The following is a 1,046,957-nucleotide window of genomic DNA, read 5'->3' as shown; positions in this document are numbered from 1 at the left end:
GCAGTTGCCTACAATAGTTTTACAGGGATTGTACCCACCTAACCTCAGACTGGTGGGTCTTAGATGTCATACCATACTGTTATGCCCTGGAACTTGCTGCTCTGGTTCCCAGCACTTTTATAGTTTCTCCATTTGTGTTGCCCACCAGCATTAGCAGTTCAAGCTACATGTGAAGGCTGTAAGTTCAATACCATGTTAAGGCACAAGGATACAGTCATTATTCCATTTACTTTGTGGTCCCAAAGAAGGAACAGAATGTAGACTTAGTCTTGATCTGAAGGGAGTAAATAGTCTTTGCATTTCTCATTTCTGTATGGAGACTCTTCGGTCGGTATTAGTGACAGTTCAACAGGATAAGTTCCTCTCATCTCTGGATCTCTGAGAGGCATATTTTCACATTTCCATCAGGAAAGCTAATCAGAGTATTCTCTGTTTCTGTATCTTGGGAAAGCATTTTCAGTTTAGAGCACTTCCTTTAGGACTTGCCATAGCTTTAAGAACCTTCACTAAAGTAATGGTAGAAGTAGTAGTCTTTTTGAGAAAGGAGGGTATCATGGTTCATCCCTATCTGGACAATTGGCTGATCAGAGTCGAGCCTTATTTGGAAGGTGGCAGAGTATTTAATAGTTGTCCAGGTTTTAGAAGGCTCGGGCCAGGTAATCAATTTTGTGAAGAGCAAGGTTTGTCATTCCCTGTCTCTAGAATACCTGGAAGCTCAATTCAACATGAAGATAGGCCGTGTGTATATAACTACATATTGAGTGGTCAAGATTGTATGTCAGGTGAAAATGTTCACTACTCAGTGGGCCCCCAGAGCTACTGGGCTCCTTGGCTGCCACCTTAGATCTAGATCTCTGCCAACCAGAGTCTATATATAGCCTCTTCAATCTTTTCTCTGTGTCTCTGCAATCTCAGGATTATTAGTGTCACCTTCCTCTCTTCCAGATCTGGTGGAAGGGAGCCTTTCCTGTTGGTCAACATAGGGGCATCGTTCCAACCCTTTTATCGTTTTGGTCACCCTTCTCTCTACCTTTTCTAATTCCGGTAAATCTTTTTTTAAATGCAGTGACCTTAATTGCACCTAATAGTCAAGGTACGGTTTCACCTTGGAGTAATAGAGGCATTACAACATCCTCTTTCCTAATAATTCCTAGCATTCTATTTGCTTTCTTGGCTGCTGCAGCTCAATGAGCAGAGGATTTCAATGTATTCACGATGTCACCTAGATCCTTATCCTAGGTGGTGACTCCCAATGTGGAACCTTGCATTGGGTTGCCCTTCCCTAAGTGCATCATTTTGTATGTGTCCATTTGGATGCCCAGTTTCACAAGGTCCTCTTGCCATTTCTCACAATCCACAGCCAAGAGGGGAGTTTGTGTTTCCTCCCTGGCTATTGATAGGAAGGATCTTAAAAAGAGTAGAGAAGGAAATTGTTTGTATTGCTCTGGTTGCTCCAGATTGGCCAAGAAGACTTTGGAATGTGGACATAAGGTTGCAGATAAATTTTCCACTTTGATTCTCAGGAACAGAGGGCTTCATGATTCAGGGTCTGATTGTCATGGAGGATTTATTCTAACTTGGTCTGGCTCTTAAGAGGTCCTTCCTAGGTAGGCAAGATGACAACTCCTCTGTAATTTCTACCCTATTGAAGCCCATTAGAATTCCACATCTCTTGCTTACATTCAGGTCTGGCATCTGAAGCATGCTGCAGGGAATGGTCCATATCTCAGTGGCAAACAGATATCTCTAGCATTTTGACATATTTATATATATATATATATATATATATATATATATATATATATATGATTTGGAAAGGAATACGATGAGTGAAGTTATCAAATTTGCGGATAATACAAAATTATTTAGCGTAGTTAAATCACAAGCAGACTGTGATACATTACAGGAGGACCTTGCAAGACTGGAAGATTGGGCATAAAAATGGCGGATGAAATTTAATGTGGACAAGTGCAAGGTGTTGCATATAGGGAAAAATAACCCTTGCTGTAGTTACACGATGTTATGTTCCATATTAGGAGCTACCACCCAGGAAAAAGATTTAGGCATCATAATGGATAATACTTTAAAATCGTCGGCTCAGTGTGCTGCAGCAGTCAAACAAGCAAACAGAATGTTAGGAATTATTAGGAAGGGAATGGTTAATAGAAGGAAAATGTCATAATGCCTCTGTATCGCTCCATGGTGAGACCACACCTTGAATATTGTGTACAATTCTGGTCGCCGCATCTCAAAAAAGATATAGTTGCAATGGAGAAGGGCAACCAAAATGATAAAGGGGATGGAACAGCACCCCTATGAGGAAAGGCTGAAGAGGTTAGGGCTGTTCAGCTTGGAGAAGAGACGGCTGAGGGGGGGATATGATAGGTGTTTAAGATCATGAGAGGTCTTGAACTTTCGAATAATAGAAGGAAGTTAGCAAGTAGCACATTTAAGACTAATCAGAGAAAATTCTTTTTCACTCAACGCACAATAAAGCTCTGGAATTTGTTGCCAGAGGATGTGGTTAGTGCAGTTAGTGTAGCTGGGTTCAAAAAAGGTTTGGATAAGTTCTTGGAGGAGAAGTCCATTAACGGCTAGTAATCAAGTTTACTTAGGGAATAGCCACTGCTATTAATTGCATCAGTAGCATGGGATCTTCTTAGTGTTTGGGTAATTGCCAGGTTCTTGTGACCTGGTTTGGCCTCTGTTGGAAACAGGATGCTGGGCTTGATGGACCCTTGGTCTGACCCAGCATGGCAATTTCTTATGTTCTTACCTTCAGTGGGGATTGGGTAAAGATTTGGCTTTAAACCTTTTAAATGTCCAATTGGCTGCAATCTCCTATTACAGCGAAGAGTTCAAGCGGTCTCTGTCACTTCCCATCCAGATGTTGCTCAGTTCCTTTGAGGAGTGAAGAGACTATGTCCCCCCTTTAGACCCAATGGGACCTAAATTTGGTGCTTAAAGTTCTAGTAGCTACTCTATTCAAACTTCTTAAAAATGCTTGTATCAAGCTTTTCTTTTTAAAGGTAGTTTTTTCTGGTATCTGTTCTGAGCTGCAAGCCCTGTTTTGTAGCGATCCCATCTTGTATTATTTAGCCAGTACCCTCTTTACTAAAATGGTCTCTACTTTCCATCAAAATCATAGTTTCACTGCTGGCCTTCTCTAAAGAAGAGTGTTGGGACAGCAACAGGCCTTTAATGTTTTTGGATTTTATTTGTAAACATTTAATATTCCACCTTTATTAAGTTGGTCTCAGCAGATTACAATAAATTAATGTATATACTGGTTGCAATAGTATCTGTTACAAATTATGAGTGCAGACATCCAGCAACAGAAATAGGATAGACTAGAGGATGGTGGCTAATAGTAGGAGGTCCAGTATAAAGGAAGGGTCCTAGTGAAAGGAAAATAGGAATATTCAGGCTTTGGTAGTCAGTGACACAGTCATTGTTCAAGTCTTTGGCATGGAGTCTGTGGGAAGGCCAGGTTCTCTTCAGGTAATTGGAGGTCACTATTTCTTTCCAGACGTCAGGTTGGTTGTTTTGTTTGGAGGACCATGCAAGGGTGAGGCAGCTTATAAGACAATGTTAGCAAGGTGAATTAAAGCAACAGTTGCTTCAGCTTATATGCTTAAGTATCATCAGACTTCAAGGTCCTTCGGGTCCATTTAGGAAAAGTGGAATCTTCTTGGGTGGAATTGATGGCTTTAGCTCCAGAAGCCACAGGGTCATCTTTGCATTCTTTCATAAGCATTGCAGATTTTATGTTCATGCTAAGAATTATGCAGTCTTTGGATTGGGTATGCTCAGACCAGCTATAACTTCCTCCTCTCCTGATTTTGTTGGTCTTTGATACTTTCCATTTTTTTGGACTGCTGTGGAGGGTAAACTTATGGTTACCTGATTTCCTTTCCTTGAATCCTGCTAAACCAGTCCAGGACCTTAGTAAATTTGTGCCGTAGCATTGGTGAGGAGGTATTCTTCAGGTCCGTGTGAGGCATCTGTGATGCTTTGGAGACAGTTCCAGAAATGTTTAAGGATTATTCTCTCTTGTAGCCTTGTTTCTGATTGTTCATTCCTGTCACTTGGAAAGTGGAGAGGTAGTTTGTCTAAGAGGATCCTTTTTGTTTTCTAAAGCTATTATTTCAAGTTTTAAATGCATTTCTTGTTTATAGCCTTTTTTTGTGTGTTTGTTTTTTTTAGTGCTTTGTGATAGGAATACTGGCTTTGTCTGGGCTCACCACATATGTTATCGTGGTGGTCACAAAAAGTTGTCCTCTGCCGCCTCCTGCTGGTAGGAGGAATAACACACTTGTCTGGATTGGTGTAACAGAATTCAAGGAAAATAAATTATTAGGTAAGGATCAATTTCACCTTTATCTCATTATATCCAGAATGCATTGATTCTGTCTCTTCTCAATATCTTCAGTCCTAGAATGCACTTGTGGCTGAATCTGTATTCCAACATTTTTCTTATTTCTATACTCTGAAAGTTATTTTCTTTAATTTTCTGGGCATTGAACAATAGGTTTTGATTGAAGCCTTTTTCACATAATGCTTCCCGTGGTCCATTGTAGTAGGATCTAACATTCAGACAGCGGAAATTTTTAAATCCTAATTTATACCCTAATTTTAGAAGCTGACATGGGTTGTTTAGGTTCACAGCTATCCTGTATGAAGAAATAACGTAACCCTTTGAAACAGTCAGGTCACGAAGTCATAACTAAAATTTTGGAAAAACAAAGATGGCAATTCATGTCATTTTATTCATCTTGGCCTTTAGGATATTTGTGCATTAAAGCTGTTCAACTTTGTCCTCTCCTTTAGAGATTTATGGGGGGGGTTTATACATATTTTTTGTGTTACTTTGGTGCCTTGTAATCTATTCACTTGAGTTCACAACTCCTTTCCTCCAGATCCTCTTAATTGCAGATGTTTATGTTCATGTGCATGGCATTGTGGAAGATGACATTAGCTTTGGAAATCCCCATTTGTGTGAATCCATTGAGGCTGCTTGTTAGTGAAAGTCAAATAGCTCTAATAGTGATTCACACAAAGCACCCACCCCTCCTGTGGGGGTTACTCAGTTTTGTTTTTGAGATTTGCAAAAGTGGAAACTGAGGTTTTGAACAGCTGCTGGTAGTGTGATTGCCCAGTTGCTTGGCAATCAGTTGAAAAGTATCAAGCTTCGAACTGTTAGCTTGAGAAGCTGCTTTAGCTCAGCACCAGTCGCTGCTGCTTTTAAAGAGCTCCAATTATAGGTAAGAAATTTTACGTTCTTGAAGTGCTCTTCCCCAGTCCTGCTGTTCCACACAAATTTTTGTAGCAGCTTGTTCCATGTTTAAAGAATTCTAAAAATGAGGAAGAACCAGCTTCCTTTATAGAGTAGTCTGGACAGAGGAAGACAAAAGAAAGCTGAGTGAAGGAAGTGTTGCTTCCATTTTGGAACAGAGTTGGTTGGATGTATGTTGGTCAATTCCCCAGTAGAAGCAGAGCCTTTGCAAAAATCTTTGTGTCACCAGTTGAATGGTTTTCAGCAGTGAGTTCAGAATGCTTCCATGCCATAATTACAACTAGATGTACCCACAGGATGAATACAGTACTTAAAAGCATATAAAAATTGACACTGGCAGATAAGGAGCACTTGGCCCACCTAGTCTGCCCATTTCTACCTGCCTACTGTGCTGTCACAGGTCTCTCAATTTCTGGTTTCTCCAACAGCAACAATTACCACCACGCCTGTCACAAAGGTCCATTTTTGGGCATTTTCAGTCAGTGCAGATACTTTTACCTGCAAGTGTGTAAAACAGTTTTCAAAGGAAGATTCCCACAGAGTTCCAATTTTAAAATCCAGCAGCAAGCCAGCATCATGAGAATTCTTTATGCCGCATACTTTGCGAGTGCAAAGTATGCAGATTAAAGTACACACAAGGGTTTCATATTGAAATTCCCACGATTCTGCAGGGCTCTCCCTATTCCTGTCCCTGGTAGTGTCCTATTTCCCTATTTACAGGGAGAAGAGCAGTTTTCCAGAGGTGCTTTTCAGACACAAGCACCTGTTTATCCACAAAAAAACATCATAAGAACTTGCCATACTGGGTCAGACCAAGGGTCCATCAAGCCCAGCATCCTGTTTCCAAAAGTGGCCAATCCAGGCCATAAGAACCTGGCAAGTACCCAAAAACTAAGTCTATTCCATGTTACCGTTGCTAGTAATAGCAGATGGCTTCTCTTGTTTGTCCCATATATACTTGAATTCTCCTAAAACAAGCAAGATGGTACTCCTCACAAGTGGGTGACATCATCAGATGGAGGCCAGCATAGAAAACTTTTATCAAAGTTTCTAGAACTTTGACTGGCACACTGAGCGTGCCCAGCATGCCACTATCCACGTGTCCATGCCAGGGTCCCTCTTCAGTCTCTACATTTCCACTGAGCTGTCGTCTTGCAGATGTGGAGCTCGCTCTGGTTTTTTATTTCTCTGGAAAACTGCCATGTTCAAGTTTTTCTCATGCTTTTTCCACTCTGGTTTCCTCAATTCTTCCCAGCCTTAGAGGGCATCGCAGTAAGTTCCCCATTCTTTGCAGTCAATTACCGACGGTGCCATCTCCCGGTGGCCGCCAGCCATCGACCGCTCGTGTTTGAGTCATCTGGCTTCCACCAATGCCCCCAGTGCCCCCCCCCCCCCCCAGACTATGTCCATTACGGACCCCCATGAGGTCTGTTTTCTGTGCCTGGGGATGTCTCATCATGACTGGGGCGTGTTCGTTCTGTGCCTAGATGACCCCCAAGGGTCGCCATGTGCACCTTGACAAAATGGAGTAGTTCGGCCACAGGAAGTCTGAGCCCTTGACCTCTGTATTGTGGGCGTCAACATCTCGGGCAAGGAGGACCCAATAGTCACTGGTCCCATTCTTTCTTCTCCTCTGCCAGTTCCCCAAGTCAAGTTTGGAGCTGGAGACTGGCCTTTTTCCACTTCTTTCCATTCTAGATCCAGGTCATCACCATCTCCTTCGGCACCAGGGAAAGACTGGCCAAGCATTGTGGGAAGTCAAGGAAGCACTGTCATCGGTCACCATCTTCTCATGACTTCAAGCTTGGGAAGCATCGGCATCAGCTAAAATGCCCCTGCAGTGGCCCAGTGTCGAGGAGGTGTTGCCCTCCATTGAGGCCAAGGGCCTGAGGCAGTCCCCACTGATTCCAGTGCCGGGCACCAGTCTACCTTTGGGCTCCGAGGTGGACCTGGTCATTCCTTCTCCTCCTCCTCCTCCTCAAGCTGTCCTGTCATCGGCAGCATTTGAGGAGCAGTTGGAGCGCAGAGTATGGTTGGTGGTCAGCCGAGCACTACAAGGTATTGAGCCACTGGCCCCCATGGGTCCATCGCCGCAGCTGACACAGTCGAAGCTGGCACCTTTGCTGGAGCTGTTGGACTTTCTCCTCAGTGTGCTGCCAGTGCAAACTTTGCTGGTGCCCCGAGGGCCCTCATGCCATGGGGGACACCAATGCAGCCTCGATCAGAGACCATTTCCATTGCTGATTCCACAGATGAGGGAGGGCCATTGGTGCAGTGGTTCCTCTTCCATGGCCTACCCTGTGGCCTGTATTGCCTGAGCTGCCGGGTCCATCAGTGCCTGTGGTGCCCTCGTGGCTCTCAGAGCCAATGGCGCCCTGGCTCAAGAGGGCAGTTAGAGCTCCCCCACTGGTGTCTCCGGGCAATCTGAGCGATTATGTTGCCCCTTATGAACCGTGTGGGGACGAGGCTTCCGTATTCTCCTCTGATGATTCCGAGGACCTACCCTCTGAGTCATCTCCTCCAGAGGATCTGACATTTGTAGACTTTGTCCGGGCCATGGTTGAATCTGCTCCCTTCCAACTCCTGGCTGAAGAAGACTCCAGGCAAAAAATGCTGGAGATCCTACAGTTCGTGGATATGCCCAGGGAAGTGGTCGCAGTTCCGGTCCATGATATATTTAAGGAATTTTGTCTGGCTCTGGCAGCACCTCATTTCGGTCCCACCGGAAAACCGACGCAGAGCACCTAGTGCAGCCAACCATGGATTTTGAGTGGCTCCATCTTCTGCACCAGTCCATAGTGGAGGAGTCTTCCCTGAAAAAGGCGAGGCGGTCTCGAACCCATTCCTCTGCTCCCCTGGGCCATGAGCACAAGGCCCTGGACACCTTGGGGAGAAAAGTCTTCCAAAGCTCCATGTTGGCGGCTCACATTGCCTATTACCAATTATATATGAGCCAGTAAGACCTGGTAGACCATTTCCCTGAGCAGCTCCAGGAGGACTTCCTGAAGTTTGTTCAGCAAGGTTTGGAGTCCAACAAATATGAAGTTTGGTCCGCATATGATATCTTCAAGACTGTGGCAAGAGTAATCGCAGCGGGCATCGGTGCTCACTGCATGGCTCAGCTGCAGACCTCCGCCCGCAGGTGCAAGACCATATAGCGGACGTGTCCTGTACCGGGGAGAATCTCTTTGGAGATAAAATTAAGGAGGCAGTGGCACAGCTGAAAGATCATTATGAAGACCCTCCAGCATCTTTCAGCCAGCATCTCGGACCAACAGTTCTCCGGCAAGAAATTCTTGTGTCAGGGCCCAGATGCCCTTTTTACCAGCCAAGGAAATACTACCCTCCTGCAGGTAGGGCACTGTCTCAGTGGGCTGGCCCCAGGGCTCACCCTAGACAGCCAAGTATCCCTAGGACTCAGCCAGCACCTGAGCAGTATCTTGCCATGGGATTTTTACTGGTTGCGTGGGAACCTAAGCCAGCCATCCATACCCTCGATGGTGGACCATCTGGTCAGAGACCGACTGCAGTTCTTTGTGGACCGTTGGCCGGTTGTCACCTCAGACCGGTGGGTTCTGTCCATCGTTCGGGGGTACAGGTTGAATTTCTAAGAGGTCCCTCCAGACTCTTCCCCCGTACCCCTCTTGGGGGTTCTCGAATCAGGAAATACTGTTGAAGGAGCTCTCTGCCCTCACAGTGGCCAGAGTAGTCTAACCTGTTCCACCCAGACAGCGGGGAAGTGGCTTCTACTCCAGATATTTCCTCATTTCAAAGAGAACAGGGGGCTTTCATCCAATTCTGAACCTGAGGGCCTTGAACAAATTCCTCAAGTAGGAAAAGTTCAAGATGGTCTCACTGGGTGCAACGATTCTTCTCCTGCAGAGGGGAAGACTAGCTTCACTCCTTCAGTCTAAAAGATGCATACACTCACATCGAAATTTCCCGTGTCAGCCGGAAATACCTCCGGTTTGTGGTGGGCAAGAGCCATTTTCAATACAGAGTGCTGCCCTTCGGAATAGTATCTGCACCCTGCTTCTTCACAAAGTAACTGGCGATAGTAAGGGCTTATCTGAGGAGGTTGCTCATGCAAGTTTTTCTCTACCTGGACAACTAGCTCATCAAGAGTGCCTCCAGGTAGGAAGCACTGCAGTCCCTACACTCCACCATTCAGGTCTTGGAGACTTTGGGCGTTCTGATCAACTTTTTGAAGTCCCAGCTGGTCCCGTCACTGCAATTGGACTTCATTGGTGCCAAGTTCAACACTGCTCAGGCGTTCTTGCCCCGGGATTGAGCTCTCACCTTAGTGTCCATTGCAGAAGTGATCTCTTGAGTTGCCAGGTCTCCATGCACCGCATGTTGCACTTGTTGGGATACATGGCTGCGACAGTCCATGTTACTCCCTTCACTCATCTATACATGCGCAGGGTGCAGTGGACCCTGTGGTCCCAGTGGCACCAAGCCACCCAGGACTTTCGGGTGCGCTTCAGGGTCACTCTGCCACTTTGGAACTCCTTGTCATGGTGGGAGACTCTGTCCAACTTAGAAGATGTACCTTTTCAGGCTTCCCCTGCTCAGGTTGTACCTACCACAGATGCTTCCCACCTGGGCTGGGGGTGGCCCATGTTGGAAGTCTGCATCCAGGTCAATTGTCGGCACAGGAAGCACAGTGTTGGATCAACTTCTTGGAGCTCCAGGTGATCCGATATGCAATTTGGGCATTTCGAGATCGCTAGGCCAACAAGGTGGTCCTCATCCAGACTGACAATCAGGTGGTGATATGGTACCTCAACAAGCAGGAAGGCATGAGATCGTTCCTCCTTTGTCAGGAGGCTGTCCAGATCTGGTCGAGAGCTCTGTCCCATGTACTTGCCGGGACAGGAGAATGTGCTGGCGGACGACATGAGTTGTTCTACCCGCATGAGTGGCCCCTGATGCAGGAGGTTGCGGATCAGATCTTCCGTCTTTGGGGAACCCCGGATGTGGATCTCTTTACTTCGCCCTACAACAGGAAGGTAAATCGGTTTTGCTTCCTGTCCATGGGGATTGGCAAGGTAGTATTGGATGCCTTTGCCCGCCATTGGGGCACGAGCCTCCTGTATGCCTACCTTCCGCTTCCACTAGTGTCACTCTCCTGAAGTTCCATCAGGACCGGGAGACCATGATTCTCTTTGCGCATTATTGGCTGAGGGAGATCTGGTTCCCGCTCCTGCAGGATCTCTCCCTATGAGAGCCGATCAGGCTGGGAACCTCCCTAGACCTCATCACACAGGATCGGGGCAGACTGTGCCATCCCAACCTCCAGGCCTCATCTCTCATGGCTTGGATGTTGAGAGAATGACCTTATAGCCTCTGGACCTCTCAGAGGGCATGTCTCAAGTCCTAGTGGAGTCCAGGAAGTCTTACAACCTAAAGTGGAAGAGATTCTCTGTTTGGTGAGAGCCACGGCTTGACCTGTTCTCTTGCCCCATATCTAAACTGGATTACCTGCTACATCTCTTGGAAGCTGGCCTGAAAACCAACTCTGTCAGAGTACATCTTAGTGCTATTGGGGCCTACCACCACGGAGTGGAAGTTTTGCCCATTTTGGTACAGCCTATCCTGGGGTGCTTTATGTGGGGTTTGCTTCAGCTGAAGCCTCCCCTCAGACCCCTGCGTTTTCCTGGGACCTCAATGTGGTCTTGTCCCAGCTTATGAAGGCTCCCTTTGACCCTTTGCGCTCCTGTGACCTGAAGTACCTGACCTGGAAGGTCATCTTGGTGGCAGTCACATCGGCGCGCAGGGTCAGCGAATGTCAGGCCTTGGTGGTGTTGTCTACCTTACACAAAGTTCTTCCATGATAGGGTGGTCCTCTATACACAGAATTCCTGCCTAAGATGGTGACAGATTTCCGTCTGAATTAGTCAATCATCCTACCCACCTTTTTTCCAAAGCCTCATTAGCACCAGGGCCAGCAGGATCTGCTGTTTGGATTGCAAGAGAGCCTTAGCCTTCTATCTGGAGCAGACAGCAGGCCACGCAACTCTTTATCTTCTTTGACAGGAACAGATTGGGAGTTGCGGTTGCTAAGCAGACTCTGACCAACTGGCTAGCGGATTGCATCTCCTGCTATGCTCAGGCGGGACTGCAGCTTGGGGGCCATGTCAAGGCTCATTCTGTCCGAGCCATGGCAACTTTGGTGGCCCACTTGCAAGCGGTCCCCGCAAGACTGCGACATGGAGTTCCCTCCACACTTTTGCCTTGCACTACTGTCTGGACCGGGCCCTCTGTCACGATAGCAATTTCGGTCAGTCTTTGTCCTCCGAAATCTCTTTCAGCTGTAAAACCCAACTCTTTCTGCCTCAGGCCCATTTTTCGGGTTCAGGCTGATTCCCTGTGTTACCAACAGCACCTCTGTTGTTGTGCCTGTTGGCATCTGATTAGCTGACTGCTGGTCCCCTTTTTTCGGGAACAGCCTGTAGCTAGGCATTCACCTACTTGTGAGGACTACCATCCTGCTTGTCCTAGGAGAAAGAGTTGCTTGCCTATAACAGGTGTTCTCCTAGGACAGCAGGATATTAGTCCTCGGGAAACCCACCTGCCACCCTGCAGAGTTGGGTGTTCTTGTTTGTTTTTATTTTTTCATAATTCTATATTACGAGACTGAAGAGGGACCCCACGTGGATAGTGGTGTACTGGGCATGCTCAGTGTGCCAGTCAAAGTTCTAAAAAATTTAACACAAGTTTTCCGTGCTGGGGCTCCATCTGATGTTGCCCACTTGTGAAGACTAACATCCTGCCTAGGAGAACATCCTAGGAGAACACCTGTTAGATAAGCAACTCTGCTTTCTGCTGCTGTTTGGCTCCTTGTATCTCTACTGGAAGTCTATTCTAGGTGTCCAAGAACAAGATTACAGAACCAGCTGTGGAATATTTTTTTTCCTTAAGCTTTACTTTCACATTGAGCTGTGCTGTGAGACTTTGGCTGTTTCATTTGAAGCATTTTGGAGTAAATAAGGTAACATCAAGCCCATTGAATAGATGATAGAAAAGTGGGGTCAACTCGTAGCTAGGAAGTTGTAACTTTTGTGTGAAAGAAAAAAGTGAAATGAGATCAGTTTGAAATACAATGACTAAAAAGCATGATTCAGCAGAAAATCTTTGCTTTCTGCTTACTGTAGAGGAGGGGAGGAGGAGAGTGGCAAAATTTACACCAACTAGATTGCTAGTGGTTCTGCTTTCTTACATAAGCAGCAAAAGCTGTATTCATCACAGTTTGTGCCTGCCATACGTCCATGTTCCAATGGGAAATATTCATTGGGGCCTTAAATAATAGCAACGTGGTAAGTATGCAGTAATTATGTTTTTATTGTGTGTATGTGAGTGGATTTTGGAAGGGCAGACTAAAATATCTGTGACTTGATTATTGACAGATAATGCATGTCCCGCTACGGCCAGAATGGTCACCTGTAGAGTGAGAACTATATGCCTGTCTCAGCTGCCAAGGAAATCGTAGGGAAGGTAATTTTAAAACTGTGCAGGTAGGGGTAAAATGCATGTAACGAATATTCAAACTTTACCCCACATTTTCAAAGTGAATGTATGCAACAAGTTTGCTCTGAAAATGCTTGAGTAATTGACCTTCACCGCACATAAAATAACCTGCACCACCTTATCTCAGTGCACAAGTTATGCAGGTTAACTTAAGTTTATACTTTTTATTTTCAGAGTATGCATGTAAGTCCCAACTCTATCCCTTGGATCGCTTATCCCCAGTATGTATAAAAGTATGTGTGAAATTGGGTTATGCATGTACTTTCAGGTGAACTGAGCCCCGGGTGCCATCTATTTGCATAAAACCAGAATTTTAGCATGTAAATTGCTTTGAAAATTCTAAAACTTTTTTTTTCTTAATCCACTGATTTGCCATGATTAGTGTTTTTCTCCCCCTTTTGGTTTTAGAGTAATATTTACTGCTGACATCCAAAGATCAAGGTCTTGCTATCAGACAGTTGGTCTAATACTATAAAGCCAAGGTTACTTTTGAAGGCACTATATTTTTCAAATGCCTTTTTAAAGATATAGTGACTAGGTTTGTCATCATAAAAGCACCTTATCCCCTGCCTTGGGAGCTTTTCACTCTGTTCTCCGTAACCTTTGACATTATAACTATGATTGATGCCTGATTTTCCTCCACATTTGCTATGTCAATGTCAGCACTGTTCTTACCTGAAAGTCTTGATGGTATTGTAGCTTCCTTTGTGTGTACTTGGTTATATATTTTTAGGGCTGACAAGGAAATTTGATTAAATATTTGAGTCCACTTTTAACTGTTGCTTCCTCTAGGACCCTGCTTGTGATATTCAGGTGTCCCTGCACTGTGAAAGTTTCAGAAACTTTATTTTTTTTAAACCGTGATTTTTAACATGGATTTCGTATGCTTTTCTACTTTATTGTGTTCCCAAATTGCAAGGATATAGTTTTACTTGTATTTCCTGTAACTACCATGTGAAGAAATAGCTACTGGCTTTATAATTTAAACAATAAAGACTTCTTAAGATGTGGATATTTGGCGTGTGGAGATGTCTCTCATAGCTGTCATGCAAAATAAGAGGAGAAGGGGTTCAGTATTCTGCCTCTGTGGTAGACCTAGACAGTGGAACTTTTTTTAAAACTTTTTTTTTTATTTTATTAACTTGACCGACATTGCAAACAGAACAAAAAACAACCAGGATACAAAGTTCTCCCCCTGTAGAAATAATATGGCCCAGTGGCATTGTAAAATTTCCAATATGGGTCCCAAATTTTATCAGAAAACACATCTCAACAAGTATGTTGGCTTTTCAATCAGGGCAATAGCCTGCGCCTGTCCATGCCGAAGTTCCAGCGTGGACACAGACTTCCATTTACTTGCAATGGTGAACCAAGTGGCATGTAAAAGGTGCTGGGTTAGCAGGGTCTTAAACTTACCCACTCGTTGATCCTCCCAATAGGCAAAGCGCCGGAGTAAGGGTCAACTGCCCATTCATCATCTTTCCCACCAACTTGCCCACACACTTCCAGAAGGATTGGCTAAATGGTCATCCCCCTCCAATTGCCCCATAGCACCTCTAACAAAGTAGTGACGACACATTTTGTGAAAGAGGAGCAGGCATATAAGTGTGCAATACCAATTTAACCATGAGCTTCAATTTCTGTGCACACACAGATGATCTATTTACATTCTGCCAGATCCTCCATTCCTTAAGCTTTAAATGCAGACCAAGGACTCTTTCCCATTGAACCTGAGCAGGCAATGAAGGTTCCTGCTCCAAGTATACCCGAGTAATAGCTCTATATAACAAGGAACTGGTGCTTTTATAAACTGCGCCCAGCATAACTGCCTCCACCGGACTAAGCTCAGCCCAACTGTACCCCTCTGAGCTTAGTTTTGCCACTATTCTCATCAATTTAACATAATAAGACCAACTATGTTCCAGCACCTCAAACTCCTCCTGTAGCTCAGAAAAAGATTTAAGCTGCCCTTCATCATATAAATGACCCAGACACTGTAGGTCCAAATCCCACCACTGTTTTGTAGGAAAGCTAAAGAAGTGTACTGTGAGTGCTGGGTTGCGCCATAAAGGAGCAAAGGCCAGAGTACATTTACCTCCAATCCCTTGCACATTGATTTCCATATGAGGAGGCATCTATGGCATGTTCTTACCCAACTTCATAGGGAATTAAGTGATCAAAGTCATGAGATCAGTTTTCCCCCTAGACAGTGGAACTTTAATCCTACCATTTATTTTCTTCCATGATGTTAAAGGACTTTAGAATCTGATGTGAAGCCACTATCGGAATGGTAGGTATAAAAATGCATCAGTTGGTTAGAAGTTTATCTTGTCGGGGAGGCATTTTTATTTCCATAAGCATATACAAGAGAGCTTTGTATAAAGTGCTTTGCATCTGGGGCTTCTTGTTTTAGTGGATTTGAAGTTTCCCTCTCTGCTTTTACAAATCAGGGAGATTATTTTGTTTTTAATTTTACTTTAAATTATTTTAAAAATGTTTAAACTCTTGATCGCTGCTCATTCTTATGGAAATTTTGTTCATAAATGTAAAACACATTTGTAGTCAAGTAAAGATAGTGGACTGCTAAAGAAGCTGGCAGGCTCAGCTATGATTTCTGTCCCTTTTCTTGATTGGGAGTCTCTTTCAATCATTTCAACATGGTATAATGAAAGGGAAGGATGGCTAACTACCTTCATCTGGCTCAGTTGTTCCTGAACATACCCAGATCAGTCCAGACCAGTGGGTTGTGCATTCCTACCAGCAGATGGAATCGGAGAATAATTAGAACTTTGGGCACTGCTACATAACGAGAGTGCCACCTGCAGTCCCTCAGTATTTCTCTGACTCCAGCACATGGTAGAGATGCAAACCTGCAAGCTGTTAGTTAAAAAAAAAAAAAAAAAGTTGGAAAGGTTTTTTTTTTCCTATGATAGGCTAGTTTGTAGTTAGTAATGTAGCTTCCTGAGGTGTTGGATACCCCTGCCTGTGTCTCGCCCGCATCGGTGCCAGTGTCTCGATATTCAGGAGCTCCTGGTTTCCTCGAGCACTAAGGAGGCTCCTCTCACTCCTTCCCTCAGACTCCAACTCTGTCAGGGTAAATTTTTCTAAAAAAAAAAAAAAGAAAATTCAGAAAGAAAGCAAGGAAGAAGCCTTTCAAGGAAGGAGGGGTTCAATGGGGAGGCGGGCTCTGCCATTTCGTCGGCAGGCCAGCTGGAGTGGTGAGCTTAACCCCGCGGGTCCTCACGACGGCCCAGGGGTCTGGGTAGGTCATTGGGGGGAGGCCTTGGCACGCATGTGAGGTCTCTCTTTATTTTCGTGCCTGCAGCTCTCCACAGCAATTTCGCACCTGCAGGGAGTTTTTCTATTTTTAGCTCTTGCAGTCGCACGAAGGTTTTCTGACTGGCCAACCGCGTTGCTGCTCGTTTTTCTCAATGGCACCCCAGCCTAAGTTGGGAACCTGCCTCGCGTGTGGGGCGTCAGGGCAGGCCATAAACGCTAGCTCCCTGTGTTCTGGGCAGGAGGGAACTTCCTCGGGGGGAGCAGCAAGCAGGCAAGGGCTCCGGGCCGCGGTCCTCCTCAGCAGAGGAGGGGTAGCTCGCGGCAGCTGCCAAGGGAGGAGGAGGCCTCTCCCATTTCTCCGGTGGACCAAATTCCCGCCTTTGGGGATGACCCTGGGCCACTGGACCCTCCTCTGGGGGGTGGTGTTGATTCAGGGGATTTTTGCCCTGAGTTTGTGCTCCTGCTGCATAAGGCGTTCCTGGCTAGGAAACAGGAGATCCTGAAGAGAGCAGCGCAGCCAGACCCTTTGGCGGAACCTCCACCAAAGCAGATACCCACAGGGTCCCTGGACCACCATCACCCTGAAGGGGTTCACCAAGGGGCTCAAGGTGTGGATAGGTTGCTGGCCCCACTCAGGGATCCCTCAGACCCTAGGGTGGATCAAGATTCGGGACTCACCCAGGATATGGGTGATGTGATACAGGACGACCCGGACCAAGGTGATCTCCCACCCTCGAAAGGCGATGATCCCAGCGTAGTGTGCATGTTTAAGTGAGAGGAGCTTCAACCTTTCCCCAGAGCTTGGAGGTCCTGGGGATCAAAGTTTCACAGGGGGAATCAGACAACGAAGGTGTCAACCGGTCCTGGATGGGATTCGGGATCAGACGACTTCTTCCCATTACTTAAGGTCCGCAAGCTATTTCCAGCTCTTTCTTTTTATTTCCCAAATAATACACTTTTACTATCACAGGCAATAATTTCTCAGGAATTTTTAGAATTTGCAACATGTAATTTCTAAACAGTTCTAATGCATCTATTTTTTTAATTACGGGAAAATTATTTACTCTCAAATTTAGCTACAGGAACAAAAATTAACAGATAAGAACTAATTTTCCTTTCAGAGGGTGATATTCACCTTGCAGTCGCTCGGCTGGGTCATAAATGTCCAGAAGAGTCATTTGGAGCCCACGCAGTCGTTGGTCTACTTGGGAGCGCACTTCGACACTTTCCGAGGCAAGGTTTCTCTGGCAGCGGACTGTGTAACAAAGTTTCAGGATCAGGACCAAGCCCTGCTTCAGAGGAAGAATCAGACTGTTTGACATCACATACAGGTTCTGGGATCCATGGTCTGCACCTTGGATTTGGTCCTGTGGGCGTTCGCTCATTTGCGTCTGTTGCAGCGTGCGCTGTTACTGCAGTGGAGTCCGGTGTCAGAACAGTTCCATATGCCGTTACCTCTCCTAGAGTCCAGAGTCAGTCTATCATGATGGCTTTCATGCAGCAACCTGGAACAAAGTAGACCTCCAAATTGGGTGGTTAACTCCACGGATGCCAGTCTATCCGGATGAGGGTGCAGTCTGCCTCAACAAATCCACCCAAGGGCTTTGGTTTCCAATGGAGAAATCCCGGTCCATCAACCGCCTCGAGACAAGGGCTGCCCGACTGGCCCTCCGAACATTTTTTCCTCTGGTCAAAGACACAGTGTTCTCAGACAACATGATGACGGTAGCTTACATCAACCGGCAAGGCAGGACACGGAGTCTCGCGGTGGCATTGAAAGCAAGGCTATTGTTTGCTTGGCCGGACGCCATCTCAAAGGAATCGCTGCATCTCATGTCGCAGGCATGGAAAATGTACAGGTGGACTTCCTCAGAAGGCAACAGCTCAATCCGGGAGAGTGGGAGTTAGCTCCCGAAGCATGGAACCTCATTTGCGCCAGGTGGGGCGTGCCTCAGTTGCATCTGATGGCAACTCAAGCCAATGCAAAAAATTTAGTGCTTCTTCAGCCTGTTGTCGAGAAATAGGCTCGGTAGGACTGGACCTTCTGGTATGTCCGTGGCCCACGGACATTCTTTTCTATGCTTTTCCTCCCTGGCCTCTCATCGGTCCGCCTCTATGACGCATAGAGCGGCATCCAGGCAGTGTAGTGTTGGTGGCTCCGGAGTGGCCGCGTCGCCCATGGTTCGCAGATATGGTGCGATTAACCTTAGAAGGTCCTCTACAGCTGGCGCATCTTCCACATCTACTCCGTCAGGGGCCCATGTTTTCGGATCGGGAGGATCACTTCTCTCTCGCGGCCTGGCTTTTGAGAGGCAGCAATTGCGATTGAGGGGGATATTCCGAGCAGGTCATTTCCACTCTTCTTCAGGCGCATCGGCCTTCTACGTCTATGGCCTATGTTAGGGTCTGGAAGTTATTTGAGGCATGGTGCCGCCAGCACGCCTTGGATCCTTTGTCAACGGAGATTCCCCAGGTATTGGACTTCCAGCAACAGAGGTTGGCCAAAGGTTTAGCTTTCAACTTTCTTAGGGTTCAGGTGGCTGCCTTGCCTTAAGGGGAACAGTTCACGATCGGTCGCTGGCAGTGCATCCAGACGTTTCGCGTTTTCTCAAAGGAGTAAAGCATTTACGTCCTCCCATACTCCCGTTATGTCCGGACTGGAGTTTGAACCTGGTGCTTCGGGTGTTTTGCGGAGCCCCATTTGAGCCTTTACGGAGGGCTCCCATTAAGGATTTGACCTTGAAGACCGTTTTTCTCATAGCCATTTGTTCTGCTCGATGCATTTCAGAGTTACAGGGTTTGTCGTGTCGAGATTCCTTTCTTAGGATTTACGGTGATAGTTTTGCTGCGCACAGTTCCTTCCTTCGTGCCCAAGGTGGTCTCTGCTTTTCATGTCAATCAGGAGGTGGATCTGCCAGGATTTAACTGGTTCAGGGATTCTCCTCAGTAGAGGGAACTTCATCTTTTGGATGTGTGTCACGTTCTTTTGCGCTATTTGGAGGTTACTAAAGACTTTCGGCGTTCGGACCATCTATTTGTCTTGTTTGGGGATCCTAAGAAGGGTGACAAGGCTTTGAAAGTGACAATTTTGCGCTGGATTAAGGAGGCTATTGCTGCGGCTTATGTTGCCCGCGGGCATCATGTGGGTCTGAGAGCTCATTCCACTAGAGCACAGGCTACCTCCTGGGCTGAGTGTCAGCTTCTGTCGCCTCAGGAGATCTGCAGAGCGGCGGTTTGGTCCTTCGTGCACACTTTCACCAAGCATTATCGTTTGGATGCGAGGGTGCAAGATGAAGCATCCTTTGGGGAGGTTGTACTGCGAGAAGATCTTTCGGGTTCCCGCCCAGTGTAGAGTAGCTTTGGCACATCCCACTGGTCTGGACTGATCTGGGTATGTTCAGGAAAGAAAAATTGGTTCTTACCTGCTAATTTTCGTTCCTGTAATACCACAGATCAGTCCAGAGACCCGTCCCCCTTTTCAGATTCCAAAAGACTATCTTGAGAGGTGATGTTTCCTGAAGAAACAATTTGGGTTTTTTGCAAATGCTCCGGAAGGGGAAAATTCCGAGTTGGTCTGGTGGTTTTTTTGTTTTATCTCTTCCGGGTGAGATGTTGGCGGTTAAGTTTTGGGTTCCAACCCCTTCGCCTTTTTAAGTAAAGTTTGGTTATTTAGGCTTGGGTACAGGTCAATACTGAGGGACTGCAGGTTGCACTCTTGTTATGTAGCAGTGCCCAAAGTTATAATTGTTCTCTGACTCCATTTGCTGGTAGGAATGCATAACCCACTGGTCTGGACTGATCTATGGTATTACAGGAATGAAAATTAGTAGATAAGAACCAGTTTTCCTACAATGCCATGAACCCTGATGAGGAAACCTAGCTAGGTACTTGAACAGAGGGGAGAACTGTATTAACCTCTTATGTGGTTTGATGAATATTTGTCGGTAAGCACGGGTGAGTGAATTCTTCCTCCTGTGAAGAACAGAGATGAATTCTGTTGCAGAGATTGTGGTAGATCTGGTACGGCCTGTAGCACAAGAAGGAATGGCAGGGGAGAACGTGGCTGAGATGTGTGAGATTGTCAGAGCTGGCCACGGAGTTTATTACAATGATTTCGGTATCTCAGTTGGAGATGCAGAGAAATGTGCTATGGAGGCCACAGATAATGACTATGGAAGAGCTTTGACTCAATAGTACTAAATTGAAGTTTTCTATATCAGGCCAGACAGATGGATCTGATCTTAGATTACAGAAGAGTAAGTCTAAAATCGCTGTCCATGATCTAAAGTTGCAGGAATTCTCTTTAAAAATGGAGGACCTGCAGGAAACAATTTCGACTCTGTAGAAATTGATTCTTCCTTTGTAAAAGACTATCTTGCTGTATCCGGGGAAAAATGGAAATAGTTGAGAACACTGCCAGGAAACCTCAGTTTTATTAATTTTTCCAAACTGTCCAACATTCCACATTGGGAACTCTTTCAGAGAGGTTTCTGAAGGTTTTAAAAATTCCTGAAACTATATTCACTCTTTCAAGATCTTCTAACACCCTGTGCCCAGGCATAAATATGCTGAACCAGGTGGTAGCAAAGCAGGTCAAATAATGCAAGATAGCCTGGATTTGACTTTCAGGGACAGAGGAAAATGGATCCATGGGTATCGTGATGGTATTGATTCCTGAGATGGAAGTGGATTCTTGTTTTTCAAAAATACTCCCTCCCCCGAGAAATGGTGCACATTTTCCTGATTTGTATAAAGTCATTCAGTTGATCCCACACCTCCAAAGATTTTCTGTCTCAAGTTGTGGCTCTTGGGATCATCTTTCAGCTTCATTTTCCCTGTAAATGTTCTATAATTTACACTTTGTGTTTGCTTCCTCACAGTTGGCAATGTTTGTAAAGGATAAACCCCAAGCAGAATAGTCCAAAATTGAGTTAGCTCTGTTGTGTGATTGTCTGTGGATTTTTCCAAATGTAATCTTTGTTTTGAATAGTAAGAGCATTTGTACATAGACTTATAGCTTATTGGCAGATTGCTACATCATGCCATTTTTTTTGGTAGTTATTTGTGATGTCTCTGACTTGGACCTGACTTTATGGAACTGTAAATTTGTTTATTTTGTGATTGTTTATGAATGCTTTTACGTGACCAGTTATAAACATTGGCAATGAGGGCAATAAATCTAGTAAATAAATAAATACTAATGTTAAGCTGGCTTTTGTGTTTGTTTAAATTTTCAGTCATTTCTTTTTTCTAACTTGACATGTCTCCATTTCAAGTATATTGTGGTCAAATATACAGCTAGAATGTAAAAAAAAATATATATATTAAGCAAAGCAAGGATCAAAAAGTGTAAATATCAATGATGCAGAAATTAGATGAGCAGGTCAAAGAATTATTCAACGCAGAACACAATTACTTAGATATCAACTAGAGTGTCGTCATAGTGTGCCAGTTACTTAAGTAAAAACTTCAACTTTTCTAGTGTGTAGCAGATGGACTCAGGACCAATGGGGTATAGTGTACTCCTGATAGCAGTTGGAGACAGATCAGATTTCAATCTGACGTCAGCCCTAGTACATATACCCCTGCAGGAAGTGCAGCTCTTCAGTATTTTCCATCTCCATAGCAGTTAGGGACTCTATGCATGCTAGCATAGCGTTAGAGTAAATTTTACCAAAGAAATCCAAATTAAGAAGAAATCTTACCTCTACAGATGAGCCCCGCTCTCCTGCAGTGACGCCCATTGGGTCCCTCCCCCAGACGAGATTCCCGAGGTGATTTCCACGATCCCTCGGAGGTGAGCCTCAGTCCGGCGGCTGACCTTCGGCGGGGACCTAGCCCCCGACATCGGGTGAGGCTGAGAGGCAGTGGGTGCAACCTCGAGCACGGCGGTTAAGGTATTTTCCCTCTCCCCCCGCAGCCGGAGACCGCCCGGAACGAAACCGGGAAGCGCCGGGACAAGGTAAGGTAGAAATCTATTTAAAAGTCTCTGGTCTCCGAAGCTCGAGGAGACGCACAGGTCGCCAGCTGGGACCAGTGCCACTGGGTTGATTGGCCCTAGCAGGGCTAGACCCGGTCAGATCCGAGGGCCCTCCCACATGGGGACCCTCCAAGGTAGTCGCCATATTGTCCGCGTGGTCACAGTCACCATTTTGGCCCTGTTCGCCGCCCTGTCCGCTGTCTCAATCCGTGCGCACAGAGGCGAGCCGTGCGCACAACGTTGCACGCACAAGTGCTGGGCGCACAAGCGAAGCGCATAGCCACATGCTCACTGTGCTGGGCGCATAAATTCGACCCATGCACCCAACAGCGCGCACATCGCTCAGCACAGACGCACTAAACCTACACACTCATCTTCGATGCACACCAGAGCGCACAACTGTATTGTACGTGCACAAACCATGGCTCCACCTGAAAATAAGCTCAAAGCTCAGGGCCTTTGCCCAGCATGCCACATTAGAGCTGCACAGCATGAGGCGGCCACGGCCCTGTGTATACAGTGTGAAAGAGGCCCTAGGGGACCCAACTCATTGCCCTCCCCAGCCGGTACCGGAACCCAGCCTCTCGAACGGTACGCTGGACCTAGCAACACACAGCAGGACCCCCCTCAAACGGGGCTTCCCAGGGACATGGCACCCCCTAGTCTAGACCCAGTCTCTATCTCCTGGGTGGAATTCTTCAAAGGTCTGCACATCTTCGTCCACATGCAACCAGGGCCTCCTACAATGCGGTCACAGGCACCACCAGAGGACCTCAACATGCCAGGACCCTCTATGCCCAGGGAAGTGATCCCGCCACACAGAAGCCCCACCTTCGGGGACACTGACATCTCAGATGAGGAGTCAGAACCCCTGGAGGAAGGGGAACTCCCTCCGGGGACAGAACCCCATCGAACCATGAGATGCTTCACCAAGGACGAACTTCCAGACCTGGTCACGCACAGCTTAAAAGAGCTTGCCATCCCGGGCGCAAGCGCCTCGGGGGAACCAAAGCAAACCCACTTTTGGAGGGACTTCGTCTAGATAAGGGTGCACGTGGATTCCTTCCTTCCTCCGTGTTGCTGCCACCACCACTATGATCTTGGTGAACATCCAGGGTGCAATGGCTAACCCGAAAGGTAGTGCCCGGAACTGGTACTGATGGTCCAGGGTCGAGAAGCGTAGAAAACGCTGATGCTCTTGATGGATCGGAATGTGTAGGTAGGCTTCCGACAGATCCAGGGAGGTAAGGAACTCTCCCGGTTGTATCGCCCTTATTACCGAGCGTAGGCAGAAGCGGGGAATCTTCAGGTAACGGTTGACCGCCTTGAGGTCCAGGATAGGTCTGAATGTTCCTTCCTTCTTGGGAACGGTAAAATAGATGGCATAATGGCCAGTATTTATTTGTTGTGGAGGCACTGGTGTTATAGCCTCTAAGGCTAGTAACCTGGTCAGTGTAGCTTCCACTGCCATTCTCTTGGTAGGGTTGTGGTAGGGAGATCCCATAAACTTGACCGGAGGGAGGTGGTGGAAATCCAGGTAATATCCCTCTCAAATAATGGAGAGGACCCACTTGTCCGAAGTTATCTCGACCCATCTTTGGTAGAATAGGGCCAGTCTGCCCCCTATGGCTTCTTCCTTTGGATGGGTCAGCTGATTTTCATTATAGGGTGCGGCTGGGGCCTGGGCCCAAGCTGGCTCCCCTTTTATTGTGCTTATTCCGAAAGGACTGGTTCCGGCCTGCGGGGCGGGCTGCTTGATGTGAGCTTCTATATGGGTTTTAGCGCTGTGATCCTCTGCCCCTGGGGGTCCGGAGGAAGGATCGCTGGTTTCTCTTATTTCTGTCCTCCAGTAGTCACAGTAGTGGGGACTCGCCCCACTTGTTGGCTAGCTTCTCTAGTTCGCTTCCGAACAGGAGTGTTCCCTTGAAAGGCATCCTTGTGAGTCTCGTTTTGGAGGATACGTCGGCTGACCAGTTTCAGAGCCAGATTTGTCTTCTAGCTGCCACAGCGGAAGACTCCTCTAGCTGCCATCCGTACCAGATCCGAAGCGGCGTCCACGAGGAATGATACGGCTGGTTCCAGGGCTTCCCCAGGAGTGTTGTTCCTGGTCTGCGCTACGCAGGCGCGTGTCACTACGGCACAGCAGGCCGCGATCTGTAAAGACATAGCGGAGACGTCAAAGGACTGTTTGAGGATAGATTCCAGATGTCTGTCTTGAGCATCCTTGAGTGCTGCTCCTCCCTCCAATGGGATAGTAGTGCGCTTCGAGACCGCGCAGACCATGGCATCCACTTTCGGACATACCAGGAGATCTTTGGAGGCTGGATCCAAGAGGGTACATGGCTGCCAGAGCCCAGCCCCCTTTGAACGAGGTTTCTGGGGCCTCCCATTCCAGGTCAATTAGTTACCTGACGGCTTGTAATAGTGGGAAATGGCAGACATGTGAAGACTGTTGGCAGGGAACCCCCTGCTGCTACCTCCACACAGAGACTTCCAACGGAACCGATCCTCCACGAGGATCCAGCTCGATTCTTTCTTACGGTCTGGCCATTGAGAGGACTCGCCTAAGGAGGAGAGGATACTCGGAGGCAGTAATTGACGCCCTTCTCCGAGCACGCAAGTTCTCCACATCCCTAACATACATAAGGATTTGGAGAGTATTTGAATCCTGGTGTGAGGACCACGGCATCATACCACACTCAGTCAAAATTCCTACGATTTTGGAATTCCTACAGAAGGGATTGTCCCTCAACTCCTTCAAGGTACAGGTGGCGGCCTTGTCATGCTATGGAACCAAGAGCGAGAGCGGCAGCATAGCCTCTCACCCAGATGTCTCCTGCTTCCTGAAAGGAGTCAAGCACATCTGACCATCCCTAAAGTGGCCGGTGCCTCTTTGGAACCTCAACCTTGTTCTAGATTTCCTAGCAGGAACCTCCTTCAGACCTCTCTGCGGCCTGTCTCTCCGACTATTAACATTGAAGACAGCCTTCCTGCTGGCAGTCTGTTCGTCGTATATCCAAGCTACAAGCACTGTCCTGTCGGGGGCCATTCCTCAGACTCACCCTGGGAACGATCCAGTTACGCACAGTTCTGTCATTCCTCCCCAAAGTGGTGTCTCACTTCCATCTCAACCAAACCATCTCGCTACCATCACAGGATGAGCATAAGAATTCGGAAGAGGCTTGAAGTCTAAGACATCTCAACATCGGCAGGCTCCTAGTCCGATACCTGGAAAGGTTGGAATCCATACGAAAGACGGACCATCTATTCGTCTTTCACAGTGGGAAGAAGCAGGGGGAAGCGGCCTCACGAGCAACCGCTGGATCAAAGAAGTCATCAAGGCGGCCTACGAGGAAGCAGGCAAGCCACCACCTTTACAAGTCAAGGCCCATTCTTCTAGAGCCCAGGCAGTATCCTGGGCAGAAACCAGGATGCTGTCACCTGCCGAGATTTGCAGGGCGGCGACAAGGTCCTCCATCCACACTTTCTCCAGGTTTTATCGCCTGGATGTTCAGGCTCGGGAGGACACAGCATTTGCAAGGACAGTACTAAGTTGGTCACGGGCAGCCTCCCACCCGGTTCGGGAGTAACTTTTATACATCCCATTGGTCCTGAGTCCATCTGCTACATGCTAGGAAATGGAGAAATTACTTACCTGATAATTTTATTTTCCTTAGTGTAGACAGATGGACTCAGCATACCACCCACGGCTGCAGTTACTCATGGAATTCTCGGGGGACATCCGCAAGAGCGAGTGATTCAAGGGTAAGCCATGCTTTCCTTCATCTAGGACACACATTCTACCGGGTGTTGACGTTTCCCGGTTGAGGGCACTGGCGGTCTCCAGCTATAGCCAATTCAACCAGCTCAAATTAATCAAGTTAACCAAGTTATAAAGTTAATCAAGTTATTCAAATTAGTCAGTCACACATATATCCACAATGCTTTTCGAGGAGAATACTGAAGAGTTGCACTTCCTGCAGGGGTATATGTACTAGGGCTGACATCAGATTGAAATCTGATCCGTCTCCAACTGCTATCAGAAGTACACTATACCCCATTGGTCCTGAGTCCATCTGTCTACACTTAAGGAAAACGGAATTATCAGGTAAGTAATTTCTCCAATCTAAAGTAATCATTGGTTTTGTTTGAATAAAATATTGTACTGTTTACTTGGAGGCAAACTGAGATGAAAAGATAGGAAATATTTTTTCACAGGAAAGATGGTGAAAGAGTGGAATGCCATCCTCGGGTGATAGCAGCTCAAACAGTCAGAGTTTGAAGGAATGAGCTTAGCACAGAGGATCCTTAGTTGCTATTGTTAAAAGTGGAGAAAGCAGAAAGCGTGACATAGTGATACACATTTAAATATTCAAAGTGTTGTATTTACCTGCTTGAAGAACAGATGATTAGACTGGGAGCAAGTATGACAAAAGGTTAATATGAAATGTTAAAAATGGTGAATGTGAAAATGCAGTTGCGTCTGTCTGGCATGTAATGCAAGGGACCTGGGAAGCTCACTAGAGGGCCAATGTAATAAGGTGCGCTGAAGCTGCCACGGGTTTGTGTGCGTGTTTTCCCGCACAAAGCCCTATACAGGGATGTAATAAGGGTTTTGTGCGTGGGGAGAAAGCGTGTACAAATGCGCTTACGGACCCGCGGTTTTTCCTGCATCAATGCATGCTAACTTAGGGATGTGAATCGTTTTCCATATCGTCTTAACGATAGAAATCGTGTGGCAGGGCAAGAAAATCGTCTTAGGCACGATTTTTTAGTTAAAAAATCGTTAAAAATCGTTTTTTCCGATTAGTGCGCACTAACTCGAGTTAGTGCGCACTAACTGAAAATGATACAATTTGACACTTTTCAGGTCAGTTAAGGTCAGTTTAGGAATGAATATGTATTCCTATTGGCTGCCCTCTTATTTATTCATGTTACCAAGTTTCCTACTGACAGTATATGGGGGATGGGAAATGGAAACAGTTGGTAGCTTGACAAAACAAGTAATGTGATCAGTCAATGTGACTAGAACTTGTGCCCTAACCCTGATACCAGGGGTATTGTGATCTTCCTGCACACAGTGCCCTATCCCTATTAATACCAGGAGTGTTGTGATCTTCCTGCACACAGTGCCCTATCCCTAATACCAGGGGTGTTGTGATCTTCCTGCACACAGTGCCCTATTCCTGATACTGGGGGTGTTGTGATCTTCCTGCACACAGTGCCCTATTCCTGATACCGGGGGTGTTGTGATCTTCTTGCACACATCCCGGTATCAGGGATAGGGCACTGCGTGCAGGAAGATCACAACACTCCTGGTATTAATAGGGATAGGGCACTGCATGCAGGAAGATCACAACACTCCTGGTATTAATAGGGATAGGGCACTGCATGCAGGAAGATCACAACACCCCTGGTATCAGGGATAGGGCACTGTGTGCAGGAAGATCACAATACCCCGGAGGAGTGAGGGTCAGGCAGCTCCCCCCTGTCTGTGAAGCCAGCCTCTCACTAGTAATGCAGGGAGGGAGCTGTCTCAGACTTCACCATCCTCCCCCCCCCCTCACCCACACACCATTCACTAGCTGGGACATGGGGGAAGTCAGGAGTGAGGGTCAGGCAGCTCCCCCCTGTCTGTGAAGCCAGCCTCTCACTAGTAATGCAGGGAGGGAGCTGTCTCAGACTTCACCATCCTCCCCCCCCCCCCCCTCACCCACACACCATTCACTAGCTGGGACATGGGGGAAGTCAGGAGTGAGGGTCAGGCAGCTCCCCCCTGTCTGTGAAGCCAGCCTCTCACTAGTAATGCAGGGAGGGAGCTGTCTCAGACTTCACCATCCTCCCCCCCCCCCCTCACCCACACACCATTCACTAGCTGGGACATGGGGGAAGTCAGGAGTGAGGGTCAGGCAGCTCCCCCCTGTCTGTGAAGCCAGCCTCTCACTAGTAATGCAGGGAGGGAGCTGTCTCAGACTTCACCATCCACCCCCCCCCCCTCACCCACACACCATTCACTAGCTGGGACATGGGGGAAGTCAGGAGTGAGGGTCAGGCAGCTCCCCCCTGTCTGTGAAGCCAGCCTCTCACTAGTAATGCAGGGAGGGAGCTGTCTCAGACTTCACCATCCTCCCCCCCCCCCCCTCACCCACACACCATTCACTAGCTGGGACATGGGGGAAGTCAGGAGTTGAGGGTCAGGCAGCTCCCCCCTGTCTGTGAAGCCAGCCTCTCACTAGTAATGCAGGGAGGGAGCTGTCTCAGACTTCACCATCCTCCCCCCCCCCCCTCACCCACACACCATTCACTAGCTGGGACATGGGGGAAGTCAGGAGTGAGGGTCAGGCAGCTCCCCCCCTGTCTGTGAAGCCAGCCTCTCACTAGTAATGCAGGGAGGGAGCTGTCTCAGACTTCACCATCCTCCCCCCCCCCCTCACCCACACACCATTCACTAGCTGGGACATGGGGGAAGTCAGGAGTGAGGGTCGGGCAGCTCCCCCCTGTCTGTGAAGCCAGCCTCTCACTAGTAATGCAGGGAGGGAGCTGTCTCAGACTTCACCATCCTCCCCCCCCCCCCCCCCTCACCCACACACCATTCACTAGCTGGGACATGGGGGAAGTCAGGAGTGAGGGTCAGGCAGCTCCCCCCCTGTCTGTGAAGCCAGCCTCTCACTAGTAATGCAGGGAGGGAGCTGTCTCAGACTTCACCATCCTCCCCCCCCCCCCCCACCCACACACCATTCACTAGCTGGGACATGGGGGAAGTCAGGAGTGAGGGTCAGGCAGCTCCCCCCTGTCTGTGAAGCCAGCCTCTCACTAGTAATGCAGGGAGGGAGCTGTCTCAGACTGGTATCAGGGTTAGGGCACTGTGTGCAGGAAGATCACAACACTCCTGGTATTAATAGGGATAGGGCACTGTAAGAGATGACTGTAGTAGATTGAATAAAGATCTGATGTTTCTGCTCTCCTCACACCAAACAAAAACAACACACAAGCAGAGAAGCCCTTCTTACAAAGCTGAGCTAGTGAGTTAAGTAGGAGGAAAAGTAAACATACTTGTGCCAGTGTGGCTACTTAAAAAATACACTTACCAACAATCAATTACATATATTTGAACTGTGTACAGTTCCAGCCAGGACCACCTTTCTAAAATGCACAGTGATTGGCAAATTCAACATGCACTAGCATTTCAGGTGCCTGCTAACAAAAATAATAAACAAACAAGTTCTAGTCAGGTGAGTGCTGATCATTACATTACTTTTTTTGTCAAGCTTCCAACTGTTTCCATTTCACATCCCCCCAACCATTACCTCAGTGTTAGCCTTGGTAACATCAATAGATAAGAGCACAGCCAGCCAATAGGAATACATACATACATATTCATTCCTAAGTGACCTTTACTGACCTGGGAAGTGTGAACACTTTGTTTCATTTTCTGTTGGTGTTCGTTAGTTTCCAGTTCCATTTCCCATCCCCCCAACCATCACCTCAGTGGTAACCTTGGTAACATCAATAGATAAGAGGGCAGCCAGCCAATAGGAACACATATTCATTCCTAACTGACCTTCAGTGACCTGGAAAGTGTTTATTTGTATCATTTTCAGTTAGTGCGCACTAAATCGAGTTAGTGCGAACTAACACGATTTAACGATTTTTAACGATAAATCGTTAGAATTTCTGTTGTATCGTGTTCTATAACGATTTAAGACGATATAAACATTATCGGACGATAATTTTAATCGTTGAAAAACGATTCACATCCCTAATGCTAACAGCATGCAAAGGAGGTGATTAACTAATAGGCAATGCAGGGAAATGCGCTAATGCTAGTGCGGGTTTTTTAATGCGGGGTTTTTTTTTTTACCACCATGGTCAGGGCATGAATTAAGTGTCAGCACCAACTCGGGGGGGCCTATGTCAACGTCAGAGCGTCCTGAAAATCACCTTGCTGAGTGCCTATCTCAGTGTCCGAGTGGCCAGCTTAGCTAGGCGCTTTTCTGGGCATTGGAACTGCCAGTTTAGGTAGGTGCTTCCCTAGGTGCTTTTCTCAACATCTGAGCAGCCAGATTTGTGACCAGCTGAGAGCCTAGCTCAGTGCCCAAGTGGCCAGATACACAGCCAGAAGAGCACCTAGCTCAGTGCCTGAGCAGCAAGATTAGCTAGGCGCCTTTCTGGGCGCCCTAATGTATAGATTTTTCTGCCATGAATAAAGCACAAGCGACCTGATAAGTGCCTAGCTGAGTACCTATCTCGGCTTCAGAGTGGCCAGCTTAGCAAAGTGCTTTTCACGGCGTCTGAGGTAGGTGCTTCCCTGGGCAGACAAATACATGGCCAGAATAGAGGCAAGACTTTTGTCAATTAGCATCCATGAAAATAGTTGCCATGTTTTCTGCAGCACAGTTATTTGAAATATTAAAAATACTTTCCAACTCGTTTGCTTGCTCACTCACTTTTATGCGCGGATTACCAGTGCAGGTTTTGAGCAAGGATGCAGCCACTTATTACAAAGGCCCTATACCAAGCTTAGGTACGCGCATTTTTCTGTATGTGTGCGGATTTCTGCGTGCAAATCATTTGCATAATTTTTTTTTTTTTTGTTACATCCCGCGGAAGCAGCAACTTCAGCCGTGCACGGTGATCAAAACCTGTGCTCATAACGAGCACCTGTCTTGTCACGGGTCTTGTTACATAAGCCCCCTAGTAATGGTAGCTGTTTATATCCAGGGTAAGCAGCTCTGGTCATGGAGTGCCACAAACAGGTCTGGTTTTTAGGACATCACCATTGAATATGCATGAAGTATATTTGCATATAGTGGAGGCAATGCTTACAAATATACCTCGTGGATATGCTGGAAATCAGACTTCTTTGTGGCTCTCCAGGACTGGAGTTGCCTATCCCTGCTGAAGATCACATTTCCACTCTTGTACTCGTCTCTATATTCAGACCCTTTATTATCTATTATATCTGTATATATGCTCCACCTTCATGTTTAATGTTCTTGTTTAATTATACACTGATAAAACTGTGATACAACTGTAAGTGTAGTTTTTTATTATAACTTTATCTGCCTTGAAATTAACTTAGGAAAAGGCAGAGTATAAAGTGTTTGTAAATAAAATAAATACAATGATGATAGAATCAAATTAGCTACTGAATCTGCTGGTAAGTTGCATGTTCTGTAATAACTAGAAGTCCTAGTGAAAATGTAAGCACTTACATAGTCAAGTCTGCATGGCAGGCTACCCAGGGGACCTAGGAGGCTGATGCTTGGGCAATGGCCACACAAGTATTGCTGGCTATTTAGATCATCACTTTATTACCTTTATTGTGCTACTCAATACATAGTGCTGTTCAAAAACAAATAAGAGGAATTGAATTGTCACTGGGCAGAATGGCTGCCTGATTCTAAGCTCCCGTCCTTCTTGAATATAATCTATTTTAATAACAAACATCTATATTGCCTCAATTTTTTTTCTTCAATACAGAGAGGACTAAACTTTAAGATGTCTAAACGAAAAACAGCCAATCTCAAAACAATTCTTTTCAGTAAACATATGACAGAGCTGGTGGAAGACGCTCCCGAGCAGGAAGCATCAGGTCGCATGGCAGGGGAAACTACTACATCTCTGTCTGAATGTAAATCCTGTTTTCCACATTTCCCCCTGCCGTTGAAGCAGAGAGCAATGCTGTAAAGGCATTCAAAGTGATGTATCAGGCTTAATTGGTTTAGGGTAGTAACCGCCGTAATAAGCAAGCTACCCCCACGCTTATTTGTTTACCCAGATTGTGAAGTACAGTCCTTGTTGGTTATCATCTGAATGCAAATCCTCTTTTCCACATTTTCCCCTTGCCATTGAAGCAGAGAGCAATGTTGGAGTACTAGCCTCCACTCGAGTAATCCACCCCCATGGCTCTTCTCTTCATTCCCATCCTCTAGCCTTTATGGATCCACAGTGTTTATCCCATGCCCTTTTGAAATCCTTCACAGTTTTTGTCTTCACTTCCTCTGGAAGGGCATTCCAGGCATCCACCACCCTTTCCATGAAGAAATACTTCCTGATATTGGTTCTGATTCTTCCTCCCTGGAGCTTCAAATCATGGCCCCTAGTTCTACTGATTTTTTTTCCAATGTAAAAGGTTTGTTGTTGGCCATGGATCATTAAAACCTTTCAAGTATCTGCACGTCTGTATCATATCACCCCCTGCTCCTCCTCTCCTCCAGGGTGTACATATTTAGGTTCTTCAACCTCTTCTCATAAATCATTTTATGTAGACCATCCACCTCTTTGGTTGCCCTTCTCTGGACCGCCTCCATCCTGTCTCTGTCCCTTTGGAGATACGGTCTCCAGAACTCACCGAGGCCCTGTACAAGGGGATCATCACTTTCTTTCTCTTATTAGATATTCCCCTCTCTATACAGCCCAGCATTCTTCTGGCTTTAACTATCGCCTTGTCACATTGTTTCGCCGACTTCAGATCGTTAGACACTATCACCCCAAGGTCTCTCTCCTACTCCATGCACATCAGCCCTTCACCCCCCATCAAATACAGTTCTTTCGGATTTCCACACCCCATGTGCATGACTCTGCATTTCTTGGCATTGAATCTCAGCTGCCGTATCTTCGACCACTCTTCCAGTTTCCTTTAATCCCGTCTCATTCTCTCCACTCCTTCCGGCGTGTCCACTCTGTTGCAGATCTTAGTATCATCCGCAAAAAGACAAACCTTACCTTCAATCCCATCCGCAATGTTGCTCACAAAGATATTGAACAGGACTGGTCCCAACACCGATCCTTGCGGCACTCCAATTAACACTGCTCTCTCTTCAGAGTAAGTTCCATTTACCATCACATGTTGTCTTCTGTCAGTCAACCAGTTTGCAATCCATGCCACCACGTCAGCACTCACTCCTAAGCTTCTCATTTTATTCACAAGCCGCCTGTGCAGGACTGTATCAAAAGCTTTGCTGAAATCCAAGTAGATGACATCGAGCGCTCTTCCTCGATCTAATTCCCTAGTCACCCAATTGAAAAAGTCAATCAGATTTGTCTGACAGGACCTTCCCCTGGTGAATCCATGCTGTCTCTGATCCAGCAATTCTTCTGACTGTAGATAGTTCACTATTCTTTCTTTCAGCAACAACTGCATTACTTTTCCCACCACCGAGGTGAGGCTAACCGGCCTGTAGTTTCCAGCCTCCTCTCTGCTCCCACTCTTGTGAAGCGGGGCCACCATCACTCTTCTCCAATCACTCAGCACCACTCCCGTTTCTAGGGATTTATTGAACAGGTCACACAGCGGACCCACTAGCACATCTCTGAGCTCCCTCAGTATCCTGGGATGAACCTCATCAGGCCCCATGGCTTTGTCCACTTTGTTTTCCTAGCTCTTCCCATACATTCTCTTCTGTAAACTGAGTTACATCTACTCCACTCCCTTCCAGTTTCTTGTTAACTAGCGACGGTCCTTCTCCAGGGTCCTCTTTAGTGAACACCAACCTGAAATAGTCATTTAATATTTCTGCCATTTCTTTGTCTCTCTCCACACATTGATCCTTTTCACCTTTTCAATTTCACTATACCACTTTGAACTTTTCTCCTTTCTCTGATGTATCTAAAAAATGTTTTGCCACCTTGCTTTACCTCTTTGGCAATCCTATCTTCCGCTTGACCTTTTCTGTCTTGACTACTTTCTTTGTCTCCCTCAGTTCCACCAGATATTCTTCCTTGTGCTCCTTCCTTTGGGATCCTTTATATTTCTTGAATGCTGTTCTTTTAGTTTTTATTTTGTCAGCCACCTCCTTTGAGAACCAGATAGGTTTAATTTTTCTTTTGCTTTTCTTTACTTTTCTAACATTTGGATTAGTTGCCTCGGTAAGTGCTCCTTTTAGTTTGGTCCATTGTTGTTCCACATCACACTGTTAAATAAAATAAATAAAATCTCTCTTGTTCTCCCAGCCTTCTAGTTCTTCCTCCAGGTACTTCCCCATTTCATCAAAGTCCGTGTTTTCGAACTGCAAAACTCAGGTCTTCATGCTTCTTCTCCATATCCTGTTTGTGATATGAAACCATACCGTTTGATGATCACTGGTGCTGAGGTGGGCACTCACCTGGACATTAGAGAAATTATCTCGATTAGTGAGCACTAAATAGAGTATAGCTCCCTCCCTCATGGGTTCCATTACCATTTGTTTGAACAGAGCCCCTTGCAGGGCATCCACTAACTCTCTACTATTGTTAGATTCTGCAGAAGGGATTCTCCAGTCTACATTTGGCAGATTAAAATCTCCAACAATCACCACTTCTCCCTTCTTTCCCAACTTTTGGATGTCTTCAACCAGATCTCTGTCAAGCTCTTCCATTTGATTTGGCGGCCTGTAAACCACTCCAATAAAAATGGATGCCCCATCATCTTTTTTTAGGTCAGCCCATAGTGCTTCTTCTTTGCCGTATCTTCCTTGCAGCTCAGATGCTTGGATATTGTTTCTGACATAAAGAGCCACTCCTCCCCCTTTCCTGTCCTCTCTGTCCTTCCTTAACAAGTTATAGCCTGGTATTGTCATATCCCAACCACGTCTCCGTGACAGTAACAACCTCCAAGTCCACCTCTACCATCGGCTCAGTGTGCTGCAGCAGTCAAAAAAGCAAATAGAATGTTAGGAATTATTAGGAAGGGAATGGTTAATAGAATGGAAAATGTCATAATGCCTCTATATCGCTCCATGGTGAGACCGCACCTTGAATACTGTGTACAATTCTGGTCGCCACATCTCAAAAAAGATATAGTTGCGATGGAGAAGGTACAGAGAAGGGCAACCAAAATGATAAAGGGGATGGAACAGCTCCCCTTTGAGGAAAGGCTGAAGAGGTTAGGGCTGTTCAGCTTGGAGAAGAGACGGCTGAGGGGGGATATGATAGGTCTTTAAGATCATGAGAGGTCTTGAACGAGTAGATGTAACTCAGTTATTTATACTTTCGAATAATAGAAGGACTAGGGGACATTCCATGAAGTTAGCAAGTAGCACATTTAAGACTAATCGGAGAAAATTCTTTTTCACTCAACGCACAATAAAACTCTGGAATTTGTTGCCAGATTATGTGGTTAGTGCAGTTAGTAGAGCTGGGTTCAAAAAAGGTTTGGATAAGTTCTTGGAGGAGAAGTCCATTAATGGCTATTAATCAAGTTTACTTAGGGAATAGCCACTGCTATAAATTGCATCAGTAGCATGGGATCTTCTTAGTGTTTGGATAATTGCCAAGTTCTTGTGGCCTGGTTTTGGCCTCTGTTGGAAACAGGATGCTGGGCTTGATGGACCCTTGGTCTGACCCAGCATGACAATTTCTTATGTTCTTATGTTCTTAGGACTTGCAGATTTGGGATTTTATTGCCCAAACTACGAGCATTTGTGTTCATAGCTTTCCAGCTTTTCTCGTTCAGGTTACTGCTTTTCTTGGACGCCTTGTGTGACTTATTTAGTTAAGTTTTTCCTGGCGTGTAGCCAGATGGACTCAGTACGAATGGGATAGTATCCGCGCGCTAGCAGTTGGAGATGGATCTGACGTCAGTACGGGGGCGTATATAGCCCCACAGGAAGTGCAGCGACTCAGTAATTTCCGTCTCCAAAGCAGTTTGGAGTGCCTGCACGCTAGTCAAGCGTGCTTTCCAAGACTACTTTGATTTTTTCTCTTTCTTCTCATTTCAGATTCTACTTTGCTGTTTATTGCCTATTCAGGCTTAGAGCCCCGCGCTCCTGCGGTAGATACCCTCGGGTTCCTCCCCCAGCGAGCTCCCGGGGGGGATTGCCGTGCTCCCCCGGTGGGAAAGTCCTCGGTCCTGCCGAGCCGCGGCAGTGACTTAGCCCCCGGACGATGTTCGGGTGTAGCCTACGAGGCCCTCGGTCCCGGCGTGGACGAGGTAGTGGGTGCATATCCTCAATCGCGGTGGCGAGGTGCTCCCTTCCCCCGCAGCCGGAGACCGCTTGTGTTCCAGCCGAGAAGCGCCGACGCTGGTAAGCTGCACCCCTCTTCCTACGGGTCTCCGAAGCACAGAGGATCGGCGGCGTGGCACGCTGTGGAGGACGCCATCTTGGGCCTGGTTCAGGTACTCCGCGCCCGTAATAGGCGCGGCTTTTCTTCCTCCTTTTGAGTTTCTGGCTTATTGTGTGCCTGTTGCATGCCACTGTGCGTATAACGCTAGCTGCCTATTGCTGAACGCCTATTGAATGCATATTAAACGTGTACTGCTGACTGCCTATTGCTGCCAGCATATTGAAGGCATATTGAGCGTATATTGCTGGCCGCCTATTGCTGCCTGCCTATTGAATGCATATTGAGCGTGTATGGATGCCCGCCTATGACTGAGTGCCTATTGCCCGCACACTGTGCGTCTAGCACTAACCGCATATTCTTTTTTTTTTTTAACTCTTTATTTATTATTGTTTTCATATAATTGTAACAATCTAATCTTTCATTTCAAATTGCAACATTTGAAATACAAAAATTCACTTCTTTACAATTCAACAAAATTTAAAATTAAACTTTATAACAAATAAACTTTGCCAAGAACTGTCTTATGTTGAATTGTAATCATTATATATAAATTTTTTTCATCAGGAGTATTAAATACTACATCTGAGAATCAGTATAAAGAAACATAAAAGGAGAATTTTAACCAAAAATTCAAACCAGAATAGGTACTTCTACAGTTTATATTTAATTACCTGTCTCCTAGGTTACCACTGGGGAGGAGGTGATTGGTTCTCTAGCTGCTATGAATTGGGTCAGTTGTTCCACAAAATTAAAACTAAAGGATTCATTACCTCTTTTAATCAAACATCTACATGGGTATTTCAGAAGAAATGAAAAACCCAGTGCTAAAACTCTGGGCTTTACTAGTAGGAATTCTCTACGTTTGCTACGAGTTGCTGGTGCCAAGTCAGGAAATATTTTTACTTCCTGTCCCATAAAGGAGACTGGAAATTTTTGAAAATAATATCTCATTAATTTTGAAATATCCCCAGTAGTAACAAATGATACAATTAGAGTATTTCTGTCGAGAACTTGTAGTGTTGAATCCTCCAGAAAGCCAGTTAGGTTTTCTGGGATAGTTACTACTGGATCCATAGATCTCTTTTTAACAAAGAAACAAGTGTTAATAGAAGGAATTTCATTTTCTGTAAATCCAAGTATCTCAGACAGAAATCTCTTTAAGGAAATAAAGACTGTTTCACCTAAAATTTTAGGAAAATTTATAATCCTGACATTTAAGTGTCTTACATTATTTTCCAAATATTCTAAACGTTTAGTACATGTGAGGTAGTCACTAACTAACTTATTATTCACAGATTGTACCATTTCTACATTTTTCTCAGTTATATTAACCCTAGTAGACAGTCCAACCACTTGATTTTGCACAGTGGACACTTGTTGTTGCAAATTAGAAGCTACATTGTCAAGTTTCCCTTCTAACCTATTCACTGCAGCATTTAAACTGCTCACCAGATCCCAAATGGCTCCCAGTGTAACTGTCTCTGGCCTAGTTGTTATTTGGCTAGTTTCAGCGGGGATATCAGTTGGAGGAGGTCGTTGTTGTGGACCTATTGCGGATATTGAGGATTCCCCTATCTCTGGAGGAACTTCCTCATTTCCTTTAACTCCCGATATTGAAACAGAGGTAACTCCCTCAGATGAATTCTTTGACTCCACAGCTTCTGTGGGCAAAGATTCAGTTCCTTCGTTTGTGCTCCGTTGAAAAGGAGACGGACGATAGACAGGGCTAAGAGAAGCCTCTTCCTGGGAGGTTGCTTGCTCTCCTACCAAGTGGCCTCCAAAGGAATCCTCAGCATTTTCTTTTTTAAACTGGGTCATATAGCGATCTATCTCCAATTGCAATAGGGGAGGTAGGGGTTCTGAGGGAAACACCCTCACCTTCCCTTTTCTCTTAGCAGGCATTATACAATCCGAGATAAGAGAGATAAAACGCTTTATTTAGTACCTGTTGTCCATTGATTCTCAGTTGGAGACTCAGACTTGTGGTTTCCCCTCGATCCGTCGTAATCTGGACTAAGCCGGACAAAGCCGTGCGCACCCCTTAGGTGCGCACGGCTTTGGTGACGCGCCGGCGGCGGTGACGCGCCGCTGTCGCTGCGTTTTTATGGCTCACGGCTCCCGGCTCCTCCCACTCACAGCAGCAAGGGCGGTTGTTGGTCCGGTCCCGGAAGGGGACCTAGCAGCTGGTCTCCGGCTCCTCCTGAACGCCGCCGTGGCGTTTTTATGGCTCACGGCTCACGGCTCCTCCCACTCCCAGCAGCAAGGGCTGTTGTTGGTCCGGTCCCGGAAGGGGACCTAACAGCTGGTCTCCGGCCAACCGCATATTCTTATTGAGCGCCTGTTGTATTAAGCGCCTCTTGCTGCCGCATAGGATTATTGAGCGCCTGTTGTATTAAGCACCTTTGGCTGCCGCATAGGATTATTGAGCGCCTGTTGTATTAAGGGCGGTTGTTGGTCCGGTCCCGGAAGGGGACCTAGCAGCTGGTCTCCGGCTCCTCCTGAACGCCGCCGCGGCGTTTTTATGGCTCACGGCTCCCGGCTCCTCCCACTCACAGCAGCAAGGGCGGTTGTTGGTCCGGTCCCGGAAGGGGACCTAGCAGCTGGTCTCCGGCTCCTCCTGAACGCCGCCGCGGCGTTTTTATGGCTCACTGCTCCCGGCTCCTCCCACTCACAGCAGCAAGGGCGGTTGTTGGTCCGGTCCTGGAAGGGGACCTAGCAGCTGGTCTCCGGCTCCTCCTGAACGCCGCCGCGGCGTTTTTATGGCTCACGGCTCCCGGCTCCTCCCACTCACAGCAGCAAGGGCGGTTGTTGGTCCGGTCCCGGAAGGGGACCTAGCAGCTGGTCTCCGGCTCCTCCTGAACGCCGCCGTGGCGTTTTTATGGCTCACGGCTCACGGCTCCTCCCACTCCCAGCAGCAAGGGCTGTTGTTGGTCCGGTCCCGGAAGGGGACCTAACAGCTGGTCTCCGGCCAACCGCATATTCTTATTGAGCGCCTGTTGTATTAAGCGCCTCTTGCTGCCGCATAGGATTATTGAGCGCCTGTTGTATTAAGCACCTTTGGCTGCCGCATAGGATTATTGAGCGCCTGTTGTATTAAGCGCCTCTTGCTGCCGCATGTTATTATTGAGCGCCTGTTGTATTAAGCGCCTTTTGCTGCCGCATAGGATTATTGAGCGCCGGTTGTATTAAGTGCCGCTTGCTGCCGCTTTTTCTTATTGGGCGCCTATTGCTCGATGGAGCGGGACGCAGCGGAGTCTGCGGCGCCGGCGCCCCCTACCTCGGGCATTGCAGCCCTTGGCCTCTGCTCTGCATGCCAGCTTCGGGCCACGCGCAGTGATGAGCCAGACTCGCTTTGTGCCCAATGTGAGGAGGCCGTGCGACCCTCGGGTCTGGACAAGCCACGGTTTATGGACAGTTCCCCAGGGGCTACCCCGGAGTTAGGGGGCAGCCTCGACCAATCCGGAATCCCGGGGGAGCTTGTACCCCGGCGATTAGAGGCTGCTTCGATTTCCTGGGTGGATCTCTTTAAGGGAATTCATGCTTTTGTACAGATGCAAACGGCTGCCCAGCCTGGCCCGGCGGTTCCAGCTGTTCCTGTCATTCCTGCGGTGGCTGCGCCTGCTGCGCCTGCTGCGGTGGTGGTTCCTGCAGTTCCGGTTCCTGGGCCATCACGCCCGTATCGCGAGCGGGACTTCCCGCCGCTGGACAGTCCGGATCAGTCGGACCAGGAGGTCTCGCCGGACGACTCCGAGCTCCCGGACGAGGGGGACCTTCCTCCAGGGACTGAGCCATATAGAACCATGCGATCGATTTGGAATGGGCGGCACCAACGGCTGCCTTCAAAGGGGGTCGGGCGCTGAGGGGCATGTACCCATTGGCTCCGGCTATACAGGAGCTGCTGGCGTGCCCTCAGGTGGACGCCTTGATTAGCGCTGTGGTCAAGCGCACTACCATTCCCGTGGAAGGGGGAACTGCCCTCAGGGAGCCTCATGACCGGCGACTGGACGCCATTCTGCGACAGACCTTTGAGGTGGCAGTTTTATCTTTGCGGATCGCCACCTGCTGCACGGTGGTGACACGTGCCTGTTTGTCACAGGTTCGGAATAACGCTCCAGCGGCGGACATGGAACCCGCTCTTTCCTTTCTTACAGATGCGGCATCAGACTTGGTCCACACAACAGCTAAAGGGATTTCATCCTCCGTGGCCACCAGGAGGCAGCTCTGGATCCGAAAATGGTCAGCGGATGCGCCTTCCAAAACACACCTCACTAGATTGCCCTTTAAAGGCTCCTTTCTCTTTGGCAGCGACCTTGACAAATTGGCCAGTGCAAGGGGCACCTCTCCAGTGCCCAGATTGCCGGAAGATCGGTTCCGAGGGGGCCAGCGCGCCTTTCCAAGGCCCTCCAGGGGCAGGGGTTCACAGTGCTTTGTTCCTTACAGGGGTCGCTACCAGGCGCCACGTCCTCCGGCCAGGAATCAGTCCTTTCGGGCCAAGCAGCGTCGGAGGGGAGCAGGCCCGGGCTCGGGTCCCGGCCGCGCCTCCCAATGAGGATGCGCCGACTCATCTGGGGGATGAAGCTCAAGTGCCCGGATACTTCAGCCGCAGGCATGACCCGTTCTCGTCCGGCATCGATGCCCTGGTCCAGCCATGGCCCCCAGGGACTCTACTGTACGCCTTTCCTCCGTGGCCTCTGCTGGGCGCTGTCATCCGCAAGATTCAGAGACACCGGGGACTAGTTCTTCTGGTGGCACCAGACTGGCCACGAAGACCCTGGTACGCGGACATGAGAAGGCTGCTGGCAGGGGAGCCCCTTCCCCTGCCTCCTCTCCGGGACCTTCTACATCAAGGTCCCATTCTTCACAAGGATCCGGCTCAATTCTCTCTTACGGTATGGCCCTTGAGAGGGCTCGATTGAAGAAGAAGCGTTACTCGGAGCCCGTGATTGATACCCTCCTCCGGGCTCGCAAGTTTTCCACATCCCTCACATACATCCGGATCTGGAGAGTATTTGAAGCATGGTGCGACGCTCATGGCACCAATCCACATGCAACCACAATCCCTATTGTGTTGGATTTCCTGCAGGATGGGCTTCAGAAGGGTCTGTCCCTCAGCTCCATCAAGGTTCAGTGGCTGCGTTGTCTTGCTATGGTCCCAGGAGGGATGGCAAGACCATCGCCAGGCACCAGGATGTTTCTCGATTCCTGCAGGGAGTCAAGCATATTCGTCCGCCACTGAAGTGGCCTGTGCCTTTGTGGAACCTCAACCTTGTTTTGGATTTCCTCGCGGGATCCACCTTCCGACCCCTTCGGGGCCTGTCTCTTCGTTCTCTAACCTTGAAGATGATATTCTTGCTGGCGGTGTGTTCAGCACGCCGCATCTCCGAGTTACAGGCACTGTCCTGCCGTGATCCCTTTCTTAGGATCACTCCAGAGGCTATCCACCTTCGTACGGTTCCCTCCTTTCTGCCTAAGGTGGTTTCACAGTTTCATCTTAATCAAACCATATCTTTGCCTACCATGGTGGGTTTGCCGAAATCTGAAGAAGGTCGTTTATTACGCCATCTCGACATTGGCAGAGTGCTGCCCAGGTATCTGGAACTTACACAAGACCTACGAAAGACGGACCATCTGTTCGTCCTGTACAGCGGGAGGAAGCAAGGTGAAGCGGCCTCGCGGCCCACCATCACCCGCTGGATTAAAGAAGTCGTTCGAGCCACCTACGTGGAGGCTGGGAAGGCTCCGCCTCTACAGGTCAAGGCTCATTCTACCAGGGCCCATGCGGCATCTTGGGCTGAATCACGGATGCTGTCTCCGGCAGACATCTGTAAAGCAGCGACGTGGTCCTCCCTTCATACCTTTTCCAAGTTCTACCGTCTGGACGTCCAGGCCAGGGAGGACTCAGCTTTTGCGAGGGCGGTTTTGCATGGTCCTCAGGCAGCCTCCCGCCCAGGTGGGAGGTAAAGCTTTTGTACATCCCATTCGTACTGAGTCCATCTGGCTACATGCCAGGAAATGTTTAGATTACTTACCTGGTAATCTTCTTTTCCTTAGTGTAGACAGATGGACTCAGCATCCCGCCCCGCTGCCTGTGTGCATGCGTTTCACCGGTTCCAGGTAAGCCGTGCCTTTGTTTACATGAGAACGTGCACTTTACCAGGTGTCAACGCTTTCCGGTTGGGAATGCTGGCGGTCTCCAGCCACTGTCAATCGGTCAGGGGAATCCTGTTTTCCCTCTTCACTTTCACTGAGCATCAGTACACACATCCATAACAGCTTTTGCAAGGAAGATTACTGAGTCGCTGCGCTTCCTGTGGGGCTATATACGCCCCCGTACTGTCGTCAGATCCGTCTCCAACTGCTAGCGCGTGGATACTATCCCATTCGTACTGAGTCCATCTGTCTACACTAAGGGAAAGAAGATTACCAGGTAAGTAATCTAAACATTTGTTACCTACTTCACCATTTTCCATTACATTTGTATTTGGGGAGTGACATTCTAATTTCTTACTGCCACCCCCGGCATCTAGTTTAAATGCCTTATGACACAGGATTTTAATTTCTCTTAGTATCCTTTTTCCTGCCACAGACAGATGTAAGCCATCTTTGACAAAGAGCTTTTTACTGTCCCATACACTGTCCCAGCCCCCAATAAATCCAAAACTTTGTTCCTTACACCAGGATTTGAGCCATACATTGAAGTTATTAATATGGCTTAGTCTCTCCTTCCTCTTTCCATGAACAGGTATCACTTCTGAAAAGGCAATGTTTGTCGCCATGTGACTAATCTGCTTCGCTAGAGACTGGAAATCTCTCTGTACCGCTTGGATGCTGTTTCTAGCAAGGTTGTTGGTTCCCAGATGGATGATAATATCAACTTTAGAGTCTTTGCTTTCTTCTTTGATCACTCTGACTATTTAAATAGCATTTCTGCTGGCCGATGATCCTGGGAGGCTTTTAACTGTAGTGTTTCCCTCAAAGAGTTCCCAGATTAGTGCCTTTGACAGTCACCCAACACAATGAGGTTTTTCCTTTGGTTACTGAATGTATTATAGAAATTCTGTATGCATTGGGTTTTTTCTTTCTTTTCAGATAAGACTTCAGTCTCATTCGCAAGAACTTCAGAAGGAAGTGTACTTCCCATTAACACCTATAGAGCACACGCATGGTAGTCTTCCCTTTTTTTTTTCTATAGAGGACCTGAAGAAGAAGGCCCAGGGGCTGTGCCTGAAGAAGAGTAGGTGGCTCGAGTGGCTGTGTGTGGAGTCTGCTGGGCCTGGTGGTAAGTGCTAATGGGCAAAGTTCTTATATAGATTACATGTTTTTACACATTTATATACACTTCCTTCTGACCCCTGGTTTTGCTTTAAAATGCTCCAGAACCTGAAGAAGAAGATGAGGAAGGAACAGGCCCAGCTCCTGCACCAGCAGTAGCCACCATGGGGGGGGGGGGGGAAGAGCCAGATTCTCCCTCCCCAGCCATGGAACATCCTGCAATAGAGCCACCTCCAGCTGAAGAGGCGCACCCCAGGCCTCTAGCTATTTCCCCACTAGTAGGGCATCTTCTCTGTTTGCCTGTGGAGTTAAGAATGTGGGGGACATAAACGAGTCAGCCTTTGCTGGCCCAGGTAGGCATCTGTGCCCCCCCTCATTCCTGTGTTCCCCCCCTCCTCACGTGAGCATCGCAGAGGCTCATTCTCGAAAGTACGTTCTCCCAATGAGCCTCTTAGTAGGCGTGAATTTAGAGCTTATGTGAGGGGGGTGCGAGAGGAGCGGAAGGCTATGCATGCTTTCCAAGAGGAACCTGGATGTGATTCTCGGGGCTGTACAGCTGCTGGGTGCTGCTGTAAGGGTCCTGGGAAATCTCATGCCATGCTCCTGAGCATCCTTTCTAGTCCCTGCCTTCCTATATCCCTGTTTTTTTTTGTGTAAATAGTTTTTATCCTAGTGCTCTTCTCCTGAACCTTTTTTTTAAATATTGTAAATATTGTCTATATTTTACATGAAGTAAAAAGTTTAACATTTCAAATGGTGTGTTTACAGTAGATGTAGTGAACAGGGGAGTACTTAGGAAAATTCCCCTCCAAAAACAAAATGAGTGGCTATTTAACAATTGTGCACATTTATTATGAGATCAGGTTTTTCTTTTTCTTTTCTTTTTTCACCTTCACCAAATCTTCCAGTGGTCAAGAAGGAACTATCTGGCCAGCCAAAGAGATGTGGCTCCTTCAGCACCATTATCAGCTACACCTACAGCTCTGATGTGCAACTACATGGACATCCAACACACATAGAAAAAACAATTACTAAGATTTCCATTGCAATCTTCTTTTCATTATTTCTGCATAGCTCTGGAATCCAGGGAGCCACTCAGGATTGTGTACCAAAACATTTTATTTTGTGCCACATGTTTATTCTAATATGGCTGAGAGAAGAAAGATTAAATACAGGGGGTAGGGGGATCGCACATAGAGATCATTATTAACACAAGGTGAAGGGGAACTGAGTATGCACATATTTATGGGGGGTGCTAGGCAGTGGCGTAGCCAGAAATGAATTTTTGGCTGGGCCCAAGGTTAACATGGGTGGGCACTAAACAAAGTCTGAGCCATGGAATTCATATTCTTATTGATAAATACTTTCTCACACACACACACCTGACAATATATTTCTAAATAATCTGCTACAGCTGTTATACTTTTAATATTTTAAACTCATTTACTTCAAGCAGCTACCAATGCTAAACCTAATATATAGTTATGGAAGCATTTCAATTATGCTTAAAGAGATCTCAAGTGGCAGTATCCCATAACTTACAAAGAACCATATACTAGTCTACTATAAAGACAAATATCTCATCATACATCACAGTATTCTGTGAGATGTTTTAAAACCCTCTGGAATGTTGTACCAAAATATTTACCATAATTGAGCAAATGCCTTATTAATCTGTATCAATAAAACAGATAAATACCTTTGAAGACTTTTTTTTTTCCTTTCCTATGGCTCAACTATTTAGTTTTAGTCTTCCTCTGATGGTGACATTTGCTGAATCGAGTCCAGGGGCTCCTGACACTCATACCAATTTCTTTACAAAGGAAGAACAGAAAAAAGACTGTTCTGGATAAAGAGATGTCTTGAAGGTAGTCACACCCTGTGGCTGACAGCTGGGATGTATCCTTAGCAGTGTGGAGAGGATAATTAGGTAGACAGGAGAAAAAGGCTATCCAGCCCTGTCATTTACTAAGCTATCATCATGTAAACATACCACTCTGCATCCACAAATAAGATTGATACAATTGCCTACATGCTAGTAAAATACCTCACCTCGGGCAAACACACAGAACCGACCTTCACCAAAGTACAGAAAGACCACACATTATAAATATGGAGATAGAAACTGGAATGGAAAACCAAAAAAAGCCACTCTGCATGCAGTGCAAACCTGGAGAAATGGAAAGAGAAATATAGCGCCTAACATAGTCCCAGGATCTGCAATAATGCACCCAAACTAATCTGCACAAAGTTACACCTGCATTATGGAACATATAACAACCCTATCTATGAAAAGGCAGCACTACAAATTTTAAATCGGGCCCTAAACACTAATACACCTCCTATTAGGAAAACAGAACAAGCCAAGCTGCTATAGAGCCCCACACAGAAATAACTGTAAAACTATATTAATAAATGTTTCAAAACAGCTGATGAACAGAATAAGGTCAAGCATTAAAACTCTCAAAAATTATTAAAAATTGTCCAAATATCAATAAAATATTTCAAAACAGCACACACATCACATAATACTCAATAATGAAAATGGCAGTCAATCAAGAAAAATAAACTTAAAATGCCACCTTTTCTTACCCTCTCCAGCAACTCTCCTACTCCTTTCCCTTGAAAGCAAATACCAGGAGCATCAGCAGCTGCTGAAGCTCAGTCCTTATTGTCCTCTTCTTTAGGGCCCACAAGTCACACACACAGGGCCAGTGCAAGAGTATTTGGCACCCTAGGTGAACCTTCAGTAATGCAACCCCTCCCCTGGATTATGTATTGGCAACAGCTCCGGCACAGAGACCCTCCTTTGGTATTGGATTTGTTGCAGGACCTCTTGTGCTGGTGGGAGTCTGCAACCCCCCCCCCCCCCCCCAAAATTGTGGCACCCTAGGCCACTGCCTAGTTTGTCTAATGGAAGCAACCAGCCCTGCACACACACACATTAAACCCTACGATCAGTCTCTCTTACACACACCCTAGTCACCTCCCTCTCACACACACCCCAGTCACCTCCTTGCCCAGTCTCTGTCTCACACACACGCCAGTCACCTCCCTGCCCAGACTCTGTCTCTCTCACACACCCCAGTCACCTCCCTGCCCAGACTGTCTCTCACACACAGTTTGCTTAGAGCCCCAATGTTGTGTTCCCCTTCTCTCTTCTTCCTGCCCCCGTGGCCCAATCAGAGGCTTCTTCCTCCCACTGGCAGGAAGAAGGGAGGAGGTTTCCGATTGGCCCGCGGGGGCAAGAAGAACAGAGGAGGCTTCCAATTGGTCCGCGGGGGCAGGAAGAAGAGAGGAGGTTTCCTATTGGCCTGCGGGGGCAGGGAGAAGGGAGAAGGTTTCCCATTGGCCCACGAGGGCAGGAAGAAGGTAAAGGGAATTATTACTGGGGCTGTGGGACACCGAGAGCCGCAACACACCAGCTGGGTTTTATTAATTTTTTTTTGTCCCTTGGGTGCCTGCTGCTGCTGCTGCTGCCTGCTTTTTATTGGCTGCATTGTCTTGCAAAGAAATTTGGGTGAGCCTGAATGGAAAGTGGGTGGGCCACTGCCCACCCGTAGCTATGCCACTGGTGCTAGGGATGGTGATTTTTCATCTGCACAGCAAAGAGAGAGGGGAGTTTTGAGGGACAGAACATCATTGTACTTACCTGTCCTATACCTTTTTCCATTGTTAGAATGCCTTTCTGCAGTACGCCTGTAGCTCATCCAGCTCATACAAACTGTAAAGAAATCTTTAGGTGGTAGGCTTAGGCTAAAATATATCTTTAAATCACAGACTCTTCAAATGTCACAGTACATTCATACTATATCCTATAAACACAGTAGTCATAGCTACCTGTCAATTTATCATTCTTTCACATTCATAACTTTAAGCTTGTACACACATCCATCTCCTCATATTCTTTAGGACAGGAAAAGCCAAATAATTTTTCTAACATACCTTTTATAGAACTTCAGGTAATGCCCAGCCTTGAAAATAGGCTCTGTTGTACCTGGTATGTAATTCAGGTCCTCTCAACCTCAAAAGGCTTCAACATAACACTCATGTGAGAGATCTGGGCGTGTAATAGTATTTTAAAAATATTTTTATATAGAGATGATTGAGGAAGGTGGTGTGAATGTTCAGGATACTGGAAGAAGTTGCGATATTTATGGTGCAGCATCCGGTTAGTGAAACGGGACCGGGTGTTGGAGAGAAATTCAATGTATGAAAATATTGGTATGTAAAATTGAGGAAGAATATGTGAGTTCAGAAATGTATTATTAGGTTGTGTGGAAGAGTTATGTGTACTGTTGATTGAGATTTGGGTTTATAGAATACGCAATTAATAATTTTTTTCTTGTGTAGTTTTGGCAGACTTCGGTTTTGAGAGGAGAATCGGAGAAAATGATAGATCCATCGTGTCAATAATGGAGTTAGGAGATTAGGAGAAATTTTGAACAACATGGAATTCAAGTGTACAAATGTATGAAGAACATCTGGTGACTACAAATATCGCAAGTGAAGAAGAAATTACTATAAGAAGCACCGAATGTGGGCAAGATATGTAAAAGTTATGAGATATAGTCCCTGAGGAAGCCTTATGTGGGCGAAACAAATAGGATCCTATGTTGTTGGATATTCTGGGTGCATCTTGTAGGTTTTAAGAATATGAGTATGGTATGAATGGTGTGGATTTGTGTGTGAGATTATAAGTGGGAGAATGGGGGGTAGTTTTAAGTTATATGCTGTTTGTATACAAAATGTATTAATAAATGGATCACTTGTAACAAAGTAAATAGTGTTTACTTTATGTGATGTTACAATATAAACATTCATAATAATCACATACAAAACAAACACCATCATATTAAACCTAAACCCCATATGAATTCAACAATCGATTGATGGAATTCCTGGGATCCACAACTTCTCCTGAAGGGAATACAGATAGAACCCAATAAGGTCAATACAGTGGTCCACTGGCCTGTCCCAAAAAAAATGTTAAGGAAATGCAGCACTTCCCAGGGTTTACACATTTTTACTGGTATTTTATCCTGGGCTTCTCCAAATTGGCCGCTTGACTGATGGAGATCCTTAAAGGGACTTCATTTAATTGAACCTATGAGCCACAACTGGATTTCAATCATCTGAAGAAGACTGACAATGGCCCTGATCCTGGTACACTCAGACCCATAGCAACCATTTATTGTGGAGGTTGACACATCTATGGTAGCTATCAGGGCCATACTATCTCAAAGGAGACCTAAAAACCTTCTGCACCCGTGCACCTTCTAGTCTTGCAAGCTTATGACTTCAAAGAAGGACTACCATGTCTACAACCAGGAATTCCTAGCCATAAAAACTGTCTTTGAGGAGTGGCATCACCTTCTGGAAAGGGCACAATATTAAATCCAATATTAAATCACTTGGTGATCTCGTTTTTTTTCTCAGTTCAACTTCATGTTCACATACTGACCAGGCTTTATGAATAAGGCAATTTGCCCTCTCCTGAAGAAAAGAAGAACCTGTGGAACCGGGAGCTTTCACCACAATCCTCTAATCTGAGCACATCATCCTTGGAACCAGAAATCATGTTTTTATGGAGGTAGTATGGGGTAACCTGCTCCAAGATTAGTTTGTACAGGCCCAACTACAGGAACTGGAATACAAGAAAAAGGGCAGTATATGAAGCCAGCAGGAAACATTCATTTATAGAGGTCCTTTGAAGTTGCCATGACTCCTTGTTAGCAGGTCATCCTAGTTGCTGTAAGACCAAGGAATTAGTTGCCTGAAAGTTCTTGTGGCCAGGATGAAACTGAGATGTAACAGAGTATGTCACCTCTTGTGAACCATGCACCAATAACAAAGTATCATGTCATCAACTTCATGGATTACTTTTGCTGTTACCTATTCCCATGGTCTCGAGGGTACAGGTAGCCGAGGACTTCATTACTAACTTGCCATCATCACATGAAAAGACTACGATTCTGGTGGTAGTGGATTCATTCAACAAGATGCCCATTTAATAGCCACTACTAGTTTTCCCTCTTCCCACAAAAAGGCAGATCTACTAGTAAGAGATGTGGCAAGTCTGCATAGTATGCTGTCTCATATTATATCTGACTGGGGCTCCTAGGTTGTTACCAAACATTTGGATGTCCAACTCCATTGGTCTTTAGCATATCATCCGCAATCGGTCAGACAGAACAACTAAATCAGACTCTGGGACAGTATCTTCTCTGCTTCTGTAACTTTCACCAAGTAAATTGGGCTCAGTTACTTCCTATGTCAGAGTTTATGTATATAGTAAGTCCGAGAACACAGCAAACAAAGGCATCCCCATTCTTCATAAATTATGCATTCACCCTCGTTTCCATTTGGGGAGGCTTGGCAGTCCTGGTTTCCTGCAATAGCGCAGTGGGTAAATGTCTTAATGGAAAATATGTGCAAGTCTAACCTGAATTGGAATGCCTAAAGAATCACAGAAAAGATTCGCAGACAGGTAACATCAGGAAGCCCCACTGTTCACAGTAGGGGAAAAGTCTAGGTCTTCGCAAGGCATATAAGGGAGAAGAGACCCTTGTGTAAGCTTGAGCAGAAGTTTACGTGGCCTTTTTCTTATTTGGGAACAAATACAGTAAATCCAGTGGTCAAGATACATCTTCCAGCCAATTTACATGGTCATCTGGTATTCCATGTGGCCATCCTGAAGCTCTATAAACCTAATGCCTTCCCAGAAGGGTAGCCCCCCCCTCCCACCCCAACCTCTTTCATTGCCAGTCTCAGTGAAAGGGCACCAAGAATTGCCTGCCAAATCCTGGATGCCAGGTTTATTAGAGGATGCTTGCATTATTTGGTGGACTAGATTATACCCTTTCCAAAGGACTGCAGTTGGGAACTAGCCCAAACTGGCCATGCCAAAAAGCTAATGGTCCAATTTTTACCATGAAACATCTAGGAAAACCAAGAATGAAATCCACAACAAGGGCTACTGGAGGGTTGTATAATTCTATTAGGGGTAATGAGGATCAAACCTACAGCCCTGGGTGTTCAAGGCCAGGGCCTCCTGTAGTGGAACCACAGAGACTCTGATTCATCATGTAAGATCTAGCAAGCAAAGCAGAGTGAGGGAGACCCACCTCCAGAGACTTCCTATTAGACCAGCATTGGGTGTGTCCCAAAATGAGGGCTGAATATAAAGTGCAAAGCCTGACACAATTTTGGTCCAACAGTCTTCATGAAGTTTGCTCTGAAGTACCAGTGTTCATCTGGCCTGCTGCCTGCTTGGTAAGCCCTGGTGGCTGCCTGCATCCAAAGGCTTAATGGCCATTGCTTCAGGCAGCAGATTGCCTGCTCCAGAGTGTCTGGCATTTCTGAGGTACGTCCCTCATTAGGCATGATGATACTTCTCTGCCCATGGTAGAATGAGCCATGACAAGTAGACAGATAGGATTGACTGAATGGTCTCTACTATGATTTACTATGTGGCAATTACAGTCCTAGCTAAATCCCCCCCCCCCCCCCCCCCCCCCCCACACACACCTTTGTTGTGCAAGTTACACCTGCTTGAAGCAGGCGTAACTTGCGTGCGCCGCCTCGGCATCCCCCGGCACAGGTCGCAGTGCCGGGGATTCGGGACCGCCCTCCCAACCCACCCCGGACTGCCCCCTGACCCGAGTAATGCCCCCCCAGATGCCCCCTCCCACCCCTTTTTCGAAGCCCTGGGACTTATGTGTGTCTTGGGGCTTTGCGCGCGCAGCGGCCTATGCAAAATAGGCGCACCAGCGCACAAGTGCCCTGCGCACGTAAATCCGGCAGGATTTACTTGCACGGCTTTTAAAATCTAGCCCTGTGCCTATTTAGAGCATGTACTAGGAGAAAGATATGGAGAATAGTCTGATGCCCAGGGGCTGAATAGTTTCTGATCTTTTAGAAGCCAAAATTTGGGCAGGAGCCAGTAATGGTCATTTATATTGTGAAACTTTTGAAAGGAATAGAAGTCTGGTTCTCTTCTGAATGATTTTTCCCCCATGAAAACAGGGGATGATTTAAACCAGGTAAAGGAAAATCTTTTCTAGGCCAACTTTTTTTTTTTTTTTTTTTTTCAGGAGGGAGGTTGGGAATCCTGCAGTTTTCTCTCACATTTTGATCTTCTGGCTCAGCAGAACCAAACTGGGATCTGGTGCCATGAGCCTTTAATTGCAGCAACCTGGGGCTTTTTTTCTCTATTTTATATTGCATCCTAATGTACTTTGTCTAGTTATTACAGCAGTGATCCTCTACTGGGGCCATGCTTGCCCTTTGACAATTACTGGGATTCCCTGCCTACTTCCACAGTCTCCTTAGAGAGCCGAAGCCCAGAGTGAGAAATCTAACCCAGGACTGTCACTGAATTACCAGACTAGTCCAGGCTACACTCTTTTTTTGTGGTTCTAGCTGTACTTCTAGGTACATTTGATAGAACCATGTTACTCTAAATATCAATTTCCTAGCATGTAGCAGATGGACTCAGAACAAGTGGGTTTGGTGTGCTCGTGCTAGCAGTTGGAGACGGATCTGACATCAGCACGTGGTACATATACCCCTGCAGGAAGTGCAGCAACTCAGTAATTTCTGTCTCCATAGCAGTTTGGAGCTACCTCACGCTCGCTGAGCGTTTTTCCAAATTCTAACGACTAAATTCACAGAAGAATCCTACCTGAAGACGAGCCCCGCACTCCTGCGGTGATACCATTCGGTCCCTCCCCCAGTTGAGTTTCCCGAGGTGATTTCCGTGGTCCCTCGGAGGTAAGAGCCTCGGTCCGGTGGCCGATTCACGGCAGGGACCTAGCCCCCGAGTGAGAAGGGCTCGGGCGCGGCTTAGAAGCAGCCTCGGTCCCGGCGAGGACTTGGCCCCCGAGTGAGAAGGGCTCGGGCACGGCTTAGATGCAGCCTCGGTCCCGGTGAGGACTTGGCCCCCGAGCGTGACTAGTTCGGGCGCGGCCTAGAGGCAGCGGGTGCACTTCCTCGAGCGCGGCAGTGACGGTAATCACCCTCTCCCCCCGCAGCCGGAGACCGCCCGGGTCGCAGCCGGGAAGCGCCGAAGACAAGGTAAGGCGTACATCTTTTGTTGGTCTCCGAGGAAGCGAGGATTAGCGGGGTCTGCCAACATGGCAGCCCGCCAAGGAGGTCGCCATTTTGCCTGCCTGCTTGCCGTTGCCATCTACATTGCTAAGCATAAGCGTATGTTCATAGGCGCACGTTGCTAAGCGCACGTTGCTAAACGCATGGGGCATAGGCGCACATTGAGAGGCGCACGTTGATAGCTGAGCGCACACGGATAGCCGCCTGTTGATAGGCGAACGCGGATAGCCGCCTGTTGATAGGCACCCGTGGATAGGCGCACGTTAATGGGCACCCGTTCATAGGCGCACGCTGATAGGCGCATATTACAAGGCGTATACTTCGGCTGGGAGCGCATTGGCGCATAGTGATAACTGACGCGATGGAGCGTCGGAGAGCCCATGCGTCCGCAGAGCCGGCACCTCCAGAATCAGACATAAGAGCTCTAGGCCTTTGCTCAGCATGCCACCTCAGAGCCACACAAAGCGAGGAAGCAGACTCTCTATGTGCCCAATGTGAGGAGGCCCCAGGAGTTTCAGGCCGGGGCTGGTCTCAACCCAGCGTACTTGCCAGTTCCTTGGGGAACACCCCGGACCTAGTAGGCCGCGGGGGAGCAGCCAGGGGATCCTAGAGACCTGGTGCCCCTAAGGCTAGAACCTGCTTCGCTCTCCTGGGTGGAATTGTTCAAGGGGATTCACGCCTTTGTCAGGATGCAGTCTGACCTCCGTACGGACCCGTACGTACCGGATGACCCTGCCCCTGGACCCTCCAGAACCAGGCACGGCCACTCGCCACCCAGAAGCCCCACGTATGTGGATTCAGATTGCTCCGAGGAAGAAGACGAGCCCCCCGAAGAAGGAAAACTCCCCTCGGGGATAGAGCCATATTGAACCATGAGATGCTTCTTTCTTAAGGAGGATCTCCCAGACCTGGTCTCTCAATGCCTGTCGGAGCTGACCATCCCGGGCCAAGGCACCCCAGGGGAACTTAAAATGAACCCCCTGTTGGAGAGTCTGCGCCAAACGGCTCACCATTTTCCCCTCCTACAAGCAGCACAGCAGCTAATCGATCTGGAATGGAATGCGCCGGAGGCCTCAGTCAAAGGGGGTCGGGCCTTGTCTGGCATGTACCCCTTAGACCCGGCAACCAAGGAGCTGCTGGCGTGCCCCAAGGTAGACGCCATAGTTTGCGCAATTGTGAAGCGCACCACTATTCCGGTGGAGGGGGGGGGCGGCCCTCGAGGATGCACATGACCGGCGCATGGACGCCATTCTGAAACAAGCCTTCGAGGTGGCAGCCATGTCCCTGCGAATTGCGACCTGTTGCACCGTGGTGACGCGTTCCTGTTTATCACAGGCTAGGAACAACACCCCGGGAGAAGACATGGAATCGGCCCTCTCGTTCCTCACTGACGCTGCCTCCGACCTAGTCCGTATGGCAGCCAAGGGAGTGTCATCCTCAGTGGCAGCCAGGAGACAGCTCTGGCTACGAAATTGGTCGGCCGACTCCTCCTCCAAGACGCGCCTTACAAGAATGTCCTTTAAGGGATCTCTCCTGTTCGGCAGCGACCTCGAGAAGCTGGCTGATAAATGGGACGCCTCTCCATTACCCCATCAACCAGAAGACAAGTCAAGGAGGAGCCAGCGCCCTTTTCCTAGGCCATCCAGAGGTAGAAGCTCTCAGCGCTTCAACCCTTACAGGGCTCGCTACCAAGCACCTCGTTCTCAGACCAGGAACCAGTCCTTTCGAGCCAAGCATAACAAGAGGAGAACCGGCTCGGGTTCAGGTCCCGGCCGCACCCCACAATAAGAATAAGCTGACCCATCCGGGGGAAGAAGCCATAGGGGGCAGGCTAACCCTATTCTACTGCCGATGGGTCGAGATCACTTCGGACCAGTGGGTCCTCGCCATCATTCGAGAAGGATATTACCTGGACTTCCTGCGCCTCCCTCCGGACAAGTTTGTGGAATTTCCTTGTCCACCCCTCAAGAGGGTGGCACTGGAGGCTACCTTGTTGAGGCTCCTGGCCCTAAAAGCCATAATCCCAGTGCCTGCATGGGAGATACATTCTGGCCATTATTCCATTTATTTCATAGTACCCAAGAAAGAGGGCACTTTCAGGCCCGTCCTGGACCTCAAGTCAGTCAACTGACACCTAAGGGTCCCCAGCTTTCGCATAGAAACTCTGCGGTCAGTCAAAAGTGCAATACAGCCAGGGGAGTTTCTCACATCCCTGGATCTGTCAGAGGCCTACCTGCATATCCCAATCCATCGGTATCACCAGCGCTACTTACGCTTCAAAGTCCTGAGCCAACACTTCCAGTTCCGAGCTTTACCCTTCGGGTTAGCCACCGCGCCACGGACCTTTACCAAGGTCATAGTAGTAGTGGCGGCGTCACTCAGGAAGGAAGGAATTCTCGTCCATCCCTACCTGGACGATTGGCTGATCAGGGCAAAGTCACCGGAGGAGAGCCACCAGGCAACTAACAGAGTTATCTCTCTTCTGGAAAGCCTAGGATGGGTAGTCAACACGAACAAGAGTTCCCTACAGCCTTCTCAGTCGCTGGAATACCTAGGAGTCCGATTCGACACCCAGAGAGACAAGGTCAGCCTAACCTCCAAGAGGAGATCAAAGCTCCGGAATCGTCTGCAGACCCTGCTGAGCGCCACCCGGCCCACAGCTTGGGATTACCTACAAGTCCTCGGCCTCATGGCATCCATGCTGAAGGTGGTACCATGGGCGCGGGCTCATATGAGACCGTTACAAAGCGTCCTCCTATCTCTGTGGAGCCCACGATCACAGAACTACACCGTCCACCTACCTCTACCAGCCAGAGTGCGGATTCAGCTACGGTGGTGGTTGCAGCCCGGCCACACGAGCCGGGGGTCAAAAATGTCCTCCCCAACCTGGACCCTGCTCACTACAGATGCCAGCCTGAGCAGATGGGGAGCACACTGCGAAGACCTAACCGCCCAAGGGCGGTGGAACAGAGAAGAGTAGGAGTGGAACATCAACCGACTAGAAGCACGGGCAGTCAGGTTAGCATGCCTGCAATTTGCCCACAGACTTTGCAACAGAGCGGTCAGAGTGATGTCGGACAATGCCACCACGGTGGCATACATCAACTGACAGGGCGGAACCAGAAGCAGACAAGTATCCCTAGAAATAGCCCCCCTGATGGCTTGGGCGGAAGCAAATCTCCAGGACATCTCTGCCGTCCACATCGCTGGGAAGGACAACACCATGGCAGACTTCCTCAGCAGAGAAAGCCTAAATCCGGGGGAATGGCAGCTGTCGCCCACAGCTTTCCAGATGATCATGGATCAGTGGGGGATGCCGGGCATGGACCTACTAGCGGACAGGTCCAACGCTCAGGTACCCAGATATTTCAGTCGATGGCGAGATCCTCTGTCCCAGGGGATCGACGCCCTGGTACAGCCATGGCCTCAGGGGATCCTGCTATATGCCTTTCCTCCGTGGCCCCTGCTGGGCGCCATTATACACAAGATTCAGTGACACAGAGGCCTAGTTCTTCTAGTGGCCCCGGACTGGCCAAGAAGACCCTGGTACGCAGACATGAGAAGACTGCTGGCAGGGAATCCACTACCCCTGCCTCCACACAGGGACCTGCTGCGGCAAGGTCCCATCCTCCACGAGGATCCAGCTCAATTCTCTCTTACGGTCTGGCCATTGAGAGGGCTAGACTGAAGAAAAGAGGATACTCGGGGCCGGTAATAGATACACTCCCCCGAGCACGCAAGTTCTCCACATTACTAACATATATAAGGATCTGGAGAGTATTTGAAGCCTGGTGCGACACTCACAGCACCAATCCACATGCCGCTAAAATCCCTATCATTTTGGATTTCCTGCAAGATGGACTTCAGAAGTGTCTGTCCCTGAATTCAATCAAGGTTCAGGTGGCAGCGCTATCCTGCTACGGTCCCCGGAGTGACGGCAACAGGATTTCCACACACCCAGACGTTTCACGTTTCCTGAAAGGAGTCATACACATTCACCCGCCACTGAAGTGGTCAGTGCCCCTGTGGAACCTCAATCTAGTTTTGGAATTTCTAGCGGGACCCGCCTTCAGACCCCTTCGAGGCCTGTCCCTCCGTTTGTTAACCTTGAAGATGGTGTTCCTGCTGGCCGGATGCTCAGCACGCCGCATCTCAGAGCTACAAGCACTGTCCTGCCGTGATCCGTTTCTCAGAATCACTCCAGAGGCTATCCATCTTCGCACGGTTCCTTCCTTCTTACCCAAAGTGGTCTCACACTTCCACCTCAACCAAACCATATCCTTGCCTACCACGGAAGGTTTGAAGAAGTCGGAAGAAGGTCAAATACTGCGCCATCTCGACATCGGCAGGCTGCTGTCCAGATACCTGGAAATGGCAGAAGCAGTACGAAAGACGGACCACCTGTTCGTCCTTCACAGCGGGAAGAAGCAAAGGGAAGTAGCCTCACATGCAACCATCGCCCGCTGGATCAAAGAAGTTATCAAGGCAGCCTACGTAGAGGCAGGAAAACCGCCACCTCTACGGGTCAAGGCTCACTCTACCAGAGCGCAGGCGGCCTCCTGGGCAGAAACTAGGATGCTGTCGCCTGCAGAGATATGTAAAGCGGCAACGTGGTCCTCCATCCATACCTTCTCCAGATTCTACCGTCTGGACGTCCAGGCCAGGGAGGACACAGCATTTGCGAGGGCAATCCTAAACGGACCTCGGGCAGCCTCCCACCCTGTCCGGGAGTAGCTTTTGTACATCCCACTTGTTCTGAGGCCATCTGCTACACGCTAGGAAATGTAGAGATTACTTACCTGATAATCTCCTTTTCCTTAGTGTATGTAGATGGACTCAGCATCCTGCCCAGCTGCCGGTATACATGGGGATTCACCGACTCACGGTTATATAGGGCATCCACCCTGCCGGGTATCGACGCCTTCCGGTTGAGGACACTGGCGGTCTCCAGCTACTTTCAATTGGTCAGGTTAATCATATTCATTTAATCAATCGGTCAGTCACACATATACCATACAGCTTTTGCAAAGAAGATTACTGAGTTGCTGCACTTCCTGCAAGGGTATATGTACCACGTGCTGAGGTCAGATCCGTCTCCAACTGCTAGCACGAGCACACTATACCCACTTGTTCTGAGTCCATCTGCATACACTAAGGAAAAGGAGATTATCAGGTAAGTAATCTCTACAATATTTCCTGTAATAGCACTTTAGCTGTAGTTGCTGGATTGTTTTGTGCTATGCACATTAGAATTGTAATATGTTGCAGGGTATTCAAGAACTATATTATTGCTATAACATTTAGTGAACCGTAAGAACATAAGAAATTGCCACGCTGGGTCAGACCAAGGGTCCATCAAGCCCAGCATCCTGTTTCCAACAGAGGCCAAACCAGGCCACAAGCACCTGGCAAGTACCCAAACACTAAGAAGATCCCATGCTACTGATGCAATTAATAGCAGTGGCTATTAATTGCATCAGTAGCATGTACTTCATATTGTATAGTATTTATCTAGTATATATGTAGAAAATAATTTAACATTACTATTACAAGTTTATGCCACAATATCCATGATGGTATTATTTCCTGAGGTATATCTAAAAATTGGATATAAAACTGATGTGTAATTTACTCTGCTCCCTTCTGCTACTTGTACAAGTAGAGTCCAGAAAGTAAGATAAAGGCTTTATGTGGGCACTGGTGATTAGTGATGAATAAAGGCTGTTTAGGAGCATTAAAATACTCGTTCCCTTCTTTAGGTATGCTTTGTCAGGGTAGAATGATTTTAAATTAATTTTATTTAAATTATTAATTGTAATCAATTTTTGTATTTATACTTGCTGGGTTTTTTTTTAGTGCATACTCATGGACAGGTCTAATATAGTTTTTTCAGCCCAGCAGTTTCCTGTTGTACTTTTAGGCTTCCATTTCAATTGAAACCGGCTTTTGGTGGGATATGGGGCTATTCACAGCTACCTAGGGATTTTTCCCTTATACACAGTTATAAATACTTCCTATGCATAGCTATAATCTGTCTTTCATTTATCTGCATATCCTATATCTGAAATACAATCTAGCTAAGATGTTTGACAGTACATCCTCTGCTGTTTGGATAGTTGGTGGTTGGAATATCTAACATATGTCTGGCACCTGGTGTTGCAAGATGTTTTCTTTTTTGCTCTACCTTTGTCCACAAAGACATGGCAGCTTTCTTGTACAGAAAGCAGGATTCATAGGAATACATTAAAATGCATGGCTATCCAATCTTTGGATGCTTTATTTTCAACATTGCCAGGTATAGATTTTAGCATGTTTTCCATATTTGGTAGTCTTGATTTTAGCATCCATTTATATGCTTTCTCCAATTATAGTCATTTTACAGCAAGACATAAGACTTTTCATCATTTCTGATAGTTCTGTTTTTGGCTTCTTGTTGCTGCTGTCAATCTTCACTATGTTGCTAGCCTGCTTTAGCTCTATTTAGCTAGCTGTTGTTTGGATAACTGTAGCTGTCAATCATTCATCAGGCTTAGAAGTAGTTTGTTTTTCGTTGTTGTAACAGTTTTTGTATTGGGCAGCAAATAAAAACAAGAACCAAGCAATTACCTTTGTAGCGTGAAGAAAATATCATGCAACTACCAAGTTACATAATAATACCAATAAATGAGACAAATATAAAAAGCTATATTCTATATATAAAATCTTATTTATGCAGAAATATTCTATTCAAAGTCCACTGCCTCACCATTAACTGGTGGTAGAATCAGCTTTTAAAAAAAAAAAAGCAAGAAGATCTAAAACTACTGCTCCTCTAGGTGATGATCATGCCTTATTTGCTAGGATAGCACTAAAGGTGTTTCAATCCACTATATTACAGTTGCGATCATAAGTTTATATACCCTTGGCAGAATTTGTAAGATGAGTAGCATTTTAAGAAATCAGGAGAGCTCAGACAAAAATGTCTGTTAGTTTAATTTGAAACATATTAAAAATATTAAGCATCACAATAGCATAGTCATTAAACAAACCATAGCAATAAAGGAAATTTAAATGGTCCTGTTAGAAATTTTGCATACCCTTGAATGTTTAGGCTGATATATAGTCAAGTTGACACACACCAGGTGAGATGGGAAAGAAGGGTAAGTATCCACACCTGTGCCTTGTTTGATTGTAATTAGTGCCTGTATATAAATAGTTAAAGAGTTTCTTAGCTGTTGAGAAACCCTTCCCTATTTCATCAAGGGCTGCACTGACTTCCTTAACTGGCATGGGGAAAGCAAAAGAACTGTCAAAGGATCTGCGAGCAAAAGTAATTCAACTTTATAAATCAGGAAAAGGATATAAAAAGATATCTAAAGCCTTGAAAATGTCACAGTATTGTTCAAACTCTGATCAAGTACTAGAAATTTATAGGTTCTCTTAACACCAAGCCATGGTCAGGTAGACCACGAAAGATTTGACAAATTTGTCGGGATGCAAATGAAAACCCACGAGCACCTTTTATTACAATGCAGGCTTCCCTAAAGCAAAGTGGTGTGCACATTTGAGCATGCACAATAAGGAGATACTTGAACAAAAATGGGCTGCATGGTAGAGTTTCCAGAAAAAAAAAAAAGCCATTGCTGCCTTAAACACCACAAAATAGCCTGCTTACAATATACCAAACAGCATCTAGCGAATCCTCATAACTTCTGGGCCAAAATAATTTGGAGTGCTAAGTCCAGAATTGAACTTTATGGTCCCAAACATAAATGCTGTGGGCCAGATTTTAATACCTATGCATGGGCGTAGATTTGTGTGCACAAATCTGCGCATGTTATAAAATCCGGGGTTGGTGTACTCAAGGGGGTGCATACTTGTGCACCTTGCAGGCGCTAAGCCCTACTGGAGCCCCGATGGCTTTCCCTGTTCCCTCCGACGCCACTCCAAAATCGGAGCGGCCTCGGAGGGAATTTTCCTTCCAGCCCTACCTAACCCCCCCTAACCTTTATTTTGGAAGTTGGGCCTGCCTCCGGCCAGGCGTAGGTTGTGCGTGCCAGCTGAGTGCCAGCGTGCGATCCCCCAGCACAGCCGCTGTGCTGGAGGCCTCAGTCCCGCTCCCCCACCCTGCCCCTGTCACAAAGACCTGGGACATACGTGCGTCCCAGGGCTTGTGCGCGTCACCAGGCCTATGCATAATAGGCTTGGCGCGTGTAAATCCAGCTGCATTTACATGCGTAGGGATTTAAAAATCTGCCCCTATGTTTGGAGAGGAGTCAACAAGGCCTGTGAGGAGAAGCACACCATCCCTACTATGAAGCATGGAGGTGGATTGCTGTAGTTTTGGGGGTATGTGAGTTACAGGTCCACAGAGAATTTAGTCAAACATTGATGGCAGGATGAATGCATCTTATCAGAAAATATGTGAGGAGAATTTGCATTCATCAGCCAGGAAGCTGCCCATAGGGTGCACTTGGACTTTCCAAGATGGCAATGATCTAAAACATAAGGCCAAGTCAATCATTCATTGGCTGCAGCAGAAGAAAGCGAAGAATTGGGAGTGGCCATCACAGTCTCCTGCCCTCTACAGCATTGAGGCAGGATGTGGAGAACTAAAACATCAAGTTCACGCTAGACAACCAAAGAATTGACAGAAGCTGGAGGATTTTTGCCAAGAAAAATGGGCAGCTTTACCACATGAGAAAATAAAGGACCTCATTCACAGCTCTCACAAAAGAGTGCAAGCTGGCATTGATGCAAAAGGGGGCAATACATGATCTTAAGAACTACCAGTATACAAACTTTTGAACAGGACCCTTTTATTATTTCTGTTATTGCTATAGTGTGTTTAATGCTTGTGCTATTCTGTGATGCATAATAGTTTAATTTGAAACACATTTTCTTAAAATGCTGCCCATCTTACAAATTCTACTAGGGGTCTGTAAATTTATGAGCACAACAATAAGGTCCAGTGTAGCTGCACATCATTAATAGATGGTGTAGTATATGTATTCATGCCTCCAAAAACTACATTAGAGGACTTACCAAATTCCATCAGTTTAAGCAACATTTTATGCCAACTCTCCAGGAAGAATGTGATAAGCACAGCATCCGGTTAGCCTATGAAGCTTCTTCTAGGCAGCAGTCGTAGCCAGTGCAGCACTCTTAGCAGTTTGGTTTTGAGCTTCAGGGCTGTGAGATGATGTACATGAAAAACTGTCCCAGGTAAGCAGGCTAATCATGTTAGAGAGAAGATGAAACAATAGATCTAAATTATGTTATACTATTGTAACTACTTACCAGCAACTATGGAGAAATAACCTAGATGTAGGATGCCCTGGGCTCAGTACTATAAAAAGTAGTACATTGCCCTTAGCAACAGTGGTCCAGGTAATTTGTGAGAGGAGGAGCACAAACCAACTCTTTGCTGCTCTCCTAAACAAACCAGGATTTTATTACATTATGAAACTGTGTAATGGCAGCATAACTGATCGTAAATCATGTGGTGAAGTTAACACAAAAACAAGAGATCGATAGAAAACGTTACTTTATAAAACAGTATTAGAATACAAGTGTGCTGCAAAAATGTCATAGGTAATGTGTCTGAAATTATAGCATATGTGCATATAACAAAATAAAGTAGAAACAAAACGTATGTACAGATCAGCAAAACAAGAGGCAAGATAATACAACACACTGAATCAGAGGCTGATGGCCCTTATCCAGGTCCCCCAATCAGGCAAGTAGCATAGCCCCAGTGTTGTCCCCACATGAAGTTTGTGAAAGTTTAAGAAATTCTCCCCTATGTCTGAGGCTGAAATTGTGCAGCAGAACAGATTTGCATTTAGCTCTCTTCTATCTATTCTGAGGAATAGGGGCTGGAGATGAAAACTTTTACTATGCAGTTCACAGATGTGTGCATGTTAGTATACCTGGGTTCAAAAAAGGTTTGGATAAGTTCTTGGAGGAGAAGTCCATTAACGGCTATTAATCAAGTTGACTTAGGGAATAGCCACTGCTATTAATTACATCAGTAGCATGGGATCTTCTTAGTGTTTGGGTAATTGCCAGGTTCTTGTGACCTTGTTTGGCCTCTGTTGGAAACAGGATGCTGGGCTTGATGGACCCTTGGTCTGCCCCAGCATGGCAATTTCTTATGTTCATGTATAGTTCAGATTTTGTTTTCAGCAATGTTAGGCTATAAAGCAGAGCTCAGAGTTTCACTTTTTGGTGGGAGGCTAACTCTGTCCCTACACGTACATCCATATGTCTTCCAGTTTGCTCTCCTTAATCATAATACAAACATAATTCCCAGTTAGCTCTAGACAGTCTTCCAGTGAGGGGTAGACTAACGTTTTATTTCCATATGATTTTTCATAACAGATTGGGGTATTAAAGCTCATACAGCAATGATACAATTTTTAAATTTCAAATCTTCCCCTCCAAACAATCCTTCAAGGCAGTTAATTCTAGTTGCAGATCAACTCACTCTTCTGTAAAAGGAGCTATCAACCCTCCACTTGGCCAATGCTATAACACCTGTTCCAACACAGGTAAAGAACAGACTTCTAGTTCAAATATTTCTGAAAGCCATATAAGACAGACCTACTTAACTCCATCTTGATCCTCAGAAACCTCAACCAGCATCTCAAGAAAACAAGTTCAAGATGAATGCCTTGAGTACCATCCTCTATCTAACCTAGAGCTCAGGATACTTACACATACAATTCCAATTTTAAAAAAGCACAAGTAATCTCAATGTTTCAGCACAGGGAATGATCACTATTAATGTCAAGTTCTTCCTTTTGGCCTGTGATCAGCTCCCAGAGTCTTCATAAAATTCCTTAATACCACAGTTTAGCTGCCTAAGAAATTACATGCATTTGTGATCTCATCTTGTTAAAGGGCCTAAATAGTCCAAAGGCGCCCCCCATCCCACAGTATTAAAGCCATTTGCAGTCACACACACCCCTTCCCGCTGCCTGTAGAGGTTGCCTAATAAGTTTATAATCATATGGAACAGGCCCCTCCCCAAGTCATTGTCCTCAGCTCCTCCTCCCTGTCTTACCCTTCAATCCCTACTGGATGCTCCTTAGGCTCCGGGCCCTGCACTCAATAACAATGGTACTGGTCAACCATTTTCAAATTATGCCCCATCATGATAGGAGCATAATTTGAAAAGTGGCCAGCTAGCTACAGGACTGTCAGGTTTTTTTGTTTTTTGTTTTTTTTTAAATTTACACTTTGTGACAGGGGCTTTCGGGCCACTTAGGCTCCCTGGCAGCATTGGGATGTGCATTAAAATTCCGAAGCTCCTGGGAAAAGTTAGCCACAACTCCAGACTTGCAACTAGCTTTCATAAAAATAACATGCTTTGCAATTTTTCAGGGAAACATTTTATTACCATGAAATTGCCTAGTAATGAGCTGCTTTGCATGTAACCAGTTTGGTATTACAGGGGGTAAAATACCATAAGTTATCACTGAGATAAGGTATTTACCATGTGGTAAATGTAAGTTTGTATCTGAGGTAATGGAGGATGAAGTGACTTAAGGTCACAAGGAGTAACAGTGGGATTTGAATCCCAACTCCCCTGCTTCACAGCCTGCTGCTCTATTCCTCCATTCCTTGCAATAGTTGCTGCTTAAATAAGGTTGCACATTATGTGTTCCCTATCTAGATGACTGGCTTACAGCAGATCCAACCTGTCTGTAGGATTAATACTCCACTCTTTGATAATGAATCCTAGGGATTGAAGGGTTTCAGTCATACAATTTGCTAAAATCCAATCTAGAACCCTCTCAGGTAATAGAAGAACCCACCTGGACGCAACACAAGAGAAAGCATTTCTTCCTCAAAAGAGTGCAAATGTCTTGGTGAGCATAATTCTTATGCTTTCCATGTCTTTAGACCTATGTTGGCTTACCATGGTAGCCTGTTGCCCCTCATGCTTCACTTTCCAGGTGGCCTGCTCAGTGGCATTTAAAGTTTCAGTGGAAAAATTTTCAACCGCTTTCTCACAAAGTGAAAATATCCACCAATCTCATCAATTTTCTGAACCAATGCTTAAATCCTGCCAAGCGATGCAGAAGTCTCTTTTTTTTTCATCAACTTCAGTTTCAGGAGACAATAACCACAAGTGCTTCAAATCAAGGTTGGGGGGCTCATTTCAATCACTTATGTTCTGAAGGAACCTGGTTTCCAATAGAAAACTTTTCACACAAGCCATCTAGAATTGAGAGCCATTTTTGATGCCCTCAAAATATTCAGTCCATGGTTACAAACTAAAGAATTCTTAATTCAGACAACCAAGTGGCTGGTCTATATCAATAAACAGGGAGGCATAGGCTCCTTCAAGATCTATGATCAGAGTGCATATACTTATACTGAGTTCTGGCACCTTTTCCCTCTACCTGCTTAATTTGCCCTAAGGTCCCTCAAAACACAACCCATCCCCCAAACATGAATCCTGATTGCAAGTACTGGCAACTTCTTTTTTTCCCCCAAAAAGATAACACTGGATCTTTTTACAACACCATTAAACAACAAAGTTCTCATATACTACTCCAGGATACCAGTGGAGGGCAGTTTAGCAGCAGATGCCTTCTCAATTGTGTGGCATCAAGAACTGCTTTATATCTCCTCTCCTCCTGCTACAATTCCACTTATAACCAAAGCACTTCAGAAGTTAAGAATAGAAAAGGGCCAAATGATTTTGATAGCCCTGATTCTGCCTAGCAAAGTTTGGTTTCCCTGGCTGCAACAACTAGCTTCAGTAAGATTATGCATATTCCCATCCTTGAAAACACAAGAGCAAGGGGGATCTTCTACATCCTTCACTTCAAACATTTGAGCTGGCTGAATGGATGTTGAAAGCAAACATATCTTCTCTACAAGTGCTTTCTGAAGTGAGCAAAGACTTCCTAGCATCTAGAAAATGCTCAAATAGAAGATTTTATACCTTCAAATGGAAAAGGTTTACTACCTACTCTGCAACAAACTCCTTTATCTGTCCTATTCCTTTGTTACTTATGACACCATCTTCATCTAGAAGGCGGTAGGCTCAGTGGAAACATGAATACATACTTCTTTGCTGAGAGAATGGTGGATACCTTGGATGGCCTATCGGAGCAGGTGGTACTGTGATGGAACTGAAGCATGCTTAGGGCAGTGAAAGGAACAAGGTTGAGATGTTAGGTAACAGATGTAAGGGGAGAGGGGGCAGCTGTTAATAGTTTAAGCATGGGGCTTTACATACTCATTTACCTGAAGTGGTACAGAGCTTGAGAAAAAGGCAACTGAGCAGACTGAGTGGGCCAATTGGTTATTTATCTATGTTACTATACCCAAGGCAGCAAACAGAAGGTCAGAATCCAAGAAAAGACAGGCAAAAAAGAATAATGACAGAGAAAGTTCTTACTGTGAAGAATTGCAGGTCTCTTAGAGAAGACTGAAGATGGTTCACTAATTAGCCAGAGTCCAGATAACTAGTTTTTATTTTGTTTGCTTTGTTTTTAGGAGGGAAGTGACAGATGTAGTTTTTAAAGAAGTCAGTGAAAAAAGTCCATTGAAAAAAATGATAAAGAATGGAAATGTTATAAGGGCAAAGAGAAGGAATAGAGGAGGAAATTGGCCTCATAAATCCTCTTAAATCTTCCTAGGCACTCACTGAGCAATTTATTTCTCTTTGTCTTTCTTCAGTTCATAAATGGCTTCAACATAATAAACTCTCTCAACATCAGTAAAACTGAATTTATAACATATAGCATATAGAAAGACATGGTTTAATGGAACAAAGTCAGCATTGCTTTACCCAAGGCAAGTCTTGCCTCACAAATCTGCTTCACTTTTTTGAAGGAGTTAATAAACTTGTGGATAAAGGTGAACCGGTAGATATAGTATACTTGGATTGTCAGAAGGCGTTTGACAAAGTTCCTCATGAGAGGCTTCTAGGAAAAGTAAAAGTCATGGAATAGGTGGTGATGTCCTTTTGTGGATTGCAAACTGGATAAAAGACAGGAAACAGAGTAGGATTAAATGGACAATTTTCTCAGTGGAAGGGAGTGGGCAGGGGAGTGCCTCAGGGATCTGTATTGGGACCCGTACTTTTCAATATATTTATAAATGATCTGGAAAGAAATACGACGAGTGAGATAATCAAATTTGCAGATGATACAAAATTGTTCAGAGTAGTTAAATCACAAGCAGATTGTGATAAATTGCAGGAAGACCTTGTGAGACTGGAAAATTGGGCATCAAAATGGCAGATGAAATTTAATGTGGATAAGTGCAAGGTGATGCATATAGGGAAAAATAACCCATGCTATAGTTACACAATGTGAGGTTCCATATTAGGTGCTACAACCCAAGAAAGAGATCTAGGCAGTTCAGTGTGCTGTGGCAGTCAAAAAAGCAAACAATGTTGGGAATTATTAGAAATGGTGAATAAAATGGAAAATGTCATAATGCCTCTATCGCTCCATGGTGAGACCGCACCTTGAATACTGTGTACAATTCTGGTCGCTGCATCTCAAAAAAGATATAATTGCGATGGAGAAGGTACAGAGAAAGGGTTACCAAAATGATAAGGGGAATGGAACAGCTCCCCTATGAGGAAAGACTAAAGAGGTTAGGACTTTTCAGCTTGGAGAAGAGACGGCTGAGGGGGGATATGATAGAGGTGTTTAAAAGTATGAGAGGTCTAGAACGGGTAGATGTGAATAGGTTATTTACTCTTTCGGATAATAGAAAGACTAGGGGGCACTCCATGAAGTTAGCATGTGGCACATTTAAAACTAATCGGTAAAAGTTCTTTTTTACTCAATGCACAATTAAACTCTGGAATTTGTTGCCAGAGGATGTGGTTAGTGCAGTTAGTATAGCTGTGTTTAAAAAAGGATTGGATAAGTTCTTGGTGGAGAAGTCCATTACCAGCTATTAATTAAGTTGACTTAGAAAATAGCCACTGCTATTACTAGCAACGGTAACATGGAATAGACTTAGTTTTTGGGTACTTGCCAGGTTCTTATGGCCTGGATTGGCCACTGTTGGAAATAGGATGCTGGGCTTGATGGACCCTTGGTCTGACCCAGTATGGCATGTTCTTATAATTCCCATTTTCCTCCTGTTAACCTTCCTGATAAATTATCATTCAGTGGTTATTGTATTCCCATTACAGTTCGTAATTTGGAGGTACTCATTGGTCCATCTTTATCCACACACACTCATATTAAAGCTGTAACCCAATTTCCTTTCCATAAATAGTGCTTACTACTTCACCTGAAACCTTTATTGGACCCACCAGACTTTCAAACAGTCCTCCAGTCATTCCGTGTTTCAGGAATGGATTATTGTGATTCTCTCTATACTTGACTTCCTCTTACGCCATACATCTCTTGCAGATGCTTCAAAATGCCATTGCCCATCTCCCTACTGACACTTCTATTTGGGAACATCACTCCTGTTTTGTTTTTCTTATACTGGCTTATCACCTACCGAGTACAATAATTTGCAGTCATCATACACAATCTACTGAATAATATCTACTCTCCTTGGATTACTAGTACTCTGAAAATTTACATGCCTGTATGAATTCTTCGATCCTTAAACCAGGGTCTCTGGCATCCCATCCATGAACATGCCCACCATGATGAGACTTGCGAGTGTGCTTTTTCAACTTCTGGCCCTATCCTCTGGAGCTCTAGGAGCCAAAACTGTTTAAGAAAGCTCTTAAGACCCATTTCTTTCAGCTCGCTTATAGTAACCTCATTTGAGTTTTGTCTGATAATTTTATTTCTCTGCTCACGGTGAATGTTTTCTTTTACCCCGCCCTGAACTATGCATGGGTGGGAAACAAATTTTAAAGGAATGAATAAATAAATTATAAATAAATGAAAAATGGTAGATTGAGAAATTAAAAAAAATGTCAGTGAAGGATTGAAGAAAGAAGTAGGATAACAAGTGAGGTACAAGAAGAAAATGATCTAGATATGAGGAGTTTTGTCTTCAAAGCTGGAAGAAAACTTCACAGTAGCAAAATAAGAAGTTTAGAAGATGATGGTTGCAGAGAACATGTTGCATGAAGAAAGGCTGGAGCAAACATTTTTAAGGGTTATCTCAAGTCTTACAAGATTTCATGGTGCAATGGCTATTACTTGTTTTCCAACAGGCCGATACAGAAAAATGCGTGGGAGAGCGGGCGAGCGCCCAGGCCACTCTCCTGGGTGCGCGATTCAGGAGGGTGGCCTATGCAAAATAGGGCCCGCAGTAAAAGGAGCGGCGGCTGTCAGCGGGTTTGACAGCCGACACTCAATTTTTCCGGCATTGGTTCTCAAACCCACTGACAGCCATGGGTTTGGAAAATGGACGCCGGCAAAATTGAACAACCGTCTTCCGACCTGTGGGACGATTTTAAATTTATTTATTTATTTTACTTTTGGGGCCTCCGACTTAATATCGCTATGATATTAAGTCGGAGGGTGTACAGAAAAGCAGTTTTTTCTGCTTTTCTATACACTTCCCTGGCACTGGTAGGCATTAATTTCTGAAAGTAAAATGTGCGGCTTGGTTGCACATTTTACTTTCTGTATCGTGCGGGAATAACTAATAGGGCCCATTAATATGCATTTGCATATTGTGGGCGCTATTAGTTTCGGGGGGGTTGGACGTGTGTTTTTGACGCGCTATTACCCCTTACTGTATAAGGGGTAAAGCTAGTGTGTCAAACATACTGTATCGGCCTGCAAGATAGAAAAAAAAAAGGTGACACTAACACTTATTGTATATTTAGTCTGTTGTACCTTGCCTATAGTACTCTGTTGGTAAGTAATCTTGAATAAATGAAAAATTTTCTCAATAAGGATACAAACCCTGTAATTCTATTGATCCAAATATGAGAAATGGTCATCTACACTGATAAAATATTAGACTCAAAGAGTCAGAAAATTGATAAGATCAGACTTTAGCTGATGGCACACTAGTCATTACATTAAAATAGACTATCAAGGTGCTCACAGGGAAAATAATAGGAGTAACAAGTTTCCCTAAGGCACAGAAAAGAAGATTAACCTGCACAAAGGTAAAAGCTCTGCACTGTACAGATAGGGGATCATGATGAATATGCAGAAGATCAAAAATAACCAGAACACCTGTCTTAGAAGTACTTTCAGCTCACTAGGAGTAACAGTGCCAGAAAGGCATGAATTTAATATGTGGTTCATACTGGTGCTTTAAATTGAAGCAAGGCAAATAGAACCAAACATTAGTCAGATGTCTACAATATAGAAGTGAACAAGGCACCTGGAGTTAACAAGAAAAAATCTCAAATATGCTGAAATCTGGTCTCTTCCTCCAAAGATGTACAAACCAACTATATGCTTTCAAGATTAAAGCTACAAGGAGAAGGGAATCATTTTATTTTAGAGGAATCAAACATTTAGACAGGATAACAAATCTTCAGGATACATTCAAACTGGAAAATATTGTTTATTTACTGGAAAAAAAATCTACCAGACATTAAGTCCCCACATAAAAATTTTGATTTGGCCCCATTTCATGTTAGGGGATATGTGCTCTCAATACCCACTGTCATAATGCCAAAAAATCCAAGCTCTTTTGTTTTTAAATGATCTTTTGCCCAGGAAACAAAGCTAAATCATTCCCAGTTCCTTGTGTCAAGGTATCCCAAGTTAAGATCCTACATTACAAAATCAATTTCCCTTTCTTTGGGGTATCATCTAATCTATGTACCTAGATTTAAACCACCTGGAGAGTCTGCATGAAAATGTCCACTAAGAGAGTAAAGCAAGCTCCTAGTTTAGACAAGCTTTTAGCATACATCAACCCTCGAGTCCCCTTCATTAATTTTAAAGACCCAACTAGCGTGCCTTTCTTCTTTTGTGAATGGGTTCTCAAAATTAAAAACCAGCCTTACAAAGCCCTTCTAGGGTGGTTAGATATTTTTGCATCTTTTCCTAGCTCTGTTTAATGCATGTCAACATGTGCTCAGCATTGGCAGCTGCAGTGTGGCTTTGCATGCTCATTACCAATTTATTATGAACCGATATACCCATTGAATCCACTGTGAACAGGCTAGATCTGAAACTTTACGGCCCCACACAAGGAATGGTAGAGGGCCTGCTTCAGACTTTTCCAGTCAATAAAGCCCTGATGTGTGGCTGTGTACACAGTTTGACACTGGGCCTTCTTGTTAATTGCTAAGGGGAGAACACTGGAAGAGAAGGAAAATGCATAACCACTACTGTTTCCACACTACAGATTTCCCGTCTAAATTAATAATGGGAACAAATCTAGTACTCCATCTGGTGTACTGAAAGATAAACTGAATTTTTATGTACTGGCCCCATCTTTACGATCGTCTCAGGACATTCTTTCATTACCATCCTCTTCTGAAGTGAAATATGTGGAAACTAGGAAGCATGCTTTTTTTTTTTTTTTTAATGCAAGTCCATCTCTTTGGAACTCAGTCACCCAGGATATGAGACTTATATGAGCCTATTTTACAAAAATGTGTAAAACATGGTCATTTAATACTTCTTGTATTAGCTAATGTTAGTTTTTATTTTACCACTGTCATATTTATAGTCATTGGATTTTCTGTTGCTTATTTATCATTTCATCTTGTATTTTATGTTGCACACTACCTGGAAATAGGGGATTTAATAAATACAAAGCTAGCTCCTAGGAAGGGATGCTGCTGACATACTGTATATATTCATGCAACGAACAGGAAGATACAAAAAACACTGAGTACATACAATATATATTTTGGCATTAGAAGTATTTATTCAGAATATAAGAACATTTGTAAAATAAAAGTATTATAAATGTCTCTGTATAAATAAATGCAGGGATTTTTTTTTTTTTTTTTTTACAATTCTATATCAAATGAACATAAAATAGCCATTTTACAGCAGCTAAGAAACTAAAAAAATAAGAGCAACTGAAAACATTTAGAGAAAATCTATTAGATGAAAAAAGGCTGAAATTCCAAGAATGTATGATACAGTGTTAAATGGCAGCTGTTAAATGAAAACAATACTGACAACACAGACAGATGGGTGTACTCTCTCCAAACTTTAACAGTACATTCAAGCTGCTTTAGAACTTTAAATAAATTCATTAGGAAAGCAGTACAGGGGCAAAGACAGAATCTGAAACCTAAAATTCCCATGCAGTGTAAATAAGATACGATTAAAGTAAGGTTTCCATTCAAAAAGAAATGATAAAACGAGATTTCATTTCATCATCACAGTGTTCAGGTTGGACAGAGACTTCAGCAAGTTAAAGAGATTTGTATTTTCTGTGGCATGTAGGGAGCAGGAACAGTATAGATTCCTAGCTTCTGAGCCTGATGTTCACTGTTTTGTACAGGCTGAAATTACCCTGTAGGCAGAGGGGGGTCTAACACTACTGCCAGCTGATCTCCACCCAATACTGTATCCCTTCGTTCAGCCAATTAATCAGTTTTGCAGCACCATGAATATTTTGGCATTTAATTCAGATTCATTCAAACCCACATTCTGGATTTGCTGCAGTACATGAACTTTTGAGACTCCTTAGGTGGCCTATTCAGGTGCAAAGGGACCTAGTGCGCTCAAAAACTCGTGTCTCGCACCTCTGGATAATTCTTTTGTGGGTTCAGCACAGGTATTGCACCTTACGAAGAATCCAGTCTTCATCAGAACCAATAATGCTACTAAGCATGCTGCACAAGTCAGCAGTTTGTGTTTCTTCTCATGACTTTATGGAAAAGGGCCGATACGTTCCTTGAATAAACTGGGATTTTTAACATTGCCTAGTAATTGCATGAACTAATAGAAAAGGGAGTCACATCTACTGTAATGATCGATGAAGGTAATTTGTGGATGTGAACCAAACATTTATTTAATTCAACAATGCTTTTAACACACTGCGCTACAATAACTGAACAGTACGAGTTCACCTGAGGTCTGGAAGGCCAAAATGATCAGTGTTTTATAGGAGCTTTGCTTTTTTTTTTCCCTCTTGGCAATCTCTACCACATCCTCTCTCCTGATAGGTGGGTGGCTTACAGGAGACCCTCGACAGAGCAAGGGCACCATCAGCATCATTCGGCTGGCAGGGACTGCCATACTATTGGCAGCTGCCTACCTTTCTTCCACAGGCCTAAACACAACTCCTACAGTATTTCCAGGCATGACTAAACCCAACTGATGGGGGAATCCCCTGTGCTGCACCATGCAGCTGTAGCTTGAGCCACAGGAGCCTTTAGATGACCAGGAAAGCAGGCAGTAGGCCAGTTGTTTCCAAACCTGTCAGTGTTAGGTTATCAATAAATATGGAAGAGATAAAACTGGAGATCCAGTATATGCAACTCTCATGCATACTTTCCTAGCATGTAGTGGATGGTCTCAGGACCAATGGGTATAGTGTACTCCTGTTAGCAGTTGGAGACGGATCAGATTTCAATCTGACGTCAGTCCTAGTACATATACCCCTGCAGGAAGTGCAGCTCTTCAGTATTTTCTGTCTCCATAGCAGTTAGGGAGTCCATGCATGCTAGCTCAGCGTTAGAGTAATTTTACAAAGAAAACCCAAAACAAGAAGAAATCTTACCTCTACAGACGAGCCCCGCTCTCCTGCGATGACACCCATTGGGTCCCTCCCCCAGTTGAGAATATCCTGAAAATCTGATTGGTTATGAGGTCAACAGGACAGTTTTGGGAAGCCTGGCTCTATACATATGGAGAGGCAGGTGGCAATACTTTTATTGCAATTTTAATATAGGAATTATAGAGCAGTAGTTAACCTATTTGTGTCTGTGATCCACTGTGATGTTATGGGAAAGACAAGACCCACCACAAAATACATCTCTCCAATTTACAAGATTTCTCTTTACTTCTGAATTAATATTTTGTTAAAGGACTGCAACTCATCAGATTTTTACATGATATAATTAAAGTTGACAATTTAAATATCAGCGATCTACGTTCAGGCTGTGCTATTTCTGAGTCCAAATGTTTCTAATGTTGCTTCATATTGTGACCCACTTACAAGTCTACTGCAGATTAGGATCCATTCATGAATCCAAGAAGAGTTATCAGCTAGCTCCATTTTTCCCAGGACTTCCTAATCCAGTCCTAATTTTATCCCTGCTGCATACATCCACTTATAGATCTAACTTCATTATGAAATGCAGAACTAAGGCTGGATCAGCCTGTGCTGGGTAAACAGCGCCAGCTGTTTACTAGCAGACTGGGAACACTGCAACATATTATAAAACTCATGGGAGGCACCAAACCCGATAGCTACATGTTTCTAACAGCAATGGATTCTGAAGCATCATATATTTTGACTTGTACTTTATATTATTTTTTTTGTTATCCCCAACATACTATAATGGGCCAAAACAAAGAATTGTGAACTGAATGACCCCCAGTTAAAATCCTTCCGAGACCATTCTATGTGATTCACTTTGTCTCACTGAGCTCAAATTTAGGGGCTTATCTAAAGTAATTTTCCAGACACAGATGGGAGAAAAGCCTTAGTAAATCAAGCCCTTAGACTTGTAAGGTGGGAGCAAGACACACACTAACCATCTGATTTCTTTTGTTCAGTGATGTGCATGCTGGTGAAACTATATATATAATCAAGATCTTGATTTGTGGGCTGCCACAGCAGTCTCAATCCTGCAAAAGGCATATGGATTGTGAGTGCAGTACAGGATAGGGTTAAGTCTGGCAACCTCTGACTGTCATATTAGGATGAGACTATTGCTATACTTAAGAGTTGTTTTTCAGTCCTTGCACCTTTCAAAAAAATGTGTATGCAACTGTTGCAGAAATTGAGAAATTACCTGATAATTTTGTTTTCCTTAGTGTAGACAGATGGACTCAGGACCAATAAGTATTGTGCTCTTCTGCTAGCAGATGGGAGATGGAGTCAGATTTCAAAGCTGATGTCACTCTAGATATACCCCTGCAGTAACTTCAGCTCTTCGAAAAGCCATTGTGGATATATCCTTGCTTAAATAACTTGATTAAACTTGAGTAAAACTTGAACTGGTTCAACTAATTTCCATACTGGAGACCGGCCGTGCACTCAACCAATTAACGCTGACACCGGACTAAATGTGGATGTCTTGAACTAGGGGTAGGCCGTGGCTTACCCGTAATTTGCTTAGTCTCGAGGTTTGTTATCAGAGGTTCTTTTTTTTTTTTTTCGGGGCAGCCATGGGCGGGATGCTGAGTCCATCTGTTTACACTAAGGAAAACAAAATTATCAGGTAAGTAATTTCTCCATTTCCTAGCGTGTAGCCAGATGGACTCAGGACCAATGGGATGAACAAAAGCTACTCCCGGACAGGGCGGGAGGCTGCCCGTGGCCCACTTAATACTGCCCTTGTGACGGCTGCGTCTTCCCGGGCCTGAACATCCAGGCGGTAGAACCTGCAGAAGGTGTGTATGGAGGACCACGTTGCCGCCCGACAGCAGGCGACAGCAGCTTGGTTTCTGCCCAGGAAACTGAATGGGCCCCTGTAGAATGAGCCTTAACCTGTAGAGGTAAGGGCTTTCCTGCCTGTATATAGGCTGCCTTGATTACTTCTTTGATCCAGTGGGTTATGGTCACCCGTGAGGCCGCTTCTCCTTGTTTCTTCCTGCTGTGAAGAACGAATAAGCGATCCATTTTGCGCACCGGTTCCAATCTTTCCAGGTATCGCACCAGGAATCTGCCGACATTCAGGTGGTGAAGAAGGCGTGAGTCTTCCGAGTCCTTATGTTCACCCGGAGCTGGTAGCAAGATGGTTTGATTCAAGTGAAACTCTGAAACCACTTTCGGAAGGAAGGAGGGGACAGTGCGCAGTTATATGGTTCCAGGTGTGACCTGAGGAATGGTTCCTGACAGGATAGAGCCTGTAGTTCGGAGATGTGACGAGCTGAACATATTGCCACCAGGAATGCTGTCTTCAATATTAAGAGGCGTAGTGACAGACCACGTGTTGGACTGAAGGAAGCCCCAGCTAGGAAGTCTAATACTAGGTTGAGATTCCATAGAGGCACTGGCCTCTTTAGGGGTGGTCGGAGTTGTTTAACCCCTTTTAGGAAGCGGGACAAGTCCGGTTGGGTTGATAGTCTGATATCATCCACTTCTGCTCTGAAACAGGTCAGTGCGGCTACTTGGACCTTGAGGGAGTTGAGTGACAACCCCTTCTTCATACCATCCTGTAGGAACTCCAGAATCATGGGAATCTTGGCTGTCTGCGGGAGAATCCCACGGTCATCACACCAGGCTTCAAATACTCTCCAGAACCGTATGTATGACAGGGATGTGGAGAACTTGCGCGCTCGGAGTAAGGTGTCAATCACGGCCTTTGAGTAACCAAGCTTCTTCAGGCGAGTCCTCTCAAGGGCCAGACCGTAAGAGAGAATAGAGACAGATCTTCGTGGAGAATTGGGTCCTGCCGGAGAAGGTCCCTGTGTGGAGGTAGGCACAAAGGGTTCCCCGCAAAGAGTCTTTGCATGTCTGCGAACCATGGTCATCTTGGCCAATCCAGGGCCACTAGTAGAACTAATCCCCTGTGATATTCTATCTTGTGGATGACCCTGCCCAGTAGTGGCCATGGGGGTGGGGGGTGGCGTACAGTAAGTCTTCCTCTGGCCAAGTCTGGACGAGAGCATCGATTCCTTGGGATTGCGGCTCTCATCTGTGGCTGAAGAACCTGGGGACTTGGGCACTGAGACGGGTGGCCAGTAGGTCCAAGGCTTGGAGGCCCCAGCGATTTACTATCGGTTGGAAGGCTGTGGTCGACAGCGTCCATTCCCCCAGGTCCAGGCTCTCTCTGCTGAGGAAGTCTGCTGAGACATTGTCTTTTCCTGCAATGTGGGAGGCCGAGATCCCTTGTAGGTTTATCTCCACCCATGCAATGAGAGGCTCTCTCTAGACACCTGTTGGCTCTTGGTTCCTTCCTGGCGGTTGATGTACGTAACCGTTGTCGCATTGTCCGACATTACTCTAATTGCTTTGCCTTGGAGTCTGTGGCTGAATTGCAGGCAAGCTAGTCTGACTGCTTGAACTTCCAGGTGGTTTATGTTCCATTCCGCTTCTTCCTTGTTCCATTGTCCCTGGGCCGTCAGTTCCTGACTGTAGGCTCCCCACCCTCGCAGGCTCGCATCTGTGGTGAGCAAGATCCAGTTCGGTGGGGATAGGCTTACTCCTCTGCTTAGGTGGTCTTCCTGTAGCCACCACTGGCTGAGAAAGTACCTCTGGCTGGTAGATGGAGGCGAATTGAGTAGTCCTGGGACAGTGGGTTCCATCGTGACAGTACGGAACGCTGGAGCAGTCGCATATGGGCCCTTGCCAAAGGGACAACTTCCAGGGTTGATGCCATGAGGCTGAGGACTTGAAAATAGTCCCATACCTTGGGGCGAGCATTGGTCATCAATCGTCGTAATTGTTCCATCAGTTTCCTTCTCTTTGGGGGAGGGAGGAAAACTGTTCTGTTTGGTGTCAAAACGGGCCCCCAGGTACTCTGGTGATTGAGATGGCTGCAGACTGCTCTTGCCCGTGTTCACGACCTAATCGAGTTCCTGCAGTAGGCTCTTGACTCTGCTGGTCACCTGCCAGCTCTCTTCCGAAGACTTTGCCTTGATTAGCCAATCGTCCAGGTAAGGGTGTACCAAGATACCTTCCTTCCTCAGTATTGCCGCCACGACCACCATGATTTTGGTGAAGGTTCTGGAAGTGGCTGCTAGGCTGAAGGGTAGTGCTCGGAACTGGTAATGGTGACCTAGTATCGCAAAGCGCAGGAAGCGCTGGTGATCCTGATGGACTGGGATGCAAAGGTAGGCTTCGGAAAGGTCCAGGGAGGTTAGAAACTCTCCCGGTTGTACTGCCATTATTACGGAGCAAAGAGTTTCCATGCGGAAGTGTAGAAACCGCAGATGACGATTGATGTTCTTGAGGTCCAAGATGAGCCGGAAAGATCCTTCCTTCTTGGGAATGATAAAATAGATGGAATAGTGCCCGTATTTTGTTGGAGCATGGGAACCGGCGTTATTGCCTTCAGACTGAGTAGTCCTGTTAGAGTGGTTCTAATGCCAGTCTCTTGGAATGGGAGTGGCAGGGTGACATCATAAATTTGTCTCGAGGGATGCTGCGGAACTCCAGAAAGTATCCTTCTTGAATGATGATTAGAACCCATTTGTCCGATGTTATCTCGATCCATCTTTGGTAGAAGAGGGCAAGTTGATCCCCTATATCCTCTTCCTGTGGATGGGTCGGCCCATTCTCATTGTGGAGCACGGCTGGAGCCTGCCCCCAGGCCTGCTCCCCTCTTGGTCTGTCTGTTCCGAAAGGGGTGGGACCTTCCAGAGGGACAAGGTGCCTGGAACTGCGAGTTCCTGTAGGGTCTAAAGCGCTGCGATCCTCTGCCCTTGGTTCTTCTGGGGGAGGGTCGCTGAGATCTTTAACTCCTATCTTCCAGTAGCCGAGGCACTGGGGATTCGCCCCATTTGCTAGCTAACTTCTCCAATTTGCTTCCGAACAAGAGAGATCCTTTAAAAGGCCGGGCCACTTTGTGCACCCCTTCGTGCACCCCTTTGTGCTTCATTTAAAATTCTTTCATTTATTTTTTCTGTTAATTAACCTTTTTCCAAGTTTTTACCTTTATGGCTTGTTAACAATTTTTTGTTATAAATGTTCATTGTATTAGACTATGGAAATATATTTCCTGTATTTTCTGTTTTAATGTAAACCGGTATGATTTGCATTTGATGCAAGAATGTCGGTATATAAAAGTTAAAAATAAATAAAATAAATAAATGTCGCGTCTGCAGATCAATTCCATAGCTATAGTTGTTTTCTGGCTGCTACTACCGAGGCAGCACCCCACCTGGCTGAGGTGCGTACCAGGTCTGAGTTTGCATCCATGAGGAAGGCTGCTGCAGGTTCATCGTCTCACTGGTATACGTTCCGGAGTTACTTGCCTCTCTCTCTCTCTCTCTCTCTCTCGAGGAGCAAGCAGGAACGTGCCACCAGTGCGCAGCAAGAAGCAATCTGCAGTGTCATTGCTGTTGCGAAGGCCTGCTTAAGGATGGATTCCAATCATCTGTCCTGAGTGTCCTTCAATGCAGACCCTCCCTCAATGGGAATTGTTATTCGCTTTGAAACGGCACAGACCATAGTGTCCACTTTCGGGAAACGCAGGTATTCCTTGGTCACTGGTTCTAGAGGGTATAGGGCTTCCAAGGCCCGACCTCCTTTGAAGCTGGCCTCCGGGGCATCCCATTCTAGGTCAATCAGTTCCTGGATGGCTTCCATCATTGGGAAGTAGCATGAGGCCTTACGAAGGGACACCGCCATAGGGTCCATGCCAGGAATACCCAGTGTCTTCAGAGTCTGGGAAACAAGGGCTGGTAATTCGTCCTTGTGGAAGAAGCGAAGCATGGTTCGGTATGGTTCATTCCTGGAGGGATTTCTCCTTCTTCCAGGGAGTCACTCATCTGAGGTGTCTGGGTCCCTGTTAGGGAAGTTCTTGGTTAGGCGAGGCATGTCTCGAGACATCCGAGCAGGGCCAGGAGGATCTTGTTTTTCCGGCAGGGTTGTGCCTGTGGTGCAGCTGGGGCTGATTGCGCCTGAATGAAGGCTTGCAGCCCTTGGAAAAATTCCAACCAGGAGAAGGTCCCTAGGTCCATGTTAATCCCAGGGGGAGTCGGAGTAGGGGCCTCATAGGTGCCCTCCTGTGGGGAAGCCATCTCGGAGGTGCAAAGGTCCGGGGAGCTATCTTCAGTAGTTCCAGAACCATCTCCCAACAGTAAGGGACCAGGCTTTGGTTCCCCCTGGGATTCTTCGCAATATTGACACAGGCAGGACTCCAATTCAGGCTGCGCAGCTCTTATGTGGCAGGCTGTGCAAAGAGTGCCTTCTGGTCTTCTTGGGCACCGGTGCCATTGTTTCTGTGTGTTTGCGTGCATGCAGTTGTAAACGAGGCCGTGCGTGTAGTTGTGCGCACGGGGTGTGCCCAGTTGTTCACGCATCTCAGTTGTGTGTGCTACTGTGTGGGCAAGCTATGCGTGCGTCTGTATTGGACGCATGAAAGTTAGGCGCATCGGCCGCCCGGCCTGCCCCGCACATACCGCCGGTGAGAAGGGAAGATTTTGCCGACGACCCTCGCGCGTAAGATGGCAACCCCGGTCTCCACGTGTGTGTGAACCCTTGCACCGGATCGGGACCTAGCCTAACGAAGGCTGATCAACCCGATTAGTGCTCCCTTCTAAACTTGCCGAGACGGTTTCGGTACGGCAATCCAAGCTGTGGAGACCGGAGACCTGAATTTAAAGATTTTTTCTTACCTGGTCTCGGCGCTTACCGATCGTGTGCCAGACGGTCTCCAGCTGCGGGGGGAGAAGAAATTACCTTCACCGCCGCACTCGTTTCTGCATCCACTGCCTTTCAGCCACACTGGAGGGCTAAGTCCACACCAGGAACCGGCTACCGGACCAAGGCACACCTCTGAGGGATATCTGAGATCAACCTCAGGAATTCTCGACCGGGGAAGGGACCCTTAGGAATCACTGCAGGAGAGCGGGGCTCGATCTTCCTTAAGGTAAATTTTGTTTCTTCTGTACTGTAATTCTTAACACTATTCTAGTGTGTGCGATAGTGTCTGCATCTGCTAGGAGATGGAGAGATACTGAATAGCTGAGGTTACTGCAGGGGTATATCTAGAGCGACGTCAGCTTTGAAATCTGACTCAGTCTCCCATCTGCTAGCAGAAGAGCACAATACCCATTGGTCCTGAGTCCATCTGGCTACACGCTAGGAAAAATAGAATTTTTAAAAAATCTGTTTTACATTTAAGTAATTCAGTAAATCTGTAGGTTTTTTTTTTTACATAAAAGTGAAAGAAAAAATTGTATGCAATTCCTTTATATTTTTGACTATCTATTGAGAGCGACGCTCTGTTCAGTGCAAAATGAACCTCACCTGATGAAGGGAGCAGAACTATCAAGAGGCAGTCAAAAATATACTGAATTAGTCCACCAACAGCTTGTTTGCTTGCTTTATTTGTACATATCTATGTGGACCTACATTACTTCACTGAAGACTTAAAAAAAATGTAAATACATAGGTAAATACATGATTTAATAAATGAACACAGAGATTGGATGAGTCATACATTATCATATGGCTAAAGAAAACTAAGACAGGACAGAGCATGGCTGCAGCTCAGGCCTGACCGTGCAGGAGCAGCAATCTGCCCAAGTCTGAGTCCACTGGGTAAAGCCCCCACTGAGCAGCAGCTTTTGCACTTATTATATGCCTGATGTAATATGTCAAGTAATACTGCTTAATCAGCAAAGATTATGTTCAGCGAATGCCATCCTATTGCTTCTCCGGAATACTCTATGACATGTATGATACATGATGGAGCAGGATGATTAATGCAAGGTTTGTCCAATGCATCTCTCTTTTTTTTGGGGGTGGGATTCATTGCTCTGCTATAAAAATTCTGTTTGATTTGAAGTTGGAAACAATTTTATCCCAAAAGTAGTATAAAACACATTTAGTGTTGAAGGAATTAGTACGTGTGTCGTTCTTACATGCATTTAACACATAGGTGTCATCTGCTTTCTTGTGAAAATGCAGGAGGATAATGCCCTGTACTTCACATAGTAGAATGTCAAAACGATCCATAAGCAATGGAAAACCATGATATTGGTACAGGAGGAAAAGAGTTTCCAAGGCTTGAAAGGAGAAAAGGACAAAAAAAAAAAAAAAAGGCTGCCTAGCGTGACTAACTTGTAGCAACATTTTGATTGCACCCCAAAGACAGGGGAATAACCTAAAATAAAGCTGGTAACCCACAGTGTCACAGGCATTATTCAAAGAAACTTACTTATGACAACTAGACAACTTTTTTTTTTTTTTTTTATCATTCCACAAATAACCACTACTTGGATTTGTATAGAGTTTGTGCATTTAAAAAGGCTTCCAAAGTACTTTATAAATTTGATGTTTTAGAAATATACATGCAGCCTGCTCTGGGAAGATTGGAAACATCTACACAGTCCAAATACCAGGCCAAACGGGGAAAGCAGAAGGGACAGTGGTGGTATTACTGAGTTGTTGGCTAAAGTGAAGCACAGTAGAGCAACACAATTTTCCCCAGGTCATATGGAGTTAATGATGGCAAAGATGTGAACTTCAGCCTACAGTCTGACATGACTCGTGGTGCTAGTCACTAGTCCACACATGGTCCCTAAAACTGAAAAACAGAATGGCAAGTTACACTTCTATTATTCAGGAGCCCACTGATTACAGTAAAAATAAAAGCTAGGCAAGTGTCTACTATTGCTGAATTTCAAAATAATCCTTAACATCATGTTGAAAATAAATCCCTGTTTTTACTTTATTGCTATTTTTGGAAAGAACAAAATTCTGAGTGCTTATGCTTCAGATAACAGCGGAACAAAAAAACAAACTTTTAAGGTTTAAACTTCAGCAGAAATTTTTTAATTTGCTCTGAAGTATTAATATCTTTGTAACTAACAGTCCAAACAGCCAATACCAGCATCAATTTCTTTTCTCTTGTATTAAGGATAGCACCAGGAGGCTGTGTGGAGGAGGCAAAGAGCTCTTTGTAAACCCCAGGGTGGCACATAGCAGCTTTGTCCTCCAGCACAGCTGACAGGAGGCTCACAATGCCACTGGACAGTGGCTCTGTAGGATGTCAGAGTATCTGCTCCTATTACAAAAATTAACAAATTAAAAAATAGGCTATTAATATAATTTTATGACAATGCTCATGGATAAAAAAAATATTCCAAGCACATTCTGCTCATAGTGACCTAAGTACAACATATAGCCATTTATCCTTCCTTACACTGTACTTTTTAAATTAAAAGGGTACACTTCCCATAAACAGTAATCCCCATTTTGCCAAAGAAAAAAAAAAGTGTTAAATACCTCCAGGACCAGCAGTGCACTTGTAAAGCAACATTATGCTGGCAGAGCAGTAGAACGTGTCATGCAACCTGTGCCTCTAGTTGGGAAAACTGGGTCATGCCCCCAATTAACGAAAGACAGCAAGTCCTAAATATTTTACAAAGAAACAGACTCAAGGTGCATCCATATGCTGCAAAGAAACCAAGCTTTCTTGCAATATTCAACCAAATCTTGGCAGACCATCAAATGCTGTTCATGTAGTACTCTTGTAATCTCAGATGTGACACCGGGTGCCCCTACTGCCTGCGATCTGTCATATGGATTGCAAAAGATGTTTTATATTGGTAAGGCAGGCCTTCTTGTACGATTACCACCCCGGACAAACCAGAATGTGCAGGTTTATACGTATACACTTTGTAGGCATGATTATATTACACACACACACAGATGTGCATACACTGAGCAGAAAACTGGTGCATTCAGGCAGTTTTTGAGAACAGTTTTTGAGAACAGCTGGCAGTTATCAAAAGGATTGCTTTCTGAAGACGTTTTCCACTGAAGTTGTTTTGTTTTGTTAAATTAAGATGTCAGTGTGTTTCTCCTGTGCTGGATTCAGATCCTTCTAGCTGTGCGTTGAAGGGAATTGGTCCAGTCTTATTTAGCGCTGTCCTATAAATTTGGTTCTTTAAAGCGATGTTTCGTTGGTGTGAGGTCTGGAGTTCTCTTCCTCGAGCAAGGCTATCCTTTGCTTTAGCATTCTCACTTGGGTTTCATGCCTCTCCACCATTGCCATCATCTGTGACTCCAGTTTTTTAAGCTTGTTTTGATGTTTTTTCTTTGCTTTTTCATAGGCTGCCACCAGATTACTGTGGAGTAACAAAAGAGCAAGACTATCAAAACAGCAGATATCAAAAACAATCTACTGACGTTCAAAGCAGGCATTTTGGTTTTTTCCCCCTTTGGATCTATTTAGTTCCTGATTGATGTGTGGGTTGCCCCATACTTTATATTCTGACATCTTAAGTCTGTTATGCAGTTGCAAACAGCCGCCATGGTGATGGTGATGACACACTGTTCATGCTTATTGTTGCAACTCATGAGGTGCACCATTTACAGTAATTAGCATGCATCTGTTTGTCCTGACATTCAAGACCTGCATTTTACATATACAGAAGATTATGTCACACAAAGTAGTTACATGCACAAACACGTAAAATCTTGGAAATAAAGAGGAGAAAACAGTGGCCTGCCACCAGATCACAAGTGAAACCTGACCAGGGACAATTCGGACCAGCACCAAAACATGAGACATGTCCATGATACTGGATTTTCCCTAACCTCTACCTTTACTTGCCTTATTACCATTCTGTAATTTTTCCCTTCTTTTCCTACCCTTTTAATTATTCTCTATATTACTTTGGCAACATATGTAAAATTGTCATGCCAATAAAGTTATCTGAATACACATTTGGAAGAGAGAAACCTTTACCTATTGGCCCTCTTCAAGTCATTGACAAACTCTGCTGACTGTTGGTGTCGGATTTCACTGCTCTTTGTGAGTCTTTCCAAGGCACTCACCAGCTCCTGTGCTCTTGCTTTCAGTTTCTTCTCCCTATGAACAAAAGGGAAAGGATAAGGTCAGTTATTGGGGCCAGTGAGATTTTTCAGACCAACAGGAAGAAACAATACCCAAGCTCATCTGAGCAAGGGAAATATTTTCCTTACTATTATAAATGAATTCCCTGCATTATCTGCAGGCATTTTTGCAGTCAAATGTCAAAAAGGGAAACCATCCACATAGTTCCCTTTTGAAAAATCAGCAGCTGCAAAGTCCCATGTGCCGCAAGGACGCCTGTATTTTTGCACCCACTATTCATGCTGGTGATTGAGAGGGGGTACAATAGCACATGTACATTTGAAAATGTCAAGTATATGCTATAAAAAAATAATAAAGCAATATAAAGAAAGGCACTGTTAAAAACAGAGTAAATAATGCCTATGCTCATCTCCACATACAGCCATAAATCTTTGTATGTGAATAAAGCCAAGATGACTCGCAGGTTTTTTACAAGTGCTGTATTTTTTTTAATTTTTTTAAAGGTAACTTTTTATTCAGAGGCATGAAATATAATCAATGAAAATAGTTTTCTCCATAAACCTGCATTCACACAAGGCAATATTAAATCCAATCTACTTTTGGTAGAGAAGAGAGGCTCTCCAAAACGTCAGACAGGGACAGGCTGAGTTCTAATATCCTTAACGCTAGTACTCCTCTGAGTGGAATATACTATATATATATATATTTTAAATGACCTAAAGTTAGTTTGTAGAATCTTATTGAAGAGAGATAAGGAATTTATAAACTTAAATTCTGACCAGCAAACGGATCCCAAACATGCAGTATGGGACTATCCCCATGATTTCCCCTATCTGTCAAAGAGAAAAAGTGAGGCTTAGTAACATAGCAAATGATGGCAGAAAGACAAAAATGGCCCATCGGGTCTGCCCAGCAAGGTTTCTTAGGGTTATAACTGCCACTCCTTGCAGGTTATAATCATAAACAAGAAGGCAAGGGGCACTTGCCACTTTGCAGGTTACTCCAGCATCCCTTATGTTTATCCCGTTCCTTTTTCAATTCCAGTACAATTTTTGTCTTCACCACCTCCACTGGGTGGGCATTCCAGGTATCATCCTTTCTGTGAAAAAACATTTTCTGACACTGGTCCTGAATCTACGTCCTTGGAATTTCATATCACGCCCCCTAGTTTTAGAACTTCCTTTCTCCGAAGAGAAGCAGGATAATAAGTCCTCACACATGGTGACATCAACAAATACAGTCTTGTATGGAAAACTTATGTCAACGTTCACAGAACTTTGAGTCTCACTGAACATGCCCAGCATTCATTAGAACACACGGTCACATGGAGTCCCTTCAGTCTTTTTCTGTGGAGCTCGGTGCTCGTGGTTTTCTGAGTTCAACTTCGGGATTTTTGACTTGGCTGTGGGATTTTTTTTATGGAGTCCCACAGTCTTCCAGTGGTGTCCATAGGTAGGTTTTCAAATGTTTCTTTTAAGTTTCCTTTCATGGTTGGTTCCGTCTGGGCAGCAGTGCCATCGGCCGTTGATCACCGCTGTCATTGAATTTGATTTAGCGTGCCTTTTAGTCAACACGTCTTTGGGGCTCCAGTGATGCCTCAGAGGAACGAGGATCATATCTATCATGGATCCCCATGATAGATGTCTCTCATGCTTGGGAGCATCACATGATGTCCAGTGTTGCTGCAAGTGCTCACAGATCACCCCAAAAGGACACCAGTCCTGCTTGGATTTGAGGGAACTTCTGTTTGGGCACAGAAGACTGATAGATTAGCACTGGCATCAAAGAGCAGCCGCAGCAATGGGCGTCAAGTCATTAGCGTTGAGGAGGCCTTCAGTTCCCTCCATGTCGAAGGCTGGTAGGGATGCCGGAGTCAGGCCATCGCCCAGCTTCTCCCAGTGAAAGGTGGCATTGGGTTTCTCCTCTTTGGCCTTGGCACCGTGGACAACTGGTATTGGGATGGCTAGTTCCATGCAAACACTCTTCTGTAAGCGGTGGTGTATCCACCTCACTCCCATACAGGGCCGGTGCTAGCTTTTTTGCAGCCCTGTGCGAACAATTATTGTGCTCCCCCCCTCCCCCCCACCCCACTTTATTCATTCTCTGTCTCGGGCCTGGCAAAAAAAAAACAAACAACCACCCAGCTCCTTCCAGCAACCTAAACTTTAAAAACTGTCACCCCCTCTACCCTCCGGGTCTTCACCCCCCTCCCCTGGAACCCACTGCTGGTGCAAGAGTATTAGGTGCCCTAGGCAAATCTTATACCCTTGCACCCCTGCCTCCTGCTCTCTCCACATACACAGTTAAAAAGTTTGCATTTATAATAGATTTTGCATGAAAAAAGGACAATCTTCTGAGGTGAAAAAAATATAAGTATTTACATGCACTTTTTTGGTGCCAACCAGAAAATCCTACAAAACCACCCACTTGGAACCATATGGCATTAGGGCTACTGTAATGCGTGTTAGGTGTGGGTTTGACCCTCAGAAAGCCATGAGTAAATTACAATTACAATATAATAAATTACAATATAATAAACCTCCCACAGCAAAACAGCACTAACTGCCAGCACTTAAAGGAACAACCCTACACCAGTCCCTAAAACACTAATACACCTCCTATTAGGAAAATAGAAGAGACCAAGCTGCTATAGATTCCGACACACTAGCAGAATACTCTTCCATATCACACATGCAGAATACAGGCAGACCCTCACCAAATACAGGAAAAAGAAACCATAAAATATAAATAGAACCATGCAGGCAAAAACTGAATAGGAAAACCGCAACAAGTCAGACTCTATGCAATGCAACAATGGATAAACAGACATCACCAATCCTCAGCCATTAAACATTAAAATCAAGAAATATAATAAATACATTAATCATAATAGTATAAACATACTAATAAAAGGAATATTTCAAAATAGCTGAATGGAAGATCCATTAATTAAAACTTAAACAACTAGTTTTAAATTTCTCAAACACCAATAAAATATTTCAAACCAGCAGACACATCAAACAGCATTCAAAAATTTAAACTAATAAGGATAAAATAATTTACACTCTCCATATCTGGAAACTTGATTTCTAGTCACGCTCAGACGCACGCAGGTTTCCTCCTGCTCATACATACACACACTGTAGAACCAAGGCTTCTCCCAGCAGCCCTGGCCCTCCACTTCTTCAGTGGGCAGGTTGGAAGCTGCCTGGTAGCTTGTTTTTTTCCTTCTGGCCACCCAGTACGTGGTCCTGCAGCTCATCCTGACCTTGCAGCTCTGCAACTCTTCACCGCGCAGCAAGTTGGGAACCGCTGCCTGGCCCTAGGGCTCCTCTTGTTCATCGTGCGGTGTTATGGCTCCTTCTCTGCTTTGCTGCGCAACCCTGCAAATCTCTCATCTTGGCCACGCGGCGGGTTGCAAACTGCCGCGTGGCCCTAGGGTTCTTTACTGCACGCGAAGAAGAGGAGGAGGAGCCGTAGCGCCACGCGGGCCCCCGCCGTTGCCTCATCTTCGCTCCGTGGCAGGTGAGAACCACCATGGGAGCCCTGCAAGTTCCTCCTCTTTGCTGCTGCGGCCTGCAGCTCCTTTTCTTTGCGGGGCTGCGGTGCCAGCAGCTGACAACTTGGTCGCGACCCTGAGGCCACGCCCCGTGCAAGTGCACGGCTTGCACAGTGGATTGTGCTGGCCCTGCTCTTCAGTAAATATCAAACAGTATTTAGCATTTGTCTCTCACCAGATTTTGGTCCTTGTCACCTTTCCACCTGTGATCTTCTTCCACCTTACTATTCCCACCTGTGACTATCTTCCTTTTCTGACATACCTAAAAAATCTCATCCCCCCCGTTTTATTCCTTTAGCTTTGTTTTCTTCTGCTTGCTCTTATCATCCTGATTTCTTTCCCGGAAAAAAAAAGCATCACATTTGGTGTTTCCCTATTCCAGGAAAACTTACAACCCTAGGGCCCAATGTAATAAGACAGAAGTAAAAATATGCATTTGCTAAATAAAAAAAGACAACTCCTGATGGAGTAAGCTAATAGCAAGAAAATGCATCAGGCATTAAAAAAAAAAAAAAAAAAAAAAAAAAAAAAAGAATAGTGCCCATAATTTGTGTTTAATGCATACAAATCATGGCTTATGCTTAGGAAACATGACGTGTGTATAAACCAAGATTTGGGAATAAAAACTATGGCTTCTGTGCACAAATAAAGTTAAAGCAAAAAAAAAACATGTCAGGAGCATAACCATAATTTGTGCGCACAAAACATGAGAAGCATAAAATCTGTGCTCATAGGAGTGGATTTTCAAAGGAGTTACACACGCAAAAGTAGCATATATAAAGTCCATTTAAGCACATAAAACATTTTGAAAATTCAGTGAAATTTCAAAGGCATTGCGCATGTAAAAATTGCAATTTTAAAGAGTCCATTTGGCGTGTAAATCCTTTTGAAAATTACCTCCATAGGCTGTGTGCAGAGAGCCCATATATGTTTTGTGTACACAAGTATTGAATACAGGACCCCGGCACCACTAACAGCCCCAGAAACTTACAGGAGTTAAATTTGCAGCATTAAAAAAACAAGAGTTAAGCCTATGCAACTCTCTGCATTAAGGACTAATAGCTAATGCCTTGATCAAGACCGGATTTGCACAGAGGGGCGCTAAGCTGCGTGTACACGATTATTGTGTGCAGAACTCCTTATTAAATTGGGAGAAAAGTTCTAGTCAGAAAAATGTACCTAGAACCATGTGCTGACATGTGCGCACAGCCCAGCACACCTTATTACATTGGAGGCCAAGTAAGAATGGTAAGAAGCAGCAGAGGCAGAAACTACAGAGCTGAGGTAAGCAGATCCAGATGTTGGGAGGCAGTGCTGGAACATTGATGGAGTATTACTATCCGTAATGCAGCTGACTGGGATGCTCTTAGGACTCTCTTTACATCATGCAAGAAGCCAAATATGTACCAACCTCATAATTACCATAGTTTAGGCATTTTTTGGGGGTGAGGTGACCCATGATTACTCCCACAAGGGCTTCACAGTAATTATAAAACTGCAGTGTTTTAGTTTTGACCTAATATATTTAATTTCTAATGTTTCGGCATATACCATGTATTATGGTTATATCCCCTATTATTTTTTAAATCTGTTTTCTTGAGTTCATTCTTCATGTTTCACAGGGCTCAGATAAGGATTTGCATGGCAGCTTCCCAATTTATAATGCTGGAAGGAGGTATACAGGAGTTTTCAAAAACTTTAAATGCTTATCATTGGCTCAGGAGATACAAAAGAATAAAAGAGAGGGGGGAAGGGATTTAATTATGACTATTCAAACTATCAACTGAATTACCTACAATTTAGGTTTGCTATTCTGCTTTAAATCAGGATTTGGGAGAAGGCGGCTTCTGGTTTTATCAACCCTGTAACTTACATGACCTCTTTGGAATGTGGAAAGATCTAAGTTTTCATACATCGCTCCAAGATTTGCTGGAATTATCTATCACAGACCACAGTTGTAGTCCTGGCTTGGCAGGCACAGCATTCCCTTCCTAATCAATCCAGCATGTAACCACAGAGAGAACCATTTATTATTATACTGGTTTAGCATATCAAAATGTTACCCTCAGCAAAACAGTGCCTTTCTGTTCCATCAGACAGCTGAGAAAAAAAATCTGCTAGCAAATTACTCCAAAAGATTTTAAACCACCAGCACAGGAAGACAAAGACATGGAAAAAAAAAAAAAAAGAAACACATCGGTAAGAAAATAAAAGCACAGCAAGAACTGATACTATCCACAAACCTATGAGTGACAACGTGACAGATTGTGGTAAATTTTCAATAGGCATCTAATGGGCAATGTGCTTTTCAGCTTACATTACCAATTCACTTTCAAACACAAGATTCCTACATATGTATCTCAATATTAGCTTGCTGTCTATCGTGCATGTGTTAGGGGTATGCTAACAGCTTGTCTACAATTTTGAAACTTACAAATGTATGTGCAGGTTCCAAACATGACTCCAAAATGCCCAGAGGAGCTCTTTTTTAAAATATGGCTCAAATATGAGAATTGTGAAAATACACATACTTTCAGGGGACTGAGAATCCACCAATGAAGATTTTGCAAATCCAGCCACACTGGATTTGTGTGGATCCCGATCAATCCTTTGAAAATATAATCCAATTAAGCACAGAAGAGTATCCTCATTCCCAACAATGCCATCATCAAAATGGTGATGTCACAAGCTTTAAGACAATGACTAGTCCATAATATCTCAACTTCATGGCAAAGTAAATATGTTAACTTACAGATTGATTCAATAAAAGTCTCTTGGCTGTAAACTCATCAGACAGCTGAGAGAAAAATCTGATAGCAAAATTACTCCAAAAGATTTTAAACCACCAGCACAGGAATACAAAGAAGTGAAAAAAAAAAAAAAGAAACTTAAGAAGCATAAGAACATAAGGCTTTCCATACTAGGTTAGACTAAGAGTCCATCAAGCCCAGTATCCTGTTTCCAACAGTGGCCAAGCCAGGTCACAAATATCTGGCAGGATCACAAGGGATACACAGATTCCAAGCTGCTAATCCCAAGAAAAAGCAGTGGATTTCTGCAACTCTCTCAATTGTTAAAGGACTTTTCATCCAGGAACTTAGCCAAACCCTTTTTTTTTTAAACACAGCTATAATAACAGCTTTCATCACAGCTTCTGGTAATGAACTCCAGAACTTAATTATGCAGAGAGTAAAAAAAATATATTTTTTCTCTTATTAGTTTTAAATGTATTACCCAGTAACTTCACTGTGTGTCCCCTGGTCTTTGTACTTTTTGAAAGAGTAAACAACCGATTAATGTTTACTCGTTCCATTCCACTCATTTTATAGACCTCTATCATATCTCCCCTCAGCCATCTCTTCTCCAAGCTGAACAGTCCTAACCTCTTTAGCCTTTCTTCCATCCCCTTTATCATTTTGGTCACCCTTCTCTGTAACTTTTGGAATTCTGCTTGCTATATCTTTCTTGAGATGTGGTGACCTGAACTGAACACAATACTGAAGAAGAGGATGAACCATGGAGCGATACAGAGGCATTATGATATTCTCTCTTTTACTCTCCATTCCTTTCCTAATAATCCCTAGCATTCTATTTGCTTTTTTGGCTGCTGCTGCACACTGAGCAGAAGATTTCAACGTAATTTCAACAATGACACCTAATGCTTTTCCTGAATGCTAACTCCTAATGTGGAACCTTGCATTTTGTAACTATAATTTGGATAACTCTTTCCTAAGTACATCACTTTGTGCTTGTCTATATTATACTTAATTTGCCATTTGTATGTCCACTCTCCCAGTTTTGCAATGTCCTCTTGCAATTTCTCACAATCCTTTTGTGATTTGACAACTTTGAATAATTTTGTGACATCAGCAAATTTGATCACCTCACTTGTTGTTCCTATTTACAGGTCATTTATAGATATATTAAAAAGCATGGGTACCAGAAAAGATCCCTCAGGCACTCCACTATTCACCTTTTTCCATTGGGAACATTTACCATTTAGCCTGTTTTGTTTTAACCAGTTGGCAATGTACAACAGGACACTGCCACCTATCCCATGACTTTCTAATTTTCTTAAGAAGTCTCTCATGAGAGACTTTGTCAAATGCTTCCAGATACAATATATCAAGTGGCTTACTTTTATCCATGTTTATTTACACCTTCAAAAAAATGTAACAAATTTGTGAAGCAAGACATCCCTTGGTTAAATCCATGTTGGCTTTGTCCCATTAAACTGTGCTTATCTATATGTTCAGCAATTTTGTTCTTTATGATAGTTTCTACTATTTTGCCTGACACAGACATCAGACTCACTGGTCTGTAATTTCCTGGATCACCCCTTCATCCCTTTTTAAAAATTGACATTACATTGGTACCTGTAGACTGGAAGGTTGCCATACATAATATTGATAGTTTACAAATTTCCAGTAGAGGGTCTGCAATTTCATTATTCAGTTCTTTCAGCAAGAACGGATACTATCCACAAACCCAATGTGCGACAATAAGCATGTTGTCGTGTGCACATTTTGGTGCATGCAATTTTATTTGCAATATAACAAGGAGATTGATATGCAAAGGGATTTATCCAGATAACATTTGAGTCATTAAGATAAATACAGAGTTTTGAAAATCATCGGCACTTATCTGGAAAAGTAATTATTCGATTACAATTTATCTGGTTAAGTGAGGGCCATTTTGGGGATGTTCTAGGGAGGAGATGAGGTAGCTGAATAACTTATCTGGCTAACTCCAATATTTGGAGTTAGCCAAATAAGTTAAGCTAACTCGAGACATAAGAACATAAATTGCCATATGGGTCAGACCAAGGGTCTATTAAACCCAGCATTCTGTTTCCAACAGTAGCCAATCCAGGCTACAAGTACCTGGCAAGTATACAAACACTAAGTAGATCCCGTGCTACTGATGCCAGTAATAGCAGTGGCTATTCTCTAAGTCAACTTGATTAACAGCAGTTAATGACCTCTCCTCCAAGAACTTATCCAAACCTTTTTTAAATCCAGCTACACCAACTGCACTAACCACATCCTCTGGCAACAAATTCCAGAGCTTAATTGTGCATTGAGTGAAAAATGTTTTTCCCCCAATTTGTTTTAAATGTGCTACTTGCTAACTTCATGGAGTCCCTCCTAGTCTTTCTATTATTCGAAAGAATAAATAACCGATTCACATTTACCTGTTCTAGACCTCTTGTGATTTTAAAGATCTTTATCATATCCCCACCTCAGCCGTCTCTTCTCCCAGCTGAACAGCCCTAACCTTTTTATCCTTTCCTCATAGGGGAACTGTTCCATCCCCTTTATCATTTTTTTGTCACCCTTCTCTGTACCTTTTTTATTGCAACTATATCTTTTCTGAGATGTGGCGACCAGAACCGTACACAGTACTCAAGGTGCGGTCTCACCATGGAGCAATACAGAGGCATTATGACACTTTCCATTTATTCACCATTCTCTAATAATTCCTAACAGTCTGTTTGCTTTTTTACTGCCACAGCACACTGAGCTGACAATTTCAATGTATAATCCACTATGACACCTAGATCTTTTTCCTGGGTGGTAGCTCCTAATATGAACCTAACATCATGTAATTACAACATGGATTATTTTTCCTTATATGCTTCACCTTGCACTTGTCCACATTAAATTTCATCACGAGAGGATGCCCAATCTTCCAGTCTCACAAGGTCCTCCTGCAATTTATCATAATTTGCTTATGATTTAAGTACTCTGAATAATTTTGTATCATTTGCAAATTTGATTACCTCACTCGTATTTCTTTCTAGATCATTTATAAATCTATTGAAAAGCATGGGTCCAAGTACAGATCCCTGAGGCACTCCACTATTTACCATTTTCCACTGAGAAAATTGACCATTTAATCCTACTCTGTTTCCTGTCTTTTAACCAGTTTGTAATCCAAAATAGGACACCGCCTCCTATCCCATGACTTTTTAGTTTTCTTAGAAGCCTTTCATGAGGAACTTTGTCAAACGCCTTCTGAAAATCCAAATACATTACATCTACCGGTTCACCATTATCCACGTTTATTAACACCTTAAAAAAAAAATGAAGCAGATTTGTGAGGCGAGACTTGCCTTGGGTAAATCCATGCTGACTGTGTTCCACTAAACTATGTCTTTCTATATGCTCTGTGATTTTGATCTTTAGAATAGTTTCCATTATTTTTCCCGGCACTGAAGTCAGGCTCATTGGTCTATAGTTTCCCGGATTACCCCTGGAGCCCTTTTTAAATATTGGCGTTACATTGGCCACCCTCCAGACTTCAGGTACAATGGATGATTTTAATAATAGGTTATAGAGATGTGAATCGGAACCAGAATCGGTTCAGATTTCAGTTCCGATTCACATCTCTAATAGGTTATACATTTTAACTAATAGATCTGAAATTTCATTTTTTAGTTTCTTCAGAACCCTGGGGTGCAAACCATTCAGTCCAGGTAATTTGCTACTCTTTAAATTTGTCATTCTGGCCTACTTCATCTTCCAGGTTCACAGTGATTTGGTTCAGTCCATCTGACTCATCACCCTTGAAAATCATCTCTGAAACCAGTACTTCCCCAACATCCTGTGTTCATTAGTAAGCAAAGAATTCATTTAGTCTTTCTGCAATGGCCTTATCTTCCCTAACAGCCCCTTTAACCCCCTCGGACATCTAACGGTCCAACAGACTCCCTCACAGGTTTCTTGCTTTGGATATATTTTAAAAAGTTTTATTATGAGTCTTTGCCTCTATGGCCAACATCATTTCAAATTCTCTCTTAGCCTGCTAATAGCAGGGTGAAAGTTATCCAGGAAATGTATACCCAGATCAATACAGCCAATTAAAGCAAAAATTAATGAATATAGTTGGTTAAGTGCCAAGAAGAAGAAAAATATAGCCAAGTGGGCCTGGCAGCCCAATCCCCATCTCCCACCTGAGTGAGCCAGACATTGGGCCTGTGAGCCCCGATCCCCCCCCTCCCTCCCAAGGACCCCCCAAAAATAAGAAGCAATATATATAAAATGTGGCAGATTGCCCCAACCCCTTTGTTTAATGGAGAACACATCTCTGGGCCCACTCTTTCTCCACCCTCCTGCCTCACCTGGCACTCTCCAAAACTCTCTCAGTCACATTCTATATGTACTATTTTTAAACCTTTGGGAGGCCTTGGCATGGGGGGGGGGGGGGGGGGGGGAGGCGGCATTGGCCTGAAATTTGGCTCACTCAGGTGTGGTATTAAGTAGTTTGGCCTGCTTGATTGAATTGTTCCTTGCTCGGTACTTAACCAGCTGCTTTTTTTTTTATATATAGCCAATTAGAGTTAACTTTACCTGGGGTACACGCACCTGGATAACTTTGAAACCTAATGGAGAAATTACTTACCTGATAATTTCGTTTTCCTTACGTGTAGACAGATGGACTCAGGCCCAGTGGGTTTATACTCCTCTGCCAGCAGATGGAAATGTAGTAAACTGATGTCATAGTATATATGACATCAGTTTCCAAAAACTGCCTTCACTCCAGTTTACATTTACAACAACCTGTTACATCTAAAGCATTTAACAGTAACTGGAACTGGTTCCGAAACAACAACTTATTACAATCAATATCTACAATATAATGAGGTGTATATCTGTGCTCAAATCATGTATAGGGAATGAATTGATACTGGGTGATAATCGAAAAGGTTTCAGTGAGTAAGTGATATAGTCTTTGGAGTGATATTGCATACCCGAAAAGGATATGTAATAGGTGTGATCTGTGGTATTATCCAATGCCATCTTTGAATGTTTGACTGAAAAGCTATGTTTTGAGTTCTTTTTTAAAAGATTTAATGTTTTCTTGTGAGCTCAGGTGTTGTGGTAGAGAGTTCCATAATTTCGGCCAGCGATGGAAATGGCTCTGTTTCTTGTGGAGGACAGTTTGGCTAGTGGTAAAGATGGCACATCTAGATGTAGTTAACTTGTTGACCTGGTCGTATGTTGTGCCCTGTGTATATGTATGACATTGTCAAGAGCTGTGTTGTCTGCTTTGTGAATTGCATTGTGTAGAATTGTTAGGACTTTGAATTCGATTCTTTTTTCTACTGGTAGCCAGTGTAGACTGTTGAGCACGGCAGTGATGTGGTCTGATTTCTTTTTACCAGTTAGGACTCTGGCAGTGGCATTCTGTAGAAGTTGAAGTGGTTTTAATGCCATTTTAGGTAGCCCTATCAAGAGTGAGTTGCAGTAGTCAAGGCTGGTGAAAATGAGGGCTTGTAAGACGGTTCTGAATTCATGGTGGTGAAGCATCGGTTTTAGGTGTTTGAGTATTTGGAGTTTATGGAAACCTCCTTTTGTTTTTGTTGCAATATGTTTTTTGTAGTTTAGTTTACTGTCAATCCAAATGCCAAGGTCTTTTACGTTATCTTTGAATTGTATGCAGATGTTATCAATTTGGAAGGGTGGTGTGGTTATTGGTTCTTTTTCTTACGATTAGAATGCATTCGGTTTTGCTCATGTTTAAACATAATTTTAGGTGGTTTAGCATATTTCGAATTGCATCAAGGTGTGAGGCTGCTAGCGACATTGCATCTTCTATGGTGGAAGTGATTGGAATGAGGAGTTATATGTCGTCAGCATACACGTAGTAAGTTATGCCTAGGCTTGATAGGAGTTGGCATAGGGATAATAGGTAAATATAAATATATAGTCCTACAATGACCACAGCCTGCCAGTATTCTCTTCAAAAGCAACTATGGACAGACTAGCAAAAAACGATTAAAACATGATCAAAACAGGTAACCAGAGCTGTACTCTACCAACAAGAATCACTGAACTCACCTAAGATTCTAGGTACCCCAAGCTAGGGACTGGATGAACACTTACCAGTAATCCCTCAGAACCCACAGGAGGACTATTGACACACACATGCGGCAGCTGAGACTGAGAAGCTGATTCCATCTGTCTACATTAAGGAAAAACTATCCGGTAAGTAATTTCTCCATTTTCTAGCGTGTAGATAGATGGACACAGGACCAATGGGATGTAACATAGCTACTCCCCAACAGGGTGGGAGGCTGCCCACGGTCCAGTCAACACCGCATGTGCAAAGACTGCATCCTCCCGGGCCTGAACATCTAGATGATAAAACCTGGAAAAAGTGTGTAAGGAGGACCACGTTGCAGTTCGGCAGATAGCAACAGGAGACAACAGACTAACCTCTGCCCATGACACTGCCTGAGCCCTAGTGGAATGAGCCCTAACCTGAGTAGGCAACGGCTATTCAGCATCCACATACGCAGCTGTAAACACCTCCTTAATCCAACAAGGTATGGTAGGCCGGGGAAGTTGCAGCACCCTGCTTACTCCCACCATGGAGAACAAACAGACGATCAGTCTTTCGAAAAGACTCATACCTCTAGATACCTCATGATGAGATGCTTAACATCAAAGGAGCACAAAAGGTGAAACTCCAATGCATCCCTGAATTATCCAGGGATGGCAAGGAGATGAACTGAGTCAAATGAAAGTTTGAGACTACCTTGGGCAAGAAAGATGTAACAGTACGCAGCTGCAACACCCCTGCAGTCACTTGAAGGCATGGCTCCCAGCAAGAAATCTGACGAGCAGAACATATAGCCAGGAACACGGTCTTCAAAGTCAACAACTGTAAGGAAAGGCTACATAGTGGTTGAAACGTAGGGCCCGCCAAAAGATCCAGCAGCAAGTTAAGACTCCATAAGGGAACCCTAAGATGCTTCACTCCCTTCAAAAAATGGGCCATATCAGGGTGAGATGACAAGGAAATACCATTCACCAGGCCTCTGAAACAGGTAAAACCGCAACCTGCACCTTCAAAGAACGAAGGGCCAATCCTTTATTCAACCCATCCTGCAAGAAGTCCAGAATGAGTGGATCTTAACCAAATGAGGAAGAACACCACATTCCTCACACTAGGCCTCAAAAAACTCTCCAAACCCACACATAAGCCAAAGAAGTGGAGAACTTACGAGCGTGGAGTAAAGTGGCAATCATTACAGAGGAATAGCCACACTTTATCAAGGGCCAAACCATAAGACAGAAAGAGAGTCAGATCCTTAGTGAAGAACCAGTCTCTGCTGAAGCAGATTCATGTGCGGCGAAAGATGAAGGGGGGCCTCCACCAGGAGTTGTCACAAATTCGCATACCACGGACGCCTGGGCCAGTCCGGTGCCACCAGGAATACTAGCCCCCTGTGGCCTTCGATCTTGTGAATTATTCTGCCCAGCAAGGGCCACATAGGAAAGGCATAAAGCAATCTGTCTTTCGGTGAGACCTGTATGAGAGCGTCTAACCCCAAGGACCAAGGATCTCTCCTGCAACCATAGAAGCGAGGAACCTTCGCATTGTGAGAAGTCACCAGCAGGTCTAGGAATGGAAGGCCCCAGCGATCCACAATCAGCTGAAACGCCTTGGCTGACAACACCCACTCTCTGGGTCCAGACACTCTTGGCTGAGAAAGTCCACTCTTACATTGTCTTTTTCTGCAATGTGAGAGGCCAAGATCATCTGCAGATGACCTTATACACATTCCATCAGCTGGTCTATTTCCTGCGACATTTGCTGGCTCTTGGTTCCTCCTGTCGTATTGTCAGACATCACACGAGCTCCTTGATTCCACAGCCTGAGGCTGAATTGCAAGCATGCCAGCCATACTACCTGGGCCTCCAGGCGATTGATGTTCCAGCGGGACTCTTCGGCATTCAAGCGCCCCTGGGTTGTTAACTCCAGACAGTGAGTCCCCCAACCGTGGAGACTTACATGTGTCGTGAGTACCAACCAGGCTGGAGAGGACAAGGGAACTCCCTTTATCAGATGATCTTCCTGCAAACATCACTGGAGGTGGGAGCATCCATTGGCAAATGGAGTCGAACCGCATAATCCTGAGACTGCGGATTCCAACGAGATAGAAGAGAACACTGAAGAGGACTCATATGTGCCCTTGCCCATGGCACCACGTCCAGGGTAGCTGCCAAACTGAGAACCTGTATGTAGGACCACACCATTGGGTGTATGGTGTTCCATCAACTGACACACTTGAGACATCAATCTCTGGATCTGAACTTCTGGTAGGAAAACTCTGTCCTGTCCCATGTCTGGTAGGAAAACTCTGTCCTGTCCCATGGGATACTCCAGTCGTTGGAGTATCCCAAGATACTCCAACGACTGGGATGGTTGCAGATTGCTCTCGGTCAGGTCCACCACCCAACCGAGCTCCTGCAAGAAGGAGATCACCTTGTGTGTCACCAGGCACCTCTCTTCCTGAGTTTTGGCTCAAATCAGCCAGTCCAAATATGGGTGCACCAGGATTCCTTCTTTTCGCAAGGCTACCGCTACCACCACCATAATATTGGAACTTGTTCTGGGAGTGGTGGCAAGACCAAAAGGCAGCGCCTGAAACTGATAATGGCGCCTCAACACCACAAAGCATAGAAAGCATTGGTGTTTCAATCGGATGGGAAAATGAAGATAAGCCTCTGTCAGATCCAAGGAAGTCAGAAATTCCCCCCACGCACCACCATTATTACAGAGCATGAGGTTTCCATTAGAAAATTAGTCACCTTCCAGTGACAGCTGGCCTTCTTGAGATCCAAGATGGGACGAAAGTACCCTCCTTCTTGGGCACAACAAAATAAATGGAATATTGCCCCATACTTCTTTGAGGAGGCTTTGAAATGTGAACTCCACTGCCGGCTTCTTCTACGGGGAGTGTCAAGGGGACATCATGAATATGTCCCAAGGAAAACTGCGAAATTCCAGTGCATACCCCTTTGTATATCACCTCCAGGACCCACTGGTCCAAAGTGATCTTGACCCACCTCCGCTAAAAGAGAGATGTCCCCCTATTTCCTGTTCCAGAAGGTGGGTTAGCAAACCTTCATTGAGAAGCTCAGGAAGATCCACCACTTGAGCCCGCTCCTCTCTTGGGCTGCACAGGACGAAAGGACTGAGACCTACTGAAAGTCCGGAGTCTGCTAAAAGGTTGTTCCTCTGTAGGGATGAAAATGCTTGGAACCCCAGAAATAACCCTTCAAACCAAAGGTGTGCTGTAACTGTTTCTTATCCTCTAGCAACCGAGGTACTGGAGACTTGCCCCACTTACTGGCCAGTTTCTCCAACTCACTCCCAAACAAGAGCAAGCCTTTAAAGGCCATCTTGATAAGATTGGCTTTGGAAGCTGTGTCAGCTGACCAATTTTGCAATCCGAGTTGACGCCTGGCAGCTATCACCGAAACCACTCCTCTGGCCGAGTTCCGTCCCAAATCACAGTCTGCGTCTACTAATAAGGTGGTAGCAGACTCCATAACCACTCTGGAATTCCCTCCAGACTCATCAACCTCCTGAGAGAGAAGAAGACAAGATCTCACCACTAGGGTGCAACAGGAGGCAATCTGTAAATTTATTGCCACTGCCTCAAAAGCTTGCTTAAGAATAGCCTCAATCCTTCTATCATGTACATCCTTCAAGGCCGCTCCTCCCTCTAAGGGGATAGTCATCTACTTAGACACAGCACATACCAGAGCATCCACTTTGGGAAAACTCTCTCACACAGCTGGATCCAGGGGGTACAGGCCTTCAATGTCCGACCCCCTTTAAAATTTGCCTCTGGGGTATCCCATTCCAGATCAATCAATTCCTGGATTGCATCCATCACCGGAAAAAAAAAAAAATGAGGCTTTATGTAAGGAAACCAAAATGGGATTTTTCCTCTGCTCTGACATAACATCTTAACAAGGAACATCCAGCTGTTTCAAGGTCTGGGAAATCAGGGCAGGCAGTTCATCTCTATGAAAGAACCGCAACATGGTTTGATACGGTTCCAGCCCTGGAGGAATTTCCCCTTCTTCCAGGGAATCTAAATCAACCTCATCATCAGTGCTATCTGGATTCCTGATGGGAAGATCCACAGAGAGCCAGGGTGAGCCCCAGCGTTTAAACATAGGACTGGAAGAGAGAGGAGTCACTGGCTGAGGATCCAACCAGACAGAAATAGGGGAAGAGGAGGACTGTGCTTGAAGAAAGGCCTGTAAGCCTTGAAAACGATTTCACCCAAGAAAAAGCAGCTGGGTCCACATCAAGCATAGAATGAACTGGAGCTGGTCCCATAGAACTGTCCTTGTCAGCGAAGGAGCCAGTCAAGGGAGAACCAAGATCCGGTGTCCCCCCAGTCAAAGCCGTGACCAACCTATCATCAGAATGGGAAGAACCAGGCTTAGCAAAATCCGAGGACGACAACTCTCCCTGAGCGTCTGAGCAGTGCTGACAGAGGTTAGAAGCCAGGTCAGGTTGAGATGCCCTAATATGACAGGCAACACAAACAGGAAGACACTTAGGCTTCTTGCTAACTAGTGCCATCACTGCGGTAAACATGCATCTGAACAGCTCGTGCTCAAAAATGCTATGCGCCCAAAAATTAAGCGCCTAGAAGAAAGCACGGCAAGGCGCACGCACAACCTGTGCGTCACGTTAAGTGCATAAAAATGTTTGTGTGCATAAAAAGTGCACCCAAAAACAGAGCACAGAATGCGTCCGCAGAGCTGACACACTGCACACACTGACGGCTTATAGAGGGTGGCAGAACATGCACAAGAGCGCGAGAAAACAGCCACCGTGGCATGCAAGAAAAAAGCCAAAGTACGGGGCCTAGCCCACAGGGGGCCACTCAACCCGTCAGGCTGCCTAGTTCCCCAACCCCAATGGGAGCGGGAACGAATGGCAGCATGGTGCGCCGAGAACAGAGACTGGAGGAAGTCCTGAAACCCCTCTGTCTCTGATTCAGGTAAAACTTTCTCCTTTTTTTAAAATCCTACCTGAGCTCAGCGCTTACCAGCTGAATACAGAGAGAGTCTCCGGCTATGGGGGGAGAGGGCATCTGCCATCATCGCCTTGCTTGGCCTCCTGCACCCGCTGCCTTTCACTTGAACTAGCAGCTAAGTCCACACCAGGAAACCCAGCTACTGGACCAAGGCACAACTCTGAGGGACCACGGAAATTGCCTCAGGAATTCTCAACAGGGGGAGGGACCTTTAGGTATCACCACAGGAGAGTGGGGCTTTCTTTTCCTGAATTTAGAATTTCAAATTCCTCCTTTCAAAAAGCTCAAAGTAATCCCCATGGGGAGATGCACATCCACCATCTGCTGGAGACGGAGAATACTGGCAGGGTTATGATTACTGTGATGTCAGCTAGCTCCATCTCCATCTGCTGGCAGGGGAGCATAAACCTACTGGTCCTCAGTCCATCTGTCTACATGCTAGGAAAATGCATTTATTCATCCAGGCAGAGGGAGCCGGAGGCCGCTTTCGCCGCCGGCTCCCTCTGCCTGGATGAATGCACGGCCCCCGCCGGCAGTGAATGAATGCCCGTGAGATTTCGGCGCTCAAGGCAGTCACATGTCGTGACGTCACGCCTTGAGCGCCGAAATCGCACGGGCATTCATTCACTGCCGGCAGGGGCCGTGCATTCATCCAGGCAGAGGGAGCCGGAGGCCGCTTTCTCCGCCTGCTCCCTCTGCCTGGATGAATGCACGCCCACCCGGCCGCCTTGAGCGCCGAAATCGGGAGGAGAGGAGAAGGGAGAAGGGACTACAGTAGCAGGCCCGAGCCTTGCTACTTTTTCGGGTTTTTTTTTTTTTGCTTCGGGAGGAGGGGACAGGACTGGGGCTGCACCGGAGACCGGACGGGGCCAGGGCAGGTAAGCGGGGGCTGGGGGAAAGTTTGCTGAGCATCGGGGAACATAACTGTCCACTTCCTGGTACCTGTCATTTCAAATGTCATTTGAAATGACAGATACCAGCGTGGCCGTGAAGCGTTAGGCCCGCGAACCCAGGATACTGTATAGGCGCTCTATACAGTAAAATGGGTTGCGCGGGCCTAACGCTTCGCAGCCGCGGCATGCATTTGCATGCAATTTGAAGAGTATCGAGCGGTAGGTGAAGAGAACTGTGCGTGCGGGGAACGAGGGTGCGCCTGACACTGCCGCACTGTTTCTACCGCGGCCTTAGAGTATCGATCTGTAAGTGAATTTTCAAAGACAAACTATTTTTGGTGGGGGAGGGGGGCGGCATGGGCAGGTATATAAATAGCTGAGCTAAAATGCAAATAGAGCCATTCCCTTACAAAATCCTCACCCCTCCCCACCCCAAAAAAAACAACCCACTTGTTGCAAAATGTTTGGAGGCAGTTCACTCATTTGCCTTCCCCTGCAACCACTGCCAGAAGTAAATTCACTATCTGTGAAAGTTTAAAGCCGAAGATGGAGGCCAGACACAAAGCAACAAAGCTGAGCACTGTGCGGCTAAGGAATGGATCTGTCAGACAGAGGTCACCTCACTTATTGGCCTATGCACTAAGCTGTGCTAAATTTGGTAGATTAGCACTAGTGCAAATTTAGGGGTACATTTTAAAACACAGCGCGCGTGCGCGAACAAAAGTACGCTGGATTTTATAAGATACGTGCGTAGCCGCGCATATCATATAAAATCCGGGGTCGGCGCGCGCAAGGGGGTGCACATTTTTGCAGCTTGCGCGCGCCGCCTGTTCCCTCCGTGGCCGTGGAGGGAACTTTCCTTCTGCCTCCCCCCAGCCCTATCTAACCCCCCCTACCTCTATCGCACAAGTTACGCCTGCTAGAGGCAGGCGTAACTTTGCGTGCGCCGGACCGGCTGCCGCGCGCCATGTTCCGGTCCAGGGGCCGCGGCCACGCCCCCGAGCCGAAACCACGCCCGCGGCACCGCCCCCCCGATGACGCGCCGACCGCATCACACTTCCCAACACACCCACCCCAAGAAAGCCCCAGGACTTATGCGCGCACCGGAAGCATCGACGCGCGCAGGGCCGTTTTAGAAGGGTTACACGCGTACCTTATGCACGTAACCCTTTTAAAATCCGGCCCTTAGTGTGCCTGTTAAACCAAGCTTTGACATCTGATGCAGCAGCATTCACCTGTCTACCACCCCACTGTCATCACCACAAACTCCGGGAAGTAACTAGCTCTAACGCAAGCAGACATCACAAATCAGGATAACTCTCAAAACAGCAAAAACAAGAGGATGTTACAAAATGAAAATAACTATTCCTTTCCCAGTGAAAATCTTTGGGACCAAGTCAAACAATCGTAACAAGAAGGTATCTGCCACAGACCACAAACTGATGGCTTTTCCGGTACAGAAATACTGTGTGTGTGGGAAGTGTATCAGTTATGATGGTCTGAGTCAAGCCCAGTGACAAACAAAATACAGTTTTGATGGTAGCATTAAAGGTGAGCCCCTCAAGGTCACTAAATTCAGGAAATGAGCTATTCTAAAACATTTTAGTTTTGATTTTTACCAGAATGGTTATAAGGTGTTTTTTGGTGGCTTAGCATGCGGTTGATAACAGACTACAATGAAGATCCTGGTTTATTCATGGTAACAGGAATCTCCTGGATTATTAGTGCTAGCTACTGTAGTTCTTTAGGAAGCTCTATGATAAACTAAGCATTCCCTATGTCTCATACTTGGCCGCACAAGTCTGTGCTGCTGGTGGACTGAGTGAGATCTCAAAGCACGCTTACCGCCTCAGTGCACTGGCTAGCTCTGAAGCCAGTTCGCCGTCAGTGTAGGTTCTCAGTTCGGCCAAAGTCAATGCCGGTGTTGTTCCATCAGCATTTTCCTGCAAAGCACAAGACGAGTTTACAGAGAATATCCAAGATGCAAACAAGTGGGCTATAAAAGCGGGCTGATGTTAGGCACCAGTAGAGTAGGAACACTGTGGTAAAACCAGGGGTCGGGAACTTAGAGGGTCACAGACCAGTCTGGGTTTTAGGATATCCCTGATTAATCAGACAAATTTGCATACAACTGAGACAGCGTGCATGCAAATCTCTCATGCATATTGATTAGGTATGTCCTGAAAACCAGACTGCAGGCTCCTTGCTCCTGCATTAAACTGTCAGAAAGCAAGGTGGCAGGATAATACACTCTGCAATGAGCTGAACACAGGAGTGTAAATGCTACAGTTCTGGATTTGACTACTCATAAGCCATGCTACCCCTACAAAGTTTAACTACAGTATTTTAAAGGGAATGCAAAACTTTTGCCATACAACTCCTGAGAAGGGCTGTGGCCTGACAGACACTGTAGAACTATCTTCCATTTAAACTGTTACCATTTTTTTTCTTGCAAACGATTTCCTTACATATGTTAATGTTCTGATTCCCAGAAAGTTTGTGTGTATGAGGTTCAATGTTGGACAGCCAGGTAGCATTTATTAAATAAGAGATAGCTGCCAATGAGCTGCTACCGTTCTCTGTTTTCACCGGAATAGTATGAAAATTAAAGTATGGAAGCCATATTGTTTCATTCTATAAACATATACTAAGGGACTGCATACAATAGACGTGTTGCATGCATCACAACAGACAAGCAAATGTATTGCTGGAAAGCTTTTTTTAAATTACTCGTATAAATGTACATTTCCTATGTAAGAAAACAGACAATACTGAGGGTCATTTCTAATAGTCTGCATAAATCAGCCCCATATATGCATAAACCGGTGCATCTAAAATTCCAGCAGTACTTTATACACTGTATGGTGGGAGCCTGTTTATAAAATACTGCTTATCACTGCCCCAAAAGTATGTGCGTATGTACATGTATACATTTATAATGCAGGAAACTACATACATTCTCTACCTACTTTATAAAAGTATGCACATATTATAATTAATACATGTGTAAAATATATGTGGCGTGCAACAACCCTGAGTTATATGTGGAAGTATGTACTTTATCTCCACTTATGACATTATTGTGCACATACCTGGAATCACCAGCTCATCCTGACCCTTCAGCACTTCACTCTGACTCCTACCACTTAATTTGGACCTCCCACTCAAAATCTCCAGACAAAGGCAATTCACTTCTGTGGCTTAACAGGTATAGTAATGCATGGACAAGTTTGCTAACGTATGCATGTAGAATGCTTACAAAATAAATTGTGCACAATTTACCAACCCCATCTCGGAAACCCCTCCCTTTTTTTTTCCTTTTCACATTTAAGCATGACACTAGTGGTACACACATATGTTAGGCTTTTGCAAACTACTACTTAAGCACATAACTTCCAATTTTACATGTGAAACGTTTTTGAAACATTATCCCATAAAGTACCTGTATGATACATGACAAAGCACAAATTTTACTGATTTTATTTTTCAAACAGCAGAGACTGTGACACTATAAGGTGACAGCTTGATGTCAATGGCTTCCAGCTCACAAAATTTGGAGTTGTGCATAAAATCATTCGTGTAAGCAAATCTCCATGAGAGAGTTGACACTTCTTCAAGTCAGTCAGGAAGCGAGATAAAGGATGCTATAAGGCTGGGTATTTCTAGACAGGCTGGGTATTTACACAACTCTAGAAATTTGCAGAATAGAGGCCAACATGGGCATTTGTGTGTGCAAAAGAAAATGGGTTTCTGGCTAAGATCCAGAACCCTCTAAAGTATGGAATATTAACACCCTGCTGCCTGACTCCACTGGCGACAAGATAAAATTATCGTCGTTGCCAAAGCAGGATTAAGCCTTCTGTTAAAAGCAAAAACAAACAAACAAAAAAAAAAAAAAGAAAAGAATATTTTGGCCATTTAATAAAACATCTCTCAGTAACCCATAAATAAGGAAAATATTATATAATAATAACATACACTCTCTGCCATCTTACACCAAAGTGTAGAGGGGACTTGTAGGAACCTGCCCAATAATACAGACAGCAGTTATGGATATGCAAGCATCTGTAGGAAAGAGATGCTATACTGTGAACACAAAGCTCTTCTTATCCATTACCAATGGTAATGGGGGTGAAGGAACTGGAGCGTATGAGAGAATTGTCCCCACTTGGGTGTTTTGGGAACTTCACGTGCCAATTAAAGCTTGTAGAGAGAGCGAACGAAGCAGATACCAGCTAGCAAGGCAACAGTTAAGGGTGAGTCTTTAAAGCAGCACTGCCTCTGCATTGATCTCTATAGGAGCATGCATGTGCTCTTTTTTTTTAATCTGTTGTATTCAATAAAATGCACATTCATTTCTAATCTCCTGTCACCATCCAGTTGTTGCCAGAAAAGCTGTTACTTGACTATCAGCCAACATGAGGTGACCGAGTTTCACTCTCCTCCAGTCTAAATCTGCTGGATGCCTTCTCCAGTGGCCAGAAACTAGACTACAAAGCCATATATTAACACCAACAAAACTGAGCTACTCATCATCTCACCTCCAAACAACTCCACAATGAATACAACATCCCTATCCCAAGTCTGCCCACCCTCTGCCCAACAAGTCCGCAGCCTTGGCATTATCATTGACAACTATTTTACGTTAAATAAATTCATCAATACCACAGTTAAAAAATGGATTTTTCAAGCTTCATACTCTAAAACGAATCAAACCACTCCTACACCCATATGACTTCCGCACAGTACTACAATCTACAATCCTGTCAAAGCTTGACTACTGCAACTCATTACTATTAGGCTTACCAAAAAATACGTTACAACCTTTACAAATGCTACAAAACGCAGCTGCCCGCATACTCACCACCACTCATCGCCACGACCACATCACTCCTGCACTTCAGTCCCTACACTGGCTACCCGTTGCATCCAGGATTATATACAAATCCATTACGCTAATACACAAAGCCATTCATAACCAAAACATGCAATGGTTTTCTGAACACCTGTATTTCAATAAGACAAACCAACCAACAAGAACACAACACCAGGCCAAACTGCGGACACCCTCTCCTAAACTTACCAAACATGTATCTATAAAGGAACACTCAATCATCATAGCAGGAACAGTATGCCCACTGAATTGCGCCTGGAACCTTGCCACAGAAAATGTAAACAAAACCTAAAAACCCGGCTGTTCAAAAAAGCATACCCATGACTGACTGGGCCCTCTACTGGCCGCTCACGTCACTGTTAAACACCCACCTGTTTCCCCCTCCCCATCCCTTCCGGCTCTTGTTCCCTAGAAAAAGCTCTCTACGGTATTTGTTCTTATGTGTAGATCAAACTTTCGGTATTTCGTGTTTCATATTCATCAATATCTATTTTATTTAAAAAAATAAATAAAAATGGTTCTAGTTGCTAAGTTGACTGTTAAGCATGCTGCATGTTTTGCTCCGTTTAATATCTTATTGTAAAGCCTGTTGCTGAATTGTTTGCTGTAAACCGAGGTGATGTGCTGTACGTGCCGTGGTATATAAAAAAAAATAAAAAAAAATTCTCTAAATAAATAAATAAATCATACGATGAGAGATTCTCTTTGACATTCAGAAAGATCAGTTCAGTTGCTGGCTACGTCCCTTCCCCATTGATGCCATCCAGGGGAGGGACCAGGTAGCTCCTGAAGGATCATCCCTTTGAGAGCTCTTTTGGAAGCAACTGGAGCTGAGGGGTTTGGAGTTAGAGTAGCTATTTGGATTGCTGCATAGAGTTTGTATGTGGGAGAATTATCAAGGTGGACAGTTAAGTGTAGTGGTCATGCTGATAAAGTTTAAATTAACTGCAATGCGATTCCCCCTAGAGAGAGTTGCATGCTTTTTTGGTTTTTTTTTTGAGTGTCTGTTCTAGAATATTGATGTATATTTTATGTATTTTTATGCAGTATTAATTTTCCTGGTGTATTACTTATATGATTTATTTTGATTATTATATGCTTGATGAAACCACCTTAGGTTGAAATTGTTTCAAGGAAGGCATAATAAAAACCGAAAAGAAAGGCCTCTAGTTCTATTTTTATTTTTCCTGGGAATTTCAAATCATTAGTGAAGAAAAATCATTGAAAAAAATGAGAGTTATAACAAACAGGAAAAAAATCCAGTAAAGTCATTTTCCAATGATTTTTTTTTTGGTTATAGTATGGAAATACCCAGGGAAAATGAAAAAAAATTTTTTTGAAAATGAATGTCCCCAAGTATAGTATAACAAACGGGGAATTTAAAATTGAAGAAATACATGCTAGAGAATAACAGAGGACAAAAAATATGCTAGGGAAGTTCTCAGTCTGAAGGAATTATGCTTTCCAATTGACTCTAAAGCAGATTTTTCCATTAATTATTGCATTAAAAATCTCACCATGTATCTTTACTTCAGCCCATGTCCTTAGAGTTCCTTTAGATCCCTCTCTGCAGGATCCTGTCACATGAGAACAAGTGTACAAGGGCAGTAGAGGCTATAGCTGTCTTCTAACTGCTACTTTCAAGTTAGGTAGAGGAGGAGGAGTGGAAAGATTCCGGCTCATATGAAGGGCATTTCTGAAGCAGCACCTGGCTAGTAATGTGCAGATAAATCATTTATTCTCAAACAAGGAACTGCCACTTGTATTAATATTCAGAGCTGGAATTTCCAAGCTGAGATAGAGGTATGCAAACTAATACCATGACACAATTTAAGGAGGCAAGCAACACACAGGGAGAGTCATTTTCCAAGTGACTCCTGTAGGTAAAGCAGAGTTGCTAACCTGTAACAGGTGTTTTCAGAGGGCAGCAGGGATGTTAGTCCTCACACATGGATTATATCATTGGATGGAACCTGGCACGAAAAACTTAAGTCAAAGTTTCTAGATCTTTGACTGAGTATCGTTGAATATGCTCCGCATGCATTATACCACATGTCCACACAGGGGGGTCACTCTTCAGCCTTATAATATAGAATTCAAGGATAAAAATAAAAACGGAGAAGAAACTCACGTAGTGGAAACCCAACTCTTTGTGGTGATGGGCAGGTTTCATAAGGACTAACATCCTTTTGTCCTCGGAGAAATCTGTTACAGGTAAGCAACTTTGCTTTCTCAGAGGACAAGCAGGATGGTAGTCCTTACACATGGGTGAATCCCTAGCCACAGGCTGCCCCCTCAATGAAAAAGGGAAACAAAATACCTAAATTAATTGCCAATAGGCACAACAGGTATTGGTGGTAACTGGGTGGGTGGAGGCAGCCTTAACACAAAGGGACCTAGGTGGGAGCACAGTTGGGTTTTATACTTCAAACAAGTTCCGAAGAACAGATTGGCCAAACCCATTATCGCATTTGCCATCCCTATCCAAATAATATGATGTAAATGTGTGGAGAGAACTCCACATTGCAGCTCTGCTGATCTCCTTCGTAGGTACTGCTCCTAAGTGGGCCACAGACACTGCCATGGCAATCAAGATGCAGTCCCGCTTGGGTATAATAGGAGATGCAGTCTGCTAGTCAATTGGAAAGCATCTGCTTGGCAAGGGCGATGCCCAATTTATTCCTAGCAAAAGAAACAAAAAATTGGGTGGACTATCTATGGGATTCTTTCTGCTCCAGATTGAGGTCTAAGGCTCTTTTCAAGTCCAAACTGTGTAGGGCTTGTTTACCTTGGTGAGAATGGGGCCTGGGAAAGAATGCTGGCAAGACAATTGACTAGCTCAGATGGCAGTCAGTCATCACCCTAGGCAGGAACTTATGGTGTGTATATAAGACAACCCTGTCATTGAAAAACTTAGTGTATGGTGGATAAGACACTAAGGTCTGGAGCTTGCAGACCCTGAATGCTGAAATCAACACCACCAAAAATATGACCTTTCAGGTCAGGTACTTCAGGTTACAGGAGCGCAGCTGTTCAAAGGGAGCTTTCATCAGCTGAGCTAACACTACATTGAGGTCCCGAGACTAAGCGGGATGCTTTAGGGGAGGCTTCAACTAAAGCAGGCTCTGATTGAAACATAGAACTATAAGTTGTACAGAGATGGGCATACCCATCTACACTATGGTGGTATGCACCAACTGCACTCAAAGGAACTCTTAACGAAGTTGGTCTTTAAACCAGATTCTGGTATGTGTGGAACAGAGGTATCCAAACCTGTCCTGGGGGACCCCCGGTCAGTCGGGTTTTCAGATATCCACAATGAATATGCATGACATAAAATCTGCATCCTATGGAGACAGTACAATGCAAATTTAGCTCATGCATATTCATTGTGGATATCCTGAAAACCCGACTGGCTAGGGGTCCTTCAGGACAGGTTTGGGAACCACTGGTGTAGAAGGAAGTCAAGCAATTTGTGTGTGAAGCAGGAGAAAGGATCTAGGGCCTTCTGCTCACACGGAAAATCTCCTCTACTTCAGTCCATGGGACTTTCTAGTGGAAGGCTCTCTCAAAGCCACCAGGACCTGAGACACATCTTCTGAGCTATTGAGTGGTTGCATTATTAACCTCCCAACATCCAAGCTGTGAGCAACAGGATCTGGAGGTTGTGATGATGCAACCTGCCTCGATCCTGTGTGATGAGATCTGGGGAAGCCCCCATACTGATTGGTTTCCCGATAGACAACTCTCGCAGGAGTGGAAACTAGATGAATTGCAAGAGGATCTTGTGAGACTAGAAGATTGGGCTTCCAAATGGCAGATGAAATTTAATGTGGACAAGTGCAAAGTGATTCATATAGGAAAAAATAACCCTTGCTGTAGTTACACAATATTAGGTTCTATTTTAGGAGTTACCACCCAGGAAAGATCTAGGCGTCATAGTGGATTATACATTGAAATCATCAGCCCAGTGTGCTGTGGCAATAAAAAAAGCAAACAATCAGGTCGATACAGTAACGTGCGGTTGAAGATTCCCCGTCTGTAACGTGCTGGGAGCGCACAATACAGACGAGTAAGGCGATCCAGCGATACAGTCTCCAGTTTCACGCGTCCGTAGCGCTTCTTAAAATAGACACATAACCCTTTCCGCACGCAGCATGTATATGATGTGTAAATGAACGAATTAGCTGTATAATGAAGGAATTAGCTATTCCCCTCCGATACTGTAACGGGCGCTGATATTATCTCCTTAGTAACCCGCTGTTTTGCCGCGGCCTTAACGTGTTAGTTTACCGCCTCCCCCTAGTAGGTGTTAGGACTGTGAGTCTTGTAAGAAATCCATCGACACCACTTAAGATACTCAAACACAATAAAAACCAATAAAAAAAAAAGCGATACAGAGATGATCAAGAAAATGTAATGCTGTGGGACACATAAAAACCTGTCAGAAAAAAAATAATTTTTAAATACCTGTCACTTTCCGAATCGTGCGGTCATCCAGGCAGCGGCGGGAGCCGGAGGGCCGCGTGGGTCCAGGCGGCCGGCGGCGGGAGCCGGGTGTTCGATCGAGGCCGCGGGCGGGTGGGCACGTGTTCAATCGAGGCCGCGGGCGGGTGGGCGCGTGTTCATCCAGGTGGCGGGGGCGGGTGGGCGCACGTTGGTTTCAGGCGGGCGGCGGCATCAGCGGCGGGATCCGGGGGGCGGGTGGGCGCGTGTTCAATCTAGGCCGCGGGCCGGGTCGCACCGGCGCGCATTCATTCAGGCGGAGGGAGCCGGCGGCGAAAGCAGCCTCCGGCAGCCCCCACCGGCAGTGAATGAATGCGCGCCTGTGCGACCCGGCCCGCGGCCTAGATTGAACACGCGCCCACCCGCCCCCCGGATCCTGACGCCGCCCGCCTGAAACCAACGCGCGCCCACCCGCCCCCGCCGCCTGGATGAACAGGAGCCCACCCGCCCGCGGCCTCGATTGAACACGCGCCCACCCGCCCCCCGGATCCCGCCGCCCGCCTGAAACCAACGCGCGCCCACCCGTCCCCGCCGCCTGGATGAACAGGCGCCCACCCGCCCGCGGCCTCGTTCGAACACGCGCCCACCCGCCCGCGGCCTCGATCGAACACCCGGCTCCCGCCGCCGGCCGGACCCACGCGGCCCTCCGGCTCCCGCCGCTGCCTGGATGACCGCACAATTCGGAAAGTGACAGGTATTTAAAAAATTTTATTTTTTTTTTTTTAACACATTCAGGTTTTTACATATTTTTGTTTTTTTGTTTTTTACACTTCCTGGTGCCTGTCATTTCAAATGACATTTGAAATGACAGGTACCAGCGCACCCAGGTTACTGTATGGGCGCTGTATTAAGCGCCTATACAGTAAAATGGGTTGCGCGGGCCTAACCCTTCCCTAACGCTTCACAGCCGCGGCATGCATTTGCATGCAATTAGAAGAGAGTATCAGGCGCTAGGTCAAGAGAACTGTGCGTGCGGGGAGGAAGGGTGCGCCTGGCAATGCCGCACTCTTTCTGCCGCGGTTTTAGAGTATCGATCTGAATGTTAGGATTTATTAAGAAGGGAATGGAAAATAAAATGCAGGATGTCACAATGCCTCTGTATTGCTCCATGGTGAGACCACACCTTGAATTCTGGTCACCACATCTCAAAAAGGATATAAGCTGCACTGGTGAAAGTGCAGAGAAGGGCGACCAAAACGATAAAGGGCATGGAATTGCTGCCCTATGAGGTTCAGTTTGGAGAAGAGACGACTGAGGGGGGATATGATAGAAGTCTACAAAATCATGAAAGGACTTGAACAAGTTAATGTAAATTGGTTATTTACTCTCTCAGATAATAGAAGGACCAGGGGGCACTCAATGAAGTTAGCAAGTAGCTCATTTAAAACAAATTGAAGAAAATTCTTTTTCACTTAGCACATAGTTAAGCTCTAGAATTTATTGCCAGAGGATGTAGTTACAGCAGTTAGTGTAACTGGGTTTAAAAAAGGTTTTGGATAAGTTCCTAAAGGATAAATCCATAAATTGCTATGATAGTAATTAATAAGAAATAGTAGCTTGTGATCTATCTAATGCTTGTGTGCTTGCCAGGTACTTGTGACTTGGATTGGCCATTGTTAGAAACAGGATACTGGGCTTGATGGACCCTTGGTCTGTCCCAGTATGGCATATTTTATGTTATGTTCTTATGTAGACCTCTCTCGGCCAATAAGAAATTATGAGGATCATAGTCCCTTTGTCCTCACAAAGCTTCAAGAGAGTCTTCGCTACCAGCGGAGCTGGAGGATACATGTATGGAAGATCCTTGCCTCAATACTGGGTGAGAGCATCTGAGGTTGGTTTGCTGCATGTCCTGTACAGGGAGCTGAACTGAGGAACCTTCCTGTTCCAAAGTGCTGTGAAGAGATCCATATACGGGCTTCCCCAGAGGCAGAAGATCTTGATCTAGAGACCATTTGTGGGGTCTGAAGGTACAACTCAGTCTATCATTACATTCTCCGTTCTGGCCAGGTTCATAGCCTTGAGCACCATCCCATGGGACAGGGCCCATGACCACATCTGAACCACTTCCTGGCACAGGAGGTACGATCCTGTACCTCCTTGCTTGTTGACATACCACAGTGACACTTTGATGTCAGTTTGGATCAGGACAACTCTGTTGGACAGCTGATTTCTGAAAGCCCATAGAATGTACCTAATTGCCTGGAGCATCAGGAAATTGATTTGATAGAGACATTCCTGAGCAGACCAGAGACCCTGAGTGCTGATCCCATCCACATGAGCTCCCCAACCAAGGGTAGACGCATCTGTGGTTAGGACAATTTGGGTAGGAGAACTTTGAAAGGAGATCCCTGTACCAGATATGAAATTACCTGACACCAGGACAGAGACCCGGAGAGGCAAGGTGACTCAGATGTGATCCTGGACATTCTGTGTGTCCTGGTGACACTGCAACCTCAGGGTCCAGTGGGTCTTTCACATGTATAAACATGTCAAGGGAGTGACATGAACTGTCACGGCCATATGGCCCAACATCCTCAACATGTGCCAAGCTGACACCTGCTGATTCTGTTGAATCTCTGCTGTGATGGTCATTAGGTTGATGGTCCTTTAAGAACATAAGAAAAAAATCCATACTGGGTCAGACCAAGGGTCCATCAAGCCCAGCATCCTGTTTCCAACAGTGGCCAATCCAGGCCACAAGAACCTGGCAAGTACCCAAGTACCCCAAGTACTGTTGAGGCAGGAAGGCTTTAGCCTGAGCCTTGTCTAGTAGGGTTCCAATAAAGTTCAATTGAGATGACAGACTGAAATGGGGCTTGGGGTAGTTGATGATGAACCCTAGTGTCTCCAACACCTGGATGGCTGAGTGCATGGACCTCTCAGCCCCTGCCCAAGAGATGCTCTTGACCAGCCAATCATCCAGATAAGGGAAAATGTGAACTCCCAGCCTGCGAAGGTGCCCTGCCACCATGGCCAGACATTTCGTAAAGACACGTGGGGCAGCAAGCTATACTGGAAGTACTGTTTTCTCACATTGAATTGGAGATACTTCCGGTGAGTTGGGAAGATCTTGATGTCAGTGTTCATGTCCTTCAGCTGGAGGAAGCATAGCCAGCTCCTTTTTTGCAAAAACGAGATCAATGTGCCCAGGGAAACCATCTTGAACTTTCCTTTTTTGATGAATGTATTCAAGGCCCTTAGGTCTAGGATGGGACAGAATCCTCCTGTCTTCTTTGGTATCAGGAAGTACCGGGAAGAAAATTCCCACTCTCTTTGCCCTGGTGGAACAGGTTTGACCACTCTGGCTGTTAAGAGGGAGGAGAGCTCCATTAGTACCACCTCCTGATGTGCTACTGGGCCCCAAAACAGGCTCAGTGGTGGTGGTGGTTGGGGGGGTGTCAATTTGGTGGGGCATTCGATAACCTTGAGAGTCAATGGACAGAATCCACTGCTTTGAGGTTACACTGGGCCACTGGTTCGCAAAGAACCATAGCCTTCCCCCAACCAGCAGCGCCATTACCCCATGATGGGCTGGATTACACTCCCTACAATTTAGTCAATACTCTGTTCCTGGAGCTAACTGACGCGCCAGCGGGTGCTGCTGGGACAGCCGTGAGAGCTCTGGGATTCATGGGAGCGAGAGGGTGGAGGATAGTATGTCCTTGGGCAGAAGGACTTCCTTGGCCCCGATCTCGCCAAACTCCTAAATGAGGATAATGGGTCCAGAGAGCTGCTGAAGGTTCGAATGGTGGTCCCAAATTTGGGCCACCCCGTCCTTAACCTCATCTTTGAAGAGATTCTCTCTGGTGCAAGGCAATGTCAAAAAGTCGCTCCTGCACCTCTGGTCTGAGCCATGCAATTCTGCGAGCACTAATTGATGTTGCAGAGACCCTTGAAGCCATTTCGAAAACATTGTATGTTGAGCAGACCTCGTGTTTTCTGCACTTCAGGCCCTTATGCACCAGCGAATGGAGTTTGTCTTGCTCGTGAGGCAGTTGCTTGGCAACAATCTGCACCTGCTTACAAATGTCCCGCATATACTAGCTCATATAGAGCTGGTAGGCAGCTATGTGGGCATAAGCATAGCCCCTTGGAACACCTTCCTCCCAAGAGCATCCACCTCTCTGTTATCCTTCCACGGGGATGCCAAGGAATGGGTCAGAGAATGCTTGGCTTTCTTCATAACGGATTCGATTACCAATTAGTGGGATAGCTGATGCTTGTCGAACCTGAAAGCCTTCTGGACAAGATAGTCTGCATCTGCCTTCTTATTCAAGGGAGGTGCTGTCAGGGGGGTGTACCCACATCCTCAACAGTAACTCCACAAGGATCTTGTTTACTGGGACTGCCATAATTTCCTTGGGAGGCTCCATGAACTGGAGGATATCTAGCATTTTCTGCCTGATATCCTCTTCAGTCATCAACCGAAAGAGGATGGCCTCTGCCATCAACGTGACAAATCCTGAAAAGGAGAGATCCACTGATGGGGACTTCCTTTGCTCCTCTGGAGGAGATGAATCTGAGGACAGACCATCAGAAGCATTGTCGGAGGCTATGAGTCATCCCTCCAGGGTCATAGGTACCCTCATCCCCACTGTCATCGACTGGTGATGGGGCCCCGGGCGCTCTGCTTTCGCCTAGTGGTGCAGATACTGATTGAGCTGGACATGGGGGCCATGGGCCCTGATGCCTTTGCCGGTTTTGGTGAAGCATCTTCCTTTGAGGAACTGGCAACGACGAACGCATAGACAGAGAGAGATAGCGGTGCACCACAGGGCATCAATGCCATTCCAGAAGCAGATGCCAGCTGTGTCGGTAACATGCTGATGAGTGAAAGCAGAGATTTTAGCAACAGCTTAAGAAGACAGTGCCAGCGTTATCGGGGCTGTGGTGTCTATGCCCCACATCACCTTCTTGATGGCCAGCTGCACCCACCTCAAGTTTCTCTGCAAAAATTGCTGATGCCAATACAGGCTGGGACAGAGGTGTGGCCAGATCCTCTTCAGAACCAAGAGAAGGTTAGGTGGTTGGCATTGGAACGATAGAGTCTGTGCTTCCCCATGCATCAATGGGGACCTATGCCAATGCTTCTTTGGCTTCCCTCTATGCTCGACATGGTCCTTCCCTGGTGCCGAAGTAGATGACGAGAAACCCAACATCCTCGACTTGGAGAAGCCCGAAGATGGCTGGTCTCCGGTGTCCCCTTCCAGCCAAGGTCCCTTGATGCTGATGACTTGGTCTTCTCCAGCCCGAAGAGGTGCTCCATCTTATTGGGTTGGATCTTATGTCCCCCTTTGGGGTCATCTGGGCGCATAGAGTTGCTGCAATCCCAGACGTCATGCATTGCCCCAAGGCAGAAGACACATGTATCATGGGGGTCTGTGATAGACAGGATTTAAGTGATGCCCCTTCGTACAACAGGGGCATCACTTAAATCCCATGCTGTCACAAAATAAAAGGGACGTGCTGTCAAAATTGATGGGAGTGGCCATCAGGCACCGAGCGCACTCCCATCTTGGTGATACTGAAGCAAAAATAAACTTAACCGTAACCCCTGAAAACCCTATCTAGGACACTAAAGGGAGAACTGGGGGGACCCCCTGTCACCAGACTGAGGCAAAGAAAAGTCTTGCAAAAATGAAGTTTTTCAAAAACGGGCCAAGTAGGCCAAAAGTCATAAAAATTGAGATTCTCACCCGACCTCGAAATGACAGGCTCTGTGGAAAAGAAGAGACTGAAGGGGACCCCACCTGATATAATGAATGCTGAGCATGCTCAATGAGGCTCAAAGTTCTAGAAACTTTGATATAAGTTTTCTGTGCCGGGATTCATCTGATGATGTCACCCATGTGCGAGGACTACCATCCTGCTTGTCCTTTGAGAAAGTAATGTTTTCCCCACGGACATAATTGTATGATCACTATGTGCTTAAAATTACGTACAAACATACTTTATGCACTTATTTTTATATGCATAGGAAAGAGGAGTTCCAGAGGGTGGAGTCTGGGTGGGGTTGGGGCTTAGGCATGTACTTTTTAATTTTAAATTCTCTCAGAAAAACTGCATGCATTGAATAGCAGGCAGAATTGTGTGGATGTTATTATTTTTTTTATAATTTTCAAAGTGAAAAGTATATGTGTATTTTCCCTTTGATAAATCAGTGAAGAGCACCTGGAGACTTAATACAGCTGAAAATTAGCCCCATACAAGGCATTGGTAAGAGCAGGATTGAAAGGCTGAGTAAAAACATATGATGGGAGGAATGGGATTAAATATGAGCTTGTATGCTCATCTACCCAGAATGGTAGAGAAACAAAAAGCAAAGACAACAAAAATGACTGGGATAAAGAACGATATCCCACAGGTAGTCAAGTCTGTGAGGCTGACAGCTGGGGTATGTCTTTGGCTGGGGCAGTGTAGATGGGAACAGCTGGTGAGACTGGGCAGGCCATTTGGTTCTTACTTGCAGTCATCTACCTTGTTACTAGGTGGAGACTTCCATGCCACGAACTAGGGATGTGAATTGGTACCGGACTTGTTTCCAGTATCGAGTTCGGGTAAAAACAGTGGGAAATCTTTGTTCCTGCGGTTCTTACCGGTTTTAATTGGCTGTCTTGTGCCAAAAAAAAAACCCAACCCACCCCGACCCTTTAAATTTAATTATTTCGAATCCCCCACCCTCCCGACGCCCCCAAACTTTTTTTTAAAGTACCTGGTGGTCCAGTGGGGGTTCCCGGGAGCGATCTCCCACTCTCGGGCTGTCGGCTGCCAGTAAACAAAATGGCACAGATGGCCCTTTGCCCTTACCATGTGACAGGGGTATCCATGCCATTGGCCGGCCCCTGTCACATAGTAGTAGCAATGGATGGCCGGCGCCATCTTTAAAAAGGGCGCAGGCCATCCAGTGCTCCTGCCACATGACAGGGGCCCCTGTCACATGGTAAGGGCAAAGGACCATTGGCGCCATTTTGATTAGTGGCAGCCGACGGCCCGTGAGTGGGAGATCGCTCCCGGGACCCCTGCTGGACCACCAGGTACTTTGAAAAAATGTTTGGGGGGGGGGGGGTCATTTTTGAGTGCCCTTTTTTTCCTGCCCCTCCCCCTAAAACAATAAGAGAACCCCATGAAATTAATTGTGGGGTTTCCTATCGCTATCGGGGGACCCCCCAATATCTGACGAGATTGAAAATATCGTCCGATATTTTCAATCGTCAGATAAGCGATTCACATCCCTACTTTGAAACCCTGCGAGGCCATGAACCCTAACACGGCATACAAGTGACACTTTACGACTGACAACCCTGTACGCTACTCATGTAGACAAATATTTAAAATAAGCAGCCAAATGTCCAATCTGTATTAATTTATTGTGTAGAGATATATAATGCAAATGAGCCCGACTCTAGCCGAGTTTCGCCCTCCTTCAGTAGGGCTGCATCGGGGCTAAAAACATACAATGAATGACAATAAATAATATTAAAATAAATTAAAAACTAATAAAAACATATACTAAACAAACATTTAAAGTGAACATATAAAATGGTAACATGGAGATATGTCATGTAAACATAAAAACAGAATACAAATTGTGATAAATGTTTATAATGTGATAAAAGCATAAAAGTGAATACTGCCTTTAACTACAAACATTTAGAGAGACCATATAAATTAGAGTATGAATATATCTAATGTGAGCATAAAACAGCAGAATAAAAATAAAATATGATAAATACATAAAAGTGAATATTGCCTTTACCTACAACAAAAAATTTATGTAACTTATATATCTGTGCTGTTAATGCAAATAATATTGGCTCCAAAAAAAATAAAAATATAAAAATATATATGTCATAAGTAACTTAAGTCTATAAAACAAAATGCTCACCACACCTGTGAAATGTGTCCAGAGGAAACAAAAAAAGGGGGGAAAAAAGGGGGGATGTATAGAAAAAAAGAGAGTGTGCACTGTGTAAATATGAAAGAATATCGCTTACTATTTGCATATATCAATTCTATATCTTCATCAATTTATATGTATAAATTATGAACGATACCTATGGAGGTAATATGACAACAGTAAATGTTACCATTAAAATATGCAAGAGACAGAATTATTGTGTCAATGAATCAAACAAGAGAACAGGTCTATAATTAGGTATACTACAATAGTAAACACAATAAACTGAAATCTTTAGTGTTATTGCTTGAGCTAGTAGTTTTGGAGACTAATATTATGAAACAATATTATGAGAAGATTAAAATAATCACATTTAAACTTATACCCCCCGTATGCATGTGTGAAGTGCACTCAAAACAATTTCTACCAATATCAATAACTCAAAGGCAGAAAAGTTATTTAAAAATCACTTAAATAGTATATATGCTTATTTAAGTGATTTTTAAATAAGTTTTAAAATGCGTTCCGACTTTTTTTTATAAGTTGGATGTATCAGTGGTAAACACTCACGCCAAAGTTTGACAGCCCGAATTGGCATATTCTGGTTTTTTTGGCTTAATAATTCTTACACTTTTCTGCCTTTGAGTTATTGATATTGGTAGAAATTGTTTTGAGTGCACTTCACACATGCATATGGGGTATAAGTTTAAGAGTGATTGTTGTAATCTTCTCATAATATTGTTTCATAATATTAGTCTCCAAAACTACTAGCTCAAGCAATAACACTAAAGATTTCAGTTTATTGTGTTTACTATTGTAGTATACCTAATTATAGACCTGTTCTCTTGTTTGATTCATTGACACAATAATTCTGTCTCTTGCATATTTTAATGGTAACATTTACTGTTGTCATATTACCTCCATAGGTATCGTTCATAATTTATACATATAAATTGATGAAGATATAGAATTGATATATGCAAATAGTAAGCGATATTCTTTCATATTTACACAGTGCACACTTTTTTCTATACATCCCCCCTTTTTTTGTTTCCTCTGGACACATTTCACAGGTGTGGTGAGCATTTTGTTTTATAGACTTAAGTTACTTATGACATATATTTTTATATTTTTATTTTAATTGGAGCCAATATTATTTGCATTAACAGCACAGATATATAAGTTACATAAATTTTTTGTTGTAGGTAAAGGCAATATTCACTTTTATGTATTTATCATATTTTATTTTTATTCTGCTGTTTTATGTTCAATTTAGATATATTCATGCACTAATTTATATGGTCTCTCTAAATGTTTGTAGTTAAAGGCAGTATTCACTTTTATGCTTTTATCACAAACATTTATCACAATTTTTATTCTGTTTTTATGTTTACATGACATATCTCCATGTTACCATTTTATATGTTCACTTTAAATGTTTAGTATATGTTTTTATTAGTTTTTAATTTATTTTATTATTTATTGACATTTATTGTATGTTTTTAGCCCCCGATGCAGCCCTACTGAAGGAGGGCGAAACTCGGCTAGAGTCGGGCTCATTTGCATTATATATCTCTACACAATAAATTAATACAGATTGGACATTTGGCTGCTTATTGTGTATCTCTGCTCCCACGGCTTTATTAAGCAGCCTTCCTTGCTGTTTTGTCAGAGACAAATATTTAAATACAGAATGTATGGCTTATCACTGAAGGATTATTTAAAGACATATGGAAGTTGTAAGGAGGGAATGGCTTAAAACTGATGAAGGTTCAGGAATAGTCATATAGGTGTCAAGATTTAGCAGTTATATGGCTAAATGCAGACTTTTGAATATTTCCCAATTTATCTGGCTATATTTTAGCCATATAACTTATTATCCATTTGAAATTTAGCCAGATTGATTAGGGGTGTTCCAGGGCATAGTTGTTAGCTGGCTAACTTATTCAGCTAATTCAGATATTCAGAGTCAGCCAGATAACTTATCAAGCTAACTCTAGCTGTGCTGTAGAGTTGTCAAAGCTTGGGAATATTCAGTGATATGAATGCACCACTAAATATACTGTCAAAGTTAGCCAGCTAAGTTTATCCAGTTAACTTTGTAATCTAGCCAAGTAACTGAATATTACTCCCATAGTCAGACATAACATTTTCCAAAGTGGTATTTAAAAAAAAAAAAAAAAAAAAAAAAAGGTTTATTTATAACTCCTAATCATTTCATCAATGGCTACAGAGATGTTTGCACAGCAGAATTAACAGTGCCAAGGACACTTGGAAAAAGGCTGAGCGCGATGGACACACACACACAGACCAAAAAACTGGGGCTTATTTTTAGCAGGATCGAGCTGGCTACCAAAGGATTTACCTGGCTAGATGCAGAAGTGTGAAAATGTTACCCCTCACAGAGGTTAATTCTGGCGCCTAGATTTAGCCGCTTAAAAATGGGTGGCCCCAGAACTGCTCCTGGGGTCGGAGCACAAAAGGCAGTCTTAGAGGCCAATATTCAGAATCCATTTATATATGGATAACTGATAAGTTACCCATCTAAATGGCAAAGCAGCAATATTTGAAGCCATAAGCAGCTAGAATTTAGCCATATAAAATCGGGACTGTTCCATGGGTGCGCTAGAGATAGCTGCATAAGTTATTCGGTGTTAGCTGCTTAACCTATGCAGCTAACTTTGGTCGCGCCGTAGGGCTGTCTTAAAGTTAGCCAGATAGTCCTATCTGGCTAATTTTAAGACAGTTGGGTACATTTAGTGGTGGGGCCGCGTCCCTGAACATCCCCATTAAGTTACCAGGAAAGCTATATCCGGCTAAGTTAACTAGCCGCTCCGAGGCTGAATATTGGCCCCCTCTATTTTCAGCCAGCTAAATTCAGGTTCATTTTCATCTTAAAATAGCCGGTTAAAGTTTCAGCCTTTCTTCAGCACTGAGGGTATGGCTGAAAACTGGCACTCATCAGATTATGCAAAACAGATTATTGGCGGCAGTGAAAAAAATGTTTTACCGGCTCTGGGTGACATTATCTAAAGGAGTATTTCTGAGCTTTTTTTTTTTTTTTTCCCTTGAACTGTATTTCTGGCTGCTTACCTTTACAGTTTACAAATCCTATTTAACCTTTAAACTAATGAGAAAGCTGAAGCACCACGCCTCTGCTTCCCCCGGAAGGCGTGCCCCTTCCGCCTGGATGACGCGCTAGCTCAGCTTCACCCACAGCGGCGCCCGCAGGAGGGCCTCACCTTGCCCGTTTTCTCCTTGCTGCTGCTGCTGGTGGAGCTGAGCGATCTCATCCTTTGCTCCTTCTGCTCCTCCACCTCAGACTTCAGGTGCTCGATGTGGACCAGGTAGGCCTGCTCTTGTGCGTCTCGCGTGCTCAGCTTCAGCTCCAGGGCTTTCTTCTCTTTCTCCAGCAGGTAGAGTTGGGCCTTGAGCTCAGCCATCTCTTCCTGTGAAGGAAAGGAGAGAGAGAGAGAGAGAGAGAGAGAGTTGCCTCATCCTCCAGGCCAGCAAGGCAAAAAGGGGGACTGGTCTCATGCAGAAAACAAAACAGCAGCTGGCTTCCTGCCACGATTAGACTAAATTTTAACTTGCACAGTGATCTTTGGTTTAGGAATTACTAAAAAGCATTCTTAATTCATTCGCAGTCTCCAAACAAGAAACCAACTTGACGCAGGCTGGATTATGTAGCCGCAACTGTTGGCATTCATACAGAGAAAAATGTCAAAGTGCTGGGAGCTTGTTTTAAAGAAAATTATTTCTTGCAATCAAAAAAAAAAAAGTGAACAAATACTGAGGCAGACGTTTGAAAAATAAACTACTGTATAAATCAAACATCGAAAGCAAACATGCCTTCACATGGATTCACCCCCAAAACAGTCAGCAGATAAAACAGATTTTCAAGCTCCGATTACAAGATTTTTACTCTTTTGTAATGTGCGTAAACAAAATATTGTCTTTCAAATTGCTCCTATTCTAGCCTGTTGCTTTTGGGTTAGCAGAACTTGTATCATTTTCCCCGAGAGTTCCCTAGTAGCAGTGCAGTCTGCCTTTTGCAGGGCTGAACCACCAGATGCTAGTATGGAAGTGCCACATTCCTGTGCTCAAAAGCCCCATTTTTCTGGTGAGCAGGGCTCAGAGTGGGTATACTTCAGGGGAGGGTTTCCCAGCAGGACACTGTAAGGCACTTTTCAGTACAGAACAGTGCTGCACGACACAAGGCTCAGGAGCCATTTGGGGCACTACAGCAGTTAAAGTGGCCCCCTCGAGTGATCTAAGTCACCGCATTGAGATCCCATGCTCAGGAACAGATATCATCAGACAGTTGAACGATGTTGATTGGGGATTTCAGCTTCTGGGAAACGCATCCTCAGGCTTGTTGTATGTTTCACTGGGCAGTAAATAAATGTGCAAAATAAGTGATTTAGGCATCAAGATAAGTTATATGCAGGCAATCCAAATTTTTTGCTGGGTGACTTTACGCGATCAGAAGGCCACTTTAACAAAGAAGAGCAATAAAGAACAGAAAGAAACTAGATCTCAGTTGCAAAGGTAGAAGATGCCACTTGAACGTGTCCTGGACTCAGTTAGTGGCTTATGTACCTTGCTGAGTGCCATACGGGTTGCGTTCTGTTGCACTATCCTCCCACTCCAACCTCTTAGAACGTTGACTGCAAGAACCTGAACTCTTGACTACTGATATTTGCAAACTTCCAGTGGTTCCCTAAGGGGAATGCACTTTTCCAAAGCTGACATAAGCACACGAAGCTTCCTTACAAGTGTTCTGCAGTGTGCCTCATTTCTACAAAGTCAAGGCAGTGCTATGCTACAGAAAAACAATTTAATTTCTTGGCAACACACGGGGCACCATTCGCATGAGCCTTAGAATGAAGGCCAGATGTGACAGTGCAGAGACCAGAGTAGGTTTACACTAACAGTTGCTCCAGTTGCCTGGGAATTTCAGTACATGCCTTTCGTCATCTGTTAAGGTCTAACTTCAATGAGCAAAGGATTCGGGGGAAAAAATATCGCACATCTGTTTTCACCAAAGGCAGCACAAATGAAAACTTTAAATACATATGTTTGGAATTGTATTAAATAATGTATGTTTTTATTGTTATCCTCCATGAGTGTAGACTATACATTTTTTAAAATAAATAAATATAAAACTTCTGGACCAATGAAATCAGTAAGACGAGTAACCTACACCTACAATATATAGCATACACTGTGATATACTTGATAAACAGATTCCCTATGGACGTTTGTAGAATCTTAAAATAAAACTGAATAGATCTGGAAAGTAACTCTCCCCCCCCACCCCAATAAAAAAAGAGAGGCCCTTGTGGAGGAATGAAAGATTTCTATGAAAGATAAGAACATAAGAATATACAATACTGGGTCAGACCAAGGGTCCATCAAGCTCAGCATCCTGTTTCCAACAGTGGCCAATCCAGGCTATAAGTACCTGGCAAGTACCCAAACACTAAGTCTAGTCCATGCTACTGATGCTAGTAATAGCAGTGGCTATTTTCTAAGTCAACTTGATTAATAGCAGGTAATGGACGTCTCCTCCAAGACCTTATCCAAAACTTTTTTAAACCCAGCTACACTAACTGCATTAATCACATCCCCGGCAACAAATTCTAGAGTTTAATTGTGCGTTGAGTGAAAAAGAACTTTCTCCAATTAGTTTTAAATGTGCTACATGCTAACTTCATGGAGTGCCCCCTAGTCCTTCTATTATCCGAAAGAGTAACCAATTCACATCTACCCGTTTCTAGACCTCTCATGATTTTAAATACCTCTATCATATCCCCCCTCACCCATCTCTTCTCCAAGCTGAACAGTACAAACCTCTTTAGTCTTTCCCCATATGGGGAGCTGATCCAACCCTTTATTGTTTTGGTCCCCCTTCTCTGTACCTTCTCCATTGCAACTATATCTTTTTTGAGATGCAGTGATCAGAATTGTACACAGTATTCAAGGTGCAGTCTCACCATGGAGCAAAAAAGAGGTGTATGACATTTTCCGTTTTATTCGCCATTCTCTTCCTAATAATTCCTAACATTGTTTACTTTTTTGACTGCGCAGCACACTGAGCCGATGATTTCAATGTATTATCCACCATGACACCTAGATCTCTTTCCTGGATGGTAGCTCCTAATATGGAACCTAACATCGTGTAACTATAGCATGGGTTATTTTTCCCTATATGCATTACCTTGCATTTATCCACATTAAATTTCATCTGCCATTTGGATGCCCAATTTTCCAGTCTCACAAGGTCCTCCTGCAATTTATCACAATCCGCTTGTGATTTAACTACTCTGAATAATTTTGTGTCGTCTGCAAATTTGATTATTTATAAATATATTGAAAAGCACAGGTCCCAGTACAGATCCCTGAGGCACTCACTGCCCACTCCCTTCCACTGAGAAAATTGTCCATTTAATCTTACTCTGTTTCCTGTCTTTTAACCAATTTGTAATCCATGAAAGGACATTTCCACCTATCCCATGACTTTTTAATTTTCCTAGAAGCATCTCATGAGGAACTTTGTCAAATGCCTTCTGAAAATCCAAATACACTACATTTACCTGTTCACCTTTATCTACGTTTATTAACCCCTTCAAAAAAATGAAGCAGATTTGTGAGGCAAGACTTGCCTTGAGTAAAGCCATGCCGACTTTGTTCCATTAAACCATGTCTTTCTATATGTTCTGTGATTTTGATCTTTAGAACACTTTCCACTATTTTTCCTGCCACTGAAGTCAGACTAACTGGTTTGTAGTTTCCCGGATCGCCTCTGGAGCCCTTTTTAAATATTGGGGTTATATTAGCCACCCTCCAGTTTTCAGGTACAATGGATGATTTTAATGATAGGTTACAAATTAATAGATCAGAAATTTCATTTTTGAGTTCATTCAGAACACTGGGGTGTATACCATTTGGTCCAGGTGATTTACTTCTCTTCAGTTTGTCAATCAGGCCTACCACATCTTCTAAGTTTACCGTGATTTGATTCAGTCCATCTGAATCATTACCCATGAAAACCTTCTTCAGAATGGGTAGCTCCCCAACATCCTCTTCAGTAAACACCGAAGCAAAGAAATCTTTAAATCTTTCCATGATCTTCTCTAAGTGCCCCTTTAACCCCTCGATCACCTAATGGTCCAACTGACTCCGTCGCAGGCTTTCTGTTTCGGATATATTTTTAAAAGTTTTTACTGTGAGTTTTTGCCTCTACAGCCAACTTCTTTTTCAAATTTTCTCTTAGCCTGCTTATCAGTGTCTTACATTTAACTTGCCAACGCTTATGCTTTATCCTATTTTCTTTTGTTGGATCCTTCTTCCAATTTTTGAAAGAAGGGATCTTTTGGATAAAATAGCCTCTTTCACTGCACCTTTTAACCATGCCGATAATCGTTTTGCCTTCTTTCCACCTTTTTAATGTGTGGAATACATCTGGACACTGCTTCTAGGATGGTACTTTTTTTTTTTTTTTTTTTTTTAACAATGTCCATGCCTCTTGCACACTTTTTTACCTTTGTAGCTGCTCCTTTCAGTTTTTTTCTAACTATTTTTCTCATTTTATCAAGTTTCCCTTTTGAAAGTTTAGCACTAGAGCTGAGGATTTGCTTACTCTACCCCTTCCAGTCATTAATTCAAATTTAATCATATTATGATCACTATTGCCAAGCGGCCCCACCACTGTTACCGCTCTCACCAAATCCTGTGCTCCACTGAGAATTAGATCTAAAATTGCACCCTCTGTCGGTTCCTGAACCAATTGCTCCATAAAACTGTCATTTATTCCATCCAGGAATTTTATCTCTCTAGCGTGTCCCGATGTTATATTTACCCAGTCAATATTGGGGTAATTGAAATCTCCCATTATTACTGCACTATCAATTTGGTTAGCTTCCCTAATTTCTCTTAGCATTTCACTGTCTGTCGCACCATCTTGACCAGGTGGACGGTAGTATACTCCTATCACTATAGTCTTCCCCAACACATAAGGGATTTCTACCCATAAAGATTCGATTGTGCATTTAGTCTCATGCAGCATCTTCATCCTGTTGGTCTCTATGCCACCATGGACATAAAGCGTCACCCCGTTTCCCAGATGCTCCTCTCTGTCATTGCGATATAATTTGTATCCCGGTATGGCACTGTCCCTTTGGTTATCCTCCTTTCATATGTCTCAGATGCCAATTAGGTATGTCATCATTCACTGCTATATATTCTAATTCTCACATCTTATTTCTTAGACTTCTGGCATTAGCAAACAAACATTTAATAGTGTGTTTTTTTGTTTGTATTTTCATTTTGCTTTTTAATTGATAGGGACAAATTGGAATTTTTTAGCTCAGGTGAGTTTTTAATTATAGGCACTTGGACTACTTTTCTTATTATTGGAACCTCTCTGTTGGGATGCCCTAATTCTAATGCATCATTAGTATCCTTTGAAGATACCTCCCTCCGAACCATGCGCTGCTGAGCGATTGTCGGCTTTCCCCTTTGTTCTAGTTTAAAAGCTGCTGTCGCCTTTTTAAAGGTTAGCACTGAGGCCGACCTAACCCTTCCCTCCTGGGCTGTAGCCCTTGGAGACACATCCTCCGTGCAAAAGGACAATGCCTCACCTGGAGAGCAGGTCTTGCTACAGGATCCTTTCCTGCTGCACTAGGTTGATGCTCTCCGATCATGAGACGACCTTCCTCCAAGACAGCACCAGGGCTGTCAGTCTGAAGTTGGGACTTGGCTACTATGTCCCTGAAGGTCTCATCTATATACCTCTCTGTCTGCCTCAGCTCCTCCAGGTCTGTCACTCTAGCCTCCAGAGATCGGACTCATTCTCAGAGACAGGAGCTCTTTGCATCGGATCCACACGTACAATTTCTCACCGGTGGGTACAAAATCATACATGTGACACTCTATGCAAAAGACTGGGAGGCCCCCCTCTTGCTGATTGCTGCCTTCATCTCAAATTTGTTCAGTTCCTAGTTAAGTTTTAGGTTGCTATGGGAGTAGGAATGTGTCTAATTAGCATCCTTTAAATGTATTAGTGTATTCATTAGTGGCCTACAGGGGAATGATCAAACTCTCAATAAGGTGTGGGGAATTTGTGAAGTTAAAAGGCTGATTTTTTTTTTTGTGTGTGTGAAAGTGGTACCTGCCTGTAAATTAAAGGATGAGTTAGGGGTGGATGGGTGAGGGGTGGGAGGGTTGGGAAATACAAACACAATAACTTCTGTTTATTAGCTGCCTTATTGACTATTAAAAGCACAAACACACTAAATAATATACCCTAATAGTTTACTTCTCCCCAATGCTTTTAAAAAAATTTCCCAAGCAAAACTTACTGATTCCTTTCAGTCACCAGAAAGGTGATCTCTCCTCTCAGTGCTCCCAGCATAATGGCCCAGCAGCAGTGCTGTGTGCTGACAAGCTAGAGTCCTGAATTTGATCCCCTGACTACCTCTGCTTGGGCAAACAAGGATAGGGGTGCCTTGGAGACAACATTCAAGGGCTCTAGGAGGGAAGGAATCCTAACTGGAGCCACACAGACCGGCTGAAAGGTGTACTTGGAAGGTACAGGCTGCCTCTCGATCAGACAGGTGTCATTGTAATCCAATGGTTGGCTTAGACAGGGCAACGGCAGGGATTAAAAATGGAGGATAAAATCTAGGTAGCTGCAAATAAGGACACTTGGTGCTAAAGCCTCAGAAGGGAAAGGTTCTGAGGAGCTCCGAAAGCCCCAAGAGCAGGGCGACGTGTCGGGAAAAAATACACATTTATGGCAGTAAGCTCAGTCCACAGGCGGGATTAAATCATCAAGGAAAGAAATGCATCCAAATGTTGTCTGTATGAGTTTACAGTTTCTATTTTAGAGAGATTTACTGCATTCTAGCCAACTAGATCTGCATAATCTACATCTTCCAATGTAATTCCTTGCAATGGTGTCAGGAATTCTTCTGGGTAATTGACAAACTGAGTGCATTAAGCATGGTAGTAGCTGCAGTGAATAAGATAGATTCATTCCACTTCAATCCATCAAGCTTTAGTGCATTTTCTCCAAGTGGCACAGGTACAAAGCTTGAGCTTAAAGATGTTGCTCTCTCTGCAATGCAGTGACAAACTAATTCTGTTCTTCCTTGAGCTACTCAGTTGTCACTTTTCCATTCAAGCCTCTATAAAATGGCTGCCTTTCCTGATTTTAAAATGTTATAATGAGTTTGGTGATTTTTGTTTTCTCTCTTTGTATCCCAACAGCTATTTCTACCAACAGGAGATTGAGGTATAATGCATAACGTTTCGACTTCAAGGCAACATCAGTTAGATGTGCAGAGCAAACCAAATCTGCTTCTGAATTTGTTATCCACTTCCCGGCTTTATTAAAGCTTACCTTGGATAAGGAGGCTGACTGTGATGTTATTTAAAACACCTCAGTCCTGAAACCAGGACTCGTGTGCACTGCGGTGCAGAGGACACAAGTTTGGAGCCGCCCTCTGTGAGGGTCCAGTCAGGCCTGGGTGTGCTGTGGATGCAGGGCACTCAAGCCTGGCGGGGAAGGAAAGTTGGGATACCACTATCAGGACCAGCCCCTGCTGACTAAAGAGGAGTATGGAAGGTACCCCTAGGAGGAGGTGCCCCTCCTGCTCTCGGGCCAGCGTGCCATCTGGGAAGGGGAATTCAAAGATGGAAAATGAAAAAAAGGGGACATGGAAAAGAAGAAGAAAAAAAAACAAAACTTTGTAGGAAGACATAATCTGGAAACCAACCTCTCATTTTACAGTGAATAAGCCCAGCAAAACAGATGATCCAAGTATAATCATCTGCTTTAACAGAGATCACTAACACTATCTAGGCTCAGGAACTTTAGTTCTCAATGGCATAAACTTCATAAATCACAATGTGTCATTGGATTTATTATAAACACATTCCAGAATAAGCTGTACCAATGACACATGTGCTCCCAACACTGCCTACTTAGGATGTACCAGCCCATGCTCTCAGTCTGCCTGATAAAACAAGCTGCTCAGTGACTGTGCACCTCAGGGTCTCAGACGAGGAGGGCCTTTGATTCCAAAGTCTCCTGTGCTACTGAAATGACAAATTGGAAAAGCACAGGAATCCTGTTGCAGATACCTTCATGGCCATGAGCTCCTGCATCAAGACTGCATTTTCCAGGTCTAGCCTCTGGTTGTCGCCTCGGGGCTTGACGTCATAACTAAGTGGATCAATGTGGATGCTCTCCAGCTCCAGCATGGTCAGCTTGACTGCTGCTCGATCGTTCTTCAGCTGTTGGATGTAATCTTTCAATCTCTGTTCGTCCTCCTTGGTGAACTCTGTATCGCAGCTGCTTGCAGTCGAGCTTGTTGTACTGTGAGAATAAAAAGTACAGAGAAATTACAAACACGAGGAAGCACAATCAGTTCTCATTTACACATACACAAATAGCTCTAGGCTCTTCAAAAAAAGAGAAGACAGAGATGGTTTAAATTCACCACTGAAGTGCATTTGTAATAAGGAGAAAATGGTCATTTGTTTTGTCCATGCACAACGACACCTACCTCCTGAAAAGCGAGTTGACAACTTAGAAACAGAGAAACATGATGGCAGAAAAAGACCGTATTGCCCATCCGTCCAATTAATTTAATATCCCTTTCACTACTCTAGAAATTTCTAAAACTTTATGAGGTCAAAAAATCTTCAACTGAACATTTCCCCCATCACTGGCTACATTTTACCCAAGAAATTATAAACCTGAGTAAAATTTAGCTGAATAAAAACAGGGAGAGTAGATGAGGGATGTTCAGGGGTCAGGACAGAAGACTGGAGGGAAAATCCATTGGACTAAAGTTACCTGAGTGACTTTAGCAAAGTACATTCAGTGGCAGACTCAACCCTAAGAAGTCCCACTGAATTTCTCACCTAAAGATAGCCGAGTGAATTCTGGTTCTCCGCGCTGCTGAATATTACCTCTATATCTGCACACAGTGGTATTCATACAAATATAATTTCACCAAGACTCAAAATGTTTTATTTTATTTGAGAGGTTTTTTATTCTACATATTGTAGAGGTATGTACTAACTAGCATGCTAAATTGATAAGTTGTTCAGTATTCTGTAAATAAACCAAAAAATATATCAAAACACCACCATAAAACTTTATACATGCACACATGTATAAAGTGACTTAACCATAAATAATTTACAGGACAAACAGTTCTATTAGATGGTAATGGTTAAGCTCGATTTCAACGGCCAGTTAATTTAAAAATGTTTCTATTATATTTGAATATCAACATGAATATTTCTTAAATCTTTAGAAATGTGGAAAAGCGCCAGTTCATGCTACCATAAAGCTGCCACAAGGGTTAGCGTAAACATTTTAATCACTAATAGCAAAAAACATCCTCCATCCTGTGTTGTGATCAAAACAAAACAGATTAAACACCCCTACAATGGAACCATATAAAACGTTCTTATGAATAAAATACCACTCTATCTCAAAGTATAAATTCCCTTGTATATGAAAAACAAATGTCCCAGCAGGTAAGATTTTTATGCAGACTCTGGAGCTGCTCAGACTTGCAGCTCTGATTTTTACGGAGACTTGAAATCTCACAAATTTAAAACCCCAGTACTCTGTGACATATTAGCTTAGACCAGGGCTTCCCAAACCTGTCCTGGGGACCCCCACAGCCAGTCAGGTTTTCAGGATATCCACAATGAATATGCATGAGATAAATGTGCATATAGTCTCCATGGTATGCAAATGTATCTCGTGCATATTCATTGTGGATATCCTGAAAATCCGACTGACTGTGGGGGTCCCCAGGACAGGTTTGGGAAGCCCTGGCTTAGACTAAGTGCACTGAAAGTCTCACCGATAACTTCCATGAATGAAAGAGTGCTTCATACCAGGAGCTGTCAACATTTTACTAGTGGGACCCCCAGGATTAGATTACAGGTATATGAACTGTCCCCCACATTTCCCCATCTATTCTTCTATGCTCTATTCAGCATAGGGCAAATGGGTTCTCTCTCTCTCCTCTCAACCATCTCTCCCCCTTGCCTTTCTAATCTCCTCTTCCTCCTTACCCCTCCCTTCCATGCATGTCTTTCCCCTTCCATCTTCCTCTCTCCCCACCTCTATCCCATGTGGGCAACTCTCCACTCCAGTTGCTCCTCACTCCCAATCCCCACACAAGCTTCAACCACGCTTCCTCCTCCCGCCCAACCCATTTGAGAACCTCTAGACTCTACTATAACAAATCTGTCACAAAATGTGATGAAAAATTCTGAACTAACAAGTTCCTCCTCGGTACACTAACCATGGAGATCCTCTTACATGCTGTACAGCTGGGAAGTATTTGTTGATACTTATGAATTATTTTTAAATAAATAAACAAGGGGGTCTAATGATCGCAGCATTGAACTATGATTCAGGAGACATCCTGGCACTTCAGTTCAAGATGCCCCTCTGCCACTGTGTATGATTTCAGGTAAATTGAAAACATGGTATTTGTCTCGATTTAACTTTCTTGTGGAGCAAGTTAAAAATATAGGCATAACTACATTTACATTTCGTCTTCAGAATGGGTGGTTTCAGAAGTCCATTGTCAGTAAACCTATAACTTTTACTTACAAAATATAATAAAGGGTATTATGGTAATAGGCCACCTGGTATACCTTAAAATACAAAAATGTATATAAACATACTCAACATATCAACGCTAAACATATTAGCCTGAAAGGCAAATTGCTTAGGGAACTGTTCTGAATGAAGCAGCAGGACTGACACCAAAACTATTGACTCATGATTAACTGTTTTGGCCAGTCCAGAGGGAGTGCTGACTGCAGAACTATCTTCTGGTGTTAAGTTGGACTTGCTGGTAAAGAACACTTAAAATCATTAAAAAAAACCCCCAAACATTTAAAAGTTAAACTATTACTGCCTGTGCTTGTGTGCTATTTTTTAAGGCCAGTATTGGTATGCTGTTAATTTTGTGAGCTAGTGTAAGTTAGTATTTGTTTGCAAGTATTAGAATTGCGAGTTTGCAAAGGTCACTTATTTGATCTGAAAAAGTGAGGATACTGGTTCCTGGGCAACTAGTCACTAGTTTGCCTCCCACCCATTCCAGGCTCTTTTTCTGTCAAATAACCCCCCTTCCCAGTTAGGAGGAAAATCTTCAAAACAGACGTCAATTAGCATTTTTGAATAACATACAATTAACCTTGATGTCGCGGCCGGCATGTCATCGGGGGGGCATGGACGCGGCCTCCGGACCAGCCCCTGGACCAGAACATGGCGCGCCGGCGCGTGCAAGTTACGCCTGCCTTGGGCAGGGCGTACCTTTTGAAATAAAGGTGTGTGGGGGGGGGGGGGAAGGAAAGGGAAGGTAGGGGGTGCCAGAAAGAAAGTTCCCTCCGAGGTCGCTCCCATTTCGGAGCGGCCTCGGAGGGAACGGAGGCAGGCTGCGTGGCTCGGCGCGCGCAGGCTGCCGATTTTGCGCAGCCTTGCGCGCGCCGACACTGGATTTTAAAAGATACGCACGCATCGCTGCCAACACTACAGGGGGTACAGAAATGGGGGCAATGTTGAGAAGCTAATATTCCAGGGGAATGGGTGATCTGAGGCAGGTCAAAGCACCTTCTGATGACAGTCCTTCTCCTTGGCATGTCCTTTTGGTCCGGTTTTAAATTTCCTTGAAGTATCTCCTCTTTTTCACTTCCTCTCCTGGGATCTTGTTGGTTTCCCACTTCCTCCATCCCATAGCACTAACAAGCAGCCCCTATGCCCAAGTATCTTCCTATGATTTCAGAAAATGCTTAATTATACTGCTTTGTTAATTGTGCTAGAGTATTTGGTTATTATGTTAATATAGGATTTACATTTGATGACATTTTTAATTGGATATTTTAAAGTTATTTTTATGTTTATTTGGCTTGTACTATGCTTTAGTGTTTTCTTACTGTAAAATGTATTCTAAATTATTATTACTATCATATAGGTTTGCAGCAAGGGGAGCCATAAGAAAAAGAAGCCTGCTATGCTCAGTTTTACACATACATGCTAATTTTACTGCAGCCTAACCCCATTTTTAAGGAAGGGTGACTGCCCCCGGTCCTATACTGTGGCAGTAGTAGCCCCACACCCTTCATATCACTTCCGCAGTTGGAGGGCAAGGAGCTGCTATGAGAAGCAGAAGCCAGGTCTGGAAATCAAACCCAAAAAGACATGCAGGCCCGTACAACGTGAAACATCCGCTGTGGGCTAGACAGTGGCAGACTTCAGTTTCAGGCCACCTGTCTTCAGTTTTACTCTCTCCCCATTCTTCAGTCTCAGATGGAGACATCCTCTCATGCTTTTCAACCTCCAGGGGTGTGTGCGGGGATTGGGTCCCCCGCTCAGAATGAGTCAACCTGGGCCCGTCACTCCCTAGCAACCAGCAGATTTAAAACAATTTGTAGGAAGTGCTTTTTTCACTCAGCCTACAATTAAACTATGGAGTCTGCTGTGGGAGGATGTGGTCAAGGCAACTAAGAGACGGGTTCAAAAGAGGAGTAGGACAAGTTCCTAAAGGAAAAGTCCATAAGCAATGAGCAGCCAGGTGGACTTGAGAACGCCAGCGCTTATGCCTGGAAGCGAGATATCTGCTGGGTACTTATGACCCAGGCTGGGCTCGATGGATCTTGGTCTGACCCAGCAATGCTGCTCTTAAGTTCACATTTTATATAAAACTCTTTCCACATGCTTTTCTATAAAATCTATATTTAGGAGGACGTACACAGAATTATGCGGTTGTGCTGTACACTCACAAAACAGATTAGGTTAGCTGAAAACTGAATTTGAATGCTGCTTTCAAGGCAGGTGAGCCATGGCCAAGACTGCCGCCTCCAGACCACATGCAGGACGTTTACCTTCACCCACCTTCCCTTTATTTACCATGCATTCCTTAAGTATTTTTATTTATTTATTTTTAACATGATCAACCATCTTTTGAGATAGATACACTGCAATCCTGATTTTTTTCCCACCACTTCCAGGATTAGAGATTGCTCCGAGGTTGATTTCCATGTGTCCCTATTCTCTTAGCACTGTGCAGTGGAAAAAGTGAAAGCTAGAATAATACTGCATTTTCTACGACATCTCATTGACAAACAGTCTGCAGTCTCCAAGGACCTGTAATCAGCTGCGGGGTGAGGGCTAAGCCATCCATTAACGTGCCTGTCTGGAATGCTGGATGATCTCAGTTATCAGCAGGGGAATAAATCACTTTTCGTATTAAGTTGCATTGTTTTGAAGCCTGTATGACAGATATATATATATATATATATATATATATATATGTGTATAAAACCCCCTTGTGTTCTTTTGCTGCAGATATATTAGCATAGAGGAGCCACTGCAATGCTTTTGGTACAACATTTGATTGATAAATCTTATCCCAACCCTTCAAATTTCAGACTGTATAATAATTTGTAGGATGTGTTTCAGCAGCCTGTTGGTAGACCATTCAGGGATGCCAGCGCAGCTGTATCTTTCCCTTGTACAACATCACTCATGATATCGCTTTAGATTACGGAAAACCACAGAAGATTTCAGTCTAGGAACACTCGTGTTCTGTATTTATGACAGATGAACATTTTTAGATTTTGCCAATATCTGTTTATGCTAAGAAAGAAGGCTCATGGTTTGGCATAAAACTATGTGAGTAGATTTTAAAAGGGCTTTGCGTGCGCCCATAAATACGCATATCGAGCCGCGAGCAAAGGTACACACTATTTTATAAGGCATACGCGAAGCTTTTAAAATACTTTTCACACACGTATGTCAGAGAGAGCGAGCGAGAAAGGCTCTTTATAGGGCCTAGCCTGACACTCAATATATGCACCACTGTAAGGGGGGCACTTTCATTCGGGGTGAGTTTGCAGAAGTTGGGTTGGCTGCATTGTACAAATCAACTCCTTTTCATCTCTTATAAGGACTAAAATTCTTTAATGATGTCAGCTTTACAATGAATACCTCTGAATGTTTCTGTAGCACCCCCCCCCCCCCCAAAACTCACACCGAATCGAAGGCCCCCCTTACAATGGTGCACAAACTGAGTCAGGCTGAGCCCTATAAAGAGAGGCTCACTCTCTCCCCCCCCCCCCCCCCCAAGATGTTCTCTGGACTCCTTCGCCTGCTGAGGAGTTGTAGCAAAAGTTGTGTCTGCAACATACGCGCGCAGGCTGAGGGCAATTAGGGGTTACGCGTGTCAGTGCTGGCCCCGCCTCTGGAACGCCCGTGCCATGCCCCTTTTCCACCTACTTTTCTGGACCCACGTACATGAATGCACGCGCATCCTTCCCAGATTTTAAAAATCTGCATGGCTCCTGCGTGGCCCAGGAGCGTGTGTAGCCATTTTTGCGCGAGCAAGGCTTTTAAAATCTACCTCATAATTAGCACTTTTTTTTTTTTTTTTTTTTTAATCTGCTACTTACTTGTTGCTCCTTCGGGCTTCCAGCTCAATTGGAATCAGCCTGCAGTGCCACAGGCCTTCAATTTCAGTTATCCCAAGGGGTTGTGCTGTTTTGCCCTATATTTTATTGTGCCCAACAATCTTTCAGCTGCAGGGCCCCACACTGTGGCTCTTTTTTGAAGCTGATACATGTGCACCTTGAGTCTGATCATTCGGTGCCGCTGCAGGGCAATGGCTAGGACTCCCGTCCCATTCATCTCCCCTGAGGCAAAATAAAAAAACGTCACTCGGCTTAGAGAGCCTGAGAAGCAGAAGCCAGGTCTGGAAATCAAACCCAAATCTCCTACATGCAGCATTGAATCATTTGGCCAGCACCTTATTAGCAAGATTTCATGAATTTTCCAAAAATAGGGTAAACAAAGCAACATAAATACATCACTAGGCTAAAGCAGTATTTACAGACCTTTCTTAAGGAAAGAAATAATCAACTGAAAGCATTTTAAGATGCATGACTGTGACTTAATTAAGGATGGGAAATTATTACACCTGGTATATGCCAAGTTAATCATTCTGAAGAATCAGCATAACTAAACTGTTTTGATAAATCTGTTCTGAAGCTCTGAGTAAACCAGTAATCAAACTGGTGCATCCACATTGAGCCAGGTTAGTTAAAATGGTTATCTGAAGAGCAATGTTCATAACTTATCCCCTGTACCTCCAATCAGATCTTGAGAGAGATTTTAACAGTTCTGCAGCCAGCGTAGACAATTTGTAGGATTGAATCCTTGTTATATCAGTTTAACTTGACAGCTCAGGTAGTCGACAAAGCCTTAACAGTTCACAGACAAGATAAGAGACAATTCAAGGATCTAAAAACACATCATACTTTCCTGGTACCTACAAGGTGGGACGTCTAAACCAACCCATGTGGGCTATGAGTCTTTGCAAACAGTGTTACTTCAGGAAATCCTAATTCAACTGCATTGAAAGCAATAAAAGACCTTAGTAAACACAAAGGCATCACTGATAAAAGCTGGAAAGTTTAAGGAAATGGAATTTCATCTCATCAGACAAACCATCTCTCTATTTCATGGAAATCTCATATCAATGAGGTTAAACTGGTGCCCTCAATCCTTGAAATTACTATATATAGCCCAAGCTGTTCAAATGCAGAGGAGAGAGGTGCTGAACACTGCTGGCAACAGGGTTGAATCTCTCTCTATTCCTACACAGAAACACACATGCTGAGGCCAAATCCTTTCACATTTCCTGCCCCAAAGGCAACATAGGTGCCAAGTATGGATCCTACCTGTCTTCACACTCTAAAACATAAAAGGGCTGGTTACTGGGATGGCTGAGCTTAGTAAGTGATAAATGAGAGCAATATGTGGAGGACTCCCTGCTCAGCCACTAGATCAGTGGTTCTCCACCCTGTCCTGGGGACCCTCCCACCAGCCAGTCGGGTTTTCAAGATATCCACAATGAATATGCATGAGAGAAAATTTGCATGCACTGCCTCCATAACATGCAAATTTTCTCTCATGCATATTCATTGTGGATATCCTGAAAACCCCACTGGCTGGGGGGGGGGGGGTGTCCCCAGGACAGGGTGGAGAACCACTACACTAGATGGTCCTAGGTCTCTGCCCATAACAGTTCAGTAGGATTTTCCATTCCATTCCAGGCTCTCCTGCTGAGGTTGGCTGTGGTTGACTGGTTATCCCTTAGGGCACTTGGGGAAGCTAGTGGTATAGAGAGCATGGTCATTTTGACTTGGCTCTTGGAGAAGCAAGATTTGTTTTCCTTTTCCTCTACCGAGTTGGGTCCACTAACCTAACTTTGAGCTTTTGTTTCCATTGGATGATTCCTCATCACTACACTTCCTGTCTGAGGGAGTCTGCGTTATTTTTGGGAAGAGTGAGGATTTCTGGGAATTTTCATCAGGCTTTGGATTAGTTTTTTTTTTCATTCTAGGGAACATCCTGAACCCTTAGAAGAGGGACAAGTTCCAGTCCAGACAACAGGGGCTGGAGACCTGTGAGCTGTCCTTCTACCTCCTTGAGAAAGCAAGAACAGTGACAGCATTACCCAGCGTGAAATGTTTGGACTAAATATTTTGGATTTTTCCTCCTTTTTGTAGTGTGAAGGTTTTTGTCCATCCCTCCTCACAAATGGGAGCTAGGAAATTGGGTATATGGTTCTGGCATTTAGACACAAGACCTTTCTTTCTCAGAAGTCACCTTGAGCGAATAGGAAGTGCGGGAAGAATAGCTAAGATCTGGAGGCCTTCCACCCCACAGGGACCAGGATACAGGCTGGGTTTGAGAGACGGAGATACTGGACTAAGGTAGGATTTTTTTTTTCGGTAACTAAGGGGGATTCCATCATCCTAAAAAACAATTGCTTGCCTTTTAGTTTTTTAAAAATTGGTGGGCAGTTTTGCTTCCATTTTCTCTGAACTTTAAGATACCCTGAGGGATTCAGAGCAAAAAAATTTTTTTTAAAAGTATGTTTATAAGATTTGTAAATTCTGCAAGCAGACTGGAGCAGTGTCATGCAACAGAGGAGCAAGATGGGGGTATGATTGGATTCTGACGACAGGATGAATAGTATAGGGGTAGGAGGAAGAGCAGCAAGAGGAGGGTGAGGGTGCAATAGAGGACCCTGGAGGGCCAGGCAGCAAGTGAATTGGGACAGGATGCAAGAGGAGGAGACAGAAAACTAGAATTAGGTGTGGGAAGTAGGAGGCAGCAGAGGATGTGGGATGAGGCTATATGTTGAGAGAGAGAATCCAAAACTCCAGCACAATTATCTCATCCCCACCCGCTGACTCTCTCACTGGCACAATCATCATCTGTCTCCCTCTTCTCACCACCATGCAAACATCTGCAGTACCTTCCCCTCTGGCCCAAAATCCTCCTGCTGGCAGGAATTGTTGGAAAACAATGTTTCTCTTACCTGTGTCTTTCTCTCCCTCTGCCGGCTTCCATCTGAAGTTTAAGCCATATGAAGCCAGCAAGTCCTACAACACTAGAGCCCGGCGTAGTCCAAACTTACAACTGGAGGATGGCAGAGGAGAAGACAGTCACAGGTAAAAGGCACTGCTCTCTTTCATTTGCCAGTGGGAGGGGATTGCATAGAGATGGCAGGGTTTGGTGTACAGATAAAAGGATAGAAATTGCTGACATGTGGCCCAAAGCACAGGGCCCATATCAGTTTGTCTGGTTTCCCACCAACCCCTAAGGATGGTCCTATTCCTGCTCCCTTTAGCTCGCAGACCTATTCTTCACATTAACACACTCATCCAAGTTGGTTCTTCCTGAACAGCAGTTCCTTTTTCTGGCTGGTTCCTTGCAAGCACCTCCTGTGGAACCACTCAAATTCTGTATGGAAAAAGGAATTCTGCACTGTGCAGTTGTGTGGAATTCTCCCAGGAATAAGACAAATGGAACAAATTTGACAAAGTACCATATTAAATTTACCAGTCATCAGCTTAGATGTTTCTTATTAAAATATGTCCTAGGACATGATAGTTCCATGTAAGGAGATAAAGTCCAGGAGGTCAATATTCAGAAAAACAGTGAGTGAACTTAGCTGGCTAAAAGTTAACTTGATAACATTTGATATTCATCATCATGATTACTATTAATTTAAGGCATGTTTTTCCAACTGGGGAGTTGAAAGTTGGTTACAGGTAGAATCATTTTATACATACAAAGCAGTAGAATACACAGGCTGGTGCTATAGGAGTATGAGTAAATATGATACAGCTATTTACAGACATAACAGCTGAGTGTGATACAGATTAGACTTTGGTACAGTACAGGTCAGAATTGATTACAATATAGATTCTAGTTAGAATCCAAGATAAGACAGTGCACTGATTATATGACAGGAATAAAGGGTTCTATTCAGGTTAAATATGAGATTCTTTGTGGTTAATGCGTTGATAGTTTGGGAGCAATAGCATTGTGCAGAAGGGTAAAAGAGGTTATATGAAGAATTTAGGATCATTTGTGATACTGGTCGGTACCAAAGGATACCTTGAAAAGCTATGTTTTCATCAGTTTCCTGAAGAAAAGTGGGTCTGAGGCAAGTCTGATGTGGGGGTACGAGTGATCCACAGAATCGCGACTGACCCTATGTTCTCTTCCTTGTGTTGATGAAGCACATTATTCTGGAAGAGGACACTACTAGGTGAGCTTGTACCAGGTAGTGAAGGGAGTGGGTATGTAAGGTGTTAGAGAGATGTGCTGAGGTAGATTGGCACTAGTCCTCCGAGTGCTTTTTAGGCAAAAGTTAGGAGTTTGAATTTGGTGAGTAGAGTTTTGGTAGCCAGTGTAGGGTTTTTAGAATAGGTGTTATATGACCAAATTTGCTTGCATAAGCAGCGGTCAAGGGTTTTAAGGATTCCAGTGTAGAACAAGTTGTAATAGTCTAGAGGAATATTACAGTGGCTAGAATGGCAGTTAAAAAAGCAATGTTGTCCAGGAAGTAGCAAAATGGAAGGAGGCTATTTTGGTCACCGTTTGGATCTGTGATTTAATGGTTAGTTGGGAGTCTAAGATGAATCTCATGCTCCAAGCTTGGGAGCTAAAGGTTAATGTTGTTCCATCAAAGGTCACCTTTGGGTAAGGATAGTTGAGATGTTTCCCAACCCATAGCATTTCTGTCTCTTTTGGGTTTAGACTTAAGCTTGTTTAGTTATAGGCAGTTATTAAGATTGGTGATGTCTGTGTCTTGGTTTCTACTGAGTAAGGACCTGTAGCTGGATGTTGTCAGCATAGCAGTAATATGCAATTTGGTCTCTGATAATTTTTCCCAATGAGTCCATGTAAATATTGAAAAGGGTGGGCAACAGAATAGAGTCTTGTGGAAAACCACATTAGGGTTGAGGTTCTGCGAGAGCTCTTCCTAACCTGGGTGCATTTGTGGATGTGAACTATGCCCGCTGCTCCTATGTCCTTTTGAGGTGATCTAATGAGTCAAGAGTAGATGACAGATCAAGGAGCATTAACAGGGTTGGTTTCCCTCAGTCTACACAGCCGCAAAGTTCATCCACCAGGTTTATTAGTGTTGTTTTCTGTGCTGTGGCGTGGCCAGAAGCCAGACTGGGGGGGTGGGGGGGGGGGGGCAAGAGAGTTTGTGATGGTCAGGTGTTCAGAAAGTAGTAATAGTAGTAGTAGTAGTAGTAGAAGTAGAACCGCCTTTTCAATGATCTTGCGAGGTTTGAGACTAGGTGATAGTTGTTTGGGTCACTTATATCAAGGTTGGGCTTTTTCAGCGTAGGTCATACTATTCCTCAGAGTAGAGAGCAGAGAGTTAATGTTTTCCATTTGCAGTGAGGTAAAGATTATCAAGGGGTTAATTTAGCTAGTTAAGATTCAAATTATCCAAGTACACATACTCTGATAACTTTAGGACTGCTCTGAGGCTAACTTAACTGTATAAATGTTCAATATTGGCTAAATTAGCCAGATAACATTACTCCACTCAGGAATGCCCTCAGCCTGCTCCTGAGTTATCTAAGTTTTTAGCCAGATAGCTACTTAGCCATGTAAGTTGGGGTGGTGAAAATGGCAGGATTTCCAAAACATGCTCTTTGTCTAATTCCTCTACTTAGCCAAAAAAAGCACTTTGAATATGGACTCCCATGAGACTTCGAATTTCCATCTCCAATTCTGCAATAACCAGAAAATGGTACTGTTAATTACTCTAATAGCAGAAGTTAGATGCATTTTCATTTTTAAAATCATGCAGTTAGAGGGGAGCAGATGTTTTAACGATTAGCCTCCATCTAGTAAAGCTCCCAAGATTTTGGCAGAAGGACAAATATCCTCATTGTATTCACATGGCAGCAGCCTTCTGTCCCTTTCTCTGTTTGTGTCATGTTCTTTTGTACCAACATTAAAACTGACAGGAAGATGAGGGCCAAGGGCATAGCCTCCGCCACTGCAACATTATTTCATAGAGAAGTCATGGTAGGTCTTATGTGCATATTATGTTAATCTTAGATGCCAGGTGGCTGTTAGTAATTACTATCAACTCTTACCATGTGAAGCTCTATAGACAAGGCCAGGCCAGGACAACACTGCTGGTCCTTTAAGGTTCCAAATAAATTAAACCAAAATTTGGATTAAGTGGCTGTTCAGGGAAAAGCAAGCACAACCAGGGCATTTTGTCCATGGGAAGTGTGATTTTAGGTGATCTTGCTTTGACTGGTACAACCTGGGAACATCCTAGAACAAGATTACTCAACGTTATACTAATTGTACCTCTGATTATATAGTTTATATGATTCAATGTCTGTTCTTGTAGATTTATGTTGGCCACACAAAATGTTCAATTAAGATGCAGTTAATAGAATATAGAAGTGGTCTTCACACTGCTATTATGCAGACATCAATTGTTGTGCATTGTCTCACTTTTCAATACACATTTACAGATTTCAAATGGATTGTCAATGAGAAAGGCGAGGAGGATATCATGATGCTCTCAAATAAAAGAGCAGTTTTGGATTTACACTCTGAGAACAGTTCAACTTATGGGTATATATGAAGAGATTGAATGATTTAGTCTGATTAATTGAGTTTTACTCTGAGATCAGTTCCATCTATACCTTTAAATAAAGAAGCTGATCTGATTGATTGTATGAACGCCATGAAATGTCTGTTTTGATTGGCCACATATAATTTAAATGTTGCCATGTTTTGTGTGGAGAGCTAACCCTCATTTTGGAAGCCTTGGAAGTGCTCGACTGGAAGCTTCATGAAGGCTAGTCATGCTGTTCCCCTGAACCAGATGATCTTTTTCAAAACATGGTAACCATCTCAGTTTCATAAGCAGACAAGTGATCAGTTTCACAAAGTTGTTCTGGATATTTATTACAGCAGAAAAACATGTAAAAAAAAAAAAGATTGAATTTGGACTGAGACCAGTGATTAAAAGAGTAATGTAATGATCTGATTTATGGTGATACTGTACAATTGTCTGCACCAATTTATGAAAGTTTCTAATATATGTTCTGAATGAGACCTAAATAACTTGAGGGTTTGATAAGTTGCCGATTGTATTATATTACCTTTTAGAGTTCCAAACATCTGAAGTAGGCTACTGGTTTGCCATGAGCAAAGATGGTCCTCTTAAGTGTTTCTATACAGTACTGCATACATCTGGGAGCAGTATATAAATGACTAATAGTATGTACGTTATATCTGTAAACCGCTATGATATATGGCGGGGTGGTATAGGAGTCTTATTAAATAAATAGTAGTAATAAGATCCCCCACCCCATTCATAGCAGAGTGCAGAGCAACCTCAGATTAATCCACAAGGCAAGGAAGAGACTGCCGGAGGTTTTAAAGGAACTTCACTGAGGGGCCAATGGCAGCCCTGTGTGCTGTTGAGTGGGAAGACTCATGTCGAATTTCCATCCTTGGCTTTTGCGCTTATGCTGTCTGGGGCTGAGAATGCATGCTGGAGAGACATTCAGCGAGCAAGCATTTGTAACACTTACTGGTTGACCTATGCTTGAACTTGTACTGGGCTCCAGAGGGTCTACGCTTCTCAGGCAAGGACTGTTACTGAGATGGCTGAGCTTGGTGGGCAATATCCCAAGAGCAACATCCCCGGTATGCTGCATAGCAAGGCTCATGGTGTCTTAAGCCCAGATGCACAGAAGCTGTCAGATCTGGTAGCCCAAAAAATGATCCGTGAGCAACAACCAGGCCATAAATATAAATAAAAGGAAAGGGCTGGCACTTTGTCGGCTAACAGAACTGTATGTCGGGTTTTCAGAACATCCCTAATGAATACGCATGGGAGAGATTTGCATGTATACAGCTTACCAGGATACCCTGAAAACCCGTCTGGTTTGTGGCCCCTCGACGACTGGAACTGCTCACCCCTAACTGTTAAACATATATGGTTACAATATCCATCACCCAAAAGATTGCAATTCAACATGTACACACAGGGAAGTTCAAGGACTTACCCTTCACCTTCTGCAAAATTTCCTGGCAAGGTTGGTTTTTCCTCACCCCCTCTTTTCTGGTTCATGACTGGCACTGTCCCGGGCTCCTGTTCCAGGTTAGAAGGCAGTGCATAATTCTTATCAGATCCTTCATCCTCACAACAAAGCAGAGCTCCAAATTCATTTTCCTCCCATATCAGTGGCGTCACTCACCATCTCTTGCCTCAACACACTGAATAATGGAAGCCTGGTGTATTTGGATCTCATCCTCCAAGATCTCAGTCCTCTACATCTGCAGGTGGCTGGATTAAATTACTTGTCCTCATCTGAGTGTGCGCGAGACTTCACCTGGGTCCTGCCATCCCCCCAAGCAGTGTTTCTTGCCAGTAAATGTTCTGTTCAGGGGGACTTGCTGCTTAGACATACTGTTTTGAAGCTTGTCTTTTTCTGAGCCTGCATAAACCTAAGTGCAAAGTACTCACGGATCTTCTATTTAGGTTTTAAAGGGAAAATGCATGTGTACTTTATTTAAAAAAAAAACCTGTAAAATGCTTGCTGCATAGATGACATTTCAATATGAAAAAAAAAAAAAAAGAGACATGTAAATTAGAAAATGTACATTTTCCTCCCCACAATCTAAACATGCCCCTCTGGGAACACTTTTTTACGGTCGGAGTAAAATTATGAGGGCTTTTGACTGGATTGAAGGAGCAAAATTTTCAGACAGCTGGCTAACCCGGGTAAAGGACTTTAATACTAGCTGTCAAATGGGCCGTTGAGCATTTGGGGTATAGTAAGGGGGTATATTCAATCTGTAAACCAGCGAGTATATTATGTTTGGCTGTCAAACGGGTCTCAGTGAATTTAGGGCAAATATAATAACTTGCTTAATAAGCAGGCATTTTTATATTGATTGATAAATGTTAGGCTCATAAATCTTTTTTTGAGGTGTGAGATTTTTGAAGAGTTTTTCTCTTTGACATGTAATGATGAGCTAGAGGACACGGAGTCGTTTTAAGTGTTTCTGTCTAATGCAGTGTATTTTTGAAAAAAACTTAAAACAGAATGAACATACCAATTTTTTCAATTTGTTTTAAGTTTTTGAATATACCACTTTTTTGGTTTTTTTTCTGTATAGCAAAGCAAAGACTGGGTCCCTACAGTAACAGCTGTGCAGGATTTATTATGACAGCCACATTCTGCTGTAAACAAGCTTTCCTGTAACAAACTAATTTGCTGAATCCCAGACAGTTTATTACCAGTGTGTTTTATTTAAATGTCTGGTGTACTCTCCCTTCACAAGGAGGAAAGCTTAGTGCATACATTATTAGGGTTCATTTTCAGCTGCGTTTCACCCATTACAAGAATTAAAAATGCTATTCATTTGCCCACAGCCTTCCTCCGGCAGTTTCATTTTCCATTTATTTTAAATCACTCACTAAAAGTAGAATTTCAGCCATAACACGAGCACTGCAAAGAACATAACTAGGTTTTTAGAGAGAATTTGAGTCTGCAATTACCTTGGGATTAAAACCTCTTCCACTTTTGAAAACTTACTAGGACCAAGTATCTAAATTTAGGGTCCTAGTTTCCTTCAGATCGTAAATTTAGGAGCGTAAAGAATAGGTGGCTACGGAGGCGGAGTTAGGATAGTGAAATGAAGTTAGGAGCTTGGTACTGATCTTCAGAACTAGGCACCTAAATCTAGACAAAAAACTGCAGTCCTAATTTAAGCCCCTGACTTATGTGAATTTTCAGCTGAAGCCTTAGGGATCTAGTTTAGAGGCCTACATTTAGGAGTTCTTTTTTTTTTTTAATATCTATCCTGTGGTTTTTAAAATCATTTTCTTGGCTGTCTGGAATATTCCATATGCAGCAGCCCTTCTGTAGAGAAAAGCAAGTTTGCTTACCGTAAACGATAGCAGGATGAATTAGCCTTGCTCAATGGGCGATGTCATCTGTGGTACACAATGCTGAGCTGTCTCTCAAAGTCAGTAAAGTTTTTGGCCTACTAAGCATGCCTGGAGCTTCCCGCACAAACAGCCATTCCAGAACTCTCCTCAGTCTGTTACAAACCTAGTACACACTACAGGGTAGGAGTTGTTGTCCAAGGAGGAGGGGGGCAGGTTTCACATATCTAATTCTTGGAACACAGTTTATGGTAAGCAAGCTTGCTTTTTTCCCCATCAATAAGCAGGCTGAATTAGCCATGCTCAAGGGGGAGTCCCAAGCTGAGGGTTGCAGAGAGTTAGTAGATATGTGTCTAATATAATTGAAGATACTTTTTTTTTTTTCTAACTTAGACGCCTTCATGGATACCCAATTTAAGACGTAATATCCTAGTCCAGCACTGCTTGTCCCACTGAACTGTCAGACACTGTAGACTCATCGAGGCAGTAATGTGATGTGAAAGTATGAATGGATGACCAGGTGGCAGCTTTACATATTTCTTCTATGGCCACTTCTTAAAGGTGCGTGATGGAAGCTGCTGTTGCATGCACCTGGTGTGCTTTTACTGAATTTGTAAGTTGTAGCGAGTGTGTGGTGTAGCAGTGTTGAATGCAGGCTATTATCCAGTTTGAAAGTGGCCATTTTGTTACTGCTGTTCCCAGCCTGTTGGGCTCTTATGAAACGAACAGTTGAGAAGTTTTTCTATGAGCCTGAGTTGTTCTTTTATACTATGCCAGGGCTAGGGCTAGTCTACAATCCAGATTGTGTAGCATTTTTTCTTGGTCATGTTTATGTGGAAAATCCATTGGAAGGGAGATGTTTTGGTTTAAGTGAAAAGCAGATACCACATTTGGTAAGAATTTAGGGTGTGGTCTGAGTGCTACTTTGTTGTGGAAGAACTGCAGATAAGGCGCAAAATGGACTAATAATTAAAGTTCACTTACCTTCCTTGCTAAAGTAACTGCCACTAGGAAGAGTACCTTCCATGTGAGGTTCGTTACATAAGGGGTTCAAAATGGAAGTTTCATCAAAGTGACAAGAATGACACTGTTTCATGTAACTAGCAGTTTTTTCACAGTTGGGTGTAGGTGTAGGAGACCTTTCATGAAGCAAGATGTGAGTGGATGCGTGGAAATTGGTGTCCCCTTGTTTTGTTGATGGTAAGCTGCTATTGCACTCAGACTGAGGCGGTCGCTAGGCTTGACTGAAAAGATGATGAAGATAGGATAGTAAACATTTCAGTCTGCATGAAAATGAGTCGATGAATTGTTGAGTGCGCCATCTGGAGTAGCACTATGACTTGAACGCTTAGTTTCACTGGGTAGAAGGTTTCCTTGCCGAAAGCAGAACTTCCTGGAGTCTGGCAGGTTCCAATGGGCTATAGCCTTGCATTCAACATCCAGGCGGTTAGATTCAGAGATGAATGTAACGGATGGAGGAGGCATCCTTCCTCCTGTGTTAACAGGTCTGGATCGCAGCCCAAGGCCAGTGGAGGACGTATCAAGAAACGCATACCATGGTTGTGGCCATGCAGAGGCTACTAGGATCATCTTGGCATGGTCTTGCATACATTTCTGTACCGTCTTGGACAGTAGTGGCAGTGGGAGAAAAGCATGAAGCAGAGACCTTGTCCATGGTTTTAGGAAGGCCATCTGCTGCCTCCTCCTCCTGAAGACTGGTGTGGATGGTACAGAACCATCGTTCTTTTCTGTTCTGTGGTGAAGAGGTCTATCCATGGTTGGCCCCAATGGTGGAAGAGGCTGTCTATTATCATCTGGGATAATGACCATTCATGTGGGCAACATTTTCTGCTGAATGTCAGCTTCTGTGTTTGCAATGCCTGACAGATAGGAAGCCTGCAGTGTAGTATTGGTATGCTACACCCAGTCCCAAATTTGTAAGGTTTCTCTGCACAGAGTCCATAATCCAATATCCCTTTGTTTGTTCACATAGAACATGGCCAGCTGGTTGTTCATGTGACTCATGATAGCTGCTCGCTGAGGCAGGTGGTCGAATGCTTGGAGGGCACACCTAATGGTCCTGAGTTCTAGCAAATTTATGTGCAATGTCTGCTCCAGGGGAGTCCAGAGACCTTGTTTCTTATAAGGGTATAGATGTGCACCCCATCAGACAGTGGAGGTGTCTATGGTCAGATGATCTGGTGTGGAACTGGGTGTAGCAGAGTGCCCATTTCTAGTATCCCTGGTTGTAGCCACCATCAAATGTCCTGCAACATTGGTTGGATTATCGTTGATAAGGATTGTAGAAGTTGAGACCACTGGTTCCTGAGTTTCCATTGTAGACGATGCATATGGAGTATAATAAAAGGGACAACATGAATTGCTGCTGCCATGTGCCCAAGCAGCACCAGTATTTGGCGAACTCTTGTCTTTTTCTGCTGCAGAAGTTCCTTGGCCAGAGCGCGAAGTGTAAGCATCCTGTTATGAGAAAGGAAGGCTTCTTTGTTGAATGGAGTGTATTTGGGCTCCTATAAATTGGAGTCATTGAACTGGGTTGAGTACAGACTTCTTGTAGTTTACTAGAAACCTCTGTGAGTCTAGGCCAGGGGTGGGCAAGTCCGGTCCTCGAGGGCTGCAAACCAGTCGGGTTTTCAGGATACCCCTAATGAATATGCATGAAATAGATTTGCATACAACTGAGGCAGTGTGTATGCAGGTCTCTCTCATGCATATTCATTAAGGATATCCTGAAAACACGACTGGTTTGCGGCCCTCGAGGACCGGAATTACCCACCCCTGGTCTAGGCAGTGGATCATTTCGGTGGTGAAGAGAAGCGTTTTTCTGTCCAGTGCCACAATTAACCAATTGTCGAGATAGGGGAAGAGTTGGATTCCTGTCCATTGGAGACGAGCCACAGTTACTACTAGGCATTTGGTGAAGACTCTCTAGGCAGATGAGAGTCCAAATGTGAGGACTTTGTATTGGTAGTGCACCTGTCCCAGTAAAGGAAGTAAAGGAAGCGCAAGCATGATGGGTGAATTGGGATATGTGCATATGCATCCTTCAGGTTGAGAGAACACATCCAATTGTTGGGCTGGATGAATGGTAGAATAGTGCTGAGGGTTGTCATCCTGAACTTTTCTCGGCATAGATGTTTGTTCAGGGATCTGAGATCCTCCTGTCTTCTTGGGTTTGAGGAAGAAATGCGATTAGTATTCCTTGCTGGGTTCTAGTGGGAGTACTTCTTATATTGCATTCTGATTCAGTAATTTCTGTACCTTCTGATTTAGGAGGGGAAGATGTTCTAGATGTGGTGTGTGGTGGGGGCAGATGGGAAAGCTTTGGCTAGCTGGAGAAGTTGAGGTGGTAACCTCCAGGTGTTTAGAAATTTTTGGACCCTACCCCTGGACCTGGATCTGTGGCCTTGGGATTATCAAAAACTCTGCTGCTGTTTCACAACAAGTTCATGATTTCAAAGACCTCCATCATATCCCCCCTCAGCCATCTTTTCTCCAAGCTGAACAGCCCTAACCTCTTTAGCCTTTCCTCATAGGGGAGCTGTTCCATCCCCTTTATCATTTTGGTCGCCCTTCTCTGTACCTTCTCCATCACAACTATATCTTTTTTGAGATGCGGTGACCAGAATAATACACAGTACTCAAGGTGCGGTCTCACCATGAAGCAATACAGAGTCATTATGACGTTTTCCGTTTTATTCACGATTGGACCAGAAGTGAGACCATGTCCTTGGTGAGTCTTTGTATCCTGCCTGATACCAGCAATGAATCAGGCATTTTAATATTTGTTTTGCTGATGGGACTCTAATAAGCATGAGAATATTCCTATGCCTTGGGACCCAGATAACATCATGTGCATCCCACCAATCCTGTATCTATAGGAGGTGGCAATATCCAATATGGATCAATGTTGGACCTTTATGGAACTGAATATGCAATCAAGTTGGACTTTGAGAAAGAGAGACAGTTACCCGGACTGACTGGGATGTCTGAGATTAGCTGAATAGACCTTATCCCGGGGACATTATCCAAAGAGCCTTTGGTAAGGGCTTTTCCCCCGTGGCTTTTCCTTCATGGATTCCCCAAGCTCTGCCAAGGGAGCTTTGTTAACAGAACTTACTGCAGGTCACTATGACTGTGACTTGTCAGCTAAGATCAAGTTTTACTCAGCTCAGTGGCTCATTAAAATGAGTGCAACTGTTTGCAAATATACTCCGGAAGAACATTTAGCCAATTAGTGATTTTTATACTTTTGTTCCCTCAAGGAGATGTCTGTGAGGCTTTTGGGGTGTTATCTGTCATGTACTAAAAGGATTTTGCCGGATTAACCTTTCAATGTTGAGACAGCACCCTGTTATAGGAGTGGCCCTGGATTTGTGCAGTACTACAGAGGGTGAGGCACTGATTTAAATTACCTCACAGCTGAGCTAATCTATTTTGGCCATTGAGTAATTCTTAAGGTCCACAGTTGTGCTTAAAAGTTCTGATTATCTTTTACATGACAGTGCTTACACTGTAAACTAAAATAGACAATAACATAACCAAAGAAAGAATTGTACCGTTCAGATCTTATTTTACTTATGCTGCTAATACATTAGTTGACTACCTCATAAGAAGTGTCTAACTGCTCCCTAAAACTAATGAATTCGTATGACAAGGTTATTGGTTAAGTCTGATAATGAAATGTAAGATATCCACAGCAGATATTCCTACACCCTTACACCACCCCTCCACATGACTTCCAGTCATCAAGAAAACTGCTTTTAGCAGTTATGTTCTCCCCCATCTTCTCCAGACCCCCCGCCTTCCACCTTGCTGCATCAGTACAATTGAACAACCTCCTTGGGCTGGTGCGCCATGCTCCCTCTCTGCCCCTATACAAAGCCTGTCTGAAAAACTCGTTTTGTCAAAATCTATTTAAAATTTTTAACCTTAGCTCTTTCCCAATCATAGCCTTGTTGATATTCTCCAAGTTTACTCTCAAATGCATTTCCTGAAATCTCTCTTCTTGTCTATGCATCTCGACTAGATTATAAACTCCATGGAGAAGGGACTGTCTGTACAGCACTGCATAACTCTGGTAGCTCTACAGAAATAAGTGGTGGCAGTAGAGCCAGCCTGCATTGCATAAGCACACTATGCAGTTATAGTATTACTTACCTGCCCTATACAGTTGCCCATGATTTAGTCTCCCTTCAGTTCTCCTTTTGGCTAACAGCGCATTGCAAAACCCAGTGTGCAGAGCTCAGAGTTCAGACAACAAAAGGTTAATGTCTGTGTCCTTCCCACCAGCAGCAGTCTTCCATCCAAGTTTGAATAACTACTGGCAGTACAGAATAGATACAACTCCTGCTATTTTGTGAAGAAAATTTACCAACTTTTAAAGGCATAAGGCCAGGGCCGATGCAAGGGTATTAGGCACCCTAGGCGTCTGGCGCCTCCTCCCCATACATAATTTTAAATTATGCATTTATAACATTTTACATGAAAAATGACATTCTGAAGTAAAATTAATATACAAGTTGTTGTGATAATTTCATGCACTGTTGTGATGCCAACAAGAAAACTTTGCATCTTGGAATTCATATGGCATCATACCTAGTGTGATATATTTCGGCATGGTCCTCCCGTATCAACACAGTACTATCTGCCAACACTCAAAGAATAACAACCCTACCTATGAGAAAGAATACCAAAAATAATACACAAGAATCTAAAATATCAATACACCTCCTATCAGGAAAACAGAACAGGCCAAGCTACTACAGATCACTATAGAAAACCACATGCTAAAAGAATGCTTCATCTCAGTCTTTGCATGCAGAACACAAACCCTCACCAAATACAGAATAAAGCCACAGAAAGTATAAATAGAAATGTGCAGACAAAAACTGAATTGTAAAATGCATCAAGCCAGACTCTATACAGTGCAACAATGGAAAAACAAAAATGTCACCATTCCTCGTGAAACAAATCCATAAAATCAAGATATATAAATCATTAATCATAATTATAAAATCATACAAATAAAATAATTTCAAAACAGCTGTTGAATAGAATATCCAATAATTAAAGACTCATGCAAATTTTGAAAGCTTTACCAAACACCAATAAAATATTTCAAACAGCAGACACATCACATACTATCCAATAATTAAAATGGTAGTCAATCAAGAAAAATGAACTTAAAAGTCACTTTTACTTACCCTCTCTCCAGCAGTTTTCCTACTCCTTTCCCTTGCAGGCCACACCAGAAGCAGCAGTAGCTGCTGAAGCTGTCCTCACAGTCCTCTTCCTTAGGGACCACAACCAGTCTCTTCTCTAACACACACACACGTCACAACCTCAGGACCAGTTTCTGTCTCTCACACACCAATCATCTCTCCAACCAGTCTCTCTCTCTCTCTCTCACACACATACACACACACATATCAGTCATCTCCCTGATCAGTCTCTCTCACACATTCACACGTCACCTCTCTGGCCAGTCTCTCTCAATCACACAATGCTCTCACTCTCTCTTACTTACACACAGGGGTGTGTAAGTAAGAGAGAGTAGATTTTAAAAGCCCTGCGCGCGTAAATCCTTCTGGATTTACATGCGCAGGGCACTCGCCCGCCGGCGCACCTATTTTGCATAGGCCGCCTGCGCGCGTAAAGCCCCGGGACGCGCGTAAGTCCCGGGGCTTCGTAAAGGGGTGGGAGGGGGCATGTCCGAAGACCGGGGGCGTGTCCTGGGGGCGTGCCCGGGGTCAGGGGGCGGTCCGAGGCAGGTCCGGGGGCATGGCAAGGCTTCGGAGGCGGGCCGGAAGGGCGGTCCCAAGTCCCCCGGCACTGCCGATGCGGCGCGCACAAGTTACGCCTGCTTCAAGCAGGCGTAACTTGTACAACAAAGGTAGGGGGGGGGGGGATGCGGAAAGAAAGTTCCCTCCGAGGCTGCTCCGATTTTGGAGGGAACGGAGGCAGGCTGCGCGGCTCGGCGCGCGCAGGCTGCCGATTTTGCGCAGCCTTGCGCGCGCCGACCCTGGATTTTAAAAGATACGCGTGGCAACGCGCGTATCTTTTAAAATCTGGCTTACTTTTGTTCGCGCCGGTTGCGCGAACAAAAGTACGCGCGCGCGTATTTTTTTAAGATCTACCCCACAGGCTTTAAATCACACACATGCTCTCTCATTTTCACTTACACACAAGCTCTCAATCACACACATGTTCTATCTCACTTACAAAAAGGCTCACACACATGCACTCTCGCACACACACAAGCACCCTCCCTGTCTCACATACACATTACACTCTCACAGAAGCACCTTGCTTTCAGACTTGCAGCATTTTTCACTTTTACTAAAAGTGAACGTGATGCTCCCAACCGTTAAATAAGAAAACCACATTCCTATCAGAAGGCGAAATGACACCCTTCCTTCAGGTTCTGTCCTCCCAAGGGACAGCCACCCACACAGTACAGCTTCTCTTGTTTTATGCTTTCAGGCAATAAAGCAAGTGTCTTTCTTCAAACTATGATTATTCATGTGGGAGATATGGAACAGAGACATCCTTAATCAGCTTCCCTTTTAAATGGGAAGATTCCAGTCTTAGTCATTTAAAAATATACATTTTCTAAAGGCTTTAAAAAAAAAAAGCAAACTGTTTCAGATTGGAACTATTCTAGTCTTCATGCTTTAATTATACTTAAAAAAAACAAACCCAAACCCCACCCGGGATCAGTATCTTAAATTTGTGATTTTGCTGAGATGAACATTTTAAATACTTTAATTTTTTTTTTTTTGGCTTTAGTATTTGTCTCTACCCACTTTGTTAAATTTTATTTTCCAGAAGAGGGATGCTTAAAATTCAGTAATTTCATCTTTCATTCAATTTTTCAAAAGTTGCGCTACCAGCACAAAAGTTGAGGTATATGTATTATCACATTTCATTTTTTTTTTACACTGGCAGATTCCTCTCTCACATACATACCACATACACATACACAGAAAGAAGATCGGCGCAGCCGGTCTAGCTGATCACGTGGCCGAAGAAAGGAAGATCGGGGCAGCTGGAGACCAGACGCCGAGACTTAGGGGGCACCACGGCAGGCAGTCAGCCCCCGACTCGCCCTGCCTCCCCCCCCAGTGCCACCCTCCCGACGCCCCCCCCCCTGGTGGTCCAGCGGAGGGCCCGGGAGCGATCTGCCACTCCCGGGGCCTCGGCTGCCACTAACCAAAATGGCGCCAGTGGCCTTCAGCCCCTACCACGTGACAGGGGCTACCGGTGCCATTGGTTGGCCCCTGTCACATGGTAGGGGCTAAAGGTTATGGCACCATTTTTGCTTAGTGGCAGCCGAGGCCCCGGAAGCAGCAGATCACTCCCGGGGCCTCGGCTGGACCACCGGGGGGGGGGGGGGGCGCGTCGGGAGGATGGCACTGGAGGGGGGGGGGGGCTGAGGCAGGGCGAGTCGGGGGCTGGCAGAATTTTGAAAAGGCACTTTTTGCCCTTTCAAAGTTCTGCCTGTTGCGGCGCCCCCCCCAAGTCTCGGCACCCTAGGCACAGGCCTAGCTCGCCTAGTGGTTCCTCCGGCCCTGCAAAAGGCCTTCCCCTTGGTTTACTTTTCTTAAAAGTCAAACTGTAGTGACAGACAGATTTCCCTTTCAAAGGAGCACTAACATTTAAGTACTGTCTGAGAATCCAAAGATTTTGTGGACAAACTGGTTCCACTATTTTTCATCCCTTGTCAGACAAAACGCATTTGTGTCAGCTCTAAATTTACATCCAAAATAAAACCACTGAATAAGCTCATCTTTAAGAGAGTCTAAGATGCAGGAAAGCAAAATCCAGCAATATGGCAACAAATGGTTTTGATTTGTGAATAAATAAATGTTACATTACTTACAGCTTTGTGATAGTCATAACTAGACAAAAAGTTCCGGATTCCTATCAAACTCTCTCTTCCAAAAACCGATGTGAGTGCAGAAGAGGGATAATCTTGTGCAGAGAATGCTGGGGCCCAAGTCGTGCTGACAGTCCTTTAGGATAACAAGCATCTTCCTGATGCCTCCCAAAATCATTTAGGAGAAGGGGTTCCCCCCATGGACACATAACGGGAGCAATCCCTCTGTGAATCAGTCCCACTGAGCCCTTCTACAAACGCAGAGATAGCAACTTCTGGAGTGGGTAGTCATGAACTCTCCTCCCTTCCACCAGAAAAGGATGGCTTAGGGGAGAGGGAAGAAGAGTTTTAGGTGTGGAAGGATGGTACGAACAGGTAAGGGTGAGGGAAACTGATGGGAAAAGAGCTGTTAGAAGCGGAGAGAGAGGAAAGGAGGTGATATAACATCAGAGGAACATAACTGGATGCACATTCCGCTGAATATTCCCTGCTGAAGTCAACCACCAGGATGGCGCTGAATATCAGCAGTAATCTGTTAAAGTTAGGCCTTGCCCAAAGAATGCCCCATCACTTCTTTTTTTTTATAAGGGTAAATTCTGTGGGGGTAACTCATTACTTCCACAAAATTTAAACAAGAGTAATGGGTGGGCGCAGAGGAATTTTTTTACATGAAAGCTTTGACCAGGTAAGTCATGAAGCAAACCCAGACAAATCTTTTGAATATGAAACTCATAGTAGATGATGGCCCAATTGGCCCATCCAGTGTGCCCGGTTCTTCCTGTCTTTTCAGACCTTAGTGAGCACTGGAACAATCTATCTGCAATCGCATCTTTCTGATATTGGCTCGAACCTGAATGGAGCTCCCACAAGCAAAACGTCTTCCAGCTGAGCTCAGTCAGCCACATTCAGAACACACACACACACACACACACACACACACACACACTCGTACTTGTGTTAATTAAAGTGGTCTGCTGGCACACTGAGTTAGGGGATATTAAAAAGAATCTGGCAGTGTAACAGCCCAATTCTGTGCTGCTCTGCAGAACACACACAGGATAAAAACACATGCTTTTCATTCCAGAAAACCTTTCCTCATTTGCAGGATGTCTACATTTTCAACCCCAAACAAAGAGCTGATTCTTCTTTTTCTAAATATTCCTAATTCTAACAAAAATACAAATTCTTGACAGAAAACAACCGTCAGCATTAAATAAATAAAATCACTGCTGAACACAAGCAATGTTCTATGACTGGAGGTTTAGGTTTTTCAATTCATATAGAAAGCTTTTTTACAATTAGGGTGAACAAACAGCAAAGGATTCAAGTTTCAGGGAGATATGGAAGGGGAAAAAGGGTAGTGGCGGGACAGGGGGATGGAGCACCCCTGAAGTGAGGATAGAAAATAAATTGTATGAATTTTGCCACTTACTATACAGCCCAAAGATCAGAATTACCCACTTGCAACAAATCAGTGCATCAGCTCTGCTTAAACACAGCAAAGAGTTGTGTCATACGAGAATGGTCCTGGACTTAAAAAACAGCTTACTAGAGGATCAGATGGATGAAAAAACTTAATTTAACACAACATTATGCAGTCAGGCCTAAAGGTAGTGAGAAATGGTTTAGGTGAGTTGTAAATTACCTGGTGTGGCTGTTTGAGGAGATGCTTTCCCAGGGCTGGACACTGCAGCCGGTCACTGCATAGGCTGCCCCGCAGCTGCCGTCCAGTTTCATCAGCAGGGCCTTCGCTGCATTCTCGGCTGTTTTCCGGCAGTCGTGGGCCCGTTTCAGCATCTGAGTGACGTTTTCATCTCCTGCTTGTTCCCCTGTTATGAAAGAAACTTCAGCTGGAGCTTCCTTTTCTTGAAAATCTGCCGCGAGCTATTTATGACTTGAGCGGATAATAACATTTTAATAAATACTAAATACTACCCTTTACATGAACACCACACGTGTACAGAGCTGAGAAACAGTTTATGAGAGCCAGTTATACAATGAGGAATACAAGTCCTTACCACTATTACCCCCCCTGATCAGCTGAAGCAGCCTTTCCCTTTATACCTTCTTTACTGCATAAGAAAACAATTCAGTGTGTCTTGAGATACAATAATCTACAAATAGGATCAATAAGATTAATTCAGAAATGGTTTGTGCAAAATAGTAAGTGAATCCTATGTTTTGTTAGCACAATTAAATTGGCTAAATAGAATTGGGTAACAAACCACTTTTGACAATTAATCTGCATGACTGAGTTTTGGCATCCTGTCCTATATAAAGGACCAAAAGATTACGAGTTTGGTTTTCAATATAAAAGTTAGTGGGAACTCATCATGCTATGATCAGAAGAAATTTCAGATGCCCTATGAAAAAATATGAAGAGTAGCTGATATTCATCTGCCTGGACAGGGCTCCATCCATCTATTGTCAAACATGTAATCCACGACAGAAAAAAAGCTGAAGACTACAGTGACTCTATCCAGGAGTGCTTGTCCTGCCAATATTACCCCAAGAGCAAACGGAAAATCATCCACAAAGTCATAAAGAATCCCAGCCTAAGATCCTATCTGAGGGCCTCTCTCACCGTGATTGATGTGAGGGTTTAAAAAAACAAAAAAAAAAAAAAACCCGAATGGGAATAGTGTTCATGGGAGGATAATTAAGAAGAAACCATTGCTTTCTAAAAAAAAACAAAAACCAAAAAACAACAGAACACCACCACTGCCCATCTCAAGTTCACCAAAGAGCATCTTGATGACCCACAAACCTCTGGAAAAATAACTCAAAAATTCACGTTTTATCTGGCAAAAACCAAACACTACCTTCCAGAGTAAGACCCTTAAGCATGGTGGTATAAGTATTATGGTGTGGGGCTACTTTGCTGCATGCATCAGGACCTGGAAGCCTTGCCATCACTGATGAAACAATGAATTCTGCTTTATTTCAGCAAATTCTAGAAGAAAATGTCAGGCCATCCATCCACGAACTGAAGCTGAGCTGAAAGTGGGGCAAGCAAAAAGATAATGATCCGAAATGTTCAAAGTAAATCTACTACAGAACAGCTGAAGAAGAGATTTAGCGTTTTGAATTGGCCAAGTCAAAGTCCTGACCTAAACTCTAATGAAATATAGCAAAATCCAAAATGAGCTATTCATGCAAGGATGTCCTCAAATGTCACAGAGATAAAAACAGTTTTGCATGGAGGAATGGGCCGAAATTCCTGAAGAGCAACATGAGACTGATCAAGAGTTAAAAATTGCTTATTGTTACTCAATGTGGTGCCACCAGTTACTGAATGAAGGGTTCACATACATTTTGTATAATAAATAAATGAAAACAGCCTTTTTGTCTAAATTATTTATTCAATGGGATTATCTCTCTCTCTTACCCGGGTTTAGACTGGGATCTAATCATGTTCAGAATATAAATTGTGCTACAATACAGACCTACCTATTCTAGGAGGCTCACAAACTTTCTCAGCACTGCAGGAGGCAATTTTCAAAACCATTTACAAGGGATAAACAGTGATTTGCCCGGATAAACTGGCCTCCTCAAAGCAGCAAAGAAGTATGCTTATGTTTTACAAGTTTTACACTATTAAGCACATTAAAACGGGCCTTTCCTTTGGGCATGGGGGAGAGGACATTTTCAAAAGTACATGCGCTATTTCATGCTGGAAGCATATAAGTGCACAGGATATGTGATTGTTCACAAAGCAAGGAACTAGGCAGCTTCCCTTTGAAAATTCAGCAATATATTAAAAGTGGGCGATGTAATAAGAACATAAGAAATTGCCATGCTGAGTCAAGACCTCTCATGATCTTGAAGACCTCTATCATATCCCCCCTCAGCCGTCACTTCTCCAAGCTGAACAGCCCTAACCTCTTCAGCCTTTCCTCAAAGGGGAGCTGTTCCATCCCCTTTATCATTTTGGTTGTGTACAGTGTCCCTGGTTGTGCTGTGATGAATTTTTGTTAAGTGGGCGTCAATTCCACAAAGGGATGTCACACATCCCACAGGAAACAATTACTGCTGGTTGCTTTAAATTAAAATAAAATATTAGGACCTTGCTGGGATATAAAGTGACAAGTCTGCAACTAATCAAGGGCTAAACTTTTCAAGAAGATATTATAGTTTACGTGTGCAATCAGGCATCATCATCCTTAGCTCATTTTGTACCGACACAATAAAGGGAGCACAGCTCACAAAAATTAGTCACAAATGCACGAGGCTTGTCCAATAGAGAAATCGCATCTACAGCTTTTATTTCTACCTATTTAAATGGGCTAACAACAGAATTACATTATTTCATTAATAAGAGGCACAAGGCAAAATCTGACACAGAGGAAAAGCAGATTTCAAGAGCTGGTTCTGAAGAAGTGAATACAGTTACTGTTACAAGAATAGAAAACTAATTACTTGCCCTCCACAATAATGAGCACCATGATCCCTGATTGGGCTAATAGCCAGACTTTCCTATTAACTAGACTTCTTGCCCTTGAGCAGATTATGGGGAAAATTCTTCAAAGCTGGTAACAATGGAAAAAGAAAAACCATCCAAAAATAAAAAGAGCTCTATTAAAGCCCGCTGCAAAGTGCAACCAAGAACAGAGTTCCCTTTTCAGTAAGCTACTCTGCCACCCTTGAGGCACAATGTTGCTATACACCTTATGCTTTCCCGGGAAAACAGTAGGGAAAAAAAACAAAACATGCAGGGCATGATATGGGAGGGTCAGCAAAATGGGTCTGAGTGCTGATGCTAGGAATGTGCTTTTTTTTTTCATTTCGTTTCAATCAATACACACTATAAATTAGTGCACACTAAAAAAATAAATAAAAATTAATTAAAACAAAACAAAAGCAGAACACATTTAAAAGCAAAATGAAACGAAATATTTTTTGGCTGCACGCTTCTGTTGGTGAAATTCAGGGTCATATCATTTGTTTCTGTTGGGTGCAGTCCCTGGGACCCCGTGCCGTTGCGTTCCTTCAACTTAGCTTTCTGGAAAATTGCTATTTCTCATAAAAAGAAAATTAAAAAGAGCAGAAAATGATTTTGAAAAGTAAGGATTTGTTTGCAGTTACTTATTTTTTAATATTAAGGACTGCAGTTTTGGTAAAGCCATTTACACAGGCGAGTAGCGATCAGGAGGTGTAGATAAGAGGAAAATATTGTGTGTGGATAGCATTTTCAATTTTATGCAAGTTATTTTCCCGTTGCGAAAGCACCTGCAGAAAAAAAAAAAAAGGATGCCAAGGTCCATAGGTGCTTTTGTGCTTGCAGAAATGTTCAAAGCCAATGTACCTGCAGACTTTCTTTTGGAAAACTGGCGCATAGATTGCAGGTAAAAAGTACCCACAGAATAAGCAACAACGTAAGAATTTTGAACATTTTCAAAATCTGTTTGCCTGGTTAAGTAACTATTTACCTGCATAAAAAGCTTATTTCAAAGTCTCCACATCCTGGATCTGTTCCCCTTGCACGCTCCTTTAACTGCAGGGAAAGGGGGGTGGGGGGCGAGCACATACATGGAAATTTCATTTTGAAATTCCTCGTGCACGTTTTCAAGCACAGACTTTGCACCTGCTTTGAAGCAGATTCAAAGTACCCACATTCCTCCACGGCACAAAGTTTCATAGGGAGTTTGTTTTCCAAGCCGCGTTATGGGCTTTTCACATGCGTTAAGGTGTTTTTTTGCATGCGAAAAGCATCATAACGCATGGTGCGATGCTAATTTAGAAAAGAGGAGGGAGAGAGAGCGAGAGCGAGACACAGACTAGCTAGAAGGCCCTCATAGCAGGTAGGTATTTATACCTCTATAGGAGCCCCACCAAGTTACGTGAAGTTTAGGTATTAGTGTAGGGGTTAGGGGCCACTTTGACATTCAGAGTGAGACGTACGAACAGAACAGTACAGTCTTGTGTAGATTTGATGTCCTTTGGACCGAGGAAACTCACCCAAAGATGAGATTTGTGCAATGTTCTCTCAACCTAGCTTGATGTTACCCAAGTAGAGAGTCCATTAAGCTAGGTTGAGAGAACATTGCACAAATCTCCTCTTTGGTTGAGTTTCCTCACTCCGAAGGACATCAAATCTTCACAAGAGTGTACTGTTCTGTTCGTATGTTTCACTCTGAATGTCAAAGTGGCCCCTAACCCCTACACTAATACCTAAACCTCACCTCGAGTAAGTAGATGAGCCTCCTATAGAGGTATAAATACCTAACTACTATGAGGGCCTTATAGCTAGTCTCTCTCTCTCCCCAGTGGTTGTAGGTAGGAATTACAACAATTGTGGCACTTATCGCAAAGTGCGCTATTACCATAAAACATGCCCCTCTTCCTATCGCATACAATAGTTTGATGAATCCTGGCCTTAGCTTGCAGACAGTATAAAGACCACAATCACTGTGGGAGGCAGAGAGGGTGTGTGTGCAATATTCAAACTGACCACACAGGGACAAAATCCAGTGACATTTTGTACTGCAGGCTTTGCACATGGCTCTTGTATTGAAAATATCATCTGTGTGCACAATTTTAACTCCCACGACCTAAGCACATGCCCAGGAAAGTTCTCCCTCTCAACGCAGCTCAAAGTATGTGCACTGGGAAAGAGTACACAGAATTTTAACCACACCAAGACTGGGCAATTTTCAGATGCTCGTTACTTGTCTAAACTGCTTTGAAAATTGACCTTCATCCACCTTACTGCATGGCCACTCTTGGGACATGCAGATACTGCAGAGGGGCACCAACCAAAACTTTGCCATGCGATATCGCAGCAAAGAAATGTGTAAAAAGAAAAAAAACACACACACAAACCATCAGTCAACAAGCATGTGAAAATTAGAATGGGGAAAATATCAGGAACTAGGAGAAAACCCAAGACAGAACAAGGTTCTCTGAAATTTGTGGTAGAGGAGGGAAAAGTATAGTGTTACCTTGGAACTCAACTGTGTGATTACTCATCAGCACTGACATTGCAACTATGCTACTTGGTTAATTATTTAGCTTCAGTTTTGGGTTTCAGCTCATAGCTTCAATGTAATCCAATTTTCGGTTCTGATAATGCGATAATGCAACCAGTGATGTGCTGGAGGGGACTCTTATTTTACAAAAATCTACTGAGTAATGTTAATAACTGAGGACGTCTCACCAAGTATAGCTGAGCTGGCGAGGGGCTGCTTGATATGAAACTAAAATGTCAGTGATTATACCCACCCTTAACTAAAAAATTCAAACCTAAACCAGACTCCCCTTCTCCTGCAGCTCTGCAATGTGGCACCTGGTAACCAAAGGAAAGCAAGGAGCGGCCAGACGGACTCTGCTGAGCACTTACCGACAGATCCCACTCCCGCAGCTCGGAACTGCCCAAGAATGAGAGACTGCTCACTCTCTGCCAAGGCCAGCAGCAGCTCGTACGCCTCGATACACTGTTCACTGATACATGAGAGAGAGAGAGAGAGAACAAAGTCAATTCAGTGAGAAATAGACGAGCCTCCCCCACACGTGATTCCCTTTGATTTTAATTTGTAGCAAGGAAATTCCTCTTCTGACCTGTGCAGCAACTTCTGCCAGTGACCCACAAATGATCCTTAAATCTCCAGTGTTGGGAAAGGTGTCAGCAGGCAGGCTCCAGCTCATTTAACAATCCGATTTATGAAAAGAAAGCAGAAGCACTGGAGGATTCGCCAGGCTTTTCTTTGCAGCTCGAGTGTCATGGATATGCAAATAAATCCTGTGCCAGAGACTATGTCCACTTAGCCTTTATAAAAGTGTCTTATTCTAATATACTTATTGAACAACTCCTGGCCTCTAGTACACAGGGTAATTTTCAAAAGTGATTTACCCAGGTAAACCAGCTGTCTCAAAATTGCCCACCCTGTATGCAGGTAATGGTATGTGCATTGTGGAACAATGTGTGTGATTTTTATCCGCATTTTCCTGGAGACTATCCTGAGCAGAGTTAGGTCAGGAGAGGCAATAATATGCGTTTTAGCTAGAAAAGAGTACCCGCAAAAAAGGCAACTTTCAAAGTGAAAATACATGTGAACATTTCCTTTGAAAATTGGTGCAAAGCCCTGCGTAAAAAGCTACCCATGGTCTTTGCATCAAATCGCAGTTTTGAAATTTGCCCCCAAGCCCCTCCAATAATGACAATTTTCAGACTCATCTGTTACTGAAGCCATACAAGATGTAAGATTTTAAGCAAGTCGGCCTTTCCTTTCCATCTATAGCACTCTCCCCTCTGTACTTATGAAGCAAAACCCAACAGAAACCTGGCAGATATGGAAATCGTTTGTTCAAGATCTCAGATAGAATAGCAGCAGCAGATCACAAGGTTTCTACCACAGTACTCACTTATTCTATCATAGGGAGTTTCGTCCGGCTGGCAACCCGACAGCGTTCAAATCCTGGATAGATAAGGGTATACTGCAATGGGCGCAAATCTGGTCTCCTGGGGGGTTGGCACTGTTTCCTACCCTATGTCGTCAATATCAGCTGGGGCCCGTAGACCGTTTTAGATATTTACAAGTTAGACACTTTTTTATCAGGCATCGGATAGCAGAGGACCTTGCAAAGGGTATCACCTCGTTTGAAAGTATGTGCCGTCAGGCTCACGTGGTTACCAAACATATCTCAAATTTATATGGATTATTAAGTGATGACTTTGTGCTGTCTGCATCTCATATACAAGCCTGGCATGTGGATTTACAATGTACACGGACTAGGGAGGAGTGGCTGCGGACTTTTCACCTTATACGGAAGGGACTGATATCCACCCAGCACATAGAAAATGGATACAAGGTATTTTTTCGATGGTATATCACCCCATGTGTTCTTCAGCGATACTCGCCCAGTGCCCAGGGACATTGCTGGAAACTTTGTCAGGAAAGAGGCACTTTCTTCCATCTCTGGTGGCAATGCTTTAAAATACAACAGCTCTGGTCATCTATCTCGACTTGGATATCTACGATTTTGCATGCACACATATTGCTTACCCCAGCACAAGCATTACTGAATGAGGAACTCCCAGACACTTCAAGATTTCACAACAATTTTATTAAATATGTAGTAACTGCGACCAGATGTGCTATAGCCCGTAATTGGAAGGATCCCAGTGTGCCCACGTTATCAATGGTACAGACCTTGGTGTTACACACACATACCTTGGGACAGATCACAGCATATCGCCATAAGACCATCTATAGCTTTTCTAGGGTCTGGGGCCCATATGAACGCTGGCTCCGGAACTCTGTCGTTCCCTAATGGCGGGCGCTTTTTGATTCTAGGGCTAGGGTGCGGGGCTACCTGAGTACTTGAGCATCTGTCTTGGGATAATTGACTTAAATGGGACTTTCTATCAGTTTGAGGCTGCTGTTCTACTATGGAGCTCCGCATTACCCATGTCTCTTTCTTGCTTGCTGTTTATTGGCATGTTTATTGCTTACCATGTGTCTCACTGTTTTACATTTGCTACCTCTATGGGGAGGGGGGGGGGGGGGACTTCACAGGGGGATATATGATTGAAATGGCTGTTAGTTATGCAGTGCATTCACATTCTTTGCTCAATTATGGTTGCATTTTATTACGTACTGGATGCATTTCTGTTTTGTTCTTTGCCAATAAAAGTTATAAATGGAAAAAAAAAAGAATAGCAGCAGCAGATACTGACATACAACAGAAACACGTCTTCATCTGCACAAAGAAAACTAACCATGAACAGCAGAGTAAAGGAAAAGTCACTGGGCTTAATTAACAGTTCCCATAAATAGTGAGGGTGTTCAGCACTAATTGCACAGCAGAGCTGAGAGGTAACACAACACTCCGAGTCTGTCCCGGACTCCTCCATCCTTCACTGCCACTTTCAGAGCACCTCAATGGTTTCTGCCAACAGAGGTAATGACCCATTTTCTTTTTGTCATGAATAATAGAGTCAGGGCATCAGAAACCTGGTCCCCATCGGTGAACATCAAAAGATGTGCAGAAACTGGATTTCTTCCTTTTATAGGAAGCCTGCAATCTGAGGGGGGGGGGGGGGGGGGGAGAGAGCGTGTCCTTTGGCTGTGCTCAGATGCGTATTCTGCACACATCTCCCCACTTGCTGACCTTACATGCATCAGCTCTGTTTGGCACAGGACTTGCAGGAAATGAGCAGACTCGTCTCTCATCCGGGAGAACAGGAATTGAGGTCACTGGCTAGCAGACTGAGCTACAGACCTTTGCTGCTGGAGGCTAAAATTTGCGGGGTAAGGTGACAATTAGGGCCACTCAAGAAGTCGAAAGGTTACAGCCACCAGAAGGAAGCAGAGCTAAGAGCGGCCACAGTAATCATAAAATCTGGGTGAAAGGATGGAGCCCGAGCAAGGGAGGTGGGCAGGGAAGAAAGCAGCCTGGAGGAGGCGCTGGGTAGAGTAGAGAAAGTTCCCGCACTGCAAGGGCGGGACAACGTGGCATGTCACTCTCTCTCCCCCAGTGTCTCAGTTTACCTAGGGATCACTGCATAATCTGTGTTGTCTTTCCGTCTCATCTTTAAAATGCCTTCAAACAGACCACTACTACTATTTACCAATTCTATGCCGCTGCCGGATGCACATAAAGCAGCCCCTTCTCTGTGGAGTTTACAATCTAGTCAAGACACACAAATAAGGCAAATGGGCTCAAAAGCCACACCTGGTACCAAAACTTTCCACCCTAACTTCAGAAAATATCGGGGATCCTTATTGAAGAAAATGCAAAAAATGATAGCAATATTACCAATAACCTCAGGAAACTGAAAAAACCCCCCCCAAAAACATTTTAAAAGGCTAAAGAAAGGAGAGCGCCCTTGGGGCTCAGGGCTTAGTGCCATGCGCTGCGATGCAGACAACGTCAGTTTGCGCATCCAGTTTTACATGGCCAGCAAAGCTCAGGAGCACCAAGGAGGTGACATGTTTGATCCTAGGGAGGGAGGGAAGGACGAGAATTACTCCCACTGACCAAAGGAGAAGCGCTGAAGGTAAGTCTAGGACGGCAAGATGCGGGGGAAACAGTGACACCACCAAAAGATTCAAGGACTAGACAGGAAACTGCTGGACAGCAAAGGCAGGGATGGAGAATCTGAGTCACTTGGGTGCCAACATAAAACCTGCACGGAAACTGGAATTAAATTTGAAAGCAGGTTTTATTTAACACGTGGGATGCAGGAAGCTAATGACGTGCAAATAGACCAAGAGTAAAAAAGAAAAAAAAAAAAGAGAAGCATGCTAAACAGCTTTTATCATTCATTGGCCATTTTGTATGCTATTAACAGAACATCTGCACACCCCCCCCCCCCCCCCCAATGAAGTTCAAAAGTTAACTGGGCAGCCGAGTGGACCAAACCCCTTCCCACCTTCAAAATTTCCCACTCTGTCCCAACCACCTTCAAAATTACCTGGGCCCAGCTGGCCAAACCTAGCCAGGAGCTCTCCAAATCCTCCTCCACCCCCCAGGGAACCCAGTTCCAGAGCACCTTTCGCTGACTGCTGACTTGGAGGGACCAAATGGCAAACAGTGAAGGAGTGTGAAGAAATTAATATTACATCTTGTTGCAGCCTACAGACACTTAATAAATGTATTCACTCCTTCACTGTCTACCGATTGATCCATCCAGTCAGCTATCAGTGGAAGGACCAATCCCCTTTCATAAGGCTGTCCTTTCAGAATTCTGAAACAAGGGATTGGTCCTTTCACTGACAACTAACAGTGGAGGGACCAATCAGCAGCCAGTGAAGTAGCAGCCCCATCCGAAGAAGAGCTTCTGGGGCTAGGGAAGAATTTGGAGGGCTCCTGGCTACTTTACCATTTTGTGGCAGTCAGGTGGGCGAGAGGGGATTTGGCCACGAGGTCCAGCTGTTTTCGAAGTTAGGTAGGTGAAGGGGAAGAGAATCCAGTGCTCATTGGCTCGGTTCGGTTAATTGTGAGGTGAGAGAGAGAGAGAGAGCGCGAGAGACATGCTCGGCCCGCTCGACCCAGCAGTGGGTGGAAGGCAGGAGGTTTGAGTGACTGAGAAAGAACTTGGCCCGCCTGGCTAACTGTTGAATGTTGGGTGAGTGGGAGGGGAGTTGGCCAGGCCTGCTCTCTACTGCAGAAAGTTTAATTTCTGTTTCTGACCAGGTCTTAAATTTCCCGTGGTTAAAAAAGGCATGGCAGTCACTGCCCCCACTAGCACACCTCCTTGCATTAAAAGATAATAGCCAGTGTGCGCATTACCCTGAAATTTGCATGCACCTGCACTAATCATAGTGTGGGTTTTAACTCCTACTCTGCTGTGGGGTTTTTTGGCTATAAAACCCATTATGTACTAGGTTTAGGTTAGTGCCGAAAAACCCATGTTAAAATGGAAGCAAAACGTTGTGCTAGGGTCAGTGTGGCTTATTACATCAGCCCCAATAAGCCAACAGGATAATTAACATCACCTCTCTTCACAGACACCCTATTAATGAGATAAATTCAAGATGGAGGCAACATTTAGTCTAAACATGGTCATAAGGAACTCCACATATAGACAAGATCTAATTAATTCTGGGAGTTGCCCCTCACAGGGGAGGAGCCAATTCGCTTCAGAGGACTGCATGCAACTGAACCAAGAAAGTTAATCCCTTGGGTTGGAAGAATTATTGTCTCTACACAAGGTTGGGTGTCACTTGGGCATGCTGTCTGCGGTGGTGGTGGGGGGGTGCTTTAGAAGGAGATAAAAATGGGATAAAAAATTAAGGCTATAGAACCCCTTCAAAACTGCCTACAAAAAAGCTCCATAAAATAGCCTTATACATTTCAGCCTTAAGCAGGTTAATATTTTCTTTTTAGCTACCTGATAATATAATTTGTTAACATCCCTCAGCGACATCAATGGAAGCAAATTACTAGGCTGCTAGAAGTCATCAATTCTGCTGAAATCTATGCATTAGTCCAGCAACAGCACAACAGTAAAACACTCTAGAGCATGTATTACTGACCGTGCGGGAAAGTCTCAGGAGATGATTATGTCATGCAGGCGTCAGTCAATGCTCACTGTAGTCAAGTACACTGAACTATTTTATTTATACATATTCACTGCCCGTTTTTCCAGAAGGATGCTCAAAGTGGTGTACAATAAGCAAAAATATAACAAAACAAGAATAAAACAAAAAAATAAGAATAAAAATACCTGATAAGAGACATGAAATAAAAATGTCCATCTATAAAACATAAAAAACAGTCTAAATGAAATCTGACCAGATTAACAAAAATAAAATTAAAATACATGCTTTACTGTCCTTCTCTTTTCTTCCCCTGAAAGATCTTAGGCCTTACTATTTCAGATCTGGCTATCATCACACAGTCATCACTTTAGTCCTAAATCTCCCTCTGTATTGTGCCCATTGCTTCCTGGGAATGACAGCGCAGAGTGCAGCAGCTTTCTTTAGTGCTACACAAAAGATTGCTCAATGGCACGCCACAGTGTGTCTAAAAGATACAGAATCACACAGTTTATTGTTTCACATTAAGAGCCTAACTTTCAAACATATCCATTGTACAGCATTTGCGCATGTAGGTGGATCCACAGAGTTTAATGCTAGTATTTTATAAACTGTGCAGTTTACAAAATACCACATATTTCTGCTTCAAAAGTACACGGAAATCTTTCTAATGTAAGAAAATGCATACTTCCTCTATCCATTTTATAAATTTATGTGCATATATTTTAGACGCATTAAAAATGGTTCTAGATATATCAAATCTGTATATTTCTAATTTTGAAGAAAGAGTAATATATCCTTCACAGTGCATGGGATATATTATGCTATGGAGAAGATTTACAGATGGCATACTTACTTTCTGGAATGGGATCCATGTTACAACAAATAATTTCATCAAAATCCACATTTGAGGTTCACTACGACTTCAGATCAGATGCAGGTTTTGTTTTTTGGATATGATTATTTCTTAAGATGGGGGGGGGGGGGGGTATAAAATGTACAGCATACAGAAACCCTACAGATCATAACTTATTGAGTTATCGAAGTTGTCATCCGAAAGCATTGCACAAAGGTTTATTTTATAGACAATTTTTGAGGATTAAAAGAATTTGCAGATATGAGGGATTTCAGGATTCAAGACAAATTGTTAGGGAGACTATTAGAGAAAGGATATCCTGTTTGTATCACAAAATGAGCTTTATATATTGAGTTGTTATAGTTAGATCATGAATGGAAGAATGAAGACAGATTAATGTGTATTTAGGTATTCTGATAGAGCACATTTAGTTTGTAAAACAATAATTAAACATTATTCAGTTCTAACATCGCATTCTGTTTTAAAGAACCACTTTGCATAGCCTATTCGAAAGCCGGGAACATGAAAGATAATACTGTCCATTAAGTATTACCAATGATTGGACAAATGGAAATTGTAAACAGAAATAAAGGAAATCACCAATGTGGCAACTGTTCTGTTTGTTCTAAGACTTTGAAAGAAATCAACAGAACTAGGGGTCATGAAATTAAACTGCAGGGAGGACGACGCAGAACCAATGACAGGAAATATTTCTTCACAAAGAGGGTGGTGAATGCCTGGAATGCCCTTCTGGAGGAGGTGGTGAAGACTAAAACAGTGAAGGAAAAGGGGAATTGGATTCAGACAGCAACCAGCAAGGGCTTGTGAAGGATGTCAAAGGGGCATGGAACTGTGAAGGATTTCAAAGGGGGCATGGGATAAACACTGTGGATCCCTAAGGGCCAGAGGATGGGAATAAATAGAAAAGCTTGGGGGTAACCTGCACGGAGCGGCAGTTATTACCTTGGGAAGCTTGCTGGGCAGACTAGATGGCCCATTTTGGTCTTTTTCTGCCGTCATTACTATGTTACCATGACTTTTACAGTTTGGGGAACAACAATATGGGGGTAACTTGCTGAGGCAGCTTTCACAATCCTTAATGATTAAGCCTGACACTTTTGATGCAGCTCCTCATTGCTCTCTGCTTTCACAGCAGTGGTTAAGGGAAATTGGATTCAAACAGCATCCCGAGGACCCTGACTTTTATGGTCTGGTAAACTGATAAGCATGGGGGTAACCCACACAGCGCAGCAGATACTGGCCTAAGCATGCTGGGCAGACTGGGTGGATCATTTGGTCCTTTTCTGCCGTCATTTCTATGCAGTATGGAAAGGAAGCATCCCATTTCCCAACAGAGAATATTTTCATATCAGTCAACGAGCCATACATCAAAAAAATGTTGTGATTGTTATAATATGCCCTTGCCCCATGTTATATGTGGGAAGAAATAAAAGAATGATGAAGACACATTTGCTTGAACATCAAAGTTGTTTCAATAATTGATGTAAGGAAGCAACAATGGTCAAACATTCTTTACAAAACCAATATGAATTTGGACAGTAAAGATAGTTGGTTACTGAACAAGTTGAACAGCATTGGTGGGGTAGGAATGTTGCTAGGACATTAACTGTACATTTTCAAACTTAACGTTTTGGAGCCTGAATGGAGAGATTTCTTCATTGGCTTAAAATGTTCTTAAGTAACTGATTTGTCAAGCAAATGTTTAAGTTTGATTGGTTGTTCAAGAATGCACTGCTCAATCATTGTACTTGGTTTATCAGTATTTCTCAATTTTTCAGCTGATGAGAGCATTTTTGAGACAAGTTGCTGGCACATGGACATAGCATGGGACCATGTTGGATGCATTGCAGAAATTTGGTGAAAGGAAGTAATTAGTGTGCTTTTACATCAGCGATTCTCAACTGGTGTGTCGCCAAGCACCGGCAGGTGTGTTGTGTGCTACCTGCAGCCAGCAGGGCAAAGATCAGAGCGCTGCCACCAGCAGAGACCAGGCCAGCGGGGGCCAAAGATCGGAGCACACCGCCGCTGCAGACCAGGCCAACAGGGGCCTGTATGTGGTGTGTATTTGAAATGGGGATGCTGCTTGTGTGTATGTGAGGGAGGAGGGTGCTTCAGTCTGTGTGTGTGTGTAAGAGCCAGAGAGCGAGAACGTGTGTGTTTTTGAAAGCCTGTGTGTAAGTATGAGAGAGACTAGTCAGAGAGGTGAGGTGTGTATGTGTGAAAATGACTGATCAGGGAGGTGACTGGTATGTGTGAGACACAAAAACTGGTCCCGAGGGTGCAACTGGTGTGTATATGAGTGTGTGAGAGCGAGACAGAGACTGGTTGTTGTCCCTAAGGAAGAGGACCATGAAGACAGCTTCAGCAGCTACTGCTGCTTCTGGTGTGGCCTGCCAGGGAAAGGAGTAGGACAACTGCTGGAAAGGGTAAGTAAAGGTGGCTTTTAAAGTTCATTTTTCTTGATTGACTGTCATTTTAATTATTGGGTATTATGTGATATGTCTGCTGTTTTGAAATATCTTATTGGTGTCTGCAGAATTTTTAATATTTTTTTAAACAGTTTTTAATTGTTGGATGATGTTCGGTTCATCAGCTCTTTTGAAACATTTATTCAAATAGTTTTACAACTAGAAAATAATGTAGGGATCTATAAGCAGCTTGGCTTTTTCTGTTTCCCTAATTGGAGGTGTATGGGTGTTTAGGGCCTGGTTTAATCTTTGTAGTGTTGCCTTTTCATAGATAGGATTGTTACTGTTTGAGTGCATGCCATAATGCAGGTGTAATTTTGTGCGGGTTATTCTGTGTGCATTATTGCAGATCCTGGGACTATGTTAGGTGCTATATTTCTGTTTCCATTTCTCCAGGTTTGCACTGCATGCAGAGTGGCATTTTTGGGTTTCCATTACAGTTTCTGCCTCCATATTTATAATTTGTGGTCCTTCTGTACTTGGTGAAGGTCAATTTTGTTTGTAACACCGAGATGAGGTATTTAAAACTAGCATGTAGGCTAGTAAAAAACCTTACTTTATTTGTTGTGTTTTCTCAATAGGGCATGCATTGGTGGTGAACTGCTGTCTTTTTATAAGTAGGGCTATTGCGCCTGGTAGTAGAGGGAGTTTGTGTTGCTGTTATTGAGATAACACTAGAATATCTTTTTTGTATGATGAGTTGTACGGGGAATGTTCTAGTTCTACTTTATACCCATTGCTGAGGATCGGGTGTGGGGGTGGGGTTCCCGTGGATGCAAAGTGTACATTTACATTTAGCCTTGTGACAGTTATGTGTTCAGTGTGTCACACATGTGAGAACTATCTATCAGGTGTGTCCTGACAGAAAAAAGGTTGAGAACCACTGTTTTATATATATGAAAGTTTCTTTTTTTCTCTTAAGATTTTTACAAAAAACTCAAAAAAGTGAGAGAAGTGAAACATGACTATGATTATAACAAAGAGGTCTTTCAATTTTATTGTTATTCTTGATATAGGAGTCCCATTATACAAATATAAATAGCTACTACTGAAATACATATTAAAAAAAGAGGATCTACTGTGAATGTTTGTGATGGTTGATGGAATCTTCTCTAGGTACTGGAATTATATTTGCACAATAACATGTACATGTAATAACCATTATTTATATGCATAAATTTATATGTATACCATTTCAGAAATAAGTCTGCATTTACTTGGAATCACCATTTCTCTGATACCTCCACCAGTACACCTGTTCTGTCTCCACCCTGAACTCCGAACACTTCATCTGGACCTTCTACCCAAAAACTGCAAACAGGCAAGTCTGATTTCACTTGTGCACGAGTCAATTAGCAGATGTAAAGCATACATCTCTTTCAAAATAGCAACTACCCATTCATACTTCTAAACCCCACCTTGGAATGCCCCTTTTTTAAATTCTCAGTAAAATGTATGCAGGAAAACAAAAATATGCCCACACTCTTGACGTTTATACAACACGTACACACATGCATGTGTGGGGAGACTTCCAAATTTGTGTCCTCTTCAATTCTAGTAACAGGATATTTGGGTGGGGGAGATCCAGGAGTTTCTATTCCCAAAGTGCTGAAAAAAATGCTTGAAACTGCACTACTCAGAGTGACCAGTGGATGGCACTTGGTGCAACATTGGCTCACTGGATTATGGTTATTGATAGGTATAAAGGTATCCGAATATTGGTGTTTTGGGTGATGTGTCCCCCTGAAGTTTATGGGAGGGTTTGATTGGTGGAAGGTATTAAAGCAATGTGACAAGATGATGGTTATAGCCAGAGGGATGCTGGGCTACACAGAGGAATAACCAGCAAGAAAAAAAAAATAAAAATTAAGGATAATGCCCTTGTACAGGTCTTTGATGAGACCTCACCTGCAGTATTGTGCTCAGTTCTAGAGACCATATCTCCAAAAGAAGAGAAACAGGATGGAAGCAATTCAGAGGAAGGCAACCAAAATGGTCTGGGGTCTGTTTCAGAAGATGCACGAGGAGAAGCTGATGGATCTAACTATGTATACCCCTGGAGGAGAGGAGGTGCTGGGGAAATATGATACAGATCTTCAAATACCTAAAAGGCTTTGATTCACAGTCATCAAATCTTTTCCATTGGAAAGGAAACTACAGAACTAGGGGTCATAATATGAAACTCCAAGGGGGATGACGATGCAGAACCAACATTAGGAAATATGTCATCATGGAGAGGGGGGGTGGATGCCTGGAATGCCTTCCAAGATAAGGCGATGAAGGCAACAACGATAATGGAATGGGATAAACACTGCACGGCTAAAGGATGGAAACGAAGAAACAGGGTAACCTATATAAATTTCATGTGCAACATTTTGGATTGGGGTAACCTTCATGGAACAGCAGTTACTACCCTTAATATAAGGCTTGGGGTGACCAGCTTGTGCAACTGAAGCCACAAATTCATGGCATAGAGCAATTATAGGTTGTAGCATAGAACAGTGGTTCTCAACCTTTTTCCCATCGTGACACACCTGACAGACCACATTCACATGTGTGACACACTGCTCATTACAATTCACGGCGGAAATAAAAAGTAAAGGTCCGGTAATTATTTTTATTGTTTAAAATGACACAAGGAAAAGATATGTATTCTGTCTGAACAGAAATTGTATAAATGGTAAACATCCCACACCAAAACAGCACCAATTTCCAGCACTTAACAGTAACCACTTACCTAAGAAAAGGCAACACTGAAAATATTACACCAGGCCTTAAGACCCCAATACATCTATTAGGAAAATGGACCAAGCCAGGCTGCTATAGAGCCCTACACAGAAACTACACGCCAACAGAAAACCTCACCTGAGTCACATGTGCTGACCCTCACCTAACAAAGAATAAAGAGAGCAAAACGCATAACTAGAAGCTTGCAGACAAAAACTGAATTGGAAACTGCAACAAGCCAGAGTCTCTGTATGCAGTGCAACAAAGGAAAAAGAGAAACATCACCAGTCCTTATAAAACAAATCCAGAAATATAAAATCAGTAGCAGTAAAACCATACTAACAAAAAGAACAGATTATTTCAAAACAGCTGCTGAATGGAATATCCAATAATTAAAAACTCATAAAAAATTTCTAGATACCAATAAAATATTTCAAAATAGCAGACACAAAGACCCAGTAATGAAAAATAAGGATACAAAAATGTTTTTGCTCTGCATACCTGGGAACGTTTGATATCCAGGTCTCCTGAGATTGTTTTGAATTAGCAGGAGGAGGGGTGGTTTGCTTGGAACTTTCTCCTCTCAGTCACATACCAGCGCTCTCTCTCACACTGGCTCTCAATTACACACCTATACACACATGCTCTCAGTCACTCACATATACACATGCTTCTTCTCTCACTTATATAGGCTCTTAATTACACATTTACACATATGCTGTCTATCTTTTCACGCTTACACATACAGGCTTTCAATCACACATACATGCTGTCTTTTTCTCTCACACACAGACTCTCATTCACATGCTTACAAACATGCTCTCTCTCTTTCCCTCATTTACACACAGGCTCTCAATCACATACTCCCTCACCTAAACCAGCTCTCAATCACACACAAGACACATGCTCTCTCTCTCTTACTTATACACACAGGCTCTTAATCATACATACACATGATCTCTCTCACACACAAAGGATCTCAATCATACACACATACTCTTTCACACAAACAGGTTTTCAATCACAAACTTACACATACAGGTTCCCAATTGTAAACTTACATTCATGCTCTCTCTCTCACAGGCAGGCTCTCAATCACAGACATACTCTCTTTCACATATACAGGCTCTCAATCATTCACATACATGCTATCTCACTCACACACATACGCACACAGGATCTCAAACACACATGCTTGCTGTTCATTCACTCTCTCTCCCTCCCTCCCCGGAACTAGCGGCAGCAGCCGCCTCCTCCCAACCCATCCTCCTTCATTTTCAGCCCTCGCGGAGAAAGGAATTCCATCGGCCGCAGGGGTTGACGTTCTTCATTTTTCTCCGAGCCGCGCTGCTCATTCCTCAGGCCGCGCCTCTCTTCTTTTCTTCGGGCCGATGCTGCCTGCACTAGCATGGTCTCTTCTTCCCGCGCATACACCCGCTGCTCACCACCTCCTCTTCCGGGCTGCCAGCATCTCCTCTTCCTGGGCTGACAGCATTTTAAGCCCGGGCAGAGGAGGACCGGTGAGCAGCTGGGTCAGTGGGGGACCAGGAAGTGTGGCGACACACTGGCATAGAGCAATTATTTATGAGACACTTTTGCATTTTCAGCTCAATTAGCATGGATGCTTTTAATGCATTTGCAGCATCGCTCTTGGCTTGGATGGTAGGAGAATTGGATTCAGATGACAGCCAACATGGCCTCGACTTTTACGGTTCGAGGTACTGATATGTAAACATTTGGGTAAAAGCATTGTGTAGCACAGGACAGCTTCTACTGCCAAGTCCAGAGCAAAGTATGTTCAAGCGGCATTGTCTGAATTATCAAGGTGGCTAGTCATACCATAAAAATGTTACGAGCAGTAATTTTGTTATGGGTTTAACAATTGCTTGGTTTTGACTGTAAATATTACCACCCTTAACATAAGGCTTGGGGGAAACCTGCACAGAGCAGCAGTTACTACCCTTAACAAAGCTGGGAGAAACATGCATGCAGTGGCAGTTACTATCCTTAACACAAGGCTTGGGGTGACCTGCATGGTGCAGCAGGGCTACCCTAACAGAATGGGAGTAACTTGCATGGAGCGGTAGTTGCTGCCTTTGACAGAGGGCTTGGGGGGTGGTGTGCATGGACTATTTGATATTCTTCTGCCAACTGTTACTGTATGTTCCAGGAAGGTATAAATTGTGGGTCAAATTGGTGGGAGTTGGTCTTTTTAAGGTAGAGCTGGGGAAGAGAAGAACCTCTAGGATCTAGTTGTCTTGAAATAGCCAGCCCATGGGTTGGCGAGGCATGGGGACTCCTCTAGTATGGAGTTCACCCCTGCAAGGGCTCTTCCCCTCAAGGGAAGTGGCCTGAGACTGAGGAATGTAGAGTTGGCCTGAAGAAGTAGCTGGGAATAGGAGTGGAAGGAGAGGCCATTCTTCCTCTCGAGGAAGACTGTCTGGGGAGGAGATGAAAGGGTATCCTGAGATGAGAAGTACTCCAAAGAGAAATGGAATGTAAAGGAGACTGGAGAATCCTTCACATTGTTCAAGTGTGAAGCCAAGGATGAAAAAAGAAAGGTTCCTGAGGTCATGATGTGGCTGTGAGTGACTAGACACACACACACACACACACACATACATACACACTATATCACAAAAGTTGTAGAATGGAACTGGGAAAATAATGGACGACGAAAAGCTCTAATTTCTGTTCAAGTATAGTCTCAGAGGCAGGTATTCCAAATTTTGGTGATACCACATAGATTTTAATACTGTATGTTTTACTCTGACTGTGTATCCCCATCAACTGAGTATTCAGTAACAAATGTTTACCCTATACCAAAACGTATACAGTAACTGGTTTAAAATCCAGAAATAGGGATGGTAACTTTGAAACAACCGCATAGGCACACATGTAGGTGCACATGCCGGCTCGTGCCAAAGGATGTGGCCATTTTATAACATAACATATGCGCGTATGGTATAAAAAAGGCTGTTCGCGCGTACGTGTGCACAATTTTATATGGATGTGTGCATATGTCACCTCTACCACGTAAGTGGGGGGATTTTAGTAGACGTGCGCTGACGCAATTACCAGTGTTCCTAGTTCGCCCAGGTAATGGTAGGACTTCCTAACCCCCCTAGTTCACTAGCCTACCTTTTACCATGTTAGCCCCAACCCTTAAAACCCCGCTAACCTCTAGTTTTTTTTGTTTCAGGATTTACACACCATCCATACCAGAAGTATAGTTACATGGTAGGGGACCCAAACGTGCCCTTGTGCGCGTAAATATGCGCAAGATTTCATTGAGAAATCTAGAAATGCCCATGCCTTGGCCAGACATGCCCACACTCCTCCCCTTTTTTGCCAAAAATGTAATCGCACGCTTTTTAAAATCCACGCGCCGAACGCCCGCTTGACTTTTCTGTGCAAATCTCCCGGCTTTGGCATGTGTAGGGCTTTTAAAATTCACCTTAAAGAGATTTGGTTATATCTTGGAGTGGTGAGGCTATTTGGTGAGACTACTTATGCCAGCATTAGTAGAGAAATATAAGGACCAGATTCATGGAGGGGAAAATGGCCAACGCACTCCCAGATCGGTCAAGAAAAAGCGAGCTATCCAGCTGCTCCTTATAGGAGCCACGTAACCATCTGCATGACTCAAACTCATTTAGTTGGTTCAGAAATTGGGAGTCTGACTTCCATTATACAGGGACAAAACCTCTCGCTATTTTATAAAAATGACAAGAGGCGTTTTTTTGCACCTTATAGACTAACCAATGTATTGAGGCATGAGCTTTCGAGGATAGAGTCTACTTTGTTAGATACCTTATTATCATCATTTTGTGTGCCCTGTGGTTGTGTGGTTACACACGCTACTTAAGTGCATCTATGCTATTTTTAGGGTGGCAACCCTTTGAAAATTCACCTTTTAAGTGAACTTGGCAAATATAGCTCAGCATTTCTGAAATGGCACTAGGACAGCTGTGAATGACACTTCTAGACCACTCTCTTGACCACACCAAGCAGCAGCAGCAGCACAGGCAGTGGCGGGCACAGAGAGACCCAAACCAGGTAACCCGGGCTTCATGGCCCCCCCCTCCCTTCTGTATAGGATCCTTCATTCCAGTCATTTACCTGTACTGCAGTGCCAGCCTCAGGGCTGTAGCATTGGATTCATATTTCCCCACCAGCATACTCATCCTCTCTGCATTGCTCTTGCACTCTTCCAGTGTTATTGTTAACAAATCGTTCTGGGATTTTAGGTGCTCTATTCGACTGCAGAAAAAAACCAAAACATTATCAGAAGAATATTACCTTTTAAGCTTCACATATACAAATCACAGCCAAGGCTCACTTTCTTTTCTAAAACCCAAGAAATCTTGACGCATTGCAGTGTCAGAGGCTCTATGACCGAACGTACTTTCAAAAGAGCTAGAGCTAAATCCCCAAATTTCAGCCAGCAATAATCCAGATGGTACGTGCGATGCCATTTCTCGCTATGGCTTAAGTACAGGTTTATATCCACTCAAGCATACTTTAACATGCTGCTCTTGACATTTAGGATTGCCTGAATGATAGCCAAGTAAAAATTGTGTGTAGAAATGCCTTCTATTATCCTTGCCTGCTTTGTCATTTTTTTATGTTTGTACACTATCTATATTTTGTGTCAGATTCTTGTCACAATAAGGACTGCCAAGTGGCTTTAAAGTGATGGATCTTGACTTAGCTTATACAAAAAAAAAAAAAAAAAATGACATTCTGAATTTGATTTTTAAAAAAATGGACCACAGCTTACACATTTAGCATGGCTTTAGGAAAACAAAAACCTGGAGTCCAAGGCATCTGCTTTCAACATTTCTTTGTTTAACCATGATCTTTTCTCCCACTTCATAACCAAGCCCTTCAAACAGCTTGCCAACGCTGCCCGAGTGCACCCAAATTGCATGCCAAGCCTGTCTATAAAGTGAGCTGCACCCATATTATTGAAGTGTGCATACTAGGTCTCTGTGTAGTGAAGGGGATGGAGGAGTTGAGTGAGAAAAGAGAGAAACAGCCTTATCCTGGGCCTTCAAAGTCACTTCATTAGCTCTGTAGAGGAGAATGCATGCGACTCAGGAGCAAAAGGCATATATTCGTTGGGTTGTCCAAACAATATGCTAATCCACAGGGCATCAGGACAGCATTCATTTTAATATAAGATACCGTTTTATCCCTGTATGTCCCCTTCTGAGAACCCAGCACATCTCTGTAGTGCTTCTAATATAAACTATATCTAAAGCACTTCTTCAAATTCACCCCATTCTAGGAACAGCCAAATGGCAGAGAAATGGCTAAAGAAGCGTCTTTTTTTTTTTTTTTTTTTTTTTACACTCCAGATGTTGCTATGACCACCAGGCATTGAAAAATCAGGTACTGAAGTAGAAAAGGCAATTCATTGCTGCCACACCTCAAGAACACAAGTCAGTAACACTAACTAAGGAGTCGCCATTTAGCTGTGCAGTGAATATCTACTGGTACATTATACAAATGGAAATACACATGTTATGTAGTTTAAACAGAGAAAAAAATATATAGTAGGCAATGGGCCATTCATTACCATTCCACATTTATTTACAGATGATGCATCAAAAACTGGAATTAAAGTGCTTCATATAATACTAGCTAACCAGTACAGATTCGTTACCCACACAGTAAAATACCTGTTTAGACTGGCTCAATGGTTCAGAACCCAGCGCGGAGACATCAAGGATTTCAATTCAGATCCCTTCTCTACCTGGGCTACGAAGGTGATGTGCTCAGGTCAGAGGAGGGTGGGAAGGAAGGAAAGAAGATGGCCACTGTCTACTGTAGTGGCCTCTGCCAGCAAATGATCAATGCTAGGTACCCACTCTCACTGGAGTTGCTCTCCTCCCCCCTCCCCTTGCCAAGCTAGTTCAAGACGAGGCCGATAGAAAGGGGACAAGGCAAAAGTCAGGGGGAGGGGAACCACTGAATTGTTTGTCTGCATTCCAACTTACCTATTTAATCTCTCCGTTTCCACTTCAAATTCACGGATCTTGCTTTCAGAGATAGCAGAGCCATGAGAGTAGAGGGTCTGGAAGATTTCCTGAATGTTGGAGCAGTCTTGCAAGGAATGGGCCAAATGCTCTGCCACGCTGCTGGACACCTGCATAAAAGCAGTTCATGAACACACACCGCATCTCGGCCCTGGTTTCTAGCTTCCTCCCCTTCTTGCGTACTGCCCGCTCAACTCACTCACACCTCCAAGCTTTCCCTTCCTCATCTTTTCAGTCTGGAACTCACGCCTGCTTCATCAGGTGTCCTCTCTCTGAACCCGGACATCCCAACTGATCTCTGGCTCTCTCTTCACTTCCTTCAGAGCTAGGTATCCTTTGGCTTATCCCATTCTTCCTTTAATTTTTTATTTTTTAAGTGCTTTCTTGTTTGGTAAAATTTGAGAGGGAGGGGGCTGGGATTAAGAACATAATTTTACGATCATCTACCCCAGACGGCAGAGAACCAATGAAGAATACAACAAAACCAGTCTAGGATAATGATCAATATCCTACAAGTGGTCAAGCTTCTACAACTGGGATACCTCCTTAGCAGCATGGATCAGATAGATTGGATGGGTCAAATTGGTCTTTATCTGCTTTCGCCTACGCTATTATGCCTCTCCCATCTCCACACTGTGAGCTACCACCAGATTGTGCCTGCAACTGCCCCATCATCTCTCTTGCATATCTTCTCCCTTTCCTCACATAAATGTATAAGCTCATTTGGTCGGGGAACTGCCTTCCTTTAATGCACCTGTATGACTTGTGCTAATCATTCGCTGTATTCCCAAAATGACATATTAATGGTTATCTTGCAAAGCACTGCAAATACTGCCACAGGCTATAAAATAAAATACGACCATAACAGTGCAAATTATTAACTATAAACCTTATACTGCATAATTTCTGCTTTTCTCAAAGTATCAGCTTGACTGTTCCTTGACGTTAGTGCTCAGCTACTTACTGAGTCCCATTTTTCTCGTATTCTTTTTGGTTCCAAATTATTCATTTCTGCTTATTACAGACAATGCATCCTATTTTTAAACATCAGAGTTCCATAAGTTCATACTTTGGCTCTGTTGGGGCAGCGCTAGAACAAGTCTGTAGGCTTATAATGGGAGCAGCAAAATAGGAAGGGCTTAAAAAAAAAAAAAAAAAAGCGCACACTAATTTTGTCTCAGGAGTGAATCTGAAAAGCAAAATGACATGTTCATAAACACAAGCTTGTTTTATACCCACTGACTGAACCGGCACAATATTTTTGGTTGCTGCTGTGTGGTTTTAGTACTGCTTTTTTCAATTGGAAGTGGTAAGAATATTGATTTGATTAGGAAAAGGAACAAACATTTTATACACTAAACCAGTTACCAAACAAACAATAGTGCTGCCCTTCTAATTCTGCACCCAGCTGGGACTAATCTAACCAACTCATCTGAAATGGAGCAGCTTTCAGCAAGGTCACCTCTGCGCTGACCTATGGCTGAACCTGGTTTATGGGAACAGATTCTGAAATGGCAGCCAGTGATGGAATGACTCCCTTGTGAGGAAAGGCTAAGCAGATTAGGGCACTTCAGCCTGGAGAAGAGACAACCGAGAGGAGATATGATATAAACCTCTATCATCATGAGTGATGTGGAAAAAGTTATAGGGACTAGGGGACACTCTATGAAAGTAGCTCATAGCAGGCTTAAAGCAAAACTTAAGGAAGCACATTTTAAGTCATCGTATAATTAAGCTGTGGAATCTGTTGTCAGAGGACATGGTTAGGGTTAGAAGTGCGGCTGAGTTTAAAAAAAAAAAGATTTGAACAAGTTTCTGGAGGGCAGGCAGATTAACAATTATTAGTCAGACAGACCCTGAGATTGTCACATCTTACTTCTGAAAGTGAACAGGGCAGGGGATGTCTCCATTAGGATCTGCAGAGTACTTCAAGTGACTTGGACTGGCCACTGTCAGAAACCAGATGCTATAGTCTTGATGGGCCACTGGTCTGATCCATCATGGCACCACTTATGTTCTTAAAATACCACTGCCGCAAAACTCCCGCAGGAGTACAGACGTCAGCCGCAAAGAGCATGATCACACATCTTGTACAGCCTCTCTAAAAGGCCGGACACACATTAAGGCAAGGCTCATTAAGCTTACTACTGATGAAATGTCAAGTAATCGTCTCAAGGCTTGACCACTAACTCCATTACTAGGTCACATACACTGCCTAAAGACTGCAATGACCTCCAAAAGCTTTAATGATATGGAGATTTTAATTAACCTGTATTTCCAGGGGTCAGTCAAACATCTTCTTCTCAGTCTTCGGCAGTGAGTTTGTTATAATGAACAGAAGTCTCAGTTATGGGCGCACAATTTGTTAAGAGTTGAACAATAATTTTATACTTCCTTGCAAACTTTTTTCTCTTTTTTTTTTTTTTTTTTACAGAAATGATACTCACCCCTATGCTGCTGATTTCTGATCCCAGGATGGGGCGTTCAGAAGATGACGACTCTGACTTTGTCTTTGACAGTTTCACCCGCTCAGCAATCTAAACAACATTTTCCACAGGTTACTCACAAGAAAACCATGCCTGTCTTTTTTTTTTTTCCCCCCAGAGCTATGCAAAGTGTACCAGTGTTAACGGACTTGCTGTTTTGTGAAATTATGCATTAAGGTGATTAATATAAGCTGGCATCTCTGTTGTTAAAAAGACAAATTGATTACCAGTTTATCTCTCCTCACAGCTCCCATTTCAGAGACCTTACGGGGCTGCTCTCGGGCTCCCCGGGGGGATCCTGGACTACACTTCCCAGTTAATCGCGTGCCTGCGCCGCAGCCGGGCAGAGCGGGGGGGAGCTGTTCAGATAATGAGGCGCATTACCATGCAACACGACGGCTCACCTTGGCAATCGGAACGTCATTGCTGCTGCTGCTCGTACTCAGCTCTCCGGTACTGGGGTTAATGGGCCGACTTGCAGAAGTAAGCCGGCCGGGGCTGGACGGGCCGGCGGCCTGCACGCTCTGTAAGCGTGTTTGTAACTCTCGAACCTAGAATCAAAAAAAAAGTAGGCTTGTGCTAAGTGATCTTCCATCCGTTCTTAAATGATGGATTCCCTTTGTTCTCACTAATGCTGTGATATTCAAGGCTCTGAGTCTAGCAACAGAGATACTTGGGATGGCTGAAGGATAAAAGTATTTATTAAAAAAACATAGCAGCATGAATCTATCTGCTATAAGAATGGCAAAGCAATAAAACAACTAATTTGTTAATGACATCACAAATAAATTTAGCTTATTTCATTATGTTGCCTATATACTAAAAGCTACTTATTAAACTTCAAAACCATGCAATTAATAATTCAGTTTTCAACAATAAGCAATTTTTAAGGTGTTTCCCTGTAAACATACTGAACAGTTCTATGGAATCGGCTATCATCGGGTGCCATATATCACATACAGCCAGGTCTGAACAAAACAGAACCACCACCAGAACACAGTGACAATTCCTTTTGCTGGAGCCCCTGTGAAAACGCCTGCAATGCCAAAGTAGCAGGATCATTACAAACCATAAACACAATGACAAAGTACTCAAACTGCTGAGGACCTTTTAGGAGGAGAAAGCACAGCTACTGTTTTTCCCTCAAGTCGCATGCATTTCCACAGATCAGTTTTGTCTGAATAGTAGGATCAGAACATCATCCACACAGAACACAAAACTGCTGTGCTCCTTCTTCCCTGTGCAATCAAATCCTGCCAATTACTGTTTTCCTCGATTCAGCTTTAGCAAACGTGCCCTTAAGTGTTTTTTCCACTCAAGTTTCTTCCCCGAAATCTGCAGTTTGGGGGTCTTTTTTTCTTCTTATCTGTTCAGCAGCACGGCTTAAATCCCCTCTTTTGCTTCCTTGTGCCTCAAGCCACATAGTTCATCTGCCACACAGTTCACCTATTTCGTCCTTGTCTGCCATCCTGGCAACTGCACAGTCTAGCTCTTGTTTGAGAAGATGTTTGGAACAGAAGTAGCAAGATAAATAAATATAAGTGTACACTTACTCCCCAAATGCTGCAACCTCTCAGGACTTACACGTGGCAGCACTTTTAATAATGTATGCATTTACTACATTATAGATAATCCAAATACTCCATCTCCTGTCTGTGTCTTGGTAACTTACCATACTAGTACTAGCCTATGCATATACAGTCTATTGATCCTGGAGTGCTATAAAGTACTTTCTAAATGCTACTTCATTACAATTAAAATGCCATTTTCCTGTTGAACAACTCGCCACAGATTCCAGCTAAGGGTCAGACTTAATCTGCATTTTTTCCCCCACAGACTTTATAAAATGGGAGAAACTCTGAGTAAATGTCTAATAGTCCAAGGTCCCGATATAACAAATGTTTTGCCCACAAGCACAGAATGAGAAAAATCCCACAATAAATCAGACCCTACATCTTCTGACCACATCTACATTAGATGACCACAGTTCTTATTATCTGGGTAGGGCACAGGTCTCACTGTGGATAATAGCGATGGGAAGGTTACTTCATGAAAAAGATTATAAGACAGCAGCTCTCATCGATCTGCATCACAAGCAGTAAAATATCTGAATAAGCAGACTGGCACAATTGTCAATATAACAGAAAACAAGACACTGCACAAGGGGAGATACTAAGGAAGTTATCACCCTCGAAAGGGAATATGAAATGTAATCACATTCAGTTCTACTCCCCCTTAGCAATTTTGACCCTGTGGTGATGTCTCCACAGGCTGCCATAAACTCTGTGGTTTTTAAAGCAGTACTAGTGAAAAATATATATATATTATTTTTAGATAATTCAACTGGCAGTTACAACAGGAAAAGTCATTAAGATCCACCTTTGCCATTCAAGATGTATATTTCATTCCTGAAGAGCCTTTGGTCTTTAAAGCTACTAAGATTGCCTCGACCTATCCATGCCCATCAATCTGAAGCAAAGTATGTCAGGATGCTATTGTGCTGATTCTTACACCATTAGGAATCTTGTCCAATATATATCAAACATGAATACAGCATGAGCTGAAGGGAGGGAGATACTTAAAAACAAGAGAGCATGGTCACAACAAACATCCATATCTTAAAAAAAAAAAAAAAAAAGATGGACGGACCACAAAGACAGGAGACAGGAATAAGATTTGTGGGGAAACAATCGAGTCATGAGAGAAGCGAGATGGTGTTTCTGTGAACTTAAGCTAGTATGCCAGTTTCAGTTCCATGTGTTGCTGACTCATGATTCTCCTTCGGTTCAACTTGTTCAAATCTATGACCGGAAGAGCTGTCACAGTTCTAGAAAGTGAAGGGGGACTAACAGGATCTATTAAACACAGTTCATCCAGATGTTATCTAAAAATCACGGTCATCTTGGAAACGTATCTTTCACATCCAGAAAGCCAAGTCACGCCCAAATTCTGAAAACAACCAACCTTTTACAAAAACTAACATACTAATTCATACAAATTGGTGGGAAAAATGTAATGTGAAACAGAATTTAAAGACTTAGGGGCGGATTTTCAGAGCCCTGCTCGCCTATATCCGCCCAAATCCGGGCGGATTTAGGCGAGCAGGGCCCTGCGCGCCGGTGAGCCTATTTTACATAGGCCTACCGGCGCGCGCAGAGCCCTGGGACTCGCATAAGTCCCGGGGTTCTCCGAGGGGGGCGGGCCCGGTCGTCGCGGCGTTTAGGGGGCGTGTCGGCAGCGTTTTGGGGGCGGGTACGGGGGCGTGGCTAAGGCCCGGGGCGGTCCGGGGGCGTGGCCGCGCCCTCCGTACCCGCCCCCAGGTCGCGTCCCAGCGCGCAAGAGGCCCGCTGGCACGCGGGGATTTACGCCTCCCTCCGGGAGGCGTAAATCCCCCGACAAAGGTAAGGGGGGGCTTAGACAGGGCCGGGTGGGTGGGTTAGGTAGGGGAAGGGAGGGGAAGGTGAGGGGAGGGCAAAAGGAAGTTCCCTCCGAGGCCGCTCTGATTTCGGAGCGGCCTTGGAGGGAACGGGGGTAGGCTGCGCGGCGCGGCGCGCGCCGGCTATACAAAATCAATAGCCTTGCGCGCGCCGATCCAGACTTTTAGCAGATACGCGCGGCTCCGCGCGTATCTACTAAAATCCAGCTTACTTTTGCTTGCGCCTGATGCGCCAGCAAAAGTAGGCCAATTCGCGCTATTTGAAAATCTACCCCAAAGTTGCAGGTGCTCTCTCGAAGAAAAAAAATTAAACATCTAAAAAAAAAAAAAAAGGAATAAATAAAACTATACTTCCTCCATAATCTGCCTTCTTGCACGACACTTGACTATCCTCCCGGGTGGCTCTCTACCTCTTGAGGCCTTATTAGAGCAAAGAATAGAAAAAAGACATAGCATCCCGAGCTGTATGCAGGGCTGCACAGTGTGGCACATATTTTTGTCACAAGCCCCCAAAGTGGATGAAACCATTGGCAATGTTCCACAACTATCACCAAGACCTGCAGATGACACTAAGTATGTCAACAATATGAATCCAAGGCAAGGAATTTGTGTTCAAGATATCTTAAAGCTAAAGAAAATCTGTAAAAAAAAAAAAAGAAGTCAGTTTAATTTAGGAAATAACACACCTGGAAAATAAGAATTATTAAAAAATTATTATTCCTTCCAAAAATAGTTATTGTCTCATGTAGATCAAAGACTTTTATTTTTATTCTTGTCGGGGGGAAGAAAAACAGAGCTCTTCTCTCTAAACTCAGTCAAAGCTATTAGCTTGGAAAACATGGGCATGATTTTCATAGTACAAAAGCTATCAAATTGTGCTCTTCTGCCAAATGCATACACCAACCTGAGAGCTGCATAATAATACTTTTCCCCTGAAATAGCTTCTGGTTGGACAGGACAGACACAAGGAACAACAGAGAGCTGTACTGCTGTCTTGCTACCGCTGATGATTTAGTGCAGGTATGGCTCTTACAATGAGTTAGAAAAGGAAAGGGAGCTTGCTGCATTTCACCCTCCAGCTAAGAAAGGAAATGCGGCACAACTTTCAGATGGAAATTTTCTTACTGTACAGGGCTGGCTTTTTGATATGGGAAACCAGCATAAAATTGATAAAAAGTGAAGGCAGCTCAAAGAAGAGCCACAACAATATACATGCCCTCCACTATAAGCAGTGGCGATTTTCCAAAAAATAAAAGTTACCAGATTGTGGCCAGTGGTAGACTCTTCCACTCTGGTTGCAATAGGCAAAAGGAAACAATTTGCTTCAGTTCACAACGGGTCTAGGGCAGCAAACTGACAGAAAATCAACACAGACAGGCCGATGCAATATAATGCACTCTGCCGTGTGCACGGCTTTAGAGGCATTTGGACGCGCGTTTTGGACACGTACAAAGCAGCACGAAGCTAATAGCGCTCACCATATGTAAATTCATGTTGATGAAGCTATTACCCCCGATGCAAAAAAAAATTAATGCACGCCTGGTGTGCACATTTTCTCTCTCAAAAATGAACACCTGCCCCGGAGCAAGCATTAATTCTTGAGGAGCCCCAAAAGTTTACAGAAAAGCACCACGATATTAAGTCGGAGGAACCAAAAAAAAAAAAGAACCAAAAAAAAAGGGTTGCAGGTGGTCAGATCCATTTTCCTGACCTGTAGCTGTGTACAGATCCTCGAAAAATTGAGTGTCCCTTTTCCTAACCCGCTGACAGCCACCTCTCTGGGGAGCTGGATGCCGAGGAGGAGCTAGGGGCGTAAACTTTTTCCCAGCACCTCTTTTTCACCACGGCACTCACTTAAATATTAAATCGGGCATGCAGGAGAGATGGATTGGTGCGCGTTAAGGGAGCAGACGCTCAATCATGAGCACCCATTTAACGCGCACAGAGATTGCATCGGCCTGATTATACGGAGACTGAAGGATGTAAAAGTTTACTGTTTAGAAGAAGGGAAAGGCAATAGAGAGAGAGAGCGAGAGTCAAAAGTAATGAGAAAATGCTTTTTTGCCGAGGTGGTGGAAACCTGAAATAGGGGGCAGGATTCAAGCAAGCATGGGACAACACAGAAGAGAATCCAGATTTCAGTTAGAAGGTTACAAGTCCAGCATAATTAGTTTACCACCCCTGAAACAACATGTATTACTTATTACTCCATAGCTGCTATTCCCTCGGTGGAACACAAAAAAGTTCTAGACCTAACAGTTACTTCGCCAACATTGCCCCCCCCTTGCACAAGAAAACTATTTACCTTCCACACCCGTCACTTTTTTTTTTTTCCATTTCAAGAAGCAAGTTGACCTACCTTCAAATCAAAAAATTATGAGCTAATACAACAAAACCTGTAATTAGGATTCCATTAACACAAACTAAGGGAACTGGGAGTGGCAAAAGGAAGAGGGGGGCTATACCAGTAATGGCAAGAAACGCCTTGCACAATTACATAAAGATAACCCTGTCTCAGCAAGTAAAGATCAAAAGGATTTAATTAAAAATAAAGCAAAAACAACTTTCCAGTGCGTTATGCCTTCTGAAGAGCTTCTGGAGACTACTTGATTATTTACAGCATTCAGAAACAAGTCAATACACCACTGGGTCAAAACCTCTCTTCAAGGTACTTTTGGTTAGGCGACTGCTATTCCTTGTAAATCAAGTTATTTATTTCATTAGCTGGCAGCATGCTTGACCCGTGTCCTGGTCTCCACAATCAACCAAGCAAAACAATTCTTGTAGGAGATCTCTGGGGGCCTAGTAACCTGTGAGGAGCCACCATCCTGCAAAATATACCCAACCCCACTGCACATAACCATGGTCCTTATAGACAAGTAACTCTTGCAGATATAACGATGTTCTTGCTCTCCATTCATCAATTAGATCCTTGAATATCCATATACCACCACTACCTGGATGACTACTCAGTCTACTGCACCTCCTTAACTGTTTGCACTACTACAAACAAGGAGGTCAATATTCAGACCCACTCTGACTAGCAAACTTAACCGGATAAACTTTATCTGGCTAACTTTTGGAGGGATATTCAATAGTGAAAGCGCACCACTGAATATAGTTGGCTACCTCAAAGTTAGCCAGTAATTATAGCCAACTGACTTTAGGGCAGCTCTTTTGCCTGACCAGATTTAGCCAGCTAAGTCATCCGGCTAACTCTGAATACTGGAGTAAGCAGGTTAACACAGCCGACTAAACTCAAGTCCTCCCAGTCACACCCTCAGAATGCCCCCTAATTTTGTCAGATAAGTGCCCAAATATTCATTTAGCTGGCTACCTTCTGAGTTAGCCAGCTAAATGCTTTTGAATATGGATCTCTAGATCACTTTTAAACCTTTATCTGTATCTATATCCTACCTTTCTCTTCAGTGTCCTTTGTTCTGATTGTAAACTGTAACTATAAATTTGATTTAATTTTAACTACAAGGCACTCTGAGACTACCTTAGGAAAAAGCAGAGAATAAAATGTTTATAGATTAAAAAAAAAAAAACAAAACCCAGAAAGTTTTACAAGAAAGACTTTGGAAGATCTCAAAATATCACTCATGTAAATTACTGTACATATTTTTAAGACAAGATTTTGTGTGTACTTTTTAAGGCAACAATTACAAACGTTCATGAAAGATGCACAGATGACTAGTAGCCAAGGCTGAAGCCTTGGCTATTAGTCTACTGCTCACAAGTGTCAAACTTGTGCTAATTCAACTTTTTTGTATGTATACACTACCAAGTGTCCAATGCGCATGGGTATTTTTCCATAATTAAATAACTCGCCTTCAAAGTTTTCTGCCTCAACAGGTTACACACCAACAAGAAGAGAGCATGGCTCACCCTCAAAGCAACCTGTGCACAGATCTGCAAGTTAAAATATCAGGAAAGTTTCTTCTGAATTCTATCCACAGAAGCAGCACTGAATTAGAAAGTGGAACATTTTCTGCAGCTGAAAGTTTTTTTTTTTTTTTAGCTTCAACAGTCTCTAAGCAGAGAAATTTCCTTCCTATTTCTGGAGCTGGAAACCGTGGCACAGGCCAGAGTCTGCACGATATGGCGCAGAGGCCTTGGGTCTCAGCTTCCTGTGCATGAGGATCAGTGAGGCTCATGTGAGTTGTGGGGCTACATTGCTCCAGCTTCGGGGAGGGATGATGAGTGGCGCACAAGAGCGGCGCTAAGGTATGCAGTCTGTACGAAGAGCACCTGGTTGCCGTGGTCAGCCACCTGGCTAGGGAACGGCATAAAGAAGGGATAAAAAGGAGAGCAGAAAGACATTTTGGAAGCAAGCATGCTGAATACTGCTGAGGCCTGTGGTCACTGCCTCTAATGCTCTTCAGGAACATATTTTCAAGGTTTCCAGGTCACCCATAAGCCACAATTCATTATTAGTGCTAGAAAGAGAACAGAAAGACCAAGACCCGAGACAGAACTACAAACATGGAGGCTTACGCTTTAGTGGGTTTGAAAAGTGTTAGCAGACCTGGTGCTCAGCGACAGCCAGGACCCGGAGACATAATTAGGACTCCCGATTGCATGGCATTTACTTTTCTTCATTTCCTTTCTTTCTGTAATTTTCTGTTTTTAAGCATTCGTCTCTGTATTCTACCCAGATTTATTTTGCTGCTTAAAAAAAAAAAAAGGGGACCAATCAACAATTTCAAACGGCATCTGATCAAGCAGCTGGAGGTGACTTGTCATTGTTCCTAGAAACATCAATGGAGGATCAAGTGGAATTTTTTGGAACTTTGTTGATAACTTTTCTGTTTTCTTCAGACAGAGATAATATTCTAAGAATATTTTTCCGCAACCGTGAGAAGTTGTATTTAGGGCAGAAAGTCTGGATCTATCCAGACCTTACTAAAGATACACAAAAACGCAGAAAAGAGTTTCTGAATATGAGTCAAGTAGTAAGGAATTTGGGGAGGGGGGGGGGTCAAATGTTTGTAAGATACCCATGTAAATGCACCTTGAGTTTAGGTGAAAGTAAATATATTTTCTTTGACCCTACCCAATTGAAACAATTGTTGGACAGTCGCGCAGCAACTAGCTGAGGAACCTATCTCTAGTGTGATAGATAGAAACATATATCCTCCCTCTTTTCTTCTGGTTTAATTCTTTGAGAATGTCCTGTTTATAAAATATTGGATCTCCCAATTTCTCTATGTTTAAAGTTGCAAGGGGAACTAGTATTTCCTATAATTTTTGTCTTTTTTCTTACATATTCTGTATAATTGAAATGCAAAGATATATTTCCTTTAGTGTAAGCAGAATATGATGTTGATTTGGCATAAATGTTCCTATACTTGTAATAATTTTGAAAATGAGACAATAAAGAATTTAAAAAAAAAAAAAGGGGACTAAAAAACCTGAAATCTTTCCATTTGGCTCTTTTATGCAGATTTTTGTATATGTAAGGGGATGGGGGTGATAAAACTGTCCCTCAGTAGTATCAGCGGTCTCCTTGTGCAATATCAGAGTAGAGTAGAAATAGCAGAAGAGATCTGACACTCCCCAGTGGGAGGTATCCTGAGTTTAGCAAACCTCCCCAGCCCTCGTGGGTCAGTGTTTTCTTTCAAAACCGGGTTACTGCATCAATCACATTTTGATCAGAATAATTAAAGGGAATTTTTAAACAAACCAGGAATGTGAGATATTTGAAGTTAAAATGACCATGCACATCAGAAATGACAAAGACTTTGGGGCCTGATTTACTAAGACATTTTCCCCCATTCTGTGTCTATGGGAAAAATACCCAGTGAATGACCCCCCCCCCTTGGTTTCTTAACCCATTATGAACCATAAAACTCATTCTGCCTTTTATCTTCTGATCACCAATCGAACCCCCACCCCCCTCCTCACACCCTCTTCCCCTTTACACTATCATTTTATGATTCACTTATTTTCTGGTAATGTCATCTTTTGCTTATTCTATTCTGACCTGGAGAAAGAAGCAATACTCCTAAGTTGTTTTGTTAACCATGCATTCAAGTGGACTAACACATCATCCACTCCACTATCTGCAAGAGAGGCATTTATAAACCATAAATAAGGTAGAGCAAGGGTTCTCATGATTTATTGCTGCTCTCGGCCTACATTAAAAATAACCCTGCCTTTGGCTTGGGATACCCAACTAGAGCTACAAGAAAAAAAAAAAAAACCTGTGACAGAGCCGGTTAAGAGAAAACTGCATCTCTCTAAGCATTACTGAATGCAATGTCTGTACTTTACACATTCAAGCAGAGCCTTCTTTTCTGCTTAAGAAAAAAAAAAGAAAGAACCAACAGCTTTAGGTTAATTAATTGTGAACTAATTATGGCCTGAGGCTTCAGTCTCTTCTCTTTGCTCTGTGTTGTCATCTGCCTAACAATTATCCAATTATGCGCCCCTTCAGAAGACTTAAAGTCAGCTATGCTGAAATCCACAGCCACAGATTACATAGAAGTAAAACTAATGCCATAGGAAAGAAGTGTTTTACACTTACGGGCCGATACAGTAAAGCGCGGCTGCGGTTACCCTGCTTTTAACCCTCTTTGGAAGCACAATTTGGATGCGTATGGCTAACCCGCGATTCAGTATCCGGTTTTACGTGTCCTTACCGCTTACTGAAATGGACGCGTATCCATCTCCTCCCGCTGCATGTATATGATATGTTAATGATAGATTTAGCTATTCCCCTCCGATATAGTAACGTACGCCCAGATTATCGCCTTTTTAACCAGCTTATTTGCCGCGTCTTTAACCTGCAAGTTTACCGCCTACCCTGACCCTGGCGTTAGTGTGGTGTTCGGTCAGCTTCATACCGGACAGCGCCATGGACAACATGTATATTATTGCTCTGGCGCTATTTTTCATTCGGTTGAGAAGCAGAATGAGAAATGCTCAAATGAGAAACGCTCGGCAGATTGGAGAGGCGAACAGGGGAGCCCAGCAGCAAGGAGAAGCCATCCGACCCGAGAACCCAGCAGACCAAGGTTGCGGCGTCCGTTCGTGGACCTTCCCGCTGCCTTGAGCGCCTGGCTGGACGTCCAAGCCGGCGACTTTGGATGTCCGGCCGAGCGCTCAAGGCAGCGGGAAGGTCCACGAACGGCGTCCAAGCTGCGAGAAAAGAACCATCCACTTACCTGGTGGAAAGACATTTCATATGACATTTTGAAATGACAGGTACTGGCGCACCCGGGATACTGTATAGGCGCTGTATACCGCTCTATACAGTAAGATGGATTGCGCACGCCTACCGCTTCATGGGCGCACTTTGGATGCCGCTTGCATTTGCGTCTTATTTGAATACTGAATCGAGTGGTATGTGAACCAAATTGTGCGTGCGGCAAATGAGGGTGCACCTACCACTGCCACACTCTTTCTTACACGTCCTTACTGTATCGGCCCGTTAGTGAAGAAACATTTCCTGACGTTGATTCTGAGTCGCCCCTCGGGAGTTTCATTTTGTGGTCCCTAGTTCTACTGTTTCCTCTCCAACGGAAAAGGTTCAAAGTAGGGGATCATTAAAATCTTTCATGTATCTGAAGGTCTGTATCATATCTCCCTTGCACCTCCTTCTCTTCCAGGGTATACATAATTCAGATTCTTCAGCCTCACAAGTCTTCTGATACAGACCCCCACACCATTTTAGGCAGTCCACAGAAGGGCGACCAAAATGGTGGGTGTTAGTGAAACGACAGGTGAGCAGGGCTTCAAAAATGTCAGTAGCCAGTAAGAGTTTTCTTGTCATCAGATAAAACAGGATATCAAAACTATTCTTAAGTTTAGAATAGGGCAACTGTCATTTATTACTCACAGATACAGACATCCAAAACAGGGCTCAGCACCTACATTTAGGAGGCTTATGTGCTTATTTTCACCGAAAATGAACATAAATTTAGGACTCCCTATACATTTGCCTAGATGTAGGCCCTTAAGGGCCCTCATTTACTAAGCACTTTTCCCATACACACAGAATGGGCAAAAAGTAAATCAGGCCCTAAGTTAGGTACCTAATGCTTAAAAATCTGTGCTAACCTCCTTTGTTTCCTTACCTTAACTCCATCTCCCAAAGCTACCCGCACTGTAGGGCCCGAAATTTAGGTAACAAAATTTAAGTACTCAGGCCTAGTAAATTTTCAGAAATGCCAACTTAGGAGTCTAAGCCCTTTGAAAATCTGCCTCCTTTAATTTTAATGAATTATAATTGCATAGAAATAGTTCAATCAACAAAATAACATCATATATATGGAAACTAATTTTTTTTGTTTATTAATATTTTTGTTATTTTTATTATTTTAATTCTTAGGTTTGTTTATAATTATTATGAACGGGAATCTCATAAAATGCTCGGTCGTAGCAACAGTAGCTTATTCAAAGCTTTAGACAGTCTGACTCATTTAGACTGTGACTGTAAAATTTTTAATCATTGATTTCCGTTCATGAGAATGTAGGACACAGTAAACATTTTTTTCCGCTTGTGATATCAAGTTTATATTTTATCGCTGTGATAACAAATGTAAGAAGAATCGGAGCTAACGCTGATTTTAAGGCTGCCGCCGCTCTGTTGTGTTCAAGCTAACACTGCTCAAGCGGACATTTCACTTGAGAATCACTATCTTTAAAAATTTTACAGTCACAGTCTAAATGAGTCAGACTGTCTAAAGCTTTGAATAAGCTACCTCAACATGCAAATGCATGAATAAGCGCCCTCAACATGCAAATGCATGTTGAGGGCGCTATTAGGTATGCGCGCGCAATTCAGTAAGTAAAATGTGCAGCCAAGCCGCACATTTTACTCTAAGAAATTAGCGCCGACCCAAGGGTGCACAGAAAAGCAGTAAAAACTGCTTTTCTGTGCACCCTCCGACTTAATATCATAGCGATATTAAGTCGGAGGTCCCCAAAAGTAAAAAAAAGTAAAAAAAAAGTAAAAAAAAAAAAATATCTGAATTCGGCCCGTGGCTGTCGGGCCGAAAACCGGACGCTCAATTTTGCCGGTGTCCGGTTTCCGAGCCCGTGGCTGTCAGCGGGCTCGAGAACCGACGCCGGCAAAATTGAGCGACGGCTGTCAAACCCGCTGACAGCCGCCGCTCCTGACAAAAAGGAGGTGCTAGGGACGCGCTAGTGTCCCTAGCGCCTCCTTTTCCCCGTTTTTCCCGCGTCACCTCATTTAAATACTGAATCGCCCGCACTGGCGAAGGGCTGGTGCGCGCGCCGGGAGAGCGGGCGTTCGCCCGTCTCCCGCAGTCTTACAGTATCGACCTGTTAGCTGGCTAAATCTGAACTTTACCTGCTCAGTGGTGCTGATCAGCCCCTGGGGTTTTTGGTTTTTTTTTTTAAACTGTTGTCCAAGGGATTATTCCATCATAATGTTCTTTCATCTCAGCTCTGTCTTTCTGATGTTCAACATCTGCTCAGTTCTCCCCATCTTTTGTCTTCACCTCATACCCTACCACTTCCATTCTTAGTCTAAATTACATCTCCCCCACCTCACTTTCAGTCTCATACTCTTGCTTTCCTTTCCCACCCCTCTTCATCTCTCCCTCTCAACAGTAACTAAGTTCTCTATCTTCCATATCCACCTCTTGGTGAACCACAGCCTTCCATTTTACCCTTTCAGTCCCCCCTCACCTTCCCCCATTTCTGTTTCCACTTCTCAGTTTCTTTTCTTCAATCACTTTCCTTCAATGCATTCCTACCCCGGCCTCAATTTCTCTCCCAGCCAGTACAACTCCAACCTCAATCATGAAGGCAATGAGAGCTATGAGCATTTGCACGTGCTCCATCAACATCTCTATGGAACACACTGTTGGCTGCATTCTGCTGGCGCCAACTTCAGGTTTTTGGTCACCACTGGCAACAAGATGACCACATTTTGGGTCCCTGCTGCTAGGTACTGAATTACATATGAAAACTTGTAACGTCATTTTCTCAAGCCTGGATTTGTCAATAGGCACATCAGGCCTGTGCCTAATTTGCTGGGGGCTGCAGGCTGGTTGAAGATTTGCTGCCTTCCAGCTGTGATGAATCTCACTCAGCAGAAACAACCTTCTGCCTTTTTGATCCAGTCGCTCCCCTCCCAGGCAGAATAAAGGGAACAGGAGGTGAGCCGCAAGTAATCAGAGCAAAGGGGATTATTTCAGTGAGGTCAGAAGGGCCTAAGTGGGGGATTATTGGGAGGATAAGGTGGGTGGCTGGTGAGGAGAGAGTGAGTAAACGAGTGTGACTGAGTGTGTAGGGGATGCAACAGAGAACAGGCTCAGAGCACAATAAAGATACCTTGCTCTTCTATCCACCCCCACAGCAATTCAAATCCTCTTCCCCATAATCTTCGGTTTTATCCCAAAGATCCTAGAACTCATCCCAACCCCCTCTTCCCTTTCATGAATATCCCTCTCTCCTTTTCCCCATCCCAAATTCCTGGTCTTCCCCAACTCCTCTCCTCAGTCCTCTTTCCTTCTCACCCTATTCCTGGTCCTCCTCCCTTCTCCCCATTCCCAAGATCTCCTCCCTATACAGATACTTAGATCCCCTTTCCTCACCCAATAAAGCAAAAATAAATTATGCAGACAGAACGAAGGTTGGGAAAACTACTTTATTTTTATAATTGTCATGATCCTGCCCTTCTGCTCAGCATGCTGTGGGGCTTTGCTGGGCTTCAGGCCTCTGGCTTCACTCCTATGCCACATCCCGTCCACTTGCACAGCTCATGCACAGCGCTGCTATGGACTCCTCACAGCCTCTAGTTAGAGTGCCAGGCCTAGTCCTGGCACTCCCAAACAGTACACGGAGAAAAAGGCTTTTATCAAAAAGGGTTTATTGGAGTCCTGTAGCCTCACCGGCTGCAGCCCTGCAACAATGCCTGCTTGACTGTACAAACCCCCAAGCCTAACTGCTTAGGTCCTCCTTAGCAAGCTTAGAGTTAAACAGCAGTTGAACCATAATATCCTTTCAACATTTCTTAAACCTCCTTGTCTAAACCTAGGATTTACCATCCTCCAACCTCCTGGTTATTCCAGCTCCATAGAGGAACAGCTGGAGCTTTCCTCTCCCCAGCTTACCTCCATCTCCTCCTCCTGAGACTCTGAGGAGCCGGGCTTTTGTGGCCAGTTCGACCACGGTGGCACGCCCTCTTCCTCAGCCTCCATAGACTCTGCTGAGTCATAGGGATCAGTCCCAATTTCCCCCACCTGTTCCTGCTCAGGCTCCAGCCAGGGGTCAGGTGTTGGTTCAGGGAACCTGGGAAGTGTAGTCTTTGCTACCTTCCTCAGCGCCCTCCGGTGGCTAAGTTTGGTACCACTAGCTTCTGCTTGGCTTTGTCTCGGCTGTTTCTGCCCCGGGCCAGGTCGTACTGCATCACATAATGTAACAAAAAATAGAAATGTTTCTTAGTTTGTTTAGCATGTTTGCTTACCATAGATGGTGTTATCTATAGATAGCAGGATGAAATAGCCATTATATATGGGAGAGATCATCCAAAAGCACCAAATGGATTTGTCTCTCTTAGCTAGTGGAGGTTTGAGTTCTACTGAGCATGCGCGTAGGCACTGCCCCCCTCAGTCGATATCAGAGCTATATAGTCAACTCTCCAAGAAGGTGGATAGGCATTCCATGCCTACTTCATTCTGTTGAGGGTTGCAGTGGAGTGGTTAAGCAACCCAAACTCCACCATGGAGAGTAGACCATTGCAAAAACAGGTTATGCAAAACTGCCTGTGCGAATTTACTGTCAGTCCTTGAGATGTTGTCCAGTCAGTAATGGGATGTAAAGGTGTGAACGGATGACTAGGTTGCATCTTTGCAGATGTCTTGCAGAGGCACTTTTCAAAGATAAGCGTGGAGTTCTTAAAACTTTCTTGGGAGTCACGTGATGTGGTGAACTCGGCTGGACGTGTGCTGACCGAGCTCCAGCCGTCTCATCTTTTTACAGCGGGTGGGCGAGCGGAAATTACAATTTTTTCTCTCATGTTTACTGTTTCACGCCGCCCACCCTCCACAAATCTCAAATTTGTAGAGCACAGCAGCGAAATGGCGACCAAAATACAGCGAAAAGAGAAGGAGAAAGCCAAACAACCTGATACCAAGATGGCGCCGGTTTCTCCTGATGTGCCAGATAACCCGGAGGAATCACTTGAAGAACGCATATCTCAGGCGGTAGTTCTGGCTCTTGATGCACGACTCCACCAAATTGCAGAACAGATTACGGAAGTCCGTTCCTGGTTAGTCGAAACGGAAAATCGCGTGGAAAGGGTAGAAGGTCATGTTTCCCTCTTGGAAGACGATGTGGGGGCCCTGGAACGTAAGATTCTAGCTCTGGAGAAGTCTAGTAAACAGAAAGGTGACAAGCTGGATGAATTGGAAAACAGGGCACGGCGCAATAACCTTCGCTTTGTGGGTTTCCCCGAATCTATTGCAGATGCTGACATTATGTGCACTCTGGAGACATGGCTAACCGCTCTTATTCCAGCATTGCAGAATGCTCCAGGCGGGCTGATGGAACGCGCTCATCGGCTGGGCCCGAAAACCGTGGACGGAGCATCGTCCAGGCCGAGAGTGATCATAGCCCGGTTTTTGAACTATGTCAACAAAATGACTATTTTGCAGCATTTTAGGAAAGATCGGGAGTTAAAATATGGAAACCAGAAAATATTAATTTTTCAAGATTTTTCGGCGCATGTGTCCGGGCTGCGAAAGGCTTTTACCCCTCTCTGCTCAGAGCTGGCGAAGAAAAAAGTACGATTTACGCTCCTATACCCGGCGAAACTGAGGGTCTGGCATCAAGGGGCACAACAATTATTTGAGGATACCGCGACAGCCCAGGAGTTTATTTCCAAGATCCCACAGTTTGTAGAGTCCGCATAGAAAAGGGACTTCAGAGAGAGGAACCACGGTCCATTTATGGTGTTTTCTGCCATTTAAACTGACGCACTGTGCAAGCTCTAAGGAGCTAAGATGATATAGACTGCCAAAATTTTAAAAATGTGCAGTGATAGTTGGGGGACTCGGACTGGAGTTCCCCGTTTGAGACGTGCTCTGTTTTTCTTCACCGGTGCGTTTGGGGAAGGCGACATCATGCTTTCAAGAGTTCATCGATTCAAATTGAGTGCAAAATGCTTTTCAATGACTGAGTTATAAATGGTTCTTATTACATATCTCACTTATAAAACTAAGTGTGCTTGGTTCGCCGTTGTATACATGTAACCCTGTTTTTCTTTTCTCATGATGAGACGGCTGTGCACGTCAATGAGTTGACTCCCAGTCTCGTCTTAGGGACGGAGTTGAGTTTTCAAAGGGGTTGTTGGGGTGTTGTTAATGGGTATGGGAAGGGGTGGGGGGGGAGGGGGAGTTAATCAGGGGGGGCTACACGGAATGTATTGCTGTCTGATATTCTTTTTGTTTGTTCTTTTCCGCATATATTTAGGCGGGAACCCACCGAGAGAGGGGTGAAAAATGTTTTGCTCTCCAAATCTAGGTACCCTTTGGACAATATTGGGGAAGGAAAGTTGGGAGAATGTCATCTGTCTTTTCTCTAGTCGTATAGAATAATGGCGGGAAAAGTACTTACCTGGAATGTGGCGGGCCTAGGTACGCCTATCAAGCGTGAAAAAGTGCTCTCTCATTTAAACAGGTTAGGGGCGAAACTCATTTTCCTTCAGGAGACACACTTATCCCAAAAAGAAGCCAGTAAATTGGCAAAGAAGGGATTTAATCAAATTTTTTCGGCGGCCGGCTCTTCAAAGAGCCGTGGAGTGGCGATATTACTACACAAAGCTTTTGATTTTCAGCTTCAGAAACAGCTTATCGATCCAAACGGCAGATATGTTATAGTGCTTGGGATCCTCATAGGGATGGAAGTTGTTCTAGTCTCTGTGTACGCGCCTAATCAATATGACCACCTATTTTTTGTGGACTTAGTTTCTAAACTTTCAGTGTATGCGGACCGACCAATTGTCCTGGGGGGAGACCTAAATTGTGTTGTGGACCCACAAATAGATAGGCGACCAGGTCAGCAGGGGCAACCTGTAGGTGATAATAAGGGACCCCCTTTTCTATGTGCACAACTGAAGATGTTAGATCTCTGGCGAGTTCTAAACCCAGGGAATCATGATTATACCCACTTGGCCAGGGCGCATAAGACGTGGTCGAGAATTGACTACTTAATGATATCTGAATCTATCTTGTCCAAATTTTCTAACGCCAAGATCGCTGATTTAGTAATTTCGGACCACTGTCCGGTGACGGCTTTTTTGGAAATTTTACCACCTACTAGGGGTAATCAATGGAGAATACCAGGTTTCCTTTTTTCTGATAAGGGATTTCCCAAGTTTTTAAAAGAAAAATGGGCGGACTTTGTAGTTGATAACTCCCAGCACGTCCAACAGCCAATACTGTTTTGGGAAACAGCCAAAGTTGTAATGAGGGGCCACGTAATAAGTTATGTGAGTCATTTCAAGAAGCGACAACATGCTGATATTCTTAGCTTAACCAAGACACTAAACCGACTGAAAAAATTGATTATCAGAAACGCAACCGATTCCATGCTGGAGGAATATAAGGCCGCCCAAGTGGCCTTAAATAATATCCTGCATAATAAGGCTGTCTCCTCTATGAAGCATTACCAGTTTCGGTTATTTCATCATGCCAATAAAGCAGGGAAGATGTTGGCCAACCTGCTCAAAAGTCAAGAGCCCAGTAAGTTTATATCTGCGATAAGGAACGCTCAGGGAAAGATACAAACTGCCTCCTTAGATATTGCCAATACTTTCTCCCAATACTACAAAAAGTTATATTCCTCTGAAGAACCGAATCCTGTCCACATAACCCAGTTTTTGGACCGGATCACTTGCCCAGTAGTTTCTGAGGCTCAACGCCTCCAATTAAATAAGGAAATTAGTGTGAAAGAAGTAACTGAAGCGATTCAAACTTTACCGCCACATAAAGCCCCAGGGCCCGATGGTTTTGACTCTATATTTTACAAATCCCTGATTTCTGAGCTCCCGGAAACGTTATCCCAGGTCTTTATAGCCATGAAAGATAAGGACCAGATGCCAGAAACAATGAAGTCTGCTAATATGGTTGTCCTCCCGAAACCTGGGAGGGACCCGCTTATTACGGGTTCCTACCGACCCATATCACTTTTGAACTTAGATATTAAAATTTACGCCAAGATTCTAGCCAACCGTCTGAAAAATGTCATGCCGCATCTCATTGTCAAAGATCAAGTAGGTTTCGTTAAGGGACGGCGGGCCACTGTAAATATTCACAGGGTATTATGTGCCTTAGAGATGTGTAATTCCCAAAATTTACCGGAACCCTTATTGATTGCGTGTGACGCGGAAAAAGCATTCGACAGGGTTGAATGGAGTTTTTTGAAACAGACACTTGGGCGTTTTGGTATTGAGGGGGATTTCTTTGCATATGTAACACTTTTTTACACTAATCCCACAGCTAGAATTATGGTAAATGGCTCCTTGTCCGATCCTTTTCCATTGTGTAGAGGAACGAGGCAGGGGTGCCCCTTATCCCCTCTACTGTTCATCCTGTCGGTTGAGCCCTTGGCCATTGCAATACGATCAAACCCGGACATTGCAGGTATACGGGTGGGGACCCATGTCCACAAAACTTTGCTTTTTGCTGATGATTTACTGCTGCTATTGACGGAGGCTCGGAAATCCCTCCCAGTGGCCTTAAAGCTCTTTGCGGAATATCAGGAGGTCTCAAGCTTCAAATTAAATTTAGACAAACCGGAGGCCCTAGATATAGGGGGAACTTTGAAATCGCTCTGGTCGGAGCTTCCGGTTAAATGGGCGGGAGACACGATCAAATACTTGGGAGTATAAACCCATAGGCACACCCAGGAGTGGTACCGAGCCAATATACCTCCTCTATTAGATAAAATTAAAGGCAAATTGGAAGCATGGTTACATTTTCCCTTAACATTACATGGCAGAATAGCTGTCAAAGATGATTATTGCTCCCAAGATATACTTGTTACTCATGATGCCTATCTATTTGGTAGATAAAGATTTAAAACGTCTCCAGCGTGATATTTCCCGGTTCTTATGGCAGGGTAACAAAGCCCGCTTGGCATATCAGACCCTGGCAGCCCCAAAAGCAAAAGGAGGGCTAAATTTACCAGACTTCAAAATGTATGCGTGGGCAGCGCACCTCAGATTCCTTGGTGACTGGCTACAAGGCACTTCAGAATTTACTGACTACTCCCTAGTGGTGGACATATGCCATCCTCTAGACCCAAAGTTAATATTACATTTATCGAGAAAAGAGCTTGCTCACAGGGGTATTAAGACCCAATTGGTCTCTATTGTCCGGCGGGAGTGGATGGACCTACGGAAAGTTTTAAAACTGCCAATTCAGGTTTCCTCTCAATACCCCCTGCAAAACAATCCACTGACTCCGCCGTTTGAGATACTGTTTGCTGGGGGTAGTCAAGCTCCAGTGAGTAGTGAGTTGGGGAGTCTCCTAGATCCTAACTCAGGGAATCTAAAATCATTTTCGGAATTACAGACCCAGTTGGGTCTTGTAGTCTCTTATTTCCTAGAGTATGCGCAGTTACGTGCATATGTTTCTACAATTTTGAGGGATGTTCAAGGCCCATTAGATAACTCGTCATATATCTTCCTTCTAAAAATATATAAAGAGAAGCAGGGTTCGTTATCTATATTATATAAGTTTTGTCAAAACGTAACCATGTATTCCATATTTGACCGATTATTATTAAAATGGCGGGATGATATCTCAGAGGAGCTAGACAGTATCATGCTCCAAGAGGGTTATTTATCCATCTTTAAAGTTACAAATAATGTGTCCCTGAGGGAAATGCAGGGGAGAATATTTCATAGAGTAATCTATACCCCGCAAGCTGCTTATCGTATGGGAATTGCCAGCTCTGAAATATGCTCAAAATGTTCCCAAGGCCCTGCTACATTAATACATGCATTATGGGAGTGCCCTCTTGTTCAAGCGTTTTGGGAACAGATACGAGTACTTGTGTCTGATATGGTCTCCATGTCGATTAAGTGGTCCCAAGCATTTTGTTTATTAAATATTGACACTGGAGATTCCTCGTTGAATCATGAAAATATCTTTTTTTTCTCTAAAGTATGCTTGATTGCAAAAAAATGCATTCTTTTGAAATGGACGGACAGTAACCCCCCAAATAGAGCTTTATGGGTTACACAGATGTCGCGCCTATTTCAGATGGAACATGGGTCCCTGTATACTAATTTGTCTTATAAGAAAAAAGGTCTTTTCCGGGATCTTTGGCAAAACTTTTATGCGACCCTACCATTGGCTATTAGACAACTGTTTCCACTTGGAGAGCCGGGATCCCGCAATGAGACATCCCCCAACCAAACTGGTCAAAATGGGTGTCCTTAGACATGGACTGCAGTTTCTGTATGATTTCAATCCGTTCCTGGGAATGGCTCCTCTCAGCTCATGGAGAAATGGATATATTTTCTTTCATGTGTTTTTCTATAAGTTGCAAACTCAAACCAGCAATACAGGGGAAGGGTGGGGTGGGTAATCGGGGAGAATTATTACAAAATTGTTAACATGTACATACATACAATTGTTCGTTTGTCTTGTGTTCCATGTTGAAGTTAAATTTTACGGATCCTGTAAGATATTTTTACGTCACTACAGTTGGAATTGTTAACTAATAAAATACTTTGGAAATACTTTCTTGCCACAATTGTCTAGTAATCTATGATCCTTCCCAGGAAGTGAAAGTGAATGATCTTTTCCACCTTTTTCAGGACGAATTAAAAAATGGACTAGTATGGCAGTTGTATGACACCAAACTCCGGTGATTTTTGGACTATTTCAGACCTAGCTTCTTGGCCATAGGAACACTAATGATAGGTGTTTCCCACATTCTCATCTATAATAAGTTTAGAATGCAGTGGACTAGAAGAGCCACTGGTTCTGAATAGTTGTCCAATATGTGAAGCAGTCTGAAGATTTCAGAGTGGGGATCTTTATATTTCCATACTTTAATGGAAAGCATTGCCCCCCATCTTTTCCAAAAATTATAAATGTGTCATTTTCCGATGGCGATGTATGGTCAGGAGGATCCAGTAATGGGTCAGACGGTATACATATAAACTCTTCATCTGAATCTAATGGATACAGTTCACTAATCCAAGACCCCAGTGGCAAAAAAAATGTTCCGGATGGTTCTTCCAGTTGACCAGAGGGGAAACACCCTGGGGTCAACTGCCTCTGATTGAGTTGACTCCGCTGCAATTGAATGGGATGATGAAGAACCCTGTTTATCAAGGGTTCTAATGACGTGTTCCCCTCATGGGTGAAATAAAGACTTCAATTTGAAGAATTGTCACAGCAATGCTGGAGAGGAGTGGCTGGATAGTTTCTTCCATCTCCTTAGTGAAAGATGTAAAGAAACTTCTTACTAGACCCGCAATCTGGTCGAGCGACTGACACGTCCTCTGACCTGGTGTAGTCATGGGACATCCTCTTCAGAGATAAGGATAGGTTCTTGCATTTCAATAGGTTTAATAAGGTAAGCAGTACTATGGAACATACCAAATCTAGAGTTTCCAATCGGAAGCCCTCCCCTTGCAATCTAGAAGGAGTGAGGGCTCAGGTAATTGGACCTAGGGTGGTCAGCATACAGCTGTATAGGCAATGTAGCATGAGGACTCTGGTCCGAGGCTCAATACATAGATTGCTTAGATAGAACTGAATGCCTAGAAGCTCCAGATGAATGCTGCTTCAAGCATTCCAAGGGATCTTTCTTGAGCTGTGTCAACGAAGTAGGTGCAGAGAGAGGATGTTTTTTCTTCAGTGAATGCATTGGCTACACCATGATTGTTTGTCTCAAAGAGGCAGTGATGCTGTGCATTCTTGTGCTGTGCGCATCACTGCATTGAGATGCATTGAAGCATCATGCGCACTGTGAAGCATCATGCACACAGATGGGCCTTGTATCAAGTGTCCAGATGCGTCACAAGCCAAGCGTATCAATGCGTCAAGTGTGCTGATGCTCCTTGGGCTAATGGTGCTGGTGTTGGTTGCGTCGATGGTACTGATGCAATGTGCTTTAAGTGCTTATGTTTCTTTGATGCAGACTCCAATGGTGCCAGAGTATTATGTTGTCTCTTCTTCAGTGAATATTGGCATGCACTACTCAACCCCACAGCTTCGGTCTGGGCCAATGGGGGAGTTTTTGAGGAGCTCCTGCTCAATTCTTTTCCCAGTGAGGCAGACAATGTTGCACTGCAGGAGGAGGATCTACTGTGACTCCAAAGAAATTTACATAGCTCCTCAATCCTATATGATCTGGAACACTGGGAATGTAGGGACATTCACCCACAGGTATAGCGGTTTGCCTGGTCATAATCTGGGCCAAGGCATCAATAGCACAGCTCTTGCTCATCTGTTACAGACATTACCTTGCCACAAATACCGCTCATGGTAAGTTTCTTTTTGCCAGACATGTTGAGAAGGCAAATTCTTTTCATTTTTTTTTCTCCTTAACATTGAAAAGTGCTGCTGTGGATGCTGCAGAGACAGCGAGGCAACTGGAAACACAATGCTAAATAAAAATACTAAGATTTGAGTTTTATAGAAAAATTATCTGGACAGAGTGCACGTCTGTGCTTGAGGTTAGAAAAAATATGACTGAGGAGGGTTTATGAGGCAATGCCAATGTGGGAACTTCCATACATGCTCAGTAGAGATCAAAAGTCTACTAACTAGGAGACAAGTCCATTTGGTGCCACCGGTAGACATCACCACACATAATGGCTAATTTAGCCCGTTTATTGATGGAAAACAATTTTCTAATTTTTTCACAGAATGTAACCTTGAGCTACTACTGGAAATTGTGTGCCTGTGTCTTAAACCTTCTGTTCCCTATTGCTCAGTCTTATTGAGGGTTGGGATTGTGACCGCACCAATAGTGAGAGAATCTTCTACTGGTGTCTTGCATGGCACTCTGCCAGTCTCTCTCTACCCTTAAGATTTAATTAAAAAAAAATGTTTTTCTCCACAGCTGTTGGCTCTAAGGGTCTATTTATTGAAGAACAACCTAGGGACAGCAAAATCCTAAATATACCACTACATCTACCCAGGACAATAGAGAACCAAGGGGATAAACTACAAAAACTAACAGATAAGAACCATTATTTTACTACTGACCAAGCTTCTATGGTTGGCAGCTGGGATATATCTTTAGCAAATAACTAGCCAGACTGGATAAGCCAAACTGGTCTTTATTCATTATTTATGTTACTATGCAGCAGAATCTACCCCTAAGCTGCCACATGAAACTTGGGGCTGTGCATTCAAATAAGGCATGTGGTGGATTTGTGTACTTTAGGAGCATGGACTGCAGCAACTCTGGAATCTGGGAAATGTGCCCTTAAGTAAGCGTCACTGAAATGCAATGGAGGGAACAATCTGACTCCGGCAGCTGTGAATGCTGTCTTCCAAAGCATCTCCAATCTACTGGCCCAAGGAGGAGGAGTGGGGTTCGGGAATCAATACCAGATTTGCCACACAGCACTTATTTGGCTCACAAAAATCAGAATTGCAAGTCTGTACAAGGTCAGCAAATAAACTGTAGGTGATATCTTTTTATTGGACTAATTATACATTTATAGCTAGCTTTACACTGAGCTGGTGAAGGTAGCATAACTCACAAAAACTAGTCACAAATATGTTAATTTATATCAGTAGAAAGGTATAACCTTACAACTTATTGGGTAAACCTTTGTTTCTGTGTAGCTAAATGAATTAACACAGCATTCAAGAAATAAGGTGAAATCAGAATTTGCTCAGCCTATTTCTGACAATCTAGAATTTGCTCAGATTTGTTTCTTTCTCCCATGGGAAAAATAATATGCAGCAAGTCAATATTCAGAATTACTTGGAGCACAGAATGTACTCCTACTACAAATAATTATGTAAAGAATATTTATGTTTCTAAGTCAGCAATTACATAATGCTCCTGAAAACACACTCACTGATTCTACCTAAAATTACTTTTGCCTTTAGTGTACAATTTGTAGAACTGGACAGAGGTTGCTGAATCCAAGATGGTGACTGCTTAGATGATGTCTAAGCATGGGTTTCTAAAATGCTTGCTTTTATTCACTGTTGCTTGTTCCTTTTTTTTTCTTTCTTGACTGATGGGGATATGTAAGGAGACAGTGAAAGGGAAATCTGTCCCTGTAAAACTCCAACTGAATAAGACCTCAATCATGGAACGTATCGAAGCTTCACCTACTTTCCTGGATTCTGGAGTTGCTGGTGCAGTGGGAGCGACCAGCCTGCCTGTGGCTGTTTCGTTAAGCCTTGACAGCCAATTGCACCAATGCCTTTGTTGCAACTCTCCCCAGGAACAGGAGCTGTGTTTTGGTGCAGACGTCTCGACATCTGTGGGCATCCTCATCCTGAGCCTCACGAGAGGCAGTGTAGCAGAAGGAGAAGAGTCTTTGTCTAGATCCACTGATGGTTTTGGGAACTGGCTCCTCGGGTGTGAACTTAGGAGGGACAGGCATGTTGCCATTGAAGGGAGTGTTTGCGAATCTTAGGAAGTATTTACTGCTAGTGCTAGACTCAAGGTTACAGCTCCATGGATTAAATCATCTGATTATCACTATGGACAGTTTATGGCATGTGATGGCCTCTTTGGAACAAACTGTTTCCTCAGATTCCTTATTTACTTACGATATACATTCCTGGTTTCAGATTCAGGAACAATTATGAAGAAAAGAGGAAATAGCTCAAAAATACAATATTTTACATCAATACACTGATGGGGGTTGCTAGTAGATTTGGAGATTTGGCATTTAAGGGGATTATGCAGGTCCACTTTACCCAGTATCGATGCGATTATAAAGTGGAGATGCCCATACTAGTAGTAGTAGTGGGAGATGTTGATAGGGAATATTTAAATCACCAGGGAGATGCAGAAACATAAAGTCAGTCCCAAACTTCAAAATTTGTACGAACAAATCTTTAATTCATTATATCGGCAACTCCATTGCTTAAAAGACGCAAAAGTTTATCAACACGGCGTCCCCCGACACGGACCCGTGTTTCGCCAAACGTGGCTGCGTTGGGGGGGGGGGGGGGGGGGGGGGGAACAGTAATTTCTTTGCGGTATTCAAAGCTTTAAATCTTAGCGTCTTGGCAGCATTTCATGCAAGGAGAGCCTGCCAAGACGCTAAGATTTAAAGCTTTGAATACTGCAAAGAAATTACTGTTCCCCTCCTAAGCAGCCGCGCTTAGGGTGAAACAAGGGACCCTTGTTGGGGATCTGGTGGAAAACAGATATATCTTAAGAAATAAGGGATCCCGTGGAACATAAAACATATTTGAAGAAATTGGGAGAACAGTGTTCAGTTATAGTACCTGTGAGAAGGGGGGAAAATGCAGGAGTAGCGAGGTCACACATTGGTGTTACAGGGATCATCATTAGTATAATAAAGATGAGAAATTATCAAGGTGGCATTCATGGTTACCTATTAAAAGATATTTCCATCTATTAGGAACATTTTTGAAAACTTGTTAAGACGATTAGATAGTGGTGGTGAATGGGAAGATGTGTGTTGTAAATATGATTGGTAGTGATCATGAGTGAAGAAAGTGATTACATGTGTATTGAGGCGAGGTATTTTTAGCATGGTGTATTGGGTGTCGTGTAACCATAGTACTTAGATGTCTATATGTTTGATTTTTGCATTGTATGAATATGCGATTGGTCATGTTTTTGATATTCTGTACTTAATTTTTTTTAATGTATTGATTAAAATATATTTGATATAAAATATTGTATTTTTCAGCTATTTTCTCCTTTCTTCATAATTATTGGTTACATTGAAAGGTGTTGAATATTCCTTCATAGATGGCTTACCCTTCTGATTCAGGAAGCCAGAGTCTCTCTCATGAGAAAAAAAGTTGGAAGATTAGAGACTACTATTACACAGCTATACATTGGTCCAGATAGATGTAATTCAAGACCAAAATGCGGTACACTGGAGGTTGGAAAATTTAGAAAATTCTGCTAATTGTTGAATTTGCACGTATTCAATTTTTCTGTGGTTAATCTCATTTCCCCACTGGACCTTTTCAAGTTCCATCTTAAATATGGCCTGCATATTCCTAAGGGAAATTTACTCCCCCTGCCATCAGCAAGGCTTTTTACTTTCCTGGTAGGAAGAGGGTGCAAGGGGAGGCAGCGGAGGAAGTAGGATTAAGGGAGATTTCCATAGATGTCTCAATCTAACTGGCTTCTTAGAAAGGTCTATCAATGAAATATCCCACAGAGCTACTTTGCTGGTTACATTTGCATTCCCTCAATATCATAATTCTATACTTTGTAGTTTTGAAATCATAATGTAGTATTTAAAGCACAAAAATTTGGATTTTTCCAGATTTAGCTAGGTCAATACAGGAACACAGGAAGAAGTTTCTTTTCTTGCATTCTGAGATCTTGGCACTGGGTGTCACTTGCCTTATCAGATTTCCTTGCAAATGCATTATGTCTAGCACTAGTCAGATATACTTTCTTTGAACCATCCCAGTTGAGATTTTTCCTGGACTCTAACAAAGAGACCACAAATCAACCTTGAATGGCATTAAAGAAGCTATGTTTTGATAGCTGGTTAAACTGGTAGTGTTCAGGTAACAGACCATGCCTTGACCCCCTGGGCTTTACTTTTATTGGATCTCTAAGTACATAGACTATTTATAAGTATTATATATATATTTGTTCTCCTCTATGAAAAAAATGTATTGCATATATGCTATTTTTCATTTCAAATATTTGTGAGTTTGAATTAAAATTAAATTTAGTAAAAATAAAGTGAAACCCTCGTATCAGCCTCTTTCCCCAGAGCTGGTGATGATCAAACACTTCTCCAAGCCTCTGAAGCGACCATCAATATGCAGATTCAGAAAACCAGCCTGTTTGCCTTAAACATAAAAAATGTTATGAAGTCCTTCAGTTGGCTCCTGAATTCGCCCCCCGCCCCGCTTGGTTCAGAGATATAAATAGATAGGAAAGCTACTGCAGGCAGGCAATCTTTTCTGACCACCTTCAGAGCCATTGCCTTTCAGACTTTAAACTATTTGCTTTTGGTATGAATGCATCCAGCTATGCTAACAGGCTGATGTCTTTCTTGTATTGGAGACCACATTGCAGTCACCCTGTAGGATGAAATGATTACCTCCTTTGCTAATGACCTGTGAGAAGCAAAGAAAAACCCATACGCATGCCGTTTCTTAGCTACTGCTCTGCACAGCAGCACAATCTGTTAAAAGAACGCATCAAACACCTAATTTAATTAACTCTCTAACAGGACCAGGAAAAACCTATTGAGAGCACTTTGTTTGATTGCAGGCACTGGCTGAAAGCAGCAGACCTATTGATCTGGCCAATTTCACCTTGTTTTCTCTATGCAATTAATTAATTTAGAAGAAAACCCAAGCTAAGACTGGCTTCTGCCTGTTCCTCTCTCCTAAGGGAGAAATAATGTGCAGCAACTCCAAATTCAGAATGACCGGGAGCACACAAAGCATCCCTACTATGAACATATATGCAAAATATATATAAGTTTGCAAGTCAGCAGTTACAATAATGCTCCTGAAAATATACTCATGTTATCACTACAGGCAAACACACCTCTACTTATATAAGACTATGCTAGGGTACATAAATAGAGGCATCAGCAGCAGGGAAAAGACGACAATATTGCCCTTGTATAGGTCACAAATCAGACCCCCACCTTGAGTCCAGTGTTATAAAGGTTTGGCCTCCAAAACTTAAGGGCATTCAGAGGATGCAAGGGGTTCAGAGAACATCTGCTAAAATGATTAAAAAAAAACAAAAACAAAACAAAAAATACAAAAACCCTGCAGCAAACACACTACAAAAAGAGGCTTAAGACATTCAAAATGTATGCTCTGGAAGAAAAAAGGGAAACAAAGATTTAACAAAATGTCAGATATCTGACAGGCTTCAAAGTAGAAGAAGGTAACATTTTACATTAAAAAGGAAATTGAAGGACAAGGGATCATTATTGTGAAGCTGCTGGCAGGAAGGCTCAGTGAACAGGAGAATATGCTTCTTTCCCCACAAAACGGCAGATGCCTGGAATAACCAACTGGCAAAGGTAGCGGTAAAGAAAACGGACAATTTAAGCATGCTTAGGACAGACAAACAAAATGCAGTGGTAAGGGCAGGTGGGGGGGAATAACAGAAGAAATAAAGGAGGGAACTTGGGTGTTTGCCCGGTCATAAGAAAATGTAGCTTGCCAAAGAGGGGAGAATGCAAGCCAATGTACAGAGTGGTAGTAACCGCTGCATTGGGCTGCCAGATTGGCTGGGGTAACCTGCACAGAGCAGCTGTGGTTACAACCATGGAGCGAAGGAGTGACCTACTGTCCAGAGCAGCAGGCTGAAAACCAAGGAATCCACGGTTCAAATCCAGCTTCTGCTACTGACCTTTTTTGCCACCCTGGGCAAGTCACGTCACCCTCCATTACCTCAGGGACCAACTTATGTTGTAAAACCTGTAGGGAAGGGACCTACCCACAGTACTTGAATTGCAGCTCATCTAGAGCATGAGTTTGGAAAGGCAATTAAATCCAAATCCTATTTTTATTTCTTTCATAATCATTTATATACCACCTATACAATGGAGGTAGATCTAAGCAGTTTACAGGTAAAAACATTCATAATTGATAAAAACAAAAACAAAACACAAGTCAAACAATCAAAATTCAAAACAAGTTCACGTTGAAGCGGTCGTCAGTGGAAAATCAGTTATAGGCCTCTTGAAAAAGGGGAGGAAAGAGGAGGCGATCAAACTGCTTGCAATTTGCCAAATGCTACTGAATATAGATAAGCTTTTAATTTTTTCTTAAATTCCTTTGGATTACTTAGGAGCCTGAGGTGCTCTGGGATCGAGTTCCAGAGAACTGGGCCAGCAACTGAGAAGGCCTGCTTTCTTGTAAGATCTAGTCTTGCCATTTTAATTGAGGGAATCTGCAGAAGGTTTTTGTCTATTGAGTGAAGATGGTGCATTGGTTGATATATTCTAAGAGATGAACAAAGCCAAATATCGGATGATTTGTATAGGAGTTTGTGAATGGTTGAGAGGACTTTGTATTGGATTCGTAGCCGGACGGATAGCCAGTTCAATGTACTGAGAGAATTGGGGTAATATGGTCTGTGATTTTTATGTTTGCAAGATGACGGGCGGCGGCATTCTGCACTAGTTGAAGTGGGCAAAGAGCAGTGTCAGAAAGTCCTAAATACAGTCCATTACAGTAATCCAGTCCTGCTAGAATTAGAGCTTGTAAAACAGTACAAAAGTCTTCAGGGTACAGCAATGGTTTCAGTTGTTTTAATAGATGGATTTTGTAGAAAGTTTTTTGTTTTTTTTAAACGACCAAGGAGATTTGGGAGAATATGCTTAAGTATGAATCTAGGTGACTCCCGGATTGCAGGCTTGTGCTATGGGAATGGCAAAATTATCAAAAATTACATGAGAAAAATCCTAGAAGTGCAGCATAAGAATATCTGCTCTCCCAAGGTGTATAGAGTCCTCCAACGGATGAAGGAAGACTTTTGCCTGTTGCAAATGGAGGGCACTGAAAGATCTTTTCAATTCTCTCACCAGGGACTGTATGAACAAGTAAACAAAATAGGAGTACTTTTGGCTAGAGCCATTCGGAAGAGACATACCCAGACGGTAATAGGGAGTATTAGAACGCCTGCTGGAGAGATGGTGAGCTATCCTCAATCTATTAATGAGGTATTCAAAGCCTTATACAAGCCTTATATCAAACCTTATACAGTAACAATGAACACTGTTGTGAAGCAGTGCTGGAGGAATATTTAGCGGGGACTGAGTTCCCCTCACTTACTGAAAGGTAAATTGATAGACTAAGGGTGCTTATTACTGAGGGTGAGGTGTATATGGCCATTATGGGTTTAACTAAGGGCAAATGTCCGGGACCTGATGGCTTTCACATAGATTGTTTTCAAAAATTTCCGCTTGAACTAGCCTCGAAGTTAAAGAATACATTTGACTATTTGAGAGATAATCCATCATATGTCTGATGCAGTTATTGTATTAATTCACAAATCAGGTAGAGATGGCTTAGATCTGGGTTCATACTGTCCAATTTCGCTATAGAACGTCGATATTAAGATCTTAGCAAAACTTTTACAGATGCAACTGGAGACGGTGATGCCTGTCCTTGTTAGGGATGATCAAAAAGGCTTCATTAAAAATTGTCTCTTGACCACAAATACGAGGAGGCTCTCTTTATCATCATTGCTTTGGCCACATGTGCCTAGCAGGACTAGTGGCTGCTCTTGATGCTGAGAAGGCATTTGACAACCTCCAATGGATATTCCTTACTAGGGTTCTAGAGAAAGTAGGACTACCAGTCGAATATCGGGAATTAGTAAATATATTATGCCCACCCTCGTGCCAAAGTGCTCACCAATGGTTATAGCTCCGAATTTTTTTTCCCATTGCACGGGGCAGGGTTGTCTCCTCTTTCCACTGTTTAATTTAGCCTTTGCAATTCTGGCATTTAAGGTCAGGATGAATCCCGAAGTGATGGGATTTCAGGTAGAAGGGACAAAACATGTCATATTCCTCTATGCAGACGACGTTTTGCTTTTCTTAACAAACCCTAGACAATCAGGCCCTAAATTATTTGATGTTCTGTCAGACTATGGCAGATTCTCTAAGTGATGGCCAGAGACGTGTGTCTAGCTGTTTTACCTTTTTTTTTTTTTTTTTTAAATATGCGCTCAACTAGGTGCTCAAAAATTATGCGTCCAGTACTTAGATGTGCACACCTAGGCAGCCAAAAAATTAGGTACACAAAACTCTTAAACACACAGTACCACTTGTGCACAGAGGGAAACAGCGCTTAACATGGGCACACAGACTACAAGGCCCAACTGTGCGCCCAAAAATGGAGTGCGCAGCATGGATGCTCAGCTAGACGCACACGCCAGACTGACAATCCTGTAGAGGGTAGCCTTCGTAAGTGCGCGAAAAGCTGCTGTGGCCTACCACAGAGTGAAAAGCCTTGGTGTGAAGTCTAGCTTAAGAAGGCTGCTCAATTCGCCAGGCTGCCCACATCCCTCGACCTCCCATGGAGTGGGAGGAATGTCGGAATGGCGTGCCGAGCACGGAGACCGGGGGAGGAGGAAGCCCTACACAACAAAAAACCTGCTTAAAAACAAACCCCCCACAAAACAAAAAAACAAAACAAACTTACCAGAGCTCAGTCTTACCTGGCTGAGAACAGAGACTGTTTCCGGCTGCGGAGGGGGGGGGGGGGGGGGGGGGGAGAAGGTATGTGCCGTCACCGCCGCACTCGGTTTCCCACACCTGCTACCTTTCAGTTGCTCAAGCAGCTAAGTCCACCCTGGCTGGAAAATCAGCTAATGGACCAAGGCACTCACCTGTGGGACCATGGAAATCACCTCAGGAATTCAACTGTGAGAGGGACCAATTGTATCACTGCAGGAGAACAGGGCGAATTTATATCTTGAATTCTCCTTTTCTTTAAAATTAAGCAATCCCCAGTGGGGAGATGTACATCCACCATCTGCTGGAGATGGAGAATACTGATCAGGCTGATATCACTGCAGGGATGTATATACTATGATGTCAGCTTGCTCCTTCTCCATCTGCTGGTAGAGGAGCATAACCCACTTGTTCTGGATTCATCTGACTGTGGTAGATAACCAGAAAGAAAGACAACTGAATAGGCCAACTAGTCCTTACCTGTGGTAATCTTTTTTTTTTATTATTGCATTTTCACAATTTACAAGAATACTCTTGAAATGAAATTGCAGAGATACATAGAAATTTTTTAAACAACTAGAAAAACTCAATAAACAAGTAAATTTCTCTTGTTCTCTGTAGTACAAGTCCACAATAGGGAGTGGAGGCGGATATACCCAACTTAAAGAAATAGGTTTCCCCTTTACAAACAGAAAGAACTCAGTAGTATACAGAGATATATAACTTTTACAAAGGACCAGATTCACTTTCACTGGTTCCCACTGGGTTCACTGGATTTTCCCCAACGAGAAATTGAGTTAATTGAGGTGGGTCATAAAAAATGTAGGTATTACTACCATATTTTATCATACATCTGCAAGGAAATTTAAGATAAAATGCCGCACCAATTAACAAAACTTGAGGTCTCATTAGAAGGAAGGCCTTCCTTCTTTTTTGGGTTTCACGAGAGATATCGGGAAATGTTCTAACATTGCATCCCAAAAAAGAAACATTTCTGTTTCTAAGACATAATCTTAACAACCAATCTTTATCAGGTTCTAAAACCAAAGTAACAATTAACATTGCCAGCTCTGCCAAATCTGTGTCAGAAGATTCTAAGATCGCTGATATATTTAAAGGTTGTTGTTGAACCAGAACAATTGTCCCTTCCCTTTGTTCAATCGGTATCCATGGCTTTGGAATATAGAAAATCTTGGCTATTGGTGGTAGCACTTGTTCTTCAATTTGTAGAATTTCCCTCATATCTTTTAAATACATCTCTAAGTGGATTAAGAGGAATTTTAGGGAAATTTATAAATCTTATTTCTATTTTTTGTCAGATTTTCAAGATTCTCCATTTTCATGGCAAGGTATTTCTTATCTCGTATAATTGTTGTCTGAACTGATTGAATGTCCTTTATCTTCTCTCTATTTGACACGATTTGCTGCTGGAGATCAGTATCAGCAGTATTTAATATTTTAACCTGATCTTCCAAAGTTTTAATCTTTTCATTTATCGGGGAAATTAAATGTAAAATAGAAGATCTCATCTCTATTATCGTTTCCCAGATAGTCTCTAATGAAAAAGTTTCAGGTCTTACCACCGCTGGTATTTTCAAGACTGATGTCTCTCCAGTACATCCAGTTGGGTCACCCATATGCGAATCTCTCTCGCTTTGGATAAAGCCTTGAGTTGTTCCTGGGCTGTCTGCTTCGGTCGAGGCCCTGTCAGTCCCTGCCAGGTTCCGCCCTCCGAACTTCGGTCTCCTGGCGTTCCCCCCCCGTTTCGCAGGCACCTCTCCTCTCCGCAGGATTCCTCGGTGGCGTCCCTTCTGCGGGGCTTAAAGGAGATATTGAGCCAAGGAGAGAGGGGAGCTCTACTTCCCCTCCCCCACTCTCCAGCGGCTGTACACCCACTATCGAATCTCCGCGTAAGACATGCGAGTCCATGGGTTTGAGGATCGGCATAGACATGGAGGCTGCAGGGTAAGGCACATCCCGTGATTTGCGCTCTCTCCACATAAAGGAAAAATCGTTTGCAGGAAAAAAAAAAGTAATTTATCCCACGGAGCTCAGATACCAAACCAACCTACTGAGCGGCCATCTTGGATCCGTCCCCCCTACTTGTGGTAATTTATTATGTTACTAGTAATGTTTATTGTGCAGGTGAGGTAAGCAATGCAGTAACTAAAGCTGTGAACTTGCAAACCTTGATCAGATTTCCCCATCTGCATCATTCCATCATCTGTGCTCAGACTTTGATTATAAAGATGTTTGTGAGAGGGACATGCAATGCCCACCCTCCCACTCCACTTTAGACTGCAAAGGACTCTCATACTCGTAAAATCTGGGATCAAGGATTCATGCTATGACTAACCTGTAAGGTGCAGGGGATCACACCCAGAAAATAACCAGTCCACAGCATATGCTGTGTTCCAAAACAAGAGTGATGTTTACTGTAAAAATTAACAGCCCAGAAGTACAAAAATAGAATACAGCCCAGGACACAAAAAGTAGAAATCAGCTCTGAAACAGATGCAGCAGTTTTGCAGGGCTTAGAGGACGCTCCCAGCTTTTTCCAAGAGGTGTTTTCTCCCTCAGAACACCTTATAAACCAGAAAATCCACTTCTCCTACACAAAAGGACAAAGGTAGAAATCTACTAGGTTGGTGGCCCAGCCTCTCAGATAAACTCCCTTTATCCTTCTGACCTTTGGATAAGAAAACTCTCTCAACACTGGATACAAAGAGTTCCTTTACTCGACCCACTCCAACCTCCAGGTGGAAGAGAGAAAAACCACTCTCCCTCCTCCAAACGCCCAGCAATAGCCACAGCTTCCTAGCTGTCTCCCAAACGTTCCTCTGGCATCGATGCCTAGTGCCGCTTTGAGTCTTTTTTTTTTTTTAAATAACCTTGGACTACGGATCCATTTTTTTTTGTGGCTGGACCCTTTCATCCCTCACCAAAACCATAAACATCCCCTGAACCTCTGACTGCTAGGATGTTCCTAAACATCTATGGGGAAAACCTAGCTCTCCCTACAGACACCGAATACCCAAGCCGGGGAGGAGTGCAACTGTGCCAAAAGGGAGCCTGTTCTAGTCATCCACTTCAAAGGGGCACTGCTTTGGAACTCTGGAGAGGGGCATTGGTAAAAGGAGCTCACCTACTATGCGATTTCCAAGGTCTTCTTACCCCCCCCCCCCCCAATTCTGCCTGTGGGAGCCCAAATTCTAAATCTGGCCTTGGACATAACCATCTGATATGTTCTTCCTTTCTCCTCCAGCTCAGGGGATTCTGGTGCCACGAGCCTTCATTTGCAACTAGTTAGGGATTTTTCCCCTATTTTTATAGATTATTCCACTGTTTGTCTGGTCATTGCAGCAATAATCCTGGGGCTGGGAGCATGCAAAATCTGGTCAACAGGTGTCGCCCTTGACGACCACAACTTTCACTCGGGGCCTGTGAACGTGGCCTTCGCTCTGCAGGCTTGCAGAGCGGGATGCAGAAAGCACATAGAAGATCCATAAAGATTACTCAAGACTATGCTGCATTTACTGATGGCACAATTTAAAAAACAAAAAAAAAAGCAGCTGTGTGTGCGCATCAGTATATACGACATGACTAATATCTGGATTGCGGAGAAGGTGACGTATACACAAGGGGTTTGCCTAAAGCAAACACACACACAGTAAAAAGAAAAGCAAAGGGAAACCAAACAATCTAACAAAGGAGGACAAGTAAGTAAAGCAAAGTTTCTTGCTCCCACGGGTCACGTTGGCGTACCTGTAATCACTGCTGCATGCAGCGCACTGTAGGCCCCTTTCATTTGTTTTGTTTTATGCTGCTTTGCCCTTTTGGTCACAGATGGGCACCTCCAAGAAACTGGGTCTAGGCACAATCATTTTTGTAAATTGTAGAAAGAGCTTTGAGGGGAAAACTGGGCACCTGTAACACTCAGAATATCCTTTTCACTGTTTATGGCTATTGTACCCCCTTCGCTGGTCTTATTCCTAGCTATGCTTTTGTTAGGAATACGCACACACACTTTTAAACATTTTCACATTTGTAATACTTCAAAGGCAGGCACCATTTATTGGGTAATCCCTGCTTGCAAAAGTCTCTTCTAATGAAGTTACTGTTTGGTTAGCTCAGAAGCATATCAGCACAGATAACTACATCAGCACAGCCCTTATGCAGCCAACTCTAAGATGATAGCAATGTCTGCTGCATTTATTTTGATGTTCGGGGCAGGACACTATTCCCCTTTGCACCAACCTGTACACAGCACCCAATATTTAATGGAAAAATAATGTATTCTTAGGAGGTAAATGTAATACGGACAGGTTTTCTGGCTGCCTCACATGAAGAACCAGCAAATACATACATCAGGAATTTTATCACATTTTAGTTGAGTTTGATTGGTGTCTTTTTTTTTTTTTTTAAGGATGGAAAAGCAGACATGGCAATGAGAGATGCTACGAATGTCACATGGTAACAAGGACTCTTTGTAGACTGTGATACCTTTTAAAGGACCGACAAAGCATTGTAGTACTTCAGCTTTCCAGATCTCACAAGCTACGTCTTTTTCGGATGTCCTTTAGAAACTATCACAACTAAAAAAAATTTCTCCAGAACCAATGGGGCGGATTTTAAAAGGCGTGCGAATAGCCTACTTTTGTTTGCGCTCCAGGCGCAAACAAAAGTACGCTGGATTTTAGCAGATACGCGCGGAGCCGCGCGTATCTGCTAAAATCCTGGATCGGCGCGCGCAAGACTATGGATTTTGTATAGCCGGCGCGCGCCGAGCCGCGCAGCCTACCCCCGTTCCCTCCAAGGCCGCTCCGAAATCGGAGCGGCCTCGGAGGGAACTTTCCTTTGCCCTCCCCTCACCTTCCTAACCCACCCGCCCGGCCCTGTCTAAACCCCCCCCCTTACCTTTGTCGGGGGATTTACGCCTCCCGGAGGGAGGCGTAAATCCCCGCACGCCAGCGGGCCTCCTGTGCGCCGGGCCGCGACCTGGGGGCGGGTACGGAGGGCGCGGCCACGCCCCCGGACCGCCCCGGGCCATAGCCACGCCCCCGTACCCGCCCCAAAAACGCTGCCGACACACCCCCGAAACGCCGCGACGACCGGGCCCGCCCCCGACACGCCCCCCTCGGAGAACCCCGGGACTTACGCGAGTCCCGGGGCTCTGCGCGCGCCGGGAGGCCTATGTAAAATAGGCTTCCCGGCGCGCAGGGCCCTGCTCGCGTAAATCCGCCCGGTTTTGGGCGGATTTACGCGAGCAGGGCTCTGAAAATCCGCCCCAATATGAGCAATCTCCTACCTCAATGACAAATTAAAGAATTATAAAGGACATTGTACTAGTATTCAGACTTGCTGGAGGCAAGTTAGCGCACTCTATATATACAGCTCTCAAGGCGAGGCACAGGTCAGGTAACATGTCAGAAGTAGCCGTATCTCTTATTTTTGATGGCAGTGTCCCTCAAAGCCAAAAGACTTTGAACTAACAGAACTTCAAAATGCTAGCTAGAGGTAAAGAGGTAGTTAGCATCCAAAGACCTTGGAGGTCTGAGGTAGGGGAGACCTTGCTTAAAATAGATGTAGGGTTACCAACTGTCCTGACTGTACAGAGTTTTGAGGTACTGTAATGGAAAAAAAGAGAGGGGGCTAACATGTGTTACCAAACAGTATTTTAGCCCCTGGGCTGGTAAAAGAAAACCTTTATCGGAAGAAAGAGAACTAGTGGGTCAGGCTATGAGGCTCCATAGGGGTAGATTCAGGAGTAACATCAAAAAACATTTCTTCACAGGAAAGGGTGGTGGACGCATGGAACGGCATCTCAGTGTAGGTGATAAAGCCAAAACAATAACAGCTTAAGAAAGCATGGGACAAATACAGAGGATCTTTAATTGCACAGAAGTGAGAGGAAGGCCAGAGATCAACTGGTATCTATGGCACTGCAGCAGGAAGTAAACTGGGCAGAGTAGATGGGTTATCATCTGCTATTGTTTTCTATGTGCCTGGGTTTTCTAATAGTGAAGCATGCAATAAAAGTCACATATGCATAAACTCCATCAGTAAAGATATTAAACAGCATCTCCAAGTGTATGGAAATTTGACATTTGAAGGTTGGCAACCCTAGCAAAGCAGCCATTACTATTAAAGTAAATTCATTCTGGCCTATGATAAAAAAAAAAGGTGCCCACCCTTAGCCTCAGCAACAGGGCTAATAACGATGGCAGCAATAGTGCTGAATCTTCAGGTGATATAGTTATAGGCCCCAGTGACCTGTTCATGACATGGACTGGGCCCAGGCCTCCAGCCTGGATCAAGGGACGAGGACCCCGGTCTCTGGACCAAGTCCTGCCACTGGGCCTGGGTCCCTGCCCTTCATAGTTGATACACTCTGTGGATAACAACCTGATTTCAGCAAGTGACGATTCTTAATTATTTACTGCATCATGCATTGTTCCTCTCGAAGCACACGGCGAAACACGGACCCGTGACGGGAAACAGAGGACATTTGAAAATTACCGCAAATAGCTAAACAAATGTCATTCATTAAAATTTGCTGAATACAATTTGCAGATATCCATGTATTGACCTCTATATGAATCATCAGACCACTGAACAGTTTACAAACAACCTTTTTGCCCTCAATCTATATATACAATAAACCCATTTAAAGACACTATCCCGAGATGAAATAAGGCTATGGAATGGCTGCCTGCTCAAAATAGCTATTTTACAGTAAATGTACTGCTTAAAAGGGAGCCAATACCATGTATTTTTTGTTCCATCTCAACTTTCTAATTTCCTATGTGATAAATTGCCGCTCCACTCAGGTGGTGTTGGGTCTGTTCCTCCTGACTCTCCTTTAGTAGGATGAGTAATTTGTCATATATTCAACATATATCTCGCAGTTAGGATTAGCTCTACTATTTTCCTGTAATATTTAGATCCTAAATCTTTCCCCTTTATTGCTATCTATTGGATCCCATATTGTGGGCTTAATGGAGATAGTCGTAATGCTTAAATTAATTTTACTTATTGTTTATACATTTTTGTGCTATTCTCCTTTGCTTTTTCAAGAGTGTATGTCTTGAAATCGTTTTGGAAAATGAATAAAGAATTTAAAAAAAAAAAAAAAAAGGAGCCAATGAAGTGAAGGATAGGCAAGGGTGATGTGCTGCGATAACCAGTTATGTTAAAGCTGTCTGGTGGCAGGAATACTGAAATCGTCAATCACAGCCAGGGAGCTGTACAAGTAACCTTTCAAATCACAGAAGCAGGCAGAAACAGTGATGTACCTGGCAACACTGAAAGTAATACTCAGTTAAAGCGTATGCTCAGCAATTTTTTTTTGGAGGGGTGGAAAGTAATTATAATTTTTACTTTTTTTTTTTTTTTTTTTTTTTTAAACACACACAAGAATACAGGAATTTAACTATTGATTTTACCATCACATGAACTTCTAAAACTCAGGGCACCTTTTTAATGACTTTGTAGAAGCCATGTTTTGGCGAGAGTACTTCATCAATACCAAGGGAGGCCGCAGTAGAAGCTTCGGGTACATTCTGCTGAGGCTCGCCCACGCCAATCATTTTTCTGCTTCCTCATTACGGAGGTGAGGTGCCCAGGCCGCAAGGGCGAGGGAGGAAAGCTCATGCTGCAGGAGTGGCACCAGGTGGGAGGAGAAGCGTACCCAAAGGCCTCCGCCTTAGAAATAAAGCTTTCCTTTTATATAAAGAAAACACTGAGCCTCCAACGTGACAAATCGGGCATTGCAGAGAATAGGAACAGGAAACGAAGCACACGTTTTGCTAAGACTCCCCTGTAAACAAGATAACAAAACGGCGTATTGATTTTTTCCTAAGCCAATGCCACCGGCTAACTAGTGGGATCATGACCTGGAATCTTATGTCCCTTTTTTCCTTGTGCAGTACTGCATAAACAGAGGATTGTATTAAACTTAAGGTGCTCTTTAGTGAAGTCCCTTATGCCTTTTAAGGCAAGAGGAGAATTCAATGAATGAATAAGAACATAAGAAATTGCCATGCTGGGTCAGACCAAGGGTCCATCAAGCCCAGCATCCTGTTTCCAACAGAGGCCAAACCAGGCCACAAGAACCTGGCAATTACCCAAACACTAAGAAGATCCCATGCTACTGATGCAATTAATAGCAGTGGCTATTCCCTAAGTAAACTTGATTAATAGCAGTTAATGGACTTCTCCTCCAAGAACTTATCCAAACCTTTTTTGAACCCAGCTACACTAATTGCACTAATCACATCCTCTGGCAACAAATAAATCACAATATAAATCACAATATCAAAAGGAAAACCCTTAGTACCGTGTGTGCGTCTGTGCACAATCTGATTCCATGATGTACCTACTCAGTTCACTGGTTAAAATAAAACACGTTTTCATCGACCTTCTGAGACCTCTAAAGAGGATTTTCAAGGTGCAGCAAAGGTGCCCGAGCGCTCTTACCCTTCTGCGCAGTCTGTCCCTCTCCTCACGGATGGCGTTCATGGTTGCTTTGGTCCTGTTCAGCTCTTCCTCTTTGCTGCACAGCATGGCTGTGAGGCTTTCATTCTCTTCCCGCAGGCCAGCCAGCTCCTTCTCCCAACGAGACCTCTCCTCTGCTAGGTTTGGGTACAAATCCCGTCCCAGCACTCCCTCAATCTCCTCCACAGTCTGAGAACGGTTAAAGAAAAAAACAAAAACAAAACAAAAGAAATAAAGCTGTTTCAAAGCTTGAAAGGCACAGCGAGGAATTACCCATGGTCCTCCCAACAAGCGCATTCGGTTCACTGGTGCCAATCCCAAGTCAAATGCCAAAGCTCATTTAGGGATTTAGCTTTAACACACAGCTCAACCACAGGACAAATATTACTACTACTTTACCTATGGCACTGTAGCTGCACCGCTAGGATGCTGAAATGCGATTTAGTTAAAAAAAACAAAAAACAATAAAACGGGTGAACACAAAACAGTCAAATTTCTTTTTTTTTTGGTCTTCCTCCCTCAAACTGCCTTCCCCACCCAGGCCCACTCCAGAACTCTGTTCTTAAGAAAAACTCAACAAAATAATAAAGGTGAGACGAGTTAGGAAGCTGGGAGGGAGACAGTGGATGCCTGGACCCCTGGAAATTCTGCAGTTTTCGATGCTCCGCGATGTGAGGTGAGCAAATGCTTCTAAAATAGGTAGAGATCGCAAGACATTGAACACGCATACCAACGTTCGAGTATAATGAAACGTGTGCGTTATGTTGAGGGAAAGGGGGGGGGGGGGGGGAATATACGCATATTTTTTATAATCTGTGCAGAGCAGATAAGCACAGATTATGTGGGGCCTTTTAGCCTCAAAGTCTAGCCAGAGCATATACTACTCCACAACCCATGCTGCTCACTGTCCAGGAGATTTCTAATTACAGGCTTCCTGTTCCCTTACAAATGACACAAAACTCAACTCAGCTGAATGCTTTCAACTGATCTGAAACGGTGCCTGGGATGCCAAGCTAGAAGGGTGTCAGAAATAAATACAGATTTGTATTTTCATGCCCATGGCAATATCAGGATTACAGGGCACTGCTACAAAAGCACCTTGAGACGTTTTATATCTAAGGCATTCAACAATATTTATTTTTCAAAGTAATTGGCCTATACCTAACCCTTAGGAGACACGGTATCTAGTTATAGCCACATACATGGGCATGTTAGCCTCTACAAACGAAGCTACAGGGCCATGATAAACCTCTTCAATCTGGGAATTTACCTACAGAAGATGAATTGTGTGAGGCCAGTAATACAAAGAAGCAGAGGCATGAGGAATGCATTTTGTTTAGTTTTCCTTAGATAAATAAAGTGTGACTTAATGCTCCTTGTGCTCCCAAGTTCAAGAACAGGAAAGAAAAAAAAAATAAAAACAATAAGTTTGCTTAACATCTTAACTGCAGCAATGTCATACTTATGTTGACCCCTGCATGAAATCTCCCGTGAGAGATGACATGGGAACAATTTCTAGCAAATCCCTTCTCTCTCTCTCTAACCTCAGGAACCTTCCCCCCTCCCCAGAAATTACTTGAAAGGGCTGACTGTGAAACAAAATTCTAATTTACAATGCCGTCCCCCCCCCAAATACCCTTTTTCATCATCTTATTAGTAATCCTGCTGTAATAGAGGAATGGAAGCACAGGATGCCTCCTCTCTAGGTTAAATCCTACCTCGGAGTTGTGATCAGAGGTGCGCTGGTCGTCGCACAGCAGGCAGCTAACACATCAGTCCCAGTGAGAGGCTGAGGGATCATGAGCCTCACTCTCTCTCAGCAAGCACTGGTTATTATTGCAACCCCACCCCGGGGGTGCCCATCCTACACGGGTGAGGCCATAAAAGTGTGTGTTTCTCTTTGGGGCTGGAACCACTCACCGGCTAGTTCTTTCACAACTTCTTGTGCTTCCGGGGCCGGATCCTTTGTAGGCGGAAGGAAAGATTTACTTCCAGGGCCCGATGTGACACCGGAGATCTTTTTACATATTCCCGTTTTTTTTGTGCTCCCCCCGGTCCATCCACCCTTTCAATCTGATTAAAAATGGTAAAGAGTCTATGGTGCAGAGAGTATATCTTTCTCTCTCTTTCTCCCCAGGGTAGTGAACACACCTGAAGGGTATCCACAGTAATGTCCCTTAATCACGGGTCAGCAGATCTTCAGGAACTATTTGGTTCTCACACAGCCTCTTTATTTCTTCCTTCTGGATCCCTGATGAAAGGGATCCCTTGAAGCAAGCACCTTTCTTTGCTTCAAACAGGAAGGAAGGGCAGCCAAAACTTCCTCCTGGATCTTGAACTCAAAGTCGTTTATCCCCAACAGAATTTAACACCGGAGTTCCTCCTTACAACCAGTCACCACCATTTTAGGGGCAGGTCTTCCCAATCCCCGGGTGTCCCAGATACAGGGCTTCCCGTGCCCTGGGTCTAAGAAAGGCCCAGGTAATCCAGTGAGGCTCCTACCACTTAAAATCTTAAAACCCAAAAAATAGACAGAGGGGGAAAATCCTAACCTTCTAGTCCACTCACTGGCTAAGGAAAAACAGTTCCGGCCCTGGTTAGGACCACCAAGAAGGCTCCTCTGACTGGGTCTGAAAAACAACTCAAGAAAATTCCTCTCTACCTCCTCCCAGCAAACCTAGAGAGACTATGCAATGGAGGCAGTGCATGCAAATCTCTCATGCATATTCATTGCAGATATCCTGAAAACCTGGACTGTTTGTGGTACTCAAGGACTGGAGTTCGCCATCACTGCTCTATTTTGTCCTCAACAAAATATTTAGGAGCACAAGGACCCTAGCTCATGGCTGAAGAAGCCATCATGATGGGCTTCCCCGTATCCCCCCCAAATCCTCTCTTCCATACCTGCATGCATACACCACAGGCCCAAATCTTGCAGCAAGTTCCAGCGGCTCATTCCAATGCTGTGTCACAAGAAAGCAGAACTTGGCTCTCAGTGCCTGGGAGGGCTGCAGCCTACACATCCTAGGCAAACCCAGCTAAAGGAGAAAAACCATGAGCCATGACTCAAACCAGGCTTTAAAAATTTCCCAACCACCAGCTAATGGGCTGTCTGGAGACTAGATTTTTTTTTTTTTAATTACATTTCATTTTGTGGTTTCCCCTCCGGAGAGATTTCCTTTATATCAATTCATATCTATCCAGATGTCAGCTGGTCGTGCACACTGCTTCACAACGGCAAAGAAGGGGGGATACAGAAAAAAAAGAACCGCAGGACCACCGAACATGACCTCTAGACCTTTTCCTTTTTATCTTAAGCCCAAAGCACTATCCCATGCGCCTCGAATATTCGTTGACAGTCTTTTGACCGAGAGGGGCCACTGGCAGGACTTCCCTGATAGATCCAGACATCCTGTGGAGCACAAACCTCGGCATCGATATCAATGTTCTGCCAGTAAACAGCAGCACCGACCACCACTTCCTGGGGCACGCCCTGCCAGCCCACGGTGAAGTAGCGGTGTTGGGACACGGACTCGTGCAGGGCGGTCGCTGGGCCCCCCTTTCATTTCACTTCCCGCGCCGCCTGCGTGCACATGCATTGCCTATGAGCGATTGGTTCGCACTAACCGCACCTTAATCGCTAGGTCGCAGTGCTCACTGGCGGTGGTGAGCTGCTCAATGTGTCTGTCCACTTCTGCTACCGACAAGTTGCAACTGCTCTTCTTCCTCCCGCAGACTACATTCTCCAAGCCAGTCAGCACTCGCTGCAGCTCCGAGTTTAAGTCGCTACAAGTATCTGTGGAAGAGAGAGAGAGAGAGAAAATTCATACAGAAGAACTGAGGACGACCTACCAATACTCTAAAAATATTTAAAAAATAAAAATAATAAAAAAAAAAAGAGATAGTTTGCACTCTAGCAAACGATAAATCACTGGGAGCCTGACTTTTCTTGCTGTGACTCTATTCTCATTCCTTCATGCTATCGTGCCCAGAACATTCATTTTAAATAAAGAGAAAAACGGTTGCAGTGATCAATGCACAAATCTGTGCCCTCTTACAATGCAGTCATGCCTTCATTTGAACCTCAGTATTAAAACACAAGACACAAAATAAGTATTAGGTCGTTGTTATATGTATATTCCATGTATTTTATGCTTGTATTTTTTTTTTACCCGCCCCGAACTTTGGAGGGTGCGGGATAAAAGTAATTCTAAATAAAAATTATCTAAATAATGCTGCACCCATCACATGCTCTGCAACACGCCAAAAGTGCACGAGAGTGGCAATACTTACCCTTTGCTGTTTATTAAAATTGCTCCATGCTTCACTTTCCCTTCAGCAAAATATAATTAAATAGAACATTTTTCAAGAACGCCCTCTGGCCCCTCTCCCCTTTCCCCCAAATTGAAGTGTAACTCGCACCAAACAGCAATACTCTTGAAGGAGCCACGTTTAGAAGAGTCGCAAATGACCTTTCACCACCTCTGACTGATCCATGCTGCCTACGCTATGTCAGATGATATCACCCTACAATAATTCAATAAGCCGCCTTTCTGTGTGATGCTTATCTGTGGCACGGTGCTGAGCACGGCTGCTCTCTTGCTTTCAGGGGAGATGATGAAAGAATTTTAAATACAGCAACTTGGAAGGAACGTTTTTCCTCAATACAGCATGGGTATCACTACTTGCAGCATAAGCTCTCTCAAACACCAAACAATGCGAGCTGGTAATGGTTCTTTTGTAGACAACTGGTGTAATTGTGACTCCTCTTCCTAGGGCTGGTTTTCGTTCTATGCCCAATATGCGATCATTTAGAAGCACCAACCTTAATGTAAGAGAAAATGCTCAGCTGGTCAGATGTACTAAGCATTTGTCCCACAGAGACAGAATGGGAGAACCCTCAGCCCAGCTAGGCAAAAGGTAGGCGCAAATTCTTGTGAATGCTTTATGCAGTATGTGATAGGATTTATGCTTCTCCAGTACCATCTCTCACCCAACAGGGGATGGACAAGATGTGTGTGTCTGTATGTATATACACCCAAATATGTGTAAATGTGTATATGTGCACATACATTGATTTTAACATGAAAGATTTTGTTTGTTCTACAAAATCCGCAAAGACGTTACTCTGTTAAAGAGAGAAAATATATATCTTCGGTTTTGATGCCATTCATATAAGATTGTTCTGGACATAGTAAAACAGGTTTGGTTCTCTCTCTAGAAAGGTACAAATGAACTCCTGTAAAGAAAAAAAAAAAGGCAAAGTTCTCATCTGGGGACAGTCTGGCTCTGTTCATCCTTTGGCACCGGTGCTTTTGGCTGTCTGCGCTCTGCACCGGTGCCATATTTTGCTGGGGCTTCCACTGTAGCATTGGTTTGCAGCCTGGTTCAAAGAAACAGCTTTCAGACTTATTAATTTGTTGCTGAAAAAATGCCAAGTGAATCCTGATATTTATTGTTAGGATTCCCGGCTCCACGAGCTGCAGCACCTACCTACCTCCGACGTCAGCCAAATTTCAGTGTGGCAGGAAGCTACTGAGTTCCACCCCCTGCACTTCCATGTCTCAGTGTGGTCCCCACTGCCGCCATGATGCTATGAATCGGCTCTTCCATAGGTGTGCACTCTTCCCAGTCTTAAAGGTCCCGTGGCAGGAAAGTCCCATGGCACCTCCTGATGACATCATATAGCCTTTCCTATATAAGAGTTCCATGGACAGCTTGACTTTGCCTCACCAAGAAGTCACTTACTCCTGAGTAGTGTGTTGTTGCTCCTGCGTGGAGTTCTTGTTTCCTATCTGCGATGCTTTACTACATTGTCCAGCCTTATCGTGCCTTTCTCATCCAGTGTTTTTCATGTGGCTCTGTCCACCTTGGCCTGACTCTCTGGATCTTGACCCCTTGCTTGGACCAGACTACTCTTGCTAGCTCGATTTTGGCCTGTTCCCGACTCTGCTTGTCTGCTGCCTGTCCTACCTCAGTGTGCCTTTGGACATCAGTTATCTTCATCACTCTGAGGACTGGCCTAAGTCCTGCCAGCCACCAGAGCCCAAGGACTCAACCTTCAGGAGAAGTGGCTGATAAAGGTGGAACTCCAGAGTATTCTGCTACAGGGCGCATCTGCCAGTGTAGGCCTCATGAGTTCGCCCTCAAGGCTGCATCAACAATATCTGCTACCCTTTATATTTTTACTGTAACAGCAATGAGATTTTGTCCTTCTCTTACATTTTGGGGATAAATTTTAAAACCACTTCCATGTCTGAAAAATCTTCTTTAAATTATATTTTACTGAAGGGAAAGTGAAGCACGGGGCAATTTTAGTAGTCAGTAGAGAGTAAATATTGCCACTCAGTTGTGTACTTTTTGTATACTGCATTGTGGGGACAAATTTCAAAGCCACTTCCATGTGTAAAACAGTAGTGTATGCATGGAAATGGCTCGCTACTACATCTATCCTGGGTTTATGTAGAAATATGTATGTAATGCTCTTTTGCTCATGCATTTACCCACACTGAGCAGATGCATTCAGGGAAGAGGGGTGGAGTCTGGGTGGTTTTAGCATTTAAGGACATACTTTTCTAGTTTGAGAAGCATGCTAAATCAGTTTTCTCATGAAATTTCACTGCACAAATTATCAGGGCTAACCTGTGTGTGGAATTCTGCCAGGATAATTTTCAAAGTGAACTAATACGTGTAAGTTCACTTTGACATTTGATTTAAGTTCTGCACCTAACAGTGCATACATTTATATGGCTGGTAAAAAATAAATAAAAATACATATAAATAATTAGAATAACTAAATAAATATATAACAGGCTAAATAAATAAATAGCTAGATAAATTATATCTATATAAAATGTATTTATCAGTAACCTATGTATTAGGCAGATAATTATTCAAGTATTCTTGTGGAATATCAAATTTAGACCTAGATTCATGAAAATGCTATAAATATAGTGGAAATAGTACCCGTGAAAAAAAAAAAAAAAAAAAAAAAGGGAGGGGGGGCATGGTTAGGCTAATTTCTCCCGCATCACTTTGGTAGTTTACAAAATACACGATACATGTATCGCATGCTAATTAATCCCCCACAGGCACGTTAACAAATGAAAAGGTTTTATCACAAAAGAGAGAGAGAGAGAAAGACTCTTGAGATCAATATGCAAGTTTACTATTTATACCACTGTATGAGGGGCACTTTTAACTGTGTGAGTTTTGGGGGGTGGGGGTAGGTTTTGGGGTGCAGTTTTACATACACGGTCAGAGGTTCAAACAACAAAGTTGACATCCGTGAAGATTTTCTGTCATTTGGCATGATGAAAGGTAAAAGAGGAATTGATTTGTACACCTAGCTTGATGCACTCTCTACCTTGCTTCAATCAAGCTAGGTAGAGAGTGCATGGTACAAATCAACTTGTACCTTTCATCACTCCAAATGACAGAAAATCTTCACTGATGTCAACTTTGCTGTTCATACCTCTGACCGTGTATGTAAAACTGCCCCCCCAAAACCTACCCCACTCCCCAAACTTCACACAGAGTTAAAAGTGCCCCCTCTTAAAGTGGTATAAATAGTAAACTTAGATTTTTGATAAGTTTGGGAGGGAGAGAACGAGAGAGTGACTGACTCTATAGAGACAAATATTTATTTAAAAAAAAATTTGATGTAGATATTTACCCCCAAATTCCCATTCTAATCTAAACTAAGAAAGATAAAACTCATGACATGGCATATAGTTTGTTGTGTTCTTAAAATGTTTATGTAATGTCATATATTAAATGCATAACAAGAATCATGGTCAACACAGGTGTAAAGAGTCTCTTGAAGTCCAAGACCTCATTTCCACAATGATCTGACAGAGAAAGAGGTGGGTTCCACCATAAATGATTCAAAGAAGGCTAGAGAAAATGTTAATAATGGAACAGATTCATTGCTCATCACAAAAACTTTTAATGTACACAAATGCCATTTCTTCTGCATAAATAGGGGGATTTTAAAAGACATGCACGCCAACACCATTATCAGTTTTCTCAGTTTGCCCAGGTTAAGGATAGGACTTCCAAACCCCCATAGTTTAATAGCTTCCTTTCTCCCCTATTAGCCCTGACCTTTAAAACTCCGCTGATCTGCCTAGAATTGTTTTGTTTTACAACTTACACATCATCCTAGCAGAAGTAAAGTTACCTGACAGGGGACCCCAGCGCGTGTCAGTGCATTATTTACACGCAAATATCAAATTTGAATCCAGGAATGCCCATGCCCACCCCCTTTTTTTTTTTTTTTTTTTTTTTTTTTAACTTTTCAGTTATGCGTGCAGCGACAAGTATGCACGTATCTGGCCAGCTTTTAAAATCCACTCGGCTTGTGCTGGCCCACCATATTCGCGCATCCCCTAACTTCGGTACTTGTTGAGCTTTTTAAAAATGAGCTATAAGGCACTTGAATATATGAACTGATGCTGGGTCCACTATTAAATATTGAGAATGTTATATGTTGTTTTATAGTAGATTATTATTAACGATATGCCTCTTTTTCACTGTGTGATTTACAAATGCAGACAGTTTTAATACTGCTCCCTGAAAATTCAACCCCCATGCCAAACAAGAAGAACAGATTGCACAGGTACAGAAGCCCTGCTATATTCTCATTCTATAAAAGATGTCTTGGCTAGATCCTTAAACAAGACAGGAATATGCACAATGGCACGGTGTGCCTAAAATATAGCACTGTTTCTTTAAAACCAAGCAATGAATTACTCTCTAGCATTAGGACCCATTACTTTCTCCCCAGCAAAGCCTTTCCAGATGGAGAGTTAGCACACAGGGCTTAGCTGGTATTGCATGTGGGTTGGGAATGGGATCAGGGAAACAGATCAGAAGCAGAGGAGATTCCAGATCCCCTGCCCCTCCCCCCCCCCCCCCAAAAAAAGTCAAACACTCAATAATAAGCAAAAACAGCAAACAAATCTTCCACAAAATGTACCACTTCATCTAGAGAATGCACAAGAAAAATGAGCAGAAAAGAGGCTCATGTGTTTGATTGTTTTATTTTCTTTTTAGCTATAAAGTGAAAAAGAGTATAAAGCATCAAAGGACAAGCATGACCTGATGGCTCAAAGGAAGCACTCTGTGCTGCCACGTGAGATAAATTCCCAAGCTCCATCTCTGCTCCTCAGCCCAGCTGAGTTGGCGGATACTGTGAAGGCAACATTCACAGGCCTAGGGAGGAGGAATTCCACATAGCGTACAACAGCGACACTAGTGGTCACATTCAGTGGACCTGGGTACTGGGTAATATGGGAAGGTGGTGTGGTAGTGCCTGGCCAAAGACTATCACTGCAATAGCTGGATTAGACGGGAGGTGGTTTAAAAAAATAGGGGGGAACCTCAGATAACTGCAAATGAAAGCTCATGCCACTGTAGGCTCAGCAGGGGCCTGTTCCAATTCAGCTAGAAGTCCAATCCACTGTAATGGCATTTTTTGCATGGGTACTCTGTTCCTACATACTTGTTTTACCCTTACAAAACCATGGTTCATTTGCGTTTCTCTCCAAAGCTTTTATACCATCTTTGTTTGCCTTTCTTTACCATACGTTTTTTTCTGTGACTTGAGGTCACTTTTCTGTGACTTGAGGTGTACTATTGATTATTCTTATCCTTTCTTCCTTTTTGAGATGTCCAATCTAACAGGTTGCTTGTACCCTATGCAGTGACTACAATTTCTTAGCTTGCCTATTTTCTAGCTGATGAATTCCAAATGCATAACAGAAGCTAAATATTATTATAAGCTTATAATAGGCATATATATATAGATAGATATAAAGCCTATATGACATCTATCTATGACCTTTATAAGAGTTTACAGACAGACTAACTGCACTGAAGATCCCAATTTACACAGAATAATTTGTAAGGGAAAAAAATATTTTTTTCAGAGATTTGCATGCCACTAAGACATACCGCTGGGTCTTACAAGCTATCAGAAACTTTAAACAACTTATTAACAAAAGGGAGGAGAACAGCTTTCCTGAAAACTAGCAAGGGAAAATCTAGCCTATCCCAATGAGAGGATTACTACTCTGATATTTCAATACCAAAATACAAAATTAATGGAAGCTTGAACTTCTAGTCTACAGAGTTCAGTAAACGTACAAATGAAATGGACTTAAAAACTTAACTTGCCTTGGGACTATCTTTAAAAACAAATAAGCAAGAGCGCCTTTAGACATGAGAAGAGCATTAACCATCACGCAGCTGGACAATGGAGTTATGTCAGGCATGTATGTTCCACCTCTTTTCTACGCTAGCTCCCTCCGAAACTATTGAAAGGTGTTGGAGCCATTTGTTGGCCTGGCTGCTAAGAAAGCACGGTGGTGGAAGGTTGTGACCAAGTGTGGAGCCTGCAAAAAGCCCTGCATGTCATTACTGCATCAAGCCTTTTCCAGCTTAAAAGATGGCCCTGCAAAAAAAGAAATCTAATTTGTAACCCCTTTGGGTCTGGGGATAAACTTTGAATGCTCTGCAAACACGGAGGCAATATTCCAGCTTCTCCCTTGAATCTTTTGAGCTAGGACAAAAGGAAAGTACAGCCTCATTTTTATGGAGGTCTATAGCTACCTTAAGGAGAAAAGCTAGGAACAGGGCGGGAAACTGCCATTTCAATTCCATTCCTACTACTGCTCTCCACGCAAGTCCCAAGTGTGTCCAGCATCCGTCAAGAGTATTTTGCCTCTAACACCTCCACAGGTAGGCCTTGTCATCTTCCACTATGATTTTTATAAGACAAACACTAAATTCAACACCTAACGTTCCCTCCAATGTCTTATAATCCACACAATTACTAAAATTAGTTAAACCACTTTCTTAAACAGCTGGCCTCCCTAAGCTCATTGAAGTTTAGGTTTAAACCTTGGTCGTTCCTTGCAGGTTACTCCGATGCAGCCTTATCAATGCTTTTATAGTTACAATCACTGTCTATAACTAAAGCTGATTTCATTGTCCTTAGTCTCATAAATCTAGGTAAATTCAAGCCCTACGAGTATAAACCTTCAAGTTCATTGTCCCCCCCCATCCTGAACCTGAAATGGCTTCATTATAGGCCTGATTTACTAAGCTTTTTTCCCCATAGTCAAAGAGAGAAAAGCCCTATCTGTTTTCTCTTACAACTCACCAATTCAGTAATGCCTTTACTATGAATAAATGGCATTTCTAATCATTTTTCCCCAGTGATGTGTTTATTAAGTCTAAAACTGAAGGGTCTTTTGAAGATTTATCACTATCCCAACCTATATGAATAGTTCAAGTTTTCTAAACTACTGCAGGTGCTATTTGGAAAATGGCAGCTTCAGTAACCAGTCCAGTTAGAGTAGATGTTACAGCCCTTATTCTAGGAGAATGCTGCCACTGCAACTATGACCTTGCTGAATATCTTACCTAGGAACTGTTAAGAAAACAAAAATATTAATACTGGAAATAACTTTGGTCTATGATAAATCTCTAGATGCCGTTTTGGTAGGCATCTAGAGATAAATGTCCTTCAAGTTGATTGGAGCAATTATATCCTCTAGGTCAGTGGACCTTTGGAGGTACTTGGAAACCTTTCAGGGAGTTGCACAACCAGACCACCACCACATAGGAGTCTGAGCTGTGGAAAGCAATCAACTGCCCCGCCATAAAGCAAACTGGATATCCTGTACTCTCTGTCAGCTGCCCGCACAGGAGAGGAGAGCCAAGCCTGAGGCTATTATGAATAGCACAAGAGCAGCAGGAAAGGCAGCTGGCTTGGACAGTGAAAGGCACTGTGCTTTCTGTTTTCACAGGTGTCATCTTCTTCCTGTCTCCCTATCACACAAGCTTCCTAGGAGGAAGAAGCAGCAGCCATGAAGACAGAAATTTCACCACTTTCATCGTCTCTCACGCTGCCTGACTCTGCTTTAATTCTGTGGCCAGCTGCATCTCCTGAGTCTCACAACACGTGTGCTTGAGGTGATTATTTTGCTGCTGCTCTCAAGTTGCCACAGGAGAGATGCCAACACTAGGAAAATATAGACTTGAGGAAAACAAAGAATGAAAATGGGGACTGGAGCTAGAAAAAACAGAGGAAGACAGATCAAGAGAATATTTGAAGGCTTTTAACAAGGTTGCACAGGTGAGCCCTCTCAAGGCCAGAGTACAAGTGAGAATGGAGTTGGATCTTCCATTGGCACTGGGCCCTGCATCAGTAGACCATGGTAGTCGAGTAGCTGAATACAAACTTCGGCTAGTAGTCTTACCAGATCTGCATACAAAGGCCTTCTTGTCCAATGCAGAGCAACTAGGACCACCATGAAGGGGCAAGTTCTCCATCCTATTCATTGTCATGTCTATCAATGACCATGGTGGGAAAATATAAAGAAGTCTGTCCCTTGGCCAGGGCAAGATCAGGGCATCCAGCACACTGGACTCTGCTTCCTTCCAATGGCTGAAGAACTTGGCGGCCTTGGGGACTAGAGGACACTCCATGAAACTAGCAACCTGCAAATTTAAAACAAATCATAGGAAATGTATTTGTTACTCAGTGCACAATCAAGTTATGGAAACAGTTGCCAGAGGATGTGATCAAGGCAACTAACAGTGGGATTCAAAAGAGATGGATAAGTTCCTAAAGGAAAAGCATATAAACAATTAGCCAAGTAGACTTGGGAAAGCCTTCGCTTAAACCTGGAAGTGAAATAGTTATTTCGGATCGACTGGGTTCTTCTGACCCAGACTGGTCACTGTTGAAGAAAGGCTGCTGGGCTTGCTGAATCTTGCCCTGACCCAGCATGGCACTGATGTTCTGTGGGTTGCCATCAGATGCATGAATAGAAGGTCCCATCAATTTACTATTAACTGAAAGGCCTTCCAGCTGAGTCCCCAGGATCCAATCTCTTTCTGCTGAGAAAGTCAGCTTAGACTTTCTTGGTTCCTGTAACATGGTTGCCTACAGATGAAGCAAGTTCTGCTCTGCCCAACAGAATAACACACTTGCCTCTTGTGCCATCATGGGGCTCTTGGTACCCCTTTGCTTGTTCACATATGCTGTAGTGGCATTGTCCAAAAGAACTCTGACTGCCATTTCCTTTTCTAGAGGAAGGAACTGCATTAGGGCTAATCTGATAGCTCCGGTCTCTAGCCTGGCCTTGGGCCATCTGACCATAGCATCGGGCTCCCCACCCCCATAGTGTTCGCATCTGAAGTTACTATGATCTAGTTGGGAGATTCTAAATCCATTCCCTTCAACAAATTCAAAGAAGTACCCACCATTACTGGCTGTCCTTCACTGTAAGTGGTACGGACAGCTGCTGCTTGTAATTCTGAGATATGGGTGGCCATCGAATCAACATGGACATCTGCAATAGATGCATGTGATCTCTAGCCCTGGAACCAGGTTTAGGGTGGCTGCCATGAAGCTCAAGAGCTGGAGGTAGTCTCACACCTTGGTTGCTCTTTGAGAATGAAAGGCACATACACGTGAAAAAAACGTGTCTTCCCTGTCTGGGTCAGAAAGACATGTCCATTCACTGTATCAAACTGGGTTCCTAAAAACTCTTGCACTGGGAGGAGGTTCAAATTGCTTTTTGAGTAGTTTACTGCTCTGCTCAGCTGTTCCAGGAACTGGATAACTCTGACTGATGCTAACAGTCTCTCAAAATGATTTTGCCCTAAGCAGCAAGCTGTCCAGTTAGAGATGCATCATAATATCCTCTCTATGGAGAGCCGCTGCAACTACCACCATTAACTTGGTAAAAGTCCTTGGAGAGGTAGCGAGTCCAAATATTTGCACTAGGACCTTGGAGCCCCATACAAGATCTATCCTCTGGAAGCCTTTGGGGCTTGGACCTTCCCAAGTATATGCAGTAACTTACCCTTGAAGGAAAGCTTAAGAAGGCAGGCTTTACAAGAAGTGCCAGCTGCCCAATTGCACAAACATAGGGATGAGATCCTAACAAGGTCATACATGGCATCAGCCAGGAAGGTGATGCCTAATTCCAATTGTGCTGACTCCAGACTCTTGGGAAGCTGCTGAAGACAATGAACCACATCCCAGGCCACAGTCTCCACAAATAGAGGACTGTATTCCCAAGGTTCCTGCCAAAATAGTCCCATTTTAGAATGGCCTCAATCTTTCAATCTTGTGGATTCTTAAGACTCATACTCCTTTCTACTTAAATAGTAGTTTTGTGCATGATGCTGTCACCAGGGCATCCATTCAATAGATCCAGATTTAATTTCCTTTGTCCTCCACAAGCAACGGATGACCTCACTGCCTTTAAAGGCTCCCTGAGAGGTCTTTCATTCATAAAAGACCATGAACGTCAAAGCCTTATGGAGGGGAAAAGCCTTTGAAGGATTTCAAATGGGATCTCTCGCCATGGATTCCACAACTTTGGAGTCCAACATTCTAAGCATGATAACCACTTGAGTAACAAGTGCAAAAAGCTCCTTCTTACAAAATGGTCTAATGACCAAGGGACCCTCATCCTCAGAAGAACACTCCCCTTTTCCAGAAGGTCTGAAGAGAAAATAGAAACTGAGTCATCATTCAATTGTGATCTCCTAGGGGACACAGAAAATCTGCTAATCCTGGGGCCTTGCTAGGTTGCTTTGGAGTCAAGTGGTGGTGGTCTAATAAGGTTCCCAACCAGAGGACAGGGAGAAGGGTGCTCCACTAGGACTCTGAATAGAACAAGTGGCCAGGAGCAAAACCAGGATGAAATCTGAAGAAAACATGCCTTGGAGGTTAGGCACTCAAAAAGGTTGTTGCTTGCTACACTCCCCAAAAAGAAAAAGAAAGTAGTCCCAGTCCTCCTGAAGAGGTCTCACAGGGCTGGGCTGGGGAGGGCTCTTGACGTAGGGACTGCAAGTCTGCTTCATCCACCACTGTTGCGGGACGGTCTACTGCTGCCCTTGCGACTGATCCCTTTCTCCATGGGCTTAGAGGCCCTTAAAAAAATCAAGACCCACTTTTGATAAATCCATGGCAGGAATGGAAGACTCCTCTTGTTCTCATCACAGGTAGGGCAAAAAGAGACTGCAACGCTGGAGACATGCCAGTTCCCACAGGCCCCACACACCTACGGTCATGACTCATACCAGAAGAGAGAGGAGATAGTAATGCAATGAAATCATTTTCAGCAAAAGGGAGAAAATCCTCTCCCTGCAGATCACTTATGCATCTCTGAAGGCTGCAGCAAACACTCCATGGACTCTGGTATATGCCTTTTTTTTTTTTTTTTAACTTTATGTGGTATTGCAGCAAGCAAAGGAAGAAGAGAAGGAGAGCAGAAGTGGAAGGCTGCTGTCAGAGATTCTCACATTTTCCTCAGCAGGAGGAGTGCCCACCCTCACCTGAGGCTCCACCAGGCCCAGAGGCCACCTACAAAAGGCAATCAACCAGGGCTACCAAAGAACCTGGAATATATCCCAAGGTTTGCTTAACCAGAAGATAACCCTGTTCATTGAGGGAAAATTAACACTTAGCAAGACTCTTGCCCAAAGAGCCAGGCAACATCTGTTCAGACTGAGGCTTAACCAAGGCTCTGGGAAATTGAAAATTCTGCTGCACTAGTCCTTGTGTCCACCAATTGCTGGAGACTGAGACTATTGGCAATTGCCTAGTCTGCATCTCCCTTATAACCATTGATGGCATTATGGAAAAAGGGTGTGTCCTGTATCAGCTGATGGGTAGAGTAAACCAACTAGTCTGGACTGGTTTAGCAGGATGATAAGGAAGGAAACAACTATCTGTACAGAAAAGTACATAGGCATGAAATCCAGAGCATAAAACCAAAATCAGTTTGGTCCAGCATTTTCTAAGGGAATTAGTTTTCATGCATGAGCAGACAAGAAAAATCATGAACTAATGAACTAGTTACCCTATGACATTTTCTAAACTACATTTGATAGCCACTTTTATGAAAAGGAGAGTTGCTCTTTTTTTTTGCTATTGCTGCAAAATGTTGTAACATACGAAGATGCGGGAGAGGGACCGTGGAGACCAAATTTAAGCTTCTAGATAGGAGACCGAAATCCAGACCCTCTGGGGTTTTATTCTTAGAAATGCTTCCAGTTCCAGGCACTGCTAAGGATCCTCTGTGCTAGTCACATACTTTCTGAGTGCTGTCCCATGCATCTAGCACTCTTACTGTGAAGAAACGTTTTAACATTATTCCTGAGCTTGCCCTGTTCTTATGCATTATTTATACCTTTGAAGTGTCTAATGTCTCTATCATATCCCTTCCATTTCTCCTCTTGGTTCTATATATTTAGGTCCTTAAGTTTCATCTCATGTTTTTTTTGCAAACACCCTGCACCATATTGGCAGCCTCTCTTTGGACTGCCTTTACTCTATTTGTACAGGAAAAGTAGCAGATTTGAGGAAAACCCTTGCAGATGTCTTCGGATCGATGATGCATTTCAGATTTTTTTGGCTCTACTTTGAACATTCTGCAGATCTGCTGGGGAAAAAAATCTGATCAATTTTCCCAACAGACCTAAAAATAAAATCAGCATTTCCTGTGTAACTCAAGGCTAAAGTTTGCCTCGTTCATCTTTGACTTTCAATTGCTCATACATTACTTTATCAGGAATCTGCAAGTATCACAGAGGAAGTTAAGAGTCCAGTTAGATGACTGCACATCTTTGGCAAGGGAAGAAAAGAGAAGGCTGCTTCACCACTTTCCGAAATATCCTGCAGAAGAAACATCGCTCCAAAATCAATGTTATGCAGTTTGCGGGCCATAGTCAAAAACAGAAAAACAAAAAAACAAAGAAAAACCCATCCATTTCACAAAAGAACATATCCCCCAAGAGGAAATAAAACTAAACTAGTCATGCCATGAGCATAAAATACTGCCGAGCCAGAAAACAAGCTATTTAATGAAACTCATATTGCAGCGAACTGTAAAAGTCCATCTCAACATTAATAGCAGGTATTAATTTTCTTCTAGATTTTAAAGGCAGCATTCACAGCTTTCTAAGTTACAAAATCTTTTATAAGGCTCTCATCATGACTTGGAGTTCAAATGACTTAGCTGAGAAAACACAGCCATGCCTTGGAATAGTTTATGATGTGTACATAACGTGCTCTGGAGCACTTTTCATCCTCTCCGGACTCTTTCTTCTGACACAGAAAAGTTGTTTATCAATGTCTGGAACCACTTCCTTTTTTGTTAAATGTCGCTCTTATTTGTATTGCTTATGGCTTTGTGTCTTTTACTTTGTTTTGCAGTAAACATACTGAAGATTTTCTCTGACATCATATTGACATCTTTTCATTATGTATAATTTAATTAGGTGTTTTAGACTCAGAAGTTGCCTTTAAAAGGCATCTTTTCATAGCCTTGTAAGCAAAACTATTCTTGTTACTATTTCACTGGGCAAGTTTTACTGTAATTTTGAAAGGTTTGATTTACATAGGGTCATGTAGATTCATTCTCAGACTGAATAAAGGCACACATTGAGTTGCCTTCTAAGTATCTTGGACACCTACTGTTGTTGTTGATCTTTATCCATCCTTAAATCTCAATATACTATTTACCAACTAATATATAAAATGTATTTTTAAATATCTCAATTAGATCCAGAGGCAGACTATTCTAGAGTCTTTCTACCAGGAATATAAAAACTGTTTCCCTTGATTGCACAGGGCTTTGATCAGGTTTACTGAGATTTTTTTCCCCAATCTATGCCAACAGGAAAACACCTGATGAAACAGATCTGAAGTATTTAGTTTCCTCTGCAACAGTGATTCTGGCTAACCAGCCTGTATTGTGTGCTCTGCCATCAATCACTCCCTCTAACACTCACACACAATGCAAGCAGAGAGGGGCTCTGCCATGTCTGCAAGGTACGGTACTTTGCTGCATCAGCGCGCATTACCTGCTGATGCAGAGATCACAGCCCTTCCAGCAATCCTTATTTCCAGCTTCAGGAATCGGCACTTTTGGAAGAACACACTTGTCTCAGCTCTTACACTGAAAATATATTTTGGGGTGGGGGGGGGGGGGGGAATACACCTCTCCCCACCAATTGTTCATTACATAAACACTGCCAATGGAAGACAACGCATGTAGGTCACCTTTTTTTTTTTTTTTTTTTTAGTGAGTTCCCTTCATTTCTTTTTGACCCATCAGTTTGCCCTTGGTCCTTTGGGCTTTCACATCAATCAGAATGAATCTCCATTGGGCTACAGCATCATCAACTTTCATCTGCAAGTACATGTGAATTGTTTTCCTCTTGTTTTTACAGCCCCCTTCCAACTCAGCCTGGCCAGTCCTCGATCAGGGACCACAAACTGTGGCTCCCCCTCTGGAGGCCAGCTAATGTAGACCATAAATCTGGCCACTAGATGCTGTAGAGCAGTGGTGGAGACTCTCCCTTCCTCCCACCAGTGGGCCTCTGAACACTGCCTCCACAGCATCCTCAGACCCAGCTGGTCCGAGAAGCAGAAACTGAACCCAGGAATGACATCTAGGTCCTCTGTATGGCAGTGTGCACCTCTGGGCCCGGAATCCCTCACTAGTAAAGTTAGCAGCATGATGGGACATCATTAAGTTAGTAATCTTACCACGGTTGCTAAACTTGCAAATCAAAAACAAAAAAAGACAAGATATCAGGATACAAACCCTCAAGAGATGCTGACTGATACCACCAGTGATAATGATATCCACATCCCCCGCCACACACCAACCTAACTCAGAAATCTCACTGATGCTGTCCTCTGCCTGCACGCAGCATAAACACACTCTCTTTTGCAAATATTTTCTGTACATGAGAACAAAAGGCCAAAGGGAATTTGCCTGGAAGACTAAAAACTCTGCAGTGCCATGTATGCTTTCTTCTAGGAGTTAAAATCAAAAAGTAATAATAATGCAAGGATACACCGTAGTGATGCATGACTAAAAACTTGGCTTGGGTTCGTTTACCTACAAGCCTCCTGGGGATAGCTTTCATACTGTATACTAAGTGGCCATACAGCTCCACGCCTGGATCGGAAATAGTCCACAGCATCATAAGAGAGAGAGTCCCTTTGGACAGCGTGCACCTACTCTAAAGAGAACTGCTCAGGCACAATTCTACAAAACCGGAACAGAACACATTCACTTTGCTCTTTTTTTTGTGAAGGAACTCATTCCACATTTCACTGTAGGAGAACATTTTGTAGAGGAAATATTTGAAAAAAGTACAGAGGGGGTACTACCATACACCACTGTCTACTCAGGGTCCAATGTTCAAGTTGAGAACATAAGAATATAAAAAGTGCCGAGCTGCGTCAGATCATCGAGCCCAGCACCCTGTCTCTGACAGCAGCCAATCCAGCTCATAGAAGTACCCAGCAGATCCTAATGGGGAGGTCTGTTTCTTGTGGCGATTCTCTAAGTCTACCTGACTAATAATTGTTAGAGGACCTGTCCTCCAGAAACTCGTCCATGCTATTAAAACTGGACCATAACCTTTGGCAACAAATTCCACCGCTTAATTGTGAGCTGACTGAAAAAGCACTTTCTTAATTGTATTTTTTTAATCTGCTATCAGTTTCATGGAGGGTCCCCTATATGAGTAAATAACAGTTCCCTATTTAGTCGTTCCACCCAACTCACAATTTTATAAATCACATCCCCCTCTGTCATCTTCTCCAAAATGAAGAATCCTAACCTCTTTAGCCTCTCCTTTAGGGGAACCTTTTTTTTTTTTTTTTAAACCACTGCTGCAATCTGAGCAGAGGACCTCTGTGACTCTAAAGGTCTTTTTGGTTTTTTTTTTTTGCTGAGTGGTAAATTCTAATGTAGAACCCAACACTGCATACATTTATTTAGAATTATTTCTTCCTATGCATCACTTAGCATTGTCCACGCTATCTCTCATCTGCCATTTAGATGCCCAGCTCCCCAGACTCACAAGGTCTTCCTGCAATGCCTCATGATTTGCTTGTGTTCTCACTACTTTGTCATCTGCAGTTCCATCCCAGTTAATACCAGATGGCCAGAATTTCCCCCTCACAAATTATAATTAAGGCTGCATGTGTCCGAGTTAATGTCTTTTCACATGCCAAAGCATTTAAACTGTTTTTCAGGGCCAAACCGGGGAGGCTTTGAAAACAGTACATGTGAAAAACAAGATATGTACAAATTTAAGGCAAGCAGGGAAAAGGCATGGACACCCTCACTTGGTTCAGCTGTTCTCAGCGGACAGACATCGTACAGCACATTACACCCAGGACAGGTCAGGTCTCTGCTTTGTGTTCACTCGGTTCATTCACAAGAGAAGTTCTAGGCTGGGTCAGACCAAGGTCCATTGAGTCAAGTGTCCTGTCTCAGATAGCGACCAGTCCAGCAGATTCCAAAAAGGAGATCTAGTGCTTATTGCTCACTCCCAGGGATAAACAATGGTTTCGTTAAGACTACCTGGCTAATGATTGTTTATGGACTTTTCCTCCAGGAACATGTTTAAACCTCGCTATGCTAGTCACCCCGACTATGTTGTATGGCAAAAGATTCCACAGCATGATTGTATGGCGAATGAAAAAATGCTTTCCATGATTTGTTTTACATCTGCTGTTCGTTTCATTGAGTGTCCCCCTTGTTTCAGCATTATCTGAAAGGGTAAAATAACTATTCCCTATTTGCCTGTTCCACTTCACTCATGATCTGTCAAATCCGTTACTCACTGGGAGCAGTTTCTTTGAAATAAGGCAACCAAACTATATACAATAGTCAAGATGAGGTCACATCACGGCTCGACACAGGCATTGTGATATTCTCTGTTTCAGTCTCCATTCCTTTCTTAATAATTCCTAGCTTTCTATTTACTTTTTTGATCACCACTAAACACTGAGCTGAGCATTTCAATGTATTGTTTTATTTTGTCTTGAAATTATGTATTGCACGATTTTATATGTTTAGAAACTGGATTAATTTGTATATTTGAATTGTTTTCATATTGTATTTCTGATTATGATGAATGCTATTTATTGTATTATTCCTGTTTTTTTGTGACTTGCTTTGGATTAGACTATATCCAAGGAAGGTATTGTACAAACGTAATAAAACATTGTCCACAAGGACTCCAAGGTCCTCTTCTTTGGTGTTAATTCCTAATACTAAACCCAGGATTGTGTACTTATAGTTAAAATTATTTTTCCTCAAGTGCATCACTTTACACTTGTCCACATTAAATGTGATCTACCATTTAGGTGCCCAGTCTCCTAGCCTTCCAAGGTCCTTCTGCAATTCTTCACAATTTACTGGGGTTTTAACAGCTTTGAATACTTTTGTTTCATCTGTAAATATGATCACCGCACTAATTGCTCACTGTTCCAGATCATTTATGAGTTATGTTAAACACCACAGGTCTTAGCACGGATCCCTGGGGCACTCCATTATTAATCTTTCTCCATTTAGGGAAACTGACCATTTAATCCCAAATCTCAATTTCCAGCCTTTTAACCAGTCACCAAACCACGGCGCTAATGTAATAAGCCGCCATGACCCTACCATGGGGTTTTAACTCCTATTTTAGTGTGGGTTCTCTGGTGCTATTCTAACCTCCGTATATGACAGGGGTTTTAGCACCTGAAAAACCTGCACTAAAACAATTTAAAACCTGCAAGATTGGCGCATCTCATGCTAATTGCAGGGTAATAAGTCTCATTAGCTATTACCCTACAATGCAAGGAGGAGTGCTAATGGGGAGGCTGCCTAGTGTGCCTCCTTTTACTGTGGGAAATTTAACTCCTGGTCAGAGGTAGGAGTTAAACATTGCAGTAAAAAGGAGGGTACCCAAAATCCATTCAGTTGCTGTGGGTCGGTCAGATCAACCGGGTGAGTCCTTTCTCCCTCTCCTCCCAAGTAGGCCAAATCTCCCCTCATTTAAAAAATAAATAAATAAATAAATACGTTTTCTCCCACCCCAAGCAACCCCAGCGGATGTGGCCAGGCACGGAGAAAGTCCTTCCCTCACTTCCATCTCCCCTTTATAAAAATTAGCCAGTTCAGAGCACAACTTCCCCCACCTACCTATACACTGCCTGGACCCTTCAAATCCACCCCCCTACCATGAAAACCCAGCCAGGGAAGCCCTTACCTCCTCTGCTAGGGCTGCTCCCTCACTGGAAGCCCACTGGTCCTTTCATTGTCAAATGTCAGTGAAAGGACCCAATCCCCGTTCAGAATGCTGAAAAGGCTGCCTTTCACTGACATGTGACAGTGGAGGAACCAATCCCCGTTCAGAATGCTGAAAAGGCTGCCTTTCACTGACATGTGACAGTGGAGGAACCAATCCCCGTTCAGAATGCTGAAAAGGCTGCCTTTCACTGACATGTGACAGTGGAGGAACCAATCCCCGTTCAGAATGCTGAAAAGGCTGCCTTTCACTGACATGTGACAGTGGAGGAACCAATCCCCGTTCAGAATGCTGAAAAGGCTGCCTTTCACTGACATGTGACAGTGGAGGAACCAATCGGCAGACAGTGAGGGGGTATTTGGAGGGAAGGAGAGGGTTCTGCTATGGTGAGAGGGAGGGGGCTGAGAAGAGAAGGACCATCGACATGAACCAGACGCTGCCCTGCCTGGCCCAATTTTTTTTTTTTTTTAAAGGTGAGGAGGGGTTTCAGCATGCTTGGGAGCGAGGGAGGACTTGCCAGGCTGACTCACAAGTCCAGGCCAGCCATATTGAGCCAATCAGGAGGCGTGGAACTTTTTTTTTTTTATAAATGCAGATTGGTAGGCAAATTGACCATGAGGCAAAAACAAAAAAAAGCATATTTTTTCCATTTTAGTGCTTTTTTTTTTTTTTTTTTTTTAACCTCCTGGTCTATTTGAATGTCATTAGCCTCTTGCATTCTGCAGGGACCACATATTTTTTTAATGTGTGTGTTAAAACCCAACTCCAATTTTGGCACCAGTTTTATTACATTAGCCTTCATAATAAAATACTTATCCCAGTTTATCCTCAATCTTTAGTATGCTAAGGACCAGTTATCTACCTATCTGAAATGTGGACCAGATGCATTGCTGACCCTTGAGAATGATGAGCATGAGAAATGGAAAAGTCAGAGGGGGACCCCCTTATTCATCCACACCAATTGGCCAGTAAAATTTTCTATGGTCAAAATAATACAACAAAGAAAGATTAAATAAATTTGCTTTCTAAAAGTGTTTCTTTTATGGTACCACTTCACTGCACCCCATTGCCCTTCCCCTGTCCCTCCTGCCAGCAGCTCCAAGCACCCTCTATTCAACACTCCCCCCCCCCCCCTCCCAATTCAGGCTTTCTCCTTCTCCCTCCTTCCCACCCCAGCACCTCCAAGACCTACCTATTCAACCTTTCTACCAGCACCCCCCAAATCCCATCTGTTCAAGCCCCCTCCCCAACCAATCCTTCCATTTGGGTCCCCCAGGGACTACAGCTGCTTACTCATCTTCACCATTTCTACCTCTAAAGCCTCTGCTTTTTTTTTTTTTTTTCTGGCTGCTAGCAGCTAGAGACTCCTTAATCCCAATTCAGCTTCATCTGTGCCGACTCAAAACAATGGCTGCTTTTTGTTTTTTTATGGAGAAAAAAAAAATTCCACCAGACCAGAGAAGCACAAGTGTCAGATACCAAGGAGCCCAGGCAGCAAAAGGAAGAAGATACCTGGGCTTCCCCTTCCCTAGCAATATGCCGCTGGCTGATACAGAGCAAACGAATCCATACAGAGGAAATGACAGCATTACAAGGTGGAAGTGATGGCTAAGAGTGCCATGCTGGTCCTGACTAGAAGCAACGTGGTTGTCTGTGGTTCCAAAGACCAGCAAGAATGCTGCTGTGGATCACCACCATTCCAAGGACTATTAGTTAAGAAACACTGTCCTATCCCATGAATTTTTATCCTGAGAAGCATCTCATTGGCCTCTGTCAAGTTCTTCTAAGAAAACACACACACACACACTTAGGGGTAGATCTTAAAAAAGTACGAGCACGCGTACTTTTGTTCGTGCAACCGGCGCAAACAAAAGTACGCTGGATTTTATAAGATACGCGCGTATCTTATAAAATCCGGGGTCGGCGCACGCAAGGCTGCGCAAAATCGGCAGCCTGCGTGCGCCGAGCCACGTAGCCTGCCTCCAAGGCCGCTTCGAAATCGGAGTGGCCTTGGAGGGAACTTTCCTTCTGCTTCCCCCCACCTTCCCCTATCTAACCCACCCCCCAGCCCTAACTAAATCCCCCCTACCTTTGTTGTGCAAGTTACGCCTGCTTCAAGCAGGCGTAACTTGCACACGCTGCCTCGCCATCCCCCGGCACAGGCCGCAGTGCTGGGGGACTCGGGACTGCCCTCCCGGCCCGCCACCGAACCATCGCCATGCCCCCGCACCTGCCTTGGACCGCCCCCTGACCCCGGACTCGCCCCCGGACACACCCCCAGACTTCCGACATGCCCTCAGACACTCCCTCTCCCGCCCCTTTTACGAAGCCCCAGGACTTACGCATGTCCCGGGGCTTTGCGCATACCGGCTTTTAAAATCTACCCCACTGTATCAACTGGCTTACCTTTATCCGCATGTTTATTTATACCTTCAAAAAAATCCAAGATTGGTAAGACAAGTCATCCCTTTACCAAAACCCTGTTGACACTTCCCCCTTTCTATTTATGTGGCCAGTGATTTTGTTTTTAAGAATGGCTTCTACCATTTAGTCTGGCACTGAGAACCAACAGAAATTAACTGAAGTCAGGGCAGAAAAAAAGGGCCACCATACATCTTTAAAGAGGCATTTAATACTACCTATTACTGGTTATTTTTAAACTGCTAAAAACTATGAGTTTTTAAAGAATTCATGAAATCAATATGCCAATTCTCTATTAAACAAAATCAACAATCTAAAAACACAATTCTCCACCATCTCATCAAGAATAGAGCCTGAAGAAAAATCCGGTCAAGTGAAATGGAACTCATTTGACACTGTATCAAAATTTGAAATAAATCAAATCACAAAAATGAAACCTACCACCCACCCATTAGACCCTATCCCTTCTAGTACCCTGAAAACAAATAGCGTAATAACTCAGATATTCACAACCATAATAAACCACTCACTAGCAGAAGGATTGGTCCCCCAATAACGCAAAACAAGCTATAATTAAACCAATACTAAAAAAATAAAACTGGCAGAATAGACAATTACCGACCGATTTCCAATCTGCCTTTCATCGCTAAAGTCCTACAAAAAGCAGTGTTAACACAATTAGAAAATCACCTAGAAGACAATATACTATAATCAAACCAATTCAGATTCAGGAAAAACCGCTCAACAGAAACTCTACTCATTTCCTTAGCTGATCCTGTGCTCCAGGGGTTTGATAACAATGAATCATTTATCCTGGTACTAATTGATCTTACAGCAGACACAGTTGACTACTCCCTGCTATGCCACCAATAGAGAAATTGGAATAGGCGGAAATGTCAACAAATTGTTCTCCTCCTTCCTAAAAGATAGGACATTTTCAAGTAAAACCTGACAATTTTCTGACACTTTCCCAATTGATACAGGGGTCCCCCAAAGTTCAGCTCTCTCAGCCACTCTATTCAACATGTATTTGCTGCCTACTGGCAAACCTAGGAACCAACTTCTTCCTATATGCAGACGACATTCAATTCTACATCCCTTTCGACAAAACATTTGAAAAAACTGCATCATCCCTGTCAACATACATGAAGGAAATACAACAAAAACATTTTCAACTGATACTCTAAATACAAAAAAAAAAAAAATTGCGTGGTTAAGGAGGGATACAACGATAATCAAGCTGCCAACACGAGACCTAGGAATTATTAATATTACTCCATCAGATCAAGTACGAGACCTTGGAGTACAAATCGATGAGAACTTCACCATGTAAAAGCATATAAGCAAATTATTAAAAACAGGATACACCAAGCTGAGAATATTACACTGGCTGAAACCTCTACTAACAATACAGGATTTCCATACGGTCTTACAAACACTAATATTCTCAAACTTAAGACTACTGCAATTCCCTATTACTAGGCCTACTTTCAAGCTTACTAAAGCCGCTACAGTTACTCCAAAATGCCTCCGCTAGACTATTACTAGGAACAAGGAAATCTGACCACATCACCCCCTTGCCGATAGCACTGCACTGGCTTCCTGTATAATCCAGAATTCGTTATAAAAATATTAACCATAATTTTCAATATCGTTAACAATCCTGACCCATGCTTGTTAGGAGTGACAGCACAGAGAGCCCTAAGATCACAAAACAAAGGACTTCTAACTGTGTCTTCTACTCAGAACACACATCTAAACAGGAATAAGGGACCGAATGTTCTCCATAGCAGGCCCCGAGTTGTGGAAATCCCTTCCAGAGTCTTTACGCCAAGAAACAGAAAAAAAAGAATTTCAAACGTGAACTGAAAACATGGCTCTTTAGAAAAGCTTACGATTTAACATAAAACACTAAACTAAAACTTCAACATCAGAACAAGAGACAGTGGTAGTGATGTAAGCAATAAGTAATGAGTGATGCAAAGGCTACATTTGCCAATTAGGCGTGAAGACATGGCAGCATGGCCCCAACAGAAGCAGTTCTGAAAGTATCGAGAGCAAAGGGAATTTGCAGAGTCAAAAAGTAAATCCATTGCAAACCATACTAAAAAGCTACGAAGCACGGCAGCTGGCAACCTGCGTGGGGCCCAGAAAACTGGACAGCAGCTATGGCAGGCCCAGGCTTCAAGCGTCAGAGGGAAAGAGGGAGAACACATGAGGCACGTGAAGCCAAGGCTGGCTGGGAGTGACAGCCGATGGGATCCTTTGGAACTTTTGTTAACAGGCATGAACTGCCTCTTTAAGTGGAATAAGCAGAAAAAGTTGAAACGGGGACAAAAATGCCGAACGCAGGCAAGGTTCTAAGGACGCAAGGGCAACGTGTCAGTATTTCCGTCCCTCCCAGTAAGTGCTCTGCCGCTGTCTAGATTCGGGTTGGTTTTTTTTTTTTTGGCATCTTTCCCACGTTCTCTGTACTTTGAGTATTTACATTTCTGTCTGGGCATATATTCATGGCCTGGGGATAACATAAAACTATTTATGTAATGTCCTTGTCAAAAAAGATGTTTTTCTCTCTCTTTAGCAAATACAACTTACACCAAACCATTTTTTTTTTAAAGGCCTGCAGACAAATACGACTCCTTTTTAGTGCTATGTTGAAAAAGATTCACGGTCACTTCTTTTTGTAACTCTGGGAAAAAGGCTTTTTAAACATTTTAAATAAACCATATTTTCTGGCAGAACATTTGCAAACATTATGCAGTTCTTCATTAGAGGAATTTAGCATGTTTCAGGAAATTAGTCTTTATTGTGGGACAGTAATTGAATTGCTATGTTTATGCCTCACAGAGTGTTTATGGGCTGTAAGAAGACAAACCACCACAGAAAACTCAGGAACTGTTTACAGCGTTGTTAATCTTCTCCCAAGCCTCACAGAGCCAGTGACAGCTGGGTGTACCCCAAGGACATACTCTGCCCCGCCTCCCAACCAAAAATAGTTATCATTGCTTAAACACAGCAGCCTGAATGATGCTATTATGCATACAGGCGCTTTTGTTTTCAGGAAACGAACGGGCCACTCGGATGGTCTCATGAGGAAAACGCTCTTCACGTTTTGCAACGGGAACCCTCGGTTGGAGTCCAAGATCAAGCTTCTTACCCCTCTGAGTGGCCAGAGCAGAAGATGCTGCTTCTTTTACCCTGTAAGGCCCCAAGCGGGAAAAGCCGAGCAAAATGCTGCTTTTAATGTAACATCCAGTATCCCATGGTCTCCGGCTTCTGTCCGCAAGTCACCAACAGGTCTGCTTTTCAAGATAATCACAATATGCAAATGTACCCGCTTCACACACAAACTATATGCAAATATATTTCTTAAATATTCACTGTGGTTATCCCAAAAAAAACCAGACCCGTTGGTGGCTCATAAGGGCCTCAAGGTGGATGCCACTGATCTGAAGAGAGCAGGTTTATATTCACTCTGTTGCAAGCGGTTGCTGCCATGCTTGGCCTACATACTACGGGTTTGCTGAGGAAACATTTTATTCAGGTCCTTTCGTTCAGTTTGCTCCTTTTTTTGTCATCACTTTTTATTTTGTTTCCATTGGCAGAGATGCCAAGTTACCCGGGTTCCAGAACGGTAATTTTTGGCCAGTCCTGGTTTTGGGGCTTACTTTCCAACGCAGCATAGTATTTGTGGTCCCTGGTTTTAGCCGCTAAAATCAGTGCTGCAGGTCCCATAATGTATCAGAAATCCAGAACTGGCCTAAAATCTCCTTTAGGGTAACTTGGCAGCTCTGAATCATTTGTTTCGTACTTTCAGCACCTGTCTTTGGTTTTATGGACATAAAGTCGCTATTTTAAGTTTGTAAAAAAGTTCTGCATGCATGACAACGAAAGAGGAAACAACTTCCCCACCCCCAATCTAAAACACAAAAAAAACAACAAAAAACAACCCCTTCTACTAATACTAGGGGGGGAAAAATCAGAAGGAGGCAGCAACTGATTCAGAAAATCAACTTTAATGCTACCCCACTGTTTTTTATGTTTGTGCTCCAGCGTCATTCTAGCTTTTTCCCAGGCAAGTCACATTTTTAAGCCAAACCTGCCCAAGTGGCCCAGTTCAAGGAGGGAGATTATAGGCCTGTCCTTGATATCCAATAACCCCATTCTGATGCATTCTGGTAACTGCAGCGCTGGTTTCAAGTGGCAGAAACAGGGCCTACAAATACCATAATGCTCTGAGTTCTAAATTAAAAAACCAGGACTGAACAAATGTCTCCCTCCTGGAAATGGGTCCCTTGGTAGCTCTGCACCTAAACTGAATAATATTCTAACTATGTAACAGCACTATTACAAATAAAATACTGTGGGGATTTCAACAGGCCTGTAAAGGCAGAGCTGCCAAGTTATCCAATTCCAAGAGCGAGACTTAATGGCCAGACCTGGTTTTGAACTGACTTTCCTTTTGAAATAAGTCCTGCTAGTCTTATAATGCATGAAATAAAGACAAACATGATGACTGAAAAAGATTATACAACGTATCTAGTCTGCCCATCCGTACCACTCTCTCAGAGATCCCCTTTGCTTGTCCCTTGCTTTCCTGAATTCAGCTACTGTTCTAGTTGCCACCTCCTCCACTGGAAGGCTTTTCTATTCATCCACCAGCTTCTCTGTAAAGAAATATTCCTTTAGATTACTTGCGGGTCTACCCCCTTTCACCCTCATCCCATGACCCCTTGTTCTAGAGCCTTCTTTCTACTGAGAGAATCACCTCCTGAGGTATTTCAATGCCTCCATCATCCCTATCTCGCCTTTCCTCTAGGGCAGTGGTTCTCAACAGGTGTGTCGGGACACCCAGGTGTGCCGCGAGGTGAGTCACAGGGCCAAATGATTAGCCTCCTTATCAGCCCAGGTAGGAGTTGTTTGACTTCTCTTACATTGGCGTGATGGGAGGCTCCTCTCTCTTCCTTCTGGCCCAGTGGGAGGCTGCGTCCTCCTTCACCCAGATCAGAGCGAGACATTGCCAGCTCTGCTGGGTGGGCCTGATGGGATGGAAACTTTATCTTCTACTTAGTCTGGAAACGATGCCGCTGATGACCTCTTCACCTGTGGAGGGTGGGGATGCTGGGAAGATGAAGGTGGAACAGAGAGGGAGTGTGGGGGCTGCAGAGCAGTAAAGGATGGGAAACGGGGTTGGGGTAGCTGGGCAGGCAGGGAGATTTATTTATTTATTTGAGTTTTTTCTATACCGGCATTCGCGATGGGATCGCATCATGCCGGTTTACAATAAACAAGGTGTGCAGAAAGGGAAAATAATAATAACATTAACAGGTGCAACAGAAAAAAGTAGCAGTTACAATATAACAGGGACGTAATACAACTTGGAACAGTGAAGAGATGATAGTAATTTAACAGAAGAACGAAAACTGCCCAAACCTGGCAAAGTTTTTGATTAACCTGTTGGGTGGTCAAAGTTGTTTAAGGTGAATTAAGGTTCAGATGCTTTCTGGAAATGCTTTCATAAATAACCAGGTTTTAAGTCTTTTCCTGAATGTTGGAAGACAGGGTTCCTGTCTCAGTTCTGGTGGGATGGAGTTCCACAGAGTAGGTCCCGCTGTGGAGAATGCTGAGATAGAATGAAGGCTTAGGGAGAGTCAAGCAGGGGAGAGAGGGAGAGCAGGGAAGAGGATGTGGGGGGTCAGGAATGCTGGGCAGGGATATGAGTGTGAGCAGATGATTGAAAGAGCAATTGGGAAAAGTGAAGGATGATGGAGACATGGAAGGGGAGTGACGGGGTGCAAGAGGCATAATGTGTCATTTTGGGAATGTGCATTTCTTCTATCTTTGTACTTTGCTTTAGTGTAGGAGGATATGTATTTCTGTTTCTAACTCTTCAGCTTTGCACTGCATGCAGAGTGGCTTTTTTAGGTTTCCATTACAGTTTTTGTCTCCACATTTGTAATTTGTGGTCTTTTATTCTGTATTTGGTAAAGGTCGGATCTGTATGTGTGACTGAGGTGAGGTATGGATTTGCATCAGTCTTCTTTCTTGCGTTTTCTCATTCTCAATAGGACATGCATTGGTGCTGCAATGCTGCCTGTTCATAGGAAAGGCTATTGCTGTTTGAGTTCTTGGAATTAGTGTTGCAATGGTAGGGAAGTTTTGCTGTACATGTGCTGAAATTTTTTTTTTTTCCAAAATGCACCTGGTAGTAAGAGAGTTTGTATTTCTATTACTGAAATCGCATCAGAATCAAAATATCTTTTTTATATAGCGAGTTGTATTGGAAATATCTTAGTTCTGCTTAGCATCTATTGTTTGAGGATGAGGGGAGAGGCGGGGGTGGGTTCCTATGGATGTAGAGTATATGTTTACAATTAGCCCCGTGATGATCAAGCATTCACGGTGTGTCACACACCTGTAAGCATTATCTGCCAGGTGTGTCCCAATAAAAAAATGGTTGAGAACCACTGCTCTAGGGGACACATGTTTATATATTTAAGTTTATCCCCATATGCTTTAGAACGAAGACCACTGACCATTTTAGTAGCCACCCTCGGTACAGACTTTATCCGGTTTGTATCCTTTTGAAGGTGCAGTCTCCAGAATTGTACAAAGCATTCCAAGTGAGGTCTCACCAGGGACTTATACAGGTGCAATGTCACCTCCCTTTTTTTTTTTTTTGCTGATCATTCCTCCCCCTATGCAGCCAAGCACGTTTCTGACTTTTGTTGTCAACTTATCTACCAATTTGGCCACTTTCAGATCATCGGGTATGATCACCCCCAGATCTCACTCTTGTTTTGTATATAGGAAAATTTCACAGCCCCAATGCATAACTCTGTATATTTTAGCATTAAATCTTAGCTGCCACACTCTAGACCAGAGCTTTCCAAACTGTGTGTTGGGACACATTAGTGTGTCGCCTGCAGTGTGCAGGTGTGTCGCGCAAGCCCGGTCAACTCTGATGCGAGTTTGGGCTTTTTTTTTCCTAGAGATTCACTTTTTTTTTTCAGTTTATGGGTTGCTTATTATTGGGTGATTTTTGCTGTCAATCGCGTTTTTTTGGGGGGCTTGGTGGGTGGAACGAGCCCAGCCATCCTTGCATTGGCTGCTGCTGTCGATGAGGCCTGGCCATGAGGAGTACTGACTGCAAGCAGCAGTGTCTGGTGATCATGGAAGGGAGTGAAGCACTTAACTGGCAACAATCAAAAAGACGAGGTACATGAGTGTGGGGGCCAGACATGTGCTGGGGGGAGAGAGATGAGTGAGTGGGGGGCAAACGTGCTGGGGGGACAGACATGTGCTTGAGGGGGAGAGATATGAGTGTGTGGGGGCCAGACATGTGCTGGGGGGGAGGAGAGAGATGAGTGTGTGGGGGACAGACAATTTGTTTTATTATTGTTTCTCATAAATTATAACAATAACATGAATCTTGGAATATATATTTTTAATATAAATTTAAGGTTTTCATGAGATAGGTTGTGTCGTGAAACATTTTATTTATGTATATATTTAAGGAAACATACATAAATTGTCGAAATATGTTTCATTCGTTTAACCTTTAACCTCTGGTTTACTAGTAGACTGAATTACCGTGTCGTGAAATTATGTTTGTCTAAAAAGTGTGTCACCAACATGAAAAGTTTGGAAAGCTCTGCTCTAGACCATTCCTCAAACTTCACTAAATCTCTCATGTTTTCTACACCTTCCTGGCTGCCCATCCTGTTGCAGATTTTGTTACCTGCAAAACTAAAAAAACTGTTTCCTCCATAGACATTCCAAATTATCACGTATAAATATGTTGACAAGAACCAGTTCAAGGACTCATCCGTGGCGCACATCAAATACCCACTCAGCCAGTTTCTAACCCAATCACTTCTGGGCCCACACCAATGATGGGGCTGTCAGAAATCTAGGGGCCATCTAAAATTGCCCTCCTGGAATTTAGGTAACTCTGGAGCTCTGAGAGCAAACATCCTACAACTTAAAAAAAAAAGAAAAATGTTAAAACCTGAGGTGGGGGTGGGGACTCTCTAGGCAAGTTTAACAAAACTCTCAGTTTAAGAATTTAGGCTGCATCACCCACTCACCCCCCCCCCCCCAACTCGGAACTTAAAAGAAAAGAGACTCGGCCTAAGGAAGGCAAAGAAGAGCTGGGGAAAGGCTGGCGGGTGGCAGAGCTTCTAACCTGAAGCAGCAGCTGTTGCCTCCTCCAGAAAACAACTGTGGGTTTAGACAGCTAGCAGCTTTGTTTATAAACGGTTTAGAGTTCGTGGCTGAACTCCTCAGGAGGAGAGGGGAAAGCTAGCCGGAGAAAGGTTTTCCGTTTCGTACTCTGCTGGGAGCAGACTTAAGAAGTTGAACGGAATAACATTTGTGGGTTTAAGAGCCTTCCAGGGCAAGCAACCCTACATCAGCAGGGGCCAGATTATCAATCTAAATGGTTCTGGACCCTGTTACACAGAAGCCTTTTGGCTCATGGACTAGAGAGGGGAGATTTTTATACTGCCTGCCCCTGGAGCAGTAAGGGCAGTTTATTGGCCTTTTCAAATGTAAGCATATAAGGGTGGCCGAGTCCTGTGAAAGGACATTTACAACCATGGCGCACCTGTTTCATGGAATAAGTTGCTGGATCTAATCAGGAAAGGAGGCTGTACAAAATCTTTCAGGAAGCATTTCAAGGCCGTCTTATTTTCTGAAGCGTTTAAACTTATCTAGGCTAACTTTTGCTGAAGTGTAATTTTAAAGATTCTAGATTTCATGTAGTAGGCGTTACGCAATAGTGGCTTTTTTTTTTCTTTTAAGCATTGAGAATACTTACTATCTTTCTTTTTGGCAACAGTTTATCCATATTTTATCTTTTTTTTTATTTCTGTTTATTTGTTTTATACTGTCTGTTACTTTGTAAGCTGTTTTGGACTTTGATATAGCAGGATATAAAATATTTTAAGTAAGAGCGTGGGAAGAGGTTTTTTTTTGTTTCATTCTGTTGTGCTGTTGTATTTCTGTTTTGTTTGTCACAGCCTATATCAATTAACCCTCTTGTTTAAAGTCACTCCTAAGGATAAACAATTGTTCATTATTGAAGAGACCATGCCAAAATGTAAATCAAAAATCAGGTTCTGATTTACCAAAATATTAAAAAAAAAAAAAGGAGAGATTATTAGTGGCAATGGAGGAAATGTAGTCACTACAGCTGGTAATGGGGAGGGTGTGGCCATACTCGGATTCTCACTTTACATCATGTATCAAGATCGCCTCCACATCAGTACATTAACTGCTCTTTTTCCCCACAAATTTACAAGATTTCCTTTTTTGGGGGGTGCAGGGGTTGAGGGGAAAACAAACTCTGGTTCCCCTGCAGTTCAAGGTTAATTCCAGTACTTCACTATGAAACCCAGTTTCACCTAGCACCACAGTTCCCAACCCTGCCTTACTGACCGCATGCAGCAAATTCTGGTTTTCAGATTATCACAATGGATCTGCATGAGATATCTGCACACAGAGGAGACCCGGTCTATGCACGTTTATTCTGTGCCTATTCACTATGGATATGCTGAAACCGCGACTGGCTGTGGGCCTCAGTAGGCCAGGATTAGGAACCACTGCGGGTAGGATTGGTAAATTTTCATCTTTGCAGAGATTTACTGCAGCTCTTCGGCCTTCTTTACACACATGGCTTTGGCTTTCCACAAAGCATTATCTGCATTCAAGTTTTCCAGCTGGATCCGTTTGCTTCAGCAGTATCAACTAGCCAGATGCTTGCGTTTTCCTCTTTACACCCTACTGCTGCAGTCAGAAGGCTAGATCCCAGTTTTTCTCCAAAGCTGATATTCAAGCTTGATACTGCATGGCTCAGAGATGCCATACCTATAGCAGAGCATCCCAAACCTGTTCTGGTGACCCCATTTGCCAGTCAGATTTTCAGGATATACATAATGAATATGCAGGAGATAAATTTACATTCAGAGTATCATAAGCAAACTTATCTCTGCGTATTCATTGCGGATATCCTAAAAACCTGACAACTTTATGGCACACAAGGACCAGAGTGGTCTACCCTGATCTACAATCTTAAGGACTAAACTGAGCTGAAGACCAATGGGTTGTTCTAGACTCTGCCACAAATCAGTTTTCAGCACAGAATCAGTAAACTCAGCAGGGAGACACATTTAAGCAGCAGTAAAATACAGGTACTGCGCTTAAAAGGAGAGATCTCAAAATATTTTCTCATTCATAAATTCTCACAAGTGGACTACAGACACTTCCATGGCTCTGACAGAGTAAGCCTTCACATGGTCCCCAATATTCAATCTTGCCTGGGCCTAACAGAAGGAGATGCAGTCTGCTAGCCAATTAGAAAATGTCTGTTTGGCAATGGCGATACCCAACATATCAAAAGACATAAAACGTTGGGTGGACTGTATGTGCTTCTGTCCGCTCCAGGTAGAAGGCTAAGACTCTTTTGCACTCCAAACTGTGCAAGGCTTGTTCGCCTTGGTGAGAATGGGGCCTGGGAAAGAATGTAGGTAGGACAAAGGAAGTCTGACACTACCTTAGCTAAGGGTGGTCTTACATACACACTCTATTAGGGAAACATTTAGTGTAATGTGGATAGGTCACTAAGGTCTGGAGCTCACTGACCCTGCATATTGAAGTGACCGCCACCAACAATATGACCTTCCAGGTCAGGTACTTCAGGTTACAGGAGCACAGCAGCTCAAAGGGAACTTTCATCAACTGAGCTAACACTATGTTGAGGCCCCAAGGCAAAGTGGGAGGCTTCAACTGAAATAGGCCCCACATAAAACATACAAATATATACTGTACAGAGATGGCTGTACCATCTATACCACTGTGGTATGCGCCAATTGCACTTAGATGAAATCTAGTGGCGCTAGTCTTCAAACCAGCCTCTAATAGGCGTAAGTAGGTTATCAAGCAGCTTTTGTGGGGACCAGGAAATTGGATCTAGGGCCTTCTGCTCACACCACATAGAAAACCTCCTCCACTTCAATCCATAGGACTTTCTAGAAGGCGGCTTTCTGGAAGCCACCAGGACTCGAGACACATTTTCTGAGAAACTGTGTGGTTGCGGTACTAAACTTTCAACATTCAAGCCATGAGCGACAGGGCCTAGAGGTTAGAATGTTGCAACCTGCCTGTGTGATGAGGTCTGGAGAAGTTTCTGTCTGATCAGTTTTCAGATAGACATCTCCCTGAGGAGTGGAAAGCAGGCATGTCTCGGCCAATGAGGGGCTATGAGGATCTTAGTCCCTTTATCCTCACAAAGCTTCAAGAGAGTCTTCGCTACTAGTGGAGCTAGAGGACACGCATACAGCAGACCCTAGCTCCAATGCCGGGCGAGAGATTCTGAGGCTGGTTTGCCGTGTAGCTTGTGCAGGGAGCAGAACAGAGGAACCTTCCTGTTCCAAGGTGCTGCAAAAAGATTCACATCCAGGATTTCCCAGAGGAAGAAGATCCGATTCACAATCTCTTGGGTCCAGAGACCATTCACAGGGTCTGAAGGTGCAACTCAGTCTGTCCGCAATCACATTCTCTTTTCTAGCCAGGACAGGGCCAGATCTGGACTGCTTCCTGGCACAGGAGGTATGATCTCCTACCTTGCTGCTTGTTGACATACCACATTGCACCACATTGCTATTTGGTAGTCAGTTGGGATTAGGACAATTTTGTTGGACAGCCGATTTCTTAAAGCCCATAGTGAGTACCTGATAGCCTGGAGCTCCAGGAAATTGATTTGTTAAAGATGTTCTGGGGCGGATCACAGATCCCGAGTGCTGAGCCCATCTAAATGAGCTCCCCAACCCAGGTGAGGACAATTTGGGTATTACAACTTTGAAATCACTTGCCTCTAGGACAGAGTCCCATAGAGATGAGGTGACTCAAATGTGATCTTGGAGGTTCTGTGTGGAGTGATGTCACTGCGAGCTCAGGGTCCATTGGGCCTATCATATGTGTAAACATGCCAAGGGAGTGACATGAACTGTTTTGGCCATATGGCCCAATAGCCTCAACATGTGCCAAGCGGACACCTGCTAGCTCTATTGAATCCCTGCTGTGGTGGTCATCAAGTTGATGGCACTTTGTTGAGGGAGCAAGGTCATGGTCTGGAACCATGTCTAGCAGGTCTCTAATAAAGTCCAATTGAGGTGATGGGCTGAGATGGGACTTGGGATAGTTGATGATGAACCTTAGTGTCTCCAACACCTGGATGGTCAAGCACATGGACTCCTCAGCCCCTGCCCAAGAGGTGCTCTTGACCAATCATTCATCCAGATATGGGAAAATGTGAGCTCCCAGTCTGTGAAGGTGTGCCACCACCATGGCCTAGCATTTCGTAAAGACATGTGGAGCTGATGTGAGCTCAAGCAGTAGCACGTGATACTGGAAGTGCTGTTTTCCCACCACGAATCAGAGATATTTCTGGTGACTTGGGAAGATCTGAATACATGTATCCCCTTTGCAAAAAAAAAAAGAGATCAAGGTGCCCAGGGAAACCATCTTGAACTTTTCTTTTTTGATGAATTTGTTCAAGGCCCTTAGGTCTAGGGTGGCATGGAGTACTCCTGTTTGTTTTAGTATCAGAAGTACTGGGAACAAAATCCCTGCCCTCTTTGCCCTGGAATGGATTCAACCACTCTGGCTATTGATTAGGAGGAGAGCTCTACTACTAGTACCTGCTGATGCACTATTGGGCCCCAAAATGGGCTTGGGGGCAATTTGGCAGGGCATCTAATAAGTTCAATCAATAGTCTGGCAGATGATGGAAAGAACCCAGTGGTCTGAGGTTACACTGGGCCACCAGTTTGCAAAGAACCGCAGCCTTCCCCTGACCAGCAGATTCTTCGCTCTGGCTAAAGGTGACTGGGCTATGGTCCTTAAGATCCAATAAAATCTCTGCCTCTGGAGTTGACTGAGCACTGGCTGGGGCTTCAGGGCTCTTTGCTGCCTGGGATGGCCACGGAAGCCCTGGTGTTGACAGGCGCAAGAGGGCAGAGTATACCACATCCTCAGGCAGAAGGACTTCCTAGGCTCTGACCTTGCCGATTTCTTGGATGAGGATTGCTGGTCCAGAGTGATGGTGGAGAGCTGTAGTGTTACAAGGTGGCCCCAGATTTGGGCCACCGCATCCTTAATGTTATCTCGGAAGAGATTCTCTCCTGTACACAGAAAGTCAGCCAAGTCACTCCTGCACCTCTTGTCAGATCCAAGGCCTGCAGCCATGCAGGTCTGCTGGCACCGATTCCTGCTACAGAGACTCTTGATGCAGTCTCAAAAACAATCGTAGGTTGAGTGGTCTCATGTTTTCTGCACTCCAGGCCATAGTTCCCTCTAAGCTATGCGCGTAAGCAATTGCTCATACATTTTGGAGCATCGTTCACAGGTTTTACATGGTCACTCACATAAGTATTTCTTTGTGCTATATACAAAAATGCAACGCTAATACTGGCACTCAAAAATTGTTGGTTTAAAAAAAATTGTTACTCAAATGAAAAAAATTAGAGTACACGTAGTGACTCCTTGGAGGGTGCATTGCTCCAGGTCCTTATGCAGCAACAGGAGCATGTCTTGCTGCTGCTGAGGCAGTTGCTCAGCAACATCCTGCTCCTGCTTCCAGATTCCCACGTATATTAGCTCACAGAGTTGGTAGGCAGCTATGCTGGCGATAAGCATAGCGCCATGGAACACCTTCCATCATTCTGTGATCCTTCCCCGGGGGCACCAAGAAATGGGTCCAAAAGCACTTTGGTCTTTTTAACAGCGGATTTGATGACCACCGATTGGAAGGGTAGCAGACGCTCGTCAAATCTGAGAGCCTTTTGGTTGAGATATACTGCACCTACCTTCTTGTTCATGGGAGGCACTGTTCCTCAACAGTAACTCCCACAAGGATCTTGTGTACTGGGACTGCCATGATCTCCTTGGGAAGCTCCACAAACTGGAGGATATCAAGCATTGTGTGCCTGGTATTCTCTTCAGTCATTAACTAAAAGGGGATGCCTCTGCGAAGGCAAGGTCCTCCAGCAGGGACTTCTTCCATTCTTCTGGAAGAGATGAATCTGAGGGGAGTCCATTAGAAGCATCATCAGAGATCACAGATAAGTCACTCCCCCAGGGATCATAGGTGCCCTCATTTCCACTGTTTTCAACACTGTTTTTTACACTCTGCTTCCACCAGCAATGCACACTCCAGTGGAACTGGACATGGAACTCAGGCCCCAATGTCTTCTCCAGCCTCGGGAGAGCTTCTTCCTCCAAGGAGCCAGCAACGACAACTGGATCGGCAAGTGGCAGTGGTGGTACCCCGCAGACCATCAAATGCTGCCCTGAGAACAGATGCCAGCTGGGTCGGTAAGACGCCAATAAGCATATGCAGGGATTCCAGCAGCAACCAGAGGAGCAATGGTGCCGATGTCTGTGCAGCAACGCCAGCTGCACAAGCCTTTCCAATTCCTCCTCGAATATCGCTGATGCCAAAGCAGACTGGGATGCCAGAGGTGTAAGCAGATCCTCTTCAGAGTCAAGAGAAGGATCAGTGGCTGGCACAGGGACTGATTGAGTCTGTGATACACACCCAAGCTTCTCATTGCAGGGTCGTTTTGGGGGCATCACAGAAAGAGCTTGTACATCCCCGTTCCCGGCACCATGCACAGACTGGAATCAATGCCGATTCTCAGAATGGTCCTTCCCCGGTGCAGAGGTTGACTAATCCAATGCCCTCAACCTGGACGATCCCAAAGATAGCTAGTCTCTAGCATTCCTTTCAGCCGTTGACTTGACAAAACTGACTGCCCCACCAATGCTGAAGGCTCTGTGTCCATCGGTGCAACTCCAAGGTCCTTCAATGGCGATGGAGACCTTCCATCTTATTGAGATGGATCTTAAGACCCTTTGGGGTCATCTTGGTACACTTGCTGCAACCCCCAGCTTTGTGCAATGCTCCAAGGCAGAGGACCCATCTATCATGGAAGTCCATCCTAGACATAGTCCTCACACATCTGAGGCACAGCATAAAACCTAAGTGGACCTGGCGTTGTGAAATAGAGAGACGAGATCTCGAAATTGATGGCAGCAGCCGTTGATGGCCAGCGGGCACTGAACACACCGCTGTCCTGGGGAGTATCAACAACAAAAGTAAACTTACCAATAAATGCTGAAAAACCTACCTAGGATGCTAATGGAAGAACCAAGGGTACCCCACGTCGACCGCATGAAGCAGTGAAAAATTGCAAAAAAGTCAGAAATTGAAAAAGTAGGCCAAGAGGTTGGTAAAGCGAGGCTCTCACCCGACCGCAAGATGACTTGCTCTGTGGAAGAGACCGAAGGGGACCCTACGTGGACGCGTGGTATAATGCATACTGGAGCATGCTCAATGATGTTCAGTCAAAAGTTCTAGAAACTTTGCCATAAGTTTTCAGTGCCGGGCTCCATCCAATGTGTGTGAAGATGGCCATCCTGCTTGTCCCCGAGAAAAGAATTTCTTCCCCAAAGTAAAATGGAAAGTAGTCATATTAGACAATACCAGGGCACTGGCTTATGTCAGGGCACTAGCTTATGTCAACAGGCAAGGAGAAACAAGGAGCCTGAAAGAAGTGGAGAAGATGAAGCTCCTCATGAGATGGGCAGAAGCACACCTGCAAGAGATCTCAGCGGCTTGTATAGGAAGAGCACTCAACATACAACATACAAGCCAACTTCCTAAGCCACCAGATACTGGACCCAGGTGAAAGCGAACTGGCTGAAGCAGCTTTCAACCAAAATGGTGAGCAAATAAAGTCACCCCCAGTGGGATGTAATGGCGACATATAAAAGCACCAAAGCAAAAACAAAAAAAGTTCTTCAGCTGAAAAAGAGAATAGGGATCAGGAAGACATGCATTAACACAGAAGTGGCAGAGAAACACACTATCGTATGTATTCCTGCCTTTGCCAATGCTGGAAAGGTGGTGAGAAGGATTGCAAACTATCCAGGGCCAGTTATATTGGAAGCCCCATATTGGGCAAAATGCCTCCTGGTATGAGGGCCTAGTCAGGCTCAAATAAGAACCACCAATCAGATTCAGTCAAATAAAAGACCTACTGCACCAAGGACTGATATCCGTGGAGGATCCGGCATGGCTCTTGAGAGGAAGATAAACAGTAAAAGTAGTAATTCAGAAGTAAGATTTACTTTTCTGAAAGCAAGAAAAGTTCCACCTATCGTACATTAGAATTTGGAAGCTCTTTGAAGGATGGTGGAGGAAGAGAAAAAAAACTATAGAAAGTTCAAGATTCTGCTATTTTACAGTTTGTACAGAATGGACTAAAGGGCTATTGAGAAAGCTACTAGTCCTGCTGTGGGACCTAAACCTGGTTCTGATAGTCTTGACAAGGGCACCATTGGAGCCTCTGAGAAGAGCATCCATAAAGGATCCTACATTGAAGACAGTGATTAGTGGCTATTTTCTAAGCCAGAAGGATCTCAGAGTTGCAGACATCCTGTAGGGATCCTAACCGGACCTTTTCAAGAGAAAAGGTCACCAACAGGCTGGTCTCATCTTTCCTACCGAAGACAGTATCAGAATTTCATGAAAATCAAGTAATATCCTGGTCAGACTTTAGGAAAGCAGAGTGTCAAGGGCAAGAGTAGTAGCACAGGTGCTCAAACCCATCCTACGGGGTCCCCCCCCTGCCCAGCCAGTCAGGTTATCCCTAATGAATATGCATGAGATTTGTTTGCATGCACTGCCATAACTTCCAGTGTTTTATACACACACACATGCACACACTGCCTCCTCACCACTCCCCACAACCCCCCATGCCAATCTGCTTTCGAAGCCCTCTCACCCACCCTTTGCCTGAATTGTCACCCCATTTTAAAACCTGGGATTGTGGTAAATAGCAATCCCAGGTGCTTCCAGCATTGCTCTAGTAGTAACACTGGAAGTTAAGTTGTGTATTAACCGGTTTACTGAATATTGGTCTATTTCTAATTTTATGCTTCAGAGTTTTGTATTCTGCACACATAAGTGTACGGAATAAATAAACAAAGAAATTAACCTTTCTGGTAAATTGCTACTCTTGGCACTTTCTAGATCTTTCACATACAATCTGTATGAAAATGATAGTAAATTAGCCCAATACCTCTAGACCAGTGGTTCTCAACCCTGTCCTGGGGACCCCCCCCCAGCCAATTAGGTTTTCAGGATATCCACAATGAATATGCATGAGAGAAAATGTGCATGCTCTGCCTCCATAACATGCAAATTTTCTCTCATGCATATTCATTGTGGATATCCTGAAAATCCGACTGGCTGGGGGGGTCCCCAGGACAGGGTTGGGAACACTGATCTAGACAAACCTCTAACACATTAACAAAGACAATTCTAATCCACAAAAATTAAACTGTATATTTATGTAAATCAGGTATAAACACATACCAAGTTCAAATACGATCAACTTCAGACATTATACTGCAACATGTCACGTTTTGTTCCAACATGCTTTCATTCTCTCACAAAAACCTATTGTCTGCTATTTCTATACATATCTCAAGACGCTCACTTGCTTACCCATATCAGCAGTGACCATGGTAGACTGATTCTCCGGTACCGACACTGACGTTTGGTCCTGATCCACACTGCGGGTGTCGTCATTGACCTCATGCTGGCTGTGACTGAGCTCAGACCGTAGCTCAGAATATTCGTCCTCCTCCCTAAGAAAAAATCAAGCAAATAAGCCTGAAACTAGGAATTTTCTGTCCAATACATATGGTAAATAATCCAAATCTGCACACATACTCCCTCCCCCCCACCAAAAAAAAGGTGGCTTGAGGTCCACCACTGAAGAAACCCTTTCAACTCATGAACATTTCCCTATTGAATGTTTTTTATGGAAATACACCACACATACAACAAAGGATAAAGCATGCTTGCAGAGCCGAGAGCCATAGGAGGCTGGTTGCAATTCATGGTTTATAGCAGCATTTCCAAACCTGTGTGCTGTGGCTGCAGTTTCATTTTCTGTTTCTCTCCTGGCCTACAGAATGTCCTCCTGCCAGCAGGGGGTGTCTGAGAGCAGGGCTTATGGGCAGCTGCTCCTGCTTCCCTTCTGCTGGCTCTCCTGTGCAACAGAAACTGCAGGGAGGTCGGTAGGCTTTGAGTACTGATTGCAGAGGGAGGATGGCAAAGCAGAAAGAAGCAGCACTTGTTAAGCCTGCTCCCAGACGTCGGGGGTGGAGTGGGTGAAAGGGACAGATTAATGTGCCACTGTGTGTGGGGGTAGAGGGAAGGGAAGGTGATTCCAGGAGATGGGGGGCAGGGAAGTTGATGATTCAAGGGGGGCGAGGTGGGGAAGAAAAGTGGAACAAGAGGAAAGGTGAGAATGATGCCAGTGGAAGATAGATGATGATGTCAGTGGAGACACATGGAAGGTGATAATGCAAGAGGTGAGGGAGAGGGAAGATGAAGATGATGATGCCAGGAAGTGAGGGAGAGGGCAAGTGATTCCAGGGTTGAAGGGAAAGGGAACAGAAGGTGACTGGCATGGGGAATGGAGGGAGAGGGAAATTGATTACACCAGAGGGTGAGGGAGAGAAGTGGAGGAAGCAGGAGGGAGATGATGCCAGGGGATGGAGGGAGAGGGGTGGAAGCAGAGTGAAAGGAATGTCAGGGGACAGAGAAGGTGATGATGATGCTAAGGGGTGGGGAAGAGATGGTGGAAGGTGATGATGTCTGGGGATGGAAGGAGATGATGATGCTAAGGGGTGGGGAAGAGATGGTGGAAGGTGATGATGTCTGGGGATGGAAGGAGATGATGATGCTAAGGGGTGGGGAAGAGATGGTGGAAGGTGATGATGTCTGGGGATGGAAGGAGAAGGAAGGTGATGATGATGCTAAGGGGTGGGGAAGAGATGGTGGAAGGTGATGATGTCTGGGGATGGAAGGAGAAGGAAGGTGATGATGCTAAGGGGTGGGGAAGAGATGGTGGAAGGTGATGATGTCTGGGGATGGAAGGAGAAGGAAGGTGATGATGCTAAGGGGTAAGGGAGAAGGATGGAGGTAGAGGGAAGAAGATGATAAGGAGGAGAAGAGGGAGAGAGAAGGTGTTTAAGAAATTACTAAAAACCTTACTTTTGAGCAAGCCTACTATTGATACATTTTATTTTGCTCTGACTAGCCACTCCAGAGATTGTGGATATATCTTTCTTTCTTTTATTGTGCTGCTTGGTTCTGACCCATTGTCCAGATGTTGTCAGAGGGGATTGACTGGATGTTAACTCACATCACCCTGTGGCTAGTGATGCTTATTTTAAGTTGTGTTATTATGCTTATTCTCCTGTGTTTTATTGTGTATGTTTGTTGTGAGCCGCTGCCCCAGACAGGGCGGCATATAAATACATTTTAACCATAACCAAGGTGATGATTATTTGGGGGGAGTGGGGGTGGGGGAGGAGAATGGAGGGAGAGGGAAGGTGGTAATGACAATGCTGGAGGTGAGAGATGATGATATTTATGATGCCATGGGGATGGGGCAGAGGGGTAGAAGGAAAAGGAGGGTAGTGATGAAGATGTCAGGGATGAGAAGGTAGAAAGAGAAAGTGATGATGCCAGGGGGTGCAGGAGAATGGTGGAAGGAGAGGGAAGGTGATGATGCAAGGGTGGGGGGGAAGAGGTTGTAGGAGTGGAAAGGTGATGATGCCAGGGAGTAGGGGAGGGGGGTAGAAGTAAAGGGAAGGTGGTGAGGATGATATCAGGGGTGAGGAATGGAGAAGTTAAATGTTGTTGCCAGGGAGTGAGGGGGGGGGGGGGGATAGGGAAAGGAAGAAGAAGATGATGCCAATGGACAGGCATGACTATAATGCTGGGGAAGAGGGAAGGGAGAACGTGATGATGATGACGCCAATGGGTAGAGGGAGATGGAAGAGAAGAGAAAGTGATGATGGGGGAAGTGGGTGGTGTGCCACAATGAAGTGACCCCTGTGCCAGGTGTGCCATGAACAAAAAACGGTTGGGGAACCACTGGTTTAGTCTCAGCATAGAAGTTAAAGACATACCCTGAAGACTGCTATAAAGGGAAGGAGACATTTCTGAAAAGAAGGGGCCGAATCACAGGATCCTAGTACAAATTATTTTAGTCACGCCTTGCATCTTTAAAATGTGCTGCCTTTTTTTTTTTTCCCCCAATATTAATCTTAAGGTCTTAGAACCTTGCTGAGCTACACAGCAATGGCTAATGTGCTTGTGAGGCCTACAGCACCAGTCACACGTTGCTCCAATCTGAACCTCTCTGCTCTGGCACCACAGAGCAAAGTGAAAGTAAAACACGAGGGGGGGCTTTGAATTAAAAAGTTAAATTGAGCTAAATTTGCTGTACAAATTCAATATCTGCGAGCTCAAAGGGAACAAAAAAAAAGTTTTGATGCTTGTTTTCATCTCATTGAAAGAATTGGCCAAAATTTAAGTTACTGAGAGGCTATATAAAATATTCATAAGACGAAGGACTTCCTCTCTCCTTATGTAAGTGTGTGTTAAATATGGAAATGCTGGTTACACCTTAAACTTCTATGGTATAGATAAGGAACACAAAACAAGAAAAAGAGCTCAGAAACTTTCCATACTGTAACATTCAAGAGAGATGGTTATGTTTATTTTTAATTATATCTATCGTATGCTTAAAAAAATGGTTTTGGAGGAAAAACCTCAGTATTGCGTCTAAACTGCCCAAAGGGCCTTAATAAAACTCAATAAGCCAATCATTGATCAAAAAAACTACAAAAAAAAAATTTAACATCAAAAACATTCATACTGTGCTTTCCCCATTTATAACTTCGACAAGCTGTATTCTAATGTAATATGCTGTCCAAGAGGAGCTGGCCCAATTGTAGAATTAATAAATCATATCTTAATGCAAGCACTAATTCAGTCTTGAAAATCCTTTCAAAAAAACCACAGTATATATAGTACAGAGTACTGGAAACGCTTGGGTGTCAAAAAACACTTACAAAATCCATCAGGTCTTCATGACAGTGAACTCAACTACAAAGCTCTGGGGACCATTAGCTTATATTATTAGGATATAAAACACACGCACACAAACACACACTTGTGCTTAACTGGGGAGCTCTATGCTCTGGACCATTCTTAGCTGTATAGTGCTTAGAGTTCCCCAGTTAGGGAGTAGGTCCACTAAAGAAAAGACAGAAGATTCAGCTGGGAATACAGTCTGCATTCCAGAGCATGCTGCATTCGGTGAAGGCAAAGGAGCTGCAAAGGGAGAAACAGGATAGGGATAACCCTGAAGCAGCTCCTTTGTGAAACATATACCAGGCCTGTGTTTCCATGCTCCACACGGGGAAGCCATTGTTCACTGCTTTCGTTCTGCCTAGAGGAGCAATTGAGTTCAATGAGATAAGTGTTTTTTGTTTTGGTTTTTTTTTTTTTTAATATTCTAATATAAGCTTACAGTCCTGGAAGCATTGTAGTCAAATTGAGAAATGATAGACTTTGTAAGTATTTTTTGACACCCAAGTATTTCCAATATGCTGTAATATATAATCCTGTGGTTATATTTGGCCATTCATATAACCACAATGGTTTCAAGACTCAATTAAAGTGTTTGCATTAGGATATGATTTATTAATTCTACAGTTGGGCTAGCTTCTCTTGAACAGATTTTACATTAAAATATAACATGCAAGTTATAAACAAAGACAGCACAGGAAAAGGCACAGTATGAAGAATACTTTAATAAAAAAACTTAGGAAAAAATATTATATGAAGAATAAGATTTTATGATTAAAACTGTTTTTACTTGGAAGATTTTTGCCCTGTGATTGAAAAATGCAGTTTTATTCCGACCTTTTGGGCAGTTTAGATTCAACATTGAGGTCTTTTCCTCCAAAAATGTTTTAATGTACAATAGATAAAAAGGAACATTAATTAAAAGTAGTAAATTAAACAACCATTTTCTCTTGAATTTTATGAAATGGAAATTTGAACTCTTTTTTATTGTTTTGGGTTTAATTTTTTTGATTATATCCCAGTTTGGTGATTTCCAAAAGATAAAGAACCCCTATCTCTGTACTTTGCCTTATGGCTTTTGATTGCAATTGTCTCTCTTGCATATGCCTAAGTATAATCATTAGTTCTGATAAACCAGAATCTCATTTTTTTCAATTTTTAGTTGTAAATAAAAACATTCACGCAAAAAAGTTCAACTTAACTTAGAATCCCAACACAATCCATGTTTTAGAATGTGTATTTTTTCCTGCATTAGGGACTTTTTTTTCTGGTGGTTCCTTACATGTTGGCTCTAAAAACAAAAAGGAGCCGCCATGTTATTCAACGTATCAAAGCAATCAAGAATACACACGTTGCTACTTCCAACTGGACTACTCAAGAAGTGCCACTACATTGTTCAACAACTTTATTGACAAAAAATTGTACCAGAGAGTACCAGTCAACCTCGAGATTAAGGCCCAAATGCTGAACTGTGTCAGGGGTATATATTCAATACTGCTCACATGGTTTTTTGTTGCTTTTTTTTTTTACAAGTTAGAATAAATTACTGATATAAATGCATCCTGAGGGATGTTTGTGTATAAGTTTTAGAGGGACCAGGCGATGTTCTTGTGTAAGCTCCGGAGAGACGAGGGGGGACTACAGAAGTAACATGGTCTATCCATGGTTAAATACAGGTCACTCTAAATTACCACGTAAAAAAGTAATCTTCAAAAATTCTTTGGAGGATTCAAAGCAGTGGTAAAGAACAGCACCCATGGTGCAACACTGCTCGGAGAAAACTTTTTTTTTTCCAGTCTACATGGGCTGGTTATTGATCAAGTAGCAGATTATCTTTAACATGCAAGTTATAAACAAAGACATGTTAAAGAACACCCTTAACACAGTTCAGCCTTCAGACCTTAATTGTGAGGTTGACTTATTCTCTGATTTAGTCATCTTGCTTCAGTTTGGACAGGTTAAAACATATGTATGATCTTTAGTCAAAGTTGCTTAACAATGTAGTGTCATATCAGTCATTCAACTGGAAGTAGCAATGTGTGGATTCTTGAATGCTTTGATATCTTAAACATGGCAGCTCCTTTTTGTTTTTAGGAAGAAATATACAAATTCTGAAACACAGATCATGTCAGGGATATACCAACTGGACAAAGTAAAGATTAAATCGCAAAACACTTCCTGGCTCCTTATTTATACATGTGTTAATTATGGAAATGCTGATTATATTCAATACTTCTGTATTATAGAAATAAAGAACCCTCATATGAACAAGCTATATGCACCTTGCCTCATGGCTTTTGACTGTAAATATCTCTTGCATATTTCCAAGTATAATCATTGGTCCTGATAATTCACAGTCTTATTTTTTACTTTTTTAGTTGCAAATAAAAGCATTCAAGCAAAAAATTCAAACTTAGCTTCAAATCAATAATTTATTACACGCTCAATACTAAACATCCCTGAGCTAGGTTCAACATTCATAAAGAACATTAGAAACTGCAAAAAAAATAAAATAAAAGTAGAATAAAATATTGAATAAAAATCTTTTTACTTTCATTTTCCTCTGTTCAAGACAGATATGGTAAGGGACGCCAGGGCTCAGCATGCATTTTTATTTTTGTTTGTGCACATAACATTTACTCACAATTTAATAAGGGTTTTAGTACACACAAACAGGAGTAAAAATGTACAAACAGGAGTAAAAATGTACACACAGAGTGCAACTGTGCACACAGTTTAGTCCTCCTCTATGTAAATCCAATATTAACAAAATTAGCTACTCCCTAATGCAGAGAGGTGCATAAAAAGCCCTGAAGGCTTTACTCTTTTTTTTTTTTTTTTAATGCTGGAAATTTAACTCCCGAGTCAGAACTTAAATAAAGGTTAACTCACATTTCTGAAGCTTTGGAGCTTGGCCACAATGAGGTCCTGGACCTGGATTTCCTGACGCAGAGGGTCCTAGACTGCGATCTCATGGATCCAGGTGGATCACCAAACCTGGAAACCCCAGGTCCAGCACCATCCCCCACCAGTGCTTTTCAACCCAGTCCTTAGGGTACACATTTTCAGGGTATCTACAATGAATATGCAGCTGACAGATTTACCATACATGCATTGTATGCAAATCTACGCCATGCATATTCATTGTGGATATCCTGAAAACCTGATTGGCTAGGCATGCCCTGAGGACTGAGTTGAGCAGCACTGGCATAGACTGTCCTAGAAATGTGAGTTAACTTTTAACTCCATCTGCAAATCAGGAGTTAACATTTCTAAGTCTAAAAAAAACAAAACGAAACAAAAAAAAAAAAAGGGTAAGCACTGTCAAAGGCACAGAACTGTTGCATGTGCAACTTTCTATCATTATGTAGGCTCTCTGGAGTAGGCACTTATAGCAGCGCAATTGTCACCATTGTGCAGAACTCGCTGTACGCACACCTGACTGTCACGTCATACTTCTTCAGATTTGCATACAACTTGGGAGAACAACTGGCAACAGAATGGTTGTCAGACAGGACCCACATGACAGCAGCAGAATGGGGGATGGCGAGCATTATTCAGCAAACCGGAGAAGCATGAAGCAGCAGCTATAGTCCATTGTACATACAGCAAACGCTGCATGACTGTCACTGAGAGTCATGAAGCATTTGTTGATAATTAAAGCTATAAGTGCCTTCCCCAAAAAGCTTATCCAATGAAAAACAGCTGTACATATTATAATTCTGCTACAAAAGTGCTTACATAGATAATTGCACATACAATATTGCACACTATAGTAACAATCTTGCTAACAAATGCTCTCCCCCAATGAGATATCAGTTTTTAAACTTTTCTCCTGTTTAGTGCACCTTTTCAGCTGTTTTATATGCACTTGCATAATTCTGTGCATTTTTTTTTTTTTTTTTTTAGTTAACTTGCTTTCTGAAAAACGTCCAGATGCATTTGCATATGATTAGTTTACTACATTGGAAGTTAACTCAATTTTTACTGTCAGGCAGATAGTGTATGGTGTGCTCGGCCAAGCGCATCATTTAGCACACGATTGACCACGTGCTTTCAATGCACATCTATTATCCCTTATACTGTATAGGGTTTAGCATGTCGAAAATGCACGGCCAACCCCTCCCCCCCCCCGAAAACTAATAGTGCTCATCACATGCATGTTAATGAGGCTATTAGCTGCCCGGGATACTGAAAGTAAAATGTGCGGCCTCCTTATTAGCACAACCCCTCATTTAAGTACAGAATTGTGCGTTAAAATTGAACGTCTGTTTTAACTGGACCAGCAGGCTTTTTTTTTTTTAAATATTATTTTTGGTTCCTCTGACTTAATATTGCTAGGATATTAAGTTGGAGGGTGTACAGAAAAACAGAATTTTCTGCTTTTCTGTACTGCTCATAAAATGTGTGGATTGGCTGTACATTTTACTTTTGGTATCCTGAGTGACTAATAGCTTCATCAACATGTACTTACATGTGATGAGCGCTATTAGTTTCCGGGGGTTTGCTGCGCATTTTCAACATGCTAAACCCCTTATAGTATAAGAGATAATAGATGCACGTCGAAAACACACGGCCAGCCGCGTGTTAAACAGTGTTCTTGGCCGAGTGCACTTTACAGAACCGGCCTGAATGTCCCTACAAACATCCAGAACTCTGCTGTTTCTTTCTCTGTATCACCACCAAAATTTGTTCCTTCCTTTCTGAACACACTACCAGAATCCTTATCCGCCCTCTCATCTCCTCACAGGCCTCCCAGCGAGCCCTCTCGCTCCACCACAATCTATCCTAAATTCAGCTACGAGACCTATCTTTCAGCAAAGTCGCTATGCCCATATAGCCCCTCTTCTGAGCGCACTGCATTGGCTCCCTATCTGTTCCCTTATAAAGTTCAAGCTTCTCTTACTCACCTACAAATGCCTTTACTCTGCAGCTCCTCACTAATTCTCTTTCCTCATCTCTCTACATCCCCTCCCCGTGCACTCTGGTCATCAGACAAGTCACTCCTATCCATGCCCTTCTCCTCCTCAGACTCCGTGCTTTCCACCTGGCTCCACCATGTGCTTGGAACAGACTTCCTGAGTTGGTGCTCTGTGCTTCCTCAATCACCTTATCTAAATTCCAGCTAAAACTCACCTTTTTGAGGCTACTTTTAAATCTTAAACCCGAATGTTCTCCTTCAGCCTCATTAACTAATTGTAACCACTGTAACTTTAGGAAACTCCCCAGGTCTCTTTTGCCCTATATGTTTTGCCTTGATTAGATTGTAATATTTCCTAAAAGCAGGGCCTGTCTCTCATGTGTTGTTTACACAGCACTGCATAAATCCAGTAGTGCTTTAGAAATGTTAAGTAATAATAGTGGTAGTAGATGTAAAATTTCTTAGCACGTCACATAAAAATCATTCCTCTCAGCTCGCCCATGTTGAGCAGAGATCACAAACATTTGAACTACTGTCAGACTCTGGAAGCAGGTGTGCCAGACATACAACACAATTTCAGGGCACAATAAAATAGCCTATTTGTCCTCATTGTGTAGTGATAAATATTTTAATACAGGGGTGGCCATTCTGGGGCAGGCTTAGCCAGTCCTGGTTTTACTTCTAATTGTAGTTTTAGTTTCTTAAGAAATTGAGCCATAAACCTGAATGGATTTTCTTTTTACAAAGGAGTTACAATCTGGGTTGCAGCATCTTTATAAAAACCTCATCGGCCTCACAGCTGGGTAATTATTTTCAGCATCATTGCTACAGTCAAAGTTACTGAAGATGCTGTATATGTTATTTGCAGAAATACAGCAGCAACTGAGGAGCGGCAGGAAAAGAATTTTCACCACCAGAGCCCCTCCATTCTTTATGGCTGAACATAATATTTTACCAGACAAATCACCAGCACTTAGAGACAACCTAGGAGCCAGTCGCCTCACGTGCCTCGCACGCAGTGCCTGCCAATGCAGAATGATTCAGGTCTTCAAAAGAACTTCATTGTTGTAGAGGCAAGAAAGCATAACACGTTTCCTCAGGTGTCAGAGGCCCTTACAAACAGGCCGATGCAATACAGTGCACTCAGCCAAACGCACTGGTTAACCCGTAGTTGTACCCGTGTTTTGCACGCGCATCCACAACCCCATATGCTAAGGGGATTAGCGCATCCAAAACGCACGTCCAACCCCCCCACGAAGCCAATAGCGTTCATCACATGGAAATGCATGTTGATTAGGCTATTAGCTATTCTACATGGATTATGCACGTTGTCACCCTCAGAAATTAACACTTACTGGTAGCAGGAGTTAGTTTTTGAGCAGCCCAAAAAGTGTACGGAGAAGTAGAAAATACTTCTATTCTTTACTTCCTCCGACTTAATATTGTGGCGATATTAAGGCGCAAGAACAAAACGGAGAACCTTTAAAAAAAAAAAAAAAGTGCCATGGTCAGGTTAGGAAAAGGGACGCTCAATTAACAAGCGTCCATTTTCCTATCCTGCGACTTATGCCCAGGCTAGGAAAACAGATGCTCGTAAAATTGAGTGTGTTTTCCTAACCTGCTGACAGCCACTTCTCCTGGGCGCCCGCTGCTGAGGCAGCACTAGGGGCACACAATTCCTCCTAGCGCCTCTTTTTTTTTTTTTTTGTTTTACCACGGCAGCCAGTTTAAATATTAAAATCTGGCGCCTCGAAGAGATCGATCGCCACACGTGAGGAGAGCGGGCGCTCATGATTGAGCGCCCGTTTTCCTCGCGCCAATATTGCATCGGCCTGAAAGTACGACTGGTGCTAGCGAATGTGTTTGTGTTTTCCAGTGCCAGCATCTTTATGATGAACAGGGCTTATGATTCCAACTCAGTTGCTGGGCAATGTTAAAGGGGTGCCCACAAATAGGCAATCAATGCACATGCACTATCCAACTGAAGCCATGGCTCAAACATTTTTGAACAGACTTCGCTGCCTTTTTGCATATCCACTGAGCATTATTTAAATGATCCATTGATTCTGCCTCATTTTCACACTGATTTCACATTGATGCTCCATAATTTCACTTTTCGCCTTTTCACAGAAACTTTAAGCCATTAACCCTCAAGATAAGTGTTTTTTGTGTAAAATAGCAAATCCACTCAAAATCACCACAGCCTGAGAAAGAACCTTTATAATCCAAAAATACTGCATTTTCAAACATTTTTCTAGACTCACAAGATGCCTACTCAATTAGTTTGTTGGTTAATTTTAGAGATCCATAATCACAGTTCATAAAACCATGTGTGCATTTATAAGGGAATTTAAAGAATGAAAAAGATTTGAAAAATTCCAATTTTTTGTTTTTACACTGTAGCATGCTATATATTGTACAGCAGTGACAGTAAAAACTAAAATTCCACCAAATAATTACTGCCTCACAGCTCAGGTTTTAGCATTGCTGTATACACCCCCACAGAATATGTGGATACCTGGTCATGTTCACCCATAATCCCTCTCTATAACCAAAGCAAATGTAGGACATTTCCCAGTACAATTGGAAAACTGTTTAAAAAAAATAGGTGGGAGGGGTGAGGATATAGGTAAAATAAAGTTCAAGGAAAGCATGGCTACCCATCCCTAAAATCCATATTTTCAGGAACTATAAGTCATTAAAAACACAGTGTACTGTTACATCAATACAAAAAGTGAAAACAGACTATTTGTAGTCCGAAGATAATGCCTATAAGCAAATATCCCTTCAGGGCATTAATAACAGTTCACAAAACTAAGGCAGATATCAGAGAAGATATTGATTACTAGTCGTCCTAGCATATGCCCAAGTAAGGAGCCAAAATTTGTTACCAGTTTTCAAAAAGGAAGTAGCTCTTTCGTAAGCCTTTTCTCCTTTGAGAGATTATTCCAGGCGATAGGTGTGAAGCAACAGAAGGCGATATTGCAAGCCACTGTGAATCTAAAATAGTGGCTTGTCATGTGATCTTAAGGATCAAACTGGAATGTGCCAGGAAAGCCGGTCTCTGAGAACTTTAAAAGTTAGACTTAAGGCATTGAATTGAGTGAGGTTAGCAATTGGCAGCCAGTGCAGCCATTTAAATGAGGAGAAATATGACCCCTCAGGCCACATCCAGCCAACAGATGTTGTGCCACGATCTGGACCAACCACACTTTCTTCATTGTTTTGATGGGCAGACCGCAAAATAAGGAGCTGCAATAGTCCAGGCATGATGCCACACAAGAATTAGTCTCATGATGACCTTCAGGATTCCTTGGAAGACAAGTTTATTACTTCTTTGATCTCTCAAACCAGTCACATGCATTCTTTCCTCTTGCATACAAGTGTGGGCTTCTTTGCCTCATTAGTACACAACAAGAAAAGGAGAAACAGATCTTAATCAAAGTGGATTGTCTCAACAGAAGTTCTTCGGATTGCTTCTCTACCATGGATGGAAGAGAATAATGTTGTAGGTCTGTTTCTGTCTGCACTCTCCAGGGGGTGGGTGGGATATCCTATCCTATTTCTGGCTTGGCAAATCTGTACCATGCTTGGAGTTTTTCACTGGGAGGGAGAGGAGGCGGCATGGGGAGGAATCGATGGGTCCAGTTTCTTACATTTTGGTGTGCCGTTGTGTGGGGGGAAAATTACTCAGCCGTTCCCAGGACCTTTTCAAACCTGGTTCCTGTATCAGCTTCAAGCACCATAGAGTAAATAAGTGTGCATACTTGCATCACCTCATCCTTCACTAAGTGAAAACCTGACCTACCTAGGCGTCATCGGGGAAAAACAAGGCTGACATTCTAAACGAAATGTAACCTGATCAACAAAGAGAAACTCTCATCCATCCTTGCTTTTGATGGGGATGTCACCTTAGTTTCACATGTGCCAAGAAGTCAAAGCAGTAATACTCTCAACAATTCACTATGACATGGGAGTAGTTGGAGAGGAAAGAAAACCACTTATGAACTATGCAACCTGGATCGCGTAGTATGTATGACAACTTACAAATGCAAAACAAACAGGTAGCCAATGACAATGTTTTTCAATTTGATTGATGCTGGTGCAATTGCCAGCTTTGTTGTTTGAATTAGAAATCATCCAGCTTGAAACAGCAGATTACCTTGTGAAAGATGGCATCTGTTCCTTACTCAGCTAGCAGAGCAATGGATCGATGGGTTGATCAAACAAAAACTACAATTCATTGATAATCTGACCAGGCCAATCAGAACAGATTGAACTGGGCTACATAATCCACCATTGCACTTGCTAAGGGAAAAAGGCCACATTGTGCTAGTACTTCCAGAGCAGAAGATTGCAAATAATGAAAAAGGTTTGAGGACTGCAAAAGGTTTGTGAACAGAGAGCACATAACTGCCATAAACCTGTATTCTGATCATGTTCACAGAAAAAAATCCATATTACTTTGAGTTATTCTAAAAATGTCATCAGAAAAAGTTTTTTTTCCCCTAAGTTCATAAAAAATAAAAATGTGGTTTCATGGGAAATACGTTTTTTTTTTTTAAACTAAATAATTGTAATTATTGTGAACAAAAAAAACCAAGTTTTTTCAGAGTTGTTTTGTACTATTTATTGAGTATTTGGGTCAGGGTCCAAAAGGATCCCAGAGTTCCATCAATGTCTATTTATGGGATCTGAGTATCTTCTGAACAGTTTCAATGATTTTCTTTTCATGATCGATAGTAAGGGTCAAAACTCCTCCTGAAAAATAAGGCACTCTGGTACAAACTGAGGCGCTCATTTACTAAATGTTTTCTCCCATTTTGTGTCAATGGGAAAAATGCTTAATAAATAAGGCCCTGAATTTTTCACAAGGGTATAAATATTTTTGGGGATTGTTGATGTATTATCTCACATAGGCTTTTTAACTATAGTCTCTCTTAAACTGAAGTATTCTCACTTAAGAGATACTGAACAATAAAGGAAGAAAAATGTATGTAAAATGACTTTACACAAATGTGTTTTGCTATCCCATGAAAATGTAATTTTAACCAGTTTTACAAGTATGAATGGTGGCTAGAATTTTTTTTCAACAGGAGGTTAAATCTCCTGCTTCTGGCCGTGATCATTATGCAACCATGTTATCAGTTTCACAGACCCATTACAAGAGGTGGGCAAAATGGGGGCCTACCCAGGGCAGCAGGAGGAGGACGACTCCATGCCCCGCATTCGCCTTATTAGAGAGAGATCCCCTTCTACCCCCTTAAACATCCGAGGTGCTGCTTAACCTAGCCATGGTCCTGGGGGTTGCGAGGCAGGGCATTGAATCTCCACCCCCACCTACCCCCCTCCTCATATACCACAGAGATTCCCGTTCTCAGCCAAAAGGCCAAGCAAGGACCATCCTCAGCTCACGCCTCAGACACTTTATACTTAGATCTTAGCCAACCAGGTGGCTCAGTAATAGTTTTTGCAGAGAAAGTAAGATGGCGGTTCCCTGACCACTTAAAGGCTATCTGCGGCTTGCTGCTTTTTTGGCTTGTGAAAACAGCAGCTAAACAATGATGAATCCTGCCACAAGTTATATTTTCTGATACTGGACTAAATGATATGCAGAGAGCAGAACATTCACCTATATTCTAAATAAACTGAACTCAAAGCTATGTGCAACTCGTTACATTCCACGATCATGCAAACAATTCAAAAGGGCTTACGGATAAAACTTTCAGGGAGACTATTGGTTAAGATATTCCTGCAAATGTCATTCTGTTTTGATTTCAGAAGATATGAACTGTGAAATGATGCTTTCTATTTCAGACACAAGAAAATGGAATGAGAGAGGCTATTTCAAGGTAAACGCTCGCATGGTGCTGTCTGGCTAAGAACATCTCCTAATTTTCCTCTAGTAAAGTTTATGAGCCACCACCAATATCACAAGTTCTATTGTCTGAAAATCAGATGAAAATTTATATACGAGAATATATGCCAACTTTCTTGCATACAATCCCCCCCACCGCTGAAGTGGGATGTTCTCATGGAATGTGGCAAAGCATGCATACACCAGATCACTTCAGGGAGTGTATGGGTAACATATTTTCTTAGGTGTGAGAGAAAGTTGTGTCACACATTCCCATTGTTTAGTCTGCTTTCTAAAAACACCAAATAGGGGTGGACCCTAACTTGCCCTGAAAACTCCTAGAGAGACGCCTTCCCCTCCTACATAAACATTTAGCTAAGCGAGATATCCAGGCACAAGTTCTATTTTCTTAAACGAGATAAGGGTTTCTGTTTTTTCAGTATTAGCCAAACTGTTTACAAAAAAAAACAAAAAACAAAACAGAACAATTATGTATATAAGGAAAGCTAAAGCTGTCCCATCACAAACTAAGGGAAAAGTGTCTTAGAATGATCTATCCTTAGTGCCTTCAAATCTGCTTTAGATGTAGAAATAAACATATCTGCCTCCATAACATGCAAATTTTCTCTCATGCATATTCATTGTGGATATCCTGAAAACCCAACTTGCTGGGAGGTCCCCCTGACAGGGTTGAGAACCACGGATATAAAATCCATGGGATGTTTACAGCTCATAGATCTTTGTTCTCATGTACTTGCAAGCACACTTCCATAGGGGAGCTCCGCAGGGGACTTTCCCCTTGCAAATACAAGGGGGGGGGGGGGGGGTCAGCTGCAGACTTTGCAACTGCTTTGAGATCCACGGCTTAAGCCACCCACTAGGTTTCACTGCATGTGGTCAGTTGGCTCTGCCTTCCGCAACCTTGTTTGCCACAAGTAAAGAGGGGGAGGGCGGTTTTCATTGGGGCTTCTCCCATGGTTAAATAGCTGTTTATGTGACAACTAAAATTACAACCAGATAGTGAAGCTAAATTTTTTTTGGATCCGTTGGTAGATATTATAAATATAAAGAAATAAACACTCATCCGTATACTTTCAATTTTTTGGATACATTCTAATGCCATCCAAATTTCGCATTTAGTAGAATGACCATCATAATAGGCATCATCGTATTAGCTCCCACTTTAATCATAGGTCACTAAATAGTGAATCCAGCAATAGCACTTTTTTTTTTCAAGTCTTTTTAGTATGCAGCAATAAAACTTCACTAAATAGAATACTTAACTTTCTTGATAAATATCAATACTCTGACCGATTCTTGATGGTCGATCAACTACAACCTTCCTGCTGTGTAACGCTAACAACTCTGGTCACCCTACATGGGGCCATGTTTCGGACTGCATGTCCTTTTTCAAAGGTGGTTTTATTATGTATTTCAAAAATGGCGGTCCAAAAATGGCATTCAGTTCATTGTATTTTTTGTTTAACAAAAAATAAACAAAAAAATACAATGAACTGAACGAAAACGCTGGACCGCCATTTAATGTATCACAGTCTGCTTGTGAGTTAACTACTCTGAATAATTTTGTATCATCCGCAAATTTGATAACCTCACTCGTCGTATTCCTTTCCAGATCATTTATAAATATATTGAAAAGCACCGGTCCAAGTACAGATCCCTGAGGCACTCCACTGTTTACCCTTTTCCACTGAGAAAATTGACCATTTAATCCTACTCTGTTTCCTGTCTTTTAACCAGTTTGTAATCCACGAAAGGACATCGCCTCCTATCCCATGACTTTTTAGTTTTCGTAGAAGCCTCTCATGAGGGACTTTGTCAAACGCCTTCTGAAAATCCAAATACACTACATCTACCGGTTCACCATTATCCACATGTTTATTAACCCCTTCAAAAAAATGAAGCAGATTTGTTAGGCAAGACTTCCCTTGGGTAAATCCATGTTGACTGTGTCCCATTAAATCATGTCTTTCTATATGCTCTACGATTTTGCTCTTGAGAATATAGTTTCCACTATTTTTCCCGGCACTGAAGTCAGGCTCACTGGTCTATAGTTACCTGGATCGCCCCTGGAGCCTTTTTTAAATATTGGGGTTACATTGGCCACCCTCCAGTCTTCAGGTACAATGGATGATTTTAATGATAGGTTACAAATTTTAACTAATAGATCAGAAATTTCATTTTTTAGTTCCTTCAGAACCCTAGGATGCATACCATCCGGTCCAGGTGATTTGCTACTCTTTAGTTTGTCAATCTGGCCTACCACATCTTCCAGGTTCACAGTGATTTCGTTCAGTTTGTCTCACTCATCACCCCTGAAAACCATCTCTGGAACTGGTATCTCCCCAACATCCTCATTAGTAAACACGGAGGCAAAGAATTCATTTAGTCTTTCTGCAATGGCCTTATCTTCCCTAAGAGCCCCTTTAACCCCTCTGTCATCTAATTAGTACAAAGTACTCTGGTGTCCAGTAGCACTAATATAAGTAATAACCATATATTGGTTATGACTCAAGTTCAAGTGTTTACCATTTTTTATTTAATCAAATACAGTGCAACGTTTGGAGTTACCCAGAGAAAAACAGATTTAAATGTTTCCTGCCCACTGACAAATGAAGGGGCCAATGCAGTATCATGGGCGCAAACTGGCGTCCAATGTGGACGCACATTTTTTGAACAAACTCACATCCCCTCTCTCTTGGGCGCTCAATCTAATATTCTAATGAGCTGGTGCACTAAAAGGGACGCACAATGGATAACACGCGTGGCATGGATGTGCTAGGGACGCGGCTGTGCGCAGGTAAGGAAAATGGATGCTTAATTTTCTGAGTGTCCATTTTCCTCACCTGTATACAGCCATGGGTTAGGAAATAGACGCTCGTAAATTGAGCTTCCTTTTTTTTTTTGTTGCAGCTTTCTGTAGCTCTTCCTGCTTAATATCACAACAATGTAAGTAGAAGGAACCACAAAAAAAATCGACTTTTTTCTCTTCTGAGAATGGCTTGGGGTGTCTCAAAACTTAACGCCAGCTCTGGGCTGGCATTAAATTTTTGAGTGTTAAAATGTGCACACCAGGCGGTTTTTTTTTTTTTTGGTTTTTTTTAACGATCAGGGGTACTAGCTAATAGCCTCATCAACATGCATTGGCATGTGATCAGCGCAATTAGTTTTGCCGGGGGTAGGACATGTGTTTTACACATGCTTATCCCCTTATAGCATAAGGGGTTGTGGACACGCATCCAACCATGAGTTAAACAGTGCGCTCGGCTGAGTGCACTGTATTGCATCAGCCCCTGAATTTTGTCTGGGTAACTCACTACGGGGTTGATGTAATAAAACTCGTGCTAAAATCTACACATGCATTTTTTTAAAAAGTGGTCCCCACAGGTTACAGGAAGCTAATAACATGCAAACAGACCAGGAGTAAAAATTTAAAAAAAAGTGTGCTATTTTTCCCCCCATTTTACTTGACGGTCATTTTAGCATATCAAAAATCTGTGCTAAAAAAAAACCCCGTCCTCCAGAGTGGAATGGAGCTCCCTTCTTTGTGCCTTGGCCCAATGTGGTTGAGCCTGGCCAACGAGTCTTTCCTTCTTTCCCAAACATGCTGAACCCCCTTCCCTCTCACCTTAAAAAAAAAAAAAAGTCAGGCCAGGCAGGGTAGGGTTTGGGTCCAAATGGGTTCTCCCCTCTCCTCCCAGCCCCATCCCCTCTTATCTTATAAAAATTAGATTGGGCCAAGTGGAGCTCCCACCCTCTACGCAAAGTAAAGGAAACTGTCCAAATCCCCATCCCCCACTAGGAACCCCAGCCGGAGACTACCTCATCTTCTCCAGCAGGGCAGTCCCTTCAGTGGCAACAGATTGGTCTCTCTCCTGTCAGTGAAAGGACCAATCCCCCCCTTCAGAAATCTGAAAGAAAAGCCCTCTGAAAGATGATTGGCCCTCCACTGTCAATGAAAGGAGCACTCGGCAGACAACCAAGGAGTGAATAAATTATTCAGTGCTGGGCACAATGCATTCACCCCTTCATGGACAACTGATTGGTACGCCACAGTTGGTTGTGAGTTCAGAAACAATAATTCCCTTCTAGAAGGTTGTCCTTTCAATGACCGCTAACAGTGGAGGGGGCCAATCGGTTGCCAGTGAGAGAGGAGGTAAGGTCTTCTCCAGCTGAGGTTCCTGGGTACAGGAGGGGAAGTGGGATAGGGACAGCTGCCCTTGTTTTGATGGGTAGGAGGGGTTCCAGAGGGTGGGAATTCCACTCAGCCCGATTTATTATTTATTTCAAGGTGAGAGATTGCGGGGGGGGGGGGGGGGGGGGGGCTGGGGAGAGAAGGGAAGAACCAGATATTTTTTATTTTTTTTTAAGGTGAGATGGGCTCAGCATGCTTGGGTAGAAAAGGAGAACTCATCCAACCCGTCTGAACGTGATTTGGTGCCCTCCTCTCTACAACAGGAAGTTTGACTCCTGCCTCTGGTCAGGCAATCAGTTTCCTGCAGTAAAAGGAAATGTGCTAGGCAGCCCCTCCCTGACCCCACTGTGCCTCGTTGCATTGCAGGATAATAGCTAAGGCTTATTACCCTGCAATTAGCATGAGACATGGCAAGATTAGCCTGAGTTTTAACTTCTGTTTTTAGTTTGGGTTTTTCTGGCACTAAAACTCTTGTTACATATCAGGGTTAGGTTAGCACTGAAAAACCTGCACTAAAACAGGAGTTAAAACCCATGGTAGGGTCAGCGCAGCTTATTACATCAGCCTCTACCTGTATAATATTTAGCCAGCTAAAAACTAGTGGTGCTCTTCCAGGGGCGTAGTTAAAATTTTAACTGGTGAGCATGGATGTTGAGCACTACCCAGCTAAAGTCTGGTCTGAAAAATAACTGTCCTGATGTTACCCAGATAACTTTATTTGGGTAAATTTAACAGGGCATATTCAGCAGAAAAAACTTACCTGGTTAAATAATGTGGAATATCCATATAAAAAGTTCCTCAGGTAGCTTTTCTGCTCAGCAACCCACTGAACCTATCTCAATTTTTGGAATGCCTTCCCCCAGTACTCTGTGCTATCTAGATTATTACCAAACGTGTAACAGAGGTCCAAAACCCTTAGATGCCTAAAAGCAGGAATCTAGCAGGTGCTGGACGTCCCCTCAGCTACCAGCCATTCCCATGGGTCTGCACGAAGTGTGGAACAGCCACAGAGAGCTTCCTTCTGCGGCTTACAGCGTGCAATATATACAGGCAGCACAGCAAGGTGCATTGGAAAGCTCTTTTTCATCAAGCTGGTGGCATCCAATACAACTGGGACAATTTCTTTATCTTTCTGCCACATTTCCCTGCTCTTTGATTGCATCTCTTGAAACCTGATTTTCTTCCATCCCTCAGTCTGTAGATAGTACAGAATAGTCAATTGGTACCGACATTTCCATTAGCAATACAGTCCTCGTGTTTTTCTCCTTTACCACTATATCTAGTTTTCTAACATCAATCTTATCAGTTGGAATGGAAATGTCCCAAGCGATCACAACTTGTTCATGGGTGATCTCTGTTTAGACAGCAACAAAATTTGACCCATAGAAGTAATTCAAAGATTTGCTGAGGCGCTGCCATTATAACATTATAACAAATTTTTCCCTAAAGCCAAAGCTGTGGATACTGAAATTCTGACTACTGATGCATATACAATGCCCTGCTTGAGTCAAGACATAAATGAACCCAGAAGAGTGTCTTACGTATGTATGAGCCCGCAAACATCCTGTGGTCTTACAAGAGTAAGACATCATGAGGCCTAGGCACTAAAAGTTCTCTCATTGAATACCTATGGGAAAAATGTGTTTGACAATGTGCACCATGTGTGGAAATATGTCTTATCTAGCTCAAGGCCCAAGTGTTTACCCACAGAACAAATTAATCTGAAACGGTGCTTCATTGTGAACAGAATGAATACAGAACCATGAAAATACTTCAACATGAGAATTAATTACTACATACTCAAGACATGCCAGGAACTACAGCAATGAGACTCTAGACAAAATACCTACTAAGCACATGTTTTTTTTAAATTATATTTTGTTAAAAGAGTAATTGTTTTCACCCCCCCTTTGGATTACAGCTGCAGCTCAGGCTGCTTGTCGCTTTCAAGGAGTATATTCAACTTTCATCTAGAAGTGATTTGAACATTTCCCTTTTTTTGTACAGGTGTTACCCAGTAGTAATTCCAGAACTCTAAAACCAAACAAATACAGGGCTGCAAGATATATTCTCCAATGATCTTTCTATCAAGTTTGTCTGTTTATGCTAGTTTTTAGAGGAGAACAAAAAAAGATTTGATGTACATGATGAATATTGGAAATGGAAAGAGCCGCATACTGCTTAGAAAACTTTTACTAGGTGGGTGTGGTCTAAGTGGGGCTTTCTTTGTGAGTACAGCTGAAATGGCTTTGAAAAATAAGTCCACTAGCTGTAATACCTATGAGGAGCCAGGACCACACCTCCAGCAGTTCCCCACGGGACTCGCTGATTAGGAGGACCTACACCCTGGGTTAAAAGTAGTAATGGTCCCATGAAAAAAGAAACTCAAGGAAGCCGGCAATCCTCTACCTTACTGCAAGAGGTAGAAGAGCAATGGTCTGGTGGCACAGGAGAACCCTGGGAGTCCCCATATAAATTACTCGGGTGTTAAGAAAAACTACACTGGAGCAAGAAGGAATAATAGCTTCCCTGTGTCCAATGCAGACTGAAACCTGGTGCCACCAACTAAGGAGGGAAAGATGGCTGCCACCACCACCAGGCAGGCTGTAAGGCCAGGATTCAAGGAGGAAGCAGACAGCAGCTGTCGGGCCCAGAAAAGAACATCACATAGTGTTAGAGAGGAGCTCCTACAAATGTAACTTGTAGTAAGGAAAAGGGGAGCACAGAGTATAAGGTAAACTAGAGGGACAACAGCAAGAGAGGAGAAGGGATGAGGAGGCAGAGCACTAACAGAAAAGGTAGGGTGAGGAGGAGGAGGAGAAAGTGATGAGAAGAGAGGGCGTGAGTAAGAGAGAAGTTTATAATGCATGTCTATTTGACCTTAAATTTTGTTAAATACAGTCCAAGAAACTATAGTATTTTGTTAAATATAGTCCAAGAAACTATGGACCTTATCGGCTGTTACATAGTCTGGGTTTCAATGTTGCTTTAAAAAAAAACAAACAAAAAAACAACCAGACAAGTATAGATATACCCAGGCACATTTTGAAATTAGACCAGTCATTTCATTCAAGGGACAGGTCAAAATTGTTAAAATCTTGGTGTTATTTAATAGTCTTGTATGGTAGTGATATTGAATTTAATTTTACTAATATTTTTACATTTTTGGATCCTACCAATTGTGGTATAATAAGTCATGATGAATTTTCTTTTCCTTTAGTTTAGTGATGTGCATAAAAAAAAAAAAATTCATGCCGATTCATTTTTCGGTTTGGGGGTAGGCCATTTCGGTCCACCCCCTAATCAGAAATGTTTATTTTGTTTTTAAAAAATGACCCCAATCCTTCAAAATTAAAATTAAAGCTCCCCACCCTCCCGATCTCCCCCAAGACTCACTCAATATCCCTGGTTGTCCAGCGGGGGGCCTGGGAACCATCAGCTGCCAGTATTCAAAATGGTACCGGCGGCCCTTTGCTCTTACCATGTGCCAGGGGCCAGCCAATGGCACCAGTAGCTTCGTTACATGGTAAGGGCAAAGAGCCACCACGCCATTTTGAATATTGGCAGCTGACAGTCCCCAGTTGCTGGAGATCGCTCTGAGCTCCCGGGCCCCCTGCTGGACCACCAGGGATATTGAGTGAGTCTGGGGGAGCTTTACATTTAGTGGAATGTGAAGGATTGGGGTAGGTGTGTTTAAAAAAAAAAAAGGAAAATCCATAAAATTTCGTGGGTTTTATCATCGTTTTTTTTCTTCCAGAAATGCAATAGGAAGTTTTGTCTTTATTTCCTATTTCGTTGCAAATGACTGCACATCTCTACTTTAGTTTATATTTAAGATTATGGACTTATGTTCTACACAAGGGATTCTCAACCCAGACCTCAGGACACACCTAGCCAGTCAGGTTTTGAGGATATTCACAATGAGTATGCATAACAGATTTGCATGAAATAGTAGCTCTCAATGCACACAAATCTACCTTATTGTATTCGTTGTGGATACCTTTAAAACCTGACTGGCTAGGTGTGTCCTGAGGACTGGGTTGAGAACCACTGTTCTAGTCCATGGTGATAATCAGACATCTTATTATCCCACTGCTGGTTCTTGCCATTTATTAAGCCATAGCTCACAATTTTATTTTTTTTATTTTTTTTTAGCATTTTGTCTATTTAACACTGGTACTGTTTTCCTTACATTGGCTTCCTGTTTATTGTACCCAGTATAAGGTCACAATGCTCATATTTAATTTATTACACAATGACTGTTATAATCTGGTGTGGTTGTGGACCCGGGATCATAGTGAGCTGACTCCACCCACAGGGAGGAGTCCTGTGGGGACTCAATGGGCATGGCCTCAGCAGAGACGGACACAGATATGAGAGACTTTATTGTACTGGAATAGTGGGTCATACCCACAGCATAGAGAGAAGACACAGTCCGGCTGCTCAATGTTGATGTCCCTGGTAGTGGTCTGCAGAGCGGGGTACGCCAGGGAACTCCTCTCAAGACGATATCCCTTGGAATGGATCCAGTAGTGGCCCGCAGCGCGGGGTATGCAGAGGATCAGCATGTAGTAGTTCAGAGAGGTGCAGAAGGTCAACAGAGCGAAGTAGATGATGGTACTTCGGGGAGTAGAAAGGTAACTAGAATGCATGGTAGTGGCCCGAGGCACGCCAGTGGTTCCGTCAGCAAGATGATCGAAGAGATGATAGTACTCACAAGGCTGAACTGGCGGAGTCCTGAATAGGGAAGACAAACTCAGGCAGGAAGGCCCTCCGAGGAGCGGATAGCCAGAACGTAACAAGGCCCCCGAGGAGTGGGTACCTAAGGCGTTCTAAGTTCAGGAATCAGTTCAATAGTGAAGCGAAGCGTCTCCAAATGGAGTGGAATAAGCAAGAAGGAAGTCCTTGCTAACTTGTAGGAAGCATAGACTGGCTGGATTAAATACTTCTGGCGGGTGACATCATGCAGAGGGGACACCCCCGAGGTTCCTGCCATGACGTGGATAAGAGAGGGCCTGGCGTGCGTGCCCTAAGTAATACCCGACTCAAGATGGCAGACTGGATCGCTCACACTGTCCCGGGGATGCAGAGGAAGGCGGCGTTTGCAGGCTGGAGCCGCCATGGCCTTGCGAATTGTTGTAGCAGGGAAAAGAGAGGTGAGCAGCAAAGGTCGCAGCCGTCTGCGACGGGCACAACAGACTTCAGTATCTAGCTAAGCACTTCCCTACATTTCTACAACCCAACCAGGCAACTATGGTCTTCGAATAAAAATCTGCTGGAAATCCTCTCCCCTATATTAGCCAGACTTGTTATTACTAGAAACCATGCTTTTTTGGTTTCTGGACCAAAATTAGAACTCTATCCCTGAACCTCTGCGGGAGATCTCAGACAAAGAGCTTTAAAAGACATCCTTGTTTAAACAGGCATTTGATAGATAATATGGTGTTTCCCAGTACATAGTAGACTAGAACTTTAAGCTTTTGCAGATTCTTGATTATGTAAAGAATGTCAAAACGCCTGGAAGTCACACATTATTTTTATGATGGTTTCCATGGAAGCTTTGTTGCTGAGTGTATTTATTTTTTATTCCTTCCATTGTGTTAGACCAGCGGTTCTCAACCAGTGTGTCGCCAAACACCAGCAGATGTGTTGCGTACTTCCTGGTCTCCCGCTGCTCTTCCCTCCCTCTCCTCCACCCCAGCAAGATGCACATAGTTCTTTGATGAATACTGCGGCCATTCCTGCCCGGGCTGTCAGCACATTCAAGCCTGGAGGGGAACGGCAGCACTGTTTGTGGAGATGACACCAGAAATATTTTTGCATGGGGAATTGTACGGAGAATGTCCTAGTTCTGCTCTGCACCCACTGTTGGGGGCAGCTCCTGTAGATGCAGAGTATGTGTTTACATTTAGGCCCGTGACGGTCATGTGTTCAGCATATCACGCACGTGAGTCCCAAATGAAACAAGGCTTAGAACCACTGTGTTAGACAATGCATGTTTTTATGTGACTGTAATATATATGTTGTACATTATGAACTACTTCAGGTTACCATGTCGAGTGTGGTGTACAAAACTTTAAATAAATACATATCACTGTTTCACAATCCTATCCTGGAGGAATACCTAGCCCGTCTGGTTATTAGGATAGCCACAATGAATATATATGACACAGATTTGCATACAGTGGGTCTCCAGGGCATGTAAGTCTCTCTCACACACATATTCATGGCTATCCTAATAACCAGATTGGCTAGCTGTGCCTCCGGAAGAGGGATAAGAGACCAATTTACACTATAATAAATATTTTAAAAGTTTTAAGGTGACATGCTAATAGCTGACATTTTAAACAATTGTGGTGCAGTAGCAAAGCAATGCAAATTAAACATTACTAAATCATTCTACTGAATTTGTTCCTGTTTTACGGAATAAGTTGTCTGTTGTTCCAACAAGCATACTTTTTTTTTTTGTTTTTGCTATTTTTCATTACTGTGGACAATTATCAATCATTCCCCATTTTCTAACCCTGACAACTTCTTTCTAAATGAATTCCCAAAATGATGAGCACATTCACTGAATAAATGCTTTCCCTGTTTTTTTTTGTGAATGGAGAGGGAAGAAAAGAAAGATTATATTCATGATTCACATCTTGAAAAATACCACAGTGTAATAAAACACAATATATTTTTTTTGTTTTATATCAATGGACATATATGAACATACATACATCACTGTTCATTCCTTAAGTTTCAGCATAGATGCAGTTTCTGTTGCCTCTTGCAGAATGCAAGTATTCTGTCCAATGAAGGTGCGAGAGCATCATACCAGCAGCTGCTCCACCAGTTCATCCTCCTTTGTGTCCCTCAGTTAATGAAGTTGGTATTCAGACATTCATTTGAAAGGTCCTACAAAGCTGTCTAGGCAGCTGTTCACTCAGCAGCAAGGGCTGCACTTTCACCAAATAGCTGATTGATGATCTCATCAATCCTCGGTCATTACATTTACAGAATCTTTTGCAGATATCACCAGCTTTTCTAAGAGAGTCTGGTCTCCTAAACTGCATTCCCAGTACACATTCAAACAAAAGGTTTACTTTTCATACACTTTGGAAATGATTCAAAGTAAAATGCATGGATATACAGATGTGCCCTCTTAGGTTTATTTATTTGATTTATATTCTGCCTTTCAGGCATTTCAAAGTGGATTACATTCAGGAACTGTAGGTATTTCCCTAGCCCCACAGTGTTCAGCAGCCGAGACAAGTTCCTATCCAGATCAGCTCTCTACCAGCTAGTGCTTGGGAATGGCTTAAAAGGATAATCACCATACTCTGCAAGCTTGATTTAAAAAACATTTAAAAATTGTTTGATGGCTCATTCAGGCCGATACAGTAAAGTTCGCGGGAGAGCGGGCAAGTGCCCGCTCAGGCCACTCTCCTGTGTGCGCAATTCACAAAAAGAAAAAAAATTCAAATTCAAATTTTTTTGACAGGAGCAGCAGCTGTCAGCGAATTTGACAGCAGACGCTCAATTTTGCCGGTATCTGTTCTCAAACCCGCTGACAGCCACAGGTTCGGGAAACTGGATGCCGGCAAAATTGAGCGTCTGGTTTTCAGCCCGCGAGCCGATTAAAAAATTTTTTTTTTTTTAATTTTGAATTATTTTTTTACTTTGGGACCTCAGACTTTATATCGCTATGATATTAAGTAGAAGGGTGTACAGAAAAGCAGTTTTTACTGCTTTTCTGTACACTTTCCCGGTGCCGGCAGAAATTAGCGCCTACCCTTTGGGTAGGTGCTAATTTCTGAAAGTAAAATGTGCGGCTTGGCTGCACATTTTACTTAGCGAATCGAGCGGTAATAACTAATAGGGCCATCAACATGCATTTGCATGTTGCGGATGCGGGGGGGTTTGGATGCGTGTTTTCGATGCGCTATTACCCCTTACTGAATAACGCTCCACCGCACTGTACTGTATCAGCTTGATTGTGATTTTCAATACAAGCAGAACACAGAAGACTCTCTAAATCTTAGAAATCAATGGATCTTCTAATTACGAAAACTGGTGGCTTAATCAGCTTTTAAGGTTGGCACTGAGTTCCAGATACAATACCTCTGCAGCTTGGTGGCCATGTGGCCACATACTCATGGCAACTAGTGACCATATCAGTTTTTAATGATCTTCACTGGCCAATTAATTTATTTTATGTGATTATATTATTACATTTATTAACTGCTCAATAAAACTTTAGGCCAGGGCTGGAGCAACCCACTGCACAAGCCGTGCACTTGTACAGGGCGGCAATGGCCTAGGGACCACCTGTGGCGGAAGTCAAGGAGACTGTGGGGGCTGCCCAGCAGATGCCAGCCCACCAGCAGCCAAGGTAAAGAGGTTGCAGGCTTCCCCGTGGTCCCCAACCCATGGGTAGCTAAGATGAAAAGGAGGCCACAGGGCCTTGGAGGTTCCAGACCCAACAGCAGCCTGTTAAGAAAAGGCAGCTGCGGGATTGCCCCATCCAGCAGCTCCCAACCCACCAGCAGACAAGATAAAGAAGATTGCATGGGGCTGCTAGTGGAGCACAGAAACAGGGGTGGGGGGCACCTGTGTGCAAGTGTGTATGTGAGAGACAGAAGGCCTAGAGTGTGCGAATGTGTGGGTATGAGAGAGAGGGAGACGTGTGCAAATGTGTGTGCAGGGGCATGTGTGTGAAAGAGGTAGGCATATGTATGCAAGACGCAGGCACGTGTGTGAGTGCACGTCCCTGTGTATAAGAGAGGCATGTGTGAGAGACAGAGGGGTGGCATAGGTGTGTAGGGAAAAAAAAGGGAGCGTGTATGCGAGAGTGGGACAATAAGTTTGAGAGAACACACACACTGTCATGGATTAGTGGGGCTGGGGGTGATTCAAACCGTCTCCTCTCTTTCACATCTCCTCCAACCCCATTAATCCACAACAATCACATGTCATTGGAAATAATAAGTTCCCACCTAGGGCAAGCTGGGGATTTTTTTTATCCTTAGTTTTAATTATTGGGTGTTATTTGATGTGTCTTATGTTTTGAAATGTTTTATTGGTGTCTAGGAAATTTGTTTAAAATTTATGAATTTTTCATTATTCAATGTTTTATTCATCCGCTATTTTAAAATATGTATTCTTTTTATTAGTATGGTTATATTATGATGACTGATGCTTTATATTTCTTAATTTTTTTTTATGGTTTGATGAGGAATGGTGAAATTTCTGCTTTTTTTATTTTTTGCACTTCATACAAAATCTGGCTTGTTGCTGTTTCCAGTTCAATTTTTGTCTGCACAATTCTATATATACTTTTATGGTCTCTCTTTCCTGTTATTTGGCGAGCGTCTGTCTGTGTTCTGCATATGTGACCAAGGTGAAGTATTCTGCTGGCATGTAATTTCTATTATAGGGATCTATAAGTTTGGCTTGTTTTGTTTTCCTAATAGGAGGTGTATTGGTGTTTTAGAGCCTGGTATAATATTTTGAATGTTGCCTTTTCATAGGCAGGGCTGTTACTCAGTGTTTTGGTATAGGAGGTTTGCTAAACTATAATTGTAATTCATTTACTCATGGCTTTTTGAGGGCCAAGCCCACATCCAACACCTTACAAGAGGCCTAATACCATATGAGTTCCAAGTGTATTTCTTGCAGGGCTTTCTGGCTGGCATCCCAGCTATCGGGCCGATACAGTAAAGTCCACGGGAGAGCGAATGCCTGCTCTCCCGGCGCGCCCACAGGCCACTCTCCTGTGCACGCGATTCTCTATTCAAATGAGGCCCGGCAGTAAAAACAGGCAAAAGGAGGCGGTAGGGACACTAGCGCGTCCCTAGCGCCTCCTTTTGGACCGGAGCAGCGGCTGTCAGAGGGTTTGACAGCCAATGCTCAATTTTGCCAGCGTCGGTTCTCGAGCTCGTTGACAGCCACGGGCTCGGAAACCGGACGCCGGCAAAACTGAGCGTCCGGTTTTCAACCTGACAGCCGCGGGCTGACTTCAAATTTTTTTTTTTTTTTTACTTTTGGAAACTTTCGGGACCTCCAACTTAATATCGCCATGATATTAAGTCAGAGGATGCACAGAAAAGCAGTTTTTATTGCTTTTCTGTGCACTTTCCCGGTGCCCAAAGAAATTAGCGCCTACCCAAAGGTAGGCGCTAATTTCTGAAAGCAAAATGTGCGGCTTGGCTGCACATTTTGTTTTCTGAATCGCGTGGGAATACTTACTGAATAAGGGGCAACGCTAGCGCGTCGAAAACGCGCATCCAATGGTGGGTTAACAGTGCGCTCCGTTGGACTTATGCACATAAGTGTGCTTTGTACCCACAAATTTAGAGCCCGCCGCAGGCTGTTTGAAAAATTACCTTCCCCAATAAACTAACATAGAACACCACATTATACAAACACAAACACAATGGGGTTAAACTTCCAAAGGTTTTCAAGCACAGCAGCATATACACATGTAAGTAGCTTGCATATGCGTACATATTTTAGAAACACCACTTGAGGGTACTTGCAGTGTTGCATATACTGTAAATGTGAACATGGAAAAAAACCAGGGTGATTTAGGGGCATTTCAGGGCAGAGCTTGAAAGTATATGTACAAGTTGCTATTTTGGATACTGTTTATGCATGTACATTACCAAACTACTCCATACTCTTTCACATCTGCCAATTAAGCTGTGGAAGTGAAACTGCACTTACCTTTTGTAAGTGCAAGTTTATAGGTGGGAGGTCTGGGTTAAGGGATGGGGGGAGAGTATGCACCCACCTATTATCAGAAGCGGAATATGCGCAATCTTTATAAAATACTTACCTCCCCATATAACTAGGTTTTTAAGTGCACATTATAATTATTAAGCATATTATGCTCGAAGAACGTATGCACATCATTTCATAGAATGGGTAGGGAAAGCATGCACTTTCCCCACATTTCCACCATAGTCATGTACAATTGACAAAATACTAGCATAAACCTCCATGGGCCTACTCATGGATTTAATGACTTACTCAGACTACTGAAAACTGGAATCAATACATACAGTCACAGCAATTCATCACTATATTCTATAAGAATAAAAGAAATACAACTAAAATAGAGAACCACCACCATTTCCTAGGTTAATTCTAAATAAGCATACCCCTGTTATCATTGTTCTATCACGGTCCAAATACGTCCGCATACCCCAGCACTGAAAAGCCACACTGCTAGCAGCCCTCCTGAAGCCAGTTCAATGTTTACATTCTAGCAATTTGGGCAAGTTACCCTAGCAGCCCCACCCGAAGGGGGGTGATAAATAAATACCGCCTGATGTGTCCCTCCATTGGCCAGCAAGTTTTCACACCAGTGCTCTCTCAGCTTCCTTCAGGAGGTTGCTGACATGCCTGGTCAATGTCAGAATGCTGAGATTGGGGGGGGGGGGTTGGAAATAAGGCCACAGAATCCGGTCAAAACCTGCACAATGTATAATCCAAGAAAGGGGAAAAGTGGGTGGGTCCCATGCAACTGCAAATTGGAGTAGCTAGAGGAATTATTATTATTATTTTTTTAAATATATCTCAACATCGACACTGCTGGTGCCCCTACCCCTCCGCTTTTAAATCAAACAAATTAAACTTGGCATAGTAATCTTTATGTGCTTGTTGACAGAGTCATTTATCATGTGCCGGGTCACTGAGCTTCAAACAAACTACTGGAGGTCAATAATGAAGAAGAAGCATTTTCTTCACTCTTCTCGAAATCTGGTTATTAGGTAAATATGTTTAACATGAACTTTCAAAGAGAAATGCTGGATGGACATACGGGGTACATTTTTAATAAGCAGGGTAACTGAAAATACAAAAAGCAGCCTGAACGTCAAACAAGGATTTGGTTATTTGAAACCAATTATATCATTTTGGGTTTAAGTCCCAGACTGGACAAAAAGGCGTAGTGTTAGTATTTAGAGAAAAACTGGTCTCATTATGCACCGTCCTATTTACGATGCTGATGAATATCTGCTTGAAAGATTAGATGTGGGAGCTGGTGTGGGTATTTTTTTGATTTACCATGCACAACCAAATAACGTTTTAGTTGCCGAGATTAAACTATCTGTAGCCAATCTGTTAATACTGGGAGATTTCAATGTGCACATAGATAATTAGCCATAACTGTCATTTTTTTGGACTGCATGTTAGATCTGGGCTTTAATCAGATAATAAATGCACCAACTCGTACAGCACGACAGTCACTCTATTTGGGTTTCTAAATCGATGGAAGCTCAGGACAGATTTCAAAGTTTCAGACAAGGACATCCTTCAGTTTGATCAGACCATTTCTGGGTTAGTTTTAAACTATGTGGACTGGTACTGCCTAAGAAGGAAAAGAAATTAACTATGTCTAAAGATTCACTCAGGATGGGGGATCTAGTAAAGTCAGTGGAGGTGTTGGATCCTTTACAAGAGAATTGTGCTTCACCAGGCACATGGATAGGTGGAATGTTTTCCTGCGCATGGCTTTGGACAAGATTGTTCCAATCAGAACAACCATACTTAGCCTTAAGAAAGGGGCCCTCAATGGTTCACAGACAAGTTAAGAATTCTTAAATGGGAAGGGAGATTAGAGAAATACTAATGGAAAAATCAAGAGGTACTAGCAAAGTTAAAATTGATAAAGCATGCAACTTGTTACTGCAGAACAATCAAGGCAGCAAAAAGAAATTTGAATCTCTGGGATGACAGATGTTGCTATAAATAGGCCAAAGAACTGTTTTATACAGTAAAAACATTAATATATGAACTGAAGGCCCAGTAGATACAAAACCAGCAACTATGGCTTATGCCGATCTGGCTAATCATTTTGAAAAGAAGATTAAGAAAATCTATAAGGAGTTGAGTTTGAACTTAATGAACACTGAGGTCTGCTTGGGATGCCAGATGTGTCCAGGCAAGTAAAACAGAGGGCAATGGGACAGTTGAAATCATACAACCAGATGACTAGCAAGTAAGGGAAGTGACCCTTGTACAGACACAGAGGTAGAACTGGTTGGAATTTTATATTACTGAAGAATCCTTGAAAGTTATTTTAGATAAGAGTTAAACCCATTACTTGCACCTGGGATCCATATTACCACACACACACTTTAAATTCCGGTGGCTAAAGATGGTCTGTTATGTAGGCTTTATCCAATAATAAATGCCTCACTAGCAAAGGGGATTTTTCCTGATGCCCTGAAAAATGCTGTGGTAAAAACCTATACTCAATCACCACATCATCCTACAATACTTGACCATTACAACCAGTCTCAAATTTACTGTACCTTGGCAAGATGATTAAGAAGAAACATGGGAGCAACCTGCATGACACTGCAGACACTACCACCATAACAAGCTTGATGGGCAGACTGGATGGATCATTTGGTTCTTTTCTGTCATCATTTCAATGTTACTATGTTAAGAATGCCTCATTACAGCTGAAGGAATTTTTGTTAAGATTCCATGATACCGGATCATCAATCAGGATTTAGATAGTTTAACACAGATGTTTTTTATTATCTGTACTGTGAAACTTACAAAGGTTACAACATACCGTTGATTTTTTATTCAACAGCAAATGTAAAACTATTGGGGAGTTCGTACACACACATTTTCAAAGCAGATTTTTGCTTTGAAAATTCTGGATAATGTCTGTGGGTAAAAGATACCGATAACCTGAGTAGGCTAAGATCTGTTTGAAAATTATTCTTCCCTTGTATGTGCATAATTATCTCCCCCCATTTTACAGCCCCTGAAACATCCCTTTTTAAAATGGCTAAAATTGAAAGCACACCCTTTAATCAGTTGAAAATCCACTTAGATGGGTTCAGTCATTCTACCCATGAAGCTCTGATTAAGCCTCTGAAAACATACCCTGTCGTGTGATTGCATCCCACTACATGATTTCAGCAGATTCATGAAATAAAACCTCAGCTTTACTAGGCCTGTAAAAGATTGTATTATTTTCTGGTTAATTTGGGTGTGGGGTGGGATGGGGATTAGGTTGTGAAGCGCACTTTGTGACATTACATTTTACATTACATTTTCACATTTATATGCCACCTGCCCTCCAAGACAGAACCAGACTGACTTACAGCAACTAGAATAATTATATTGATATTCTGTATTTTGAGTTTATCAATAAATGCAAATATAACATCTCCTTTATCCACCCATCTCACTAAAGAATAGGGGACAAGATAACTACCCATTCCAAATAAATTAACTCCAGCTCAAAAAATGAAGATCCCAACATTTAAATAGGCCTCATGTTCCCAAAGGATCTCGCAAAGGGAAATGTTGGTGTTTCTCAGTCTTGAGGGCCAAAGATGCTTAAAGCCAAGCTGAAACCTGTCACTGGGTAACTGACACACCCTGGCAGTAATTAACACAAGTTGTAAGATGAAATCAGAAATGCTGCCCTCTCTCATTTATTTATATTTGGATTTTGCTCACGCCTTTGGTAGCTGGAGGCAAGAGTACAATATGAATACATGAAAATAACAATGAGAGTACATCAAAGCAACATAAGTAACAATGGTAAAAATAAAAATTGGACTTGAGAACGGAAAATAAGAGTATAAAGAACACATGGCGTAGGAGAGTAAAAAATATTGCACTCAAAACTGAGCAAGATAATTATATTGAAAAAAAATCAATTGACAGCATAACAGAGCGAATAAGTTGAAAAAGAAAATGTAGCTTTACTTGATATTTCAGGACTAGTCTAGGTAGCAAAATCAGGCCAAAAAGCCAACCCCTGGCCAAGGGGATAGTCTTCTGCTTTAGAAACTTCAGCAGTCTTGCAAGTGCATAATGCAAATTAGAGTTGCTTACATGTAACAATATTCTCAAAGGACAGAAGAATGTTAATCCTCATACATAGGTGACATCTGATGGTGCTTGCATGAAGTTTTAACAAGCTTTGAACATGCCCAACTGAGCATGGGTCAAAAATAAAAGGCCCCTGTGGAAATGAAGTTAACTTGACTGTTACTGGCAGGATCTAGGTGCATGTAGGAGGTGCCCTTTAAACTCTAGGTCTTGACTAATAACCCAATGTCAATTAAATAAGTACACAACATTTCCTCTTCCAGTGTAGTGCTCGGGGTTGACTTTTCGCGTGTTTAATCACAGAAGATGCTATGTGCTCCTCCATCCTTCTGAATACCCAGACTCGTGCTATTTGAACACTCACCTAGAACTAATGTACTCACCCTCCCTTCATCCAAGTGCAAAAGGACCAGCCAGTGAGTTCCAGTGCACCTGGTTAGAAGGGGATTGATTGGAAATGACAACAAATGTCACCACCCTTATTGGTCTCAAAGGACTCAAGCAGACTGCGGGAAACAGCATACTGACCGGTTGAGGACTGGGATTTAGGAAGAACAGAAAATCACTTTCAGAGAGTTTGTGCAGTGGCGAAGCGGATCCTAGTGGCGGCATCAGCTATTGGTTTGTGTGGACTTCTGGACTGAACTGACAAGCTGCAGATACTAACAGCGGTGCCAGGGATACCATATACCAATGGGACCAGGGATCTCTGGGTGCCTGTGAGTCCTACAGCAGGCTCCAGCCAGGGCCTTTCTGAGGGTAGCAGGGACAAACTTTGGATCTTGATAATTTATCTGTAGTTTTGGGGCAGTTTCCCACCCCACACCACCTTATCCACTGCCTTTCTAGTCTCCCCCGCTCAACTTTCCATGACAAATTAAGTCTCAGAACAAGAGGCTGGAGCCATTAGGGAGTAAGTGACTGACTGAGGCACACTACTACCCTTCTTGGAGCCTCATCCCAGGGGTTGATCGAGCCTTTTCCCTCCTATCCTACCATCCTCACCTCAAGAGAGTTGATCATCCTGAGAGGGTGGGGGAAGAGATAGTTCTTTACCCCAATCCAGCTCCTTTTGCCAGACAGTGAATTCCTATCTATCCTTTCCCTGTAGCTTTTTTTTTTTTTTTAATAAATGTATGTCATTGAAATATGACAGAACAATGAAAGCATACATAAACCTGTAGTACATCTTTTCCTTTCTCAACCACTGCAAAGGAAGTAATAAATCAAAGACAGAACATTCATCCATACCACATTTATATCACCACAACTGCATAAGCCACTGTAAAATATTACATTACTAGCCATTAGGCCCATTCAAACGGGCAAGATTCCATCGGTCAGACCGGCACGTCGGTCAGAGACGCTCTCTTCTCCACAACTTCTTACCCTTCCCACTTACTCACTCGCTCACATCCTCTTCTTTCCATCCCCTCTCAACTCATCCACAACCCCTTCCCTCTCCCTCAGCCCTCTTCCACTCCCTCTTTTTCTCTTCTCCAGAACGTCTTACCCTTCCCACTTACTCACTCATATCCTCTTCCCTTTTCCTTCCAGACCCTCATCTTCCCTTTCCTTCCCCTCTAACCTCATCCACCACCCCTTCTCTCCCTCAGCCCTCCTCCACTCCCTTTTCTATTTTCCACAACGTCTTACCCTTCCCACTTACTCACTCACATCCTCTTCCCTTCTCCTCCCCATCTCCTCTCATCTTCCCTTTCCTTCTCCTCCCCATCTCCTCTCATCTTCCCGTCCCACCTCATCCACCCCTTCCCTCTCCCTCCTCCACTCCCTCTTTTTCTCTTCTACAGGGCCGGCTGTACCCTGCTGAACCTGTGAGATGCAGAGGGCGCCGCTACGGGGACCTGCCTCTCTCCGTACCTCCCTCCGTGTACTGTGGCTTCTCACTGCTGTCCCTCTAGCCCTAATGCTTATTAAAACGGGAGAGATTTGCTGTGCTCCAGCCATCCCAACTCCCTCCCCCCTTCCCGGGCGGTGGAGGGACGGGTTCAGGCTGTTGTTGGTCCGACCTCCTCCTCCCCCCCCCCCCCCTAGCACCGCGAAGGCCCGGAGGCAGCAGCGGTGGTGGCAGGAGCTGTAGCGGCGGCCGAGAGGGATCTGGCGAGGCGGCGTCAACTTAACACGTCGGTGAAAGATGTCTTCTGCGCATGCGTGGCCCCTCGGTGAGAGCTACAGAGCAGCTCCCTACTGCGCATTCGTGGCACGTCGGTCCCAGCTCCCTTATAGTTATGATAGAGTTCTTATAGCACTGAGGGGGTCAATTCAAACAAACATTTCCCAGGTTTGTTGATAATCTCTATTTAAAGGTTTCTGCGTATATTTGGCATCCAATCGTCCTAAATGCATCAGGCCTAACATTTGAGAAAAATAGTTTACAGGAGATAAATCTTCAGCAAGCCAACATTTCAGTATACCAGCTGGAGCAGTCAAAGAAGTTTAGGTACATGTAGATATGCCTTCTGCCCAGTCCAAGAAACCTAATAAGCACTCAACAGTAAAGGAGGGGTTTACAAACAGCTACTGTTTCAATAACATTCAGCACAGCTTCTCAAATTAGGACAAAGTATAAAAAACTGAGTCAAGGTAACCTGCCAAAAAATGACATTTAGGGCAATCTGCCAAACCTCTTAATCCCATTTGAAACAGTCTAATAGCATCAAAATAGCTTCGTGTAGGATTTCTCTTAATTTAGAATGCACAGAAATAGCTGTCAACCTAGTAAATTCATTTTCATACCCTTTCGAGGAGATAAGGGTCCTTTTTTGTCCACCTAGAAGCTAGGTTGAACAAAATATGTTGAATCCATTTTCTCAGATCACAATTTAATCCAAATAGCCAATTTATTATTCCTAGCACCTGTTACAAGTAAAAAAAAAAGTCACCAAAGAATTAGCAGTAAAAAAGGCATGATTGCGCTATTTGAATCTCAGAATATAACGCCTTATTTGTAAATAATCATAAAAATCATCATTGGGAAGATGGAAATTCCTCTTTAACTGATCAAAAGAATACATTGTTTCAAAAGCCATTCAGTAAAAATGAAAAATTCTAGTAATCCCCTGTTTATACGATTTACGAAATGTACTATTCATTCCAGGAGAAAAATGAGGAGAAAATGATCTCACTCAAGGCACAATTAAGCTCTGGAATTTGTTGCCAGAGGATGTGATTAGTGCAGTTAGTGTAGCTGGGTTGGAAAAAAAAGGTTTCGATAAATACTTGGAGGAGAAGTCCATTAACGGCTATTAATCAAGTTTACTTAGGGAATAGCCACTGCTATTAATTGTATCAGTAGCATGGGATCTTCTTAGTGTTTGGGTACTTGCCAGGTTCTTGTGGCTTGGCCTCTGTTGGAAACAGGATGCTGGGCTTGATGGACCCTTGGTCTGACCCAGCATGGCAATATCTTATGTTCTTAGGATTACCAACAAGGGGGAGTAACGCTGAAGTCTGCCAAAATACACTCCACCAGGTGCACAGATATTTCCATGCAAGATTCAAGTTAGTAGGTAATTGATGATCTGAAATATGCAATGCAACACAAGAGGATAAAGGTTTTAATGTCGATGCAACCAAATTTGGAGTACAAAATTTAAACTCTTAGCCACTTCCAGGTAAATCAAAGTTGGCTTGCCACATTATAAATCTAAAACTGGGTAGTGCTAGTCCACCCACAGAATTATCTCCCATCAGGGAAACATAGCTAATAAGCTGAGATTTATTTTCCATAAAAAGCTGGACAGTAAGGATTTCAAACAGATAATATATCTGCAAACCAGCAACAGGGAAGCATCTGAATAAGACATGAAAGCTTAGGAAGCAAAGCCATTTTAAACGCTGCACTCGTACCAAGCAAGGAGAGGGAAGTTCCAACCAGGCCTGCAATAATTGTTGAAAATAATCCAAAATAGGACTTATATTTAAAGCATAAAGCTCATTTATATAAGAAGAAAATAGAAACACTAAATACTTGAGGTGGGAAGAGATCCACTGATAAGGAAATTTCCCCCACTACTCCAATTGCACAGCTGTAGCCAAAGGAAGTGCTTCCAACTTAGTGTCATTACAGCCAATCCCACAAAATACCCAAAATGTTCAAAAAGCTCTACTACAGGGTCGGCAACCTATGGAACGCATGCCATCAGTGGCAAGCAAGGTCATTTTCCATAGTACGGCAGCAGCGGCACAGCTGAATACAAGCTTAGTGAAGTTGCTGGCTGCAGCTCCAATGTAAACATGAAGCCCCAAGCTAGCGATACACACTCTCCCCTCGTGCCAGCAGCAGGCGTTGCGTTTCATGAAATGTCATCTCCTGCTGCTGCTGGGACAGTCTGCAGTTTTTAACAGCATGAGATGACGTTTGGTGAAACATGACTCCTGCTGCTGCCCATTCACCTCCGTGGAAGCACATGGAAGCCACCAGCAGATCTCATCCCGCTGGCAGATGAAAATTAAGACAGGTCTGGCAGACTGACGTGAAACTCATCTCGCAGTGGCAGAAGTAAGAGGGAGGTCACAGTAGCCCATGCTCTGAGTGTGTATGTCTGAGCCGGTGTGGGTGGCAGCTTTTGTGGGTGCCTATGGGTATATGTGACTGCATGTAGAAGAGAGAGATCATTTATTTATTTATTTATTTAACAGTTTTTTATACCGACGTTCATAGTAGATAACCATATCAGATCGGTTTACATTTTAAAAAGGGTAAACTGAGGTAACAATTCTGGTAAACAATAGATAACAAAGGAAAAGGAATAAGTCAAAGTTACAATCAACAGGGAATGGAAACTTGGAAGCTTAAAACAAGCTGGAAGGAAGATAAAGGCAGGTAGAATAAATATAACGTGATACGAATAATTTAACGGGTTAGAGCTTATGCTTTAACCTAGAAATGCCAGCATGTGAGAGAATGTATGAGCGCGCACTAACGTGTGTGTGTATGAGAGAGACTGCATGTTGGAGGGCAAGTATGATTGCATGTGAAAGAGCAAGCATGTGTGACTGCATGTGGAAGAGAGAGAAAGTGTTTGTGTGTGTATGTTGGAGAGTTTGTGTATGTGAAAGAGGAGAGTTTGTACGCATTCTCCCCCACCCTATCTAATTTATGAGAATTTAATGGTGACTGGAAATTAAAAGTTCCCCGGGTGTGGAAAGTAGGATTTTTTTTTTATCCTTATATGTTTTAATTATTCAGTGTTATTGATGCATTTGCTGTTTTGAAATATATTTTATTGAATACTGTGTACAATTCTGGTCGCTGCATCTCAAAAAAGATATAGTTGCGATGGAGAAGGTACAGAGAAGGGCAACCAAAATGATAAAGGGGATGGAACAGCTTCCCTATGAGGAAAGGCTGAAGAGGTTAGGACTGTTCAGCTTGGAGAAGAGACGACTGAGGGGGGATATGATAGAGGTCTAGAACAGGTAAATGTGAATCGGTTATTTACTCTTTCGGATAATAGAAAGACTAGGGAGCACTCCATGAAGTTAGCATTGGGCACATTTAAACCTAATCGGAGAAAGTTCTTTTTCACTCATCGCATAATTAAGCTCTGGAATTTGTTGCCAGAGGATATGGTTAGTGCAGTTAGTATAGCTGTGCTTAAAAAAGGATTGGATAAGTTCTTGGAGGAGAAGTCCATTACCTGCTATTAATTAAGTTGACTTAGAAAATTGTCACTGTTATTACTAGCAACAGTAACATGGAATAGACTTAGTTTTTGGGTACTTGCCAGGTTCTTATGGCCTGGATTGGCTGGCCACTGTTGGAAACAGGATGCTGGGCTTGATGGATCCTTGGTCTGACCCAGTATGGCATGTTCTTATGTAAAAGATTTGTGTAGGAGTTTTTAATTATTGTATATTATTCTGTCAGCAGTTTTAAAATATTTATTTGTATGTTTTTACTATTATGTTTTAGATTTCTTAATTTTGCTGTTTGATGTTTTATGACTCATAATAATGTTTCTGTCCATCGATGCACTGCATACTGAATTTGGCCGGTTGCTATTCCCAGTTCAGCTTTCGTCCGTATGTTTCTATTTATGGGGTTTTTTTTTATGGTCGCTTTATTCTACATTTTGGTGAGGTCCTGCATATGTGCCTAAGGTAAAGTATTCTGCTAACTAGCATGCGGTCTCTGTGTAGGGATCTATAACAGCCAGGTATATTAAGGAGAAGGGAGTGAGATTTTTATCTTCTCTTTTTTTTATAATTTTGTTTTTACATGAAAAAAAGCATTAGATTCAATTATTTTTACATAATTCTTGGAACATTTTAACTGAAAATTAATGTCAATTAAAATATTCAAGAGTTATATGAAAGAAATCTGATAGACCGGATGCTGTTTGGCTTGTGGCGCTTGAGGACCAGTATTACCTACCCCCGATTTAAATCATGGCACACCACTTCAAAAATGTTGCCTACCCCTGCTCTGCTATAATCAAAGAAGCAGGATTTGCTACAGACATATCAGCAGCAAACAAATTATTTGTTCCAAACCACCAAACTGAAAGCCTTGTATACCCTGGGTGGGATCTTAGCTAAAGGCTTAAAAGTCAAAAGAAAGCAATGCGAGAGAAGGCATCCCTGTCAAATGCCCCCCTCTAGCATAAATGGAGATGAAAGCTGCCCATTAATAATAAGCCTTGCCAGAGGATCTTTATACAATAAAGAGTAGATTTTTTAAAATGTGCGCGGTTCCTGGCACGCGCACATGGACACGCCGATTTTATATCATGCATGTGCCAGTGCACGTATGTTATAAAATCAGGTGGCTGCACACACATGCACTGGATTTTACAATCCGTGCGCGCCTATGCAGGCAGTGCGTGCGGGGGGGGGGGGGGGGGGGAGGGTGTGTGTGTGAATTTTTGCAAATAACGCACGACAACGAAATCGGGCCTTTCCCCGTTCCATCACAGTCCACTCCAATTAAACGAGCAGACTGGGAGGGAACTTCCCTATCCCCCCCTACCTAAACTCCCTCCCTCTTCCCCTCTCCTTCCCACCCCCTAAACCTATTCTATTTTTCTTTTTGTTTTGCAACTTACTTCACTGCTGGAGCTGAAGTAAGTTGCGCGCACCGGCCAGCTGTCGGAGCGCGAGTCATCAGGAGATCACACGATGGCGCTGACCAGGCCCAGCCCAGCCCTCCCCTGGCCTGTCCCTTCGGAGAGGCCCGACACTTGTGCATATGCTGGGGTTTACGCGCATAGCTGGGCCTGTTTTAAAATGTGCGTGGCGTGTGCAAGACCCGGCTACACGCATAAACCCCAGATTTTACGTGCACAGGCCTTTTAAAATCCGGCCGAATAAATGTAGGCATTGCAGAAAAAGTGGAATATCCTATCTTTTCAGGATAAAAAAAGTATTTCCATCATACTTTGTCAAATTGGTATCCTGCTTGACCCGATCAATTTACAAACCTTACACACGCGCCTACCTTTTACAAATCTTACCTGATTTGTAAACACCAAATTCGTTAAGACCACATTAAGTTTAGACACAAAAAGTATCACCAAAATCTCAATATCCAAATTTATTAGTGAGATTAGCCTATAACTCCCGGGAACAAGTAAATCTTTACCTTTCTTAGGGAATACTGTAATTAACACTGGATTACTTTCCGATCTAAAAAAAACCTTGGTTTAAGGAGTGATCAAATACCTATTTTAACACAACACAAATTAGGCCTCAAAATCTTGTAAAATTCAGAGCTTAGACTGGTGATGGTGAACTCCAGTTCTTGAGTGCCACAAAAAGGCACTGTTTCCAGGATATCCACAATTAATTTGCATGAGATAGATTTGCATACAATGGAGGCAATGCATGTAAATCTTTCTCATGCATATTCATTGAAGATATCCTGAAAGCCTGGCCTGCTTGTGGCACTCGATGACTGGAGTTTGCCTCACTGGCTTAGACCATCTAGCCCAGGTGCCTTCCCAAGCTTCATTCTCTTTATAGTTCAATCAATTTCCAAAACAGTTAACAGGGCTTCTAGTAATTTTGTATGTTATGGAGAAAAATGTAGTAATGATATACCTGCCAAACATTCAGCCATGGAATCTTCAGAAGAATCCCTGGCAGAATATAACAGAGTATAATAACCCTTAAAGACAGATAGGATATCTTCAATATTATTAATTACCTTGCCCTCAGAATTTTTCATATCAACATAGCGATGAGATTGAGAGCTTTTAATTAGACTTGCTAACTTACTGTACTTATTGGCATATCTAAACATTTTTGCTCTAAATCCCTGGAGAGAAAAATGACTGATGTAACAAATGATTTAGAGGTTTTCTTAGGGAAACTAATTCCTTCTTATAGCAAGGCAATAATGAATGGATATGCTGGCATTTAGCATCCTCCAGTAAACTGGCAATTCACAAAATATCTCTTTGCTTAGACTGGTGAGATATATAGGAAATCTTCCCTCATTTCTGCTTTCCCTGCCAGCCAGAGCACATCAGGGGAAACATCTGGTGTTGTGTACAGCTCTATATACAATTGCTATTTACCCAATAAAAGGGCTTTTATTTATTTATTTTAATCATTAAACAGAGAAGATTGGAAATGCTATTAAAAGCTTGTGATCTGTTGCCCCAAATGCAAAACCACTGAAATAGGAAAATGATCCAAGATAGAAATATACCCAATGCTTGCCAACTTAACCAATGAGAGCAAAACAGGTGAAAGAAAAAAATATAATCCAGGCAAGAGTAGGAATCATGCGGTGATGAATAAAAAGAATAATCAGCTTCACCAAGATGTAACGATCTCCAAATGTCTAACTGGAGTTCTTTCAATGCTAATGTTATGGTTCTTGGTTTTCCTAGGTGGCTTTGCATCTAGGGCAAGATTATGTACCAAATTAAAATCACCCTCCAAACTCACATTGTGATTTGGAATTGACTAACCATAGCAACCAGCTGTGAGAAAAATAAGAATATGAATACATATTAGGAGCATATATATTACCTAATAAGTATTTCTTGTTATGGAGGACACTAGTAACAAAAACATATCTTCCATCAGGCTCAGATATTTTATTAATCAAAGGGTAAATTTTTGTGGAATAAAACTAAAATTCCCCTTCTGTCTCAGAATATGATGAATAGGCACATTGGCCTACACCCATTCCTGTTCAACTGCTGAAAATTTCATGCAAAAGAACTATTTGAGATTGCTCTCTCAAACGGAAAGATTTTTTCTCCCTTTACGAGAGTGAGTGCCATCCACATTCAAGGAGCTTATCATAATGTCAGCCATCTACAAACATTTTTAAAAATTAACAAAATAATCTTCTCGTACCAAGAGCAGAGCCCTTAAACATGAGAAGCACCCCAAAACTACTGTTGGGATGGTATTTGCTCCGGAATAGGCAATGTTAGGTTTGTACCACAGAACATTTTGAATTTTGGCCACAGTTCCAATTTTTCTTATCTGACCACAAAACGTTATCCCACATTTTAACTGGGTTACTCGGATGCTTTCTGGAAAACTCTAGACTTGCTTTGAAGTGATTTTTCTTCAGTAATGACTTCTTTCTAGCCACCCTCCCATGCAGGCCAGCTGTATGCAGAGTTCTTGATATAGTAGACTGGCACCTCCACTCCAGTCTCAGCCATAAGAACACAAGATAATGCCATACTGGGTCAGACCAAGGGTCCATCAAACACGGCATCCTGTTTCTAACAGTTGCAAATACAAGTCACAAGTACCTGGCAAGTACCCAAACATTAAATAGATCTCAAGGTCCTGTTGCATATTAATTAATAGCAGTTTATGGATTTTTCCTCTAGGAACTTATCCAAACCTTTTGTAAACCCAGTTACACCAACTGCCGTAACCATATCCTTTGGCAATGAATTCCAGAACTTAACTATGTGCTGAGTGATAAAGAGAATTGTATTTGGTTGTTTTAATTGAGCAATTTCCTAACTTCATGGAGTGCCCCCTAGTCCTTCTATTATCTGAGAGAGAAAATAACCAATTTACATTAACCTGGTGAAGTCCTTTCTTGATTTTGTAGACCTCCATAATATCCCTCATAGTCATCTCTTCTCCACACTTGAACAACTAACTTCTTTAACATTCCCTCATAGGGGAGCTGTTTCATGCCCCTTATTTTGGTTGCCCTTCTCTGCACTTTCTCCAGTGTAACTGTATGAGATGTGGCGACCAGAATTGCACACAGTATTCAAGGTGCGGTCTCATGATGGAGCGATACAGAGCCGTTATGAAACCACCATTTTTCTATTCCCTTCCTAATAATTTCTTACATTGTTTGCTTTTTTGACCGCCACAGCACACTGAGCCAATAATTTGAATGTATTGTCCACTATGACACCTAGATCTCTTTCCTGGGTGGTAACTCCTAAGATAGAACCTAACATTGTGTTAACTACATCAAGGGTTAGTTTTCTCTAAACCTTGCACGTGTCCACATTAAATTTCATCTGCCATTTGGAAGCCCAATCTTCCAGTCTCGCAAGGTCCTTCTGCAATTTATCACAATCCATTTTTGATTTAACTTCTCTGCATAGTTTTGCGCCCTCTGCAAATTTGATCACCTCACTTATTGTACCCCTTTCCAGACCATTTATATGAAAAAGCACCGGTCCACGTGCAGATCCCTGAGGCACTCTACTGTTTACCTTTTTCCACTGTGAGAACATACCATTTAATCCTACTCTGTTTTCTGTCATTTAACCAGTTTGCAATCCACAAAAGGACATCTCATATCCCATGATTTTTTAGTTTTCTTAGAAGCCTCTTATGAGGGACTTTGTTGAATGCCTTCTGAAAATCCAAATACACCACATTTATCACTGAACTCTGTAGCTCCTTCAAAGTGATTGTTGGCCTCTCTGTGGCTTCCCTCATAAAAGTCTCCTTGCTCTGACACTGAGTTTTGAGGGACAGTCTTGTCTAGTCAGTGGCTGGGTGGTATGATGCAGCTTCCATTTCCTCACAATTGATCCAACAGTGCTCACTTTGATATTCAAGCACTTGGATATTATTTAGTAGCCTTTTCCTATCTTGTGCATGTCTATAACTTTATCTTTAATTTCCTTCAAATGCTCTTTGGTCTTCATTTTCACAGCTTTCCTTTAAATTCACAGTCTGATCAATGGTGCTGGAATTAGGGGGTCTTTTATCCAGAAAAACTGACCTTTTTTAATTCACAGGTAGAGTCCAATTGTTAGGGCAAAATCTTTCATCTGTGTAAACTTGGAGCTTCCACAACATAGGGGTTGAATACTTATATAAGCAGCATTTTTCAGTTTTTAATTTTATTTTCCAAAAAATGCAGAGAAATAATGAATTGTGACTTTAAACATTTATTTTACGAGCATACTGGTTTGCAATAAACATACTCTCCAGACCAATCTGTGTGTGTCATTTTTCATCTGTACAAATCTGCTAGCTTTTTTAGGGGGCTGAATACTTTCACAAGTCACCGTATACCTAATGATAAAGCAGCACCAAATCAATTGTCATATCAAATCAGAGCTATTTCAACCAAAGGGTTTTTAGGATAGAAAAGCATAAGAATATTTAACTGACGAGTGCTCATGCAATCTGTCATCACTCGATCTTCAAATCAAATGTCTTGTATCACAGTTATTCCACACAAAAAGAAGTCAGGTCTTGGCAAATCTCTCCTTCAAATTCAATATGTATTAGCTGCTGTTTCTGAAACATCCCCCTCCCCGTAAAAGTATCTAAAGTAGTCATTTTTTCTTAGCTGTCTTTTCCCAAATGGTTCTTAAGAGGAAACTGTCTGGGATAAAGCAGCTGCTCAGGTACAAAGTGTATGTAACATTACAGTAACAAATAATGTATTTACCTGGGTAATGTAAAGAGAAAAAGGCTCCCACAGAACAAGCTTCTTGATGCAGATCCAAGAATAACTTCCTCCTCTCCTGTGTTACCTTAGTATAACTGTGTCACAGAACTTAAGACCTGTTCAAGAACAAATGAAACTAGCAAAGTGGCTCTCTCTTCGTCTTCCAGAAGTGATTTTCCCAAAATAGCGGGTACATCCAAACTATCCAAAGTAATTTGGGCTATACGGTCTCCCTCCACCACTCTCCCTAAATTTAAGATAAAAGATTTTATACTCGCAGGATGAATTGATTCAGGAGTTAAACCCACATCTTCAATCAAATATTTATTACAAATGTCCCTAGGAGAAGAGCTAGATGCTGTAAGAAAATATAAACAGCGCAAGTTTCAGATGTCTGGAAAAATTCTCAAATCGCTTCATTTTCCAGTGTGGAACTTCCTCATCCTCATTCCAAAACGAGTGAATTTCTATATGAAAAAAGGAACATCTGACTTCCGGCTGGGAGGTGTAGCTGAGAGGTTGCATGGTGAGAGAGCTCGGACGTCGTCAGAATTCAACAGGTTCAGTTCTTTCATTTCGTTCTCCAGAGCTTCAGCTCTCCCCTTATGTGCTCTCAAGCTAGAATCTTGAATTTAGGTTAGATCTTCCACTTCTTTGAGCAATATATTAATATCCAAAGAAGATTTAATGCTTGAAGTATCCAATCTTACTAGGGCTTCCCAAATGTTGTCTAAAGTCACCACTGGTAGTTTCATCAATGAAGGAGGGGGATGAAGCAGCACCAAACTCATCTCACCAAAAGGGGGTCTCCAAAATGCATCTGAGGCCTGCTGCTCTTCCCCATTGCCTTCCTCAAGCACTTCCCTGAGGCAGCAACAACTCCAGAGGAAATCAAACAGAAGTTAGTCCCTCATTCAGCCTGCTCAATGCTCGTATTTTCAGCCTGTTAACCTTTCAGCTGGAATAGAAGCAATGATAAAAGTAATGATTTACCTGCCCCTTTCTCATTGAGGCTCAGGAAAGTGTTTTGCTGAGTGCAACAATGTTAATTCCCTATGTGCAAGAGTGTGCTAAAAACCGTCCAATTAACATGTTTTTTCTGGCTTGAGAAGAAGGAAGCAGTCCTAGGAGGCCATGCCAAACAGACACACTGTGAACCAATGAAATGGATGGTGCCTTGGTCTGTGCTGGATGGCTTGCCATCAAATGATGGCACCTGAGCAGAGGGGGCAACCACCGGCCTTGGCGTCAAGGACAGCTCCGCCCCAGTGGAGCCACGCACTGACCATGTTGCCTTCTTTGGCAGCAAAGGAGTCGGCCCTGAAGGGAATCCTTGTGTCTCTTTGGTGCCTTAATCTTCTGCACAGCTCAACCCCTGACCCGACCTAATACAGATCCGGGAACTGGTACCACAGTGGGAGAAGTCTTCCCAGACTTGCAGAAAAGGGGGGAAAAAAAAAAATCCTGTCTCGACAGCCTGCAGAAAATTCTGTTGACATGTCATTCTGCAAAGAGGTGTGGGCTCACTGCTCTAGCTCAAGCATGGCTTTGGGCTGTTACCCAATGGCACTTTTCACAATGCCTCCATTTTCCAGGCACGGTACTGTTGTGCCTTCAGGGACATCCTACCAAATGCTAGTTAGCTTGAAGTGTTATGATCTAGACCCAGGCAGTAAGAGCAAATGGAATAGGCACCCATGATTGACAATAGGTACCTGCAAATGCAGGCCTTAAAACCACTGATCACAATCTTCTTGGTCTTCGGCTTTCCCATGGCTTTCTTTTTTTTGTGCATAGAACTGAAAAGTTTTTGTCAAGGACCTGCCAGATGCAACACAGCAGAGTCCAAGAACTGGTCCAAACCAATCTTAAGAGAGAAACTGGGAACACATCCATGTGATAGCTCAAATGAAGGAAGACTGGGGAGCTTACAAGGTAGCACACATGCAGAGGAACTCCATGCATGCTCAGTAAAATGTTTACTGAGCTCTGAGACATGGGTCTGTGTCAGTACTGTAAGATGACATTACAGTCCTTTCATGCTTGCTTGCCAGAGAAATTATTCATAACCTAGATTCTGTTAAAGCATACAGAGAGTAAAAAGAAATGTTTAGAATACTTATCTGATTTCACAAAGAAAATCCAGCAATGACCTGCAGCATGGTTTAAATAATGCTCAAGCGCCCAACGGGGCATTAAAAACATTTCAGTGGTATTCTGATAAGAATCAAGATTGCTATCCAGAGTTTAACATGCAACCTTGCCATTATTTGAACCCATGAATGGGCATGGGCATGAATTAATTTCAACGAAACGGGGAAGTAGTGCACTTTTTTATCATTTAAAAGTTTTTTGCAAAAATAATTCAAAAAAATCATTAAAAATGTTGGACCAATGATTAAAAGCAAGACCCCTTTGATTCATCGATAGAGCATTACATAAGGCTCTAAAAGATGTCAAAGTAAGGGGAGGATATGAAGGTCCCTTCAAATATTATTATAAATTGTGGTGGATACGTTTTCTGTGTGCAATTGTTTATTCGTATTACCCATTAAGGCGTTTTTTTCTATTATTTGAACCCAAGCAGTTCAAACAATGATTGATGGCATACACAGGGAAAAATCTTGACTGCACGAGTTAGGAGCAGGAACCTTACAATGTAAGGTGGAGTCATGCACTGAAGGAGGACAAGGCTGTTGCTGCTTCTCACTTGTCATTGAATATCCCAGTGCTTCCCAATCAGCATGCCATGGCACACTGGTATGCCTTCAGACCTGATCCGATGTGCCATGGAAAAGTCACCACTGCCTAATGCTCAGATCCAGACCGGCACTTGGGCTCTACTCTCGTAACAGACATCAGCAGTGATTCTTGAATATTTACGAGCTCCTTTCTGAGAACACGTGTAATACTGCACGCCTCTTCTCCCTAACGACAGCATGTGCCCTGGAGTGTGGTAATTAATGGGCAGCAATCAGGGCATGGATAGCTGGGCCTCACCTTGTGCTGTGCATGCATTGCACGCAGCACTTCAACTTCCCCTCCCTTTGAGTCCTTCCAGCTTCTGTCTTATCCCGAGAGGGAGAGATGAAAAGAGCATTCACTGAATGTGACCGAGTGAGTGACTCGGTGACTGTTGTGAGCAGCAGCAGTTAAAGGTGCGGTGGCAGCCGCATGCAGCAGTCAAGGTAACTAACCAAGCCAGTTGCCCATACCACGCCATCTTCTCCCCTCTGCACTTCTATATAGATTTCGGTGGTCCACTGTGATGTGTTCATGTGTGTGCCTGCCCCTGGTGGGGATTTCAGTGCTTCTTTTGCTCACGAGTCTACTCTGTAGATGCTGGTATACCATACCACATTTTTGTTAATGTTGGTGTGCCTTGGCAAGGTTGGGAAGAACTGACAAATTCCGTCTGCTCCTCTTTAGATCTGTCTCTCTTGTTTACTTAAAGTGCTTTTAACAAGGGAATTCCCCAGAGGTACACAGCCCTGTAAAAATCTGACCTATATAAACCCTAATTAAATCTAATTAACTGTGTATATGGGTGCGAGTACATAAACACACAGAGATATATTGTGCCAGATGCTAGATAGTATAATGCCCCACCAGAGGAGTTTCCTTTTGCAGCATAATTAACTGATCAGATATATGTAATTATTAGCAAGCACATGTAAACACACAAGCGTATGTATACAATCATGCATAATTATATATAGTCTATATTACACGTGCATAAATATATTTAGTAACATAGCGAATGACAGCAGAAAGACCAAAAATGTCCATCCAGTTTGCCCATTAAATTTCTTTTATTTACTAATTTTTTTTTTTAGGGTTATAGCAGCTGCTGTTCCATGCAGGCTACCCCCCAAGCCTTCTATTAAAGGTATTTTTATACATAAAATCTGCATCTCTCTATACAGAAATAAATAAAGATATTCATGCAATAAATTAAATTTACTTCAGAAAAGTATGTACTCTTCAGATAGCATAATATGCCTTGCTGCATGGGGAAATTCAGATGGTTATAATGGCCCTTCTTGAAAGAGCTTGCCAATTTTCCTTGGGTCAGAGGCAGTTTTCGCATGCAACTTTGTTACTCATGCAAATGAGCAGGGCAGCAAAACTACAAAAAACTGTTACGGGACCCAGCAGAAAAAGAAAGCTACATTTTATTAAGATGTAGTTATCATTTTAGTGAAACCCAAATGCGAAGGTGTTTTTATGCACCAGTTTTCACAACATTTAGAATTAATATGCTGCTTTGCATACTTTTGCCTTGCAACAGCTTATTAATTTTGAACTTAAAATGAACTTTTACACATAGCAGACCATGTGCAAAAATTAGCTATTGTGAATGGCAAATTTTTAAAACCTTCCATAAACAGGGCTTCGTGTGCTAAAACCCCAGAGTTTCACGGTTTGTGAGTGAAGCACCATTTGCGGATGTTTCCGTAATTTAATACATTGATCACTTAAGGCCTGATTTACTAAGCTTTTTCCCCCACAGACACAGAATGCTTTAGTAAAATCAAAACCTTAGTTTGAAAAACTGATTTCAAGGTCACACAATGAAGATGTTGGGAATGACGGAAGCATGAGCCCCTCTAGCCGTGGCGCAACCTCGTGGGTAGGGCAGGTGAGCGAGTCTTGGCACGACAGAGTCCAAAAGTCTATATAAAGATCAGGCTGAAGCTGAAGCCAGGGACAGGGCAAGAGCCAGACTGGAACTGGAACCAAGAAGCAGCAGCAGGAGCCAGGCTACCTTCTTGCTGAGGCAACGCTGAAGGTGTCCAAAGAGCCCTTTTATAGGGCCACTGGCAAGACGTCATCTGAGGGCACCGCGGCCCTTTACCGCTGCGGGCCCCTTAAGACCTGCCATGTTGTGCGCGCTCCTAGAGAGCAGAGGAGCAGCGGTGGCCCTTGCATCAGGAGGCATTTTCCTGCCGTGGGGAGCGGCAGCGTCAGACTGGCAGCATCGAGGTAAGGCCGCTTGCAGGGCTGTCCTGTGAGCCTAACAGAACACCGGAGCGGCAAACTGAAGCAGCCTGCAGCTCTGAGTCTTAACTCACTGTGTTACTCTACTACTTTTAATTATTCAGGATTTCAAAGATATACTCCAGTAGTGGCCTTGGAACTAAACAGAATCCCTGTAATCAAACTGATAAGAGACTATTATTCAGGAATACTGAATACATATTTAGAAAGCATTTCTGATTTTTAGGCATTCATCTACAAAGTAACAAAGAATGCTTTGTGTGTATGCCTTGTCTGTCCCATCTGTCTGTGACCCTAGCACCCCAGTCAAAACAAGAGCCACAGCGTGCCTATGGCCAATATGACCACGGCCATAGGTGCCGCTACTGAAGGATGCCATAGCGCCGACATGTGCCAGTGAAGTGCAGACAGAGGGGCTTCTAAGAGAAAAACAGCACAACCCCACTGACAGACAGCTTGGTAGGTGGGGCCTTACTAAGTGGAAAAGAAGAATGGCCCCGCTGCAGATTCTGCTGGGGCTGCATTGCTTTTCCACTTAAGGCGTCACTGATCATGTTTTCAATTTCAGCAGGGCTGTGCTGCTTCAGAGGAAGAGGAGCACACCCTGCTGTGCCAGAAGGAGTCTAAGACTAGATCTGGCCACGGAGCGGACCCACAAGTCGTTCCCTTGGTCGCAGGGGCCGAAGGAGGAGACTGTTGCTGCCTGCTGTTTCATGGCAGAGTGAGAGAGCGCACATGTGTGCATAACAAACCCACTTCCTCTCTTGGCCTGCTAATTTATGACAATTTCAGGGCATCTGGAAATCAAAAGTTCCCAGACATGGATAATGAGGTATTTTTTTAAATCCTTATTAGTTTTAATTGTTGAGTGTTATATGCTGTCTATTTTGAAATATTTTATTGTTTTGAACATTTGTATATGTTTTTAATTACTGAATGTTATTCTATTCATTAGTTTTGAATCCTTTTTATTGGGATGGTTATACTAATTTTATTGATTTATAAGGAATGGTAATGCTTCTGTTTTTCCATTGTTGCAGTGCATACAGAATTTGGCTTGTGGTTTCCAGTTCAATTTTTGTCTGTACATTTCTATGTATACTGTATGGTCTCTTTATTCTGTATTTGAGAGTCTGTGTTTTGCATGTGTGACTGAAGTGAAGTATTCCAATAGTGCGTAGTTTCCATGTAGGGATTTATAGCAGCTTGGCGTGTTCTGTTCCTAAGGAGAAATTACTACTTACCTGATAATGTCATTTTCATTGAGGACAGGTTAATCCACACCAGTGGTTATGCACCTCTGCCAGCAGATGGAGAAGAAGCAAAGCTGATGTCATGGTATATATACCCCTGCAGTGACATCAGTCCGCCAGTATTCTCTGCAAAAACCAATGTGGATAACTAAACAATACATGAATATAACTATTAATAGACAACCATTCAAATTATCAGTCAACAGGAAGACACTGAGCTCACTTGAGAGGTTCAGGGGGTACCGTCATTCAAACCTGTGCTCCCGTCTGGGCTATCTGGGATGAAACGTCTTAGATCTACCCAAAGGTTGAGGCCTCTGAAAAGCCACTCCGCTGTAGGGTCGGAAATGTTTGAAAGCCCTTAGCACGACCTCTCATGCTGAAGAGGAGCGTGGCGCCTGCTTATCATCCCCCTGGTAACCAAGGAACCTGGGACTCACCCCACTTACTGGCCATTTTTTCCAGCTCACTCCCAAACAAGAGTGATCCTTTAAATGGCAATTTCGTAAGATCAGACTTTGGCCGATTAATTCCTAAGCCATAGCTGACGCCTGGCTGCTATTACTGAAGCCTGGCAGAAGTGTGGACCAGGCTGCAGCCCGCATCTGCCAAAAAGGCAGCTGCCAGTTCCATTACTGCCCTGGAATTCACACCAGATTCATAAGACTTCATGAGAGAGAAGTAAACAAGAGCAAGCCACCAGGGAAGAGGATTTCTGCAAATTCATTGCCATCGTCTCAAAGGCATGCTTAAGAATGGACTCAAGTCTTCTATCTTGCGCATCCTTCAATGCCACTCCCCCTTCTACAGAGATAGTTGTTTGCTTGGTGACGGCACTTTCAGAAAGCACAACTCTCTTGCAGCTGGATCCAGGGGGTGCAGCCCTTCCAAAGCTTATTCCCCTTTAAAATTAGGTTCTGGGGCACCCCGTTCAAGATCAATCAATTCTTGAATAGACCCCATAATGGGGAAAAAAGATGAAGCTTTAAGCAACAAAATTAAAATGGGGTTTTTCTTTGGCTCAGACATGGAATCAGCATCTTCAATGTCTGGGAAATCAGAGCCAGCAACTCATCTCTATGAAAGAAACGCAACATTGATCTATACCAGGGCTTCCCAAACCTGTTCTGGGGACCCCACAGCCAGTTGGGTTTTCAGGATATCCACAATGAATATGCATAAGATAAATTTGCATACCATGGAGGCTCGGTATATGCAAATTTATCTTATGCATATTTCATTGTGGATATCCTGAAAACCTAACTGGCTGTGGGGTCCCCAGAACAGGTTTGGGAAGCCCTGATCTATATGGCTCCAATCCCAGAGGAATTTCCCCATTCTCCAGGGAGTAAGGATAGGCTTCATCATCCATACCATCTGGGTCCCTATCAACGTGACCCGTAGCAGGTCTAGACATATTCCCACGTTTACCTGCAGCACTAGGCATGTGAGAATCCACAGCCTGCAATCCTGAATTGTTAGGATTGGCTGGGGCTGCCAACTGCACCTGAAGAAAGGACTGCAGCCCTTGAAAATAATTTCACAAAAACAAAAAAGCAGAGGGATCCATACCAAAACCAGGGAATGTCATTCCTGCATGCACTGAACTACCATCCCCCACTAACAAAACAGTTAAGAGAGCCCCAAAATCAGGGGAAACCTCTGACACTTCCCTCTCCTTTTCCATTCCCGCATCATGCCGGGAAGGACTGGGCTTAGCAAAATCAGTCAGACAATTCTCCCTGAGCCTCCAAGCAGCGCTGACACAAGTTAGCAGGAACGCCAGGCTGCGATGCCCAAATATGGCAAGCAGCACAAAAGGAAAGGCACTTAGGCTTCTTTGCTACCGGCGCCATGGTAAACATCAGCTATCAGTACGCTCCAAAAAAGTGTCAGATAACTGTGTGCCAAGCTGCGCTTGCAATAAGTGCCTACCACAGATGCCCAAAAATTAGGCACCCACCTGAATGTCCACTTAAGTGCTCACTCGAGCACCCACCTGAGCGGCCTAAGCACCCTCTTAAGCGCACACCCGGGCGCCCAAGCGCGAACCAACGTCAGACACTGTATCGCAGCAGCCTCAGATATAGAAAAGCATGTGAACGCCGCCGCGGCCTACCATGCAGCAACCAAGCAAAGCCTGAGAGCAGGGCCTAGCCAAAAAGGCTGTTCAACCTGCCATGACTCTCCAAGCTCCCCCAGAGACAGGAACGGATGTTGGATTGGTGCACCAAGCTCCGAGACCAGCAGGGGAATGGAATCCCTAAAATTAACTCCCCCTTTTTTAAAAATTTTTAATTACTCTTTACCTAAGTTCGGCCCGTGTCAGAAGAGTTGGCTTCCGGTTACGGAGGGAGAGGGCAAAGGCCTTCATCGCTGCATGCTGCTTCCTGTACCTTCTAGCTTCTTAGCTGTTTGTCTCTCTACAGCTAAGTCCACACCGGAAATCCACTCATTTGAGGGAGGGATCTGCAGATATCACCTCAGGAAAACTTGAATGAGGGAGGGACCATAAGGTATCACCACAGGAGAGCAGGGTAAATTAGCTTCCTTCTTTTCTCCTTCTACAAAAAGTTTTTCTTTTTTTTAAGCAATCCCCAGCAGGGAGATGCACATCCACCATCTGCTGGAGAAGGAGAATACTGGCAGGCTGATGTCGGGGTATTCATACTGTGACATCAGCTTTGCTCAGTCTCCGCCTGTGGTAGGAGTTCATAACCCACTGGTGTGGATTAACCTGTCTGAATGCTAAGAAATAGGGGGTGCATTATAGTTTTAGACCTGGTGTAATATTTCCAGTGTTAATTTTCATAGGCAGAGTTGTTACTGTTTGAGTGCTGGCACTTAGGGTTTTGATATAGAAAGTTTATTGCATTGTAATTCTGTTTTCTTGAGGCTCTTAGGGTCATACCCATGCCGAAGACACATTACAGTAGGCCTAATACCATATGGGTTACAAGTGTCTTACTTTTTTGCAGGGTTTTCTAGTTGGCACCACAGCAGTGCATGTAAATATTGTGATATTTTTACCTTAGAAGACTGTGCTTTGAATGTCCTTTTCCATGTGAAATCTATTATTACATAATTTTTAATTGTGTGTGAGGAGTGTGTCATGGGGTGGAGGGTGCAAAGCTGTAAGGTTTTCCTAGGGTACCTAATACCCTTGAACCGGCCATGGGCATTGCTGTACAAATATTTAACAAACGTTCGTAACTCATAGTGTCATGTGCTGTGGAATGGGGGAGGGTGCATTGCCTGGCTGCGACTCTGGTCAAAACCATGGCACATACAATCTTCTGATTTACAGCATTCATCATCAATAGTGTTGAATTCACATATCCTCAGTTTTTAGATTTTGGGAGTGTAAACTCAGTGAAGTAATGCTGAAAATAAATTACTGTAGGAGATATGCATTGCAGGTAGCAGATGAATGTAAGTTGTGCTGGAAAGCCACATGAACTGAAAAGAAATGCCACTGTCACAGTAGCAAGGATGTGCTAGCACTGGGAGAGACACTCTGAAGGAATGGAAATACCACTAGGAGGACATTGCCGCACGAGGAAAGCCACCCCCACGAACTGAACAGCACCAAGGCAAAGAACAGGTGTGAGAACACATATAGCTGCACTGGGGATGTAGATGTGAACTGACACATAAGGGTAGGACCAAACGAAAGCCACTTTCACACACACTGTCAGTGGATGCATATCTTCTTTACTTGTTCTTTTCTAATCTAGGGGTGTAACAACCATTAATATATGTAACAAATCTTGGCTTTACATAAAAGGGATATCTGAGTCAAATACGGACAATGAATGAATGTTCTTTGAGAGTACAGAAGGAAGTCAAATACCTTTTTTTTTTTTTATAGGCACTATAGGTCCTCCTTTCCAACGTGTACCCTGGATTATGCATTTCTCCTGGTGCATGCACAAGTCAGCCTGTCCATGCCTAAGTCAGTTGGCACAATGGACTTGCATGCAACATCAGGATAGATGGATCGGGCGTCCCCTTAATGCATTTTTAAAAAAAAAACCAAAAACCCACAAAAGAAATTCTAGTCCAAAAAACTCTGCATTATTCATATTTTTATATTTGTACATTCCACATTTATGAAGAACTCTTCTTCATACATAATTTTAATTGAAATTTATTAAAAAAAAACAACAAAAACACTGATCTTGGACCAATCTTGGGCCATTATGCTTATATATTTCATACCAACAATGCTTTAAAAACACCAATACTGAAAATATAATGTTCATATAGGAAGACCCAACCAAAATGTTCTTCATAATCATGGGATACTAACAATAAAGAGACATTTGAATGTTCTAAAATTAAGACCAAAATGATGGAAAACTAGTGTAGATAACTGTGTTGCAATGCATAGCACTAGACGTTTTCTGGGTATAAATAAAAGCATATAAATAATGGACTGGGGACAGAATGAGCAAAACCATTCTTCCTATGCACCCCAATTTCTCGATTACAAATTTTATTATTGCCACGATTTGTGTCTCAAATACTAAAAACTTTGATTAGCTGACTTTTTTTTTTTTAATTATAAATTGGCCCTTGGCTGCTTTGCCTCCATTTCTATATCCCTCCTACCATCACTACCATCCTGTATGTGAGGCTGTATCCTTGACAAGATGGCAAATATAGTTAACTACCTTATTGTTGTCCCTTGTAACCGATCAATCTTCTTATTCAGCTCTGCTATAATGCTGTGCAATTCTGTGATTCGCTCCTCATAGCGCAATGTTGCTCGCTCTTGAATGTCTTCATGCTCTCTCATTAGAAGAGACTGTTCACACTACAAAGGATTAAAAAAACAAAACAAAACACATGTTTCAACCCTTCTAACTTCACATTTACATTACACATCCAGAGAACTGAAACAAGCAAAAAAAATAAATAAAATTTTTTTTTTTTTTTTTTTGGAAATTCAAATTCATTCCAATGGTGACAACTTATGATGGTTGAAGGAAACTATTCTTGAGGCAACAAAGTTGCATACCTGTCACCTCCGTAGACAACTGAATAAATCAGCCATAACCAGAGGGTGATGACATCCAATATGGTTGACAAAAACCTACCTCAGAGTTCACAAGTTTTTCTAAGCAAGAATACGAGTTTCCATGAGCAGTCACTGTCTCTTGATCCCCTCAGTCTTTTCCAGAGCTCTAAGCTTCAGTTGAGTAGTCAACTCTCCAGGGATGTGGACAGGTAATAAATGTATGGCTGATTTATCCTGATGTCTACAGAGAATCCTGGTTACAGGCATACAACTTTGATTTCTCCATTGATAAACAGGATTAAATCAGCCATAACCAATGGGAAATCCCATGCCGAGGGTTGCTTTATGGAGAATGTAACAGGAGTTCTCCAATGGACAGCAGGATGTCATTCCTCTCATATGGGTGATGTCATCTGACAGAGCCTGGGATGGAGCTTTGATTTCAAAGGTTTTAGAAGTTTTGAGCACACAGACTTGGAGAAACAAACTCCAAGGGGAAGTAGGAGGAAGTAGGAGGAAGTCGTAAAGACTAACATCCTGCTGTCCACTAGGGAACTCCTGTTACTTGTAACTAACTTCATTTGTAACTAACTTAATTTTCTCCAAGAACAAGCAAGATGACAGCTTGGCACTATTACCCTTATTGTCTGAGGCAAAGGCATTACTGTTTTGGTTGGCACAAGGCCAAAAACTTATATAATCTGTTCCCCCCCCCCCCCCCTTTTTGAGGCAGTCTGACCAATAACAGGCTCCAAGAGGGAACAAATTTGGGTTCTACATCTCAAAAAGTCTCCATAGGTCAGACTGATTTAAAGTATAGTTTCACCACAGGAGCCCCCCGCCAAAAACAGGGGTGTGTGTGTAAATGGGAGGCAAAAATCTTACTTCGCTGCTTTGAAACAAGCACAACCAATGGACCCGTAAAAAAGCAGAAGGCAACATGAATAGGATTCTGACAAAACAGGGAAAAGGTTCAAGAATCTTCTTGAAGCCAGATGTCAAGAATATGTCTTCGCCTCCGAAATCCATTCTGGATGCCAGAAGAATAGAAGATATATAGAGAGAGACTAACTCCAAGTTGCAGAGATAGAGAAGCAGCCCCTAAACTGTAGAGATCAATATTGGACAAGTCCCTAACCCTACTAACTCCCTGATGAACTTCTGCTCAGGGAGCTTCCACAGAGTGTCTCAACTGATATAATCCAATATTTTCTCAGTATACATATGGCTATGTAAACAGAAATTTAAAGAAAATCTAATAAAAAATTAGATTCCAGTCTAGGATAATATCCTGAGAAAGAAGTCCAAATATCTCTGTTAAGAGATGGAAATTGGAATGCCACAAGAGTTTGATGAATACCCCATCCCCACCAATTGTTTTAAAGGATACCTTTGGGGATTCTCCTTTTGAAGAGAAATCTCCTGATTTAAATGTTGTACCTAATGTAGAAACGAGAATGGGGAACCAAGCTGCAGGGGGAAGCAAGGAGGATATGTCTGAATTAAAAGTAATTATACCAATTAAGACTTCAGAAGTAACCATGGACATACTCTGGGCTGCGATTAAGTCTCTCGAGACGGCAATAATAAAGTTGACTAATACTAATGTGGAATCTCAACAAAAAGTTTTAGATTTAGAAAAATCTGTTTCTCATTACAGTAACAAATTGGAAATCTATGATGAACGACTGGAAAAAGTAGAGTCTCTCCAAAAAAATTTAGCTAAGACAGAGATGTCCAATTTGAAAAAACTAGAATATATGGAGAATAATTTAAAATATTCCAATTTAAGGATATTAAATTTTCCATAATCAAAAAATTATACCTCCTAGAGAAATGCTTAAGGAATATTTATTGCATATTTTGAAAATGCCAAGCCAGTCTATACCAGCTTTGGCAAAAACTTATTACATCCCACAAAGAGCACGAACGGGAGACACACAACCAGAACAGTCCATGAATGTTTCAGAAGTTTTAGAAACAACTATTGAAACAGAGATATTGTCAAAAGCAACTTTGTTTCATTTATTTTTCTATCGGAAAGAGACACATGTTACGTCTATTTCTTCGAAATAGATTACAGAAATTCCACGGACAACAAATTTGGATGTACCCAGACCTAGCAAGGGTATCTCAATTAAGAAGGCAGGAGTTCCTTAGATTAAAATCTGATACCCTTGCTAGGGGGGCTAAATTCTTTTTACGGTACCCTTGCAAATGTGAAATATGGTATCAGGAACATAAATATGTTTTCTATGAGACTACTGCTTTACAGGCATTCCTAGATACGCACCCCCTAAAAGCAGCAAATGGTTGAGAGCAATTATTAGATTTGTTGTGTCTCTGATTTTCTTTGAAAGAAGAGAGTGATATATATTCTCTTAGTTACCTTGAATCGCGCAATCTAAATAACTAATGTCTTACGGTTTTTCTTTAAGAAATAATACTGACATATGAATTGTTTGAGTAAATCTGGTATGAATATGAAAAGTAATATTATTACTCTATATTCATATATCAATTTATAGATATAACCTTGTTGTTATAATTAAAAATTAAAAAAAAACAAAAAACCTCATCTGCCTGAGAACTTGGAGGTAATACAGTGGCACTGTTGGGATCCAGCCCTTGCAATCCATCCAAAAAGAGTGAGGATCAGCCACTGATGGATGGGGGGGGGGGGGGGGGGGGGATGGAAGAGGAAAGGCTTTCCCTTCTCCCCAAGTATAGTGCAAGCAGTTAGGGACCCGAACAGTAGGACACTACTGGCACAAAAGAGGTCACCAACATTGGGAAGTCATGGTTCAGCCAAGGCAAGTCCACAGGTCAGAAAAACCCCCACCCTTGGAAGGAAAAGGGGGGGGACGACGACAGTGAGATGGAGAAAGACACTCAGACACACAGCTTGGCATACAGACATGACAGTTCTCCCCTCGAAGAAATGGGGAGGGGGAAAAGACCCTCCACCCACCATGTGATTATGTATGAGTGTATGCATATTTATCAGCTGGAAAGTATAAGACAGGGGGGCAAAGAAAAAGGGGGGGGGGGGGAACCGGAATAGGCGAACCCTGAGGGCGACCCTGGAAGTGAAGGACCCCCTGAAGGCTAAGAAAGAGAGAACCTGTGGCAAAACATCCCTGAAAGTGAAAGGGGAGCCAGAAGCAGACCAGCACTCCCTGCTATTGAGGGGGAGAAGACCAGGTGTGGCTAGGAGACCAGAAAAAGGAGACACCAGACTCAGATGCTGAGAGTGACATGGAGTAAGAGACAGTGAGGGGCGAGAGCAAGTCCCAGACAGCCAGCAAGCACCCGAGCCAGAAGCTAGTCTCCTCCTGGGACAGCCTTCCTGCTCTGCCAATACCAAGCCCAGGCAGCAAGCCCCTCCCCTGAACACATTCTCTAGACCTCCAGCCAGTGTCTGCTTTAGAGATAAAACAGAGGGATATCGCCGAAGCTGGGACCAGGGGTAAGTTAGCCATAAGTATTAATATATTAAGCAGGCTAAGGTTTATGGTATGTGTGAAACCACCCATGATACAGAAATTTGTTTGGGAAAAACTGGTGTTTAGTGGCTAGGATGACAGACAGGAATTGTTATTTCCTAAATGTTATATCATACCAAATCTGATAACAAAAAATCTGTTTCCGAGGAGAATACACATTGTCTTTTCCTGACTTAGGATCGTGAAGTAAAGTGGGAGGGCAATTGGAAGTGTCCTGTAGCAGACAGGTCCTTGCACACCTAAACATGCTTACAGGGCTGATGTCACTGCAGGGGTGTATATACTGTGACGTCAGCTTGCTATATCTCCATCTGCTGGTAGAGGTGCATAACCCACTTGTTCTGGATTCATCTGACTGGACACTAAGAAATTATCAGTTTAAAGTGAATAAATTCTGAGTTCAAGATTTCAAGATTTTGATTAACTGACTTGGGGGGGGGGGGGCAGGGGACGGGTCAAAACACAACCAATTGTCCCCACATGGAATAAGTCAAACTGCTATCTTCTAAAGCTGAATAATTTCTGTCTTTCAGAATCCTAACATTTTCTATAAACAATGAGACCACCACCTCTTTTTCTGCTCCATTTTTAGGGTTGAAATTCAAGAAATCCATCTGGACAAGAGATGAATTAAAATTTCAACATGTGTCCCCATCACCATATCTCCATAAGACAAATAATATTTATCTGATGTTCAACTAGCAAGTTACAGATAACAGGAACTGTCTTTTTAACTGATCTGGTACAGAAATAAAAATAAGTGCCTTAGGAGGAGGGAATGCTATGAGTGCTAGACAGCAGGGCTTGAGACATTCATAGAGGAAAAATAATACCACATGTGTGAGACTCTCAGACTACAATCTGCAAATATCATTTCGACTGTGATGCATTATTGTAAGGACTATCAAACATCCTAAATTGTTCTTAGTAAGTAGACATATACTGGTTAAAAATATATTAAGATAAACAAAAATAGCAGGTAAGATACACGTGTAAAACAACAAACTTGGGCCTGGATTTTCTATTGTCGCACAGCTTTGTGAATCCCAAGGTAACAGGGGGGGGGGGGGGGGGGGGCCTGTGAAAGCCAGCAGCAATAGCACCACCGCGGTGTTATTGCTGCCAGCTTTTGCACCCAATAGTGCCACCGTGAAAGGTGGTGCTGTTGGGTGCGCTACTGGCGGCAATAATGGGTCTTCCCTTATCACCGCCAGCAAAGTTACCACCGCATCTGCCCGCCGCTGCCTCTATCAAGGTATCGCACGCGAAAAGTCCCTTTTCGCGTGCGATACGGATAGAAAATGCCCCCCTTAGTGAGTGGTTGATAGATACCTCCTTTTGAGGTGCTATACATGCAGAAGGACATAGGCTGGATGGAGTAGCTGGGCAACTGTTTCCAAGTAATATGTTGAACATATCCATGAAGAGTACAGTGAGCAACTCCTTTAGTTTCTTCAGTATTCAATAACCTATCAAGACCTATTAGCTTGTTTCATTTGTGTCAATACTTGAATACTGCCACAGCTATTAACAATGTGCTCATCTCAGTGTCCCTCATGTCCCTGGACTTTTATCTTTGATCCTGTCCTTCAACAATGTATAAATTACTTACCTGATAATTTCATTTTCCTTAGTGTAGACAGATTGGCTCAGGACCAATGGGTATAGTGTGCTCCTGATAGCAGTTGGAGACTGAGTCAGATTTCAATCTGATGTCAACACTACATATACCCGTGCACAAGGCTCTGCTCTTCTGTTTTCTCCTCGAAAAACAATTATGGATATATGTGCGTTTGGATAATTCTGATTAACTTGGTTAACTTGATTAACTTGAGTAATTTGATTAACTTGATACTTGATTACTCGGATTGGTTGATGTGGTTTCTAGCTGGAGACCACCAGGGCACTCAACTGAGAAGTGCCAACACCTGGTAATATGGGTGTCTGAACTAGAGATAAGGGTTGGCTTACCTGTGCTTGTGTTGCTCTTGGGGGGAGGTTCCCCTGAGGATTCTTGATTACGAGGCAGCCATGGGCGGGGTGCTGAGTCCATCTGTCTACACTAAGTAAAATGAAATTATCAGGTAAGTAATTTCTACATTTCCTAGAGTGTAGCAGATGGACTCAGGACCAATGGCATGTACAAAAGCTACTCCCGAACCGGGTGGGAGGCTGCCCATGGCCCATTTAGTACTGCCCTTGCGAATGCTGTGTTCTCCTTGGCCTGAACATCTAGGCGATAGAATCTCGAGGTGGTGTGGATGGAGGACCACGTTGCTGCCCGACAGATCTCTGCGGGTGACAGCATCTTGGTTTCTGCCCAGGACGCTGCCTGGGCCCTTGTGGAATGGGCCTTGACTTGTAGAGGTGGAGGCTTGCCTGCCTCTACGTAGGCCGCCTTGATTACTTCTTTGATCCAGCGGGCTATGGTTGCCCGCGAGGCCGCTTCCCCTTGCTTCTTCTTGCTGTGAAGAACGAACAGATGGTCCGTCTTACGTACAGGTTTCGATCTTTCCAAGTATCGGACTAGGAGTCTGCCAACATTCAGGTAGTGAAGAAGACGTGAGTCTTCCAAGCCCTTATGCTCAACTGGAGATGGCAGCGAGATGGTTTGGTTTAGATGGAAGTGAGAAGCCACCTTTGTTAGGAAGGAGGGTACAGTGCGCAGCTGTATGGCTCCCGGCATGATAGTGCTTGAAGTTCGGAGATTCGACGGGCTGAGCAGATTGCCACAAGGAATGCCGCATTCAAGGTCAGGAGCCATAGGGATAGACCGTGAGTTGGTCTGAACGAAGCTCCTGCTGGGAAGTCTAACACTAGATTGAGATTCCATAGGGGTATATGTGCTCGACCCCTTTTAAGAAGCGGGAGACATCTGGGTGGGCCACTAGGCTGGTGCCGTCCACCCTGGGTCTGAAGCTGGCCAGGGCGGCCAGTTGCACCTTGATGGAGTTGAGGGGCAACCCTTTGTTCATGCTATCCTGCAGAAATTCCAGGATCATGGGGATTTTGACTGTCCGCGGAAGGATGTTGCGGTCCTCACACCAGGCTTCGAATATTCTCCATACTTGTATATATGTTAAGGAGGTGGAGAACTTGCACGCTTGGAGCAGCGTGTCAATTACTGGTCCTGAGTATCCACTCTTTTTCAGGCCAGACCATAAGCGAGAATCTCGTTGGGTCTTTGTGGAAGATCGGTCCTTGCTCGAGTAGATCCCTGTGTGGAGGTAGGCGTAGAGGGTTTCCCGCCAGAAGTCTTCGCATATCCACATACCACAGTCTTCTTGGCCAGTCCGGGGCCACTATTTATTTATTTATTTAAGGTTTTTTATATACCGGCAATCATGAGCACATATCTTGCTGGTTTACATGGAACGGGAGTGCATTAAATACAACAACTAGAACTGTGGTGATCGAAGGAGCAGTTACAAATAACAAGGGTAGCAGAACTTGGATAAGAAGGAAGAGATAGGAAAGAATAAACGGTTAAACGGTATACAAATAAATTAAATGCTATGTAAAAATGGCATGATTAATGGCTGAATATTTGAAGTCCTTGGTTTGTATCTATAACGTGATATTAGATTGTGTCTGGGAAAGCTTGCTTGAATAACCAAGTCTTAAGTCCTTTCCTAAAAGTTAAGAGGCAGGGTTCCAGTCTGAGATCTGTGGGAATGGAATTCCACAGAGAAGGGCCAGCAGTGGAGGTGGCACGATCTCTTAGAGTGATGTGTTTGGTCATTTTCGCAGGGGGAACTTTGAGGGCGCCTCGGTAGACATTTCTGGTGGGTCTTGTCGAGTTGTATGCTTGGAGGGGGATTTGTAGATCGAGGGAGATGCGTTGATGAATAGTTTTGAAGATGACACAAATGGCTTTGTACATGATACGGAAGTGGACGGGTAGCCAATGTAACTCTTTCAGAATGGGGGATATGTGGTCTCTCTTTCTTGCGCCTGTTAGTAATCGAGCTGCTGAGTTTTGAATCATCTGTAGTGGTTTGGAGTAGGAAGAGGGCAGACCTAGCAATAGGGAATTGCAGTAGTCTAATTTTGCAAAAATGACTGCTTGGATGATCGTTCTGAAGTCTTGGGCATGGAAAAGAGGTCTTATCCTCTTCAGAACCTTATCCTCTTCAGAAGTACCAGCCCTCTGTGGTGTTCTTTCTTGCGGATGATTCCGTCCAGTAGTGGTCATGGAGGGAAGGAGTACAGTAGGTCCTCCTGTGGCCAGGTCTGGATGAGGGCGTCGATTCCCTGGGACAGCGGTTCCCGTCTTCGGCTGAAGAACTTGGGAACCCGGGTACTGGACCCGGTTGCCAGAAGATCCATGGCTGGGGTTCCCCATTAGTTTACTATCCGCTGGAAGGCTGCTGTAGACAATGTCCATTACCCTGGATCCAGACTGCTGAGGTAGTCCGCAGTGACGTCGTCTTTTCCCGCGATATGGGCAGCTGATATCCCTTGTAGGTTTGATTCTGCCCACGTCATTAGGGGCTCTATTTCCAGAGACACCTGCTGGCTTCTGGTTCCCTCCTGGTGGTTGATGTAGGCCACTGTTGTGGCGTTGTCCGACATGACTGACTGATTTGCCCCGGAGTCTGTGACTAAACCATAGGCAGGCTAGTCTGACTGCTCGGGCTTCCAGTCGGTTTATGTTCCATACAGACTCTTTGTCCCATTGCCCTTGAGCTGTTAGCTCCAGGCAGTGGGCTCCCCATCCTCGCAGGCTCGCATCCGTGGTGAGCAAGGTCCATTCCGGTGGAGATAGGCTTGTTACCTCACTCAGATGGTCTTCTTGTAGCCACCATTTGGTGTCGAACCGGACTCCCAGGTACTCTAGGGATTGGGATGGCTGCAGGTAGCTCTTGGATCACCCGAGGCTCTGCAGTAGCTCCTTGACTCTGGTGGTTGCTTGATAGCTTTCCTCTGGCGATTTCACTCTGATCAGCCAATCGTCCAGGTATGGGTGCACGAGGATTCCTTCTTTCCTCAGTGTCGCCACTACTACCACCATGATTTTGGTGAACGTTCGGGGAGCCATAGCTAGCCTGAATGGTAGGGCCTGGAACTGGTAGTGATGGCCCAATAATCGCAAAGCACAGGAAACGCTGATGGATGCGATGGATCAGTATGTGGAGATAGTCTTCTTACAGATCCAGGGAGGTTAGGAATTCTCCTGGTTGTACCGCCTTTATGACCGAACGTAGGGTTTCCATGTGGAAGTGGGGTACCTTCAGGTTGCGATTGACGGTCTTGAGGTCCAGTATGGGCCGGAATTGTTCCCTCTTTCTTGGGCATGATAAAGTAGATGGAATGGTGCCCAGAATTTTGTTGGCACGTGGGCTCCGGTGTTATTGCCTTTAGGGCGAGGAGTTTTGATAGTGTGGTTTCCACTGCCTTCCTCTTGGAGGGGTCGTGGCACGGAGAAATCACAAACTTATCCAGGGGGATGATGTGGAAGTCCAGGTAGTATCCCTCTCAGATGGATAGGACCCAATTGTCCGACATTATTTTGACCCATCTTTGGTAGAATAGGGAGAGTCTGCCCCCTATAATCTCTTCCTGTAGATGGGTCTGCTGATTCTCATTGCATTTTGCGGATGGGGCCTGGTCCCAAGCCGGATCCTCTTTTGTTGTGTCTGTTCTGAAAGGACTGTCCCCTGCCGGTGGGGCGAGGGACTTGGTAAGTGTTTTTATATGGTCTAAAACACTGGGATCCTCTGCCCTTGAGTGCCCAGGGAGAGGGGCGTTTGTTCCTCTTGTTTCTGTCCTCCGGTAGACGGGGTACTGGGGACTCGCCCCATTTGTCAGCTAATTTGTCCAGTTCGCTTTTGAACAGGAGTGTTCCTCTAAAGGGCATTCTTGTAAGCTTCGTCTTAGAGGTCGCGTCGGATGACCAGCTTCGGAGCCAGAGCTGTCTTCTGGCTGCCACTATGAACGAGAGGCTCCTGGCTGAGGTGTGTACCAGGTCTGAGGTCACATCCGTGAGGAATGATATTTCTGGGTCTAATGCCTCGATTGGCGTAGTTGCGTCCCTGGCCATAGCCAGGCAGGCACGTGATATCATGGCACAGCAGGCAGCGATCTGTAAGGTCATAGCTGATACATCATAAGACTGCTTGAGGATGGATTCCTGCCGTCTGTCATTGGCATCCTTGAGTGAAGCTCCTCCCTCGACTGGTATGGTAGTGCGCTTTGTGATGGCACAGACCAGGGCGTCAAACTTGGGAAACCTCAGGAGTTCCTTTTGTTGCGGGGTCCAAGGGGTAGAGAGCTTCTAGGGCTCGCCCTCCCTTAAAGGTGGCCTCTGGGGCCTCCTTTAAGGGAGGGCGAGCCCTAGAAGCTCTCTATACTACAGGCCGTACAGTTGCTGTACGGCCTGTAGTATAGAAAAATGGTGTGAGGTCTGGTGGAGCCTGGCCAGGAAGGGGCTCGCCTTGGACTCTGCTGTGTTGCATGTGTCCGAGATAGCCAATGCCTTCAGACTCGTGGCTACGAGATCTGATAATTCGTCTTTTGGAAAGAAGCGCATCATGGTTCGATATGGTTCCGTTCCTGGAGGGATTTCCCCCTCTTCCAGGCGTTCTGATTCCTCCTTCGAGTTGTCTATGCCCCTAAGGGGAGGTATTTGTCCAGGGGAGGCTCATCTGGTGGAGGCTGGGAGGAGCCTGGGAGGTTCTGGACCACTGGCGGGGTTTGCGGTTGTGCTGTTGGTGGCCCTGTCTGTGCGTGGATGTAGGATTGCAGCTCAGCGAAGAATCCCATCCAGGTGAAGTTGTCTGGGACCGCATTGGGTCCGATGGCACTCCCCGAGGGCCCCCACTGTGCAGGGGCCGAGTCGGGAATAGAGAGGTCTGGGGTAGTCTCACTGGTGGATCCGGAGTCCTCTACAGGCCGAGGGGGACCTTGTCACGGCTCCCCCCGAGCTTCTTCACATAGTAAGCACAGGGCGGAAGTCACCTCGGGCTGTGCCACTCTGAGGTGGCATGCTGGACAGAGGGCTTGATCCTTAGCTGTCTTGGACGGTGGTACCATGATTTTGCGTGTATCCTGTACAGGGTGCTTGTGCCGGGAGGCCTGGTTATGCGCTCAGGGTGCGCCTACATTGTGTGCGTAGGAGCGCAAAATTCACGCGTGGTTGTGCACACAGGCCTAGTTGTGTGTTCGGCATGCTTGAGCGTGCTGTGTGCCCGGCCCCGATGCGCGCACCGCTATGCACACAAAGTACTTGTGCGCATAGCTCAGTTGTGCGGACTATGCGGCGACCAAGGGGGGGAAGGCGCCAGCGGCCACACAGTAAGATGGTGGCCCCCTCAAGGGATCTCCATGTGGGAGGACCCTCTTGCCGGATCCGGGTCTAGCCTGGAAGGGGCTGCTCAACCCGACTGTACAGATGCCGGAGGGACGATCTGTACGGCTGTCCGAGCCTTGAAGACCGGAGACTTAGAGAAAGTTTTCTATCTTACCTTGTCTCGGCGCTTCCCGGTCCTCTGCTGGGCGGTCTCCGGCTGCGGGGGAAGAGGGAATTACCTTCACCACCACGCTCGGTTTTGCACCCGCTGCCTCTCAGCCACTCCCTTTTCAGGGGGCTAAGTCCAAGCTGGGTCGGCTACCGGACAGAGGCTGCCTCTCAGCCGCTCCCTTTCCCGAGGGCTAAGTCCACGCCGGGACCGAGGCTTACTTCTGAGGGATCTCGGAAATCACCTCAGGAAATCTCGACCAGGAGAGGGACCCTTGGGTATCACCGCAGGAGAACGGGGCTCGTTTTGGAGGTAAGGTTTTCTTTGTTTCTTCTTTAAATTTGGAGTTTGGTTTTCTAACGCTGTGCAAGCGTGTGTGAAGTCCCGAACTGCTATGGAGACGGAAAAAACTGAAGAGCAGAGCCTCGTGCATGGGTATCTGTAGTGCTGACCTCAGATTGAAATCTGACTCTGTCTCCCAACTGCTATCAGGAGCACACTATACCCATTGGTCCTGAGTCCATCTGCTACATGTTAGGAAAATATCAATTCAAGTGTCTCATGAGAGGCTCCTTAAGAGTCTCTCAAGGAGGACTTTATCATGGACCACTGGTCAGATCCAGCATGGCACTTCCTATGTTTTTTTTTTTTAACTTATTTATAAGATTTTGAAACTGCATACAAGCATAAACTTGAAACACGAAATAGAAGACATTGTGCAAGTAACAGGGCAAAGAAGGGGAAACAGAAAAAAAAACAAAGGAGGAAAAAAAAATCACAAGTCTTCAATTACTCCACTAAACCTTAGGATCCAAGAAGAAAAAAATGAAAAAAAATCAGGAGCCTGTAGGAAAAATTACTACAACTAGAGCAGCAAATTCATCCTATTCCTAATCCATCCCAGTTGCCAGTTTCTTGGAGTATAAAACTGAATGCAGCTGCAGGGGTTCAAAGGAGGTGAATATAACTTGCTGAAATGTAAGTATATGAGCTTACACGGAAAGGAAGCTTATGTTCTAATGTGAATGTTTGAATGCCAAGTCAAAGTATTTGAGATATCTACTTTCTTCTGATCTTCCTTTTCAATAAACTCATCGCCTCTTTAATTATTTCCATTTGATATTCTGCCTTTTCCTTTGAAAAGCACAAGGTGGGTTTCAAAAAGATATGAATTTTAGTACACATATCTGAGGAAGGGATATAAGAACATAAAAAAACAAAACCTTGAAAAATGTCTTCTCTTCATATTTATCTACTGATTGGCTAAGATGTTTCTCAGTCTATGCCTAAGCCAGTCTAACTGGACTTCCTGCCTCCTTTTGTTTCTCCTGGTAATTTTACCCATCCTCCTTTTCCTATGTCTGTGTATTTGCTTAATGCTTTTCTTTGGCTCTTTTTCTCCTACTTCTTTGATAAACCATACTGGTCTCTTTATCCTCTTCCCATTGGTAACACACCTGGCAAAAAGATGCGCTACCATTTTAATGCTTTTTTTTTTTTGCGCTATCTTTAGTTCCTCTGAATCTTTTAGCTCCCCTAACTCCTGATGAAAAATAAGAGGTGGGTGGCCCCTTATACACAAGCTTATTTGGCAAAAATAACAGCTGTTATGCCTTAAATGCAGCAAAGAAATAGTACCTTGGAACATTCCTTCTGGTCATGTGGAATTATTCAGCATTTCTAGAAAGGACTGTTCCATTCTGTGGATGGGGTATTGCTTTAAAGGTTAAATTTGTGGCAGAAATGGATTTGGGGGATCTTTCATATTTTCCCTCTGGTAAAAGCTTAAGAAATTATGGATACAAAAGTTTTTCTGCTTACAACACACAGTTAGTCAGCAGATGCCCCTTCAGGGACACACTGGAGACATGAGATACATAATCGACTCATGGAAATGTTGGCTGGGAGGGAAGGAACTCTTAAAAAGAAGAAAGTGGTATTGGAGTTATGGGACCCATATATACTCTCAGCGCAAGAAGCCTAATCCTTAAAGATGTTTGAGTATTACTTATACTATTTGAAAGAAAACAAAAGCTTGCTTGTAAGTTTGGTCTCTGCAGTTTAGGAAAGGGTTGGGAGAATCAGAGTTAACCAGGATACCTAATGTAAAAGAATTACAGTTTTACTGTTTAATATTCAGAGGTAGTATGTATATAAAAGGAATTATGTGCTGCGCTGTTCCTCGTTATTATAAAATAAACAGAATTGACTTAAGTCAACTCTACTGAAATTCATGGGACCTTTATTTTATTGTAGTTTGGTTCCATGTTTACACTGAGTTACACAGCAGGGTGATCATGAAGAGCAGAAAAATACATCTAACACGTGAATGTTAGAAGTGACAGTATTACCCTCCTTTGCAATGCTTATTGGTTTAGAATAGTTACTTCCCATTTTCAAACAAAATAAACCCTGATTTTTTTTTTGTTTGGATGAAGCAATAAATAAGCCAACTGCTCTCATTATTGAGTGCACCACAGACGCCTGCTTAACATTCCCTCCAACAGAGCCTCGATTCAATGTTAGCTCATGCATCCACATGCCAAAAACCGCATGCATGCAATTAACAGTTCCAGCCGTGCTTGGCGAGGGCAAGGTTTCCAGCCCCCTGCAGGACCCAAGTCAGGCCTTGTGCAGCCACACACCACCACCCACTGGGTATTTTATTAAATGAGATCTGACCAAAGTCACAATGACAACCTGGCTACAAAAACAAAACAAAACATTACATCGGCCAAAACATCTAATGCCAGCATAATGGGTCGCTGAGGTTAACAAAAAGTCTTCACTACACCCACATTTTTATTACACAAAATGTTACATTATTTATTCATCACATTAGTCTATTCTTTAAATCCAGTCATGAGTAGTCTACATAAAGTACAAGTTGGCAAATTTTCTAAAAGGTACAAAGATGAACTTTGGCCATTGGAAACCAGACAAAATTCTTAAATTCCTCTGGAAACCTGTAAAATTTCATTCCAGTGAGTAAGTGCTAAATCACAGAAATGGAACCCCCTCCCCCTTTTCCAACTGTCCGTTTCATTCTGAATATTGGAGGAATTGAGAAACCTTAAGTTTGTGTCATTCAGAAAATAAGCTATGTACTATACTACTAAAAAAACCCCCAAAAATAAAACTCCAACTACTAAGGCATTGGTAGACACCTCTCCTCCCCCAAACCCTGAGCTTCTGCAAAAGAACGCAAAGTTTCAGTGGGTTCTCATAGGCGTTTTCCACTACAAAATATAGGGATATTTAATACAAGTTGTGTGTTACTGCGCTTACGTAACTATCTACAACAGAGCGTGTCATTCAAAGATTTCAACACATGCCTTGGGTGTATCAGGAAACGCAGGGCAAAGAGTAAACTGCATTCAACTCAAGTGCATCAAATCCTTTAATGGAGAGACAGATGGGAAAAAAAAAAAAAAAAAAAAAAAAAAAAGAGTGCAGTGCGCTTTCTGCTTACCAGTTTCTTGGTTTTTTATTGCAATCTGATCGTAATTCAATAAACTCCATCCCTGGGAAGTACCTAAATCACGTGAGGTTCTCAATAGTAGATTTGTTTGGCCACAAACTATTTTAATACACCACTTGCAGTTTATCGATTCCCATATAAAAAGCTCTACAACCAAAAACACATGTATTCTGCTATTTTATTCTCTTTTACCTTTTTCTAGTGCATTTATTGCTTTTGAAAAAGTGACAGTTGACAGTTCTGAAAACCAAAGTCCTCTTTTTTCAACAGAACAGTTACAGCCCAGGCAGTGAAAGCATCCCCAACACTGCAAGGGTGGAAAAAGTTTGGATGCAAGGGCACCTGCCACTGTAGCCCAGGGCAACCACCCTGCTGCTGACAGAGGTGGCTGCCACTGGGGCTCAGGGCAGCCCCCTGCTACCAAACTGCGTCGAAGAGGAAGAGGCAGGAATGAAGAAAGAAGAAAAAAAGCTGGACCTGCACATGGGGAGGAAGAGGAATGCAAAGAAAAGCAAAAATAAATTAATTAATAAAAACCTCTATAAAAAGCAAAAGGCAAATTATAAGGGAAAAAATGTCTCCCTGGTTTATGAAAAATTGGGCTGCAGCTGAAGCTTTCTAAAAATATTTCCACTTCTAATAACATGCCTCAACCTTATTCTAGAGGAACCACTGAATATAAGAGTAACTTTTCTCCATGACTTTGCAATCTTTGGTCTCTCTGCTGAGTGTGCCAAAAAGGATGCCAACGTGGTTTTAACCATTGCCTCTGGTACAAACTTAGGGGGTCATTTATCAAAGTGCTATATGGCGATTTCGCATGCGAAAAGCACCTTTAACGCACGCGAAAACACCATAATGCAAGGTGCGATGCAAATTAGGAAAAGGGGAGGAGTTTGGACCGATTTCTGGCCAAGTGGGCTGGGTTTGCAATTTGCGAAGCTGTATTGCAGAGCTTTAACATGGATTTTAACTACACCTTTTTCATTTGTGTAAAGCTGTGTGATACAGCTTTATCGCACTGTGCGATGTTTTCGCAAATGAGAGTGAGAGAGTGAGAGAGAGTGAGAGTGAGAGAGAGTGAGAGTGAGCGCGCTAGCTAGCTATAAGGCCCTCATACTAGGTAGGTATTTATACCTCTACAGGAGGCCCACCTAGCTACTCGAGGTGAGGTTTAGGTATTAGTGTAGGGGTTAGGGGCCACTTTGACATGTAGAGTGCGATGTACAAACAGAACAGTGCACTCTTGTGAAGATTTGATGACCGCAGTGAGGAAACTCACCCAAAGATGAGATTTGGGCAATGTTCTCTCAACCTAGCTTGATGTTACCCAGGTAGAGAGTCCATTAAGCTAGGTTGAGAGAACATTGCCCAAATCTCATCTTTGGGTGTTTCCTCACTCCGAAGGTCATCAAATCTTCACAAGAGTGCACTGTTCTGTTTGTACATCACACTCTACATGTCAAAGTGGCCCCTAACCCCTACACTAATACCTAAACCTCACCTCGAGTAGCTAGGTGGGCCTCCTATAGAGGTATAAATACCTACCTAGTATGAGGGCCTTATAGCTAGTCTCTCTCTCTCTCCCTCCCCACAGGGGTTATCGCAGTTTGCGGTAATACCTATACGAAGCACTAAGATAGCACACTTGGCGATAAACAGCCTATTACCATAAAACATGCCCCTTTTCCTGTCGCATGCGATATTTAGTGCATTTTGATAAATTCAGCCTTAGATTGTAAGCCCTCTGGGGATAGGGAAATACCTACAGTACTTGAATGTAACCTGCTTTGAAGCGCTGGAAAAAAAAAAAAAAAGTGTGAAAAGCGGAATATAAAAATCGAAAACAAAAATAAAAAAAACTTTCCATCCTTTCTATACTATATTCTGTATTACTACAGAGGAATAGAAAACGAGATTAGACACAATGCGATATCATCACACCATTAAAACAGCTTTGCCATGGGCATGCACCGTATTGATGTTTGAATGTAAGGGTAACAAATGTAGAGTCAGGTCACATATCACCTGACAAAATACAATGCTTTAATGTCGACTTTGCGCAGTCGTTTTGTAAAGTCACAACAGCGACATTAACACGTAAGAACATTGCTTAAGCATTCAGATCTTGTTTCCTGTTCACTGGATGACAATTCCACTAACTCCTGAGCTTCTTTATAATGGGCAATTTTGCGCACCTTGTTCAGAGGCATTCCAGAGAGCAAGGAGAGGATAAGCAAAGCAGCAATGCACATAAGTTTAGTAGAATCAAAACCATGCATGTTGTTTCCAACATTAAAATTACACCTAGGGAAAGCAGGCGCAATTCCCTGCAAGTACAGTGCCCTGGAAGTCTCTGCTCCCTTGTACATTTTTCATATTCTGTTTAAAAAATACAAATCAAAATGTATTAAAGTAGGAGCTTGTTTCACTGATCTACACAATATCTACTCTACACTTTCATTGTGAAAAAACAAATTATAGAAATATTCCAAAAGTAATTAAGAACAAAAATGAAAAACAGTCTATTGCATAAAAGTCTTCGCACCCTTTCACGCAGGACTTGTGGAAGCCCTTTTTGCTATAGTAACAGCAGCATGAGTCATAGTAACGTAGTAATAATGGCAGAAAGGGACCAAAACGGTCCATCCAGTCTGCTCAGCAAGCTTCTTATTGTAGTATCTGCCGTGCTGTGCAGGTAACCCCCTGTTTTTTTTACTGGGCGATGAGCCTTCTTGAAAATTCAGACAGCGCTGCTTGACATGCTTTGCTTATGGACTTGGCCACAGAAGCAGTGCTGTGTCCCTTATGTCTGCTTATGCACCCCAGACCGTAAAAGTCAGGGCCCGTGTGGGTTGTCATCTGAATCCAATTCCTCTTCCCACCCCCCATTCCCCCCAACTTTGCACAGTGGACAGTGCAGTTTTTGCTTATTCTTCTTGGCAGAAGAACTCAAGCTCTTGCAAGTTGGCTGGGGATCATCGGTGGACTGCAGTCTTCAACTCTCGCCACAGATTTTCAATTTCATTTAGGTCTAGGGCTTTGACTAGGCCATTCAAGAATATTCACTCTCTTCTTGCCTTTTGCCTGGATCACCGTCCTTCTGAAAGGTGAATCTTCTTCCTAGTCCCAGGTCTATCCGTGGAGGACCGGAACAGATTCTCCCTCTGGATCTGCCTGTGTTTTCCACCACCCATCTTTTCCCTCAGTCTTCACAAGCTTCCCTGTCCCCACTGCTGCAAAAAGCATCCCCATAGCGCAATGCTGCCGCCGCTATGCTTTATTGTAGGGAAGGAGTTAGCAGGGCGATGCTCAGTGTTTCGTGCCAAAAATGTCACTTAGCACCGAGATCAGCAAGTTCCTCTTTGGTCTCAGGCTACAAAAAACTCTCTCCCATGTGCACACAGTCTCCCCAAAGTGTTCCTTTGCGAATGCCACGCAGCACATCCTATGGCTTTTCTTCAGCAATTGCTTCCTTTTTGAATTGTTACACAGGCATCATTTTCCCCAGTCTCAGAAAGAGACCTTGACCGTCCGCAGGAGTTTCCTTAACCCATGACTGCTGATTTTGGAGGGATGGCCTGATCACGGCAATGTCTTGGTGGTGAACAAGCTGTTTCCACTTTACACTGATCTCCCTTGGGACCCTGTCAGGTACGTTTCTTACAGCCTCCCCCCAAGTTGAACCTTTGAATAACGTTACCCTGGGGTTCCTCCGGCGGCTCCTTGTTCGGCATGCTTTGACCTATGCTTCAAATTCACTTCATGCAACAGAGACAGCTTAATTCTTCATCCAGGAGGATTTGCATCAGCTCAGCTACCGAGATTGGACACAGGTGGGATTTACTGAAGTTATTATTGGCCTCAAGGCAATTTTTTGAACCAGAACTAATTTGTGTTTGCTATGACAGAGGATGTGAAGACTTATGCAAGCATGACTATTCTTACAGTAAATTACTTTTGGAATATTTCTATAATTATTCTTTTAAGATGAAAGCGTAGAGTACATTGTGTGGATCAGTGAGCTTTTGCTGTAATTCATTTTGATTTATATTTTTTTTAGACAGCAGAATGTGAAAAGTGTACACGGATGTAAAGACTTTTATAAAGGCACACTAATTTTTCTAGAGGCAATAATCAAAGCAAAACTACCTGCATACTTTTGCTTTTTATTATTGGTGCAAACCTCATCAGTAAAAAGTACCCACAGCATATGCACCAATGTGGTGGGTAACTTGACTATTGCCTTACATATATGAAAAAAAATGTTTTAATATTTACAAGTATGACATCAAATTATGTTTTTACTAGATTATTAGAGGAGGGATGGTGGTGGACTGATCAGGATTGCTGAGTTTAATTAATAAAGTATCAGAGAGGGCAGAGGGGCCTGAGAGTTAATTGGGTGGTGGGGGGAGGAGGGTCACAAGGCTGAAGATTCACTTAGGGTGCTTAATGGCAGTACAAAAGTATAAAAATACCCTTGCACCAGCCCTGAAGATAAGATATTTTTATATAGCAGAAACAGCCAAGTGCATATCAGATAAGTTACTTAACACTCGCTGGGTCAGAATGGCCCATACAAACCATACGGAATCACAAAATGACACCACACACTGAGCACAAACTTCTTCCATTCTATGCCAGGTAATTAGTAACACTGTTCCAAATATAGCAGCTCTCAGGATCTCAGGGGATTGAAGGAAATTAAAAAGTAATGACTGAACAGAAAAATGTGATATTGAAAGAAAACTAAATGTACCGTCTGTGCATGAGGTGAATGAATAAAGTCAGTTTTAAAAATATATATTGACTTGTGAATGTTAATGAGAGCTGAATGAATGCCCAATAGCGAACGCTGAAGCCTTGATGATTTGGGTTACTATTCATAGATTTCAAAAGTATGCTCATTAAATCATTTTCTTACATTCACAAAATGCTCTGTTCAACATCATTTTCCTTAGTTGGGAGGGGCTGTCACTCAATATAAACCCTGCCTCCATGTCCCTGAATTCACCATTGTCAGCTTGGCATGCGCATGCTCGTTACTCACCTGTAACTGAGCTGTTAAGCTCAAAACGAGTTTACTTTGAGGCCTTAGGGCTGAGAAACCTTTTCCACCGAGTTATGCGTTCACTACAGTCTTTTCTGGAGAACACAAAAGATTCATTCTGATGTCCTAGTATGAAAACAGAAGACACCAGCCAAGAGCAGATAGAAAGCATAATTTAAATGTTTTCAATCTCCTACCTGTTATTTTCATGGTCTGTCCCCATCATCCCTGTACTATTTGAAAACGTAGCTTCCTTAGTAATTTGTTCCACACCACTCCTGATGCTATAAACATCTCTGATATTCTCTCTTTCGTATCTTTCCCAGGCTGGAGCCCTAACCTGTATAGCCTCTCCATAACATTTACCATTTTTGCTGTTCGCTCTCCCTTCTCTAGCTCTGAGATATATATGCGTAGAGTAAAATTTTCACCTTTGTCCTGCCACACGACTATTAAAAAAAACCAAACAAAAAAAACAAACTCATTACTTGCCTTATTATTAGAAAACTGTGCAGAATTATAAATATACCAACATCCCATTAGAACAGTCAAGAAAATTACGATTACTTAATAACGGACACCCCCATCATTAGGAAAACTTTTTTTTTTTTTTTTTTTTTTTTTTTAAATCTTATATCCCACCCCTTTATCCATCAATGCCACTCCAGGACTGGTGCAAGGATATTAGATGCCCTGTGTATGATCCCTTCCTGCCAGCCCTCACTACACACACAATTAAAAAGTTATGCAGTTATTGTAACAGATTTTACATGGAAAGGGCATTCAAATACAGTTTTCTGAAGTAAAAATATCACTCACAACATGAATATTATATTTCCATACATTACTGGTACCACAGTCAGAAGACCCTGCAAAAAAGACGTTTGGAACTCATATTGTATTGTGTATTGGGTGTGGGCTTGGCCACCAGAAAGCCATAAATAAATTGAATTACAATGCAGTATACCTCCCAAACCCAAACCACGCTAACTGCTAACACTCAAATAATAAAAACCCTACCTAAGGAAAGGCAACACTGCAAATATTATACTGGGCCCTAAACACACCAATACACCTATTAAAAGAGCAGAACAAGATAAGCTGCTATAGATCTGTACACAGAAACTGCATGCCAGCACACTACCTCAACCTCAGTCAAAACATGCAGAACATAGATAACCCTCACCAAATGCAGAATAGAGAGACCATAAAGTATAAACATGCAGAAAAAAAAGTGAACTGGAAATGGCAACAAGCCAGACTCTCTATATGGTGCAAAAATGGAAAAAGCAAACAACATTCCTCATAAAACATCAACCAAGAAAATCAAGAAATATAAAAATCATAATAGTGAAACCATATAAATAAAAAGAATACATATTTCAAAACAGTTGTTGAATTGACTAACATCCAATAATTAACTCAAAATTTTTAAACATGTACCAAACATCAATAAAATATGTCAAAACAGCAGACATCAAATAAAGTCCAATAGTTAAAATAAGATTAAAAAAACAAAAACCCAGCTCTCTATACCTGGGAACGTTTGATTTCCAGTTACCCTAAGATTGTCATAGATTAGTAGAGTAGAGGGAGGGTGCATATTTTATCCTCTCTTCTCTCTCATATACACAAACTCCCTAACATACGTATACATTCTCTCTCTCACATGTTGACTCTCATACACACTCCTCTCTCACGCACGCAGGCTCGTTTCCCCCTCTCCACCCCCCCCAACAAAACTCTTCCACCTCCCCCACCCACACAGGTTCTTACACCCATTGGCACTCCCCCCCACACAAACACACATTGGCTCTCCCTCACATATACATCTGCAGACTCACACACTCAAGTCTTCTCTCCCTCATACACATAGCTCTCTCTCTCACATACTGATTTTCTCACACACACACACACACACACAAGCTCTCACACTCACTGGCATTCTCTCCCACACACACAGGCTGCTCTCCCCCTACCCCACTCAACAAGCTCTCTCAAACTCTACGGCTCCTTTGGCTGAGCACTCTGGAGGCATGGTTGGGCCTCTTGCTCCTGCCGTGGGCAGAAAGAAGATCCTGAAAGCCCCACCCCTATACAGTGGTCAACAGGGTTTGGGCTCCCTGCCGGCTCTCTAGATGCAGGATACATTGACTTTAGTCAGCAAGGCTTGCCTCCTTGCCGGCCTGCTGCTCTAGCCATGTGTCCTCTTCGGTCGGCAGGGCTTGGGCTCTCTGCTAGCCCGCTGCTGCTGAGGTACTTCTTTCTTCACCACCCAAACACCCATCTGACTCACCTGGAACCAAAAGCTCTGCCAGCCAGCACAGCGCAGCTGAGAAGCATGCTTAATGCATGCTTTTTTTTTTCTCTCTGCAGCTGGGCCACCGTCACGGGCACCCACCTCCTTGTCCTCACCTGGGGCGGACCACCCTCCTCGCCCCCCTCCCCTTACCACGCCTCTAGATGGAGAGAACAAAACAGGATACACACACACACACACACATTGGGATATTCAGTCTTTTACATAGGTGGGTAACTAGGTAGTTATAAGTAGGTTAATTGCAGTGTTGTGCGGGTCACTGACAGTCAAATATAAAATAAATCAATAGGCTAAAAGTATTTTAGATTAGTTTTACATCCCTAATCCCTAAGAAATGTAAATCTGATAACCAAATCAACAAAATTAAGACAGACAGTAGTCCAGCAGCGAGAGGGAGGCTATCTAGTTTTTTGCATTGGAAAAGGGAATAAAAAAAAAGCAGTGGAGTATATTACCATCCACCTGGCCAGAACAAACAGAAAAACAATAAAATGCTAACAGAAATTAAAGAAACTAATAAAATCAGCAGCACAGTAATAATGGATGATTTCAATTACCCCAATAGGGACTGAGTGAATGTCACATCAGGCCATGCTAGAGAGGGTTAAGTTCCTAGATGAAATAAATAACTTTTCATGGAGCAGCTGGTACCAGGCAAAAAGGTAGAAACCATCAAAGAACAAACATACTGAACATATAGATAGGTATAGTTTTATGAGACAAATTCAACATGGATTTAGCAAAGGCAAGTCTCGCCTCACCAATCTGCTGCAATTTGAGGGTGTAATAAACATGTGGATAAAGGTGAGCCAGTTTATGTAATGTATCTGGATTTCCAGAAAGTATTTGACAAAGTCTCTCATGAGAGACTTCTTAAAAAATTAAGAAGTCATAGGATTGGAAATAGTGTCCTATTGTGGATTGCAAACTGCTTAAAAGACTGAAAACAGAGAGTAGGGCTAAATGGTAAATGTTCTCAATGGAGAAAGGTGAAGTGTCGAATGTCCCAGAGATCTGTCTGGGACCACTGCTTTTTAACATAATTATAAACAATTGGAACTGGGAGCAATGAGTGAGATGATCAAATGTGCCCATGATACAAAATTATTCAAAGTTGTTAAATCAGAGGATTGAGAGAAGTTGCAAGAGGACCTTGCAAAACCTCAGAGACTGGACATGCAAATGAAAAATGAAATTTAATGAGGACAATTGCAAATTGATACACTTAGGGAAAAGTAACTCAAATTACAGCTACAATGCAAGGTTCCACATTAGGAGTCACCACTCAGGAAAAGGATCTAGGCATCATCGTTGATAATACTTTGAAATATTCTGCTCAGTGTGCAGCAGCAGCCAAGAAAGCAAACAGAATGCTAGGAATTATCAGGAAAGGAATGGAGAATAAAACAGAGAATATCATAATGCAATCTCATCTTGAGTAGTGTGTGCAGATCTGCTAATTCATTTTTGAGATATGGTGACCAGAATTAGAAAAGGTCTGGAGAAAGGCAGCCAAAATAACGGGGATGGAATGATTCCCTTATAAGGAAAAGCTAAAGAGGTTAGGACTCTTCAGCTTGAAGAAGACATGGCTGAGAGAAGATATAACAAATCTATAAGATGAGTAGAGTGGAATAAGTAAATGAGAATCAGTTTACTCTTTCAAAAAGTACAAAGACCAGGGGACACGAAGTTACTAAGTTGTACATTTAAAACTAGTAAGCTTATCCATCTATCTTTTGGGATCCTGCCAGGTTCTTGTGACCTGAATTGGTCACTGTTGGAAACGTTACCAGGCTTGATGGACCTTTGCTCTGACTCAGTATGGCAAATCTCATGTTAAGTTATTCCTTTCTGAATAATGTTACACCCTACTATCACAATGTATCAATAGTTATCCTCTTTCCACCAAGTCTCTGGGATGCCTGTTATATCTATAATCTTCATTTAGTACCATATACCAACTGTGATATATTTTTTAAACTTCTTGCACTTGCATATTGACTCCCATGTTCTTTTTGTTCCTATTCACAAAATATCTACTATTCACAGTTTCACATAATTTGGAATCATTCATATTTGCCTGAGCTTCGCTTACATCCAATTGAGTTATTTGGCTTTTTCCATAACCTCTGTCAAGATATTCTAATTTCCCTGTTTTTAACAGTATCCTTTTGAAGATACCTCAGTCTGAACCATGTCCTCCTGAATGACAGTCAGCTTTCCCCCATACTCAATATATAATTTACCTGTGGTGTGAGCACCATTTAAATGGATTCCAACCTATCCCACGAAGAAAGATATAGAGATCAATGGTTTCGCGTATTTTCTATCATCATTATTATCTTTGACATTAAGGCCTCCATCATATGATCTATATGAAGTATAAAATGAATACTCAAATATCTAAATCCACTGGCTGACCATTTAAAACTAAGGTCAAGGAGAGAAGACTGTATACACAGATCATTAAGGGGCATGATTTCAGTTTTATCCCAATTGACTTTAAAACCAAAACACACAGAAAATCCTGAATTAAGGCCAAAAAGTTAGGAAGAGACTGGTTGAGAGCAGGTAAATACAATAGTAAATCATCTGCATTTGTATTCTTGTTCACCAACTGAGGTCCCAGCTACAGAGCCTGATTGACAAATAGCTAGAAGTAATGGTTCCAAAGATAAAACAAAGATTAAAGGAGAGAGAGGGCACCCCTGCCAAGGGAAAACTTCTCTGAAAGTACATTAAAAGCCAAAATCCTTGAACGAAGGTGGCTATACAAAATCTTAATATACCTACTGAAAGAATCTCTGAAGCCAAATCATGCTAACACCATAAACATATAGTCCCATTCTACGCAATGAAATGCTTTTTCAGCATCTACTGACATCACCAGGATATTTTAGGATTTGGCAACCGAGATGAGATCATGGAAGAGTCAACATTATCAAGAATATGCCTACCCCTTCAGAAAACTCATCTGATCTGGATGGATGAGTCTCCCCATGACAGAATTAACCCTGATAACTAGTATTGAGTAAATTTTGCAGTCCGCGTTCAGGAGAGATAGCTTTGGACAAAGATGGGTACTCTCCTGGGTTCTTCTAGAAGCACTATAGTGGCTTCTAAGAAATTGCCTATAGCCTCTCCTGTCTCAGGGAGACTGATAACAGGTCTTTGAGCTTGGCACAAAGTAGGGACTAAAGGTTCTATAAAATTCAACCAAAAAGCCATCGGGTCCCAGGGCCTTATGAGTAAGTAAAGCAGTAATAGCAAATTTGATTTCCTTCTCTATAATAGGGGAAGAGAGATCATTTTCATCCACCTCAGTTCTTTTAGGCTGATGTAATTTGGCAAGGAAGGACTCACGCTTTGCACTGACACTACCAGTTTCTGAAGTATAAAATCTGCAATAATATTTTTGAAACAAGCAGAAAAATCAGTCATGTGTAGCCATATTGGATTGTGATGATTTAATAGCATGAATCCTGGAGCTGTTTTTTTTAATAACCAAATGTTGAGCTAATAGCCTATCAGACATTGTTTTCAGCATAATATTGAGTGTTTTAAGAAAATGCACTTCCTTGTTCTCTGGCTGAGGAATGCATTATAGTGATATTTTAACTTGGCAAACTACATTAGAGCATCTGGCATGCTACATGGAATATGTTCTTGCTCTAACTCAGTTATCTCCTTCTCAAGTCAGATGATATGACTATTCAAAATGTGTATAAACTTAAAACACTAGAAAATAGAGAGCCACAAAGACAAGAATAACTAAAATATTAATCTAAACTCGAAAATGTACCCATTGAGAAAATAAATGAGGTGGAAACATTATTTGAAATCCCCATACTCCTTACCTTAAGTACTAGACCAGTTACTGATATGTAATAGAAAACTCTAGATTTAATATCTGTACAGGAATACTACATCTGTAATCAATCATTGTTTGTCTGTCAAGTTATAACTGTGAAATGTCACTTTGTAAACTGTTGGGATCTATAAATGGGAAGGTATATAAAATGCCCAAATAAATAAATCTGAATTATGAGTTCTATTGAGCTTTACTGCATAAACCTCTGAAAGCTGCCTTAAATGCCTCCCATACCATCATACAAGAAAGTTGCTCAGATTCATTTAAATAAAACAAATTCAGGGATAACCCTGGACAACTTATCAAAAAATTCAATATCTTCTAGCAAGGATGCATTGAAACACCACTGAGGAGATCTACAAGACATAATTAAAGTAGACAGGGAAAGACAGATTGCAGCATGATCTGACACTAGAAAAAGTGGAATCTCAGCCATAGACTCTTCAGACAAAAGGGACAGAAATCAAAAAGTAATTGATTCAGGAATAAGAGCGGTGGGGGTGTGAAAAAAAGTAAATTTCTTTACCAATGGGATGCAGTAAGTGCCAGGGATCTACACTAGGCCCAGTTCAGATTGCATATCCTGTAAGATCTGAAGGGATTTTGTCACCGTTGGTCTGAACTTAGATTGGACCTGATCTTGCATAAGCAAAGGCTGGTCGAAATCTCCACCTAAGTTCATAGCAATATCACCTTAGCTCAACAGAAGTTTGGTGATCTCCTTAAAAAATTCAGGAGAATCTATATTAGGAGTATAAATATTGAGGAGCAAAAGGCAGTGACCATCAATAGTGACTGAGGAGAGTATCCACCTGCCTTCTATATCCAGAGGCAGAAGAATAATGTGAGTATCCAATGATCTTTTGAACAATGGGACCATCCGGTTCTTTTTCTTATTAACAGGAGAATAAATGCACTCACCCACAAAGTCTAATTTAGCAGATTTCTTCCCATCCAAATGTGTCTCTTGTAGCAAAATTACATCATATCCCGCTTTTGACAGTCTTAATGTTAACCACCCCATCAAGCAGAAAAAATATTGAGCTAAGTACAGTCAGTGGTTTGGATTTCCCCATCATGCAAGGACACTGAGAAGAGGGGGAAAAAAAAAAAGCAGGGGTGTGCCTGAGCCTGAAAACCAACATTGAGAAGGCGACAGACCCAGAATCCTTAGCCTATGTGACCTCAAAGTGACATGCTGAGCCTGACCTGCAAGAATTCCCAGGACACCTGGACAGGCAGTTGAAGCTGGAGCCACATTATGATGCCTAATTATAGGGTTATAAAAGGAGAAGCCAATGGAGGGAACATCAGGCTAGACAGTCACCATTGAGGCACAATTCTCAGGAGATCTGTAAACACAACCTCAGATATGTTAATTGCCCTGACCAGCAAGATTCTAACAGACTAAAGGACTATCTAGAGAGTGATGGTAAATGGGTCCCACCTTGGAGAAATATACAGGGTAGCTAGGAATGATCTTACGCTGGTGACATGACAACTAGGGATATGAATTGTACCGGACTCGTTTCTGGTATCATGTTCGTAGAACCACCACGGGAAACCTTCGTTGCCCGCGGTTCTGAACGCTTTTGTTCGGCTGTCCCGAGCCGAAGGAAAAAAAACCCACCCAACCCTTTAAATTTAATTATTTAGAATCCCCCACCCTCCCAACCCCCCCAAAAACTTTTCTAAAGTACCTTGTGGTCCAGCGAGGGTCCTGAGAGTGACCTCCCACTCTCGGGCCGTCAGCTGCCAGTATACAAAATGGCGCTGATGGCCCTTACCATGTGACAGGAGCTATCGGTGCCATTGGCCAGCCCCTGTCACATGGTAGGAGCAATGGACGGCCGGCGCCATCTAGCATATTGTGGAGTCATGCGGGTACCCATAGCACTGCCACCGGCTTTCAGATACAAGTTCTCTTCAAATCTGAAATAGTTGTGTGTGAGGACAAAATGGCAAAGTTTGTTGGCCAGATCAACTGTGGTGGCATCTGGGATGATATCCTTGATGGCTTGTATTTCATCTTTATGGGGGATGTTGGTGTCGGGGGCTTCAACATCCATGTAGGCCAGAATGGAGTAGCCTGGGAGGTGGCCAATAGAATGGAGTTTACTCAAAGTCTGTGGTGTCATGAAAGTAGCTAGGCATGCTGGTGACAGTCTCCTACCATGAAAAACAAACAATGGGGCATCTAGGGTTCCCTGGTTTGTGTATTTTGGGTAATAGAAAGTACCTGCTTTAGGTTCCTGGGGGTGTGTCAGATTTTGCATATTCCAATGGGGAATCCCATCAGGAGATTGTGTAGTTCCTTCTGGTATCCTCCAGTGGGATCTGAGGGCAGGGGCTTGTAAAATGTGTTGGAGTGTGTTCTCTTTGCTTCACTTGTGTAGTCCAATCTATTCATTTCATTCACAACTCTTCCTTTGCTAACTTCTTTGGTATCTGAATTGTTTTGGAGGCTATGGATGGTTTCTTGTTTTATGTGGCTGATGCTATGGGCAAGTGGTGTTCATTAATTGTCTCATATTGGGCACATCGTTGGAAGCATTCTACGTAAAATCCAGTCCAGTGATACACCCATCCAGGGTGTCCATTGGGAGTTTCCATTTTTGTGGTTCTGAGTAGGTGGAGAGGGTATGTCAGCAGCTTTTTAACTTTTCTCAGATCATCCTGTCTTTTCACACCTACATCCATTGTCAATAGGCTGAACTATAATCCTATTAACACTGTCTTTCCACACCCTGCCCTATTTTGCTTATATTCATATTCTACTTTTCAGATACTTCATCTGGTACAGTAGGTTTTTCCCTGTCCCATTCTGTGCCTATGGGAAATATCCTTGAACCTGAGGCAATAAAAGGTGACGTGACTTGCCCAAGGTCACAAGGAGTCAGTGTCTTTTCTGCATCCCCCCGCACCCCCCCAATCATCAAGAATATTTTACCCATCTCCTGTACTGCACTTCATGATTCTGATGACGTGGACTCTGTCCTTGAAAGCTCATGCCTCAATAAATTAGTCTACAAAAGGAGCCACTCTACTCTAGTCATTACTACTAAATCAGATTAACATGACTACCACTCTGAAGATTTTCACCACTTCAAAAATATATAAATAAAAATCACTATTGTGGGAAGCTAATAGAACTGTTGGAAAGCTAAACACTGCTCCATTCTAAATATCTTCTTCACACTTTCAGCACACTGGCCCAGAGCTAAACAGGCAGAGAGAGAGAGGGAAAATAACTGAAGCCACTGGCAAAGATGGCACCAAAAATCACCTTCACAGCCACCCCCCAAACATTTCTCCTGCACACTCCCCACCCAACCTCTCAAATACAATCTCTCAAGCACAGCCTACACACATACACCCTCATCACCTCCAACACACTCCAAACCTCACAAACATACCCTCACATATACATTCATGAACTCCCATACACATCCCAAACACACCAGCACCAACCCCCTGCAGAGACAGGTAAAGTAACTCAGATTCTCAATTCAAACCTTTTCCACACATACACACACGAACCAATTATACTCACACAGCCATATCCCCCCAAAATCATATCCATCCTCCTACAAATAAACCCTACAACTACCTCCCCATATATACACATACCCATAGTCCCTATAGATCTCCCCCCATGCACACAATGCTCCCCACATATCCATCATTCACACAACCCCCCCCATCATAATCTCACAGCGCTGTTTCTTACCTGTAACAGATGCTCTCCTAGGACAGCAGGATGTTAGTCCTCACATGTGGGTGGCATCATCCGATGAAGCCCGGCACGAAAAACTTGTTAAAGTTTCTAGAAGCTTTGACCAGCACACTTGAGCATTCCCAGCATGTTACTATCCGCGTGTCCACGCGAGGTCCCCCATCAGTCTCGTAATAGATGAAAATACGAGTAAAAAAATAAAACAAATCTGAGGGAGAACCCAACTGTGGGAAGGAGGGCAGGATTCCTGAGGGTTAACATCCTGCTGTCCTAGGAGAACACCTGTTACAGGTAAGCAACTGCGCTTTCTCCTAGGGCAAGCAGAACTCCAGGTTCTGGCTCAGCAAATTTCGATAACATGGACTGCTTGCAAATGAGCCACAGACATCGCCATAGCCCACACAGAGTGAGCCTTTACTCTGCTGGCTAGTGAAAGGCCCGCCTGCCCATAGAAGGTGGTGATGCAAAACACCAGCCAGTTAGACAAGGTATGTTTACCCACTGCCGTTCCCAGCCTGTTGGATTCAAAGGACACAAAGAGCTGAGTGGACTGCCTGTGGCCGGCTGTGCGATTTAAATAGAAAGCCAAGACCCTTTTGCAGTCCAAGGTATGAAGAACCCGTTCCCCTGGGTGGGAATGAGGCCTTGGAAAGAAGGTGGGTAAAACTATGGACTGATTGAGGTGGAAATCAGTCACAATCTTGGGCAGAAACTTAGGTTGCATACGCAAGACCACACGATCATGGAAGAACCTCGTGTATGGCGTGTACGTAACCAGAGCTGAAGTGATCGCCACCAGGAATATAACTTCAAATCGCAGGATTGCAGCGGTTCAAAGGAAGAGTGCATGAGCTGTGCCAGGACGATGTTGAGGACCCAAGACGCAACAGGAGACTGAAGAGGGGGCTTCAGATGGAGGAGGCCCCGCATGAAACAGCCAACTAAAGGCTGCACCAAAACAGGCGTGTCAGCAACACCCCAATGGTACGCAGTGAATTCTCTAAGGTGAACCCTGACCGAGCTGGTTTGAAGCCCAGACTCCGAGAGATGCCACAGATAGTCCAACAGCTGGGGAAGGGGACATGAGAAAGGATCCAAGCCATGCCCGACACACCAGATGGAAAAATTGCTTCCACTTTAAGCTGTAGGACTTCCTGGTGGAAGGTTTCCGAGATGCTACCAGCACCTGGGAGACACAGTCTGAAGGACTACACGCTCAATATCCAAACCAACAGAGCCAACGCTCTGAGGTGCGGATGGCGCAGGGCGCCCTGATTCTACAAGATGAGATTGGGTGCCGTCCCCAGCCGAATGGGGGCCCGCACAAACAGGTCCTGCAGAAGCAGGAACCAGACCTGTCAGGGCCAAAAGGATCATGGTCCTTGTGTCCTGTTGAAGATTTGGCAGTGGAGCTGGTGCGTGGCGGTCGAGCCCGGGAGGCAGGAGGATAATACTTCTTCTGCCTGTAGAAGGGCTTCCGGGATCCTGGCCTGGAGGATTTCCTAGCCGAGGATGGGGCATCTGTGTCGCTGGCAGAAAACTGTTGATGGGTGTAATGGTAGTCCTTCAATTGCGTGACTTTATCCCCAAAAAGGTTTTCACCTCTGCAGGGGAGGCCCGCAAGCCTTTCCTGCACCTCTGAATGGAGGTCAGAAGCTTTAAGCCAGGCCATTCTCCGGGTGCTGATGCTCACCGCAGCCACGCATTCTGCCGTCTCAAAAACATCACAGGTGGAATGCACCTCATGCTTACCAGCTTCTAGACCCAGAAAGACGATGGCAGAGAGTGCCTCTTGTTCCTGTTGAAGCAAGCCCTCTAAGGAGGTCCTGGATCTGTTTCCAGAGGTTCCTGTTGTACTGAGTCACGTATAACTGGTAGGCGGTAATACGGGCGACCAGCATAGTGCCCTGGAAGACCTTCCTGCCCAAAGCCTCAAGCTCCCTATGCTCTCGTCCCCAGGGAGGGAGGCAGAGGCGTGTGTGTGGAAGCACCAGGCCTTCTTCAGGGCGGAATCCATCACCACCAACCGGTGGGGAAGGTGCCACCTCAAATCCCACAGTCTGCGGCACCAAATAGATGGTGACCGCTTTTCTGTTGACAGGGGAGATAGAAATAGGGTGCTCCCACATCCAGAGGAGGAGGTCCTTGAAGATGTCGTGGATGGGAACCACCATGATCTCCTTAGGAGCGTCAACGAACTAGAATACTTCCAGCATCTTATGTTGTGCATCCTCCTCCATGAGCAACTGAAAGGGAATGGCTTTAGCCACGGCTCTGATAAACCCCGCAAAGGACAGATCCTCAGGGGGTGATTGGCACCATTCCTCCAGCGGGGAGGGTTCTGAGAAGGGGTCGTCAGCGTAATCAGAGGATGACTCCATGGAATCATCTCCCCTCCGAACTAGTGCCAGCGTGACATGGGTGAGGCCCGTGAGGGGCATCAGCCCTAGGCTCCGAAAGCTGAGGGCATTGCGGGAATAGACGGTTCCTCTGGCATTGAGGGTACCGGAGACAGTGGGAGGCCGAAAGGACTCCACAGGGGCTCGGGGAAGAGTGATCTGGGAAACAGTACCGGCTGTATCTTCCTCCTCAGAGGACCAGAGGATTGGGATTGCTCCGGTGAGAGGCATTGGTGCCATTGGGGAACCAAAGGCCCCTCGGGCACTGGGTTGAGGTCAGTAGGGCATCTAGAAAGAGGTCCAGACACTGCAGCAGAGGTGCTAAAGATCTACGGCAGAAGCTTGGGCACCATTATGGGGGCTGATGGCACTGGCAGCTCGACGCTCTGAAGTGCCTTGAGCACTGTGGACTGCACCCTGTGGTCCAGCTCCTCCTGAAAGTCCGGAGTGACCAGGACTGAGGGAGTGGGATGAGGCATCACTGGCTCTTCCTCGGATCTCTGAGGTGGCACGGTGCCCAGCACAGATATTGGTGGGGAATGCCTGGGACTCCTGGGGGGCATTGGAGGATGAGGTCTCCAATGACCGGCATCGCTTTGGTGGCGGTACAGCAGCCGCCGATACCGCATCAGAACCGGAGCCGTGTGCCAACTGAGACGCCTGCGGGATCTCCCACGGTGCTTGGCCCGGTCTTTCCCCAGTGCACAGGACCCCCAATGTCCAGGAGAGCGGTGAAATCACAGAGTATCTGTCACCGTTCCCACGATCCTTTGAAGAGCTAGTGAGAGGAATGGCGCGAGGGAGCGTATTGAGAGGCTCCCGGTGACCTCTCTGTCTTGATGGGTCTGACACAGGAGTGGAAGTTGCAGAATTTGACGAACCAAGGAGTTTATCCATTTTATCAAGGCTTGCCTGACTGCCTTTGGGAGTCATCTGGTCACATAGACGACACCCACTGACATCATGTGAGGCCCCCAGGCAGAGGATGCAAACCTCATGCGGATCCGCAATAGACATGGTCTGCGGGCACTGGGAGCAGCAACAAAAACCGGTCGACACCATGAAAACACACCTAGCATACAGTTGACGACAGGCGGTCACCTAGGGCGAATAGTCGGGAATCGAATGCAAAGTTGAAAAAAGGCAAGAATAACCTACCACACCGAGGCACCACCCATGAAGGGGGACCAGACGAGGAAAACTGGGAAAGACCAGATACTGTCGAGAAAAAAAAAGATAAGAAATAGAAGAGCTCCACGAACTGCGAGGCAAATGCACCAAAGAAAAGAAGAGACTGAAGGGGGACCTCTCGTGGACACGTGGATAGCGGCATGCTGGGCATAGTTTCTAGAAACTTTGACAAAAGTTTTCCTTGCCAGGTTCCATCAGATGATTTGACCCACATGTGAGCACCATCATGCTTGTCCTAGGAGATCTATATACATAAGCATCCCCACAAAAAAAAAAAAAAAAAAAAAGACAGCCCCATACATGCAAACTTCTCCATAAACCCCTCCCATCCACACAAAACCCTACCCTTCCAAAAAGACACAACCAACAAAGATCCATTATCCCAGATAGAGTTGCCCACACTCCACACAGCCCTATAACCCCCCCCCCCACACTGACCACACCCACCCATGCATGCAAATCTCTCTCTCTTCTCCATGCACAACCCCCCACACACTACCTATATCCCCCCCACATACATCCACACTTTCTCCACAACTCCCCTACCTAATCCATTTCCTCCAAGCACATCCCTACCACAAGCCACCCACACATACTCCTCCTACAAATCTATGTTGGAAAGCATTCCCAAAGCCATGCCTCTGCATGGCTTTACCTACCCCTCACTCCCACCACACACATACGATTAAGATCAGATTTGTTTTTATTTGATGAAATCAAAGAATAATTTTCTGGTAGAAATATTTCTAAGCACTGAATTTGGGTCAATCAAACTCTTGGAGGTTAATATCTATCTCTATTTTTTTTTTCAAATAAGCTTATTCACACAAGAGAAGCTTAAGCTATGCAAGCCAATTCTTGAAAGTAAGCTAAAGAGCTGGTCTATTATTGCACACTTGCACCATCCAGAGGAAACAGATTTAAAAAAAGAATGCAATAGGCAGAGTTTCAGATCGAGATCAGATATAAATATTTTCCTGACTGTAGCCATTAGCACAAATGCATGGGAACCATCCATTGTTTGCAGAGATTTCCAATTAAAACAATTTAGGCTTTGAATGCAAATTATTTAAAAAAATAACAATCTTTACAAATAGAAAGGCAAACCAAATCTCTTGCAAGAATTTTAAGGTTTTTTTTGTTTTTTTTGTAGAACATTTTGGTATTTTCTTTCTTGGCTCCTGTCCACATAATATTATAAGCTTTCCCATTTTGAGAGGTTGCTTTTTCCATTCTGAGAAATAAAACTGGTTTTCCAATCTTCTACAATGACCCACCTGTGACTTTGCTAATTTTTTTTCCAGTACATCTCTCTCTCGTTCTGTTTGCTGCAGACGCTTATTAAGCTCCACTATGTCTCCCTTCAGTGAAGCCAGGGCTGCTAAATGGAGCTGAAAGACACAATCAAAAAGTTCTCCTTAGTTAAACTCACCGGCCATGGGACAATTTGCGAATGTACAATTCTTAAACAAGGTTGAGGATATTATTTTTAGGGGCCCTGACCTAGAATTTGCACTTGAGAACTTTCACACTCATGGCATAAAACACTTTTGGTTAAGACAGTTGCATGTAATACCCCCAGTCAGCACCATTCCTTGAAATCAAAACAAAGGTCTGGTTTTTAGGATGAACAAAATGCGCTAGTTAAGTTTTAAAACTAAACATACACAAATATATTGGATGGATATTCACTATAGACATCCTGAAAACCAGACCAGTTTGTGGACCCCAAGAACTGAAGCTGAGAACACCTGGTTTATAACATCTCCTTCAACATGTTCCATGCAACATATATTAAACATAATTGACAGGGGAGAAGAAGAGAAAAAACAAGGGGAAAAATCACTAGCAGAGAGGGATTTTTTTCAAAAGTTTTTTTAGGTTATATAATCTGTGTGTCAGAAAATACAGTTCTCAATATACTGTACAAACATTAAGTATTATCATAGCACTAGGACTACAGAATATACAATTTTCAATGAAGTGGTAAAACCTTTAAAAAAAAAAAAAAGTGAGGGCTTAAGGGTGTGTAAAAAGAAGTGTGCAACCGAGAATGAACTGAAACAGGGATGAAGTAGAGAGCCATTGATAAGGGTACAGCAGAGGAAGACAGAAAATATGTTGGCAGAGTTGTGCTAGAAAAGAAACTTATTTAGATGGGAAGGGGAGAAGATGAAAGATAGGGAAAGCCTTCACGCAGTTGCAAATCAAGGGTCTTGGTGCCATAGCTACAGCAGAAGTCATACTGAGCTGGAAGCTTACAAAGAATGAGGGACGGGACGGCCTAGTGGGCCCTGAAATATGCAATGACCTATGTATAGAGAACAATCAGAGGCAAATAATTCCCCTTCTCCAAAATGCACACTTATGGAATGCACGCTTTAGGTCTTTGCAAGCAAGCAGGTTTACAAAAGAGAGAGTGTCAGATTCACAGGCAACCAGAACTAAAAATGAACCAGAAAGGGAACAAGCTACTTAGGGCATAGTGCAGAGAACGGGGAATTCTTATGAAAAGCAGTTCTTGGTACCTGTGAATTCTCACTCTGTATTACAGAGAGGAAGCTTACACTTTAGGAAACATTTTTCATACATGAAACTTTTTTTTTTTTTTTTTTTAAAGGACTAGGTTCCTCTTGTACTAGCAGAGCATAGAGAACAGTAAAGTGGAAGATTTCTGGCAAAATAAGAGCAGAGGAAAAACTGTAGGTGGTCTCATAACGCCAATGAAATCTATAAGACAGTAACAGTACAGCACTTTTCTATTTTGGTACTGAAAGCAGCAGCCCTTCCACAATAGGATTTTCAGCTAATTCAGCTACCAGTTAAACAAAACCATTTCTTTTTCAACTATTAATTCATGCTATTGTTTACGTTCTGAAAGCTCATCTTAGCACTCCCACCATTATGAATCTAAGTAAAATCGGGCACTTTTGCGCTGATCATTACCTGAACTACAAACAGGAATCACTTTTGTTAATATAAATTGACATCTGATTTGGAAACTCAAGTGGACGAATTCACTGAGGAAACCTGTAAGTTTAAACACTAAAATGTTTGCATAATGACATTATTACAGATGCAGTAAAATGAGTAGTCTGTGCTGTGTGTGAAAAACTTCTGCTTTGTTTTGGGCCTTGCATATCATGTCTTGAGCACGCAACTGATTGGGCAATGGAGAAATTACTTACCTGATAATTTTGTTTTCCTTAGTGTAGACAGATGTACTCAGGACCAGTGGATTTATGCTCCCCTACCAGCAGATGGAGACAGAACAAACTGATGTCACAGCATATATAACCCTGCAGTGACCCCAGCCAGCCAGTGTACTCTTCAAAAGCAACCGTGGACAGACTAGCAAAAAACTTGATTTTAAAACAGATAACAGAACTGTACTTAACCAACCATAAACAATGAACTTACACAAGATTCTAGGTACCCCAACCTAGGGACTGAACACTTACCAGTAATCCCTTGGGACCCAGAGCCCCACAGGACTATTGACACACTCATGCAGCAGCCGAGGACAAGAAGCTGAATCCATCTGTCTGCACTAAGGAAAACAAAATTATCAGGTAAGTAATTTCTCCATGTCCTAGCTTGTAGACAGATGGACTCAGAACCAGTGGGATGTACCAAAGCTACTTTCCAACAGGGTTAGAGACTATCTGCGGGCCAGTCAATACCACACGTGCAAAGAATACATCCTCCCAAGCCTGCACATCCAGATGATAAAACCCAGAAAAAGTGTGTAAGGACCACCACGTCGCAGCTTGGCAGATATAGACAGGAGACAACAGACTAACCTCTGCCCATAATACTGCCTGGGCCCTAGTGAAATGAGCCCTAACCCAAGTAGGCAATGGCTATCCAACATCCACATACACGGCCGTGACCACCTCCTTAATCCAACGAGCTATGGTAGCCCGTGAAGCTGGAGCACCCTGCTTACTCCAGCCATGGAGAACAGGCAGACAATCAGTCTTTCGAAAAGACTCAGACTTCCAGATACCACACAAGATGCTTGACATCCAAGGTGCGCAAAAGGCGAAACTCTTCCTCATCATCATCCAGAGACGGCAAGGAGATGGACCGATTCAAATGAAAGTTCAAGATTACCTAGGACAAGAAGGATGGAACAGTACACAACCGTAATACCCCCGGAGTCACCCGAAGGAACGATTCCCAGCAAAAAGGCCTGCAGTTCAGAAATCAGACGCGCAGAAAATATAACAACCAGGAACACATTCAAAGTCAACAACCGTAAGGAAAGGCTACACAGTAGTTGGAATGTAGGGTCCGCCAAAAGGTCCAGCATCAAATTAACTCTCCACAATGGAACCAGTAACCTCAAGGGAGGCCTAAGGTGCTTCACTCCCTTCAAAAAACGGGCCTCATCAGGATGAGACAAGGAAACCATTCACCAGGCCTCTGAAACAGGCAAGAGCCGCAACCTGCACCTTCAAGGAATAAAGGGCCAAGCCTTTATTCAATCCATCCTGCAAAAAATCCAGAATGAGAGGGATCTTAACTGAACAAGGAAGAACACCCCGCTCTTCACGCCAGGCCTCAAGAACTCTCCAAACCTGCACATAAGCCAAGGAAGTGCAGAACATATGAGCGCGGAGTAAAGTGGCAATCACCGCAGAGGAATAACCATGCTTTAACAGATGAGCCCTCTCACGGGCAAAACCGTGAGAGGGCTCATCTGTTAAATCAGGTCAGATCTTAGACCTGATTCTGCACATGGATCTGCTTCAGCAGATCCATGTGCAGTGGAAGACAAAGGTGGGGCCTCCACCAGGAGTAGTTGCAAACCCGCATACTATGGATGCCTGGGCCAGTCCGGCACCACCAGGAGTACTATCCCCCTGTGGCCTTCGATCTTGCATAATGTAACCTATCTTCCAGGCAGACTTGAATGAGAGCATCTATTCCCAGCGTCCTCAGATCTCTCCTGCGACTGTAGAAGTGAGGAACCTTCGCATTGTGAGAAGTCGCCATCAGGTCTAGGAACGGAAGGCCCCAGCAATCCACAATCAGCTGAAATGCCTTGGCTAACACCACCCACTCTCCTGGTTCCAGACTCTCCCTGCTGAGAAAGTACACGCTTTCATTGTCTTTTCTGCAATGTGAAAGGCCACAATCTGCAGATGACCTCCCGCTGATTCTATCAGCTGGTCTATTTCCTGTGACACTTGGTGGCCCTTGGTTCCTCCCTGGTGATTGATGTAGGCCACAGTCATTGCGTTATCCAACATCACATGAACCACTTGATTCTGCAGCCTGTGGCTGAACTGCATGCATGCCAGCTGTACCGCTCAGGCCTCCAGGCAATTGATGCTCCAGAGGGACTCTTCAGCATTCCGGCGCTTCTGGGCCGTTAACTCCAGAAAGTGAGCCTCCAACCGTGAAGACACATCTGTAGCAAGTACCAACCAGGCGGTAAAAGTCAAGGGAACTCCCTTTCTCAGATGATCCTCCTGCAACCACCACTGGAGGCGGGAGCAGATTTCCACTGGCAAGTGGAGCTGAACTGCATAATCCTGAGAACTCTGGCTCCAACAAGATAGCAGAGGGTACTGAAGAGGATGCATATGCGCTCTTGCCCATGAGACCATTTCAAATAGCTGCCATCAAGCTGAGTACCTGTAAGTATGCCAACACTGTCGGGCGTATAAGTGTTCATCAACTCATGCAATTGAAACATCAATCTCTGGATCCAAGCTTCCAGTAGAAAAACTCTGTCCTGTACTGTGTCAAACTGGATCCCCAAATACTCCAATGACTGGGATGGTTGAAGATTGCTCTTGGTCAGGTTCACTACCCAACCGAGCTCCTGCAATAAGGAGATCACCTTGTGTGTCACCAGGTGGCTCTCTTCCTGAGACCTGGCTCAAATCAGCCAGTCGTCCAAATACAGGTACACCATGATTCCTTCTTTTTGCAAGGCTGCTGCTACGATCACCATGATCTTGGAAAATGCCTTCTGGGAGTGATGGCAAGACCAAAAAGCAACGCCTGAAACCGATAATGGTGCCCCAACACTGCAAAGCATAGAAAGCGTTGGTGTTCCAATCAGATGGGAATATGAAAGTAAGCTCTGACAGATCTAAGTAGGTCAGAAATTCCCCCGACTGCACCACCATTACAGAGCATAAGGTTTCCATTTGAAAATAAGTCTCCTTCAAATGACAGTTGACCCTCTTGAGAATCAAGATCTGGCATTCCCCCAGTCAAGGCAGTGACCAACCATTCATCAGCATGGGAAGAGCCAGGATTAGCAAAATCCAAGGAAGACAACTCTCCCTAAGCATCTGAGCAGCGCTGATACAGGTTAGAAGCCAAATCAGGCTGAGAAGCCTTAATATGACAGGCAACACAAATAGGAAGACGCTTAGGCTTCTTGCTTACCGGTGCCATCACTGCAGTAAATTTACTTCCGGAGTGGCTCGCACTCAAAAATGAAATATGCCCAATATCCTGTGCGCCAAGTTAAGTGCATAAAACGTTTGTGCGCGAAAAGTATGCCTAAAAGCCAAGTGCGCAATATGTGCACAGAGCTGACACACTGCACACACACACAGACAGCCTATAGAGGGCACTAGAACGCATGAAAAATGGTTGCTGCGGTGTGCAAGGAAAAAAAGCCTAAGTGCGCGGCACAAGCCCACCAGGAGCCGCTCAACCAACCAGGCTGCCCAGTTCCCCAACCCCAATGGGAGTGGGAACGAATGTCGGCATGTCATGCCAAGAACAGAGAACGGATGAAGTCCTGAAACCCCTCTGACTGTACTCAGCCAGTAAATGCTGAGCTCAGGTAAGATTTGGAAAAAAAAAAAAAAAAAAAAAGAGAGAGAAGAGAGTTTTACTTGAATCAGAGACAGAGACTGTCTCCGCCTGTGGGGGGAGAGGGCATCTGCCGTCACAGCCGCACACGGCCTCCTGCACCCGCTGCCTTTCCACTGAGCTAGCAGCTAGGTCCACGCCGGGAAACCTAGCTACCGGACCAAGGCACACCTCTGAGGGTCCATGGAAATCGCCTCAGGAATTCTCAACTGGGGGAGGGACCTATAGGTATCACCACAGAGGAACGGGGCTTTTGTTTCTCAATTTAAAATTATTTCAAAATTCACAGCAATCCCCAAAGGGAGATGCACTTTTACCATCTGCTGGAGACAGAATACTGACAGGCTGGGGGGTCCCTGCAGGGTTTTATATACTATGTCATCAGCTTCCTCTGTCTCCATCTGCTGGCAGGGGAGCATAAACCAACTGGTCCTGAGTCAGTCTATATGCTAGGAAATGAATATTTAAATAGGAAAAGGCAGAAGTGACATGTGTGACACCACTTTGAAAGTGTACATTAAAAGACAAAAGTCCGCTGAAAGCGTTAACATGCTTTCATTTTCTCTCTTCTCATGTGTATTTACTGGCTATTTTTAATATTTTCAGATGTGTAAAAATTTGCCCCAAAGACTGCAGAGTCGGATGGAATTTGATCATCAGTTGCTGAGTGGGGAATATGTGACTTTTAGCAGTTTAATAGCAGCTACAGCGAGATATCAGCCAATGCGAAGTTTCTTGGTAAAACCTCTAATATCAGAATCCAAGAGTCGTGGTTAAGGAAAAATAAAACATCGGGTCCTTGAACGTTATATGCAACAGTTCTGACATATATCATTGATTCACCCGATATAAGATAAGTTTTTTCATATTTGGACTTAATTGCATTAATTTATAAAAATCAAAGAAAAGCTGGCCGAGGAAGACTGTCTTGGAGTATAATTTTCTTTCAGTGTACTGGTATGATTATATCCTTGGCAGCCAGCCTGTTTTTGATGGGATATTACCACTCTTTATATCAGTTCACAAACATTTATATAGTAAGAAGATGGAGACAGTTTTACACTGTTCCCTTTTTTGTTTCTTTATGATTGATCTATTTGGAGAGGGCTTTGTTTTGGGTTTTAAGTAATATGTAAAAAAATTATCAATAGTAAAAGAATGAACTCAATGAAGGAAGTTTAACAAACAAACAAAAAAAAGTAACTATGGCAAGAATGATAGCACATATCTGATTTTAAAAAAAAAAGTATAAAAACATAATTTCCATTTAAGATCTATGAATGGGACCAGAAAATAGAACTAAGAAACAGACAGACTGACCTGATGGAGTAAAACATAAGCAGCCAGCCAAGACCGTGCTGCCCATCACCATCACCCAACTCAGATTGCTCTCTCCTACAATACTTTTCATGCAAGCAAATCCCACCAAGTCATAATTTGTACAGACCACTGAAATTCAGAGAGCAAGCTCACTGAGAGGGAAATTAAAGCTGCATCCCTAAATCAATAAGAATTATAATCAATGCAACACAACTAAGTCTATTTAACAATTTCATTATGAACATGGATGCCACATTCACCTCCAGACTTCTATGCAAACTTCAAATGGGACTGCTTTTAGTAGATGCTACTCATTTATGGAGATGTGAAAATTTCCAGAGCCTTATGATTAAGTTTAAATATAGTAACAAATTTAAAAATGTATATTGCCTTAAGAGCACAAGCTTCCCACATTAATGTAAAATAATTAAAGCATTTTACAAAATAGCAGGAGCACAAGATATGCATGTCAAAGCTGTCATAAGAATCAAATAAAAACATCAATACCACACACATACCAGTGACATAAAAATAAGACTTGACAACACAAAATCAAGCTCCCACAAATACCATCCTTAATCAGCACTATACATGGGAACAGCAAAATAGTCAAAGGCCTTGTCAACCCAAGCCCTTTCTGCATCAGCAATATCCCCCTTCTACTCCCCCACATCTCCACCATCAATAGGGGAACATGATAACCATAAAAACTCCATGCTTAAAAAAATTAAAAAGTATGTTTATACTGCCTGACTCAAATACATCTTTTCTAATATGATGGCCATTATCCACCATGAACAAGAACTGGGAATATGGCAGCCTATATATAAGCTGACGTAAATAAATAAAATTTTGAGTGGGATTGAAACTGTAAAGATGGAACAGTTATTTGCTCTTTCAAATAGAGCTAGGGAACACGCCATGAAACTAATAGGTAGCACATTTATTTATTTAAGAAAAAAAAAAACAAAACTCTGCTCTTTTAATTGCATGAAGATCATCAGGTACAGAACAAGGTGTCTAAATCGATAGAGGCCTTGGTCTTAGACTTGCATCCTGAAAGATCAGCAGATTCATCTCAAATGCTTGTGGCAAATAGTATTGTCTAATTTTTTCCGAAAGCTCAACTCAATTCTTCTGGAAGGATGTTCCACCACATAGGACTAGCCACAGGAAACATTCTACTGTGAGACTCTACTAACCAAATTGGTTTTGATTAAAGAACATCTAAAAAAGATCTGGCCCCGCAGACCTGACTTATCAGATAGGCTTCTATGGCTTTAGCCAATGCAGCCTAATCAACATAGAGATCATATTTTCAAAAGCTGTGTCTGTCAAGATCCAAGCGACTGTATTTTGGACTTCCTGCAGAGCTTTTAGAGTCGATGCAGGGAGCCCAAAATAGAGCACATTACAATAATCTAAACCTGTCAAAATGGCAGCTTGAAACAGTAATAAAACCTATCCTTTCCAGAGAAGATTTTTATGTACATAAAATATGTAGCTTGAAAACCAAAAGTGATGTAGAGATTTGATGGTAACATGCAGGTTTCTTCTTTATGGGAGCCTTGAATCAGTTTTAAATAGTGGGTAAACGTCAGCTGGAAGTGCACAGGATGTGCACGGGGCAAAACGTTAAGCTGAAATTAGCACAGGAATACTCCAGAGCCCTGGGTCAGCTGTGTGTCAGGAGCTGTAACCTGCTTTCTTGACAGACAAGACCCTTTGGGTCTTGGTGATGAATAGAGGTAAAAAAAATAAAAATTTAAAAAAAAAACCCAAAAAACAAAAAACACACACCCTGACTGAGTTAGGGGATGTTCCAGATTGCAAGGAAAGAGTGGAATGGAGCTGTGATCTTCACCCAGGATCTCAAAAGGGAGCAGTAGGAGTGCAGGAATTTTCCCCTAAAAATCCCCAGAGGCTTGAGAGCAGAGGAAAAGAAGTAGAGAGTGCAATACAGCCTGGCGTTTAGAATTTAAATGATAAGTCTGCACTTAACCAAAAGCAGGAAGCCAAAGTGTGCCAGATGGAACTTGTTTTGGGGTTCAAAGGATCCAGAGGCTATGTCCCAGAGGGATTTTTCCTTGAGCTGAGCAGGACATTTTGTGAGAAACTGTTTTGCTAACTAAGAAGACTTCTTGTATTTGTATTATTATCCAATGTTCTATGTTACTGTAAAGCCTGTTGCTGCATTACTTTTTCTGTAAACCGATTAGATGTTCCAAACGATTGTCGGTATATAAAAATTTTAAATAAATAAATAAATAGATAGATATAGAGTACCAGGCTAGCTTGTACATGTGCAAAGACTAAGGAAAGACAAAGAAAAGTAACTAGGACTACTGTGTTGCTGTAAGAAGAAACTTATTTAAGGCGAGGAGCTTTAAATAGAAGAGTTAACATTTCTGGAACTGTAATTCTGTTTGATTTCTGCACCTACCTGAGCAGTCACTGTCATTATGTTTGAGCCTGAAGATCCTGCAGTAAACTATCTGGCACAGCTTGAGTCTGGAGAGTGGTTTATGTGGAGTGTTCTCAGCCTGGATTTGGCCCTGCAGGTTATCCTGCCCCAAGCGTACAGGGATTTACACAAAGTTTTCACCACGGACCTTACTTGTGGGTGGAAATTCCTACGTTCTTAACTTCATGAGAAATGAGTATCTTAACATCATTTGCCATCATTTAAAACAAATTGGGGAAAGTATTTTTTCACTCAGCGCACTATTAAACTGAAGAATTTGTTACCAGAAGATATGGTGAAAGCAGTTAGCATAGTTGGGTTTAAAAAGGGTTTAGATAAGTTCCTTAAGGAAGAGTCCATATAATGTTATTAGCCATGTAGGCTTGGGAAAGCCACTATTTATCCCCTGTTATGAGCAAGAAGGATTGGATCTCTTCTTTAGGATTCTACCAGTTGTTTATGACCGGATTGACCATGGTTGAAGACATGGGCTTGATGGGCCTTTGGTCTAACCCAGTATAAAATATTTTTGTGTTTCTAATCCAACAGCCAGACCCTCTCACTCCCATGTCTAACCACGTTTTATATCAAGCCAAATAGCTGCCAAAACTAACAAATCTGTTTGCCTGAACATTCAGTCTTGTGGCCTTGCTGAATGGTATCTGGCCACCACCAACCTGCCAGTTATCAACCCAATTGGATTCTCGGAAGTTGTACTCCTGCAGGCTCCACACCCAGCCGGAAATGGCCAAGCCCATGCCTTCCTTTGTTCGAGGAAGTGCAGGGTGGGTGGTCTGCAATACCACAACCTCCCAACTTTTGTTCCAATCATTGTCCAAGCATGAATAAATTGTCCCAGTACTGGTTTCCACCACTGCTGGCAGACTATTCCTGGCATCTACCACCCTCTCAGTAAAGAAGTATTTTCTCATGTTTCTTATTAATTTTGCTCCCTGTAACTTCAGATTATTTCTCCTGTTGTGCTTTAATTTTTTTTTCTATAGAAAATGTCACCTTCTGGTACTTTATTGAAGACTGAAATACCTGAATGCATCTATCCTATCCCTTTTTTCTTTTCTTTCCTCTAGCAATTGCACTTGTGTGTCTTAAGCCTCTTAATAGGGTTTGTGTTGTAAGCCTTGTACATTTTAGTAGCCGTTTTCTAAACTACTGCCATCCTTTCAATATCAATAAGAAAGTATGATAACAGTACTCAAGGTGGGATCTCAGTAGTGACCTATATAAAGGCAGTTCCTATCCTACTGATTGATAGGTTTATAATGGACTTTTGGAAAATGAGCTTCAGCACTGAAAAATGCAAACCTGGACCAGTCTTCCAGTTTTTCAAGTTCCCTTTAACTTTTTTTCACTATTTGTAGATGAAACAAAAAATATGTAAAAAAAGAGGAGGCATGCCAAACAAGCGTTTTCCCCCTCATGTTCCTTAGCAATCTCACTAATAAAAGGTATTAAAATAAAAGACTGGTATCAGTACTAGGCTCCAGGGTACTCCTCGGTTCATTTTGTCTTCACTAGATAGTGGACTCTTATTAGTCACAGCTTTCTATGTCCTGCTGCTCAACAAGTTTCTCATCCAATTTACAGCTTTCTGTTGTATTCCTATACCAGGCAGTTTGCTTACCAGTCTCCATGGGAAGCAGTGTCAAAAGGCTTACTGAAGTCCAGAAAGGTAACATCTGCTACATCTCTCTTATCCACCACTTTTGTCACCTCATTAAAAAACAAACCAACCAAAAAAAAACAAAAACACCCCCACACACACACACACCACAGTTTTGTCTGGCAGGATCTTTCCTTTGTTAACCCAGCTTTCCTGGTGTTCTGTAGTCTACTGTTAAATCTAAACCTCATGTTCCTGTCCCTCTCTCTTAACTAGACTGTAAACTCTAGGGAGCACAGGTTATTTTATGCTTCTGGTAACACTATACAAATGACGATACTTCTTGTTTCAAAGTGCTGTACTATATTTCATTAGTAATGTTTTCACAAATTTTGTCCACTACTGATGTTGAGACTAAAGGGTCTCTAATTTCCTGCCTCTTCCCTGTCCCCATGTTTACTTATTTATTTACAGATTCTTGTATACCGCCCGCCCATATCAGAGCTCTGTGCCGGATAGTTTACAACATCATAATAAAACAGACAGTGCACAGAGAACAGCAGCAGCTTAGCAAAATCATAACAGCACAACAATATAATGGTATAATATTAACACTGACCTTTAGGTTTAAGACTGCAGAGGCAGGGCCAGTGCAAGGATATTAGGCACCCTGGGTGAACCTTTTAGCCTTGTGCCTCACACGTACATTTAGAAAGTTTTCATGTAAAATCTGTTATAAATGCATAAGAACATTCAAAGAAGAATCTTCTGAGGTAAAAATATCACTTACAACAATGTATATTATATTTCCATGCACTGCTGTGGTGCCAACCAGAAAACCCTGCAAGAGACACACTTGGAACTCATAGGGTATTAGGCCTATTGTAACACATGCTGGGACTGGGCTTGGCCCTTAGAAAGCCATAAGTAAACTAAATTACAATATAGTAAACCTCCCATAATCAAAACAGCACTAACTGCCAACACAAACAGTAACAACCCTACTTATGAAAAGGTGACCCTGCAAATATTTCACCAGGCCCTAACACACCAATACACCTCTCTGTTTGGGAAAACAGAAAAAGCCAAGCTGCTATAGATCCCTACTCAAACCATATGTTAGCAGAATCTCTCATCTCAGTCACACATACAGGACACAGACAGACCCTGACCAAATACAGAATAAAGAGACCAGACAGTATACACAGAAACATGTAGGCAAAAACTGATTTGGAAAGCGCAACAAGCCAGACTATGCCATGCAACAGAAAAAAAATAAAATGCAACCAATACTTAAAACTAATAAGGATAAAAATTCCTCTGCTCTCCATACCTGGGAATTTGGGGTTTGCTGCACACATTCTCTCACTCCCTCCTGCCTAAAGCATCAGAGGCAGCAGCAGCTTTCTTCTCTGCCCCTGTGACAGGTCTCTTCTATCTTGTGGCCGCAAGGGTTGACAGTGCTCTACCACCTGATGCCAAGACAGACACGGTGCTTTCCCACCACTCTTCCTCCTGCTGCTGAGGGCACAGAGACGGGTGCTACTTATTCTTCTCTTTTCCACTGTGTGGATCCACTGCTCATGACAGCGGCATGGACTGATTCTGCTCCACCTCCACTTCCCGCCAGCCTTGTGGGCTAACCCCTTCATCCTTCTCCTTCCAGCGGCAGCAGTGATGGTTATTCTCCACCTTCCCACTCATGCAGGCGGCACACTACATCACCTCTTCTTGTGGGCCTGAGCGGGTGGGGAGGAGACAGCATCACCACCACCACCACCGTCAGACCTTTGCCACTTAAGGCAACCACCTGATCCTTCCACCGGCCGTGTGTAGAGGTAAGAGAAGGTAGAGCGGCAATAACACTTGCAAAGAAAGTCTAGGCTTCGATACTTGATGGTTGGCGCCTATGAATGCATGGACGAGGCAAAAATATGATACTGTGCTCCTCTCCATACTTAACAAGCGAGGCAAACCTGAGCCCTAAAGGTGGATTGTCTTAATGACATAAAATTAAGAAGTCTATTAAGGATCCAGCAGTTTATAACAATTAAGCCTGTATAATGAGACAGCATGAATCTTTTAGCAATCACTAAACACCATTTTAAATCCTCTGGCTGCAACTGCCACAGAGAACATCAAGAGCACATGTGAAATACTGATTTGACAAGGCCTGCATTTGTTCCTAAACTTTTAGAGTTATCTCAACTAACAGGTCTTGAATTCTCCTTTGCTGGACTTAATGGAAAGCAACCAATGCAACTCAGCAAACTACACAAGGTCAGACCATTTTACAGCAATGAACAAAATGATTTGTGTGTTCAGACACATACTACAGGGCTTTCTGCAGATTACCTCAGCAGGAGGGTAACAACTGGCAGAGTACAGAGTAGGAAAGCAGATGAAACACTAACGGGTCTCTGGCATCCTCTGGGGCCTGACAATAATATTCTTATTGTAGACATTTATTACAGTTTTCACTCGGAATGGAGCAGTCAGCCAAGCAAACGGTTCAATTCCCCAAGCTTTGAGAACAGGGGGGGTGGGGGGTGAAAAAGGGACAGTGATATCTGTTTTCATACCTCACACATTTTACTAAATCAGGGGGTTCTCAATCTGTGTGCTGTGGGGGGACAACACCTCAGCTGTGCCGTGAAGTTTTGGCTGCCTACACGGGGAAAGGCAGGGACAGGACACGAGTCACCAGTGCCAGCAGCAAAGTCTTGTCTCTCTCTTTCACCTCCTCCCTCCCCGGGTCCCCTGAGGTATGGCCGTATGCTGGTGGCGGGAGCCGGCGAGCAGCATTCCTTACCTACTGCCAGTTTATGTGCAAAGGTTGAACCACGCAGGGCCCCACGTTCTCACAAGAGCCACTCTTGACCCTCTGCAATCCCAACCTCAGAGGGAAACAGACTTCAGGAGGTGGTGATAGCAGGACACTGCTCGCCAGAGCAGGAGTGGGGCCTAAAAGAAAGTGATGCCAGAGGGGGATGGGAGGGGAGGGAAGGAAAAGTGCTGATGACAGACAGGTGGGAGGGAAGGGCACGGATACCATTGGGATGGAAGAGATGGTGAGGATGCCAGAGGTGGGAAGGAAAGTGATAACACCAGGGACTGCAGTGGAGAATAGCAGGGATGGTGGTGGTGTGCCACAATGCAGTGAACTACCGCCACGTGCGCCGTGACAGTGAAAGCTGGAAATCCCTGTACTAAAGGACTGAAGCATCCCTCTTACAACAACTCTGGATTACACATCCTTGTTCAGTTTACTACAATAGTGTATGAGGGTGCTAGCGGCAGTGCCCTCGGTAAGTCTGCTCTGCCTCCAGCAGATGTCCGAGATCTAACTACACCTTACCCATTGGTGTGATATCAGTATAGTGAGGACATAAGTTAGTGAGGAGTTACCACTCCCCACTGGGAGAGGTTCTGTGTGTAACCCACCCCTGCTACACTCATGTGATAAGGGGGAATAAGAGATCTTGAGGAGAGCTGGAGAGTTGGCCTTAGCACAGGGCTGAGAGCAAGTGTCTCTTCTTGAGGGTGGTGGTGCTTGATACATACTATCCCTATGGAGGGACAGACCCAAGAGGAAGAAATTCAGGGTTCCTGAGGAAAAAAAAAAAATCAAAGGCTGAGGAGTACTACAAAGCCAAGTATTCTACAGAAACTGCTGGATGAGGGCACTGGGAGGTTTCAGAGAGTTAGCCTGCCTTGGAAAATCCACAGAGTTGAAGACTGACCAAGTCATTCGGTCAGAGGCTCCACAGAGAAACGGCAGTGCGAGAAGATTCTGCCACCCACAAGGTACTGGGAGGGCAAAGGAAAGGAAGGATGCCTGCCCCTAAGAGCCTACCTGTTTGGGAAAGTGTATGAGAAACGATTTTATTTTTGGATGCCTGCTACGTTTCCAACAAAGACTTATTCTGAACAGTTTTGGAGAGCAGTGTGATTTCTGATGTGACTGGACTGATGTGCAGAAAAGCCCCAGAGTGAAGAAAACCTTAAGAGCGTTGAAAAGTACATCTTCCCCCCCCCCCAATGCAGGAACCCCAGGAGATCATGGGGTCCCTGTGTGGTCCATGACCCCCATGCCAAAGAACGCACCAGGATGAGAGCTACGACGACGACAGATCCCTTGAGGTACTTGTGAACGCGATAAATATGACTATTTGTGCTTATGATGCTGATAGTGTACACAATGATGTAAAAGATACAATTTGCAAGTATAAAGTAGATGAACAGTGCACACCATGCAGACGGGTCAGTGTTGCCATGGCTGACCTGCAGGTATGCTGCGAGAAGTGCCGGGTATGAGAAGCTGAGTTGTTGTTTCTTCCCTTCCTGCTGCTGCGTTCCCTCTCTGCTAGCTCTCCCTTGCCAGACTCGCTGGCCTCCTGCTGTTATCACTGCACAGGAGGAAGCAGCAGCAGGTAACTGCTGATCAGACTTGTGCTGGCTCTGAGGAGGGAAGCTGCAGGTGAATGTGGTGGTTGTGGTGGGAGTGGAAATATGAATGTGCCACAGAGTGTCGGGGGGGGGGGGGGGGGCGGAATGGGAAGGGGAGAAGGTGCTGCTGTTGCCAGAAAGGTAGAAAAAGAGGGAAGGGAAGAGAAGAGAAGGTGATGTTGCCAGGGGGGTGGGACAGTGAAGGTAGTGATAAAACAAAGGGATGGAGGGAGAGGGAAGGTGATAATGCCAAGAAGAGAAGGTGATGTTGCCAGAAGGGTGGGAAGGGAAGGGGATGATAATGCCAGGAGAGAGGGAAGATTAAGGTGATGATGGTGCCAGAGAGGTGAAGGGAAGAGGAAGAGGAAGCGGAAGCGGTAATAATGCCAGGGGCTGGAGGGTGTAATGGAAATATTTCTGACTACTTTGACTGAGGATGTATTTAGAGGTCAGGCCGTATGGATTCAGAGTTCTCACCCAGACACAGACTAGTTTGAAGGCCACAGGCCAACCTCTGAGTGAACTCATACTTACTGTTTTGCACTGTGAAATGTTTATGAACAGGGAAGAATCTGTTTATTGCAGTTATTCCAGTAGGTTTATGGTGAGAAAGTAAGCAATTAACTGATGCTAAAGTCAGAGAGAGTGAAGGCCACACAGCTGTGCCTGAATTTGATAAGAACTCAGGAGGGAACACTGCTGCTCTCCCAAGCATTTAGTGTATACGGAGAGAAAAAAATAGCTAGAGAGGGAGCGCACACTTCTGGACATAGCAGCACAGACTGATCCTTTGGAAATCTGTAAGCTTTATCTCTATGTAGCAATCATCTGCAACTAATTCTTCTGTATGATCTGATTTTATTTGTTCTCTCCTCTTAATGGTCAAATAAGCTTACTTTCCTAAATACCTGGAACCGTGATGTACTAAATCAAAGTGTGTGTGTGTGTGTGATTATTTGTGTGGGGAATAAGCACCTGGGTTCAAATCTCCAGGTATAATCCCAGTAAATTGAGTGTTTGCAATTGGGTAAGCCCCCGAGGCAGTCCTGTGTGACAGCTCTTGTGGCAGGTGACAAACCCCTCAGGTAACTCCCAGTAGAGACCCCAGTGAGATTAGCCCCCAGGAAGAATGCCAGTGTGCCCCGTCTGAACCCAGACAGAGGGAGAAGATGGTGATGCCGGCGGGTGAAGGGAGAGAGTTTGGGCAGCGGGCAGGAAAGAAGGTGATGATATCAGGAGAGAGGGAAGAGAAGGTGGTGGTAATGATGCCAGAAAGGTGGAGCGAGAGGGAGGATGATAATGCCGGGCAGGGGGGTGGGGGGGGGGAGGAAAAGATGATACCACCAGTGGATGTGAAGTGGGAGGGAAAGAAAGAAGGTAATGATGCCAGGGGGGCGGGAAGGGAAGATAAAGTAATGGTGCCAGGGTGATGGAAGAAAGAGGGACAGGAAGAGAAGTTGGTGATGCCAGGGGTGGGGTGAAAGGAAAGGGAGATAGAGGGAGAGGGAATGTGATGATGCCAAAAGTGGGGGGAAGAGGGAGAAGATGAGGATATGATAGTATGCCATGACAAAAAAAGGTTGGGAATTACTGGAATAGGTAAAGGAGAAGCAATGGGAAACAAAATTACTGTGGAGGGAAAATGCTTAAGTACTAAATTACATTTTTTTGCTTCAGGATTTTTGGTGGAAAAGCTGCTTGAGGAAAATAACCCAATAGGGAGTTTTGTATAACCAAACAGCACGTAAAAGTTAATTAGGTATGCCAGCTTCCTGAAATTTATCCAAGAGAACTGCAGGAAATGAGAAGTGTCCACACAAATATGCCAGGAAATAAATTAGAGCAGGACAAGTTCCTAAGAACACATATTGTCCCCATGTTCAACAGCAAGACCTAAATCGGAACCAGGCAACTATAGATTGATTTTCTTAATGTCAACTCAAGGAACAGAAGGGTGTTACTTACCCGATAATCCCTTTCTGTTAATCTCACACCAGCCTGGACCAGATGGGTGCAGTGTCACTTGTCTGGGATGGCACCAGCAGACTTCTCAGCTCCTTGAAAGTTACACCTGCTTTTCTCCCTTCTCTGTTCACGTCAATGCCTACCCTACCACCGGTCCAACTGCCTGGCATAGCAGGGAGCACAAGCGCCTGTTGGCTCAGTCCCATGCTCAGTACAACCTCTCCGATGCTCTATTCCACACAGCAGTACTTCCTATATACCTCTGCCAGAGAAGGACAGGGGTGTGAAGGAGAAGCAGCAGCCGGAGATTGGGGAGGGTGGGAGGAGGTGAAAATGCGGGTTGTGGAAGTTGAGAGGGTTTTTTTTTGTTTTTTTTTAATAATTCTCTAGAGTTGTATAATATAATAAAATTAACCACTAATGGCAAGGTTAATTTCACCTTTTACAGTTCATTTAAGTTAAGGAATGATAATGTGAGTGCAGAACAGAAGCTGTGATCAGCAGCAGCTAAGGTTAAAATTGCTCTGCTGCCAGTGGGTAGTGCAAGACAGATAAGAGATGAGCTCTTTACACTTCATCCTGCATGTGTGACACATCATCCTGTTCCAAGAGAATAAGGGGCATCCTCTCACCACTGGTGCCAACTCTGCAGAAATACATAACTTTTCTAATAAACCCCATCCATGATGCTCAGAAATATATGGTTTTAAGATGCATTTAATTAAAAAAAAACCAAAACACCCACAGTTTATTCGTATTACACAAACACTGCCTGTTGGAATGCTGTAGTAGGAAACTGGGATGAAAAGGCCAATAATCAAAAAAGCTACTGTCCTAAGATGAACCCACTTTTATTTTAAGGGTTAAGTATAAAAAAAAACCAAAACCCAACCCCTAGGGCAAAAATCCTAAACAATGTAATAAATTCCAAACAAACAGCTTATGGTCTGCATGAATACCAAAGGCAAAGTCAAAAAGAATGTCTGTGGGAGAAGTGGGATTTGAACCTTGGTGTTGCTGGTTTACAGCTCATTGCTCCAACCACTAGGCCACTCCTTCATTCCTTAAGTTACCATTATGCTGTACTTAAGTAATCCTTAAAATTCCAAACAGGATAGCCCAGGATTATAATTTATATTGATAAAAGACCATTCCATCTTAATGTACCATTTCAGAGAATGCGGTACAGCTGGTTCTGTTTTGCAACGATTCAGCTCTTTTCTTTCTCAATGCACTCAGCACGACGTTCAAAAATCATTATTCAAACGAGTCTAATATCATTACAGGTGTTCTGCAAGGCTTTATTAGCCATGCTTTTCCACCTTTACCTAACTCCGCTATTCTTGCCAACCTTTGCAATGGATATAAACTCTACGCTGACGATATCCAGTTATTTATTCGTGTCCGTCTATCTTGGTCAGACACAGTTCAGCTTGTACACATTTGTTTGTCAACCATCCAGAAATGGCTCTTTTACAATAAACTGGCACTAAATATTTCCAAAACTCAGGTTTTACTAATTCAGAGTCCTCATTGACTATGAGCTTTCCTTTGAGCACCAATATAAAAAAAAATCTAGGTATTCATCCGCAAGTCAAAGCAGTTACTAAAATCGGGTTTCTATAAGATACGAGGACTATGTGGCCTAAAACGTCTGCTGGACAAGTCTGACTTCTGGACAATTGTACAGGCTTGTATTCTGCCCCTTGTTGATTGCTGCAATTCCATCTACTTAGGTTTCCCTGCAAAGATGCTAAAACCGTTGCAGTTACTCTTGAATGCAACGGCTCACTTAATATCCAGTAACAAGCACAAGGACCATATTACCCCAGTTTTAATTGACCTTCACTGGTTACCAATTATCCAACTGATACTGTATAAGATTGGCATTACAGTTTAATGACTGATTTCTTCCTTAGCCTCTCCTCGGTGCAATGCACTGCTACATGTGTATTGCCCTTCTCATCAGCTGAGGTCTTCCCAGAGAGATCTCCTGGATATACCATCACTACAACATGCTCAGCTCAATACAAGGGACTGTTCCTTTTCAGTTGCAGCCCCTATTTACTGGACCTCTTTGCCTGAGGCACTTCACCTGTCAAGACAGTTAAAAGTATCTTTAACAAAGCCTTATAAATGTTTTTAGTTTAAGCAGACCTATTATTAATCTTGCCTGTCAATTCAGTGTTTAAGAGCAGATTAACAGGTAAGATTTGATACAGATTTATATTGTGTGTCACTGTTTTGAAGGTGTCCATGTATGCCTGTTCTTTTGTACATTGCTTATATTTACATTAAGCAATTCACAAATTTAAAGATTATCATTCTAAATGTTAAATGCTGCAGAGATGAGCCACAATTTTTTTATTGATGCTCAAGAAGAGAAAGTCAGCAACTTTGAAAAATGCCCCTTGATAAAGGGTCATGTCTATCACAGATTCTCTTGATAGATGTGTCCATTACCTGGAGGCTAAAATTGATGTCCCCTCTGCAATATTATGACCCCTAGAGGTTATCACTCCCAGCCTGACTTTATGGAAAAATGTTTCAGGTATTATAAGACTACCCATCAGTATCAGACATCAACACTGAGGGACTCAGAAGCTACATTGATCACTGGCAGTGCACAGACATTGGGAGAAGGTGAGATGCATCAAGTTTCACTTGACACCAAGTACCAGACAAGACCAGGAAGACAGGCCACCTGGCCCTTCCCACCTGAAGAGAATGAAGGGTTCCACTTTTTCAGTGCTGGCATTGGGGAACTCTGATGATATGCATCGGGTGAAGCCCAAGAGGTATGAACATCATTCTCAATTTATACGTGATGCTCTGAACAGGGACATTCTGGCAGCAGCCTTAAATTCCCTGAAGTGTTCCCCTTCCATGCATTCCCAGGAATCAAGTCAGTCTGAGGGTTCAGGTGTCAACCACAGACACACCTCTGGTGTCATAGGAAGACATGGTTTCTCCTCCAGCCTCCCCAAGCAATGTTGGTAGCAGCGATTTTTTGAGGATGATCTAGATAGGAAGATCCATAAGGCCTTTAATTGTAAGCAGAGCATAAATGCACCAGTATCAACCACAAGGGTATCTCTGCAGATGGACATCCAGTCCCTGCTGTAATCTCTCCTGGCACATGGTGAGGTGAAAGAGGCTATTTGTGAGGTGAAAGATCTTCATTCAAAAATTGGAAAAAGGATCCAACAGAAGAAAATAGGATAAAGCATAAGCGTTGGCAATTTAAACGTAAGATATTGATAAGACAGGCTAAGAGAGCATTTGAAAAGAAGTTGGCCAGAGGCAAAAACTCACAGTAAAAACTTTTTAAAAATATATCCGAAGCAGGAAGCCTACAAGGGGTTAAATGGGCACTTAGAGAAGATAAGTACATCGCAGAAAGATTAAATGATTTCTTTGCTTCAGTGTATACTTTAAGAGGATGTTGGGGAGATACTTGACCCGGAGAAGGTTTTCATGGATAAGGATTCAGATGTATTGAACTAAATCACGGTAAACCTAGAAGATGTGGTAGGCCTGATTGACAAACTGAAGAGTAGTAAATCATCTGGACCGGATGGTATACACCCCAGGGTTCTGAAGGAACTCAAAAATGAAATTTCAGACCTATTAATAAAAATTTGTAACCTTTCATTAAAATCATCCACTGTACCTGAAGACTGGAGGGTAACTTATATAACCCCAATATTTAAAAAGGGTTCCAGGGGCGATCCAGGAAACTACAGATCAGTTAGCCTGACTTCAGTGCCAGGAAAAATAGTGGAAAGTGTTCTAAAGATCAAAATCACAGAACATATAGAAAGACATGGTTTAATGGAACAAAGTCAGCATGGCTTTACCCAAGGCAAGTTTTGCCTCACAAATCTGCTTCACTTTTTTGAAGGAGTTAATAAACATGTAGATAAAGGTGATCCGCTAGATGTAGTGTATTTGGATTTTCAGAAGGCATTTGACAAAGTTCCTCATGAGAGGCTCCTAGGAAAAGTAAAAAGTCATGGGATAGGTGGTGATATCCTTTCGTGGATTACAAACTGGTTAAAAGACAGGAAAGAGCAGGATTAAATGGACAATTTTCTCAGTGGAGTGCCTCAGGGATCTGTACTGGGACCCATGCTTTTCAATATATTTATAAATGATCTGGAAAGGAATAAGACGAGTGAGATAATCAAAATTTGTAGATGATACAAAATTATTCAGAGTAGTTAAATCACAAGCAGATTGTGATAAATTGCAGGAGGACCTCGTGAGACTGGAAAATTGGGCATCCAAATGGCAGATGAAATGTGGATAAGTGCAAGGTAATACATATAGGGAAAAATAAACCATGCTATAAGTTACACAATGTTAGGTTCCATATTAGGAGCTACCACCCAAGAAAGATCTAGGTGTCCTAGTGGATAACACATTGAAATCTTCGGCTCAGTGTACTACAGCAGTCAAAAAAGTAAACAGAATGTTAGGAATTATTAGGAAGGGAATGGTGAATAAAACGTAAAATGTCATAATGCCTCTGTATCGCTCCATGGTGAGACCCCACCTTGAATACTGTGTACAATTCTGGTCGCCACATCTCAAAAAAGAAATAGTTGCGATAGAGAAGGTACAGAGAAGAGCGACCAAATTGATAAAAGGGGGCTGGAACAGCTCCCCTATGAGGAAAGGCTAAAGAGGTTAGGACTGTTCAGTTTGGAGACGAGATGGCTGAGGGGGGATATGATAGAGGTGTTTAAAATCATGAGAGGTCTAGAATGGGTAAATGTGAATCGGTTATTTACTCTTTCAGATAATAGAAGGACTAGGGGGCACTCCATGAAGTTAACATGTAGCACATTTAAAATTAAAATCAGAGAAAGTTCTTTTTCAGCACACACAATTAAACTCTGGAATTTGTTCCAGGGGATGTGGTTAGTGCAGTCAGTGTAGTTGGGTTTAAAAAAAAGGTTTGAATAAGTTCCTGGAGGAGAACTACTATTAATCAAGTTGACTTAGAAAATAACCACTGCTATTACTAGCATCAGTAGCATGGAATATACTTAGTTTTTGGGTACTTGCCAGGTATTTGTAGCCTGGATTGGCCACTGTTGGAAACAGGATGCTGGGCTTGATGGCCCCTTGGTCTGACCCAGTATGGCATGTTCTTATGGTTAAAGGGCCCAGATGCCAGTTCTTGGAGAAAACAGATATCAAGAACTACCACTTTGATGTTGTAAAAGGTGGGTTGATTGACATTATATTACATCATAAAACACACACAATCTTATAAAAACAAAACTTAGTTAACTAAAAGTAATAAAAATATGGTATACAACTGCATAATCAGTAATGACAATATCAAAAGTGAATATCAGTAATAAGCACACAGCATCACCATAATCAAGATAAATAGTTATTGCAATAAAGATAGAAATAAAGAAGAGAATATATACAGGAAATACTATCTCATAGAAAGGAAGGCCTATGAAGAAAGTATCTTCTTGAAAAACGGAAGGCTGTTACAATTCCAGAGACTCAGTGAACTGGCTACCTGCTCATGTCCATGGCTCATCTAAAGAACACTGCCAAATGCAATTCCTTATATACTTACTTTTCTGGCTTTAATCCAGCATCTGCAAGTATTAAGTGTTCTGACTCGCACTTATATCTCAGATATCAGCCAGCTGTAGCTCATTAAGCGCTGGCCAATTAAAGAAATTGGTACTGCCAGACTTCCAAAAGGTTCAAACACAAGCCTTCACCAGCCTTATCTCTTAGAAAAACAAATGTAAAAAGAATAGAGTATCCTGTTTATCTTTCAGCACATTAGTATCAAGCAGCAATCTACAGTTTCAGACCTCAATGATCCTTATGCTACGCTATGTGCAATGTACATATATTGATCCACATGTATCAATTATTGGGGATTGTTTTCATCCATCTATCAATCCTACCGTTGCATACAAAAATCTTCCGGGAATCTAAAAATAATTCCCTAAAATAATCTTAATTCAGATGTTAATCTCCAGATCATCAGGGGAGAAAGCTTCGCTGAGGTGCAGGACTTAATCAGCATCTAGGCTCTAAAAGAAAAGTGCTGCCTCTGAGGCCTTGTCTACTAACAGGGTAAAATCCAGGTCCACACCAACAACATACCAGTTGGGATAAGACTGAATACTCTTGGGGGTATGGCTATGGATCTGAGGGCTTCTCTGATCAGAAAGGGACTACAGGTCTCTCCTTTGCCAATTTTGTTACGAGAATGGCACACATCAATCCATTTATATTGCAAAAGGAAGAATTATCCAGGGCAAAGAAGCTCAACATCTTTTAGTTTGTGGAACCCCCAAAGAATAACAATTTTATCCGTCCATGAGAGCCTTCAGGAGACACAGATGAGAATGTAGGAAAACCCCATTCTCAGTGGCTCCTGTTAATAAGATGGTGGAAATGATATAATGTATGTAAAAGGCTCCCCGATTAGTATTTATTGACATTTGATATTCCACTCTTCATCATGAATAGCCTCGAAGCAGATTACAATAAATTTAAAGTAGTTAAAGAGAGGTCAAAGCAGCTTCCTCAGAAACAGCAAAACACCTTGGAGGCACTAGTGGAAAACATATGGTCCAGTCGACCTTTAATATTTGAGATTGCATGGAGGGTCTCTCCAGTGGGTAATGGTGCCTGCAAACTTGCCTGGTTGTGAGCTTCAGACCTCCAAAAGGATGTCCATGAAGGACTTGCCAATATGCTTGCAATGGGGAGACTCTCTTTGGAGATAAGGTCAATGAAGCAGTGGCTCAGATTAATGTCACTGTATAACACTTTAGACCCACCCTCCTCAGCCAGAAGGAACCCGAGTGGGGCGACAAGGATAAATTTCTGTCAGCTGAGAAGACATTTTCCTCTACTACCTCAGTCCCATCAACAAGAGGGTCCTCATGCACACCTTAAACAGCAGAGGGCCCAAAGCCACAGCTAAAACTTGTGATGGGATTTTCAGTCAATCGCAGAGAACACAGATTGCAGTATCCATAGCAGAGCCTTCCTTTTAAAAAATAAATGGTCTTAAGGTTTTATGTAAACTGTTGACCCACAATAACTTCAGACACTTAGGTCCACAGGATACAGACTGCTCTCATTGGGTATCCCACCAAACTGCCTACTAAAACCTACTTGGTCAGTGTCTCCACATCAGGAATTGCTGCAAAATGCGCTCTCCTCCCTCTTAAAAGCCAATGCATTTGAGCCCATTCCACCAGGGGGAAGAGGGCAGGGATTTTACTACAAATACTTCCTGATGCCAAAGAAACTAAGGGGACCCCATCCCGTCCCTAAGGGCCTTGAACAAGTACCCAATGGTTTCCTAGGTGCCCTGATTCCCCCTTTCTTGAAAGCGGGATTGGCTATGCTATCTAGATCTGAAGGATGCTGACACAGAGATATCTTTAAGACACAGAAAGTATCTCAGATTCATAGGAGGGAAAAATCACCTCCAATATTATATCGGATAATGTCACCCACATGTGAGAACAGACATCCTGATGTCCTTGAAGAACACCAGTTACAGGTAAGCAACTACTTTAATCAGTGATAGAATTCATGTTATGACATGCATAAAACTACTGGATGCCAAATACCCCAAAACAGAGAGACTCCTAGCAAATAACATAACCCATGCTGCTAAGTTTATACCCACGGTCATTCGATTACACAACTATGCATAGCAGAACATTATTCTAGGCCCAATTGACATTTCAGGGAAAAGCAGAGCTAAATTAACATATAAAGGTCACAGTTCCACATTGTTGTTCCAGTTCAAGAGGATTTGGGTAAGAATATTGAGGAAAAAAGTGTTCTATTTATTTTGCATAGTTTCAGAAACACAATTATGCTTGAATGCCTTCTTGCTAAGGCACTGAATCCACAGGAAAAAGAAGGTGGTTGGAATATGGTGCATCAAGGTTTTTTTCTTACCTATTGCCTGTTTCTCCTATGAAATTAGTATCTGAACAATAAGGAACCCTGCTGTAAACTGCATTTTTGTAAATTAGACAGAATTAGGTTTTAGGGATGGATGGCAAATGTTTCTCCAAAATATCTATCTATATTCTCTCAAACTGGCACAAAGGACCTGGAAAATGCTGTAGTATCACACATTTGCTCCAGGTAAAGGGACCATGGGCATAGGCGACCAGATATCCACAAACCTTCTACATTAAAAGCAAACCCTTCTTTTGCTTTTTTCCAGAACTAAATATTTGGTTTTCCTAGCTACACATGAAGAACACACACACACATACACATTATGGAGGTTTTATTGCAAAAACTTGCAAAACTCCTATAGCCACAGAGGTTGCAAAAGCCTTTACAGTGAAACTGTTAAGTTAGTATCACCTATAATTGGGATGGATATAAACTGACTTTTTTTAATTTAAAAAAACCTCAGATATTTTTTTTTTAAATTTAGATAAAAATAACATTTTTACAAATTTTGAACAAAGTACTGCTACATAAAACCCACTCCCATCTTTTGCATTTTCTTTTTCTACCATCATGCTACTCTCTCTCCTTCTGTACTGCCATTACACCCTTTTTTTTTTTTTAATATCTTTGGTTTCCAACACTCCCTCTTTTCCTACAGAAAATGCTGACGGGGAGAAGGTGAAAAAGGCAAGGTTATATCGATGGTACTGAAACTTCATTCAGCGAGGTGTTTAATTGAGGCATCCGTGATACGTCTGGGCCCCGCATAGCTAAATCAAACACTCATTCACACAGATGCATACACATTGATTTGAGCGGAATTAAAGGCTGCAGCTTTATTCCAAAAAGCCCAAGGGAATCTAGCCTTCATACCCCAGGCCCATCTGAACAGCTACGACTATGCAGATAGGTCTGGGCCTTCCGCACAGTCCACCCTGTGCAAGCAGGATGCCAGCCCATGGCCTGATGCCCAGAAGGTAGAAAAGAAGTCTTCCTATTGATGGTACCAAGACGTCATTCAGCGAGTTGGTTTAGCAATAAACCAAGAACCATGAAGATCCAGTCGCCCATTATATTTTAATCTTGAAGATCCGAAAGGCAGAATATAAATTAAGTAAATAAAAGATACAGCACTAACATTCCGGTTGAAAAAAAAGTTTTGAGATGTCACCCATACTCCGAGCCACACCCGGCTCTCCCAGCCTCAGGCTGAGGATCATTGTCCTATACCAAAGAATATACTTTTCCCCCCACCGGTCCATGGTTACCGCGTACACAGTTTGTCCCTTTGAGCCTACCTCCAATAGTATTCCAGTCTGCTGTTTACCCCTAAATGCGTCTAACAGCAGAAGGCAGAGAGAAAAATTAAAAGGCGAAAGGGGGGGGGGGGGGGGGGAGATTGCTATGTAAATATACCTTAAAAAGCTTCACAAGATGATAAACTCATTCTCTCTCATTTTTCCCCAAGCACTTTACCAAGCCTGCACTGTGCAAAGTACATTTTTTTTATGGTGCAAGAGATGGAATAAATTTAGCCAGAGCCCATCTCAATGACTTTGCTGACAGAAGAATAGAAATAACTTTGAATAATAGCCTTCTTTTGGGACTAGTGACAGACTAAACCAACATATATAAAAAAAAAAAACCCCTCAGTTCTCTTCCTGGCAGCATATATATTAATATTATATATATGCTGCCAAGTGCACTTTATTCATGCTGCGGGAATTTGTTTTGACCCAAAAGAAGCAATGCCTTAAGGTTGTGTCTACATTGTTGTATCATGCTCCCAAAACAATGGTTTTGTTCACTTAAACAGCTGGGTTTTTTTTTCCAACAAGTAAAATTTAATGTATTAAATGATATGAGTATGGTGTATGACTTCTGCTAAAGGTATCTGAGCCAGGCAGGCCCTGGTAGCCGAAGGTGTCATCCGTAGGCGCTGGCAAGCCAAAACAGGCCTGCGTGAAGCCACACGCACCACAGCAGTTAAGAAGAACAGATGCACTGCTTGGAGGACATATTTGAAGCATGTTTCCTTAGAGGTTTTGCAGATAAAAAAAAAAATAAAATAAAAAGCACAATGGCAGACTAAAATCTGCTTACCAAGGCAGAAAATAAAAACAGCACTCCCATTTAAGAATGAATCCTTACCAAAAATGCACACTTTGTACTTTAGGTTGACTGCAGTGTGTAAAATCTTTATGGGATACGTAGGATGGGAGAGTTGATATCTGGTGTTGGAATCAGGTTTAAAACATGCTTGAATTGGGTCACAGGCAGAGAGGCAGGAGGCTATCGCAATGGCACCAGTCTTGCTAGTGGCCAGCTCCAGGAGGACGACACAATAACCCCGGATATGCAGCACAAGCTACCAAATGCAAGAGGATAGGCTTCCAAATAAGTTGCTCCCCATCCCCACTGCTTGCCCCATGAGAACAGGGACAGCTGCAAAACCAGGCAGATGTAGGAGAGAGCTGGCCCCGCCGAGGCTGAGGGGGCAACTAAATGTGAGCACAAACTACCCAAACTAGAGTTTGATTATGAGGGACCTCTTAAATCATTTTTTTTTTTTTAATACTACATTCCAGGTTGCATATTTTTTTCTGGTCATGCTATTGGGCCTCTTGTCTTAAAGCCAGTCTTACCTGCTGTGTGTGTGTTTCAGACTCAGGGGACAATGGGGAAGGGGGGAGTGTGTGTGACAGGGTACACTGTAAGTCAAGTCTTCTAAAATGCACCACGGATCATCTTAGTTTCAGAAAAGGTTAACGTTTTGAACCATAACTAGGGGATGGACTTGTAAAACAATGGCATCTGTATAAGCACATGCTGCTCTACAGATTTTGTGACTAAACAGTCTGTGGAAAGACAGCAGAATGCAAGCAACTCCTTGGTAAAAGCAGCTATTCATGGCAGGAGGCCAAAGACAAGGCAGTCTATGGGCACAAAATCCTTGTAAGGTTATTGCATGCGCCTCAAACAGCTGTGTGTAACCTTATCCCTGGACTGAATACGGGAATGTCTGGTGAAGCCAGTGAATGGGGTCTTGCAAGTGGTGAAATGGGCCCTTGATGGCTAGAAGCGAGGGTTCATTTCAATCACACCTCCTCCCATCTAATCATTTTTATAGCGCTACTTATCACCATTGTATGCAGCGCTGTACGATGGTGGTAAGTCCCTGCTTACAATTTAAGTGAGTAGGTAAGGCAACAGGAGAAAGTGGCTTGTCCAAAGTCTCAAGGAGTTGTCAGTGAAGGAAGCTGCCCCATTGCTCTAATCACAAGGCCGTTCTTTCTTCAAACACATTCCGGCTACCAGGGATTTGTTCCCCAAAGCTTGCTTTTACCTGGAGGTACATGAGCTGAACTTTGTTTTCTGTACGTCTGTACAATCACCAGTTCGGAGTCTATGGCGGTACATTTGGTGCTGCTTCTGAGTACAGAGGTGGTAGAAAGGGGAAAATGAACCAAACCAAAAGTGGGGATTGTGACAGTGTCCTGTGGCTAAGAAGGCTGGTCCCAGACCTCGATGACGTGCTGCCAGCAGAGCTTTGCGGACTTTTCTCAAGAAGGATGCAATCACCCAAATCTGTTTTTTCAGAGCACTGCTATAAAGCCCCCACTTTTTCTGCTGCTGGCCTCACCCTTATTTACATTTCTAGACAACCCAAATTGTTTTCCTGGTGGCACAGTCAGCGAGCTATAGGACAGAGCTTTCCAAACTCAGGGCCACATTTGGGATTACAGCACCCATAGGCAAGACGGATGGATGGACAGGGGTGCAAATTTCCCCCCTTAGAGACCCCCTCGGACTGGACAGGATGGTGGGAGTCTTAGTGCTTGCTTCAAAATATTTGGCATTCTAGGTACATCTGTGTCTGCCCCCCATAGCTCTTTGAATTTTCAGAATATCCACAATGAATGTGCACAAGACACATTTGCACACATTGGAGACCCAATGTACAAAATCTATCACATGCATACTCCTTGGGGACATCCTAATCTCAGATGGGCTGTGTGGGTCACCAAAACGTTTGTTAAGCTCTGCTTCCCCCCCCCTCCAAGTTGCATTCTCCCTGTTCCATGTACTTTCTGTTACAAGTTATATGTAAACCGGTATGATGCTTCACACAAATACCGGTATATTAAAAAAAGTTAAATAAAATAAATAATGAAACAGGTTTGGGAATGGGAAGGCCTGCCGTAGGGTCTCTATCTCGCATTTCTCTTTTTTCTTTAATGGTTCAATGATAAGGTTAACTAAAGTCTGTGCCTAGTTTCCTAAAGTGAATTTAACATTTCATTTGAAATGGGGGTAGTAATGTTGGCCAATGAGTCCAGGCTGATGTTTGAGAAACATTTACACTTTGGTTGATAAGTGGCATTTAAAATTTTATCTGAAGGAGGTCAAATTCTTTCAGGAATTCAGAGCAGTTGTTTGTTTTGGGGACAAACAACAAGAGTAAGCCAGCTTCTAAAGAACGAAACAAACAAAGAAATAATACTCCAGAATAGATTTAAAATTGAATTATTGAAGATTATGCCAGGGAGTGCTGGGTTACCAGCTTTGCTGGTTATTTGTAATCTGTGATTTGTGGACAAAACTGGAACAAACCAAAGAACTTAAATATCTCTGTAGATGAACCACAGAAGACTGAAAATGTTTAACGGACATAAAAAGAATTGGGAAAGCAAAAAAAAAGATGAGTTTTGGAACTGTAAGGAGTTCCTTAGAAGGAACTTAGATATAAAGAGAAGGCTACAGGATACGCAACTGTTCTGAAAGGTAGGCTATGGCAGTGAAATGCAGATTTATAATAAAGAGATTGCAAAGAAAATTTACCGACATCTGAGATGCTGTGCTAAAGAATCCTGGTGTTTGCTGGAAAGACTTGATTTCAACAAAACAGTATGTGAAAAGATGGCCAGGTGGACTATCCTCAAAGGAAAAATGAGATTTCCTGATGACATACTCAAGCTTCTGGTGGCAAATTAGCTCATTTAGTACTGGAGGGCACAACAGAAGGTAAAAGAGAAGAAAATAGAGCACTCTGGGATGGTAGCAGGAAAAAATAGTCAAGGTCTGAAAACCTGGGTGAAGCAGGGATGTGGCACAGCAGAAATTGTGTTTTGTTTTTTTAAGTTTTGTGGGTTTTTTCCATTTTGGAAAATAGTGCAGACTATTTTCTAAAACAAAAAATAAGAAAAACCAGTGTGTCAGCCCTCAGGGGTCTCCGGAGACCCTTGTTCTACCCCCCTCCGGTAAGCAACCAACATTCCCCTGAAAAGGTATTGGGGGGGGGGGGGAATGTTCCCATGTCCCACCCCCAATCCCTCCCTTTTTTATTACAAAATAGCCTCCCTGGCTGTCAGCCCCATCGCCACCCATCCACTCTGCCGCCCCCCTCCACCAGAATTATACCAAAATTATTCTGGTGGAGTAGTAGAGGCCCCAGGAGCTAGCCCTCTGCTCATAGACCCGCCAGCTTCCATTTCCAAAAATGGCATCGGCCGCCCTTTGCACCTATCATGTGAAAGGGCAGTGGCAGCAGTAGCCCGTCACTTGTTAAGGGCAAAGGGTGCCAGTGCTACATTACTCCCGATGCAGGGAAGTGCATATGCTTTACCCATGTTTAATAAAAATTTAATTCCTGGTCAGAGATGCAGTAAACTTCTTGGTACTAGTGTTAGTCTATGGGACTGGTGGTGTGGTGGGCTGGAACTTAAGGTTTATACACAGGAAACATGGTATGAACCATGTTTTCTGCATATAAAAACATGATTTATGCACACTTTTTTGCACCAAAAACATTTTTTGTGAGCTTAAATCATATTTTATAAGCAGAAAACATGGTTTGTGTGCAGAAATCATGTTTTCTGCACATTAAATAGGTTTTTTGCACATAACACAATTTGTACACATAAAAAGTTGTACACATAACTTAAGTAATGCCTCTATATCGCTCCATGGTGAGACCACACCATGGAGCGTGTACTGTGTACAATTCTGGTCGCCGCATCTCAAAAAAGATATAGTTGCGATAGAGAAGGTACAGAGAAGGGCAACCAAAATGATAAAGGGGATGGAACAGCTCCCCTATGAGGAAAGGCTGAAGAGGTTAGGGCTTTTCAGCTTGGAGAAGAGACGGCTGAGGGGGGATATGATAGAGGTCTTTAAGATCATGAGAGGTCTTGAACGAGTAGATGTGACTCGATTATTTACATTTTTGAATAATAGAAGGACTAGGGGGCATTCCATGAAGTTAACAAGTAGCACATTTAAGACTAATCGAAGAAAATTCTTTTTCACTCAACGCACAATTAAGTTCTGGAATTTGTTGCCAGAGGATGTGGTTAGTGCAGTTAGTGTAGCTGGGTTCAAAAAAGGTTTGGATAAGTTCTTGGAAGAGAGGTCATTAACTGCTGTTAATCAAGTTTACTTAGGGAACAGCCACTGCTATTAATTGAATCAGTGCATCAGTAGCATGGGATCTTCTAGGTGTTTGGGTAATTGCCAGGTTCTTATGGCCTGGTTTGGCCTCTGTTGGAAACAGGATGCTGGGCTTGATGGACCCTTGGTCTGACCCAGCATGGCATGTTCTAAAGTTCTTAAGTTATGTTGAATTTACATGCAAAAATGATTTGTGCACAGAAACTGTTTTCTGTGTAGAAATTTTAAGTTGTGAATACATCATTTTTATGCATGCGCATGCTTTTTTTTTTTTTTTAAGATCACAATGCATTCGCATTTCAGCTTCGGGAGCTGGGAGATAAAATTATTTTTAGCACATGCAATAAGAAACTTCACTGAATCATGTTTTTATCTGTGCACATTTTCCATTTTATGTACATTATTTTTTTTAAACTTCAATTGCATGAGCATACTATTAGCTTACAGCATCAGACGTTAACATTTTTAGCACATGCAGTAGGAAACTGCATGCTGAATTTTAGCACAGTATCAGCCTGTGAGAAGGGCTCACTAAAAGTATTGAATCTCTGCTGTGATCCAACAGAATTAAGAGAAGATAGGCGAGGCATAAGGCATCAACAGCTGTTTGTTTCAGCTTCTGTAAAGTTTTGGTTGTCTAATTTAAAATACTGTTGTAACTAGTAAATTGTTTTTATAAGCTCCCGAAAAGAATTTTGTTTGTTTAAATTGAATACATCTACTATGCCACCAAATACCAAACACAATTTTCTAGGCAGACTACAGGTAAATGAAAAAACAAAATCCATCAACATGCACTCATGACAAAACGATGAATCAAATCCATTATTCTAAAACCAGAATTGTTATAATCATTTCATATATAAAACAACTAAAAGATGACAATTTTAAGAAATAGAAACAAATGCCTGCAGGAACAAAAGAACTTCCAATTTTTCTCCGATAAAAAGCTCTGGTTCTTCTACAAAACAGCCAAAGAAACGATTTCCAAAGATATAATTATTCTTTTTGAAGGTTGTAGCCAAAGGCCAGTCCCGAGGTTTCTTTCCGGATCGGGCTCTTGATTCTTGAGCTGTCTGGGGCGGCAGGCCGGGAATGCTGTGGAGGCGCAGCATACACGGCCTCTAAGGCAGGAGGGGGGGCCTGACTTTATCTCGCTACAGCAACACCAACAGGCCAATGCAATACTGTGCATGGGCCATGGCGCCCGGCTCGCACGCGCATCCATAACCCCCCCTCCGATGCAAAACGGAGGTTAGCGCATCTAAACGCATGTCCAATCGTGTGCACAGGTAATAGCGTTCATCGCATGTAAATTCATATTGATGAGCCTATTACCTATCCACCCCCATTCCAAAAAAATAAAAATAAAAGTACACCCGACGCCCACATTGTAACCTGCAAAAATTAACGCCTGCCCAGAGCAGGCGTTAATTCTTGAGAAGCCCAAAAAAGTTAAAGAGAAGCAGAAAATACTGCTGCCATTTAACGAGCGTCCATTTTCCTAATCCGTGGCAGTGCACAGGTTAGGAAGACAAGACGCTCATAAAACTGAGTGTTCATTTTCCGAACCTCATCGCCACCTCTCCTGGGCGCCCACTTTCCCCTAGCGCCTCCTTTTTTTTTACCGCGGCACCCGATTTAAATATTAAATTGAGCATCCCAGGACAGGTGGATCGGTGCGCGTTAAGGGAGAGGCTGCTCAATCATGAGCGCCCTTGTTAACGCGCCAATTATTGCATGGGCCTGAAAGAGGGAAGCCACAGCCGATGCGTGCCGGCCGAGTACTGTTGCTGCAACGACTAAGAGCAGAAAAACCCTGGTGGCCTCTGAAGAAAGGCTGGAGCCGGAAAGCAGCCCGGTAAGGAGGAGAAGAAAGCCACAGGGCCATAAAATGTAGGAGTAGAAAATAAAAGCTCTAGCCAAACAATCGCCCTTCAATTTATGTGCACAGCTTACTGTACAGGCAATTCCAATGCCACGGTCCACCAAGTGAGTGAAATATAATCTGCGCTAGCTGGCTCACAAGGGAGAGATTTTGAATCTTTGGGAGCCATTAGACAAAACAACGAGTACTTCCCTCATGTTTCCAGACTCTAATTCCTATTGAACCTGTTTCATCAAACTTTACTAGTTTCTCCTTGCGGCCTACTTTCAGCCGGAAGTAGATCATGAATAAGCCTCTGAGTCATTTGCCAGTTTTACTGCCAGTTTAATTAGGCACACCTGGCTTATTGCTTGACGGATCAAAACAGTCCCACCGTAACTTCCCCTGTGCAGGTGGGGCCATCTAAAAGGTTTAACTGCACTCCAAGATAAATGATTTCTCATCAAGCTCAAATGTACGCCGGCACGCTTTGCATCACACTGCCGAGATACATAAAAGGCCCATGCTGTCCTCTAGGTATAAAGCAATACTTGCCATGCTGGAGCCTGTCACACTGATTATTATATAACGATCTTTTATTTAAAAAAAACAAAAACCTCTTACTATCACACCTGAACAGCATTACAAGCCTGCATAAAACTGCAGGGGACAGCTTCTTCCTGGTTAAAAATGTACCTGAAAGCATGACATGTCAGTATCACTTGAACAAGAGTTGGATACAGTAGGAAGGTTGATCAGGAATCTTCTTTTAAAAAAATAAAATAAAAAAAAATAGGATCTACAATTTCTTTATTCTAGGGCAAGGTACAAACACCCAGATCTTACAGAGAAGAGAATGGGGCTCCAAATGCCAAGTAGAAAAAAACAAAAATTAACCTTGGGTTTAAAAGGTCGGAAAAATAATCCATTTCCATTTGGCTCTTATGAGAAGTTTATAAGAGGGGAAGGAAACTAAGTGCAAATAACCCCCCTTGGTCAGTCTGTAAAGCACTCCCTTGCCACCTTCAGGTCCAGTTTTTTCCATTTGCAAGCAAAATGTAAGCATCACCTCCTCCTGGCATAAAAGGAGAGAGCCACGTATAAGATACAATCAGCTCAGAGGCCCATTTCATGCACCTACAGGCATAATTTTACTCCTGGGAGGCAGCATTTTCTGTTAAAACAATCAAAAGTCTCTCATCACAATATAGCAATGCTTTAACATACAAAGCTTCTAAGATAACAAACACACCAGCAGTTTAAGTTCACTGCTTAAGACTTAGATATTCAAATGAGGAGAAAGTTAGGGTCATCTACACAAACCAAGATTGATAACTGAAGGATGTAAGGTACAAGCTCACTTCCTAGCCCTCTGAAATGGCTGCATTTCACATACATCCTCTGACTATGCTAAAGAGGCAACTCTGTGTATTCAGCAGTAACTGACAGAGCTGTAAATCCATGTAATGGTCAGAAGATAAATCTTGTGCTCGCTGCTTCCTGTATTGAGGCATTAATCTTGACAAGAGAAGCACAATAGAAGGTTACACATCTCCCATCCCCTTATCTTTTTGAGAAGGGCAAGTATTTCATTCACGTTAATTGCTGTGACAGAAGAGGATCAACACAGGATTGATCCATCGATGCCTGTCCTTAGAGAACATTCGTCTTCTGAGCGGATACTCTATATACTCTACTTGAAAGTGCAGGAAATTAAAGTACTTCATGTGAATTTTGTGCAGTAAGGACAGTTCTATGCGAATGCGCTATGCGTTCATCTGTCACTTTCCCTAACAGAAAAAAAAAAAGAAAGGATGCAAAGAAATTAAAAAAAGTTCTTACAACTCATTCACTTATACTGCATTCCAGGGTAATGGTAAAGGTACGGTTAATAGAGCCGGTAAGGTTCTTTCGCCAGCAAACCATGCAATAAGATGGAGCACTCCACTTGTTCTTCATGTGCCTCAATGATAAAATGTCTGTGTTCACATTTACCTTTGTGAATCACATTTACCAGACCAACTAGGAATGGATGCCAAACAAAAATACAATTCAGCTGGCAAAAATGTCATGCAGGAGATGCATACAGGGCACCACCATTAAGTAACTCTCCCACCACCTCCCCCGACGCAGACTGAAGGATGGTGTTACAACTTCAACTTACGTTTGGCGTTTGCCAAAATAACAGTACGTAAGAAATAGGGAGACATCAATAAGAGACATGCAGACTTTCCTATGATTTAAGAGTTTAACATTTATAACATTCTATATTTCCTTGTTACATGTAACTGCTCCTTCTGCACTATTGTTCAAGTTGTTAAGTTTATTATAATTGTACTCCTGTTTCTTGTGAACCAGCATGATGGGACAATCGTCTTGAATGTTGGTATATAAAGAAAAAAAAAAAAAAACTTAAATAAAATAAATAAATAAATAAAACAGTATACTGATAAAAACATAAGAAAATGCCATACTGGGTCAGATCAAGGATCAATCAAGCTCAGTATCCTGTTTCCAACAGCGGCCAATCCAGTTCACAAGTACTTGGCAGGATCCCAAGCTGCTTATCTTAAGAATAAGTAGTGGATTTCTGCAACTCTACCTTAATAATGGTTAATTGACTTTTCCTTCAGGAACTTGTTCAAAACTTTTTTTTTTTTTTTTAAAACGCAGAGCCACTAATATTTTTTCTCAATGCGTAATTAAGCTCTGGAATTCATTGCCAGAGATTTTGGTAAAAACTATTTTCTCTTATTAGTTTAAAATTTATTACCAAGTAACTTCATTGTATTCTTTGAAAGAGTAAACTGATTAACATTTACTCGTTCCACTCCAATCTTATTTTATCAACCTCAACTGTCTCTTCGCCAAACTAGAGTCCTAACCACTTTAGCCTTTCCTCATAGGGGAATTTTTCATCCCCTTTATCATTTTGGTAGCCCTTCTCTGTACCTTTTCTAATTCTGTAATATTTTGGAGATGTGATGCCCAGAACTGCACGCAATACTCAAGATGAGGTTGCACCATGAAGCGATACAGAAGCATTATATTATTCTGTTTTATTCTCCATTCCTTTCCTAATAATCCCTAGCATTCTATTTGGCTGCTGCACACTAAGCAGAAGATTTCAACATATCAACGATGACGCCTAGATCCTTTTCCTGAATGGTGACTCCTAATGTGCAGTCTTGCATTGTGTAGCTATAATTTGTTACTCTTCCCTAAGTGCATCACATTGGACTTGTCTATATTAAATTTCATTTGCATGCCCAGCTCCCACTTTTGCGAGATCCTCTCACAATCCTTTTGTGGTTTAATAACGTTGAATCATTTTGTGTCACCAGCAAATTTGATCACCTCACTTGTTCCTATTTCCAGGCCATTTATAATTATCAACTGGCTCACCTTCATCCAATGTTTATTTACGACATCAAAAAAGTTACTGCAAATTGGTAAGGCAAGATGCCCTTGGTTAAATCCATGTTGGCTTTGTCTAATTAAACTATGCTTATCTATATGTTCAGCAATTTTGTTCTTTAAGATGGCAGAAACTATTTTGCCTGGCACGGAAGTAAGACTCACTGATCTGTAGTTTCCTGGATCACCCCTTGTTCCCTTTTTAAAAACTGGCATTACATTGGCATCCCTCCAGTCTTCAGGTGCCCCAGACAAATGTTAATGATAGTTTACAAATTTCCAATGGCAGGCCTGCAATTTCATTTCTTACTTCTTTCAGCACTCTGGGATATATACTATCTAGTCCAGGTGATGTACTAGGGCAAACTGACAAATTAAAGAATAGCAAATCTTTGAGGTTCACTGATATTTGTTTCATTTCCTCTGAACTGGAGGAGTAGCAGCTTAGTGGTTAGAGCAGCGGGCTATGAACCAGGAGACCAGCGTTAGAGTCCTGCTTCGCTCCTTGTGACCTTGGGAAATCACTTTACCCCTCCATTGCCTCCGGTACAAAATTTGATTGTAAACCCTGTGGGGATAGGGAAATACCTATGGTACCTGAATGTAATCCGCTTTGAAGTGCTGAAAAAAAAGTGCGAAAAGTGGAATATAAATCTAAATAAGAATCATCACCTTTGAATATCATTTCTGGAATGGGTATATCTAACCCCACACAGTCCAAAATGGAAACTATATAGTGATACCAAATGAAAACAAATATTCTACGCACTTTTTTTTATTTTCTGAACCCTCAAGACAATGTGACTCCTTTTCCCAAAACTGTGCACTTTAACTGACCTTCGTATCAGGGGCTGATACATCTCAAAGCTCACTGAGCAACAATCATTGCCAAGACCTCTTTGTTCATGATCATAGATACTCTCTCTTAAAATACTTTAATTTTTAGCAAACTTTTTTTTTTTTTTATATATATATGCACTTTAAAAAGTTTACACTTAGCTTTTTGGTTTGTGGTTCTAGATCTGGATATTACTTCCATACACTGACTTAATATGTCCCGATGGAACACCCAAAACACCCTACACGAAATGCGATTAGGAAGTTGTACTTCCTTCTTCAGGGGCTCATTGTTATATCTTCTGAGGAATTCCCCCATTCTCATTGCCCAAAACGTCTTGACAATCACTTCTTATGGATTAAGATAGCACATCTTTTTGAAAGTTAAATATCACAGTCTATTTCTTTACTGCCCTCTCTCCATTTAAGTCAAATTTGATATTGTTGAGATCATTATGGCCAAGTGGCTCCAACACTGCTACCTCTCATACCAAATCCTATGTTCCACTAAGGACTAGGTCTAAAATAGTTTCCCCTCTTGTTGGTTCTTGTACCAGCTGCTCCATGAAGCAGACATTTATTTCATCTAGAAACTTTACCTCTCTAGCATGTCCTAATGTGACATTTATCCAGTCAATTGCAGGGTAATTGAAATCACCCATTATTTACTGTGCGGCTGGTTTTGTTCGCTTTCCTAATTTCCTTTAGCATTTCATTGTCTGTTTGTTCATTCTGGCAAGTGGACAGTAATACACCGCCACTGCTATTTTATTTCCCTTTTCACCTGGAATTTCTATCCATAAAGATTCAACACTGATTTTGTTTCTTGCACAATTTTTATCCCGTTTGACTCACGCCCTCTTTCACATATACTGCCACCCTTCCATCAATTTCATTCATCCTATCATTTGTACTCTGGTATCACAGGGTCCCATTGGTTATCCTCCTTTCACTAGGTCTCTCAGATACCTTTTCATTCAATGCTCTACACTCAAATGCTCCCATCTTTTTTTTTTTTTTTTTTTTTAAGACTTCTAGCACTTGAATACAGACATTTCAAAGTATGTTTTTTGTTTGTCTGAACCTGCTTATCGGTTGACAAGGGTAATTCACAATCTTTCTGCTCTTTAAAGACACCTGATCCCCTTTGGCATTTATTGTAACCTCTCTACTGGGATGCCCTAATTTCCATGTTCTCTTAGTATCCAAAGTTACATCATTCCGAACCATGCACTTCTGAACCACTGTCAGCTTTCCCCCATCTAATTTAAAAGCAGCGCGCTCTCTTTTTTAAAGGTTAATTCCACCAGCCTGGTTCCACTCTGGTTAAGGTACAGCCCATCCTTTTGGAAAAGGCCCCCTCCCCCTTTTCCCCAAATGATGACCAGTTCATAACAAACCTAAACCCCTCTCTTCCCTGCAGCATCATATCATTCACATATTGAGACTGGAGCTCCATCTGCCTTTTGGGTCCTGAACAAGGAACAGGGAACACTTCTGAGAATGCTACCCTGGAGGTTCTGGATTTCAACTTTCTATCTAAAATCCTAGATTTGGCTTCCAGAACCTCCCTCCTACACTTTGTGTCATTGGTACCCGCATGTACCAATACAACTAGCACTATCTATAATCCTATCTATTTAAGGGTTTTTTTATACCGTCATTCCAAAATAAGATCACAATGGTTTACATTATCAGCATATACATGAGGTCCGACATCTTCACACCAAGCAGGCAAGTTACCAAGCAATCCTCCCATCCACCAGCCATCTAGCTATCTGCATTCCTAATAATCGAAACTACAACGGCCATCCTAACTCTTCCCTCCTGGGTACGTGCTCTTGGAGACCTATCCTCAGTGTGTGAGGATACTACATCACCTTGAGGGCAGGTCCTAGCTACAAGAATGCTTCATTACAAATGCTCCAAAACGCATCAGCAAGAATTCTATCCAAGACCAAAAGAAGAGAACATATTACACCTGTATTAAAAAATCTACACTGGCTCCCAATTAAATATAGAATCACCTACAAAGTTTTACTATCATATACAAATCCATACACAACCTCATTCCTCTGGACCTCAATATACCTTTTCAATTGCACATATCTTCAAGACCAGTAAGAACAGCATATAGAAACTCTCTCTTCGCTCCACCAATCAAATCCTCTTTAAACAAAAGAGCTTTATCCACAGCGGGCCCTGCAGAATGGAACTCCTTACCACCAGAACTAAGGCAAGAACAATGCCTGAACACTTTCAAAAAGAGACTAAAAACCTGGCTATTCGAGCAAGCATTTATTTATTTATTTGCTTTTATATACAGACATTCGTTGGCGTACATCACATTGGTTCACATATCAACAATTGGAATAGTATGACGAGGGTCGTACTATTTTACATTTAACAAAAACTGTTTGGAACTAAGTATACAATGTAACAAAGATTTAGCATTTAACAAAAACTGGTTGGAACTAATTATACAAAGTAACAGAAGAACAGGGAACGAGCTTTAAATAAACGGGTGGCCTTGGGGGGGGCGCATGTATCCAGTAAAATCATTTGAGCAGGGGGAGGGAGGGTGATGAAGGATTTGATTAAAGCCAAACAACTACTCGTTTTCCACATTTTAACATCCATCAGACTTTTTTCCCCGCTTATCCTAGTTCACTCCCCTGTTATAATGTAATTGCATTCTTATATGCTTGTTATTGTTTTAATGTAAACCGAAATATGTAACTTTGCTACATGAATAAATAAATAAAATGTATCAAGGTGATGCTCTCCTTCCAGGTGTCCTCTCTCCTCCAAGGAGGTAAAGGAGCTGCCAGATTGGAGGTGGGACTTCTGAACCATGTCCCTGAAAGTCTCCTCTATATACCAGTTTCCCCTAGCTCCTCCAGGTATGCCACTCAGCTTCCAGAGATCAGACTTTTCTCTGAGGGCTAGGAGCGCTTTGCACCTAGTGCACACATACAACCTCAAGCCAGCTGTTAGATAAGAAACCGGAAAACCACCCTTCTCGCTGCTGGACTAATTTCTGCATTTTAATTTAGCTGATTTGTTATAGAATTAACATTTTTAACGGACTAGGTATGTAAAGCTAATCTAAAGTCTATTTTAGTCTATTGATACGTCTGACAATGACCCTCAAAACACTACAAATCAAAATATTACCCATCTTAACGCATTTTGAATTAATACAAAGTTTTGTATTAAAATCTGTAATAAGTTTATAGTAAGAACTCTTAAGATGCGCACACCATTAGGCGTGCGCTTCCAGTCCTCTTCTGCTGCAAGGGATACGGGTCTGTGGAGCCTGAAGGCTGGATTCACTCGCAGTGATAATGGCCAATAAAGCTTCACACACACATACACACACACAAGGCTAGACATTTTCTGAATGCCTAATATATTAATGCTGATGCCCTGAACTCAAAGTGGGGCCGTATAAAAGTTTCTGTACTAGCACATCTCTTCCCCAGTTCTGAACTAGTGAGGAGGAGCAGCATCTGCAGTCAGCAAGTCCCAAGATCTGATACAGGACCTGGGTCCTTTACCTTTTTCCAACCAGGCTGCAAGACGAACAGAGTCTAAAGGCCAGAACAATGGGCACAGGGTGCAAGCATGTGTATTCGTAAAGTGCTGCTTGAACACAGCTGCTTTTCTCCCCCTCCTCCTTGTGTGCTTCCTTTCTAAAGAGTCATAACTTGATAACCCGAGGGTGAAGAACATAGATTGGGGAAATGGGAGCAGAGGAGCACAGAAAGATGTCATAACCAGTGATAGGAGTTGTTGATTCTGGTCTTATTTTTATGTTTTGTAAAGATAGCAATTTCTATGGCTATACAGTTTCCCTTGGGTTCTGTAGCTATTTGGGCCAAACAGAGAAGGCTCAGAGATGCCAAGAAAACAGGTGCTCTACTTTGATGCTGGAAACAAAATCCATTTGGTTTCATCTTTTTTTTTTCTTTTATAGATGTATTTGATTTTTGTATCTTTGATATGTGTCTCTGGATTCCCCCTGGGCGTCTGGGGATGCGAGTTGGTTTAAAGTATGAAAACCAAAAGCAGCAAGATATACAAGGAACTAAAAGTTTGCCAATGCTTGTGTGAAAGTTGATGGGAGTAGTGGGGCTGCTGTCCCTTTAAGGGTAAAATGTCTAAGTTTTCTATGGAAATGCAAGCCAAAGACTGGCTGTGTGGAAATTAAAGGTCAATTAGAAAAATAATTCTGCGCTCTACAGCACTACTGTAGAGCGCAGAATTCCCCCCTGCGCAGAATTGCCAAATTCTGTGCAGAAAATAGCAGAGGAGACCTCAGCATGAAACGAACAGAGCGCGCAAAGACGAAGGCCCCCGTGTGCCGCGAACGGAGGGTGCTCCGCTCCCAGCAAAGATAAAGGCTCCGGTGAGAGAGGAGAGGGAGAGGGGTGTAGGTTTCAAAAAGAGGGAGCTTATACGAGGAGATTGTGAAGGAGTGTGTGTGTGTGTATGTGAGGATGCTAGCCTGTGTGAAGGGATTGTGTATGTGTGAGACAGAGCCTGTGTGAACGGGTGCGTAAGAGAGAGACATAGGTAGCCTGTGTGAGGATGTATGTGTGAGAGAGAAAGGGAGCTTGTGTGGGTGTGTATGGAAGAAAGAGGGATCTGTATGAGGGGATGTGTGCGCACAAGAGAGTGAGGGAGCCCGTATGAGGGTGTGTGTATGTGTATTAGAGAGAGGGAGCATGTGTGAGAGAGGGAGGGACAGAGGGAGGGACAGAGGGAGCCTATGGGAGGGGCAGTACTGAGAACGGGGTCAAACTGGGACTGGCAATAGAGTGGAAGGGGTTGAGCCTAGAGGTGGAGGGAAGAGATACTGGCAGGTGGAGGAGTTGGGGCCTGAGGGCAAAGTGGCCAGGGGAGTAGGGAGAGCGAGTGGAAGGGACACTCTTACAGTGAATTTCTAGGGAAATTCTGCATCTAAGTAATAACTTTTTTCTGTAATAATTTAAAATGTAATTAAAGGCTGTCATGTAACTTGTGTTATTTTGACCAATATAATGTTTGCAGAATTTTAAGTTTTTGTGCACAGAATTCCCCCAGGAGTACAGATTGTATTGCAATTAAAAAGGGAGTGGAGAGGGGTTAGAGTGATAAGGTAGGGACAGGAAGGCGACTAAATGATGGGGCAGATGCAAAAACTGAGTATTAAAACTGTTTCAGTGCAGAAAGCATGTTTTTGTAAATACAAAAGCATGTTTTCCATGCAGGAAGCTTCTTTGTGCACAAAAGTCATTTTATGCGCAGAACACATGCTTTTGTGCACATAAAATCCTGACTACAGATCCCAGCACCGGAACGCCAGCTTCCATCCATAGACTAACATCAGCCCTGGAACCTTTGCCCCGTCTCGGACTAGGCGTTAAGTTTCCAACACTAAGAAACTTCTCTGCTGAGCGCCCCTTCTTGCATCAGCTTTTATTTTTGGTAGCCAGTTCCTCTATTAAATCCTCTTTGGTTTGCTTTGAAGTGTCTGATTGTTTTAAAAAAATTTTTTAAAAAGTATCTTATGCTCCTGGATTGTTCTGATCACAAGATCACTAATGCAGTCGTCTGGTCCTGAAGAATGTTACTTTCCCCCCAAGTCAGTTTAATGTTAGGTTTATTCTTATATTTAACTTCTGGCTTGTTTCGCTCCTGTAGAATCCCTATTCACATCTCCACTGAATGACAGGGATCCTCTTACACTTGCTGACATAGGTCCTGATTCAGCAAGGCTTTTCTCCTATTCTCTGCCTATGGGAAGGAAGCTCAGTAAATAAGAGTTTGCAGTGTGGTATCTGAACATTTCATAAGACCCCCGCCAAGTTACCATCATGGGAAAGACATGCTCCTTCTTTACTGCATGTGTACAGAGTGGTAGGACTTATGATCAAATAGTGTTTTTCCTGCCTAGGGATTTTCGGATGGACTTGCTATATCCTTCCCAAGCTGGTAACAGTTTGTGTGGGTTTCAGACTTGGGTTTGGGAGGGGAAAGACACGCTCAGGAAGGAGAGCACAGGCATCCAAAGTCAACGTTTGTGTGGCAGCAACAAGAGAAGGCCTAGTTTGGGGGAAAAAAGTTATATTAAATCATGTTTGTCCGTGTCGCTGGAAGGATTCCAGGGCCCAGAGCAAACCTCTGAATTGTTAGCAGGAGATTGACGGGTGGAAGTTGGGACAAAGAGAAGGAATATGGGGGCAAAAAGCTACCATACTCACTACAGAAAGCAAAGGGTCTGCATCTTGCTTGGGGGAAAAAAAAAAAAATCTCCTAGACAGTCTGACAGAGATCACTTAATCAGCACCCTAGAGACTTAGGATAAATTTACATCCAACTGAAGCATATCCTCATCACTACCGTCTCCATATTTCTCTGTAGCAATCCACAGAGCAGCTTACCTTGTCCTTAGATAAACAAACAATTTCAACAAACTCACTCACCCATACTAAAAGTTAAACTTTATTAAAGAAAAAAAAAATCTTAAACATATGGGATAAGCCACCTTATAAACACAAGCAAGAGGTAAAATGACACTCCCTGATGCATTTCATTAATAAGTGCTTTCTCAGGGGATGTTAAACTGGTAATGGAAACCTCTCTTAACACCTAAATTATACATGCGCGTAAGATATCTAACAAGTCAACAGATGGTCACAGGCCTTTCAGCTAAATCAAACAGATCTCAATTATTGAATGCCATAATGGGTATGTTTGAATGTAATTACTTTCACCTACAGGCCTAGAATCCCTTATGCTGAATAAAACCAGTTAACAGACAAAAGAGACCATCCAGGTTAATCCTAGATACTAAAATAAGACACTGTCCCTTCAAAGTTCACTTTGGCATGACAAGGATATTTAGAATACAAATTATCCTCTGGTTTAAATTTAAAAATGACATAGCAGTGCACAGCATAGACCAGGCCAGCAGAGGGTCCTAGGTTCAATTCCCAGTCTTCTGCTGCTAGGGCTGGGGATGCTGCGGAGGCAGCGTCACTGCTCTTGGGGAGAAGATGAGTCCAGGTCATGGTGCAAAGGCAACAACAAGTGGCCAGATTTAGGGCCCACGATTGCAGGGATCCAAAAAGAAGTCCTGGTGAATGGCCCCGGGCTAACAACTGTTGCTACAATGAATGGATTAAGTACATTGGAAGGGGATATAAAATCTCAGGATAGTTGGAAAATGAAGGCTCATAGCACCAAATCTCAAACCATGGTCCTGAGTGAGCTGAAAGCACAAAAGGAGCAGGAGGAAGCTACCCAATTTTTTTTTAACTAATGTCCAACTATAAGATAAAAAGCCCCTTCCATGATAAGGTGAAATTTAATCTTACCCGATAATCTCCTTTCTTTGAGTGCTGCTAGACCAGCCCTTACTCATTGGATTCCTCCCCATCCCCCAGCTGACGGAGAAAGAGGATACACCTTTTTCTGTTATGTCAGAAGGTCTAGTTATAAGGGAGGTGTGGCCTTAGGCAGTTGCCAATAACCTTCTGTCAGAGCAAGAACGAGACAACTACCCTACACAAATTAGAGGTACTTAAAACAAATCAATTGGAGAGAGAGATATCCCCTTATTTGCTCTCTGTGTTCAGCTGATATATATGTGCGGCTTGGCTGCACATTTTACTTACTTACTGTATCGCGCGGGCATACCTAATAGGGCCATATATATGTATTCCTTTGTCTTTCCCCTCATATCAACCTCTTTTACTTTTTTTTGGAAAAGGAAGGGATGGAGATTGGAAACTTCTGTCCCACTAGAGGGGCTATGACAGAATGGAAAGGCAGAAGTGATAGCGTCATAGCTTCTGTGTTCTGCTAAGTTCTTGCAGCCTTTGTAATAGCTCCGTTTAAATTTGGCCCACTGTTGTTCCACCTCACCTGTTCTCTCTCACTCTTCCAGTTCTTCCTCCAGGTACATCCCTATTTTGACAAAGTCCGTATTTGTGAAATTCAAAACTCGGGCCTGTGCGTGACTTCTCTGTATCCTATTTGAGATATCGAACCATACAGTCTGATGATCACTAGTGCTCAGATACTTGATCTAGTACTCCCTAATGGGGATAATGTATCACACTCTCCCTCGTGGGTTCCATTACCCTTTCTTTGAGCAGAGCACCTTGAAGGGCATCCACTTTATCTCTATTTTTTTGTAGATTCTGCAGAAAGGATGATCCAATCCACATCCGGAAGATTAAAATCTCCAACGAGCAACATTTCTTCCTTCTTTCCCATGTTTTGGATGTCCTTGATCAAGTCTCTGTCCAGTTCATCCATTTGGTTTAGAGGCCTGTAAACATCAGTAAAAATGGAAGCACCATCTTCTCTTTTTAGGATGGTCCATAATGCTTCTTCATTAACCCTCGTCCCTTGCAATTCAGTTGCTTGTATATTGTTTCACATAAAAAGTTACTCCTCTCCCTTTTCTGACCTCTCTGTCCTTCCTTAACAAGTTATAGCCCAGGATGGCCGCATCCCAATCATGAGATTCAGTGAACCATGTCTCCGTAACAGCAACAATGTCCAATTCCGCCTCTACCATTAGGGCCTGCAGGTGTGGGATTTTATTGCTCAAACTACAAGCATTTGTGGTCATAGCTTTCCAGCTGCTCTTCCTAGTTGCCTTTTTGTTTTGTTTTTTTAACTGATTTTGTTACATTCTCTTCTCACTTCCTGTATTGCTTGGGGGGTGACATTCCAATTTCACTGGTCATCTCCTGCCAGCCTCACTCCCTAGTTTAAATGCCCATTAATGTATGATCTGAAGTTTTCACTTAGCATTCTCTTTCCTACCACAGACAAATGTAAGCCATCCTTACCATTTAACCTTTTATTGCTCCATATACAGCCCCAGCCTCCAATGTATCCAAAACCAATTTTCCTTACATCAGGTTTTGAGCCAGACATTGAAATTATCTATAACACATAACCTTTCCTTTCCCTTTCCATGAACAGGTAGTACTTCTGAAAAGGCAATAGTCTTTGGCATGAGTCTAATCTTCTCCACTAGATTTTGGAAATCTTCCAGTACTTGTGGACATTGTTTCTAGTGAGGTCATTGGTTCCTAAATGGATAACATTGATATCAGCGTTCTTAATTTCTTCTATAATTGTAGTGACCACCTGGTTTTCATTTCTATTTGGGCATCCTGGAATGCATTTAACCATTGTGGCCCCATCCAATTGTGTTTCCAAATTGGTTCCTTTGATGACAGAGTCTCCCAGAAGCAGCAGCTCTCTTTTATGATATGTCACCATGTTGAAGGGTTTCTGGGTGCACTGGGTGACTACTTCCCTTTCAGACATCACTTCATGTTCTTTTGCTGGGGCTTCTTCATTTTCCAAAGCAGAAAATGCATTATATAAGGGTAACAGTTGAGAGAGTGGGTGTCTCGTCATCACCAGCCTTATTCTGGCAGAGCAGACTGTAATCCAATAATTCCTGGGATTCTAAATCTTGGATGTCTGTCTGACTTCTCTGTGGGAGTGAGGGTGGGTATTCAGGATGCTGTCCAGTTGGGGAGGGTGGGTATCAGTCACATGTCTTGTTCTACAAGATCCACAGTAAACCATTTATTTTTGGGATTCTGAATCTTCTGTGGAAGCTAAGGAAGATATTCTGATTGCATCAAGACAGGGCAGGAGTTTTGAAATCTAAACAATTCCTCTTTCAAATGCATCACCTGCTGGGAGTTAACCCAGTGCACCTCTACCCACACTACGTGGCTTCCACAAATAGAGGTTTTCAGGGACCTAACATTAGTAGAAAAAGCTTGCTTGAATACAGCCTCCATCTTTCTGTCCTGGGGACCTTTTAAGGCTGTTTCACCTTCAACTGGAATAGTTGTTTTGCAAGTAATTGCTGAGACCAAGACATCTACCTTAGGGATCCTAAATAGAAATCCTCTATCTTCTAGAGGTAGGCAGTAGATCTTATAAGTTTGCCACCTTTATCCCCCTTTGGAGAGGGAAAAGGAGGGGGGGGGGGGGAATGTCCCATTCAGTTATCACCATACTCTTCAGAGCTTGCTGTAAAGGGAAAGCTTTTGCATAATTGGATCCCCCTTCATCTGGTCACCTTCCTTAGAGCCAGAAATCTTGAGAGTAGCCAGCCTATTAATAACCAATGCAGAGATTTGTTCTCTACAAAAAGAGCCCAAGTCTTTGTGACTGCCCTAGGCCGCTTAAGGCAGGGGGTGAGCCCCAGGGGGGGGGGGCCACTGGCAGCCCAATCAAGGAAGAAAAAATAGCTACACTGTGAAATCTTGGTGCCATGGAGGCACTGCAAGCTCAGGAAGGAGGAAACTGCCAGAACATAGTGACATTATAAGCATGTCGTGGCTCAGACATCTCTCTTGGTGGGCAGGGGAGGAGCTACTTGTGCTGTAGCGGGTTTTGGTTTTTTTGGGGGGTGGGGGGCGCTTACTCTGTGGCTGAACTGGACCTGGGAAAAGCCACTGCCCAGGAAGACCTGCCATCTTCATGCCTCAGCCCGGGAGGAGAGCCTGCTGTTGCCTGGTCCCTACCCAGAGAGCGGTCACAACTGTTGCACACCAGGATATTAAAAAAAAAAAAAAAAAAAAGGGGTGATACAGGGGAGGGGAATGGGCAAAGAGGCTAGAGAGAATGAGGAAGTGGAGGGGAGAGAGGGAGGAGGTCTGGGAGGGAAGAATAAAGGCAACAAAGTGTAAAATAAGTTCAATCAAATCAGAACATGAGAAAATAAAGATGAGCAAACTAATACAAAACTCAAGCAAACTGGAAAAAACTAGTGAAAAAATAAAAAAAAGCAAAAGGAAAAAGCTGGGCAAGGTGAGATTGAGTTTCTCAGCTCCTAATAAATTTTGGCTGTCACATACATTTTTTGTAAAGTTTTCTAGCCCTTAGCATTGTGATTTGTGTCATGGAGTGTGTCTCTGGTGCACTTTGGTCTATCTGTGGTGTGTATCGTGCCTATGCCTCTGTCATTCTTTCTGTGGTGTGCCTATTTTTCTGTCTAGTTGTGGTATTTTTGCCTCTGCCAGTACGGTTGTTGGGTTTCTGTCTCTCCGTGGAGTGTTTTTGTTTCTCTGTGTCTGTCTGGGTATGGGATCTCTGTGTCAGTTTTGCGTTCTGTTGGTGGGAGTACGGGGTGTCTGCTTCTTTGCACCCATGTGTATATGTGAACTTACTCCTTTCAGCAACTTGAAGAGATATAAAAGGAGGGCTTTTAGCCACTGTTGGTAGTGTGGCTGCCTAGTGAATACCCTTCATGTAGAAATGTATGTGTGTAGATATACAGTATATAATGTGGTGTACATACATTTTTTTTTTTCATTGCCGTTTCGTTTTCGGGTTCGAAGTGGGCCATTTTGGTCCACCCCTGGACTGTAAATAAATTTTCAGCCCTATTTTGTAAAAAAAAAAAAACAAAAAAACAAAACATGCACCCCTTCAAATTTAATTAAATATACCCCCCCCCCCAGACTCGCCGAAAGTCCCTGGTGGTCCAGCAGGGGTCCCAGGAGCAATCCCCTGCTCTTGGGCCGTCAGCAGCCCTTTGCCCTTACCATGTGACAGAGGTTACCGCTGCCATTGGTTGGCCCCTGTCACATGGTAGGAGCAATGGACAGCCCACGCCATTTTTTAAGATGGCACATTTCGGGGTTTTTTTTTCCCCGAAATGCAATGAAATAGGAAATATTGTCTTTATTTCCTATTTCATTGCAAACAACTGTACACCACTAGTATATAGTAATCTATCTTGGGGTCCCCAACTAATCACATGAATGGAAGGGGGGCTGCGGTTCAAAAGGTTTGCTCACCCCTAGCTTAAGGGGTGGACGCTTAAGGTCAGCACGAGAGTCCAGGTAGGGCAAGTAGTAGTAGGGCCATCCCGGTGGATAAGGAGCACAAATTCAGAAGAAAATGCCCCCATTGGTGCCTGAGGTGGGTCCCCTTTCATGGGTCCTGCAGATCTGAGTCTGCACTGGGCCGAGGCTTCATGCCCTGCTTCCCAACTAAGGAAGAGTCTGAAGGGGGGGCCAGAAAGCCTGAATGCATGCAGGACCTGAAGGTTTTCTACATCTAGAGTGCTTAACCCTGGAGCCGCTGCAAAGGCTACTACTACTGCTACTCCCAATGCCGGCCCTCCTACTTCTTCCTGTTCTTCTCTTGGAAAGGGAGGGGGGTGCCAGAATTATCAGCCATAGCCTCATGTCCCTGCCGCACACAGGACAGAGAAAGCCTGCTGCTGTGGGGAGCCACCTGACACCGGCCAGCCTTCACATGATGGGGCAAAAGTCGAGCGAGGCCATTTTGGAAAATGGCATCAACCGGCCCAGGACCTAGGGGGTGCTTCATGCCCCACTAGAGAACAGGGATTTCTTCTAAAGGTACGGGGGAGAGGCTTGGTGGGGAACCACTAAATTACCAGGGACTATGTCTAATGCTGGGATCAGGGGAGAACCCAGGGCAGGGGATTTTTTCAGAAAGGGGAGTTGTTTGGGTAGGGGGATGGGTGTCACCACGTTATTTTAAAACTTGCAATGTGTGTCTTATTTTAAGCTGCCTCTACAGGCAGCAGGTGTTTTCCAAACCCCCAGAAGTGGGGCAATTTTTTACACATGGAGCGGTGAGGATCAAATGCTGGCCTTTTTAGAAGATGGCAGCCCTATGCCATATTTTCTATCGTGGGATTTTTTCATAATATAAAATATCGTGGGGAAAAAGCCACAAGTTTTATCAAAGAAAGGCCAGATTTGCAGGAATGTCCCCTGCAATAAAAATAGCAGCACCACAGTAAATAACCCCCTTAGATTGTAAACCCTCAGAGGCAGGGGAAATACCTACAGTGCCTAAATGTAACTCACCTCAAGCTACCAATGAAAAGGAGATAGTCCCGGAGCTCAGTGTACTTACAGTTCCTGGGGGTCAGGCAGAATAAAACCCTGCAGAGCCTGCCCTGGACGCTAAGTTCCAAGGTAGACAAACCACTCACTACAGCAAGCGTCCTGGACAAATCAAGGATGTGAGCCAGGGGACTGAAGCCCTAGGATTATGTATAGCTACCCGTTTCCCCCCACACCCTGCCAAAACAGATCCGGTCATCAATGCACTTTACAGCACATCTTCTCCTAACTTGCTGTAGTGTCACAAGTTGTCTGCCGACCTAAAACAGTAGCTCAAGGGGGCCAAAGCACAGGTTTGAGTTGAGAAGCCGCTGGGATAACTTTCAGTGTGGGCCAGACTTGAGGCAGAGCTGTTCGCTATGGTGGCCTGTGCACAAAAATCCCATAGGAATAAGAGGTCTAAGAAAAATCATGATAAGTGAAATGGCAGAAATGTAACAGCCAGAGCAATCGAAACGCTGAAGGCCAAGCCTTTAGTGACCATGAACTATTCTGCCTGCCTCCCGACTGTCCCTGGTCACAGTAACATCCTTCCCTAGCCCCCGAGGATGTCCTAGCTTTAGACTGTATGTCTTGGTACTGATCTCTTTGTAATAACAGAGTTGACATTTTACAGAATACTCCTGGAAGAAAAAAGTAGTGTTTTATTTAGCAGTAGCAAGCCAAGGAGGAAAACTAATAAACTAACCAAATCTAGCAAGCTAGCTAACAAGAGTCATAACAGCAGCAAGGGGAGGAGACTTAAGTAGAAATAAACCTGTATTAATTAAGTTAGTAAAGAGATAGGGACCTTGTATCTATCTATATCCTATAATCCACCACCACCACTGTGCTGGCTTCCGGCCCACCAGTATACTGTGAAATAAATACCGAAGACAGACTGCTAGAGTATTTCTTTATCTTACTGGGAAAGTTTCCAGACTCCGTTTTGGCCACAGCAAACCACAGAGCTGTAAAGGAAGCACCTTAATGCCAAGTGCAGGCAAGCATATTTGCACCCACCCCAAGTCCCTCTCTTCCCTCCTTCCATCCCTAGTACCTTTTCCCACTCTTTCCCCCTCCCTGACCGGTAAGTGGGCAGCAACGCTTTTCCTCAGTTTCCATCTGCTGCCTGCCCCCGCTTGCGTTTCAGTTGTTCCTTCCCTCCGCAAGTGGCTTTGCACGGTGGCAGCTGCTCCTCTCGGCCAACCCTAGGCACGGACCTGGCGAACACAGTGACCTCACACGATCGTAAGAGCTCCAGAGATGGTTAATCTATGAATATGGTACAAGTATTAAGAGTACAACAGAGGTTTCCTGAAATCACAAGAGAACACCCACATGCACACCCCACAACGAAGGCATCACTACAATTTATTATTTTTATTACAATGTTATAATGTAAAATAGGGCTGTTACTACCCTATTCTTTGAGTTATCTGGAAACCGATGTGATATCTCGATCGAACGTCGGTATATAAAAGAAATAAATAAATAAATAAATAAATAAATAAATGTCTGCTGGTTTTTGCTTCTTCCTTCCTCCTCCGTCAAGGTGGGTCAGCTAAATACTCAGGAAAAGCAAAAAAGAGACAGACCAGATTGTGAGGGAGTATGGAACCAGGATTTCTAGACACAAGGCAACTTTCATTTAAAACAAACATTTTTAAAAAGTTGTTGGTGTCATTCCCCAGGCAACAGCAACCTACAAGTGCCGAATGCTAGAAACGGTTAAAGAATGTGAGTTTGGAAAAAAGCATGAATTGAGTATGCCTACTTCAGCTAGAAGCCAAAAACCCGGGAGCCATCAGTGTGGTACAAAAAGAAGAAGTTCTAGCAACCAGTTTACTGATTAAAAAGGCATCTAAGCAACGGTCAACTCCGCCATAGCCACAGTTACCAGACAAGTTATATTAAAAATAAAAAAAAATCCTGAGCAATCTGATCAGCGGCCTGGATAATTCAGCAGTAAACCAGCCCAGAACAGAGCCCATCGCCCTGCTACCCAGTTCTTTCTGTAGCATTGGTTCTTGACTAGAACGCTGGATTTACTTTTGTATTCCAATTGTACAGCTCATCGATTCTCTTAATTTATCGGCATGAAACACAATCTGTGTGATTTTATGCCAATCTGTCTCCATCTATGCCAGCAGCTGAGGACCATTAAATATGATACAACTGAAATGAGATATAATTCTGCCAAAGAGATAAAAAAAATTAATATTTATGTCATGTTTAAAATCAGGAAGAACTGTCTAAACGTCTCATGCATTTTCAATACTATCAAATCACTGCTGCCGCTTGATGATCTAATCACTGCTCCTGTGTGGGGATTACTTCCATAGCACATCTCATCCTCCCAAATCAAACTCTCAGGGCCCAATTCACAGTTTTACCCGCAGCTGTGAACATAGTGATGCAGCAAGGAGTTCTGCGCGCGCACACACAAGTAAAAATGATTTTACGCTTGCTTTGCGCACAGAAAATATCTATAAGCACAAAAAAAATGCTTTCAGCGTACAAAACTTTGTGTGTGCATAAGATATCTCTCTATCTCCTGCCCATAGACTCACCCTAGTGCTGGAAATGTTACTCCACCTCCGACCAGGAATAACATTGCCAGCGCTAAGAAAATATGAGGCAAGCCAGCACATTTTTCAGCATAGTGGGGAGGAAAGGGCGGGTTATTAGCTAACGCCTTCATTTGTGTGGGGTTTCCATGCGAGGGCACTAAGCAATAGGCGTATTTGAACGCACACGCCTTTGTGTGTAGAAAACATGATTTTCATGCACATAAATCTTGCCTGAGAAACTCCCCCGCCACCCAAGTTAAAATGTGGGATCATTCTGTGCTGGGCACACATTTGTGTCTCCTGGTGCGTTAGCAGATGGTTTGCTTACTGCAGTCAGGGAGGTTTTTTGTTTTTAAACCCCTGCATTAAACTGTATGCTGAATTTCAGCACCCAGTCTTAACACACATTACATCTACCCATCAAAATCCCAGTCTGAAGTGCCAAAATAGGGAATATAAATCAACAAAAATCTCCGGCATCGCCACACTACCCAGCTGTCATCTCCAGACTGAGATGGGCTTATAAGAGGCTTTTTAGATGGGAACAGTTTTCTCATTTGGCTAAATTGCTGGAAATGAGTTTTATATATTCTCCTCAAAACAGTTTTCTGAAATGCACCAGTTTTCTTAAAGCAATATTTCAGTTTAGCCAACCAAATACACTCTGGACTGAAATATTTTGCAGCGGGTGCATAATTAAAAAAAAAAACCCCCCAAAAAAAAAACCCAAAAGAATTTAAACAAAAATGGAAGAAGATTTTTCTACTTAATCTGAAGGTTAAATATACACAAGGAGCTTTACATTTCCTCCCCAGGGTGCTCTAATCTTTTCTTGGGCCTGGTCAAAGCACGAGCACCTGGCTAACTTCTTATAATACAGAGCAATTAAATGGGCACATAGTGCTAGATTGATTTATTTTGCTGCCTATCTGCAGAGGCAGCTTGCACAGCACATGGGGGAGTCATAGGGGCCTACTTACTAACCCGTGACAAAATAGCACACACTCCTGCTATTTTACAGCAAGTTGTTTCCTGTGGGATCTACAAAACCGCGATACCTGAGAATTTTGCATGCAGACGTAGGGCCTGCTCATAACCACAGCAAATCGCAATAGCAGGCCCCCCCCTCCCCCCATCCTGGAGCTGCCAGGCCCTGTAAGAGAACCCTCCTCACAGGTACATTTCCCCCGGTGGTTCATGGGTAAACCTCCAACCTTCTCCCGCATGTGTTCCCTGCCCATAACATTTTTAAAAAGTAGTTTGTGTCACTTAAGCCTCTTCACAAGGCCAACCCCCCTCCCCCCCCCACTCGCTCCTGCCCTGCTGGCACCATCTTTCAAAATGGTGCCAGTTAACCCCATGTGCTCCTCTATCCCGGTCAGCTGTCGCCATTTTGAAAGATGAGCGTGCCAGAAAGACGCAACTGCTTAGACAAACATCCTTACTCTTAGGTTTACAAAAGTTCTTGCTTTGATCAGGTTTAATTCCAGAAACCCTACTGGCTGTCAGCCTTGCAAAGCATTGAAGACTATCAAGAGAGAGCTGGTTATGACAAAAAGGTGCTAACAAAAAAAAAAAAAAAAAAAAAAAAATTATATATATATATATATATATATATATATATATATATATATATATACACACACATATATATATATATATATATATATATATACATATACACACACACACACACACACACACATAGTTTAAACCTCAGCTTGCACCAAGTATTTGGACAAAGCATTCTAGCTTATTATTTCACAGTTAAATGTCCATTTACAACATGGACTGCGCGTTTCAAAGTCATCCAAAGTTACTGGAAATTGACAAAATTTAAAATAAGTCTAAGAGTTAAGTTTTCTGACCTGACTCATAGTAAAAAAAAAACAAAAAAACCACCTACCTTACGTTTTCATTTGATTATACTTTTTAAGACCAGCTTTTCTAATTACTTTTTACTAGCCATATTCAATTTCAGTCAAGTACCAGCAGCTGATTAGTCATACTATAGGGTTGTGTGAAATTGCACACAGCTTGTAAACCCTTCAAATTCTTGCTCAGCAGTCTTCCTATTAACTTTAAATTCCTGCTCAGCAGTGTTCTGCTACAGTTCCCACATAATTAAAATCCATACACTTAGAATGGATCTAGAGAAGTTTGGTATTTTTAAGCGGATTCTTTGCAGATTGCGATACCTTACAGGGGACCAACATAAGAATTATCCAAAAATAATGTATAGAGGAAGCTTTCAGGACCACAGAGGTTCACGCTACACCTGAAAAAGTGACGACCCCCCCACCCCCCCAGGGAAGAGTAATACATTTAAAGGGCCCTTTACCGTTTTACACCACGTAATGTGGCTGGCAGATGAATGGCTGCCTGTAGAAAAATGCCAGCTGATATTTCCTTCTGCTGACCCTTGGCCTGCTAGGTTGTAAGTCTGATATACACCACAGCAGGTTTGATTGTATCCTTCCACTCCTGAGGAGAGGTCAAGCCTCCCAGAATATACCTATTCCACTTAGTCTGGAGATGGGAGAGCTTTGCTAGCTTTTGCACGAGTAGAACTCTCATCTCTCAGCTGTGTGAGCAAACGTGGAGGCGGCAGATGTGGCAATTTTTCTTCAGTGCCATGGATGCCTAAATTTCCCAGTACATTCAGTATCCAGATATTTTACAGGACGGGCAGAAGGTAAAAAAGGGTCTTTAAGAGATTAATTTTCCTCACTGTGATCTGCGTTACTGATTACGATCATGTGAACTTAGTACCTCCTCTGTCTTAGAGCACCAACTACCAAAACCATGAGCATCCTACAGTTTGAACACGTAGGGTATGCTGTAACCAATAACTGCTGATGACAGAAGTGGTGGCCAAGTTTCCTGGGTCCTGTCACAATGGCCCTATGTTAAGACTCCTCAGGAAATTAAAAAGTTATGGGATAAGAGGCAATGTTCTACTGTGGATTAGTACTTGGATAAAAGAAAACCGTAGGACAAAATAGTCATTTCCCAAATGGAGGAATGTAAATAGAGTGCTCAAAAAATCTGTACTGGGATCAATGTTTTAATTTATTAACAATCTGGAAAAGAGAGCTATGAGTGAGGTGATCAAATCTGCAGATGACACAATAACATTCAAAGTAGTTAAAACACAAGCAGTCTGTGCAGAACTGCAGAATACCTTGTGACACTGGGGAACTGGGCATCTAAATGACAGATGAAATTTAATGTGGACAAGTGTAAAGCGGTACACATAGGGAAAAAATAACCACGATTAGAAATAGGATCCCGAAGCCATTGTGAATATGTTAAAATCCACAGATCAGTGCATGGCGGCAGTCAAAAAAGTAAAGTGAATGTAACGAATGATTCAGAAAGGCAGGGAGAATAGAACACGAAAGGCTCACAGTCCCTTTGCCACCCCAGTTTTAGACATCTGCTCTGGGTAACCCCCCACACCTGCCCGATCCAACGGGGCACAGCTACCTGCTGGTCCTCCCCATGTGAGCTGGCGGCAGGAGCAGCTCTTGAATGAAGTCATGCCCTGCTGCTGCGGGGCCAGTCTCGCAAAAGGAGCAGAGAGAGATCTTGCAGTTCCTCTGGTGAGGCTGGACTTGTGGCAGCAGGAAATTATTTCACTCAAAAACGCAGCTCCTGCTGCTGACTTGCATGAGTGGGGGGGGGGGGGTTTCCAGAGCTCAAGTAGCTGCACCTGGTAGGAACAGGGTGAGAAGGCGATGGAAGGGGGGTAAGGAGAAGTTGAGAAGAGGGGAAGGAGGAGAGAAGTGGGGAGGGGAGGGAGTAAGGAGAGGATAAAGGCTTGAGAAGGAAAAAAAACCATCTGGGAGGGAAGGAGGAAAAGGTAATAAGGGGAAAAGAGTATTTGGAGGGGCTGGGAAGGAGTCAAGAGGCAGTGGAACAAGACAATTGTGAAAGGGGTGAGGTGAGAAAGGGGGATGGATGCCAGGAAGGGATGAGTTACAGTAAAAGAAATGGGGCTGGTGAGGAAGGCAGGTAAGTGCTGGGGAAGGGATAAGTAAAGAGGATGGAAATGGGGGATTAGAGGGTGGGGAACAGGAGATGAGATTTTGGTGGGGAAGTGAGAGGTGAAAAGAGGGGGACTATAGGTGGAATGAATAGAAATGGAAAAAAGATGAAAGGGAAAAATGTCAGACGTGTAGAGAAGGAAGAGAAGAAGACAGAAGAGAGATGAAAAGTGAAAGGAAATCCTGGAGAAGACAGGAAAAGAGAAAAATGGAAGAGAAACCAAGTCCAACCCAGTTATGGAAAAAAAAAAAAAGGTCCAAAGATAGAAAAACATAAAAATAAAAAAATAAAATAGTCAATTTATTGAGATTGGAATATTTCAGCTTTGGGCAATGGACATCTCTCCTAGTTTTGAACCTTGCAAAATACAGGAGAAAATGCATTTGTTTCTCTTTCTATTATACTATACTGCCAGTGCTCACAGACTCTGGCTTCTTAGGGTTTCTATTTCAGTTTTGTCCAATGTCTGCATGTTCCTGGTTCCATTTTGTGGCTCCTTATTTTGCGTTAGGAAGGTGAAGGTCAGTCCATGCCTGCATGTGTGACTGAGGTGAGACTAGCATGCAGTTGCTGTGTAGCAATATAAACTTGTTCCATCTTTCATTTTATTCCTCCCAAAAGGAGGAGGTGTAGTGGTGTTCTAAGGCAGAGTGAGCAAACTGGGAGATTGCCGCGCCCCCCCCCCCCCCCCATGCTGGCTGCCCAATGAGGGAAGAAATAAAAAGGCTAGGCTGTTTAGTCTCTGTGCGTGGAGGTACTACAAGCTAAGGCGGGAGGGAACTAAGTTTCGTGACATTTTAAGTATTGCCACAGCTCAGCCATGCACCTCTTTCTGTGGACTGGAGAAAGAAGAAGAGCTGTGGTGGGGCCAGGCAGGAAGCTGCGGCAGACCTGGACACAGGAGGACTTACTGCAGGCGTCCACCACCCAGGAGGAGCTGCTACCTTCAGGAGGAGTCCCTTCCGCTGCTGGGCTCCTACCCAGGCAAAGATCACAGATGCTTCCCACCCAAGGAAAGGGGGTGGCAATGTAGGGGAATGGTAAGAGACCAGAGAGGATGAGGAGATGGGGAAAGAAGAAAAAAGGCAAAGTGTAAAAAAAAAAAAAAAAAAAAAAGTTAAATAAGCAAATCAAAACATGAGAAAATAAAAATGAGCATAATAAGAAAAGGACAAAAGAGAGACAACTAGGAAAAGTTAGTGAAAAATAAATAACGAATTAAAAGTTGGGCAGGGTGGGATGGAGTTTTTCCTGAGCTCCTAAAAAAAAAAAAGTTTCCCCTAAGGTGTTCTGAAAGTTGTTCTAGCCTTTACCATTGTGGTGTGTGGAGCACGTGCCTGGTTTTCTATGCTGTGTGTGATGCACTGTGTCTCTGCCTCTCTCCAGGTCAGAGTATAATGCGTCTAGCCCTGTTTTTCTGTCTAGGTGTGGTATGTGTCTGTGCATGGAGTGTCTGTCTCTCCATGACCACATGTGCACAAGCTGGTTTCTTCCAGCAGCTTCCAGAGAAACAAAACATGGGGGGAGGGGGCTTTGAGCCGCTGGCTGGCGGTGTGGCTGCCTGGTGAATACCCTTTGTGTGTGTGTGTGCAGGGGTGGATTGGCCTATCGGGGGATCCCCCGGTGGGCTGGTCGCTCTAGTCACGTGGTCTGCCGAGTGCGGCCGTGACTGAGTTGCGCTCGGCAGACTACGTGGTATCTCCTGGACGGCGAATCCCCGGGCTGGGCATCGGGACTCTGCCCATGTGTGTGAAATATCAGGGCTGGTTTGGTATGGCAGTTGTGTTGATTAGAGTGTGTTTTGCTTCTGCAGTAGAAGGTATATTAGTGTTCTAGGGCCAGGTGTATTCCCAGTACCTTTTCAAAAGATAGGTTTATCACTGTTTACATCCTTGGAGTCAGTGCTGTTACGGTATGACAGCTTTGCCATATAGATGCTGAATGTCTTTTTTTTTTTTTTTTTTGCAAGGCTGTGTGTTATTTCACACAGTATCTAGCAGTGGAAGGTGTCTGTGTTGCTGTTATTGAGGTGACACTAGAATTTGAATATGTTTTTTTGGGTATGGTAAGGTATAAGAGAGGGTGTCCTAGGTCCGTGGATGTGGAGTGTGTGTTATAGAACTGGAACTTCAGATTTATAATCGAGATTCTGTCCCTTCCTGCACAGACTCTAAACTCATTCGACCAGTCCTTCTATATGGATATGAGAGTGATGGCCAAGTTTTGGGGTTTTTCCCCCCTAAGTTACACAGAAGACTCTCTGGACTTTGTCCTTTTGTCTCTTATAACCAATTTAAAAGCAGGGGGGGGGTCATGTTGTGCTGGTGGACACGATGTTTGGAAGTGTCATTACTGCTCTCTATTGATCCATGGTGTGAGTGCACTTCTGGATGCCCCAGCTCGAAAAAGATACAGCAGAACTAGAAAAGGTGCATCTCCTCCTTTGTCATTTTTGTTGCCCTTCTCTATACCTTTTCCTGTTCCACTAAGTATTTCTTGAGATGGGACAATAACTGCACACTGTACTGTCACACCAAAGACCTATACAGAGGTGTCATAATATTCACAGTTTTACCTTCCACTCATTTACAAATTCCTACCATGCTATTTGGGGTTTTTTTTTTTTTACCACAGCTATACCCTGACCTTAGTACTCCAAAAGCCTTTTCCTAGGTGGCTACTTCTAACATGGAACCCAGCATACTTTATAGTTTGAATTATTTTTCCCCTATGTGAATCCCTTTGCACTTATCCACATTGACAGGCCGATACTGTAAGAATTGCGGGAGAGCGGGTGCTCTGTGTTGAGCGCCTGCTCTCCTGTCGCACGCCCAGCCACCTCTCCTGGGCGCACAATTCAGCATTTAAATGAGGGGTCGCACTAATAAGGAAGCACTAGAGACAATAACGCGTCCCTAGTGCCTCCTTATTAGCGTAGAGGTGGCTGTCAGCGGGTTCAGACAACAGATGCTCAATTTTACCGGCACCGGTTTCCCGAACCCGCTGACAGCCACGGGTTAAGAAAACGGACGCCGGTAAAATTGAGGATATTAAGTCAGAGGGTGTACAGAAAAGCTTTTCTGTACACTTTTCCGGGTTGCTCAGAATTTAACGCCTGCCCTTTAGCAGGCGTTAATTTCTGAGAGTAAAATGTGCGGCTTGGCCGTACATTTTACTTTCAGTATCCCGGGCGACTAATAGCCTCATCAACATGCATTTGCATGTGATGAGCGCTATTTGTTTTCAGAAGGTTGGCCGCACGTTTTCGATGCGCTAAACCCCTTACGGTACAAGGGGTAATAAACGTGCGGTGAAAATGTATGGTCAATTGCACGCTAAACGGTGCGCTTAGCTGAGCGCACCATACTGTATATCGACTTGTAAGTTTCATCTACCATTTAGATCCCCAGTTCTGCAGTCCATCATAGTCTGCTTCCGTTTTAAATTACTTTGCATATTGGTTTTATCTTCAAATTTGATCACCTCACTCATAGCTCCATTTTCCAGATTGTTAAGTTAAATACTGGTCCCAGTATAGATCCCTGGATCACTCCACTATTTACCTTTACCCACTGGGAAAGCTGACCAATTTAGTCCAACTCGTTGTTTCCTATCTTTTAATAAAAAGTTACTAATCCATAAGACATTGCCTTCTATCCCATGACCTTTCAGTTTTTTCCTTTGCTAAATCCATACTGGTTCTTCCCCATTAAGCCAGCTTTATCAAGGCATTTAGTAATTTTGTTCTGAACAATAAATTCCACTATTTTTCTCAGCACCAAATGTCAGTCTCACTGATATGTAGTTACTTGAATTCCCTGGAGCATTACTTTGGATACCCTCCAGCCCTCATATACAGAGGCAGATTTGAATGATAGGTAACAGATTACCAGTAGGTGGTCTGAAATTTCATATCTGACTTCCTTTAGAACGCTGGTGAATATCATCAGAGTCTGATTTGTTACCATTTAGTTTTTCAATTTGCTTTAACACATCTTACAGATTCACACCGATTTGATTCAGTTCCTCTGAAACATGTAAAAGAAAGGAAGATATGCAAATCTGAAGAAAACACATTCTCCTTAGTAAAGACCAAATCAAAGAATCAGTCTGTTAGTCTGTGTTCCTTGTTTTTCTGTACAGTTGCGCATTAACTAATAGGAAAGCAGAGTGAATGACTCTTTTGGGAAGCCCTGGGATATAGACAGCGTGCACAAGCAGGCCTCCGGCAAGATCAGAAAGGCGGCAAGAAGCACAAGGTCTCAGAAAATGAATCCTGATGCCTGTCTGGAGCGAGTACCGACACTGAATATTCCAAGTAACAGATATAGTGAAATAAGACTATAAATTTGCGCATTGCGAATGTTTCATTAGTCAGCTGCGGTCATCTTCCTTTTAAAATAAAAGCACTGTTCTCGTGTAGCTCGGTTTCACCCTTGATGTTCATGTGATATTATTACTTCAAAACAAAAAAGGTTGAGAAGAAAATACAAGAGATAAAATAAAACAGTGGGAACTTTAGTAGTAGCAGCTTAGTGTGAACAATCTGATTTCCATAATAAATTAGACAATTGGAAGTCAATGTGAAATATTTTAACATGGTGTTATATATTTAAATATGCTTTAGAAATATGTTTTATTGCTATATTTGGCATAGTGGAGCAGTGTAATACACTATCCAAATAGTTTTAAAAAATGCGGAATATACATTTGAAAATAGCAAACGCTCCTGATTTCACATGACACTTTCTCACTGGTGAGCAGAAGAGAGGACGGTGGCATTGGATCTGATCTATTTGCCTATTCATGTTTTGACACCGCTCCATTATTGCCGAGTGATTCTTTTGAGAAGTGGAAATGAAGAAATGTCACAGGATCACATCACAGCAACAACTAATGTGAACGTGCTTACAGATTTTACAAATCATAATTTATGAAATGTCAGAGTGCGCAGCACAGTCTAGGTTCAGGGTGCTGTTTGAAAGCCTTGTAAGAATGACATAAAAATCAATTTCCTGCTTCAGCCTCAATGCGCTGCATTGTCATATAAATTATAAACAAGAAACCTGCGAGGGAGTCAAATGGGCTCTTAGACGACGGGGTAAGAGACGCTCGGCGAGGAGAAGGCCAGAACAGAAAAACTAAAAAATTACCTCTCCTGTTTTATGTTTGTGTTCAAGCCTTAAGATGATCTTTTAACTTCTCATTCGTTACTTGTACTAAATATCCGAATGTTAATTTAGACATTTATGTGCCTGAACCTGCATGGCGGTCTTCCCAAAATATCTTACTTGAAGGATCTTAATTGATCGGCTCCTTTTTAAAATCATATCCTATGTTTGGGATCATACTTCAAGGCCCTACAGAGAAAAATGGGACTAGTGGAGAAAGATGAAGAAAAAGGGGAAAAAAACCACCCCCAGTAAGGGTTGGGGTGAGGGGGAGACAGCCTAGTTTAGGAAACACAGAATGGGAAAACTGTATAATTGTGACTGGGATTGCCAACCTGTGAAAATTCCAAACACTTGGACGCGCGGAATAAAATGTTCACCTTTGTCCTTCCACACAACTATTTACAAAAATAAAGAACTTACTTGCCTTAATTCTAGAAGACTGCGCACAAAGTAAGGTGCAACCAAATGATCCCAAATACCAGCATCCCATTAGAACTGTGAGGAAACTTAATAACTGCCTCCCCACCATTAGAAAATCTTGTGGGTTTTTTTTAAACCCCTTTACCCACCACTGCCATGCCAGGCCCGGTGCAAGGATATTAGACGCCTTAGGCCAGAGCTTCCCAAACTTTTAGCCAATGTGATTCCATTTTAGTACTTGAGAATTAATATATGTCCCCAGAAGATGAGCAAAACAAACCCCTCAGTCACTCCTCTCTGATCCTCCCCACTCTCCACTTCCACCCCTCCAGCTAATCCTCTCTCATCTTCCCAGACATCCCCCCTCTCACACCCCTTCAACCCTTTCCCTTCTTCCCAGCTAATCCTCTCATCTCCACGCCATTTTTTTCAATCCCAATTGATCTTCTATCATCCCTTCCTCTCACCTGCAATCTTTTTTTTCACATCCCTCTCGCTGAACCCCTCGCACACTAATTCCCTCATTTGATCTTCTGTCATACCTCCCCTCACCCTCCACAGTCAATTCTTCTACAGGTGATGCAACCCTCAAGCTCCTCGGTCAGGGTCAGCAACATTTTCCTTTTGACCTTAGGCCAAAGGTGGGTGAAAAAGGAGGCAGGCTACTTACAGGGGCAACATTTTTTTTCTTGAGTAGGTTCATTGGTAGGTGAGGAGAGACAGGAGCAGTCTCAATCTTCACTGGCCTGTGCTAACCCAGTGCACACCCTTCTCTTCATGGCTGTCCCAAACCCAAATTGTGATCTACAAGCAGCAACGTCAGTAATGAAGAAGCAAAAAGTCTGAGTCGGTGCAACCTCACCGACTGACTATGCGGCAGCCCTGATCCCTTCTTCTTTAGGGCTTCGTTACCACAGAAACTCATGCAAGGGCAGCCTCCGCAAGGCCTGTGATTGTGTGCTGGCTCACAGGCTCTACTCTGACTTCTACTACTAACGCTGCTGCTTGAAAGAAGTGTGCTGCACTTTGAGGCACTTGGGACCCCAGCTGAACATTGTGAGACCCCACAGTTTGGGAAACCCTGCCCTAGGCAAATCTTACATCCTTGTGTAATCCCCTTCCACCCAGCTCTCCACACACACACTAAAGAAAAAAAGGTTATTGTAACCAACTTTACATGGAAAAAGACATTCAAAGTACACAGTTTTGTGAGGTAAAAATATCATTCACCATATGCATATATTTCCATGCACTGCTGGGGGGCCAACCAGAAAACCCTGCATAAAAAGACACTTGGAACTAATATGGTATTAGGCCTATTGTAACGTATGTTGGGTGTGGGCTTGGCCCTTAGAAAGCCATAAGTAAACTGAATTACAATTATAATGTAGTACACCTCCCAAACCAAAACCACACTAACTGCCAGCCCTCAAAAGAATAACTAAGAAAAGCCAACACTGCAAATATTATACCAGCCCTAAAACATCAATGCACCTCCTATTAGGAGAGCAGAACAAGCTAAGCTGCTATAAATCTGTACTCAGAAACTGCATGCCAGCACATTACCTCACCTAGTTCACACATGCAGAACATAGATAACCCTCACCAAATGCAGAATAAAATAGACCATAAAATATAAAGAGAAACATGCAGAAAAAAAACTGAACTGAAAACTGTAACAAGCCAGACTGTTTATAGTGCAAAAATAGAAAAATCAAACTTCATTCTTCATAAATCAATCAATAAAATCAAGAAACCACACAAAGAGTACATATTTCAAAACAGTTGAATTGACCAACATCCAATAATTAATTCATATTAAAATTAAAAATTTACCAATCAATAAAAATGTCAAAACAGCAGACATTAAATAAAGTCCCAGTAGTTAAAACAAATAGGAGTAAAAGATAACCCCAGCTGGGAACTTTTGATTTGTAGCCACTCTGAGATTGTTGCAGATTAGTGGGGGAAAGGGAGGGTCCACATTTTATTTTCTCTCACACACACTCATTCCCTCTCTCATATACATAGACTCATGCACATGCTCCCTTTCTCACACACACAAATACACAGGCTCTCTCCCTACTCCCTCACATACCACTCTTCCCCCCCCCCACACACACACACTGGCTCTCTCTCCCTCACAAGCTCTCACACATACATGCACCTGGACACTCTCTCCCTCACACACACTGGCTCTCTCTCCCTCACAAGCTCTCACACATACATGCACCTGGACACTCTCTCCCTCACAAGCTCTCACACATACATGCACCTGGACACTCTCTCCTTCACACACACTGGCTTTCTCTCACTCACATACATACACACAGGTTGCTCTCCCCCCACCCCACACAACAGGCTCTCTAAACTCCAGGGCTCCTCTGGCTGAGCATAATGGAGGCCTCATTGGGCTTTTTGTTCCTGCGGTGGGTAGGAAGGAAAATGCTAGAAAATGCTAAAGGCCCCACCCCTTTGTCTGCTCTTACATTTATCCAGCAGGGCTTGGACTCCCTGCTAGCTCTCTACTCTCGGGATGTATCATCTTCTGCCAGCAAAGCTTGAGCTCCCTGCTGGTCTCTTGCTCCTGGGGCACATCTTCAGCCGGCAGGGCTTGGGCTCCCTGCTGCTCCTGAGACGCTTCTTAAGTCTTTGGCCGGCTGCAGCCCCAGGGCTTTCCACTAAGTGAACACCAACCATCCCTACTGGCAAGGCTGGCATGGCACCTCTTCTGCCACTCCTGTAGCACAAGTCAAACTTCAGCTGTTTCAACCATGTGGGCTATAGGAGGCCCCTGCAAGTGAAATAGCTGACATTTGACCATCGCCGCAAGAGCCTCCGAGAAGGCACCGCGCCGACCTCGCAGGAGGGATGGTGTTCACTTAGAGGAAGGCACCGGCGCTGGGCAGGAGGTTTTCAGGCTGAGTGGATTTCAGCCCTCCTTCTGGCTTCCGGACATTTCCTCAAATATCCCTACAGCCCAGAGAAAATCCAGACAGTTGGCAACCCTAATTGTGGCCCAGCACAAGCAAGCCTGATACTGGAGGAGTCTTTGTGGCGGTTCAGCTTTCAAAGAATATTGCATTACCTACACTCACAGGGAAAGGACGAGTTCAGTGAGAGAGACAAAAGCATTTTATCCTTACATAATAGCAGTATACCTGCAGCGGTGTTGGACAGCAAAGGCGGAGAAATAACGTGAATAGAGCAAGTTATGAATTATGAATGTTAAGCTCAGATTTTTAAAGCACTTCATTTAAAAAAATTTAAAAAAAAAGTCTTACATTATTGATAGTTAAGGCGGCAAGACCGTCAGATGGGATTTGGGATAATAGATGCAGTTTATGCACATAAACCGTAGCTCACATATGAGGCAAGCCATGTGGTTATCACAAAACATCCCGTCTCCTTACATAAATTAATCCTGACCGTGTGGTCCTGCATGGATGTGTACTATGAAAAAACAAGGCCAGACGATCAACCAAAGTCCTTGATTACTAAAAACAAATAAAACAGCCCAAATAACTATTTATCTTTGTACTTTTAAACATGAAGGAATTGCAAACACAGCAAAGCTGGCTCTGCTTCAGTGTTTGTTCTTGGTTTTAATAGGTCTGCTATTAAAACCAAAGCCATCTATGTGCTTCTTTCCAGACCATAAACAGTGTCAATCCAAAGAACAATAAAGACAGCGCCGGCAAGGGCATTCACTTCAAACAAGAAATCAAGCGCTGTAGCACTCTGGGCTGGCTGACATGTTACAGTATGTCGCGTGTGAAAAGTCCAAAGTCCTATAGCCAGGAACTGGCTAATTGTACCGTTGAGCAAGAGCTGGTTAAACACATGCCAGTGGAACAGTAGGGGAAAGCAGAACAGCTGTCAAATCACTAGTGAATGATTACGGGGGGACACAGTTTCTGCTACTTACTAAATATGGCACAAGGAGTATTAGCTGCAATGAGGGAAAAAGACCACAGGGGACTCCTATATTCAGAAGGGCACGGCATAAGCACTGCAGATCCCTAGAGGCTAGAGCAGCGATTCTCAACCGGTGTGTCGCCAAGCACCGGCAGGTGTCCCACTGCCCCGGTGGTGCTTCCCCATTCCCTGCCCCCACGGGCCAATGGCAAGCCTCCTCCATTCTTCCTGCCCCTACGAGGGCCAATCGGAAGCCTCCTCCCTGCCAGTGGAAGTAGGAAGAAGGGAGGAAGCTTCTGACTGGCCGGTGAGGCAGGAAGAAGGGACATAGCGTAGGCCAGGGGTGGGGGGTTGGGAGGAATGGCAGTGTCAAAGCGAGGCCGCCATGGGAGCTGATCCCCGTGGCGGTGAAGAGGAAACCCGACCCCCGATGAAGCAAGGCCGCCACGGGATCCCATCCCCGTGGTGGCGTTGAGGAAGCCTGACCCTGGTCAAGCAAGGCTGCTACAGGAGCCCATCCCTGCAGCGGTGAAAAAGTCGTCCCGCTGGAGTAAAGCCGCAGTGGAACTGGAGCCCATCCCTGCAGCGAAGGAAGAAGAGGTTTGGCGGTGAGGCCTGGTGCATGCATTTGTGAATGGGAGCCTGGGTGAGGGCTGGTGTGCTCGTATATAAGAGAGCATGAGTGTGATGGAGAGACTGGTCATGGAGGTGATTTGTTTCTGGGTGAGAGAGAGACTGGTCAGGAAGATGACTGGTGTGTGCGCATGAGTGACTGGTTGTGGGACCTAAGAAGAGAATCGTGAGGTCAGAGCTTCAGCAGCCGCTGCTGCTTCTGGCCTGCAAGAGAAAGGAGTAGGAGAGTTGCTGAAGAGGGTAAGTAAAAGGTGGCTTTTTAAGTTTATTTTTCTTGATTGACTGCCATTTTAATTATTGGGTATTATGTAATCTTTCTGTTTTGAAATATTTGATTGGTATTTGGACATTTTTAAAATAATTATGATTTTTTAATTGTTGGATGTTATTTTGTTCATCAGCTGTTTTGAAATTTTTTTTTAGTATAGTTTTACAATTATTTCTGCTTGGGGCTCTATAGCAGCTTGGCTTATTCTGCTTTCCTAATAGGAAGTGTAATAGTGTTTAGGGCCTGGTTTAATATTTGTAGTGTTACCTTTTCATAGATAGGGTTATTACTGTTGGAGTGCATGCCATAGTGCAGGTAAACTTTGTGCAGATTAGTTTGTGTGCATTATTGCAAATCCTGAGAGTCTATTAGGTGCTGTATTTGTTTCCATTTCTCCAGGTTTGCACTGTATGCAGAGTGGCTTTTTTGGTTTTCCATTCCAGTTTCTGTTTCCATATTTATAATTTGTGGTCTTTCTGTCCTTGGTGAAGGTCGGCTTTGTGTTTGACAGAGGTGAGGTATTTTACTAGCATGTAGGCATTTGTATCAATCTTATTTGTTGTGTTTTCTCAATAGGACATGCATTAGTGGTAAATTACTGTCTTTTCATAAGGAAGGGTATTATGCCTGCCAGTAAAGGAAGTTTGTTTTGCTTTTACAGAGATGTCACCAGAACATCTTTTTTGTATGGTGAGTTGTACGGGCAATGACCTAGTTCTGTTCTGACCCATTGTTGGGGGGTCAAGGGGGTTTCTGAGGATGCAGAGTGTATGTTAAATTTAGCCCCGTGACGGTCACTTGTTCAGTGTTTCCCACATGTGAGAACCATCTTTCAGGTGTGTCCTGGCCGAAAAAAGGTTGAGAACTACTGGGCTAGAGGATGGAGATGAAGACATAGGGTAAGCTCTTAACTTTAGGTGCAACATTTCTACTTGGAGGTAAACCTACACCGAGCGGCACTTCCTACCATAGTAAATTTTAAATAAGGTATTACAGATCTTCCCTTCTCCCTGCAATACTATCAGCCTCAAATGTGCAACCTGATGGTCCACTATCTTACGTGTTGCTGTGACGCTAACTCATCATGTGGTTTATGCCTTCCTCAAAGTGACTTACTCTACATGACCTGTTTGGGTATCGTCGACCAACTCATGGAACAGCAGCTATAAAAAGCAGGATACTGAAACATAACTGAAGTACAGGAGCCTGCTGCTACCACCAAGCCAGGTGGAAGGAACTGCTGCTGGGCTGTAGAAGAGAATGGACATGGATAAACTGAGGGAAGACAGGGAGGAAAATGGCTAGGTGGAAGAGGAGAGCAAAGCAAAGCAAAAAAAAAAAAAAGTCAGAATAATAAAAGGAATTCAAGCCAAAACAAATTTTTCTTCTCCCTGGCTCAAAAAAAAAAAAAAAATTCCCACCTTGACTGAAGAACTGACTTGCATAATGATAGCCCTGGGGGAATTCTGCACTATTGCAGAGCGCAGAATTTGTGCAGAACTGCCATTTTCTGCACAGAATTGCTGAAGATGGAAGCAGCTCCAGCATATCACAAGCAAAGCTCGTCCCGCTCACAGCGAAGATGAAACCCCTGGCGAAAATGGAACAGGCCCTGGTGAGAGTGAGTGTGTATAAATGTTAAGTGTGTGTGTAAGATTGAGAGCTGGTGGGAGGGGGGGTGAGAGAGCATGGGTGTGGGTGCTATGTGAGATTATGAAGGATTTTACGTGAGAGAGATTGGGAGCTGGGGTGCGTGAAAAAGGGATTGTGTGTATGTGAGGATGCTTGTTTGTGCGATAGGAAGCCTGTTTAAAGGGATTGTGTATGTGTGAGACATAGGTAGCTTGTGTGAGGGTGTATGCATGCGAGAGAGAAAGGAAGTTTGCGTGGATGTGTATGCAAGAGAGAGAGAGAAGGACCCTGTATGAGGGGATGTGTGTGCGAAAAGGAGCCTGTGGGTGTGTGTGTATGTGCACTAGAGAAAGGGAGTGTGTGTGCGTGTGTGTGAGAAAAATGGACAGAGGGAGCTTGTGTGAGGGGTCAAACTCTGGGAGAGATACTGGCAGGTGAAGGCGTTGGGCCCTGAGAAGGAACACTCCTGCAGTGAACTTCTAGGGAACTTCTGCTCAAAATATTTAAAATTCTGCATCTTTAGGTAATAACTTTTTTCTGTATTACATTTTAAAATTAATTACATAAGGACTGTCATATATATTGTAAATATAAAGTATGCACAATTTAAAGTTTTATGTGCAGAATTTTAAATTTTCTTTTTAAACTCTTCGACCCTAAACTATCTATGACAGAATATATTCAAATTTGTAAAAAACTTCATTTTACAAATTGAATCTTCTAAAAAGACAAACCTTTTCTCTTTCCAGTAGATTTTAGAATCGTGCTTCAAGCCCTCATTTTTAGGGATGTGAATCGGGCTTTGGACAATTGAAAATATCGGACGATATTTTCAAAATCATCAGAAATCGGGGGCTCCCCCAAAACAATAGGAAAACCCCACGATATTGATCGTGGGGTTCTCTTATTTTGGGGGAGGGCAAGAAAAACGGCACACAAAAATAACCCCTAAACCCACCCCGAACCTTTAAAACTAATCCCTTAGCTTCCCCCACCCTCCCCGACCCCCCAAAAAACTTTTTACAGGTACCTGGTGGTACAGTGGGGGTCCCTGGAGCAATCTCCCGCTCCCGGGCCGTCGGCTGCCACTAATCAAAATGGCACCGATGGCCCTTTGCCCTTACCATGTGACAGGGTATCCGTGCCATTGGCCAGACACTGTCACATGGTAGGAGCACTGGATGGCCGGCGCCATCTTGTGCTCCTACCATGTGACAGGGGCTGACCAATGGCACCGGTAGCCCCTGTGACATAGTAAGGGCAAAGGCTATCGGCGCCATTTTGAATACTGGCAGCCGACGGTCCGAGTGCAGGAGGTTGCTCCCGGACCCCCGCTGGACTTTTGGCAAGTCTTGTAGGGGACAGGAGGGTCCCCCAAGACTTGCCAAAAGCCCCTGGTGGTCCAGCAGGGGTCCGGGAGCGATCTCCTGCACTGGGGCCGTCGGCTGCCAGTATTCAAAATGGCGCCAATAGCCTTTGCCCTTACTATGTCACAGGGGCTACCGGTGCCATTGGTCAGCCCCTGTCACATGGTATGAGCACAAGATGGTGCCGGCCATCCAGTGCTCCTACCATGTGATAGGGTATCCATGCTATTGGCCGGACCCTGTCACATGGTAAGGGCAAAGGGCCATCGGTCCATTTTGATTAGTGGCAGCTGACGGCCCGGGAGCGGGAGATCGCTCCAGGGACCCCCACTGGACCACCAGGTACCTGTAAAAAGTTTTTTTTTTTGGGGGGGGGGGGGGGGGGGGAGTAGCTAAGGTATTAGTTTTAAAGGGTCGGGTTGGGTTTTTTGTTTATCGGCTCGGGCGCAGCCGATAAACAAAACCGCGATCTGGCCCGATGAAAAAAAACCCACATGTGAATCGGAACCGGTTCGGATTCACATCTCTACTCATTTTATCTCATCTAGATTACTGCAACTCTCATATATTGGTCTTTCAAAATAAACAATCTGCCCACTGCAACTCATACAAAATTCTGCAGCTCGCCTCCAGACAGACACCAAAACGAAAGAACATTTTTCCTGTTCTCCTTGGCCTCCACTGGTTACCAATTACACAACATATTCAATACAATATTCTCACATTTATTTTCAATTTAATTAATAATCCATCCTCCATCTAGTTATGTATATCTCTATGCTTCCATCAGCCCCAACGTTGCTTAAGATCACTTGATAAAAACCTCCTTGAGGTCCCAATGGTCAAAACTGCCAGACTAGTAATTATCAGGAAACGTGCTTTTTCAGTAGCTAGTCTCATAACTAACCAGAAAGAATTCAAGAAAAAGCTAACCCCCCCCCCCCCAAAAAAAAAAAAAACCCCAAACAAACCTATGCTCTATTGCTTTTGAGACCAATAATACAGATTAATGCCTTATAATTTCTCGCTAATCTTTTAGTCTGCCTACTTAAAAATAAACAAAATATTTGAATTTACTTAACACTCTTACCCGAATGTATTCTTATTTTTAATTTCAATTTTTAACTCTACTTATAGTCTTGTTTCGTTTTATGTATTACTAAATTATGTATGTTTTAATCTGTAAACCATTTAGTTCACTAGTGTATAAATGGTAAACAAAATGGTTTTAAATAAATAAAAAAACAAAGAAACAAAGAGTGTTATTTTAAATGGCACACAAAGCAAAACAGACAGACAGGTAGCATATAGACAAAAACAATGTAAACGGAATAAAACAAGATGACGGCACACAGCTCTAACAAGAAGCATAGTGGAAGAGTCAGAAGCACAAGGAAAGATGACCAACATATTTAAACAAAGGCTACAGTGTCAGCAATATATTTATGGGAAGGGGCCCAAACCGCATTGTACTTAAACTGCTCATGCCTCATCATATACCGTAAGCACGCGATGTTAGCAATATTCAATATAAGGGTTTCGCTTCCATAATGCAGAGACAGTAAAACGTGCCGCCAGCAGTAACTGACCTACTAGGTGTCTATTACACATGTGCATTCATTTTTCACAAATTGGACAATTTCAACTAAATTGTTTAATTCATCATGGTTCGGGAACACCGAAAAACTAACTTTAAAATGTTAGTGCCTCTAACTCCTGTTAGCGCAAACATGAAAGTCGGGACCCACAAAAAAAAGAAAAAAAAAAGAACTGCGGGAAAAACAAAATTTCCTACCGGGGCCCAAAAACGAAGCCCGAACCGATAAAACAAAACAATGCACATCTCTAATGTCTATGCTTCTGAGGTATCCATGAACCCTACCCAATGGCTCAAGAGGCCTAAAATAGGTGCTATAAAAATAGGGAGATTAATTATACCTGCAATTTCTTCAGACACTTTAAACAACATTGCTTAATCCCCTCACAGTGCCACCAGATATGTATAAAGGAGCCACGATCCCCACAATCCCTCCAGCATTGTGAACTATAGGCAGGAAATGAAGTTAAACAGAAGACAGGCATACGATAAATTCTATGCAACAAACAGACCATAAGTTCCACCCAACGTGGACATATAGAACTGCTATGGGCATTGGACCAAAATAGTTTTCTATGTTTGGGCCGTAAGAGATACCAAACTCCTCATTCCAGCTATTAATTAGGCCTTGTGGGGGCTTTGTGCCCAGTTTATCTTGTAAAATACCCCAATAAAGGGGCGTGGTGCTTTTCACAAATGCTTCAGGATCTGAGAGATATTTCTGCAGCCCAGTAAGCCCTAGACTATTTAAGAATTTAAAATTTTTAAGCACAGAATTTCCCCAGGAGTAGTAGCAACATTCTTATGTATGTCACAGAAAAAAACAATACACTCTGTTAGTAACATTTTTATTTTGCACACATAAATATAGATACATGCACTTTATAACAGGGTCTGCAAGTTACATTCAAGACTCACTTGCCAGAGGCAAAATGTATTCATCTTGAAACCAGCTCTAGCAGAGGTACATGATGAGAATTCCTTCCCTGGCGAGTGTACACCCCCTCTCTTCTCCACTTCTTGCCTCACCCAGATACAATCTTCTCTCCTCCCCAATTTACACCCTCCTTCTCCTCTTTTGGATCCCCTCAAGCCCTCTCACTCTCTTCTTCTTCTGCCCTCCTCCCCACCCCCACACCACTGCAGCCATCTCTCCATTATCCCAGCCAAAATCAAATTCTAGGCATGGGGTATAAGCCTGGGGCAGACAGAGCAGAGAGCTACCACTGTTCCCTAACTCAGTTCCTCCCCCTCCTAGTCACCCCGGGAGGGGGGGGGGGGGTGAGCCCTCATACAGCTAAGTTTGCAGTTTCTTGCACAAGATAAGCCTTCACAAGCAGCAGCCCACACACTCCTGGAATATATATGTCTTCTGCCTAACCAACTACCTCGCCCTTGTGTTGAGCCCTCGGGTTCTGGCAACCAGCAGATCTTTCCTCTCGATCCAATGGTGGTGACAAGGGCTAGGCAGTTGGCCAAGCTGAGCAAAAAGAAAGAGTCTGATCCAGGGCAAGACAAGAATCGCAGGAACAAGCACCAGGGCAGACCTGGACAACAGAGAGTGGAACAGGGAACCCACAGGAGCAAGGCAGGATAATTGCCAGGTTCTTGTGGCCTGGTTTGGCCTCTGTTGGAAACAGGATGCTGGGCTTGATGGACCCTTGGTCTGACCCAGCATGGCAATTTATGTTTTTTATGTTCTTAGGCAGGAACAGCAGAATACTGGGAACACGCAAGACCACACTGGCCAACTAGCACTGTAAAAGAAAGCAGACCTGTTGCAAAGGCCCTGGGTAGCAGTTCTGAACCTCTCTTTGTACAAGACAGGATGTGATGTCATCTGAGCCAGCAGGACCTATAAAAGGGCTCAAGAGCTGCAGGAAGTTCAGCCATGTTCCTTGGATGCAGAATGATACCGGAGGCACTTCAGACCAGAAGTGAGGGGGGGGGCGTTACACTCTGCTATTGTTCAAGATAAGAAAGGGAAGGGAGGATGCTGAAGGAGTCACTGCAGAGCAAAGAGGAGACAAAATGGGGTTCAATTAGCACACGTTTGAATCTTATGAGCAGTAGTGCCAGACTTCAACTCTGGCCCTGATGATTAGCAAGGCAGCTCACAAGTTCCAAACGTGTGTTAATTCAACCCCTTTTTGTGTCCATTATCCAGGGTTTAATTTCTGGCAGAACCACCCAGAATGGCATTCTGACATCCTTATCCAGGATCCAAGGAGGTGGAGTGGAGACAGTGGTACAAATTAGTTCTGCAGAAAACAGAGCCCAGATCATTTCTGGCCCCCACCCCCACCCCCACCCCAGCCCCTGAAGAAGCAGAACAGAGTACTCGAGCTCCTTACCCTGAGATGGAAGCAGCCACATGGCACTGAATTTTGTGCACTTTCCTGGAACAATTGAGGCATGAGGGAGAATACCCAAGGACAAAGGTGAATGTCTGTCAGCCCCACTGCTTCTGCCGCTACTGGGTGAGTCAGCTTCCCGCCCCGGTTGCTTTTTTACCTTACTGGCTTCCCAGGCCTGCCACTGGCAAACACATTGGGGGAAGGGGCAAGAGAGTAAGGGGGATCAGAGGAGAGAAGAGGTGATGGGAGGAAGAGAAAAAACAAGCGAGTAAGAAGATTGGAAGAGCTGTGGGTTGTGTTGGCAGGATTCAAGGTGCTATGGAGATGTGAGTGAGGGGACTGGAGGCACTGTGAAGTACAAGTTAAATGATCAGAGCACAGTTGGTAAGTGAAACAATTAAGGTGGCAGGGAAAAGCATAGGAGAGGTATGGTGAAGAGAGGGCAAAAGGAGAGAGTGAGGCTGTGTTCTCTTCCTTCCTCCCCCAAGGAGGCAAACAGCAGAATAAGCTTTTGAATTCCAGACCCTCCCCCACCGGTCTGAGGAGAGCAGCAGTTGATGCATGCCAGAGGACAGCCAGCTGGTTTTGCCTCAGAGAGACTGGCCAAGGAAGGAATGGAGAAGAATTGCTGGAGAGGATAATTTTCCAGGGATGGGGAAGCTGAGGACCAGCGGGGGATTAATGGTGAGAGTCTTGGAGGCTCTAGGACACTGGGGGAGGAGGACCACTTGGGGAATCATGGGAGGGGGCTTGGGATGGAGAACCAAGAACACCAAAGGCAGAAAGCTAGACAGAGAGAGAAAAGGGACCCATTCTCTGTATCCTCCCATCCCCAGCCCCTCTAATGTTCAAACTTCCAGTTGTCCTCCCCCCACCTGTACTTACTGGGGGTTGAGCACCGCTGAGGACCAGGGATGGAGGATCACAGGTGTGTTCACACGGGTGCACGAGAGAGAATTCACACTCAGCCCTGGCCCCTCAAGTGACACCGGGCCCTGGCTCTGCTCCCTCCCCACCACGCCACCTCCCCTGCCCCCCCAGTTTCACCTCCACTAACAGCTTACAAACTGTGCCCGTTTCACAGAAAATGTATACAGCCTAATCTAAATCTAGCAATTTTTTGTGTCTCATACACAGGAACACGTGTAACTGATGAAAAAGCAGCGATATAAATTCAGAACTTAGATCTTCAGTGTGGCATTTACCACTTAATAACCATTCTGCTGCCAGAGCAGTTTAATTTTGTCACTTAAAGTCATGCAGGGTACTGGCATATATAAATGAACCTGCAATTACAAAAAGTGAGTCTCACTGAAAGAAGACAGTCTATCAAGTTCAGCCTTCAGCAACTATCCGGGCAGTAATTAGTTTGCAAGAAGCGAACAGAAATGAGAAAAAAAAAATGGATTGCAGTCAATTCCACTTCTCAGGTAAAGTATCCCCCTTCTTGTTCCCAGGGGAAAATCTGAGTCACCAGCTCGACCGGCAATAGTAACACAGATTTTCAATATAATCAATGCCCATTTATAGCATTCAGTTCCAGAATGTAGCTCTGCCAAAATTACAGTGGGGTGGAACTGAGCTGCTTTTCTCATGGTAGTATAACTATGTGGAGTTGCGAGGAGGAGGGTCTCAGCTAATCCTATTAATCTGTAGCTTTAGACACTGGAATTGGAAATCCATTGTGGTTTATTCAGGTTCAGCAGGTTGAACCAAAATGTCCATGGTTAGTAAACTGGATTAACACATGGGGCTGCTTTTTCAAGAAGATGAAGGCCTGGAAAAAGCCAGACCTGGACTGAAAATGGCAGCTCTCCATACAAAAGTCTGGCACCAAGGACATCATAATGCTGCAACTGCACTCTATCATGTTTTAATATTTATAAAAATGTTTTTGGATACTCAGTGGTACTGAATGACTGAGACTATCAAATAGTGGAGTAATACTCGCACAGCTGTGCTGTAAAAAAAAAAAAAAAAAAGTGGAAAATAGAAAACAGCAGGTGAACATTCAGATAAAAAATTTACACAAATAAACAAAACTATTGTTCTAGCTTTAACTGCAGTTGAACATAGTAAACAGTTGAAAATACTCTGCTGGTGATTTAATGGAACAAAGTCAGCATAGCTTTACCCAAGGCAAGTCTTGCCTCACAAATCTGCTTCACTTTTTTGAAGGGGTTAATAAACATGTGGATAAAGGTGAACCATCAGATGTGGTATATTTGGATTTTCAGAAGGCTTTTGACAAAGTCCCTCATGAGAGGCTTCTAGGAAAAGTAAGAAGTCATGGGATAGGTGGCGATTTCCTTTCGTGGATTACAAACTGGCTAAAAGACAGGAAACAGAGTAGGATTAAATGAACAGTTTTCTCAGTGGAAGGGAGTGGGCAGTGGAGTGCCTCAGGGATCTGTATTGAGACCCTTACTTTTCAATATATTTATAAATGATCTGGAAAGAAATACGATGAGTGAGATAATCAAATTTGCAGATGATACAAAATTGTTAAATCACAAGCAGATTGTGATAAATTGCAGGAAGACCTTGAGACTGGAAAATTGGGCATCCAAATGGCAGATGAAATTTAATGTGGATAAGTGCAAGAAGATGCATATAGGGAAAAATAAGCCATGGTATAGTTGCACAATGTTAGGTTCCATATTAGGAGCTACCACCCAAGAAAGAGATCTAGGCGTCATAGTGGATAACACATTGACATAGTCTGTTCAATGTGCTGCGGCAGTCAAAAAAACAAACAATGTTGGGAATATTAGAAATGGAAAGGTGAATAAAACAGAAAATATCAATGCCTCTATAAATCGCTCCATGGTGAGACCGCACCTTGAACACTGTGTACAATTCTGGTTGCCGCATCTCAAAAAAGATATAGTTGCGATGGAGAAGGTACAGAGAAGGGCGACCAAACTGATAAAGCGGGATGGAACAGCTCCCCTATGAGGAAAGACTAAAGAGGTTGGGACTTTTCAGCTTGGAGAAGAGACGACTGAGGGGGGATATGATAGAGGTGTTTAAAATCATGAGAGGTCTAGAACAGGTAAATGTGAATCGGTTATTTACTCTTTCAGATAATAGAAGGAGTAGGGGGCACTCCACGAAGTTAGCATGTGGCACATTTAAAAATAATTGGAGAAAGTTCTTTTTTACTCAGTGCACAATTAAACTCTGGAATTTGTTGCCAGAGGATGTGGTTAGTGCAGTTAGTGTAGCTGGGTTTAATAAAGGATAAGTTCTTGGAGGAGGAGAAGTCCATTACCTGCTATTAAGTTGACTTAGAAAATAGCGACTGCTATTACTAGCAACAGTAACATGGGATAGACTTAGTTTTTGGGAACTTGCCAGGTTCTTATGGCCTGGATTGGCCATTGTTGGGAACAGGATGCTGGGCTTCATGGACCCTTGGTCTGACGCAGTATGGCATGTTCTTATGTTTGAGAAGGGAAGTTAATGCTTGCTTATTCCTTTCCTGTGTCTCCTTAGCTCAGGGGCTTCCCAAACCTGTCCTGGGGACCCCTTAGTCAGTCGGGTTTTCAGGATATCCACAATAAATATGCATGAGATAAATGTGCATATACTGAGTCTCCATGATATGCAAAGTTATTTCATGCATATTCATTGTGGAAATCCTGAAACTCCGACTGGCTATGGGATGCCCAAGAAGGGTTTGGGAAGCCCTGCCCTAGCTATTTGCGGGGCCCTAGCAGCATGCTCATTCTCTACAGACAGCTTCCAGGTGGAGCTCGGCAGAAGATCTGAAGGACGTCAGGACTGTAACAGCTGGAACCAAGCCCCTCAAAAAGTTACATTAAAGGAGAAGTATCTTTATCTACGAAACACCTGGGTTTCAGAGGTGGCTTTCAGTCCATTGTGTTGAAACGATGCATTAAGACATCTCCTGGCACCGAACAGGCAGACGTTGGTAAGATCAGGGAAGAAAAATAAAGTATCAAGGAAGAGGTTGCTGAAGAACTGCATGTCCAGCTATTGAGATTCTGACTGAAGGCTACCAGTGATGTCTAAACTTCGTGTCACCAGATGAAGCATTTCTTCTGTTTACTTTATCAGGGAAATCAAGTGACTAGAGCCCCAAAGCAGAGAAAAATCTTCCTGGCTTCTTAAATCAGAAAGGAAATAGGAAGCAAATCTCCTTTTCTGATGCAATACTGTCTTGGCATAGCAACAGCTGCTATGTAAACATTGGCTGCTCCACCTGCAGCATCTAGTCTCAGGATGAAAGCAATGTCCTGAAATTAGCATCTCTCCGCGCAGTGCAGGCCTCCTGCCACTAGATGGTTTGAGAGCAGAAGAGAGAATAGAAGTCTCAGGACTGGAAATCTTTCCCGCAGTTCATAAATGCAAGACGGCAGCAAACAGGCACATATGGAAAAGAAGCTGTAGAACTAGGGGGGTCATGACCCGGAACTCCAAGGGAGAAGAGTCAGGAATGTCATCAGAAAATATTTCTTCATGGAAAGAGGGGGTGAATGCACGAAATGCCCTTCCGGAAGAGGTGGTGAAGATAAGAACGGTAATGGAATTCAAAAGGGTGTGGGACAAACACAGAGGATCTCTAATAGCTAAAGTATGGTCATGAAGAAAAGCTGTAACCTAGTTACAGTCAGAGTTGGCACATTTCTGAATGGGGGTAACTTGCACAGAGCAGTAGTTACCACTCAAGCAACTTGCTGGGCAGTCTGAATGCACCATTTGGGCCTTTATCTGCCATCATTTACTGTGCTTTTATGACTGCAGCCCAAAGACAAAAGGGACGAGAAGGGAAAAGCAAGGGGTGTGTCTGATCTTCTACAGAAGTGGTCCGAGGAGCCTCCCATCCTTTTCTTTTATAGACTGCTCCTGTAGCAAAAATTTAATTTCTGGCTTAATTGCCAATTAGGTATAATGGTTACTCTCGACAACCTTTCGATTAAAGGGTTTGAAAAAAAGCAAGTAATCAAATCTAAAAATCCAAAGCTATCCCGCTTTCATAATTAATCTTGCATGCACCCCACCCAATTTAATTCTTTCCAATCACGGCCTCATACTGAGCTGTAGACTTGGGAGTGCATTGTTCATTTACCATTTCATACAATTTATATTCCACCTTTGTGTGACTGATCAACCACTTCAAAGTGGATTACATTCAGGCATTTCTCTTTCTAAAACACAAAACTAAGAGTAATTTACCGTAGCTACTTCACAATATACAAGAAAAAGGGTGGGTAGCAAAAATTTCCATAACTAGGAGTTCTCCTTGAAAGAAGTCCAGGCCCCCTCCCCCAAACATATTTGATAATATGATCTTCAATTTATTCGCACCTACTTTACATTTTCTCAATAATGGCCTGCTGTCTAAACTCAAAGCCTCTTGTTTTTCATTGTGTGTGCCTGTCATGACTGGACTGTACGCTTCATAGAGTCCAGCCCTGAGCACATCTGGCATGAGCTATAAAATCATTATTCAGGATCTATTCCCCTGCAGCTCCAAAGACTAAGGAAAGAAAAGAACTGGGCCTAGGGTTCCTTTCCATCTAAGTCCAAAAACAAAGGAAAAAAAGCATTAAATGCATAAGATTTGCCATACTGGGTCATACCAAACATCTAACAAACCCAGTATCATGTTTCCAACAGTGGCCAATCCAGGTCAAAAGTGCCTGGCAGGAGCCCAAGGGATAGATAAGATTCCATGCTGCTTATCCCAGAGATAAGAAGTGGATTTTGCAAATCTACCTTAATTTTTTATGGACTTTTCCTCTGGGAACTTGTCCAAACCTTTTCTTATATGCAGCAACAGCTGTCACCACATCCTCTGGCAATGAAATCCAGAACTTAATTATGCATAGAGTAAAAAAAAATGTTCTCTCAGTTGTAAATATTACCTAGTAACTTCATTGTGTGTCCCCTAGTCTTTGTACTCTTTAAAAGAGTAAATAACCGAATAACTCATTCTACTAATCATTTTATAGACCTCTCTCATATCTCCTTTCAGCCATCTCTTCTTCAGGCTCTTCATAGGCGAATCGTTCCATCCCCTTTATCATTCTGGTTGCCCTTTTCTGAACCTTTTCTAATTCTGCTATACCTTATTTTGAGATGTGGTAACCAGAACTGCACACAAATACTTAAGCAGGCCGATGCAATATAGATCGTTCAGGCTAGCGCACTGGGTAACACTTTATTGGACACACTAGAATAACCCAGATGCAATATGGGGATTAGCACATCCAAAACGCACATCCAATCGATGACAAGTATCCGTGAAAAAGGACCAATCAGGAACAGCCCTGCTGGGGGTGGGGAGGGAGCTCTGGCCAGGCTGTTGTGGGCAGGGGCAGTTCTATAATTAGGCAGTGGGAGGCAGCCAGATTTTTTAGGTGAAAAAAAATGCCTCTCAGAATGCCTCTGTGACCTTCGCCTCCCACTGCCTGCCCCTGTCGTTGGGTTGCCAACTGTCTGGAATTCCCACTGAACAACCGGACGTTGCCCAGATTTTTAAGTCCTGCTCTGCCTGCAGACTGCAGCGTGCATGTGAGCAGGGGTGGGCCAATTTGGCACTAGTTGCCTCCCTCCAGATCAGATGGCAAAAGAGGGAGCAGGCTGCGGGGCCGCCCAGTGGAGTCCAACCTGCTGGCGGCTGAAGATGGCAGGAGCTAGCAAGGCTGCCAGTGGATGCCAAGCCACTGACTGCTGAAGCTGGGAGGAGGCCACAGGACCACCAGCAGCTGAAGATGGCAGGGGGCAGCAGAGCTGCTAGCGGAGTCCAAACCTCGGGCGGCTGAAGCTGGGAGGAGCCTGCAGCGCCGTCGGCAAAGCCCAAACCACCAGCAGCTGGGCCACCGCATTGAATTAAATCAGACTATTAGGGAGGCCAGGAAGTGTGTGTGAGCACTTGTATGTATTGGGGGGGGGGGGAGGGAAGCATGTGAGGGCTTGTGTGTGTATGTGTGGGAGAGCATTGGGAGCTTGTATGTGGGACAGTATGTATGTGAGTGAGCTTGCCTGTGTGTATGGGAGAACGTGATAGTACAAGCATATGTATGTGGGAGAGCATGAGACAGCTTGCATGGGTATGGGAAAGCATGTGAACTTGTGTGTGTATGCGGGAGATCATGTGACAGCTTGTGTACATGTAAGAGCATATCAGTGAGAGCTTGCTTATGTGAATGGGAGAACTTGTGAGTGCAAGCTTGTGTGTGGGAGAGCATTTGTGAGTGAGGTCTTGTATGTGAGTGTATATGAGACAGCTTGTAAGAGAGAGGTAGTGTGTGCGCGGGGTAGGAAGAGAAGAAAGATTGAATAAAGAATCAGAAAGAGAAGAGACCCTGATAAAGGAATTATAAGACCAACAAAGGGAAAGAGGGAGGGGGGGGGGGGAAGAGAGAGACCGGGACCAAATAATAGGTGGTATATTAGTGTTTCAGGGTTGGTATAATGTGTATTGTTGCCTTTTCCTAGCTAAGGTTGCTGCTATTTGAATCCTGAGAATTATTGCTGTGATCATATGGCATGGCAAGGTTCTAGATATCTCTTTTTTGCAGGTGTTTTTGATACTTCACAAAATATTTGGTAGTGGAAGGAGTTTGTTTTGCTGAGATGACACCAGAATTTTGAAAAAAAAAAAAAAAAAAATTTTTTTTTTTTTTTGGCATGTTCAGTTGTACTGTGAACATTCCTAATTCTGCTCTGCACCTATTCGTATGATTATTGCCTTTTATTGTACTCATGATGATCTCTGCCTTTCTGGAGAGAGGATTCATGAAAGAATACGTGGATGTGTTTTATTAAATGATTGTATCTGATGTTTTATGTTTTGTTTGCTTTTTACATGATATTCTACCTGTGTATTTATAAGCTACAATAAATAAATCCTTATTAGGTTTTATTATTGCATGCTATTTGATATATGTGCTGTTTTGAAATATTTTAAAACTATATATGATTTTCATTAATAGTTACTCTATTTGTCAGTAGTTTTAAAAATTATTTTATTCGTTATGGTTTTACTATTACAATTGATGCTTTGTTTCTTGATTTTTTGTTTTATGAGGAATGGTGGGTCTGTTTTTCCATTGTTATGCACAGAGGGGTAGATTTTGAAAGCCCTGCGTGCCGGCGCACCTGGGACTTGCACACCGGCACACACAAAGCCCCAGGACGCGCCGGCCCAGGGGCGCGCGCAAGTTACACCTGTCTCGGGCAGGCCTAACTTTCTGAACAAAGGTGGGGGGGGGGGGGGGGGGGGGGAAATGGAAAAAAAAAAGTTCCCTCCGAGGCCGCTCCAATTTTGAAACGGCCTCAGAGGGAATGGAGGCAGGCCGCTCGGCTCAGCGCGGGTAGATTGCACAATTGTGCACCCCTGCGCGCGGCAGCGCGCACATGTTATAAAATTGGGCGTAGATTTGTTCGCGCCGGGTTACACGAACAAATCTGTGCCCGCGCATAACTTTAAAAATCTACCCCAGAGTCTGGATTCTTGGAGGTTTCCATTTCAGTTTTTGTCTAATTTGTGATCCTTTATTCTGTTTTTAGTGAGGGTATGTCTCTCTGCTCTGTGCGTGTGACCAAGATGAAAGATTCTGCTAGCTTGTAGTGTTTTTGTAGGGATCTACAGGAATTGGGTTTGTTTTGTTTCCCCCGGTAGGTGGTGTTTTGGGATTCTAGGACTCAATAGTTACACTGGCCAGGCATCTCATCCCTCGCCTCAGGGCAGCATCGTGCCTTGAGCCGCCCCTGGTTGTGGGCGCAGAGCCATGTCTCCTGGGTACCTAATGCAGAGCACTAGGGACGCACAAAATTATCCACTGCATGTCCCTTTTAGCATGGCAGCTCATTTGCCTATTGCATGGAGAGCCCAGGAGAGGTGGATATGTGCACGTTCAAAAAACGTGCACCCAGTTTGGACACACTTTTTATGCAATGATATTGCATCAGCCTAAAGAGGAGGTCGCACCACTGAGCATTAGAGGCATCATAATATTCTCTGTTTTATTCTCCATTCGTTTCCTAATAATTCCTAGCATTCTATTTGCTTTCTTGGCTACTGCTGCACACTGAACAGAAAATTAAGATATCAATAATGCCTAGATCCTTTTCCTGAATGTTGTCTCCTAATGTAGAATCTTGAATTCTGGAGCTATAATTTGGGTTAATCTTCCCTAACTGCATCCCTTTGCACTTGTCCACATTAAAATTTCATTTGCTATTTGCATGCCCAGTCTCCCAGTTTTGCAAGCTCCTCGTGCAATTTCTCACAATCCTCTTGTGATTTAACAACTTTGAATAATTTTGTATCACCAGCAAATTTGATCACCCCACTCATCGTTCCTAATTCCAGGTCATTTATAAACATATTAAAAAGCAGTGATTTAAGGCAGATACCCATGTCAGAAGTGATATTTTAAAAAGGTGATGATTCAAAGGAACTGAAACATCTCAGTGAACCTGGAAGATGTACTAGGGCAAATTGACAAAACTAAAGAGTAGCAAGTCACCTGGACCAGATGGTATATATCCCAGAGTGCTGAAAGAACTGAAAAATGAAATTGTGGAATTGGTTTTGGTAATTTGTAAAACTATCATTAAAACAGTCTATGGTACCTGAAGACTGGACGTAATACCAAATTTTTAAAAATAAATCAATGTGTGATCCAGGAAACTACAAACCAGCGAGTCTAATATCTGTGCCATGCAAAAATGGTAGAAGCTATCAAACAAAACTGCTAAATTAAAAAAAATAAAAATAATAAAAAAATAAAAAAAGTCATAGTTTAATGGGACAAAGCCAACAAGGATTTTCCCCAAGGGAAATCTTGCCTAACCAATCTTCTACTTTTCTTGCGGGCATAAATAAGGCTGTGGATAAAGGTGAGCAGTGAGACTGAACCAGTGGGGCCTGGAAAAAGGGACTAAAAGCCAGAGAAAACAGTAGTGTTACACTTGTGATCATAAACGAGTATGTACTGTTTACTCATAAAATCTTCAAATACAGTTTATTCTGAACCACCTAAAAGGCATTTATTTCAAACACAAACATTATTTCAGATTAGTGATTAAATTTTACTTCCAGATGGTAGAATACTACATTTTGGCAGAGGAAATTTAACATAAAAATAAATATGGCAAGGTACAATGGCCAGCATACTTCTTCCTTAGCACAGCAGAATCTGGAACAGCCCGAGATGGACAGCAGTAGCACTTAAATTCAAACACAGAAGCCAAGCATATAATAAAACAATTACTTAGGAACTGAATTTTTGCAGTGTATTAAAAATGGTCCAACTCCATGTGCATCATTTATTGGAAAAAAAAATCCCACTCACTTTACATTTCTCAAAAACAAGAAAGTAAGTAGTTTGAATACTAAGGTTCCCAATTCAATCCAAGTTTACCTGTATTCTCCTTTTCCAGAACACTCTAGGCGGCCAACAAGTACAAACAAGCAAATTCAATTAAAATATTAAAAATGACCAGACATCAAAACTAGGTACTATAAATCCAAATATTCCACATAAAATGAGTAAAACATCTAACATACAATAAAGCAGTCATTAATAAAAATAAGATATCAAATGGAGAAATTACCTGATAATTTAGTTTTACTTAGTGTATACAGATGGACTCAGGACCAGTGGGTTTATGCTCTCCTGCCTGCAGTTAGAGCCTGAGTAAGCTGACATCACAGTATAGTCCTGGGGGAATTCTGCGCTACTGTGGAGCGCAGAATTGACAAATTCTGCACAGAAAATAGCAGAGGAGACCCCCAGCATACCACAAATGGAGCATGTCCCGAGTGTGCTGCGGGACGCTCTCCGTTCGTGGCGAAGAAGGAAGGCCCCGGTGAGAGAGAGAGGATATGTGTGTGAGAGAGTGAGGGGGGGGGGGTGAGAGAGAACATGGGAGGTAAGAGCGGGGGAGGGGGGAAGCTTGAGTGTGGGTTTCAGAGAGAGGGAACCTATATGAGGACATTGTGAAGGAGTGTGTATGTGTGAGACAGAGCCTGTTTGAAGGGGTGCATGAGAGAGAGACATAGGTAGCCTGTGTGAGGATGTATGTGTGAGAGAGAAAGGGAGCTTGTGTGGGTGTGTATGGAAGAAAGAGGGATCTGTATGAGGGGATGTGTGCGCACAAGAGAGTGAGGGAGCCCGTATGAGGGTGTGTGTGTATGTGTATTAGAGAGAGGGAGCATGTGTGTGTGAGAGAGGGAGGGACAGAGGGAGCCTATGGGAGGGGCAGTACTGAGAACGGGGTCAAACTGGGACTGGCAATAGAGTAGATGGGGTTGAGCCTAGAGGTGGAGGAGTTGGGGCCTGAGAGGGCAAAGTGGCCAGGGGAGTAAGGAGAGCGAGTGGAAGGGACACTCTCTTACAGTGAATTTCTAGGGAAATTCTGCTCAAAATATTTAAAATTCTGCATCTTAGTAATAACTTCTGTAATAATTTAAAATATAATTACTTAAAGGCTGTTATGTAATGTGTTATTTTGACCAATATAATGTTTGCAGAATTTTAAGTTTTTGTGCGCAGAATTCCCCCAGGAGTAATGACCCCAGCCAGTATTGTCCACAGTTGCTTTTGAAGAGAGACTAGTAAAAACTTGATTATAACATGATTACAAACAGATAACCAGAACTGTATTCAACCAACAAATACTGAACTCACATAAGATACTGGGTACCCCAAGCTAGGGACTGGATAAACACTTACCAGTAATCCTTTGGGACCCAGAACACCACATGGGGGAATTCTGCGCAAAAACACTGAAAATTCTGCAAACTTGTAAATTGTGTCAATTTCCTAGCATGTAGACAGATGGACTCTGGACCAGTGGGATGTACCAAATCGCTCCCCAACAGGGTGGGAGACTACCCGCAGTCCAGTCAACACTGCACATACAAAGGCTGCATCCACCCGGGCCTGCACATCCAGATGATAAAAGCTGGAAAAAACGGGTATAAGGACCACCACGTCGCAGCTCGGCAGATATCGACAGGGAGACAACAGACTAACCTCCGCCCAAGACACTGCCTGAGCCATAGTGGAATGGGCCCTAACTTAAAGTAGGCAAATGCTTTCCAGCATCCACATACACAACCATGACCAACTCCTTAATCCAATGAACGATGGTAGCCCACAATGCCAGAGTGCCCGTGTTTACTCCTGCCATGGAGAACAAACAGGTGATCCCTTCTTTTGAAATGACTCAGAGACCTGAAGATACCGCACAACAAAACGCTTAACATCCAAGGAGCGCAAACGGCAAAATTCCTCTGCATGCCTGACCTTATCCAGGAATGGCAAGGAGATGGACTGATTTAAATATAATTAGAGACTACCTTGGTCATAAGGATGGAACAGTATGCGGTTGTATCACCCCCGTAGTCACCCGAAGGAACGGCTCCCAGCAAGACAAGGACTGCAGCTCAGAAATCCAAATGTGCAGAACACATAGCGACCAGGAACACAGTCTTCAAAGTCAACAACTGTAAGGAAGGCTATGAAGTGATTGGAATGTAGGGCCCGCTAAAAAGTCCAGCACCAAATTAACACTCCACAATGGAACGGGTAACCTCAAGGGAGGCCTAAGGTGCTTCACTCCCTTCAAAAAACAGGCCAAGTCAGGATGAGACAAGAAAACATCATTCACCAGGCCTCTGAAACAGGCAAGAGCCATAACCTGCACCTTCAAGAAATTAAGGACCAAGCCTTTATTCAATCCATCCTGCAAAAAAATCCAGAATGAGAGGGAACTTAACTGAACAAGGAAGAACACCCTGCTCCTCACACCAGGCTTCAAAAACTTTCCAAATTCGCACATAAGCCAAGGAAGTGGAGAACTTGCGAGCACGGAGTAAAGTGGCAATCACCACAGAGGAATAACCATGCTTTAACATGTGAGCCCTCTCAAGGATCAAACCTTAAAGACAGAATAGAGTTGGATCCTCGTGAAGAACTGGTCCCTGCTGAAGCAGATTCATGTGCAGCAGAAGACAAAAGAGGGCCTCCACCAGTATTCACATCCGCATATCACAGATGCCTGGGCCAGTCCAGTGCCCTATCTTGCGACTTATCTTGACCAGCAAGGGCCACAGAAGGAAGGCATAAAGCAATCTATCTTCCAGCCATACCTGTATGATAGCTTCTATTCCCAGGGACCATGGAGCTCTCCTGCAACTGTAGAAGAAAAGAACCTTTGCATTTCAAGAAGTCTCCAGCAGGTCTAGAAATGGAAGGCACCAGCGATCCACAATCAGCTGACACCACCTACTCTCCCTGCTGAGAAAATCCGCTCTTACATTGTCTTTTCCTGCAATGAGAGAGGCCGCGATGATCTGCAGAGGACCTTCCACTCATTCCATCAGCTGGCTTATTTCCTGTGATACTTGCTGGCTCTTGGTTCCTCCCTGGTGATTGATATAGATCACCATAGTCACATTGTCAGACATGCTTGCAGTTCAGCCTGTGGCTGAACTGCAAGCATGCCAGCCATATCACCCAGGCCTCCAGGCAACTGATGTGCCAGCGGGACTCTTTGGCATTCCAGCGCCCCTAGGCCATTAATGCCAAACAGTGAGCCCCTCAACTATGGAGACTCACATCTGTCATGAGTACCAACCAGACTGGAGAGGACAAGGGAACACCCTCTCTCAGATGATCCTCCTGCAACCACCACTGGAGGTGGAAATAAGATTTCCATCGGCAAATGGAGCCAAGCCGTATAATCCTGAGACTGCGGGGTCCAACATGATAGCAAAGAGCACTGAAAAAGACGCATGTGTGTCCTTGCCCATGGCACCACTTCCAGGGTAGCTGCCATCAAGCAGAGTACCTGTAGGTACGACCACACTGGACGGCTTATGGTGTTCATCAACTGAAGCACTTGAAACATCAATCTCTGGATCCAAACTTCCAGTAGGAAAACTGTCCTGTCCCATATCAAACCGGACTTCCAGATACTCCAATGACTAGGATGGTTGAAGATTTCTCTTGGTCAGGTTCACCCAACCGAACTCCTGCAATAAGATCACCTTGTGTGTCACCAGGCAGCTCTCTTCCTTAGACTTGGTTCAAAATCAGCCAGTTGTCCAAATACGGGTGCACCAGGATTCCTTCTTTTTGCAAGGCTGCCGCTACTACCACCAAAATCTTGGAAAAAGTTCTGGGAGCGGTGGCTAGACCAAAAGGCAGCACCCGAAACAGATAATGGCTCCCCACACCGCAAAGCGTTGAACACATTGGTGTTCCAATCAGCTGGGAATATGAAGGCAAGCCTCTGACAGATTCAAGGTGTTCAGAAATTCCCCCAACTGCACCGTCATTATTACAGAGCATAAAGTTTCCATTCAAAAATGAGTCACCTTCATGTGACTGTTGACCCTCTTGAGATCCAAGATGGAATGAACGTAGCCCTCCTTCTTGGGCACAACAAAATAAATGGAATATCACCTCACACTTTGAGAGATGGGCACTGGAACCAAAGCATGAACTCCACTGCCTGCTTCTTCTGTGGGGAGTGGCAAGAGTTCACCATGAACACGTCTCGAGGAATACTTTGAAATTCCAGTGCATACCCTTCATGTATCACCTCCAGGACCCCACTGGTCCGACGTTATCTCGACCCACCTACAATAAAAGAGAGAGAGACGTCCCTCTATTTTTTGTTCCGGAAGGTGGGTCAGCAAACCTTCATTGGGAAGCTCGGGAAGGTGCACCACACAAGCCTGCTCCTCTCTTGGGCTGCTGGGGACGAAAAGACTGAGACCCACCGAAAGGCTGATTCCGCTGAAAGGTTGTCCCTTTGCAGGGATGAAAATACCTGGCATTCAGAATACGACCGCTCATACCAAAAGGGCGCTGTAACTGCTTTTTATCTTCCAATAATAGAGGCACTGGAGAGACTCACCCCACTTACTGGCTAGTTTCTCCAATTCGCTTCCAAACAATAGCAAGCCTTTAACCTTCATCCTACCAACATATTTTACATCACAATCTTACCAACTGGGGTCCAAATGGACCAATGCAGTTTTGTTGATTGACCTTGAAAATCATTGTCATTAAACATGCCTTTTTATTTCAATTTGGAAAACACAAAAAGAAAGTTGTGACCAATTTTTCTTAATATTAATATGATTTAAGAAGTCTGTTCATGTCTTATTCACAAATTATAAACAAAACGAATAAAACTGACTTTGACATGAAATTTTGCATTCCATTTTGAAGACTAAATACAATTAAAAAAAAAAAAAGCTAGTGTTGTTCAGTGTTTTTGAAGGTTTCTGAACTCCCTATGAATCTACTGTAGGTCTATCTCTAAATTCAAGCAAAACTGAACTTCTGATATGTCACAAATTAAATAAACAAATTGAGGTAGAAGTAAAAACAATATCTAACAGATACTCCATCTCACACGAAGTTAAGGATCTTGGAATCATCCTTGATAGTGAAATAAACTTAAAAAAAAGGGGATAAATAATATAATTAAGGATGGCTACATTAAACTACATGTCCAAAAAAGATTAAGACCACTGCTTCATAAACAAGACTTTAGAACAGTACTTCAAGCACTCATTTTCTCTAAAACTGACTACTGCAAAGCATTATTAGGCCTCCCTGCTTAGACTATCAGAACCCTCCAACTTCTGCAAAATTCAGCTGCCAGAATATTAACTAATACTAGGAAATCTGAACATATAACACCTATTCTAAAAGAATTACATTGGCTTCCTATCACACATCGGATCCAGTTCAAAACTATCATTAATCCATAAGTCCCTTTATAATGACAAAGTTGAATGGCTTACTGCTGCCTTACATTTTCATACCCCACAAAAGAACCACAAGATCAGCAAGTAATGGGACATTACCTATCCCATCTCCTAAATCAGCACATCTAAACACCATGAGAGAAAGAGCTATATCAATTGCTAAGCCACAGTTATGGAACTCCTTACCGCAAAATATAAAACTCGGACAGAATATTAGACCATTTAAGAAAGGTGTTAAAACCTGGTTCTTTCAGCAAGCATTTTCTTAATTCTAATGACAGACATCATATATCAAGTTTTATAATTTTGTAACTAACTTTTTATTATCATTTGATGTTTTAAGAATTGTATGTATTTTATGATTATAATATTGTAATTCAATTGTGTATTTGACTTTTATTGTAAACAGATGTGATGTTTCCTACAAACGTCGGTATATAAAAACGATTAAGCAAACAGGTTTTTTTTTGTGTACTATGGTCACGACAGATAGGTTTTCTGTAAGAACTGCATATCCGAACTTTCTTATCAACCTCCCTTGGACACCGTGCACATTTTTTTTTTCCTTTTGCAGTGACCTTGTGGTCAATATGTGGAACTGCAACCTCATCATCAGAGTTGTCTGTATCTTCAAAATCAGTCATGGCTATCCTTGAAAATTGCTTTCAGAACATCTGCAGTAGAACACTGAGCATATTTCTGCCTACAAGACCCTCTGATAGACATTTCTACCTATTGAAAAGGCAAAGAATCAGAAATTATACATTTTTAAAAACTTGCTTAATTGAAAGCCGCAAATTCTGGGGTCTTTTTAGACCCCAAATAATAAATAGCTGCTGTCAGAAGAAGTAGAATAGTTTAGAATAACATTTAAATCAGACTAAGTGACAAATTCCTAAAATGGCAGCTGAAAATAATTTCTGGTGTTTATATAGCGGAAGCACATTAGTGCGCGGGGGTCCAATTGGATCCCGGTTGGTAGGATGAAGGTTAAAGGGCATCTTGGTAAGAATGGCTATGGAAGCTGTGTCAGCTGACCTATTTCACAACCAAGCCACTCCTCTGGCAGAGGCCCAGACCAAATCACAGCCTGCATCTGCTAAAAATACAGCAGCAGGCTCCAGAACCACTCTGGAATTCCCTCCAGACTCAATCTCCTCCTGCAAAAGGGCAGCAGAACACACAAGAGCACACGAAAAACGGCCAGCCACGTGCAAGAAAAAAAAGCATAAGTGCGGGGTCTAGCCCACCCCAACGGGAGCGGGAACTAACGTCGGCACGGCACGCCGAGAACAGAGACTGGAAAAAGTCCTGATTCAGGTAAAAAAAAAAAAAGTTTTTGGTTTTTTTTTAAACCTTACATGAGCTCAGCTCTAGAGATGATCTCCAGCTGTGGGGGGGGGGGGGGGGGGGGGGGAGGCATCTGCTGTCACTGCCGCACTCAGCCTCCTCCACCTGCTGCCTTTCAGCTGAAGTAGCAGCTAAGTCCACGCTGGGAAACCCAGCTACCGGACCAAGGCACACCTCTGAAGGACCATGGAAAAATCACCTCAGGAATTCTCAACTGGGGGAGGGACCAGAGCAGGGCTTTCTTTTCCTGAATTTAGAATTTCAAATTTCTCCTTTCAAAAAAGCGCAAAGCAATCCCCATAGGGAGGTGCATGTACACCATCTGAAAGAGATGGAGTTTACTGGCAGGCTGGGGTCACTGCAGGGTTATGTATACTGTGACGTCAGCTTGCTCTGTCTCCATCTGCTGGCAGGGGAGCATAAACCCACTGGTCCTGAGTCCATCTGTCTACATGCTAGGAAACCAGAGTTAAAATTTAAGATGCAGTCGATAATACAAAACAATATATACCAGAGTTGAGATAAAAAAAAAAATTATATTAACTTTAAAAGCCTGCTCAAAAAAGGCTCTCATTTGTTTCCTGAAACAAATATAATTGCTGCCAAAATGAAGCACTTTAGGACTATTTCACATTTAGGAAGCTGTGCTATAAAAAAGAAATATTTTTTTTGCGTCTCTAATAGTGTTCACCAGCCTAGCTTCATGCATGGAAGGAGTGGCCAGTAGTCTTCACCCAGTAACCTAATCTCATGGGACAGAAGACAAAAAGGCTAATAACCCGCACAAAATCAGAAGAAGTGCATCCACAACAGGGTGGCGATGATTCTCAAAAAGGCTAAACCATTTAGGACTTTGGGGTTGATGCAATAATTTTCGCAGAAAGCGGGCGCCCGCTTTCTCAACGCACGCATGGTGCCATGCAATATGTAAATTAGGGGGTTGTGCTGGGAAATTCTACTGCAACTCATCTGTTAGTATTTCCCTCTATTGGTTGTATGCTGTAATAGCACTCAGATGGATCCTAATCGATTAAGTCTGAAGACCTGTCTGAGACAAGTGATATAGGCAGTGGAGTAGGTGCTTTGGAGAACAATCAAATGGGTTGAGTGATTGTTTCTGGCACCAAAGTATGTGATGGGACCATTTCAAGGAATAAATGCGACAAGTGGAGGGCTTGAGAAAAGAGAGAATATCTTGAATAGCAGTTGGCAGGTTCAAAGGTTCTAAAACGTGGCACTCAATCTCCACAGGAAATCTCAACAATTATTCGTCTCCTCTAATCTTAATCTTGGCATGGCGGTTTCCAAAAGGACTTTAGCTAACTGATTCATGAGCTGCATCCGACACAGTCACGCCATGTCTTCCACTCCTCTTCCTGGGAAAGCGAAAGCACTCCAGATAAGAGCCACAGCAACCTCTCTGACGCACTTAAGAGACATTCCTATTGTGGACATCTGCAGAGCTGCAGCATGGTCAATTCATATCTTCACAGTGCACTACTGTCTTGATAAGCTCTCCAAGTCTGATAGTTCAGTTGGAACAGCAATCTTGTCTGGAGTACTAAATGCGTAGAGCCTACCACCTAGGTGATTGGGTTGCATGTTACAGCATGAACTCTCTGGTGATCTCCTATTCAAGTCTCTCTCAAAGCAGCAATCCTCAGCTTGGGGATCCCCAATTAGCATGGCTCTTTCACTCGCTTATCAATGGAAAAAAGCAAGTTCACTTACCATAAACTGTGTTTTCCATAGATAAAGTGAATGAGCCATGTGAACCCGCCCACCTCCCTGGCAGTCTCTGCAAAATTGGAAGGATCTTGCATACCAACTGAGGTAAACAATAGATGACTGAGGTAGTCACCGTGGGAACACCCATGCATGGGCAGAGCAGAAGGCTCTGCTATTGGAGAAGGTTCCAAAAACAGTGCCATCAGGAGTCGTTGCACCCAATCAGCATGGCTCATTCACTCCATCTCTGGTAAGCAAACTTGCCTTTTTAGAAAAGCATTGCTGCTCATTTTTCTCGTAAGACTTGGTAATACTGGTCAGTGGTGGAGGGATGAGCTGCTGATTAGGTACAGGGGCTTGAAGTTTCAGCAGGGAAAAAAAACAAAAAAACAAACAAACCTTGCACTCCAAATCACCACCATACCATCTCTATGCCCGACCAGCAGCTGTGGAAAGGGGCAGGGCTTGTATACGGTGTGGATGAATGAAGGGCAGTGGAAAACATTTTGGGTCAGGTGGGGGGGGGGGGGGGGGGGGGGCAAACAAACCAACCTCCACCCCTGCTCCAAGCTCCTCAGTGGGGATAATAGAAGTTGGTAGGGCCATGGCACCAGTGGCCCAACCCCATTCTGCTGCTATTGGAGTGAATCCTGGGGCAGGAAAGGCCAAGCCAGGCTTTTCCCCTTCCTGGATCAGAGGGCAGAACTGTTTGATTTAGCCACTTTGTGTGTGTCTTCTATTCCAGTGGAATGAAGAATCATGACTTTTTATTTTCTCTCTTAAACAAAGAGGGAATACTCGGCCACAAACAGCTCGGTTCAAGCTCATCAACAATATGCCCCTGCACCCCAGACAGCCCTCAGTAGCATCAATAAAATACCAAGTTAGATATTCAGAAGTTGTAGCCAGCATGAAAAGACTGCAGTTTTGTGCAGTGAGTGTATCCCATAATTCTAACGTCATTTCACAGTCAAGCACGAAGACCAGGATCAATTGTGCATTAGAAAGAAGTTTTGAGTTGTTTAACAAAGCAGCTGGATTTTCTTTGGTTTATAGCTAAAAATGCTCTTCCTGCCCTGCCACACTGCACTACAGCTGTTGTGACAGCTCAGGAAGGCACATATTTTACTGACAGAAAATACTTAACATGATTATTAAGAACTGTGCCCAGATTCTATCTGGTTCCAAATTAGGCAAAGATAAAAATAATTCAGGGCACGTATTGAAGAAATGCCATGGTCAGCCAGGACTGTTCAAAAAGGTGAACAGATGAAATGGCAACTGATATTAGCAAACAATCACTAAAGACATGTGGCGTAATGATCCTTGCACCAGACATAAATGGATATTCCCCATTTTGCTATAACCATTTGCTACTTTTTCTAGGTACATCCGGGAGATACTATTAGATGAGTGCTAATCATGATGCTGGGAAGGCCACTGATGCACCGAATGCCAAAGACTTTTTCACACAACTAATAGGCCAGCACAAAGTGTTTTACATTGCCATTGATGGTGCTCCTGTATATGGCAGGAAGAACATCTGGCTTTGTGAAACTTCTGTAGATAGAATGGAGGTCCTCTTACAAGCTGCCACTGTATTATTCATGAAGAGAGCTAGTGTACTAAGATCTCATTTTCCAATTTAAGTGAAGTTACAACGATCGTGAAAATGGTCAGCTTTTTGACTGACACACAGGAGCTTCTGTGAACTTCCGAACATGGAGATTCAACATTGCACAGGATTATACGCTGGTTGAATTAAAGTAAACGATTCGTTACCTGTCTTTAACCCATCAACATTGTTCTTGGAGCATAAGATGATCAACACCAGGCAGACCTCGCTAATGGGATCTGGCTAACTAAACTGATGAATTTTGACAGGCATAACATAGCATTCAGATTATGTAAGTGCAAAGTGACAGGGAGCATAGAGAAAACCATATTTCAGATGTACGAAGACTGGAAAGGTTTCGGTGCTAAGCTACCCATTTTCAGATGAGAATCCACAGTTTGTACCTTTTGCTATTTTCCAATTCTGAGCTGCATCAATTCAACAATGGGGATTTATGCAACTTATAGAACAACTGGAAAATGAGCGTATCAGACAATGCAAAGACTTTTGCGACAGATTCTTTGACTCCGGACCTAGCAGCCCTAGTTTGAGACCTTATATTGGCCTCACTCTCAGGCCATGTATTCTATGTCTCTTTCTTGCCCTGTATTTGCCTGGTCCTAGCTTTGCTTTATGTTTCCTGATTCTTGTCTTGTTTAACGGGGCTCCTCTCTGTACCCTGGTCCTGCAGCAGCTCAGCCTTGCGCTTGCAGTGGCCTTTTGGTTTCTGGTAATGTTTCCTGACAAAGTCCTGTCAGCATCTGAGGGCTCAGCCCAAGGGGAAGGTGACCAGTCCAGGCAGAAGACTCCTTGCTCTGCCCCCAGCCCACTTCCTGTTTCTGGAAACATAGATCAGCAGCATGCCTCAACACCAATGCTCTAGGACCTGAAAGTCATTTACAGTCTCCTCCCCTTAGTCAGAACTAGATAAAAAAAAACATTTCCTCCTATATTCAGGGCTCAACTGGTCATCATACACAGTCTTCCCATTTCCTCTCCAGTTTTGTTCAGGACAAGGCATGGAATGTTTCACACTGGGGACCTAGCATGGCTGTAAACCACACAAGCCCTGAAAAGAGTTTTAGTTGATGCATGTAAGACTTTTCAATATGTGGGGGGGTACAAATACAACTGGCATTCTTTCCCTTGGGAGGCTTGGCTCAATGCATATCCTCTCTGGACTGGCCACCTGTGTGTGGCAGACCGCTGGCTCCACAGCTCCAGCTGCCGTTGTGTGCTATTCCCCATCATGGCGCACTCTAGCAGTACTATCCCTGGCCTACTCGACACATGTGGCACCCCCATCTCAGTGCTCTCTACTGCCTACTTATCTGAGTCATGCAGAGACCTGTGTGACCAAGTGATGGCTCCATGGCCCCCAACTGCCTTCCCTGTCTTTGTCAGCACAGCACCCCCACATGTCATTGCCTGGAGTACTATAAGAGGTGGGGGGGGGGGGGGGGGGACACGGACCCCAGACAGACATGACCAGGACAAAGTGATTTCTTGCCGAAAGAATGCCTAAAAAAAATCAATTTATAACCGAGTTTATAAGTTATTACCAGTGCCCCTAGCCTCTCGCAATTCTGCAACCACGGGAGAAGCCACAGAATTAGTTTGTTGCTACAATTCAGTCTGGCACAGAGTCAGCATTACACGGGCATCCAAGACGCCATGCAAATCCCACCCCCCCAACAAAACAGACAAGACATCACAAGATAACCAAGCAGACAGATCTCGTGCGGCTATAAAAAAAAAAAAAAAGTTGCAGCTTTATTAATCTAACATCAAATACTTCCTACGGTACCTTAGCCCAATATACTTTAATCAACCGTACTGTCCTCGCCGCCATTTCTCCTAGCAATACAGCACCGTACCCGGCCCACTGCTGTGCTACCTAGAAAGGGGACCATGCTCGTCACGCCCAATACTAATAGCACACCGGCACACTAGAAATCATACGTATGCTGGGAAATCTCACTCACCATCAGGTATTCCCACCACCCTGGCTCAGGGTTCCTGCCCTCAATCTCAGTTCTCTGCTCCTCCTCCAGCCTCCCCCCCCCCCCTTAACAAACAGCCTGCGAGGAACTTTCTTCTGTTGTACCCTCATCGCCTGTCCTGAAGAAGGGTGGGGGAGGTGAAGTTGGAGTGGGCAGAAAAAGCAGTGAATGCTTGATTCCTCGAAAATCTCTTAAATCCTCATACTAAAAAGATTTGTGTCATCTTATTGCTAGCTGGAGTGATGTCCCTTTGGAAGAATTTCATTTTTTATACAAAGTTTCTTGTATCTGTGTGGCCAATCATACGCCATTAACAAAAACCTGGATGTGTGTTTAGACGTCTGCAACTGCTGGTGTCTCACAGTTATCAGAGAGGGCATTCATTTCAATTCATAGAAGCCTTGATGATGGACACTGCTGCTTACAAGTTTCAAACTTGGCTAATTCAATCCTTTTATATGCAGCCGTTGCCATGCATCTATTATATGTGCCCAAATCTTTCTGTAAAATTAACAGCATGACAAGCTGCAGATTTCGAGGGCATTTTAGCATACAGAACCCATATCCTTGGAAAAATGATAGTTGCCTTCAGCTACTGCTGAAGAGGCGTGAACTAAAAATGCACAATAAATTTAACAGTTAAAAGTTTGTTTGTGTCCTAACTTGATAAAGCGTTGACTTTTGTATTTGTTACATTATTTGTGTAAAGTTTAAATATTGTTTAAACAAAATGTGAATGGTTTTCAAGTTTAAAAAAACCTGAATCTTTTTGCATAGTCAGCGATACAAATATGTATGCAAAATTGCCATATAATTTTGAAAAATCTGCCACAGAATTTGCCAACTCTTGCTGCAGGAAACTGGGGGCTCTGGTTATAATTGTGCAGAACCCTTCTTAATCTTTGGTACGAGACCGTCAGCTAATCCCTGGTGGGAAATTCCTCACAATTCTAGCAGTGTCTCAGGGCCGATGGTACTGGAGATTCTAGAACATGGACCTACCACAGAGCGGCGGAGACTGCCGGCTCTCCAGGAAGTTCTAGTAATTTTATTCTGTTTTCCTGGGGAGTCAGACAAGACCCGTCCCGTCCCCCCCTATTGGGACACACCTAATGCTGGACCAAACTGAGGGCTGTACATAAAGAGCTCTTGCCCGACACACATTTGCTGGTCCAACAACCCTGTCAGTATTTGCCCTGAGGAAGTGCTCTCCATGTGACACCTGATTTCCTGCTTAATAAACCTCCTTGACTTACAGTCTGGTTTTCCCCCATGTCCTTTGTGTCCAGCATCCAGTATTCCTGGCTCACTGTTCTTCTCCAGGCCCTGGACTCCATTGGTTTTGCCTCTCCAAGCAGGGCAGCCCCCGACTGATTGCCAAAGCCCAAATAACTCACCCACACGGTGTTATGACAATGGAGCACAATGTTAGGGCTCTAACGATAAGTAACCGCTGCTAGTTCAGAAACGTGCTCTCTGAACATAGCGGGGAACATTAACAAAACTGGGTCAAACAGAGGATACAACCCTGGCAGCTACTAACTACCTGGCAAGGCAAAAATTGTTGTCCACTATTTATATTACAAAAAGGTATCTCAAAACGTTTAAAGAAATAGTAAAAAAAAAAAAAAAAAAAAAAGTAGCTTTTACTTGGATAAACACAAAACAAAAAAAATAAATGACAGCCACCTTCCTGATTTGTTCCCTGTGTAGTAAAAACGATACACAATAACCAACCATATCCAAGACAGGTTAGCTTCCTAATTTGCGAATATTGCAGCAGTCTCTGAAAATCCCGAGATGAAGGCAAAAGCTTTGCCCTTACTTGATAGCTACCATTTTCCCCCCCTTCTTTTCCTACAGATTTTGGCAATTGGGCGGGATAGAAGTTTTATAAATTTATAAATACCCTTTTATTTGAATCGTTATGTATATCACTTTGGAAACCCATGTAAAACTGTCATGCTAATCAAGTTACATGAATCTACTACCAATGCGATACATGCTGCTAGTGCAGAATGGAAATGACACATTGCAGGGAGGTCAAGGGAGCTGGACACAGCACTTAGGTTCACACCACTTACTACCTACACTAGAAATCTCCCCCTGGTACTTTAAATCCACTAACATACAATCAGCAAGTGGCTTTGCTCAATATATAAAACAGTCTCTGCTGTGGCATTTAAGCCATTACAGATTCCACTGGGAAAAAACAGGCACCAACAACTTGTCTTGAAACATTTCTGACAAAGATTACCTTAGTTTTACTAGTAAAACACATGGCAAGGCTCATCTCTAGATAGCTTTTTTTTTTTTTTTTAATATAAAAAACATTTGTAGGACTCCTAGACACATAAAAATGCTAAGACATTAAAAAAGGTGAATTTTAAAAGCCCAGCACACTCCAAAACAGTGAGATAAGCAAAATATGCTGAGCTGGCATGCGCCGAGCAGATTTAAAAGGCACCCACTTATCTCCCACTATGCACACAAAAATACTCTCTCAAAAAAAGGTGTGGAGTGTGGACATGGTCTGGGCGGAGCATGGGCATTCCTGGATTTCTCAATGATGCCAGCGTGCAAGCACTTACGCACACAAGTGCATGCTGGGGTCACCTGCCACAAACCTTTACTTCTGCTATGGATGGTGTGCAAGTCATAAAAAACAAAACAAAAAAAAAATTCAGTGGGATTTTAAGGGTCAGGGCTAACCGGGGAGAAGGGATGCTATCTAACTAGAGGGGGGGTTAGGAAGTCCTATCCCATAACTGGGCGAAATGGAAAAATGGTCAATTGAATCGGCACACGTGGCTTTTAAAAGTCACTCCATTTACACAGTGGAAACAGGATTTATGCACACACCCATATATTCGCGTGCTCAGCCTAATTTATAATGTGCACATATACGTTATAATATATCTGCATCCCTGGGCATGAGTCGGCAAACACACGTGTGCCTATTTAAAAGTTACCATTTAAGAATACATACAAAAGTGAACAAAAGCAGATAACAGCAAGAGTGCAGAAGATAACAATACCACCCCTAATCACTGGCCATTACATATTACATTAAGATTTGCACCAAGATCAATATTTTCCCAGAACTTGTTCATACAAACATGACCCATCCATCCAATTTATCACCACTTCCTTAGAGATCCCCTGTATTTATACCATGCTTTCCTGATTCAGATACTGGAAGGCTGTTCCAAGCATCCACCACCCTCTCTGTAAATATTTCCCAGGATTATTGCTGAGTTTACCCCCTTTCAACCTCATCTCATGACCCCTTGTTCTAGAGCTATGAAAGAAGAGAACCAAAAGGCCGTTGCTGTACGCCATCCCATGGTATCTCAAAAGAGAGAGCCTCAGAGGCCTCCGGTGCACCTCCTCAAGAGAGAGATTTGTGAATCTTCCTTCCCACCCCTACTAATCGCAGGGTGACTGGAAATAAAAAGTTCCCAGGTATGGATCATGGGGAAATGTTAAATCATTATTCGTTTTAATTATTGCCTGTTATTTGATGTCTGATATTTTGAAATATTTTATTTGGGAAATGTAAAAATAATTTATGAGTTTAAAATTATTGGCTGTCAGCTGTTTTGAAATATTCTTTTTATTAGTATGCTTTTGCTGTTTCTGATATTTTATATTTCTTGATTGTATTTGATGTTTTATGAGAAACAGCAATGTTTCTGTTTTTCCATTGTTGCAATGCATACAGAGTCTGGCTTCTTGTGGTTTCCAGTTCAGTTTGTCTGCACTTTTGTATTTATACTTTATGGTCTCTCTATTTTGTACTTGGTGAGGGTCTGTGTGTTCTGCATGTGTGACTTAGGTAAGGCATTCTGCTAGCTTGTAGTTTCTATAAAGGGCTCTATAGCAGCCTGACTTGTTCTGTTTTCCTAATAGGAAATGTATTTGTGTTTTAGGGCCTGTTGTAATATTTGGAGTGTTGCCTTTTCATAGGAAAGGCTCTTACTGTTTCGTGTCTGGCAGTGGTGTTATGGTATGGGGCAGGATTTTATATTATCTAGTTTTCCTGGTAGTGGAGAGAGTTTGTGTTACTGAGGTGACCACAGAATTTGATTATTACTTTTTCTATAGTGAACGGCAAAGGGAAAGGTCCTTGTTCTACACTCACCCTTTGTTGGGGAAGTTTCTGTGAACCTAGGGTATTATAGAACACGAGACACAGGTGAATTTGGTGAGGCAGGTGTGGAAATCACCGTGTCAAGACCAAACCGGGTGATTTCCCCATTTCAGGTGATTTTCTTTAAAAATTATAATAACTTTCAAAAAATACCATGTTCGGGCTGGGAGGGAAATATGTACACCAAACCTCTCTCCACATCTCTTTTAGTGATGTGGACCTGTCTCAAATATCCCTCTTTTGCCATTCCATTCCATTGCCATTTTGAATGTTACTTCAAACTACAAGTATTAAAAAATCTTAAACCACTCCTTCACTTCAATGACTTCCGCTTAGTAGTCCAGTCTTTAATACTGTCCAAGTTAGACTACTGCAATTCCCTTCTGTTAGGTCTTCCGCTATCATCCATAAAACCTTTACAGATGGTACAAAACGCCGCGTCGAGGCTACTCACCAACTCCAACAGAAGAGACCACATCACTCCAATTCTGCACTACCTCCACTGGCTTCCCATAAAAGCTAGAATCACCTTCAAGACACTATCAATGATCCACAAGGATATTATGGGAAGCGCCCACCTAAATCTTACCTCGCAACTCCGCCTTCACACATCAAAAAGACCTATCAGATATAACTACAAAGGTTCTCTACACACTCCCCCGATTAAAACCTCGCTAGCTAAACGAGCACTCTCCACAGCCGGGCCCACCCTTTGGAACTCACTTCCGCCAGATCTTCGACTCGAAACTTGCCATCTAACCTTCAAGAAAAACCTTAAAACATGGCTCTTCCGGCAAGCCTTTCCAGAATCGCAGGAACACTTCGACACAGGTCAAAGAACAAAATAGCGCAATTTAAAGTCCACCACCAACCTAATACCCTCAGGACCATCAGGACCTTATTGATTGTTCAAAGTAACCCTACACGTTCTCTGTTCAATACTATGTTTATGGTTTAATGTAACGACCTTACTTATTGTTTAAGGTTACTCTGTTCAATATTATGTTTATTGTTTAATGTAACGCCGGGGGGGCGATAGTTGTGTTATTTGGAAACCGACTTGATTTGATATATATATATCAAGAAAGTCGGTATATAAAAACCCTAAATAAATAAATTCCCAATCTGTCTTTCACTCCCTGACTTTAATCCACAGTCCATCCCAACCAGCTCATCCCTGCCACTCACCCTCCATTAATCCAGCCTTGCCAATTGCTGTCTCTTTCCACCAGTCTATCCCCGCCAATTGCTCTCTCCCCCCCTGCCAATCATTCTCCTCCTCCACCACCAGTCCATTTCCCCCAGTTGCTCCAGATCCAGCTCTATGGGTACCTGTAGTTACTACATAAGTTACTGAATATGAGTAAACCTCAACATTTACTGCTGTGCTTTGCAATTATATGTATTCCGATTATATCAGTAAGCAGTATTTAATAAGTTTTATATATTATGAATGTCTGGCATGCATATCATTTTTGTTATTACATGAATAGTTTTTCTATATACCGCACATAACTGCAGGTAAAAATGAAAGAGAACCATGTGGGGTCCACGCTCCCAAAAAGGTTGGGAATCCTGTTCAGATCTTTAAGTCTAACTGCATATGCTTTAGAATGACAACCACTGACCATTTTAGCAGCCACCTTCTGTACTGACTCCATCCTGCTTATATCCATGTTAAGGTGCGGCCTCCAGAGTTGTGCACAGTATTCCAAGTGAGGACTCACCAGGGACCTAAGAGGGGTAATATCACCTCCCTTTTTTTGCTGACCATTCTTCTCCTTATGCAGACAAGCATCTTTCTGGCTTTTACTGTTGCTTTAGCCACTTGTTTGGCCACCTTAAGATCATCAGAATACAACTGTCCCCAGATCCCACTCTTCCTTTGTGCTTAGAAGAATTTCACTCACAATAGAGTTCAGACTAAGGGACCTGTAGTTCCCACCCTTGGGTATTTGCATCCTAAATACATTACTCTGCATTTTAGCATTAAATCTCAGCTGCTCAGACCATGCCCTCCAGTTTTGCTAGATCCCATCTCATGTTTTCCACTCCGTCCTGGCTGTCCATCCTGTTCCAGATTTTGGTATCAGCAAAAAGACAAACCTGTCCTGACAACTCTTCAGTTATAATCGCTCACAAAAAGTGTTGAGAAGCAGTCCAAGGACCAATCCCAGAGGCACGCTGCTAGTAACACCCCCCCACCCCGAGAGAAAACTCCATTTACCACTACCCTTTATTTATTGCCTTCCATTCATCCACTCTATGATCCATACCAAAGGCGCACAATTTAAGTTTAAGTCTTCTGAGCGTAACCACGTCAAAGGCCTTGCTGAAATCAAAGTACATTGTGTCTCACGCTCTCCCATCTCTCTGGTCACCCAATCAGAGAAATTGATCAGATCCGTCTGACAAGATTTACCTCTGCTAAAACCATGTTGCTTCAAACCTTGCAATCCGTTGGATTCCAAAAAAATCGCACTATCCTCTGTTTTAACAGTAATTCCATTAGTTTGCTCACCACGGAGTTCAGACCAACTGGCCTGTAGTTCCCAGCCTCCTCCTTTCTACCATTTTTATGAATAGAAATCGCATCCACCCCTTTTCCAGGGCTCCGGAACTACTCCAGACTCTAAAGAAGTATTGAGAAGTCAGCCAGTGAAGCTGCCAGGACATCTCTTAAGTTCATATTCTTCAGATTTATCCTTAAAGCATACAAGTAAAACTTTACACAGCAGCAATCTACAGAAGCCACACCACCTTGCCAGTGCGCCTCACATTTTTATATATATATATATCTATCTATCTATCTATCTATCTAATCCAGATATGGAAAGAGGCTTTTCACCAATTTTTCTTAAACTAGTGGTGCTCAAAACTAGTCCTTGTTCCCTGCTCCCTCCCATGGGGTTTTTAGGATATCTTTAATAAATATGCATGAGATATTTGCATGCACCGTCTCCCATACAGGCAAATATTTCATGCATATTTATTAGGGATATCCTGAAAACCCAGATGGTGAGGGAGTGGGGACCGGAGAACCACATTGAGCACCGCTGTGAAACTATGATGATGTCTGATCTACAACTACCCCTTCACTAGCATAACATTTATTACTGAAGATGCCACTGAGAGTGGATGAGTCTCTAAAGTGACACACACACACTGGCACCTGGGCTATTTTTCTTATAATAATCTTTCATATTTACGGTGGTAAGAACAAACTCCCACACTTCTCCTGATAAAAGACAGTTGCTTTGCTAACCAAGGGCCCAAGATGTAAGAAGCTTTTTTTTTTTCCACAAAAAAAGAAAATTCATTAGCTTATTTGATTAACTAGAAAGGGACTCCCTCCTTCAGTGTCATCAAAATAAACTAATTTTAGGTCCCTTGGTGCCTCCCCTCCCCACCCAGTCTCTAACATCTATCAACCCCTCCCAGCAGTGATGCCTTCCAGTTGTTTTCCCTTACTCCCAGTTCACACGTCTAGTCCCTTTCCCTCCACTCTCCCTACCAGTTTATGGTTCTGTCCCACCACTAACAGTGGAAGTAGTCCATGGGCAAGGACCTTAATTTTCAGTTTTTGTGTTGTTTTGCCTGGGAATTTCGATGTAAACAAAAAAGGTCAAAGGAAAAATGACTGATAACACATACAGGAGAAAAATCAGAATATCATCCCCCCCCCCCCCCCCCCCCAGATTTCCTTTTTGTTCTAACATTGAAATTCCCAGGAAAAATAAAACACTGAAAACAAGAGTCCCTATCCATGTGCGAGTGCAGGGCCCTATTCACAGTTCCCATGCTGGATCTCCCTCCTCTGGTGCAAGATTTATGTCCAAAAAGGAAGTCCATGGGCAGGACTGACACTAGCAGGGCAATTCAGCCAGATTGAGGAATGGGAGTGAGCATGAGGGTGAAACTGTACCTCCCGGCCTGACACTGACAACTCCGCCTTATTGGCTGCCACTGCTCCTGGCTGATGTGATGTCAAACATCGGGGGTAGGGCTACTATAACAGCACGGGACCTGAGGCAATTGCCCCAGTAAGCTACTCCCACCCTCTGAGAACAGTTCTGTCCATGGGAGAGGAAAGCCACAGCGAGAACTGCGACTGCATCGCGCCTCACAGTTCCCACGCTCATATGGACAATACATGGGGGGCACTCCATGAAGTTAGCAGTAGCACATTTAAAACAAAATTGGAGAAAGTTCTTTTTTACTCAATGCACGATTAAGCTCTGGAATTCATTGCCGGAGGATGTGGTTACAGCAATTAGTGCAGCTGGGTGTAAAAAAGGTTTGGATACGTTCCTAGAGAAGTCCATAAAGTTATATTAATCAAAGTTGCCCTAGGGAATAGCCACTGCTATTACTGGCATTAGCAGCATGGGATCAAGTTAATGTTTGGGTACTTGTGACCCGATTGGTCACTGTTGGAAACAGGATGTTGATCCTGATGGACCCTCATTTTGACTCAGTATGGCAACTTATGGTCTTAAATGCCAGATCTGCCCTGCTGCTTTTGAAGAGACATTTTTTTTTTTATTTTATATTTATGCCAGTTTACAATAATTACAAGAACAAATCTTGATAAGGAAAAAACAAGAAGAGATTACTTTCATTCAATATCATAATACTATTATATAATTCAAAATAAACAGGAAAATAAAATAATTACAGTATCTCTTCATATTTTAAAGTCCTCAATAAAGAGGGTGGATCCTTCCAAACCTAAAGGAAAAAATACATATGACTTATTTAAGGAAATGTACCAGATATTACAGCGACATTTCTTTTTTTTTTTTAGAGGGACTAGGAGCATCCAGACAGGGTGCTTCAGTAGCTATGGGAGCTTTCCCCACTAAGAATTGAGTTAACTGGGGTGGATCAAAAAACACATAGGTATTCTGTAAAAATATTTGACCATGCATTTGCATGGAAATTTAAGGAAATATCCCGCCCAAATTAATAAGACCTGCGGTCTCAGCAGGAGGAAAGCTTTTCTCCTCCTCTGGGTCTCACGAGAGACTTCCGGGAAGGCTCTTGTTAAAACTTCCCATAAATCTTTCATGTCTATGCCTTATACTTAATTTCAACAGCCATTCCCTGTCAGTCTCTAACGCTAGAGTCACAATCAACGTTGCAGGGGTTGCTAATTCCGTATCAGATTTTTCCAGGATTGTTGTTATATTGAGAGACTGATCTCTTGCAGGTCTCAAGATCTCTAGTTCACCATCTTGATTGACTGCCTCTCTTCTGGACTTTGATATATAAAATATATCTTTATAATTGATGGAATCATTTCCTCTGAAACTTTAAGTATATCAATCATATACTTTTTAAAAACCTCTCTCTGAGATCTCATAGGTAGCTGAGGAAAGTTTATAAATCTTAAAATTTCGACTTTTTGCAATGTTAAGGTTTTCTATTTTTTGAGCAGTGTTATTCTTATCTTTCATCAACATTACTTGCGTTCGTTGAAGCATTTTTATCTCAGTCCTTGTATAAGCAGTTTGTTGTTCCAATTCTAAATTCATATTCGCGAAAACTTCTATTTTCTTTTCATGCTGTCTTACTTGTTCCGTTACTGGAGTTAACTGCTGCAATATGGACAGTCTCATCTCATTTATAGCTTCCCAAAGCATTTCAAAGGAAACATCTTGCGGTCTTACCATTGATGGTATTTCTATCGCGGGGAAACCCCCAACAGCTCCCAAAGCTTCTCCTCTTAACGCTCCGCTTTCACCACCGCCTTGCCCCAGTGCTCCCAAGGGACTAGAAGTTGCCGTCAGCGCTGCTCCGGACCCCGCTGGGTTGAAATCCTTCACACTTTGGTCTCTGGTTTCTTCCCCTGGAATAAACGCTGTTCTACCAGCAGCTGGATTAAGCGGTGGGGTCCGCTCAGCGGGAACTCAACGGTGAAATTGAGCCTGGTAGAGAGGGGAGCTCAAATTCCCCTCCCCCTCTCTGCAGCGGCCGGTCTTCCGCTTCTCTGTCGCTGCGCGTATCATGGGCGTCCATCGGACCGGTCGGAGTGCTCGCCTGAGTTGCCGCAGGGTAAGGAGTCCTCGGCTTGCGCTTCCTCCCCATCATAAAAAGGTAAGTTTTCCGTAAGAATTCAACACTCGAAGATTAATCGGGAACGCTCAGACCACACCAATACGTCCGGTGGCCATCTTGGATCCACCCCCAGCATTTTGGAAGAGACATTAACTGGTAGGAAGGGAAAGGGACAAGAGGTACTGGGGTGGGGGTTGGAGGAGAAAGGTGTAGGTTAAGGGGAGGGGACTGGAGGCCCAATATAGGGGGAAGCCTTAATTGGCAATCCTAACCAGGTACGTGAATCACTAGGCTCAGGACAACTATATGTAACCCCCCTCCCATACACAGTCAGAGGCCCTACTCTCCGCTAAGTGGATTCTGTATAGCAAGTTCCTAAAGAAGTCCATAAAGTTACTGTTTGCGTCTGTGACTGCATGAGGGATTACTAATACTACTAGTTTCACAACCGGGGTGGCAGTTCAAGCTGCTGCTACTTCCATAACAAGAATGTTCAATGAACATAGATATAATGAAGCACAGCGAAATCTTCCTCATATGACTACATCCTCCTAAGGTCTAAGGCATGGTAAATCCAGCAGTGAAATACTGGATGCTGGCTAAAGGCCAATGCTCGATTGTCCTTTAGCCAGCCAAACTCTGTTCTTTAGTTACTTGGCTACATCCCTTTGAAATCAGCCCTCAAACTGAGATTTTAATACTTAAACTAAGCTAAGCTCACTTGGTTTTCTGGACGTTTAAGAACCTATTACCCTCTTAGGCTCATGACACCAGCCACTCACTGTGGGCTGTGTATTCTTACCACTTAAGCCACTACAAAAAAATAACATATTTATTTATTTTTTGGGTTTTTATATACCGGCATTCGGGAACGCAGTCCCATCATGCTGGTTCACATATGTATTATATAAAATATTTTGATATGTATTACAATTTGTTTTATATTGTACATCACTTAGAATGATAAAAAAAATCTGTTAGGCAATTAACAAATGATTTTAAATAAATACTTTCATTGTCCAGAGCCCAGCAAGAAAGGTCAATAACTCTTGGTTGGTTGATTGCCAAGTGTAGTCAGTCTCGATTAGGATATTAAAGTAGTGAGTTTGCTTAGCTGGTCCACCTAAATGCACAGAGAGGCGTCAATAAGCAAAAAAAAGAAAAAAGCCATGCCTTTTTATTGCATTAGCTTAATACGTTTCTTGACAGGAGCTACACTCCCTCCTTCAGATCAAAACCTGATGCAAGGGAGTGCCAGCTCCTGAAAGCTACTTTAAAAACATATTAAGTTAATCCAATAAAAAAAAAAAGCATGGCTTTATATTTTTTTGACTGCAGATGTTACTATCTGAGCTACAAGATAATTGTAGATGTTACTATCTGAGCCACAGATAATTAGAATATCCCCAAACTAGCCATCCCAAATCCAAACAGAGTCCAAACTGTGGTTACCAGCTCTCCCCTGCGGCAGACTGGAGCCCCCTAAAGAGGAAATGAAATCGTGTATTATATATGGTATAATCATAGGGCACTGATGGGGAAGGGGAGACAAATAAAGGAGCTTTAGTGTCCCACTACAGTATACACAGCCACCACAGGAAATGCTATAATGACTCCTTCCAGAAACATCAATAAACTTACTCAGTACCAGCAGTGTCTTCTTGACCCAGATGTGCACCCCCGGCTGCCCTGCACATACTAGAAAGAGACCCGGCAATGGCTCAGGGAGGGGAGGGGAGGGGATGGGGCAGAGCAGAAGTCTACGGAAGAAAACCTCACGGACTTTCTTTTTAAAGAAAAAAAAAATCCCTTATCTAGTGCAGTCTCGGATGGGCGCCGGCCTGGCCTGTGGATTTACTGCGGCGCGCACACACACACTCACTCACTCACTGACGGAAGGGCTGGGGTGGAAAGGCAGGAAAAAGTGCGTGGGGAGGGGGGAGACACCCTCCCTCTCTAAAGCCTGCCCCTCCCCCGCTCCTTTGCTTCCCAACCGTAAAAAAAAAAAAAAAATCAAAGAACTTCAAACTCAAGAGGCAGCTTGGGAAAAGCTGCTAACTTTCTGCACTTGGCTGCATATACATTATACAATGCTATATCCATAATAATAATAATACAAAAAAACCCACACAACATAACACATACGTCTCACATTTATACCCCGCTTTTTTTTTTTTTTTTTTAAATCAAAAGAGGACTCAAAGTGCTTTTATAGCCTCCTGCGAGCAGGAAATGCTTCCGAAAGCGTCTGCGCGCCGGGCCGGAGGCTCTGCGCCGCCAGATCAATGCTGCTGCTGCTGCTAACTGCGGCCATTTACCTTCCTGCTTCCCTTCCCAAGCAAGTCCATGAAACTTTCCAGCAAGCCTCGCCCTCCTTTTCTTTAAAAACAAGGCAGCGAGACACAGCAACATTTAAAAAAAAAAAGTTGCATGCTGAGACGGTTTGGTGGTTTGTTTTTTGGGGTTTTTTTTTTGCACTTCCAGATTTCCTCCTGAACATTAATCGCCCGCGAAAAGGCTTCGCCGAGCCGAAGAGGCGGCAAGCGACGGTGCCAAACCTTGTACTCGGCCATGCAAGGGAGGCCGAGGCTTCTTACCTTCCCTGCCGGCGCCTCAGAGCAATCATTTCAGCTGCACACAGTCCAGGTGCCGGCTGCTGCCTTTCAAAGCCGGAGCCAGCGAGGGGAGTTGCCGGCCCGCCTCCTCTGTCACTAATCAGGGCAGTGCGAGCTGCCGGAGTGGCCCGGACCTGCCTGGCTGTGCGGCTAGGAGGAGGCACGCGGAGAAGAGAGAAGGGGGAACCCCCCCATACTGGACTTGCCCTCCCCTGTACCTCTACTTGACATTTTCTCCTTTCCTCCCCCCTCCCCCTCTCTTTTTTTCTTACCCTTTTTATTTTCATCAGCCTCTGTGGTATTTTGGCGACACGTAAAACTGCCACGACGCCTAAGTTCCCTGATCTGCTATGCCACCCCCCGTGCCCAAGAGGCGCCCTTGGCAAGGCTGGCTTTCCTGCGGCCTCCTTCCCTTTCGGCTTGGCACGCTCCCGGCCTGACTCCAAAAAGGCCGCACGGTGTGGCACCCCCAGCCCTGGTCTGCACGAAGTTGCCCTTCTTGCCCACTGTTGCGCCGGTGCTGCCAGCTGCACCTCTCAAATACCAACGGGATGTACCTAGCACCAAACTGTGTAAAAAAAAAAAAAAAAAAGTGCCCTGCAGTATTTTATAAAAATAAAAAGGGGGTTGTACCTGAAACAACCCAGTCATTTTGCAGGTCTGTGGTACTGCAAGGTACCACCAACACTTGGCGCTACTTTTAAACCGGTGGTCAGGCAATAATGATGGTTGACGATTCATTTCCCCGCTAAAGCCTATTGAGATCCTCTCTCCCTGGCTCTCTGTTTCACACCCCACCGTCCAGTTCTTAAGCAACTTTGAACGGGCCCATCCTCTTTGACCCTGCATCACCAAAGGAGCGCTTCCAGCACACAAACATTTTATAACATTTTTATTTCAAGGAAACCGGTAAAGCAATGAAGGCCTGGGGAATTTGTGTTTGCCAATTCTGTGTGATTTTACATATACAGCATGATATGATATGTTTCATGAATGGCGGTATATAAAAGAGTTAAATAAATAAATAAAATAAATAAGTACACACAATGTAGACACTCCCTTTCTCCAGCTCCATTCATTAATTAGTTTTGCTCTCCCATGCACAGTGACAAGTTTGTTCAACTTCCTTAGCTGCAGGCTCGGAGGAGACAAGCAAAAGAGCCTTGTTCATACCCCTGCTATGACGCTTCTCCCTCATTTCTTTTATTTTCGTTCAGCTCTCCTTCGTTGCTCGTGCTTTTTTCCTCCCGATCCCCGCCCTCTCCTTTTTCCTTATTTTAAAGATATTCCATTCCGTTAGCAGGGTGCAATAAGAGGCGGACAGGAAACAATATATAATCAAAATGATTTTATTAATATTAGACAACTATAGCACATACAAAAATATATTATCCATACATTACACTACCATACATCTTATATTGCAAAATAAACCCAGATAAATACACATACATCGACAACCTTTATAGTCTGTTCTTTTTGTGGTATAAAGAGGTTTTCAGCATTTGTCGATGTGTGTATTCAGCTGCATTTATTTTGCACTATACAATGTAAAGAATGTGTGGATAATATATTATTATGATAGATGATCTAAGTGTTTAATATTCATAAATTCATTTTGATTTATCTTTTCTCATTTCCTGATCACCTCTTGTCTCCTACTATTGATTCTGTGGTCACTTGCCTCCCTTCCTGTGCAGTTACACACTGCTAGTTGCCATTTCTGTGCTACAGAATCAAAACATCTGTGCTTCAGAATTTTCAAACCTTGCCCTAGAATCTAGCCCCTAAATTGCTGGAGGAAACTGGGTACTAGTCAGCGAATATATTTATTAAGCCGTTCAGCAGCAAGCTAGCTGGCCATGTTTTAGCTATGTTATAGAGCGCTAGCTATCTTTAGGTGCAGTTTCAACTGCAGCCCAGCTGGCTAGGTTGCACTGAGAATTACCCTAAATCTAGCCCTCTAAACAACATTTTCAAAGGCTCAGGTTTAACCAGTTAACCCCTTACGTTAGCTGACTAGACCCTTTAGAAAATCTACCCCCTGAATCTTCTCATAGAGCTTTTGCTGCAGTCTGTGCCATTTTGGTAAACCTTCTCTGGACCTCCTCTAGTCTGTGCATATATTTTTGGAGGTATAGCCTCCAGGATTGGGCACCAGTACTCCAGCTGAGCATTAGCACAGTCTCCTTTCTCTAGTTTCACCTCTCTGGTGCACCCTAGTACTTCTGCCTTGTCATGCTGCAGTCCGACTTGAGTCAGGGAGTGGAGGAGGGCAGAAGTCGGTTTGCTAGCAATGGGATGGTGGTTTAGAATACAAAACTATGAAACAGAGTTTGGATTCAAATTTCTGCTTCCGTGGTTACTTTGTCTGCCTATTAAATTGCAGGCCAGGGAAGTTGGATCCAGGTCTTTTGTATGCCTTATTAGGTAATTCTATAAACTGGAAAAGAAGAAAAGTTTTTTTGTTTTATCACAATTGTCATACCCTTCCAAATTACCTTTTAATTGCCAAATAAGCACACAATTTTTTAATTTTTTTTAAATCGCACAGTACCAACCAAGAGGCATAATTGAGAATACTGTTCCATATGTTCCTCGGTTCCATGTAAAGCTCCGCTCTCTGTTGAGCAGTTCTTCGTTTTATGTAAACCGGATTGATTTGTAGTCCCTACAAGAACTTCGGTATATAAAAATTAAAAATAAATAAATAAATAAATAAATCGAGGGGGCGAGATTCTTATATTCCCAATTGGTCAATTTAACTAACCTGACCTCTGAAATCCATCCCTTATTCTACTGCAGAGCACATCTGCACACATCAATAGGCCCTGGATAAATTAAAAATATACCTTCTTGCACTTTAAACCTAATAATTTGTAGCCAAAAGAACATTTACTTTCCAAATATGCAATCTATTTCAAAGCAGCCAATGAGCAGCTGAAACACTTTTCTGCCATGCAACCCTCATTCACTTTCTTCTTTCTTGAATTTGGGCCTATCTATAAGTACTTTTCACAGAGCCTCCTTTGGAGAACTTCCACTAAGCAGTTGGTTCACTGAGGCCTTACTCCTACTTGGTGTCTATGGGAAAAGACCAAGCCCTCCCCTAAATATAACTGGCAGTGTTTACAGTCACTCAGAGGAGCTCTGCTATTGGCTATCAAGTCACTAAAAGGTTCTGAGAAATCAGCTAAACTGTTAGTCACCAGATGCATAATTCAGCTCACCTCTTAAGATTCTCATATTTCCCTTGACCAGTGAAAAATACAATTCTAATCAGCTCACTCACTCACCAGCTCTACAGTATAACCATTTTCCTGCAATTGTCACCAAATTTATCCTTCGCCACGGAATCCAGTCCCATCTGTGGTGGCCCCCGACTGCCGACTCCCTCCCCTTCTGCCCCTTCAGATGCAACAGGGAAGGGTCCTCCCTCCCTCAGCTATGTGTACCCCCAGTCACCCCTCTCCCTTCTGCCCCTGCAGCTGGTGAGAGGCTGGAGAGCCTCACTCCTTTCTTTCTGCTGCTGCAGACCACTCGTGTTCTACCAGCAACAGCTGCCCCGCCTCCCTCAAGCATCCGCCATTGCCATGCTGCCCCTCCGGCTGCCGGCATCACTTGGCTCGCAGAACGCAAGAGGCCCTATGTCAGCAGGAGGGAGGGAGGGAGCCATAAGCAGGCTGAAGTGGCAAGGGGGGGGCGGGGAGGGAGTGAATAAGCGAGGAAGGAGAAAAGTGAGGCAGAAATGAAGGTAAGAGGAGGGGGAGAGGGAAGGAGACTGGGGAGGGAGGAACGAGAGACTAGAGAGGAGGAAAAAAAAAGATTGGGAGGAACGAGAGAGGAGATGTGCATTATTATTATTATTAGTTTGATTGCAGATCTTTCTACTAATCACTGAGCAAACAGCCAGGTCTTGAACTTTTTCGGAAAGCAAAATAATTTCTTTCTGTCCTGATATCAATAGACAGCACATTCCATAGCATTGGAGCCGCAATAGAAAATATCCTAGCCCAGTGGTTCCCAAACCTGTCCTAGGGGACCCCAGCCAGTCAGGTTTTCAGGAAATCCATAATGAATATGCATGAAATAGATTTGCATGCACTGCATGTATAGCATGCAAATTTTATCTCATGCATATTCATTGTTGATATCCTGAAAACCTGACTGGGGGGGGGGGGGGGGCCCAGGACAGGTTTAGGTACCTCCGTGCCCGTATTAGAATGTGCTTCATACCTTTACATGGAGGGAATGACCAAAAGAGCATCCTGCCTTTTAGGAATATATCATTGCAAATTGTTGTGTAAATATTCTGGTCCCACCCCATGGAGAACCCGGAAGGTCAACACTATTATCTTCAATTTTATTCGGGCCCTCATTAGCAATGTAGTGTCCTTACAACTAGAGATAGACCCTATGGGAGCATTCCTTCATCAACGGGGCCACTACATACTGGATTACCTGAGGCCTGTGTACAAATATCTACGGGAGACCAACACTCAGGCCATAAGAATAGTCCAAATGAGATGTTGCCAGTGCATGAATCACCTTCTTAAAAGCCCCAAAATCCAAAAATGGTCAGAGCCTCTTCACCAGCTTCAGCTTCCAAAATGCACTCCACATTGTTTGTGGAACATGCTTGCTCAAGGGACAAATCTGAACCAGCCAATTCCCAATCTTTAATCATCTCAGATAATTTGATCTCTTGGAAACCCAATCTCAATCAAAATGGTACAGGAGTTCAACTTTGGCCCTTCAACTTTTAATACCACTGTCTTTATGTTAAAAATCAATTTACTCCTCAGATAGTACCCTAAGATTTTTAAGTTGAAAAATAGACTTTTGTACACCGTGAGGCCTGGCTAGTTAAGCCAGATAAACTTATCCGGCTAACTAGCCCTATATATCCAGTGGCACTGCTGCACCACTGAACATACCTGGCTATCCAAGTTAGCCGGATTAGTTTATTCAACTAATTTTAGGACAGGTCTATGGGCCAACCAGTGTTAGCCAGATAAGTCATCCGGCTAACTCTGAATATCAGTTATCTGGATAATTTATCTGCCTAACAACTCCTCTCAGTTACACCCCTGGAAGGCCTCTAACAAGTTATCTGGCTAGAATTTAGCCAGCTAACATATTATCCTGCTAAAATGTATCCAGATAAGTGCCCAAATTTTCATTTAGCTGGATAACTTATCAATTATCCAGCTAAATGCTTTTGAAAATGGACCTCCAGGTGCATAAAATTAAGTTTCAAACCAATCTCTCGAAGAAGCTTTACCCAGTGGCTGTAAAAAAAAAAAATACATTAAACAGAGGTGAGAGCAGAAACCTGAGCTACCCCCACAACTCAGCTCAAATGGAGCTGAAAGTTGTCCATCCACTAAAACCTTAGCTGTTCTCCCTGACAAAATGGCAGCAATCCAACAGGCCGATGCAATAATCTGTGCACTGGATTTCAGCATACAGTTCTAACACAGAGATTAACTTTTTTTTTAACTCCCAAATCAGCAGCTATGTAAATGCATCGTGAGTTTTAATAAAAAGATTTAGGACTGGAAAATGCGCATGCAGGGAGGGGAGAATGAGGTAGCAGTGGCCTGAGAAATCGCTCGTGCTCCTGGGGAATGCGGAAATCCAGAGCGCGCGTGGACTCTTCGTTGGCAAACAGGCGCGAGTTTTTGGACGTTTACCTCAGTCACCAGCACTGCTTTTGGTTTCCCCTGCTATAGGGTGATCCAGCACTTCCAGCTTTGCCAGTGCCTCACCCTAGACCGGCTGATAAGCAGCGGGAGCTGTCACTTTTGATCCTGCACGGCAAGGACTCATTCCGGCTGCAGACTGAGTCTCCTGGCCAGCCGGCTCCACGCTAGCTCCCTCCCCGTCTCTGCTGCACTGGCTCAAGTGAGAGCAACTGCAGGGAGGCTCTGCCCTTATCCTCTCCCTCCCCTGCCTTACTTCTTCTCTTGGGACTGACGCGAATTAGCGGCTGGAGCCGGCTGGTGAGCATCGGGGCCAGCGCTGTCAGGTTTCTGCCACCAATGCTAGAAACTTTACGCCACCTCCTACCAGGAGTAAAGTTTTCAGTTAAGAAAACCTTGGGTTAGGGCACCACACCTTCTCTGCATTGTTAATGCCTCAATTGTATGGAATTTTCATGCGAGGGCGTTAAGCCGGCTGCAGTTTTACACGCACATTTTGTGTGTGTCAAACTCCTTCCTGCTTCATCAGTAGGATTTACACTCACAAAGGGGCTGATGCAATAAGTGCGCCCAGCCTGCCATGCATATGGGCCACGCCAGATTAGCGCCTGATACCTCCCATTGTAAAAATGTTAATTTAATGTAAATATCTTTATCTAATGTTATCCTCTCCCTTTCTTCTCTACTCCCAGTTCTAGTACCTTGTTATTTGTAACTGCTTCCTCCTCACTAATAGGTTACTCATTTGTTCTTTGTACACCCCTGTTCTATGTAAACCGGCATGATGTGATTGTATCATGAATGCCGGTATATAAAAATTTTAAATAAATAAATAAATAAATAAATAAATAAGGAGATCAGCGTGTCCAAAACGCACGCCCTAAGAAATGTGTGCCCGATAGAACCCGTCGGATGAAAATTCCATATAGATGAGGGCATTAGCTATTAGCCCGCCCTATGCAGGAAAGCGCTGGGTGCCCAACGCATACGTTTTAACACGGCAAATTTAACTCCAGGTTGGAGGTAAAGTCAACTCACAGTCAAGAGCTCACGAAAAGCATTAAAAAAAATTGCATTCTCTGCGCTGCCATAAGTGTGTCCTCCTCGGTATTGTTGTGACACTTTAATTTACTGCTTGCGGTGGAGACAAATAAATGTGTGTTTTGACTCGATTAAAAGAAACCCACTTTTCTTATGGCCACGCAATTTAGACGTCCATAGCAAGGGGCGCCTAATATTTTGCTGAGGAGCCGGATGAGAACGAATGCTCACGCTGAGCGCCCGTTGCAACTGGGTGCCCGAGGCTACAAACTATTGAGCGGAAGGGACGCTTAATTCTCCTTTAGCCTGCCCTTTTAAACGCTTCCTCTCCTTTAAATATTGCATCAAGCGCCCAGGCTGCACGCACCTTGAGACAATGGAGGCTCAAACACTAGCGCCTGTTTTCAGCACACGTTTTACTGCATCGGCCCCCCCCCAAATCGTGCATGGAAATGCAGGCAAGACCGTGCTTTCGGCTGAACGCGCCTTTCTGCATCAGCCTGCGAGTTACCCCAATTTCCCAGCCCCAAATTCCCAAACCTACATAACATATGTAGGCAGGTAGTTAACCCTTTCAGAATGGGGCTGGAGGTGAAACAGAGCCCAATAACGGAAAGTATCAGATGGCTCTTGCTCCTTATTTTGGGCCCTTCTGTATACATTTTGTAGTATTTCAAAACTCAAACAGCAGTCAAATGTCCCTTTTTACAAGGATAGATTTTTTTTGGGGGGGGGGGGGGTAGGGTAGGAACAATTTTCAGCTGCTCTTTGCCTATGGGGTTCAGACCTCTCACAGACAACAACAAATCTTTATGAAGAGCATATCTGCACTGGAGAAAACTCAGACACGAAGAGGCAGGAAACCCTCCCCCAGCCCCTTTTAACTGGCCAGGACATCCGTGTGCATGCTTGTCTGTATACTTTTCAAGGCTACAGCTACCAGCAATCTGTAGCACTATTAGCTATAAATAGTGCATTTTATAGCAAAACCTCTAAATACCCTACAGCAGCCCCCCAAGTATTTGTAATTAAAAAAAAGAAAAATACTTCATTCAAAAGGTTAATCTTTTTCTGGCCTTTTAGTGTTCCCTAGCAGAAAGCACTTTGCAATTTAATTTAAACCAAAAGTCACGCACATGAAAATGACTTTGAATAATTGTTCTTAATTTCTCATTAAGCACAGACCTGACATTTCATTGTTAGGTCATGGCGTTTTTCCAAGCCTAAGTGATGAGAGATAGAAGAATGTAGCGCAGCCAGCCTCACTCAGCGGGCACACATTAGTGTGCCCTGCCTGCAGCTGACTTACTAAGCCCCCTTTCAAAGAGACAAGCTAACCACACTAAGGAGCCATCTGCAGACAGATGGCGCAACAAAACATTAAGCCAGTTTACATCAGCCAACATCGTGCATGGCTACAAAAAAAAACCCAACAAAAAAACCTCATATAGAAGTCAGCAAGAACAGATTGGACTATTAAACTGAGGAAAAGTTTCTTTTCGTACCTATTTGTGACGTTTATTGCACAGCCACAAATATACACTCTAGATTTGCAACTCTAGCGGCGCGGGCGGGAGAAGAGAAGGTTGAGGACAGAGTCACCAGCAAAGGGGGGGCAGGCGCCCTGCACAGCACAGCACGCTCCAGGAAACCCTCTTTATATACAGACAGAGAGGTGACAAGAGTCAGCATGCTGATTCAATACCGTGTAAAATGGAACCGCTCAACCTGTTTCCCCAACCTGAAGCCTCCTTCTGGGAATTAACTGCTCAGCTCTCTTGTTGTTATGGTTTAACCCAGCCAAGGGCGGAGTCCTGTTTATCTTTTGAAACCAAAAGACAATGTAACATTAAAGCAGCGGTGCCAGCAATAATAATAATCATAATAATAAGCAGTTGAAACACAAAATCAATAAGAATTTCCTTTTTTGGATGTTTGCTTCATTCTTAACCCATTATGTCCTTTTTTTTTTTTTTTTTTTAAGAGCCTGTCCTCTAAATAGGACACTGGGACATAATGGGTTAAGGAAATATTAGCTTTTGAAAGCTCCTCCCATCCATATGAATCTCAGTAACGGGGACTCGTGCTGTGCGCGCTGTCAGCAGAATGCCATGCGAATACACGGATATATGGAAACCAAAAGTTCCAAAAGTTAAGGGATGGGAGTCAGGAACAAAGATTTTTCAAAACAATGGAATACTGCAATAATAAAAGGTATTCAAATTATGAGACAGAAAATATATTGCGCTACCCCCCCCCCCCCCAAAAAAAAAAAACCAAAACAAAAAAACACATTGGCAGTAATGGAGTCAAATAACTGGCGCAGTTTAACACTGAAGAATCCAGCTGGTAACATTGTTTTAACCTTCCAGGAAAGGTGATGAAGGCAAAAACAGTAACACATTCAAGAATATCATGGGATAATCACAGAGCTTCAAAAGCACGAAGGCATGGAAATACAGGTTAACAAATAAAAACATACACAGTTTATACATACTCGTGAAAAGTGCCTGGCATTGATCCAGTAGTGTCTTCTAGAACAGCCTTTGTGTATGCGTGTTTGGGGGAGCCTGTTCCAATGTTTGGGTGACTACACCTGTATGGGAGTCTGTGTGTACTTGTGCAAAGTTGTACATGCTTCTGCATGCTTATATGAACTCTCCAGTGCTTGCACAAGCTTGTGCATGCTTGCACACTAATACAAGCTTGTGTGCATGCTTGTGCAAGCTTTATTTATTTATTTATTTATTGTTTACTTTTTTTATACCGACAGTCATGTAAAAAATACATATCACATCGGTTTACAATGAAACAGATTATTGGAGAAAAACATTACATAGAACAGGGGTTACATCGAACTGGGACCCAGGAAGTTAAATACAAACTGCTAACATATAGTTTAAATAATGTACAAATGTTAAACGGAACAGAAATCGAAATGATCTCACCTTCTGAGATAAGCTCAAAGTTACTTAGCGGTAGGAGGAGGATAAGGATCTAGTGTGAGATGGAGGGGAATTTCTTATGGTAGATTAGCAAAAATGATTACAACAGGTGAGAAAGAAATAGTAGCTTAACAATAGGATTACAATGGCGAATAAGGGACTACTGGTTCTTTAATGAGAAGACCAGTTTTCACTAGTAATGGGGTAGGGTCACGGGAAGGGGAGGTTAGGGTTGAAGGTTAGTGAGCTAGTGTGTGGCAGAGCCTGCCGGCAGGTGATATGCCCTAACCAGAGTCAATACAAGCGTCCTGTTCTGTCATGAGAACATTCATCCATTAGGGAAAAGCTTGTCTGAATAGCCACATTTTAAGCTTTTTTTTTTTTTTTTTGAAGGTCAGCGGGCAGGGTTCCTGATGGAGATCAGAGAGGAGAGCATTCCATTGTGGGGGACCAGCTGTTGATAGGGCGCGTTTCCTTAGAGAAGTCTTGGCTGAGGGGGCAAAGAGAGTGCCTTTGTAAGCTGTTCTGATAGGTCTAGAGGATGTTTGGAATCAAAGAGGGATGTTTAGATCAAGAGGGGTTGGATTGTGCATGGCTTTATGAATTATCGTGAGGACTTTGTGGAGAATTCTAAATTTGATGGGGAGCCAATGAAGGTTCCGACGGATGGGAGTAATATGCTCTCCTTTGTTGGTGTTGGTCAGAATCCTGGCGGTGGAGTTCTGCAACATCTGAAGGGGTCTGATGGTGTTAGCTGGGAGTCCGAGAAGGAGAGAGTTGCAATAGTCGATTTTTGAGAAGATGATGGATTGAAGCACCATGCATTAGTCCTGAAGGTGGAGGAGGGGTCTCAGCTTTTTCAGGACTTGTAATTTGAAGAAACATTCTTTTGTGGTATTGTTGACAAATTTGTTTAGGTTAAGATGGTTGTCCAGAATTACACTGAGGTCTCTCACTTGGGAGGAGTCAGTTTTTTGAGGTGTAAGGGATTTGTTGAATAGCCAGTTATTGTCATCCTGGGAGATAAGGATCTCTGTTTTGTTAGTGAGGACTAAGTTGAGGTTGGTGAGAAGGTGGTTGATTGATTGAAGACAGCTATTCCAGAAACTAAGGGTTTTGGAGAGGGAATCCGTGATCGGGATGAGTATTTGCACATTGTCGGCATAGATAAATGAGTTATCTTTAGGGATGCAAGTAGATGGCAGAGCGGGAGAAGGTAAATGTTGAAAAGCGTTGGGGAGAGAGATGATCCTTGTGGGACTCCCAGGGTGGAGCTGACAGGGTGGGATTCTTTATTGTTGATTCTGACCTTGAACTTCCTGTTGCTAAGGAATGACTTGAACCAGCTGAGTGCAGATCCAGTGATGCCAATGTCTGAGAGACGATCTAGGAGCATTGAGTGGTTCACAGTGTCGAAGGCCACAGAAATATCTAGAAGAGCAAGAAGATATGGTTGTCTTTTTTCTAGGCCCAGGAGAATGTTGTCCGTGAGGGAGATTAGGAGGGATTCAGTATTTAACGCCTTGCGGAATCCGAACTGAGCAGGGGCGAGGATCTTGTGTTCATCGAGGTATTCTGTAAGTTGCTTATTGACGATTTTTTCCATGAGTTTAGCAATAAACGGTAGGTTAGCTATAGGGCGGAAGTTAGCAGGATCAGCTGGATTCAGGTTTGGTTTTTTTTAATAATGGTTTGAGAATGGCAAGTTTAAGAGAGTTTGGTACTAATCCTTGAGATAAAGAGCAATTGATGACTTCTGCTAGAGGCTTAGCAATGGTTTTCGGGATGGAGATGAGTAGATTTGAAGGTATCAGGTCCGAAGGGTGAGATGAAGGTTTAAACTTCTTGAGAATGGTTTCTATCTCCAGGGATGATGTGGGTTCGAATGATTCAAAGATTGGAGACTGATGGTTGGTAGGGGCGTAGCAGGGAGGGGCTGGAGATTGGATGAGATAAGCGGGGCTATCAGGTTGGTAATTTTTTCTCAAAATAGGTAGCGAGTTCTGTGGATTTGATTAGAAGCTTTGTGCACCTAAGCTTTCTTGTCCCTATGTGTGGGAACATTAGAGACAGGGCTTCGCAGACAGTGTAACTGAGCGACTGACACATATCTTTTATATACAGATTATATATAGATAGATAGTTAATTAGATAAGGAGATAGCTTGTTATTGGAGTAACTTAATACATTTCTTGACTAGCTTTCAGGAGATCGCACTACCTTCATCAGATGAGCCAAAGATGACATTGCCAAAAAATACAAGAAGAATTGAAGGGAATGCCAGAGATCAACTAAGATCTATGACATTGCACCAGGAAGTAAATTGGGGAGACCAGATGAAACCTACTGTCTTTACCTGATGTCATAATCTATATCTCAATTCAAGTATCAGAGAGGATCTCACTTAAGTCCCAGTGTAGGGTGCTGTGTCATACTATGTACAATATGTGACAAGAACATAGGAAAAGCAGTTACAGACAAAGACATCAGGTTCAAAATATTATTAGCACACTAATGCTTGGAAACCGATTGTGAAAAAAATGTTTTAAGACTATGTAAATGAAGATTATTTCAAAGTAAGTGAGGGAGTTACAGAAAACTCCCTCAGATTATCTTAAAGGACTGGGCACAGTTGTCTTGCCTGGACCTCTTTAAGACCAAGACCCAGAGGGAATCCTGGGTAAAGGGAAGAGCCCATCACCAATAATATCTCTAAGGTGATAACTGAATCAATAACATGGTCTGACCATGCCCCCATTTGTATGACTATAGATTTTTTTTAAATTATGATAAGAGGCAACTATTTTGGAAACTTAACAATAGTCTCCTAGAAGATGAGGAGTTTTGCAAGCCAACTCCAGTTGGATTTACAGGAGTACCTGAAATTTAATGATACAGAACCCATGTCCCTATTGTGCTATGGGACTGCTTAAAAGCTGTCCTGAGAGGGAAACTTATCGCCAGAGCATCATATGTTAAAAAGGCAAAAGAGAAGGAAAGGAAAGTGTTGATATATCAAATTGCACAGTTGGAAAAGCTTCATAAACAAGCCCCTTCTATTTACAATTTATGGCAGCTAGATCAATGTAGGCATAAGCTTTTCGTCATGGACTCAGTTAGGGTAGCATACAATCTTGAGAGCTTGCGTCAGGTATATTTTGAAAGCGGGAATAAGGCAGGCAAATTATTGGCTAGTAAAATAAAAGGCAAACAGCTTCAAAATAACGTGGTTAAAACTAAAGATGAACAGGGCACCATATTAACTTCAAACACAGACATAAAACAATGTTTCTTACGATTTTACTTTGCCCTGTACAGCACTGATCCAAATATTAAGCAGGAACGTATAATTGATTTCCTCCAACATATTCCTCTACCCCAACTATCTGACGCCCACCGTAAGAGTTTGGACAAGGAAATTACGCAGATGGCAGTCTCTTGGGCGATAAAGCAGCTGAAATCTGGCAAATCCACTGGTTTAGACAGATTTACTGTTAAACTTTATCAGAAGTTTGCGGATCTGTTGATAACTCCCTTGACAAAGATGTTTCATTCTTTATGTGGGGATTTCTTTATCGAACAAAATTCTAATCTGGCAGGTATCACCATTCTTGTCAAACCGGGGAGAGATCCCATGATTTGCGGCTCTTATTGCCCTTTTCACTCATTAATATAGATTTGAAACTGCTGGCTAAAATTCTGGCAAATAGGTTGAATGGAATCATCACTGAATTAGTTCACCCTGATCAATCGGGATTTATTCTGGGACGAATGGCTTCTGATAATGTCCGCAAAATGATGGGCTCTATCTGGTGGGCCAGACATTGCCATACCCCCTTTTTTATTGCTCTCCATCGACGCCGAGTAGGCTTTCAACCTTGTACATTGACCCTTTCTTTTCCATACTTTAGAAAAATTGCAATTTGGCACGTTTTTTTCTCCATTGGATTCAGAAATTATATTCCACCCCTGCTGCATGTATTAAAGTAAATGGGGGTTACTCAGATTCATTCACGATTAATAGGGGCACTAGACAGGGCTGCTCTTTATCACCGTTACTTTTTGTGCTTTTTTGGAGCCCTTTGCCATTCATGTTCTGAATAACCCGAAGATCTCAGGAACACAGGTAGGAGGTTACTCCTCCAAATTATCAATGTTCGCAGATGACATTTTATTTACAATGACAGAACCATCTATCTCTCTCCCGGAAATAATCACTGAAATTTCAGATTTTAGCTCAGTATCTGGTTTTAAGATAAACTGGGAAAAATCGGAGATACTCAATATCACTGCCCCAGATGCGGGGTGCGTTTCCATTTAAATGGGCGCCTCAGAAAATTAAATACCTGGGGATCAAAATAGGCAAAACAACAGATGTGCAACAATTGAACTATACACCACTCTTAACACGAATCTACAAAGATATGGAACAGGTACCACATTTCGTAGCTTGGCAGAATCGCAGTAGTGAAAATGAATATTCTATCCAGAATCATTTACCTCTTTCAAACTATTCCTTATGCAGCCCCATCCGCTTTAGTGAATCGGTGGCAGAGACGCATAATGCAATTCATATGGAAAGGGCGATACCCCAGAGTGTCCAGAAAGATTCTCTATTTATTCAAATTACAAGGGGGGCTGGGTGTCCCAAATCTACAATGGTACCATGCTGCATCCCATTTAAGAGCAATAGTAGACTGGCACGAGGAAACTTGTCAGAAACCCTGGGTACAGCTGGACCAAGCTATTTTAGGCGTAGTGCTTTAATTTGGCAACCAAACATGGAAGTCCATGAATGCAATGCCTGTTTCATTAGCCCAAACTTTAACTGTTTGGACCCATTGGAAGAGACAGCTTATTTTGGCACCTTGTTACACCACAACATATCATTCATCCCAGGACTACCCTCTTCATCCTTCTCTATTTGGAAAGCTAAAGGAATACTATGGTTAGAACATATCTGGGATACCAAAGGTAGACGGTCCTTTCCCGCTATACGAGATAGATACAATCTTTCGGAAAGTGAAATCTTCCCCTACTTGCAATTGAGACACTTTTTCTCACAACCCCGAGTGGTATTAGATTTAGCACAAGGAGTCCCCTTTTTTGAGAATTTATGCAGATATGCGAATAAAATCTCGAAAGTCCTTTAAAAAATCTATACATTTTTGAATAAAGACTTACAATAAGAACCCCACCACGTAAGCTCATGGGAGCGAGACCTCGGGGAAGAAATTCCAGAGGATACTTGGAGAATGACTTTTAGAGAGATTGGTCGGGGCTTAATATTGACTAATCTCATTGACAGTAATTACAAGGGCTTATTTAGATGGTATTTTACACCGGTGAAACTGCATAGGTTTTTCCCCTCTGTGACCGATAAATGTTGGAAGGGATGCAATGGTTTGGGGACTTTTTCCCATCTCTGGTGGGAATGCCCAGCTGTTCAATCTTATTGGACAGGGGTATCTGGATGGGTCAACTCCCTTTTTCAGTTCTATATGAAACTCACCCCCATACAAGCCCTACTAAATGTGTCTTTTAATATTGGGAATAAATATCAACATAAATTGCTTAAACAAAAACTAGTAGCTGCTTGATGTGAACTAGCCCGAAAGTGGAGAGAGATAGCAGTCCCATCCATCCAAGCCGTACAGGACAGAAAAGATGTGCTCTATAGGTTGGGAATGATCACGGCCCATAAGAATAAAACCATCACCCAATTCCACAAGGTTTGGTCACCTTATGTCATGTAGAAATCACACCTTTGATTTTTACCTGCTTGTGCTTTATTCTGTACTATGTATACTCTGCTGTATGGTTGTTATTATCAAGTGCCTTGTTAGTTTTTCTGGGAATTATGGTTTAGGGGGGGGGGTAAAGGTGGGATTAGAGGAGAGGGGAGGAGTAGGGGGTGGGGTGAAACATAAAAGTTATGGACAGGCAAGTAGTATACTTTTGTTTCAAATACTCTAAAGACATTCAGGCTTGATTTTGTTATTATGCTATTGTAAAGCTTTATTTTAAAACAGTGTAAAATATTCATGTGACACAACAATGGTGTATGTATGCTTGTAATCTTCCTTGTATTGATATTGAGATGGTTTCCAATAAACATTTCAATTATAAAAAACAAAGAGTATTCCAGCCTGGGGACCATGTCCTTGTCCTCCTCCCATCTTCGGAGAGCAAGCTTTTAGCCAATTGGCAAGGACCCTATGAAGTTTTGAAGAAAACAGGGCCCATGGATTACAAAATTGCTCAGCCAGAAAAACAAAAGAAAACTCAAATCTACCATGTAAACCTCCTGAAGAAGTGAGTTGCACAGGAGAGCGGAGTGATATAGGAAGGAGAGCTTGGTGCCGAAGTTGGACCTGAAGTGGACCAAACCCAGGCTCCTTTCGGAGAGCAGCTATCCACTACACAGGCAGCTGACTTAAAGCAACTGGTACAGAAAAACAAGGAGATCTTCTCGAACCTGCCCAGTCATATCCACCTGGGACAACATGACATCATTACGTCTCCTGAAGTTGTGGTATGACAATGACCCTATCAGATTCCTGAGGCCAGTTGCCATGTCATCGAAACAGAAGTGAGGGAGGTGCTCCAGCTTGGGGTAATAAAGGAGTCGAACAGCGACTGGACCTCACCCACAGTATTGGTGACTAAGCCAGATGGGAGCATAAAGTGCTGTATCAATTTTAATAAGGTCAACAAGGTTTCAAAACTAGACGCCTATCCGATGCTATGGGTGGATGAACTGACTGAGCATCTGGGATTGGCCCAGTTCATCTTTACCCTTGATCTTGCCCTCAGTGAAAAAGAAGACCGAGTTCTTGACACCCGGTGGACTTTTCCATTTCACTGTATTCTCTTTTGGTCTTCATGGTGCCCCTGCAACAATTCAAGGGTATGCAGCCACCTAAGAAGTGTTTGCTGGGAGGGCAAGAGATCCAGTATCTCAGCTATATTCAGGGGAAAGGCAAGGTCTATCCACAGACCAGAAAGATCGAAGCAGTCACCCGGGTGCCAGTTCCGCAAATAAAAGCAAAAGTAAGAGTGTTCTTTGGCCTTACGGGATACTATAGAAGGTTTATTCCCAACTACTTGAAGGCAGAGCCTCTCACAAGGCTGTTGGTAAAAAAAAAAAAAAAAAAGAGCACCAGAGGTGGTCCAGTCATCAAAGGAAGCAGAGAAGGCCTTCAGAACCCTGAAAGAGGCTATTTCTTTGAATCAGTCTTGATAAGCCTGGACTTCACTGAACCCTTCATGGTGCATACTGATGCCTCAGAAGTAGGCTTGGGAGCCGTTAGTCCAAGAGAGGGATGGCCAAGAACATCCAGAGTCATACATTAGCTGAAAGCTGATGCCATGCAAGAGGTATAACTCAAGAGTTGAGGAGGCCTTGGCAGTCAAGTGGGCCTTAGAGGCCTTGCGCTATTACCTGCTGGGTCGGCAGTTCATGCTCATAATGGACTACTGACCTGTTCCTATGGCAGGCTGAAGACAAGGCTTGGAGAAGGCAGGCTTGGACACGGCAGGATGGAGACAAGGCTTGGACATGGCAGGCTGGAGACAAGGCAGGCTTGGACATGGCAAATCAAGGCAGGCAAGACAAGGCAAGGCTGGATACTAAGCAGAACCTAGAACTAGACAAGACAAGGGTGAGACAAGGCAAGGACAGAGAGCTTTCCAAGATGGCGACCTGAACGGTTGTGGCGTCAAGAGCTCCCGCTTTTCACAAATTTTCCGCTAAAACCTTTTCTTGTATGATGCCGCATACAAAGCGGAAAGCACGGGTGAGGGGAGGAGAGAATACCTCCACTCCTACGGATCCATCGCAACCCAGAATTGGAAGCTTTTTCGCCGCTGTCCCCCCTTTACTACCGGATGAGGAGGTCGCTGGGGAGAGCTTTCTTGAGCGGGAAAATATCTCCCCGACTGAAACAACTTTAAGTCCCCGGTCTCCAACGAGACCTGAGCCGCCGGGATACAGCGTGGAGTATAGTAGCGTGAGCGCGGAGGGCCTAGCGAGTGGAAGCTGCAGCGAGGCCGAAACACCGTCGCAAAAGAGAGAAGGACTTACCATACAGGAACTGAAAGACAAGGTGAGCCCTGAAGGGAAGGAGGGTGAGCAGGGGCAAATCCTTGTAGTAAGGGCAAAAACCGCTGTTCCTGACAACGGAGCTGGCTCAACATCGGGAGGGGGAGCAGGAACGAGCCCAGAAGGTATGCAGGCGAAAACGCTACTCCCTGAAACTGAGATATCGTTGAACTCTATCTGGAAAGCTCTCCAATCTATAGAGAAAGCTATATTGGGCTTAACCAAAGAAATAATGGAGGTTAAACAACAAGGCAAGAACAATGCAATTGAAATTCAAGTGCAAAAGGAAAAAATTGAGACTTTGGAAAAAAGAGTTTCGGGTATTGAGAAAGTTAATACAGAAATGATTTTGACACATTCAGAGATAAATAACAAGCTTGAAAAAGTAGAGAATGCCTTAAGGTCACACAACTTAAGATTTACAAATTTTCCAGTCTTTAAGAACATTGCTCCTTGATTTATTTAAGCTGTACGTGACACAGGTATTGAAGATACCGGAAGAACTTAAGCCTATGATTTCAAAAGCATATTATTTATATGCATCTGACCAAAACCCAGGAACTGCTGAAGACCAAAGTATCCCAGATATGACAACATTATTGAATTCCTCGCAGGATATGACTGTTTCATTTCGTAGACCTTTATTGGTCACTTTCATTTTTCTTATGGACAAAAATAATGTCTTTAAATATTACTTTAGAAGTAATCAAACTTTGTTTTTTGGATTTAAAGTGTATTGTTTTCAAGACATAGTAAAGCAAACCCAATTAAGAAGAAAGGCTTTTCTTGCTTTAAGAGGGGAAGCATTGCAGAAGGGAGCAACTTTCAAACTGCAATTTCCTTGTAAATGTTGCTTGATTTATCAGGGGCAGCGTTATGTATTTTTTGACCCTTTACAACTGCGTGCCTTTATAGAGGCAAGACCTGAGCCCCCATAAATCCTGATGTTAGGGAGTATATAATGATGTTGGAGGGACAAGTTCAGGTTGCCATAGAACATTTAAAAATTTTCTAATTGTTTTGTTCGCTCATTTTTCTTTCAGCTCTCCCAGCTTTTTCTTTTATTTCACCACAATACTAATGATTGTAATTGAGTATTGATATTGTTTATTCTTTTGATATAAAAGTTGTATTGTATTTGTGGTATATTGCATTAACAAGTGGTTGCTTGTAAACTTGAAAATGGTATAAATAAAGAATTAAAAAAAAAAAAAACAAGGCAAGGACAGGGGTCTGTTACAGGCAGGTCTGGATACTAGGTCAGAGAGGACAAACCAACAAGGCAGACTAGGCAGACAAGGGAAGCACCGAACAAAGAACATAGAAGCCCTAAGGCAGCAAGTCTTAGAACAGGCAGAATAGGCCTGAAGGCCCAAGGCAGGATACAAGAGAGAACAGGCCATAGGCCTTAAGACAGGCCTGTAGGCCACAAGGCAAGGCAGAAGGCCCATAGGCCACAAGGCAAGACAAGAACAAGGGTCATGTCACGGAGCCAAAAGTGACACCATAAGAAGACCAGAAGAAACAGGCACGGCTGGTTTACATAGGGCTGGGACTTGGGTGTGGCAAGGGCAGTGAGGAGGAGCTTGGCAAGACTAGTGATGAGGCACACTAAGGGTTTCTGCTGGTGGGAAGGAGTCATGAAGGTAGGACAATGCTGTGTACAGGCAAACTCCTAACACATATGGGGACAGACTTAAAGATCTAAACATGTATACCCTACAGGAAAGGAGAGATAGAGGAGATTATCTAGAGACATTCAAATATCTCAAAGGTTTTCATGCACAGGAGGTGAGCCTTTTTCAATTTAAAGGAGGTTCTAGAACAAGGGGGTCATGAGAGGAGTAGAAAAGGGGTAGACTCGGGAGTAATATTTAGAGATATTTCTTGACAGAGAGGATGGTAGATTTATAGAACAGCCTCCCAGTGGAAGTAGTCAAGGCAAAAACAGTATCTGAATTCAAGAAAACATGGGATAAATACAGGGGATCTATAAGGAAATGATGAGAATTGTAATGCTAAATTAATTGAAAGGATGGGCAAACTGGATAGGCCATATGGTCTTTTTCTACCATCATGTTTCTATGTTTATAACTAATTAAGAAGGCAAAAAAGGGTGGCTGGTAGAGAAACAACCAGAGAAGCAAAGGCCAAGAAGGGCAGCAGGGCTGGTGCCTGACTGGACAGGGCCAGCAGAACTCAAGAGCTACCATGATTGTAGGGAATATCTAAGCAAGAGGGCTGGAAAAGTCAGCTGTTCAGGGTTTTAGTTGTTTGGCAATGCACAGTAGAAGGGACTGCTTTTGGATGGTACAGTGAAATTGTGCTAGCCAAAGCGTAAAGGCCTCTGGCACATGAATGTTTATGCTCTGGTACCATAAATGTCTCTTTCTGTGGAGTAACAGAAAGACATTTGTGCTGAGCTATGGGTTCTTTTCAGTGAAGCATTCCTGAAATACCCTCTACATCAGTGCAGCAAGAATTAAACTTCTAAAAGTTTGCTCCTGCTTTTGTCCTTTGAAGTTCCTCATGTGGGAGCAGCAGGATGAGACTAAAGAGTATGCTGCCAGGCTAAATACACTATTGCAGTACCATATTTTTGCATTAGACTTAAATATGGCCCTTGATGACTTGAGCAGGGAGATGAGCACACACAGAATTTCAAACTACAAATTTGAGGTTTCCCAGACTCCTGATATTTTATAAGGGTACTGCAACCAAGGGTCTGCTTTTAAAGCCTTCTCTAATATTAGTCCAGAACCAATCCAAATGACATTGATCTGTTTTGGCTAAAAGCCCTCTAAATCCAAATAATTCCACAACTTGTGAGCCACAGAACAAAACAAAACATAACCCCTGGGGGTTAAAAAGCCCTCATTTATTATCATCATCATGCTCTTATTTGGCTTTAGTCCCTCTTGTCTATGTTCTTAACCTTTCCAAGTACAACTTTTTTTTAGCTTAACGTTTATCACCAGCAGGGAAAAGAATATATAGTTTTGCAATCTTTCCTTCATCACTTATAATGCCTTTTAGCTCATTTATATAACTCAAATACTTCCACAGCAACAATAATATATATATATATATATATATTTTTTTTTTTTTAGCCTGCCTTTTTAAATGATGCTGAAGGTGGCTTACAGCATTACAGGAATTCAAGCACCACAAGGTACTGCCCCCAAGGGCTTACAAAATAAGTGGATAATGGAAGCATCAAGAGATAAAATGACCTGCCCATCATTTCACATATGTACATATTTAAATCCATAGCCACAAACTATACAAATTCAAACATTTCACCAGCCTACGTATTGCCCATGTAGGTTTTATGAACTGGAAATACTTAACTCTTTGAATCAGACTGGCCAGTCACAGAGGCCCAAAGCTGCATGGCTGAGACAAACATATGTTAGGAATTATTAGGAAAGGAATGGTTAATAAAAAGGAAAATGTCATAATGCCTCTATATCGCTCCATGGTGAGACCACACCTTGAGTACTGTGTACAATTCTGGTCGCCGCATCTCAAAAAAGATATAGTTGCGATGGAGAAGGTACAGAGAAGGGCGACCAAAATGATAAAGGGGCTGGAACAGTTCCCCTATGAGGAAAGGCTGAAGAGGTTAGGGCTGTTTAGCTTGGAGAAGAGACGACTGAGGGAGGGATATGATAGAAGTCTTTAAGATCATGAGAGGTCTTGAACAAGTAGATGTAAATCGGTTATTTACACTTTCGAATAATAGAAGGACTAGGGGGCATTCCATGAAGTTAGCAAGTAGCACATTTAAGACTAATCGGAGAAAGTTCTTTTTTACTCAACGCACAATAAAGCTCTGGAATTTGTTGCCAGAGGATTTGGTTAGTGCAGTTAGTGTAGCTGGGTTCAAAAAAGGTTTGGATAAGTTCTTGGAGGAGAAGTCCATTAACAGCTATTAATCAAATTTACTTAGCGGATAGCCACTGTTATTAATTGCATCAGTAGCTTGGGATCTTCTTGGTGTTTGGGTAATTGCCAGGTTCTTGTGGCCTGGTTTGGCCTCTGTTGGAAACAGGATGCTGGGCTTGATGGACCCTTGGTTTGACCCAGCATGGCAATTTCTTATGTTCTTATGTGGGCAAGGGACTACTTGGGCCCATTTCTACTGCCATAAAGTGGGGGCAGTCAGGGCGTCAAGTAATACACAGCCAGCCTGGTGCAAGCAGTGGCATAGCCAGAAATGAATTTTTTTTTTGGTGGAGGGGCCAAGGTTAAATGGGTGGGCAGTTGACATACAAGTCTAGGCCCTGCTATTTGTACCCTTATCAATAAATAATGCCTTAGAGTGCATCTGACAATGGATCTCTAAGTAGTTTCGTCATGAGTGATGCTTTAAAATATTTTAATTCTATTATTCCAAGCCCTTACCAGCATTAAAAATACCTTATTAATCTATATTAATTTATTTTATATTCATTGCAGTTTATAAATACACATCATGTAAAAAGTAAAAGAAGTTTAAGAGAAACATCAGATCCAATTATGTAATAAAAAAAATATAAATGTATTCTTTTATGAATCCTCTTTCCAAAAATGCAGAGAATATCATAACTACAATAAACAGCAATAATCATCATAAAAACTTAAGATTTGCAACAGGTGCAGAACAGAACTAGGACATGCAAATAAAATATATTCAAATGCTGGTGCCGCCTCAGTGACAGCAAAACAAACTCCCTCCAATGCCAAACACTTTGGGGTAGATTTTAAGAGGCGCGCGAACAGCCTACTTTTGCTTGCGCATCAGACTCAAGCAAAAGTACGCTGGATTTTAGTAGATACGCGCGCAGCCGCGCGTATCCACTAAAATCCTGGATCGGCGCGCGCAAGGCTATCGATTTTGTATAGCCTGCGCGCGCCAAGCCGCGCTGCCTCCCCCCGTTCCCTCCAAGGCCGCTCCGAAATCGGAGCGGCCTCGGAGGGAACTTTCCTTTGCCCTCCCCTCACCTTACCCTCCCTTCCCCTACCTAACCCACCCACCCGGCCCTGTCTACACCCCCCCCTTACCTTTGTCGGGGGATTTACGCCTCCCGGAGGGAGAAGTAAATCCCCGCGCGCCAGCGGGCCTGCTGCGCGCCGGGCCGCGACCTGGGGGCGGGTACGGAGGGCGTGGCCACGCCCCCCGGGCCGTAGCCACGCCCCGTACCCGCCCCCAAAACGCGGCCGACACGCCCCCGAAACGCCGCGTCGACCGGGCCCGCCCCCCGACACGCCCCCGACACGCCCCCCTCCGAAAACCCCGGGACGTACGCGAGTCCCGGGGTCTGCGCGCGCCGGTAGGCCTATGTAAAATAGGCTTACCGGCGTGCAGGGCCCTGCTCGCCTAAATCCGCCCGGTTTTGGGCGGATTTAGGCGAGCAGGGCGCTGAAAATCCGCCCCTTTGTGAAGTAAGACAAATCCCTACAAAAAAAACCAAACACCTAGAACCTTCCCATGCCGTACCATAACAGCAGTAACTCTCAGGACTCAAACAGTAGCAACCTTATCTACAAAAAGGCAGCAAGGCAAGCATTACACTAAGCCCTAGAACACTAATACACTACGTAGTGGGGAAACAGAATAAGCCAAACTGCTACAAATCCCTATAGAGAAACTACATGCTAGCCAAAGTACTGCACTTCTGAAACATGTTCAACACAGACAGATCCTTACCCAATACAGAATAAGGGACTACAAATAAGAAATAAACAAACAGAAAAAACTGAAATGGAAAGCCTGAGAAACCAGCCTCAGTCTATGTGAACACTGGAATACTGAAGGAACAGCTAATTACAAATATATAAGAAATGCACATTCCCAAAGATGGCATATTCCAATTGCTGAAAGTCAAAATCATTTTCTTTTTATATTTGTCGTCTGATCTTATTTTTCTAATTGGTTGGTCCCAGTTTCTTTGTTCCTCTTGTCTGTCTTTTCCTAATTCCTTTTTTCAGGGTCTCTTTTATTCTGTTTCTTCTCGCCTTCCTCCTTCATACACACACACACACACACACACACACACACACACACACACAGATTCTGTCTCATATGCACACTCTCAAACACATGCTTTCTCTCACACAGGTTTCCACTCTTGCATGCTCTCTCACATACAGAAAGGCTCCCACTTACGTTCCCCACTCCCATATGTTCTCTCTCACATGCAGGCTCTCACTCTCATATGCAGGCTCTAACTTGCAGGTTCCCACTCCTACAGACTTTTACACAGGTTCCCACTCTCTCACAAAGGTTTCTACTTCCACCCACACACACACAGGCACTCTTACATGCTCTCTCCCACATGCAGGCTTCCACTCCCACATGCTCTCTCACACTCACATGCTTTCTTTCATATATACACACACAGGCTCTCCACTCCCATTCCCTCATACACATATACAGATAGGCTTCTCACTCCCATGCTCTCTAGTACACACACACACACACCCAGGCATCTTATTCCCATGCTCTCTCTCATAAACACACACACACACCCACCTACCCCCAGGCATCTCACTCCCATTCTCTCTCTCGTACACCCCCCCAGGCATCTCACTCCCATGCTCTCTCTCATACACACACACATCTCACTCCCATGCTCTCTCTCATACACACACACACACACACATCTCACTCCCATGCTCTCTCTCATATACACACACACACACACACCCAGGCACTCTCTCATATACACACACACCCAGGCATCTCACTCCCATGCTCTCTCTCATACATACACACACCCCCCAGGCATCTCACCCCCCCCAGGCATCTCCTATGCTCTTATATACACACCCATCCCCCACCCCCCAGGCATCTCACTCCCATGCTCTCTCTCATACACAGACACACACACACAGGCTTCTCATTCCCATACTTTCTCTCATACACACACACACAGATGCTTCTCACTCCCATCCCATTCTGTCTCTCTCTCTCATACATACAAAAACACCCACACACACTATCAAGGTCTCTCCGTCTCTTCCAGGCCTCCTTGCTGCAAGGCCTTTTCTCTGGCTGTGCATGTTGAGCTCCACAACAGCACCAAGACAGTCAGGCCTCTGTTTTTGGCCCACGCAGGATATGTTCCGCAATGGCCCTGTGACAGTTGGGCCTTTTCTCAGGTGTTGGGCTGTGCGGGATGAGATCCACGATGGCCCTGCGTCGGTCGGGCCTCTTCTCGGGCATCAGGCCAAACGGGATGAGCTCCGCGACGGCCCTGCGAAGGTCAGGACAGGCCTCAGGCCGCTTGGGATGAGTTTTGCGATGGCCCTATATCGGGCCTCTTTTCTCAGGCGCTGGCAAATTGAGTGGGTGGGCCTGAGTGCAAAGTGGATGGGCCATGGCCCACCCAGTCCCACCCGTGGCTATGCCACCGGGTACAAGACAGGATGTCATCTATCTGTTCTCTTGCTAGGTATAATGGGAGGACTTAAACTTCTCAACTCTGTCCACATTTATTTTAGGTCCCAAAAAACAAAGAGGTAGGCGATCTATATTGGCCGTCAGGTAAACAAAAAGGAATAGATGCCTTAATCTTTTCCAAATATTTATTAGAGTGGAGACGTATTCTTAAAATGCCCGACTCAGGCCGAGTTTTGCAGCTCAACAGCCGCTGCCTCAGGGGCTTGAATAATCAAGAATCTCAGGTGAATTAAAACCTGCGAGTAGGGACTGAATACTTGATGGCGTTTCACAAGTTATCTTTCAGTGTGGGTTCATAGTGACTTTCCTTTGAAGGGATTTTAAGAATACGTCTCCACTCTAATAAATATTTGGAAAAGATTAAGGCATCTATTCCACATTTATTTTAGAACACAGTAAATCCAGAGACTGCAACATAAACAGGATAAATTCACTGCAGGACTCAGTATGCCCCCTGTCCATCCACAATTCACAGAGAAAGCAGAGTGAAGACGAACACCCTTCCTGAAATTACAGAAGAGTATTCAAGCAACAGCTCAGAAATCACATGAAAGCTCGCCTAACTACTGAAAGTTACTGTGCAGCCAGATTCCTGCAGACCTCTCCTTCAAACTTGCCGATCGCCCTCTTCTAACTAGACATCTATCAAAGATACCCTTGTATTAAAAACAGCATGCTTTATCAGATCTTAATTCACAATTTCCAGGAAAAAAAAACCCCCAAAATAAACATTTGTCAGCAGGAACTGGAAGCACAACAGAGACAAGTCAGGGGGATGCAACATCTGACCTGGCGTGTTTCCCTCATGCCGGAAATACACTATGAAAACATTTATCCTGGCCAACTACTGTATTGCCCTTTTTGGAAGCAAAAGTCTTGCTACGGATCTAAAGTTCAGAAATCTGCAAATTAGCCTGACAGCTATTAAAAAAAAAAAAAAATCAGACTACATATAGCAAGCTTATTATGCAACTGCCTCTGCCAACCTGCAGGTCATAGACAACAGTGCTTGGAAGCTTTGAAAGCGATGTGTTTGTTGTAAAGCAACAGTGCCTTACTGCGACTGTCATATTTCAGTGCAGTGCAGCAGAAAGCATCCAAAGTCCTGGTTATAGTATGCACGAAGGCAGTTTACGTGGGAGCATCTGCAGATTTTTAATATGCTGAAGCTATTAATGAACATGCTCTCCCACGGCACTCATTTAACTTGCCCGTTTCTGAGCACGGCTGTTCTTGCATCTGATGCCAAGTGCTTCAATAAAAACGCACAGTACAGTTAGCAGAGCACTTTATTAACTCAAGTACTGAAGAGACTTTGTTAGATTCAATAACGTGTGCCTTCCAGTAAAAGAGAAAAAGATCAAAATAAATAAGCCTCTACATTAATCATCTGCAAGAAGTTTAGAAGTCAGTAAGACCATCAAACAGTAAAATATCTAAATGCTGAAAGCAAGGCATGATCAACTTTTATGGTTGTTAACTGACTTTTTTTTCAATACTGTCGGATGACTTTCAGAAACAGACACATAGAACATTGATTGGGATCCTTCATTTTCGGTTTAAACCGATTTTCACCCATAATTTCCCAGATTTTTGCAAAGGTAAAAATCCATTTAAACTGATTTTCACTCGCAGCAAAGTCAGCTTTTCCCTTGTTTCCACCCCTAAATCAGTCAGCCACTTTTAGAGATGAGGGTGTGGGCCCAGCATGGCAGCCATCAGAGAAGAAGGGACATTCCCCTGGTGCCTCCTGCCAGCAAGAGTCATCGTCAAGCAGTGCTTCTTACTTGCCGCTGACTCCTCTTTGAACTTCCCCCTGCAGCTGGAACCATGGGGGCCCTACAGTTTCACGAGACCCACTGGGTCCCTTACGGTTCTAACTGAAGAGAGAAACCCGAAAAGGAGTCAGCAGCAGCGTACGAGAAGCACTGCTCATACAGTTCCTGCTGGCTGCACACTGAATAAAATCTCAAAGGGAGAAGGTGTGTGCTGTGGGGGAACGGGGTCACATGGTGATTAAGAAGGAGGGGAGCACAAATGATTGTGCCGGCAGCCAAAGAGGTTGGGGGGAGGAATATTTCCTGATGTTGGTTCTAAGTCATCCACCTTGGAGCGCGCACTCCATGAAGTTAGCAAGTAGCATATTTAAAATAAATCGGAGAAAATTCTTTTTCACACAACGCACAATTAAGCTCTGAGATTCATTGCCAGAGGACATGGTTAAGGCAGTTAGTGTAACTGGGTTTAAAAAAGGTTTTGATAAGTTCCTGGAGGAGAAATAAATAAAGTGCTATTAATCAAGTTGACTTAGGGAATAGCCACTGCTTGCATTAGTAGCATGGGATCTATTTAATGTTTGGCTACTTGCCAAGTACTTGTAATCTGGATGGGTCACTGTTGGAAACAGGATTCTGGGCTTGATGGATCTTTGGTCTGACCCAGTATGGCAACTTCTTATTTTCTTCTGATCCCTAGTTCTACAGTTTCCTTTCCAACAGAAAAGATTTGAAGTTTGCACATCATTAATACCTTTTGTATCTGAACATCTGTATCATATCTCTCTCCTACACCGCCTCTCCTCCAGAGTATACATATTTATATTCTTCAGCTTCTCCTCAGATGATACTAAGATCTGCAGAGTGGACATACCTGAAGTGTAGAGATTGAAAAGCAATTTAAGAAAGCGTAAAGAATGGTCGAACATTTGGCAGCTGGGATTAAATCCAAGAAGTGCAGAGTCATGAATCTGGGGTGTGGTAATCCAAAAGAGCTGGATGTGATGGGGAGTGAAAGATGATGTGCTTGGATCAAGAGAGGAACGTTGAGGTAATAGTATCTGGCAATCTGAAAGCGGCAAAGCAATGTGACAAGCCAATAGTTAAAGCCAGAAGAATGCTGGGCTGCACAGAGAGAAGAATAAGGAAAAAGGAGGTGATAAAGAGCCCGCGACTCCGTTAGGGAGCAGGGCACAATGGGGCGTGGAAGGCAAGGTGGGCAGTCTTAGGGGCGGGCCCGGGGGGGGGGTGCCTTGTGAAAAGGAGAGCCCCAGCGTGGGCTTCTGGATAGGGTAGCTAGAGTAGAGGGTCAAAACGTTAGGTCCTGTCGCAGCCCTTGGCGTTGCGTGGTGACTGACAGGAGCAACACCCCCCCCCCCCCCCCCCCCCGTGCTTAGGAGGATCGAGCAGGTGGCTCAGACTGGGCAAGCAGCCTAACAGATCTGGCGCAGTCCCTCGACGCTTCAACAGCCAAGAGGGAGAAAGAGGGGAATGCTGAGGCGCTTAGACCAAACGACCCGACCAACGGTTGGGTCGCTGGCAATGACGCTATGGCTTTAACGGCCAGGTGTAAGTGGCAATTGCCCAGCTTCTACGGCCGGGGGTGTGCGCTCGCCTCAGCGGACTTACATGCTTGGCACCTAGAAGCGGGGGTGTTCACTGGTCACATAAAGTTAGTTAATAAATTGTTATGTTGTTTTTACTATTTATGTTAATGTTGTTGTGTTTATTGCTGGTTAATCGTATTGATGGGCTGCGGCCATTTATTGTTCTAACAATAAACTGTTATTGGAAGAAGTTGTGTGAGCCTGCAATAAATTGGGATGGGTGGGTGGGGGTTAGACGCAGCCTTTCCACTGCCCACACTGTGCCCTGTACAGGTCCTTGGTGAGACCTCATCTAGAGTATCGTGTTCTGTTCTGGAGCCCATATCTCAAAAAGGATACAGACAGGATGGAAGCGGTCTAGAGAAGAGAGACTAAAATGGTGTGGGGTCTCCATCAGAAGACTTATGAGGAGAGGCTGAAGGATTTAAATATGTATACCCTGGAAGAAAGAAGATGCACGGGAGATATGATACAGACCTTCTGATACCTGAAAGGTATCATGATTCGCTAACTTCAAACCTTTTCCATTGTAAAGGAAACAGTAGAACTAGGGGTCACGAAATCAAATTCCAGGGGGGAACACCTCAGAACCAACGTCAGGAAATATTTCTTCATGGAGAGGGTGGTGAATGCCTGGAATGCCCTTCCAGAGGAGGTGGTGAAAACAAAAATAATCAAATAATTCAAAGGGGCAAAGGATCCTTAAAGGCTATAGGATGGAAATGAAAAAAAAGCATGCATGGGCTTATATCCCTATCCATTCCCCAAGGTCGGCAAATACTGGGCTGTTAGATATTCCAAGTGTCCATCAGACACACATGGGAATGATCCGTGAAAGAGTAATATCAGTTGCAGGCCCAAGGCTTTGGAACACAATGCCTAGTTCTATCCACATAATGTCAGATGCCAAAGAATTTTAAAAAAAGCATTAAACCTTGGCTTTTGCTGTAAAGCAGCATTTGACAGCTAAGGTATTTGCAATGGTAGATAAAATGTTGAACAAAGCGGATTGTTTAGGTTTTTTCAATTTTATTCAACACTGTATATTTTAAGTAATTGTAAGGTATGCTTCTATGTTTTAATCAGTTTGAGATTATGTATGCTAATTTGCACACCACCGCGATCGGCGGCGTGTGAAGCATAGAAATGTTTTAAATAAATAACTTGCTCGGTGTGGCAGTTACTACCCTTAACAGAAGGCATGGGGATTATTGCCCTTAACCAATAAACTTTAATGCTTTTTGATGCAACTGCAGCATCGCTCTCCACTTTGACGGCAGGGGTGGGGGAAAGGGAAATTGGATTCAGACAACAATCAACGCGGGCCCCAACTTTTATGCTCTGGGGTACTGATAAGCATGGGGCTAATCTGCAGTTACTACCCTTAACAGAAGGGATGCCAATAGACCTTGATGCTTTGACGCAACTGCAACACCACTCTCCATTTTGACAGCGGGGTGGAAGGGAAGGGGAATTGGATTCAGATGACAACCATCATGGGCCCTGACTTTTATGCTCTGGGGTACTGATAAGCATGGGGCTAATCTGCATGGAGCGGCAGTTACTACCCTTAACAGAAGGGATGCCAATAGGCCTTGATGCTTTGACGCAACTGCAAGACCACTCTCCATTTTGACAGCGGGGTGGAAGGGAAGGGGAACTGGATTCAGATGACAACCATCATGGGCCCTGACTTTTATGGTCTGGGGTACTAATAAACTGACATAAGGGAAAAGGCACAGGACTGTGCTACAGCCAAGTCCAAAAGCAAAGCAAGTCAAGCAGCATTGTCTGAAATTTTCAAGAAGGTTCATCAGCCAGTAAAAATGCTGCTAGCAGTAATTTCTTATTGGTTGAAAGTTGCTTGGTTTTGAATGTAAATATTACTACCCATTTCAAGGCTTGGGGATAGCTGCACGGAGCGGCAGTTACTACCCTTAAGAGAATCTTGGGGTAACCTGCACGACACGACAGGTACTACTAAAAGAATCCTCCGGGGCAGACTTTTCTGCCTTCATTACTATGTTACCTCCTTTCACCCTCATCCCATGACCCCCTTTAGAGCCTCCTTTCCATTGAAAGAGCTCTGCCTCCTGTGCATTTAATCCTTGGAGGTACTTAAATGTCTCCATTATGTCTCCCTTTTCCCCTTTCCTCCAGGGTATACATATTTAGATCTTTAAGTCTATGATCTTTATGATGAAGACGTTGACCATTTTAGTAGTCCCACTCTGGACCAACTCTATTCGGTTTATATCCTTTTGAAGGTGCAGTCTCCAGAAATGTACACGGTATTTCAAATGTGGTCTCACCAGAAACTTATACAGAGGCAATATCACCTCTTTTTTCCTGCTGGCCATTCATCTTCCTATATATCCAAGCATATTTCTGGCTTTTGCCCTCATTTTAACTGTTTGGTCACCTTAAGATCATCAGATACAATCATCTCTCAATCTCGTTTCATGCATAGAAGAATTTCACCCCCTATTCTGTATTGCTCCCTTGATTCAATACTACTCAATCATCTGAACTGCTCTTCCTTTTACATCATTTTAGACCAGTTTCACCATTAAAATTGTGATTTCAACACAGGTCTTAAACATCTTTTGGAAAAATCTGATTTTCGAATAATAGTTCAAGCTTCAATTCTCCCCCTAGTAGATTATTGTAACTGCACTACTAGATCTCCCTGCAATAACTCTAAAATCCTTACAACTACTGCTCAATGCAGCTGCGCATATTGGGGGTAATTTTCAAAAGGAGTTACGCGCATAAATGTAACTACTATTGTAGCAATTTTCAAACGCTATTTACTCACGTAAAGTGCATTTACGTGAGTAAATCCTATGGACAATTCAATGGCATATATTGTAGCAATTTTCAAAAACCCACTTACTCGAGTAAAGTGCATTTACTCGAATAAAGCCCAGTTTTACTCAAGTAAATGCTTTTAAAAATCAGTCCCACTATTTCTGGAAGTAAAAGACGTGATCATATCACTCCCGTCCTGATGGATTTACATTGGTTATCCATCAGTGAACGTATTAAGTATAAAATCGCAGTTATTACCTATAAACTGATTTCTGCATGAAGCAATGTTTTATTACATCTATATTGCCCTACCCGACAACTTTGCTCTTCTCAAAGAGGTTTTCTTGATGTTGTGTACAACCAGGGACAGTACTTTTTCAGTCGCGGCACCTATTTTGTGAAACAGTCTTCCAGTTGAACTGCGTTTAGCAGGCAGTCTAAAAACGTTCAAATTCTTATTAAAAACATGGCTGTTTAAGTAGGCTTTTTACTAAACATTTCCTGATTCGGCTACTGCCTGTCCATGTTGAAGCTTATTTATTGATATATGTTTGTAATGCATATTTTTACTTTATGTATGTTTTATGCTGTACATCATGTAGGCTTTTTGAAGGAGATTAATAAATTTAAATAAAAGATAAAAGAAGATAAACAATCATAAGCAGTAAAAAGTTGTGTGTATCAGCATTTTCCCATAACCCTGAACTCAGATTTATTTATTTATGTATGTATGTATGTATGTATGTATGTATGTATTTCTTATACACCGTGAGTCAGAACACATGATTCTATCTTTACGGTTTACAATATAGCTAAAAACAAGTAAGAAACATGAAATACAATAAAATTAATAAAACAATAAGAATAATTAATTAAGTTAAACATAGTACTAAAAGAATAAAATAGAAAGAAACTCAATAAAAAGAGCATAGGAAAATTTCGTGTGGAGTCCAACTGCTTTTGTTTCTTTAGGAACAAAAATGACCATAATTTTTATTATAGACTGACAGCAGTGTTGTATTAAATTATAATTCAGAAACATTTGGTGACCCTGACTAAAGAAGAGTTTGCAATCTTAAATTTAAGAGCAGGAAGATTAAGAGACTTGATCAAGGCCACAGTGTGTGGCAGAGACAAGAAATGAAGCAGGATCTCTAGATGCATAATGTAACCCACTGTTACCAAACCCTTTGGTATAATCCAGTCATCCCCATATGGAGGAGAAATTTGATCCAGTCTGAGAGAACTGGGCATGCTCCTGCAGCGAATGGGGATCAGACAGTGAGAAGAAGCTGCAGTTGATGTTATCAGTGAAACTGTGTTTACTCGCCCAGGACTCTGTCAGACCTTTCAAGTGCTCTCACAGAGGATCATGCACAACCATAATGTGCACTTCCAGGTGGAGGGATCTCTGCTGCAGAGTACATTTATGTGAGCTCTAAAGAAGAGAGACTGAAAGAGTTAAAACTGTGAAGTGACTCTGAAACAGTTTTGATAAACCTGGAATGCTGTGCACATTTATTATGAAGTTGAGATCATGGCTGGGATAGTAAAACTTTATATCATCTGAATCAAAGACTGGATGAACATCTGTTTCAGTGTTAAGGAGTTAATATCAATTATTTATGTCCATGTAATAACATCTTGCTCTGGTGCCAAATAAATCCACCAAATTGGAAACAATTCAATTGATGTGGACATCGGACTTTATTAAAAGCTGTACCAAAACACTGAAATAGCCTGTAGAGCATTTTCTGAAGAGAAGATACCCTTACAAACCCCAACAGCCATCAGTGTTAGCTGAAAGAAGAGGTTTACACTGTTACTGTAGTATAAATAAATATTTCTAACTGAACTGTTTCATCAGGGTATACAGACTAATGAGCACATGACTTTACAGACCTCCATTAGATAGTTAAGAACAAAAGAACATAAGAAATTGCCATACTGGGTCAGACCAAGGGTCCTTCATGCCCAGCATCCTGTTTCCAACAGAGGCCAATCCAGGCTACAAGTACCTGGCAAGTAACCAAACACTAAGTAGATCCCATGCTACTGATGCCAGTAATAGCAGTGGCTATTCTCTAAGGGGCGGATTTTAAGAGCCCTGCTCGCCTAAATCCGCCCAAATCCGGGCGGATTTAGGCAAGCAGGGCCCTGCGCGCCGGTGAGCCTATTTTACATAGGCTCACCGGCGCGCGCAGACCCCAGGACTCGCGTAAGTCCCGGGGTTCTCCGAGGGGGGCGTGTCGGGGGCGGGCCCGGTCGTCGTGGCGTTTAGGGGGCGTGTCGGCAGCATTTTGGGGCGGGTCCGGGGGCGTGGTTACGGCCCGGGGCAGTCCGTGGGCATGGCCGCGCCCTCCGTACCCGCCCCCAGGTCGCGTCCCGGCGCGCAGGAGGCCCGCTGGCGCGCTGGGATTTACGCCTCCCTCTGGGAGGCGTAAATCCCCCGACAAAGGTAAGGATGGGGTTTAGACAGGGCCGGGCGGGTGGGTTAGGTAGGGGAAGGGAGGGGAAGGGGAGGGGAGGGCAAAAGAAAGTTCCCTCCGAGGCCGCTCCGATTTCGGAGCGGCCTCGGAGGGAATGGAGGTAGGCTGCGCGGCTCGGCGCACGCCGGCTATACAGAATTCATAGCCTTGCGCGCGCCGATCCCGGATTTTAGTGGATACGCGCGGCTCCGCGCGTATCTACTAAAATCCAGCGTACTTTTGCTGGCGCCTGATGCGCCAGCAAAAGTAGGCCAAATCGCGCGGTTTGAAAATCTACCCCTAAGTAAACTTGATTAATAGCCATTAATGGGCTTCTCCTCCATGAATTTATTCAAACCTTCTTTAAACCCAGTTACATTAACTGCACTAACCACATCCTCTGACAACAAATTCCAGACCTTAATTGTGCATTGAGTGAAAAATAATTTTCTCCAATTAGTTTTAAATGTGCTACTTGCTAATGTCATGGAGTGCCCCCTAGTCCTTCTATTATCCGAAAGAGTAAATAACCGATTCACATCTACCTGTTCTAGACCTCTCATAATTTTAAAGACCTCTATCATATCCCCACCTCAGCCGTCTCTTCTCCCAGCTGAACAGCCCTAACCTTTTTATCCTTTCCTCATAGGGGAGCTGTTCCAAAATCCTTTATCATTTTGGTCGCCCTTCTCTGTACCTTCTCCATCGCAACTATACCTTTTTTGAGATGTGACGACCAGAATTGTACGCAGTATTCAAGGTGCGGTCTCACCTTCCTAATAATTCCTAACATTCTGTTTGCATTTTTGACTGCTGCAGCACACTGAGCCGACGATTTTAAAGTATTATCCACTATAATGCCTAGATCTTTTTCCTGAGTGATAGCTCCTAATATGGAACCTAACATCGTGTAACTATAGCATGAATTATTTTTCCCTATATGCATTACCTTGCACTTGTCCACAATGAATTTCATCTGCCATTTGGATGCCCAATCTTCCAGTCTCACAAAGTCCTCCTGCAATTTATCACAATCCGCTTGTGATTTAACTACTCTGAATAATTTTGTATCATCTGCAAATTTGATTACCTCACTCATTGTATTCCTTTCCAGTTCATTTATAAATATATTGAAAAGCACCTGTCCAAGTACAGATCCCTGAGATACTCCACTGTTTACCCTTTTCCACTGAGAAAATTGACCATTTAGTCCTACTCTCTGTTTCCTGTCTTTAAACCAGTTTGTAATTCACGAAAGGACATCACCTCCTATCCCATGACGTTTTACTTTTCTTAGAAGCCTCTCATGAGGGACTTTGTCAAACACCTTCTGAAAATCCAAATACACAACATCTATTGACTCACGTTTATCCACATTTATTAACCCCGTCAAAAAAAATGAAGCAGATTTGTGAGGCAAGACTTGCACTCTGTTCACTTAGGCCTGCTTCGTATACAAGTGTACCATTGATTCTTCAGGCTTCTTCTGCAGCCCATGTTAGTTTCTCTTCTATCAATTTTTTAAAAACAAAAATAACTGGTTGTGCTACGGGTGATCAGCTACTCAGCATAACTAGAAGAACATTAATATGCGAGGATAATTTATTTATACATCCTCACCAATACCCACAGACACGATCATATCACCCCTGTCCTCAAACACCTGCATTGGCTGCCTATCCCATCCCGCATAATATTCAAATCACTCTCCATCATCCACAAATCCCTCCTCAACCAAGACATGCATTGGTTCAATGAACACCTCCGTTTCCGCACCACTGACAGACCCACCAGAACGCAATACCTAGCAAAGCTGCACACTCCTTCACCCAAACTCACTAAACTGAAGACCACCAGAGAACGTGCCCTCTCCCTTGCTGAGCCTATGCTTTGGAACAATATGCCCCTCAGCCTTCGCCAGGAACTGTGTCCAAGGAAATTCAAACAAAATCTCAAGACATGGCTTTTTAAACAAGCATTCACCTGAACCATGCAACCAATTCTCCCACTTCCCCAGTGTTCGCTTCCCCCCCCCCGCCCGCTGAAAATTTACCCCCTATCAATACTCCCTTCTAATTTAGCCAACAAATTCCCTCCTGTAACACTTCTCCCCCCATGAATTCATCCCCCCTGGTAAAGCCTTGCTATTATCAACATAGTTTTTCTGTACATATCTACATTGTTAATCAGTTCCTGTTATTCTATGTGTTTGCTTTGTAAAGCCTGTTACTATATTATATCAATTATGTGTTTCTTGTAAAGCCTGTTGCTGCATTATGTTTTTTGTAAATCGAGGTGATGTTCCGAACGTGTCGCGGTATATAAAATACGTTAAATAAAATAAATATATAATCTAAGACTTAATTTCAAGGATACCAGCATCTTTTAAGTTCTAAAACACATGTTGGACACATGACCGACTGGCCAGCCAGCAGTTTCATGTTTGGATCCAGAAAGGGAGCATAAATGACAAATTCAGGGCTTGGAGGTAGGATGGGTTCACTCAGCTAGCACCAGCACACTATGAATAGTCTGATGAAAGATATTTGTCCAGTCCCATGCAGCTAGAAACTAGCAAATGTCCGTCACTGGCACCAGGGGACAGATGGACATTTGTGAAAGAGAAAATATCATTATATAAAACACTCAGCTAGCTAGTGTGCCAATTAGTCTTCCCCTGATTAAAGCTCCCTATGGGAACAGCTCCCAGTGATTTTATGTGAAAGACATTTGACTACAAACCTACTGACTCAGTATCATCTTCCACATTAGTATGGCCCTAGATCAGTGTTCCCCAATCAGCATGCCATGGCACACTGGAATGCCTTCAGACCTGAACAGGAATGCCACGGAAAACTGACCACTGCCAGATGCTCAGATCCACACCAGCACCTGGGCTCTGCTCTCAGCACCTCATAGCAAAAAGTGTCACCAGTGATGGCTCTTCAATGTGCAGGAGCTCCTTTCTGAGAACAAGTGTAATCATGCCTCTTTCTAGCTACAGCATGAGACCCAGAATGTGGTAATTAATTGAGAGCAGGCAGGGCATGGATAGCCGAGCCAATCTTTGTGTGGCACACACAATGCACGCAGCACCTCCTCATTTTCTCCCTCATGAGCTTCCTTTTTTGGGTCCTTCCAGCCTCTGTCTTATCCTCAGGTCAGGGAAGAGTAGGCATCAAGCAGTGAGCACTAGGTGTGACTAATTCTGAACGCTGGGAGCAGCAGCAGCAGCAATGGAGGAGCTCTGGAAGCCACACATGGCAGCCACGGTAACTATCTGAGCCAGCTGCCTGAATCACACTGACTTGTTCCTTTTCCTGCGCTTGGATTATAGAGGAGAACGAGCCCATTGTGAGGAGTTAATGTGTGTGTCTGCCCCCTCTCTCCCTTTGTTTTAAAATTTGGAAGAGAGACTGGTGGGGCTTTCAGTACTCCCCTAGCTCGTCTTTGACCCATACTGCCTGCCCCGCAGAGGTTGCGATGCTGTACAATGTGTTAATGTAGGTTTTTCCTTGGACTTGTAAAGGTTGGGAAACATTACACTTAGTGAACCAATGCATTTCCATACCACTAAAGTATTGTATGACTCAGTTGGATAGAGACTGCATTAATCCATAATCTGGAGTTGTCTTTCAAATAAAAAGTAGATTAATTGCTACCTTTATTATAAAAAGATTTATTTATGATTTTACTAAAAGTAAAATTCTGCCGTGTTTCTGCTGCTGTTCATAGAGACAGTAGAAGCATAGTGGTTGTAATCCAAGGAAGGCCACAGAGTAAAGAAGTGATCAATGACTACTACTCTGCCAGGTATATCCATCAACATGCCACAATACATCCCACCTTTCTTACATCCCCTTCCCTCAACACACACATACTCCTTTCCCCCACACTCCATCCTCTGTGCGTCCCAGTCCTAACCTCGCTCCCCATTTCTCTTTCCACCAAATTCAGAACACATACCCCAGACTCACAAAAACAATATATGTCAATATCCAACCTAAGAAACATTAGCACCTACAGACATTTAAGAAAAAAATTGAACCTGCTTAAAAGGAGGGAATGAGGTAAGTGCAGTAGCTGCTCTCGTCCTGTGCAAGGTTGATGATTATTGGAGAAGGACTGTATCCTCTCCTGGAGGACAAGTTAGTGCTGCAGTATTCTGGGCTGAGCTCCCTCACTCTCCCAAGTCACCCAGAAGGCTTAATTAATGATCTGGACATGTGCCCAGCTATGCTACTTACAAGCCTGATCCTCGTTTCTGCAGTGCTCACTCTAAAGTGAGGGAACATTTGTGGACGCTTTCTGGAGCAAGGTTTCAACCTTCCCAAAGATGGGCATTAGGCTTCTTGGGTTTCCTAGGGCAAAGGCCGCCCAAGGTAAAAAACTGATGCCTAGAACTCTTCAAAACAGATACACAGTCTCCAGCAGACTGGTTGTCTTCCCTGGGAATGAAGTTTATAGAGTTTTGATTCAGTTTCCTACTGAATCTACTGAACAAGGTGACTGTCAAGGAAGCAGACAGCAGTCTCTCTTATATATGCATTCCTGCAAATGGGAGAACTCAGATGCCAAGGATACCGCTGGCAAGGAGTCCATATGGGAGATGTTTTGGAACTGGGTATTTGATTGAACATGCTCTGAATCATATTTACCACTGCTCAAGATTGTGGTGCAGAGTTTTAATAACCTTATTGCTCCTTGAGAAAACCCTCATTCTTTGTAAGTTCCGATAGCTTCTATTGGACCAGCATAAACATTATCCAAATATATGTGTTTGTGTGTGTATGTGAGTGTGAGTGTACGTATACACATATATATATATATACACACACACATACACTCATGCATGAGATTCTATTTTATTAAGAAAACAGAAAAACGGTATCAATATTACTTACCTTAACATTCAAAACAGATCTTCTCTAGAAGTTATGTTTCACATGAAGCTGTTATGACCGTCAGTCGCAGACGGCTGCAACCACAGCTACTCACATCTTGTACTGCTCTGCTTCCCTCTCCGGGCCTGCTTGCAGCGAGGGCTAGCCTCTACCACTGCGTATCTCATGGTTCCTTGTGGCGGCCGGGCCGCTGCCGCCACCCACACCAACTCTGGGCCTTCCTAAGCGCGCATGCGCGCCACCGGGCCCTCTTTTGAAGTTGCTACGGCGGGAACCTCAGGGGCGTCCCTGACTGATGACATCACTTGGTCAGGGTTCTTAAGCACCACCTTTGCCCCCTACTAGCTGACTTGGCAATGAATTCCATCACTACTCTACTAGCTCCTGTCTCCTCGGACCAGTGGTGACCGCCTCGGACCCTTCTTGGACTCTGGACCCTGGCTCAGGTACCCGCTCCTCAGGGGCCAGTGTGTGTGCTCTCTCCGGAGACTCGGTCTCTTGGCTTCCCCTGCTCCTCGGGCTAGCCCTGCACCTTCCAGGAGTTCTACCTGCTGGCTTCCCGCTCCTCAGGGTTGCCTCTAGGAATGCTCTCATCACTTGGGAGACCTATCTCTGCATTTCCCCGCTTCTCGGGGCAGTGCCTACGTTCTACACCAGAGACTGTGCGTGCTCCCCCGCTCCTCGGGGCAGTGCCTACGTTCTACACCAGAGACTGTCCGTGCTCCCCCGCTCCTCGGGGCAGAGCCTACGTTCTACACCAGAGACTGTCCGTGCTCCCCCGCTCCTCGGGGCAGAGCCTACGTTCTACACCAGAGACTGTCCGTGCTCCCCCGCTCCTCGGGGCAGTGCCTACGTTCTACACCAGAGACTGTCCGTGCTCCCCCGCTCCTCGGGGCAGAGCCTACGTTCTACACCAGAGACTGTCCGTGCTCCCCCGCTCCTCGGGGCAGTGCCTACGTTCTACACCAGAGACTGTCCGTGCTCTCCCGCTCCTCGGGGCAGTGCCTACGTTCTACACCAGAGACTGTCTGTGCTTCCCCGCTCCTCGGGGCAGTGCCTACGTTCTACACCAGAGACTGTCCGTGCTCCCCCGCTCCTCGGGGCAGTGCCTACGTTCTACACCAGAGACTGTCTGTGCTTCCCCGCTCCTCGGGGCGGTGCCTACGTTCAAACACCGGTGATTGCCGGTACTTCCCTGCTTCTCAGGGTTGCCTACGTCATTACTTGGAAGCCAGACTCTGGTTTCCCCGCTCCGCGGGTTAGCCTACATCATCACATCAGTACCTTCCTCGCTACACAGCTCCGTCCCTCGGGGTTGCCTCAGCAGTATACCTCCTGCACTTCCTGCCTCGCGCTTCCTGCTCCTCGGGCCTGCCTAGCGCCACCCTCTCGGAGGTCTTCGCCCAGGTAGTGCTCTCCACTCCAACCTGTTTACTGTGGGGGGTCCTCATTCCTGTGTCTCTCACCCTGCTCCTCAGGACCTCCCCACAGATTCTCTCCCAGAGCTCCTGCTGTACCTGACCTCGCCTCCCGATGGTGTGAATCTGTGAGGCTCCTCCCCACAGGCAGTAACCACTCTCACCTCGGGCCAAGGGTCCACGAAACCCACAAACCATAACAGAAGCCATTTTCAAATTCATCAATGTTTTGGATTTTGAAGTAAGCATTTTAAAAGTAAATACCAAAGTGGGTTCCAGGTAACGTAGGATAGCATACCTTCGATACTAGTTCAGAATTTCTTCAGCATTTTACTTCTATAGCCAAACTACTGAGCCTTTCGCAATTATGCTATGTTTTTCTGGTGTTCTTCCACACACAGGCAGACACTGGTAGAACTACGCTTGCAGATTAAGTAATCACTCAGAGCTAAACAGGTCATCCTGGAGCCCATTTCCTGAAGGAAACTTGAGAAGGCCCCCACCCAGGACCCTACCTCATAACAGGCCTCTTCAGGGATACCAGATGGAGCAGCCAGCCTAAGTCAGCTGGCTCTAGCACCTACAATCATTAGTCAATTCTGTAAACTGAATGAAAGGAGAACAAAAGGTAACCTCCCCTTACCACTTCCCTACAAGAATGTGCAACACTAATACAGGTTCACAGAAAAGGAATAATCGTTTCTAATGATTTCTTTTTCAAAGGGATAGGATAAGAGGGTGGAAAGAAACACAGACAATGGTAAATAAAGACCTACTGGCTCATCCATTCTGCCCAGTCATTCCAGTCCATGTCGCTAAAGACATATTCCAGCTGCCAGAGTATAACAAGCTTGACAGCTTCTTCCAGTCCTTGGTCTGGATACAGGTGGGGCTTAAACTCCTACAGATTATCTTTGATTTACAAAATGTGTTCTTCTCTTTCAAGAGTGGGCAGTGCAGTCTCCAAAGATCCGGGAGTGCCATACCCATCAAAGCACAGAAACAATTAGACCAGGCAAGGAGCTCCTCAGTCCCATCATAGACCACAATGTTTTGAATTACACTGTTAACTTTTCTTTATTTGAACACTGTCGTCCAAAGAATTTCTTCCAGTGCAAATGCTTTCTTAACTAATGAACTGATTTAACAAGAGACGTATAACATTTTCACTCTGATGCTTCATAATGAGATTCTGCTCCACTAATTCATTCCATCGTGTCTCAGGCGCTAGTCACATCTTTCTTTTGTGTGTGTCTTTGCAATTTATAAAAACACTTTTCTAAATGTACACTCCCTACATAAAGGAGTCCTGCCTTGTTAGCATTCTATGTACATCAAGTCCTGCACTTACTAGAAAAATGCAATTTTTCTAGCTTCACCAAATTAACAACAAATGGCTGGTGTTAGCAACAAACACATTGTTAGAAAAGTATTCCAAACCGTTCATTGTACATAAAGAGTCCTTTCAAGCAATATCCAGTGTACTCCCTAGGAATCTCTATCAGCGATCAACAGTTATATTCCATTTTATGTCCTCCTTAAGTCACTGGAGGACTGTGAAGCAAATATGTTCCCTTGTGAGTTATTTATTTATAGACGTTTGTTATTTGGCGTTTTACCAAGAATGGCCTCAAGGCAGATTACGACCAAAAACAGACGATACCATTTGAATTACTATATAGTTAGTATCAAATTCAAGGTTGGCTTCTTCCCATTCAACATAGCAATAGGAATCCAATGGGGTGTAACTTATGGCCTTCCAGATAGGTAATCAGGTGGTTATGTCAGTTGACTGGAAGTTTCTGTCCGGGAAGGTCTGGGTGAAGAGCCACGCATTAGCTTTTTTTTTCTGAAAGTAAAGTAGCAGGGTTCAAGGCGTAAAGTTAGCGGGATCTTGTTCCAAATATTTGGTACCTAACAGTTGAAGGCTCAGAGGCTAGTACAGGACAATCTGGCAAAGAAAGGCCAACTGGGAGGATATAGTTCAGACATCAGACAGAGGTATTGCACGTGTATTGTGTACCAACTGGGAGGATAAGCATTCTCAAGTGGGGGTGTAAGAGAGAAGAACATAAATAGGTATTTTAAGAGCACAGTATCCACATACCTATTTATATGTCATAATTAAAGTGACTGTGCAGTGTGAAAATACTTTCTCTCATATTATGAAAAGATACAGACGTAAAGCACATTTGAACTAACTATCCACCCACAAGTTACAAGATTGTCAAAATCATGCATATACATGGATTCCCCTAGTGTTTCAATTTTGTCTTTAACACAACACAGAGAAGGAAAAGCATCAATGACACGTTCCAGGAGGTTTGCATATTTTATAATGGCCTCTAATGAGGAACTGTTGAACCTCAAGAGGACAAATTCCAGGAGCATCACCCATCTTGGATCCTGGTCAGTCCTCTTAAAGGCAAGTTACCATGCCTCTGGAGAGACGGATACAATCGCTGTGAGGACACTTTGACTCAAGTTGAAAAGCGCTAAAAGCTTAGGGGCCAAGGCAATAAGACCCGCCCTGGAATAGGCACTATTTTTCTGCGTTAATTTTTTTGAGCACCTGAGCAAAAGCTAGTGGTCCCACGGGATGTAATTTAGGAAGGGTGTGCAACTGAGCACAGAAAAACCAAATACACACGCAAATGTACGCTTTTAAGACCCTATGTAGAAACTCGCACAGAAACTATCTTTAATAATCCAGGATTGATTTTCAGGGCAAAAGCCTTCCTCTTTCATACAGTAAAGCAGTTAATGGACCGGGAGTGGGACTGAAGTGGGTAGTGCATGATGTGACTTCAGCATGGGAGCTGTAATGGTGGATGCCCAGGAGTGCAGGAAATGCTGCAGAACTGCCCTGGAGTTCAGTCTGTAGGTTCTGCTAGCATCCCCAGCAGCATATCCACTGCTTGCGTGCCCCTTCTGCGAGCAGCTCGAGCCAGGCCAACCCGTTCCTCTCAGGCCCTCTTCTCCTCCTCAGAAGGAAACTGCCTTCTCTAAGCCTGTTCCCTTTCCAGCCTCTTCTCTTCTGCCACGGTTATTCTTCGGATGACCCACAAAATGTACCATAGCATCAGAAAAAAAGTGAACATAATCCATGATTGCACCAGAGCTGCAAGGACACACAACCATACTAATGTCAGCAATGGCCTCCAGACTGGTGCTTTAACTTAACTCATGCCCTGATCCAGGTGCTAAAAAGCCCGCTTAAAAAAAAAAAAAAAAAAACAACAAAAACCACACTAACCATTCTCCCTGCTAGTGCGGGTCCCTGCACTGCCCATTAGATAACTGCCTCCTTTACATGCCATTTGCATGCACTCGCGCTAAACCTGCCGCAGGTTTTTGAGGTTTGTGTGCGTGTTTTGTCCGTGCTAAACACATTACATACATGCATAAGATTAGCATGGAAAACCTCATGCAATTGTTAGTGCATCTTATTACAGCGGCCCCTGAAGACTTTCACATCCTGAGCAGAAAGGGTAGCTTCTTGGTAATGGTTCACAGACACTGCTCCTGCCCATCATGCATCTCTGCTCCCAGCTGCGTGCTCTTAGGGACCTGCTGGTTCTACCACTATAAATAAGATCACTCACACATCCTATATGAAAACATTCACTCCTAATTCAGCACCACAACTCTATATTTCCTCCACAAACTTACACTGTTCACCATGGCCAGTTGCACTATGAAGACTCATGATGATTTGTTGTTTAAAGATGGGATGAATGTTTTATGATGGTTTTCTGGACCTTTTAAAACAATTTCTGGCAAAAGCTATTTGACATGAAGCTAGTGAAGCTATATTAATTGTTTTTTTTCTAGTACATTAAACATTCTGAGTGGGTTATGATGAAGAGCTGCTTTTTTCATTTGAGCAATATCCAAGCCAGTTTCACTGAAGAAGTTTATGTTTTGGAATTTCAGTTTCTAGAGCCAGCAGTTTCCTGTCCTAGTCTAATTAATTTGGAGGTAATTGGTCTTGTAGTGTTCATATAGAAAGTAATAAGGTTGCCATGTTAGTCTACCTGAATATATAAAAATCAACAAACACATTGCAGGTTACTGAGCTAACCTTATGCATCTGTCACTCTCCAAAGTTAGCCACAAACGTATTAAGTTAATCCAACAAAACAGTATCTCCTACAATTTGTTTATCAATCATTATTCCTTTGTATATAAACAGTGAAACCCGCTTATGGTGAGCCCCTTATATCACAATATCAGCAGACAAGATTTATCCTACTTTGGACTTGAAACACAAGACACGGTAACTAAAAAAGGCACATGCATGTATTTATCACTTCTGCCCTAGTCTTTGAGAAACAATTGTAAATTATTTGCTTTATGTCCTTACACAATACATAAAGTGTACATAAAAGTTTATGGTAGGGTTCCCCTCTGACCTAGCCATATAAACAGCAGGTCTCACAATACAGGAAAAGTAGTTTGCTCTTCATTATAACAGGTATTTTATCTCCGCTGACGCACACTTATGTCAGACTTGAAGAAAAGCTCACTGTATCATATCAGGAATTAACCAGTAATGCACAACATAGTGAACATTGCTGGTGGACAGTGGGTATCTGGCATGAATGGAGATTAAAGATAATTTTGCTATTTTTGGATCCAATGTATACCTTATGATAGGATATTAATACAGAGTGCAGTATTCAGCAGTCAGTTACAGCACAAACATTCTTCCCACCCCTTTTAATTCACCAGAACACAGCTCATAAGTTCTTCCAGGCCATGTGTGTGTGTGTGTATATATGTATGTGTATATATATATATATATATACACATACATATACACGTGTGTGTATATATATATATATATATATATACACACACACACACACACATACATACACACACACATATGCTTGTGTACAAAGTACATATAGGCATATCTATATATATATATAATCTATATATAATCTCCACGCATACACATACACACACACAATGCCTATATGTACTTTGTACACAAGTATAAAACAAAACAATCTTCATTTCATCACTCAGCCTTTAATTAAAAAAGGCACTGTGAAAGCCTCAAAATGCTTTCAGGTTGCTAGAATATTTGTATGTCACACCAGTCCTAAAGATGTAGACAGTTGCATAATTCTAACAGCAAGAACTGAACTGGAAACCTAATGTAGTTATCCTGTGCTCTCAATATCATCTGCATTAAAATGCATTCTTCAACGAGCAACCAATGAAGCATGAAAACAAAGCATATTTTATTTCCTTTTCAGGAGCTAAAGTATTTCCTGCTGTTTGATTAAAATCAACTCATATGAGAAGCTCTGTTCAACAGAAACATCAGCAATTAAAAGCAACATATTCACAATCAAATACTATCAGAAATTTATAAATTAAAAAAAAAATCAAAAGAATAAGAACGTAACGTAAAATTTGCCATACTGAGTCAGATCAAAGGTCCATCAAGCCCAGTATCCTGTCTCCAACAGTGGCCAATCGAGGTCACAAGTATCTGGCAGGATCCAAAAAGGTTGATAGATTCCATGCTTCTTATCCCAGGGATAAGCAGTGGATTTCTCCCAAGTCCACATTTAATAATGGTTTATGGACTTTTCTTCTAGGAACTTGTCCAAACCTTTTTTAATCCCAACTACACTAACAGCTTTTATCACATCCTCTTACAATGAATTCCCAAATTTAATTATGCATTGAGTAAAAACATTTTCTCCTATTTGTCTTAACTTTATTACTTAGTAGCAAATCATTTGGACTAGATGGTATACATCGCAGGGTGCTGAAAGAATTGAAAAATGAAACTGCAGATCTTCTATTAACATAAGAACAGAAGTTGCCATAGTCTGTCAGACAGAGGATCCATCAAGCCCAGCATGCCGTTTCCAATAGTCGTGAATCCAGGTTACAAGTACCTGGCAAGTACCCAAACATTAAGTAGATCTCATCTACTAATGCCAGTAATAGCAGTGGCTATTCCCTAAGTAAACTTGATTAATAGCAGTTAATTGACTTCTCCAGGAACTTATGCAAACCTTTTTTAAACCCAGCTACATTAACTGCCCTAACCACATCCTCCATCAGCAAATTCCAGAGCTTAATTTTGCGTTGAGTGAAAAAGAATTTTCTTCAATTTGTTTTGCATGTGGCACTTGCTAACTTCATGGCGTGCCCCCTAGTCCTTCTATTATCTGAAAGAGTAAATAACCAATTTACATTTTCCCATTTTAGACCTCTCATAATTTTATAGACCTCTATCATATCCCCCATCTGCCATCTCTTCTCCAAGTTGAACAGCCCTAACCTCTTTAGCCTTTTCTCATGGGGGAGCCATTCCATTCCCTTTATCATATAGGTCGCCCTTCTCTGTGCCTTCTCCAGTGCAACTATATCTTTTTTGAGATGTGGCAACCAGAATTGCATACAGTATTCAAGGTGCAGTCTTGCCATGGAGTGATGCAGCAGCATTATGACATTTTTCATTTTGTTCACCATTCCCTTTCTAATAATTACTAACATTGTTTGCTATTTTGACTGCCACAGCACACTGAGCAGACGATTTCAATGTGTTATCCACTATGATGCCTAGATCTTTTTCCTGGGTGGTAACTCTTAATATGGAACCTAACTACAGCATGGGTTATTTTTCCCTACATGTATCACTTTGCACTTGTCCACATTAAAATTTAATCTGCCATTTGGACACCCAATCTTCCAGCTACAGTACCTGAAGATTGGAGGGTGGCCAACATAATGCTAGGTTTTAAAAAGGATTCCAGGGTGATCCAGGAAACTACAGACTGCTGACCCTTTCAGTTTTGGGAAAAATGGTTGAAACTATTATAAAGAGCAAAATTACTAAACACATATAGATAGTTATAGTTCAATGGGACAAAGCCAGCATAGATTTAACCAAGGCAAGTCTTGCCTCACTAATCTGGCTTTGTCCCATACAATTCAGTAATTTTGCTCTTTATAATATTTTTGGTCATTTTACAGTTCTTTCAGCACTCTGGGATGCATACAATCTAGTCCAAATGATTTGCTACTCTTCAGTTTGTCAATTTGCCGTAAACATTTTCCAGGTTCACTGAGATTTGTTTTAGTTCCTCTGAATCATCACCTATAAATATCACTTCTAGCATGGGTATCTGCTTTACCTGTTCCTCAGTAAAGATCGAAGCAAAGAATTAATTTACTCTCTCTGCTATAGCCTTTTCCTCCTTTAGTACCCCTTTTACCCCTCGATCATCTAATGGTACAATTAACTTCCTTGCATGCTTTTTTCTTCAAATTTACCTTAAAAAGTTTTTATTAAGAATTTTTCCTTCCACGGCAAGCTTCTTTTTAAATTCTGTCTTTGCCTTCCTTATCAATGCTTTGCATCTAAGTTGCCAGTGCTTATGCTGTTTCCTGATCTTCACTGGGATAGCAATGTTAGCCTTCTGTAGCAAAAATGACAAGAGGTGGGTGGCACCTTATAGACTATCCAATTTATTGAAGCCTGATTTTTCGAGGACAGAGTCCACTTCATCAGATCACCACAGCAGCAAGAGTCTATGAATCTTACACTTTGTAATTGTTCCTTTCAGTTTTTTCCTAACCATTTTCCTCATTTTATTATAATCTTTCTTTTGAAGGCTAAATACTATTGCAATAGATTTCTTTAGTGTCCTCTCTTCAGTTAAGTCAAATTTAATCATGTTATGATTACAATTGCAAGTAGCCCCAACACCATTACCTCTTACACTAAATCATATGTTCCACTAAGGATTATAGCTTGTCGGTTTTTGTACCAGCTGCTCCATGAAGTAGTCATTTATTTTATCTAGAAACTTTACCTCCTTAGCATGTCTTGATGTGATATTTGCCCAATTAATACTGGAGTAATTGAAATCATCTATTACTGTGTTGCTAATTTTGTTAGCATTTAATTTCTGTTAGCATTTTATCATTTGTCTGTTCATTCTGGCCAGGTGGATGATAGTACACCCCCACTGCTATTCTATTCCCCTTCTCACATGGAATTTCTGTCCATAGATTCTACCGTGCATTTTGTTTCCTGCAGAACTTTTGTTTTGTTTGACTCTATGTCCTCTAACATACAGCCCTACCTTTCCACCAATTTGGCCCATTCTATCATTGTGATATAATTTGTACCCTGGTACCACAGTGTCCCATTAGTTATCTTCCTTCCACCAGGTCTCCAAGATGCCAATTATATCTACCACTTCATTCAGTGCTATACATTCTAACGCTACCATTTTAGTTTTTGGATTTCTAGCTTTTATATACAACTGTTCAAAGTACATGTTTTAACTGCTTATCAGTTGACAGGGAGAATTTGGAATCTTTCTACTCTATTTAAAAGGAATCAGGTCTGCTTTAACATTTATTGCAACCTCTCTATCTAGAAGCCCTAACTTCCCTGTTTTGTTAGTATCCTTCAAAGATACATTCCTCCAAACCATGCACTGCTGAATGACTGCCGGCTTTCCCTTTTGTTCCAGTTTAAAAACTGCTCTATCTCCTTTTTAAAAGTTAGTGCTAGAAGCCTGGTTCCACTCTGGTTAAGGTGGAGCCCATCCCCTTGGAATAGGTTCCTCCTTCCCCAGAATGTTCCCTAGTTCCTAACAAATCTAAAACCTTCTTCCCTGCAGCATTATCTCATCCATGCATTGGAACCATGGAGCTTGGCCTGCCTCTAGGTTTCTGCGAGTGGAAGAGGAAGCATTTCTGGGACTGCAACCCTGGAGGTTCTGGATTTCAATTTCCTACCTAACAGCTTAAAGTTAGCCTCCAGAACTTCCCTCCTGCACCTTCCTATGTCACACGTACCTGCATGGACCATGACAGCCAGATCTTTCCCAGTCATCTGTAAAATCTTATCTAAGTGGCATGTGGATGATTTAAAAATAGAGAAAATAAGCCGCCATACAATTAAGAGCTAGCAGAAATGCCTATTCTGAAGGAAAAACAAACAAACACTAAAAGAAAAGTCAGCAGTGCCTGATGCTCTAATAGAGGCCACCACCTGAGCTCTATTCTCAGCACCTTGCAGCAACAAGATACAAACTGTAGCTCTTAAAATGATCCCTTCTGAGTACATGTGCAATAATCGCATGTGGGCTTCTTCTTCCTAGCTACAGCATGAGCCATGGAGTGTGGTAATTAACAAGCAGCATGCAGAGCACAAAAAGGTGGGACCCACTTTGTGCAGCACTCAGGGGCAGAGTTTAACACTTGTCCGCGCTACCCAGCGCACACAAATGTATGCCCGATTTTATAACATGCGCGAGCAGCCGCGTGCATATTATAAAATCCAGGGTCGGAGCATGCAAGGGGGTGCACACTAGTGCACCTTGGTGCGCCGAGCCCTCGGAAAGACCAGCTGGCTTTCCCTCCCACCCCACCTTCCCCTCCCTTCCCCTACCTGTCCCGCCACCCAGCCCGAAAATAAAAAAAACCCTGTACTTTTATCACACAAGTTACGCCTGCCAGCCGATTGCCAGTGCACGATCCCCCGGCACAGGAGTCCTTGGTCCCGCCCCCGCCATGCCCCCGGACCATCAGCCCCGCACATTCAGAAAAGCCCCGGGGCTTACACACATCCCAGGGCTTTACGTGCGCCGCCGGGCCTTTTAAAAATAGGCCCGGCGCACATAGGGCTTTTAAAATATGCCCCCTAATTACACAGCACCTCCTCATCTTCCCCATCTTTTGAGTCCTTCAAACCTCTTGTCTTATCCCTGAGCCGAGTAATACAGGGAGAGAGAATGTGCACTGAGCACTACATGTGATCCCCTTTGTGTTAGAAACACACATGGCAGCCAAGGGAACTAACTGAGCTGGCTGCTCGCAACACAAGAGACTTCTCCCTTCTGCTTTGGGAGCTGGTGGCATGTTGATTTCATGTGTGTGTCTCTCTCTCTCTCTCTCTCTCTCTCTGCTCCTCTTTCTCTCTGTTTAAACATTTGGAAGAGACTCATGGGACTCATCTTTTGGCCACACGAGTCCTTTCCATGTCTGTGCTGCCTGTTCCGTGGAGGCTGGTGTGCTGCACATTTTTTCTTAACGCTGGTGTGCCTTGGATGTGAAAAGGTTGGGGAAACACTGGGCTAGGTTACTTAAAGTATTAAGTTGCCTGTTTCTCAGTATTAATGCTTCCTCTTTCAGTCCTTTTCCAACACAGCTCTGCTTGTTTGCTTTGGGATTTTCATGAGTCACGGTACTTCAGCCATATGGTTAAAGAAAACACTGAGAGCAGGGCTGCCCTAATCCTGTGTTTAGTTTATTGATGCCTCACCGAGTTCCTTGCTTAAACATTATTAGCCAGGTAGACTAGAGAAAGCGCTACCCCTGGGAGTGAGTAAGCAGAAATAGATCTTCTTTGGGATCTATCTGTGACCTGGACTGGCCATTGTTGGAGACAGGATGCTGGGCTTGATGGACCTTTGGTCTGACCCAGCATGGCACTTGTAATGTTCTTATTCTCCCCTCAGGTTAAAAAAACAAAACAAAACACACACATTTCTGATGCAAGTTGAATAACTTATTTATATGAATACTGGCTCTCTTTTTTTCCCCCAACAATTTTTCCTGCTTGAGAGAAAATCATTATCAATGTAGTTATGAGGGCATAATTCATCACAACAGACTAAAGTTGTTTTGTTTTTTTTTTAATTTTAAACATAAATATGAAAAAGATAAAATATGACATCTGAAGTAACTTCAGATTTGTTTGTCCCTGCAGCTTCTTCTCGCTCCTTTGGGTGTCCAAGTTTAATTGCAACTGGCCTCTACTAAGGTTACAACACCATGATGCTTCATTTGCAATTACTGGGAATTCCTCCCTCCCATTTTAATTGTCCCTGCCCATGTAGTCAAAGCACTGCAGCAACAGACCAGGACTCCCTCAAAATCTGGGGCAAACATTGGATTATGATTAGAACTCCCTTCTCTCCCCACACTGCTGCATCCCAGTCCAGGCCAGCACGCAAAGCGGAAGCCAGGCCTGGAAATCAAAACCAGGTTTACCTCCATGGCTATAGGCAGCACTACCACTGGGCTGGCCCAAGTAACTTCAGACTATTTTCTTTTCTCTGGACCCAGTAGTTTTCTCCTTCATACTTCAAGCTCAATCAGAACCAGCACTGGGATCTGATGTCATGAGCCTTCATCTGTGACTAGCCAGGGAATTTTCCCATTATTATACATCCCTCTCTCTCATTTCAACAAGCCATCATGGTGATAATTGTATGGCAGAGGTCACACATCACGATTCACTCTACAATGTATAATCATGACCTTCCACCTCCGAGTCTGGCCCCTAGATGTTGCTGTTGAGTGATGACTAAGGCTTCCTTCCTACTGAATCTCCATGATATGCAAATTTATCTCATGTATATTCATTGTGGATATCCTGAAAACACATAAGAACATGCCATACTGGGTCAGACCAAGGGTCCATCAAGCCCAGCATCCTGTTTCCAACAGTGGCCAATCCAGTCCATAAGAACCTGGCAAGTACCCAAAAACTAAATCTATTCCATGCCACTGTTGCTAGTAATAGCAGTGGCTATTTCCTAAGTCAACTTAATTAATAGCAGGTAATGGACTTCTCCAAGAACTTATCCAATCCTTTTTTAAACACAGCTACACTAACTGAACTAATCACATCCTCTGGCAACAAATTCCAGAGTTTAATTGTGCGTTGAGTAAAAAAGAACTTTCTCCGATTAGTTTTAAATGTGCCACATGCTAACTTCATGGAGTACCCCCTAGTCTTTCTATTATCTGAAAGAGTAAATAACCAATTCACATCTACCTGTTCTACACCTCTCATGATTTTAAACACCTCTATCATATCCCCCCTCAGCTGTCTCTTCTCCAAGCTGAAAAGTCCTAACCTCTTTAGTCTTTCCTCATAGGGGAGCTGTTCCATTCCCCTTATTGTGGTCGCCCTTCTCTGTACCTTCTCCATTACAATTATATCTTTTTTGAGATGCGGTGACCAGAATTGTACACAGTATTCAAGGTGCAGTCTCACCATGGAGCGATACAGAGGCATTATGACATTTTCCGGTTTATTCACCATTCCCTTTCTAATAATTCCCAACATTGTTTGCCTTTTTGACTGCCGCAGCACACTGAACCAATGATTTCAATGTGTTATCCACTATGACGCCTAGATCTCTTTCTTGAGTGGTAGCACCTAATATGGAACCTAACATTGTTTAACTATAGCATTGGTTATTTTTCCCTATATGCATCACCTTGCACTTATCCACATTAAATTTCATCTGCCATTTCGATGCCCAATTTTCCAGTCTCACAAGGTCTTCCTGCAATTTATCACAATCTGCTTGTGATTTAAATACTCTGAACAATTTTTTATCATCTGCAAATTTGATTACCTCACTGGTCGTATTCCTTTCCAGATCATTTATAAATATATTGAAAAGTAAGGGTCCCATTTCAGATCCCTGAGGCACTCCACTGTCCACTCCCTTCCACTGAGACTGGTTGTGGGGTCCCCAGGACAGCTCTTGGGAAAGACATTCCCCGCTGATCACAATTCAGCTTCTACAGTATCTTTTTTTTGGGGCATCACTTAAAATCTGCCTTTCATCATCTATAGTGTATAATATTGCCCATTTTCCCTAGTTTTTTGGAACCTTCATTTATAACCAATTATTGTAGCTTTTTTTTTCTATTGCCTCCCCATATCCCAGTTCTGTTTCCAATATGTCCAGAATTCTACTGCTCATCTCACTCAGTCCAAAAAAAAAAAATCCCAAAAAAACCAAAAGTAGAAGCTATTATCTAACTCAAGTGCTTTCCCCTGTTTCAGAATCCCTTCATGTGCATGTTCCTTCGCATCTCTTTAACCTTATTCCTCGACTCCCACACTCTTCTTGCGCCAGTCTTCTCTCTGTCCCAGATAATCTAGCCAGAATTTGTGACAGAGCTTTGAATATTGTTGCCTCCTCTGTCTGGAACACCACACCAATGACTCCCCAGATTCCTAAATATTCTCCCTCTTCAAACCATGTGTCAAGCATCAGCTCTTTGCCCTTGCCTTTCACTTCTAACTGTTGTCCCAAATTGATAAAATGTGATGTGTTATATTTTACTGGACCTTGACTCTGAACAAGGAGAAAGAGAAAGGGAACAAAATCAAGGAGATTAAAATAGGGTGCAAGAAAGGAGAAAGATGGGTGGACATGGATGGGATGCAAGGATGTAAGAGGCAAGGAGAGACTGCACAGAAAAGATAGACATGGGGTAGAAAGGGGAAGGGGAGGAGACATAAAGGGGGATGTGGAGAGAGGAGCACTAGTACCCTTAGTATGGGGAGGGATTGTCATTGAGGTAACTTGGTCTAAGCCACAGTGTGCCTTGGGATCAGATACCCAGTCTATCAGAGGGGGAGCCTGTCAGGCCTGGTCATGCTGCAGCGTTGGTGCGCATGGTAAGAGTAGGGGAGGATGGCGGCAGCTGCTGCTGCTACAGTGGTGACCCCTCCCAGCCAATGCGCAGCACCGAGGATGCGCTCTACAAGGCCTCAGGTTGGTGAGAGTTTCTGCAGATGCCCAGGGATGCTATCTTGGGGGGGGGGGGGGGGAGGAGAAGGATCAACGATGGATACCTATAAAGAAGAAAAAAAGATTAAAAAAAAAAAAAGATACAAAAAGGTAAACTAGTTATCAATACTAAGATGAAGAAATATGGAGGCATATCTGACAAGGTGAGAAGGAAAGATTGAGCACCCGATAGGAAGAAGAGAGGCAGTCTTAGAGGGATAAGGAGTCAAAGTGGGAGGCAGCAGAAAAAGAGACAACTATTAAATAAAGAGAATTAGTAATGCACTAGACCAGTGATGGCGAACTCCAGTCCTCGAGTGCCACAAACAGGCCAGGTTTTCAGGATATCCTCCATGAATATGCATGAGAGAGATTTGCATACAATGGAGGCACTGCATGCAAATCTCTCTCATGCATATTCATGGTGGATATCCTGAAAACCAGGCCTGTTTGTGGCACTCGAGGACTGGAGTTTGCCATCTCTGCCCTAGACCATGCTTTTAGTGCTTGGGCTGCAATGAGCTTTCCAGTATACTCCAAACTTTACACAAATTCTTCAGTCATGCACTGAAGATCCTCCCCCCTTACCAGACACCAGATATACCTGAGAAAATGTTACCATCCATGTTCGCTGGCTACTTAACCTTTTGATAATTTCTTAAACACTTCCTCCACTTTGTTCACAGAAATAAAGAGGAATGCCCTTATTTTCATTCCGATACAATACTTAAATGAAGAAGAAAAGAAATATTACCCCCTAACCTTACACGGCATAAAGGAAATTAATATCTCAATGTCAAGCCAGATCCATCTAAAAACAAGGCACTTGTGCATATTCCCTTGAACGGGCAAAAGTCCAACTATGTCGAACATCATAGCACTAACTTCCTCTTTTCAAAGGGTATCAGAAATCTTGGGATTAGTCCAAGGTTAAACTGCACTAATAGCTAAAACTATGCTTCGTAATATGATTTTAGAAAGCCATGACAGAAACAAAGCTTAAATTCCTGCTTGCATTGCCACCCGCCAGTCAATAAAGTTACTCCCACAGGACAGCTTTCCAAAATTAAGAACCACATAACTGGTTTGAGATCTTCATGATCTTGCAGAAAGACAAATGGAGAGGGTAATCAGAAATGTCCTGATCACTGAAGTAGTTCAAGAAACCTATTTAGCCTTCCCAGAAATGTAATCTGTAGCATTCTGCATGAAAACAGGAAAGTTACTCATTTCATTAAATTCTGAACCTCAGGCAGCTGCTCCAGACAGGGATTGTTCACCAGATCAAAATAGCTGGTTCCTGTATGGCAGATGCAGGAACCACATCAGCAAGGCAGATGAATTTCAGCCAGAGAGTCAGGAAAGTATTTCCATGGCGATCTACATATACGGGAGGAAGATGTCGCAAATGCAAATCCGCATACTTCTTAAAATATATCCCGTTCCAACCAAGGCTGATAACTCCTGAAAAATCTTTTTTTTCCTGACAATCTGAGAGGTTTACTCTACTGACAAACCAACTTTATACTGACTCTTAAACATCAGCTCCCTCTCTCCCCTCTGTTTGGGATGAGGTACTGCTGGACTCTCGCTCCCACTTCTCCCCCCCAGCAGCAGAGACTAAAGCAGCGGCCGCTTCCTCCTCAACTCCACAAAGCCTCAGCTGTCACTTCCGCCTCCTCCCAACACAATGCAGAGGTGATTCCCAGACGGCCCCCTACCCCACCCAGCCCTTTAACAACTTCTACTGTGCCCTGGGAGCTCCCGCCTCCAGGCTTCTGCTAATTCTGCCCAACGCTGGGGCCAGAAGAGAGAGGCGGCCAAAGCTGCCACGTGCCTGTAAAGAGATGAGCAGCCTGAATACATTCACGGACAGGCCCGCTAGTTACAGAGTACATTTACGGGCAGTTGGCAACCCAGATAGTAACATATATTAGTAATTTCAATGACAATACAAACTTAGCAAAAAAATCAAAGAGGTGTCAAAACAACAGCTTTTTGTAAGTAACTAACAGGCCGATTCAGTAACCCGCGCGGGAGAACCGGCGCTCCGAGGCAAGCGCCCACTCTCCTGGGCGTGCGATTCAGTATGCAAATGAGGGCCCGTGCTAATAAGGAGGCACTAGGAACACTAGCGCGTCCCTAGCGCCTCCATATTGGTGGAAGCGGCGGCTGTCAGCGGGTTTGACAGCCGACGCTTAATTTTACCGGCGTCGGTCGTCAAACCTGCTGACAGCCAAGGGTTCGGAAAACAGACGCTAGCAAAATTGAGCGTCCGTTTTCCAACCCGCAGGCCGATTTTTTTTTTTTTTAAGATTTTTTTCTTTTCTTTTTTCTTTTTGGGGCTTCCAACTTAATATCGCTATGATATTAAGTCGGAGGGTGTACAGAAAAGCAATTTTTTCTGCTTTTCTATACACTTTCCCGGTGCCAGCTGAAATTAACTCCTGCCTTTGGCAGGAGTTAATTTCTGAGAGTAAAACGTGCGGCTTCGCTGCACATTTTACTTTCTGTATCGAGCGGGACTAACTAATAGGCTCATCAACATGCATTTGCATGTTGAGCGCGCTATTAGTTTCGGGGGGAGGGGGGGTTGGACACGCGTTTTCCACTCACTATTACCCCTTCACGCATCAAAAACGTGCGTCCAAACGGAGGCTAACGGTGCACTCAGCCTGAGTGCACCGTACTGAATCGGCCTGTAAGACAGTCAACTGGTTGCAGGGGAGGACAGACGGTGACAGCAGTGACTGCTGAGAGAAGGTGCAGGGGTTGGAGGGCTGTTCTGCACTGGCTTAGACCGTGGTGTTCTCCCAGTTCAGGTGGGATAGAGGGAAGGAGCCTGAAGATGATCAGATTCAGTATGCGTCTCGTGCTGGGTCAGGCAGGGTGCTGCTGCTTGCTCCACCACTTCCCTGTGCCTCCACACACAAACAATCCCCAGAGTGCAAATATAAGACAAGGTAAGGTTTTGGAAATTAAAAAAAAAAATGTCCAGAAAGAGCCACATCTTATATTTGGGCTGAAACGGTGCATGAAGGAAAGGGCTATAAAACTATTGTATGCAGTCTCACCGCTAGCATCAAAACTGTGGGAGACAAATGAATCTGTAACCACTGCTGAAATTTATGCTGGGTAATACTTAAAAAAAAAAGAAAAAAGTAACTGTTATTCAAGATGTCATTTACTTTACATTTTTTCCCCACTAAGCTCTTTATTTTGTGGTGAGATTGTGAAAAAGAAATGCATACATCACTGCAACAAAATGCTAAGCAAGGTTTTGGACGCCCTTGGGTGCTTGCCTTTGCACCACAGGGGAGAAATGTCTCCAGACAGCACAGCAGGCTTTGCTAGTAGATGCCTTTCTGGTTCTTAACAGCTCAGAAATCACTTCCTCAGGGTAGCTGTTTGACTTCAGGGTTTTGCTTTCAACTTTCAGACCATGGCTCTCTGATTCTGAGGCGAGGGATGAAGCAAGGGGCCGAGAGATATTCGGTAATCTGAGAGGCACTTCCACCTTCAGATCCTGTTATTCTGGAAACCCTGGTCATCTCTGCTGAAAACGGTACCACCAGAGTTGCCCGTGCCTTGCCATATCTTATCTTTGCAAGCACCCTAGGCAGAAGAACTCAGAGAGGAAGAACTGGACAGTCAGGCCCTGCTTCATTCTCTTTTAACTACATATATCACTCAGAGGTACTCGGCAAATTATTATGCCCAAAATTGTTTTATTATCTAACCTTTAAACATACTTTTTATAATCACAGCTCATACTAGACCACAATACCCACATATATCTAAAAACTTCCCCTTACCATCCATGCATTACCCTACATTCACACCACTCATACAATACAATGATTAAAATACTCATCTGAATATTATCCAACAATGCTTACAGTACAATTTTTTCAAATTATCATACCTATTACATTGGTTTCAATACAATTGATGACTAGCACTTTAGACTGCATTGTTATTTTGTTATACAATTAATAGGTAGTTCAAAAAATTTTTTTTACATCCATCACATACAATTAATGCAATTTTTAAATATATTTGCATCCAATTTTTAAGGTCTCTTTTAGGTCAGAGCTCACCAAAGTTCTCCCTATCTAAGGCATCTTCCTCGCACAACAGGCAGAAGGATCAAACTGCAGTTTCACAGCCTGCACAGTCTCCGCCACAGCGCCTCGCTCTTCCCCTTGGATCAACAAACATGTTGTAGGCGAAACCTTTTTGCTGGACTAACTTAATACATGAGTGACCAGCTTTTGAGACTGATGGCTCTGGAAGTTGAGAGGAAAGCCCTGAAGTCTAACTGCTAAGCTGACAGAGTGATTTCTGAACTTTTAGGGGCCAGAAAAGCATCTACCAACAAAATCTGCTATGATGGGAAACATTCCCTCCCCCAGTGGTACAAAGGCAAGCACCCAAGGGCGTCCACAGGCTTGATTAGCATTTTGTTGCAGTGATGTACGCATTTCTTTTTCACAGTCTTGCCACAAAATAAAAGACCTTGGTGGAAAATAAAATGAAAAGTAAATGTCATCTTGAATAACAGTTACATAAAAAAGTATTACCCAGCATATATTTCAGCAGTGGTTTCAGATTCATTTATGTCTCCCACAGATTTGATGCTAGCTGAGAGACTGCATACAACACTTTTATAGCCCTTTCTTTCATGCATTGTATTGGCCCAAATATGACAACATTTTCTGGAACATTCTCCACACCCCCCCCCCCCCCCCCAAACTACCTTGTCTTATATTCGCAGCCTAGTCTAAGGAAGGGGGAGAAAGCAGCAATGCCCTGTCTGATCCAGCATGAGAAGCAATCTCAATCCGAGCAGCCGGGAGCTTTTTCAGACTCCTTCCCTCTATCCTGCCTGTAGCTGGAGGATATCTAGGTCTAAGCCAGTCCAGAAAAAAATTCTCAAACCCTAGAGGCAGGATGAACTCTGGGTGAGATGATGGTTCAGGGAGGAGAGCTTTAGATTCATTAAGAACTGGGGAACATTTTTGGGGACGGGGAAACTTGTTCTGACAGGATAGGCGCCACCTTAACAAAAATGGAACCCAGTTCCTGGCACTAACAATTAAAAAAGAAGGTGGAGCAATCTTTAAACTAGAAAGCCAACAATTGCTCAGGAATATATGGCTTGGAGCGAGGTATCTGAAAGGACACTATTTAAAAAAAAAAAAAAAAAAAAAGGAGTATCTTGATAGACAAAGCTGTCAAAAAGGAAAGGCAAGAAGGGTGACTGCCGCACCCTGTGTTTGAATCTGTCTGTGAGCCTGTGAACACATGCATCCAAAAGAGCTGAGCGGCACGGAAAGCACTGCTTGCCCTGGGCAATGTTTTGTTCGGTGACTGCCTTGTTGATAGAGAGAACAAGAGGAAAAAGCCCAGGTAGCTCAGATGAATTATAATAAAGTGTTGCATCGGCCGACCGCAGAACCCGCAGCCGGCCTCCCTTACCTGGCGCCACGCTGCCTCGCCGGGGGCGGGCCCCGGTCCTCCAACGATGCGGAGGGGGTTCCCCCCCCCTGGCGCTGCGCTCCTCTTCGCTGCCCCGCTTGCCGCCTCTGGGCCTTGGAACGCGGCAGAGACGCTGCCGTCGTCGGGTCTTGCGTCCGGTTCCCCTAGGTGCGCGTGCTCCTTTCTTGTGAATTTAAAGGGCCCGCGGCTGCCGGCCCTTTTCAATAACGCTATCAGCCTGGGACTATTTAAGGCGAGCTCTGACAGTCAGAGCTCGCCTTGGCAACAGGTCTCCACACTTGTGTGCTCATTCCTGGTTCCTGCTCCTGACTCCGTTCCTGGTTCCTATCTAGCCTTTACCTCGGACTGATATCTGGCTTTGACCCTTGCTTCATTGGACCACGCTTGGACTGATATCTGGCTTTGACCCTTGCTTTGTTGGTCCACACTTGGACTGATATCTGGCTTTGACCCTTGCTTCGTTGGTCCACGCTTGGACTGATATCTGGCTTTGACCCTTGCTTTGTTGGTCCACACTTGGACTGATATCTGGCTTTGACCTCTTGCTTTGTTGGAACTACGCTTAGGTCTGATTACTGGCTTCTGCCCTTGCTCCGCTGCACGCTCCCTAGCCTTAGCCTTGGACACTCTCCTCGAGATCATCCATGCGGAGGCCGGCCTACGACCAGCTGGCCCCGGTACCCAAGGGCTCAACCTGCGGGGAACGACTGCTGATATTGGCGAAGCTCAGTCGGCCTCCGCTTCCCGTTCAGCTTCGCCCCACCCATGGGGTCTCCCCCCACGGGTAGCGCCAACTCCACCTCGGGCCAAGGGTCCACCTCCACAACATAAAGATCAGACCGATATAAATGATTCCAAATTACCTGAATCAAATACTAACCATAATCAGATTTTGAATACAAGAATAAAAAAAATCCATTCAGAGATCTGTATGCAAATGTCAAGACATCTAAAAAATAAAATTAGAGAATTAGAATGTATTGAAGATATAGACATGCTAGGTACATAAGATTTGCCATACTGGTCAAACCAAGGTCCATTAAGCCCAATATCCTGTTTCTAACAGTGGCTAATCCAGGTCACAAGAACCTGGAAAGTACCCAGAAGTTCGATAGATTCTATGCTGCTTATCCCAGGAATAAGCATTGGGTTTCTCCAAGTCAACCTTAATAAAGTTTTATGGACTTTTTTTCCAGGAATGTGTCTAAAGCTTTTTTAAACCCAGCTACTCTTGCAACAAATTCCAGAGTTTAACTGTGCATGGAGTAAAAAAAAAAAAATTTCAGACGATGTGCTTTGCTTTTGGACTTGGCCATAGAAGCAGTCCTGTGCTTTTTCCCTTATAAAAGTCAGGTCCGCATTGGTTGTCGTCTGAATCCAATTCCTCGTTTTCCCCCCACTGAGGTGGTGAGCGATGTTGCAGTTGCATTGAATGCATCAAGGCTAATTGGTTAAGGGTAGTAATCCCCATGCTGTCTAAGGGTAGTAACTGCTGCTCTGTGCAGATTATCCCCAAGCGTATCAGCACCCCAGACTCCAGTCAGTTGTTGTCTGAATCCAATTCCTCTTTCCATTCCCCCCCCCCCCCCCCACATCCACCTTCAAAGAAGAGAGCAATGTTGCAGTTGAATCAAAAGCATCAAGGCTGAGTAGTTAAGGACAGTAATCACCAGGCATTGAAAAAACCTGAGCTTTTCTGCCAAGAAAATTGGCAAAAACTTCACCATCTTAATGAACAAAATTTGTAGACTCTTATCCTAAACTCATGGCTGTTATTATTACATAGGGGACTGCCACCAAGTATTGAGTCAAGGGACGTGAAGACTTATGCAATGAAGACACTTTGGATTTCTATTCACAATTACTTTTGGACCACTTCCACAATTACCCCCCCCCCCCCCACACACACACACACACACACACACACACACAATGAAAGTGTACAGCATGCTGTGCAGACTAGTGAAAAAAATTCTTACCCCAGTGCCCCTCGATTTACATTGTTTAAACTGCAGAGTGTGAAAAATGCACAAGCATGTGAAAACCTTTGCAAGACACTGTGCATGACCCTATATTTCTTATGCACTAGCATAGGGATAGGCAACTACTGCTCTCAAGTACTGCATGCCAGTCAGGCCTTCAGGACAGTCACAATGAACATGCATGAGATGTACCTCAGAGACCTAGTGGAAAGAGGATAACCAATAGGACACTGTGATAGGGAACAAAATATATCAAAATGACAAAACAGTTTGAACAGGTCGAAGAGTGACACTATATGTTAAGAATGGCATACGGTCAAGTAGGATAAAAGTTCTGCAGAGAACAGGCTGCACTCTAGACTGTCTATGACTAGAAATTCCATGCATGGCTGGGAAGAGTATAGCACTGGGGGTATACCACCATTCACCTGACCAAAATGATGAAACTGACTGTGAAATGTTAACAGAGATTAGACAGGGGCTACTAAAACTGGAAATACATTAATACTGAGAGATTTCAATTACCCCAATATTGATTGGATGAACATCTCTTCATGGCATGGTAGGGAGATTATGTTTCCAGATGCTATAAAGAACTGCCTCAGAGCAGTTGGTCTTGGAACTGAAGAGAAAGGTAACTACTTTAGATCCAGTTCTCAGTAGAATGCATGATCCTGTCCTGAGGAGTAATGATGGTGATGCTGCTTGGCAATGGTGGTAATTAATGCAGTCAAATTTGATATCTCTGAAAAGAGAATAAGAAATAAAACTACTGGAGTGGCATTTAACTTTCAAAAGAGACTATGATAAAATGATGGAATTAATTAGAAGGAAACTAAAATGAGCAATTGTGAGAGTTAAGTCTACATGGGGAATGTTTAAAAAAATGAGCAAAAGAAGACCAAACAACTGCTAGCATGGCTAAATGGTTATGTGAAAGAGGCTATTAAAACTATAAAAGTATCCTTTAAAAAAAGAAAAGCAGGACCTAGTTAGGAAAACAGGAAAGAGCATGATCACTTGCAAATTAGATTTAATACATTAATAAGGAAGGCCAAGATAGAATTTGAAGTGAAACCTGCCAAACAGGCAAAAACTAATAATAAAATCTTAAGTACATCGAAAACAAGAAGCCTGAGAAGGAGCCAGTTGGACCATTAGATAACAGAGGGAAAAAGGAGAATTCAAAGAGGATAAGGCCATAACAGAAAAAAAAATAATTCTTTGCTTCAGTCTTCACAGCAAAGGATGCTATGGAGATACCCACTTTGTAGATGATGATTCAAAAGAACTGAAACAAAATCACTGTTGATGTGGAAGAGCAAACTGACAATCTAAATAGTAGCAAATCACCAAGACCAGATGGTATTCACACCAGAGTTAAAAAAAAAACTCAAACATGATAATGCTGATCTGCAACTTATCATTAAAATCTGCCACCATACTTGAATACTGGAGGGTAACATCAATTTTAATAAAGGATCTGGAGTGATCCAGAAACCTACAGGCCATTAAGCCTGACATAGGTACCAGATCAAAATGGTGGAAGCTGTTGTAAAAATAGAATTACTAAGGTTATAGATAAACTTGGATCAATGGGAAGAGCCAGCATGGATTTAACAAAGGAAAGCAATGTCTTACTAATCTATTTTAATTTTGTGAAGGTGTAAATAAGCATGTGGTTAAGAGTGACATAGTAAATATAGCGCATCTGGATTCTCAGAAGGCATTTGATAAAGTCACTCAGGAGACTTCTCAGGAAATGAAAAGATCATGAGATAGGCAGCAATGACCTATTGTGGATTGGTAACTGATTTAAAAAAAGACAGGAAACAGAGGCTAAGACTAAATGGTCAGTTTTTCAAATAGAGAAAGGTCAATAGTCGAATGCCTGTATTGGGATCTTGTTCATTTAATATATTCATTAATGATCTGGAAAAGCGAACAACGAGTGAAGTGATCAAATTTACAGACTGTGAGGAATCACAAAATGACTGTGCGAGGCTAGGAGACTGGGCATCTAAATGGCAGAGGAAAATGAATATGAACACGTGCAAAGTGACGCCTATAGCAAATCCTGGCTGCTTTGCTACCCTCCTGCCTGAAGGGTCCCTCCATGGTCTGCAGTGTAAGTAGCGCAGGCTTACCTCAAAGGCACATGAGGCTGCCCTGCCACAGATTAAAAGCCTGATCCACCAGCGAGTCCACTTTACTCCCTGCTGTGGCCATCTGAGCGCTTTACCTTACCCTGTCTAGATTCCTGTTCTGCCTGTTTTTACCTGCCTGAACCTTGTCCTATGATCCTGTGGGGCCTTCTAGTGGTCCTCCTGCCTGATCCTGGTCCTTGTTTCCTATGTAGCCTCCCAGTATCCTCTTGCCTGTTTTTTGTCTTTTCTGTCTGCCTTGCATTCTGTTTCTGTTCTGCCCTGGTCTGGTCTTGCCCCTGTTTTGCCTCGTACCCTGTCTCTATGCTTTGTTCCTATCCTGCTTGTTTGGCCTTAATCCTGACCCTGGTGTTCATCCTGAGCCAGTTTTGCCTTGTACACTGTCCCTGCTTGGTTCCCGTTCCCATCCCCTTGTCTCCCATGGTTCCTGCCTGCTCTGCTTCCACCCCGGACTGACTTCTTGTTGCTGACCCAGTGTGACCTTTGATGATGTGCTACTTGCTGCCAGCCATGACCTCAGCCTGCCTCATCTCCCCACGGGTACCACCAGCGAAGTCCTGCCAGCCACCCGTATCTGCAAACTCAGCCCAAGGGCGAGGTGGCCAGTCAAGCAGAAGACCCTGCACTGCCCAGTTCTTGAGTCCTGTACTGTTCCTGCCTGGGGATTACCTTTAACCGGCCTGCATGGCCATGACAATATGATAATGCCTCTGACTGATCCATGGTATGACTGCATCTTGAGTATTGTTTGCAGCATCATGTACTTAGTCTCAAAAAAGACATAGTGGAACAAGAAAAGGTACATAGGAGGTCAAGAAATATGATAAAAGCAACATAACAACTCCCTTATGAAGAAAGGCTTAACAGGTTAGGACTCTTCAGCCTGAAAAAGAGATATCCCCTCCAAGTTATGATAGAAGTTTATAAAATCATGAATGGGGTGAAAGAGGTAAATAGGGAATGGTTATTTACCTTTTCAAATAGTACAAGACACAAAAGGACACTCCACGAAACTAATAACCAGAAGATTTAAGACAAATCATAGAAAGTATTTTTTCACTCAGCACACAATCAAGCTCTGCAATCTGTTGCCAGAGGACAACTAAAAGAGGTTTTGACAAATTCCTGAAGGAAAAGTCAATAATTAACCAGGTAGATTTGAGAAAGCCATCACTCATTCCTAGGTGTAAGCAACACGAAACAGATCTACTTTTTAGTATCTGCTAGATACTTGTGTACAGTTGTGCTAATTGTCAAGGTTTCAACCCCGGCTACTATGCCATAGCTCATACTTTTTGTGTTTATTACCCAGGACTTAATTTCCTTTTTCTCTGGGACCCGATGAAATGCAGCAGAGCCAACGGTGTAAATAATTTCTGGTGGGTGAAGAATGGCTAGGGTTGAGCACTGGTGGGGGCTGGGAACGGAAGATCACTGAGGCAGGAAGGAGGAACGGTTTAAAGCGCAGTCAGGGACAACAGGGATCAAACACGTGGCCCTGGGAATTCAAAGCCAGGGGATCCTGCAGAGGAGTCTCCTGTAGGAAATACCAAGCTAAGCAGAGTTACAGAGACCTGCTTCCGAAGCTCCCAATTGGTCCAGCATTAGGTGTGTCCCAAAATGAAGGCTAGATATAAGGAGCCATAACCTGGCACATCTTTGTTACTCCAACAGTCCTCATAGATTTTGCTCCGTGATACCATAAGAACATAAGAAATTGCCATGCTGGGTCAGACCAAGGGTCCATCAAGCCCAGCATCCTGTTTCCAACAGAGGCCAAAACCAGGCCATAAGAACCTGGCAATTACCCAAACACTAAGAAGATCCCATGCTACTGATGCAATTAATAGCAGTGGCTATTCCCTAAGTAAAACTGATTAATAGCCATTAATGGACTTCTCCTCCAAGAACTTATCCAAACCATTTTTGAACCCAGCTACACTAACTGCACTAACCACATCCTCTGGCAACAAATTCCAGAGCTTTATTGTGCGTTGAGTGAAAAATAATTTTCTCCGATTAGTCTTAAATGTGCTACTTACTAACTTCATGGAATGCCCCCTAGTCCTTCTATTATTCGAAAGTGAAATAACCAAGTCACATCTACTCGTTCAAGACCTCTCATGATCTTAAAGACCTCTATCATATCCCCCCTCAGCCATCGCTTCTCCAAGCTGAACAGCCCTAACCTCTTCAGCCTTTCCTCATAGGGAAACTGTTCCATCCCCTTTATCATTTTGGTTGCCCGTCTCTGTACCTTCTCCATCGCAACTATATCTTTTTTGAGATGCGGCGACCAGAATTGTACACAGTATTCAAGGTGTGGTCTCACCATGGAGCGATATAGAGGCATTATAATATTTTCCATTCTATTAACCATTCCCTTCCTAATAATTCCTAACATACCACTGTTTGCCTGGCTTGTTTCTCTTTGTTCCTGGTTCCTGTTGTCTCCTCCTTCCCGTTATGTTCCAACTTCCAGCCTTCTGCCTTTTTCCAGCTCTGCCTCATAAGTCCTAGCAGTCACCTGCACTCAAGGGGCCAACCCACAGGGATTGGTGGTGGTTTCAAGCAGAAGAACACCTGCTCCAGAGTACTGGGCCTCTCTGAGGTATGCCACTGGCCAATTCTTTTTGTCTAAGTTTGAAGATGATTGGTTTCTCCATTCCCCTTTTAGTGAACACATCAAGATGTGGAAAAGATACATTGATGATGTATTTATTTTGTGGGCAGGCTCGATTGTGGATCTTCAATCATTTCACAGATGGTTGAATATTTGTGATCAATGCATACAGTTTTCAATGGACTTTGATTCTGCCTGTATTTTTTTTTTTTACATTTGAGAATACAGAAGATATTGTATGGTTATAATTGTGGTAAGTTTATTTTCAAACCTACAGATAGGAATACTTTCCCGCATTTCTCCAGTTCTCATTCTCTACAATTAAAACCAAGTTTGTTTTTTTCTCAATTTCTGAGAACTACAAGAAACTGTTCAGACGTCAGGGAATTTAAAATTCAATCACGTATTTTCTCATCAAAATTAATTCAGAGCGGGTTAGCCATATCACGGTTAAAGAATGCTTATAAAAGTGCACTATTTTCCAACCAGGATTTATTATTATCTGGTCAATCAAATCCACCTTGTAAATGGGATGTCCTTACATTTGTAGCCCGATATTCACCACTTATGCCCCGAATCATTAACATTGTTAGAAAACATCAGACTGTGTTACAATTGCATCCTTGTTTTAAGGACAAGAATATTCGATTTGTATATACTAGATCTAAGAATGTTAAAGAACTTATTACTCCTGCTTTGTTGGCTTCAATCAGTTTCTCTGGACAGCAAACCCTCATGAAAGAGCAAGCTTCTGGACATTTCAAATGTGGCAATTGTTCAAACTGTAATAATGCTTATCAGACCAAAGAATGAATTAACTCTGTTGACCGTCAGAAATATGATCTCCAATATTTTACCAATTCTACAAATGACTATGTGGTTTAGGGCATCTTTTTTCTCTGTCCATTATTTTATGTGGGCAAAACAAATAAGATTTTTCAAAGATGTATTTTGGAGCACAAAAGCTTCTTAAAAACAAAAAAGATCGAAGCACCTCTTGCATCCTGTTTATAGAAGGATTATGATTTTTCTTCATTGAAGTGGTTTGCCATTGACAGGGCATAGAGGGATGTTAGAGCCAGTGATCAGGAGAGAATGTTAACTCAATTGGAACAAAGGAGGATATTCTGCCTTAATACATAAAATTAGCAAGTAGCACATTAAAAAAAAAAAAAAAAAATCGGAGAAAATTATTTTTCACTCAACGCACAACTGAGCTCTGGACTTTGTTGCTAGAGGATGTGGTTAGGGAAGTTAGTGTAGCTGGGTTTAAAAATGGTTTGGATAAGTTCTTGGAGGAGAAATCCATTAACTGCTATTAATCAAGTTGACTTAGAAAATAGCCACTGCTATTACTGGCATCAGTAGCATGGGATTTACTTAGTGTTTGGGTACTTGCCAGGTACTTGTAGTCTGGATTGGCCACTGTTGGAAATAGAATGCTGATACGCATGCCGGCCACGGCAGACCCGCAGCCCGTCCCCCTCACCTCTCTCAGACGAATCCAGTGCCTGGTTCCTCTTCCCTGGCAGCGGTAGGCCGCCAACTCCATCTTTGGGCCACCCCCGGTGCCTCCGGCTCAGCTGCAGATCCCTGTGCTCCGCGTCGGGCCTCTCAGCATGGCCCGCGGAGAGATGCTGTCGTTCAGCACTGTGCCCCTCCCTAGGCGCGCGTGCTTCACTCAGTCTTAAGTAGGGCCTGTGGCGAGAACCTAGCCGCGACCCCGGATGATGACGTTAACAAAGCTCCAGTACTTAAGGCTGGGCCCCGCTCTTAAGGATTGCCTTTGCAACAGGTCTCCACACTGGTCGTGTACTCGTTGCCTCCTGGTGATTCTCCTTCGTCCCTGATTCCTGATCCTCGCTGACTCCTGTTCCTGGTTTCCTTGTTCCTTTGTTCTTGATTCCTACTTACCCTCGGATTGCCTCTTTGGATTACGACTCTGCTTTGCCTGACTACGCCATTGACTATCTCCAAGCCTGGACCTCTGCTTTGCCTCTCCACGCCGTTGCCTCTCTCCAGATCCAGACCTCTGCATTGCCTGAGTACTCTATTGCCTCTCTCCAGACCCGGACCTCTGCATTGCCTGACTACTCCATTGCCTCTCTCCAGACCTGGACCTCTGCATTGCCTGACTACGCTCTTGACTCTCTCCTCGTCCAGACCTCAGCCTTGCTTGCCACTGCTTCCAGATTGCTGCCGGCCCTGACTCCAGCTTGCCGTACAACGCTTCTTCAGTCTACGTCCTGGACTTGGCTTATTCAGGCTTCGGCCTGCTCTTGCTCGGGCGCCCCATCTGACTTTGGTTCTATTGGCGCCCGGGTTTAAAGGACTCCGCCTCGTCCACTACAGACTTCTTCTCTCCACTGTTGCTGCCTCTGGGCTGACCTCTCAATCCTTCCTTCGACGACAACATATGGAGGCCCACCTATGTCCAGCCGGCCCCAGTACCCAAAGACTCAATCCTCGGGGAAAGAGGGCTGGTATTGGTGAAGCGCCAGCCAGTCTCCATCCTTCAGCCCACTCCGCCTGCCGACGGTGGGGATCCGTAGTATCCCTCCTACAGGTAGCGTCAACCCCACCTCGGCCCAAGGGTCCACCTCCGGCGCAACAGATGCTGTGCTTGATGGACTCAGTCTGACCCAGTATGGCAACTTCTTATGTTCTTACTGCTGAGCCTTCGGGTTTGAATTCAGCTATAGAGAGAGTTTCTTTTTTTGGATGATTAGTTCCATTTGGACTGTAATCAATAAATAAGAGTTTCTGATTATGATTGATAACTTTGATTTAGAGTTACTGCGCATGTCTAAGCGTGGTTTGCTATATGTACTTCCATGCATGCTTGGACATTTTTTGTAATGAAACCATAATTGAGAGCGGTGCTCCCTTTGAAATGCATTATGTCCATCAGAGTGGGTAATGTAGTGAGTGATTTTCAAAGTAGTTTTGTTAGAGCTTACATTCCCATGTTATCTATATTGTTTTATATTTCTGCTTAGGTCTAGTCCTGAAGCAGCTAACACGAAACACTGGCCAATGTCAGCAGGCAATAATTGCAATTACCTTGAGAATGTATGGTGACCAGTTCTAAGTTTCATCTTAAGAAGAAAGAAATTTTCATAAGACAAGTTATTTTACTAATTAACAGAAATTAAAAAAAAAAAAAAAAAAAGGAAGTCAATATTCAAACCTGAACATTTAGATGGGTTACGGAGATAGATGATAAAGGAGTAAGATGAATAACCTGGAATTAGCTGAATAACTCATGAGTTATCCATTTAAATGGCTTTGAATATTGACATCTATATAGTTTTTGCAATAAAGTGAGTTTGGAGGTTTTTTGGATCAATGATTACAGAAGATCTGTATGCTCAAACTGCTTGTTAGTTATGGGATATAAATATATCTGAGGTCTTTTCCTCTCTCCTCAATAAAAAGACATTTTTTAGCATAGTTTTGCTAAAGCACTGGTGTTTGAACATTTGGTGAAGAATTTGTGTGTGTTGATTACTGTAGACCCTGCCTTTCCTTTTATATCTATTTCATTTATTTTTACCATTTCAGGCTTTACAAAATAACATATATAAGTTTCATCATACACACACATATATATACATAAATGTGTTATTTTGTAAAAAAAAGTACAACTGGAGAAACTCAATGTTACATATACTCTGCGACATGACAAAAGAGAGATGCCATGAATATTTGTTTTTTTGATGTGGCTTAGAATGAAGATCAGATCTATCAAAAACATTTAATTAGTGCAGAACTACCAGATAAGCAAGAAGATCCTGAAATTATAAAATATAATATTTCATTGCCTGTGTTATATAAATCCTGTATCTCCTTGTACGAAGGATGGTATGTGTGTGCAATATCCTAAGCCATTTGGCAAAGAAACAAAACAAGGGGTAATGGCTCCCCTGCCTACAGGAAATGTCCACAGGATGGCGGATCCCACTGATTATCCATTCAAATCCTGCAATTTCCAGTATAGTTTTGCTTCGTTTTAACGATAAACACGTCCTAAGGACAATGTTTAAAAGTCATTAGCACTGAATCAAGGGAATAGTGCTTTTCATGTAGACAGTTATGTATGAGTCTTGTTCCAGAGTTGGTAGCCAAAGAGAACATAAGAACATGCCATACTGGGTCAGACCAAGGGTCCATCAAGCCCAGCATCTTGTTTCCAACAGTGGCCAATCCAGGCCATAAGAACCTGGCAAGTACCCAAAAACTAAGTCTATTCCATGTTACCATTGCTAATAATAGCAGTGGCTATTTTCTAAGTCAACTTAATTATTTATTTATTTTTATTTATTTATTTAAGTTTTTTATATACCAACATTCAAGACAATAGTCTCATCATGCTGGTTCACATGAAACAGGAGTGCAAAATAAGCTTAAACTTGAACAATAGTGCGGAAAAAGCAGTTACATGTAACAGGGGAAAAAACTTGGAGTAAGAAGGAAAAAAGGAAAAGGAGAACCAGATAATTACATATAATTACATTGTAAGAGGTAGCCAATAGTGATATTGGTGGTGATGTGTGTTGATTGTTATGAGTTAAATAATATTGGAGTTAGGAAAAGCCTGCATGAACAGCCAGGTCTTAATAGCAGGTAATGGACTTCTCCTCCAAGAACTTATCCAATCCTTTTTTAAACACCGCTATACTAACTGCACTAACCACATCCTCTGACAACAAATTCCAGAGTTTAATTGTGCGTTGAGTAAAAAAGAACTTTCTCCGATTAGTTTTAAATGTGCCACATGCTAACTTCATGGAGTGCCCCCTAGTCTTTCTATTATCCGAAAGAGTAAATAATCGATTCACATCTACCCGTTCTAGACCTCTCATGATTTTAAACACCTCTATCATATCCCCCCTCAGCCATCTCTTCTCCAAGCTGAAAAGTCCTAACCTCTTTAGCCTTTCCTCATAGGGGAGCTGTTCCATTCCCCTTATCATTTTGGTAGCCCTTCTCTGTACCTTCTCTGTATAAGCTACAGCCAACAGAAAACACTGCAAATATAGTTCACAAAGTATGACTACAATAAAAGGTCAATCATTTATTATTTGAACTGGAACTGTTGTCCCATGTCATGTTGCGTAACGTTGCTGTATCAGGAGAGATGTCACACAAAGTTCTATAAACTAAATACTGCAATTACAAAAATAACCACCTGGTTGAAGAACTGGTACTTCCACTAGCCTACTAATGTAGCTACATTTATCAAAGGTCTGACGAGCCGGATTAGGAGACATACACAAGAGTCCAGAGTTAACATCTTTCATGAGATGAGAGGTTCACGCTACAACCCATTAAATCTGTCTCAAGAGCTTCTTCTAATCCACCGAGTAAGAGCATCAAGTGAGACGAGGGTGGGGCATGCGGGCTGCAGGGGAGGACAATGCAAGCATTCGCGGCCAGTTTTCTTCCAAATCACTTCAGTATCAGCAAACCTGAACAGAACTGCTTATAACCAGCAGGAACGCTTTACAGATTGGACAGCTGGGTTTGTTTGTTTGTGTTTAATGATTGGAAATTACTTTTCCTCATAATGCAATTTTATGCAGATGGTAATACAAGTATGAAAAGATGATGAGAACACATTCACTGCAGATAAAACAGAGCATAAATGAGAAAAGTGGAAGAAGAAAGCAATAAAGGATAATTCAATGTACCATCAGGAATTCTAGGAAAATGCCATTACCTCATCATCTGCAATATTAAAGGCCTTAGTTACTAAGAATGTTCTTTCATTGTATTTGTGGAGAAAAATCTTCAATCAATCCATTCTCACTGGTTATACGGTTCTTAAATAACTTTTGCTTAGTTACTGTACAACTACACAGAATAGCAATATTAACCTGTTAAATGTCTAAGAGACCAATGTACTCAATCAAGTATGCTTATGCAAATATTAATGTGTGTTTAAAATGGTTAGCATGTTCAATCTAGTTTGAGATAGAAGATTTTTGGGAACACCCTCACCACATCATAGAACCTGCAAACATTCTGGCAGCCATAGCTGTTCCACTGCCACCGGGAAACACAGTGGTTCCCAAACGCCTGCGGAACAAAAAACTTCATTGTGCACACGGCTCCTGGTTGGCGGGCCATCCCAGTATAGCCAATACATTGGAACTATTCCTTTGCCACTATTGGTGGCCCCAGGTAAAGCATGATGTTTATCGCTTCGTAGAGTCCTGCCCTAATTGTGTGATTAACAAGGTGTCTCATCGTCGCCCTTGAGGACTGTTACAACCGTTGCCAGTCCCCAAGAGACCATGGTCCCACGTGGCCATGGTCTTTGTCACGGAGCTTCCTTCTAATGGTTGCATTACTATTTGGGTTGTAATGGACCAGATCTCAAAAATGGCCCACTTCACACTGCTCCCAGGGCTTCCCTCGCCCCTGAACTGACTCATCTCTTCTTTCAGCATATCTTCTGACTCTATGGTTTGCCTGAACATATACTCTCCAACCAGAGAGTGCAGTTTTCGGCGAAAGTCTGGAAGAGTCATTGCCAGAAATTTGGGATTTCCTTGGACTTTTCTTCAGCATACCATCCCCAAACTAATGGGCAAACAGAGAGGACTAATCAGATTCTCAAAGGGTTCCTAAGGGCTTATGTGAATGAAATACAGGGGGACTGGACCTCTCATTCCCCTGGGCAGAATTCTGCCAAAGCAGAGACCAAGATGGCGGCGAGTGCGGTCGTGCTGTAAGACGCTCCCGAACGAACTTGAATCTTACCAAGATGCCCGCTAAAAGGAAAGGCAGAGTGCGGGTCTTTCCTGCTGATCCGCCGCAGCCTGATCCTCAGAAGCGAATTACAGAATATACGGCCGCGCTGATGGTGAAAGTCGGGGACGGGAACCCCGCTGCGGTATCCGAAGAGGGAGCTTCGGCGCTGCCTGGGGAGGTCAGCTTGAGTCCCCCGGATCATCGACCCCCACCGGCGCCTGGGCAACAGGCGGCTCTCCGGCAGCAGACGCCTTGTGATGACATCACTCCCCCAATGGCGGGGGAACGCCGAGAGGGAGCCGAGTCGTCTACCCCGTTGCTCTCCTCGAGTCTGCTGGGAACAGCAGCGTTGCCGGGTCAGGGAGATCGGGAGATTTCAATATCTCCAGTTTACCCGAACGAGGAGGATAGGAGGCTGTCGGAGATAGCTACCGGGAGGATTCCAATACAACCGAGGGAACAGGGAAGGGGTGAGTTTACCATTCCCCCCAAACCACCTACGGTAACATTGGATATATTGTGGGAGTTAATGGCCACCATCGGGCAATTTGTGAAGGAAGCTGATGTTAGATACAATAAAATGGATAATGATATGCAAAGCCTGAAACTTAAGATGGAGGAACGGATAAATGATCTTGGAAGTAGGATGAAAGAGGTGGAGAAAAAAACTTTACAAGTTCAAATGGTGGACGTTAAAATGATTAAAGATTTGGCATACCAATCCAAAAGACTGGAAGCGCTTGAGAACTTTAACAGACACTTGAACCTGAGATTCTTAAATTTTCCTAGTGCTTTGGGGGAAGATGTACAAAGCACATTGAAAAGGTTTTTCCTAGAAAATTTGAAATTTGAAGAATCTAAATTGCCCATCATAAATAAGGCCTACTTCCTTACTAAAATTGAGAGGAGAATTGAGGGAGACCAACAGGCTATATTTGAGAATTTAACTCAATTTATTGAAAGTTCTGCTGTAGAGATATTGGGCAGGGGTACGTTATTAGTATCATTTGTCATTGAAAAAGATGTAAGCAACGTTATGAAAGCATTCTTTCAAAACTCTTCTGAAACTTATTTTGGTCAGTTGGTCAAGATTTTCCCTGACTTTTCCAGGCCTACCCAATTAAGAAGACAGGAATTTTTAAAAATGAGACCTCAAGTAGTAGCATTAGGCTACACTTTCTTACTTAGATATCCTTGTAGATGTCTGATTAAGGGTAAAGGTGAAAATTTTGCGTTTACTGTAATCGAACAGCTGAAATCCTTTCTGAATGCAAGAACGGTGCCCATAGCTCCACAATAAAGTCTGGTGATCAATAACTGTATTGTAACCATCAATCGTTAAAGCCAGTTACTTAAGTATGGTTTCCTTAAAATTTCTCCCCTTATGATTAACAGGTCTCGTTTCCACGTTTCTTAGGAGAACATATAATGTTGTTACTTTGAATAATGATTGGAAAATATTCCTAAAGATTTGTATGTATCTCTTTATGTTTTTTCCTGAGAGTATAATTTATGTATACTTTTTGAAAATTATAATAAAGTGCAAATTAAAAAAAAAAAAGAATTCTGCCAAAGCAATCACACATGAGACTCGGTGGGGTCGTCCTTCTTCAAGATAGTCTACAGCAGACACCCATGGTCCCACTTCCCATCCCATTAACGGTCTCATGTCCCACAGCTGATGTTGTGGGTCAAGACCTCAATGAACTGTGGCAATGAACATGTCAGCCCCTTACTGCAGCCGCAGAAAGGTACAAAAAAAAAAAAAAACAGGCTGACAAGAGACGTCGACCAGCACCTCCCCTTAAAATGGGGGATATGGTTTGGCTAAACACCAGTAACCTCCGCCTGAAAACTCCTTCCACAAAATTTGCACCTCGCTTCACTGGGCCATTTTCAATCACTCGCCAAATTGGGCCTGTCTCTTATCAATTGAAATTACCTCCTACACTCAAGATCCTACACTCAAGATCCACAAAACAGAAAAAAAAGTCACACTGATGAGAGATAAAAAATATAGAGGCCTTAGTTTACCTGATTTTTGCTTTTATAATATAGCCTGTCAGATGCATTTTTGTTCAGAATGGAAATTAGGGGTCTATGTTTTTGATATTCCACATTTTATGGAGTCTATAACTGCACCTTTCTTACCTTAGGGTTTACTACATTTCACTGATGCTATGATTCCCCAAGAAGATAAGGACTCATATTGTTCAGACCAGTATTATTAACATGGCGACATCTGTGTAAATGCTGGTGGGGGTGTCCCCATATTATTCTGAATTGTTCCCATTGATGGGAAAGCCACACTTTCAGCCAGGTGTATTCATTGATAAGGATTAAAAGAAATTTCACAACTTTATTGTAAAGTACAACAAGTAATGTTTTCATTCAGACAATTAAAATGTCAATATGATTTATCCCATAAACACTTCCTTTTTTTTTTTTTTAATTATTAGTATGAGTTAGAAAAAATAAAAACTTTATAGAAACAAACTGAGGGGGTACAAAGAAAGAAAACATATTGAGAATTCCAATATACAATAAGTACAATTTCCTCTCGGCAACCCAAACAAAAGTAAACTAGGGGAGCCATCAGTAATACCGGGAGAAATGGCAATTAGAAAAACCCTCCACGAATAACATGATATTTTCCTGCACTAAACAGCTACGGTATATATCCCTGTGAGTCTCAACTGGGGATTCAATAGTCACATGCCTAGAATCCAAAAAAAAAGCATAACTGTTCGGGAGCAAAGAAGATGTAACAATCTCAAATTTACCTAATGATAGATACCTTTCCAGGGGAACCTTAGGAAAAAGGAAGCCCCCAATGCTAAAACCTCAGAATTCATAGTTAGGAAAACCTTCCTCCTTTCCTGGGTGGCTCTGTCTAAATCAGGAAGTATTCTCTCAACCTGTCCTAGAAAAGTAACATTCAAAATAAGAAAATACAACTTCATAACATTTCTTAGATAAAATTCTGAGACAAAGGAAACCAACAAAGTTAAACGTTAGACTTCCATGTTAGAGCTTTCAAGAAAATCAGTCAAGTTAGACAGGAGAATTCCGAGGTTGGTGCACTTTATTGAAAGCAGGAATCTTCTCATCCAACATATGAAAGATTTCAGTAAAATATTTCCTAAGTGTCATATGTGGAGGCCCACCAACCACCCTAGGAAAGTTAATGAGACGTAAATTGAGGTGCCCCTCCCGATTTTCCAAATACTCAATATGTCTGGAAAAGGATTCCCACTCTTGTATCTTGGTAGGAATTAAGGGATCGAAGATCTTGCATTTCTTTTTTCAGTTTAATAATTCTGGTGCTACATTTTTTTACTTGTCCCTCGTAAGTCTGAGAATTCCCTTCAAGCTTTTGTGACAACAGGGCAATTTTAGCAGAACACTCAGTTAATGTCCAACCATGAGAATCTAAGAAGTCCCACAAAGAGTCAAGCATTACCACTGCAGGTTTAGGAATCCCGGCAATGGAGAAGGAGGGGGGGTCACCATTATTTCACTCTTCAACAAAGGCAGCACCAACCTTGCTCGATGTCGCAGTAAAGGGAAGCTGAAATTCACCCTGCAGATCTTGCTCCAGCTCCTGAGAAGCATCAGTTGTTCCTCGAACACTGACAAGGCTTTGGCTCCTCCAGCGCTCAGTTGCTGACGACTTTGTCTCCTGGCACTGCGCACAGTCTGCTCAAGTCAGCGTCTCGCTCCGAAGGTGGGGGTTGAAGATCAAGGAGACTCAACAATGTTTTGCCTGGCGACTCAAGCGCTCTCTTGCCCAAAACCACAAAAGCGATTCCACTGTCCCCCAAAACTGCAGGATTCCTGTACTCGAAGGAGGTAATAGAGTGCTCTCTCACATAATAGCCTATCTCGGAGGGAAAGACACGTACTTTCCCCTTCCTTTTAGGAGGTATTATCAAAGAAAACCAGGTCGAAGAGTAACGAAGGAAAGACAGCAGCCTCAGCATGTCTAGGTCATGCCTTCCCATAAACACTTCTATGTCTATTTAGAAGTAAGGCATTATCTTATAGCAGTATTAAGTTAAGCACCGATATTATTCTCTTCAGACTTTATGAGATGTGATAAGCCCACTTACTAAGCACTGTAATAAAATCTCCTTTTGGTATAGGATATATACTTCTAAACAATCCTCTGATCAATACTCATCCCTGGCAAAATATTGGTCTGATACTATCGGGTACAAGGTGTCTCCTCATGACATGACAACATATTTTACATTGGCTTTTCAAGTTTCGATATACTCTAAATTTCAGGAACTTCAATTTAAAATACTCCACAAATCGTATGTGGATAAAGTTTGTATGTTTAAAATAAGGAATGTGGAACCTGATCTTTGTATCAAATGTCATATAGAAAGAGGTATATTGGTACATTGTTTTGCATTATGTGTGAAACTTTATCCTTTTTGGGAAGAGGTTTTGTCTATCTGGGGAAAAATAAAAAACAGGTTTATCACCTCCATTTTGTCATGCCTTTTTACTACTAGGATCTATGCATTGAACTGCAGGATTGCCTAAAGGATATATCAAATTCCTATGTATTGCTATTATTTTGGCCAAATTTTGTATATTGAAACAATGGCTCCAATCTACATCACCTCCTTTATCTATGTGGCATCAACAAATGGCTGACTGGAAGCAAATTGAAATACTTGATGTACACTATACCAAGCGACTGCATATAGTAAAGTGCTGACGATTATATACATGGCCTGGAAAACTTTATTCTTACTTACCACAGATTATTCAAAATAAGATGGATGTAATGGGTTACTCGATCCAATGGACTTGACTATCTTTTTCAATTTTGATACATGCTCCAGTGTGTGTTCGGTGGTGTGTAGATTAATTGTGTGTTGTCTTGGTATGTTGCTTGCAAGCTTTATGTTATATGGTTTATTGTTCATTTTGTTATATTGAAATTGAGTTGCGGTGTACTTAAGTTTTTCATTGTACTTATATATTCTGAGATTTTTGTTTTTTGTTGTTCGATGAATAACTAAGTTTTTATGCTTGTAAATGCTGCATTGGATAAATAGAAGTTAAAAAAGAATAAGTCGCTGGATCCTTGCCCATCTCAGCTAATAAAAGATTTTCTCCCATTTTGTGTCTCTGGGAAAATGCTTAGTAAATAGGGCACATAATCTGCCAGAGGGGGATCTGTTAATACATGTTGACAATAAATATGTCATTAGCTAAGAATATTATGCCAGATCCACTTAAAGTGGCCTTGGTTTGGACCCTTTTAAAAAAAAAAAAAGCGTATTTTATACCCAAATAAGTTATTCCTATAGATCAGCACAACAGGCATATTTGTATTAACTGTTTAGCCCAGCAACTTTCATTTGCATTTCTGGGCTTTTCAGTTCAGGAATTCCCCCTCACCCAGGAATAAAGTTCCAGAATTTAAGTACACTTGGGACAGTGGTAAGAGCAGGTGGGACAGCAGTAGATAGGAGAAATGGGGATAGGGAGCTTGGGTGTTGGATTAGTTTTGAAAATATATGCTCAATCATCTGGAACAACAGAAGACGAAAAAAGGGAGAAGTCTAAATCAAATTGCACACAGTAGAGGCACACTTCCAAGAAGCGAAGATAAGGCCAGCCAACATGAAACAGCAGCCCAGCTTAGGTACTGTGGGAAGGTGGCAGGTTGCCTAGCATGGGATGCAGGCTCACTTGGCTATACTTCCCAGATAAGGACAAAAGGAGAAGGCGCCATCTCCCGCAGACAGTCAAGTCTGTATAGCTGACAGATGGGAAATATTCTTAGCAAAGATATCTAGAGAGATGGTTGAGCTAAACAGTCTTTATCTACTGATATCTACTATGCAATGGGTAGGCAACTCTGGTTCTCCAGGGCCCCTATCCAATCAGATTAACCCTACTGAATATGCATGAAACAGATTTGCATACAAAAGGCAATGTAATACACTGCCGACCACAGAGTGCTGAACAACGGCTAACATCCTGTACCTCAAGGTCCCAAGTCCAGCATCCTGATCCTCTGACATATTCTGCAGCTCTAAGGCCCTCACCCGCTCAATACTTTTATAGGCCTTGTGCACAGGATTTCCTGTGGGCACGCCCTGATGACATTATCAATACTCCCCTATAAAAGGACGCTCCATCCTTGGAGCAGATGCCAGAGCAACAGGTTTTGATTCTGTGCGTTCTGTTCTTTTGCTGCCTTTCTCCTGTGACCTGGCTTGATTCCCGACTCTGCCTTGTCTGCTGCCTGCCCTGACAGTTGCATGCCTTTGACTTTGTATGTACTCTGCCTGCCCCCACGTGTTGCTTGCCTCTTGACTATGATTGAACTCCGCCTGACCTGACCTTGGCCTGCCTTTTGACATCGCACAAACTTTACCTGCCTTGATTCTGCCTGTCTGACCACTCTTCTGCCTCCTGACTCTTTTCTGGTGCCTTGGTCCTGACCGTCAGCTGCAGTGAGTCCACCCTATAGTCCGTGACAGGCAGCGTGCACACAAATCTCTTTGATGCATATTAGGAATATCCTGAGAACCATAGTTGCCTACCCATTGCACAGTAAATATTTAATGCATATTAAATTTCATTCTATTTATATACCACTTCCTCAGACTTTGGAAGACACAGCTCCCATGTTTTGTTTTGTTTTTCCTGCTTTTGTCCCTAGCTTTTGCAGCGATTATCCATGGCTGAGAGACATGGACCATGGCTCCCTTCAAAGCCTGGTAAAAGTGCATGCAATGACCACCCAAGAAGGTGTCACTGAGGGGGTCACTATATTAGCAATGCTCTCAGCCATGGACGTCTTAAGGAACAGGAGTTGGGTTTGATAATCAAACCAAGCCTTCCATGAGGTAGCGCTGTCATTTTGGCCGGCCCCAACTGGAGGTTATGTAAGAATAATTTTGTGCTTGCTGAACAACGTGGCTGATCAAGTTTACCCAGGAAGGTCACTCAACCACATCACAAAGCTCCTTCGGCCCTGACCCAGATTCTGATTTGGGTCTTTCAAGAACATAGAGGGTTGTTGACCTAATAAAGGGCACTGCATGAGGACAGGGAGTTAAGAACTGGACCATGAAAGCAGTAGTAAAGCTGAGGAAAGGGGATAAACACCGAGACCACTGAGCAGGCTGATAATGAGCTGCATCCAGTAATCACAGGTAAAGCTGGAATAAGGCAGCAGGGAAGAGCAATCACAAGTAAGAGTCATATTTACTACCACGTCAGCGCGAGGAGAAACTGGTGAGGCACCGTCCCAAGAAAAACATGAAAACTTTTACATTTATTTCATATATAAGACACCGTTCTTCCTGCGAGCCTGTAAGTTTGGTCAGTTCAATGGCCCAATACTCAGGAAAATAAAATTTGCCCAAATTCAAACCTTGAATTTATTTTATAGAAATATATACACGCCCTTAACGAATATCCCATTGATATACCTATTGCAAGGTATGTTTCTTAAATAAAAGGTTTCTCTCTCCCAACGTGGAAGGCTCCAACCATGTTATCAGTTGCCCCTGTGCCAGCAGGTATTTCAGGGTAAACAGGAGCAAAATCTCGAGGACGCTGAACATTACAGTCACTGTTTGCTCCTCTGTATGGCATTCCTCTTTCCACTCAGCTGGGTTTAAAATTCACTTTCCTGTTTGTTCCCACGTTGTCCTCATAAGGGCAGAAATGAATGGGAGAAGGGATGGCCCTAGGCCCCGTGCTGTAGCTTTAAAGCAGATGCACTAAAACAAACAAACAAACAAAAAAAACGGGCAGAAGGGAGAAAGTTTTGCACTGTGCAATTCCAAGTTTTATGCTATGTCCCCTCCCTCCCTGACATGTGGGCTGCAATTTACATCTTCCTTTGCCTTGTGCCTTTCCTGGGGAAAAGACGGACTATCAAATGAAAATAAACAAACTGGAGGGGAAAAAAACCCCAGTTTTGGGTCCCACATTTTCTGTTCTATAGTATTCAAAGTAGATAGACAGTAACCTGAAAATAGCATTTCAACTGAGATGACAAATGGTTTCAGACATTAACCAGACTGAAGCAGTGCGGCTGCAATGTTAATCTACTTGAAAATTTAGAAATAAAGGGAATTAAACAAGCTGCAGTGGTCTTCGGAGACCTTTTAATTGGAGAAAATGAAGATATTTTTGATCTGCTTTCCAGACCTATACGCGAGTCATCAGGTCAATGCACACTTCAAAGTTAGTCCCAACAGACGTGGTCCATTCAAAACATCTCTCAGACACCGTGTTTGTTGACCTTTATTTCCAGGGAAACAATATCCTGAAAATACTGCCCCAGATTACCAAGAAACCTAACTCACGCACACACATGGTTGCCTATAAGACTCCCATAAACCACCCCTATCTTTGCTTCCCAATAGCCCACGGAGGGGAACTTTCAAACAATTGCGCGCAGTGGCATCTATGCACGTATGTGGCTGTGCATAGTTTTATCACCGTATTTTATAACCCGTGCATACAACATACGCATATTTTTAGCCCGCAACATACGCGCATAGGTCTGCTTACGCGTGAATACAAGCAACGCATTGAACGCTCGGGCCTTCCCCATTTCAAACATTTATTACACGTGTATATTTGACACGCAAAAAATAAAGCGGGGCTTCCTCGCACAAGTCGGGATTTATGCGCACAAGTTGGGAAATTTCAAAACATGCATGTGCGAGTGAAGTTGCCGGGTGCTACTAATTGCTCCACCAGCTCGCGCAGTCATCCTCCAGACCTTCGAGACCCTCCTGATTCTTCAGCCGGAACGGCCCCCAGATCTCCAACCCAGCCAACAGGATACAATAAAGCATGTTTAGCATCACTTATGCAAGATAATTAGCAGGTGTAAAATTAAGCAAGTTGGTTTTGCTAACAGGGCAATTTACAAGTGGAAATGTTGGCCCCACCCCAGAACACCTCTAGACCATCCCCTTTTTACGTGCGCGGGACCGCAAAAACACACACGTTATGTCTGAGGTTTCTAAAACATGCATGCGAGGGGATTCTCATTTTTACATGCGCAAGTTCTGAAAATTCACCCCAATTTTATTTATAGCCCGGCCAGTGGGGCCGGGAACTGGTGGCAGAAGGGAAATAATATCCTGTCCTTCTGGAAATCTCAGCTTCGGCAAACTATATCGATGTGGCTCTGTAAATCTAATTCAAGCTACACAAACAAATTGGGTGCAGTCTAGTATATCTGCCAAGCGAACGGCTTTATCTTTTTCCATGGACAGAAACAAGACTCAAAGCAAAAACTCAAAGGCTAAGAAATTTAGCACTCTGTCAAAATCTCAGCAATGGGTCACAGAGGTTCCAGTTTCTGCAGTTCAACTTTTTTTTTTTTTTATAAATAGAATAGAAGATGCCAGGGCATTAATTAGCAGTAATGGAAGAGTAGCAAAGATAATTATAGGATGATGGCGCCCACCTGCCGCCATGTTCCCATTTGTACTCTTGCAGAACTCTGTTGTTGAGTTGTTAGGGGAATAACTTTGCCGCAACAAGATTATATTAACCAGGTGGAGGAGCCGTTGTTGTCCCTTTTTTTTTTTATTTCCTGTTCGACCGCAGCAAGCTTTCAAAGAGAGGACGATTATAAATGCATTTTGTACTTTTTAATGTTAGTCGCTTGGAGCATTGGGTGTTCAGTCCTTATCTGGACAGCTACACCACCCTCAGGACTCGGTACATTTCAAGCAATATTATTAAAAAATAAACAGGCAAGAAATACTTAGAAAGCTCACCTGTGAAAGTGACTTCTGGTCCTGACTAGCACTATATGGGTGCACTGGCAAAAAATACATCATCTTTTATTTCCTGATCTGGAATACTGGGATACAAGTGCAAAAAAGTAAAACGATTGATCCAATCAAGGTCTCTTCAAGCCACTATTTATTTAAAAGCGTTTTTATTCCGCTTAAAACAATAACTCGTGCTAAGCAGATTACAATAAAAATTTTGACAATCAAAAGAAAACAATCAAATAAAAAATTTAAAAAAATATACATTCATATCAAAATAAATAGAAAACATCCTCACTGCTATAAAAAGCACTATCAAAGGCCAGTAAAAACAAAATATGCTTTAAGTTGTTTCCTGAAAATGTTAATATCATTAATTGCCCGGAGGGATACAGGCAGAGGATTCCAGAGGCCGGGCCCTATCACTGAAAAGGATCTAGCTCGGTCACTTGCAGTCAGTCATGCTGCCTTTGCTGTAGGAATTACTAGTAAGGTTTTTATCAGCTGATTGCAATACACAGTCAGGCATATAGGATTTCAAGAGGTCAGCCAAATGGGAAGGGCCTTCCAATTTCAAAGTAAGTCCTTAAGCTCAATCCAATATTTAACTGGAAGCCAGTGAAGTTTCTGTAAGGGGGGGGGACGGGGACAGGGACATGTTCCCATCTTTGCCTCCCCATCACAAGTCTGGCTACAGAATTTTTTTTAATACCTGCACCGCTCTTAGGGAGACAGAGGTTTGTCCAATCAGAAGGGAATTACAGTAAAATAATTTATATCCAGAAAATACTTTAAATGCCTTAACTGAAGTTTAAAAAAAAAAAAAGACTATAAGACATAGCAAATATATTTTTTTAAAGTCAATCTGCTGTCAAAAATAACACCCAAGTTACGAACAGTCTTCTTGAATTGAACTGTTGTTCCCATAGCTGGGAGCAAACATATAGGGCCGGATTTTAAAGGATTTACATGCATGGGGGTGTTACGCGCGCCAGGCCTATTTTAAAAAGGCCCGGCGACGCGCATAAAGCCCAGGGACACGAGTAAGTCCTGGGGCTTGCAAAAAGGGGCGTCCGGGGGCGGCCCAGAGGCCTCCGACATAGCGGTCATTTGCCACTGTTGGAGGATCGCGTGCCGGCAGAGGCAGGCGCAAAAGGTAAGACAAAGGTCACGGGGGATTAGAGTAGGGCTAGGAGTGGAAAGGTTAGGGGAAGATGAGGGAAGGTCAGGCTAGGGGGAAGGGAATGGGGGAAGGCAGCGCGCATGTTATAAAATCGGGCATACACGTGTGTGCACCGGGTAGCGCGCACACCTTTTAAAATCTACCCCATTGTGTTTAACCAAAACTAAAAGTCAGGGTCATGTGAGAAGCAATTAGGCCTGCTCAGGGATGCATTAAAAAAAAAAAAAAAAAAGAGAGAAATCAATTATCAAATATGACAAGGTAATCAAAACCCACTAATTTATCCAAGAAAAAGATTTTAATGCCATCCCATCCATTTGAAATCATGTACATGAGTTTTTGAATGTTAAACATGGCTATGTAGTTTGAAAAAAAGGAGAGAAAAACATGCTGCCCACTCTAATAATGGAGACAGATTTTACAGCTGCTCACAAGCAGCACAGCTTCATGCACCCGATAAGAGGAACAGCCAATGAAAGCATATTCTCTACACCATTCTTTAACAAATCAGACCAGGAAGGCCAAAACCAGTGCTCCAGTGAAAGTGCCAGTATTAGGGACTGATAAAATGGTCAAAATGATTTCAACAAAGCGTAAAACAAATGCTTGTGAAATGATCTGCTGCAGGAATTCATTAACTTCCTCAGGGTAAGGGATTAATACTTTTTTCTAACTACACCTCCATGATATACACAGTCATAATCTCAACCCCAATTTAAAATGGCAGTAAGTTTTGGTACAATGTAAATTTGAAAAATTATCCAAAATTATTTGATGATACCTATTTAGTTGTGTCAATTGCTCCAGAGAGATTTAAAAGAATTTAAGAAAGCATTAAAAATGTGGATGAATGTACAAGCATTTCAAGTAGAAGTCAGCCAGTAATTTCCTGTATTTTTTTCCTACGTGGATACTTTTTGTTGATTATTTTATGTTAAACAGACATACTTTAATGAGATTTTTACTTTTACTTTTAGTATTTTAGTTCTTGTTATGAAATTTTTATTTTATTTTAAATAGTTCCCTTATGATTGGTTTGATTTTATTGTATTTTATGTTTTATTTATGAAACACTGTATTTTATGTTTTTTTTAATTAAGAAACACTGTAAACCGGTGTGAAGGTATACATCAACATCGGTATAGAAAAGTAAATAAAATAAAATAAAATTGAAACTTAACTTTTTTCCTCACCTCTTTTTTCCTCTGCAAAGGATCACACATCTTTACTGAACTATGAGCAGCTGGCCACTAGAATCCAGACAGTACACTCCATGAGACTAACAACCAGCAGACTGAAAACAAATCGAAGAAAGGACTTTTTCACTCAATGCACAAGCCAAGCTGTAGAATCTGTTGCTAACGGAAGTGGGGAAAGTTACTAGTATTCTGTCTGTTCTATGCGTTTCCTATGCACAGCTTCAACAGATAGCTTAATTGGTTCTTACTCTCACAGAGAGGAGGCCGCTACCTCAACTCCAAACTTTATTAACAGGCCAAACAAATAGAGTCTTACTGTGCATAAACTAAAGATAACAGCAACCAGTCTAGTCTGAGCCACAGAATTAAGGACAGGTAAAATGAGAATAATTCTAAAGGGTTGGACAACTTAGCTGCTGATACCACATAGGCCTGACCACTATTGACCAGAGAGGACTGAAAACAAGGACTGAACTTCACAATCTGGGTAAACAAATAAGCGTGGGGGTAGCTTGCTTATTACGGCGGTTACTACCCTAAACCAATTAAGCCTGAATCATCACTTTGAATGCATTTACAGCATTGCTCTCTGCTTCAACGGCAGGAGGAAATGTGGAAAACAGGATTTACATTCAGACAACATCCAACAAGGCATTCATCTGTGCAGTCTGGGTAAACAAGCATCAGGATAACTTGCTTGATGCGGCAGTTACTACCCTTATCCATTAAGCCTTATGCTCACCTTTGATGCAACTCCAACATTACTCTCTGCATCAATGGCAGGGGATGACAGGAAATTTGAATCAAACAGTTACCAACAAGGGCCCTGAACTTGGTGGTTGGTGAAACAGATAAGTATGGGAGCTTGCTGGGCAGACTGGATGGGCCGATTGGTCTTTTTCTGCCGTCATTTCTATGTTTCTATGTAAAACAAATAGTTCCTAGACATCTCTGCTTCTAGTCAGACGTTAGACCTTTAGAGCAGGGCTCCCCAAACCTATCCTGGGGCCACCACAGCCAACTGGATTTTCAGTATATGCATGAAATAAATGTGTATTATATAGAGTCTCCATGATATGCAAATTTATCTCATGCATATTCATTATGGATATCCTGAAAACATAACTGGTTGTGGAATAACTAGTATGGGTTTGGGAAGCCCTGCTTTAGAGCCCACTGCACTGTATATAACAGAAGCTGTGAACATACAGGCTGACCACCAGTTGGCAGCATAACAGCAAACACAGAAAATTATGCAGAGTAAAGCAAGAACTGCATTTAGTCTTGTGGGAATTCTGCATTATTGCGGAGCACAGAATCTCCGCAGAATTCCCCTTCTGCTCTGCAAGGAATTTGGCAGGCCCAGGCGGGCCACGAGCGGGACGGCCTCCACTTACGGCACGCCAAGGCCTGCTCATTCTTCGCTGTGAGCCAAGGCGATCTGCTCATGGTGAAGAAGAAAATAGAGTTAAACCAACTTCTGGAACGTTTATTCACAATATGGTCTATGTTTACATATTTCAGATACTTTGCATTTCTGAGATTTTGTATTTTAATTAAGTATGAATACGTGATGGTATGTGCAAGTCAGATAGTTTTTATTGTATAGTTAGGTTTGTTATAAATTTTGTAAAGTATATAAACTTTTGTAAAGTATATAAAGTATATAAACTTTGTAAAATTGAATGACATTATTTAACCAATTATTTTCTCATTGAGTGGATGGAATATTGATAGATATAGGAGAAAATATAGATTGTACCTTCAGAGAGATTATTACTTACATGGCGAAGAAGGAGCAGGCCCAGGTGTGCTGCAAGCAGAGGCCATCCCACTCGCGGCAAAGATGGAGCAGGCCTCGGTGAGAGAGAGAGTGTGTGTGTAAGATTGCGAGTCTGGGGGATGAGAGAGAGCATGTGTGAGGGTGTCAGAAAACAGGAGCCTATGTGAGGAGATTGTGAAGGAGTGTGTATATGTGTGAGAGACTGGAAGTTGGTGTGTAAAAAAGGGATTGTGTATATGTGAGGGTGCTTGTTTATGAGAGAGGAAGTCTGTGTGAGGGTGTGTATCTGTGTAAGAAAAGGAATGTGTGGAGGGATGTGTGTGTGTGTGTGTGTGTGTGAGAGAGTGTGAGAGAGAGAGAGAGAGAGAAGAAGCCTATCTGTAGAGGGGTGAGCAAGAGAGGGAGCCAGTGTGCAGGGGTGTGAGAGAGAGAGACATAGGTAGCCTGTGCAAGGGTATATGCGTGAGAGAGAAAGGGAGCCTATATGGGTGTGTGTGTGTAAGAGAGGGGGGGAACCTATATGAATGTATGTGTGTGCATATGAGAGAGAGAGAGAGAGCCTGAATGAGGGGATGTGTGTGTGTGTGTGAGAAAGAGAAAGGGAACGCTGTGTGTGTGTGTGTGTATGTGTGTGTGAGAGAGAGAACATAAGAACATAAGAAAATGCCATACTGGGTCAGACCAAGGGTCCATCAAGCCCAGCATCCTGTTTCCAACAGTGGCCAATCCAGGCCATAAGAACCTGGCAAGTACCCAAAAACTAAGTCTATTCCATGTAACCATTGCTAATGGCAGTGGCTATTCTCTAAGTGAACTTAATAGCAGCTAATGGATTTCTCCTCCAAGAACTTATCCAATCCTTTTTTAAACACAGCTATACTAACTGCACTAACCACATCCTCTGGCAACAAATTCCAGAGTTTAATTGTGCGTTGAGTAAAAAAGAACTTTCTCCGATTAGTTTTAAATGTGTCCCATGCTAACTTCATGGAGTGCCCCCTAGTCTTTATACTATCCGAAAGAGTAAATAACCAATTCACATCTACCCGTTCTAGACCTCTCATGATTTTAAACACCTCTATCATATCCCCCCTCAGTCGTCTCTTCTCCAAGCTGAAAAGTCCTAACCTCTTCAGCCTTTCCTCATAGGGGAGTTGTTCCATTCCCCTTATCATTTTGGTAGCCCTTCTCTGTACCTTCTCCATTGTAATTATATCTTTTTTTAGATGCGGCGACCAGAATTGTACACAGTATTCAAGGTGCGGTCTCACCATGGAGCGATACAGAGGCATTATGACATTTTCCGTTTTATTCACCATTCCCTTTCTAATAATTCCCAACATTCTGTTTGCTTTTTTGACTGCCGCAGCACACTGTGCCGACGATTTCAATGTGTTATCCACTATGACACCTAGATCTCTTTCTTGGGTTGTAGCACCTAATATGGAACCCAACATTGTGTAATTATAGCATGGGTTATTTTTTCCTATATGCATCACCTTGCACTTATCCACAGAAAGAGACAGAACCTGTTTAAGAAGCAGTACTGAGAGAGGGGTCAAACTCTGGGAGTGGGGATAGAGTAGAAGGGAGTGAGCCTAGAGGGGGAGGGGAGAGATAGTGGCAGGTGGAGGAGTTAGGGCCTGAGAGGGCAAAGTGAAAGGAGAAGGAGACGGGCCAGGGGAGTAGGGAGAGAGGGTGGAAGAGAAATTCTTACAGTGAACCTCTAGAGAAATTCTGCTCAAAATATTTAAATCTCTGCATCTTTAAGTAATAACTCTTTTCTGTATTACATTTTAAATTAATTACTTAAAGACTGTCACTTATATTATGTAATTTTGACCAATATAAAGTATGCAGAATTTTGCAAATTATAAGTTTTTGTGCACAGAATTTTAAATTTGTGTGCGCAGAATTTTAATTATTTTTTATGCAGAATTCCCCCAGGAGTAAGTATTAGATACAGAAACAGAAATGCTGCTGTGGGAGCAGGACAGTGTGAAAATAGGGCAACAGTAAACAAACAGATAAAACCCCTCTGAAGACCGTACAACTAGCATAGCGAGGTTTACAAAAGGTTTGGATAAATTACTGGAGGAAAACTTCGTAACACATTATTAGATAGGTAGATTAAAGAAAGCCACTGCTATCCCTGGGAGTAAAATGAAAGATTACTTTATGGGATCTGCTGGGGACTTGCGAACTGGAATGGCCACTATGAGAGGTAGGATGCTGGGCTTGATAAACCTTGGCCTCACCGATTGCTCTGGGGCAAAGCTTGCTGGAAGATATAGTTTTGAGGGAATCTAGCCTTGGAAGCCGGTTTGAAATGACTGGCAGGCCAATACGGTAAAGTTCGCGGGAGAATGGGTGAGCGCCCGCTCTCCCAGCGCGCGCACAGGCCAATGTCCTGTGCACGCGATTCAGTAAACTAAAATATTTAAATTAGGGCCGGCGGTAAAAAGAGGCGCTAGGGACACTAGTGCGTCCCTAGCGTCTCTTTTGGACAGGAGCGGCGGCTGTCAGCGGGTTTGACAGCCGACGCTCAATTTTGCCAGCGTCTGTTCTCGAGCCCGCTGACAGCCATGGGTTCGGAAACCGGACCCCGGCAAAATTGAGCGTCCGGTTTTCAACCCGCGAGCCGATTTCAAAAATTTTTTTTTTTAACTTCCGGGACCTCTGACTTAATATCACCATGATATTAAGTCGAAGGGTGCACAGAAAAGCAGAAAAAACTGATTTTCTGTGCACTTTCCCGATGCCGGCAGAAATTAGCGCCAACCTTTGGGCAGGCGCTAATTTCTGAAAGTAAAATGTGTGGCTTGGCTGCACACTTTAGTCTCTGTATCGCGCGGGAATGACTAATAGCGCCCGCAACATGCATTTGCATGTTGCGGGCGCTATTAGTCTCGGGGGGGTTGGACGCGCATTTTCGACGCGCAATTACCCCTTACTGAATAAGAGGTAAAGCTAGCGCGTCCAAAACGCGCGTCCAAATGCAGGTTAATAGTGCACTCCACCGGAGCGCACTGTACTGTATCGGCCTGTGGGAAACTGAAAGAAGGAAGTAGAAAAGCAAACAGCTGGCAGGGGAGCAGCTAGAGAGAAAAAGGGGCTGGGATGCCATTAGAAAGCGAGACCTCACTCTCTGTACTAGAGAGCCTGACAGCAAATATGCTAGTAGGGAGTTTTCATTTAAGAAGCCATCTGGTAGAGGTTTTAAGCCGTTTGTCAGTATCTAGAAGCTTTTTGACTGCATATAATTATGCAGACTGGTATTTATGCCCTTATGTGCATGCCTGGAATGCCTTGATAACCGTGGACTGTTCAGTAAAACTAAAAGGGAAAAAATTGTACCTACACTTCATGCCTCATTTCTGAGAAACAAGAGAGACAAAGTCAAGTCTCTTCCCTGCCCCCCCACCCACAACACCTGTGACAGCAAGCCTGAGCTCTCACCAGTCTCACAAGGGTTACAGGGATGTGTCCTCCAAGATGATCCTTTATTGCAACCCTTTAAGGCACTGGTTCCCAACCCTGTCCTGAGGACCCCCCAGCCAGTCGGGTTTTCAGGATATCCACAATGAATATGCATGGGAGGAAATTTGCATGTTATGGAGGCAGTGCATGCAAATTCTCTCTCACGCAGGGGCCATTACAGTAGAGACGTGTCAACTCTGCAGGGCACCTAGCCTCAGTCAGCCCCAATGGACAGGATCTCAAACAAGCAATGCAGCCAGTCTGCGACCATTGTTTTCTTTTTAATCCTTTAATATAAAGTCAAACTTTTAGGGCCTCGGTGTGCCATTCTTCAGTGGCCACCAACTTTATGCAACTATGGTGCAGCAGCAAAGATACACACACAAGCCATGAAGGTTAGGAATCTCTCTACAGGAACCACCTCAGCAAGATAAACCAATTGTGTTGCTTTAAACTTGTGCACCTTTGTTGCTGCATCATGACTATGAAGAAGAATCAATGATTTTTCAAATGTATTGACTCAGACCACATCCCCTAAGGGAAATACACCTGTTCTGTCCGCACAGTAATTTCATGTTCTGTACTTCAGTGTTTTGCATACTTAGGGGGTAACTGTCAAAAGGATTTATATGGTTAAAGCTGGGCTTTACAACAGTAAGGGGACTTTTGAAAATTGCTACAATATGTGCTATTGAATCCTAAATGTTTTATGTACATAAGCGCTCTTTAAGAGGTGAATTTTAAGACCTGCATGCACGTGCATGCGTGCCAGCTCAATTTTACATAGTTGCGCGCACGTGCATGCAAATACTGCGTCTACCATGAAAGTGGGGGGGCATTTAATAAGGGGTGCACGCCCGAGGTTATTATCCGTTTACCTCTTAGTTTTAAAGGTTCCCTTCTCCTCTGTTACACCCGACCTTTAAAACCCTGCTGACTAGCCCTGATTTTCCTATTTTGTGACTTATACGCCAGCAATACCAGAAATAAAGTTGCACGGTGGGGACCCTCGGCGCGTGCTTGTGCTCGTATTTTCATGCACATCTCTTGGTCTTTCCCCAACAGGCCCTCACTCTGCCCCTTGTTTGAACTTTATTTGTGCGCGCACCGGGAGTTACGTGCAAACATAGGCGCTTCTTAAAATTCGTGTGGCGCACACCGGCCTGAGACACGTGCATATCTCATAGTTTTGGCATGTAAGGGCTTTTAAAATCTGCAAATAAGCGCATAAATGGGCCTTTGAAAATTACTACGATATATACCACTTTTACACATGTAAGGAGGATTTGGAAACCTGGCCATATACACAGAAAGGAGATTGTTAGAGTAGTTATTTGTTGTCTTTTTCTTATTTTGGCCTGGATTTATCAAAATGCGTTAAGTACCGCATGCGATAGCAAAAGAGGTGTGTTTTATGCTAATATAGGATTTATCGCAATTTGTGCTAATTACCTGTGTGAAGAGCTAAGTTAGTGCAAATTGCGATACCATTTCAGATTCTGTGATAAGTGCCAAACCTGTTGTATTTCCTGCACTCAACCACTGGGGACCATTTGTAGAGAGAGAGAGAGAGAGAGACAGACTGGCCATAATAGCATGGCCCATAGGCAGGTATTTGTATCCCTAGGGTAGGCCCACCTAGTAACTCGAGGTGGGGATTAGGGGCCACTTTGACATTCTACGTGACACCTATGAACAGAACAGTGGTCTCTTGTGAAGATTTGATGGCCTTCGGAGTGAGGAAACTCACTCCAAGATGAGATTTGGGCAAGGTTCTCTCAACCTAGCTTGATGTTACCCAGGTAGAGAGTCCATCAAGCTAGGCTGAGAGAACCTTGCCCAAATCTCATCTTGGAGTGAGTTTCCTCACTCCGAAGGCCATCAAATCTTCACAAGAGACCACTGTTCTGTTCGTAGGTGTCACGTAGCATGTCAAAGTGGCCCCTAACCCCCTACACACTTACCTAATCCCCACCTCGAGTTACTAGGTGGGGCTACCCTAGGGATACAAATACCTGCCTATGGGCCATGCTATTATGGCCAGGCTCTCTCTCTCTCTCTCGTTCTCATCACAGCCGCTATCGCACAGCCTAGCATCTGATAGAGGTGTTGTTAATATTGGCGTTATGGCTGTGCGATAGCTCTTCGCAGGCAGGCTAACCCAGCCCACTCTCCGCCCCTAACTCCTCCTATTTTTGGAATTTGCATTGCATCATACGATATGGTGCGATCGCATGCGGTAAACACGTTTTTGCATGCGTTACAGGCCTATCGCATGCGAAAACGGGGCTTTTAGTATTTGTGTATTTTATATTACTGATGTTTCATGCTCTTTTTGATTTTTATATAATTTTATTAGGTTTTATTTTGGGTAATTATTTGATGTATTTTATTATCTGATTATTTGTATTATGTTATTATGTCACAGTGTATGAAATGAAAACTGTTATGATGGTCCCACTTAACGACGGTATATAAAAGCTGCTAAATAAATAAACAAATAAATAAATCCTTTTGAAAATTGCCCCCTTAGACTTTGTGTATGTATTATATTTCAATCCAGTGATTGTAGAGGAAATCTGCATTAGTATTTACTATGTGTTTGTTCCTAAAATAGAAATATATAACTTGGGCTCCGATTGGTCAAACAGCAGTATATTCTGGGAGATTTGCCTCGCCTTGTGAAGACCCTCCATTTTGTGTCAGCAGCTTAAATAAACCTGTAGCACACCAATCAAATCTGCCTTCCACAAACTAAAAAAAGCTTTGTTTTTCCACTAATTCAGCAGAAGTGTTCAAAGGACTCAATACAACTGCAAAAATTTAGAGGCTCTGTGGCAGTTATTTTGCTTCCATTTCATCTTACAGCAAGTTCTATGTTTTCTAGTAGTTTTCAATAAACGTTTTAGGCTTGCTTCTTAACTTCTGTCTTTGTATACAAAGCTGAATCAGAGTTTAGCGATCTGTATAGCTGTAGTGTGTCACACGCAGTAAGGAATAGAATAATACCATGCAAGTTGGATTTCCAAGGATTCCTCCTGCTCAGTGAAATATTCAGATAGGTGGTTTACTTCCAATTGGTTTCACTAGTAATGTATTCTGGCACTATCCCTCATAAACAAAATGACTATGGCACTAGACTGTTACAGTAGTTATGAGAGTTATTACAGCAGGTGGAAAAACATAAAATTTTCTATTACTGTGGGCAAGAAACTACAGGAACGGGTTATATTATTTCATGAACTGCATCCTTTCAATCATAAGAATGAAGGATGCATCACTACAAAAAATATCCGTTAACAGCTCACAAACTACGTAAAATATCTTTATAAGCTCACACAGGCCCCATTTCTATTTTTTGTTACTTTTTTAAACAATGAAACTTCAGACCAAACCTGCTTGCTGTGTCCTGGATCCCACTCCTGCTGGCAGAACCACAAACAAATCTGCCAGCAAGAACAAGCATTAAAAACATTCCAGAAATGTTATCCAAGAAATATGTAGCAAGAGCCTATTATAGAGCTTCAGGGGCAACTGTGATCCTCAAATGCAGGATACTGGAAAGGATTTCATACCATCCAATACATAGGCAAACTCAGTTCAGATCCCTTATATGTAAGCATGCAATCTGCTAAACTTTGGGACCAGAAATTTCCTATGAAAGTTATATTGCTCGAGTTTTTTGCAATACATACATAGGTACTATCCACATACTATAGCCCTTCTGTTAAACCCCATCTCCCACCAGTGCCACATATTTATTGTACCTAACTATACCCTGCCACGTAAGATACAGCCTTATTTGATATGCACTGCACTGTCTCTTTATATCTTATGCACCTCATTGTATGTTATTTACCGCTTTGTCTCTATAATTTACAATTCAAGCCTCCGGTTATATGTAATCCATCCCATGAATTTAACCTACCCTATAATCCTGTACCTCACTCCAAGTACTCCGGTAGGTAACCAAGTAATAAATCCTTTCAATCAATCAATAAATAAAATACTAGCATTAAAATTAATAACATTTTATCAATCAATATAAATGCATTTAATAGTAACAAAAGCTCGAAAGCTAAGCACCCAGAAAAGTATTTGGTTTGATGGCCATTTGCAGAATTGAGAAGAAGGGTAGGGTTTTAAAGTCTGCTGCCTGCAAATGAACATACATGCTGCAACATCAACATCCGTTGCTAGCAGAAAAAAAAAAACATTCTTTGTGTCTCCTGTCAGGCAAAGGCATGTCACAAAAAAGAGAACAATATGCTTGTTTGTACTGTTTGATCTGTAAACGCTTTAATTTTTCACCTGAGTCTCTGTCAATCCATTCTCACTCTAAATTGCCTTTATATTAAACTGGATGAAAAATTAATCAGATGCGGTCTGCACAATTCTATAAGCAGAAAACATTAACAAGTGCTGGAGTTCAAATAGATTGTAGAGAGGCAGCACTTAAAATTTCTCATCCTAGACTGAAATTGAATATATGATATGATACTGTCCTCAAGGGATCTCCATGTGTCTGACAGTATCAATCTTCCAACTGCTGTCCTAGGCAATGCATGTAAAAAATACACCAGCTCTCCTCACAGAAACTGTAGCACCTGCCTCTTAAATGTATTTAATACACACTGTCATACACATAGGCTTCTACTGTCATCATGGCAACTGTAGTGTAGATGTCCAGAAGAGAGAGAGCAGATCATGCTGATGGAAAGTGAAACCTTGATCCCCATGAGTAATAGGATATAAAACTCCGCATGCTGTCCAATGTTATCCACACCTGACCTGAATCAGTTGTTAGGCCTCTCTACCAGAGAGGGAAAAAAAAAAAAGGAACCACTGATTGGCAAGCAAGAAAACTAAGCATAATCTCCCATAGATTAACAGAACAGATTAGGCATGAAAGCTGACTACCAGATTTTTTTCCCATTTGATAGTGGACAGTTAGATCTAAATAGCATTATTCAAAAGCACAAATTTCAATCCTCCGTTTTGCTATGCTTTAATCATGGAGGAGATTGGGGAAAATTCCTCCAGCTAACAGGATCTCGGGTAGCATGGATTTACTGGGATAAGCGCATGCAAAGCAAATCATATTGATTCCTTTAACTGGGCAGCCAGGGAATTAGATCAAGAAAGACTGCTGGATTTGGTCCTACGCTGACCCCCTTATTGACAGCCTTTTTCTTAGAGCCTTGCATTTGATCTTCTATGGCCAGCTTTTTTGTTTTGTACAACATATTTATGAGATAAATATATATAGATTTCTATCTCTCTATCTATATATAAAATATAGCATGGCAGTAAAAGTATATCCTAAAGTGCTCAAGTACAGTATAGTGTAATATCCAAAGTGAACACTAATGCATAAAAAAAAAAAACAACACATAAATAAATCAAAAAAGATAATTTTATTGTTAAAAACTAATTTTGTACAAGTATGTTAATTCATATCACAATAAAGGTTTATAGAAAAAAAAGCTAAAAGAGTTTGTCTTAAACCTTCCAACTGTCAGTAAACGTATTTATATATTAATGGACTAAATGTCCTGGAATATAAGAATGATGATCCAATCCACTGTTAGAATTAAACTTGTTGGCAAATCCTAATTTAGACACTCTTGTCTCCTTGATGTTCTTCAAATGAGTCGCAAAAATCCTCTCTCTGCAATGAATCCAGCTAATACTTAAATGCCAATGTAAGCACCTTGTGTGACTCTCTCCTCAAAAAAGGTCCCCCTGTTTCGCTATATGCGGGCTTCATCAGAAGGAAGAGACATGAATATGCCAGTGGATCATTTAAACTGTGAACAAATCATTATAATGTCCATATATATGTCTAACTCATAGGAAATCAATGCATGTATGATGTTACACTCCAACCATTTTACTGTTGAGAGTCAGTAACTAGTGGCATGCATGCCACAATCAAGTATGCTCAAGTCTTGAAGATTTACATCTACTTCAGTCATACAAATGAATGCCTGAAAGCAAACATGCTACATAAATATACTCGGGTATTTTAGAAAATGAAGACTAACAAAAGGTAGAAAAACTTACAAAAACTCAATCACACAAATGTTATCTGAGCCTTCCTTCCTTAACGGGATTCAAACAGGGAAATGACGACGGGGCTGGATGACAGAAACGATCCGGGATTTGTACATATTGAAACTAAGAACTGTGCTAGAGCCTCTAATGAATGACCAACAGCTAATACAGCAAGCAAGTGAAGGGCACGGCCATGGTGCCACAATGGCACCCTTGCTTGCAAACTTGTATGTTTCTCAGTTTGAACAAACCCACATTTATACATCGCAGTATTGGGCGTCTATATGCATGTGGGTTCGATTTAGAAATGATGTATCTTTTGTCTGGTCAGGTACCACACTATGGGGTAGATTTTATAAATTTACGCAGGCGCGAACAAAAGTACGCTGGATTTTATAAGATATGCGCGTAGCCGGGGTCGGCGCGCGCAAGGGGGTGCACATTTGTGCAACTTGCGCGCGCCGAGCCCGGCACGTGTTGCCTGTTCCCTTCAAGGCCGCTCCGAAATCAGAGCGGCCTCAGAGGGAACTTTCTTTCCCCCCCCCCCCCCCCCCCCCCGCACCTTCCCCTCCCTTCCCCTACCTAACCCTAACCCCCCCCCCCCCCCCCCCCCCCCGGCCCTATCTAAACCCCCCACCCCCCTACCTTTGTTGGCAGATTTACGCCTGTGCCAGAGCCCTAATGAATCATTAGAGGCTCTGGCACAGTTCTGAGTTTCAATAGGTACAAATACTGGATCGTTCCTGTGTCATCCAGCCTCGTTGTAGTTTCCCTGTTTGAATCCCGTTAAGGAAGGAAGGATCAAGTAACATTTGTGCTGTATGAGTTCATTTTTCTAAGTTTTTATACTTTTTGTTAGTCTTCATTTTCTAAAATACCTGAGTATATTTATGTAGCATGTTTGCTTTCAGGCATTCATTTGTATGACTGAAGTAGGTGTAAATCTTCAAGACTTGAGCAAACTTGATTGTGGCAAGCAAGCCGCTATTTACTGACTCCCCAAAGTTTAAGCTAAGGACCATAGCAAGAGTGATTTAAGGACCCTAATATATTGCATTCTAATGCTCTGGCTACTTGAATGATTTTAAAATGCATGCAAATAGTTATATGCTGCCATGAAAATTTTAGAAAAATGAAAAAAATTACAGAATTTGGAATACTGAAAAAGTAAAAAATTATTCTAAAAAAATCTTCTCCAAATATTTCCTTTCTTGCTTTTCTTAGACATTCTATCTATTGCTGCTTTTTGAGTAATCACTTTTAATATTTTCTTCTAGAAAATATTTCAAAATGGGTGGATGACACTATTAAAGAGTTTTTTTCCTTCAGAGCTTTTTTTCTGGAATTTAAAATTCTCCATTCTGGCAGATCTTAAGTGATTTTAGAAGTCAGCCTCTAACCTGCATCTAGGTGGAGTTTGGTGTAAAAAAAAAAAAAAAAGTGTTCCCCCCACAGAGCTAATGCCCAGATATGGTAAATTCTCACCCAGAGATTTTACTAGAGATTGATGTGCATCTTCTCCACCACTGGAGATGCTTGCTGAGTACAGATTTTCCATTAGTCCACTGTGTGAATAGAGAACAGAGGCCTAGATTTATCAAAATGCTATAAATACAGCGGAAATAGTGCCTGTGTTAAAAACTGCTCCCACATCGCCGTTTATCGCACTTGTGCTATTTTTGGCTTCGCATGCAGATTAATACATATAAGAGAGAGATAGAGTGCCTCTGTATAAAGTCAGTCTGACAATCTACGTATGTATCACTGTAGAGTTTTGGAAGGTGGCGGGGGTTTGGGGGAGGGTGCTGTTACAGAAACTCTGAGGTATTCATAGTAAAACTGACTTGTGAGAAATGTCAGTTTTCCTTGGCTAAGGAAAAAAAGTGAAATCTGTGATGTTAATTAACTGTTGTGGGTCAATGTACTAATGACAGTGGTTCAGCTGATGGCAGCAAATCTGATTTACTTTCAGGTGCTTCTGTACTGGATGCAGTGTCTCCAGTTTGGCTAGTTGGTGTATGTTCACCCGGATGACTCCACCATGAGAGAGAGAGAGAGAGAGAGAGAGAGAGAGACAGCACGCGCCCTGGTCCTGCCCCTTTGCACAGGTTACACGTGGCTCTGGCACTGCTCATCTTCTGCCCCCCCCAACACAGTTCCACTTCCCTTTTGTCTACAAATTAAGCCCTGAATAGAGGTAATAATAGAAACATTCAAAGGCCACTTACAACCCGTTTTGGGGAAGGAAGCGCCAACTATTGCACACAAGCGACACCTAGTGGTCAGATGCAGGATGCACACGTACTGGGTTCCAGAGCGAGGTGTGGTCTGTGCTCCCTGGCCAATGACTTGTTATGATAGCTGGGACAGATGGGATGGGGAAGGGATTTAAAATGTGTGCGGAGGGGGGGGGGGATTTCTTGGTAGTTCCAACTGGAGGCTGGTTCCTTAGAGACTGGTTCCAATTGAGCTGCAAGCAAAAAGCAGCAGGAGAAAAAACTGCTGAGCCCATAAAACATTCTACCAGCAATAACCAAAAATGCACATACCCCTCAAGAGAATTAATAATGTACAACATTATTATTCTGTACATCACCTACAGCTTTTTGTCAGGTGCTCAATTAAACTGAAATAAGCGATGAAATGAGAGAAGTATGTCGAATAGAGAGAAAACGGAAACAGTATCCAACAAATGAAAACTTGACCATATGTTGTGAAATACATAAAGAATAGAGAGATTTATTTTCGACTACTAGAAAAACACATTTTTCATCCTGTTTAAAAGAATCTCTAAACCAACCCTATGAACTTTTTAACAATGTCTACAAAACGGTAAGACCAGTTCAACAAGAACCTGGGAGTTTAATTCCATCTCCTCAAGGTTTCGCAGATTTTTTTCAACATAAAGCTAGGGTACTATCATCACATTGAATATGACTGCTGCCTCCACTGAATTACAAACAGTTGCCAATACTGTGAGTCAGTGGACTTCCTTTGATTCTGTTTCCACTGTGGACATCGAGTCCTATGTAGCAGATTTTAAATAACTGTATTGTCATCTAGACCCCATGCCCTTTTTAGATTTTTCTCTTTATTAAAAGAAAAATTTTCTATCATACTTAGAGAATGAATTAACCTCTCCTTTTCAGACGGCTGCCGACTGATGTAAGCTATACGTGTTGCATTGTCCAACATTATCCAAAATGCAAGCATGCCAACCGAACCACCTGGACATCCAGTCGATTCATGTTCCAGAAAGACTCTTCTGCACTCCAGCGCCCCTGCACTGTCAGCTTCTGACAGTGATCTCCCCAACCTTGGAGGCTCGCATCTGTCATGAGTACTAGCCAGTCCAGTAAACTTAGGGAAACCCCTTTCCTTAGATGATCCGCTTTTAAACACCACTGCAGATACATGCAAAATTTCCCTCGGCAGGTGGAGCTGAATTGAATAGTTATTAGACTGTGGGCTCCAATGAGACAGCAGAATGCACTGAAAAGGATGCATATGCACCCTCACCCACAGCACCACCTCCATGATTGCCACCATCAATCCAAGCACCTGCAGATAGGATCGCACTGTCTGGTATATTGTGTTCGTCAATAAACACAGCTGTGCCATTAGCTTCTAAATACGGTTCTCTGGCAGGAACATTCCAGACTGTGCTGTGTCAAAACGAACACAGAGAGACTCTAGCAACTGAGGTGGCCGGAGATTGCTGTTGGCCAGGTTCACGACTCAACCTAACTTCTGCAACATGGAGATCACTTTGCGCGAGACCCGAAGGCTCTCTTCCAGCCTCTTGGCCTGAATCAGCCAGTCGACCAGGTACGGAACTATCAGGATCCTATCCTCTCTCAACTCTGCCGCCATCACTACCATGACCTTGGAAAAGATTCTGGGAGCGGAGGCCAAACCAAAAGGAAGCACTTGAAACTGAAGATGCCCCAAAATCGCAAAACGCAGAAATCGTTGATGCGCTAGTTGGATGGGAATATGCAGGTATGCCTCAGACAAATCCAGAGACATCAGAAACTCCCCTGACTGTACTTACACTGCAATTATCACTTTCCGAGCGAAAATAAGTGACATGCAAATGACGGTTGACTCCTTTGATATCCAGGATGGGACAAAAAGAGCCCTCCTTCTTGGGCATAACGAAATAAATTGAATATCTGCCCGTATTTTCTTAAGACTTGGGAACTGGAAGTACAGCCCGCAAGCTAAGGAGTTTGGACAATGTACACTCCACTGCTTGTCTCTTCTGTGGAGAGTTGCAGGGAGATACCATGAACAAGTCCTGAGGAACGCTGCGAACCTCCAGCACATAGCTATCTCATATCACCTCCAGGATCCACTGTTCTGTAGTGATCTCCACCCACCTCAGATAAAAAAAAAAAAAAGAGAAATGAACTATCTCCTGTTCCTGGAAGTGGGTCAAGCACACTTTCATTGAGAGGCTCAGAGTGCTCCACTACCTGAGACTGCTCCCTGTCTAGGCTGCCTAGGATGAAAGGACTAAGATCTACCCAAAGGTTGAGTTCTCTGAAAGGTCACTCCTCCGTAGGGCCCATAACATCGGAACACCCTAGTATGACCTCTGGAGCTTAAGGAACGCTGTTAATTGAAGAACCAGGGACTCACCCCAATTATTGGCCATTTTCTCCAGCTCACTCCAAACATGAAGAAGCCTTTAAAGGACAACTTTGTACGGTTAGAGTTAGAGGTTGAATCGGCCGACCAATTTCTCAGCCATAACCAACGCTTAGCCGCAACTACTGAAGCCACCCCTCTGTGCTGCAGCAGTCAGAAAAGCAAACAATATGTTAGGAATTATTAGGAAGGGAATGGTAAATAAAATGGAAAATGTCATAATGCCTCTGTACCGCTCCATGGTGACACCGCACCTTGAATACCATGTAAAATTCTGGTCGCCACATCTCAAAAAAGATATAGTTGCGATGGAGAAGGTACAGAGAAGGGCAACCAAAATGATAAAGGGGATGGAACAGTTCCCCTATGAGAATAGACAGAAGAGGTTAGGGCAGTTTAGCTTGGAGAAGACGCGACTGAGGGGAGATATGATAGAGGTCTTTAAGATCATGAGAGGTCTTGAACGAGTAGATGTGAATCGGTTATTTTCACTTTCAGATAATAGAAGAACTAGGGGGCATTCCATGAAGTTAGCAAGTAGCACATTTAAGACTAATCGGAGAAAATTCTTTTTCACTCAATGCACAATTAAGCTCTGTAATGTGTTGCCAGAGGATGTGATTAGTGCAGTTAGTGTAGCTGGGTTCAAAAACGGTTTGGATAAGTTCTTGGAGGAGAAGTCCATTAACTGCTATTAATCAAGTTTACTTAGGGAATAGCCACTGCTATTAATTGCATCAGTAGCATGGGGGTCTTCTTGGTGTTTGGGTAATTGCCAGTTTCTTGTGGGCTGGTTTCTTATGTTCTTATGGCAGAAGTGTGGACCAATTCGCAGTCTGCATCTGCAAAAAGGCAGCTGCTGGTTCCATCACTGCCCTGGAATTTACACCAGACTCATAGACTTCCTGGGAGAGCTGCAAACAAAGAGAAAGCCACCAGGGAACAACAAGAAGCTATCTGTAAGATCATTGCCATTGTTTCAAAGGCTTGTTTAAGGATAGCCTCAATTCTTCTATCCTGTGCATCCTTCAAAGCTGTTCCCCTTTCAATGGGAATAGTAGTTCACTTGGTAACAGCACAGGCAAGCACATCCACCTTCGGAATATGCAATTGCTCTCTCGCTCTCTCTTGCTTCTGGGGCGCCCCATTGAAGATCAATTAATTCTTGAATGGCCTGCAAAACAGGAAAGAAACATGAAGTTTTACACAAGGAAACCAGATTGCGATTTTTCTTTGACTCAGACATAGATTCCGCCCCAGGTAATCTCAGCATCTTCAATGTCTGGAAATGAGATCCGGTAACTCATCTCTATAAAAGAATTGCAACATAGTTCTATAATGTTCCAATCTCGGAGGAATCTCCCCATCTTCCAGGGAATAAGGATTGGCCTCATCATCCATGCTATCTGGATCCCTATCGGGAAAACTGGCTCCAGGTGTACTCCGACACTTATCCGCAGCACCAGGCATGTTTGATTTCATCATCTGTGTCTCAATAAGGTTGGCTGGGGCTGAGGACTGCGCCTGAAGAAAAGACTGCAGTCCTTGAAAAAATTCCAGCCAAGAAAAGGCTGAAGGATCCATGCAAAGGCCCAGAGGCAGGTGTCCTGAGCCACCAAACTACCTTCCCCTGCTGACAAACCAGTTAGGGGAGCCCCAAGATCAGGCAACCTTCTGGCAGCTATTGCTCCATTCTCACACTAGGCTGGGAAGAACCGGACTTAGTAAAATCATAGGAGGGTAATACCTCATGAGCCTCCAAACAGTGTTGACACAAGTTAAAAGGAACGCCAGGCTGAGATGCCTGAATATGACATGCCACACATAGGGCAAGGCGCTTAGATTTCTTTGCTATAGGCGCCATCAGATAAAGCTCACAATACTGTGCTGAAATAAGCGCCCAATTTGAGCTCCGACAGGACACTCAGGGAATGCACGTAAAAGCGTGCGTGCACATACTCACAATTGGGCACCCTGGTAAGCTCTCCTATGTTCTTAACTAGGCACTGAACTAAGCGCCCAGCTAGATGCTCAACTAGGCACAAAACCAAAATGCACAACAGGCCACACAATCGGGCACAAATGGCACAATCCGATGGAACTGAAGAGGTTAATTTACGGAGCACAAAAAGTGCACAAAGGCGTCACCGCAGCCTACCACACGGTGAAACCGCCAAGCCTCGGAGCAGGGCCTACTACAAAGGCTGCTCAACCCGCCAGGCTGTACCCTCAATCCCCGAACACCACCGGAAGCGGGAATGGCCATTGGATTGCTCATAGAGCACGGAGACCCGGGGGGGGGGGGGGGGGGAGAGAGGAATCCCTACTCAACTCCCCTTCTCTTCTCAAGAAATTTTAAAACGTTACCTGAGCTCAGCCCATCCCAGCTAAGTACAAGCACAGTCTCCAGCGGTAGGGGAGAAGGTATATACCTTCACCGCCACGCTCAGCTTCCTGCACCCACTTGCCTTTCTGCTGGGTTTTTTGTTTTTTTTTACAGCTAAATCCATGTCAGCTCAAAAGCCAGCTACCAGATCAAGGCACTCATCTGAAGGGACCACGAAAATCACCTCAGGAATTCTCAACTGAGGGAGGGACCTTAAGATATCACCACAGGAGAGCGGGGTGAATTAAACTCCTTCTTTTCTCCTAAACTTTAAAGCAATCCCCAGTAGGGAGACGCATGTCCACCATCTGCTGGAGACGGAGAATACTAGCGGGCTGATGTCACTGCAGGGGTAAATATACACTGTGATATCAGATTTGCTCCATCTCCATCTGCTGGTAGAGGTGATAAACCCACTTTTTCTGGATTCATCTGTCTAGACGCTAAGAAATTGTTATGGTTTTGATGAAGTTGTGAACCCCGGGCCAAGATTAGAGATGTCTCCGTCCACAGGGAGGAGCCCCGAGGGCCTCACCGTCGGTGGGCGTAGTCTCAGAGACGTAGGACACAGCTGTGAGAGAGACTTTATTAGGGAGAAAAAGATAATGCATAACCCGAGGAGCAGGAAATGCAACAACACAGTTCTTGAATAAATAAAGTATGGTATTGTAGATAAGAAGCTTCGGTAGTGGCCCGCAGCGCGGGGTACACCAGGAGATTCCTGCAAGCTGATGGGAATGCCTCTGAGTGCAGATCCGGTAGTGGCCCGCAGTGTGGGGTATGCAGAGGAAGCTGTACTGTAGATGCCAGGGAGGCAGAGGTCGGTGATACAGGAACCAGGCTGAAGATCTTGTGTAGATGGAGCAATACCCTGAGGCACAGGATGAGTAGAGTAGAAAGACTGAAGAACGGTAGTGGCCCGAGGAACGGGGTACACCGTGGGGTCTTCAGCAATGTTGAAAGAAGTTGAAGAATGTACTCACACAAAGAAGTTCCAGCATGGATACCCGAGGAGCAGGTTAGGCAGTCCAAGGCAGAAGGACCCTCCAAGGAGCAGATAGCCAAGACAAGGAAGAGCCCCCGTGGAGCAGGTACTCAGAGTGTCTGAATGCCACGAGGAGATTCTGGAACAGAAGATCCAAGTTAGAGTGGATTTAGCAACGAGAGAACTCCTTGCTAACTCGTCTTAGCGATGGGCCAGTCAGTTTAAATACACTAGCAGGCTGATGTCATTGGGAGGGGACGCCCCCAAGGTTCCCGCCATGACGTATACATAAGGAGGCCCTGCGTGCGCCTAAGTGATGCAGGAAGTAAGATGGCGGTTGGCAGCACCCACGCCGTCCAGGGGACGCCAGGGAGGTCAGAGTTGGTTGGCGGAGGCCACCATTCTCCCAATGATTGACGGTGCAAGGAAAAAAATAGGAGGTGAGCATGAGAGGTCGCAGCCATCTGCGACCGACAGGCGCAACAGAAATATCCAGTTTAAGCCATATGCGGATGACATTCTGCTATACTCCATTGTTTGGTAACAGAAAAATCCTGAAGAACAGGGATTTCTTTTTTCCTGCTAAAGGTTAATAATGGCTAGATGTCATCTAATGCTATGCTTTGAAACATAATAAAACTACCCTGTACAGGCCACTCACTTGTCTTTACCCAGCTCACTAATCACCTTTTTATCAGAATGAATAAACTTTTTTTAGAGAAAGTACAAACTTTTATTTATTACACAAATATTATCATATAAAGATTCCAACCGGCAATACACATTACTCTCTCCACAAATAAAATCATCCAAAAACATCCCTTAATTTATCATTCACACCAACATATCCCATTCACATCTTTACCCCATTCATACCTTCCCCATAAAATACATGCCCATACCTACCCAATTGCCGGTTGGAATCTTTATACGATAATATTTGTGTAATAAATAAAAGTTTGTACTTTCTCTAAAAAGGTTTATTCATTCTGATAAAAAGGTGATTAGTGAGCTGGGTAAAGACAAATGGGTGGCCTGTACAGGGTATTTATATTGAATTTACAACAGGCATTGGGCGGTTGTTTCTTATTGTTGAATGCTTTTAAACATATCAAAAACCGAATTTCTACAGGAAAGAAAGGCCTTCAGACTTTGCAGAACTAACAGTTCAAGGTGTTCATATTAAATGCTCCAATCAAATTCGTAATCTAGGATTCCAGTTTGATACCAATCTATCCTTTCAATTGTATACTTTAAATTGAAGCAATTACAATACTTCAGACCATTTCCGGAGAAAAATGATTTTCACACGATAGTGCAGGTACTTATACTGACAACGATAGATTATTCTAACTCCTTATATGCAGGACTCCCTAAAACTTTACAAAATTCAACAGCGAGATTAACTACAAATACTTTGCAACGTGAGCACATCGCCCAGGTTCTGCAAAACCTGCACTGGCTTCCTTTAAGTCAGTGCATAAAATTTAAAATAATAATGTTAGTTTTTAAAGCACAGCAAGAAAATGCACCTGAATATTTGGCCAAGATCATAAAAAATGTACTCCTACTCAATCCCTACGCTCATTGTCACAAAATTTATTGAGTATTCCAAGTAAAAAGGAGACACAGCTTCAAGAGATGCACAGTCGTGCCTTTTCGATTATTGGCCTTGCAATTTGGAATTCATTACCAGATGATCTAAAGTCAGTAGCCGATGTAAAATTGTTCTGAAAAAACCTGAAAGCATGGCTGTGGGTTTTTTTAAGCTTTTGGCTTTAATGAGGGTTGATTTTTTTGATTTCTATTTGACTTTCACTTGACTTTTATTTTATTATGATCCTTAAGGTAATAGCTATGTAAAACATCATTATAAAAAATGAGAGAGATATTGTTTACTGTAGCTTTTAGCAACAGTGGAAACTATCAATACTACAATTTTACGATGTTTTATTACGTCATTTTATTGTCTTACAAATTGTTCTATTGTATGTGTTACTTGTTAATATCATTCTAAGTGGAATATAAAATGTTTTAAAATAAATGGTGGATAAGATGTTCTGAAACCAGTGGTCAAAATATAAAAGTGGCAGTGGGCCCTCTCAGGATTAATGTAAGGAAGTATTTCTTCACAGAAAGATTAGTGAATGCATGGAACAGATATTGGGAGCAAAAAATGGTAACAGAATTGAAAAAAGTACTGGGAAAGCACTGAAAAGCCTTAGTTGTAGAGAAGCAACAGCAAAGCCAGAGTTCAAGAAAAGTCTGACTTACTGCCACAGAGGGGGGAAAATAGGCAGAATGAACACTTGCCATTCTCGGTTTTTACTGTGCAGATGGTCAGTCATTATTGTGGGTCAAGCAGCATGTATATGATATATGCGCGCGCACACACACACACACACACACACACACACACACACACAGAGCACTCAACTGCATGCTCCTGTGTGCCAGAACTGGAGACACATCCAATACATTGCTAAAAGAGCAGTCAATTTAAGACTAACCCTCCTTCCTGGAAAAAATAAAAATCAACCTCAAGAAAACAGGTGACAGAAAGCCAGCTGTCAATAGAGAGCTCAGAAATGTTAACAGGCTCTAGGGTAACAAATCTAATAGTGCTGAGCTATGGAACTCCTGGAGATTTTTACTTTAATCTGCAAGCATGGAAAAAAAAAATGCACCCACAGCATGTATGCAAACTCACCAACTCCATTCCAGGGTTCATTTCCAACAAAAGGTATTGTCAACACACATGCAGAATGGAAGGATCTTTAGCCCACTGCTCTTAAGACACAGTTAATACATTTTTTTACCTCACAGACAGGCCGATTCAGTACAGAAAACGCGTGTCCAACCACCCAAAAGCTAATAGCGCCTGCAACATGCAAATGCATGTTGATGAGCCTATTAGTTAATCCCGCACGATACAGAAAGTAAAATGTGCAGCCAAGCCGCGCATTTTACTTTCAGAAATGAACGCCTGCCCGAAAGCAGGAGTTAATTTCGGCCGGCACTGGGAAAGTGTACAGAAAAGCAGAAAAAAATGCTTTTCTGCACACCCTCCGACTTAATATCATAGTGATATAAAGTCGGAGGCCCCCAAAAAAAAAAAATTAAAATTCTAAAAAAAACCCCAACTTAAAAATCTGCCTGCAGCCCGCTGGTTGGAAGACGGCTGCTCAATTTTGCCGGCGTCCATTTTCCGAACCCATGGATGTCAGCGGGTTCGACAACCGATGCCGGTAAAATTAAGTGTCGGCTGTCAAACCTGCTGACAGCCGACTGTCAGCAGGTTTGACAGCCGGCTTCTGTCAATAAGGAGGGCTTCTGTCAATAAGGAGGGCCTGCTGTAATAAGGAGGCACTAGATTCACTATCGTGACCCTAGCGCCTCCATATTACAGCAGGCCCTCATTTAAATACAGAATCGCACGCCCAGAAGAGTGGCCTGGGCGCTCTCCCACGAATTTTATTGAATCGGCCCGACAAGAAGACTCCCTTTTGCCTTTTCTTCTAAAGAGATAAAGAGAGCCTGGGATTAGTATGAAAGGAAATATCCACACCCAACAGTAGGAAATTCAGAAAACGTGGACCAGTCATAACTAATGGGAGCCACGGGAAAGAAAACACAATTATTTTTCCTTAGAAATGTAATCTTTATTGATCTTTTCTTTTCTGCTATTTGCTCTTCTTTTTTCTGTTTGCTATATTTTTTGTGGGGGTTTTTGGGGGTTATTTTGCTCTCTTTTTTTCATTTGCTTTTTGTTTAGTTGGTGGAGGGGGTGGATTTTCTTCCCTTCCGCTCCACCAGTCTCTTCCTCCCTGAAGCCTGCTTCCCTGGCCACCTCCCCTTCTCTACAGCCACAGTTCCTTCTCTCTGCAGGAGGCACCCAAGCTTTTTCTTCCTCCCCTCCCCCACCCCCAGGCCTCCATCCACACAATTAGTGGATTTTGGAAGCCTCAAATTTAAAGCAGTTTCTGGATCATTCACAAAAGAACAAAACTGAAAAGAGAAGAAATTAGCACCGTCTAATATGGCAATTATTGATTTGATAATGTTGCAGACCCTTTTTTTTTAAACTGTGGTTTCATGAAAACAAAATGTATAGGCAAATTTACAATTTGCAGCACAAAAATAAACCAATCTCTTCAGGAAGGCAGGTTGATTTAGAGAAATTATATTTCCTTTAGCTTCACCAAATGTCTCCATTATTTAGCACCAGGAAAAGGGGAGGGGGTGGATTTATCCTATCAAACTCTGACTGAACTAACTGTCCACTAATGCTCAATCATAGTTTGCATTGGTATGAACAGAGGAAATGCAGTCAAGCTGTTCCACCGCAGGCTGTAGGGAATTTTTCCCCGTGACAAGTTTATAAATAACAAAAAAAAAAATAAAATACAGTTCTCTGTATTATGTGCTGTTGGTTCTGTATTATATGAAGGCCATTGCTCACCTCTTCAGTGCTAGAGCTGTTTACACTACCAGCCGTGACATATGTAAAATAACACAAACAGTCACAACACATCAAACTGTCTTGCATGCATTCATATATTACTCCTAACACATCACGCAGTGCATATGGTAATGCCAATCCATGTCAGACATTTCTTGCATGTTTAGAATTAACATATCTATATCCAGGGCCGGCTCGAGGCTAAATGGCCCCCTATGAAAAAACTGAAATAGGTGCCCCCCTCCCCAGATAAATAAATAATTACTACTTCTATTTTTATTTGCAAAATATGTTTTAAGATAAACATATCAAACAGAAAATAAAGTAGGGTGGTATAAATAATGAAGCCCACCCCCCAAAATAAAGTACAAAGTGTATTTAAGAGAATCTGATATGAATCTGTTTGCTGCTAACAGCTGCTGAGGTATTGTTAACACTATGTTAATGGGTACTATGTTAATTAAATTATCTAAGAGGATCTCCAGCATGTTTACAAAAGAAAACTCATGCCAAGTCAAATTACAAATTGGCAAGTGATGTACAAAGCAAGTCCATTTCGAACAGGTCCCACCCTCCCCACACACAATTACAAAACATGCATTCAGAATAAGGTTTTATATGAAAAAGTACAATCTTCTAAGGTAAAAGTATCACTTGCAACAGATATCTTATATTTACATGCATTGCTGTGGTGCCAACCAGAAAATCCTGCAAAAAACAAAAGACATTTGGAACCCATATGATATTAGGCCTTTTATAGCATTCCTTGAATATGGGACTGGCCTTCAGGAAGGCTTGAGTAAACTAAATTACAATTACAATATAGTAAACCTTCCATTCTAAAACAGAATTAACTGCCTACCTTTGAAAAAGCAACTCTGTAAATATTACACCAGGCCTGAAAACATCAATACACCTCCTATTCTGAAAAGAGAACAAGCTAAGCTGCTACAGATCCCTACACAGAAACTATATACTAAGAGACATACAACATGCAAGGCTCCTTTGGCAAGGGTGTGCAGTCACACATGTGCATGCAACATGCATATGGCTAGATGGATGGACGGATGTATAGACATTTATTTATTTATGTACCACCTATGATTAGACCCTAGGCAGTGAACAATACACCATACAGAAACCAGAATCATATATAAACAAATCAAAAAACACAACATGACAAAAACAATAAAGCAATAACTGCTGTTAATCTGCACAAAGAGAAAGCCATCCAAAAAAAGGTTTTGACCCTTAAGTAGCCTTAATCAAAGGCCAGCTTGAATAAATATCTTTTCAACAGAGTTAATACCATTTGTTAAATGCAGTTCCGGAGGATAAAATTCCATAGAATACGAGTGACAACCGAAAACGCCCTATCTCTGGTCTCAGTAAGCCTAGCATGCCGGACAGATGGGACATCCAATAGTCCACTCTGGACACACCCTCAGCAACAGGAGGCATCGCTTTCACTAAAACTCATTAAAAACCAGTTCAGGGGTTACGTGATGCGGTGAAGCCGGCAGATGCAAGTTGACCGAGTTCTGGGTGCCACTCCCGCATTTTTCAAATAAACTGCCGAATCATCAGACCCAAACTTGCTTCTAACCTAACAAGGGAGACAGCTGCCTGGCTGGAAGGACCCTCTGCTAGGAATGGCCAGCAGGCTTCAGAAAAAAGACAAAGATAAAGTGAAAGCAGCCGATCCCAAAATGGCGGATGCACGTGAGGAAGCAGACAGCACTGGCCTAACGGAAGAGATGATTTCGGCGCTTACATCGGCGGTGGTAACTGCCTTGGACCAGAAGTTTGACAAAATTATCGGGACAGATTCAAGAGATAAGCGCCTCTCTGGAATCTTTCAACAACAGAATGGATACAGTAGAAGCCAGAATTAGCCATAAAGAAGATGAAATGATAGCAATGCAGGGTAAATTGGTAGCCCTGGAGAATTCACTGAAAGACAAAGAGGCTAAAATAGATAATCTGGAAAATAGATCCAGAAGAAGCAACCTACATTTCATAGGCTTGCCTGAAGATATTTTGGAAGCAGAACTGGCTAAGACTATCGAGCCCTGGCTTCCAACAGCGCTAGGCTATCTGATCTTACAGGGAGCTTGGTAATTGAGCGCGCTCACCACCTTGGCCCTCATTCGCGACCCAAGCCAAAAGTTGTCATTGCAAAAATAATGTACTATGCTCACAAAGGGGCCGATGCAATACAGTGCGCTCAGCCAAGCGCACAGTATAACCTGCAGTTGGACGCAGGTTGCATAGGCGCTAAGTAATCCCCTTATGCAATAAGGGGATTAGCACCTCTACAATGCACGTCCAACGTGGAGTGAAACTAATAGCGCTCATCACATGCAAATGCATGTGAATGAGGCTATTAGCTATTCACTCCCAATGCAAAAAAAAAAATGTGCGTCTAGGATGCACATTTTAGCAATCAGAAATTAACGCCTGCCCGGAGCAGGTGTTAATTGCTGAGCACTACTAAAACAAGTACAGAAAAGCAGAAAAAAATGCTTTTCTATACTGCCTCCTACTTAATATCATTGGGATATTAAGTAGGAGGAACAACTCTTTAAAAAAAATAATTTAAAAAAAAGCACTGGCAGTCGGATGCAGGAAGTGGACACTCACTTGACAAGAGTCCATTTCCTGAAGCCCTGGCACATGCACGGGTTAGGAAAATGGACGCTGATAAATTCAGCGTCCATTCTCCGAACCTGACTACGGGCACCAGAAGGAGTGTATAAATCAATATTAAAGTGATGGGCACTTAATATTAATTCATCACTCCTTCACTTATTGCCCATTGGTCCTTTTCACTGACATTTGTCAGGGAAAGGACCAATCCCCTTTCAGGACAGCCTTCTGAAAGGTGATTGGTCCTTTCACCGACATGTGACAGTAAAGGGACCAATCGGCAATAAATGAAGGAAAAATTCATCAATGTCCATTTTCCTAACCCGTGCGTGTGTTAGGAAAACCAACTCTGATAAATTCAGCTGCCGACAGTGGACCTCTCTCCAGCGCACGGGGCGTGTTAGGAAAGCAGGCGCTGAACACTCAGTGCCCACTTTCAGCGCAACATTTTTGCATCGGCCCCAAAGTGCTGTTACTCCAACAATTTCAGAAGCAGCGGAAGCTTAGTTATAAAAATTCCACTGCGCTAATATTTCAAGACTACTCACTGGCGGTCACCTTGCGACGGAAAGGATTTTCAACCATCTGCTCCTCATTGGTGCACCACAAAGGCCAAACTCAGGTGTTTGCCACTCCGGAGGCAGCAAGAACCTTTCAGAATACCTTGCCGACTGAAGAGAACTCAGTAATGACAGACCGCTGATAGATATAAAGTCAATATAAAGGCTCATTCATAGCTAGCATTAACATGCACTATGCCCGTTACAGGCTCATTGAGCGTTGGATTTCTGCTGATATATATGACAGTCACTGAACAGATATAACTCTAGAGCATGACTTTATGTTGTAATGTGGACTTAATTTAGACCATCTATGATAAGCATCCAACACACCATGGGAAAGAAACCACCAACCAGTTCGAAAACGGGAGCGGCACCCGAACGCACCTAGACATCCCATGCTCTGGAAGGAGCCCAATATATATCAGAAGGGGGGTTTGGTGGATCAGGGAGGGGGGGAGGGAGGAATTCTAGAGGAAGTTTGATGTGGTCTTTCCAAATATGGACAATTACTTGGAATATTCTGCACTTTTAGGCCTAGGGGCAGAATTTCTGAGATGCAGTAAATGGCTTAGAGAGGGCTCTGATGGGCATCAGTGGAGAAATGTATTTTATCCATTACAAAATGGCTACCTTGATTAACATCCTAACGTGGAATGTTGCTGGTTTAGGCTCGCCAATAAAAAGAGAAAAGGTTTTAATCCACTTACGATGCCTGCATAGCTTGATAGTATTCCTGCAGGAAACTCACATTTATTTATTTATTTATTTGAAACTTTTATATACCGACAACCATTTGCACATTGTATCGGTTTACAGATAACTTAGAACTATGATAGTGTAACTATCATTTAGGCAAGGCCTTTACAGGGAACAGTTAAAAGTTTTACATAAGAACAAGGTAGTTAAATAATGGTATATATATAATATAAATTATGAAAGTACAGAATAAACGGGATATTGGTTATAGCAAATAATATAAAATACTATGTACAAGGTTGTGTTAAAAGGATTAGAGGGGGTACCAAGATAAGGCATGGGGGAGGGGGAGGGAGGATGGAGGATTCAAAATGGGAGGATCCATGAAGGCATGGGGGAAGGGGGAGGGGGAGGGAGGATTCAACATTATACAACAGTTTTCCAACAGGATAAATTGGATCTTGCAGGTCAGACATTGGCAATTGTTAGCCGTTGTTCAGTAAAAATACAGCAGATGTTTAATGAATAGTCACAGAGTTGGGGTAGAGATGGACGGAAAGGCTTGTAGGAATAGCCAGGTTTTAAGTTTTTTTTTAAATTTGGGTGTGGAGGTTTCAGTGCATAAATCAAGAGGCATAGAGTTCCAGAGGGAGGGACCTGCAAGAGAGAAAGCTCTGTTTGTTGTGGAAATAAGTTTGGTGGACTTAATTGAAGGAGTGTGGAGAGTCCCTTGGAGGGTAGAGCGGGTTGGCCTTGTGGAGGTACGAGGAAGAAGTGGAGGGGTGATCCAGTGGGTATTCTCATTTATGATACTTTTATGAATGAGGGATAAGGTTTTGTAAAGGATTCGTGATTGTACTGGTAGCCAATGTAGATCAATAAGGGTCGGTGTAATGTGGTCCCTCATTTTAGAATTTGTGAGAATACGTGCTGCAGCGTTTTGTAAGAGTTGTAAGGGTTTGGTGTGGGTAGACGGGAGGCAAAGAAGAAGAGCGTTGCAGTAATCTAGTTTGGAAAAGATAATAGACTGCAATACTGTACGAAAGTCAGAGAAATATAGCAGAGGTCTGAGTTTTTTAATTGTTTGTAGTTTAAAGTGGCATTCTTTGAGGATAGATTTAATGAAGGGTTTAAAGGAGAGCTGGTTGTCAATCAGGACTCCTAGGCTTCAAGTGTGGGCTGGGAAGGTGTAGGATGAATACAAGGGTGGAATAGAGGGTGAGAAATGTTTATTGGAGATGATTAGGAGCTCAGTTTTATGAGGGTTGAGAGCCAGGTGCATGCTAGTGAGGAGATGGTTGATAGAAGTGAGACATGCCTCCCAGTTTTGGAGAGCAGAGTGGAGGGAATCTGTGAATGGGAAAATAATTTGCACATCATCTGCGTAGATGAAGTGCTTGATACCGAGGATAGTAAGGAGGGTGGTGAGAGGGAGCATGTAGATATTAAACAAAGTGGAGGAGAGAGAAGAACCTTGGGGGACATCACGTTCAAGGCTGACCGGGTCAGATTGTGTGTTGTCTATGATAACCGTGTAGTAACGATTTTGTAGATAAGATTTGATCCAGGAGAGTGCAGAACCAGAGATACCAATGCTGATTAGGATGTTGATAAGGATGTTATGATTGACAGTATCGAATGCTGCCGAGATGTCCAGCATGGCAATGAGGTAGGAGTGACCAGCATCTATTCCTTTAATTATGGTGTCGGTTAGGGAGAGGAGTAGTGTTTCGGTACTGAGGTGTTTCCTGAAACCATATTGAGAGGCAGGAAGGATTTTGTGTACAAGAACATCTAAAACTCTGGAAAAGATGGGTAGGGTTGGTATTTGCAGCCCAAGGAATGTCCCATAGCCGAGGGGTTGCAATTTTACTACATCATAATGTATCATTTCAAGTAGATCAGATATGTGCAGATGATAAATGATAGATATGTATTAGGGGTGTGCATTCGTTTCCTACGTATTGGTAATCCGCAACGTGTAGGGCCATATTCGCTGTATTCGTGGGGAAGCGAAACGTATCGCGATTCCCCACGAATACAACGAATCTTCACCAAATTATTCAGCCGTCTAAAGGAGCGAATTTAAACAAACCCCCCACCCTCCTGACCCCCCTCCAAGACTTTCCAAAACTCCCCGGTGGTCCAGCGGGGGGTCCGGGAGCCATCTCCTGCACTCACGTCCTCGGCTGCCGATATTCAAAATGGCCACAAGATGGCGCCAGCCATCCATTGCTCCTACCATGTGACAGGGGCTGACCAATGGCACCAGTAGCCCCTGTGACTTAGTAAGGTCAAAGGCTATCAGCGCCGAGGGCGTGAGTGCAGGAGCTCTGGGATTAACGTTCATGCGGATTAACGTTCATGCGGATTAACGTGCAGGAGATGGCTCCCAGAACCCCCGCTTGACTACCAGGGAGTTTTGGTAAGTCTTGTGGGGGGGATCAGGAGGATGGGGCCTACCCGGACTAACCTCACTGTTCACCTCTACCTGAATCCAGTCAATGATCCCTTATTGAATGATTGTACATAATCCCTGTTATCCCCAGCAGCCAGATGTTGTCATATTACTGTTTCTTTTTTTTTACTTTTGATGTTAATGACAGTATATCATTTGTCACTATACTCGCTTGTATTATTATTATTACCTCATGTTGTTAATGACTATTCTGCAGTTTAATCCTTCCTTCTCTATCCCTTCATTCCTCCTTACCCCTCGCCCCTGTTTGATGTATTTCTTTTCCTTTCTCCAGTTACAATGTGAACCGGCATGATGTACCCACGAATGCCGGTATAAAAAAGTTTTTAAATAAATAAATAAAATAAATGGGGGGTTGTAGTTAATTCAATTTTAGCCGGGAAATGAATAAGAATTAACGCATGAACGTATCAGGGGGCCCCCCTTGCCAAATACAACGTATCTGCCCCCCGACGAATACGAATCCCGAATGCAACAGATGTCGTCCCTCTGCACATCCCTAATTTGTATTAGTGTCAGGATGGCTGAGGGGTAAGCCCACAATATTATTATCTGTATATGGGCCCTGTACACCCGTCGGTTGCAGACGGCTGCGACCACTACTGCTCACCTCCTTCTTTGCTTCCCTGACTCCATGGGGTAGATTGGCAGACTCCACTAGCTGCCAACGCCCTGCCTACCGCTCCCAGGCCTCCCGGGTCGGTACAGACAACGCCAACCGCCATCTTGCCATCGGGTCCCTCTAGGCACACGCATGCGCGCACACTGGCCAGACTTATCCACGTCATGGCGGGAACCTCGGGGGGTGTCCCCTCCAGATTATGTCATTCCCTTCAGATATTTAAACCTGCTGGCCCTGCCTAAAGTCAATTCGGCAAAGAGTCTCAGCTTTGCTAATTCCGCCTTGCTTCCTGGGGACCCTGCGTTCCAGTTCCTATTCCAACATGGACATCTCTACCCGCTCCTCGGGGGCCTCTTTCTCGTCCTGGCTATCTGCTTCTCGGAGGGCCTGACGCCTGGAACTCTGCCTGCCCCGTTCCCCGGGGCTTCCTTGAAACCAGCACTGCTCTTTCATGAGTACTCCACTCTGCGGATCACTTTCTGCTCTACCAAGTGGCTCTCTGGTCTACCCCGTGCTGCGGGCCATTACCATCTCTACAGAGGACTCCTTCAGAGGTACCCGCTCTACGGACCCTTACCACTCTATCGAGGACCTCACAGGCGCACCCTGCCTTACAGACCGCTACCAGCTCTACCAAGGACCCTCACCGGTGTACCCTGCTCTGCGGGCCATTGCCACCTCCACCAAGGGTCTCGACTGTGCACTTCGCTCTGCGGATCGCTGTCATCTCTACAGAGGACCCCACCAGCATACCTGCTCTGTGGGTTATTATCATCTCTACCGAGGACACTACAGGTGTACCCCGACCCGCGGGCCACTACCATCTCTACCAAGACCTCTTCAGTGTACCCCGTTTCGCGGGCCATTACCATCTCTACAGGAGACCTCTTCGGTGTACCCGCTCCACGGAGGTATTCCCTCTGGGCAATTTCTATTCCATCGACCCTGTGTGACCTGCTCTCTGGCACCCCCACTCCACGGGTAATGCTTATATCTCTTTAATAAAGACTCAATACTGCCTCCATGTCTATCCCCAGCTGAGACCACGCCTCCCGACAGTGAGGCTCATGGGGCTCCTCCCCGTGGGCGGTACCACCTCTCACTTCGGCCCAGTGTCACATACCAACTGATATTTACAGAATCCTAACAGGCCCAATATATATGATCCTACTTTCTTACCAAAACTTGTTACTTTTATCTCTAAGCTTAGTCCTGCTCAATTGATAATCGGGAGAGACATGAATTGTGTGTCTGACCCCATCATGGATCGACAGCAAACAGGCCCAGCATCCCATGTGAGAGCTGCTAAAGGTTTAAATTTTTTTTTGTTAAACTCTGCAACATTTAGGAATATGGAGAGTGCTTAATCCATTGACCAGAGATTATACTCATTTCGCTCGGTCACATCCATCTAAAGCAAGATTAGACTACCTGCTCATTTTGAAATCATTGTTTTCCTTTTGTGTTAAAGCTATCATAGAGGCTCTGGTCATATCTAACCACTGCCCAGTGTCTTGTATGCTAGAGAATGTCACACAACAGCCATCTCTTTCAACTGGGAATGCTGGCCTGGCTGCTAAACAATCCCGAGTTTCATAAGCTTCTAGCAGACAAATGGAATGAATATAAACTGCATAATGAGCAACATATAGAGCAACCAGTACTATTTTGGGAGTCAGCCAAAGTAGTATTACGAGGAGAAATTAAAAAGAAGGAGGAACTAGCTAGGGAAATCATAAATATGACAAATCGCATGAAAACTCTTAAACAACAATATCTTAAAACCAATTTAAATCAAGATAAGCGAGCCTTCCAAGAACTCCAAATTATATTGAATGATAAATTGCATACCCAAGCGCTTTCCTCCATAGCAGCCTTAAAGCATAAACTTTACTCCCAAGGGAACAAGGTAGTTAAATTACTGGTGAAACTAGTTCAGCCCCGGAGAGAAGCCTCCTTTGTCACCAGCCTAAAGGACTCTTCGGCTGGTAAAACTGCTATTGGAGAAATGTTTCAGAAATTCTATGTGCAACTATATTCAGATGAACCAGAAGCTTCTAGCACCATGGAAGCATTTTTTAAGAAACTGGGGTTGCCAAAAGTTACACCATCTCATTTAGAGTGACTGAACAGACCATTACAGGAAACGGAGATAGCTTTAGTGATCTCTGAACTTAAAAATGTTAAAGTTCCAGGCCCTGATGGGCTCACATCCCAGTTCTATAAGAACCTGAAACCACATATAATAGAGCCGTTAAAAAATCTATTTGAAGCTATGATAATTACCGGAGACATGCCTAAAACACTGCAATCAGCTACATCATTTGTATTACCGAAGCCTGAGATCCACAATTGGCATCCTCGTACAGGCCAAATCTCTTTATTAAATGTAGACAAGCTGTATGCCAAAATCTTAGCCAATAGATTAAAATTTATAATGCCTACCCTTATCTCGCCAGGCAAGCAGGTTTTGTAATTGGGAGGAAATCTAGTATAAATATATACAGATTAGCAATTTTACAAGCCTTAAGCTCTACTTTAAAGATTTCAAACCCACTTTTGATTGGATTCGACACAGAAAAGGCGTTCGATCGGGTAGATTGGAGTTTCCTTAAACTTTGAAGGGAATGGGTTTTCAATGGTCAATTTTAGCAGTAATCCAAGTGCTTTACTCCAATCCCACCGCTAGGATTTGTGGGAATGGCTCTGTCTCGACAACCTTTTCTCTTTCTAGAGGAACAAGACAGGGTTGTCCCGTCTCCGTTATTGTTTATTTTGTCCCTAGAGCTGCTGATACATAAATTAGAATCTTATATGTTGCAAATCCCTGTCCTTCAAAACCATAAATTACCTTACATATTTCTATCTGCAGATGTTATTTTGTTGTTCCTACCAGAAGCCAAACAATGCTTAGAAGATCTGCTATATATATTTGAGCAATATGGGGCAGTCTCTGGGTTTAAGATCAACACAGAGAAATCAGAGGCACTGGATTTAACTGGACATCTACAAGGAGATTGGCCAAACTTTCCATTACAGGTCATCTCAGAAACTTAAATATTTAGGAGTGTTCATCTATCAGGACCTGGGTAGCTGGTATAGTAGCAATGTTGATCCAATTCTGCATGTTTTTAAGTCCAAACTTCAATCCTGGCTGAATCTACCTTTAAATATAATGGGAAGAATAGCTTTATTTAAAATGATGTTACAACCCAAATTACTATACATGCTGCAGATGATGCCTCAGAAGAAAGATCTGAAGTCCATACTTAGAGAGTGCTCTTACTTTATATGGAAGGGGAAAAGAGCCTGCATATCTATGAGCAAATTAATGACCCCAACTAAAGAAGGAGGTTGGGGATTCCCAGATTTGCGCTTTTATAATATGGGTTGTATGCTTCGTTCCCTTGGAGATTGGCTACGAGGGTCGAGTGTTTACTCAGATCTAGTGTTAGAACGGAAACTGGTTCATATCTTAGATGTGCGGTACATAGTACATGCAGCTGCAGAGAAATTACCCAGAGAGGTGCAGTCACATATACTCATCAGGAGCATGAGAAAATCTTGGCGTTCCTTATGAACCTCTCACTGTCCTGGAAATCTTCGTTGTGGATACCAATATGTGGAAACCCAGACTTTGCACTTGGACAACATGCTAAGCGCTTCCGGGAACTATCTAATTTTTTGTTAAACCCCCAGACGAAGTGCTTGTATCACATAACTCAATGCCAACAACGTTTAGGGTTCAACCCTTCTGATTTCTTAACATACTTACAATTGGCAAGTTACATTAAACCCCTTCTGAATAAGAATGGGGAACGGCTTACCTCCTTATCATTCCAAAAATTGCTTCTTCTATTCTAACGGGGAGCCTACAAACTAACTACGATGTATATATTTTTGCAAAGTACAATGCACTCTAAGTTATTGCCAAATGGGAGGGAGGAGGAGTAGTGGTATCACCGATGACTGATTTGCTAGATAGTTTTGCAGATACATATAAAATCTTGTTCTCAGTGGATGTATAAGCTCATAGATTGATTATTTCTCCGGCCTGAGCCCATAAAATGGGGATTACCGCATGCTACTATCCTTCATAATTTTTGGGAATGTGGTATTATTCAATCTTTCTGGGATAAAGTGTGGCATGCAATTAGTAAGATTCTGATAACCCCTCCATCTAAAGAAGTGCAGCTTTGTCTTTTTGGGTTGTTAAATATTAATCTACCACTGGAGGTTAATAATATTTGTTTTCTTTACAAAGCCTTAGCAATTGCGAAAAAATGTATTTTGACACACTGGCTAAAGCAGACAGCATCAACCTTAGAACAATGGACATTACATATGATAGAAGTCATGATAATGAACTATAGAACATGGGTTAAAGAACAGCACCAACCTAAGTCTTTAAATGATGTGTGAAAATTATACCGAAGGAAACTCGAGATACCCTCAAGCTGGATACTGCAAACTAATATTCCAAGGCTTGAATGTGCCCAGGTGATTTTGCATCCATTTTACCATGTTTTCGACTAGGCAGAGACAATCTGGACCTTAATATTACCATATATCTTAGAGGGGGGGGAAGGGGGGGGATTACTTCTTGAATATTGGCATTTGCTATGTTAAAATATTGTTTTGTATTTTCTATACAAACTCTTTCATATTTGTATGTTTTGTTATGTTTATGGCAAATTAATAAACATAAAAAAAAAAAACCACACAGTTAGGCATGGCTTGTGGCTGTCCTGTTTGTGCCCTGCGCATTTTTGCTGGTCATGTTTTATCCATTCCTGCCGGTGACTACTCTGCGTTTGAGGAGCCCAGGATAGAGGTGAGTTATGGCTCAGTCAGCGCTATCTTTAATTTGGCAGCTGGCACGGCAGGAGCAGGGTTCCAGATGGTGTTCGTGGAGGGGCTTTGGAGTGTACCCATCATTTCATGGTCTTTCCTACTAGTAAATGGAACCAAAAAAAAAAATAAATCACTGATTCATGGCCTCACTACCTGTAAGAAATTTATAACTTACAAAACCTTTCTGTAACTCTTTGAAATGAAAGAGAAGAAATATGTTCCCTGTACACCCAAGTAAAGAATTCTGCAGCTGGCTTACGACCTCGCAAAAGAAAACAAAACATACACCTTAAGAGCCAAAACATTTTTTTGACTCTTCTCTCCCCATTCAACATGAAGATAAACAGAAACAATTATTCTATCTTTACACATGCGATTCGCTTGGTTACAGCCAATTAAATCTGAACAGCTTGCCTTTACGCTTAATGGTAATACAATAGCGTGCTCATTACTTTTTAATAGAGAAGTTGTATGTATGTAGAAAATCTAACAAAAAAAAAAAAAACCCAACTTGCAAGCCTATGGGTTCTGGCACAGGCTTGTTTCCTTTCACACGGCATCATTTACTTCAGCCATAAAAACACTTAAAACCTTCAGAAGTCAATTTTTTTGATGACAATTACGTTTTTGTGTACTAGGAGAAATAACAGCTAGAATTTGGTGGGCAAGCCTTGAGCTGTAATTAAAGCCTCAGTTTTCAGGTTACTGTTGTAGAATATTAGGTGGAGCCAGCAGATATTGACCAACTTTTCTTATATGTACACTAGCATCCATCTAGAAGGGAGCTGCACAGACAAAAAAAAGAGTCAAGAGCAAGAATCAGGAGAGTGTTTAGCACAAAACCTGAACCATCCATACAACCAGAGTGTCCCTTTCTGCATACCTAACACCCTCCCCCCTCCCCCCCAGGTGATGTAGTCTTTCTCAGGGATGACCCACAGTTGCGCTGTGGTCTCCACAGGCCCCCTGAACTCAACTGGTAGTTCTAAAAAGGTTTGTAGTCAGTCTCAGTCCTTGATAAACCAAGAGTACCATCCTCGTATGGTGGTGGTGGTGGTGGCTCTCGCAGGGTGAGCAAGGCAAGAGCTAATTCCTCATCCATTTCATCCTCCTCCCTGATGAGGGAATCGGTGCCTCTGGGACGACAGTGTGCTCATTATTAGGCACCTCCCTAGCCGCATGTGGCACTCCAACTGAAGAGACCGCTCGTCCTCAATGTGACATCATCACATCTGTCCGTCAGTGGTTAGGACCTTGTATGACAGAGGTCCAGAGATCTTAATGATAGAAGTAGGAAGCCACTTTGGTTCAAAGGGTTTTGTAGTGTAAATGAGTGCAAGGTAGATGAGCCCAGGGAGGAGTCTAGCTTCTGTTTCTGCTTGAATTTGGTCTAAGCATGTCTTCAAGTAGGCCAATTTCCTTCAATGACTCTCTTAACTGCATCATCCGCTCTGCCAGGCCATTGCTGGAGTCAGCAAGGTGCAATGGTGACAGCATGAAGTCCTTGCCAGCTGTCTGACAATTGTGTCTGGTAGGCCATGAGTTGCAGTCAAAGCACTGTAATTATAGCAGATATTTATGAAGGATACCGCGATCATCTCGATCCACCTCAGATACGAATGTATCATATTCAATGTGAATTTCAAGATCATTGCCACATCACAGTCACACTCCCAAAGTGGGTATAATAATAATAAAAAAAAGTACTAAGTTACAATAAATACATAATAAAAACAAGCAAAAAATAAAATACATCCTCAGTTATACCTACATAAAAAGGAAAGCATGTAAAACAATAGCAAATTAAGAAAAACACAGGAAATATATTAAATACCTCTATATAAAAATGCCTCTCCAAACAACCAGGTTTTTACCTTGTTTCTAAAACTCAAGAAGGCCAACAACATTCATATGGTAATGCATTCCAAAAATAAAGTTCTACATAACTGAAAGCTGATTTTTTTTTTTAATTAACTGAAGACTCTGTTGGGAAGAACTTAAAACTCTAGCTGGCATATAGGACACAAGCAGTTCCTGAAGATATAATGGCGAAGACAGACTCTTAGTCACTTGCCATAGGAAAGTAGCTTTTATTTAATTATTTTATTTATTTAAAGTGTCTTCTATACCGATATTCGTAGAGACATCATATCGGTTTACAGCGGAACAATAGAATGGAAATTACAATAAACAGGGAGTGGGGAGGGGATACATTAAACCAAGAAAAGCAAAGAAGGAGCGAGAACAATCGCAACAGGCAACTAGGTTCATGCAAGGCAGAGCAAGTGCAAATGCAATAAAAATAGTAAAAATAATAATAACAATAATAATAATATAACTATGTACAGGATAGAATAATACCTGGTGTAACAGGAGGGGGCGATTAGGCAGGGGCTATTAAGTATTTGGGGGGAAAGCTTGTTTGAAAAGCCAAGTCTTTAATAGGGATCTGAATTTTGAGGTGCAAGACTAAGGTTGGTCGGTAAAGAGTTCCAATGCGTAGGGCCAGCAATGGAGAGGGCCCGATCTCTCGTGGATGTGAGGTGTGCCTTTTTTAGGGAGGGAACAAGGAGGGTCACTTTGTTGACAGTTCTGGTGGGCCGAGAAGGGCATGAAAGGTGGAAGGGGTCGTCAAGCCAGTTAGAGTTATGTGTATATATGGCTTTGTGGATGGTGGTGAGGGTTTTATAGAGGATACGGGATGGGACGGGGAGCCAATGAAGGTCTTTCAGGATAGGGGTGATATGGTCGTATTAACGTGCATTGGAGATAGTTCTGGCTACTGCATTCTGCAGCATTTGGAGGAGTTTTGTGGTGGAGTGGGGAAGGCCAAGGAGGAAGGAGTTACAATAATCCATTTGGATGTGAGTGTGGCCTGAATGACAGTTTGGAAGACGTTGGCATGAAGTAGTGGCTTCAGTTTTTTCATAAAATTGAGTTTGTAGAAACCCTCCTTGAGAATTGTATTGATGTGTCTTTTTAGGTTCAATTGCTGGTCAATGTGAACCCCGAGGTTTCTGGCGCAGTGCTGTGGGTGGAGTGTTTTATAGGCAGGATCGTTAGCAAGAGAGGGTTTAATTGGAAGATGTTGAGAGATGAGGAGCAGTTCTGTTTTGGAAGCGTTTAGAGCCAGATGGAGGTTTGTGAGTAATGTATTGATGGCTGCAAGGCAATTTCCCCAGAATTCAAGGGCATTAGATAGTGAGCCTTGAATGGGAACTGGGAATTGACGACCTTTTCCATGATTTGTGCGATGGAGGTTGGAGATAGGGCAAAAGTTGGCGGGGTCCTTAGGGTCTAATGAAGGTTTCTTGAGCAGCAGTTTAACCACTGCATGCTTGAGGGAGTCGGGTACGATGCCAGAGGTGAGGGAGCAGTTGATAACATCAGCAATAGGTTTGGCAATGGTGTCAGGTATCACGAGGAGGGCTTTAGTAGGTATAGTGTCTGAAGGGTGAGTTGCAGGTTTAATCTTTTTGAGGATCGATACGATTTCGGTGGACGATGCAAGGTCAAGGGAGTTGAAGGTAGCAGAGGTCGAGCCTGTGCCTGCAGAGAGCGGGTGGGGGTCAGGGGGATATCTAAGGAGGATATTTGCAATTTTATTATGAATGTAACGGGCCAATTCTTCACATTTGTTACTGGCTTCATTATCTGGAATAGCAGGGGGTATGGGCTTAGTGAGATTGGATACATAGGTAAAGAGGGCTTTTGGGTTGTATTTGTAGTCATGTATTCGTGAGGCATAGAAGTCACGTTTTGCTTTTAGTGTGGAGACTCTAATGATGTAGGGAGGATTTGAAGATGGATACTTTTTGGGGGATGGGGGTCTTTGCGCCAGGCTCTTTCCTTTTGTCCGAGGTCATTTTTCATTTGTTTTAAGTCAACTGAGTACCATGGTTTTGGCAGGTTTATCTGACTTATGTCGCACTCTTCAGCACCACCTGACCCAGGCCACTAGATGTGTGTGTGAAAGTGCTGGCCAGGAGCTACAACTCCAAGATATGCAGCATGTAAGGTGGTGTGATAGTGGCAGCATCTCCTGAAAAGGGCTGTGGCAAACAACACAGCTTCCTGCGAGCTCAGTGCTCTGTCCATTGTAATCGCAGAGACTGTTCTGTGGAGTGGAAAACTGAAAGTAGAAAAAACTCCTTTAGAGAGTATCTTCACCAATAGTTGACACCCCAGACCCATAGTCACCCTCCATCAACAGTCCATATTAATGGTTATGAATGTGATTAACATGTCTGATTTATGTAATTCCATGTTCTGTACAGTCTGTGATATAATTTCCAAATCTCACTCACTGCTGGGTCAAGCATGTTTATTTGCGTGTCAGGCTCCATGGTATTCCCCCTATGCCTCACCACTGAGTTTTGATCTGCAAACTCGTTTAATGTGGCCTTTTTGCAAAGCTGGCATTCCACCCCTTTAAACCTGCATACAAAAAGAGTCAATGTTGTTCTCCACAGCTAAAACATGAATTTGGAAGCACAGCCCCTTGGGTTGGCTGCTGAGTGATCTTCTTATTGTGGCTGACAATGCCCTCATTAGATGGTATGACCTGTATTTCTTATGTATGTTGCAATGCCCTTTCAGCTGCCAAAACCTTTTCCTGTGCTGTTGCAAGGGCCAGATTTGGCCCAGCAAGGAAACGGTGCTGAAGAGCTTCGTTCTGGATGCCACAGACTAGATGGTCATGAAGCATGCCAGCTAAGAGTTTGCTGTATTTGCAATATTCCATGATTCTGTGCAACTCAGCCATATGGGGCGCCTTGCTCTCCCTATGACTTTGATTCTGTTTGTGGAACTGAAACCTTTATACTATGATGGATGGCGTAGGTGAGAAATGGGCCTAGGGTAGTGCCATGATCTCTCTACACATCTTAGTGTTAGGCAAAGCTGGCAAGAAAAGCAAAAAACATATGAAGGCATATGTTATCCGTGCCCCCCCCCCCCCCCCCCCACACACACACACACACACAGGACAAGAGAATAGCCCATTTCTGTTCAAGGATCTCAATTTTATTTGATTCCAAACAGAACAGTCCCAGCCGTTGGGCTGTGCCATATCAAATTATCACCCAACACACAATTAAGCTATGGTTTTTAGCTACTTTGGGCCATTACTTTGCAATGCCCTTCTATGTGATTGAGACAAGAGAAAAAAATATCTAAAATTTAGGAGAGAGGTCAAAAGCCTGACTGTCAGTGAAAACATTTTGTCTCCAGCCTACGTTACTTAAGTATTTTATTTTTTTTTAGTATCCATTATGCGGCCACTGTTTCATTGTTCTTTATTATTTTCAGACATTTGGATTTCTGGATTTTATACTATTATGCATTTATAAATGTATTATTTAAAATTGAAATTATTGAAGTTTTACTGATATGATTTATTGTTTAGTTAAATAGAGTTGAAATTGATCAATGTTCCCTCTAATTTTTGAAAGGCTACATGCATAATAATTTTCTCTTAGGCCAGTATCTTTTCAAAGTATTTCCTGTCCAGAAGGTCTCTCAAAGCTAAGTATATATTACTGCTTTAAATCTCTGAAATATAGCAAAAACGTTTTGTATATTTGCATTAATAGCGTGTCTTTGATCAGACTGCAGCACTGAAGGGCAGAAAGTGTGGATTATTAGATATTGATTGTTACAGTATTAAAAGAGAGTATTAAAAAATAAACAAAAAAAAAACCTCACTTAAGTGTACAGAGGATCTTCCATGCTAACCTAAAATTATAGTAGCTAAAAATATCAACTGTTTAATTCCCTCACATTCTCCCCCTTTACCTACCTACCCCTGGACTTCCTTTTTTAATATAGTCTAACTGGGATACATAATTGGTAACAAGATAATTCAGTAACTCTTTATCACATTATAGGTATTCTCTATCAAATCAAATGAGCAAAATGACAGTTAATTATTGAATGTAGCAATTATGGAGCCCTTTATCTTGAGGTAAACCATCTGGAAACGTAGGGCTTCTCCCAGTTGTTCAGAACTCACTTCCATGAAAAAGGAGTTGGCTCACCTTAAAGCTGAATTATCTACCATAAAAAATAATATTAGCAACTACCAAGGAATCCTCACCCAAGCATTCAGGAATCGTTTCCCCATTACCACAGAAAACTCAGAAATCCAGAAAATAGTGGTCTATAGTGGGCTCAGGTCGGATAAGACCTGTGACCCAAAGACCCATTCTTCACTATTGTGCAGCCCAAATGTTCTCTCCCACGTACACAGAGCATACAGAAACTCAAGAATAAATGGATTACAGTGGGATCTGGTAGAATAAGACCTGGGTTGCGGAGACACCCACTCTCTCAAGTGACAAGTACAAAATGCTTTCTCTGTAACGGATGGTGAAGAGGCTCTTGCAATGAAGTGGTATCTGAAAGGAAAGAAGAAGCCCAATGTACACAGAATTCCATAATGCAACCAAAAACCATAAGAAAAAACTCATTGTGCTAGGTGACTCAGTCGTCAGAGGCACTAATTTGGGAACTCTATAGTTAAAAGCCTTCCAGGATCATCAGCTGGTAGAAATGCTATTCAGATAGTCAATGCAATCAAAGAAGAAAGTAAGGACTCTGAAGTTGGTGTAATCATCCATCTGGGAACAAACTACTTGCTAGAAACAACATCCAAGCAGTACAGAGAGATTTCCAGACTCTGGGGAAGCAGATAAGGCAATAGTCTTCGCCATGTGACTAATCAGAAGTATTACCTGTAGATGGAAAGGGGAAGGAGACATAAGCCGTATAGATAACTTCAATGGATGACTCAAAATTTGGTGTAAGGAAGAAAGTTTTGGATATTTTTTGGGCTGGGGCTGTGTATGGAACAGTAAAAGGCTCTATGTCAAAGATGGCTTACATTCGTCTGTGGCAGGAAAAAAGATCATAAAAGTGATAAATTCAAATTCTATGCCATATAAGGCATTTAAATTAGAGGACAGGGGTGGCAGAAGGAAAATGGAATGTCACCGCCAACATCTCCAAGAAATGGATGAAGAAAATAAGAGTCAGCTGAATAAGGCACAAAAGAAGTCCAAGAAGAAGAGCTGTAGCCTAAAGGAGAGAAGCTGGAAAGCTATGAGCACAAATGCTCGTAGTCTGGGCAATAAAATCCAGACCTGCAAGCTCTAATGATGGAAGTAGATCTGTACATCATTGCTGTTACAGTAACATGATTCACGGAGTCCCATGACTGGGATACAGCCATCCCAGGCTACAACTTAAGGAAGGACAGAAGAGACAGGAAAGAGGGAGGAGTAACACTTTAAGAAGCAATATCCAAGCAATTGAAATGCAAGGGGCGTGGGGTAGGGAAGAAGCATTATGGACTATCCTAAAAAATGATAATGCTTCCATTTACATCAGTGTGGTCTACAGGCCTCCAATTCAGGCAGAAGAACTGGATACAGATCTCTGATCAAAGACATAGAAAAGATTGTGAAGGAGAAGTGTTGCTCATTGGAAATTTTAATCTGCTGGATGTAGACTAGAGTATCCCTTTTGCGGAATCTATGAGAAGTAGAGAGATAATGTATGCCTTCTAAGGGGATATGCTCAAACAAAAGGTAATGGAACTCACAAGGGAGGTGCAATACTTGACCTAGTGCTCACAAATGGGGATAATGTCTCTAATGTCCGGACAGGTGGCCACCTGAGTACAAGTGATCATCAAAACGATATGGTTTGATATCATGAATAAGATACAAAGAAGTCACACGAAGACCCGACAAAATGGGGATGTACCTGGAGGAAGAACTAGAAGACTGGGAGAAAATGGGAGAGGTGGAACCACAGTGGGCTAAATTAAAAGGAGCTATTACAAAGGCAACAAATCTATATGTTAGAAAAGTAAACAAACGTGCAAGGAAAAAGAAACCAATCTGGTTCTCAAAAGAGGTGGCTCCAAAATAAAGGGAAAAAGATCAGCGTTCAGAAAGTATAAAAGGATCCCAAAAAGAGGAACACAGAGAACAATACCTGGTGAAACCGAGGGAGACACAAAGAAAGAAATCAGAAAAGCAAAAAGGTCAAGCGAAAGAAAGGATTGCAAAGAGATAAAGAGAGGTGACAAATGTTTTTCAGAGAAAGAAGGAAAGCCCAAACTCTAAGTGATATAGTGAAATTGAAAGGGGACAAGGAGCAATGTGTCGAGACAGACAAGGTAAAGGAGGAAATATTAAACAAATACTTCAGTTCGGTGTTCACTAAGCAGTGGCGTAGCCAGAATTGATTTTTTGGGTGGGCACAAGGTTAATATGGGTGGGCTGTAGGCATGCAGGTCTACTAGTTGTTTTTTTACTGATAAATAATGCCATATACTGCATCTGGCTTTCTAAGTAATTTGCAACAGCCATTATGCATCATGTATGAAACTTTAAAATAATTTACTTCAATTATTTCAAACACTTATTAATCAGAATTTATTTTATATTTATTGCAGTTTATAAATGCACAAGTATAGAAAACAATCAGATCCAATCATGTAATAAAACAAAAATTAATGTATTCTTTCATGAACCATCTTTGCAGAAAACCAGAAATCTTCATAAATACAATACAATATAATTAATCATCAGAACAGGTGCAGCGCAGAGCTAGGGCAATTCACATTACAACTAACATGAAAACACAAATTCAAATTCTGGTGTCACCTCAGCAAAAAATAACCCTCCACTGCTATTTTGTGAAGTAACACAAACTCTTGCAAAGAAAGAGGCATCTAGAACCTTGCTATACAGTCACAGCACTGACTCTCAGGATTCAAATAACAGCAACCTTATGAAAAAGCAGCAATGCAAATACTACACCAGGCCCTAGAACATTAATACATCACCTACGGGAATAACAGAACACGCTGGACTACTACTACACCATTGCTCAGAGCTGGCAGCCACACTGGACACATTCACATAGGCCTGCATGCCAGTGGTGGCTTCCATGAATTCCAAGTGTGGCTTCTGATGGCGGTTTTGTTTTTTTTATTTTAAGATGGCATCATCAATTGAAAGGAGGAGGTGGCGGCTGTAGGTTAAAGAAGCAAATCTCTGCAGAAAGATCAGCAGCTGGGGCTTCTGGTGAAGCCAAGTGAGCACTAAAGTTGAGGGAGAGAGATAGCATCCCTGCAGGCCCTCTCTTCAGGCTGGTGGTGGCGTGAGCAGAAGGGCCCAGAGGGCTGAGCAGCACAGATGCTGCAGCCCACGCAGGAACTGAAGATCCAGACAGTATGCAGCAAGGTGAAATGGGCTGATCAGTGAGCAGTGCAGCAAATACTCAGTAGCGATTTGTCCCTACCTTTCATACATCTGGCAAGAAGTAGTCATAACTCTCAGCCTTAAATGAAACTCCAGCAGCTGTTCAAGAATTTATGGAGGGCTGCAATTTGTATGAGAGATTCAGTCTTAGTAAATGAAGACCATGCCTAAAAGCCAAAAATGTTAATAGTATCAGAAAATGGTTTAATAGCTCCAAATGAGAAATCGCAGAATCACAAAAGAAGCAGTACCTACACTATTATTTCCTGAATGACCTCATGGTCTATGACAGTTTCTCTTGTACAAAGAAGTGGCAAAAGATTTATTCAAAAAGCACTGGTTCCTGTTAATGATTGTTTCCTTTCAACTAACAAAAGTTGCAAAGTAGTCCATAAATATAGTATTGCTCACAGTTTATTAAATACACACATTCCTTCCATTAACAAAGCTTTTGCTCCTCCCAACAAAACCTTCAGCGTGAGCAATCCAGAGTTGAAATTCTGGTCATGTAAGCACATGTAAATCTTAATAAATACTGAGCATATTTTATGTTTAAAGAGTGCCCGACAGCGTTGGCTGTGCACCAATTCAGTGGTTTTTGGCTCGCTGCCTGTGTCGCAAGGACCCAGCTGGAGGAATGTTTGTATGGCTTTTTAGAACTCCCGTGGGCTATATTTTCTTTTTCTTGTGGTGGTCTACCAGACACAACCCAAAGATTTCCAAAACTATTAGTTTAAATACAGAATCAACTGGTTACCCTTGAACAGAATGTGGTCTGTAAATTACCTTTTCAGGACGAGTTCTTGGTTTTGGGATCTCTTGTCATGGGCAATTACATTGACTAGGAGCAATGCACGATTTATGCAGATAGCAAAATTTTGAATTCTTAAATATTGGATCAAGCAGATACCTCCCCGTACCACACTATGGCATCAACAAATATTTGACGATGCAATTAGAACACCTGGATGCCAACTGTACCCATTAGACTGTATGTAACGAGTTTCAACAAGCTTGAGCAAAGTACTAGAACTTAATGCTTGCACAATTATGAGACAAGCTTAAAAATGTTCATTATTTGGTAAAGTGGGTCTAGAGTAATAAAATAGTTGCTCCAACAATGTGAATGGATGAGTGATGTATGAGTGGATGTCTTGTTTACCATTTTATGTGAGCCATTAAGGGGTCTTTCTGTGTTATATTTTAAATATTGTATCACATTGCATTTTTTGTTTATAACAGGATGTTTTTTTAAATGTATATTTTGTAAGAGCTGGGCCTTTTTGTATCACATTATTCTAAATAAAAATTATTTTAAAAATAAATATAAGAGTCACGTGATGTGGTGATCTGGAGAAGACGCGTTTTGCCCGGCTTCAGGTGTCCGTTCCCATTTCGCTCCTTTTACAGCCACCTATTCTCTTTCTTTCGGAGCAATTTTGTTCCCTGTGCAACCCGCTTATGAACATCGATCGATACATGAACAGATCGCCTGCCACGATGCCTGCTAAGCCGGCGAGAAAAGACAAAGATAAACCGAAGAGTGGCGAGGACAAAATGGCGGCTAATACAGACAAAGGAACTCAGGCCCTCAATGATGAAGGTACAATTGCGGCTTTAACAACGGCGGTGACCGCGACGCTAGCCTCCAAATCAGATAAGATTTCGGAGCAAATTGTTGAGCTAAAAGCTGCGTTTGCGGAATTACCTCCACGCAACGATGCTCTTGAGCTGCGGGTTTCAGCGACAGAAGACGAGGCCCTCTCAGCCAGACGCACGAATACGTAAACTAGAGCAGCTTGTTCAGACACAAGAAGATAAAAAAGACGAGCTGGAGAACAGATCCCGTCGCAACAACCTCCGGTTCGTTGGCATACCAGAATCGGTCCCTGATGCCGACTTAGTGAAACAACTTGCTCTATGGTTACCAGAAGCGCTGGGCCTTCCGAATCTGCTTGAATCCCTTAAAATTGAATGAGCTCACCGCCTTGGGGTTCGTCCTCTACCAAACCAGAGAGCCCGGATTGTGATCGCACGCATCTTGGACTATGCAGACCGACAACATATTTGGCAGGCATCGCGCAAGTCCTCCACTTTAACATTTCAAGGCCAGCTGGTCCGTATCTTTCAGGATTTTTCAGCGCATGTAGCAACTAAGAGGAAAGAATTTGGCCCGCTCTGCTCTCAACTAGCAACGAAGCAGGTACGATTTACCCTTCAATATCCTGCCAAATTGAGGATATGGCACAATGGGAACAATCAAGTTTTCGATACGTTAACTGAAGCTCAAAAGTTCGTACAGGACCCCTGAAGTGTGAAACTTGGACTAACTGGCTTCGTAGCCAATCCAGCGTCACTAAATTTAACAGCAGGCTTTGTTATTTACTACATGTGTATTTGGCATTATTTTCTTTCATTGTTCTGTGGCCTGGCCGCTGTGTTTTTTACAGGCGACTTATAATATGCTCTTATTTGTGAACTTACGGGGTCTGGTATGCCTCCCAACTCACGATGCTGGATTTTCTTTGATTTTATCTTATTTTAATATTTGGTTTTCCTCCCATCACTTACTGTTTCACACCGGCCCTGAGCCTTCATTGGATATTTCATATTGTGGAACGCTGGCCCCTATTGGGGGATACGTGCCATACGGATGACTAACATTGGCTGCGATTTCGCTTGCATTTCATTTGGGAACGGACACCTGACCACATCTTTGACTCCGGCTCTCACCTTAGGGAGCGATCTCAGCTTTGACATGGGACTGAATCAGGGCATGATCTCTAATCTTGGGGTTGGGCAGGGAACAGGGAATCAGGAGAGTGCACCTGTAATATGGACTGGGAAATTTGAGAAGAGAGGACGATGGGGTAAATACATACGGGTATACTGGAAGTTGATCTGCCATTTTATATGCTATGTGATATTACCATCTATGTACTGGCTACCTGGGAAGAGGGTGCACGGGCGAAAAATGAATCCAGATGGGCCGGCTGGGAGTCCCTGGATTCACTCTTTTACTTTGATCTTTTCTCAACAGCTGCTGTGTGGCTTGACTGTGGATTGATCTGGTATTATGGGGTCTAAAGTTAAATATATGTCGTGGAATGTTGCGGGATTGGGTTCCCCTATAAAGAGGGAAAAGGTTTTGGCCCATTGTCATAAATCAAAAGGAGACATTGTATTTCTACAGGAGACGCATATGCTAGATAAGGAGCATAAAAATTGAAGAACAAAAGAGGGTATACTCAGGTATACTTCTCATCTGGTACTAGTACAAGTAATGGGGTAGCTATTTTAGTTCATAAATCCATATCCTTCCAATTAGAGAAACAGTGGTCTGACGAGGAGGGGCGATGTATCATTATTCAGGGTGCCTTGTTTGGTAATTCTATACTTTTAGCATCAGTAAAAGCCCCTACAAGATATGACCATAGTTTTTTCACAAGGCTGATCAGTCGGCTTTCCGAATTTGGGTCTGTCCCCATTGTGAAAGCGGGGGATTTTAATTGCCTTATGGACACTTCCCTGGATAGGCATTCTCCTACTTCTATTCCAGATATGAAACCAGATAAAGGTCTTCCATTGCTTTGTCAACCTCTACACTTAATTGATGTATGGCGAGTTCTCCATCCTTCCGAGAAGGACTATACTCACTATGCCAGAGCTCATCCCACCAAATCTCGCATGGACTATATTTTTCTCTCCGAATCGCTGTTTAATGGGGTGGACCGTGCAGATATCGGAAATTTGGTAATTTCAGACCATTGCCCGATATTCTGCAATATGGGATCAGTGACTGCTCTCCCCTCCCTATTCCAGTGGCGGATGCCTGAGTGGCTGGCTATGGATCCGGGATTTGGGGAATATCTCAATCAGCGGTGGAGACAGTATGATGAATTTAATCAGCAACATGGGGATGACCCTGTTTTGTATTGGGAAACAGCAAAAGCCATATTAAGGGGTGACATCATTCAATACGTGGCGCGTAAAAAGAAACAACAAAATCAGTTAATTCTGACTTTGGAGAAACAATTGGCTTACAATAAGTCCCAACGGAACCGTGAAAACACTGCCCTCTGGAAGGAATACTTCTGACATGCGCAGACCCTGTTGAATACCCTCTTACATAAAAAAGCGGTAGGAATGGGAGCCTCCCTATTTAAAGGTTTTCTTTTATTCCATGTTAACAGCAAAGTTAGATCGCTTAATGCCTGAGAGTCAATGACTAAACTGATATCATGGAATGTAAATGGGCTGGGAACCCCAGTGAAACGAAAAAAAAAGTGTTGGCCCATCTTAAGCGTCTGCATGCTGAAATAGCCTATATACAGGAGACTCATCTCACTCCTACTGAAAGCCAAAAGCTTCAGAGGGATTGGGTGGGCACATGTTGGTATGCAGCGGCATTACATAGGAAAGGAGGGGTGGCAATATTGATTCACAAAAATGCTAATGTACAGGTCACCAAATCCATTACGGATCCAGACGGGCGCTACATTATTTTATTGGGAGTATGGAATAACAGACCAATTACCATCTGTAATATTTATGCCCCAAACGCATACAATCACAAATTTTTTTAAGACCTTTGCAATTTACTGCATATTCACAGCCAGGGTACACTCTATGTTCTAGTTGATTTTAACTGTGTGCACAATGTCTCTATTGATAGAAATCTCCCTTATACGTATTCAGCGGGGAAAAAAGCAAAGGGAGTAGCATACCTTTGTCAATACTTATCTCTTATCGATGTTTGGAGAACACTCCACCCTAACGAACGAGACTATACACGTCTCGCGATACCACAGCACGTTGTCACGCTTAGACTACATTCTTATCTCCCAGCAAGATTTCTTCGCAGTATCAAACGCACAGATAGAAACTCTTGCAATATCAGACCATACACCAATCTCCATCCAGCTAAGGGCTCCAGGATCTACCCATCAGACACGCCTGTGGAGGTTTCCATTTTTTCTTAAAGATGATGCTCCTTTTAAGAATTTTCTTAAAGAGAAATGGAAAGATTACGTAAGGGACTACCAACAACATAGTCACACACCTCTCCTTTTCTGGGAGACTGCGAAAGCAGTGATCAGGGGGAAAATAATCTCGTATGTACACTCTTGTAATAAACGTATTAACCAGTCAATTCTGGAATTAGAATCTTTACTAAAACAAGCAAAATGGGAACTGATCCAACACAATACAAGGCACAATAGAGCTGAATTCTATAGTATTCTTGGACGACTGAATACCCTTCTTGATTCTAGAGCCAAAGCCTACTTATGGAAGGGACAACAAACTCTCTTTAAATTCGGCAACAAACCTAGCCACCTGCTAGCAAATTTAACAAAAACACAGCGGTTGAGATCCTTTATAGCCAGCCTGCAAACCCCTACTGGAGGGACGACATCCAATGAAACAGAGATCAGCGCCATCTTTAAACAATTTTACAGTAACCTGTACACGTCTGAAGACCTAGGGGGAGGGGAGACAGAAGAATATTTTTTCCGAGACATCGCTTTACCTAAGCTTTCAGCAGCCCAACACAATTTTCTGAATAGACCACTACAACCCTTAGAAATTACACAAATTATATCGTCCGTCCAATCGGAGAAATCCCCCGGACCGGACGGGTTTTCATACGATTTTTATAAGATATTATCACCCTACCTTAGTGAGCCCCTGAAAAATTACTTTAAAGAAGGGCTTACACAAGAATTCTTCCCTACCTCCTTTAACGGAGCACATATAATAGTTCTTCCAAAGCCAGGGAAGGACCGAACATGCCCCTCTGCATACCGACCAATTTCATTGCTCAATTGCGATTTAAAAATATTAGCCAAAGTGCTTGCGAACGACTAAAAGTCTTCCTCCCTACTTTGATCTCACAACACCAAGCTGGCTTCGTTAGAGGTCGGAAACCCATTTGCCAAAATCAAAATATCCCTGCATTAGCTATCGGCTTCGATTCGGAAAAAGCCTTCGATCGAGTGGCATGGCCGTATCTTTTCTCGGTACTACAAAGATATGGGATTCAAGGTGACTTCTTGAACTATATCTCATTACTATATACAAATCCGACTTTGCGGATATTGGCCAATAATTGTTTATCAGATGAAGTAGGAATATAACGCAGAGTTCATCAAGGCTGTCCCCTGTCCCCTTTGTTATATGTTTTGGCTCTAGACCCTCTTTTGAGGAAAATAGATGGGTGTACAAGAATAAAGGGCTTTGGAGGACCAAAACACATTTTTAAGGTAGCTGCTTTTGCGGACGACCTACTAGTTTTTCTTACACAACCCCAAATATCTCTACCAGAGGTCCTTGACCTCTTGGCTCAGTACAGCCAATTTGCTGGCCTGAAAATAAAGTATGCAAAATCAGAGGTTCTGGATGTTACAGGTACACTACGAGGTAACTGGCCAACAGATTTCCCTCTTAGATGGTCGACAGACACTTTAAAATACTTAAGCTTACGAATACCCCAGAAATTGTCAAATTTATATAGGGCAAATATACACCCTTTACTTGCGTCGACTTTAGCTGCTTTGAAGAGATGGGACGCCCCTCCCCTTGTCATTGATGGGCCGAGTTCAGCTTTTTAAAATGATCTTGCTGCCCAAGTGGCTATACACCCTCCAATTAGCCCCTATTTGGATTTCAAAAAGAGACCAACACAATCTCCAACAAGCCTTACGTTCATTTTTATGGAAGGGAAGGAGAGCTTGCATACCTATGTCGGTGCTCATGAATCCTAGAGACATAGGGGGGCTTGGGTGCCCAAACCTGGAAATTTATAACCTAGCGTGCAGTATAAGACACACTCGGGATTGGCTTTTCAGACTATCTACCATTACCCTGTATGCTTATCTATTAGAGTGGTATGGAGTCAAATCCCTTAATCCTCTGTTACAACTATCTTACCAGATGGTTCCCTATCATATTAAAGCCCAAATCTTATTGGGAACGTGTAGGAAGGCCTGGCAAATGCTTTGTAGGATAGGAAATCTACCCAACCGACTTACTTCGTTCCTTTCTATTATGGGCCATGACCTTTTTGTTCCAGGAAAGGATGGGAGTATTTTTCAAAAGTGGAAAAATCTGGGTCTTACTTATATATTTGACTTGTTTGACGAGACGACAGGGGCTGTCCTACCCTTTTAAACACTCCAACAAACATTTACACTGCCCATAGGGGATTTCTATGCATACCTCCAAGTCACCCATTTTATTAAATCAGCAAGCCCCGCCCTTACCAATACGCCAGCAGTCCAAAAATTAAGGGATATGGTTCAGGTGAGGAAACCCAGCAAAGCCACGGTATCCTATTTTTATAAGGAGTTGACAGAGTGTGCAGGGGCACAATTCCTCGTACCATTGCATGCCAAATGGCAAGCCTGGCCCCTTTTCTCCTTAACTTATGGCGATTTTGAGAAATGCTTTAAGGACTTAGCATTGATATCGGAAAATGTACTCTTACAAGAAACACAGTACAGATTTCTTTGGCTGAGTTACATAACACCTAAACGTGCGCATCAAATGAAAATTGCGCAAACGCCTCAATGCCCTAAATGCGCGGCCACAGACAGTAATCATTTTCATTGTTTTTGGGAATGTAAAAACATCTCATACTTTTGGAACCAAGTGTGCCATGCTTGCTCTGCTTTCCTGAAAAAGCCACTTCCACCAGACCCTAACCTCTGGCTTTTTGGGCTAGCAGCCCCTCCCCCCTTTTTGAACCTGTCCATCCCGGACCGTCTTTTTATATTGAGGGCAGGGACGGTGGGGAAACAGGTTATTCTTGCAAATTGGACAGATAATTACCCCCCTAACTATAACAATTGGTTCCAGAAAATGACTCGCCTTTGCTCTATGAAGCACGGTATTATTAAGCCAGAGTTGCCAAAGAGATCTGTGCAGACTAAGCTCATATGGGCAGCGTTCACAAAATATTTAACTCCACGAGTTGGAAATTATCGAGATCCATGGGCTTTGGAAAAGTCGACACACAACTGACAGACGATGCAATAAGCCTTCTTCGCCAGCGGACAAATTTTTCACTCAGAGAACACGACATAAGGATCTCGGAATACTGGCATAAAGACTTTATACTTATCAATCCAGTGTATAGTGGGTGGGCAGAATGGGAGAGGGGGGGGAGAATAGGGAGGGCTGGAGTTTTGTTTTGTTTTTTTTTGAAGGGCGAGGGGGAGTTTAAAATTCTAGTTTTTGCTTGTGCCACATCATTCATTGTTGTACAACAGGTTTTTTTTTATTTCTCTGTCTGTGAGAGCTGTGTTTTGTAATCTTTAAAAACCTAATAAAGATAGTTTCAAAAAAAAAAAAAAAAAAGCGCAGTAGGAAGTATATTTTCCTTTAAACATTGGCTGTTTCTCCATGATGACAAATCAGGGAGACTTTTGGCCCGCTTAACTCGTGCTCAACAGTCTTCTAAATTTATTAGCCATGTCCGGAAACCAGATGGTTTGTATGCTGTCTCCACCAATGAAACTGGGTGTATTTTCAAGACATTCTACGAAAATCTGTATGCTTCTGACAACCCCAATGCTCCCAACCAAAATGCTTTCTTTGCCGGCTTACAGCTCCCACAGGTGTCAGAATCCCAATTAGCTGGCCTGAATAAGCCTATTCTACCTATAGAAGTTCAGAAGGTGATATTAGACCTTAAACTACATAAGTCACCAGGTCCTGATGGGATCAATTCTTTATTCTATCAACGATTGACAGATCTTATATCACCATCTTTGGCGGCTCTATTTAATAATATGATTGCGCATGCCCATATTCCCGAGACGATGAAACTAGCGGCCATCACCGTATTACCCAAACCGGGGAGAGACCCTGCTGATCCTGGGTCCTATCGCCCAATATCACTCCTGAACCAAGAAGTAAAAATTTATGCAAAAATACTAGCTAATAGGTTGAAATTTATCCTCCCAGACTTAATCTCCGCGGAACAAACGGGATTTGTTCACGGCTGGCGACCTGTGGCCAACATTCACCGCCTATTAGTAGCCTTGAATAGCTGCAGACAGCACCGAACGCTGGATCCCCTGTTAGTAAGCTTTGATGCAGAAAAGGCCTTCGACAGGGTGGCTTGACCTTATTTATTTGAAACAATGGGACAGTTTGGATTTCATGGCTCTTTTCTCACTGCCATTCGAATGCTATATAAGGACCCCAAAGCATTTATTTGTATTAATGGATCCATCTCCCCGGTGTTCACGTTGGGACGTGGTACTAGACAGGGGTGTCCCTTGTCCCCTCTCCTGTATATTTTATCATTAGAACCCCTGATTCGCAAAATTAAACAAGATCCCAATATCCCGGGAATCCTGACAGGTTCCATGGAGCAAAAAATGATGCTTTTTGCTGATGATATGCTAATAGTCATCTCCAAAGCTCCCCAATCCTTACCCATTTTACTTAATCTTATTCAGTCATTCGGCATTTTCTGGTTTGAAATTAAATCTAACAAAATCAGAAGCCCTAGATATTAACGGACATTTGCGACATAGTTGGCCTAATTTTCCCTTGCTGTGGGCAGGAGATACAATTAAATATCTGGGGATTAGGATACATAGTGATCCAAATAAGTGGTATCAGGCAAATATTACTCCCTTAATGAAGGTCTTTCAAGAGAAGCTGCTAAGCTGGAGCTCCTTTCCCCTATCTCTATCGGGCAGGGTAGCGCTGGCACAAATGATGTTAATACCTAAACTACTGTATATTTTGCAGATGACCCCCTTGTATCTACGTTCTAAAGATATCCGGCACCTACAGAATTTATTTGGGAAATTTTTCTGGAACTCTAAAAGGGCAAGGCTAAAGTTTGCTAAGTTAATGATACCGAAGGGAGCTGGGGGACTGGGAGTCGCCAATTTAAGATATTACAATTTAGCTTGTCTCATACCAACAATGCGGGAATGGCTTGGATATGGCGGACCCTCTTTAGTGGTCCAACTGGAGGAAGAGTTATTGAGACCGAGGCACCCTGCTTATATTTTACATGCTTCCAATGCATCTCTTCCCCACTCCACTCGGGACAATATATTGGTCAAAGCCCTGAGGAATTGTTGGAGATTTTTGAGACAACACTTAAATTTACCATGGCGAGTGTCCTATTGTTTACCATTAGTGGGAAATCCGGACTTCCCGGTGGGTTCACTAGGGAAACAATTTTTTACCCTTTCACTGGTCAGCACTGGTATTTTACGATTGGTACCTTTATTAATGCACAATCTGGGACTATACACCCATTCCCTTACTGTTATACACATTTGGGTCTTACTGGAATGGATTATTTGGTTTACTTACAGATTCGTAGCTATATATGCTCCCTCTATAACCTCTCTACAGGTCCTTGGATGACCATTTCAGCGTTTTTTACATATGGGCCCCACGAAATCAAAAGAGGTTACTATTTCTCATGTTTATAAGTTTCTCCATGCCACTACATTATACTCCATATATACAGGGTTGGCAATGAGTTGGGCCGCCGACTTGAAATGTAAGGTAACAGGTCTCCAATTACAAAAAGGCCATCAAATGATCCCTCGAATTGCTATCAGTGTAAAATTACAGGAGGTACACTTTAAAATAATGCATAAATTGATATTTTGGCCCCGTAAGGCTTACCTAGCGGGCATCGCTAACTCACATGAATGCCCTAAGTGTGCCCAACCACAAGCCTCTTTATTGCATTGCCTTTGGGAGTATGTGGCTATCCCAAAAGTTTTGGTTTCAGGTATTCCAAGTACTACATCCTAAATGCGGACAGGTCTCCTTACCATGGAAGGCACGATTCTGCTTACTAGGCATACGAGAGGAAGTACACGACTTGAAGAGTGTTTGTCCTTTACCCTTACTGCATAAAAGTTGCTTGGTGACTCTTCAGTTAATTTTGCGACATTGGATATCTTCATCGCCTCCCACTGTCTCGGAATGGAAATCTACTATGCTGGATTTATATCTTTTGGAACAGAAATAGTTACCTTCTTCTTCCTCGCCAGAAAAGCACAAAGCTTTCCAATCTCTTTGGTCTACCTTTCTTCAAATGCTACCTTCTGACTTACAATCTAAACTACAGACACGGTAGACTCAGACCGCTCACTGGTACTCTGACTCTTTGTCAATTTGTCCCTCGGAATAGACATCCTGCTTCAACGCAAACCCAACTTGACCTCGACTCGAATAGCTTACACGATTTCTTCTACATGGACGTGGTCCCTTTCCTAGAAGATATACAATATAGCCTATATTATGATATTATATATGATATTATATATGATATTATATATGATATCATATTATATATGATATTATATATGATATTATCCCATGATGCTTGATGGCTGCTATGATCCCTTGTAGCCCTTACTCCTCATTCATTCTCAATGCTGGTCACTATAGTTCATATAGATGGTGCACCTGAGTGGGTGGGTAGAGGGGGGAGGGGGGGCGAGGTAAGGATTGTGTTACATATTCGGTTTCTTGTTAATGTATACAGTTTACTACTATGTATGGTTTGTCACTTTAAAACTTAATAAAAATGATTACAAACAAAAAATATATATAAAAACAAGACAGAAATATTGCACTAGTAAATCAATGTGTAGTAGGAAAGTGGAACCCTCTCTTCAGGTCCCTTTAAAAAAAAGCAAACAGGACTGGCCTATTGGCTTAGGGGCAGAAAATTCCCCAATGACAAGTTATCCAGGTGCCTAAAATTTAGCACCTGGCATAAGGCCCAGGGTCTAAAAGAGACACTACCACTAAAGATGGCCTGTAGTAGTAGAATGGGTACACTATTAACCAAAATGATTAAAAGGTGAGATAAGGATGATGTCAGTCAATTAGAATTCGCTTCTGGTCTAGGCCTCACCCACACAAGTGAATGGGTGTAGGTGTGCCCGTGCCCTGCCCCCAAGCCACACCCCTTCCACTCCAAAGCACACCCCTATGATGTCATTGGAATGGCCCCCCAACTGCTTCTTGATAAAATCATCGGAAGTCCAACCGAACCAAACTCCCATCCCTACCCCAAATATGACCCCTATAACATCATTACATCATCTGTGATGTGACAGGAAGCTCTCTTTCAGTGATTGCACAGTGTCAAGGAAAATTCCCCCTTCCCTCCTCCTCTCTCTCACTGCTCAGGAGCCTTCGGTGAAAATGTGCATGTACAATGAGCTTGCCTATCAGGCATTCAGTGTAAAGTTTGAGCAGATCCATTGTAGTATACAAAAAGAATGATTAATAGAAAGGTGTGAGGGGCTAAAAGCAAACAAGTGAATGCAACGATCCTTGAGTTTTAAATACAGCCCATCATGTCTACAGCAGCATACAAAAACCATGCATGAGGAGCTGTTAAAAAAAAATGTATTAAGACCCAGGTACAATAGGAACTTTTGGTGGGATAAATCCTCGTTTTCAGGCTGCTAAAAATTGTAATGAAAGAGTAAGCAGAAAACAAGTAACCCAAAGGCTTACAGCCCTGCTTAGACACATTTTCAAAGAAAGAAAAAAAAAAAATCTTGTCAGATGTGGACGCACAATGGCAGGCTGATTTAATTAATGTCTACCATGTCTAGTTATAACAGCGGCTACTAATGTGTGTGGCACCTATGTTTCAAACTTCAGAAAAATAACAGGCTGCATTGTTATGGTTACAGCAAACCACACAACTCACAAAGGCATGCCTGGTACAACCGGATGTAGAAATAAGCCATGTGAGACCATACCTCACACAGAAAGACAATAACTGCTCAAGAAAGCTTTAACTTTCCAATTCTAGAAATAGAAATGGATCTGTATGAAACTCCTAAATAGCTGGAAACAGAAAGCAAGTAGCAGCCAACACTAAAGAAGGCACATAAACTTTGCTTCTTTCTTGCAGACCTCGACAATGAACCTGTACAAATGCCGTGCGTGAACGAAAACGAACAAAAAGCAGAGGAAATGATAGAAGAAGAGATGGAGAAGCTCCCAGTGAAACAAAAACTTATTGATTCACAAGATTCAGTGTTTTACATCATTATTATTGATAATGAGGTGGATTCTATGGATATGGAACTGTACCAAGATGTGGTATATTCCGAAGCAGATTATTTGCTGGAAAAACTAAAAGCAACATAGGTAGAAAAATATATTTTTCATTGTTTATTAAGCATTTTAGAGTGGGAGACTGTAGTAATAGAGGTCATTTTAAGAAGTGATTGTTAATTTCATGTCAACATTACATTTTAGAGGAAAATGATGGATCTTCTCAGTCAGTAGAATATAGTAACAAACCAGCTATCCACCTGGCTCTGTCTGTTATTTTTGTCCATGCATCATAGAACTATCAGCAGCAGAAAGTAATCAAAAAGACAATTAAATGTCCAGACCAGAAGATGTTCACAATTTCAGTTGGTGGAGGGGGATAGGGGTGCCCAAGCTCCCACCAGTACATGGTCTTTTTTTAAAAATTACATTTAAATCAGTCATATATATATGGCTATACATCATGACCATTGTTTTGGATGCTTTATAGACAACCCAAGTTAAAAAAAAAAAATCACGATTGTCAACTGTGGAATGCCCACAACATACAGAAAAAATTAAGGACAGTTTGTACTAAGTTATGCCTGGAACATGTTTTAAATGTTATTTTATTAGCATATAAAAGTGGTATATTACATCTAAATAATGATTTGAATTTAATCATTTACCTTATTTATTTAAAAAGGACTTGTTGTCCGCACCCTCCAAAGTTTGGGGTGGGTTATACAGTATGAAAAGTGCTTGAAATCCTGTGGAAAAACTAGACAGAATACTTCAGCTTACAGAGTAGGTCCTAATGGTGAAATATATAAATGCCATCATATCTCGAAGAGAGCACCTGTAATTTTTTTAAACTATATAAAACCACTGATGTGTATTTGCAATGTTCTTTTGTGTCCATTTTCAGCATGAAATGCTGTGTAAAGAGGAAAAAAGGGTACCTTGACGTATAATTCCTTTTTGACATGTGAATAAAATAGTTAATACATAAGCATGTAAAAGCAATTAATAAACAACCATATATTTGAACTAATAACGGTTGTCAAGTTTGCTTCAGGACATGTTCAGAATTAGCCAATTAACTAATTCGGCTAACTACTAATACTGGAGTTAGCTAGATACATTTCTTGGCTAACTTGTCCTTGCTCCTAAATGCACTGGTTAACCCATGGTTGGATGCATGTTTTGGACACGCGTGTCCAGAACCCCTTATGCTGTAAGGAGATTAGCACGTTGAAAACGCGTGTCCAACCCCCGCAAAGCTAATAGCACTCATCACATGTAAATTCATGTTGAAAAGGTTATTAGGCTATTAACCCCTGATGCAAAAAAAAAAAAAAAAGTGCACCCGACGTGCATTTTTACCCTCAGAAATTAATACTTACCCGGAGCAGGCGTTTATTTTTGAACAGCCCAAAAAATGCACAGAAAAGCAGAAAATTCTCTAAATCACAAGGATATAGCCAAAGGTTAGGAAAACAGACGCTCTTAAAATGGAGTGTCCTTTTTCCTACCCCGCTGACAGCCACCTCTCCTGGGTGCCCACTGCTGAGGAGGTGCTAGGGGTGCACAATTTCCCCTAGTGCCTCCTTTTTAACGCGGCAGCCACATCGCATCATCCTGTAAGACAGGTGCAATTACATTTAAAGTGGGATTGATAGAAATTCAAACTGGGGCAATGGATAAAAATGGTAGAAATAAATTGTTTTTTGGGGGGGGGGGGTTTAATCACATGAAGGTAAATTCAGACCCTGCAACTACAAATCAAGTGATTACAAGGGACGATGGTTTGTGGTTTACATTGGAGCATAGTAAATGGTGGCAGATAAAGACCAAAATGGGAAAATTTGTAAACCTTGCAGCGAAATTACAAATCGTAAATTAGTTAATTTTTCCCGAACCTGAGAACAAGGATGAAAATATCAGAAGACATTGTTGGTAAAGACCTAACAGGAGTGTGAAATTCAGGGCCAGGACCCTGCCACCTATTAGCAAAGTTTTCTTCTTACCCTGTAAAGTTATTGAGCAAAATTCGGAGGTGCCAGCAAATTCACAAAGAAACGGATAACAAAATGGAGGCGCTGATTTCAGAGGTAACCATAATGGTAAAAATCGGTCTTAGAATCCGATTGTGACTGGCGGACACCTGGTTCCATTGCGTAAAGATGTTCTGTATGAGGGCCATAGAGAGCTGCTGTTTCCAGACTTATCAGGAACACCTCAGGCTTACCGCAGAACATTTTTATTTAGGAAGCAAGAGATGCTTCGTTTGAATGTCATTTACTACACCCTTGCAAACGTCAAATATGGATAATTTTAATCCTGACGATTTAGAGAGTTTTTGAATAGTAAAATAGTTTCTTCTGCGGTAAACATGATGAATTCTTTCCCTGAATCAGACTTAGAACAACTGAAGTCATATGGATTTATAAACAGGACATTTGTAGATTTTGTCAGAGGTTGCTCAATACATCCTTTTTGCAGATTTTAAAATTTGGTTAATGGATAAAAACAGAATTCTTCTTTGGTCCAGGAGTTCCTCCTTTCTCTTCCAGCTCAAATCAGAAGCAGGACTTGGATCCTGACTTCATTCACAACTATCAGGGGGGGGGGGGTTCCCTATTTTAATTAGACCCCCCACTGGTCCTAGTCTGGTCATTGGAGCAGGGTCCTGTGGCCAGGAGCCTTCTGGAACTCTGTATCATGGGCTCTAAATCCGGCCACCAGATGTAACCCTTACTTGACGACCACAACTCCCCCGCCTCCCAAGACATCTGAACGCTGCTTCTGCAACATCCACAGCCCCAGAAGACCCAGGTTGCAAAAGGCAGGATCCAGGAATTTAACTGGGGACCTTTCACATAGTAGTGCCACTGAGCTACCATGCCAACCTAACATAATTCCTCAGATTCAGATTTGCTTAAATTTGATTTGGACAACTAGATTTAAACACTTTTTTTTTTATTTGTTTACACAGCTCTCTATACTTGGCATTATCAGTTTTTGGTTTGATTTCATTCTGAGATGTCTTCCTGAAAGTATGTAATAACTACTTTGTTCTGCTCCATGCTAAATAATTTTACTTTTAATTTGAGTCAGTATGATCTCCCCTTAGACTGATGGGCTTTCATGGACATAAGCATTTTTGGAATATAATTTCTCTCTTTTTTTGTGGTGTATTTTTTCTTGATATAAAATTGCTTCCTTGCATCGGTAATCTTTTGGTGATTACTTTATTAATGAACGGAAAATGCAACTATTTAAATAAATGCGAGTCTCAGAGTGAGCTTAAGAATTAGATTTTGCTAAAATTACAAACAGTTGGGAGCTAAATGTACGGCAGCCGAATAATCTGATGCAGACTTTCAGGCTACGAGCAAGGAGTTTCCCCCACAAGAGAAACCGCTGTCCTAAATGTATCATAAACGAAGATTTACGTTTTACGCAATATTGCCGAAAGAGATCAGGATGCTCAGCCAAAAATAAAAATCCATCAAAAAAAACCCCAAAAACAAATAGGGTCGGCCCAATGGCTCAAGGGCAGTTGTGCCGTGTTGCAGAGGACCTGGTTCCACTGGCCGGCCAGGGCAGGAGAATGCTGCGGAGGCGGCGTTCACATCCCCTGGGGGGATGTGAACGCCGCCTCCACTGAGCCATAGACCCAGCTATGGCTCAGTGGAGATGCCTACACGTGTACCAGTCTCCAGAGGGGAGCCCCTGCATCTGGCCTTTGGCCTACGGACTGTCACTGCACTGACTGCACTAGGTTGGGGGAAGGGGGCTTACACAACGGGCGGGGGAGGGAGGATTCCCAAGTAAGTGCAAATGAAAGCTCATGGCAGCAGATCCCAGCCCTGAGTCTCTGGATTGAACTGCAAAGCTCTAAAGGAGCAGTAGGAAACTGCTGGGTCAAACATATAAATCAAAAAAAGAACCACCACCAAAAACCCCAGACATAGTAGCTGAGTACAGACAATACTTTTATACTTTTTTTTTTTTTTTTTTTTTTTATCAACTTTAAGCATGTTGGCCTTTCTTATCACTGATTTTACGATATCATTGCTGAACAAGGCTAGCAAGTATAAAGAAGGGATCTCTTTGCCTTTAATGGGCTTGTAGGGCAGTGTAATCACAAAGGGGCCAATGTGATACATTTCTGCAGAAAACGTGGGCAGGCGATTGAATATTTAAATGAGGGGGGGGGGTCACGCTGCCAAGGAGGCACCAGGGACAAATGTGCGCCCCTAGCGCCTCCTTGGCAGTGGGTGCCCAGGAGAGCTGGCTGTCAGCGTCCATTTTCCTCACCTGGCCACTGGCACACTTTTTTTTAATTAAAAAAAAAATTTTTTTTGTAAATATTCTGGTCCTTTTGGTTCCTCGACTTAATTTCGTGGCAATATTAAAATCAGAGGAAGTACAGAAAAGCAGTATTTTCTGCTTTTCTGTACACTTTTAGGGCTGCTCAAAAATTAACGCCTGCTCTGGGCAGGCGTTAAATTTCTGAGGATAAAAATATGCGCATCGGGCACACATTTTTTTTTTCAACCAGGGGAGAAGAGCTAATAGCCTTATCAACATGCATTTATACGTGATGCACTATTAGCTTCGCAAGGGGGTTGGACGCGCGTATCCCCTTATAGAATAAGGGGTTGTGGACACGCGTCCAAAACCCACGTCCAGCCACAGGTTAAACAGTGCACTCAGCTTCGCGTACTGTACTGCATCGGCCACAAAATCACTTTACCCTCCATTGCCTCAGGTTTGAACTTAAATTGTGAGCCCTCTAGGGACATGAAAGTACCCAAATGCAATGCACTTTGAAGTTCCAAAAAGCGGAATATAGATAATGAATTAATTAGTTCGTGGACTGGCTGGCAGAGTAAGGTAACCTTGAATCAATCCACTTACATAATCCACCGGTCTGCTTTCCAGCAACTTGCCCTTCACCATCTTGCTTCCTGACCCTGAAGTAACAGTACTAATAATTGCATCCCTGCTGCTGGCAAAAGATTAATATGCTCACAAAGAATAAATACCTTCCCCATTAATGGATGATTAAAAACTTTGTGTAAGGATTTTTTGTTTGGGAGTGGTGGTTGGTGCTAATGAAATGTACCTTTAGTGCAAGATCAGTATCTGGGAATCTGCGATCAGAGATTAGCCACAGGACTGCTCTCTAAAACAAAGGATGGGGGGATTCTTTGCACCTGAAAGCTAAACTGCTACATGGTACAGTTGCCCTTCTCCCTTCATCTCACTCTGTACAGCACATCCAGATTCATCCAGTCAAAAGACATCAGGCAGTAAGAACTGGGGGAGTGGGGGAGGGGGGCATTTGTGTCATGCAGAATACAATGGAAAATTAGGAAAACACTTTCTTGCTTTCTTGAATCCTCAGTGTTGTAAATGGCTCATGCTTTGTAAATGCAAGATGATCTTCAACTTAAAACAGCCTTGCACTTTGAGTCCAACCTGCATGGTAGACAAGGCTTGAACATAGAACATTTAAAAAAAAAAAAATATATATATATATATATTTATTTTTTTTTTACAAAGGGCTTTTTGAAAAATGAATCTGAATGAGAAACCTCCTGTTGCTTGTATTGCCTGTGATTTTAATCACCCAAAAGGCCCAGGTCTACTGAGCAACTTTATAACAGTATAATGCAGGGCAGCAAACCTCCCTTCCTGAACAGAGATCTTTTCAGGGATAAGGAGACAGCAGGACTGGATGCCCCTTTCTAGGAGGGCACACAATCCTAGTCTGCTTGAAAATGAGGCAGCGCACATTTACTGAGGAGGACACAGCTGCCTCATGTGGTTTTTCTCTACTATTTGCCACATTAAGATGAAAAAAGATTATTTGTATGCCTTTAGTTAAAATATCAACAACGTACTTATTTGCTCAAACAAATGGTCTTTCTAAAGGAATGAAATGGGCTGATTGCTTTTGCAGTCTTTTAATAATTGTTATAAAAAAAAAAAAAGTGTGCCAGCAAATTGACAGCCACCAGATAATTAATTAATTAGAAACAGTTATGATGTCTATGAGAGTAAATGAATACAGCTACTTCACACCACTTTAACAGTAGTATACAAGCTGCACCATCATTTCGTTACTTTAATACAATAATTGTACAAAGCAATTCCTAACTGATTGCAATGTCCCCATCCACTAAAAGGCTCTCACCAGAGAATATGGATGCTAAGTTACTGGCTCAGAGTCACACATGGGGGGAAACACTGAGGTCTCTCCGCAATACTCTGGCAGCCCCACATCACACTCTCCTATAACTGCAAAAGCTGGTAGATTTCACAAACACATGCAGTCACCCCAGTGACTGCCTCATCTTAAAGCTAACAATGCTTGCCCTACGTGCAGATGGGAGGGGAATGCTGTCAATCTTCCAGTAAATTCCTGAATTATTCGACTGGTCTCTTCCCAGTGCTCCATCTGGTCACAGGAACAGAGGACAATATTTGTTACTGATAAACACAATTTGCAAGTAAACCCAGGCCTGGCTCCCTGCTGTCAGCTAGTTCACAAGGTCACTCATAAGGGCATTAACTACAGGCACTGATCTGATGAGTCTCCAACCCTTGCTCACATGCATACAAGACACGGCACACCGAGGTGATAAAGGAGATCTTGTGAAGGCATTTATTTCTGAAATAACACCATCCACCGGTGTAAAAGATTCTTCCATTATGAAATAAAACAAAGGTATACGCGACAGCACAATATCCGTTCAGAGCGTCCGAGACTCTTAAACACAACACACTTTTCATTTCAGAACCATGTTTCCAGACCAATCCGAAAGGAAGGGAAAAAAAAACAAAAAACCCCCGACAGCCTTCCAGCAAACGTAGCTTAGTAGAACATTGCTGCTTTTCTTTGGCAATGCACGGATTTAGCCTGGAAGTACTCGGATGCTGCCTCAGTGGCTTTTTGTACCCGCAGCCTGGCTCGGGGCATGGAGGGGCTCAGGACGTTCACTGCAGGAGCAGCAGCAGGAAAGACAAAAGTTAAAGTCTTAGCGCGAGCAGGGCAATCATGGGCGAGTCTCAGAAAAGTTTGCAATCGGGGAGGGGGGCGGGAGAGGACGGCTTCCCAATAGCTGGGACTTCTTCTCCCTTCCCCCCGCTAAGCTAACACTGGTCGCACCACTTCAGCTCAACTCCACGGAGCCCATTCCTAAAGTTGGCAACGCGTGAGTCAAATGCAGTTCATCATTATTATTATTATTATCATCATCATCGTTATTATTATTATTCCTCCTCCTGTGACCAAGCCCCGATCTGAGTCAAAAGCGAGCATGATCTCAAATCGGGTAATTTTCTCTCTTGCACGGAAGGATCGTCTGCCTGCCCCCCCCCCCCCCCAAACCGGGAGCCGATCCTGCTCGCAGCCGCTTCCCCTCCTCCCCCCCCGAGCCAGGCTGCTGCAGATGCGCTCCCACCCCCCCCCGTAGCTCGAAAGGTTGGGCGAGAGAAACCCGAAGGGGCGGCAGCGGCTCTCACCTCGCTCAGCTCTGCGCTCGCCTCGGCGCCGTATTTCAGCCCCAGTCCGGAAGTCATGGCTGGAAGCGGGGAGGGCGATCCTCCGCCGCCGCCTCAGGGTCTGCCCGCCGAGCCGCCTTCAGCTCCTGCCGCCGTCTGCCCTGCACACTCCGCCCCGCACGGCCATGTTTACCGCAGCCCGCCTCATTTACGCGGCCAGCGGCCACCGGCCCTGGAGGGGGGGGGGGGCGGGGGCCCGAGCCTGGGAAACCTCCTGCTTCCTCCCCCCTCCCCCCCGGAGCACTGCCAGAGTAGCGCAGGGAGGTGGAGGGAATGCAGCTTGGGTGCCCCCCCCCCCCCCGGGCCGGGAGCGGGAGGCTGGCACTGCGCTCCCGCCCGCCCGGAATTTGAGCGTGGTTTATGATTAAACGCAGCTGGCTTGCTGCTGGCTAAGGATGCACAGAAAGAGTTGCACCACAGAAAGAGAGAACCTAAGCCCGAAAAATTTGAAACAACAAGAAGAGAGCATCTTTCCAGTTTACTGTACACACGTCTAACTGCTGACTGTTGTGAAACTCCAAAGTACAAACGTGAATGGGCACAAAATGGCACTCGCCAGACAGTTACAACATTTCAGATGTCATTGCCACTCAGGGTGGCCAGAGATGCATAACCGGGCCGTCGCTTTCCGCCATCCCCATAGTTCACAATTTAGTTGGAATGGGTCCCAACGTCTACCCATTGGGATCCCTGGGGAGTAAAACCATAGAGGAGATGGAAGAAAATTCAGGAGGAACAGGTACAGGAGGGGGATGGGGGATTAGCATAGCAGGAGCCAGGTGTTCAGGGCAGGTATGGGGTGGATGCAAAAGAACAGGCAGAGGGGAGTTAGCCATCGAATACTTCAGGGACAAGGCAGAAGGAAGGGGACAGCAGAGGAGAGCACCCTCCTGTCACACCCTTGCTGAGTAGCATAGTTCAACAGGGCCCGAATAGTATTCTGATGACACAGCAGGAAGGACAGCAACTCACCAGCCAAAAAAAATGGCGGGGCACTCAGGTGCCATTCAATAGCGGACACCTTGGCTGCTAATGGGCAGTAGTTTTAGCTTGATTATAATAGCCCTGAGTACCAACACCACAAACAACAGGTGACTGGGGAAGCTGGGAGAGAAAATAAATAATAAAAGGACCCATGCCAGGAATGCAGCTGGCATGGGGATGCGGTAGATAAATAAATGGGGGCAGCACAGCGCAGCTGTCCCGTGTCCCAGACATCCTGCCTGGCACGGCTTGGTGCTGGGGGGTTACAAGGTGAATAAAGGTGATATGTGATAAAGAGAATAAGAATACGATTACAACAGTAAAAGTCTCCTCGGCGGTGAGCGCTGCATTATAAAAGATATTTAAAGCTGTGGCCTAATTTATTTATTTAGAAACATTTATTACCTGCCCTTCCTACTTTCAGAGCCAATGTCAGGAAGGTTTAGCCTTAAGGCTAGAATTAGCAAGTTAATGTTGCCGTGTTCCCTAATATTGATGGTTATATATGCGGGTTAATAAAAGCTTGAAATGGTATAACAAATGATGTGGTGTCTAATGGGAGGAGCGCATGAATAGTGGGAGTGGTCGAATGTGTGCGGCATGCCAGGGTTATCAAAGGGGGGGGGGGGGGTGTTTAAACTCGACTCAGTTTTTTTTCAAAAGCCAAATTTTGTAACACCATATGCCAAATTCGAGCAATTCTAAACAAAGGCACATAAACGGATCTGATGGGCTTTTCCCATGGTTAAAGCACTGAGCTCTGAAACCTGGTGATCCAAATCCAGGGCACCACCTCCTGCACTCACTGCAAGAGCCTGAGCAAATCACCTTACAGCAGTATCTCAACACAGGACCCAAAAGCCCTCAGTACTCAAATGCTTCCCCAGGAGTGTACAATACAAATATATAGGGCAACACATTCTCTGACCAATAGCCAAGTTATTTTTCTGTCATCAGCACACCCGCTAGCAGAAAAAAAAACAGCACTGCTCCCTAGCCTAGAGCATTAGAAACCAGCTTAACTCAATACAACTTACTTCCCCCTGGACCCTGAAGGAGTTTCCTCACTATCAAGCAGATTCAGTAAACCGCGCAGGAGAGCCGGCGTTCCGAGGCGAGCGCCTGCTCTCCCAACGCGCACCCAGGCCACTCTCCTGGGCTGTCAGCGGGTTCGACAGCCGACGCTTGATTTTACTGGCATTTGTTGTTGAACCCGCTGACAGCCACGGGTTCGGAACACGGACGCCGGCAAAATTGAGCGTCCATTTTCCAACCCATGGGCTGCGGGCAGATTTTTTAATTTTTTTTTTATTTTGGGGGCCTCTGACTTAATATCGCTATGATATTAAGTCGGAGGGTGTACAGAAAAGCAGTTTTTTCTGCTTTTCTGTACACTTTCCCGGTGCTGGCAGGAGTTAATTTTTGGTTTGGAGTTAATTTCTGAGAGTAAAATGCATGGCTTGGCTGCACATTTTACTTTCTGTATCGAGCGGGACTAATAGGCTCATCAACATGCATTTGCATGTTGAGTGCGCTATTAGATTCGGGGGGGTTGGCCACGCATTTTCCATGCGCTATTACCCCTAACTGTATAAGGGGTAATAAAAGTGCGTCAAAAACGCGCATCCAAACGGGGGCTAACGGTGCGCTCGGCCTGAGCACACCGTACTGAATTGGCCTGTCTGGGTGGTACTCAAGTACCCACTGCACCCACAGAGCTGGCTAGAGAAGCCCTGAACTAGGTGGTGCTGCTAGAAAAGGCAATCTGTGCTCAATTTAAGCTGTTAGTAAACAAAGATGAACAGAAAAATCAACCTAGGATTAACTGTACCAAATATTGTAGCCTCTCACTATAACTAACCTCTCTTTTAACAGTCTTGCTTACGACAAACTGAAGTCTTGCCTCCCAACATTTTTTGAACCATATTTGTTACAGCAGCCAAACTCTGCTAAAGCAAAACATGCCACATCTGTAGTAAATTCACTAATTGACTCCAGAATGCCACATCCCTCCTTATATACAGGCCACATTGTGCAGGGCCCTCGATGCCAGCAGGAACAAGGAGTAAACTTCCCTGGAGCTACATCTTCTGCTCTTACTGAGTGTCACTGTAGATGCAGGATTTAGCATAAACCTTTCTCCATTCAGCAAGTCAGGGACTGCATTTGGGATGCCTTTTTCTGGTTCTTAAGGTTGAGAGCTGGCAAAGGTTGGCAGCCGCAGGAAGAATCAGTGGCTCGTATATGAAACACATGTGCAAAGCTTTCATACTGTCTATGGGCTAGTCCCCTGCTAGCTGGCTGTTAATAAGCATCTCATACTTAGGACAGTTCATCATCCCAGCTTCATCTGTGCTCACTGGCTAAGCACTTACTTAGTAGAGATGTGCATTCGTTTTGCCGAATTGGAAAATTTCAACAAAATTGTTCAATTCGGCATTTTTGGGGAGCCCGAAAGATCGGGATTTTCCCGTTTTTTTTGCAAAAAATCGTTTTTTGGGTTAGTGCCCGTTAACACAAAGTAACAAAACGGTTTTTGTTAGCGCGTGCTAACTCCCGTTTTTTGTTAGTGTGCACTAACGGGAGTTAGCGCGCACTAATGGGAGTTAGCGTGCACTGACTCCCGTTACTGCGCACTAACCCAAAAAATGATTTTTCGCTAAAAAAAAAAACCCGAACCACAAAAAAACGACATTTCCCACTGCGCCCGAAAAACGAAAAACGACACGAACACAAAAAACGATTCACATCTGCTTAGTACTGTGGCTAGTTCAGTATCTCAGACCCGGATGTACTAAGGTTTTGGGTATACAAACCTGAGTAAAACTGTGCACAAATGAGTGCACCTCCATGCAAATCCCATGTTAGTCGAGGCATTAGCTATGATTCCCCAATGCTGCAAGTTGTTTTTTTTAGTGCTCGAAATTTACCTCCTGGTCAGCGGTGGAATAAAGTTACTGGGGCTAGTGTTAGCCTGGGGTTAATGCAGGGGTCTTGTAAATAGGATTTATTCATATAAAACATAATTAGTGCACAAAACAATTTTTCTGTGCATCCGCATGTTTTCTGCACACAAAACATGATCTGTGTGTAGAAAAAATGGTTTATGCATATAAATTATGTTTTATGTGTGCTAAGCATGTCTTTGTGTGTTCATTCTTAGCTTAACGTGCTTTTTTTCACACTTCTGAAGTATTAGTATTCCATTAGCTAACCAAATCAGGAGTTAACTCTTTTTTTAATGCATGAGTAAAGAAAATGTGCGCTAAAGTTCAGTGCATAATTTTAACTCACATCTTATCAAATTGGTGGTCTCGGTATTTCGTTCCTTTTTGTCTGCCACGGTGCTGCTTTCATGGCATGACTCATAACACAAGATACCCATGCAGCACTGGCCAGTCAGGCCATCAAAAATAGAACTTTTTGCTGACCCAACTTAAAATTTGGTTGCCGGGGCCACTGCTAAATTTGATCTTCAAGAGCACCCCAGTCCTGGGCAGTCAAGAGGAGCACAAGCCTGAGATCTGATCTGATCCCAGTTCATTTACATGGCAGCACCGGTCACCACTCCGTGGACCACCAAACTTCCACAGTCCCCCTTCTAATCTGTATGTACAACATCATTTATAATAATCACCTCTCACCCCTACCACTGCGTTTATTTGTGCAGTCACTGTGCAGCATATGTCATTCCCACCGTGAATCAATAGCAATCATCGTAAATACAGCACCAAGGCTTCTCTACTAGAAGCAAAAAAAAAAAAAATATATATATATATATTGAAAGCCGAGCAGGCCAAAGCAAGAAACTGAATGTAAAGCGACCAGAGGGAAAGGATTCTTCCGCTCACAGTGACCAGGCTTTCTTGGATGTAACTAAACAATGTTCAGTTTAATGAATGGTTCTCTGTTTCCTTATGGGATCTAGAGAAAAAGGGTTAAACCCACACTGACACTGAGTCTCCAGGAGGTAGTGAGGAGGGGCTGAAGCACCCATTACAAAAGGTAATTACAGACCACTAGAGATTTACAGATGTACACAATGAATTACTGTTGCGACTCGGACCGGGTTGTGGACCTTTGGCCTGAGTTGGGATTGTCGCTACCTGGGAGGAGGATTTAGATTATATATATTCCGCTTTTTGCACTTTTTTCAGTGCTTCAAAATGGATTACATTCAGGTATTGTAGGTATTTCCCTATCCCCAGAAGGCTTACAATCATACAGGCCGATACAGTAAAACCCGCGGGAGAGCCGACGCTCCAAGGCTGACACTGACACTGTGCGCGCTCTCCCAACGCGCGCGCAGGCCACTCTCCTGTCCGCGCGATTTAGTATGGAAATGAGGGCCCGCGTCCCTAGCACCTCTTTTTTGACAGGAGCGGCGGCTGTCAGTGGGTTTGACAGCTGACGCTCAGTTTTGCCAGCGTCGGTTCTCAAACCCGCTGACAGCCACAGGTTCGGAAAACGGATGCCGGCATAATTGAGTGTCTGTCTTCCGACCCGCGGGCCGCCGGCTGATTTAAAAATTTTTTTTTTAATTTTTAATTTTTTTTAAATTTTGGGGCCTCCGACTTAATATCGTTATGATATTAAGTCGGAGGGTGTACAGAAAAGCAGTTTTTTCTGCTTTTCTGTACACTTCCCCGGCGCCGGCAGAAATTAACGCCAGCCTTTGGGCAGGCGTTAATTTTTGAAAGTAAAATGTGCGGCTTCGCTGCACATTTTGCTTTCTGGATCGCGCGGGAATAACTATTAGGGCCATCAACATGCATTTGAATGTTGTGGGCACTATTAGTTTTGGGGGGTTTGGCCATGCGTTTTCGACGCGCTATTACCCCTTATTGTATAACGGGTAAAGCTAGCGCATCAAAAACGCGCAGCCAAACCCGGGCTAACAGTGCGCTCCACCGGAGCACACTGTACTGTACTGTATTGGCCTGTAAGTTTGTACCTGAGGCCCCCACCACAGGTTCCCAACGTCAGGAGGCGAGGCTGATGGGCGACAGGGGCCGAAGGTGGACGCTTCACCACTACCAACTCCGTTCCCCGCAGGTTGAGCCCTTGAGTTCCGGGGGCCGGCTGGACTTAGGTGGGCCCCTGTGAGGACGCTCCGACGAGCGATGATCCGAAGTCCTGGGCCAGCAGCAAGCAAGAGGTTTGAGGTCCGATCCTAAGTCCAGGGCTGGCGGCAAGCAAGAGGCGTGAAGTCCAATCCAAATTCAAAGCCAGGAAGATCCGTCTGAGGAAGAGGAGAAGGAGCGGGAACCGGGCACGGAGGCAGGAGCAGGCACAAGGGAGACCGCAAGAGGAACCCGGGAGAAAAGAACAGGAGCACTGGAAGCAGGAATGCAGGACAAGCACAGCACCGAAGCACAGTACAGCAGACCTGTTGCCAAGTCGCCAGGGAAACGTCCAGGCTGAGTATTTAAAGGGCAGAGCCCTGACGTCAAGGGGGAAGGGCCGGCGGTGTCTTCCTGCCGCGGGCCCTTTAAATCTGCCCGGAAGGCGCGTGCGCGCGCCTAGGCAGGAAGTTAGCCGGGGGCGGCGCCGGCGTTAGCTGCGATGGAGGCCCTCTGGCCTCGGAACCCCGCACAGGAGGAGGGCCCGGGACGTAAGTATAACAATTATTTTATTTATTTATTTATTTAACACTTTTCTATACCGACCTTCATGGTAATGACCATATCAGATCGGTTTACATCGAACAGGGTAGAAAAACTGAAACAAAAATAAATAAATAGATAAATAGACATATGAACGGAGGCGGCAAAAGTTACATTCAACAAGGTAGGTGAAACTTGGAGGCTTAATCAGCAAGAAAGAGAGGCCTAGGATGGCAGAAAACTAGTAATATAATACAATAAGGTAAGCGGGCTAGCGCTTAATGAACTTAGAGGTACAAGGTTCCATCGTTCATGAATTACAATATGAATATCTTAAGCTATACATTCACAGCTGAAACACCAAATTAAACACAGCTGATACTGAGAAATTCTCACAAAAATGATATTTCACAGGTCAAAAACTTTACATTTCTTTAATAAAAATTTATTGTCATTTAATTATAGGCTCTCGTTAGTCACAGAATTACATAGACAAGTAAGTCCATTTCACATTCTTTAATTCGCTTAACTTTTTATATTCTAAATTCTTCCTTTTTATTCTTAAACAACAAAGAACTAGAGTTAAGTAGTACTATATCTTATAGCCGAGTAAGAGGAAACTGGACATGACTTATAACACCCACCAAATAATATTTATTGTGAAATTATGTTACAGTATTTTAATGGCACCTGTTTAAGAGTTAGAATTCCAGACACTTTATACAACATATAGTTTTTGTGCCCTATTGTGAACCGTTGTGATGGCACCCGCTTAACGACGGTATAGAAAAGATTTTAAATAAATAAATAAATAAATAAATAAATAAATAAACAATTCATTAATTTTTTTCATTTCACTTTCTTAGAGGTACTTCACTTATGAAGTCTAGGTAACAGGCAAGTAATAAGTTGATTCATTTAACTCTTTTTAACCCTTTAGTTACACTTCCTTCTATTTTGAAACCCTTCCTTACAGTTTCTCTCTGCCACTGGAGAGTGGCAACAGTCAGGATAAGTATACTTCTTTTCCAATTTACTTCCCTTTGGAACATTTCTACAGTACCTGAATGTAATCCACTTTCAAGCACTGTGAACAGCGGAAATATAAAATCTAAATAAATTAAAAAAACAAAAATGTGGGAACTTCACAGGTAAGCCTCAATCAGCTTGTCTTGTATTTTTGTTTGTGATTGTTTGTTTATTTGCAGTTCACGTGACTCTTGGGTGCCCATTGACTAAGAGTCCTAAGATACCAGCCCAGGGTGATGATTCTGGAAGCAGATGGTGCCATAGGGTAGCTGTTTTTCAGCCTCTTGATGTGCACAGCACTTCACCCACATAATACTAATAAATTCAAATAAATTGCCTCTCAATACCATTTCACACGTAGTTATTCCAGGTTTACCCTGGCATGCAATATGCCTGACTGACTGTGTGCATGCTATTCTGAACGGACTGTCTAAGCTACAGGTAAATAGAACAAAACCATTCACAATCCTAAGGCTAATACTGCAGTTTTTCTGAACTTGATTACAGGCCTATTGCTAACAATCACCAAATCCTAACTCCCCCCTTCCCCCCTCCTCCACCCACCCCATAATTTAGTTTCAACACTATGAGGACAATTTTTAAAACCATTTACCCAGAAAATTGGCCTGCTTGAAAGTTGTCCTCCTCTGTTCAGGTAACAGTATGTGCAGGCTTGCACAGTATGCATCCTTTCAAACTTTTAGCTGGGTTTAAATGGAGAAACTACTTACCTCATAATTTCGTTTTCCTTAGTGTAGACAGATGGACTCAGGACCAGTGGGTATTGTGCTCTTCTGCTAGCAGATGGGAATCGAAGTCAGATTTCAAAGCTGACGTCACTCTAGATATACCCCTGCAGTAACCTCAGCTCTTCAGTATTCTCTTTGAAAGGCCATTGTGGATATATCTTTGCTTAAATAACTTGATTAACCTGATTAAAACTTGAACAGGTTCAACTAATTTCCAAACTGGAGACCGCTAGTGTACTCAATCAATTAATGCCAACACCGGACAAACTGTGGGTGTCTTGAACTAGGGGTAGGCCATGGCTTACCTGCATTTGCTTAGTTTCGAAGTTTGTTATCCGAGGTTCTCCTTTTCTGGGGCAGCCGTGGGCGGGATGCTGAGTCCATCTGTCTACACTAAGGAAAACAAAATTATCAGGTAATTTCTCCATTTCCTAGCGTGTAGCCAGATGGACTCAGGACCAGTGGGATGTACAAAAACTACTCCTGGACAGGGCAGGAGGCTTCCCGTGGCCCACGTAGTACTGTCCTTGCGAAGGCTGCGTCCTCTCGGGCTTGAACATCCAGACGGTAGAACCTGGAGAAGGTGCGTATGGAAGACCACGTTGCCGCCCGACAGATCTTGGCAGGCGACAGTAGCTTGGTTTCTGCCCAAGAAACTACCTGTGCCCTCGTAGAATGAGCCTTAACCTGTAGTGGTAAAGGCTTTCCTGCCTCTATGTAGGCTGCCTTGATTACTTCCTTGATCCAGTGGGCTACGGTCACCCATGAAGCTGTTTCTCCTTGTTTCTTCCCGCTGTGAAGAACGAACAGGTGATCCGTTTTGCGCACCGGTTCCGATCTTTCCAGGTACCGCACCAGGAGTCTGCTGACATCTAGATGGCGAAGAAGGCATGAGTCTTCCGAGTCCTTGTGTTCATCAGGAGATGGTAGTGAGATGGTTTGGTTCAAGTGAAACTCGGAAAACACTTTCGGTAGGAAGAAGGGGACATTGCGCAGCTGTATGGTTTCCAGCGTGAACCTAAGGAACGGTTCTCAACAGGATAGTGCCTGTAGTTCGGAGATGCGACGAGCTGAACATATGCCACAAGGAATACCGTCTTCAATGTTAAGAGGCGTAGTGACAGACCGCGTGTTGGTTTGAAGGAAGCCCCAGTTAGGAAGTCTAATACTAGATTGAGATTCCACAGAGGCACCGACCACTTTAGGGGTGGTCAGAGTAGTTTAATCCCTTTCAGGAAGCAGGACAAATCTTGATGGGCTGATAGCCGGATACCGTCCTCTTCAGCTCTGAAGCAAGACAGCGCGGCTACTTGGACCTTGAGGGAGTTTAGAGACAACTCTTTCTTCATACCGTTCTGTAGGAACTCCAGAATCATGGGAATCTTGGCTGTCCGCGGGAGTATCCTGCAGTCCTTGCACCAGGCATTACTCTAATTGCTTTGCCTCGGAGTCTGTGGCTGAATCGCAGGCATGCTAGTCTGACTGCTCAAGCTTCAAGGCGATTTATGTTCCATTCTGCCTCTTCCTTGTTACATTGTCCCTGGGCCTTCAGCTCCTGACAGTGGGCTCCCCACCCTCGCAGGCTCGCATCTATGGTGAGCAAGGTCCAGTTCGGTAGGGATAGGCTTACTCTTCTGTTTAGGTGGTCTTCCTGTAGCCACCACTGGAGCTGAGAACACACCTCTGCTGGTAGTTGGAGGCAAACTGAGTAGTCCTGGGACAGTGGGTTCCATTGTGACAGTAAGGAGCACTGGAGTGGTTGCATATGGGCTCTTGCCCATGGGATGACTTCCAGGGTTGATGCCATGAGGCCGAGGACTTGAAGATAGTCCCATACCTTGGGGCATGCATTGGTCATTAATCGTCGTAATTGTTCCATCAGCTTCCTTCTCCTTGGGGAAGGGAGGAAGGCTTTGTTCCGTTTGGTGTCAAAACAAACCCCCAGGTACTCTAGAGACTGAGAGGGCTGCAGGCTGCTCTTGTCCGTGTTCACGACCCAACCGAGTTCCTGCAGTAGGCTCTTGACTCTGCTGGTCACCTGCCAGCTCTCTTCCGAAGACTATGCCCTGATCAGCCAGTCGTCCAGGTAAGGGTGTATCAAGATCCCTTCCTTCCTCAGTGTTGCCACCACGACCACCATGATTTTGGTGAAAGTTCTGGAGGCGGTTGCTAGGCCAAAGGGTAGTGCTCGGTACTGGTAATATTGACCCAGTATCGCAAAGCGCAGGAAGCATTGGTGATCCTGATGGACTGGGATATGAAGGTAGGCTTCAGAGAGGTCCAGGAAGGTTAAGAACTCTCCCGGTTGTACTGCCATTATTAAGGAGCGAAGAGTTTCCATGCGGAAGTGAGTACCCCCAGATGACGGTTGATGTTCATGAGATCCAAGATGTGCCAGAAAGATCCTTCCTTCTTGGGAACGATAAAATAGATGGAATGGCATCCTGTATTTTGTTGGGGCATGGGAACCAGAGTTATTGCCTTCATGCTGAGTAGTCTTGTTAGAGTGGTTTCTACTGCCAGTCTCTTGGTGTGAGAGTGGCAGGGTGACATCATAAGTTTGTCCCGAGGAATGCTGCGGAACTCCAGAGAGTAACCTTCTAGGATGATGTTTAGTATTCATTTGTCTGACGTTACCTCGACCCATCTTTGGTAGAAGAGGGCAAGTTGACCCCCTATCTCCTCTTCCTGTGGATAGGTTGGCCCATTCTCATTGTGGGGCACGGCTGGATCCTGCTCCCGGGCCTGCTGCCCTCTTGGCCTGTCGGTTCCAAAAGGGCTGGGACCTTCTGGAGGGACGAGGTGCCTGGAACTGCGAGTTCCTGTAGGGTCTAAAGCGCTGAGAACCTCTGCCCTTGGTTCTTCTGGGGGAGGGATGCTGAGATATTTAACTCCTATCTTCCGGTAGCCGAGGCACTGGGGATTTGCCTCATTTGCTGGCTAACTTCTCCAATTTGCTTCCGAACAAGAGAGATCCTTTAAAGGGTATTCTTGTGAGATTCGCTTTAGATGTCGCTTCCGCAGACCAATTCCATAGCCATAGTTGTCTTCTGGTTGCCACTACCAAGGCAACGCCCCTGGCCGAGGTGCACACCAGGTCTGAGCTTGCATCCATCAGGAAGGCTGCTGCAGGTTCCATCATCTCACTGGTATACGTTCCGGGGTTATTTGCCTCTCTTGAGAGAAGCAAGTAGGAACATGCCACCAGTGCACAGCAGGAGGCAATCTGTAGTGTCGTTGCTGTTGCATCAAAGGCCTGCTTAAGTATGGATTCCAATCATCTGTCCTGGGTATCCTTCAATGCAGCCCCTCCCTCAATGGGAATCAATGTTCACTTTGAGATGGCACAGACCATAGCGTCCACTTTCGGGAAACACAGGTGTTTCTTGGTCGTTAGTTCTAGAGGGTATAGGGCTTCCAAGGCCCGAACCCCTTTGAAGCTGGCCTCCGGAGAATCCCACTCCAGGTCAATCAGTTCCTGGATAGCTTCCATCATTGGAAAGTAGCATGAGGCCTTATGAAGGGACACCAAGATGGGGTTCTTCTTTAGTTCCGCCATAAGGTCCGTGCCCGGAATATCCAGCGTCTTCAGAGTCTGGGAAACAAGGGCTAGTAATTCATCCTTGGGGAAGAAGCGAAGCATGGTTCAGTATGGTTCCATTCCTGGAGGGATTTCTCCTCCTTCCAGGGAGTCACCCTCATCATCTGAGGTGTCTGGGTCCCTGTCAGGGAAGTTCTTGGTTAGGCGAGGCTTGTCTCGAGGCATCCAAGCCGGGCTGGGAGGATCTTGTGCTTCCGGCAGGGGTTGAGCCTGGGGCACAGCCAGGGCTGATAGCACCTGAACGAAGGCTTGCAGCCCTTGGAAAAATTCCAACCAGGAGAAGGTCCCTGGGTCCATGTTAGTCCCAGGGGGAGTCAGCGAGGGGCCCCAGAGGTGCCTTCCTGTGAGGAAGCCATCTCGGCAATGCATAGATCCGCGGAGCTATCGTCAGTAGTTCCAGAACCATCTCCCAACAGTAAGGGACCAGACTTTGGTTCCCCTTGGGCTTCTTTGCAATGTTGACACAGACAGGACTCCAATTCAGGCTGCGCGGCTCTTATGTGGCAGGCTGTGCAGAGAGAGTGTCTTCTCGCCTTCTTGGGCTCCGGTGCCATTGCCTCTATGTGTTTGTGGGCGTGCAGATGCAAACACGGCTGTGCGCGTAGTTATGCACGGGGTGCGCTCAGTTGTGGGTGTATCTCAGTTGTGTGTGCCACTGTTCACGCAGCTATGCGTGCATCTGTATTGGATGAGCGCAAGTTAGGTGCATCGATCGCCCAGCCTGTCCCACGTGTACTGCCAGTCGAGAAGGGAAGATGGCGCCGACGACCCCCGCACATAAAATGCCCCCCCCCCGAGGGTCTCCACGAGTGTGGACCCTTGCACCGGATCGAGGACTAGCCCAACCAAGGTTGTTCAACCTGATCGGTGTCCCTTTTAACCTCGTCAGAGCAGAATTCGGTAAGGCAATTCGAGCTCTGGAGACTGGAGACCTGAATTTAAAGATTTTTTTCTTACCTGGTCTCGGCGCTTACCGATCGTGTGCTGGACGGTCTCCAGCTGCGGGGGAGAGGGAAATACCTTCACCGCTGCGCTCGTTTCTGCACCCACTGCTTTTCAGCCACACTGGGGGCTAAGTCCACACCAGGAACCGGCTACCGGACCAAGGCACACCTCTGAGGGATATCGGAGATCACCTCAGGAATTCTCGACTGGGGGAGGGATCCTTAGGTATCACCGCAGGAGAGCGGGGCTTGATCTTCTTTAAAGAAGAGCGGAACTCGATCTTCTTTAAGGTAAATTTTGTTTCTTCTTTGCTATAATTCTTAACACTATTCTAGTGTGTGGGATAGTGTCCGCATCTGCTAGGAGACGGAAAGAATCATTAGCTTTTCTTCATTGGTTCTGACTGGGGGTGGTGACTGGGGGTGGTGGTGGTACTAGTACTGTCTGGGGTGACCCTAATATGTGGGGTAAGCCTGACCCTAGAACCCTGACCCCAAGCTTATCTGGCGGGAGGCCAGATGAAGAGTAGGGATGTGAGGCATTTCCCTGGATGGGATCCAGGGAGAGTGAAAATGCTTGGACCCGAGGGGGAGATGTGATGAAGTGACCCTGTTTTCCCCCTTTTTACTTTTGCGGGACCAGGCATTTAGCCTGGACCAAATTAAATCTTATAGGGAGAGAAAGCTCTGTGGGCGGGACCCTGTTGGGAGGGGGAATAAGATTGTGACCCAGCTGGGATTAGGAGGCCCCTGCCTCTCCAGGAGAAGACAGCTCCTTTAATATCTCTGACACTACCTTTGCAGTGTGAGCACACTGCAAAGATAGGCAATCTACTGTTATGTTAATTGCTGTTAGTTTTAATAAAAGTAAGTTTGCAAGAAGAAAAGCTGGACACAGTGTGTTTTCCTGACTCCAGAGAGTGAAGCTTTGCTCAGCCATCATCACATAGACATATTTTCATGTGACTCTTTATCATCATGATCAAATTTTTGTTTTTGAACTATTGTCAATCAATTTAAACTAAATCATGAACCTATTTTAACCCGGAGGCTGCATTTCCTTCCAGCTCCACGGTGCAGCCACTCGTCTCGTCTCGTCTCCCGCCTCGTCTCCAGCCTCCCAAGCCAGCCAACTTCTCGGTTCCTCGGCGCAGCCGTCCACTGCGGGCCAGCGCACCTACCGGCGTGCTTCAGGTCCTGCCTGCCTGCTTCCAGTTCTATCTGTGTGCCGGGCGTTCCATACGCCTCCAATTTAATGAGCCTTTGGTGGGAATTACCAAAGGTCGTCTTCTGATGACATCACTCCTTGCTTCCTATAAAATGTGCCTTCACCTTTCCTTTCATACCTTGGCAACAGGTCGTCTCTCCTGAGATTTGCTTTGCCACCGTGTTCTTGTTCTTCATTCCAGTCTTGCTCCTGAGTGTCCTCTTGTCTACTGTGGATCCCTGTGGCAGTTCCTTCATGAGTTCGTCGTTGTAGTCAGTCTCCTTCCTTTGTTTTCAGCGTCTCCTCATTCCTGGTCCTCAGCCTTCCTCTTCTGTGTGTCTTCTATTGGATTCCTGGCTTGACCCTGGTTTGGACCCGATACTGCTTGACCGTTGCCTGCCTCTGACCATTGCCTTCCTATCATTAACGACTGAACTCCGCCCGCCTCGACTAATGCCTGAATTTTGACTCTGCTGTATGCCGCCTGCCTCAACCTCAGACTGGACATTGGCTCTGAACTTTTCTTGCTTGCTTCCTCTGCCTACTTCTGTTCCTGGGCTCACCCTGCTGCACTGGCTTGCACCTACTACTCCACAGATTATCAGCAAGGCCCACACCTAAGTACAGCCGGCCCCCGGCACCCGAGGGCTCAACCTAAGGGGAACATGGGCTGGTAGTGGTGAAGCTCCAGCGGGGGTCTCTGCTTCAGTCAGCTACGCCTGCCGACGGCAAAGACCTGTAGGGCTCCTCCCCGCAGGTAGCGTCAACTCCGCCTCGGCCAAGGGTCCACTTCACCAAAATCAAGTCTGCCACATCTCAAATTATGTTCTCTAAATGTTCCTAACCAAATGCAAGGTTTGAAAATGATTTTTAAAAAATCAAGTTTAACTATGGAAAGCATGGCCAATGCCGCTACCAGTCTGGCTTCAGTTCCCTTCACCCGCTGTGGCATGATCAGGTAAAGAGCCAGCATCTCACTAACAGTAATGGCAAATTCACCCTGTTCAGGTGGACACTCTGCCAGAGCATTCCCTCTGCCCCATACACATGGTTGAGATGTCATATAGTTGCTGAAAAATGTTTTAAAGAAAAAAAGTGGCACATGATCTGCACATGAATAAAACAAAAGGACTGTTTGTTCAGTGAACATTGTAAAAATGGCACTTGTGCCGCTGGACTCAGGCTTCTCTGTCACGTGTTCGGCACTGGTCTGGGTTTATCTCCTGGGGTCCCAGAAGGAAAACTAGTAAACAAATGACCCGGGGACCTCTTCTCCAGACCCTGGAAATAGTGAGCGCAGGGCTAGGGATCTTATTCCCATGTAGAGAGAGGAGTTTGCAGACTCAAGGATACACTCCTGGATATCCACAGGTCTCCATGTGTCTATATGCTAAGAAACACTCCATTCCTGTACAGTTGTGGTCTTCAGGCACTTTCCATTGGCTTAAAGACATGGTTCTGGTTCATCTAAAAAAGTAAATGCCATCGTTTTGCCAAAATACACTGTGGTTATTTTTGGCAAAGCCTCATTGTTTGCTATAAATAAAGAACATAAAACAAGGTGTTTGCAGCTGCCACACTAACAGGACGATTCTGTAACGTGCGTTCAGCTGAGCGCACTGACGCGCGTCCACTACCCCTTATACAGTAAGAGGTTTAGCGTGTCCAAAATGCGCATCCAACCCCCCTCCCTCGAAACTAATAGAGCTCATCACATGCAAATGCGTGTTGATGAGGCTATTAGTCATTCGCCGGGGATACAGAAAAAAAAAATGTGCAGCCGATCCACACATTTTACACTCAGAAATGTGTCTTCCGACTTAATGGATTAAAAAAACAATTTTTAAAAAAAGTGTCAGAGGGGTCAGTCAGGAAAATGGACGCTCAATTTTACGAGCGTCCATTTTCCTAACCCGCGGCCGTGCACCTGTGAGGAAAATGGATGCTCGTAAAATTTAGTGTCTGCTTTCCTAACCGCAGACAGCTGACCTCTCCTGGGCGCCCGCTGCTAAGGAGGCGCTAGGGACATGCTATTGCCCCTAGCGCCTCCTTTTTTAGCGCGACCCCTCATTTACATACAGTATCTCGCGCCCAGGAGAGGTGGCTGGGCGCGGGTTAGGAAAGCAGGTGCTCAACACTGAAGGAACCGTTTTCCCGCAGACCTTACCGTATCGGCCTGAATGAGGCCAGCGATGTCATGAGCAAAGGCCAAGGATCTCTTCCACTGGACCCAGAAAAGAAGGGGAGACTAAATAAGTCACTGGCGGTCCAGGGAACCCCTCTCCCTTGAGCCTGGAAGAGTGATCGGTCGCTGTCAACCCTGGGCATCCCTCAAACCTGTTCCCAAAAGGAGTGACAGAGTCAGCATTGCCCAAGGCAGGAGATCCTCTCCTAGGCCCTGGGAGGAGAGACAGAATCAGTGCAGCCCCAGGAAGGGGTTCTATTCCCTGGGACTAAGAGGAAAAAGCACAGCTGGTGCATCCCCTTCATGATGGTTTGTGAGTTACAACATTTCTTTAAAGGTCGGAGAAGGATGGAAAGTTACAATAGAAGAAAAAGCCTCAATTTGCTTGGAGAAAACAGGAATCTACTTTTACTCAATATTATCTCAAAAGAAGCAAGAATCCTGATCTTCCGCACCTCAGGTCAGCTGGGACTGGGGATGCTGAGGGAGACAGCATTCATAGTCCCCTGGAAGATGTGCTGAAGAAAACAATGGTAATGAAATCCAAAAGGGCATGAGATAAGCTCAGAGGATCCCAAATGGCTAGAGAATGGAAATAAAGAAACGGAATAACCTGTGGTAACATTTCTGCATAGGGGTAACCTGCATGGAGCGGCAGTTACAACCCTAAACATAAGGCATGGGGGCGACCTGCAAGAAGCAGCAGTTACAGCTCTGAACACCTTGCAGGACAGACTGGACAAGCCATTTTGTTTTTTATCTGCTGTCATTTATCAATTACTATGGTCTTTCTTAAGGGCAACATCTGATAGCTGGATTTAGCCTCTAGGTGCTGTGGAAGAAGCTTTGGTGCTTGGCTACCGGCCTCAGGGCTATTGCTGCAATGACCTGTTTAGGAGCATGGAAGGATGGGGTAGAAATACCCAGATAGTTGTGCATGATGCCAGAATGCCAGCACTGGTTCTGACTGAGCTGGGAAAAAACCAAACAAACCAGGAGATGGGAGGCACCTATCAGGTCAAATAAAAAAAAACCAAAGGGGGGAGATTCACAAATGTGTTGAAAGGAAACCAAATACATTTTGCTGTAGAATGAACATTCAGTATTATGGCTTCCTTAGAGCACCTGAATGCTTCTAAGAATCAGTTCACTTTCAGCACGGAGGCATGAAATAGAATATTTTATAGGTTTGTTCTGGCTGAGGGTAATTTGTAGGGATTCCTGTAAAGGTTATAAATAAAAAGCACTAAATATATAGATAGGTACCTAGGACAAGCAATTCCTCTCTTTAGGTGTTCAAATTCGTTTTTCCACTTATCTTTTTCTTAAGGTGCATTTGCAAAGACAGCAGAATCTGCCTACACACATTTGGTAGCAACTGAAATATGCAAAACATTTTATATAAGCATCCATGCCTAGAGGCCACAGTTAAGCATCAGCATCTCCCAGATGTGAAAAACAACTGTAAGGGGAATAGCAGTAGCACAATGCTGGTCAACTTGGCTTTTCAAGTGCCACAAACAGGTCTAGTTTTCAGGACATCCACTATGAATATGCATGAGATAGATTTGCATACAGTGGAGGTTGCGTATGCAAACCTATGTCATAGATGTTCCTAGACCTGTTTGTGGCTCTTGAAGACTGGCCACCCTTGTAGTAGTAGCTTGGGATTGTATAGAACCACAACTACTAGAGCAGTGATCCTCAAGCCAGTCCTCAGAGATGCCCCTCCAGCTGATCTGGCATTCAGGATGTTTACATGTATAAATATGCATGATATAGATTTGCCTACAATTAAATACTTGAAAATCCATTGCATGCATATGTGTTGCAGATAGAGTGGCCAGGCAGACCCCCAGGATCTGCTTGAGAATCACTATAATAGGCTGATGATTTTTGAAAAGTGGGCACCTTGCAATCACAAAGCACAGCCCAACTATGCATACCATATGCAAAAAAAGTAGGAGATAAAGCACTGCTTTTTTTTTTTTTTTTTTAAGTAGGTTGCAGCATTGTTTCCAGTCTGAAGAACATTACAGCTATAAACAAGGAAAAGAGAGAAGGAGATTATGCGACACAGCTTTGCTCAGCAACTATAGGGGTGACATCTGAATCTGTAATACTTATCAAACTACCTTTTATTATTGCTACCATTCTGGAAAGTTTCAAAGCTACTCTCAGTCAAGGTCCCAGGCACAAATGAATTTAAAAAAACACACAAAAGGTCTGCAAATAGTGCCATTTCTTTTTTTTATTTATTTATAATCATTTCTATCCCACATTTTTTCAGGAATCAAGGTGGGTAACAAACCAATGATCATAAAATCACATAAAACAAAATATCAGCAATACAAGAAATGAACCTGCCCCCAGATGAATAGTCTGGATATCCTCCTTTGGCTTATATCATGCTTTGAACATATACAACATAATCTTAGGCAAATGAACTCACAATACTGGATGGGCACATCTACATTCTTGCATTACTCTTCATGGACATGGAACTCCAGAACACACACAGAACTGGGAATATCAGGGGTGGCTGAAGGCAATCTGCCACCTGAGGCGAGGGATGATATTGTGCCCCCCTCGCCCCCACCCAGCTGAGTGTACGATGGAGGCAGCTTCCGAGGGTGGCGGGGAGGAGATGGGGCCTGCTCCAGTGGCTCCTGAGGGCCGCAGCCGTGCTGGCTCTGGGCTTCTCATCAGCCTTGGTCCTGGGAACTGAGGGTCTGCAGGCTGGGGAGTTGAGAGACATACAGCTTTTCTGGCAGCACTTCTGACTGTGTACAGGCTGTGGCATAATGGCAGGATCAAGTTCCAGAGGGACTGGTGGTGATGAATGTGCCAAACGCAGAAGAGGCAGGCACTGGGGGAGGGAAGGGTCTGCTGAACCAGCTAACTTTCCTTTCCTGCCGCCTGTCCTGCCTGTACTCCACCGTCACACAGAGCCTGGTGTTTCTGTTTCTGAGGGCAGAGGTAGTGACAGACAGCGCCCAGACTATGTTGATGGTGGCTGGGTGGTACTGATTACTGCTGCTGTTGTCGTCAGGGTTGGAATCCTTGAGAGAGAAGGTAGTCAATGATGCTGAAGATGGCTGGGATGGGGAATGACTTGGGGGGGGGGGGGGGGGGTACTGATGATTTCAGGTTGCAGCTCCTGCTGCCAAAGTACTTCCTGCTGTGCAGCTGGTCACTGCTGGCTCTGCTGGTTGGGCTTTAGCTCCTGGCACACCAACTCGGGCTTGCCGAATGCTCAGGAAAAGGGACTGCACTGCTACTGCTGTTTAAGGGAAAAGCAGCTGGTGGTACAATCTGGGGTGGAGGGGAGAGGGAAAATCAGCCCAAACTTCCCCCAGGGCAAAGCTGAAGTTTGCCTTGGGCAGAAAAAATATTAAGGCCAGTACTGAAAATAGCACTCATGCACCTTCATCACCTTGCACAAGAAACAATGTGCCAAAAGGTGTGCACAGTGTACCCAATAAGTGAAATACAAACATTTAGTGGCTTCCCGATGATTTGTAAAGAGGTATTCTCATCTTCTTTGCCTTTGCGTGGTATAATTTTATCAGCACTTTGTCCCAATTAGGTACTCCCTAGAGCTTCTGCACCTGAAATGTATAACTTGGCTCTTGCTTTCTGCTCCCTCTAGTGCAGTGGTATTCACTCCCAGCCCCTTGAGGGCCACCAACAGGTCAGGTTTTTAGGATATCCCTAATGAATACGCATGAGAAAGGTCTGCCTGCACTCTGCCTCCATTGTATGCAAATCTATTCTCATACATATTCATTAGGGATATCCTGAAGACCTGACCTGTTGGCGGCCCTCAAGGGTTAGGAGTGAATACCACTGCTCTGGTGTGTCAAACCTGTTGAACATCTTTGTGCAGTGCTTCTCAACCTAATCCTGGCGAAATGGGTTGAGAAGCACTGTCTTAGTGCTATCTGCAAAGTGTCAAGCCATCTTTACCAGGCCTTGTGTAACATCACCTCTTTAAAATTTTAAATGCTGTAAGCCCCAAGACTGATCCCTCTTTCCCTTTCCTTCTCTTGCCTATCATCCAATCAGTTTCTCACTCAGATAGCCCTCAGCAACCTTCCCGATCCAATGAGCTGGTAGCCCAGCACCAGAAACCAGTTGGATTAGTCCCCTTGGTGAAAATCAAACTAAGCAGAAAAAAAAATAAGTTGCTAGAAAAATGTAAAGAATAAAGCTACTCCGTCAGTAGAATTTGGCTAGAAAAGCACATTTGGAAAGTGGACCATTGTACAGATGCTAGCTGGTAGGTAACACTGGCTACAAACTCAGTAATCTTAGACAGGAGTAACAGTGAAACAGCCACAACTGTATATGCTAACTGTGTAAATCATGGAGTAGAAATTCTGCTAAGATAACTCTTACAGTGTCATATATTGAAGATGTGAATGGTCATTCACATCTTCAATATATGACAGTACAGTTATCTTAGAAGAATTTCTACTCCATTGTTAACACTAAAGTTTCTGCTTTTTTGGGGGTTTCCATATCTCTTGTTTAACTGTGTAAATCAAGCAAGAGTCACATGAAGTAAAGTTCCTGGGTTTTTATCCCATGGCTGTTGCATTGTACGCACATCTGAATGATATTTTTTTTTTCTTTCCTATTTCAAGTTTCTCAAGTTTGTCTTGGTTTTACTTTTCATTCCTATTTCTTTCTCTCATTTTCTTTACTACATGTTCTCTCTCTATAACTCCTCTCCTACTCCACTCTCTCCCACTTAGCTTATTCCTCCCATTTTCAAAGGTGTCTCTTTTCCTCTCAACTGTCTCTGCTCTCCTTGTCTCCTTTTCCCCCTATTAGGCTTTCATTTCTTGCTCTTTTCATACTTTTCGCAGTTCTCTCATTACACTGTCTTTCATCCTATCCTTCCCCAGTCTTTCTTCTCCCTTCCCTCCAGTCTATCGCCCCCTCATTCCTTTCTCATTCCTCCTTCTCATCCCTCCCTCAGTCTCTCCTTTTCTCCCTACCTTCCTGTTTTGTACCCGTCACTCCTCCCATCTCACCCATCCAGTCCTGCATCCTTCCCCTCTTTCCTCTCCCTGCATTCTCTCTCCATCCCTTTTCTTTCCACTCCTCTCCTCTGTAGCCCCCCCCCCCCCCCCGATGCTGCCTTTCACATGGCCTCTGATTACAGTACAGCAGCTGCCAACACCTCCCAATTTACTTTGAACCCCATGGTGCCGATTGGAACTCAGTTCTCTCTGTTCAATAGTGGGGGATAAGAGGAAGAGAAGATAAGGTAAGGGTGCCATGGCCAGTGACTGAGGTGGGAATCGGATGCCATGGCTGGGAAACAGTGCAGCAGGGGATGAAGTATTTCAATGACTTCCTTCCTCTCTTCTCCTTCCGCATAAATAATGAGGTCCTCAAATCTAATTTCATAGGGTTGGTACTGCATACCCTGCATCATTTTGGTAGCGCCTCGTTACACTGACTCTTCTCTGTACACATCCTTTTGGACATGCAACCTTCAGAACTGGACTTTGTACTTCAAGAGATCTGTACAGAATGCTCATCTCCTTTTCCGTCACTTTTCATCTGTAAGACATAAAGCTACTGTCGTACCTAATGCAAGAGTTAATGAAATGTGAGGGCCACTAATCCACACATTGGAAAATGCAAACAATATTGGTAGATTTGGAATAGTCCTCTAGCCAATCTAAATATGTTGCATGTATTCTCCACTCTTGTGTAGGCTCTCAGTTGAAAAATACTTTATGTAAAGACAAGGATAAGATTATGTAACAATTGGACAGGTTCATAATTGTCTGTAATTACCCTAGGGAAACATCTCATCCTGGGGTTTGAACATGTTCCTGTTTGAATATACATTAATGGAATGTACGCCTTTTTGTATGCTCTACAATTCAATATAAGGGTATATGGTTAATTTCCTTCCTGCTCATTTAGCTTTTTGGCATCTGGAGGTCAGGAATTTATGGCAAGATTACCCTTTTTGATTGAGTAGGATACTGTATCCCAAATCTATGCCTACTTACTTTGCTGATTGGTCAATATGCAATATTTGTCTTAGAAACATAAAAATGATGGCAGATAAGGACCTTAAACAGATAAGGAGTAAGGACTATTAGGCAGATAAGGACCTACAATGGCCTAATGGTATTATCTGCTGTCATATTCTGTGTTTCTAAGATATTATTGCCTACCTACTGCTCAAATTAAACAGGGCATGGCAGATGTGATGAGAAAATATTCATGGGGTTGCTATCTTCCAGAATTCTCAGGGTTTTAAAAAAATATATTTCCCTCTAGCTTAGTTTTGTCACTATCATAAATCAGTAACTTTTGAAAAAATGTAAAATTCCCATATTCCAAACCAAAGATGAATGCTGGCAAATCCAGTCTACAATCCCCCACATTTAATTTACACTAGAAAAATGAATGACCGCACAGTGCAGCATAGATATAATAGGCAGGGTCAAACAGACACACTATATCACCCTGGTACACCTGATGCCCAACAGCAAACAAACAGACTCCACTGTGAATGCTGGCTCTGAACTAATGGACAAAAATACAAATGAGCAGCCCTGCTCCTCCTCAAACACCCATGCAAATATATACCAGACAAGGTAGCTCTGAAAGCCTCAGTTTGGACAAGCCCAGTCTGACATCCGTAGCCTTATAATCAGTTTTTCATTTCAATAACATTGCCTTCTTCTCCTTTAGAAATAATGCTGGGATGGGAGTAATAATGTAAGTGGGAAAAATCACTGTGCATCAAGATGTTTTATGAAAGCAAACCTCATTGTTCATGTTGCATTTCTTATTTTCTAGAATGAACTCGCCCTGTTATGATTAGTTTCACTGGCAGTCTCTATTAGACTTTGTAATTAAAATCTTAGCACCTGACCAGAATTAAAGCTGGAATCCCTGTTCACTGAATAGCCTGTGGATGCTTGGACTGTTCTGTTTCTCATTCCCGATAATTAGAACTTACACTTATTAAATATGTTAATATCCTTTCCATAGGATTTAAGTAACTAATATGCTACAGGGTATAGAGTGCAGCTTGAATAAATCAAGAGTAAGCATTGTACTTCAAAATCTAAACACTTGGATTGCAGCAGTTTTCTTCTTAATAAAACTAAGTATAATGTGTAAACTTTGCCAACTCACAGGATCCCACACAACCTGTCTAGTTCTAAGAAACAAAAGTTTTTCACTTGCTACAAATGAACTACACAAAGAAACACTGCAAGTTACAAGACTCAAATGGCAAGCCCCTGGGGACCATGAGACCAGGAACAAGTTGAGGACCAAGGGCAGGGGAGAGCATGAATGAGAGAAGCACCTCCCCTGGGAAGGAGGTAACTGGTACAAAACAGTTGATCTTCCCAACTACCTGATAAATTGGTGGGCAGGGCAAAGCAGGCTGGAAAGATGTCAGCAGGGATCCTGGAGTGGCCACTCCACTCACCACTCCCAAAGATTAGCCCACATGTCATAATTAGTTGCAAATTTAAGAATATACTTTCACAATCTTGGAAAGATAGGCTGAAGGGATCTCAACAGATTAGCTGGTCTATCCCCTGCATCCATGCAAAATCCACTGTATTCAAACCTTCCTAGAGAGATGATTGGCTAATTGCTGTTAAAACTTCTAATAAGATGAATCTGGTGGCTCAGCAGAGAACCTGGGTTTGATTTCTGGGCCACCACTCTCTGGGCTGGCTGGGGCTGGGTGTGCTGCTAAGGCAGCTGAAGTCTCTGAGAGTCATGGGAGGGGATCCTAGATAATGCACAGCCATAACACCTAGGGGCTGAATTTAGGATTTGTGATTGTAGGATTCTGGAAGGTGTTCTGGTGTGTGGCTCCCAGGCAAGTACTATTAGTGTAATGACTGGCTAATTGAGTCTTGGGAAGAGGGGGCAGATACTATACAGTAGGGGGAAAATCCTTAGGAAGTTCTGAATGAAGGCTCATAGTGCCAGATCCCAATGCAGTCCATTTCTGATTGCACTGGAAGCTCAAAGGGCAAGAGGAAATTTCAGGGCCAACAATCTCTTCGCCCACACACAAAAACCCCCCAAAACATACAAACAAGAAAACCTCTTGCAATGGTGGAGATTTCAGTCCACCTGCCCTCTCTCAAATAATTCCAGCACTTTGCTCCATGCCTAGCTGTCCTTACAACTAAAAGTGTTTCCTAATGCCTCACCTAAATCTCCCATACTGCAATGCAAACCCATTGCTATCTTTAGTTTAGACAGAGAACAACTAAACTGCATCTTTTCTATTACCCTCTATTATATATTTGAATATTGCAATCATGTTACCATGCAGTCATCTCTTGATTCTTCTCCCAACGTATGCATTATGATGAAAGCGCAAGGAAGGTATATTGACTCTATTTGAAAAGCAATTAAACAAACGTTTTCTTGGTGGGAACAAAAACAATGCTTTATTGTTTCCAGCAGTCATACCACCTTGAATTCTGTTTCTGTGAAGTCTCAGATGCCAAGTAAGGGCGGCCTTGGCCTTATTTGGATGGGAGACTGCAAGGAACACTGGATGCTTCTGGAAGTAGAGCTGATGACTCTGCAAGAACCAATCCTTCTTCTGAGTTATTATTCATGGGTTGGCATGGATACAGAGTGATTGAGCAGCTTCTTGCATGGGCAGAAGAGGAATGGACCACTCGAAAGGCCCTAAATCACCTCCATACCTAAACTGGAAGGCTAAAAGCCAAAATAACAAAATAGGACTACTCTGCCAAACCTGAGGTGTGAGATTGTGGCAAGATGCAGACCATGCAACACTTTTGGTCTGTCCATTGCTTCAGGACAGCCTCTGCACATTGCATCCTTGCTGAGGCAAGTTCACAAGTGCTGATATGTGCTCATCACTAAAAAGAAATTTGACTGGTGAATAAACGCAAGAAAAAGAAAGAAAAAGAAATTAGTATTCAGACCATTATATCAGTGTGCTGGTAGGAAGCATTATGCTGCTGAGAATTATAAGATGATCCTATCTTCATTTGCTCGGTGGATATTACAGATCTTACAGGCATTTTTCATAATAGCCGACTTTATTAGATGGATTATGTCATGTTTTAATTCTAAATAAGTAACACCCCAGTGAATTTTTAAAATTTTGCAAATTATTAAATTATTGATAACAATTCTCTGCTCACAACCAAGTCTTTGTTTAAATGACCACTGAAAAAGATTTTTTTGGAAAGGTCAACTGCAATCATCAGATAAGTCGGGACTCTGAAAGCTATGCTCAATTAAATGATATTCGAATTCTACATATAAATACAAATTGTCTTTAAGGAATAATGGGACAAAAAATGTGTTGCAGTTTTCACTAGGGTTGCACGGAGCTAAAAATAATATAACAGGTGGAGGAGGATTGGTTGATGATTATACATGGAAATTTATCAGACCGTATGTTGGGCTGAAACATTTATATATGAAACCCTTCCTCTACTTGTCTAAAAATTTTGCGGTTTTAGTAAATTAGGCAGCTTGCATGTGTTTCACCACACATTGCAGTTGACCTTTCCAAAAAAATCTTTTTCAGTGGTCATTTAAACAAAGACTTGGTTGTGAGCAGAGAATTGTTATCAATAATTTAATAATTTGCAAAATTTTAAAAATTCACTGGGGTGTTACTTATTTATATATTTTGTTTATTACATGACCAATTCCCCAGAACATTTTGGTGCCGTTTGAAATGTTTTAATTCTAGCCTTCTGACTGGATGAGAGGATACCCTTGCTTTAATTCTGTTTAATGTTTGGAAAGACAAGTGATGGCATGTACAGTGTATATCACACTGACTGTGTTTCTGTCACAGCTGTGAAGCTCTTGGGCTGTGGCATGGTTGATGCAGCCTAGTAGGCGAACCTACTAGGCCCATGCTGACAAGCTGGCAGACACACCCTACTGGAACTGAGCTGGAGCCGTTGGGACCAGCAGGAATTAGGTGAGTGTCCCTTAAAGGCAGACAGCGAGAGGTCAGGGCTGGCAGCGATCAGACAGTAACCGGGTGCAGGCTGAAGGATCAGTACAGGCAGCGAGCTGAGAGAGTGATGGGGGTCTGTAGCAGAGGTCAATACCAGGAGGCAGGCAAGAGCGTGGTCCGAGTCCGTAGCAGAGGTTAGTACCAGGCAAGCAGAAGACAAGGAAGGTACAGACTAGGGGGACCAAGACACAGGGAATCGGACAAGGAAGAGACGAGGCAGGGCAACCAGGGAGGCAAGAAGACAAGGCAGGGCAAGGCAACAAGGAGGCACAGAGAGAAGGCAGGAGAAGGCACAAGGCAAGGCACACAAGGAGATGAGATGAAAGCAGGCGTCCTGTTGCTGAGGCACTGGGCTGGAGCGCAACTGGGATTTAAATACAAAGCAGCACTGATGTCATCTGAGGTGCACCGGCAGGACTTTCCCACCACGGGGCCTTTAAAGCTGGAAGATGTGTGTGCACGCGTGCCTAGAGGGAGGCCCGCCGGGTGATGGTGGCATTCCAGCTGCTTGGAGATCTTGGTGGTGTCCGGTGGTCTTGGCAGTGCATGGGATAGGTCAGGTGCAATTGTCATGGGGCCTTCCCATGACAGGCCGGAACATTACAATTTTCAGGTAGAGTGTAGTCTGAAATATCTGTCAGCGATACTTCTATAAATATTCTAGGAAAAAGGAGTTTACAAAATGAAGAAGCAGCTGGTTCAGCACACAACTCAAAAATCTGGATTGTAATACATCAGCAGTGTTGTTCCACAAAAGGAAAAATATCCAACAGGCTGTGAAAACACTACTTACCCCCACTACTTAGTGCCTGTCTCTTCCCATGCTGCACTAGTTTTTAGGACTAAGCTGCTGAATTTGACAATATAATATAGGCTATTATTATTAAAATGAACTCTTACTCTCATGGCAGTGATTAGTAATCAAATGCATATTATTAATTTGCAATGCCTACAAGTTTATGCTGACTTGAGTTGTAGGACAGCTTAGGGATTCAATAGACTAATTACCAAAGCTATAGGACAAGCTCTGTTATTTTGCTTCGAATGGCAAAATGTTGACAAACAGACACGCAAATGTAAGATATATCTATACATTTCTTTATTATAATTCACTTGACTTGAAGTCTTTTCTCAAATGAAAAAATTCATTACTGACAAATTTTTAATTTATGTTCTGAATGTGACTAGAATACACACTATGAATACTCACTCAGCTCTCCAAAGCAGGAATCTGACAGGGGCTTTCAGATGCAAGCATCAGAGGTTATTCTTGCCTGAAAACAAATAACACTACATGCAAAATCTAACCTGATGCAATTACCAGCCAAGACATGTTGTCTTTAATGAGTGTTAGAATTGGAATGGGCGAACAGGCTCAGATTGAGCAGGCGGATGATAGCAAGGCTCTCGTGGTTCCTTTTGTCTCTGCCTTGAAGATGGTTTCTTGGTCTAGGCCAGTTTCAGATGTGGAAGTGTTGAACACCTTCACTAAAGTCCATCTCTCTCTACATGTATTCTAGACCCCGGCCCATCATGCTTAATAAATGCAGTGAAAGATGGTTTAACTCTCTGCCTCGCTCAGATTATTAATGCCTCCTTGTCTGAGGGCTCTCTACTTCCTACTTTGAAGCAAGTAGCAGCTTGGCCCCTTCTAAAAATAAATCTCTCTGGATACAGGTGTTTTGAGCAGCTTTAGCCCAATGTTTAATATCTCCTTCCTGTCTTAAGGTTACTGAATCCACTAATATTTTTTGTTTGTTTTAATCTTTTTTATTATTAAAGCACATCAGAAATAATTATACAACAGTGTGTGCCACATATGTGAAATACAGAAGTGTCTCCACCGTTGAATACAAACTTAAGAAATACATATACCCAAAGGCTTCAATAAAGATTTTACTACCGACATCAATTATTCCCAGCCTCCCAACCCTCCCCTGGAGACAACAAGGGTAAAACTGGTGAATAAGTGAAGATAAGAGTATAAGAATAAATAAGGTATTGGCAATGTTCATGAATGGTACAGCGTCAAAAATTGTCATGCAGTGTTTTAACCTCGGTGTAGAGAAATAGTAGAAGGTCCTTGGATAAACATGCTGTGAAGCCAGCCCACTCTATCCAATCGGGTAGTTGTAATCTTGTCGTTTACTCCTGAGCTGCACGCCAACTCATGTAGGGGTCCCAAATCTTAAGGAAGGAAGTGAGATGATCATGATGTACAGCTATGAGATGAGCCAGTTGATATATACAGTGAAGTTTATGCTGGACCTTGATAACACTTGGTGTCATAGTGTTTTTCCAATGTTGAGCTAGGGTTGTTCGAGCGGCAATAAAAACCTGTTGAAGAAATCTTTGTGTCTCTTTTGGTGCTGTTTCCAGTGGTAAGTTCAAAAGAACATGCCAGGGTTTGACCTCTAAAATGGTATGTAAGATAGTGGAAATCCAGGAAAGAACCGCCTTCCAAAAAATGCACTTTCGGACACTGCCATCAGGTATAGTAGTATGATCCCACTGCACCACAGTTCCGCCAGCATAAGTCTGATACAGTTGGTGCCAATTTATGAATTCTATCTGGCGTATAATGCCATCTATATAGCATCTTGTAACAGTTCTCCTGCAGGGCAGCAGATATAGAGCATTTGTGTGCAGACAGGAATATAAGGTCCCATTCGGTGTTAGACAAACTTTGAGTAAAATCTATTGCCCAGTCTATTTGTTGTTTCAGTGATCTTATAGATTTCCCACTAATTAAATTGTATATTTTAGATATGAGCCCACGAATTTGATACGCATTTGAGCAATAATTTTCGAACAGGGTACCTGTCAGACGTATAGTACCCCGCCTAGATTCCCTTTTAATGGTGTGGTATAATCTAGTATAAAGTAAGAAATCCATCTGCTCTAAGTGATACTGAGATCGAATCTCCTCCTGAGTCATGAGGAGCCCCTGCGCCTGTATATTCTCCAGACGCAGAATGCCCGCCAGCATCCATATGCAAGAGGCCTCTGAATGCTGCAGAGTTGGGAGCAGTGCGTTACCAAAAATGTGGGTCAGTGGGGTGTATTGTTCTGGGCCAGTGAGAGTGATTTTCCAACGGGACCATACTTTCAGAGTGATTTCGAGGGCATAAGGCATATAGGTAATTCCTTTCCAAGTGAGCTTAGGTTGCCATGGAAGGGCCGATAAAGGTTGCGTTCCTGAAAAGGTACACTCAAATAAAGTCCACTGTGGTACTGCAAAATTTCTATGAAGAACTACAAGGGCTCGTAGCTGCGCTGCGCAGTAATACCACTCTAGGTTCGGCACACTAAGTCCCCCTCTTATTTTAGGCAAATATAACGTGCCTCTATGAACCCAGGGTGGTCGCTTCCACCAAATGAAACCAAAGATAATAGCTTGCTACTTTTTTAAAATGGGGGAAGAAATAAAAATCGGGATAGTGGTAAAAAAGTATAGGAACCCAGGTAGGATATTCACTTTTATGATGGCGATATGTCCCAGCCAAGAAAAGGAGCCCCTGGACCATTTTCCTAAATCTCTCTGAATGGTCTGTAGTAACGGGTTATAATTTAGGTCGTAGAGCTGGTTGGCATGACTTCCAATACGAATGCCCAAATATTTCAGTGCTTTGGGCGCCCATTTAATGGGGAAACATCCCCGAGTGCTTCTGCCTCAGATCCCGGAATGTTAATGTTAAGAATTTCAGACTTGTCATAATTCACCTTGAGTCCCGATACCCCACTAAAAGCCTGTAATTCGGAAGAGACGCCTTGTAGTGATAATGGTGGATTGGTTAATGTGAACATAATATCATCCGCAAACAGGGAAATTTTAAAGTGGAGGTTATCTCTAATGACACCACTAACAGTGGAAGCCGCCCGAATGCGGGTTGCGAAGGGCTCTAAAAATATAGCGAACAGTAATGGAGATAGTGGGCACCCCTGTCTAGTACCCCGACCTATTGGGAAAGCTTCCCCATATCTACCATTAATCTTAACCCTAGCAGCTGGTTGGTCATATAATTTCCTGATCCAGGTGACAAAGTAAATACCGAACCCCATACGCCTTAAAGTTTCAAAGAGGAAAGGCCAATGAACCAAGTCAAACGCCTTTTCCGCGTCTAGAGATAGGAGCACAGTTGGGGAATGGGCATAATGTACGTAATCTATGCGTACATTATCAGCTGCTAATTGACCTGGGATGCATCCCACCTGATCAGGATGAACTAGAGTGGGCAGAATACCATTCAGCCTCGCCGCTAGTACCCGTGCCAATAGTTTCAGGTCTAGGTTGATCAATGAGATCGGCCGATAAGAGCCACATACTTCGGGATCATGACCCGGTTAAGGAATTACAGAGATTCCTGCGGTATTAGTATCATGGGCAATTCGACCGCTACCTCGGAGGGAATTAAACATTTCTGTTAGAGGGGATGCGAGCATGGTGGAAAACTTTTTATAATAAGCAGTGGTATATCCATCCATCCCCGGGGCCTTGCCTACTTTTAAGGTTTTAATTGCCGCCAGAACCTCTAATGTTGTGATAGGTTTATCTAAAATTTCAATTTGTTCAGGGGGAAGTATTGCAAATTCCACCGCATCCAGATAATGATGTATGTCAGAATCTTCTACAGTGTCTGCTGCAGTGTATAAAGAGTCAGAAAAGTCAGACAAAGATTGCCGAATGTCTACCGAAGATGTTACAGTCTTCCTCTGTTTGTCCTTTATTTTGGCGACCAACGTTTGTGTTCTTGCTGCCTTTAATTTCTGTGCTAAATATCTCCCCGCCTTGTTTCCCCCTTCATAAAATTGCTGTTTTAGCACAGAGAGATTGTGACTGATGACAGCATCATCAAGTGCTCTAAAGGAGTCCTGTACTCTTATTATCTTTTGATATACCGTCTGGGATAGTGTGGAGCTGTGCTGTTTAGTCAGGTGATCTAATTCCCTCAGTAAGTGTTCAATGCTGCTCCCCTAAGGGGAGGAGCTAGCAATTTGTATTATTCCATAGGCGGAGTTAATGATCTGTTGTGGGTTGGCTTCCCACAGAGTGGCAGTCTGTATGATACCGCTCAGCAGTGTAAGGAATAAACACTTAATGTAAATTGGTGAATCCTTGGGCCGATGGCAGATGACAGCGCCCCCAGGAGGATATCCTGAGAGGGACCACCAACTAGGCTGGAGTATGGAGACAAACACAGATAGTTCTTTATTAGACAGGAAGTAGAACCACCATAGGTGGCAGTAGTTAGCTGATGTGCCCGGCAGGGTTGAAGTCCCTCAGATACTGGAATTGCGACTTCTGGGTTGCTGAGCTGTAGAGAGAGACTATAGGTATTGAGTAGACAGGGTATGCTGGATACATAATCAGTAGTAGATGATACACTCACAATTGTAGATATCCGAAATGGCTTCTATGCAACAGAGAGTCTTCAGTATATTCAGGAACAGGAGCCGTAGGCGAGTACTGGTTCCTATATGCAGTCTGGAATAAGAACTCACAATCTCCGTACCTGCGAACGTCTTAGATAGAAGAGAGTCTCCAGAGATTAGGAACATAGGCCCTCGTGGAGCGAGTACCAGTTCCTATCTGTAATAGAACTCACAGTGTTCACGTCTGCGTCTGCGATCGCTTCCAGGCAGTAAAGAGTCTTCTGAGCATTCAGGGATGTAGGCCCTCGAGGAGCGAGTACCGGATCCCATCTTAGCAATCTGAAATCAAGAAGAGAGAGCGGAGCCCCCGAGGAGCGGGTACCCCTGGTAAGTACAAGGAGGCAGAGTAACTTGGGCGAATCGTAACCAGAAAGAGTATGATTCGAGTCCTTGCTAACTCGATTCATAGTTGCAAGCAAAGACCTTTTAAGTTGGAAGCGGATGACGTCACTACGGGGGGACACCCCTGAGGTTCGCGCCCTTGCCGGTACAAACTCTGGAGCACGCACACGCGCACACCGTTACGTCATCAGGAACATGGTGGAACCGCAGCGTCAGGCCAGCCAGGGGATTCCGGGGAGACGCAGAAGGGAGATGCCTCGGCAGCAGCTGTCCTTCAGCAGCTGTCCTTCAGTCTTGGAGGGAGTCACCACACAGGTAGAGAGGGTGGAGCGAGAGCGAAGAGCAGGCACGAACGCAACAGTAAGGCCTGTCTTTGTCTTTCCTGTTCCTTTTTGCAATATGCTGCTTGGGCAATGATTAGACCCCGTACTACAGCCTTAGAGCATTCCCATAGGGTGACAGTCATTCGATTTGTTAGTATCAAAATATTCTTGTGGAGTGAGTGTCCAGAGACCGATTCATCCTTTCGGACTGTCCGTTACTCTGCGGGTGGAAAGCTGTAGAGAAGCTCGGGCAGCAGAAGCGAGGAGCAGAGGTGCAAGGTTTTCAGTGGATGTGGGAGACGTAAACAATGTTCAAAGCAAAAGGGACTCCATCGGGTTAGCTGAAAGTTATCCCACTGTATAACGGGCGAATGCTGTCGCAACCAGGGTAGTCCAAGAACCAGGGGGTGCACTGCTCGCTCCAGGACTAGGAGGGAGATCTCCTCCTAGTGGAACAAGCCTGTCTGGAGAGTCAAGGGAGCTGTAGAACAGGTGATGACACCAGGGAGCAGGGTGCCCCGGATAGAGGAAATCCGCAGTGGAGGAACTTTCTGTAGCGTGGGGAGAGACAGCTGATTCACCAGGTCGGCCACAATGAAATTCCCCTCAGCACCAGAGTCGATGAAAGCGCGGATCTGGAGTACCCCACCGGGGTATTTCAGCATCACGGGCAAAGTACATAGAGGAGCTGATCCTGTAGAGCCTAGGTGGAGCTCCTCGGTATAACCTAGGCACGGTCGTTTCCCGGACGTTCTGGGCAATAGGTGAGGAAGTGCCCCTTGCCTCCGCAGTAGAGACAGAGGCCCATCGAGCGGCGCCTCCTCCTTTCTTCGGGAGTCAGTGGAGATCTACCCAATTGCATGGGTTCTCCACTGCTGACAGAGGCCGGGAAAGCCTTAGGAGCCGGGGTTCTGGAGGCAGTGGACGAGTGTGGTGATGCCTTACGGTAGGAGCGGGTCTCCTTGTCCCGCTGCTGAAGGCGAGGATCCACCCTGCCAGCAATGTCAATTAAGTCATTTAAGTCCTCCGGGAGGTCCCGGCCTGCTAACTCATCCTTGATGCGACTAGCAAGCCCCTCCAGGAAGATTCCCCTAAGGCAATCATCTCGCCAGCCAACTTCCATGGCCAGCGTATGAAAGTCTATGGTGTAATCTGCCACCGTGCGTGTCCCTTGCCTGAGGTGCAAGAGCACCGAGGCCGCGGTGGTCTGGTGTGCAGGATCATCAAAAGCGAGGCGAAAGTTGAGGACAAATTCCTGCAGATTCTGTAGCAAGGGGTCCTGATGCTCCCACATGGGTGAAGCCCAGTCAATGGCCTTACCATCCAGTAGCGAGAATGTATATGCCACTTTAACTGCATCTGAGGAGAACTGTGCAGGCAAGAGGGCAAAACGCACGTAGCACTGATTTAAAAAGCCACGGCATGTCTTGATATCCCCGGCATACCGGGTCGGCGTGGGTAACTGAGTCACTGAAGCTGAACTGGGTGCTGGTGCCGGAGGAGGGGCTGGAGGCGGTTCCGGAGGAGGAGCCTCCAGGCAGGAGACCAACTGTTCCACAGTAGCAGCAAGTGTGTCGATACAGTGCTGTTGATGCTGGAGGCGTTGTGCCATCCCTGGAATGGCCTGCAGGCTTGGGGCCTCCGCCGAGTCCATGGCCTTGCAAACTGTTGCAGTTGGACACTGCTGGCGAGATAGTGGACCCTTGGGCCGGCCCACCTAGGGTGACAGGGTAGGCCGGGAGGCGGAGCCACAAGCAGGAGGTGTTCACCCGGGAACCAGGCACCCCCCGGGAGGAGCCCGTAGGGCGCTGGGACCTTGGGACTTGGAATAGAGGCAGAAAGTCCAGGGGCTGAGATAGGCTTAGACCGGGACCAGAGCAAACAGGAAGGATAGGAAGTCCAAGGTACCCGGGAAGCAAGGGACCGGCTGTACAGGGCCGAGGGCCAGCTGAAGGCAGAGCAGCGGGTGGCAGCAGAGTCTGTAGCAAACCGGAGGCTGAAGCAGGCTGTAGGCTGAAGCGAAGTCGGTAGCAAACCGGAGGCTGAAGCAGGCTGTAGGCTGAAGCGAAGTTGGTAGCAAACCGGAGGCTGAAGCAGGCTGAAGACTGAAGTGGAGTCAGAGGCAAACCGGGGTCAGAGGCAGGCAGCAGGCAGAAGCGGAGTCAGAGGCAAACTGGGGTCAGAGGCAGGCAGCAGGCTGAAGCGGAGTCGGAAGCAGACCGGAGTCAGAGGCAGGCAGCAGGCTGAAGCGGAGTCGGAAGCAGACCGGAGTCGGAAGCAGGAAATGTGGAGATCACCAGGAACGCAACTAAGAACAACTATGGAGTTGTGAACCTCGTTGCAAGGCGATGAGAGAGAGTTTGAGCGCCGGTTATATCGGGGCTTGGGCGTGACGTCAGCAGCACGGGTGGAGCCAGGCTTCCGGGAGTTGAGCGCTCAAGACAGGCGTCCTCGCGCGCGCGCGTGAGACTGACGAGAAGCAGGCGCGTAATGGCGGCCGCCACGTGGAGTGAGAGAAGCCCCCGGGGTCCAGAGCTGGTGGAACACGGTGATTCCTGAAGCGGAGGTAGGCGGGTTTGAGCCCTAAGCGGGGGGAAGCGGTAGAGACCGCAACAAATGCAACAAAATCAAATAGGAGCAAATGTCACAAACAATACATTTGATTTTACTCAAGAAAATTCTCTTTAGTTTTTATGACCGAAACATACCAAACTATCAACAATCTATATCACAAGCTTATAATTTAATGTTTCACAAGTGCATTCATATTGGTACAAACAATTTTTTTGAATAATCTTTACATAAAAATATAAACAAATCTAACATTTATCTATTTATTTATTTAACTCTTTTATATACTGACATTCATGAAACATATCATATCATACCGGTTTACATGGAACAGGGGGTATTATAACATTAACAATAAAGAAGAAGATAAGTTACAATAAACAAGGGGTTATGGGAACTTGGGAAACTGAGAGAGCAGATGACAGAGGTTTAACACTATACGCTTAACAAGGAAAGTACTGGATGTGCCACGGATCACATATAGAACACTCTATAAATAAATAAATATAGAACTTATATACAAGAAAATAAGGGTGGCTACAATGCAATGCAGTGGCAGTACTGGAGGGGGATTAACAAATGGATAAGGTTGTGACATGTCACGTAATACAATGTCACGTAATACAATCACTCATGCTAATACATGTCTTACATGCTAATGCATGTATTACGTGCACTCATGTATTACGTGATGCATGTATTACGTGCTGCATGTAATACTCATGTATTACGTGATGCATGTATTACGTGCACTCATGCTAATACATGTATTACGTGACATGTCACGTAATACGTCACGTAATACAATCACTCATGCTATTTAAAATTTAAATTAAAAACCACACATTCAAATCACTCACATTAAAACACAAGTTACCCAAACATCCAACCAACATGTACACAAACATTCAATCCCAATATGCATACAACAGTGCTCGTTAATCCTAATCACAGCAAAAAAATTGAATCTCTTATATTTCCTCCACTTTCAAGGCAAATATCAAATTCTCCCGTTCAAAAAGGTGATTTTTTTTTTTTTGTCAAGAAGATATAAGCATAACCCTTCCAGATTCTAACTGCCAACATGGAGCTCCTGGTCTCATCCTCTTTTTTCAATGATTTCATCCAATTTTATTCCAACAAAGGCCCAACAACCGCGGCTGCTTCAGAAATACGCCCTATTTGGGAGGAATCGTCGTTGCACAATCCACAGACACATCAAAATAGCACAAGGAATAGCCAACCATTCAATAAACCTCACGTATTCCTCCAGCAGAACTTCTGCCATTGCCATCTCATTGATTGCCAACTGCCTGAACATACTGTAATGCCTTATAATGTATGTCTGGCTACCTAGTAAAACATGAAGGCGTCTGCAGTTGGTCAAGAATGCGGCAGCCCTGGTCCTGGTCTGTGGTAGCCTGAGGCAGCACCTCTCCCTCCCATCTCTACAGCTGCACCAGCTGTCAATTGTCAGCTGAGCACAGTTTAAAAACTTTATTTAATCATCATGGTCCTTTAGGTCAGGTCCTGTGTATCTCAGAGACCAGTTCAGTCTTTAAGATCTCAGGATAAAAAGCTTTGGACCTTTAAGAGTAAAGTTAGGACAAAAATTGTCCATTGTAGAGACTTCTGGTGCTATGCACCTGTTCCTTGTAATGGGATCCCGAAGATTAGGTTGACTAAAGATTTCTTTTCTTTTTGAAAGCTATTAAAGAGATGGCTTTTAAATCAGGCATATGATTAATTACTGCAAGGGCCATGTTTTGTTTAAGCTTGATCTGACATTCTTCTACGCTTCACAGCGATTTAGGATTTGTAGGTAAACTTTAGTCGGTTAATCTCAGTTTTTGGGTTTAATCTTAGTATGAAAAGGTGGGTTATAACATTTTTTTGTCCATCTGCTTTATTAGCTATGTTTAACTGATTATATTTATTTGCACATTTATTTCTTGTTTAAATTTTAATTTTCTGTATTTTTTTATTTTTCTACAGATATAGTGATTTGGATTTATTATTTATCAGGGGTTTCAGTTAGTTGTGCCCTTCCCTTCTTGGGATTGATATATAATTTACCTTTTTGTTTTTAGTTTTGTTCTGAATTGTTCGTTGTATTTTTATTGACTTAATTCGGTTTTTTATCTTGTTTTGTGCATGCAAGCGAGGAGGTAAATATTTTAAATAAATAAGTACATTCCAATTCCTGTTTTAGACACAATAGTGTGTAGTTGCTGTTTTAGTCCACTTGAGTGTATGGAAATAAAGGATAACAAATTAAATAAAAAATAAATTTGTAACCCCTAGGCTAGTGTCCCATCACAAAACCCCAAAGACCATACCTCAATTATAGAATTAAGTATGCAACTTTGTTCTGATGTTAAGCCTCTCTGAAGTCCAAGATTCCCTCTTGGGGGTGGCGGTGGGGGTAGGGGGTGGGAATTTACTCCAAGGCTTCGAGCATTGTTCAATTGATATTGTAAGCATTAAAGAATTTTGTATGCAGCAGTAATAATCACGCAGGAATCAACTGATGGTTTCCCACTTACCTTTTACTGATTCAAGATGGAAAGTTTGTAAAAATGTTCAGTTACAAGTTCTTATTTGTTATTGATCTGATGCCAGGAGTTAGCAATCTGCTATTAATCTGTTGCCTGATGGGAGGAGCAATCAGATAGTAATTAGCAATCTGTTCGAGATCTGTAGTTATATATGAGAGTAGAGGGTGGATCCTTGGATCAGTGGCAGATGACCACGCCCCCGGGAGATGATCCCGAGAGGGTCCACCGGTTAGGCTCAAGTTAGGAGACAGACACACACTAATTCTTTTATTAGACAGTATACTGAACCACCAGAGATGGCAGTAGTGAGCTGGTAAGCCCGGCTGGGCTGTAGTCCCTCAGATACTGGAACAGCGATCCCTGGAGGCTGAGCTGAAGAGAAACTGAGAAATAGTGAGTAGGCAGGGTATGCAAATGGTAATATTCACACAATGTCCTAATGAAGCCCAGGAGCTGGAAAGTATAGGCCCTCGAGGAGCGAGTACCTGGTTTCAGGGAAAGCTCAGAGAGAACGATGCTAACTCACTGATGTAGCTGATATAGTTGATAGTAAAGACTTCCAGGCAGAAGAGCATACGAAGCAAGTCTGGGAAAAGGGCCCTCGAGGAGCGAGTACCGGTTCCAGACTGTCACCTAGAAAAACAAAGAGAGGGCGAGGCCCCCATGGAGTGGGTACCTCTGATAAGTCCAAGGAGGCAGAGTAGCTTAGGTAGCGAAACCCAACCCTTGCTAACTCCATGTGTTAGCAAATACTAAGACCTTAAATATCCGTCGCGGGTGACGTCATCTTCGAGGGACGCCCCGAGGTTCGCGCCAATGCCGGTACTTCAATTGGGGCCGCGTCGCGTGCGCACCCCTAGGCTTCCAGGAAACATGGTGGTTGCAGCATCGAGCCGGTCCGGGAACGCCCGAGGAAAAGTGGCAGGAGAATGCCGCCGCAGCCAATCTTCCCGCGGACAGAGAGGGAGGCGCCAGAGAGGTAAGAAAGGCAGAGAGAGGGCGTCGGGCACCGACGGACACAACATTATTCTCTGTAGGTTCTTTACCGTTGCAGTTCTTTTAATAAATCTGTGATTTTAAGCTTCCAATTAACATATATATTGTTAATGAAGTCAATTGATTTTTGTTATTCCTGATTCTGTCCAATTAATGGGGTAGTTTTGAGGCTTCCTCCCAGAATTTGATGGATAGGGTATCATCTCATAAGTTACATGTATTAAAGTCCTGAGTTTCATACCTTTAGTCCAGTTGTTCAGCACCAAGTTCTTACTCCTTCCTCTTAAATCTCTGTTGGTTCTGCAAGGGTATCTCTATACAACTGTCTTCAGTATCCTGATATGGTCATTGCTAACACCAGATGGGTGCCACAAACCTCCCATACACTTCTCTTCTCCTTCTCCCCAGGAATGAATGGAGATTCATTCCCTTGTAGGACTTCCAGTAGTTCACTGGATCTCCCTCTGTGAGAGACTCCTCAGGATGTTACTACCCAGAGTTCCTGGATCCTATAGAATTCAGGTAAATTGCAAAAATAAAGTTCTCAAGAAAACATGAACTCAAAAGAGAAAGGAGGAAGGGTGGAAAAAACGTCCTTTACCCAGCCCAAAAGGGCAAAAATAACTTATTGAAAAGGGAAAAAGGCAGCATTTTCTCTAGTCTATGCCCAGGCTTCATCCATAGAAGCCTAAGGGTTCTTTCCCCAGGAATATAACAAAAGCAGGGGCAGGCATAGAGACATCCTGCCTCCTGCAAAGGATAACTCAGAATCCACACTCTAAGATGGAGACTTCACCATCTCGGTCTTCCACATGGGGGAGCGAAAACCCAACCAAACTAATGCTTCTATTCTCCCTACGAAAATGGAACAATCCTCTTAGTAGAAATCCATAAGGTTCTCTACATATAAAGTGATATCTTTTTATTGGACTAACAATACATTTCGTGACTAGCATTTGAGAGCTAATGCTGTCTTCTTCAGGTCAGAACAGAATGAGCAAAATATGGCAATACTTATATTTTCTGGTGATGCAATTTCCCCAAGTGTCCTCAACGCCCCTATCCAGAGGTTCAGGCCAGTATGAATTAGCTGACACTGCAAATACCTGTCAACTAACACGCATGCAAACCGAACTGAGTCAAGGAAATCCAAAGCCCCCTAAAAATGCAGATTTCAGCCTGAAACAGAAAACTGTGAAATCAAGGTGAAAACCCATGCCAGAAAGAGAAACGGGTCCCCACCAGCATGTTGTGCTCTGTTTGGAGGCAATCAATTTGAAATGCTGACTGAGTGTGGCACACCCTAATTGAAGAGAACAGTTCTTAAATTAAAAGTTATTTTATCTGTGATTTTGGAGATTCTGACCATGCACCTAATCACTCATTAGCCCTTACAGAGCCACCGCAGGAACACTCAGGACAGAAGAAAAGATGGGGAACGCAGTGATTCTAGGGAAGGAAGAAACCTACCCCTGATGTACAACACACCCCAAATCAGTGTTAGAGGGTATATAGCACTCAAAAAGTCAGTAAAGTTGAAATGCAGCATGTGTGTGTGTGTCTGTGTATAAACACTGCAACGGACTTTCATTTATGACGCTTTGTGATATATGCTAATAAATTTGTATTTAAAATCGTAGCCAACTCCTCTAGCTAATCTGCCTAATTTGTATGTAGGTTCTGGGGGATCAGACACCAAGGAAGGTTGGAAGCATTTCAACTTTATCCACTCAAAAAGGATAGAGATATGTACATATATACTGGCAGCATTTCAAGTTTTTGAGTGGGAAAATCTGGAATACTCCCAATCCTTTTTGGTGTCTGATCTTACAGAACCTACATGGAAATTAGGCAGATTAACTGTATGACTATGATTTTAAATACAAATGTATTAGTATATATCACGGACAGTCAATAAACGACGGTGCTCTTTTGCAACTCAGACACGATATTTCATTTCATTTATTAACATTTATTTATCACTTAACACTAATGGCCTAAGCGATGTACAAAATAAAACATTCACAAAAATAACATATAAATAAAACAAAACATATTAAAACATATTTACTACATAAACAGAAATCATAGTACCCAGAGGAGGACCAATATCAATGTTCTTATCCAAACACTTGTTTTAGCAAAAACCTTTTCAGGAGGAGTCGGAACTTCTTTGTACATTCAGACATTCTGAGTTCCATCGGTAGAGTGTTCCAAAATATATATGAAATATACGTACAACCATATATGTTTTGCTAATTTCAACACAAATTCCTCTCTGGAAATGCCAGCACAGAGTCACAAATGGAGCAGCAATGGAAATTAAAGAAATACAAATTCAGAACAGATGTCAGGAAGCAATTTTGCCAAATAGTGATGAAGCAGCACATGAAGCACGACTGCTGAGGCAGAAGCACTAGGGTCATTCAAGAAACAATTAGTCACCCTCCTGAGGTTAATGCAGCAGGAAAAAGGGAATGAGCCTTGATGGACTAAATATTCTCTTCTTTTTTTAAAATCTTTTATTTCTTTCTACAGACACCACAGTACTTCCAGTACATATAAGCTGTCTGGTATCACGGATCCCAAATATTCTTAGCTGCTAAGAAATCCACATTACTAAGATTTTTGTTGTAACTATTGCATTGTATGTGTTCTATGTACTGCACAGTCTCAGATGATATGGAGGGTCCACAAGGTAGGTGTTGCAGTGGTTTTGGTGGAGACAAGGCTGCATTAAGTCCCTCACACAAGTCAATGAGCGGGAACTAGGAGGGATCCCCACAAGGCAGCTTATTCCTACCTGTGCAATGCATCAAGCCATGGCAATATCCCCATCCCCTGCAATAGTGGTTCCCCCTCCTGCAATAAAACAAATTGTCTTGATGAATCCAGGGATAAGCTTGGATGCTTCTCTCCAGCCTTTCAACTTCTGGTCTGTGGCCCTCTGAAATGGCATGGATGGCGTGGATGCTGCAGAGAGAGTGGAAACAGCTTTCAGCAATGGGGTATGTGGTGGAGGTGTTTGATCACCTTACCTCACTCTGTTAGCATATAGGGATGGCCATTGCTGTGGTTAGTCTGTCAAAGACTACTTCAGTAAGAATAGCTGTGCGAGGGAGTATAGAGGAAACGCCCTCAATCCACCTGAAGGGACCAGCCCCAGCTATCTAGCCCAGCCCTCCTTAAGGATCAGCCCTGAAAAGGATTCTGGGCCCATGGAGGAGCCCTTTAGCCTAGTATAAGAAGGCAGGGCACAGAAGCATTAGGCAGGCCCCGGAGAGCAGGAGGGAAGCGAGAGTATGCCAAGACAATTTGACTTTTTTTGTTACCAACACTGCAAGGTGAGTGTATTTTTTCTGTTTTTGATTTTGCTCTGTAAGTAAATTGCATAGAAGTAAACAGCTAGTATTTGCCTCCTTTATCCTACTGGCTGTTTCTCAGTTATGACTACTCTAAATTACCACAAGCTGTTAAAGTGACATTGCTGCTACAACACTGCAGGGTGCTCATAGAGGAGGGTGGTTGGATGCTGGTGCCCTACTGACTTAGAGTAGGCAGATTTCTCTCCCTGGCATCAATGGGACAGATGTGCCACAGCTGGATGAAGTACCTTCTCCTCCTTGGCAGACTTCCAAGGCGCATGATTTTGGTCTGATTTCCCTCTCCTGGAAGTTTCTTCTTTCACCTCCTCTGCTGGGGTCCAGATGCCTTTTCACTTCTGTTTTCAGCACTGTTAGTCAGCCTTATGTGCCGGGCTAAGTTGTATATAGGTTTGCAGCCATGAGGAAAAAAAGGCTGTGCGTACTCAGTTTACCCTGCACATGCTATTTTTGTAGCATGCCTCATGCTTAGCACACGGATGTGATTAGTTCAAAAATGCACAGATTTAAAGGTTCATGTATGTGCTAATAGTATGTGATCACTCTGAGGACAAGATTTTTGCAGACACAAGCTAAAATTCAGTGCATGGAGAATAACGGTCGTTTTAGTACTCACTCAAAAGATTTTAGCTCAACCTTTAGTGCATAAGTCCCATAATTTGCTTACTAAAAGAATGGCATTGCTAAAATCTGTATAGAAAAAATGTTAATTGATTCCATACCTGTCTAGTATGCTCAGTACTCAGAAAAGGCATACAAACAGATTATTCAAACACTTTTGCCAGGCATAGGGTTACCATGTGACCCAGTTTTAAAAGGCTTGTCCTGATTTTGGCTTCTGTGTTTACTGTTCCTGCCAAAAGCCAACATTCTACTCGAGTTATGGCTTTCACTAGGCACTCTACTTGCAGTCAGTCAGACAGAGCTAGAAATTAGGAATGTGCGTTTGTTTTTAACAAATTCCTAAAATGTAACAAATGAGGCCATTTCTGGTTCATTCCAAATGAACCGAAAATAGCTTTCTAAGAAAACACCCCCAAATTTTGGGGTATTTTTGTGTTTGTGGCATTTAAAAAAAATATGGTCCTCCAGTTGCCCTGGCCGGGCCTTCCCGATTGTTATACTTGAACTTGGTTTGTGGGCCCTTGGGTCAGGGAGAGAGCAGACTCCAGCCACAGGGAGAAGCCCTTTGGGGACTCTCCACGACAGGCAGGGTCTCAGCAGAGATAGACACAGAAGTCAGAGATATATTTATTATACAGCAAAGAGAAACCCAAGGAGTGGATTTGTAAACTCAGTCCTTGAGTAGGAAGACCTGAGATGGATTCTCCGGTAGTGGTCCGCAGAGCGGGGTAACCCGGGAAATACTTCCTTCTTGGTAGTTCTTGTGCACAGTAGCTCCTGTAGTGGTCCGCAGCATGGGGTAGGCCGGAGGTAGATGTAGGCAGCAGGCACAAGACAGTGTGGATCCGGTAGTGGTCCGCACAGCAAGAGAGAAGCAGAGTTGTAGATCAGGTCTAGTACCCACTCCATACAGTTGCAGTAGAGGTAACGTTGTAGCAGCAGTGGAGACCCAGAGCAGGAACACTGAAGAGTCATCTGTAGAAGTAGCGAGAGGTACTCACTAAGCTGGTGAAGGTGAGACTCGCAGAGAAGGCTCTCCGAGGAGTGGATAGCCCTGAGTGCAGCAAGGCCCCCGAGGAGCAGGTACCTGAGTCACTCAGTCTGGAACGCAGGAACAGCGAGGCGAAGCGTCTCTGAGAAAAGAAATTGAGCAAGATGGAATCCTTACTAACTCATTGGTAGGAAGGTCCGGTAGGCTTAAGTACACGTAGGCAGTGACGTCATGCGGAGGGGACGCCCCTGAGGTTCCCACTATGATGTGGATAAGACGGAGGCAGGAACGCATGTGCGCACGTGCGCTAAATTACACCAGATTCAAGATGGCGACCGGGATCGTCCACGCCATCCCGGGAACGCCAGGGAGGTCGGTGTGCAGAGGGAATGGTGACCATCCTTGCCAGAATCGGAGATACAGGGCAAAATGAAGGGAGCAGCAAAGGTTGCAGCCGTCTGCGACCAACAGGCGCAACACCGTGTTGCGTCCATCAGTCCTCGACGGCTTTGCCCATTTACCTCACCTTATTCATGGCTCCTCCCGCTTACCTGGGCAAGACGGCTACCGCCGCATCTATAAGCTGACCTCTCTATGGTTCCCGGAACGGCTATAATGCAGTTTCCCGCCATTGCTCCTCCTAGGTACCTACTAGGGTGCGCGCACAACCCACGTCTTTGTACCACTCTTGGCGCGAACCTTGAAGGCGTTCCCTCATGCTGACGTCACGCCATCCGGGTATATTACCTTCACTCGTTTGCTAGCTCCCCGAGTTAGCAAGGACTCGAATCCGTTCTTGTCTACGCTACTCTGCCGCTTCCGTGCTGCCGCAGGAAGCTCTCTCTCTCTCTCTACCCTTCGGTGTATATGCTAACCTGGGTACCCGCTCCTCTGGGGCCCTCTACTTTATTTCAGGTGCCTTACAGGAAACAGGTACTCGCTCCTCGAGGGCCTGTACCTTCTACAACAGACCTGGTGGAATTGCATATTAACAGCAAACACCTATAGGCCAATTCAGTAAAGTCTGCCACGCGCACCAGCCACTCGCCAGTGAGCGCGATTCAGTATTTAAATTAGGCACTGCAGTAAAAACGGGCAAAAGGAGAGGTGGCTGTCAGCGGGTTTGATAGCCGACGCTCAATTTTGCCGGCGTCGGTTCTCGAGCCCGCTGACAGCCACGGGCTCGGAAACCGGACGCCGGCAAAATTGAGCGTCCAGTTTTCGACCCGACAGCCGCCGGCCGACTTCCAATTTTTTTTTTTTAAACTTTTTTTACTCTTCGGGACCTCCAACTTAATATCACCATGATATTAAGTCGGAGGGTGCACAGAAAAGCATTTAAGACAAATCGGAGAAAATTCTTTTTCACTCAATGCACAATTAAGCTCTGGAATTTATTGCCAGAGGATGTGGTTAGTGCAGTTAGTGTAGCTGGGTTCAAAAAAGGTTTGGATAAGTTCTTGGAGGAGAAATCCATTAACGGCTATTAATCAAGTTTACTTAGGGAATAGCCACTGCTATTAATTGCATCAGTAGCATGGGATCTTCTTGGTGTTTGGGTAATTGCCAGGTTCTTATGGCCTGGATTGGCCACTGTTGGAAACAGGATGCTGGGCTTGATGGACCCTTGGTCTGACCCAGCACGGCAATTTCTTATGTTCTTATGTGAGTGAGGGGATCGCAGTAGTACTACGGGGGTGAGCAGCATGCACTGAAATCATGTACTGGCCAACTGCAGTGAGTGAAGGGATTGTGGGTGAGAAGGTGTGGGAGGGGGAACAAGACTGCTGGGGACTGAGAGGGGATGCAAAACAAGATTTCTGGGGAGTAGAGTGGCTGGGAGGGGAAAGTGGGCTGGAGAGCAGGACTGCTGGGAAGTGGAGGTCTGGCAGGGGAGTGGGACTGTTGAGAATGACTGCTGGGGAGTTGGGGGGGTCTGAGGGGGAAAGGGGGAGAGAGGGGGAAAGAGGGCTTGGGAGCATGAGTGTTGAAGAGTGGGAGGCAGGGGAGCAAGCTGCTGGGGAGTGGGGTCTGAAAGGGGAGAGGGGGCTTGGGAACAAGAGGGCTGGGAAGTGGGGGGTCTAGGAGTGGAAGAGGGGCTAAGGATCAAGTCTGCTGGGGGCTGATAAGCAAGACTGCTGAGGATGGGTGTATGAGAGCCAGAGAGCCTATGAGTGAGGAAGAGAAAGGCTGTGTGTGGATGTGTGAGAAAGAAAGTGGGTATGAATGAGAGTCTGTATCAGAAAGGGGCTATGGAATTTCCACTTAGTAAGGCCCCACCGACCACACTGTCGATTTTGGTGGGGCCATGCTGCTTCCTTCAGAGAAGGAGGTGCACGCCCTGCTCTGCCTTGCCTGAAGGAGCCCAAAGTCAAAGCTAGGTCGGCCCCCGTAGCCGGAAGTAGTTCCCTTGGCTGTGGGAACTGAAGAAGGAGACTGCTGCTGCCTGCTGCTTCAGTGGAGCATTAGTGTGGGAGACAGAGAGCATGTGTGTATGTGAGTGAGAGAGAGCATGTGTGGGGGAAAATGAGAGAGACAGCATGTGTGTATGCGTGTGTGAGAGAAAGCATGTGTGTGGGAGACAGAGCATGAGAGCATGTGTGAGGGAGACTGACCCCATTTCCTCTCTGCCTGCTAATCCATGGCAATTTTAGGGCATCTGGAAATCAAAAGTTCCCAAATATGGATTAACGAGGATTTTTAAAAAATCCTTATTAGTTTTAATTATTGGGTTTTATTTGATATGTTATTTGAAATATTTTATTGGTATTTGGAAAATTTGTATGTGAGTTTTAAATTTCTGAATTCTATTCTATTCATTAGTTTTGAATTATTCATTTTATTGGCATGGTTTTACTAATTTTATTGTTTTATGAGGAGCGGTAAACTAATGCTTCTATTTTTCCATTATTGCAGTGCATATAGAAATTAGCTTGTTGCAGTATCCAGTTCAGTTTTTGTCTGTACATTTCTATTTATACTTTATGGTCTCATTATTCTGTATTTGAGGGTCTGTCTGTGTTTTGCATGTGTCACTGAAGTGAAGTATTCCAGTAGTATGTAGTTTTTATATAGAGATCTATAGCAGCTTGGATTATTCTCTTTTCCTAATAAGGGATGTATTAGTGTTTTAGGTCTGGTGTAATATTTGTAGTGTTAACTTTCATAGGTAGAGTTGTTGCTGTTTGAGTGCTGGCAGTTAGTGTTGTTTTAATATAGAATGTTTATTTCATTGTAATTCTGTTTTTTTTGTGGCTCTCTGAGGGTCATGCCCATGCCCAAGATGTATTACAGTAGATCTAATACCATATGAGTTCCAAGTATCTCTTGTTTTTTTGCAGGATTTTCTGGTTGGCACCACAGCAGTGTATGTAAATATAATATACAAATTGCAGGTGATATTTTTACCTCAGAGAACTGTGCTTTGAATGCCATTTTTTATGTAAAATCTGTTATTATAGATGCATTTTTAATGGTGTGTGAAGAAGGTGTGATGGGGTGGGGGTGCAAGGCTGTAAGGTTTTTCCTAGGATACCTAATATCCTTGCACCAGCCGTGGGCATTGCTGTATAAACATTTAACAGTTTCCCAACTCGTAGTGTCTTGTGTTGTCATGTGTTGTGTAATGGATGAGGGTGCAGTTTTTCACTTGGCCATAGGTGCCGCATTGCCTGGCTACAGCTCTGTATCCACAATAAATATAAATAAGATAAATTTGCGTACATTGGGGATCTAGTGTATGCAATTTTGGTTTCTGCATATTCATTGTGGATATCTTGAAATTCTGACCAGCTGTGGGGTCTCCAGGCCAGGTTTGGGAAGCCCTGTTCTAGAAGTTATAGTTTTATAGGTTAACATACATGCAAATAGCGTGCTCACACTATTCTGAACATTTTTACAGCCTATGCACTAGAATTTAATGCATAGCCTGTTAAGTGGTGTTTTAGCATGTACAGTATATTACATTTTTGGAGATGCGTATGCTACATTGGTTTAGGCATGAATTTCAGTGCAGAGGCCTCATAATCTTCCACACTAACAGATCTCCAAGCTTTCTGCAAAAAGCAGGAGACTCCTGCTTTAGAGAGTAATCTTCCACACTGCACTGGTGCAGCCTAAACTCTTGCCCAGTGAACCGGGGGGAAGAGCTAAGGCAATCCAACTCAGTGGCAGCAGCATTTTCCAGCCGAGTCCGGCCCCTTAAAGGAGCAGGAGTTCCGGGGGGGGGGACGACCAGCAGCATTCAAATTGCAGTTGGCCTATGAGCCCCTGTGCCTTTAAGGGGGGCAGAGTCGATCAGGGCATGCTGCTGCCACTAATAATTGGGATGAGAAAGTGCAGGCCAGGAGCTGAAAGCCCAGTGCAGTAAGGTCAGGCAGGAGGGAGGGTGATAGAATTGTTGCAGATGGGGGAAGTTGAGCTCTTGTTCCTGGGTCTGAGTGGAGCTGGAATGTGAGCAATGAATTGCTCTTGAGGGAGTGCAGCTTGAGGGATAAATTGCTCCAGGAGGTGTGTATGCAGGTATGAGTTGCTGCTGGAGAGAAGGAGGGGGAGTTATTACTTAAGGATATGTGTGAGTTGTTGGGGAAGGGGGAGTCAGTTGTTCCAGAATGTGTGTGTAAGTTTGGTAAAAGGGGGAGGGGAGGGAAGGTCGTTGCCTGTTGCCCCAGGGGTATGTGTAATTTTCTGGAAAGACCAAGGAGGGGAGGGGAGGGTGTGTGGTGTGTGTGTGTGTGTGCGCTGAAAATCTCTTTCTTAAAAATTGTTTCCTCTTGACAGTTCTGCATTAATATTTCCCGTTCCCTACCCCCCTACACCTGAACACACAAGCACATGCTCAACAATGTTGGTTTAATACCTTAGAAAAAACTTGCTAGACACATCGTCCTGGTGTAAGTGCTTGGGTTTCTACAAGGGCAGATCATGAAGTTAGTTCTGTGTTTCCTTCTCTGCCTTTGCAAGTCTGTACCATCAATGCAAGCCTATGGAAAACGAGCAAGTCAAGTCCTCACTCAGTCGCTTTGAAATGCCCAGAAGCTGACAGCTATACTAGCCTCTTGTTTATTCATTGCGGGACTGCTGCCTATCATGTTCCTCCTGGAAAATCACTTACCCCTCTTTTCAATTTTTGGTCAGCACAGCAATAATTTCTTTCAATATTTCTGCACTGCAATTGTTTTTTACACATTCTTTAGATGTTTCTCTAAAACGCCAGGAAGTGAAAAACAAAGGAAAAAAAAAACACACAATGAAGTGATTAAATCATATTTTTCCCTAAAGCAATGTTATCTTTTAAAGGCTTTAGCACGAGCTGTGTGTATTTGACTCCGTCCTACTTTTGGGGACATTCTGGCTGTCACTCCTTAGGGACACGTTGGCTGTGTAATGCCACAGACTGTTAGCTGACAGCCTCAGTGTTAACACCAACTGGTGGGGGGGGGGGGCAGACAACGTTTTGTTCCTCTGCACAGGAGCTCCCCCTGTCTGTCACTCCCGGCATGCCACTCTGTTAGTTACTGAGGAAGCCAGCTTACTGCCCTGGCTGACTATACAGCCCGGGTGAGAGATTTAAAGCAGAAGAGGGAGTTGGGAAATATATTGGTTGCATCTAACAACTTTGGTTTGTGACCAAAGAATACCAAAAAGCCAAAGTTTCACTAGGAATGTTAAGATTCGTTTTGGGCGTTGCTCTGGTTAGGGATAGTCCTTGCAGATGGCTGTGTAGCGTTTCCACAGACAATGCGCCAAATCAAATATGTTTCCTGCAATAACCACTATAGCTTTTACCTCACTTACATTTTTTTTTCATTCTTGCCTCCCTGATGTAGCCTGCTTCAGTCATAAAGATCTGATTCACTGGGGACGTGGTTATAATTCTGTACTCTTTTATTCCAGGGGCATTACATTATACAGGGGGGGGGGGGGCTATTAGCTCTCAGAACAGTCACTAATAATTCTAGTCGCTGTATTGACTCTGGAGTACAAAGGACTCTTTGTAGGCTGTGATACCATCCAAAGGTTCACTGCACCTGAAGAAGGGACGGCAGTACTTGCTGAAGCTCCTGGGCTGCAGCATCTGTCTGGCTGATCCCCTGAAAGGCATCACAGCCTGCAAACGATTGCCCAACGGCAGCAAGGCATGTCAGAGTGTGACTCCAGGGGCACGGGCAGAACGAGACGTCTCTGCCTGGCTCTGTCAAGCATTCACCTTACTCCCCCCTATGGCTCAGGAGACCTGCTTTTTTTTTTTTTTTTCTTTTCAATTTTCCATCCATTAGGGCTGGAAGGGCTCTGGCACATGTGGGAGGGAGGCTGTAGCTTCAGGGAGGAAAATGCTTGTGAAGGGGGCAACTCTTATAGGCCAGTGAAAAAATTGAGGGGGGAAAATAAGTCTGGTCAAAGACTTCCCTGCCTGCCTTCCAGGATAAAGTGAAGTTGTGCCACATGGTCTTGAGCATCGGTATATTAAAAGAATTTAAATAAATAAATGAGCAGTTGTCCTGAGAAAAGAGAGGAATGAGAAAAATAAAACGTGCATGGATATATTTAATTAAATACTACTGACACCATTTTCTGTATTTGTCTAATATTTTTACCAGAAAGACATTCAAAGCCATGGGGAAAGCCAGTTTTTTGGCAGCTGTATTCCTTAGTGCTGTTTAAGAGGACATTCTTGGTCTACCCTACATTCTGCATTTACCCGGCCCATACGACAATCCTGGAAACGTTTTGCTAAACTCATGAACGCCCCTACTGTGTGTGCTTATTTGTTACCTATTCGGGGGAATGCTGAATTCCAACCAGGCACACAATCGGTTATGTTCCGGGACTGGGAGGCGCGGGGGGTGGAGTATTTAGGTCATATGTGGTCCGCGGAGGGGGTGTTAATGCAGTTCAGTGTCTTTCAACAACTTTATGGTTTCAACTCCAAGCACACATTTCCTTACTTGCAAGTCCACCACTATCTCAAGTCCCTGCCACCGGAAGCCAAGGATATCACAAGGTACCAAGCCCTGGATGCGGTGTTCCACTTTGGGGCTGCTAAGACCCCGTCTTTATCTCAGTATTATAAGTTATTACAAAAAGGTACCCAGGTAGATGTCTGCTCCTCTCTCGTTGATCGTTGGACTAAAGATGGCGAGTTTCTCGTTACAAGTTTCATTTTGCATGTCTGTTTTGGGCGAATAGCCAGGATCTCTACCAATATGTACTACAGGGAGATGCAATACAAGTTTTTAACTCGTGCGTTTATCTCTCCCCAAAGGGCGCACCAATTGTCAGTTGCCACTACGCCGTTTTTTGCCCGCTGCCCTGGACGGGTGGGTACTTTGTCCCACATGTTTTGGACTTGTCCAGGCGTACTTAGCTTCTGGCGTAAGGTAGCGGCCTATTTAACGGACCTACTCGATGTGGCATTGCCCGTTTCCCCTCTGTGGTTTTTATTCGGGTGCATCTCTCCACTTCGTGTTAGAGATCCTGGCTCTCGCCAGCTGTTCCAGAAGGCGAGTTTGGTAGGGAAGAAAACGATTCTTCTCGTTTGGAGGTCTTCGGATGTTCCCTCGTTCTGGACCTGGAGAAATCAACTGCATAGTATGATGACCATGGAAAGCATGGTGGCACGAGGATCGCCTAGCCGCCGACGCCGGTTCGCTTCTATCTGGGGTTTATATCTTCAGACTTTGTCTCACCGTGCACGGAGTTTGTTTTTGAATGACTGATAGCTTTTGCACGATGGCCCATTGGCACCCTTGTGTGGAGTCTTCGTCTGACTGCCTTTCATTGCGAGTCTCCAGTATTATTCATGTTTACCGTACCTAGGGGGGGGAGGGGGGTGCTGCGGGAGGGGAATTGTTGCCACATTGTTGGGTCCGTTGGCAGAGGGAGAGATATGAGTCCACTCTCTCTTGTATTGTTTGTTTATCATTGACTTTACAAAACCCAATAAAAATGTTTAAATATAAAGAGGACATTCTAAGGGATGCATAGGTTTACTGGACTTGCAGACATGCAAACTTAAACACCACAGTGGCTTTCTGGACAAAAAAAATGCTAAATCAAAAGATGCTTAGATAACATTGACACTGATGTCCTTCTAGTATCTCCTCTTACAAGTTAAGTTAAATATAACATTTATCACCATACCTTTTCTTTCTGGGGTGAATCTATGTGTTAGGACCTAATGATGGGTATATCTGGAAGAGCCAAATTATCCCTCTCTTGCTTGGGTATTGCAAAAAAAACAAAACCCAACAACAACCAAAAAAAAAAAAAAACCCACACATGAAAAGCTGTTATTAAATAAATAAAGAGTATTAACCTTACATTACAACCCACTGAGAAAGCCAGATTCCGTGTTTAGCTTTGCGTTATTCCTTTTTATAGCCCAATATATAAATTCAGGGCTCAGCAAATGGTTTCACATCATCTCTCTGCAAACATCCCTTTAATGCAATTTTAGGCAGTTATCCAGAAACAACTGCACTGCAATAGGAAATAAATTTAAGACCCGGTGATAATTTTGAACTAGTTATTGTGCAGATAAAAGCTGTACTATAGCGGAATGGGCTACAATGAGCAATTTCAATCAGCATTTGATTTAGCAGTGGTTTTCTAGGGCAGAAGAAATAAAATCCCATTAGAAACAGAGAAAATGATGGCAAGTAAGACACACAGGACTCATCTAGCTGCCCATGCCTGATACAATACCACAGAGCTCATCCAATCTCATACTTCCTTGTAGTTAAGGATCCTCAACTTATTCCATATTTTCTTGAATTATTTTACTCTTTTGGCCTCCAACACCTCCACTGGAAATCTAATCCATGCATCCACCACGCACCAGCCTTACTGAGAAGAAATATTTCCTGATGTTACCCCTGGTTCTACAACTTTTGAGCCTCAGACCATGACCTCTTGCTCTAGAAGGTGCAGTACAATAAAATTTTTGATTTGTAACCTGTCCTTTGGCTAGCAATAAATAAATGGCCTAAAATTGGCTAGCAACAAATAAAATTCAACAATTTCACTCTATATACAATATAGCCATAACCAAAAATACCAAAACAATCAACTATAATCAATAAATAACCTAAGTTAACCATAGTTAATACATAATGGGGGGGGGGGGAAGCATGTGTGTGTGCCCGTGGGTTTTGTGTGTGTAGGGGTTATGTAGGGGGTGTATGTGTATGTATGGGGGCATGTGTGAAGTGTGGCCATGCATGTGTGGGGAGGCATCGAGGAACTGATGTGTGTCTATAGCAGGGGTCGGGAACCCATGGCTCGCGAGCCAGATATGGCTCTTTTGATGGCTGCATCTGGCTCGCAGACAAATCTACTAAATCAGTGTGTCGCCACACTTTCCAGTCCCCCGCTGACCCAGCTGCTCCCTGGTCCTCCTCCGCCCGGGCTTAAAATGCTGTCAGCCCGGGCGGAACGCAGGAGAATAGCTGGAGTCAGCGGCACCGGCGTGCTCTCTTCTTCCCGCCCCCCCCCCCCCCCCCGCGGCCCGGAAGAGGAAGTGGTGAGCATCGGGTGCGTGCGCGGGAAGAAGAGGCCACGCTAGTGTCCGACGAAAAGAAGACTGCAGCGCGGCTCGGAGGAAAATAAAGAAGAGCTTCAACCGCGGCCGATGGGACTCCTCCTCCGCGAGGGCTGAAAATGAAGGAGGTTAGCGTTGGGAGGAGGCTGCTGCTGCCGCGAGTTCCCGGGATGGGGGTGGGGGAGAGAGAGAGTGAATGAGCGAGCAAGCATGTGTGTTTGAGATCCTGTGTGTGTGAGTGAGATTGCATGTATGTGAAAGATTGAGAGCCTGTATATGTGAAAGAGAGTATGTCTGTGATTGAGAGCCTGCCTGTGAGAGAGAGAGCATGAATGTAAGTTTACGATTGGAAACCTGTATGTATAAAGAACCTGAAAGTGGACAAAGCCATGGGGCCTGATGGGATTCATCCAAGGATATTGAGGGAGCTCAGAGATGTTCTGGCGGGTCCGCTGTGTGACCTGTTCAATAGATCCCTAGAAACGGGAGTGGTGCCGAGAGATTGGAGAAGAGCGGTGGTGGTCCCGCTTCACAAGAGTGGGAACAGGGAGGAGGCTGGCAACTACAGGCCGGTTAGCCTCACTTTGGTGGTGGGAAAAGTAATGGAGTCTCTGCTGAAAGAGAGAATAGTGAACTATCTACAGTCCGGAGAATTGATGGACCAGAGGCAACATGGATTCACCAGGGGAAGATCCTGTCAGACAAATCTGATTGACTTTTTTGACTGGGTAACCAAGGAATTGGATCAAGGAAGAGCGCTCGATGTCATATACTTGGATTTCAGCAAAGCTTTTGATACGGTTCCGCACAGGAGACTGGTGAATAAAACGAGAAGCTTGGGAGTGAGTGACAAGGTGGTGACCTGGATTGCAAATTGGTTGACGGACAGAAGACAATGTGTGATGGTAAACGGAACCTTCTCTGAAGAGAGAGCGGTTTTAAGTGGTGTACCGCAAGGATCGGTGTTGGGACCGGTCCTGTTCAATATCTTTGTGAGCGACATTGCGGACGGGATAGAAGGTAAGGTTTGTCTTTTTGCGGATGACACTAAGATCTGCAACAGAGTGGACACGCCGGAAGGAGTGGAGAGAATGAGACGGGATCTAAGGAAACTGGAAGAGTGGTCGAAGATATGGCAGCTGAGATTCAATGCCAAGAAGTGCAAAGTCATGCATATGGGGAGCGGAAATCCGAATGAACTGTATTCGATGGGGGGGGAAAGGCTGACGTGCACGGAGCAGGAGAGGGACCTTGGGGTGATAGTGTCTAATGATATGAAGTCTGCGAAACAATGCGACAAGGCGATAGCAAAAGCCAGAAGAATGCTGGGCTACATAGAGAGAGGAATATCGAGTAAGAAAAGGGAAGTGATTATTCCCTTGTACAGGTCCTTGGTGAGGCCTCACCTGGAGTACTGTGTTCAGTTCTGGAGACCGTATCTACAAAAAGACAAAGACAAGATGGAAGCGGTACAGAGAAGGGCAACCAGGAAGGTGGAGGATCTCCATCGCATGACGTACGAGGAGAGATTGAAGAATCTAAATATGTACACCCTGGAGGAAAGGAGGAGCAGAGGTGATATGATACAGACTTTCAGATACTTGAAAGGTTTTAATGATCCAAAGGCAACAACAAACCTTTACCATAAGAAAAAAATCAGCAGAACCAGGGGTCACGATTTGAAGCTCCAGGGAGGAAGATTCAGAACCAATGTCAGGAAGTATTTCTTCACGGAGAGGGTGGTGGATGCCTGGAATGCCCTTCCGGAGGAAGTGGTGAAGACCAGAACTGTGAAGGACTTCAAAGGGGCGTGGGATAAACACTGTGGATCCATAAAGTCAAGAGGCCGCCAATGAAGAGTGGGTGACTCGCCAGAATGATGGCTACTGCCTGGAGACAATACCCTTATTCAATAAACATACACATGGTTACTGTGACTCCAACATCACTCTAAGCTTCAACAGCAAGAGGAAATGTGGAAAAAAGGATTTGCACTCACAAAGACGGGAGTAGCTGGCTTGTTACGGCGGTTACTACCCCAAACCAAATATCCAAATTACTACCTCCACCTTCCTCTATTCCTGATGCCTTTCAACTAGCTTGATCACTCCATTCTTATACTTCACTTTCAATGCATATCCAGCATAGTTCTCTGCTTCAACAGCAGGGGAAAAGAAAAAACTGTTACTTCACACATCCAGCAGAGCTCTCTGCTTAAACGGCAGGGGAGAAGAAAAAAGGGTTCGCACTCACAAAGCGGGGAGTAGCTGGCTTGTTACGGCGGTTACTACCCCAAACCAAATGTACCTGATACTTCACTCTCGACGCATATCCAGCATGGCTCTCTGCTTCAACGGCATGGGAGAAAGACTGATACATCACGAATTTCCAGCATAGCTCTCTGCTTCAACGGCAGGGGAAAAGAAAAACTGATACTTCACGCATATCCAACATAACTTCAACGGCAGGGAAGAAGAAAAAAGGATTCACACTCACAAAGCGGGGAGTAGCTGGCTTGTTACGGCGGTTACTACCCCAAACCAAATGTGCCTGATACTTCACTTTCGATGCATATCCAGCATAGCTCTCTGCTTCAACGGCAGGGGAGAAGAAAAAAACTGATACCTCACGCATATCCAGCATAGCTCCCTGCTTCAACGGCAGGGGAGAAGATAAACAACCAATAAGGGCTGTATAACATAATCTGGGTAAAAACAAATAAGCATGGGTGTAGCTTGCTTATTGCGGCGGTTACTACCCCTACTACCTCTAACTAATCAAGCTAGATATTTCACTTGGATGCAGCTCCATCACCGCTCTCTACATTAATGGCGGGGATGGAAGGGAATTAGAACCAAGAGCTAAGAGAAACAGATAAGTATGAGAGAAGAAATGAGGGAAGCTTGCTGGGCAGACTGGATGGGCCATTTGGTCTTCTTCTGCCGTCATTTCTATGTTTCTATATGTTTCTATGTTTCTATATAAGTTTGTGATTGAAAACCTGTTTGTGTGAAAGAGTATGTGTGTATGATTGAGATCCTTTGTGTGTGAGAGAGATCATGTGTATGTATGATTAGGAGCCTGTGTGTATAAGTAAGAGCATGTGTGACTGTGTGTGATTGAGAGCTGGTTTAGGTGATGGAGCATGTGAGTATGTGATTGAGAGCCTGTGTGTAAATGAGAGAAAGAGAGGACATGTTTGTAAGCATGTGAATGAGAGTCTGTGTGTGAGAGAAAAAGGCAGCATGTATTTATGTGATTGAAAGCCTGTGTGTGTGTGTAAGCGTGAAAAGATAGACAGCATGTGTGTAAATGTGTAATTAAGAGCCTATATAAGTGAGAGAGAAAAAGCATGTGTATATGTGAGTACTGAGAGCATGTGTGTATAGGTGTGTAATTGAGAGCCAGTGTGAGAGAGAGCGCTGGTATGTGACAGAGAGAGAGAGAGGAGAAAGTTCCAAGCAAACCACCCCTCCTCCTGCTAATTCAGAACAATCTCAGGACACCTGGATATCAAACGTTCCCAGGTATGCAGAGCAAAAAAATTTTTGTATCCTTATTATTTTTCATTACTGGGTCTTTGTGTCTGCTATTTTGAAATATTTTGTTGGTATTTGGAAATTTTTTATATGAGTTTTTAATTATTGGATATTCCACTCATCAGCTGTTTCGAAATATGTTCTTTTTGTTAGTACAGTTTTACTGCTGTTGATTTTATATTTCTTGATTTGTTTTATAAGGATGGGTGATGTTTCTTTTTTCCTTTGTTACACTGCATACAGAGACTCTGGCTTGTTGCAGTTTCCAATTCAGTTTTTTCTGCATGCTTCTAGTTATGCGTTTTGGTCTCTTTATTCTATGTTAGGTGAGGGTCAGCACGTGATTCAGGTGAGGTTTTCTGCTGGCGTGTAGTTTCTGTGTAGGACTCTATAGCAGCCTGACTTGGTCCATTTTCCTAATAGGAGATGTATTGGTGTCTTAAGGCCTGGTGTAATATTTTCAGAGACTTATTGTACTTTAAAAGTGTGATCTTACATAAAATGCACACATTTACTTGTATTTAGTTTTAAACATATTGTATGGCTCTCATGGAATTACATTTTAAAATATGTGGCGTTCATGGTTCTCTCAGCCAAAAAGGTTCCTGACCCCTGGTCTATAGGGTTTGTGTGTGGGAACAGGTGTGTGTGTGTGTGTGTGTGTGTGTGTGTGTGTGAGAATGGAGGAATACTGTATGGAGGGATGTGTAGGAGTGGGTGTGTCTAGGGAGTGTATATTTTGTGTATTGGGTTGTGTATATTTGGAGGGATGTGTGTGTGTGTTTGGGGTTGTGTGTATGGGAGGTATGGGGAGTACGTATATCTGGGATAGTTGTGTGTTAGGTGTGTATTTGCCAGGGGTACAGAGATATGTATTTGTGTGTGTATGAGAAGGATGGGTGTGTGGGTGGGAGGGAAGGATGCATGTGTATGTGTGGTGAGGGCTGTGTATAGCGAGTATATGTATGGGTGTGTATGTGTGTGTGTGTGTGTGTGTGTGAGATGTATGAGATGTGTATGTGTATGAGGAGGATGGGTGTGTGGGTGGGAGGAAAGGAGGGAAGGATGCATGTGTATGTGTAGCGAGGGCTGTGTATAGCGAGGCTATGTATGGGTGTGTATGTATGTGTGTGTGTGTGTGTGTGTGTGATGTATGAGATGGATATGTGTTTGTATGTGTATGAGGAGGATGGGTGTGTGGGAGGGAGGGAAGGATGCATGTGTATGTGTGGTGAGGGCTGTGTATAGCGAGGGTATGTATGGGTGTGTATGTGAGATGTATGAGATGGATATTTGTTTGTATGTGTATGGTGGCTGGTGGAGGTATGTGAGTGTGTGGGTGTTTGAACTTGAAGTTTCTGGGTTTTGAACTCATTGAGAGAGTCCCATTTTCTTCCAGCGAGCCAAATTTGGTGATCTTCTGTCTCTTCCTTACGAGAGAGATTTTGCCCAGATAGACTTACATCATTCTTTCCAACATTTAATATGCTGGAAAGCATAACAATGGAATAATCAGGAGAAAAACTGGCAAAAATTATGAGAAGAATCACAGAAATAATTTAAAATGCTCAAACCCTTGATTTCCATATAACAACTGTTACCGAGGCAGAGCCCTTATCTACAACTGCAAAACAAGTTAAGATAGACATAGGATGCAAAAAACCAACGTGTCATTTGTTACTGGTCGGAAAATCCCCCATGGCAGACTAAGAGTTAAAGCAGCTGCTGTTGCAGTGCACTCAGCTCCAGGCTCCACACACTCACCCCCCATCCTCCTTGAAAGCAAAGATACATTTTCCAGAAGGATGATGAATATAAAAAATAAAAAAGTCCGCTGTTGATGTTTCTGGTTTGAATGTGTACAAGTTTGTTTAAATCATTCAAGAAGAAATTATATTTTTCCAAACAAAACAGAAAAAATAGTCAAGCGCCGGCCCAGTGGCGGAACTGGGCACCGCTGTGTGGAAGGTCTCCAGTTCGGTCCCCAGGTCTGAGCGGTCTGAATCCCGGATCTGCCAGGGCTGGAGGTGCTGCAGAGACAGCTGTTCACAGCCCTCTGGGGGAGAAGGAAGGGGGAGGGAGTCACGGTGCTTGTTAAAGGTGGCGGCCAGATTTAGAGGGTTCCGAGAGGCTCCTGGCCTCAGCACCGCTGCTGAAATAGTGGGAGTGTCTTTTAAAATAAGGGGAAAATCCCCCCTCCCCCGCCCGGGAAGCTGCGAATGAAGGCTCATGGTGCCAGGACCCCAGCCCTGGTTCTGAATGAGCTGAAAGAAAAAAAAAAAAAAAAAGAAGCTCCCCCCTTCCAAAATGAAATACATAAATAACAAAACAAGCAGTACCAGAAAAATTTTAAAAAGGGGGGAGGGGTGCTATATTTATTCTACACCCTGATAGAGTTACTATATAGCTCCGTGTCTCTAGGGAGAAGGTGAGCCGGGCCCGGGTTTATGGACACTGCGTGCATTGTGTTTGTAGTTCCAAATGTATTAACAAAACAGAAGTGACAAGTTCATGATCAGGTGCGAAACCCTGGCTGGTTCAGCCTCTCCCCACACATGGGAAGCTCCATGTGGACCGAGGTCACTTTGGTCACTGTGTCCCAGTTTTCTTCACATCACGGCTCTGGGATGTCCGGTTTTCCAAAGGAAAAGCAATTTTCGGGCCAGGTTGTATGCATTTTGGGGCAAGGCAGGAGGCATTGTCTTATCTTCCCACTTTCCAGTGAGGGAAATCCAATATTACTTCTGGATCCTTTTATCAGAAGCGCTCAGGGTACCATGGATCGCTGGGTTCCTCCTTACACAAACCCCGGTAACACAGAAAAGCAGCTGCATCTACACCAGGAGACCTCCACATTTCAATGAGAAAAAAAAACAGCTAGGAAGCAGGCACCATCCAAACCACAGCCACTACAAGATCCTGGGATCCAGAAAGACAGACAATCTTGACTTGAATGTATACTTTTAAAAAAAAAAAAAAAAAGCATATTAAAATGTCTAAAACGAAAGCAGTGACTTCCAAAAATTATTCTTTTATTGTTTAAAATCTGTGATTTTATGATTTTTGACGTGTAAAATAACAAGGATAACAATTTCCAAGTCTGGCTAGGTGGACTATCCCAGAGTTATGCTCTTGGATTGGCCATTCCTTGCCACCAGAAGAGCACCCCGGTGACCTTCCTTCCTATCTGCGGCTGACAGCAGCTAATTCAACAGCAGCAGCAGCATTCTCAGCCTTAGGAAAACCAGGCTCATCCCGAAACGGAAAGCACCATGTCCGTACGGCAGGGGCACACAACCATCCCTGGACCATGGGGGGGCCGGGGGTTTTAAATGGAGCAAGCCCTGTGCCTCTGCCCGCTCCAGGGTAAAAACGACACTAATCAATGCCAATGCCAATCTGGTCAATGCTGTGCAAATACCGCCTGCGCTCTCATGTATTTATCCCCGCTCCCCCACCCTGCGATCGATCATGTTTTCTGAAATCCAAGATAATGGAAAATATCATCTTTGGGTAGATCTAGATGGAAGATCTGAAGCAGATCTGCTGCCGCCACCCTCTCCCCCCCCTAAAAAAATGTAGCTTTCTGCAAACTGCTTTTTCTGAGATGTGAGCACAGGTGGCAGAACGCAAAGCAATTACCACGTTTCACTGCACAAGTATAAATATATCAACATGTAACTACAATCTGCCTTGAAATATGCCCAAAGGGTCAAAAATGCCTGAACAAAACACGCAGAGAAAGCCAGACAAAGCTTGTCAGAAGCACTCCGCGTGAAGGCGATCCTCCCCTCGTCTCTCCACCCCTGCCACTAGACGAGTTTGAATAAACACAACAACGATGCCAGCTAGATTTCGGGCCTGGCAGACCGTGGTTACCCCAGGAATCGGCTGTGTTCTACCCCTTTGGTGTACTGAGGGCCATCTCCTTCCGTGCTGAGCATGGGCGCTAATATGAGCATCCTTCATGCAAAGAAATAACAAGCAATGAAAAGAAATATATTTATTCCATTAAACTGAGTGCCTGTGAAAAACACTGAATGATTTATGTAGATGATAATCACATATTTGGAGGCGAAATACAGAGAGCACAAATACCATGACTTGGGTTCGAAGGTCAAAGTATTGCCATGGGGCATTGCATCCTTAATACAGAGCAACTCATGGCGGGTACTGCCTACAGCCGCCGTCACCGTCAGGCAGCCTAGGAGCGCAGCCAGGTCCCGTGCAGCATCTGCACGACTAGAGAAAGGCTTTACATAGCTGGGTATCAGGAAGGGCTCTTCCTTCCCCAGCCTGCAGCATCAATGGTTATGTAAGCGCGCTCCCAAGTTCTGGGCTGGTTTGCCTGTCCTCATGGCATCTCCGCTTCCTATCCTCCTCCTTTCTCACCGTGATGCCTGCACATCCTCAGACTACCTCATTTTGACCAGCATGTGCCAGGCAGCAGAGATTATTTTATGACTTTAGCATCACTTCCCAGATCAGCGCTCTACTTAAAAGTCTTTTTCCCAAAGCACTCCCCAGCGCACCTCCTCCCTTCTTTTTCACCCGGGCAATCCTATTCCCCTGCTAGCCTCCTCTCCTAATTGATACGTCAGTGCCCTAATGCAAGGCCCTTAAAGTCCTCCGGTTGGGCATACTGGCTCTTTCCTGTTAATCCATGCATAAGGAGAGTGAATGAAAGATTTACGTTTAAATTTTGATATGTTTGTGTGCAATGTTTTTAAGATAATTGAATTCAGGGAGACCCAGTTTTATAGCACGGTACTTAGGGCTGAGTCTGCTTGTACAAAGGATGCATGGACTACAGGCGTAACTTTAAAAGTGGAATTTCAAGTCCACTTTGAAAACGAGAGGGTTTGTGCGAACCCTTGCACAGGACACATGCACGCAAGTGTCGGTGTTCATGCGTAAGCTTTTGGGCGTGCTTTCGATTTTAAAAAGTTTTGATGGAAATAATTTCCCTGCCCTAACTCCGCCCCCTGGGAATGCCTCTTTCAAGTATGCACAGGAGGACCTGTGAAATTGCTTCCGTACATCCTTTCATGGATACAACCCCCAGGGTGATTTTCAAAAGGGCCATTGGTGTGTGTAAAATGGCGCGTTATGTGCAGGTGTGCTTTTGAAAATTCGCTCCTGAAGGACGGGCGAATGGACAGCAGCTAAGGCTGAAAAATAGACAATTGCATCCAACAAAAAGGAGGTAATGGGGAAAAATGATACAATTTCCCCAAATGCTACAACTCCTGTACAGTTCTGTAAGTGGTGTTCTTGAATAGCGTATGCAACCACTGGTGAATGTGTGCTAATGCCACCAAAAGGAGGGCATTTGAAACTCGGGAACGAAAAACATAAGACAATAACATTTCTGACCATTTTCAATGATGATATCCCAGTCTTCTAAGTATAAACTGTAAAACCTAAACTCATTCTGTTTGGCAGTTAGTCTACTGTTACTAAGTCACAGACACACAGATAGGACAGACCTGATTTCATTATAAAACATTTAGCATGCACTCAATAGTTTTAGCATCTGCTAAAGCCATTTGAGTGTGTGTTAATTGTTGGAACATTTTTTCCCTGCACATTCCCAGTGCTTACTGGTTAGGGCAGTGTGCTGAGAAGCAGGTAAGTCAGACCCCACTGCCGCTCCTTGTGACCTTGGGCAAGTCACTTCACCCTCCATTGCCTCAAGTGCAAACTTAGATTATGAGCCCTCTGGAGACAAGAAAACAGCTTACTGTACCTGAATGTAACTCACCTTGAGCTACCAATGAAAAGGCGTGAGCTAAATAATGTGGTGACATAGGTTTTACAACCCAAAATAGGAAGGGTTCTGAGGAGGGAAGGCGGCTTGGATCAGCCCTCAGGGGATAATTCACAGTCCGAAGGGAAGAATATTCCCCAGAACTGAGGAGAGGGAGGAGTGGGCTCCTCCAGCCATCTGTGAGGGCCAGGACTGGAACATCCAATGGGTTCTTGCAGGAGGGACCTCCAAGGGGAGAGTGGGTGGAGAATTCTGGGGCCCCAGTCGGGTCGGGGAGGCAGATAAAGGGAGCCTGGAACAGGAACAGGAAGAGGAGGAGATGGTGTGCCTTTCCTCAGAAGCACCTCAATCTGAAAAGGAGAAGGCTGGGCTGGCTACAAGGTTTACAGAGGAACTCATGGGGAGCCATTTTGAGGCTAGAGAAACCAAGGCGCTGTGTTGGAATCTCTGTGCTGGGCCGTATTGACCTGGTTTTTCAGACATCCAAAGAAAACTTTTTGAACTGTAGTGGGATAAGAATAATTCAGTCCTTCCTGCCTCTGTTTTCTTTGGCAAGATAAGGTGAAGGAAATCAAGGGCTAATCTCTGGGTATACAGCCCAGTAGGATGGAGGAGAGATCCTGAAAACCCGACTGCTGTAAAGAAAAAGCTCTTAGCCAATGTCTGCATTTTCTGTTGGGTGATTAGAAGTTTGGCTAATGGACTACTGCCCTCTGCTGTCGGCTCGCTATTTGAACACCAGTAAGGATGCTTTCACCACAGCGACTTGAACTGCGTTAATTAAGTATATGGTTTAGTGTCTGAAGGAGATTAGGACTTCATGAAAAAAGAAAAACCAAATGCTGCAGGATATGTTAAGAACCGCAAGAAGAAAAGCTACCGCTGAAAATTAACATGAATCTGTAGAGTCAAACGGAGGAGAATGGAGCATCCTGTTTGCCATGAAAGGGCTTGTGGGTGCCCCTCTGAGCACCTTTCATTCTGCAGAAGGTGCAGACAGCATGTGCGCTCCATGATAAAATGACGGCATGTGCAGCTGAGAGGAACAGACACATAAGCTGATAAATGCCTGGCACCAAATACTACTAAATACCAAGCAACAAACTTGATAAATGCCTGGGGCAGCGGGTATGCAGTCCGAGCTGAAAGAAAGGTTGAATAATACACATCAGTGCCAACTGGGTTCTGCTACACACTGAAAGAGAAGGGGAGTATTTCCACCAAAGTATGCATTTCTTAGTGAAATATCTGCATTTATTTATTTTATGCTCCAGCAGTCAGCAAGGAGGCTGCAGTAGGCACTACATACAGGCAGAGATATCTGCCCGCCTGTTAACCGGTCAATGCAGCTCCGCCGCCTCCCAGTGCACAGCCTCCCCACCCCTAGAACTGAAGAGGTTATCCCAATTCACATCCAACATCTAAAAGCCAAGTGTGTGACACATGCCGGAAACCCAACACAGAGTCCAATGGCCGTACCATAATGGCTACTGTGTGACTGACAGTCATCGTCCCAGGACAGAGGGAGCACTGTGCCAAGAGAATGAGAGGAGTGGTGGAGAGGCTTAAGGGATGAGAATGCACCCCTCCTCTGACTGGCCAACTTTTGCTTTCAAAGAAAAGTCACCGGGAAATCTCCAGGTAGCTCTCAAAACGTTAGATATCCCCTTGGTTTCTGACATTAAACATTGTATGTATTTTTATGATATTACTATTAAATTAAGTCATATAGGAGCTAGAAGATAATCGATTGTGCAAGTTACCTTTGTTGTTTTCGTAATTGTTTTTAACGTCGTTCCTATTAACTTGTTTTTGTTAATTCGTTGATAATTTAATGTTTTTCAGCCCCTGATGCAGCTCCACCCCCGGGTGAAACTCTGCCCCAAGTCGGGCATATTTTATCCCAATCTGTGAATCTATACAACGTTTTAATAAATAAAGGAATCCTAACAACTAAGGTGATTGGTCAACTCCTGTTTTGTTTGCTTCCAGGGATGGCGTTGCCGTGCGCAGGACTGGTGAGAGGAGCGGGAGACCAGCAAGGCAAGCAATTCTGCCCAGCCAAACACACAAGTGGCAACCCTGAATGACACCAGGAAAAGGGGCTGTGGCTTTTCTTTGCTCCCCTCTCTTCTTGTTCCTTGCACAGCATAAGAAGTGAGGGGCTGGAACAGAGCAGAGCAGTTTCTCTTCGCTCTATGCCATCCAGCCTCACTTCTCCACTCCCGTTCTCTGCACTGGGAGGGGAGGGGCTGCAGCAGGAAGCAGAAGGCTTTTTTCTCTGTTGAGTGAAATTCAGCATGGCTGTGAGGCAGAAAATCAAAATCTTCAGCTGACCTGCTATCCTTCTAGGCACTCACTTATTGGCAAATCCAGGCCTGCCAGGGCCCACTGCGGAGGTTTTAAAACCAGAATTATTAAGATCGCAAAGAAATGGTAGCATGTCAACAAAAAAATCCTTATTAATAATAATAATAATAATAATAATAATAAATGATAAAGATTTTGGTTTGACATTTTAAAAAAAACATCTGCTTCATTGCTCTTTACGAAACCAAAAGAAGTATGAATATCAATCAACCACATTCATCCTGAGTAGTTGCAATGAGTGGGAAATGCCCATGCTCTTATTTTTCAAAATGCCTCTCCCAGCAGTGTGCTGGCACATGGCTAGGACAGGCGAAAGAGTAATCCTGATGTTTCAGGGAAAATTTCCTGCCTTCCTCCGCTGTGAAATCTAGCCATTAACCATTATTTCTCGGTCCTATGCTGCCAAGCTTTCCCCCAAATGAGATGCGCTGTGTTAATTAGACCTGCACCACTTAAAAGTTTTATCTAAAGAGCCCCTTGGGAGCCCACCAAGACTTCTGGCTGCATGCAAGGCCAGCGTAATAAGGCCCGTGCTATGTATGTGCTCCTCATTAGTCACAATTTAGTGATGATACTGAGAGACATAATATTACAGCAGCTCAGTGTCTCCCTTGGCGATGACTGCTCAAAGTTTTAATGGAGTTGTTCCCACTGAAAAATTAAAATATTCACCATTAAATTGGGACATGTACTTACAGTGTTGGCTAATTCTAAATAGCTTCCTCCCACCGTGCTGGTGAGGCTGGAGGCCTGCGTCAGCAGCCTTTGTAGGGCTGCCTGTTGGTTGTGTGGGTTTGCTCTGTGCTCCAGTATCTTCTGCAGGGTGGACTGGCTCCGTATGCTGGGACTTGGAAGGTCTCGAGCTCCAGGGTCATATTCCCCGCTCTCTCGCACTCCAGAGAAGGCACCTGGCGCACACATAAAAAAAAAAAAAAAACAAAAACAAAAATAGGTCTCCAGTTTCATCGGGTTTCTTATGCCATGGCCCCTCAGTTATCTGCTCCCTTACTTACTTTGTAGTAACTCTTCTACATACTCATGCTCTACCTTCACTTTTGCACCAGCTGCTACAAAATACTCTACAATCTGTCATCATCTGCTTTTGATTTTCTACTCATGGCTAACCAAAAGCGAGATCAGTTGCTATGTGCTTTTCACAAATGCAGGGTTGGAACAAGTGTATTAGGTGCCCTAGGCAAATCTTACAGCCTTGTATCCCCAGCCCCGCCCTTTCCACACACAATTAAAAATTAACACATTTGTAATAACACTATTCACATGAAAAAGGACATTCAAAGTACATTCTTCTGAGGTATAAATATCACTTAAAAGAGCATGTACATTATATTATGGAGACTCCACTCAGATGTCCCTAGATCAGGCCATTGGTTAGGGAACTGAGGAAGGAGAATATTAGAGATGTGCAGGGAAAAAAATTGTTTCATTTTTTAAAATTTTTTTCATTTTGGGGTATTTTTTCTCCTGGGTATGGTTTTGTTTAATGTTTATTTTATTGCTGTCCTTTTCAGAAATGAAATAAACATACCCCCCCCCCCCCCCCCACACACACACACAAAAGCAAAAAACAAAAATAAAAGAAATGGGGCATCCATGAGAAGGCCCATTGGTGTGGCCTAGTCCTGTCACTGAGGCCTGGCCCGAGTCCATATCCCATCACCCAGGCCTAGGCTTGGTCCCATCATCAAGGCCTAGCCCAAAGTCAGGGCTCCCTGAAGCCCAGGCCAGGACCCAATGCTGGATACCGTCGCTGAGGCCAGCCCAGGCCTAGGCCTAGGCCTAGGCCTAGGCCCAGTGCTGAGGCCTGGCTCAGAGGTCAGGTCTCATCTGTGAGACCCAGACCTGATGCCAGGGTCTGGCTCAGAGTCTGGGGTCCATCATCTCAACCTCAGCCCAGGCCCAGGCCTAGAAATATAGGACTAGATCTCTGCATATCCTCTTCTTATGTTCTCTTAAATCCAACTTCTTCAAATGATGACCTCCTCTTGGAGGACGCAATGGAGTAATGTCAATCTGGCACGTTCATCCTGAACAGAGGGTGCCAATTTTTTTTAAAACTGTTTATTTAAGAAATCAGGTAACATGCAGAGCCAGGAAAAGAAGAGAAACATCAGGTGCAGGATTACAAAACAATCCAATCCACAAATCATGGAGTCTCCAAAATCAACTTAAAAAACAAGATACAAAATAATAATAACAGTCACATTCATGCAATTATCACATTATACAGTCATATGAACATATACCCAACATGGCTTCCAAATCTGATCATATTTATCTATATAGTTCCTTTGAGAGTACAGGAAATCATCTCAATTCAAGCAATCTGCAGGGTGCAACCACAGGTGCTTGTTTCCAGAACAGAGCAATGGTAAATGTAGCTGCGGGCACACACTGAGAGACAAGCAATTTAACTTTCTTTAATAAAAAGAATCCCCAATGTCTCCCCAAACCCCCAACAAACAGAAGGTAGGAAAAAGCAATACATCCTGTTTAGTCATGTCCCCAACTTCTTTCTCTATTTCCATCCAAAACTGATGGACCATGGGACACAGCCACCACAACGCACAATAAAGCTCTGGAATTTGTTGCCAGAGGATGTGGTTAGTGCAGTTAGTGTCGCTGGGTTCAAAAAAGGTTTGGATAAGTTCTTGGAGGAAAAGTCCATTAACTGCTATTAATCAAGTTTACTTAGGGAACAGCCACTGCTATTAATTGCATCAGTAGCGCGGGATCTTCTTAGTGTTTGGGTAATTGCCAGGTTCTTGTGGCCTGGTTTGGCCTCTGTTGGAAACAGGATGCTGGGCTTCATGGACCCTTGGTCTGACCCAGCATGGCAATTTCTTATGTTCTTATGCTCTAATGTGTGTCCCTTGAAGCTCATAACCTCGCCAACATAATGGAGAGGAAGCCCTAGAAAATTTAGTATAAAAAAGTGGGTATCTAAGTATGATGCAAGAAGCGAACCATTGATTCTACCTGTTTGGCACATATGGGGACTGAATGGGCAAGAGAGATCTGCAACTCAGCATTCCATTTATCAATAAAGGCCTTAACAGAATCACCTGTAATTACCAACTTTTATAAATGAATGACAAAGCTTTTCCCTTAACCCTTTAGTCACACAAAAATCTGTCAACTGAATTTGAGTATCTGGGCACCCTGTGCCTCTGACTCTCTCCAAAGCCTCCCTCATTTGTAAGTAAAAATGATGCGCCTCTGGATCTATACTAAATTGATCTGTCAAGTCCGCAAACAGCCCATCTGTCCCTCCTCTCCACATTTGCCACACAAGTCACCCACAAAAGTCATAGACTACCCATACCTGGAAAAAATAGGGAATCTTAGGATTTTTGGCCAGTGGTGAAATTGGCAAGGGTCTCTTCCTCTATCTTTAAAAAATGACGACATACTTTCTTCCAGATGCTCACCATATGTGACAAAATGAAACTACTTTTGAGAAGCCATCTAATAGCCAAGGAGGTACTGGGCATCATCAATACCAAAGGTAGATCAAATCAGTCAATTTGGACCCTCTCCAACTCAAGCCACACCTCAGAGGGATCCACACTGAGCTCCTCCCTTACACAGGTAATAAATTTAAATATCAGGTAGCCTCAATTCTCCCTGCCATTTTGGCCTATACAGTGTAGCCATGCTGATGCAGGCTACCCATTACGCCAAATAAAACTATGCATCAGATTTTCAGAGAGACAAAGAGACTGCGGGACTCTGCAGGGAACATGTTGAAAAAGATACAACAATCTGGACAAAATGCAATTTTGAGCAAGTTAATATGTCCTGCTCATGAAATAAACAGCTCCATCCAAATCCTTCAGGTCTTTCCTTATTTTAGCTCAGGTAGAAAATCAAGCTTATACAACTCACTGAATTTAACAGATAACTAAAACCCATTGTCACCTGTTTCAGAGAAGCCAAACATCTGGGAATATAGACCTTATCAATAATAGGTAGCAAGTTAGACTTCTCATAGTTAATCCAGTATCCTGACACTGCACCATATTCCTACAGCAGTGATATCAGTCTCGGGCTAGAATCATCCAAGTGGGACATATAAAGTAAAATACCATCAGCATACAAAGAAATTTTATGCTCAGTACTTTCTACTTTAAGCCCTGAAATCCATTTATAGTCCCTGATGGCTTGTGCAATCTATGACTAAATTAAACAACAAAGGAAAAAGGGGACAGCCCTTTCTAATACCATTATGAATCAAGAACCTTGAGGTAAAATGTAATTAACATGTACAACAGCCCTAGGAGAACTCTTCAGGGAAACCAACATTTCCGAAGCATCCAAACAAAAAGGGACACTGTATTCTGCCAAAGGCCTTGTTAGCATCTAATAAAATAACTGTTCTTGATACCTTATGCACCCTGAAGATATGCAACAAATTAAACAGTCTCAGGCCGATACAGTATGGCTGTGCTAAAAAAGCTCATCCATTTTCGGTGCCTGCTCTTTGAATATGTGCTCAGCCCCCTCTCCTAGGCGTGCGATACAGAATGCAAATGAGGGGTCATGCTAAAAAGAGGTGCTAGGGACAATTGCGTGCCTCTAGCACCTCCTTGGCCTGGGAGAGGGGGCTGTCAGCAGGTTTGGAAAATGGAGGCTTGTAAAATTGAGCGTCTGTTTTCCTAACCTGACCTGCTGGCATATTTTTAAAAAAAATGTTTTTTAAAATCTTTTTTTTTATTACCTTTTGGTTCCTCCAAAGCTATGATATTAAGTTGGAGGATGTACAGAAAAGCAGTATTTTGTGCGGATCGGCTGCACATGTTTTTCCTGTATCCCGGGCGAATGACTAATAGCTTCATCAACATGCATTTGCATGTGATGAGCGCTATTAGTTTCAGGGGGATTTGGATGCGCGTTGTGGACGCACTAAACCCCTTATTGAATAAAGGGTTGTGGACGTGCGTCCAAACCAGGTTAAAAAGAGCTCTCAGCTGTTCTTACAGGCCGATTTCGCTAATAAATATTGACCTGAAAATCCTGGCAAAAATTCTGGCGACCCGGCTAAACAGCTTTATAGCCCAGATCATACACACAGATCAGGCGGGTTTTATACCAGGTCGCCAGGCTAGTGATAATGTTCATAAGATCCTAGACGTAATTTGTTGGGTCAAAAAACACAACATTCTTACGATGGCTCTCTCGGTTGACGCCGAAAAGGCCTTTGATATGGTATACTGGCCATATCTTTTTGCCCTTCTCAAGAAGCTAAATTTTGGAGATAACTTTGTTCAATGGGTTCAACAGCTCTATACTGATCCACTTGCTTGTATCAAGATAAATGGTGGATATTCTCCCTCTTTTCCAGATCGGCGGGGCACTCGGCAGGGTTGTCCTTTGTCGCCGCTTTTGTTTGCGATATTTTTGGAGCCCTTTGCTAATATGGTAAGGCACAATCCAAACATTCAGGGAATAGAAGTAAAACAATTTGCCTCAAAATTGTCACTTTTTGTGGACGATATTCTCTTACTGGTGACTGAACCCGAATCCACTCTTCCACATCTGTCCGCAGCCTTGGAAGCCTTTAGTAAGATCTCAGGATTCCGACTCAATTGGGAAAAGTCTGAGATTCTCAATGTTAACATTCCTCCTGATATAGAGGCCTCCCTTAAACTGCGGTTTCGATTTAAATGGGCTGCACATAAATTAAACTACCTAGGGGTCTATATTAGCACAACACAGGACCTCTTCCTCTTAAATTATGAGAATCTGTGGTCTAAGATAACTCAAGAGCTGGAAGAATGGAACAGATATAGGATCTCATGGATAGGTCGAATAGCTGCGGTAAAAATTACAGTCCTCCCTAAATTGCTTTATCTATTTCAGACATTACCTATCGACATCCCCCGTATGCGTCTAGCCCAATGGCAGAAGAGATTGCTGACTTATATCTGGGGAGGTAAACGACCATGTATTGCACGTCACATTCTCTATAAATCTAAACTACAGGGTGGATTGGGAGTTCCCGATCTAGAGAGATATTTTTTGGCGGCTCAGTTCAAAATGCTTATAGAATGGCATCGCAAAAATCTGCAGAAACCTTGGGTGCATTTTAGTCAGCAGCTTATGGGTGAGATCCCTTTACCCAGTATACTATGGCAGCCTAAGCAAACATGGATTATTAAACTAGACGACCTTCTTCCCCCTACCATGGTGTTACCACTCCATATCTGGCTTGCTAGAAAACACGTACTGTTGGGCATTCGAGAATATCATTTAAATACTTATCTATACAATCTGGACAATTTTCTCAGTGGAAGGGAGTGGGCAGTGGAGTGCCTCAGGGATCTGTATTGGGACCCTTACTTTTCAATATATTTATAAATGATCTGGAAAGAAATACGACGAGTGAGATAATCAAATTTGCAGATGATACAAAATTGTTCAGAGTAGTTAAATCACAAGCAGATTGTGATAAATTGCAGGAAGACCTTGTAAGAATGGAAAGTTGGGCATCAAAATGGCAGATGAAATTTAATGTGGATAAGTGCAAGGTGATGCATATAGGAAAAAATAACCAATGCTACAGTTACACAATGGTAGGTTCCATATTAGGTGCTACAACCCAAGAAAGAGATCTAGGCGTCATAGTGGATAACACATTGAAATCATTGGTTCAGTGTGCTGTGGCTGTCAAAAAAGCAAACAGAATGTTGGGAATTATTAGAAAGGGAATGGTGAATAAAACAGAAAATGTCATAATGCCTCTGTATCGCTCCATGTTGAGACCGCACCTTGAATACTGTGTACAATTCTGGTCACCGCATCTCAAAAAAGATATAATTGTGATGGAGAAGGTACAGAGAAGGTCTACCAAAATGATAAGGGGAATGGAACAGCTCCCCTATGAGGAAAGACTAAAGAGGTTAGGTCTTTTCAGCTTGGAGAAGAGACAGCTGAGGGGGAATATGATAGAGGTGTTTAAAATCATGAGAGGTCTAGAACGGGTAGATGTGAATCAGTTATTTACCTTTTGGATAATAGAAAGACTAGGGGGCACGCCATGAAGTTAGCGTGTGGCACATTTAAAACTAATCAGAGAAAGTTCTTTTTTACTCAACGCATAATTAAACTCTGGAATTTGTTGCCAGAGGATGTGTTTAGTGCAGTTAGTATAGCTGTGTTTAAAAAAGGATTGGATAAGTTCTTGGAGGAGAAGTCCATTATCTGCTATTAAGTTCACTTAGGGGCAGATTTAAAAAACTTGCGCGAGCGCGTACTTTTGTTCGCGCAGCAGGCGCAAACAAAAGTACGCTGGATTTTATAAGATACGCGCGTAGCCGCGCATATCTTATAAAATCCGGGGTCGGCGCATGCAAGGGGGTGCACATTTGTGCAACCTGCGCGCGCCGAGCCCAGCACGCGCTGCCTGTTCCCTCCGAGGCCGCTCCGATTTCGGAGCGGCCTCTGAGGGAACTTTCTTTCGCCCTCCCCCCACCTTCCCCTCCCTTCCCCTACCTAACCCACCCCCCCGGCCCTATCTAAACCCCCCCCTTACCGCAGGTGTAACTTTGTGCGGGTCAGCCGGCTGCCCCGCTCCGTGGTCCGGTCCCGGGGGCTGTTCCGGAGGCCGCGGCCACGCCCCCGGAACGCCCCCGGGCCGAAACCAGGCCCACGTCGCCGCCCCCGAAATGCCGCGCCCCGCCCCCAAACGCCGCATCATCCCGACACGCCCCCCGACACGACCCCGACAGGAAGCCCCGGGACTTACGCGCGTCCTGGGGCTTTACGTGCGCCGGCAGCCTATGCAAAATAGGCGCGCCGGCGCGCGAGGGCCCTGCGCGTGTAAATCGGAAGGATTTATGCGCGCGGGCCTTTGAAAATCCGCCCCTTAGAGAATAGCCACTGCTATTACTAGCAACGGTAACATGGAATAGACTTAGATTTTGGGTACTTGCCAGGTTCTTATGGCCTGGATTGGCCACTATTGGAAACAGGATGCTGGGCTTGATGGACCCTTGGTCTGACCCAGTATGGCATGTTCTTATGTTCTTATGCGCCAACAATCATTTCTCCCTGGGCTATTGGTCACATTTTTCCCATAAATGGCTGCAATGTGGGATTTACTTATGGAGTCATCTATGGGGGGGGGGGGGTCTCATCAAATTTTCAGATCTCCAACTTAAATACGATTTGGAAGGTTCTGATTTATTTTTGTATTTACAATTAAGACATTTTGCTTCCAGTGTACAGCTTCAAGACCATTTCCAATAAGGTCAGTCAGAGTTCAAGAAACTTTGTTGCTCAGCGGATAATACCACTAAATTGCTTTCGATGCTGTATTCTATGTTGGGTAAGGTTCCATTCACGAAGCCAAATTATGTGTTAGATTGGGAAAAAGATCTGAAATTATCTCTATCACAGCGAGAATGGGAAATCATCTTTATGGATACAGGTAAAGGGCTGATTGCTTCATCTATGATTGAAAATTCCTTAAAACTGTTAATGAGATGGCACTATTGCCCGACATGTTTGCACCGTATGTTGCCAAGTGTTTCTGATAAGTGCTGGAAGAGTTGTCATAATGTTGGTAGTTTTATTCATATCTGGTGGGACTGTCCTTTACTTCAGACTTTATGGACTTCCATAGAAACTTGGATTCATCAACTCTGCGGGGTTCAGATGAAGATTTTACCTCAGCATGCCCTATTAGGAATGCCATTAATTCCAGGTAAAAACAGCTCCTATACTCTGGTTAACTTCATTTTTGCCATCACCAGGATTGAAATAGCAAAAAATTGGAAATCTTCACAGATCCCTACTTTAGCAGCAATCCAAAACAGACTCACAACTGTATACAGACTGGCGGAAATCACAGCACATATTAAAAAGAGTTATGGACGATTTCAAGCCATATGGCATCCTTACGGCAAATGGAAGGAGGGGCTATGTGGCACAGTTGGAAATTGAGCAGGACAACCTATACTGCTGAGTTAACGGCAATTTTCTAAGTTGGCATTCTTTCATAACATTCATCCATTCAATATTTCTTTGTTTCACTATTATTACTATGTATTAATACTCACTATACATTCAATACTACATTGAGTGAAGGAGGGGGGAAGGTTCTACGGGGTTTTCTATATTATAAATTTTGTTATTGTTTTAGGCATAATGAGGCTCAGATTTATCGTACAATGACAGTATCGGATATTATTATTATATTTTATTATTATGCATTATGTGTTCTTTCGGTCTCCAGTGCTTGTGTCTTCTTAACAGGTGATGCTGTCAGTCTCTCATATGCCTAGAGTTCTCGTAATATGTCAATGTACAAGACTATCGTATGTTTGATAATGTTTATACTTTGGAGCATGTTCTATATTACATCTTACATATGTCTAGTTGTGCTTAAACAATCAATAAAATCATTTCAATTAAAAAAAAAGAGCTCTCAGCTGAACACATTTTACAGTATTGGCCTGTCTGTGTATTATTTACACACTAATGATCTTTAATGAATCCTGTTTGATCAGGATGAATGAGCATGAGTATAAGAAGTTCCAACTCCAACTGCAATATCTTAGCTAGTATCTTGATATCTGAAATCAGCAAAGAAATTGACCGGTTTTCCCCCCAACCTTAGCATCATCACCCACCTTTTTATGAATAAGTAAAACACAGGCTTCATTAAGTTCAGCAACCAAGGCTGGCGATTCCCACAAATAATTAAAAAAAGATAAACCAAAAGGGGCACAAAATCATTCATGTATTTCTTGTATAATTCAATATAATAGCCGTCATGACCAGGACGTTTACTGGCTGGCAAGACACAAATATGCCTTCTAAGTTCAAGTTCTGTAACAGGCCCTCAGCAGCCACCAGATCAAGACATGGCAAGTCCACTTCACCCAGAGAAGCAGCCACCATATCAGCATCCCCCTGCCCTGATTCCATATACAACTGCTCATTATGGGGTAGATTTTAAAAGCCCTGCGCGCCGGCGTGCTTATTTTGCATAGGCCGCTGGCGTACGCAAAGCCCTGGGACGCGCGTAAGTCCCGGGGCTTTGCTTGGGGGGGCGTGTCGGGGGCAGGGCCGAGTCCAGAGGAGTGACGCGTGTGCATGCGCGTATTTTTTTAAAATCTGCCCCTATATGATCTAACAATCTCGCCCATCTTTCTAGTAAAACCACCCTTCTTGTCTGTGCAATATGGGATAGATTTTATAAAAGTACGCTCGCGCGTACTTTTGTTCGCGCAACAGGCGCTAACAAAAGTACGCCGGATTTTAATAGATACGCGCATAGCTGCACATATCCATTAAAATCCAGGGTCGGCGCGCATAAGGCTGCCCAAAATCGGCAGCCTGCGCGCGCCGAGCCACGCAGCCTGCCTCCGTTCCCTCCGAGGCCGCTCCGAAATCGGAGCAGCCTCAGAGGGAACTTTCCTTCTACCCCCCAGCCCTATCTAAACCCCCCTACCTTTGTTTTAAAAGTTTCGCCTGCCAGAGGCAGGGGTATCTTACACGCGCCGGGCAGCTGGCCGGCGCGCGATTCCCTGGCCCGGGACCTGTTTCGGAGGCCTCGGCCACCCCCCGAAACACCCCCAGGCCGGAACCATGCCCGTGGCCCCACCCCCGAATGACGCGCCGCCGCAACTCCCCCCCCCGACACGCCCCGATAACCCCCCCCCAGGAAAGCCCCGGGACTTACGTGCGTCCCGGGGCTTGCGCGTGCCGCCGAGCCTATTCGACATAGGCTCGGTGCGCGCAGGGGAAACTTGGGGCAGGTTTTCGGGGGGGGGGGGGGGGGGTATGCGCGTAAGCCTTTTAAAATCTGCCCCTGTGTGTATTATAGTTTTTGCCCTTCTCTTTCTCACAGTCCTAGCCAAGAGTGCACCAGACCTGTTGCCATGTTTTATAATATTTCTGCTGCGTATGTCTCAAGGCAAGTCCTATTTTATTATTTTGAAAGAGCCTGAGTTTCTCTCTCATCTTAGTAAATTGCTGATATAACATAAGAAGAAGGGTTTCAGTTAGGTTTTTTTTTTCAAGGTTCACATTTTGTTTTTTCTACACTTTGCTGTTCCTCTAAATGCACCCTTTTTATGTGACTGGCGTAAGTAATTATTTTACTTCTCAGCACTTTCTTAACCATTCTCCACCTCTAAGCAGGACCGTACACATTCACATCATGATGGCTATTAAAATTATTCATCTCATCTGATATCAGTTTAAGAAACTCCTCCCTCCCTAACAAAGACAGATTCAGTTTTGGATGGTGGTCTTGAAAGCCGACAGGACAAAATATCACACTGTCTTATACTGGATAAGAATTTATCAGAGTACATGAAATAATCAATACAACTATACGTATTATGTCAAGGGAAGAAAAAGGTATATCAGATGGATTCCTTTCCTTCCAGATAACAACTAAATAATATATTTGGATAATAGAAGTTAATGCCCCTGGCACCCTCTGGTGGCTAGAGGAACCCGATCTATCCTTATAAGAGTCCAGGCAGATATTCCAATCCCCATCAAACACTACATGGATGCTCTCAAACGCCCCCAGTCGATTGGACAACTCAGCAAAAAAAATCACTCTGAGCATAGTTCAGACCATAAATGTTTATCAATACCACTTCCATGTGCAAAATCACATATCTACCATCTCCATCCACTTTACACTTAAGTACTGTAGGAAATATCTGGTGTAGATAATGTTATAGTAGATTATCAGATTTAACCAATAACCTTAAGATATGAATTCATTAGTTTTAGGGAGCAGTTAAAAACACTTTTATGAGATTGTCAATTAATTTATTAGCAGCATAAGTAAAAACAGTTTAAAACAATACAATTATTTATTTTCTTTCTTTGGTTTCAGTTTAGTTTGTTACAGTTTTACAGTGTAAGCACTGTCATGTAAGATAATCAGAGTTTATAAGTGTTATCTCCAAGCTCATCTAAATTGGCCCATCTGAAAGGTAATTAAGCCAGTGTTCTCACCCTCCAAGGTACTGCAGAAGTCCAGGGATCTGTCTTGACACCACAGGGTAATCCAGAGAAGCACCTTTTGGTAGATAAAACCCCAAAGGTCTCACAGATGTCTCTGTGAGATATGACAGCAGGAAAAGGGTAACTTTACTAACTTATCAAAGTCTTTCAAGGGTGTTGGCAAGAACAGGTCTTTCTCAATTACAGAGCAGACTGCACTGAGTACCTGAAACTCAGTTTAGCTTGCAGGTTTACTGCAATAAGTTGTGTTAATAAAGCTCTCTTGGCAGAGCTTGGGAAATTTGTGCCACAGGGAAAAGCCCCGTCCAAGTCCATCTGGGTAACTCAGAGTTCCTTTTCTCTGAGTCAAACCTCATTGAATAATTAGTTCCATAGGCTTCAACATTGATCTGGATTGGAAATTGCCACCTCCTATAGACACAGGAGGTGGCAATATGCAAATGTTGTCATCTAGGTCCTGCAGAATATACTTGCTTAAAGTTATCCAGCCTCATGTGGCTGGATAACATGCTACATAACTGGATATCTTTAAAGATATCCGGCTAAGTAGCGCTGTCAAAAATAGAAAATTATTAAATAAAGATAATGGGCCATTCCCTCCCTTGGCTCCCTCCAAAAAATATCTTTGAAAGCCCTGTTGGGCCATGCTCTTCTCAACCCCTCATTCCTAATAATATTAGCAAGCCCCCCCCATCCCAATGTATCATCAATGTTCAAATCTAGTGGTCCCCCTCCCTTCCTGCCCACCCACCCATCTGCAAGGGTATACTATTTCGCAGGCCCCGACCCTCTGAATCCCTCCTGATACAATATATTGCCAGGAGCAAGGGACCTTTCACCCTGCTCCTGGTGCCTCCATGCTGCTCTAAAACAGACAGCGCTAGAAGTGTAAGCTTACGCTTCCAGCACTACCTCTAGCTGGGGAGCTAGAGGTAGTGCTGGAAGCATAAGCTGAATGTAAGTTAAATGGCTTACATGGCTAAATATAGACATGTAAGCCATTTAATGGATAACTATTATGTTATCTGTCTAAATGACTTTTGAATATGGACTTCATTATATCTAACTTTAAAAATACATGCATGGAGATTATACCTGTAAAATTTAGATGCATTTAGCTCCATAAGTTGGTTTTTACATGTGTAAATTGGGAGATGTTTTAACATATGCAACAGTGAATATAGAAACCTAGAAATGATAGCAGAAAAGGATCAAAATGGTCCATCCAGTCTGCCCAGCAAGCTTCTTTTTGGTAGTATCTGCCATGCCATGCAGGTTACCCCATCTTTCTCTTAAGGGTAGCAACTGCTGTTCTGTGTAGTTATCCCCGAACCTTATCCATACAAATTTACTTCTAGCAACATTTTTACTGGGTGATGAGTCTTTTTGAAAATTCAGACAGTGCGGCTTCACGTGCTTTGCTTATGGACTTGGCAGTAGAAGCAGTCCTGTGTTTTTTTTTCCCTTATGTCTGCGGATCAGTTCCCCAGACCGTAAAAGTCGGGGCCTCATTGGTTGCTGTCTGAATCCAATCCCCCCTGCCATTGAAGCAGAGAGCAATGATGGAGTTGCATCAACAGTACCAAAGGTTATTGGTTAAGGGTAGTAACCGCCGCACCTGCAAGTTACCCCCATGAACTTTTTGCTTCATTTCCATCCTTTAGCTTTTAGGGATCCACAGTATGTATCCCAAGCCCCTTTGATTTCTTTCACTGTTTTGGTCTTCACCACCTCCTCTGGAAGGGCATTCCAGGCATCCACCACCCTCTCCATGAAGAAATATTTTCTGACATTGGTTCCGAGATATCCTCCCTGGAGTTTCATTTCGTGACCCCTAGTTCTACTGATTTCTTTCCAACGGAAAAGATTTGATATTTGTACATTATCAAAACCTTTTAGGTATCTGAAGGTCTGTATCATATCTCCCCTGCACCTTCTCTCTTCCAAGGTGTACATATTCAGATCCTTCAGCCTCTCCTCATAGGTTTTCTGATACTGACCACGCACCATTTTGGTAGCCCTTCTCTGAACCACCTCCATTCTGTCTCTAACCCTTTTGAGATAAGGGTTCCAGAACTAAATACAGTACTTGAGGGGAGGCCTCACCAAGGACCTGTACAAGGGCATCACCATCTCCTTTTTTCTTACTGGTTATTCCTCTCTCTATGTTGTGATCCCCCCTGCTGCTGCGCTACAGGAGGTCTCTTACCTTCCTCCAGAGGCCGCTCTGAAGCCAGGGCCTCGCCTACGTTCCATCCGGGACTTGCTCCAGGGCCTGAGAGGCCTAGCTGTGCCTGTGGCTTGCATGCCTCAGCGTTTGGACTTCCTGTTACCAGCCACGCCCGTTTCCCTAGGGGCTGGCCCGCAGCTCTCCACCTGACTTATAGGACCAGCGGTGGGCGGTTCTGGCAAGCTCCTCCCAGGGAGTTGCCTTCTACCTCCAGTATTTAAGGACTGCCTGTTCACTTGCAAAAGGCCTTCGATCAGGCCTTACAGTTGGCTGTAACCGTGCTGATCCAGGTCTTCCATGGTTCCTAGTCCAGTGTCTTTGCCTGATGTCTGCTCCTGTTTCTGCCAGCCGAGGGGGGCTTCGGATGTGAGTATCCCAGCATCGGAGTTCCTGTTCGCCTGGGTCTTCCCCGCACCCTCCTTCTCAGCGTGGTCCGCGACCAGCCTTCCTGGGCTGTGTAGGGCGCGTCTGGGACAGGGTGGTCCATGACTCAGTCCCACGGGTGGGCTGAGTAGGGCGCCCTGATGGACAGTGCAATGTTTCCGTCCAGCCTTGTCTACAGTGTCTGCTTCAGCCCTTGTCCGGATGTCTTCCTGTCTCTGCCTTGACCTGGTTCCTGAGCCTTCTGTCCTGTTGGGCCCTGGAGTGGCCAACAGGAGGGATTCGTCCCACGGGCTCTTGAGCTTCTGCCAGCCGAGGGGGCTTCGGATGTGAGTATCCCAGCATCGGAGTTCCTGCTCGCCTGGACCTTTACTGTGTCTCGCTTCAGCCCTCGTCCTGATGTCTCCGTCTTGCTTCAGCCTGCTTCTGCCCCGTCTGATGTCTTCTGTTTAAGGACTCTGTCTGCCCTCGCCTCTGTCCGGCCTGCTGCCCATTGCCGTGCCCTGCGGCAGGTCCGAAAGGGCCGGGAACAGTCGGAGGACCATTCATTAGTCAACTTCCCCGTGTTGGCTACCATGGGCATGCAGGTCCGACTGAGGGTCGGACTCCCTGCTTCTGTTCCTGCCTGCCTGGCTCACCATGCCTGCTCAGCTCACCTCCCACGGTGTGGCCTTGGGCTCCTCCTGGGGTCCTGCCGTGGCCCAAGGGCTCACCACCCGCCCGAGACGACCGCGCCCGCGCGCGCTCGTAACACTCTATGCAGCCTAGCATTTTTCTGCCTTGTCATTTTGCTTTGCCATCTTCAGATCGCCAGACACTATCACCCCAAAATCTCTCTCTTGATCTGTGCACATCAGGCTTTCACCTCCCCCCCCCCCCCCATCACATACAGCTCTTTTGGATTACCGCATCCCAGATGCACTCCGCACTTCTTGGCATTGAATCCCAGCTGCCAAATCTTCGACCACTCCAAGCTTTTGTGAATCACTTTCATTCTCTCTACTCCTTCAAGCATGTCCACTCTGTTGCAAATCTTGGTGTCATCTGCAAATAGACAAACTTTACCTTCTATCCTTTCTGCAATGTCACTGACAAAGATATTGAACAGAACCAGTCCCATACTGATTCCTGTGGCACTCTATTTAACATGGCTCTCTCCTCAGAGTAGGTTCCATTTACCATTATATTCTGTCTTCTATTAGTTATCCAGTTTATAATCCAGGCCATCACCTTGGTGCTCACTTCCAAGATTCTCATTTTATTCACAAACCTCATATGCAGGACAGTATAAATGCTTTACTGAAATCCAAGTAGATGACATTGAGCGCTCTTCCTCGATCCAATTCTCCAGTCACCCAATCAAAAAAGTAAATCAGATTTGTCTGACAGGACCTTTCTCTGGTGAATTCATGCTGCCTCGGATCCAGCAATTTACCGGATTGTAGATAGTTCAGTATCTTTTCTTTCAGTAGCATTTCCATTAATTTTTCTACCACTGAAATGAGGCTAACCAGCCTGTAGTTTCCAGCCTCCTCTCTGCTACCACTCTTATGAAGCAGGACCACAACTGCTCTTCTCCAATCTCGTAGCACCACTCCCATTTCCAGGGATCTATTGAACAGGTGATTTAGCAGACCTGCCAGGACATCTCTGAGTTCTCGTAGTATCCTGTGATATACTTCATCCGGCCTCATGGCCTTGTCCTCTTTCAGTTTTTCTAGTTCTTCCCATACATATTCTTCTGTAAAAGAAGATGTGTCTACTCCATTCCCTTCTACAGTCTTGTCAACCAGCAACTTCTCCAGATTCTTCTTTAGTGAAAACTGAACTGAAGTATTTATTTATTTTTATGTATTTATTTAAGGTTTTTTTATACCGGCATTCATGAAGCGCTCACATCATGTCGGTTTACATAAAAAACAGGGGTGCAATGAATACAACAAAAAACATAGATAAACGTGATGAAGAGATGCAGTTACAATTAACAAGGACTATTGAACTGGGGTAGAGGAAATAAAGATAGATAGCAGAAATTAATTATATACAAGGAGATGAGGTACAGCTGCTGTGTAGGATATCTTGCTGGCGAGGCGCATTAATTGGAGTTCGGGAAGGCTTGCCTAAACAGCCATGTCTTGAGTCTTTTCCTAAAGGTTAGGAGGCAAGGCTCATTTCTGAGATCTGGAGGGATGGAGTTCCATAAAGGTGGGCCTGCTGTGGAGAAGGCTCGATCTCTTAAGGTACTGTGACTAGTGGTATTAGTAGGGGGAACATGGAAGGATCCTCTGTATGCTTCTCTGGTAGGTCTTGTGGATTTGTGTAAGTGGAGGGTAATTTGTAGGTCAATTGTGGTGTGTTGGTGGATAATTTTGTATATCAAAGAGATGGATTTGTAGAGGACTCTGAAATGAATTGGTAACCAATGAAGGTCTTTTATTTTTTAAACAAAAATTTTTTAAACAATATTAAACACATTTTTTATTTTAATATTTCTGCCATTTCCTTGTCTATCTCGATACATTGCTCCTCGTCACCTTTCAATGTCACTATACCACTTCAGGCTGTCCTTCTTTCTCTAATATATCTGAAAAATGTTTTGTCACCTCTCTTTATCTCTTTGCAACCCTTTCTTCCACTTGACCTTTTGCTTTTCTGATTTCTTTCTTTATCTCCCTCAGTTTCACCAGATATTGTTCCCTGTGTTCCTCTTTTTGGGATATTTTATACTTCCTGAATGCTGATTTTTTTGCCTTTATTTTTCAGCCACCTCCTTTGAGAAACAAATTGGTTTCTTTTTCCTTGTACTTTTGTTTACTTTTCTAACATATAGATTTGTTGTCTTTGTACTTGTTCCTTTTAATGTAGACCACTACACCTCACCCATTTTCTCCCAGTCTTCTATTTCTTCCTCCAGTATTATCAATTAGTCTGTTCACCCAGTCCATCTGCAGGTCATCAAGACCCTCCTGGTTCTTCAGCTTCAACTCGCCCATTTCACCCAGACACCCTACCCTATCAGTATTTCACTTTTAAGATGTTTTCTATCTCTTGCTCCAGAGATAGGGCAGGAATAAATATATGCAAGTAAGCTGCCAAATTTCCATGAGTAAATTGCTTATAAAATTCTAACATACTTATATAAATGCTGGCCCTGCCCCAAAATGCCCCAGCCCACCCCTTTTACACATGCAAATTTGCTCACGTACTCTTACTTACACGTATATTTTGAGGATTATAAAATAGCATATATGCAAGTACTGTATATGCTATTTAGACATGTATGTGCTGATTTTTATATGTGTAACTCTTTGAAAATTCATCTTTATGTCTTTCTGCGATGGTCTTATTGTGCCTTACTGTCCCTTTAAACCCTTGATCATCTAATGGTTCAACTGACTTCCTCACAGGCTTCCTGCTTCAAATATATTTTAAAAGGTTTTTATTATCAGTTTTTGCCTCTATAGCCAGCTTCTTTTCAAATACTCTTTTAACCCACCTTATCAATATTTTACATCTAACTTGCCAATGCTTAATGTAACAGATCTGGATGGTGGACCCTTGATGCTGAGGAGTAGTTGGTGCAACCTATTGGGAAAACCTCTAGATCCACTCCGTCAGCAGAAAGACATGTCCTATGATGGGTGGACTGGAGCTTCATCCATATCAACAGTCTTCCCCACAGCTTGAGCCCTTGGATTCTAGTGGCCAGCAGGTTTTAGGTGGGTCTCTAAGACAATGGCAAGAGCAAGAGTCCAAGGCCAAATGAAAGTCAGGGCAGGCGGCAGACCAGGAGAACCAGTCCTCGGACCAGAGGTCAGGGCAGGTAGTAGACAAAGAGAACCAGTAGGCGGGCTGGAGATCAGGACAGGTAACAGAGAAGGTAGGTTTCAAAAAACACGAAGGCAGGAAATCTAAAAATGCCGTTAGGAAAACAACAAGGAATAGATGCCACGGTCTTTTTCAATTCTTTATTGAAGTGGAGATGTATCTAAAATCTTACAGCCCAACTCTGGCCAAATTTCGCCGTTATCAAAACGGCTGCCTCAGGGGCTAAAAATAAATCATATAAAACACTCTGTTTAATGTAAATAAATAATCAATAAATAATCATAAAAATCATAAATATTAATTTAAAAAACCAATCAAACATTTCTATTAAAAATTGAGAGTTATTGAGGTGAATATCGAAGAAATCATATTTAAGAAATCATATTTAAATGGTGACATTAAGATAAAACTATATTTGAAATCTTTATGGTTGCAATTTGCTCATATCAAAAATCGACCTCAATTACAGAGGTCGACTATATATAGTACATTTTAAGCGGTATATTTTGATCACTATAAGATAGTAAATAAGCCGCATATGATCATTAATTCATGTTTAAGTAACACAAATATCAAAATATGTTTGCAACGCTTCACTCCCTCTAGTTGAAGTTAACACATTAAACATCGGGTATATATATACAAAATTGTTTTAGATATGGGCCATGCCCCCCATTGGAGATACACTATTCCACTGCGTTTTAACAGAGCATTGGTATACCGGTAGCTCTCGAAGTTTGGCTTTAATTCTCCATTCATGCACATCTCACATGCAATTATATGAGTTCTGAGCTTTATTTTTGTGTGACACACAAGCTTTTTCCTTATTGATTTATTTATCCACATCATTCAAGTAGCTGAATAATAGACGTTTAGTTCATTACAAATGTTTTGATTTTATTGTCCTTTCATATGAAGAACATAGCAGTTCTTGCTGCAGTGCATGACCAATGCATTTTCTGAATTGGGGAGCTAATAGACGAATCACATTTACAAGACTATGATTCAGTATTAAAACAACAAGGTCAGTCCATGCATAAGAAAAGATGTTTTTATTTAAGTAACATTATAAATACATGATTAATAACAATTTCATGAACGTTCTTTTAGAATTAGTGCCACAGCAGATTGTATTTGAAAAGACAAATTTGTCACACAAGCTTATAGCTGTTTCAGCCAGCCTGAGACCAAAAATAGATATATATCTAAGGTAAATTTACATATTATTATACAGATAACTGTAGACAAATTTAGAAAGCATTTAACATTTTTTTATTGAGGTTTTTTTTTTTTAATTGAGATCGATTTTTTAATTGAGGTCGATTTTTGATATGGGCAAATTGCAACCGTAAAGATTTCAAATTAGTTTTATCTTAATGTCACCATTTAAATATGATTTCTTCCATATTCACATCAACAACTCTCAATTTTTAATAGAAATGTTTTATTGGTTTTGTAAATTAATATTTTTATGATTATTTATTGATTATGAATTTACATTAAACAGAGTGTTTTATATGATTTATTTTTAGCCCCTGAGGCAGCCGTTTTGATAACGGCGAAACTCGGCCAGAGTCGGGCTGTAAGATTTTAGATACATCTCCACTTCAATAAAGAATTGAAAAAGACCGTGGCATGTATTCCTTGTTGTTTCCCTAGCAGAGAAGGTAGGTCAGGTCCAAAGTGAGAGTTTGGGCCAGGTAACAAACAAGAATGGTCAGGATCCAGAACCAAGGTCAGAATCCAGAAAATCAGGCCGAGGAAGGACAAGACAAGACTAGATTGGACGAAGGCAAGGAAAGGGCAGGGCAGGGACACAGGGACAAGGCAGGAGACAGGAACAGGACTTGGAACACAGGAACACAAAACAAGACAACACAGGAGAAGCAATACATACTGATGAGCAAAGCATGATGGGGACCTGTTGCTGAGGTAAAGAACTACTGCGGGGCCCAAGTATATATACGCTAGGAGGCTGATGTCATCAAGAGATGCCACTCAGAGGTCTTCCCACCAATGTGTGCATATTATGTGTGAACACGTGCACATGCATGTCTTCGGAGAGGTTGACCGTGGTGGCATGGCGTCTGGATCCAGCGGCATTCCTGCTGTGTTGAGACCAGATGAGTGCCGTGAATTCTAACACTTAAGCTTTTTCCTATTTTTTTCAGTTGGATCCTTTTTCCAATTTATGAAGGAAGTTCTTTTGGCTAAAATAGCACACCTTTTAATCTTGCCACAGTTGTTTGATCTTCCTTTCACTTTTTTAAATGTGTGGAAAACATCTGGACTAGGATTCCAAGATGGTGTTTTTGAACAATGGCCATGCTTGATCTAAACTCTTAATCTTCACCTTTTTTTCTATTTTCCTCATTTTATCAAAGTCTCCTGCTGAAAGTTTAATGCTAGAGCTATAGATCTGTTTATTGTCCTCCCTCCAGTCATTAAGTCAAATCTGATTACACTCTGTTCACTGTTGCCAAGTGGCCCCACCCTCATTATCTCTCACACTAAATCCTGCATTCTACTAAGAATCAGGTCTAAAATGGCTCACTCTCTCATTGGTTCCTGGACTCATTGCTCTATGAAGCAGTCATTTATTTCATCTAGAAGCTCTAGCTCTCTGGCATGTCTTGATGTTACATTTATCCATTCAATATTGGGGTAATCGAAATCTTCTCTTATTGCTGTGTTGCCAAATTTGTAGCTTCCCTAATCTGTGTTAGCATTTCAGAGTTGTGAGCGCGGAGGCGCGATCGCTTCTGACGAGAGATGTGAGACCTTGGATCACCACGCCACTCAGGAAGGAGCCCCGAGAGCGCAGCAAGAGGTGAGCCGATGCAAGCACGGGCAAACAAGAAACAGAAGAAGGCTGCAGCGGAGACAAGGAGACTGAAGGTCTGACCCTCTACCGGATCTGCACGCCCTCAGGAGTTCCTGCCAACAGAGTGTGCCCTTATGTTTGCTTTCGCTCACTTCCATGCCTAATTCTGAATGCTTGCAGGAGATAACATTTTCATTTCATTTATTAAAATTTATTGATTGCCTAACACAGAATAGGCCTAGGTGATGAACAAAAAATACATACATAATAAAAACAATAATAAACACACATTTCAGACTTTTTTAATTTCACAGAAACTGGGGGAAAAATACTACCAAATAATGGTATCTATGTCCCTAGATCAAGTTATTTATTATTCGTCAGTTGACATTAACGAAAGCTCATAGCAATTACTCTACTCACATTATTCTCATTTTTCTAAATTACCATATTCTCACATAGCATGAGATCTATATGTTAATACAATAACAGAACTAATGGAGGTCAACATTCAGCAGCTATCTGTCTGAGCTATTTAGCAGATAAACTTATCTGGCTAACTTAGCCTGGATATCAGTGGTACGGCTACGCTGATGAATATACCCAGCTATCTAAAAGTCAACCGAATAAGCCTATCTGGCTAACTTTAGGTCAAGTCTTTGGCACGACCAGAGTTAGCCAGCTAAATTATCCTGCTAACTCAACTCCTCAATTACACCCCTGCCCACCCACCAATTAGCTGGCTTGCTAATTAGCCAGATAAATAGTTATCTGGTTAAGTGATAGCTACTGATCCCTGGCCGATATTCGGCCATTGCCATTTAGCTGGATAAGCCAAAACGTATCTGGCTAAGTTACGCCACTTATGGACCTCACTCTGTTTGGATGTTCTTTCGGCGCACTTCATGATCTCACAAAAAAATCTGTTTGGTGAATGTTATCGTAACTATTGTAAAAAAACGGTGGCTGTGCAGATACAGTCAGGCTCCTTTGCCGCATGCTCGGCATTGGTCTAGGAATCCCCTCCTCGGATCCCAGAAGGAGAGAGACAGTGAGTGCTGACCGAAGTTGCCTTCCTTGGACTGCATAAGGAGACAGCACAGAGCCAGGGCTACCACTTCCCAGACCCTAATGGACAGAGAAGTTGGCATAGGGGGTGAGGAGCAAAGGGCAAGAACGAAATGAGCACAGGGTTGAGAGAAACCCATCCCCGGGTCATGGAAGCAGAGACTGATCATGGGCAACATTTTACACAGAATCACTTCTGCAGGTTTCCACTTGATATTTAATCATAATGGCCATATTTTAAAATTATACTATTCATTTAAAAACACAGTCACAATTGGGTTCCAGGAAGTTGGAGGGAGGGAAAAGGGAACTAATCTGAAAGAACACTTGCTAACTTTACACTTGAATGAACTATTACAAGCTTGTATAAGTTTAATAGTTCATAAAACAGGAAAGCAAATAAGACAGCGAACCTTTTCCTACTACAAGCTGTAACATAAGTATGAAATAGATTCACTCTAATGAACAATGCACAATAGGCCATCTAAGCCAAAATAAGCACAGTTTAGTGAACAGAGAAAGCTTTTATCTTGCATTCAGGCAATAATTTGTGTTGTATGGGAAAAGAGCCAAAAGGGAGGCCAAATGATGTCAATGCTGCTGACAGCTGGAGCAAGTTCAGAACCATGTACAGAGCCACAATTTCATGTTCTGCTTGGATGAACAGTTTAAGAGGTTTAGTGGAGAAATTTGCTTTTGATCTGATGAGCCTGCCAATGAGTGGTGTGCTGTGCTGCAATCCTAAAATTTAATTAATAAGTCAAGTTACACTCACTATTGTTAAATATGCAAACTGGATGGGGTGAATTTACCTGCTGTAGATTACAGATTACATACAGAAACTGAGTTATAGAACCCAGCCTATAGCATAAAGCCTATGCGGTGAGACTTTGGGTCTTAAACAGCGATATCCTGAGGAGAGGCCGGAGACGTGAAAGAGACATGCAAGCATTTTGCAGATCTGAAGTGTGCTCAGTACTGTACAGGAGGCACACACTTGAGGACCGAAAAGATTCAAGAGTAGTGTAAGGAAATATTTATTTATCAAAAATGCATTTGTCAGGAGTTTTATTTATTTAAAAGTTATCCATCTAAAAGGCAAACCCGGTGTTTTCAGCTACTTATCTGGCTAAATTCTAGAATCAGTGAGGGGGTGTTCTGGGAGGAGCGCTGCACGTCCAACGCAGAGTGAATCCAACAGCACTCATCCCAAGCAAATGCATGTGAAAGAGGCTATGAGGCATTCACTCCTGATGCAAAAAAAAAAAAAGTGCGCCTCGAATGTATCTGTCATCTATTAACGCCTCAATTGGGTTTGCGACCCTAATGCCTTGCTAACGCAACCCCTCCTAATTTAAATATTGCATGGCGCCCCCTTGGGGGCGCGTTAAAGAGAGCGGGCGCTGACTGTTCAGCGCCCGCGTTCTACGTGACTTTATTGCATCGGCCCCTCAGACAGGGAGAAAGCAACTTAACTCAACAAACAAACCTGATGAGGAGCAAAAAGATAACTCCAAACAACAAACTTTTAATTCAGCAACTAAAAGCAAGCAAACTCTGACCAGAACTACCAGAAAAGGCCAAGAAATGTAAAACCTCACTAACTGAAAGAAGCTAAAACAATTCCAGCTAACGGAAAAAAGGGGCAGGGCCTGCTACTGCTGCACCCCCAGGTGCTTAAGCCTGGAAAGGAAAGCTCCACAGTCCACAAAAAAATGAAGATAAAGCCTTTAACCTTGGGTGAAGCAGCAGCCGCCGCGGGTTTTCTCTCCAGCTCCTCTGAAAAAGAAAACCAAGAGTTTCTCCCCTCCTAGGAGGAGAAAGCCAGGGGAAAATGGCAGCCTTCCCCTCTGCTCAGATCAGGAGCAGCTCCCCCAGACAGCAAAGCCCTCAGAGAGTGGGGAGGGAAATTTTAAATTGTCAACCAGCCCCACGGAAGAGGAGGAGGACATGGAGGTGGAATGCCCGGAAACAGAAACCCAAACGGGAATGGAAGTGGACTAAGGGTAGGGCACTTTGACTATGTCTTTTGGCTCTTATTGTTTTGAGGACAGGGAAGGCTGGTGCCTGAAAGCTCAACGGTGGGGAGTAGGGGGCGAGTTGTGCTACAGACTAAGAGGCCTTCTAAAGGTTTCTTGGTGCGCAGACTTTTTTTTCCCTTTTCTCCTTATGACTTGTGTGGGCTTAAATTTAGGTTTGTTTGCAAGAGGGGTTTTTTTTGTTAAAAGAAAAGTGTGAACAGGTGCAGGACTGCGAACAGAGCTACCGAGCTGTGGATTAGGAGGCATTTGCTGCGGTGTGGTGGCATCTGCAGACAAGGAGAAACGTTGTTCCCTCAGTGGATGATTGCAAGGGGAATGTACACTAAACAAGTCTTTTGTGATACTGTTGTTTTGGTGGCCCTTTTTATTTACTGGAGCTGAGGCCCGGGAAGGCTGCTACTGGCGGAGCCTTACCAAGGGGACCATTTGCTAAGATACACGGTTCTCATCCCTGCCTGGACCCCAAAGCATTGTTGCTGGAGAGTCCTGCAGAGTGGAACTGCTTACGGAAGTTTGGGATGCCTACAGCCAAGGCTCGTATCTACTCTAGGTGACTACCCCGAGTCAATATAGATAGACATAGCCTAATGGGACAAAGCCAACATGGATTTAGCCAAGGGAAGTCTTGCCTCACAGGTCTGCCACATGTTTTGAGGGTGTAAATAAACATGTGGATGAAGGTGAGCCAGTCGATATAGTGTATCTGGATTTCCAGAAAGCATTTGCCAAAGCCCCTCATGAGAGACTTCTTAGGTAATTAAAAAGTCATGGGATCGGAGGCAGTGTCCTATTGTAGATTGGGAACTGGTTAAAAAAGAGAAAATAGAGAGTAGGGCTAAATGGTAAATTCTCCCAATGGAGAAAAGTGAAAAGTGGAGTGCCCCAGGGATTTGTTCAGGGACCACTGTTTTTTTTTAATATATTTAAAAACAACTTGGAAATGGGAATAATGAGTGAGGTGATCCAATTTGCCGATGACATGAAATTATTCAAAGTTATTAAATCACAAGAGGATTGTGAGAAATTGCAAGAGGACCTTGCAAAATTGGGAGACTGGGTATTCAAATGGAAAATTAGGTTCCACATTAAGAGTCATCATTCAGGAAAAGGTTCTAGGTGTCATCGTTGATAATACATTAAAATTTTCTGTTCATTGTGCAGCAGCAAGAAAGCAAATATAATGCTAAGGATTATTAGGAAAGGAATGGAGAATAACACAGAGAATATCATAAGGCCTCTCTATCACTCCATGATGTGACCTCATCTTGAATACTGTGTGCAGTTCTAGTCACCACGTCTTAAAAAAAAATATAGCAGAATTAGAAAAGGTACAGAGAAGGGTGACCAAAATGATATAGGAGATGGAATGATTTCCTTATGAGGAAAGGCTAAAGAGTTCAGGACTCTTCAGCTTGGAAGAATTGACGGCTAAGGGAAGATATGATAGAACTCTATAAAATAATGAGTGAAGTGGAATGAGTAAATGTTAATTGGTTGTTTACTCTTTCAAAGTGTACAAAGAGTAGGGGACACACAATGAAGTTACTAGATGAAATATTTAAAACTAATAAGAGAAAACATTTTTTTATTCAATGCATAATTAAGCTCTGGAATTTGTTGCCAGAGGATATGGCGAAAGCTGTTAGCATAGCTGCATTTAAAAAAGGTTTGGACAAGTTCCTGGAGAAAAAGTCCATAAACCATTATTAAGTAGGAGTTGGAGAAATCCACTGCTTATCCCTGGAATAAGAAGCATGGAATCTATCTACCCTTTGGGATCTTGCCAGTTACTAGTGACCTGGATTGGCCACTGTTGGAAACAGGACGTTGGGTTTATGGACCTTTGGTCTATCCCAGTGTAGCAAGTTATATGTTCTTATGTTCTAAATAAATAATGATTTCTGGCTATAAGGTTAAATACTACTTGCCCCCTGCTCCATCTTAAATCAGAGACTCCAGGATATCCTAAATTGGAAAAGAACACATCAGCAGCATGACTGTCACTACTGGGCGATCTCAGAATAGGACATTTTTATACCCAATTTGGTGTTATAGCACTGTTTCCACTGGTCAGTCTACCAACCCAAGCGTCCCCAAACTAAGGCTCATGGGCTGGACTCGGTCCCCAGAGCTTGTTTGCCCAGCCACCCAGCCTTTTCCTTCATGCAGCCAGATCTGGTCTGTGGAGGAAGATTTACTTTTTTACCCGTGGATGGCGGGGACAAGTTTTCCCAGGATTCACTCTTGCTGTTTGTGTTTTCACCACTATTCAGCCTCTAGAAGCCCAAAGAAAGTAATTGAGATGAACAGACCCAAATGTTAGTGTAAAGGACCCCACTGGATTTGCCCATTAGAAGCAGAGTTGCCCTTAACTGCAATGGCCACAGTGGTGTCAACAGGCTTGGTGTGCCAGTCATGTAGTCTCAGTGGACTGGCCACTGTTGGAAACAGGATGCTGGGCTTAATGGACCCTTGGTCTGACCCAGTATGGCATCTTCCTATGTTCTTATAGTGGTCTCAATAGACCTTGCCCCTGTTAGTGAGATCAGTGACTGTAGGGGGAGTTGTTAGGAGGAATGGCACTCCCGAGTGGGAAGTGCCCTAGGTTTGATAAAACCGCTGTGCCCATGTGACACACGGATTCAATAGAAAAAAGGAGACGGAAGGATACAGAGGTCTGAGGGGGAGTCAGGAAAATTCAATTTTGCCATCTGCAATCTGAGGGAGCCCATCTTTCCACAGAGGGATACCACTAGGGCCTGCTCCAAGGGCAGTGCTTCCTCACAATAGAGGGGTGCTGACAGGCTGAAGAATTTCTATTTTGAGAATGTGGCTGGTGCTTGGGGCCAGGGTGCTCAGGCTTTCAACAGAGACAAGGATGGAAGAAAAATTGTTCCTGCACTGGAAAGCTGGCTGGGGCCCAAGGTCTTTCAGGTCAGGATTCCCAGGTCTTTAAGGAAAGAAGTGTCTTGGGGTCTTGGAGGGATCCCAGAGAGTTTTTCAGACAAGTGTCTGTGTCTGAAGGCCTGAGGAAAGGGACTGCTTCAGAAACAGAATGATGTGTAGCGGGTTGTCCTTTGGGGAGTTTAAAGAGAGTGCCTGCTGAGGAAGGTCCTGCAGAGTTGCTGACTGAAAAGGAACTGTCCTGAGGTGCACGTGAGTAAAAAAAAAAAGAGAGAAGGAGAGCTGCATCCTGACACAGGTACCTGAGGAAGGTCCAGAGAACAGGGTCCCTGCCCCAGAGAGCTTCCGTGCTAGGACTTTTGCTACTGAAAGAGACTGAGATTTGCTTTTGGACTTTGTTTTACTGTCTCTTGCACTAGCCCTTGGACTTTGTTTTTCCTGCCGTGAGGCCAGTAAGGAACTTTTATGTTGAACAGCAGCTGTGGTGTCCATGTGCTGCTTTTTGGAATTTGACTGGGCTGATGAGCAGAGTTGTCTGGGTGAGGAGAAACCCTATAGGCCTTGAAAGGGAGACTCCTTTGTCTCCTGCGCAGCAACACCGGGAGGTCATGGGGCCTAAAGTAGGCCATGAATTTCTCCATGAGCCCCCATGCCCAGAACTGGGTCAGGGCAGGGGCTACTGTAGGAAATCTACGTGACCAGAATTCATCGTCACAAGCTTTTAGTGTATATTTTGTGTGTTTTTCCCTCCTTGAGGATTTCAGGGAATCAGTCAATGTATTTAGGGAAATTCAACAGCTTTACTGCAAATTGACATAAATTGTTTTGTTAAAACAACTCTGCTTGAGCAGTTCTGCTTCTGTGCTGCTATTGTGCAAAGAATCTCTGCTGTTCTCAGTCTCTGACAATTCAATGAATCCCAGGTTCCTGTAATTTATGCCTTCCATATGGACAGCAAATATAAAACTTTACAGAGGGAACTGAATCACTCACAAAACATTCAAGAATAAATCTCAAACTAAATGCCCTAAAGAGCCTTTGAAGATACTAGTTATTGACAACTGTGATTGCTATTTAAGTAGCCATTCATCAGGTTAGCAAAAGGTTAATTAGCACCTTCTGTTGCCTTTCCTTTAAAGTTCTGTTTGAATCATCTTCTTGTAGCATGGTAAACATCAGCAGCATTCCACAAAAACTACAAAAGATAGTCACAGATGTAGTGAGTTAAACCAATAAAAAGTTATCACCTAAAAGTTGTTTGTAGATCTGCATAAATACAAGAAAACCCTACATTGAAGTTTCATGAGCCTTCTAGGTATTACATGGGAATGAACCATATAAATATACAATATGATGGCAGACAAGGACTGTAAGGTCAATCTAGTCTGCTCAGTTTCATTGCTAGTACAAATCCATAGAGCATAGACCAAGGGTCTCCAATCTATGGTTTTTCTGAACCACCAAACTTTTCTACGGTTTTTCTGAACCACCAAACTTTTCTTCTGGATTTCAAAGCGAGGGTATCTGGAGCAGCTCATGAGGAGCTTCAAGAAATATGGATTCCTGGGGAGCTCCTTGTTTTCCTGTTTTCAGTGTTTTAAAGACACGGGAGAGACATAAAAGAATAGTGCACGTTCCAGTATGTCTGCCACTGTGGAATTCTGCTGGCAAGGGCAGAGTGTAGCAGGAGGAAGAAAAAGAAGGGGACTGCCTGAAGAGTAGAGGAAATATCTTCTGGAATATCCTTCCAGCATTTGTTAAGAATATTAACAATCTCTGTATTTTTCGCAAGCAACTTAGAGCATGGTAGTTTTCTAATGTTTATCAGTAGATAATGTGCATTAGATTTCATTGCTCTTTTTTGTTGCTTGATAACTTCATTAACTGTTTATGTTGATTTTATTATTTATGTATCTTGGTTGTTTACTATTTTTGATGTTTGTATAACTCCTGGGTGTGACAGATCCTTTAACTGGCACCCAGGGGCACATAGGAAGACAGAGAGGGACCCTGTCTGTATCCAACTACTTTTCAATATCTCAGTCTCTCTCATGGATGATGTTTAATTCTGAGTTCCAGGGCTCCAGAGAGGGACTATACCATTTCCAAGGCCCTTTTGCAGTAGTCCCTATATAAGCCCCTTTTCTGTTTTTGTAAACAGCACTAATAATAATCACAGTCTTTTATATCCAGAAACACATTCAGAAGCAATGTGGTTTCCAACTTCTTTACTGATAGTTAATTTGATGACTGAAGATTATTTACAGCTTCTCAATTTAAATAAAGTCAATAAATAGTAGGACAGCATGAAAGATTAATAAACGTTTGAGTGGTATGTATACAGTGAGATAGCCGTGTTAGTCAGGGGTAGCAAAAATGACAAGAGATGGGTGGCACTTTATAGACTAACCGATTTATTGAAGCATGAGCTTTCGAGGAGAGGGAGCTCTCATTGTAGCACCCAAATGTACCCCTGTATTGCAGAGGAGGAGGAAAAGGTGGTTACATCAATAAAATGTAAAAAAGCATTATTTTTCTGCTGGTTATGCCTGACCCTACACTTCTTAACATTTCTCTGGTTTTAGCCATTGCCCTGATGCATTGTTTTGTCACCTTGTGATCATTGGAAATGATTATCCCAACATCTGTCATTTTTTTTTTTTTCATAATCAGTCTCTCCCCCTCCCCTACTACATACTGCATCTTTGGATTTCTTCTCCCCAAATGTACAATTCCAGACTTTTTTTTTGCATTCAGGCTTAGCTGCCAAACTCTCAACTATTCCTCTAATTGCACCTCATTTAAAGAGTATTGGATTACAGCTAAAGAAGCCAAGAATGAATATTTCACAGGTTGAATACATAATGCCAACAATCCAGCCATTTGATGATTTGTTTTTTTTTAGTACATGACCTCTTTGAAGGACCTTCTGCACCACCAAGTTGGGAAGGAGTCGATGTCAAACTGTAATGAACTGACCACGTCTTTCAGCAGCAAAATTGCGGATATTTTTTTGAGTTCCTTTACTCTTTCTTTAGACCTTTCTGGCAGTAGGCAGCAATGTTCTAGTGAGTCTTTTACCAGTCTCTCAGGAGCCAGGGCTTGCCAGGGGGTGGCTGAGAAATTATAATCATTTTGAACTGATGGATTCAGTAGGGGGTTATAAAAATTGATTGCCTGGCCGGGGGAAGAGAGATGCTTTGCTTGGCTTCTGAAACATCTTTCTGAGCCACTGTTGGCCCAACTCACTTCTACTGTGAATATCTCACTTTCCAGAAATTTCAAAGCAGGCCAATATCCTAAGCTGCTGCTGAAAAAACAAACCTTGGATGCCAAGCTGTGTAACAACTATGGACCTATTTCAAACTTGCCAGTACCAGTCATGCTGACCGAGAGGTAGGCTTTAAAAAATCTGCATGCATTAAAAAAAAAAAGAACACATGCGCGCGCAAAATAGCACATGCACAAGTGAACGGTATTTTAAAAACCATCACATAAGCAATAAACCCAGGGACCGTAGGTAAATTGGTACGTAGAAAAAAAGGGGCTGACCAGAGGCAGGGCAGTGGCATTCTGGGGGGAGGGGGCCCAACATATACACGGGCAAGTTGCTATTTTAAAACCTACCAAAGTGATGTGCGTCACTCTTTTACTAGCGTATATTTATTTCTGCTTAATATCATGTGTGAGTGAAAACTGACTGGGTGAGGGGTCTGGATGGCAAGGAAGGAATTCAGGCTGAAGAACCAGGAAGGTCTTCAGGAGGTGCAGACAGTCAGGGCAAACTGGTAGACTACTAGGTAAAACTGCTAATTATCTTCTCGTACGCATATTACAAAGTTCAAGGAAGTATGCACTTCAAAGCCAACATCTGCTAAGAACACTCTCAGGCCGATGCAACATGGGCGCTTAGAAAATGGGCGCTCAGTGCTGAGTGACCGCTATCCTAATGCCCAGCCACCTCTTCCGGGCGTGCGAGCCAATATTTAAATGAAGGGTCACGCTAAAAAGGAGGCTCTAGGGAAACTTTTGTGTCCCTAGCGCCTTGTCGGCATCGGGCGCCCAGGAGAGTTGGCACCTCAATACGAGTGTCTGTTTTCTCCCGCTACCGGCACAATATACACGCACAAGATACATGGCCTAGACCGTATATCTTGTGCATGTATATTGGGCGCCCAGAATTTTTATTTTTTTACCTGGATCTGCTTTCTGTGGTTCCTCCTACTTAGTAGTCCAATGATACTAAAAGGAGGAATCACAGAAAGGATTTTTTTTGGGTTTTTTTCCAATGAGTCCTTGAGCCCGGCAAACCTTTACATCAGCCCCAGACTGGCGTAAAATTTGCTGTGTTGCAATGGGTGCACTGTCCGTGCTGAAAATTTTTTGAATCTTGGGTATTAGCTAATAGCCTCATCTACCTGTACTTTACATGAGATGAGTGCTATTAACTTTGCAGTTGTTTGGACAGTGTTTTGGATGCGCTAATCCCCGTATTGCATCGGTGGTTATGGATGCATGTCCAAAACGCGCATCCAATTGCGTGTAAAGCTGTGCGCTCAGCTGAACGCACTATATTGCATCAGCCTTTATGCGAGCTAAATCTTCTCATGTAAATGATTAATATTAGGAGCTCAAATACATGAGTAGAGCTGAATTGTGCCACTTATCCAAATACATTTTGACCTTTCCGGATAAGTGGCAGCCTTGCTTCCACTTATAGAAACATAGAAATGACGGCAGAAGAAGACCATACGGCCTATCCAGTCTGCCCAGCAAGCTTCGCACTTTTTTTTTTCTCATACTTATCTGTTACTCTTGGCTCTTAGTAATCCTTTGGTTCTATTTCACTTCCACCCCCACCATTAATGCAAAGAGCAGTGTTGGAGCTGCATCTAAGTGAAATATCTAGCTTAGTTAGGGGTAGTAACTGCCGCAATAAGCAAGCTACACCCATGCTTATTTGTTTACCCAGACTATGTGATTCAGTCCTTGTTGGTTGTTGTCTGTATATAGATCCACTTTTCTTCATTCCCCCTGCCACTGAAGCAGAGAGCTATGCTGGATATGCACGAAGTATCAGACTTTCTCCTCTGCCATTGAAGCAGAGAGCTATGCTGGATATGCACGTAGTATCAGACTTTCTCCCCTGCCATTGAAGCAGAGAGCTATGCTGGATATGCACGTAGTATCAGACTTTCTCCCCTGCCATTGAAGCAGAGAGCTATGCTGGATATGCACGAGTATCAGACTTTCTCCCCTGCCATTGAAGCAGAGAGCTATGCTGGATATGCATGAGTATCAGACTTTCTCCCCTGCCGTTGATGCAGAGAGCTATGCTGGTTATGCATTGAAAGTGAAGTTTCAGGCTTATTTTGGTTTGGGATAGTAACCGCCGTAACAAGCAAGCTACTCCCCGTTTTTTGGGAATGCAAATCTTTTTCCACATTTCCTCTTGCCGTTGAAGCTTGGAGCAATGTTGGAGTCGCATTAACCGTGTGTATGTTTATTGAATAAGGGTATTATCTCCAGGCAGTAACCGTCATTCCCGCGAGCCACCCACTCTTCATTCACGTCCTCTAGACTTTATGGATCCACAGTGTTTATCCCATGCCCCTTTGAAGTCCTTCACAGTTCTGGTCTTCACCACTTCCTCTGGAAGGGCATTCCAGGCATCCACCACCCTCTCCGTGAAGAAATACTTCCTGACATTAGTTCTGAGTCTTCCTCCCTGGAGCTTCAAATCGTGACCCCTGGTTCTGCTGATTTTTTTCCGACGGAAAAGGTTTGTCGTTGTCTTTGGATCATTAAAACCTTTCAAGTATCTGGAAGTCTGTATCATATCACCTCTGCTCCTCCTTTCCTCCAGGGTGTACATATTTAGATTCTTCAATCTCTCCTCATAAGTCATTCGATGAAGACCCTCCACCTTTTTGGTCACCCTTCTCTGGACCGCTTCCATCTTGTCTCTGTCTCTTTGGAGATACGGTCTCCAGAACTGAACACAGTACTCCAGGTGAGGCCTCACCAAGGACCTGTACAAGGGGATAATTACTTCCCTTTTCTTACTCGATATTCCTCTCTCTATGCAGCCCAGCATTCTTCTGGCTTTAGCTATCGCCTTGTCACATTGTTTCGCCGACTTCAGATCATTTGACACTATCACCCCAAGATCTCTCTCTTGCCCCGTGCACATCAGCCCTTCTCCCCCATCGAATACAGTTCATTCGGATTTCCATACCCCATATGCATGACTCTGCACTTCTTGGCATTGAATCTCAGCTGCCATATCTTTGACCACTCTTCCAGCTTCCTTAGATCCCGTCTCATTCTCTCCACTCCTTCCGGCGTGTCCACTCTATTGCAAATCTTAGTGTCATCCGCAAAAAGAGAAACCTTACCTTCTATCCCTTCTGCAATGTCGCTCACAAAGATATTGAACAGGACCGGTCCCAACACCGACCCCTGTGGCACTCCGCTCAACACCGCTCTCTCTTCAGAGTAAGTTCCATTTACCATCACACATTGTCTTCTGTCCGTCAACCAGTTTGCAATCCAGGCCACCACCTTGGCACTCACTCCTAAGCTTCTTATTTTATTCACCAGTCTCCTGTGCGGGACCGTATCAAAAGCCTTGCTGAAGTCCAAGTAGATGACATCGAGTGATCTTCCTTGATCCAATTCCTTGGTTACCCAGTCAAAAAAGTCAATCAGATTTGTCTGACAGGATCTTCCCCTGGTGAATCCATGCTGCCTCTGGTCCAGCAATTCTTCCGACTGTAGATAGTTCACTATTCCTTCTTTTAACAGCAACTCCATTACTTTTCCCACCACCGAGGTGAGGCTAACTGGTCTGTAGTTTTCAGCCTCCTCTCTGTTTCCACTCTTGTGAAGTGGGATCACCACCGCTCTTCTCCAATCACTCGGCACCACTCCTGTTTCTAGGGATCTATTGAACAGGTCACAAAGCGGACCCGCCAGCACATCTCTGAGCTCCCTCAGTATCCTGGGATGAACCTCATCAGGCCCCATGGCTTTGTCCACTTTCAGTTTCCCCAGCCCTTCCCATACATTCTCTATTGTAAATGGAGTTACATCTACTCCATTCCCCTCTATTTTCTTGTTAACTAGCGACGGTCCTTCTCCAGGTCTTCTTTAGTGAACACAGAACTGAAGTATTCGTTTAATAATTCTGACATTTCTTCATCTGTCTCCACCCATTGATCCTTTTCACCTTTCAATTTCAGTATTCCACTTTGGACTTTTCTCCTTTCACTGATGTATCTGAAAAATGTTTTGTCACCTTGCTTTACCTCTTTGGCGATCCTTTCTTCCGCTTGAATTTTCGCTTTCTTGATTGCTTTCTTTGTCGCCCTCTGTTCCACTAGATATTCTTCCTTGGGTTCTTCTCTTTGGGATTCTTTATATTTCTTGAATGCTATTCTTTTAGCTTTTATTTTGTCAGCCACCTCCTTTGAGAACCAGATAGGTCTCATTTTTCTCTTGCTTTTCTTTACTTTTCTAACATATAGATTAATTGCCTTGGTAATTGCTCCTTTTAGTTTGGTCCACTGTTGTTCCACATCTCTCTCGTTCTCCTAGCCTTCTTGTTCTTCCTCCAGGTACTTCCCCATTTCATCAAAGTCCGTGTTTTTGAACTGCAAAACTCAAGTCTTTGTGCTACTTCTCTGTATCCTATTTGTGATATGAAACCATACTGTATGATGATCACTGGTGCTGAGGTGTGCACCCACCTGGACATTAGAGACATTATCTCCATTAGTGAGAACTAAGTCGAGTATAGCTCCCTCCCTCGTGGGTTCCATTACCATTTGTTTGAACAGAGCCCCTTGTAGGGTATCCACTATCTCTCTACTACTGTTAGATTCTGCAGAAGGGATTCTCCAGTCTACATCCGGCATATTAAAATCTCCAACAATCATCACTTCTCCCTTCTTTCCCATCTTTTGTATGTCTTCAACTAGAGCTTTGTCAAGCTCTTCTATTTGATTTGGAGGCCTGTAAATCACTCCAATAGAAACGGAAGCCCCATCATCTTTTTTTAGCTCAGCCCATAGAGCTTCTTTGCCCCATCTTCCTTGCAGCTCAGATGCTTGGATATTGTTTCTGACATAAAGAGTCACTCCTCCCCCTTTCCTGTCCTCTCTGTCCTGCCTTAATAAGTTATAGCCTGGTATTGCTGTTTCCCAATCATGAGATTCCGTGAACCACGTCTCCGTGACAGCAACAATGTCCAAGTCTGCCTCTATCATTAGGGCTTGCAGATCTGGGATTTTATTGACTAAACTACGAGCATTTGTGCTCATAGCTTTCCAGCTTTTCTCATTCTGGTTACAGCTTTTTTTGGATTCCTTTAGTGTCTTATTTAGTTGAATTTTCTTATCCACTTCACCCTTTTCCTTTACATTTTTATTTGTATTTCGGGGGTGACATTTCTGTATGCATTGGGTTTCTTCTCTCTTTTCGGATATTACATCAATCTCTTTCGCAAGATCTTCTTCAATAGCTAATACAGAGAAGGCTTTTTGCACTTTTGTAACTTGATACAGTGTGTGTCTCCGCATCACAGGTCTGATTCTACCAGAGCCCACTGTAATTCTGTCTTTTGAGTTCCTTAATGCTCTATGTGAGTGAGAGGGTAATCTTGTGGGCTGCACAGCTGTCAAGAATGGGTGTCTGTGGGTCACAGGTCTTATCCTGGCTGAGCCCACTGTAAACCCCTTTTATTTTATTTATTTTATTTAGGATTTTTATATACCGGCAATCATGAAGACATATCTTGCTGGTTTACATAGAACAGGAGTGCATTATATACAAAAACTAGAACTGTGGTGACGGAAGGTACAGTTACATTTAACAAGGGAAGCCGAACTTGGAGAAGAAGAGAAATGAGAGAAGAGAAATAGTTAAACAATATACAAATTAAATATAGTGTACAAACTAATATACAAAATAGATGTTAAATACAAGAGAATGGTGTTTTTGGAGTCATTGGATTGTGTCATTGGGTTGTGTCCGGAAAAGCTTGCTTGAATAACCAAGTCTTGAGTTTTTTCCTAAAAGTTAGGAGGCAGGGCTCCTGTCTGAGGTCTGTGGGAATGGAATTCCACAGAAGAGGGCCAGCTGTGGAGGTGGCGCGATCTCTTGTGGTAATGTGTCTGGTCGTTTTCGCTGGGGGAACTTGGAGGGAGCCTCTATAAGCATCTCTAGTAGGTCTAGTAGAATTATGTACTAGGAGGGGGAATTGAAGATCGAGAGTGGTGAGTTGATGTATAGTTTTGTAGGTGGTAGTTATGGCTTTATACATGATGCGGAAGTATACGGGTAACCAGTGAAGCTCTTTCAGGACGGGGGATATGTGGTCTCTTTTCCTTGCGCCTGACAAAATTCGGGCTGCAGAATTTTGAACCATCTGTAGGGGTTTGGAGTATGATGAAGGTAGACCTAGCAATAGGGAATTGCAGTAGTCCAGTTTCGAAAAGATAACTGCTTGGATGATCGTTCTGAAGTCTTGAGCGTGGAACAGAGGTCTTATCCTTTTCAAAACCTGGAGTTTAAAGAAGCAGTCTTTGGTTGTTTTGTTAATGTGTGCCTTGAAGTTAAGCCGGTTGTCAATTATTACTCCTAGGTCTCTAGCTTGAGTGGTAGGCAGATTTGTGGGAAGAGTACTGTTGGAGGTGTTCTCCGGAGAGATGAGTAGGATTTCAGTCTTAGAGGAGTTTAAGATGAGATGTAGACTGTTGAGTAGTTGTTTGATTTTTTTGTGGCATGATTCCCAGTAGTCAAGAGTGTTAGAGTATGAGTCTTTGATAGGGATGATGATTTGAATGTCATCTGCGTATAGGAAAAACTTTAGATTGAGGTCGGTGAGAAGTTGGCAGAGAGGAAGAAGGTAAATATTGAAAAGAGTCGGAGATAAAGACGAACCTTGTGGGACTCCTAAGGTAGAGTTAAATCTAGAGGATTCCTTATTTTGGAGTTTAACTTTGTAACCTCTATTGTTGAGAAAGGTTTTAAACCAGGAAAGGACGGTGCCGCTGATTCCTATGGATGACAACTGGTTTAGGAGGATGGCGTGGTTGACCGTGTCGAACGCTGCGGAAAGGTCTAGCAAGATCAACAGGTATGAATTTCCTTTGTCAAGGCCCAGTAAGATATGGTCTGTCAAAGAGATAAGGAGGGATTCTGTGCCTCGATTTTTTCGGAATCCGTGTTGTGGGGCGAAGAGGAGATTGTTGTCTTCGATGTAGTTTGAGAGTTGAGTGTTGACTAGTTTTTCCATGATCTTGGCGATGAATGGAAGGTTAGCTATGGGGCGGAAATTGTTGGGGTCTTTCGGATCAAGGTTAGGCTTCTTTAGGAGGGGTGAGATTGAAGCCATTTTGAGATCATCTGGGAAGGATCCTTGGGCTAGAGAGCAGTTGATGATGTTAGTCAATGATGTGGTTATTGTGTCTGGAATAGATAGAAGAAGTTTGGTAGGGATGTGGTCTGCAGGATGAGACGAAGGTTTCATTCTTCTCAAGATGGATTGTATCTCGGTGGAAGAGACGGGTTCAAAAGTGTTTAGGCTGGAGTTTTTGAAGGTCGAATGTTGACATGTTGGAAGGGCCTCAGCAGTATTGGAAGGCAGTTGAGTTAAAAGATTGTTGATTTTATCTTGGAAAAACTGAGCGAGTTCATCAGCTTTAGACTGTGCCATGTCGCCGGGGATTTCTCGCGGTATGGTTTGAGTGAGGCTGGAGACATAAGCGAAAAGAGCTTTGGCATCAAAGACCAGGTTGTGAATCTTAGATGCAAAATAATCTTTTTTTGATTTTGAGGTGAGGGCTTTGTACTGATATAGAGTGGATTTGTATGAAGAAATGGTAATGTCACAAGGGGTTTTACGCCAAGTCACTTCTTTCTTTCTTAAGCTTTGTTTTAGTTTTCTAAGTTCTTTGGTGAACCATGGTTGTCTGTTGGAGGCATTGGTGTGAGCTTTTTTTGTAGTTGAAGGGCAGAGCTTGTTAGCTATATTTTCTGTTATGTTGTTCCATGAACGAATGGCAGTGTTCGGGTCGGTGAGATCTAATAGAGGGAGCTGTGAATCCAACTGGTTGTTAAGGTCTTCTGGGGAGCATCGCCTCCTGTATTGAAATGAGGGTGAGGGGATATTAGCAGTATTGGTTTCTTTCAGAGCGAAAGAGGTGGAGATGAGAGTGTGGTCCGACCATGGAACCTTTTTATTATTCAAATTGGATGTATTCGTAATGCCTTTGTTGATGAAAATCAAGTCCAGGGTGTGACCCGCTTTGTGTGTGGGTTCATTGACTAATTGTTGGAAACCCATTGCTGACAGGGCTGTGAGGAGGGATACGCAGCTGTTAGATGGTGAAGGATTGTCTATGTGCAGATTGAAATCTCCTAAGATGATTGCTGGGGAATCCAGGTTGATGAGAGTGGTGGTGATTTCAAGGATGGGGGAGACATCGGATTCTAGGAGCCCTGGGGGGGCGTAGACAAGAAGGATTTGAAGATGTTGTGATGTGAAGAAACCAACTTCCAATTTTGAGTTAGAACTGAATGGGTGTTGGGTAAAGTTAAGGCTTTTTTTGGTAGCCAAAAGGATTCCACCTCCTCTTTTTTTCTGTCTTGGGAGTGAAAAGAAGTCATAGGTCTGCGTAGGGAGTTGATTTATTAGAGCTGTGTCTGAGGGCTTGAGCCATGTTTCAGTTACTGCGCAAATATCTGGATTGGCGTCGGTGAGGTAATCATTGAAAATTAAGGTTTTTTTTGTTAGGGATTGTGCATTGAAAAGTGAGAGTGAAAAGAGGGTGAGGCCTAAAAGCTGGGTGGTAGGTGCAGTCAGAATAGGGGTGAGTGCCTTTAAGTTGTAGTGAAGGGCTTGTCTTGCAGATGGTCTTTTAGGTAGGAGGTGGTGTTGCAAAATTGGGATTGGAAGAGCTGGAGACATTTTGGAAGGTTAACTGGTTGGAAGGTTGTCGGAGGAACGCTGGATGGTTGTTGCAGGATGATTGTTGCAGGATGGTTGTTGCAGGATGATGGTTGTTGCAGGTTAAGCGCTGGATGGTTGTTGCAGGATGAGCGCTGGATGGTTGTTGCAGGATGAGCGCTGGGTGGTTGTTGCAGGATGAGCGCTGGGTGGTTGTTGCAGGATGAGCGCTGGAGGTTGTTGCAGGATGAGCGCTGGGTGGTTGTTGCAGGATGAGCGCTGGATGGTTGTTGCAGGATGAGCGCTGGGTGGTTGTTGCAGGATGAGCGCTGGAGGTTGTTGCAGGATGAGCGCTGGGTGGTTGTTGCAGGATGAGCGCTGGATGGTTGTTGCAGGATGAGCGCTGGGTGGTTGTTGCAGGATGAGCGCTGGAGGTTGTTGCAGGATGAGCGCTGGGTGGTTGTTGCAGGATGAGCGCTGGATGGTTGTTGCAGGATGAGCGCTGGGTGGTTGTTGCAGGATGAGCGCTGGATGGTTGTTGCAGGATGAGCGCTGAGTGGTTGTTGCAGGATGAGCGCTGGGTGGTTGTTGCAGGATGAGCGCTAGATGGAAGTTGCAGGGAGAACGCTGGGTTAGCACTGTCATGGGACCGCTGGGTTAGCACTGTCATGGGACCGATGGGGTAAAGCTCAGGGAGAGCGAGGGGCGAACCGAAGGGGCGAAACAAAGGGGCAGGCCCCTTTGTTGCGCTCCTTCGTGCGCGCGACGCCCGGCGCGCGACGCCAAGGAGAGCAGCGATTTAAATAGCCCGCCGGTCGCGCCTCTGACGTCACCGCCGCGACGTTTTCGTGGGCGGTTCGGGGCGAAGGCTCGCGTCTCGGCTCGGGGCCTACTGGGTGCGAGGGGCTCGTGGTCCGAGGCCGGGTCGACGCGCCGGATCTTGGCTCCGCTCGTGGCCGGCTGGAGGAGGAGGAGAATCGCGGCCTCACCGGTAGGAGAGTGCTGGATAGACAGGCCGGCTATCGGCGAGGGAGCCCGATCGGGGAGAGCGGAACAGGAGGCCTTACCCCGACGGGCTTCAGCGCCGATCGCGCAGGCCAAGTTCACCGCTGGAGCCCCGTGGAGGTAAGAGGAGGAGGTTGAAGAGAGCAGCGATTTAAATAGCCCGCCGGTCGCGCCTCTGACGTCACCGCCGCGACGTTTTCGTGGGCGGTTCGGGGCGAAGGCTCGCGTCTCGGCTCGGGGCCTACTGGGTGCGAGGGCTCGTGGTCCGAGGCCGGGTCGACGCGCCGGATCTTGGCTCCGCTCGTGGCCGGCTGGAGGAGGAGAATCGCGGCCTCACCGGTAGGAGAGTGCTGGATAGACAGGCCGGCTATCGGCGAGGGAGCCCGATCGGGGAGAGCGGAACAGGAGGCCTTACCCCGACGGGCTTCAGCGCCGATCGCGCAGGCCAAGTTCACCGCTGGAGCCCCGTGGAGGTAAGAGGAGGAGGTTGAAGAGAGCAGCGATTTAAATAGCCCGCCGGTCGCGCCTCTGACGTCACCGCCGCGACGTTTTCGTGGGCGGTTCGGGGCGAAGGCTCGCATCTCGGCTCGGGGCCTACTGGGTGCGAGGGCTCGTGGTCCGAGGCCGGGTCGACGCGCCGGATCTTGGCTCCGCTCGTGGCCGGCTGGAGGAGGAGAATCGCGGCCTCACCGGTAGGAGAGTGCTGGATAGACAGGCCGGCTATCGGCGAGGGAGCCCGATCGGGGAGAGCGGAACTTTGACTTTTGATTTTTATGTGGTAATGTGGGATTAACTCCTGAATTATATAAAGTGGGTGAAACTTTCTTTATTGCTTCCAATTCAGCTGTATCTTCAGCCAGCTTTTTTTTTTAAGGAAGACAGTTCTGAGCAATTAGGGCAAGCCCTAAGTTTCCAGATGATTTCCCTGACAATAAATGCTCCACAATGGTTACATTGGATAGTCCTCATTTTGTTAAATTTATCTGATGGATAACACCTAAGGAACAACCAAATTACCAATTTATCCTGTTGCCAATTATACTTAGGTAGACTATATTAGAACAACAAACCTAGGGGTGGGAGGGAAGTAGGCAGAATAGCAAAATTAAAAGCTTTGTAAAAAGGCTTAATGTAAAGAATTCTTAGCTTTGCCAAGTAAGTTGGACTGAAGTCTCTCCTCTCTCTTTCAAAGTAGACTGGCTAGAAACTGGCCTGATCACCTACTATGATGCACAAGTCACCTGTTAAGTATCTGTTACAAACTGCCCTTTTTTTTGGTATATTTTATGAATTCTTTGGAACAGACTACCACACAACAATTTAAATCAGTTATAACAATATCTGGAGAAATAGGCACAAAGATTAACACAGTAGGCAGAATAGCAAAATTAAAAGCTTTGTAAAAAGGCTTAATGTAAAGAATTGTTAGCTTTGCCAAGTAAGTTGGACTGAAGTCTCTCCTCTCTCTTTCAAAGCAGACTGGCTAGAAACTGGCCTGATCACATACTATGATGCACAAGTCACCTGTTAAGTATCTGTTACAAACTGCCCTTTTTTTTGGTATATTTTATGAATTCTTTGGAACAGACTAGTCCGATAAATTTGATTGGTGAATACGTGTTAACATGGTACTTATCTGGCTATGTTTAACATTACATGCCATGTATCTTTTAGATACACAAATATGTTGTTGGATAGAGTTGTGTGTATTTTATATCTTATGCACACAAGAGCACGCTCAATAAAAAATACATGTGTGTGTATGTGTGTGTCCACATATCGCGTATGTGGGCATGCGCATGTTTGTTTTAAAGTTACCACTAACTCTTCTGTAACCTCTCAGCTTGGAGATTTCTTTGATGCTACTGAAAAATTGGATTTTGTTCAATCCAGTTGTTGTACTGGTTTAGTTCAGAAATGGATCTGATTTCCTTATTGGATGATATGCTGCTTCTAATGGATCAAGAAGGATCTGGATTACTGATGGTCCTTGATTTCTCAGCTGCCTTTGTTACTATCAGCTATAAAATTTTGATAGATTGACTGAACAAATTGGATATACAGGGAATAGCTCAACTATTTAAGCTCTGGACTCTGGATATCCAGGACTTAGAAGAGTCTGGTACTTGGGGAGCCTAAGTCGAGGAGAACCGCACCTGAGAGGGAGCGAGGGCAAACGGGACTGTGCCGGTGAGCTAGAGAGCTGTCTCCCGCCCCACCCGACGTCATCATTACCCGACGCCAGCTGACTGCATTTAAACAGCAGAGCAGCAGCGCACAGCCGAAGCCGCTCGCCAAAGGGGCGCGCCCCTGGAGAAAATTTTGAGGAGGAAGAGTCCTTCATTTTAAAATGGGGAAGAAGCGGAAAATGAAGGTTTTAACATCTACACCGGTGGCAAAAGAACAAAGAGGACCGATGGACTCACACTTAATAAGAAGGGTGAGTTATACCTCTAAGGAGGTCCCCCAAAATCTTTCTCTTTCGTCTGGGGCTACAGCGAGTCCCGCCCACGATCAGATATCCATAAGTACCTCAAGTAGTGTAGGGGTAAATCCCTTAGATACCCCTAACACAGTTGGGGTGGTGACAGCTGAAGATAGGGATAAAGACCTTCTGGACCAGGCTGCAGCCAGTATTGAAGGTGTGGAGGAGGGAATGGCTGCACCAGACCCAGAGAACATATCCCTAGTAGACATCTGGAAAGCGATTACAAACATGGAAAGGAGGCTATCCCAATCCATGGCCCAAGCTACTGTTTTCTCTAGTGAGATAAAAGGGGAACTGAACGACCACAGGAAAAGAATAGAACAAATTGAAATTGCTAATACTGCTATGAACTCCCAGATAACAGCTCTACAGACTACTGGGACTACTTTCATCAAAGACACTTTGGTTATATATAAAAATTTGGAAGGGTTAGAAAATGATATGCGGAGGAAAAATTTACGCTTTCTAAATTTTCCTGTTACCAGATTGTTATCGGCGCAAGAATTATTCAAAAAATATCTTAGAGAAATATTGAGTATTACATCAGAAATTCTTATTTCTAAGATATACTACCTATCAAATTCCAGGAGAGAAGGTATAGCCCCAGAAGGTAGAATAGATGTGTTAGTTGATAATAGCCCTAATTTAACATCATTTCTTGAGGCTTCTGAAGATAACATCCCAACAAGGGCAACTTTGATAGTTACCTTTGTTGCTGAACAGGACAAAAATCTAGTCCTGCAAAAATATTTTAAAAACAAAAGTTTCTTGTTCTGTGATAAGATAGTTCAAGTTTTCCCTGATGTATCAAGAAATACTCAGATGAGAAGGAAACAATTTCTTTTGATGAGACAACGAGTGTTGGCTCTTGGAGCCACCTTTTTCCTCAAATTTCCGTGTAAGTGTATCATAACACTACACAAAAACAAGTTTGTTTTTCTTGATCCTTCTCATCTAGAAATTTTTCTTAAGGATAAAGGTAGTTGAGGGAGTTGTAATCGTTTATATGGATATATTGTACACTGGTCAGAAAAATGTATACTCTCCTAAGAAGATCATAAATGTATGATTATTTTCCTATGATTTTTATTCCTTTTGAAAGCTCCCCATAATGTGGACTTAATTATTGGAAATGTGAATTGTTATTATTTTCCTAACGTTTGAATGTGATGTATTAGAAGCCAAATTTGCTTATTTTCTTTTCATTGTAAAATGTATGAGAAATCAAATAAAGTATAAATTAAAAAAAAAAAAAAGAAGAGTCTGGTACTTGTTATTTAGTGAAAAAGAGTGGTATATATCTATCTGGTCACAAACTTTGCTTTACCTAAGACGCCCTCTTAAAAATCTCCCTCTGATGTATATCACAGGCATTCTTGGTGGTGGAGCATCCATGTGGAATATTATGCCATTAAAATTAAACTTAAAACAAATTATCTTGCATTAAGAAAGAAGATTAAATCATGGCTTTTTCCTGTTACTTAAAATAGTCTTGGGTCATTGCTTGGCCCCTCCCATTGTGGGAGGGTGAGAATTAAAAAAGAGGTCCTGTTATATAGGGGGAGGTTTATGCCACGGGGATGGGAAAGAAATAATTGACATCTAGGCTTGTTACAAGGATGCAGGCAGCCTGCCATTGCAGACTTTGAGAGCAAGGACAGATAGTATAGAAATTTACATTGGGTACTTTGCCCAGTGTTGCTGTATATTGACTTTGATAACTTGATTGCCTAAACTGCACACTGCTTTGGACAGTTGTATATAAAAGCTTTAAAATAAATGAAATATTTAATTGGCTTCAATCATTTCTTTCCGGTAGATCCCAGGGAATCACAGTTAATAATCAGTCTTCTGTTCCTTATCTTCTTCTATAGGATTGCCACACAGGGATTCCCTTTGTCTCCAGTTCTGTTTAATGTATACTCTCAATCCTCAGGAGCCATTATTAAAAACATGGGTTTGAGGGTATACATGTATGCGGATGATATTCAAATTATGTTTCTGTCGGATCAGACCTAAACTAATTCTCAGTTTTTCAACTGAAGCATGTCTAAATTATCGATCTGCTTAGTGTTTGGGTAATTGCCAGGTTCTTATGGCCTGGATTGGCCACTGTTGGAAACAGGATGCTGGGCTTGATGGACCCTTGGTCTGACCCAGTATGGCAACTTCTTATGTTCTTAACGGGATGGATAGCAATGGGCTTAAAGTGAACACTGAACAAACTTAGATTTTATGGTTGGGCACCTTGGCCCCCTACCCCTGATAATTTTCTTATTTTATGATTCAAAGACACCACTTTCATTCGTAATCTGAAGTAAAAGGTTTAGGAGTCATCTTGGATGCCTCACTTTCATTAGAGTCCCAAGCAACAGAGATCTCAAGAAAGGCTTTTGGGCAACTTAGACTTGTCAAGCATCTGTGTTTTCTTGGGAGTGGATGACCTACATTCTGTAATGTAGGCAGTTGTGTTCAGCCACCTAGACTATTGTAATTCCATCTGTATTGGTCTTCTGAAAAATACAGTGGCCCCCCCCCTCCCCGGACATTTTTCATCCAGTCAGATTATAAGCTCTCTGGAGAAGGCACCATCCTTAACCAGTGAAGTTGATGGAACAAGGGAGCAGAAAATTATGTCAATTTTAAAAACAAGACAAGCCATAGTTTTTGTCAACAGATGAGGGAGAGTGAAATAGACAGCATTAGAAAAATTCCATCAAGAAATAAGAGCATGGATAAGCTCTTTAGTAGTAGTAGTAAATGTGTGTAGGCCTAATACTATGAAGAAAGCATTGATAAGAAGTTGAGCTTGGCATCGATAAGGACTCAGACTTAATTACAGAAAGGGCAGGAATGGGGTAGAAAAAAGTGAATAATGGAAAAGGTGAAAGAATACTACTACTTATTTTTGAAGTACTGCTAAATATACCGGCATGCAGCACTGTACAGATACAAATAAAAGAGAGTCCTTGCTCCATGGAGCTTACAGTCTAGTTACATGTCACGCAAGAGTCTGTGGGAAGTATATTTATTGTAGATAAGTGGAAGGATTTAAAAGCAGACTCAAAAAGATGAGATTTTAGATTGGACTTGAATGTAACCAGAAAGGGAGTATGATGTGCCAACTAGGAAGTCTATTCCAAGCATAGAGCGCAGCAAAGCATGGAGTCAGGAGTTGAAAATAGAGGATAATAGAGTGATTTTCCCAAGGAATGATGTTCATGGGATCTATTTAATGTTTGAGTACTTGCCAGATACTTGTAGTATGGATTGGCCACTGTTGGAAACAGGATGCTGGGCTTGATGGACCCTCAGTCTGACCCAGCATGGCAACTTCTTATGTTCTTAGGTAACCAGATGTTCAGAAAGCATCTTCCCGGATAGTGGCATGCATTTCCTTACATTGGCTCTCCACTGCCCTTCGCATTAAATTTAAAATCCTATGCTTAGTTTTGCAAACCTTTCATAGTCTAGGCCCTGTTTTAATTTGGGAGAAAATTTAAGTATTTGCCCTCCTGGTCATTGAGGTGTTGGTCTTCCCTTTCTGTTAGAAATTTTTGCCTGGTTGGGATCTCCGGAGGTGAGAGAGGGGAGTAGCTGGGCTTCCCGTGTCCCCTCCCCCCCCCTTGAAGAGTGAGTGTTTTTCCATCTGAACCGGCTGTTTGAAAAGACCAGCTTTGCCACCAATTGAGACCTAGAGGCGTGGCCTGGAACATCAGAGGGGAGTGGCTGCCGGCCCTTTAAACCAGCGGCAGGGCGGCATAATATAAAAACTGCTTTTCTGTGCACCCTACGACTTAATATCATGGCGATATTAAGTCGGAGGTCCCGAAAAGTAAAAAAAGTTTAAAAAAAAAATTTTGAATTCGGCCCGCGGCTGTCGGGCCGAAAACTGGACGCTCAAATTTGCCAGCGTCCGGTTTCCGAGCCCGTGGCTGTCAGCGGGCTCAAGAACCGATGCCAGCAAAATTGAGCGTCGGCTGTCAAACCCGCTGACAGCCGCCGCTCCTGTCAAAAAGGAGGCGCTAGGGACGCGCTAGTGTCCCTAGCGCCTCCTTTTGCCTGTTTTTACTGCCGGACCTAATTTAAATACAGAATCGCGTTCGCCTGCTCTCCCGCGGACTTTACTGTATCGGCCTGGTTATTAGAGAGGTGTTTAACAATCAGCCCTACTGGACCACCATTGCAGACATATAAATAAAATTACCCAAGTAATCAGCCTTTCAGCAATTAAATAAATTAACTCAAAAACATTGGCTTGGTCAAAGAAAATATGAACTCTGTTAATTTGGGAAAATATAAATTAGTGTACAACACAAATGACTATACTATGCACTAAGCAAATCAGTTTAAAATCAGAGCACCATGATCTACTAATGGATATAAGAACAACAAAACAAAATCTGGTATGGTGTCATTAAAAGAATCTCACTTTTGTGTCAGAAATTATTTAACAGTAAAAATACCTACCTAAACTGTTATCACTGCTGATTGGCCAGGAGGTTATTCTGTTGTACATTTTTTTCTTTTTGCAAGACTCATCGGACATCACTGAAAGTTCCACTTGCTCCTTCCTGATTTCTCGCATAAGTTGCATGCGGCACCTGGTAAAAGCTGGGAAGGAAATCTTTCCATTTTCCTCCACTCCCAACTGATGCATGATTTCTGCTACAGACCCCTCCATGTTCAGCTGGCGGCAAACCATTGTCAAGTCATTTCTAGAAACAATTTAAAAGAGAAAAATGAAACTCCACGGATTAGAATAAAGCAATAATTCCATACTAACTTTGTGCAGTTCTTCTGGAAATCTCTTTCATGCAAGGATGGATAAAAATGACAAAGTAAATGGTGAATCTGACAGATTTGCAATTGCAGGAATACCAATCCATCCAAGGAAGGTTACAAACTTGCTGTTCTTGGCAAAACTGACCACGTAATAAAGTCTAGATTGTGGGTTATGTCCTGATTTATGTTAGCTTGGGTCCTACTTCAGTCTGATGAGATGTGCAAGAAAATAAAAACTATGCCAAGAAAAAAAATGGGAAAAAGAAAAAGTATGATTCTAGGCATTTTACTTGAAATGTCTAGAAACAAGTTGGGAGAAAAGCTTTTCAGACACATGATTAGAATGTATAACCAGTCTGATTTCATAACCTTTCAATGAAAAGCCAGGCAATTCTATTCACATTGATTAATTTATGCAAAAGCACTAATTATAATCATATACCAGTATAATGGGCAACCATATTATAGCAATGTCCACTATTTAGAATCATGTGTCCCAAGAAAGACAAGCACAAGGCAGAGCAGCCTCAGGCCATGTGGCTAGAAAGAGCAAGCAGGAGACAGAGAAGCACTGGGCTGTGCAGCCCAAAGAAAGAGAAGAAGGAAGTGGACCAGCATGGGCCTACAGAAAGAGGTGTCATCCTGTCACTCTGTTGCTGTCGTCTTTATCGTTCTCCTTAATAAACAATTCCTATTTGTTAAATCAGTTGTTTGCTTTGGATTTTTAATTATGACTTTGGTTTCCGGTACAGACCGGCTGGGAAGAACATCAAGGCTGATGCCCTATCTCGAGTATTTGATTCAACAGAGGGTTCTGAGGAACCTCAGTACATTATTGAGCCATCCCGCATCCTCCTGTCAGCTACCTCCATCATTCCGCCTGGGAAAACTCTGGTTCCGCCACGCTTACAGAAACAAGTGCTGGCATGGGCTCACGATTCCCGCTGCTCCGGCCACCCAGGGCAATCCCGCACATTGCAGACTCTGCGCCGATATTACTGGTGGCCAAAGGTAAATAAGGATATTCGGGCCTATGTGGAGTCCTGCCAGACCTGTGCCCGCCACAAGAGAATCTTCGGGTCCACCCCAGGCTTGCTTCAACCATTACCCGCGCCTTCTGAACCGTGGAGCTACGTGGCGACGGACTTCGTGGTGGACCTGCCGCTATCCAATGGCAACACGGTAATTTGGGTGGTAGTCGATCATTTTACCAAGATGGCGCACTTCGTACCTTTGCCAGGATTGCCATCAGCACCCCAGCTGGCCCAGCTGTTCGTCCAGCACATCTTCAGGCTTCACGGTCTACCTAAAGGCATCTTGTCTGATCGAGGGCCTCAATTTACGGCCAAATTCTGGAGGGCTCTCTGCCAGAAGTTCAACGTCACGCTAGATTATACTTCCGGCTACCATCCACAAACTAACGGTCTCGCAGAGAGAACTAACCAGACCTTGAAGCAATTCCTTCGGTTATATGTTAACGAAAAACAAGATGACTGGGCTAGCCTGTTACCCTGGGCTGAATTCGCACTGAATTCTCATATCTCTGCTGCTACGGGGGCCTCCCCCTTTCAGATAGTGTATGGGAAACAGCCACGCCCGCCACTGCCTGTCCCCATCACGGTCGCATCTCCGACAGCTCAACTCTCTGCCGATGAGCTGCATAGGCTGTGGATATCCACGCAACGCGCCCTGGTCAGGGCAGGCCAGGCAGCTAAGAGTTATGCTGACTGGCACAGAAGACCGTACCCGCCTCTCAAGCCAGGCCAGAAGGTTTGGTTGAGCACGCAGTTCATCCGCTTGAAGCTGCCATCATCGCAACTGGCCCCGCGATTTATTGGACCGTTTCCCATCATCAGGCAGGTGGGAGCAGTCTCATATCAACTTCGTCTCCCTCCTTCTCTCAAGATTCACAACACATTCCACGTCTCCCTACTGAAGCCTCTGGTATTATCATGGCCTTCCAGAACGCCTCCAACTCCGCAACCTGTTGCCTCTGAAGATGACCTCACTTATCAAGTCCGAGAGGTCCTAGATGTAAGGAAACACAGGAAGAAATGGGAATACCTGATAGTGTGGGAAGGCTTCGGCCCCGAGGAGAACTCCTGGGAGCCTCTGGCTAACATCCTGCATCGGAGTCTATTGGACCAGTTCCACAGAGACCACCCGTCCAAACCCAGGCCTCCAGGGAGACGCCCTAAAGAGGGGGGTACTGTTGTGCTCCGTAGCCGTGGCGCCCCACGACCGCGTCCCCCTACCTCACTCACAGCGCCAGGAGAGCCCCGGGGGAGGGCTCCGACTCAGGCCCGTGCTGCCCGTTGCAGGGGAAGCCGTCTTGCTTCCCCCAGCGGCGTCTCTCCTCCACCGGGGAAATCCAAGATGGCCGCCACCATGCTTCAGCACTAGGCCATGCCCCCTCCACAGAATTAAAGGGACCCATCCCTTTAAAGGACCTCACCTGTTCTCTATTAGCCAGGGCAGAGGAAGTATAAAAGGCAGCTTCCTCTGCTCATCCAGTGACTTGGCAACGTCCTTCCTCGCTGCCTAGTCTGCTTGCTTCGGTGAGTTCCCTGCGCTTGGACTCTGGTTCCTGTTCCGTCTTGGTGTTCCTGGTTCCTGACTTCAGATTGGCTTACGGTGATTCTCTGGTTCCTGACTTCGGATTGGCAAGCGGTAATTCTCGGGTGCACGACTTCGGACTGGTGAGCGACGACCCTCTGGCCCTCGACCTAGGACTCATTCAAGACTCCGTCTCCAAGGGCCCACCTAAGTCCCAGCGGCCCGGGTCCCTACGGGCTCCTCCTGGGGGGACCGCGGGCTTCCAGGGCGAAGCTCCAGTTGGCCTTTGCACCATTGCTCTGACCTCCCTAGGTCCACCTAAGTCCCAGCGGTCGGGTCCCTACGGGCTCCTCCCGGGGGGACCGCAGGCCACCAGTGGTGAAGACACAGCGCCTCGTCTCGTCTCTTCATCGCCTCCGTGTTCGCCTCAGCCTCCAATGCCAAGGGTCAGCTGGTCCTGCCTCCTGTTCTGCCTCGCCACCCGACGAGAGAGCCTACGGACCCTCCGAAAGGTATACCATCCTCTTGTCGGCCAAGGGTCCACAAGCCTGAGCATAACACCCTCTCCTTTTCTGCTCTTGCAATAAACCCTCCCTCATCCCTCTCACATCACTGACAGACTGAGCTAGAAAGGGCTAAGGATGGGGAGGATGTGGTTTCCTTCAGTACCTTGAAGATCTTTCAGGGGGTGTAATCACATGCTGCCATGGGCAAATTGTCATACTGTATGTGCACCATGGTATTTTTCCACAATATTATCTTAGTACCATTTTTTTTTTATTGCTGGATGACTTTGGTAATTTACTATATCCCAATAACCAACATTATTATTACTCCAAAATGTTGGACTTTATAACCACACATGAAATGGAAGAAATGTATCGTAATTTAGAACATTCTCTGAAGATGCTTCTGCTGAAGGGGATGTTATAGGTAACTATACTTTGAATTTTAGAGATTTTATTGTAGCTATTTTCTTCATAAATGACACACCACATCCTCTGGCATGATCATACTTCTACCACTGAAGTTTGTGGTCTAGACTCTGGCTCCTCCTTGTCCTCTTCAATGTGCTTCAAGACCCTTACTGACACGGAAACTATGGACAGAATCACACACTCGCCTACAAACCTGGATCAATGGACAACAAACAATGGATGGATTTTACACATAAGGAATACAAATCACAACACAAGCCATACAGAAATCTGATTTTTCCTCTCCATGACCTCTATTTATTTATTTAAACATACTTATATTCCACTACTTACAAAGAATATGTTCAGCGCGGATTACAACTGAACATCCACAATGAAATAATACAATAAAAACATTACATAAGCATAAAATAAACAAAACTATAAAACAAACATTTTTAAAACATAAAATACACATGTGCAAAATCATAAAATTTGTGTCAAGCTGCCTCACCAAATATCTCAACAAATGTCTTCAAAGCCTTTCTGAACACCATTAAATCCTGTTCCCGCCAAAGCGCAACTAGCAACTTATTCCATTCAACAACTGCTGCTGAGGAAAATGCTCCTGCCCTCATTTGGGCACCACTAAATTTTTTAACCGGGGGGAATGGCCAACAAATTAGTACTCTCTGACTTCAGAGCTCTCGCAGGGGTATATAGGTCAATATAGTCCCTTAATAAGCAAGGAGAGGGATTCTTTAATAGCCTAAAAATAATAGTTGCCAATCTAAAAAGCACTCTCCATTTAACTGGGAGCCAATGCAGGTTCTTCAGTACTGGGGTTGCATGTTCTCTCCTAGATAACCCTGTCAATACTCGGGCTGCTGCATTTTGTGCCAACTGCAGAACACGCATCATCTTTTCTGGAAGCCCAAACAATGGGTACACCACAATAATCAAGATTACTTAAAACCAAGGCTTGCCCAACCATACAGAAAAAAAGCCAAAGGTAGAAATTTTTCAATGGACGCACCATTTCAAGTTTCTAAAAAGCTGTTTTCATAATATGTTAAACTTGAGGCCTCATAGACAACTGAGAGCCCAAAAGCAGTCCCAAACTTTTTACCTCAGAGTGGACTGGAATGGCTACATTTTAGAAGGCCACATCTTTCCCTGGTTCTTCATATCGAAATCTTTATCTGCCCACAAAAGTTTAGTTTTCTGCATGTTCTCCTTCAACCATATCTCCTAAAGTCCAGTTGCTCTCCTACTCCTTCCCGCAGCACTAACAACCAGCCCCATGTTGTGGCCTTCCTTTTATATAGTTTTCAAGCAAGGGAAAGGAGTGATGAGGAAAAGAGGCTTGAGCATGATCAGTTTAGTGCTTGTGCTATTTTATATATTGTCTGCATACTATGTTAAGTGATGTTTAAGCATGCATATAAAAAAATGTTGTGAGCATACACTAAAAAGATTTTATCATAAGATTTAGTGAGAGGTCCCAAAGTGTGAGTACCGCTAACTCCTTTGACTTGCTGTAACATAGTAACATAGTAGTGATGGCAGAAAAAGACCAATTGGTTCATCCAATCTGCCCAGCAAGTTTCTTATGGTAGCAACTGTCACTCTGTGCAGTTACCCCCATGTTTCTGTTAAGGGTAGTAGCTGCTGCTCCGTGCAGTTACCCCCATGTTTCTGTTAAGGGTAGTAGCTGCTGCTCCATGCAAGTTACCCCCATGTTTCTGTTAAGGGTAGTAGCTGCTGCTCCATGCAAGTTACCCCCATGTTTCTGTTAAGGGTAGTAGCTGCTTCCCCATGCAAGTTACCCCCATGTTTCTGTTAAGGGTAGTAGCTGCTGCCCCATGCAAGTTACCCCCATGTTTCTGTTAAGAGTAGTAGCTGCTGCCCCATGCAAGTTACCCCCATGTTTCTGTTAAGGGTAGTAGCTGCTGCTCCGTGCAGTTACCCCCATGTTTCTGTTAAGGGTAGTAGCTGCTGCTCCGTGCAAGTTACCCCCATGTTTCTGTTAAGGGTAGTAGCTGCTGCTCCGTGCAGTTACCCCCATGTTTCTGTTAAGGGTAGTAGCTGCTGCTCCGTGCAAGTTACCCCCATGTTTCTGTTAAGGGTAGTAGCTGCTGTTCCGTTCAAGTTACCCCCATGTTTCTGTTAAGGGTAGTAGCTGCTGCTCCGTGCAAGTTACCCCCATGTTTCTGTTAAGGGTAGAAACTGCTGCTCTGTGCAGGTTACCCCCATGTTTCTGTTAAGGGTAGTAACTGCTGCTCCATGCAAGTTACCCCCATGTTTCTGTTAAGGGTAGTAACTGCTGCTCCATGCAAGTTATCCCCATGTTTCTGTTAAGGGTAGTAACTGCTGCTCTGTGCAGTTACCCCCATGTTTCTGTTAAGGGTAGTAGCTGCTGCTCCGTGCAAGTTACCCCCATGTTTCTGTTAAGGGTAGTAGCTGCTGCTCCGTGCAGTTACCCCCATGTTTCTGTTAAGGGTAGTAGCTGCTGCTCCATGCAAGTTACCCCCATGTTTCTGTTAAGGGTAGTAGCTGTTGCTCCATGCAAGTTACCCCCATGTTTCTGTTAAGGGTAGTAACTGCTGCTCTGTGCAGGTTACCCCATGTTTCTGTTAAGGGTAGTAGCTGCTGCTCCGTGCAGTTACCCCCATGTTTCTGTTAAGGGTAGTAGCTGCTGCTCCATGCAAGTTACCCCCATGTTTCTGTTAAGGGTAGTAGCTGCTGCTCCATGCAAGTTACCCCCATGTTTCTGTTAAGGGTAGTAACTGCTGCTCTGTGCAGGTTACCCCATGTTTCTGTTAAGGGTAGTAGCTGCTGCTCCGTGCAGTTACCCCCATGTTTCTGTTAAGGGTAGTAGCTGCTGCTCCATGCAAGTTACCCCCATGTTTCTGTTAAGGGTAGTAGCTGCTGCTCCATGCAAGTTACCCCCATGTTTCTGTTAAGGGTAGTAGCTGCTGCTCCATGCAAGTTACCCCCATGTTTCTGTTAAGGGTAGTAACTGCTGCTCTGTGCAGTTACCCCCATGTTTCTGTTAAGGGTAGTAACTGCTGCTCCGTGCAGGTTACCCCATGTTTCTGTTAAGGGTAGTAGCTGCTGCTCCGTGCAGGTTACCCCATGTTTCTGTTAAGGGTAGTTACTGCTGCTCCGTGCAGGTTACCCCATGTTTCTGTTAAGGGTAGTAGCTGCTGCTCCGTGCAGGTTACCCCATGTTTCTGTTAAGGGTAGTAACTGCTGCTCCGTGCAAGTTACCCCCATCTTTCTGTTAAGGGTAGTAATGGCTGCTCTGTGCCGGTTACCCCCATGTTTCTGTTAAGGGTAGTAACTGCTGCTCCATGCAAGTTACCCCCATTATTCTGTTAAGGGTAGTAACGGCTGCTCTGTGCCGGTTACCCCATGTTTCTGTTAAGGGTAGTAACTGCTGCTCCATGCAAGTTACCCCCATGTTTCTGTTAAGGGTAGTAACGGCTGCTCTGTGCCGGTTACCCCCATGTTTCTGTTAAGGGTAGTAACGGCTGCTCCGTGCCAGTTACCCCCATTATTCTGTTAAGGGTAGTAGCTGCTGCTCTGTGCAGGTTACCCTCATTATTCTGTTAAGGGTAGTAACTGCTGCTGTTAGGGGGTAGTAGCTGCTGCTCCACATAGGTTACTCCCATGCACTCTTTTCTTCATTTCCACCTCAAGCCTTTAGGGATCTACAGTCCCTTCCTTTAAAGTCTCTCACTGCCTTTACCTGCCTCCATATCTCCATACCACTGTCTACAGCTGCAGCACTTTTTCGGTCTTGCTCCCATCTTTCTTTCCTGCCTCTTTATTTTATTTATTTATTTATCGAGTTTTATATACCGTCATTTGGTAATGCCATCACAACGGTTTACATATTTCAGCAGGGGGATATTAGAAATACATATTTCAATAAGGGGATATTAAGATGGGTATTACAAAGATCATTATCAAAGTAAGGTTAAAAGTACATGGATAATAAGGTAATAAGGTGGAAGTTAACAAACTATGGAAACTGTTACATTCACCACTGGAGATGATTCGAAGTTATGAAGTCATTGGGAGTTAAGAATGTTGAAGTTCCTTTGGGAGTTCCTTTGCTGTGGGGTAGTTGAGAGAGTTTGGGTGACATTGTAAGCGTTGAAGAACAGCCAAGTTTTCAGATCCTTTTTGAATGTTTTTAAATTGGGTTGCATTTCTGTAGAATCCTTCCTGTCCTAGCCTCGTCTTCTCCTCCACAGTCCTCTCTATCCATCCACCAAATATCTGGTTACTCCACTTTTATTTCTGTTTTTCACCTTTTCTTACTCTCCTACGCACACCCTCATTCATCCTTCCTCCTGATGAGGATCGCACTGGCAGTAGTGCAATTCGTTACATGCTACTGGTACCCAGGGGCGGATCAAGGCAATCTGCTGCCTGAGGCGAGGAAAAAGAAAACGCCCCTCCCCCAAGGCACGGTGCAGGGGGGGGGGGGTGTTATCCCCCTTGGTGTCTGGCCCTTTTGGTGATTTGAAATGCTGGGGAAGGTGGGGGAGACGAGAGTCACGGTTCCCAGTGGAGTGGAAGATAGATTGTTAGTGTTATTCCAGGAAAAATCCTGCAAAAAAGCAAGATATTTGCAACCCATATGGTATTAGGCCTATTGTAAAGTGCATTAGGTGTGAGCTTGGCCTTCAGAAAGCCATGAGTAAACTGAATTACAAATTACAATACACTGCAAATATTACACCAGACCCAGGGCCGGCGGAAGCACTAGGCGAGCTAGGCCTGTGTCAGGGGCACCGCCACCGCTTCAGGTGGCAGAATTTTGAAAGGGCAAAAAGTGCCCCTTCAAAATTCTGCGCACCCCCCCTATCGTGCCACCCTCCTGACAGTCCAGGGGAGGGCCCGGGAGCAATCTGCCGCTCCTGGGGCCTCGGCTGACACTAACCAAAATAGCGCCAGTGGCCTTTAGCCCCTATCATGTGACAGGGGCCAACCAAAGGCAGCGGTAGCCTCTGTCGCATGGTAGGGGCTGAAGGCCACCGGTGCCATTTTAGTTACTGGCAGCCGACGGCCCAGGAGCGGCAGATTGCTCCTGGGCCCCCCGCTGGACCACCAGGTGATTTTATGAGTTTTGCAGGGGGTTTGGGAGGGTGGGGCAGTGAGGGAGTGGCAGCATGTGGTCCTCGCCCCTAGAGTCGGGGCTGCGACCGGGGGCAGGGCTGGGGGCGGCAAGATGGGGGGGGGGGGGCGGTGCAAGGCTGAAGGTGCCTAGGGCGCCCAATCCCCTTGCACCGGCCCTGACCAGGCCCGACAGCACCAATACACCTCCTATTAGGAAAACAAAACAAGCTAAGAACACAAGGAGTTGTCATACTGGGTCAGATCGAGGTTCCATCAAGGCCAGCATCCTGTTTCCAACAGTGGCCAATCCAGGATACAAGTACCTGTCAAGTACCCAAACATTAAATAGATTCCATGCTACTAATGCTGGTAATAAGCAGTGGCTATTTCCTAAATCAGCTTGGCTAATAGGAACTTGTCCAAACCTTTTTTAAATCCGCCGCCTCTCCCTGCCTCAAGATAAAACCTGCCCTGCTGGTACCCGCTTCTCTATCATTCTGCCTCTGCTCCCTTTCCCCCTGTTATCCTACAGTTGTATAGACACTCCGGCAGAGTGGCACGTTCCTCTTTTAGATGCTGGTGCATCACCATAACTCTTAGCGGCTATACGGATGCCACCAATCATGATCGCAGTCTAGGAATTAAACTAGACTCCTTTTTCCATTTTTCTGCTTATTTCTGCACCACTGCTGCTGTTGCTGTATATTCCTAATACTTCACATAAAGGAGAGAAATGAAAAAAAAAAAAAAAAGACAATCTTCCTTAAGCATGAAGTAGATTATTTATTGCTACCTTCTTTGAAAAGCTTGTGTGCCGAGATTGAAGAATACATAACTAGAATAATGTATGCTTATTTGTATATTAAAAGGATATAAATTTCACAGAGGACTTCTGGTGACATCACAAACCAAACCAGGAAGACCAGAGTGGTTTGTCAATGTCTCCAGAAACTCTCTAAGATTTGAATTTACAGCCTAAATTTATGTACAATGCACTCTTAGTACACATTATATTAAAAATGAATTGGATACTATTGCTTTTATTTTATGTTGATATCTTCTATATGATATTTAAACTTTTATTCAATAAAGACTTATTACATGGACACATAATGGGGAAAAGTCCTTTTTGGATAAAGCCCTAAATGTTAATTGACTTGTAAAGTATTCCATACAATCTTACTCAGATGTGAAACCACTATTGTAGAATATAAATATCAATGAAAGCATGAAGGCACTGCATGAAACTGTCAGCGTCTTAATTCAAAAAGGGCTTTTCCCCCATCATGGGCCTATGGAAAAAAAAAAATCTTTATTGAATAATGGCTCCTATTTTGGGTGACAACCAAAGTCAAAACCTTAACATCTGTAAAAAAAAAAAATAAAGAAATAGGAAATACTTTTGCATGTTGGTTAAGAAACTAAACATACATGAATATTTGTATTTGCAGTGTGAATGGTTTATAGTATTATATTTTCAGAAAAGCTACAGAGAGATTTATCACTTACAAGGGAATTGTACAATGTGACCCCCAGATAGGGGCTGATTTATTAATCTTTCTTCCCATAGACATGGAAAAGGAAAAAAAGGCTTCTTAAATAAGACCCAAAATGTGACAATCCCAAACCACAGCTATTTTTTTAAGATGTAGATGTCTTCATTTAAGTTAGTTTATGCAGTCAACAGCTATTTTCTTGTCTGGTGCATACCAGAGAGTGCTAGTGAAAGTAGAGACTCCAATCACCTGCCTGCTGGGAAATCTTTTTTTTTTTTCCATTGTCATCATGGGTGGACAATGAGGGATCAGCAATGTAGCAATTTTAATTTGAAAAAAGTATGCATTTTACAATTTTCTTCTACCACTCCCCCAGCCCCTGGTCCTTTCTGTTCTCTCCACTGACCTTGGAAATGTTCTCTCAACCACCACGAACCAGAATCATTCAGCATATTCAGCAGGATTTCAAAGGTCAGGGGAGCATTTCATCTACATCTGGGATACCTAGGGACAGCAGCTGCAGCAGCAGAAAAATATGTTGCATTCTTTGAATCCTGCCACCAGGCCAGAAATGAAATCTGACCAATACGGAACGGCAGCAAAATTCTGGAATTGTCCTTGTTGTTGTCCTTTCTATGCTTTGTAATTTTATTTAATGTTACTAATACTACTAAATATTTTTACTCTTCTTTTTTTTATTTAATCACATTATGCATTACTTTGGCAATACATGCAAACTCCCAATAAAACTTCCTGAATCTGATATGAAAAACGACTGTCTGTCATGGGGTGGGGAGGGAAGCAAAAGACTTAGGCCTGGATGCATTAAACCATGATGGTTTTTCATAGGAGGGGGGGTCCCCACTATCGTAGGAGGTGTCGCAGAGATAGTGGGGCTCCTTTCCCGAAAAAACATTGTGGCTCTATGGTGTGTTCTTTTGTCTCACAGCCAAACACTGCGGGACAAAAGAATGCATCTAGCGGCCCTCTAGGTGTGATGGCAGTGCCAAATTCAAGGGACGCCATTACCTTGAAGAGTTGCTGCCAAAAAAAAATAAATTTGCCACAGCCTAAAAAAAAAGTTGAGCAGGGGTCAGGGATGACCCCTGGCTCAACCCGAGCCGCCACTCAAGGTGGTCCCAACTCCTTATATTAGTGTGTAATTTTGACTCTTATGATAGAGAAATACTGTCATATAGTTACAATTATTGCATGCAGTTTTGCCTACTATTCTCTTTGCTCCAGTTACTACACAGATTTGGGTCTAATATCTGATCATCTTTCCCAAAAGGCTGGGGATGGAATGTATGTGTGAGGTGACAGACATATACGAGAAAGGCCCCATGTACGTGTGAAAAGTATAATCAGAAGTTAGTACTGACAAGAAATGACGGTAAAAGTATATTCTTAAAATGGTGAATGAGGATGTAAGAAACAGATATTGTGGTGACCAAGGTCAGTATATAGCTTGTTAGAGAGTACTGCATATTTTTGGCTAAGAAAAATAACACAAACACAATACTGCTTAAAGAAAATACAGGCTTGTGGGATGCTGGGCAGTTTCCCCCTTCAGTGGCCCTCCCTTTCTCTTAACTCAAAGTCTGCAAGCTTCAAAGTCACGAAGCATAAGACCCCCTACTTTCTTAAAGCCAGCTAGCATATAAAGAGTTAAGCATAGCAGAGACTGAGAGCTGATTAGTATAACTGGACTTTACTTGTTACTTGAAACATGACATTAGTGATTATACATACGCTGATTTCTGATTACAGAATATGTTAGATTTAGCTCAGGCTTGTGAACCCTTGGGCCGACGGGAGGATGGTATACATTAGGAGGTGGATCCGTAGGTTCTCCCGTTGGGTGGTGAGGCAGGACAGAAGTGACCGGCTGACCCTTGGCACTGGAGACTAAGGTGGCTGTGGAGGCAGACGAGGAGTCGTGACGTCGAGGAGGCAACTGAGTCTTCGCTACTGGAAGCCCGCGGTCCCCCCAGGAAGAGCCCGTAGGGCTCCCAAGGGCCACTGGGACTTAGGTGGGCCCTTGGAGACGATGGTCCAGAAGAAGTCCGAGGTCAAGTGCCAGAGGGTCGTCGCTTACCAGTCTGAAGTCACACACCAGGAATCACCGCTTGCCAATCCGAAGTCAGGAACCAGGAATCACTAAGACGAGACAGGAACCAAGAAGCAAGGATCCAAAGCACACGAAGACTCACTGAAACAAGCAGACCTGACTAACCCAAAAGTTGCCAAGTCAAGGAATGAGCAGAGGAAGCCTCATTTTATACTTCCTCTGCTCTGGCTCATTGGAAACAGCTGTAGGTAGTTAAAGGGACCAGGTCCCTTTAAATCTAGTGAGGAGGTGCAGCCTCGCGCCTAAAGATGGCGGCAGCCATCTTGGATTCTCGGCCCGCAGGGGAAGCCGCCCGACGCCACGAGGAGGGAGCAGAAACGGCTCCCAAGCCCAGCGACCATCACAGACAATCGTACCGGCGCGCGGTGGCGCGCTGGTCCAGGTCAGGTAGGGGGACGCAGTCGCGGCCGTCTGCGGCTGCGGAACACAACACTGATATACTGTATATATTCTGTTTTATTTATCTCAGGTGTTCTCATAAGCACCTGTTTTGTGTGCATATTATACAGAAAACATGTCTTTTCATTGTTTCACATAAGACATAGTGAGTGTTATTATTCTCTTAGTTTGTTTTGTGTGATACAGACTGGCAGGCAAATACCTAATTCCTGAACCTTTTACACTCCTCAAAGTGAAAAAAAGTGTCCTGTTCACATGCGGCAATGCCCCCCCCCCCCCAAAAAAAAGTTACAATAAATTGCTTTAGAGTTCAGGGTGCCCCCAGCCCAATATCAAATTAAACCTGTTGGTGTATAGTGCCTCGCCAAAGCTATCACCAAAATTCATTGGGGTTCAGTAGGGTATCCCTCCCTCTCCCCCCAAATGTTTCAAAAATCCTCACTGGGGAGTTCCTGCAAGCCCCAGGAATCCCCTCACCTGCATCTCCAAGCCTTAAAAATTAGAAGAATGTCCAGTGATGGGGCTAGTGCTAGCCCCCTAGCACACGACCTAGTTGATGTCATTTTTCAAAACGGTGCTCACTGAACATTGCTCCTATCACATGACCTAGGTCTGATCCCCAAACCTTGCCCGGGTCACATGACAGGACAGCATCAAAGTCAGGTTGCCACCAATTTGAAAAATTGCATCAACCAGGCCAGCTGCTAGGGGGGTGCCAGGTTCCATTTTGGGACATTCTTCTAATTTGTAAGGTACAGGGGATGCGGGAGAGAGGTCAGGGGATGGGGTGGGTGGAGATGGGGAGCTTCTTGAATTCCAATGAGGATTTTTGAAATATTTGGAGGGGAAGGGGAGGGAGGGGTGTATCCCCATTGAACACGAATAATGTTTGGTGATACCTTTAAAGGGGGCACTTTACACAAATGAGTTTAATTTAATACTGGGGTGGGGGCACCCTGAACCCTAAAGTATTTTATTGTAACCTTTGGGAAGGGGTGGCAGGGCTGTCGCATGTGAACTGGACACTTTTTTTGCTTTGAGGAGTCAGAACCATCTCGAGTGGTGGCCCCAAGTTGAGCCAGGAAGGCAGCCCTGACCCCTGCTCAACTTTTCTTTTTTGACACAGTGGTTTTTAGAGACAACATGGCCTTTCAATTGTAGAGCAGGAGTCTTGGGACCCATGTTAGGATCCAGGAGCTCTATCAATACATTTAACAAATATTGAAAAGCTGTTTTATTTTATTACGGCTAACCATTTTCTCAGTCAGCTGCAATAAAATATTTGCATCAAATTGCCTAGTAAGGAGCTACTTTGCATGCATTTGAATTATTTATGCATGTAAATCATATGCAAAGCAGCTCATTGTAATAGGGGAGGCAACATGGGCAAAGCCATGCATATTATTTTATGTATTTATTTTATTTATTTACCCATTTTATATTCTTTCGTTCCAAGTGAAGATCATAATTGTATCATGACATTTATAAGTAGCCAATTAAAGTATTTCAAAGTGATCATATATCAAATATTTAGCGATGGACATGTACATTGCTTAGGGCGGTCATGAAAGGAGAGGTATACAGGGATAAGGTAACAGGGAAGAAGAAACATTTTTATCACAAGAGTAGCTAAGAGGAGCTAATAGGATATAGGGGAGAGGGAAGAGAGAAGGTGTTAGCTGGTGGGATATAGAGAAGGGGTGTTGCGGTCCCATGCCGTGCCCTGGTCCCTCCTCCATGATTAGTGTATATTGTGTGATATTGCTGCAATAGTGCTGTATCACGCGATAGATGCTGTTTAACGAGTGTTAGAGCTCTACAGTGGCTGGATGGCATCACCCAGTTAGTGACTGTAAAGGCTTTCTCATGTCTCTGACATCCACTACTGTCACAATCTATATGTAAAATGGATGTTTTTCTCCTTGGCACTTCCTTTACTTGGCTGCTTTGTTTTGTTTGTTTCCTAAATTATGCTTGACTCTATTACAGCTGGAACTCCTTCTATGCCCCAGGGTGTAGGCAGCAGGTGGGTGCTTAGTTTGAGGAAGCTTTCTGGCATGCCAGCCATTCCAATGGCTGACGGCCCTATAATGCTGGCAGGGTACTGCAAGGCATTTCAAAACTTTCAGGCAGACTGTAATAATCTCATGATGCATGAAATCAACACAGCCAGCCCACACATTTTTTAGTTTTAAAAACTATTTATTCAAAGTTTTCAGATACATATAACTTGGAAACTTCTCAAACAAAACAATAATAAACATACTTTCCCCCTTTCTTCCCCAAACACCCATCACTTTCACCCCCAACAGTCACTGTGCCCGGGGCTTGAAAGAAACGCTTATACCAACAGCTAGAAAAAAAAAATCTTTTTATTCAAGTGCAAGAAACAAGGAAGAAGCTCCGAGTCATGTCACTGGTTACAAAAAGAAAACCCCCACATTTCCATTGTGTCGTACGTCAAAAGTGGTTTCAACTGGAAAATCAGACTTCTTCTGTATATCTTCAGGTAATAGCTTGACGTTTAAAGAATACAACTTTTGAATTTTTAGTATTCAGCAAAATGGACCCAGTAACTGCATTTTCCATAATGCAATATCTGGCCCAACCTTGCCTAATCATTTAAGTAGAATACTTTTTTGACAATAAATCCCACTTCATATGATGTAAATTTATGAAATTTACCAATAGAAATACATCTTTCAGATGCTCCATTACACAAAAAGCCATATTCATCAGACATTACTTTTGTGTGACTCCACTAATACAGTATATGACATTTTTCCAAAACACTTGAATTTTAACACTCAAGAAATACATTAAAGTTACATTTGCTTCATTAGATTTCAAGCAATTCCCAATAGAATACCAGCTTTGAAGGCACTTAAAGGTGAAAAGACTATTCTATAAAAAATTCTCAGCTGCAGTTCTTTTATGGCAACATTCTTTGTAATTTTATATTAAAGATTACAGTTAAAAAAAACAACTTTTTATTTATAAGTTTTATTAAATTTACAGAACTCTAACATCCTAACAGAAAATTGTCCTTAGGGCATATTACGAATCCATAACTGGAAAAAAAACAACAGACAATTCAAATTAGTTGATCAGGAACTCAAGCTCACAATATTAAGGAGAGGAGAAGATAAACAAAATATAAGAAAAAAAATTATACAATATATATATAAAGGAAATGGGCGGTTATGCATGAAAATCAAAAAATTAAATCAATCCTCCACCACTACTGACAAAACAATATCTCCATTCTTGATCTTCCCATCTATAAACTCCGAAGTTACGAGGGATCAAAAAACACATATGTAACCCCCTTGATATTTAATTAAATACTTGGAATGAAATTTAAGGAAAAAACCTGCTCCCATCTGAATCAATGTCTGTTCATAAAAAAAGAAAGCTTTATATTTCTCTGCAAAAATCTGGCTACACCCTAACCCTTGGCATCATAGAAAAGTTTATCCTTATTAGGAAAAAAGACTTTTAGAACCCAATTTCTGTTGGGCTCTATAGCAAAGGATGCTATTAGGATTGCCCTGGAAATAGATTCTTCTTGAGAAGATTCCAACATTGCAGTTAAATCTATTTTGTCCAGAGGTAAATTACTATTAAACTCAGTTATATCTTCCAGTGCAATTTCCTTCCCCATAGGAAGGTAATAAACATGTGTCATAGGAGGGAAAACTTCAAAAGGATACTCCAAAATTAAAAAAAAAAAAAAATCCTCCGCATCTCTTTTTGGAATATTTTAAAAGATTTTGGAAAGTTCATATAATGCAAATTCTTTTACCTAATTATTATTTTCTAACATATCAATCTTATTATGCAGAACAAGGTTATCTTTGATCAAAGCAGAGTTTGTAGCCAGAAGAGTAGAAATCAATTTCTCACAGCTTACAAGGCTCTCACCTTACTTTGATATCAAATTATTCTGATAGGCCTGTGAGTGATGTTTCCTGTGCAGCCTTAGGTAAAGGAGCAAGGACAAACTTAAGCCTTGATTTATCAAAATGCACTAAATATCACCTGCTTTTTGCACTTTGAGATAAGTGCCAGAATGTGGTATTTTCCTATATACAACCACTGGGGGGGAGAAGGAGGGAGGGAGAGAGAACTTAGCCATGATGGCCTCACACTAGACAGGTATTTATATCCCTATGGGAGGCCCACCTAGTAACTCGAGGTGAGGTTTAGGTGTTAGTATAGGGGTTAGGGGCCACTTTGACATTCAAAGTGAGACGTACGAACAGAACAGTGTTCTCTAGTGAAGATTTCATGACCCTCGGAGTGAGGACACTCACCCAAAGATGAGATTTGTGCAATGTTCTCTCAACCTAGCTTGATGGATTCTCTACCTCTACGCCGGAAGGCCTGCGCCGGTGCCGACAGCGGAAAGGACCCCCCAGCCTCGTGGCACGGAGCCGGGAGGCACAGCCAGCAGGACGCGGGGCCGTGAGTACAATACAAACACACACATACCTGGCACCAATTCCTTCTGTCTCACACATATAAACACTGACCTTCATTCCCAGTGACATATGATTCCCAGCTGATTCCCTTTCATTTCCTAGTCTCTCTTCTCATTCCCCCTAATGATCCCCACTCAACCCCTCCTAATCTCTCCAAAATGATCCCCCTTTGCTGTGTCTGCTCTATGCTCACTCTCTCCTATCAATGAATGATAGGCAAGGAGGGGCGGGATTAGAGAGTATAGTTCCTCTTCTTTGCTCTGCTATGTCTGCTCCAGGCTCACCCCCTCCCCTCCTGTTCCCTACTACTGCCTGGGAGGGGATGGACGATCAGGAAACAGAGGGCTGTTCTCTGCTGAGTGAGATTCAGTACAGCTTGAAGGCAGTAAATCTTCAGCCAGCCTGCTTCCTCCAGCGTTTTGCCACCCTAGGCACAGGTCTGGCGTGCTTGTTGGCAAATCCAGGCCTGAGAAAGAGGCCTGCACTGAACATATTCCCGGGTTGTGATTTCATTTTAGGCAAGTCTAGTCAGAAAAATACTTTTCATAAAGCTATCTGAATAACTTTATCTGGGTATGTTCAGTGGAATACTTATCCAGGTATGTTACACTGAATATTCAATTAAAGATATACAGTTGATTTTATGGGGATAACTTTTCGGGTCCCTGTCTTACTCAATATGAACAAACAAGTTGAGAGGGCTCAAAAATGTTTATTAACATTTTGGATAAAATTCTATTATGTGTTTTCTTCTTGAAACAGACACTGAGCAGTGGGCTAACATTGTGTTCAGAGAAAACCAGGACTTTCTCTATTAGCATATGGATTATCTGAATTTAGCATCCAGTAAGAAGCTTGCAGATATAACAATATAAATATTTAACCAAAAACCACTGGCTAAGTTGAAGAAACGTATTTCAGTAACAGTGTGGCAATCAAAGCCAAGATACTTAAATAGAAGTGTTGAGGGAAATTGATAAGCGATCCGGAAGTTGTCATTGTATCATGCGGATTTTCAGGAAGTGCTGAGCAGTCCTTTTAATTAAGATTATAGCAGTTTTGAAGCAGCTACTGTGTCATTTACCTGTTTGCTGTAATTTCCAACTTTGGTTCTATGTAAACCGTTGTGATATGTACTAGTACACGAACATCGGTATATAAAAGCCTTTAAATAAATAAATAAATTTAGTGGTTTGCAAACCACATTTGCATTCTTCAGTCTTCTCTGTCACAATTGTATGTCTGGCAGGCTGCACAGGGGACCTAGGAGTCTGAATTTTGGGGCAAAGGCCATGTTAGTATTGCTGGCTATTTAGATTATTACAGAGGTTTGTGGTTAGACATCAGAAAAATAGGATGTGGGAGGGAACTAAGAGGGAGTACTAAGGAGGATGACAAAAAAGACTGTCCTCAATAAAGAGAGATATCTTCTTATAGAAGGTCTTACTTATTTATTTATTTATTTAGAAACTTTTCTAAACCATCGCTAAGTTATGTACCATCGCAACGGTTTACAAATAGGCCGATACAGTACAATGCGCGCCGACGGAGCGCACTGTTAGCCTGCTATTGGACGCGCGTTTTCCCTTACCCCTTATTCAGTAAGGGGAGGAAAACGCGCGTCCAACCCGCGGCACCTAATAGCGCCCTCAACATGCAAATGCATGTTGATGGTCCTATTAGGTATGCGCGCGGGATACAGAAAGTAAAATGTGCAGCCAAGCCACACATTTTACTTTCAGAAATTAGCGCCGACCCAAAGGTCGGCGCTAATTTCTTCCATAGCGATATTAAGTCGGAGGTCTCAAAGTAAAAAAAAGTTAAAAAATAAATAGATAAATAAATATTTGAATTCGGCCTGCGGCTGTCGGGCCAAAAACCGGACGCTCAATTTTGCCTGCGTCCGGTTTCCGAGCCCGTGGCTGTCAGCGGGCTCGAGAACCGACGCCGGCAAAATTGAGCGTCGGCTGTCAAACCCGCTGACAGCCGCCACTCCTTTTCCCCGTTTTTACCGCATCACCTAATTTAAATACAGAATCGTCCGCTCTCCCGCGGACTTTACTGAATCGGCCTGAAAGTAAGGTATGTATAGGTAGGTTATCATACATTTTAACAGGTGCCAATTAAGTGCAGTTACAAATTCATTAATAAAATCAATGTTTGAGTAGTGATGGTCTAGTCCCAGTGTATTATTGAGTTACTTTTTCTTTTTGGTTTACTTCGTAGTTGTAGATTCATGCACTTTTGGTTGTGTTCATTCTCATCTGCGCTTCTCTGTACTTTGATTTAGAAATTGCACTTATAAGCTCTGTGCAATATACCACAATATTAAGTAAAAGGCACAAAAGGCACAAAACAAACAAAATTTATAATATTAATTAATATATTTATTTTATTTAAAAACTTTTATATACCGGTATTAGTATGCATACATCATACCGGTTTACAATGTAACTTTAAAGGTAGAAATTACAATGAACAGGGAGGGCGAACAAGGAGGAGTATACAAAGAGCAGGAGGTGGAGGAATTAAAGCAATAAATAAAAACTGCAACGGACTATTTACAGGAATATACAAGGCGTAGGCAAGATACTTGCAGAAGTCGGTGTACTTAATCAGGGTAGGCTTGTCGGAAGAGCCATGTTTTAAGTTTTTTTCTGAACTTGGCGTAACATGGCTCTAGCCTGAGAGTGGTAGGGAGGGCGTTCCATTGTTTAGGGCCTGCAATGGATAGTGCACGGTCCCTAGTAGAGGAGAGGTGGGCTTTTTTCAAAGGGGGAATGGAGAGGGTGCCTTTGTTGACAGTGCGAGTGGGTCGTTCAGTGCGTATAGGACGAATATAAAATAAACACCAAAATACAATAAAAATACAAATCAATCTGTAAATAAATATAAAATTAATTGAGATTTTTGGGGGAAAAGTTGGACTATTGTTGGGTTCGTTTGTTCGGGGAGAGATCTGAATCCACTCTCTCATGTGATGTTTACTTTTCTTCTAAAAACCCAATAAAATTGTTTAAACAAAAAAAATAATTAATTGAGATTTAAAAAAAAAAAAACAGGCTTTAAGATGTTTTAAAAAAAAAGCAAAGGTCAGAAATCCACCTGAGTTGAACAGGAAGGGAATTCAATAATTTAGGTGCTAACACTGAAAATATTCTCACCCGATTTCTTTCTAGTCTAACATCCTGTTAAATGGGAACTCAAAGGAAATTCATCTGGAATGATCATAAGGCTCTAGCCGGAACATATTGAACAATTTGATGTGAGTAACAAGGAGCCATACTATGCCGCATTTTAAGCATTAGTGGCATTTTGAATTGCACTTAACAATGAATAGGCAAACAGTGCAACTTTTCTAGTACTGGTGCAAACGAGTCCCCCATTTTCAGCCCTTCTATAAGTCTGGCTGCCATGTTTGGACTACTACAAGCAGCTCAATACTCTTTTAGGTAACCCCAATAAGGTGATATTGCAATAATCTAGCCTAGAGAAGACTAATGCTGAACTATTGTTCTCAGATCTTCTGATGAGAAAAATGCTGGATGTAAATGCTGCAAGGTGTGCAAATGAAAAAAAGCTGAGCATGCAGGTCAGGTTTGAATAATACTCTCACATTATGAGCAATCTTACTAAAAGGTTGAGATGCGACCATTCCAGTTTGTGATCTTTCAGTAAAATATGATGCAAACCATTGTAAAACTGTCCCATCTATCCCAATGTAAACAGTACAAAAAAAAAAAAGTTCCCCTCCTCTGAGCAAAGGTGTGTGAGAAAGTGACAGCCTTTCTGGCATCATCAGGAGCTACTACGCCATCTAGTGACCCCCTTGTGGTTATACATAAAATAAAGTAAATGATGGGAGATAAAGACCAAAATGGTCCATCCAGTCTGCCTAGCAAGGTGTTTAGGTAACTGCTGCTATGTGCAGGTTACCCCCATGCAGAAACGTTATACCAAAGTTACCACAGGTTATCTTGTTCTTCACTTCCTTCCTCTAGCCCCTAGAGATGTGCTAGCATTTGAAAGAAAACAGGAAATGTCAATGACATTTCTTAGTTGGTTTTATTTCATTTTCAAAATGGAATAAAATTTAAAAAAATTATTTTCCTAGTGTGTAGCAGATGGACTCAGGACCAACTGCTAGCAGTTGGAGGCGGATCAGATTTCAATCTGACATCAGCCCCTAGTACATATACCCCTGCAGGAAGTGCAGCTCTTCAGTATTTTCCGTCTCCATAGCAGGTAGGGACTATCTGCACGCTCTCACAGTGTTCGAACAAATTCAAAGAAGAAAATCCAAATTTTAAAGAACAAACCTACCTGAAGACGAGCCCCGCTCTCCTGTGGTGATACCCTAGGGTCCCTCCCCCAGTTGAGATTCCCGAGGTGATTTCCGTGGTCCCTCGGAGGTGAGCCTCGGTCCGGCGGCCGAATCGCGGCGAGGACCTAGCCCCCGACCCTCGGGCGTGGCTGAGAGGCAGAGGGTGCATCCTCGAGCGCGGCGGTGAAGGTATTTGCCCTCTCCCCCCGCAGCCAGAGACCGCCCGGGACGCAACATAAACAAATGAGAAAAAAAAATTGCATTTAAATTCATGGGTTCTTTCTATTAATTTCAGGGGTCCATGAATGAAATGAAAATAGACTCATTTGTTGTATTGTACCCATTTGTTTCAAATAAATGCACATCTCTAGTGACTTGCATATAGAGCCACAGAGTTGTTTAAGCAAAACATACAGAATTAGATAGATGTTAGTCTGATTATATGGCCCTGCCCCTGATGATTTGGATTGATCCTCGGAAGTTTAAAAGGGACTGCTAGGAACACTACAGTGTTCTGGCAACTTGTGAGCTGAAGGCCGAGTTGAGTTACACTGTTGGATCTGGAGAGCCCTATGAGTGCTCATACTTATGTATTTGCTCCTATAAGTAGAAGAGTATTGTAGAAGTATTGTTATAATATTGTGAAGTTTATCTAAGTGAATTAAATACAGAGACTAGCTTACTGTAACTGAACTAACTGATCCGGATTGGATTTTGGACTGTGTTTGCATTATTTCTATGCTGTATAGTTTTACCTTGCAGAAATATGTCAGATTACTATTTTGATTCTGCTTAAACATCTTTAAATAAACCACTACATATACTTTGAACTGGATTAGCTTTATATATTACAGGGAAGTCCTCAATCTGATAATTATCTGAATGGGGAGGGAAGAGGATGAGCAGTCAGTTGTTGACTCTTCAGACTACTAAATCTGCCTTAATCAAGGATAATCTTTCCCTTCATAGTAAAGACAAGTCATTGGAAAATGCTTCGAATTTTAAGAATCTGCAATTAATTAATTTTCCAAAAATGTGTTTCATTTCTCTTCTGTATACCATTTAAAAATGATGTACTAGAGATGTTTAAAATTTCTTCTGAAACTATGCCTCCTCTTTGCAGGGTTATTATATCTCTGCGTCCAGATGTCTGATCGACATTGTGGAAGTAGACATGCATACACTGACTCCATGCGCACACTGAATCTTCAGGAAGAGGTGACTTTCAGAGCAACTTTACTGGTTTCCTGCATTTTCGACTTGGATCATATTTGGGTGCTGTATCTTTATTTCTTCAAAAATAGAAATTCTGTTTTATGGACAAAAAAATCGAAATATTTTCTAATATCTCTAGGGTGATTCGGTGAAGAAGGAGAGTATTTCTTGAGTGGCCTCTATTGAAGGTACTCTTTTCCTTAAATATCCTTGTACATATGCTGTGAAATTCAAGAAAATAGATGTGTTTTTTTGAAACCCATCCACCTTAAGTTTTTCTTCAGGAAAAATCTTTTGGAGAGTGCTCTGTCCTTTGTGGGGAAGACACTCTTGTGTATAAATTCCATCTTCATCAGAGGTAGTACTTAGTTTGAATTAATTAAAGAATTTATGTTGGGCGTTTTATATTTTATTTTTTCTCTTTGTGAGTTTTTTTTTGTTATCCTGTTAATAATATTTTATCCATGCATTCCTTCTCCCATATATGGACTGGATTTTTGCATCATGGTTTGTTTTATTCCTATTAGTTTTTTTTTAATTATCTTTAAAATATCGTAATTGGAGTCTATGACAGTTTTCCTTGTAATTTATCTATTTTGGATACATAGTTAACTATACCTCACACGTTAACCTTCATAAGTATTAATACTGAATGGTACATCCAGCTGTAACATCTAATGAGAAAATTTAAATTTTTTTACATTTAAAAGCATGTTAGCTTTACCATTGGAATCCAGTATCAGCGCTAACATACATGCAGATTCTGCATGTTAATGGCCATAGTACGAGGGTATTAGCTTATGTCCACATTAACACACATTTAAAGCAGAATTTGCCTATTAGCACAAAGGTCCCCATACAATGCCAAGCTCTTCAGTTTTTGAGTCATGAAGCAGAATCAAAGAAACCAAAAGGCAATGGAAGCCTTATTGCCAAAATCCTATAGCTGTATAGTTACGGTAGGAACCTTCATTTTCAGTTTTTTATTTTTATTTTTCCAAGAAATGTATTGGTGTATATCGGGAGTGGTATATCAGGAGTGGTATATCAGGAGTGGCCAACTCCGGTCCTTGAGAGCCACAAACAGGCCAGTTCTTCAGGATATCCACAGTGCATATGCATGAGATAGATCTGCATGCAGTGCCTCCATTGTATGCAAATCTATCTCATGCATAGTCATTGTGGATATCCTGAAAACCTGGCCTGTTTGTGGCTCTTGAGTGCCGGAGCTGGCCACTCCTGGTGTATATGATAATGAACCAAAATGAAAGAAAAAATCATTGGAAATACATGACTCATTTTTTTTCCACTGATTTTCTTGTGGTTTTGCTCATTATAATAAACACTGATAAACTCCCAGGGAAAATAAAATGAAAAACTGAAAATGAAGGTCTCTGTGTATAAGTTTATCTGCTTAAAGGGCAATACTGACCATTAACAGATTTATGGTTCCAAAACTAATAAATTCAGCAATCGAGACTGACAGGAAATAGCTCATATTTTGCCATCCAAAATTTGTAAGTTTGGGATTCATTGACAAATATTTTTTAATTCTTACTCCATTTTATATTATTGCAGAAGGAAATAGCAACATATTTTTTTCCTGGTGATAATTTTCCTATGAAGAAAAAAAGGGATGTTTCAAACTTCTCACTTTTGACATTCAACTATATTTATTCAACCCCGATCACAATCTTCCTGCCAAGTTAAGCTGGTTTCTGAGCTCACATTTATATCAAACAAATGAAGGAAAGGAATTATTTTATCTTTAGAAAACACCACAGCCTTACAAGACACTGTACATCAGCAATTACATATAGAAAAACTGTGGAACATAAAACAGTGCACCAGATGACTGATATTTGAGATGGCCACTAGAGTATCAGTTTATAACTTTTTTCTGTTCAAGACCAAATAAAGAGAACTTGAATAGAAGTTACTGCAAAGTGAAGTCATTCAAAACCAAAATACAACTTTGCACAGAGCTGTAATACTTTAAATCCTGGGGAATTTAAAGGTTTTCAGATGGCGCTATGATTTCAGCTTACATTGAACTATAAATTTCAAAAAGATCCCTGATTTGTTACGATCCTGCTCGGGGAGCTCATCCTGCAAGCAGGCCTCTTACCTCCAGCGCTGCTGCCCCGGGCCGCCGCTGTTTTGCGGCCGATGCCGTCACCTTGGGGCCTTGCTCTATGCGGCCTAGGCCGCCTCCGGACCATCCTGCAGCCTCAGTTTGCTGCTGCCACGGCTTCGCTGTTCTTCGCCGCTCCCTGGGGCCTTGCCTGTGCGGCCGGATGCCGCTGTTGTCCTCCTCGCAGCCTACTGCCGCCCCCAGGAAGCCTCCATCTTTGCGGCTCCAAACCGCCTCCACTAACTCCGCCTTCGGTAGGGGAGACGCCGCCGGGATGCCTTCAGGCAGCAGGAAGCTACCGCTGCCTCCTATGTGACCTGTGCGCTGCCGCCAGAACCTCTGCCTGCTTCATCCTCTCGCGACAGGGATGCCGCTGTCCTTGGTGCTGCCTCTCTTCCTGGGCCCTTCCTAGGCGCTGGCACACACCTCTTTTTTGTATTTAAAGGGCCAGCGGCGGGAAAAGCCCGTGGCCCCACCGGAAGTCCTCATCAGCTCACTTCCTGCTTCAGCCCTATAAAAGGGCTCAATTCCTGTTCCTCGGGGTCTTCACTTGCCTAGATGGCTCTTCATTCCGTGTTCCTGGTCTCCTTGTCCTGATGTTCCTGGTCTTGTTCTCCGTCAGAGCTCCTTCGTCGCCTGTTCCATGTCCTGATGTTCCAGATGTTCCGTGGTTCCGTTCCTGAAAGTCCTGATGTTCCAGATGTTCTGTGTTCCTGATGTCCTGGTCCTGATGTCTTCATCTTCACCTCTGCAACCAGTTCCCAAATTCCTTGTGTCCACCTTTCCTGGTGTGCCACTGTTGTGGTCCGTGACCAGCCTATGGGAGGCTGTGAAGGGTGCTTCGTGGTACAAGGCCTTCTTCTCATCTGCTGAGCAAGCCTCCAAGAGACTTTTGTTTTAATGCCTTGATTCTGAGAATCCTGAGCCTTGAATCCTGAGTCTTGAATCCTGTCCCGGTCTTTGGAGTCCCTTGTGTCTTATTTATTTATTTATTTAAAATCTTTTCTATACCGTCGTTAAGCGGGTGCCATCACAACGGTTCACAATAGGGCACAAAAACTATATGTTGTATAAAGTATCTGGAATTCTAACTCTTAAACAGGTGCCATTAAAATACTGTAACATAATTTCACAATAAATATTATTTGGTGGGTGTTATAAGTCATGTCCAGTTTCCTCTTACTCAGCTATAAGATATAGTACTACTTAACTCTAGTTCTTTGTTGTTTAAAAATAAAAGGAAGAATTTAGAATATAAAAATGAGAAGCACACGCTTTAAGAAAAAAGGTGTGTGTGTGGGAGTTTGACCGACCGCAACCAACATTTCCCTGGGTTCTACTCTCAATTCTCTTTGTGGTATGCTTGCTTAAATAGCCATGTTTTTAAACTTTTTCTGAAGGTTTTGATGTTTCTTTGCAGTCTGATTTCTAAAGGCATATTATTCCATATTGGGGGTCCTGCTAGGGATAGGGCCCTATCCCTTACTTGAGTTAGTCTGGCCATCTTGACTGAGGGAATAGTTAGCAGTGCTTTGTTTGCTGATCTCAGATTTCTGTGGGGGGTATGTACGCGAAGGGCTATGTTCAGCCACTTTGCTTTTTCATCGTGTATTAGTTTATGTATGGTACATAAAGACTTGTTTTGTATTCTTTGTTCAATGGGTAACCAGTGTAGTTCTATTAAGGTTTCGGTGATATGGTCTCTTTTACTTTTTCCAGTTAAAATTCTTGCCGCTGTGTTTTGTAGTATCTGTAGTGGTCTTATTGTGGTGTATGATAGGCCCAGTAGGAGGGCATTACAGTAGTCAGTACTTCCGTTCATGCCTAAGACTCTGCCAGAACCTGCTCCACTTCAGCATGATTTGGGACCAGCCACAGGTGGCTGTGAAGGGCGCATCCAGTGCAGGCCTCTACTGAATCTTTGTCATGTTCCAGTCTCAAATTCCACTTCCTAACCTGGAGTCTGCTTCGCGTTCAGCGTGGTCCGCGACCAGCCATGGGCGGCTGTGTAGGGCGCGCTGCGATGCAGTTCTCACTCAGTACTTTCGTCTGAATCCTGAACCCTTGTCTGAGTCTTCTGAGTAACCTGAATCCTTGACGAGTCTCCTGAGTATCCAAGTCTTCATCTGAGTCTCCTGAGTATCCAATTCTTCATCCGAGTCTTCCGAGTAACCTGAGTTCCTGTCTTGTCCTGTTCCTGCCCGCAGCCTCCATCTGGCCTCACGCACTCGTCGTTCCCAAGCGGAGGGTCCGAAAGGGCTTCTGAGTAGCCGGAGGGCTACTCTTGTGACCAGCATTGCGTTGCTGGGTCACACTGGTGCGTGAAGGTCCAGCGGAGGGCTGATCCTGCCTTGTTCCAGTCCTGCTTTGTTCTTGCTCCACCATGCTCTCACCTCCCACGGTGTTCCTTGGGGCTCCCTCCTGAATCACGCCGTGGTCTAGGGGCTCATGCTCTCCCATGAGCTAGCGACTGCGCCTCCATGCTCTCAACATCAGCCGAAGGCCACGTTCGCTGATCTGCAATATAGCTGGCATGATTTTCACTTAGTTGGTGATACTTTGTCTTTGGGATGACTTTGTAAATCTCTGACCCATGTTTGGACTGGACACACAGAGTGGAAACCACTGAACAGGAGCATTCACTTGTATCTTCTGTACTCTTCATCTGTCTTTATGATACCAAATCTTACATCACTCAAAGCATTTCTGTTGTACCAAGTGAAACACCAGGATGTGATCCAACAGGAAAAAGTTTAGTTACAACATACTGCCATAGCATAAGAGTCTCCTTCTCCACATATATTCTACCCTGAAATAAATATTTTTGCAACCCTTTATTCATGGATGACCTATGTCCTAAAGGGCCATTACAAAATCTGTATCTCAGGTCTCCATTGTCAATCTTTTTTCTCTTCTTCCAGTCCCCAAGGGTGGGCTCTTCTGTTGGGGGAAAGGATAACCTTTAAGGCCCAGGGCAGGTATATCTTCCTTTGTGTGTGCATTATCCTGGCTCTTTTGGGGCAGGTACTTGTACAGACCGGGTGAAACTCACTGGATGTATATTAAAATAAAAGTTTACTATGATCAGTTGTAACGTAATCAAGATGTAATAAACGACATAAGACCCAAATACATCCAAGTTTAGTGATGGCAGAAGAGTACAGGATTTTAGTTTTTCCCTCCCTGTGTAAGTGTCCCTCAGTGTGAGGAGTTGACATCTGATTATCCTCTATAGGGGAAGAATAATTATTCCAGGATGGGCGGGGGTGTCCTAGCAGTGGGAGGGTCCCTTGTTCCCATGGTACCTGAGGTCCAGTTTGTGAAGCCTGCATCCCAGGGTGGAAACTCTGGGGGGGGAGGGGGGGTCTCCAAATGTCTTCTTCCTTCTCCTCTCTCTTGAACTTCCTCTCCACTCAAATATCAGGGGACCCTCCTGGAGGAAAGATCAGTACTGGAAGCAGACCTTAACTTCCCAGTTCTGGGCAAGAAAGGGAGGCAGAAAATACTTCCTTTCCAATTTGATGGTAAAACTCCAAATCTTAGAAGAAAAAAAATACTGTCTCTTCACAGATCCTTTATTGCATACTATGTAAATATTCACTGTAAATGCGTTTTACTATGTAAATATTCCTGTCCCTTTTCTCTTTTCTCCTCCTATCCCAGTTGGTAATTTCCTTGTTCATTGTAACTATTATTTTCTGCACCAGTTCAATTACCCTAGTTCTATGTTTATTACACGACTTGTTAAATGTAAACCGACTTGATGCAACCTTTGGTCGTGAAAGCCGGTATAGAAATAAATAAATAAATAAATAAATAAATAAATAAATTGGGGTCTCTGCAGCCTCCTCTTACAGAGCAAAGGGGTGTGCAGGTCCCTCCTGCATTCCTGGAGAGGGGTTTCTGCCTCCCAGAAGGTACAAGTCTGGTTCACAAAAATATTAAAACACTAGCAAAAGGGAAAAAACTTTCTTTGCCTTCCTTCCCTCCGGTCTTTATCACATAGACCTGGCAGGGCAGTGTCTCTCCCTTTCTTATCCAGGCTGACGCTACGGATCTGCCATGTTCCTGATGACATAAGGGCGCACGCATGTGGGCGCTCCAGACTTGTACCGGTAAGGAACCCGATACTTGCTCCACGAGGGCCTACGCTCCTAATCCCAAAGACTCCTTTCTGTCTAAGACGTTATCGCAGGTACAGAGATCGTGAGTTATTGCAGATAGGAACCGGTACTCACTCCACGAGGGCCCATTTTCCTAAAACCCTTCACAAACTCTCTCAGAAGATATCGCATACCTATATCTACCTATATCTAAGGATTGCTATTACAGATTGCAGATAGGAACCAGTACTCGCTCCACGAGGGCCTATGTTCCTCAACTCTCCTAAACCCTCTTCTATTCCAGCCTCTCATACACAGTTATTGTGAGTTAATACTTCAGACTGTTTACAGGAACCAGTACTCGCCTGTGGCTCCTGTTCCTGAATACTGAAGACTCTCTGTTGCATAAGAGGACCTTACAGACATCTACCATTGTGAGTGTATCATCCACTATTGGTTATGTGTCCAGCATACCTACAGTCTCTCTCTACAGCTCAGCAACTCAGAGATCGCAATTCCAGTATCTGAAGGACTTCAGCCCTGCCGAGCACATCAGCTCACTACTGCCACCTCTGGTGGTTCTACTTCCAGTCTAATAAAGAACTATCTGTGTGTGTCTCAGTACTCCAGCCTAGCCGGTGGTTCCTCTCACGATCTCCTCTTGGGGGTGCTGTCATCTGCCATCGGCCCAGGGATTCACCATTTCTACTAAGTGTTCATTCCTTACACTAATAGAGCATCTACCATTCTGTGGGAGCCAACCCACATTAGTTCACTATTCTGCCTACGGAGTATCATCACTGTTACTCCTTCTTCAAGGGAACAGATCCATAACAGATTGGCACTTCAGTACAGAGATTATATTAAGTGCTAACTCCCTAGCGGATCTGTCTCAGATTGCTCAACTCCAAAGCAGAATTATAACAGAGTGCTAACTCATACCAGTGCATACCAGGTTGCCAACTCTGCCCTCCTGGTGGGGTTAGCCATATCAGACTGCCAATTCCTCCCCTCGGAGGAGCTGGTCGATGCAGACTGCTAACTCCACCCTCCTGGCAAGTTGAGCCACAACAGTTGCTAACTCCTCCTCCCAGAGGAGCTGGAACCTAATAGATTGCTAACTCTGCCCTCCTAGCGGGGTGAGCAATAACATCATTTAATCCTACTCTCTGTTTCCTGTCTCTTAACCAGTTTGTAATCCATGAAAGGGCATCGCCTCCTATCCCATGACTTTTTAGTTTTCTTAGAAGCCTCTCATGAGGGACTTTGTCAAATGCCTTCTGAAAATCCAAATACACTACATCTGCTGGTTTACCTTTATCCACATGTTTATTAACCACTTCAAAAAAATGAAGCAGATTTGTTAGGCAAGACTTCCCTTGGGTAAATCCTTGTTGACTGTGTTCCATTAAACCATGTCTTTCTATATGCTCTACGATTTTGATCTTGAGAATTGTTTCCACTATTTTTACCGGCACTGAAGTCAGGCTCACTGGTCTATAGTTACCCGGATCGCCACTAGAGACTTTTATAAATATTGGGGTTACATTGGCCACCCTCCAGTCTTCAGGTACAATGGATGATTTTAATGATAGGTTACAAATTTTAACTAATAGATCAGAAATTTCATTTTTGAGTTCCTTCAGTACCCTAGGATGCATACCATCTGATCCAGGTGATTTGCTACTCTTTAGTTTGTCAATCTGGCCTACTACATCTTCCAGGTTCACAGTGATTTTGTTCAGTTTGTCTGACTTATCACCCCTGAAAACCATCTCCGGAACTGGTATCTCCCCAACATCCTCATTAGTAAACACAGAAGCAAAGGATTAATTTACTCTTTCTGCAATGGCCTTATCTTCCCTAAGAGCCCCTTTAACCCCTCGGTCATCTAATGGTCCAACCAACACCCTCACAGGTTTCTTGCTTCGGATGCATTCCAATCCAAGTAAATGAGGCACCACGGGGAGGTGATTGTTTAAATATATTAAACTACCGTGACTCGTTCTGGATTTTTACTTTAAAAACCCAGGCACCGCAAGGCTTAAATGAAGAGCTGGATTGGAATGCATTAGTTTGATACATGGCGTCAGCGGGACACAACATTACGACTGATTGGTCGGTTTTGAATGAAGGGGAGAAGCATATAATCCCATCAGCTGTTCCAGTGCAATCTGCGAGTGTTTGGTGAGAAGAGATAGAAACTACCACAAATTCATCATGTTTGAGACGGCGCAATAAGGGAAGCATGATGGCTCGAGAAAGCTAAAAAGTCCGGCTTCAAAAAAGAATGGTTTGAATGAGCAAGCACCATGGCTTTGGAAAGAACGGCTTGAAACAGACATGTAATTCTGACAGCTTAACATCACATATATATCCCCTGAGGAAAGACCCCTTGCCAGGTCTGAAACAAGGCCTTATCGGATGGACAACGACATTCATCAAGATAAGTCAGTTTTGTGTTATATTTGAGTTGTAAGCAGAGTCCGGTTGGACAATGAGAGCTATTAAGACAATGAGAGCTATTCTGCAAGTAGAGCATTTGTAATAATTGGTTGTTGCTGCCAAAAAAAAGACTTTCTTGCAAATCAGTTGGCCAATTTCTTGGCACTTGATGTGGATAAACCGAAAAAAACTCTAAAAAAAAATTAATTTTAATTCACACTTGCGCACATTTCAGAAACCGAAAAATACCAAGGACGGAGGTGGATTGTTCATGATTAAAAATTGATACATTACATGGCAGTAATGATACCAAAAACTTTATGAAACATTCCACCTTCCCCTTAAAAAATTGTTTTGGTATTTTGAAACATGTCTTTTTTTTTTTTTTGTAAATTTTCTTTATTGAGGGGTATGGTAACACAACAATGAAAGAAACCAACAAAAGTTACAAGATTTCTATGCATGTCAGACTTACCGAACACAGTCAACGTAACAAAGCAAGCGGGTGTTAGACATCCCCCCTAATTTTCTTTTTTAGTGAACAGGGTGAACCTCCCCCCTCCCTCCCACCCACCCCCCTCAGTCCATCCTGAAGAGAGGACAAATACAGAAGAGAAACCAACAGTCTCACATCTGATCATTCCGGCTGCTTAGCTTTATAGTCCCACCTTAAAAGAGATGTAATATGGTCTTTCGTAGACTGCGGAAGTGATGACCAATAGGGGAGCCAGACGTCCTCACACTTTTGGTACGCTGTCACTGTTTTCTGTTTGGCCGTCAAATATTCCATTTGTAAGTGGTTAGTCATCCGAGTCTTCCATAAAGGTACACAAGGTTTATCTGCCGTGATCCATAGCGACATAATTGTCTGGAGCCCTGCAAGAAGTGCCTTACCCAAAAATAATTTCATCTGGTCAGGCACATCCCCCAGCTGTCCCTCAAACAATCTGAATAGACATAATTTATATGTAACTTTAATCACCTGCCCCAGGATAGCTTGTAATTCAAGCCCGATCTCACTCCAAAACTTTTGTATCACTTCACATTCCCACAAACAGTGAAACAGGGAACCCGGTAGTAGGCCACATTTCAAACATACATTGGAGTCACATAATTTTGCAGCATACATCCATGTTCTTGGCATATACATACATTGTATTACCTTAAACCCCACCTCCCTCAACATCACATTTTCTGTATATACATAACATTTGTCTAAAATGTGTACAATTTCATCAGGAGTTAGTCTAAACTCAGCTTGTTTCTCCCATTTCCACTGTATCTGTTGAATAGCTTCAACATTAGGTAGTAATTTAATCAGTTTTGAAAATGCCCGACAAGAATTGGGTTTGGTCCCCCCTAATTTAAGGAAGTCTTGCAGACCCCAGGACCTCTCCCAGTTTGGAGTCTTTGCACATTCCCCCTGAAAGTAATGTCTCATCTGAAGATATCCAAAGAAATCTTTCACCTCCAAGCCAAATTGTTGTTGGAGAGCCGGGAAGCTTTTAAGTTGGTTAGTCATGGGCTCCAAACCTTGCTCCAACGTTCGTAAGCCATGTCTTTCCCAGACTGTAAAGATCGAGTGCGTCAATCCTGCCGGGAACTCTGGATTCCCCACCAATGACATAAAAGGCGATGTTGTTCCCTTCATCCCCAATTTCACTCGGCATAAATAACGCCAAGCTGTCCTGCATGAACGAAGGACCAAACTATGTTTGTAGGAGCCGATCACTGCGTTGCCTCTCACCTGTAGCAGGTTCTGCGGTTTGTATGGGTAGAACCAAGCGCTTATGAAAGAGTACGGAGAGTAAACAGTCGTCCCATTAACCCAATCATATATATGGCGCATTAAGCAGGACAAATTATAGTGTCTCCAATTCGGACAGTCTAGTCCCCCCTGGCCTCTGGGTCTCATCAATACTGCTAAGGGCAGACGTGCTTTGTGTCCTCCCCATATGTATTTTCTAATCAATTTATTAATAGTGTTTATTTCTCTGTTCGTCAGCCATAAGGGTAATTGCTGTAAAACATAGATCCAGCGAGGGAGCTCCATCATTTTTAGCAAATGAATTTTCCCAGTGATTGTCAGGGGCAAAGTAGACCAAAGCTGTAGTCTGCGTGCCATGTTCTTAATTAGCCCTTCTATATTAGCTCTATATAGCCGTGGAATCTCTGCTGTCAATCGGATACCCAAATACCGCATATCTCCCGTCACCCATTTCAACGGGAAGTTTCCGCTCCATTGTTCCGTCGAGAAGGGAGGCAGCGGCATTGCTTCTGACTTGTCAGTGTTTATCTTTAGCCCCGCAAAGCGTCCAAAGGCATTCTGATGACGTAATACTTTAGGAAGAGAGCTCTGTGGGTCAGTCAAAAATACAAGGACATCATCCGCGAATGCTGAAAGTTTGAGCGTTTGACGCATGTGAGAGAAACCATGAATCGTTGGGTCTTGTTCTATTTTTCGTAATAAGGGATCAATTGATAAGATATATAATAGAGGCGATAATGGACATCCTTGACGTGTCCCTCTGTATAATTGAAAATTTTCCGATGTTTGTCCATTCGCAAGTATAGCCGACATAGGTCGTTGATATAACAGAGTTATACTCTGCAAGATTTCCCCTTGGAATCCATATCTTCCTAGTACAGAGAACAGGTAAGGCCATGAGACTCTGTCAAAAGCCTTCTCCGAGTCAAATGCTACTATCACTGCCCCTTGTTCTCGGGCCTTGCATTCTTCCATTGCAATGAGCAGTTTTGTCAGGTTAATAGAAATAGAACGGCCTCTGACAAATCCGACTTGTTGTTCTGATATAAGAGATGGGAGGACCAAACTTAGACGATCCGCTATAATTTTAGCAAATAACTTCGCTTCACAGTTGAGTAGAGAGATTGGCCTGTACGATGCGGGAGAGGCCAAATCTTTCCCAGGCTTCTCCAACACTGTGATATACGCATTTGTTATTCCATCGGGAAACTTGCGATTCTTTTGGACTGCTTGAAAGAATTTTAAGAGAGCCTCGGCCGCATGCGTTTGCAAAATCTGATAGTATTCTGCACAGAGGCCATCGGGACCTGGTGCCTTGTTGGGTTTACTACTTTTTATTACTGAAAAGAGCTCCACTAATGTTATAGGAGCATTTAACATTGTCAGTTGTTCCTGAGTAAGTCGAGGAAGTGTTATGTCCGCCATAAATTCCTCTTCTTCCATCTCGCCCCCTTTCCTGTCTTCGGTGTATAGGGATTTGTAGAATTGGCGAAAAGTGGCACACACCTCTGCTCCTGAAGTAATGGGTATACCCTTGGAATTTTTTAGCTTGTCAATATAGGTTTTCCCACGTTGTGCGCGTACCAGATTTGCCAAAAGTTTTCCCGCTTTGTTACCAAAACGATACAATTGGTGTGATCCCCGCAGTAGTACTCTTTGCGCCCTGACATGTAATGCCGCATTTAAGGCCCGTAAGCATTCATTATATTTGGCTAAATGGGCTCTAGACTTAGAAGAGGCCAATTTTCTCTTGGCATCCTGCAATTCCAGTTCTAATGTAATTATCTGTTTATGCAAAGCCTTGGAGCGGGCAATCGTATAAGAGGTTATTTCCCCCCTTAATACTGCCTTACTCGTTTCCCAGTATAAGCAGGGGTCGTTTTCATGTTCTTTGTTGCTCTTGGCAAAATCTTGCCATTTTGCTATCAGAAATTCCTTGAATTTAATATCTCCCGCTAGAGAATGTGGGAATCTCCATAGCTTTGCCCCGGTATCCTCTCTTTCTCCCAAGAGATCCACCCAAATCATGGCATGATCAGATAAAGCCACATCTCCGATGTGAGCCTTTTGTGTTCTAGCAAAGAATATATCGTCAATAAGTATATAGTCTATGCGTGACATTGTAGCGTGAGCTCTTGACACATGCGTAAAGTCTTTTTCTGTTGGGTGTAACGTTCTCCAGATGTCCATTACTTTAAGTTCAGTACACAGGTATAATATCCCTTTAGGGTTTGCTGTTTGACTCACTGTAGGTGGGTTTGATCTATCCAAGACAGGATCATGTACACAATTAAAATCGCCTAGAAGAATCAGGGGGCCACTTTGCACCTCTAAAATCTGACCAACTAGTTGTTGGAAAAAGAGATGGGAGTATTGGTTCGGCGCATAAACTGAACAAATAGTCACATCCCTGCCATTCAGTTTACCTGTTACAATAAGACTCCGGCCATTTGGATCAGATACCTGTCTCTTGCATTCAAATCTGACATTTTTGTGGATTAATAGAGCCGTGCCTGCTTTCTTTCCCAACGCTGGAGTAAAAAAACATTGGCCGACCCAACCTCTTTTTAGTTTTTTGCTTTCCCCCTCTGTAAGATGTGTTTCTTGAAGCCCAATAATATCGATACGTTTTCTATTAATGGCGCTCAATACTTTCTGCCGTTTAATTGGGGAACCCAAGCCCCCCACATTCCACGAACTAATCCGAAGATTATTCATCCAATCATCCGATGGTAGCCTTTGTGATACTGTAGCTCTTTTCTCGCTGACAGACCGCCCAGCTCAGCCCCCAGCGGGAATCCTCTCAGCCGCAATAAACAGTATGTCTCTAGTCCTCTGTTTGTGCTTCTTTTTCCAGTGATCTGCGATTTTCCCCTCTTTCTCCATCCTCTCCTCATGTGCCGTGCCCATATTATTTGTTCCTTTCCCCTTCCCATCCCAGTGAATGTACTACGAATAACCATCTATTCCAGTATCCCCGGAACCCTAAATCCCTATCCCCTCCCCTTATGGAATCACTCCCTAATAAGGAGTAGCCCCTCTCTTTAATAAAAAAACGGGGCTGGAGATCCGTGTAGATGCGTTCGGGTGTGGACTCCCGCTGTAAGAGAATGTTGCCGGTTAAATAAACAGAGCCCATGCCAAAACGGGGCGTATGCCACTGTCCGGAGCCCAGGATGGCGTATGTCCTACTAGTGTAGTATTAAGACAGCTTAAATGCCGTCTGAGCCATGAAAAGTATAAGTGAACAATCTCCCCTTTAGACAAGTCCCAGCATGTTAAAAGGAAGAAAAATTAATAATAAAAAAAAAGACAAAAAAAAAAACCCCACAGACCGTAACAGTAGAAACTGAGGCATTTCTGCATGCCTGTATAATAACTTTTATCTCTGTAAAGAAGAAAACCCACGTGGCAATGGGTAACCTTTAGTCTTCATGGGTTGGTATTATTCAGCCAGGCGACTGCCTTTTCTGGCGTATCAAAATTATGTACTTTCCCATCTTTCCAGACCCTTAGATTGGCGGGGAACTGCAGGGCAAACCGTATATTTTTGTTGAACATATCGCTACACGTGGATGAGAAGAGCTTTCTTTTGGCCGCAACAGCCGCCGAGAAGTCTTGAAATATAATAATTTTTTGGTCTTGATATTTTAGGCCCTTCGCTTTTTTAAAAGCGGCATGAATTAAGGATTTTTGAGTCCAATCCAGAAATTTTGCTATAACTAAGCGGGGTCTTGTCTCAGAATCCTTTCTCGGGCCAAGTCTATGCGCTCGTTCCACTGTTAGTTTCCCCCGTAAGCCCTCCAGTTTCAGCGCCTCAGGCAGCCACTGTTCAAGTAGGGATTTTAATTCCCCGTCCTGTATGTTTTCGGGGAATCCCATAAATTTTAAATTATTTCGTCTCGCACGATTTTCAAGATCTTCAATTTTACTCACGGCCGTTTTGACTTCCTGCTCTAGCACTCCTAACCGCGTGGTTGCCGCCATCACATCTTCTTCCACTGCGGAAATGCGCCCCTCTGCAATATCTATGCGGTGTCCTATATCTCCCAACGCTTCTTTTATAGTCGTGTAATTTTCTTGTAGAGTGGCGAACTTTGGATCCAATCCCCGAATCACCGCTTCGGTAAGGCGCATTACCGCGGTCTCATCTAGCCCCATGCAGTCAGGCTCTTCACGGGTCTCCGCCATCTTAGCTGCCGTATCAGCTGCTTTTGGTTTTTCTTTCCTCACGAGACGTGTGGTCATTGTTTGCAGTAATGGGTCACCGTCGGCGATCGCCGGCCGTCTCTAGCAGGAGTGCCTCTGCGGTGAAACGACAAGATAAAGGTTGTACAGTCTATTTGTTAGCTTTTGTAGGGGCCCACACCCGGAACAGGGAACTGTGCGACCGTCCCCGATCACCGCATCACGTGGTCTCCGAAACATGTCTTTTTTTAAAAAAATCATGTGAGATATAACAAAAGAGAACCACTTGTTTCATAGTGAGAAATCAATAAAGTTATAATTAAGAATTCTAATATGGGATATTTCTGGAGTTGGGATTGATTGTATAATTAATATTCCAGTAAAGAATCATTGGTGCAGGGTATCCTGTCTCTTTTCATGGCATCCAGCTTTGAACCTGTTTGGGACTTTGTTGTCCAGGAGCTGTTCATCTCTGTAGCAGTATTCTGACTCGCAAAGTCTTTTACAGAAACAGAGCTCATTGCTTTAGCAGATACTGCTTTCAGTTCTTGCACAATTCAGAAAACTGTATTGCACCAGGAAATGAGCTCTTCTGTGGCATCATCAACATGTTTGTGTTGGGTGGCAGGGAAGAGGCCACATTACAGAATGAGGACACAGAAGAATCAGTTAAAAGTTTACAAATAAGAGAAACAAAGGTTTTTTGGTTTTTTTTTTACTGGAGATAGTTTTACCCATTTCATCATCGCATCAGTGGAGGGCATAGGCTTTTAGCTTGGGTTTTACACCATGAAGAATACCTTTTCCTTTTTTTTTTCCTCTAATCTTCATGTTCATCCTTTATTGACTTCTGCACACATTTACACTGTGGGTTTCTGTATATACTGCATCAGGCCAATGCAATATCAGTGCGTAAAAAACATGTGTCCAAACTGGGCACGCATTTTTGGAATATGTGCACAACCATCTGTCCTGGGCGCTCGATGCAACAGGCAAATGAGCTTCTGCACCAAAAGGAATGCACAATGGGCAATTTGTGCGTCCCTAGCGCTCTGCAACAGGCGCCCAGGAGAAGTACCTATGCATCTAGAATAGCCTGGCCAGAGCTCTCTCCCTGCCACTGGCAGGGCTCCTGATTGGTCCTTTTTACTGACATTTGTCAGTGAAAGGAACAATCCCCTTTCAGGACAACCTTCTGAAAGGGGATTGGTCCTTAAACTGACAAGTGACAGTGAATGGACCAATTGGCAGGAAGTGAAGGAATGAATAAATTAATATCAAGGGCCTGACACTTAAAATTAATATATTCACTCCTTCACTCACTGCCGGCAGGGGTTCCGATTGGGCCAGACCTTGGGGATGCTGCTTTCTGTGGTCCCCCTATGAAGAACGTCAGAAAGTAGGATTTTCTTTTGTTAAGCCCTTGAGTGGGACATAATTCTGCTTTCTGTGGTTTCTCCTATTTATTATCGCTACGGTAGGATACTAATAGGAGGAATCATAGAAAGCAGGACTTTTTGTTTGTTTTTCCTCAGCCCTTGAGCACACCTGCTCTGGGCAGGAATTAAATTTGTAACATTAAAATGGGTGCTGTGGCCATGCTGCAATTTTTTGCATCAGGAGGTAATAGCTAATAGCTTCATCAACATGAATTTACATGTGATGAGTGCTATTAGTTATGCCCTGATTTGGATGCATGTTGTGGATGTGCTAATCCCCTTATTGCTTGAGGGGTTTTAGACTCGCATCCAAAACACATGTCCTAGCACATGTAAATCTGTGCGCTTGGCCAAGCACACCATATTGTATCGGCCTGTATGTATTCTATATATATATATATATATATGCTTTCATTTGAAATTAAATAAGAAATTTCCTTATAATTGGCTACATTAGAGAGGAGTCTTCTACCAATTATACAAGGTCAAATCTGTCCAGAATATCATAATAGAGGTAATCCAAAACAAAGAGGAGGGCAATGTTAGGAAGAGTAATTTACAACAATCCATGTAGGGCTAAAAAGTGTCCAAAGACTTTATCCCAAATTTTCAAAGATAATGTAGCTCATAAGTCGGCTTTGAAATTGTTGTGATTCTGATTGTCATGCAGCCTCCCAACCACCAGAGGTCCTCTGGGAGCTGTGCCCACCCTCTCCAGCTTTACTCTCAGTGACTAGGCAATTCCCTGCCTATTTAGCCCTGCCTCAGTCTACATTCTGGGCCTTGTCACTGGGTCTGCTCAGCTCCTTGCTTGGCCCCTCATTTCTGTATTCTTTGTGGCTTCCCGTAGCCTTCTGCCTTGTGGCTTTCAAGAGCCTTCTTGTCTCTGTGTAGCACGTGACTCTCCATAGCCTTCTGCCTTATGGCTTCCTTAGCCTTCCCGTATTCTAGCTTTTGTGGTGGCTTCCTTAAGCCTTCCTGTTTCCAAGCTTGCCTTGTGGCTTCCCTAAACCTCCTGTCTCAAGCTTTGCTCCCGGGCTCCCAAGGCTCATGCCCCAATCTTGCCAGTATTAGTAACCTCTGTTTTGTTCCACTGTTCCAGCGTTCCATCCCTGACCTTGGTTCCTGCCTGAGCTCCAGACCCACCAGGCATCAGCCTCTAGCCCTGCAGCCTGCCTCTTAGTTCCTCCTGACTTCTTTCTCTAGCCCTGCAGCCTGAATCCCCATGCCTGTTCAGCTTCCCCTGAGTATGTTCCTCTCCACTCCGGATTCCGGTTCAGCTTTAGCCTTAGGTTTCCTCCCTTGTTCAAGTCCTGCCAGCCACCAGAATCCAAGGGCTCAACCTGCGGGGAAGGTAGATGGAAAGGGCGAAGATCCCCTTGTCTAGTCTGCCCCTCGAGTCCTGGACTGTTCCCGTAGGGGTTCCCCAGCCGAGCTGGGTACTCAACCCTAACAAAAAGCAGCAGGTTTTCCAGGAACGTGCATGGACATAACCTGCTCAGGACCAGGTCATCTTTGTGCATGTAACTTTGAGCATGTAAGTGCACACTTCTGAAAACTGACAGTATGTATATAAATCCTTTGCTTGCTCTAACTCCACCCCCCAGAATGCCTGCCTCTACTGTGGGTTAAAGTACACAATTTAGTTTGGGTTTCATTTCTAAACTGGGCCTTTCACCAACCAAATGTGCTGCCTGAATAAAAAGAAACCCATGCCAAGCTTTCTCCCACCTCCGTAACCCCCTCCAGTTTACTCGAATAGCCCAGAGGTACAAAGAGGGACAGAAGCAACTCCTGACCTACCACTGCCACTTTTCAAAATGGTGCCAACTGACCCAAGGCCCATACCATTTTGGAGTCCGGCTATACTTCAAAATAACATCAGCTGTCATTATTCTGAAATACAGCACCAGCAGGGTCTAAAGCCTGGCAATTATTCCTGCCCTTTTTGAACCCCGGGCCATTTGGGAAAACTGGGAAGGAGTCTTGAGAGAATCCAAGGGGTAGGAAAAAGACCAGAAGGGGGAAGCTTTTTAAAAAATCAGGCTGCGTGGGTTTTGTTTTAGCATGCACTATTGTAAAGTAGCATACACTTACACCAAAGCAAAACAAAAAAACCCCCAAAAACTTCTGAAACGAAACGCTCAGTCAATAGAACAAAACACCAATAGTATGCTAGAGGTGCATAGAAAAGAACATTTTGATTTCCATTTATTTTGTTTCTGTTTCATTTATTTTGTTTTATTCAGTTTTCTTTTTCTACCTCATGCTATATATTTTTTTTACAATGTGCACTATTTTACATATAGTACATATTAATTTGACAAACAAAAGACGTGACTACCCCTGACGCAGAGAGTAATTCTCGAAACACTGTTCAGCATCAGGTTGAAGTGTTCTGGCATGTTGACAAGATAAACTTGCACAAATTATTGAAAAGTTTTATTTGCAATGAAAAATAAATTCAGAAAAGAGATGTGTTCTTAATGAGACATATGATAATATGTTTCTCTACAGTATGAAATATGACGGAGGCTCAGTATTTGATGGTCTCTTATGATCAATGTAATATATCAGATCCTGCAGAAAGGTGTATTATTAATTAGGAGGAGGAAACAAAAATGTTTCATTATTTTGTGACATTTCACATAGGAAATGACATAAAACGATTTAACAAATATTAAAGATGTTTTCATGTCATTTCAAAACTACAACAGCACTTCCCTATTGTGTGCTTATCTTTTTGATATCTGTATTATTTTTTTGCATGTTTTCCTTCTGTAGCAGAGAGGGATTTTAGCTAAGCTTTCAAGGCACTGTGACAGGTGGACGGGAAGATGTGATGCCATAACAAGGCAAATTGATCCTAGTGCATTTATCTGGGATTCTACATTTAAACTATGTGAGAGGCAGGGTTTTTTTTGGTTCAAAGAGGGACTATTAATTTGTCATTCTTCACCTTGACAGGAGCTAGTACGTGCAATGAATAGGCGAAATCTGAAAAAAACAAAAACATACACACAAAAAAACCTGAAGTGCTGAAAACATGCTTCCTTTTACAACCATTTTAGAACAATAGACATGCATGTCTGGTTCACAGATCCCTTCTAAACTTTAAAAAGGAAAAAAGGGACAGTCTTGAAATATTTATGGAGTTTTAACCTCCTAAAATATAATGTAAGTTAAAGGATTAGCATTCTAAAAGCTCTCCCAGCCTTCTGCCTACAGCTCTGAAAGGGGAGCCTCACAGATAAAAATAATCGGCATCTTACAATGACCAAATACGAGTTTCGTTTCAATGCGTCTGTAATGTCCAAAGTTGTCAGATATATGGGATTTCTATCCAGTAAATGAACGGTTGCTATTCTCGGTTCTGTTAGGCAAAATGGAATTCTATGCTGCTCTCATTTTTAGCAATATCAGGATCAGGTGCAAAATGTGGTCCAGGGCAGACATTAGAACAGATCAACCAGAACAAAAATGTCAGGGCAGTCACAGTGCAAAAGAAAAAAGTGCCTGCCCGTTCTACCACCTGTGAAGAGTGACCCTGTGCTGACTCTGCTCACCCATGGCCTTCGACCTTGCACATGCTGACCCCCTAGAATGGGAACAATGGCACTGCAGCTGTCCTGACCAAAAGAGCAATTCTTGAGTGCAGAATGAATGGTTAATTCAGTCTGGCTCAGTCTCCACAATATGTTCCCAAAAAACATGTCTGTTTAAAATGAAGCATAACATCTAAGGAAGTTTCTATAAGTGAACATACATCGTAATACTTCAGACCTGGCAATACATTTATCTGTTTGTATGTATTACACAAGCCAAATTTAATCTTTGCATCATATTTCATCTCTTCTGTCCTTAAAAGAGGGTGCAATGCAAACTGTTACAGCCTGAGGATGGTAATTCCCTCCCCCTCCCCCCCCCCCCCCCCCCCCACACTCCATTTTTCAGTCTCTTTTCAGTCACACTCATCAACATCAATGGCATATGGAGACCAATTGTTCCTTTGTATGGTTTTGCTGACAACATTTTGAAATGACAATTAGGAAACTGACAATTAATTGTTCTCTGAGGAAATGCCCTTTCTTCCCACACGTACCTCTTAACTTCCCAGCCAACACTCAAGAGATCTGTACTACAGTGCAGAACAAAGAAGAGTTTCCACGGCTGGAACATGACACAGAATGGCGATAGCAGGCATGGAAACAACTCATCCCCTTCCCAGTGATAATATGCAACATTAGATAAAATGTTCAAGATAGATTCTTATTTTTTTTAAACTAAGAAGTAAAAAAAACCTCCCAATCATTTCTGAAATGTACAAAGAACTATGCTCAGCTTTTGGTAAATGATATGACTGTGCTTGTTGCATTGGTTTCACTTTATGTATGAACCCAATGTATATTTCAAACAGCATCGGAATCTATCTAACTCTCAAAGGCCATCCATCCCAGGTATTTCTTAGATAAATCTGTTCTGATAAAACATCCTGTAGGAAACAAGGCAACTTCATGCTCTTGTATTTTGGGTACTCTGCCACCTTATCATAGCGGTATCAACATGTAATTTCAGAGTCTCCAGGGAATCAACAGGTATTAAGTTATTTTCACATAGCATTGATTGTCTACACAGTGCTGTGCATGGTACCCATAGATAAGCGAGTACAGGTATTAAAGGGTCATCAAAATTGACTTGTATTATCAGCTATGCTTCCAGGAAATGCATTTAAAACACAGAAGGAAAAGAGAAGTCAAAAATTCCATTTGGTGAGAATATAAGAAGTGCCATGGTGGGTCAGACCAAGGTTCACTGAGCCCAGCATCTTGTCTTTGACAGTGGCCAGTCTGGGGTCACAAGAACATAAAAAGGAAGACCCTCATTTCCTATTTTATTAGGATTTTGTATAAAATTGCTCTGCTTTTTTTTTTGATTTGTAGAATACTGTACATGCTGAGATCTCAAGTCTAATAATTCCCTTCTTGTTAGTCCCCTGGTACTAAGCTAGCTGCAGCTGTTGATGCTTTCCTGAACATGGCTGCATCCTCTGTTTGTAATGATCTATCCACGTCACTTCACCTCACCTCACCAGCTCTTTCTTTGATTTCAAATTTAATTTCAAGTCATAGCTCTTTGATACTTGCAATAAAGATTGAGATTATTAGTTTATTATCATACCATCTGTAATAGGATTGCTTAGCCTAAATCTGATAAGTTTAGCCAAGGATGTATTCAGAAAGTAGGTCTCAATGAGGTCTATATTCATCACAGTCTGGGTAGCAAAGTTAGCTGAATAATCTTATCTGGCTAATTTTTGGAGGCATATTCAGTAGGGTAGCTGTACAATTGAATATAGCCTGCTATCTTAGACCTAGATTTAAATAAATCCTGGTGCAATAAATTTGTTGCAGTTTGCGGAAATTACCAATGCAATGCGGGAGTAGGGAAATTATCCTAGCCATGCCCCTTTTTTATTGCGGGTGCTATTTCTACTATAAATAAAGCATTTTGATTAAATCTAGGCCTAAGTTTGTACCTGAGGCAATGGCTAAAGTTACTTGCCCATGTTATGCTTCCTGGCCGCGGGTTCTCACAGCCGGCCTCACTCACCCAATGACGCACCTGAGTGGTCAGGCCAGCCCTGGGCCTCCTGGTAGCAGCGGGGAGTCGCCGCCGCTACCACTGCGCTCCCTCCAGCTCTGAGCTGGCCACCTGATGCCACTGACTCCGCGGCCCCAGGCCACCAACCCGACGTCACAAATCCCCCTTCTTCGCCACAGGAATGCCACCGACACAGCTGAGTTGCTCTTGCTTCCGGCATCCTCCTAGGCGCACGCGCGACCCTCTCCCTCATTTAAAGGGCCCGCAGCGGGAAAATGCCCGCGGCCCTCCCGGATGACATCACCACTGGAGGACTACTTAAGGCTGGAGCCTGCTTCCAGCCTCTGCCTTGGCAACAAGTCTCCTCGCTCCTTGCATCCTGCATGGTGCTTCCTGAGTTCCTTTTTTGCCACTGATACAAAGCCCGATGAACAGAAAGCATGGCATGAGAGAAATTAGATTTTCATCTTGAAGCGACACTGCCCTGACGCAGCATTCTGCGAAACGTTGACAACGTCGGCGTTTCTTGCATCTCCCGGCGTCTATAGGCAGCTTTTTTTTTAAATTTAAATTTTTATTAATTTTCATCAATGATAGACATCATGAAAACAAGAAAATATAAAATACAATGTAATATAAACCTATAATCCAAATATAACAAAAATATTCCATATTGATCATTACATGTCATATATACCCTATAATTGAGGGAGAACAAAAGTAATGAACGAATATAAAATATCCATCAAAATTTATAGGCAAAATATTGAAAGGATTTGGGAGTGAAACATTTTTTACTGGGCGTCTGTCTCAGATCTTAATGCCTGATTTTTATCTGCTAGAAAAGTTTCCAAATGCATTGGATCAACAAAACTGAATTTCTTTCCTTTATAGTTAACCAAGCATAGACATGGGAATTTCAAAAAGAATGTAGCACCTAATGCTAATACCTGGCTTTTTAAGGACAAAAAACTCCTCCTTTTTACCTGAGTGGCTCTAGCCACATCTGGAAAAATGTGGACTCTAAGTCAAGAATGAAAACCAACAATGATGTAATGATGTCTTAGCTCTTTACTTTCAGAACGCCTAAAATTTTATTTATTTATTTATTTGATTATTTATTTGTATTCTGCCTTTCGGCCAAGGTACACACAAGTACTGAAAAGTATAAATATTCAGCAAGGTCCCTGTTTATTAGGAATTCTTGCCTCTTTGGGGATTAATCAAGAAAGAGCCCTTCCGCTTTTTTTTAGGGGAAACAAATGGACTTAATGGACTTAAATTGCAACCTGGGAGGATTATGCTAGACATTAGAAGGATTGTTCTATCCGTAAGAATCATGAAACACTGGATGAAGTGGTAGAATCTCCATCATTGGAGGGTTTTTTGTTTTTTTTTAGGGGGGGGGTTTAGAGCATATGAGGCAAATTTTTCTCTGGAAGTCATAGTCCTTGCTTAAGGGAGGCTGCAGTCATGCAGCATTACATTTATAATGGTATTTATGTGAAGAGAGCTAGAAAGAAATGGACACATAGAGTCAGAGCTGTGACGCATAAGCGAGATGATGGTTTTTCCTTGATGCAGCACGGAGGTGAAACACAGATTATGTCGGAAAGTAAAGATAAGCTGAGATGCTCCCTTTTTTAAGAAAGATGTCACATGAGAGATGTGTGTAAGAGTTTAATTGCTGACAGGCATGAAGATTTTTTAAATATCATTGGGGTCGAAATGAAAGTCTCGAGCGTGATAAGGTTATGAAAAAAATCTCTTGTAGGTTCACGGCTATATAGCACTTCTGGACAGGAATACGTAATACACCTTTCAATGTATATGAACACACGCAGAGAAGAAAAATGTTTGATCGTTATTTGCTCACGCTGTCAGACGACGTTGTTTTGAATGGAACGACTAAGTTTAGGGTTGAGCTTCCTTTTAGTTTTAGTGAACGGGAAACAGTCATACAACTTTGCCTTCTTTTGTCATTTTTGTTACTCATCGCTTAAGGGTTTGACACTTGGTGGCGGGCTTCAAGGCCCATGACTGCAGGGTCCCAGAGGGAGTCCTGGTGTATGGCCCCTGAGCCAGAACTGTAAATGCAATGGTCAGGGGGTGGGGCAGGTGCAAAGGGAATATAAAATAGGGTGGGAGTGAAATCCTCCCCAGGTAGTTGCGAAAGAAGGTTCAGGTAGTTGCCACATCCCGGCCCTGGTTCCAACTGACCTGGAAGTACAAACGAGCAGGAGGAAACTACAAGGTCAAAACAAAACAAAAAAAAATGCAACTGTGGATGTTTAATGGAAGCTTATGATGTAAGTATAGGACACGCTGTTTCTCTCCTATGCTGAATCAATAGTGCATGATTCTTAATAACACCCAATAAAGGAATATGTTAAATGTGACAGTGCTGCAATACTGAACGTGTCAAAGGATTGCTAGAACAGGGATGGTGACAATCTATTGATACAAAGTGCCAGCGAGAAGCAAGCAATAACTGTTCCTGGAATGTTAGTTGAACCTCCGATAGGATAAGAAGATTCACAGCACTGAGGATCATCACAGTAGTACCAAGAAGCATCTTTGGTTTTTTTCTTTGTGTGTTTCTTTTTCCGAAAGCCGAAAAGCAGCAGGAGTTCCTCCTGCTGCTTTTCGGCTTTCAGTTCAGCTAGAAAGGCCCCTATCTGGGCGATGGCACCATAAACCTTCCTTTGCTATTAGCCTTTTTCTATAATATCCCCTCTCCTCCCTGCCCCCACCCTAGCCCAGCCATGGGCGGGACAGTCCTCAGCGAGAGGTCATAGACCATGGTTCCATCCTGATCCCAGTATCTCAACAGCTGTCACTTTCTCTCCTCCCAGTGGCTGTGAAAACTGCCTCTGCATTATCCCCAGCCTCAGCCAGCCTGGACAGCATAAGCCAAGCCAGGGAACTGAACTTGGCCATCCATATGGCAGTACTGTGCAATCACCTTAAGCAATGTCATTTGCTTTGGAAAAAAAAAAAAAAAGTTTGCTCCAGTGCCAAAACTGCTCCAGTTTTATGAATGAAATGATCTCAGTATTTTCAAGGGGGAGAGGAGGAACAAGGAAACCTATACCAGATTTTATACTGAAACTAAGCTTTGATTAATTGGCCTCTTTATTTGTTAAGATGTTTGCGTTAAAACTGTATCCTTTTCCAATTATAATTTGTGTAACTGATAAAATGCAACATGACTATCATTCAGAAACAAAATGACAGTAATAGGCATTAAGGGCCTCATCCACTAAAGGTTCTTCCTCCTACTGGGAATAATTTTCATGTAGCTCGCCATTTGATCTTAGGCCACCCCAAGGACTAGGCCATAGGATTGGGTACTGTGACTTGCACGCTCGTGTTTGAGTCTGCTGTCTGACAGGGTAGGCCAGCAGGGCTGCTGGGGCTTAAGGGTGCTGCAGAGGCAATACTGTTGTGGCAGCCCCTGCTGGCCTCAGAAGGGTCTTCCTGCAAATGGTTCCTGAAATGCCCAGGTCATGCCATTTAAGGTGAGGTGGTGTATAGAAAAGGAGGGAAAAACTAGAGGAAGAGCTTTTACCCTCTATAAACTTATTCATCAATTTAAATCCCATTTATTTCTCAGAATGCTCTTTGAATGACATAAACATCATAGTCCACATAAAAAAAGCTCATGCATTCTATGGATCACAGGTGTCTCGTTGCCCATGACTGCCAGCCCTGCCCTAGCTGTCATGCGCAATTAATGAATCTCAGCATGATGATGCCATGGTTGGAGTGATATACCACAGCATGACAATTTTGCCTGGCAGATTCATGGTACAGGAAGGGGAAGTATGACACATTCAGTTCAATCCGAATCGTGCTTGAGGCATTTTGGTTTTACCCAGTTTTTCAATCCAAACATTGGAAAAAAAACAAACCAGAATCCTCAAATTGGATGATCTCTTAGTAAAAGTCATTGCAGAGTTTTTTTTATTGGCACTGTGAAACAACAAAAAGACCCTTTGGCATTTACGTGAGGTCTATTCGTCTGCTGATTGCATGTCGCTTGCATTTTATTCAATGTGGAAGATTTTTTGATTCAGTGGCAGTAATGGCAGTTTCATGCAGCTAACATTATCCAAGATAACCTCCTGGGAATCATCACATACAGGGACTGAGTTTTTAGAAAACAGGTTTACAGATGTGGTCTCTGGTTTGTTCAGTTAGGCAAATGGGGAGAGAGAGAGAGAGCGAGCACATTCTAGTTTTCAGTTTTCTTCTTTGTTTTTAAAACTGATAAGGTCATTTGTGTACGGCAGTGGTTCCCAACCCTGTCCTGGGGACCCCCCCCCCCCAGCCAGTCGGGTTCTCAGGCTATCCACAATGAATATGCATGAGAGAAAATGTGCACGTTATGGAGGCAGTGCATGCAAATTCTCTCTCATGCATATTCATTGTGGATATCCTGAAAACCCGATTGGCTGGGGGGTCCCCAGGACAGGGGTGGGAACCACTGGTGTATGGCCTGGATACAGTCAGACCAGTTAGCAAAAGGAGACGCAGGTGAAACAAAGTACGTCCAGCTCTGGCCCTGTACATGGACATAATCATGGTGGGAACTTCTGCTGGTATTACCCAGCAGAGGTGCACAAACAAATGCCAGTCAGTAAAACTACAAGACACACAATAAAAAGAAAAAAAAATGATGACTTAGGAGACAGAGATGAATATGTTTGTATGAGCAGTGTTTATAAGAAGCAAGTTTTACCCATGAGACAGAGAAAAGTGTTCAATGGGCTGGGTTTTTCTTGCCTTTTAGAAAAAACAGTTTTGATTTGAAATCTTTATTTGGGGGGAGGGATGGAGGGAAGAAGATGGGAAGAAGGTTCTGGGCACATGATCTCATCTCTGGTTCTTTCTAAGTGCAGACTGGGCTATCATTATGGGACTCCATATCTTCGGCATGGCAGTGCACAGCACTAACACTGAACTGCTGGACTGGGCCCAGCTTATTTGATTTTTAATGTTCCTCAATCAATGATGGCCATCTCTTAATCAAACACATGGTCAGGCAACGGGTTGTGGGTCCAACGGCATAACATTTGTTTTGCTGATAGAATCATTTTCAATTCAAATTCAATATCTTCATTAGGCAATTCATTCTTAAATTATAAAGTTTCAAACATAATAACCAACAGCAATTAAACCTCACTGTAAGAGTCACAGTCTCTCCCAAAGCATCCAGTTTACTCATGTACTGTAAATAAGAAGTGTCCTTGTTAGTATTTGTTAATCGCTGCATCCTGCTTGAAGGTCAGGTCACAGGTATGAAGTAATTGATCTTTACAAGTTCCTTGATAAGATTTTAATCAAAGAGCGGCTTCAGTTCACAGATATTCTTCAGGATTCCTTCAGGTAATTCTAAAAACCAGAGATTTTTCAAGTCACTCCTACTTTAGCCCATACTGTGCAGAAGAGACCTGCAGTAATTGTACAAAGCTCTGGTGGTCTGAATTGGGAAATGGGGGATGCTGAGCAGCTACATTCAGCAAGGTTTCTGAGTCCTGCCTGATCCCCCCCAAAGCAGGCAAGCTCCATCAGCCAGAGCCGTGGCCAGGCAATGTGGCGCCTATGGCCAAGTGAAAAACTGGGCCCTCACTCATTACACAACACATGACACCATGAGTTGGGAAACTTTGTTAAATGTTTGTACAGTTTTGCCCATGGCCCGTGCAAGAGTATTAGGTGCGCTAGGAAAACCTTACAGCCTTGTATCCCCCCACCCCATCACACCTTCCTCACAATTAACAATTATGCATTTATAATAACAGATTTTACATTAAACAGGACATTCAAAGCACAGTCTTCTGAGGTAAAAATATCACTTCCAATATGTATATTATATTTACATGCACTGCTGTGGTGCAAAGCAGAAAACCCTGCAAAAACGCAAGAGGCACTTGGAACTCATATGGTATTAGGCCTACTGTAATACATCTTGGGCACGAGCATAACCTTTAGAGAGTCACAAAAAAAAAACAGAATTACAATGCAATAAACTTTCTGTATCAAAACAACACTAACTGCCTACACTCAATCAGCAACAACTCTACCTATGAAAGTTAACTGCAAATATTACACCAGACCTAAAACACCAATACACCCCCCTATTAGGAAAACATAACAAGCCAAGCTGCTATAGATCTCCACATACAAATTACACACTATTGGAATACCTTACTCAGTCACACATGCAAGACACAGATAGACCCTCAAATATAGAATAAAGAGACCATAAATAGAAATGTTCAGGCAAAAACTGAACTGGAAACCATAACAAGCCAAATTCTATATGAACTGCAACAATAAAAACACAGAAGCATTACCATTTCTCATAAAACAAAATTAGTAAAACCATACCAATAAAAAGAACAATTCAAAACTAATGAATAGAATAGCATTCAATAATTAAATACATTAAAATGTTCCAAGCATCAATAAAATATTTCAAATAAAACATCAAATAATACCCAATAATTAGAACTAACAAGGATTTTAAAAAATCACCCTTTATCTATATCTGGGAACTTTTGATTCCAGAAACCCTTAAACTGTCAGGGATTAGCAGGCAGAGAGGAAGTGGGGTCAATCTTCCACATACATGCTCTCTCTCTCTCACTCTCCCACACACATACTCCCTCACAATCTTGCTCCCCTTCCCCCAACTCCCCAGTACTCTTGGTCTACTCTCCTCTCCAACACCCCACTCCCCAGGAGTCTTAATCCCCAACACCCACTCCCCAGCAGTGTTGCTTTCCAAATGCTTCTCCCATCCCAGAATCCACATTCTCCAGCAGTCTTGCTCAACAGGCCCTCCCCTCCCAGCCCTCCACTTCCCAGTAGTCCTGCTCCCCAGTCTCCTTTCCCCTCCCAGCCACCCAACTTCCCAAAAATCTTGTTCTCCAGTCCCCAGCAATCTTACTCCCCTGCCATTCTTCATCCTCAATCCCCTCACTCACTGCAGGTGACAGGCACATGATTTCCTGAAGGCTGCTCACCCCCGCGGTGTGCTACCACGATCCCCTCATTCACCCTCCCTACTCCTGAAGAATGGAAGGATCGCGCCTCCCAGGTGCCAGTGCCTGAATGATGTCATCAGGTGGAGGAAGCAGTCCGCACTGCAAGGCCTGTTTGTGTGTGCATGTATCTGTGTGTGTCTGTGTGAGAACCTGTGTGTGTGTGACTATGCAAGTGCCTATGTGTGTGTCTGTGTGAGAACCTGTGTGCCTGTGAATGTGTCTGTGTGAGAGCTTGTGTGTTTGTGTATGGTTGTGTGCCTGTGAGAGCCTATGTGTCATATATAGGCTCTCAAAGGCATGTACACACACATAATGTATCTGTGAGAGTGAGAGAGAGGCAGTCTGTGCATGTTAGAGAGAGAGTGTGTTATTGTGCATGTGTGTGAGAGAGAAGATAAAATTTGTGTGGCCCTACTTCCCCCAATCCATCAAAATCTCAGGGTGACTGGAAATCAGATCCCAGGTATGGAGAGCAGATTTTTAAATTCTTATTAGTTTTAATTATTGGGTATAATTTGATGATTCTGCTCTTTTGAAATATTTTTTTTGGTGGGTGGGAACAGAACATTTTTTAATTGGATTTTTTTCATTCATCAGATTTTTAAAATATTTTTTGGTGTTTGGGAAATTTTTTATATTCTATTCATTAACTAGTTTGAAATATGTTTATGAATATGATTTTACTATTATGATTGATGTTTTATATTTCTTGATTTTATTTATTGTATGAAGAATGGTAATGCTCCTGTTTTTCCATTGTTGCTCTGCATGTAGAGGCTGGCTTGTTGTGGGATCTATATTTGCTATAAATGAATAATTTGATTGTGTGTTTCTGTAAAGGGTGTGGGTGTGTGTGTGTGTGCGTGCAAGGCTGTAAGGTTTGCCTAGGGTACCTAATACACTTCCTTATCGTGGGATGTCAGTTTTTAAAAATATAGATTATAGGATGGAGCAGGGCTTTATTTGAAAGGCCCAGGGCAGGCACTGAAGAAATCGGGGGGAAGGGGGGCAGCACAGTAAATTTTCACACAGGGCAGCAAAAGAAAACTAGCACCGGCCCTGATTACTCAGTCCCTGTCGTCTCAACTCAGAAAAGAAACCAGGAACAAAACTCTCAAGCTGAACTATCCTGCTGAAACTCTTGTCACAGGCAGGGAACGCAAGAAACATTTTCAAACCTCCTCACTGTTCTCTTCCGTGGCTTAACAAATCCAAAGTAAAACTCCAACAAAGCAGCACGCTTGCCTATATTTGGAGCCTTCTTTTTTTTTTTTTATCCAGCCAACAGAAATAAAAGAATGCAACCACTTGTAAACCAATGCATGCACCGCGCACAGGAGTATATCAGCAGCTCATGGTTAGAAAGTTACAGTAAAAAAAAAAAAGTCTGCTTAGGATCCATCGGAGACGTTCAAAAGAAAAGCTCTCCTCTTCCTCCGTGAATTACCTGCTGATGTAACCATCCCCGTCTCCGTCGCAGGTCTGGAAGAGGCGCCTCATCCTTTCCTCCTCGCCGGTGCTGGAGGTGTCGCTGCTGCTGCCGCTGGTGCTCACGCTCACCTCCACCAGGGCTGCCGCCATAGCGCGCCGCCAAGGGGGGGGGGAGCTGCCCGCTGCTCGCAGGCCTAGGGCACACGAAGTGGCCCTTCCCTGCTGCCTCCGTGCCAGCCCACGGTGCACTCACTGTGCACACCATGCAATGCAGCACTAGCACTGCCGCTTAATGTCACCGATGCCACCAACCAGCGCGCGCGCGGCAGCCCCTGATCCCCAGCGCGGTCCTCGTGCACAACAGGTGCGTCTTCAGGGCGCTGCCATCCCAAGCCACCTCTCTCCCCGCTTCCTAGGCCCAGGAGCACCGGATTTCCTCATTCCCTTTTCAGTGTCTATTTTTGTAACCCAGGAATGTACAGGGAGGCCCGGGAAGACAAGGGAGGCAGGCGGTTCCCAGATTTATAAACTCTTCACTCAGTTTTTATCTGCGGGGAGGGAAAGTGAGAGAGAGAGAATCCAATTAGTTGTAGGAATGCAGAAAGGTGGGAGGTGCCCTTCCTGTTAGCCGGTCTCATCAAAGATAAAAAAAATAAATCTGGGGGTTTAGTAAGGGCTTGAAGGAGGAGTTAGGACTGGGAATGAGCTCACTTTTTGTGCTTGCTGTATTGGAGCTAGAGGTGCCTGTTGCAGCTGCAGCTGCTGTTGCACAGGGAAGGAGGGAGGGAGGATGTAAACCAGCGCTTGGGGGACATCATTCTTACTGGATGTCAGAAAGAGGAGTGAGGGTATATTTTGTTTACATGCACTTATATATCTGCTTAATTCTTATGGTACCCTTTTTTCTTTACCTACTTTTCAATTCACTGTGTACTCCCACTGAGTGGCTTTTGTGTGTGTGTGTGTGTGTGAATTTGTATGCAATTTTTTCTGTGAAGTGACAGATGAATTTAAAATATAAAAGGTTTTGGAAGTTAAGTCAGATTCCTGTAAGTATACTTTTCACTGCTGGTGATTTTGTGTTCGATTCTCAGTCTGCTTATAGTATAAATCTACTTGATCCTGTTTTTTTCTTTATTTAGAGAGTAGAGCTCTGTGCTGATTAGCTGCAAGATGAACAGGTAAAGATCACTTTCTGGCAAAGCCAGCTTTAGGCTAATCCTCAGAGTACTACAATAAAGCATGTTAAAATTGTAAAGGTTTAATATAGGTAAACCTGGAGAGATATCTTACTAATTGTTTAATTTCCTTTAAATGTTTAATTTCCTTTAAACAGGAAAGAATGATGGTTATAAGGCATACTTTACAGGAAGAATAGAGAATGCTTTATGTTAACACTGATTTCTAGCTATGTCTTGGTTTTTTTTGTTGCATAACCTTTCCCCCCCCCCCCCACCCCCAACGTCCCACTGGATTATCCATTAATATAATGTTTGTACCATTTTGTAGGACGTTCAATTTGGAATTTAATAGTAACTTACAAGTATTTAAATTTATTATTTATGGCCAGAACATATGATAACAAAAAACAGCATCAGATTGACTCTATTAAGTGTATAGTATTTTGTGAGGTATGTGATGCTGGAGCAAACTTTATTCAAAAAAGTGGATTGCCGAAAAATTAAGTCGAAGTGAAAGCTGGGTTCAGAAGACATGGGGCAAGATTGCTGATGAGTGTTTTATGGAATTTGGTGACCATCGATCACTTAAATTGTCTCATGAAAGCCAAAAAATTATTGAAAATTCCAGCAACAAGCAGAAAAAAAGCTGTTAGTCTGTTCATTTTAAAGCCATTTTCCAAGCTAATGGTGGACACACCAACTATTAATTATATATTTAATTACATTTTGAATGCTGATTAAAATGATATATTGCATGTTTCTATCAGATTTCTGGTTGCTGCTGTAATGGGGGAGTCACAGGTTATGCAACACCCGGTGCAAAGAACTCTTACAATGCAAACAATATTCAACAATATATTTGTCTTAGGCACTGAAGGGGTCAACATTCAGAGCTAAGTTATGAGTTTTCAATATTTCCTCCACTTATCTACAATGTATTAATCAGCGTGCAAAGTGAAAAATAGTGCAGGCGTGATAAATTTATTGCACTTTGCAGAAATTGCCTATGTGATGCTGGAGCAGGGTAATTAGCCTAACCATGCCCCTTTTTTTAATAGCAGGTACTATTTTCACTATATTTATAGCATTGTAAGAAATCTAAGCCATAGTTTATGAAACATACATGCAGACTATAATACTTTTGCATTGGGTCACAAGTTTCTTTATATTGATCAATGTTCTTGTAATCAGGAATTAAAATGTAGAAATGTTAAAAAAGTGGGAACTGGCTGCTATTGCCCTAAGTGGAGCTGGGAGCTGAGTTAAGAAAGCCTGTGAGTGTGTGATGTCATGCAAAAAAAATGCATGTAACAGGCAAACATGGAAAGGTTTGACATGAATTAGAAATTACTGCCCAGAAAAGAATCACAGCTTGAGTTCTGCAAGATAAGCCTGAGGAATACAGAGGTTGATGACTAAATTGTTTAGAGGCAAATTAAAATAGACATTTATTGCCTGAGAATAGAGACGCCAGGGGATCTGAGGACTGTCTTACAATATGTGACAGGCCTGAGAAACAAACTCAATAAGAGGAATTATTAAACCTCTTTTCCTGTGATAACATTAAGAGTTGGGAATAACTTTGAGAATACATGTTTGAGAAAACCTGAACAGGCCACTCTGAATTCCTGCTGAAGCAGACAAATCCCCTGGAAATTCAGAAGGGCTGACTCCAGCACTTTGAGCAGAGACTTACATGCCTGCTTTAGAAAAGTTGCCGAACTGTGACAGAATTTGGGGAAAGTGGAGCTTGCTGGAGACAAGAGAACTATCAAAGACATTAAAACTGTTCCCTTTCACTCAGTCAGTGAAACATACTCCAGGGCACAATACAAACAACTGCTGTGATTTGAAATTATAGGGAAGCAAGCAGTTTCCAGAAGACAGAGCAATAGGACCCAGAGGGACTGAGAGTCTGCTTCGAGGGACCTGCTACGGATGACAGAAGCTGTAGACCACCTTTGACTGGGCCACATTCAAGTGTAATTGTGAGCTCACAAGTGTTGCACACACCCACACTTACATGAGACCAGAAATTCTGATCAGAATGTTACATATAAGATGAAAACTAAGCTGCTATAAGAGTGTTTTCCAGACCTCAGTATTCTTCCATTGGTGTTCATGTGTGCTGTATAATCTGCGCTATAAAGAGAAACAGGGAAAGAAAGAAAGTATTACTAAGAGAGTTAAGCCTGAGGTACAGGACAGGAAGAGAGAAGGGAATGCAAGGGAAAAAAAATTCTTTTGCTTGAAGTTGTGTTTATAAGGAAACTGAAACATACTAGTGAACAGGAAAAAAAATGATTTAGTGTATGTAAAAACTGTTATATTTACATCTGAAAGTTGCTGTTTTACAAATTTCATTCTTTTACTAACAGTCACTCTTCTTTCATAACAGAAGAGAATAAATAAAAGTTGGTGCATAGATCAAAAATCTGGCTCTTGGGACAGTTTTATGGCTTTTCTGTACCCTCCAACCTATCCAGCGTGGAATAACTTTTCTTTTGTCTTTGCGTCTCGGCTTCTCCTTTCAACTTACAAAGGCCACATTGACTGAATGGGTTTTCCCATTTTATATCCTTTAGAAGAATTTCATCTTTAAACCAAGGTTCTTGTATCTGCATGTGTGGCCAATCATACACCATTTACAAAGACCTGGATGCGTTTTTAGAAGCCTGCAGCTGCCGCTATCTCATAGCAGGTATAGAAGGAATTCATTTTAAGTCTTAGAAGCCTTTTTGTCTGACACCAGTACTGGCAAGTTTCAATTCAAGCCCTTTTTATGTCTGTTACCATGCATCTAATATATGTGCAGATTTCTGATGATGTTGAGGGCATTTAAGCATACCGAAGCCCTGTGAGGAGCCACAGTACTGGGCTAGACTCGGATACACAAACACAGAGATTGTCTTTTATTATACAGCTGATGTGTTCCACCAGAGGTGGCAGTAGTGAGGTGATCCAGAGATAGCAGTCCAGGGATCCTCGGCAGAGGAGACCCGTCTCACAGAGATAGTATAGGGAGATCCGGATGCAGGTTCCCAATGCAGCAGAGCTGTAGATGAGACAGACTGACAAGTTAGATTACTCACGAAGTTGGTAACTATAGGTGGCAATTCCAGCAGGCAGAAGTAGTTGGTTACAGGCACCGAGGCAGGGAGAGCAGGCCCTCGAGGAGCGAGTACCTGATCCCAGTAAGGTACATGAAAGAAAGTAAAGGGCCCCTGAGGAGCGGGTACCCAAGTTAGTGAAATACCCAAAGGGCAGAGAGAGCTTCCAGCGGCAGAGTAGCTCAGACCGGAGGCTTTCCATCCATTCACGATCCTTGCTAACTCGATGAGCTAGCAAACAAGGGCAGGCTAAATACCCGGATGGCGTGACGTCACTCGAGGGGGGTCGCCCACGAGGTTCCCGCCGTGACATGGATAAAGACGTGGGTGGCGTGCATGCGCACCCCCTAGGAGGTCCTTAGGAGAAACATGGCATGAGGCTTTGCCAAAGCTGTTCTGGGGACGCCAGAGAGAGCGGCTTGCAGACATGGCGGTGGCCATCTTCCCAAGGCCAGCGGGGAGAGCAGAGAGAAAGGTGAGGCACAAAGGTCGAAGCCGTCTGACACCGACGGACGCAACACTCATACTGCAGAATCTTGATAAATCTGCCCCCGGAAACTGTGGGCTCTGTATATAAATTGGAAAAGCAAAGGAACAGAAATTAGCAAGAATACACACACACACACACACACACACACACACACAGTCCATTTCTTAGACACTGCTGTTTTGTCTCTCACACCCACACACTCTTTTTGTTATATGCACACCACCCACACCAACATTGGCATCCTCTATTACACACACACATAATGACAGTATCTCTGTCATAACACACACAAGCAAATTCAAGCTATCTGTGAAATATACACAAATATAAAGCTTCAATTTTTTTCTCTCTCTCACACAAACACCCCAAATCTTCCTCTCCCACAGCTCTTGCCTCTCTGTCACACACAGCCACAAAAGCAAAGTCTCACTCTCACTCATACAGCCTCCCAGAGTCTCAAACATTGTATTTTCATTTAATTATTTATTTGATTTATATTCCACTTTTTGGCACTTCAAAGTGGATTACATTCATGCATGCACACACAAACACACTATGGAAATTTGCATGCACTGTAAAGAGCACATTTGGAAAATTTGTGTACTCCATGCAGTACACATTTCCAGTCTTGTTATATAAGATTTTGGTCTTTATTAAGGGCCACCTCCACCATGGAGCTGTTACTGAATATCCTACAGAGAGTGTATTCTTCGATCTTGGGCATCTCCATTCAAAAACCAAAGTATCTACAACATCCATCCTTGACGTACAATAATCTGATGGTTACACTATCCTTGCACACAGTAATGAATACCTCTAGATTATATTGAATCTCATTGTAGAAACCCTCCAAGACGTGGTCTTCTCTCTGAATACACAAAATATCATAGTGCTCTGTCACCCATTCCAGGTCACAGACTCAAACACCCACAAACTACTATCAGTTTAGAACTCAAGGTGGTTGAGCATTACCATTAACTTGACAATTACCTTTCCTGAGAACACAGACATTGACAAGGAGATCCAGCACAGGATTCAATGCACAAGTATCAATGTTGGGAAATGCATTAACTCCTTTCTATATAAATATATCTCAGTCAGATTCATTGTGGATATCCTGAATTCTAGATTGGTCAGGTTGTCCTTAAGGATTGGGTTGAGAATTATTGCCCAAGGAGAGAAGGAATGTGATAAAGATATTCAGTTAACTTAACAGTATAAATAATATACAACGGCAAACATTTTTTGATGGAAAGGAGATTTTTCCCTATGGATATCTAATTTAAATGTCGCAATAAATATATGCATATTAGAGATGTGAATCGTGTGATCGATCGTCTTAACGATCGATTTCGGCTGGGGGGGGAGGGAATCGGATTGTCGCGGTTTTGTTTTTTTAAATATCGTGTAAATCGTAAATCGGGGGAGGGCGGGAAAACCGACACACTAAAACATCCCTAAAATCCACCCCGACCCTTTAAAATAAATCCCCCACCCTCCCGAACCCCCCCAAAATGTCTTAAATTACCTGGGGTCCAGTGGGGGGGGTCCCGTTATGATCTTCCACTCTCGGGCCACGGGTGCGTTGATAGAAATGGCACCGGCTCTACCTTTGCCCAGGGCAAAGGTAGCGCCGGCGCCATTTTGCTTCCTGTCCCCCGACGTCACGAGCGTAGGAGATCGCTCCCGGACCCCCGCTGGACCCCCAGGGACTTTTGGCCAGCTTGGGGGGGCCTCCTGACCCCCACAAGACTTGCCAAAAGTCCAGCGGGGGTCCGTGAACGACCTCCTGCACTCGAATCGTGTTGCCGTACGGCCGGTGCCATTTTGCAATATGGCTTGCAAAATGGCGCCTGGTCCAGCCACCTCATCCATTGCTCAACGACGGGTCTTTCCGCGTGGCCTGCGGAGAGATGCTGCTACTTGGTGCCACGTGCGTCCCTAGGATGCGCGCGGCGCACAACGCTAATGCTTAAGCAGGGCCTGTGGCGGGAACCAAGCCGCAACCCCAGATGATGATATCAGCGGAGCACCAGTACTTAAGCCCTGGCTCTGCTCCCTAGCTTTGCCTTTGCAATAGGTCTCCTCGCTGGTCGAGTACTCGTTGCCTCTTAAAGATTCATCTCATCCCTGCGATCTTGTTCCTCGTTTGTTCCTGGTTTCTGTCTCCTTGTTCCTGCCTTGCTCCATACCTCGGATTGCCTACACGATGGCGTGGTCGGCTTCACCTGACCACGCCATCGACTCTCTCCAAGCCTGGACCTCTGCTTTGCCTGACCTGCCACCACCTATCTCCAGACCCAGACCTCTGCGTCGCCTGACTATGCTACTGCCTTTCTCCAGATTCAGACCTCTGCATCGTGTGACTACGTTTGACTATCTCTGTGATCAGACCTCAGCCTTGTTTGCCACTGCCTCTGGATTGCCGCCGGTCCTGACTCAAGCCTGTTCCTCGACGCTTCTCAAGCTTACCTCCTGGACTTGGTCTATTCAGGCTTCGGCCTGTTCTTGCTCGGGCGCCCCCTGTCTGCCTCCATTCCTTTGGCAACCGAGTCTCCAGAATACTACCCCATCCAGTGTAAGACTGTATCATCTCTCACTTGCTGTCTCTGGGCTGAACCGATTTCCTCATCGACTACTCACAGAGGCCCACCTAAGTCCAGCAGCCAACCCCGGCACCCAAAGGCTCAACCCACGGGGAACAAGGGCTGGTATTGGTGAAGCTCCAGCTGGCCTCTGTTCATCAGCCCACTCTGCCTGCCAACAGTGGGGACCCGTAGGTCCCTTCCTACGGGTTGCGTCAACCCCACCTCGGCCCAAGGGTTCATTTGTAGATTATCTGTATAACAGTGGATGGACAGAGTCTCAAATGTTTACAAATATTCTGGCAGCCCTGTCCAGACAGATGTACATTACTCTTTTCCTTTGATCGTGGCATACTAACACTGGTATACAAAAGGTTTTAAATAAAATAAATAAATAAATAAATAATGAGTTCTCACTAACTTTAATGGTGAAGACCAAACTCAAAGCTTTTTGGATATTTGATCTAGGACAGGGTGCCCAAACTCAGTCAAGCAGATTTACTCCGCAGGGTGGCTTACTTTTTATCCAATTATTTACCCATCTGATTCTAATTAGACAATTATATAAATAAATAATTATATGAAGGAAACTATGGGCCTCATTTTCCAAAGTATCGCAGGCCTGCGATACTTTAGAAAACTGCGCTAATGGGGGGCAGGGGTCGAAGCGGGGGGGCGGTTCTGCTCTAGCCGGCAGCGATCGCACCGCTGCGGTGCGATCGCAGCCAGTTTCGCACCCAATAGCGCCACCATAGAAGGTGTAGCTATTGGGCGCGAAGTAGGACGCTAAAAGGGCCTTACCTTTTCGTCGTCCGCGGCGTCTTCGCGGAGTCGGCCCCGGTGACGCCCCGACTCCTCCTCTTCCCTGCGATAGCCTTGGTAAATAAGGCCCTATGTGTTCACTTACTATTTCACACTTACTATTTCACACACACTAATTCTGAATTAGTCTTTCTGTTCCTACTTTGTATATTGCATCTCATGAAACAGAATTGCTTAATTTATACCCTTTTTAACTGCAAGAAAAAGACTGAGTTCAATTAAACAAGGGTATCATGGTAAGAATTTGTAATTCTCATTATTATACTTGGGGTACACAAACCTTTTCATAGCACTGCCTGTCTATATCTAGTTATATTTAATACATATGAGGTTGATCCACCCTCATTTCCTTGGCTTCCAAGGGTGAATAGCACTGGATATTTGGATTTTGCCAAACAACAACTTGTCATAAAAGGGTCTATTTGGGGTGATCAAAACATATTTGGAATAGCTCAAACAAAAAAAAGCCCTCACAGCATGCGCGGGAAGGAATCATAATAGATGTAGAATGTGAAAGAAGTGTCAGGAGAGAGATCCCGAAGGTTCCCATTTTGGAAGTATTTCTCCCTGCTTTTAAAGAGGCAATATACTGTATTTTTCGCTCCATAAGACACACTTTTCCCCCCCAAATGTCTGTGCATTTTATGGAGCGAATGTAGCATCTCTCCCTCACGCGCGCCGTCCCCCTCCTCCTCCTCCTCCTCCCAACTCAGCCCAATCAGTATGGTGGTGCAGGTCAAATATCAGCTGTTTGAACTGGAGGGGCCTCCGTAGCCCACGCGGTTCAAACAGCTGATGTTTGACTTGCGCCGCACCGACCTTCGCAGTAAGGACGGTATTCACAGCCCAAACAGAAAGGAAGAAATGCCTCAGGAGCAGCAGGCTGGCAGGAGCCCAGCCGACAGAAGAAGATGCATCCCGGGAACAGAAGACCGGCAGGGAGTTCAAGCTCTGCTGGCAGAAGATGATACATCTTGTAAGTAGAGAGCCAGCAGGATATCCAAGTCCTGTCGGGCAAATGTACGAGCACCTTCCTTCCCACCCGCAGCAGAGGAGCCCTAGAGTTTGAGAGAGTCTGTTGAGTGGGGTGAGGAAGAGCAGCCTGTGTGTATGTATATGTGAAGGAGAGAGAGTCAGTGAGTGTGAGAGAGCTATGTGTATGAGGAAGAGAGTCTGAGTGTATGAGTGTCTGTGGGTATGTGTATATGTGAGGGAGATCCAGTGAGTGTGTGTGTGGGGGAGGGGGGGAGAGCTTGTATGTGCGAGAGCCTGTGGAGGAGAGAGCTAGTGAGTGTGAAAGAGCCTGTGTGTGTATGTGGGGAGGGGAAAGAGCCTATGTATGTATGTGAGGGAGAGAAAACCAGCGAGTGTGAGTACCTGTGTGAATGTTCTCTGCCTTACTATAAAAAACAAAACCGAAAAAATATCCCACGGATGGCCACCAGGGGGAGCTCCGTACGGAGCCCATCATGAGGACAGACTTTTTTCTTATTTTCCTCCTCTAAACCCTAGGTGTGTCTTATGGTCAGGTGCGTCTTATAGTGTGAAAAATACGGTAGTTTTTTCTGCAGGAGATCACAACACTCAGAGTTTTAAATGTGTTTTGCTATACCCTATATAACCAACCTAATATACTCATCACAATCCAATCTTATCTCATTCTCACACTCTGTCACATATAATTTGCAACCTTTACCCACAAGCTAAACATGCAACCATGCTCCTGCATGCAAATCCATCAAGCATACTCATATAACAGTACAGCTAAAAAACCTGGCACCACACACAATCTTTATACCAAAATAAAACTTCTACTGAAAACAAGAATGAAGATTTTTTTTTACTTTCTTCTTACATATCATCTCTAGGACGAGATCCTATGTGAGAGCTTCCACATTCCTCCATTTCTTTGGGGAAGCTATCCTCACTCTTAGCAAATGATTTCAGTGCTAAAGGAGCAGCATGTAATGGAGAGGCTGGCAAAGAAAAAAGGCAAATTGGAGAGAATAGTCCAAAGGTAAAGCAGAACCAGGAACAAGACATTAGGAAGCACCCGCAAATCCTGGTCCAAAAGGACCTGCATCTACTGGCGAAAATACAGAACTGGATGACTCAGGCCTTTTAGATTTGTCTACACTGAAGAAATGTACAGAAAAAGAAACAGAATGACAATATAAAAGTGATAACAGTTCTACATATGACCATTGCCTGTAAATGGAAGGCTGCAATACACAGAAGAGCAAAAAAAAAAAGATGACTGACTGTTCATCAGATAGCTGGTGCCTTTCCTTTCTGTGAAGAGAACTATGCCTGGGATAGAAAGTTTGACACAACACACACAGGCAGAAAAGAGAGGAACAAGAGCAGCAGGGATGCAGCAGGTTAAAGCTGGAACAGTAGCACATAAATTAAAATTCACATCAGAGCACCTGCTACCCGGGCATGCCAGACAGACAAAGACACCATGTAAAAAATCTCGTTTTCAGTCACACACAGGCAACTACACTGGAGAATGAGAATATATTAAACTAAATATGATATGGCTGTCCAGAAACGCCACTGCTGGTTTCCTTGGCCCTTGTATCACTCTGGACCCTTCAGTAGTTATCAGGACACCTAAATGTCCACATATTTCTGTTCTTCCTGGTTGTGAGTATAGAGTGAGCCCCACTCCAGTGCCTGACTGGGATCAGCTGAATGGGAAATCATAAGTAAACTGTCACAGTCAGCGCTGCCCTGAATAGGCAGGAATGTCTTTGCCTTACGACAGCTGCTGTTCCCCACAGGTTGAGCCTGTGGGTTCAGGCGGCCACCAGGATTTCCGGTGACTGCAGGAACCAGGATCACAGGAGTGCGGGATCAAAGCAGGAACAGACACGTAGCTGGAGCTAGAACAGGCAAGAGCAGAATCCGGAACCAGAGATTTACACAGGTGGGGGGGGTTTGAGATCTGAGACACAAAGGGGCCAATGCAATAAGACGCATTGAAAATGGGCACTCATATTCAGCATCTGTTTTTCTAACACGCAGCAGCCACATCCCCTGGGCACCCAATTCAGGGGGCCGTGTAAAAAAAGGAAGCGTTAGGGGAGAATTGTGCATCCCGTGCCCACAATTGCAACAGCATTCAATATTAGCATCCGTTTTTATCCTACTTCTGGCCAATTTTGCTGAAGATGCCCATAGCTAAGCGTCCCATGCTCTGGGTGTCTAAATTGTCTGTCCAGAAGAATTTTTTTTTTCAAATCAAGCAATATACATTTATTTTTCAACAGTGTAAGCAGTAAATTTAAGTGTCACAATGATACTAAGTAGGAGGAACCACAGAGGACTGTATTTTTAAATTGCTCATGAGCCCTTGGCTCATAGATTGACTTTACACCACCTCCAGGGCTGGAGTTAAATTTGCCACGTTAAAAAGTTGGGTGCCCAACGATTTTCTGCAGTGGGGGGTAATAGCTAATAGCCTCATCTATGTGGAATTTACACGTGATGGGCACTATCGACTACATATTTATTTGGGCGCGTGTTTTGGACGCGCTAATCTCCTTATTGCATCGGGTGCTAGTCGATCACATCCAAAACATGCATCCAACCACGTGTAAACCTGTGTGCTAGGCTGGGCACACTTTATTGCATCAGCACCAAACTGGGTAAGGGACACAAAAGAGACGAAAGACCAACAGCCAAACCAATAGCACTTCCACAGGGCAGATGCCAGAAAAGCTGTTGGATAAACAGAGGTGTGGCAGGCAGGATTTCCTTATATACTGCAGTCTGCTGGGGTCATACCTACTGCTGGTCCAATAGGGAGCCTCCATGGGTAGGGTCCCCTAACTTTTCTTCTCTTGAACTTTAGCAGGGGATGTTTGTTTTAGAGCCCAAGTGGTTCTGTTGCCAAATCCCCTGGGACAGGTTCAAATCCCCCTTCTTCTATCCTTGGAGACAGTTCAGTTATCTCAGAAGATGGAGCAGGTGATCCAGGTCCTTACTACCAGCCAGCAGTAATTACACAAATTAATCAGAAGGCAATGTGAGAGCAGGTGACACATCAGCATATAGTTCTAATGCAGATAGCACAAACTGTGCAAATGGCCATAACCAGTCCACCTTCAGTTTCCCCAACACTCCTTTAGATGAACCCAGTAGAACACCCAGATGGTTTCTTGAAGAAATTTGAGCACACAGCACGAGTGGCAGAGTGGCCAGAGGACAGGTAGGCTACCTATCTGGGAAATCTACTCACCAGGTCTAGTCAAAATGCCTTGTATACCATGCACTTATCCTATCACCGATTTATCCTTGTCTCTCTAAAGTAATACAAATATATATCTACAGACAGGGTCTCAATTACTACTCACTAAGTGCAATAATACTAATTTACTTCTTGCAATTCTTCTTGTATTCATTCTTTATATCTTTCACCATTAATAATCTTCACATTTTTAAACATTTTTAATTATTTTAAAACCCACACCACATTCATTCATACCTGATTCATACTGCACACCAATCCCATTCCCCCAACCCTATAAACCCTTTATCCCCCATGCATTTAATATCACAAATCTATCCTTTAAAATAAACAAATCAATCAATTTCACAAACTGTGTTGTCTTGTCACTTTCAATTATCTCTTGTAATTATCAAAAAGCTGGAATATAAAGAGACATTCATTTTAAACGTGGAATTTATACTTGCGCAGGGTAATGATTACCATTGTTGTTCACTCTGTTCATGTCATCTAACTCGACACATCACTGTCTTCTTGTAAAAGGTGCACCAAGATCCTTATCAGTCTCCACCTACCCAGAATGTCCTACCTGGCCACTTGAAGTGGGAACTACAGGGTGATCCAGGAAGTTTTAGGAAGGATCAGAGGGAGGATGAATCCTTTAAGTGGACCCAGGATCAAATACAATAGGTGGACAGAAAGGTAGTTCCTGGGGCACAACTTACAGACCCAATTCCTCCCTATTTTGTGATGAAAGGGGATTTACTTTACAGAGTTACAAAAGGAAGTGTGGAAGGGGAAGTGATAGAACAACTCCTGGTTCCCAAACTCTTTCATCAGCAGGTCATGCAGTTAGCACACAGTCACTTTCTATGGGGTCACATAGGGGAGGAAAAGACCCATGAAAAATTTCTTGCACAATTCTATTGGCTGGGCCTTCATAAACAGGTCCAGTTGTATTGCCGTCCTGCCCTACTTGCCAGCTCACAAAGCCTAACAGCAGTTCAGGTGGCACCTCTCATACCAATGCCTATAATTGAGACTCCTTTTGATAGAGTGGGCATAGATCTTGTGGGGCCATTAGAGAGATAGACTCGAGGAAATAAATATATTCTTTTCATACTAGAGTATGCCACCAGATATGCAGAAACAGTGCTGCTAAGGAATATGAAGACCCCGATGGTGAAAACTGCCCTAATGGAGGCCTGCACAGATGGGCGCCCTACACAGCCGCCAGTGGCTGGTCTCAGACCACGCTGGGACGGTACAGGTTCTGGCAGAGTCTTTGGCAAGGACGGAGCAAGCACAAGGGATGCCGTAGACCAGGGATAAAGACAGAAGCGGAAATCTCCCGGAGGCTTGTGCTGCAGTGAGGAAGGCATTGCATCATGCAATGCCCTGTGTGGTCCGAGACCCGTGTGGTCCGAGACCCACCCCCGTGGGGGGCGGGTCTCGGACCACAACATGGCATGCCAGGAAGATTGGCACCCCTTTCATCTCCAAGGTCAAGAAACAACTCTGCACCTTGCTCAAGGTTAAAACTTGGCGGACCTCGGTGTATCACCCGCAGACTGATGGCCGGTCGAGCACTTCAATCAGATGTTCAAACAAATGTTCTGGAAATTTGTGGATGAAGATGGTAACATCTGTAACACATAACTACCCTATGTGCGGTTCGTAATCCATGAAGTACCACAGAGCTCAATGGATTTTCCCCATTTGAGTTACTATATGGAAAGAGACTAAGGAATCTTGGACATGGCTTGTGAAACCTGGGAAGATGAAGCGAACCCTGGGCAGAACCTCATGGACTATGTTCTATGAGTGCACGATCGCCTAAAAAAGACTGGGGAGGCGGCCTGTTTATGAATGGAAAAGACTCAGAGCTCTCAAGCTCAAGCTTACTATTGTCCCACGCTCCAACGAGTATTCCAGCTGGGGGGAGCGCTTCCTTGTCCTCCTTTCATTGTCAGAAAGCAAGCTGTTAGCCCATTGGCAAAGACCCTATGAAGTTTTGGAGAAAACAGGGCCTATGGATTACAAAATAGCTTAGTCAGATTAAAAAAAAAATTCAAATCTACCACGTAAACCTCCTGAAGAAATGGGTGAACCAGGCGTATGGCATGGTGCAGGAAGGAGAGTTTGACCCAGAGGTCAGACCTAAAGTGGACCAAGCCCAAGTTCCTTTCAGAGAACAGCTGTTCACTACACAGACAGCTGAATTAAAGCAGCTGGTAGGAAATCTTCTCGAGCCTGCCCGGTCATATTCACCTGCTGCAACATGACATCATTACAGCTTCTAGAGTTGTGATACGGCAGCGACCCTATTGGATTCCCAAAGCTAGGTGCCATGACATCAATACTGAAGTGAAGGAGATGCTCCAACTTGGGGTAATAGAGGAGTCTAACAGTGATTGTCCCTCACCCATAGTATTGGTGTTGATTCCAAATGTGAGCATAAGGTTCTGTATTGACTTTAATAAGGTCAACAAGGTCTCAAACCTTGACATCGATCTGACGCCATGAGTGGATGAACTGATTGAGTGGCTGGGATTGGCCCAGTTCATCTCCTCTCTCAAGCTTACCAAAGGGTATTGGCAAGTGCCTCTCATGCCCTTGGTGAAAGAAAAGACTGTGTTCTCGACAACAGTGGACTTTTTCAGTTGACCATATTCCCATTTGGCCTTCATGGCACCTCTGTAACATTTTAAAGTTGACCACTGGCTTTGCCTACATGAAGGGTATGCAGCCGCCTACTTGGATATCATTGTGGTCTACAGCCCCGATTGGAAAACACATCTTAGCCAACTCCAGGCTGTGCTAACCAGTCTGAAGAAAGCAGGGCAAACAGCCAACCCTAAGAAGTGCTTGCTGGGAGGGCAAGAGGTCCAGTATCTCGGTTATAACCTGGGAAAGGGCAAGGTCCATCCACAGACAAGGAAAATCAAGGCAATCACCGCAAACAAAAGCGAAAGTGAGAATGTTCCTAGGGCTTATGGGATATTATAGAAAGTTTAGTCACAACTACTCAGAGAAGGCAAAGCCTCTCACAAGGCTCTTGGTGTAAAAAAAACACCAGAACAGGTCCAGTGGTCAGAGGAAGCAGAAAAGTCCTTCAGAGCCCTGAAGGAGGTGATATGCTCTGAACCAATCCTGATAAACCCAGACTTCACCGAACCCTTTACAGTGCAGATCAATGTCTCAGAAGTCGTCTTGGGCTCTCTGTCTTAGTCCAGGAGAAAGATGGCCAAGAACATCCTGTGGCAAACATTAGCCAGAAGCTGATGCCACTTGAGAGGCGTTACTCAACCTTTGAGAAGGAGGCCTTGGCAGTCAAGTGAGCCTTAGAGGCCTTGTGCTATTACCTGCTGGAATGACAGTTCACACTCATAATGGACCACCAACCACTCCTCTGGATAAATAGGAACAAGGACTCCAGCACAAGGCTGATGTGATGGTACCTGGCCCTACAGCCCTTCAATTACAAGATCCGACATAGGGCAGGAAGGGAGAATGCCAGTGCAGATTTCCCATTGAGAGGTGTCCCTTGCACAAGCAGATGCTCATCCCAGCAAGGCTGAGCAAAGAGGGAGGGTATGTGAGGGAGTATATAGAAAACTCCCTCAGACCACCTTAAGGGACCGGGCACACCAGTCTCACCCAGTCCTCCTTAAGACTGAGACTCACAGGGAATCCTTGGTGAAGGATGGAGCCCTTCACCAGAGTATAAGACCTCAGGGCTTAGAAGGATTAAGCGGGCCCCGGGGAAGAGATAGAGTTCCACCGTATGAGAAGACCTGCTACATTTAAGGTTTGAGAGTGACAATTGTTTTTACTGTAAATAAACTGCACTTAAGGAACAGCCAGAGTCTGCCTCCTGTTTTCCTCTAGCCGTCCCAAGCCACTATCACTCAAGTTAGCACAGAAACACCTGCAGAACACTTTAAAGGACTGGCCACAGTTATCTGGCCTAGTTCTCCTTAAGAGCTCACCCCGCAAGGGATTCTGGGTCAGGGAGGCTCCCTTCAGACAGGGATAAGACAACAGAGCTCAGAAGGGTGAGGTGGGCCCCAGAAGAAGGAAGCCTTGAGATAAAGAAATGAACTGTAAGTGATTTTGTCTCATTTTGTTTGTTAAAATGCATAGAATAGCAAAGTTGCTTTCACTCTTACTGCTACAAATAGATTTATAAAAGATCTTGCCAGAGTCCAGCTTGAAATCTGTTCTCTGGCTACCCTCTGACCGCTAAGTACCATATGGTTACTAGCTAAAATGGTACTCATATGCCCCTTGTGGAATTGTTAATGGTTTTGTGTTGTTTTATCTGAGCACGCTCCAGTTTTAGATGTGTCACTCTTCAGAGAGCACTGGATCATGCAAGAACTTCCTCTCCGGCATGCAGCCTGAGGGGACCTAGCTCCCTGTAGAGCTTTTGTAAGTTCCAGGGAGGGAAATGCCAACTGATTTACTGGGACTCCTCTTTCTGAGGAATGGGGCAAACAAACCATCCTTATGTGAGTACTATGGGATTGTATCAGTCCACTATGTAGTGAAATCTTAAGAAATGTGAGCAGCATTACCTAATGTGGATTATCAGATTGCATTAATATCCACAGTTTGGAGATTTTATTGAAGTTTAAGAACTCCCTCTGAACTGGAACCTTCACTTGCTATATTATATGTGTTGGAGTGAATCCCGTGGTGTTATTTTGGAGTCACTGGGAAGAATGGACACCCACAGCCTACCCCTTTGAGAAACCCTGCCGATTCTGAGAGACAGAGTAGTGACAGGTTGCAGAAAGGTATCTGAAACTCTTTTGAGTGAAGTAGTGTGGTTGCTATGTTAGTCCACTTGAATATGTAGAAATAGGGGTTAATGAACAAGCTGTAGGTGATACCTTTTTATTCGTTTAACTCAATACATTTGAGACCAGCTTTTGAAATCTATGCTTCCTTCATCAGTTCAGTGACGAAACAGTGGAGTTACACTGAGTTTAAGTAAGGTCCCCTACAACTATAAAATGCTACTGCCCGTCTCCGCTGACAAACCTCCCTGTCTCTTTGCTGAGCTGCAATTATAATATAACCTTTTAACTTCCTGCTAAGGCAGGTAATCTCTGTGCTGACTCTACTATTAAAGCCAGTGTAACTCTGCTGTTTCATCTCTCACCTGATGAGGGGAACAGAGATCTAGAAAGCTACTTAAAGGAGTTAGTTCAGTATAAGGGTATCACCTACAGCTGACTGATCCTTATTTTCTGCAATTCTGTTCAACTTTGAGGCATATTGGCAAAATGTACAACCTTTCGCATATTAAATAATGTAAATTTTATATTACATTATAAAAATAAAGTAATTTTCCAATTTTGGGTGGGAAGAAAAGATCTCAAGTATCAATACAGGGAGAGGATCTTGGGAATAGAGAGAGCAGGAGGAGAGGGAGAGAGGACTGGGGATGCAGATAGGAGAAGGAGAAAGGATGGGAGATAAGGAGCATTGGGAAAGAGGAGGGAGAAAGGGGAGGATCAGGGATTTAGAATGGGGAAGAGGAGGGAGAAAGGGGAGGATCAGGGATTTAGAATGGGAAGAGGAGGGAGAGAGGTTCTTGGACTGAGGGAGCAGAGGAAGAAAATGGAAAGGGGATCTAGGTTTGTAGGATATGGGGGTGAGGTAGGAAGGGCTTGGAGGGGAGATTCTGGGTTCTAGGGGACAGAAGTGGGGGTGGGGAGAGCACATGCTGCCATTAAAATGAACTGCAATAGGGGGGTGGGGGTAGTTGTGTAACATAAGCTGCCAGCAAGAAAGAGTCCCAGCAAGGATGAAACGGTTAACAGATCCCATACAATGAAGTGGATCAGACCCCTATTGTAACAGCAGGATCCAGAGTTTCAAACTGAGAATTTACATAGGATTAATCCCAGAGTCTTACTGCTGAATTACAATCAAATATCACTTTACAAACAAATAGCAAAATCCTAAATTACAGAACTTTGTCAAAAAAAGGAAGCTGTGTTGGGAATGCATAAAAAAAACAATTTTACCAAGCAAATGGATTTTCACCTCAATCTACAGGGGACGGTGAAAAACCCTTGGCACTAGGTTTTTAGACTAGATTAAAAAAAAAGGACAAGCAGCATAGGAAAGCTCATATTATTTTTTTTCCCATATTCTGTTTGAGTCTTAAACATTGCAGGGACAGGAAAGGTCCTGCCAAACTGGGTAAAAGCTGATTAATGGGCTCTGGACTTACCTGAGCTGGAATCAATAAGCAATGGGCAAGCCTCGAATCTGAGCTATCAACCCTAGCAATAAAAATCCTTCCCACTGAAGAAGAAAAGCTAAGGATCCTGGCCATGTAGTGGTGGAGCTTTGGTCCAAGAAGTAGACTCAGCAGTTGACTGGAAGGTGGTGATTGGTCACCAGTGGCCAACCGGGAGGTGGAGTTTGCTTCCCTATGAGGGTACATATCAGGAGGTGGAGTTTAGTCTCCCAGGAGGGTGCAGACCTAGCAGCAGATTGGGAAGTGGTTTGGCCCCGCTACCAGGAGGGCATGGATCCTACAGTAGAGCTGAGAGGGGGCTGAGCTTTGGTTCCCCCAGGAGGGAGGTGGGCCCAACAGCAGAGCTGGAGCAGAGACCAGCATACCTGGGAACATTTGAGTTATGGTCACCCTGAGACTGCTGTAGATTAGCAGTCGGGGGAGAAGCAATGGAATAATATGTATCAGCTTTCTCTCTTCCACTCCACCCAGGGCCGGTGCAAGGGGATTGGGCGCCCTAGGTACCTTCAGCCTTGCGACGCCCCCCCCCACCCCGTTGTGCTGCCACCAGCCCCGACTCTAGGGGCAGGGACCACATGCCGCCACTCCCCCACCCCCCCAAAAAAACCTTACAAAACACCTGGTCCAGCGGGGAGCCCGGGAGCAATCTGCCGCTCCCGGGTTGTCGGCTGCCACTAATCAAAATGGTGCCAGAGGCCTTCAGCCCCTACCATGTGACAGGGGCTACCGGTGCCATTGTTTGGCCCCTCTCACTTGGTAAGGGCTAAAGGCCACCAGCGCCATTTTGGTTAGTGGCAGCCGAGACCCCGGGAGCAGCAGATCACTCCTGGGCCCTCCGCTGGACCACCAGGGGGGGCATCGGGAAGGTGGCATGACGGGGGGGGGGGGGGGGGGGGAAGCAGGGTGAGGCGGGGGCTGGCAGAATTTTGAAGGGGCACTTTTTGCCCTTTCAAAATTCTGCCGCCTGAAGTGGGCGCAAGCGGCGGCGGCTCCCCCTACATCTCGGCGCCCTAGGCACAGGCCTAGCTCGCCTAGTGGTTTCTCCGGCCCTGACTCCACCACCCTCACAATTTCTCTCTCTTTCTTCCTCCCACCACCATCACCTGTCCCCCCTCCAGAGACAATCCCACCATAATTCCCCTTTCTCTTCCTGCACTCTTTGCTGCCCCCCCCCCACACACACATAAGTCTCAGCTCCATAACTTATGCATCCTGACTCTACCTTTAGCTGAGTGATTCCCAAGTCCTGGAATCACAGCTGCAGACTGAGTTTTGTGTGTGTTGCAGCCCCTCTCCAGTTTTTCCCTACATACTGCTTGCAGTGTCTGCTCCAGAATCACCCCCCTTCTCCTGTTCTCTGCAGGCTTATTGAGGAAAGGGAGTGGCTGAGCTGTGTACAGAGAGGCTCTGAGTTTCTAGAGTTTTCCAAGACCCTGCAATTGATATAAATTCCCAGAGTCTCAGAGTGAAATCCTGAGAGTTCCCAGGCATGGAGACTAGTCTAGATGCAATGGAGTGAGGGAAATATGCGCTTGCCAGCAAGCCATTTCATCAGGGTTAAACACTAACTTCCCTTCTCCCTGAACTTTGCCTGAATAAAAGCATCACTTGTGCTTAAGCCTCTCTGCCTAGGAGAGGATACCTGACTTCATGTATTTCTCTGGCCTATAATTAATCCTGTTAGCCTGAAAGAAGGGCGGGGTTTTCCCTAGTCAGAGGCAGGACAAAGTCAGGAGGTATAGATTTCAGCAGCCAATGATATGATCCGTGCACACCCCCTGAGCCAAAGCCAATGGTGTAATGACTCTTCTGTTGCTATGGGAAAGTAGCCAATCATGTAATGATACATCATCTGCCTTTGTATGAATGTACAATAAAAGGGAGAGGCTCGGGAGGACAAATCCTCTTTGCCTCTTTGCCTTCCCTCTTCCTGCCTGCCATGAAAGCTGTCTGATGCCTATTCATTACTCCTATAATGGAGTAGTGACATGCTTTTGAATAATGCTCTCAGACTCTTTCTCTCTGGTAATACATGTGAATGCATTCCTCTATGATGACACAAGTGCTGTTTAGGTTCTTTCTAGATAAAAGACACCACTAGATGATAAAAACTCTGAGTCCCTGGGCTCTAGAGCCTCAGCCAAACTTAATAAACAGGAAAATTCTTAAGCAAGAGGGAGAAACCAACAAGAGGCAGAAAAGATGGAAAAATCTTCCTCCTCAAATAACAGGAAGGTCAAGGACAAGATATAGGACATTTCTTTACCCAGGTCTCATTCCCAGAGACCCCAGAGTCCTTACCCACATAAACATACCTAACCTGAGGACACAAAGGACATTCTACCCTATGAGAGTCATTAAGGAATCCATGCCTTAAGAAGGTAGCAGGGATTTAGAAAATGTTAGACAGCACCATCTGAATCTCCCACATGGGGAAGCCAAAATCCACAACTACTGCTAACTACATCACTCTGCTCCCCTCCAAAAGAATTGGATTAGTCTCTTTAGCAGAGGATCCCTTATGTTCTCTAATAAGACTAGGAGAGAGCATGACGCACCAACTCAGGAATTCTATTCCAAGCACATGGTGCAGCCAGGTGGAAAGCATGGAGTCGGGTATTGGCAGTAGAGGAGAAGAGCAAAGATAGGAGTGACTTACCCAATGAGCAGAGAGCAAGAGAAGCAGTATAGGGAGAGATAAGAGAGAAGAGGTAGAGAGGAGCTGCAGAGTGAAGGCTTTTGTAGGTGAATAAGAGGAGCTTGAACTGTATGTAGAAATGGATAGGGAGCCAATGTAGTGATTTCAGGAGAGGGGTTACATGAGTGCAGTGATTTTTCTGAAAGATAAGTCACACAGCTGAATTTTGGATAGATTGAAGTGGAGAGAGAAGGCTCAGTGGGAGACCTGTGAGGAGCAGGTTGCAGTATTCTAAGCGGGAGGTGATGAGGCAGTGAATAAGAATTTTGGTAGTGTGTTCAGAAAGGAAGGTGCAGATTTGGTGATATTATAGAAAAAGAAGTGACATTTTAGCAGTGTTTTTGGATATGTGTAGAGAAGGAGAGAAAGAGTGGAAGGTTGCTGATACGACCCATCAGCAACTCTTCGCAAAAAGAGACTTCAACAATGTCCAGCCACAACTTCGCCCAATACCTTATAAACAAACAACCAAACTTAGTCCAAAAGACCCACCAATCAACCTTGAACCCACCACACAAATTTCTCATACAGCATCAACATGGACACAGTTTGAGACCGTAGCCTCCACCAAGATAGAAAACATTGTCCGACAGATTAACCCTGCAGCACACCCACTCGACTCCATTCCAACAAAAACCCTCAGGCTAATTCCGAACTGCCTAGCAAGATCCATTGCAGACATCACTAATCTCTCCCTCAAACAAGGAATACTCCTGGATGCCCTCAAATGCGCCGTAGTCAAACCTATATTAAAAAAAACCCCATCTTGACCCGACCATCCCATCCAACTACCGGCCCATCTCGAACCTACCGTTCCTGGCCAAGATCATCGAGAAGACAGTCAACCACCAACTATCAGAATTCCTGGAAAACCACAATATACTTGCTCCCGCTCAACACGGTTTCAAAAAATTTCACAGCACTGAGTCACTTCTACTCACCCTCACAGACATTATACTACAAGGGTTCGACAAAGATACATCCTTCCTCCTAGTCTGTCAGCCATAAGATCCTAATCCACAGGCTAAGAGAAATAGGCATCAGTGGCACCATTCTCCAATGGTTTAAATCTTTCCTCACCAATAGATCTTTTAAAGTAGCCCTGGAAAATACAATTTCAGAAAAAATCCCTCTCTCACAGGGAGTCCCTCAAGGCTCATCTTTATCCCCTACCCTCTTCAACATCTATATGCTGCCATTATGCAAATACCTAGACAAAACAGGACTCACCTACTTCCTATACGCTGATGACGTACAGATCCTGCTCCCCATCAGAGACATCATCAACAATACTCTAAACCGATGGGAATCACACCTGATGGACATAACCTCCATCCTCACCGAAATGGCACTGACGCTCAGCCGAAGTAAGACGGAAATTCTTCACCTCTCCAGAAAAACATCAACACCCATCTCTGACCCCACAACCCTGTCCAAATACAACATGCTCTCGACGGTCAGAGACCTTGGAGTCACCCTGGACCAGGAATTGAACTTCAAACAGCACATCAAGACTCTGGTAAAAGAAGGGTTCTACAAACTCCAAATCCTTAAGAAACACCAACCTCTACTCCACCCCCCGGACTACCAGACGGTACTGCAATCCCTCCTTTTCGCCAAAATAGACTACTGCAATGCCCTCCTAACAGGCCTCCCCGCATCAACCCTCAAGCCCCTCCAGCTTCTTCAAAATGCAGCCGCACAATCTCTAACAAATAAGAAAAAACACAGATCACATTACACCCGTACTCAAACAACTCCACAGGCTGCCCGTCCTGTTCCGATCTCAATACAAAACCCTCATGCTTATACACAAAGCAATCCACAATGACAAAGCCAGCTGGTTACAAGGGCCTCTGACCCCTTGCAACCCCACCAGAAATCTCCACTCAATCAATACAGGCCTACTCCCAACCCCCTCCATCAAGGAAGTACTTCCAAGTCTCCACAAGAGAACGCGCCGCCTCCATAGCAGGCCCTCACCTCTGGAACAACCTGTCACCCTCCCTCAGAACCGACCCCTCTACACCCACCTTCCGTAAGAACCTCAAAACCTGGCTCTTCCGGAAAGCATTCCTGTCAGATAAATAATTCCACCAGTGCCACCCTTTCCCCCAATAACACTCCCCTCCACCACGCTCACCCTCTTCCCCTAGCCCTTCCAATTCCCCCCCCCCCCTTTCTTGTACATAGTTAATTTCAAGTCAGAAATTATCTCTGTTAAATAGAATTTCTGTTAAACAAATTTATACCTATATACTATTTTGGAAATCAGTTATATGTACCTAGCCAGTTTATGCATTTAATCTGTTACAATGTACCATGTCATTATAAGGCAGGCCTTAGACATCATGTTATATGTAAACCGATGTGATATGTCAAATCGAATGTCGGTATAGAAAAATAAATAAATAAATGACTTCCTTTATTTCTGTCCATGCTGTAACCGAAAACAACCTAACATCATCAAAGGCCTTATATGACATATGATGTACATGACATTGGGCCACTGCTGACGACATTGGATCAGTACAGAGACAAAGTAGATTGCTTTGAGGTAGGCAGATTACAAAAAGAGGGGAGATAGGCCATAGTTTTCCCATCCTTGATCTAGAAGCATCTTCAGGAGTAATGGTTAGTACTGGTTTCTTTAATTTCACAGCTGAAAATTCTAGGTGTTCTGCTTGCTGAACCACTTTTTCAGTCATAGGCAAGCTTGGATTCCATCTTTTATCACAGACTTGGAATTTTTTTTATCAAATCCAGGTTCAGCCTGGTACACCTTAATATAGGCATACCAAGCGCTTACCAACTTCTTAAACAGGGTGGCTATGGCTCAACATTTTCTCATTGTCACAGATATGTCGTCCACAAATAGAAATTGCTTTCCCTGTGCTGAAAAAATATTTATTGTAAAAGAGTAAGATGTGTATCAAACTAGGGTGCCTCTTCAAATTCGATGCTGCAGGTATATACCACATTGGTGCCACTGTCAGTAACAGCAAGTAACACTTTTTATGCTGAAGCAGTCCAGCACATTCTGCACAGAAGATGCAATATTCTGAGACCAAGCAAATGTGATAGAAAGATACTGAAATAGTCCCACTTGTACTGGGTGCCACTGGCCTAAACTACCAGACACATCTTGATTATATTACCTAGACATAATAAATCTCATTGTCATGTTGTGTAGATCAGTGAAACAACTTCTACTTTAATTCATTTTAATTTGTATTTTTTTAGATAGCAAATTGTGAAAAATGTACAAAAGTGTGAAGACTTTTTACAAGGCACTGTATAAGATGCACATTCCCAAAACTAAGATATTTCAATCACTAAGTTGAAAATACAATGCTTTTTTTCTACCTTTACTATATGGGCATTTTATTTTTCTAATCATGTTGGTTCTGATCTCTTCTTTTTGCTTTCTTTTTCTCCATATTCTTTTCCATTTATTCTCTCCCTTCCTCCCCTATTCTGGCTGTGACATTGATCTTTCCCTTTCATTTAATTTTTCTCTCCTCTGCCTCTGACAGCCAAGTCCATATCCATTACATGCTACAATAGGCCTAATGCCATATGGGTTCCATGTGTCTATTGTAACTTGGGGAGAGGGCATTGAGGGAGCAAAGAATGCTGGAGTTGTGGGGGAAGGGCACAGATGGTGCGTGGGGGGAGGTTGAGGGAGTGATTACTGGTGACTTGGAGGGAAGTAGGGGTGAGATTGAATTCCCTGTTATAAAGGTCGCTACATACCACTGTTTTTTTAGCTATCCACTTAGATTTCACACCTCCTTCTTCCCCACACCTTCCAATGCCCAAGTTCAGCCCATCATCTCTCCTCATTGGGTTACTCCCCTCTACAAACTCCAGTTTGGCTATGTTGTTGTTTTCCCCCTCCTCCAACAACAACCCTCATCCTCCCCCAAACTGACACTATTATCATTCCCTTTTACTCATTCTTTTCCCAAACATCCCATCTCTTTATCCCCCCTTGCCATCTCTGTAGATTTTTAGTCTTGTTTCCCCACCTCTTCATCTCTTACGTCCATTGATCCTCCCAGTCCTGTTTCCCTCTTCATCTCTTGCTTACCTACCAGCTTTCCGTCTTCCACGTTCACCTCCTTCATAGCTCTCCCATTCTCCCTGTTTTCAATCTAATTTCACCCACTTCCTACTCCATTTTCACCCCTCCCTAGCTCTCATCATCCCACCAGTCCTAACTCCTTTGCCGTTGCTCATCTCTACTAGCTCCAGTCCCTTTCATCTCTTATACAAAGTACCCCCTAGACATATGCAGTATTGTTTATACACTCTCCAATTTACCCCATAGCTTTCCACTGTCTCTCACTCCTTCCCAATTCTTCCAGCTCCTTCATCTCTTCCTCTCTCCCCACCATTCAGCCATCTCACAACTCCGCCACCAGTCCTACTCGTTATCACCCAGCCCTATAATCACATCCCCCGTTCATACCCACCAGACTCACGTCCCAACTATTAGGGTCTGTGGCCCCACCATGGACGGAAACCCAGGAAGTGGAGTAGACAAGTACAGAGGCGCGGGCTGCCTCTCGGAAAGTCCCCACTCTTCTCCCATCTCCTCCACCCTATCCCCCGGATCCCGCTCTCTTCCCCACTCTCACCAGCAGCGGTGGCTTTGGATATAGATATGGATATAGATAGATATAGATATATATATATATGTATATATATACTTTTTTTAAGGAACACTTCCCCACTATGACGCCAGCCGAGAAATCTCCGAGCCCCGACCTCCTCCACGGCGGTCATTTCCGCCCTGAACCGGAAGTCCTGCCCACCATGGGGGAGGGGCCCGCGAGCAGACACCGGGCAGCCAGTGCTGAGTGAGACGCCCTGTTATCTCCACTTCCTGGCTCGGGGCTCCTCCCCCCGTCTCTGTGGGGTTCCTGCAGCGCAGTGTTTCCTCTCTTCCTCTTGCGGTAGTTTTTCCTTTTTGCTTTTCCCCCTTTCCATCTAACCGGGATGCAGATTTAGGGGACATTTCTCATTTGTCTTGCTCTTCCTTTTTAAAATCATTACAAAGTAAATTTGCTGCTTATGGTGTGATCTGACTTGTATCAGGCAGGAGAACTGGGATTTTGGGTAGCTTTATTTCATTCTTTTTTTCTTCATCGTCTGTTTAAAAAATGTGGTAGAAAGGTGACATTTAACAGCCTTTTTATTTATAATGTTACCATTTATTTTCCTTAGCAAAATGTCTCGGCCAAGCAGTGTTTCCCCGAGGCCCAGCAGTGCCCAGTCGGGCCCCTCTGGTTCTGGAAGAGCTAAAGGACTAAAAGACATCCGGATTGATGAAGAAGTGAAAATTGCCGTCAATATTGCACTGGAGAGATTTCGCTATAGCGATCAGAAGGGTGAGAGCTGGATGGTGTAATTATTACAGTTTGGCTGTGTGGCATTCCAGAAGCCATATCAGTCCTGGATTCTTTGCAGGTTGTGATAAATACTATGTCAGCCAAATAAAATGTATGTTAGTCTGCAAATAACTCTGCAGTTTGCTAGTGACAGTTGTGTTGGCATTTTTGTTGCGTGCTAGATTATAACAGTCAGTATTTGCCAGGTTAAATATTTGGAAACTGTCAAACTTGAACTATAATTGGCAATGTATTTATGTAGTATGCAAAGAATTCTGAGTTCCATACTATGAGACAAGGTAGTTGATCTACTGGAAAAATGTTGTTATAATTATAATTTTGTATTTATAGTCTGTCTTTTATGATTTCAAAATGGATTGCATTCAGGTACTATAGGTATTTCCCTATCCCTAGAGTGTTTATTGCATCGGCCTATTAGACTGTAAAGTGTGCCCAGTTTAGGGCACAGGTTAATGAATGGTTGGACACACGTTTTGGAAGTGCATCCATAACCCCTGATGCAATAAGGGCATCAGCACCTCCAAAACGCACATCCATACAAAGGTGTAGCTAATAGCGCTCATGTAAATGCTATGTCGATGAGGCTATTAGCTATTATCCCGCAATGCAAAATATCGCCGTGTGCTCAAGATGCACTTTTTAACCTGCTTAATTTTACACCTGCTCCGGAGCGAGTTTAAAGTCTTGCTGTGCATCAAGAGGTCTATTTAAAAACAAAAAATACTGCTTTTCTGTGGTTCCTCCTACCTAGGATGGTCGCGATACAAGTAGGAGGCACCACAGAAAGCAGCAGACCGTGTATATTGTGCTGGTAAACTCGCTGCCATGGGATAAAATGGATGCTTGTAAATTGAGCATCCGTTTTGGTAACCCACAGACAGCCATGTCTCCTGGGCGCCCGATGCCAAGGATGTGCTATCCCGCACAATTTATCCCTAGTGAGTCTGTTTTAGCATGGCAGCTCATTTACATATTGCATCAGACACCCAGGAGAGGTGGATGTGCAAATGTTACAAAATGGGCGCCCAGTTTGGACGCACGTTTTTTACATGCGCTTTTTCATTGGCCCACAAGTTTGTACCTGAGGCAATGGAGGGCAACGTGGCTTGCCCAAATTCATAAGGAGGATGGTTGGTAAATGTGCATTTTGTAGAGAATTTAGACTCTAATTCTGATTATTTCTGCAATAAATTACCTAGAATTCAGGGTATATGCTGGCTGCATCTGCTGTGTAAGTTAATTCATTTCCTGTTGGATCTTCCCTTTCACTCACCCTACTTCCTGCTATATAGAGACTGAGCCTTGATTGGGGGTGGGAATTTCTGGATTGCTTGCTCAGGGAGTAACTGACATACACAGTTATTGTCGATCTATAACAGTTATTGTCTTTAATAAGTTATTGTCGATCTATAACCAAGATATGCAATGGTTCCACGATCACTTCACATTCCACACTTCTAAGAGACCAATAAGAAAAATGCACCAAGCCAAACTCGCTTCTTACTCACTTAAACACATTAAACACGTGGCCACTAGAGAACACTCTTTCACTATAGCCGGAACTAACATTTGGAACAAAATTCCCACTGATCTGCGTCTAGAACCCTGCCACAAGAAATTTAAGCAGAACCTCAAAACCTGGCTGTTTGAACAAGCTTACTCTCATTGACCATTTCTTCTCCTGAATATCCGATTAATCGTTCCTGCTTCTTCCTGTTTCTACGATCCTCTTCCGCTCACCCGTTTAGATGTTTCTCACTGCTAAAATTGACAATTTCTGTCTCTGATTGCCCGATTAATACTTAACTTGCTATTAACTATGGAATGTGTTTATCTTTGGTTTATTGTATTTGTTCTTATTCTTGTTATTAATTGATTTATATTATGTCCACTGTAGTTCATATTGACTGTAAAGCTTGTTGCTGATTTATTGTTTATTGTAAACCGAGGTGATGTTTTTAACGTGCCGCGGTATATAAAAAAAAAATAAAATACACAGAGTTAAAGGATAAGGGGAACAGTGAGGAATTCAAAGTTTGTGCTTGATGTTACCATATCTATATTCAGCTTTCTGAGTTATAGAGGGTAATTGATAGACTTAGGGCTGAAGTAGAATGGATTAGACTAAGAAAAAACTTATAGACAGACTGCCTGATGTAGTAGCAGTAACAAAGAGACCTCCAAAATAATGAAGGGTGTCTATCTGACTACAGTCTTGGGGAGAACTTGGACTGTCATGTCCAGTTCCTATACAGAAAGTTTATTTATTTATTTGAAACTTTTATATACCGGTATTAGTATGCATACATCATACCGGTTCACATTGTAACTAAAGGCAGAAATTACAATCAACAGGGGGGGGAAAACAAGGAGGATTATACAAAGAGCAGGGGGCATAGAAATTAAAGCATTAAAACTGTAACAAGCTATTTACAGGACTATATACAAGTTTAAGCAGGTTACTTACAAGAGTAAAAGCAGGGGGCATAGAAATTAGAGCATTGGAGCTGTAGTATAGTTGTGATGTAGGAGCAGCCACCAGAGTCAGTGAGTAAGGTAAATGGACAAGATGCATTAAAGGCTTTTCCCCGTTTTGTGTCTATGGTGAAAAATGTCAGTACCTCTGGTCTTATGAGGGGTCCTCTGCAACAAGGTTCATCTTGCCTGCACCTTCTGACAAATCTTTCAGATAGCACCATCACTTTCCCCTCTGGTGCGAGAGCTTATGTTTGCCGGGCTGGAGCTTCCCTGCTGTAATAACAGTGACAGAAGTAAGCTCTGATATTGGCTTTCTCTGGGGGCATCATCAGAGGGGAACCCTCCCTGGCCAGCCTCCATATCAGAAAAAGTCTCTCCTCAGGGGTGTAGCGTTCATAGTGCACAACTTTAAAAAGGGGTATGCCCTGCACCACCAACTTTAGATGCTGTCACTGCCTCCCCCCAAGTTCCAGTCTTCTTTTCCCCAGCTGGCACCTGTATGTCATTGCACTTCAGCTCAAGTACAAGGGCCTCCTCCCTCCTGCAGCCCCACAGTGAAAATTCTATTTGAAATGCAAGGCTCTGTATCTACAGAGGCCCACATTGTTCAAATGTCTGCCGTTAGAACTGTGTGGCCCTGTGTATTTCTAAAAGCAGATGTCTGAACCATGCAGGGCTCTTTAGATACAGAGCCCTGTAGTTCAAATGGGGAATGTTTCACTGTGGGGCTGGAAGCAGGGAATGGTGAGGTGAGGGGGGCAACAGGAGAAGAATAGGGATCAGGGGCTGGGGTAGTGCAGGGGAATAATGGAAGGCAGGGACTGAGGGGAAGATCAAGGGAGGAATGGGATTGGGGGATTGGATGAGAACATGGGAAGAATGGGATTTGTGGCCTGGGGGACCTCATGGGAAGAATGGGATTTGGGGACTCAAGGAAAGCAGGTACTGGGATGGAGAGTAGGGGAAGAGCAGGGACATGTACTGGGGGCAGGGTTAAGAGCTGGGAACTCTTAACAGAGTTGGGGGGCAGAGCAGGGACTTGAGAATGGTGGAGAGCTGGGACTTGGGGGGGGCAGTGGGGGGAAAGATTGGATGAGGGGGGTATGAATGCGGGTATAAGATGGGGGTAAGAGGCAGGGAATTATTGGAAGGTGGTGTGAACTTCCTGGAGAGAGGTGAACGGCAGTGGAAAAGGATTGGAGGGGTGTGAGGAAAGGGATGGGTCTGTGAAGGGGGTGATAGGTGATGGGAATGGAGCTGGGGAGCCGGTAGGGGGTAAGAGACAGAAGAATGGGCTGGAAGCCAGGGAAGGAATGAGTGACAGGGAAGGAGCAGGGGCTAGTGAGGGGAGAGAGCACAGGCAGGTAAATGAGGTTAGGGTAAGTACAGAGGGTGGTGAAAATGGGGTCCTAGAGAATGGGTGAAAGACAAAGGGGAGTAAGATGCTGCAGAAGGAGTGAGAGACAGGGAGACTGGGAGGGTTAGAAGGGGTTTGAGGAAGGGGATGGAGAACTGGTAGATAGTGAGAGGTGAAAAGAAGGAGACAGCACTGGATGGTTAAAGAGGGGAGAAGAAGGGTGACATTTAATTTTGAATGGATAGAAAGGCAAAGAAGAGAAACGGAGAAAAAGATGAAAGGGAGGGATCAATGTCTGCGACAGTGGAAGGGAAGAAGACAGGAGGAGGGAGGAAATGGAAAGTGGAATGAAGGAAGAGACAAATGCCCAGACAACAAAGGCAGAAAATGTTATTTTCAGTTTTGAGAGAGCTGAATGTGTCAGGTGTAGGAATGTGCATTTCTTATATCTTTGCATTTTGCTCAGTTCAGGAGGAAATGCATTTCAGTTTCTTTTTCTCTGGTGATGCACTGCATACAGAATTGGGCTTCTTAGGGTTTCCATTTCAGTTTTTGTCTGCATTTTTCTGTTTTTAATTTGTGGTCTCTTATTTTGTATTAGGTAAGGGTCAGTTTGTGTTCTATATGTGTCTTTGAGGTCATGGATTCTACTAGCATGTAGTGTCTGACATTTGTTTTTCCAGTAGAAGCTATATTGTTTTTCTAGGGCTTCTAAGAAAACAAAAAAGTCATGGGATAGGAGGCGATGTCCTTTCATGGATTACAAATTGGTTAAAAGACAGGAAACAGAGAGTAGGATTAAATGGTCTATTTTCTCAGTGGAAAAGGGTAAACAGTGGAGTGCCTCAGGGATCTGTACTTGGACTGGTGCTTTTCAATATATTTATAAATAATCTGGAAAGGAATACGACGAGTGAGGTTATCAGATTTGCGGATGATACAAAATTATTCAGAGTAGTTAAATCGCAAGCAGATTGTGATAAATTGCAGGAAGACCTTGTGAGACTGGAAAATTGGGCATCCAAATGGCAGATGAAATTTAATGTGGATAAGTGCAAGGTGATGCATATAGGGAAAAATAACCCATGGTATAGTTACATGATCTTAGGTTCCATATTAGGAGCTACCACCCAGGAAAAAGATCTAGGCATCATAGTGGATAATACTTTAAAATCATCAGCTCAGTGTGCTGCGGCAGTCAAAAAAGCAAACAATGTTAGGAATTATTAAGAAGGGAATGGTGAATTAATGGTGATATGATATGTACTGTTTGCACATGAATGTCGGTATATAAAAGTTCAAAAAATAAAACGGAAAATGTCATAATGCCTCTGTATCGCTCCATGGTGAGACCGCACCTTGAATACTGTGTACAATTCTGGTCACCGCATCTCAAAAAAGATATAGTTGCGATGGAGAAGGACCAGAGAAGGGCTATCAAAATGATAAAGGGGATGGAACAGCTCCCCTTTGAGGAAAGGCTGAAGAGGTTGGGGCTGTTCAGCTTGGAGAAGAGATGGCTGAGGGGGGATATTTATTTTATTTAAGATTTTTTATATACCGGTGTTAGTGTGTACATCACATCGGTGTTATGGCTATGGCTGCAGTGCAACCGCCTCACCACCAGGGGTCCCTCTAGTGCTGGCTCTCCTGACAGGCCCAGTCCATCTCCCCTGTCCACTCTATGTTCTGGGCTGTCCCTTATAACCCTGCCTGACAGTTCCCTCGGGGCTTCGGCATCGAGCTCGCCTGGGCTCCCTGCTCTAGCCTTCCTTCCCTGCTTGCTGTGCGTTTGGTCCCAGGACCTTGCCTTGCGCGGCCTTCGGGCCTTATTCCTTGCCTTGCCTTGTGCGGCCTTTGGGCCTTATTCATTCCTTGCTCTGACCTGCCTTGCCCTGCTTACGGTGTGTGGCCTACGGGCCTCCTGTGTGTGTGTGGCCTATGGGCCTTCTGACCTGCCTTGCCCTGCTTACTGTGTGTGGCCTACGGGCCTTCTGTGTGTGTGTGGCCTACGGGCCTTCTGACCTGCCTTGCCCTGCTTACTGTGTGTGGCCTACGGGCCTTCTGTGTGTGTGTGGCCTACGGGCCTTCTGACCTGCCTTGCCCTGCTTACTGTGTGTGGCCTACGGGCCTTCTGTGTGTGTGTGGCCTACGGGCCTTCTGACCTGCCTTGCCCTGACCCAGCCTGAACCCAGACACTGCTATCTGCCGCCTGCCCTGACCCAGCCTGAACCCAGACACTGCTATCTGCCGCCTGCCCTGACCCAGCCTGAACCCAGACACTGCTAATTGCCGCCTGCCCTGACCCAGCCTGGACCCAGACACTGCTAATTGCCGCCTGCCCTGACCCAGCCTGGACCCAGACACTGCTAATTGCCGCCTGCCCTGACCCAGCCTGGACCCAGACACTGCTACTTGCCGCCTGCCCTGACCCAGCCTGGACCCAGACACTGCTACTTGCCGCCTGCCCTGACCCAGCCTGGACCCAGACACTGTTTCTAGCCATTCCTGTCTCTCTCCACCTGGAGCCACCCTTCTGGGTGGTGTTCACCACTCCTGACCGGAGCCCATTCGTAACAATCGGTTTACATTATAACAGTAGCTTGGAAAATACATTAAACAGGGGAGTAATAAGGCATGTGATAGAGGTCTTTAAGATCATGAGAACGAGTAGATGTGAATCGGTTATTTACACTTTCGGATAATGGAAGGACTAGGGGGCATTCCATGAAGTTAGCAAGTAGCACATTTAAGACTAATTGGAGAAAATTCTTTTTCACTCAACGCACAATTAAGCTCTGGAATTTGTTGCCAGAGGATGTGATTAGTGCAGTTAGTGTAGCTGGGTTCAAAAAAGGTTTGGATAAGTTCTTGGAGGAGAAGTCCATTCAAGTTTACTTAGGGAATAGCCACTGCTATTAATTGCATCAGTAGCATGGGATCTTCTTGGTGTTTGGGTACTTGCCAGGTTCTTGTGGCCTGGTTTGGCCACTGTTGGAAACAGGATGCTGGGCTTGATGGACCTTTGGTCTGACCCAGCATGGCAATTTCTTATGTTCTTGCAGTGCTGCTTTTTCCCAGGTACAGTTGCTGCTGTTTAAGTCATGAGACTTAAACAGCAGCAACTGTATTTTTGCAGGTTTTCTATATAAGCTCTGTCTTTTTTTTTTTTTTTTTTAAGGGTTTTTTGATACTTCAAAAAGTTTTTGAAAGTTGTTTGTGTGACATTAGAATTTGATTTTTTTTTTTTTTTGCTATGGTGAGTTGATGTGGTCCTATCTCTTTTTTAATTTATTTATTTATTAATTTTATATACCGACATTCGATCTGAGATATCACATCGGTTTACATTCAGATACTGTAGGTATTTCCCTATCCCCAGAGGGCTTACAATCTAAGTTTTGTACCTCTTGGAACGTGTATCCCCTTTGTGTACCTTAGCAGAGGTGGGAGGGGGCATCTTATCCTATCCCATCCTTTGCCTCAGGCAGCAGATTGCCATGAGCCGTTTCTGGCTGCTGATACCAGTTAGTGTTAAAGAACATAAGTTGCTATACTGGGTCAGACTGAAGGTCCAGCATCCTTTTTCCAACAGTGGCCAATCCAGGTTACAAGTACCCAAACAGTAAACAAATCCCGGCGCGCACATGTTATAAAATCACGCGTCCATGTGTGCGCGTCGGGTAGCACACGCACATCTTTTTAAAATCTACCCTTTAGGGAATAGCCACTGCCATTTCCGGCGTTAGTAGCATGGTATTTGTTTACTGTTCGGATACTTGCCAGGTACTTGTAGCCTGGATTGGCCACTGTTGGAAACAGGATGCTGGATTTGATGGACCTTCGGTCTGACCTGGTATAGCAGCTTCTTATGTTCTTTATCAGTAACTGGTGTCAGCAGCCAATTTAGGAGCGGACTGGGAGGGAACTTTCCTACCCCCTATCCTAATCTCCCTTTCCCTTCCCCTCTCCTCCCCACCCTCTAAAACCTTTTTTAAAAATTTTATTACCTTTTATTTTGCAAGTTACTTCAGGGTCCGACCTGAAGTAACTTGCGCGTGTTGGCAGCCGGGACAGCGAGGGAATGGCACTGTCCTGGCCCACCCCATCCCGCCCCCTTTTAAAGCCCCGGCACTTACATGCATCCCGGGATTTACGCTTGTGGCTGGGCCCGTTTGAAAATTGGCCTGGCGCGCAAGCCCCAGGATTTACGAGCGCCGGGGTTTTAAAATCCGGCCTTAAGTCAGTTCGATTAAGCTCTGTTCCTGCTCTGGGCTGCCATCCCTCTGAACTTCCTCCCACCGCCTGCCATCATCAGCAAAGGCCTGCTTAATGTCGCAAATGTTAGCAAGTCAAAGGAGACATTTTGGGCCTGGCCTTTATTTGGATTTATTAAAGTTTTTTATTAATTGCTAATGCCTTAGCCGTAAGCAAATTACACATCAACATACATATAATAAATATATTGTTATAAATTTATAATGTCAGGCTGGGGGAGGCAGTTCAAAGGATTGGTCACACGGCAGCAGCAAATTTTCTGAGGTGCCACCAACTTCAGCAGGCACTTTCTGCTCCTGGCCCTCCTGACCACGATATCAGAGAGGGAAGCCACCTGGCATGCCGTTGGCAGAGGAATAGACGCATTCATAGTGAGGGGTTGTGGGTTAGGAAACTGTCATGGGGAGAGGGAAGCCATTTGTTTTACAGGTGCCTCAGCTTGCAGGGATGGGTAAGCGTTCTTGATAATAGCTAGAGAAATATCAAAGGAGGTGAGCTGGATATCATTGTGCACATAGATAAATACCACCTGACTAATGAACAGTTAGTAACCACTCAAAACCAGTTCAGAGAGTTGTGGGAGGGGTATTGGGCAGATAGCCAAAACATTGACTTTCTCAGAAGTTCCTCCTGCCTATAACAGGGGAGCAAATTGAATTGTCCTTAAAAAGAGCTTCAATTCATATTTGAAAGATGGGTGCAAGGGAAAAGGTTTTGTATATATTGGTGACTAGGGATGCACTTGGGAGGACAACAGACTGTACAGAAGGCTTTCATTAGGCCAGAATTTAAACTAAGTATGGGGAGGGGTAGGAGCAAACTGCTGTCCCCTAACAAGTCAGAACAGGTGAGTTAAACTGAGTAAGCTCTGAAGAGAGCCTGAAATTGACCATGCAATAACATATGGAATGCAGAAATGAGGACAGCTGATACACAAGAAAAAAATAAGAAGAGCACATAAGGAAATGAGGGAAGTGGCACATTATCTTAGAGATTCATGTGTACAAATGCTTGAAGTTGTTAGCAAAATCAATGATTTGGAGGCCACCAATATAGTTCTTTAAGGAGATAATAGAAATACTACAGGCTGGTTAGTCTTACATTGATGGCCTTTAATACTCATCTACTCAGGATGGTAGCGAGCAATGGGGAAGACAACAAAAACTGAGTTGGAATCTAGAATCTAGTAGGTTGCAGGATCCCAGGTAGCAAGCAAATCTGATCAATTTCTTTGGTGATTAGAGAATTCGATTAAAGGTGTCCATTGGATGTGGTGGTTTATTTTGATTTCAGTAAAGCTTTTGATACTGTCCTGCATTGGAGGCTCATAATTAAACTGAGTAGCCTGGAGATGGACCACAGGCTGGTGGACTGGATTAGAATCTGGTTGAAGACTAGACGACAGAGGGTAATTATAAGTGGAACTCGCTCTGAGGAAAGCAAGATGGTTCATGGAGTGTCTTTGGGGTCTGTCGTGGTGCCAGTTCTGTTCAATATTTTTGTGAGTGATACTGCAGAGAAATTAGGAGGAAACGTTTGCCTTTTTGCAGGTAACACCACGATCTGCAACACAGTGGACACCACTGAAGGAGTAGACAGAATGAGAAGTGATCTGAGAAAACATGAGGAGTGTTCATGTGCTTGGCAGTTTAGATTCAGTACAAAGAAGCTCAGAATTATGCATTGTGGTGCATGTTAGGGGCTGAGATACTGATATGTGCAAACCAGGAGAAAGATCTTGGGGTGATTGTGTCTGATCTAAAGGTAGTGAAACAGTATTTTAAGGCAGTGGCCAGAACTAGAGGGATGCTAGGTGCATTGGAAGTGGCATAACAGCAGGAAAAAAGGAGGTGATAGTGCCTCTGTACAGGTTATTGGTGAGATTATGACCAATTTTGGAGGTCATACCTCAGAAAGGTTATAGAGAGGCTGAAGGTGGTCAAGAGGGAGGCTACCAAAATGATACAGGGTCTGCACCAAAAGGCATATTAGTGACTTGAGAGGAGAGAGAGGGGAATTTGGTAGAGACATTAAACTACCTCAAATGTACAAATCGGGTACAAGAAGCAAATCTTTGTCAAAGAAAAAAAATGCAGCAGAACAAAGGTTCATGAAATGAAGTTCCAGAGGGTAGGCTTGGGAGCAATAGCTGAAAATATTTCTTCACGGAAAAGGTGATGGATGCAGAGAATGGATTCCTAGTGGAAATAGTGGAGACAAAAACGGTAGCAGAAGGCATGGGATAAGCACAGAGGATCCCTAGTGGTGAGGAGGTGAAGGGGATGTTGGGACTCAACTGGAATCCGGGGCATTCCTCCAGAAGTGAGGTAGGATGGACTGGATGGACCCGGTGGTCCTCCTCTGATGTCATAGTCTGTGGCAGGGATAATGACAGGGTTGAGAGGTTGAAGAATTGCAAACAACCCACGTCTTCCTCTGGTGTAGAGATGGGGAAAAGTGATGAGGACAAAACAAAGGGAGGTGCCAGTAGATTTGTGGTGGTCGGGTACAATCCAGGAAAACCATGGGGATCCAGGAGGCTGGATGTTCAGGCAACAGCCTCACTTATTTTGGTATTTTAGATTATTACAAAGCTTGAAGATAAGACATAGGGGGTCCAGGTATTGGATTAACTATGGGATCTTAATACTCATCTACTCAGGATGGGTACTTGCCAGGTTCTTATGGCCTGGATTGGCCACTGTTGGAAACAGGATGCTGGGCTTGATGGACCCTTGGTCTGACCCAGTATGGCATTTTCTTATGTTCTTAATGGGGAAGTCAACAAAAACTGAGTTGGATAGGGAATAATATCCTGTAAGTGGTCAAGATCCTATGACTCGCAGCTGGTATATATCCTTACACCGTAGTACAACTGTGCAGACCAGCAGGCAAAGGAGGATTAGGCAGGGAAAGCAGAAGAAAAAATGCTCAAAGGAGGCGAAAACTGCCCAGTTGTTAAAAGGAGGAGATAAAATCTTCAGGTATAAACCTAGATTGTGAGCCCTCTGGAGACAGGGAAATATCTGGAGTACCTGAATGTAATCCGCTTGGAAGTGCCTAATAAGCAGAATATAAATCAAACAAATAAATACATTAAAAAATCTCTAGATACATGAGAGTGAGACAAAAATCCAAAGAGAATAAGTAAGAGAGAGGGAGTTTTGCAAAGAGGAGAGCTGCAGAAAACAGAAATCTTACAGAAATTCTTGTATTGGAATTGACAGAAGAAAGGGAAGGTGCTGGATGTAAGGCAGGCAATGGCAGAAATGAGTATGAAATGTTTGCTAACTCCATCTACAGCGGAGGAGGTAACTGAAGTACTTACCCAAAGGGGATTGGATAGGGCCCCCTCGCATCTCTGCTCAGTATTTGCCTTTGAAGACAGGGGAGGTTTGAGAGATTGAAGAACAGAAGTCCCCCTCCACAACAGTGAGTACAAAGAGGAGAGAAAGGCAGTGAGGTAGCTGTAAGTCTGTCTTCAGTAGTGGGCAAAGCTAAGGAAAAACACTGCTAAAGTTAAAGATCGTGCTGCTCTGGGAAGCAAGAAGATTGCAGGATCCCAGACTGCATGGTTTGACACAGGGAAGATGCCATCAGACTTGATATAGTTTTTTTGTTTTAACTTTTAATAAGGCACATATAGTGTAATAGCAACAGTAGGTGTGGTGGATGTCACATTTTCATTTCAATAAGGCTTTTTGCACTCTTCTACATAAGCAAGCAAACAAGGACAGGAAGCTGTTACTTGGGCGAGTTGCTGGTTGAGCAATAGAACTCCATGAGTAGAGGTCAGCCGAACCCATTCTGATCAAGCTAGAATGGCTAGTCCAGTGGTTCCCAAACCTGTCCTGGAGCATCTCCAACTAGAAATTAGCATGCACTGCCTCCATGGCAGGCACATTTTATCTCATTCATATTCACTGTGAATATCCTGAAAACCTGACTGGCTGGGGGTCCCCCAAGACAGGATCAGGAACCTCTGGACTAGTAGGTACCCTAGGTCTCAATGCGAGGGCATTTCTTTTCAGTGTCTCTTAGTAGCATTGCAGAGGGACTTGAGGTAAAATATTCTTATTTACAGGTGATACTAAAATCGGTAACAGGGTAGACACTCTGGAAAGGGTGGAAATAATGAATGGAGACTTGAAAAACGGGGAAGAATGGTCAAGTTTTGGAAACTGTACTCCAGTACAAAATTTTTCATTTTTATATAGTTCTATCAAAACGCTCAAAACAGTGTACATACATAAAATAAATACAGTATAAATAAGAAAAAGCAAAACCAAAAAAAAAAAGCTAAGATTCCATTATTAAATTCCTACGTGTAATATCAAGAATCTGGGGGCACAAACATTGATTCACATTTTATTAATTAGATGTTCAAGATGTAACATGACTTAAGCAGGAATAGATGAGATGACCTGAAGATTGCCAGTCAGTATAATAAAGCAACAGGGAAAGCTAATAGTAAGTTTGGTTGCACAAGTTGACTTAGCAGCAGGAAAAAGGAGGTAATATTGCTTTCTATAGGTCACTAGTAAAGTGACCTTGAGCAATGTGTTGGAAGCAGTTAAGAGGCTATTAAATCAATACAGAGTCTACAATACAAACCCTAACAGAGATTTGAGACACTTAAAATGTACTCGCTGGAGGATAGAACTGAAAGGGAGATATGATAGAAACATTTAAATATTGGACAGGCTTCAGTAAAGTACAGGACAGCACAGATTTCCTTAGAAAAATACATTTAAAAGATAGGTGGGAGGGAGGAAGGTTTAGTGAACAGGACTTGCCTAACGGCAGAGGTGATACAAGAAAAATTGTGAGAGAATTTTAAACATTTTTGGGACAAATACAAAGGGCAATAGAAACGGGGTTGAGAGGAAGCATTAATGACCCGGGGATGGGAAGAGACTGGGTGTTGGTTTAATAATGGGAGCTTGTACGCTCATTTACCCAGAATGGTAGAGAAGCAAATATGGAAGCCAACAACCCTGACTTGGATAAGAAACAGTGTCGCGCAAGATTATGTGGCTGACACAGCTAGGATGTATCCTTAGCTAAAACAGGGTAGGCAGAAACATCCGAGCAGATTGTGTGGGCTTAATTGGTTCTAATCTCCTGCCATCTAGTATATTACCTGGAGCTAGCATGATCTAACTGCATGCAGGGCAGTCAGAATGAGAGCATAGGGAGGAAAGATGAGAAGGACAAAGGTTTTGCTATTGTTTGAGGTAGCCAATGATTTTCATCAGTGATTGCAGGGCGGTCATTAAGCATCTTTGCCTGGTGAGCTGCATCACTTTTGCGCTTTGCAGATGGTAGATGAGCATGGGCAGGGAGGAAAGTTTGTATATGTGCTTCAGGTTGCTTGTCTTATAGTTGATCAGGTACAAGACTTTTATTAATTGATCTCATTATCTGATGAAAGCAGTAGTTTGGGATACACATCCAAGCAGGTGGTATTAAAGCATGTAGTCAATTGGATGCTCGCATCATCCTAGAGTCTGCTTCTGATTTTCTGTAGCTGGGTCTCTGCTGCAAGTGAGGGACCTCATGATTTAGCAGGGTGAGCAGTAACCTAAAGGTGCTTATTTCTGGTGTGGGTAACAGATCTAGTGGGAAGGGCTGCAGACCAGTGGACTTGGCATGTTTTACTTTCTGAACCAAGCTGCTGCTTCTCCTTCTGGATAAAAGGAGGGGAGGAGGAAGCTGGTGATGAGAATGGCTCAGAGGCTCTTCTCGAGGAGAGCTGCCGCCCTCGGGATTTGCAGAGCCACCATAGGAGAAGAGCTCCTTCTTCCCATGACTTTCTCCTTCCAACTACTCAAACCTGGAAAGAGACTGGAACATTTTTGAGCAAGTGTGCATTTCAGGGAAAGACAGATGTTTTGGAAACATGAATGAGTGAACGTGAGAAAGAAGCAGAGAACTTGCTGGAGGTTTCAGGCTAAGAGAGAGGACAGGGTGAAAATTAAGCAGCCTTCCTTATTGCCAGTTGACTACCGGTATTTTTATTTAAAAATCAGCCTTCTGGAAAAGTACTGATTGCAAATATAGAAATAGCGATGAGAAGCTACAGTACAGATTGTATTTATCATTTGTGCAATTTTGCTAAGCACATGAAAACATTTTTCTGTTATGTATATGACCACTTAAATATTGATGCAAAAATAAGAAACTGTGGTTCCTTTCTCATTAAATGTTGAACTTTACAGGATGGTTAATGCAATATTTTGTTTTCCTCTTCAGAGACCGAATTTCCTTCTTCTTTGACCAGTACTGAAAGGGCATTTATACATCGACTTTGCCAGTCTCTTGGTTTGGTCTCTAAAAGTAAAGGGTAAGTTAGTGTTCGCCATCAGGGTGTGAGATCTAGATGTATATATCTGTATTATTATTACTCCATTCCTTCCGGTCCTGTCTACTGAAAATTTTCCCAAAGTGCTGAATGCCACCCCAAGAACATTGTAGGCGGGTCATTTTTGACTTGACCTTATTTTACTCTTCCGTTTTGTCTGTCATGTGCAAAGATGTAGGGAAAGCTTATGTCCTCACGAGCTCAGGCAAGACGATCTGAATAATAAGAAAAGATGGTTTCCCTCTACTCCCCCCTTACAGCTCCTTTCAGGGTGGAGGGAGGGGCTGGCTTTTATTATTAGTCGGATTACCTTTCCAGATCTCACCAGGATGTAAAATTGTGCTGACAGCATACCTTTACTTTGGAAATTAAAAGAGGCCAGGCACCTTTTTTTTTTTTTTTTTTTTTGGTGTGGCCTGGAGTTTCCTTCTGAATCTTTTGTGCTTATATTGATGGGAATTACTTTACTTCTTATAACAAACTAGTATTGTACCATTTTGGATACAGTGAATTCAGTTCAATTATCATTATTACTTTCCTCCCTTTATTCCCTCCTGCACGTCTCTCAGCCTCTCTTTCCTCACTTCAGCCACTGTAGCCCTCGTTCTTCCTTCCTTCTTCCCATTGCCCCTCTCCCACCTCCTGCAACCTTCTCATGCCCCTCCCCTCCACCTGCTTCAGTGCACATACTCTCCATTCTTCCTTCCACCTTTTGCAGCCCCCTTACCTTCCCGCCTCCTCTCTTCCCTCTTCATGCAACCTCTTCCCAATTAGAGCTCAGTAGGAGACTGTGGTGGCAAAACCTTTGGCCTTGATTGGAACCAGGAAAGGGAGCTGAAGCAGGTGGTGGGAGGGGGGAGGAGGAGGGTGGGGAAGGGAGGAGAGTGAGGCAGTGGTTATTAATGCTGGCACAGTTTCTATGTACAGCCAGTGCCCGACGAAAGAGATATGAATATTTTTCCAGCACTGAAACTCCAAAACGTGCAGTTTTTTTTACTTAGGGATGGTTGAGATGAACTGTTTTTTCTTCAGAGGGTAAGAATGAGGACTGAGGACCTCCTCTGCCATGTTAGAAGATGCGTAGTCCATACTTCTGTGTGATGTTGCTGTATGTCTATAAGAGAGTGAAAGTAATTGGGAAGTGCGTGAGGTGATGAGGAGCCAGAATAACAGAGAAGGTTTTGAGGGTAGAGGGTATGTGAGCAAGTGTATTTGGAAGAGATACTTCTTGAGGATAGAACAATAGTGGACATTGAGTGATAGCATGAATGTACGATGGTGCATGCAGAAACTAAAAATAAATCCCTGAAACATAATGGGGTAGATTTTCAAAAAACGCGAATAGGCGTACTTTTGCTGGCGCATCAGGCGCCAGCAAAAGTACGCTGGATTTTAGTAGATACGCGCGGAGCCGCGCGTATCCACTAAAATCCTGGATCGGCGCGCGCAAGGCTATGAATTCTGTATAGCTGCGCGTGCCGAGCCGCGCAGCCTACCCCCGTTCCCTCCGAGGCCGCTCCGAAATTGGAGCGGGCTCGGAGGGAACTTCCTTTTGCCCTCCCCTCACCTTCCCCTCCCTAACCCACCCACCCGGCCCTAAGCCCCCCCCTTACCTTTGTCAGGGGATTTACGCCTCCCAGAGGGAGGCGTAAATCCCCGCGCGCCAGCAGGTCGCTAGCGCGCCGGGACGCGACCTGGGGGCGGGTCCGGAGGGCGCGGCCACGCCCCCGGGCCCGCCCCCGGAACGCTCCCGACACGCCCCGAAAACGCCGCACGGTTCGGGCCCGCCCCCCTTCGAAAACCCCGGGACTTACGCGAGTCCCGGGGCTCTGCGCGCGCCGGTAGGCCTATGTAAAATAGGCTCACCGGCGCGCAGGGCCCTGCTCGCCTAAATCCGCCCGGTTTTGGGCGGATTTAGGCGAGCAGGGCTCTTAAAATCCGCCCCAATATGAATGAATGGATAAAATAGAAAAGAAAGAAAACATAGTGAAAAGGGAAGTAATGGGCCATATCTGGCCTTGCCATATACTTAGATGCACCTAAATATCGCTCTAGGTTGTTATCAGGTAGTGAAGCTTGCTGCTGCAGGCATAGTCAGTGCTTCAGATATGAGAAATGTTTGATTCCTGTCTTGGAACATAATAGTTTTCTTTATTTTCAGAAAAGGAGCAAACAGATACCTCACAGTCAAGAAAAAGGATGGGTCAGAAATGGCTCATGCAATGATGAGCTGCAGCCTGACCCACAACACAAAACATGCTGTCAGGAGCCTAATCCAGAGATTTCCTGTCACCAACAAGGAACGCACTGAACTCCTGCCCAAAACAGAGCGAGGAAATGTGTTTGCTGTTGAAGCTGGTATGTTTGTATTTACACGTTTAGACCTGTATTTTTCTTACAGCGCATTTGGAACCAGAGTTGGTATCTGGCATGATGAACCCTCATTCATAGCTACTCAAGGATGTTTCCCCTGCCTTATTTCCCCTCCCTAATTACTTTAGTCCAGTCACTGCAGTGATAGCCCTTGGCTGAGGAAGGGTGGGCCATGTGCCCGAGCTACTTATCTGCCCATTTTGGGGCAGATAAATTGGGCAGAGGACAAGAAACCCATTGCCCGTTCTTTTTGGACAAGTGGTTGCTCTCGAGACTACCAGTGTTTTCGGCCTTATAGGGGAGGTTCTTCCCAGAGGTCCTGTCTGTTTCTCAGGTGTCAGTCCTTTTGTCCCCGAGGCCCTCAAAAAGATGCAGGATTCAGAGGTGGATCCCCTCGTTCTTCCCAATGAAAGTTTGCGGGCTCACCTGTTGGGGCAGGGGATAGGTGGTTGCTTATCGCGTTTTTATCACAGGTGGGTCCAGATTACTTTAGATCAATGGCTTCTCGAAGTGATTTGGGACGGGTATGCTCTAGAATTTCTTCGCATTCCTCCAAATGAAGGCATTCATGGTCTCTCCATGAATGCCTCTCCATGGTCTCTCCATGAATGCAACTCCCCTCAGAAGAGTGTAGAAGTGGAAGTGACATTACAACCGCTGTTGAATCTTTAAGCGGTGATTCCTGTTCCCGAATCGCAGCAAAATATGGGCATATATTCCATTTATTTTGTTGTGCACAAGAAGGAAAGGTAGTTTCGGCCCATACTGGAACTTAAGGGTGTCAACCGACATTTACGAGTCATGCATTTCAAGATGGAAATGGTGTGTTCTGTCATAATGGTTGTTGAAGTAGAGGAGTACCTCACATCTCTGGATCCTGACTGAGGTGTATTTGCATTTTTCCCATCCATCAGGAACATTAGTGGTTCCTCCGATATGTTATCCTGGGTTGCCATTACCAGTTTCAGGTCTTGCTTTTTGGACTAGCCATGGTGCCCGGGACCTTTTCCAAGGTTGTGGTGATAGTGACGGCCCTTCGCAAGGAGGGCATTCTAGATCACCCCCATCTGGATGACTGGTTGATTCGAGCCAAGACAGTGGAAAAGAATATTCGCGCTTCCCGCGACTAGGCTGGGTGATGAATCTGACCAAGAGCAATTTGTAGCTGTCTCAGCTGGGAGTATCTTGGGGGTTCGATTTGATACAAGCCGAGGCAGAATATTTTTACCGGAGTTTTGGATGCACATGTTGATGCTGCGAGTTTGATCCGTGCAGAACTCTGTTCGTTCAACCATTTGGTCTTATCTGCAGGTTCTGGGGTTGATGGCTGCTGCATTAGAAGTGGTTCCCTGGGCAAGGGCACATATGTACCCTCTTCAGCGCACGTTGCTCTCCCGATGGAGTCCGCAGTCGCAGAACCATGTGGTGAGGTTGCTCCTTCTGTCAGAGGAGAGATCCCAGTTGGACTGGTGGTTACAGGCGGATCATCTCAGGAGGGGAATTTCCCTGACACACAGGATTGGTTGATACAACAGATGCGAGTCTCTAGAGCTGGTGGTCTCACTGTCAGGAGTTGGTGTTACAAGGGCGCAGGAATGCAGCAGAGCATCAGTGGAACATGAACAAACTGGAGGCACGAGTGCTTCTGTTGGCGTGCCTGCAGTTTGCCAAGTAGCTAGAGGCTCGAGCAGTCTGGATAATGTCCGACAATGCGATGACAATGACTTACCTCAATCATCAGGGTGGAACCAAAAGTCAACAGGTGTCGGAAGAGATAGATAGGCTCATGGTGTGGGCGGAGCAGCATCTCCTAAGCATCTCTGCCTCTTACGTTGCTGGGCAGGACAATATCAGAGCCAATTTTCCTCAGCATGAGAAACGTGGATCCAGGAGAATGGGAACTGGCAGATGAGGCTTTTGAGCTCCTGATGAACTGCTGGGACCTACCAAAACCAGACCTGTTGGCAACCTTCAACAACACAGTGGTTCAATGCTTCTTCAGTTGCAGGCAGGACCCAAAAGCAATGGGCATCGACGCTCTTGTTCAGGAATGACCATGCAGCGCCCTTCTGCATGCATTTACATCCTGGCCTCTGATAGGCAGGCTGATCAAGAAGATTGCAAGGCAAACAAACACCCTCTAGTGGCTTCGGATTGGGCTCGAAGGTCATGGTAATCCGATCTCCAGAGACCTCTGGTGGGCAGTCCCCTCAAGCTACTGTCTTGGATGGATCTGTTACATCGGGGACCATTCTGCATGAGGATTCATGTCGATTCTGTCTTACGGTTTGGCCATTGAAAGGGCTTGGTTGTTGAAGCGGGATTTTTCACCTGTGGTAATAGCCACTCTTCTTTGGCTCAGATATTTTCTACTCCTCTGTGTTAGAGTTTAGAGGGTCTTTGAGGCCTGGTGTTCTGAGCGAAGTACTCAACTGCTCAAGATGGATATTCCTTTGATTTTGGAATTTTTACAGGATGGCTTGTTTAAGGGTTTGACTCTTAACATCTTGAAAGTTCAAGTTGCAGCCCTGGCTTCTTATAGGGGGAAACATCTGAGCACAATGGAAAGGGAGTTAAGCTTCTTCACCTTCTGGTGGGACCTTAACTTGGTCCTCGAGTTTTTGGCATGTCTGACTTTTTGACTGCTGTGTACTCTTTCCTTGCAGCTGCTTAACCTGAAGACTACTACCAGAAAAACTATCTGTTAGGCACGTTGGATCTCTGAGCTACAGGCTCTTTCCTGCCCTGAGCCTTTGCTCCGTATGATTCTGGTACGGTTCAACTTCGGACTAGGCCCTTCTTTTTGCCCAAAGTGGTTTCAAAGTTTTATTTGACTAGATTCATTTCTCTGCCTGCCTTGGATGTGGATTCCCTGCTGGATTAAGGAAGTCATTATGGCAGCCATGTGGATGTTAAGATTGCCTTGCCGAAACAGATTAGACCACATTCCACGAGGGCTCAGGCGGTATCGTGGGAGAAACTTTTTGTTTGTTGTCACCTGCTGGAATTTGCTAAGCATCAACATAGTCATCTTTACACACCTTCTCCAAGCATTACTGCTTGGATGTTAGAGCTAGGGAGGATGCTGTGTTTGCGCGGGCAGTATTGACTGGACCATTGGCAGCCTCCTACCCTTTTTGAGATTAACCCTTGGTACATCCCATTTGTGGGGACTGACCTGCCCGAAGGCTGAGGAAGGAAAATTACTACTTACCTGATAATTTCCTTTCCTCTAACGGCAGGTCAATCCCCGACCCGCCCTCGGCTGCTGATGTTTATTTTGTGGTTGGCCTTTCTTTGAACGAGCTATGCAGAGTATGATTCCTGCTCTTCGTTGAAAACTGGTAAGTGGCTTTTCTAGCCCTTAATTTGCAAGATATGTTCTTTCTTTTGGCTGAGCTTCAGTGTCCTTTTGGTTGAGAAACATGAATGGTTGGCTGTTGATAATAATGTTCAGGTATAATCAGTTTTGTGCACAGTTTGGCTTTTCCAGAGAATACTGGCGGGCTGATGTCATGGCTATATAGCTGTTACGTCAGCTTTTGCTCCATCTCCATCTGCTGGCAGAGGTGCATAACCCACTCGTGGGTATTGACCTGCCTTTACTAGAGGAAAGGAAATTATCAGTTAAGTAGTAATTTCTCCATTCTGTAAAGAACCAAACTGCTTTAATATACAATTAGTTTGTCTATATTTTTGATAGCACCAATCTTTCTGTATTTGAAAGAATCAAAATTTTCAGGATGTTTATTCGGCTAACTTTGTTGACCAGACAGTTGAAAATGGACCCCTTAGGTACCAGCCCAAACATTTTAGAAAGTCTTTGCCAATTCTTTAATAGGTGGAGACGTATAAGATAAGTTAAAATTGCCCGACTCAGGCCGAGTTTCGCCACATACCAGTGGCTGCCTCAGGGGCTACAAATGAACATATATAAACAGAATAAATACATATAAAATCATACAACATTAAAATAAATAATTAAAAAACAGACCAATTACTTAAATAAAATTAAATTATAAAACAAACAGCATTAAGAACCTCACATAAAACAGAAATAGAACATGTATAAAACATCCATAAAACATGTCACATATACCAGAGAAAAGAGCATGTGAGCAACGTCATCAATATGTAGAGGAGACCTACATATATTTTGATACCTTAAATTTGAACACACTGAAAAATTCGCAATGGAATTCAAATTGCCATCCGCAGTATGGACATATCTGTAAAAATCATAACACTAAATTAAATATATTCAAACAACACAAGAAAAACAAAAGCAAAAAAGGGGGAAAAAAGCAAAAAACAAAACTAAAAAAACTAATAACTTGCAATGTGAATATGACACACCTTGGGGCAGATTTTAAATGCCCTGCGCGCGTAAATCCAGCTGGATTTACGCGCGCAGGGCTCTCGCGCACCGGCGCGCCTATTTTGCATAGGCTGCTGGCGCGCGCAGAGCCCCGAGACGCGCGTAAGTACCAGGGCTTTGTAAAAGGGGCGTGTCGGGGGCGTGCCCTGAGCGACGCGGCGTTTTGGGGGCGGTGACGCGGGCGTGGTTTTGGCCCGGGGGTGTTCTGGGGGCATGGCCACGGCCTCCGGACCAGCCCCCGGGACCGGAACACGGAGCGGGGCTGTCAGCCGGCGCGCGCAAAGTTACGCCTGCCGACAAAGGTAGGGGCGGGGGTTTAGATAGGGCCGGGGGGGTGGGTTAGGAAGGGGAAGGTGGGGGGAGGGCGAAGGAAAGTTCCTTCCGAGGCCGCTCTGAAATCGGAGCGGCTTTGGAGGGAACAGGCAGCGCGCGCTGGGCTCGCCGCGCGCAGGTTGCACAAATGTGCACCCCCTTGCACGTGCCGACCCTGGATTTTATAAGATATGCGCGGCTACGTGCGTTATCTTATAAAATCCAGCGTACTTTTGTTAGCGCCTGGTGACATAATTATACCAATGTTTAACAAACTATAGAAATGTATTACCAAACTAAATATTCAAAAATATACTTTGCAACTGTTGACACTAGGTTCTATAAAAAAAACGATCTCCCAAACTCAAGGCACAAAAACTGTCAAAAAAATACTTATTTTAATTTTTACTTCTGACGGAGCTGAAACCAATTGCTCAAAGAAGAAAAGAAATTCTAAGTCACTGCTAATCAAATATGTCATAATTAAAAAAATAAAACAATATCAATGTTATGCAAGAATTGCTGGTCGTGGCAACAAACTGTTTAGTGCTGCAGTTAAGTGACAGAAGAAATTCGGAGTCATTCCTTTACAAGTATGAATCATAATTAATAAAGAACAAATATCATGCAACTCTTGCTGGTCCTAGCAACAAACTATTAAATGCTGCAATTAAATTACAAGTAAAGGGAAAAAATATAATTCACCTAAAATAATTTGTATTAAAAATATATATTATGTGCGGATGGAAAAATATAAAAACTAATGAAATAAAATAATCAGATGTATGTAGGTCTCTTTCATTAAAATGCAAACAGAAAACTATAAGAACACAGAGAAATTGATGTCATTATTCATTACTGGGTTGACTGTACCCGGTGGGATCCACTTACTAGGTCTTTTACTATTGATTGATCTACATGTGGGCTGGAATCTGTTTTAGAAAAGAATTCTACAATCTTTAATTTTCTAGTGAATTTAAACAACTCAATTCTAGTGCGGAATGCATTGTAACTTTGCGTGGGAATGAAAGAAAGACCCTTATTTAAAGCACTGACCTGATGTTCATCTAATACCTTGGATATGTTAATAATCCTATTATTAATATCTGACTCTGATATCTGTGGTCCTGAAAGTGGTTGTAGTTGTTGTAGAAACTCCCTCTCCTTCCTCCTCTCCCTCTCCACGCCCCCCTTCCTCTGAAAAAAGATGTTGATGATTTTGGTTCAATAGTTTAATCTCTAGACTTTATAGCACCTTCCGCACTCCCAATTAAACATAAACATGACATTAGACCTCTAGGTCACCGCCCTTGTGGAAGATGTTCTGTCTGTAATGTTAATATGAAAACGTCGCATTTAAATATACCAGGAAGAGATAAAGTGTTTATGCTTACATCCTATACAACATGCAAAAGTAAAGGAGTCGTATATGCAGTTTTTTGTCCATGCAATATGATGTATATAGGTAAAACTATTAGAGAATTCAATAAGAGAATTATTGAGCATAAGAGCAACATTAATCGTTCTGTATCTGCCAAACCATTAGTAGAACATTCAATCTTAAAGAAACATAAGTTTAGTGATTATAGATTCTGTGTTGTGCAACAGCCGATCCCCAATTGGAGAGGAGGTGATTTTGATACCTTACTTTTACAACTAGAACAAGAATATATATATAATTTTAATACTCTTAGTCCAAATGGTTTGAATAATGACATCGATTTCTCTGTGTTCATAGTTTTCTGAATGCATTTTAATGAAAGAGACCTACATACATCTGATTTTATTTCATTAGTTTTTATATTTTTCCATCCGTACATAATATATTTTTTAATACAAATTATTTTAGGTGAATTATATTTTTCTAATGATTGACATACATCAGTTACCTATTTAGCTTGTACTTATTCTCCTTTTTCTGGTTTTCTTTATTTTAATTTTATTTTCCATTTTTTCTGATATTTATATTTTTTTCTGATATTTATATTTTTTGATAATCACTGTTTTAATTTATTCAATTCATTGAATTTATTTCATTTTGGTTCTTAATTACATTCAGTTTTTGCATTGCATCTATTTTCTCATGTCAATATACATTACCTTTTAATGTTGAACAAACATTATGCATTCATTTGACCAGAATACTGCCTTTAAAATTTAAAACTCATTTTTTAATTTAAATGTTCAACATGTAGGGGTTCCCTTCATGTAAGACTGTTTTAAATTAATGATGGTTGAATTGCTTCAATAAGTTTATATATACAAGTTATTGCCATTCATTTTCATTAATTTTTCAATCACTTACTGTACATTACCTTTTTAGTTTTTATTTATAGCTGCCATTATATATAATTTTTTAAATAAAAGGGGTGGTATGGTGGAATTAATTTCATCACATTTTTTCTGCACTATTAGATCGCTGCCGTTTTTCATATATCTGACTAGCAGAGTGCTTACACAATCGTAAGTTTTTTTGAGTTAACCACGCCCCCCTCACTCAGTGATTGACACAGTATTTTGGCACCAAATAATATTGAACATTTCAACATATAAAGTCGGTAGTATCCAAAAATAAGGTTTGGATTTATTAGTGCTAATACTGAGTCTACCTCAGTATTTGTGATAAGTTGTACACACATTTTTTTTTATCACGATACTCAACCACACCCCTTTACCTGATTGACCACATTTTTGGCGCCATAACTTGCTTTAAACTTTGAGCTGACACTGCTCTGTCTCTTTGCACTGACAAGAGGGGAGACGATTCGAGTTGATCTGCAGAAGACGGTAAACACTTTAAATCTTTTCTGTTAGATTTTTGCACGTTTATATTTTATGAGTTATATTAGCATTGCTCTGTCTTTGCAGTTTGGTCCTGTGCCACTCCAAGCAGCATGGTTTTATTTTCTCTTCGGCTTGTTTGTAATATTTAGTTACAATAAGATAAGACTTCACGATAGTAATTTTGTTATGTAGCACGATCCCTGTGTCACATAGTTTTTTTTGTATTTATATTTTTCCTTTGTAATTTAATTGCAGCACTCAAAAAACTTTTTTGCTATGACCAGCTATTTGTGCACGATGTTTTTTTTATTTAATTTGTTTTTTTGGGTTTTTTTATTTTTTATCACGATATACCTGACCACCCTCCTTTATTGATTGACAACAATTTTGGCGCCTAAGCTTGCTTTTAATTTTTGAGTTGACACCGCTCCGCCTCTTTGCATTGACAAGAGGGGAGACGATCCGAGTTGATTTGCAGAAAACGGCAAACTTTGTTTACATCTTCCAGTCGTTACTTTTTGCACATTTATACTCTATTGGGAATATCAGCACTGCTCCGTTCCCACAGTTTAGTTTTTGGCGACTTCAAGCGGCGTGTTTTTAAATTCACATTCTCTCCGGCATGTTTTTTAGATTCATTTATAATAAGGTGTCAGATATACATTTAGGGGCGGATTTTAAGAGCCCTGCTCGCCTAAATCCGCCCAAATCCGGGCGGATTTAGGCGAGCAGGGCCCTGTGCGCCGGTGAGCCTATTTTACATAGGCCTACCGGCGCGCGCAGAGCCCCGGGACTCGCGTAAGTCCCGGGGTTTTCGGAGGGGGGCGTGTCGGGGGTGGGGCCGAGCGCCGTACCGTTTTCGGGGCGTGTCGGCAGCGTTTTGGGGGCGGGCCCGGGGGCGTGGTTACGGCCTGGGGCGGTCCGGGGGCGTGGCCGCGCCCTCCGTACCCGCCCCCAGGTTGCGTCCCGGCGCGCTAGGGTCCCGCTGGCGCGCGGGGATTTACGTCTCCCTCCGGGAGGCGTAAATCCCCCGACAAAGGTAAGGGGGGGGGGTTTAGACAGGGCCGGGAGGGTGGGTTAGGTAGAGGAAGGGAGGGGAAGGTGAGGGGAGGGCGTTAGAGGATTCCCTCCAAGGCCGCTCCGATTTCGGAGCGGCCTTGGAGGGAACGGGGGTAGGCTGCGCGGCTCGGCGCGCGCCGGCTATACGTAATCGATAGCCTTGCGCGCGCCGATCCAGGATTTTAGCGGATTTGCGTGACTACGTGCGTATCTACTAAAATCCCGCGTACTTTTGCTTGCGCCTGATGCGCCAGCAAAAGTACACGAACGCGCCGTGTTTGAAAATCTACCCCTTAATACTTCATGAAGGTGATTATGTTATGTGGCACGGTCCTGTGTTACATTTTTTCCGCACTTTTTTTGCACTGTTTTGTTTCCCTTTACTTGTAATTTAATTGCAGCATTTAATAGTTTGTTGCTACGACCAGCAAGAGTTGCATGATATTTGTTCTTTATTAATTATGATTCATACTTGTAAAGGAATGACTCAGAATTTCTTCTGTTTGTCACTTAACTGCAGCACTAAACAGTTTGTTGCCACGACCAGCAATTGTTGCATGACATTGATATTGTTTTATTTTTTAATTATGACTTATATTTGATTAGCAGTGACTTAGAATTTCTTTTCTTCTTTGAGCAATTGGTTTCAGCTCCGTCAGAAGTAAAAATTAAAATAAGTATTTTTTTGACGGTTTTTGTGCCTTGAGTTTGGGAGATCGTTTTTTTATAGAACCTAGTGTCAATAGTTGCAAAGTATATTTTTGAATATTTAGTTTGGTAATACATTTCTATAGTTTGTTAAACATTGGTATGATTAATTATGTCAGAAACATATAATTTTTTCTTGAATTTCTTTTAGTATGCGGAACCATCAGTGAATAGGAACAGACAGATAGTTAAGCATTACCCATTACACATAAGGTGTGTCATATTCACATTGCAAGTTATTAGTTTTTTTAATTTTGTTTTTTGCTTTTTTTCCCCCTTTTTTTCCTTTTTTGCTTTTTCCTTTTGTTTTTCTTGTATTTGAATATATTTAATTTAGTATTATAATTTTTACAGATATGTCCATACTGCGGATGGCAATTTGAATTCCATTGCGAATTTTTCAGTGTGTTCAAATTTAAGGTATCAAAATATATGTAGGTCTCCTCTACATATTGATGATGTTGCTCACATCCTCTTTTCTCTGGTATATGTGACATGTTTTATGGATGTTTTATACATGTTCTATTTCTGTTGTTTTATGCGAGGTTCTTAATGCTGTTTGTTTTATAATTTAATTTTATTTAAGTAATTGGTCTGTCTTTAAATTATTTATTATTTTAATGTTGTATGATTTTATATGTATTTATTCTGTTTATATATGTTCATTTGTAGCCCCTGAGGCAGCCACTGGTATGTGGCAAAACTCTGCCTGAGTTGGGCAATTTTAACTTAATCTTATACGTCTCCACCTATTAAAGAATTGGCAAAGACTTTCTTGGGCATCTACTCTTTTTTGTTGTTTCCTCATGGCTTTGTTAGATCGCCTGCCTTGCTGTTTTTTGGGTCCAAACATTTTAGAAGCCAGGGAAACTTATTTGCCTTTAACATTTTTTTCCTTTTTATTTTGTGCATATACTACTTGCTTTGTGGTTTTTTAATTTTGCTTTTTTTCACCTTTTTTGCTTTTCTTTGTTTGCCCCTTCTCATCTCCAGAAAACATTTTTCTTTCTCTTCAGGTGCTTTTCCCTCCATTCTTCCTCCTAGCCTCTTCCCCCTTCTTTCAGCCCCTCCAGTTGTACGACAGGGGCCAGCCCTGAGCTGTGGAGTCTGTCTGAGGCCTGCCAGCAGAGTAACTGTAGTGTCTCTTCTTAGGCACTGCTGGTGGTAGTAACCTTGGGTTCAGCACTGCTGGCAGCCATGGTGTCTTGGCCTAGCCCCCCTTGCTAAGGCAGTAGCAGGGTCTCTCTCTGGGCTTTGTTGCTGGTAGCAGCATCCATGTCTCTCTCTCTTGGCCTGGTTCCACCAGTGGCAGCAGCTGCATTTTTCCTGAGACAATTGTGTCACTTATCAGGCATGGGTCCCAAGTGTGATTGCAGCAACTGTCTCTTTCTTCAGGTCTAAGTCTCGCTGGTGGCAATATCTCTTTCAGGCACTGTGCAGGTAGCAAGATAGATGCCTGGGAAATCTGGAGCTTGGTATTTTTGCAGCCCTATTAGTAACATAATAGAGGCTGTCAGATAAACACCATTTGACTCACCCAGTCATTTTCCTCTAGCTAGGGATACATCAGAGCCTTGATGCAGTGTCATGCTGTTTGAGTTTGTCTCCTTTAATTGGAAGTTACATGTATCTGTACCATCCCTCTGGGCATGTTGACTTTACCTTCTTCTCTTTTTGTCTCATTTCTTCTACTTGCTAGAAACCTTACTGTCCTCTGTATCTGTCCCAAATGTGTGTTAAGTTCTGTCAGTTTAGGTTGTTGCTAACTCCATTGGTAGAAATATCAACATTTTTAAGACTTGTTCTTCTAGTCAAACTACATCAGATACAGAAAGATTGATGCTTTAAAAAAATATAGACAAATTACTTGTATATTTAGTCAGTTTGGTTCTTTATAGAACAGTATGGGGCAGATTTTATAAATCTGCGCACACGCGTACTTTTTGTTCGCGCACTAGGCGCAAACAAGAGTACGCGGGATTTTAATAGATATGCGCGTAGCTGCTAAAATCCGGGGTCGGCGCACGCAAGGCTGCCCAAAATCGGCAGCCTGCGCGTGCGCCGAGCCACGCAGCCTGCCTCCGTTCCCTCCGAGGCCGCGCCAAAATCGTAGTGGCCTCGGAGGGAACTTTCCTTCCACCCCCCCGGCCCTATCTAAACCCCCCCTACCTTTGTCGGCAAAGTTACGCCTGCTGGAAGCAGGCGTAACTTTGCGTGCGCCGGGCCGGCTGCCGCGCTCCATGTTCCGGTCTGGGGGTTGGTCCAGAGGCCGCGGCCATGCCCCCGGGCCGAAACCACGCCCCACGGCGCCGCCCCCGAAATGCCGCGTCACTCGCGACACGCCCCCCGACACACCCCTCCATGCAAGCCCCGGGACTTACGCGCGTCCCAGGGCTTGCGCGCGCCGCCGATCCTATGCAAAATAGGCTTGGTGTGCGCAGGGGGGGTTTGGGGTAGGTTTTCGGGGGGTACACGCGTACCCCTTTGAAAATCTTCCCCTATGGTTTTATTCTGAGTGATGCCTTTGTGGAGAATTCTTGAAGATTTTATCTGTTAAAAATAAGAGTAGATAGGTTTATTGCAGAGTACTTAATGAAACCAGGCAAAGTTTTTAAAAGTAGAACTATGAACTCGGTGATTTTTAACTGTTATTTATTTGATTTCTCAGAGAACAGAGAAATGAGCAAGACAAGCGGACGACTGAATAATGGCATTCCTCAGGTTCCTGTGAAAAGGGGAGGGTCTGAGTTTGACTGCTTTCGGCAGTCTCTGCCAGTATTTGAAAAGCAAGAAGACATCGTGAAGATTATTAAGGACAATAAGGTGGTTTTGATTGTGGGAGAAACTGGATCAGGAAAGACCACGCAGGTGGGTGGCTGTCGTTTTTCATGGGGTTGCAGCCTCTGTTTGCTTGTATAAAATATAGCGAGGAAAAAGCAGCAGGAAAGCACTGAGCTAATCAAATTGCTAATCTGAATGGCTGTTGGACCTTTCCTGAACAAATCACTAAAACACTTAATGGATCCACCAAGGTAAATCTACTGTGAACACACTGAATCCCAACAATATGTTATGTCTATGGGTCTTAAAATTATAGGTGTCGGATATTATAAGCCAGGGCATTCCAATGTATGATTTGGTTTGATTCTTCTTCACCGCTCAGTTCTACCAAGTGTACCACTTTATATAACAGCCCATGTTTATTTTGTTTTTAAGTATTTTCAAATGCTTTTAAAATTATAGTTTATATTCTGAAAGAAATCTTTAATTTTCTCTGTTTGAGTGAGTAATACAATATGTACCCAGTATACTTATCTGGAGGGTGCAGGAGGATGTTTATCGGTAATAGAATTGGGAAATCTTTGCCGCCTCTTCATGTGGTTCTTTAGATCTAAAGTTCTCTCTTTTTTTGTTGCTCATAACCTGATATAGAATAGTTTGGCACAGAGACCGTACCTGCTTCAGGGATTCCTCAAACATTTTTAGCATGTTACTGATTGCTCCTTGCACCCCTGATTGTTCCCTGAATTGAAAGTGGTGGGGAAACCTTTAACTAACAGTACTTTTCTTTTTTAAACCAACCCCAACCAGAAAAGAAAATAAATTGCACATACTTTGTCTTTAGAATGGATAAATACTGGCAGAACTAAAATTTCAATTTCATCTCTATTTTTTTTTTTTATCAAGAATTAAATAGAAGACAAGGTACATAAGTTTAACTGACAGAAGCAAATCAGGGAGGGGGAGAATGGGAGACCTCATGCCTGCAGGTTAAAAACAAAACAAATTAAGTAAATCTACTCTTTCATATTCCTGCCTGTGTGACTTCCAGTTGCTACCTGCTCAGTTTTCCAATTAAAATCATGTTTTCTTTTATGCCCATTTACACTCAGAGAAAATAGAAATCTGTAGTTCTAGCTGTGTTAGCTCTGTAGCTGATATCATGAGAGAGGAAATGGGATAGTTATTTAATTATAACCAGTAGAAAACAGACTGTGATAATGCCTTTGTACAGGTCGATAGTGAGACCTCGCCTAAATATCTTGCCCAGTTCTGGAGGCTGTACCTCCAAATGGTTATAGAAAGTATAGAGAGAGGCTATCAAAATGGTACAGGGTCTGTACCAACATCCCTATGAGTTGAGACTTAGGACCTAAATATCCATACCCTAGGGCAGTGTTTCCCAAGGCACACCTAGCTGAGTTTTCAGGATTGCTACAGTGAATAAAAATAAGATTTGCATACCATAATGTATGCAGATCTGACTCGAGTACAGGAAAAGCAATAACCGTAAAGAGAGTACCTGGAAAGCTATGACTACAAATGCTCATAGTTTGGGAAATAAAATCCCAGATCTGCAGGCCCTAATGACAGAGGCAGAATTGGACATCGTTGCTATCACAGAGACATGGTTCACAGAATCTCATTATTGGGACACGGCAATACCAGGCTATAACTTGTTAAGGAAGGACAGAGTGGATAGAAAAGGGGGAGGTGTGGCTCTTTATGTCAGAAATAATATCCAAGCATCTGAGCTGCAAGGTAGTTGGGGCAAGGAAGAAGCACTATGGGTCGACCTAAAAACAGATGATGGAGCATCCATTTATATTGGAGTGGTTTACAGGCCTCCAAACCAAAAGGAAGAGCTGGACAGAGATCTGGTTGAAGACATCCATAAGATAGGTAAGAAAGGGGAAGTGGTGATCATTGGTGACTTTAATATGCCAGATGTAGACTGGAAAATCCCATCTGCAGAATCTAAAAACAGTAGAGCAATACTGGATGCCATGCAAGTATCTTTGTTCAAACAAATGGTATTGAAACCCACGAGAGAAGGAACTATTCTCGACTTAGTGCTCAATAATGGAGAAATCGTCTCTGTCAAGGTGGGCGCCCACCTCAGCACCAGTGATCATCAAACGGTATGGTTTAATATCACTAAAAGAATAGGGAAAAGAACCACAAAGACCCGAGTTTTACAGTTCAAAAACACAGACTTTGAGGAAATGGGGAAGTACCTAGAGGAAGAACTAAATGGATGGGAAAATGAGAGAGATGTGGATCAACAGTGGACCAATCTAAAAGGAGCAATCGCCAAGGCAACTGCTCTATATGTTAGAAATGTAAAGAAAAGCAAAAGAAAAATGAAACCTATCTGGTTCTCAAAGGAGGTGGCTGACAAAATTAAAGCTAAAAGAACTGCATACAAGAAATACAAAAGATTCCAAAGGGAGGAGCACAAAGAAGAATATCTGATTCAACTGAGGGAGACTAAGAAATTAATCAAGTTGGCAAAAAGTCAAGCAGAAGAGAGGATTGCCAAGGAGATAAAATATGGTGACAAAACATTTTTCAGATACATCAGCGAAAAGAGAAAAGTCCAAAGTGGTATAGTGAAATTGAAAGGTGGAAATGATCAATGTGTGGAGGGAGACGAAGAAATGGCAGAAATATTAAACGAATACTTCAGCTCTGTGTTCACTAAAGAAGACCCTGGAGAAGGACCATCTCTACACAACAAGAAACTGGAGGGAAGCGGAACAGAGGAAAATCCATTTACAGTAGATAATGTATGGGAAGAGCTAAAGAATCTGAAAGTGGACAAAGCCATGGGGCCTGATGGGATTCATCCAAGGATACTGAGGGAGCTCAGAGATGTGCTGGCGGGACCGCTGTGCGACCTGTTCAATAGATCCCTAGAAACGGGAGTGGTGCTGAGTGATTGGAGAAGAGCGGTGGTGGTCCCTCTTCACAAGAGTGGGAACAGAGAGGAGGCTGGTAACTACAGACCGGTTAGCCTCACTTCAGTGGTGGGAAAAGTAATGGAGTCACTGTTGAAAGAGAGAATAGTGAACTATCTACAGTCCGGAGAATTGATGGACCAGAGGCAGCATGGATTCACCAGGGGAAGATCCTGTCAGACAAATCTGATTGACTTTTTTGACTGGGTAACCAAGGAATTGGATAGAGGAAGAGCACTCGATATCATATACTTGGATTTCAGCAAAGCTTTTGATACGGTTCCGCACAGGAGACTGGTGAATAAAACGAGAAGCTTGGGAGTGAGTGCTGAGGTGGTGACCTGGATTGCAAATTGGTTGACGGACAGAAGACAATGTGTGATGGTAAATGGAACCTTCTCTGAAGAGAGAGCGGTTTTAAGTGGTGTACCGCAAGGATCGGTGTTGGGACCGGTCCTGTTCAATATCTTTGTGAGCGACATTGCGGACGGGATAGAAGGTAAGGTTTGTCTTTTTGCGGATGACACTAAGATCTGCAACAGAGTGGACACGCCGGAAGGAGTGGAGAGAATGAGATGGGATCTAAGGAAACTGGAAGAGTGGTCGAAGATATGGCAGCTGAGATTCAATGCCAAGAAGTGCAAAGTCATGCATATGGGGAGTGGAAATCCGAATGAACTGTATTCGATGGGGGGGGAAAGGCTGATGTGCACGGAGCAGGAGAGGGACCTTGGGGTGATGGTGTCTAATGATCTGAAGTCGGCGAAACAATGCGACAAGGCAATAGCTAAAGCCAGAAGAATGCTGGGCTGCATAGAGAGAGGAATATCGAGTAAGAAAAGGGAAGTGATTATTCCCTTGTACAGGTCCTTGGTGAGGCCTCACCTGGAGTACTGTGTTCAGTTCTGGAGACCGTATCTACAAAAAGACAAAGACAAGATGGAGGCGGTACAGAGAAGGGCGACCAGGAAGGTGGAGGATCTTCATCGGATGACGTACGAGGAGAGATTGAAGAATCTAAATATGTACACCCTGGAGGAAAGGAGGAGCAGAGGTGATATGATACAGACTTTCAGATACTTGAAAGGTGTTAATGATCAAAAGACAACGACAAACCTTTTCCGAAGGAAAAAAATCAGCAGAACCAGGGGTCACGATTTGAAGCTCCAGGGAGGAAGATTCAGAACCAATGTCAGGAAGTATTTCTTCACGGAGAGGGTGGTGGATGCCTGGAATGCCCTTCCGGAGGATGTGGTGAAGACCAGAACTGTGAAGGACTTCAAAGGGGCGTGGGATAAACACTGTGGATCCATAAAGTCAAGAGGCTGCCAATGAAGAGTGGGTGACTCGCCAGAATGATGGCTACTGCCTGGAGTCAATACCCTTATTAAATAAACATACACAGGCTTACGGTGACTCCAACATCGCTCTAAGCTTCAACAGCAAGAGGAAATGTGGAAAAAAGGATTCACACTCACAAAGAGGGGTGTAGCTGGCTTGTTACGGCGGTTACTACCCCAAATCAAATAAGCCAGATACTTCACTTTCAATGCATATACAGCAAAGTTCTCTGATTCAACGGCAGGGGAGAAGAAAAACTGATACTTCACACATCCAGCAGAGCTCTCTGCTTCAACGGCAGGGGAGAAGAAAAGAGGGTTCGCACTCACAAAGCGGGGAGTAGCTGGCTTGTTACGGCGGTTACTACCCCAAACCAAATGTGCCTGATACTTCACTTTCGATGCACATCCAGCATGGCTCTCTGCTTCAACGGCATGGGAGAAGACTTATACGTCACGCATATCCAGCATAGCTCCCTGCTTCAACGGCAGGGGAGAAGAAAAACAACCAATAAGGGCTAATAACATAGTCTGGGTAAAACAAATAAGCATGGGTGCAGCTTGCTTATTGCGGCGGCTACTACCCCTAACGAATCAAGCTAGATATTTCACTTGGATGCAGCTCCATCACTGCTCTCTACATTAAAGGTGGGGGTGGAAGGGAAATAGAACCAAGAGCTAAGAGAAACAGATAAGTATGAGAGAAAATATGTGTGAAGCTTGCTGGGCAGACTAGATGGGCCATTTGGTCTTCTTCTGCCGTCATTTCTATGTTTCTATGTTTCTATACATATTCATTATGGCTATCCCGAGGAGTTGCCACCAGGAGAGGGTTGGGAAAGGTTGCCTTAGGGTAGAGGAGAGGTGATGATATGAAAGAGACATTTAAATACCTCAAAGGTACAGAGGCACCAGAAGCAAAACTTCTTCAGTAGAAAAAATGCTCTAGTACAAGAGGTGATCAGAGAGTTGGATGACATTGGCATTACAGGAGCAGCATTCAACTGGTTCAAATCATTTTTGGAAAACAGATCATACAAGGTCAAGATAAACGACGAGTCCCACGCCATCGAATCCAAAAGGGGAGTACCGCAAGGATCATCCCTCTCCCCGACTCTCTTCAATATATATCTTCTCCCACTCTGTCAATTACTCACCAACCTCAAGCTAATTCATTTTCTATATGCGGATGATATACAAATCCTCATCCCTATAGAAGACTCACTACACAAAGCTATGTCACACTGGAATAAATGTCTCTCAGCTATCAACAACCTTCTCACCAGCCTCAACCTAGTCTTAAACACAAAAAAAACTGAAATCCTCATTATAGCACCGGAAAACTATGTCCCACCCACAACTCTTAATACTAGCCAAAGCCTGGATACCTTTTCACAACAAGTAAAAGACCTAGGAGTCATCATAGACAGCGGATTCAGCCTCAACAAATTCGTCAATAACACTACAAAAGAATGTTTCTTTAAACTTCAAACCTTAAAGAAACTAAAACCTCTCCTGCTATACAGAGACTTCCGCATGGTACTACAGGCCATCATACTCCCAAAACTGGACTACTGCAACTCCCTCCTCCTAGGCCTACCAGCATGCACCACAAAACCACTTCAGATGGTCCTTAATGCCTCAGCAAGAATCCTCTCAAATGCCAAAAAAAGAGATCATATTACCCCAATCCTTCTTCATCTCCACTGGCTCCCAATTAAATTCAGGATCCAATTCAAATCCTTAATGATGATACATAAAGCCTTGTACAACATCGCGCCTCTCAAGCTAACATTCCAAATTCAACTACACACATCCATGAAACCGACTAGAAGCGCTTATCAGAACAGACTAATCACCCAACCAGCTAAATCCGCGCTGAGAAAACGCGCCCTATCCACAGCGGGCCCTTCACTCTGGAACTCACTTCCCACAGACCTTTGCCTTGAACCATGCCACTCCACATTTAAAAAGAAACTTAAGACTTGGTTATTTAAACAAGCATTCCCGCAGAGCTAAGAGCAGGCAGAAAGTCAGTCACATATCATCCGTTTACCCCAGCATATTTCACATAACTTGTTATTTTATTTACTGTTATTTATCATGGATGTTTACTGTTAGTTATTTATTTTTTATTTATTTATTTATTAATTGTTATTTTATCTATTTATTATTACTTCTTAATTGTTAACATTATTACATATATCTTCCTGTTATCTGGATTAACCATGTTCATTGTAAACTGCTAACTTGAAGCGATAGTTACTGTTCATTGTAAACTGGGGTGATATGTATATTATATAGGAACCTCCGGTATATAAAACCTTAAATAAATAAATAAATAAATAAATAAATAAAATTATTTTTTCCATAAGTTTTGACTAGGAAGGAGAGGATTGAAATAGGTCGATAGTTGGTCGATTCAGAGGGGTTGAGTTTAGGTTTCTTAAGGATAGGTTTGACGATGGCTTGTTTTAAAGAGGAGGGAACGTATCCAGAAGTGATGGAACAATTGATGATATTGGCTAATGGTTTGGATATTAGGTTGGGGATTGTCAGGAGGTATTTAGGGGGTATGGTATCGGTGGGATATGCTGCGGTTTAATTTTCTTTAGGAGGGTTTCTATTTCAGAGGAAGAGGTGGACTCAAAGGAGTCTAAAGGCACATGATTGATTTTAGCTGGGATGTTTGATAGGGTGGTGGAGGGAGGAAAGCTGGAAATAAGCTTAGATATTTTGTCGTGGAAAAAGTGGGCAAAGTCATCACACATGGTTTTGGTGTCGTTATCAGGGATGGGAGGGGGAGCAGTTTTGGTGAGGTCGGAAACATAGGAGAAGAGGGCGTTGGCATTGTATTGAAAGTTGTCACGTTAGAAGTCACGTTTGGTGTTAAGGATAGAGGTTCTGTAGAGAACATAAGAACATAAGAAATTGCCATGCTGGGACAGACCAAGGGTCCATCAAGCCCAGCATCCTGTTTCCAACAGAGGCCAAAACCAGGCCACAAGAACCTGGCAATTACCCAAAAACTAAGAAGAACCCATGCTACTGATGCAATTAATAGCAGTGGCTATTCCCTAAGTATAATTGATTAATAGCCATTAATGGACTTCTCCTCCAAGAACTTATCCAAACCTTTTTTGAACCCAGCTACACTAACTGCACTAACTACCTTCTCTGGCAACAAATTCCAGAGCTTTATTGTGCGTTGAGTGAAAAAGAATTTTCTCCGATTAGTCTTAAATGTGTTACTTGCTAACTTCATGGCGATTTTGTATGAGGCCTGTAGGGGAGGGATTAGTGCGCCATTTCTTTTCGGTGTTTCTTAGGTCGCGTTTAAGTTTTGGTTTTTTTTTTTTTTTTTAGTTTGGGGGTGTACCAAGGTTTTTGTTTTTGGTTTTTTTTGGTTTTTTTTTAGAGTTGCAGGAGGGGTTTAGTTCTTTGGTTGTTAAGGAGTAGATTTTGTTGGCAATGTCGTTAGTGATATTGTTCCAGTTGGAGAGGGCAGATTCAGAGTTGGATAGATCGAGATCGTTGAGGTGTCAGTGAGGGATAGAATTAAGTCGTCTTTGGAGCAGGGTTTTCTGAATTGGATGGTAGTGGTGAGTGAGTGATGGGAAATAGGTGTTTTCAATAAGGAGAGGTTAGTTTTGATGAGGAAGTGGTCAGACCAAGGGAAAGGGGTGCAGATAGATGTCTCGGTGGAGAGGATGTGAGAGTTGATGAAGATTAGGTCTAAGGAGTGGCCTGCTTTGTGTGTAGGGCTGGTTATAATTTATTTAAAGTCCATGGCGTTCATTGAGGCTAGGAAGGCTTTGCAGGAAGGGGATGGGTGAATGGTGTCTACGTGGAGGTTGAAATCTCCAAGAAGGACAGAGGGTATGTCCATATTGAGATTGTCAGCAATAAATTCAATAAGGGGAGAGGCATTGTTTTTAAGGAGGCCTGGGGGAAAGTAAACAAGGTATATTTGGATTTCAAAAAACCAATTTCAAATTTGGGGGAGGTGTGGACCATTTGGGATATTAGTCTAAGTTATTTTTTGGCAGCTAATAGGATACCTCCTCCTCTTTTTTTTTTTTGAGCCTGGGTAAGGAGTATATGTCATATAGGTGAGTAGGGATTTGGTTTAGAGGGACTAGGTCAGAGGGTTTAAGCCAGGTTTCAGTTATTGCACAGATGTCTGGATTGTCATCAAGAAGGATGTCGTTCAGTATGGGTGTTTTCTTAGTTAGGGATTGGGATTGGGTGTTGAAGAGGATAAAAGAGAGGGCTGTGAGGCCAAGAAACTGTGTCAGGGAGGATAACATGATGGGGATTAGGGATCTTGAATGAGAGGAAGGATTGTATGGAAGAGGTTTTTTTAAAGTTGCGTGGTACAGGGGAGAGTTGAATGAGCGATGGGTGGTATGGTAAGTTGGGGGGGGGGGGGGGGAAGTAGCCGTGAAGGGGGGTTCTGGGAGAAGCAGAGTCAGGGGTAGTAGAGTTGGAGGGAGAGGAGTGAGGAATAAATGGGGTAGAGAGAGTAGTAGGGAAGGGCAGCTTTAGTGGCAGCGTAAAGGGGCGTGCTAAGGGGCAGGCCCCTTTGTCGCACACCTTTGGCACGCGATGCCCGGCGCATGGCGCCAACGGCTCACCGGTGCTGGATTTAAAGGTCTGTCCCCCATCGATTCGCTGGTGTAGGTGGGGTTATGGTCGGCATGCCGGTTGGCGTCGGAGGGGTCCGTTCGCAGGCCTGGGGGCGTTGGTGGCATCGCTCCTCGTGAGGGTGCAGGCGATCAAGGGCCGATCAGAGGCCTCGTTGGGGCACCGGGCTGGGGCAACGTCGAGAGCGGGCATAGGAACTTTTATATTCTCTTTTCATTCTTCAGTAACTGAGTGCATGATAAAAGGATTTTAACCGATAAAGTGAGCTGGTGTGTACCAAAGGAGCAACCACAGACAAGCGGCCCAATGATCTCATGTATACACAATCACATATTGTCAGAGTGCCACTTAAAAACATCCACTTAATAAAGGCAGACAAGGACAAGGGGAAGCTGCTTTCCTCCCCAAAATGGGATATCACCCCAGAATATTATGGGACTGTTTCTGGTTTATTGGTCACTGTCCTCTCACCCCACTTCAACTTTTCTTTGAAAGATAACAGGAGACTGAGACAAGCAGAGGAGAATGCTTTAAGCCAAAATGGTACAAAATGAAAGGCTTGAAGCCAGAACAAACGTTTCGGCATCAGTAAAATACTTTTTTTTTTGCTAACTTGTATATTTCCTCCTGCATTGCTGAGGAAGAAACATATTTACTTTTTTTCCTGTATGAACTCTTTTTTAGATTCCCCAGTTCCTTCTGGATGATTGTTACAAAAATGGCATTCCCTGTCGTATATTCTGCACCCAGCCAAGGCGTTTGGCAGCTATTTCTGTGGCTGAGAGGGTTGCAGCAGAGAGAGGAGAAAAGATTGGGCAGACAATAGGTTATCAGATCCGATTGGAGAGCAGGTACACTTGATATTTACTAGTTCTCCTGTTCTTTTCCTGTAGAGTGTTTTATATAGGCCTGATTGGAGGGAGGGAGAATATAAACTGAAGTCTGTTGTTTTGTATGTTTAGAGTTTCTCCAAAGACCCTGCTGACGTTTTGCACTAACGGAGTGTTACTTCGCACACTGATGGCGGGAGACAGCACTTTGTCCACTGTGACGCATGTTATTGTGGTAAGAGCGTTGCTATACTCAACTTTCTCATACAGTCTATAAGTTGTGGCTGTGATTTTTGGATTCTTTTCTCAGTCCCTTTCAGCTGATTCTTTTCAATAACCTTTATGCTGACTTCAGTTGAGCTGGAAGGAAATTCCTTTTCTCAACTTGAAAAAAATTGAAGCCATAAGTCATGAATTGCTTGGCTTTATGCCATTGTCCGTATCCTACCAGGTAATACAATAAGGCCTATTTGTTAGGCCTGAGCCTATTTGTTTCTTGGTTCTATGTTTCATCCATGTTACATGCACAGAGACATGGCCTAAGGCAACAGCAGCACAAAAATATTTTTTTTTCAGATGTATGCATTACAGACTTGGGGTATTGTGAGATCAAAGCAATTGCTCATTTGGAGTAGGTCTATTTGCCTGACTTAACAAGCAGGAGCTAAAACTGAGCATGATCCTTATTGGCTAGCAAGATGTGCTTCAAGGCTGATTAAACGTAGGTGCTTTGCTATAAGTAGTGAGCTCTGCTCATCTATCAAGAAGATAATCTTGGAATTGTGTTGTATAACCCATAAATCCATGGTAAGACTACCCAAATATCTGTTTTTTTGGCATTATTCTACTTGTCCTTCTGCCTCTTGGACCTGAACCTAGGGCCAAGTACTTCATTCCTGCTTCACAGAAAAGCCTGAGTTAGAGATGGTTTGGAGAGGAAAGTAGTAAAGGGGGAGAGAGAGAAATGGCATGTTGAAGGAGAGCAGTAGAAGGAAGAGAGGTGGTGGAAGGAAATGGGAGAATGCTATAAGGGAGGGAAGGAGGTAGCAGTGACTGATGGTGCATAGAGTTGCCAGGAGAAACTATATGAGGGAGAGGACAGAGAGCACAGGAGATACAAATAGGCATTAGAAACTGCAAGAGAGGGAGGAAATGAGACAATGAGGTCCATATGCAGAAGCATTTAGCCAGATAACTCAGAAGTTGTCCAGTTAAAATTGTTTGGCTAAATTATTTTACTTATATTTTAAAGAATTTTAGTTTAATTTTTTGTATTGTTTTTTACTTGATTATTGTACACTGTATTTTAACTTATATTTATTTATTGTATACTGTCAAGAATGTTTACAGATTGACAGTATTTAAAATAAAACATTATCCAGCTAGGATTTATTTATCTGGCTAAAATTTGGCTGGATAAGTCGGGGTGCTCCAGGGGCATAACAAGAAGGAGCTGAGTTAGCTGGATACGTCTAGTCATCCCTTAGACCTGTTCTAAAGTTAGCCGGATAATCTTATCTGGCTAAATTTAGGATAGCTGGATATAATCAGTGGCACAGCCGCATCGCTGAATATACATATATACTAAGTTAACTGGATATGGTGCATTCAGAAAGCATTCAGACTCCTCCACTTTTTCCACACTTTATTATATTACAGTCTTATTCTAAAATAGATAATATGCATTTTTCCCTCCTCAATCTATACACAATATCCTATAATGACAAAGCAGAATCAGGTTTGTAGAAATTTGTGCAAATTAATTAAAAAAAAAAATCTGAAATATCACATTTACATAAGTATTCAGACCCTTTATTAAGTCTTTTATTGAGGAACCTTTTGCAGCAATTACAGCCTCAAGTTTTTTTGGGTATGACCCTACAATCTTGGCACACCTGGATTTGGGGATTTTCTCCCATTCTTCTCTGCAGATTCTCTTAGTCAGGTTGTATAGGGAGCATTGGTGCACAGCTATTTTCAGGTCTCTCCAGAGATGTTCGATTGGGCTCTGGCTGGGGCCATTCACGAACATTCACACACTTGTGCCGAAGCCACTCCATTGTCTTGGCTGTGTGCTTAGGGTCGTTGTTCTGTTGGAAGGTGAATCGTTGCCCTAGTTTGATGTCCAGAGCACTCTGGAACGGGTTTTCATCAAGGATCTCTCTGTACTTTGCTCCATTCATCTTTCTCTTGATCCTGACTAGTCTCTCAGTTTCTGCAGCTGAAAAACATCCCCACAGCATGATGCTGCCACCACCATGCTTCACCGTAGGGATATTTGCTAGGTGATGACCGGTGCCTGGTTTCCTCCAGACATGATGCTTGGCATTCAGGCCAAAGAGTTCAAGTTTGGTTTCATCAGACCAGATAATCTTGTTTCTGGTGCTCTGAGAATCCTTTAAGTGCCTTTTGGCAAACTCCAAATGGGCTGTCATGTACGTTTTATTGAGGAGTGGCTTCTGTCTGGCCACTCTACCATAAAGGCCTGATTGGTGGAGTGCTGCAGAGATGGTTGCCCTTCTGAAAGGTTCTCTCATCTTCACAGTGGAACTCTGGAGCTCTGTCAGAGTGATATCAGGTTCTTAGTCACCTCCCTGACCAAGGCCCTTCTTCCCCAGTTTGGGCGAGAGGCCAACTCTAGGAAAAGTCCTGGTGATTCTGAAATTCTTCCATTTAAGATTGATAGAGGCCACTATATTCTTCAGGACTTTCAATACTGCAGAAATGTTTTTGTACCCTTCCCTAGATCTATACAGACAATTCCTTTTGACCTCATGGCTTTGATTTTGCTCTGTCATGTACTGTGTGACCTTATATAGACAGGTGGATGCCTTTCCAAATCATGTTCAATCAATTGAATTGACTCCACTCAAGTTAGATAAACATCTCAAGAATGATCAAAGAAAACAGGATGCACCTGAGCTCAACTTTGAGTGTCATAGCAAAGGGTCTGAATACTTATGTAAATGTGCTATTTAAGCATTTTTAAAATTAATTTGCACAATTTCTATACATCTGATTTTGCTTTGTCATTATGGGGTATTGTATGTAGTTTGAGGAGGGAAAAAAATAAGGTTGTAGGTGACAAAATGTGGAAAAAGTGAAGGATTCTGAATATTTTCTGAATGTACTGTTAACGTTATCCGCCTAACTTGTTGAACCCAATAGGGACATCAATAAGACCAGAGAAACAATGTCTCCTTTGGAGGTGGAGAAACATTGCAGTGAGAGGGTAAGAGGAGATAGAGAATTGGAGGGAAGAGAGGATGAGGGGAAATAGAAAAAAATGAGCTGTGAAAAAAGTAATAAAAAAACAAAACTGTGCAAGCGCACTCAAGGGTTAAGAATTATTCATTTAAAAGATATTTTAAACCTCTGTTTTCAGTTTTAAAATATCAACTTTATGCTTATTAAGTAATATATATCTGTCTGCACAGTGTGCCACAGAATTGATCTTTTGAGCATATGCAAGAAGTCAGATACTTTTCTAAAACAATGAGGATCTGAGAGCCACTGCATTTGCGAAACATTGCGAAACATTGAGTTTTCTTGTCTTTTTTTTTGATCCGTCACTTTCCTCCTGCTTTTTGGGGACAGCTAGATCAATCAGAACCAGGGCTGGGGTCCAGCACTTTCATCCACTGATACTAAGGGATTTTTCCCCTGTGTTATAATCCTCGTCAACATACCCAGTAAACTGGAGATCTACGTGTTACAGGTTAAGTCTAATATTTTCGACATATCAGTTGTGCCTGTCCAGGTAAATGAGTCCAAATTCTTTGCAAAAGCATTAAATCTCTTCATTAATTGCAATAGCCAGTACTGAGCAGCAGAATGTTCTAGGGATTTAGTGCACCACCACCATATGATTTCAGATCAGAAAATTCTGGAATCTTTTATTCAAAAGTTGCTTGTGGGTGTATATTTACTATTTTGGTGAGATGTATTTTTTAGCTTACAACCTTTTTTTTTTTTTCTGTGTGGCAGGATGAAGTCCATGAGAGGGATCGTTTCAGTGATTTCCTGCTAACCAAATTGAGAGATGTCCTGCAAAAACATTCCTCTCTGAAACTGATTCTTTCGAGTGCAGCCTTGGATGTTAATCTCTTTCTGAGATACTTTGGAGGGTGCCCTGTCATATACAGTACGTCCCTTCCTTTTGTCAAATTTTCCCTGCCAATTCTTTAGCTTCCAGTTAGTCTTATTATTCAAATTTTGTGGGGTTTTTTTTTAATGGTATAAAAACGTCTATTTATTTATTTAAGCGCTTCTATACTGCCCCCTGACTATACTTGGTTGTCCAAAGCAGTGTACAATAAAAATATAATGTACTAGTCACTTTATTCCTTGTGTATCTTCATGAAACTCTGGTCTGCCTCCATGTTGTGGAATTTGAAGGAAGCAATTGTAATTTGAGAGAGAAATATTTACAGAATATTAAAAACACTGGGACTAATTTTCCATGAGAAAACCTAAGGGAGCTCCATCTTCATGTATTAAGAATTGTTTGATCAATCCAGTCAATTTCCTTGACTGAGTAACTAGGACATTTAGATCAGGGGGGAGCACTGGATGTAACCTACTTACATTTCAGTAAGTCCTTTAATGCTGTTTCACACAGGAAACTCAATTTACAAATGGAACAGTCTATTGGTTGGGCGCTAAGTTAGTAAACTGGTTTGGTAACTGTGTGATAGGCAGTGGAGGGTAGTGATAAATGGAGTTCACATTAAGGAAAAGGGTGGAGTGCCACAGGAATTGATATTGCAAGGGGGCCAGTGTGAAGGAAGGGAAGCCTTTGTGCAAATAATACTTGAAATATGCTGCAGGGTAGACAAATAGAAAAAGTAAGGAGTGATCTAAAAAGCTTTAGTTGTGGTCTGGCAACTCATATTAATTCAAAAGGCATGCGTTTGAGGTGCAGTACTTGATGGGGTGTGAAGTACTGATGTATTTTGGGGTGATCGTATCTGATAATCTTATGCTGCCTGACTATAACAAGACAGTGGTAAGAGCAAGAGGGTTGCTTGGCTGCTTAGGGAAAGATTTAGCTAGCAAAATAGACACATCAGTTGTCGCCAGCAGTACCCAGCCCTGGAGAGGGGCAAAGAGGCTCTGGCAGAGAGGAGGATTCTCTGGACCAAGATTCAGATGAGTCCCAGGTATTTTCGACAGATTTTGTGCTGCTTATGCACAGGGCATATTTAGCCAAGAAAGCAGCAGGGGTTGTTAACCCTCGGCCACAATTCCAGTCCACCAGTGTTTCCCAGCCAGTGAAGAGACCCAGGTCTTTCCCCTCATTTGAATAGTCCTGAGAGGGATACTGATGATTCTGAGGATTCTGATGCTGCGGAGGAGGATTCCCTGGGAACAGAATCAGTGCAAAATGAGGCGGAACCAGATGAGGTACCTGAAGAGGTTTCAGTAGCTAATGGGGATGTCCCTAAGATGGTGCGTCTTTTTTGCAAGGAGGAGCTCTGGCCTTGGATTTCATATGTCCTGAAGGAGCTTGGAATCAAGATTTCATATGTCCTGAAGGAGCTTGGAATCAAGATTTCATATGTCCTGAAGGAGCTTGGAATCAAGATTTCGCAGGAGTATAACCTGGAGGGGTGGATCCTGTATTGGACGGATTGAGGGGTGAAGAAATTAGTGGTTTGAGAATGGGACACCCCGGAGTCTGGCTTGAAGGCTGGCAGAGCAATGGCGAAACTCTGTCCTTTACTGGAAGAGATAATGGAGCTTTTAGCACTTACAAAGATGGCGGTAACCAAGAAGACTACCATTTCAGTGGCAGGGTTGGCCGTATTAAGGGCTGGATTTTCAAAAGGCCTGGTGACGTGCGTAAAGCCCCGGGATGCATCTAAGTCCCGGGTCTTTACTAAAGGGGCGATCTGGGGGCGGGTCTGGGGCAGGATCAGAGGCCTCAGCGGCCATTTGCCGCTGTGCCGGGGATCGTGCGCCGGCAGTTGGCATGTGCATGTTATAAAATCGGGCGTACATGTGTGCGCACTGGGTAGCGTGCGCACATGTACGCCTGTGCGTACCTCTTAAAATCTACCCCTGAGATGTGCAGAATTGAAAGTTGGAGGTCCATCTCAAGAAGAATTTTTTTTTAACTCTTTATTAGTTTTCAAATACAAACAAAAGTAAATTGCTTGTACAAGAAACACAAGGATTTCAGCATAAAACATAAAAAATATAACTATAAGGAAAATATTTCAGAGTAGCAATTACAATGCAGTCCTCCACTTCAAGTAGTAAAAAAGGATGAAAGCAAAAAGACAAAGAAAAAACAAAGAGGAGTATCCACAGGTAACAATAAAAGAAAACAGACTTGCCGGATAAATCAGCCAGCTGACTGAGGGATCCAAGATGGCCGCTGCTGAGGACTTTCTGTGAGCCACAGTGATTTTTTTCCTCAGCTTGGCGTTATCTTTTTCTGGCTTCAATGCCACATTCGGCCTGGAACCGCAGGGCTAAGGAAAGGACTTGCCCTGCAGTCCCTCTCGATTTCCCTGCTCTGGGCCCTATGGACGCTCATGTTCAGCGGGTGAGTCGATTGGGAGTAGCATCATTGGGGGAGGTGACCCTTGAGGAACCACCGGCCTCTCTCCCGGACCTACCGACCTCTCTTTCCCTGATCGTTAGGGTTCCCCCAGTGAACCTGGCTACCTCCAGAGAACAGGAGGCCCTGTCGGGAGGGGCTTGTGCAGGAAATGCCAATGCTCCGTATTCCTATGCAGGGTCAGGAGATGGAGATGATGCTGGAGATGACACTGTTCAGGGTATTGCCGGCTCACCGATGCTAGGAGGGTTTTCGATCCAGGCGGAATTTGCATCTACTTCTATTATAAATCTTTTGACTAACCTTTCTGTTTTTGCTCTGGTAAAACCTCAATCCATAACATTGGACTCTATTTGGGAGGCAGTACTGAGCCTTGGAACTTCCATTACTCAGCAATTGAATCCTGTCATAGAGAGAGTTAATACCATTGAAAACAGTTATGCTTGTGGAAAAATCTGAAGCTTCTTTACAAAAAGAACTATCGGAAGTTAAAAAAGAAATTCAAGTGTGAAGCTTACTCAAAATCAGATGATTAAAGAGAATCAGTTGCCTCATAATAAACTCGAAAATCTGGAAAATATTATTCGAGGGAAAAACTTGCGTTTTATCAACTTTCCCAAACTTCCACACGTGTCTACTAAGGACATGTTTAAAAAATGCCTTTCGGAAATTTTTAAGGTTCCTGAGGCTACAATACCTCCTTTTTCTAAGATATATATTACTTGCCTTCATTTAAGAAAAAAGAAAGTCAAGAAAGCGCCCAAGGTGTGGATCTTCTTAATCCTAATCTGGATCTATCTCAATTCGTGGAAACGTCAGATTCTGTTCAAACTCAAATGGCCACAATGGTGGTCACTTTTGCTTTTGATCGGGATCGGGTATCTTGGCTTTTTTTTTTTTTTTTCCACCTTACCATCAGTATCTACCATGATGTTTCTAACCAAACACAGAAAAGGAGACGACAGTTTCTTTTGATGAGACCTAGGGTTTCTCAGATTGGTGCAACCTTTACTTTGAAATTTTCACGCAAGTGCCTTATTAAATATAAGGGATTGTTATGTAGTTTTTTTTTTTTTTAACTCCTTCTCAGCTTGCTTCTTTTCTGTGTGATAAACGGGTTATATCATCCGAGAATTATGACCTTGTTCAGCCTGTTCTTCCTTTAGACGGTTGAGTACCCTATGTTATGGTTTTGTACCCGCTGTATAATTAATGTTTTTAAATAATTTTTCTTTAAGACCCGTTTGGGTATTTCCTTAATTTTTTTTTTTTATATTGGATCCCTTATTGAGGACTTAAGGAAATGAAGAATTATTTGTATATTTCTTTGTTAATGTTCACATTATGATACTTATTTCTTTTCTTATTCTTTTTACTTTCAAGATTTTTCTTTTCTTGAATGTAACAGAAAATGCATAAATAAAAAGCTAAAAAACAATTTATCAAAACGGCTAGAACATAGATATAACCAACAGCTATATATGCACTTTAGCACTACATTCCTTGGGGCACAGGGGAAGAGGATAATGGCCTTCGGGTCTCTATAAAAGATTGTATTTGCTATTTTTTCTTCCATTTGAATCTTTGCATTCCTGACTTCTTTCCCAGCTTCTCTTAGGTTTTTCAGATATTGTCTCCTGTCTTCCTCTTTCTATGATCTTTCGTAGTTTATGAATGCTAACCTTTTCTCCCTTACCTTTTCAGCTATTTCTACCTTAACAGCCTCTTTTTCCTTTATGTACCTTTCTAACAAAAAGGTTATTTGCCTTTATAATATGTCCTTTTAGTTTTCACTCTTCTACTTTTTACAGATTTTCCCATCCAGCTAAGGACTCCTTGAGGTAATCCCCCATTTTAGCAAAGTTAGGGCCTCATTTTCAAAGCACTTTACCGCGTGCGATAAATTTGCGAATCGCGTTAACAGCTGTTAACGCGAATGCAAATTAGTCATTTGGTATTCAGGGGGCGGAGTTGGGGCGGAGCATATGTAAAGCGGGAACCTGTGTATCGTGTGCGGCGAAACAACCGCAGTGTTAGCGCGGCTGCTATCGCGGATTTTAACTACAACTCCAACTTCGCGTTATGGACTGCGCTACGGGCCAGAAAAGGATTATCGCCATCCACTCCGAGAGAGAGAGAGAGAGAGAGACTGACTTACTATAGTGCCTATGGATTAGGTATGAGCGTCGGGGGTTGGGGGCCACTTTTGCATTCCACATGAGACCTACGGACAGAACAGTGGTCTCTAGTGCAGATTTGCTGGCCGTCGGAGTGAGGACGCTCACACCAAGAAGTGGTTTGGGCAACGTTCTCTCTACCTAGCTTGATGGACACTCTACCTGGGCAACAACATGCTAGGTGGAGAGAATGTTGGCCAAATCTCCGCTTGGAGTGAGCGTCCTCACTCCGACGGCCAGCAAATCTGCACTAGAGACCACTGTTCTGTCCGTAGGTCTCATGTGGAATGCAAAAGTGGCCCCCAACCCCCGACGCTCATACCTAATCCCCACCCCGAGTTAGTAGGTAGCCCTCCCATAGGGATTCAAATACCTATGTAGGGCATAGGCACTATAGTAAGGCGCTCGCTCTCTCTCTCTCTCTCTCTCTCTCTCTCTCTCTCTCTCTCTCTCTCTCTCTCTCTCTCTATCTCTCTCTCTCTCTCTCTCTCTCTCTCTCTCTCTTCCCCCCCCCCCCCCCCCCCCCCCCCCCCCCCGGGAGCCTGCAACAGGCTGTCTGGGACTATCTCCAAAAAGTGCCAAATATCGTGCACCGCGATACATGAAAAAACACTGAAAGAATCATCGTGCAGTGGGAAAACATCGCGAGCGGCGCTAATGTTTTCGCGAATGGCGAAAACATCGCCGCACACGATGTTTCCCCACTGCACGAAAGAAGCCTCATTTGCATTGGTAACACCCCCTAATGCGTTACCAATGCGATATTGGAAAATAAGGCCCTTAGTCTTCCTAAAGTCTAGGACCTTCATATCTTGCACTCTTAATACTGAACCACACCATCTGGTGATCATCGGATCCAGTGGCGTATCCAGTATTGATTTTTTGGTGGGCACAAGGTTAACATGGGTGGGCTGTAGGCATGCAGGTCTACTAGTTGTTTTCTTACTGATAAATAACGCTATATACTGCACCCTAGAATGGCTTTCTAAGTAATTTGCAACAGCCATTATGCATCATGTATGAAACTTTAAATAATTTACTTCAATTATTTCAAGCACTTATTAATCAGAATTTATTTTATATTTATTGCAGTTTATAATGCACAAGTATAGAAAACAATCAGATCCAATCATGTAATAAAACAAAAATTAATGTATTCTTTCATGAATCATCTTTGCAGAAAACCAGAAATATTCATAAATACAATAAAATAAAATTAATCATCAGAACAAGTGCAGCACAGAGCTAGGGCAATTCACATTACAACTAACATGAAAAAAAATTTCAAATTCTGGTGTCACCTCAGCAAAAAAATAACCCTCCACTGCTATTTTGTGAAAAAACCAAACTCTTGCAAAGAAAGAGGCATCTAGAACCTTGCTATACAGTCACAGCACTGACTTTCAAGACTCAAATAACAGCAACCTTATGAAAAAGCAGCAATGCAAATACTACACCAGGCCCTAGAACTTTAATACATCACCTACGGGAATAACAGAACAAGCTGGTCTACTACTAAAGAGAAACTACACACTAGCAGAAATACTGCACTTCAGTCACACACACAGGCAAAACAGAAACCGACCCTTATCTAATATAGAAATAAGAGACTATAAATTAGAAACAGAAACATGCAGATAAAACCAAAATAGAAAGCCTGAGAAACTAAAATTTCTGAACAGTGGAATACTTAAGAAAGAGCAAAATACAAAAATATAAGAAATGCACATTCCCAAAGATGACACATTTAAATTGCTCATAATAATAAGGCTAAAGTACCACAGATTATCAACAAAACAAATCACCGTGAATTACGTTTTTTTGTATTAAGTAGACCTCATACATAGGCGTAGATGTGAATGCTATTCAGCATTATGTTTTACACCAGTAGTATAATCATGGGTCAGAAAATAATTGTTTATGCTTAGTGAGTCCAAAGTGAAAAGAATTCAAAGTTGATGTAGTATGACATTTCTCATTGTATTCATTGTTGCAGAATTTCTTAACGCATCATAGTATTGACAACATTCAATTTCTTAAGATAATGTAGAAATGTGAGGAAACTCATTACTTCCATGTGGGTGAAAATGCCACGAAAATCAACTCACATAACATTCGGCCCCTTGATGAAGGCAGACGCTGAAACACGGTCAATGTCAGGCTAGTACACCTCGAGCCTTGTAACATCTTTAACTCTCAAGTGTTTCTTCACATGCAAAAAAAGCTACATTATCTTTAGAAATTGAATGTTGTCAATACTATGATGCATTTAGAAATTCTGTAACAATGAATACAATGGGAAATGTCATGCTACATCAACTTTGAATTCTTTTCACTTTGGACTCACTAAGCATATACAATTATTTTCTGACCCATGATTATACTACTGGTGTAAAACGTTATACTGAATAACATTCATATCTACGCCTATGTATGAGGTCTACTTAATGATACAAAAAAACATAATTCACGGCGATTTGTGGTACTTTAGCCGCCTTATTATTACAATTTTATACACAGCTACACCTGTCCATAAATTTTGAGAGAGCGGTTGTGTTGCTTATATTTAAATTGGTAACATCTCAAAATAATTAATTTTTTTTTTTTTTAACCTTTGTTGTCTGATCTTTGTATTTTTCTAATCAGTTGGTCCTGGTCTCTTTTTCCCATTTTTTTCCCTTGTCGCTTATTTCCTAATTCCTTTTCAGTGTCTTTCTTCTATTACTGTCTTCTTCCCTTCCACACACACACACACACACACACACACACACACACACACACACACACACACACACACACACACACACACACACACACACACACACACACACACACACACACACACACCACACACACACACACACACACACACACACACACACACACGTACACGCTCTCACTTTCTCACCCCTCCCCAGGCTTATATTCTTATGCACACACATAAACCCAGACTCCCATTCTCACCCACAAACCCATGCTCCCAGTCTCACCCATATATATACACATTCAAGCTCCCATTCACATATTCAAGCTTCCATTCTCACCCACACACACATTCAAGATTCCAATCTCACTCCCACACACACTCAGGCTCCCATTCTCATCCACACATACACATTCAAGCGCGTGAACAGCTTCCGCTTCCTCCCCCCAAAGCAGGAAGATCAGCTGACCTCTCCTGCTGCCGCTGGCTTCCTGCTATCTTCTGGCCGTAAGGCCCACCGATCTTCCTGCTTGGGGGGGGGGGAGGGGGAGGAAGCGGAAGTTCTGCGCTGCGCTTCCGCTGCCCCCTCCAAACAGGAAGATCGGTGGGCCATACAGCCAGAAGATAGCAGGAAGCCAGTGGCAGCAGGAGAGGTCAGCTGATCTTCCTGCTTTGGGGGGAGGAAGCGGAAGCTGTGCCCAGCGCTTCCGCTCCCCCCCCTCCCAAACAGGAAGATCGGTCAGCCATATGGTCGCAGCACCGCTTCCCCATGTGTGCTGTGATGGCGCGCCAGGCGTGGGTCGTCCTGTTCGCTGTCGCAGGAATGGGATCCTGCGACAGCCTTGCAGTTCCGGTGCCAGTTGGGTGGGCCTGGGTCTAAATTGGGTGGGCAGCTTCCCACCCAGGCCCATCCGAGGCTACGCCACTGATCGGATCCCAGATGATCATCCGTGTTTTTTCTTTTATAGAAACATAGAAATGACGGCAGAAGAAGACTAAACGGCCCAGCAAGTTTCACACTTTTTTTTTTCTCATACTTATCTGTTACTCTTGGCTCTTAGTAACCCTTGGTTCTATTTCCCTTCCACCCCCACCATTAATGCAAAGAGCAGTGTTGGAGCTGCATCTAAGTGTAATATCTAGCTTAATTAGTTAGGGGTAGTAACCGCCGCAATAAGCAAGCTACACCCTTGCCCATTTGTCTACCCAGACTATGCGACTCAGTCCCTGTTGGTTGTTGTCTGTATATAGATCCACTTTTCTTCATTCCCCCTGCCATTGAAGCAGAGAGCTATGTTGGTTATGTTGCGGGTGATGTTGGTGCGCTCATGCATGCCTACTTGTGCGCCTAGTTCTGCGACTCCTGTTTGGTAGAAAAGAACACTATCTTTCTTTCATTCCCTTCTCTTTTAAATCAAAGGCAAACAACTACATGGAGCTTGCTATTATTTAAGGAACGCGTGAAAACAGAGATTGAACTGTGTTGACAAATGCGCATCCAGTAAGACTCACTCTAATTTTTACGGTTTCATATGTGACGTTTTTGTTGCAGAAAATTGATCGTTGAAAAATAGGGATGGTACATTTGAACACACAAACTAAAAAATAAAATAAAAATAAAAAAAATATATATTATCACAATATAGATATATTTTGGAAGAATTTAGATATAGATTGATATATTCAATAATATTGCAAAGTATCTTATGACTTCATTATTGGGCACTATTGACACCATATTTCCGTAAATATCACTTGCAATAGAAAAGAGACACGGCCTATCGATATGGAATAGAAAAAAATTTGGATGTGATTTCCACTATTTATTTTGAGAAACCTGAATACTCCACACAGGTATATAACCAAGCTATTTAAATCTGTACTCTGTAGAAAACAGTTTCTTAGCTCTATTTCGCACACTCTAGATCTCTGTGTATTATTTCTATGCGTGTATTTTAATTATTATTCTGATTTTTTATTATTTTAAATTTGTCACTGTATATTATAATTTGCATTTAATTTTATTATTTGTTTTTGTGATGTCTATGGCATCTCTGAATGTTTTTATATGTTATTTATATGTTTTATATTTATAGTAGCCCCTGAGGCAGCTCGATGAACAAAGCGAAACTCGGCCAGAGTCGGACCTACATACTGTGATAATAAAAAATGTTTTCCTTTTACTGTTCTGTTTACCAATCTCTCTACTTCTGGTTTCTACTCTGCCTATATAGGAAAGGGTTGGCAGGTTCATTTTTTTTAATAAAGCACAAGCCTTTTCATGGGCAGAATACAGACTGGTTCTTCCAGAGGAGATTTGCAAGGCGGTGACTTGAGTCTCCTTGCACTCTTTTGTTAAATATAACTGGTTGGACCTTCAGTTTAAGTGGGTTGCAGTTTTTGGAGTTTGTGTCCTCAAGGCAGCCTTGGCTTCCTCCTACCTGGGTTAGTCACTGTTTGGATATGTCCCATATGTTTGGACTTGTTTGGTAAGACAATAAGGAAGGTTAAATTTAAACTTATTTGTTAATTTCTTGTCCTTGAATCCTGCCAGACCAGTCCAGAATCAATCTGGAAGTCAAGGGAGGTCTGTTTCAGAAGCTGGTTGCTTAAGGAGATGTTGAAAAAAGATGGAAGTATTTTCTGCAATATATATTGTCTGTCTCTTAGCTGAAAAGATGCAGAAATATTCTCCAGCAAGGATTCTGAGATTTCAGGATTCAGATTTATTATGGATACTATTTGTTTGAAATTACGGATTGCAGACAATTCATAATAAAGCAGTCGTGTATTTGGCTCCAATGTTGTTGAACACCTTTCCTGCAGATTTACATTGTATTTACAGATATTAGAAAGGAGGTTAACGCTGCTTATTTTAATGGTGCTTTTCTTAGCGTCCTGTCAGATGAATCCAGAACAAGTGTGTTATGCCCCTCTACCAGCAGATGGAGACAGATCAAACTGACGTCACAGTATATACGTACCTGCAGTGACATCAGTCTATCAGTATTCTCCGTCTCTAGCAGATGGTGGTCATGTATCTCCCTACTGGGGATTGCTTCGATTTGGGGATAAAAAAGGAGAAATTAAATTCGCCCCGCTCTCCTGCGGTGATAACAAATGGTCCCGCTCCCAGTTGAGAATTCCTAAGGTGATTTCCGTGGCCCTTCAGATGAGTGCCTTGGTCCAGTAGCTGGTTTTTCAGTTGACTTGGACTTAGCTGTTTAAGCAGCTGAAAGGCAGTGGGTGCAGGAAACCGAGTGAGGCGGTGACTGTATATGCCCTCTCCCCCCGCAGCCAGAGACTGTCTCTGTACTCAGCCAGGTAGGGCTGGGCTCAGGTAAGTTTAAAAAAAAAATACAGAGACAGAGAAGGAATGTGTTTTGTGTAGGGCTTCCTCCTTCCCCTGGTCTCCGTGCTCGGTGCGCCGTTCCGATGTTTGTCCCGCTCCATGGGAGGTCAAGGGATGTGGGCAGCCTGGCAGGTTGAGCAGTTTCTGTAGGCTAGATCCCGCTCTGAGGCTTTTTCTCTGTATGCCGCGTGTTGGGCCTCAACAGCATTTTGTGCGCTTTCTATAGGCTACCCTCTACAAGTTTGTCAGTTTAGTGTGTGCGTCTAGCTGTTGTCCAAGTTGTGCGTCCAGTTTTTGGATGCTTAGTCAGGCCTTGTTTTGTGCATCCAAGTTAAATGGCACCTTTAGTGGCTGCACGTTTACCTGAGCGCACCTGTTGAGCATTGCTGTGTGCTTAAATTTTTTGAGGCGCCTATCCTAGGGATGCCTAAGTTTTAGACGTCTAAGTATTGAAACACCTATGTGTGAGACACCTAAGTGTTGAACGCCTAATTTTTTGGATGCCTTAAAAAAATAAAAATAATTAATCAGCTGGATGCACGCTCTCAGCCTAATGGCGCCTATACCTTAGAATCCTAAGCACCTTTCTCTTTGTGCTGCTTGTCATATTTGGGCGTCTCAGCCTGGAGTGCCTGCTAACTTGTGCCAGAGCTGTTTGGAGGCTCAAGGAGAATTGTCTCCCTCTGATTTCACTAAGCCTGGTTCTTCCCAGCCAGATGTAGTTCTGAGTAAAGAAGTGTCAGGTGGGGCGCCTAATTTTGGAACTCCCCTAACTGGTTCTTCAGCAGGGGAGGGTAGCCTCAGATACCTCCTGGTTTTGGTATTGATACTTCTACATTTTCATGGGCTCAGGCAGTGTCATGGGCGGAGGTTAGAATATTGTCTCCCAACGACACTTGCTAAGCTGCAACATCCTCATTGCATGATTGTTCCAGGTACTGTCATCTGGATGTGCAAGTTTGAGAGGATGCAGCCTTTGCACGTGCAGTTTTGACTGGACTGTGGGCAGCCTCCCGACCTATTTGGAAGTAGCTTGGGTACATCCCACTTATTCTGGATTCCTCTGATTGGATGCTAAGAAATGAGAAATTACTACTTACTTGATGATTTCCTTTTCTTTAGGATAGTCAGATGAATCCAGCTTCCCTCCCTTGGCTGCCGAATGATTGCATTATGGTCCTCCTGCGTAGCTATGTGTTACAGGGATTACTGGTAAGTATTCATCCGGTCCCTAGACTAACGTTAATACATTCTTGTCTGAGCTCAGTGTTGCCTGTTGGCTGAGTATTGAAATAGTTATCAAGTTTTGTTAGTCTGTCCACAGTTGCTTTGGAAGAGAATACTGGCAGGCTGATGTCACTGCAGGGGTACATATACTGTGACGTCAGTTTGCTCCATCTCCATCTGCTGGTAGAAGTGCATAACCCACTTGTTCTGGATTTATCTGACTGTCCTAAAGAAAAGGAAATGATTAGGTAAGTAGCAATTTCTCATTTAATTAGTTATATTTTATGGTGGAGGCTGTGAATTATAAGAAAAGCTAAATAAAGTTGTTTCTGGTGTAAGGAAGAGCAGGGTCCTCTTGCTTGGTGTTTGTATTGTAGTATTTTTGTGACTTGCAAAAAACAAAACAAAGTGAAAATAGGGAGGTCTATATTCAGAAATAGTCTGGATAGTAAAGTTAGCCGGATAAACCTATCCAGCTAACTCTGGAGGCATATTCGATAGTGCAGCCACACTATAGAATATAGCTGGCTAACTTTAGGACAGTTCTTTGACTCGATCAGACTTAGCCAGCTAAGTCATCCGGCTAACTCTGAATATTGGAGATAGCCCGTTAACTTATCTGGCTAACGCAACTCCTCCCAGTTACACCTCTGGACCTTCCGTAACTTATACGACTAAATTTTAGGTCCCTAACTTATTATTTAGCTAGAATTTAGCCAGGTAAAGGCTGAATATAGCCGGGTAAGCCATTTAGATGCATGGAACAATCTTCCAATGGAGGCTGTGGAGATAAAAACATTACGGGAATTCAGTACAAACGCAAAGAATTGCAATAGGAAGGAAAAGTGGATAGACTAGATGTGGGCCTAGCAGTCATCTGCTGTCATTGTTTGTGTTTCTATATAGGATGAAAAAAAATAACCAATTTTTCATTAATTGTTTTCTTTTAGTACAAGGAAGACCATTTGAAATAAAGGAGATGTTTCTCGAAGATATACTACGAACTACAGGATACACTAATAAAGAAATGTTAAAATATAAGAAGGAAAAACAACGAGGTATGTTTAGTTTTAAAGCATGTAATGTGTTATGGTGATGCTGCATAAAAAATCATTGTCAAGTCTAAAATATGGTACTGATAGATTTCACTGTAGCCAAGACTGAATTGTCTGTCTGTTTTTCCCTCTTTCTCTGGGAGGACTGATATTGGAGAATAGGTTCCTATTTCTGACTAAGGATTGGAAAGACATGTTCGGAGGGTGAACTCCTCAGTGCCTTGTCCTTATTAGTTCAGCTTGCCTCTGGAGTGGAAACTTTACCCCCCTTTTTCTCATGGCCTTTGAAACATGCTCAAGGTCAAATACTCCAACATAGGGCTGTCCACACTGTAATAACTTTAGAATGGAAAACTTTCAATATGTTTTCCAGACTGGTAAATTTGTTGTCAAAACTAGACATTAATGTGCATCCAGAGGACAATTGTGGGCTTCATCTTTGGCATTGCTACTGGCTGGATTTGAGACCTGGAAACACAAACCTGAGCACTGGAAATTGAGAGTATGGATTTGATATGAGTTTCAACCAGTATTTTGAGGATCAAAGGATCTGAGGGACTAATTCTTACATAGCAACATAGTAAATGACAGCAAATAAAAAAATAAAATGGTCTATCCAGTTTGCCCAATTGAGATTCATCCACTTTGTGTAGATATGCATGTATATTTGGTACGTTTTTATACTTCCTCCTGTTCCTGAACATACCCAGATCAGTCCAGACAAGTGGGGTTTTATTCATCCCTACCAGCAGATGGAGGTAGAGGCACTCTCGTATATGTGGGCACTGCCACATATACGAGAGTGCCACCTGCAGTCCCTCAGTGTTTCTCTCCCTCCAGCAGTTAGTAGAGGTGCTAACCCTGCAGTTCTGACTGACTGGATATTTTGAGGAAAATTGCTCCCCCGAGGTGGCAAGTTCCTGAAGAAGGGCCATCCCTCAGGTTGTCCAGTTCAGCCCGCAACTCCGGGACTCTGGACAGCCAGTGGTCTGGTTTCCTTGGTGGGACCCGAAGCCCCTCTGCTGGCCCGAGAGCTTTCAGGGAAGTACCCTTAGCTTTGTACTTTGGGGTTTTTCTTATTGGTGTATGGGCCTTTAAGACTTTAAAAAAAAAAAAAAGTAAAAGGTGCCTGCTTTGCAGCAGAGGCAGCTCGAGCATAGGCTGAGCTGCCTGCGATCGTCGGGAGCGGGCCTGGTGGTGCTCGAGTGGATCGGGGAAACTGACAGTGGAGGAAGACCCCGGTTGGGGAAAGGTACCTCTGTTGTTAACTTGGCTACCCTGCCGTTTGGAGCGCGTGGTTTTCAGCTGCACCAGCGGCCTTCTGTGCGTGCTGGTGGTAATTACAGAAGGCAGTGCGCCCTCTTCCGTTTTCGGCCGCTGCCGTGTGGTGCGCCCCTCAGCCTCGCAGCCCGGGCTGCATTGCCGCACTGTGGGCAACGGAATTGCTTCAATTTTAGCCATTAATTTCTTTATTTTTTTCTTTGATTTTTTTCTGATTTTTTTTCTTTCTTTTGGGAGTTTATGGCGAGCAAGCAGCACGAGGAGTTCTGCTGGGCCTGTGGGGGTCAGGCGGCCTCCCTTAATGACCTCCTCCTCTGCACGGAGTGTGCAGGAGGGGGCGAGGAGGCTTCGGAGAAGAAGTTGAAGCCACAGAGACATTTGAGGACTGCAGCAGTGGCGCTTGGGGCACAGGAGGGGAGTGGCTATAGCCACGGAAGTGGAGCCGGATAAGGGGGTTTCGCCCTGGGGTTCTGGGGCGTCCCCGCCGCTTCTTTCTCCCATGGTCCAGCCCAGATGTTTCGGGCCCTAGCAGCCCCAAGTGCCCTTCAGGAGCCCTGGGATGTTTTCTCCCGAATTTGTGCTTTTACTGCATGAGGCCTTCCTGGCTAGGCAGGCAGGTAAGTGCGGTATGAAGGTAAGCCCGGTGGACTCAGAAAAGCGGAAGAAGGTTCCCTCTAAAGCAGCGCTTCTCAACCGGTGTGTCGCGACATACCAGTGTGTCGCCAAGCACCGGTCTCTCCCGCTGCTCTTTCCTCCCTGCTGCCGTTGCCGCCGGGCTATCAGTACGTTCAAGCCCAGTGGGAACGGCAGCAGTGCTAAAAGAAGCTGTGGCACCTGTGGCTGGCCTTTTCTTCTTCCCGCGCCTGCCCCCCCCCCCCCCCCCCCCCCCCCCCGTGACCCGGAACAGGAAGTGATACACGGTGCGCGGGAAGGAGAAAGAGCTGTGCCGAATGATAAAGTAGCAGCGGCGGCTGCAGCATCAGCCCCCAAGCAATTGAAGCAGCCGGTAATCAAGAAAGGAGTCAGCAGCATGAGCCTCCCGCGGCCGATGGGATTCTACTTTCTTGGCTTGCGGGGGCTGGAGGAGGAGGAGGCTGCTACAGCTACCATTTGTGCTCGGGGAGGGGTGGGGGAGAGGAAGTGAGTGAGAGAGAGAGAGAAAAGCAGCCAGCCAGCCAGCCAGTGTGTAAGTGAGAGAATTTATTTGAGAACATGTGTGTGATTGAGAGAAACTGGTCAGAGAGCTGATGTATGTGTATATGTGAGAGACAATGAAAGTGACTGCTCAGGGAGATGACTGATGTGTGTGTGTGTGTGAGAGAGAGAGAGAAAAAGCATGGAAATGAGAAATCTGGGTATGTGAGAAAGCATGGGAGTGAGAAGCCTGATTATGTGAGAGAGAGCATGGGAGTGGGAAGCCTGTGTGTGTGCATGCATGAGAGACTGTTTGGTAAGGTGACGGTGTGTGTGAGAGAAAGAGACTGGTGTGTGTGAATGTGAGAGAAAAAATGTGATTCAGGAAATGAGAAGCCTGTGCAGTGGAGAGCGAGCATGGAAATGAGAGAGAGACTGGTGTGTGTGTGTAACAGAGAGAAAGTGATTATGGGGACGAGAAGCCTGTGCATGTGAAGAGAATGAGCATGGGAGTGAGAAACCTGGGTGTGTGCGAGACACAGCATGGGAGTGAGAAGCCTGTATATCTGAAAGAGAACATGGGAGTGGGAAGCCTGTGTGTGTGTGTATATATGCACGAGAGAGATCAGGTGACTGGTGTGTGTTTGTGTGTATGTGTGTGTGTGAGAGAGAGAGAGAAAGAAAGTGATTATGGGAATGAGAAGAGTGAGCAAGGGAGTGATAAACCTGGGTGTGTGTGAGACACAGCATGGGAGTGAGAAGCCTGTATATCTGAAAGAGAACATGGGAGTGGGAAGCTTGTGTGTGTGTGTGTGTGTGTGTGTGTGTATGCATGAGAGAGATCAGGTGACTGGTGTGTGTTTGTGTGTGTATGTGTGTGTGTGTGTGAGAGAGAGAGAGAGAAAGAAAGTGATTATGGGAATGAGAAGAGTGAGCATGAGAGTGAGAAACCTGTGTGTGTGTGACACAGCATGGGAGTGAGAAGCCTGTATATCTGAAAGAGAACATGGGAGTGGGAAGCTTGTGTGTGTGTATGCATGAGAGAGATCAGGTGACTTGTGTGTGTTTGTGTGTGTGTGTGTGTGTGTGTGTGTGTTTGAGACAGAGAAAGTGATTATGAGAATGAGAAGCCTGTATATGTAAATAGAACACGGGAGTGGGAAGCCTGTGTGTGTGTGTATGGCACGAGAGAAACTGTTCAGGAAGGTGACTGGTGTGTGTGTCAAAGACTGTTTGGAGATGATTGGTGTGTGAGAGACAGAAACTGTCTCTCACACATCAATCATCTGGTATGGTGTGTGACTGGTATGGTGTGTGTGTGAGAGACATGGGCACTAAGGAAGAGGACCATGAGTATAGAGCTTAGCCTCTACTGCTGCTTCTGCTGTGCTACGGCCTGCATGGAAGAGGAGTAGGAGAGCTGCTGGAGGGGATAAGTAAAGGTGGCTTTTTAAGTTTATTTTTCTTGATTGACTGCCATTTAAATTATTTAATATTATGTGAAGTGTCTGCTTTTTTTGAAATATTTTATTGGTGTTTGGAGAATGTTTAATAGCTTTTATGAGTTTTTAATTGTTGGATGTTATTCTGTTCTTAGCTGTTTTGAAACATTTATTCTGCTTATTAATATAGTTTTACAATTATTTCTGTGTGGGGATCTATAGCTGCTTGCTAGTTCTGTTTTCCTAATAAGAGGTGTATTGGTTTTTAGGGCCTGATTTAATATTTGTAGTGTTGCCTTTTCATAGATAGGGTTGCTCCTGTTTGAGTGTATTCCATAATACAGGTGTAACTGTGTGCGGATTAGTTGATGTGCATTACTACAGATCCTGGGAGTATGTTAGGTCTGTTCTGTGTCTTTTACCGAGATGAGATATTTTACTAGCATGTAAGCATTTGTATCAGTCTTTTATTTGTTATGTTTTCTCAAGAGGACATGCATTGGTGGTATACTGCTGTCTTTTCATAAGTAGGGCTATTGAGCCTGGAAGTAGAAGGAGTTTGAGTTGCTGTTACTGAGATGACACCAGAACCAGAATATCTTTTTTGTAGGGTGAGTTGTATGGGGAATGTCATAAATCTGCTTTACATCCATTATTGTGGGTCAGGGGGGTTCCCGTGGATGCAAACTGTACTTTTACATCTAGCCCCGTGATGATCATGGGTCAGTGTGTCACGCATGTGAGAACCATATGTCAGGTGTGTCCCGACAGAAAAAAGGTTGAGAACCACTGCTCTAAAGGATCCACGGGACCGCGAATCCTGGCCCGCGAGGGGCGCCCAGCATGCTCTGAGTCCGATTCGGATGAGTCTCGGGAGGAGGAAGACATTTCCTTGGGGGCCGATCGAGATGAGGATCCGATAGGAGGTCCCCCTCTGGACCCAGTAGATTCTAGAACGGAGCAGGGGGTCTCGGAGGGGGCCAGAGGCTGAAGGCGATGATCCGCGAGAGATCCGTCTCTTTGAGAGAGAGAAACTTCACCCGCTTATCCAGGTATTAGAGGAATTGGGGATTAAGCTCACTCTGGAGGATTTGGATGCAGAAGGGGTTAATCCGGTGCTGGATGGCCTTAGGAGACCTCCCAGTGCCTTTCCAATTCCGAAGAAGATCCAGAAGTTGATTAATCGGGAGTGGGATTCCCCCCGACTCGAGTCGGCAGGGCAGTGTCCAAGCTTTATCCCTGAGCGAGGAACATTTAGATGTTCTCAAGATTCTGAAGGTGGATGCAGTGGTTTCGGCAGTCACCAAGAAGACTACCATCCCGGTGACTGGAGCTTCCACTCTGAAGGACGTTCAGGATCGGAAGTTAGAGCTGCACCTCAAGCAAGCCTTTGAGATTCTGGGTCTAGGCCTGCAAGCGGCGGTCTGCAAGTCTCATGCAGCAGTCCTGTTTGTGTTGGATCCAGAAACCTCAGGAGCAGATGGCCTCTGGAACTCTGTCCCTGATCCAGGCGGCTCGCCTGGAGGTGGGGGTTGCCTTTGGAGCTGATGCCTTATATGACCTGGTAAGAACCACGGCTCGTGGTATGGTGTCAGTGGTGGCAGCCAGACGTCACTTGTGGTTACGAAATTGGTCGACTGATCTTTCGTCAAAATCGCAGCTCTGTAATTTGCCTTTTCAGGGAAAGCTGTTGTTTGGTGAGTATCTCGATCGTCCGATGAAGTCTCTGGGAGAGACCAAAGGCAATAGGCTGCCGGAGGATCGAAAGTTGATCTGGAAGCCTTTCTCCTCTATGCCTCGTTTTCCGGGAGTCGAGATTTTGTCCGGCGAGATCCTCAGGGGCCTCTGGCCCAAGACAGTCCTCGCATAGGCAGCAGTCCTTTCGGGGGACTGGAAAGACATCTGGAGGCGGATCCACCCAGGGAGCGGGTGGCAATAAGTCCTCCCAATGAGATCCGGTAGATCCACTCCTCCTCTCTGGTGATTGGGGGCAGGCTGGCCGGTTTTACGGGGAGTGGACCAAGATAACATCCGACCAGTGGGTGTTGAGCGTGGTGAGAGAAGGTTATACCTTAGTTTTCTTGTCCTCTGCGGTCAGCTTTTCTGGAGTCATGTTGTCTTTCCTGAAGTAAGCAGGCAGCTGTCCAGGAAATGCTTCAGCGGTTGTTAAGTCTGGAGACTGTAGTGCCGGTACCGGTGTCCGAACAGGGATAAGATAGATATTCCATCTATTTCATGGTGCCAAAAAAGGAGCGCACTTTCTGACCTGAAAAAGGTCAACCAGAGTTTGAAGGTACCGTGTTTTTGGATGGAGATGTTGCTCAGTAGAATCTATATGGGTAGAAATCCCATGTGTGTTGGGTAAGAGTATAGTGATAGGAGTATACTATCGTCCACCTGGACAAAATGATCAGACAGATGATGAAATGCTAAGAGATCAGGGAAGCTAACCAATTTGGCAGTGCAATAATAATGGGAGATTTCAATTACCACGTACACAAAAAGAGTCAGTGGTAAACCACAATAATAAATCTAATCACAAAAATGTGGAAACCAAAATATTTTAAAATTATAGCCTAAGAAGGTGTCAGCAAGCCTGACGTTATATGTCTTTAACAAAGACACTAACCGGTCTTCTCAATCATCCACCTTCATCATCCTTTAATGCTTCAAAAATAAGTTTTTAGGTTTTTTCTTATTAATGATAAAAATAGTCCTCCATCCATAACATCAAAAATGACTCGGACTCTTAATAATCATACTTTAGCAAGAGTCGATTACCATTCAAGCGGGACCAGACGTCTCAACCATCTTGTCAGAACAAACTCTGGTCCCGCTTGAATGGTAATCGACTCTTGCTAAAGCATTTTTGATGTGCCCCTGATGAAGCTGAGTTAAGCGAAACACCGGCCTGTGTAGGGCAATATTAATGTATGATTATTAAGAGTCCAAACATTGTCAAGTTAAGTGTAAAACATTGATAAGACAGGCAAAGAGAGAATTTGAAATGAAGTTGGCCATAGAGGCAAAAACTCATAATATATATATCCGAAGCAAGAAACCTGTGAGGGAGTCGGTTGGACCAATAGGGCTCTTAGGGAAGATAAGGCCATTGCAGAAAGACTAAATTAATTCTTTGCTTCCGTGTTTACTAATGAGGATGTTGGGGAGATACCAGTCCCGGAGACTGTTTTCAGGGGTGATGAGTCAGATGAAATGAACGAAATCACTGTGAACCTGGAAGATGTAGTAGGCCAGATTGACAAACTAAAGAGTAGCAAATCACCTGGATGAGATGGTATGCATCCTAGGGTACTGAAGGAACTCAAAAATGAAATTTCTGATCTATTAGTTAAAATTTGTAACCTATCATTAAAATCATCCATTGTACCTGAAGACTGGAGGGTGGCCAATGTAACCCCAATATTTAAAAAAGGCTCCAGGGGCGATCCGGGTAACTATAGACTAATGAGCCTGACTTCAGTGCCGGGAAAAATAGTGGAAACTATTCTCAAGATCAAAATTGTAGAGCATATAGAAAGACTTGTTTTAATGGAACACAGTCAACATGGATTTACCCAAGGGAAGTCTTGCCTAACAAATCTGCTTCATTTCTTTGAGGGGGTTAATAAACGTGGATAAAGGTGAACCGGTAGATGTAGTGTATTTGGATTTTCAGAAGGCGTTTGACAAAGTCCCTCATGAAAGGCTTTTACGAAAACTAAAAAGTCATGGGATAGGAGGCGATGTCCTTTTGTGGATTACAAACTGGTTAAAAGACAGGAAACAGAGAGTAGGATTAAATGGTCAATTTTCTCAGTGGATAAGGGTAAACAGAGGAGTGCCTCAGGGATCTGTACTTGGACCGGTGCTTTTCAATATATATATATATATATGGTTCTTAGGGATGGAAGAAAGAACCAGCTAAATGATATATACCACTAATACATGTTAACTGAATGGATAAAGGAATGTAATTTAAGTTACATAGATAAGATTGTTAAAGAAATAAGTGGTGTATTCCTTAAAATAGACCTATCATAACATCAATGTGGTTAGGGTATACTTAGTTCGATTAGGGTAAGATTGAGGATAGAAACAGGAGAGGACTGAGGGTCATAACTAATTGGACTAAAAGTTGATTTTAGTACATATGAAATATTTAATGTTTTGTAAAAAAATCTTTTCACTTAAATTATTAGTTCATTGTTAAGTTTTCAATAAAAGATTAATATCTTTAAGAGACGTCATATATTTGAATTGATTTATTAAATACAATAATAGTGCTTATGGTCTCCCACGGTTTCACGTCGGGGGTTTTTGTATGTATGTATATGTATGTATATGTATGTATGTATATATATATATATATGTGTATATATATAAATGATCTGGAAAGGAATACGACGAGTGAGGTTATCAAATTTGCGGATGATACAAAATTATTCAGAGTAGTTAAATCACAAGTGGATTGTGATACATTACAGGAGGACCTTGCAAGACTGCAAGATTGGGCATCCAAATGGCAGATGAAATTTAATGTGGACAAGTGCAAGGTGTTGCATATAGGGAAAAATAGCCCTTGCTGTAGTTACATGATGTTAGGTTCCATATTAGGAGCTACCACCCAGGAAAAGGATCTAGGCATCATAGTGGATAATACTTTAAAATCGTTGGCTCAGTGTGCTGCAGCAGTAAAAAAAAAAAAAAAAAAAAAAAAAAAAGCAAACAATGTTAGGAATTATTAGGAAGGGCAGGGTTAATAAAATGGAAAATGTCATAATGCTTCTATATCTATCGCTCCATGGTGAGACCGCACCTTGAATACTGTGTACAATTCTGGTTGCCGCATCTCAAAAAAGATATAGTTGCGATGGAGAAAGTACAGAGAAGGGCAATCAAAATGATAAAGGGGATGGAACAGCTCCCCTATGAGGAAAGGCTGAAGAAGTTAGGACTATTCAGCTTGGAGAAGAGACTGCTGAGGGGGGGATATGATAGAGGTCTTTAAGATCATGAGAGGTCTTGAACGCGAAGATGTGAATCGGTTATTTACACTTTCGAATAATAGAAGCAGTAGGGGGCATTCCTTAAAGTTAGTAAGTAGCACATTTAAGACTAATCGGAGAAAATTCTTTTTCACTCAACACACAATAAAGCTGGAATTTGTGGCCGGATGAAGTTGTTAGTGCAGTTAGTTTAGTTTAGCTGGGTTCAAAAATGGTTTGGATAAGTTCTTGGAGGAGAAGTCCATTAACGGCTATTAATCAAGTTTACTTAGGGAATAGCCACTGCTATTAATTGCATCAGTAGCATGGGATCTTCTTAGTGTTTGGGTAATTGCCAGGTTCTTGTGGCCTGGTTTGGCCTCTGTTGGAAACAGGATGCTGGGCTTGATGGACCCTTGGTCTGACCCAGCATGGTGTCACATGTGCTGGATATCAATCTCCTAGGTGTAGTTTTGTGCTGGCTATTATTACAATGGCAATTTCTTATGTTCTTACTGCAATTGCGGCGGTACGGAGAGGAGAGTTTTGGCATCCCTGGATCTCACCAAGGCTTATCTTCATATTCCCATCCGTCAGGAACACCAGATGTTCCTCAGATTACTGGTTCTGGGATAGCACTACCAGTTTCAAGCGCTTCCCTTTGGTCTGGCCACTGCCCTGCGAACCGTCACGAAGCTGATGGTAGTAGTGGCTGCGGCCCTGCGATAGGAGGGATTGTTGGTGCATCCTTACTTGGACGACTGGCTAATCCGGGCGAAGTCACTGGAAGAGTGTGTGCGGTCTGTAGACAGAGTGAAGTCACTCCTGGAATCTCTGGGCTGGATCATCAATGTGCAGAAGAGTCATCTGGTCCCCTCTTGCTCCCTCAAGTACTTGGGAGCTCATTTCGACACCAGCGGGGCAGAGTATTTCTTACAGACGACAGGGTGAACAAGATTCAGGAGCAGATAGCTAGTCTATTTTGTCTACCGCTGCCAAAGGTCTGAGATTATTTACAGGTCCTGGGCTCGATGGCATCCACATTGGAGCTGGTACCTTGGGCGTTTGCTCATTTGAGGCCTCTGCAGAGAGCGTTGCTGTCCCGCTGGAGTCCTCTGTTGCAACAATACTTTCTATCCCTGTCTCTGACTGAGTTGTCCAGGTCCAGTCTGGCCTGGTGGATAACGCGGAGCAATCTGGAGAAGGGAATGCCTCTTGAGGTCCCGGATTGGGTGGTGATCACCACGGATGCCAGTCTTCGGGGATGGGGAGCGGTTTGTCTGGGAAAATCTGTGCAGGGCCTCTGGTCAACTGGAGATGAGAGCGGTGCGCAGGGCTGTGGTGGAGATTCTACCCTTGGTCTGCGATTGGATGGTGTGAGTTTTCTCGGACAACTCGACCACGGTGGCTTACATCAACTGCCAAGGGGGAACCAAGAGTCCCACAGCAGCGTGGGAAGCTCAACGGTTGTTCAAGTGGGCAGAGCTCCATCTCGAAGGGATCGCTGCCTGACACGTAGCAGGAGTCGACAACATCCAGGCAGATTACCTCAGCCGTTAACAGTTGGACCCAGGGGAGAGGAAACTGTCTCCGGGAGCCTGGAATCTCCTCTGCGATCGGTGGGGGACTCCTCAATTCGATTTCATGGCAACGCGTCTCAATGCCAAGACACAAAGGTTCTTCAGCCATCGGAGGGAGTCAGGGGCGAAGGGGCTTGATGCCCTGGTATGTCCGTGGCCGATTGGTGTCCTCCTGTATGTTTTTCCTCCATGGCCGCTTATAGCGAGGGTGCTCAGGCAGATAGGTCACCCAGGGTCAGTGGTAATTGTGGCTCCAGAGTGGCCTCGTCGTCCTTGGTTCGCGGACCTACTACGTCTGGCAGTGGACGGACCGCTACGCCTGACTCACTTGCCAGATCTGCTTCGTCAGGGTTCCATATTTTCAGATTGGGAGGATCGCTTTTGTCTCGTGGCCTAGCTTTTGAGAGGAGGCGATTGCGTGTGAGAGGGTATTCCCAGCCAGTAATTGCTACACTTCTACATGCACGGCGCCCTTCCACCTCTTTGGCTGATTCCAGAGTCTGGAAGGTGTTTGAGACCTGGTGTGGACAACAGGGATTGGACCCTCTTAAAGTTTCCGTCTCCCATATTTTGTCCTTTTTGCAGGTGGGCTTATTCAAAGGGTTGGCCCATAGTTCTCTTCGAGTCCAGGTTTCAGCCTTATGTTGTCTCAGAGGGAGAATACAGGGGAAGGTTTTGGCTTCCCATCCGGATGTAGTGCATTTTCTACGGGGAGTCAATCATCTCCGTCCACCTCTGCATAGCATTTGTCCGGAATGGAACCTCAATCTAGTGTTAAGAGCCCTTTGGACGGTACCTTTCGAGCCTCTGGGTTGAACGTCTTTGAAGATCCTTACTCTGAAGACTTTCTTTTTGGTAGCTATCTGTTCGGCTAGGAGGATTTTGGAATTACAGGTGCTTTCTTGCCGTGATCCATTTCTCTAGATTTCGTCGGACAAGGTGTCTTTGCGAACAGTGCCTTCGTTTCTTCCCAAAGTGGTGTCTGGTTTTCATGTGAACCAAACCGTGGAGTTGCCTGGGTTTCCGGATTGGGCTCAGGATCTCTCGATGGGACGAGAGCTCCATCTTTTGGATGTGAGACGAGTGGTGTTGCGATACTTGAAGGTCACTAACTCTTTCCATCGCTCTGATCATTTGTTCGTCCTATTCGGGGGAGCAAAAGGAGAGAAGGCGTCAAAATCCTTTTCGTCTCGCTGGTTGAAAGAGACTATCTCTGTGGCTTATGTATCCAAAGGAAGAGCAGTTCCAGTGGGGCTTAGGGCACATTTGACTTGGGCTCAGGCGACTTCTTGGGCTGAGTGTCAGCTAGTGTCTCCCTAGGAGATCTGTAGAGCTGCAGTGTGGTCCTCATTACATACTTTCACCAAGCATTACGGTTTGGATGTGTGGGCCCCGGAGACAGCCCCTTTTGGGGAGAGTGTTCTTCGAGCGGGTCTTTTGGGTTCCCACCCAGGGTAGGAGGGCTTTGGTACATTCCACTTGTCTGGACTGATCTGGGTATGTTCAGGAAAGGAAAATTGGTTCTTACCTGCTAATTTTCGTTCCTGTAATACTACAGAGGCCCGCCATGATGATCTATGCCGAAAGACTGCTTGGTTTCCTGCTGTATTTGTTTGCAAAGCAGTGTTGCCATATTTGGCTAAGAATTTTCAGTTTACTGTTCTAATTTTAATTATCTTGGCTTGGGTATCGATTAATACTGAGGGACTGCAGGTGGCACTCTCGTATATGTGGCAGTGCCCAAAGTTTTGTTCTCTACCTCCATCTGTTGGTAGGGAAGAATAAAACCCCACTTGTCTGGACTGATCTGTGGTATTACAGGAACGAAAATTAGCAGGTAAGAACCAATTTTCCTTTCTTATTTATTTCTTATTTATTTTTAACTTTTATATACCGACATTCTTGCATTAAATGCAAATCATGCCGGTTTACAATGAAACAGAAAAAGCAGGAAAAAATTCCTTACTCGAATACAATTCGAATTCTTGAGGATTTAAAGCAGTATTTCAATGTAGCTTGCCATGCTTGAACACTCAGTCTCTAGTTTCTGTGTATTGCTGTATATTAGAAAAAAATTGTATTACCTCCCCTACAGGAAAGGCGAGATATGAGAGATATAATAGAGACATTTAAATATCTCTGAGGTTTCCATACGCAGGAGGCGAACCTCTTTTGACAGAAAGCAGGCTCTAGAACGAGGGGTCACAGGATGAGGCTAAAATGTAGTGGATGCATGGAACGACTTCCCAGTGGAGGTGGTGGAGACACAATTGAATTTTCTGAATTGAAGAAAATATGGGATAAATTCAGGGGATCTCTGAGGGAATGATGGCAATTGTAAAGCTAAATTAGTTCGGCGAATGGGCAGATTAGATAGGCCTTATGGTCTCTTTCTGCCGTCATATTTCTCTGTTTCTACCTTCCTAGTTCTTGGGTTTCTTTGTACTGCCAGCTGTTGATTGCAGCACCAGAGAACCTTTGGGAAGAAGAGATCATGTTTCTGCCTTCGAAGAAGACCCTTTCTAAAAAAAAACGTTTCCCTGCAAAGTGTATGTCATAATGCCTAATAGCATTGTTCATCCATGCTGAATTTTTGATAATGAGACATTTTATCTGACCGTTTTAAAATCTGCTTCCTTTTTGCCTGCTAGACCATTTCTCTTAGGATTTCTACATTCCTCAACTGTTGGAGAGAAAGGGCATACCCTTTTCATGACCTCACTTCTGGTCATAAAAAGGGAGTAATCCTATTCCCTTGCCAGTAGTTTCTGCCTGCAGATGTGGTCAAGGATATACAGACTTTTTCAGCTTCCCAGAATCGGAGTGCAGCCCCAGTATGGTAGAGCTCCTGGGGCAACAACTTTGTGAGGTTGATTTCCCCAGTGTAGCTGCCTCCCAGGTCCACCTAGGGGGAGGTTTCCTTGCTCCTAAGGGACTGAGGATTCCCTCAGTCTGGGAGTAGACCTAGGTACTCTGGGATTCCCCCTAGAGCAGGGGGAATCCCAGAGTACCTAGGTCTACTCAAAAAAACAAAACAGGAGAACTGTTTTTTGGTCTGGGGTCTCTCTCTCTGTTCTCTTTCTGCTCTTCCTGTTGTCCCCTCCCCTCCTGGGCCTCAGCTCACAGGTCTGCTCAGAAGCCATTCAGTAAAGCTTGCAAAAAACCCCAAAACAGAGCAAGCCCAGCCGAAAGACCCATGGGCCTTGGCAAACACTTTGACCATGGCAAGCAACTTGGCAGCCGCCAATGTTTGGCAACAGGCATTATTCAGAGGTGGTGAGTTTCTGGGAGGCCTGGGAGGGGGAGAGAAAGTACAGGCCATGTTGTACTGTACTATGGCAAGGGAGCTGAGACACAGGACCTCTTCAGCTCATAAACCCCCCCCCCCAAAAAAAAAAAAAAAGAGGAAGTAGTGTATCAGAATTGTTTTTGATAATATTGGTCTGTTGAGATTTGTTTTATTGTGTACATTGTTTTAATGTTATGATTATGTTGTAAATCACTTTGAGAGATGTAATCAGAAAGGCGATTGAGAAATATTTTAAAATAAATAAATAAAATCTGTCCCTCCAGCCAAGCAGCCTATGTAAAGCCCACGACAGCTCTGGTAAAACACAAAAGGGCTGAGGAATACCCTGAGGATCAGGTACTGCCCTTGTGGGGCTAAGAAGGCACCCAACATGGCTGGATTCTTCTGCCCCACATGGGATGATGGCCCAGAGCTGGATCCTCTAGAATGGCCCAGCGTGCTTCCTCTCCCCCATCCCCAGCATGGAGGAATGTCCATGGAAGATAGTATGACTGGTGGTAGACATTGCTTCCCTCCCTGTAAGGGAGGAAGAAGGATTGTCCCCAAGACAGCTGGGATTGGTGCCCTCCCTGAGAGAAGGAAGCTCTGGAGATGACCCACGGGTTATGATGGGAAACCTGGAATTAGGTCTCACCCTGGATTGTGCTAGGGGCTCGTCAGGGGCCCATGCTATGGGTTGTTCTCCGGATTTCATAATGGTAATGAACCATGCATTTTGCGCAGTACAGAAACCTGGATCCTTAGGGGATTCAAAGTGCCGGAACCAGGGTATCCTAGAAAGTAAAAGTGAAAGGCTTAAATGCCTGAGGGAAATGCTGGGGCAGAAAGCCTTTCCCACTGAGACCACCATGCCGGATTTAGGCAAGAAAGGGTGGTCAGAGGACAAATCAGGACAGAGTACACATCTAAGCTTCCAGGAAAAAGGGAAGTGTTTGTCATCATTGGAGAATTCTCCAATGATGACAAACACTTCATCCTCATTCTCCATCCTTCAAGGAATAGGGAAGCCATTGAGATCCTTCCTTGTGTACAAGGCTTTAAGATGGGTGGTTCAAGTAGAATGGGTCTCCCCTCAGGAGGGGCCAAGAGATGGCATGGTAATAGGGAAATTAGATTCTCTCCTGCTGGATGAAAGAAACAAACTGTTGCATGTCCTTAAGGTAAATGCACTGGTTTTAGTGGTGGTCTGTAGAGCTACCATTCCGGCAGAGGGCAGTATGGCGTTAAGGGACCCTCAGGATAGGAAGATAGATGTGGCCCTAAAACCGATCTTCTCCATGGGGACCATGGCAATCCAGGCCTTGATTTGTGGGGGCTACATGGTGTGGGCAGCTTTATGTTGGGTCCAGTAATTGTCCAAGAATCAAAGAAACTGCGTGCTTAGAATCAGCAGTGGCCTCTTTGGCAGATATTTTGTACAATCTGGTCAGACATGCCTCGAGATCGGTTGCATCAAGTGTAGCAACTAGGAGGTTGCTTTGGCTATGTAATTGGGTGGCAGACTATGCTTCTAAGTCACTCCTGTAAGCTTCCCTTTAGGGAGGACTCCTTTTCGGAGAAGAGTAGGAGAAATTGGTAAAAGACTTGGGTGAAACTAAACCCCAAAGACTCCTGGAGGACAGAAGACATCCAAATTGACATAGTTTTAGAAGACAGTTCAAATATCAACACAAGGTTAAAACATTGGGCATGGCAGCAGCATATGCTAATCACTTATTTCTCTTGGAATGCTTTAGGACATTTATTACTATGCATTGTAATTATTTTTCTCTCTGTTCAGTTAAATTTTAAAGTTTAACTATGTTTGCCATGTTTACCATTTGTTCTTAGTTCTATGTATCGCCGTTCAGGCAGTTTCTTGTTCCTTGTAAACCGGTTTGATTTGTATTTAATGCAGGAAGATCGGTATATAAAAACCAAAAATAAATAAATAAATAAATAAATAAATAAATAAATAAATATGCATCAAGAGGCAAATTCCAGTCCTTTCATGGGGCTAAAAGATCAAGTATAGATCAACCAGTAGCCATATTTAGCAGTCGCCCGACATAATGAGGTCAGGCAGGTCCCTCCATTGTTAACGCCAGTGTATGGTATTACACAGAGGGGACTCAGATTATGTTGGACCTATATATAATCTCAAAGGGGAAGGCACCCGAGTATATTTTCCCAGTGCCAAATGTATTGTTGATTGACTTGCGATGTGCAGGGAGAAAACTGGGCATATTTAATTTATTTTGTAGTACTGAAGATAGCACTTTTCAGCATGTCCTGGACCTAAAAGAAGGCAACAGGTGTCTGAGGGTACCCCACTTCAAGATGGAGAGCATTTGCTCTATAATGGTGGCAGTAAGGAAAGGCAATTTTCTGGCATCACTAGATTTGGGAAAGACCTATTTTTCTTATTTCAATGAGAACTTGTTTCAAGGTCTCCTTTGTTTTTGTGTTTTAGGCCAACACTTTCAGTTTCAGGCCCTGCCCTTTGGACTTGTTAAGGTGCTGAGGACTTTCACCAAGGTAATGGTGGTCATATCTGCAGCACTACACATGAGAGGGGATAACAGTTCAACCCTAATTGTATGATTGGCTCATTAGAACAAAAGCTGCCCAGGAGAGCCAGCAGGCCTCTGCCGTGGTAATCCAAGAAAGATTGGGGTGGGAACTAGCTAAAGAGCAACTTGAAGCCTTCTTAGTTGCTAGAGTTCTTAAGTGTGCTCTTTGATATACTGAAAGGTGCATGTACTTGCATCCAGGAGAATATCCAAGATAATAGAACAAATGAGGCACCCATGATATTGAACTGCTTCCAATTGCTGGGGCTAATATTAGCCGTAATAATAATTCCATGGACCAGGGCACATATGTGCCCATTACAACAGTTATTACTAGCCTGTTGGCTGCCAGCCTCCCAGAGTTGTGATAGTCACTTATGGGTTCCACGGGATGGGGTAAAAAACTTGAACCTCCAACAGGAACCCAGCAATCTCTTAAATGGAGCAGATTTAGAAACTCCTGACTGGGTTGTACTAACAATGGATGCCAGTATGGTTGGGTGGGGAGCATATTGTCAGGGCTAGATGGTTCAGGGGAAATGTTCGGAAAGGAAGCTCTATGGCCAATCAGACAGCGCCACAGCGGTGGCATATGTAAACAAGTAGGGGGGCACGTGCAGCCCCAGGCTTGCAGAGAAAGTGAGCAAGATACTCATATGAGCAGAGAAAAACTTGACCCAGTTGTTGGCCTATTGCTGAAAGGGAAAATAGAAGCAGATTTTTGCAGCAAGAGCAGGCTGGACTCAGGAGAATGGAAACTCAGCCAAAACAATTGTGGTACGATGAGGTCTACCAGTTATGGATTTAATAATGACTCAAACCACCACCAAGACAGACTGGTTCGTCTGTTGACGAAAAGAGGCAGAATCCAGAGGGATAGATGCCTTAATCCAGCTGTGGTCCAAGTGCAGGCTTCTGTATGCAGTCCCACCTTGGCCATTAACAGGCAATTGATAAAGAGGATAGAAAATCACCCCTCAAAGGTGGTATTGGTGGCCTTGGATGGGCCAAGGAGTCTGATGTATGCGGACTTAATAAGGTTGCTAGCAGGAACACCCCTGAAGCTTTCTAAAAGCCAGAGGTTGCTCAGGAAATGTCCATTAGCAATGGAGGATCCATCTCTATTTGGTCTTATGGCCTGACACTGGAAGGGACTAGTTGTGAAGCAGAGGATTCTTGCAGGAAGTAGTGATAACTGTGTTGAAGGCTTGTTAAAAACAAAAAAAAAAAACCCAACAAAAAAAAAAATCCTCAACTTCGTTAGCCTATATTAATGTCTGGAGGGTATTTGAGTCTTTTTGCCGGGAGAGTGGAACTTCTCCAGCAAAGGTGGATATTACTTGATCCTTGATTAGATGCCAAAATAGTCCAAGTGTAAGCTTTATTTGAATGGAGACATGAATTCATACAAATGCCCTCAACTCTTTGAGGGTGCAGATGGCAGCCGTATTTAGTTATAGGGGCCACATTAAAAGCACCCAGACTGACACACATTCAGATGCGGTGCACTTTTTGAGAAGGGCAAAGTGTAAATGACTTCAGAGCATTAGTAGCAGCATCTGTTGAGCCCTTGAAGCAAGCATCCATCAAGGGTCTGTCATTATAGACTAATTTCCTGGTTGTAGTCTTGACCAGATGCATCTCAGAATTTCAGACCCTTTCATGTAGAGAGCCCTACTTAGTAATATCCTCACATTTGGTCACCTGTAAGCCGGTGCATTCATTCTTTCCGAAGGTAGTGTCTCCCTTCCATCTGATCAGGCAGTGGTGCTGCCAGCTTTCAGAAAGAGGGACTGTAAAGGGGATGACAGAAATCTCCACCTATTGGATGTATGTTGGGTGATGATGATAAACTTAATGGTGACGAACCCCTTCAGGAAATCTGATAGGCTGGTCACGTTGTTCGGCATACCTTGAAAGGGAGACATGGCCTTCAAGGTTACGATAGTGAAATGGATCAAAGAAACCATTTCTTTGGTTTATGTAATCAATGGCAGACAAGTGTCTGCAGGGCTTCATGCACAGTTTTTGAGAACACAGGCATCTTCCTTGGCAGAAGCATCACCTGTCTCCCTAGGGGAAATCTGCAGGGCCACCACATGGTCATTCCTGTACTCCTTGTCCAAGCAATACAGGCTGGACATACAGGTAGATGAGGAAGCAGCTTTTGGGACTGGGTTCCGTAAGGCAGCCCTGTCTTTCTCCTGCCCAGCCTAGAGGGGAGCTTTTGTATCTCCCAAGAGTAACTGACTGATCTAGCAGGTGAAAAGGAAGGTAAAATGATTCTTACTTGATAATTTTCTTTTCATGAGTCCTGCTAGACCAGTCCAGGCCCCATCCAAGAATTCAGGAGCCACAAGCAGATTCACATAAGATGAATAGACTCTCTCTCTTCTTCCTTTCCTTACCCACTTTGTCCTCCCCTGAGAGAGGATGACCCCTCAAGGGATCTTGCAAGAAGTAAAAAAAAAAAAAGACAAAGAGAGGGCCTTGTCTTGCTTTTGCAGGAGGCTGCTGGCAAAAGCCTATGAACACTCCCCTTTTATGACTAGAAGTGAGGTCATGAAAAAGGGTGTGTCCTCTGTCTCTGACAGCTGAGGAATGGGGAAATCCCAAGAGTAATGGACTGGTTTAGCAGGACTCAAGGAAAGAAAAATATCAGGTAAGAACAATTTTACTTTTTAAATGGTTTATCAATATTACATGCATCAATTTTATTGCTTTCATTTTTATCTGAGACTTGAACCCATGTTACACAGAATTCTTAGTGTTCTAATTGTTTTGCTTGTGCATTTGTTAGAAGAGAAGCAGCAGACCACCCTTACGGAATGGTATTCTGCCCAAGACAACAATATCAAACCAGAATCTCAGCGACAGAGGACAGTGCCAGCTGTGCCAGAGGATTATGATCTGCTGGATGATGGAGGCGACACAGTGTTCAGTCAGCTGGTATGCCTTTCACCCCTCTCAGCTTCTAATGCTGTTTTCTTAACAAGTGATGTGGCCAGTAGCCATTTAAGAAATCTGTTAAGAGTTTGTCAAACTCAAGGATATCGGTCAAAGGATTTCTAGCTTTATAGTGTCTCTCTCAGCCAGGGTTTTCCCTGACAAATAACATCAACTTGTTCTCATAGGCTTATGCCTGTTGACTGATGTTTATCGATTGTCTACAAATGGAGGACTCTCAAACACCACTATTAAATAATCCAGTGCCCAGTGGGATCCCCTACCCCCCACATAATGCCTTTTTCCTTTCTGGTATTGAATTTATTTTTGTGTTTGAAAGTGCTGGAAGTATCTTCCCACCTGATGAGTTTCATTGTTATGGATTGGTACTCTTGTTCTTCAGAAACCTGCGCAGACCGCTGCCTGGATTTATCCAAAATATTAACACAGCAAGAGATTTGTTTTTAAAAGGAAGAGAAATCCTTCTTTATTACAGCACACTGCTGCAAATGTGATTTCCCAGTGGTTGAATGAATGTAAAATACTTCAAGAATGAGTCTAAGGATGTAAGGAATGATTTGTTGAGGCAAGAAAAAAAGGATGATTATTATACATCCTTGATTTGCTGTCTGGTGCTACTGCTGTGAAGTTTAGCACTTGCTTCAGAGAGGCTCTTCACTGTGGGCATAGAGTGCTTTTTACCGGGAGAGAAAATAAGTTCCAAGTTAATTTCTTAATGGCTCACATCTTTCTTATGGATGCATGGCCCCCCCCCCCCCCCAGGAGCTTGCTATCTGTCTTACTGTCGGAGAGTGCTGTTCTGTGCTGGGGGGAGCACTTTAGCTCACTGAAGGTTAGAAGAAACAGGAGAGCAAATGGCGGGCTGCATATTGTGAAGCAAACATTTAGCTACAAAATGTATGAGCTAATTTTCTCCATGCATAACTCCATTATATTAGTGCTATATACCTTCTGGGACAAATGCATCAACTCTAGTTCATGTTGAATTGCCTCTTTAATAAATGTAAAAGGCAGTATTGTAGGACTGGCCTGTGGCTCATTTGAAATGCTCTGTGTGGCCATGTTGTGGGATCTGAGTTCAGGTCCTGGCTTAGATCTTCTGCTTTCTGGGTCAGTCTCTGCAGCATCCACCGCCCCTTGGGGAGAGGAGAGAGGGAGTCACAGTCATTATGAAATGGCAAAATCTAGTGCTTGAATTGATGGCCCGTAAATGCAGTGTTTTGGAAGCACTGTTGCTACAGTGACTGGATTACAATTAGGTTGGAAGATGATATAATATTAGGGAGAAAAAACCCCTGGGTAGTTGTGAATGAATGCTCATGGTTCCAATGGAGCTGGAGGCCCAAAGGAACAGGAGGCCACTGCTGAGTTTAAAAAAAAAAAAAAAGGCATTTCTTAGCGTCCAGTCAGATGAATCCAGAACAAGTGGGTTATACACCTCTACCAGCAGATGGAGACAGAGCAGTACACATACCCCTGCAGTGACAGCCTATCAGTATTCTCCAACTCCAGCAGATGTTGGATGTGCATCTCCCCAGTGATGATTGCTTCATTTTAAAGAAAAGGAGAATTAAGGAATTAAATTTGCCCCTCTCCTGTGGTGATACCAAATGGTCCCTCCCACAGATGAGAATTCCTGAGGTGATTTCCATAGTCCCTCGGATGAGTGCCTTGGTCCGGTAGCTGGTTTCAGCTGGCATGGACTTAGCTGCTTGAAAAGCTGAAATGCAGCGGGTTCAGAAAGCTGAGCGTGGCGGTGACGGCACATGCTTTCTCCCCTCGCACCTGGAGACTGTCTTTGTACTCAGCCAGGTAAGGCTGAGCTCCGGTAAGTTTAAAAAAAAAAAAAAAAAAAAGGATTCTACAGAGACTTAGGAGATATTTTTATTGTGTAGCGCTTCCTCCTTCCCCCGGTCTCTATGCTCAGTGTGCTGGTCCAATGTTAATTCCACTCCGAGGGAGGTTGATGGACGTGGGCAGCCTAGTGGATTGAGCAGCCTCTTTAGGCTAGGTCCTGCTCCAAGGCTTTTCGCTGTGCGCCACTTGGAGGACCACAACGACATTTCATGCACTTTCTAAGGCTGCCCGCTACAGGATTGTCGGTACAGCATGTGTGTCTAGCTGTGCACCCAGGTTGTGCATCCAGTTTTTGGACGCACACTCAGGCCTTGTAGTCTGTGCGTCCACGTTAAGTGATACAGTAGTAACCGCTCGCTTTCCTCTGCACACAAGTAGTACTGTGTGCTTACATTTTTGGCGCACTTATTTTTGGGCGCCTAGGTTGAATGCGTATATAAAAAAACAAAACAAAAAAACCCCAGGTAGATACATGACTCCGGCTGCTGCTTAGCGCACTGTCGGCCATAATGGCGCCTGTACCTAAGAAGCCTATGCTTCTTTCTCTTTGCGCTGCTTGTCATTTTCGGTCTTCTTAGCCAGGAGTGCTCACTAATTTGTGCCAGCGCTGTTTGGAGGCTCAGGGAGAGTTGTCTTCCTCTGATTTCACTAAGCCTGGTTCTTCCCAGCTGGATGTGGGTCTGGGTAAAGACGAATCAGTTGGGGCACCTGATTTTGGAACTCCCCTAACTGGTTCCTCAGCAGGGGAAGGTAGCTTAGTGAGTACACCTCAGGTACCTCCTGGTCTGGGTACCTCTACTTTTTCATGGGTAGAATTTTTACAGGGGTTTCAATCCTTTCTTTGGGCACAGTCCTCAGGCCTTTCCAGTGCTCCCAGAGCAGAGGTGCAGGTAGGATCCTTGCATGGACCTTCTGTTAAGCACCAGAGTACTCCTAGAGCAGGCAGCGGGACCTCCGGATAGAGATCTGGATGGCACGGATGATGACAGCAATCCTGACTCTCTTGAGGATGGTGAAATTCCCCCCTGATTAGAACTGTATAAAACTATGTTAACTATTGTTTCATAGAGGTGAACTGCCAGCTCTGATTTCCTAGACCTTGAAAATGCTTGGAGCTCCTGGGGCAGATTCTGTGTCTGAGCCAAAGAGAAATCCCATTTGGTTTCCTTGCAAAAAGCCTCTTGTTTTTTCACCATGATGGAGGCCATTAAGAATTGATTGATCTTGAGTGGGGTGCCCCAGAGGCTAATTTCAAAGGGGGTTGGGTTTTGGAAGGCTTGTACCCTCTGGATCCAGTGGTAAGAGATGGCTTACGTTTTCCGAAGGTAGACGCACTTGTATGTGCAGTCTCCAAACAGACCCATGGGAGCGGCCTTGAAGGATGCTCATGATAAAAAGATTGAAACTATACTTAAGCAAGCGGTGGCAGTGATCTTACAGATCACTTCTTGTTGTTCCTTGGTGGCTCGTTCTTGTTTGCTTCTCTCCCAAGAGATTGATGACTCTGGGATAAACTCCAGGGCAGTTATGGAACCAGCTGCTGCCTTCCTGGCAAATGCAGGCTGTGATTTGATCCGCACTTCAGCCAGAGGGATGGCTTTGATAGTAGTGGTCAGGTGTCAGTTACGATTAAGAAATTGGTCGGCCAATGTGTCTAAGGCTCACGAAATTGCCCTTTAACAGCTCACTTTTGTTTGGCAGCGAATTGGGGAAACTGGCCAGTAAGTGGGGTGAATCTCCGGTTCCTTGTTTGCTGGAGGATAAGAAGCAGGCGCAGCCCTCCTTTAACATGAGAGGTTGTGGTAGAGGATCCAAGCGTTTTCGATCCTATAGAGAAGCGACCTTTCAGAGGACTTGACGCTTCGGTAGGTCCCAGTTCTTTCATCTCCGAAAACCCAGAAGAGAATGCAGGCTTGGATCGTGGAACCTCCCGAGCCTCCCAATAAGGGTTTGCTGACCCACCCTCAGGAACAGGAGATGGGGACACCTCTCTCTTTTATCAAAGGTGGGTCAAGATCACATTGGATCCATGGGTCCTGGAGGTGATACGAGAAGGATATGCGATGGAGTTTCCCAGTGTTCCTTGGGATGTGTTCATGGAGTCTCCCTGCCATTCCCCGCAGAAGAAGCAGGCAGTGGAAGGTTCATTGGCAAGGCTCCTCAGTCTTTGGGCTGTGGTCCCAATGCCCATATCTCAAGAAAATACGGGGTGATATTCCATTTATTTTGTTGTGCCAAAGAAGGAGGCTTTTTGTCCCATCCTGGACCTCAAAGGTATCGACTGTCATTTGCGAGTGAAGCATTTTTGCCTGGAAACATTGCGTTCTGTGATAATGGCTGTGCAGTCGGGAGAATTTCTAACCTCTCTGGATCTGTCCGAGGCATATCTCCACATTCCCATCCAACTAGAACATCAATGCTTCCTGCAGTTCGCAGTTCTGGGATGCCATGTTCAGCTTCGGGTACTGCCTTTTGGTCTGGTCACCGCTTCCAGAACCTTTTCCAAGGTAATGGTAGTAGTTGCGGCAGAGTTGAGAGAGGATGGAGTCCTAGTACACCCGTATTTGGACGACTGGCTGATTCACGCCAAGTCCCTGGAAGACTGGTGACTCGCAAGATGATTTTCCTGTTGTGGGAGCTCATTTGGGTGGTGAAACTGGCCAAGAGCAGTCTTCAGCCTGCTCAGTCATTGGAATACCTCGGGGTTCAGGTTGACACAAAGTTGGGCAAGGTTTTCCTGCTGGAAGCTTGAATTCAGAAGTTGCTGGTACAACTCTGTCTGTTGATGAACACTCTGCACCCAACTTACCTGCAGGTACTTGGCTTAATGGCGGCAACCTTGGAAGTGGTACCGTGGGCAAGAGCGCATATGCATCCTCTGCTGCGCTCCCTACTCTCTCAGGACTCTTTGATTTGGCTGCACTTGCCAATGGAGGTCTCCTCCCAACTGCAGTGGTGGCTGCAGGTGGATCATCTAAGGAGGGGAGTCTCCCTAGCCTCATTAGACTGGCTAGTACTGACAACTGATGCAAGTCTCCTTGGTTGGGGGGTGCACTTTCAGGAACTGACAGTGCAAGGACGCTGGAATGCAGAAAAGTCTCTCTGGAATATCAATCAGCTGGAAGCCAGGGTGGTCCGGTTGGCATTTTTACAGTTCGGTGACAGGCTGCAAGGTTGATAGATCCGGATAATATCAGACAACACAATGACTGTGGCTTACATCAGTCGGCAGGGATGTACCAAGAGCTAACGAGTCACTGGAAATAGATCAACTCATGGAATGGGCAGAAGTGCATCTTCAGATGATCTCAGGCTCACACATAGCAGGAAGAGACAACATAAGGGTAAACTTTCTCAGCAGGGAGAGTCTGGATACAGGAGAGTGGTGTTGTCAGACGAGGCGTTTCAGCTGATTCTGGACTGCTGGGGTCTTCCATTCCTAGACCTCCTGGCGACTTCGCACAATACGAAAGTTCCGTGATTCCTCAGCTGCAGGAGAGATCTGCAGTCATTGGGCATTAATGCCCTAGTGCAGAAGTGGCCGGAAGACAAGTTACAGTATGCCTTTACTCTATGGACTATGTTGGGCAGATTAGTTTGGAGGATCGAGCGCCAAATAGGGATGGTGCTCTTGGAAGCTCCAGATTGGCCCAGGAGACCGTGGTATGCAGATCTGCAGAGGTTCCTGGTGGATTCACCTCTTCAAATTCTGGTGCACAGGACCCTGTTGTGGCAGGGACCTGTCCTTCACGAAGATCCGACTTGATTTTGTCTTAAGATATGGCCCTTGAAAGGGCTTGTTTACTGAAGCGGGGATACTCTATAGTGGTGATTTCCATCTTACTGAGAGCTAGAAAGGTTCTCCACTTCCTTGGCCTATGTGCTGGTGTGGAGAGTGTTTGAGGCCTGGTGTGAGGATCTAGGTACTCGTCCTTCCTTAAACAAGATTCTGCTCATTTTGGAATTTTTGCAGGATGGCTTGAATAAAGGCTTGGCTCTCAGTTCCTTGAAAGTGCAAGTAGCGGATCTTGCCTGTTTCAGAGGTCAGGTAAATGGTGGATCCTGTCGGCTCAACCTGATGTGGCCCATTTTCTGAAAGGAGTGAACCAGCTTTGTCCTCCTTTGCAATTTCTGATGCCCCTTTGGAGTCTTAATTTGGTATTCGATTTCTTGGCAGGCCCTACGTTTAGACTACTGAGTACCCTGTCCTTGGGGTTACTGACCTTGAAAATGGTGTTCCTTGTGGCAGTTTGCTCTGTGCTTAGGGTTTCTGAACTCCAAGCTTTGTCTTGCCATGAGCCTGTCCTTCAGGTGACTTCAGGTGTGGTCAGCTGCATATTATTCCTTGCCTTTTACTGAAAGTGGTCACTGAGTTTCACTTGACTCAGTCCATCTCCCTGATATCTCTGGACAGAGAGAGAGAGATGCAGAGGAGTATCGTCTGTTGTGACCCTTGGATGTCAAGAGATATATATTGTCAGGTATCTGGAGATTTCTAAGCCTTTCCGGAACTCGGATCGCCTGTTTGTTCTTCACGGCAGTATTAGACAGAGAACCAGCCTTGTGGGCTATGATAGCTCGCTGGATTAAGGAGATAGTCATGGTTGCATACGTGGATGCAGGGAAGTCGCTACCTAGTCAGTTTAGGGCTCATTCCACTAGGGTTGAAGCAGTATTGTTGCGTCCGTCGGTCCTAGACAGCTTCGCCCCGTTTGCCTCACCTTGTTCACGGCTCCTCCCGCTTCCCTTGAGAACATGGCTACTGCCGCATCTGCAAGCCGCCCTCTCCGGCATCCCCGGAACGGCTATGGTGCTGCCTCCCGTCATGCTCCTCCTAAGGACCTACTAGGGTGCACGTGCGTGCTACCCTCATCTTTATTCCAACTATGGCGCGAACCTCTGGGGCGTCCCCCTAAAGTGACGTCACGCCATCCGGGTATTTAGCCTGCCCTTACGTGCTAGCTAATCGAGTTAACAAGGACTGGATTCGGATTTGGATTCGTCTGGTCTAAGCTACTCTGCCGCTTCTGTGCTGCCGCTGGAAGCTCTCTCTCTCTCTGCCTTTCTGGGTATTGACTAACCTGGGTACCCGCTCCTCAGAGGCCCTCTGCTTTATTTCAGGTGCCTTACAGGGATCAGGTACTCGCTCCTCGAGGGCCTGCTCTCCCTGCCTCGGTGCCAGTACCATCTACTTCAGCCTGGTGGAATCGCATACCTACAGCTACCATCTAGTGAGTAATCTAACCCTCGGTCTGTCTCATCTACAGCATTGCCTTGCTGGGAAACCTACACTGGAATTCCCCTATATCATCAGGGTGAGAAGGGTCCCCTCTGCCGAGGGTCCCGAGGCTGCTACATCCAGACTACCTCACTACTGCCACCTCTGGTGGTATATATCAAGCTGTACAATAAAAGATCTAATTCTGTATTTGTGCGTCCTGAGTCTAGCCCAGTACTGTGGCTCCCCCATGGGGCCCCTCCCCATGGGCGTGGTCATCTGCTAAAGTACCCAAGAATCCACCTATACACCGCTTAACCATAACAAGTATCATGGGTAGAAGTTAGATTGTTGTCCCCTGTTGACATTTGCCGAGCTACAACGTGGTCCTCCTTATACACCTATTCCAGGTATTATCGTTTGGATGTGCAGGCCCGGGAGGATGCGGCCTTTGCACATGCGTTTTTGACTGGACTGCGGATAGCCTTCCACCTTATTCGGGAGTAGCTTGAGTATATCCCATCTGTTCTGGATTTATCTGACTGGACGCTAAGAAATGAGAAATTACTACTTACCTGATAATTTCCTTTTCTTTAAGATAGTCAAATGAATCCAGCTTCCCTCCCGTGGCTGCCAAATGATTGCATTATGGTCCTCTTGTGTGACTACATGTTACAGGGATTATTGGTAAATGTTAATCCAGTCCCTAGACTTATGTTTATAGATTCTTGTCTGAGCTCAGTGTTTCGTGTTGGCTGAGTATTGAAATGGTTACTTGTTTTTAAAAAAGAATTTTGCTAGTCTGTCCACAGTTGCTTTTGAAGACAATACTGGCAGGCTGATGTCACTACAGGGGTATATGTACTGTGACGTCAGTTTGCTTCATCTCCATCTGCTGGTAGGAGTGCATAACCCACTTGTTCTGGATTCATCTGACTGTCCTAAAGAAAAGGAAATTATTAGGTAAGTAGTAATTTCTCAATGCTGCAGAACAGTGCTATTTCCTGATTTGAAGCTCTGACATTCTATATCATTTCTTCATTGAAATGTGGAAAAGGGCTCATGCATCACTGGAAAAATTTTTAAAATTTCTGGCATGTGTTAAACTAGTAGCTTCCTAAAGTGGAGTAGTGATCTAGTGGTTAGAGCAGCGAGCTGAGAACCAGGGAAGCTAGGGTTCAAATCCTGCTTGTCCCAACTGCTCTTCCTTGCCACCTTGGGCTAGTCATGTCACCCTGTATTGCTTCAGGTATGTGGAGTTAAGGGTCAACAAACGAGTTGTAGGTGAGACATTATTGGACTAAATTTATACCTCTGTGACAAGCTTTAAAGAGTTATCCTGTCTTCATCAAGTCAGTGAAGAAGCAGTGCCTTTAAACTGGGTTTAGTAGCACAGAGTACTCTAATGATGTATGCAGACAGCCTAAGACCTGTATGACTGTACTAATTAACACCAATGTAATTGTGTTGTTTCTTCACTGACCTGATGAAGAGAGGATAACTCTTGAAAGGTTGTCACAGATGTATTAAGTTAGTCCAATAAAATGATCTCACCTATAACTTGTTTAACCCTTAATTCCATGTATTCAAGTGGACTCACACGACAACCACAATTATTTCTTGCGTTAGGTACAAACTTAGGGCCCTGTTTACCATATTTTCTGGTGTATAAGTTGCACCGATGTTTTAGTCTCGGTCACATTGGTAGATAAGACGCACCTGTTTGTTCTTCGCTGGGCTCGCAGATTTGGCATAGTCGGGAAGCGAGTCTGCCTAGTGTCGTGTGAGTACTGGACTGAGCGCTCTGAGTCTCGTCTTCGGTTAGCAGGGCACGGATGCGCCAGTGAGAGAGAAACCTCGGTCGGCGGGGCACGGACGTGCCAGTGAGAGAAACTTCGGTTGGTGGGGCACGGACGTGCCGGTGAGAGAAACTTCGGTCGGCGGGGCACAGATGCGCCGGTGAGAGAGAGAACAAAAGCAGTATATAAATTGCACCAGTGTATAAATTTCGAAGATTAAATTTTTTGAAAAAAAACCCAAAACGCGACTTATACACTGGATAATACAATATTAAACATTTTTCCCATACACGCAAAATAGGAGAAAACCTTTTAGTAAATAGGCCCCCTTAGATTGTAAGTTTTCTGTGGCAAGAAAATGCCTACTACATCTGAAATGTAACTTGCTTTGAGCTAGGATTTGGAAAAGCAATAATCAAACCCAAATTCCAGGGAAGATGCCTTGGCTAACTGGCATTTTCTTAGATCCCACCTGAGTCTGAGAACTTATTGTTTTAAACTCATTTTATCTGTGCAAATACAGAATGTTTGTTATACATTTTCTTCTTACCTCCATACTTAAGTTTTGCAGAGAATAGTGGGGTCTATGGGGCATTGCCCCTGGAATGAACTTGAGCAGATTAGATGGTCCTTATCTGCCATTATGTTCTGTATAAGGCTTCTCTTTGAATACAAGTGGAGGAAAGGAGAAAAATACATTTTTGGGAATTTAGTATACTGTTCATTTGAAATGAGATGCTGGTTAATATTAAAAAAAAAAAAATTGCATTTAATAGATCCAGTTCAATTTCCTTAAACCTCTCAAAACAACTCTAGCGACCAAGCATTCTGACTGCACTCTGTCTACAGGAACCATGTTTACAAGCAACTCACCTCAATCAGCAGAAGCAAATGTGTCTTCCTGCATCTCCTTCCTGAAACCCTCACCCAGCCCTCTGGCTGTCTCCCTTAGACTTTAAAAAGCAAAGATCCCACATCCACTAAAGTAACCTTTCCTCAGTGTCCATTTGTCCATGTTCATCTGTCCTCAATGTCTGTTGGCTAGAGTGAAAGTGCCATAAAGCAAGAACTGTCTCTTCTGCGTGCGTGCACAGTGCTGCATACATTTTGTAGCACTATAGAAATGTTTAATAATAGTAGTACTATATAGTTTCAGCATAATGTGTCTTATCTAAGGGGGCAGAGATTGCCACTAAAGTATAATAAATAGAGTTGCATTAGACAATTTCAGTGATTAAGAGCCTTTTAATAATTTTCATTTATTTTGAAGGCAAGTGGTGAAGTATAAAGTGGTTCCCTCTTTAGAACATCTTTTTAGTTGGAAGTCGCATGGTCTGAGGCTAAGAAGCTTGTGTATGCCTGGTAGTGGTAATGAGAGAAGTACTTATCCTGTTTGTTAAATTATTAGAAGTTATTGGTTTTTTAACCCTCAGCTTTAATTAGGAAAGATTTAAAATAGCTGCATGTTTTGTTCTAATGTTTTTGTCTTTTCAGACTGAAAAAGATGTGAATTGCCTGGAGCCATGGCTGGTAAAGGAAATGGATGCTTGTCTCTCTGATATTTGGCTACAGAAAGATGTGGATGCTTTTGCTCAGTTGTTTCATCTCATTTTAACTGAAAATGTCAGTGGTAGGTTGCTGTTACTATAGTTTTTTGTTTTTTTTTAGCCGACTTTGTGAAGGAAAAGAAAGCCTATGAGATTGCTGTGTATGTGTGAGCATTTGGGTTCCTGTCCACACAGGATTTTCAGGACATGTCAGGGGGAGACATGAGGAGTCTGACGGGGGTATATGTGTGGGTTGGTGTGTGTTTTTTTTTTTTTTATTTTAGATTCACGTGTCCCAGAAAGTAGGCTCCTTTAATTGTGAGTGAAACTTCTTATTTCATTTCTCAAAACATTTTGTATTCTGAGTTACAACCGTAACTTTGTGTCTGAAAGTTTTAATGCCTAGAATTATTTGCTTCAGCAATATTATGTAACATTAGAAGTGGGACAGCTAATATTTTGCAATCCTGTCTACTACTTAAACAGAAAGTACCAACACATTTAGTTTTCTTTATTTGAGCTCTTCAAAATGAATCTGCATTTTCCTAGAATTTCCCCATTTTGACATGTTTCCTTCCCCTCCAAAAATTAAGGTTGGTTCCATTTCAGGAAGAGCTCTTGTCTCACAGAAAATTGCTGGTAATTGACTCACTCTGATAAGATACCGAGACCGAGCAGTTCTCGGTGATGCCATGGTGCCATGAGATGATTCAGACCTGATTTTCTTGCAAATTTACATTTTATTGAGAACAAATGTAACCGTATTTATAGTACAGACAGGTAAATATGACTGTTCCTTTGCAATTTAGGAAACTAAACCAGTAAGGCATAGTATAAAGACCTCCAAAGAGGTATAATAATGGAATAGCCTATTACGATATTGCAAAGGATGTGAAACACCAGGAAAGGCAGTACAGGAACTGATTAGAAATACAATGAGAAGACTGATTTGGTGGCAAGTGCTGTTCATTCTTCCATGCAGAAGGTCTCTTGTTTGAAGCTTGGATCAGGTTTTCTGCTCCTCGGGTCAATTGGAGCTGGGGATGCTGTGGAGGCAATGTTCATAGCCCCTGTGGTGGGGAGGGAGTCATGATTGTCATTAAGGGCAACACTTGTTGGCTGGATTTAGAATCCATCATACAGGATTCCAGAAGGGGCCCTGGTTCATCGCTCCCGGCCTCAGGGCGGTTACTGCAGTGTTCAGACTAGGAACAGCGGGAGAGTCTATTAAAATGGGGGAGAAATCCCTGGGTCGCTGTGAATCAAAGGCTCATAGCATCATGATCTCAGCACTGGTTCCAGTTGAGCTATGAAAAAGGACGATCCACTAGGTAAAAAAAAAACAAAACAGAAATAAACAGACATCTCTTTGTGATTTATACACTAACAAATACTAGCATCCTGAATTTGCAAAAGTAAATATCCAGTCACATTACTAAGAAAAATAGTAATGGAGCCAAAAAGGCATGGAGGGGGGAAAAGGCAGGGCTGAGATGGAGATTCAGTTTGAACTTTCAGGGTAGTATGAGGAGGATTTTTATAGAGGACAAAAGAAAGAAAGGAGGGGTCAGAAACTGAGTCTAGTATATATACCATGGTTATAGAAAGTCTACACCTCTTGATCATTTTTGTATATTTTGTTGTGTCCGTGCATCTTTTTTTCACTCACTAACACACAATACTCCACACCTTTCAGGGCCAAAAATATTTTGTTAGGGGACCAAGCAGATACCTATCCAAAAAACACAACTGAAATCCAATTGGATAAGTCTCCTCTCTCTCTTTGTTAATACGTTGTGGAAGCACCTTTGGTAGCAGTTAAACCTGGGAATCCATTGAGAGAGGTCTCCACTAATTTCGCACTCTTAGATTTGTCGATATTAGACCATTCTTCTTTATAAAACTGTTCAAGCACTATCATGTTCCTTGGGGAGTGTTGATGGGCAGCAGTCTTCATCATGCGACAGATTTTGATTTAATTGAGGTCAGGGCTCTGACTGAGACACTCCAGGCCATTTGCCTTTTTGCCCCTTAGTCACTCCAGTGTAGCTTTGGTTGCATGCTTTGGATTATTGTCGTGCTGAAAGGAGAACGTTGGCCCCAGTTTCAGCTTTCCTGCAGAGGACAGTAGGTTTTCCTCAAGGACTTTTCTGTACTTCTCTCAGTTCATTGTGCTTTTTATCCTGACAAGTGCCCCACTCCCTGCCGATTAAAAGCATCCCCATAACATGATGCTGCCACCACCACGGTCATCATGCGTAATAGCAGGGATGGTATGTTCTGAGTGCTGTGCTGGGCTGGGTTTGTGCCAAACATAAATAATCCTTTGCTTTCATGCCAAAAAGTTTTATGTTACTTTTGTCAGCCCCCAAAACTTTTTTTGCCACATGGCTACGGTATCCCCTGCGTGTTCTTTGCATATTTCAAATAAGATTCAAGGTGGACTTAAGTTATGGCTTCCTTCTTGCTATACTACCTTAAAAGGTCAAATTTGTGGAGTGCTTGGGATTTTGTTGTCACATGCACACTTTGATTTGTCTTGGCCCTGGAAGCCCGTAACTCTTTCATAGTTACAATATATCCAAAAGAGCATCTGATGACAATGTATTGTTTTAAACCTAACGTTAGTAGCTGGTTAACAGACCACCCACCATACCACCCAAATAGTAACCATACTCTCATTTTAGGTTTCACTGTAAACTGGATCTCATGTAATCAATGCTCCAAATGTATTCAGCAAAAACTCAAGTTTTTACCAACAAAGGCAATGCTGTGCAAATATTTTCTGTATATAAATACTTTTCACTAATGGACCTCATGTAGTGGGCACTTAGACTGCACCAGTGAATGTGGTGTCCTACGTCTTATGAATGAAACAAGTGCCTGTGTATTTTATTTTTATTTTTTTGCAATATATTTATTAAATTTTTCAACAATATAAGTAGAATACAGTCGTCATATAAACCAAGAGGTGGCACAACGAACAAGCTCACATTTGAAGCGATATAGAAAGATTCTTGCTCCTCTTCTATAATTCTCTTACAATAAAGAATAAGAAAAGAACAAGAGAACAACTCAACTCCCTCCCACTTTCCCCACAAGATTTCCAAAGACAAAATCTAACAGGAGATCATGGTACCCATTAACATTCTGGTGAGCTGGAGAGGGGATATCTTCGTATCCTGATAGGAAAACCGATTGAGCTGAACCTCAATTGGAGTGACTGGAAACCACTATTCTCTCGCGTGAGTGGTAGGGGAAAGATAATCAAGAAATTTGCTCCACATAGACATCATAGCATTAAAGCATTTGTGAGAACTCGCTTTTGCAGAAAGAAATTCAAAGGTAAACAACTTCACCATACGTTGAAATCATTGATTCTGTTGAGGACCCGCAGTGCCCACCCATTTTGATAGTATAACTTTTTTCCCTACCAGACCCGCCTTCCTTAGAAATAAATTAGAGTTTGGCTGTAAGGCCTTAGTGGTAGACTTAGACAATAACCACCGCTATTACTAGCAACTGTAACATGGAATAGACTTAGTTTTTGGGTACTTGCCAGGTTCTTATAGCCTGGATTGCCCACTGTTGGAAACAGGATACGGGGCTTGATGGACCCTTGGTCTGTCCCAGTATGGCATGTTCTTATGTTCTTCTTCTTATGTTCTTAATATTTTACTTCAACTCTGTCGTACTTGGTTCCAAAAGGATTGGATGACTACACAAGACCAGAAAAAATGAAAATAATCCCCAGGGCTCAAGTTGCATTTAGGGCAATTAGGGGTAGTAGATTGTTTAATTAAAAAAAACTTTTATCAGGTGACCAGTAAAATTGCCATAAAAATTGAAACTGCATTTCCCTGAGTAGTTTGTTCTCAGCAAAGCAATCCCTGAAAACTTGGAAGGAGAGTCTAAACTCCGGCCATTTCTGCCATTTATCATAAATGGAGTGTAGACTCTCCAAAAACTGAATGATCTGTAGTGACTTAACAAAGGAGGACACTGCTGGCTTTCGTTTCCTGTCCCTAATGAAAATGTCCTAAAGCATCCTAGAGGAAGGAGAGCCCTGAAAGTGAGTGTCAAAGGCTTTAACAAAATGCCTAATCTGCAAGTAAGAATAAAATTCTTTAAGTGAAAGGGAGAACTGCTTCTGTAATTCTTGAAAACCAGAAACACCCCGTTACGAGGTGGGAACAGAAAATATATAAATGCAACCCTTCTCCCACACCCCCCATCCCTGGAGCAAACATGCCGTTATTAGTAATGCTCAATAGGGAGCTGAAGGATAGAACATAAATATAGCAATGCTCGTCTATAGGAGTCTACTAAGAGATGAGAGTGCAACTCTGACGCTATCGGGGCCTCCTTTAATTGTGGTAGACTATTCAAGGAGGATATTCTATACCAACTCAGTAAGTGTGCTTGGGGGACATAATGTGAGGTCCCTAGAATCTAATCAGTGAGAAATTGTAGCATGCAAACCAAATTGTACTGTCTTAAATTTGGACAAACGAGGCTCCCCTGTGCCACTGGTTTAGCAAGGATTTTCAGAAATAACCTGACTCTCTTTCCGTTCCATAAAAATTTCTGAAGAAATGTATCTATTTCTTTGTGATCTCTTTTTGTTAACCAAATAGGTAAAATTTGAAGGGTATAGAGCCATCGAGGTAGAATCATTTTTTTTTTCAATTTAAAGATTTTATTAATCAAACTTTCCATTGTAATAATACAAAAAAAACAAAACAAACAATGTAGAAAACCACATGTGGTACATAATCACATCAAGTCTCAATAAACATAAGTTTACAAGTTTGATTGTGATTTTCTGTTGTTTATCTCCTCCTTCCCACCCCCCCCCAATTCTCTTTACTGCTGGATGCAGCTATACTTGCTGCCTATCGAATACTATAATCACAAGGTCCATAACATGAGGGATCATGGGGCGGTTGATGTTTTCCTCTATTGTTCATATGTGCTCCAAGTTTTTGCAAAATGTCCCAAAGACTTATGTTTGAAAGCAGTTAGTTTACTGAGTCAATATATTTTATTCATTCGCATTTTGATATCAATTACTTGTGGAGATGTAGAGTCCTGCCACTTCCTGGCAATCTCACATCTAGCAGCCATACATACAAAACGGACAAGCATACTGTCATATTTTCTGTCCTTAAAATAATCTACATTTAGCAGGGCATTGGTTGTAACAATACAGGTGATGATAAAATGTCTTTCGACCATTGATATACACCTTCCCAAAGCTTTATAATCGCAGGGCATTCCCACCATAAATGCAAAAAAGGCCCTTTCTACCACAGCCCTGCACCCCTTCCAACAATCTTCAGGCCACTGAATATTTATTTTATGTAACCGTGTAGGAGTCATGTACCATCTATATAGTGTTTTATACCCATTCTCAATTAATGTAGCTGATAATAGATCTCTCCCTGTAGTCTGAAATATATGAAAGTACAGAGTAATGCAGATGAGAATGAATTTACTCAATCCTACATTTAAGAAGTAGTATCTCAAAGAGATAGTAACTCAATAATATACCTGGACTTGACCAACATTACTCAAATAATGATTTTATTTATGAAATTGTAACCGAACTTTATTGGCACCTGTTAGAATGTACGATATCCTAGATTTACTAACCTTAGTCTATGTACCTATTTGTAAACCGTTGCGATGGTATATAACTTAGCGACGGTATAGAAAAGTTTTTAAATAAAATAAATATCCACCCACATATCCTTAGTAATTTCATATCCCAAGTCAGTTTCCCAAGCTTTCATGTAAGCAGGTTTAGCTGAGGGATCTCTATTTAAGATGACATATATTTTAGATAGGGTGCCGGAGATTCAATCTGCATATTGTTTCAAAATATGAGACTCCTTGTGTAAGGTGACTAGCTATGCTATTATGCTTTGCAAAATTTGTAATTTGTAAATATGCATACATAGCTGAATCCGAGACGTTATAACATTCCTGTAAATCAGAAAAGCTATGGAATCCATGTATATTCCATAAGTGCTCCCATCTCTCTATTCCCTTGGTTTGCTAGTTACAGAAGTCTGCGTTCTCCAAACCAAGCCTGAATTTATTATTATGGTAAATAGATGTACTATGATAGTCTCTTGATCCCACCAGTACTTTCTTCCATTTATGCCAAAGGGCTAATGTTAATAGTATAGATGGTGGTATATTCCGGGGGATATCACCTGCCTCCTTGGGTTGCCATATCAAGAATCTTAGAGGAATATGATATGGAAATGTCTGTTCAAAATCCACCCAGGCTTTCTGCTGTCCATGTCTATGCCAATCCACTATTGGCCTGAGATTAGTCGCTGCATAATACTATGTTATCCAGGGATTCCCATTCCTCCCCTAGGTTTAGTTAAATACAGTACCTTTTTAGACATCCTAGCCGTTTGCCCAGCCATATGAATCTCATTAATTTTGCCTGCCATTTTTCTAAAAGGTTCGATGATATCTGTATTGGTAGCATCTGAAACAGGTATAAAAAACCTGGGAAGTATGTTCATCTTGATTACCGCTATTCACCCTAACCATGATATGTGGTAGCAATTCCACTCTTCCAAATTTTTTGAGATATTGTTAAGTAGTGGTGCAAAATTCAAAGAAAAATAATCTTTGACACCCAAGTATATTCCCAAATATTTTATCTTATGGGCCGCCCATCTAAAGGGATATATTTCCTTTAACAATCTTTCCTGTTCCTGAGAGACAATGAGATTCAAAATCTCTGATTTGTCCCTGTTAATTCTGTATCCTGAAACCAAACTAAATTTCTCTAGTTCAACTACTGTCAATGCCAGAGAGTCTTTCGAGTTCCTCAAAGTAAAGAGGACATCATCTGCAAATGACAATTTGGATCAAAAGGTTCCCAACGTGACACCCTGAATTGCTGAGTTTTGTTGTATTTTTATAGCTAAGGGCTCTAAAAATATATCATATAATAAAGGTGAGAGAGGGCACCCTTGACTGGTACCTCTGCCCACTGGGAATAGATCCGAATAGCTCCCATGTACTTTAACGCAAGCTTTAGGGTCTAGATAAAGCGCCTGAATCCAGTGTATGAAATGCTCCCCAAATTGCATTTTACAAGGAAGCCGAAAAAGAAAAGGCATTGATTAGCGAGATTGGTCAATAGGATCCGCATAATGTGGGGTCTCTTCATGGTTTGCCTATTATGGTAATGCCAGCTACATTAGTATGTGGTGGTAATGCTATTCCCTCCCATAAGGAGTTATACATATTTGTTAAGTGGTGTTACAATGTCAATCAATTTTTTATAGCAAGTATTGGAATACTTATCCATCCCCGGGAGATGTACCCCCTTTAAGGGCCTGAATTGCTGCTTTCACCTCTGTCAGGGGAATCTGTCAGGGTTGGAAGGTTAACCGAATTCTGGTAATGATCTATTCCATCCTTAGTAATCTGAGTATTCGGGCTTTGTAATTTAGCATAGAACTCGAGAAAACGTTTACAGATATCTTTATTCTCATATAGCAGTTGCCCATGTTTATTCTTAATTTTGGTCACATTATTTTGCATCATTCGTTTTTTTAATTTGTTGGCTAGACGTTTCCCAGCTTTGTTACCTTCCTCAAAGTAGTTTTGTTGAATGAGTTCCAGGGCATGAGCAATAGCCATTGTATCCCAGTTATCTATTTATTCTCTACATTGCTTTATTTGCTGATGTATTAATGGGGATAGTGAGGTCTGATGTTGTCGTTCTAAAATTTTTAACTGAGTAATATATTCCTCTCCTTTCCTTTTCTTAAGATAGGAGGCTCTAGATATAAAATATTCATAGACCTTCCCATAGCAGAGTGGAAGTGACCTCACCTGTATTATTTAGCTTCAAATAATCATCAATTTGCAATTTAAGCTTTCTTAAGAAATTATCATCACTAAGCAGCGAATTTTTGAAAGTGATCCAAACTGCTGCATGGTCTGGATCTATATCCGTTTATTAACCTCTTTTCTACCAATAGCATATCAATTTGTGAGTCCCAAGCCCTCCCATTCAGTAAAAATAAAACAAAAACAAAAAAACCCCAGCTCCTACTAGACCCCCAGCCCGCACCCTAGTCCACTCCCCTATCCCCTCATCCCCTTTTGAAAAATGGCCTCTGCTAGAGCCTAGGGGTCCCTCTGGGCTCCTACTGGACCACAGGGAGACTTTGAAATGTAAGGAGGGGGTCCAGGGAGTGGGCTGGGATAGGGTCCACTGAACCATCATTGATCCTTTTGTCTATAACAGGGGGTGTGGAGGGTCCACTGGCTCATCAGGGATCCTTCTGAGTGTGAATTGGGGTCCAGGGAGTGGGCTAGGGTGGGGGATCCCGGCCTCCTGGCCAATGGAGGCTGAATGTTTGTTTTTTTTTGTTTGTTTGTTTTTTTTTTCTGAAGGGGAGGGATTGAGGATGTGACTTACTCCATTCTTAAAAAGTAAATTAAAAACAAATGTATGCAATGGCCACGTCCAAGAGTGGCGGAGTGGGACAAGTGGGTCTAGGCAGACCCTGGGGTTTTGCATTCCTCTCGGGGGGTGGCCCCTTTAAGACAGGACCCTGGGAACTTTTGATGTGCGTTAACATCCCGAGGATCCCGGGGGAAATTAGTTACAGCTCTTGAATTATAGCTAACTTCAAGTCAAATAACACGGCTTGCACATTTTTGTGCAAACTTATTTGATTTACCTAGTTTTGGGTATTAATGAACTCTTTAACATGCATTTCCATGCTGATGAGCTCATTTAAATATGCACAGTGCTGGGGCTCAAATGTGAGATATTTGAAATATCTTGCATTATCCCTGCACTGGGCCATTTACCTGTTTTTTCTCGCAGTAAGTAAATGGCCTAATGCGGCTTAATGAATGAGCCTTTAAGATTGTAAACTCTCTGGGACAGGAAAATATCTACTGTACCTGACTGTAACTCACTTTCAACTCAGACTTAGAAAGGTGAGATATCAAATCCAGAGATATTCTCGCCTTGTTTCATTGTTGTTTAAAAATTAATTTTCTTTGTCCAGTGGGGCATCTGTAAATTATTGACTTACGAGGATAAGGATTTTTATTTTTCTGCTTTGCAGCTTGTGATAGCAATCCTTGTAGTAAGCAGGAACAGTGACTGAAATGGCTATTCTTTCTGCTGAGCTGTGGTTTTGTTGACCGTTAGCCATATTTCCTTGTGTACGGGTGAAGCTGTTGGTTATTACATATAGAGTTCGTGTTGTCTCTATAATGTTTGTTTTTGTAGTGTAGGTGCAGTCATGTGATTCACTGAATCTGCATTTGGTTAGGCTAGGAGGTTCTTGAGCAGGGCAGCCCACAGCTCTGAGTTTGGTCCCGGCCTTTGGTAGCATGAGCTGCCTGACTCTGGTGGGGGCAGGGGCTGTTTGGAAGTGCCTCAGATTTCTTGGAGAAGACCATCCTACTCCTCAGACAGACATTTGGAGGGGGAACCAACCACTCCAGAATCTTCTAGTACCCTTGGACACAAAAGGTTTGCCCACTCCCTGTGTTTGACCCTGCTATCAAGCTGCTTGTGCAGCTACCTACACTAAAAGGCTTCAGGAGAATAAAAATATTAGTGACTCTGAGATCTTTTTATTAGTCATACATTAATTAAGAATGCTTTCCATGCCATACAGTATAGCTTAAATGCTCTGAATTGTTAATTGAATGAAATGATTTACAACATTTTTGCTATAGGAAATTCAGGATTCTGATTTTTGTTCAGTTGACTACAGGCATAGTGAAACCAGTGCAACTCCTCTGATGGTCGCTGCAGGCCGGGGTTTCTCAAGTCAGGTAGAGCAGCTAATCAGCATGGGGGCCAATGTTCACAGCAAAGCATCAAATGGCTGGTATGTGTTTTTTTTTTTTTTTTTCCTTACTTATCTGCTTCTATTTTCTTTAACTGATTTTTCTTTCCAGGTTGTAGTGCAAATTTTGTAAAAACTGTAGTTATAATATTGATATATTAGCAACAGGGCTCAAAGAGTGGGAGTCATTGGGGTCCAGTCTGGTGAAGGGACAGTTACTAGCAGCGTCCTCTCTAATATCTTTCAGTGATTTTGGGGAAGAGTTAGACATGATATGAAAATTAGCAAGAGCGCACACATGCCAGAAGGGATATGTAAGATAAAAGATAATTTAAAAGCAGAAATACGATCAAGGCTATAGAAATCTATTGGCAGAATAAAAATCAATAGTAATTATAGCATGCCCTTTGTTCCAACAAATTCACATTTGCCAAATAACAGTTTTTTAATTTTTAACCTCAAAATTACATTAATTATTCCACACTCATATCTTTTATCCACACCCTATATTCTGTTCATAAATACTAGTGATCCTTGACAGTTCCCTAATATATAACTCAAGATCTTTTACTTACAGGAAACCATTTTCCTCTCCAGTTTATATCATCCAGTATATCATGTATGGAGTTTCTCAGTCCTGGGATAGCCAATCAATAAACTTATCCCGTACTGCAATTAAAAAAATAAAATAAAATGGTGTACTTTGTGAGCTGGTATCCTAAACAACTAGAAACTCCATTTCCATAATTCGTAATGCCAACAACATCCACAGCATTAAAATAGGCACAGATTTAACAATCCAATGTATCAATATTGCCTTCCTGCCTGCTATGAGACTCAACATTGCAGACCTCTTATTGGCTCTTTTATGCATGGTTTCTCCAATTGTTCCTCCAGTGAGAAACAGAATTCTATCAAACTGGATCTTATATCTCCCAATCAGCACCACTACATCTTATCTATTGACAGAAATGGCATATTTTAATACATTCCAAGAAATTATGTACCATATTTCTTGTTTGGTTGTCACTTAGGGCATAGTGATGAATTTAACCACCCTATTTTAAAACCACTATATTGATCAGTATAGGCTCTTTAAACTGCATTTCTTTCATTACACTGTCAACACTCTAAGCAGAAACTTGTTTTATATCATACATTACAATTTCTATTAAATCCTCATTTAACTTTTTGTTCCAATATGTTATGATAAGTTTTAAAATGCGTTTGTGGCCTCAGCATTTTAATCGGGAAAAAATGAAAACTCATACATTTGGGATACAGAAATCCAAGGACCAAATACTTTTCGGAGGTGAAGAACTAGCAGTCAACAAAAGGGAGAGTCCTGGAGTAAGGAGTGATTTAGGGTGATTATCTCTGATGACCTCAAAGTATCCAGTAAATGTGGCAAAGCAATTAGCAAAGATAATAGTATACTTGGGTACATAAAGAATGTTATTGGTAGTTGAAAAAGAGAAGTAATATCACCTCTGTACAGGCCTCCGAGAAGACTCTACCATTTATTTATTTATTTATTTTTAACTTTTATATACCGACATTCTTGCATTAAATGCAAATCATGCCGGTTTACAGTGAAACAGAAAAAGCAGGAAAAAATTCCTTAGTCAAATACAATGAAACAGCTTAGTTAACAAAGGAAACATAAAAATAAATTTTTACATATACACAAAGGTTTGCACGAAGGGATGCACAAAGGGGAGAGCCCCTTTGTCGCGCCCCTTTGGCGCGTGACGCCCGGTGTTGAGGCTGTCTTAACTGTCCGATGTTAGTGACGTCATGGGGGGGCGGGTCTAATGATCGCAGCACATACATCGCTGCTTCTTTCCAGTTCCAGGTGAAGATCAAGCTGTTTCCTTCACTTCCCCTTCCATGACTGTGGGGTGAGAAGCGCTGCAGGGTGCCCCTTGATGTTATCTGGCTTCCCACACGCGACGACTGGTGTTGAGGCTGTCTACCATGAGAACATTTATTCATTTTATCTTCAGTAACATAATATTGCTTGTAGTATGCAATCAGACTCATAAGTGGCAGTGAAAGAAGACATTGGGAGCAGAGACAAATGCTACTTTTCGAGCTCAGTAAATTCTGGAAGGAGCAGTGGCATTATTTCCTTTGGTTTCTCTCTACCCATTTATATGCAGATTAAGGCAGCCTTGGATTAAGACTACAATACATTACAATACATCCAGAAATTAGGTGGGGTTTTTTTTTAGTTCACATTTTTTTATTAAAAAGAAAAATACATCGAAAACATGTAAGACAGATAAAATAGAAGATTATTAGTCCAACAACATCTGCAGAGAATAATTTGATACCAGATCCCATATTTTTTCACAAGTAAACAAAGAGCTTGTATGTTCAGCTGCCATGAGCTCATATTTATGAAATAATAACAAATTCTACCATATATTAACATCCAGTTTGGAGTTATCGATCCAATGTATAAGTATTAAATATAGAACAATTGAAATTCAAATATCATATAGTTTACAACCCCATTTAGATAATACTATTGGTAGGACAAAGGACTTCAATATAATTGGTTTGAAAGATAAAGACACTTTCATACTAATCACATATTTTGGTCCAGACTGCAGACAAAAAAAAATAATTAAATTACTACAATAAAACAACATATGAGTCAGTGTCCTCCATGTTTCAATATCATTTTTCACTTTTATCTCTGGACACTTTCTCCAACTTTACTGGTGTCCAAAGCACTAGAAATTAGTTTTTAAAAAAATCTGTGTAGAAGCATAGAAATATGATAGGCCGTATGGTCTTTTTCTGCTATCTAGTCTGCTCATCAGCAGAACTGCTCAGCTTTATAATACCTACTACTCTCTCAGAGATCCCCCTATGCTTGTCCCATGCTTTTTTGAATTCAGATACTGTCCTTGTCTCTACCACCTCCACTGAGAGGCTGTTCCAAGCATTCATCACCCTTTCTATGAAGAAATACTTCCTTAGATTACTCCTGCGTGTATTATCCCCTTTCACCCTCATCCAATGATCCCTCAGTCTAGAGCTTTCTTTCCATTGAAAGAGGCCTGCCTCCTGTACCTGGAAACCTTGGAGGAATTTAAATGTTTCTATCATATCTTCCCTCTCTTGCCTTTCCTCTAGGGTATACATGTTCAGATCTTTAAGGCTGTTACCATGTGCTTGAGAATGAAGATCACTGACCATTTTAGTACCCACCCTCTGCACTGACTCCATCCAGTTTACATCCTTTTGAAAGTGCAATCTCCACTGTACTATACACAGTATTTTAAATGAAATCTCATCAGGGACTTGTAGAAGGATAACATTATCTTCTTTATTCTGCTGACCATTCCTCACCCTATGCAGCCAAGCATCTTTCTGGCTTTTGCCATCGTCTTATCTACCTGTTTGGTCATCTTGGGATCATCAGATATGATCATCCCTATATTGCGTTCTTGTTTCGTACATAGAAGAATTTAACCCCAGATTGTACTGCCCCCTTAGATGGTAATTTTTAAACTGGCACGTTCGTTGGCCCATGCCCAGGGCTGTGGCCATTTTATAACATATGCGCGTATATACTTGCATACTATAAAATAGCCTGACCACGCACACTTGTGTGCGCAAATGCCGCTTGTATCGCGTAAGTGGGGGGATTATAAAAGACACTTGCCAAAGTCATTACCAGTTTTACCAGTTCATCCGGAATAGAACTTCCAAACCCCCCCCCTTGCCCCTAGTTCAGTAGCCTCCCTTCTCCCCTGTTAGCCCCGACCCTTAAAACGCTGCTGACCTATCTTTATTACTTACATGTCCTCAGTAGCAGAAGTAAATTTACCTGGCAAGGGACCCCGGCACGTGCTTATGTGTGTAAGTATTTACACTCTAATTTGAAGTTGAAATCCAGGAACACCCATACCAAGCCCACACCCCACCCATTTTTTGTAACTTTTTATTTGTGCGCACAGAAGGAGATACACGTGTAGTTGGGTGGTTTTTAAAATCCACTCAGTGCTCGCCCACCTGACACATTCGTGTATCTCCCGGTTTCTGTGCGTGCCCGCCTTTTAAAATTCACCTGTTAGGTTTTTGCATCCTAAATGCACGACTGAATTTTTTAGTATGAAACATTTGCTGACAGACTTTGCTGTTTTGTTGTTGATGCTTAGTTTTGCTGCATTGTTTTATGTTTTTGTTGCTGTTAGATTTGATATGTTTTTATAATTTTATGCATGTCATAATGTACTCTGCCTCGAACTTTGAACAATGCGGGTAGTAATTCTTTTAAAATAAATAATTAAGCTTTGCTAGATCCCTTCTCTTGTTTTCCATGCCTTACTGTCTACCCTTTTGTAGATTTTGATATCATCTGCAAAAAGATAGACTGATTTTATTTTGTTTTTTGTACTCTGTTGAGATTTGTGGATCAGCTGAACAGATGTTTGTATAAATAAATAAACCTTTCCCATCACTTATGAAAATGTTTGAAAAGAACTAGTCCAAGGACCAATCCCTGTGGCACACCACTAGCAACTCCCTTTGCCTTGGAGTGAGCTCCATTTACCACTACCCTTTGTCACCTCCCACTCAGTTTCTAACCTAGTTACTCACTTTAAGGTCCACACCAAGGGTGCTTAGTTTATTTATGAGTCATCTATATGGAACCATGTCAAAAGTCTTACTGAAATCCAAGCATACTACATCTAATGCTTTCCCCTGATTCAATTGTCTGGTCACCTAGTCAAGAAATTGATCAAAAATTTTCTACCAAGACCTAGATGTACACAAATACTTGTAGGAGCATCCTGGTTTAATCTGTCTATAAAACTGAAATCTGATGTCTGTTGCCTGGAGGGTTTCCCAAATTTGGGAAGTGGTTGTACCTAATCTGTAACTGCAGCTAATGGGCTGAAAACAAAGTTTGGAACAATCAAGTTCCTCCATAATGAGTAGAAAATGTGGCCTGGATTACAGATAAAAGATATACTCCAGTGCCAGGCTTTCTTTCCTGTTCTGGGCTTTTGTTTGAGTTGGGTTTTTTTGTTTTTGTTTTTTACAGCTCCGATGTCCTCTTTCATGATAGTTTGGCTCTACCTGTCAGTGTATTCTGACTTGTTAACAGTTTTCTACCCTTTTCATTCTGTAAACTTACCTTTCTTATCCAGGCTTGGCAAGAAGTTGGTTTTGTGAAGTTCAGCTTTGACTTGAACTCTTGGTTGGCTGTCTTAAGATGCATGGTAATTGTTGTGCTGGCTCTGCATCCAGCATGTTCATAGACCTTCTAGGGTGTTACTTGGAAGGGTATATTGTTATTTTAGAGATTGTAATGATTAGAAAAAGATTTGGTTAAATATATTTTTTAGTTTGCCGTTTTAAAACATTTACAGTGTGCGAATGAAAAAATAGTTAAGTATCCAAGTTTAAATTCACTCATATAGCATCATGGCAATCCTTAAATCTAGTACTCAAGGATCACAAACGAATCTGGTTTCAGCATTTCTGCAGTGAATATGCATGCAGTATTTTTGCATTCACTGCTTCCATTGTATACAGATATCTCATGCATATCCATTGCACAAGTTCAGAAAATGTCTGTGGCCCTTGAGGACTAGATTTGAGGGTCCCATGATCTAGAGTGAAACATGTGCAGCAGACTAAGGTAAACATGCTAGCCAGTTGTAGTATTGGTAAAGAAGGCCTTCCTTACTCAGTCTGTATGATTTTCTAACTCCTGCAGGATGGCTTTGGACTGGGCTAGACATTTTGGACAGACTGAAGTGGTTGACCTTCTTGAATCTTATAGGTAAGATGTCATTTTATTTTGCAGAACTTATTGAAGAAAGTGGCAAATAATGTAACAAACAGCTCAGTGATTTTGAATGTTTAATGAAATGGTACACAGGAACAAACTTATCTTGCTGTTTAAGCCTCTGTAAGCACGCAGTAATTGGATACAGATTTAAGTGTTGTTGAACAACAAGACCTATTAGCCGATTATGCAGTTGTAGATTCTTACCAGATGCCGGAGTAGCTTTGGTGCCATATCCTTGGTAGATGGAATAAGAAAAAGAAAGTCAAAAGGAAATTTGTGGATTACCCTGTGGCCTTGAGGAATGCTACTGCAAGAGTCCTCACTGGAAGCAGAAAGTATGACCATATTACCCCATTATCGATGTCGCTAAATTTGGTTACCGGTGAAATTTTGATTGCATTACAAAGTATTATGTATAATTCATAAAAGGGTTTCGCGCGTATATTACACGCGTAACCCTTTTAAAATCCACCCCTTAGGATTCTGTTTGGTTGAGAACGATATTACATTTTCACAAACCGCAACGTAATCTTAGATCTGCTAATAAATGATTACTAAGTATACCATCAATACAAAGTGCACATTTAAGAGAGTGAGAGATAAGGTAATTTCTATAGTAGGATCAAAACTGTGGAACACAATGCCAATTGAATTATGAATACAGAGCAACTTTAAGATAATTGAAAAAAGACATAAGACCTGGTTATTTAACTCGGCATTTGAGAGCAGTAACTTGGGTTGAAAATAGAAAAATGACAGATAAAATAAGTGTTTGAGCTTTAAAGAACATTAGAGAGACAAATGGGAATGTTATTATATTTTATTTTTTTCTGTTAGGAATGTTTTTAATTTATTTAACAAATTTTACATCTTATACATTCTAACTGCTGTAATTGTGTAACAGAACACAGTATATAAATAAAATAAGTAAATAAATAAGGGAAATATTCCTCAGCTCTCTTATCTCTGACCCTTTCCCCCACCCACAACAAGTGATGGTGCATTAGGTGCTGATTGAGCTGAAGAACTTGAGTGGACAAAATGCTAATCACATAGTACAGCAAGACTCTTCTCCATCCTAACCTTCCCCTCTGGTTTGTACTGCTTGGATGTTGAAAGCCAATTAGTTCATGCTATGCATTTATCTTCAGATGTAACTGAAGTAATTCTTGCAGCAAGAAAGCCTTTCACTAGGAAATACTATAATTTTAAATGTAAACTATTTTCATTTGGTGTGAAAAACAAAAGGAAAATCCATTAATTTGCCTGACTTCAGTACTGCTTAAATCTCTCTAATTCCCATTTGAAGATTAATTTGGTAAAAGTCCACTTGAGAGCTATAGCAACATATTAAAGATTAGAAAGACTTCCTGTATCTCAACAGCCTGGAGTAGCTAGATTCATGAAAGGCCTGATTCATCTTTGTTCTCCAATTAAAGATCCACCTATGTCATGGAACTTGAATGTTGTTCTGCTCAGCTCATGAAACAACCTTTTGAGCTTTTAGCAACAGCAGACTGGATAATTCTGAAAAGGATTTATGCACTTAAAACTGGGTTTTACACGTGTAAATGCACTTTATGTACGTAAGTGGGCTTTTGAAAATTGCTACAAAAGATGTTACTTTTATGCATGTAAATCCTTTTGAAAACTACACCCTTAAAACTTTTTTCTTGGAAAGTATTTTTTGATACCTCTGCACATAGAGCGAGTGAGTTGCAGGTGTTAGTAGTATGCAGTCCTTACATGCAAATCTTTAAAAACAGAGTAATGTTTAAGACGCATCCAAAATTTGTTCCTAAATTGTTTCTCAGTTTCATTTAAATTAGTCCATTGTTCTATCAGCTTTCTTTAGAAAACCTCACACCAGTAAGAGTAAGCAAGCTCTTCATACCCTGAACTGCAGAAGAGCTTTATTGTTCTACTTAGAAAGATTAAATGGGTTACAGGGATTAAACTTGTGGCCCCATGTGTTCAAGGCTGGGAGATGTGGCAGTGAGCCACAGGGGACTGCTCCTTCATAAAGCGTTGTGAAGGAAGCTATCGGGTGAATCAGAGTAAGGAAGTCATTTCTGAAAGCTCCATATTGGGCCAGCACTGGGTGTGGTGTTTAGGGTTGAATAAAAGGAGCTCTAGCCTGACATACCTTTGCTTGTCCAACAGTCTTCGTGGAGCTCACTCTGGGAAACCACTGATGGTTTGGCCTGGTTTCTGTTTTGTACCTCTAGATTTTTGGACAAGTTGGATACAGGGCTCGGAATCAATGTTCAAAAGAACAAGTTTCCTTGCACAAAAGTTTTTTGGTCTTCTCCAAATTCTGGAAACCCTGGCTGAACCAGCAGCCAATTCCGTTCATGATATTCTGCAAGAGTTACAAATAAGAATTTGGGAGAATCCAATTTCCTGTGCCCCAGTGGCAAGGAAATTAGACCTCAAATACAGAGTACAAAAATCACCAGGTTATGGAATAGTACAGCTACCTCATCAATCAGTAACAGCTCTTAAAAGAGCTAAGATGATAGGAATATTTTCCAATACTCCACAAGGAAAGAATCCCAGGTTATTTGACAGTTTTGATAAGAAAGTATTCCAGAGCTCCATGCTCAATGCACAGATATCTGCTCACCAATTCTTGCATGTAAAAGCTTGAAGCCATTCCTTCCTTAGGGTGATACCGGCTTGGCATATCTGCAACCATTTCTAGATGCGGAAGAGTACATATGCCGCCTAATTTGATTAAGTTATGAAATATTTGACACAACTGTCCACTGTTCTTCAGCCTCAATAGGATTACGTCGGATAGCTTAGTCATGTGCCAGTAACTTGTGGGATGATGTCCACGATAAGCTAATGGACATCCCCTGCCTTGGAGACCACATTTTTGGAGTTAAGCTCAAAGAAACAGTTGCGCAAATCAAAGAGCAACACTGGAAGCCTTCCACTGGAAGGCTGTTCCATGCATCCACCACCCTCTCTGTTAAGAAATATTTCCTAAGATTACCTTGAATCTACCCCCTTTCACCCTCATCTCATGACTCATTGTTCTAGAGCCTCCTTTCCATTGAAAAAGGCTCACCTCCTGTGCATGGAAATCTTTTGAGTTCCCTGTACGTACAGATCAGTCCATACTCCTGGGTTTTGCCTCCCTTACAGCAGATGGAGACAGAGAAAGTTTTACTGACACTGTCACTTAACCCACCTGCAGTCCGTCATTATTTCTCTGTCTCCGGCAGATGGAAGGTGGTGCAAATCCTGCAGTCTGAGGAGAATTAAAAATATAAGTTAAAAGGATTTTAAAAGTAGTTGTAGGTTTAGGATTACTACTTAGCCCTCCCTGAAGGGTCAGTAGGTCCTGGTAGTGCCATCCTTTCAGGTAGAGGAACGGAAGAGCAGGAGGGGTTGGAAACCCCTGGGTCTGTCCGGATCCTTGACCTGCTGAGGGGAGAGATAACTGGTGGGGCCAGTTCCCTCTCCTCTTTCCTGCAGCTGGACAGCTGGATCCTGTAGCTGCAAAAGGGAGGTCAGTTCTATAAAGTTAAAAAAAAAAAAAAAAGCCTCACAGTTTTTATTTGCTGTTTGTGGTGCTGGTCGGGTGCTTTGGCCAGGATTCACAGTGTTCTGTTTCGGGGATGTTGGGCGCGCTTGATGTCTGGTTTTTGGTGGCATTGGTGCGGACGAGCTGGTGTGGCGGTTGCAAAAAGTGAAGTCATTTCACAACCATACCATGCAGTGGGTAGTACATGGCGTTTGGGGAGATGCGTGCACCTTTCTGTTGCTGGCACTTGCTTCTGCTGCATCTCCGTTGAAGGCAGCTCTGGGAGCGCTAGGGTAGCCTCAGATAGGCAATGATCCTTTGTGGGGAGTGCTGAGCAGCCCAAAAGTGTTTTCCTGATTTCGGTGGGAGCGGTGGCCATTTTATCTTCTTTTGCTGCTGCAATTGACAGAACCTGCAAGGATGCTGCCCTGCCCCTGCTGCTGTCGCTGGCAGATCAAAGATCCTCAGAGCCCTGGGGATCCTCTGCTGAAGGAGGAGGAGGAAGACCTGGAGCAGGATCCAGATGAATCAGGGGATTTTCCTCCAGATTTTGTTCTGTTTATTCATAAGGCTTTTTTGGCAAAAAGGGCAGCTGGACAACATCCTCCCGAGCCAGTTATGGCCAAGAGGCCGTGTTTGGTTTGATCTGTGGGGCAACCAGAGTTTGGAGAGTGCTGGCTTGTCAGTCGCCTATGGGGAATACAGATAATAGCTCTGAGGTCTTGAGGTTGATGATCCTCTGGTGGTAATCCTTCTGGGATAGAACTTCATTTGGGCAGCATGGAACCCTGATGACGCTCGGGATCAAGCACCCTCGGTGGAGGGAGATGATCCGAAGGTGGTCCTCCTTTTTCACTAGAGGAATTGTGGATCTGGTCATGTGGGGCTTGAGGGGGCCAGCAAAAGTGTTCTTTCCATAAGTCAGGCAAGGAATTAGTGCTTCGGGAGTGGGAGACTCCAGATACAGGTTTGAAAGTTGGCAGAGACATGGAGAAGCTATATTCATTGCCGGAAGAAGGACAGAGCTTTTCGTCTGATTTTGGATTTAAAGAAGGTGAATATATGGTGCTCAAAGTACCCCATTTTCAGATGGAAACGTTGAGGTCGGTGATCGCTGCAGTATGCAAAGGAGAGTTTTTGGCTTCTCTAGATTTGACTGAGGTGTATCTCCACATTCCAATTCGACTGGACCATCAAAGGTATTTTAGGTTCATGATCCTCAGAGATCACTTTCAGTTTTGCGCCCTGCCTTTGGGTTGGTAAAAGCACCGAGGACCTTTTCAAAGGTGATGGTAGTTGCTGCAGCTCTTTGGCAGGAGGGCGTCCTGGTTCACCTGTATTTGGTGACTGGTTGATTCGTGCAAAGTCGGAGGACCTTTTATCATCGGGCAGTGGCAGTAGTGCTGCAGCACTTACAGTCCCTGGGCTAGGTTGTGAATTTGCATAAGAGCCAGCTGATGCCATCTGAAGTTCTGGAATTTCTGGGAGCAGGCTTCGACACCACGCTCAGGAGACTTTCTCTTACCGAGGAGCAGATTGTCAAGATCCAGGGACAGATTGGCAGATTGTTAAACAGGGTAGTTCCCAGGGTCTGGGATTATCTGCAGGTTCCTGAGTCTATGGCTTCCACTTTGGAATTGGTCCCTCGGGCGTTCGCTCATATGCGTCCACTTCAGTCGGCCTTGCTCTCCAGTATCGGAGAAATTTCATCTACCGTTGCCTCTTACAGAAAGCACCAGGTTGAGTCTGGATTGGTGGCTGTGTTGGGACAATTTGGGCCGTAGGATGGCCTTGGAGGTCCTGAGTTGGATAGTAGTTACTACCGATTTCAGCCTCTTTGATTGGGGGCCTGTTTATCAGGCTCAAGTGGTGCAGGGGCATTGGTCTCCGGAGGAGACACCATGGTCCATCAACCATCTAGAGACGAGAGTAGTGCGTCTAATGTCGCAGGCCTTTCTGCCTCTTGTTCAGGGCAGGCCAGTGAGAGTTTTGTCGGACAATGCGACGACGGGAGCTTATGTCATCCATCAGGGCAGTACCAAGTATTGGGTAGTGGCGCAGGAGGCCCAGGAGTTAGTCCACTGGGCAGAGTGCCATCTGGAGATCCTGGCAGCTTCCCACAGAACAAGGTTGGACAACGTGCAGGTGGATTTCCTTAGTCAGCAGCAATTGGATCCTGGGGAATGGGATTTGTCAGAGGAAGCCATGCTTCTGATTTGCCATAGGTGGGAAGTCCCTTGCATGGATCTCATGGCAACACAGAAGAATACCAAGGTTCTGTGGTTCTTTAGCCAAAGGAGGGAGCATGGGATAGAAGGAATTGATGCATTAGTCCTCCCATGGCCGCAGGGAATTCTCCTGTATGTGTTCCTGCCCGTGGCTGGTGATAGGCAAAGTCTTGCAAAGAATAGAGATTCACCCGGGGCAAGTATTTCTGGTGGTGCTGGAATGGCCTCATCTGCAGTGGTTTGCAGATTTAGTCAGTCTCTCAGTGGACGGCCCGCTACATCTGGCTCATCTCCCCAACCTGCTGTGCCAAGGTCCCATATTTTTGGATCAGGCAGATTGCTTCTCTCTCGTGGCTTGGCTTTTGAGAGGAGGTGCCTGAGAGAAAAGTGTTATCCGGAGGATGTTGTTACCACTTTGTTACAAGTAAGGAAGAAGTTCACCTCCTTGGCATATGTGCGGGTGTGGAACGTGTTCAAGGTTTGGTGCAAGGAGCATAGTGTGGATCCGATTTAAGCTTCTGTGGCCCACAACTGTTCTTTTTGCAGCAAGATTGGTGAAAGCTTGGTTTTCAACTCTTTTAAGGGTCCATGGAGGCGTCTTGAGGTGCCTTAGAGACAAGGGCTTAAAAAAAAACACCCACTCAAAAAACAAAATAGTCAAAAGGAACTTCAAAACATTCATAGAAAAAACACATAGAAGGAACCCAAATAACAAGAAAACTAAAATTGGTCAGCAGTAACATCTCAAAATAGTGATCGAAGTAAGGTGTCAGCATAGCCTGTCAGTGTGCCCTGCTGTGGTAGGCAAGGACCACATAGTCAGTTCAATCATCCACCTTAAAACATCAAACACATTTTTGAAAAACATTTTTTAAGGCATATAAAACCAATGATTGCAACAGTCCATACTAATAAACAACAAGCCCAACACGGCCAGTGTTCACTGTAAAAAGCTTCTTCAGGGGTAAATTAACAGTCTGATAGACACATCATGGAGTCTTGCAGTTCTGCCTGAACGACAACAGTCATTGTGGTGGATTAAACCCACTAACTTTATATGCCTTAAAAACATTTTCAGAAAAATGATTGTTTTAAGGTGGATGAATGAACTGACCGGGTGGTCCTGCCTACCACAGCAGGGCACACTGACAGGCTTGCTGATACCTTACCTCGATCACTATTTGAGACATTATTACTGCTGACCAGTTTTGGTTTTTCATTGTTAATTGGGTTCCCCTCTATTGTGTTTTAAAAAACCTAAACCACATTCCTATAAAATGAGGTTTCTTGGTACATTGATACTTTGAGGGTTATTGAGCTGTTCTGTTTGTGTATGTGAACACCAGCATTGTAACTTTCATTTGCTTGTATGTTCAGGAAACTTCATGCCTATCTTTTCTTATACTGACCTTAGGAAAACTAGTTGCATATGCATTGTTAGTCCTCTAGAAAGGTATCACTTTCAAGTTATTTGTTAACTTTTATTTCTGCGTGAGGGTATGAATCATCAGTCTAGCTTTGTGACCTTTGGGGGTGGTAATAGTGTGGGCTAAAGTTTTTTTCTAGGCGTGATTTGTATTGTCCTGTATATTGTATTTTATGTAATGATTGTTCTTTTTAGTGGTGTGTTTTTATGCCAATATTATATACCTTTGATATATGTTGTACACTATTTTGGCTGGTTTTTTTTTTTAAACCAGGACATGGTATAAAAGTAAAGTAAAATAACTATAAATATGGTTGTTGTTGATTTAGTGCTTCACTGGGAATTTGGAAATCTGGATGAAAGTTCTCTTGTCCAGGCAGATTGTAGTGACCTTACTTCAGAGGACAGAGAGCTTCTGAAAGCTTATCATCATAGTTTTGATGATGAAAAAGTGGATTTGGACCTAATTATGCATCTTCTTTATAATGTATGCCACAACTGTGATTCTGGTAAGTACCAAGTGCATGTTTGTTACTGTAGTTGGACAGTTTATATGAGATCTTGGTGTCGTAGCGTTTAGAGTCTGACTTGCTGGAAGCAGTGCTAGGCCAGCATTATCCTATTGCATGTCTATGGATGTATTCCTGATTGCCCATTGAGTTAGCACTTGCAAGTATTTGGGGGTATTTCCAGCCAGCTCCCAGAAAGCACTGTCTTTTTGTTTTTTTGCTACCTGTAAAAGCCATAATCTAAACCCTAACAGGCACTGCCACAGGTTATAATCAAGAAATTAGACAAAAGAGCAATTTTAAAGAACTTAAAAGCATATTTGTAATGGTTTACCCATAATCCCTCCTGAAATTTCTGTTGTCTGTTCAGTATCTCTAGTATGATAATACTCCAGTCTAAGAGGAAATGTGGATAAGAATGTCACACAGCCCATGCCACTATCACTCGTCCATGAGGGGTCCTTCTTCAGTCTCTCTTTTTCCACGAAGCTAGTACCTTGCGATTGTGGAGCTCACGCTTCTTCTGTGGAAAACTTTGTTTTCGTCCTGTGTCCCATCGGGTCCCTCTGTGCTTCAGGATACTTTTTGGACATCGCAATAAGTGCTTCGTTGTTCGCAGTTGATTACTAAAGGTGCCATTCCCCGGTGGCCGCCGGGTATTGTCTGTGTGCCGCGTTCTTTTTCCCATGGCATCATCTGGTTTCCGCCACTGTCCCCAGTGCCCCTAATCTATGTCCCCCATGAGGTCTGCATTTTGTGCCTGGGGGCTTCAAATGATGTCCAAGGTTGCAATTTTTGCACCCAAATGACTCCTAAGGGCTGTCGTGCGTGCCTGGACAAAATAGAAAATTATTCAGCTCCAAAAAGTCTGAGCCCTTGACCTTGGCATCAGAGGCATTGATGCCCAAGGAGCTGGAGGTCTTAGCGACCCCAGTTCCTTTGACATCCCCCCCTGCTGTCTGGTTTTCGGGTAGAACTGGAAGTGGGGGATTGCCCGATGTCTGTTTCTTCTCATTCCAGGTCCGGTTGCTCATCATCCACCTCGGCAGAAATCAAGAAAACATCGCGGGAGGTCACGTGATGCTGTGAAGGGGAAAGACGCACATTTTCCCTTCTCAGCGCCCCTGCCGGGTATCTGGACCCATCGGGCACCTAAATGCGGCGATAATTAGCAGTTTTACAACCGCAGAATTAACTTAAGAGCACAGAGTCACCTGGACCGACATGACTACCCGACAATTGAAGAAAGATAGAGAGAAGGAAAAAGATCGAGTGCGGCCCATGGACGCCATGATTGACGGGGAGGAAAATTCCTCAGATGCGGCCCCGCCGGCTAGCCTCGCCGAGATTAAGCTGGCGATGCAGGAAATTCTCAAACCTGAATTGTCACTGATTTCCTCGAAACTTACCGACCTCTCGTCTTCTCTGCAATCGTTTGAGACACGCTTCGCCGAGGCGGAACAACGGATCTCTGATCTTCAAGATGGCCACCAGTCAGTGCAACAAGAGCTTGAGGCCCTTAAAAAGGTGGTGCACCGTCAGTCGGATCGCATGGAAGATCTAGAAAACCGTTCGCGGCGATCGAATCTACGATTTGTGGGCCTCCCTGAGAGCTTACCCGATCGTGAGTTACCAGCTTTCTTTGAGAAGTGGCTTCCCTCGGTGCTTCAGCTCTCTAATACTCATGGCCCTGTGCGTGTCGAGCGCGCGCACAGGTTGGGCCTGAAAAAGCCGACTGATCCTCGTCCACGGGTAATTATCGTGAAGGGTGTTAAATTTCCTTCACAAAGCTGAAATTTTAGCACTTACGAGAGTGGTAAAACGCTGCATATGAAAATCAGAAAGTCCTCGTTTTTCAGGACTTTTCGGCGGCGGTCTCACAGCAGCGCCGAGCAATGGCGCCTACCTGCTCCCGTCTACACTCGTTGGGAATCAAGGCGATGCTCGTTTTACCCGGCGAAACTTCGGGTGCCCACGAATAACCGGGGTGAAGTGGTTTATCTGACCCGGGAGAGGCTTCTAAATTTGCCGACGGATGTGAGGCGTCTCGAAGCTGCCGCCGGCCGTTGCATGAGTAGCCGAGGACTAAGCGGAGCTGATTCGCGGTTTTGAGGCCTGTTTGGGAGCTGGTTTGGCGACTTCCCTGTAGCTATATCTCTGGTTTACAATTTTCAATTCCATAACGTAACCTGAGCTGCCCTTCGGGGCCTGAGTGACCTGGAGCTAGCAGGCTGAACGGGTGCAGAGCAGCCTCATGAGTGGTTTGCTCCCATTACAGGCACGCTAAGTTAAGTCGGTGACGGGACTCGGCTGACTTGATGTTATGTTTTCTACATTTTCTCATTTTCTAGCCTTGTTTCACTTTGGCTGTTATACATGTAACATAAATAATGAAGTTCAGTTTCAGTTGTAATGCACAGCATGTTGTGTCCAGAAGGGGGATGGGGTGCTGGGTGGGTCGGGTTGCCCGGTGGGGGGGGCTGTCTAGTACAGAGTGACCTCTAGCCCTCCTTGGTGGGCTTATGGTGGGTATTCTTCGACTAAAGTTGAGGGGTTGGTTGGGTGGGGGGTGGGGGGTGGGGGGGGGGGGAGTTCGTGGGGTCAGCTCTTTGGTGGTGGGGATTGGGTCTCTGTCCTTTTGTGCCATCTGTTAGCTTTCAGATCTCAGGTTTTGCCCCCCAATGTTTGGGCCTGGTGGCTCCCGCTGGGAGGGCCATCTGGCTTTTGATTTCTGTCATGCTTCTCACATATCGCCTTGGTCCCGTCGGGATTACCTAGTATGTCTAAGCCAACTTTGAAGTTAGTATCCTGGAATGTCTGTGGCGTTAATTCCCCAATTAAGAGAACAAAATTCTGTCCGTTTTAAAGAAGAAGGCGACGGATGTGGCATTTCTCCAGGAGACGCATCTTAATGATCTGGAGCCACCAAAAGTTTGCGCCAACAATGGGTGGGGGGGCGGTCATTTTGCCTCGGCTACAACCAGATCCGCTGGTGTAGCCATCCTCATTCATAAAACGGTTCCCCTATGTGTCCATGAAGAGATCAGGGATCCTCAGGGGAGGTACCTGATTCTGGTTGCAGAACTGGATCATAAGCCCATTGTTTATGTAACCTCTATGCGCCTAACAACCCGTCTCTGGGTTTCTTTCAAAAGCTTTACCGTTCTTGTCTTGCCCTACGTGGACAAAGATTTAATTCTTGGTGGTGATTTTAACTCCGTTACGGACCCTGCTCTTGATAGGGTTGGTGTGCACCACATACCTCAGCAGTCTAGTAGGGGGCTAAAATTTTTGGTAAGATCCTTGCATCTGCTGGATCCTTGGCGCCTCCTGCATCCACTGGAAAAAACATTTACACATGTGGTCCAGAGCTCATCCGTCGCAGTCTCGCATTGATTATTTTCTTTATTAGTCCTCACTTGTTTACTAATGTAGTTCAGGCAGACATTGGTGACATTGTAGTGTCAGATCATGCTCCAATTGGGTTGGAAATACAGATGTCCTTGTTCTCCTCTGTGGGCCGTTGGTGGCGCTATCCTGTGTACTTGGAGGGAGATCGTACATTCCAAGATTATCTTCGTTCAAAATGGAATGACTATCTTCAGTTCAATGGGGAACATGTATCGGACCCGATGTTGTTTTGGTATACAGCGAAGGCAGTGCTGAGAGGGGATGTGATAGCCTTCGTGGCTCGCCGTAGGAAATTAATGGATAAACGCTTAATGGGTTTGCATGACCAACTTCGGCGGGCCGGACAGGCTCTGCAGCAGTCTCCTACGAACCAGCATCGGACCCGATACTTTGCTATTCAGGCTGAGCTCAACACACTGCTGCATCAGCGGGCAAAGAAAAGTATGGCATATTACAGGTACCACCCGCCTGTTTCAATATGGAAATAAGCCGGGGAAGATGATGGCGAATTTGGTAGATCACATCAGGCTTCCCGGTATATTCCGGCGTTATATACCCCTGGGGGGGACCTGGTGCGGGATACTCCCTCTATATTGCGCACATTTCACGATTATTATGCCTCCCTGTATTCGCAGGGGCCGACTAGTTCCCGAATGCGTGAACAGTTTTGTGCCAATGTACCTATTCCCTCCATCACGGGGGATCAGCAGACTTGGCTTAATAGGCCTGTTTCTGAAGAGGAGGTGCGCTTGGTCATTCAAGGGGGGAAAAGATACAAAGCCCCAGGACCAGATGGCTATGTGGCCAAATTTTATAAACTATGCTGGATTCCCTGGTTGGCCCTCTTACCCGCAATTTTCAATGCACTCATTGCACATGGCTCCTATCCTCCCCATATGAATACAGCTCTTGTCACTTTAATTCCTAAGCCAGGTAAGGATCCCCTTCAACCAGGCTCCTATCGCCCGATCTCGTTATTAAATGTGGATCAAAAATTCTTAGCCAAAATTATGGCCGATCGGTTGGCCACCATTCTTCCCAACTTGGTGGGTCCCGGACAGGTGGGGTTTATTAGACACCGATACGCCTTAACTATATCCGTAAGGTGTTAATTGGCCGGACGCCTGTGTCAAAATGATAGTATTCCTCATCTGGTGGTCAGTTTCGATGCCGAAAAGGCATTTGACCGTGTAGAATGGAGCTATTTGTTTCCACTTCTCCATCAGGTGGGGATTGAGGGTTTTTTTTACCAAGCTATTCAATTATTATATCATGGACCCCTGGCCGCTATTGTGGCGAATGGCTCCCAATCCGAACCCTTTCCTATTACCCGAGGCACGAGACAGGGTTGCCCTCTGTCCCCGTTATTGTTTGTTTTACAGTTCGAACCATTGTTGCTAGCGATCCAAGCTGCACAAAACATTAAGGGGGTACGGTTTCAGACTGAGACCTTTAAATATGCAGCATTTGCTGACGACCTCTTGGTGCTCCTGACACATCCCAAGGAGTCCCTGTCCTCATTGCTGTCTCTTTTTACAGACTTTAGCTCTTTCTCTCGGGGTTTAAGCTGAACCATGGGAAATCTGAAGCCCTTCCATTTCCCCCGTCCCTTAAGGATAGTTGGGGATCCGATTTTTCCATGACTTGGGCCACTTCTCAAATCCGTTATTTGGGTATATTTCTTCCGGCCCAATTAAGCTCCTTATATAACTGTAATGTTACCCCACTTTTGAGAAGAGCAAAAGAGCGGTTGGAGGGGTGGCGTGCTTTGCCACTTTCTCTTTTGGGGCGGCTTAATCTTTTCAAGATGCTTATTTTGCCGCAATGGCTTTTTTTATTTCAAAATTTACCCTTTCTTTTGAAAGCAACTGACATAAAGCAGTTGGAGAAGCTTCTGCGGGGGTTTTTGTGGCAGGGGAGACGGGCGCGTATACCTCTTCGCAGTCTTCAGGCACGGTGGGGATCGGGTGGATTGAGTGTGCCCAATCTCCGTCTTTATAATCTAGCCAGTAATCTTAGACTTGTACGGGATTGGCTCACAAGGCAATCTAATTACATCAATCTGTCAGCGGAACGAACTTTAGTGGCCCCGGTTGATTTGGGGTATGTCCTGCAGGGGGGTCATGGTGGGTTCGCCTACCCCCCCCCTGTGGAGGCTCTCTTTACCCCTTTACGGGTAACCTGGCGGGCCACAATGAAATTACTGAAGCTTCCTCCTGTTTGTGCCTATTTGTTGCCCCTTCGGGGGAATCCCGATTTCCCTCCAGGCTCAACGTCAGCTAGTTTTCCAGTCTGGCTGGATCGGGGTATTACTCACTTGGGACATCTGTTTGATGGGGATGGTCAGTTATTAACTCATTCCATGTTAACACAACAATATGGATTGCCCTCGACCCAGGTATTTTCCTACCTACAGGTACGACACTATATTAGGTCCCTTCCCCCACCTAGCCTGGAGCCGAGTCTTTTTGGTTCCGTAGAAACCTTTTTTGCATTGACTGCGTCCAAGTCCCCCACTTTATCTCAATTCTATAAAAAGCTGACGGGGACCCGACAGAATGACATAGCCATGATTTTAGAAGCTAGGTGGCATAGGGAGGGCCGGACGGAGGTTAAAGCGTCTATGATACGCAGCTGTTTTCGCCACTTATCCACTGTCTCCTCCAATACTTATTATAGGGAAATGCAGTTTAAATTCTTGTGGGGGGCGTATATCCCACCAACCAGGGCGGTATACTACCAACTTGTTTCAACGGGCACCTGTGGGAAGTGCCAGGCTCTCGAGGGCAATCTGCTCCACATGTTTTGGGCGTGTTCTCGGGTGAAGAGGTTTTGGCTACGAGTGCTGCATTATCTTTCAAATCTATTAGATGTTGTTCTTCCCTGTTCTTTCTGTATGATATTATTTGGTCAAATACCATTGACTCTCATCCGGGGACAGGGGCCACGATTGATGCTGCGGAAGGGTTTTGCTGTGGGGAAAAAGGTTATACTCTGCAACTGGAGGTCTGCCGCTTCACCATCTTATTGGCACTGGAGGAACCAGTTTCATCAGCTGATGATGATGGACAAGCAGTGGGGGACAACATCCTTTCAACGTGAACGTCGTTTTCTAACTATTTGGGACTCTTATATTCAATCGTTATCTCACAGACTTCGCAGTCAAATTTTGAACGCTTAAGACATCAGTATTCTGGGTGAATTGAATATGTTCATGGGGTTGCCTGGACTGTTGGCAGGGAACGAGAGACTGGCACAGGGGGAGAGAGGGGGGGGGTTAACTGATGATAGTTCGATACATGTCAATGTAATGTATATGTTGAAAACCAATAAAAACCGTTTTGCAAAAAAAAAAAAAAAAAAAAAGAAAACATCGCCATCAATCACCATCAACGCATGGCTCCAAAGTCTGGAAGGCACCGGCACTGACCAAGTTGCCCCCGAATCGGCCCTTGGCTGAGGAAGCATCGCCTTCCATTAAACCTGAGGGACCAAGGTGATCCCCACCGGTTCTGGTGGTGGGCACCGATCCCCCTCTGGGTTCTGGGGAGATCTGGTTTCTCCATCTTCTCCTCCTCAAGCTGTCCTATCCTTGTCAGCATTCGAGGAGGAGTTGGAGTGCCGTATGTGGTGGGCAGTCGGCCGGGCCCTGCAGGGCATCTAGCTCCTGGTCCCGCCACCACCACCACCAGAGCTCACTCCATTGGTGCTTGTACCTTTACTGGAACGGCTGGATTTACTGCTCAGTGTTTTGTCGATGAAGCCTTCTCCAATGCCCCAGGCACCTTTGCTGCCACAGGAAGTAGATGGCTTGCCCATCTCCATGCTGCCTTTCGTGGGTCACTTCATGCGGGGACTGCTCCAACTCAAGCCACTGATCCGTTCTCTGGCAGTCTCCTGGGACCTCAATGTGGTTTTAGCCCACCTTATAAAGGCCCCATTTGAGCCCCTACAATCTTGTGACCTAAAATACCTGTCCTGGAAGGTCCTTTTTCTGATTGCAGTCACCTCAGCACACAATATCAGCAAGCTGCAAGCTTTGGTGTCGTACCCACCTTATACAAAGTTCTTTCCTGACAAAGTGGTGTTGCATACGCATCCTAAGTTCCTGCCGAAGGTGGTGACTGAGTTCCATCTCAATCAGTCTTCTCATCCTGCCCACCTTCTTTCCAAAGCCGCATGGTCTTGCACATGCTAGATTGTAAAAGGGCCCTGGCCTTCTACCTGGACTGTACAGTTGGCCCACAGGCAGTCTACAAGGCTCTTTCTATCCATTGAAAGAAACAGGTTGGGTATTGCAGTATCCAAGCAAACCTTGTCCAACTGGCTAGCGGACTGAATATCTTTCTGTTACGCGCAGACCAGACTGCAACTAGAGGGTCATGTCACAGCTCCTTCTGTGTGAGCCATGGCAGCTTCGGTGGCCCACTTGCATGCGGTGCCCATGGATGAGATCTGTAGGGCTGCGACTTGGAGTTTCCTCCACACCTTCACCTCTCATTACTGTCTGGACAAAGATGACCGATGTGATAGCTTCGGTCAGTCAGACCTCCAAAACCTTTTTCAGCAGTGAAAACCAATTCTTCCTGCCTCGGGCCCTTTGTTTGGGGTTCAGGTTGTCTCCCTCTATGGCTGACGCCATGGTGGTTGTTGTGCCCTTTGGTACCTGGTTGGATGCCTGTCGATTTTGCTTGTTTTTCGGGAGCAGCCTGTAGCTATGTATTCACCTGTTATGCCCATTGGTCACAGACTGCTGTGACCTCTTTTTTTGCTGCATTGACCCCGTTGGGGAGAATGGCAGCCTCCGCCAGCTACCATTGACCTGCCTGGCGTTCCTGGGATGGCCTGGGCAATGCGATTGCCATCTTGCCCTCGGTATCACTTAGGCGCGCGCACGCGCACAAGCCAATCTTAAGCACGTCATGGTGGGAACCTCGGGGGCGTCCCCTTCGGTTGACGTCATCATTCAAGGATACTTAAGCCGGCTTGCTCTGCCTACCTGTGTCTTGGCAACTAGTTCCCTCATTGCTGAATCCGCTTTGCTCACTTCGGACTTCCCGTTCCAGTTCCTGCACCATTGGCATGAGACACTCTAGGTACCCGCTCCTTGGGGGGGGGGGGGGGGGCCTTTCCTCGTCTCTGGCTATCCGTTCCTCAGAGGGCCTTTTTGCCTTGGACTGCTGCCTATCCCCAGGGCTTCTCCTGGAACATTTGCTACTGTGAGTACCTCCGCTCTACAGACCACTACTATACCATCTCTTGTATGGAATCCTCACCGGTGTACCCCGCGCTGCGGGCCATTACCGTACCATCTCTAAGGAAACCTCATTGGTGTACCTCGCGCTGCGGACTTCTACCGTACCATCTCTAGTGGGAAACCCTCACCGGTGTACCCCACGCTGTGGGCCACTACCGTACCATCTCTAAGTGAGGAACCCCCATCGATGTACCCCGCTCTGCGGGTCTCTACCGTATCATCTCTACAGAGGAGCCTCATCGGTGTACCCAGCTCTGCAGACCATTGCCGTATCTTCACTACAGAGGTATTCCCCCTGGGTATACCCCACCGCACTGACTTTCTCCTACACTCCCCGCTTCATGGACAGTGACTTTCTATCTCTCTAATAGACTCTATTCTGCAGCTGTGTCTGACGTCTGCTGAGACCTCGTCTCCTGACGGTGAGGCTCATAGGGCTCCTCCCTGTGGGTGGTACCATCTCTCACCTCGGCCCAGGGCCCACATACCTACAAATCCTAACATCAGCCATGTGTGAGGACTACCATCCTGCTTGTCCTAGGAGAAAGCAGAGTTGCTTACCTGGAACAGGTGTTCTCCTAGGATAGCAGGATGTTAGTCCTCACAAAACCCATCCGCCATCCCATAGAGTTGGTTTCTCTTTGGGTTTGTTATTTTGTTATTTTATTTTTCACGAATTCTGTATTATAAGACTGAAGAGGGACCCCGCGTAGACACGTGGATAGTGGCATGCTGGGCATGCTCAGTGTGTCGGTCAAAGTTTCTAGAAACTTTGACATATGTTTTCCTTGCCGGGTTCCATCTGATGTCACCCATGTGCAAGGACTAACATCCTCCTGACCTAGGAGAACACCTGTTATAAGTAAGCAACTCTCTGCTGGTTTTGTATGTGGGTCCAGGGTGATATGTCCTCTCTTCAGTCTTCTTTCCCCAGTAGGGTTCCTCATCTCCTCTACCCCCCACCAGCAGTCTTGGGTTGTATCTGCAGAAGTCAGGCAGTCCTCACTTTTGCTCACAGCTGACTCATCCTATGGAGAAGGAGCCATCATAGTTATGAGATTAGATCTTGAGTGCTTCCTGTAGAGGTAGTCAAAGTAGTAGTTTGTCGTGCTAGAGGAAAAAAAGCAGAGGAGCAAGAAGCTTGTGCACCTGTGGCAGACTGTAGCCTATGATGGCTGTTTTAAATAGTTGACCTGCTTCAACATAACTGGGAGCAAAAACATCAGGAAGATGGGAATCAGTTAATATTTAAAAGTAGTTATTTCATTGGATGCACAGAATTGCAGTTGTCCTACTTTTTAAAAGTCTTGAAGATTCATAGTAAGGTTTCCTGGCTACAGAAATAAACATTGAATGAAATGGGAAGTGAGTAGTGAATGCCTGCTCTGACCAGCTACCACTGCCTGAGGAAGTTTAAGTATGCTGCTTAAAGTTCGTTACTTTCTGCTTGAAGCGGTTGCATACATTTCAGGGAAACAGGCAGGAAGTAATGCAGCAAGTATACACTACTTCCCTTGCAAAGGCAGAGTGAATTCCCTTTTAGGATCCTTTGAATAGGTGAACTGGTGAGTGGCCAGGGCACAGTTAATCATCCCAGAAAGGTCATTATCTCATCCACTGTCCACTTCACTGTGTCTGAGACCATTAAATTGTGGTCCTGAGTTGCAGGGTTCTTAGTATACTTCAAATCTTACAATAAATCAGAAGCTATTCACACACATTCAATCTGAAAATTGATGTGCACATGCAAATAGTATCATAGCAGACAATACCTTTTGTGACTAGGAGCTTAATTTGCTAATGCTTTTCTTCTAACTGTGTTTATGGGAAAAGAGCTTAGTGAATTGGGCCCTAAGTGAGGTTTTCTCATCCAGCTTCTCTTTTCTGCTGTTTTTGAGGGGCGATTTTGATATTTTTGCCTGGCTACGATGAGATTGTTGGCTTGAGGGATCGCATCCTGTTTGATGACAAGCGATTTGCTGATAATGCACATAGGTAAAGGTTTTAACTTTTATTGCTGCTCTCTCTATGGCTCACATTCTTCATAACCTGCCTGGTGCTTTAGTCTTTTCTGTTTTCTCACAGGTATCAGGTTTTTATGCTTCATTCCAATATGCAGACATCAGACCAAAAGAAGGTGCTAAAAGTTCCCCCTCCAGGAATCCGCAAAATAGCAAGTATCTACTGCTACCATGAACCATTTTATAGATCTTTCATTGCCACTTTCACTTTCAAAGCTAATTGACTTTTTTTTATTGTAGATTCTTTCTACAAATATTGCAGAAACTAGTATCACTGTCAATGATGTCATCTTTGTTATTGATTCTGGCAAGGTGAAAGAGGTAGGTTTGCTTGAATTATATCTTCAGGCTGAAAATATAAAGGCAGATGAGCAGCATAAGGGATAGTAAGAATGATAAGTAGAAAATACAACTTAAGGCATAATTTACTAAGCTTTTCCCCCCCCCATAGAGACAGAATGGAAGAAAAATCGTAGCAAATCATGTATTTTGTAAATCTTTCTACTCCCATTTATGCCACTTTTAAAGGATAAAAGAAAAAACAAAAACTATAAAGCCACTTATTATAACCTTACGTCAAACGTGTTCTGGATTTGAAGCAGGAATCTCAACAGTTCTCCTTTCTAAAAAAGACTTGTGACTAGGTTTGAAGATGATAGTTTCAAAAAACTCCTCAAAACTTGGCTTTTCAAACAAACATATAAAGACGGCATCGGAGAAGCTAAATCATCTATCCTGCACCTGTTAAATATGCCAAACACCCATTCTATACTGTAAATCACACTCATTAAATTATGCTTTCTGTTAGTATATAATTTATCAAGAACAATACTATCTGTTAGTATCATTCTTGTTAATACTTCCACACTATGTATGATCCCAATGCTTCATTCCTCCACAATATTGTATTAACCACAAATTGTATTCTCAAGTTGTAATCGTCTCTACAATTGTTCAGTGCACATGTTATACGTTTTATGTACGGTTGTTTCGTTTGTAAACCGTTGTGAAGGACTGCTCCAAACAACGGTACATAAAAACATATATAAATAAAAATAAAATATCGACTGGCAGAAATCTTAACTGGATATCTTAATAAAAATTCCCAAAGTTCCCCACTTAAACATAGCACTGTCATGCAACTGAAGGAAGGAAAGAGTTTCTTGTATTTTGGGTTTGCTTAACAAGGATATGGGAACACCCAAACCTTGTGACCCATAAAGGGGATATCTCTATTATAGAAGAATAAGCTCATCATCAAATTTCTGTAAGGCTCAGAAACACATGAAATCAATAATGTAGCACGATCTTTCACTTCCTCAGTTATTTGTTCCAAGAAATCAGTTAAATCCAAACTTACTGGGGAAACTGAAAAAATATCCAACACTCTTTCTCTTTTTTTTTTAATGGCTTTATATTTGTTTGTTTTTTTTTTCTTTCTATGGGCTAGAAAAGGGCAGATGTGGCTCATATTCATAAGTTGAAGTAAGGAGGATACAGGGAACTACAGGCCAGTTAGTCTAACCTCTGTGGTGAGAAAACCAATGATATCACTGCTAAAACAGAGGACGGTGCAATTTTTGGAATCCAGTAGATTGCAAGATCTGAGGTAGCATGGTTTTACCAGAGCTAAATCTTGTCAAATGAATCTGATCAGTTTCTTTGGATGACCAGAGAGTTTGCTCAAGAGAGAGCGCTAGATATAATGTACTTGGATTTCAGCAAGGCCTTTGACACAGTTCTGCACAGAAGGCTTATAAATAAATTATGCAACCTTGGTATGGATCCTAGAGTGACTGACTGGGTTAGAAACTGGCTGAGTGGGAGGTGAAAAAGGGTAGTGACAAATGAAGTTTTCTCTGAGGAGGGACCTGTTCTTTTCAACATTTTTGTTAGCAACATAACGGAAGGGTGGTCGGGAAGAGTTTGTCTTTTTCTGATGACATCAAAATGTGTAACAGGGTGGACAGCCAGGAAATAGTGCAAAACATGAGGAGGGATATAGCGAAGTTTGAGGAATTGGTCTAAGGTCTGGCAGCTAAGATTTAATGCTAAAAATGGCAGAGTCATGTATTTAGATTGCAAAAACCCAAGGGAAAAGTACAGTATTGGAAGTGAAATTCTTCTAAGCACAAAGGAAGAGCAAGATCTGGGGATAATTGTATCTGATGATTTTAAGGTGGCCAAACAGGTGGATAAAGCAGTGGTAAAAGCCAGAAGTATGCTTGGTTGCATAGGGAGAGGACTGTTCAGTTGAAAAAGGAAGGTGATATTGCCCCTGTATAATTCCCTGCTGAGACCTCATTTGGAATACTGTGTACAATTCTGGAGACTGCACCTTCAAAAGGATATAAACAGGATGAGGTTGGTCCAGAGAGTGGCTACTAAAATGATCAGTGGTCTTCATTCTAAAGCATATGGGGATAGATTTAACAATCTAAACATGTATTCTCTAGATGAAAGGCGAGATAGGGGAGATAAGGTAGAGACATTCAAGTATCTCAAAGGTTTCTTTGCACAATGGAAAGGAGGGGGTCATGAGATGAGGTTGAAAGGGGGTAGACTCAGGAGTAATCTTAGGAAATAAGAGGGTGGTGAATGTGTGGAACAACCTCCCAGTGGAAGTGGTGGAGATAAAAACAGCATTTGAATTCAATAAAGCATGGGCTTAAATATAGGAGATCTCTATGGAAGTGATGCAAATTATAATGCTAAATTAATTGGATGGATGGGCACACTGGATGGGCCATATGGTCTTTTTCTGCCATCTTGTTTCTGTTATCTATGTTTCTGTGTTTTTCTATTTACTAAGCTTTTTCCCCATAGACACAAAATGGGAGAAAACCTTTAGTAAATAGGGCCCTAAATGTCTCTTTTTTTCTTGATTGATGTTACTTTAGTATTTACCGCGTATGAAAGATCCCCCCCCCTTTTTTTTTTTTTTTTACTTATTGTGGGCTTGGAAGAGAGTATTATGTTTTGCCTTTTTGCATTTATTTGGTTTTTCTTTTTCTATTTTTCTGTATGTAATGCTCAGTTTTCTGTCAGGTGGATATTCTGCTTCCTTTGTGTAAATTTAAATTACATAAGTTAAGAGTTAAAAGATAAGAGAGAGACCTTATCGTTTCAGATTGTTTTTTTTTTTTCTTCCTCCATACTGTTGTCATCTCGGCACATGTTTGGTTGTGATTTATCACTGGGAGTCTAACATGCAGAGTAGAGCTGTTTTATTGCAGCAGTTTTGCCAAACTCAAAACCATCTCTACAGTTTTAAAGATTTCCAGTGTATCTGGTATTATGGTTGCTTTGTTAGTCCATTTAAGTACATTAGAAATAAAAGGTAGTAAAGAGATGGGGAGCTATTTATTTTGCAAATTTAATGCATTTGTGATAATATTTCGAGAGCTATACTCTATTCATTAGATATTTTACCCACTTGATGAGGGGAGTATAACTTGAAAGCTACTTCTATATCTATTGTTAGTTAAACAAAAGTATATTATTTGTGGCCTCTTTGCTGACTTTTGTCTGTTTGCTAGCTATCAGATGAATATCATTTTGCTGTTCAAAATTTCTATTCCTCTCCCCTACCACATTGAGAATGGCACCAATCTGGCAATATGAACCACAGTGTTCACAACATTCTATTATTATATTTTTTAGTTCAGATTTTTTCTTACCATACCATACCATACCATACCATATCCTGTTCATACTCCAGATCAGTCCAGATAAGTGGGTTTTGCATCCCAACCAGCAAATGGAGGCATAGAATAAAACTTTTCAGGCACTGCTACATACATGAGAGTGCCACCTGCAGTCCCTCTGTATTTCTCTGACTCCAACAGATAGTAGGGGTTCAAACCTGGAGTCTGGAGTTTTGAAAAAAAAATGAAATAGAAAAAGGGAAGAAACAGAATAAGGAGAAGAAAAGAATAGCATGAGGATTTGTGGAAGCCCCCTGAGGTGTTAAGTTCCTTTGTGGGCCATCCCTCAGGTCGAGCAGGTCCCTGAATTGGCTCAACCCTCAGCTTCTGGAGGGGGGTGACAGCCAGGAGTCCTAGTTTTCTCGCCCTTTCCGATGCCTTCTCTACCCTTACTGGCAGCCTGAAGCACCAGAAGCATGAAAGTATTTGTTTTAATTTCTGGTTTGCTTTTGGGGGCACTGCCGCTTTAAAGAAAAATACCGAGGCAATGCAGTGCAGAGTTGGGCTGTGTGGGAGGCTGAGTCCTTTGTGAGGATCAGGGTAAGAGAGGGAGCCCGAGGCTCCACAGCAGTATTTCAGGTATTCTTGTCGGTGGAGGGGCTGTTTGGTGGTGTTGGTGGGAATCGTGGTGGACTTTTTTTTTTAGCAGGCCGACCACAACAAGCTTTGCAGTGATTGCACCTCCCACGATGCACGGGAAAGTGTATAGGGCCTATGGTTCACGCCGATTGCACCTAAATGCGGCCGTGTTGTATGTGGTCTGTGTTTCCGGAGATGAGGCAATCTCCACAGAGATGGCAGACAGTAAACGGAAAATGGGGAGCAGCACATAAATGCTTGTCCACCCAGATGTCTCAGTGCCTGGCAAAGAAGCCTAGATCTTCTGTGCAGACTAGACCAGTAGGTCTCTGTTGTCTCTTGGGGCTGGGATGTCTGTCAGGTAGAGATGAGTCCTTGGAAGATTCAGAGGGTGCGGACGATCTTCAGGAAGATTCGGGAGATGACCCTGGAGAGGATCTGCTGGATGATCATGGAGATAATCCGGCGGCTGATCTTGGTGATGCGCTGGTGGGTGCTGTGCCTGCTGCAGATAAGGATGTGGAGGATGTTCCTTTCGTAGAACGAGATGACCCTAGGGTTGTTAGATTGTTCTGTAAAGAGGAACTGCGTCCTCTTATCCCACGTGTGCTAGAAGAACTGGAAATCAAGGTCACTCAAGAAGAGACTGACAGCAAGAGGGTGGATACAGTCCTGGATGGGCTGCAGGGAACTCCAAAGACTTTTTTTCTATCACCAAAGAATGTAAAGAAGTTGGTAGTCCGGTAGTGAGATACTCCTGAAGCAGGCCTTAAGATAGCCAAGTCTATGGCTAAGTTGTACCCTTTGCCGGACGAGAATGTTGGATCTTTTGAGGCTACCAAAGGTGGATGAAGTGACCGAGAAGATGACCATCCTTGTGGCAGGATCTGCTGCATTGAAGGATGTCCAGGACCAAAGGCTGGAGATTCAGTTCAAGAGGATGTTTGAAGTCTTGGCTTTGAGTCTTTGGGCAGTGGTCTGTAGTAGCCTGATGCAGTGGGCCTGTTTGTGCTAAGTGCAGAAGGCGAAGAAGAAGAATTTGAGTGTAGCCTCAGACTCCAAGCAGCCGGCCCGGTTGGAAGCTAGAGTGGCTTATGTGGCAGATGCACTGTACGACTTGGTCAGGACATCCACTAGGAACATAGTTTGTGTGGTGTCGGCGCGGAGACTGCTTAATTGCGTAATTGGGCTGTGGATGGGTAATCCAAGTCACAGTTGTGTAATCTTCCTTTTAAAGGAAAGCTGTTATTCGGAGAGGATTTGGAGCAGTTGATGAAGCAGTTAGGTGACTCAAAAAGAAATAAGTTGCCCGAGGATAGAAAGGTAGGAAGAAGACTTTCACACCGAGATCTCAATTTCGAGAGATGAAAAGATTTTGCTCCAACAGGAGTTCTGTGCCATTTGGTCTGAAGCAGGGCTCAGGGAGATAGCAGTCCTTTCGGGGGACATGTAGACCATCCCAGGACAGTTCCGGGCAAGGGACTGGAGGGAGTAAGGCCTCTCACTGAGCTCAGGCTGGTCCGCTGTTCCTTGGAAGTTGTCAGGGGAGGTTAGCCCTCTTTTACAAAGAGTGGACCAAACTCACGTCGGATCAATAGGTTCTGGATGTGATAAGAGACGGCTTTAGAATTTTCTCACCCTGTCAAGGAAGCCTACTTGGTATCACATTGCTCCTCCTGCTTCAAGTGAGAAGCAGTTTGGGAAATGTTACAGTGGTTGAGGTGCCTGGATGTGATTGTCCCAGTTCATCCAGAGGACCAGGGAAAAGGAGGGTATTTGGTGTAGTTTGTAGTTCCCAAAAAGGAATGTGCATTCTCAATGTGCAGCAGGTCAATGCGGAGATGTGGGTCCCTTGTTTTTGAATGGAAACACTGTGGACTGTAATAGCAGCGGTTCTCAAAGGAGAGTTTCTGGCATCCTTGGAGTCCCATATTCACATCCCAATTTGTTCAGAACATCAGAAATTTCTGAGATTCATGGTACTGAGGAAACACTTTTACCTTTGGGTTAGCAAAGGTGCTGGTGATGGTGGTGGTAGCTGTGGCACTCAGGAGGGAAGGGATTCTAGTTCATCTGTACCTAGATGACTGGCTGATCCAGGAGAAGTCAGAAGTGGAGTGTCATCATCGATTTGGCGGGTCTTGGAGTTGTTGCAGTCTCTGGATTGGGTGGTGAACTTGGCAAAGAGCCATCTGGAGCCAACACTGTCAATGAAATATGTGGGGGTGCAGTTCAATACCTGAATAGGGAAGGTGTTCCTTACCTCAGACAGAATTGCGAAGTTGCAGTCTTAGGTACTTCGACCTCTGCAGTTGGCCATTCCTAGGGTCTGGGATTATTTGCAGCTCTTGGGTTCTTGGCATCTTCGCTGGACTTAGCTCTGTGGGCGTTTGCTCATATGTGTCCTCTGCAGAGGGCGCTTTTGTCCCATGGAAATCCGCTATTGGAGGAGTTTCAGCTTCATTGCCACTTTAGGGGTTCCAGGTTGTTGTGGTGGCTGTCGTGTCCCAATTTGGAACGAGAGAAGTGGGACTGGAGGTTCCTGACTGGGTGGTGATAGCCTCAAGGGCTGGGGAGCAGGGTGTCAAGAGCAAGCGGTCCAAGGTCAGTGGTCAGTAACAGAAGTTTCCTGGTTGATCAGTCGTTGGGGATGCAGGGTGTTGATGGATTTTCTTCTGAGGATTCACAGTCGGGCTATGCCAATTTTCTCCGACAATGCAACAACATCACTCTGTACATTAATTGTTAGGGCGGGACGAAGAGTCATCTGGTAGCTCTGGAGGCCCAAGAGCTTTCTGTCTTGTCGTAGCAATATCTCTGGGGCATAGTGGCGTCACACGTGGCTGGAGTAGACAATGCATAGGCAGATTATCTCAGTAGGCAACGGCTGAATCCAGGACAGTGGGAGTTGTCAGTAGAAGTGTTTGCCCTGATTCGTGTCAGGTGGGGCACTCCCCAGCTGGATCTCATGGCGTCTAGGAGCAATGCCAAGGCGGAAAGATTCTTCAGCCGCAGAAGGGAATTCAGTTCCGAGGAGCTTGATGTTCTGGTTCAGCCTTGGCTGACACATCTTCTACTATATATGTTTCCCTCGAGGCCCCTTGTAAGACGTATGTTTTGTAGCATAGAGCAAATTCAGGAAAGGTGTTTCAAGTGGTGCTGGAGTGGCTGTACCATCCATGGTTTGCAGATCTGGTGCATCTCGCAGTAGATGGGCTTGTCCAGTTGACTCATTTGCAGGGGTTGGTGCGGCAGGGGCCCATGTTTTCGGATTGGGTGGATTGCTTTTGTCTCGCGGCTTGGCTTTTGAGAGGAGGTGCTTACATTTAAAAGGATACTCAGAGCAGGTTATTGCTTCTTTTCTTCAAACTAGCAGGCCAGCCACTTCTCTTGCTTATATCCAAGTGTGGAAAGTTTTTGAGTCATGGTGTGTTGAGGAATGTTTAGATTTTTTGTGGGTTAACGTTTCTCAAATCTTGGCCTTTTGCAAAGCGGCCTGACTAAGGGTCTGGCCTACAGTTCACTTTGAGTGCCGGTAATAGCCTTGGGTTGTTTTCGAGGTAAGCTGCAGGGGAGACCTTTGGCCTCTCATTTGAACATTGTTCCGTTTCTGAAAGGAGCAAAGCATTTAAGTTCGTCGGATGTGTCCTTCCTGGAGCCTTATTCTAAAGCTTCAGGCTCTGTGTGAATCTCCTTTTGAGCCGTTAAGGAGGTTGTCCATGAAGGATCTCACTCTGACGACTGTCTTTTTGGTGACGATATGTTCGGCTAGATGGATTTCAGAGTTGCAGCCTTGTTATGCAGATTTCAGATGATGGAGTTTCGTTATGTATGGTGCCTTCCTTTTTGCTTAAGGTTGTCTTGGTGTTTCATCTCAACCACATGATGAAGTTGCCGGCTTTCCTTCATTTAACATTGGATATTCCACATGCGAGGAAGCTGTACTTGCTGGACGTTCGTTGGTCTCTATTACATTACCTTAAGATTGCTAACAGTTTTCAACATTCCGATCAGCTTCTTGTCTTGCAAAGAAGGGAAGTAAGGCTTCCAAGGCCACCGTTATGAGATGGTTAAAGGAAGCGATTTTTCTCTGCCTATCTCTGTAGAGGTCAAACTGTGCCAGGGGGTTGCAGGCACATTTGACTAGGGTGCAGGCAGCTTCTTGGGCAGAGTGTTAGCTAGTATTGCCACAAGAGATTTGTCAGGCAACGACGTGGACTTCTTTACACACTTTTACTAAACATTATCGATTAGATGTTCGGGGGCCGGAGGAGGCTGTGTTTGGGGAGAGCATGTTGCGTGTGGGTTTTTCGGGTTCCCACCCAGTGTAGGGGGAGCTTGGATACATCCCACTTGTCTGGAATGATCTGGGTATGAACAGGAAAGGAAATTTTGGTTCTTACTGCTAATTTTCATTCCTGGAATACCACAGATTAGTCCAGAAGCCCACCCCTTGCGAAAGACTGTTCTTCTGGATGCTGAAACTGAGGATGCTGATGCTGCAGAATTTACGATGATTATAAACATGGTTTGTTTTTCTCCTCATTTGAGGAAGGGGGACTCCAGTGAAAGGGGTTCCAACTTTGTTTCTCTGCTCTCTCTAGTTGGGGGCAAAATTAAGTTTTCAGGTTAACGATCTTGGCTTGGGTACAGGTCAATACTGAGGGACTGTGGGTGGCACTCTCATTTATGTAGCAGTGCCTGAAAAGTTTTTATTCCCTGCTTTCATCTGCTGGTAGGGATGCAAAACCCATTTGTCTGGACTGATCTGTGGTATACCAGGAACCAAAATTAGCAGGTAAGAACCAATTTTCCTTTCTCTGTTGACAAATAGGCATGAATCAGCCATAACACATGATGACGTCTGGCGCGGACATGGATCCAACCCTCAGATGCATGCTCAGTCAATTCTTTAATAAGCTCTGAGTTTCCGCATGTGCTTGCTGCCTTGTCAGATCCTCAGTCTTTCTCTGTCCTAGTTACTACATAGATACATTTCCCTCTTTCTCTCTCTCTCTCTGAAAATTTTAGTCTTTTTTTTTACCTTTTCTTGACCTTTTCTTTGTCTGTAGTTTTTATTTTTGTAAATCTTTTTTCTTCTTAATTCTGCCTCAGCAGACAGTCAGTAAAACTTTTCAGATCTATCTAAAAAAAAAAAAAAATAAATAAAACAATAGTAATAATAGAGAAACCCAAAGCCAAAAAGCCTGTGGTTAGCAGGTTTGAGGCCTGCGGATATGGGCATTGTATGTCCATCAGTGACACCCATTCTGCTTGCTATTGCTTCTTGGGCCCAGATCATGATGCTCCCCACTGCTTCACTTGTGGTCTGATGTCCCTGAGGGCACAACAGTACCACACCTGGACGATGGAGGCCCTGCGAAAGGTACCATCTGGAAAGATCCCAAATCTTCAGAGTGAGGGTGGGCAGTGAAGCTGCTGCTCTTCCTGAGTGGGGCATCTTTAGACTTTTGGCACCACAAGAAACCAAGGTGGGATTCAACTATATCTCTTTCCTGCAGTCAGGGAAGTTTCCCCCTCAACTCCCATGGTGCTGGCGTCCAGAACCACCACGGATTGAGCGACATATGGAAGTCCATTGCTCTGGTTGATGTTGTAAATTACCAGGGAAGAAACCCTGGCAAATTGTCCTAAATTTAGCCCTCCAATTTCTTCCCAGTTTGGTGTAAGATTACCCTAATAAACTTCCCTTGCTTATCTCAAGGCCCACCCTACACTAAATACAACAAAAAATAAACCACACTGCTAGGGAGAAAAAGATAAGACGTAACCCAAATTTATTAACAAAGTTTCCTGACAATAAACGTAATATAATGCATAATAGCAGACAAGGTGTATCTTTACACATCATTATGATAATGTCAGTGACTCCAGTCTGTCTCAAACCTATCACTGTACAACAATCTTAGTGACCCCAGTCTTGCTCAGATGTATCACTATACTGTAATCTTTGACCCCAGCCTAACTCAAATCTATCCGTGAACCATAAGGCACTTTTTGGTAGCCTTTTACTTCAAAACTCCTTGTGACTGCCCTTTAAATATTTGGTCAGCTCTGTTTTAAAATAGGAAAACAATTTACAATGGACAGCTACTCAGTGGAAGCAATGCTACGAAAATCTGTCACAAAGATCTATTTCAACTAAAATAACGGAAACTAACTACAAAATTCTGTCCAGATGGTATCTTACACCATATAAACTTCATAAAATATATCCCGCTCAGGGGGCACAGTGTTGGCGGAACTGTGGAGAAGAAGGGACTTTTTTGCATATATGGTGGCTCTGTCCTAAAATTAAACAGTACTGGAAACAAATACAGAGGTTGGTGGGACAGCTGTTTCATAACCGGGTAGTATTACGCCCAGAGATATACTTATTATCTGCATACCCGGATACCTGGACAGGACCCACGCGGACTTTATTACATCAAATTCTCAGTACAGCACGCCAAGAGTTAGCTGTGCATTGGAAATCAGAGAAACTGCCTACCCTTACTACTGTTACGCAGAGACTTTGGCAACTGCATTATTGGTATTATATTAGAGCTCAACACCAAGATAAGATGGATATGCATGTCTTGATCTGGGAACCGTTTTTGTGATGGTATAGGACTTACTAAAGGGGACTGAGTACACATAGTGATAAGGGAGAGAAATGAAGATTGGGAACTGGGTCATTCGCCTGCTATTCCGGAAGGGCATCATGTGAGGGAACATGGGGGAAACGACCCCACTGAGAAACCTGGTGCGGTCCCCAAGGTGAAAGGTTTGGATGGATAGCTGTCAGTGGGATATTATGGATACCACATAGGGAGCGGGAGGGAAGGGAGGGGGGAGGAAAACAGAAAAGCCAAGGACACTATGGTATAATGTAGACGGTTTATTGTACTTTGTGCATATTTACATGATGTATTAGAAACATTCCTGTTGTATTGTTTGTTTGGAAAGTGTCAATAAAAAAAAATTATTTAAATAAATAAATAAATAAATAAATAAATAGGAAAACAACTTATACAAATCCCTCCCAACTTATACAAATCCCAAATCCCTTATACAAACCCACAAGCTGGAACTGGGCCTTGCCAGTGGTCCACAGAAGTGTTAGAAAGGGCAACGGATTCAGGAAACACTAAGCTGCTTGCTTTGGAAGGTTATTGAGGTTTTTGATAGTTGAATAGTCAGACACTTCATTCCTTTACCTGTACCCAAAGGGTAAGAGTGCCACTTATGCCATGGCTCCGGTTTTAACTTGCTGGAGGTGCAGGAGTCTCAAGGTCTCTGCATGGGACTGTAGCGTTCCTTTCATAGGACCATACTTTCTTTGCTGTAAAGTTCTCATATATATTTGCATGTGCCTTGTGTTATGAATCGTGTTTATTTTGTAATGCTGAATATCATCTTAATATTACAGAAATCCTTTGATGCATTGAACCATGTTACCATGTTAAAAATGGTATGGATTTCAAAAGCAAGTGCCATTCAAAGAAAAGGCAGGTAATGTAGATTTCAAACTCCATACTTTGTAACATTTATAATAAATGGAATGCAAGAGAACAGGCTTACATTACATGTCCTATATGGTTATATTTATTATATACATATCAACTTTAGTATATACTGTACAAGATAATCCATTTGGTTACAGGACTATTGCGCAAAAGAGAATTCATTCTAAATTTGAGCTTGCTGAAGGTCACACAGTTAATGGTAAAGTGAGGAACAAAACCAAGGTTTACAGGTTCACATCATTGTGCACAAACTACACTTTCCAGTTTCATCATGGGGGGAAAAAAAATTGCCATGTTTAATGCTTTTTCATGTCTTGTGTGTTTCTCTGCTAAAGTAAGTTGTTCTTTTCTGTGGTAGAGCTGGGCGCTGCAGACCTGGAATCTGTTTTCGCTTATTCAGCAAACTGCGATTTCAAAACATGTTGGAGTTTCAGACTCCTGAACTTCTGAGAATGCCATTGCAGGTAAGAATTGTTTTAGCAATTGCTACAGTTCTGTACTGTTCTGCCCCACCTCAAAAGTCTGGACCGCATCTCTAGTGTTATAGGTTAGAGATCAATGAAATCTCAGATCTCATAATGTTTCTTTTCTCATCCTCGTGAACTGGCTTTGCTGACTCCCCTCTGTCCCCAGTTGCTCATTGGTATCTTGCACCTTGAGGGTGGGCTCTAAACGCTTCCTTCAGTGTGATGCTTTGGAGCAGCTAAAGAGGGATGTTCAGGCATTTATTGGAAAGAAATGTTATGCCATGCTTCCTTGGACACAGCTTAAAGGGATGCCGGTATTAGAGCCGTAATTGACAGCAGGTTAGACTTTTCCTTTCATTTTTCACCTTGGGACTAAAGAGCTGGTGTTTTAAGAAGAGCTGGACAGCTGTGAAGAAAGCTGCATCCTGTCCATTTTGCCTTGGAGCAGTGTGCTATGCAGTCAGCATTTTTATGATACTGGAATAAAAAATGTCTGTTGCTTGTATGTTCTGATGTGAATTTAAGGGAATCTGTGGTAAAGCAGAAGCTGTCATTTAAAAGTGCACTTCTTGGAATTGCTTTCTGGGAAGCAGTAATTCAGCTTACTGTTTAGTTTAATTTGATTTTATTTATATTTTACAATTAAAATACTTTGAAATGGATTTAATTTTGTTTTGTAATACTAATTTTCATTTCTTGTTCGTAATCAGTCTAGACGAGTGGGTTTATGCATCCCTACCAGCAGATGGAGGCAGCGAACAAAACTTTGAGGCAATGCTACATAACCAAGAGTGCCACCTGCAGTCCCTCAGTATTTCTCTGTCTCCAGCAGATGGTAGAGGTGCAAACCTGTAGTCTGGAGTTTTCAAAAAGAAAAAGGATTTGAGAGAAGATTGCGGCTCTCCGAGGTGTTAGATTCCTTCGTGGACCATCCCAGGGCAAGCAGGGGGTTGGTGATCCCTGGGGTAGCTTGGCCCTTGTCTTCGAGGGGGGGTGGTGGTAGTGATAGAGGGTGGTTCTGGTTCCCTCATCTCCTCTGGGTCCCTGTCACCTTGCTGGGCTCAGGCTTCACCAGAAGCAGGGAAGTATTTCAAGTTTTTCTTTCCCTTCTGTATGTGTTTCCCTTTAAGTAAGTTATAAGGAAAAAAAAGGGAAAAAAAGGAATGGAAAGGGAAGAGCAGTTCATAAACTGTGCTTCACTGGCTGAGTTCAGCTTTCGCTGCCAGGAAGCAGCTCTAGATGAGCGGGATCAAATCACTATGTGTGTTGCAGCCAGGTGCTTGTTAAGCACCGGACAGCACCGCCTGCAGGGTTTATTTTTAGGCCTGTTTTCTCTCCGGCATGGCGTCTCCCATGCTGCGCGGGAATGTTTGCCGCGGCTGCAGCTTAAGGCACTCTCGCCTTGGTTTGACTGCGTTTTGAGGGGGAATGCGTCTCTGGAGAAGCGGGGACCTCCACGGGTGCCCCGAGGGATGGCAGGAGCCCGTGTTCGGCAGGGCATGTTTGGAGGCCCCAGGGGGAGTCTTAGGAACTGGCGGCCATTTTGTGCACATGTGCTGGGAGCCAGGCTGCTGCTTTAGGGCCTTGGGACTCCCCTCCCATTCTTTTTCCTGTGGAACAAGATCTTGCTGGTAGTAGATGGGGGAACAGGTGCAGGGGAATGTGGATCTGGACCCTTCTTCGTCGGCTCCAGAAATATTTTCTCTGGATTTTGTCCTTTTGATGTATAAGTTCTATTTAGCCAGGAATGGAGCTGGGACCTAGAGGTTTTTGTGTAGGAAGACCTGGGTGGCAAAAAAGCCTAGGCAGGCAGAGTCTGGGAGGGTTCCTGAGGCTTTTAGGTATGAAGAGGTCAGTGGTGGAGGAAGACACGTCTGATGAGATGGATGATTCAGATCAGGGGCAGGGAGGACTGGTGGATCTGGGCAGGAACCCTGCTGGTATGTTGCTGGATCCATTACAGGATCCAGATCAGGATCCTATTAATGCTGTAGGGGATCCTATGCAGGATATGGACAAGATTCCGGCTCCTACGTGCTATTGTTACAGTGCCTCCTCTGGAGAGAGGATAGGGCCGACACTCTGTGTACTTCATGTTGGCCAAAAAGGAAGGGGCTTTTTGGCCCATTCTCGATCTGCAGAAGGTCAGTGCTGCCCTCCAGGTGCCGCGTTTTCAGATGGAGACGTTGCGCATGGTATTGGCGGCGGTATGCAAAGGGGAGTTTCTGGTGTCATTGGATTTGTCAGAATCCTACCTGCATGTCCCCATTCGGACCGACCACCAGACGTTTCTGAGGGTCATGGTACTGGGGGAATACTTCCAGTTTTGAGCTCTTCCCTTTGGGTTGGCGACGGCATCACGCACTTTCACAAATGTGATGTTGGTAGTGGCAGTGGCTCTCAGGAACGAAGGAATACTGGTGCACCGTACCTGGACGATTGACTGATACGTACAAAGTCTGAGGTGGAGTGTGCTCACTTGGTCCATCAGGTACTGCGGCTTCTGGAGTCGTTGGGCTGGGTGACGAACCTGGCAAAGACTTATCTGGAGCCAACCCAATCTTTGGAATATCTGGAAGATTGCTTTCATACCTGGCTAGGGAAGGTGTTTCTGACTACGGAGAGAGTCCTCAAGTTGCAGAGTCAGGTTCTTCGGCTACTGGATCTGTCAGATCCCAGGGTCTGGAATTGCCTGCAGGTGCTGGGTTCTATGGCATCTATGCTGGATTTAGTGCTATGGGCCTTTGCTCACATACATCCTCTGCAGGGGGCTCTGTAATCCCATTGGAATCTGTTGTCTGAAGAATTTCAGCATCCTTTACCGTTGCTGGAAGATATCAGGTCCAGTCTTTCGTGGTGGCTGTCTCAGCGCAATCTGGAGAAAGGGATGGATATGGAAGTGCCTGACTGGGTGTTAATGACCACAGATGCCAACCTCTCGGGTTGGGGGGCGATTTGTCAGGGAAAATCAGCCCAAGGTCAGTGGTCACCGGAAGAGGTGACTTGGTCTATCAATCGACTGGAAACCAGGGCAGTGTGCAAGGCCTTGTTAGTGATTCTTCTGCTCATCCGGGACAAGTTAATGCGAATGTTCTCAGATAATGTGACGACAGAGGTGTACATCAGTCAGCAGGGTGGCACAAAAAGTCATCTGGTGGCGCTGGAGGTGCAAGAATTATTCAGATGGGCAGAGAAACATCTGGTGCGGATAGCTGCTTCTCGTGTGCCCGGAATGGACAATTTACAGGCAGACTTCCTCAGACAGTGTCTGGATATGGGGCAGTGGGAGTTGTCGGCAGAGTCCTTCTCCTTGCAGCAGGCACGGTGGGGCAGACCAGTGGTAGACTTCATGGCGACTCCAGTGAATGCCAAAATGGATCGGTTTTTCAGTCAGAGAAGGGAGGTCGGGTCAGAGGGCATCGATGCTCTCATTCAACCTTGGCTGGCACGCCTGCTGCTGTACGTGTTTCCCTCATGGCCTCTCATAGGTCGGGTGCTGCGGCACAGGGTCTGCGTCTGGCGGTAGACGATCCTGTTCCCTTGTCTCACCTCTCAGGGTTGCTGCGGCAGGGACCCGTATTTTCAGACCGGGAGGATCGCTTCTGTCTAGCGGCTTGGCTTTTGAGAGGTGGCGACTCCGTGTGAAGGGCTATTCGGAGCCGGTGATTGCTACTTGCTTCAGGCAAGGAGATCTTTTAACTTCGATGGCTTATGTCAGAGTGTGGAGAGTTTTTGAATCTTGGTGTTTGCAGAACAGGGTGCAACTTTAAAGATGGCTATTCCTCAGGTCCTGGCCTTTTTACAGAGTGGTTTAGTGAAGGGCTTGGCCTATAATTCCCTTCAGGTTCAGGTAGCAGCCTTGGGTTCCCTTTGTGGCAAGATTCAGGGTAGGCCGTTGGCATCTCATCTGGATGTGGTTCATTTTCTAAAAGGAGCAAAACATCTGTGCCCTCTGTTGCGGAAGATCTGTCTGGCTTGAAATCTGAATTTGGTTCTTTGCATACTGTGTGGCCCTCTCTTTGAGCCAATGCGGAGGGCATCATTGAAGGATTTAACCTTGAAGATGGTTTTCCTGGTGGCCATCTGTTTAGCTAGACGAATATCAGAGCTGCAAGCATTGTCATGCAGGGGTCCTTTCCTTCGTTTTTCGGAGGATGGTGTTTCTTTACGTATAATTCCTTGTTTTTTGCCGAAGATGGTATCCTCCTTTCACCTTAATAAGGTTGTTGAGCTTCCGGCCTTTCCGAATTGACAGCCGATACTCCAATGGCTAGGGAGCTTCACTTACTGGATGTGTGAGTTCTTTTACGATATCTCAAGGTGACAAATACCTTTCGGAGATCAGATCATCTGTTTGTCCTGTTCAGTGGAGCAAAGAAAGGAAATAAGGCGGCCAAGGGTACTATTGCTTGATGGTTAAAAGAGATGATGGCATCCGCCTACATCTGTAACAGCAGGTTAGTGCCGGAGGGGTTGAGAGCACATTCCACTGGGGCACAGGCAACCTCATGGGCAGAGTGTCAGCTGCTCTTTCCGCAGGAGATCTGCTGTGCGGCTAGTGGTCTTCTCTTGACACTTTTAACAAACATTACTGCTTGGATGTGCGAGCCCCAGAAGAAATGACATTTGGGGAAAGTGTGTTGCGTGAGGGTCTTTTGAGTTCCTGCCTAGGATAGAGGGGTGTGGGTACATCCCACTCGTCTGGACTGATCCGGGGTACAAACAGGAAAGGACAATTGGTTCTTGCCTGCTAATTTTCTTTCCTGAAGTACCATGGATCAGTCCAGAGACCCGTCCCCATCTGTTGAAAGACTTCCTCGCTTCTGGATGTGGCTGAGTTGGCTTATGATTGACTCAGAGTAAGAAGAAGTGTACATAGTTTGGTATAGGTGTTATGTTAAATCAAGGGGGCCTAGTTTGCAGGGGGCTCCAATTTTATGTCTCTGTTCATCCAAACTTTATTGGGGTTTGTTGCAGTAGACACCTTGGCTTGGGTACAGGTCAATACTGAGGGACTGCAGGTGGCATCTCTGTTATGTAGCTGTGCCTCAAAGTTTTGTTCTCTGCCTCCATCTACTGTTAGGGGTACCTAAACCCACTCGTCTGGACTGATCCGTGGTACTTCAGGAACGAAAATTAGCAGGTAAGAACCAGTCTCTTCCTGTGTTTGGCTCTGGAGATATTTGTTATCTGGGTACTCTGTCCTTCATGGATCAAGGATTAGTGATAATACCGGAGGACATGATGAAGCTACATATATGCCGTATACACAAGTGAGTTAGGTTGGGGGCCATCCTAAATAAAGAATCTGCTGAAGGAATTTGGACATAGGAGGAAAGATTACTACGGATGAATCAGTTTAAGGTGTGAGCAATATGTTATGTTTGCATAATTTTCAAGTTGCACCTAGTAGGAAGAGTTGTGAAAAATTCAGGAAAAACTGTTTTGTGTTATTGCTGAATATGAACAAACGGGGAAACCAGAGTTAGAGTTTGTTATTAGAATACTCTGACAATTGGAATTGGAAGAGTATCTCAGCAATGTATGCAGAGTGATTGAGCAGAAGACAGTGCTGTGTTATGTCTAATAGCACTTTAAAAATAATAAATAGTAATTGCCTTGAATTTGTCCTGAAGAATGGAATTTACAGTAGACATTTCCTCTGCACTCAGGTAGGCCAATCTCCAGAAGTGAGTTATGCACATCTACCAGCAGATGGAGACAGAGTAAAATCTGACGTCACAGATATATGCACAGACATCAGCCAGCCAGTATTCTCCGTCTCGAGCAGATGTTTAAAAAAAAAAAAAGTATATCACATCGCTTATATTCCTGAGGTGACACCAATGGGTCCCTCCCTCAGTTGAGCGCCTTTAGTTCGGTAGCCTTTTTCAGGCATGGACTTAAAAAAAAATAAAAAATAGGCAAAGCGCTTAACGGACGAGGGAGGCTCAGTGGTGAATCCCTCCATAGCTGGAGACCTGGTCATACTCACAGCCAGGACTGGGTGAGCTCAGGTTAAAAAAAAAAAAAAGTAAAAATAAATGAAGGCAGAGAATAGGGAGGTTTTATTCTATTCCTTTCTTTTTTTTTTTTTATTTATAATTTTAAAGAACAGTGTACAGTTAGAAATATGTTCACAATCTAGGACAAAATGATATCTCATTATACAACACAATATACAACATTGTAAACAACCGTACATAAAAGTAAAACATTACAATGTACAAGAAAGCTTGCTCCTCATTAAGACCAGAACATAAGTTTGTCATTATTTCTGTGACCCCCAACCCCAACCCCCCTTCCCTCCCTCCCCTAACATAATGCTGATGTGTGAGTGAGATGTTGAGTTTGCCAAGCTTCCCACAGTTCCCAGTGGTCCGTAAAATGTTGATGTCTAATGGCAGTGAGTTTATTCAAGTAGCAAATCTTAGACAATCTCCGGTGTACCTGCTGTATGTGTGGTGGCTCTACCTGTTTCCAAAGGATCGCAATTTCCATTCTAGCAGCCAGTATTATTTGACGAACAATATGAAGGTGTGGGTACTTTACTGGCGATAAGGAAATATTAAGCAGGAAAAAGGCGGGGTCTCTACCCACATGTACATCTGCCACCTCTGAAATCAGCTGTATGACTGCTGACCAGTAAGAAGCCAATCTAGGGCATTCCCACAACATATGGATGTAAGTTCCCAAGTTACCACATGCTCGCCAGTATTGCAATGATACCGCTATACATCCTATGCAGCTTAACCGGGGTAAAATACCACCTGTAGAGCATTTTATATCCATGTTCTATCAAGGATGCTGATATGGAGCTACGTCTAATGGAAAAGACGCATTGTGACAGTTGTGCACCAGTCAGATTTGCCACAAGATCAACCTCCCAAGCCCGGATATGTACTGGTGCGATCTGTATAGGACCATTTAGGAGGGTATAAGTATGAGAAATATGCCTTTTAATCTTATCAGAATGCTCGCAGAATGCCTCAAATAAAGATCTACCCTTGCCCAAGTCTTCCTTAATTCGTATTTGGGAAATATAAGATTGTACCTGACGATAAAAGAAATAATCAGAAGGAAGTAAATTGTTTTTCTACTGCAGGTCTGAAAATTTACACACCTTGCCCCTATGCCAAAAATGCCCTAGTTGGAAACAATTATGATCCTCCCATCAGATTGCTCTAGTTCTAGACATCCCGATCTAACAGAACAAAGGAGCCACACCTGGGAAGCTGGGTCTAGCCCAGATAAAAAGTCCTTCTCCAATTGTACCCATCTTTTATTAGTATTATGAGAATGCCAGTCAGTGAGAGGGCAAAATTGGGAGGCAACATAGTACCATTGGAGACAGGTACATTGGGGAGGTACATAATTGAACGTTTAATGCGAGGTGGTCGTCTTTTCTTTATATATTGAAACAATTTCCTCTGCCAGATTTGTAGTGCTTTGACTGGAATTTGGACTGGAAGAGTCTGAAATAAATAGCCCAATCTGGGAAACACATTCATTTTGATAGTAGATATTCTACCCAACCATGAGATATCTGTACATTCCCAGTTTTGGAGATCAGCTAGAATCTTCCCCCATAAGGCCTCATAGTTAATCTTATAGAGATCCTGCGACTTTGTACTAATTTTCACCCCAAGATATTTTAGAGCATTTGGAACCAATTTGAAAGGGAAAGCCAATTTTATCTGCCGTAATTGTCATCCAGGCTAATATTCAGCATTTCAAATTTATCCATATTCATTTTATAACCTGATACAGCGCTAAAACTCTTAAACTCGTCAACCAGGGGTTGAAGGAAAGTAACAGGGTGCACGATGGTAAATAAAATGTCATCAGCAAACAGTGTAAGGGTATATTCTTGGTCCCCAACCTTGACCCCTTCAATCTCAGGGTTCCCCCTAATCTTGATGGCTAAAAGTTCCAGATATAAGGCAAAAAGAAGCGGGGATAAGGAGCAGCCCTGCCATGTCCCATGCTCAATACCAAAGGACTTTGAATATCCCCCATTTACTTTGATACAAGCGCTAGGATGGTCATATAGTTGTTGAATCTCTGCCTCCCTCCCTCCCAGCCCCATACATTCTAGCACCACAAACAGGTAATCCCAATGGACAAGATCAAATGCTTTTTCTGCGTCCACTGTAAATAAAATCATAGGGAGTAGAGAGGATTGAGCGTGTGCAATGATATCCACCACCCTCCTTACATTGTCAGCAGCTAAACTCCCCGGTACAAAGCCAGTTTGGTCTGGATGGATCAACAGTGAAGCCACCCGACCTAACCGTATGGCTAGGATTTTCGCCAACAGTTTCATATCCAAATTGATAAGCGATATAGGGAGGTAAGATCCACATTGTGAAGTATCCCTGCCCGGTTTGGCTAAGATGGTTATGCCAGTCTTATTAGTATGCGGTGTGAAGCAACTATCGGTCAAAAGGCTGTTAAATGCCTCAGTTAAAGATTGTGTAATTACTGTTCTAAATTTTTTTATAAAAGCCGGCCAAAAAGCCATCAATTCCAGGAGCCTTTCCCAGTTTCAGATCTTTTATTTATAACTTTTCTATACCGAAGTTCAGGTAACAGAGTTACTTATCACTCCGGTTTACATTGTAACAGATATAAATATTAAACAATGACAACAAGTGTCTTACAGAGAACAGGGAAAGAACTAGGATAACATGAACTGGGAAAAAGAACATTTCAAACTATTAATGCGAAACAAGCCCATGGAGAGGGAGATTAGCTATTGGTGTGTACAGTCTGTGGGAGTTGAAGAGTACTTAGTAAGTTATGGGAATGCTTGACCGAATAGCCATGTCTTGAGTCTTTTTTTGAATGTGCTGTGGCAGTGTATCAACCTTAGTTCTGGAGGTAGAAAATTCCACTGTTTGGGGCCTGCTGTAGATAGAGCTCTTTTACTTAATGATGTTTTCATGGGAGGCGCGTGTAGAGTTCCTCTTTGTGCTAATCTTATTGGTTGTGAAGATGTGTGAAGTTGGAGAGGGGTTCTGAGGTCCAGTGGGGAGTTGTTGAAAATGACTTTGTGGGTGATTGATAGAAGTTTGAAGAGGATTCGAAATTTGACTGGGAGCCAGTGGAGCTTTTTTAGAATTGGTGTTATATGGTCTCTTTTGCTGGATTTGGTGAGACATCTTGCTGTTGCGTTCTGTAACAGTTGGAGGGGTTTTAGGGAGTAGGCTGGGAGACCGTGTAGAAGTGAGTTACAGTAGTCTGTTTTCTAAAACATGATGGATTGTAACTTCTCTGAAATCACGGAAATGGAGGAGGGGACGCAGCCTTTTTAGAAGAAGTTTGTAGTAGCACTCTTTGATCGTAGTGTTGATGAATCCAGAGAGACTTAGTTGGTTATCCATGACCACCCCAAGGTTTCTGACTTGTGTGGAGAAGACTGAGAGCGGTGTGAGGTGAGAGCTGTTCAATGGAAGGGTGCCATCTTGATTGATCAGGAGGAGTTCTGTCTTGTCGGTGTTGAGAATCAGGTTGAGATTTGACAGTAGTTTGTTGATAGAGAGGAGGCAGGAGTTCCAAAAAAGTAAGGTCTTTTGTAGTGTTTCGGTGATAGGGATAAGGATTTGGACGTCATCGGCATCTTCTCCCGCTTTGTCAGCTTTGTCAGCTACTCTCAAATCTAAATCTTTTATAGCCTGATCCACCTCCTTCTCAGTAGTCCCATCATTAATAGCTACCATATGGGAGTCCTCCAGGTGTGGGAGAGGAATATCTCTCAGGTACTCATGAATCGCTGCCCGGGATATATCTGTCGTCCTAGTATATAACTGTTGGTAAAACTGTGTGAATTGGTGTCTGATCCCCTCATTGTCTGTGATCATCTCACCTTGAAAGTTATGAATTTTTAAAATTTGATTATGAATCGCTCGCGCCTTAAGTTTCCGAGCTAATAAACGACCCGCTTTATTACCCCTCTCAAAGAACTCCTGCTTAGCCTTATCCAATTGAAATGCAATTTCTTTCAAAGATAAATCATGCAAGTCCCTGCGTAGTTGTTCCAAATGGGAGCTCAGACTAGGATTCTGATCCCGTTTATGTCTAAGTTCGACTTTTCCAATCTGTTTGAGCAAAGCCACCCTCTTTGATTTCTCTTCCTTACATAGGTAGGAGGCCCTCGCAATCAACTTCCCTCTGGCCACCGCCTTAAAGCACTCCCATACCATGGACGCTGTCACCTCTCCATTTTTATTTTCCAACAGATATTGGGACATCTCATTTCCAGAAGTGTGCAATAATCCTGATCATTTAGTATACTTTCATTCAATCTCCAGAATTTTTCCCCCGTCTGCATACCCAATCCTCTAAACAAAATCCAGATGGCTGCATGGTCAGACCACGTGATTGGGGCTATTTCAGCTGCTCGGACTTTATTAACCAGAGACTTTTCTACTAAAAAGAAATCAATTTGGGAATAGGATTGATGTGCTTTAGAAAAAAAGGTGTAATTTCGTTCAGTGGGATTAAGTAATCACCATGCATCAATGAGATTCCACTCCCTCATAAAAAATTTCAGGCTCCTTTCTATGAGAGCCGGAACAGCCCCCACTACCTCCGTTGGAGTCTAAGAAAGGATATCTGGTCATATTAAAGTCCCCCCTATGATGAGAGTCCCTTCAACCCAATTTTTCATAGTACCTGATAACTTCCGCAGAAACTGCCCTTGTCCAGAATTGGGAACATAGATATTCACCAATGTATATAGAGATTTATCTATAAGAAACTTCAAGATGAGATATCTCCCTGCTGTATCCCGAAGGACGGAGATTAAATTCACAGTAAGGGCCTTAGAGAAGAGAATGCCCACCCCCCCATATTTATTATCTTTGGTAGCAGCAGCATAATATTGCATAGGGAAATGATGTGACATCAATTTTTCATATCTCCCCTTCAAGTGGGTTTCCTGAAATAACAGAATTTCAACTTTGTCCCTGAGGGCATCCTGAATTAAACATTTTCTCTTAGAATCTGAATTCAGTCCCTTAACATTCCAGGAGCAAATTTTGAGGTCACCCATGAGACTGTGAAAACTCAGACTATCGACTTGTCCACCCAGACAGAGACGGCCACCTGATATGCAGTCCAAGTTCGAGATATATATCCGGTACAGCTGCTATGACGTTACCTCACACCGAAACAGCTGGTACCCCATGACACATTAGGTATCCCCAACAACTCAACTCTAAGTACCAACCCAGCATTTACCCAGCTAGCCCCCCTCCCCCTCCCTCCCCCAAGTGCTCCATTGCTGAAGCTGTGGACTGACATCACACATGACACTCAGATATCTGAAGTATCCTCAGACCGCTGAAGCTAGGGGCCACTAACAAATAATACATATATTGAAATCCCTTAAAACAGGCTTCATAAAGATTAAACTTAGTAAACCACCAACTATAACGACTACTGCGACTGGTATGTTAGCCCTGCAGTGTTAAAATTAGTGTTGAGAGAAAAGATAGAGAAGAAACTTGCATACAAAATGCAGCAACAAAAGTCTCACAACACTTCAGGTGTTAGAATCCCCTGCTGGCGATGGATTGTCTGCGAAGACGCTTGCCCCACGTTGCCAGTGTTGGGATTTTTTTCCGGCTGGGTGTGTAAAGAGAAGACTCGCTGCTTCATCCCCAGGTTTCATAAGGCCCACCGCACGCAGAAGTTCTTCAGCTTCCTGCACCTATTTCACCTTGTATGTTACACCCTGAATTGTAAACTGCAGTCCAAATGGGAAAAGCCATTTATAGTAATGATTATTTACTCTCAAAATTTTCAGGATATCCCGAAACTCCCTTCTTTTCCGAATCGTGATAGCAGAGAGGTCCTGGAAAATCTCAATTTTTTCTCCATGCCATTGTAGATCTTAATTTGTCTTGCTTTATGCATAATCTGTTCTTTTAAAGCTTATTCATGAAAGCAAACTCTTATGTCTCTTGAAGCATTTCCTCTGGGACTGGCCAAAGCCCTGTGAGCTCTCTCAAGTTTAATACTGGGAGTCTATGCTGATTCTGTAATATTGGAGTCAGCGAGTATGAGACCGCATATTTCTTGCACAACCTTAGCACAATCCAGATAAGTGTCCCCTTCAGGGACTCCCCTGATCCTCATATTCACTCGCCTGGAGCGATTTTCCAGGTCTTCTAACCAGGCTTGCTGATCTGCTATTTCTTGTTTGACTTGAATGAGGCCACGCTGAGTTGCTGCAGTTGCTGTCTCCTGCTCACTGACTTGGGTTTCCAGAGAGTCCACATGGTCTCCTAGCACTGCACATTCACGCCTCAAATCCCCTGCAATTGCCCTCCATTCTTCCTTCAGAGAACCCATGCTGTCTTTTATCTCCCGAAACCAGCTACAAAAATCCTCCCGAGTGATAGCAGGGTGGATAGCTGGGGGCGGGGGTGAAGCACCACTCTGCTCACTCACCGGCGCACGGTCTTTGAACTGCCAGACTCCTCCTCACACAGGCTCGAGTTGTGTTTTTCCAGCCCTGCTTCAAAAGAAAACTTCTGCAGCTCAGCAATTTTCTTCCGCACTGACATCACTCAAGCCCAGCAGTGAAATCGCTTCGGTAGCAGATAAGTTTCTTGGCAGATTACAACTGATAGAGGGGATTTACGATTCTTTGGCTCGGAGCTCGTGGATCAACCAGCCATCCGAGCGTGTGACGTCACTTCCTCTATTCTATTCGTTTCTTACTGGGTCTTCCTGTCTCGGCGTGAGTGGTCGGCATCCTTTCCTTCCTCTCTCACTTCTCTGGGGAGCTTAGTGAAGTGTGATGGCGGTGCGGCAGGTTGAGCAGCCTCTGGCTAGGCTCTGCTACCAGGCTTGATTTTTTGAGCTATGTGGCCGTGGCAGTGTTTTCGCAAGCTTGTTTGTGTGCATGTTTGCTGCCCAGTGGTGTGATGTTGACATGCACATGCGTGGCTACTGGTGCGCAGAAGTTCACAGCGTGTATTTGCTTCCTATATTTGTGGTGTACCTATTTGAGACTGAGCACTGGTTTGAGCGTGCACTGAGTACCTACCTAAGCGCACTCTGAGCACCTTCCTGAACACATACTGAGTGCATACTAAGCTCCTACCTGAACATGTACTGAGCACCAACTTGCGCATGCACTTAACGCCTACCAGGGCATGCGTTGAATGCCTACCTGAGTGCTTACAGGGCATCTAATTCAGAGTGTATGGAGCATGTGCTGAGCACCTACTTGAGCGCATTTTGGGCGCCTTCTTGAGCACAAACGTGCTGTGACTATGCTTGAATGCAGCTTTTATTTGGGCGTACAAGGGAAGTGAGGCGCTATGGTGCCAGTGACAAATAAGGCTATGTGCCTTGTGATCTGTGCTGCTTGCCATATAAGGGTAATAGAGTCAAGTTTTTTTGCAAGTTTATGTCAGTGCTGCCTAGTTGCTGAGGCATTCCATCGGTCAGGAGGCACTGGAGCTGAGGGTGACTCATTATGGAAGACCCCTTCTTCAGTTGATCCTAGGACAGAAACATCTTCCAGATATGTTCAATCTGAGGGCACCAGATTGAGGCCCATCTTCCTTTTCCTGAGTGGAATTTTCCAGGGAGTACAGTAATTTCTGCAAGGGCGCCCAGTAGAGACAGTGATACTTTCAAAATGGGGTCACATACCCATTAGTTTTGTACTGCAGCACTTGCTGCAATAAAGAGTCCCTAATGATATACAGGAGGATGTGGATACAGTTGATTCTGGAATAGGTTTGTGGTTCTCCCCTCTGAATGAGGTGGAAATCCCTCCGGATTTAGAATTACATAGAACTCTACTCTGTTTCCTTTATTCTGATGAATTACCGAGCCTATTTCAGACTCTGAAGCCGCTTGATGTGACTGGAGGTGACTCTCTGGGTGCGCAAAAGACTGCTTTCTTTTTGGTCATCCTATACAAGTATCTTGTTTCTTTCCTCTCCTGGGTGCAATCCAAGAGCTGATTGCCCTTGTATGGGATGCTCCAGAAGCAAACCTTAAAGGGGGGACACTCTTTGGTGGCCTGTACCCCTTGGAACTGGTGGTGAGGTGAACAGTTATGTTTTCTGAAAGTGGACGTGCTGGTGTGTTCTGTGTCTAAGCAGACCACTGTTCCAGTAGAAGGAGGGGCAGCTCTAAAAGATGCTCAGGATAGGAGAATTAAAGCTATCCTTAAGCAGATCTTGTGGCCATGAGAATGAATTTGCAAATTGCCTCTTGTTGCTCCCTGATGGCTCAGGCGAGTCTATGCCTCTCTAAGGAATTTGAGAGAGTGGGGTCAAATAGTGGAGCATTGTTACAACCGGAGCCGCTTCCTTAGTTGATGCGGGCTGTGGCTTGAGAGCAGCTAGTTGTCAGCTGTGGTTGTGAAATTGGTTAGTAGACACAATTTCAAAGTCCAATCTCACGAGGTTGTCCTTTAAGGGTTCCTTTTTTATTTGGAAGTAAGTTGGAGAACAGGTCCCTCATTTGCCAGAGGATAAGAAGTCGGCATGGCATCCTTTTTGGTAAGAGGCCATGCTAGAGGCTGCAGGCGTTGTTGTTCTTATAGGGGAGTAACTACTCGGAATTCTCATCCTTTTCTTTTCGATCCAAGAAGCCTCAGAAGAAGATGGGCTCCAGGAAGTGTTGAGAAGACTATGCGTTAGTTTTCTTCACATTCCTCCAGATGCCTTGTGGTCTCGCCTTGCAACTCCTTACAGAAGAGGGTGGCAGTGCAGACTATTGGACTTGATGGCTGTAATTCTTGTTTTTGAGTTGCAAGAAAATATGGGACGCTGTTCCACAAGTTGCATTTGTAGGTGACTCCTTTCCATATGGAAACTCTACATGCTGTAACAATGGCAGTATAATCGGGGGAATTCTCCCATCTCTAGATTTGATGGAAGCATTTCTACATATTCCTATTTGTCGGAAACATCACCGGTTCCTGCAGCTCTTCTGAGAAGTCCTTATCAGTTTCAGGCCCTGCCTTTACGGCTGGCCACTATGCCCAGGACCTTCTTTAAGGTCATAACGGTGATAGTAACGTCCTTCCACAGGGGTGGCGTCTTGATTTTCCGTATCTGCATTGGAAGAGAGTCATATGACATTTTGCATGCCAAGAGCTAGGCTGAGTGGTGAACTTAGCTAGGAACTCCTTATAGCCCCTTTAGACACTGGAGTATCTTGACCGAAACACTCAGCAGGGCTGAGTGTTTCTGCCAGGGATTCACATTCAAAGTTGATTGCTCCAGACCAATTCAGACCCTGGGAAGGTCTAGTCGCCTGACAGTATAACCTTATTTACAGGTCCTGGGTTCGATGGCAGCCATATTGGGGGTTTCCCCAGGATGAAGGGCGCACATGCAGCCTTTTCAGCGCAACTTCCCGGTGGGGTCCATAGTCTCAGGACTACATGGTGAAGTTTCTCTTGGAGGTGAGCATTCACTTGCACTGATAGTTGCAAGCAGATCTTCTTATGTAGGCAGTTTCCTTGGAGAAACCGGAATGGTACTATGGTTTGTTGGGGCACCAATGAGCTTCAGTTGATTGGAAACACATACAGTTCGGCTGATATGCTTGTGATTCGTTGAGCTTCTAGAGGCTCAGATGGTCAAGATAATGTCTGACAATATGCCTATGGTAGCGTACTTCTTTTCTCCAACCGGAAACAAGAGCCCTCAGGTGTCAGAGCAAATGGATGTGCTCATGATATGGGCGAGTGACATCTTCTGGACCTATCAGTCTTCTACATTGCTGGAAAGGTCATTGTAAGGACAGTCTTTCTCAGTGATCAGAGCTTGTTCCCTGAAGAGTGGAAGTTGTTGGCCAAGGCCTTTCCACTCATGGTGGTTGCTGGGGTCACCCTTCTGGCTTTGCTGGCGACGTCAACCAATGCAAGTTTCCAAGGCCTTCAGTTGCAGGCAGGATCCAAAGTCCTGCATATCGATGCTTTCGCCCCAGAGGGACAGGGGGCCATAGAGCCATATCCCTTCCCGTCATGGCTGCTATTAGGCAAGGTTGTGCGAAAGATCGCAGTACAGACTGGCAACTCCAATATTGCTCTGTGTTTCAATGGCAGGGGGAAAAGGGGAATTAGATTTAGACAGCAACCAACAAGGGCCCTGATTTTTACCGTCTGGGAAAATAAGCATGGGGGTAACCTGCACGGTGTGGCAGTTACTACCCTAAGCGAGTTGCCATTGTTTCTATGTTTCTATAAACTCGTGTTTCTGGTGACTCTGGTTTGGCCCAGAGGCCATGGTATGCCGATCTGCGGAGGCTTCTGATTGGCAGTCCTCTCAAGCAGCCACCCTGCCCAGATCTATTGCACAAGGACCCATTTTACATGACAGTCCAGGTCGATTTTGTCCTTCGGTTATTGACGCATGGTTTTTCTGCTGTAGTGATTCCACCTTGCGCTGGGCTGGAATTTATTATTATTTTTTTTTTATGTCTCTGGCTTAGGTAGCATTTGGAGTTGTTCAAGCCCTGGTGTGAGATGCAAGGTTCTATTTCTCTCAAAGTGGAAATTCCATTAATTTTTGGAAGTTTCAAGTGACAGTTCTCGTTCCTTCTAGGGGGGGGCAAGTCAATGGAGAGCCTTGGTCTTCCCCTCCAGATGAGTCTTGATTCTTGAAGGAGTTTAGAATCTTTATCCTCCCTGGTGGCTGCCAGTGCCCTTGTGGAACCTTAATCTGGTTCTGGATTCTTGGCGGGTCCTGCCTTTCAACCACTAGGTAGCCTCTCATTGAAGCTACTTTCCTTGGGGACAGTTTTTTCCATGTGTGATTCTGGGGTAATACAGTTGCGGATTGTACCTTCTGTTGCTGAAAATGGTTTTGAAGTTTCATTTAACTTGGTCTATTTCTCTTGCCCGTGTTGGGCAGGAATAGAGATGAGTGATTGTTGTTTCTTGTGTGCTTTAGATGTTGAGCGGCATCTGAGATAATGTTTGGAGGCTACTAAACTTGTCAGGAAGTCTGATCAATTGTTTCTGCTCCATGGAGGAGGTAAACAAGGGGAACTGTCAACGCAGGCAACTTTAGCCCATTGGAAAAAGGATGTCAACATGGCAGCCTGTGTGGTTGCCGAAATTCCTTTCCCTAAGTGACTTAGAGCACATTCCAGCCTTGATTATCATCTCTGGCCGAGTTTTCCCAGGCAACGATGATGTCTTGCATACCTTCCCAAGCCTTCACTTGGCCGTCAAGCTCTGCAGGGCACAGCTTTTGCACGTGTGGTCTTAACTGGATCACGGCCAGCCTCCCGTCCTATTCGGCAGTGGTTTTGGTACTTTCCAGTTGTGGGGATTGGCCTGCCTGAATGCAGAGGAAGGAGAAATGACTATTTACCTGATAATTTCCCTTCCTCTAAGGAAGGCAGGCCAATCTCCTACCCGCCCTTGGCTTCCGATTTTTGCCTGTAGTTGGCTCTTTAGGTGCGGATGTTGCAGGGTGGTGGTCCTGCTATTCGTTGGAGGACTGGTAAGTGTTTTACCTCGGTCCCTCAGTTTTAGTGAACGTTAATTCTTTGATCTACACTCAGTGTTCTCTTATTTTTTGGAAGCATAAGTGATTGATTGTTGATAATCATTTTCAAGTATAGTCAGTTTGCCCACAGTTTGGCTTTTCCAGAGAATACTTGTGGGGTGATGTCGGGGCAGAGCTATATATCCATGACGTCAGCTTTTACTCCATCTCCATCTGCTCATAGAGATGCATTACCCACTTCTGGGGATTGGCCTGCCTTCCTCAGAGGAAAGGAAATTATCAGCTAATAATAATTTCTCCTTCTGTGACTTTGTACTTGGTGAGGAAGTTCCCAGCTTGACCTTACTGCCCACTTTAGACAACCCAACGCTCTGTTATCTAACAAGTGCCTGGACCACTGTGTGGGCAAATATACTAGCAGAGAATTGGGAAAATAACCCTTTGTGTATCTTTCCTCTGTGGAGTGTGTTTCCAAATGTGTTTGACAGCATGAGATGTAGGTAATCATAGTGATGTTACTAGCCAAGAAGGCCTTGGTTACGAAGACTAGTGCTAGCAATAACAGAACAGCTTTCTGTGCAAAAATATTTACAATTCTGCACACAATATTTTAAAATTCTACATGTCAAAATAACACAATATATGATCACTGTGTTTAAGTAGTAAATGCAAAATGCAATACAGAAAAAAGATATGAATCCCCCAAGGAGTACTATAGAAGTACATCATAAGGCTCAACAAGTCCCTAGGCTTTATCCCATAGGTCTTTCTCCCTGACCCTGGCTGCATCCTTGCTTTGCTAAGATTTCTCTGCCCCAGGCTAACCCCCCCCCCCCCCCCCAGTTCTCTCTACTTCCCCCTCCCCCATTCTCAAATCCCTCAGCTTTCTTCCTTTTCCAGACTCTTTTCTCCCTCCATCCCAGAACTTCCTTCCCCTTTATTCAGCTCCTCCTCCCCTTCTCTCCTCACATTTCCTTTCCTACTCCTAAGATCTCAACTGCTGCCTCGTCCAGTGTGGAGGTGCAAGACAATGCTGTGGTAATGCCTTCATCCAAACTGTGCAGGCCACAGCCTTTTTATTCCAGCTGGCATGGGCAGGTGCCGTCACTCTCTTTCCAGCCACATAGGCCAATATTGTCACTCTCTATGGTCCACACTTGTAGGGATAGGGGGAGAATTTACAGAATGGTAATTGATAAAGTAAGAGCAAAATCCCATTATCCAGCTATCATGAAGGAAAGATCTGGACTGTAGGAGGAGGGCTAGTGGTTTCCATGCACCTCAGCAACCCCATCTGACATCAGTGTAGTATAGATCAACTTCACAGGCTGTTTGCCAGCCAAAACTTTGCTACTGTTTGCAATGGAATAAGTGCTGGCAAAATTGTAAAATTAGTTACAATGCTGGCAAATATTTATCTACACCATAATTGAATAATAATAATGTTCAACACTTATTTATGTTTGAAAATTATTTTGAATTTTTTTAGTCCATTTAACATTTTGTTTTCTAGATTAGAGGAAAAAAAAATAGTCGATGTGCGAATGTTCTAATAAATTATCATTTTCTTTAATTTATAGGAACTTTGTTTGCACACAAAATTGCTAGCTCCTATTAACTGCCCAATCGCAGACTTTCTAATGAAAGCCCCCGAGCCGCCTCCCACTTTGATTGTAAGAAATGCTGTCCAGATGCTGAAGGTGAGTGCAAAAAATGGGCATAATTTTAAAAGCTTATTGCTGCGTAGTTTGAATTGTGCAGTTATTCATCCTGCCCTTTCCCTTTGCTCCTAGACTATAGATGCCATGGATACCTGGGAAGATCTAACAGAACTTGGCTATCACTTGGCAGATTTGCCAGTAGAGCCGCACCTTGGCAAAATGGTGCTGTGTGCTGTCGTTCTGAAGTGCTTGGACCCTATTCTTACCATTGCGTGCACTCTGGCATATCGAGATCCCTTTGTGCTACCTACTCAAGCCTCTCAAAAACGTGCAGCCATGCTCTGTAGAAAGCGTTTTACTGCAGGAACGTTTAGCGATCACATGGCACTCCTGAGGGCTTTCCAGGTATTTACTGTTTATGTTTTAAACATTCTTATGCCTTTAAAGTGCTTTAAAGCATTAATCTGAGGGAGAGACTGGAAATAGTCAGGAGAGGACGGACGGGCTGGGGCTCTTAACAATTGCCCAAGGAATGCTTTCATTCTCCCATTGACTCTGAATGGACGCAGTTATTGTCCTTGCTGGTGGTAACCCTCTGTTGAGGGTAAAAGAGATATCACACTTCCTTGCATCAACCCACCCATGTGCAGTCCTCTCCTCCAGCCCCCTCCCTCCCAGTCCTCTTCTCCAGCTCCCTCCATTCCAGTCTTCTCATCCATCTCCCCTCTGCTGTCTCCCCCCACCTCTCTCTCTCTCTCTTTCATCCCCCAACCTCCATCCCTCTCACTCTCCTCCCAGGCCTTGATCAGAGCTAGAGGTACTTCCTTCTCTTCCTGGTTCTGCTGCCACAGATGCTTCCTGAAACCCTGATGCGCTGACTTCACCTCCTTCCAAGCCCTGATCTGGACCAAAGATGACACTGCCTGCTCCTGCTTCTGCTCTGGGGCTCATCAGCCAAAAAGATCCACTCAGCCTTAGCGAGTGGATATTCAAAACCTGAGTCAGATAATATAATGCAATATATGAAGGTCAGTTGTGACCCATCTTGTGCATGAATGACAATCTGAAAAATTGGCAGTCATTGCTCTTTCAAGAATAAGTTTATTTTAAGGATAATATTGATGGAACACAAGGTTAGAAATACTGTCATAGTTTATTAATGAAAATTGATGTATTTCCACCTGTACAGCAGCAGAATAAATATATAAATTAAAGATTAGGACTGTCCCATCCTGTTAGCTTGGTCCCGTTTTGTTGCTGTTGTGTATTTATGCATCATTTTGTGCATGCTTGCTGCTGTACAACAATTGTAAACAAATAGTCATGGTAGGCAAAGACATAAAACATTCACATTTTCATTGAAAAGGTTTAAAAAATATACAGCCACCAAATTAAGAGTATGTCAAGGTATAACTATAAGTATTTACTGAGAAGCATAATATTTATTTTTTTAGAGGTATTTTGATTCCTATTTTCCAAACCTTGACAGTGTCCCTATAATGTAGCATTGATTCATAGACTTTCCCTTGCTCATTTGTCGCATTTGTGTACTAGTTTTCTTTACTAGAATTTGCTGTGGTGCCTTTGAGATGACTTTGAAAAGTATTTCTTGTAATTTTGTGGTTGATTTTCTTCTGTAGGCATGGCAGAAGGCACGGAGTGATGGCTGGGAGAGGGCGTTTTGTGAGAAGAACTTTCTGTCCCAGGCTACAATGGAAATTATCATAGGGATGAGAACTCAGTTGCTTGGACAGCTCCGAGCATCAGGTAAATCACTGTTCAGAAAGAATAAATTACACTCTGCCATAAGCATTAAGATCATAAGAACATAAGAAATTGCCATGCTGGGTCAGACCAAGGGTGCATCAAGCTCAGCATCCTGTTTCCAACAGAGGCCAAACCTGGCAAGTACCCAATCACCAAGAAGATCCCATGCTACTGATGCAATTAATAGCAGTGGCTATTCCCTGAGTAAACTTGATTAATAGCCGTTAATGGACTTCTCCTCCAAGAACTTATCCAAACCATTTTTGAACCCAGCTACACTAACTGCACTAACCACATCCTCTGGCAACAAATTCCAGAGCTTTATTGTGTGAATCATCACCTTTAAATATCACTTCTGGCTTGGGTATCTGCCTTACATCTTTCTCAATAAAGATCGAAGCAAAGAATTAATTTAATCTTTGCTATGGCCTTAGGGCCTCTTTTACCCCTCTATCATCTAATTGTACAACTGGCTTCTCAGGATTTTTGCTTTGTATTATGAAGTTTTTGCTTGGACAGCAAGCTCTTTTCAAATTCTTTCCTTGCCTTCCTTATCAATGCTTTGCATCTAGCTTGATAGTGCTTATGCTGTTTCCTGGTTCTTTTTTTTTAAATTTGGGTCCCTTTTCCATTTTTGAAAGATGTTCTTTTGATTAGAATTGCCTCTCTCACCTCAGCATTTAACTATGCTGGCAGTCATTTGACCTTCTTTCTACCTTTTTTAATGCATAGAATACATCTGATCTGGGCTGCCTAATGTAAACTCTTGATTTTTGCAGTTGCTCCTTTCAGTATTTTCTTAACCATTTTCCTATAGTCGCTCTTATGAAAGTTAAATGTTATTGCAGTAAATTTCCTTAGTGGCCTTCCTCTAGTTATCAAGTAAATTTGCTGATGTTATGATCACTATTGCTAAATGGCCTCAACAACCATTACCTTTCGCACCAAGTCATGTGTTCCACTAAGGATTAGGACTAAAATAGCTACCATGAATTACTTTTCATCTAGAAACTTTACCTCTTAGCGTGTCCTGATGTGACATTACCCAGTCAGTACTGGGGTAATTGAAATCACTCATTATTACTGTGTTGCTAATTTTGTTAGCTTCCATATTTTCTCTTAGCATTTCTTCGTCTGTCTGTTCATTCTGGCTAGGTGGATGATAGTACATCCCCACTGTTGTTCTATTCCCCTTCTCACATGGACTTTTCTATCCATAGAGATTCTACATTGCATTTTTTCCTCCTGCAGAACTTGTATCATGTTCTCTTTATCATATAGTGCCATCTGTCCACCAATTTGATCCATCCTGTCTTTGCAATATAATTTGTATCTTGGTATCAGTGTCCCATTGGTTATCTTCCTTCCGCCATGTCTCTGAGATGCCCATTATGTCTACCTCTTCATTCAGTGCTATAAATTCTAACTCTCCCCGTCTTATTTCTACAAATGCTAGAAGTGTAAAAAATGTTTCAAAGTATGTTTTTGTTTGTATTAATAACCTGCTTATTAATTGTCAAGGGTAATTTGGAATCTTTATGCCTTGTCTGCTCTGTACTTAAAGCCACCTGGGCTACTTTAGCATTTATTGCAACCTCTCTATCGGGATGCGTTCACTTCCCTACTTTCTTAGTATCCTTCAAAGATACATCATCCTGAACCATGCGCATCTGAGTGACTGTCTGTTTTCTCCCATCATTTGGTTTAAAAGCTGCTCTGTCTCCTTTTTAAAGGTTAGAGACAGCAGCTTTCTTTCTCCTGTGATGCTGCTGCCTTGACCATTTGATAAAAATGCCAAAGTAGCATGACTACCTAGAGATCTGAAGAACTAGTGTACTAATAGGAACACCTTTTAACCACAGGATTGAAAGTGTATTTCTGAGCCAATTACAAATAAATTTACCAGCATTTCTGGGTCAGCCTAGTTGTTCAGTGGTAGTATTGAACACTGCCATTTATTTTATTTATTTTTATTTTATTTTATTAATATTCTTTTATATTCCACAAAGTCCATTTTTGTATTGAATGTGGTTCAGAATATTACACTCATAAAATGTAAAACAGACAACACATATATCACCATACAGAAATAATAATAAACCAATACCAATAAAATTGTGCAGCTTATCTCCATGTCAATAAAATCTCTATCATCAAAAGCTTTTTTAAAAAGCATACTTTTTATCTTCTTTTGGAATGCCAAATAGCCATTTTCAATTTAAGATTTATATGGTAATACATTCCACAGTGTGGGGTTTGCAGCTGAAAAAGCCCTAGATCGAATTTCTTGCAGTCTCATTTCTAATACAGTAGGAATCAAACACAAATATGCATCTGCTGAATGCAAAGATCTGACAGGCACATAATGTGTCAAATAATTTGAGAGACAATGAGCATCTTCCACATTACTAATCTTATGAATCAAAAATGTATATCTTAAATACAATTTGTTGTGAGTCTAATAACCAGTATTACTGCTTAAGCAGCAAATAAATTCTCTTCATATTTGATCCTGTTATTCTTGTGGTAGCATTTTGAATTATCTATCAGACTTGATGTTATCTTTTGGAACCCCTGAATATAAAGAATTACAATAGTCTAAAGTTGATAAAACCAATGCCTACACCACTCTTCTAAAATCTACACTTGAAATAAAATTTCATGTGGAAAATCCCTTATTTGATCTCCAAGTCGACTCTTTCCCCTCCTGGGGGGTTGGAGGGGCTGTGAGGCGGGCAGAAGTCATGGTCATTGCTCACAGGTGACACCTAATGGCCACATTCAGGGTCCATGGTTGCAAGGTTTGGGAAAGTGCATAGCCTCCAGCTCAGGACAAGTCTCTGCAATGATCAGACTAAGGACATTGGTGGGAGGGAGAAGAGGGTTATAAAGTAGGGAAAAATCCTGGGTAACTGTGAATGGAGGCTCATGGGGCTAGATCCCAGCTCTGGTTCCGAATGAGCTGGAGGCCCAAGGAACAGGAGGAAATTGCTTGATCAGATAAAAAGAAACATACAAACAAGAAAACCAAAACATTAGCTTACCTCTTTCCTTAGCCCGGAGTTTGTTTTACATAAGATACGCCATACTGGGTCAGACCAAGGGTCCATCAAGCCCAGCATCCTGTTTCCAACAATGGCCAGCCCAAGTCACAAGTATCTGGCAGGTACCCAAACATTAGATAAATCACAAGCTACTATCGCTTATTAATTACCGTAATAGCAGTTTATGGATTTTTCCTCTAGGAACTTATCTTAAACCTTTTTTAAACCCAGTTACACTAAGTGCTGTAGCCACACCCTCTGGCAATAAATTCCAGAGCTTAACTATGCGCTGAGTGAAAAAGCATTTTCTTCGATTTGTTGTAAATGAGCTACTTGCTAACTTCATGGAGTGCCCCCCTATTCCTTCTATTATCTGAGAGAGTAAATAACTGCTTTACATTAACTTGATCAAGTCCTTTCATTATTTTGTAGACTTCTATCATAATCCCCCCTCAGTTGTCTCTTCTTCAAACTAAACAGCCCTAACCTCTTTAGCCTTTCCTCATAGGGCATTCATTCCATGCTCTTTATCATTTTGGTCGCCCTTCTCTGCACTTTCTTCCAGTGCAGGCTATATCCTTTTTGAGATGTGGTGACCAGAACTGCACACAGTATTCAAGTGCGGTCTCACCATGGAGCAATACAGAGGCATTATGACATCCTCCGTTTTATTTGCCATTTTCTGGCCTTGTTTCTTCTGAATTTGCTTTTATTTGCAATTTTAGAACATTTTTCTTTCCTGGTCAGTCTTGCTTTAGGTCTGTTCCGGCCAGTTGCAGGGCAGAAACACCTGCTGGAAAAAACCCTGAGAAGCGCATGTTGCTCATATTTAGAGTGGCTCCTTAGTTACTACAGTTACTGTATGTACTTTAAAAGGATATTTGCTGTAGTGTTCTTTCAGTGTTTGGGCACCACTGTGAGAAACTACACATATGTAGTCAGTGGCGGATTCACGATGTCGGACCAGCCCGGGTATTCGCTGCTCAGGACACATCACGTGGTCTGCCAAGTGCGGCTCTGTCACGGCCGCGCACGGCAGACCACGTGACTGGAACGATCGGCCCACCGGGGGATGCCCGATTCCCCCAATAGGCCAATCTGCCCCTGTATGTAGTCCTTTGAAAAAAAGTTGATAAATGCTGACTCTGGCACTTGCTTTCCTCTTCAGGTTTGTTAGAGCCCGAGGCGGAGGTGATATTCGAGATGTCAATACGAACTCAGAAAACTGGGCTGTAGTTAAAGCTGCATTAGTGGCTGGGATTTACCCGAATCTAGTCCATGTGGACAGAGAAAATGTGGTGCTGACTGGGCCAAAGGAGAAGAAAGTACGGTTTCATCCAACTTCTGTTCTTAGTCAACCACAATACAAAAAGGTAAAGTACAAAATCTTGTTTTGTTGGTATAACAAACCTCTTGTGTTCTTTCAGAGCAAATAGATAGAGTTTTATGAATATAATCTTCTGGGTTTTTTTTTTAGCTTTCTTGTGTTTTCTTTGGCCTTTTTGAAGAGGTCCTTTATTCGTTTTCTGCTTTTTATCCTAATGTAGGGAGTTCTTCCTTGTCTGAATAAAATTGCTTTTTTGTGTCTCTGGTTCTTGGCTTTTGAGACTGTTCATGCTTTGCCCTGTGTTAGGGTATTTCCAGCATGGAGCTCTGATGAGGGTCAGCAGAACAGTATCCCAAATATCTTCAGGACTCGATTCAGTCAAAATCTGCTTAGCTTCTGGAGTGCAAATAGTGAGAAGTATTTGAGTTTTGACAAATAGCAGTTGTTGCAAGATATTCAATGTGCACAGGAGGAGCAGCCACCATATTTGCTGCATGAATGCTCTCTGCTTCACCCACAAACATGTGCATGGATCCCTTTTTTATTTTTATGATTATGACATGCATGAGACACTTCCCTAACTGCTATATAACATGCTTTGTTTATTTCCTTACAGGACTTTTTTATGCTCAGTAAATTAAAGATTTCTGTTTTTATTTGTTTATCCTTCTTTTCCCCATGACTTCTCTGGAGCTGAGGCTTGTAGTGTTTTCAAGAATTTTGAAATAAGGCAGTGTGGTGATAGAAATTTGAACAAATGTTTTGGGCTTCTTGCCCATGGTTAGAGCTGACATGATGGGAGCATGCTTTAGGGTGCTCGTTTCCCCCCTTTTTGAGATGTTGATGATGTCAAAAGATAAACTCTGTATATTATAAATGTCAAGGAAAATTATGCATATTGTAATGAAGCTAATATATTCTGTTCAGAGAGAGAGTAAATCTAGTTTGACCCTGGAATTTCATTGACTTGCAATACATTTATACATAAAAAAAACTTTCTTTTCGTATGACCAAGTTATATAAAACTGAAAATAAACTTCACAAATCAATTTCTCAATTATATCAACTCTGTAAAAATTATAATCTCAAGGTACCTGTAAAGAAAACAAAGACAATGGTATTTTAAGGAAATTGGCCTATTAGAACTAAGATTGTCAATGACAAATAGTTCTTGAACAAGTTTCACATTTTAATTACCTTGGTTGCAGCATTATTTTTTTTATGACAGTAATATAACAAATAAATTATATTGATTCTAATCAATTTGTGGTACCATCCATAGAACATTTAAAGGGGAAACTAGAAGAGAGAATAGCTTAAATTTTATAAAGTAATGGCAACATCAACACCTTTTCAATGGATCCGAAATGTGGGTTAATATGATGAACTGTCAGCTCCAAAGTTGCCTTAGACGAATCTCATTCTGCCGCTTCTCCTCTGAAGGAAATTTCCTCAGGAGCTAACATTAGGTTTCCTCTGTGTTTTGAATACTCAATCATGGATCCCAACACACTTAAACACTCCAGTTCCATGTACGTACCCAGATCAGTCCAGACTCCTGGGTCTATTCATCCGCTGCCAGCAGATAGACAGAGAAAGTAAAACTGACACTGCTTCATATACACTGGTGCCACCTGCAGTTCCTCAGTATTTCTCTGTCTCCAGCAGATGGTGGCTGGTGAAAAAACCTGCAGTTTTAGTCTGCCCAGTATTTTTTTTCTAACCTTTTATTCCTTTGGGCCTTCCTCCCAGGGGTCCTTCCTACCCTGTTTGGTTGAGGCGGACAGACTGGATGTCAGTGACCCTTTTGTATGCCTGGTCCCATGTTAGCAGTTGGGTGCAAACCTGGTGGTCCAGATTCCTCCCCTCACGAGGCCACTGCGGTGGCTTTTCCTTGTCTTACTGTTTTTTGCTTTGGCCTTTCCCTCTCCCTTGCATAGTTTGCTGAATTGAGCTGGACAGCTCTCTTCAGTTGCTGGGAGCAGGGAAACTGGCTCCTCATTCCTCAGGTTTTGGAGGAGCTAAGGCTCTAACCCCCACAGGAGGGCTTTAGCAAAGATGGGGTGGATCCGGTGCTGGAGGGCATGAGAAGCCCTCCTTCGGATTTTCTGTATCATATGTCCATAAAGAAGATGGTGGATCAGGAATGGGGTGCTCCTGATGCTGGCTTACAGGTTGACAGGGCAATGACGAAACCTTATGCCTTGCCAGAACAGTCCTTTGAGCTTTTTGTGCTTTCCAAGATGGACGTGGCCGTCTCGGCGGTCGTGAAAAAGACAACCATTCTGGTAGCAGGAGCAGCGGTGCTGAAGGATGTTCAGGACTGCAAGCTGGAGCTCCACCTTAAACGGATTTTTGAGGTGTCAGCTTCTTCGGGCTTCCATTTGTTCCAGCTTTATGCAGAGAACTTGTTTGTGCTGGGTGCAGCGTCTTTAGGATGGTCAGGCATCTGGGAGTTCCCTAGGGAGACAGGCTGATATGTTGGAAGCCGCGGTAGCTTTTGTGGCGGACGCCTTGTATGATTTGGTGCGGACGTCCTCCCGTATTATGGGGGCCGCAAGGTGCCTCTTATGGCTCTGCACCTGGTCAGTGGATATTTCGTCTAAGTCCCAATTGGCTTCTCTGCCTTTTAAAGGCCGTCTCTTATTTGAGGAGGACCTGGAACAGCTCATGAAACGATTAGGTGACAATAAGGTCCACAAATTGCCCAAGGACAGGACTAAAGTAAACTCACCTTCTCGTCTCAGCTGCGTTTTCGGGACAATAGGAGATCACGCCAGGCAAGGAGGGTTCCTGGGATGCAGAGACCGTTCTCTTTGCGAGGTCAGGCTTGGGGCAGTCCTTTCATGGACGATGTAGGCCATTCAAATCCCCCACCAGCGGAGGACCCTCAGGGTCCAATTCTGCACAATGAGGCGAGGCCGGCCCACTCTGTTCCTTTTATAGGGGGTCGTCTGACTCAATTTTACAAGGAGTAGGCCAAGATCACCCAGGATCAGTGGGTTCTCAGTGTAATAAATGATTGTTACGAGTTAGAATTTGCTCATTCCATGCGGTTGCTGGGAGACTCTAGACAGGTTGCAGCACCTGGGGGCCGTGGTCCCAGTGCCTCAGGATAAGATCTGAAAGGGTTGATATTCCATTTACTTTGGCGTCCCGAAGAAAGAAGGGACTTTCGACCCATTCTGGACTTGAAGCATGTGAATGTGGCATTGAAGATTCTCCGATTTTGCATGGAAACTTTGAGGTCGGTAATTGCTGCTGTATGCACCCAGGAGTTCCTAGTGTCTCCTAGACTTGACGGAAGCGTACCTACACATCCCGATTTGGCGAGATCATCAGCACTACCTGAGGTTTATGGTTCTGGGGCAACATTTCCAGTTTCAGGTTCTTCCGTTTTGGCTGGCCACGGTGCCACATATCTTCAAAGTTATGGTGGTTGTGGCAGCCACTTTACGGTGCCATGGAGTCTTGGTCCATCCATATTTCGACGATTGGCCCATATGCGTGAAGTCTGAGAACAGTTGTCGCTCCGCCATGCAGACTATGCTTCAGACCCTGCAATCCCTAGGCTGGGTGGTGAATTTTGCCAAGCCACTTAATCCCATCTCAAACTCTGGAGTATTTGGGGGCGTGTTTCGACACGAGTCAGGCCAAGGTTTTCCTGATGGAGATGAGAGTGTACGAGTTACAAAATCAATTTTGATGATTGTCAAAGTTGCGTGTACTCTGAGCCTGGGACTTCTTGCAGGTCCTCGGTTTGATGACTTCAACATTGGAGCTGGTACCGTGGGCTTTTGCTCATGTGGCCACTTCAGAGGGCTCTCCTAGCACAGTGGAGCCCGTTATCAGAAGTGTTTCATCATACTGTCTCTCTAACTCCTCGGCCAGGGACAGTCTGTCTTGGTGGCTTCAGACACCCAACCTGGTGCAGGGGGTTGCCTTGGAGGTTCCGGACTGGGTCATACTTACTACCGATGTCAGTCTTTCAGGTTGGGGAGCAATATGCCAGGGACGAGCGACCCAGGGCACCTGGTTGCCGTAGGAGGCTTTATGGTCTATCAATTGCTTGGAGACCAGGGTGGTGCAGTTAGCATTACTTGCATTTCTGCACTTGGTACCAAGGGCATTCGATACAGGTTCTGTCGGACAATGCGATGACCATAGTTTACATCAGTTGGCAAGGCGGCACCAAGAGTCATTCAATAGCAGAAGAGACACAGGAGTTGTTTCTTTGGGTGGAGCAACATCTAACTCAGATTGCGGCATCCCATATTGCAAGGGTCAAATGTCCAAGCAGATTTTCTCAATCGCTGTCGTCTCAGTCCGGGAGAATGGGAACTGTCAGACTCATTTGCGAGAAGTGGGGCTGTCTGATGGCGACTTGGCACAATGCAAAGGCTCCTCACTTTTTCAGCAGACGGAGGAAGTATGGGCCAAAGGAATAGATGCTCTGGTGTTACCTTGACCTTGGAGAATTCTGTATGTTTTCCCTCCGTGGCCTCTCATAGGCAAGGTCTTGCGGCGGATAGAAGGGCATCCAGAGAATGTGGTGCTGGTGGCCTCAGAGGGCCTCTCCATCTGCTTTGCGGATCTGGTCAACCTGACGGTCGAGGGTTCATTACGACTTGGTCATCTCCCTCAGCTTCTATGCCAGAGTCCCATATTTTCTGACCAGGCAGATCGCTTTTGTCTTGCGGCTTGACTTTTGAGAGCAGGTGTTTGAGGAGCAGAGGGTACCCAGAGTTGGTGATCACAACCCCTCCTCCAAGCTAGATGGAAGTCCACTTCCTTATCATATGTCAGAGTCTGGAAGGTCTTTGAAGCTTGGTGCGTGACTAAGGGGATTCAGGCATTGTGGCCTTCGCTATTTCACATTTGTCATTCCTCTAGGAAGGTTTAGTCAAAGGCCTCGCTTTCAACTCTCTTCGAGTTCAGGTAGCGACCTTGGCTTGTTTAAGAGGGAAGGTGGATGGTTACCAGTTGTCCTCTCGTCCTGATGTGGTTAGATTTATCCAAGAAGTCAAGAATTTGTCTCCTCCCATGAGAGAGTTTTTCCTCCCTGGAATCTTAACTTCGTTCTTCAGGGTTTGTGTCAGGCTCTGTTTGAACCTATCCTTGGAGCGACCCTTAAGGATTTGACTTTAAAGGTCGTTTTCTTGGTTGCTATTTGCTCTGCGAGGAGGATTTTTGAGTTGCAAGCCTTGTCGTGTCGAGACCCATTCCTTCAGATCTCGGAAGTAGGAGTGTCTTTGCGAACAGTGCCGTCTTTTCTTCTGAAGGTGGTATCTGCCTTTCATATCAGACAGTGGAACTACCGGCCTTTCCGGACTTAGATACTTCTGAGGCTCATGCACGAGAGCTTAGGTTGTTGGATGTCCATAGAGCTTTGCTGCGCTATCTCAAAGTCACAAATGATTTTAGAAGGTCTGATCACCTTTTCATTTTGTGGAATGGTCCAAAGAAGGGTACCCAGGCCTCCAAAACTACCATTGCGAGGTGGCTTAAGGAGGCTATTGTTCAACATACTTCCTCAAGGGTAGGCCAGTGCCAGATAGTTTGAGGGTTCACTCTATTAAGTCTCAGGCGACCTCTTGTGTGGAGGCTCAATTGGTTTCGCCGCAGGAAATTTGTAGAGCGGCGACTTGGAAGTCGCTACATACTTTTGCAAGGCATTATCGGCTGGCTGTGGGGGATTGAGTCTCAGTCATTTGGCGAAAGTGTCTTGCAAGCGGGACTCTCCAGGTCCCACCCTCATTAGGGAGCTTTGGTGTATCTCAGGAGTCTGGATTGATCTGGGTATGTACAGGGAAAGGAAAATTGGTTCTTACCTGCTAATTTTTGTAGTACCACGGATCAGTCCAGAACCCGCCCGATTACTGGAAGTGGAGAGTCATCCGCTCAGCTGTTGTATTTTTGAGATAGCGGAAGATTTTGTTTCTAGGATTTATACAAGGTTTTTTTCCAGTTTTTTTTGTCAGCATGTTTTTTCGCTGATTTTTTAGCTTTGGTACAGATCAATACTGAGGAACTGCAGGTGGCACCAGTGTATATGAAGCAGTGTCAGTTTTACTTTCTTTGTCTCCATCTGCTGGCACGGATGAATAAACCCAGGAGTCTGGACTGATCCGTGGTACTACAGGAACGAAAATTAGCAGGTAAGAACCAATTTTCCTCTAGCATATGGAAAATCCTCTGGTCACAGTTACAACTCCTTCCCTAGATTTTCTGAATGCTGGTAGTCTCAAACACTGCTAAGTACATACAATTTTACAAGCTCTGAGAGAAGTTAACTCTTACTTTCTAGGCTTTTCTTCCTCCTGGAACTTTGCAGGCTTTTTCCCAGTCCATGACAGCCTCAGTCATCTCTTATTTGTATCACTTGTGTATGATGAGGTTGGTGTCTTCACCCACCCAGCAAAATAGCATGCAGAAACCTATAGCCAATTGTTAAAAGCCATTTGGAACAACCAAGTTTTAGCTTGGGTTTGAAAACAATGATAGTACTGTTAATCATCAAAAAAATAAATTCCACCAATAGGTCCAGACTATGCAGTACTTAAAGAAAAAGGACCACGTATTTAGGATAACCACTGCAACCAAATATATATTCTCAGTTCTTTGGCAAGAGACTTCAAAATCTTACACCTCAACAGCATGTATGCTGCGGGGAAACATTGTCATCATAGGATTCTTGTTTTTACCATTATTCTTTTGCAATTAAAAATATTCAAAAGTCCATTTTTATAATCTGACTGGTCAATCTGATGGTGAACAGCATTTCTAGAGTGTTGAACGCTTGATTCTCTGCCTCAGGGGGAACTCACTTCCAGTTAGAAAAGGATCCTTCTGTCTGCAATGGAAATAGCTCTGTTAAACTATGCATCAATGGATTGCTGAATTATCGGCCAATCAACAGTAGTCAAATGGAATCCTGATGTCAATAAAATACAAACTCTGTCAACCAATGTTATGTGGAATCGCACGATTTCAAACCAATCAATCAATTCATTGAGTCCTCAGGGTATTAAAGTATTAAGAGTAAATATCCAAAATTGTTCTTTGATGGCTAACTTTTGTCCCAAGTCTTCTGGTACACGCTGGAACCCACTCAATTACTGTCCACTGTTGTTGATGAAAAGAATGTTGAGCTGCTATGCAATGAGACACCATTGGTGCATTAATCTTACCAGTATGAAAACAACTTTTATGCTCTATCATCCTCACTTTGTGGGTCATACAGCCCACATATACCAAGATACAAGGACAGATGACTAGATAAAATGTCGAACGCAGATAAACAGTGTTATGTCTCCTGATAGGCATTTTATTGATGCTTTAAATCTCAATTCTATACCCGTTAATGCCAAGAGACAATATTCACATTTACTGCATTGTTGATGACCCTAGATTTCAATGATGTCAGGATTCCACTGGCTATTGTTGATAGTTCAGTCAATCCATTAACGCAGGTTTAACAAAGCTGTTTACATTGCAGACAGAAGTATCCTTTTCTAAGTGGACACGAGTTCCCCTGAGGCAGAGAGTCAAGTATTAAACACTCTTGAAACACTGTTCAGCATTAGGTTGACCGGTCAGACATATCTGCTCTTCACCCATAAGATAAGTGTGATATTGGAAGATTATAAAATGGACTTTTGAATATTTTTAATTGCAAAATAAAAAATGATAAAAACAAGAGAAGTATGATGACATTGTTTCCCCGCAGTACACGTGCTGTTGTGGTGTAAGAGTTTTGAAGTCTCATGCCAAACAATTGAGAATATGTATTTGGTTGCAGCAGTGGTCCTAAGTACATGGTCCTTTTTCTTTAAGTACTGTTGGCCATGACATTCTTTCTCACAATTTCCAGAGAAAAATTATTGTATAAACTTTTAAAAATTCCAAAGTATGTGCCCAAATGCAAACCCCTCCTCAGCCCAACTTCCCCCTTTAATGTGTAGCGGTGCACATACGTTTGCTCGCACACATGAAGGGCTATGTTCTAAAAGCCCATTTCTACAGGAGAAGCACAGTTCTACCACAGAAATGGCTTTCAAAATTACCTTCAAAATGTTTTAGTTGGGTCCAACAAAGGATTTCAACACTCTCAAAGTATCCTATTACCCTGTTAATAAATCAAGAGGTGTAAGCAGGAAACTGTTTTCCTTCTATTCAGATTCCTCCAGCAAATGGCCAAGCGGCTGCCATTCAGGCTCTCCCCACAGACTGGCTGATGTATGATGAAATGACCCGAGCTCACAGAATTGCGAATATCCGATGCTGTTCGGTTGTGACACCTGTTAGTGTGGTCATATTCTCTGGACCAGCTAGATTGCCAAGTAATGCTCTGCAGGAGCCATCATCCTTTAGAGGTAATGTGCTAGTTATTATATGGAAACTCCTGCTAATGCAGTATTCTTGCTTACTTGTTTAACAGGTTAAAGCAGCACTAATGGTGCATTGTCACCTGAGAAGTGGAGACATTTTCATTTGATTTAAAAATCGTGAAACTAAACATGTCTGATACAAAAAAGGGTCTAGTTGGACCACTTTTCTGGGTAAGGGGGTCTCTCTGAAGTATATGAATTGTGTGAGGTAGAGGGGTGGAAGAAATGTCAGTATCCCTGCAAATATGTAGGGATTTGTGTTTGCTTTACTTCCTACAATCAGGTATGAGATCAGCAACTTCAATATAAAAACTTCTTAAGGAAATGGGAGATCTTGTCTTGTGTGCAAGTTATTGAAAACATTTGATTTTATATTCTATTGTATTCATAATGTTTAAACTGAGCAATTGCCTTTCAGTGGTTCATTGAGACACCAAGATGTGTGCAGTGTGGAGACTTAAGTTGTCTGATCTTATCTGTTATGGTTGAGATTTCTAGTGAGGTAATATACTTGAGATAGCTTGTGTAATAGTGATAAAGACTATGTCTTTAGATAGAGAAATTGAGGTTTCTTATAGAACTTGCAAGCTTTCTATCATACCTTACCCAGAAGCCCTGGGAGAGGACTCCAGAGGTCACTGTGAGCTATCAAGGCTTCAGAGGCCCTGCACTCCTTGTGCGCGTATCTCAAAACCCCTTACTATAATTTTACTATGAATTTGATACAGAAGGAATTTAATTCAAAAAAAGAGTCCGTAAGATGGGTAAGTAGGTAATTATAAATAGATTAATTGTAGTGTTTTGAGGGTCACTGATTGATAAATATAAAATAAAACAATAGACTAAAAGTACTTTAGATTATCTTTAAATTCCTACTTCTTTAGAGATTTTAACTCGAGAGCAAATCAACAAAATTAAGATGTAGTTTTAGTCCAGCAGCGAGAAGGAGGTTATCCAGTCTTTTGCACTGAGCGCCACATTTATTTTTATTTATTTATTTATTTATTTAACGGTTTTATATACCGACATTCATCAATGATATCACATCGGTTCACAGCGTAACATGAAACTAGTGCCTGTGGCGGCGCTTTACATCGAACAAGTTTAACATAATACAATTAGAACATATTGAAACATAATAACTAGAGAGTAACTAAAATTAAAATAACATGATTACAAGAGGGTAAAAAGAGAAAAAAGGGGAGGAAAAGTGACAGAAGAATGAAATTAGATTAATAAATTAATGTAGGCAAAGATTGCAGGTATATACAAAATGTACAATTATAGGGAATAACATGAAATAACAATTGAGAAGGGAAGGGGTGAGGAGAGGGGGGGAGAAGAAGGGGTTGGAAGGGAGTAGGGTAACACAGAAGGGAGTGAGAGGAGGAATGGTGTATGCTTAGGGAGATTATCTCCCACTTGGCGAGAAGTTGTATGTGAGCACTAGGTGCAAAGAGCTGCTGTCCCTCAGAGAATGAGTCTGACCTCTGGAGGCTAGAGTGGCAGACCTGGAGGAGAAAGGTATACAGAGGAGACCTTCAGGGATATATTAGAGCATTCCCACCTCCAATTTGACAGCCCCTATGCTGCCTTGGAGGAGAAAGGTCACCTGGAAGGAGAGCATTACTTTGGTGAGGCAGGTAGCAGTCCCGTAGCTAGGACCTGCCCTCAAGGTGAGGTAGTATCTTCTTGCACCGAGGATATGTCTCCAGGAGGAAGGATTGGGCGACCATTGTAGTTGGTGATTCTATTATTAGGAATGTAGAGACAGTCATGAAAAAATCTGATTTAGATACAGTAGCTGCCATGGAGACCTGGGATATAGTTATACTGGGTTACAATCTCTTTAGGAAGGACCAGGTAGAAAGGGAGGAAGCATAGCGTTGTATTTAAAGAATAATATTAAAGCAACAGCATTTCTGGGCTTGCAAGATGAGGAGGAGGCACTGTGGGTTAATTTGGAAAGAGGGAATGGAACATCTATTTATATTTGTATAATATACAGACCTCCATCACAGGCAGAAAAGGTGGATAGAGATTTAATGGAAGATATTCATAAGATTGCTGTAAAAGGGGAGTTGCTACTGCTAGGGGATTTCAGTCTGCTAGATGTTGATTGGGGCATTCTAGCTGCAGTATCTTCTAGAGGCAGGGAAATCTGGATTCTCTGTAAGGAGAATTGTTCTATCAACTGATAATGGAACTCACATAGGAAGGGGAGATACTTGACCTGGTGCTTACCAACGGGGGCAGTATTTCTGATGTTGTAGTGGATGATCATTTGGGATCCAGTGACTACCAGATGGTGTGGGTTCAGTATTAGGATGCAAGAAATGAAGGTTCATAAGAAATGAAGGTTCATTCTAAGACGAGGGTCCTAGACTTCAGGAAAACTTTCTTAAAATGGGGGAGTACCTCAAGGAGTCATTGGCTGGCTGGGAAAATCTGGGGGAAGTAGAAGGATAGTGGGCAAAACCAAATGGGCAACTAATCATTTTGTTAGGAATGTAAATAAAGGGAAGAGGAAAAATAGGTCTTTATGGCTCTCTGAAGAAGTAGCTGAAAAGGTAAGGGAGAAAAGGACTACAAGAGATTGCAGAAAGAGGAAGACAGGTGAAAATATCTGGAAAAATTAAGAGAAGCTGGGAAAGTAGTCAGGAATGCGAAAATTCAAATAGAATAAAAAATAGCAAATATAAAACAGAGGAAGAAGACTTTTTTTTTTTTTTAGATATGTTAGTGATAGAAGGAAGTGCAAAAATGGAATTTTGAGACTCAAAGGTGAAGGGGAGGAACATGCAGAGACTGATGAAGAAAAAGCAAAATTGCTTAACATATATTTCTGTTCAGTCTTCATTGTGAAAGGGCCTAAAGCAGGACCACATAAATCGAACACAAATAAGGTTGGCAGTGAGGTTAACCTCAGTCGATTTTCAAACAGTGTGTTCATGAAGTGCTAACTAAACTTAAAGAAGATAAAGCAATGGGGCCAGTTGGGATACATCCGAGGGTACTAAGAAATGTCTCTTCTGGATGACCTTTTCAATGCTTCTTTAGAATCTGGAGTAGTCCTGGGGACTGGAAAAGGGCAGATGTGCTTCCTGTTTTTAAAAGTAGAAGTAAGGAAGAGGCTGGGAACTAGAAAGGGTTAGTCCGACCTCTGTGGTGAGCAAACTAATGTCGTTGCTAAAATGAAGGATAGTACAATTTTTGGAATCCAATGGACTGCAAGATCCAAGGCAGTATGGTTTTACCTGAGGTAACTCTCTTGTCAGAGATATGATCAGTTTCTTTGAGCGACCAGGAAATTTGAAAAAGGGAGAGTGCTAGATGAAATGTACTTGGATTTCAGTAAAGCCTTTTTGATACTTTTCTGCACAGAAGACTTACAAATAGAGCACCCTTGGTATGGAACCTAGAGTAACTGACTGGATTAGAAACTGGCTGAGTGGGAAGCGACAAAGAGTAGTGGTAAATGGAGATTCTCTGAGTTGTACTAGTAGCCTCAGGGATTGGTCCTTGGACCGGTTCTTTCCAACATTTTTGTGAGCGACCTTACAGAAGTTTTGTCGGGAAAGGTTTGAATTTTTGCCGATAATACCAAAATCTTTAATAGGATGCTGCAAAGGTGGCAACCCTCAAGCATCACATAGATAGGATTTTAGATAGTGCTGGAAAGGAGCTGGCTGTCTTGGTATATGCGAGTAAAATTGACACAGGAGAAGAAAGGAGGTTCTGGAAGCCAAATTTAGAATTTTAGGTAGAAAGTTGAAATCCAGAACCTCTAGGATAGCATTCTCAGAAGTGTGCTCCATTCCATATAAAGGACCCCAGAGGCAGGCAGAGCAACAGGTCACAATGCATGAATGAGACTGTGATGCAGTGAAGAGGGTTTTAGGTTTGTTAGGAACTGGGCATCATTTTGGGGGAGCTTTTTCCGAAAGGATGGGCTCCACTTTAACCAACCTGGATTAAGGCTGCTGGCACTAGTCTTTAAAAAAGAGATAGCACAGATGATGGGGGAAAGCTGGCTGTTGCTCAGACGTGCATGGTTTAGAATGATGTATCTTTGAAAGATATTAACAAAACAGGGAAATTAGGGCATCCCAGTAGAGAGGTGCAATAAATGCTAAAGTGGCGCAGGTTCCTTGAAGTAAGGAGTGGATAGAGCAGAAAGATTCCAGATTACCATCAGCTGCTAAGCAAGTTGTTAATACAAACAAGAAGATTATTTTGAAATATCTGAATACAAACGCTAGAAGTCTAAAAAATAAGATGGGAGAGTGTATAGCATTAGATGAAGAGCTTGATATAATTGACATCTCAGAGACATGGTGGAAGGAGGATAAGCAATGGAATACTGTGATAACAGGATGCAAAATGTATCAAAATGATAGGATGGATCAAATTGGTGGAGGGGTGGCACTATACGTTAAAGAGGGCATTGAATCAAACTGGATAAAAGTTCTGCAAGAAACAAAATGCAATATTAAATCTTTATGGATAGAAATTCCAGGTGAAAAAGGGAATAATATAGTAGTGGGGCTGTATTACTGTCCACCTACCCAAAATAAACAGACAGTGAAAAGCTAAAAGAAATTAGGGAAACTAACAAAATCTGTCACATGGTAATAATGGGTGATTTCAATTACCCCAGTATTGACTGGGTAAATGTCACATCAGGACATACTAAGGAGGTGATGTTCCTAGATGAAGTAAATGACTGTTTCATTGAGCAGCTGGTACAAGAACCAAGAAGAGAGGGAACTATTTATATCTAGTCCTTAGTGGAAGCAAAAACTCATAATAAAAACTTTTTAAGGTACATTTGAAGTAAGTCTGCAAGGGAGCCATCTGTGGATAAAAGGGGCACTTAGGGATGACAAGGCCATAGTAGAGAGACTAAATTCTTTGCTTTGGTTTTCACTGAGGAAAATGTAAGAGAAATACCCATACCAGAAATTTTATCCAAACGTGATGATTCAGAGGAACTAAAACAAATCTCAGTGTATCTGAAACATGGAATAGAAAATTTACATACTAAAGAGAAGCAAATCCACCTGTACCAGATGGTTACATCCCAGAGAGCTGAAGAAACTGAAAAATGAAATTGCGTACCTGCTATTAACATCTGTGCCAGGCAAAATGGTAGAAACTATGATAAAGAACAAAATTACGGAACAAATAGGCATAGTGTAATGGAACAAAGTCAACATGGATTTAGCCAAAGGAAATCTTGTCTCACCAATCTGCTACATTTTTTTTTGAAGTTGTAAATAAATATGTGGGTAAAGGTGAGTCAGTTGAAATAATGTATCTGGATTCCAGAAAGCATTTGACAAAGTCCCTCATGAGGACATCTTAGGAAATTAAAAAGTCATAGGATAGCGGGCAGTGTCCTGTTGTGCTTTGGGAACTGGTTAAAAGATAGAAAACAGAGAATAAGTCTAAATGGTAAAGTTTTTCAATGGAGAAAGGTAAATAGTGGAGTGCCACAGGGATCTTTTCTGGGACCACTACTTTTTAACCTACTTATAAACGTCCTGGAAATGGGAACAGTGAGAGAGGTGATCAGATATGCTGATAAAACAAAATTATTCAAAGTTGTTAAATCTTAAGAGGATTGTGAGAAATTGCAAGAGGACCTTGCAAAACTAAGAGACTTGGTATGCAAATGATAAGTGAAAATTAATTTGGACAAGTACTAAGTGATGCACTTAGGGAAGAGCAGCCTAAATTAGAGCTGCACAATGCAAGCTTCTACTTTAGGGGGTCACCATTCAGGAAGTGAATCTAGGTGTCTTCATTGATAATATGTTGAAATCTTCTGCTCAGTGTGCAGCAGCAGCAGCAGCAGCCATGAAAGCAAATAAAATGTTAGAAATTATTAGAAAAGGAATGGAGAATCAAACAGAGAATATCATAATGCATCTGTATCATTCCATGGTGCAACTTCATCTTGAGTTTTGTGTGCAGTTCTGATCACCTCATCTCAAAAAAGATATAGCAAGCAGAATTACAAAAGTTACAGAGAAGGGTGACTAAGATGATAAAGGGGATGGAACGATTCCCCTATTAGGAAAGGCTAAAGTGGTTAGAACTCTTCATCTTGGAGAAGAGATGGTTGAGGGGAGGTCTGTAAAATGAGTGATGTGGAACAAATAAACATGAATCAGTTGTTTACTCTTTCAGTGTGTACAAAGACAAGGGGACGTACAATGAAGTTACTAAGTTGTACTTTTAAAACTAAGAGAAAATATTTTTTCACTCAACGCATAACTAAGCTCTGCAAGTCGTTGTCAGAGGATGTGGTGAAAGCTATTAGTGTAGCTGTGCTTAAAAAATGTTTGGACAAGTTAATGGAGGAAAAGCCCATAAAACATTATTAAGGTGGAGTTGTAGAAGTCTACTGCTTTTCTCTGGGATAAGCAGCATGAAATCTATTTACCCTTTTGGATCTTGCCAGGTGTATATGACCTGGATTGGCTACTCTTGGAAACAGGTTTCTAAGCTTGATGGATCCTTTGATGTGACCCAGTATGGCAAATCTTATGTTTTTATGTCCTGTTCTGCATTTTCAGTGGACGGTGTCACTAATGATAGTAGTGATAGTGAGATGGAGGATAGGACCACTGCCAATCTGGCAACATTGAAGCTAGATGAATGGCTAAACTTTAAACTGGAGCCTGAGGTATGTTTGTCTTTAATAATGATGTATATGTAGTTTTCTTAGTCCTTTCATGTGTGTGAAATCTTATGCATGTAGTGTAGCTTTGGAAAATTACCCATTCCCTGTACATACCCAGATCAGTCCAGACTCCTGGATTTTGCCTCCCCTCCAGCAGATGGGGGATAGAGAAAATTTTCACAGCCACTGGCACATAACCAGATGTAGCACCTGCAGTCCTTCAGTATTTCTCTATCTCCTGCAGATGGAGGGAGGAAAAAAACCTGCAGTTCTGAACCTTAAAAAAAAAATAAAATTAAATTTAAAAAAAAAAAAAAAAAAGGAGGAAAACAAAGTTTTCATAGGAGTTTGTTCTCCTCTGGCTCTCTCCCCGGAGGTTGACAGGTCCTGATGGGACCATCCCTCCCAATCGTAGAGTTACATGAGCAGGGGTTGGGGATCACAACTTACTCTTTGGACCACTGTTGGAGGTGGAAACTGGTGGTCCAGTTCCCTCACCTCCTTGGAGCTTGGGAGAAGCCTGGACTATCTTTCAGAGAAGTCTGTGCCTGTTCTGTTATCTTCTCTGCTGTGTAAAGTTACAAAAAAAAAAAAAGAACTTAGAGAAGGGAAAGGCAGCTGTAAGCATCAGCCCCTCTTAGTTCTCCTTGGTGCCGGCAGTGCAGGAAGGCAGCTTGAGGTTCGTTTTGCTCTCCGGCTTTCCTGGTGGTCTGTTTTTAGCCTGTCCAAGTGGGCGCAGGGGACGGCGTGGTGCTCGGCAATGCCGAGGGAAGCACATTGCGCTGAGTGTGGGGAACTTTCTGCCTGACTCTCCTGGGCTGGCTCCTGTTCCCGATGCCTCCCAGGAAGGGAGGGCACATTGGGAGGGGCTGGGACAGCATTTTCGGTGCGGCGCCAGTCTGAGGGACTGAAAGCCATGCGGTAGGAGACAGAGGATCCGTTCCTGCTGAACACGGAAATGGCGGCCATGTTGAAAACCTTTGCAGCTCAAATGCCTCATGCAGCAACGGGAGGGGATCTCCTGCCTGTGCTATCACCAGCCGAAATTAGCCCTGCTGAGGCCCGGGGGGAGGGCCTTGCAGAATAGTTGGAGCATGATTCTGATTCTCTGGCAGAGGATTCAGACACTTTGGTCCCTTTTTCTCCAGAGTTCGTTGTTTTGATGCATAAGCCGTTTGACGTGTCATGCAGTGGGGAACAGAAAACAGAGTAGCCGAAGGTCCTTCTAAAATGCTTTATTGATTGCCCGACTCTAGGCCTGAGTTTCGCCCACCAAAGGGCTGCTTCAGGGGCTGAAGAGGCTTATAAGTGTCTCATTCTTAGGTAAATTCGATTGGTTGGAATACATCACAGGCTCACTTAGATATCATCAATGGGCTGACAGGTTTGCCTTGGCCGTTGATGCACACAGAGATAGTATATCCATTCAGCAATCGGGGATTTCCTCGATTGTGGTTTAGAGCAGCTTTAAAATGCAAATTGCGTCTGGCGTTCACAAAATTACAACTGAAAGTGTCATGCAGTGGCCCACCCCTCTCGCAAACATAGGGCAGCAGGGTCCCTACTCAGTAAGAGGGCTAAGGGGCCCGGGGGCCATGAGGGTTTGAAGGATCCATGCCCCTACTGCGCAGAGGGCCGCAGGTGAGGTTTCCTCTGAAGGTTCGGAGAAGGAGTTGTCCCCAGATGCTGGCTCGCCGGACTTTGATCCGGAGCAGAGCATCCGGGGCCCGATTGAGGAGCCAGGGGATTTGCCAGCATTGGAAGACTATGATCCCAAGGTGCTTCGCCTCTTTCAGGGGGAAGAGCTGGGACTCCTTGTTCCGCATGTCCTGGTGGAGCTGGGCACTGTGGTCCCTCAAGGGAATATGGATCAGGAGGATGCAGATCCAGTTATGGTGGGCTTCGGGGTCTGGCCAAAGCGTTCCTTTTTTCATAGCTCTGTTAAGCAGTTGGTGGTCAGGGAGTGAGATATTGCGTAGACTGGCCTCAAGGTGAGCAGGGCTATGGATAAGCTGTATTCGCTGCCCAAGGACATTTTGGAGCTCTTCCGAGTTCTGTAGGTGGACGCTGCAGTTTCGACGGTCGCGAGAGTAGATGCCCTGGTCCTCCCGTGGCCAAGTGACATTCTGATACATGTCCTCTGATGGGTAAGGTACTGAGTAGAATAGAGATCCACCCGGGCTGGGTGATCCTGGTGGCTTCAGAGTGGCCCCAGAGGCCTTGGTTTGCGGATCTAGTAAATCTCGCAATGGACAGTCTGCTTCGTTTGGGGCATCTCCCGAACCTACTTTGTCAGGGGTCCATATTTTTGGATCAGGCGTCTCACTTCTGTCTAGCAGCTTGGCTTTTGAGAGGCATCATTTAAGAAAGAAGTGGTATACGGAGGACATTATTACTACGCTATTGCAGGCTCGAAAGGCTTCCACTTCCTTGGCATATATCAGGGTGTGGAGGGTCTTCGAGTCTTGGTGCTTTGATCATAGGATTGATCCTCAGCGGGCATCGGTGGCACAGATTTTGACCTTTCTGCAGAGAGGATTAACTAAAGGCTTGTCATTCAGTTCTCTGAGAGTGCAGGTCTTGGCCCTGGGGGATTTGCGAGACAAGATTCACGGGAAGCCCTTGGCAGCGCATCTGGATGTTGTCCGTTTTCTCAGGGGTGTCAAGTACTTATGGCCGCCTGTCTGTCCGATCTGTCTGTCTTGGAACCTTAATTTGGTTCTTAAAGGCACGGGTGCAGCGCCGTTTGAGCCTCTTAAAAAGACTACCTTAAAGGATCTCACTTTGAAGGTAGTGTTCTTGGTGGCGATTTGTTTGGACAGAAGAATATCTGAACTGCAAGCCTTGTCATGCAGGGAGCCCTTTTTTGCTCATCTCCGATTCCAGGGTATCGTTGAGGGACTGAAGGTGCCGGGGTATTGTTGAAGGACTGAAGGTGCTACATCTGGTTATGTGCCAGTGGCTGTGAAAATTTTCTCTATCTCCATCTGCTGGAGGGGAGGCAAAACCCAGGAGTCTGGACTGATCTGTGGTACTACAGGAATGAAAATGAGCAGGTAAGAACTGATTTTTCCTTTAATTGCATCTCTGCTTTTATCTCCTTGCAAATCTTCTTGTTCCCAGGTTCATAGCTTACTCTGCTTCCCCCCACCAATGTGCTGTATAAAAATGGAAATGTATTTGTGTAGATTTTCTATTGGTACTAAGTAATTAGAAATCAGAATTTCACATTTCTTTGCTGTATGTCTTTCTCCCTCATAAAGAACCTTGGTAAGGCTCTAAAGCGAGGGACTGGGTTAGAAACTGGTTGAGTGGAAAGCATCAAAAGGTAGTGGCAAATGGAGTTCACTCTGAGGAGAGGGGCATTACCAATGAGTATACTGCAAGGATTGGTCCTTGGACTGGTTCTTTTTGACATTTTCATAAGAGACACTGTGGAAGGATTATTTTGAAAGGTTTATATTTTTGTGAATAATATCAAAATGTGCATCAGCTAGGAAGGTGTGGAAAACATGAGGAGGGATCTAGCTAAGCTCGAGGAATGGTCCAGATTCTGGCAGTTAAGATTTGTTGCTAAAAATACAGTCATGCAATTGGGCTGCAAAAATCCAAGGGAGTGGTACAGTCTAGTGGGGTGAAATTCTATGAAGAGTGGGATCTAGGGGTGATCATATTTGATGAGGCAGCAGGTACTAGGGGTTCAGTTAAAGTACTGTGCTTCCTAGCTCCACGACTTCTTCCTCTTCCTTTTACCCGTGTGTGGACTTCATTTCTAATCAGGAAGTCCATACAATATGAGGTAAATTTTAAACGGGCCGCGTGGGAATCCAAGTGCACGCGGTTCCTGGCACGCACACCCGGACATACTGATTTTATAACATGAGCGCATCGGCACTCCCAGTCCACTCCCTCCCAGTCCACTCCAATAAAGGAGTGGGCTGGGAGGCAACTTCTCTAACCCCCTAACTACCCTGCCTCCCTTTTCCCCTCTCTGACCCCTAAATCTCACCAAACTCAACTACATTTTTTTGTTTCTGATTTTACCTGCTCTGACGAGCAGAAGTAAGTTCTGCTGCCCCCGGAACCTCCCCGGCCTGCCACTTTTTAGGAGCCTGGCATTTCCGCGCATACCGGGAAGTACGCGCTTGGCCGGGCCACTCTGGAAAATATGCTCAGCACGCGTGGCCCGGCCACACACACATCTCCCGGTATTTGCGTGCGCCGGGGTTTGAAAATTAACCCGTAAAATAGGAAGGCGGGAGAAGGTAGAGGAGACAGCGGTCATTGGTACAGGAAGAGCAGCACTTCGTTGTCCCCTGTGGGGTCCTACTGTAATTCCCTGATTGGCTGAGAGGCAGGAGGAAGTACAGATCTGTGCTGTGCTGAGAACAAAGAGATTGGCTTTTCCTGCAGCAGTGGAAGGTGATTGCTTCTTCCAGTTTGGGCTCCCCTTTCTCATGCGGCAGTAGTGAACTAGCTTGTGTACTCCCTGACAGACTTCCAAGTACCACTGGTTAAGAACTGCTGATCTAGAAAACATTCCACTTGGTGCTATTTGTGGTCAAGTGACCCAGTTGTGTGACTGGTAAGCTATTATCTTCTTAGAGCAGCTGTTACAGGTAAGAAACTTCACTAAATCACCTCCTCAGTGGAAAGATTCAGCAGCTTTTACTGTAACTTAATGCTTTCCAGATCTGGCCCAAGTGTTTTTTTTTCTTTTCAGACTGTGAATGCTTACATTCTTAATAATAATTATTCTATAGAGTAGATACTATGAACCTCATTTTTATAAGAATTCCTTCCGTTTTCTATCTATAACAGAATTCTGATCAATGAAAGCTCCAAGTGTCAGTTTATCCATCTTTTTACTTTTGTAATCTGAATGTAACATTGGCTAATTTTATTAATGGAGCATGATGAGTTTTGTTTTCTGTAATCCGTGGCAGAAATGTCAGAAAAGCCTTTTAAAGATGTTTATGTATCTGGAATAGAAGTTTTTCGGTCTTGTGGTTGATTATAACATGGGTATCTCTGATGCAACATTGTTTTTAATAATTTGAATTGTATTTTATAGATGTTGACTGTTGATTTCTGTGTGGCTTGCCTACCTCAACATCCAGAATCTTTTTAGATAGCAGCAGATCACAATTTGAAGGTTTTATTTAGGTATTAGGAAAGTTAAAATTCCGATAGGAGCCCAGACCCTAGTGAACAGTAAAATATAAATTTAAAAATATAAAAAATTGGACCTAGTTGATGTATTCAACAAACCTGCTTTATAATTGGCTGCAAGACCAAAAACAATTACTTTAACAATCTGATATAGCAACAGAAAGAGCGAAAAGTTGTTCTCATATGTGGGAATAGGTCTCCTTTAGAAAATGAAATACTAAGGACGTGGTTTTCATGATAAAACAAACACTTTTTAATGCGTGCGTGTTAATGATTTCTATGTTCTTAGGCACATTTTCCTCTAATTTTGTACTGTTGTTCATTTAAAATTCATTATAGGCTGCTAGTCTGCTGTTGCAGCTCAGGCAGAAGTGGCATAGTTTATTTTTGCGCCGAATGCGGGCCCCGTCTAAGCCTTGGTCTCAGGTCGATGAAGCAACGCTCCGAGCAATCATAGCTGTACTAAGCACTGAAGAGCAGTCTGCAGGCCTACAGCAGCCCTCTGGGATTGGGCAGAGACCAAGGCCTATGTCTTCAGAAGAGCTCCCACTGACATCCTCCTGGCGATCAAACAACAGCAGGAAGAGCTCAGCAGAAACTGAATTCTCTGATGAAGCTTCCAGTTCGGAAAGGTGCATTAAAGAATATAATGTTTAAGGGGGTGAAGTGGTCTGCCGATAGGGTTAGGGAGGAGCATGTGGATAATACAACAAGTTTGCCTCTCTGTCCTGGACTAAGATTAGTTATTGTTCCTGTGAAAATTACTAGCACTCTCTGACATAAGACTTACATACTAGGTTAGACCAAAAGTCCATCAAGCCCAGTATCCTGTTTCCAACATTGGCCAATCCAGGTCACAAGTACGTGGCAAGATCCCAAGGGATAGATCCCAAGCTGCTTATTCCAAGAATAAACTGGATTTCTGCAACTCCATCTTAATAATGGTTTGTGGACTTTTCCTTCAGGAATTTGTCCAAACCTTTTTTAAATGCAGCTGCACTAATAGCTTTCCCGACATCATCTGGCAGTGAATTCCAGAGCTTAATTATGTGTTGAGTAAAAAAATATTTTCTCTTACTAGTTGTAAAAGTACAACTTAGTAACTTCATTGTGTCCCCTAGTATTTGTACTTGTTGAAAGATTAAACAACTGATTTGTGTTTACTTGTTCCTCTCCACTCCTTATTTTATAGACCTCCCCTCAGCCATCTCTTCTCCAAGATGGAGTCCTAACCTCTTTAACCTCTCCTTAAAGGGGACTCATTCCATCCCCTTTGTCATTTTGGTCACTCTTCTCTGTACCTTTTCCAATTCTGCTGTATCTTTTTTGAGATGTGGTGACCAGATCTACACACAGTGCTCAAGATGAGTTTGTACCATGGAGGGATACAGAGGCATTATGATATTCTCTGTTTTATTCTCCATTCCTTTCCTAATAATTCCTAGCATTCTGTTTGCTTTCTTGGCTGTTGCTGCACACTGAGCAGAAAATGTCAATGTATTATCAATGTTAACGCCTAGATCCTTTTCCTGAATCGTGACTCCTAATGTGGAACCTTGCATTGTGTAGCTCTAATTTAGGTTACTCTTCTCTATGTGCATCACTTTGCACTTGTCCACCTTAAATTTCACTTCTCATTTGCTTACTAAGGGGCGGATTTTCAGAGCCCTGCTCGCCGGTGAGCCTATTTTACATAGGCCTACCGGCGCGCTGTCAATAATTTCTGGACTCAAAGCCAGGGCAACAAGAACACTTCAACTCAGCAAGAGGTTTGTAAATTTAGTTTATTTTGGCTTTTTAAAGAAGAGTCAAGCGCGCAGAACCCCGGGACTCGCGCAAGTCCCGGGGTTCTCCGAGGGGGGCGTGTCGGGGGCGGGTCCGGTCGTCGCGGCGTTTAGGGGGCGTGTCGGCAGCGTTTTGGGGGCGGGTACGGGGGCGTGGCTACAGCCCGGGGCGGTCCGGGGGCGTGGCTGCGCCCTCCGTACCCGCCCCCAGGTCGCGTCCCGGCGCGCAACAGGTCCGCTGGCGCGCGGGGATATACTTCTCCCTCCGGGAGGCGTAAATCCCCGGAGAAAGGTAAGGGGGGGGTGTAGACAGGGCCGGGCGGGTGGGTTAGGTAGAGGAAGGGAGGGGAAGGTGAGGGGAGGGCGTTAGAGGATTCCCTCCAAGGCCGCTCCGATTTCGGAGCGGCCTTGGAGGGAACGGGGGTAGGCTGCGCGGCTTGGCGCGCGCCGGCTATACAGAATTCATAGCCTTGCGCGCGCCGATCCAGGATTTTAGTGGATACGCGCGACTCCGCACGTATCTACTAAAATCCAGCGTACTTTTGCTGGCGCCTGATGCGCCAGCAAAAGTACGCCTATTCACGTTTTTTGAAAATCTACCCCTAAGTCTCCCAGTTTTGCAAGGTCCTCTTGCAATTTCTCACAATCTTCTTATGATTTAACAACTTCAAATAATTTTGTGAAAGTAAACAGATATAATCCTCCATACCCCTTATCATCCAAATTTGTAACAAAACTGTTCATTTCAAACTGAAAAAGCTGAACAAGGTTTTCTTACATTTGCAAGTAACATGCAAGTACACACATGAATTTTTTTCTATCGGGCCGATACAGAAAGAAGTGCGGGAGAGCCGGCGAGCGCCCGCTCTCCCGACGCACGCACAGGCCAGTGTCCTGGGCACACGATTCAGTATCGGCCTGCATGCAAATGAGGGCCCGCGGGAAAAGGAGGCGCTAGGGACACTAGCTCATCCCTAACACCTCCTTTTTGACAGAAGCAGCGGCTGTCAGCGGGTTTGACAGCCGACGCTCAGTTTTACCAGTGTCGGTTCTCGAACCCGCTGACAGCCATGGGTTCGGAAAACGGACGCCGGCAAAATTGAGCGTCCGTCTTCCAACCCGCGGGCAGATTATTTATTTATTTAATTTATTTTTTTCATTTTTGGGGCCTCCGACTTAATATCGCTATGATATTAAGTCGGAGGGTGTTCAGAAAAGCAGTTTTTCTGCTTTTCTGTACACTTTCTTGGTGCCGGCCGAAATTAACGCCTGCCTTTGGCAGGCGTTAATTTCTGAAAGTGAAATGTGCGGCTTCGCTGCACATTTTGCTTTCTATATTGCACGGGAATAACTAATAGGGCCATCAACGTACATTTGCATGTTGCGGGCGCTATTAGTTTCGGGGGGGGGGGGGGGGTACCCCATACTGAATAAGGGCTAAAAATAGCGTGTTGAAAACGCGGGCTAACAGTGCGCTGCACCGGAACGCACTTTACTGTATCTGCCCGTATGCTTGTTAATCTTATTAAGGCCTATATTCAGAAAGCCAGTGAGCTGGCAAGTTATCCAGCTAAAGTTAGTCGGATAACTAGTTCTGGATATTCGTCAGGATAAACGTCCCGCTGAATATACCGGGTGTTGCATAATCTTTGCCTCTCCCATTGCAGCAGCAACCAGAAATCTGATAGAAACATGCAATATACCACTTTAATCAGCATTCAAAACGGAATTAAACATGTAATTAATAGCTTGTGTGCCCACCATTAGCTTGCAAAATGGCTTTAAAATAACGCTGGGTAACTGCTTTTTTTTTTTTCTGCTTGTGGCTGGAATTTTCAATAAATTTTAGCCTTTCTTGAGACAATTTTAGCAGTTGACTATCACCAAATTCTTTAAAACACTTGTTGGCAGTCTTGCCCCTTTTCCTCTGAAGCCAACTTTTGCTTTGACCTAATTTTTCAGCAATTCACTTTTTTTCTCCAGCATCACATATCTCACAAAATGCTATACACTTAATACGGTCAGTCTGATGCTATTTTTCACTATCATACGTTCTAGCCATAAATAATAAATTAAAGTAATGTGTAAGGTACTGTTAAATTTTAAATTGAATGGCCTACAAAATGGTACAAAAATTGTATTAGTGGGATAATCTAGTGTGGCATTAGAGGGGGAGTCAAAGTTCATGCAACACCTGGTACTTTCCTAATGTTATCTGGCTACCATTAGCCAGATGATGTTCAAATCTAACTGTGATTGTTTGAATATAACCGGTTAGGCTTGAAAGTTATCTGGTCACAAGTAGGCAGACGATTTGCTGCTTAACTGACTATATTCAAAATTTAGGAGGCAATGTCTTATTATGGATTGCAAACTGGTTAAAAGTCAGGAAACAGAAAGTATGAATAAATGGTCTGTTTTCTCAGTGGAGAAGGGTAAACAGTGGAGTTCCTCAGGGGTCTGTACTGGGACCAGTGCTTTTTTAATGTATTTATAAATTATCTGGAAAGGGGAACAGTAAGTGAGGTGATCAAAATTGCAGTCACAAAATTATATTCAAAATATACTTGATTAAGTGATTGCAGGTCTGAACCTCCAGCCCCCACCCTAGAAAACACTTTAAAGAAAAGTGCAGGCCTAGTGCCCAATTTTCCCCCACCTGCAACCCACCAAATAAAAAAAATACAGCAGCCACTGGTGCCCTGAGTTTTGTTTTTTTTAAAGCAAAATCATGATCCATTTTACCACCCACAACTTCTTTTGCACCCCTCCCACCCCCCCAATCTCCAAATCCCCAGCTGGAAGCTCAGTATTTTGTTACCCGCTCCTGGGTGGTGCTGAAGGTGTGGTATTCTTTTAACCACTCCCAGTGTTGATTTGATAGCAATGCTGGAAGTGTAGAATAATGATGGGAGTGGTTTAGAGAATATCACACCCTCTGCTGGGGTTTTGGGGATCTGGGGAGGGGGTATCCATGGGGTGGGAAGAGTTGAAAAGAGGGTGCGGATAGGTGGGGAGGGTGACAGGAGGGATTGTGATTTTGGTGGGGAAAAAATGGACATGGCTGACTTTGGGGCAATAATGGCTACTGTTTCTTTTAATTTAGTGGGTTTGTATGGGGAGGAATCAGGTGCTAGGCTCAAAATTATCTTAATAGTTTTGTTGGCATGGGAGATGCTGGAGGATAGAGCCTGAAGGTCCTGAAGTTTTATTTTTTATTTTTTTTGTTCTATTTTGCAGCCACTTAACTGGCTAGATTTTGAAAATAGCTGGTTAAATAGCAAGTTATCCGGTCACACATGGCTGGATAACTTTAGGGCTGCTCTGAGGCAGCCTAAAGTCATCTGGCTAACTTATCTGGGTACAGCTGAAATTCAGCTGAGTTAGCTGGATAACTTGACTCCATCCCAGAGACCGGTAGAATGGACATTCAAATGGCAATTGAAATTTAAAGTGGGCAAAGTGATGCACATAGGTAAAAGTAATCCACATTGTCATTTTGCAATGTTAGGCTCCATATTAGGGGTTACTACCCAGAAAAATGATCTGGGTTTCATAATGGACAATTTTTTTTTAATTCTCAGCTCAGTTTATGGCAGCAGTCAAAAAAGCAAAAAGAATGTTCGAAATTATTAGGAAGAATAGAGAATAAAACTGAGAATGTTACAATGCCTCTGTTTTGCTCCATGGTGAGGATGCACATGGAGAACACTATGCCATTTTGGTTGCCACATCTCAAAGACTATATAGTTGCATTGGAAAAGCTACAGAGAAGGGGGACCAAAAGGATAAAAGAAATGGAACGGTTCCCCTGTGAGGAAAGGATAAAGAAGTTAGGTCTGTTCAGCTTGGAGGAAAGAGACAACTGATGGGGGAATATGATAGAAGTCTATGAAATCATAAGTAGAATAGAACAGTAAATGTAAATCAGTTTCTCACAGGGCAAGCAGGATGGTAGTCCTCACATATGGGTGACATCACAGGATGGTGCCCAATCACGGAACACTTTTGTCAAAGTTTCTAGAACTTTGACTGGCACCTACTAGGCATGCCCAGCATGGCACTAAACCTATAGCCAGCAGGGGTCCCCCTTCAGTCTTCTTTTTTCCACGCAGCAGAAGCCACGCGAGTTAAGGAGCTCCACAGAGATTCCTGACAGGAATTTTCCTCATGGAATTACTAAAAACTTTCATACCCCACAGGGGTCCCTCCTTTGAATTTTTGACTCCGCGGTACTCCGGTAAGTTTTTTACCCGTTTTCGGTTGATTCCCGTCAAGTTTGGCCCTCGCGGCCAAACTTGACGGGAATGGCCGTCGACCGTTCCACGGCTCAATTTTTTCAAAGGCCATGGCTTCGGGGTTCCGTCGGTGCCTGGACTGTACTCGCACCATGTCCATAATAGACACTCAAAGTCTGTGTAATGTGTCTTGGGTGCGAGCATGATGTCTTGACTTCCTCTAAATGTGTCTTAATGACACCAAAGGGTCTCAAGGCCCGAATGGAGAAAATGGAACTTCCCTTCCATTCTCAAACCCCGACGCCGTCTTATTGCATCGACGTCGTCTGAACCGGCACCGTCCACTTCGCGCCAGTATCGGCCAAAAGCCGGTGACCGCCCGGTGTCGACGACTTCTCGGCCTTCGACTACCTCTACCCCCCCTCAGGACCGAGGGGATCGTAGAGAGAAACATCAGCATCAACACCGGAAGTCTTGGACTATCGAGAAAAGAAAATCATCAGTCTCGCCATCGTCTGAGCCGCCATCGAAAAAATCCCATCCAGAAAAGGCATCGACCCTTTCTGCGACCGGGTCACTGAGGCAACCCTCACCCGGACGGGTATCGGGAGCCGCAATTCTGCCTTTAACGGTGGTCCCCCCCCCCCCCGGCTATGTCTCTGCCTCCTTCTTTTGTTCCGGAGCCGGGACTGCTTGCTCCAGGTCTCCATGAAGAACTGGACCGGATGGTCCAGGAGGTCATCAATAAGGCGATGCACAGGCTCCAAGTTCCCCCGGAGCTGATATCGGTGCCAGCCATGGATCCGACCATCGATCCCATTCCGGCAGCATTGGCACCGCTGCTCTCAAAGATGGACACGCTTATAGCCACTTTTCCACTGATGGATCCTGGGTCACCGATGCCTTCCCCGCTTACCCTGTCATCGGGTGGAGAAACACCGTTCCGCATTCCTCCATTGGGAGTTTTGCCGATGCCTCAACCATCGATGCCGATACGTCCATCAGCGCCAAAGATCCATCCATCGATGCCCTCGAAGTCTGCATATGTGCCCTTGATGCCTTCATCGGTGCCTCCAGTTCTTCCCTCGATGCCTTCAGGGTCTAGACCAGGACCTTCAGGAATTCCATCATCCCGTCCTTCTCAGGTTCCTACGGGACAGGTGCTGATCCCTATGATACCTGGACTGATGATTCATCTCCAAACACCAATGACGTGCCATCACCACCTTCTCCTACTGAAAGCAGGAAGCATTCTCCTCCAGAGGACCTATCCTTCATAAATTTTGTGAAGGAAATGTCTGAATTGGTTCCCTTCCAATTGCAGACTGAACAAGATGATAGGCATCAAATGATGGAGTTGTTACAATTCCTGGATGCTCCCAAGGAAATAACCTCCATCCCTATTCACCAGGTTCTTTTGGATCTCCTCAAAAAGAACTGGGAACACCCTGGTTCTGTTGATCCAGTCAACAGAAAAGCTGATACCACTTATTTGGTCCAGTCAGCCCCAGGATTCCAGAAACCTCAGCTCGATCACCAATCTGTGGTTGTAGAATCTGCCCAAAAGAGGGCAAAAAGATAAAAACCCCACTCTTCCTTTCCCCCAGGTAAGGAACAGAAATTCCTGGATGCCATTGGCCGGCGTGTCTTCCAGGGATCAGTGCTCATCTCTCAGATCGCCTCTTACCAGCTGTATATGACCCAGTACAACAGGGTCTTATTCAAGCAGATACAGGACTTTGCAGAGTCCCTGTCTCAGCAATTCCAGGAACAGCTTCAAATCCTGGTACACAAGGGTTTTGAGGCAGGGAAGCATGAAATAAGATCCTCTTATGATATCTTCGACACTGCTTCCAGGGTATCTGCAACTGCTATTTCGGCAAGAAGATGGGCCTGGCTTAAGTCTTCGGATTTGCGCCCTGAAGTACAAGACAGATTATCTGATCTGCCCTGCATAGGAGACAATCTGTTTGGCGAACAGATTCAGCGGACGGTGGCGGAACTCAAGGAGCATCATGAGACCCTTCGCCAGCTCTCTCTGATGCCCTCTGAGTATTCCTCCAAACAGCCTTTCAAGAAGGATACTAAAAAGTCATTCTTCCGTCCAAAGAAGTTCTATCCACCATCGTCTAGAACTCATTCCACGAGACCTTTCCAAAAGGCCCAGTCTTGTCAACTGCGGAAACAAAAGCCGCAGGCAGCTCCTCAGCCAGGCCTTGCTTCCGACTTTTGACTCTTGCATAGAGAGCAGTAGCCAGTTTCCACTGCCTCAGATACCAGTGGGAAGTCGACTGTGCCATTTCAACAACAGGTGGCACACAATCACCTCAGTCCAGTGTGTCCTTGCCATAATCTCTCAAGGTTATCACCTGAACTTTCTCTCCATCCCACCGGACTCCCCACCTCTACCGACGTGGAGAACATCCGACCACTCACTTCTCCTGGAGCAGAAGGTCTCCCTCCTCCTCCAGTCCAGAGCAATAGAGCCAGTGCCCTACTTCCCAACAAGGCCTAGGATTCTATTCCCGGTGCTTTCTAATCCCCAAAAAATCAGGCGGTGTTCGTCCAATTCTGGACCTACGTGCCCTCAACAAGTACCTCCATCGAGAAAAGTTCAAGATGGTAACCTTGGGTTCCCTCCTTCCTCTTCTGCAAAAAGGAGACTGGCTCTGCTCTCTCGATCTCCAAGACGCGCACACACACATTGCTATAACTCGATCTCATCGCAGGTTCCTGAGATTTCTGATAGGCCCCAAGCACTATCAGTACCGAGTGCTACCATTCGGCCTGGCATCTGTACCATGAGTCTTCACCAAGTGCCTCGTAGAAGTAGCAGCCTTCCTCAGGACTCAAGGTGTTCACGTCTACCCCTGTCTAGATGATTGGTTGATCAGGGCTCCCACTCAGCAAGCTGCTCTGTCGTCCCTACGTCTTTCTTTACACACTCTGATTTCGTTAGGATTTCTCATCAACTACGCAAAATCCTGCTTAGTCCCATCTCAAACTTTATCATTCATAGGAGCAGACTTGGACACCTTGCAGGCAAAGGCATTTCTGCCTCGACAGCGAGCTCTCACTCTCATCTCTCTCGCACACCAGCTACAGTCTCAGCACCGCACGACTGCACGCCACTTCCTCATCCTGCTAGGACACATGGCATCCTCAGTACAGGTTACTCCAATGGCCCGCTTGGCCATGAGAGTCATGCAGTGGAGTCTAAGGTCACAATGGACTCAGTCCGTCCAATCTCTATCGACCACTGTCCACATCTCCGACTCACTTCGTCAGTCTCTAGCCTGGTGGCAAAATCAGATCAATCTCCTCCAAGGCCTGCCCTTCCAGGCTCCAGACCCTCAAATAATTCTCACCACCGATGCTTCCAACCTCGGCTGGGGAGTCCATGTCGCCGATTTGCAGACACAAGGAACTTGGTCTCCAGAGGAAGCCAAACACCAAATCAATTTCCTGGAGCTGCGAGCAATCAGATATGCTCTCAGGGTGTTTCAGGATCAACTTTCCAATCAGGTCATCCTGATTCAGACGCACAACCAAGTGGCCATGTGGTACATCAACAAACAGGGAGGGACGGGCTCCTACCTATTTGTCAGGAAGCTGCACAGATATGGGCGGAGGCCTTCTCCCATTCGATGTACCTCAAGGCCACCTACTTGCCGGGAGTGGATAATGTGTTGGCGGGCAAGCTAAGTCGTGCTTTCCATCCGCACAAGTGGTCCCTCAACCCCACAGTAGCGGACTCAATATTCCAACGTTGGGGTTATCCTTGCATAGACCTCTTTGCGTCACCTCAAAACCGCAAAGTAGAGAACTTTTGCTCTCTCGCTCACAGCCAACACTCTCAGCCAAGAGATGCGTTCTCCCTCTAATGGGCAACCGGTCTCCTATATGCATTCCCTCCACTTCCACTTCTGTCAAAGACTCTCATGAAGTTATATCAGGACAAGGGAAGCATGAGCCTAATAGCACCTCACTGGCCTCGCCAAGTGTGGTTTCCAAGACTTCAGGATCTCTCCATTCGCAGGCACATTCCCTTGGGAAAGGACCCGCTTCTGATCACTCAGAACGACGGGTGCCTACCCCACCCCAATCTTCAAGCTTTGTCTGTGGTAAATTTTGAATGGAAGTATTGAGGCTTTTACCCTTAGCAGAATTTAAAACCAGGGAATCCTGCCTTGATAAAATATCCCACTTCCACTTCTATTTCCCTACCCTTTCTGCCTTGAGACAAAAAAGTTTACTTTCAGAGGTGTATTCGAATCTACCACAGAAATTTTTTATTAACCTTTAATTCTTGCAGCACATCATGCATAAATAAACCAGTCAGTTTATTGTAAAAATATTTTCTTTATTTCACAGATACAGAAAGGCATGAATAAATATCTCTAAATGACTAAGAATCACTTTTATGTTCAAATCTTAATTTTACCAGAGTATATCCTACAATCAATGCAAGAACCATTAAAAAAGTGATTGAAATTATTAATATCAGATAAATGTCTATTAATGTCATCTTTTTAGAAATTAATACATTTCTAATACATCTGCCAATGTAGAAACAATAGCAATTTAAAGGTTCTCATATACTTGAATAAAAATTATATTTACCAATTTATCTGAAGCACCCCGCTCTGTGTCTCTCTCAATCACGTGCGAAGAAAGTCTAAGTAGCACCTCTCCCTCTCCCTCAAACTGCCACTGTTTTATACACTTAAGACCCTTTGATCCAGGGTCGCTGTTACACTTCCATCAACACATCTAAATTTTATTCTGTTTATAGCTTCGCCCATTTTTGATTTTTAATTGGATTTCTTTTGTAGTTCTAAGAGAAAATCTTTTTCACTCCCTTCTGTCACACTTAATTGGCTGGCCATCTGTTTTTAGGGTGGTCAATCATGACACCTGCGTTAGGATGCTCAATGTCATAAAATGCAGGTGCTTTCTTACTTGAGATAAGAGAAAGTGGTAAACAACTGTACTCTCAAAGTCTGAAAGTGGGACAAAGGTGAAATCTTGAGGTTTTAAGTAGGGGAAAGGTGAAAGCTATGTGCTGAAGCTTTTTCAGCACAGCCATGACCAATGTCATGGCTTTTAAAAGTAAAGGCTTATGGGTATTAAATGCTAACATGTTTCTTTATGGCTAATTGATTACTGACTTCACTAAATATAAGTAATTATCAATAAAGCACAAAATATTAAGATATTTTCTGACATGTCCTTGAAGGCCTGGATGTTGAAAGGTTAATTCTTCAGCCACTTAACCTTTCGGAGCCAGTTTTCCATGTCCTGATTGCTTCATGGAAGCCTTCCACGAGAAAGTCTTATCTCTACAAATGGAACAGGTTTAAGTCATGGTGTTCTTCTCAATCCCTTGATCCCTTTACCTGTTCCACCATGAAGTTTCTAGACTGTCTATGGCACTTGTCAGAATCAGGTCTAAAAACATCCTCCATCAGAATGCATGACAGTGCGGTGGCCGCCTTTCATAAAGGTGTCTGGGACATTCCTATTTCAGTACAACCCCTCGTGACACGTTTTCTGAAAGGCTTGCTTCACCTCAAGCCTCCACTGCGTCCTCCGGCCCCTTCTTGGGACCTCAATCTGGTTTTGGGTCGGCTCATGAAACCACCATTCAAGCCTCTCCAATCCTGTGATCTTCGCTGTCTCACATGGAAAGTGATTTTTCATTTGGCGATAATATCTGCTCGCAGAGTTAGTGAGTTACAGGCCCTACTTATCTATCCGCCTTACACTAAACTTCTGCAGGACCGGGCAGTATTCCACACTCACCCTAAGTTCTTAACTAAGGTAGTATCGGAGTTTCACATTAATCAATCCATTATACTACCTACCATCTTTCCCAGGCCCCACTCCAATCCAGGAGAACAGGCTCTGCATACCCTTGACTGTAAACGGGCTCTAGCGTTCTATCTAGACCGTACAGCTGCCCACAGGAAAAGCACTCAATTGTTTGTCTCTTTCCATTCCATCAAATTGGGGCAGCCTGTGGGTAAGCAGACTCTCTCCTCCTGGTTAGCGGACTGCATATTGTTTTGCTATCAGAAGCGGGCATTCCACTTCAAGACCATGTTAAAGCACACTCTGTGAGGGCCATGGCAACTTCAGTAGCACACCTATGCTTGGTGCCACTTCCTGACATTTGCAGGGCTGCTACCTGGAGTTCTCTCCATACCTTTACAGCCCATTATTGCTTAGACAAGGCCGGAAGACAAGATTCCATCTTCTGCCAGTCTGTCTTGTGCAACTTTTTCGCAACTTGACGTACCAACACCCTTCCACCTGCCTGTTAGGGTTCAGGATGCCCTCTACCAAATTTCACCCCAGTCCTAGTGCCTATTGCACATCTGGGTACATTTAGTGCATTTCTCGGACATCCTCAGCTCAGTACTCACCCATATGTGAAGACTACCATCCTGCTTGTCCTGTGAGAAAGCAAATGTTGCTTACCTGTAACCGGTGTTCTCACAGGATAGCAGGATGTTAGTCCTCACGAAACCCGCCCGCCGCCCCACGGTGTTGGGTTCGTTACGTTTTCTTATTTTATTTTTCGGCACTTCCTGTAGCTTTAAACAAGACTGAAGGGGGACCCCTGCTGGCTGCAGGTTTAGTGCCGTGCTGGGCATGCCCAGTAGGTGCCAGTCAAAGTTCTAGAAACTTTGGGAAAAAAAAGTGTTCCGTGATTGGGCTCCATCCTGTGATGTCACCCATATGTGAGGACTAACATCCTGCTGTCCTGTGAGAACACCTGTTACAGGTAAGCAACATTTGCTTATTTATTCTTTCAAGTAATACAAAAACTAAGGGACATTCCATGAAGTTAGTAAGTAGCACATTCAAAATAAATCATTCAATGGACAATTAAGCTTTGGAATTCATTGCCAGAGGATGTGATTATGGCAGTTAGCGTAGCTGGGTTTAAAAAAGGTTTGGACGAGTTCCCAGAGGTGAAGTCCATAAACTGTTATTAAGTAGACTTAGGGAATAGCCACTACTTATCACTATGCGATAGCAGTATGGGATCTGTTTCCTGTTTGGGATCAAGCTAGGTATTTGTGACCTGGATTGGCCACTGTTGGCTTGATGGACCCCTGTCTAACCCAGTATGGCAATTTTTATTTCTAACTAATATAGCAAGCTGTAAATGGCAGTGGTGTTGGAATACCTGCATCGGAATGTGCCTCAGAGTGATGTCCAGGCAGTGCACCCATTACATCCTAGCATAGTTTAAGCATACATGGGCTTTTGTTTGCTCCTTGCATAATTGTGACCACATTTTATTTCATGATTTCAAGATTGGGACTCACACATAGACATTGCCTTCACTTATACATGGACATAAAGGTTAACAAATAGAAACAAAAAATAAGGTGATAGCTTTTTATTGGACTAGGTTAAAATATTTCTTGACTTGCTTTCAAGATAGTCCAATAAAATGTTATTGCCTTATTGTTTCCATTTATTAACCTTTGTTTCTTTACATTTCAGTGAGCTAACATGGCAACCACACTATTTAATAATCTGTAGCTGTATCCCAAATTTTGTAAAATTGACAAGTTTTCTACAACTTGCATGTTATTGACTTGTTTACGCTATTCACTTCTCTCCCACAGGGTCCACATAAAATCTCCTTCACCAGCATTTCATCAGCAGCTGAAGTATAAGGAAAGAGGGGTTTTGCACCCTAAGCGAAGCTCTGATGACAGGTCAGATCAGTCATCGGTGAAATCAACTGATAGCAGCAGTTACCCCAGCCCATGTGCCAGTCCATCTCCCCCGTCTTCTGGGAAGGTACCCATTTCTCTGTCACTTACATTGGGAGTAGGGGTGATCACCAAGAAATAATAAAAACAGACTGTGTTTTTCCCACAAGAGGAATATTCTCTACCACTTGCTACTTTTGGCTGTCTGCTCACATAGGGGGCCGATGTAATAAGGTGCGCTGAAGCTGCCGTGGGTTTGTGCGCGCCTCTACGTGCGTTTGTGCAAGCAAAGTCCTATACGGGTATGTAATAAGGGTTTTGTGCGCGAGAAAGAAGCGTGTACAAACGCGCTTACGGACCTGCATTTTTTTCTGCGCGAGTGCATGCTAATGGCATGCAAAGGAGGTGAATATTTACGGGCAATGCAGGGAGCAATGCTAGCAGGGAGATTGGGTTGGTGTGGGTTTTTTAATGTGAGTTTTTAGCGCCTGGGTCAGGGCAGTAGGTGCGTGAAAGCGCCGGTGTGGAGACCGGTTTTTTGATGCTTTTATGGGTCAGCCAAGCGGAGGATGGAACGGGTAGAGAGAAGGCAGCTTCTCAATGAGTTAGAATCGCCGATCTGCATTTCACTCTCTCACTGGCAGTCAGAGTCCGATCATGAAGGGGTTAGATATTGCTCTACCCACCTTCATATCAACTTCTGGATCACTAATTTGTTCATTTTTTGAAAAAGAAAGGCTTTTGCCCCGAGAATCAATTGTAAGTGTTCACATGATGATGGGTATCCATGCAGAAATCTGCGTGTTTTACTACATATGGCCATTAGTGCACGTTACTGCGTGCATTATGGAGCGTATGCTTGCTGTGCGTGGATTTTATATGCATATGTAATTAGCATACGCGGCTGTTATTACATCCCGCACTGCCACTGATTTCTGCTACACATGCCAAAAAATCCGCACAGAAAAATCAGCACGGATTTCAGTGTGCACCTTATTACATTGGCCCCATAGTAAATGACAGCAGATAAAGACCAAGTGATTCATCCAGTCTGTCCAACAAGGTATTCAGGGTTGTAACTGCTGCTTTGTGCAGGTTAACTCTTTGCCTTTTTCTTTAGGGTCATAACTGTCATGCTATGCAGATTAACCCCCCACCTTCTTGGTCAGCCACCTTGTTTAGGATTGAAACTGCCGCTTCATGCAGGTTACCCCTGTGCAAAAAAGTTACCACATGTTACTCCAATGCTTCATTTTTACCTCTTGCCACTAAGTTTCCTCTGTGTTTATCCCATGCCTTTTCTAATGCTGTCACTGGTTTTTTTAATTCACTACCTCCTCCAGGAGAACATTCCAGGTTTCCACTGCCCTTCTGTGAAAAAATATTTCCCAGTGTAGCCAGTTTCCCTGTTTTGATGCTTTATCCTAGACTAGGGGTGCTTCAGGTCCAGACAGGGAGGAAGACTTCTCTTCTGGGGTCCCTGGCACTACTGATCACAATCTCAGTGATCTCTTCACACACTGTATCGCACAGTTCCAGGAGGTGCCAGGTAGTGAAAAATAGGAGCAGGGAAGTCAAAACTACCACCACAGGAAGAAACTAGGAATCACAAAAGGGTCCATCCATTCCCCAGTAAGTTCACACTTGAGTAAAACTCAATGAAAACACTGGAGTTTATAGTTGGTGTTCAAATAAAAAATAGTCTTTACTGTAACTTAAAGGAGAGGATCTTAAGTCAAGATGACAAAAATAAGAATCCGCATACATCCAATAATCAATAAAAAAAAAACCAAATGGTTTCTCCGTCCATCCTTACTCTGCCCACTTCCCTTTTTGCTCTTGCACCTTCATCCTGATTGAAAATATCCTCACCAGTGAGAGTGGGATAACTAGAGTGTAGTTCCAGTTCAGGCATGAGCTGGTCTGAAAAATATCCCCAAGCAGAATATCTAAAAGAGGGTTCCAACAAGTCAGAATCTTCAACTGGAAGTCAACTATCAAAAATACAAGTCTTTTGAGTTTTTGACTCAAAAATATCCATCCTTCTCTTCACCTAATCTGTTGATTGGTCAAATGGATCAAAAGATCTGTGATTCTAGTCGTATGGGATATTGGGGTTATGCCCTTCTCTCAGGCACTGGTCAAGCAAAATCCAAAACTCTTCTCAAAGCTTCTTCCTCAATACCTCTTTGCCAAATGCTTGAATTGCCTTCTGTGAGATCTAGGGAGAATCTCCATCTCTCCAACCACTATGATTTGAGATCTTGGAGAAATCTCTTGCTGATCAATCTTCTCTCTCGCTTGAATCCCTGGGAAGGATTTCAGCTCCTCACTCTTCCTCTATCTCCTATCCTGTTGGCCTTGAAATCTTGGAGGAATTTCTAGCCTCCTTCCTTCTCCTTAGCTCCTGACCCACTGAAGCACTGGACGTGCTCCATAAGACTTTATATCCCAACAAGCCTATCTCCCAAAAAGGTGGGGTTATAGCAATAGGAGGAATAAAAAAAAATCAAAACCTTTCCTATTGCCCCTAAATAAAAAAAATCACATAGGGATAATGTTAGTGAACTGGCGCAGCCTTGTCACACTAACATTGTTAAGAAGATAAGAACATAAGAAATTGTCATACTGGGTCAGACCAAGGGTCCATCAAGCCCAGCACCCTGTTTCCAACAGAGGCCCAACCAGGCCACAAGAACCTGGCAAGTACCCAAACACCAAAAAGATCCCATGCTACTGATACCAGTAATAACAGAGGCCATTCCCTAAGTCAACTTGATTAATAGCAGCTAATGGACTTCTCCTCCAAGAACTTATCCAAACCTTTTCTAAACCCAGCTACACTAACTGCACTAACCACATCCTCTGGCAACAAATTTCAGAGCTTAATTGTGTGTTGAGTGAAAGAATTTTCTCCAATTAGTCTTAAATATGCTACTTGCTAACTTCATGGAGTGCCCCCTAGTCTTTCTATTATCTGAAAGTATAAATAACTGATTCACATCTACTCGTTCAAGAACTCTCATGATCTTAAAGACCTCTATCATATCCCCCCTCAGCCGTCTCTTCTCCAAACTGAACACCCCTCTTCAGCCTTTCCTCATAGGGGAGCTGTTCCATCCTCTTTATCATTTTGGTTACCCCCTTCTCTGTACCTTCTCCATCGCAACTATATCTTTTTTGAGATGCTGTGACCAGAATTGTAAACAGTATTCAAGGTGTAGTCTCGCCATGGAGCGATACAGAGGCATTATGACATTTTCCATTTTGTTAACCATTCCCTTCTTAATTCCTAACATTCTGTTTGCTTTTTTGACTGGTGCAGCACACTGAGCTGATTTCTAAGTATTGTCCTCTATGATGCCTAGATCTTTTTCCTGGATGGTATCTCGTAATATGGAACCTAACAGCAAGGATTATTTTTCCCTTGCACTTATCCACATTAAATTTCATCTGCCATTTGGATTCCCAGTCTTCCAGTCTCGCAAGGGCCTCCTGTAATGTATCACAATCCGCTTGTGATTTAACTACTCTGAATAATTTTGTATCATCCGCAAATTTGATAACCTCACTCGTCATATTCCTTTCCAGATCATTTATAAATATATTCTAAAGCACCGGTCCAAGTACAGATCCCTGAGGCACTCCACTGTTTACCCTTTTCCACTGAGCAAATTGACCATTTAATCCTACTCTCTGTTTCCTGTCTTTTAACCAGTTTGTAATCCACGAAAGGACAACGCCTCCTATCCCACGACTTTTTAGTTTTCTTAGAAGCCTCTCATGAGGGACTTTGTCAAACGCCTTCTGAAAATCCAAATACACTGTCTACTCCCCTGGACTTTCATGTCATAACCTCTAGTTCTACAGCTTCCTTTCTATTGTAAAATGTTTGCTTCTTGTACATTTTTAACATCTTTACAATATTTAAAATCTGTATCCCCTTCTCTCCTCTCCTCTAGGGTGTACATATTTAGATCTTCAAGTCTTCTCTCATGTCTTTTGGTATGGACCCTGCACCATTTTGCTTGTCCTTCTATGGACTCCTTCTAGCCTCTCTATCCCTTTTTAGATATGACCTCCAGAAACGAACACAATACTCCAATGAAGTCTATTCTGGTGTATTATCTCCTTTTTCTATGGTAGTTATACCCTCTTTATGCAGAGTAGCATCTCTTTGGCCCTATTCAGTGTCTTGTCATACTGCCTCACTACCTTCAAATCATCAGACATTATCACTCTGAGTTCTCTTTCATGATACGGGCTCATCAGTCTCGTCTCTCCTGTCCATCACATACAGCTCCTTTGGATTTTTGCACCCCAAATGATGACTTTTTGGCATTGAAAACTGCCAAGTTTTTGACTATTCCTCAAGGTTAGATCACTTCTCATTCTGTGTGCTCTCTTGGGGGTGTCCACTCTGTCCCAGATCTCTGTGTCATCTGCAAAAAGACAAACTTTCTCCTATAACTCAGGGCTTCGCAAATCTTTATCCAGTGTGATGCCATTCTAGCACTTGAAAATTCACATGATCCCAGAGAACAACCAAAACAAAGTAGCAAGGTAGCGATTCACCTCTAACAATCACATCTGCTCACCCTCCATGCACTCTAATTGGCCCTCTCTCTCAACCTGCACCTTCTCCAGAGGATCTCCTCCCCTGCTGTGGGCCCCTTCTTTCAACCATTTCTATCCCTTCCCTCTTTACCCTCTCCAGTCCTATATGCATCCCCCCCCAGCTGATCCTATCTCACTGCCAAGCCAGTCTTATAATCCCCAACTGTCAAATCCTCCCTCACACTCCATCCCCTGTTCCCTTCTCCTCCATCTCCTTGCTAGGCCTCGCCTTCTACCCTCCGTTTCTTTTAAATTCTCACCCCATCTCCTCTTCCCCAAGTTGATCTTCTGTCATCTCTACCCTCCACAGCCAATAATTCTCTACCTTATTCAACCCTCAAACCACCCTGTATCTCATTTGTTTATTTAAAAATCATTTATTAATCGCTTAACTGATAAATCTCTCCAAGTGATGTACAACATGGATCATAAACAGACTGGCTAAATGCAGCAATTAGGCTACACGTTCCAGAGATAATCTTCATTCTGCCAGTAAAGGCCTTTTAACAACTCCATCGGTAAGAACAGCCCATCTATGTGATGTTCACAACTGAGCAATTTCCTTAGCAGGCCCCAAAATCTGGAACACACTACCATTATTCCTTCGAACACAACCAGACCCTAAAATATTTAGGCTAAACCTGAAAACCTGGCTTTTCACCAAAGCATTTGAGGAACAACTCCCAGAGAGAATTTGAAATATTAGCAGGTTTCCAGGCCTCCTGCACCCTTACACTTGTAAATATTTTAGAACTATTTTTGTTTTAATTTCTTTGTTTTACTCTGAATTATTGTATTAGCTAATGATCTACTAATTTGGAAACCATTACGATAGTTCAACTGAATGACAGTATATAAAATCAATTAATAAATAAACATTTCAAACTTGATACAGTCAATTACATAAGATTCACATAGTCCCCACCCCCTCAAATATGAGTTGTTAATTCAACACTCAAAAGTATTTCCTGAATTGCAGTAGGTTCATTTCTTCTTTCAGTGTTAATGGAAGACCATTCCATTGGAAGATTATTCTGTAGGGACTATTTTTAGGGGTTGCAAAGCTGTGCAATGCCGCTTTATCACATTCACTGCTTCATTTACTTTACTCCAAATAAGCTTTTGCCTGAACATGGAGCATCAGCTAGTTCAGGAATGGGCAACTCTGGTCTTCAAGGGCCACAAACCAAGACAACCCTAATGAACACATATGAGAGATTTGCATGCACTGTGCCGCAGTTGTATGTAAATTATTTTCTCTCCTTCAAATAGCCCCTCCTACAAACATCCCCAGGGTTAGTGGCAACATTTTCCTTTCGGTTCTGGGCCAAAGATGGATGACAACTGCTGGGAAGAGAGGGCAGGCTGATGACTAGGGCAGCATTTTTCTCTTGGGTAGGTTTGGTCGAGGGTAAGGAGAGAGGAGCAGTGGTAATCTCCACTGACCCATGCACACTCAGCTCTCTCTCTTCCCCTCATAACTGGTCCCAAGCCTGACAGTGATCTGCAAGGGGCAGTAACAGCATTACTAATGAAGTCAGTACAGGATCCCTCCTCATGGTGGGCTTCTTGTTACCACAGAAACTCATGCAAGGGCAGTGCCACTGCAGGGCCTGTGACTGCATGCATGCTCATAGGCCCCACTCTGGCTTCCACTAATAATGCTGCTGGAACCTGAAGAGTGCTGCCAGTTGAGGTACTTGTGACCCCTAGTTGAAGGTTTTGTGACCATATTTGAGATCCTGACCCATAGTTTGGGAAGCCACACAGATATTGAACAGGACTGGCCAAAGGACCAGTCCCTGATGCACTCTGCTAATCAGTCTCCTTGGAGTGACACATTGACCATTGCCCGCTATCAGTCAACTAAGTTCTAATCCAGTTCACATTGGGACCCACTGTGTTTGCTTACTCTCTGGTCAATATATATTCAGTTTACGTCTATGTGCTCTGTTTATATTTGATATTTTAATTAATGTAAAAGAATCTAACTAGTTACCAACCAATATTTAATCTACCTTTCCTAACAAAAATAATTGAAAATGCTGCCCACAACTTACTGGCTATTTGGAAAATAATGATTTATTTAACCCTTATTAGTTAGGATTCAGGCACAATCAAATTAATGAAAGGTTACTTCTGTCTATGAGAATAATTACTTAAAGAACAATACTAGAGAGAGAACAAAAAAGACAATACATCCTCACGCAATAATTTGATACAGGTAAAAAAGAACCCTATTTCTATTTCCAAAACTTCTGCAATAAATGAACTGATCATGCTAACATTCATCTTAGTAAATGCACATTCAGTTGCAAAGAAATTCCCAATCATTACGGATTTACTGTATGACAATAAACCAAACTTTGTTGCAATAACGGAATCATGGTTAAAAAAAACAGACGTAGTTCTAAAAAATCAAATAGCACACAAAAATTATGAAGTATTTTCAGTCCCCAGAATAAACAAACGCGGAGGAGGTCTCCTACTAATATTGAAAAAACCTTTAAATGCAAACCTATCCAAATAACACCCCCCCCCAAAATCATGAAATTGCCATTTTTGATACCAACAATTTACAAATTTGCCTTATCTACTGCCCACCAAGCCTCCTAGAATTAAATATATCACCGCTAATTGAGTTTCTTACCACGCACTTAAACATCTCTAAACCAACCATAGTGCTAGGAGATTTTAATCTTCACATGGACGCCCACCCTTTAACAAACTCATGCCAAACACTATTAGACACTATGACAGCATTAGGCTTCTCACTAATAACCAACAAACCAACACATAAAGCTGGACATTCACTGGATCTCACCTTCATCAACCACAACTGTTTAGAACACTGTAAAACTGAATACACACAAATTCCATGGTCTGACCACTTCCTTATTCATTCCGATGTAAAATTCCTTAAACCTCAAATCAAACAAAATCATAAACCTATAGAATTTAAATACAGACCACCTTTTAATACCGAAAAACTAAACGACACACTAGAAGAAAAACTAACTGATATTGACTACAACAACTGTAATTCTGCCACAGAAACATGGTTAGAAACAACCAAAAAAATAGCTGACTAAATAAACCCCATCAAATCAATACAGGAAAAAGAACCAAGACAAAAAAAACCCTGGCACAATGTAAAAGTAAAAGATGCAAAAAGGACCCTCAGATCAATGGAGAAAACACAAAACTACCGATAACCTAACCAAATACAGAAAACAGCTAGCTCATTACAAACATTTAATACTCCATGCTAAGAAAGAATATTTCAGCAGTAAAATAGAAAAATTTGCGAACAATCCAAGAACACTATTCTCAATAGTTTCGAACCTAACCAGTGACAAGCAAGAATCACCACAAAACCTACCAGAAGCAAAATGTAATGAGATTGCCAAATTTTTCAGTGACAAAATTACTAAATTAAGAGACAAACTTCCAAATGCTGCCAACCAAGAAATCAAAATGCAAAAAAGAGATGTCAACCAATGGACATCATTCACTGAGATATCTGAAATGGAAGTGGAACAAATGCTAAAAAATGTAAACCCCGCCCCACACCAAATTGACGCAATACCTACTATTGAACAGCTAACACAGTCACCCATACACTGACTAAAATCATAAACCTATCCCTTGAAAGAACAATGCCAGATATACTGAAAGGAGCAATGATAAAAACCAATCATTAAGAAAAAAAACAGTGATCCCCCTTATCCTGAACAACTATAGGCCAGTATCGAATCTTCCCTTATTAGCTAAACTAATTGAGAAAACAGTACAGAAACAGCTAGCTGAACACCTAGATGACAATAACATACTGTATCCATCGCAACACGGATTTCGAAAACACTACAGCACGGAGACATTGCTCCTCTCTCTAACAGATAACATTCTAAGAGGTTTTGATAGAGGGTAAACACTATATTCTAATAATGCTCGACCTATCAGCAGCCTTCGACACAGTTAACCACAAAATACTACTAAATAGACTAGAAGAAATCGGACTACAAGGCAAAACATTAAACTGGTTCAGCTCATATCTAAAAAACAGGTTTTTCCAAGTTCAGATCAATAACACATTATCAGAAAAAATCAACCTCAAAACAGGGGTTCCGCAGGGATCAGCCCTGTCTGTGACCCTTTTTAACATATACATGCTGCCATTATGCCACTTACTGGCAGGACTAGGAATTATACATTACATTTATGCTGACGATATCCAACTAATTCTACCTATAGATGACACAATAGAGAAAACATTAAATCTAGCTAACATGTACCTAAGCATTATAAAACAACTACTGACACAAATGGAACTTGTTGTTAATATTGATAAAACAGAATTTCTACACCTAGAACGGAAAAATACTGAAACCAGCCAAACTTCAATAATCCTCAAAGACAACCAGAAAATTGAACTAGCTGGAAAAGTACGTAACCTTGGAATAATAATGGACCCTGAAATCAATCTAAAACAGCACATATCACTAAAAGTAAAGGAAGGATACGCAAAACTCATGGTACTCAGAAAACTAAAACCACTACTAATTCAAAATGATTTCCGAACAATTCTACAGGCACTAATTTTCTCCAGCACGGATTACTGTAATGCCCTGCTGCTAGGACTACCAAATACTACGTTAAGACCACTTCAAATACTTCAGAACACAGCAGCTAGAATACTAACCGGAAAAAGGAGGAGGGACCACATAACCGAAACCCTAGCGGAACTACATTGGTTACCGATTGAACACAGAATTAAATACAAAACCCTATGTACCATCCATAAACTAATTCATGATGAGAAATCAGACTGGCTAAACATAGCATTACGGGTACACGTGCCACACAGAAATCTTCGATCAGCAAATAAAGCACTCCTAACCATCCCGTCAGTTAAAACAGCAAGACTAACCCAAGTGAGGGAAAGGGCCTTATCATTAGCAGGACCCACAATTTGGAACACAATGCCTCCAGAGATCAGATTACAAAGTGATCTCAAGGCATTTAAGAAAAGTTTAAAAACATGGCTTTTTAAACAGGCATTTTACAAGGAGACGGGAGAATAGAAATTATTCAGGAATAAGCAGATAAACACCGACACACAGTACTTATGACAATACAGTAGAGTAGTCTATGAACCCCACATCACAACTAGCATATTGATAACACTCTGGGGTAGATTTTATAAAACAGCGCGAGCGCGTACTTTTGTTGGCGCACCAGGCGCAAACAAAAGTACGCTGGATTTTAGTAGATACGCGCGTAGCCGCTAAAATCCTGGATCGGTGCGCGCAAGGCTGCCGATTTTGGGCAGCCGGTGCGCGCTGAGCCGCGCAGCCTGTCTCCATTCCCTCCGAGGCCGCTCCGAAATCGGAGCAGCCTCGGAGGGAACTCCCTTTCGCCCTCCCCTCACCTTCCCCTCCCTTCCTCTACCTAACCCACCCCCCCCCTACCTTTATCCCTGGATTTACGCCTCTCAGAGGGAGACGTAAATCCACGCGCGCCAGCGGGCTGCTGGCGCGCGGAGACGCAATCCGGGGGCAGTTCCGGAGGGTGCGACCACGCCCCCGAAACGCCGCGTTCCGCCCCCAAAACGCAGCGCCGATCGGCCCCGCCCCCGACATGCCCCCGACACGCCCCCCTCGAAAAACCCCGGGACTTACGCGAGTCCCGGGGCTCTGTGCGCGCCGGCAGGCCTATGGAAAATAGGCGCGCCGGCGCGCAAGGCCCTGCTCGCATAAATCTGGGCGGATTTACGCAAGCAGGGCTTTTAAAATCCGCCCCACTGTATAATAAATTTACCCGTAAAAGTACTTTCAGTAAACTCGGTCATGACCCATTTCTCTAAAAATTATTTTGTCTAATGATATATTGTAACCGAACCTTTGACGGCACCTGTTAGAATGTACTATAGTACACTTTTACTTACATTAAATATGTGCCTACATGTAAACCGTTGCGATGGTATATAACTTAGCGACGGTATAGAAAAGATTTTAAATAAATAAATAATCTGGTATGGCTCTGACTGTGGTCAGAGCTATATTTTGGTATTGCTGGACATCGCAGGGGCATTTGATACCATAGAGTATAGACTGTTGAGGATAAGATTATAAGAACTTGAAGTCATGGATCCATTTCTGAAATGGTTCAAGTCTTTACTGTCAAATAAGTTTCAGCAAATCCAAATATGAAATAAATCATCAAACTGGATGGAAATTAAGACAGGCATACCTTAGGGCTCAGCCTTATCTGCCACATTGTCTAATATCTATCTATCCCTACTATGTAAATTATTAGGAGGATTAGGTTCGAATTATTGCATCTGTGTTGACCATATACAGTTTTTTTATTCTGTCTGCCGTTCCATTTCTACAACATATAAAGAGTTTCAAATTTACTGACAGCCATACAGAAATGGCTATTGCACAACAGACCAGCATTACATTTTCAGAAAACATAATCTTGTTCTCAAGAAGACCTCATTCAAAAATTACCTTCATTCAAATTCAGAGGACCTAAAATACTGATTGCCTCCTCCATCCGTGACCTGGATGTATTCCTTGACACTGGACTATCCATGAAAATCCATGTTCTTAACTTGGTGAAGACAGGTTATGATAAACTTCAACTGTTAAAACAACTGAAGCCCCTGTTTGAACTCGACAACTTTCAAACCGTCCTGCAGTCATTGATTTTTATCAGAATTGATTATTGCAATTCGCTAATGCTAGGTTTACCTGGTAAATTACTTAAAGTTCTCCAAGTTTTACAAAATTCAGCTGCTCAGGTACATAATGATATGACCATATTACCCCTATACTATCAGCACTTCATTGGTTACCAATTCAGTATAGAATTCAATATAAAATTCCGATTTTAATACATAAATTCTCACTAACAGATAGAGTTTTGCTTGGATCAGCATTACACGTTTATACACCTGAAAGTCTTAACATCTGCAAATAAAGACCTGTTAGAAGATCCTATATTCCATAAAGCTCATTTAGGGGAGATCAGGGAGCATAAGTCTCATGTGGAACCTGATGCCTAAATAATGAAGAACTATAATAGATACAAAAATGTTGAAAGAAGGCCTAGAAACATGGTTATATCAACAAGTCTTTGGCGCAACCAACAATTAACTGCGATGTATGTTACCAGGTCTCAGATAAAATGTTATAATTTTGTCACAAGGCATAAGCAGTTTTTCAGGCATGAAATGGAACATCCTTTTTGTGAGACATATCATTTGTTTATATAATGTAATATTTTCAAGATTTGTTTTTAAATTTGACAATTTTTATTATGCCAATTGAATAAACCATAATATACACTCACCTCAGGTGAGAGGAACAACTATAGGAAAACAAATAACAAGCAAAGAATAATGTACATTTATGCCCTCCCTGGTTTTCAAATTTTTAGAGATACTATTTTCTCCCACCTCATCCCTCTCAAGAATAAAGAAAAGTATAGATTATATCAGAATGAGATTAATATTCCAAAATGCCATTTGAGATAACATAAATACTGAGGTCAAAACCATATAGGTCAATATTGGCAGCAAGTAAACTTACAAATTGGATTCATAAAGTATATTGTATTCATATAAAATAGGATATCAACTCTCACCTGTCACTTCTCCATCATGAATCAGCAAGTCGTTGATAACAGCCAGTTTGTGATCAGTTGCCACATAATCTCAAATTTGGATAATCTATTGCAGTGAACCTATTGAGATAGTAAAATGTATCCATTCAGACCAGGACATCTTTTGTAGATGGAGGAGCAAGTTTCCTCCAACATCGTGCAATTTCACATCTGGCTGCTAAGCAGAACTGTTGTGCCAACCATTGAACAGTTGTGTTACTCTTGCCCTCATACAAATTGAGTAATGCTCTTTGTAAAGTACACTCCACCTCCACCTGTAGATCTGTCCTAATCAGCCCAAACACCTTTTCCCAAAAATGAGTGATTTTAGCACAGTTCCACCAGATATGAAAGAAAGTGCCCTTCTCTCCACATTCCCTCCAGTATCTATAAGAACAAATTGGGAGAAAAGTACCATCTTAGCAGAACTTTATAACCATTTTCTAATACCAGTGCTGAAATGGAGCCTTTACTAACATTGAGGAACACCTGATCCAGTTCATGTTCTGATAAACTCAGCCCTAAATCCTCATCCCAGGCTTTCGGTTTAACCACCAACTCCTGGTTTGGGATCACACAGATCTTAGAAATAGTCCCTTTTCCATATCTGCTTGAGAGCAAAGGTATTCAAAAAAAGATTTGCCCATCCTTAATCATTCAAGTACCCTTGCTATAAAAGTGCCGAATTTGTATGTAAAAATAGTTGTAACATAGTACTTTGTCACATATTTTGCCAAAGCACTCCAGGGACATAATTATCCCACCTTCCCAAATCTTCTCCAATCTATGGATTCCTAAGCTCTCCCGGTTTTCTAGTGATCCAAATTCACGATTCTATAACAGTGTCGAGCTGTAAAAATAATCCCTTTTGCCTACAATCAGAAATATCCAGTTTCCAAATCCGCAGTATATTCATCATCTAAGGGGACATTTCTTGTACAGTTCTCCAAGTCTGCCACGTCAAATCCTAGAGAGTCATCTTGCCCAGGAAAAACTGTTCTAGGTTTGCCCACTGTTTTCTCTCCCATTGATGGTGCCAATCTATGATAGCCTTCAGCTGAGATGTCGTAAAATACCAAGAAAGATTGGGAACCCCCAAGCCCCCCTATGTTTTGATAAATACATCACTGTTCTTGGGAATCTAGGAGGTCCTGCTTCTCCATATAAAATCATAAATATATTTTTGCCATTGTTTAAGCATTTTGCTTGATTATATAAATTGGTAATGGCTGAAACAGATAGCATAACCTAGGTAAGATGTTCATTTTGATAGCTGCAATTTGCCCAAACCATGATAGTTCATATTTATTCCATTTAACTAAATCTCTCTCAGTTGCATCCAATAGACTTGGATAATTCAACTGGAACAGAATGACATTGGCCTTTCCAATATACACTCCAAGATATTAGAGTTTAGATTTAGCCCATTTAAAGGTATAACTACTTTTTACTATTGCAATTTGTGCTTTAGTCAAAGAAACACCCAGTATTTCAGTCTTATCAACAGTAACCCTGAATACGGATGCCTTATTAAAACTAGTCATCTCTGCTGTAATCCCTCTCAGGGTGTTAACAGGATCAGTAATTGAAAATAATATCATCTGTGAGCATCAACATTTTATAGCTAACCCGCTGAACCTGAATCTCTGATTATACTATAATCTCTACGTATCCTCTTTGCAAAAGGTTCAAAAAATAAGGCAGCCTTGGTGAGTTCCCCTCTTTACCTTGAACTACATTTACTTTAATACATGCTTTGGGGTGTTCATATATCCTATTAATCCAATTCCAAAATTGACAACAAAACTGCATTTTCTCCAGTGTCCGGAAAAGGCCAGTGAACCATGTCGAGCGTCTTCTCAGCACCTATAGAAAGAACAAGTGGGATAGCTTTCTTCTGAACCTACCAAACCAGGCTGAATATCTTCTGAACATTGTCAGCTGCCATTCTGCCTAGAATAAAACCTGCCTGGTCTGTATGAATTAGGGCATTTATCACACTCTCTAATCTTTCAGCCAACACCTTTCCAAGGATTTTTAAATCAATGTTAATAAGCAAAATAGGTTGATATGACCTGCATAATTCTGGGTCCCTTCCCCCCCCCCTTCACCAGTACCGTAATCCTTGCAGTATTAGCATCTTGGGCAAGATGTTCCTCCTTTCTTAAACAGTTGAACATTTTGGTTAATGGGGATACCATACTAGGCACAAAACATTTGTAGATCCGGGCTGAAAAGCCATCTAGTCCTGGAGATTTTCCTAATTATAAGGTTTTTTAACACTTGCAACACTTCAACCGTTTCAGTTTCTCTGTATTGCCAACTTTGTTGAGTTGGCATCAGTATTGGTAAGTCAGCATCTGAGAGATAATGGTCAAGTTCCCTTTCCTCAATCAACCCATCAGAATTGTATAAATTTTCACAGAATGCACTAACATGACTCCTGATATCTGCACTAGTGAAAAGGAGTTCTCTAGCCTGATCCCTTATTTTCACTACCTGTGTCTGTCCAAGTTGGGTTTTAAGACCTACTCGCCTTATTTCCAAATTCAAAAAACTGTTGCTGCGTCAAATCAAGCTGGTGCACGATAACCCCTAAGTCCAAAGATTGTGAATCCTGCCTGGTTTTTATTAATTTTTGGTCTACCTCCTTAGATAAGGACTTCTCATGCCGATCTTCTACATCCGATATCTCCTTTAATAAAGAGCTCCTATTCTTTTCATTCTCCCTTTGCTAGTAATTTACCTCTTATTACAGCCTTTAAACAATCCCAGAATAGTACGGGTACAGGATTAATGGATAAATATTCATGAATATCTGACTCTATTTGTAAATGAAAACTATCACCATCTAGAAGGCTATCATTAAGGAGCCACTTTTTATTCCCAAAATCATGATCTCCAAAACATACCTCAAGCCATTCTGGAGCATAGTCAAGCCATGTAATATTTCCCAAGCTTACAGACAAACTTCAGGTGTTAAATCTCTGCCCACCAGGAAAAAAATCTATCTGGGAATAAGAAAAATGGGGTTTGGAAAAAAAAGAGTAGTACCTAACCGTTGGATGTCTCACTCTCCATACATCTAGCAGATCCCATTGCTCAAGAAAATCCCTAGATTTAATGTGAACCACTTTGGATACATTTTCTCTACCTGATGAACTTTCTAATTTAGAAATTTAGAGTTTTGATACTAGTTGAAGTCCCCCCTCCCCCCCCCCCCCCCCCCCAAATCAATTTTCCCTCAACCCTGGTCAGTAATGCCACTGATAGTGATTAAAACTATTCTCCTTGGCCTTTATTCAGTGCATAAAGATTTATTACAGTGTAGTTATCCTTACCCACAGCAAAATGTACAATAATGTGTCGCCCAGTTGGGGTATCAAAAACATAGATTTAACTTCACAATGAAAAGATTTAGAGAACAATATGCCCATCCCTGCATACCTTTCTTGCTTAGTACTTGCAGCAAAGAATATCTGGAGATAATGCAGTGATTTCATTCAACTCTCAAATCGCTTTTTCATGTGTATTTTCCTGAAGCAACACAATGCAGGTTTTTAGGCAAGAAACTTCTTGAAACAAAAATTTCCGCTTCTGAGGAGAGTTGACACCCTTCACATTCAAAGAGATAATTTTAAACTCTGCCATGAATAAGAGATACCTGTCTAAATGATGCAAATATGCTGCCCAATGCATCATTCTTTGGACATCCTGTACTATGGAAGTCTTCATAATTCCATTCCCTTTTATACAGCCCTTTCCTCCCCTATATCCATTTATATTAACCTCCCTCAAACGTATCTTATCCCCTGTACATAACTTCCCATCCCTTCCCATCCATTCTCCTCCTACCCCTCCCCTGCCGCCCCCTTACATCCTCCGGCTGCGATACTTCCCTCGCAGCACCACTCATCACTAGAGGAAGTCCCTTACTCCATTCACTATCCCCCTGTAGTAAATACAAAATGTCACACATCTCAGTTAGAAGCAACATTATGGCAAGAACCATACCATGTAAAGAATTGTTTCCACATAAAGCACTTGAAACAAAACAAAAAAACAAAAGCACAGACATAAACTAAAATAAAACTCTCCCCTTCTGATAATCCAGTGATTATAGTAGGTAAGCCACACCCTCAAGGCAGAAGCCACGATCTCAGGACTTAAAGAAATCCAAAGTACACAAATGTCTGCAATAAACAGAGATTGAGGAGAACAAACGTATGCTGTACAGAATAAGGAGGTGCCTTGCCTGCAACCACTCCTGAGCCAATCAGCAGAAATGTCAGAGGAAGCAGGACCTCCTGATTGGCGTAAAAGCCGCTTGCCTCCTTCCCCAGCCTTCTGCAAACGAACATACGTGTCTCTTGAGTCAGTACATCCTTGCTTGGTTGCTGGAACTACTAGGCCTGCTGCTTTCAGTGCCGCTTCAGCTTCATCACATGATCTCGCCCGGCTAGTAACTCCATTAATAGAAAATGCTATACCAAACAGAAATAGCTATCGGTAGCAAACATTTTCCTTTTGTAATATTTTGGTAACTTCCTAGAGCTCCTGCCAACTGTGCAATGTAGCTGGGGCAAACTCTGAGATGGAATGGCCTTGCCATTCCCACACTGGATTTTTCCTTGTCAGGGAGATTATTTGATGGCATAACTGTGGTAACAGACCACTATATCCCGTGGTCTCCCAGCCAACGGTGAGCCCAAAGCCCTGTGAGCCCTTTCTATTAATATCTGAATCTCAGCTCCTGTAGGCTCCACGGTAGCTAATATCACTTTGCTGCTAGCTATAACCATGTGTGCACAGGCCGAGAAATCTGGAGTCTCCGGCACCCCTCTAAACCGAAGATTGCAATGCTGCGACCTGTTCTCTAGGTCTTCCAACTTGTCCTGGACAGATTTTAAGTCAGTCTCCACTCTTAGGAAGCACACTGCAACTGATTAAGATGCTTGGCATGTGCGTCAAACCTGTTCTCAGCCTCTTCCGACCACTTACAAACCCTTGAGAGTTCTTCCCGAAGATCAGCCACCATCTCTACCAGTTCAGATTTTATAGCTCTCATGTCCTTGCAGAGATCACTAAACCATGAGTGAAACTCGGCTCTTGTTGGCATATCTCCATTGGCATTTATCACTGTTTCAGCTGCCTCCTCCGAGCTCACATCTGAGCACTCGTGGGCTAATTCTGAGCTCTCAACTTCATCCTCAAGCGCTGCTGTGGCATTCATAAAAGAAAAGTGCTTATGATCAAGTGCTTTTTCCTTTGCTGTCATCCCGCAAAGGCTGGATATTCGGCAGAATGCTGGATCGAGCAAAAAAAAAAATCACAGATGGCTGGAAAATCAGAGGGATTGCTCACCAGGGGATCAGGAGCTGGAAAGTCAAGCTGCCATCAAGCTCGATGACGTCACTTCCTCTTCAAGATATTTTTAATTATGTATGTTTTGAGTTGCAAACCACCACAATTGATGGAGTAAGCAGTCAACAAATACCTTTTAAATAAATACATATTAAAATAGAGTGTAGCATCTACTGCTATATTTTTAGAATTCTTTTCGAGAAAATAGTGTAGAATTAGGTGCACAATCAGTACAAATTATTAATATTCATATATTTTTATACTGTCCCCATGCTATATTTTTACAAGGGATCTTTGTCCTGTTTGCTGAGATGGCCAGAAAGTCTGCCAGTTATTGTCAGAGTGACCCTGAGAATTTACGATCTAAGCCCTTGTTGTGCTCAAGTAAGCTAAAAGCAACTGGACTACTTTCTAGGGAAAATAATTTTCCCAAAGTAATTGTAATAATGCTGGTGATTTTATAAATAATGCTAATTTACTTTTCTTGAGCTGTATTTGTTTTGTTTTGTAGGGTTCAAAGTCTCCTTCACCAAGGCCCAATATGCCAATCCGTTTCTTTATTCTGAAGAGCAGCAATCTCAGAAATCTGGAGATTTCGCAGCAGAAGGGGATTTGGTCGACAACACCCAGCAATGAGCGCAAACTCAATCGCGCTTTTTGGGAGAGCAGCACGGTTTACCTGGTCTTTTCTGTCCAGGGATCGGGACATTTCCAGGTGAGCAGTCTTCAGAATTAAGATATTAAAACTCACAAAGCACAGAGGGCAGACTGAAGTAAAATAGTCCAATTTTAGTTCAGTAATTTAAAAAAAAAAATCCTACATAATACATTTTTAAGCTCATATTTTCTGGTGCTCTTAGGTAATGTTAATCATTGCTGAAATTATGCAAAATATAATAAGTGGGCACTCTACCGTATTAACTGCAATAAAAAAATTTTTATTATGCTGTCAGAGAGCAAGCGATGTTTTGGTTATAAAATTCAGCTTTATGAAGTCTGAACTGAAGCTCAAAACATCACTTGCTGTGTGATGGTATAATAAAATGCTTCTTATTGCACTTAATAAATTGATGTGCACAAGTTATGAATCTTTTTAATAGAGCCTTGAAACTTGTTGCAGTCAGCCATCCGGTGAACTTCTCTGTGCTTCCATTGCTGTTATTTGAATACCTGCATTGAAATAGAATATAGGTATACTAATTTTAGATTTAGGATAACATGAATTTTAAATGTTTGAGTGACTTTTTGGAAAAAGATCATTTTCCTTTAGAGATAGGGTTGGTCACGTTTTCCCAGTCCTGGGGACAAACTACAGTTAAATGAAGTTTTCAAATGCTACAGCTAACTTGCATACATGGAAGTGACAAAACAAATGCATCCTACACGTCTATAGACTAGAGTATCTACAAAACTACTGTTCCATACACTAAAAGTATTATCACTCAAAAATCTGAAAAATCACGTTTGTCAGACCTTTGTGTATTCAGGCCAGTTCTAGTCTATTGCATGTTTTTCCTGTTTTATTGAACCCTCTTTCTACATGGTTTTACCATTGTCCGGTCTTGTTTTTTTGTCTTGATGCCTTTTCATTTCTCCTTTCAGTTTTATTTTTATTCTGTTCTATAGACGCACACTGTGAAACCTTGGTTTCTAGTTAGTACAGCCTTTCTAGCTGACTCAGTGCAATACATTGATATCAGCTGCTCCCCACCCTTTTCCCCTTGCCTAAAAAGATTCAGCTCCCCTCCTCATACATACACACAACTATAACTACTTTCCCACAGGCAGCAGAAAGGAAAACCACAAATACAGCCTCATGTACAAAGACATATAGACCTCTTTTATATTTCTGCAGTTGCATTGTCTGCCTCATTCAACCCATCCAGCCTCATTTCTTTGCTCTCATAGGGATTATTTGTCTCATATACACATCCAACCAATACCTCTTGCATAAATGTTTCTTGTCTTCCCATCTTCCTCCTTCAGGCTTTTCACCCCCACCTTGGCCCACAGCATGTTCCTTTCTCTACTCTTCACGACTACAGTCAAGACCAGTAGCAAGGGGCATGGTGAGAGCACATCAATTAAAGGAGAGGCAATTCTTTTGCTCTCTGTGTGATGTCTATTGCTGCAGAGATCAGAGCATGTGCCTTCAATGTCCCTGTGCTACTGGCATCTTGCAAATCTGATTGCCTGAAATGATCTGAGGGATAAGGGAGGAGCCACCCCTCTTCATCCTACTATCTTTTTCACTGCTCCAGAGCCTGTCCTCTTCCTGCATACTGGCAGTGATGGTAAACTAGCAGACCTTTTGCAGAGATCAAATTTTATCATTTTATGATTACCCCCCCGAATAAATGCATAATTTGCATCTGCTGCTCCCCATTTGCCGCCAGACATTATTACCACCATCAACACCACTCCCACTACCACTTCTTGTAATTTCTGTACCACAGTTAGAATGCCATGGGAACCAGGTAGTGGAGAGCTATACAGCCCACTAACAACTGAAATTTCTGGCTCTCACGTCTCTTTTTACTACTCTTACAGCTCAATTACCCCTCCTATTGCCGGACCCTGCACAGACACTACAATTCCTGGATGTGGTGCCCGGAAGCTACCTAGCCTGCTGGTGGCTGAGCTCCCCATGGGCTTGGAAGTCCTCTGCTTTCATTTATATTTCCACTCAACCCTGCACAGAGGTTGCAGCTGCTGTGAATGGTGCTATACAAACCAGGCAGCAGGGAGATGCCCAACCTACCAGTGGCTGATTTCCAGGGGGTGGGGGTAACCCTCCAATGAAAAATGTCCTGCTTCTCAAATGAAAAGGTCATCGGGGTGGGGTCACAATAAAATTGAGTCTTTGACCTCCTAACAGCTATTGGCCATCATCATTGTCAAGGCTAAAATTGATGTGCAAAATTCTAACTTGTTTATTTTTATTGTTAAACATTTTTATTGGCATTTGCATATAAAACTACAAACAGCTAGGAGTTGGTGTTTCCTTCATCCCCTCCAAGCCAGTACAGAAGAAAACCAAATAACAATTATTCCCCCCCAGAAATCAGCCCCTCCCTCCCTTCCTCCCTCCTCAATTCGCCACCCCTGAGACTCTGAAAATAGCAGACAGATCCACTTCTCTGAGATGAGATTCTAATCCAAGCTGTTCCAGAGTTCTACACCATGCGATATAATGTTCAAGCATTCAGCAGTCGACTCCGGGCTTTACGTGGAAGCGATTGGATGTAGGGCTCCCGCACTGCAAGAAACTGTTGTCGAGGCAAGCCTTGAGAGGAAAGAGACTCCATATGCTTTAGGGAATAAAAGAGGTTTTTCCAGATCCAAAAAGAGGGCAGATCCACTTCTTGCCATCCCATTAAAATAACTCTTTTCCCCACCAAACACGCCTTTTGAACTAATAGGTGGGTACCAGGATCTCTGAGCCGCAGTGAAGGTATATAGCCAAACAAAAGCCATGAGGGAACAAGCGGTATGGAAATCATCAAAGCAGTGGCTAAATATTTAGCAATTTGAGCCTGAAACCCCTTAATAACTGGGCAGGACCAGAAAACGTGTGCTAGGGTGCCCAGGACCCCTGAACATCGTCCACAAAAGGCAGAGCTTGCAAAACGTTGATGATATGCCATCTTCGGTGAAATATAGGCCCACCCTAGAAATTTAAATTGCAATTCTCGATCATAACTGTTGCCTAAGATCCTCGCCACTCCTCCAAAACATATTCATAGCATAGAAGGGGTCACCACAAAATCGCTGTCTCCCGTCCAGTGATCAGCCAGTATAGTAAAAATCTCCAGGCGCCTCTCCGCCCGTATGTATTTATAAAAAAAAGATAAAGAAGGCACTTTATTGCCCGATAAGAATAGAGCCTCCTTGAGTTTCTGGAACGTACTAAGTTGCAAAAATGCTAAGGGCATGGACTTCAAATAATGAGCAATTTGAAGATGCAGGAATGTGGAGGCGCACCCCTGTCCGTAATACTCTCGAAATTCTGTGAAGGGAAGCAGATAGCCTTCCTGAACGCCCCAAATGGGTGATGCCCAAAGTCCGCCATTCTCTGAAAACCCGTTGTTGAGATCCTGGGGAAAGCTCAGGGTTACCGACCACTTGCAATAAATAAGTGCAGACTCGGGGCACTTGCAATCTCTTAGTCAGTTGAGTCCAGGCATTGCGTATTGGACGTATGTTAGTGGAGTGCGCGAAGAAAACTGAAAGCTTAGTTGGTTCAACCTGAAGTGCATTAGTGAGTGCAATTGGGGCGGACAAGGCCTGATCGGCATCTAGATTGGTGTATGTAGCTTTGTCAAAGATCCAATCTCTACCCGCATACTACTAGCTAAATTAAACAGCCCCATATTGGGAACTCCCAGATCACCCGCACCCCAGCGTGCTTGTAACCATTCTAAGGGAAGGCGTGCCCTCCCTCCCTTCCAGAAAAAGTGATGCATGGATCGGCCTATCAACAACAGATCTTTACGCTTAATCTGAAGGGGTAAATTCTGAAGGAGATAGAGCCAATTCGAGAGCACTACCATTTTGTATAAATGTATCCAGCCACTCAGAGTCAAAGGTAAAGGCTGCCATCTGTTAAGCAAATCCCGGATATGTTGCAACAGATGGGGTACATTCAATTGATACACCTGCCCAGGGTCAGCCGACAAGTAAACCCCCCAAATAACGAATTACCGTGTCTGCCCACTGTAACGGGAAGGAATCCCGCCATCTCTCCCGTAGGCTATCCAGGAAAGCCAGTGCGGATGACTTATCCCTGTTAGCTGAAAGCCTGAAAATCCGTCGAAGCCGTCAATCAACTCCAAAAGTGAAAGAATAGATGAATAAGGGTTCGTGAGAAAAAACAGCAGGTCATCCACAAAGGCTGCGCATTTAAAAATGACATCTTGAAAGTGAATGCCCCGAATCTTAGGTCCAACCTGTATGGCCAGAAGCAGAGGCTCCAACTGTAATAGAAAAAGTAATGGGGATAGGGGACATCCCTGATGGGTACCACGCGAAATAGAAAAAGAGGCAGACCGTTCTCCATGGACAATAATTGTGGCCTGAGGATCTGCGTACAGCAGGTGGACTGCATCATAGAAAAAACCGCCAAAACCCATAGTCCTTAGGACGTAAAATAAATAGGGCACTCACCCTGTCAAACGCTTTTTCCGCGTCAAAGCTAATGGTAAAATAGGGGGTTTGAGTGCACCTACACATTTCCATCGCCGCAATCACCCGCCGTATATTAGAGAGAGCATAGCGTTTACGCACGAAACCTACTTGATGTTGACCCACCAATGACGGAAGAAACATTGCCAGGCGATCAGCCAAAATTTTGGCCAAGAGCTTGTGGTCATAGTTCAGCAAGGAAATCGGCCGTTATGATTCCGGTATCTGAGAATCCTTCCCCTGCTTAGGAATAAGAGAGATATGGGCATGATTCATTTGGGGCGGGAAACTACCTCTAGTGATAAGATTGGAAAATAAAGCCACCCACGGCTCAGCTATCTTATCCAATAAACAACGATAGAATTCTGCAGAGTAACCATCCGGGCCTGGGGCTTTCAAATGTTTAGAGTGGAAAATGGCCAGTTTAATTTTGGAAGTTGAGATAGGGGCATTCAGCACCTGCTGCTGTTCCGCAGTGAGACGAGGCAGTGCTAAAGAGTTACAAAAACGAGCGCAAGCCTCCTCCGACCAGCCCTCCACCTTGTAAAGCCCAGATAATATTCCCGAATTAGCTTCAATATAGACCTAGTATGGGTCTCGACTTGGCCAGACACGTATCGCAGGCCAGCCACATAGCAGGTCCCACGTGAAGATTGGATCAGTTGGGACAGCAGCTTCCCTGCTTTATTGCTATATTGATGTAATCGAAATTGATAATAAAGCATACTTTTTTTTTGCTTTTTGATGAAGTATTTAGCGCGCACTGTATAGAGAGGTAGTCATCTCTCCTAGGTCCTGTATTGTCCTGAAGAAGCCGGATTTTCGCCTTCCGTAGTTGACTAGTAAGTTGGAAGACTTGTTTGTTTAAAACTTTATGACGATGTGCTAAATAAGAGATGATGTCACTCCTCAATACCGCCTTCGCCGTAAACCAGTAAAGGATTGGGTTATCTCTGTGGTCCTTATTCAAAGTTTCATAATCAGGCCATCGGTCTAACAGGCCTGGGCTTCAGCTAAATAGTAGGGGAACCGCCACACCTGAGCCCCTATTGTAGGGGGTGTGAGTTGCAAATCAAGCCACACGGGGGCATGATCAGAAATCACAATATTCTCGATACCGGCCTCACTCACCAAGTGAAAACCTGCTAAAACGTGGCGCGCAAATCTGCAGCTGACACCTTGCATAAGGCACACATATAATGTGTGGAAACAGTGGAAGCACAAACTTGTGGGACACTATGATTACCATTCTCTTACCCCACTATTTCACAATAACCTGTTCCCAGCAGGCCTTCCTCATACAGCTTATGCTCAGTGGAAATCCAGGGGCATTCATTGTATCCAGCATGTTCTCCGACAGGACAGACCTATTTCTTTCTTAACCCTACAAGAGTCCTATCGGCTGTCTTCTGTGGAATTTTTATCCTATATGCAGCTACGACATTTCCTGCTCCACATTCAGCACAGGGGGTTGTTGGCCCCCACCCGATCTCTGTTTGAAGGATACTGTGATTCTCCTAAGTTAATAGGGGGTCTTATATCTAAACTATACCAGCTGCTGACCTCTCATCCGTTTGGCAGACATGCTCACATGGTTGCATGGGAAGCGGATCTTAAGATCTCAATATCCGAAGAGGCCTGGACATCTCTCTTCTCCGCGGTTGCCCGCGGTAATATATCCACCAGGATTATTGAAGCCAACTATAAGACTCTTTACCGATGGCATTTGACTCCAACTAGACTACACCGCTGCTACCCCAGAGTGGATCCCCACTGCTGGCGCAATTGTCGTCAAATTGGAACATATATACACATGTGGTGGGACTGTGAATTCATTCAGCCTCTTTGGTCTTATGTATCCCGGTTATTGTCTGAACTCTTCCAAGCTCCTTGTGCCCTGACCGTGGCACAAGCGCTCCTATTTTTTACGGATGACTCTCTCCCGGTTCCGGCTCAAACCTTCATGCAACAGGTTTGCACGGCTACTAAAATGGAGATTGCTTACCATTGGAAACGTACTCATCCCCCCACATCGGAGGAACTTTTACAACGCCTGGATAGGGCCTGTACTCTTTATCGTCTCACGGCTTTGAAGCACCACCGCCTTGCCAAATTCAACCAAGTTTGGGGTCCTTACATATATTGGAGACCTTTGACTTTCACGACCTAATCATAGGTTGACTTTTCAGTTTTAGGTTTAATCGAATCGTTTACTACCATGCTGATGGTGAATGTGCTGTATGGAGAGATGACTTATTGACTGCTCAGAATTCTATTGCCAACACATAGCATGCGGGGAGGGTGGGGGGGGGGGAATAACTTGGAACACTTTGGAGTTTTCTTATATTATAGTGTGTTATTTAGTGATGCTTACTAGAAAATATGCTGTTCTGCTTGTACATGTTTTTCCTGTTATCACTTATCTATAACAGCAATAAAAAACTGTTAATAAAAAAAAAAAAAAAAAAAAAAAGCATGCCCACTAGTGAGGAAATAATCAATGTGGGAGTGTGTGGCATGCGCCCGCGAAAGGTGTGTAAACTCCTTTTCCCCTGGGTGAAGTGTGCGCCATGTGCAACCAGGTGCAACGTGGTTTCCAAAAACGCGGGTCCCCTCCCGATCCCAGGTTCTCGACGCTTCGCCTGTGACGCGTCTAACTGAGGATCTCTGATAGTATTAAAATCCCCCCTATAATAATTGTGTCCGCTAAATAGGGAAGTAAGTGTTGGTATAGGACCTGATAATACTTAAGAGTGAAATTGTTTGGTGCATAGAGATTGCAAAACACCACTGTCTGGTGGTACAACTCAGTAACCAAAATAAGAAAACGGATCCTTAATTTCTGTGCGAACTTGAACCGGCAAGTTTTTATGAAACAAAATTGCCAGTCCTGCCGAGCGCAACGTTGCTGATGCATAATACAAACTACCCACCCAGTATTTACATAATTTAGCATGTTCCAAATCAGAGAGGTGAGTTTCTTGGAGGAAGCCCGCATCCGTAGCTTTGCGTTTTAAATGTTAGAATCTTCATTCATTTTATAGGTGAGTGAATTCCGCATACATTCCATGAAATTATTTGCGTATGACTACTAGAGGCGTTGGAAAAACCAAGCAATGCAAAGCTGATCTTTCACCAATAGACGAGCTTGAACCCTCCCAGCTGAGGTCCCGACTCGTAAACCAAGAGTTCTGGTAAATATTGGAAGTAACGAAGCAATCACGGAGTGAAATAAAAGAACCGTAATCTGCATATCAGGGACCCACTTATCCCTACAGTCCATCCCAATGACTGAAGGGTGCCGGCCAGAAGAAAAGGAATAGTTATTGAGGGTAAGGTCCACAATGCCCAATATCAGCAATTGTCGCCCCCGGGTCTCCCTATGCCCCGGCCATCAGGCAGCCTCCTCACTCCATTCCCCCATTGGAAGTGGCAGCATGGCAAGCGTTGAAGCCGGATTTTCTTTCCTTTAAAAAAAGAAAAAAAAACGCCCAGTATCTGAAGGTCCAAATAAAAGAAATATCTCACATCTCCAACCCCCGTTCACTGTGTAGAGCTTGTCCGCAGCGTGCAGGGACAATAAACCGGAGTCTCCCGTGCAGAGGGCTCCTTCCAGACCATAGTTCATTCCAGTCATAAAAAAGAGCCCAAACCCCAGGGAGAATCCAGTATAGGCGCCGATAGTGACTAGAGAGATAGGAGATCACCGTTGTCTTCCTATATACTAGGTACTGGCGTATATCCACTCTTAAAGTTTGAGGACGCGGGCGTTCTTGAGGCTGCACAAGTATGAAACGAAAAACAAACCAGGCCAAAAGATGGCCATCCTCCCGAACAGAGTTGGACAACAAACCTTTACTTTGAGGCACTTGAGTCCTGACTCTTGTATTCTGCTACAAAGGCCTGGGCGACCTCTGGAGTGTCCAGCCATTTCACCCCTCCAGGGGTTACTATGCGCAATCGAGCCAGATAAATAAGGGTCGCACGAAGGCCTAGATTAATCAGCTGAGAGCAGTGAGGCGCTTTCGCACGTCGCTGGGTGGAAACTCCCACCGAAAAATCTTGAAAAAGTAAGAACTTCTGCCCGTCCTAACTCAGCGAGCGACCACTCCGAAGGGCTCAGAGAATGTCTATTTTATGGGCAAAATTTAGCAGTTTGGCAATGACTGGTCTAGGGCGCGTTTCATTAACCTGCTTGGGGCCCAGACGGTGGGAACGTTCCACACGCAAAGGCCCATTAGTAGTCGGGAGGTCCAACTGGTCCTGCAACCATTTTTCAAGTATTGCTGGTAAATCTTGATCGCATACAGCCTCCGGTAGACCTATGAGATGGATATTAGAACGGCGCGACCTGTTCTCCAGGTCCTCAACTCTCTGTACCTGTTGAGCCATCGAGGCCTGGAGAGTCGCGATATCTTGCCACGCCGCCACGAGGTTGTCTTGCACCTTCGATACCCGGCTTTCTACCTCAGTAAACCTGGTCTCATACCCGCTGAGAGTATGAGTTAATTCCGCGAGTTGGTCATCAATGGCCTTTAATTCCGGGCCAATCGCCGCTGCCACCTCTGTTTTTATATGTTCCAGGTCCGGTCCCGCTGAGGTTGCCCCCACCGGCAGAGCCGTTGGCGGTGATGGCGGATCCAGGCCTCGGGTTTTGTCACGCTCCCTCTCTTTGTCTTTGCGTATCATGCGCGTCACCATAGTCAGACTATCACGGTCCCTGAGATTGCTGCAGAAGTGTTGTGGATAGTCAAAGTGAAAATTAGGCTATAATAATCGGAGGATGGGGCTGGATGTCCGGGTGAGACACGGAGCTAGGGTGCCTACATCTGTCTTCCTTGCCGGCTCACGTGATCTCTCCAACTTGTTTATTTTTTATATTGTAAGCAGGATTTTGAAACACAATGATAAATCCTTTCTTGGCATTATGTAATCAAAGCTTACTAGAGATTAGGTTTCCACATGAAAATGTGATCCATAGTGTTGTGTGACACTGACTTTTCTAAGTCTATTGCATTGCTACTACCGTATATACTGGTCATTTTGAGATTATTATTTAGTGTTTTACACAGGTTATATTGATGGAACAGAATAATAATTACATTAGCAAAGGTTTGACACATGAACAATAATGCCATTGTCAATTTTTGAGTCCTTGTTACTGCATTTTATCTTAACCTTTATAAACATTCATATATTCACTCCTCTTTCATAAACATCAAAACCTCCATATTTTTACATCTAGCTGTCACAGTGAACATTAATGCAGAGAACAGGCTTAAGAAATGTAATGTAAAATAACGCTAAGGCTCTTTGTTCTTCAGTGGAAAATTTTAATTCCTGTTCATACCCCGGATCAGTCCAGACGAGTGAGTTTATGCATCTCTACCAGCAGATGGAGGCAGAGAACAAAACTTTGAGGCACTGCTACATAACAGAGAAATACTGAGAGACTGTAGGTGGCACTCTTGGTCTCCAGCAGATGGTAGAAGTGCAAATCTGCAGTCTGGAGTTGTTTGAAAAAAAAGGATAAGATAAGAAGAGGATTTGGCTCCCTGAGGTGTTAAGTTCCTTGGTGGGCCATCCCTCGGGTGGACAGGGTGAGCGGAGGGTTGGTAATCCCTGTCTGAACTCGACCCTTCTTTACAGGGGTGGGGTAGATAGCCAGGTTCCTTCTCCCCCTCTGGGTCCTCTCTCCCTTGGTGGGCCTGTCTCCAGAAACAGGGGAATAGTTCTTTCCTCCTTTTAGTTCTGGCCTGTCTCTTTAATTTAGTTTTAAAAAAAAAAAAAAAAAAAAGGAGAGACTTCAAGCAGGGAGATCGGCATCAACGGAGGCTCTGTGCAGGGCTGAGGAGCGGGTAATTATTTTCCTGCTGAGAGGCAGGCAGGAGGGAGAGGCCGAATTGCTTGCCTTCTTGGGGTCGGCTGAGTGCTGAATTTCAGCTCCGAGACAGCGGCATGAGCGATTGCGGAGGCTCTTTATTTTTAGGCCTGACCGCATCTGCAGGCTCAACCGCCCCGACACGCCGGCTTATGCGCTGTGCGGCAAACTTTGCCTTGGCTCCAGGTTGAGGTAAGCACGCCTCAATGCGGCCTCATTTTGCCACAAATGTGCCTTGTGGGGGGGGACCTCGGTGGCATGAAGGTGCAGGTGGCTGGGCCGGCTCAGGCGGGGGGAAGCTTTTTGGAAGCACATACTGAAGTGCAGGCCGCCATTTCTGAGCTCTAGGATTCTCTCCCCACACTTTTGCCTGTGGGAAAGGACCCTGCTGGTGGCAGGGGACAGGGAGGGGCTTGTGAAGAAGCCAATCAGGAATCTTCCTCCTCGGTCCTGGAGGCTTTGTCCACAGGGTTTGTGCTTAAGATCATAAGAAATTGCCATGCTGGGTCAGACCAAGGGTCCATCAAGCCCAGCATCTTGTTTCCAACAGAGGCCAAACCAGGCCAAAAGAACCTGGCAAGTACCCAAATATCAAGAAGATCCCATGCTACTGATGCAATTATTAGCAGTGGTATTACCTAAGTAAACTTGATAAATAGCAGTTAATGGATTTCTTTTCCAAGAACTTATCCAAACATTTTTTGAACCCAGCTACACTAACTGCACTAACCACATCCTCTGGCATCAAATTCCAGAGCTTAATTGTGCGTTGAGTGAAAAAGAATTTTCTCTGATTAGTCTTAAATGTGCTACTTGATAACTTCATGGAATGCCCGCTGGTCCTTCTATTATCTGAAAGTGTAAATAACTGATTCACATCTACTTGTTGAAGACATCTCATGATCTTAAAGACCTCTTTCATATCCCCCCCTCAGCCGTCTCTTCTCCAAGCTGACCAGCCCTAACCTCTTCAGCCTTTCCTCATAGGGGATCTGTTCCATCCCCTTTATCATTTTGGTTGCCCTTCTCTGTACCTGCTCCATCGCAACAGGGCGTGCTCAAAGTTCTAGAAACTTTGAGATAAAATTTTTATGCCTAGTTCCATCTGATGATGTCACTCACTTGTGAGGACCTACATCCTGCTGTCCTCTGAGAGCACCTGTTACAGGTAAGCAACTCTGCTCTATCTCTAAAATATTTAATCCTTATAGTCCTTAAGCCTCTTGTACAAAAAGGCCCTGTAATAAGAAAATGTGATATTCTGCTCATGTAAATGAAGTTGGTGCCATTTTCATAGGACTATTCAAATATGCAGAGCAGTAATACAAATAGATTGTAATCCAGGTATAGATTTGTCAAGTATTATTGTTACTGATGAAAACAACCTTAGTCTTACAGAATAGCTGGCAGGTTTGACTGGACCCATTCATGATAAACCTATGTAATTGTTTTGAAAATACCTGAAATGATAGTCTGAATCACAGCACTGGTTAACTGTTTCATGAGAGACATACATTTGGTGGGGACTGAAGGCACTGTTTCATCTCTTTCCACTTGTGAACTATAGATGTTTAGGTGAAACTTCACAGTTACAAAATATGATCTAATCATCAATCTGATGAGAAAAAGTCTGAATTGAAAAAAGATCCCAATGTATTAAGATGAAGACAATCTAAGAAATAGAATAGCATAACAGCAAAACATTATCTTTGAGCTGACATTCATTTTAAAATGCATGCATTTTGATTTTGAATAGGGTTTCGCTCGAATGTCTTCCGAGATTGGACGGGAGAAAAGCCAAGATTGGGGCTCTACAGGGCTGGGAGGCGTATTTAAGGTGGAATGGATTAGGAAAGAGAGTCTTCCATTTCAGTATGCACACCATCTACTCAACCCTTGGAATGATAACAAGAAAGTTCAGATCAGCAGGGATGGACAGGTAATATGTATTGCCTGTAGGGCTGATGCTAACCATGCATGTCTCTTGAGATTGTGCCTTTCTTTTGACTTTATAATATGCCTAGTGACAGCAGGCTTCCTACATATAGATTCTCCAAGTATAGACAAATGGTGATGGATCAGAAATAAAATATATTCATTTTTAGACTATTTTACTCTGTATTCATATTTATCTAGGCAATTGTTTCAGTAAAACAAGGGTATTCTATACGAGTAAAGCTCATGTGCCTATGCTTTATCATGGTACCTATAAATAATCCCTCTCTTTACAGGAAAAAAAATGGTTAACTAAAATGTTTCAGTAATTATGACTGTAATGAAGGGGAGTTATACATTGTGAGGCCGATATTCAGCACTGATTAGCCGGATAAGTAGTGACTTATCCGGCTAAGTGGCTGCCGCTTAATGTCTGGCTATCTTCAGCGGTCGCCACTTAACCAGTTAAATGCTTATCCAGCTAAGTAGAAAGCTGGATATCTAATGGCGGGCAGTGAGCGACTCGAGGAGGAGCTACTTATCTATTTTATCGTAGCTGGATATGTGCCGATATTCAGACTTATTCTCCTGCAGTAGATGGATAAGTTAGACCTGCACAATAGCAGGTCTAAACTTAACCGTATATGAGTTATCCATCTAAGTGGAGATTTCTCTGGAGATATTCAGTAACTTAGCTATGCTGCTGATTATCCCTGGTAAGTTATACAGATAACTCTTATCTGGCTAAGTTACATAGTCATTTAGTTTTGAATATTGAAGCAAAAATGTCTTTGAAGAGAGAGAATTGTTGCCTGAAACCTTTCTGTGTAATTATAGAAAAATGTCTTGTGGGCAGGATATCTTATTGAACAGACAGCATGCATCAGATACCACTGGTATAAAGTCTGTTTTCCAGTTTTTCTTTTGTAAATTCCAAGGTATCTTCACCTAACTTATATTTTGAGAAACTATTAAAAAAAATTAAAATTTTGCATAGTTAACTCATTTTTGTGTCCCCAAAATACTTTTTTTTTTTAACTAAAATTTCCTCTTGAGTTAGAACAAAAGTGTAAGCTTACAATGCTTTCCAGTAATATTGCTTTCGTTCAAATGGGATTGTGAGCCAAAAAAAAGTATTTTGAGGCAAAAGAATTATCCATTCCTGAAACCCTCATTTCATGTATTTTCAGAAAATATAACTTAGTAGGATGCTTTATTGTGCAGACTTGATTTTCATTCAGAATGATTGGGCCTATTACTGCAATCCACTAATTATTTCCCTATCATCCTCTTTTTCACTGTAAATATAACTTGACAAGAAGGTAATACTTCCCCAATCTGTCTCGGTAACCCCATGGCCAGTTAGGTTTTCAGGATATCCATAATGAAATATGCATGAGATAAGTTTTCTTACAATGATACCTAATATATGCATATTCATTTGGATATCCTGAAAACCCAACTGCCTGTGGGATCACCAGGACAGGTTTGGGAAGTCCTTCAATAAGACATTCTGCCACATGTTAAGTTTTCTTGAACTATGCAATATTAATGATTATAAGAATTGATTGACTATCTTATCGCCACAAGTTTTCTTACCTGTAATCCTCCTTGTAGCAGAAAAATAGTATGGAAGTAGAATGTTTTACTAGTAATACCTTGGCTCATGGGGTTTTGGGAAAAATAGTTTAGAGGGGAAAGAATAGTAACGCATATCTGAATCAGTCGTTTTCCTAGCATATATCCAGATAGATTCAGGACCAATGAATTATTCTCCCCTTCCAGCAGATGGAGACTGAGTCAGGTTGCAAAGCTGACACCACAGTACATATAGCTCTGCAGTGACTTCAGCTCTCCAGTATTCTCAGTCTCCAGTAGATGGTGGATGTACCTCTCCCTATAGGGATTGTTGTACTTTTTAGAAGGAGAAATTCTACATTCTAAATTGAAGGAAAATTGAGCCCCGCTCTCCTGCGGTGATACCTAAAGGTCCCTCCCAGTTGAGAATTACTGAGGCAATTTCCGAGATCTCTCAGAGGTGTGCCTTGGTCCAGTAGCCGGTTCACGGCATGGACTTTGCTGCTTAAGCAGCTGAAAGGCAGTGGGTGCAGGAAGCCAAGTGTGGCGCTGACGGCCAAAGCCCCCTCCCCCCTTCTCGCAGCTGGAGACCATCTCTGTACTCAGCCGGTAAGCGCTGAGCCCAGGTAAGTTTAAAAAAAGAAAAAAAAAAAAGGAAGATTACTTCCCGATTCAGAGACGATCAGAAGGAGTTTCGGTAGGTCTCCCCTTGGCCTCCATGCTTGGTGCGCCGTACCGACATTGTTCCCACTTCTGTTGGAAGAAAGGGGAATTGGGCTTCGGTGCGGGTTGAGCAGCACCCAGTGGGCTAGGCCCAATTATAGGCTTGGTCAGCACACTGCGTGGTAGGCCACAGTGGCACCGTCTTGCACACATTTGTGTGTACCATATTGCTCTCCATAGGATGCAGTATGTGTAATGCGTTAGCTCTGCACATGCACTATTCGCATAACGTCTAGCATGTCCCTACGTGCACAACTTGAAAGCACACAAGATAGGAAGAGCTGTATGCATGGACTGTGCATGTGCATCACTGTGCCCTGCCCGGACACTTGGAACTGTACAAACATTTTAAGTGCGAGCAGAGAGAGTGCACATCTAGAGCTGCAAATAGTACCGCCAAAACTAAGTGCCTTGCTCTCTGCAGTGCTTGCCATATTAGAGCCTCTTAGCCTGACCTGGACGCCAACTTATGTCGGCGCTGCGAGGAAGCCCAAGGAGAATTGACCTCCTTGGACTTTGCTAAGTCAGGCTCCTCCCATTCGGATTGATGGGTTGGCCACTGCCTTAATTGGAATTATGCCGGTTCTTAGTATCTCCTTGATGGATTCATCCATGGGAGAGGGAAATTCAACTGGTCCCACCCCCAATACACCCCCTAGATTAGGCATGGACCCCATTGCCTTTTCCTGGATGGAGTATTTCCAGGTGCTACAAGCCTTCGTGCAGGCGCAGTTTACTGCCTCTCTTGCTCCTGTCCGGATGGAACCTCAGCCGGTGGCCTCGCCCTATCCCATTCCTACTGGCAGGGATCCGGATGGCACAGATGAAGAGGAAGATACAGATTTCTTGGAAGATGGGGAAATTCCCCCTGGGTTAGAACCATATCATACCATGTTACGATTTTCCCAAAGAGACAAATTGCCGGCCCTGGTTTCCCAGATCTTGAAAATGCTGGGAGTTTCTGGGGTGAACTCTGACAGAACCAAAGAAGAATCCCATTCTAATTTCACTGTGGAAGGCCGCCTGCTATTTTCCAATGATGGATGCCATCCAGGAGTTGATTGATCTGGAATGGGATGCCCCAGAAGCAAGTTTTAAAGTGGGCCAAGCGTTGGAACCTCTGTACCCTCTTGACCCAGCAGTAAGGGAACGTTTGTGCTTTCCTAAAGTTGATGCACTGGTCTGTGCTGTCTCTAAACGAACAACTATCCCAGTGGAAGGAGGAACAGCCTTCAAAGATGCACATGATAGACTGATTGACTCTATCTTTAAACAAGCTTTGACATTGTAGCAATGACTTTACAGATAGTTTCTTGTTGCGCTTTGGTGGCTCGTTCATGTCTGCTTTTTTCTCAGGAGATTAATGAGTCCGGGGTGAATTCCAGATCAGTTATGGAACCCACTGCTGCCTGTTTAGCAGACGCAGGCTCTGATTTAGTCCGTACTTCGGCCAGAGGAGTGGCTGTGGAACTGGTCAGCTGACGCAACCTCCAAAGCTAATTTTACAAAGATACCCTTTAAAGGATCACTCCTATTCAAGAGCGAGTTGGAAAAACTGGCCAGTAAATGGGGCGAGTCTCCAGTTCCACGATTACCGGAAGATAAGAGAAAGCAGTCACAGTGCCTCTCGCCTGTGAGGGGTAGTTCCAAGGGTTCCCAGTGTTTTTGGCCCTATAGAAATTCAACATTTCAGAGGTCTCAACCACTTGGGAGGTCCTAGTCCTTTCGTACCTGACAGCCCAGGAGAGGGGCAGGTTTGGGTTCAATCTCATCCCGAAATCCACAATGAAATTTTTTCCGACCCACCTTCAGGACAAGGAAATAGGGGGTCACTTGTCTCTCTTTTACCAACAGTGGGTCGAGATTACTTCGGACAAATGGGTACCAGAAGTCATTCAAGAAGGATATGCACTGGAATTCCTCAGCATTCCTCAGGACATATTCATGATGTCTCCTTGCCAATCCCAGCACAAGAAGCAGGTAGTGGAGATTACACTTCTAAGACTTCTCAGTATGAGGGCGGTAGTCCCAGTACCTACGCCCAAGGAAAATATAGGGCGTTATTCCATTTATTTTGTCATACCCACGAAAAAAGATTCCTTTTGCCCCCATCCTGGACCTCAAGAGCGTCAACCATCCCTTGCGAGTAACTCATTTTTGCATGGAAACCTTAGGTTCTGTGATAATGGCCATACAACCGGGAGAGTTCCTAACCTCCCTGGATCTATTCGAAGCCTACCTACATATTCTAATCCAACAGGAACACCACTGTTTCCTACACTTTGCGGTGCTGGGTCATCATTATCAGTTTTGGGCATTACCCTTTGGCTTAGCCACCGCCCCCAGAACCTTTTCCAAGATCATGGTGGTCGTGGTGGCAGCGTTAAGAAAAGAAGGGATCCTGGTGCACCCAGGACGTTTGGCTGATCTGGGCCAGGTCCATGGAAGAGAGCCTCTTGGTAACCAACAGGGTGATCTCCCTGTTACAAGAACTCGGCTGGGTAGTAAACCTGACCAAGAGCAGCCTCAAGCCTTCCCAGTCCTTCGAGTATCTGGGAGTCCAGTTCGACACCAGGTGGGGCAAAGACTTTCTTCCATCCACATGGATATAGAAGTTGATATACCAGGTGCGTCACCTGGTGAACACAGTACGCTCGATGGTGTGGAGCTATCGCCAAGTTCTCTGGTTGATGGCAGCAACCCTGGAAGTAGTGCCATGGGCAAGGGCACGTGCATCCGCTTAAATGCTGTCTGCTATCAAGTTGAAACCCACAGTCTCTAGACTATTCAGTTCATCTCTACCTACCGATGGGAGTCTGCTGTCACCTCTAGAGGTGGTTACAGGAAGCTCATCTGAACAAGGGTGTGTCCCTGTCCTCATTGGACCAGCTGGATCTCATGTCAGATGCGAGTCTCTGGGGCTGGGGAGCTCACTCTCAGGAGCTGACAGTCAGGGACTGTGGACAGAAGAAGAGGTCCTCTGGAACATCAATTGCCTGGAGGCCTGGGCAATCAGATTGACGTGTTTATAGTTCAGCCATAGACTACAGGGCCAGGCAGTCCGTGTAATGTCAGACAATGCGACGACGATAGCCTACATTAACCTCCAGGGAGGAACTAAGAGCCAACAAGTGTCACAGGAGATAGACCTCCTGATAGAGTGGGCGGAAGAACATCTACAGATGATCTCAGTCTCCCACATCGCAGGTAAAGACAACATCAGAGCAAACTTTCTAAGCAGGGAGTGTCTGGATCCAGGAGAGTGGGGATTGTTGGCCAAAGCATTTCAACTGATAGCAGATCTTTGCGGCCTCCCATCAATCTTCTTGCTGGCTGCATCCCACAATGTGAAGTCTCCTCGATTCTTCAGTCGCAGAAGAGATCCATGGTCCCTGAGAATCGACGCTCTCGTCCAGATCTGCCTGGAAGATGAATTGCTATACGCCTTCCCTCCATGGATCCTCATTCACAGAATCGAACGCCACAGGAGACTAATTCTACTAGTAGCTCTGGATTGGCCCAGGCGTCCGTGGTATGTGGACATGCGGAGACTCCTGGTGGAGAATTCCCTGTGCCTCCCACCACACAGGGACCTGTTACAGCAGGGACTGGTCCTTCACAAGGATCCAACTCAATTCTGTCTTACAGTCTGGCCCTTGAGAGGGCTGGCCTGATAAAGCAAGGATATTCTGCAGTGGTAATTGTCACCTTACTCTGCACTAGGAAGTTCTCCACATCCTTAGCGTTTGTGCGGGTCTGGAGGGTATTTGAGGTCTGGTGCGAGGAACGCGGTGTCAACCCTCAGGCAGTCAAAGTTCCACATATTCTGGAATTTTTGCAGGACGGTTTGAATAAAGGTTTGGCTCTTAACTCCTTGAAGGTGCAAGTAGCAGCTCTCTCCTGTTTTAAGGGTAAGGTGAATGGGGCCTCCCTGTCTGCCCACCCTGACGTGGCCCGTTTTCTGAAGGGAGTGAAACACCTTTTAACCTCCCTTACGGTTACCGGTCCCCTTATGGAATCTCAATCTAGTTCTGGAATTCTTGGCAGGCTCTTCATTTCGGCCGCTGCAGTCTTTCCTTGCACTTATTGACCTTGAAGATGGTGTTCCTAGTGGCTATATGCTCGGCACATTACATCTCTGAACTGCAGGTGTTGTAATGCCAAGAGCCGTTCCTCTGGAAGCTCCAGGGGCATTACAGCTACGTACTGTCCCATTCTTCTTGCCCAAAGTAAGAACATAAGAACATGCCATACTGGGTCAGACCAAGGGTCCATCAAGCCCAGCATCCTGTTTCCAACAGTGGCCAATCCAGGCCATAAGAACCTGGCAAGTACCCAAAAACTAAGTCTATTCCATGTTACCGTTGTTAGTAATAGCAGTGGCTATTTTCTAAGTCAACTTAGTTAACTTAATTAATAGCAGGTAATGGACTTCTCCAAGAACTTATCCAATCCTTTTTTAAACACAGCTATACTAACTGCACTAACCACATCCTCTGGCAACAACTTCCAGAGTTTAATTGTGAATTGAGTAAAAAAGAACTTTCTCCGATTAGTTTTAAATGTGCCACATGCTAACTTCATGGAATGCCCCCTAGTCTTTCTACTATCCGAAAGAGTAAATAACCGATTCACATCTACCCATTCTAGACCTCTCATGATTTTAAACACCTCTATCATATCCCCCCTCAGCCGTCTCTTCTCCAAGCTGAAAAGTCTTTATATTTGTATTTACTATTTATATTTATTATTTAGCCATTAACATTGTTCTGTTACCACTTGGTACTATTTCTCTCCTTTACCTCAAACTCTAAGTTCCTACTAAGTTAGCCATGTTATTTATACCCAATTGTTGGATGTAATTTGTATATTTGTTTAATTGTTCAATCTGTTTGATGTAATTTTCTGTTCCTTGTTCTGTGTATACCGAAGTGGTATGCACAAGTGCATGAACTCCGGTATATAAAAGCCTTTAAATAAATAAATAAATAAATAAGTCCTAACCTCTTTAGTCTTTCCTCATAGGGGAGCTGTTCCATTCCCCTTATCATTTTGGTAGCCCTTCTCTGTACCTTCTCCATCGCAATTATATCTTTTTTGAGATGCGGCGACCAGAATTGTACACAGTATTCAAGGTGCGGTCTCACCATGGAGTGATACAGAGGCATTATGACATTTTCCGTTTTATTCACCTTTCCCTTTCTAATAATTCCCAACATTCTATTTGCTTTCTTGATGCCGCAGCACACTGAACCAACAATTTCAATGTGTTATCCACTATTTATTTATTTATTTATTTATTTATTTTATTTATTTATTTATGTTTTTTATATACCGGTCTTCTTACATTATATGCAAATCAAATCGGTTTACAGAGAACTATTGAAAGGTTTGCTTGGGAGCAATTACATATAACGAATAACTTTTTGAACAAACAGATAAATAGAACTTTTTAAACAAAAGTTAAAGAGAAATATATTAGACAAATACACTGAGTTATAAATGTCTATGTTATAAATATCTTATATATAAATATGTTATAAATATAAATAAAAATGTCTGAGTTATAAATATCTATGTCTATGATGCCTAGATCTCTTTCTTGGGTTGTAGCACCTAATATGGAACCTAACATTGTGTAACTATATGCATCACCTTGGCACTTATCCACATTAAATTTCATCTGCCATTTTGTTGCCCAATTTTCCAGTCTCACAAGGTCTTCCTGCAATTTATCACAATCTGCTTGTGATTTAACTACTCTGAACAATTTTGTATCATCTGCAAATTTGATTATCTCACTCATCGTATTTCTTTCCAGATCATTTATAAATATATTGAAAAGTAAGTGTCCCAATACAGATCCCTGAGGCACTCCATTGCCCACTCCCTTCCACTGAGAAAATTGTACATTTAATCCTACTCTCTATTTCCTGTCTTTTTGCCAATTTGCAATCCACGAAAGGACATCGCCACCTATCCGATGTCAACAGGAGACAGCAGTCTAACTTCTGCCCATGAGACTGCCTGAGCCCTAGTCAAATGAGTTCTCATCTGAGAAGGTAATGGCTTTCCAGCCTCCACATAGGCTCCCATGACTACCTCCTTAATCCAGTGAGGTATGGTAGCTAGCGAAGCTGGCTCGCCCTGTTTCCTTCCACCATGAAGGACAAACAGGCGGTCCGTCTTTTGGACCAGTTTTGAGATTTCTAGATACTGCACCAGAAGTCTCTTAACATCCAAATGTGGAGGAGATGATATTCCTCTACATCCTTGAGTTTATCTAGGGATGGCAACGAAATGAACTGATTCAAATGAAACTCTGATTTGTCCTTCATGGTGGAAGGAAACAGGGCTAGCCAGCTTCGCTAGCTGCCATACCTCACTGGATTAAGGAGGTAGTCATGGGAGCCTATGTGGAGGCTGGAAAGCCATTACCTTCTCAGATGAGAACTCATTTGACTAGGGTCAGGCAGTCTCATGGGCAGAAGTTAGACTGCTGTCTCCTGTTGACATCTGCTGAGCAGTGACGTGGCCCTTCTTGCACACTTTCTCCAGGTTTTATTGCCTGGACGTACAGGCCCGAGAGGATGCAGCCTTTGCACAGACTGTGTTGACCGTACCACAGGCAGCCTCCCATCCCAATAGGGAGTAGCTTTTGTACATCCCATTGGTCCTGAGTCCATCTGGCTACACACAAGGAAATAGAGAAATTACTTACCTCATAATTTAGTTTTCCTTAGTGTAGACAGATGGACTCAGCATCTCGCCCTCGGCTGCCCAAGAACTGCGCCACGGGTAAGTGTTCATCCAGTCCCTAGATTAGGATACCTGTATTCTTACTGACGTTTAGTATTTAAGGTTGGTTGAGTACAGTTACTGTTATCTGTTTTAATCATAATTTTAATCATATTTTTAGTCAAGTCTTTTCACTAGTATGTCCACAGTGGCTTTTGAAGAGAATACTGGAGAGCTGAGGTCACTGCAGGGCTATATGTACCTTGACATCAGCTTTGCAACTTCACTCCGTCTCTATCTGCTGGCAGGGGAACATAACCCATTGGTCCTGAGTCCGTCTGTCTACACTAAAGAAAACAAAATTATCAGGGAAGTAATTTCTCAATTATTTTCCATTGCTATGGGGCCTATGCAATAAAACATTACTAAAAAAAAGTTTTTGCATGTATGTGCTAAAAAAATATAATGTGCATGTTGAAATGCACTTAATGAATGTCGCAAAAAGATTTAGCATGGATGTGGTAAAAAAAAAAAAAAAAAATCCCCAGACAGTGTGCTCATATTCAGGCTGATTCAATAAAAGTCGCAGGAGAGCGGGTGAGCGCCCAGGCCACTCTCCTGTGCGCTTGATTCAACAATCATTCAGTGAACAACACAATACCCCCACATGAAAACCTGCTTATTCAAACAATCATTCACTGAGCAACACAACACCCCCACATGACACCCTCTCCCCTCCATCCTCCCATCTTTTCTGTCAAAAGTGCCTCTTCTGTAAAAGTGACATATTGTAAATTGTGTAAATAATGACACTGTTTAAGCCTTATAGTTTACAATCTCTGACTTTCTCTCTGTAACTTGCTAAAAATTATGCCGTCATTATTTGTAACTTGTTGAAAATTATGCCTTACTATCTGTAACTTGTTGAAAATTATGCCTTTTCCTTCCGTAACTTGTTAAAAAAAATTTTGCCTTCCTTCTAACAGTTCATTGTTTCACTGTAAAGCGCTTGTTGCTGAATTATGTTTTATGTGAACCGATGAGATGTTCCCAACGTTCATCGGTATATAAAAACCTCCAAATAAATAAATAAATGAGGGCCCGCGGTAAAAAGAGGCGCTGGGGACATTAGCACGTCCCTAGCGCCTCCTTTTTGACAGGAGCGGCGGCTGTCAGCGGGTTTGACAGCCGACGCTCAATTTTGCCGGCGTCTGTTCTCAAACCTGCTGACAGCTACGGGTTCGGAAAACGGACTCCGGCATAATTGAGCATCCGTCTTCCTACCCACGGGCCGATTTTACATTTTTTTTTTTTTAATTTTTAATTATTTTTAACTTTTGGGACTTGATATTAAGTTGGAGGGTGTACAGAAAAGCAGTTTTTACTGCTTTTCTGTGCACTTCCCCGGCGCCTGCATAAATTAATGCCTACCTTTGGGTAGGTGCTAATTTCTGAAAGTAAAATGTGCGGCTTGGCTGCACATTTTACTTAGTGAATCACGTGGGAATAACTAATAGGGCCATCAACATGTATTTGCATGTTGCGGGAGCTATTAGTTTCGGGAGGGGGGGTTTGGAAGCGTGTTTTTGACGCGCTATTACCCCTTACTGAATAAGGGGTAAAGCTAGCGCGTCGAAAACGTGCGCCCAAACGTGGATTAACAGTGCACTCCACCAGAGCGCACTGTCCTGTATCGGCCTGTATATATGCTAAAAATGCATTGATTAAACAACCTGACCAAGGGGGTTATTTTCAAAAGGAGTTACACACATAAATGTAACTACTATTATAGCAATTTCCAAAAGCCCACTTACCGCTGGGAAGCCAAGCAGTGTGATCATGCTAAACTGAGTATGTTCGGTTCTTTTTTCCTCTGCTTTTCCTGCTTGCTTGCTGGCACAGTGGGGGGTTTTGTTTGTCGGTTCTCAGGAGAAAAGTGGGAGAGCTGCTAGACTCCAGGAGAGTAAGTGAAAGGAGAACAGTTACAAGAGAGCTGCAAACTGGCATGACTGTATGTTTGTGTCTTCTATGTCAGTGTCTTCAAAGAGAGGATTGGTTGAGCGAGTGTGAGAGGTTTGGTTGGAGAGGGAAGGGAGCATGGAAGGTGGCAACCCAGGGAAGAATCTGGCTGTCCTGACTCATAACAGCATTAGCATTTCAACTTTTCCCCCTCCGTGACTTACACTGTAGTGTAGTGACTGCAGTAGTTGAACCACACAGTCTGTTAGTGCCTCAAAGCTCACAGAAAATAGCTCTGTATTCAAGCCATAACAATTGGTGAGCTCATAGATTTTGAGGCTTAGGCTGTTGTTCATTCTCAAGCCTCTGAATGCCTATAGTGTCTTTGTCCACACTAACAATGACTAACAAAGAAAGTTTGTTTTCTGCGACCCTATTACTTGGAAATACATTTGCCTTGTGTAAATAAAGGCATATTGATTTTTAAAGTGCTCATGTGAGTGTTGGTGTGTCTCCTCCTCCTCTCACTGTCATTCTTTCACACTGTTATCTATGTCTCCACAGTTCTGGTTGTGCCCTGTGAAAGCTTTCTTTTTATATTGGGGAGGGGGATAGAAAGGACTGGGGGTCTGTTGGTTAGTCACTTGCTACTGGAGGGACCTCCTGAAACCTCTTGCTTTGTGTTTAGGCAGGGGTTGGGGCTGTGACCCCAACAAAAACTGCAGTTCATAGTCAAGCCTTGGAAGACATGCAGTACTTGTTGGCCAGACCACCACAACAGTAATAGTAATGATCCTGATAATCATGCCAATACTTTGGAAAATATGAATTTATACATTAAACCTCTTATCTTGTACAATGTGAGGTGTGTGGCACTGCTTGAAGAACCTCCTGTGTTATATAACTCTTGTTTGAGAAGACATATTTGTCTTATGAATATATGTGTGTAAGAATTCCTGAAAAAAGTGTTAGCTGTGTTTTTTTTTGCAAAAAGAAGTGTGGTTAAATGTATTTATCAGTGGTCTATGAGTAAAGTTTTGCAGTGTCGTTTCATTTTTCAGGCCCTCTGCAGTTAGCTGAGGCCTTCCTTCCTTTCAGCAGAATAGCTTTAGTATCACCTCCCATAATCAAGTACTTTAGTAGTCAATTCAGGTTAGCCTTTACCACAGTGCACCAGCTCTTCCTTTTTAACAATGGAAGAATTGGTAGATACCCTACCTTCCCTGCAGCAGAATAGTTTAAATGTCACCAGTAGTACTCATAAAATACCGTTTATATGGATTATGTAATTCCCCATGAATTTACTTTTGCTAGTACTCAGAAGTTCCCAGCAAAATACCTGTATAGTTTTTATGCAGTTCCCTTCAAAGTTATCTTAGCTTATCCCTAGAACGTTCCTAGAGGAAAAAAACCTTGACATAATGCATCTTCTGATCTTACTATTTCCCTCTATTCTTTTAGGAATTAGAACCACAAGTTGGGGAACAGTTGCTACAACTGTGGGATCGTATTCCTTTAGGAGATAAAAACCCTACTCATTGACACACATCACCATATTAAGGTAGGTATTTATCAGCTAGTAATATCCTATTTTGGCTAACTGCAAAAAAAGTTCATAAATTGTATTCTATAATTGATCTCTGAACCTCATAAGATGTGGGCATTGTCTGGTCCAACATGGCTTAGCCTTGAAATCTCTTCTTACTACTGATCTCATTAGAGGAAAGAAAACAGCATTCAGATTTAGTAAAGTAATGACTTCAAAAACCTTGAAAATAGTGTGGCAAACAGAATGTCTCATGTACTCATGGCATAATCCATACACACATTTTCAGCTCCACAAAAGCTACTGTATAAAGCCAAAAACTTAAGTCAATCAATCAACTGGTCTTTTTCTTGCATTTTGGTTGTGTAAAGAAGAGTTTTAGTAGCCGGATTAATATTGAAGAATACTGAAATTATAGTAGACTGTGATACCTTTTAATTGACTAACAAAATAGCAGATGTAGTATAGAAGCTTTGGCAGTCACTGTGAACAAGGGACACTGCATAGTCTCAAAAGGTCACTTACAACATTTTTTTTGCTAGGCTAATAAAAATTACTGCAACCTGCAAATAATGTTTACTAGTAAACATAAAGCAGCTTGAATAGTGTACAGTTTCTGTTCAGATCACAAATCAAGGATATCCTTTATTTATCATTTATTTTATCTGTGGGAAATGCCGTATTAACAAATTTCTGATCTTCAAATAGCTTTAAGTGATTATTTCAAAATGTTTAATTGTCAGTTGAAACGTTTTTGTTTGTTAAGAAAGATGTGGTTGCACTTTTACGTATTTAATCATGGGATGAGAATACAGTTGCTTATTTTTCTCGTGTGTTTTGCTTTTTAGTTGTTGCTGCTCCAGAGACACCTTTTGTTTATATAATCACCAGAGATCTGAATCTACAGGGAAAAATATAACAAATAGATGGACAAAATGTTGTGTGACTTCAAGAGGTTGCATGGAATTGATGACATTCCTTTCAACATACCGTCTTTAAAACTAAACTGAACTGCACCATTTCAACTATAGGAGAAAGCTGTGGCCATCAATGGCTTAACAGTATGTTGTTTGTTTGAAAGTTCAATGTTAATAAGATCTTTTGATTAAGCATGGTGTATTACATTTTTCCTTATGTGGCAGTCCTGAAACTGAAACAATTTTTTTTTTTTAAAGAAAAAGTTTAAACCAACTCAAATAACATTACTGACAAGTTTTTAATAGAATAAAATTGGTAAAATTGTTTTTCACTTCTGCTTTTCAGCAATCATCCAAATAGCTAGGTATAAATAATGGAGTAGAAACTGCAGCTCTTGTTTACCTGAGCCTTGTGAAGCCAGTAAATTTCTGACATATAATAAGTTGCTGTTGAGGATATTCTCAAGCTAATTTTATAAAGTTGCAGTTATCATAGATGCTGATCCATAGTTGATGCTGTTGGTCTGCTTACCAAAGAGCCTTGTCAGATATATAGTTAAAAATGACATCTGAACCGCTCTTCCTGGTTCCTAACCAAGAATACTATTATTCCTTCAGTGCTGCATTTGGCCTTCACGTTTTTCTCCGTTTTCCTCCACTACATAAAGCCCACCACATTATGTGGTGTTACCAGTAGGGAGCACAGACAATATTAGCAGACTCTAGAACATATATTATTCCCCTCTGGCTGTTCAAACTTGCTTTCATACTGGTACACCTTAACTCCAGTAGTAAGTTAAATGATTTTATTGGTTTCTCATAAACAGCAAAACCACTAAACATTTGTTTGCATTATCTTTTATTTATGTTTTCTCTTATGAGGTCTTTTGGAGGGGAAGGGAGATTTAGTGGATTGCACTAGTCCTTAATCTCTGAAAATTTGAATGTAATCGCAGTTTAAGTGTTTACTCTAATAGATTTGGTGATTCTGAGTTACTGTATCAGTTGGCTGCTCATCCAGGCTACAAAACCACTGCATGACTGACAGTGTCAAAACCCTAGAAGTAGCCATAGTAATTCACGAAGATTGGATACAAATGGCTGTGTGAGGAGTTGGCACAAAGGCTGCTTTTAACTAACTGGTGCTATTAAAAAGATGTAGCAATTTCTCCAAAACAAAAGTCCTTTATAACTCACCCTTTGCTTCCTTGTATGCTAGTTTTGAATTTAAAAATTAGAATACTTCTATTTTTGCTTTCTTTTTAATAGTTATACTTTCCGTATTTCTGTCATACACATTTACTTTCCCTTGTGCACTGCCCTGTCTGGGAATAAAAGGGAGAAGGCAGGAGAAGCCATGAAATACTAGATCTGCACTGAATTGTCTCCCTCCTCAGGATTTTACAGATTAGGTTCTGTAATTTAGAAAGGGAAGTTTTAGGGGCTTTTTATTTATAGTAGTGGAAGTCTCAGTCTTCTTCCACAACTCATGATGTATTTTAATCAGATTTAGATCCCTTTTTTGTTTCAGTAATATGTTTCATAAAAACGTTCTCTAATTAATGTAACTTTCCATTCACGCTTGCATGTATCTTTGGTCTTTCACTTGACATCTTCGAAACTTAAAATAATATGAATTGAACTAGCTGTATGATTTGAGACCACATGCAATTATGTTAAACAGTACATTGCACCACTGAAAATGCATTGTGGTCTTTTCAGCTGCCACTGTAACTTGTGAAGCTTTAGAGAAAATGTACATATATATAGTGTGTCTAATATTTTACATGTAACAGTTCACATACTGTTTTGATGTTCAATGTAAAAACTTTCTGAAATAAAGTTCTGTTATGATTTACAGTTTGAAACCATGGTTTTTTTTATATTCTTGTTTTCTGGAGACATTGCATTTAAAAAATAAAACATTAAAGCGTTTTAAATGTAATCAAATGCTTCTGTAGGATGAAATCCATTCATGATCGTGAATTTCCTGCAGAAGATAGGTTACTTACACTTGACTTGGCACAACAGAAAACAGTATAGTTACAGAAAGTCCCTTAGCACATACCGTTGAGCTTTAAATCTTTGAATGCATAGGAGAGACCTCAATAAACAACTTAAAATGTGAAAATAACCTTTAAAAGTTATTGAAATGCTGATGCATTTTACCCCTGAAGATGCAATTCAAAAGTAGCATTTCTTAGCGTCCGGACAGATGAATCCAGAACCAGTGGGCTATGCACTTCCACCAGCAGATGGAGACAGAGCAAACTGATGTCACAGAATATATGCTCCTGCAGTGACATCAGCCTGCTAGTATTCTCTGTCTCCAGCAGATGGTGGACGTGCATCTCCTACCTGGGATTGTTTAGATTTTAGAAGGAGAATTTACGATAATTTAAAAGGAAAATTGATTGCCCTGCTCTCCTACAGTGATACCA

General features: G+C 43.5%; 2 protein-coding genes and 1 long non-coding RNA gene across 5 annotated transcripts; 2 read left to right on the top strand and 1 right to left on the bottom strand.

Moving 5' to 3' along the window:
- Positions 1 to 80,541: 80,541 nt before the first annotated feature.
- On the bottom strand, positions 80,542 to 783,081 carry MCC (MCC regulator of WNT signaling pathway). Of its 3 annotated transcripts, XM_029571531.1 has the most exons (19): positions 782,538 to 783,081; positions 729,388 to 729,635; positions 682,876 to 683,087; positions 356,673 to 356,786; positions 322,029 to 322,171; positions 265,924 to 266,066; positions 227,420 to 227,583; positions 223,770 to 223,976; positions 183,894 to 184,040; positions 183,451 to 183,540; positions 180,965 to 181,113; positions 179,082 to 179,222; positions 163,244 to 163,344; positions 157,550 to 157,733; positions 130,798 to 131,032; positions 122,889 to 123,095; positions 104,192 to 104,289; positions 83,929 to 84,051; positions 80,542 to 83,305 (listed from the first exon to the last, which is right to left on the bottom strand). In XM_029571531.1, the coding sequence occupies exons 1-19, from the start codon at positions 782,669 to 782,671 to the stop codon at positions 83,125 to 83,127; spliced, it is 3,021 nt and encodes a 1,006-aa protein (XP_029427391.1). In that variant the 5' UTR covers positions 782,672 to 783,081; the 3' UTR covers positions 80,542 to 83,124. The 3 variants fall into 3 exon arrangements, with proteins under 3 accessions (XP_029427391.1, XP_029427398.1, XP_029427404.1); XM_029571538.1 differs by lacking the exons at positions 682,876 to 683,087; positions 729,388 to 729,635; positions 782,538 to 783,081 and adding an exon at positions 617,362 to 617,640; XM_029571544.1 differs by lacking the exons at positions 356,673 to 356,786; positions 682,876 to 683,087; positions 729,388 to 729,635; positions 782,538 to 783,081 and adding an exon at positions 341,876 to 341,894.
- Positions 783,082 to 783,091: 10 nt separating this feature from the next.
- Positions 783,092 to 786,118, top strand: LOC115073261. The gene is made up of 3 exons (XR_003851960.1): positions 783,092 to 783,369; positions 783,664 to 783,702; positions 785,564 to 786,118. It is a non-coding gene; the product is annotated as an uncharacterized LOC115073261 (long non-coding RNA).
- A 22,652-nt stretch (positions 786,119 to 808,770) lies between these two features.
- On the top strand, positions 808,771 to 1,046,374 carry YTHDC2 (YTH domain containing 2). The gene is given in 32 exon segments (XM_029571517.1): positions 808,771 to 808,882; positions 809,154 to 809,317; positions 823,707 to 823,797; positions 825,977 to 826,173; positions 838,098 to 838,297; positions 847,842 to 848,008; positions 848,120 to 848,222; positions 851,975 to 852,131; positions 864,966 to 865,073; positions 884,158 to 884,306; positions 894,693 to 894,828; positions 904,521 to 904,647; positions 910,349 to 910,414; positions 917,942 to 917,951; positions 917,953 to 918,121; positions 928,688 to 928,784; positions 928,875 to 928,962; positions 929,051 to 929,131; positions 940,529 to 940,611; positions 940,984 to 941,089; positions 960,174 to 960,293; positions 960,387 to 960,659; positions 961,895 to 962,023; positions 966,235 to 966,438; positions 974,572 to 974,767; positions 981,367 to 981,476; positions 986,985 to 987,277; positions 1,000,314 to 1,000,491; positions 1,018,567 to 1,018,770; positions 1,030,877 to 1,031,059; positions 1,043,515 to 1,043,614; positions 1,044,448 to 1,046,374. Coding segments are annotated over 30 exon segments (4,266 nt in total). The 5' UTR covers positions 808,771 to 808,882; positions 809,154 to 809,157; the 3' UTR covers positions 1,043,596 to 1,043,614; positions 1,044,448 to 1,046,374.
- The last annotated feature ends 583 nt before the right edge of the window (positions 1,046,375 to 1,046,957 follow it).

The sequence above is a fragment of the Rhinatrema bivittatum genome, chromosome 1 (assembly GCF_901001135.1).
Source record: "Rhinatrema bivittatum chromosome 1, aRhiBiv1.1, whole genome shotgun sequence".
Lineage (NCBI taxonomy): Eukaryota > Metazoa > Chordata > Amphibia > Gymnophiona > Rhinatrematidae > Rhinatrema > Rhinatrema bivittatum.
The sequence above is the reverse complement of the archived record's forward strand: the minus strand, read 5'-3'. Positions and strand labels throughout refer to the sequence as shown.

What these genes read in the sequence shown, in the direction of transcription:
- MCC (XM_029571531.1), bottom strand. Translation starts at nt 782,671, where the DNA reads ATGGCGGCAGCCCTGGTGGAGGTGAGCGTGAGCACCAGCGGCAGCAGC. An exon ending in ATTTAGAATTAGCCAACACT is followed by an intron (nt 356,787 to 682,875) that starts GTAAGTACATGT and finishes TGTGTCTTTCAG; the next exon opens with CTCCATTTAGCAGCCCTGGC. An exon ending in GGGACAGACTGCGCAGAAGG is followed by an intron (nt 184,041 to 223,769) that starts GTAAGAGCGCTC and finishes TTTTGATTCTAG; the next exon opens with GTTCGAGAGTTACAAACACG.